Genomic DNA, 1153433 nt, shown 5'->3' with positions numbered 1-1153433 from the left:
GTCCCTAGCCTTGGAGCACTGAGGCCAGTTCTAGCCAGTCACTTCAGCCTAAAATCAGTTTACCCCTCCAATCAGCATCACAAAAACAGATTATCTGATCATTATCACTTTGCTGTTTCTGGGAGTTTGCTGTGCACAACTTGGTTGCTCTGTTTGCTACTTTACTACAGTGAGTACACTCCAAAAGTACTTTATTGGCTGTAAAACACTTTGAGACATCAGGTGGTGCATTCCAGATCCTAACCACTCACTGTGTGAAAAGGTTTTTCCTCATGTCACCATTGCTTCATTTGCCATTCACCTTGCACTGGAGTCCTCTGGTTCTTGACCTTTCCACCAATGGGGACCGTTTCTTTCTATCTACTCTGTCTAGTCTCTACCCTCATGATCTTGAACTGGAGAATTACAAATATTATGCCTTTTTCAAAAAAAAGGATGTAAGGTTAAGTCCAGCAACTATAATTGTCAGTGGTCGTAAATTAGCTCTCTTAATTTACAGTCAGTTTACTCTTAGTGGTGAGACAACTTTTGGAACACTAATGCAAGACAAAAAGGGAGGCCTAAGACCAGATAGGAAGATGTGGCTGGTGAGAGACTCAAACGTAGGGATTGGAAGAGGGATGGATAACTGACAGCAGAGACTGGATCAATCAGCATTGTGTCAACACCAAGTAACATGGGAGAAGCTGAAAGGTGTAGGATTTTGGACAAAATTAACAGCCACTTGGACAAATGTGAATTAATTAAGGAAAGCCAGCATGGGTGTCTTAAAGACAAATCATGTTCCAATAACTTGATTGATTTTTTTGATGAGGTAACAGAGAGGGTTGATGAGGCGAATGCAGTTGACATGCTGTATATGGACTTGCAAAAGGCATTTGAATGCCATATAATAGGCTTGCCTGCAAAGTTGAAGTCCACAGAATAAAAAGGTCAGTTCCAGCATGGATATGAAGTTAAAAACAAAAAAACTGCGGATGCTGGAAATCCAAAACAAAAACAGAATTACCTGGAAAAACTCAGCAGGTCTGGCAGCATCGGCGGAGAAGAAAAGAGTTGACGTTTCGAGTCCTCATGACCCTTGGGTCATGAGGACTCGAAACGTCAACTCTTTTCTTCTCCGCCGATGCTGCCAGACCTGCTGAGTTTTTCCAGGTAATTATGGATATGAAGTTGGCTGAATAACGGGAAACAGAGACTAATGCCACATGTTCTTTTCTCTCCAGGCTGCAGGAAGGTACACAGTGGGGTTTCCCAGGGCTAGGTACAAGGAACACTGCTTTTCTAGATAAAAATTAGGCTTCAGTGTACAGGGCACAATTTCAAAATTTGCAGATGACACGAAGGTTGAAAGTATTGTGAATTTTGAGGAGCATAGTGGTAGACTTCAAGGGGATGTAGATAGGCTGATAGAATGGTCAGACATGTGGCAGATGAAATTGAATTCATTCATTTTGGTAGGAAGAAAGAAGAGCAGCAATACAAATCAAAGGGTACAATTCTAAAGCAGGTGCAGGAACCGATAGATGGGGTACATATGCTCAAGTCATGGAAGGTGGCAGGGCAGGTTGTGAAAGTGGTTAAAAGGCACACTGGATCTGGGTTTTATAAATAGAGGCATAGAGTACAAAGCAAGAACCTTATGATGAGCTTTTATAAAACAATGGTTTTGCTTCAACTGGAGTATCGTGTCATGTTCTGGGCACCACAATTCAAGAGGCAAGTGAAAACTTTAAAGAGGGTGCAGAAAAGATTGACAAGAATGATTCCAGGGTTAAGGGACTTCTACAATGTGGATTGATTGGAGAAGCTGGATTTGTTCTCAGAGAAGATGTGCTAGAGAGGAGAGATAGAGATGTTCCTTGATTGTATACTCTATGTTTCTATTAATAAAGCCAATGATCCTGTAAGCCTTTTAACGTCCTTTTCAACTTGGCCCTGCTGCCTTCAGGGACTTCTTTCATATACCCACAGATCTCTCTATCCCTGCACCCTTTTTAAAATTGTGCCATTTAATTTATATTGTCTCTCCGCATTCTTGATACTTCCCCCACCTCCCAACTCCACCCCACATTCCTGATATCTCTCCTGAGTACATGAACCTCTACCCACCCTAAGTTCCAGGCCTTCTTCCCACTGCCCCCCTTTCCAAGTCTTAGACCTTATTCCCCTCCTTTCCCCATCAATTCCAGGCCTTCTCGCCAGGTTCCAGGACTTCACCCGCACCTCCTCTCCAAAATTCTGAGCCTTCTCACCCAACTTACCCTGAGTTCCAGGCCTTCTCCAGGCATGAACAGCTGGGAGGAAATGTGGCTCAGGCCACAATTACTTGCAGCCACAGATGAGGTACACATGCACCAGTGGGGGTGTGGGATGGCGTTTGGGCTCAACCCCCATACAGCTGCACATGCACAGAAGGATGGCTGATATGTCTTGTGAGTAATCACTCTAATATGTCTCTAGCCAGCCTCCCTTCCTCAACTCACCACAAGCCTCAACAAGAAAGAAAGCTTTGCATTTGTGTGACAGCTTTAGCATAGAAAATGTGCTTCAGAGAGGAGTAAAACTGGAAAAAAGAAAGACTTGCTTTTCATGACCACTGGACATCTCAAAGCACTTTACAGCCAATGAAGTACTTTTGAAGTATAGCCACTGTTGTAATGTAGGAAACACTGCATCCAATTTTCACACAGCAAGATCCCTACCACAATGCAATATGAACCAGGTATTCTGTTTTTGTGATGTTGATTGTGGGACAATTATTGGCCAGGACACTAGGGATAACTCCCTTGCTGCTGAGGATCTTTTACATCAACCTGAGAGAGCAGATAGGAAAGGTGACATCACCAACAGTGCAGCATTCCCTCAGTGCTGCACTGGAGTGTCAGCCTTGACTTCTGTACTCAACTCTTGAACCCAGAACTTTGTGATTCAGAGGTGAAAGTGTTACCAACTGGGCCACAAGATAGGTGCTGGGGGTTTGGACAGCTGACAATAGAATTTGTTAACTATATTTTGGGAAGGCCTCTAAAGGCAAGAAAGAAGGCAGAAAATTGGCAGGGTTCAGAGAGGAAGTTCCAGAGAGCATGCCCAAGAGCCTGCTACTGTTAATGTAACAGAGGGAGGGGAGATACAACTTATGCAGTAGCCTATATCCTTCATCTGCACAATGTTCCATGTTCTAATCAGTCCCAGCTTTTACAAGTTCCACTTGCTTTATGTGCCTCCGCAAGTTGAGTTCAAAATTCTCATCCTTACTTTCATAGGCTCAACCAACCCTACTTATTGACCTCTCCCTGCCTTACGTCCCTGTGTATACTTTCCCTTCCTATAACAATGGGGTTCTCCTTGACCCCTAGTCTCTCTGGACTGGTTGGCTAAGTCTTGTTTCGGTGTTGCAGTTTCTATTTAACTCTATGCATCTTGTTGTTTGAGTCTTATCACACTGGTGGAAATGAGAAAAATTTGAGTTCAGGCGAAGGTGAATTGAAATGTCCACAGCAACAATTTAATGCAAATACCCACTGAGATGTATGAAATTGTCATGCAGGTTCACTTATTAATGTGTATGTGTGCCTAAAACCTCAGCTGCTCCACAGAATATTGATTACTGGTTTCATGTATATGTATCAAAGTCAAGCAGCAGGGAACAAAGGAGGTGGAAAGGAAGATAACTCAACACCAGATGGGATATAAGCTGTCAGTTAGTATAGTATTTTGCAGTCATGTGTAACTAGGACACTTTACTGGTGTTTGGAGACATTTATTTGAGGCGTTCAAGATCTATATGTTTATCTTGTTGAAACATGTAACAACATGTACCCCTGCCCCTGCCACCTTTCAACGATAGTGCAAAGTCCTAAAAGATGTAGGCCAGAATTTTCCGCTCCTGTTGTTGGCGGGCATTGTGGCGGGCATGAACAGGTAATATGGTGAGAAGGCCAAAAATCAGTTTTACGTGTCATTAAACTAGTTTGTGATCGTTCATTCCATCCATCAATAAACGGCCACGTTTCCTTCCGTCCAACATCGGGAACTTAATTTTAATGCATTTGCATCTCATTATTGTGCCCCCATGCCAGAATCAACCCCCCACATCAAATTTACATTGGCACGGCTTCAAAATGCTGTGATTCATGACTGCCTTTAAAATTGAACTTCAAGGGGAACTCAGAGGCGAGTGCACACAACTTTGCGTAGTGCTCATGAGGATTGCCCATGGCACATCAAGGAAGAGGCTCAGCGCTTTCGGTGGGTGGGGGGGAGTTGGAGGGGGTGGGTGGGTGGGAGGGGTTGGGGGAGGGCGGGGTGGTGTGGGCACAGGCAAGTCGTTTTTTTTTCCCAGCTGGCTTTCAGTGCGGTGTCGGGGCAAGGACCTTATACGAGTGGGGCCAGGGAGGGGTGCAAGGCAGCACACACTGAAGGAAGTGCACAAACATATGCCGGGGGCTGTGACAGATACACTTGGAAAGTCGTGTCAAACTGTGCATTCTTCCACAGCTGAGACCGTTCAGCAGCAGCTCCATTGACATGCTTGGAGTCAGACTTCTTCAGTATTTCTGCGCACTCAAGCAACACAAAAGCACAAATGTGCTACAAAATGTTCCAGGCCTTTTCACCCCTCGGGCGCAGACTGCAAATTAATGCGTGTTTTAGGGAGTAGCATAACAATTGGCCAACTGGGCAAGTTGTAGAATCCCCTTGCAAAAGGCGGCCTTGGTGCAGTCACTGGTCACAGCCCCTTGCAATGTCTTTATTAAGGTTTGGACCAGTGACCATCATGGTTCAAGCTAACAGCGCAGCCTTGCAGTGCAGGTTAAGGGAATGCCTGTGCCTGATCTGATAGCACAGCATGCAGTCCAGAGGCTGAAGCTGCCGCCAATTTTTCAAGTGGAGTGCGGCAGAGGTGGGTGAAGTTTTGGACGTCCATGAAAGGCATTACGCACTGGCCGTCCAAGTGGTGGCCAACGCTCTCCGGTATGCACGAAGTGGCCTTCAGACTTAACTGGGGGAGGTTCTTATGACACTGATGAAGCAGCTAAAGATGGTTGGGCCTAGGACACTATCCTGAGAAACTCCTACAATGATATCCCAGGACTGAGATGACTGACCTCCAACAACCAAAACCATCTTCCTTCATGCCAGGTATGACTCCATCCAGTGGAGCATTTTCCACCTGATTCCCATTGATCCCAGTTTTGCTAGGGATCCTTAATGCCACACTCAAATACTGTTTTGATGCCAAGGGCAGTCACTCCCACCTCACCTCTTGAGTTCAGCATTTTTGTCCATGTTTGGACCAAGGCTGTAACGAGGTCAGGAGCTGAGTGGCCCTAGTGGAACCCAATCTGAGCATCAGCGAGCAGGCTATTGCTGAATACGTGCTGTTTGATAGCACTGTTGAAGAGAGCTTACATCATTTTGCTGATGATTGAGAGTAGACTGATGGAGTGGTTTTTGTATGGGTTGGATTTGCCCCGCATTTTATGGACTGGGCATCCCTGGGCAGCTTCCCACATAGCCAGGTAGATGCCAGTGTTGTAACTGTACTGGAATAACTTGGCCAGGGGTACGGAAAGCTCTGGAGCACAACTCTTCGGTACTATCGCTGGAATATTGTCAGAGACAACAGCTTTTGCACTATCCAGTGCCTTCAGCCACTACTTTATATTAGTGGAGTGAATCAAATTGGCTAAAACTAGCATCTGTGATGCTGGGGACCGCAGGAGGAGGCTGATATGGGTCATCCACCCAAAACAATTCCCAGTAATAGATCTTGATGAGGCTCAGTGGTGGTACACTCACTTCTCAGTCAGAAGAGAATGGGGTTAAGTCCCATCTAATTTAAACTGATACTTGAATGCAATACTGAGGGAGTGCTGCACCATCGTGGGTGTCATTCTTTGATGAGACGTTGAACCAAGGTGCTTGTAGAAGTTCCTTTAGAAGTTCTCAAAGAAGGACAGGAAGGAGAGTGTCCCAGCCAACATTTTCCCCTCAACTAACAGCAGATTATTTGTTGTCCCATCATCATCCCAATGCTACAGTGGGGCCTTGCTATGTGCAAATTACAGAGCACATTTCATACATTATAACATCCCAGTAACAATAAGTTCAGATGTTCATCATGGTAAGTCAAGAATACTTACATAATAGGCCAGAAATTGTGGAACTTCACTTTCACCATGGAGTCTTCCTCAACAGGACCACATATTAGACATTTAGACTCAGAAGCTGGCTATTATGATCCTCTGCACTCCCAGTTACTGCCATTGAGAGTTTTAGTTCTTCAACCTGTGCATTGGTCAAGTGACTGTACAGTAATTGAACCTCATAGTCTCCAAGCCATCTGGAAAAACAGGTGTGTGACCATCTCTTCAGCCTGCTTCTGTTGATAAAGTTGCCAGGTGGTCGCATTATGAATGCTTGGCTAAGCTTCAAGAATGACTAATGAACTTAAACCAGCAGGGGTTTGTTTACCCATTTGCAAAGGGGACTGCTAATTTTGTTTGATTGGCAGGTTTATTACCTTGTAATAAATTGACCTTTGTTTGATGTGGTTTGTCAATGTCCATATGTTTATTTGAACAAGATTAAAGGTTTCTTCAATGGGAAGCTCACTGGCTGTGTTTGATTGACAGTTTTGTGAGAAGCTTCAAAGGGAATGTTGAAACCTTGATTTTTAATTTAATTCCTTAATTCCTGAGCATTTCAAGGACTTGCCAGCGTTAATTTATTGCTCATAGGTACTGAACCTAGTGGTTACTGGAAGAGTGCTTCAAAGACACAGCAAATGTCAGGACATTAAAGCAATGTGAAAATCAAACCACTGCATTGAACCATAGAATCATAGAAAGTTTACGACACAGAAGGAGGCCACATGGCCCATGGTGTCTCCGCCGGCTAAAAAAATTGAGCCGCCCAGACAAATCCCACTTTCCAACATTTGTAATGGCACTTTAAATGTACATCCAGGAACCTTTTAAATGTGATGATGTTTTTTGTCTCTACCATCCTTTCAGGCAGCGAGTTCCAGATCCCTATCACGCCTGGATGAAAAGCTTTTTCCTCATCTCCCCTGTAATCCTTCTACCAGTTATTTTAAATCTAAGCTCCCTAGTCACTGTTCTTTCTGCTAAAGTAAATAGGCCGTTCCCATCCACTCTATCCAGGCCCCACTCAATTTTGTACATCTCAACCAAATCTCCTCTCAACCTCCTCTGTTCCAAGGAGAACAACACCAGCCTATCCAATCTTTCCTCATAGCTGTAATTTTCCAGTCTTAGCATCATCCTCATAAAATCTCCCCTGTACCCTCTCTAGTGCAATTACATCCTTTCCGCAATGAGGTGACCACAACTGCACACAGTACTCGAGTTTCTTGGCCTTATTAATGTTTTATATAGTTCCAGCATAACCTCCCTGCGCTTCTATTCTATGCCTCGGCTAATAAAAAAAAGGATTCCATATGCCTTCTTAACCACCTTATTGACCTGTCCTGCTACCTTCAGGGATCTGTGGAAATTCACTCCAAGGTCCCTCACTTCCTCTACACCTCTCAGTATCTTCCCATTTATTGTGTATTCCTTTGCCTTGTTTGACCACCCAAAATGCATCGCCTCACACTTCTCTGGGTTGAATTCTATTTACCACCTGTCTGTCCACCTGACCAGTCCATTGATATATTCCTGCAGTCTACAGCTATCCTCCTCACTATCTACTCCGTGGCCAATTTTTGTGTCATCTTCAAACTTCTTGATCGTTCCCCCTACATTTCCATCCAAATCACTGAATTGAAAACATGCTTAAAATCATTATAAACCATTACATTATGCCAGTTGAAGTTGACTAGAGCTTTCAAAGTTACCTGTTCCCAACTTCACAGCGGGCTTCCACAAGGTTCATGAACTGATTTACCTGGCATGGTTCCCAAAGCCTTCAGGAAGCCACTCGCCTACACCAAAACAGCAATGACTAGGAAATATGAATTTGCAGGAGGCATTTAAATAGTGAGCCCGATGTCATTTTAAATGCTCATCGGGCCACAACCTACCACGTTTCCACCCTGATAAAAATGGTGGGCGACAGGAATCGGAGGCAAAATTTAAAAATGCAGCTCTGCATGCCTCCCATTTCACCCTCCTGATGCGGGTTCGCTCAGCGTCGAGAGACGAAAATTCAGCCCGAGGAGTGCATTTCAGTAGTCGAGCCTAGAGGTAACAAAAGCACGGATGAGGGTTTCAGCAGCATGTAAGCTGAGATAGGTATGGAGTTGGAAGCAGGCGGTTTCAATGATGGCACAGGTATGTGGCTGGAAGATAATTTGGGCTTTAAACATGTCACTAAAGTTGAAAACAGTCTAGGTCAGCCTCAGTTTCCAGGGAAAAGGATGCATTTGATGAGTAGGGAAAAGTTTGTGGCAGGGCCTGAAGGCAGTGACTTTGGTTTTTCCAAAATTTGGTTGGACATTTGGAACTGTCATCACTCCTCCTCCATCCCACTTTTCATGTTGACCATTGCCTCCTGCGTAATATTGAATATCTCGTGCTCTGTCATTTCTTTGTTATATTATGACTATTCACAATCAACGTCCTGGGGGTTATCATTGACCAGAAACTGAACTGGGCTAGCCATATAAATACTGTGGCTACAAGGGCAAGTCAAAGGCTAGGAATCCTGCGATGAGTAACTCACCTCCTGGCTCCCCAAAGCCTGCCCACCATCTACAAGGCACAAGTGTGATGGAATACTCCCCACTTGCCTGGATGAGTGCAGCTCCCACAACACTTAGAAGCTTGACGCCATCCAGGATAAAGCAGCCCGCTAGATTCGCATCAAATCCACAAACATTCACTCCCTCCACCACTGACGCACAGTAGCAACAATGGGTACCATCTACAAGATGCACTGCAAAAATTCACCAAGGCTCCTTCAACAGCACCTTCCAAACCCACAACCATTACCATCTAGAAGGACAAAGGCAGCAGGTAGATGGGAACGCCATGCCTCCAAGTCACTCACCATCCTGAGTTGGACATATATCACTCTTCCTTCACTGTCGCTGGGTCAAAATCATGGAACTTCCAACCTAACAGCACTGTGGGTGTATCTACACCACAGGGACTGCAGTGGTTCAAGAAGGCAGCTTGCCGACCATCTTCTCAAGGCCAACTAGGGATGGGCAATAAATGCTGGCCCAACCAGCAAAGCCCACACCCCATGAATGAATTTTTAAAAAATTCACATTTTAATTTATTGCAAGTACAATATTTTATAGTATGTTTATTTGAGGTGGTTTGTAATGTAATGCTGGTGCTCAGACTTTCCCATGGAAACATTACAAAGCAAAAGCAAAGTAATGGTAAGTATAGGTATGTACAATGTTAAAAAGATGCAGTTGAAATTTTAAAGTTTCTTTTCTAAAATAAAATAAAAGTGGTGCCATATATAGTTAACTCATCTGGGATGGATAATACTAGTAGCATCTGGTATGGCTGAAGGCTCCCATTTATTCTTGCCTCCTGCAGTGTTTTGCCTCCAGAAACTTCAGTGCCACAGCTGAAGTAGAAAAGAAAGCAGCACAGTACAAAATTGTGTCCTTAATTATACCTGCACTTCCCTCATATGGAGGCAATGTGATTTTATGCTACCTCCCTTGTGTTATGACCTCCCTTATGTCTACACTTTACTGTTTCTGGAAATGTGACCTTTTTACAACAAATTCAAAGGATGTTTATTATCCTCAGACATTCCTTTAGTGGCTCGGAAAGTTTCTCCAGTAGGCACCTGAGGGGCACTTAGCAGGAAGATTTTGGGTTCAACCTCTGCTTTGTATTCAGCAAGCTGATCAAAGCCAAAGTGGAACTAGGAGCACCAAAGCTAGCCTCAGCACCTCAGCTTCCTGCTTTAGATCATTACTCAGTGACCTCAGATAGGTGCAAGCTAGGTAAGGACAGATGTAAAGTCTAGGTAAGGACAGAATGAGGTGCTGTCCACAATCAAGTAGCCTGGCAACATCAACACATTAACATAGGTTTAGGCTCACTCTCAAATTATGGCTGAACGCAGTGGGTACACATTGACATCTGCTAGAAAGTTTAGACACTGCTGAGTGTTTGGTCTGCTTTCACCAGAAATTTCTAGTGTGGAAGTCCGGCAATGCAACCCTTTACAGAAAAAAAATACTGCTTGCAATAACAGAAGCAAAGCACAAGTGTGCCTAACTCATGCTGTGCCAAACACGGCATGATGAATCATACCCTTATCTGAAATTAGCAATCGTGCCACTGCTATTATCTACAATTAAGTGGTGATGTGGGAATTGCCAGGCCTGCTCACAGCCAGATTTGTTTATTGTCATCAGGTTCCTTCAGGAAGACAGCAGAGTTACATTCTGGGCTGGAAAGCAGTAACACTAAGATCATAGTCTGCCTGTTTCAGTTTAAAAAAACATCATATAGTGCTGTCGATTTGGGCAATTCTAATTTAAATTATACCTTAAGTAAGTTAATATTTGTACTAACTCTTTTAAAAAAACAATGAGGGAGGAAAGAGCAATACAAACTGTGGGGACAGGGCGTTGGGGAGGGAGGGGAGCTGGCGTGGGAGGAAGAAAGAGAGAAAGACAAACTGGAAGAAGGGAGAGATCTCACACTGGCCTGTGACATGCACTGTCCAATAACATGTCAGTAGTCAGAGAGCTTTGGTGCTTCATGGGATGTGGGAGTCAGTGAATCCAATTGGCTTGGTTTTGGTGTTATATTATTTTTATAACTTGCCATGTTTTACAAAAAGTCAAAAGCACAAAAACTTTAGTTAAAAGTTACCTATATTCCATTCCTTTGGATTCCTGAGTACACTCAAACTTCAACTTACAAGCAGCTCTTCGACCGAGCTGAGCAGAACACTGTTGCTCCAAAGGGGTACCTCTGTCACAACAGCCCACAACATGGAGTCACCAACCTGCACAAAGCTTGGATCTTTAGGGTTTCTCTTGTGCCCTCTCCAATTTCCAGCCTCGGACGGCATCAACCACTGCCCACCTCTCAGGGTTTCAATCTCGCCTTCCAAGATTCCACTCCCTGGATTCCTGAGTATACACCCAAGCACCAAACTACAGGCACAGCTTCAGATTTCTGGCTGTGCTGAGCAGAATGCTACTGCTCCAAAGGGATAACTTGGCACCAGCAGCCCTCTTTACTTAAAGTCTGCTCCCCGCCACCCTTTCTCTAACTTCGAGCTCTTGCTCCTCTCTTTTAACTGAATTAACTGGGACCTTTTCTGTCCCCTGTCTTTGTCCCTTACCAAGGACTTGCATTTGGGACCTTTCCCTGTCCACCTCCCTTGTCTCCTGTCTGAGGCACTTGCAAGCTATGGCGCTCCAGACACCCAGACACCTGACTGGGGTTTTTCAGGCCCTTCTTCTTTCTTTCTCTATGCACAGGCGCACATGTCCTGGCCTTGAAAAACGTAAAGATGCTGAACTGCACAGGTGCAGCCCGCCCCCCAGCCTGCACATGCACAGAAAGTCCAAGGTCCAATGGGAACCGAAGTTCTCAACCTTCAAGCTTAACAAGGTAAGTGTGAATGTCACAACACAATCAGCTTGGGATTGTCATCGCTACAAGGTTTGCAACAATTCAAACATTTCACGGCCTGTCTGTCTTTTCATGGTAAGCAAAGATAGGCAGCAACTGTGGCCCAAACCCAAGAAACAAATAGCAGAATTGTATTCGAACATAATCTGTAACCTCATGGCCCGGCATATCCCCCACTCTATCAGTACCACCAAGCCAGGGGATCAACACTGGTTCAATGAAGAGTGCAGGAGGGCATGCCAGGAGCAGCACTAGGCATACTTAAAAATGAGGTGTCAACCTGGTGAAACTATAACACAAGACTACTTGTGTGCCAAACAGCAGATGCAGCAAGTGATAGAGCTAAGCGATCCCACAACCAACAGATCAGATCTAACTTCTGCAGTCCTGCCACATCCAGTTGTGAATGGTGGTGGACAGTTAAACAACTCATTGGAGGAGGAGGCTCCACAAATATCTCCATCCTCAATGATGGAAGAGCCCAGCACATCAGTGCAAAAGATACGGCTGAAGCATTCACTTAAATCTTCACCCAGAAGTGCCAAGTGGATGATCAATCTCAGCCTCCTCCTGAGGTCCCCAGCAACACAGATGCCAGTCTTCAGCCAATTCAATTCACTCCACGAAACAGCTGAAAGCACTGGATACTGCAAAGACTATGGGCCCTGACAATATTCCGACAAAGGTACTGAAGACTTGTGCTCCAGAACCTGCCACGCCCCTATCCAAGCTGTTTCAATACAGCTACAACACTGGCATCTACCCAGCTATGTGGAAAATTGCCCAGGTATGACCTGTACATAAAAAAACAGGACAAATCCAACCCGACCAATTACTGCCCCATCAGTCTACTCTCGATCATCAGTAAAATAATGAAGCGGGTCATCAACAATGCTATCAAGCGGCACTTACTTAGCAATAATCTGCTCACTGATGCCCAGTTTTGGTTCTGCCAGGGCCACTCAGATCCTGACCTTATTACAGCCTTGGTTCAAACATGAACAAAAGAGCTGAACTCCCGAGGTGAGGTGAGAGTGACATCAAGGCCACATTTGAACGAGTGTGGCATCAAGGAGTCTGAGCAAAACTGGAGTCAATGGGAATCAGGGGGAAATCTCTCTGCTGGTTGGAATCATGCCTAGCACAAAGGAAGATGGCTGTGGTTGTTGGAGGTCAATCATCTCAGTTCCAGGACATCACTGCAGGAGTTCCATAGGATAGTGTCCTCAGCCCAACTATCTCCAGCTGCTTCATCAATGACTTTCCTTACATTACAAGGTCTGAAGTGGGGATGTTCGCTGATGATTGCACAATGTTCAGCACCATTTGTGACTCCTCAGATACTGAAGCAGTCCATGTCCAAATGCAGCAAGACCTGGACAATATCTAGGCTTGGGTTGACAAGTGGCAAGTAACTTTCACTGCACCACACAAGTGTTAGGCAATAACCACCTCCAAGAAGAGAGGATCCAACCATCAGCCCTTGATGTTCAATGGCATTACCATCACTGAATACCCCACTATCAACATCCTGGTGGTTACCATTAACCAGAAACTGAACTCAACCAGACGTATAAATACTGTGGCTACAAAAGCAGGTCAGAGGCTAGGAATCCTGTGCTCAGTAACTCACCTCCTGACTCCGCAAAGCCAGCCCACCATCTACCAGGCACAAGTCAGGAGCATGATTGAAAACTCCCCACTTGCCTGGATGAGTACAGCTCCCACAACACTCAAGATGCCTGACACTGTCCAGGACAAAGCCCACTTGATTGGCACCACCTCCACAAACATTCATTCCCTCCACCACTGATGCACAGTAGCAGCAGTGTGTACCATCTACAAGATGCACTGCAAGAATTCACCAAGGATCCTTGGACAGCACCTTCCAAACCCACAACCACTACCATCTAGAAGGACAAGGGCAGCAGATAGATTGGAACACCACCACCTGAAAGATCCCCCCCAAGTCCCTCAGCATTCTGACTTGGAAATGTATCACCATTCCTTTACTGTCGCTGGATCAAAATCATGGAACTCCCTTCCTAACAGCACTGTGGGTGTACCTACACCACATGGACTGCTGCGGTTCTAGAAGGTAGCTCACCACCACCTTCTGAAAGGCAACTAGGGATGGGCAATAAATGCTGGCCCAGCCAGCGAAGCTCACATTCCGTGAATGAATATAAAGAAAAATGCATAAAATCCCAGTATGGACATGAAGCAAAGTTCAGTCACGGACATTATATGCAATGCAAATAAAATGCTAGTCATTAATAGATACTCCATCAGTCTTCCTGGGTGTGAGGAGATAATTGATAGCTAGAGATACAGCCATTGCATTGACCAGTAAAAAAAAATCAAAGTAACAGGCCTCCATAATCTTATAATCTTAAGTACAAGCTAACAGCATCACTGAGAAATCATGCCACAATGTCAGTCCATTCACTAAATTTAATTTTCTTATTTTTAAGATGAGAAATAGATGACACAACAGTGTCACATAATTGGTGGAGGGCTGATGCAGAACCTTCATATTATGTTTTACATAGGGTAGCAGAGAGAAACAGAAGCTGTCAGTAAAGCTTTGAAAGTGCAGACTATTGTAAGATGTGTGTAGTTAGGTAGGTCACACAAAGATGTTCTGAGTATTGTATAGTTTAACAGTAAGTGTTTATTAACTACTAGTAACTATAATATATATATATCTATATATCTATATATATATATAAATATATATATATAGTATAAGGTCTAAACTAGGAGCTGTCTCCATGCTTCCTCTATACACGTCTCTATCTAGTCCCAGACGCCCTGTAGACTCAGGTCATGTGTTCCTATACACACAGTGTGGGCAGTACTGTACCCAATCCACATTAACCCTTTCTATGCCCGACCATAATACTACACTTCCATCCCCCGCGCCCCCCACCTCAAGTCTTTATCCAATGCACGTACAATGCATTCCTGTTTGCCCAACATATTTACATTACTTTTATCACATTTTCTCCTCACCTCAAATCTCTGTGTTTACAGATTCAGGAGGCTTTATAATTCTCCCAGATTTTCTCTTTATAACATTTGGAGGAGTGGGAGGCTCTGTTGTTGACTAGTAGGTTTTTTGAATGTTGTCATTCTGGCATTTGGTTGGTTAATCTTAATTCTCTTTTTTCATTCTTTGGAGTTGAGCTGCTCCTTCTCAAATCCCCATCTGGTGTCATCAATGGTCATTGGATTATCACATTCCACATGGGGCGAACAAACTCACAGCTCGCCTGCTGTGCTCATCTTGTTTCTCTTCCTGCATGCAGTTTGCCATGATCATGCTAGGATGGAAGATGTTTCTTCCTATTGTGTGGGTGCCAATGGGCTCACCTTGCAGTTTATTTTTCTATGGAATAACATTCTCACTGGTTTGTTTCCTTGCCTCACTGAGTGTGCTGCTGTCGATTGATGGCTGTTTCTCTGTTCCAGCATCATCTGTCTAATGGTTGTGCTGGCTGGAGGTTGCATTGTCTGTGCTGTGGTGTTTTGAGGTATCTTACAACAGATGTCAGAGCCAGAGGTTGAAGTTCTTCTTGCTGCTGGTGCATCTCTTGGCTGTCTTCCACTAGAGGCATTGTGGTAGCCATCTGAGTGGTTGACTGGCCTGACCAACAAGGAGATTCTGGCACTTGTAAAGAAAATGGACAAATCAGCTCCACAAAGAGTGAAGTCAATTCAGAGCTGAAATGCCACTCAGGAGTATCTTTTCTGTTGGGGCTTTTGGAAACTTGCAGTTCTGTGTAATTGACTACAGAGGTTGTTCTGACATCTTCTGCCATTTTAAGAAGGTTCAGGGCAACATACGTATCACTGCTCGGAAGAGCAAAAGTCTGGTTACAGATGATGTACATGACTTCAAAGATTTGATTGCTGCCATAACTTAATGCTTCCAGAATCATGCCTATAACTAGAAGTCAGATTCCTCCATAGAGCGGTGTGTCTGTCGTTCGTAGCCAGATGTCTCTCAGCCATGGTTCCTTGTCCAAGAGGACCGTAGCACTGCCACCCATGTACAGTTTAAAGGTTGTGAGATGGCACATTCCAGAATGCAAATCCCTGTTGTTTGACCTCAGCTAAGAAGCATAGTTGTGTTTCCACTTGGTGTGGTACCTCAACCTCGTGAATAGTCTTCGAATAATCTGTGTGTCTGGTTGTGTTAGCTTTGAATAGCTTTCTGAAGTGTCCTTTTCAGTTGCAATTAAAACAGTGTGCTGAGACTGCCAGACATTGATCACATCTTTGGGTTTGCTTTGCTTCAGAGCGCTGGCAAGGTTGCCCACTCTCCTGTGGTCGGTTAGGGTGTTGTTTCCCTTGGTCTGGAGTTTCCTTGCTCCTTTGTTGTTTTACCAGCTGGACAGTGGAGGTTGCTCTCTACCATGGCTCCCCTTTGCCCCTTAAGATTGATCTGTGCTGTAAGTGGATCTTGGATTGCCTGACAATATGAATGGCCTTTTCGAGGGTCAAATTTCTCTTAGCTTGAAGCATACCTGAGAGTGCATCATCCACCACTCTGACAAAAGTCCTGGCCTTGGTTAGCCCCGATTTCAGGTTGCCATAGTCACAGCCTTCAGCCACTCTGTACAGCTCGTTAATGACAGAATCAACAGTTTCTCCTGGCTGTAGGACACGCTTGTTAAACTTTACTCATTCAAGGAGTTTGTTGTTGCTCAAATTAAAATATGCATCAAGTTATTTTAAAACATTGTCAAATTTTGCTGAGGATTCATTGATTCCTTAGCTAGCTATTTTATCATCAGCTATTGGACCTATCACATAAAGTAGTGTGTTAACCTGTTCAGCTTCTGCCTTATTGTCTAGACCTGAAGCAACAATATATCTAAAGAATCTCTTCCTCCAATGTCCCCAATTTTGAGACTGGTCTGGCCCTTGGATGAGTCCAAACTGGTCTGGTGAGGTAGACTTTTGATCCAGAGTCATTTAAAATTAAACGTATGTATAGCTCTCGGACATCCAAGATGGCACTGCCATATGCTTCTTCTCAACGAGGTTCCCCGTGCATGTCAGTTTTAGCAGGCTCCTGCAGCAATGACAATCGCAATTTCTGTGTTTTAAATTTTCAGCAGCAACTCTCTGGAGCAAAGTTTCTGAGTCTTCCCTGCAATAAATATTTTCGGGTTGAGAAACCATCAATTCCTGGCTTTTCAGGGTTTTTTAACTGCCAATTATTTGTGATTTAATTTAATTTTTTCTCATTCGGACTGAGCCCAGTCACCATGTGGACATGCATCAATTCAAGCTGCTGGCAGTATGTTTTAAAACAGCAATTCTGACTGTTGCTGACTTAAAAGCTTTTTAAAAATGCATTCTGGCAAAGAACTTATTTTTTTTTTAGCTTATCCCTGTTAGGTCTTCTGATTCTGCACTTTTTGGGTATTAAAGCTGAACATCCATGGGATTCAGTGGCGTCTTCTTCTGCTTAGAGTTTTATTTCTGCCTTCTGCTTCCAAACCTGCTTTGGTGCTTCTCTCTAGTGATCTCTTTCTGTGCCTTCATTTCTGGTGCTTTTCGACAGGTCAGAATGCCGCTTTTTCAATCTTCACAATTTTAAATTTCTTCTCCAGCTTTTGTGAGGTTCTGGGTTATCCTGAAAGCTGCCGCCATGTTGTGAGATGTTGTGTGTAGTTTGGTCCCACAAGACACACTAACACCAGAATTTTCCGCCCATATTGGCATCGGCTGTCATGTTGGGCGTGAGCAGACAATAAGGCAAAAAGGCCAAAAATTGGTTTTAGGCTATCATGAAACCAATTTGCGATCATCCACTCTGCCATCAATGGTGGGCTGCCATTTCCATCATGCAACTTTGGGAACATAATTGTAATGCATTTGCATCTCATCATCTTGCCTTCTTGACAGAATCATCCTCCCACGTCACGTTTACTGCCCAAGTTAGGCAGTAACACGCGGGCCCAGAACACGTCTTGACAAATGTGACATGCAGAAGTCGGGACTCACCATTAGGGCCTTGCTCACATCATGGACAACCAAGGAGCAGAAGATGATAGAGCCCTACAGCTACCGGACCCTGGAGGAACACATGCATCTCATACTAGGTGAATTCTCATGGACATGGTTCTGCCGTAAAGCAGCTCACAGAAGGTGGGAGGTCTCCATCAATGTCTGGGGTCTGCTTTGGGTCATCACGGTCCTGGCCATGGTCTGCTATGGATGGTCATTGAGGGGAGAGCGAGGAAGGTCCAGCTCTGATTGGGAGAGGAAAGTGTACCAGGGAAATGGTGGGACAGGACGGTCTAGGTTTGACTATGAGAGGAAGGTGCAGCGTGAGTGGTGGGGTGGGGGTGGGGGGGGGGTTGCGGGGTGCGGGGTCGGAGTGGTGTTGGTGAGTGAGGTTTGGAGGAGAAGAACGAGAAACAAAGGTGTCAGTGGTGCATGAGGTTGGGAGAGTGGTGAACAAAGGTGTTGGGACGGTGAGGTTGGGAGGGGGAAGGGAGTACCGGGGGAGGAGGATGTAACGGGAAAATGCAGCAAGTAGGGAGGTAAGGGGGTAAGGGGGTTTAAAGCAAACTGAAGGTGGCATGGTAGGAGGGAATGGTGAGTATGAGAGAGGGCAGAGTGAATTGGAAGGCAGGAGGTTGGGTGTAATGGTAGTGGTAGAAAGGACAGCAAGGGCGGTTAGTGGGAACTTGGAGGACACTGGGAGTGGGAAAGAGGAGGTCGGAGAGGTCAGTGTGGCTGGGGGTGGGATTCTCGGGAAGGTAGGGAAAGTGCACATTCAACCGGACATCTGGGAAAGAAAATGGTTTTGGTTGGTAGGTGACAGTGGGGATGTGGATCCAGGGGGATCCACAGTGATGGGGGAAAGGACATGGGTGGCTGGGGGAGGGGAAAGGGCGAGGGAGCTGAGAAGAAACCTTACAATGACCATGCTTCTGAAATCAAAAATGAGAGGGGCCTTGTGTTGGGCGAGTACAGGTGCTGCATGGGAGAGTGATCAGTGGGTGGGTGAAGATGCAGGTCAGCTCAGATGGACAACTGAAAGAATAACCGCAGCAGGCAGCATTGAAAATGCTCAGGACATTGAGATGAATGTCATGGAGGAAGGTTCTGTGTGCATGGGAGAGTGCTTGCCACACACACACACACACACACACACACTTCTCCCTCCAGAATCACTTGTGGTTTGGCTGCATGCAGCTGAATTGCTTGTTGGTGAGATAGAGGGATACAGGGGGAGGACTCGCGAAGCCAATAAATGAAGCTGAAAGACATTATTACATTACACATAATTCAGTGAAAATGAATATATTTTCAGATTATAAAGTGACAAAATGTGTTCATCTGTGCAACCACTTGTGATCAGAAATTCTTAACTTTTCTAGACCTGCCCTTCTTCCAGGTGCTGCCCTGATATCCGCAGCAGGAGTGGAGACAGCCTGTGGAATGGTTGGAGCTGTTGCCTCTGATGACTTTGGCATGCATCCTCTGGAGAGCCAAGGTCTTGAGGGCCTTGGCTTGCTTTGGCTGTCCTCCTGTGGGTCAGCTGCTCCCTCTGCAGTGACAGAGGACGAGGTTGAAGGTGTCACAGGCAAAGGGAACTCGGAGGGAGAGTGCAGCCTCTGAGATCCCTGAATGGATGGCCCAGGAGTGTCCAGCTGCTGCTCCTCCTCCCTTCGGGTACCCGAAGGCCCTGGCCTGACTCCTTGAAGGGAAGGAGCACCTGGAGGGACATCAAGATGTCCCATTCCCCTCTCGCATTGCCACTGAAGGAACTCACCCATGGTTACCGCAGTGGAGTGCAGGTCTGCACACATCTCCATATTTGGGTCATGTGTTCCAGTACATCACAGTGTGCGCAGTACTGTACCCAGTCCCAGAATCATAGAATCACAGAATCACAGCACAGAAGAGGCTCTTCAGCCTATCAAGTCTGCACTGACACATGAGAAACACCTGACCTTCCTATCTAATCCCATTTACCAGCACTTGTCTCATAGCCTTGAATGTATGGCATGCCAAGTGCTCATCCAGGTACTTTTTAAAGGATATGAGGCAACACGCCTCCACCACCCACACAGGCAGCGCATTCCAGACCATCACCACCCTCTGGGTAAAAAATTTTTTCCTCACATCCCCCCTAAACCTCCTGCCCCTCACCTTGAACTTATGCCCCCTTGTGACTGACCCTTCAACTAAGGGGAACAGCTGCTCCCTATCCACCCTGTCCATGCCCCTCATAATCTTCTACACCTCAATTAGGTTGCCCCTCAGTCCTTTCTGCTCCAATGAAAACAACCAAAGTCTATCCAACCTCTCTTCATGACTTAAATGTTTCATCCCAGGCAACATGCGTGTGAACCTCCTCTGCACCCCCTCCAGTGCAATCACATCCTTCCTATAATGTGGTGACCAGAACTGCACACAGTACTCCAGCTGTGGCCTCACCAAAGTTCTATACAACTCCAATATGACCTCCCTACTTTTGTAATCTATGCCTCAATTGATAAAGGCAACTGTCCCATATGCCTTTTTCACCACCCCACTAACATGCCCCTCTGCCTTCAGAGATCTATGGACACACACGCCAAGGTCCACTTGTTCCTCAGAACTTCCTAGTGCTATGCCGTTCATTGAATACTTCCTTGTCAAATTACTCCTTCCAAAGTGTATCACCTCACACTTTTCAGAGTTAAATTCCATCTACCACTTATCTGCCCATTTGACCACCCTGTCAATATCTTTCTGTAGCCCAAGACACTCAGCCTCACTGTTAACCACTCAGCCAATCTTTGTATCTTTGTGTCATCCGCAAACTTACTAATCCTACCCCCCACATAGTCATCTAAGTCGTTTATATAAATGACAAATAATAGGGGACCCAGCACAGATCCCTGTGGTACGCCACTGGACACAGGCTTCCAGTCACTAAAGCATCCTTCTGTCATCACCCTCTGCCTCCTACAACTAAGCTAATTTTGAATCCACCTTATTAAACTACCCTGTATTCCATGTGCATTTGCCTTCTTTATAAGTCTCCCATGTTGGACCTTGCCAAAGGCTTTGCTGAAATCCATATAAACTACATCAACTGCACTACCCTCATCTACACACCTGATCACCTCCTCAAAAAATTCAATCAAATTTGTTAAACATGACCTCCCTCTGACAAAGCCATGCTGACTATCCCTGATCAAACCTTGGCTCTCCAAGTGGAGACAGATACTCTCCTTCAGAACCCATGTTAACTTTTTGTATGCCAGATCATTATACTACATAGGCCCTCATCTCATTTGCTGGAAACTGAGGAGATACATGCGCATGAAGCAGTTAACTTATAAGGTTAGTCAGAGAAGCTGTGCTAAAACAGTGAGTGTGCTGTACTTCGGATTACTGTTTCATTGATATGTGAGCGTAATTTTTTAATTCCTGTGGTCACAACTGTTACTATTAAATAATTTTCAATTAATATTAAATAATTTTAAAATCATCGAACTGACTTTGTCCACTATCAGTAAACCATATTGTACCTTGTGGTATCAGGCCATACAGTTCAAAAGCCAAAGGTTATCTTTGGCAGTTTGGCATTGGCTAATCAGCTGGGACAGCATTTGATGTGTTACAATTTGCTTCAGTACTCAAGGACTAGGGAAGGAATTCTTAACTGGAGTTCCCAATTCTGTCACCAACTATTGAGGGCTGGATCAGGCTCAGTTATGATAGCCTCCATGATCAAATATTCTGCCCAGTGTTTATGTTAATCGACGATGATTAACCATGTGACCAGTTTGGCAAGATACCAGAGGCCTGCCTGGTGCCAAAAGAGCCAAATTATTTTTGTGATGATATAAAACAGACAGTAGAGTATAGGTAGACCATTATGCACCTTACGCATGGCTTCCTTCCATTGGCTTCAAATTGGGCATGGTGTATAATGGGATGCCCACCCAATGGCACATGTTTTACACATACATGCTGGAAATTAAGATAACCTCCCCTGTCTTTAGGAGAGAACAGGAGATAACTACGATGGGCTGGATAGCTTTTTAATATAAAAAGCAACAATATGTATTTTTCAGTAGAGATTTATGGGTATCCTGTATAAAGCTGTAAATTGTTAGCCTACAGAGGTCTTCCTAAGATAGTGGAATTCTCGGCCCACTGAGCTTTTTTGTTAATCCATAAATTGATCCCAAAATGTTACCTTGAGGAATGGGTTGCTTGTTCCATGAAGCTTTCCTATGTAACAGCCTGTTTATGGGTCACATGGGGCTTAATCCAACCTAAAGATTCAAGACCGCTTACATGGAAATTAATTAGAAGAGGAATGCTGAAGAGCAACTGTGTGGAAATACTAGATGCCCTGAAGCATTCGAACAGAGAAGACATCATCCCCAAGGCAACTGTCCAAACATGTTCTTGTGTAATAACCAGGATCAGCAGCAAACTCAGCCAAAGAGCCATGATGATTTCTGCAGTACAGCTGTCATCTTATTTCAGAACAATTACACAGGTGATAAATTTTGGACAGGATAAGGTGGAAAAGATTATGGATGTTTTGTTCACATACAAAAGGCTTTCCCTGTACGTCCTTTCATAGAGTACCTTAGAATTGGTAAGAAACTGCATCAAAATGACTACATCAGGCAGAGGTGCCCAGCCTTTTGATGGGGGAGCTGGACGCAAGTCTCCAATGAACTGAATGACTAAATTGCCAATGGGTCGGACAGAATTACGATTTGGCACCGCTTCCAACAACACGATCACAGGCTCCTCATTGCAACGGGGCATTTTCACATTTATTGGAGAAGCCAACATGTTCACTATCTTAGTTTGTTAATAAAAAATCTGGACTTGCTGTTGCTTTGCCAGCTTTTTCACTGCCAGCCCCCTTATGAAAGATGCCTTGCAAATCTTGGTCTGTAATCCTTGTCTAGAAGTGAGGCTCCTGCAATTTCATTCGCAAAAATAAATTGGTCTGGTATTGATATGATATTGTTGTAACTTTGGATCCATTGTCAAATACAGAAGATTCCTCTAGTCAGGAAGTGGTTTTGACAGCTGCCTCTGAACTAAAAGATTGCCCCACATCTCATTACGAGACCAAATGATGTCAAACCACTACTATAATTATCAGCTTTGACTTGATGACCTTGAAAGTTTTTGGTCTCCAGTTTGAGATACTGAACTTATTTGTACCAAGATGGAATAATTCTGTGTTGGAAAAACTAATGAAACCCAGCAGAGGATTTTAACCCAATTCACAATGGACAGAAGAGGGTCAGGAAGGTTAAAAATTAAAAATCATGTAACGTGACAGCAATCTGCCACATAAGCATCTCCCACCAATTCTATGATGGCAGGTTGTGAGGCATGTCTGTACCCTGCTCTTGAGAGGCAGGGCACCACATTATAATATCTAAATAAGGCTGCAATCCGGCAAGGTTACCTTCTCTCTCCCCAATCATTTGTAAATCTCCTGGTTTTCTTTTTTTCTTTCACGGAATGTAGGCATCGCAGGCTATAGTGTCCATCCCGAATTTCCCTTGAGAAGGTGGTGGTGAGCCACTTTCTTGAACTGCTGCAGTCCATATGGTGTAGGTACACCCACAGTGCTGTTAGGGAGGGAGTTCCAGGATTTTAACTCAGCGACAGTGAAGGAACGGTGATATATTTCCAAGTCAGGATGGTGAGTGGCTTGGAGGGGAACTTCCAGGTGGTGGTGTTCCCATCTATCTGCCCTTGTCCTCCGGGGTGGCAGAGGTCAGACTAGGAGGAACTTGTCAAAAGAGCCTTGCTGAGTTGCTGCAGTGCATCTTGTAGATGGTACACACTGCTGCCACTTTGCATCAGTGGTGGAGAGAGTGAAGGTTTAAGGTGGTGGATGAGATGCCAATCAAATGGGCTACTTTGTCCTGGATGGTGTCGAGCTTCTTGAATGTTGTTGGAGCTACACTCATCCTGGCAAGTGGGGAGTATTCCAACACACTCCTGACTTATGCCTTGTAGATGGTGGACGGGCTTTGGGGAGTCAAGAGGTGAGTTACTCACTGCAGGTTTCCTAACCTATGACCTGCTCTTGTAGGCACAGTATTTATATGGCTAGTCCAGTTCAGTTTCTGGTCAATGGTAACCCCCAGGATGTTGATATTAATGGGGAGACATGCTTGGGCTAAGCTGGGAAAGGTGGGTGTTGGGGGTTGTTGTCAGATATTGCACGGAAACAGAACATTTGTTTTAGGCTTTATAACTCAGTCACCTTTGTAATTTTATATCCGGTTCACTGCCCAATCCACAGCAGTCGGTAGGGTGAGGAATCATGTGACACATTCTCAATCCTAGCATTTAAAGTGTCACTCCAAAGTTGCAATTTGGAGGAGGCAGAAATGGAAAGAGAAAGTTCCAGAATGGATTTGAGTCACGCGAAGACTGTGCCCCAGTTGGCTGATGCCTCCCTTGGTTTATCATTGGGGGCTGTGACGAGCTGGAGGAACATACTATTCCCCAGCAATAGGAGGGAAAAAAAGCTGTGGAGGAATCCAGAGAGGTGTGTTTGGAGGTTTCCCAGGAGCTGAGCAGCAGCAGTGTGGTACCACGCTCCTGGCTGCCATCCAGGGAGTGGTTTAAAGGCCAAACCAGGTGAGGAAAGGTGAGTTCAGTTGCACATTCACCTATATCCTGCTGTGTGCATCACCTCGACACTCTCACTCTACCTTCTCATGCTGACCCGTCATGACTTCACCCCTCACACTCAGTTAACTTGTAAGTGCAGCCTTCTCTGACTTTGCACTTCCTCAAATCCCCATCTACCATTCAATAACTCCCTCACACTCATCCTTACACAATTTCTTGTGTTGCCCTGATGTCCACCCTCACTAAACACACTTCATCCATCAGATGAACACCTGGCATTGCATTCACTCATAGGTCTGTTCTTTCTCTTGTTGCAAGAGGAGAGGACAGAGAAAGGGAGCAAACTGGAGGCTCTAACTGAGCAATTAACATATGCTAATTGGCAACCTCCCAAAGAAGTTGCACACATGCAGCCCAACATGCACGAGTGAAATGTGAAAGTCAGCAGGTTGGAGCCAGCTTCCTGACTCACTGCCAGGTTTGGGTTGCTAAATGACAAGCAACATTTGTGCCACACAGTTTATGAGCAATGACTATCACCAACAAGAGAGAATCTAGCCAACTTCCCTTGACATTCAATGGCATTGCCATTGGTGAATCACCCACCATTAACTTCCTGGGGTTACCACTGACCCAACATTTAACTGAACCAGCCACATAAATACTGTGGCCAGAATTTTCCAGCCCTGTTGTTGTCGGATGTCATTCAGGGCACGGGGTGGGGTCTTCACTGGACTGGCACTCCTTTGCTGCAAGCATTGAGAAGTGTGCACACAGCTGCAAATTAAATGTGGTGTCCTGCATGAGGAAGTGGCAAGGTAACAACATTGATGGCAAATCACTTCAAGGGGGGGTGATGTAGAGGTATTGTTGCTGGACTAGTAATCCAGCAACCCAGGGTAATGCTCTAGGGACCTAGGTTCAAGTCCCACAATGGTGGAATTTGAATTCAATAAAAATCTGGAATTAAAAGTCTGGCAATGACCATGAAGCCATTGTCAATTGCTATTCAAAAAATCCACCTGGTTCACTAATGTTCTTCAGTGAAAGAAATGTACTGTCCTTACCTGGTCTGGTCTATATGTGACTCCAGGCCACACAACAATGTGGTTGACTCTTAAATACCCTCTGAGCAAGGGCAATTAAGGATGGGAAATAAATGCTCTCCTAGCCAGTGATGCCCATGCAGGAATGTTTTTTTTAAAAATCAGAGGCTGCCTGCCAGCAAAACAGCGTGTTTCATGTGACTGCATAATTAATAGGGCAGAAATGGGACAACACGGCACGAAAACTCACCAATTGCAGCCAGTGGGTAGAATAAATTTTTTCCTTCTCGCTACCGCCATCGGACATTGGGTAACTCATTGTAACTCATTGCCGGACTCACCCACCCCCAACCCACATTGGATCATCCCCCCACATCAGTGGGAAAACACGCCGACATGTTTCACGACAGCACATAAGCGACATGCACCTGGCGGGCTGCACTTCGCTCGGGATTTCGAGGTTTGTTTGCCTGCCTTGCTTTGGTCAGCACTCGCAGTCATCAGCGCCAGGCTTCACAGACAGCACCACAGCACTTATAGGAGGGCTCGCAGGTAGGTCTCTACCTACCAGACCAGCCATATGTGGGTGTCTTTTCAATGGCTGCAGGGCAAAGTCTTGCTTGGGGAAAGGAGAACTGGCTTCAGGCAAGGGAAGAGGCTGCAAGATGAGGGCTGTACTGGGGAAGGAGGGTATCACAGGGTGTGTGTGGGGGCACATGTTGACCTGTGCAAGTGGCTTCAAAATGGTGAGGGCTGAGGATGCAGCCTCCAGAGGAGATGAGGCCAGATGGACATGTGAGGGTATGTGGATAAGAATGGGTGGTGATGTCTCTTGAGCTGGCAGTGAATGTGCGATGGGCTTGAGTGTGTGAGTTTAGAGTGATGAGATGGTTGCCTTACCCTGGCTGCATGGATGAGATCATTCATCCTCTATCTGCATTGAATGGCCAACATCTCCTGTGCAGCACTGGCACTCACCACCACTGCCATCGCCTACCAAGCCGGAGTGGTAATGTAGCTGACCCTCCTGTGGCAAGAGCAGGGGTAGACAACATCACAGTGGGTCTCCACGGCATCCAAAAAGCACTCAAGGGCTGCAGTCTTTTTGACTTTCAGGGCCATGTCTTCTTTGCTGCAGTCCTGAGCTGGAAGCAGTGAGCGCGGCTGCACTGCAGACGTGGTGCCTGATGTGATGAAGCAGCGAGCTGATGGCTGGCGGGCGAATGACAGACCGCCCACCATGGAAATGGTGTGTTTCCCGGGAATGCATAAGTAATGCAGCAGGTTTTGGATGATAGGATGTGAAAACCCACCATCACTGTTGGTGGGTTAAACGTCGTTTTACCCGCCCGCTACCTCACTTAGTGCAAATCTGCCCATGGTTAAACAGCAGTAGTATCAGATAGCCATGGAGGCCGATGCCAGAATTCTGAGGGCCTGGATGCAGTGCTACAAAAATTTCAATGATCTCACATGGCTAGTCAAGGTCAGTGATTGCATCTTCTGTACCATATACTATCATCTGCACCATTAACTTCAGACACTGCTCAAATCACCAGGCCCCACCCTCACTACCAATATCTATCAATCAGGCTTCATAGCTAGCATTAACTTGGTTCATCACACCCTCAAACACTTGGCACATTACAGCCAATGTCAGATTGTACTAAAACACCCACATCAGCCAAACAGATTGCTTGATATTCATGTCTACTTCAGTCTATCCTGCAGGGCAAGGTTTCACATCACAGGCAGTGGGTATTAACTGAAGGGGGGACAGGCGCACCCGTATTTTCTAACATGGATGGAGGAAAAAGTTTTGGATATTATAGGAACATCCATTCCTGAGGCCATGGCCAGAGGCAGAGTTCAAACTATCAGAGATGATAGTATACTCATACCTAATCCTCCTTCTCACATCTCACTACCCCCACATCCCACAATCTGAGTTCTAAGCTGTATATAGTGTAAACATGTAGCTCCTACTCACCACCACCCCACACCCCCACTCCTCCCCACTACAACCTTACCCTTTTTCAACTCAGACACCTAAGAAATGCAACCTGGCCAAGTAGTAGAGGGAAAACATGAACAGTGTGTTAATGAATACACAGCACCAGCTCTTGATTTCACACTTACCAGCTCAGGTGTTGGCACTGCATGTATCTTAGAGCTGAATTTGAGCCATGATCTGCACATGGTGAGACTCCAGGGGTGAGTGTGCTGCAGCCAGAGCAGGGGAGAAAGATAGAAAAGGTGGCAACTCGCTGCAGGGTGAGGTCACAGACAGACTCCACTGCAGAGGACTCAAATGAGAACTTTGATGGTGTAGCCTACAGAAGAATACTGATGGCAATGCACAACAAAATGATTGATGCATTGGGAATTCTGCCAGAAAGCCTGCGGTCAGTGCCATGGAGCATGGAGGGGTCTAGCACCAACTTGGCACCAGGCGTCAGAGTTTGGAACCCATTCTTTCCAGCATGGAAATGGTGGGAAACTCCATTTGTATACTGATGCAGCATTTGATGGCAAAGTAACATCCATTACAGCACAGCAGCAGCCTCTCAGGGCCTGGATGTGGCAGTGCATCTTCCAACTGGCGTGAGGCAAGGTCAGCTTCATTTATTCTTTCATGGGGTGTGGGCATCTTTGGCAAGGCCAGCATTTGTTGCCCATCCCTAATTGCCCTTGGACTGAGTGTTCCGACTGTTGCCATCATGGCTGTGGATTACATTGTGCAAAGGGGCTTTCAAGGTCTCGCAGCAGCCCAACAACTATCCTCCAATGCATTACTAGGGTTACTGAGGCACAGCCCTAAGGGAAGTGTCACTGGGCCCATGGAGCACAAACCTGCTGCCAGCATTTGTCTTTCCACCCCTGCCACACCACCTTTCTTTCTCTTGCCTGTCAGGTAGCCAGCCCAGATTGCTGCTACCCATGCAGCCCAAATCAGACTTTCCAGGCCAGAGCTGTTTGAGCTGGTCCTCACCTACAGTCTCTTCCAATGAAAGTCAGCAGCCTCCCACCAGCCATCTTTTTGTCACTGAAGCAGCACTGCATGAGAATTAGAAGAGGCTAAGGCACTAAGGAGATACACAAGGGAGTTGGTTGGTGTTTGTATGGAGTGAGCCTGCATTTGCCACGTGTCCTTTGTGCCCTTAGTGGGTGGAATCTGCATTGCGATGCTGGGAGGAGCTCTTCAGCCACAGGGAGAAGACAATTGAGGAGGATTCTTGCAATTACCTTCCCTGTGGCCAACAGCAGGGAGATTCCTCTTTGGTTACCGCAGTCAGGCTTGTCAGCTTTCTTGAAGATGGTCACAATTACGGCATCTCTGACATCTTCAGGCATGTTCTCCTCCTTCCAGATAAGGGAGATGATGGACCGATCAGGTGACAGTCTTCAATATGCCCCAGCACGGGTCCTCCAGACAGTGGTGGTATACTGCACTTTACACAACCGAGCATTGCGGGGATTGGAGGAAGCACTGGCTGCTGAAGGCATAGTGGAGCACGAGGCATCCTGAGATGGAGGAAGATGAGGAAACTGATGAGGAGGTGTAGCATGTTATTTGACACAAGGAGCCACATGAAAGATGGCAAGTTATAGGTGTAAGGGAGGCTCAGGAGACACTTAAACATGTGCATTTTGGATGACGCTTCCCACTTCCGCCAACCAGATCCATACTTCAAGCACCCTAATACCAATCACATCTGTTGTACACCCAGATCCAGGGCCTGGAAGAGAAATCTTGGGTCCTGATGCTTCTCCTGCTTCCGGGCTCCTTTAGATCAGTTCAGAAGAAAATTTTGCATGTCACTTCTTTTCCAGGAGGACAACCCCTTTAAATGCCACAATGGCGTCAAAACTTGTTTTACAGAGACTCCCATCCTCAACAAATAAATAGAAGCGATGTACCTGGAACTTATCACATTCTTCATCGCCCTGATGCCTCTTTTGGTTGAGCTATGAGCGGGACAGGGGTTCCACAGATATTTGCTGCTCCATATTTTCTTCAGCAGCAAGAGTGCAGCAAAGTAGCAGGGCAGGAGTGCCACACACATTGGAGCTGTCCTGGAAATCCCAGGGAAAGGCCTCCGTCCCTGCCATCTGAGCTAAGGAATTCCAGGGGAATCATTTTTATGTATTACCTTTGCATTTGCCTATAAGTTGGATGGTGGGTGAAGTGAAGGATTTGAAGTTTGGGCACTGCAAGAAAATACTTTATATGTATGCACTGCTTTTACAATCTTGATAGGTGCACATCATTTTTTTTTAAATAAAGAAAGCCATTGCTCATGTTAAGTTACAGGACATGCAGCTTGCCTTCCATATGCTTATGCTCTTCACGTTACCGATTTTCCCTCCATATTTTTTTTTCCTGATTTCTCTCATTTTGTTTTCCTTTCTTTTTACTCTTTCACGGGATGTGGGCTTCGCTGGCTGGGCCAGCATTTTTATTGCCCATCCCTAATTGCCCTTGAGAAGATGATGGTGAGCTGCCTTCTTGAACTGCTGCAGTCCACATGGTGTAGGTAGACTCACAGTGCTGTTAGGGAGGGAATTCCAGGATTTTGACCCATGATGATGAAGGAATGGCAATATATTTCTAAATCAGGATGGTGTGTGGCATGGATGGGAACTTGCCGGTGGTAGCGTTAATGTGCATCTGCTGTCCTTGTCCTTCTAGGTGATAAGGGTCGCGGGTTTACAAGGTTGATGGAGCCTTGGTGAGCTGCTGCAGTGCACCTTGTAAATGGTATGCACTGCTGCCACTGTGCATCGGTGGCGCAGGGAGTGAATGTTAAAGGTGGTGGACAGAGTGCCAATCATGCAGGCTACTTTGTCCTGGATGGTGTTGAGCTTCTTGAGTATTGTTGGCATTGCAGTCATCCAGGTAAGTGGAGAATATTCCAACGCACTTCTGACTTGTGCCTTATGGATGGTTGACAGTCTTGCGGAGTCAGGAGGTGAGTTGCTCTCTGCAGAATTCCAAGTGTCTGACCTGCTCTTGCAGCCACAGTATTTATATAATAATAAATTCTGGCCTAGCCAGTGATGGTTATGTCCCATGAATGAATAAAAAAAGTATCTGGCTGGTCCAGTTCAGTTTCTGGTTAATGGTAACCCCAAGGACGTTGATGGTGGGGGATTCAAAGATTGTAATGCTATTGAATGTCAAGGGGCAATGGTTAGATTCTCTCTTGTTGGAGATGGCCATTGTCTGACACTTGTGTGGCGTAAATGTTATTTGCCATTTGCCAGTCCAAGCCTGGATATTGTCCAGGTCTTGCTGCATGTACTTCTTCAGTATCTGAGGAGTCGCAAATGGTGCTGAACATTGTACAATCATCAATGAACATCCCCACTTCTGACCTCATGATGAAAGGAAGGTCATTGATGAAGCAGCTGAAGATGGTTGGGGCGAGGACACTACCTTGAGGATCACCTGTAGTGATGTCCTAGGACAGAGAAGTCTGACCTCCAATAACCACACCCATCTTCCTTTGTGCTAGGTATGACTCCAACTAGCGGAGAATTTTCCCCGATTCCCATTGACTCAGTTGTGTTAGGGGTCCTTGATGCCACACTCTGTCAAATGCTGCCTTGATGTCAAGGGCAATCACTCTTTCCTTTCTTCCTTTAATTGTGCTTGCTTATGCTAATTTTTGTGTTTGTTTCAAAATTCCCTTCCAACCTAATACAAAAGCAAATACTGAGGAATGATCTTCAACTCCTGGGAAGACTCCCACAGCTGTATCATCAACTACTATATTGAAGACTGAAAAGGCATTGAAGAGCTGAGATTTCAACGAACTTAGATGATGAAGGAAAAAATGATCGATTTCTGCAAGACTGTGAGGAAAAGATGGGGAATTGATTTCCCAATGATTTTTCAGGAGGACTGTCTACTTTCTGTAGGCAGTGGTAATTAGAGCCACACTTCTCTCTGTCCGAGGTTACTGCACTATGGGCAACGAGAAGAACTGCTGAGAATGTGGAGACAAGACAGCCACATCTTCTGTAAATTTCCTGTAGACAATCAATTTGGGGACAGGATTGTTGTACAGGATTCTGCAGCTTCAGATGTGCTAAAGATTCTGCCACAGCTTCTGTGCTGACCTCCAGCTCTGAAGAGATGGCAACTTTCAGCTGGGACTGAAGTACGGGTGGCAATTGACTTTCACCCTGGAGAGGTACCAGCTCTCTAGCAGTGTGTGATCCTCTATGGACTCTAACTTGAACTCAGGTAAAGCATTCTCAATGGAAGATTCTTCATGAACAACAGAAGATAAAGTAGGCAATACACTGGGAGATTCAGTGGAACTAAGATCTGAAAGCTGCTCAGCCAATAAAAGCACAGCTGATTCTTCTATAAAGACAACAGAGACTTCATAAGGTGCATCCATCAATGGCAAAGATGAATCATCCTTTTGAAACTCAACCTCTAACAGATCACTCGGTACTGCAAGGGATTCTTCCTCATCATTCTCTAGGAAGAGACAATTCAGAACTTCATGGGGATGATCACCATCTGCTGCAGTGCCTTCTGTATCCTCCAGCTCTGCCTTTACTTTGTGAAGAGCTGGAAGATTCACAACTTCCTTGTCTACCCTAGGTCTTGTGGATGGTGTCTCTGTGAAAGAAAGGAACTTACTGCTGAATGTATAAACTTCCTCAGCTTCTGAGGGCTGAATTTCAACTGCTTCTAAATAAAAAGTTGAAGATTGTTGCATGAATGACAGTGAGTCATTCAAACGATGAGCATCATCTGGCTTTTCCAGGATGGGCGAGCATTTGAGTGATAGCGACCACAACATGTACAGTTTAACCTTGTTATGGACAAAGAAATAGACAAGTTGCAAAAAAATGTTTTGGATTGGGGGAAAATGGATTTTAGTAAAATAAGGCAGGATCTGGTCAAGGAAATAGTTACTTGTGGGGAAATCGACAGAGGAACAGTGGGAGGTGTTCAATAAGGAAATGGGGGGGGGGGGGTGGTACAGGCACAACACGTTCCCTCTAGGGTGATAGAAAGGAGTAACAAGCCCAGAGAACCATGGATGACCAGAGGTATTCATGTTAAGGTGAAAAGGAAACGAGAGACTTTTAGCAGGTACAAGGGAAGCAAATCAACAGAGGCATTAGTGGAGTATAGAAAGTGCAGGGTGGAGCTTAAGAAAGCAATTAGGAGACCAAAGAGGGGATATGAGAAAGCTCTGGCTGTTAAAAGTGGGGAAAATCACAAGATATTCTATAAGTAGAAGAGGATAACCAGGGAAAGAGTAGGGCCCATAAAGGATCAAGGGGGCAATCTATGGGTGGAGCCAGAGGACATCGCTAGAGTGTTGAATGAATACTTCACATCTGTCATCATCAAAGAGAATGAGGATGAAGGTATCGAACTCGGGGAGAGAGACTGCGAGGTTCTTAAGCAAATTGATATAGGGAGTGACAAGGTATTGGAAGTGTTGGCATGCTTAAAAGTGGACAAATATCCAGGTCCGGATGATTTGTGTCCCAGACTGCTGAGGGAGGCAAGGGAGGAGATTGCAGGGGCTCTGACCCAAATTTTTAATTCCTCTCTGGCCACGGGGGTAGTGCCAGAGGACTGGAGAACAGCTAATGTGGTTCCACTATTTAAGAAGGGTGGTAGAGATAAGCCAGGGAACTACAGGCCAATGAGTCTCACGTCAGTATAGGGAAACTCCTGGAGAAATTTCTGAAGGAGAGTATCTATCTCCACATGGACAGCCAAGGTTTGATCAGGGATAGTCAGCATGGCTTTGTCAGAGGGAGGTCATGCCTAACAAATTTGATTGAATTTTTTAAGGAGGTGATCAGGTGTGTAGATGAGGGTAGTGCAGTTGATCTAATTTATATGGATTTCAGCAAAGCCTTTGACAAGGTCCCACATGGAAGACTTATAAAGAAGGCAAAGGCACATGGGATACAGGGTAATTTGATAAGGTGGATTCAAAATTGGCTTAGTTGTAGGAGGCAGAGGGTGATGACAGAAAGATGCTTTATTGACTGGAAGCCAGTATCCAGTGGCGTACCACAGGGATCTGTGCTCGGTCTCCTATTATTTGTCATTTATATAAACGACATAGGTGACTATGTGAGGGGTAGGATTAGTAAGTTTGCGGATGACACTAAAGACTGGCCGGGTGGTTAACAGTGACATTGAGAGTCTTGGGCTACAGGAAGATATAGACGGGATGGTCAAATGGGCAGATAAGTGGCAGATTGAATTTAACCCTGAAATGTGTGAGGTGGTACACTTTGGAAGAAGTAATTTGACAAGGAAGTATTCAATGAACGACATGGCACTAGGAAGTTCTGAGGAACAAATGGACCTTGGCGTGTATGTCCATAGATCTCTGAAGGCAGAAGGGCATGTTAGTGGGGTGGTGAAAAACGCATTCGGGACACTTGCCTTTATCAATCAAGGCATAGATTACAAAAGTAGGGCGATCATGTTAGAGTTGTATAGAACCTTGGTGAGGCCACAGCTGGAGTACTGTGTGCAATTCTGATCGCTACGTTGTAGGAAGGATGTGATTGCACTGGAGGAGGTGCAGAGGAGATTCACCAGGATGTTGCCTATGATGAAATATTTAAGTTATGAAGAGAGGTTGGATAGACTGGGATTGTTTTTGTTGGAGCAGAGAAGACTGAGGGGCGACCTGATCAAGGTGTAGAAGATTATGAGGGGCATGGACAAGGTGGATAGGGAGCAGCTATCCCCCTTAGTTGAAGGGTCAGTCACAAAGGGACATAAGTTCAATGTGAGGGGCAGAAGGTTTAGGGGGATGTGAGGAAAAACCTTTTTACCCAGAGGGTGGTGACGGTCTGGAATGCACTGCCTGGGAGGGTGGTGGAGGTGGGTTGCCTCACATCCTTTAAAATGTATCTGGATGAGCACTGCTCGAGAGACATGGCCAGCAAAGGAAAAAAGGCTGCAGAGCCCCCACTTCAACGGTGGATCGCTTGTGCGACTGTTGGATGCCGTGGAGGCCCGCCAGGATGTTTTGTACCCCTGCTCTGGCCGTAGGATGAGCAGCATGACCAATCCGGCTTGGGAGTTGGTGGCAGCGGTGGTCAGCATCAATGGCCTGCAGAAGAGGACAACCACCCAGTGCGCAAAGACGATCCATGATCTCCTCCATTCTGTCAGTGTAAGTCACTCTTCTCATCACTCTCAGCTCACACCCTCACAAACCCATCACACATCCACAGGGACCTCACACATTGCCACTTCAAGGAACATCACCATTCACTCTCTGGCACTCATCGCCCTTTTAGGACAGAGATGAGAAGAAATTTTTTCTTTCAAAGGGTTGTGTGACTTTGGAATTCTCTGTCTCAGAAGGTGGTGGAGGTGGGGTCATTGAATAATTTTAAGGCAAAGGTAGGTAGATTCTTGTTAGGCAAGGGAATCAAAGGTTATTGGGGTTAGATGGGAATGTGGAAATCAAAACACAAGAAGATCAGCCATGATCTTATTGAATAGCAGAGCAGGCTTGAAGAGCCAAATGGTCTCCTCCTGTTCCTATTTCTTATGTTCTTATGTTCTTGGTAGATCTCACTGGACAGCAGGGATCCTGCAAGATTCTTCAACTCCCTAAACCAGGGCATTGAAGTCTCATGGTACATTAACTACTTGGCTGAAATCAGTTAAATCACCATAGGCAAGGATCAAGAAAAAAAAATTCCAGACTTGATTTTTATTTAAATTATGGATTTTTGTCTAGTAAATGTAAAATGCACAGGAAGGCAAACAATGAAAGGAAGACTTCCAACAGTTAAAAGAAATACTGGGCCTAACCTATATTCTGATTCATAAATCAAATGGGTTTAAACTCCTGCCCAATTATTGTCTCTATCCAGGCAGATGGTTCAGCTCTCTTACAAAATAACCCCAGGCTGTCAACAGACAGATATATTTCAAGACAATGTCAAAAGTGGGACCAAGAATACCTTGTCCACTGGTCTGTGAAAGATAGCTTTCATTTTTGAACAGGTGTACCTGCTCAAACAGACAGGCAGGTTTTGAATACACAATGATTACTGACAATTCATAACAAATAAATCATTAGCTGTCTGCATAGACAGCCACTCATCAGACAGCTACTCAAGTTCTTGTATAAGTGGGCACAGTGTATTATAGGCCAGTCTACCTAAAACTTCTTATGTTCCATGCATAATTTTCCTCTGCCCATCCAAACAAATTTCCTATTTTTCTTGCCAGTGTCCTTTTTCTTTCTTGTAATTGAGGATAATTATTTAAATCTAGATTTCTTGTCTGACCAGCCAATGGTATGAAATGAATGGAATAAAAGTTATTTTTTTCCCCATTGGCTTTTAACGGAAGTGAGAGAAATTAGTTTGCAAACTTGTGAATGCCATTCAATATTGCCCTTCATTGTGGCACTCGGCAATAATTCAGCAATGTCTCCTCAACAAGGCCACCTGGGGATGCAAAGGTCACATTAGTGCTGTCAGTGAGAGGGTAACGCACCCATCTAAGGTAATCATTCAGAAATATTGTAAGGATAAGGTAGTGAAACAGCTAATCAAGTTGATCCAAATAGGTGTGTGTATATTTTCCACCACACTCACAAACACACACACAAAATTCCCTGATCCTAGTAAATAATTCCAAGAAAATTGTTAGTACTTAGCTAATAGTAATTTTAAAGAAATGGAATGAAATTTGCCTTTAATGGAAAAGAAAGGCTGGCATGGTGTCAGTCTGTCGATTTGCCATCAGTTCATTTCACACTGCAGCTGAAGACCTATTACACCCCCAACAATATTCATATTTGTATGTTGGAAATAAAGCATTAACAATATTTTTTTTGTATGCAGTAGGTTTGATTGTATAGTAAGTAATGAGTGCCCATTTTAAAATGTTCTCTTCACAAAGAGTCAATGAATGAGTCCAGCATGAGAAATGATGTTTGTTTCTTATCCAGCAGAGGGATCTGCTCAGCAGGTAGCCTGTCTCATACATTATACAACTACATGATAACAGAAAGTAAGAAATCGCAGAGAGACTAATTACTGGTGAAAAAGGTACCAAACAACCCACTTCTCTTAATATGACTGACAGCTATGTGACCCGAGTGTTTAGTCAGTTTTAAGGCTATTCGACCATGAAGTCAAAGTTTGTAACATATTCCAACAAGTGAATGTTGTCAGAATATGTCACAGAATTGTTAAATAAAGTCAAGGTCTTACTTTAGCAGCAAGGTAAATTTCAAGGTGTGCACTTTTTTCGGTCATTAAATTGATTTAATCCTCTGATGAAAGAGATGAACACTAGTGCTTCCTCCACTCCTGCCCACAGAAGTAAATCATTGGAACATACAGGTGGGATTAAGTTTAAGGCTGAAATGTCAGAAACAAATGTGGTAAAGGGAAAATCCATGCCACAGAGATTGCTGGATCCTTGTGACAACTTTCTTCAAATTGAATGGCAAATATTGTCACTTTGCTGCTAACTGAATTATCTGGCCTTTGTATCAATCTTCACAAAAGAAGAGGATGAAGTTAATGTTCCATTAGAGGAGCAGGAAGTAGAAGCATTGGATAGAATAAACACTGATAGAAGCGTGGTGTTAAACAGGATAACATCACCCAAAGTTAACATCACCTGGTCCAAAAGGGGTGCATCCTAGGTTGCAGAGGGAAACTAAAGTAGAGTAGCAGAAGCTCTGGTCACAATGCTCCTTCGATATGGGAATGGTACCAGAGGAATGGAGATTTGCAAATATTGCATCCCTGTTCAAAATAAGAGAGAGGGATAAACCAGGTAACGATGGGCCAAATCGGTGTAACACTAGTCGTGGGAAGACTATGACGGACGATTGTCAAGGACAAAATTAATTCCCATTTGGAAAAGCCTGGAGAGAGCCAGCATGGATTTGTTAAAGAAAATGTCTAACTAATCTGACTGAGTTCTTTAATGAGGCTAATGCTGTAGATTTTGTATAAATGTTATTAAAAGGGATGTGATAAAGTACCTCATAACAGACTTATTCAGAAAATAGAAGCACGTGGTATTAAAGGGACAAGGGTAAGTTTGGTTTATAATTAGCTAAGGGATAAGACATAGAGAGTCATTAAAGCAGCAGCCAATCACATTGAAGTATTCTCACAGGCAGAAAATGAGCAAGTAAAATACCCTGTATTTTTCAATTTATTTAAATTTTATAGAGAGCAAAATTATTGGGACATAAGTTAGAGGCTGAAATAAATGTCATTTATTTAAAAATGAATAAGAATGTGTGATTTCATTATTTATTATCATAATGAAGAAATTTGATATGCCACAAACATAAAACTAGTTCTTCAGGGGTAGAAATACTGTACAGCAGGAATTATGAACTTGCTGTTAAAAATCAGTTACACCTCAAATGTTTTTACTGTTGACCAATAGCTTAAATGGCAAGTTTTCTTCAGTTCATTGATTTAACATACAAACATACAATAAAGAAGCAGGAGTAGGCCTTTCAGCCCCTCAAGCCTGCTCCGCCATTTAATAAGATTATGGCTGATCTGATGGTAACCTGGAACCTGCATCCTGCCTACCCCCAATAACCTATCACCCCTTTGCTTACCAAGAATTTATCCATCTCTGCCTTAAAAATATTCATAGACTCTGCTTCCACCACATTTTCAGGAAGAGAGTTCCAAAGACTCACGACCCTTTGAGAGAAAAAATTTCGCTTCATTTCCATTTTAAATGGGTGACTCCTTATTTTTAAACATTGAGCCCTAGGTCTAGATTCTCCCACAAGAGGAAACATCCTCTCCACATTCACCCTATCAAGTCCCCTCAGGGTCTTATATGTTTCAGTCAAATCACCTCTTACTCTTCTAAACTCCAGCAGATACAAGCCTAGTCTATCCAACTTTTCCTCATAAGACAATGCACCTATTCCAGGTATTAGTCTGGTAAACCTTCTCTGAGCTGCTTCCAGTGCATTTGCATCCTTCCTTAAATGAGGAGATCAAAACTGTGCACAGTGGAAACATAGAAACATAGAAACTAGGAACAGGAGTAGGCCATTCAGTCCTTCGAGCCTGCTCTGCCATTCAATACGATTATGGCTGATCCTCTGTCTAAATGCTATATTCCCACATTCTCGCCATACCCCTTGATGCCCCTAATATCCAAAAATTTATCAATTTAGTTCTTGAATATATTCAGTGACCCAGCCTCCACAGCTTTCTGTGGTAGAGAATTCCACAGGCTGACCACCTTCTGAGTGAAGAATGTTTTCCTCATCTCAGTCCTAAATGGCCTGCCCCGTATCCTGAGACTGTGGCCCCTGGTTCTAGACTCCCCAACCAGGGGAAACATCTTCCCTGCATTCAGTCTGTCTAGCCCTGTTAGAATTTTATACGTTTCAATCAGATCCCCTTTCATTCTTCTAAACTCTAATGAATACAGGCCCAGCTGATCCAATCTCTCCTCACATGACAGTCCTGCCTTGCCCGGTATCAGCCTAGACCACATCATCCAGATGTAGAACAAAAACAAAAATACCTGGAAAAACTCAGCAGGTCTGGCAGCATCTGCAGAGAGGAGCACAGTTAACATTTCGAGTCCGAATGACCCTTCAACAGAACTAAGTAAAAATAGAAGAGAGGTGAAATATAAGCTGGTTTAAGGGGGGGCGGGGTGGGACAAGTAGAGCTGGATAGAGGGCCAGTGATAGGTGGAGATAACCAAAAGATGTCACAGACAAAAGGACAAAGATGTGTTGAAGGTGGTGATATTATCTAAGGAATGTGCTATTAAGGGTAGAAAGCAGGACAAGCAAGGTACAGATAGCCCTAGTGGGATGAAGGAATCGAAAAAGGCTAAAAGGTAGAGATAAAACAATGGATGGAAATACATTTAAAAATAATGGAAATAGGTGGGAAAAGAAAAATCTATATAAATTATTGGAAAACAAAAGAGGGGGGGAATCGGAAAGGGTGTGGGGATGGAGGAGAGAGTTCATTATCTAAAATTGTTGAACTCAATATTCAGTCCAGAAGGCTGTAAAGTGCCTAGTCGGAAGATGAGGTGCTGTTCCTCCAGTTTGTGTTGAGCTTCACTGGAACAATGCAGCAGGCCAAGGATGGACATGTGGACATGACAGCGAGTGGTGTGTTGAAATGGTAAGCAACAGGGAGGTCTGGGTAATGCTTGCGGACAGACCGAACGTGTTCTGCAAAGCAGTCACCCAGTCTGCGTTTGGTCTCTCCAGTGTAGAGGAAACCGCAATGGGAGCAACGAATGCAGTAGAGTAAATTGAAATGCTCTACATTGGAGAGACCAAACGCAGACTGAGTGACCACTTTGCAGAACACCTTCGGTCTGTCCACCCTCAATTTAGTCTTAACTAAACTTAACTGTGTTCCTCTCCGCAGATGCTGCCAGACCTGCTGAGTTTTTCCAGGTATTTTTGTTTTTGTTTTGGATTTCCAGCATCCACAGTGTTTTGCTTTCATCCAGATGTAGTCTCACTAATGCTCTGTTATAACTGAAGCATAGGGCAAAGTTTTCCCAGATTTGCACTAAGTGCGGTAGCGGGCGGATAAAATGACAGGTTTCACACTGTATCATCCCAGACCCGCCACATTATTTATGCATTCCAGGGAAACACGCCGCTTCCATGGTAAGCGGGCTCTCATTCGCCCGCCCACCATCACTTCACCGCTGCTCACGTCTTACGCCATATTTAAAATCCAGCCGTGCACAACATCTCAGTATTTCCAGACCACGACTGCTGCAAAAAAGACATGGCCCTGAAAGGCAAAAAGACTTGGTCACTGGAATGCCTTTTGGATGCTGTGCAGTCCCACTGGGATGTCCTCTACCCCTGCTCTGGCCTCAGGATGGGCAGTAACCTCACTTATCTGGCTTGTGAGGCAGTGGCAGCAGGGATCAGTGCCAACACCCTGCAAAAGAGGACAGCTGCCCAGTGCCACAAGAGGATGAATGATCTCCTCTATTCCACCAGGGTAAGTCACTCTACTCATCAATCTCAACTCACACACTCACAAACCCATCACACGCCTTCAGGGATCTCACTCACTGCCAGCTCATGGGACATCATCATTCATTCTCTCACGCACACCATCATTGTCCTCATCCCTTCCATGTGACCACTCACCACCCACACATGCCAGGCATACTTATCATCTGGCCTGGCAGGCATCCTGCTTACACTCTCTCCATCTCTATTCATGCAGGGCAAGCTGGCACACAACAAAAGGGAGAGGTCACAGACTGGGTGGAAGAATGCTTGAAATCAAGGTCCTCACTGACTTTGATAACAAGACATCCAGCTGGATGGCAACAATCTGGACCATTCCTGTGCTGATGGTGAGGTCAGCGATGCTTTACCAAGTGAGAGTCCAGCAGTACAACATCCATCAGACAACCGTGCCATGAGTGACGTGTCCTCTTTCACAGGCCACTGCCATGCACCAATTATCTCTCCTTGCTTTCACAGGCACATCTGGGAAACAGCTGACAGAGTCCAGGGCCTCCAATTAAGCCCCAAAGAAACCTCTGAAGAGGAATCTGAAGACACCCTCCTTGAAGTCCCATCACAATGCTCACCCACACCCTCCACCAGCTCAGAGACATACACCTAAGTGGGACCTAGCTTTAGAGTAGCCTCAAGGTCACAATCTGATGAGCACATCGCACTGTCTGATCCACAGCAGGTGGCTGCAAGAGCTTCCGTAGTGTCCAACGCTCGGAGTGCTACTGGAGGCCAGATAGTTACTGAGTCCGAGTTTAGGAGAGACAATGGCGTAGTGGTATTGTTGCTGGACTAGTAATCCAGAGACCCAGGGTAATGCTCTGGGGACCTGGGTTTGAATTCCACCATGGCAGATGGTGAAATTTGAGTCCAATAATAATCTGGAATTAAAAGTCTAATGATGACAATCAGACCATTGTCGATGGTTGTAAAAATCCATCTGGTTCACTAATGTCCTTTAGAAAGGGAAATCTGCTGTCCTTATCTGGTCTGGTCTACATGTGACTCCAGACCCACAACAATGTGGATGACTCTTAAATGCCCTCTTAACAAGGGCAATTAGGGATGGGCAATAAATGCTTGTTCCCATGAATGAATGAAAAAAAAGATGCTGAGCCTCTGGACTCGGTCATGTCACAGTTGCTGGAGCTGCAAAGGCAAGCTTGGGAACATCAGGAGGGGATGTCCGCAGCACTTCTCAGATTGCAAGGCACGATGGAGGAGACTGTCCGCCTTCAGGCTGAAGTGATAGTGCCGACATGCCAATGCACCGAGATCAACACTGGTAGGATGGTGGCTACCATAGAGACCTTGATCCAGGACGTTGCTCCTACACTGCTGTGCGGGCTCAATTCCATTGCTGATGCCATAGTTGCATTCCAACGGTGAATAGGCGAGAGGGGTGCAGGGCAGCTCAATCTCACTCTAGCTACCCCTTCCACTCACAGAGTCAGCCAGGGCCCTCGGGCACCCATAGGGAGGATGATCAGCAGATGTATCCCCCAGGGCCAACCACCAAGTTGACTCCGAAAGTGTCCAGCCCATCCGAATCCCCTCTTCCTGTGACCTCAGCAGCTCCAGCTTCACAGGCCAAGGAGGGTACCAGTGCCACACTGCAGGACCCTGAGAGCAGGCCAGGGCCCTCCAGGTCTCGGCCCTCCAGAGGACGCCCGCCAAAGTCAGCACAGACGAGAATAGCAGTGCACAGTCTTCAGCAACACTGATTCTTGGTCATCTGCAGGAATGACAGGTGGCATCTATACATCCTAGGTGTTGCTAGACACTGACCAGCGACGGCTCACTGTGGCTCTTTGGCTGCATGTGCGGGAGTCACAGCGGCCCCTTCTTTCTGAAGTTGCTGCTTCAGCCTTTACGTAGCCAGGAGCCTCAGTCGCTCGCTCCGCCGTCGTCTTTGCTCTCTGTAGGCCATCAGGCACACAGCTAGTTCACCAGGCTACATGATCCTGATGTACTCTTCGTGCAGAATAAAAGTCAGAGACATGGGGTTAGCATAGGTGTACTAAGTACCTGTCCTGGTTAAGTGTGAAGACCCCTTAACGATTCCCGGAGAATGCTGACCACCATTTGGATTAGTGCGCTGCATGGCTGCCTGAAACCCCAACCCTGCCCTTCCTCAATCTGACTGATTGGCGGCAGCTTTGCCCATTGGACTGCATGCTGTGCTCTCAGCTCAGGTGCAGGCATTCTCCTAGCCAGCACTGCAGGTGAGTGCAAAACTTGGAAGAGCGCCCACCAACAATTAAAAGGCCAACTAGTGCAATTGAAGTTGCAATTGTCTCCAATTTTTCATGGTCCGTCCAAACTTATGGTTGGCGGATGGGCAGTTCGGCCAGGCAAAGTTTCCATTTGTCATGAAACCAAGGGCAGGTTGAGGTTTCGGTTAATAACTTTTTAAAAAAATCTATGGACAGCATTTTTATCGTGTATATGTTCAGGTGACTGATCATGATGCTTAGACACTTTTTTCCTGATTTTAAAAACTTTATTTAAATGTTTTCAAGTCTTCAGCTCCCTGAGGCAGCTCTCTGCCTTCATGGAGCTTTCATCCAGCGCTTGCCCGCACTTAAGTCAGTGCCCACCGTCTTCCAGCCCTCCTCCAGCCCCCACCCCGAGCATTTCAGCACATGCTTCACACTGGCTGGTCGTTAATTGGTCAGCCTGGATGAAATCATGGTCAGGGACCAATCATGGTCAGCAATTCATTCCCCAGCCAATCCCGGATCTGCCAGTCGCGCCCACCCGCTGACCTAAAACTCCGCCCTATGTCTCTGGGAAGGTTTTCTCAGCCACAGGAAGTAGATGATTCAGGAGAATGCTTGTTAGGATTTTCCTTGCTTTGGGCTTCAATAGTTTCTCCAGCATGACTTAATCTCCCTTCTTGAAGATAGCTACAATTGTCACATTCCTGAAGTTGGGTGGGGTTGGTGGGGCATTGGTGGGGCGGTGGGAGGGCGGGGCGGTAGTTCTTTTTGTTCCCAAATCTGTAGGATAAGTCTTGACATGAGAAAAAACCCACCAGCTTTGAAGACCTCAGCTGGAATACCATCTGGGCCACAGGCTTTGCTGCGTTTCATCCGTTAGTTTGCTTGTCCAAGCTCTCCCAAATATGGTGGTTCACCCATGGATTCTACAACAGGATGCTGGGGAATAGCCTGGAGAGGATCAGCTGCTGTTGTGGATTCACAGTTGAGGATTTATTGTTCTTCTTCTTTGAGTGTTGACGAACGGCACTGTCATCCTTAAGAAGAGAAACGCTGTTGTATGAGCAAAGAGGATCTTGTCCATTTGACCTTGGTCTATAGATGGTGCTGGCGGCTTCAAAAAACTTCAGCTGTCATGATGATCAGCATATTGTTGGATCTCTCTGGCTTCCTCTTCCCACCAAATGTCCTTTGTCTTCTGGATTTCTCTTTTGGATGGCAGCTTTGAGCTGTTGGAATGCTGCTTTCTTGACTTGGGACCTTGGGTTGTTCTGCCAGGCAATGAAGGCTGTTCATTTCTGTTCTAGGAGGTCACACACTTCAATGTCGATTTCATGAAACTAGTCCTGGTGACAGCGATGCTCAAACCCAATGGTCTAGAATCTAGTACAGCAGATTTTATTTGATCCCACTGTTCTAGAATTGATTTGGATGTGTGAAGGTTTTCTCAGATCTACACAGGGAAAAACAGATAGGAAAAACTATTGGGTTCACTCCAGACATTGGTGACATGGCCAACCCTGGCATTAACACCCCCCAGAAGGATGATTGCTTCTTCTTTTGTGATGCCAGCGAGGACTTCATCAAGGTCAGAATAGAACTTTTCCTTTAAATCTCCAAGTCAGGGGTCAGGGCACAAAGACTGATGACAGTGACATGCTGGGTTAAGGCTGAGCTGTAAATGAGGTGTCATGAGTCTTACATTTATACAACTGGGGAGTTCTGGCAGTGCATCCAAAATCCTATTCCGGAAGGCAAAACCATTGCTTGACTCAGCACCCTTGGATTGGAGAGAGGAAAAAATTACTGATTCTTGGTTCCAACGTAGAATTTTGTCGAAGTTTGGACAAAAGATAATTATGAACAGTCTCTAGGTTCGTAATACTGATGAGACAACATCCTGCTTTTTGTCACTTTTGAGTTTGACACTAGCTGGCACATCACTGACAAGGTTGTAATAGCATCTCTCCCATATCTGTAATAACTTGTCATAGAGCTGTCATGTTTGGTATGAATTAGGCTATTTTCCATTCTGTTGAATGTATCAGTGATTGGTTTTGCAACTTTTTCAATCATTATCTTTCTTAAATGCAAAAAACTAAAAATGTTGTCTTTGATTAAGCTGTCTGCAGCAATTACCCTTACTTTCTCACCTTCACACCTTTTGAATGAGTCAATTAATCATGCGTAAGAGAACTAGCAACCTGCTAAGTGCTTTCAATTTGCATTGTTAGCTGCATTATTGGGCATTTGTGACTGCACTATCCCAGGGCTCATGACTGGGACCACCACAATTTCTAATTTATATACCTGACCTGTATTCAGAAACTCAATGCAAAGTCGTCAAAATTTGTGGATGGCACCAAGCTAGGAGTAGCAGTGGAATTGGGAGAAGCAATGCAGAGCACAGAATGATTCGGACATGATATATAGGTGGGCAAATTGAATTTGTGATTTTATGCAGGCAAATATAAAATGCTGTGCACAGGAAGAACAAGCAGATAACATGAACAGATGACCAACTCTTATGGAGAAAATTAAGGGGCAGCAGGAGGAGACTGGGTATTGTGTATCTGCGAAATTCAATGATCCAAATTACAGGTCAAACAATGACCAGGCATCATGCAACCTGAGATGCAGGGCAGTGGACTCAAGTGCAGGATGATCCCATGAAATAAAGGATGGCTGGTCACCATGGACATGAATGGCATTGAAATAGCTGAGGATGAAGCTGAGAAAGGGTGATTGGCTCAATGGATTTGACACTAAACATGCCCGACCAATACAAAATGGCAACAATAAAGCCAAGAACATGTTGATTTATATAACCAAAATAATAGAAATTAAGTCAGAGGAGGTGATCATCAAACTGTATGTGGTTTGCTCAGCTCACACCTTGAATATTGAAAGTCTGTTCAACATGTTGGCAATTCTTTTGGTGAAAATGCATTTTCACAGAAAGGGTCTGAAAAGCATTCCAGCATCTGCAGTTTTTTGCTTTTTTGTTCTCTAATTTGAACCTGTTTCCCTATTCCCCAGTTCTAGTTGACAAACAATGAATGACTTCAAGCTCTGAAGACATTGCAGTGAGGAACAAAGAGGATGATCCTCAGAGTCAAGGGCTTGAATTATATGGAAAGTTTGGTCTTTTAAGCCTAAGAGTTAATTTTATAGAGATGCATAAGATTGCAAAGGGTAAAAAGTCAACCCAAAACGTTTTAAATTAAATTACAGGAGTAGAGCTAGAGACAAAGGAAGTTGAGTAACAAGGATGTAGTAATGTATCTGTGCCTGAGGGAAATAACAGAATAGAAGTGAAGGAACTCAACTTGAGCAGTAAAATTATGTGGAATCCACTCACATGCATGCTTTGTCTGTCGCTCTGGTCTCAAGCCTATGACTTTAAGTTCCTTTCTCCTCTAATTTTTACACTCCTACATCCCTCTCTCCTGTTGTCATGCCCCTTTTAATTTCTCCCCTCTTGGGTACGCTGCCTTGCCTGGAATCCTAATCCCTATGCTTCAGCTCCGGAATTCTCTGCCTAAGACTCTCCACCACTCTTCTCTCTCTCTCTCTCTGTCTTCTCCTTTAAGACATTCCTTAAAACATTCTCCTTTGATCAAGTTTGTGATCACCTGTCCTAATATCTCACATGTCTCTGCGTCAAATGTAGTTTGATAATGCTCTTGTGAAGCACCTTGGGACATTTGGCTACACTAAAGGTGCTATATAAAAACAAGTTGTTGTTGTTGTTGAGTTTGCATTCCAACCAGAAAGAATATAAATAAATACATTTACTGTAAACAAGAAGTAAAGAAAATGCTCCAAATACAAATTAATGCATTTATTAGATATTAATGCAAATAATAAATTGGTAGTAAATAAAAAGTAAATATCCCTAATAAACTTTCCTCATCTTACTTCTGTAAAGAATTGATGCTGAGGGGGTCGGAAAAAAGTTCAATTGAATTAATTTTGCTACACCCAAATTGCTTGCAATTCCTTTTAAGGTTCTATCCATTTTAATCAGTTTTTTCAGGATTTCTATACCAAGGATTGGAACATGCTTGCAGCATTGTTAGCTCTTAAGTTTTTCCAGATCAGTTGTAGCACAGAATAGCTATGCAGCAAAGGTCCCTCTACACTATCAGCATTAGAGTGACTGCCCTAGACATGAAGGCAGCATGTGACCAAGGATGGCATCAAGGAGCCCTAGCAAAACTGGAGTCAATGGGCATAAGAGGGGAAATTCTCCAACAGTTGGAGTCATACCTAACACAAAGAAAGATGGCTGTGGTTGTTGGAGGTCAATCATCTCTATCCCAAGACATCACTGCAGGAGTTGCTCAAGGTAGTGTCCGAGGCCCAAACATTTGCAGCTGCTTCATCAATTACCTTCTTGTTGTAAGGTTGTTTAGTATCTCACTAAGAGACCTGGAGGCTGGTCTGGTTCAACATATCAATAAGCAGTTTAACACAATTATATACATATCTCCAAAGTATAGTCCTATCTAGGTGCTATCTTCATACTGATTTTCTCTCAGACTCTTCCAAGTACAATCTACTATCAAGTGACCTCTATATGGGCAGTACTGTTCTCCAGTCCCACATTAACCCTTGCTATGCCAGGCACCCTTATATTACACCTCCCCTGAAAATGTTACCCAACATATTTACAATACAATCTTTTTATACATTCTACCCCTTCCTCCCCCTGCCCCCCAAGTCTCTGACCTTATAAATTCAGGCAGTCTGGAGACTTGACTGTTCTTCCAGATCTTGTTCTTGTCACGTTTGGAGGAGCGGTGGGCTAAGCTGTTTTGGACAAACCTTGTTGGTTCAGAGTTGAAATCATAGTGTTCTGTATTTCTAGCATGTGGTTGTCTCCACCTGATTCACTTTTTGTGCACCTTGGAGTTGAATTTCGCTTTGCCCACAGAACAGCTGCAGGATGTTCTTGTGGGGGAGGGCGAACAGCCAGAGATCGTGGTCCACATCGGTATTAACAGCATAGGTAGGAAGGGGTATTTGATCCTGCAATCGGAATTTAGGGAGCTAAGTAGAAAATCAGCAAGCAGGACCTCTAAGTAGCAACCTCTGGGTTACTCCCAGTACCACATGCAAGTGGGTACAGAAGTAGGAAGATAAGACAGATGAATGCATGGCTGGAAAGATGGTGCAGGAAGGAGGGCTTAAGATAAGGACACTGGGACTGGCTCTGGGGAAGTTGGCAGCTGTGCAAGCCAGACTGGTTGTATCTGAACAGAACTGGGCCTGAGTTTCTTGTGGGTCATTTTGTACTGCTGGGGAGGGTTTAACCTAACTTAGCAGGGATGTGAGAACCAGGAGAGAATATAAGAAAGTAATGCCAGGATGCATGGAATGTTGAGAGAGGCAGATAGCACTAAAATAGAAAATAGTAAGTTAATAGATGGAGTCTGAGTAAGGGAACAAGTAATGAAGCCAAAATCAGGGTTACACTGCGTGTATGAAAACACACAGAGTGTAGTTAATAAAATTGTGGAGTTACAGGCACTTGTTTCGCAATAACCCGCTCACTGACACCCAGTTTAGGTTTTGCCAGGGCCACTCAGCTCCTGACCTCATCACAGCCTTGGTTAAACATGGACAAAAGAGCTGAACACCCAAGGTGAAGTGAGAGGGACTGCCCTTCACATCAAGGCAGCATTTGACAGAGTGTGGCATCAAGGAGCCCTAGCAAAACTGGAGTCAATGGGAATCTGGGAGAAAACTCTCTGCTGGTTTGAGTCATACCTAGCAGAAAGGAAGGTGGTTGTGGTTGTTGGAGGTCAGTCATCTCAACTCCAGGACATCACTGCAGGAGTTCCTCAGGGTAGTGTCCTCAGCCCAACCATCTTCAGCTGCTTCATCAATGGCCTTCTTTCCAACATAAGGTCAGAAGTGGGGATGTTTGCTGATGATTGCACAATGTTCAGTACCATTCACGACTCCTCAGATACTGAAACAGATACTGTCCAAATACAGCAAATGGACAATATCCAGGCTTGGGTTGACAAGTTTCAAGTAACATACGCACCACACAAGTGTCAAGCAATGACTATCTCCAACAAGAGAGAATCCAATCATTGCCCCTTGATGTTCAATGGCATTACCATCACTGAATCCTCCATTATCAACATCCTGGGGATTAACATTGACCAGAAACTGAACCGGACTAACCATAGAAATACTGTGGCTACAAGAGCAGGTCAGAGGCCAGGAATGGTGCAACAAGTAACCCACCTCCTGACTCCCCAAAACCTGCCCACCATCTACAAGGCACAAGTCAGGTGTGTGATGGAATATTCCCCACTTGCCTGGATGAATGCAGCTCCCACAACATTCAAGAAGCTTGACACCATCCAGGATAAAGCAGCCCGCTTGATTGGCATCCCATCCACAAACATTCACTCCCTCCACCACCGACACACAGTAGCAGCAGTGTGTACCATCTACAAGAAGCACTGCAGGAATTCACCAAGGCTCCATTGACAGCAGCTTCCAAGCCCAAGACCACTACCATCTAGAAAGACAAGGGCAGCAGATAGGTGGAAACACCACCAACTGGAAGTTCCCCTCCAAGTCACTCACCATCCTGACTTGGAAATATATCACTGTTCCTTCACTGTCGCTGGGTCAAAATCCTGGAACTCCCTTCCTAAACAGCACTTCCTAACTACACCACATGGACAGCAGCAGTTCAAGTAGACAACTCACCAACACCTTTTCAAGGACAACTAGTGATGGGCAATAAATGCTGGCCCAGACAGCGAAACCCACATCCCATGAATGAATTTTTTTAAAATTGCCTTGTAGGATTATGATGTTGTGGTGATAACGGAGATCTGGCTTAAGGAAGGGCAAATCTCGGTGTTAAATATTCCTGGCTATAAAGTGTTCAGAAAAGATCGGAAAGTGAAAAAAGGAGGAAGGGTGGCATTTTTGATTAAGGAGAGTATTACAGTACTGGAGAAAGAGGACATGTCAGAGGATTCAAGGGGAGAATTGATTTGGCAAGAGCTAAGGAATAGGAAAGGTGCAATTACATTTTTCAGTTTAGTATATAGACCACCAGCTAGAGGGAAGGATATGGAGGAACAAATCAGCAAGGAAATTACAGGGAGGTCTAAACATCGTAGAGTAGTTATAGTGGGTGGACGCTCCCTGGAAACCATGCACAGACCTGCAGGAGGCATTTCAGGTGGTCGCACACCTGCTTCACATTCAGCAAATGGAATCACTTGCAGTTGATGTAGTTGACCACATGTTGTGACGGAGACCTGAGCGCCACATGAGTGCAATTGATGGCACCCTGCACCTGTTGGGAAACCCGAGATCTGGGCAATTCCAATTGCTTTTGCATCTTGGCTGTCCTGGTCCCGGATGAAATGCATAAAGTTCTGTGCCCTCGCAAAGATGGCATCCATGACCTTATGGATATATTTGCGGGTGAAGGCTTGTGATATCCCACAGAGGTCACCCGTGGTGACCTGAAAGGAGCCACTGCCATAGAAATTGAGTGTCATGGTCACTTTCACAGCCACTGGCAGTGGATGCCCTCCATGTCTTCATGTCTCCAAATCCTGCAGCAAGCGGCAGATGTGCTGGACAGTTCCCATGCACAGCCTTTGGCGACACTGGTTCTCAGTCATCTGTAGGAATAAAAGGTGGCATCTATAGACCCTGGGTCTAGCTAGGTGCCAACCAGCAATAGCTCACTGTGGCTCTTCGGCAGTGTGTGCGGGAGCCCCAGCCGCCCCATCTTCCTGAGGGTGCTGCACCTCCCTCTGCACAGTCTGCTCTCTTCTCGGTTATTTTCACTCTCTGTACGCCATGTGGCATACAGTTAGGTCACCTGGCTCCATGTGCCTGATGTACTCCTCCTGCAAGATGAAAGAAAGAGACACATGGGTTAGCATGGGTGCACTAAGAACCTGTCTTGCTTAAGTCTGAAGACCCTTTAATAGATCCCGGAGAGTGCTGGCAACCATTTGGATGGCCAGAGATTAAAGCGCTGCATGGTTGCCCGAAACACCACCCACCTCCACCCCACTCCACCTGACCGATGGGCAGTTGCCTTGCCCACTGGACTGCATGCTGTTCTCTCAGCTCAGGCACAGGCATTCTCCCAACCTGCACTGCAAAGCTGCACTGTTAGCTTGAGCCATGGGGGAGACTGGTCCAAACTGGGATGATAATATTGCAAGGGGCACCTCCACCAGTGACTGCTCCATGGCCAGCTTTAGCAAGGAGATTGTACAACGTGTGCAGTCGTCCAACTGTTCTGCAGTCCACTAAAACACTCATTAGTTTGCAGTCTGTGCCTGAAGGGTGACATGCTCTGGAGCACTTGGTGGCACTTACAGGCCTCAGTGTTGCTTGAGTGGGCAAATAAGTTAGAGGCCTGACTCCAATCGTGTCAATGTGGCCGTGTCTGAACTGTCTCAGCTGCAGAGGAATGGTCACTTTATACAAGGTTTTCCTAATGTGTGGCTGTTTGCCTTGCACTACCATCAACTACAGGGCAGCTCTTGCCACCTCCCCAATGTGCCTCAACCTTGAAGTCCAACAGGCGACCCGAGAAAGCATTCCGCAATGTTACTGTGTACGCACCTCCAAATTCCTCTCAAAATGCAGTCTGCCAAGTGCAAGCCTTTTATATGCTGTTATGAAACACATCGGCTTGGGCAGATGATCCAGCCAGTGAGGGGACGATTCTGGCAAGCTGGGCTTATAATAAAACGCAGATGTTTTACAATGAGGTTCCCAACGTCTGACGGCGGGTGGAGGGGACGATCGCAAGCTGGTTTCACAACGTTGTGAAAATGATTTTTGGCCTTCTCTCCATATTGTCCACTCACTCCACTGAACATGCCAATGTCAGTGGGCACAGAAATCCCGGCCATGGAGTGACCTGAGCTTTCTTTTCCCGTGGTGTCCACCATGATCTTCCTGGGAGCTGCAGGTATATCTCCGTCATGTCTGAATGTTCCTCATCCATGAGCTCAACCTGCAGTTTGGCTTCCATTCCCATACCATGTTCATTTCTGCACCCTTGTGGCTCACTGAAGTGTGCTCTGATCAGTTGGTGGTTGCCGCTCTTATGCTCTGGCGTGGCCTTGCTGCTGTGTGTTTCAGGTGAAAACTGCAGCTTCGTCGCCATGGCTTTTGTTGGTTGTGAGGCAGCAACCATTGGACTATGATGTTGGGGCTCATCGTTCTGTTGTGCATCTTTCACTCGGAGCCTGTTGGTGCTCATCTGAAGGTTTGACAGGTCCAACTGAAGGGGAGCTTCGGCTGCTGTCTGCATAAAGTTGGACTAATCGGCTCTGCAAAGAGTGAAGACAATTCAGAGCTCAAGTCCCAGTCGAGAGTCTCTGTACTGGTGGACCTTGTGGAAGCCTGCCATTCCATGTAGTTCATGACAGAGGTTGTTTTGACATCTTCTACCAATTTGAGGAGGTTAAGGGCAGCAAAGGTATCCCTGCCCAAGAGAGAAAAGGATTGGCTTCAGATGACACACAAAATCTTGAATATTTGCTTGTTGTCATACCAGAGTGGTTCTAGAATCATGCCCATGACCAGAAGTCAGATTCCTCCAGGGTCATAGAATGTTGTGTCTGACATTCATGGCCACAGGTCTTTCAGCCATGGTTCCTTACCCAAGAAAACCATAACACTGGCTCCCATGTCTAATTCGAAATTGGTGAGGTGACCGTTTACAAAGATGTCAGCATTCCAAAAGGAAAATTCAGGATCCTTGGTCTTATTCAAGAAGCACAGCTGGATTTCTTCTTGGTGTGGTACCTCAACCTCATGTGCTGTTTTAAGATTGAGCGCATGTCTCGAGGTCCTAGACTCACACAGTTTTCCAAAATGTTCCAGCCGGTTACAGTTGAAGCACTGCGCAGAGATTGCTAGACATTGGTCTCACCTGTGAGGTCTTTTGTCTCCTTAACACTGACATGGTCTCCACCACCTTGTGGTCTGTTTGGGTATTGCTTTCCTTCGCCTGGAGTCTCCCCTGCCCTTTTGTTGCTTAATGAGCTGGACAGTCAGGGTTGCTCTATATCATGGTTTAATGTCACCACATCAAATGGGCTGGCGTTGTTGGAGGATTTCAGGCTGCCTGACTATTTTGCTGGCCTTTCCTAGGGTCAGGTCTTCTTTTGCCTGTATTCGGTCCAGATGGGCATCTTCAGCCACTCTGACTACTATTTGATTTCTTATGAGCTCTGATTCAATGTTGCTATAGCCACAGCCTTCAGCCAACCTGTATAACTCATTTATGGAAGAGTCAGTGTGTTTTCCAGGCTGCTGGACTTACTTGCTCGCTCTAAAATCTTATTACTTCTTAACTTAAATAGGTATCAAAGGGCTTCAGAACATCTTCAAACTTATCTGAAGATTCATTTATTCCTTGCCTCAAAAGATTTTAAAAGATTTTAATAAAATTAATGGACATTATCCATTGGCTGTTTTTCAGCACAGAGGAATACAACTTTAAATGTCATTTTGCTTTTAAGGATGGCGCTGCAGTAGCTATTATTACAAGGATTCTTCCCAAGCTTGTCGAGTTTTGGAGAGCTCCTGCTGCAATTGCGGGCCCAATTTCAAAGGGGTCAATTTTTTGCAGCAAATTTTTAAATTGAAGGTTTGGGCCCTTTAGAATGCTTTCAAAATTAGCTGCACAGTGGATTTCCTTCTGCCCTTCAGCCTTCACATCTGCAATGGAGCTTCTTTTAAGGGGATCTCCAGCTGTGCCTTCAGTTCAGATGCACAGCAGTCAGGTCAGAATGCTGTTCCTTTAATTTTTCAGAATCTGGGGTCCTTCTCCAGCTTCTCTGTGTTCTGGGTTTGTTCATTAGCTACCACCATGTTGTAAGGTTGTTAGGTGTATCATTAAGAGGTCTGGAGGCTTGTGTGGTTGAATTTATATAATATATAACTAAGTTATAGCCCTATCTGGGTGCTATCGTCATCCTGACCTCTCTCAGACCCCTTTACACACAGGCCACTCTCATGTGATTCTCATAAGCTCTGAAGTGGGGATGTTCACTGGTGATTGTACAATGTTCAGCACCATTTGCAACTCCTCAGATACTGAAGAAGTCCATGTTCTCACCAAGGTTCCTTAGATAGCACCTCCCAAACCCACGACTGCTACCATCTAGAAGGACAAGGGCAGCATACAATGAGAACACCGCCACCAGCAAGTTCACTTCCCAGCCACTCACCATCCTGCCTTGGAAATATATCACCGTTCCTTCACCATTGCTTGGTCAAAATCCTGGAACTCCCTTCCTAACAGCACTGTAGGTGGATTGTAGTGGTTCAAGAAGGCAGTTCACCACTACCTTCTCAAGGGAAATTAGGGATGGGCAATAAATGCTGGCCTAGCCAGAAATGCCCACATCCCACAAATGAATAAAAAAAATTATGCAGCAAGACCTGGATAACATTCAGGCTTGGGCTGGTAAGTGGCAACTATTTAAGTGGCAAGTATCATTAACATCACACAAGTGCCAGGCAATGACTATCTCCAACAAGAGAAAGCCTAACCATATACCTTTGATACTCAATGGCATTGCCTTCACTGAATCCCCCACTATCAACATCTTGGGGGTTACCATTGACCAGAAATTTAACTGGACCAGCCTTATAAATATTGTGGCTACAAGAGCAGGTCAGAGGCCTCTTGACTTCCCAAAGCCTGTCCACCATCTACAAGGCACCAGTCAGGAGTGTGATGGAATCCTCTCCACATGCCTGGATGAGTGCAGCTCCAACAACCCTCAAGAAGCTTGACACCATCCAGGACAAAGCAGCCTGCTTGACTGGCACCACGTTCACCACCTTCAACATTCACTCCCTCCACCGCTGACTATAAGTGGCAGCATGGCAGCAACTCACCAAGGCTCCTTTGACAGCGCCTTCCAATTCCACGACCGCTACCACCTTGAAGGACAAGGGCCGCATATGCATGGAATACCACCACCTGCAAATTCCCCCAAGCTACACACTATCCTGCCTTAGAACTACATTGCTGTTCCTTCACTGTCACCCGGTCAAAATCCTGGAGCTCACTGTGAATGTACTCACACCACATGGACTGCAGCCGTTCAAGAACGCAGTTCAACATCACCTTCTCAAGGGCAATTAGTGATGGGCAATAAATGCTGGCCTAGCCAGCGACACCCACATCCTGTGAAAGAATAAAAATATCCCATAATGTCGCCATATTTAACCCTAAAGAAGAATACCTCCTACCACACAACTTTGATATTTTCAGTTCCTATAATCCATTATCATTATCCTTTAGTTTTGTGTTGAATTATGTCCGGCCTTGTGTCATAGACTCATTCATGCTTGGAATTAGATTATGATCACCCAAACTAATTTTGGTGAAGCAACTTTCAACTAAGAATGAGGAAAATTCATCCTAGTCAATTTGAACTAGATACAAACTGAGATTATTGAAGCAAAAGAATAGTATCTAACCTGTTTCTTCATAATTCTATTTTATGATACACTCAAGCTTTTGAAACATGTAAGGAAGAAATTAGCCAAGGAATGTAGAGATAGTGTAAATGTATTTTGTAGCAATACTATGTGAACATAGAGAACTACAGCTACATACATATAAATATAAAAACAAAAACACTGCGGATGCTGGAAATTCAAAACAAAAACAGAATTACCTGGAAAAACTCAGCAGGTCTGGCAGCATCGGCGGAGAAGAAAAGAGTTGACATTTGTTTGTCCCTACAACCACACCAACCCCCTCCACTTCTCTCTCTCTCTCTACACCCCCCCACCCCCCCAACCCACACACCTTAAACCAGCTTATATTTCAACTGTTTCTTGGACTCGAACTCAAGTTCTGTCGAAGAGTCATGAGGACTCGAAACGTCAACTCTTTTCTTCTCCGCTGATGCTGCCAGACCTGCTGAGTTTTTCCAGGTAATTCTGTTTTTGTTTTACACCTACATACATGCTGGTTGATGTAATGGAAGAGTGAAGTGTGCCAACACTAGATTATAACTATTGTCACACCATTTAATTGAATCTTATATAGAAGAGAGGTCCAAACAAGGCAATACAGATATCTATTCGAAGAAAAGCAATAGTTTCTCGTCTCTAACCATAGGAAGAGAGCACAATGAATATTAGTAAGGTTTTTTTTCTGAAATTGTGTAATAAGTTCTAATAGCAGGAACACATGTGAAGCCCATACAAACAGCATACAGTAGACCCTGCCAGACCTTCCAGGGTTGGCAATAATTATACATTATATAAACACAGCGAGCTCTTGGCCTGGATTGAGCCTGCCACTGTGAGCTCATTCAATTTATTTCTGTTTGCCAAAAATTCACCAGAACATGGAAATACCCTCAATGCAACACTGTAAAAAGCACCAAGCCATTCAATAGTCCAGCAACTTCAGAGGGGCCATAAAATCCCATTGGTGTGAAACTCCAATTCATGCACCATAGACTCAGCTGTAAAGTTGCTCCTTGATAAAGTGGGTGACACCCCTCCCACAGAAAAACAATGCAGAATATGTGGCATGAGGTGGCACAAAGGGGAATGCTGTGCCCAATACTCAGATCACCTAGGTGAGAACCAAGCTTTTCAACTGAGAAAATCTGCCAAGGGAAACACACCCAATATTTCTGTATTTCAAATAAAAAATACACACCACAAAATGTTTCCCCTCAACCTGCTATGCTACGACTATAGTCACATGCAAAGTACTCATAACTTCACATAATCACTTTGCATAATCTGCACAACCCATAAGGTGCATGTTTGTTTACTCACAAACACCTGATTGCAAATGGTCCCTAGGGTGTTGCTCACCCAACTTCCGGTATCACAACAGTACTTATTTGCTTTCAGTAAAAACATCACAACAGGAGAGAGCAAAACCAGACCTTGGGAACATCAAGGCCCCGAGATCCTTTGAGGGAGCTACTCTCAAAATGATAGGGGCAAAGAGATATTTTTAAATTCATTCACAGGATGTGGGCATCGCTGGCTGGGCCAGCATTTATAGCCCATCCCTACTTGCCCTTCAGCAGGTGGCAGTGAACTGCCTTCTTGAACCGCTGCAGTCCATGTGGTGTAGGTACACCCACAGTGCTGTTAGGAAGGGAGTTCCAGGACTTTAATCCAGCGACAGTAAAGGAACGGCGCTATATTTCCAAGTCAGGATGGTGAGTGACTTGGAGGGGAACTTCCAGGCGGTGGTGCTCCCACCTATATGCTGCCCTTGTCCTTCTAGATGGTAGTGGTCATGGTTTGGACGGTGCTGTCTAAGGAGCCCTGGTGAATTCCTGCAGTGCATCTTGTAGATGGTACACACTGCTGCTACTGTGCATCGGTGGTGGAGGGAGTGAACATTTGTGGATGTGGTGCCAATCAAGCGGGCTGCTTTGTCCTGGACAGTGTCAAGCTTGTTGAGTGTTGTGGGCGCTGCACTCATCCAGGCAAGTGGGGAATATTCCATCACACTCCTGACCTGTAGATGGTGGGCAGGCCTTGGGGAGTCAGGAGGAAGTCAGGCAGTGAGGGCATTTAGTTTTTATCTTTTACTTATGGCTCAGCTAACATCACTAAAACAAATTACCTGATCATTTACAAAAACAGAATTACCTGGAAAAACTCAGCAGGTCTGGCAGCACCGGCGGAGAAGAAAAGAGTTGACGTTTCGAGTCCTCATGACCCTTCCACAGAACTGAGTGAATATAAGGACAGAGGTGAAATATAAGCTGGTTTAAGGGGGGGCGGGGGGGGAGAGAAGTTGGGGGTGGTGGTGTGGTTGTAGGGACAAGCTGTTTCCAGGTAATTCTGTTTTTGTTTTGGTTTTCCAGCAACTGCAGTTTTTTGTTCCTATACCTGATCATTTACTTTGTTGCTAATTATGTAACTTTGCTGGGTGCACAAGTTGACTACCACATTACAAAAATGATTTCATCCAGAAAGACTTTTTTAACTATGAGGAATTTGGGCACCTTGAACTCATGAAAGGAGGTATCTAAATGTAACCCTTTTCATCCTTTCCTTTTTCTTTCTCTAGGCTACCAGCAAGAATCATCCTGAGCTCGCAATTAAATGAAAGAAACTCATACCTCACGTACAAATTCCATCATCACAAAGGAATTGGAATAAATGGGTCATTTTCATGATGGGAGGGTGTTATTAGCAGAGTGTCACAAGGATCAGTGCTTGGGCCTCAGCTATTTACAATGGATATCAATGGCTTAGATTAAGGGAACCTTAACATGTCCAAGTCTGCTGATGATATAAAGCCAGGTGGAAAAGTAGGCTTTGAGGGGGACACAAAGAGATTACAAAAAGATGTAGGGGCAGAAATTTGTTCAAGTAGCACTGCTTTAAGTGGCACTTTGCAAATTACATCAATTCCCCAAGGACAGATAGCTTTGCAGGTGGTTACCTGCATGACATATGTGGGTTTCCTCATTGATATTATTGAAGAAAGCCACATGGTCTGTGCAGGTAGCGACTTTGTGGCAGTGTCTGTCCCTCTTCGAGAATTGACTGCTACAGGAACAAATTCCTCTCTCGTGGGTTAAGTGAGTGGGCAAAAAGGTAGCAGATAAAGTACAATGTGGAGAAGCATGAAATTATCACCCTTGGGAGATATAGAAAAGCAATTCTTTTTTTTTAAAAGGGTGCGAAACTAGGGTATGTTCGTTTTCAGAGGGGCCTGACTGTCCTTATATATGCTTCATGGAAAATGAACATAGAGTGAAGCTATTTCACTCTGGGTATTTGAGGAAGCAAATAAATTACTTTTGGGAGTCCTGCAAAATTGAAAAATATAATACCATATATTTTCAATGGGCAAATTGATAAAGATATTTGATCTGGTGAATAGCACTCAGTGACCTGCTTTATACATTTATGCATTATAAATTGGATGATATTGCAGATGTCCCCTGAAATAGCTTTAAAAGAGGCTTAGGTGTCAACGATGGCTGTTTCTAATGGCCTTTCCCACCATTGCATTGCTGTTCCTGTGTTAACATTACTTGCAGGTAACACTCCAATGGATGCCATAATACAGTCACTATCATCCTGGTGAAACAGAGTCTGTGAAGATCATTCCCTGCTAGGTGCAACTAGGTCTATAAATATGGCTATCTGAGTAAGGGAAAATAGGACTAGTCCAACGTTGGTGCAAGCAAATGTGACTCACATAATCCCTGCCCTCACCCTTCATCTTTTTTTTGCCTCCAAAATCTTCAACCAAGTGGAACATTTACAGCAATTTCCAAATTCAGAATTTAGTTTGTAACAATGAAAAGTATTGAACAACTCACATCAGATTGGTCAGAACATCCAACCTTTACTGTCAATTTTATACGGCTGATTTGAATGCATAAATTATTCCTGGTAATGAAGGTTAGCTAGTATAATAAGCAATTCTTTTTCTTGTATTAATATTAATTTTGCTATTTTGTGTGAGAGCACTTTAAAGGATAAGTCTAAAACCCATGTGCAATGCAATGTCTCCGTTCCCACATGTCCAAAGAACGCAGTAGCCATTTGCTCAGAGGTGTCTTGCTGCAGGCATTCAACAGTCTGAGAAGAAGATTAATGAGACATGCAGTGGCCATATCGGAGAGTCAAGTGATCTAGCCAAGCACTGTTTCTTCTTTGTGATATTTTTCTCTCCACAGATGCTGCCAGACCTGCTGAGTATTTCCACCACTTGGTTTTTATTTCAGATTTCCGGCATCCGCAGTATTTTGCTTTTATTTTACTGTTCCTTCTTTCCCTGGCTGCCTCCCATCCTACTGTTGAGGTGTTCAGGCTTCATGTGCCTAGCTTTTTGAAGATAACTGCCCAACTCCAACTGCCTGTTCCTCTCCAAAGGCATTGAATGTGCTGCCACCTCCAAAACTAGTGTCCATCTTTGTTGCAGCTCCACATTTGAATCTCTCCAAACAGGTTTCTGGTTCAGCCGCAGCATTGAAATAGTTCTAATCAATCATAAATAACTGTGGCCATGAGTACAGTGCACTATCCCCCTCTTCCTCCCCACCCTGTCTTCAGCCTTTGACAGTTGACCACACAATGCCTTGCCTCAATTTTCTAGCTTAGCAGGGCTGGCCTTGCTTGATTTATAGGGTCCATCTTCTTTCCCACCTGCATACTGTCTTTTGGCAACATTATCCAAAGACACGGGGGGGGGTGGGGGGGGGGTCAGCTTCCACATGTGCATTAATGACACCCAGTAGGTTCCCAAGGGTCAAATATTTAGGCACCAAAGAGTTAATTTAGCTAAAGGGTGCTTTCAGAATAGACAGGTACAGTACAGTTCATGTAAAGGCTGGGAAACAAAGTGGTGGCCTGAGCTGTCACATAGCAGTGATAAGAAAAGGTGTAAATAGAAAGGGTCTGCACCTAGGCTGTGAACCCTGTGAATCCTCTACAGGACCTAGACTAGCAAAGCCCCCAGGAAGCGTATCGATGGTCTTGATAGGTAGAGCTGCCCAATGTTTTCCACTCTTGCTGCTACAGTAATGTTGCTGTTTTTCTGGAATACTTGAAGTCTATTATAAATAAAGATTTATGCATCCAACGGATTCAACAGGCCTGTACTCAAATTGTATTTGGTGACACAATTCACTGACAATGCTTTGCTAAGTACAAAGATTCCTCCTGTGCTCTAGGTGCAGCAGGAGTGTAAATATGTTTAGAAAGAAATATGTTTAGGATTTTGGTACACAAAATGCACAGAGGAAAACTTTTCATCCCAAATTCAGATCAGTGCCTGCTGCACTAGTCTGAAACTTTCCACTTCCCACATCAGTCATTGCTGGGTGAACTAAATAAATAGGTTTCAATTTGCGAGAAGCTTTGTGCTGTGGCCCAAGCCCACAGAGAATGGACACAAGGTCACACTTTTCCATTTTTTGTCTTAACTCTTCTACTCCCCTAGCACAGGCTGATGCCTCAGACACTAAAATATATATTTGTCCCATAGGGTTACACTGCACTTCTTTCTGGCAGCCATCGCTGCAGTCAGCACAAAGCAAGGCAGGTTGGATGGTGTTTTTCTCTTCCTCACCTCCACCATGAAATACAATTGAAGACAATCACAGGAAATACAATTAATATAAGTATGTATCTAAACTTCTGGACATTTCAGTTTTAAGAACGCTAGCAGGCCAAATAATGTAAGAAACTATTCCAAACTTGCTAACTGGTCCTCATCTGAACATTCATGCCATGCCTCCACAGACAGCTTACCCTATGCGAGAAGTCAATTCATGTTCCCTGCCTTGCTGACAGTGGCTGTCAGGTGAGTTTGGGAGGAAGACTGAAGCAAGTGAAGGTGGGGTGGGGACACTCTGATAGAATGCTGTAATCCTTGTACCCCTTGGTCTCCCAAACGAAGCAGTGAAATTAGCCTAACATCATAGCAACTCGTTCTTTAAAATTTCAGTCATTGAATTTTACATTGCCTTGCACAGTTTCTTGTCTCCAGAATCATGACAACATCAGAGCCAGAGTAAAGGATTGTACAATCTAGTCCCTTTGTGTTTTGATGGACAGGTCCCAGAATGCTTTGTAATGAGGACTTCAGTGATGACTTTATTTTTCTCATTCAAGCTGCCAAGTGGAGCTGTGTTCCCAGGGTTTTGACACCTTGTAAAGTCATTTCACTGCATTCAGATACATTGAAACAGATGGTGTGAAGAGATGCAGAGGATGATAGAGGAGCAACTTGCCAGCTTCCAAAGTGTGTTAGGTACCTTGATGTTCCAGGAAAGAGAACAGGAAATTATTTTTACAAGTCTGCTTCAAACCTGTACACTACAGGACACTGCCACCAAGAACACAACCTTTATAACTCCAGTAGATGCTTTCTAGCCACCTAATAACACGTTTAAAGGCATTTTGCTCAGAGCGTAGCAGCCTCTCATGAGTGTTCTGCTGTGGGCAGCAATCCAGGCACCAACTAACCTGTGCACCAATATCTATTTATTTATAACTTTGATGATGTTTTCAATCGGGCAATCACCTGACAGCTGTCACAATTCTCTTTTTTTATTTAGAACTGGTTGGCATGTCCAGCTACACGGGTGCTCCTCTGCTTTGCTTTCTTTAATAAATTCCACAATTAATTAACCCCTCTCATTCAGTCTTAGATAAATAAAGATTGAATGAGAGAGCTTTCACTTGAAAGGTATATACACTTTCATGTGGTAAAACATTAAAAGGCATATTTTTCAGTTTAGTCAAAAAAGCAATGAGCTGAATTTTTGTGTTGGGCTTGGAGAATGCGAGTTGGGCCATTTCCCAACTTCATTTTTTGTCGCCAGAGGTTAGGGGGTGGGGGTGGGGGGGGATGGTGGTTAAATCCAGTTTGCCCACCACCTACCCATCCAGCCCCTGCCCTCGCTGCAATTATACCAGCAGCAAGGGAGGGCATTAGGCGGTCTGCCTGTCAGTGGGCCAATATGCATCCAAGGGTCCTGAGGGAAATGAGAGTGGAAATTGCAGAGGCACTGGTGATAATCTTCCAGTCTTCCTTACACACAGGGGTGGTGCTGAAGGACTGGAGAATTGTGAATGTTACACCATTGTTCAAAAAGGGGGCAAGGATAAAGCCGGCAGCTACAGGCCAGTCAGTTTGACTTCAGTGGTAGAGAAACTTCAGGAAATTTTCTCCCCGTCATGGGGGGAGGGGGTGGTGTATGGGCAGGTGCAGGCACGGGTGTGCGCGCAGCCCTTCGCCACCTGCGATTGGCTGTGCACTGCCATTTTACATGGGCGGGACAATTAAGGCCCACCCAGCATGATGCGTACCCAGAAGCGCTGTGCGCTCCCTGTGCGGGCGGGAGGGTTCCCTGAGTCGGGACCTGCGCTCTTTCACACATTCACACAAAGGAGCGCAGAAATCTCCCTGAGGCACAGAGCTGCCTCAGGGAAATTAGTTCAAAAAATTTAATAAAGGAAGAAAAAATTAAGGCATGCCCGCTCATGTGAAACTGTCACATGAGCTGGGACATGTCTATTAATTTTATTAAAAATTTTTACAAGACTTTAAAAATCTTCATGAAACCTCATCCCGCCCGTGGATGAGGTTCCATAAAAAATGCGAAGGCCATCTGGGCTCTTCTCCTGCCCGCCAGCCTTAAGATTGGACGGTCAGCTCAGTTTATTGATTTAATTGATAGTTAACTGGCCTTAACAGGCCTTTGACAGTTCAGCGGGCATGCAGCTAACTAAGGTGAAAGCCCGCCGAACTGAAACTCTGAATAGCGTGCAGTGACGTCAGGACACATGCCCGATGTCACCGCGTGTCATTTTACACCTTGGCAAGCGGGCCCCACCCCCGCTTGCCGAGCCAAAGATTCTGCTCTATATTTCGGGACAAAATCAATTTAGTCATTTAGTCAAAAGTCATTTAGACAAGTGCAGGATAATTAAGGAAAGCCAGTATGGATTCATTAAGGGAAAATCATGTTTAACTACCTTGCTGAAGTTTTTTGAGGAGGTAACTGAAATGTTTGATAGGGCAATGTTGTTGATGTAGCGTTTATGGATTTTCAAAAGGCATTTGATACAGTGCCACACAACAGACTTGTGAGCAAAATTCTAGCTCATGGAATAAAAGGGAAAGTAGACACTTGGACAAGAAATTGGCTGAGTGACAAGAAGCTGAGAGTAGTGATAAATGGTTGTTTTTCAGATTGGAGGAAGGTCTGTAATGGAGTTTCCCAGGGGTCAGTGTTGGGGCCCTTGCTCTTCTTGATATATATTAATGACCTGGACTATGGTGTGCAAGACAGGATATCAAAATTTGCAGATGATACGAATATTGAAAATGTCAACTGTGATGAGGATAGTCTTGAACTTCAAAAGGACAGAGACATGTTGGTATGTTGGGCAGACACGTGGTAGGTGAAGCTCAATGCAGAGAAGTGTGAGATTATTCATTTCGGCAGGAAGAATTTGGAGAGACAGAAAAAATAAAGGGATAAACACTAAAGGAGGTGCAAGAACAGAGGGACGTCTGTGTATATGTGCTTAATCATTGAAGATGGCAGAGCAGATTGAGAGAGCAGTTAATAAAGCCTATAGTATCTTAGGCTTTATTAATAGGAGCATTGAGCACAAGGGGAAGGAGGTAATGTTGAACTTGTATAAGACACTGGTTAGGCCTCATCTGGAGTACTGCAACCAGTCCTGGGCACCATACTTGAGGAAGAATGTGAAGGCATTGGAGAGAGTACAGAGGAAATTCACAAGAACGATTCCCGGAATGAAGAGCTGTGAGAGTAAATTGGAGAGGTTGGGACCGTTTTCCTTGGAGAAAAGAAAGCTGAGAAAAGACTTTATAAAGGCATTCAAGATCCTGAGGGGCATGGACAGGGTAAAGTGAGAAACTGTTCCCACTCAAAAGAGCATCAGGAACTATAGGGCACAGATTCAAAATAATTGGCAGAAGTGGTAAAAGTGATGTGAGGAAAAGATTTTCACCCAGAGGGTGATTGGAGACTGGAACGAACTTTCTGAGAGGATGGTGGAGGTAGGTTCGATCGAGGTGTTCAAAAGGGAATTGAATTGCTACCTGAAAAGAAAGAATGTACAAAGTTACGGGAATAAGGCAGGGGAGTGGGATTAGGTAGAATGCTCTTTCAGAGACCCAGTGCAGATTCGATAGGCCAAATGGCCTCCTTCTGCACTGTAAAGATTCTGTGATTCTGTGAATTGAGCTGTTCAACTGGGCAATTAATGCCCACTTAAGGTTCTCATCCCACCACTGCCAGGATTTAACAGGTGACAGGAGATGTCTACACCAAGCATCCAATCTGTCATGTTTCCATGTGGCTTGCAGAGGGGAGGCTGGACCCTCCAGTTTTAATCTCTACGAAAGTGCTCTCCTGCCATAACCTCTCAAATCCCAGCCCCACATCCCCCTTGCCAGGGCCTCCCAGCTTGGCACCCAGTGTGAACCACAATCATACCCAAACGATACAGCGCAACTTGCCTGAAGTTCTGAAGAGCTGCCGGCCTCTTTTTCTTTGGCCTGAACTTCTCTAAGGCAAGACTTTCTGATCCAGAAATGCGGCAGCCCCACCAGCAGCCTATTCACAGCTAATTGGAATCTAGCGACTCCTATAATTCATCCCCTGGACATGTCGACGGGGAGGGTTTGTGTTTCCTGAATCCTGAGGAAGCTGTGGAAGAGTGCGGGTGCCAAGGTGGGCTGGTTAGAAGGCCTGACTTGGTTAGCTGGGTCAGCAGCCCAATTGTCCAACATCTTTTCACCCTCTCACCGACTCATCTCACACGGCATGCCCCCTCCATGCCCCCCAACATTCCCCAAACCCCCCGCCCCCTCATATCCCCACATGCCTCCTCAATGCCCCCTCATATCCCCATGCCTTCTATGGCCCTTCATAATCTTGATACTCCCTCTATGTGCCCGTGTACCAATGCCCCCTCCATGCCAGAGATTAGTGAGCTGCCCAAAACCCCACCACCTCCGCCCCACTCCACCCAACCGATTAACGGTAGTTTTGCCCATTGGACTGCACGCTGTGATCTCAACTCAGGTGCAGGCATTCTCCTAACCCACACAGCAAGGCTGCACTGTTAGCTTGAACCATGGGGGAGATTGGTCCAAACCAAGATGCAAGGGTCCATGAGTGCCTCCAGCAGAGGTTGCTCCCTTAGCAGAGAGATTGTGCAATTTAGTCATCCGGCTGTTATGTAGTCCACTAAAATGGTCATGACTTTGCAGTCTGTGCCAGGGTCGGGGGGGTGGGGGGGGTGGGGGGGAGTGGTGAAAAGCTTTGGAGCACCTGGTGACACTTTGATGCCTATGCATTGCTTGAGTGCGCAAATAAGCTAGAAGCCCGACTCTAATCATGTCAATGTGGCCGCGCCTGAGCTGTCTCAGCTGCAGAGGAATGGTCACTTTATACACTTGTGGAAGAGTGCGAGTGACAAGGTGGGCTGGGTAGAAGGCCTGACTTGGTTAGCTGGGTCATCAGCCCAGTTGTCCAACATCTTTTCACCCCCTCACCGACTCCTCTCACACGGCATGCCCCCTCCATGCCCCCCCACATTCCCCAAACCCCCTGCCCCCTCATATCCCCACATGCCTCCTCAATGCCCCCTCATATCCCCATGCCTTCTATGGCCCTTCATAATCTTTATTAGTTAGACTATTAGATTAAACTATTAATCATAATAGTTTCCCTAATGCATGGCCACCTCCCTTTCCCACCCTACCCTCCACCCTGAATGCTTGTGCGCTATATTCAATGGCAGGATTGCCCTTGCCCCACCCCACCCACAAGTCGCCTCAGTGGCTGGACTGCCCTTAACCCCAAGCCCCCAACGCCCCTCAAGTTTGAAGTCCAACAGTTGACCCTGGTGAGCGCTGCACAACGTTACTGTGTACCTCCAAGTTCCCCTCAAATTACAGCCACCAAGTGCACGCCTTTTATGCGCTGTTGTGAAACACGTCAGTGTACTTTCCCACCGATATCGATGGACAATCCAGCAAGAGGAGCAATTCCGGTGGCTGGCCTAATAATGATATGCTGATGTATTACAATGAGGACCCTGACATCTGATGGCGGGAAACGCGGACCGCCATTGGCGGGTTGAGCGGACAATCACAAACTGACATGAAACCAACCGTGCCATATTGCCCGCTCACACCATTGAACACAACCGACACTGGCGGGCATGGAAAAGTCCGCCCAACATCTCCTATGTGTCAAATGTTGTTTCATAATGATCCTGTGAAGCACCATGGGACATTTTACTATGTTAAAGGAGTTATATAGATATAAAGTTGTTGTTGCTGAAGATGTAAGGGTAAGTCTCCTTTCTTCTTTTCAGAGCATGTTCCCTATAGGACGTTTACAGGCAATTAGGGCTGATAGTTGTTGATCTCCAGCAAAAACTAGCAAGTGTTAATATTGGAGATGCAACAAGCAACAGAAACCATAGCAACTACATTCCACAAAATTGCCTGTAAAGCACTTTGGGACATGCTGAGGTTGTGAAAGGCTCTATATTAATAAAAATACTTTCTTTCTTTTCATTGAGCAGGGTGTGCACTATTGACACATTCCTGTCATTTGTATTCCAACACAAGGTAAAGGCAAATTATGCTATGAGTTGAAATCAGCAGATGACAATGCCAGGGAACCAGTATTGCAAACAACAGGCCAAATAACAAATTTGAAACCCATCAAAAAATAATCCAGCTAAATCTTAGACTCAATATTAAATCAAACTTCATACAGATCAGCCATGAAGTAACTGAATGGTAGAACAGGCTTGAGGAATTGGATGGACTTGCTCTTGACCTATGTTCCTATCTGGATTGCTAATTGCTGCGTCCCCTCGGCTTTGCATATGCTTTGCTAGGTTCAGCACTTATGGCATCAAGCGGTGGCCAAATTTCCATGCATTCCTATCTGTCCATTCACCAATGATACCCCCTTCCCCTCATTCTTATGCAGACACACCTCTCCCTCACAGTTACCCTCAATAACTGTTCTCCACCCATCTATTCAACACATTCCATTACTCTCACCTGCAAGTTCCCCTCCAAGCCATGCACCATGTTGACTTGGAACTATGTCGCCATTCCTTCACTGTCACTGAATTAAAAACCTGGAAATACGTTCCTAACAGCACTGTGGGTGTACCTACAACAGGTGGACTGCAGTAATTCAAGGACACAGCTCACCACCACCTTCTCAAGGGCAATTAGGGATGGGTGATAAATGTTGGCCGTGTCAGCGACACTCATCCCATCAAAGAATAAATAAAGATTAGCGACTTGGAGTCTGCATCCCAACTTGCTTGTATTTTTTCTGGATTTCATTCCCCCATCCACACCTAAACCCACATGCTCACCACATTAAAATCCCCTTTTTTCAGAAGTGAATTTGCAACTTTAAAACCCCACAATAATTCAAACAATATGTGGACATCCTTACTCTAAAATCAGTTGTTGCCCACTGCGTGTTTATGGCCACTTACAACGATGAATTGGTAACCCAAGTATGCTGGACTCGAGATAAGGCCGCAGTAGTATCACTCTGGCTATGTACTTTGCAACAATAGTTTTTCATTCTGGATAGCTAATTAAGCATCCAAGTTCAACCCAATTAATTTACAACCCACCATTACTAAAATAAACTGTACAATAACCATGTGTTTATGAAGATAATTCAATTTGCTAATAAATTAATTTAACAATAAACGATCTAATTAGAAAACCTAGAAAGCTCATATTAAATACAACTCAATTTACATTTAAAATAACATTTTGAGTATTTCATTGTGATTTGAATATGCACAATCATTTGAATAAAATGCAGAAATTTTATTCAGGCAGTTGGATATAAAGAGACTTTAGACCCTTCTTTGCTTGTAACTGTATACATTACTGTGAAGCCATTAACACCACATATTCCAATGCTCTGAATTTTAGATCACTGCTGGTTGATGGATGAATGTGGCTTATTATATTAGTGACAGAAAATGGAGTCAGTAGGATTTCACACAAGAGACGACACCTCGATAAAGCCGAAGCTGTTTCTATTAGTAAAGCATTACATCAAATTTCCACTTACACTTTTCTTCATGTCATAACAAACCTTTGTCAAAGGCCTGAGTCATCATGCAGGCCAGACGGTTTCAGCTTCAATCCAAAGAGTCTGTGTTGAACTAAAAGGTCTCACCCTCAGCAGGAGTGAGGTCACTGCAATTTGCAACAATGACCCTGGCTTGGAAACAACAAATGTCAGCCAGAGCTCTTCCCAGTGAAGTCGATTGGAAAGGTAAGTGAATTAAGTGGGGACAGGATTAAGCTCAGTTGTGAATTCTCCAAAGAGGGGTTGTTGCCACAACTCACTGCCTATACTCGCAATTTTAAAATAGCCACTTGCACAATTTACTATTATGCCTGTCAGCACATATATACTCCAGCCAAAGTCAGAAAGTTTTAGGAAAGGAGGTGAGAAATTTGGAACAATAAAAGGAAAGTGGGAGAAAATTGAGCAAAACTGTGAAGCGCTCTCTAAGTTTAAAGTTGCATTACATCAGAGTGAGTAACTGACAGCATTCATCAATTTTCTTTTGAGCAGTTGGAAGTATTTTATTGTGTTCAGCCTAGTTTTCATTTTGCATAATAACCGGTTCATTCTAGGCCAGGCCAAGGATGCAGATGATAAAAACGGGTCCAAAAGAGAGAGAGAGAGGAGGTCGAGGGATGTGGCTATAATGTTGGAAGGGGTTGCTGGTCTATTGGAAAAGGACATATTTATCAATCTACTGCCATTTTATTTTCCTTAAAAACGTTTTGAGCCTGTGGGTGCAAAGTCATGTTTCCTGGATGGATGGGGGTGAAATTGGAGACCAGACTCACTCTCTACCCTTTTATGCGTCAGAACTCCTGTAGGTTTGGGGGACTGAGCAAGAATAGATGCATGTGTTTCTCTGCCATCTAATATTGCTACAGCAATTAATTGGTGATATAAATCAGCCATTCAGTAAAACTGGCATTGTTTTTTTTCTTGGAATGTTTTGGACTGGCACTACAATGCTGCAGCTGGATCTGGTGGTAATTTCCTGAGGCAGGTGCCCGAGTTGTGCCCTTAAGAGAAAGCACCCACCTGATGCAGGCAAATAGTCATCATCCCAGAGGGCACCAATACTGAATTGTCAGATGTTCTATTCCATCCTAGATCTTCACTCAAAAGGCCTCCCAAAGAGTTTCAAGGGCTTTATTTTAATGAGGTGAAATTAAACCAGATAAGCCTGATGCTAAGCTTGGCCTGACTTGCCATACGATACGCTGGGGAAGGTTTCCTTAATTTGCACAGGGGCATTAAGTAACTGCCTGGGTGCAGTGAACAGAGAAAATTTGGGTAGGATGGATTACACATCCATAATGAATCCTACCTGGTTCCCCAAGAACAATATTCTCTAGTTTGTCATTAGACAAATGAGAAGTATGGGTCTGAACCTGGACAATTGATACTTGGATAAAGAACAACATGGTGAGCAGCACAATTCTCCATAAAATGTGCGTGTGCATTGCCACCATCCCCCTGGAAGCTGAAAGTGGTCTCATAGCCAGTATCCAATTAACAGCCTGGATGTTGAGACATTCACCGCCATTATGCATCAGGGGCCTGAGGAAGTCCCAGTCCATGCACATGCATTGTATTTAACTGGGAAGTTTAAGCTTCCGATGGGCAAGTTACATTTCCCAGGCCCCTCCGAGAGTGTCTCTAATACTGACCTCAGGTCAAACTCTTGGGCTTAAATCCCAGAACTTACCCAGAAATTTACCTCAGGATATCGCCACTGTTAATCACAGGTGTTGGACCTGCATCAACAGCAATTAACAATGGGAGTTGCATCAGGAAGACCAAAAAATATATTTAAAGCTAAACCTGAACATTTAACACCTGGCCCCACACCCACATGCCCAGTCCAGCACCCGCCACCTTCCCCTGCCCCACACAAATGTTTCCAGTGACTGTTATGCAAAATCTCAGAGTTTCCTCATCATCCAAATGACAGGTATCTGCCTTCATTACAGTGAAAGCATCAAACATGCTTTGATGTGCCAGGTACTTTCTCATTCTGAATGTATGGGACCTTGATCTTCCTCCCGGTTAGGTTTATATGAGTGGTTCTGAAGCTGGGCAGCAGGAACATCGGTCTGCAGGTATCAGGATCCAGTATTCTGATATATCCGTGGATGTGTTTCTGGTGGCAAGGAGGGGTGGGAGAGATCACCTGGTAGACAAGAAGTGATGCAGGCTGTGAGGAAGGATGTGAAAGAGGGAGTTATTGTAGTCTCCATCGCCCAAAGAAATGTCACACAATGCAGAATCAGGCTCAATGGCCTCCCAGAGTGATCCAGCTAACTCAAGTCACTGATATGAATACACATTCTTTACCATTCATACAGTTCACTCACCTCTTTCCCTTGCAACACTTGGATGGCAAGGAGAATCCAACAAAGTGTAACCACATGAAAAGCTCAAGTACCTTCTTTGCTCAACTTTCACCTCACGTTCCCTCCAACAAGGGCTCCTGTTAGTTTTCAAACACTCTTCACTTAAAAGGACAGGTGAAACTTCACTGCTCCTCATTCATGGCATGCATGATCTCATATAGAGGAAGTCTTCATGACAATCACAGGCATTTTCTCCACTCGAAGGAAAACAACTACGGTACACTAAATATTACAGAAGGACAAGCAAGGGAGGACAACCATCACTGAAAGCCTTGAATCTGCAGAAAGTGGAGATCATTAGTCTTAATAGACAGATGTACAGAAGAGGCTGTAGGAGGTGAGCTGGCAAGTAAACAAGAGAACATTGAGATTCCAAGTTACACTTCCGCAGCAATAACTTCTGCCAACGCAAATCAACTCCAGACCTCATTACAACCTTGGTCCAAACATGGACAAAAGAGCTGAACTCCAGAAATGAGGTCAATCCTCTACTGCAGGATATCACTGCAGGAGTCCCTCAGGGTAGTGTCCTAGGCCCATGGCCTTCCACGGCCTTCCCTCCATCTTAAGGTCAGAGGTCAGGCTGTTCACTGAAGATTGCAATGTGTTCAGTACCATTCACAACTTGTCAGATAATAAAACTGTCTGTACCTGCATGCATTAAGACCTGGACAACATTCAAGCTGAAGTGATAAATGGCAGCTTTATCGCCCATTCATGCCACCAGGTGCCAGGCAAAAACCTTCTGCAACAAGAGAGAGCCTAGCCATTTCCTCTTGACATTCAATCGCATTATCACTGCTGAAACCACCAATATCAACATTATGGTGTCACTATTGACCAGGAACTTAACTGCACTAGTCACCTAAATGCTGTGACTTGAGAGAAGGACTAAAGTTAGGTATTCTGTGGCAAATGACTAACCTCCTTACTTCCCAAAGCCTGTCCACCATCTGCAAGGAATAAATCAGGAGTGTGATGGAACACTCTCCACTTGCCCGGACGAATGCAGCTCTGATGATATTCAAGAAGCTCAAAAACATCCAGGACAAATCCACCACCTTAAACATTCACTCCCTCCACCACCAACACACCGTGGCAGCAGTCCGTACCATCTACAAGATGCGCTGCAGCAACTCATCAAGGCTTCTCCAGCAGCACCACTCAAACCTGCAGCCTCTATCACCTAGGAGTACAAAGGCAACCAACACATGGGAACACACCACCTTCAAATTCCACCCCCAACCTCACATCATCTTGACTTGAAAATATATTGTTTATTTAGATATGTGCCCTTGGAATCTCACCACCCGAGGACCTTCTTCTAACCTTGCCTCGACTATGGCGTGGCTCCAATTGTTGGCAGCCAACTCTAGGGCTTCCTCCTCAATGGCTGTCAAGATGTTTCAGACCTGTTCCTCTCTCTGGCATTGTGCGCACTCTTCTCCTGCAAATAAAGCGGGAAATTGTAATGATGAGGATGTGATGCCTTCAAATGTGTGGCCAACATGTATGTTGTTGGCAAAACAAATTTCTCAGTACTCTTTGTCAACTAACAGGTCAAAATCCTGGAGCCCCCTCCCTACCAGCACTGGACAACAGCAGTTCAAGAAGGCAGCTCACCACCACCTTCTCAAGGCAATTAGGGATGGGCAATAAAAATGCTGGTCTAACCAGTGAGGCCCACATCCCGTAAAAGAATAAAATGAAAAATGTTGCAGTACCCCCCCCACCCCCCGACCTCACCATAACCCTCACTGCCATGTAGAGTGGCATGCCTGCATCATGCCACCTTATATACTTGGGCAACACAAAAGACAATCCATAATTGACCCAAATCACACCCTTCCATGCGTGTCTATTTCTAGAAACTCACCCTTACAAATCTTAAAATGTCATTGGGCCTTTTCCAGCACTACAGCTTTTTCACTAGGATGACCCCAAGCCTGCTGACCTCCATTGCAACTACTGGCCAGGCTGCTTTTGTCTGACTGGGAGGTTTCCTCTTTCTATCAGTGAGCATGAGGACCTCCAACTTCACCAACATCCTGAAGGAGGATTCACAGGAGGCCACCTTGGAGTCATCCTTGGTCTGGGGCCCTTCCCAACTCCTGACTCCATTCTCATGGCCATCAGTGGAGAGACAGAGAGTTAAAGGACTGATTTTTATTACCTTCCTAAACACTTGCCATTCATCACGGAAATGGGTCAGCTGCAACTCAATGTTCTTTCTTCCCTGGCAAAGTCCCTGAATGCTTCAAAACTATCAGAATATTCATCCACATTTAATTATATTCTTCCACACAACAACTTATACCTCCAGAGAATGCTTTCTGGTGCAGCTGCCTCAGTCCCGTGCCAGGGGTGACTTTAAATGGGTAGCCGTGACCAACTTCCAGTTCACGGCCTGCTCCCTCAGTCCTTGGACATCCCGCCATGGCAGTTAACTGAGCATGGCATTAGCCTCCAGGTTTCCCAACCAATGAGAAAGGGCAGATTGGATGATAGACCAAATCTGTCAAAGGAATGATAATTATAGGCAACTTGGCATGGGTCAGAAAGGGTGACATAAACATGGATTCCTGAACGTGCAGCAACCATAGAAGTGGAGCGGAGACCTGGGAAGGCTGTCCCCTGGGTCTCTCACTCTTATCTGGAGGTCTCTGAGGATCCGAAATGAGGTGATTTTTCCCAAGGGGCAGGATGAAAAGTCTAGCCTCTCAAACATGCAGGCTTGCATGAAAGATGGCAAGGAGGTTAGGAGCAGGAGTGTGGTCCCTCTGAGACCTCAGGAGAGCAGGGCAGGTGAGTGACATAACATTTTCAGGTGTCAAGCCCCACATTCTGCCTTTCCCAACATTCTGCACAACACTCCTCAGAATAACAGACCTTGAAGCTCCATTCATTGCTCTATCCAGGCACCTCCTCACATTCCCATCTGAACAGCCAATACTCACACTTGCCTTCACCCTACTTACCTCTCACACCCATGTTTCACAGTCACCATTCACAATGTTGTCCTTCCCTCCTATCCTCGCAAGCCATTACTGACACCCATGATTCTCTGCTTTCTCTCCTTGCAAGCGAAGAGAGTGTACAACTTCAGGGAGAGGCAGAGACAAAGACAGTGGGGTGTAGCCCTCTCATGACAATCACCTTGTTGGCCATTGGCAATACATGGCCACTTGCTCCACTAAGAAGAATGTCTAACTCCAGAAGGCTGCAGATGTCAACAGCAACCTGACGTGAAAACTTAAGCCTCCTGAGGCATTCATGCTCAGGCTTGTCAAGGGAGCCTGTAGATCCTCTGTTGTGGGTCTCACCTCCTTGAAGCTGGATCTCTGTGTCCTTCCCCTCTACCCTATGGAGGGACATGTGGCTGTGAAAAGGGCAGCTGGTGTTGCTGGTGTTGCTCTTGCTACCTTTGGTGAAGGTGTTGCTGTTCCTCTTATTTCTCATCAGAGTTGCAAGGTAGAGCTGAATAAGCTACTGACATAGTATGGTGAAGGCTGACAACAGCCAAGTGCAGCACAATGTGAGCAAGCCCAAGACAGGTGAACTGACTTCAAGAAGTTGGAAATCATGTAGAAAGCAGTGAAAACACACTCAGAGAAGAAATGCTTTGAACAGTAGCCTTTCACCTGGCCATGGCTGGAGCTCCTCAGTTTTACTGTTCAAATGTTCCCCAGCCTGTTCAGTTTCACTGAAGAAGCTCTTCCCACTGTGCACTTGCCTGTCGTTCCTGATGAGTTGCCAACAGCTGGGGAAATCTGTGTGTTGTCTGCCAGATTTAGAATGCTGGGTTATAGCAGGCTATTTGCATATGATAATTACTTACCCGACAGCTGCATGGGGGCTCCCTGCTCCTCACAAACTGATCTGGTTCATACCCTGAAGTAGGCAGGATGATGTCGGGGGACTTTAACTCTCTGCATGCACCTGCACCCGCCTCTTCTTGGGCAGTTGAGATCTATCCCCCAGCTTGAGCTTCACACATTCCAGAGGAAGCTTTTGTGCTCCACACCTAAGAATTCGGAAACATGAAGAAGAATTCTACAGATACACCTTTTATAGCAGTTTTAACATTACAACAATGACTACACTTCAAAAAGTACTTCATTGGCTGAAAAGTGCTTTGCGATGTCAATTGGTTGTGAAAGGCGCTGTATAAATGCAGGTCTTTCGTTTTTTTCTTTCTTTACATTCTACTGGCTGAGCCTGTAGTAAAATTTTACTATAAACAAGTGTGAAATATCAAAATGCCTTTTGCATTTCCTAAAAATGTTATGACCTAGAGAAAGCTGACTATAGGTACATATCTGGAATTTTGTATTCACCATCAGTATTTTTGAGACTTCCTCTTGAGTCATACGAATGCAAATGTGACATCTCACAAATCATTTTAGGAATGACATGGAGGGTGAAATTGGACATGGACAGGGACACAAAAGGCAGAATGGCATCAGTAAATAGATCCGCATATTAGTTATGGCAGGTGACAAATGCAGTTCTGTCTGTTTTCCATCCCTGGCCATGTCCAGTTTCACACTCACAGTCTGACCTCATCTTACAATTGCACTGAATACCGTCCTTCATTTTCACATTAAAATCTCAGGCCACATGTCTGAATGGAAAAGCACTACTGTATAGTAAAGAATGTCCGTATTTTTTAAACTTTTCTTTTTATTGCATCGGAGGGCCATTAGGGATGGAAGGTGGGGAATTGCCCTGCTTACAGCTGTCAGGACCCATGATGGTTTCAGTCCTGGACTCCATCAACAGTGGAAAATGTATATTCTTTGTATTGTCAAAAGCCATTCGTGGATACTGTTCATAATCGTATTTTGAAAAAGTCTATAATTGGCCACTTCAATGACTTCATTGATCTCATTATTAAGTTTTCCCTAGACTTATACCAGCTACAAACTAACTGCACATCTCCCTCTCAACTATTTGCAAATACAGGAACATAACATCTGATGTACACATTGTTCAAACTGGTTTCATCATTTTATGGCTTTGACCTTGTCTTTTTTGACCATCCAAAGTTGACATTGTTATAAAAAAACTTGTCAGTGGGAAAACAGACATTTGGGAAGAATGCTTGGTAATACTGATAAACCTGCTAGCAATTAACTTTGTTCACAGCTTGCAGTGCAGCAGAAAGATTTTGATCACAAATTACCTTAACCTTTTCACTGCCTGAAAAGCCAGTACTTTGTTCTAAATATGCTTGATGTAGGTCAGTCAGATGTCTTTAGAATTCAAGGCAGAAGTTCCCTGGTGACTCTATTTGTATATGCATAGCTTAAGGTGGAACTAAGTCATAATTGTGTGGAGGGTTTCAGTTTCAAATGTTGGTTTGTGCTGAGATAGTGAATCTTATTCAGGACAGCGGTAGTGACTACAATTAGCCTCAGCAATCCTGAGTTAGCGAAGAGAGAAAAGTCATATTTTAGTGACCCCCACAAGATTGTGTGCATTGGTATGAATGATGGGTGATGCCAGAATTGGGCTGGGCTATATAGTGCCCACTCCCTTGTTAAAATAATCCCACACACCCCTCCCCAGCACTCAATGTATAGGGTCATATATGAAGAATAGCAACTTAGTGGTCATGCAACTGTACCCCAGCAGTGTCAGCCATTGCAGGATTTTCACAAAACATAGGCCATTTTTAAAGTTATGCTGGAGTGAGTGGCTATAGTGAAATCAGATTTGTGATAAAAAGCAGTACAGTGGGCAGCACACCTGGAATGCATGTTCAAAGAGATCATCCCGAGGCTCACTGAAAATTAGACCTTAGGCCTCATCTATATACAGCAGCACACAGCAGAAACCAATGAAGCTTCCCGACATAGCTCACCAATGAAAATCTCAGAAAAATTCAATGAACTCAAATGCAGAGCTAGCCTTCAAGTAAGTGCTGCAGGAGCATTGGCAAGAACAGGAGAGGGATTAGGCCGCTGTGAATGTGGAAAATTAAGCAGAATCTAGAAACAAGCGTAAGGCTGAAAAGGCCTAATGACACTTTTAGGTGGTCACCCTGCACACCAGGAAGTCATCGCCTGTCAATTTGGTATCCAGCGTGTTTAAGGGGCATAAAAACAGAAAATGCTGGAAAAACTCAGCAGGTCTGGCAGTATCTGTAGAGAGAGAAACAGAGCTAACGTTCTCTTGACTCTTCTTCAGCCAAGGCAGTGCTGCAGTGGTCAGCCCCAACGGACTGCAAAAGAGGACAGGCACCCAGTGCCAAAAGAGAATGAATGATCTCCTCCACTCCTCCAGGATAAGTTATCTTCTCATCACTCTCAACTCACACACTCACAAATTCATCACACATCCACAGGGATCTCATTCGTTGCCAGTTCAAGTGACATCACCATTCATTCTCACACACACCTTCATTTTCCCTGCGGGTCGTGTCTTCACCTCATCCATGGCACCACTCACCACCAACATATGCCAGCCAACCTTCTCATCTGGCCTGGCTGGTGACCTGCTTACACTCTCTCCATCTGTATCCATGTAGAACAAGCTGGCACACAACAAAAGGAAGATGTTGCAGAATGGTGAAGGAATGCCTGAAAGCAAGGTCCTCACAGACTTTGAAAATAGAGTCACCCAGCTGGCCAGTGACAATCTGAACCATACCTGTGCTGATGGTGAGATCGGCAGTGCTCAACAGAGTGAGGATCCAGCAGTGCAACACCTGTGCAACAGACAACGATGCTGTGAGTGATGTGCCCTGTTTCACACCCACTGCCTTGCACTAATGATCTCTCCTTGCTTTCACAGACACACCTGGGAAACAGTCGAATGGGTCCAGGAACCAGGCCCTTGACCCAAGCCCCAAAGAAACCTTGGAAGAAGAATCTGATGACACCATCACTGAAGACCCATCACAGCACCCATCACTCTCCACTAGCGCAGAAACACACACCTCAGTGGGGCCTAAGTTTGGAGTAGCTTCACGATCACAATCTGGTGAGCACATCAAACTGTCTGATCCACAGCAGGCAGCAGCAAGGACTTCCCAACTGTCTGGCACTCAGAGGACTGCTGAAAACCAGAAACATGCTGAGTCTGAGTAAGATGACAAGCCTCTAGACTCGGTCATATCTCAGTTACTGGAGCAGCAAAGGCAATCTCATGAACATCAGGAAGGGTTTTTTTTTCCTTTATTCATTCATGGCATGTGGGCATCACTGGCTGAGCCAGCATTTATTGCCCATCCCTTGTTGCCCTTGAGAAGGTGATGGTGAGCTTCCTTCTTGAACTGTTGCAGTTCATGTGGTGTGGGTACACACACAATGCTGTTAGAAGGGGGTTCCAGGGCTTTAACCCAGCGACAGTGAAGGAACGATGATAGATTTCTAAGACAGAATGGTGGAGTGGGCTTGGAGGGGAACTTCCAGGTGGTGGTGTTCCCATCTATCTGCTGCTCTTGTCCTTCTAGATGATAGTGGTCGTGGGTTTGGAAGGTGCTGTCTAAGGAGTCTTGGTGAATTCTGCTACACTCCTCAGATTGCAAGACATTATGAAGGAGTCCGTCCACCTTCAGTCAGAGGTAATAGCACTGGCATGCAAATGCACCGAGGTCAAACCTGATAGGATGGCAGCCACCATGGAGAGCTTGGTCCAGGACATTGGCACTGCTGCATGGGCTGAACTCCATCACTGATGCCACAGCTGGCTTCCAACAGTGTCAACGTGAAAGGGATTTGGGCAGCTTCATCTCACTCCAGCTTGTCCTTCTCCTCAAGGAGTCAGCCAGGGGCCCACGGGCACCCATCGGGAGGAGGATCAGCAGGTGCACAAACTGAGACCATCTACCGAGGTGACTCCAGGAATGTCCAGCCCATCTGAATTAATGGCACAAATAGAGGTTAATGGGTATGATCTTATAGCCATTATGGAGACATGGTTACAAGGAGATCAAAGTAGGGAACTAAATATTCAGGGGTATGTGACTTTTCGAAAGGACAGGCAGGAAGGAAAGGGTGGTGGGGTAGCTTTGTTAGTACAAGATGGAATAAGTACGATCGCAAGAAATGATGTTGGATTGGAAGATGTAGAATCCATATGGGTGGAGGTAAGAAATAATAAGGGGAAGCAGACACTGGTGGGAGTGGTCTATAAGCCCCCTAACAATCACTATACTGTAGGACAAAGAATAAGTTAGGTGATAATGAGGGCATGTAAAAAAGGCAGAACATTAATCATTGGTGACTTTAATCTCCATGGAGATTGGGAGGTTGGGAAAATCAGATTGGCAGAGGTAGCCACGAGCAAGAATCTGTAGAGTGTATTCAGGACAGTTTCCTAGAACAAGATGTTGTGGATCCAACCAGGGATCAGGCTATTTTGGATCTGGTAAAATTCTAATAACAATGGAGGAAAATCTTTGTGAGATTCAGGAGAATTTAAGTTATATTCAGGAGAAACTCTCAAAGTTGGAAAAACTTTTGGAACAAAAAGACGGAGTGATATTTCTGAAGGTGAGGTATTTTGCTTACATGAGTGCACAGTCACATGGTCCACACGAGCATCCTCCCATCCTACTTCATTCCCCCCGTCATTAATCCTAATGTTCCTTTACTCATGAGGCAGGTTTAATAAATGATCTCAAAGTAAAAAGGTCCCCTAGGAAATAGTGACCATAACATGGTAGAATTTAGTATTCAGTTTGAGAGTAAGAAACATGGGTTGGAAGCAACTGCGAAACTTAAATAAGGGTAATTACAAAGAATGAGGGCAAAGTTGGCTTGAATAGACTGGGAGAGCAGTTTAGCAGAAAAGACAGTTGATGAACAATGGCAGACATTTAAGAAAATAGTTCATGTCTCACAACAAAGATATATCCTAGTGAGGAGGAAGGACTCTAAGAAGGGGATAAACTAACGATGCATAACCAAGCAAGTTAAGGAGAGTATCAAATTGAAAGAAAAAACATACAATGTGGCAAAGATTAGTGTAAGCCAGATGATTGGGAAAATTTTAAAAACCAACAAATGATGATCAAAAAATGAGAGAGAAAACAAACTTTGAGGGTAAACTAGCAAGTAATACAAAAACGGACAGTAAGAAGTTCTTTACATATATAAAAATGAAGAGAGAGGCCAGAGTGAACATAGGCCCCTTAGAGAATGAGGCTGGGGAAATAATAATGGGGCATCAGGAAATGGCAGAGGAATTGAATAGATACTTTTCGTCAGTCTTCATGGCAGAAGACACTAATAACATTCCAAAAATACTAAATAACCAAGGGGCAAAAGGGCTGGAGGAAATAAATACGATAACTATCATAAGAGAAAAAGTTTTAGGCAAACTAATGGGGCTAAAGGCTGATAAGGCCTCTGGAACGGTGTGTTGCATCCTAGGATATTAAAGGAAGTAGGTGCACAAATAGTGGATGCACTGGTAGTAATCTTCAAAGAATCCTTAGATTCTGGAAAAGTCCCAGAAGATTGGAAAACTGCCAAAGTAATGCAGTTATTCAAAAGGGAAGGAGACAAAAAACAGGAAACTATAGGCCAGTTAGCTTACATCCGTCCTTGGGAAAATGTTAGAGTCTATTATAAAGGATGTAATAGCAGAGCATTTAGAAATGCATAATCTAATCAAGCAGAGTCAGCATGACGTCATGAAGGGGAAATCATGCCTGACTAATTTATTAGAATTCTTTGAAGAGATAACAGGCAGGATAGATGAAGGGGAATCAGTAGATGTAATATATTTGGATTTCCAAAAGGTATTTAATAAGGTACTGCATATAAGGTTAATAGAAGACAGAGTTGGGATAAGGGGGCATTTTCAAGATGGCAACCTGTAACCAGTGGAGCGCCACAGGGATCAGCGCTGGGGCACAGTTATTGACAATATATATTAATGACTTAGATGAGGGAAGTGAATGTACTATCGCCACGTTTGCAGATGATATAAAAATAGGTAGGATGTAAGTGGTGAGGATGACACAAAGAGTCTACCGAGGGATATAGACAAGTTAAGTGAGTGGGCAAAAACTTGGCAAATTTTCCCCTCGGCGATTTGGGGGCGGGGCCCGCTCACTGAGGGGAAAATGATGTGGGATGACGTCGGGAGGAATCCCCGACGTCATCCCAGTCCCTTTAACTTTTTAGGAAGGCGAAATCAGCTGTCCGCCCGCCGACCTGTCAGTGGCCAATTGAGGCCATTGATAGGCTAATTAAAGTAATTAAAGCCCCAGCGGGCTTCTGATAATACATGAAACTTCATCCACTGGCGGGATGAAGTTTCATGTCCGTTTTGTAAAAAAGTAATAAAGTTTATGTGTTTTTTATTAACATGTCCCATCTCGTGTGACATTGTCACATGAGGGGGACATGTTAATAATTTTTTAATGTTTCTATTTTTACGCTTAACTTACCTGTCATGAATCTCCCTGTGGCAGCACATTGCCTCAGGAAGAAATGCGCTCTTTCGCGTGCATATGCGAAAGAGGGCACTTTGACAGATGGGGAATCCCTTCCCCCCCTCCCCCGGAACAGGAAGCACATAGCGCTTCCGGTCGGGCAGGCCGCTGGGTGGGCCTTAATTGGCCCGCCCAGTTAAAATGGTGGCGGGCCCCATTTCGGTGGTGGTGGGGCCCGCACGCCATCCGAGGGCAAAATTCTGCCCATAATGTGGGAAAATGTGAGGTTAAGCATTTTGGCAGAAGGATTAGAGGAGATTAATATTATTTAAATAGAGAAAGACTGCAGAAAGCTACAGCACAGAGGTATTTGGGAGCCCTCGTGCATGAATCCCAAAAAGCTAACATACAAGTTCAGCAGGTAAGAGGGAAGGAAATTGGAATGTTGACCTTTCTTTCAAAGGGAATGGAGTATAAAAATAGGGAAGTCTTGATAAAATTATACAAGGCACTCGTTAGATCACACCTAGAATACTGTGAACAGTTTTGGTCCCCTTACCTAAGGAAAGACATACTGGCATTGGAGGCAGTCCAGAGAAGGTTCACTAGGTTGAACCCGGGTATGGAGGGATTTTCTTATGAGGAGAGGTCGAGTAGGCTTGGGCCTGTATTCATTTTGTTTAGAAGAATGAGAGGTGACCTTATTAAAACAAAATAGGATTCTTAGGGGGCTTGACAGGGTAAATGCTAAGAGGTTGTTTCCCCTTGTGGGAGAGCCTAGGACCAGAGTAAGAGGTCGCCCATTTAAGACAGAGATGAGGAGAAATTTCTTCTCTCAGAGGGTAGTGAATCTGTGGGTTTCTTTACCGCAGAGGGCTGTAGAGGGTGGGTCCTTAAGGCTGAGAGAGAGAGATTTTTAATCATTAAGGGAATTAAGGGTTATGGGGAAAAGGCAGGAAAGTGGAACTCAGGAAGATCAGATTAGCTATGATCACATTGAATGAAGGAGCAGACTCAATGGGCTGAATGGCCTACTTCTGAGACTCATAGGTGTTTACAGCACAGAAGGAGGCCATTCAGCCCATTGTGTCTGCACCAGTCAACAAAGATCTGACTACACTAATGCAATTTTCCAGTGCTTGGCCCATAGCCCTGGAGGCTGTGGCAACGCAAGTGAATATCTAAATATTTCTTAAATGTTACGAGAGTTTCTGACTCAACCGTCCTTTCAGGCAGTGAGTTCCAGACTCCCACCACGCCCAGGTGAAAAAAAATTCTCCTCAACTCCCCTCTTAATTTCCTACCTCTTATACTTAAATCTATGCCTCCTGGCTATTGACCCCTCTACTAATGGAAAAAGTGCCTTTCTATCCACCCTATCTATGCCCTTCATAATCTGATACACCTCTCAACCTTCACTGCTCCAAGGAAAACAACCCCAGCCTACCCAGTCTTTCCTCGTAGCTCACCCTCCAACCCAGGCAGCATCCTGGTAAATCCCCTCTGCATCCTCTCCAGTGCAATCACATCCTTCCTATAATGTGCTGACCAGGATTGCAGGCAGTATTCCAGTTGTGGCCTAACCAGCGTTTTATACAGTTCCAGCATAACCTCTCTGCTCTTGTATTCTATGCCTGGGCTAATAAGGCAAGTATCCCATATGCCTTTGTAACCACCTTATCTATCTGCCCTACTACCTTCAGGGATCTGTGAATATGTACACTGAGGTCTCTCTGATCTTCAGTACTTTCTAGGGTTCTACCATTCATAATGTAATTCCTTGCCTTGTTAGCCCTCCCCAAGTGCATTACCTCACACTTTTCCGGCTTGAATTCCATTTGCCACTGCTCTACCCACCTGACCAGTCCATTGATATCCTCCTGCAGTTTACGGCTATCATCCTCACTATTTACCACCCTACAAATTTTCATGTCAACCACGAACTTCTTGGTCATACCCCATACATTTAAGTCCTAATTATTTATGCACACCACAAACAGCAAGGGCCCAGCACCAAGCCCGTGGAACTCCACTGGAAACAGACTTCCATTCATAGAAACATCCCTCTACCACCACCCTCTGCTTTCTGCCTCTCAGCCAATTTTGGATCCAACGTGCCACTTTGCCTTGGATCCCATGGGCTCTTACTTTCTTGACTATTCTTCCATGAGGGACCTTATCAAAAGCCTTGCTAAAGTCCATTTAGCCCACATCAAATGCATTACCCTCATCAACACCCCTGGTTACCTCTTCAAAACATTCCATCAAATTTGTCAAACTTGACCTTCCCTCAGCAAATCCATGCTGACTATCCCTGATTAATCCATGTCTCTCCAAGTGCAGATATATTCTGGCCATTTGGATGACCAAAGTTTAATGCGCTGCATGGCTGCTCGAAACCCCACCCACCTCCACCACACTCCACCTATCTAATTGGCGGCAGCTTTGGCCATCGGGCTGCATTCTGTGCTCTCAGCTCAGGTGCAGGCATTTTCCTAACCCGCACTGCAAGGCTGCATTGTTAGCTTGAACCATGGGGGAGGCTGGTCCAGACCAGGATGCTGACATTGCAAGGGGCTGTGAGCACCTCCACCAGTGACTGCTCCATGGCCAACTTTAGCAACAAGACTGTGCAACACGCCCAGTCATCCAACTGTTCTGCAGTCCACTAAAACGCTCATTAGTTTGCAGTCTGTGCCTGAGGGGTGAAAAGCTCTGGAGCAATTGCTGTAGCTTTCATGCCTCTGTGTTGCCTGAGTGGGTAGATAAGCTAGAGACCCGACTCCAATCGTATCAATGTGGCTGCATCTAAATTGTCTCAGCTGCAGAGGAATGGTCCCTTTATACAAGGTTTCCCTCTTCGCTGCACTTCCCTCCACACCCCCCAGCCCCCACATGTGCACTACCATCAGACCTGCTCCCTTGCCCCCCTGAACTCACCTCACAGCATGCTGCCTTGACCCCAAAACTCACCTCAGACGCAGTGCTGCCCTTACTTCAGCACCGCATTGTCAGCCAGCCAGGAAAAAGCAACCTGCCTGTGTCCTCACCCAAATGCATGGCACCTCAACTTTGAAGTCCAACAGGCAACCCTCACAAGCGCTGTGCAATGTTAGTGAGCACTCACCTCGAAGTTCAACTGGCCAGGTACATGCCTTGTAAATGAAGCTGTGAAACACATTGGCATATAATCACGCCAACATGCCCAGATGATCCAGCTTGGGGGTGTGATTCCGGTGAGCAGGGCTTACAATGATATGCAGATGTATTGAGACGACATTCCCGATGCCTGGCAGTGTGAAACACAGCCTGCCATAGACAGGTGGAGCAGACGATCGCATACTGGTTTCACAATGTCCTGAAACAGATTTTGGCCTTCCTGCCACATTGCCCACTCACGCCCACCATGATGCCCACGCCAACAGGGATGGAAATTCCAGATTGATTATCCCCAATTAATCAATACAATAACTGTAGCATTCCATTTGCAATTATTCATTGTTTGATTATGTGTGTCTGTCGACATTTCTCTGTGCTATTAGTCAACCTTGGGTGTGGTTACTGAGAAAGAAAAACTAAACTGAGAATCAGCTGCTGGAAGCATAAGAGTGCAGACATTTTAAAAGCACTGTAAATAAAGCCCCTGTTTAGACACAGAAACTATTGTCATCTTTGCGTATCTCCAAAGCATAAAATATAATACCGACAGTTCTGCCGATGTTGTAAAATGAAGAGGAATATCCCCGTTTAAGAAATTCAACTTAACTAGCTAAAATTAATTTGTAAGGAGACAGTTTGGCAACTAAACCGGTTGTATTTATACCGCTGCCAGATGACTATGTAATTGGCATGCAGTTCTACAATGATCCAAAGTATTTACATATTATTTTATTTGTTTCTTCTTGGAATGTGGGGGAGGCAGTTTTATTGTCCTTGACTGCCCTCATTGATTGATCTGAGGGCAGTCAGGTTTAGAACTGAAGTTAGAAGCCCTCGACCAGGTAAGGGTTGACACAGTCCCTTCCTCTGAAGGACTTGAATGAACCCACTAGCTTTTTAACCACCATCTGGCAGCTTTCATGGTCATTTTCTGAAACTAGGATTTTTTTAGCTCACAATCTCTAGGTTGCAAGTCCAGTACCATAACAACTGGGATACTGTACCCACTCCACATTAGGAATCAGATTCTGGCACATCCTGACCTCCATTGGCTCTGAGAGTGTAGTACTGTATGACAAAAATAGAAGTCACAGCTACTAATATCCCACTTTCAGTCCAGGGTGATCTCAGAGAATTCTGATCACTTCTAGCATTTCCAAATTTATGGATTTTCAACTTTAATTAAATTGATTTTCTCAATATTCTGTCAGTTCATCACTGGCTATTCAAGAAAGCAGTTCTTTGCCTCCGAACTCTCCCCAGCAGAACAGGCAATCATAGAAAGTGTAATGATGAACAAATAACTCTGACAACCTCCTGAGAACTCACAGCACGAAGTTTAATTATGAAGTTGAATACAACATTAGTGAAAGATTTTAGGTAATAAAAAGATGAACAAACTATCCTCTTTATGAATACCATTCTTTAATTGCATTTGAACTGTATGTTATTGTGCTTATAAAGTTAAGAGATGACAGTGCTGGGAAATCAATTATTCCTTTTATTGCCTTTGTGGCAAATGAATGCAACAAACAAATTTTGATCAGCTATTGCTCACAGTTTGGATTTAATGTAGACCTTCTCTGACACCAGCTCAACAGTAAGTCTTAACCCCAACCTAAGGAGAGCATCTCCAACTACACGTGTGTGACATTTCCATTTCCCACACCATCTGTCTTTATGGTCTCTCCAAGTGAGATTGGCCAAGTAGTGCTAATTTATGAGCAGATTGTGTTGTGGTCTTGTCGCTACTGGGAACTGGAAAAGCACTGTCCAAACTCATTTTTCACTTAGGACCCTTAAAAGCTACTAGAAAGAGGAGTCTTTGATCCCATCTGTTTGATATGGACTAAAAGCCAGGTCCCAGAGGTGAAGTGATAGTGTTCTAATAAATGTCACCATCTCGTTCAGTAAACTGACAGGATCCAATCCTTATGCTTGTATTTATAATTAGGGATGGAGTTCCATATCAAAATGACAACCTACAGTGACCTAAATTGGAACTTCTATGTGGTTTATTTGTCAATAACTGAATTTGGCTCAAATCCAACCTCTCTCAGTTCTGCTGCTATTACACTTTTAAAGGAAATGTATGACAATTCTTCTAAGCAATGACAGTTATTAGGCATCCATCCATCTCGGGAGAGTCATGAGGCCCCTTATTTGTATATGCAAATGTCCAAGCACTTGTTTCAGCCATGAGCACTGGATGATGACTTCTTGACCTTTCCTAACATGGGTTAGAGTTTTCGGGTCAGCAGGCAGCTGCAATCGGCGGGCCGGGAAACGGGCCCCTGACTGCGATTGCACGCTGAATGGCTAATTAACAGCCAGCCAGTGTGAAAGATGCGCTGAAAGGCTCAGCGCTGCTGGGGTCGGGGTGGCTAAAAGGCTAGCACTGAAGTCAGTGTGAGCGCTGGGGAGCGCACAATGAATGCTCCCTGAAGGCAGAGGGCTGCCTCAGGAAGCTGACAAATTTAAAATCAATAAAGAAAGAAGTTAAAATCCAGGAAAATTTTCACACATCAGAATGAGTCACCTGTGCGTGGGCATTATAAAAATTCTGTGCACAGGTTTTTTTTATTTAATTACGGGAACCTCATCCTGCCCTTGAATAAAGTTTCCTGAAAAATGCAAAGGAAGCCTGGCTGATTCACCCACCCGCCAAATGTATGGCTGGACAGGCAACGAAAAATCCCTGTTAATCAATACTTTAATGGCCTTAATGATCCTCTTAATTGTTGGCAGGTGCACTGCTGACTCTCACGCACACCCACCGACCGAAATATTGCACGAGGACACTTGCCCGGCATCATCACGCGCTATTTCATGCTCGAATGTGGGGGGGTGCGCGCCCACATGCCAAGCAGAAAATTCTGCCCATGGCATGTGTGATTTATTGAATTCAAGCGTATATCACTTCTGTATTGAACATCATATGTTGTGGCTATAGAGACCAATTCATGAGTAGCAGCATCTTCTGCAGCTGACACAGATGAATAGAATTGGCCCGACGTCGAGTGATGTTTTATCCTTCTAGCGAGTGGGCTCTCTTTTGCACTATCTGGTTATTTGTTTTGACCTCTTCTTTTGCTGAGATAAAAGGGTAGAAATCCAAGCATGTTGGAGGTGCAGGGAAAATCCCTACACGTAAATGGGGAGGCCTAAGGTGCCCATGATATTGGGCCTCAGACCTAATTTCCATCAAATAATGGAATGATGACAGTGCTGGGAAATCAATTATTCTTTTTATTTCTTTGCGACAAGTGAATACAACAAACAAATTTCAATCAGCTATTGCCCGCAGTTTGGATTTAGTGTAGACCTTCTCTGACATCAGCTCAACAGTAAGTCTTAACCCCAACCTAAGGAGAGCATCTCCAACTACACATATGTGACAGTTCCATTTCCCACACCATCTGTCCTGTGTGATCATCATTGTGTGATGGAATACTCTCCACTTGCCTGGATGATGCAGCTCCCACAACACTCAAGAAGCTTGACACCGTCCAGGACGAAGCAGTCCACTTGATTGGCACCACATCCACAAACATTCACTCCCTCCATCACTGATGCACAGTAGCAGCAGTGTGCACCATCTACAAGATGCACTGCAGGAATTCACCAAGGTTCCTTAGACAGAACCTTCCAAACCCACGACCACTAATATCTGGACGGACAAAGGCAGCAGATAGATGGGAGCACTACCATCTGGAAATTCCGCTCCAAGACACTCACCAATCTGGCTTAGAAATATATCACCGTCCCTTCACTGTCGCTGGGTCAAACTCCTGGAACTCACTGCCTAACAGCACTGTGGGTGTACCTACACCACTGCAGCAGTTCAAGAAAGCAGCTAACCACCACCTTCTCAAGGGCAACTAGGGATGGGCAATCAATGCTTGCTCAGCCAGTGAAGCTCACATCCCATGAATGAATAAAACTAAATAAATAAATAAGGAAGGCAGGATGAGTTGGCAAAAAGTGATTGAAGATCAGACCACTGCGAGTGTCGCATTTTTCAGGTAATCAGGGGTCAGGTCTGAGGGATTATAGGCTAGGGGGGATTTGGAGGCCGGGGAAAATGGAGGTCAGGGGAGACCGAACACCAGGGAGATTAGAGGCTAGAGAGATTGGAGGCTAAAAGATATCAGAGGCAGAGGAAATCAGAGGCCAGGAGAGATCAGAGAATGGGAGAGATCAGAGACCTGGAGAGATCAGGGACCCAAGAGATCAGTGGCCAAGAGAATTCAGATGCTGGGAGCAATCAGGGGCTGGGAGGATTGAAGGCCAAGGGAATCTGGAGGCCAGGAGAGACTGGAGGCCACAGAGATTGAGGGATTGGCAGCTGGGAAGTAGGATTGGCAATTGGGGAAGGCCTGCAGCTCTCTACCTTCTTTAAATTTGGGCCAGAAGGAGTACACCTGCCTCCTCCCAGCCCCACATTCAGGTAAGTAAATGTCAAAAACTTACTTTGTGGATAGAACGCTGTTCCCAGGTCTTGTTTTCCGAACAGTAATGTCAGTCAGAGTTGGCACCAGCTGCTTCAAAGCAAACCAATCTTGAAGTGGAAGCCTCAAATAGGCATTATGCTCCTTATTTGCATAAGTAAATGTCAGAACGCCTGTTTCAGCATGAGTACTGGATGCTGATTTCTTGGCCTTTCCCAACATGGTGTGTGATTCATTCAATTCAATGTCCTAATTTGCCATAGTAGATATGGAACACTTGGCCATTGCATTACTTGTGCCCAATATCCCAATTCGTAAACTAACATGGCCACTGCTCTATCATTTGCCATTAATCCCAATCAGCCCCTACACACACACTTACACACTATTTTAATTGCCTCTTATTTTGCTGTCAGGCCTGTATAGGGCCAATCTTAGGGCCATAGTGTCCTAGGATTATTTGCAGTACAGAAGGACACCATTCAGTCCATCTAGTCCATGCCATGCAGAGCAATCCAACCAGTCCCACTCCCTTGCCTAATCCCTACAGCTCTGCATTTCCTTTCAAACTCATTGATTGTTTCCACAACCTCGAGAGCAATGAATTACTCGCTGTGTAAAAAATTTCTTTCTCACATTCCCCTTGCATCTCTTGGCCGAAACCTTAAATCTGTGTTCCCTGGTCTTTGTACCATAAGCTAATAGGAACAGTTTTTTCCTTGTCCACATGATCCAAAACTGTCATAATATTGTGAAGCTCAATCAAATCCCCCCTCAATCTTCTTTGCTCTAAGGAGAACAATTCCAGCTTTTCCAATCTAACCTTGTAACTAAAATTGCTCATCCCTGGAATGGTTCTGGTAAATCTTTTCTGCACCCTGTCAAGGACCCTCACTTCCTCCTAAAGTATGGTGACCAGAATTGGATGTAATACTCCAACTGGGGCCTAACCAGGGCTTTCTAAACATTCATCATAACTTCCCTGTTTTTGTATTCACCAGCCAAGATTTTCCAGTCCCACCAGCGGAGAGCATTGTCATGGGCAGGACTGGAAATTTTGGAGAGCGGCCAAAAGTCAATTCCAAATTTTCCCGAGAGAATACAAATGTGAATTGTATCATTAAATCTAAATTGTGATAAAAGCAAAATACTGCGGATGCTGGAAATCTAAATTATGTCTCCCCAACCCTTCTGCCAAAATACATCACTTCACACTTCTCTATATTAAATTCCTTCTGCCAGTTACCTGCCCTTTGTGCTTGTCTATCAACATCATGGTGCAGGCGATTCATGCTATCCTCGCTGTCTGACACTAGTTAGGTATCTTCTGAAACTTTTGAAGTTCTTCTCTGTATTCCAAAATTCCAAAAAAGCCATTTATATAGAGCAAAGAAAGCAGTGGTCCTAGCACTAACCCTTGGAGAATACCATTGTCTACCATTCCCCAGTCTGAAAAATAGCTATTTACCATGACTCACTGTAAACTGTCCTTAAGCCAATGTTTTATCAATTTGACAATGACCCTCCTATCCCATGAGCCTCAATTTTGTTAAGCAGCCTGTTATGTGGTACTTTTTCAAACGCTTTCTTAAAAGCCATATGCAGTATACAACATTTACAACATTCACTTCAGCAACATTCTCTGTTACTTCGCCAAAAGTTTTAATTAGGTTGGTCAAGCACCATCCATCTTTTATAAATCCATGCTGGATTTACTTAATTAACTTAAACCTCTCCAAGCGCCTGTTGATTTTTTTTTCCGTCATTATTGTTTTTAAGACCTTACCCGCTGTTGATGTTAAACTAACTGACCTGTTATTGCTAGGACTATTCTAACACTCTTACTTGAATAAGGGTGTCACATTTGCCACTCTCCAATCCTCTGACACCTCCCCCATATCTCAGGAAGATTGGAAGATTTTGTAAGCCCTTCCGTTATCTTCACCCCCATTTCCTTCAGCAACCTGAGATACAAATCATCTGGACCAGGTGATTTATCAGCCCTAAGTGCAGCCAGCCTTTCCAGTACCTCCTCCCTCTCAATTTTCAGCCTGACCATTGCCTCAACTATCTCTACTTCTACTGATATTTTGGAAGATTCCTCCTCCTTAATAAATATCGATACAAAGTACTCAATAGGGAGGATTTTCCCCTCATCAGGTGGGCACGGCAGTGTTAGTTCACATTCTTGAGCCTCAAAGGCATCAGCACCAGTAAGTGGCAAGCACAGGAGGGCCATAAAGATTTTTTCTACAATTTGTGAAGAATGGTAGACATTTAAATTTACATATGTGTGCCAGAATTTGTGATTTGCATATTGATGACCTTTATGTTTAGTTAGAACATACATCTCCTGTGATTGAGCACATATTGTTGCACCATGACTGAGTTGGTAGTAGAACTGCAAGAGACAGTTCAGATACCCTGAAGTCTTTTTGGAAGGAGCCATTAAGAGGGTACCATGGTGGCAAGCAGTAAGTAGAGGAACCACAATATGAAGTGTGAGTTCAAAAATGACACCATAAGAATAAGAGAGTTCACGATTGCCTTTGAAGCTTTTCTCTTTGTTCCAGCTGGTTTGGGTGAGTTGTATGATCAGGAAGGGCATTGTTTTGTACCCTGTAATCGAGAAACTGGCCTCTCTGGCTCAGGGAATGGCCGAGCAAATTACTTCAGTAGCTGTCGAGGAAGGTCAAGCACAGAGGTCTTTTATATTCATTGACATGAAATTTGCATTGCTGCAACCACTGCAGGTGTTGTCAGGTATAAAACATGGAAGAAATTCTGATGCAGCATCACTCAAGGAGTAAAGTGAGTGCAAAACATTAGTAGACGTTCTTTCTCTGCATGACACCCAATTTTTGATGCTATCTGGAAGCAAGGCAGAGGAAAATTAGCCCCTCCATCTTCATTGTTCATAGAATCATACACCTCAGAAGGAGGCAATTTGACCCATCGTACTTGTGCCAGCTCTTTGAATAGGTAGGTAGGTAATTAGCCATTGTTGACAAATGACCATAGGCATCTCCCTCCATTTGAGAGAGAGAGAGAATGGTTATATAGATTGAAGGGCACCACACCGCACCAAGTATGGGGTAAGGCAAGGAAGCAGGCCTCCATGAACTACCCACAGCTGGTACAGGGATTAAATCTGTACTGTTGTCATTGTTCTACACCACACTCTAGCCATCTAGCCAAGTGAGCTACCTAGCCCCCACTAGTTCTCTGAAAGTGCTGACTAACAAGTCCCACACCGCTGACATTTCCCCATTGCCCTATGTAATTTTTTAATTATTATTTAGTTTTCCTGGGATGTGGGCATCACTGGCTAGGCCAGCATTTGTTGCCCATCCCATTTCAGAGGGCAGTTAAGAATTGCTGTAGACATGGAGTCACATGTAGGCCAGACCAGGTAAGGGTGGCAGATTTCCTTCCCTAAAGGACATTAGTGAACCAGATGGGATTTTACAACAATTGATGATAGCTTCACGGTCACCATTATTAAGACTAGCTTTATATTCCAGGTTTTATTAATTGAATTTAAATTCTACCAACTGCTTTAGTGGGATTCAAAGGCATGTCTCCAGAGCATTAGCCTGGGCCTCTAGATTACTGGTGCAGTGACATTATCATTATACCGCCAATTTCCCTATCTTGCCTCTATGTCTTTAAATCTGTGTCCTCTGGTTACCAACCCTTCTACCACTGGAAACAGTTCTTACTTATTTGCTTCTTCAAAACGCCTCAGGATTTTGAATTATTTTGTCAAATCTTCCCTTAACCTTCTCTGCTCTCAGGAGAAAAACCCCTGTTTCTATGGCCTCTTTCCATATGACTGAAGTTATGCATCACTGAGTCAAGAATTGGCCCATTTCTGAAACTTCCGGCCAAGCTGGTAACTATTTTAGAATTTCTGATATATTGCAAATTGGACAGTCTCTCTCTATCTCATTTCAATTCAAACACTAAGGTAGAGAAATAAACAAAGGCTGGAATTTTCCAGCCCCCAACCCCCCAACTCCCTGCGGTGGGTTCCCCCGTGTGGGGACCAACAAAGCATTGAAATCTCTGTTCACGTCGGCAGATCTAGAAGATCCACCCGGCTTGAGGGGCTGGAAAATTCCGTCCAAAATTTCTTCACTGTCAGCCTTGGCTGGTGACACTCAAGCGTCTGAGTTAGGGAAAGTTGTGGTTTCAAACACTGTTCCAGAGAACAGGATCTCTGCTGCCTCCTGTCCCTTCAATACTGAAGGAGTAATGTCATGTCAGAGGTGCCATCTTTCAGGTGAGATGTAAAGCCGAAGACCATAGCCTCAGTCACAAAGAAAATTGAGTAAGGTGTATAATGGGCAGCTGATCTGCTACTGTCTGCTTTCTGCTCACGCTGAAAGTAAAGTCAGCCCTGTTATCTGTGCTCACCTATGAAGGATACACATTTGGGTGCAGAATTAGAGGAATGTTAGTAACTGCATAATTGCACCAAAGCAAAAGCAGAGGAAGAGAAAAAATGTAAATTTTAAAGAAAAACCTCAACAGCACTGTTCTTAAAAAGGTTTCTTTACAAAATAAATATTTGTGTTTCTGTTGATTTCATTAAATTGCCAGGAAATGTCTTCTGTTTCTTTAGCTAGTATTATGCATACATGAGAATCTTTGTGCCCCACCAAAAACAGAAATTGTATTTCATTACTTCTTATTCAGATATTATACAGCCGTGAGTAGGTTAATGCCACTCGGGGTGAAAAAAAATATTCAGTACCCAAAGAGTTAAAACAAAAGGCTGCCTTGGAGAAAATGGATTGCCTCCAACTGTTAATAACAGCTGATGAGAGTATTTTAGTTGTTGCAGACATTCTGCAGCAAAATGTATAACTATAGGAGCAGAAAGATGGATATATACATTCAAGAAGAAAATCAGATTGCTAAGAAGCCACACAGCTGTTTCCATATTAGTTTTTTTTCATATGCATAATAGTGAATTCAGGAAATTTCACACAGTGCTAATAATGCACGATTACTTTCCCATGATTGATTAGCTGGAGCAGACCCAACATGGCTTCTGTTTTGTTTTTTGCCAAATGCCTCTCGAGGCTGAAGTAATGAGTATGGAAGCGGCAACAAAATGTTACTCCACACAAGTTGTTAGTTAAAGAAATCTATTGTGGCCTTCAGATGTTTAATTTAGTGAAGTTTTTTTTTAGCATTTTAACTTTCATGAATTAATGGAAAAAGTTTCAAATAAGATTGCTTCGCAAGGTTTTATTAGCAGAATATGAATTGTATAAAAATCATTGCAAGTTGAAAATCATTTAAGATTTCTTACTCCACAATTTTGCTTTATTTATGGTTGTATGTAAAGTCTTGAGATGTGACTATCACAATTCAGGCAACACACTTTGCTAGACGTGCAATATTTTGGATCAAAAAATATTTAATAAGAGCCAATCATTTACAGTTAGTTCCTTTTAACCTTCAGAAGGAGCCATGGATTTACAAGCACCCTGTCAATCGGCAGAGTAATGTTTGTAAGCAATAGAAATTTTACTCTAATTGACTTTAGGATCTACCCAAGAGCTACTTACCGAAATTCAATCATGTTACTTTAAAGGAACACACCAGCAACACACATGTCTTCAACAAAATGAAAAATGCATCACATCTTGGGCAGGATTTTCCGGCCCTGTCCTGGTGGGACCCGCTGAGGAGATGCAACAACCCACCCAAAAGTCCATTGACTTTCAGTGGGAGTGGACAATCCTGGCGGAGGGCGGGGCCAGAAAATCCCACTCCGTGTAATGTCAATATGAAACAATGCATCCTGTAATTTACCAAGACAATGCCAGGGAGACCTGCTAGATTATTTAAAATTAAGTGATAGAATTTAACTGCCTGGTAAATGATCATTAATCCCAAATAATTCTTTGTTCCTATACCCTAACTGATAAAGCAGAGCAGCTTTACAATGAGTCTTGAGTTCTTTAGAACTCCAAACCAGGCACAATTCTGGCAGCACACAGTAATGGTGCACCGTAAACAGAGGGGTCCTAGGACTGAAGGAGGTTCATCCTCTGGCCTCATCATCATAACTCAGAGGAGTTGCAGGCACCAATAAGTGCAGCTCACCTGTAAGGCCCTAACAAATTTCAGTTGCACTGGGACCCATGGGTGAGCCTAAGTGTGGTTGCTGAGGGAAACAATCAGGAGTTGGGAGGAAGCAGGTCATCAGCAACCTGCCTTTTTGTGGAATCAGGAGGAAATGCCTCCGCTGACTCCACGGGAAATAGAATTTTGTCAAGTATTGAGGCCTTTTGAGCAGCCTCTAGTGATTCCTTTCAGGACCACTGAACAGGCAAAACCGAGAAATACTTGTCTGAACTTATGCTATACCAGAGCCGACTAGCCTAGAAGAAATTTGGAGTCCCAGTTTGAAATGGGCGTAGGAACCTCACTGGAATATCGAATGAGACTTCTTCTCATTTCAGAAGGCTGCCTAAATAAGTGCCCTGAGCAAGTTAGCAGTGCCCCAAATGCCTAGATATGGATCACTGGCCTGATGAATTAATTATTGTTCCAGAACCGTGTGGAATTTACTTGCCAATCAATTCTAATATGCATCAATTACCATCAGGTTTTCCTTTCTCATAAAAGGTTTAGGTTTTTAAAAGTCAAGACTGGTGTTACTGAATGAGTGCTTGCTGGTTTACCATGCCATTGTCTTCCAAAGGCTAAGCCCACACTCTGAGTGCAACACTGTGTTAGTACGTAGTGACATGTGGAATATTGGATGCATTGCTGAAGCTCTATATCTAACTTGTACTTCCTACTCACGTGGTCTCACAATGAGAATACAGAACTGTACCATCATCTCTTTACTGTTTTCAACCTCGGTCATGGCCTGCACAATATGCCCTGGTCCTTCATCTTTATTTCTCTTTTTTTTTTAAATGCACTCTAAAGACTACATTTTAAAAGAATCAAACCAAAATTGGTAACATCACAGAAATCATTATCTTCTGTGCTGGAGCAGAGCAACTGGAGATGATTAAAGCATAAAGCTATCGCTTTAATCAACTCTTGCCCTCTATTCTGTCACAGAACATGCTAGCTTCTACACTGTAGCCATAATTATTGCAAATTCCCAACCTTGATTATCAAGTGAAAACAAACTAATTCGTCATATTTTTCTTTACATTTATTTTTCTCTTAGTTCCTCTTTGTGTTTTCGGAGTATGCTTCGATTCTCTGCAGTAAATTAATTGTATTTCACATTTATTGCTGACTCGTTTTCTACATTGTTCTTGAATCTATTTTTAATTCTGTTTTTTATATAATTCATCTTTTCTTTCTTTTTGCGGTAGTAAAATAGATGTGAGATTCTATAAACTGCTTGAATAATTTATTTGCAATAGAATAATAAAACAGCGCTTAAATACAATCAAATCAAATGAACTCTTCAGAATTCTTCAAAACAAAACTGAACTGTTAAGCAATGAGAAGGGAAGACTGGCCACGTATTCTCAGTTAAATTATAGGGATAATTTGACAAAGTTGTGCTCTTGAAACAGAGCCTCAGCAGCCAAGAATGCAGTTTTAGAATTTGGGCCTTTTAGACATCAAGAAAAGTAATGTTAAAAACCTCAGGCAACGCACACCCAAACTGCGATATGAGCTTCTGGTCAGAGTGAGAGTGCAATGTTGTAATATTAACCATACATTCGAGAAAATTATAACAATAGCACTTACACCAGTGCCAATTCATAATTCAAAAGGGCAAGATCCTTTTTAGTTGGTGACTAAATAGGATTCAGCTGTGTGTTCTTTAAAACTTGCATTTTGTGCTCAAGGTGAAGCTTATTAGTGGAAAGGGTTGGAGCACTTGTATTTTTAGGCACCTGGGCTCAGATTTTCATGCCTCCATCTGTGTTGGAATGAAGCTGGAGGAGATTGAAAAATAGCAGGCAGGACACAATTCCGGGATTCCTGCCCCCATTCCTGGTCTGTGGGATTTTTATGGTGCCTGTATAAGGTAGCAAACCCACACTGAGAAATCCTGCCTTTGCCTACTCCATTTTAGACATCCCATTTTCATGGGGTCAGGCCCATGTTGGGAGGAGACATGGTTCACGGCACCTCAGAGAAGTCATGAGCCATGATGTGGTTTCCAGACTCTTTCACAGGTAGGTTTAAAGGTCATATGAACATACATATGAGTTAGGAACAGGAGTAGGCCATTCAGCCCCTCATGCCTGTTCTGCCATTCAGGGCTGATCTGATTTTGATCAATTCCAAATTCCTGCCTATTCCCAATACCCTTTGATTCTCTTGTTAGTCAAGAATCTATAGACTTCTCCACCCTCTGTAGAAGAGAGGTCCTAACAATATCTTATATGCAATATGACCCCCATGCCCCTTCCATCCCCACACAGCATCCTCTATGCCCACCCATCCAGTATGCACTAAGTACAAAACCAAGAGCCATATAATAACAGTGGCAATTCTTTGAAATACTTATGAGAAAGTATGCATTCAAACAGTTACTTTAAAAGAAAAGCCACACTTACAACCTTATAAAAGTGTCGATCAGACATAATCAAACATTCACTCCCTCCACCACTGATGTACAGTGGCAGCAGTGTGTACCATCTACAAGATGCACTGAAGGAATTCAAGGCTCCTTTCATAGCACCTTCCAAGCCCATGACCGTTGCCATCTAAAAGGACAAGGGCAGCACAAAGATGGGAACATCACCACCTAGAAGTTCCCCTCCAAGTCACTCATCATCCTGACTTGGAAATATATCACTGTTCCTTCATTGTCGCTGGGTCAAAATTCTGGAACTCCCTTCCTTACAGCGCTGTCGGTGTACCTACACCACATGAACTGCAGCATTTCAAGAAGGCAGCTCATGCCACCTTCTCAAGGGCAACTAGGGATGGGCAATAAATGCTGGTCCTGCCAGCAAAACCCACATCCTGTGAATGAATGTAACCGAAGCTTTACCTCATTGTGCATCTCTTAATCTTGTCCAAATAGACATACAGACATTGAAAAAAAGGATCAAAGGAAGAATAGCTTGTTATAACCTCATCTGGATGTCAATCAATCAAAGTAAACACTCCCTTTCCACCTGTGTAAACAGGTGCTAAGCTAAGAGTTCCTCAGAGTAGTGTCCTAGGCCCAACCATCTTCAGCTGCTTCATCAATGACCTTCCTTCCATCATAAGGTCAGAAGTGGGGATGTTCACTGATGATTGCACAATGTTCAGCACCATTCGCGACTCCTCAGATACTGAAGTAGTCCATGTCCAAATGCAGCAAAACCTGGACAATATCCAGGATTAGGCTGACAAGTGGCAAGAATACAAGTGCCAGGCAATGACCATCTTCAACATGAGAGAATCTAACCATCGCCCCTTGACATTCAATGGCATTGCTATCACTGAATCCCCCACTACCAACATCTTAGGGGTTACCATTGACCAGAAACTGAACTGGACTAGCCATATAAATGCTGTGGCTGCAAGAGCAGGTCAGAGGCTAGGAATCCTGCAGCAAGTAACCCACCTTCTGACTCCCAAAAGCCTGCAAGGCACAAGACAGGAGTGTGATGTAATACTCTCCACTTGCTTGGATGAGTGCAACTCCAACACTCAAGAAGCTTGACATCATCCAGGACAAAGCAGCATATTTGATTGGCACCCCTTTCACAAACATTCACTCCCTCCAGCAGCGCTGCACAGTGGCAGCAGTGTGTATCATCTGCAAGATGCAAGATGCACTGCAAGAATTTTCCAAGCCTCCTTAGACAGCACCTTCCAAACCCATGACCAGTACCTCTAGAAGGACAAGGGCAGCAGACACATGGGAACACCACCACCTGGAAGTTCCCCTCCAAGCCATTCACCATCCTGACTTGGAAATGTTATCACCGTCCCTTCACTGTCGCTGGGTCAAAATCCTGGAAAACCTTCCCTAACAGCACTGTGGATGTACCTATACCACATGGAATGCAACGGTTCAAGAAGGCAGCTTACCATTTTCTCAAGGGAAATTAGCGATGGGCAAATAATGCTGGCCTGGCCAGTGATACACACATGCCATGAACAAAAAAAAATTAATCCATTAATGAGTCTTAAGCTCAGGCAAGCATTCGTTCTCGAGAAACAGATTTCTGGCCATCTGTCTTTGTTGATACAGCTGTCAGATGGACTCGTTATGAATACTTGGCTGAGCTTCAAGGCTTACCTGACAAAAATCCAGTACCTAGTGAAAATATCAAGCACTGTAGGTGAAATATAGCAGGTAGATGCAATGTAAAGATGTTTATACATGGCCATAACAATATGCCTCAAGCCCAGCTTCAGAAGAGCACTCTGAATGCACCAGAGTTACATTTTCCAATTTTTAACACTAAGCATCCTGTAGTGCCTCTGAAGGACATTTCAAATTTAGTCCCAATAGCAGCTCTAAATGGCTATACAAAAGTATATTTCTATACAAAAGTATAGAAATATGTACTGGGTTTTCTGATCTCAGCCAGGACAACAATTGCTCAAGACAAATATTTTCTGCATCCTTGACTGGAGAAAGAAAAACTCACCAGATTGTAATCACTATCTAACAATTCATGTGAAAAGTACTCACCTCAAAATGTCAGGTGAGGACAGGATACAGGTTAATGGTAATGCCCACTTGTAGGTGAATAACCTTTCAGTCTTCACTGCCAAGGCTTACAGATGAAGAAAACCTATTGTGGTGACATACTGGATCCTAGTATCATGGAATTCCAGCATAGCATGAGTCAGCAGCTCAGGAAAGTAAAATAAATTTTTTGGAGGTGAAAAAATTAATGAAATACAAGGAAAAAATATATACCAATGTATTTTCTATTTGCCCTGCTCAATCGCAAGACAAGGTGTGTTAGTATCTGATCTAGCACCTATGGTAATTACAAAAATACAAGATTTGTCATTATAATGATAACTGAAACTCTGTAACTCACTGCTAGTTATTTCTTGTCATAATAATTGTACTAATGCCTCTTAATTCAAGGATTTTACCTTGGATTTTAAAACTGAAGGTCATTCAATTATTTAAGGAAGGTAGGAGAGATAAACTAGTAAATTAGGCTGATTAGTCTAATGTCAGTTTTTGGGAAGCTATTAGCATCTATTCTTAGGGACAGAGGCCGGAATTTTCCAACCCTCCCATGGCGGGTTCCGCGTGGCAGGGCCAGTGACCCATTGAAATCTCCATTCACATCGACAGGACTGTAAGATCCCACTGGCGTAAGGGGCAGGAAAATTCCAGCCAGAGTGACTGAGCATTTGGACAAACATGACCTGATTGGAGAACTGGAATGATTTCATAAAAGATAAGTCATGTCTAACAAACATTGTAAGTAACAGTCTTGGTAGATAAGGTACTGTCTACTGATGCTATTTATATGGATTTTCAGAAACCATTCAAAAGCATTCCACATAAAAGCCTGTTAAGAAAAATGAGAATATGTGGAACTGATGACAACCTATTGGCTTGGATAGGGAATTGGTTAGGAGGTAGAAGACAGAAAGTAGAGATAATGGGTATGCACTAAAATTTGAAGTTTGTGACTAGTGGTACAAAGGCAAAATTCTGCAGGTGCTGGAAATATGAAATAAAAACAGAAAATTTTGGAAATACTCAGCAGTTCTGGCAGCATCTTTGGAGAGAGAAACAGAATTAACATTGAAGGTCAATGACCTTGTGTCAGAACTGACTAGTAATGTTCCCCAGGGGTTTGTACTCGGCAGGGGGGGTGGGGGGGGCCTCAGCTTTTCACTGTTTTTGTTGAAGGAATAAAGAGCTGTATGTCTAAGTTTACTAATGATACTAAGTTAAGTGACACAGTGAGTAGAGTAGATGGGAGCAGTAAGTTGCAAAGGGATATTGATAGATTAGGATAGTGGACAAAACAGCAAAAGATGGAGTTCAATGTAGAAAAGTGTGAGGTCACTGGCTTTGGAACTAGGAGCATAGTGTTTTCTATGACAAGAAGTTAGGAACTTTGAATGATCAAAGAGATTTAGGAGTTCAAGCAAAGAAATTGCTAAAAGCTTGTGGACAAAAAATAATTTAAAGATTTAATACAATGTTGGCATTTGTCTCAAGACAACTGGGATGCAAAGGGGTGGAAGTTATATTACAATGCACAGAGCTCTGGTTAGACCCTTCATGGAGTACACATTCAATTCTGGGCACTAGGAAGGATATAGCAGCCTTGGAGAGGGTGGAATGCAGATTCACCATAATGATACAGTGTTAAAAAGGATTAAATTATGAAGATAGGTGGCATAGATTAGAGTTCCATTCCATTGCGTATAAAAGATTAAGGGTGACCTCATTAAGGTGTTTAAGATGATCAAAGAAGGTGATCGAGAGAAACTTATTTCCACAGGTAGGGCAGTCAAGAACAAGATGCATGACCTTAAAATTAAAGCTAGGCTATTCAGAGGTGATGTCAGCAAACACTGCCTCACACAAAGGGTAGTGGAAATCTGGAACCCTCTCCCAAATAACTGTGAGGTTAGGTTAACTGATATATTTTTGGGCAAAGAGATCAAAGATTATGGAATCAAGGAATCATCATGGAATAAAGATACAGATCAACCATGATCTAATTGAAGGCCGGGACAAGTATGAGGGGCTGAATGACCTGCTCTTGTTCCTATGTTCCTTCCTCGGTTGGTGGGTTCAGCAGTTGGATATTTAACCACCCTGAATAGAAAGTTATGGATTGCTATTACGCTGTTAAATCTAAAGGTACGGCTGCATATGGTAAAAGTGATTGGCTTGTATGAAAGCTGTCAAAGACAGTCAATGTGTGTGGGTGTGCGTTGGGATTTGTTCAGCAACATGTTAAGTGGCGGCAACAATGGGGTGCCAAGACACCACAGGGGTGAAAAGAAGAAAATATTACATGAAAATGTATGAAACCTAGTTCCAGAGTCAACCGACTCAAATGTAATTATATAGAAGACCAATATCATTGCAGGGATGTATTCTGATATTGGAGACAACATTCTATTTAAAGCAGCAAACTGAATCATCAGCCAGATGCAAAACAATACTTGATATTATTGGCACGTTTAGAGGGAGAATCATACTGCACTTATCAAACTGAGATTATTGGATTTCCAGGAATTATGTTATTGAATCCATAAACAAAATTATGAAAACTAAAGGTAAAAATCAGTTAGTTAGGAGTAAGCAAGAGACTTTAAGAACATAGAAACATAAGAACATAAGAAACAGCAGATTCTGTAGGCCATTTGGCCCATTAAGCCTGTTCTGCCATTAAACAAGATCATGGCCGATCTACCGTAACTCCACCTTCCCACACCATTCCTGTATCCCTTAATTCTCTTTGTACCCAAAAATCTATCGACCTGTCTTGAATATACTCAACAGTTTAGCATCCACAACCCTTTGGGGTCGAGAATCCCAAAGATCTTTGAGTGAGAAAATTTTCCTCATGTCAGTCCTAAATGGATGACTCTTTATTCTGAGACTGTGGGTGGAATTTAATGCGCCCCTCGGAGGCAAGCTTGGAGGCCATGGGACTATATAATGGTGCAAGTTGGAGACCCCACTCCCGACTCCTCCCCAATTAAGTCTGGGGCAGGAAGGGTCAAGGGTCACCCTTCTGCCTGGAGATCAATTGAGGCCCTTAAGTGGCCATTTAAAGGCCATGTAAGGGCCTCAGCCCACTACCACTGGTATTCAACCAGCAGTGGGTGGGATCAAGCCACGTGAGGCATGCCACCAGCTAGACCTTAATGAGCATGCCTGTGGCTTGGGAGAGGGAAATCCCTCCTACTTGGGCAGTCCTTGCTCTATAAAGAGACCCACTCGTGACAAGGCCACCGATGTGGGAAGAACCCTGCCTGCCTTCTAAATTGACCCCCCACCCCATTCTGCCCTTGCTGGGGTCTCTCTGACTTGCCCTGGTGATCCAAATTCACCTAGCTTTCCTCCAGGGCTCCAGTGATAATCCTGCTCCTGGGCCTATTGCAGTATTGGCACTGGCCACTGCTTCTGGTGGCGCTACTGGCACTGGAGAGCTGCCAGCCACTGATTGGCTCTAAGAGACAGGACATCTGCACTAAAGACACCAAGGACCCCGTCACCAGCCAGGTAATTCCTTGAGTGGCATTAAATTAAGTCAATGGTCCTGGAATGACCCAGAAGAGTTGCCACCAATTCTTAGCCCGTGGATGAGCCCAACACCACAAACATTAAGTTCCACCCTATGACTCTGTATCCTTGATTCCCCTGCCAAGGGAAACGTGTCCTCAACATTTATCCTGTCATGCCTCTTAAAAGTTTTATATGTTTCAATTAGGTCACCACTTTTTCTTCCCAATTCCAGGGAATGTAGATCTAATCTACTCAAACTCTCCTCGTAAGGCCTTCACCTCATTCCAGAAGCCAGTTGAACCTTCATTGCAACTGCCTCTAGGGCAAGCATGTTCTTCCTTAGGTAAGGAAGCCAAAACTGCACAATACTCGAGGTGTGGCTTCACCAATATCCTGTATTAATTCTTATACTCCTTATTCTTATATTCCAAACCCAAAGCTAGCATTCCATTTGCCTTCCTAATTGCTTGCTGCACCTCCGGGTTAACTTTCTGTCATTCACATACAAGGACACCCAGTTTCCTCTGAATGCAAGCAGTTCCCAGTCTCTCAACATTCAAAAATATTCTGTGTTTTTTTATTTTTCCTCCCCAAGTGGATAGCTTCACACTTCACCTGTGAAGCTAAAGGGTAATAGAGTTATGAAAGGTCACTGAGCAGAAGGTATGGATTAGATGCATTTCTGGAGAGAACGAGATTGAGGGGTATAGTGAGAAGGTCGTTGATAGATTTGAGGTGTTGTGGAGATAAATGGCCTTTTTGCTTCCTCAAACATGTGGTATTAAGAGGGTGATAACAAGCTAGGGATTTGTTATCTAATTTCAAAATCTATGATGAGATTAGGTAAGAAAGTAACATGACTAAGGAGCTAATAACTGCTTCATTATGAAAATAGATGGAGTAGTGGCTCCCCCAATGGGTAGTTTCTCATATAGCTTAATAAATTTATCCAGTAAATAGCTGAGCCATGCAGGTCAGAATAGTCTGAGAATAGATTTGACATCTAGCTGATGCTGGATTAACTAATGGTGACAGTAGAGGTGCTACAATTTACCTTTTTTTTAACCATGGGTTAGGGAAGGAAAGATCAGTCAATAATTTCTCTCCTGTTTGCTATCCGGTCATTCCTGCAGGAAGTGCACAGGTTCAGTTAAAAAGCAGATAGCACATGCTTTTCAAAGAATCGTGAGTGGAATTTTACGGCAGTGGAATTCTATGACCCCGCCAAAGTCAATAGAGTTTAGAGTGGCTTGCCGTATTTTACAGCCCCACCCCCACCCTGACGTGGCCGTAAAATTCCAACATATAAGTAAGGCAATAGTGGAACAAGAAAGAAGGTGCTTTCCTTTAAATCTAACTGATGTTATAACTAATAGGAGGGTGCTTGATGCAGCCACTGCATCGCTGCAATCAGCATATGTTTCATTCCACACGGTTAACATCTCTCACCTTTCTTCAAGGAAGAAAAGAAAATATTTAAAGGGAAATGGTAATGTCTGTAAAAGAAAACCTATTAAATAGAAAATCTGGATTGAAAAGGGAAAATACAAGAAACAATTTTGAAAACAAAGATGAACTTCAAGGAAAAATGAGAAGTGAATCTTGGGGGCCTGTTTTTAAGAGGCAAAGAGTTAACAAATCAAGAGGGCACTAAAAGATGAGAAAGGATAGATAGTGAAAGAGGGAATGTTATGGTGAATTTTTTAAGACTTCTTTTTATTTTGATCTTGCTTTTAAAAAAGTTAGAATACTGTTCTCTTTCTGGTAATTAGAGAGATTGAGATATATCAAAGTTCCTGGAGAAAATGGCTAGCAGTGCCGTTAAAAATTAACTGCTCGAATATTTACCAGAGCTAAATGGAATGGATCCAAGAATATATCAAGAAATGAGGGTAGAAATAGGGAAGTTGTGGTTGAAAATTTCTCCAGTTCATTGTGCACAAATATGAGAGCGGAAGATAAAGAATAAAAACTCTTTTGAATTTTGTCAGGCATCTGTTGGCTCATCATTTATAGATACCACTAGAGGCATCAAAATGAGTTGCTATATCTGTGGCCTATCTCATCAAAATATCAATTTTCTCAATTTAAGGAATTCTGTAGTAAGAAGTGTAAACAGTGGGATAATGTGCTGAAGCCGTTACTTTGCATGTGAAAGGGTTCCACCCAGAATTTTATCATATCTTTCTCTTTCAGACACAGATTAACATATGTAATTATTTATTATATATTATTTGTGCACTGGTACAATAATGCACTGATTATGGTGTTTGACCTTAGGTTTAGGGTGTAAACCACAAAGACTGCCAAAGTCACCTTCCTCCATCGTTACCTCAGTCTATCTGCTGCTGAAGCCCACATCTTTTGCTACCCTCAGGCTCGACTATTCCAAAGCTATCCTGACCAACCATTCATTCTCCATAATGAACCAATACTTTGCTGACCATGTACTATCTCCCACCAAGTCCAGCTCACACATCTCGCCTGCCCTTGCTGACACCAGTTCCACTTTTCCCAATTCCTCTCATTTGATATTATTATCTTCAAGTTTTAAATCCCTTTCCCATTCATGGCCTTTCCCATTCTTATCTCTGTATCCCTTTTCAACCCTACAATCACATTCTGCCCCAAGTCTCACCACTGCTTCAACTCTTGTGCATTCATCCCTTCCCTTCACCTCATGCTGGCCATATATCCTGCCCGGAAGTTCTTTCCAAAGACATAGGGCAAGATTTTCTACCCTCGCCTTCCGCTGGGATTGCCCAGCCCCGCCAAAAGCCAATGGGCTTTCGGCTGGGCTGCCGATTCTACTGTGGCGGGTCCCGCCATGACAAGGCCGGAAAATCCCGGCCATTGGTATTTCTTTTCAATTTTCAAGATTGAGGTTGGTCGATTTTTGTTGGGCAAGATTATCAAATCACTTGGAGCAAATTGGGTAAATAGAGTTGCAGCACAGATCAAAATGGCAGAAAAAGATTGAGAGGCTGAATGGCCTGCTCCTGTTCTTACCTTCCCTAAATTACACCATCAGTAACTATGGGCAGGATTTTCCGGTCACAGGCGGAACAGAAGATTTGACAGACCAGCCAAAGATCCATTGACTTTGGGCAGGAACTTCCAGTCCCACAGCAGGCAGAACTGTAAAATCATGGCCTGTATCTTTAGCCAGTTAGACCACATTGAAAAACTGGAAGAAATGGCAGCACATGGAAACATGGAAACTAGGAGCAGGAGTGGGCCATTCAGCTCTTCGAGCCTGCTCCACTATCCAGTATGATCATGGCTGATCCTCAAACTCAATGCCCTATTCCCACTTTCTCTCCATACCCCTTGATGCCCCTAATATCCAAAAATCCACATCAATCTGTCATATTTTAATGTAGCTACTTAATTATAATATTACTACTGGGTTTAGCATTGAATGCACGACAGCAGGCAAAGTGTGAAACCATATGACAAGATTGCAACTGGAGAATTTAAAGGGCCAATCGAAAGATGGAATTTAAAGATGTTAAGAAGTTTGAACAAAAAAAGGGAGAAGTTTCATCATGGATTCAGGGCAGCAAAGGGCTGTGCTTCAATCTAATGATGTGTCACTTGACAGACTGCTGGGTGCAACAAGGAGTCAGAGACAGTTATTCTTCCAGAGAAACAAGAGGAAAGAACCATCTTTTGCAACAAATAGGATGTGGCTGGAAGTGGTTGAAAAGTTAAGCAATAGGAACATCATGCCACACTCTTGGATTCAGTGCAGGAAGCATTTTTTAAATCCTTTCATAGGATGTGAGTATCACTGGCCAGGCCAGCATTTATTGCCATCCCTAGTTGCCCTTGAGAAGGTGGTGGTGAGCTGCCTTCTTGAACTGCTGCAGTCCATGTGGTGTAGGTACACTCACAGTGCTGTTAGGGAGGGAGTTCCAGGATTTTGACACAGCGACAGTGAAGGAACAGCGATATATTTCCAAGTCAGGATGGTGTGTGATTTAATGACATAACCAGGTTGGGAAAGGAATGTAGAGTTGCAAATTCACCTACATCTTATTATGTACATCACCGCTCTCCACTCTGCCTTGGCAATCCTCCTCCAACATATTACTCCTCACATCTATTTAGCTTTCAAGCACTCTCTGCATTTCCCCAAATCCCCATATAACCATCCACGATTGCGACTCACCTTGATCCTTATGCAATTTGATGTCTCTCCTTGATAATCACCCTCGACAGATGCTCTACAACAATAGGTAAACATATTCCTTTGACAAGGGTGGTGCTGTTGTTGTCTGGCGCACTGACCTCTACCTCGCGGAGGCTGAGTGTCAACTCACAGACACTTCCTCCTACCTCTCCCTGGACCATAACCCCACCACGGAACATCAAACCATTGTTTCCAGGACTGTCACTGACCTCATCTCCTCTGGAGATCTTCCTCCCATAGCTTCCAACGTGATAGTCGTCCAACCTCGGACGGCCCGCTTCTACATCCTACCCAAAATCCACAAACAGAACTGTCCCGGTAGACAGATCGTGTCAGCTTGCTCCTGCCCCACGGAACTCATTTCTCGTTATCTTGACTCACTTCTCTCTCCCCTTGTCCAGTCCCTCCCCACCTACATCCGTGATTCCTCTGACACCTTACGTCATATCAACAATTTCCAGTTCCCTGGCCCCAACCGCTTCCTCTTCACCATGAACGTCAAATCCCTCTACACCTCCATCCCCTACCAGGATGGTCTGAAGGCCCTTAGCTTCTTCCTCAAACAGAGGCCCGAACAATCCCCATCCACCACTACTCTCCTCCGTCTGACTGAACTTGTTCTCACACTGAACAATTTCTCCTTCAACTCCTCTCACTTCCTCCAAATAAAAGGTGTGGCTATGGGTACCCGCATGGGCCCCAGCTATGCCTGTCTCTTTATGGGGTATGTGGAACATTCCTTGTTCCAATCCTACTCCGGCCCCCTTCCACAACTCTTTCTCCGGTGCATCGATGATTACTTCGGTGCTGTTTCATGCTCTCGTCGGGACTTGGAAAAATTTATTAATTTTGCTTCCAATCTCCACCCCTCCATCATTTTCACATGGTCCATCTCTTACACTTCCCTTCCTTTCCTTGACCTCTCTGTCTCAATCTCTGGTGATAGACTGTCCACCAATATCCATTACAAGCCTACTGACACCCACAGCTATCTCGACTACAGCTCCTCACACCCCGCTTCCTGTAAGGACTCCATCCCATTCTCTCAGTTCCTTCGCCTCCGTCGCATTTGTTCCGATGATGCTACCTTCAAAAACAGTTCCTCTGACATGTCCTCCTTCTTCCTTAACCGAGGTTTTCCACCCACGGTCGTTGACAGGGCCCTCAACCGTGTCCAGCCCATCTCCCACGCATCCGCCCTCACGCCTTCTCCTCCCTCCCAGAAACATGATAGGGTCCCCCTTGTCCTCGCTTATCACCCCACCAGCCTCCGCATTCAAAGGATCATCCTCCACCATTTCCGCCAACTCCAGCATGATGCCATCACCAAAGACATCTTCCCTTCACCCCCCCCCCAGCGGCATTCCGTAGGGATCATTCCCTCCGGGACACCCTGGTCCACTCCTCCATCACCCTCTACTCCTCAACCCCCACCTATGGCACCTCCCCATGCCCACGCAAAAGATGCAACACCTGCCCCTTCACTTCCTCTCTCCTCACCGTCCAAGGGCCCAAACGCTCCTTTCAAATGAAGCAGCATTTCACTTGCATTTCCCCCAACTTAGTCTACTGCATTCGTTGCTCCCAATGCGGTCTCCTCTACATTGGAGAGACCAAACATAAACTGGGCGACTGCTCTGCAGAACACCTGCGATCTGTCCGCAAGAATGACCCAAACCTCCCTGTCGCTTGCCATTTTAATACTCCACCCTGCTCTCTTGCCCACATGTCTGTCCTTGGCTTGCTGCATTGTTCCAGTGAAGCCCAGCGCAAACTGGAGGAACAGCACCTCATCTTCCGACTAGGCACTTTACAGCCTTCCGGACTGAATATTGAATTCAACAACTTTAGATCTTAAACTCCCTCCTCCTTCCCCACCCCCTTTCTGTTTCTTCCCCCTTCCTTTTGTTTTTTTCCAATAATTTATATAGATTTTTCTTTTCCCACCTATTTCCATTATTTTTAAATCTTTTATGCCCCCACAACCCCACTAGAGCTACACCTTGAGTGCCCTACCATCCATTCTTACTTAGCAGATACGTTTAGATAATATCACCAACTTCAACACCTCTGTGTTCTTTTATTCTTTTGTCTGTGACATCGTTTGATTATCTGCTCCTATCACTGCTTGCTTGTCCCTACAACCACACCAGCCGCCTCAAGTTCTCTCCCCACACCCAACGCCACCCCACCACCCCCCCCCCCCACCCCCACCTCCCCCACCTTAAACCAGCTTATATTTCACCCCTCTCCTTAGATTCACCCAGTTCTGCTGAAGGGTCATGAGGACTCGAAACGTCAACTCTTTTCTTCTCCACCGATGCTGCCAGACCTGCTGAGTTTTTCCAGGTAATTCTGTTTTTGTTTTGATATTCCTTTACTGTCATTCATAGTCCTGTACATTGTTCTAATGCGGATGATTCTCTACAGATTTCCCAGCTGACAGCTGCAGAGGAGGATGTCCAGGAGATCAGTGGCATTTCGGCATCTCTGATGATTGAAGATGGAAAGATGAGGACCTCCCAGCTACCTGGGTGGCAGAATTGAGTATCAGTGAGCCACAACCTGGGCCAATGAGGAGGTGTGCAATGAGTGGATGGCTCATTACAGAACTGCTTTGTGTCCATGGGATTGGGAGAGCGGTGGGAGAGTGGCCATTGGATGTGATTGTTAACAGCAGTCCAATGGTAATTACAACTAAACCTTAGAAGGGATTTCCTGGGATCCCAGGCAGCAAAGTGAATGACCGGTGCTGGGAATCGCCACCTTCCTTCTTCAATCTCCTCTATCCCTATCCTCCTTTTCTGCTCTTATGCATTTATTTTCAGTCACCTGAGAGATTTTGATATGCCTCCAGAAGTGCTCTGGTAGGATCTGGAGGTAAATAAGATGGGGATTGTGGTCACTTTCATAGTCAATGGTAACTCGTGGATACCAGATCCAGCATGGGTAGGGTCTTCTTAAAGGAATTTGCAAGTGTATGACAACCACAACAACATACAACATGGTGGCAGCAGCTGGAGGACCCCAAAATAGCTGAAAATAAAAATTGAAATATTTGCAGTCTGACCTGAAAAAAATGCTCCAAAATGGAAGACTTCAATGAAACAGTTGGAAATTGCCAGAAAAGCTCCATAACAGGTGTGGAGGCTGAGAGGCAGAGAAGCAATCAACTGTGCAGCTCAAGAACAATGCCACCATAGTATGTGGAGGTGCGTTGAAAATTCTGATCAAAAAGCAGATTCAAAGAACCTAGTGATGATTGAGGAAAGGTGAGCAATCTTTAAAAAAGGCTTCAAAAAGCTTCTAAACAAGGTGCAGCACTGGGAGACAGTTCATTTTTCACTGCGCAGCTTGAAATACACCACAGTCCTGGTCCAAAGGCATAACACATGGTGAAATAAAAGGGGAGAAGAAAAAATCGGCTACTACATTCGATCCTCCAGTGACAGCAAAATAACTAATTGACCTTACTATTTGTTTTAATGATTTTTTTTCTGAGATTTGGATAAGGTTTGAGGTGGCCCGGTAACCTCGGCAGGTAGCAGCACAGGAAAACTCGATTACTGCAGCACCATTTTAAAAAGTTAAGACAAGCCTCTCCTGAGATGAAAGCAGCAATGAATTCAAAATTAACTTTGCTAAGAATGAATTGGGCAGATGGAAGGGCCAGACCAGACACAGAACTGGGCTCTATGGAGGAGGATAATTTTTACACAGAGAATTGTATCAGGGTTAAGTAATAAATCAGAGGCTGAGCAAGTTAATACATTATTGTATTCAGTTGGCGCAATTGCTGATGTGGTAGCCAGTCAAGGAATTAATGGATCATCTGACAAATTTGAAGAGGTCATAAAATCCTTTGACAGTTACTTTAATCTATGGACTAGCAAAAATTTGGAAAGAGCGAAGTTTAATAGTAGGGCCCAAAAACTTGGAGAACCTGTGGACACCTTCAGCAATGATTTGTATCAGTTGGCTGAAGGCTGTGAATATGGTGATCTTACGTCTGAGCTGATAGGAGACTGCATAGTAGTTGGGGTAACTGATGATACCCTTTCTGACCTGTTTAGAATATTTAACTGGAGAACGTGACACAGATTGTCAGACCATCTGAGGTCTGTCAGCCAAATAAATCCATATTAAAAGGGGAAAATAAACCATGGTACAGAAGACCCCCAATGATGGTACGGCTCATAAAAAAACAAAATGCGGAAGACACTCAAGTGCTAACAAGACCATATGCTGTTAAAACTCAAGATGGCGGTAAACCATGCCAGTGCTGTGGCACCAAAAAGCCTCGCAGGTGCGAACAGTGTTCTGCAAGCACAGCAGAATGCTTGCACTGTAAAAAGCTGGGCTACTTTGGGAAAATGTGCAGATCAATAAGCTCTAAACACAGAAAGGATAGGCAGCCAATCTTCACACAGAAAGCCACCATTGAAAAGGAGAGTCACAGCAAGATGAAGAACAATAATGCTTCCTATGAGATTAAAGATCCCAGATATACTTTCTGGAATGCTGACATATGCGTCAATAGGCACATTACTAACTTTAAATTAGGCACAGGAATAAGTGTACATTCCTGTCCAATAGAGAACCGTGGCTAGCCAAACTCTGGCTCTGGACAAAAGACACACCATTATATGGCCTGGGAGGGAGAAGACCACCAGTTATAGGTATGATTCTAGAACAGCTCCAATATGGGAACAAGCAGGTATGAGAGACATTTGTGATTTGCAGTTAGGCATTTTCTCTCCTGAGCTGAGACGCCTGAGTTGCCCTAAACCTCATCAAAACAACAGAAGACATCAAAGAACAGACAGTCTTTGAGTATACCAAGTTTCAGACCCTCAAACTGTCCAAAAGTGCTGATGACCTTGACAAGGGCTTCAGGGCAGAACTTTTGACACTCTTTGCTGAGGCAGATAATACAACTCCTTCCCAAACAGATGAAGGTAACCTTCTTCACCCTGAAGAGGAAACTGGCCAGTTTCATCAATGAGTACCTGAGTGCGACCATGACTCATCACTCAGCGAACTGTCAGAGAGGATCAAAGTTGAAATCCAGGTGATAGGAGATGCTGGTACAATCTTGCATTCATTGCCTATATTGACTCCTTGGTAAGTGTGACCACGTCGACCCATCCACCAGAACTGGTGCCCTGGGATGCAAATGACCAAATGGTTTCAGTACTAGAAACAAAACTGAATCAGATGAGGTCCACCTCTTCCATGTTAGAGGATATTGACCTTCCTACCATATCAGGGTTACTGCAATTTGAGAGATAGCAAGAAGTTAATTAAATGCCTTCCTCTCAACTCAGGAAACCACAGTCCAAGATTCCCCAAAACTTCGGAAACCAGGAGCTACACGGAGTCATCACTCTAAAGGCAAAGCATGGCAGTGAAATCTTTAAAAACAGCCAGCATCAATTCAATGAACAAGGATGAGGAACATGGTCAATGTAAAGAAAAGGATAAACCCATGACATCCAACCATGAAAGGGAAACTACTGATAGGAAAAAGTACAACAGCAAGGAGAGGAAGTAAAAGGTCAAGTGTTGAACCAAAAACAAACATAACAACAAATACTGCAGCTTCTACTGAAGGATAGCCAAGTCAGAACAAAGAAATCCAAGTTGAGACTACTAATCCTTCAAGCTTCAAAATAACATGATCAGGGAGAGTCATGAAACCTCCAGACCGTTTAAACCTGTGAAGTCAGAAACTTTGGGGTGAAGGGGTAGCATGTAAATATATTTGGATAAAGACTTCGGGGAGGTGTAGTATTCGGGTGTTCAGGACTGAAAGGCTTCATGTGACACTGGGGAAACAGTACTGCCGCCATGATGATGTAAACATGTACATAACGAGTAGTAGTCTGGTGGTAGTCTGCTTCGAGATACCTCATGGCTTGGTCTGAAGAAGCCTACTGTCTTGTATACCTGTACGTAGATATGTTCTACAACAAATAGTTACTCTTCAGAGTCTAAGGGCAGAATTTTCCATGCCCGTTGGCTTCGAGTGGAAAATATGGCGAGAAGGCCAAAAACCAGTTTCACGATGTCATGAAACCAGTTTGGAATTGTCCACTCTGGCTGTCAATTTCAGACCGCGTTTCCCACCGTCAGACGTCAGGAACCTCGTTGTAATACATCTGCATATTTTTTTTTATTCATTCACAGGATGTGCACTTTGCTGGCTGGGCCAGCATTTATTGCTCATCCCTAGCTGCCCATGAGAAGGTGGTGGTGAGCTGCCTTCTTGAGCCGCTACAGTCCATGTGGTGTAGGTACACCCACAGTGCTGTTAGGGAGGGAGTTCCAGGATTTTGACCTAGTGGCAGCGAAGGAGCGGCGATATATTTCCAAGTCAGGATGGTGAGTGACTTGGAGGGGAACTTGGAGGTTAAAATGGACAGCCTACCAGAGTCATCCCCCCACACTGGATCTTCCGAGGGCAATCACACTGACGTGTTTCACAACAACATACTTAAGGCGTGCCCTTGGCGGGCTGCATTTTGAAGGGAACCCGGTAGTGATTGCGCAGTAACACTGCGCAGCACTCATGAGGATTGCCTGTTGGACTTCAAAGTTGAGGCCAGTTGGCGGTGAAGCAGGGGTGGTGGGGCAGGGTGCAAGGGCTGCCCTGAAGTTGATGGTAGTGGACAAGCACATGCAGCCACATGAACCAGCCACGCATTAGAGAAACCTTGTATATAGTGACCATTCCTCCACAGCTGAGACAGTTCAGGCACAGCCACATTGATATGCTTGGAGTCAAGCCTCTAGCTTATCTGTCCACTCAATCAACGCAGAGGCATGAAAGTGACACCAAATGCTCCAGAGCTTTTCACCCCTCGGGCGCAGAATGCAAATTAATGAACATTTTAATGGACTGCAGAACTGGAGATCTAATTTTGCAAGTTGCACAATCTCCTTGCTAAAGTTGGCCATGGAGCAGTCAATGGTGGAGGCACTCACAGCCCCTTGCAGTGTCATCATTCCGGTTTGGACCAGTCTCCCCCATGGTTCAAATTAGCAGCGCAGCCTTGCAGCACATGTTAGGACAATGCCTGCGCCTGAGCCGAGAGCACAGCATGCAGTCCAGTGGGCAAAGCTGCCGCCAATTGGTCAGGTGAAGTGGGACGGAGGTGGGTGGGGTTTCAGGCAGCCATGCAGCGCACTAAACTCTGGCCATCCAAGTGGTGGCCAGTACCCTCGTGGTGTGTTAAGGGGCCTTCTGACTTAACCACGAGAGGTTCTAAGAGCACCCAATCTAACCCAAGCATCTCTCTTTCATCCTGCAAGGGGAATACATCAGGAGCATGGATTCTGGTGACTTAGCATAGAGAGAACGGAGATGACGGAGGAGAGAGTGACAGAGGTGCCTGGCTGTGCAGCGGGAAGAACAGCAGCCTTATGTGGGCTCCTACACATGCCGCTGAAAAGCCACAGTGAGCCATCGTTGGTCAGTGCCTAGCTAGACCCAGGGTCTATACACACCACCTTTCATTCCTGCAGATGACCAAGAACCAGTGTCGCTGAAGGCTGCGCATGCCTAGGGAATTGGTTGGTCACATCTGCCAGCTACTGCAGAATTTAGTGCCACAGGGAAATGGAGGGCTTCCACTGCCGGTGGCCGTGAAAGTGACCAAGGTGCTCAATTTTTACAAAGAGACCTCTGTGTGATATCACAAGCCTCCATCTAGAAATCCACCCATGAGCTCATGGACATCATCTTCGCCAGGGCACGCAACTTTGTGCATTTCACCGGGATCAGGAAAGCCAGGATGCAAGATTGATTGGATTTGCCCAGATCTCAGGTTTCCCACAGGAGCATGGTGCCATTGACTGCACTCAAGTGGCACTCAGATCTCCATGGCAACAAGCGGTCAACTATGTCAACTGCAAGGGCTTCCACTCTGTGAATGTGCAGCTGGTGTACGACCACCACAAACACATCCTGCAGGTCTGCGCTCGGTTTCCAGGGAGAGTCCATGACTCCTTCATTTTCAGTCAGTCACAGAACCCTGACATCTTCCAGGGTCCACAGAGGCTGCAGGGATGGCTCCTTGGGGCAAGGGCTGCCCACAGAGGCCTTGGCTGATGACACCCATGTGGCAGCCTCAGACTGCAGCAGAGAGAAGGGATAACGAGACTCATGCTGCAACCCGCACCTTGGTGGAGCAGACCATCAGGATGCTGAAAATGAGGTTTTGGTATCTGGACCAGTCTGGTGGAGGCCTGCAGAGTGTGTCATGCATCATCTTCATCTGTTATGCCCTTTACAAACTGGCACTGCAATGGGGAAAGGAGCTGGCTGAGAGGAGATGAAGGAGCTGGAGGTCTCATCTGATGAGGAGGAAGTCGACATGGAAAAGGGTGAGGAGATCCTCGAAGGTAAGGATGACGGTGATCAGGCCATCACACTGGCCAGACGAGGCAGGCGCACTCGGGAGGCCCTCATAGCTGTTAGATTTGTGGCGGATGATGACAACAAGCATTTTGGAGATACCTAGATCCCCACATTACATCTGTGAACATTTGACTCCAGTCTGGCTTATGGCAGCGCACATACCCTCTGTGATAAGGCTCCTGTCATAGAGACACAGCAGAGGACCTAATAGCCAAATGATTCCAGGAGGATGATGATGATATGCAGTGAGGACACTTCCATAGTTCTTCACATAGCCTCTGTAAATGTCTGACTCCTGTCTGGCTAAGGGCAAATCACTTGCAATCTCTGATTAGGGTCATATCACGGAGATGCAGTTGTGAAACTTTAAATGCTGCTGATCCTCTGTCAGCCTTCAGCACCTCTCCCCTTCAGGAGCACAATGTCACTGGTCACAGATGCTGATGAGATGGGGCCAGCCCCACCTTAAATGTGCTGACAGCATAGAGAGAGAATGATGGAACTCTGTGACGCCTACCCACGACATTCTGGCAGCAATGACAAGCAGCATCGAGGTGCAGGAATCACTAATACGTCCAGTGAGTGTGAAGCTGGACCATCACTTTGGCCTGAAGATTACACACTGCATAGGGAAGAGTCCCTGGACTGAGATACCTGCCTTTATCTTGTGCAGGAACCAAGGTTTCACATCTGAGTGACACAAGCACTGTCCATCAGAACAAGGAGCCATAGCAGGAAGACATTCTTGGGAGTTTAATTACAATAGTGAACATTATGTAAAAGTGATTAACACCCATGCCCAGCCGATTGTTTGTCCCTCTTCCGCGGCTACGTTCGTGGCCGGATGTCCCTGGAGAGGGAGCACGCGGTGTCTGCCGGCACACTCGAGGCCTTCCGTGCCCGGTGGGCACCGCGGGGACTGGGGTGCTTTATTGACCCCTTTTATCACATTTTGGTTTAAAATTGTAAGTTTCCTTTAAACTTTGTTTTTGGTTTTACAGCTGACCTAAATTAGGGGCTGTGCCTGATTATCCCTAATTTTGTTAATTTAGTTTAATTGTTTTAACTCGAAAAGAGTTACATCTTCTTAACCTTCCTAACTCTGCCGCTTGTCTTGGTGCTCCCCCAGCATCCGCAGTGGAGGTGCAGCCAGGCTGCTGGCTGCTAAGTCCTGTCTGTGATGACCTTGGCAGACGTGTGGCAGTGGCACCTTCCTTGGTCTGTGGAGCTGGAGTCACAGGAAGAGGTGAATGTGATGGGCCAGGCGTTCCCAGAGTCACCAGCGTGGATGGCCCCAGGCAAGGGGATACCTGCTGATCCATTTCCTTATGGGTGCCCAAGGGCCCCTGGCTGACTCCTTGGGGAGAAGGGGTAGTTAGAGTGAGATTGAGCTGCTCTGCACCCCTCTCGCATACACAGGGATTCACCAAGGCTCCTTGGACAGCACCTTACAAACCCACAACTGCTACCATCTAGAAGGACATGGACAGCAGATAGATGGGAACATGACCACCAGGAGGTTCCCCTCCAGGTCACTCACCATCCTGACTTGGAAATATATCGCCGTTCCTTCACTGTCACTGGGTCAAAATCCTAGAACTCCCTTCCTAACAGCACTGTAGTGGCTCAAGAAGGCAGCTCACTACCACCTTCTCAAGGGAAACTAAGGGTGGGCAATAAATGCTTGCCCAGCCAGGGAAGCCCACAGCCTGTGAATGAATAAAAAAACACTGTTGCAGGCCAACTTTGGTGTCAGCGGTGGAGTTCAGCCCGCACAGCAGTCAGGACTGATGTCCTGGATCAAGGTCTCCATAGCGGACACCATCCTACCAGTGTTGACCTCGGTACATTTGATGCCAGCGCTATCACCTCAACCTGAAAGGAGACAGACTCCTCCATCATGCCTTGCAATCTGAGGAGTGCAGCGGACATCCCTTCCTGATGTTCCCAAGCTTGCCTTTGAAGCTCCAGCAACCGAGGTATGACCAAGTCCAGAGGCTCGTCATCAGATGCAGACTCAGTGGATTCCTGGCCTTCAGCAGTCCTCTGAGTGCAGGAGACCTGGGAAGTCCCTGCTGCCATCTGCTGAGAATCAGACAGTGCAATGTGCTCCTGAGGCTACTCTAAGGCCACCGAGGTGTGTATTTCTGCGCTGGTGGAGGGTGTGGGTGAGTGCTGTGGTGAGACTTCAATGATGGTGCCTTCAGTTTCCTCTTCAGAGCTTTCTCTGGGGCTTCATTGGAGGCCCTGGGTCATGGACCCAAGAATGGTTCCAGGGACTTTAGCTGTGCAGATAGATTAGAGAGGTATTAGGACTGTTCTCCTTGGAGAGAAGGAGGCTGAGAGGAGATTTGATAAAGATGTTCAAAATCATGAAGGTGCTGGATAGAGTAGATAGGGGGTAGCTGTTCCCGCTCATATAAGGGTCAAGAATGAGAGAGCACAGGTTTAAAGTGATTTGCATAAGAAGCAAAGGTGACATGAGAAAAACCTTTATCATACGAGTGTTTCGGGTCTGGAATGCACTGCCTGGAAGTGTGGTGGAGACAGGTTCAATCCAGGCATTCAAGAGGGCATTAGATGATTATTTGAATAGAAACAATGTGCAGAGGTACAGGGAAAAGGCAGGGCAATAGCACTAGGTCATAATGCTCATTCGGAGAACCAGTGCAGACACGATGGGCCAAATGGTCTCTTTCTGTGCTGTTAAAATTCTGTGATTCTATGTGATTCTGTGCGTCTGTGAACTGCTTCCCAGATGTTGCTGTGAAAGCAAGGAGCGATAATTAGTGCATGGCATTGGCTTGTGAAACAGGACACATCACTCACCGCATAGTTATTTGATAAATGTTGCACTGCTGAGTCCTTACTTGGCGAAGCACCGTTAACCTTACCGTCAGCATAGGAATGGTCCAGATCATCGCCGGTCAGCTGGATGGCTCTGTTTTCAAAGTCCGTGAGAACCTTGAATTCAGACATTCCTCCACCAGTCTGCGACCTCTCCCTTTTGTTGTGTGCCAGCTTGTCCTGCATGAATACAGATGGAGAAAGAGGAAGCCAGGCCAGATAAGAAGGATAAGGACAATGAAGGTGTGAGTGAGAGTGATGGTGATGCCCCTTGAACTGACAGTGAGTGAGGGCCCTATGGATGTGATGGGTTTGTAAGTGTGTGAGTTGAGAGTTTGAGAAGAGTGACTTACCCTGGTGGAATGGAGGAGATCATTCATCCTTTTATGGTATTGGGTGGCTGTCCTCATTAGCTGGATTGGTGATGTTGCTGCCCATCCTGTGGCCAGAGTGGAGATAGAAGACATCATGGTGGGCCTCCATGGCATCCAAAAGTCGCTCGAGGGATGCATCATTAAACTTGGGGACTGCAGTCTTCTTGCTTTTCGAGGCCATGTCTTCGATGCAGCTATTGTGAGCTGAAGAAGTTGAAGGTATAGTGGCTTTGTCACTGGACTAGTAATCCAGAGACCCAAGGTAATGCTCCCGGGTTTGAATCCCACCACTGCAGATGGTGGAATTTGAATTCAATAAACATCTGGGATTAAAAGTCTAATGACGCCCAAGAAACCACTGTCGATTGTTGTGAAACCCCATCTGGTTCACTAATGCCTTTTAGAGAAGGAAATCTGCCTACATGTGGCTCCAGACCCACAGCAATGTGGTTGACTCTGAAATGGCCGAGCAACCCACTCAGTTGTAACAAAGACACAAAGAAGGAATGAAACTAGATGGACCACCCGGCATCGACCTAGGGACTGGAAACGGCAATGGCCAACTCAGCCCTGTTGGCCCTGCAAAGTCCTCCTTACTAACATCTGGGGGCCAGCGCCAAAATTGGGAGAGCTGTTTCACAGACTAGACAAGCAACAGGACTACTTGTGTACCAAACAGCATAAGCAACAAGTGATTGAACTAAGTGATCCCACAACCAATGGATCAAACATAAGCTCTGCGGTCCTGCCACATCCATTCGTGAATGGTGGACAATTAAACAATTCACTGGGGGAGGAGGCTCCACAACTATTCCTATCCTCAGTGATGGAGGAGCCCTGCACATCAGTGCAAAAGTTAAGGCTGAAGCATTTGCTACAATCTTCAGCCTTAAGTTCTGAGTGGATGATCCATCTCGGCCTCCCCCAGAGGTCCCCAGCATCACAGGTGCCAGTCTTCAGCCAATTTGAATCGCTCCACATGATATTGAGAAATGGCTGAAGGCACTGGATACTGCAAAGACTATGGGCCCTGACAACATTCCAGCAATAGTACTGAAGACGTCTGCTCCAGAACTTGCCGCATCCATAGCCAAAAAGGTAGGACAAATCCTACCTGGCCAATTACCACCATATCATTTTTTCTTATTCATTCACAAGATATGGGCTTTGCTGGCTGGGCCAGCATTTATTGCCCTTCCCTACTTGCCCTTGAGTAGGTGGTGGTGAGCTGCCTTCTTGAACTGCTGCAGTCCATGAGATATAGGTACACCCACAGTGCTGTCAAGAAGGGTGTTCCAGGATTTTGACCCAGCGACAGTGAAGCAACAGAGATATATTTCCAAGTCAGGATGGTGAGTGACTTGGAGGGGAACTTCCAGGTGGTGCTGTTCCCTTCTATCTTCTGCCCTTATCCTTCTAGATGGTAGTGGTCGTGGGTTTGAAGGGTGCTGTCAAAGGAGCCTTGGTGAAATTTATTCTCGATCACCAGTAAAGTAATTGAAGGGGTCATCAACAGTGCTATCAAAGGACTTGCTTAGCAATATCCTGCTAGCTCATGCTCAGTTTGGGTTCCATCAGGGCCGCTCAACTCCTGACCTCATTATAGCCTTGTTTCAAACATGGGTAAAAGAGCTGAACGCCCTGGGTGAGGTGAGAGTGACTGCCCTTGACATCAAGGCCGCATTTGACTGAGTGTCACATCAAGGAGACCTAGAAAAACTGGAGTCAATGGGAATCAGTGGGAAAAGTCTCCACTGGCTGGAGTCATACCTAGCACAAAGGAAGATGGTTGTGGTTATTGGAGGTCAGTCATCTCAAGTTCAGGACGTTACTGCAAGTGTTCCTCACGGTAGTGTCCTTGGCCATACCATCTTCAGCTGCTTCATCAATGACCTTCCTTCCATCATAAAGTCAGAAGTGGGGATGTCTGCTGTTGATTGCATAATGTTCAGCACCATTCGCAGCTCCTCAGATACTGAAGCAGTTCATGGGCAAAAAACTTCCTGCTGATTACCATGTACCGCCCTCCCTCAGCTGATGAATCAGTGCTCCTCCATGTTGAATACCACTTTTAGGAAGCACTGAAGGTGCCAAGGGTACAGAATGTACTCTGGTTGGGTACTTCAATGTCCATCACCAAAAGTGGCTCAGTGGCACCACCACTGACTGAGCTGGCTGAGTCCAAAATGACAAAGCTGTTAGTCTGTGTCTGCGGCAGGTGGTGAGGGAGCCAACAAGAGGGAAAAACATACTTGACCTCATTCTCACCAACCTGCCTTCCACAGATGCATCTGTCCATGACAGTATCAGTAGGAGTGACCACACCACAGCTTTTGTGGAGACGAAGCCCTATCTTCATATTGAGGATACCCTCAATCGTGTTGTGTGGCACTACCACGCAAGTAGGATAGATTTCAAACAGATCCAGCAACTCAACACTGAGCAACAATGAGTCGCCGTGATCCAGCAGCAGCTGCAGAATTGTGCTCAACCTTAATCTGTAACTTCATGACCCGGCACATACACACTCCATGGGCCCTGACAATAGTCCAGCAAAAGTACTGAAAATTTGTGCTCTGGAATTTGCCGTGCCCCTAGCCAACTCTGGCATCTACCCAACAATATGGAAAATTGCCCAGGCATATCCTGTGCACAAAAAGCAGGGCAAATCCAATCCGGCCAATTACTGTCCCATCAGTCTACTGTCCATCATCAGTGAAGTGATGGAAGGGGTCATCATCAGTGCTATCAAGTGGCACTGGCTTAGCAATAACCTGCTCACTGATGCTCAGTTTGGGTTACACCAGGGCCACTCAGCTCCTGACCTCATTACAGCCTTGGTTCAAATATGGACAAAAGAGCTGAACTCTCGAGGTGAGGTGAGAGTGATTGTCTTTGACATCAAGGCAGCATTTGACTGAGTGTGGCATCAAGAAGCCTAGTAAAACTGGAGTCAATGGGAATCAGGCTTTAGGGAGTCAGGAAGTGAGTTGCTTGCCACAGGATTTCTAGCCTCTGACCTGCTCTTGTGGCCACTGTAATTATATGGCTGGTCCAGTTCAGTTTCAGGTCAAAGTTAACTCCCAGAATGTCGATGATGGGGTATTAAGTATTGGTATTGTCATTGAATGTCAAGAGGCGATGGTTAGATTCGCTCTTGTTGGAGATGGTCTTTCCTGGTACATATGTGGAAAACCCTCTGCTGGTTGAAGTCATACCAAGCACAAAGGAAGATGGTTGTTGGAGGTCAGTCATCTCAGCTCCAGGACATCACTGCAGGAGTTCCTCAGGGTAGTGTCCCAGGCCCAACCATCTTCAGCTACTTCATCAATGGCCTTTCCTCCAACATAAAGTCAGAAGTGGGGATGTTCGCTGATGATTGCACAATGTTCAGCACCTTTCATGGCTCCTCAGGTACTGAAGCAGTTCATGTCCAAATGCAACAAGACCTGGACAATACCCAGGCTTGGGCTGACCAGTGGCAAATAACTTTCCATACCACATATGTACCAGGAAGGTCCATCTCCAACAAGAGAGAATCTAACCATCGCCTCTTGACATTCAATGGCAATACCAATGCTTAATCCCCCATCATCAACATCCTGGGAGTTAACATTCACCTGAAACTGAACTGGACCAGCCATATAATTACAGTGGCCACAAGAGCCGGTCAGAGGCTAGGAATCCTGTGGCAAGTAACTCACTTCCTGACTCCCAAAAGCCTGTCCACCATCTATAAGGCACAAGTCAGGACTGTGATGCAATACTCTCCACTTGCCTGGATGAGTGTAGCTCCCACAACACTCAAAAAGCTTGACACCATCCAGGACAAAGCAGCCCACTTGATTGACATCCCTTCCACAAACATTCACTCCCTACACCACCATTGCACAGTGTGTACCATCTCCAAGATACACAGCAGGAGTGGAACTCACCAAGCCTTTTTAACCTTTCAAAGCCAAGACCAGTATCATCTAGAAAAACAATGGCAACAGACACATGGGAACACCACGACCTGGAAGTTCTCCTCCAAGCCACACAACATCCTGACTTGGAAATATATCACCGTTCCTTCATTATCGCTGGGTCAAAATCCTGGAACTCCCCCTAACTGCACTGTTGGTGTACCTACAGCACAGGGACTGCAGCAGTTCAAGAAAGCAACTCAGCACCACCTTCTCAAGGGCAATTAGGGGTGCATTAACCAGGGATGCTCAGATCCCATGAACGAATATAAAAAAATATACTGTTGCTGCAAAAGCAGGTTGGGAATACTGTGGCAAATAACTCAACTCCTGTCTCCCCAAAGCCTGTCCACCATCTAAAAGGCACAAGACAGAGTGTGATTTGCCTAGATGAGTACAGCTCAAACAATGCTCAAGAAGCCAAGACAAAGCAGCCCTGTAGATCAACACCTCATGCAATGCCTTAAACATTCACTTTGTTCTTCACTGACTGACAGTGACAGCAGTGTGTATCATCTACAAGATGCACTGCAGCTATTTGCTAAGGCTCCTCTGACAGCACCTTCAGAATCCACGGCCTCTTGCACATAAAAGGACAAGGACAGCACGGGAACATCACCACTTGAAAGCTCCCCTCCAAGTCATACATCATCCTGACTTGGGTCTATACTGCAGTGCCGCTGGGTCAAAATCCTGGAACTCCCTCCCTAACAGCACTGTGGGTGTAACACCACATGGGCTTCAGCAGTTCAAGAAGGCATCACACTAAAACTTTTCCAAGGACAATTATCAATAGATAATAAATTGCCAGCAACACTCAGTGACACTAGGTCATTAATACATAGCATGAAAAGTAGGTTTCCCAACACTTCTGCTTCTGTTTTTTGAGTTCATATTGCCTCTGCTGAGGACCTGCATGTCTTTCCATGACGTCTTTTGCTACTGCTGATGGTCACCTTGCTCCTTGTCCTAAGGCAGCTGTGAAACTGCCCATCCTGTTCCACAGTCTCAATACTTCTGAAGCAAACAATTTAGCTTCTCACAACAAGTACTCCCAACAAGCCTTTCCCCAGTGAGAGTTTGGGTCTCCATGCAAGTGAATGGCCCAATAACAATCTAGCAATCTAGAAGTAAACACATGAAGATTACACAAGTATATCCCTCCTTAAGTAGGGAGACCAAAAGAGTGCACAGTACTCTAGTTGCAGTTTCACCAATGCCCTATACAGTTGCAGTAAGATTCCCTTACTTTTATACTCCATTTCAATTTATTAAAGGCCACATTTCGTTTGCCTTCCTAATTACTTGCTGTGCCTGCATGCTAACTTCTTGTGATTCATGCACAAAGACTTCCAAATCCTTCTGTACTGCAACATTCTGGAGATTCCATCCATTTAACTAATATTCAACTTTTCTATTCTTCCTGCCTAAGTGGACAACCTCACATTTTCCCACATTAACTTCATCTGCCAAATATTCACCCACTCACTTAACATATCCAAATCCCTTTGCAGATTCTTTGGATCCTCTTCATATTTTCCATCAGCAAATTTTTGGCTACAATACAATCAGGCCCTTTATCCAAGTATCACAAATGTGCAGTTATGATTGTATAGATTTTGTAAGAAAAAGCTAATCTTTCCTTTAAATAGACACAAGGAGCCTTTAAATTGGTTGCCAAAAGCCAACTGACCTTTTACAACTGCGATGTTTGCCAAGTTTCTAGAAGTTTAGAAGTGGATTGCAAATAGACATACCCAAACATGTGAGGATATTTGAAATTCAATACATCTTTCCACAAAGGTAAACAGAAATTCATTGACAGTGGAGGCCCTGGAGGTGTGAATAATTCTTTCCTATCTCACTAAGCCCGGAAGAATGGGAGCCATTCAAGTTAATGACCGAGACTTTTAAAGGGTTAATTACCTCAGTTAAAAGACAATGGTTGGGACTATGCCACAGACCTGGAGCAATCCAATACCTAATATGAAAGCTTAATTCAACGGTTTGGGATAGCAGCATTTGAGTTTTGAACTCTATAAAGTCTGGCTGAGAACAACCATTTAGTGCAAAACCACAGGAAGAACTTGGAGAGACATCTTCCAAGAATTCTTGGCCAAGGGAAGGCAAAGAGGAAGATATTCAGAAATCAGCTGCTGTTCTGTCATAAGAGTTCATGCAATCTACAAGTGCCTTAACGCTAGAACTAGTGAGGAACGAGAAACCTTTCCTGCTGCCAAAAAACCTGCTGTCCTGCTGAGCCCACTACAAAGGCAACCTCTGACTATTCAACTATAGAAGCCATCACAGCTGCTGGAAAAATAAGATGACGGATCTTAAGCTGACTGGCCTAAGCGATAATTTTATCAAAACATATAAGATTCTAAGGGAACTTGACAGGGTAGATGCCGGGAGCATGGGCTGAATAATACAATAGGGGGGAGGGTGGGGGGGGGGGGTGGATGCGGTGGGTGGTGGGTGGATGGCACACCACCCTCCAGAAACAACATTAGTGTAGAGCCAACATGCTCCGTGCCGACCCAGCCTAGGGCAGGCTAATGAGTGGGACCTCCGCCCCTCATTGGGGCCTGCCCTCTGGCCTGTCTGATTAAAACTAGCAGTTCCATCAGCCCCGGGAGCACCAGGAAGGTGTCAGTGGCCGCTGCTGGGGCTGCAGAAGGAAATGCAGATCAAGGCCCATGGATCCCCAGAGCAGGTAAGTCTGGAGTCTCGGGCTAGTGGGTCTGGGTAGGTTAGGAAGAAGGGTGGGGTGAGGGGAAGAGGGGGTAGTCTTAAGGAAGAGCACAGCTAGGAAGATTATCAGTTAGGGCAGTTAGCTTAAGATCTGTCATTAAGAAAATGCTAAAATCTATTATTAAGGAGGTAGTGGCAGGACATTTAGAAAATTATAATACAATCAGGCAGAGTCAATATGGTTTTGTGAAAGGGAAATCATGTCTGACAAATGAATTAGAATTCTTTGAGGACGTAACAATCAGTGTAGATAAAGGGGAACCATAGGTGTAGTGTGTTAGGATTTCCAAAAGGCTTTTATAGAAGGTTATTGCAGAAGGTAAGAGCTCATGGTGTTGGGAGTTTTATATTAAGCTAGGTTAAGTATTGGAAAATTAACAGGAAAAAGAGATGAGATAAAGTCAGGACCTAAGGAGAGCAGCCCCATGATCGGCAAAGGGCAGCCCCTGAAGAGCAACCCTCCGTCCACTTTCTACCCGCCATTTAAACATTTAAGTTAAAAAAAATCAGGCTTCCCGTTCTCGAGCTGCAGCCCAGGCTAAACATTTTATGGCATGGACAGCATATTATCAGGATCAATTGGCTTGATAACAAACCCAACTAACCTTTAATTATTCATTGAAATATGGCAGGCTGGCTGCTGATTTTGGCACCTGCACACCCCCATTATGGGGGATTGTTTGGGGTGGGCAGGAAGGTGACGGAATGGGTGCCCACCCTATTTTAAATATGCCAAACCGTCTGAGGGTTAGGGGGAACAGCCAGAAGTCGTGATCCATATCGGCACAAATGACAGAAGTAGGGAGATGGATTTTTTAAAATTCATTTACGGGGTGTGGGCATTGCTGGCTAGGCCTGCATTTATTTCCCATCCCTAATTGCCCTTGAGAAGGTGGTGGTGAGTTGCCTTCTTGAACCACTGCAGTCCCTGTGCTGTCGGTACACCCACAGTGCTATTCGGGAGGGAGTTACAGGGTTTTGACCCAGCGACAGTGAAAGAACAGTGACATATTTCCAAGTTAGGATGGTGAGTGGCTTAGAGGGGAACTTCTAGGTGATGTTCCCATCTATTTGCTGCCCTTGTCCTTCCAGATGATAGTGGTCATGGGTTTGGAAGGTGCTGTCGAAAGAGCCTTGGTGAATTCCTGCAGTGCATCTTGCAGATGGTACACACGCTGCCACTGTTCGTTGGTGCTGGAGGGAGTGATGGTGGACAGGCTTTGGCGAGACAGGAGGTGAGTTACTCATCGCAGGATTTTTAGCCTCTGACCTGCTCTTGTGGCCACTGTAATTATATAGCTGCTCCAGTTCAGTTTCAGGTCAATGTTAACCCCCAGGATGTTGATGATGGGGGATTCAGCAATGGTATTGCCATTGAATGTCAAGGGGAGATGGTTAGATTCTCTCTTGTTGGAGATGGTCATTCCTGGTACATATGTGGCATGAAAGTTATTTGCCACTGGTCAGCCCAAGCCTAGATATTGTCCAGGTCTTGTTGCACTTGAACATGGACTGCTTCAGTATCTGAGGAGTTGCGAATGCTGCTGAACATTGTGCAATCATCAGCGAACATTCTCACTTCTGACCTTAGGATGGAAGGCAGTTATCACAGAATCGCAGCATCGTTACAGTGCAGGAGGAGATCAATTGGCCCATCAAGTCTGCACTGGCTCTCTGAAAGAGCATTCCACCTAGCCGCACTCCCCTGCCTTATCCCTGTAACCTTGTACATTCTTTCTTTTCAGGTAGCAATCCAATTCCCTTTTGAATACATCAGTTGAATCTACCTCCACCACCCTTCCAGGAAGTTTGTTCCAAACTCCAGCCAACCTCTGGGTAAAAAAATTTTCCTCACATCAGAGTTACTCCTTTTGCCAATTATTTTGAATTGGTGCCCTCTAGTTCTTGATGTTGTCTTGAGTTGGAACAGTTTCTCACTATTTACTCTGTCCATACCCATCAGGATCTTGAATACCTTTATCAAGTCTCCTCTCAGCCTTCTATTCTCCAAGGAAAACAATCACAACCTCTTCAATCTATCCTCAGAGCTACAGTTCTTTATCCCTGGAATCATTCTTGTGAATCTCTTCGGTATTCTCTCCAATACCTTCACATCCTTCCTCAAACACGATGACCAGAACTGGATGCAGTACTCCAGGTGATGCCTAACTAGTGTCTTATACAAATTCAACTTGACCTCCTTACTTTTGTATTCAATACCCCTTTTAATAAAGCCTAAGATATTATATACTTTATTAATTGCTCTCAACATGACCTGCAATCTCCAATTACCTATCTACGCATACACCGAGGTCCCTCTGTTCCAGCACATCCTTAAGAGGTTATCCCTTTATTTTATACTGTCTCACCATATTTTTCCTGTCAAAACGAATTATCTCACACTTCTCTGCATTGAACTTCATCTGCCATTTGTCTGCCCAATCCACCAATATGCCTATGTCCTTTTGAAGTTCAAGACTATCCCCATCACAGTTGACAATATTTCCAATCTTTGTACCATCTGCAAATTTTGAAATCATGCCCTGCACATCACAGTCTACGTCATTGACATACATCAGAAAGAGCAAGTGTCCCAGCACAGACCCCTGGGGAACTCCACTACAAACTTCCCTCCAATCTGAAAAACACTGTTTATCATTATCCTGTTTCCTGTCACTCAGCCAATTTCATTGATGAAACAGTTGAAGATGGTTGGGCCTAGGATACTACCCTAAGGAAGTCCTGCAGTGATGTCCTGGAGTATTGGAAGAGTGACCTCCAACAACCACAACCATCTTCCTTTCTGCTAGGTATGACTCCAACCAGTGAAGAGTTTTCCCTGGATTTCACTGACTCCAGTTTTGCTCGGGCTCCTTGATGCCACACTCAGTCAAATGCTGCCTTGATGTCAAGGGCAGTCACTCTCACCTCACCTCTGGAGTTCAGCTCTTTTGTCCATGTTTGAACCAAGACTGTAATGAAGTCATAAGCTGAGTGACCCTGGTGGAACCCAAACTGAGTGATAGAATGCAGCTTATTGCCAAGCAAACGAGACTTAATAGCTCTGTTGATGACCCCTTCCATCACTTTACTGATGATGGAGAGTAGACTGATGGGATGGTAGTTAGCTGAGTTGGATTTTGCATACAGGACATACCTCGACAATTTTCCACATTGCCGGGTAGATACTAATGTTGTAGCTGTAGTGTGCAGCAAGTTCTGGAGCATAAGTATTAGAACAAAGAACAAAGAAAAGTACAGCACAGGAACAGGCCCTTCAGCCCTCCAAGCCTGAGCCGATCATATTGCCTGTCAAACTGAAACATCTTGCACTTACTCTATTCCCATCCTATTTGTGTATTTGTCAAGCTGCCTCTTAAACAGCTCTATCGTATCTGCTTCCACCACCTCCTCTGGCAGCGAATTCCAGACACTCACTACCCTCTGCATAAAAAACTTGCCCTGCACATCTCCTCTATAGTTTTCTCCTCTCACCTTAAATCTATGTCCCCTCTTCCAATTGACTCTTCCACCCTGGGAAAAAGTTTCTGACTATCTACTCTGTCCATGCCACTCATAATTTTGTAAACTTCTATCAAGTCGCCCCTCAATCACCGTCACTCTAGTGAGAACAATCCGAGTTTCTCCAACCTCTCCTCATAGCTAATAACCTCCACACCAGGCAGTATCCTGGTAAACCTCCTCTGCACCCTCTCCAACGCCTCCATATCCTTCTGGTAATGTGGTGACCAGAATTGCATGCAATATTCCAAGGGTGGCCTAACCAAGGTTCTATGCAGCTGCAGCATGACTTCCCAGCTTTTATACTCAATACCCCTGCCAATGAAGGCAAGCATGCCATATGCCTTCCTGACTACCTTATCCACCTGCATTGCCACTTTCAGTGACCTGTGGACCTATACAGCCAGATCCCTCTGCCAGTCAATGCACTTAAGGGTACTGCCATTTACTGTATAATTCCTGCCTGTATTAGACCTTCCAAAGTGCATTACCTCACATTTGTCTGGATTAAACTCCATCTGCCGTTTCTCCGCCCAAGTCTCCAACCGATCTATAACCCATTGTATCCTTTGACAATTCTCTTCACTATCCGCAACTCCTCCAACCTTAGTGTCATCTGCAAACTTACTAATTAGCCCAGTTACATTTTCCTCCAAATCATTTATATATAATACAAACAGCAAAGGTCCCAGCACTGATCCCTGCGGAACTCCACTAGTCACAGCTCTCTATTCAGAAAAGCACCCTTCCACTGCTACCCTCTGTCTTCTATGACCAAGCCAATTCTGTATGCATCTTGCCAGCTCACCTCTGATCCCATGCAACTTTACCTTTTGTACCAGTCTGCCATGAGGGACCTTATCCATGTAGATAACATCCACTGCCCTTCCATCGTTAATCATCTATGTCACTTACTCGAAAAACTTGATCAAATTAGTGAGACATGACCTCCCCTTCACAAAACCATGCTGCCTCTTACTAATATGCCCATTTGCTTCCAAATGGTAGTAAGTCCTGTCACAAAGAATCTTCTCCAATAATTTCCCTACCACTGACGTAAGGCTCACCGGCCTGTAATTTCCTGGATTATCCCTGCTACCCTTCTTATACAATGGAACAACACTGGACATTCTCCAGTCCTCTGGGACCTCACCCTTGGCCTGTGAGGTTACAAAGATTTCTGTCAAGGCCCCAGCAATCTCCCCCCTTGCCTCCCTCAGTATTCTGGGGTAGATCCCATCTGGTCCTGGGGACTTATCCACCTTAATATTCTTCAAGATGCCTAACACCTCCTCTGTTTTGATCTCAGCATGATCCATGCTTTCTACACACTCTTCCCTAAACATATCGACTGCTAAGTCCTTCTCTTTGGTGAATACTGATGAGAAGTATTCATTTAGTATCTCTCCCATTTCTTCTAGCTCCACACACAGATTCCCACCTCTATCCCTGAGTGGGCCTACCCTTTCCCTGGCTACCCTCTTGCTTTTTACATATGTACAAAAGGCCTCGGGATTTCCCTTAATCCTGGTTGCCAATGACTTTTCATGACCACTTTTAGCCCTCCTGACTCCTTGTTTAAGTTTCTTCCTACTTTCTTTATACTCTCCATGGGCTTCATCTGTTCCCAGCCTTCTAGCCCTTATGAATGCTTCCCTTTTCTTTTTGACTAATCTCACAATATCCTTTGTTATCCAAGGTTCCTGAAACTTGCCATACTTATCCTTCATCCTAGCAGGAACATGCCAGTCCTGAATTCTTATCAACTGACGTTTGAAAGCCCCCCGCATGTCAGTTGTTGATTTGCCCTCAAACATCTTCCTCCAGTCAAGATTCTTCAACTCCTGCCTAATATTGTTATAATTAGCCTTCCCCCAATTTAGCACCTTAACCCAAGAACTCCTGTTATCCTTATCCACCAGTACCTTGAAACTTACTGAATTATGGTCACTTTTCCCGAAATGCTCCCCTACTGAAACTTTGACCACCTGGCCGGGTTCATTCCCTAATACCAGACCCAGTATTGCCCCTTCCCTAGTTGGAATATCTACATATTGTCTCAGGAAGCCAACCTGGATGCACCTTACAAATTCTGCATCATCCAAACCCCTAGCACTAAATGATTCCCAGTCAACAACCCTATTGCTTTTACATCATTCCAAAATCTGCCTACATAACTGTTTCTCAATCTCCCGCCGGCAGTTGGGAGGCCTATAGTAAACCCCCAACATTGTGACTGCAACTTTACTGTTTCGGAGCTCTACCCATATTGCCTCGCTGCATAAATCCTCCAAGGTGTCCTCCTCTCGTAGAGCTGTGATATTCTCCTTAACCAGCAGTGCAACTCCCCCACCTCTTCTACAGCCCTCTCTATCCTGCCTGAAACATCTAAATCCTGGAACGTTTATCTGCCAATCCTGTCCATCCTTCAACCAAGTCTCTGTAATAGCAATAACATCATAGTCCCAAGGGCTAATCCAAGCTCTAAGCTCATCTGCCTTGCCTGTTATACTTCTCGAATTGAAACAAATGCATTTCAGACCCCCAGTCCCACTGTGTTCAGTAATTTCTCCCTGTCTACTCTTCCTCTTAGTCCTACTGGCCATATTCACTAGTTCCCAGTCATTTATTTCACCTGCTGACCTATTGCACTGGTTCCCATCCCCCTGCCTTACTAGTTTAAACCTCCTGAGTGACACTAGCAAACCTCGTAGCCAGGATATTGGTACCCCTCCAGTTTAGATGCAACCCGTCCTTCTTGTACAGGTCACACCTGCCCCGGAAGAGATCCCAATGATCCAGATATCAGAAACCCTCCCTCCTACACCATCTGTTCAGTGCTATTGCCAGGATAAAGTAGGCAGAGTTTAGGGAGGTAGGAAAGAAACTATCAACAAGGATCTCAAAAGTAGTCATCTCCCAGTACAACGCTCAAGTGAGTGCAGAAATAGGAGGATTGAGCAAACGAATGTTTAGCTGGTAAGGTGATGCAGAAGGGAGGGCTTTTGATTCCAGGGACAGTTGGACCAGTTCTGGGGGAGATGGACCGTGGGTGTACAGGTCAAAACTTCAAAATTTGCAGTGACGTAAAACTTGGAAATATTGTGAACAGTGAAGAGAATAGTGAAAAGCATCAAGAGGACAAAGACAGGTTTGTGGAAAGGGCAGACAAGTGACAAATGAAATGAAATGCAGAGAAGTATCAAGTGATTCATTTTAGTAAGAATAACAGGGATAGGCAATATAAAAGAAAAATAATGGGGGAAGTGCAGGAATAGAGGGACCTGGGGCAGTGGTGCACAAATCTCTGTAGGTGACTGGGCAAGTTCAAAAAGTGTTTAATAAAATTTACAAGAAGCTGGATTTTATAATCAGTGGCATAGGGTACAAAAGGAAGGAAGTTATGATAAAATAAAACATTGGTTCAGTCTCAACTGGAGTATCTTATCCAGTTCTGGGCACTGCACTTTAGGAGGGATGTGAAGGCATTAGAGAGGGTACAAAAATGTTCAAGAGAGGGGAGACTAGTATTCCAGAGACCTGGGTAATGCTATGGAGACCCAGGTTCAAAGCCCACCACAGCAGATGGTGGAATCTGAATCCAATAGAAAACCTGGAATTAAAAGTCTGGTGATGACCAAAAAGCCATTGCTGATTGTCATAACAACCCATCTGGTTCACTAATGCCCTTTAGGGAGGGAAATCTGCAATCCTTACCTGGCCTACATGTGACTCCAGACCCATAAGTAATGTGGTTGACTCTTAAGTGCCCTCTGAACAAGGGGAAATAGCGATGGCGCAATGAATGAATTTTTAAAATAGTTCCAGGTATGAGGAGCTTCAGTTATGTGGTAGATTGGGGAAGGTAGGGCTGTTCTCCTTAGAGAAGATTGTGGAGGTTTGATAAAGGTTTTCAGAATCATGAGGAATCTGGATAGAGAAGTGGAGGACATAAATTTAAGGTAACGAGCAAAAACATTTGGATTTGGAATGTATTGCCTGAGAGTGGAGGCAGATTCCGAGGAGGCCATCAATAAGAGAATTGGATAATTATCTGGAGAGGAAAAGTGGAACTAGGTGATTTGCTCTAGCAGAGAGCTGGCACAGACATGAGAGGCCAAATGGCCTCCTTTTGTGCTTTTGATTCTAGGATTTTATGATTTAAATGTTTTAAGTGTAAGTTTGATGACATCATCAAGGATACAACTCCTAGATGCCACTGACCCCAGCAGTATGAAAAATCATACATATTGACAGTAAAGTACATGGCTAAAAATACATAACTGCTAGGTAATAATTGCATCTTATTTTGAAGGGCATGCTACACTTCTCTGAAGATATCATGGTCATTCTAATGTGGGAAGTCTGCTATCCCTGCATATAGTTGACCAACGCAAGACCAGCACATCATTTTCATGCCTGTATCTCAACTGTTGTTAACTCTGCTCCCTCATGTTGTCTGGCTCAGTAGCTCTTCCAAGCCAGGTCCATTAAGCTAGTTCCATTTAGTCAGTGCTTCAGTCCATTCAGTACTTAGTCAGCTGTGTAATTGCAGGCAGTCACAAATTATTTTCATCTGGCTCAGTCTTGGCCAATACCTTGAATATCAAACTCAGTGTCATCATCCCATTTCAGCCCTAAAGTTATTTGGGAGAGGAGCCTGAGCCTGGTGAGGCACTGCTTTCCATGATTGGGCTGGTTGAGTGCACTGGTTGGCATTTTCTTAGATTGAGAATTTTTCAAAGCATCACAAAGAGTGGAGAGAAAAAAAATCAAAAGATGAAATGTAATTATTTAAGCCTTTTTTTTCAAAAGTAAATATTGATGTCAAAACTTTACCTCCAAGGTAAATGTCAGGAATCTGACTTTGAAGATGAGTAACACAATGGACACATCATATCTTTTTTGCCCATGGGCATATCACGGTGGCACGAAGATATAATTTGTTTCTGTGTGTAAGAGCCTAAAACATAATAATAACTCTGAACTTATTTAGGTCTTAGTATGATTGAGTGTATAAGTTCTATTGTAGCCCTGAGTTCAGCACAAAGCAATTGATTCAAAGTAAATAGTCTCATTCAGGAGGGCAAGAATGGTCTGGGAAAGGGAAAAGAAATTCACATTTATGCGCTAGTGTTAGGGTTAAAGCATAGGGTTGGGAAAGAGTTGGGTCTTATCTAGTTAATAGTATAAACAACCTGCCAGCACTCAATGCTGGCAGTTGTACTAATATCCATCAAATTTGTGGCAAGGCTCCAAAGATTAAAAAAGTAAAGATATTTACAGCAAATAAAATATTTCATTAAAAACCATCCATGCAAAGAAAGCATGGTGCCATTTGACACATAAGTGAATAAAACAGCTTCAAGTTTAGACAGAAAAACAACAGGAGTTACTAGCAATCATTGCCTGACTATTAGCAATCCAAACTAAAAATAATTAATTGGAAGAGGTCCAAATTCAATGGTGCAAAAGCGGATCTGGACCAGATAAATTGGAATCAAAGATTGACAGGCAAAATGGTAACAGAACAATGAGCTCCCATTAAGGAGGAGATGATTCGGGTAGAGTTGAGCTATATTCCCACAAAGCGAATAGGTAGGACATAAAGCCAGAGTTCCCTGGTTAACAAAAGAGAATAAGAACAGAAAATGTGAATAAACAGATGTCAGGTTGATAATACAAGTGAGAACCAGGCTGAACGTATAAAGTTTAGAGGGGAAGTAAAAATGCAAATAAGGGAAGAAAATGGGTAGCAGGAGAAGAGACTGATGGAGGAACTTTAAGTTTTGAACTTTTTTTTACTCAGTTGAGAATGAACTGAGAAAGCGAAGCTGCCCAGCTTACATTCTCCTTGCCTTGCCTGAAATAGAGTGGTTATCAGTATGCAGCTAGGAATCCTCATCTCAGTGGAACTTGTCTGTCTTTGGAAGCCTGAGAGGCTGAGACAAGAAGGATTGATCTGGCTATATTCTCCCCCACGCTGAAGCTCCGTTGGTGAGAGCGTCCATGCATCTACTGAGGCCAGCAGCCCATCTTCATGCTAGGGAGGTCCAGATCAACAGTATGGAAACCTTGCGAACTTTATCCTTTGTTTTATATAGGGCAGGGTCTTCTGGTCAGGCATGCGTCCCAACGTCACCTCGGGTCATTCCAATCTTCAGTTCGGCGGGCGCGCACCAGAGTCGACTGCGCGCCCACCAAACTGTCAAAGGCCTATTAAGCCCATTAATCAACTAATTGAAGTAGTTGTCAGGGCTGCCCGTCCAACCTTAAGGTTGTCCCACCTGCACAGATGGCGCTGAGCACTTTCAGGTGCGCGTCAAGCTGGGTGGGCCAATTAAGACCTGCCCACCTAAAATGGCGGATAGAAAATTCTCCCCATAGTCTTTTATTTTACCACCCATCTCTACAGAGACCCTATCTGTTTGGTGTGTGTGCGTGTGTGTAAATTTTGAGATAGATCGTTTAACTTTCAGTTTACAAATTATGGACTAGCCAGTACTTGTAACTTGTTTTAAAAAATATATTTGTTTTATAATGAATCAATTATTCTGAATTTATTAAAAGAAGTTATTTTATTTTGGGCCTAACAGTAGTGAAGTTAAATCATTGGCCATTTTGGTGAGTGAATTAAAAATTTTAACTAATAGAGTGGCCTGTGGAGTAAATAAATAGAGTGGTTAGATAAAGTGTGCATTCCTCCCATCCCGATCGTAACAGAAGGCACTAGTCATCACTTGCCAATCCTGATAAGTTTCAGACTAGTGCTAGAATACTGGAGAATTGCAAATGTCACACCTTTGTTGAAGAAAGGGCGTAAGGATAAAACCAACAACTACAGATCAGTCAATAAACCTTGGCACGTGAACATTTTAGAAATGATAATCTAGGACAAAGTTAACAGTCACTTGGACAAATGTAGATTAAGTAAGGAGAGCCAGCATGGACTTTTCAAAGGGCAAAATGTGTATAACTAACTTGCTTGAGTTTTTTGACAGGCTGATGGTGCTAATGCAGTTGAAGTGGTGTACATGGACTTCCAAAAGGTGTTTGATAAAGTGCCACACAATAAACATGTGAGCAAAGTTAGAGGTCATGGAATAAAAAGGATAATGCCAGCAAAGACACAAAGTTGGCTGAGAGAGAGGAAACAGACAGAAGTGGGTCTTGATTGATTTTGGGACTAGAGAAAGGTGTGTACATATATTGGGGTTCCCCAGGGTTCAGCATTAGAACCACTGCTCTTTTTGACATATGTTTATGACCTAGACTTCAGTGTACAGGACACAATTTCAAAATTTTCAGAAAACACAAACCCTGGAGGTATTATGAACTGTGAAAAAGACATAAATAAGCTTCAAGAGGAAAGAGAGAGGCTTGTTGAATGGGCAGACAAATGACCAACTAAATTTAACTCAGAGGAGTGTGAAGTGATAACTTTTAGTAGGAAGAATGAGGAGAAGTTATATAAAATGAACAGTCCAATTCTAAATGGAGTGGAGGAACAGAAGGGACCTGGGGGGAAATGTGTACAAAGCATTTAAGGTGGTGAGGCAGGTTGAGAAAGTGATTTCTAGGATCCTGAGCTTTAAATGGAGGCAGGAGGGTACAGAAACAAGGAGGTCATGGTGAGCCTTATAAAATACTGGTTTCGCCTCATCTGCAGTATGTGTCGAATTCTGAACACCACAGTTTATGAAGGATGTGAAAACATTAGAGGGTGCAGAAAAGATTTACAAAACTGGCTCCAGGGATGAGGAGCTTCCGTTGCAAGGATAGATCAGAGAAGCTGGAACTGCCCTCCTCCCCAGCAGGCAAAAAACGGTGAAAACTGGGAAATAAGAATACTGGTCTGAATTGCCTTCTATACCTTAAAATGGGAAATAAGAGTACTGGTCCAAACTGTTTTTCTCTTCTGGGTTAGCAAAGAAAAGGTTGAGAGGAAGTTCCTTGGCCTCCTCCTGAGGTTCCCTGCATTACAGATGGCAGTCTTCAGACAATTTGAATTATGTCCACATGATATTGATAGGATGCAACAGATGATGTGTGCCACGCGGATCAAGTCCACAAGAGAAATTTGATCCCGCTATCACAACAGTTTTGCAATTCATATTTATTTTGGGATACATACATTGAATTCAGAAATAATAAGTCCACCAGGACCTTCAGAGCTTTTTTTTAAAAACTAAGTTATTTATTAACAAAAGAAAAGATATCAAACACATACATCCAGTTACTTAATACTTTGGTAAATACAAAATTCCTACCTAACCTGACTCCCAAACACACTCCTTTGTAAGGCAACAGTCTAAAATAGATTTTAAAGTTAGAAAGACAGGGCAGTACCGTTATTACCTTTAAGGAGTGGATGTAGCAGACTCATGCTGACGTGGCTGGAGGCTTTTCTGACGCTGTTTTGCAAGCTTCTGCTAGATGTCACAGGGGCTCTCAACATAGCTTTTCATTTTCCCTTATATACGTTTTCTTTCTTTTTAATTTATAAATTCCATTGTCCTAAATGTCTTTGAAAATGTACTTTCCCATAATATAAAACTTTTCAAGCTATTGATATTGTCAGTAACCTTTGGGAAAAATAAATGCACGACTTGGCCTAGCTTATCTGGCTAGGTGTAAACATCCTACTATCTCGTTGAAATTCAAACTATCCCAATTTATCTAAAAATGCAAACTCTCCTCACACCTTACGTTCTAAGACTTCAGCCATGTTTACATATTTAGCATGTCAAACCCCTCTCTACCTAACTTCTTTTGATACTTCCAAACCTCCAGACCAGCCGTCTCCAATTCAATTAAATGGAAATATAGAAACATAGAATATAGGAGCAGGAGTAGGCCATTCGGCCCTTCGAGCATACTCTGCCATTCATTATGATCATGGCTGATCATCCAATTCAATAGCCTGCTCCCACTTTCTCCCCATACCCTTTGATCCCTTTATCCCCAACAGCTATATCTAACTACTTCTTGAAAGCACACAATATTTTGGTCTCAACTACTTTCTGTGGTAACAAATTCCACAGGCTCACCACTCTCTGGGCGAAGAAATCTCTCCTCATCTCAGTCCTAAATGGTCTATCCCATATCCTCAGACTGTGACCCCTGGTTCTTTACACCCCCACCATTGGGAACATCCTTTCTGCATCTACCCTGCCTAGTCCTGTTAGGATTTTATAGATTTCTATGAGATCCCCCTTCATTCTCCTGAACTCCAGTGAATATAATCCTAATCAACTCAATCTCTCCTCATATGTCAGTTCCACCATCCCAGGAATCAGTCGGGTAAACCTTCGCTGCACTCCCTCTATAGCAAGTATATCCTTCCTCAGATAAGGAGACCAAAATTGCACACAATATTCCAGGTGTGGTCTCACCAAGGCCCTGAACAATTGCAGCAAGACATCCCTGTTCCTGTATTTGAATCCTCTGGCTATGAAGGCCAACATACCATTTGCCTTCTTTACCGCCTGCTGCACCAGCATGCTTACCTTCAGCGACTGGTGTACAAGGACACCCAGGTCTCGTTGCACATTCCCCTCTCTCAATTTATAGCCATACAGATAATAATCTGCCTTCCTGTTTTTGCTACCAAAATGAATAGCCTCACATTTATCCACATTATACTGCATCTGCCATGCATTTGCCCACCCACTCAGCTTGTCCAAATCACACTGAAGCATCTCTGCATCCTCCTCACAGCTCACCCTCCCAATCAGCTTTGTGTCATTTGCAAATTTGGAGATATTACATTTAATTCCCTCATCTAAATCATTAATATATATTGTGAATAACTGGGGTCCCAGCACCGATCCCTGTGGTACCCCACTAGTCACTGCCTGCCATTCGGAAAAAGACCCATTTATTCCTACTCTTTGTTTCCTGTCTGCCAACCAATTTTCTAAACATCTCAATACACTACCCCCAATCCCATGCGCTTTAATTTTACACGCCAATCTCTTCTGTGGGACTTTGTCGAAAACCTTCTGAAAGTCCAAATAAACTACATCCACTGGCTCCCCTTCATCAACTCTATGAGTTACATCCTCAAAAAATTCCAGTAGATTTGTCAAGCATGATTTCCCTTTCATAAATCCATGCTGACTCCGTCCGATTCTGCCACTGTTTTCCACCTATGTCCGATTCTGCCGCACACACACATACACACACACACACAGAAACTATCCAACCCCACTATTAACCTACTTTTACAGTAAATCACAATCATATTATGAAAATGATACTTTCATAACAAAAGCAAGAACAGCTGAAGGCACTGGATACTTCAAAAACTATGGGCCCTGACAGGATTCCAGTGATAGTACTGAAGATTTGTGCTCCAGGACTTGCCACGCCCCAAACCAAGCTGTTCCAGTCCAGATACAACACTGGCATCTACCCAGCAATGTGGAAAACTGCCCAGTTATGTTCTTTCCACAAAAAGCAGGACAAATATAACCCGGTCAATTACCACCCTATCAGTCTACTCTTGATCATCAGCAAAGTGATGGAAGGGGTCATTGACAGTGCTATCAAGCGACACTTACTCAGGAACAACACTGATGCAAACTTGGGTTCCGCCAGGCCACTCAGCTCCTGACCTCATTCCAGCCTTAGTCCAAACATGGACAAAATAGCTGAACTCAAGAGATGAGTTGAGAGTGACTGCCTTTGACATCATTTGATCGAATGTGGCATCAAGGAGCCCAAGCAAAATTAGAGTCAATGGGAATCAGGAGGAAAACTCTCCACTGATTAGAATCATAGCTAGCACAAAGGAAAATGCTTGTGGTTGTTGGACGTCAATCATCTCAGTCCTGGGACATCACTGCAGGAGTTCCTCAGGGTAGTGTCCTAGGCCCAGACAACTTCAGCTGCTTCATCAATGACTTTCCCTCCATCATAAGGTGAGAAGTAGAGATGTTCGCTGATGATTGCACAATATTCAGCACCATTCACAACTCCTCAGATACTGGATCAGTCTGTGCCCATATGCAGTAAAACCTGGATAACATCCAGGCTTATGCTGTAAAGTGGCAAGTAACATTTGCGCCACACAAGTCAATGACCATCTCCAACCAGAGAGAATCTAACCATCACTCCTTAATATTAAATGGCATTACCATCACTGAGTCCCCGACTATCAATATTCTGGAGGCAACCATTGACCAGATACTGAACTGGACCAGCCATACAAAACCTGTGACTACAAGAACAGGTCAGAGGCAAGGAATCCCTTGCATAGTAATGCACCCCCTGGTTCCCCAAAGCCTATCCACTATCTACAAGGCAAAAGCCAGGAGTGTGACGGAATACTCTCCACTTGCCTGGATGAATGCAGCTCCAACAACACTCAAGAAGCTTGACACCATCCAGAACAAAGCATCCAGCTTGATTGGCAACCCATCCAACACCTTAAACATCCACTCCCTTCATAACCGACGCACAGTAGCAGCAGTGTGTACCAACTACAAGATGCACTGCAACAACTCACCAAGGCTCCTTTGATATCACCTTCCAAATCCGTGATTTCTACCACCTAGAAGGTCAAGGGCAGAAGATACATGGGAACAATACCACCTGCAAGTTCCCTTCCAAGCCAAGCACCATCCTGACTTAGAACTATGTCACCATTCCTTCAATGTCACTGGGTCAAAATCCTGGAACTCCCTCCCTAACAGTACTGTGGATAGTGTTGAAAAAAGACATTTGTCAAATCTTTTCATTCTGCTTTCATCAGGATAATCGCAAGAATACCAATGTCAGAGAAAGCAACAACTTCATACTGTATGAGATTGGTAGAGGCATGCTGTTTGGGACAGCATGCCCATCTGTGTGACATATGGTCGATATACCAAGCATCACACTAGCAAGGCTGGCAGATCGTATCAGACAACACATCCCTTCCGCCGTTCATAACGGGCAACGTACAGACCATACCCATCCAGCCCATGCTTACAAAACTCAAAACACAGTGTCCAACATTAGATATTTGCTAAATAATCCTCAGTGTGCTACAAATAACACTGACAATCAATTTAAGAATGTCAGTCAGGCTCATAGTGTGGTGCATTTGTGCATACTGGAGGTCATATATATTAATACAAAGGGCCTATTCTTTGCAGACAGAAAGAACAGGTATACATATTATGCCGGTTTCAGCTAAAGAAAATAAATTAAAGATAGTCACTGGTTCATTCCTCAGGGAAATGCCTTGACCAGCCAGTGTAAAACTGCCTGGTTTAAATTTCAAACAATGCTTGGCAGTTAACTGTCAGTCATTATTAACTGGTGCATTCTCCATGGCAACGCTTCTATGAATGCAAGATGAAAAGCTTCAGCAAAATGTCTTTTTTCAGCAATATTCAAGTTCTGTACTATCAAATGTTTATTTGTAGCACTGTGGATATTTCTACACCACATGGACTGCAGAAGTTCAAGATGGCTCACCACCACCTTCTCAAGGGCAATTAAGGATGGGTAATATAAATGCTGACCTAGCAAGCGAAGCCCACATGCCATTAAAGAATAAAAAAAATGATAGAGGTGCTCAAAATCAAGATGTTCTGAACAGAATGGATAGGGATTGACAAAAGGGTTGAGGGTGACAGGACACCAATTTAAGGTGACAGCAAAAGAAGCAACAGCAACATGAGGAAAAACCTTTGTACACAGTGTGTGGCTAAGATCTGGATTGCATTGTCTAAGAGTGTAATGAATGCACAATTGTGGTTTTTAAAAGGGCATTGAATAATTGTCTGAAGAGAAAAGATTTGCAGGGCTTCCGGTGAAAGGCAGGGGAGTGGGGCTAGAAGAGTTACTCTTGCAGGAAATATTTAAGGTGGCACAAATGCTATGAGCTGAATAGCCTCCTTTCGTGCTGTGCCATTCAATGATTCTTTGATTTTATAAATTTAACTGGACCAGCATTATAAATAGTGTGTCTGTAGGGCAGGTCAGATGCTGGGATGCAATGAATCATTCACCTCTTGACTCCCCAAAGCCTGTATACTATCTATAAGGCACAAGTCAGGAGTGTGATGGAATGCTTCCCATCTGGATGAGTCCAGCTCCCACAACACTCAAAAATTTCAACTCCATCTAGGACAAAGCAACCTGAATGATTGGCATCACATCCCACCACCTTAAACATTCACTCCCTGCACAGAGTGGCAGCAGTGTGTGCCTTCTACAAGATGCACAGCAGCAATTCACAAAGGCTCCTTCAACAGTACCTGCCAAACTCATGAATTGTACCACCTAGAAGAACAAGGGCAGCAGACACATTGGAACATCATCACCTATAAGTTCCCCCCCAATACAACCACCAATCTGATTTGGAGCTATATATCCATTCCTTCACTGTCGCTGGGTCAAAATCTTAGAACTTCCTCTTCTTGCACTGAGTGTAATTACAGGACAAGGGCTGCAGTGGTTCAGGTAAGTGGCTCACTGCCCCCTTCTCAAAGGTAACTAGGGATGGGCAATAAATGCCGATCTTGCCAGCAGTGCTCACATGTCATGAATAACTAATTTATTTTTAAAATTCGTACCTCAATCATGCCCTCTGCCTCCATATTCCTTACTCTGAATCGACCCACACTCTTCCTCTTACTACCTTTTCCCTGCTTGTATGCTTATGGAACACTTTGGGAATCCCTTTTATGCTAGCTACCTGGCTCTTCTCATATGCTCCCTTTGTCTCTCATTTCCTGTTTTGCTTCCTCTCTGAACTTTCTATATTCAGCCTGGTTCTCTCTTTCATTATCAACCTGACATCTATGGTATGCATCTATTTCTGTGTCAACTTACTCTTTATCTCTTTCATCACCCAAGGAGCTCTAGACTTGTTTCTTCTACCTTCCTCCCTCATGGGAGTGTACCTCAACTGTACCCGAACCATCTCCTCTTTAAAGATATCCTATTGTTTTGCTGCAGATTTCCTGCCAATCTTTGATTTCAATTTATTTGGGCCAGATCCATTCTCACCTCACTCAAATTGATCCTCCTCCATTTAAATGCTCTATATTGCTCCTTTTCCATTCCATGGCTAGGAAGAAGGGAGAACAAGGAAGTGGCAGAGCAATTAAACAATTACTTTTGTTCTGTCCTCACAGAGGAAGATACAAATAAGAAGACACAAATACTAGGGAACCAAGGGCCTAGTGAGAAGGAGGAATTGAAGGAGATTTGTATTACTAAAACAATATTGCTAGAGAAATTATTGGGACTGAAAGCTAATAAATCCCCAAGGCCCAATAATCTACATCCCAGGGTACTAGAGGAGGTGGCCATGAAAATAATGGATGCATTGGTTACCATCCTCCAAAATTCAATAGATTCTGGAGCAGTCTCGATAGATTGGAGGGTGGCAAATGTAACCCCACTATTTATAAAAGGAGGGAGGTAGAAAACAGTGCATTACAGACCAGTTAGCCTATCATCAGTAGTACGGAAAGTGCTAGAGACTATTATAAAGAATGCCATTATCAACCTGACATCTATGGTATGCATCTATTTCTGTATCAATTACTCTCTATCCCTTTCATCATCCAAGGAGTTCTAGACTTGTTTCTTCTACCTTCCTCCCTCATGGGAGTGCACCTCAACTGTACCCGAACCATCTCCTCTTTAAAGGTAGCCTATTGTTTTCTGCAGATTTCCTGCCAATCTTTGATTTCAATTTATTTGGGCCAGATCCATTCCCACCTCACTTAAATTAAATAATCTCCAATGAAATACTCTAGATTGCTCCTTTTCCATTCTATGGCTAGGAAGCAGGGAGAACAAGGAAGTGGCAGAGCAATTAAACAATTACTTTTGTTCTGTATTCACGGAGGAAGACACAAATAAGAAGACACAAATACTAGGGAACCAAGGGCCTAGTAAATGCCCCCATACTGGACACTTAGAAAGTACCAATGGGATTAAACAAAGTCAACATCGATTTATGAAAGGGAAATCATGATTGACAAACCTACTGGAGATTTTTGAGGATGTAATTAGCAGAATAAATAAGAGAGAACCAATGGATGCGGTGTCTTTGGATATTCAGAAAGCTTTTGTTAAGGTCCCACATAGGAGGTTAGTGTGTAAAATTAAAGCACATAAAATTGGAGGTAGTATGTTGGCATGGATTGAGAATTGGTTAGCAGACAGGAAACAGAGAGTAGGAATAATTGAGTCTTTTTCAGAATGGCAGGCGGTGACTAGTGGGGTAGCACAGGGATCAGTTCTTGTGCCCCAGCTATTCACATTATATATCAATGATTTGGCTGAGGGAACCCAATGTAATATTTCCGAGTTTTCTGACAACACAAAACTTGGTGGGAATGTGAGTGATGAGGAGGGTATTAAGAGGCTTCAAGGTGATTTAGACAAGTTGAGTGAGTGGGCAAATACATGGCAGCTGCAGTATAATGCGGATAAGTGTGAAGTTATCCACTGTGGTAGGAAATGGTGATTGATTGAGAAATGTTGATGTACAAAGGGACCTGTGTGTCCTTGTACACCAATCACTGAAAGCAAACATGCAGGTGCAGCAAGTAATCAAGAAGGAAAATGGTATGTTGGTCTTCATTGCGAGAGGACTTGAGTACAGGAGCAAGAATGTCTTACTGCAGCTGTACGGGGCTTTGGTGAGACCCAGGCCATTGTGCGCAGTTTTGGTCTCCTTACCTAAGAAAAGATATACTTGCCATAGGGAGAGTGCAGCGAATGTTCATTAGACTGATTCCTGGGATGGCAGGATTGTCATATGAGGAGAGATTGGGCCGACTAGGCCTGTGATAACTGGTGAAAGGGGACCTCATTGAAACATGTGATCCAGTCTTACTTTCGCTTTGCTTTGAACAGTGCACAGACACACAGCTCTGATGTCTTCAAGCTTTATGCCTTTGTATAACTCTTGTCATATGCCTATGCGTACACACAACGTGTTTGCCCAATCCCTTATGAGTGATTGGTGACATGTGCTTGTACATTAAATAAGCCCAAAGTATTACATCATTATAATAACATGACACTGAGTATTTCCAACATAGGCCAGGATTTTCCAGTCCAGTCATGGGTGGGACCCACTGTGGGGGATTCGGTGGCCCAGCCAAAAGTCCATTGACTTTCGGTGGTACCAGACAATCCCAGCAGCGGGCAGGGCCAGAAAATCCCACCTATTGTATTTTTTTATGTCTCTTTTCTTGTTCAGTTGGAAACATGCTTCTTGAACATGCTTCAAAAACCTTTTCCCACTCTCTGCTGTTTGGACTATTACTATATTATTTTTACTATATTAGTTTGTATTAGATTAATTAAAATACACCATGATCATTATTCTATAGTTTTTGCACCTCTCTGTAAGTTCAATGCAAATTTGCAGCTCTATATTTCTCCCACTGCTCTAATGGCTGATAATACACAATAAGTAGTGCAATGGCATTTCTTATGAATTTCAACTCACCTTACAATCAACAGCAGAGATAGGGAACTCCAAGTTCCAACAGACCTCGGAGTTTCTGTGCATGCGCAGACCTGGAATGGGCTGCACGTGCGCAGCTCAGCATTTTAAGGTCTTTGGGCTGAGGACGGACCCAGTGCATCTGTGCAGAGAAGGAAAATGGCACGAAAATCCAGGCCATGTGACTGGGGAGCAGAGCGCTATTGCAGACAAGCGTCCCAGGCGGAGAGAAGGAGAGGGGACAGGTAGAGGTCCCAAAGGAAGAAGAGACAAAGAGAGATCCTAAAAGAAGAGTCTTGTTCAGTGGACAGGGACAGAAAGAGTGCCGATTAAGTTTAAACAAGGGGAGCAGCGAAAGAGGCTCCAAACAGGAAAAGAGCTTTGGTTAGCAGACTTTAACTGAAGAGGTCTCAGGAGAAGACCTGGCAATTGAAGGGGGCAGAAAAGGTTGGTGCCTCTGTCCTGTCAGCTATTAGGGTGAAGGTACCCCTTTGGTATCATAGTGTCCTGCTTGGCTGGGCCAAAGAACTGAAGTTGTGCTTGTGATTTGGTGCTTGATTGAACACTTGGGAATCTAGGAGAATGGAAGCTCGGGCAATGAGCTTGAAGCTCTGTGAGGTGGGCCGTCAATGACACCATCCGAATTGGAGCGACTTTTGGACAGAATTCCGAGGCAAAATCTTTGAAGGTGAAGACTGGAATCCCTCATGAAAGGGACAGAGTTTCAAGGAGGTTGGTTGACTCACAGAGCAGAATCATTCCAGTTGAGAGTGAAGAGGTGGCTGAATTACAGAATGGCAGAGCGGATGAGAGCATTGAATGGCTGACCTCCCCTGTGTTCCGTTGGCACTGACCGCTGCTTCCACCACCTTCCAAGCTGGATGGCTGACTCTAGTGGACCTCCTGCGGCCAGAGCAGGAGTAGAGGGCATGGAAAAAGGTGTTTTACCCACCCGGCTGCAATGGCAGGTTTTCATGTCGTATTCCCCCCTTCCTCATTCGTAATGCATTCACAGGAAACACTCCAGATCACTGGCAGGCAGGCTAGGATTTCCTCGCCACACCGTGATCTCAATGCTTCCTTGTTCCAGGCACCATATTTAAAGTGCACCAGCACACTGCCCACTTCATGTCTACAGACCAGGACTGCTCCAGGTGACAGATGGCCCCAAAAGCAAAGAAGACGGCAGGCTCCAAATTCAGTGACACTTCTCTGGGGCACCTGCTGGACACAGCGAAAGGCCACCGCAATGTCCTCTACCCCTGCTCTGGCTGCAGGAGGTCCACTAGAGTCAGCAATCCAGCTTGGAAGGTGGTGGAAGCAGCGGTCAGTGCCAACGGAACACAGGGGAGGTCAGCCATTCAATGCTCTCATCCGCTCTGCCATTCTGTAATTCAGCCACCTCTTCACTCTCAACTCACACACTCACAAACCCATCACACATCCACAGGGATCTCACACCTCATGGGAAAACAGCACTAACTCTCACACACACCCTCACATTTCTGTCAGCCTCAGATCCTCTGGAGCTCACGTCTTCATCCCATCCATGGCTCTGCTCACCACACAAACATTCCACGCAGTGCCATGCATCTTGCTCACACTCTTTCCATCTGTTTTCACCCAGGAGAAGCAGGCTCACAACAGCAGGGAGAGGCCCCAGGCCGAATATGGAGTGGCCCACATTAGGCCCTTCACTCACATTGAAAAGCATGCCATTACGCTGACTGGTGAGGATGTGGACCGTGCCTATGGCAACAGTGAGGTTGGCTGTGAATACCCATGTGAGGATCCTGCACCACATCATCCCTTTCTCAACGCAACTGTGAGTGCTCTCTATTCTGCTTTTGGTTCTGCTGCCATGCACTAACTATTTCTACTTCAGTTCACAGGGAGCTCTGCCAAGAGACTGACCCCCTCAGCCAGCCAGTCCCTCAGCTGCATCCACATCCTCACCTCCAGCCAAGAGGACACCTCCTCCATTGGAGAGCTGGAAATAAGCAGCCTGAAAGGCCCATCACAGTGTTTACCCATACCCTCCACCAGCTCAAAGACACACACCTCAGTGGCACCTCGATCTAGAGTAGGCTTGGGTTCACAATCTGGTGGTCTCTGCACGGACACATGTCCGCAGCAGGAGGAAGCAGGTTCAGCCGCGCTCCCTGGCTGAACCTGCCTCTGTGAGGTCCAGGTCAGATGATGAACCTCTGGATTTGGCCTTCCAACTCACCGTGGAGTCAGCAGGAGACGTGGGAACATCATGCATGTCAGAAGCCCTCAACAGAAGTGGCACGCATGCCGGAGGAGTGCATCCATCTGCTCTCTGATGAAGTGGTGCCCATATGTGCATGTATGGTGGTCTCCATAGGGAGGAAGACAGCCGCCATAGAGACCTGATCCAGCAGAACACGGAGATGCGTGCAGACCTGCACCCTATCACGGTAGCCATATGTGAGTTCCTGCAGTTGCAACATGAGAGGGAAATGGGGCACCTCAATGTCTCTCCATGAGCTCCTTCCCCTCAAGGAGTCAGGCCGTAGCCCTTGGGCAACCAAAGGGAGGAGGAGTGGCAGCTGGACGCCCGTGGGTCATCTACTCAGGAATCTCAGGGGCTGTCTGCTCCCACCGAGTCCCCTTTGTCTGTGACCCTCTCAACCTCATCCTCTGTCATTCCAGAGGGGACAGCTGGCCCATAGGAGGCCAGCCTACACAAGCCAGGTCTTTCAAAGCCTCAGCTCTCTGGAGGACGCACACCGAAGTCATCAGAGGTCCAGCCATTGCTCAGGCTGTTTCCACCCCCACTGCGGATATCAGGACAGCACCTAGAAGAAGTGATATAAAAACAGAAAATACTGGAAAAACTCAGTAGGTCTGACAGCATCTGTGGATAGAGAAACAGAGATGTTTCGAGTCCGTAACTTCTTTGGAGCCTATAGCAATCACTCTCCCACGCTCACAGAGCCTTCATCCATCACACTCATCTCGCTGTCCTGAGCGTTTTCTATGCTGCTTGCTGGAGTTCTCTTTCAGTTGTCCATCTGAACTGACCTGCATCTCCGCCCACCCACTGATCACACTCCCATGCAGCACCAGTGCCTGTCCAAACACGAGGATCACTCACTTTTGATTTGAAAATCATAGTTGTGGTCAAGTATCTTGTCAACTCCCCCATCCTTTCCCCTCCCACAGTCACCCATGTCCTTTCCTCCATCACTGTCGACCCTCCTGGCATCACTTTCCACCTCCCAGCCATCACCGACCAACCCGAACCCTTGTCTTTCCAGGATGTCCAGATGAACATGCACATTCCCTACCTTCCTGAGAATCCCAACCCCTGACCACATTGACATCCCTGACCTCCTCCTTCCCACCCCCAGGGTCCGTGTTTGCCTCCAAGTCCCCACCAACCACCCTCATCATTCCTTCTACTGCAACCAATGAACCCCCACCCTCCCACCTTACTGGCTCCCTGTATCTCCTCTCACCCTCACCATTCCCTCCTACCACGCCCATCCTCATTTCACTCCCCAAGAATCAGTCATTGGCTCCACAGACCCCTCCCTTACACATTCTCCTGGACATCCACCCCCCTTACTCCGTCCTCCCCCCCGGATAACTTTCCCCCTCCTCCCCCTGACACCTTCCCCTCTCTGGACTCCCCCCTCCCCCAAAGCACCTTCCCTTCCTCCAAATTCCTCCCTTACACCTTCCTACCCCCTTACACCTATCTCCCCACTTTCAGTATTCTCCCCTGTTTCAACCTGCTCCTCCCATCCTCCCACCTCCCCCCATATTCCCTCCTTCCCCCCTCCAACCTCAGCACCACCCCATCACCCCACCAACAGCTTCATCCCCCCTCTCCAAACCTCATCCCAGCCAGTACACTTTCCTCTCCCACTCATAGCTGGACCTTCCTTGCCTTCCATCCCTCTTTGGTCATCCGTAGCAGACCATGACCAAGACTATGATGTCCCGAAGCAGACCCCAGACATGAACAGAGATCTCCCACCTTCCGCGTGCTGCTTCGTAGTGGAGCTTTGTCCATAAGAATCTACCCACCATGTGATGCACGTATTCCTCCAGGGTCCAGTAGCTGTAGGGCTCCAGCATCTTCGCCTCGGATGTCCACAACCTGAGCAAGGCCCTAACAGTAAGTCCCGACTTCTAAACATCACACTTGTCCAGACATGTTCTGGGCTGGCATGCTTTCCTGCCAGTGTAGCAGTAAATTGAGAGTGAGGGGACAATTCCAGCCAGTCCTTACTTTACATCCCATTAGCAAGATGCCAGCCTCCAGTGGGATTCACATTCTGCCATGGTGGACACCATCAGATGATCCCACTGTGATTTCACATTGGCGTGAAACCAATTTCTGTCCCTCTCACTGAATTGTCTTCCCCCTGCCCACCATGACACCTGCCACCAACGAGACCGGACAATTCCGCCCACAGTGTTACTGACGTCTGGGTGGCTTGTTGAGAAATCCATGAACACTGTCTTAGTGCCATCTGCCATTTATTGTGTAGTTTGTGTTCGACCACAGCTTACCTGTTAATTTACATGTACCTCATACTTACCCTGAACATTAGAGACCATAAGACCATAAGACATAGGAGCAGAAATTAAGCCATTCGGCCCATTGAGTCTGCTCCGCCATTCAATCATTGCTGATAAGTCTCTCAACCCCATTCTCCCGCCTTCTCCCTGTAACCTTTGAACCTAGAGTATAAGATCAATATTGTTTTATCTTTCTGACCTTGTATAGTAAAGTTTATTGTTCAAAATCCTTGGAATCTTGCAGCTTTATTCTCTTATCAGATGTCTTGAATCTCAAACTTTGTCTACTTTAAACAAAACATTCTTGGTCCCTCACCAGATCTCACCAACCACTTGGAGGTCTGTTCTAGGATCATAACATATCTCTATTGTTCCTTAGTTGTAACCAAGTAGTTCCTGTCCTTGAAACTTCTAGCATATCCTCTCCCTCCAACACTATAATATTGTCCTTATTCAACACTGCCACCCCTCCTCCTTTCTCCCCTACATCCACTTACACATGCACTGTAAACTTAATTTAGCTCATATAGCATTTCCTTTTACACTGACCCCGTCTATTTCCATATTATTTCTTAATCTAATGCTACCTGTCATTCCTAATCATTTGTGCACCTGTTTCTCCTTTCTCCTTGCTACATACTGGTTCCCACCTCCCCCCCACCCACCCGCCATGCCAAGTTAGTATAAACCCTCCCCTAAAACCCCTAGCAAACTACCCACAAGGTCATTGATCCTTGATCTGTTGAGCTGCAAATTGTCCAGCCTGTACAGGTTCCACCTCCCAAGAACTGGTCCCAGTGTCTCAGGAATTCAAAGCCCCCCCTCCTGCACCATCTCTCCAGCTATGCATTCATCTGTTTGATCCTTCTATTTCTGTACTCACTAGCAAGTAGCATCAGAACTAATCAAGAGACTACTACCTTTGAGGCCCTGCTTGTTTGTTTCTTTCTAAGCTCCCTAAAATCTGTCTTCTGGAACTCATCCCTCTTTCTGCCAATGTCACTGGTACCGATATCCACCACAACCATTCACCTCCCCCCTCAGGATGCTTTACAGCTGCTTAGTGACTTTCTTAGCCCTGGCATGTGGGAGGCAGCACATTATTCTGGATTCATGTCTACCGCTGCAGAAATGCCTACCTGTTCCCCTAACTAAAGATTCCCTATCACTACTGCTTTCCCAGTCTTCCTCCTCCCCTCCCTTGAGGCTGAACCACTGAACCATGGTGTGGACCTGACTCTGGTGCACTCCCCAGAGGAGCCATAGCTCAACAGTATTCAAAACAGGAAACTGGTTGGAAAGTGAGATGCACTCAGTAGACTCCTGCACTACCTGGCTGGTCATTCTTCACAGCCTGGCATTCACCCATTCCATCTCTGCCTGCACATCCATGGGTAGGATTTTATGTGTGGGTGAGTTTCCTACCCCGCAGCCATTTAGCACTCTAAGGTGTGTTAAGCGGCATGAGATAGGTCTTATGCCCCAATGTGAGGAGGAAGTCCTTTGTCCAAGATCTGCCAGCCAATCAGCATCATCTTCAGAAGTAGTGTCCACTCCTGGGACTGCACCCAGGGGGTTGTTGATGGGGAGGGGTGGTGCGGATGGTGTGGTGTGGGGGTGCTGGGGGGCTAGGATGCACAGGCCTGGAGGGAGGGAATAGCCAGGAGGACAGACATTGGTGGGGGTTCTGATCAGAAAAGGGGGCCTATGAAGGAGGCACCACCCTTTCCCAAGGCCCAAGCAAGCTTACCTACTAGACTTCCTGTTCATCATCAATCTCTCGTCTGCTGAAAGTGGGTGTCCAGGCATGAAGTGGCCCTTTAGTGCACTTGCAGGGGATCATAAAGTTCTGCCCTAAAGCTGCAGAGTGACCGTATCCATGCACTTAGCCTCGCAGATGCATTACAGTAATGTCAGTTGCTCTTCAAGCTCCAAAGCCCCAGGCTCAAGCTGCTCCAGCTGACAACACTTCCTGTACATATGGTTGTCCAGGGCATGAGATGCAGCCTGGAGCTCCCACATGGAACAGGTTGTGCACTTCATGGGACTGAGGTGCCCTGCTATGTCTCTATTTAATCTTCTTCAGGTAGCATGTTTTACAATATCGGTGATCATGGCTTTCCAACTTTCAAGGTCCTCTATTTATTAAACTAATTAAAGTTAGTGGAAATAAACTAACAACTTTTTGAAGACTTACACAAAAAAAACCTTACCAGCTGACAGTCTGGCTTAATCTTGTTTAATTCTTAGAACGTTCATGGCTAAAATGGCATAAGCAAATTAATCCTTTGTTTGAATCCTGTGCACTCAGTTTCTATGCAAGATTATTCAACAATTGTGTGATAGAATAATACTCTTTTATGACAGCAGATGGTAAATGGTGAGCTGCTCAAATCCCAGAGGGAAACTTGAAACAGCTGCCACAACTGTTTACAATTTGTACTTTATTTCGGATGTATGCCTTGAATTCAGTAGTAATAAGCACACCGAGTCTTAGGGGTTCTTTACAAAACTAAATTAAACATTTATTAATAGAAGAAAAGATTTTAAGCACATACACAGGTCTACAAATTACTACTATAATAATTCCTAAATCTCCTAATTAATCTAGCTCCCAGTTACACCTCCGTTAAGGCAACAGTAAAACAACATAGATTTCAGCAGACCCAGGCAAAGCACACAATACCCTGGACAGGGATATTCAAAGTGAATTTTCTTAGTTTCAGTTCCTGTAGACAGCAGCTTGATACATAGAGGCTGGAGGCTTTTCACACTTGTTAGATCTTAGAACTTCTTCTCCTTAAACATAACCTAATCTCTTTATTACATGTTTCTCCCTTTTTAATGTAAATCCCATTGTTCCAATATGTCCTTGCAACTTTACTTTTCCATAATGTAAATCTTCCATGGTACTCATATTATCAGTAACCTTTGGGGAAAATAAACGCATTGTTTGGCTTAGCTTCCTGTGGCTAGGTGTAACATCTCATTATCTCTTTCAAGTTCAAACTACTTTGGTTTATCTAAAAGCTGCCTCTTAAACATCACTATCATACCTGCTTCCACCACCTCCTCTGGCAGCGAATTCCAGACACTCACTACCCTCTGTGTAAAAAACTTGCCTCGCACATCTCCTCTATAGTTTTCTCCTCTCACCTTAAATCGATGTCCCCAAGTAATTGACTCTTCCACCCTGGGAAAAAGCTTCTGACTATCTACTCTGTCCATGCCACTCATAATTTTGTAAACTTCTATCAAGTCACCCCTCAATCTCCATCGCTCTAGTGAGAACAATCCAAGTTTCTCCAACCTCTCCTCATAGCTAATAACCTCCAGACCAGGCAGCATCCTGGTAAACCTCCTCTGCATCCTCTCCAATGCCTCCATATCCTTCTGGTAATGTGGCGACCAGAATTGCACACAATATTCCAAGTGTGGCCTAACCAAGGTTTTATATAGCTGCAGCATGACTTCCCAGCTTTTATACTCAATACCCCTGCCAATGAAGGCAAGCATGCCCTATGCCTTCCTGACTACCTTATCCACCTGTGTTGCCACTTTCAGTGACCTGTGAACCTGTACACCCAGATCCCTCTGCCTGTCAATGCACTTAAGGGTTCTGCCATTTACTGTATAATTCCTGCCTGTATTAGACCTTCCAAAATGCATTACCTCGCATTTGTCTTCATTAAACTCTATCTGCCATTTCTCTGCCCAAGTCTCCAACCGATCTATATCCCATTGTATCCTTTGACAATCCTCTTCACTATCTGCAACTCCTCCAACCTTAGTGTCATCTGCAAACTTACTAATTAGCCCAGTTACATTTTCCTCCAAATTCCTTTGATAACTCAAAAGCTCCTAACTAGCTGTCTCTAATTCAATTAAGCCCCCCCCCCACCCCACACACATACACACAGAGAAACTTATCTAAACCCCACTATTAACCTACCTTTACAATAAATCACAATAATATTATGAAAATTATTATATTTTCATCACACGCTGCAGCAAAGCCATATATAGGAACATAAGAATGTAATAATTAAGAGCAGAAGTGGGCCATTCAGCCCCTCGAGCCTTCCACCCATAAAACCATGGCTGATCTGATTGTGGCTTTAACTCCACTCTTCTGTTTGCCCGCCACCCCACCACCCCTCACTCCCCCCACCCCCACCCCCCTGCCCCACCCCAGCCCCATAATCTGTGACTCCCTTCTCAATCAAAAATGTGTCTGACTCAATCTTGAATATGTTCAAAGACCAGCTTCCATTGTGGAAGAGAATTCCAAAGTCTAATGATCCTCTGAGAGAAGAAATTACTCCTCATCTTCATCTTAAATGGGAGATCCCTTATTCTGAAACTGCACCCACAGTTCTAGATTCCCCCATGAGAGGGGACATTCTCTCATCTACCCTGTCAAACCCCCTCAGAATCTTAGATGTTTCATAAGATCACCTCTCATTCTTCTAAATTCCAATGAGTACAAGCCCAAGCTACAAATACATGGGGTAGTTTATGAATCCATGCTAACGGAAAGAGGCATTCACATGAACATTGCCTGCAATTATCTGATCATTATGGTCCTTTGAAGCCCCATTAGTTGTTGATTTAACCAGTTGCCACTTATCGCCTATCTGTCTCATTTGACTTTTCAGTTAGGCAAGAGGTAGAACTTGGCATTAAGCGGAAGTTAAGTTACAGAGTAATGTTAGGGGGAATACAGTAAGAATTTATTGAAAGAGAATTACTTAGAATCTCCAGGCAGCCGGTGCCATCAAATACATTAACAGTTAAGGGTTACCAGATGAACTGTGCACACCCTTAGGGCCTGCAAACACCAGAAAGGCCCTGGGAGCCAGAATGGAGATGGAGGATGAAAACAAGATAGATTAAGTATGTTTGTCAACAGATGAGGAAAGGACAGATGGTCCCAGCTTAGTTAGGGGGAGAAGGCTCTGCCTAGGTGAAGGGGGACGTATGTGCTGAACAATGATGTATAAGTAAGCTGTACACTTGTAATTTGGTAGAGTGCTACCTCAAGCTGCTTTGAGGTGGTTCTCTCCTTACAATTGCTCGAATAAATGATCGTAACCTGTACCTGAGTCTCCTGTGGCTCGTTCTTCAAAGATACCACAGCAATTGGCGTAGTTGGCAGGATACTCAGCTCAGATCCTCAGGACAGCTCTGCAAAGTGGGTGTGTATACTTTATTTACCACCTGTAGTTAGTGCAGTAAGCCTACCCAAGGACGGTCCAGTCAAGTATCAATAGAATCAAGAGGAGAACTCAGGACAGGAGGCACTGGGGAGGAGGCAGAGCTGCACTGGCAAGCTATGGTTTGAAATAGAACCATAGTTGAAGCCACACAGAGGACACACCCCTGGGAGAAACAGGTAGACTGCAAGTAACTAAGTTGTCAGAGCCGCATGAACTAACTGTGCAGAGACAGATGGAATAGAAGAATAGAATGCCGTCAGGAAAACAGGAAAGTGCTATGGAACTTGACTGGGGAGCCGCGGACTCCATCACGAGATTCATAGTGGAACAACTGTCAAAATTAATCAAGAAAATGTGGAAGGATGATTGGGACCTGAAAAGTCCCCCAATAAATTTTCTCTGTCTTAAAGAAATGAATTGATCTAAGTTACTAGGGCTGTTTGCACTGAAGAGAGAGAGAGAGTAAGGGGGGTCTCACTAGGTGGGGGTTAATGAACAGTGACAGACAGGAGTGGAGGAAATGTGAGCTTCAGTCAGTTTTATTGTCCCTATAGGTGGAGCCTCCAAGATCCCTTTATTCCCCCCTCTGCTACTTGAAGTTTCATTTAGAGTATGAGTTTTGAGTCGTTAAGTTCAATGTTATAGGAATATAAAAACATACCATATGTTTGTTTGCATGCAAGGAAGCATTTGTATGTGAGCTTTAACGTGTTTTCTTCCCTAAATTGTCATTTGTGCGTGTAGTTCAGCACTTTATACTTGAAAGCCCCATTTTAGATTAAAGGAAATGTATACTCAAACATTCCAAAGTTTTGAGTATAAGGTTCAAGTTGAGATTTCTGGCAAAAATCACAATTTGAAGATATTGTTAAGATAGAACAGGGTTTGCCTTTGTTTGCGATGAACCAACCTTTGTACCACCCCCTTGCAGACTAGTAGGGAGTAACACATATCACCACTTTCCAAGCTGATTGGGATTGATACATACGAGTTACATTAGCTCATATGAATTGGTATTCTAAAATTCTGAGGGGAAAAAATTTCCTGAAATTCAAAAGGATTCTAGGAAAACCAAAAGACATAAACACATGGCCTAGGTGGTTCCAATGGATGAAAATGGGTTTCTTTTGAAGAAATGAGCTAAATATGAAAGGAAATTTGCATACCAACATTATTGGAATTTGGGACATTCTTGAGATGTGAAAAGTGCAGTGTAATTTAACGAGTTATTTTTGAACAACTAGGGTGCATATGGGACTTTTAATCTGGATACAAATTAATACACATGAGAAAGAAGTAGTTTTAATTTTGATAGTGTAAACTACAGCTCTTACAAAGTTTTTAAAAAATTGCGGTTTGGTTCCAGACAAAGTTCTCAAAAGGGAATTTTTATTTTTAAAGGTTTGACAACAATTGACACTAACTCAAATGCTGAAAGCTTTTTGTAATTGTCAGTCTGTTCCCAAAATATAAAGTTAAGCTCAAGACCTTGACAAAGTTTGGCAGAAATCCAATTTTTGGCCGAGTTAATGAATCTGGGATAATTCTAAAAAAGGGTCAGACAAAATTTAGTGGGTTACTTTTCAGATAATAAAATGTTGTTTGAGAAGAAGATAAGGAATACCTGAATTCTGTTTTAAATCTGTTATAAGAATACTTTATTAGACTGTAAAGCCTCTTCAGACAACCTGAGCAAGATACTATGGTAGCTATTGCATGTGTAAAATGGTATGAGGAAAGGATTAAGAGTAGGAAAAAGAGTTATGGAAAATATGAACAATATACAAACTGTTTTTAGGGAACTGAATTTGATAATCTGGCCATCAACTGAGACATTGGAACTGCACAGTGAGAGATAAGCAAAGATCTAGAAACAGAGATCCCCGTTAAATTGGAATAGTTAATATGGCCTAAAGAGTAAGGAAACATTGAAAATGATCAAGAATAGAGAATGATCAATAGAGAAACTGACCTCAAGAGAATCTTAGGATGTCATGGTCAGAAGAAAAAAACTTGAAGATAAAACTATGTGGAATCTGTAGTTGAGGCAATTGAAGGGTAAGGAGAAATAATTCTTAACAACAATTTACCACAAGATGGATACAAGTAAAGGGAAAGCTGGAAAAAGGCTAAATAGATGTATTACTGATTATATTAATGTGCCTGTGAGTTACAAAAGGTAAGACCACAGGATTAACACCCTGATGACAGGCAGAGTTAAATGGCTCCCAGAGAGAATCACCACTGGAAGTGAAGATACTGAGCCATTGAAAGATAGGATAAGAATGTGCATTGTAGAGTTATGTTGACAGCTTAAGGAATTGAGGTCCGACATGGGACAGCAGCAGGAGGCAGTCGACTGGAAGGAGTCGGGGATGCCTACCCAGATGGAGTCAGATCAGGGAACTCATTTCACAGGAAGAGTCATTAAAGAAATGTATAACTTTATGGGTATTAAACAGAAATCCCAAATTCCTTACCATCCACAGAGCTCGGGGATGGTGGAAAGGATGAACCAAACTTTTTTTAAAAAACATCAATAGCAAAAGCAATTCAAGAGACAGGGAACAGCTGGGCAACAGTATTGCCCAATATTCTGATGCGCCTTAGAGCTACCCCAAGCAGAACCACCGGGTTCACCCCATTTGAACTAATGACAAGAGCAATGCAGTTACCCGACGGAATCATATTAGTAGGGGGAGATGTAGGACCACTAAAAGGAAGGGTGCAAGACTATATGAGGGAAATGAGTAAGCACTTGCATGAGTTAAGGAAGGAAGTCAGGGACCGACAGATGATTAAGGACATGGAAACATAAATCTGAAAGGTAACAACAGACCCCCTAGGTAGGGACCAAGGTGATGGTTAAGATAAATGCAGAATGAACGGGGTTTGCACCCAAATGGGTGGGACCATATGAGGTAATCATGACCAGCGATACATACGTGTGCGTGGACTTTAGGGGAAAGGGGAAGCACTAGTCACAACAGATACATTTTATTAACTGATTCTATCCATAGAACTAATCTCAATAACCGACCAGTGATGACTGGGATGGTTATCTGCCAAAGTTCACAGAATGTTAATTGCACGCTCGTGGGTATGGCGATACTGGCAATAACATAGGGGATTATCACAGCTCATCCCGCACCGCAGGAGGGACCTTAGTACAGCACAAACAGTGCCAAATGCAGCACACAACATGGGATGCTAAATGTAAGAGTAGGAGAGCAAGTGATTTTGAATTATAGCAAGGGTTTGCTTCAGATCGGGTGCAGAAGTGTCAGGGATATGACATGTACAGGGACATCAATGGTTAATTCTGTTGACCTGGCAACTGTTGACCAGAAGATCCGGACCTTGAGCTCCAAGCTTAAGGAAATCTTAGAACGGGGACAGGAAATTCACAACATCCAGTTAAATACAGACCAGGACATGACACGGTTAATTCAAAACCTGGCTACCGTGCTCGAAGGTCATGTGGGGACAATCAATAAACTGATCGGGATAGGGAAAAAATATTTCAGATGAAACAAGCAGAAATTATGTTTGCAGCGCCTATGGATCCTGGAGACTGGAACAAGCCCGAGAGAATTTAAGATAGATTAATAAAGGGGTAGTTCCCTTATGGGTAACTAATGAATATTTATTTAATCTTTCATGACATAAGGATCATGACTTGACTGGTTGCCAGCTCAGAGGTTTAACACGTGTATAGAGAATGAATGTTGAATGTATAGTGAATAATAATGTGCTAATAGGCATTGTCTTAGTGATTGATGCCTGTTGTACCTGTGTCAACACCCAGCAGAACATTGTAAAGAGTAGAAAATATTGGGGTGATACGGAGGGATTATTTTATTAGGTACCATGACATTCCACCATATGCAGTAGACATAGAAGGGGATATAGTTAGCACCACATTAGAAGGGTGTAGTATAGAGGCCACCACAGTAGTATGCACACATCCAATATATGAGATCGAAGAAGCAAGGTGCAGATTTAAAGCATCATCAAATTGTACAATGGAAACTATATGGGCTGCAAAAGAACCGACTCATGTTGCATACACAGGGAATGGGAGATATTGTATTACCATGTGGCAGCAGAAGATCCAGTACAGGAGGAACCGGATGTTCCTCATCCACAATCATTCAGTGTGCCTACACCCGCAGGTGCCAGCAAGAGAGGGGAAGGTGGAACTAGTCGAAATATACAAGAGAGGAACAGCTACTATTCAGGCCATGGAAAGCCTTAAGGACAACCCGACACAGTATTTGAGCCAGTTCTCCTATGAAATTAATTTTTTACCAGAGCACCTAACCATGATTCAGAGAGAGGCTCAGCAGACATATATAACTTACTGTACACTGCAGCAACAGGCTAGGACCTTAAAAGAGGATATCAAGCAAATAGATTCCTTCACATGGTAGAAGGATTTATGGAATTGGGACTCAAATGTAGAAATACACCTGTGGATTCGGATTATCTCCCATGCTCTGGTTATTATTCAGCTGTTATATATTTAACATACTTGATTCACCATACCCAAAGGTCACAAAAGAGGTGGCGCTGGGGGAATTTTAACAGGTGGAGAAGAGGTTCAACAAGTCAGAGGCCTGAACTGAAGGGCCAGATGATACAGATGATCTGACCTAGTACCTTTACAATCCAAAACTGGATATCTGGCCAGTATCAATGTGTGGCGATACGTAAAGGGACAAACAGTACCACTGTAGTTGGCTACCTTGGGCTGGGCCAAGGGCCAAAAGAGGGGGCTGTTAGGGGGAATACAGTAAGAATTTATTGAAAGGGAATTACTTAGAATCTCCAGGCCGCCAGTGCCACTGAGTAGATTAACAGTTAAGGGTTACCAGATGAGGTTTGCACACCCTTAGGGCCTGCAATCACCAGAAAGACACTAGGAGCCAGACTAGAAATGGAGAATGGAAACAAGATATATTAAGTGTCAACAGATGAGGAAAGGATAGATGGTCCCAGCTTAGATAGGGGGAGAAGGCTCTGCCTGTGTGAAGGGGAATGTATGAACTGAACAATGTTCTTGTATGTGATCAGTGATTATAACTAAGCTGTGCACTTGTAATTTGGTAGAGTGCTACCTCAAGCTGCTTTGTGGTGGTTCTCTCCTTGCAATTGCTCGAATAAACGATCGTAACCTATACCTGAGCCTCCTGTGCTTTGTTCATCAAAGATACCACAACAGAAGGTAGCTACTGCGTATTGTTATCTGATCGCCTGAATCAGTGATTTTTTCTGACAGCAATTTTATAACCTTCATTGATTTTCAGCTTCTCAATCCCCACCTATTTCACAGTTTACACACTTACTCCTGCTGAGTGGACTCCAGAGCTTCTGAAAAACCTGCTTAATATGGGCCAGAATATTGCCATCGGCATGCGGGGGGTGGGCCCAATACGCCGATGTGCGAAATGACACTCAATGACATCAGACATGCATCCCGGCGTCATTGCACATCATTTCGATATTGCGTTCAATGGGTGCGCGCCGGAGGTGGCTGCACACCTGCCAAACTGCCTTAGCGCCATCTCTTTTGTGAACTTTGGGTACGGTGAATCAAGCATGTTAAATATATAACAGCTAAATCACAACCAGAGCATGCGGGATAATCCGAATCCACGGGTGTATTTGTACATTTGAGTCCCAATTGCACAGATCCTCCCACCATGTGGAGGAATCTATTTGCTCGATACCCTCTTTTAAGGCCCTAGACTGTTCCTGCAGTGTATAGTAAATTCTATATATCTGCAGAGCCTAAATCATGGTTAGGTGCTCTGGTAATAAGGAAATTTCATAGGAGACTGGCTTAAATACTGTCAAAGGCCTATTAAGGCCATTAGGAAACTAACTTAGCTAATTAACAGTGCTGCTTGACCAGCCTTAAGGTTTGCAGGCAGGCGAAGAGCCCAAGCGGCCTTCGAGTTTTTCAGGAAACCTTATCCACAGGCAAAGGTTTAATAAAATGAATGAATAAATTTTGCTAAACTGACAAACATGTCGCAGCTCATGTGACACTGTCACATAAGGGGACATGTCTAAATAATTTTTCTCTTCCTTTATTAAAAAATTTCAATGCAGCTCCGTGCCTCAGGGGGATTGCTGCGCTCTTTCGCGCCCAGGCCCCAACTCTCCCTCCTCCCCCTGCCCGCACAGGTAGCACTGAGCGCGTTTTATGCTGGGCGGGCCTTAATTGGCCTGCCCAAGTAAAATGGCGGCACACAGCTGATCACGGGCGGCAATCGGCTCCACGCCTGCCCCCGCCCGCTCCCGCCTGACCCACCCAACATAGGTAAGTTTCTGGCCATGGAGTTTAGATCAGTTTGGTTCATGCATCATGTCCATGCATACCACACCTTACATATTGTAACGACAGGTGAAGGGTGCAAAGTGTGAAATGATAATTGTGAAAAGTATTCATTACTACTTGCTCTTCTTGCAGAAAGAAGTGGTAAATATCAGAGGTTAAACCATTCCTTCTCATTTTGCTGCTCACTTCATAAATTTGAATGTTTCTAGGCCATGTTTTATGGTTTTGGTTGCTGTAGTTTTAAAAATCTGATGTTCTTTTGAGAGGGTGATGGAAAAAGATGCTATAGGAAATACAATACATGAAAATAGTATACAAAGTCTTGGACACAGTATCATGCAGGACCCTCTTCGAGAGGATTGATGGAATTATGGGAGAGAAAGCAAACTGGATTAAAAACTGGTTAGAATGGAAGAGACGGAGGCTGGAATTTTCCCACCATTGGCATAGTGCATCATGGCGGGCAGGGTAGTAACAATATGGCAAGACGGCCAAAAACCAGTTTCATGTCGTCATGAAACCAGCTTGCAACCCCACGTTCCACGTTTCAATGGCGGGCCGTGTTTCCTGCTGCCGCACATCAGGAACCTAATTTCAATACTTTAGCAATTGATTAAAAGTCCTGCTCGCCAGAGTCATCACCCAGTGTCAAATTTACCACCCACGTCAGCGTGACATCAGAGCAGCTTACTTCACGACTACCTTTAAAAGCTGTGCACCTGGTGACCTGAAATTTGAGGGAAAGTCAGAGGTGAGTGCACACAACCTTGTGCAGCACTCCTGAGCATCGCCCGTAGGACATCCAAGGAAGAGGTGCCGTACATTTGCAGGGGGCAAAGGCAAGTCACTTTTTCCCACTGGCTTTCAGTTCAGTGCCGGGGTAAGGGCTCCAGTGCAGGTCAGGCCAGAGGTGGGTGGTGGGGGGTAAGGCAGTACAGTTTCAAGGAAATGCTCAAGCACATGCTTGGGTGGGTGTAGGCGGAGGGAGATGAGGAAAGCAGCCACGCACTTGGAAAAGTTTGTCAAAGGTGAACATTCTTCAGCAGCTGAGACCGTTCAGCTGCAACTTAATTGACATGCTCGGAGTCTGGCCTCTGAAGCTTTTCTGCAAACTCAAGCAATGCAAAAGCATGAAAGTACCTCCAAATATTCCAGAATGTTACACCCCTCAGGTGCAGACTGCAAATTAATGTACATTTTAGGGTGCAGCAGAGCAATCGGCTGACTGGGCAAGTTATGGATTCCCTTGCTGTTGGTGGCCATGATGCAGTCACTGATGAAGGTGCTCACAGTCCTTTGTAATGTCTTTATTTAGGTTTGGACAAGTATCCATCATGGTTCAAGCTAACAGTGCAGCTTTGCAGTGCGGGTTAGGAGAATGCCCGCACCTGAGCAGGGAGCACAACACGCAGTCCAATGGCCGAAGCTGCCATCAATTGGTCAAGTGGAGTGCGGCAGAGGTGGGTAGGGTTTCAGACAACCAATGAGCACATCACACACTGGCCATCCAAGTGGTGGCCAGCTGTCTCCTGCATGCATGAAGGGGCCTTTAGACTTAACCAAGGAAGGTTCTTAGGTCATCTCTGCTAACCAGCACATCTCTCTTTAATCCTGCAGGAGAAGAACATCAGGATCATGAGTCTGGTGATTCAGTGATTTGGCTCATGGCTTACAAGAAGCAGAGAAGAAGAAGAATAGAGCAGCGGAGGTGCCTGGTTTGGCAAAGGGAAGAGTTCCCACCTCAGGGTGAAGGGGCACAGGGCTTGTTGCACATGCAGCTGGAGATCCACAGAGAGCCGTCGCTTGTAGGCGCCTCACTAGATCCAGTGTCTACAAAGGGCACCTGTCATTCCTGCAGTTGACTGAGAACCAGTGTTGCCGAAGACATGTCTAGGGAACTGATCGGTCACATGTGCCACCTGCTGCAGGATTTCGCTGGAGCAGAGAAGAATGAGGGGCGACCTGATTGTGGTGTACAAGATTATGAGGGGCTTGGACAGGGTGGATAGGGAGCAGCTGTTCCCCTTAGTTGAAGGGTCAGTCACGAGGGGACATAAGTTCAAGGTGAGGGGCAGGAGGTTTAGGGGAGATGTGAGGAAAAACTGTTTTACCTAGAGGATGGTGACGGTCTGGAATGCACTGCCTGGGAGGGTGGTGGAGGCGGGTTGCCTCACGTCCTTTAAAAAGTACCTGGATAAGCACTTGGCATGTCATAACATTCAAGTCTATGGGCCAAGTGCTGGTAAATGGGATTAGGTAGATAGGTCAGGTTTTTCTCACGTGCAGGCTCAATGGGCTGAAGGGCCTCTTCTGCAATGTGTGATTCTGTGATTCGGTGATTTGGTGCCTCAGGGACACGGGCTACCCACAGAGGACATGGCTGATGATGTCCATGCGGAGGCCTCAGACTGCAGCAGAGTGACAGTATAATGAGGCTCATGCTGCAGCCTGCACTTTGGTGGAGCAAAAGATAGGCTTTTTGAAAATGAGGTTCCAGTGCCTCAACAGGTGAGGTTATGCACTGCAATACAGTACCCAGAGGGTGTTGTGCATTATCATCTCTGCTGCCGGCTCCACAACCTGGCGTGACAATGAAGGGAGGAGGAGATGGAAGAGCTGCACATCTCATCCAGAGATAAAAACAAAAAACTGCGGATGCTGGAAATCCAAAACAAAAACAGAATTACCTGGAAAAACTCAGCAGGTCTGGCAGCATCGGTGGAGAAGAACAAAGTTGACGTTTCGAGTCCTCATGACCCTTCAACAGAACTGAGTAAAATTAGGAGAGGGGTGAAATAAAAGCTGGTTTAAGGTCGGGGAGGGCGGGGGGGCGGGGCGGGGGGCGGGGCGGGCGCGGGGGGGGGAGAGGGTGGGGGGAGAGAAGTGGGGGTGTGGGTGCGGTGTGGTTGTAGGGACAAGCAAGCAGTGATAGGAGCAGATAATTAAAAGATGTCACAGACAAAAGAACAAAGAGGGGTTGAAGGTGGTGATATTATCTAAAAGAATGTGATAAATAAGAATGGATGGCAGGTCGCACAAGGTACAGCTCTAGTGGGGGTGGGGTGAAATAAGACTATCAGGGCATAAAAGGTATAGATTTAAAAATAGTGGAAATAGGTGGGAAAAGAAAAATCTATATAAATTATTGGAAAAAACAAAAGGGAGGTGGAAGAAACGGAAAGGGGGTGGGAATGGAGGAGGGAGTTCAAGATCTAAAGTTGTTGAATTCAATATGCAGTCCGGAAGGCTGTAAAGTGCCTAGTCGGAAGATGAGGTGCTGTTCCTCCAGTTTGCGTTGAGCTTCACTGGAACAATGCAGCAAGCCAAGGACAGACATGTGGGCAAGAGAGCAGGGTGGAGTGTTAAAATGGCAAGCAACAGGGAGGTTTGGGTCATTCTTGCGGACAGACCGCAGGTGTTCTGCAAAGCGGTGGCCCAGTTTGCGTTTGGTCTCTCCAATGTAGAGGAGACCGCATTGGGAGCAATGAATGCAGTAGACTAAGTTGGGGGTCTACCTGATCGAGGTGTACAAGATTATGAGGGGCTTGGACAGAGTGGCTAGGGAGCAGCTGTTCCCCTTAGTTGAATGGTCAGTCATGATACCTATCAGGTAGACTAAGTTGCCGCTTCACTTGAAAGGAATGTTTGGGCCCTTGGATGGTGAGGAGAGAGGAAGTGAAGGGGCAGGTGTTGCATCTTTTGCGTATGCATGGGGAGGTGGGGGTTGAGGAGTAGAGGGTGATGGAGGAGTGGACCAAGGTGTCCCGGAGGGAACGGTCCCTACAGAATGCCGCCGTGGGGGTAAAGGGAAGATGTGTTTGGTGGTGGCATCATGCTGGAGTTGGTGGAAATGGTGGAGGATGATCCTTTGAATGCGGAGGCTGGTGGGGTGATAATTAAGTACAAGGGGGACCCTATCATGTTTCTGGGAGGGAGGAGAAGGCGTGAGGGCGGATGCGCAGGAGATGGGCTGGACATGGTTGAGGGCCCTGTCAACGACCGTGGGTGGAAAACCTCAGTTAAGGAAGAAGGAGGACATGTCAGAGGAACTGTTTTTGAATGTAGCATCATCAGAACAGATGCGACGGAGGCAAAGGAACTGAGAGAATGGGATGGAGTCCTTACAGGGAGCAGGGTATGAGGAGCTGTAGTCGAGGTAGCTGTCGGTCTGAGGCCCTGGACTGAGACACCTGCATTTATCTTGTGCAGGAACCAAGGTTTCACATCTGAGTGACACGAAACAAGGAGCCACAGGGAGGGAGACATTATTGGGAGTTCATTTACAATAGTGAACATTATGTACAAGTGATTAACACCCATGCCCAGACTCAACAATTACATCTTCTTAATCTTCCTAACTCTGCCGTTACATATTGGTGCTCCCCCGACATCCACAGTGGAGGTGAAGGCAGCCTGCTGACTGTCTGTGATGACCCTCACAGGCATCCTCTGGAATGTTGAGACTTGGAGGGCCACAACCTGCTTTGGGTGTCCTGCTGTGGACCAGTGGAGCTGGAGCTGCAGGGGTCACAGGAAGAGGGAATTTGGATTGGCCCGACATTCCTGGAGTCACCTGGGTGGATGGCCCTGTGTGTGCACCTGCTGATCCTCCTCCCTATGGGTGCCTGACGGCTGACTCCTTGAGGAGAAGGGGCAGCTGAAGTGAGATTGTACATACTGTTGGAGGCCAACTATGGCATCAGTGGTGGAGTTCAGCCCGCACAGCAGTGGAGGACCAATGTTCTGGACCAAAATCTCTATGGCGGCTGCCAACCTACCAGTGTTGACCTCGGTGCTTTGGTATGCTGGTGCTATCACCTCAGCCTGAAGTTGGACAGCTGCTCCATCGTGCCTAGCAATCTGATGAGTGCAGGGGAAATCCCTTCCTGTTGTTCCCGAGCTTGCCTTTGCAACTCCAGCAACTGAGGTATAACCGAGTCCAGAGGCTCCTCATCTGACTCGGACTCAGCAGATTTCAGGCCTCCACCAGTCCTCCAAGTGCCGAAAACATGGGAAGTCCTTGCCTCCATCCGCTGCGGATCAGACAGCGTGATGTGCTCACCAGATTGTAATCCTGAGGCTCCTCTAGAACTAGGTCCCACTGGGGTGTGTGTCTATGCGCTGGTGGAGGGTGTGGGTGAGCGCTGTGACGGGTCTTCATTTAGGGTGTTATCAGATTCTTCTTCCATGGTGTCTTCGAGGCCTGTGTCAAGGACCTGGCTCATGGACCCCCTCAGCTGCTTCCCAGATGTGCCTACAGAAGCAAAGAGAGATAATTAGTGCAAGGCAGGAACTGCGGAAAATGTCATGCCTTTTTATGAAGTTCTCCAATCTACTTTAGCCAACTCACACCTCATACCTTCGTAGTTTCCTTTGTTTAGATTTAGGATCCTAGTTTCAGATCAGACTATTTCACTTTCCATCCTAATGAAGAAGTCTATCATGTTGTGATCACTATTCCCTAAAGGACACCACACAGCAAGATTATTAATTAACCCCTTCTCATTGCACAATGTCAAATCTAGGATAGCCTGTTACCTAGTTGGTTCCTCAACATACTGGTCTAAAAAACCATCTCGTACACACTCCAGGAATTCATCCACCACAGTATTATTGCTAATTTGGTTTGCCCAGTCTATAAGTAGATTAGAGTCACCTATGATTACTGTAGCATGCTACATGTTACATGCATCTCTAATTTCCTGTTTCATGCCATCCCCTACCTTATCACTACTGTTTGGAGGTGTATAGACAACTCCCACTAATGTTTCCCACCCCTTGTTGCTTCTTAGCTCCACCCAGACTGATTCTACATCTAGATTTTCTGAGCCAATATCCTCTCTCACTATTGCAATGATTTCATCCTTAACTAACAACGCCATGCCACCTCCTTTTCCTCTTTGCCTGTCATTCCTAAATATCGAGTACCCTTGGATTTTCAGTTCCCATTCTTGGTCACCTTGCAGCCATGTCTCTGTAATCGCAATCATATAGTGCCCATTTACATCTATTTGTCTATTAATTTGTTTATGTTAATGCAAATGCTCCATGCATTCATATACAGACTTGTCTTTTTAATGTTTTTACATTTTATTTTTGTACAATGGGCCTATTTGCTGCTAGCCCTTGTTTCCTCTGCCTTCCACTTTTGCTTTTTACTTTTCTGTCTTTCATTCCTGTCTTTGTTTCCCTCTCTTGTGCCTCCCCACTCAAGATCCCATCCCTCTGCCAGTCTAATTTAAACCCATCCCAACCCAGCGAATACCCTGGTGAGGATATTGATCCCCGTCCTGCTGGGGTGCAACCCGTCCAGCTTGTACAGGTTCCACCTTCCCCAGAATTGGTCCCAATGCCTCAGGAGTCTAAATCCCTCCCTCCTACACCATCTCTCCAGCCACGCATTCACCTGGTCTATTCTCCTATTCCTGATCTCGCTAGCACATGGCACTGGAAGTAATCCTGAGATTACTACCTTCGAGGCCCTGCTTTTTAGTTTATTTCCTACCTCCCCATATTCTGCTTTCAGGACCTTATCCCTCTGGTACCAATATGGAGCATGACCTCTGGCTGTTCACCCTCCCCCTTCAGGATGCCCTGCAGCTACTGAGTGACTATACTACTTTGTTATATGTGACCCTAAAAAAGGAGGGTCAGAAGGTATAGATTCAACTCCCACTCCAAGATTTGAGCACAGAAATCTAGGCTGACACTCCAACGCAGTACTGAGGGAATGCTGCGTTGTTGCAGGTGGCGTCTTTCGGATGAGACATTAAACCGAGGCCCCATCTGTCCTGTCAGGTGGATGTAAAAGATCCCATGGCACAATTTTGAAGAAGAGCAGTGGAGTTATCTGCAGTGTTCTGGCCAATGCGTATCCATCAATCAGCATCACAAGAATAAATTATTAGGTCATTATCAATAGGAGCAATTTAGCTTGTGCTATTCCCCAGCTTTCTCCCCATAACCCTGCACATTCTTCCTTTTCAACTAACAATCAATTCCCTCTTGATTGAACCCACCTCCAGCTGTGCCAGGCTGTGCATTTCAGATCCTAACCACTCGCTGCGTGAAAAAGCTTTTCCCCAGGTTGCTATTACTTCTTTTGCTAATTACCTTAAATTTGTGCCCTAATTGTTCTCAACCCTGTCACCAATGGGAACAGTGTTTCCTTCTCTACTCTGCCCAGACATCCCATGATTTTGAATATCTCTTTCAACTCTCCTTTCAACCTTCTCTTCTCCAAAGTAAACAGTCCCAACTTCACTAATCTATCTATGTATCTATGTAACTGAAGTTCATCATCCCTGGGACAATTCTCATGAACCTTTTCTGTACTCTCTCTAAAGCAGGGGTAGGGGAGCCTTTTCCTTATCACAAGTCATTCACACCAAGACTAAATCAGTGGCACGCCACACACACATAAAACTCAACTTAACTTAGATTTTTTAGGGAGAACATAGAAATGTTCAACTCACCCACTGTTTTAATGGCAATGGCTGAATTTGAATATTACCTTGTTAAATATTGTTATAGCAATTTAGCTGACACTTCTATCCAAAGCAAATTAGTAACGATGGTGATAAATGCTATTTTGAACATGCTATATAGACATATTTGCTGTGGGCCAGAATAAATTGAGCAATGGGCTGGATTCAGCCCACAGGCCATAGATGCCCCACCCCTGCTTTAATGCCTTCACATCTTTCCTAAAGTGTGGTGCCCAGAACTGGACATAATGCTTCGGTTGAGGCAGAACCAGTGTTTTAAATAGGTGTTTCATAACTTCCTTGCTTTTATACTTTATGCCCTTATTAATAAAGCCTAAGATGTTGTATGCTTTATTAACTTCTCTCTCAACCTGTCCTGTTGCCTTTAATGATTTATGTACATTTACACCCATGTTCCTCTTCTCCTCCACCTCCTTTTGAATTGTACCCCTTATTTTATATTGTCTCTCCGCATTCTCCCTACCAAAATGAATCACTTCACACTTCTCTGCATTAAATTTCATCTGTCACTTGTCCACCCATTCCACCAATCTATGTCCTCTACTCTTTCTTCCTCTCTGTTCATAATGCTTTCAAGTTTTGTATCATCCTCAAATTTTGAAATATTGCCCAGTACACCAATTAGTCAAGAAGAGCAAGTATCGCAACACCAGTCCCTGGGGAACTTCACTACAAACCTTTCTCCATTCTAAAAAAACACCCATGAACAGTGACTTTCTGTTTCCTGTCATTCAGTCAAGTTCATATCCATGTTGCAATGGTTCATTTATTCCATGAGGTATAAATTAACTCACAAGTCTGTCGTGCGACACTTTAACAAATGCCTTCTGGAAGTCCATGTGCACCACATCAATAGCACTATCCTCAAGAACCTTCTCTGTTACTGTATCAGTTCCAGCATTACAATGGTGACTACAGTTCAAAAGTACCTCATTGGCTGTAAGGCGCTTTGGGATGTCTTGGGGTCATGAAAGGCACCATTTAAGTGCAAGTCTTTTTCTTTCTGACTCAAAAAAGATAATGGCCGGGATTTTCCTGCCCTGGCAGGGCCCGATGTGGGAGATTCAGCGTCCCAGCCAAAAGTCCATTGACTTTTGTGGGACCGGACGATCCCACCCAATGTTTGCTTTCAAATTTCAAATTTTTTAAAATGGAAGAAGTTTAGCAGAATACAGAAATAAACTATTTGATGGTTTGTTTCTCTAACTGTGACTTTCTCTCTGTCCCATCCCCTGTGTGTTAGAAATTAGAATCTCATTCTCACAGATATGCATGAGTCACATTGACCTTTTCTTCCTTGTTAGCAAAGCACAAGTTGGGATCATTAGGAGACTTCCAAAACCACTGGCATTTTTTTTTAAATATAAGTACAAATATACGAATATCTTTATTTCACTCTTTCTCCCTTGCCTCTGGTTAGCTCTCTCTCTCTCAATTTTTCACTTTCTAAAGTTTCTAAAGCACAAAACAAAAATTATAAAAGGTGTATAATCTGAAACTCATACTATCTGCCTTTATATTTCTAGCTAGCTTTCTCACATACTCTAATTTCTCCCTCCTTATTAATCCTTTAGTCATTCTTTGCTGTTCTTTATATTCTGTACAATCTTCTCTCTCTTTCTCTCTCTCTTACATATGAACAAATGAATTAGGAGCAGAAGCAGGCCATTCAGTCCCACGAACCTGCTCCAACACTCAATAAGATCATGGCTGATCTGATTGTGGCCTTCATATTCCATCTACACCAATAACATTTAACTCCCTTATTATTCAAGAATATATCGACCTCTGCCTTAAAATTACTCATTGAACCTGTTGCCACTGCTCTACCTCCCCTGCCTCATCCAAAGATCCAAGACCCTCTGACAAAAAAAGATTCTTCTCATCTCTGTCTTCAATGGGAAACCCCTTAATTTTAAACTGTGACCCTTAGTTCTAGTCTCTCCCACAAGGGGAAACATCCTTTCAGCATCTACCCTATCAAGTCCCTTCAGGATCTTAAATGTTTCAATAAAATCACCTCTCAATCTTCTAAACTCCAACGGACATAGGCCCAGCCTGTCCAACCTTTCCTAACATGACGCCCCCGATCCCAGGTATCAGTCACATGAACGTTCTCTGAACTGCTTCTAACATATTTATATCCTTTCTTAAATAAGGAGACCAAAGCTGTACACAGTACTCCAGATGTGGTCTCACCAATGCCCTGTGCAACTGTAGCAAAACATTCCTACATTTATATCCCATTGCCCTAGCTAACAGCATTCCATTTGCTTTCCTAATTACTTGCTGTACTTGCATACTAACTTTTCCTGATTCATGTACCAGGACACCCAGATCCCTCTGTACCTCAGAGTTCTGCAAACTCTCCCCATTTAAATATTATGCTGCTTTTCTATTCTTCCTGCCAAAGTGGATAAGTTCACATTTTCCCACATTATACTCCATCTGCCAAACTTTTGCTCACTCACTTAACTTATCTGTGTCTCTTTGCAGACTCCTATGCCCTCTTCACAACTTACTCTCCTACTATCTTTCTGTCATCAGCAAATTTAGCAACCAAGAATTTGGTCTTTTCATCCAAGTCATTGATATAAATTGTACCATCACTGATATCAATCATACCCACTACTGATCCCTGTGGCACTTGTCACATTTAGCCAATTTGGAAAAGACCCATTTATGTCTAATCTCTGTTTCTTGTTAGCTAACCAGTCATTTATTTATGCTAATATGTTACCTTTTACACCATGAGCTCTTATTTTGCGTAATAATCTTTGATGTGGCACCTTGTCAAATGCCTTCTGGAAATCTACATACAGCACATCCACAGGTTCTCCTTTATTCATGTTGGTTGTTACTTCCTCAAAGAATTACAGTAAATTAGTCAAACATGATTTCCTTTTCAGAAAACCATGCTGACTCTAAGATAAAAGCAAAATACTGTGGATGCTGGAAATCTAAATCAAAAACAGAAAATGCTGGTAAAACTTAGCAGGTCTAGCACCATCTGTGGGGAGAGAGACTGTCTGATTGCATTGAAATTTTGTAGGTGCCCCACTATAACCTCCTTAATCGTAGGTTCCAGCAATTTCCCTACAACAGATGTTAAGCTAACTGGCCCGTAGTTTTCTGCTTTCTGTCTCCTTCTTTACTTGAATAGAGGAGTCACATTCACTATTTTCCAAACTGATGGGGCTTTTCCAGAATCTAGGGAAATTTGGATAATTAAAACCAATGCATCTACTATCTCAGCAGCCACTTCCTTTTAAACTCTAGGATGAAGTTCATCAGAATCTGGGGATTGTCAGCTTTTAGTTCAATAATTTTCTTCATATCCTTTCTCTGGTGATTGTAATTGTTTTAAGTCCCACCCCCTCTTTCACCTCCAGATTCTCAATTATTTCTTAGATGTTATTTGTATCCTCTACAGTGAAGACAGACACAAAATATCTGTTCAATTCATCCACCGTTTTCTTATTTTCCATTAGTAATTCCCCATTCTCATTCTCCAGAAGACCAACACTCAATTTACTTCCTCTTATCCATTTTAAATACCTGTCAAAACTCTTAATGTCTGTCTTTATATTTCTAGCTAGCTTTCTCTCATACTCTAATTTCTCCCTCCTCATTAATTTTTCTTTATATGCTGTCCAATCTTCTGACCTGCCACTGATCATTGCAGAATTATGCACGTTTTCTTTCAATTTCATACTATCTTTAACTTCCTTAGTTAGCCATGGATGGTGCATCCTTCCCTTAAAGCTTTTTTTTCTCACTGGAATGTAACTCTTCTGAAGATTCTGGAATATCTCCTTAAATGGCTGCCACTGCTTCTCTACTGATCTATCCCTTAACGTAATTTCTCAGTTCACCTTAGTGGGTTCTGTCTTCATGCCCTCATAATTAGTCTTAATTAACTTTAAAGCACTAGTCTTGGATCCACTCCTCTCCTCCTCAAACTAAACGTGAAAGTCAATCATATTATGATCACTGCTACCTAGGGGCACCTTCACTATGAGGTCATTAATTAATCTTGTCTCATTGCACTTTACCAGATCTAGTATAGCCTGTTTTCTCCCTTTCTCTTCCCTTTCCTTCTCTCGCTCACACAGTTTCCATATTTTTATTTCAAAAAGACACATTCAGTATGAATTTTATCTTGCTGGGGAGAGAGAAGCTGCCAAAATAACTTTGGTGAGTTATTGCATTGCTTCCTGTAGATTGTTACATACCGCAGCTATTGTACGCCAATGGGGAGTCCAGTGGTAGGGCCACCAATCAAGCCAAGTACTCTGTCCTATTGTTATCAGGCTCCTGTACAATTTTTGAGACTGTACCCATCCAGGCAAGTGGCCATATTTCTGATTTGGACATTGTAGAAGGTGGAGAGGCTTTGAGGAGTCAGAGTGAGTCACTCATCACAGAGTACCCAGTCTCTGTTCTGTTATTGTACCCATCATGTTGATATGGCTGATCCAGTTCAGCTTCTGGTGCCTGGTGACCCTCAATTTGTGACCCTTGGTAGCACAGCAAGATTTGATCAGAATCATTGGAGGACTAAGAAATACATTGATAAATTTTTGAAGTATTTACACAGAGAAAAAAATCAGAAGTAAAAAGATAAAAAATAACTTGCTCACTAAGGTTTAGAATGGGACATCAATATCAAAATTGAATAGGTGTTTTGTTATTCTGTACAGGAATAATTTTCATAGATTAAAATGCACATGTTAGATTGGTGATAGAAGGAGAAAAGAATAGGGTAGACTCATTATAATCATTTTATGATTTTATAAGTTTTCTTTTGAATACTTGCAGATTGAAAATCACCCATTTGAACCATTGCATCAGTTGTACCACATTTAAAACCTGTTACAGATCAGCCATGATCTAGCTGAATGACAAAATAAGCTTGAGGGGCTGAATGGCCTACATCTTGTTTTTTTTTGTGAGGCAGATTGGCAAAGAAAAGAAAGCAAAAAGCAAAATTAACTCTTTTTTATTATTTAGTCCAAACCTTTATTAATGTAAGAAGTGGAGATCTACACACTGACATCTAAGACTTAACAAGAACAAATAGCAGGCAGAGATTCAGCAGATGATTTTCCCGTTATATAAAAATACACTTTGTAACACTAATTGTATTGAGAAAACTTTAATTTGCTTTATTCAGCTGTGTGGAGATGAGGGGTCAACTTCATATGAATGGGTTAGCTTTTTGATACTATAATGGGGAGGGAATTATATTATTGTTCTGAACACGAATGATTTTGACTGGGTGAAGCCACATTTTAGATGAGTGATGGAGGATAATAAAGATTAATTGTGTACACAATACTGAATAAGCAAATGCTACAAAGTAGACAGAGCAGTATAAACCAAAACAGGGCTTTCATTGCACAAGTTACATACTTTGTTTCAGATCTTCTTTTAATGAGCTAAAATCCCCTGACTCTGTTTTTAAAGCCATTGTAGCCATGAAAAAAAGACAGCTTTTCGAATCTGGATACCCAAGTGACATGAATGATTAATGGGATAATCTTGTAGATTACAATAGTCCAAGGCAGTTAACTGCCATTTTGTAATCTCCACGGGCTAGTATTTTTCAGATACAATACAACAGCTGCAGATCCAATAATACCATTAAGATGCTTGTTGCACCCGTCGCAGTGCTCAAGTGTGCAGCATGTTTTAATTCCTCAACGATGCATTTAATTGGTTTTGCTACCTATGCCATACAAAGGTTTTTCATCTGCCATTAAAGGTCTCCCAAGATTTCATGATTCCTTGATTACTAAGGAGTTTTTTTTTGATAATAGTGCGGATAATGATCTTTGTAATTCTCCCCTTTTTGTCTATAATGAACACATGACTCAGCCTGTAAATTGAGATAATAAGATCAGGGGTCAAAAAGAAAACTATCATGTGCAACCATTATAACAATAATAGTTGTAAATCAAGCATTAGGTGAATATAAAAGGCATTCTATTAGCTCTCCATGTCCAGCATTTAATTTTTTCCTCAGTTAATTGTGCTCCATTTTAGCTTGGAATACAGACCAAAATTTTCAATGGGAGCAAATGATATTAACACCCAAAGTTCATAATAACATAAAATTTTGTTCATTGATCTCAGCCATGATAGATGTTTGGTAATGTATCTAACGTTAGCAACCCTGGGCCAGGCAGGGCAAAATCCTAAATTTGAGTGCAGGTCAATGAATCCTGGCAGAATGTACACACAATAACAACTTCTGTTTACTTTGTTCCTTGTACATATAAAAACATCCCAAGATGCTTTACAGAAATGTGAGGAAAAATGTGTGCAAAAGTCAGGTGAAGATTATTTTGGCTCCACCATGATGTCTTGCACATTTATTGTTCCGGCTCACATGAGGGTGAAGTACCAAAGAGGATGCAGAAACCATGACATCAGTTCCTCAGCAGGACTCAGGACTCACCATTTTCGGGATAAAGAAATTGGGAAAAATTCTATCCAGATAAAATGGAAATATATTCAGGTGAACTGTAAGAGGGTACTTTCCCTCGGTTGATAGCATTTCTGTCTCTGAGTCAGCAGGCATTGGGTACTAGCCTCAACCCTAATTCAACCCAGGATATCTTTGAGAGCGCCACAGTGCTGTTTAAGTGCCATAGAAATACAAGTCTTTCTTACACATAACTCCTGTATGAAAGCTTCACGATACCACTGAAGGAGTAATTTTTTTACAAAATGTCTACTTCTAGGTTGCCTCTGGACAAAAGTCATAAAGCATAAGTTACAAGAACAAAGGAAAACAAGATACAGAGACTTATTGCAACCATGAGAAAATTAAATTGTTTTCTATCTGCCAGAATTTTTTGATTCAAACATAATACCCAAATTTTGTAAGTTTATACATGACGTAGGATTTTCCACGCCAGTCCACCGCCGCGATTTTCCAGTCCCGTCACAAGTCAATGGACTTCTGGCTATGGTGCCGCCTCGTCCACGGTGGGTCCTGCCCACAATGGGGCCAGAAAATCCCGGCCATAGTCCTGTTCTACATCAAAAGTCCCACATACTAAGGTCTGAGTGCATGGCTGCATTGAACATGTTTAGACATCTTACTGTGCACTTAGGAACTGCTAAATAATAAAAGCCAAGCTGCCTAGTTCATTTTTCACTAGTCCTGGTAATCACTTGGTCCAAAGATAATGGAGCTGTTCACAACTCATAGCAATAAGTTTCTACCAACTAGTCTACAATAAACTCAGACATGAGGCAAGGTTCAAACCATTTCCATTTCACAACAGGGAAGACAAGGGTCATCGTTAAAGTAAAATCTGTAAAGCAGAAGAAGCAAAGAGCTTTTCTTCAGTGCAAAATTAATATTAAATAAATGAGACTAATGGGAGTGGATCTCTTCTGACTGCTGTCACCAACATTGAAGAATATTTCCTCTGATCACAGTTCCTAGAAAAACAATGAACAAATTTTCCTGCTGTGTTGGTGAAGGTGCTGACACACAATAAGAGGAAATCTTGTCCAATGTCAGATAAGCTATAAACGATGTTCTGTCATTGATTTATTAAAGAGAACATTTTCAGTGATATCATGAATTGGAATGATGGGCAGAATCATCCCAGATTTGCACCACATGTGGTAGCGGGTGGGTAAAACAACATTTTACCGGCCGCATTAGTTATGCATTCTCAGGGAACACGCCGTTTTGATGGCGGGCCATCTCTCATTTGCCTGCCACACCATCACCTCATTGCTTCATCACGCCGGGCACCATATTTAAAGCCCAGCCATGCACACACATCTCAGTGCTTCCAGCCCAGGATTACTGCAGGGAAGGTGTCCACGAAAGGCAAAAAGACTGAAGCCCCCAGGTTTAGTGACACATCACTGGAACACCTTTTGGATGCCGTGGAGGCCCACTGCGATGTCCTCTGCCCCTGCTTTGGCCACAGGATGGGCAGTGGCATGAATAACCAGGCTTGGGAGGTTGTGGCAGTGCCAATGTTGTACAGAAGAGATTGGCCATCCAATGCAGATAGAAGATGAATGATCTCTTCTGTGCTGCCAGGGTATGGCAACCATCTCATCATTCTAAACTCACATACTCAAGACCATCACACATTCATTGGCATCTCACTCACTGCCAGCTCAAGGGACATCACAGCCCATTCTCTCACAATTACCCTCACATGTCCATCTGGCCTCTTCTCCTCTGGAGACTGCCTCCTCAGCTCTCACCATCTTGAGCCCACTTGCACAGGTCAACATATGCCCCCACACACACACCCTGGGATACCCTTCTCCCCCAGTACAGCCCTCATCCTGCAGCCTCTTCCTTTGCCTGAGGCCACTTCTTCCCAAGCAAGCCCAGCCCTGCAGCCATTGAAAAGCTACCCACAAGTGGCCGATCTGGTAGGTAGAGGCCTACCCGTGAGCCCCCCTAAAAATACTGTGGTGCTGTCTGTGAAGCCTGGCGTTGATGACTGCGAGTGATGACTGAAGGTAGGCAAACAAACCTCGAAGTGCCAAGCGAAGTGCAGCCTGCCAGGTGCACTATGCCTATGTGCTGTTGTGAAACATATCAGTGTGTTTTCCCACCCATGTGGCCAGACAATCCAATGGTGGGTGGGGTCGGGGGGGCAGTGGCAATTCCAGCAGACAGGCCTAATAATGATATGCTAATATATTATAATTAAGTTTCCGACATCCAATGGCAGAGAACACGGCCCACCATTGGCGGGCTAAGCAGGTGATCACAAACTGGTTTTACACCATCGTCAAACGAATTGCGCCATATTGTTTGCTCATGCCACCAAACATGCCCAACACTGGTGGGCATAGAAAATAATGGCCGATATTTGGATGAAACCTCAATCTCATGATAAGACCATAAGACATAGGAGCAGAAATTGGGCCATTCGGCCCATCGAGTCTGCTCCGCCATTCAATCATGGCTGATAAGTTTCTCGACCCCATTCTCCCGCCTTCTCCCCATAATCTTTGATCCCCTTACCGATCAAGAACCTACCTATCTCGCTCTTAAGTACACTATGATAAGCTACAATTGTGGAGTAAGAGCAGTTTCAGTTTTAATACTCTTTAAAAAAGACCTTTCGCTGAACTTTCCACTCATTTACAAAAAAAAAACAAAATTAACAGCTGGTCACCAGCATAATCTCTCTTTAATTTAACTTGTAAGACAAATCCCTCATGAAATAAAAGGCAGATTACATTGGCGTCATTGTATTATCTCATATATACTATTCCCTGAAGAAAACAACCTTCCTGTTTACTTGAACTGGTCTAAAATTTTTTACCAATTTGATTAAATGGATTGATGAGAAACAGTGAGTTAAAAAGAAAGTAAAAACTATTTCAAATTGAAATGGTTACTACTTAAGGCTCAAATTGATCAACATCAACCTAGAAAAAATACAGTTTGGCTGTGAAATTTGGCTCTGTAGCGCCAGCCATGAAGCCCTGAGATGGTATCAGTGGTGCTCCTGGCCACTACTGGCATGGCCCACGCAGCACCCCATGTTCTGCCGTGCAAGCAATGGCAATGCAAATAGAGATCCTCTCATGGCCTCAAACAGCCACTCTGGCCGATTCGATGTTTGCTTCCCTAACTTGATCTGTGCATGTGCGCTGAACGCCTTGCTAAACGCTCACAGATGAATAACCAGTGAGCAGCATGAGGGAACCCCTTCCTTCTCTGACACATGTTATTTAAAGGCCAGCCACCTATTTGCAGCTGAGGTGGCTTGACTTACTTCTCCTTAGGCAAAGCTAGAAGAAGTACTCTGGATTGTATTTAAAGATGTTTTGGAAAGCTGCTACATACATTGAGGGAGGCAACAGAGTTTGGTAATGCAACTCTGCATAAGGCATGGGGGCTGTGGCTGCAGTGCTTCAGTTCTCCAACATGATCAAGAAATAGAGCGAAGGCAGCAGAGAAAGGAAGCTGTACACAGGGGGAGGAAGAGGAGAAGTCTCCACAGCAGGTCCTACCCACCATGGGTTTTTCGAGAGTATTTCTCCAACTCTACCTCTACCAGGAGCAAGGCAACTCAGGTTCAGCAAAAAGGTGATGACAGAAGTGTGCCACGTTCCTCAACCTTGACTAGAGCATCACACCCAGGCCAAAGGTGGCACTGCCATTGGCTGCAAAGGTCGCAGTCAATGATTCTTCTGAATTCCCTTCATGTATCACAGCCTGAATTTTTTTGTGCTGCATGTTCCCTTGTCATGAAAGTATAATATTTTTCATAATATTATAGTGGTCTATTGTAAAGTGGGTTTATGAGTGTGAGTGTGTATGTTTCTGCCTGTGTGATTTAATTGAATTAGAGTCAGATAGAAACATAGTAACATAGAAAGATAGATAGGCTGCATGGTTGAAATTATCAAAAGAAGTTAGTAATGAGTAAAAGTGGATGAGGGCAGCATGTAGGGTGTGAAGGAAATTTGCATTTTTATATAATGAAGGGGTGGTTTAGATTTCAAAGGGGTGATAGGGTGTTTACAACTAACAAGGTAATTAGGCCAAGCAGTATGTTTATTTTTCTCAAAGTGCTTACCATAATGGCAATATGAAAGATTTTTATATTATGGGAAAAGTAAATTTTCAAAAACTTATAGAACAATAGAATTTACAGAGTAAAGAAAGAGAAACATATATAAAGAAGGATGGAAGGCTATGTTGGGGGGCCATGTAAGATATAAAAGGACCGCCTTGGGAAAAGCCTCCAGCCACTTTTGCAGAAGTCTGCTGTGTCTCATAACCAAACTTGGAGAAACACCTTTGGAATTCCATTTGCAAATGGGTGCTGTGGTAAAATTGCTGGGTTGCCTATCTAAATTAAAAATCAATTTTAGACTGTTGCCTTATAGAGGGTGTGTAGTTGGGAGCCAGGTTAATTGGAGATTTTGGGATCTGTGATAGTATTAAATAACTGTAATCTTATATATATGCTTGAAATCTTTTCTTTTGTTAATAAATGTTCAAATTTAATTTTTAAAATCTCTAGCAATGTTACTTCTGAATTCAGTGCACAAATCTTCTCATGAAAAATAGAAATTACAAAACTGTTGTGATAGCGTGGCCAAGTTTCCCTTGTAGATTTGGTCCATTTGGCACATATCACCTGCCATGTCATGACACCCTTTAAGATTGCTGCATGGTCGCACATGTATGCATCTTCAGGGACTACTGTTTGCACACAGTCAGTTTGTTCCCTGCATGGCATATTCCTGACTTTGGCATGACTGCACACCCATGCAGCTTGCAGTGAACACTAGCCTCAGTGGCATTGATTTTTATGCATCTGGATCTTTCCAGTTGAGAGCGAATGACCTCTTCAACATTTTCCAGTACACCACCTTTCGTTGCATCTGAGAGGCGCCAGAGGCCATCTATACCAGGAAAGCCAAATACATTATTTCCCCCATGGCCGAGAAATGCAGGATGAGAGGGCATGTAGCTTCGCCAGGATAACAGATTCTGAATGACGCAGGGAGCCAGCGATTGCACCTATATGATGGCTCTGTGGGACCCCCATATCAAGAGGGAGAGGAACGGGAAACACAAGAGCTACAATTCTATCAACGCTTAGTTGATATGCGATCATGCGCATTACATCATGTTGGTGGATGCCAGTTATCATGGCAGTAGTCACACGAAGATAACACACATGTAATGGGAGCAATAGAGCTGCTATGAACAATAAGGCCTGGGTGTCCTCGTACACCAGTCGCTGAAGGTAAGCATGCAGGTGCAGCAGGTGCTAAAGAAGGCAAATGGTTTGTTGGCCTTCATAGCCAAAGGATTCGAGTACAGGAGCAGGGATGTCTTGCTACAGGTCCTTGATGAGACCACACTTGGAATATTGTGTGCAGTTTTGGTCTCCTTATCTGAGGAAGGATGTTCTTGCTATAGAGAGAGTGCAGCGAAGGTTTACCAGACTGATTCCTGGGATGACGGGACTGACATATGAGGAGAGATTGAGTCGGTTAGGATTATTATCACTGGAGTTCAGAAGAATGAGAGGGGATCTCATAGAAACCTATAAAATCCTAACAGGACTAGACAGGGTAGATGCAGGAAGGATGTTCCCGATGATGGGGGAGTCCAGAACCAGGGGTCACAGTCTGAGGATATGGGGTAGACCATTTAGGACTGAGGTGAGGAGAAATTTCTTCATCCAGAGAATGGTGAGTTTGTGGAATTCGCTGCCACAGAAAGTAGTTGATGTCAAAACATTGTACGTTTTCAAGAAGGAGTTAGATATAGCTCTTGGGGCGAAAGGGATCAAAGTGTATGGGGAGAAAGCGGGAGCAGGCTATTGAGTTGGATGATCAGCCATGAACATAATGAATGGTGGAGCAGGCTTGAAGGGCCAAATGGCCTACACTTGCTCCTATTTTCTATGTTTCCATAGTGCAGAAGACTATCACGCACTCAGGCAATGTCTCTGTTGTCTGAATCAATCAGGGAGACCACCCCAGTACATGCCAGAGTGGGTGTCCAAGTTTGTGGTGGACAGCGTCACCCTCCTCAATATCACCTTCATGACGGTGCAGCCATTACCTTCAGGAACCTGAAGGCCAAGTTGGGAAAAGAAAAAGGAAGAAGACGAGGAGGGAAAGGAAAAGGCGTCAGGAAGGATGCATCCTGGACCCATTCACTTCAAATGATCGGGTCTGAGGGCACCTACTCAGACACCAACTTCCATGAAACGACTTCCCTTTATCACCATGGATCCACCATTCCAAATGATTTTATATCCACCTGATACAATCCACCACAGCATTCCCTTTTCCACAATCCTGCACTAAAAGCCAGCCACAAGAAATTTCCCATTAATATCTTTATCCAGCAACAAATCCAATTATACAAGCAAAAATGGCCTATTCAGCCTTGTGCATTCCCTTGGTCCCTTCCATACAGGTGCCTTTACCTGTCCTCGTGCTGCCACACAGTACTACTGACTTGGTGTAATATTGCTTGTTGAATGCTGCTGACTTTCATTGAGGAAAGCTCTAGATGGCCTTAGAGGATGTCCTTTAACTACGCTGGGACTCTGCATGGGCGATGTAGAGATGTACTACTGAGAGGTTTCCTTAGTTGAACAATTAACTTTGTTTACAGAGCTGTGGATTAGCTGCCTGCTTCTATCAAGGCTACAATATGCTTCCTCAGGCTAGGAAAACTCCAGCACTTTATGAGATTCCCCATCCTCAGTGTTGATTGTTCTGACCACGTGACCCTTACTCAATAAGGCTGGTCTTAGAGCAACAATCACCACAGGCAGCAGCAGTCTGAGCTGGCTGGCTAATGACCAACAACACGGGCACGTAGAGTGGCAATGATGGGAGTATGAATGCTGTCAACCTGAGCAAGGACAGCAGCATTGTGCTACATCATGCCACTGCCATTCCTTCAAGACGGCACCTCTGCAACTCTAGTAATCTGTGAGTGGACAAATTGGGGGACTACTGTGAGAGCATACAAGCCCTTTTCAGCACTGAGATCTGCAGCCATGATGATGGCAGTTTGAGCTTCTATATCAACTAGAATGAATCTTGTGACCTCTGAAGAGCCTCCACTGTAGCACTGAGGTATCTTGCTACAGTGGAAGCTGAGAGAGCAGCCATCATGGGCAGGTCTACCAGTGCTGTCAGGGAGTTGGTCATTGCTTCCATGCTGGAAAGGATGGATTCCAAGATCTGTGTGGAACCCTGTGGCATGGGGAAGTCAGACTCCTCCATGTTCCTTAACAGTGAAAAAGGCAGTGGCTGGTAAACATGCCAAATGCACCAAGACTCTTGGTGTGCATGGTCATCGGTATTTTCATGTCTGCCACCCCACTGAAGTCTTCATCTAAGTCCCAATAGCAGAACTCATCAGCAGCCTCATCTTCCAGGGAGCAACCCTAGGCCCTTGGCCTGGCTGCAGCACACTCTTCTCAATGATTCATCACATTCAGATTCCAACACCATTCTACCCACTAAGGCGCTTGAGGAGCCAATATCTGAGTTGTTGGCTGCAAGTGAAAGCTCAAGTGATGGTGCTTCTTCATTGGAAGTCTGGTGCAGATCTCCCTCTTCCTCAAGGTGGCTAAGTGAGCCAGGCAGCAGCTTTTGGGTAGCTGAAAGCTTGAAAGTATAAAATCAGAGTTGGGACAGGTAGAGCTGGATAGAGGGCCAATGATAGGTGGAGATAGCCAAAAGATGTCATAGACAAAAGGACAAAGAGGTGTTGATGGTGATGATATTATCTAAGGAATGTGCTAATTAAGGGTAGAAAGCAGGACGAGCAAGGTACAGATAGCCCTAGTGAGGGTGGGGTGGGGTGAAGGAATCGAAATAGGCTAAAAGGTAGAGATAAAACAACGGATGGAAATACATTTAAAAATAATGGATTTAGGTGAGAAAAGAAAAATCTATATAAATTATTGGAAAAAGGAAAAAAGGGGGGGGGGAATGGAGTAGAGAGTTCATGATCTAAAATTGTTGAACTCAATATTCAGTCCGGAAGGCTGTAAAGTGTAGTCGGAAGATGAGGTGCTGTTCCTCCAGTTTGCGTTGAGCTTCACTGGAACAATGCAGCAAGCCAAGGACAGACATGTGGGCATGACAGCAGGGTGGTGTGTTGAAATGGCAAGTGACAGGGAGGTCTGGGTCATGCTTGTGGACAGACCCAAGGTGTTCCTCTAAGCGGTCACCCAGTCTGCACTTGGTCTTTCCAATGTACAAAAAAACCACATTGGGAGCAATGAATGGAGTAGACTAAATTGAGGGAAGTGCAAGTGGGATGCTGCTTCACTTGAAAGGAGTGTTTGGGCCCTTGGACGGTGAGGAGAGGGGAAGTAAAGGGGCAGGTGCAACATCACTTTCCATTTCAACACTCCACCTGCCGGCCTGTTTAAATGAAGGCCTGACAGCCTTGGAAAGGCTGCTCACAATGGCTGGGAGAAGAGCACATCAGAGGGGCAATGTGCCTGATGCAAGTCTGGAGGGTAGGCCTTTGGGGCAGGACAGGCCCGAGGGTAGGCTGTCGGGGCAGGCCAGGCCAGAGGATAGGCTGTTGGGGCAGGTCAGGCCAGAGGGTAGGGCAGCGGGGCAGTGTGCCCCTCGTTTTTCCGATAAATGCCTAGCTACCCTCTTGGAGGAGATGGCAGCGCGACAGGAGGTCCTTCTTCTGAGGTACGAGAGGCGGAGGCCCCCCCACCTGACCAAATGTGCGTGGGAGGAGGTGGCCAAGAGTGTCAGCTCCCGTGATGTGGTACAGCACAAATGGCTCCAGTGGCACAAAAAATTCAATGATCTCCTGCGCTCGGGAAGGCTGAGCACCATGTTGCCTCAAGGCACTTAATGCAGCCGTTACCCTTTCCCCCCAACCGAACCCCCCCGACCCCCTGCCTCCGGCAACTCTGAGTACAGTAACATCATTGAATCCTTCACAGCATGTATCCCTTGCTGGGTGTGCCAGCAGAGATTGCCCATGCCCAGTTCACCCTGAGAGAGTTGAGCTAGGACGTGTTCTGCACCCACAGCATGTGTGACACTGACACCCAGAGTATAGAATGGGGGTGAAAGTCAAGGACCTGCACCTAAGCAGAGCGCTGGAGCTGCGAAGCTTGTCAAAGTCAAGGTGCTGACATGCTGGGAGGGGAGCTTCCAGGTGGCGGGGCACCAATCCATCTGCTGGTCTTTTCGCTCCACGTGCTTGTGCCTCCTTGCTTTGCAAAGTAACAACTTGTGGTGCTACATGTGAAGGAGGCAGCATTTGGGCAATGGGGGGGTGCAGGGGTTCAGCCCTGGCTTGTTTGGGTGAGTGTGCGGCAGCTGCGAGGTGACGAAAAACTGGAGCCCTGCAATGTCCCACTCTGGCTGGGTTGGCAGGGATGCGATGGGAATTCAGGTGCAGGCTGGACTAATCAATACTCCTCTCCTATTTTCAGGAAAAGACTGCGCACAATGCCTCTGAATGAATGCAGACTGGCAGAGGCCAGGCCCAGTTGGCCTTCCTAGCAGCTTTCAAGCAGTAGACAATGGATCTGGAGAGGCGCCATGCCCCCAGGTGCACCAGTGGTGATGATGCTGACATGCCACGGGGAGGTATGTTTGGTGAGCCCTCAGGTCACCATGTGTGTCACAGAAGCCATGGCACCGCCGAATGCTCAGTGACTGAAGTTTACCATTGAGCGCAAGAGGCTGGGAAGAGTGTCCTGCAGTCAGTTCTTGTCGAAAATAACAAGAGTGACATCACAAGACAGCGTGAGGGAGTGGCGGAGAGATCAGAACCAGCTCAAGTGCAGGGAAACTTCAAAAAGTGAGGTCAAAACAAAGGTGAGAGCTGATTGGTGAGTAGTGGTAAGTGGTTTTCTCCAGTTTTTTCTCCAGTTTTTCTTCAGTTTAAGATAGATTAAGCTAAGGAAAGGTAAGTGTTCTAGATTTTATTTAAAGTACAGAAATGATTTAATGTTTTTTTACTGTATTTAACTTAAAGTAAGACTTTTTTGTTTCAACTAGAGGCAAGGCAGGGCAGATCAGTCCCGTGTTATGTACCGCCTGCAACATGTGGGAACTCCTAGATGCTCCTTGCGCTCTGGCCGACCACGTGTGCAGGAAGTGCCACCAGCTGCAGTTAATTGAGCTCCGAGTTTCTGAGCTTGAGCGGCAGCTGGAGGCACTGATGTGCATCTGCGAGGCTGAGAGTTTCGTGGATAACATGTTTTAGATGTGGTCACCCTACAGCTTACAGGAGTGCAGACACAGAGAGAATGGGTGACCATCAGTCAGAAGAAAGGTGTCAGGCAGGTAGTCAGGAAATCACCAGGGTGCATCTCGCTCGAGAACCATTTTTCTGTGTTGGATAACAGTGAGAGTGATTCTTCCTCTGGGGAGAGCAGCCATGCTCATGGCACTGTGAGTGGCTCAACTGCACAGGATGGGAGGAAAAAAAGGGGAAGAACAATGGTGATAGGACATTCAATAGTAAGGGGAACAGACAGGAATTTCTGAAGCCGTAGATGTGACTCCAAGATCGTATGTCACCTCCCTGGTGCCAGGGTCAAGGATGTCACTGAGTGGCTGCAGGGCATTCTAAAGGGGGACGGCAAACAGACAGAGATCATGGTACATATTGGTACCAATGACATAGGTAGAAAGAGGGATGAGGTCCTGCAAGCAGAATTTAGGGAGCTAGGAAGCAGATTAAAAAACAGCACCTCAAAAGTACTAACTCTGGATTACTTCCGGTGCCATGCGCTAGTCAGTATAAAAATAGGAGATTAGTCTAGATGAATGCCTGGCTGGAGAGATGGTGCAGGAGGGAGGGCTTTAGATTTCTGGGACATTGGGACCATCTCTGGGGGCAGTAGGACCTGTACATAGCGATTAGGTTGCACCTGAACCGGAATGGGAACAGCATCCTTGCGGGGAGGTTTGCTGGTGCTGTTGGGGAGGGTTTAAACTAACTTGGGAGGGGGATGGGATCCTGAGAGAAGGTTCAGCAGGGGGAGATGCACAGCCAAAATTAAAAGAGAGAGTTTGGAAGGCATAGAAGTTATAGGACAATTAAGGCACAAGGGAGTTTGGCAAGGTTGGATGGTATTTACTTTAATGCAAGGAGGATGTCAGATAAGGCAGATGAGTTGAGGATACAAATTAACACATGGAAGTATGACATCATTGCTGTCAGAGACATTGTTGAGAGAGGGACAGGATTGGCAGCTCAATATTTCAGGATATAGGGTCTTCAGGCAAGACAAGGAAGGAGGTAAAAGAGGAGGGTATATCGCAATATTGATCAAGGAATCAATTACAGCAATATGTAGGGATGACATCTTAGATGGCTCCTCAAATGAAGCCTTATGGGTAGAACTGAAAAACAAAAAAGAGCAATCACATTGCTAGGAGTGTACTATAGGCCCCCAAACAGTCAGAGAGAAATAGAAGAGCAGATATGTAGACAATTTTCAGAGAAGTATAAAAATAATAGGGTAGTAATAGTGGGGTATTTCAACTTCCCCAACATTAATTGGGCAATCATAGTATGATAGGCTTAGAAGGAGGGGAATTCTTAAAATGCACCCAGGAGAGCTTTTTAAGCCAGTACGTAGGAGGTTCAACAAGAGAGGGGGCGATCCTGGACTTAACTTCAGGGAATGAATCCGGGCAAGCGGTAGAGGTATCAGTGGGGGAGCATTTTGCAAATAGTGATCATAACTCCGTTAGATTTAAGGTTGTTATAGAAAAGGACAAGGATGGGCCAGAAATCAGAGTTCTAAACTGGGAGAAGGCCAATTTTAATAAGATCAGATATGATTTGGCCAGAGTGGATTAGGAGCAGCTACCTTTAGGTAAATCTGCATCAGAGCAGTGGGTCATTTTCAAAAAGGAAATAGGGAGAGTACAGGGCCAACATATTCCAGTAAAGACAAAGGGTAGGATCAACAAATCCAGGGAACCCTGGATGTCGCGGGATATACAGGTTTGGATAAAGAGAGAAAGGGTGGTTTGTGGAAGATACCGAGGGCTCAAAATAGCGGAAGCCCTAGACGACCATAGAATGTGTAAGGGGGACCTTAAAAAGAAAATTAGGAGAGCAAAAAGGAGGCATGAAAAAACATTGGCAGGTAAAATAAAGGACAATCCAAAGTTATTTTTCAAGTACATTAAGAGTAAGAGGATAACTAGGGAAAGATTAGGGCCCGTAGTGGCTACTTATGTGTGGAGCTAGAAGATGTAGGTAGGGTTCTAAATGAATACTTTGTGTCTGTGTTCACAAGTGAAAGGGATGACGGGGGTATGAAAATCAGGCAGAAGGACTGTGATATAATTAAATAAATTAGCATAGAAAGGGAAAAGGTTCTAAGTGGTCTGGCAGGCTTAAAAGTAGATAAATCTCCAGGCCCAGATGAAATGTATCCCAGGCTGTTGAGTGAGGCAAGGGAGGAGATAGCAGGGGCGCTGGCAATAATTGTCAATACCTCTCTGGTACAGGAGAGGAGCCAAAGGACTGGAGGAAAGCCAATGTGGTACCGTTATTCAAGAAGGGATGGAGGGATAAACCAGGGAACTAGAGGCCAGTCAGTCTAACCTCAGTCAGTGGTGAGGAAACTATTGGAAGCAATTGTCAAGGAAAGGATTAATCCACACTTGGAGAGGCAGGTATTAATCAAGGACAGTCAGCATGGTTTTGTTAAGGGGAAGCCATGTCTGACCAATTTGTTTGAATTTTTCAAAGCAGTGACCAGGTGCGTAGATGAGGGCAATGCATTTGATGTAGTCTACTTGGACTTTAGCAAGGCTTTTGATAAGATCCCGCTTGGAAGACTGATAATGAAGGTAAGAGCCCATGGGATCCAAGGCAATTTGGCAAATTGGATCCAGCATTGGCTGAGTGGCAGGAAGCAGTGGATGATGGTTGAGGGGTGTTTTTGTGACTGGATGCCTGTGTCCAGTGGGATTCCACAGGGATTGGTGTTGAGTCCCTTGCTGTTTGTGGTATATATAAACAATTTAGACTTGAATATAGGAGGGTTGATCAGTAAGTTCGCAGATGACATGAAAATTGGTGAGGTGGTAAATAGTGAGGAGGATAATCTTAGATTACAGGAGGATATAGACAGGCTGGTAAGATGGGCTGATCAGTGGCAAATGGAATTTAATCCAGATAAGTGTGAGGTGATGCACTTGAGCAAGGCAAACAAGGCACAGGAATACACAATGAATGGTCGGACCCTAGGAAACACCAAGGATCAGAGGGACCTTGGTGTGCATGTCCAATGGTCCCTTAAGGTAGCAGGACAGGTAGATATGGCGGTTAAGAAGGCATATGGGATACTTGCCTTTATTAGCTGAGGCATAGAATATGAGAGCAGGGAGATTATGCAGGAACAGTATAATACACTGGTTTGGCCACAGCTAAAGTATCGTGTGCAGTTCTGGAATCCGCATTATAGGGAGTATGTGATTGCACTAGAGAGAGTGCAGAGGAGATTTACCAGGATGTTACTTGGTAAATTTTGACATGTTGCCATGCCTTAGGGTGATTCCTTACTTCTGCGAGTGGACAAGAACCCATGATGTTATGAGTGAGTTGTTTGACATTGAGCTTTATTGACAAGGGGCTTAGTTAATATTAGCACTCAGGTATCGAGTGTGGAGCCTGCAGCCTTGGCGTGTGCTGCATGTCCATCTGTGGTTGGCTATCTGAAGGTTCTTTGAATGAAAGTCTCCCAGTTGTCCCTGCCTACCTGGAGTATGCCCAGGTCAGCGTCTACCCCCTCAGTGTTCTCCTGAGCGTGCTCATCCTCGGAATCACTGCTGGACTCATCGTGTGCATCCGGAGCAACTGCGTCTACATCTTCTTACTCCATTGCGTCGCCCCTTTCCAGTGCCAGATTGTGAAGACTGCAGCATGCAACCACTATCAGCGACACATGATCTGGCGGGTACTGGAGTGCGCCCCCTGAGCGGTCCAGGCATTGGAAGCGCATCTTGAGAAGACCGATGGTTCTCTCCACCACAGCCCTTGTGGAGGCGTGGCTCCTATTGTAGCGCTGCTCAGCTTCTGTTCTTGGATGGTGGCAAGGCGTCATGAGCCACCTTCTGAGGGGATGGCCCTTGTCACCCAGCAGCCATCCATCCAGCCAGGCTGGAGCACTGAAGAGCCCCAGCACCTGAGAGTGTCTGAGGATGTAAGCATCATGGCAGCTGCTTGGGTACCTTGCACAGACTTACAGAATCTGCATCCTGTGATCACACATTATCTGCACGTTCATGGAGTGGAAGCCCTTCCTGTTGACGAAGGCACCGGGCTCACCTGCTGGCACCTTGATGGCCACATGTGTGCAGTCTATAGCCCCCTGGACATGGGGGAAGCCAGCAATGGCCACGAAGCCTCTGGTTCGCTGTGTCTGGCTGGCCTTGTCCCAGCGGTAGGGAATGAAAGTCAATGAACACCTGAACTGAGCGTCTGTCACCTGCTTCACACAAGTGTGGACAGCTGACTGGGAGACTCCGCAAAGATCACCCACCAACCCCTATAAGACCCAGAAGCATAGAAGTTGAGGGCAGCTGTGACCTTTAGAGCCACTGGCATGGGGTGTCTACCCACACAGTTTGCGGAGATCTCAGGCCCAATTATCTGACAGGTGAAGGTGACTGTCTCCCTTGAGAGATGGAGCCTCCTTTGGCACTGCACCTCAGACATATTGAGGTAGCTGCTTCGCCGCCTGTATACGCTGGCAACAGGATAGTGGCATCTTCTGTGGCCTCTTCTGCCTTGGGCTTACTGTTGGCCCTGTGCCCCTTGTGCCGGCGCCTCTCCTCCAAAAGGTGACTCCCCTGGAAGCTGAATGTGGACTCCTGGCCTCCTCCCCTTTCTGGCCCTCCCTTCCTCCTCAGAGGTGGTGCCTCCAGTGGAGAGCACAACTCCCATTCCCAGGCTAAGGGAAGGCTTCCTGAAAGCTGCAGGCCCCAGAAATGATCTTTACTGTAGAGTCCTGACCAAGACTTTTACTCCTGTCCAAGCAGCTGGTATGAGTATTGATATACTTGCTCAGTCAGGCAAGTATAAGTAACTTACACACTTAAATACCTGAAAGATCACAACCCCATACACCCCTCTTAACCCGCTCATGGCTGAGGTTTATACAAATGCCTCCTACCCGCCTGCCCATTGCGCCCAGTCAACATCCTGAAGATCACACTGACTGCGAAAGATCGAATTCGATTGCTGCCTCAAGGGCCTTAACTGGCCTGTTAATTGATGGCAGGTGCGCATCCGAACTTATAGTGCCTGCCTGCCCAAATATCGCCTGCCCCCCCATGCCAACGGGAAGATTCTGCCCATAATCCTGATGCTCTCAGTGACATCAGATGTCAAGGGGTTGATCAGAGCCGGAGCCATGTGGGTAGAGCATCATCTCCTTCATCAGGCTCATGGATTGAAGCAGTTCGAGAAGGCAGCTCACCACTACCTTCTCAAGGGCAATTAGGAATGGGCAATAAATGCTGGCTTTGCCAGTGATGCCCACGTCCCATGAACAAATAATATTTTTAAAAATCTCCGCTACTCCCTTCAATTGTATGCCACTTGTTCTGCAAGAAAAAGAAGGCAGAATGTCAGTGATTGTGTTGCACTGTGTTTGGGTATGCATCTGCCATAGCTGAATAGATGGAGATATGTGGAACCAACGAGACATGGTTGTGAGGCTGGCAGCATTAGTACTTATGTGTTAGGAGGAGTTTCCATATGTTAGTCATAAGACCAGGAGCTGCTGGTGAGTGAATGATGCAGGTCTATTGCATTGAGAAGAACATAAGAACATAAGAAAAATGAAGAGCCCTTCCTTGCACATCCACCTGGACATTCCCCCAACTCCGGACACCTTGCCCCCCTTGGAAGGCCTTCCCCCTTGGAATCCCTTCACCCCACCCCCTGGACTCCCCTCCTCCTTAGTTCTAGCCCCCAGACCCACCCCTTGCTTATTCCTTCACCTTTCCTGACTCCTTCCAACACCCTTACTTCTTCCGCCACCATAATCCTTCACCCCTCCTGACTCTTTCCTCCAGCCTTACCTCTTCCTTCAGCCTCACTCCTTCCTCCAGCTTTACTCCTTCCCCCTTCTCAACTCCTTCCTCCAACCTTACTCCCTCCCCTCTCCACACTCCTTCCCTCCTCCAAACTCCTTCCCTTACACCTTCCACCCCCCCTTACTCCTACCTCCCTAGTTTCCATCTTCTCCCCATTACCCCCTGCTCCCCCTGTACGCTCTCCCCCTCCCAACCTCCCCACCACCTTTATCCCCCCTCCCCAACCTCATCCACCAACACCTTCATTTCCCCCCTTCCAATCTCACCCCACCCAACACCTTCATTCCCCCCACCCAACCTCACCCTCCCCGCCACTTTTGTTCCCCCCTCCCGACCTCACCTCCCTGACACCTTCATTACCCCCCACCCAACCTCAACCCACCCTGCGAGTACCTCATCTTCTCCCATCGATCCTAGACCTTCCTCTCCGCCCCCTCAATCATCATCTGTTGTGAGCAGACCCTCAACAGTGACTTTCCAACTTCCGTGAGCTGCTTTGCAGCAAAGCCACGTCTATGAGAATTCACCCAGCATGTCATGGACGTTCCTCCAGTGTGCCATTCCTGTCAGGTTCCAGCATCTTCTGCTCCTCAGGCATCCGTAATGTGGGCAAGGCCCTGGCGGTTAGTCCTGACTTCTGCACATCACAGTTGTCAAGACATGTTCTGCACCAACGTACAATCACGTTGACCTGGGCAGATGATCCGGGGCAGTACGGGGGTGGTGGGGAATGAGTCTCTGGGCTGGCCTGATAATGATATGCAGATGTATTACAATGAGGTTCCCAATGTCTGATGGTGGGAAACGCAGCCCACCAGCGACGGGCTGAGCAGGCAATCACAACCTGGTTTCACAACATCGTGCAGCTGGTTTCTGGCCTTCTCGCCATATGGTCCTCTTACGCAGCCGAGCATGCCCAACACCAGCAAGCACGAAAAATTCCACCTGACATGTTTCACGACATTATATAAACGTCCACCTGGCGACCTGCACTTCGCTCCTCACTTCAAGGTTAGTTTGCCTGCCTTGCATCGCACAGTGCTTGCGGGAATCAGTGCCAGGCTTCACTGGCAGCACCACATCGCTTTCAGGGGATTGTCACAGGCAAGTCTCTACTTACCAGGCCAGCGGTAAGGCGGCAGGGGTGGGGGTGTGGGGGGCATGCTTTCGTGGGCTGCAGTGTTAGAGTTATACTGGGGAAGGGGGCAAGTGGCCTCAGGCTGGTGAAAGGGCGGCAGGGCTAGGCCTGCATTGGGGGTTATGAGTGGGGAAGGTTGCACATGAAGACACATGGCTGAGGGGAGGGTGCAGGGAGGGGCATATGTTGAAGAGTGTAAATGACCTCAAAACGGGGATGAATGAGGTCCACACAAACCATAGGCATATCCACTTCAAAATGTTCAGGGGCTAACAAACAGACATGCACCAGAAGCACGACGGGATCGAGGAATATAGGGAGTGGATGGGGAGATCTGTGAGGGAGAGAAACCTGAACATGAAGCTTTCCAGGATGATGGGAGGGGTTTCTATACTCATACACAGGGAGGGTCCAAGTCAGCCTGGCAGTGAGAGTTCTGCACTGCCATCTTCCAACCTGCAACGATGACGCAGTGCAAAGTTAAACTGAGGAGAAGCTCTGCTGCTGAGGGCTCAGCGGGTGGATTAGAGGGCAACTGCGTGCACTGGGGTTGGGGGAGAGCTGATTAAAGTGGCACCCAACTGAACTATGCATTTAAAAATGAGGAGAGAAGTACAGCTGAGAGATTTTGGGAACATTTCAATGCTTCACTTTCCTGGTTCCCTGCACTGTCAATGATTCTCATTCACGCGAGACTAATGCCGCAAAGTAGCACTAATCGATTTCCTTGTTTTAACCCCTTGTTCATAGTGTAGAAATTCCCCACAGTCATAACAAATTCCAGAGCAATTGGGTGAATGGACAAACTCTAGAAGCCTGTTAGAATTGGCGCTGGATGGTTCACTGAAGGTAAGCATCAGGTCCCCCCTCAAATAACCTAATTTCCTGAATGAACATTTACCCTCATGTTTATTACTAAGAGTGTAGCATTAGAGTGCAGTGACTGAGGCTCCCAGTGCCTGGGCTGAAAGCAGCACATCCAAGCACCTGACCAAAGCAATCACATAGCAATCAGTCATGTTGGAGTGGTGGGGGGTGTTGGGGGGCTTGGGTTGGTGTGCCTTTATACACACTCCGGACTGATCATCATTTCAGGGGTGAGTACTCTCCCACATGGGAACAAAGCCCTTGTACCCACATTCACTGACGAGTCATTGACAGAAAGAGGACCCTTGGAGACTAATACTGCCACTTGTCTCTTTCTCATTGATACTGCAAGAGGAGACCATCAGGAAGATGGAGGCTGGATTTATTGCTGCCTGCATTATTGCTCACAGGCAAGAAAGAAGAAGATTGTGATGGAGGTGCCTGGATCATCAAAGGGAGGAACAAACCTTTCAAGAAAAGGGGCAGCTGGGCCTCCTCCGCACAAATGGGATGAGGCTCAAAGAGATGTCGTGTGTAGGTGCCTCGCTAAATCAGGGTCTGCGAGAACCAGTGTCGCCAACAGCTCTGCATGTCCAGGGATCTGGTGACTCACATTTGCCACATTCTGCTGGAATTAGCACTACAGGGACTGGGAGGCCATCCATTGCCAATGGCTGTGAACTTCTAAGTGAGTAGCTCCTTCCAGGGCTTATCTGGGGACCACTGCTGGTTCTCCCAAACATCCACACACAAATGCATTCATGATGTGACAGGCATTTATTTTGCCAAGACCCACAGAGATCAAGCAAGCCAGGGCGCTAGAGCACTGAGCTTTGATGAGATTTCCTGATTCCCACAGTTGTAGTATGTCATCGACTGTCATCATGTGGCTGTCAAAACTTCCTGACAACAGGCACTCCAATACAATTCATTAACAGGAAAGGCTACCACTCACTCAATGTACAGCTGGTCTGCGACCATAAGAAACCGATCATGCAAATTTATGCCAGATACTCAGGAAGCATCCACAACTCATACATCTTGAGTAGATCGCAGATCCCAGATATGTTCGAGAGTTGACACAGGATCCAGGGCAGGCTCCTCAGTGACAAAGGGTTACCCGCAAAGGATGTGGCTGATGACACATGTGCAGCAGCCTCAGACTCCTGCAGACAGAAGTTACAATGAAACTCATGGTGCTAGCCGAACATTAGAGTCATAGAGTCATAGAGTTTTACAGCACAGAAAGAGGCCCTTTGGCCCATCATGTCTGCTCCGGTCATCAAGCCCCTATGTACCCTAAACCAATTTTCCAGCACTTGGCCCATAACCTTGTGTGTTATGGCATTTCAAGTGTTCATCTAAATACTTCTTAAATGTTGTGAGGGTTCCTGCCTCTAATGCCCTTTCCGGCAGTGATTTCCAGATCCCCCCCCCCATCCTCTGAATGAAACATTTTTTCCTCAAATCCCCCCTATATCTCATGCCCCCTTGACTTAAATCCATGCCCCCTGGTTATTGACTCATCCACTAAAGGAAAAAGTATCTTCCTTTCTATCCTATCTATGCCCCTCATAATTTGTATACCTCAATCAGGTCCCCGCTCAGCCTTCTAAGGAAAACAGCCTCAGCCTATCCAGTCTATCTTCATAGCTGAAACACTCCAGACCAGGCAACATCCTGGTGAACCTCCTCTGCACCCTCTCCAGTGCAATCGCATCCTTCCTATAATGTTGCGACCAAAACTGCACACAGTACTCCAGATGTGGCCTAACTAACACTTCACACAGCACCATTATAACCTCCCTGCTCTTGTATGCAGTGCCTCAACTAATAAAGGCAAGTATCCCATATATCTTCTTAACTGCTTTCTCTACCTGTCCTGCTGCCTTCAAGGATCTATGGACATGTACGCTAAGGTCCCTCTGATTCTCTGCACTTCCTAGGGTCCTACCATTCATTGTGTACTCCCTTGCCTTGTTCGTCCTCACAAAATACATCACCTCACACTTCTCAGGATTAAAATCCATCTGCCACTGTTCTGCCCATCTGGACCAGCCCATCTATATCATCCTGAAATCTAAAACTCTCACCCTCGCTATTTACGACACCACCAATTTTCATGTCATCTGTGAACTTACAGAGCATACCTCCGACATTCATGTCTAGATCATTAATGTTCACTACGAACAGCAAGGGACCCAGCACCGAACCCTGCGGTATGTCACTGGACACATGCTTCCAGTCACAAAAACAACCTTCGACCATCACCCTCTGCCTCCTGCCACCAATAAGCCAATCTTAGATCCAATTTGCCAAATCCTTCTTGACCAGTCTCCCATGCAAGACCTGTCAAAAGCTTTGCTGAAGTCCATGTAGACTACATCATCTATGCTGCCCTCATCTACATACTTAGTCACCTCCTCGAAAAATTCAATCAAATTTGTTAGACACTATCTCCCCCTGAAAAATCCATGCTGGAGTAATCCTCGCCTCTCCAAGTGGACATTAATTCTGTACCTCAGAATTTTTTCCAAAAGTTTCCCTACCACTGATGTTAGACCCAGGGGCCTAAAGTTCCCTAGTTTATCCCTACCACCTTTCTCGAATACTGGTACCACATTAGCTGCCCTTCAGTCCTCCGACACCTCTCCTGTGGCCAGAGAGGATTTGAAAATTAATGTCAGGGCCCCTGCAATCTCCTCCCTTGTCTCCCAAAGCAGCCTGGGATACATCTCATCTGGGCTTGAGAATTAATCCACTTTTAAGCCCATTAAAACCGTTAATACCTCCTCCCTTTCAATGCTAATTTGTTCAAGTATATCACAGTCCTCCTCCCTGATTTCTACACCTACATCATCCTTCTCTATAGTGAATACAGATGCAAAGTAAAAAACCTCACCTACGTCTTCCAGCTCCTCACACAGATTGCCACTTTGGTCTCTAGTGGGCCCTACTCTTTCCCTGGTTATCCTCTCGCCACTAATATACTTATAAAATGCATTTGGGTTTTCTTTTATTTTACCCGCCAGTGTTTTTTCATGCCCCCTCTTAGCTCTCCTGATTTCTTTTATAAGTAACCACCTGCACTTTCTATATTCCACCAGGACTTCTGCTGTTTTGAGTCCTTGGTATTTACCATAAGTTTCTCTTTTTTTCCTAAACCAATCCTGTAAATTCCTCGACATCCAGGGTTCTCTGGACTTGCTGGTCCCATCCTTCATCTTTATGGGAACATGCTGGCCCTGCACTCTCACTATTTCGATTTTGAATGACACCCACTTCTCTGGTGTAGATTTTCCTACAAGTAGCTTCTCCCAATCCACTTTGGCCATATTTATCATATTAAAATCTGCCTTCCCCCAATTCAGAACTTTTATTTCTAGTCCATCTTTGTCCTTTTCCATAACTACCTTAGATCTTATGGTCATTATCACCAAAAATGCTCCCCCACTAACACTTTGACAAAAACTAGGTCCTTTCAACGGGCTGGCTTAAAAAACTCTCCTGGATCCATTTTAAGAATTCTGCCCCCTCTAAGCTTTTTACACTTTGTCTATCCCAGTTAATATTGGGGAAGATGAAATCCCCTACTATTGTTACCGTACCATTTTTACACTTCTCTGAGATTTGCCTACAAATCTGCCCTTCTACCTCTCCCTGACGGTTTGGGGGCCTATCGTACAGTCCCAACAATGTTATTGCCCCCTTTTTGTTTTTAGGTTCAACCCATATGGCCTCATTTGAGGAACCTTCTAAGAAATCGTCCCTCCTTATTGCTGTAATTGACTCCTTGATCAATATTGTGACACCACCTCCTCTTTTACACCCCACCCCCTTCCACGTCTCGCCTGAAGATTCTATAACCCAGAATATTGAGCTGCCAGTTCTGCCCCTCCCTCAACTATGTCTCCGTGATAGCAACAATATAATTTCCCCATGTGTTAATCAACACCCTCAACCCATCTGCCTTACTCGCAAGACTCCTTGCATTAAAATAAACGCCATCCAGTTTTCCCATGCTCCCTTGTGCCTTAAATTGACTATACATGCTCTGCCTTCCAGACTGCCTTGGTTTTTCTTCTATACTTGTCTGTACATCACCCCCTACTATACCTCCACTCCTTGTCCCATTCCTCAGCCAAATTAGTTTAAACCCCCAACAATAGCACTAGCAAACCCCCATAAAAGTATAATGGCTCCATTCTGGTTCGGGTACAACACACTGGACTTGTACAGGTCCCATCTTCCCCAGAAACAGACCCAGTGATCCAGGAATCTAAAGCCCTCCCTCCTGCACCATGTCTTCAATTGCTCTATCCACCTATTCCTAAACTCACTAGCATGTGGCACTTGGAGTAATCCAGAGATTACAACCTTTGGTCCTGCTTTTCAATCTGCTACCTAGTTCCCTAAATTCTGTTTCAGGACCTCATCCCTCTTTCTACCTATGTCATTGGTACCAACGTGAACCACAATCTCTGACTGTTCACCCTCCCCCTTCAGAATGCCCTGCAGTTGTTCAGTAAAATCCTTGACCCTGGCCCCAGGTAGGCAACACACTATCCTGGAGACATTTCTGTGGCTGCAGAAACACCTGTCTGTACCTCTCACTGTTGAGTCTCCTACCACTATTGCTCTTCCTCTCTTTCCACTCCCACCTTGTGCAGCTGGGCTCTGGGTGCACTCCCCAGAGGAATCGTCACATTCACCATTTTCCAACACAGAAAAACTGCACTCTGGGGCTTTCCTAACGACTTGCCTGCCACCCTTCTTCTGACTGGTGGTCACCCATTCCTGCCCATCCCCATCCCACTCTGACTGCACTTCCTTAAGATGCAGAGTGACCACCTCTAAAAACGTGTTATCCACATAGCTCTCAGCCTCGCGGATGCACTGCTGTGCCTCCAGCCAATGCAATAACTCTGAAACCCGGTGCTCAAGCTGGTCAAACTGGTGGCACTTCCTGCAGATGTGGTCATCCAGACTCCCTGGACCGACTAAGGCTTCCAACATACTGCAGGCTGTGCACCACATGGGAATGAGCTCCCCGCCCTACTTTTAATTAAAATACTCTAACCCTAAATTTACGCCAAGTAGAAAATTATTTTAGTTGGCCCTACTTCATAAACCTTACCAAAAGTACAGTTCCTTTTTTATTTTAACCCTTAGGAATAGAATAAACATTAAACACTTACTAGATACTCACCGGATACTCACCAAACAGCTAGCTTCTTCTCCAACCAATCAAATTGCTTCTTTCCTGTGATGTCACAATCTGTTTTTCTCGCTCACCTTTCGAAGTCAGCGCAGGCCATTCCCCGGGCTTTATTTATTCTCTCCCCACTCTGTGTATCTCCCGCACGTCCGCCTCTCCGACTGCTCTTCTCGAAGGTGAGTGACAATGGAGCATTGGTGGAGCACATCATAGGGATCCTAAAGATGTGATTCTGATGCCTGGATATGCCTGGCGGAGCACTCCAAAACAGTCCCCAGAGGGTCTCGTGGATCATGGTAGCTTGCTGCATGCCGCACAACCTGGCACTGCAAAAAGGGAAGGACTTTCCGGTTGATGAGATGGAGAAGCTGCGCATCTCCTCCAATGAGGAAGATCTCGAGGGGATGAGAGTGATGAGTTTGAGGAAGCCAAGGCTGCAGGGGAAGAAGCCATTGCACAGGCCAGATGAGGCAGGTGTGCACATCAGGCCCTGATAGCTACCAGATTCCACCAGGAGGATGATGAGTTGTAGTGAGTACCCTTTTGGACATGAGCCCTCCAACATGGGGCACCATGAGCACCAGCATTGTAATTCCTCTCATTTTGCCCATACACTTCAATATGAGAGTGAATAGTTACACATCAGGCTCACATTGTCCTGATCCTTTGAAGGATGATGATGCCTCAGGAACATGTGTCCTTGCTGAGATGAGATGCTAACTGGAGGAGGGCATCCCAGCTTCAGATGTCAGAAGGTACTGCCTCTTCAAGAGTCTCTCCAGCATACCAGTTGCAATGGGACCTATAACAGCCAAGAGCTGTCGGTTGATCCTCAGTGGTCTCATTGCTGTATGCCTTCAATGTGACAAGGCTCCTCAAGGAGATCCATCTCAAGCAACAGAACTACCAATCTGTGTAACATCGATGGTGAATCAGATAATTCACACTTGGAACAAGGCAGCCTATGATGTTCCGCTGCTGTGAATCCATTTAGAAATGATTCAATTGTCTGGTGCATTCTTCCAAATCACACTGACATCCGGCACTCTCAGTTAAGGATCCTGGGCTATATTATCCTCAGCTTAACATGGATGTGGACCACCTGAGTGTGACGACGTCAAACTCTTGCCTGTCACATATTAAAATGCCTCCTCCTTAACATAGACATTGTGACCTCATGACCAGCCCTGGCCCTTGCCAAGTCCAAAATGCACACATGCCAAGAAGCCCTCAAGGGCACACATCATTGTGAATAAAGAGGACAATTTAGCTTCAGTACATTCTCGCACCTATCCCATTTCTCCCCTCCACATTGTCTAAAGCCACCATGCGTGCTTCCAGAGCCTGCTTAAAGCCTCGATTCACTATTCGAAAATAGCATCAGTGACCTTGGCATGTGCTCAGGTGAGGGAACACACAGCACAGGAGATGGGAGAGAGCATTGTCCCCACAAGACACAAAACTACAGGGTGAGTGATGCAAACATCTAAGCACGAGCACAATATTGTAGCTGAGCGGGGCCGAGCTTTGTCACCTTGATTGTAAGTTAATGGGCCGGTAAGTGCTCGTTCTAAGGGACAGTGTGTGAAGCCAGCTTAGGACAGGCAAGTTAAGGTCAATCTATAAATAAAAAGAACGAAAACTTTAAAATAATAAACCAAAATTTGAAAACTTTAAAATTAAAATAAAACAATAAAGTTAAAAAAGCAATAAAAATAAAGTAATTTAAACAAACATTTATAACACATACCTTGTGGTTAAGAAACATGTAAACTTTAGTTGTCAGTGCTACTAGCATTCAAGAAACACAGGGTGGAATTTTCCGTGTCCACTGGCGGTGGGTGTGATAGGTGGCGTGCGCAGACAATATGGCGCAATCGGTCTCATGACAGCGGGAAGGTAGGTCGTGATCGTCCGCTCAGCCCACTGACACCGAGCCACCTTTCCCGCCAGCAGTCATCAGCGAGCTCATTATAATGATTCAGCATATTATTAAAAGACCATCCCGCCAGGCTCTTGGATCCCCATCAGATCGTCCGTCCACGTCGGTGGGAAAGCACATCAATGTGTTTCACAACAGCAGGCAGGCGACATGCACTGGGCAGCCTTCACTTTGGAGGAACTGAAGTGAGCGAACAGCATCATTTTTCACAGCTCGCCAGAGTCACCTGTTGCTTTGCAGGTTTCAGGGGCGCTGGGGGGCCGGGGTGAAGTGCCGTCCTGCCTCGGAAACGACTGCTTTCGGTGGGGGGTGGGGGGGGCAGTGTCCAAGGGCAACTGCTGCCCAGCTTTGGAGGTGGCTGTTGTCGGGGTTTGGGGGGTGGGGGGTGTGGTCAAGTGCTGCCCTGGAATTGGATCCCGTGCACAAGAGATCGAGGTGGGGGGCAGAGTGGGTGGGGGAAGTGTCCAGGCAGTAGGGCCACCTGTATAAACTGACTATTCTTCTGCAACTAAGACAGTTCAGACGCAGCCTCAGTGATATGATAGGGCTCAGGCTCCTAGCCTGCGCACACATGCAAGCAACAAAGGGGCAACAAAGTGCCACCAAGCACTCCAGACCTTACCCCCCAAATGCCACCCACACCCCTCCCACCGCCCCCGGCACAGACTGCAAGCCCACAACCACCTTACTGGTCCATGTAGTAGTTAGACCACACGTTGTACATTCTCCTCGCCAATGCTGGCCATGTAGCAGTCACTGCTGGAGGCGCTCACAGCCCCTTGCAATCTCAGCAACCTGGTTAGGAGCTGTCTCCCCCATGTCGCAGGCTGACAGGGCAGCCATGCAGCACACACACCTGTGGCCATCCGAAGCGTAACCAGCACACTCCGAGAAGTGTTAAGGGGCCATCACACAGGGCCAGGAAAGGTGCTAAATACACCCATACTAACCATGTCTCTCTCTCTCATTCATGCCACAGGGGAACCACAACAGGATCATGGATCCTGGTGAACGAGCTGTACGCCTGATGGGCTACAAAGAACAAAGAAGACGGAGGAGAGAGCAACTGAGGCTCCTGGCCATGCAAAGACAGGAGTAGCAACCTCAGGAAGAAGGGGCTGCTGGGGCTCCCGCACATGCTTCCCAGGAATGACAGCGAGCCATGGCTGGTTGATGCCTAGCGACCCAGGGTCTATAGACACTGCCTGCCATTCCTGCAGATGACTGAGAACCAGTGTCGCTGACGACTGCGCATGTCTAGGGGCCTGGTCGCTCACATCTGCCACTTACTGCAGGACTTGGCGCCAAGGGCACATGGAGGACATCCAGGGCCAGTGGCTGTGAAAGTGACCACGGTGCTCACTTTCTATGCCATTGCCTCTTTTCAGGGCACACACGTGACCTCTGTGGGATATCATAAGCCTCCACCCACAAATGCACCCATGAGGTCACGGATGCCATCTTCTCGAGGGCACACAACTTTGTTCGTTTCGCCTGGGACCGAGACCACTAAGATGCAAGAGCGATTAGGTTCACCCAGATCTCTGGATTCTCATAGGTGCGGGGTGCGATCGACTGCATCCATGTGGCACTCAGGTCTCCATCACTGCACACGGTGGACTACATCAGCTGCAATGGATTTGAAGTCAGTATAATGAGATTCATGCTGCAGCTTGCAATTTGGTGGAGCAGACCACCGGGATGCTGAAGTTGAGGTTCCAGTGTCTGGACAGGTCTGGTGAAGTGTACAACATAGGAGAGGTGATGGTGTAGTGGTATTGTCGCTGGGCTAGTAATACAAAAACCCAGGGTAATGCTCTGGGGACCTGGGTTTGAATCCTACCATGGCTGTTGGTTGGAATGAATACAATAAAAATAAAACCTGGAATTAAAAGTCTGATGATGACCATGAGACCATCACTGATTTTTTTTTAAAACCCATCTGGTTCACTAATGTCCTTTAGGGAAGGAAATCTGCCATCCTTACCTGGTCTGGCCTACATGTGACGCCAGACCCACAGCAAAGTTGTTGGCTCTGAAACAGCCTAGCAAGTCACTCACTTGTAACAAAGCGCTACAAAGACAGGAAAAAGGAATAAAACCATGGATGGACCACCTGGCATCGATCTGGGCACTGGAAACGACAACAATAATCTAAGCCCTGTCGACACTGCAAAGTCCTTCTTACTAACACCTGGGGTTAAAGCCAAAATTGGGAGAGCTGTCTCACAGACTAGTCAAGCAACAGCCTGACATAGTCATCCTCACGGAATCATACCTTACAGATAATGTCCCAGACTCCACCATCACCATTCCTGAGTATGTCCTGTCCCACCGGCAGGACAGGCCCAGCAGAGGTGGCGGCACAGTGATATACAGTCGGGAGGGAGTTGTCTTGGGAGTCCTCAACATCGACTCCGGACCCCATGAAGTCTCATGGCATCAGGCCAAACATGGGCAAGGAAACCTCCTGCTGATTATCAAGTACCGCCCTCCCCCAGCTGATGAATCAGTGCTGCCCCATGTTGAACACCACTTGGAGGATTCACAGAGGGTGGTAAGGGTGCAGAATGTACTCTGGGTGGGGGACTTCAATGTCCATCACCAAGAATGGCTCAGTAGCACCACTACTGGCCAAGCTTACCAAGTCCTAAATGACATAGCTGCTAGACTGGGTCTGTAGCAGGTGGTGAGGCAACCAACAAGAGGGAAAAACATACTTGACGTCATCCTCGCCAACCTGCTGCAGGTGCATCTGTCCATCTCAGTATCAGCAGGAGTTACCACCGCACTGTCGTGATGGAGACGAAGCCCCGTCCTCACAATAAGGATACCCTCCATTGGGTTGTGTTGCACTACCACATGCTAAATGGCATAGATTTCAAACAGATCTAGTGATTCAAGACTGGGCATCCATGAGGCACTGTGGGCCACCAGCAGCAGCTGAACTGTACTCGAACACAATCTGTAACCTCATGGCCCAGCATATACCCCACTCTACCATTACCATCAAGCCAGGGGATCAACCCTGGTTCAATGAAGAGTGCAGAAGAGCATGCCAGGAGCAGTACCAAGCATCCCTAAAAATGAAGTGTCAACCTGGTGAATCTATAAAACAGGACTAGTTGTGTACCATACAGCATAAGCAGCAAGTGATAGACAGAGCTAAGCGACCCCACAACCAACGGATCAGATCAAAGCTCTGTAATCCGGCCACATCTAGTTGTGAACGATGGTGGACAATTAAACAACTCACTAGAGGGGGTGGTTCCACAAATATCCCCATCCTCAATGATGGAGGAGCCCAGCACAGCAATGCAAAAGTATACGGCTGAAGCATTCGCAACAATCTTCAACCAGAAGTGCCGAGTGGATGATCCATCTCGGTCTCCTTTGAAGGTCCCCAGCATCACAGATGCCAGTCTTCAGCCAATTTGATTCCCTCCACGTGATAAAAAGAAATGGCTGAAGGCACTGAATACTGCAAAGGCTATGGACCCTGACAACATTCCAGCAATAGTGATGAAGACTTGTGCTTCAGAACTTGCTGTGCCCCTAGCCAAGCTGTTCCAATACAGCTACAACACTGGTATCTACCCGGCTGTGTGGAAAATTGTCGAGATATGTACTCTACACAAAAAGCAGGCCAAATCCAACCCAGACAATTAACGGCCCATCAGCCCACTCTCCATCATCAGTAAAGCAATGGAAGGGGTCATCAACAGTGCTATCAAGCAGCACTTGCTTAGCAATAACCTGCTCACTGATGCCCAGTTTGGGTTCCACCAGGGCCACTCAGCTCCTGATCTCATTACAGCCTTGGTTCAAACATAGACAAAAGAGCTGAACTCCCGAGGTGAGGTGAGAGTGACTGCCCTTGACATCAAGGCAGCATTTGACCAAGTGTGGCATGAAGGAGCCCTAGCAAACCTGGAGTCAATGGGAATCAGGGGGAAAATTCTCCACTGGTTGGAATCATACCTAGCACAAAGGAAGATGGTTGTGGTTGTTGGAAGTCAGTCATCTCAGCTCCAGGACATCACTGCAGGAGTTCCTCAGGCTAGTGTCCTAGGCCCAATCATCTTCAGCTGCTTCATCAATGACCTTCCTTCCATCATAAGGTCAGAAGTTGGGATGTTCACTGATGATTGCACAATGTTCAGCACCATTCGCAACTCCCCAGATACTGAAGCAGTCCATGCCCAAATGCAGCAAGACCTGGACAACATCCAGGGTTGGGCTGACAAGTGGCAGGTGTCAGGCAATGACCATCTCCAACAAGAGAGAATCCAACTATCGCCCCTTGATGTTCAATGGCATTACCATCACTGAATCCCCCACTATCAACATCCTGGGAGTTACCATTGACCAGAAACTGAACTGGACTAGCCATATAAATACTATGCCTACAAGAGCAAGTCAGAGGCTAGGGATCCTGCGAAGAGTCACTCACCTCCTGATTCCCCAAAGCCTGTCCACCACCTACAAGATGCAATTCAGGATTGTGATGGTATACTTCCCACTTGCCTGGATGAGTGAATCTCCTACAACACTGAAGAAGCTGGACACAATCCAGGACAAAGCAGCTCACTTGATTGGCACCCCATCCACAAACATTCACTGCCTCCACCACTGACGCACAGTAACATCAGTGTGCACCATTTACAAGTTGCACTGCAGGAATTCACCAAGGCTCCTTAGACAACACCTTCCAAACCCATGGCCACTGCCATCTAGAAGGACAAGGGCAGCAGATAGTTGGGATCACCACCACCTGGAAGTTCCCCTCCAAGTCACTCCATCCAGACTTGGAAATATACCTCCGTTCCTTCACTGTCACCGGGTCAAAATCCTGGAAATCCCATCTCCTAACAGCACTGTGGGTGTTCCTACACCAGATGGACTACAGCGGTTCAAGGGGGCAGCTCACCACCACCCTCTCAAGGACAACTAGGGATGGGTAATAAATGCTGGCCCAGCCAGTGAGGCCCACATCCTGTGAATGAATTTTTAAAAACAGTCTGTAGAGAGTGTCACGTATCGTCATCGTCTGCTGCACTCTTTATAACTAGGAGCTCCAACGGGGAGACAAAATCAGTTTTGCAATGGAAGGTGCCATGCGAGAGTCAGAAGCCCTTTGGGGAGCGCAAAATGGCGCCGTCCTCCATGTTGGGTGGGGAGCTTCAACCAAAAGGAGCGTGAAAACGCAGAGCTTTGTTCTGAAGCAGGAAGCAGCCACCACTAGCAGACAAATTAAAAAGGAGATCTCAGCAGCAAAAGCATGGCATCATAGTAACAGAGATGGAAGTAGACAGTGCTGCAATGAAACACAATTTAAAAATATTGAATGTTTCTTCTGCAATCGATATGGACGCTTAAAAGAAATTGTAAAGATAGAATCAGGCAGACTGTCAAGCAAAGTCAAAAACCCAATAAGATAAACAGCATTGAAAAGCCTGAAGTAATAAATGCTGATATCTGTTCACTATATAATTTAAAAGTAGGAAGAATGAAGCCTATCTATGTAACCATGAGAGTGAATGAGAAACCTATCAGACTGGAGGTGGAACCTCATATTGTCACTACGGTGATCAGAAAGTATACTCTTCAATTCTTGAATCATGGAGAACATAAGCTGAATTTCAAAGAAACTGTTGAAAAATTAAAGACTTACACATGAGACTTTCACAACTCAAGGGCGTATGTAAAGTCTCAGTAAACTATGAAGGTCAAATAGTGAGATTACCCTTGATGGTAGTAGCAGGTGAGGGGCCTAGTCTCCTCAGACAAAACTGGCTGAAAGAAATTAAATTGGAATGGAATGAAATCTTCCAACTAAGAACTAATGGACTTTCACAGCTACTACAGAAATATGCCTCAGTTTTCAAGGAAGAGCTTGGAAAAATTGAACGGCTACAAGCGAAAATTCATGTAGATCCAGAGGCAACAACAAGATTCATAAAGGCAAGACCAGTACCTTATGCAATGTGGGATAAGGTAAACACAGAACTGGACAGATTAGAAAATCTGGGAATGATACAACCATTACAATTTTCAGAGTGGGCAGCTCCAATTGTTCCTGTTCTGAAACCTGACCAAAGCATTAGAACATGTGGGGACTATAAATTAACAGTCAATCAAGTTACAAAATTGGATAGACACCGCCTATGCCTAAAATTGAAGATTTATACGCTAAATTGGCAGGTGCAACAGCTTACATGAAGTTAAATTTGAGTCATGCCTACCAACAACTGGAATTAGAGAAGGCATCCCGGAAGTTTGTCACTACAAATACACATAGGGGATTGTATCAATACACTATTTGCCATTTGGTGTATCTTCTGCTTGCACCATATTCCAAAAAGCCATGGAAAGTTTATTACAGGGACTTCCCCATGTTGTAGTTTATTTGGATGACATTCTCATGACTGGACTTACAGAAGAGGAACATTTGATGAACCTGGAGAAAGTTCTGAAATAAAAGCAAAATACTGTGGATGCTGGAAATCTGAAACAAAAACAAAAATAGCTGGAGAAACTCAGCAGGTCTGACAGTTTCTGCGGAGAGGAATACAGTTAACTTTTCGAGTCCATATGACTGTGTGTGAAAGTTCTGAAATGTTTTTCGCAGGCTGGAGTGAGATTGAGAAAGGAAAAGTGCACATTCCAGGCAAAAGAAGTAACTTATCTAGGTCACAAGGTCGAATCACGAGGCCTACATCCAATCGAAGGAAAAATGAAAGGCATTAAAGAAGCCCCAGAAACAAAGAATACATCCAAAATGAAATCATTTTTGGGCATGATTAACTACTATGGATGCTTCTTGCCTAATTTTTCGACAGAACTGGCACCATTATACTGTTGTTACAGTCATCGACACTTCTAGTACATTTTGATCCAAAGAAAGAGTGGATATTCTCGCATGATGCATCAGCTTATGGAATGGGAGCTGTGCTTTCTCATTGAGTGCATGATGGATCTGAATGACCTATAGGGTATGTGCCGAAAACACTTAATACTGCAGAGAAAATGTACTCACAAATTGAAAAAGAAGGCCTGGCGATCATTTTCAGTGTTAAAAAGTTTGATCAATATGTGCAACGTTGTCCCTTTACTAACATATCAGACCACAACCATTATTAAGATGTTCGGTGAAGACAAGGCTATACCCACTATAGCCTCAGCAAGAGTACAAAGATGGGAGTTGATCATGGCAGTGTATGAATGTACTTTCATTCATAGACCCGGAAGTCAAATTGCAAATGCATCTGCACTCAGTCATTTACACTTGCAGGGAAAAGATGAGGATGTTCCAATTCCTCAGGAATATGTCTTGTTATTAAACTTCTAGGACTCATCACCGATATGTGCAAAACAAATTAAACATTGGACGAATTGAGACCCAGTCTTATCCCAAGTGAGAAATCAAGTTCTTTCTGATTGATTAAAAACACAAGAATCCAATGAAATGAAACCGCATTTCCAGAGAAGGAATGAGATAACCAGCCAAGAAGGTAATTTATTGTGGGAAGCTCGTGTAACTGTTCCTCCAAAAGGATGAAAACCATTGTTATCTGACCTTCACAGTACACATCCCAGAATTTATAAAATGTATAAAATGAAGGCAATAGCACGTAGCTATACGTGGTGGCTGGGAATGGATGGAGAAATAGAAAACCTAATAAGAAGCTGTATACAGTGTCAACAAAAATTACTTGCAACAGTCCCATTACACGCCTGGGAATGGCTGGGAAAACCATGGGTCTTCACATCGATTATGTGGGACCTTTTATCGGGACAATGTTTCTCCTTATCATAGATGCACATTCAAAATGGATGGACATGTACGAAGTAAGGTCATCCACATCTTCAGCGACAATGGACAAGCTATGACAAAGCTTCTCTATAAATGGATACCTGAAGTCCTAGTATCAGATAAAGGAACAGCATTCACAAGTGCTGAATTTAACCAACTTACAAGCCTCAATGCTTGTGAAAACATGTGAAAACATCTCCACATCATCCTTTTTCCAATGAACTTGCCAAGAGAGTGGTTCAGACATTCAAATCTGGAATAAAAAAATTGTCTGGAGATTCAATAGCAACTAAATTAGCATGCTTTCTATTCCACTATCAAACCACCCCTCATTCGACAAAAGGTGTCACACCTGCTGAACTGTCTCCGATCGAGGCTGAGCATAATTAGGCCAATCTCGGGGTGGGGGGGTGGAAATAGAAGGAAGACAGGGAAATCAGAAAATAGGACATGATTATCATCACAGTCAGGGCAGAACATTTAATGTAGGGGAGAAAGAATTTGGGAAAAATTTTAGAGAAGGACCAGCATGGTTGTTGGGTGAAAGAGGGACCTCTTTCCTACCATGTGAAAGTTGAAGATCAAATAACAAGAAAACATGTGAATCACATACAAAATAGAGAAGCCAAAAATCCAGAAGTGATTCCACCAGTGCCCGAGACTGAATCAACATTTCCTGTTGAAAGAACTCAACCATTTGATGGGCCAACTGTACCTAAAAGAGTCGAGGAAACATGATGTATTGAAAAATTGTAAAATGTATTTTTCAGTAAAGGGGGAGGGATATAGTAACTTGAGATTTAATATACCTTTAAGACAAGTATTGTAATGTAAGGTCACATGATCTTTTTGTCCAATAGCAGAGTGGGGGAGAGAGTCTTGGGTTAGTCACTGATGAGTGAAGACAGAGTTTTTATGTTGTGAGCAGACAGGTATAGCTGAAGAGTTTAGTTGGTAAATAAACAGCATGAGTTTATTCTAACAACAACCTCCTGATGTTCCCTGTCTCTGTACAGACTCAGTCACCCTGAACAAAGCATGCAATCTGGATCCTTTAGCTCCAACAAACCAAGGGCACTGGATCCAACACCGCTCTTTGTTCATAGCTGCAATTTTCCTTTCCTGGCAACATCCTTGTAAATCTCCTCTGTACCCTTTCTAGTGCAATTACATCCTTTCTGTAAGTAGGTGACCAGAACTACACACAGTACTCAAGTTGTGGACTAACTAGTGTTTTCTGTAATTCCAGCATAACCTCTCTGCTCTTATATTCTATGCCTTGGCTAATAAAGGAAAGGATTCCATATACCTTCTAATCACCTTAACAATCTGTCCTGTTACCTTCAGGGATCTTTGGACATTCACTCCGAGGTACTTCACTATCTCTACACCTCTCAGTATCCTCCCATTTATTGTGTATTTCTTTGCCTTGTTTGACCTTCCCAAATGCATCACCTCACACTTCTCTGGGTTGAATTTCACTTGCCACTTTTCTGCCCCCTGTCCAGTTCATTGATATCTTCCTGCAGTCTGCAACTATCTTCCTCACTAATAACAACGCAGACAATTTTTGTGTCGTCTGCAAACTTCATGATCATTCTCCCTACATTTACTTACAAATCGTTAAAATATACCACAAAAAGCAGTGGACCAAGTACTGAGGCCTGCAGAACCCCATTGGAAACAGCCTTCCTGTCATAAAAACATCTGCAAACAATTACCCTTTGTTCCCAGCCACTGAGCCAATTTTGTATCCAGCTTGCTACATTCCCCTGGATCCCATGGGTTGTTTTTTAGCCAGTCTGCCATGTGGGACCTTGTCAAAAGCCTTGATAAAATCAATGTAGGCCACATCAACTGCACTACCCTCAATCAATTTAGGGGGAGGCAATAGTATTGTCACTGGACTAGTAATTCAGCGACCCAGGGTAATGCTCTGGGGATCTGGGTTCGAATCCCGCCATGGCAGATGGTGAAATTTAAAGTAAATAAAAATCTAGAATTTAAAAAAGTCTAATGATAACCATGTATCACTAATGGTTCACTAATGCCCTTTAGGGAAATCTGCCTTACCTGGTCTGGTCTGGCCTACATGCGACTCCAGACCCACAGCAATGTGGTTGACTCTGAAATGCCCTCTGAAATGGCCTAGCAAGCCACTCAGTTGTATCAAACTGCTACAAAGTCACAAAAAAGGAGTGAAACCAGATGGACCACCCAGCATCAACCTAGGAACCGGAAGCGGCAACAACAAACTCAGCCCTGTCGACCCTGCAAAGTCCTCCTTAGTAACATCTGGGTGCTAGTGCCAAAATTGGGAGGGCTGCCTCACAGACCAGTCAAGCAACAGCCTGACATAGCCATCCTCGCAGAATGCCACACCAGCAGGACAGACTCAGCATAGGTGGCAGGACATTGGTTTACAGTCAGGAAAGAGTTGCCCTGGGAGTCCTCAACATTGACTCTGGACACCATGAGGCCTCAGGGCAAACATAGGCAAGGAAACCTCCTGCTGATTACTGCGTACCGCCCTCCCTCAGTTGATGAATCGGTGCTCCTCCATGTTGAACACCACTTGGAGGAAGCACTGAAGGTGCCAAGGGCATAGAATGTACTCTGGGTGGGGGACTTCAATGTCAATCACCAAGAGTGGCTCAGTAGCACCACTACTGACTGAGCTGGCCGAGTTCTAAAGGACTAGGTCTGCGACAAGAGGGAAAAACATATTTGGCCTCATCCTCAACAGCCTGCCTGCCACAGATGCATCTGTCCAAAGTCCCACCTTCACATTGAGGATACCCTCCATTGTGTTGTGTGGCATTACCGCTCTGCTAAATGGGATAGATTTCAAACAGATCTAACAACTCAAGACTGGGCATCCATGAGGCACTGTGGGCCATCAGCAGCAGGTTTGTACCTGAACACAATCTATAACCTCATGGCCCAGCATATCCCCACTCTACCATTACCATCAAGCCAGGGGATCAACCCTAATTCAAAGAAGAGGGCAGGAGGGCATGCCAGGAGCAGCACCAGGCATTCCTAAAAATGAGGTGTTGACCCGTGACACAAGGACTACTTGCGTGCCAAACAGTATAAGCAGCAAGTGATAGACAGAGATAAGTGATCCCACAATCAATGGGTCAGATCTAAGCTCAGCAGCCCGGCCACATCCAGTCATCAATGGTGGTCAACAATTAAACAACTCACTGGAGAAGGCTCCACAAATATGACCATCCTCAATGATGGAGGAGCCATGCACATCAGCACAAAAGATAAGGCTGAAGCACTTGCTACAATCTTCAGACAGATGTGCCGAGTGGATGTTCCATCTCGGCCTCCTCCAAAGGTACCCAGCATCACAGATGCCAGTCTTCAGCTAATTTGATATACTCCACATGATATCGAGAAATGGCTGAAGGTGCTGGATACTGCAAAGGCTATGGGCCCTGACAGCATTCCGGCAATAGTACTGAAGACTTGTGCTCCAGAACTTGTCGCACCCGTCTCCAAGCTGTCCAATACAGCTAGAATACTGGCATCTACCTGGCTATGTGGAAAATTGCCCAGGATGTACTGTACACAAAAAGCAGGACAAATCCAACCCAGACAATTACCACCCCATCAGTCTACTCTCAATCATCAGTAAAATAATGGAAGGGGTCATCAACAGTGCTGTCAAGCAGCACTTGCTTAGCAAAAACCTGCTCACTGACGCTTAGTTTGGATTCCGCCAGGGTCACTCAGTTCCTGACCTCATTACAGCCTTGGTTCAAATATGGACAAAAGATCTTAATGGCAGGGGTGAGTTGAGTGTGACTGCCCTTGTAATAAAGGCCACATTTGTCCAAGTGTGGCATCAAGGAGCTCTAACAACACTGCAGTCAATGGGAATAAGGGGGAAAACTCTCCACTGGTTGGAGTCATTCCTAGCACAAAGGAAGATGGGTGTGGCAGTTGGAGATCAGTCATCTCAAGTCCAGGACATCACTGCAGGAGTTCCTCAGAGTAGTGACCATCTTCAGCTGCTTCATCAATGACCTTCCTTCCATCATACGGTCAGAAGTGGGGATGTTCACTCGTGATTGCACAATGTTCAACACCATTCGTGATTCCTCAGATACTGAAGCAGTCCATGTCCAAATGCAGCAAGATCTGGACAATATCCAGGCTTGGGCTGACAAGTGGCAAGTAACATTCGCGCCACACAAGTGTCAGGCAATGACCATCTCCAACAATAGAGAATCTAACTATCACCCCTTGACATTCAATGGCATTACCATCACTGAATCCCCCATTATCAACATCCTGGGGGTTAGCATAGACAAGAAACTGAACTGGACTAGCCATACAAATTCTATTGCTACAAGAGCAGGACAGAGGCTAGGAATCCTGCAATGCTGTAACTCACCTTCCGGCTCCCCAAAGCCTGTTCACCATCTACAAGGCACAAGTCAGGTGTGGGAGTAATGGAATACTCCCCACTTGCCTGGTTGAGTGCAGCTCCCATAACACTAAAGAAGTTTGACATTGTCCAGGACAAAGCAGCCTGCTTGGTTGGCACCACATCCACAAATATTCCCTCCCTCCACCACCAAGGCAAAGTAGCAGCAGTGTGTACCATCTACAAGATGCATTGCAGGAATTCACCAATACTCTGTAGCATTCTTGAAAGCTGTGTGGATGAGAGGGAGACTGAAGGGAGGATGAGTGAACTGACCATGGCACCGTGGTACAGGGAGCCATTCAAGTGGCCGGAGGAAATGGGAGCATAGTTGTTCTTGGGGACAGTATGATTAGGGGGATAGATACTGTTCCCTGCAGCTGTGAGTATAAGTCCCGAAGGCTGTGTTGTGTGCCCGGTGCCAGGGTTAAGGACATCTCCTCAGGGCTGGAGAGGAACTTGGAGTCAGAGGGGAGGGATCCAGTTGTCGTCATCCACATTGGTACCAACGACATTGATAGGATTGGAAAGGAGGTTCTGCTGAAAGAATTTGAACAGCTAGGAGCTAAATTAAAAAGCAGAATCTCCAAAGGATTGCTTCCTGAGCCACATGCAAACAGGCATAGGGTAAATAAAGTCAAGGAGTTAAATGCGTGACTCAGAGATTGATGTGGGAGGAATGGGTTTCAGTTCATGGTGCACTGGCACCAATAATGGGGTAGAAGGGAGCTGCTCCGGTGGGACGGGCTTCACTTGAACCATGCTGGGACCAGTGTCCTGGAAAATTGAATAACTAAGGCTGTAGAGAAGGCTTTAAACTAAATAGAAGTGGGGAGGTTTCTGGAAAGGGGATACTAGGCTAACAAAGCAAAACAATATGGCAGCATTTTAGGGCAACTATTTAGGTAATGATACCCCTGGTGTGACAGGAAGGGATAGAGTGTACAAACATTAAAAAACAGCAGCAAATATGGTCAAAGGGGAAAAAATGGTAAAAAGGCTAAATTAATGGCTCTTTATTTAAATGCATGCAGTATTCAGAAGAAAATAAATGAATTAACAGCACATATAGAGGTTAATGGCTATGATCTTATAGCCATTACAGAGATATGGTTACAAGGAGATCAAAGCTGGGAACTAAATATTCAGGGGTATGTGAATTTTCGAAAGGACAGACAGGACGGAAAGGGTGGCAGGTTAGCTTTGTTAGTACGAGATGGTATAAGCACGATAGCAAGAAAAGTTCTTGGATCGGAAGATGTCAAATCCATCTGGGTGGAGGTAAGAAATAACAAGGGGAAGAAGACACTGGTGGGGTAGTCTATTGGCCCCTTACAGTAACTATACTGTAGGACTGAGAATAAATCAGGAGATAAAGAGGCCACGTAAAAAAGACAGTACATTAATCATGAGTGATTTTAATCTTCATGTAGATTGGGAAAATCAAATTGGCAGATGTAGACACAAGCAAGAATTCATAGAGTGTATTCGGGACAGTTTCTTCGAGCAATATATTATGGGGAGGCGATGGCTTAGTGGTATTGTTGCTGGACTATTAATCCAGAGACCCAGTGTAATTCTCTGGGGAGGCAATGGCTTAGTGGTATTGTTGCTGGACTAGTAATCCAGACACCCAGGTTAATGCTCTGGGGACCCAGGTTTGAATCCCACTATGGCAGAATGTAGAATTAGAATTCAATAAAAATCTGGAATTAAAAGTCCAATGATGACCATCTGGTTCACTAATTTAGGGAAGAAAATCTGTTGTCTTTACCTGGACTGGCCTACATGTGCACAGACCACAGCAATGTGGTTGACTCTTAAATGCAGCCATGTTGACCCTGCAAAGTCCTCCTTACTAACATCTGTGCTAGTGCCAAAATTGGGAGAGCTGTCTCATGGACTATCAAGCAAACAGCTTGACATGGTCATCCTCATGGAATCATACCTTACAGATACTGTCCCCATGAAGTCTTGTGGTAGCAGGTCAAACATGAGCAAGGAAACCTCCTGCTGATTACCACGTACTGCCCTCCCTCAGCTGATGAATCAGTGCTCCATGTTGAACATCACTGAGGGTGGCAGTGGCACAGCATCTGACTTCAATGTCCATCACTAAGAGTGGCTTGGTAGCACCACTACTGAGTCCTAAGTGACATAGCTGCTAGACTGGGTCTGCAGCAGGTGGTGAGGGAACCAACAAGAGAGGAAAACATACTTGAACAACCTGCCTGCTGTGGGTGCATCTATCCATAGCAACAAAGAGAGATTTGGGAGTCCTTGTGCATGAATCCCAAAAAGCTAACATACAAGTTCAACAGATAATAGAATGTTGGCCTTTATTTCAAAGGGAATGGAGTGTAAAAATAGGGAAATCTTGCTAAAACTATACATGGCACTAGTTAGACCACACTTAGAATACTGTGAACAATTTTGGTCTAAGGATGGATATACTGACATTGGAAGTTTCGCTTGGTTGATCCTGGGTATGGGGGGATTTTCTTATGAGGAGAGGTTGAGTAGTTTGGGCCTGTACTCATTGGAATTTAGAAGAATGAAAGGCGACCTTATTGAAACATAAACGATTCTTAGGGGGGTTTGAGAGGGTAGATGCTGAGAGATTGTTTCCCCTTGTGGGAGTGTCTAGGACCAGAGGGCATAATCTCTGAGTCACGGGGCACCCATTTAAAACAGAGATGAGGAGGAATTTCTTCTCTCAGAGAGGAGTCAATCTGTGGAATTCTTTACCGTAGAGGGCTGTAGAGGCTGAGTCATTAAGTATATGCAAGACTGAGATAGACAGATTTTTAATCAGTGAGGGAATCAAGGGTTTTGGGGAAAAGGCAGGAAAGTGGAGTTGAGGATTATCAGATCAGCCATGATTTCATTGAATGGCAGATCAGACTCAATGGGCCAAACTGCCTGCTCCTGCTCCTGCTCCTGCTCCTATATCTTATGGTCTTATGCTCTTTCAACAGAACTTTCCAAACTCACAGCCACTACCATGTGGACGGACAAGCGTAGAAGATAGATAGAAACACCTACACCTAGACGTTCACTCCAAGTCAATCACTATCCTGACTTGGAAATATATCGCCGTTCTTTCACTGTCGGTGGGTCAAAATCTTGGAACTTCCTTCTTAACTGGACTGTGGATGTACCTAAACCACATAGACCGCAGCGGTTCAAGAAAGCAGCCCACCACCTTCTGAAGGCCAACTATGGATGGGCAATAAATGCTAGCCTAACAAGTGAAGCCCATAGCCCATGAATGAATTTAAAAAATCCTCTTTGTTACTTCCTCATAAACTTCAATCAAGTTACTCAGACACAACCTTCCCTTAACAAATCCATGCTAACTATCCTTGAATACACCCTGTCTTTCTAAGTGACAGTTTATCCTGTCTCTCTGAATTGATACCAATAATTTGCCCACTACCAAGGTTAGACTGACTAGCCTGTAATTATTCAGTCTATCCCTTGCTCTATTTTTAAACAAAGGTACGACAATAGCAGACTTCCAATCCTCTGGCACCCCACCTTTATCCAGTGAGGGTTGGAAAATGATGGTCAAACCTTCCATTATTTCCTCCCTGGTTTCTTTTAAAAGCCTGGGCTACATTTCATCCGGCTCTGGAGTTTTATCCACTTTGAAGGATGCTAATCCCTTAATACTTCCTCTCTTCCTTTGTTTATCAGAGCTAATGCTTCACACACCCCCTCCTTAACTATAAGATCTGCATTGTCCCTCCTTTTTGTGAAGGCAGATGCAAAGTATTTATTAAGAACATACCCACACCTGCAGCCTCCACACACAGGTTACTTGTTTGGTCTCTTATGGGCTTTAATCTTTCCTTAGTTATCCTCTTACTCTTAATGTATTGATAAGACATTTTTGGGTTCACTTTGATCTTGCTCACAAATATTCTTTCATGCCCTCCCTTTGCTTTCCTAATTTCTTTTTTGATTTCACACTTAATTTTCTATACCCGTCTTGGCTTTCTGCAGTATTGAGTTCTTAGGGCAGAATCGTTCCAAATTTGTAGTGCAATCGGATGGTGGGAAAAAGGACGTTTTATCCACTGGCCTCAATGGTGGGTTTTCACACCATATCATCTGCTTACCACCTCAGTAATTATGCAGCCACAGGAGACAAGCCATCTCATAAGCGGGCGGCCTCAGAATCACCCACCATGCCGTTACCTCACCGTTTCCTCACTCTGGATGCCATATAAAAACTGCAACTGCACATACAGTTCTCAATGCTTGCAGCCCAGGACTGCTCCAGTGAAGATGTCGCACAGGAAGTGTTCAGTGACCCGCCTTTTGGAGACCCACTCTGATGTCCTCCACCCCCACTCTGGCCACAGGAGGTCTCGCAATCTCACCACACCGACTTGGGAGGTGGCAGCAGTGGTGATCAATGCCAACACTGCACAGAAGAGGCTGGACATCCGTTGCAGAACGAGGATGAATGATCTCATCTGTGCTGCTATGGTAAGGCAACCATCTCATCACTCTAAACTCACACACTCACAAGACCATCACACCTTCACTGGCATCTCATTCACAGCCAGCTCAAGGGACATCATTGCTCACTCTCACACACATGGGCACATCTCCATCTGGCCTCATCTCCTCTGGAGATTGCGTCCTCAGCTCTTACCATCTTGAGGTCACTTGCACAGATCAGCATGTGCCCCACACACGCCCTGGGATACCCTCCTTCCCCAGTACAGTCCTTGCCCTGCAGCCTTTTCTCTTGCCTGAGGCCATTTCTCCCCCTTCCCCAAGCAAGCCCTAGCCCTGCAGCCATTGAAACACCACCCCAGTCTTAAGGCTGGTCTGGAAGGTACAGTTCTGCCTGTGAGCCCCCTAAAAGTGATGTGGTGCAGCCTGTGAAGCCTGGCGCTGATGACCACAAGTCTTACCCAAAGCAAGATGCACAAACAAACATTGAAGTCCCAAGCAAACTGCAGCTCACCAGGTGCAAGTCACTTATGTACAGTTGTGAAACACGTAAGGGTGCAATCACACCAATGTGCCTGGATGATCCAGCGTGGGGGGATGATTCCATTTTGCAGGGCTTATAATTATATGCAGATGTATTAAAATGATGATTCCGACATCCGACAGCAAGAAACGCGGCCAGCTATCGACAGGTGGAGCGAATGATCGCACACCGGTTTCATGACGTTGTGAAACCGATTTTTGGCCTTCCAACCATATTGGCCACTCACACCTGCCATGATGCCCGACACCAATGGGGACGGAAAATTCCGGCCTTAGTTTCTGACCAAAGCTTTCCTCTTCTGCCTTATCTTACCCTGTGTGCTGTTTGACATCCAAAGCGCTCTAGACTTGGCCATCCCACCCGTTTTCTTAAGGGGAACATGTTTACCCTGAATCCTTTGAATCTCCTCTTTAAATGCTTCCCACTGCTCTCAAACTGATTTACCTTCAAATAGCTGTTGCCAGTCCACTTTTGCTAAATCACTTCTTAGCTTAGTAAAATTGGCCTTACCCCAGTTTAGAACTATCCTGTTCTATCTTTTTCCTTTTCCATAATTATGTTAAAACTGACTGAATTATGATCACTGCCACCAAAAGGCTCTCCCACTGTCCATCTTCATTACTTAAAACTAAGTCCAGAACCACACCCTCTCTTGTTGGACTTATTACATACTGGCCAAAAATGCTCCCCTGAATGCACCTTAAGAATCCTATTTTCTCCATTCCTTTCACACTAAAATTATCCCATTTAATATCGGGGCAGTTAAAATCCCCTACTATTACTGTCCTATAGCTTTTGCACTTCTCATAGATTTGCCTACATATTTGCTCGTCTATCTCCCTCTAACTGTTTGGGGGTCTGTGGTACACTCCCAATAGTGTGACTGCCCCTTTTTTGTTCCTAAGCTCAATCAGTATGACCTCAGTTGATGATCCTTCTAACATATCATCCCTCCCTACAGCAGTCTAACCAAAATTGCCATCCCCCTCCCTTTTTATCCCCCTCTTTCTCTTGTCTGAAATCTCTTTAATCAGGAATGTTGAGCTGCCACTCCTGTCCTTCTTTAAGCCATGTTTTTGTAATCGCTATGACATCATACTGCCAACTTTCGATCTGTGCCCTCAGCTCATCTGCTTCATTTGCTATATTCTTTGCATTGAAGTACATACCCTTGAGCACTGCCAAACTCTTTTATTAAATTTTCTATCCTTTGTTTCCTCTATCTTCCAGACTCACTCACTAATTTTCTGACTTCCATATCCATTTATGATTTTGCCCCATCCGAGTCTACCCTCAGGTTCCCATCCCACTGCCAAACTAGTTTAAACCCTGCCCAACTGCACTAGTAAACTTCCTAGCAAGGATATTGGTCCCGACCCCATTGCGGTGCAAACCGCTCGGACTGTACAGGTCCCACCTCCCCCAGAACCAGTCCCAATGCCCCAAGAATCTGAAGCCCTCCCTCTTGCACCATCTCTCCAGCCACGTATTCATCAGCTCTGGCCTCCTATTTTTATGCTTACCAGCACATGGCACTGGGAGTAATCCAGAGATACATACAAACAAGGAGCAGGGTTGGCCATTCAACCCCTCAAACCTGCTACCTGTGAAGTCTTGCTTTTTAATGCCTTACCTAACTCCCTAAAATTTGTTTTCAGGACCTCTTTCTACCTATGTCGTTGGCACCAATGTGAACTATGACCTTTGGCTATAGACCCTCACCTTAAGAATGTCCTACAGATGTTCTGTGACATCTTTGACCTAGGCACCAGGGAGGCAATATATGTCTAAGGCCACATAAACACCTACCTGTTGCTCAATCAAATCCCATACATGTTTACCCTGAACCCTTTGAATTTCCTCTTTTAACTTCACTCTCTGTGCCCAAGCCACACTCTGTCTAGTGTCAGAAGTGTGTGTACTTTGAGATCCTTTGAGCCTCTACCTTGTGTAGACTCTTACTTTCCAAGGGGTAGGTGGTCTTGCATTCCCTTCAAATCCACTGCCTAAAATTTCATTGATGCCTTATTCATTTTACAGGCATAAAACAGCACTTAAGTATTCAATACGATGGGTGGAGTGTATACACACATTTCACTGCCAGAAGAGCATTCCCTGCCAAATTGATAAAAGCGTTGCATAGTCTACTAGAGTCTGCTGAAACAGGGTGCCTAATGCATGTTTGAAGTCTACTTCCCAAAGGTGGGCTGCCCTACTGTCAGCTGCATTCAGGATAAATATCTCTATATGTGATAAAAACTGTTGAAGGGTCATGAGGACTCGAAACGTCAACTCTTTTCTTCTCCTCCAATGCTCCAGACCTGCTGAGTTTTTCCAGGTAATTCTGTTTTTGTTTTGGATCTCTATATGTGGCCTAATCAGCGTCGCTTAAAATACCATTTGAGACCACCAAATAGGCAAATTTTTAAGAAATATTTACTTGAATATGGAGCAGGGGGAGTGTCAACTGGCTCCATAACAGTGCCGAAGTGCTATTACTAGCTTGGCTCCCTTTCATTGGCCTTTCTATCCATCCCGATTTTCTTCAGTGCTCCTTCTGATTGTCCCATCCCTCTTTCCCAATCCTCCTCTCTTATCTTGTCAATTGACTCCTTGTCCCTCTCAATTGCTTCCCCCCTCCCAGGACCTACATGAGAGCCATTGCCAAGGAGGTAGCCATCCAAATTTTGTCCTTGTGAAGCTGGCGAATTGCCTCCAGATGCACAATTGGCATCTGCAGCAAACTGCCATTTGACTGATCAGGCCGGAAGCCCAATTTCCTCTGTGTGTCTTGGGCCTTTGGCTTCCAGTGCATCTCTCAGTGCACTGCCTATTTCAGGCCTGGAAATGAGCCAAAACTAATTTCTATCTCCAATTATTTAAGTCCAAAATTTAGTGTCACCAATCACGTTTGCATTTCCTTGTGAGCATTTCAGTGCTAATAAATATCACTGGATTCTAATTGCCGCCTAGCTATTGTACCTTATGTACAATTTCTGGTAAAGTACTAAAGATTAAATCTAGTAAGCTGACTGACCTCACTGGCTGTATGCTGAAAGAGAAAGAAAGTCCACATCACTGTACCTATTTCATCCTTACAACATGTGCATGTATTCATTTTATAAGAATAAAAATGGTTGGTAGTGAATGAATCTCAATGCAACTCAGTGTTAGCTTGGCAGCATCTGTGTGCCACTCATGCACATATAAACCAGAACCAGCAAGGGATCACATACATCTCAGTAATCCATCCTTGACCATCTGTTATTTTATGCGATATACATCGTATACTAACCCTTTTAGGAAATGTGAGGATTTTACTGAAACATAGTCTATGAATGGACTGTCGTATTAAGCACACTACACAGGTGAGCAGATGGTATTGGCAATTCGTAGCAAAATAAATGGAAAGATGATATTGGAGAATTAAACCACAGGTTTATTCTACCGCAGATCCTAACACTTGGATATACAATGTAAGCGTTTAGATAGTTTTTGTAAAAAGATTTGCAAGTCTACTGCATTTATTATCAGTATAGTGCTCATAGATGGCAGTTTTCAATATAAACCATTATATGGATTTGCAAATCTCATTGAATTTTCACACAGCTACTTTATTATTTAATTTTTAAATTAATTTTTCCAGCTGGATATCTAATGCCAAAGAAACTTCAGATGAGGTTTTTATATGGTGACTGGAATATATTAATTTCTAATTATGAATAAACCCATTGTTTTTGTACTAACCTTGCCAATCATAAGTAAATTTACTGACTTTTTAATTAAAAGAAAATTTTCCATCCATCAAGTTTGCTTGTTCAGTGTTGGAAAGGAAACAAGAATATTTTGGGGGTTTTAATATTTATTAAGAATGGATGACTTCTTAGAGCAAATTTGTAATAAAACTAATTGAAGTGAAAAGCAGAAATGGATTGAAAAGTCATCTAGATGCATTTCTAAAGGAATGAGGGATTGACGGATGTAATAAGATCATGTGGGTGGGTGGAGTAGCTGGTTTCTGAGGAAGGAATAGGCTCCCTCAGCCTGATGGTCATTACTGTTCCTGGAGATTATCATGCTTTGTTGTATGTTCATATTTATGTTGTTTGTTTGCCATCTGTACAGCATATATTTTGTCAGTAAAAATGACCTTGTCCATCAGTAAAACCAGCTTCCAAAGCGACTGCCAACTCTGTTCTGTACGAAAGACACCGAGGATTGAGGGGTCGTGTGACTGCGACAGCTGCTCTACTTTTGCAGCCTATGTTCAAAGAGTGCATGCTGACATCTGCTGGCTAATTCAACAACTGCAAATATAGTCGAAAGGGTTGTAAAAATGCTTGTATTTCCCCTAATTTATGTAAAAATTCATTATTTTCCCCTGATTTATGATGCTGGTTTTTATAACATTAACTAAACGTTTCAATATAATAGCAGATACGCTATTTTGATAATGCAAAAATAATTACATACTTAGAACAGTTTTGTTTTACAATTGTATTAACTGTGTTCTGCTATTAAAATCAATGAAAATCACATAGTTTCGTGTTCAGTTTGGATAATTTAGAATACATTCCTCTAAACAGCTTTTTTATTCTTTCACAGGACATGGGCGTCGCTGGTTAGGTCAGCATTTATTGCCCATCCCTTGATAAGGTGGTGGTGAGCTGCCTTCTTGAATTGCTATAGTCCATGTGGTGTAGGTACACCCACAGTGCTGTTAGGAAGGGGGTTCCAGGATTTTGACCCAGCGACAGTGAAGGAATGGCGATATATTTCCAAGTCAGGATGGTGAGTTACTTGGAGGGGAACTTGTCGGTGGTGGTGTAGGAGCATCTGCATACATATGTTTGGAAGGAATTCATTGAATGTAGTTTAATTGTTTAAGAGGTAAATAGATCGCAGGAAGGCACCAGAACAATAGACGCAATGCGTTCCAATTTCTATCTCAAAGAGTGTACACTTCACAGAGTAAGGACTATAACTTGCAGAAGCCATCAAGTAATGTTAGTAATATCAGGCATCCTGCCGAGCTAAATGATTATATTGCAACATAACAATGAAAAAAATGAAACTGCCAGATGCTTTGCATTTGCTGTCTGGTTCTGGCTGTTCATGTGTTGCCATGACACCTGTGCTTGTTGGGTAGGGTTAGGTGTTGCAACATAGTTTCACCATTATCATGGGCAGAAAAAAATTAAAGTTTTATTTTAAATCACCTGCCTTGCCTAGTGCAGTCAATCTCTGTCTTCAATTGCACTGGGCAAAGTGGTCCTTTAAATCTGAAGTCCCTTGTCCACTGTCTTGTTCCAGCCCCTAATCCAGATCTTACCTCAGCGCCACTGTTGGAGTCAGAGCAGCCAACCATTGACATCTGCTTCCCCAGTGAACAGATCACTGCACCAACTTACATGAGGCTCAATTTTGATCAGGCATTTTTGGTGCAGGCTTAGCTCCCTGCACCCAATTCATGCCCAACAGGCTTTGCATTTTCTACCCCGTTTATGCTGGACATCAGATTTTCAAACATAACTTAGTTTTTCAGCAGAATCTCTCATGTTATTCTTTCATCTGGATCTCCTCCAATTTCCCTCAGTTCATGCTGGTATTTCTTCCCCTCAGTTAATGCTCCAATTTCCATCCCTATTCCCCAATGGTGGGTTTACAGTTAGTGGGCCCCTGTGCTCAGTTTCATTTTTGGGGTCTCACAACCACGCCTCCCCAAGCCACCGCCACCACCTCAGGGGAGACACCTCAGGATCTCCCCTGCCCCACCCGAAATACGATCCAAAACAACAGGACATTGCTTATTTCACCAGCTTTTTCAAAGTCATGCTACTACTTCTGCATGCTATTATACAACCTCACCTCTCACCACCCAATCGAAAAAAATTTTATGCCTCTAATGAGATGATGCAACTTAAAACATGTATGCAAATGAGCACTGCTTTGCTTTTGTGGCGCAATCGGTTAGCACGTGGTTCATTAATGGCAGGATTGAGGTGTGTGCAATGCCGAGGTTGTGAGTTCAAGCCAAACCTAGAGGAACTTCTGTTGAGCAGCTCATGTTGTGAAAAACATGAGCTTTCGACTGGCCGTGGAACGGGACACGGTGCTATCTCGAGCAATTAAATAATTTAATTGGAAGGGATCAATTTCTGTAGATTGAGAACGGACCTGGCCCAGTTAGATGCCTCAAATATCAACATAAATGCTGCAAATACTCAGCAGATGAAGCAGCTTCCGTGGAGAGAGAAACGATGATCCTTCTGATATTGGTGGTGCTGCACTGTGAGTTTCATCTCGGAATTGACTGTTTAGCTCATTTCATAAGTGTTCAATTTGTTGCCAATTTCTCGGATCAAAAAAAATCAAAAAGAGTCCGTGGTTAAGCTCAATTTTATAAAACAGTTAACTTATACCCAGGCTCACCTCACAAATTATTTATTGCCCTTTGAAATGCATCAATATATGAAGTAGACAATAGAATTTTTGAAGTACGTTAGGCGGTATGGGTGGGAGGGGGGTCATCATGTAGTTTCCCGACTAGCACTCGCCAGATTAATTTAACCTGTGACTCTCTTTGATCTCTCTCCCTGTCTTTATGCTGGAGGTTTTAACAGAAAGACTGAAATGTAAAAAGGCTTTGAGACATTCAGTGGCTGGGAACAATGACAATACAGCCAATAAAGTACTGTTGAGTTGCCATCACTGTTGCATACAGGAAGCTCCCACAAACAACACATGACCTTGACAGGATAATCTGCTATTGTGACGCTGGTTGATGGAGAGCAGGGCTGCAGGGGAAATTCCCCCTGCTCTTCCAGAAAACTGCCAGCCCGAACCCCCATTAACACACACAACAAAAAAGGCCGAAGCTTCAAGAAAACATCAAAACCACCCCCTTTTGGCCTGGTTCCCTCTGAATGAATAGCACCGTAATGGAATGGCATCCCCATTGACTCTCAGTCCATCCCCCCCAGCCTCCCAGTCATTGTTCAGTTCAACTCGGATCCCCAATCGGGTTTTCCAAAATCCAGGCTTTCTTTTCCTGCCGCCATACTGCCGACAAAGAGAAGGGTTATTATGCAGTAAAATCAATGCGCTGTGTATCCAAATTGTTTCTGTCTCTCCCCTACCCCTCTCATTTTAGAACCCACATTGAAAACTAACCACCCAACAGTGCAATCTGGGGCCTCTGAAAGCTAGAACCATGTCACCATTCCTCTCCTTGGAACCGTGTTGCATTCGTCGTACTCACCCTGCACAAGTGAAACCTGTAGCGCTTTGGCGAAAGAAGCCCACACACAATAAGCAAACAAGCATAGAAGGGTGAATCTAAAAGCCATAAGGGGTGGCATTATTACAGGGGCATCACTGGAGAGTGTTTACCGTCTCTCAGATCTCAGCCATCCATTCACATTGCCTGGAGCAGGCTGAGGCTGCTTATCCCAAATCCTCCTTCCCCTCCCCACTCATCCTCTCCTGCCCCCTTCCCTCCAGCCACATCAAGCTCACAAATCACGTAATAGTTTGTTTTAGTGTCTCGACTCAAATAACTCACTTGCTCACCAGAAAGTGATCCTATCTTTGGGGTAGTCTAACCTCTCAGTGCAGACCAGATAGTGGGGCAGTGCATGCACCGTGTTCCAGGCAATGATGGCTGGCAAAACCTTGGGTCTCAGCAAGGTCGCTCCACCGCCAGTAACTTCTCTGGAAAATGAGTCCCATCGCCTGCAATCACAGTCAGTGAGAGCAGGAGGCAGGTGAGAGATCTGAGGAGACTTGTCCACGCAGCCATTTTGTAGTATGTGCTCTTAAAGCGAGGCTCCCTGTCCTGTCTCAACTGGCACTGTGCTGCAGCTGGTTGTTAGGCAGTAGTCACCCTGCCAACTCTCTCTCTCTCGTGGCTTTTGTCACCCAGCGAACTGCATACACGATAAAGGCATCCAGCAGTCACACCTGCCACAGGAAATCCAACTCTGCTACTCGTATTTAAGTACCTGGAAAACTTACATTCCAAGTAGAGCTATCTACTTCTGAGCTCCAAATGCAGAATAAATCTCATACTCAGATGATAATGTTTTTATTCATTTGTCTTCTTTCTTGCACTTTCCCAGCCCCCACCAACACCCCCCCCCCCCCCCACCCCCCCCCCCCCCCCCCACCGTGATCACCTTAAACTCCTAGCTGATTATTTTTTTCATGAATTTAAGTTGACTAAGTGACATTGTTTTAGAGGCCAATGTTCAAAGCTTCTTTTTAAGCTGCCAAATGAATTTCGATTTGCTAACGACTATTCAAAGCAAATTCAGTTACTGAAGTGAGTGACAGAACAGAAATTTGCTCAGAGGCTAATGAAGTTTAAACAACGTGTTATGAGAAAAGACTGTCCTGAAACATTACACACATAAAAAAAAAGAATGAATTTAAATAGTGCGACATCTGACTTTTTATGGAACAACAGGTTTGTTCCTTTGAGTTGGAATTGTTGTTGTGGTGAATCGTCTCTGCCCTCTATTACACCTTGCGTTCAACTGGATTGAATCTTGATTTAGTTCTATAAGGGATCATACAAAATGGCAAACACGGTTACAAATTAAATCCTCTATCCCCTCACGGGAACTACCTTCCTGTGTGATATATATAGTGCAGAATTTTTTGGTTGGCAGGCAGGTGCAATTGGCCAATTAACGGGCAGTCAGCATGAAACACGCGTTGAGAAGCTCAGCGCTGCCGAGGTAGGGAGCGGGAGGAGGGGGTGCGCTGACGTCAGTGCGGGCGCGGGCAAGCACTGACATAAAGCTCCCTGAAGACAGAGAGCTGCCTCAGGGAGCTGAAGACCTGAAAAGCATTAAATAAAGTTTTTAAAATCAGGAAAAAAATGTGCAAGCAACACAATCAGTCACCTGAACATATACATGATAAAACTGCTGTCCACAGATTTTTCTTTTTCCTTCATTTAATAACAGAAACCTCATCACGCCCTTGGATGAGGTTCATGAAAAATGCAAAGTCCACCTGGCTAATTTGCCCGCCCGCCAACCATAAGGTTGGATGGACCACAAAAGATCGGAGGCAATTGCACCTTTAATTACCTTAATTGGCCTCTTGTCGGCAGGCGCACTTCTGACTTTTGCATGTATCCGCCGACCGAAATATCGTAGGGACACTCGCCCTACGTCGTCTTGCGCGATTTCACATCTGATCAGCTCGAGCGCCAGTCTGCCCGCTGAGCTAAAAATTCTGCCCATAGTAATCAGATTTTCATCTTTTAAGCTGACTTTGTCAATTTCTTCCTAATCATTTGAATCCTGTTGACACTTTCTTCTTTTCATCTTTGGTTTTTTTGAGAGGGGGGGAAACTGCCAGGGGATCTTTTTGTATACGGACCCCTGAGCAGGCAGTTTAACGTCTCAGCTGAAACACAGCAGTTCCAACAGCTCAGCACTCACTTATCATTTTGGGAACCCCCATGCCATGGTACCATGTGTTTCATTTTAAATCCACCCCTGCTGTTCCCTATCAGTTCAATCTTCCTTCCCAACATAAAGCTCTAGTCCCAACTTCTGCCTCTTTGCTTTCTTGTCATCCTTTCATCTTGTCTCTATCGTCTAATTTCTCTTCCTTCCGTGGCCCTTTCCTCTCCCTTCCACTGTCCCTTCCTGTCATTTAGTATCATCTATTTCCACTCTCCTTCCCTCTCCCTGTAAGAGTTTGAGCATAGAGGTAAAATGGACAACTGAAGAAGAGAGTCTGAAGAAGAGTCATACAGACTCGAAACATTAACTTTTTTTTTCTCTCCACAGATGCTGTTAGACCTGCTGAGTTCTTCCAGCATTTTCTGTTTTTGTTTAAAATGGACACCTGTTTGACCATATTAACCATCCTGCACTTTAAATCATTTAAAATGATAACATTTTAACTTACTGATGCAAATCAGACATTAATCACATTGTTAAGGATAAACTAACAGTGCAGTTTAGACCAGACAATGGGAAAGAAGGAACAAGCAGACAGGCCAACAACACCTCACATTGTAAGGAAGGCTTCCTGTATGAGGTGTTAATGTCATGTTGGCTAGAACAATAGAGGAACAGATGCTCATACATGGCAGAGAGATCACAGAATCACAGTGCAGAAGAGGCCCGTTGGCCCATCGAGTCTGCACCGACACGTGAGAAACACCTGACCTACCTACCTAATCCCATTTACCAGCACTTGGCCCATAGCCTTGAATGTTATGACGTGTTAAGTGTTCATCCAGGTACTTTTAAAAGGATGTGAGGCAACCTGCCTCCACCACCCTCCCAGGCAGCGCATTCCAGACCGTTACCACCCTCTGGGTGAAAAAATTTTTCCTCACATCCGCCCTAAACCTCCTGCCCCTCACCTTGAACTTACGTCCTCTTGTGACTCACCCTTCAACTAAGGGGAACAGCTGCTCCCTATCCACACTGTCCATGCCCCTCATAATCTTATACACCTCTATCAAGTCGCCCCCTCAGTCTTCTCTGCTCCAACGAAAAAAACCCAAGTCTATCCAACCTCTCTTCGTAGCTTCAATGTTTCATTCCAGGCAACATCCTGGTGAATCTCTTCTGCACCCCTTCCAGAGCAATCACATCCATCCTATAAGGTGGCGACCAGAACTGCACACAGTACTCCAGTTGTGGCCTCACCAAGGTTCTATACAACTCCAACATGACCTCACTACTTTTCTAATCTATGCCTCAATTGATAAAGGCAAGTGTCCCGTATGCCTTTTTCACCACCCCACTAACCACCTTCAGAGATCTATGGACACACACATCAAGATCCCTTTGTTCCTCAGAACTTCGTGGTGTCATGCCGTTCATTGAATATTTCCTTGTCAATTTACTCCTTCCAAAGTGTATCACCTCACACTTTTCAGGGTTAAATTCCATCTGCCCATTTGACAATCCCGTCTGTCTTCCTGTAGCCCAATACACTCAATCTCACTGTTAACCATCCAGGCATAGAACCATGGAAATATAGAAATGTTACAGCACAGAAGGAGGCCATTCAGCCCGTCTTGTCCATGCTGGCCCGAGGACACCCAGATGGCCTTTCTAACCCCACCTTCTTGCACCCAGCCCATAGTCTTGCAGCTTACAGCACTTTAGGTGCAGATCCAGGTACTTTTTAAAAACGTTTCTGCTTCTACCACCAACTTGGGCAATGAATTCCAGACACCCACTACCCTCTGCCTAAAAAAGTTCTTCCTCATGTCCCCCCGACACCTTCTGCCACTTATCTTGCATCTATGTTTCCTGGTTCTAGAATTCTCCATCAAGGCAAACAATTTTATCCTGCCCACTCTGTCTATTTCCCTCATAATTTTGTACACCTCAATCAAGTCACCTCTCAGCCTTCTTTGTCTAAGGAAAATAACCCCAACCAACCAATCTTTCCTCGTAGCTACATTTTTCTAACCTGGCAACATTCTTGTAAACCTCCTCTGCACTCTCTCCAGAGCTATCACGTCCTTCCTGTAATTTGGTGACCAGAACTGCACACAATACTCCAGTTGTGGCCTCACCAGTGTTTTATACAATTCCAACATTATATCCTTACTTTTATATTCTATAACTCTGCCAATGAAGGAGAGCATTCCATATGCCTTCTTTACAACCTTGTCTACTTGAACTGCTGCGTTCAGGGACCTGTGTACTTGTACGTCAAGATCTCTCATTTCATCTACCCCTCTTAGTATATTCCCATTTATTTTGTAAACCCTGTAATTGTTTGACCTCGCTAAATGTATGACCTCACACTTCTCTATGTTAAAATCCAACTGCCACTTTACTGCCCACTCCACCAACCCATTTATATCATTTTGAAGATTATGGCTATCCTCCACTACTTGGCCAATCTTTGTGTCATCTGCAAATTTCCCAATCATGCTCCCCAGGTTCCTGCTCATATTGTTAATATATAACACAAACAGCAAGGGTCCCAACACCGAGCCCTGTGGAACACTACATGAGACAACTTTCCATTCACAAGGGCATCCATCAACCATTACCTGTTTATAAGGTACTTGTTTCCTGTTACAAAGCCAACCTTTTATCCAGTTTGCCACATTACCCTGAATCCCATGGGCTTTTACTTTCCTGACCAATCTGCCATGTGGGACCTTGTCAAATGCCTTGCTAAAATCCATGCACACAACATCCACTGCATGACCTTCATTAATTCTTCTTGTCACTTCCTCAAAGAATTTAATCAAATTTGTGAGGCAAGACCTTCCTTTAACAAATGCATGCTGACGAACCCTGACTAGTCCATGCCTTTTCACATGACAGTTAATCCTATCTCTCAGGATTGATTCTACTAATTTGCTCACCACCAATGTAAGACTAACTGGCCTATAATTGTTTGGCATTTCCTTTGATACCTTTTTAAACAATGGAACTACGTTTGCATTTCTCCAGTCCTCCGGTACCTCCCCTATATCTAGTAAAGATTGGAAAATCATCCTCAGAGCATCTGCTATCTCCTCCCTGACTTCCTTCAGCAGCCTCAGAAACAATCCATCTGGCCCTGGGGACTTTTCAACTTTCAAGGATTTCAACCCTTCGAGTACTTCCTCTCTCTTTATGACTATCCCATCCAATATCTCACAGTGTTCCTCCTGGACTACTATATCTACATCTGCCCTTTCCTTTGTAAACATGGAGACAAAATATTCATTCAAAACCCTTCCCATGGCCTCTGCATCTACACACACGTTTCCATCTTCATCTCTGATAGGTCCCAATTTTCCCTTAACTAACCTTTTAGCATTAATGTATTGGTAAAACATCTTTGGGTTATCTTTAACTTTACTTGTTAATCTTTTTTCATGCCCTCTCTATGATTTCCTTATTTCTTTTTTTACTTTGTCCCTGCACTTACTATATTCGTCTAGGCTATCTGCAGTGCTTAGTTCTTTGTACCTATCATACGCTTTCTTTTTCTGTTTGATCTTCCCCTGTATTCCTTTAGACAACCAGGGAGGTACCATACTTATTTGGCAGTACCATACTTATTTTTGAAGGGGACACGTCTACTTTGTACAATTAGGATCTCGCTTTTTAGTGCTTCCCACTGGTTTTCCACTGTTTGATTCTCCAGCAGTGCTGTCCAGTCCACCTCAGCCAAGTCCCTTCTCATTTCTGCAAAATTTGCCTTCCCCCAGTTCAAGACTTTTACTCCTGCCTTATCTCTGCCCTTTTCCATTATAATGCTAAATCTAATTGAATTGTGATCACTGTTCCCAATATGGTCATCAACTGTCACTTCACCCACTTGCCCTTCTTGCGTCATCCACAAACTTACTAATCTTACCCCCCACATAGTCATCTATGTGGTTTATATAAATGACGAATAATAGCGGACCGAGCACAGGTCCCTGTGGTATGCCACTGGACACTGGCTTCCAGTCACTCAAGCATCCTTCTGTCATCATCCTCTGTCTCCTACAACTAAGCCAATTTTGAATCCACCTTATTAAATTACTCTGTATCCCATGTGCATTTGCCTTCTTTATAAGTCTCCCATGTGGGACCTTGTCAAAGGGTTTGCTGAAATCCATATAAACCACATCAACTGCACTACCATCACCTACACAAATAAAAACAAAAAAACTGCGGATGCTGGAAATCCAAAACAAAAACAGAATTACCTGGAAAAACTCAGCAGGTCTGGCAGCATCGGCGGAGAAGAAAAGAGTCGACTTTTCCAGTCCTCATGACCCTTCGACAGAACTTGAGTTCGAGTCCAAGAAAGAGTTGAAATAAGCTGGTTTAAGGTGTGTGTGTGGGGGGCGGAGAGATAGAGAGAGAGAGAGGTCGGGGGGAGGGTGTGGTTGTAGGGACAAACAAGCAATGATAGAAGCAGATCATCAAAAGATGTCAACGACAATAGTACAATAGAACACATAGGTGTTAAAGTTAAAGTTGGTGATATTATCTAAACGAATGTGCTAATTAAGAATGGATGGTAGGGCACTCAAGGTATAGCTCTAGTGGGGTTTTTTTTTTATTTTGTTTTTTTTTAATAATGGAAATAGGTGGGAAAAGGAAAATCTTTATAATTTATTGGGAAAAAAAGGAAGGGGGAAACAGAAAGGGGGTGGGGATGGGGGAGGGAGCTCACAACCTAAAGTTGTTGAATTCAATATTCAGTCCGGAAGGCTGTAAAGTGCCTAGTCGGAAGATGAGGTGTTGTTCCTCCAGTTTGCGTTGGGCTTCACTGGAACAATGCAGCAAGCCAAGGACAGACATGTGGGCAAGTGAGCAGGGTGGAGTGTTAAAATGGCAAGCGACAGGGAGGTTTGGGTCATTCTTGCGGACAGACTGACCCTTGTCCTCACTTATCACCCCACCAGCCTCCGCATTCAAAGGATCATCCTCCGCCATTTCCGCCAACTCCAGCATGATGCCACCACCAAACACATCTTCCCTTCACCCCCCTTATCGGCATTCCGTAGGGATCGCTCCCTCCGGGACACCCTGGTCCACTCCTCCATCACCCCCTACTCCTCAACCCCCTCCTATGGCACCACCCCATGCCCACGCAAAAGATGCAACACCTGCCCCTTCACTTTCTCTCTCCTCACCGTCCAAGGACCCAAACACTCCTTTCAAGTGAAGCAGCATTTCACTTGCATTTCCCCCAACTTAGTCTACTGCATTCGTTGCTCCCAATGTGGTCTCCTCTACATTGGAGAGACCAAACGTAAACTGGGTGACCGCTTTGCAGAACACCTGCGGTCTGTCCGCAAGAATGACCCAAACCTCCCTGTCGCTTGCCATTTTAACACTCCACCCTGCTCTCTTGCCCACATGTCTGTCCTTGGCTTGCTGCATTGTTCCAGTGAAGCCCAACGCAAACTGAAGGAACAACACCTCATCTGCCGACTAGGGACTTTACAGCCTTCCGGACTGAATATTGAATTCAACAACTTTAGGTCGTGAGCTCCCTCCCCCATCCCCACCCCCTTTCTGTTTCCCCCTTCCTTTTTTTTCCAATAAATTATAAAGATTTTCCTTTTCCCACCTATTTCCATTATTGAAAAAAAACAAAATAAAAAAAAACCCCCACTAGAGCTATACCTTGAGTGCCCTACCATCCATTCTTAATTAGCACATTCGTTTAGATAATATCACCAACTTTAACTTTAACACCTATGTGTTCTATTGTACTATTGTCGTTGACATCTTTTGATGATCTGCTTCTATCATTGCTTGTTTGTCCCTACAACCACACCCCCCCCACCTGTCTCTCTCTCTATCTCTCCGCCCCCCCACACACACACCTTAAACCAGCTTATATTTCAACTCTTTCTTGGACTCGAACTCAAGTTCTGTCAAAGGGTCATGAGGACTTGAAACGTCAACTCTTTTCTTCTCCGCCGATGCTGCCAGACCTGCTGAGTTTTTCCAGGTAATTCTGTTTTTGTTTACCATCACCTACACACCTCCTCAAAAAATTCAATCAAATTTGTTAGGCATGATCTTCCTCTGACAAAGCCATGCTGACTATCCCTGATCAAACCTTGCCTCTCCAAGTGGAGATAGATTCTCTCCTTCACAATTTTCTCCAATAGTTTCCCTACCACTGATGTGAGACTCACTGGCCTGTAGTTCCCTGGTTTCTCTCTACAACCCTCCTTAAATAGCAGAACCATATTTGCTGTTCTCCAGTCCTCTGGCACCTCCCCCATGGCCAGAGAGGAATTAAAAATTTGGGTCAGAGCCCCTGCGATCTACTCCTTTGCCTCCCTCAGCAGTCAGGGACACAAATCATCTGGACCTGGAGATGTGTCCACTTTTAAGCCTGCCAACGCCTCCAATACCTTGTCACTCCCTATAACAATTTGTTCAAGAACCTCGCAGTCTCTCTCCTCAAGTTCGATACCTTCATCCATTTAGAGTTCTGAAGAAGGGTCATACGGACTCAAAATGTTAATTCTATTTCTTTCTCCACAGATGCTGCTAGACCTGCTGTGTTTTTCTAGCATTTTCTGTTTTTGTTTCAGATTTCCAGCATCCACAGTATTTTGCTTTTATCTTATCATTTTCTTTATGTAGGCAACTTATATTTTAAATTGCAGAGAGGAACATTCCCCTTTTATGCTTATCACCCATTAACTCCCCAAAGAATTACATCCTTTTAGACAAAGCTGTTCCAGTACAACTACAACACTGGTATATACCTGGCAATGTGGAAAACTGCCCAGGTTTGTCCTGTCCACAAAAAGCAGGACAAATCCAACTCCACCAGTTACTGTTCTATCAGTCCACCCTCAATCATCAGCAAAGTAATGGAAGAAGTAATTGATAGTGCTATCAAACAGCACTTAGCATTAACCTCTTCACTGACGCACATTTTGGTTCTTCCAGGGTCATTCGGCTCCTGACTTCATTATGGCCTGATCCAAACAAGGACAACAGAGCTCAACTCTAGGGGTGAATTGAGAGTGACTGCCCGTGACATCAAGGCCACATTTGACCAAGTGTGGCATCAAGGAACCTTAGCAAAACTGGAGTCAATGGGAATCAGAGGGAAAACTCTCCACTGTTTGGAGTCATATCTAGTATAAAGGAAGACGATTGTGGTTGTTGGAGATCAGTCATCTCAGCTCCAGGGCATCAGTGCAGGAGTTCCTCAGGGTAGTGTCCTCGGCCCAACCACCTTCAGCTGCTTCATCAATGACCTTCCTTCCATCATAAGGTCAGAAGTGGGGATGTTCGCTGATGATTGCACTATTCACATCTCCTCAGATACTGAAGCAGTCCATGTCCAAATGTAGCAAGATCTGAACAATATCCAGGCTTGGACTGACAAGTGGCAAGTAACATTTGGGCAACACAAGTGGCAGTCAATGACCATCTCCCACAAAAGATAATCTAACCATTGCTCATTTATGTTCAATGGCATTACCATCACTGAATCCCCCACTATCAACATCCAGGGGGTTACCATTGACCAGAAACTGAACTGGACTAGCCATATAAATATTGTGGCTACAACAGCAGGTCAGAGACTAGGAATCCTGCAGCAAATAACTCATCTCCTGACTCCCCAAACCCTGTCCACCATCTACAAGGCACAAGTCAGGAGTGTGATGGAATACTCCTCACTTGCCTGGATGAGTGCAGCTCCCACAACACTCAAGAAGCTGGACACCATCTAGGATAAAGTAGTCCACTTGATTGGCACCACATCCATAAGCATTCACTCCCTCCACCACTGACGCACAGTAGCAGCAGTGTGTACCATCTACAAGAATCACTGCAGGAATTCACCAAGGCTCCTTCAACAGCACCTTCCAAACACACAAACATTGCCATCTAGAAGGACAAGAGCAGCAGATAGATGGGAACACCACCACCTGGAAGTTCCCCTCCAAGCCACTCACCATCCTGACATGGAAATATATTGCTGTTCCTTCACTGCCACTGGGTCAAAATCCTGGAGCTCCCTTTCTAACAGCACTGTGGGTGTACCTACACCACATGGACTGCAGCAGTTCAAGAAGGCAGCTCACCACCAACTACTGAGGGGCAACTAGGAATGGGCAATAGATGCTGGCCCAGCCAGCAAAGCCGACATCCTGTGAATGAATATTACAAGAGGCAGTTCAGTGCTACCTGCTTCGATTTTCTGGAATTGCAGCAACATCAGGTATCTCTTTAGGCACAGGCAGTTCAGCATTATCTACTCTGACAGGGACACCTGGTAAGTCTATCCTTGGTTGAACAATTTCAACAGGAACCACTGGTTCAGCAATGGTTAAAGGTGGAACATCATTTTGTTGGGGTTTCTCCCTTCTTCTCAAATGATCCACGTGTCTGCGATTGATCTGGCCCTCCACTTCACGTGGTAGAACAAGGATCCGGTCACAGAAACTATACACCAGGTAACTACTAGGAAAGTTATGCGACTTTTCTTTCCAAAGCTTCTTTAGCTTCATTCAGCTGATTATTCAGCTCTTTTAGACAGCTAGCTTCACTGAGCTGGCACTGCCTTGGAGTTTCTCCAAACTCCTGTTTCCTGGCTGCATCCAGCTATATATGACTCCCAGGGCTTCCTGTGAGCCCTCTTAAATGACCAGGCTTCCCCTGAGCCCTCTTTGAGTTTCTTCTGCTGTGCTTCCATTCTACTGTTTAAGACAGCCTTCATTTCTTCCTGTTGCTAAATGGTTACACGTTCCTTTTGCTTTTGATCTTGAAGGACAATCACCTGATCTTTCAACTGTTTATTTTCTGGTTGTCCTGCCTCTGGGGCCTCCTGTTATCCTTGGCGGAGTTGCCCTCTCTCTAGGGTCTCTTGTTGACTTTGGCAGAGTTGCCTGCTCTCTGGGGTCTCCTGTTGCCAATGGACCTGTATTGAGTGTTGATCTCTCTCTGGGGTCTTCTAATTTTCTGTCCATATCCATTTTTCTTGTACTTATCATTTTAAATGTATGGCTGCTTTAAGAGCAGTCACTGTTATTTTTTACTTGGGCTGTTTCTGCAGCTGTCAGATTTTCTATGCTGTTTTTGAGTTTCCCGCATTTTCATGTTTTGGCAAACAAGGCTGCTTTTTTTTAAACTTTGTAAAGCCTTGTTCCTGTTCGGAAAAACACAGCAGCGATTTCTTCTCCCTTTTCTGGACGATTCTGCAGGGTTTTTTTAACTAACTTCACAGGTTCCTTTGATGTTGGACGTCCAGCATTTCATAGGACTCAGCAGCCTTGTGGTCCAATCAAGGCCATTTTTTTTCTCTTTAAATTTAAAACTGCAGCACTGCTTTCTGCTTTGATTGCCTTTTTTTCTTATTATGTTTGCCTCTGCAGGTCCTGTTTTTTTAAAATTGTCGGGAGTACTCCAGGAGATTTCTCAGCCATTTGAATTGGGGCACGTTTTTTCTAATTTAAAATGATAGCACTTCTGTTTGAACTCTGCAGCATACCTTGTGAATATATTTTTCTTTTCTTCTATTTAAACAAGATACTCACAGTTGTTCGGCATGGGACAACACCGGACCCAATCCCATGCTCGTCACAGGCTTGATTTTCCAGGTAGGTTTCTCATTAGAAATATCAAACTTTATTTACAGACTGCAGCAGCAGTTACATCTTCCATCAAGCTCCACAAATAGAAAGAGAGCTCCCACTCTAAGGTTCCCTGCACTTAGAGCTGATTTGTTCACACTGTCATGTGATACTATACAACGCAATAAGCTAAAGTCACTACATTTCTTAAAGCTACAATTACTACAGTATTCTATCACACTACTGACTTGTAGCTGGCTTTGGGGAGTCATGTGAATCACTTTTTTTATTCATTCATGGGAGGTGGGCACCTCTGGCTAGGCTAGCATCAATTGCCCATCCCTAATTGCTCTTGTCACAGGGCATTTAAGAGTCAACCACACTGCTGTGGGTCTGGAGTCAGATATGGTCTAGACCAGGTAAGGACAGCAGATTTCCTTCCTTAAAGGGCATTAATGAACCAGTTGGGTTTTTCTGACAATTGGCTCTTTTTTCATGATCATCATCAGACTCTTAATTCCAGATTTTTATTTACTTCAGATTTCACCATCTGCCATGGTGGGATTTGAACCCTTACAGAGAATTACGCAGGGTCTCTGGAATACCAGTCCAGTAACAATACCACTATGCCATCACCTCCCTGCAGGATGCCCAGTCTCTGACCTGCTCTTGGAGCCATAGTATTTATGCAGCACCTCCAGTTAGGTTTCTGGTTTCTGGTGACACCGAGGATGTTGATGATGAGAGTTTCAGGGAGGGTAATGCATTAAGTGCCAAGGAGAGATGGTTAAATTCCCTCTTGATGATGGCAGTTGTGTAGTGCAGGTGTTACTTGCCACTTATCAGCCTCAGCCTGAATGTTGTCCAGATCTTGTTGCCTATGGACACGGACTGCCGGTATCAGAAGTCATGAATGGTGCGACCCATTGTGCAATCATCAGAGAACATTCCCACTTCTAACTTTATGTTGGATGGAAGGTCATTGATGAAGCAGCTGAAGGTGGTTGGGCCTAGACATTATCCTGGGGAATTTCTGCAGCGACATCCTGGGCCTGAGATAATTGGCCTCCAACAACCACAAGCATCTTTGTCCTAGCTATTACTCCATCCAATTGGTTTCCTGGCTTGAGGGATGTGCCATGTCATGAGGTTCCAGATTGTGGTTGAAGAGAATCCTACTGCTACTGATGACCTACAGTGCCTCATGGGTGCCCAGTTTTGAGCTGCTGAATCTGTTTTGAATTTATCTAACACGGTGAGAGTGCCATATAACATGACGGAGAGTGTCCTCAGTGTGAAGATGGATTTTGTCTCCATAGGGACTGTGTAGTGATCACTCTGCCATGGGCAGATACATCTGCAACAGGCAGATTGGTGATGAGATCAAGAATGTTTCTTTCCCATGTTGGTTTTCTCACCACCTGCCACAGGCCTAATCTAGCAGCTATGTTTTACAGTAGAGTTCAGTCAGGAATCTTGGTGATGGACATTGAAGTACCCCATTCAGAGTACACTTTGAGCTCATGCTACCCTCAATGCTTCTTTCAAGTGGTGTTCAACATGGAGTCCTGATTCATTATCTGTTGGAGGATGGTAGGTGGTAGCCAGCAGAAGGTTTCCTCACCCATGTTTTCTTGCTCATGGTGTCTGGAATCAATGTTAAACACTCCCAAGGCCACTCCCTCCTGACTGTATATCATTGCACTGCCACATCTGGTGGATCTGTTATACAGTCGGAAGGGATATTCCCCGGGATGGTGAGGGAGGAGCCAGTGACATTGGTTGAAAGGTACAATTCTGAGACTATGCTTGTGGCAGGCAGTTGCTTGACCAGTTTATGGAACAGTGCTCCTTTGGCACAAGTCCATAAGACGACTATAAGATGTAGGAACAGAAGTCGGCCATTCGGCCCATCGAGTCAGCTCCGTCATTCAATGAGATCACAGCTGACCTGATAATCCTCAACTCCACTTTCCTGCCTTTTCACCATAGCCCTTGATTCCTTTGCTGATTAAAAAACTATCTATATTAGCCTTGAACATATTTAACGACCCAGCCTCTACAGCCCTCTGCAGTAAATAATTGCACAGATTGACTACCCTTTGAGAGAAGAATTTCTTCCTCATCTCTGTTTAACTGGGTGCTCACTTACTCTGAGATTATGCCCTCTGGTTCTAGACTCTCCCACAAGAGGAAACAACCTCTCAACGTCTACCCAGTCAACACTCCTAAGAATCTTATATGTTTCAATAAGGTCACCTCTCATTCTTCTAAACTCCAATGAGTACAGGCCCAACCTACTCAATTTCTCAGAATCACAGAATCACAGAATCACAGTGCAGAAGAGGCCCTTTGGCCCATCAAGTCTGCACCAACGTGTGAGAAACACCTGACCTATCTACCTAATCCCATTAACCAGCACTTGGCCCATAACCTTGAATGTTATGACATGCCAAGTGCTCATCCAGGTACTTTTTAAAGGATGTGAGGCAACCTGCCTCCACCACCCTCCCAGGCAGTGCATTCCAGATCGTCACCACCCTCTGGGTAAAAAGGTTTTTCCTAACATCCCCCCTAAACCTCCTGCCCCTCATCTTGAACTTATGTCCCCTCATGACTGACACTTCAACTAAGGGGAACAGCTGCTCCCTATCCACACTGTCCATGCCCCTCATAATCTTGTACACCTCTATCAGGTCACCCTTCAGTCTTCTCTGCTCCAACAAAAACAAGCCAAGTCTTTCCAACCTCTCTTCATAACTTAAATGTTTCATCCCAGGCAACATCCTGGTGAATCTCCTTTGCAACCCCCAGTGCAATCACATCCTTCCTACAATGTGGTGACCAGAACTGCACACAGTATTCCAGTTGTGGCCTCACCAAGGTTCTATACAACTCCAAAATGATCTCCCTACTTTTATAATCTATGCCTCAATTGGTAAAGGCAAGTGTCCTGTATGCCTTTTTCACCACCCCACTAACATGCTCCACCACCTTCAGAGATCTATGGACACACACGCCAAGGTCCCTTTCTTGCTCAGAACTTCCTAGTGTCATGCCATTCATTGAATACTTCCTTATCAAATTACTCCTTCCAAAGTGTATCACCTCACACTTTTCAGGGTTAAATTCCATCTGCCACTTACCTGCCCATTTGACCATCCTGTCTATATCTTCCTGTAGCCCAAGACACTCAACTTCACTGTTAACCACCCGGCCGATCTTTGTGCCATCCACAAACTTACTAATCCTACCCCCCACATAGTCATCTGTGTGGTTTATATAAATGACGAATAATAGGGGACCCAGCACAGATCCCTGTGGTACGCCACTGGACACTGGCTTCCAGTCACTAAAGCATCCTTCTGTCATTACCCTCTGTCTCCTACAACTAAGCCAATTTTGAATCCACCTTGTCAAATTACCCTGTATCCCATGTGCATTTGCCTTCTTTATAAGTCTCCCATGTGGGACCTTGTCAAAGGCTTTGCTGAAATCCATATAAACTACACCAACTGCACTACCCTCATCTACACACCTGGTCGCCTCCTCAAAAAATTCAATCAACTTTATTAGGCATAACCTCCTTCTGACAAAGCCATGCTGAGTAACCCTGATCAAACCTTACCTCTCCAAGTGGAGATAGATTCTCTCCTTCACAATTTTCTCCAATAGTTTCCCTACCACTGATGTGAGACTCACCGGCCTGTAGTTCCCTGGCTCCTCCCTAAAACACTTCTTAAATAGCGGAACTACATTAGCCGTTCTCCAGTCCTCTGGCACCTCCCCCGTGGCCAGAGAGGAATTAAAAATTTGGGTCAGGGCCCCTGCGATCTCCTCCGTTGCCTCCCTCAGCAGTCAGGGACACAAATCATCCGGGACCTGGAGATTTGTCCACTTTTAAGCCTGCCAATGCCTCCAATAACTTGTCATTCCCTATATCAATTTGTTCAAGAACCTCGCAGTCTCTCTCCTCAAGTTTGATACCTTCATCCTCATTCTCTTGGGTGAAGACGGATGTGAAGTATTCATTCAACACTCTACTGATGTTCTCTGCCTCCACCCATAGATTGCCTGCTTTGACCCTAATGGGCCCTACTCTTCCCCTGATTATCCTCTTCCCATTGATATACTTACAGAATATCGGGATTTTCCCTACTTTTACCAGCCAGAGCTTTCTCATATCCCCTCTTTGCTCTCCTAATTGCTTTCTTAAGCTCCACCTTATACTTTCTGTACTCCACTAATGCCTCCGCAGATTTGCTCCCCTTATACCTGCTAAAAGCCTCTCTTTTCCTTCTCATTGTATCCTGAATATCTCTGGTCATCCATGGTTCTCTGGGCTTGTTACTCCTTCCTATCACCCTGGTCGGAAAACAACTAAGATTAACATCAACAGATAGGGGAAGGACAGATGGTCCCAGTTTAAGTAGGAGGGAAGATCTCTGCCTGGGTGAAAATAGGGACATATGATGCATGTACCAGAGATAGCTGTTTAATGTAAACCTATATGTTGATGAGATTGGAATCTGGAAACTGTTCTTGTACATGACCAATAATGTATAAATATGTTGAATACTTGTAATTTAACAGAGTGCTATCTCAAGCTGCATTGAGATGGTTCTCCCCTTGCAATTGCTCGAATAAACAATCGTGACCTGTACCTGAGACTCCTGTACTCCGTTTGTCAAAGTGACCACAACAGTTTGGTGTGGTTGGCAGGATAGTCAGGTTGGACCCTCGAGACGTCTCTGCAAAGTGGGTGAGCAAATTTCATTTACCACCCGTAGTTAGTGCAATAAGCCTACCCAAGCATAGTCCTGTTGAGTATCAAAGAATCAGAGGAGGACTCAGGACAGGACAGAGATAGGAGGCGCCAGGGTAGGAGGGGGGGCTGCGCAGGCGGGCTAGCGATGCCAAAGCCGTGCAGGGAGGCCAGACTACTACCCAAAATAGGAGGCGGAGCCGTGCTGGCAGGTTACGGTTTGAAATATAACCATAACCGAAGCCGCGCAGGAAGGCCAGACCCCAGTTAAGAGGGGTCAGGGCTTTGCTGGTGGGTTACGGTTTGAAATAAACCCTAGCTGAAGCCGTGCAGGGAAGCCAGACCCCAGTGAAATAAGTGAAACCGCACATACTGCAAGTAACTAAGTTGTTAGGGTCGCGCGTATGTACCGCACAGGGATAGATGGGAATTAGAACAGAGTGCTGTCAGGGAAACAGAATAGCGCTATGGAACTCGACTGGGGAACGGAGGACTACATTACGAGGTTCATAGCAGAACAACAGTCAAGATTACTCACAAAAATGCAGAAAATGGGGTGGAATCCACAGGGAACCCCCGGAGAACAGAAACAGTGCTGGGTAGAACTAAAACGATAAGGAAAAGAAAGGGGTGATGGTTATTATTACCTTGTATAATTGATCTAAGTTACAAGAGCTGCTTGTGCTGAAGAGAGAGAGGAGAAAAGGGGGGTACCCCTAGGAAGTTAATAAGCACTGACAGGCAGGAGCAGGGGAAATGTGAGCTTTCGTCAGTTTGATGGTTCCTCTGGGTGGAGCCTTCAAGATCCCTTTATTTCCCCCACTGCTATTTGAAGTTTCATTTAGAATATGAGAGTTTTAAGTCATTAAGTTAAGGATACAGGAATATATATAAGTACCCCATAATATATGCTTGTTTGTGTGCAAGGAAACATTTGTATGTGAGCTTTAATGTGTTTTCTTCCGTAAATTGTCATTTGTGTGTGTAGTTCAGCACTTTAGGATTGAAAGCCCCATGTTAGATTAAAGGACAAGTATACTAAAACATTCCAAAGTTTTGAGTATAAGGTTTGAGTTGAGATTTCTGGCAAAAAAATTGCAATTTGAAGGTATCATAAAGCTAAACAGGGTTAGATGAACCAACCTTTGTACCATCCCTTTGCAGACTAGTATCACCAACCTCCAAGCTGATTGGGATTGATATATACGAGTTGCATTAACTCATACGAGTTAGTATTCTAAAATTCTGAGGGGAAAAAACAGATTACCTGAAATTCAAAAGGATTCTAGGAAAACCAAAAGACATTAACACATGGTTTAGGTAGTTCCAATGGCTAAAAAGGGGCTTATTTTGAAGAGCTGAATTAAATATGAAAGGAAATCTGCATCCCAACAGCACTGTAATTTGAATTTGGGACAATCTTGAGATGCAAAGTGCAGTGTAATTTAACAGGTTACTTTTAATAATGAGGATGCTATCCAAAGGTAAAGAATGTGTCAATTAACATATGGGAGTTACAACTTAGATACAAATCAACACACATAAGAAAGGTAATTTTAATTTTGATAGCGTAAATCACATTTCTTACAAAGTTTAAAATTTTGAGGTTTGGTTCATGATAAAGTTCTCAAAAGGGAATTTTCGTTTTAAAAGGTTTGACAACAATTGGCACTAATTCAAGTGCTGCAAGCTTTTGTATTTGTAAGTCTGTTCCCAAAATATGAAGTTAAGCTCAAGGCCTTGACAAAGTTTGGCAGAAATCCAATTTTTGGCCGAGTTAATGAATCTGGGATAATTCTAAAATAAATGGGCAATTTAGCGGGTTACCTTTGAGACAATAAAATGTTGTTTGAGAAGAAGATAAGGAACATGTCAATGCCTGATTTCTGTTTTTAAAACCGTTATGAGTATATTTTATTTATTTTAAAGTCTCTCCAGGCAACCTGAACAAGATAAGATGGTAGCTGTTGCATGTGTAAAATCTTAAGAGGCAAATAGGAGAAAGAGTTAGGGAAAGAGGACACTATATACAAACTTCTTTAAGGGAAGTGAATTTGATAATCTGGCCATCAACTGAGACATTGGAAACGCACAGGGGGAGATAAGCAAGGATCTAGAGACAGAGATCCTCGTTGACATGGAATAGTTAATCCGGCCTAAAGAGCAAGGAAACATTATAAACGATCAAGACAATAGAGAAACTGACATCAAGAGAATTTTAGGATGATCATGGTCAGGGGGAAAAAAAAACATAGAGGTAAAACTATGAGGAATCTGTAGTTCAGGAATTGAAATGTAAGGAGAAATAATACTCAACAACAATTTACCACAAGATGGATACAGGTAAAGGGAAAACTGGAAAAAAGAAAAAATGTATTACTGATTGTATTAATGTGCCTGCGAACTACAAAAATTAACACCACAGGTTTGACACTATGATGACAGAGTTAAGCGACTCCTTGAAGAGAAGATACTGAGCCAATGAAAGATAGGATAAGAAGGTGCATTGTAGAGTTGTATAGGCAGTTTAAGGAATTGAGTTATGATGTGGGACAGCAGCAGGAGACATTAGACTGGAAGGAGTGGAGGGTGCCTATCCTGATGGATTCAGGGAACTCATTTCACAGGAAGAGTCGTTAAAGAAATGTATAAATTTAAATTTAAACAGAAATTCCACATTACCTTCCAGCCACAGAGCTTGGGGATGGTGGAAAGGATGAACCAAACTTTAAAAAAAATCAAATAGCAAAAGCAATTCAAGAGACAGGGAATAGCCCAATATTCTAATGCGTTTTAGGACTACTCCAAGCAGGACCACCAGGTTCACCCCATTTGAAATAATGACAAGGAGAGCAATGCAGTTACCCGAGGGAATCAGAGTAGGAGTGGGAGATGTAGGACCACTAAAGGAAGGATGCGATACTATGTGAGGGAAATAAATAAACATTTGCATGAGTTAAGGAAAGAAGTCAGAGACCAACAGGTGATTAAAGATATGGAAACAGGCAAATCCAAAGAGCAACAATGGACCTCCACCCCCCCAGGTGGGGAATAAGGTGATGGTCAAGGTGAGCCAGGAGCAAACAGGCATGGACCATATGAAGTAATTATGACAGGTGATATGTGGGCACTTGTAGATATGAGAATGGGAAGTAAATGGAGGCATTACACACAGTTAAAGATACATGACAATTGACCAAGCAGTGACCTGGAGAACGGGAGCCAATGTTAATGTCTCCACAAATCTGCAATCCTGGTCATTGGCGTATCAGTACTGGCAACATGGTCGGGGATCATCACTGCTCATCCCGCACCGCAGGAGGAACTTTGATACAGCATGGACAGTGCCGAGTGCGACACGCAACAGGGAAGGATAAATGTAACAGCAGGAGAACAAGTGCTTTTGAATTGTGGTAAGAGTTTGATTCAGATCGGGTGTGGGAGGTCCGCCCAAAACAGCCACTACCTAGTCACCTCCCACGTCTACTTCCACAGTCCGAGTAGAGATAATTGAAACCTCTCAAACCACACCGACTGACCCACCTTGTCCAACTATTCATCCAGGCCTGACTGGTTAATCAGAAGTTTTGTGTGATAATGTACACCACGAGCTGGTATCTGTAGTCTTGAACATATCCGGAATTGCCCCACCCCAGTGGTGCTCAACCCATATTCAAGCACTATATATGGCTCTAATGGGCCAGCTGATGACTGAAGCATCTCAGTTCAATGGCAAAATGCGATCAGGCTTGGGAGGGAACCACGTTAAATGCTGCCTGATAAATGATGCCACTACAATATTCAATATAGGGACATCAGCAACTGTTGACCAGAAGATCCGGACTTTGAGCTCCAAGCTGAAGGAAATTTTAGAAAGGGGACAGGGAATTCACAACACCCAATTAAACACAGACCAGGACATGACACAGTTAATTCAAAACCTGACTACCTTGCTCGAAAGTCATGCGGGGGCTATCAATAAACTGATTGAGATAAAAAAATATTTCAGATGAAGCAAGCATTTATGGATCCTGGACACTGGATCAAGCCAGAGAGAATTTAAGACGGATTAATGAAAGGGTAGTTCCTTTATGGGTAACTAATGAGTATTTATATAGCCTAGCCTAAGGTAGCCAACTAACCATGTGTCCACTGCATATGGCAAAATATCGTAGTACTTAATATAGTAATCCCCCCGTATAACCCCAATATTTTCTATACTATATAATGTCCTGCTGGGTGTTGACGTAGGTATAACAAGTATCAATAAGACAATTAGCATATTACTATTTACTATACATTCAACTTTCATACTATATACGCATGTTAAACCTCTGAGCTGGCAACCGGTCAAGTCATGAAAGATTAAATAAATACTCATTAGTTACTCATAATTAATCTGTCTTAAATTCTCTTGGGCTTGTTCCAGTATCCAGGATCCATAAATGCTGTAAACATCACTTCTGCTTGCTTCATCTGAAATTTCCCTCAGATAACTGCATTGCTCTCCTTGTCATTATTCCAAATGGGGTGAACCTGGTGGTCCTGCTTGGGGTAGTCCTAAGGCGTATTAGAATATTGGGCTATTCCCTGTCTCTTGAATTGCTTTTGCTATTTGATTTTTTTTAAAGTTTGGTTCATCCTTTCCACCATCCCCAAGCTCTGTGGCTGGTAGGGAATGTGGAATTTCTGTTTAAATTTAAATTTATACATTTCTTTAATGACGCTTCCTGTGAAATGAGTTCCCTGATCTGAATCCATCAGGATAGGCACCCTCCACTCCTTCCAGTCTAATGTCTCCTGCTGCTGTCCCACTTCATAACTGAATTCCTTAAACTGCCTTACCTGGAAAAACTCAGCAGGTCTGGCAGCATCGGCGGAGAAGAAAAGAGTTGACGTTTCGAGTTCTCATGACCCTTCGACAGAACTTGAGTTCGAGTCCAAGAAAGAGTTGAAATATAAGCTGGTTTAAGGTGTGTGTGTGGGGGGCGGAGAGAGCGAGAGGGAGAGAAGTGGAGTGGGGGTGTGGTTGTAGGGACAAACAAGCAGTGATAGAAGCAGATCATCAAAAGATGTCAACAACAAAAGAACAAAAGAACACATAGGTGTTATAGTTAAAGTTGGTGATATTATCTAAATGAATGTGCTAATTAAGAATGGATGGCAGGGCACTCAAGGTATAGCTCTAGTGGGGGTGGGGAGAGCATAAAAGATTTTTAAAAAAAAAAATTTTTTTTTTTCAAAAATAATGGAAATAGGTGGGAAAAGGAAAATCTATATAATTTATTGGAAAAAAAAGGAAGGGGGAAACAGAAAGGGGGTGGGGATGGGGGAGGGAGCTCACAACCTAAAGTTGTTGAATTCAATATTCAGTCCGGAAGGCTGTAAAGTGCCTAGTCGGAAGATGAGGTGTTGTTCCTCCAGTTTGCGTTGGGCTTCACTGGAACAATGCAGCAAGCCAAGGACAGACATGTGGGCAAGAGAGCAGGGTGGGAGTGTTAAAATGGCAAGCGACAGGGAGGTTTGGGTCATTCTTGCGGACAGACCGCAGGTGTTCTGCAAAGCGGTCGCCCAGTTTACGTTTGGTCTCTCCAATGTAGAGGAGACCACATTGGGAGCAACGAATGCAGTAGACTAAGATGGGGGAAATGCAAGTGAAATGCTGCTTCACTTGAAAGGAGTGTTTGGGTCCTTGGACGGTGAGGAGAGAGGAAGTGAAGGGGCAGGTGTTGCATCTTTTTCGTGGGCATGGGGTGGTGCCATAGGAGGGGGTTGAGGAGTAGGGGGTGATGGAGGAGTGGACCAGGGTGTCCTGGAGGGAGCGATCCCTACGGAATGCCGATAGGGGGGTGAAGGGAAGATGTGTTTGGTGGTGGCATCATGCTGGAGTTGGCGGAAATGGTGGAGGATGATCCTTTGAATGCGGAGGCTGGTGGGGTGATAAGTGAGGACAAGGGGGACCCTATCATGTTTCTGGGAGGGAGGAGAAGGCGTGAGGGCGGATGCGCGGGAGATGGGCCGGACACGGTTGAGGGCCCTGTCAACGACCGTGGATGGAAAACCTCAGTTAAGGAAGAAGGAGGACATGTCAGAGGAACTGTTTTTGAAGGTAGCATCATCGGAACAGATGCGACGGAGGCGAAGGAACTGAGAGAATGGGATGGAGTCCTTACAGGAAGCGGGGTGTGAGGAGCTGTAGTCGAGATAGCTGTGGGAGTCGGTGGGTTTGTAATGGATATTGGTGGACAGCCTATCACCTGAGATTGAGACAGAGAGGTCAAGGAAGGGAAGGGAAGTGTCAGAGATGGACCACGTGAAAATGATGGAGGGGTGGAGATTGGAAGCAAAATTAATAAATTTTTCCAAGTCCCGACGAGAGCATGAAGTGGCACCGAAGTAATCATCGATGGACCGGAGAAAGAGTTGTGGAAGGGGGCCAGAGTAGGACTGGAACAAGGAATATTCCACATACCCCATAAAGAGACAGGCTTGGCTGGGGCCCATGCGGGTACCCATAGCCACACCTTTTATTTGGAGGAAGTGAGAGGAGTTGAAGGAGAAATTGTTCAGCGTGAGAACAAGTTCAGTCAGACGGAGGAGAGTAGTGGTGGATGGGGATTGTTCGGGCCTCTGTTCGAGGAAGAAGCTAAGGGCCCTCAGACCATCCTGGTGGGGGATGGAGGTGTAGAGGGATTGGACGTCCATGGTGAAGAGGAAGCGGTTGGGGCCAGGGAACTGGAAATTGTTGATGTGACGTAAGGTGTCAGAGGAATCACGGATGTAGGTGGGAAGGGACTGAACAAGGGGAGAGAGAAGGGAGTCAAGATAACGAGAAATGAGTTCTGTGGGGCAGGAGCAAGCTGAGATGATCGGTCTACCGGGGCAGTTCTGTTTGTGGATTTTGGGTAGGAGATAGAAACAGGCCGTCCGAGGTTGGGCGACTATCAGGTTGGAAGCTGTGGGAGGGAGATCCCCAGAGGAGATGAGGTCAGTGACAGTCCTGGAAACAATGGCTTGATGTTCAGTGGTGGGGTCATGGTCCAGGGAGAGGTAGGAGGAAGTGTCTGCGAGTTGACGCTCAGCCTCCGCGAGTTAGAGGTCAGTGCGCCAGACAACAACAGCACCACCCTTGTCAGCGGGTTTGATGACAATGTCAGGGTTGGACCTGAGAGAATGGAGTGCAGTAAGTTCAGAGAGAGACAGGTTAGAATGGGTGAGAGGAGCAGAGAAATTAAGACGACTAATGTCGCGCCGACAGTTCTCAATGAAAAGATCAAGAGAAGGTAAGAATCCAGAGGGAGGGGTCCAGGTGGAGGGAGAATATTGGAGATGGGTAAAAGGATCCTTTGAACTGGGAGAGGACTCCTGCCCAAAGAAGTGAGCCCGGAGACGAAGACGGCGGAAGAAGAGTTCAGCATCATGCCGAGCCCGAAATTCATTGAGATGAGGGCGTAAGGGTATGAAACTAAGTCCTTTGCTGAACACTGAACATTCAGCATCGGAGAGGGGAAGGTCAGGGGGTATAGTGAATACACAGCTGGGGTTGGGATTGGAAAATGGGGTGGGGATGGAGGGACAGGCAGGGGTGGAGGGTCCTAGATGGGTGTTGGTGTCGATGAGTTGTTGGAGCTTGCGTTCCTTAGCACTTGAGAGAAAGAGAAAAAGTTTCTTGTTGAGGTGTCGGATGACCCAAAGGATAAAATGAAACTGGGGGCACGCGCAACTTTGAAAAAGGGTACGGCGGTGCTGCTGGAGGGAGAGGTCGAGTGTGTTCATATGGCGGTGCATGGCACTGAGTGTGGATTTCAGAATGTGACGGGAACAGCAGTCCGAGAAATGTTTTATGTCCCGGAGATACCTGTTATCCTGGGTGGGTTCGAAACATGAGGGGTGGAATTTCAGTTGAAATCCACGTGGGGTAAGTCGGAGATGGAGACAGTCACTGAGAAAGGAGATATGGCTGTGAAAGCGAGTTTTAGTAAACACCTTGTCAAACACCAGGAGGGAAATGGAAAGCAAGGAAGGTGAGCAGGGCAAAAGAGAGGAACGGAAATCTTGTCGCAGAAAAGAACAGAACTTCTTCAAAGAAGTAGGCATTTCTTGAAGAGCAGTGGCAGTCAATTAAACACAGAGATAAAAACAAAAAAACTGCGGATGCTGGAAATCCAAAACAAAAACAAAAACAGAATTACCTGGAAAAACTCAGCAGGTCTGGCAGCATCGGCGGAGAAGAAAAGAGTTGACGTTTCAAGTCCTCATGACCCTTCGACAGAACTTGAGTTCAAGTCCAAGAAAGAGTTGAAATATAAGCTGGTTTAAGGTGTGTGTGTGGGGGGCGGAGAGAGCGAGAGGGAGAGAAGTGGAGTGGGGGTGTGGTTGTAGGGACAAACAAGCAGTGATAGAAGCAGATCATCAAAAGATGTCAACAACAATAGAACAAAAGAACACATAGGTGTTAAAGTTAAAGTTGGTGATATTATCTAAATGAATGTGCTAATTAAGAATGGATGGCAGGGCACTCAAGGTATAGCTCTAGTGGGGGTGGGGAGAGCATAAAAGATTTTTAAAAGAAATTTTTTTTTTTAAAAAAATAATGGAAATAGGTGGGAAAAGGAAAATCTATATAATTTATTGGCAAAAAAAGGAAGGGGGAAACAGTAAGTGGGTGGGGATGGGGAAGGGAGCTCACGACCTAAAGTTGTTGAATTCAATATTCAGTCCGGAAGGCTGTAAAGTGCCTAGTGTAAAAAAAATTTTTTTTTAAATCTTTTATGCTCTCCCCATCCCCACTAGAGCTATACCTTGAGTGCCCTGCCATCCATTCTTAATTAGCACATTCGTTTAGATAATATCACCAACTTTAACTTTAACACCTATGTGTTCTTTTGTTCTATTGTTGTTGACATCTTTTGATGATCTGCTTCTATCACTGCTTGTTTGTCCCTACAACCACACCCCCACTCCACTTCTCTCTCTCTCTCTCTCTCCGCCCCCCACACACACACCTTAAACCAGCTTATGTTTCAACTCTTTCTTGGACTCGAACTCAAGTTCTGTCGAAGGGTCATGAGGACTCGAAACGTCAACTCTTTTCTTCTCCGCCGATGCTGCCAGACCTGCTGAGTTTTTCCAAGTAATTCTGTATTTGTTTTTGTTTTGGATTTCCAGCATCTGCAGTTTTTTTGTTTTTATCCTTAAACTGCCTATACAACTCTACAACGTACCTTCTTATCCTATCTTTCAATGGCTCAGTATCTTCTCTTCAAGGAGCCACTTAACTCTGTCTGTCATCATAGTGTTAATCCTGTGGTCTTACTTTTTGTAGTTCGCGGGCACATTAATACAATCAGTAATACATCTATTTAGCCTTTTTCCAGTTTTCCCTTTACCTGTATCCATCTTGTGGTAAATTGTTGTTGAGTATTATTTCTCCTTACATTTCAATTCCTGAACTACAGATTCCACATAGTTTTACCTCTACGTATTTTTCCCCCTGACCATGATCATCCTAAAATTCTCTTGATGTCAGTTTCTCTATTGTCTTGATTGTTTATAATGTTTCCTTGCTCTTTAGGCCAGATTAACTATTCCATGTCAACGAGGATCTCTGTCTCTAGATCCTTGCTTATCTCCCCCTGTGCGTTTCCAATGTCTCAGTTGATGGCCAGATTATCAAATTCACTTCCCTTAAAGAAGTTTGTATATAGTGTCCTCTTTCCCTAACTCTTTCTCCTATTTGCCTCTTAAGATTTTACACTTGCAACAGCTACCATCTTATCTTGTTCAGGTTGCCTGGAGAGACTTTAAAATAAATAAAATATTCTCATAACAGTTTTAAAAACAGAAATCAGGCATTGACATGTTCCTTATCTTCTTCTCAAACAACATTTTATTGTCTCAAAGGTAACCCGCTAAATTGCCCATTTATTTTAGAATTATCCCAGATTCATTAACTCGGCCAAAAATTGGATTTCTGCCAAACTTTGTCAAGGCCTTGAGCTTAACTTCATATTTTGGAAACAGACTTACAAATACAAAAGCTTGCAGCACTTGAATTAGTGCCAATTGTTGTCAAACCTTTTAAAATGAAAATTCCCTTTTGAGAACTTTATCATGAACCAAACCTCAAAATTTTAAACTTTGTAAGAAATGTGATTTACGCTATCAAAATTAAAATTACCTTTCTTATGTGTGTTGATTTGTATCTAAGTTGTAACTCCCATATGTTTATTGACACATTTTTTACCTTTGGATAGCATCCTCATTATTAAAAGCAACCTGTTAAATTACACTGCACTTTGCATCTCAAGATTGTCCCAAATTCAAATTACAGTGCTGTTGGGATGCAGATTTCCTTTCATATTTAATTCAGCTCTTCAAAATAAGCCCCTTTTTAGCCTTTGGAACTACCTAAACCATGTGTTTATGTCTTTTGGTTTTCCTAGAATCCTTTTGAATTTCAGGTAATCTTTTTTTTCCCCCTCAGAATTTTAGAATACTAACTCGTATAAGTTAATGCAACTCATATATATCAATCCCAATCAGCTTGGAGGTTGGTGATACTAGTCTGCAAAGGGGTGGTATAAAGGTTGGTTCATCTAACCCTGTTTAGCTTTATGATACCTTCAAATTGCGATTTTTTTTGCCAGAAATCTCAACGCAAACCTTATACTCAAAACTTTGGAATGTTTTAGTATACTTGTCCTTTAATCTAACATGGGGCTTTCAATTCTAAAGTGCTGAACTACACGCACAAATGACAATTTACGGAAGAAAACACATTAAAGCTCACATACAAATGTTTCCTTGCACACAAACAAGCATATATTATGGGGTACATATATATATTCCTGTATCCTTAACTTAATGACTTAAAACTCTCATATTCTAAATGAAACTTCAAATAGCAGTGGGGGAAATAAAGGGATCTTGAAGGCTCCACCCAGAGGAACCATCAAACTGACGAAAGCTCACATTTCCCCTGCTCCTGCCTGTCAGTGCTTATTAACTTCCTAGGGGTACCCCCCTTTTCTCTCTCTCTGTTCAGCACAAGCAGCTCTTGTAACTTAGATCAATTATACAAGGTAATAATAACCATCACCCCTTTCTTTTCCTTATCGTTTTAGTTCTACCCAGCACTGTTTCTGTTCTCCGGGGGTTCCCTGTGGATTCCACCCCATTTTCTGCATTTTTGTGAGTAATCTTGACTGTTGTTCTGCTATGAACCTCGTAATGTAGTCCTCCGTTCCCCAGTCGAGTTCCATAGCGCTATTCTGTTTCCCTGACAGCACTCTGTTCTAATTCCCATCTATCCCTGTGCGGTACATACGCGCGACCCTAACAACTTAGTTACTTGCAGTATGTGCGGTTTCACTTATTTCACTGGGGTCTGGCTTCCTTGCACGGCTTCGGCTAGGATTTATTTCAAACCGTAACCCACCAGCAAAGCTCTGCCCCCTTTTAACTGGGGTCTGGCCTTCCTGCACAGCTTCGGTTATGGTTATATTTCAAACCGTAACCTGCCAGCACGGCTCCGCCTCCTATTTTGGGTAGTAGTCTGGCCTCCCTGCGCGGCTTTGGCATCGCTAGCCCGCCTGTGCAGACCCCCTCCTACCTCGGCTCCTCCTATCTCTGTCCTGTCCTGAGTCCTCCTCTGATTCTTTGATACTCAACAGGACTATGCTTGGGTAGGCTTATTGCACTAACTACGGGTGGTGAATGAAATTTGCTCACCCACTTTGCAGAGCCGTCTCGAGGGTCCAACCCGACTATCCTGCCAACCACACCAAACTGTTGTGGTCACTTTGACAAACGGAGCACAGGAGTCTCAGGTACAGGTCACGATTGTTTATTCGAGCAATTGCAAGGGGAGAACCATCTCAATGCAGCTTGAGATAGCACTCTGCTAAATTACAAGTGTTCAACATATTTATACATTATTGGTCACGTACAAGAACAGTTTCCAGATTCCAATCTCATCAACATATAGGTTTACATTAAACAGATGTCTCTGGTACATGCATCATATGTCCCTATTTTCACCCAGGCAGAGACTTTCCCTCCTACTTAAACTGGGACCATCTGTCCTTCCGCTATCTGTTGATGTTAATCTTAGTTGTTTTCCAACCTAAGTCTCCAGTCTAACTCCAAGGTCCTTGCTGGTGATTGCAAACCCTGAGGATGTGTAAAATTTGAGGGTGTATAAGGTTCATCTGGTTTAACTGTTTAATTGTTGATTTACTAGTTTGCGCAGGCCTACCTATAGATTCTAATTTAAGTAATTCGTTTCCTTATAATGAATTCTCCCTTACCATAAATTCTCACTTACTTTATTCCCGCTAACAATCCCCTGTTACCTGCTGAGCTTGTATGCTAGACTTTTGTGATTCATGCACAGGGATCCCCAAATCCCTCTGTGCTGCGGCTTCCTTCAGTCTTCTTCCATTTAAATAATATTCAGCTCCCCTATACTTTCTGCCACTCACATTTTCCCACATTATATTCTATCTGTTGCTTTTTTGCCCATTCATTTAACCTGTCTATATCTGTCTGCAGACTCTTTGTGTCATCCTCACCACTTGCCTTCCCACTTATTTTTGTGTCATCCGCAAACCTGGCGAGAGTACATTCATTTCCCTCATCCAAGTTATTAACATATATTGTAAATAATTGTGGCCCCAGCACTGATCTCTGTGGCACTCCACTAGTTACAGGTTGCCATCCTGGAAATGCCCAGCATATCACAATATCTGCCTTCTATTAGTTAGCCAATCCTCTAACCATGCTAATATACTACCCCCAACCTCATGGGCTCTTATCTTATTAAGCAGCCTTATCGAACACCTTTGGAAATCCAAATGTATTACATCTACTTGTTCTCCTTTATCTATCCTGCTTATTACCTCCTCAAAGAATTCTAATAAATTTGTCAGGCACGATTCGTGAAGTCATGATGACTCTGCTTGATTAATTATGCATTTCAAATGCTTTGCTATTATATCCTTTATAATAGATTCCAACATTTTCTCAATGTCAGATGTTAATCTATCTGGCCCATAGTTACCTGTTGTTTGTCTCCCTCTCTTTTTAAATAATGGTGTTACATTGGCAGTTTTCCAATTCTCTGGCACTTTTCCAGAATCTAAGGACTCTTGGAAGATTACTACCAGTGCATCCACTATCTCTGCAGCTATTTTCTTTAATATCCTAAGATGCAAATCATCAGGTCCAGGTGACTTATCAGCCTTTAGTCCCATTAGTTTCCCTAGTACTTCTTCTCTAGTGATGGTTATTGTATGTATTTCCTCCCCCACCGCCCCACTTTTGCCCCATGTTTATTTAGTATTTTTGGTGCACTATTAGTGTCTTCTACCATGAAGACTGATGCAAAGTATTTATTCAATTCCTCTGCCATTTCCTGGTTCCCCATTATTATTTCCCCAGCTTTATTTGCTAATGGCCCTATACTGACTCTGGCCTCTCTCTTCTTTTCTATATATTTAAAGACGTTCTTACTGTCCATTTTTATATTACTGGCTAGTTTACCCTAAAAGTTTATTTTCTCCCTCTTTATTTTTTTTGGTCATCTTCTGTTGGTTTATAAAACTTTCTCAGTCCTCTGGCTTACCACTAATTTTTGTCACATTGTATGTATTTTCTTTCATTTTGATACTATCCTTAACTTCCTTGGTTAACTATGGTTGGTTTATCCCCTTCCTACAATCCTTCTTCCTCACTGGGATATATCTTTGTAGTGAGTCATGAACTATTTTCTTAAGCCACAGGTGTTAGTGAGGAGAATGTTGCAGGATTGATTGGGCGACGCTTTTGCCACTTCTGGTGCTTAGGTCAAAACTGTGTGGTCCATCCAGTTTTATTCCTACTATTTTACATTGGGACCATTTCTGGGGGTAGTGGGACCTGTACAAGGTGGACCTGTTGCATCTGAACCAGAATGGGACCAACATCCTTGTGGGGAGGTTCGCTAGTGCTGTCGGTGAGGGTTTAAACTAACTTGGCAGGGGGATGGGATCCTGAGAGGAGGTTCAGCAGGGGGAGATGCACAGCCAAAATTAGAAGAGAGAGCAAGTGTGTCTGGAAGGCATAGAAATTATAGGCCGGTTAAGGCACAAGAGAGTTTGGCAAGGTTGGATGGTATTTATTTTAATGCAAGGAGTCTGATGAATAAGGCAGATGAGTTGAGGGCACAAATTAACACATGGAAGTATGATGTCATTGCTGTCACAGAGACATGATTGAGAGAGGGGCAGGATTGGCAGCACAATATTCCAGGATATAGGGTCTTCAGGCAAGACAGGGAAGGAGGTAAAAGAGGAGGGGGTATCGCAATATTGATCAAGGAATCAATGACAGCAGTAAGGAGGGATGACATCTGAGAAGGCTCCTCAAATGAAGCTGTATGGGTAGAACTGAAACATAAAAAAAGGAGCGATCACATTGCTGGGAGTGTACTATAAGCCTCCAAATAGTCAGAGAGAAATAGAAGTGCAGATATGTAGGCAAATTTCAGAGAAATGTAAAAAATAATAGGGAGAATTTCAACTTCCCCAACATTAACTGGGTTAGTCAGAGTGTAATAGGTTTAGAGGGAGCGGAATTCTTAAAATGCATCCAGGAGAGCTTTTTAAGCTAGTATATAGAATGTCCTACAAGAGCAGGGACCGTAGTGGACTTACTTTTCGGAAGTGAAGCTGGGAAAGTGGTAGAGGTATCAATGGGGGAGCCTTTTGCAGATAATGATCATAACTCCATTAGATTCAAGGTTGTTATGGAAAAGGACAAGGATAGGCCAGAAATCAGTTCTAAATTGGGGGAAGGCCGATTTTTAATAAGATCAGATATGATTTGGCCAGAGTGGACTGAGAGCAGCTACTTTTAGTAAATCTGCATCACAGCAGTGGGACTCATTCAAGAAGGGAAAAGAGACAATACGGGGCCAACATTTCCCAGTAAAAACATAGGATGAGGCCAACAAATCCAGGGAACCCTGGATGTTGAGGGATATACAGGATTGGATAAAGAGAAAAAGGGACGCTTATGGCAGATACCATGGGCTCAAAACAGTGGAAGCCCTAGAGGAGTACAGAATGTGTAGGGGGGAACTTAAAAAGGAAATTAGGAGAGCAAAAAGGGGGCACGAAGAAACATTGGCAGGCAAAATATAGGAAAATCCAAAATTATTTTACAAGTACATTAAGAGTAAGAGGATAACTAGGGAAAGAGTAGGACCCATTAAGGACCATAGTGGTAACTTGTGTGTGGAGCTGGAAGACATAGGTACGGTTCTAAATGAATACTTTGTGTCGCTGTTCACAAGTGAGAGGGACGACGTGAGTATGGAAATCAGGCAGAAGGACTGTGATATAATTAAAGAAATTGGCATAGAAAGGAAGGAGGTTCTAGGTAGTCTGCAGGCTTAAAAGTAGTTAAATCTCCAGGCCCAGATGAAATGTATCCCAGGCTGTTGAATGATGCAAGTGATGAGATAGCAGGGCACTGGCAATAATTTTCAATACCTCTCTGGCCACAGGAGAGGAGCCAGAGGACTGGAGGACAGCCAATGTGGTACCGTTATTCAAGAAGGGAGGAAACCAGGGAACTACAGGCCAGTCAGTCTAACTTCAGTGGTAGGGAAAATATTGGAAGCAATTCTCAGGGACAGAATTAATCTACACTTGGAGAGGCACAGGTTAGTCAAGGGCAGTCAGCATGGTTTTGTTAAGGGGAGGTCAGATCTGACCAATTTGATTGAACTTTTCGAAGAAGTAACCAGGTGTGTAGATGAGGGCAATGCATTTGATGTAGTCTACTGATGGACTTCAGCAAGGCTTTTGATAAGGTCCTACATGGGAGACTGATAACAAAGGTAAGAGCCCATGGGATCCAAGGCAATTTGGCAAATTGGATTCAGAATTGGCTGAATGGCAGGAAGCAGAGGGTGATGGTCGAGGGGTATTTTTTGTGATTGTGTGCCCGTGTCCACAGGGATTCCACAGGGATTGGTGTTGGGTCCCTTGCTGTTTGTGGTATATATGAACGATTTAGACTTGAATGTGGGAGGGTTGGTCAGTAAGTTCGCAGATGACATGAAAATTGGTAGAGAGGTAAATAGTGAGGAGGATAGTCTTAAATTACAGGAGGATTTAGACAGGCTTTTCAGATGGGCTGATCAGTGGCAAACGGATATTAATCCGGATAAACGTTGAGGTGATGAACTTAGGGAAGACAAACAAGGCACGGGAATACACAATGAATGGTCAGACCCTGGGAAATACCAAGGATCAAAGGGACCTTGGTGTGAATGTCCACTGGTCCCTTAAGGTAGTGGGACAGGTAGATAAGGTGGTTAAGAAGGTATATGGGATACTTGCCTTTATTAGCCGAGGCATAGAATATAAGAGCAGGGAGGTTATGCAGGAGCTGTATAAAATACTGTTTCGGCCACAGCTAGAGTATTGTGTGCATTTCTGGAATCCGCATTATAGGGAGGATGTGATTGCACTAGAGAGAGTGCAGAGGAGATTTACCAAGATGTTGCCTGGGCTGGAGAGTTTTAGTTATGAGGAGAGATTGGATAGACTGGGGTTATTTTCCCTGAAGCAAAGGAGACTAAGGTGTATAAAATTATGAGGGGCATAGATAGAGTAGTCATAGATTGGGTAGACAGGAAGGAACTTTTCCCCTTGGTGGAGAGATAAATAATGAGGGGGCATAGATTTAAGGTAAGGGGCAGGAGGTTTAGAGGGGATATGAGGAAGAATTTTTTCACCCAGAGGATGTTGGGAATCTGGAACTCACTGACTGAAGGGTGGTGGAGGCAGAAACCCTCGTAACATTTGAGAAGTATTAGGATGTGCACTTGCACTGCTATGGCATACAAGGCAATGGGCCTAGTGCTGGAAAATGGGATTAGAATAATTATGTACTTGTTTGGCCGGCATAAACTCAATGGGCTGAAGGGCCTTTTACTGTGCTGTAGACCTCTAAGTATAGCTGCTGAGAACCTTTTGTCAATAAACAGCATGTGTTTATTCTAACAACAATCTACTGAAGTTCCCTGTCTTAATACCAACTCAGTCACCCCAATACAAGTGTGCAACAGGGATCCTTTAGCCCCAACAAACAAAAGGGCACTGGATCCAACAACAAGTTACAATATCTATCTTATAAGAAAAGATGTCAAGCACATACATAAGTCTACAAATTACTACTATGATAACTCCTAAAACCCCTAATTAATCTGGCTTCCAGTTACACCCCTGTTAAGGCAACAGTAAAAAAATAGATTTAAACAGATCCAGGCAAGTCAGCACAATACCCTGACAGTAGAATTCAAAGTGGCTATTCCCCACTTTGGTTTCTATTGACAGGAGGCTTGATGCACAAAAACTGCAGGCTTTTCACACATCTGGTAGATCTTACAATGTCTTCCCTAACACATAGCCTCTCCTCCTTTATACGTGTTTCTCCATTTTAATTCCAATCCCTTTGTTCCCATATGTCTTTGGAACTTTACCTTTCTCATAATATAAATATATTCATGGCGCTAATGTTATCAGTAACATTTGGGAAAAATAAACATATTACTTGGCCTAGCTTTTCTGGCTAGTTGTAACATCCTACTATCTCTTTGAAGTTCAAATTGCCCTGATTTATCTAAAAATTAAAATTCTCCTCACCTCGCATTCTAAGACTTCAGCCATGTTCACATATTTAGCATTTCTAGCTTCTTTTGATGAATTAAAGCCTCCAGTCCAGCTGTCTCCAATTGAATTAAAACACATACACACCCACACACAGAGAAACTATTCAAAGCCCACTATTAACCTACTTTTACAATAAATCACAATAATAATACGAGAATTATTATACTTTTGTAATAACCTCGTCCTTACGAAAAAATGAACCATCATCATTTAAAAGGATAGCTTCATTTTCTTAACCCATCTTACACTACCTCCTATACTTACCTATATACTCACACTATACATTGACAGATGCATGCATTAACATAATAATATATACAAATCCTTACTGACAACAGAAGTCATTTCAGTCCAGCGTCCAGGTTCTAAATGCCCAGTTTTCCATTGAGCTTTAAACTCTTGACAATGCACCTGCAATCAGATTTTCTCATCCAGCCATGTGTATAATCTGTAGATTAAATTGTTGCAGCAATAAACTCCACCTGAATAGCCTTGCACTATGGTCTCAAAATTTGTCCAGAAACTTTAAAGAATTGTGGTCTGTATAAAAAATTGTTTCTGACGAATTGTTTGCAATGTAAATTTCAAAAGCTGCAACACTAACACCAGAACCAGAGTCTTCTTTTCAACCTTGAACATCTTCTCTGTTGTACATTCAACTTTCATGCTAAATACCCAAGCAGTTTCTCAATTCCAGTTTGCAAAAGTACAGCCCCAATGCCTATATCACTTGCATCAATGGAAACTTAAATTGCTTGGCATAATTAGGTACTGCCAAAACTGGTGTCATTGTCAAAACCGTTTTCAAACTGTCAAATGCCTTCTGACATGCTTGTGCCCATTGAAACTTCTTGTTCTTTTTTAATAGTTCAATCAATGGAGCAACCATACTGCTAAAATTCGGTACAAAATTCCAGTAAAACCCTCATGCCCAGAAATCTCAAAGCTTCTTGTTTTGTTGTAGGCACAGGGAAGTCCATGATAGCTTTGGCTTTCACATCTCTCAGAGCCACCTTATCATGTCCAATGGTATGGCCTAGATATGTAACTTGCGTTTTTGCAAATTCACTTTTAGCCAAGCTCATCACCAAATTAGCTCCTTGTAGTCAACTAAGTAATTCTTCCAAATGTTGTAAATGCTCCTCCCATGTTTGACTGAAAACTATCAAGTCATCAATATAAACAGCATAATTGCTCAGTCCTGCAATTTCTTTGTTTGTCAGTCTTTGAAATGTTGTGGGCACATTTTCCATACCAAATGGCATTACTTTAAACTGATATAGTCCACCTGGACTCACAAAAGCTGATATCTCATTTGCTCTCTCCAATAACGGTACTTGCCAATATCCACTCAGCAAGTCAATCTTTCTGATAAAATTTGATTGTCTCACTTTCTCTACGCAATCTTAAAACCATGGTATTGGATATGAATCCACTTTTGTTACTGCATTCACCTTTTGATTGTCCACCCACAGTCTTTGTGTTCCATCCAGTACCATCACAATAGGTGAACTCCAGTTACTGCAACTAGACTCAATGATGTCATTTTAAAGCATGAATTCAATTTCTTTCTGTACTTGTGATAACTTTGCTGGATTTAATCTATAAAGGTATCACCTTATTGAAGATGAAACTTCTACACTCACATCTTATGCTAAATGTAGCTAAATTTGTCCTCCCCAACTTAATCCCACAAATAGCATTGTGTGACTGCAATAGCTTCTCCAAATCACTTTGACACTCGTCTGGAAGGTATTCAATATTACATTTAATTTTTCAAGTACCCCCTCATTATCCAATTTGATTAGCGGAAAATCAATTTCAGAATCCTTCATTTCTACCTTTTCCTCCTCATCTATCACCACTAATACCTCCTTTTGGTCTTCTTCCCTGTCAAAGTACTTTATAAGCATATTTACATGACACATCCTCTGCTTCTTTCTTCTATCTGGAGTATTTATTAAATAATTTACTTCACTCCATTTCTTTTCAACCCTGTAAGGCCAACTAAACCTTACACTTAATGAGTCATCCAGTTATGGTAACAGAACTAACATTTTTTCCCCAGCAACAAAACTACAAGCTGTGGCTCTCCTATCTGCTTTCACTTTCATCACTTACTGTGATATCTTTAAATGTTACCTAGCTAACTCACATGCTCTGTACAATCTTTCCCTGAAGTTTGATACATAATCCAGGAGAGTAGTTCCTGAATTTTGACCCACCAATTTCTTCTATCCCCAAACTGTTCATTACTTCCTTAAACAGCTGTGACATGAAATTTGAACCCTGATCTGATTGTATTTCTTTTGGTAAGCCATAGCCTGTAAAAAGATTTAGTCAACTCTTCCACAATTCTTTGCTTTAATAGTTCTCAAAGGTATCATTTCAGGAAACCTTGTAGACACATCCATTATTGTCAGTAAGTACTGATTTCCACTTTTAGACTTAGGGAGGGTTCCGACACAATCAATCATGGCCTTAGTAAGAGGTTCTTCAGATGCTTGAATTGGAATTAAAAGTGCCAGCTTAATCACTGCTTGTAGTTTCCCTATCACCTGACATGTATGACATGTTCTGCAGAATTTAACTACATGCAATCCAGGCCAATAAAAATGTTTTTGTATTTTTGCCCATTTCTTTCTAATTCCTAAATGTTCCCTCATTGGAATTTCATGAGCTATTCTCAGTATCTCATTTCTATATCCAAATGTTATAATAATCTGATGTACTTCTCTCCAGTTTTCATCTGCTGAATCTTAAGATGGCCACCACACTTTCTCATTAACACATTACCCTAAAGGTAATAACATTCTGGAATACATTCTACCTCTGTTTCGGAGTAAGCTGTATGATATGAATGGTTTATTTGTGGATGCTTTTTTTGTAACTCTACCGACTGCCTTGAGCTAAATACCTCAGCTGCATTCCACTCCATTCTCTCTTCCTGATCAATCTTATCAAAGACAATGTCAGCTAATTAAACCTTTTCCCTGCCTTTTAACTTCCTATCCTTTCTGTTCAACCTCTGAGCTTGTTATCCTGTTACCACATAATCTGGAAACAAACCCAGATGCTCTTTCTGCAACACTGTTTTCCACTTACTCTTTTTAAATTTACCTTCCACAATGGAATAAGTATAGCATCTCCAAGAACCCCTATTATTATCACCTGTTCTGAACAACAAATATTACTATCCTACAACAGTAAGGATTGACTAGGCCCTGTGTCTCTTAAAATTTTACCTACTCAGCCCGATACACGTGGAAAGGCTTCCCATTCACATACAAATTCTTTAAGATTTCTGCAGCCTGCTCCTCAGAACTCCCTTGAATAAATTGTGAACACTTCTTTACCTATCACTGATCTTTCCTGTTTTACCTATACACAAACCATTGGTTTTTCCTATGCCTGAACTTCAGAACCCACAGAACTTTTACTTCTAGTATTTTTCTGCATCCCGGTAATGCCAGCAGATTCTCCCTGTAATTTCCAACACACTGACTTCATGTGCCCAACTTTATTACAATGAATATACTTCAGTTTTCAAGTGTCACTTCTACCCTTTTTAGTTTGAGATAAAACTTCTTGGGAATTTCCACCTCCTCCTTCTCTTCCCTGACTACCCATCTCCCTTTCACCTTCCCACTTTCTATCCTTCTCTGATTTAAAAGGGAGATGAGAAAAAGATTTAGATCTCTGAACTAACTCATATCATCAGCTATCTCTGCTGCTTGTCTTACCATTTTAACCTTCTGTTCTTCCACATGAGTTCTCACTACCAAAGGAATTGAATCTTTAAATTCTTCCAAGAGAATTACTTCTCTAAGAGCTGCATATGTTGTCTCTATCTTTAATGCCCGTACCCACCAGTCAAAATCATTTTGTTTTACTCTTTCAAACTCAATATAGTTTGCTGAGGCAATCTCGTTGCTACTCTGTGTCTGTCATGAGGGAATCTAGTCTTGACCTTCAAGGATCTAGCATGGAAATTCCCTCCAAAAGTCGCTCCACCTCAGACAGCCTCAATGACAATACATTTCAATCTCATCTCCCTAGATTCCATTCCTCTGATTTACAGAGTCTGCACTCCAGCACCAACTCACAAGCACAACTTCAGGTGTCTGGCCGCACCAAGCAGAACACTACTGCCCCAAAGGTGTACCTTTGCCACAACAGCCCACAGCATGGAGTCTCCAACCCTCTGCTGCCTTTTTCGATGCCAGGGCTTCCCCTGAGTCCTCTTCACTTAAGGTCTGCCAACTGCAGCCCTTTATCTTCTTGGGGCCTCTTTATCTACTCTTTCTTTTCAACTGGGATCCCTCTCTGTCTCCTCTCCCTTTAGGACCTCTCCCTATACCCTGCCTGGGATTCTGCTTTGACTATGGCATGCCACTCCTGATCTCATGGTCTGGGTTTGTGCACCATTTTCTTTTTGCACAGATGCACTGGGCCCCTCCTCAGCCTGCAGAATTATAAGATGCCAAATTGCACTTGTGCTGCCCATACCCAGCCTGTATGTGCATGAAACTTCCAAGGCCTGCCGGGACTTGGAGTTCCCAGCCTCTGCTCTTGACAAGACAAGTCTGGATTTCTTAACAACATTTAGCAGTCAAACATGTTACTTTGGATCTGGAGTCACATACAGGCCAGACCAGGTAAAAATGGCAGATTTTCATCCTTCAAGTGCATTAGTAAACCCAAAGGTCTTCATTTTGCAATCCGGTAGTGATCACCATTACTGCTACTAGATTTTCATTACGGCTTTACTTAATTAAGCGGAATTTAAATTCTTTAGCTGTCATGCTTGGATTTAATCTCATGTCTCAGGTTCCTCCAAGCCTTTAGGTTCCAGTAATATAACCTCCAGGGAAGGTCTTGTGATTTAATGGTAGCATCCCTGTCTCTGAGCCAGAAGCTCTGGTTTTCAAGACCCATTCTAGGACTTATTATGACATGGTAGGTGGTGTGTGCCAGGTGGACAAATTCCATAAGGAAAACCTGGTTGTGCTATCATAATGGTTTTGCAATTTGCATTTATTGTGAGAAGATTTGTGCACTGAATTAAGAAGTAATAAGTCCACCAAAACCTTTAGAGATTTTAAAAATTGAATTAAAATATTTATTAACAAAATAAATGATTTCAAGCACATACTTAAGACTACAATTACTTACTACTATAATTTCACCTAAAATTCTTAATTAACCTGACCCTCAGTTATACCCCCTTTAAAGCAACAGGCCAGAATAGATTTTAGATTTAAAACAGAACCAGTAAGTTAACACAATACCCATTTGATGGTGTAATTCCAAATGGCTTTTCCCCAACTTCAGTTTTGTTATGTAGCAGACTTATGCACAAAGGCTGGAGGCTTCATTAAGGCTATTTCACACACTCCTGTTAGATCTTACATGGCCTTCTCCAACATAGCCTTTCATTCTCCTTTATATTTGTTTCTTTCTTTTTAATGTGTAAATTCTATTGTTCCATATGTCTTTGAAATTGTATCTTCCTCATAATATAAAAACTTTCATGTTCCCAATATTGTCAGTAACCTTTGGGAAAAATAAACACACTCCTTAGCCTTGCTTATCTGGCTCATTGTAAAAAGATGAAGATCCCTTTGAAATCCAAATTTCCCTTCATTTATCTAAAAAGGCAAATTCCCTTCACAACTTACATGCTGAGCCAGCATCCCATGTTTATTCATTAGCGTGTCAAGCACCTAGGTTCTTTTGATGATTTCAAGCTTGCAGTCTACTTGACTCCAAATGTAATTAAATCACACAGAGACCCAGCTATACTCACCCCCATAAACCTACTTCACAATAAACCAGAAAAATATTATGAAAATTATTATAATTTCATCATAGACTTGATGATCAAGAAAGATACATTCATAAAATGGCCAAACAAGTTGAGTATCAACTTGTAAACCCTTCCAACATAGCCAATGGCAGACAGTAAGACCAGGAGAGATTCATATGAGCATGTGAATTAGGAGCAGGAGTAGGCCACTCGGCCGCTCCAGCCCGTCCTGTCATTCAATAAAATCATGGCAGATCTGATTGCAACCTTCCATCTACCCCCGATAAACTTTCACCCCTTTGCTTATCTAGAATCTATCTACCACTGCCTCAAAAATATCCAAAGACTCTGCTTCCACTGCCTTTTGAGGAAGAGAGTTCCAAAGATTCACTGCCCTCAGAAAAAAATTTCTCCTCATCTCTATCTTAAATGGCAACCCTTTATTTTTAAAATGACCCCTAGTTCTAGATTCCTGGTCAGCCATGTGATGGGAAGAATTTGGAGCCCCTACCATCACTGTCCAAAGCTGCAGGCTATGGCATGCATGTGAAAGTGTATGTTGCCACAGTAATTCTTTGGGGACCCTGTTGGATAGTGCCTACAGCATGGGTCTCAATTCCCTGTTCCGGCTGGGATGGATTCAGGACATGCCTGATTGCCCTACCCATGGTGGAGATTGTGGTGCTGTGGGTCATACCTGCTTTTGAGCAAAGAACTCAAGAATAAGAATTAAGAAGAACATAACATCCATGCTTTTGTAATCTTGCAACCACTTTCCCTCAGTGCCATTCCAATTGCTAATGGAAGGGATACCGGCGACTGATAAGATAGGTGGGAACTCATGTTTTCAAAAGATTTCCTATCTATAAAATCCAGGCAGAGTCCCTAGTATCAAGTCCACTAGCACCTGAATTATTATATGAGCAACATTCAGGAGAGAGGTATCAAGTACACATGGAATTTATGGACTTGTCCTGCACATGTGACATACTCTGTGTTAAATACTGATTATTAGCATTTATACTGCCATGATTTTCTTTCAGTGTTGGTTGGCTGAACTGTCTTTTCCAATATCTTAAAAAATCCTTCTTCTCCTGGGCAACAGTCTGATAATGTTGTGCTAAAATTCTAAATATTCAGGGAACTGTTGGAGTTTTGACCATTATCAGCCTTCACAATTTCTTTTTTTTTTAATTCATTCACGGGATGTGGGTTTCGCTGGCTGGGCAAAGTTGCCCTCGAGGAATTGGTGGTGAGCTGCCTTCTTGAATCGCTGCAGTCCATGTGGTGTAGGTACACCCACAGTGCTGTTAGGAAGAGAGTTCCAGGATTTTGACCCACCGACAATAAAGGAACGGTGATATATTTCCAAGTCAGGATGGTGAGTGGCTTGGAGGGGAACTTCCAGGTGGTGCTGTTCCCATGTGTCTGTTGCTCTTGTCCTTCTAGATGGTAGTGGTTGTGGAAGGTGCTGTCAAAGGAGTCTTGGTGAATTCTTGCAAAGCATTTTGTAGATGGTGCACACTGCTGCTTCTGTGTCGGTGGTGGAGGGAGTGAATGTTTGTGGATGTGGTGCCAGTCAAGCAGACTGCTTTGTCCTGGACAGTTTCAAGCTTCTTGAGTGTTGTGAGAGCTGCACTCATCCAGGCAAGTGGAGAGTATTCCATCACATTCCTGACCTGTGCCTTGTAGATGATGGACAGGCTTTGGGGAGTCAGGAGGTGAGTTACTCTGGAGATGTATAAGCTGCAAAATATTGTCCAGTTATTGGTAGGAAGAATTGAGTGAAGCTATAGGAAATAAATAGTACAATCTTAAATGGGGTGTAGGAACAGAGAGACCAAGGGATTCATATGCACAAATGTTTGAAAGTGGCAGTCCAAGTTGAGAGGGCTGTTAAAAAAACATACAAGATCTTTGGCTTTATTCACAGAGGCATATAGCCCCTCCCACCCAGCAGGATATTACACTCCTGCCGAACTGAATGGAGATTTAAATGGCTTGCCGCATCAACCGGGGGGGAACACGCTGCAGTGGGACCGCAAAATCCTGGCCATAGAGTACAAAAGAGTGCTAAATCACTCTGAAACATTGATTGGGCCTCAGCTGGAGCATTGTGTTCAATTCTAGGCAGCTCACTTTAGGAAAGATGTCAACGCCTTGGAGTCGGTACATAAGAGGTTCGCTAAAATTGTTTCAGTTCTGTGGAGAGATAGAAGAAGTCAGTGATGTTCTCCTGAGAGTAGAGAAGATTAAGAAGAGATTCGACACAGCTGTTCAAAATCATAAATGGACTTGCTGAAGTAAATGAAGAGAATCTTTCGCCAGTGGCAGAATAGTCAGTAACTAGATCACACAGACTTACGGATTCTGACAAAAAAAAACTGAGGCAAATGGGGAAACATTTTATTGCATGGCAAATTGTTATGAACTAGAATACACTGCCTAAAAGAGTGGTAGAAGCAAATCCAATAGTAACATTCAAAAGAGAATTAAATAAATACTTGAAGGCAAAAAAATGACAGGGCTTTGGGGAAAGAGTGGTGGATTATGATTAATTAGATAGTTTGACCTAAGAGCCAGCATATGCACAATGGGCCAAATAACCTCCTCTGCTATATCATTTTTTATTCTATTGTATTGTGGCCTGAGCAGTTAGCAACTTCAGAATTTCCACTTAAAAGCTCAACTAACCATCTAGAGTTATGAATAGATGATTGCTGGTTAGAACTTTTACAGAAACAAATGCTTGCTTTCAAATATTGGTATTCCGGGAATTCAGACATTGCAAGTTGTTCCCAGTTATTTTACACCTGCTTGGCAAGCTGTTTAGAACTTCACAGCTTCCTCATCTTTCTTACTAATTCCATAGCAATTTTGCTTCCATATCCCTCATGACCACTTTGCACAAAGTCTACACTGCAATCTTACAATATCTTAGACCTTCTCTGAGAACAACACAATTATACGGAATTACAATTATTAGTTTCCCAATCTCTGTTACTTCCCATCTGACAATACTACATCCATAGCTGTTTCTTCACTGAGGTGAGAGTGACTGCCCTTGACATCAAGGCTGCATTTGACAGGGTGTGGCATCAAGGAGCCCTAGCAAAACTGGAGTCAAAGGGAATCAGGGGGAAAACTCTCCACTGGTTGGAGTCATACCTAGCACAAAGGAAGATGGTTGTGGTTGTTGGATGTCAGTCACCTCAGCTCTTGGATATCGCTGCAGGAATTCTTCAGGGTAGTGTCCTTGGCCCAACCATCTTCAGCTGCTTCCTTCCATCATTAGGTCAGAAGTGGAAGATGTTCACTGATGATTGCACCATGTTCAGCACCATTCGCGACTCCTCAGATACTGAAGCAGTCCATGTTCAAATGCAGCAAGACCAGAATAATATCCAGGCTTAGGCTTGACAAGTGGCAAGTAACATTTGCGCTACACAAGTGTCAGGCAATGATCATCTCCAACAAGTTAGAATCCAACCATTGCTCCTTGATGTTCAATAGCATTACCATCACTGAATCCCCCACTATCAGCATCCTGGGGGTTACCATTGACCAGAAACTGAACTCAACTAGCCATATAAATAATGTAACCACAAAAGCGGGTCAGAGGCTAGGAATCCTGTGATGAGTAACCCACCTCTTGACTCCTCCAAGTCTGTCCACCATCTACAAGGTATAAGCCAGGGGTGTGATGGAATACTCCCCACTTGCCTGGATGAGTGCGGCTCCGACAACACTCAAAAAGCTTGATACCATCCAGGACAAAGTAGTCTGCTTGATTTGCCCCACATCCACAAACGTTCACTCACTCCATCACCAACGCACAGTAGCAGCAGTGTGTACCATCTGCAAGATTCCATGCAGGAATTCACCAAGGCTCCTGAGACAGGACCTTCCATATCCATGACCACTACCATCTAGAAGGGCAAGGGCAGCAGATAGATGGAAGTGCCATCAGCTGGAAGTTCCCCTCCAAGCCACTCCTCTTCCTGACTTGGAAATATATCACCGTTCCTTCACTGTTGCTGGGTCAAAATCCTGGAACTCCCTTCCTAACAGCACTGTGGGTGTACTTACACCACATGGACCTCAACGGTTCAAGAAGGCAGCTCATCACCACCTTCTCAAGGGCAACTAGGGATGGGCAATAAATGCTGGCCCAGCCAGCAAAGCCCACATCTCATGAATGAATTTTTAAAAAAATTTCCCTCAACCGAGGAAGCCCTTCTAATGCAATAGGCTCTTTGTTGTGTCCGTTGCTCTCACATCTTCCCCTCCCTCCCAGAATCACAACAGGGCTTCCCTTGTCTCCAGTCCATTAGGCCATTCAAGGGATCATCTTCCACTATTTCTGCCACCTCTAGCATTATACCACCACCAAACACAATCCTTCCCTCCCCTTTTAGCATTTCAGAGATATCCTGTTCCACTCTTAGTCACCCCAGCATTTGCTCCCGTTCCCATGATACCTTTCTGTGCAAGCAGATGAGATGCAACAATTGCACTTTTACCTTGATGCCTCCCACCATCCAGGGCCTCAAACAGTCCTTCCAGGTGAAACAGCAATTTTCTTGAACTTCTTTCAATTTAGTATTCTGTATTTGCTGCTCATGACATGGTCTCCTCTGCACTGGGAAGGTCAAATGCAAATTGGGTGGTCGCTTTGTGGGGCACCTTCATTCAGACTACAAGGCAGCGCAATGAAGGAGGAGGTGCTGTTCTGACCTTTTACATAAAAGGAGTGGGCCAAGAGAGGGAATCAGAGACTTGTTGCAGGCTGTGAAAGCTGAAGCCTGGAAGCGTTAATTAGGTGAGCACATAGGTTAGTGGTAGTGTATTTAAGGCTTTTTCTTCTCACGTATTGCTGAGAAAAGAGACATGCTGTCAAAGGTTTTCAGCTGACACTCATCAGGACAAATTTGCAAGAATACCAAATCTCAAAGGGAACAACAATCTGTACTGCATAAGAGGTTTGTTGGCAATGGACTCTGGAGAATGCACCAGGGAACAGTTAACTGTCAAGATTTGGTTTAAATTCAAACCACGTAGATAGACTCTGATTAATCAAGGCATTGCCATGGGGGATAAAACAGGGAACGGCTGTCCCTGCTAAGTTGAAAAAGGCACAATGCATGGGTATGTTCTTTCTGTTTGCAAAGGACAGAGCCCTGTGTGTGAATATATGCAGCTCTACTACGTGTAAGTGAGCCATACTGCAAGACTGACTGATAATCTAAATTGGTTGTTAGTGTAATGCTTAGCATAATCAGGATTGTTAAGTAAGTGTTGTCCAATGGTGGAATCACATCCAATTTGGACTCCATCTTCTGAGTTTTGCAAGCACTGGCTAATGAATACGGTTAGTACTTTGCCTGTTGCGAACAGCTGACGGGATATGCTATTTGATACAATCTTCCAGTTGTTGGGGTGTGCGGCTTACATACTTGGCATCACACCAGCACTGAGATTCAAATTCCACCTTACCCATTTGTGGGATAGGTAGAACCTCCTTTGGCTTGATGGCAGCACTCTGTTAGTAACTAACACCACTCATGTTGCTACTGCATTATAGCAGCATGAGACAGCTAGCTTCATCTGTTGCTCAAACGTTTGAGACACTTTACCCTTCCAGGGTAATCTGAGGTAGAATGGGCACTTATCAGGACCGAAAGTAGCAGCCTTAGACTCATTCACGAGTTTGCATGAAATACAGCGCACAATGTTCTGATCGGGGTAGCCATTATTCCACAGGATAGCTTTGATGTGCCCTATTTCAGCATCAAGCTTGCACAATGAGCAAATGGTTCAGGATCTATTTACAAGGTTGCTGATAAGACCAATCTAATAGTGCGTGGAGCTGTAGGAATCCCAGCGCGTATATTGACCTGTGAAGATGGGTTTGCGGTAGATAGTAGTGGAGAAACCATTGGCAGATTTCTCAATTGCCATGTCAAGGGAAGGCAGTTCATTTGACTGCTCCATTTCAAAGTGAATTTGAGCTCAGATGGAGCCCATTAAGGTGTGTAAGGAAATTCTTACTGGCAGCTGCATGTTTTTTCTATCTCTCTGAACAGGGGCAGGAAAGTGAGATCTCATGAAATACAGGGGAAGGTGGCAGGTCAGATCCAAAATTGGCTCAGTGACAGGAAACAAAGGGTAATGGTTTAAGGATGTTCTTGTGAATGGAAAACGGTTTCCAGTGATGTTCCACAGGGCTCAGTATTGGGGCTGTCATGGAAGTATAATCATTTTCATAATATTTTTCTGGTTTATTATAAAGTAGGTTTATGGGGGTAAGTATAGTTAGGTCCATCTGTGTATGATTTAATTACATTTGGAGTCAAGTAAACTGCAGGCTATGGCTCATCAAAAGAAGCTAGGTGCTTGATATACTAATCAGTAGATATGGATGTTGGCTTAACATGTAAGGTGTGAAGGGAATTTGCATTTTTAAATAAATGAAGGGAGATTTGGATTACAACTAGCCAGGTAAGCAAGGCTAAGGAGCGTGTTTATTTTTCCCAAGGGTTAATGACAATAAATATTGACAACATATTAGTTTTTATGTTATGAGGGAGATACAGTTTCAAAGACTTATGAAACAATAGAATTGACATATTAAGAAGAGAGAAACATATATAAAGGACAGCGAGGCTATATACCAGAAGAAGAAAGTGTGAGATCTAACAGAAATATATGAAATAGCCTTAATGATGCCTTCAGTATTTGTGCATAAGCCTGCTGTCCACTGAAATTGAAGGTAGAGAAAGCCATTTGGAATTCGACTGTTCAGGATATTGTGTTAATTTGCTGGATCTATTTAAAATCTAAGATCTGTTTGCCTTAAAAGGGGATGTAACTAGGGAGTCAGGGTAATTAGGAATTTTAGAAGTAATTTGTAGTCTTACGTATATGCTTGAAATCTTTTCATTTATTAATAGATATTTTAATTTAATTTTTTTAAATCTCTAAAAGTCTTTGTGGAATTATTCCTTCTGAATTCAGTGCATGCATCTCAAAATAAATACAAATTACAAAACCGTTGTGATAGCACGATCAAATTTCCCTCGTGAATTTAGTCCACCTGGTACGCATCATCTGCCATGTCATAACTGGGACCCTTGCTGTTTGTTGTACATATTAATGACTTAGACTTAAATGTGGGAGGGGCAATTGGGAAATTTGCAGATGACACAAATATAGGCCATGTATTTAATAATGAAGAGGATAGCTGTCAACTCCAGAATGATATCATTGGTTTGGTTGAGTGGGTAGACAAGTGGCAAATGGAATTCAATCCAGAAAATTGTGAGATAATGTATTTAGGGAGGGCAAAAAAAGCAAGGGAATAATCAATAAATGGGAAGTTGTTGAGGATGTGATAGAGCTTGGAGTGCATGTCCACAGGTCCTTGAAGGTGGCAGGACAAGTGGACAAGATGGTCAAGAAAGCATATGGAAGGCTTTCCTTTATTGGGCGAGGAATTGAATGCAAAAATAGGGATGTAGTGATGGAACAATATAAAATGCTGGTTAGGTCACAGCTGGAATTTTGTGTACTGTTCTGCTCACCACATTACAGGAGGACATAATTGCTCTGGGGAGAATGCAGAGGAGATTTCCAAGAATGTTGCCAGGGTTGAAAATTGCAGTTATGAGGAGAGATTGGATAGGCTAGGATAAAAGCAAAATACTGTGGATGCTGGAAATCTGAAACAAAAACAGAAAATGCTGGAAAATCTCGGCAGGTTTAATGGAATCTGAGGAGAGAAAAACAGAGCTAACATTTCCAAGTCTGTATGACTCTTCTTCAGATTAAATTCATACTGTTTAAGGGGGCAGAGCAGGTGAAGCTGGATAGAAGGCCAGCGATAAGTAGGGGCAAAGGAGAGATTACCAAAGATATCTTGAACAAAAGGACAAAGGGGTGTTGTTGGTAGGGGTACTGGCTAAAGGAGGTGCTGATGGTGACATTAATGCCAGAAAGCAGACTGTGATAATAGCAGGACAAGGGTAAGCACTCTGGAAAGAACAACATGAACAAGTGACAGATGGCCCTTGTGGGGGTGGGGTGAGGGGAGGAGAGGTGGTAGGAAAAAGATTGAAAATAGGATAAAAGGTGAGGATAAAACAGTGAATGAAAATTAAAGTAGATAAAAATAAAAATAAGTGGATAAAAAATAATAATTCAAAAAGAATGTTGAGAAAAGGGGGATTAAAAAAAGGGATGAGGATGGAGGAGAGAGTTCATGGTCTGAAGTTGTTGAACTCAATGTTAAGTCCGGAAGGCTGTAAAGTGCCTAATCGGAAGATGAGGTGCTGTTCCTCCAGATTGCATTGAGCTTCACTGGAACATTGCAGCAGGTCAGGGATGGACGTGTGGGCATGAGAGCAGGGTGGTGTGTTGAAATGGCAAGCGATAGGAAGGTCTGGGTCATGCTTGCGGATAGACACAAGGTGTTCCTCAAAGTAGTCACCCTGTCTGCGTTTGGTCTCTCCAATGTAAAGGAGGCCGCATTGGGAGCAGCGAAAGCAGTAGACAAAAATGAAGGAGGTGCAAGTGAAGCATTGCTTCACCTGAAAGGAGTGAGGAGGAAGGAGGTAAAGGGGTGGGTGTTGCACCTTCTGCGATTGCATGGGAAGGTGCTGTGGGAGGGAGATGAAGTGTTGGGGTGATGGAGGAGTGGATCAGGGTGTCCCAGAATGAATGGTCCCTACAGAATGCCAACAGTGGGGGTGAAGGGAAGATGCGTTTGGTGGTGGCGTCATGCTGGAGTTGGTGGAAATGGCGAAGGATGTTCCTTTGAATGCAGGGGCTGGTGGGGTGAAAAGTGAGGACAAGGGGGAGCCCTATCATGCTTCTGGGAGGGAGAGGAGGGTGTGAAGGCAAAGGGTTGGGAGGTGGGTCATAGAAACATAGAAAATAGGAGCAGGAGTAGGTCATTTGGCCCTTCGAGACTTCTCCGCCATTCATTATGATCATGGCTGATCATCCAACTCAATAGTCTGCTCCCACTTTCTCCCCATACCCTTTGATCCCTTTCACCCCAAGAGCTAAATCTAACTCCTTCTTGAAAACATATAATGTTTTGGCCTCAACTACTTTCTGTGGTAGCGAATTCCACAGGCTCACCACTCTCTGGGTGAAGAAATTTCTCCTCATCTCAGTCCTAAATGGTCCACCCTGTATCCTCAGACTGTGACCCCTGGTTCTGGACTCCCCCAACATTGGGAACATCCTTCTTGCATCTACCCTGTCTAGTTCTGTTAGAATTTTATAGGTTTCTATGAGATCCCCCTCATTCTTCTGAACTCCAGCGAATATAATCCTAACTGACTCAATCTCTCATCATATGTCAGTCCCGCCATCCCAGGAATCAATCGGGTAAACCTTCGCTGCAATCCCTCTATAGCAAGTACATCCTTCCTCAGATAAGGAGACCAAAACCGCTCACAATATTCCAGGTTTGGTCTCACCAAGGCCCTGTACAATTTTCAACAAGACATCCCTGTTCCTGTACTTGAATCCTCTGGCTATGAAGGCCAACATACCATTTGCCTTCTTTATCGCCTGCTGCACCTGCATGCTTACCTTCAGCGACTGGTGTACAAGGACACTCAGGTCTCTTTGCACATTCCCCTCACTCAGTTTATAGCCATTCAGATAATAATCTGCCTTCCTGTTTTTGCTACCAAAGTGGATAACCTCACATTTATCCACATTATACTGCATCTGCCATGCATTTGCCCACTGTCTCAGCTTGTCCAAATCATACTGAAGCATTTCTGCATCCTCCTCACAGCTCACCCTCCCACCCAGCTTTGTGTCATTTGCAAATTTGGAGATATTACATCTAGTTCCCTCATCTAAATCATTAATATATATAGTGAATAACTGGGGTCCCAGCACCGATCCCTGCGGTACCCCACTGCCATTCAGAAAAAGACCCGTTTATTCCTACTCTTTGTTTCCTGTCTGCCAACCAGTTTTCTATCCATCTCAATACACTACCCCCAATCCCATGTGCTTTAATTTTACACGCTAATCTCTTATGTGGGACTTTGTCCAAAGCCTTCTGAAAGTCCAAATAAACCACATCCACTGGCTCCCCCTCATCAACTCTACTAGTTACATTCTTGAAAAATTCCAGTAGATTTGTCAAGCATGATTTCCCTTTTGTAAATCCATGCTGACCCTGCCGATTCTGCCACTCGGACACTCGGTCGCACATGGTCGAGGGCCCTGTCAACCACAGGTGGGAAACCTTGGTTAGGGAAGAAGGAAGACATGTCAGAAGCATTGTTTTGGAAAGTGGCATCATCAGAACAGATGCAACGGAAGCAAAGGAACAAAGAGAATGGGTGTGAAGAGCTGTAGTCAAGGTAGCTGTGGGAGTCAGTGGTCTTGTAATGAATATTGTTAGACAGTCTATCACCAGAAATTGAGACAGAGAGGACAAGGAAGGGAAGGGAAGTGTTGGAGATGGACCATGTGAAGGTGATGGAGGGGTGGAAATTGAAAGCAAAATTGATAAATTTTCCCAGGTCCAGATGAAAGCATGAAGCGGCACTGAAACAGTCATTGATGTACTGCAAAAAGAGTTGTAGGAGGGGGCCTGAATAGGACTGGAACAAGGAATGATCCACATACCCCATAAAGAGACAGGCATAACTGGGGCCCATGCGGGTACTCATAGTCACACCTTTTATGGACTAGGGTTGTTTTCCTTAGAACAGAAGAGACTAAGCGGTGATCTAATTGAGGTGTGCAAAATTATGAGGGGCCTAGATAACGTAGACAGGAAAGACTTGTTTCCCCTAGCTGAAGGGTCAATTACCGGGGACACAGATTTAAGGTGATTGGTAGAAGGATTAGAGGGACAGGAGGAAAGCTTTTTCACCTAGAGGGTGGTAGGTGCTTGGAATTTAGAATATTGTGAGCAATTTTGGGCCCCGTATCTCAGGAAGGATGTGCTGGCCCTGGAGAGGGTCCAGAGGAGGTTCACAAGAATGATCCCAGGAATGAAATGCTTAACACTTGAGGAACGTTTGTTTCCATTAGTAGGAGAGACTAGGACCCGAGGGCACAGCCTCAGAGTAAAGGGAAGACCTTTTAAAAACAGAGATAAGGAGAAACTTCTTTAGCCAGAGAGTGGTGAATCTATGGAATTCATTGCCACAGAAGGCTGTGGAGACCAGGTCATTGAGTGTATTTAAGACCGAGATAGATAGTTCTTGATTGATAAGGGGATCAAAGGTTATGGGGAGAAGGTGGGAGAATGGGGTTGAGAAACTTATCAACCATGATTGAATGGTGGAGCAGACTCGATGGGCCGAATGGCCTAATTCCTGCTCCTATGTCTTATGGTCTAATGGAATTCTCTGCTGAAACACTCACCTCATTTAAAAGGTACCTGGATCTGCACCTGAAGTGCTGTAACCTGCAAGGCTATGGATCAGTGGGATTAAAATGAATGGTTAGTTTCTTTTTTCTCCTTTGGCCAGCACAGTCATGATAGGCTGAATGGCCTTTTTCTGCACCATAACTTTTCTATGGTTCTATGGTTAAAACTGGTACTGGGGAGATATAAATTTATAACATAACTAATTAAACCACTTGATATAACTACAGGTAATTGTTGAATGATATTTCTAAACTGTTAAATAAAACATAACAAAGATGGCAGGGCAGGTGACATTTTGCAAATGTAGCATGTGGGAGCTAACGGACACTGTGTGATCCATAGCAATCTCATCTGTAGTGTCTGCAACTCGAAGAACTTCAGCTCAGAGTTATGAGCTGGAGTTTGAGCTTTGGACTCTGTGATGTAAGAGGGCAAGGGAAAGTTACCTGGACACTTTGTTCCAGGAGGCAGTCACAACCCTTAGGCTAGATACTTCACATTTGGTCCATGGTCATGGAAAGGAGAGTGTGACTGCAAGTGAGGCGGGTTTGGGAAGCCAGAAGATAGCAATGGAGGAGTCTCAGCCCTTGCAGTTATTCAACTGGCTTGCAGTTTGCGTGAACAAGAGCAGGGATTGCAGGGAGGGTGAGCAGACTGACCACAGCACAGTGATGCAGAAACCCATTCAAGTCGAGGACATTAAAAAGAATGTAGTTGCAGTAGGGGACAATATAATTAGGGGTACATGCGGCTCCCTGCAGCCAAGAGTGAGTGTACAGAAAGCTGTGTTACCCACCCAGCGCCAGGGTTAAGAACATCTTCTCGTGTCTAGAGAGGAACTTGGAGTGGGAGGGGAAGGAACCAGTTGTCGTGGCCCTCGTGGGTATCAACAACATAGGTAGGACTAAGAAAAAGGTTCTGCTGAAGGAATATGAGCAGCTAGCAGCTGAATGAAAAACAGAACTACAAAAGTAATAATCTCTGGATTACTTTCCTTATATTCATTTTCAGGATGTGGGCTTTGCTGGCTGGGCCAGCATTTATTGCCCATCCCTGGTTGCCCTTGAGAAGGTGGTGGTGAACTGCCTTCTTGAACCACTGAGGTCCAGGGACACCACAGTGCTGTTAGGAAGAGAGTTTCAGGATTTTGATAAGTGACAGTGAAGGAACAGGGATATATTTCCAAATCAGGATGTTGAGTGACTTGAAGGGGAAATTCCAGGTGGTGGTATTCCCATCTATCTGCTGCCGTTGTCCTTCTAGTTGGTTGTGGTCGTGGGTTTGGAAGGTGCTAAGGAGCCCTGGTGAATTCTTGCAGTGCAGCTTGTAGATGGTACACATTGCTGCCACTGTGCGTCAGTGGTGGAGTGAGTGAACGTTTGTGGATGTGGTGCCAATCAAGCGGGCTGCTATGTTCTGGATGGTGTGAAGTGTTGTGGGAACTGCACTCATTCAGGCAAGTGGGGAATACCTAAGCTGTGAGCAAATTGGCAGGGTAAATAAGATCAGAGAGTTGAATGCATGGGTCAAAGACTAATGTGGGAGAAATGTGTTTCGATTCATGGGGCGCTGGCACCAGTACTGGGGAGAAACGGAGCTGTACTGTTGGGATGGCCATCATCTGGACCTCGCCCAGGCCAGTGCCCTAGTGAATTAATAGGACTCTCGAAGGGCTTTAATCTAAATAGTGTGGGGGGTGGTTGGAGGTTCCCATGAAGGGATATTTGGAAAGTTAAAGAGAAAGTATAAGGCAACAATGTAGTAGTGCATGGTAATGATACAGGAAGGGACAGGGTGTGCAAACATAAGTGTGCACCAGCAAATAAGGTCATAGTAAGCAATAATGCTAAAAATTCAGAATTAAAGTCTATTTATCTGAATGCTCGCAGCACTCATAACAAGATGGATGAACTGATATCACAAATGGAAATAAATGAGTATGATATAATGGCCACTACAGAGACATGTTTGCAATGTGGCCAAGGCTGGGACCTGAATATTCAAGGGTATTTGACACATTGGAAGGACAGAAGGAAAGGAAGAGGGGTCAGTTTAACTCTGTTAGTAAATGATAAGATTGGTATAATAGTGAGAACTGATCTTAGTTCAGAAAATCAAGATGTAGAATCAGTTTGGGTGGTGATAAGCAATAGCATAGAAAAGGAGTCACTGGTGGGAGTAGTTTATAGGCCCCCTAACAGTAGTTCCACAGTAGGACTGAATATAAATCAATAAATAATGATGCCTTGCAAGAAAGTTGCTACAATAATAGTAGGTGACTTTAATTTTTATATCAATTGGAAAAATCAAATTGGCAATGGTAGCCTGAAAGGTTGAATTCATAGAGTTTCTGGGGCAGTTTCTTAGAACGGTACATTCTGGCTGGGTTGTTAAGTATATTCAAGGCTGGGATAGACAGATTTTTAATCAGTAAGGGAATCAAGGGTTATGGAGAGAAGGCAGGAAAGTGGAGTTGAGAATTAACAGATCATCCATGATCTCATTGATTGGCAGAGCTGATGCGATGGGACAAATGGCATACTTCTGCTCCTATGTCTTATGGTCTTATGGAACTTAACATGGACCAGGCTATTTTGATGATGTGTAATGAGACCGAATGAATTAAGGGCCTCATAGTAAATAATCCTCTAGGGAAAAGTGATCATAACATGATAAAATTCCACATTCAGTTTGAGAGTGAGAAATGTGGATCTGTAACCAGCGTCTTAAACTTAAATAAAGGCAATTATAAGGATATGAAGAAAGAGTTGGCTAAAGTGCACTAGGAAAATAGGTTAAAAGGTAAGACTGTAGAGAAGCTTTTCAGACTTTTAAGGCATTTAAAAAGATATTTCAAAGCTCTCAGCAAAGGTATATCCAACTGAAGAAGAAAGATTCTTCCAGAAGGATGCACCATCTCTAGCTAACTAATGAAGTTAAAGATGAGATCAAATTAAAAAAGATATACAATGCTGTGAAAATTAGTGACAGGGAAGAAGAATGGGGAAGTTTTAGAAACCAGCAAAGGGTGACTAAAACAATAATAAAGAGGGAGAAATTGGGTTATGAGAGAAAACTAACAAGAAGTATAAAAACAGGCAGTAAAAGCTTCTACGGGAATGTAAAAGAGTAGCTCAATTGAGTATTGGTCCTTAGATGGTGAGACTGGGGAATTAATCAAGGGAAACAAGGAAATGGCAGAAGCTATTAAGGTGTATCTTGTCTTGTCCTCACAGTAGAAGACACAAAAAGTATCCCAAGAATAGTTGAAAATCAAGAGACAAAACAGAGGAACTTAGAACAATCACTATCACTGGAGAAAAATTAATGGGAATACTAACGGAATTAAGGCCAACAAGTCCCTTGGACCTGATGATCAGTATCCTAAAAGAATTGCCTGCAAAGACAGTGAATGCATTGGTGGTAATCTTCCAAAATTCCTTAGACTGTGGAAAGGTCTCAGCAGATTGGAAATGGAGGGAAACAAAAAGCAGGAACAATAGGCCAGTTAACTCAACGTCTGTCAATAGGAAAGTGCTAGAATCCATTCTTGAAGAGGTAGTAGCAGGACATTTAGAAAATCATAATACACTCAGCCAGAGGCAAAATGATTTTGTCAAACACGATTTCCTGTTCACAAATTTATTAGAATTTTTTGAGGATGTAACAAACCGGGTGGATAAAGAAGGACCAGTAGATGTGGCATACTTCCAAAAGGAATTTGATAAGGTACCACTAAACAAGAGCATACAGTGTTCAGAGTGATATATTAGCATGGATAGAGGACTGGCTAACTGACAGGAAACTGAGAGTTGGGATAAATGGGTCATTTTCAGGTTGGTAAACTAACTAGTGGAGTGCCAAAGTGATCATTGCTGGGGCCTCAACTATATCGACCTATATTCATGGCTTGGATGAAGGGACAGACTGTATTGTAGACAAATTTGCTGACGTTATGAAGTTAGGTAGGAAAGCAAGTTGTGAGGAGGATGCAAAAAGTTTGCAAAGGAATATGGATAAGTTAAGTTAATGGGCAAAAATTTGGCAGATAGAATATAATGTGGGAAAATGTGAGGTTGTCAGGAAGAATAGTAAAGCAGAGTATTATTTAAATGGAGAGAGATTACACAATGCTGCAGTACAGAGGGATCTGGGTGTCCTTGTACATGAACAGACCTCTTGTGTACAATTTTCCCTGTAGTGGTATCTTAAAGTTCTTGCTGCAACAACATTGTGAATGCAGACAGTGGGCTATGGACAGCAATCTCTATTCATAACATCACTGGAGTGGAACTTCATAATTGGGAGGATTTCTTGTCCTGGGCTGTCTCTAACCAGCAGCTTTAAGACATATAACAAGGGAACAAGGGAGAAATGAGAGGCATCAGTAAGCGTACAGGCTTAGAATTATGGATGATTGGAGTGGCTAATAAGGCTGTAATTTATTCTGAATGGTGAGAAGGCAATATAAGCCACTGGCACAAAGCAAAAGTAGTTTATGGGCATCATTTAAACTGAGATTATATTAAATCTTTTCCTCATGGTTTACTATTTCTATAATATATATCAATTTCAATAAAATGAAATTAATACCAATCGAAAAAATGAAATTCATGACCATTGAAAAGTTTTGAAATGCAAGGTTATTGATATAATCTCTGAAGATTAGTGAGCTGTCACATTCCAGTAATTTTGGCCAAAAGGTAACAGTAAAATGTGGTGTAATGTCAGTAGAACAGATGAGCAAATCATTTGTAATATTTAGCTCTGATATAAGCCTCCTAATTCCATCGTAATAGATTCACTGTAGCAAAAAATGAGCAGAGTCTTAATTTTTCTTAAATCCTTGCTGAGATCTGCATGAATTCATCCAGAATTCTGCAGCTACACAAACTGTAGCTTCACAAAAATTTTGCACTGGAAGATTATGTTGTTTGTTTGACCCAATACAATTTTCTGCAGAATGAGGCTGCAAGATATTAAATTGAAACAACTTAATTGTATTTTCCATTGTGTGCATATTTAATTTATATATTTTTTAAACCACATTTGCTGTGAACTTCTCTATGTTTGATATCCACACACTGTACTACTAAATGGTCTTCTACTTGAAATGGGAGGATTATTGGGTAGCTGCTTGGCCAACTAGTAAGCATGAGGCTTGGCAGAAGGTCCATGATGTATTTGCATCAGTGTTGGGAATTTTTAAGAGTTGCTTTTGCATGAGCTACTCACCACTTCCATCTGTTGATGATCCCTTTCCAAATTTCAGGGATGTGTTCAACAGCAAACAAAAGCAAGGGTGAAGTTTACCCCACCCCCAGTGGTCAAATAAGACTTACAGCTTGCAACATTCTGATGTAGTGGGTGCCTCTGTGCAAGTACACATTTGAAATGTGACAGCTGGCATTTGGAAAACTGCCCAGCTAAGTCCTGTGCACAAACAAGACAAATTCAACCTGGACAATTACCGCCCCATCAGACTACTCTCGACCATCAACAAAGTGATAGAAAGGGTCACTGACAGTGCTATGAAGCGGCACTTGCTGAGCTGATGCTCAGTTTGGGTTCCACCAGGGCCACTCAGTTCCTGACCTCAGTATAGCATTGGACCAAACACAGACAAAAGATCTGATCTCCAGGAGGTGAGAGTGACTGACCTTGACATCAAGGCAACATTTGACCAGGTCTGGCATCAAGGAGCCCCAGAAAAATTGGGATTAGGGCACAACTCTCCACTGGTCGGAGTCATACCTAACACAATGGAAGATGGTTGGGTTGTTGCAGGTCAATCGCCTTAGTCCCGGGCAACACTGCAAGAGTTCCTCATGGTAGTGCCCAAGGCTCAACTAGCTTCAGCTGCTTCATCAATGACCTTCCTTCCATAAGGTCAAAAGTGAGGATATTCGCTGATGATTGCACAATGTTCGGCACTATTTATGCCTCCTCAGATACTGAAGTAGTCCATGTCCATATGCAGCAAGAACTGGACAACACCCAGGCTTGGGCTGACAAGTGGCCAGCAACATTTGTGCCACGCAAGTGCCAAGCAATGACCATCTTCAACAAGAGAGAATATAAACATCTCCTCTTGACATTCAATGGTATTGCCATCATTGAATTAATCATTATCAGCATCCTGGGGTTACAATTGACCAGAAACTGAACTGGGCCAACCATATAAATACCGTGATTACCAGAGGTCAGAGGATACGAATTGTGTGGTGAGCAATTCACCTATCTTCCCAAAGCCTTCCAGCATCCACAAGGCACAACTCAGGAGTGTGATGGAATACTCTCCACTTGCCTGGATAAGTCCAGTGCCAATGGTATTCAAGAAGCTCAATACCATCCAGGACAAAGCAACCCACTGATTGGCACCCCATCCACTACCTTAAATGTTCACTCCTCCATGATCGACACACAGTGGCAGCTGTGTGTACCATCTACTAAGGCACTGCATCAACTCACCAAGGCTCCTGAGAGCACCTTCCAGGCCCACAACCTCTACAACCTAAAGGGACAAAGGCAGTAGACACATCTGTAAGCTCGCCTCTAAGCCACACCCCATCCTGACTTGGAAATATATCGCTGTTCCTTCACTGTCGCTGGGTCAAAATCATAGAACTCCCATCCCAGCAGCATTGTAAGTGGTATGTACATGGACTGCAGCAGTTCAAGTTGGTGGCTCAGTACCAACTTCTCAAGGGCAATTAGGGATGGGCAATAAATGCTGGCCTAACCAGCGACGCCACATCCTGCAAACAAATCAAAAAAAGTACAAGTCACTGAAAACAGGAGGTGGAATCTTGAGTAGGTAAACACATTTATCTGGGTATTGTGTTGTCATAGCATGTGCTTGTGCAGTGTAACTTCCTCACATATAACCAGCTGCTTTAAATCAGAGGCTGTAATATCAATTCATTGTATCCTCCAGTTATATGGAATCAAAATAGCACTGGAAATGAAGACAGTTTTTTTTAATTAATTCACGGGATGTGGGCTTCGCTGGTTGGGCCAGCATTTATTGCCCATCCCTAGTTGCCTTTGAAATGGTAGTGGTGAGCTGCCTTCTTGAACCACTGCAGTCCATGTGATGTAGGCACATCTGCAGTACTTTTAGAAAGGGAGTTCCAGGATTTTGACCCAGCACAGTGAAGGAACGGTGATATATTTCCAAGTTAGGATGGTGAGCGACTTGGATGGGGAACTTCAGGTGGTGGTGTTCCCATCTATCTGCTGCCCTTGTCCTTCTAGATGGTAGTGTTTGGGGGTTTAGAAGGTGCTGTCTAAGGAGCCTTGTTGAATTCCTGCAGGTTTCTTGTATATGGTATACATTGCTGCTACTGTGCATCGGTGGTGAAGGGAATGAACGTTTGTGGATGTGCTGCAAATCAAGCGGGCTGCTTTGTCCTGGGTGGTGTCAAGCTTCTTAATCGTTGTGGGAGCTGCACTCATCCAGGCAAGTGGGGAGTATTCCATCACACTCCTGAATTGTGCCTTGTAGATGGTGGACAGGCTTTGCAGAGTCAGGTGAGTTACTCATCACACGATTCCTAGCCTCTGACCTGCTGTTGTAGCCACAGTATTTATATGGCTAGTCCAGGTCAGTTTCTGGTCAATGATAACCCCCTGGATGTAGATAGTGGGGGATTCAATGATGGCGAGGCCATTGAACATCAAGGGGCGATGGTTGGATTCTCTCTTGTTGGAGATGGTAATTGTCTGATGCTTGTGTAGCACGAATAGGGTAATTATATTAGGTGATTTCAACTTTCCCAACATTAATTGGGATAGACATAGTGTTTAGGGCTTGTATGGAGCGGATTTCTTGAAATGTGTACAGGAGAACTTTTTAGGTCAATATGTGGAGCGTCCAACAAGGGACGACACAGTGCTGGACCTAATTCTGGGGAATGAAGCCGGACAGGTGTTTGAGGTGGTGGTGGGGGAGCATTTTAGTGATAGCGACCACAACATGGTACAATTTAAGCTTGTTACGGACAAAGAAATAGACAAGCTGTAAAAAAATGATTTGGATTGGGGGAGAGCAGATTTTAGTAAAATAAGGCAGGATCTGGCCAAGGTAGACTGAGAACAGCTCCTTGTGGGGAAATCTAAAGAGGAGCAGTGAGGGGCATTCAAAAAGGAAATGGGGATGGTACAGGCTCAACATGTTCCCTCTAGGGTGATAGGAAGGGGTAACAAGCCCAGAGAACCATGAATAATCAGAGATATTCAGGATAAGATGAGAAGGAAGAGAGAGACTTTTAGCAAGTGCAAGGGGAGAAAATCAGTGGAGGAATTAGTGGAGTACAGAAAGTGCAGGGTGGAGCTTAAGAAAATAGTTAGGAGATCAAAGAGGAGATATGAGAAAGCTCTGGCTGGGAAAAGTAGGGAAAATCCCAAGATACTCTATATCAATGGGAAGAGGATAACCAGGGAAAGAGTAGGGCCCATTAGGGACCAAGGGAGCAATCTATGGGTGGAGCCAGAGGACATCGGTAGAGTGTTGAACGAATATTTCACATCCGTTTTCACCCAAAAGAATGAGGATGAAAGTATAGAACTCGGGGAGAGGGACTGCAAGATTCTTGAGCAAATTGATACAGGGAGTGACAAGGTATTGGAGGTGTTGGCAGGCTTAAAAGTGGACAAATCTCCAGGTCTGGATGATTTATGTCCCTGACTGCTGAGGGAGGCAAGGGAGGAGATTGCAGGGGCTCTGACCCAAATTTTTAATTCCTCTCTGGCCACGGGGGAGGTGCCAGAGGACTGGAGAACAGCGAATGTGGTTCTAGTATTTAAGAAGGGTTTTAAAGAGAAGCCAGGGAACTACAGGTCCGTGAGTCTATTGAAGGAGAGAATCTATCTCCACTTGGAGAGGTAAGGTTTGATCAGGGATCATCAGCATGGCTTTGTCAGAAGGAGGTCATGCCGAACAAATTTGATTGAATTTTTTGAGGAGGTGACCAGGTATGTAGATGAGGGTAGTGCAGTTGATGTAGTTTATATGGATTTCAGCAAAGCCTTTGACAAGGTCCCACATGGGAGACTTATAAAGAAGGCAAAGGCACATGGGATACAAGGTAATTTGATAAGGTGGATTCAAAATTGGCTTAGTGGTAGGAGTCAGAGGGTGATGACAGAAGGATGCTTTAGTGACTGGAAGCCAGTGTCCAGTGGCGTACCACAGGGATCTGTGCTCAGTGCCCTATTATTTGTCATTTATACAAACCACATAGATGACTATGTGGGGGGTAGGATTAGTAATTTTGTGGATGACACAAAGATTGGCTGGGTGGTTGACAGTGAGGTTGAGTGTCTTGGGCCACAGGAAGATATAGACGGGATGGTCAAATGGGCAGATAAGTGGCAGATGGAATTTATCCTTGAAAAGTGTGAGGTGATACACTTTGGAAGGAGTAATTTAACAAGGAAGTATTCAATGAACGGCATGACACTAGGAGGTTGAGGAACAAAGGGACCTTGGCATGTATATCCACAGATCTCTGAAGGTGGAGGGGCATGTTCATGGAGTGGTGAAAAAGGCATATGGGAGACTTGCCTTTATCTATCAAGGCATAGATTATAAAAGTAGGGAGATCATGTTGGAGTTGTATAGAATCTTGGTGAGGCCACAGCTGGAGTACTGTGTGCAGTTCTGGTCCCCACATTATAGGAAGGATGTGATTGCATTGGAGGGGCTGCAAAGGAGATTCACCAGGATGTTGCCTGGGTTAAAACATTTAAGTAATGAATTGAGGTTGGATAGACTTGGGTTATTTTCGTTGAAGCAGAGAAGACTGAGGGGCGACCTGATTGAGATGTACAAGATTGAGAGGCATGGACAGGGTGGATAGGGAGCAACTGTTCCCCTTAATTGAAGGGTCAGTCACAAGCAGACACAAGTTCAAGGTGAGGGGCAGGAGGTTTAGGGGGGATGTTTTACCCAGAGGGTGGTGATGGTCTGGAATGCGCTGCCTGGGAGGGTGGTGGAGGCGGGTTACCTCACATCCTTTAAAAAGTACTTGGATGATCACTTGGCGCATCATAACATTCAAGGCTATGGGCCAAGTGCTGGTAAATGGGATTGGGTAGATAGGTCAGGTGTTTCTCACATGTCGGTGCAGACTCAATGGGTAGAAGGGCCTCTTCTGCACTGCATGACTGAATGTTACTTGCCGCTTGTCAGCCCAAGCCTGGATATTATCCAGGTCTTGCTGCATTTGGACCTGGACTGCTTCAGTGTCTGAGGAGTTGCGAATGGTGCTGAACATTGTGCAATCATCAGTGAACTTGCCACTTCTGATGGAAGGAAGGTCATTGATGAAGTAGCTGAAAATGGTTGGGCTGAGGACACTACCCTGAGAAACTCCTGCAGTGATGTTTGGAGCTGAGATGACCTCCAACAACCACAACCATCTTCCTTTGTGCTAGGTATGACTCCATCCAGCGGAGAGTTTTCCCCCGATTCCCATTGACTCCAGTTTTGCTCGGGCTCTTTGATGCCACACTCTGTCAAATGCTGCCTTGAAGTCATGCGTTCTCACCTTACCTTGGTGTCCATGTTTGAACAAAGGCTGTAATAAGGTCAGGAGCTGAGTGGCCTTGGCAGAACCTAAACTGGGCATCAGTGAGCAGGTTATTGCTAAGCAAATGCCGCTTGATAGCGCTGTTATTGACTACCTCCATTACTTTACTGATAATTGAGAGTAGGCTGATGAAGCAGAAATTGGCTGGGTTGGATTTGTCCTGCTTTCTGTGTTCAGGACATACCTGGGCAATTTTCCACATAGCCAGGTAGATGTCAGTGATGTAGCCGTACTGGAACAGTTTGGCTAGGAGCACAGCAAATTCTGGAGCACAAGTCTTCAATAGTATTGCCAGAATATTGTCAGGACCTATAGCCTTTGCAGTATCCAGTGCCTTCAGCCGTTTCTTGATATCACGTGGAGTGAATCGAATTGGCTGAAGACTGGCATTTGTGATGCTGGGGACCTCTGGAGACCTCTGGAGGAGGGTGAGATTAATCATCCACTCGGCACTTCTGGCTGAAGACTGTAGTAAATGTTTCAGCTTTATCTTTTGCACTACTGTGCTGGGCTCCTGCATCATTGAGGATGGGAATATTTGTGGAGCCTCCTCCTCCAGTGAGTCATTTAATTGTGCATTACCATTCATGACTGGATGTGGCAGGACTACAGAGCTTACCTGATCCTTTGGTTGTGGAATCACTTAGGCCTGTTTATCATTTGCTGCATATGCTGTTTGGCACGCAAGTAATCCCGTGTTATAGCTTCACCAGGTTGACAACTCATTTTTAAGTATCCCAGTGCTGCTCCTGGCATGCCCTCCTGCACTCTTCATTGAACCAGGGTTGATCCCCTGACTTGATGATAATGGTAGAGTGGGGAATATGCCAGGCAACAAAGTTACATATTGTGTTTGAGTACAATTCTGCCACTACTGATGGCCCACAGAGCCTCATGGATGCCCAGTATTGTGTTGCTAGATCTGTTCGAAATCTATCCCAGTTAGCACGGTGGTAGTGCCATACAACATGGAGGGTATCCTCAATGTGAAGGCGGGACTTCGTCTCCACAATGACTGTGGTGATCACTCTTGCCAATACTGTCATGGACAGATGCATCTGCAGCAGGCAGGTTGGTGAGGATGAGGTAAAGTATGTTTTTACCTCTTGTTGGTTCCCTCACCACCTGCTGCAGACCCAGTCTAGCAGCTATGTCTTTAGGACTCGGCCAGCTCAGTCAGTAGCGATAGACATTGAAGTCCCCCACCGAGCGTGCATCCTGCATCCTTGTTACCCTCAGTGCTTCTTCCAAGTGGTGTTCAAAATGGAGGAGCACTGATTCATCAGCTGAGGGAGAACAATATGCAGTAATCAAGAGGTTTCTTTGCTCACGATGCCATGAGACATCATAGGGTCCGGAGTCGATGTTGAGGACTCCCAGGGCAACATTCTCCCGAGTGTATAACAGCCACCTCTGCTGGGCCTGTCCTGCCCATGGGACAGGACATACCCAGTGATGGTGATCATAGTGTCTGGGGCATTATCTGTAAGGTATGACTGCATGAGGATGACCACGTCAGGCTGTTGCTTGCCTAGTCTGTGAGGAAGCTCTCCCAATTTTCACGTTAGTCAGAAGGACTTTGCAGGGGCGACAGTGCTGAGATTGCTGTTGTTGTTTTAATGTGCCTAGGTTGATGCCAGGTGGTGTGTCTGGTATCATTCCTTTTTTGCAACTGTGTAACAGTTTGTTACAACTAATTGCCTTGCTAGAGCGCTTAACCACATTGCTGTGGCTCAGGAATGACACGTAGGCCAGACCAGGTAAGGACAACAGGTTTCTTTCCCTAAAGGACATTAGTGAACCAGATGGGTTTTTACAAAAATCGACAATGGCTCCATGGTCATTAGGCTTTTAATTCCAGATTTTTTGATTGAATTCAAATTCCACCATCTGCCATGGTGGGATTTGAACCTGGGTCCCCAGAGCTATGGGTCTCTGGATTACTAGTCCAGTGACAATACTGTTGCAAAGAAGTTTTTGTCCTACAATAATCTATCCTATGATCTCTACAATGGAAATTACTGCTACTCTTCTGATTTAATTTCAATCCTGCTTCCTGCATCATTATTCTCCAAGTCACTTTTTTTTTTGCATATTCTTGGATTTTCTGCAATTAGTGACTCAGAACCTAACCTTTTAGAAAAGGGAATAGCAAGGTGTGGAAGGGATGCAAGTGATTGCTGAAAGGATATGGAAAGAAAGTTACAGAAAGTATGCATTAAAAACAGTGAAGCAAATTATAATTTTATAGCACATCCCATTTTATCAGCACTGACCCCTGCAAAAATAATTTTAATTTCATTCCTGTACCTTCAGCTGTGCACTTTAAAATTTTTGTTTTTCAACAATTGATTTCACTGAGATGTTTAAATCTCCATTTGTGTTTCTGGTAAAGCTTATTAAAATCAGTAATTAAAATTGATATTGTATAAAAGGGGGCTTTAACCTTAAATTAAAAATTCAAAGATCTCTCAACATTTAATTTAACCACTGAGTTGCAGCTTTTACTTGAAGGTCTCTAATTCTGAAAGTGTAGATTAACTGAATATTACTTCATAGGAATTAGAGAGTTTTCAACTAAATCTCTAAATCTTAAGAATGTACATTGTGAATTTCATATGGAATCTTGATTAAACCATAATTGGAAGTACTGTGCACAGAAGCACTTTGGGAAGGTGTAAAAACGATTTGAAGATGACAGCAGAATTGAGGGGTTATGCCCATCATGAAAGAGGAGGAGGAAGGGCAAAGGGGGACCCCAATAAAGATAACAGTACGAAAGGTTTTGATAAGGTAGATGTTGATGTTGCACCTGTGGGGTGAACAAAACTAGGGGTTGTAAATACTAGATAGTTATTAATAAATCTAATAGAAAATTCAGGAGAAACTTCTTTCCCAGAGTGGTTAGAATATGGAATTTTCTACCACAAGCAGTTCAAATAGCATAAATGCATCAGAAGGAAAATTAAAAAGAAATAGGTTATGATCATAAAGTAGATGAAGTAGGGAGGAGGATTGTGTGAATCATTACTTGTGTGGACCAGTTGTATTGAATCACCTGTTTCGGTGCTGGACATTCTATGTAATTTTCTCAATTACAAAATTTCTCAGCATGTAATCTATACATAACAGGGAAAGGTAGGAGGATACACCTCATCTTGTAAACTGGAGAAACTGGCGGTTGAATTATCAAAGCTTTATTTCAGGCAAGTTGAGTATTATTTAAATTTATCAACAGGCAACAACACCTAGATACCACAGCAACCTTGTGATAATCACTTTGTTGATTAGTTCGAAAAATATTGTCTAGACAACAGAATTTTATTTGCTATTAAAATGCCTTCTGAACCATTTTTAAAGTTTAAACTATAGTATACATGATATGAAATTTTCACAAGATTCATCCATTCCTTTTCTTGTCTATGGAAATGTATGTTCAAGTATTGTATAAATCAACGAATTCACTATCAGTGCATTAAAGTGTCTGCTTCTGCGATCCTGTAGAATGTCAGGGACCTATATCAGGGCTTTAGATGGATATCAGAAGTGGCTGATGGACTAAACACAGAAGGGGGTCAGGGACTGAGAGTTTGAAATGAGTCAATGGGAATTTGGGTGCAACTTTTCAGGGCTCCCTACCGACAAAAGCTGTCCAACATAAATACTGTCATGTCCAGATAATGGACAACACCCAACATTACAAAACTTTAGTTCTCAGTGTTCAAAAACCTACTGTACAGTGCCCAGGGCCCAATGATCTCCCCACCCACCAATCTCCACACAAACACAATCTAATTCAAAGTGTCCCATAAGAGAGTATGAGAAGAGACTGGCAGCTAACATTAAAGGGAATTCAAAAATCCTCCACAGGCATATAAATAGTAAAAGGAGTGGGATCAAAAAAGGGATTTACACATGGAGGCAGGGGTCTTGGCTGAGATACTAAGTGAATACTTCGCATCTGTCTTTACCAAGGAAGGAGATGCTGCTTTGATCATGGCGAAAGAGGAGATAGTTGATGGGTTTAAATTTGATCAGGAGATATTTAGGCTTATTGCATTTGAAGTTGATAAGGACCACATGAGATGCGTCCAATAATACTGAGGGAAGTGAAAGTGGAAATTTCAGAGGCACTGTCCATAATTTTCCACTCTTACATTCGGGTGGTGCCAAAGGAATGGAGAATTGTAAATGTTTAAGCCCTTTTTTTTAAAACAAGGATTTAAGTCCAGCAACCTCAGCTGGGGGAAAGGTTTTTTTTTTAGAAACAATGCTTCAGAACAAAATTTGATAAATACGTTAAGGGCAAGAGCATAACCAGGGAGAGAATAAGGCCCAAAGTGGCAATCTGTGTGTGGAGCTGGAAGACGTAGGTGAGGTTTTGAATGATTACTTTTCATCTATGTTCACTATGGAGAAGGATGATGTAAATATAGAAATCAGGGAGGGAGTACTGTGATATACTTGAACAAATTAGCATTGAAAGGGAGTAGGTATTAGTGGTTTTAGCAGGCTTAAAAGTAGATAAATCCCCAGACCCAGATGAGGTGAAGTGTCAGTCACGAGGGGATACAAGTTCAAGGTGAGGAGCAGGAGGGCGGGGAAGGTGAGGAATAACTTTTTTACTCAGAGGGTGGTGACGGTCTGGAATGCGCTGCCTGGGAGGGTGGTGGAGGTGGGTTACCTCACATCCTTTAAAAAGTACCTGGATGAGCACTTGGCACATCATAACATTCAAAGTTATGAGCCAAGTGCTGGTAATAGGATTAGGTAGGTAGGTCAGGTGTTTTTCACATGTTGGTGCAGACTCAATGGACCAAAAGGCTTCTTCTGCACTGTGAGATTCTGTGATTGAGATGTATCCCAGGCTGCTATGTGAGGCAATGGAGGAGACTGCACGGGTTCTGACATTAATTTTCAAAACCTCTCTGGCCACAGGAGAGGTGCCAGAGGACTGGAGGACAGCGAATGTGGTACCATTATTCAAGAAGGGTAGTAGGGAGGTTATGTTGGAACTGTATAAAACACTAGTTCGGACATAGCTGCAGCAGTGTGCAATTCTATGCCACACTATGGGAAGGATGTGATTGCACTGGAGAGGGCGCAGAGGAGATTCACCAGGATGTTGCCGGGGCTACAGCATTTCAGCTATGAAGAGATACTTGATAGGCTAGGGTTGTTTTCCCAAGGGCAAAGATAGGTTGGGGTAGTGGGGTGGGGGGGGGGGGACACCTGACAGCAGTATATAAAATTATGAGGGATACAGATAAGAAGAAGCTTTTCCCCTTAGCAGAGGTGTCAATAACCAGGGGGCATAGATTTAAGGTAAGGAGCAGGAGGTTTAGAGGAAAAATTGTTTCACCCAGAGGGTGGTTGGAATCTGGAACACACTAAGGGTATGGTAGAGGCAGGAACCCTCAACATTTAAGTAGTATGTAGATGAGCACTTGAAATGCCATAGCATACAGGGCTACAGACCAAGTGCTGGAAAATGGGATTAGAATAGATAGGTGGTTGATGGACCGAAGGGCCTGTTTCTGTGCTGTATAACAATGAGTCTATAAAATTAATAGTCATGTAGACAAATGCAGTTTAATCAAGGAAAGCCAACATGGACTTGCTAAGGGAAAATTGTGTTTAATTTAAAGATTTTTGCAGTATTAACAGAAGGTTGATGAGGGTAATGCTTTTGACATGGTGTATGTGGATTTTCAAAAGACATTTGATACACTGTGGCACAACAGGCCTGTGAGCAATGTTAGAGCTCATGGGGAAAAAAGACAGAAGCAACACAGATATAAAATTGGCTGAGCAACAGGAAACAAAGAGTAGTGGTGAATGTTTTTTGGGCAAGAGGGTGATTTGTAGGTGTCTCCCAGTGATCAGCATTAGGATCCCTGCTCTTCCTGATATATGTTAATAACCTAAATCTTGGTGTATAGGGCAACATTTCAAAATTTGCAGATATGAAATTTGGAAGCATTGGACAGCTGTAAGGAGGATAGTTTAGAACATCAAAATGACAGACAGGTTGGCGGACAAGTGGCAGATGAAATTCAATGCAGTGTGAAGCGATTCATTTTGATCAGAAGAACGCAGAGAAATTATAAAGAGTATAATTCTAAAGTGGGTGCAGGAGCAGAGGGACCTGGCTCTACATTTACATAAATCATTGAAGGTTGCAGGACAGCTCGAGTGTGGTTAATAAAACATAAGCTGGGTTTACCAATAGGAGCAGAGTGTACAAAAGCAAGGAATTTATGTTAAAGGTGTATAAAACACTGGTTCGGCCTAAACTGGAGTATTATGTCCAGTTCTGGGCACCAGATAAATATGGAGTCATCGGCCATTCGGCCCTTCAAACCTGCTCTGCAATTCAATAAGATCATGGCTGACCTGATTGTAACCTCCAGCCTACCAATAACTTTTCACCCCCTTGTTAATCAAGAGTCTATCTAGCTCTGCCTTAAAAATATTCAAAGGCCCTGCTTCCACTCTCTTTTGAGAGAGTTCCAAAGACTCACGGCCCTCAAAATTTCTCCTAATCTGTCTTAAATGGGTGACCCCTTATTTTTAAGCCATGACCCCTAGGTCTAGATTCTCCCACAAGAGGAAACATCCTCTCCACATCCACCCCGTCAAGATCCCTCAGGATCTCATGTTTCAATCACGTCGCCTCTTACTCTTCTAAACTTCAGTGGATACAAGCCTAGCCTGTCAAACTTTTCCTCATAAGACAACCGGCCCATTCCTGGTATTAGTCTAGTAAACCTTCTGAGTTGCTTCTAATGCATTTAAAACTTTCCTTCAAAAGGCCAGTACTGTAACACTACTCCAGGTGTGGTCTCACCGGTGCCCTGTACAACTGAAGCATAACCTCCCTACTTTTGTATTCAATTCCCCTTGCAATAAATGATAACATTCTTTTAGCTTTCCTAATTACTTGCCATACTTGCATACTAGCCTTTTGTGATTCATGCACTAAGACAGCCAGATCCTTCTGAATCTGAGCTCTGCAAACTCTCACCCTTTAGATCAGCTTTTTTTTATTCTTCCTGCCTTAATGAACAATTTCACATTTGCCCACATTATATTCCATTTGCCAGATCTTTACCCATTCACTTAACCGATGTCGCTTTGTAGCCTCTTTCTTCACTACTTAGTTCCCCACCTATCTTGGTGTCCTCAACAAACTGAGCAACCATACCTTTCATCACTTCATCCAAGTGATTTATGTAAATTGTAAAAAGTTGGGGCCCCAGCACTGATACCTGTGGCACACTCATTACATCCTGCCAACTAGAAAAAGACATTTATGGCTACCCTCTTTCCTGTGAGCTAGCCAATCTCATATCCATGACATACATTACCTCTTACACCATGAGCTTTTATTTTCACAATAACCTTTGATTGCCTTCAAGCAATTCAAGTACAGTACATCCACTTTATACTTCATCCACAGCACGTGACTTCTTCAAAGAACTCCAATAAATTAGTTAAACATGATATCCCTTTCACAAAACCATGTTGACTCTGCCTAGTTGCCTTGAATTTTTCTGGGTGCCCTGCTATAACATCTTTAATAGTAGCTTCTAACATTTTCCCTATGTTAATTCCATATGACAAAAGTTAAGCTAACTGGCCTGTAGTTTACTGCTTTGTCTCCCTCCCTCCTTGAATAAAAGGAGTTATGTGCTATTTTCCAATCTAATGGAGCCTTCCATGAATCTAGGGAATTTTGGAAAATTAAAACCAACGCATCAACTATTTCATTAGACACCTCTTTTAAGACCCTAGGATGAAGTCATTCAGGACTCGGGAATTTGTCAGCCTGCAGCTCCAACAATTTGGCTCAATACCACTTCTCTGGAGATTATAATTTTCCCAGAGTTCCTCCCTCCTTCCCATTTCCTGAATTCCAGCTATTTCTGGGATGTTACTCATATCCTCTAAAGTGAACACCAATGCAAAACATCTGTTCATTTCATCTGCCACCTCCTTACTTTCCATTAATTCCCCTCACACTCTATAGGACCACCGCTCACTTATTTAATTATATATAGAGACCCTGCTATCCGTCTTTATATTTCCAGCTAGCTTTCTCTCGTACTCTAATTTTCCCCTTAATCTTTTTGCCATTCTTTAAATTCTGTCCTAGCTTCTGACCGTTCTCATACTTTAGGAAGGATGAATACATTAGAGGGGTGCAGAAAAGATTGACGAGAATGTAAGAAATTGCGGTCTTTAAAAACTGGCATTTTCTGCCTAAACATTTATAGGATTTGCAAAACATTGATTGCCTCCCTGGGAAGAGATTTTCCAAACACTTGGACCTCTGAATGGTCTTCAAAACAGCAAGGTCACTTAGTTCAGGCTGCCATGTTGACATTCCTAACCTGGTAAGATAGCATCTTGTGCATCCCCTTACCTAACTGAAAAGCTGACCTTGAGCAGGGTGACAAATGGGTGGTGGTGGGGGTAACCATCTTGACAGTTTGGGTACACATCCTATATCTATTGGTTCAAAGAATTTGGATAGGTGATTGATACTAGGTAAGCTACGAGCCCCCAGAAATAGGGTATATTAACAAGTGCTCAGGCACAGGGGCCATGTCCTGATGAGGCATCCTGGTGATGAGGTGGCAGTGCTCACTGGCCAGCTGCCTTCTTCAGATGGAAGATGAATAGAGGCAGGGCAAGATTGAGGGATCGACGAGAGAGCAGAATGCGGTTATCACAAGCTACTGAGATCAACTCACACTGTGCCAACCATCCATTTATCCTCCGGGATCAGTAAACTGCTCAACTATTACGGGTCAGATACATTAGCTAATTAGAAAGAAAAAGTATATCTACACTTGTTTCCTAATAAACCATCTGAAAATTACTTAAGACTAGACAACTGCTTATTTAGGTATCTGTGGACCTGAATCCAAAAATCTTACAAGAATAGTTCCAGGGATAAAGAACTTCAGTTACATAGATTGGAGAAGGTTGAGAGGAGATTTGATAGTATTCAAAATCATGAGGGGCCTATACAGAGTAGATAAGGAGAAACTGTTCCAATTGGTGGAAGGATCAAGAACCAGGGGACACAGATTTAAGGTAATTGGCAAAAGCAGCAATAACAATGAGGAAAATCTTTTTCTAAAAGCAACAAGTGGCTGAACGTATGGCGAAGGCAGTGTCAAGTGTCAATCATGCCATTCAAAAAGAGAATTGAATCATTATCTGAATAGGAAAAATTTGTAGTACCACAGGAAAAGGGCAGGGAGTGGGACTAGGTGAGTTACTCTTGCAGAGAGCCAGCATGGATGAATGGCCTCCTTCTGTGCTAGAACTATTCCATGATACTATTTTATAATCTCTTAACTACTCCCAGAACAAGACAGATCTCTCACACTCTCCAATGACATCAGATCCCAGGAGCATAGAACTTCACAGCACCAAATAAGGGCAGTCCGTCATGACTATGCCGGCTCTGAAAGAACTTTGCAATGCAATCCCACACAAATATTTTGTCCATATACTGTCAGCCCTCACTCATTTGATGCCACTTCTTCCCAAGGTCAGAAACTTGTGGGTTGAAGGTTCAACTTCAAGACTTGAGCAGAGTGCAGTCCCAAGGGAGTGCTGCATTATCGGAGGTGCTGTCTTTCAGATGAGGGTTAAACTGAGGTCCTAGCTGCACACACAGGTGGATTTAAAGATCCAATGGCATTACTTAAGAAAAGGAGGAGTTTTCTCCCTGGTGCCCTGGCCAATATTTATCCCTTAATCACAAAAATAGATCAACTGTTCATAATCACGTTGCTGTTTATGGAAGCATGCTATGAGAAAAATGGCACATTGAGACTATTCTTCAAAATAAACAATTGATTGTAAAAGTGCTTTGGAACATCCTTTGAAAGTCAAAATATAAGTGTAAGCTAGTTTTTTTGTAACCATACAGGTTAGGAAGACAAAAAGCAGGAAACTGTAGGCCAGTTAGCCTAACATCCGTTATTGGAAAAATGCTAGAGCCCATTCTTAAGGAAGAAATAACAGGACATTTAGAAAAGCTTAACACAATCAGAGGCAACATGGTTTTGTGAAAGAGAAATCATGTTTGCAAAATTTAAGAGTTCTTTGAGGATATAACAAGCATAAAGGAGAACCTAAAGGTAGATGTCGTGTATTTGGATTTCCAGAAAGCATTCAACTAATATCATAGAACCATAAGACGTAGGAGAAGTAGGCCATTCAGCCCATCGAGACTGTTCCGCAATTCAAATAAGATCATGGCTGATCTGATAATCCTCAAGTCCACTTTCCTGCCTTTTCCCAATAACCCTTGATTCACTTGCTGATTAAAAATCTGTCTAACTCAGCCTTGAATATACTTAACAACCCAGCCTCTACAGTAAAGAATTTCACAGATTGACTACCCTCAGAAGAAATTCCTCATCATCTGTGTTTTAAATGGGCGCTTCCCTTACTGAGATTATGCCCTCTGGTCCTAGACTCTCCCACAAGGGGAAACAACCTCTCAGCATCTACCCTGCCAAGCCCCCTCAGAATCTAAGGTGCTACATAAAAGGTTATTGTGCAAGAGCTCACGGTATTGGGGGGAATGTATAAGCAAGGATTGAGGAATGGTTATCACACAGAAGAGTCGGGATTAATGCATATTTTTCAGATTGGAAAGGAGTAACTAGTGGAGTGCCGCAAGGATCAGTCTTAGGGAGTCAATTATTTATTGTCTATATTACTGACTTGGGGGAGGGCGCAGAGTGTAATGTATCCAAATTTGTTGAAGATACAAAATAGATGGGAGGGCATGTTGTGATGAGGACATGAATCTGCAAAGGGATACAGGCAGCTTGAGTGAGTGGGCAAAAACTTGGCAGATGGAATTTAATGTAGGAAAGTGTGAGGTCATGTACTTGGCAGGAAAAATCAAAAGGCAGACTATTATTTAAATTGAGAGAGAATCCAAATGAGGGATTCTGAGAGTTTTTGTGCATGAAACAGTTAGCAAGTGAGGTAGTAATTAAGGCAGCAAATGGATTTTTGGCCTATATTGCTAGGGGGTTGGAGATCACAAAGTACTTAAAGGCGGTAGACATATTTTTGAAATATCGGGGAGTTGAGGGCTATGAGGAGCTGGCACCTGGGGCAGACCAGCCACAATCTTATTGAATGGCGGGGCAAGCTTGAGGGCCCAAATGGCCTACTCTTGCTCCTATTTCTTATGTTCTTAAATTAGTCCTCTTCAGGTACATACCTAATTGCCTTTTCAGAGTTCCTTAGGAATCTGTTTCCACCAGTCAAGTGGTGCAATCCAGATATTAACCTTAAGTTAACCTCAACCATCCCCAGGTCTTTTGCCAATTACTTTGAATTGGAGACCTCTGATTACAGATCCACTTGCCAGAGGAAAGTTTCTTGCTCTGATAAATACCTCAATTTTGAATACTTCTATTAAGTCTCCCCTTAACCTTCTCTGCTCTAAAGAGAACAACCCCAGCTCCATCAATCTCTCTACATAACTGAAGTAACTCATCCTGGATATCATTCTGGTAAACCTGCTCTGCACCCTTTCCAAAGTCTGACATCCTCAATGTATGATGCCCAGAAGTGTACTCGATACTGCAGTTGTAGGTTGTTACAGTCTAGCATAACTTCCTTGATTTTGTATCAACTTTTCTGGAAACTTCAAACATTTGTGACTATACTAATTTTGTCCCTCTTTCATTTTGCAATATCAAAATATTACCATTTAAATTATGCTCTCTCTCCATGTTGTTTCTCCCAGAGTACACCACTCCACACTTGCTATTAAATTGCATCTTCCATGTGTCTGCCCACAACATTTCAAGACATCCTAAGGTAGTGATAGATGCTGTACAAATGCAAATTCTTTTATCCCTTACAGTAGGGAGCCAGATATTTGTTTCTTAGGGGCAGTGACCATGAAAGTGCACAAGACTTCTTGGACATTCCTGCTACAACATAACCATTCTTCTGGTATTAAAGGCTCATGGTACACAACATTGATCTTTGAGCATCCCCCATAATCAGAGCAAAATACAGAAGGAGCTTGATAAGGTTACCCAGGTAAAGTTTGGACTAGACCCAGCATAAAAAGTAATGTAAATAATTAAAGTGTAATTTACCAGGAAAAATTAATATCCAAGTGAATCTTTAATATGTCCGTCAATTTAAAAAAAATCACATCAGTTGGCACAATAAGGTAAACATTATTTTAATTATCCAACACTATTAGCATCAGAGTTGACAGACAGCAAATGCAGTCATGTTTAGATCTCTTAAATTTAGTGGAAACTGCTACCAACTTACCATTGGAATCCATGTGACACGAAGATCTGAAAAGTACCACCACATTTAGCCTTGCTATAACCAGCCAACCTAAGTGCACAACTTTAACTTCCAGGTGCATTCCAAGGTGACTTCCAGAATGACTAATTCTCACTTTGAAGAATATAATTAAACCAGTTCATCACAATCAAGAATAATCCACAAAATATTTTGAACTGAACAATGATTTGCTTGGAAGTCTGGAAGCAAGAGATTTTAATGAACCAAATCGAGTCATGGTATTGATATTGCAAGAGTCCAGAAAACACAGTATTGGCCAAATGTGGTCTTATCAACACAGTCAGCATTCCTAGTCTTTCCTTCATTCAGTTAGTGGCTTTCTCCTTTCTTTCCAGCAATCTAGGAAAATAAATTTAAAGAGCATATTTAGTTGATAATAAATACTTCAAACATTATGCTTTGAATATTAATCTGCCACTTCATAAACTTACCTAGAATTTGTCCCCCCAGGATTAATTGGCACAAGCTGGCAAGTTGCAGTTTACTAAAATTACCATTTTAAATCAAACAAATGGGGGAACAGATGCACATTCTTAATATCTATTACTCATCAGTAACCACAAATCTCCAACAAATATCTTTTGAAAGCATCTGGAACTTCATGTAATTTCTTCCATCCACCCACTACCCATCAAATCCCTAGGGTTAAAGGTCAATTATAATACTCCACTGCCCCTAAACATAATTAATCTGTCATGTGATAAGTTATCAAATCAGTGGGAACTCAAAACCACCTACCATGCGGCCATGATAGATCTGATGCAAAATCCAAAGTCATTGCTTTTGTCACCACTCAGAGCAGGTTGCACTTTTTTCCCCTTCACTTTTCTCTACTTTATCTCTCATGACTGTGCATTCTCTGTAGCCATGACACACTGACATTCAGTCCAATGTTTTAGATGCACAAGCAATGTTGTCATCAAGGTAGCCAATTCTGAAAGCTATTAAAGCATGTCTTGAATAATCATAATTATTAACAAGCTATGTAATGCTAAAACTTGCTCATGTTTATGGCTTGCACCCAAAGCTCCTAATGAATGTTACTTAATTTTAATGGTTTCTGGATCTCTCCGGTAAAATCAGGTCTGACCCAAGAATATTCAAGGCAGTGGAGATAAGCAGCTAGGGTTTATTAGTCCTTACTTTCACATTAGCTAGTAACCAAGAAATAAGTTTCTATACGATTACCATCCACCACCTTTTCTCTAAAAATTATAAAGATTTGTTAGGCACAACTTTTAATGCCTATTGGCTTTGAATTGTTGCCTTTCTCCCCATACAGCCACCAGTTGGAGATATGCAAGTGTAGCCTCCGGTGTCTCAGCTAATCAGTTCGACCAGGTGGAAGCTGTAATTAGGCACATGGTAAGTGCCAGATGAGCCCCGCTAGCCCAGTCACTTCAAAACATCAAATTTCAACTATTATTGGTAAAACTTACTCGTCTAAAGTCCAACATGTTTGTGGTTTGCACGGGGGTGCCAATAAATGCAAGGTAGTTAATTCTTGTGGTGTCCTCATCACCCTGGTTTGATTTGATAAAAAGCTGAAAGCCAAAAGTAAATGGTAGATTTAATTGAAGCACACAAACAGGTTCACCTTTTGCAATGACTAATCATACTTATACTTGTCCTTTTACATTACTGTGCTTTCCTGATGCAATTACTTACTCATTTTACATGAGCATCCATGCTGACATATTCAAGGGCTACAGGAAAACCAGCACATCTTCAGCTTGCAATGTGGTTTTGTTTATTTCTATCAAGATCTGCCACTCCAGGAGGAAAAAGGGCAAAGACATGTAGCCAATGTACTCTAAGAATGTCCAAGGCTGCAATTTTTCCAAACCAATTATCCAAAACCGCTTGCTATATTCTATAAATAGTATCGCACCGGTAACCTCTTATTTTCAGAAAATTGTTCTATTTGCACATTAAACGCAGAAAATTTAGTAATTAATAGCGCAAACACCTTTTTAATATGATTCTTAACAACTTCCAACCAACCTCTCTAGGTCAGAATATAAATATAAACTGAACAGTCTCACTCTTTCAGACAATGAATTGCTGAGATTTAAAAAGTTGATACTTTTTAAACATTTCCTTTCTCTCTCAACCCAGTGTTATTTCTCTGCATCCGATTTGATTAATTCGCCAGCATCAGACATTTGACTTTATTTCTCAATCCTTAAATCTCATTGGTTAATGAGTTACACTGTTGGTCCTTCCATTCACCAATGTCCCAGATTTCCTGGTGCCCTCATCACACCATTATCAACTCTCACTTCCACTAAATTAGGGTGCAAAATTTGAACAAAGGTGCAGGAAAACTAACAGCATATGCCATGAGATGTTCCACTCCAGTAAATTTCAGCTAAGATCTTTTCATTTACACTACTTTATTCTGACTAGCATCATTTCACAATAATCTGAAGCATTTCCAAGAAAACCATCATGTGTGTTCTGTTTTAGGAATTATTGTACAGTTAATTGGCATTGCAGGATCATTTAATCAGATTATGTTTTGGGCACAAATATTAAATATACTTTGAAAGAATTTCAAACATCAACACTCACTGTTACACTATTAACATTCTGAAATTTGACATAGCGCAGTGGCACAATTCCATCTTCTTTGAGGTCCTCGAGTGTCAACTCCAGGGTTTGGGTTGGCTCACTTCTTTCAGCATCATCAAAATCAAACGAACGTGGCAGATTGGTGAATATTTTTACAAACTTAGGACCTCGGCCTGCGAATGCAAGAATATTATTAAACTATATAGTGAAATTATGGGTTAGTTGATTAAACATCACCCAGGAAAGCTAACAGCCTAAACAACTGAGTCGAGTCTCTCTCAAGAGTGCAACAAGTCCTATATTTATTCAAAGCAGGCCACAAGTAGTCAACATGAAGAATGATAATCCTTGATGCCCATTTTACAAATTTCTCCTTTCAAAGTATGCATGTGGCAGTAAAGTGAAATCCACAGCATCAATCTGGATTAGTGTAATAAAATGTTGATTAACCAAATGCTGTTATACAGTTGTGTTGTACTATTATACAGCCCTCAATTAAAGTAGAACACATTGGGCTGCTGAACTGCTCAACTTCAAGAAAATCTACATTCAAAGCAGTGGAATAGTAAAGACTTTATTGCAAGTCACCTTGCGAGATGTTTCCAGGTGAGCTTTAAAGTTATGCTTCTGTTCAAGATTACACCCAAGTTCCTCAAATAGAGCTCATTTTAAACTCACTGGGTGCAAAAAAAGTGACACTGTGGGGTTCCTTGGCAGCTTTGCAGTTTGGTGAAAAGTTGCTGACAGCTTTGTAGGTTTTTAAACAAAGCTGCCAGCTTCAGATCAATAGAAGGCCTTGTCTATGAAGGCAAAGTCCTTGCCTTGTAGTGCAAGAATGAGATCAGCTTATGTAAATTTACATAAAATTGACCAGAAAAAAAAAAAAATCACTAGTATAGATATTGCACAAGGGAAACAGCCAACGCATCCTGGGGGTAAAATCATCAGGGGATCTACTCAAATGATCTGTTTATTCAAAGGAACACGCTATCTAAGGTTGTTCAACATTGTGGTGCGAACGCTTGATGATGCTCGATGTCTTGAACAATAACCCATATCAAATTCATATCCCTGTGACATGTAAGTATCTCCATTCTGGTAATCAGATTGCACGAGAAGTTAGTCTAAAATTTGACTCAATGGATAGTGCCTGGTTGCAGCAACTTCATCCGAAAGCAACTTGTTCCCTGGGGATGGATGACCTAAAACAAATGGGTTGGTAAAACCCTCTTCTGTGGAGAGGAGTGATATTGTCCATAGCTGACTGTATAATTTGATAGTTTCCCATATTTAAGATTGTAGCAATTATTGCCTCATGCCAGCTTTTTGAAATCTATCCCAATGAATAGCTAAATTCCATTATAATCAGCAGTTCCCCACTTTTAGTCACAAGACCGTGGCTATGTTGCAAATGGAATGCAAGAAATCAAGATCCTCCAATGGTCTGTTCCATCAATTCACACAAGCAGAATCACTGACTCTACTTCTTCACCACCCTTAGCATACTCTTTGACAAGTATTTCTGTCTCTGCTGCCAACAAGGAGTATAAACCAAACAACTGCTAAATTACCTTGGATTAGCATGGGACAATGTAATCTAGTTCATCCAAAGTAGTTTTGGTGTTGATTGAATTAGGGCTTCAAAGTCAACATGCAGAACAATGGGGTAGAGCTGGTTGCAAATAGCTTGTGAAACTTTCAAAGGAGTATCATTCATCAGAAAGCAGAGGTCCGACAGGTTATGGTTAATGTTCTTTCTAGCCAAAGTTACTATTTATTATGAGTCAAAAATTAAGTGCACCCATATGACTGGAGGCCAATCTGGTAATTGTGATCCCCAGCATGCTAGTGGTGGAGCAAAAGATTACTAAATTGATTGAACCCTGAGGAACTCCTGCAGCAATGTCTTGGGACTGCAATGACTGACCTCCAAAAACACCATCTTTCAATGCATTCGGTATGACTGTTTTCACTCATTATACCACAGGTCAATTTACTGAAGCACTCAAAATCACAAGCATTGCAGCATTTGAATCCTACCTTGATGCTAAGATCAGCAACTCGGATCTTTCAGCATTCTGCTCTTGCATCCATGTCTGTGACATGGTCCAGAGCAGAGTGCTTCAGGTGGAATCTGAACTGAGCATCAAGTGAGGTTATTCATGAGCAGTTGTTGCTTGATGAAGCTGTTAATGACTTCATCCATGACTCTGAAAATTGATAAAACTGACAAAATTGTTGTTAGCTGGGCTAGATTTGTCCGACATTTTGGAGAAAGCAACATGCCTGGGCAACTTTCCACAAAGTCAAGTAGGTTCCAGCGTTTATGTTCACTCAAATAGCTTCGCTAGGGGGCTGCTAGTTCAGGCATACGAGTCTTCAGTGCTGTAGCTGGAACATTGCTAGAACCAGTACAGCCTGCTTCAATGTCATAGAGTGAACTGAAGTAGATGGACAATGGTATCAGTTAAAGTGGTGGGGTGGGGTGGGGGATAGGGGGGGTTTGCTCCCCTAGAAGAAACCAGGTGTAATCCTTCCAATTGGCACTATTGGCTGAAGATGTTTGGAAACATTTCAGCCTTGGTTCTTGCACTCATGTTAGGCTCCACCACAACCAAGGTCATAACACAGATGAAGCTTCCTCTTCCACCTGCTAGTTGCCCGAATATCTATGACTGTTCTTGACTGATATGTTCTGGCGACTGAGCTTCACACTGATCCATTGATTTCAGCTCTGATTAACTCCATCTGTTGAAAGGTATTAGTTTTTGAGACTGACAGTCTTGCATTGTCTCATGTTTTACTATGTTCCTATCTCTTGTACCAAATAGTTTATTACTAATCATACTCAGTCAATAAATTGGTTATCCATTTTTCCTCACCTAAACAAAGTAGGGAATACTGCACGATACGGGATACTTTCCACAAATTCAAATTTACATTAGTATATATATTTTATGTTGACAAAGGCTAGACATGAAGTTTCCAATTAGTTACCAGATCAAAAAAATGGATTTGCTTTAAAATGCAATGAATTTCATGTGTCCTTGTTTGTTGCAGCATAGTGGTAGGTCATGAACATTGAGGGCAGTCACTTACTTAGCACTGAAATTTCCCTCAAGGTCTTAATTAAAGTCAGTAATATGGGCAAATAACTTACTGCACTGTAAAATGATGAAGCAGGTTCACACTCAGTATTTATTCCCTTATCAACTCCATGTTGGCAGAGGAAAGATGAGTAAAGGGGAAAGGATGACTAGTCTGTTTTGACATCAAGGCAGGTCAGCAAATGCCCATTATTGTTGGGCAATAGTGAAATGTATAAAAATTTGTTCAGCACACTTTACCATTTTACTTAGAATGCAACGCTGTTTCTTAACTATACAATTTTCTTCTTCAGTTTCCCCCCATTACAAAAAGGTAGCACAGTGCCATCAATCTGATCCTCTAAACTAACAATCTGAACAAAATTCCAATGGCAGAGTTCAGCCACAGAAAATGAAAACTCATTTAAAATATAAACATGCAATAAGTAAGATGACTTAATAGTTTAAACACAAACTACTGAGAAATTCAACAATGCGATATTATTTTGAGCAATTTGGAACAGGTTAGTGTGAAGTTAATGCCTTCTTTTAATGAATTCTTTCTTCAATTTGACAGAAAACTCTCCAAAATAGACAACTTGAATGTACATAGGGCAATAAACAGATGAATTCAAACTCAGAACTGGACAAATGAAAGCGGAATGTGGGAAACAGAGGCAATGCTATTGAGCGAAGTTTGAGGATAACAAGTTCAGTTCCATTCTTCATACATGCAATCATTACAACAATGGCAAAAAATTGAAGAGAAAAACAATATTAAAAAGACTAATATTGAAAAATCTGAATTATGTAACTCACCATTGTCAGGGGCTTGAAGCCTCATTGAATAAAGCTTGACTGGCTGGTTAAATGCTATCGTCACAAGAAGCTGTTTAAAACAAAAAATGAATCCCTTAAAGATCAAGAGTTATTAATGATAGAATTTACAACACCAAAAACAGCCATTTGCTCCAGGATGTCTATCCCAGTGTTTAAGCTCCAATCGCACCTCCTCCCACTTTACTGCTTCTCACCCTGTTATGAAGTCTCCCTGGTCTATTCGCCCTCACATGCTTATCTGCAGCTATGCAGCTTGCCTCAGCCACACTTACCATTCTGGTAAAGCACTTTCATTAGCGACTCATGTTTATGGCCCTAAAGGGAGAGTGGCGTAGTGGTAATGTCACTCAACGAATGATCCAAAGACTCAGGCTAATGCTCTGGTTCAAATCCTGCCATGGCTGCTGGTGGGATTTAAATTCAATTAATACATTCTGGAATTTAAAAAAATCTGTAACAAAAAAAACTTAAAAGCTGGTCTCCAATGGTGGTGGTGAAACTATCTATTGTCATAAAGACACATCTGGTTTGCACATGCCCTTTAAATCTGTTGCCCTACATGCGACTCCAATTACATAGTAATAAGGTTTACTAACTGCCTTCTGAAATGCTGTGGCAAGCCACTCGGTTCAAGGGCAACAAGGGATGAGCAACAAATGCTGGCCTTGCCAGTGACATCCACATCTCAAAAGAATAAAAAATATATAGTTTAGCACTCTAGAAACTTAATCTCCAGTCTGGACAGCAGTTAATTTGCAAATCAACTCATTTAGTACTTAATTATTTGACTTCATAGGCTCTTTTGTCTAATAAATGATGGAATAATTACAAAAATTAATTAGCTTTCCACTTTACAAACATACACCAGAGTGCAAGACAATTGGAGTCCATGCTAGGAACAGATTTCGCTCAAAAAGTCTGCCCCACCATTGTTCCAATTCAGGAAGTCTCAATTTATGTTGAAGCTACAGAAATTAAATTCTGGATTGAGTAAAATTTCTTAGGAAAATCAGTATAGATGGACATTTCCATGCACAACACATTCCCAAATGCAATTTTACACCACAGTCGTATACTCCAATCCCATTTTCTCAAAATTAGATTCCACAGAACTCAAATTTGAAAACATCGATGCATTGCATTTTTTAAATAAAGTATCTAAGAAGCAGCTTTTTCTCAAGCACCTCAACATGATTGCAACATGCTGCCATTACTTTGCCATGTGCAGCAAACTACCTGTGCCCATCAGGCTAGGTCACAGGATTTTCAAGTTTCAGCGGACATCAGGAATTAGCCTCAACTAAATTCAAAAAAAATCCAGAGCAATTCATTTCACTGCATCGTCACACTTAATATTCTGTCTGAGAAGCACTGCATTTAAAAATGAAGAAAAAGAACTGGTACATTTTACTAACAAAGCCACTTTAGATTAAGGAACTCAATCTATTTCACAAATCCAACAACACAAGCAGCTCAACACCATCCAGGGCAAAGCAGCCCGCTTGACTGGCACCCCATCCACCACCTTCAACATCCACTCCCTCCCCCAATAATGCACAGTGGCAGTAATGTGTGCCATCTAGATGCACTGCAGCAACTCAACAAAGCTCCTTCAACAGCACCTTCCAAACCCAAGGCCACTACCACTTGGAAAGGGTAGCAGATGCAGGAGAACACCATCAAGTTCCCCTCCAAGCCACTCATCGTCCTGACTTGGAACTATATCGTTGTTCCTTCACTGTGGTTGAATCAAAACCCTGGAACTCCTTCCCTAACAGCACTGTGGGTGCACCGACACCACAATGAATGCAGTGGTCCAAGGCGCCAGTTCGTCACCACCTTCTCAAGGGCAATAAAAATGCTGGCCTAGCACTTATACTGAACTAGCCTGCTAGGCACAGGTGGCTTGCTGGCATATGGGAAAACACTGGGCAGCACATCCAGTAAAAGAATTAGAAAAAAAAAATCAATCAGAAAATGAAGCCAAAATAACAACCATTTGTGCTGTTTGTGTGAACACTACATCAAAGCTTTCCACACTAATCCTATTTCCCAGTACCTTTTAATATTTCCTCCTAGATCTACTGGATCTGAATCAAGTTCTTCAAGCTGCTGACTTTTTTTTAAACTGGTAAGGGCAAAACCAAGCACTTCTCCAACCTTAGTGCACCTAATGACACTTTTCTGAAAAGCAACATGACAGATCATAGTGAATTTCAACATCCGGTTTAATGTCGGCTACTGAAAACTTTCAACACATCAATCTGGAATATAATCTTTCATCGCGGTGAAAATAATTATCATTTCACTGAAAAGAATAAAAGTTTTCAGGCAGGTTATTCTTTCTTGATAATATTGAGCAGAAGTGGGATCAAAATTAAGTTACTTGAAGGATACAAAATGATGCATGTTAAATCACTGCAAGAAGTACAATCTTATTAAATCCTTATTCAAGTTAACATTTTAGTTTAAAAACATTGAAAACCCTTACCTGTTCATCACAATCAGATTCCAAATATGTTTGGTCTTTTTGTAAACAATTGTCAAATCCATTTTCATCACTTTCATTAAGACATTCGCATCCAGCCTTATTTATAAATGGCGTCAAATCCATCTAAAAAACAAAAAGTAAATGAACCAAATTAGCCAAGTAAAAACTCCTAGTTGCAAAAGCAAAATACTATGGATGCTAAAAATCTGAACTGAAAACAGAAGATGCTGGAGACATTCAGTAGGTCTGGCTGCATCTGTGCAGACAGAAACAGTCAATGTTTCAGCTGTGACCTTCTATCAGAAAGCGAGTTCTGATGAAAGGTCACGGACCTGAAACATTAACGGCTTCTCTCTTTTCACATATGCTGTCAGACCCGAATGTCTCCAGCATCTTCTGCTTTCAAATACTCCTCGCTGACCTCCTGTAGTACCACACACCTAGCGTATCCTTCCGCTGAAGGGAGATTAAGGAGTGACCTTAACCAGGGCATGCAGATGTAATATAGCCTCCAGTTTAGTAGCAAAAGGTAGCTGAAATGTGACAAAAATGCAACAATTCTAGCATATTGACAAATTATGTACACGAAGATATTTAATGCATTATTGATCCACCACTTTTAATTAAAAACCATCTTAAATTACAGATTTGACCAGATTGTATGCGTTCCAGGCACTGGGGTGAGGCAATAGCATAGTATTATTATTGCTGCACTAGTAATCCAGAGACCCAGGGCAATACACTGGGGACCTGGGTTCAAATCCTGCCACGGCAGATGGCGAATTCAATAAAAATCTGGAATTACAAGTCTAATGATGACCATGTTGATTATTCTAAAATCTGGTTAGGGAAGGAAATCTGTTGTCCTTACCTGGTCTGGCCTCATGTGACTCCAGGCCCACAGCAATGTGGTTGACTCTTAAATGCCCTCTGATATGCCTGAGCAACCCGCCCAGTTGTATCAAACTGCTACAAAGTCTCAAAAAAAAAAGGAACGAAACCGGAGGGGCCAACCGGCAGCAAGCTAGGCACTGGAAACGACAACAGCAAATTCAGCCCTGTCGACCCTGCAAAGTCCTCCTCACTAACATCTGGGGGTCAGTGCCAAAATTGGGAGAGCTGTCTCAGACTAGACAAGCAACAGGCTGACATAGTCAACCTCACGGAATCATACTTTACAGATAATGTCCCAGACACCACCATCACCGCCCCTGGCTATGTCTTGTCCCGCTGACAGACCCAGCAGAGCTGGCGGCACAGTGGTGTACAGTCAGGAGGGATTTGGCCTGCGAGTCCTCAACATTGACTCCAGGCCTCATGGCATCAGGTCAAACATGGGCAATGAAACCTCCTGATTACCATGTACTGCCCTCCCTCAGCTGATGAATCAATGCTTCTCCATGTTGAACACCACTTAGTGGCAATGGCCCAAAGTGTACTCTGGGTGGGAGACTTCAATGTCCATCACCAAGAGTGGCCTGGTAGCACCACGACTGGCCAAGTCAGCAGAGTCCTAAAGGGCATAGCTGCTAGACTAGGTCTGCAGCAGATGATGAGGGAACCAAGAGGGAAAAACATACTTGACTTCATTCTCACCAACCTACCTGCTGCAGATGCATCTGTCCATGACAGCACTGGCAGGAGTGACCACTGCAAAGTCATTGAGGAGATGAAGTCCCACCTTCACCTTGAGGATACCCTCCATCATGTTGTGTGGCACTATGCCAAATGGGATAGATTTCAAACAGATCTAGCAACTCAAGACTGGCATCCATGAGGCACTGTGGGCCATCAGCAGCAGAATTGTACTCGAACACAATATGTAACCTCATGGCCCGCTATATTCCCTCACTATCATTTCGATGGTCAACCCTGGTTCAATGGAGAGTGCAGAAGAGCAAGCCAGGAGCAGCACCAGGCGTACCTAAAAACGAGGTGTCAACCTGGTGAAGCTATAACACAGGACTATTTGCATGCCAAACAGCATAAACAGCAAGTGACAGTAAGAGCTAAGTGATCCCACTTGGATCAAATCGAAGCTCTGCAGTCCTGCCACATCCAGTCGTGAATGGTGGTGGACAATTAAACAACTCACTGGAGGAGAGGCTCCACAAATATGCCCATCCTCAATGATGGGGGAGCCCAGCACATCAGTGCAAAGCATAAGGCAGAAGCATTTGCTACAATCTTCGGCCAAGTGCCAAATGGATGATCCATCTCAGTATCCTCCAAAGGTCCCCAGCATCACAGATGTCAGTCTTCAGCCAATTTGATTCACAAAACAGCTGAAGGCACTGGATACTGCAAAGGCTATGGGTCTTGACAATATTCCGGCAATAGTACTTAAGGCTTGTGCCCCAGAACTTGCCATGTTCCAAGCTAAGCTGTTCCAGTACAGCTACAGCACTGCCCTCTGGTTATGTGGAAAATTGCCCAGGTATATTCTGTACACAAAAAAGGACAAATCCAACCCAACCAATTACCGCCTCATCAGTCTACTCTCAATCAGTAGTAAAGTAATGGAAAGGGTCATCAACAGTGCTACCAAGTGACAGTTGCTCACTGATGCTGTTTGGGCTCCGCCAGGGTCACTCAGCTCCTGACCTCATTACAGCCTTCGCACAAACATAGATAAAAGAGCTGAACTCCTGAGGTGTGGTGAGGGGGATTGCCCTTCACATCAAGGCCGTATCTGACAGAGTGTCGCATCAAGGAGCCCTAGCAAAACTGGAATCAATGCGAGTCAGGGGGAAAACTCTCCGCTGGTTGGAGTCATACCTAGCACAAAGGAAGTTGGTTGTAGTTGTTGGAGATCAGTCATCTCAGCTCCAGGACATCACGGCAGGAGTTCCTCAGGGTAGTGTCCTCGGCCCAACCATCTTCAGCTGCTTCAGCAATGACCTTTCTTCCATCATAAGGTCAGAAGTGGGGATGTTCGCTGATGATTGCACAATATTCAGCACAATTCGCAACTGCTTCAGCATCTGACGAGTCATGTCCAAATGCAGCAAGACCCAGACGATATCCAGGCCTGGACTGACAAGTGAAAGGTAACATTCTCGCCACATAGGTGCCTGGCAATGGCCATCTCCAGCAAGAAAGAATCTAACCAATTAACCTTGATGTTCAATGGCATTACCATCACTGAATATCCCACTATCAACATCCTGGGAGTTACCATTGACCAGAAACTGAACTAGACTAGCCATATAAAAACTGTGGCTACAAGAGTGGGTCAGGGGTTAGGAATCCTACACTGAGTAACTCACCTCCTTACTCCCCAAAGCCTGTCCACCATCTACAAGCTACAAGTCAGGAGTGTAATGGAACACTCTCCACTTGCCAGGATGACTGCAGCTTCCACAACACTCAGGAAGCTTGACACCATCCAGGACAAAGCAGCCCGCTATGTTGGCACCATATCCTCAAACATTCATTCCCTCCGCCACCGATGCACAGTAGCAGCAGTGCACACCATCTACAAGATGCACTGCAGGAATTCACCAAGGCTCCTGAGACAGCACCGTCCAAACACACAACCACTACCATCTAGAAGGACAAGGGCAGCAGATAGATGGGAACACCACCGCCTGGAAGTTCCCCTCCAAATCACTCACCATCCTGACTTGGAAATATATCGCCATTTCTTCACTGTCGCTCAATCAAAATCCTGGAACTCCCTTCCTAACAGCACTGTGGGTGTACCTACTCCACATGGACTACAGCAGTTCAAGGAGGCAGCTCACCACCACATTCTCCAGGGCAACTAGGGATGGGCAATAAATGCTGGCCCAGCCAGCAATGCCCACATCCCATGAATGAATTAAAAAAAAAGGAATCCAAAAAACTAATCTGGTGTCAAAAATATCTAAGAGTGCAATTAAGAAACGATTAGCACAGTATCAATTTTATGCCACTCTTATGTTCTGAATTTTGCACTATATGCTATTTGTTCAAATTCTAGCTACTGCATTCAAGGCTTGAGGCCTCATTTCAGAAATAAGTGGAGCTCCTTTCCTAAATGTGCATTCGGAGGTTTTCTAAATTTCCAAATGTTCAGGCTGCCACACCCCCACACCACCAATTACTTTCACCCAGTGACTGCCTCATATGAGCTTAAACAGTGAATATCAACAGGCAAGTGAACTATAAATGACATGATAGTCATACCTAATCATTCACTGGGTAGAATTTGGAATGGGAATCATTACCTTTTTCCTTCCCTACCCAGAGCTCAATGATTTTCTGTCTGGACCCTCCTGGTCAGTAATTAAGTCTTTGCCCATTAGGTCATCAGAGCAGATCACTGGTGTGTAACTTAGGCTCTTTCCCATGAACTACTGAAAGCTTTATATTGCTGAGCAATAACATTTTGTACTCAGTTAAATTACTGTTCAATTTAATATAAATTAAAGCAGAATATCAATGTGCTTACCAGGTTTGCGCTATATGCCAAGAATGGAAATGGGATTTCCAAGAATTCCATTAGTTTAGCCTCAATTGTATTTTCCCACCCGCCCCCAAAAAGAATGTTTATTTACTTAACACACCGATCAGGAGATTTACCTTCAGCTGTCAGCCTTGACTCAGTGATAGTACTCTCACATTTGAGTCAGAAGGTCATGGGTTCAAATCTCACTCTAAAGAGTGAGCACATGGAATGATGCAACGCAGAAGACTGCCATTCAGCCCATCATGCCTGTCAGACATAATCTAGATTGGCACTTCAGTGGTTGGCAGACTATTATTTAAATGGAGAAAGACTCCAAACAAGTGCAGCATAGAGGGATCTGGGTGTCCTTTTGCATTAAACAAAAGTTAGCATGTAGGTGCAGCTAGTAATTAAGAAGGCAAGTGGAATTTTGGCCTGTATTGCTAGGGGGTTGGAGTTTAAAATTAGGGAAGCTTTGTTACAACTGTACAGGGTGTTGGTAAGGCTGCACCTGGAGTATTGTGCACAGTTCTGGTCCCTGTATTTAAGAAAGGATATGGTGGCATTGGAGGCAGTTCAAAAAGAGATTCACTAGGCTGATTCCTGGGATGAAGGGGTTGACTTATCAAGAATGACTAAACATGTTGGGCCTTTATTCATTAGAGTTTAGAAGAATGAGGGGTGATCTTATTGAAACATACAAGATTCTGAGGGGGCTTGACAGAGTAGATGTTGAGATGATGTTTCCACTAATTACAGAATAACGGGACACATTTAAAACTGAGATGCGAAGGAATTTCTTCACTCAGGATAGTGAATGTCTAGAAGTCTCTACATCCAAGAGTTGTGGAAGCTAGATCACTGAAAGTATTTAGGAGGAGGTAGATAGATTTTTGAAATAGCTATGAGAAGCTGAGGCGTGGGGCAGATCAGCCATGATCCTATTGAATGGCAGGGCAGACTTGAAGAGCCGAATAGCCTACCCCTGCTCCTATTGTTTCTGTTATGTTCTTAATACCAACGCTATGTGTGTGTGTGTGTATATATATATATAGAACCACTGTTTACTTGCTTCTATTTCCTTAGTTTCCTTAATTCAATTCTGTCAAGTCTGATTACATAAGTGAAAATTAAGCAACTGGTAAGACATAGTCCATTTTAGTTCCAAATAGATGAGAGCCATGTTCTTGCCTGCTTGTAAACCTTTTATTCAGGCTCCCTAGTGTAGAATAACAGAATAGAACTTTAGAAACATAAAGCACAAAAGGAAGCTCTTTGTCCAAATTGCCAGAAAGAGTCCATTATCCCCACTCTCCTGCTCTTTTTCCACAGCTGTGCAAATTTATTTTCTATTAAGTATCTGATCATTTTTGAAAGTTATGATTCAATTAATTCAATCTGCTTCTATCCATTCAGGTAATGCACTGCAGAATTTTAATTGCTGGATACAAAAAATTCCCATCATTTTCCCCTTAAATTTTTGGCCAATTTGGAAGAATGAGAAAAGAGCTATTGTACTGATCCTGGCCCTATCTCGAGATCAGAGTAAGGGTATCCAAAAAAAAAGTCCAGAGAATAAAAATAAGATAGGATAATTTTGAGATGAATGACAAAGAAGCGATATCTCTCAAATGCTTTTACAAATTTCAAAGCAAGTTTTACATACATATCCTCTGGGAATGTCCAGATCTTCAATTCCAGGATCATTTTCCAGATGTTGTTTAATTTTCTCTTCTAATCCATTGGCATCTGCTCCATGAAGGTGGTCAATTCTCACTTTATTTCGGAAGAACAAGAATGATGGTGTTGCTGTGATGTTATTGGCTGTTGCTGTTTGCTGCAACAGTAATAAGTTTATTAAGAACATTTAAGAAAAGGTTTTATAAAGCAAAACTAATTCCAACTTCAATTGCTTGGGATTTAAACCAAAATTCCAATCGTAGAATAAATGCCGGTCAATGCTGAAGTGGAGGGGCGGAGAGAGGTTAGGTTTGGTGGGAGAGAAAAGAGCCTTAATATCAAAATTGCACTTAAATTATGCACATCTTGTTCGATCCTCAGCTGCAGTTTCAAGTCCTGTAACCGAGTTGCCCACCCTCTGAAACATGCATCTCCAAATCACCGTTACCATTGATGAAAACCCCCAAAGTTTGATTTCTCCAAGAATGTTCTCATCAGTTTCAAACTCCACCCTAATCACATCCCATTTTGAACTTAACAGCTTGTATCCAAGTCTATAAAAATTCAAGCGCAATCAGCCACATTCTTGCAGATCATAAGGGACATCACATTAGAAATTTTCATCTTATAAGTCCCTCCACTGCCTTTTCCAGCTTGATGTTCTGCACGCTCTCTGCTGTGTGCGCCTTGATCTGTTCCTCACAATATTTAAGACTGTTTTCAACTAATCAAACAAGCTGCATTCTATAAATTGCTACCTGACTGCTTTTCTCTGGCGTCTTCAAAAGACACCTCAAAACTACTTTGATTGCACTTTTGGTCACATAACTACAATTCCATGTACTACTTGGACTCCTCCATTCCCCATAAACCACCCTTTTCAGTGATGCATAAAGATGTTATGCCAATTTAAGTTGTACATGCATTTCAGAAAGTTAAACAAGAAACTCCCCAACATGCAATGCAAGGGGAAGCTGCCATGAAAAATGCACTTGCTGGTTTACTGCGCCTGATACAAATTGTTAAGATCTCAACAAGTCATTATGCTTTAAAGGAAGAAAGTGACAGGCAGCTATCATTTGGTAAGTTTTTACCCATTAATCTCATTATTGAGGAATGTCAACATTGAGAATTGAATAGTTTCTGCTTTTCGCACCACATGGTCGCACAAAGCACTTGCAATTCAACTAGGTCAGGGATCTGCAACCTGCGCACACATGCGGTCAACAGGACTCAAGCACAGCTCCTGACCATGATCAACCAAACCCACTAATGGTAACTAAATGGTATGGTTAGTTTCCTTAAACTTTTATTAGCATTGCATTTGAGAAAATATTAATATACAATTTTTTGTAAAAACCTAATGTTGTTGAAATGCATCTCAGTCCTTTTTTTTCATTATTGACATTTGAGTAACAGCATTGCGGCTCTTAAAATGTTGTGACAATGAGATTTGAAAAGTGAATCTTTTTGATATTAAGATTGCCAACCCCTGGTCTAAGATGGTGTTTCCATGTGGAAGAAAGCTTGCATTTACTTGAGTCTCAAATAAACACTCCCTTTTGCATCAGTATTTCTCTCACTTGACACTGGACTGGTAATCCAGAGGCCCAGATTAATGCTCTAGGGTCCCATGCATCATGGCACATGGTGGAATTTGAACTCAATAAATATCTGGAATTCAAAGTCTAATGATGACCATAAAACCATTGCAGAGTGTCGTAAAAACCCATCTGGTTCACTGATGTCCTTTAGGGAAGTAAATCTGCTGTCCATACCTGGTCTGGCCTACATGTGACTCCAGACCCACAATAATGCACTGACGCTTAAAAATGACCTTTGAATATGAGCCATTAGAGATGGGCAATAAATGCTGGCTATCCAGTGACGCCCACATCCCATGACCGAATAAAAAACACTGGCCATTCCAGCTCAAAGTATAAAGATTTGTTCTGGGCTCTTGTTCCTATAACAAGCTGTTTACTCATGTAAATGTCAGTACATAGTTTGTTTGCTCAATATAATTAAATGGCCGTCATTACACACCTGAGTGTTAGCATGCTTAATGCACCTTTTACTAACAGGCTTTACTTAGCAATGCAATATTGTACACGTTTCCTTTGACAGGCTATAGAGTAGCAACTGAACGGGGACTAGTGAAAGGACCTTTCCCAACCTTGCCACATGTTGCATAGCACTGACAATTCACGCTGGGACAAGAAAGGAAACAACACATGATGCACTGGTGTACAGTTTAAGTTGCATCATGTGTCTGAAAACAACTAGCTCAAAAAACTGCTCAGTTTACCCAAGTTTATGCTAAAAGCAGCACATTAATTAAGCCTATAGCAGCACATATGAAATTGGGAGCCTCTCTTGGCCTAAATTTGCACCAGCAATGCAGTGAGATCACATGGTATGCAAGTTTAAGAAAATAGAATCATGAGAAATAAAGGGCACAAAATAATCTACTGCAGAAGGAACAAGGCTGGGTCTGTAACTGACAGGATTTCTAGAATTCTCTTAGTAATTTATTTTCCCTGATTGTGAAGCCTAGGTGAAGGAATTATTTTCATTTCCGATGACACAAAGGTGTAGCAAACAGTGAACGTGATACCAATCAACAGGGCACCAACAGGCTAGCAGAAAGGGCAGACAAGTGACAGATGGAATTTAATACAAAGTGTGAGGTGATAAATTTTAGCAGAAGGGATAAGGGCAACCAGTGGAGGCATAATGACACATTTCTAAAGAACAGGGTGGGGTAGGGGGTGGTGCTCATGTGCACAGATCTTTGAAGCTGGCAGGACATATTGAGAGTGGTTAGCAAAACGTATGGGATCTTGGATTTCATAAATAGAAGTGCTATGTACAAAAACAGGAAAAAGTTATGCTGAACCTTTATGAAGCTCTGGTTAGGCTACAGTTAGAGTACTGCATCTAGTCATCACACTTTAGGAAGAATGCAAGGGTCCTTGAGAGGACGAAGAGGCAATCTATCAGAATGGGTCCAAAGATGTGGGGACTTTAGTTCCACGGTTCTGTTAGAGAAGTGAAGTTGTTCTCCTTGAAGCTAAGGAGATTATAGGGAAATTTGTTCAGAGGTGTACAAAATCATGAAAGGTTTACATAAGATTGACAAAAAATTTGTTCTCGCTCATTAACAGTACAAGAACTGGGTGACAGAGATTTAAGGCTTTGGGCAACAGATCCAGGGGGAGGGGTGAGGAGGAGCTTTTTTTAATGCAGGGACAGAGTGTCTCTGAGCATGGTGGAAGTGGGGACAATTAATGATTTCAAAAGGAAACTTACATGTGCATTTGAGGAAATAAACTTGCAAGGTTACAGTGATAAAGTGGGGGAATGGGGCTGACTGGAATGCTCTATAGAGAGCTGGCATGGACTGTGAGCCAGATGATACGAAGACAGAAAACAGTAGATGTGCAGGGAAATCAGGAAGTTGTGATTAGGTGATATACCAAGTCTGCATTTCAAAGATCTGAAGATAACAGTAGCAAAATGCTAGAGTTTTGAGGTCCTGGGAACAACTGAAATAAGCATTCATCAGGTTACAACACACTGATGATGCCGGAAGGAAAACAAGAGAGGAAAGCATGGGAGGGGCATTAATTGAAACTGAAGTATGGGATAAAAACTAAGATAAAAGCGAAATACCGCGGATGCTGGAAATCTGAAGTGAAAACAGAAAATGCCTGAAAAACTCAGCAGGTCTAGCAGCATCTGTGGAGAGAGAAACAGAGTTAACGTTCCGAGTCCGTATGACTCTTTTTCAGATATAAAGAGAAGCAGAAATGTCTTGGATTGTGTACTGTTTAAGAGGGGTGAAGCAGATGGAGCAAAATAAGTCAAGGATAGGCGGGAGCTAAGGAGAAATTTAACAAAAATGTCATGGACACAGGGCAGGGGTGTTAATTGAAGAATAAAGAAGTGGCATCAAGGTAAGATAACAGAATGTGTTAAGAGCAGAATATGGGTCAGTGCTCTGTGAAGGCAAAAGAAAAACAAGTGATAAATGGCCCTGTGTTTTTTTTGGGAGATGGGGGGTCTGTTGAGGAAAAATGGTATAAAAAATAAATTTAAAATAAAAATGGATTAAAAATGGGGTAAAGATGGGTAAAGGGGTAAAGATGAAATTCATGGTATGAAGTTGTTGAACTCATTGTTGAACTGGAGGAACAGCACCTCATCTTCCAATTAGGTACTTTACAGCCTTTTGGATTAAACATCGAATTCAATAACTTCAGACCATGAACTCTCTCCTCCACCTTTACCCTATTGTTAATCCATTTTTTATTATTTATTTAGCTTTTAAAAGTTTTTTTTAATTCCTTTTTCTCTCCAACATAGAAAATAGGAGAAGTAGGCCATCGGCCCTGCTCCGCCATTCATTTTCATGGCTGACCATCCAACTCAATCGCCTGCTCCCGCTTTCTCCCCATATCCTTTGACCCCTTTCGCCCCAACAGCTATATCTAACTGCTTCTTGAAAACATGCAATGTTTTGCCCTCAGTTACTTTCTGTGGTAGCGAATTCCACAGGCTCAACACTCCCTGGGTGAAGAAATTTCTCCTCATCTCAGTCCTAAATGGTCTACCCCATATCCTCAGACTGTGACCCCTGGTTCTGGACTCCCCCAACATCAGGAACATCCTTCCCGCATCTACCCTGTCTGGTTCTATTATGAGTTTTATAGGTTTCTATGAGATCCCCCCTCATTCTTCTGAACTCCAGCGAATATAATCCTAAACGACTCAATCTCTCTTCATATGTCAGTCCCGCCATCCCAGGAATCAGTCGGGTAAACCTTCGCTGCATTCCCTCTATAGCAAGAACATCCTTTCTCAGATAAGGAAATCAAAATTGCACACAATATTCCAGGTGTGGCCTCACCAAGGCCCTGTATAACTGCAGCAAGACATCCCAGCTCCTGTACTCGAATCCTCTCACTATGAAGGCCAACATACCATTTGCCTTCTTGACCACTGACTGCACCTGCATGCTTACCTTCAGTGACTGGTGTACAAGGACACCCAGGTCTCATTGCACATTCCCCTCTCGCAATTTATAGCCATTCAGATAATAATCTGCCTTCCTGTTTTTGCTACCAAAGTGGATAACCTCACATTTATCAACATTGTACTGCATCTGCCATGCATTTGCCCACTCACTCAGCTTGTCTAAATCACACTGAAGCATCTCTGCATCCTCCTCACAGCTCACCTTCCCACCCAGCTGTGTCATCTGCAAATTTGGAGATATTACATTTAATTCCCTCATCTAAATCATAAATATATATTGTGAATAGCAACAGGACCCCCATTCCCCACACAAGGCCAGCTATCACTTGTTTTTATGATTTGCTTTCAGAGCACAGACCTTGTTCCACTATTAACACATTGTTATCTTTACGCCACTAATAGCACCTTCTTTAGTTTTTAATACTACCAGTAACACTCCCTTTGTCTTATGTCCATGACATTTGTCAAATTCCTTACTTCCCACCTATTCCTGTCCTTCTATTTTGCTCCACCTACTCCACTCCCTCTTACACAGTATAAAATCCATCACATTTCTACTTCTCTTTAGCTCTGAAGAGTCATACAGACTCTAAACATTAACTGTTTCTCTCTCCACAGATGCTGCCAGGCCTGAACTTTTCCAGCATTTTCAGTTTTTATACAAAATAAAAACACCTTTACTCCAGAGGATAACTTTATTTTTAATTCATGAATTAAATATGGGAATTTTTCAATCCACTCACCTGACACTGATGCACATCAACTTCCAGAAAGACAGCATGTGGGTATTTGGAACTCATTGCACTGAAAGCTGGAGCTATTCTCACACACGGTCCACATCTTTAAAAAGAAATCACAACTAGCTTATTACTCAGCCATTATTAGAGATGAACACTTTTTCATCACTGATTCATAACTGTTCACTGGAGTGAAAAATAACCAGTGAATGGACTATTATTTTAATATCACATTACTTGACAGCCATGAATCATGTGGTGTACTGGACAGGGTGCAGGCTTTCAATGTCTTAATTCATAATATCACATGTCTCTCATTCTTTTATAAAGATCTGAGTCATATTCACCCTCCATCTTCTTTTCTCCAATGAATGCATTAGTTATTTTCCTCATGGCATTAAGCTTTAAAACTGCTGCTCTCTATTCTCTCTTCAAAGCATCCATACCATTCACAATAAAGCGCCAAAATACTGTATTCTAATTGTGAATCACTTACATAGGGTTGAGATGGCCCTCATCAATTTATGATTCAGTACCCTCATGATCACATAGAATAAAGCTGTTACCAGAATTCCCTTACTGTATATTTGTAACAAGTAGCCATAAACATGCTCAAAACTACTTTGTCAATGGGCGTCAGTTTACCCAGTACCCACAAATTCTCTTACTATTTAATAATCATCTCAGACCCAGGGCATCATTGCAGGAGTTCCTCAGGGTAGTATCCTAGGCTCAACCATCTTCAGCTGCTTTATCAATGACCTTCTCTACATCATAAGGTCAGAAGTGGGGATGTTTGCTGATTGCACAATGTTCAGCACCATTCGCGATTCCTCAGACACTGAAGCAGTTCATGTGCAAATGCAGCAAAACCTAGACAATATCCAGGTTTGGGTTGACAAATAGCAAGTAACATGGGTGCCACACAAGTGCCAAGCAATGGCCACCTCCAACAAGAGAGATCCTAACCATCACCCCTTGATATTCAATGGCACTACCATTGCTGAATCCCCCACAATCAACATCCTGAGGGTTACCATTGACCAGAAACTGAACTGGGCTAGCCATATAAACACTGTAGCTACAGCAGCAGGTCAGGGGCTAGGAATCCTGTGACAAGTAACTCACCTCCTGACTCCCCAAAGCCTATCCAACATGTACAAGACAAGTCAGGAGTGTGTTGGAATACTCTCCACTTGCCTGTATGAGTCCAGCTCCAACAACACTAAAGCAGTTTGACACCATCCAGGACAAAGCAGCCTGCTAGATTGGAGCCCCTTCCAAAAACACTCACTCTCTCCAACACCAATGTACCGTGGTAGCAATGGGTACCATCGACATGATGCACTGCAAAAACTCATCAAGGCTCCTCAGGCAGAACCGTCCAAACCCATGACCACTACCACCTAGAAGGACAAGAGCAGCAGATGGGAACACCACCACCTGGAAGTTCCCCTCCAAGCCACTCACCATCCTGGCTTGGAAATATCTCACTATTCCTTCACTGTCACTGGGTCAAAATCCTGGAACTTGCTTCCTAACAGCACTGTACCCACAGCACATGAACTACAGCGGTTCAAGAAGGCAGCTCACCACCGTCTTCTCAACAGCAATTAGGAATGGGCAATAAATGCTGGCCTAGCCAGCCATGCCACATCCCATAAATGAATTATATAAAAAAAAATGAATTCACAAGATGTGCACATTGCTGTCAAGGCTAGCACCTGCTGCACACCACAACTGTCCTTGAGGTGGAGCTGGTAAGTCACGTTCTTGAACATAATTGAGAAGCATACTAGGCCATTTCAGGGGACAGGAGAGTGTCAGTCACATTGCTATGGGTCTAGAATCACAAAGTATAGACCAGATTGGATAAAGACAGATTTCCTTAAAGGACATGAGTGAACAAGACAGTTTTAAGAAAATTTCACAACTATTGAAGCTAGCTTTGTAATTCCAGATTATATAAATTTATGGAGGAGGCAGTGATGCAGTGATATTGTCACTTAACGACTCATCCAGAATCTCAGGATAATTCTTGGGAGACCGGGGTTCGAATCCCATCTACAGCAGATGGTGAAATTTAAATTCAGTGAAAATTTAGAATTAAAAGTCCAATAATGACCATGAAACTATTGTCAGCTGTTGTCCACTAATGTCCTTTAGGCAACAGAATCTGTCATCCTTACCTGGTCTGGCCTACGTGAATGTCCAGACCCACAGCAATGAGGTTGACTCCTAAATGCCCTCTGAAATGGCCAAGCCTCATCCACTACTCATCAGCTACTCTTTTGCTTCTTGTATATGATCCTGGAAGTGAACAGAGGCCTGGGCTAATGATCCAGGGACATGAGTTCATAGCTCACCATGGCAACTGGGGAAGGTAAATTTAGTTACCTAAATTTTGTTTAATTCTTTCACGGGATGTGGACATTGCTGGCTAGGCCAACATTTATTGCCCATCCCTAGTTGCCATTGAGAAAGTGGTGATGAGCTACCTTCTTGAACCACTGCAGTCCAGGATTTTGACTGAAGGAACAGCGATATATTTCCAATTCAGGATGGTGAGGGGCTTGGAGGGGAACTTCCAGGTGATGGTGTTCCCAAGTGTCTGCTGCCCTTGCCCTTCCAGGTGATAGTGGTGATGGGTTTGGAAGGTGCGGTCCAAGGAGGCTTGGCAAGTTCCAGTAGTGCATCTTGTAGATGATACACAATGGCAGCACTGTGTGTCAGTGGTGGAGGGAGTGAATGTTTGTGGATGGGTTGCCAATCAAGCAGGCTAACTAAAATAGTGAAATGGAGAATCTCTATGGATGTTATTTACATAAAGTCCCTTAATATAGCCTGTTAGCTCAAGTTGAAGCTCATTGAAATGAAGGCTAATTATTAACCTGTTTTGGACATCAACTCACTGGCAGGAGATAGAAAGTAGGGATAATGGGCAGGACTCTTTAATGTGACCGGTGTCCTACAAGGAGCTGAGTTGTGGCCTTGACAATTTATCAAATTTATTTACAATATATATGATGGGATTGAAAGCCACATATTTCTAAATTTGCATATTTTCATTGACAGAGGCTGCGCTGTAAACAATGTGGATGGAACCATAAAATTACAATACAATATTGATGAACTGGACAGGTAAAACTATGGCAAATTGATCTCAGTGTCAGGAAATATGAGGTCATTCACTTGTAATTCATCAGTTAATGGACAGAGTATTTTCTAAATGTTAGAACATTGGCATCTCCCAGGATGTGGAAAATTGTGCTGTCCACAAAAGGTTAATTACCACCCCAACCTACTCTTAAATATCAGCTAAGCGATGGAAGGCGTTTTCAACAGTTGCTATCAAGCAGCACTTAGACAGCAATAACTTACTCACTAACACTCAGTTTATGTTCCAGCAGGGCCACTCAGCTCCTGACCTCATTAAAGCCTTGAACCAAACATGGACAAAATAACTGAACTCCATGGTGAGGGGAGAGTAACTGCCCTTGACATCAAAGTAGCATTTTACCAAGTGTGGGATAAGGGGGCCCTAGCTCCACTGGAGTCAATGGGAATTGAGGGAAAACTCTTAGCTGGTTGGAGTCATACCTAGCACAAAGGAAGTTGGTTGTGGTTGTTGGGGGTCAGTCCTCAGACGTTGCTGCAGGAGCTCCTCAGGGTTGTATACTAGAACCAACGAACTTTCATCAATGACTTTCCTTCAATCATTAGGGCAGGAGTGGGATTGCTCACTGATGATTGCACAATGCTCAACACAATTAGCAATCCTCAAGATACTGAAGTCTGCACCTATATGCAGCAAGGTCTGGACAAAATTGAGACCTGCAGAGGAATGCTGTGTTTGGCTGCAGTAGAGAACTTCAGCTGGAAGTTGGTGACAAAGGGAGCTAAATTCTATCTAAAGTCTAGTCTTTCTTTAATTTAGCAAAGAACTAAAAGTTGACATTAGGGTTGGAAGAAGGTGAGTTTTAGGCCGGAGAGGAAAGGCCAGTGAGAGCAATATGAAAGGGCGCAAAAAACGGAGGCCGAGACCAGAGAGAAGAGGAAGGCCTCAGGGCCTTCAGGCGGTGGAGTTCAAAGTGACGTCACATTTCAAAAAGTGACATGACGTGGGGAGGAAGTAGATTGGTAAGTAGGGTCAGCTGAGTACTTCTACTAATTACACTGCTGCAGTCCATTAGCTTAAACAAAATTAGGTGAGGACTTTGGACTGTAGCACGGGTGTTTCAAGTGGAATAAGGCCCCTAGCATAATTATTCTTTAAATGGAGTAACTACAGAGCTTAATCTAATGGAAGTCATGGCAGCAGAGCTCACACCCGTGAAGTGCTCCTCCTGCAGTATGTGGGAAGTCATGACGTTCTAGTGTCCCCAGCGACCATGCATGCAGGAAGTGTGTCCAGCTGCAGCTATTGGCTAACCGCATCTCGGAGCTAGAGCTGTGGGCAGAATCACTGTGGAGCATCCGCGATGCTGAGATTGTTATGGGCAGCATGTTCAGTGAGGTGGTCACACCTCAGTAAAGGCCGAAGAGGCAGAAAGGGGATGGGTGACCAACAGGCAGAGTAGAGGAAGGCAGGTATTGCAGGAGTCCCCTGTGGCCATCCCCCTCTCTAACAGATACACTGTTCTGGATACTATTGGGGGAGACGATTTAGCAGGGGAAAGCAGCAGGAGCCAAGTCCATGGAAGCACAGGTGGCTCAGCTGCACAAGTGGGAAGGAAGAGGAGTGGCAGGGATATGGTGATAGGGGATTTAATAGTAAGGGAAACAGGTGTTTCTGCAGCCGGATAAGAAGCTCCAGGATAGCATGTTGCCTCCCTGGTGCCAGGGTCAAGGATGCCTCGGAGAGGCTGCAGGGCATTCTGAAGGGGGCAGGGCGAACAGCCAGTGGCCGTGGTACATATTGGTACCAATGACATAGATTTTAAAAAAGGATGAGGTCCTACAAGTGGAATATAGGGAGTTAGGACAGAAATGAAAAAGTAGGGCCTCAAAAGTAGTAATCTCAGGGTTACTACCAATGCCACTTGCTAGCGAGAGTAGGCATAACAGGATATATCAGATGAATATGTGGCTAAAGAAATGGTGTAGGGGGGAGGGATTCAAATTCTGGGACATTGGGACTGGTTCTGGGGAAGGTGGGACCAGTACAAACAGGACAGGTTGCATTGGGGCAGGACCAGGACCACTGTCCTTGGTGGGGGGGTGTCGGTGTTCGCTCGTGCTGTCGGGGGAGGGTTTAAACTAGTATACTAGAATGGCAGGGGGATGGGAACCTGAGCAGGGAGACAGGGTAGTGGGGAGACAAGGATAGAAACGATATACAGAAAAGTAAGAAGCAAAAGTGGGAGGCACGAAAAGCAAGGGCGAGAACAAATAGGGCCATAATGCAAAATAAAGCTAAGGTGGCTAACCAGGTTAAAAAAGTCTAAAGGCATTGTATCTTAATGTGCAGAGCATTTGCAATAAGGTAGATGAATTAACAGCGTAAATAGATATAAACAGTTTTAGTATAGTTGTAATTACAGAGACATGGTTGCAGTGTGACCAAGAATGGGAGCTGAACACCCAGGGGTATTCAATATTTAGGAAGGACTTAATAAGCAAATAGGGGAAGAAGGTGGGGTAGCACTGTTAGTAAAGGAGGTAATCAATGCAATAGTGAGGAAGGATATCAGGACGGAAAGTCATGATGTGGAATCTGTTTGGATGGAGATAAGAAACACCCAAGGGCAGAAAACGCTGGGGGTAGTCCATAGGTTCCCAAACAGTAATGGAGGTGTGAGGGAAGGCATTAAACAGGAAATTAGAGATGCATGCGGTAAGGCTACAACTGTAATCTTGGGTGACTTGAATCTGGATATAGATTGGACAAACCAAACTAGCAATAATACTGTGGAGATAAAAACAAAAAAAAAAAACAAAAAAAAAAACTGCAGATGCTGGAAATCCAAAACAAAAACAGAATTACCTGGAAAACTCAGCAGGTCTGGCAGCATCGGCGGAGAAGAAGAGTTGACGTTTCGAGTCCTCATGACCCTTCGACAGAACTGTGGAGGATGATTTCCTGGAGTGTGTATGTGATGGTGTTTTAGACCAATACGTTGAAGAACTAACTAGACAGCAGGCTAACCTAGACTGGGTATTGCGCAATGAGAAAGGATTAATTAACAATCTTGTGCAGGCTCTCTTGGGGAAGAGCGAAAATAAAATTATAGAATTGTCCATTAAGATGGGGAGTGAAGAAGTTGAATCCTAAACTAGGATCCTCAATCTAAATAAAGGGAAGTACAGGGGTAGGAGGCTCAAGTTGGCAATGATGGATTGGGGAACCTTACTAAAAGAGTTGGCAGTGGATAGGCAATGGCTAATATTTAAGGAATGTATGCATGAATTACAACAATTATTCATTCCTGTCTGGCGCAAAAATAAAACAGGTAAGGTGGTTCAACCATGGCTTACAAAAGAAATTAGGGATAGTATTAGATCCAAGGAGGAGTCATAAAATTGGCAGAAAAAGCAGCAAGCCTAAGGACTGGGAGCAGTTTAGAATTCAGCAAAAGTGGTCAAAAAGATTGATCAAAAGGGGAAAATGGAGTATGAGAGTAAACTTGCAGGGAACATAAAAATTGACTGTAAAAACTTCTATAAATATGTGAAGAGAAAAAGATTAGCAAAGACAAATGTACATCTCTTACAGTCACAAACGGGGAAATTATAATGGGGAGCAAAGAAATGACAGAAGAATTGAACACATATTTTGGTTCTATCTTCACAAAAGAGGACACAAATAATTTCAAGGATCGAATGAGAGGGAAGAATTGAAGAAAATCAGTAAAAGTAAAAAAAAATGATGCTGGAGAAATTAATGGGGTGAAAGGCTGAAAAATCCTTAGGGCCTGATAATCTATATCCCAGAGTACTAAAGGAAGTGGCCCTGGAAACATTGGATGCATTGGGTCATCTTTCAAAATTCTATAGACTCTGGAGCAGTTCCTACAGATGTGAGGGTGGCAAATGTAACCCCACTATTTAAAAAAGGAGGGAGGGAATTACAGACCAGTTAGCCTAACATCAGTAGTGGGGAAAATGCTAGAGTCTATTATAAAAGAAGTGTTAACAGAACACTTAGAAAGCATTAACGGGTTTAGACAAAGTCAGCATGGGTTTACGAAAGGGAAAATCATGCTTAACTAATCTATTGGAGCTTTTTGAGGGCGTAGCTATAAGAATAGATAAGGGAGAACCAGTGGATGTGGTGTATTTGGATTTCAAGAAGGCTTTTGATAAGGTCCCACATAAGAGGCTAGTGGGCAAAATTAAAGCACGTAGGATCAGGAGTAATATACCGGCATGGGTTGAGAATTGGTTGAGGACCGGAAACAGTGAGTGGGAATAAATGGATCTTATAAATATGTAAATGACTTGGATGAGGAAGCGAAATGCAATATTTCCAAGTTTTCAGCAAACAGAAAACTGGGCAGGGTTGAGTTGTAAGGAGAATGCAAGGAGGTTTCAGGGCGATTTAGACAAGTTGTGCATGAGAACAAACACATGGCAGATGCAGTATAATGTGGATAGATGTGAAGTGAAAAAATAGAAAGGCAGGGTATTATTTAAATGGTGATATATTGGGAAATGTGGATGTACAAAGGGATCTGGGTGTCCTTGTACATCAATCAATGAAAGTAAACAGGCAGGTGAAGCAAGCAATTAGGAAGGTAAATGGTATGTTCGCCTTCATTGCAAGCGGACTGGGGTGCTTTATTGACCCCTCTAATCACATTTTGGTTTAAAGTTTGTAAGGTTCCTTTAAACTTTGTTCTTGGTTTTACATTTAAAATCTTCATTGCAAGCGGATTTGAATTCAGAAGTAGGGATGTCTTACTGCAATTATACAGGGCCTTGGTGAGACCACACCTGGAATATTGCATGCAGTTTTGGTCTCCCCACATAAAGAATATACTTGCCATAGAGGGAGCAGCAGCGAAGGTTCACTCGGCTGATACCGGGGATGGCAGGACTGTCGTAAAAGGATACATTAGTGAATACAGTCGAATCAGAGTTTAGAAGAATGAGAGGGGATCTGATTGAAATATATAAAATTCTAACAGGGCTAGACAGACTAGATACAGGGAGGGTGTTTCGCCGAGTTGGGGAGTCCAGAACTAGGGGCCACAGTCTCAGGATAGGGATGGGGGAAGGCCATTTAGGACTGAGATGAGGAAAAACTTCTTCGCTCAGAGGGTGGTCAACCTGTGGAATTCTCTACCACAGAAGGCTGTGGAGGCCAGGTCACTGAGCTTTTCAAGAAAGAAACTGATAATGCCTTGGATATTAGGGGCATCAAGGGGTATGGAGAGAAAACAGGAATATGGCGTTGATATAGACGATCAGCCATGATCATATCAAATGGCAGAGCAGGCTCGAAGGGCTGAATGGCCTACTCCTGCTCCTAGTTTCAGCTAAATGGTGCCACACAAGTGTCAGACAATTACCATTTCTAACAAGGCAGAATCTAAATATCTCCCCTTGACGTTCAATAGAATTACCAATGCCGAATCCCCTATCAACAGCCTGGGATTACTATTGACCAGAAACTGAACCAGCATATAAATACAGTGGCTACAAGAGCAGGTCAGAGTTTGGGAGTAACTCATCACCTGAATCCCCAAAGCCTGTCCATCAACAATAAGGCACATGTCAGGAGTGGGATGGAATACTCTGCATTTGCCTGGGTGAGTGCAACTCCAACAACTCTCAAGAAGCTCAACACCATCCAGGACAAAACAGCCCGCTTGAGTGGCACCCTATCCACCATCTTAAACATTCACTCCCGCCACCACCGATGTGCAGTGGCAGCAGTGTGTACCATAGACAAGCTTCGCTGCAGCAACTCACTGAGGGTCCTTCAAAAGCGCATTCATAACTCGCAACCTCTACCATCTAGAAGGACAAGGGCAACAGCTGTATGGGGACACCATGACCTGCAAGTTACCCTCCAAGCCACACATCTTCCTGACTTGGAACTATACCACCGTTCCTTCACTGTCACGGGATCAAAATCCTGGAACTCCCTTACTAGCAGCATTGTGGGGGTGTACCTGCACCAGGTTAAATGTCGTGTTCAAGAAAGCAGCTCACCACCACCTTCTCGAGGGCAATCTCCAGGACTAGGGGTTGAAGCCTTTACAGCTATACAAAGGCCTGTTTAGCCCACACATGGAGTACTGTGAACAGTATACCTTAGAAAGGATATATTGGACTTGGAGGCAGTGAAAAATAGATTTATGAGAATGATATCTTAACTCCAAAGATTAGATCATAATCATGAAGCAGTCCATGTCTAAATGCAGCAAGACCTGGACAACATTGGGCTGACAAGTAACATTTGCATCGCACATCTCCAACAAGAGAATCCAACCATGGCCCTTTTATGTTCAATGGCATTACCATCACTGAATCCCCCACTATCAACAGCCTGGGTGTTATCATTGACCAGAAACTGAACTGGACTAGACATATAAACAGCAGGTCAGGGGCTAGGAATCCTGGGATGGGTAACTCCCCTCCTGACTCCCCAAAGCCTGTCCACCATCACAAGGCACAAGTCAGGAGTGTGATGGAATACTCCTCACTTGCTTGGATGAGTGCAGCTCCCACAACACTCAAGAAGCTTAACACCATACAGGACAAAGCATCAGGCTTGATTGGCACCACATCCACAAACATTCACTCCCTCCACCACCAATGCAGAGTAGCAGGAGTGTGTATCATCTACAAAATGCATTGCAGGAATTCACCAAGGCTACTTCAACAGCACCTTCCAAACCCACGACCACTACCATCTAGAAGGACAAGGGCAGCAGACAGAAGGCCACCACCTGGAAGTTCCCCTCCAAGTCATTCACCATCCTGACTTGGAAATATATCGCTGTTTCTTCACTGTCACTGGGTCCAAAATCCTGGAACTCCCTTCCTAACATCACTGTGGGTGTACCTACACCAGATGGACTGCAGCGGTTCAAGAAGGAAGCTCACCACCACCTTCTCAAGGGCAAGTAGGGATGGGCAATAAATGCTGGCCCAGCCAGCAAAGCCTACATCCCGTAGATCAATTTAAAAAGATAATGTTTGACTAACCAGACATGCATTCCCTGGAACTTAGAAGGTTAAGGGGTTACATGGTTGAGGTTTTCATGAGAAAGCAGTATAGATGCAGTAGGTAGAGAGCAGAGAGAGGAACTATTTCCACTGGCTGGGGAGGGGTCAAGGGCTTGGTTGCATACTTTCTCTTCTGAAACCAGCAACTGATGCTTGATCAATGTTTACTTTAAATCGGAGATTCAGATTTGATAACCAAAAGTATCAAGACACATTGGGGAAGGCAGGAGCAAAATGGCCTATTTCTGATCCTATGCGGAGAAAGCAGACAGGTGGAGGTTTAGCAAGGGAATGCCAGAACTTAGAATGTTAGCAGCTGAAAGCACAGCAGCCGATAGCACAGCAGCCGATAGCAGAACGAAAGAAAAGAGGATGTGCGAGAGGCCAGAATTGGAGGAGTGCAGAGACCTTGGAGAGTGTAGGATTGGAAAAGCCTAGATAGGAATACGCAAAGCCATGGAATGAGTTGAAAATAACTTTGATAATTTCAAAATGAGGGTGCTGTCAAATCCAAGCCAAAGTAGGTGAGTGAGCATAGGGATAATGGGCAAATGGGACTTGGTGCATGTTCAGATATAGGAATTTTAAATCACGTTACAGGGGTGTGGGGCGGGGGGAGGCCAGCCAAGTGTGCATTGGAACAGGGAAGTCTAGTATGGATAAGAGTTTCAGCAACAGATGAGCAGAGGCAGGAGTGGAGTCAGGCAATGTTACATAGGTGGAAGTTGGAAATTCCAGTGACAGATACAATATGGGATTGGCAGCTCAGTTAACAGTCAAATCGGATGCCAAGGTTTAGCCCAAGAAAATGGCCAGGGAAACAAATAGAGTCACGGAATAGGGGATGGAGTATATGTCAAGGACTGTGGTTTTGGCTTCCCCAATATTTATTTGGAGGAAATATCCGCTCATCCAATGCATCATGTTGGGCAAGAAGCATGACATATCAGAGGCAGTAGAGGAGTTAAAAGAGATGGGTGTTGTCAACATATATGTAGAACCTGACATTGTGCCTTCTAACAACATTGCTGTGGAGAAATAAGAGGTCATGAATAAATCCTTAGTGAACTCGTGCAGAAGCTGGAAGCAAAGCCATTGCTGATGATTCTCTGGCTATAACTAGATAGGCTGAAATAAAATCAGGAGTGGGCAGTCCGGCCCAACTAAACAACATCCTTTGGATGAGGACAATGTGGTCAACCATATCAAAGGCTGCAGGCAGGTTGAAAAGGATGAGGAAAGGTCACATAGGTTGTCATTTTGATTTTGATAAGGGCCATTTCTGGACAGTGAAACCTGACAGGAGGAGTTCAAACATGACATGGCAGGAAATGTAGTTCAGATTAGGAGATGGTAGATTTGATGACCAGAGACGGATTGGTTGTTTGCAAGAGGGTTTATTAGTAGGTTGTTTGAGAAGGTGATAGCAGATTTGAAGGGGTAGGATCCACTAATACTTTCAGTTAACATAGGATCCAGTATGGAATGTTGGGTGGTGGGCAGTTTATCAGCCATAGAATGATATGACACAACACAGAAGGCTATTCAGGCCATCGCGCCTGTACCGGCTCTTTGGTAGAGCAATCCAACTAATCCAACTCCTATTCCTCCCTCCCACCCCATGGCCCTGTATTTCTTCCCTTCAATCATGTACCTAATTGCAATTGAATCTGCTTCCACCACCATTTCAGAATCATAGTAACTCAAAAATAGAATGATTTTGCATGTCATCTCTGGTTCTTTTGCCATTCACCTTAAAGCTATGCCATCTGGTGACTGACCCTTCTGCTACCGGAAATAGCTCATTCTTATATAATCAGTCAAAACTCTTCTTGATTTTGAACACTTCAAATCTCCTCTGTTTCAAGGAGAACAACCCCAGCTTCTCCAGTATCTCTTAGTAACGGTAATCCCTCATCCCTGATACCATTTGAGTAAATTTTCTACACTCTCCCAGGCCCTGGCATCCTCCCAAAAGAATGATACTCAGAACCAAACAACATTCCAGCTGTGATTTAACCTGCATGTAATGAAAGTTTAGCATAACTTCATTGTTTGCATACTCTATTTCTCTCAATAAAACCAGGAACCTCATACGCTTCTTTAAAAAAAAATCCTCTCAAATTGTCCTGCCTTCAAAGATTTGTGTACATACACCGGAGGATTCTCCATTCCAAGAAAATGCAGCTACTCTACACGAGAATCATTTCCTCTTTGAAAACTTCCCATTATTCAATTACTGTTTCGCTGACCAATTTTTGATTCCAATCCATCTGGACCATGCCCCTTTCAGCTCAATGACATTCGCCTTCTTCCAGTTAAGCATTTTTACACTACCTTTCCATGTCATTTTTCATAACTATTCTAAACCTGATAACAACACCATGATCACTGTCCCCCAAAATTCTCTACTTGCCTCACATCATTCTCTAGAGATAGATCTAACACTGCTTCCTTCTTCTCTAGGATGAAAGCAATGATCAAAAAGATTCCCTTGTACACATTTCAGAAACTCATGCCCTCTTTGCCCTTGACATTTACTAAGTGCACATTAGGATAATTAGAATCCTGAAATCGTACTCTGTAGTTAATGCAAGATGCTTCTTTTCACATCCCGACTGTACTTTCTATATTCAAGATTTTCTTTATTTTGTAAGCCCTAAATTTATCATATGCCTCCCTTATGTTTAGTAATTATCCATAGAATGCAAGACTTTGCCAAAGACCCTTTTTCACCTCTAACTTCTCATTGCTTATTTGTCAACATGCTTTTTTTGCTAACTTTTCTGTTCAATTAATTTTGGCCAGATCCCTTTTCATCTTACAAAGCTTTGCCTTTTCCACTTTCAAAGTACCCAATTGGCTGTAAAGTGTTTTTGTACAACCTATGATCACCATATCATTGCAAGTCTTTTTTTCCTGTCCAGCACCCTTATCTTTAGACATTTTGTTAACCTTTTCTATTCTCACACTGAACTTAACTATCCTCTTGTCACTATTTTCCAATCATTCTACTCTTCCATTTCTTTTTTCCCCTCTTCATTTCCCCAGCAGTGAATCATGCAATCCCCTCCATGCTGGATTTAAAACTAATGCAGGAAGCAGTCCTAGACGTATTCCAAAAACATTCACGGTTTCAATCATATTAATTTATTCCATTGATCCCCAGAACGTGTCATCTGGAGACTGACTTGTTTGGAAGGGCATTGGAAGAGGCGAGCAGAAACCAAAAGCTCAGCTGGTCAAGAAAAGGGTCCCAAGAAAACAGCAAATCCGTGCACCTTGTCAGCCCACATCTTCCTTTGCAACAAACACACCAAAGACTGCCATGCCCGAGTGGGGGACCTGAGCCACACCAGGCGATGCTTAATGGGAGTTAACTACCAAAACGCAAACCATTGTCTTACAAGACAGAATACTGCACTACCCATCCTCAGAAAAAAATGTTGAAAGAAACCTCAATATTATTGCCCTGCGCTTGCATGCCACTCAGAATTACAAGTCTTCCCCTGTTCCCTTATCTCCACTGTTTGGTCTGCTATAATATCTACTAACAAGTGTGCTACTCTTATTCTAATTTATTATTTATCCATATGGATTTGTAACAATAAATAATGCCGACTATTTTAGTCGGGCTACTATTTTAATTTCTTAGCTATTCCAATGCATCCAGTCCCTAGCACAGCCTTTGCACTGAGACAGGCTCTGTTACTAACACTGTCAGCCCACTCCTCCCCTCTCAGTCTCTACTCAGAACCAGCAGCATCATGCTCCCATTCCAGATCAGAGGCCAAAAGAAGGCGGAGGCCGCCAGGAATGTCGATGAGGAAACTCGCAGTTCCGTCCGCTACAGCCGACGTTCCCGTGTTACAAGATACAACGCAGTTAGGCCGCAAAGCCTGGGCTAGCAGCCGCAGCAGCAGCACCCCCACCCCACCCCACCCCACCCCACCCCCACACCTACACCTCTTCCCCGGGCCGGGCCGCCGCGGTCACTCACCCTTTCATGGTGAATTTCACCACCGTTAACCTGCAGCCAGCGTTGGTCAATTCCGGCTGAAACTCGGCGTCGGCCACCACCACTTTCACCCTCATCGTCAGTGAATTGTGTCGAATATAATTTACCGTGAATGGTTCCCGGTCCGGTCCGGTCCGGTCCAGTCCAGGTCTCACTTTTTTAATAAAACAAATCCAAATGTAAAAATAAAGAAACGCTCTGTCGGCAAATCACACACACAAAGTGAAAGAGGGAAATCCTCTACCGGCGCCGACCAAACCAGATTGGAAACTCCCCCCCCACTCCGCTTCCCTCCCGCCCATTGGCTAATGACCACGAACTCCGCCGGTGTAATTGCCGGATGCTTTGTGATGATTGGCGAAGGGAGTTGTCCCTCAAAGGACGTTCATCAACTGGCCCCACCTTCCCTCCTGCGTCATCGGGCGGACTCCAGCTTCTTTGCTAAGTCATGGCCGCGAGCCGGCAATTACCCAGCAGACACCGCGAAACTACATCACCCCACCACCCACCACCCCCCCCGCCCCCCAACCACCGACTAACCCACCCACCTACTCAACCGCTCCAATGGCTACGAGGCCTCACTGGGCCTGTATTGGTGCTGCTTCCACTGCCATCTTCCAATTCAGCTAGCCCAGAAGACCTGGGTTGCCAAAACCCAGGGGCAATTGTGTTCCCTCACCACCACCACCTTGTTGCTTTAAGGCAGGGTTAATTGCCCAGCCTGTGACCTGTCCAGTGGAAAATAAAATGCTGGGAATGTTTTCAGGTTTTGGACTCTGCATCAAGACCAGAGTATATTGTGGAGGACTGACATTTTAAAAAGAAAATAGAACAAGGGAATGGGGTGAAGAAAACACACACACACATTCTTTGGAATTAGTGTGAAGCACTTAGGTGGCAAACAGAAGATAAATGTAAAGGGATAGCAGAAGACAAAAAGAAGATATAACGAGGAATGGCATACAAGACAGAATTGAAAGGATATGCAGAAAGAGAGGTGTAAGTAATACTCCACCTTTCCAAGGATTTGGTGGATGAAAGAATGCAGATAATTGTTCCAAAATTGGGTCCCCATCCCAAGTACCAACCTATTCCATGTCTACATCCTTAGAAACACCAGCAAACCTGCAATATTCCAATGTTTGCACCAACTATTGTATTGAAAGTGGGGAACTGTAATCAATGTATAAAGTTGTTAAAAGTTAATGTTAAGGCCAGAGGGCTGCAAAGTGCTGTGATGGAATCCATGGTATGGATTATAATTTTTGAGACAGATCCTAACTGAAAAGGGAAACCAAAAAGGAAAACTAAGAAAGGAAACTGACTCCCCTGTAGTGAAGTGCATAAGAAATAGGAATAGGAGTAGACCATTCGGCCCCTCGAGCCTGCTCCACCATTCAATAAGATCATGGCTGATGATCTTGCGTTTCGATTTCCACATTGCCATCTAACCTCAATAACCTTTAATTCCCTTGCCTAACAAGAATCTATCTACCTTTGCCTTAAAAATATTCAATGACCCTGTCTCCACCAGCTTATGAGGCACAGAATTCCAAAGTCACACAAACCTCTGAGAAAAAAAAATTCTCCTCATCTCTGTCCTAAAAGGGCAACCCCTAATTTTAAAACAATGTCCCCTAGTTCTGGGCTCATCTAAGAGGAAACATCCTTTCAACGTCCACCTTGTCAAGGCTATTCAGGATCTTGTATACTGCAATCAAATCACCCCGCAATCTTCTAAACTCCAGTGGAAACAAGCCCATTCTGTCCAACCTTTCCTCATAAGACAACCCATTCATTCCAGGTATCAATCCAGTAAAAACAAAATACTGCGGATGTTGGAAATCAGAAACAAAAACAAAAATTGCTGGAAAAGCTCAGCAGGTCTGGCAGCATCTGTGGAGAGAAAGAGTTAATGTTTCGAGTCCAGATGACTTCTTCAGGACTAGTAAACATCCTTTGAACCACCTCCAATGCATTTACATCCCTCCTTAAATAAGGAGACCAAAACTGCACACAGTATTCGAGGTGCGGTCTCACCAATGTCCTGAATCATAACATCCTTACTTTTATATTCAATCTCTCTCGTAATAAAAGATAGCATTCCATTAGCCTTCTTAATTACTTGCTGTACCTACATAGTAACCTTCTGTGACTCATGTACAAGAACACCTAGATCCCTCTGTACCTCATAATTATGCAGCTGTTCTCCATTTAAGTAATACTCTGCTTTTTTGTTCTTCCTGCCAGAGTGAACAACTTCACATTTTCCCACATTAAACTCCATTTGCCAGATTTTTGCCCACTCACTCAATCTATCAATATCCATCTGCAACCTCCTCATGTCCTCTTCACAACATACTTTCCTACCTATCTTTGTGTCATCTAAGTTATTGATGTAAATTGTAAACAGTTGAGGCTTCAGTCCAAACCCACTGTAGTGGTTTCATGTTTAATAATTAGTTTCAGTTTAGTTATGTGCAATTATCAAGGAATTAAAGTGTATTAATCAATTCTAAAGGTTTTAAAGGTTATTTTCTATCTAAAGTCTAGTTTTTTTCTTTAATTTAGAAATTAACTAAAATTTACTCTTTAAGCTAAGAGAAGTTAAGTTTTATTGCAACCTTAAAACTGGGGTGCACAAGCTCTCAGAGCAGCTGCAGCTAGTCAATTTGGCAGTTAGTTTAAACTGGTTTTCAGAAGCTTGAATCAGTTGTTTTCCAGGGAGCATAAAATAGACCTTGAGATAAAAACAAAAAACTGCGGATGCTGGAAATCCAAAACAAAAACAGAATTACCTGGAAAAACTCAGCAGGTCTGGCAGCATCGGCGGAGAAGAAAAGAGCTGACGTTTCGAGTCCTCATGACCCTTCAACAGAACTTCCAGTTCTGTTGAAGGGTCATGAGGACTCGAAACGTCAAGTCTTTTCTTCTCCGCCGATGCTGCCAGACCTGCTGAGTTTTTCCAGGTAATTCTGCTTTTGTATAAAATAGACCTTCCTCAATGCTGCCTTGTCTGTACTGAGAGTGTTGCTTTGGGTGTAAAGTGTGAGTTTGGTGAGTGAGTGAGTTTGCTTGCTCACTGAGAGAGGTGCTCCTTTCTTTTTCCAGCCTCCAGTAGTTGGAACTTACTTTGGTACAGGGAAAGAAGCTGATTAGTCAGTAACTGGTAAGTTTTTCTACTTGTAATAAGTAGTTTTTAAAGTTATGGCAGGTCAGCCCAGTTGAGTGGAATATACATACTGTGATATGTGTGAAGTCATGGACACACCATCTGTCCGAGATGGACACATCTGCAAGAAGTGTTGCTGGCTGCAGAAGTCTGAGCTCCAGGTTTTGGAACCCAAGCAGCAGCTGGGTCACTGTTGTGCATCTGTGAAGTGGAAAACGATGTGGGTAGCATGTTTAGGGAGGTGATCACACTACAGGTTAGAAGTGTACAGGCAGAGAGGGAGAGTGACCTCAGTCTAAGAGAACCAGGCAGGTAGTCAGGAGTCCATCTTGCTTGTTAATCGATTTTCCATTTTGGATACTGGTGAAGGTGATGGTTCCTCAGGGGAGTGCAGCCAGAGCCAAATCTGTGATACCACAGGTGGCTCAGCTGCACAGGAAGGGAGTGGAAGAGGAATAGTGATAGGGGATTCCATAGTCATGGGATCAGGCAGGTGTTCCTGTGGCAATAAACATGACTCCAAGGTGATCTGTTGCCTCTCTGGTTCCAGGGTCAGGGAAGTCTCAGAGTAACTGCAGGACATCTTTCTGGGGGAGGGTGAACAGGCAGAGGTTGGGGTCCACTTTGGTACCAACAACATAGGTAGTGAGAGGGGTGAGGTCCTGAAAGCAAATTTTAGGGAGTGAGGAAGAAGCACAACTTCAAGAGCACTAATATCAGGATTACTCACAGTACCATGTGCTAGTGAGCGTAGGAATAGGAGGATTGATCAAATGAACATGTGGTTGGAGAATTCATGTAGGAGGGAAGGCATCAGATTTCTGACGCACTGAGGCAGGTGAGACCTATACAAGGTGGACAGGTTACACCCTAACAGGACTGGGACTAACATCCCCACAGGGAGATTTGTTAATGCTGTTGGAGAGGGTTTGAACTGGCATGTCGGGGGTGGGGGGGGTGGCAACCTGAGGTGTAGGCCTAATTGGAAGGAAGTAAAGCTGGTAACAGGAAGTAGAAAAGTGGCAAGTGAAATTAGAAGGCAAGCATCAACTAAGCTTAGAATGCGCAATAATGTCAAAAGAACAAAGTTAAGGCACTCTATCTGAATACATGCACCATTCACAGAAAGGTACATGATTTAAAGCCACAAATAAAGGTAAATGGGTATGATCTGATTGCCATTAGGGAAACAAGGCACAAGGGTGACCAAGACTGGAACAGAATATTCAAGGATATTCTACATTTAGGAAGGATAGGCAAAAAGGAATCTGTGCTCCTCCATATTGAACACCACTTGGAGGAAGCACTGAGGGGGCAAGGGTGCAGGATGTACTCTGGGTGGAGGACTTCAATGTCCATCACCAAGAATGGCTCGGTAGCACAACTAACAACTGATCTGGCCAAATCCTAAAGGACATTACAGCTTGACTGGGTCTGCGGCAGGTGGTGAGGGAACAAACAAAAGGAAAAAACATACTTGACCTCATCCTCACCAACCTACCTGCTACAGATGCATCTGTCCATGGCAGGAGTGACCACCGCACAGTCATTGTGGAGACAAAGTCCCGTCTTCACATTGAGGATATTCACCTTAGTGTTATGTGACCACGACCACCATGCTAAGTGGGATAGATTTTGAACGGACCTAGCAACAAACGACTGGGCATCCATGAGGCGCTGTGGACCATCAGCAGCAGCAGAATTGTACTCAAACACAATCTGTAATATCATGGCCCAGCATATCCCCCACTCTATCACTACCGTCAAGCCAGGGGATTAACTCTGGTTCAATGAAGAGTGCAGAAGGGCATGCCAGGTGCAGAACCAGGCATACCTAAAAATGAGATATCAACCTGGTGAAGCTATAACACAGGACTACTTGCATGCCAAACAGCATAAGCAGCAAGTGATAGACAGGGTTAAGTGATACCACAACCAACGGATCAGATCTAAGCTCTGCCGTCTTGCCACATCCAGTTGTGCATGGTGATGGACAATTAAACAACTCACCAGAGGAGGATGCTCCACAAATATCCCCATCCTCAATGATGAGCAGCCCAGCACATCAGTGTAAAAGATAAGGTTGAAGCCACCTGTTGCACCAATAAGATAAAAGCAAAATACTGCGGATGCTGGAAATCTGAAACAAAAACAAAATTAGCTGGAAAAACTCAGCATGTCTGACAGCATCTGCAGAGAGGAATACAGTTAACGTTTCAAGTCTGTATGCCTATTCATCAGAACTACTCACTGGAGGAGAATTTTTTGCTACAATCTTCAGCCAGAAGGACCGAATAGATGATCCATCTCAGCCTCCTCTGGAGGTCCCCAGCATCACAGATGCCAGCCTTCAGCCAATTTGATTCATTCCCCCTGATATCAAGAAACTGCTGAAGGCTATGGGCTCTGACGATATTCCAGCAATCATAGTGAAGACTGATGCTCCAGAACTTGCCACGTCCCTAGCCAAGCTGTTCCAGTACAGTTGCAACTCTGGCATCTACCCAGCTATGTGGAAAATTGCCCAGATATGTCCTGTACACAAAAAGCAAGAGAACTCGAACCTGGACAATTACCACCCCATCAGTCTACTCTCCATCATCAGTAAAGTAATGGAAGGGGTTATCAACAGTGCTATCAAGCGGCACTTGCTTCGCAATAACCTGCTCACTGATGCCCAGTTTGGGTGCCACCAGGGCCACTCAGCTCCTGACCTCATTATAGCCTTGGTTCAAACATGGACAAAAGAGCTGAACTTGAGAGGTGAGGTGAGAGTGACTGCCCTTGACATCAAGGCAGCATTTGACATCAAGGAGCCCTAGCAAAACTGGAGTCAAGGGGATTTGGGGAGGAAAACTCTCTGTTGATTGAAGTCATACCTAGCACAAAGGAAGATGATTGTGATTGTTGGAGGTCAGTCATCCCAGCTCCAGGGCATCACGGCAGGAGTTCCTCAGGGTAGTGCCCTAGGCCCAATCATCTTCAGCTGCTTCATCAATGTCCTTCCTTCCATCATAAGGTCAGAAGTGGGGATGTTCGCTGATGATTGCACAATATTCAGCACCATTCGCGACTCCTTAGATACTGGAGCAGTCCATGTCCAAAGGCAGCAAGAACTGGACAATATCCAGGCTTGGGCTGACAAGTGACAGGTGTCAGGCAATGACCATCTCCAACAAGAGAGAATCCAACTATCGCCCTTTGATGTTCAATGGCATTACCATCACTGAATCCCCCACTATCGACATCCTTAGGGTTACCATTGACCAGAAACTGAACTGGATGAGTCATATAAATACTGTGGCTACAAGAGCAGGTCAGGGGCTAGGAATAGTGCGACGAGTGACCCACCTCCTGACTCCCCAAAGCCTGTCCACCATCTGCAAGGCGCAATTCAGGATTGTGATGGATGAGTACAGCTCCCACAACACTCAAGAAGCTTGACACCATCCAGGACAAAGCAGCCCGCCTGATTAGCATCACATCCACAAACATTTGCTCCCTCCACCACCGACGCACAGGAGCAGCACTATGTACCATCTACAAGCTGCACTGCAGGAATTCACCAAGGCTCCTGAGAGAGTGCCTTCCAAACCCACGACCATTGCCATCTAGAAGGACAAGGCCAGCAGATAGGTGGGAACGCCATCACCTACCAGTTCCCCTCCAAGTCACTCACCATTCTGACTTGGAAATATATCGCTGTTCCTTCACTGTCACTCAGTCAAAATCCTGGAACTCCCTTCCTAACAGCACTGTGGGTGTACCTAAGCCACATGGTCGGCAGTGGTTCAAGAAGGTAGCTCACCACCACCTTCTCAAGGGCAACTAGGGATGGGCAATAAATGCTGGCCTAGCCAGCAAAGCCCATATCTCGTGAATGAATTTTTTTTTTAAAGTGAAAAGGAGGTGGTGTTGCACTGATAATAAGGGATGGGATCAGTACACTAGTAAGGTAGGATTCCAGATTGCAAGAACAAGATGTGGAATCTGTTTGGGTGGAACTAAGAAACAGCAAGGGGCAGTAAGAATTGTTTACAGGCCACCAAACAGTAGTGGTAGTGTGGGGCATGGTATTAATGAAGAGATTATAGAAGCATGTAGCATTGGTAATACAGTAGTCATGGCTGAATTCAATATGCATATAGACTGGGTAAACCTAATGAGCACTAATGCTGTGGAGCATGAGTTTCTGGGGTGTTAGGGATCATTTTCTTGAGTAGTACATTGAGGAACCAACTAGAGAACAGGCTATTTTATTATGCAACAAAGATGGGCTAAGAAATAATCTTGTTTTAAAAGAACCTTTAGGGACGAGTGACCATAATATGATAGGATTTTACATTATGTTTGAAAGGGAGGTAGTTCAATCTGAAGCCAGGGTGTTAAATTTGAACAAAGAAAATTATGAAAGTGTGAATGGAAAATTGGTTGAAGTAGATGAGGAAAGTACACTAAAAGGTATGATAGTACATAAGCAACGGACAGACTTTAAAGAATCATTACATAGTTTACAGCAACTATACATTCCTTCAAGGCACAAAACCCCAAATAAAGCCAGTCACCTGTGGCTAACAAAGAAGGTTAATGATTGTATAAGATTAAAAGAAAAGACCTATAAAGTTGCCAGAAATAGTTGTAAAGCTGAAGATTTTAGAATACAGCAGGGACTAGGGAGAATGAGGAATTGAAGGAAACTCATATTAATAAGAAGGTTTATTGATGAAATTAATAATTACTGGTGGTTCATAATGTCATGACCATGGATTCTAACCCCAAATTACTTATGGACATATTGAACTTTGAAGTAAGACATGTCTTTTTTTAAAAAGGACATACAAGCAAAAGCAGGCTCAGACTGTAAGATAACCACTTGCTGGAAAATTACTTAACCAACTATTTCAGAGAAAATGGAATGTCGAACCTAATAAGGGTTTCACAGCCTACTTCAGACAGAGACACTTCAAAGGAAAAAATACAATGCAAACTGAACTGTAATCACCTGTGGTTACAGAAATAATGGAAAATGATTACCATCTCAGCTGAAACCACCTTGTGTTGAGTTATATCCCATACTGTGATCATGAACTGAATTGAAAAGAAAATACATCTGGGTGAGGACATGTTTGTTTTTCCCCTTCCAGGAATACACAAGGAAAAGGGTTTAAAAAAAGCCAACTGCAACCCTGGTTCTGTGTGCTAGTCTGGTGTTCTGTTCTGGTATGTGCGTGTGCTGTGAAGGTCACAGCTGAAGAACCCCAACTGGGGATCGCTGTGTTTGCAGGTTAAAAAAAGTCCTCTCTCTCTCTCTGATTACTGGAAGCAAATCACAAGTCAGCAAAGCCACAGTCAAAAAGGAAATAAAACAGCCCCTTTCAGCTAACCTGCAGAACCAAGAATCCCCAAAGTCAGCGCTATTGGAATCACCCCAACTTAATGGCCAGAATGTTTCCAACGTTTCACCATCTACTTCTCACGGCCAAGCCAAAGGACTTATTTGTGTATATTTTTTAACTATTAATTTTGGACTCAATTTCTCATCACTGATATGTGTGTTATGTTTTTATTTTTTTTCTCTTGCATTTAGTAACTAATAAACTCACTCTTTGACTCAAGAAAACCTGGTTAATTTGGCTCCTTTTAAAACATAAATACATTTGAACTGGGAAAAAGTATCCACGAGGGAAGGGATCATTTTTAAATTAACTTTGTTGCGATCAACTGAGGGGAAAATAAAGGGAGCCAGTTCATCTGTCCTCACCCAGGAGCATAACAATTTGGACTACCTTGTCTGGGATCATAACAAATTGGGGGACCCTTGCCCAGGGATCGGTCATAACTTAAGTCCCGAGGACTTGATATTTTACATCCCAGAGTGTTAAAGAAGTAGCTATGGAGATAGTGAATGCATTGTTGATCATCTTTGAAAATTCTATAGATTCTGGAATGGTTCCTGCAGATTGGATGGTAGCAAATGTCACCCCACTATTTAAGAAGAGTGAGAGAGAAGATGGGAAACTACAGACCTTACATCAGTAATAGGGAAAATGCTGGAATCTATTATAATGGATGTGATAAATGGATACTTGGATAATAATGATCTGACTCGGCATAGTCCACCTGGATTTATGAATGGGAAATCATGGTCGATGACCCTGTTGGAGTTTTTTGAGGATGTTGCTAACTGAATTGACAAAGGGAAGTCGGTGGACATAGTACACTTGGATTTTCAGAAGGCTCTTGATAAAGTACTCCACAGGAAGTTGGTCAGCAAAATTAAAGCACATGGGATAGGAGGTAATATACTGGCATGGATTAAGGATTGGCTAACAGGCAGAAAACAGAGTAGACCATGAGACCATAAGACATAGGAGCAGAAGTAGGCCATATGGCTCATCGAGGTTGCTCCGCCATTCAATGAGATCACGGCTGATCTGATAATCCTCAACTCCACTTTCCTGCCTTTTCCTCATAATCCTTGATTCCTTTAATGATTAAAGTAAGTGGGAATAAATGAGTCATTCTCTCATTGAATGGTTTTGACTAGTGGGGTACCGCAAGGATCAGTACCTGGGCGCCAGCTGTTCACAATATATATCAATGATTTGGATGTGGGGACCAAATGTAATATTTCCAAGTTCGCAAATGTCACAAAGCTAGGTGGAAATGTATGTTGTGAGGAAGATTTAAAGTGTCTTCAAGAGGATTTGGACATACATTGTGAGTGAGCAGAAACATGGCAGATGGAATATAATGTGTAAAAAAAAAACTGTGAAGTTATCCACTCTGATAGGAGGAACAGATGTGCAGAATATTTCTTAAATGGTAAGTGATGAGAAAGTGTGGATATACAAACAGACCTGGGTGTCCTCGTAGTAAGCCACTGAAAACTAACACGTAGGTGCAGCAAGCAGTTAGGAAGGCTAATTGTATCTTAGCCTTTATTGCTTGAGGATTTGAGTACAGGAGTAGTGAAGTCTTGGTTAGACTGCACCTGGTGTAATGTGTGCAGTTTTAGTCCCCTTACCTTAGGAAGAATATTATTGCCCTAGAGGGAGTGCAGTGAAGGTTCACCAGACTTGTTTCGGGATGGTGAAACTGGGGAAACTGGGCCTGTATTCTCTAAAGCTTCGAAGCATGAGAAATAATCTCATTGAAACCTACAAAATACTTTAATGGATAGACAGGGTAGATGCAGGTAAGATATTTCCTCTGGTCTGGGAGTCTATAAGCAGTGACACAATTTCAAAATCAGGGGAGGCCATGTCGGACTGAGATGAGGAGAATTTTTTTGACTCAGAGGGTTGTGAATCTTTGGAATTCCCTACCCCAGAGGGCCATGGAAGCTCAGTCATTGAGCATGTTTAAAGCAGAGATTGACAGATTTCTAAATACCAATGCCATGAAGGAATATGGGGATAGTGTGGGGGAAAAAAGGTACTGAAGTGGATAATCATCCATGATCATCTTGAATGGCAGAGCAGGCTCGACTGAGCTGAATGGCCTACTCCTGCTCCTATATTCCTATGTCAGACGTTAGTATCGTACTTTGAGCCTTTGCCTATTCCTCCTTCCTAAGTAAAATGTGCTATATTGCCTTAGGCCAAAGTAAGTTTACATGTTATGGTTTTACTATGGGACAAATGTTGGAAGAAATCCACTGTTACATTTTATGGCTTGATTACAGGACACATGATGTCATTTGTAGCTTCATTGTCAAAGCAAATGCTGCAGAGGTTAGAATCTGGGAAGTGGTTTGGCACTTAACATGCTGTATTCCTCTCAAAAGTCTATTGTGTAACGTAAAATCTTTATACTCCCTGTTTCTAAGGAAACTAAAACTGAAAATGCGATTGGAAACAAAAACTTTGAGGGGGCCTGAAAAAGGGTGAAATATGTAAAAGGACACAGAGCCCTCCAAGCTCAGAAGTTGATGAGCCCAGCAGTGGAGAATAGGCAAGCTGAAGAAGAAAAATTGGATCCAGAAGCTCAGAATGAGCAAATAGAAGTTGCTGCGGCAGTGTCCATTACTTGGTGATAACATTGGTCGATCTTTGCCATCCAGACCAAGTTGAGGAGGTTCTGTGGATATGTACCATTTTTGGTGAAGACCGTGCCTGTGGAACATGGTTGGGTCGTGCACTGGGGATCATACTAGATCCTACAAAAAGAGAAGCTGAAATTCTTTTGTAAGGAAGACAAAGTTCTAAAGGGTTTTTTACTGGGTCTGCTGATCATAGTTGTAGCTGCTATTTTAATGTATAATTTATAGCTTAAAATCAACCACAATTTGCCTGTTAATTCATGTTTAACCAATATTGACTTTGGGTTTTAGAGTATCGGTGATTAACACTAATAGTATTTGTGTTTGCTTTGTTTGACTCTTTTCTGGTAAAAAAAATTCTTCTTCCTTAAACTCTGGAATTCTGAGGCTTCATTCTTTAAGTAAATAACTGTGATTTCAGATTTCTTCTACTTTTTAGAAAAAAAGTCACTAATCTCTACTGAGATCATAACAGTGCCCAGAAATTTGGAAGGGGACATCATATTCAAAAATGTTGAAGAGGAAAGGGAAGTCAAACTTGAACTTTTCTGGCCATCAAGATTGTGCATCTGCACTGGACTGCACAGTGAGACTCAATAGCCATGTCTCTGATCTGCTGCATAAATTTCAAAGGAATTTTTGGTCAGCTTCCAGCCCTCCCCCCCCCCCCCCCCCCCCATAGCTACTGTTCCCTCCTGAGTCTATGACTGGCACCCTGGTTGCCTACTGGCCTTTCAGCTTCAGTTACAGTTTGATTCCTCATCAGAGATTCAACACCTGTGCTGACAGACAATCCTTTGCCACTCTGGATCTTATGGTGACCTCTCAATTTGCCACGTACTGTACTTTGTCCCACAACTGATTCTGCATGCCTCATGGATCTTGATTCCCATGGAAATACCTCCTTCAGTGCATTCTCCAATACTGTAGTCTTTAAATTCCTTCTGGATATCATTTGTCAACAATTCATTGATGCTCCGTGCTGGCTCCACCCTACCTAAATTAATTTTATTTCACCATGGGGTCTCTGACTTTAACTTTGGACTTTGTCCTACCTCTAAAAGAAAAACCTGGATTTATATAATGCTTTTCATGATCACCAGAAATCTCAGAGCACTTTATAGCCAAAGAAGCATTTTTTTGAAGTGTTGTCACTGTTGTCATGTAGGAAATGCAGCAGCCATTTTATGCACATCAAATTCCCACATTCACTATTCCATTTTTAATATCAGTAAACGTATTCTAATAATTACAATGTAACCAGACTTATGTAACTTGAATTTTTCTTGAGTCCATTAATGGATGCATTTTGGCTGCCATTCCGACTTGAGCCCATCACTTCTATTTCCACTTTTTTTCTACCCCTTTTCACTTTTGACCTTCTTACTACCCTTCCACTGTCCCAGACTTGACTCCTATTTACATAAGCCTACGCCTATCCTCTCTGCCTCTCTTGGCATCCTCCAAACGGTACATTGAGGCACTCATCACTGCATACTGAATAATTGACCATTTATTAATGTCCTTCAGGAAGCAGAACCTGCCATTCCCTTATCAGAGTGCTTTCCATGTAATCTCAGTCCCACACTGTGGCTGAATGCCCTCAAGGTAACTATGGATGGCCAATATTGTCACCGAAGAACAAATAATAAAATAAACATCTCACAAAGTTTTTACTTAATAAGCTAAGGATTTCTTGGAGTGATGGGTGCACCAAATTAAAGGATGAAGCTATTTCAACTGAAAAGCCCTGAGCTTTAAAGTCTGCAACCTCAGATACTCCAATAATCTAAGCTCCAAAAACCCTGTACAGTTATAAATTGAGCTTACCTGTTTTTGTGTATTACCATTACCATCAAACAAGGAATCAATCCTGGTTCAAACTTATTTACCCAGAGTGCTGTGAATGTGGAACTCACTACCACAAGGAGTAGTTGAAACAAATATAGATACATTTAAGGGGAATCCATAAGCATATGAGGGAAAAGGGAATAGCGAGTTATGATGTTAGATTTAGGTGAGAAAATATGACTGAAGGCTTGAGTGGAGCATAAATACTGCATGGACAGGTTGGACTGAAAGGCCTCTCTATGGTATATATCCTATGTATTAAATTTACAAAAACCTTATCAGATTGTGGGGGGGTGGCAGGGGTCGCCATCACCAGCAAAGTAATGGAAGGGGCCATCAACAGTGGTATCAAGCGGCACTTGCTTAGCAATAACCTGCTCACTGACACTCAGTTTGGGTTCCACCAGGGCTACTCAGCTCCTGGCCTCATGATAGCCTAGGTTCAAACATGGACAAAAGAACTGAACTCCAGAGGAGAGATGAGAGTGACTGCCCTTGACACCAAGGCCGCATTTGACAGAGTGTGTCATCAAGGAGTCCAAGGAAAACTGGAGTCAATGGGAATCAGGGAGAAAACTCTCCCCTGGTTGGAGTCATACCTAGCACAAAGGAAGGTGGTTGTGGTTGCTGGAGGCCGGTCATCTGAGCTCCAGGACATCTCCACAGGAGCTCCTCTGGGTAGTGTTTTCGGTCCAACCATCTTCAGCTGCGTCATGAATGACCTTCCTTCCATCATAAGGTCAGAAGTGGGGATAATTGCACAATGTTCAGCACCATTTGTGGCTCCTCAGATACTGAAGCAGTCTACATCCAAATGCCGCAAGACCTGAACAATGTCCAGGCTTGGGCTGATAAGTAGCAAGTAACATTCGTGCCACACAAGTACCAAGCAATGACCATCTTCAATAAGAGAGAGTCCAACCATCACGCCTTGATGTTCAATGGCATTACCATCACTGAAACCCCCACTATCAACATCCTGGGGGTTATCATTGATCAGAAACTGAACATTTCATATAAATACTGTGGCTACAACAGCAGGTCAAAGGCTAGGAATCATGCGACGGGTAACCCAACTCCTGACTCCCCAAAGCCTGTCCACCATCTGCAAGGCACAAGTCAGGAGTGTGATGGAACACTCCCCACTTGCCTGAATGAGTGCAGCTCCCACAACACTCAAGAAGCTTGACATTGTCCAGGACAAAGCAGTCCACTTGATTGGCACCACATCCTCAAACATTCACTCCCTGTACCACCGATGCAGAGTAGCAGCAATGTGTACCATCTACAAGATGCACTGAAGGAATTCACCAAGGCTCCTTTGACAGTGCCTTCCAAACCCATGACCACTACCATCTAGAAGGACAAGGGCAGCAGATAGATGGAAACACCACCACCCAGATGTTCCCCTCCAAGTCATTCACCATCCTAACTTGGAAATATATCGCTGTTCCATCACTGTCACTGGGTCAAAATCTTGGACCTCCCTTCCTAACAGCACTGTGGGTGTACCTACACCAAATGGACCTCAGCGGTTCAAGAAGACAGCTTACCATTACCTTCTCAAGGGCAGCTCGGGATGGGCAATAAATACTGTCCCAGCCAGCGAAGCCCACATCCCATGAATGAATAAAAAAGAAAGGTGAGCTTATATCTTCCTATGCTAAACTGATGTTTCTTTACAAAGACAACAACCTGTATTTATATAAAATCAAAATGCTTTGAATGATGGAAATCTAAAACAAAAGCAGGAAATGCTGGAATTACTCAGAAGGTCTGGCAACATCTGTGGAGAGAGAAAAAGAGTTAACTTTTCAGCTTGATCATCTTTCATCTGCTCACGCTACTGACCTGAGATATTAACTCTGTATCTTTCTCCACAGATTCATTTATATTATACCGATAACATAGGTGGTTCATAGATGCATTATCAGAATAAAATAAATGCCAAGGAGTGAGCATAAGTTTGGAAAAAGAGATGGGTTTTTTGAGGCTTTAAAAGGAGGTGGAGAGGCAGCAGGATTCAGGGAGGGAATTTCAGGGTGTGGGGCCTAAGCGGCAGAATTCATGCAGTCAAAGGGGCAGAAAATGCACAAAGCCAGAGGAAGAGGAATAGAAAGTAGAGCAGGTGTTGTAAGCCTGGAGGAGGTAGAGATATGGAGGGGTGAGAACATGAAGAGATATAAACATAAAGATGAGAATATTAAATTTGAGGCATCGGCGGACCAAAAGCCAACATAAGGCCACAAGGAATGTCTTTTTGACAGTAGATTGAATTGTTTAATTGCAATTTCCAATCTCCTTTTACTTTGAAAGAGAATGAAAGTGGACCTTCCAACTCCATCTCAGTTCCAAACAAATACTCATAGTTTGTTGAATACTCCCATTCTGTGGACCTCCCTCTGGCTAGACGCTTCATCTCTCTTCTATTTCCATTTTGCCTTCCTGCACTAATTCAATCAAAATCAAAGCTAACTTCAGGAACAGTATCCCACCTTCTCTTGGGAACTTTGCAGAAAATGGATTTGAACACTTTCTTTAGATCTTCAGATCTAAGCATTTTCCTTCAAATTCTTGCCCATTCCTGCCATTCATTTGCCTTTCATTCTGAGGATTTTGTGTGTCTGCATCTTTCCTGTGTCTTTTTTACCACATTAATTTACTGTTTACATGTCTTATTTTTTAAAACTCTTTCCATTCCCTCACAGATTATCTTTCTACGTCATCCACTGGTTTTAATGTCTGTCTAGTTTATTAAAAACCTGCTTGAAGGCTATTAAACCTATTAAAATAAATTCAAATTCTACCATGTCAAGTTGTGAAGTTGAATTCGATAAATCTGCTAATTTGTGGGCAAGCCCCAGAAATTAACCATGAAAACTGTTTGCTGATTGTTCAAACAGAACTGGTTTGCTAATATTTTTTAGAGAAGGGAAACCAGTCACCTCTAACTGGTTTGGTCTACTTATAACTCATTTTTTGAGGACACCATTGCATTCATCATCCCGACAAAAACAATTGACTCAATAAATCGTGAGCCTGAGTGGATTGTGCTCCATAGATTTGGATGTCCAAGAAACTTCATCACATTCCTGCTTCATGATGATATGACTGAAACTGTCTTTAGTGGGAGGTATGAAACAGGCACCTTCAAAATCTGGACCAGTGTCAATTGAGGCTGTGTAATAGCCCCCACACTATTTACAACATTCATGACAGGGGCTATTTACCTCATGCAAGATGAACTGCTCTCTGGTATGCATATTGAGTCCCACCTAGTTGAAAAACTCTTTAACTTCAGTCACCTCTGTGCCAAAATTAAACTGACCACCATAAATGTACATCATCTACAGTTTGTGGGTGACTGCAATGTCAATTGCTCACTCTGCCCCAGATTTGCAAACCACTCTCGATCTCTTCAATTCTGCAGACAAGAAACTCAGCCTGTCCTTGAACAAAACAAACTCAGGTATCTAGCCATACCAAGTAAACCAAATATTTCACCTCCTGTATTTCGTAGGAGAGGCTCTGGAATATGTTGAGCACTTTCCAAATCTTGGCAGCCATCTCTCCCAGCAAGCTACTATTGATGAAGAAATCCAACACAGGATCAGCTGCGCCAGCTCAGCCTTCTGCAAGGCTGCCAGTGTTTGACTAAAGACCTTCACAAATCAACAAAAGTCTTAGTGTACAGAGCAGGTGGCGCCACCATGCTCCTGTATTGTAGTAAGACCTGGACTGTGCATCATCAACACAAAAGAGTGCCAGAGAAATTCCATCAACAATTCTGTACGCTGCATCCTCCAGATTCAATGGGAGGGCTATCAAACACTAGAGTCCACCTTGAAGCGAGCTCCATATGCACTCAGGCAAAACTCCTGAAATATTAACATCAATGGACTGGACACTGTCCAGATGGCTGAAAAGCATCTCTCCCGCCATGTCCATTTTTTTTCTCAATTCTTAAATGGCCAGTATTCCCCAGGAGGACAAAGAAAATGCCTCAAACACACTCTGAAGCTTTCCTTGAAGCACAGCAGCATTGACATAAATGACTGGGAGGCGCTTGCTACCAATGAGGGGCATGAACAGGGTGGATAGGGATCAGCTGTTCCCCTTAGTTGAAGGGTCAGTCACAAGGGGGCATAAGTTCAAGGTGAGGGGCAGGAGGTTTATGGGGGGATATGAGGAAAAACTTTTTTACCTAGAGGGTGGTGACAGTCCGGAATGCGCTGCCTGGGAGGGTGGTGGAGGCGGGTTGCCTCACATCCTTTAAAATGTACCTGGATGAGCACTTGGCACATTATAACATTCAAGGCTATGAGCCAAGTGCTGGTAAATGGGATTAGGTAGGTAGGTCAGGTGTTTCTCACATGTCAGTGTGGATTCGATGGGCCGAAGGGCCTCTTCTGCACAGTGATTGTGTGAATCGTTCAAAATGGCTACAACTTGCCAATCAAGATGCATAATGCTTTGAGTCACAATGCCTTAATGATGAGACAGAGCAGCGGCACAGAGGAAAGAAAAGGAAGCAAATCCTGTGCTCCAGGTCCTACTACCTCATGGAACATCCTGCCCCATGTGCTCAAAGATCTATGGGTCAATGATTGGCCTGTTCAGTGCCATGAAGACCCATGGCAGAAACTTACGACCCTGAGTAGATATCTTCCTTGAATTGAGAGACAGCCGAGACAACATATAACTTTAGTTCCAACAATGTGCTTGACTCTTAATACACTCAGGGAATGAGAGATGGGCAAAAATCACTCAAATCAAAATCAAAATTTGAAGCCATCACAAGGCCACACAATTCCCCAGCAAGAACAAATAAAGGTTTTCTTTTAATTAACTACTTCTTTATGAGCACAATCAGCAATCCAAATCTTGATTTCTATCTGTAAAATAGAAGCAAAAAACTGCGGATGCTGGAAATCCAAAACAAAAACAAAAATACCTGGAAAAACTCAGCAGGTCTGGCTGCATCTGCGGATAGGAGCACAGTTAACATTTCAAGTCTGAATGACCTTTCAACAGAACTAAGTAAAAATAGAAGAGAGGTGAAATATAAGATTGGGGGGGTGGGTACGGTGGGGCAAGAAGAGCTGGATAGAGGGCCAGTGATAGGTGGAGATAACCAAAAGATGTCACAGACAAAAGGACAAAGAGGTGTTGAAGGTGGTGATATTATCTAAAGGAATGTGCTAATTAAGGGTAGAAAGCAGGATGAGCAAGGTACAGATAGCCCTAATGGGGGTGGGGTGGGGGGAAGGGATCGAAATAGGCTAAAAAGTATAAATAAAACAATGGATGGAAATACACTTAAAAATAATGGAAGTAGGTGGAAAAGAAAAATCTGTATAAATTATTGGAAAAAACAAAAAGGAGGGGGAAAATCGAAAAGAGGTGGGAATGGAGGAGAGAGTTCATGATCTAAAATTGTTGAACTCGATATTCAGTCCAGAAGGCTGTAAAGTGCCTAGTCGGAAGATGAGGTGCTGTTCCTCCAGTTTGTCTTGAGCTTCACTGGAACATTGCAGCAAGCCGAGGACGGACATGTGGGCATGAGAGCAGGGTGGAGTGTTGAAATGGCAAGTGACAGGGAGGTCTGGATAATACTTGCAAACAGACCAAAGGTGTTCTGCAAAGCGGTCACCCAGTCTGCGTTTGGTCTCTCCAATGTAGAGGAAACCGCATTGGGAGCAATGAATGCAGTAGACTGAGTTGAGGGAAGTGCAAGTGAAATGCTGCTTCACTTGAAAGGAGTGTTTGGGCCCTTGGACAATGAGGAGAAGGGAAGTAAAGGGGCAGGTGTTGCACCTTCTGCAGTTGCATGGGAAGGTGCCGTGGGAGGGGGTTGAGGTGTAGGGGGTGATGGAGGAGTGGACCAGGGTGTCCTGGAGGGAATGATCCCTACGGAATGCCGCCGGTGGGGGGTGAAGGGAAGATGTGTTTGGTGGTGGTATCATGCTGGAGTTGGCGGAAATGGTGGAGGATGATCCTTTGAATGCGGAGGCTGGTGGGGTGATAAGTGAGGACAAGGGGGACCCTATCATGTTTCTGGGAGGGAGAAGAAGGTGTGAGGGCGGATGCGAGGGAGATGGGCTGGACACAATTGAGGGCCCTGTCAACCACTGTGGCTGGAAAACCTCGGTTAAGGAAGAAGGAGGACGTGTCAGAGGAACTGTTTTTGAAAGTGGCAAGAACAGCAGTCCAAGGAGTGTGGATTTCAACTGAAGTTCCATCCCTCATGTTTCGAACCCACCCAGGATTACAGGTATCTCCGGGACATACAATGCACCTCGGGCTGCTGTTCTCGTCACATTCTGAGATCCACACTCAGTGCCATGCACCGTCATCATTTTCACATGGTCCATCTCTGACACTTCCCTTCCCTTCCTTGACCTTTCTGTCTCAATTTCTGGTGATAGACTGTCCACCAATATTCATTACAAGCCTACCGACTCCCACAGCTACCTCGACTACAGCTCCTCACACCCCGCTTCCTGTAAGGACACCATCCCATTCTCTCAATTCCTTCGCCTCCGTCACATCTGTTCTGATGATGCCACTTTCAAAAACAGTTCCTCTGACATGTCATCCTTCTCCCTTAACCGAGGTTTTCCACCCACGGTGGTTGACAGGCCCCTCAACTGTGTCCGGCCCATCTCCCGCGCATCCGCCCTCTCACCTTCTTCTCCCCCTTGTCCTCACTTATCACCCCACCAGCCTCCGCATTCAAAGGATCATCCTCTGCCATTTCTGCCAACTCCAGCATGATGCCACCACCAAACACATCTTCCCTTCACCTCCCACACCACCCCCCCCCCCCCCCCCCCCCACACCACCCGGCAGCATTCTGCAGGGATCGTTCCCTCCCAGACACCCTGGTCCACTCCTCCATTACCCCCTACACCTCAACCCCGTCCCTCGGCACCTTCCCGTGCAACTGCAGAAGGTGCAACACCTGCCCCTTTACTTCCCCTCTCCTCAACATCCAAGGGCCCAAACACTCCTTTCAAGTGAAGCAGCATTTCACTTGCACTTCCCTCAACTTAGTCTACTGCATTCGTTGCTCCCAATGTGGTTTCCCCTACATTGGAGAGACCAAAAACAGACTGGGTGACCGCTTTGCAGAACACCTTTGGTCTGTCTGCAAGCATTACCCAGACCTCCCTGTCGCTTGCCATTTCAACACTCCACCCTGCTCTCATGCCCACATATCCGTCCTAGGCTTGCTGCATTGTTCCAGTGAAGCTCAACGCAGACTGGAGGAACAGCACCTCATCTTCCGACTAGGCACTTTGCAGCCTTCTGGCCTAAATATAGAGTTCAACAATTTTAGATCATGAACTCTCTCCTCCATCCCCGCCCCCTTTCTGATTTTCCCCCTCCTTTTTGTTTTTTCCAATAATTTATATAGATTTTTCTTTTCCACCTACTTCCATTATTTTTAAGTGTATTTCCATCCATTGTTTTATTTGTACCTTTTCGCCTATTTCAATCCCTTCCCCCACTAGGGCTATCTGTACCTTGCTCGTCCTGCTTTCTACCCTTAATTAGCACATTCCTTTAGATAATATCACCACCTTCAACACCTTTTTGTCCTTTTGTCTGTGATATCTTTTGGCTATCTCCACCTATCACTGTACCTCTATCCAGCTCTTCTTGTCCCACCACCCCCCACCCACCCCCCCACAAACCTGCTTATATTTCACCTCTCTTCTATTTTTACTTAGTTCTGTTGAAGGGTCATTCAGACTCAAAACATTAACTGTGCTGCTATTCACAGATGCTGCCAGACCTGCTGAGTTTTTCCAGGTATTTTTGATTTTGTTTTGGATTTCCAGCATCCTCAGTTTTTTGCTTTTATTTTATTATAATTTAACTGAAATTGTTTTCAAAAACACATCAGAAATGCCAAATGCAATTGTTAATTTGAAAAGTATTGTTAATGTAAAAAACTCATTTATCAATAAAAGATGCATTTAATTTATTGTTTAATTGCATTTTATTTCAGAGACATAAAAAAATTTCACATGTCTTTGAAGGCATACAGTATACAGATCAACACTAAATTATTGGTCTGAGTCAGCAAATGGAGATTCACACCAAATGCCAAAGGATGATTAACAACAAAAAAATCTACCTCTGTCAATAGCCAATAGAATATCTATCAATAGAATAGTCAGTGCCTAAATTCCAATCACTTAAACAAAAATAATTGTGACATTAGCTTTCAATGATCAGCATAAAATAAATTTTCACTGCCTAGCCAATTCATACAAACTTAAATGAATAATGAAACATATATTTTTGTATCCTGTATGCATATTACAGCATTAAGATAATTTAACACTGCTGCAGAGTAGGCACAGTGCACACTTATGTCTGCCAAGCTCTGGTTGTTACACCTTCAACTCAGTTTCTCAGACTATCATTGCTGTAATATCAATTCAATAAGGATGTTGTAATCGTCCACAGTGAAACACATTATTTTGAAGAATATAAACATGTAAGTTCCTGATCGTATCTGTTGTTTTGTAAGTAAGTGTAGAGTGAAGGCAGACAATTTCCTGGCAGAGAAAAGAAACAGTGAAAACACTGGGAATGATATTGAAATATTGGTGAAAGTCTGGGAGTGCATATTTCTGAATTATAGCAGTAATCTTAAAAAATATAAAGAATCCTTGGTTTTGTTCCTGGTGAAGCAGACCAGGTGGCAGAATAGCAAATGTTTTTTTGTTGTAGTTATATTTTTTACCTAGAAATGTGTTTTGCTATTACAGCACATTACAGAAAATAAAGCACTTGCAAGATTTACTTGATAATTCAAAGTCCACAATATTTCAACCTTTGTTTTGGGTGAAGGAACTCAAATTATATGTTATAGAGTTAATTATTTGAAATAAATTCAATTAATATTCATATCATAATGCAAAATAGCCAAAAGAGTTCTATCTTGTGCTTGATCATTTAAAATGTTATCATTTACTATGTAGATAAAGTAAACAAATGGCTGAAGTGACCAAGAGTTATCTATTTAAAGCAATGTTAGACAAAAGGATTGATTTTCTTTGGTCTATAGTTGGTTACATTGAAGTTTTCTACATAAAAGTTAATGGGGTAGATACAATAGCTGGTACATTTCACTGGCTCAGTAAAAGACAATCTGGTCTTGTGAAGTCATTGTTGAAGAATGCTTAATTTGTAAACATGTCTTTTCTAGCTATATTATCTCTTAAAATGGTTAGTCTAATTGCCCACATTTTAACTGTATTAGTAGTAAGGTATTTAAGATAAAATATCATTCACTTAAATTGCAGGAGATTCTTAGGAAACTTTGTCTTTGACTGAATGACACCTTCTACACGTCATATATTTCCGTTTTGAGGATGATACGTTTGCTATATTTAAATCTGCAGCTGCATGTAGCAATTTCCTTACATGTCTTAATGGGCTCCATCCTGCGCTCAAATTCACCTATGAAATGGAACAGTCAAATGAACTCCCTTTCCTTGACGTACTAATTGAGAAATCTGCCAGAGGATTCTCTACCACGGTCTACTGCAAGCCTACCTTCACTGGTCAGTATATGCATTGGGTTTCTTACATTTCCACACGCAATAAGATCGGTCTTATCGGCAACCTTGTAAATAGGGTCCAAGCCATTTGCTCACCATGCAAGCTTGATGCTGAAACAGGGCGCATCAAAGGCATCCTGCAGGATAATGGCTATCCTGATCATATCATTTCGTGCTGTATATCACACAAATTCATGAATGGACCTAAGGCCATCACTTTCGGACCTGAAAATGCCTAGTCCACCTCAGATTATACTGGTAGGGCAAGGTATCTCAAAAATTTGAGCAACAGGTGAAGCTAGCTGTTTCAAGCTGCCTCTATGCAGTAGCAACACAACTGGTATTCGCCACTGACAGGATGCTGCCATCAAGCCAAAAAGGCGTTCTGCATATCACACAAATGAGTAATGTGATACATAAATTTCAGTGTCAGTATGATGCCAAGTATGTAGGCCTGTACATCCCAAAGACTGGTGGATCATATCAAACAGCATGTCTCAGCCACTGTTCACAACAGGCAGTGTACAGACCTTACCCAACCAGCCTGTGCTTGCAAAACTCAAAACACAGTGTCCAACATTAGATGTGATTCCGCAATTGGACAAAATGTGCTAAATAATCTTCAATGTGCTAGGAATTATGCTGACAACGAAATTAAGATTGTCAGCTGAGCACACAATGTGACGTATTTGCGTGTACTGGAAGCTCCATACATTAATACACAGGGCACTATTCTTTGCAGACAGAAAGAACATGTACACACATTATGCCTGTTTCAGCTAAACAAAATAAGTGACTGTCATTCATTGACTCTTTTCTCAGGGCAATGCCTTGACCAATCAGGGTCAAGCTGCCTGGTTTAAATTTCAAACAATGCTTGGCAGTTAACTGTCAGTCATTATCAGTGTTGCATTCTTCATGGCAATGCCACTTGCCAACGAATCAACACTCTTCTCATACAGTATAAATTGTTGTTTTCCCCCTTGTATTGGTATTCTTGCGAGTGTCCTGATGAGTGCAAGACAAAAAGCTTAGACATGTCTCTTTTTTCAGCAAACTTTAAAGAGTGTTTTGGCATATCAATGGAAAGGTTACGGAAGTTTTTGGAAAGGGATTATGAAAAATGAAGATGACAAAAAGTATCTTGGTGACACTGGCATCAAAACATTACATAAAATGTTTGGTATTCAATGCACCAATCAACCTCTACTTTATGATGGAAAGAATATCATTTTGAGGATCATGAACTGAAAAGCTAATTACTCATGAACTAGAGAGCATCAAAGCAACTGGAAAATGGAAAAATAACTATTAAGCAAAAGCAAAGTCTCTTTGAAGTAATAGTGATCAGGTGCTGCTGTAAAGGTAGATTATGATGCAAGTTTCATGAGGCTGAGTTCATGAGCAATTAGCGAAATCAATGGGATGTGTGAGAACATGATATTGAGTTGCTATGTAGCCCAACAGGTTCTGTAAGGATTCACTTGTACTATGTTTGGGATAAATGATAGGCTGTGCTGCTTCGTATTTAAGTATTTAATGAACCAATTGAATGTAAGGAAGTTGATTTTGACTCCCTTGCCCAACTATGGTGAGGTAGCTGATGTAGATAATAATAATGTCAATTTCCCTCAAAAAATGATCGAGATGAGTGGTCAGGAATGACAGAAGACTGGTGTCAGAAACAAGCAACTTGTTATAAAACTGGTGAATAAGATTTTGATTGAAACCCAGACATGTTCTGTATTCCAGAGTGTTGTTGTGGTTTCGATTCACAAAAAAGCAAGTCCTAGTGAGCTTGAAAACCATTGAGAAATCTACTAATACCAGAAGCTCTGAAGGTGGTCCCTCGAGTTGATGTGGCGCATATGTAAAGAAAGTTTGGGAACCATGTAGAGCCAACTAAAAAGAATAGATTTAAATTAGCTTTCACTAATGATGTGTCGGACAGTTGTGGTTTAATCTGAAACCCGAGAAAGCCTATTTGCATTGTTTGTATTAGAACCATTGAACCATAGAAAAGTTACGATGCAGAAAGAGGTCATTCAGCTCATCATGTCTGTGCTGGCCAAAAAGAGAAAAAAACACTCATTTTAATCCCACTTTCCATCATCTGGTCCGTTGCCGTGCAGGTTACAGCACTTCAGGTGCAGATCCAGGTACCTTTTCAATGAGTTGAGTGTTTCAGCCTCAACCACCAGCTTAGGCAGTGAATTCCAGTCGTCCACTGCCCTCTGGGTGAAAATGTTTTTCCTCACGCCCCCTCTAATCCTTCTACCAATCACCTTAAATCTATGCCCCCTGGTAATTGACCCCTCAGCTAAGGGAAACAAGTCTTCCCTGTCTACCCTATCTAGGCCCTCATAATTTTGTACCCCTAGGTTAGGTCACCCTTTAGCCTCTGTTCTAAGGAAAACAACCCTAGCCTATCCAGTCTCTCCTCATAGCTGCAATTTTCAAGCCCTGGAAATATTCTTGTCAATCTGCTTTGCACTCTCTCCAGAGCAATTATGTCTTTCCTGTAATGTAGTGACTAGAACTGTACATGAAATTACTGCTGTGGCCTATCATGAAGTTATTAATGTATATAATATTATTGGAAAATATTTTTCTTTCAAAATAGAGATTTAGTCTGTGGGTGTGTCTTAGTTGGATTAAAGTCTGCTAATCTGGGTGCATTGATGTGTACTAGTTTTGAGATGTAAACAGACTGGTAGAGTGCATTTCCATTTTTTGAATAGAGCATTCAAGAAGTGGGGTGAATTCTGGCACCTAGCTAGCAGAGACCAAGCAATATGTTTATATTACTAATAAAATTGGTACAATGAAAGGGGTTTTATTTTTAGAGAGATGGTGTTCAAAGTGGCTGGTGATACATTGAGAATTTACATTCAATGGGCTGTGCTAGGTATAACAAGACAACCATTTTGTGTGTGCAGATGAGAGGCAATGTGAGATCAAAAGCAGCTGTAAGCCTCCAACTGTCTCCACAGGAACCAAGGTGAAAAGAACCTCATTTTGGATTCATAAGGTGAAAATGCTTCGCCTGGTACCTGGTTAAGTCTATCGGTTGCTGTTGGCTTAATGGAGATTAGTTTGGGAAATTGATAAAAGTAATGATTGTGGTAATTTGTAGCCGTGTATATATATTTAACCTGTGTAAATTAATAAAATGTTTCATTTAGTTTAATGTAAAACCTCGAAAACTGGTGGTCTGATTCCTGAATTTAGAGTCGCATCTCAAACATAACACTTAAAATTATAGGTTATGACAGTTGTTTACAGTTTCCCTGTGGGATTTTTAAAAAATAACTCAGCTTTCCCAACTGTTTGGTCATAACAGGCCTAACTAGCGTTTTATACAGTTCCATCATTACATCCCTGCTTTTGTATTCAATACCTCACCCAATAAAGGAAAGCATTCTATACGTTTTCTTGTCCACCTGTCCTGCCACCTTCAACGACCTGTGGGCATGCACTCCAAGGTCTCTGACTTCCTCAATTCCTCTCAATAACTTCCCATGTATTGAGTATTCCATTGCCTTGTTTGCCCTTACAAAATGCATTACCTCAATTTTCTGGATTGAATTCCATTTGCCACTTCTCTGCCCACTCAACCCAACCATTGATGTCAATCTGGAGTTGACAGCTATCCTCTTCACTATCTACGAAACAGCCAATTTTTGTATCATCTGCACATTTCCCAATCATGCCTCCCATATTTAAATCTAAATCATTCATATACACAACAAACAGCAAGAGCCCCAACACTGAGCCCTGTGGACCATAATTGAAAACCATTTTCCATTCGCAAAAACAAAGACCATTACCCTTTGTTTCCTTTCACTGAGCCAATTTTGGATCCAACCTGCCATCTTCCCCTGTATCCCATGAGATTTCATTTTCCTGACCAGTCTGTCATGTGAGACCTTGTCAAATCTCTTACTGAAATCCATGTAGACAACATACATTGCACGACCCTCATCAATCCTCCTTGTTACTTCCGCAAAAATTTCTATTAAGTTAGTAACAAAACCTGCTGACTATCCCTGATCAATCTGTGCTTTTCTAAGTGACAGTTTATCCTGTTGTTCTTTGACCAAATATCTCATGTGGCCTTTTATACAGCTGAAGGCAATGGGAATACACAGAAAATTAACTTGAATGTTATTTGGAATGTATACTCTAGCTCCAAGAAATGCCTAATGTTATTGAAGACTCACAGGACTTTTGAAAGAAGTATGGTTCCCCATGCAATGTCACTGATTCTGTTCATTGGTTTCATCACTGATGTGTTAGTTGATATTGCAAGGCACAAACTTGAGATGCCTGTTGTAGGCATTTCTGAAAAATGCTAATTCAAAAGCAAAGTACTGAAGATACTGGAAATCTGAAATAAAAACAAAATTTTATGGCAGCATCTATGGATAGAAACTGAGTTAATCTGTTTTCCCCTTAAAGGTGCTGCTAGGCTAGCATTTTCTGTTCTGAACCCTAGTAATTATGGATTTCCAGATGAAGAAGTGGAGGAAGGTGCGTTGGGCTCACTTAAAAACAATGTTAACTGTAAGGTCATTCTGAATGGATGCATGGCCTCACTGATCCTTAATTATCAGTGACCTGAAGTCTCGTAACCTCCAGGACAATGGGCCAAGTGTTGGAAAATGGAATTAGGCTGGGTGGTTCGTTTTTAGGCTGACTCAGGCAGGATGGGCAGAGTGGCCATTTGTGTCATAAATTTTTCTACATTTTCTAAATGTTCCAGAGATCTGAAAAGGAGGAATGTGGAGGGATGTGGGGAGAGGGTGGGGAGTTACAGTATGTGAATTGCTCCTTATGAGAGCCAGCCTGCTCACGATGGGCTAAAAGGCCTTCCTCAGTGCTGTAATAATTCGATGATTCTATAACGTTGAAAATCACGCTTTCAGTTGGGTAGGAACTGCAGAAAGCCAACGGTTAGTTTTTCTGGGTCAAGGTACTTCAGCCCAAATCACAGGCCAGTTTGACACTGTACCCCCACCCAACCCAAATAAGAGGAATAAATGTGTTCTGGGACAAATGTGTTTGCATCAGTAAAACAGCACCACAGCAGTCCGGAGAACAGGAGAATTGAGTGGGTCTTGCAACACTAATACAAAAGCATAAATACTGCAGATGCTGGAAATTTTAAAAATAAAAACACAACATGCTGGAAGCACTCAGCAAGTCAGGCAGCATGGGTGGAGAGAGAAACAGAGCCAAGGGGCACTGCGGGTCTGCTTTTGATGAAGCGTTGCACACCTGAAGCGTTGACTCCAGTTTCTCTCTCTCCCTTCGCAGATGCTGTTGGACCTGCTAAGTGTTGCCAAGCAATTTTACGAACATATGAATTAGGAGCAGGAGTAGGCCATTCGGCTCCTTGTGCCTGCTCTGCCATTCAATAAGATCATGGCTGAATGACTGTGGCCTCAACTCCACATTCCACTTACCCCCGATAACTTTGACTCCCTTTTTAGTCAATCTATCTTAAAAATATTCATTGACCCTGCCTCCACCACTCTTTGGGGAAGTGAATTCCAAAGATTCACAACCCTCTGAGAGAAAAATATTCTTCTCATCTCCATTCTAAATGGGAGACCTCTTATTTTCAAACTGTGTCCCCCAGTTCTAGTCTCTCCCATAAGAGGAAACATCCTTTCAGCATCCATCCTGTCAAGTCTGATCTTAAATGTTTCAATAGGATCACCTCTCAATCTTCTAAAAGCCATTGGATACAGGCCCAGCTTGTCCAATCATTCTTCATAACATAACTCCCCATCCCAGGTATCAATTGAGTAAACATTCTCTGAACTGCTTCTAACACATTTATATGCTTTCTTAAATAAGGAGATCAAAACTGTACACTGTACTCTACATGTGGTCACACCAATGCCCTGTACAACTGTAGCAAACCATCCATGCTTTTATATTCCATTCTCCTTACAATAAACAACAGCATTCCATTTGCCTTCATAATCACTTGCTGTACCTGCATGCTAACTTTTCCTGATTCATATACCAGAACACCCAGATCCCTCTGTACTTCAGAGTTATGCAATCCCTCTCCATTTAAATAGAATGCTGCTTTTCTATTCTTCCTGCCAAAGTGGACACTTTCACATTTTCCTACATTATACTCCATCTGCCAAATTCTTGTCCACTTACTTAACCCACTCACTTGCAGACCTCTTATGCCCTCTTCACAACTTACTTTCCTGCCTGTTTGTGTGTCATCAGCAAATTTAGCAAACATACATGCAGACCCTTCATCCAAGTTATTGATGTAAATTGTAAATAGTTGAGCCCCCCCAGCACTGATACCTGTGCAACTCCACTGGTTACATCTTGCCAATCCGAAAAAGGCCCATTTCTTCCTACTCTCTGCTTCCTGTTGGCTAACCAATCCTCTATCCATGCTAATAATAGACCAAGGGGAGGTGGTGGTATAGTAGCATTATCACTGGGCTAGTACTCAAGATACCCAGTCTAATCCCCAGGGGATCTGGGTTCAAATCTGACCACAGGAGATGGTGAATTTGATTTCAATAGAAAAAATGTGGTACTAAAAGTCTAATAATAAAACCATTGTTGTAAAAACCCATCTAGTTCATTAATGTCCATTAGGAAATCTGCTGTCTAGCCTGCATGTGACTCCTAACCCACAGCAATGTGGTTGACTCTTAAATGGCCTAGCAAGCCACTCAGCTCTCAAGGGAAATTAGGGATGGCCCAGCTAGTGATGCCCACATCCCATGAATGAATAAAAAACATATTGTATGGCTGTGAGCTCTTACTTTGCACAGTAACCTTTGACGTGCCACCTTGTCAATTTTTTCTGTTTTTACTTGAGGAGGTCTCGAGTGGGGATTGAAATATGAATGTTTTGTACAGTTGCATGAATTGCCAGTGGGAGCAGTGAAGTAATTTCATCCACAGAGAATCATCCACTGCAGAGTTTGTTGGGGGGGGGGGGGAGGAGTAATGAGAGGTTGCTGCAGGTGGCGCTGCCGGAGGAGTTGGACAAGCGGCAGGGCTGGGCGGAGCCGAGTGAGTGCAGCTGTTGCCGGTGAAGCAGTGTCAGAGCTGGAGCCTGCGGCTGCAATATGGAGTGAAATTAGAAGGGAAATAATAAGCAGACGTGGAAGGTAAGCGACCACGGGTAATCGGCAGTGAAGTGAACCTTTAGAGTTACCCGCATTCTGTCTCTGACAGTGTTTTTAAAACTATTTAAATAACATCGAGAAATGCAGCTGCTAACAGATTTCATTCAGGCCTTTAATCGTGTAGCCTTTACTGTTACAGAAGTAATTGCGCTTTTTGGGAACACAACTTACCTCTGCTGCTTTTGCTTTTGTAAACATTTTTTGCCGTGCTGATCTTCCCATTTCCCCCCAATCGCTTAAAGGAAAACCTGTTTATTATTTACTGCTGCCTTGTGGCCTTGATGACTGATCAGCCCTGGTTATAACGATGGGATTTTGGTACAAAGTATCTGATGTCAAAAAGTGTTTATTTGCTACATGTTCAGTCAGCTGATAATGCATTTTTTTTTACAAAAAGTAATAAATCAGGTTTTGACGCACAGTATATGCGAACCTCCAGTTGAAGGCTGAAATTCTCCAAGGCTTTTTAAATTCGTCCAAACCTGCTCCGTTTGAGGAAGTCGTAATTTTATGTGTTTTAACTTGGTTTGCGTGCTGACCTCTAGTCTCTGTCCCTTGTGTCTTGGATTCACACTGGTATTGGCGGAAGCTGATATTGATCCCTATAAATGATTACCAACACCGTCTTAAAGAGGACAATGATTCCCTCCACCCCCTGATGATTTGTCGTTTGTAGCTTGGTGTGGGTTTGGAGTTGTGATTCTAAAGCTTTGGAGGAAAACTGTGATGTAGGTGTGATTAATATTAATGTCAGGGGATATGCTAAAACTTTGATTTGGTTTTGATGACTTGGCATGTTGCAAATTTCTATGGGCTGCTCTGGTCTGTAATCCTCGCTGCATTGTTGGATGGAATCTCAGCAGTTTGCCACATTATGACCATTTTAGATTGCACCTCCACCAATGCCAATCAGCTGCCTGTCCTCATAATTGCGGCTGATTTATAACATTGAGGAAAGAGGGGAAGTAAGAGGAAAAGTAAAATTTAAAAGGAATGCAGCTTTAGTTTTGTGACTGTTATTTAAAGTTGTAGCTTGGAGATCTTTTTCAGCAGCAAAATAAGGGAGGCGATGGCGTAGTGGTATTGTCGCTGGACTGGTGATCCAGAGACCTGGGTTCGAATTCAATAAAAGTCTGGAAATAAAAGTCTAATGATGACCATGAAACCATTGTCAATTGTTGTAAAAACCCATCAAAGGACTAATGTCCCTATAGGGAAGGAAATCTGCCATCCTTACCTTATCTGCCTTACATGTGACTCCAGACCCACGACAATGTGGCTGACTCTTAAATGCCATCTGAAATGGCCTAGCAAGCCATTTGTAACAAGCTGCTACGAAGTCACAAAAAAGGAATGAAACCGGACGGACCACCCGGCATCGACCTAGGCACCAGAAACGACAATGACAATCGCAGCCCTGTTGACCCTGCAAAGTCCTCCTTACTAACATCTGGGGCTAGTGCCAAAATTAGGAGAGCTGTCTCCGGACTAGTCCAGCAACAGCCTGACATAGTGATCCTCATGGAATCATACTTACAGATAATGTCCCAGACACCGTCCCCATCCCTGGGTATGTCCTGTCCCACCGGCAGGGGAGACCCAGCAGAGGTGGCAGCACAGTTGTATACAGTTGGGAGGGAGTTGGCTGGGAGTCTTCAACATCGACTCTGGACCCCATGAAGTGTTATGGCATCAGGTCAAACATGGGCAAAGAAACCTCCTGCTGATTACCACATACCACCCTTCCTCAGTTGATGAATCAGTGCTCCTCCATGTTGAACATCACATGGAGGAAGCACTGAGAATGGCAAGTGTGCAGAATATTTTCTGGATGGGGGAACTTCAATGCCCATCGCCAAGAGTGGCTCAATAGCACCATTACTGACCAAGCTGGCCAAGTCCTAAATGACATAGCTGCTAGACTGGGTCTGCGGCAAGTGGTGAGGGAACAAACAAAAGGGAAAAACGTACTTGACCTCATCTTCATCAACCTGCCTGCTGCATGCATCTGTCCATGACAGTGTCAGTAGGAGTGACCGCCGCACAGGTTTTGTGGAGATGAAGTACCGGTTTCACATTGAGGATTCTCTCCATTGTGCTAAATGGGTTAGATTTTGAACATATCAAGACTAAGCATCCATGAGGCGCTGTGGGCCATCAGCAGCAGCAGAATTGTACTTAAACATAATCTGTAACCTCATGGCCTGGCATATCCCCCACTCTACCATTACGATCAATCCAGGGGATCAACCCTGGTTCAATGAAGAGGGCAGGAGGGGATACCAGCAGCAGCACCAGGCATACCTTAAAATGAGGTGTCAACCTGTTGAGGCTATAATACAGGACTAGCGCACCAAACAGCATAAGCAGCAAGTGATAGGCAGTGCTAAGTGATCCCACAACCAATGGATCAGATCTAAGCTCTGCAGTCCTGCCGCATCAGGTTGTGAATGGTGGTGGACAATTAAACATCTCACTGGAAGAGAAGGCTCCACACATCCTCATCCTCAATGATGGAGAAGCCCAGCACATCAGTGCAAAAGATAAGGCTGCAATCTTCAGACAGAAGTGCTGAGTGGATGATCCAACTTGGCTTCCTCTGGAGGTCCCCAGCATCACAGATGCCAGTCTTCAACCAATTCGATTCACTCCACGTGATGTCAAGAAATGGCTGAAGGCATTGGATTCTGCAAAGGCTATGGGCCCTGACAATTATCCGGCAATAGTACTTAAGACGTGTGCTTCAGAACTTGCAGCGCCCCTAGCCAAGCTGTTCCAGTACAGCTACAACACTGGCATCTACCCGGCTCTGTGAAAAATTGCCCAGGTATTTCCTGTACACAAAAAGCAGAACAAATCCAACCCGGACAATTACCACCCCATCAGTCTCCTCTCCATTCTCAGTAAAGTAATGGAAGGGGTCATCAATAGTGCTATTAAACGGCACTTGCTTCGCAAAAACTGCTCACTGACATCTTGTTTTGGTTTAGCCAGGGCCACTCAGCTCCTGACCTCATTACAGCCTTGGTTCAAACATGGACAAAAGAGCTCAACACCCGAGGAGAAGTGAGAGTGACTGCCCTTGACATCAAGGCAGCATTTGACAGAGTGTGGCATCAAGGAGCCCTCACAAAACTGGAGCCAATGGGAATCAGGGGGAAAGCTCTCTGCTGGTTGTAGTCATACCTAGCAAAAAGGAAGATACTTATGGCTGTTGGAGGTCAGCCATCTCAGCTCCTGCACATAACTGTAGGAGTTTCTCAGGGTAGTGTCCTCAGCCCAACCATCTTCAGCTGCTTCATCAATGACCATCCTTCCATCATAAGGTCAGAAGTGGGGATGTTCGCGAATGATTGTGCACTGTTCAGCACCGTTCGCGACGACTCAAGTACTGAAGCATTCTATGTCCAAATGCAACAAGACCTGGACAATATCCAGGCTTGGACTGACAAGTGACAAGTAACAGTCGTACCACACAAATGTCAGGCAATGACCATCTCCAACAAGAGAGAATCCAACCATCACCCCTTAATGTTCAATGGCATTACCGTCACTGAATCCCCCATTTTCAACATCCTGGGGGTTACCATTAAATAGAAACTGAACTGGACCAGCCATATAAACACTGTGACTATAAAAGCAGGTCAGAGGCTTTGGATAATGTGATGAGTAACCCACCTCCTGACTCCCAAAAGTCTGTCTACCATATACAAGGCACAAGTCAGGAGTGTGATGGAATACTCCCCACTTACCTGGATGAGTGCAACTCCCACAACATTAAAGAAGCTTGACACCATCCAGGACAAAGCAGCCCATTTGATTGGCACCACATCCACAAACATTCACTCACTCTGCCACCATAGCAGGAGTATGTACCATCTACATTGCAGGAATTCACCAAGGCTACTTTGACAGCACCTTCCAAACCCACGACCACTACCATCTAGGACAAGGGCAGCAGATAGATATGAACACCACCACCTGGAAGTTCCTCTCCAAGTCACTCACCATCCTGACTTGGAAATATATCACTGCTCCTTCACTGTCACTGGGTCAAAATCCTGGAACTCCCTTCCTAACAGCACTGTGGGTGCACCTACACCAGATGGACTGGCGGTTCAAGAAGGCAGCTCACCACCACCTTCTCAAGGGCAACTAGGGATGGGCAATAAATGCTGGCCCAGCCAGTAAAGCCCACATCCTGTGAATGAATAAAAAAAATGCTAGAGCATTGTCAGCCAAGAAGATATCTTTTGAGTGTTTTTTACTGCCTTGACTGACACTGCATCAGCCTGTTACCAGGCTTGGTTCAGGTCTTTCATTCTTTCATTGGTGTTCTGGCAGCTTGATCCCACACAACCATCAGTCAGTTGCTCTACCTTGAAACATAGAAAACTGTAGTGGGTTAGCTGCATTTGGGATAAATTATATAATCAGTAACTGAGGGAGCAAATTTGCATTCTGCATTCTGGGGTTCAAACTATTTAGCGGGCATGTTTACTTTTCCTTGAGTCAAAAACTGAGAGCGGGTTAATTGTGCATGATTAATAGTGCATTGAGTCAAAGCTTAAGATCTTTGGCCCAGTTAATGCAGAGAGAAACTTCATTGGAGCCAACTGTTGTATCATTGGCTCCAGAGCATTGTTCCTATCCGTCCGTCTTGGTTGATGAAGGACTGTGCCCAGGGTCTATGTCACTTCATGGGATGTGGTGGCCCTGGCTCAGCCAGCATTTATTGCCTATCACTAATTGCCCTTGTTCAGAGGGCATTTAAGAGTCAACCACATTGCTGTGTGTCTGGAGTCACATGTAGGCCAGACCAGGTAAGGATGGCAGACTTCCTTCCCTAAAGGACATTAGTGAACCAGATGGGTTTTTACAATAACCGACAATGTTTTTGTGGTCATAATCAGACTTTTAATTCCAGGTTTTTATTGAATTCAAATTTCAACGTCTGCCATGGTGGGATTTGAGCCCAAGTCTCCAGAGAATTTGCCCTGGGCCTCGAGAATGCTAGTCTAGCGACAATACCACAAAGCCACTGCCTGCCCAATCTGCAGCCAACTGTTGTGGCTGTAGTGGCCAATTTGTGAGCGGCAGCCTCTTCCACAGCTGGCACAGATGGATAGTGTTGGCCCGAGATTGAATGATGTTTTTTCCTTCCGGCGGGCTCTCTTTTCTGCCATCCGGCCATTTCTTTTGTCCTCTGCTTTTTCCACGCCCTTCCTGACCGCTGTCTCCAAGTACTCCGACCAGAGTGTTGTTGTTGCTTAATATTGGAGTTGAGTTAGTGTCAGCTAAGTTCTACCCATCGCATTGAACATTGATGAAAAAAGAGACATGTTGCTGAAGCTTTTTGCCTTGTACTCGTCAGAACAACATGCAACAATGCCAAATTTTAAATGATCACCTGTCGTATAAATTATGATCGTTTGAAATTTGACGTCCTTGCATTTGTCTTGATGAGTGCAAGACAAAAAGCTTCGGCAACATGTCTATCTTTTTCACAATATTCAAGTTCTGTTCTACTAAACGACCCATGGTTTTATTTGTTCGTCATTCCTGATTGCAGTAAGATGTAAAACCTTTATGTTGTTGTCTTGCAATTATTAACAAATGGGGCATGTCCAAGCTGAGTAAGCTAGTTTCAACTGGTGCAGCAGTTGAAATGCTACAATTGACTTGTCTTCCTCTGGATGAAGAAGGAGAGGGGAAAAAAAACAGAATTGTTCATGCTTCAGATCACTTTCCAATGATCCCTGCTGGAATGCACATATTTCTGTAGATCAGCAACTGAAAATGGGATTGCATTTGACAGTGCTGTCCTCCATGATAAAACAACTGTTGCCACTCACTGTTTAAAGTAACAACTTGCATTTAAATGCCAGCTCTTACCTCTTCTGGGTGTCTAAAGCACAGCACAGCCAATGAATAAGCCTTCACTATGACAACTCTGAAATCCGCCTGCTCCCCCAATTCTAACCTTTTCTGCATCCTTAAGCTCTGGAATTCCCTCCTGAAACTTCTTCCCTCTTGCTCCTGTAAGAAGTTCCTTAAAACCTACCACTTATTTTGTTCTCTCTGCTTTCTTCCTTCACCAAACTACTTTTCATCCTTGGTGAATTCAACCTCCATCTCAACTTGTTATGTTCTGCCTCTGAGTTCGCTGCCCCCTTATTCTCCCTAAATCTGTCCCTCCATGTAAACTCCCCAATCCACGATAACAGCTATCCCCTTGGCCTTGCTGTCTCATGTGGTATTGCTAATCGCATCATATCAATTACAGATAAGGCCATCTCTGATCATTTGTATCACTTACTACTCACATCCCCCATCCATGCCCCGCCCCTACCACCTCCATGTATCCATCTCTGGGGGGAGGGGGGGGAACTATTCCCCAATTCATTTACAACTTCACTTTGAAAATCTCAAATGTTTAGCCTCCGTTAACCACATTTCTGCAGCTACTGGTTTGTTCAACTGCACCTTCACCCCTATCTTTGATGCCCGAGTCCCCAATGTAGCCACTACTCTCTGCCCCTCTGGCTGTTCCCCTGGTACAGCCCTCATCCCTGCTCCCTTAAGTCCTAGTGACGCAAACTTGAAAGGATATGGCAGATAACTGGTAACCATCCACTGCTAGATCTGGCTGGATCACTTAAAAGATGATCGAGTCCTTCTTTTGCCTGTTAAATCTGCACACTATTCCAGGATCATCCTGCAATGCAAAGATAACCCATATCTGCTTTTCTGTACTGCAGCCCATCTTCTGAAACCACTCCCTGTTGTCCCCTCCACCTCCAATAAGAAGTGGGAGAGGTTCTTGGACTTTATTGTCATTAAAATTGAGATAATTTGATCAGCTGCCTATCACCTTCCACTAGCCCACCTGGCCAAAATTCCTCTAAAGCCTTTCATTGCCTTTGTGCTGAACTTGCATCTTCTCTAGTTTCTCTCGTATCTCCTCTCATGCCATCTCTGAGCTCATCTTGTCCATAAGACCCACATCCTGCTCCCACAATTCTATTCCCACTAAACTGCTCACCATCCAACTTCTCCTCCAGATCCTCATGTTAGCTAACATCGTAAACTGTATTCTCTCTTCGAGTGTTCTCCCTCTTCTTTAAGTCTGTCATCATAACCCCTCTCAAGAAATCAGTCCTTGACTGTCCTTGTATACTACTTTCATCGCCAACTTCCCTTTCCTCTCTAAAGTCCTTGAGTGTGCTGTCACGCCCAAAATCCAATACCATCTTCCCATGAGTTCCATCTTTGATCGCTCCAATCGGGTTTCTGTCACAATACGAAAACAACTCTTGTCAAAGTCACAAATGACATCTGATGGGACTGTGACAAGGCTGAACTTTCTCTTCTCATTCTTCTTGACCTGTTTGCAGATGACCACACCATCCTCCTTCAATGACTTTGTACTATCATTCAGCTGGGTGGGACTCCTCTTACCTGGTTCCATTGTTATATATCTAGTCATAGCCAGAGAATTATTTGCAATTGCTTCTCTTTTTGCAGCTGAAACGATAACTCTGGTGTCCTCCAAGAATCTACCCTTGGCCCCATCCTACTTCTCATCTCAATGCTGACGACACCCAGCTCTCCCTCACTACCATCCATCTCAACTCATCCATTGTTGCAAAGCTATTGGAGCGCTTATCTGACATCCAGTGCTGGATGAGCAGCAATTTGCTCCAATTAAATAATGGGAAGACTGAAACCATTGTTTTTGGTTCCCACTCCAAACTCCATCCCTCCTCCTGACAACAGCCTGAGATTAAACCAGTCTGTTCATATATCCTTGGTGTCACATTTAAGTCTGAGATGAGCTTCCAACATTATATTCATACCGACACTAAGACCTCCTATTTCCACCTCTGTAACATCGTCCGACTACCTGTCTCAGCTCGTTTGCTGAAAGTTTCATTTGTGACTTAGTTATCTTTGTACTTGTTTATTCCGATGCACCCCTAGCTTGTCTATGACATTCTCCTCTCCATAAACTTGAGGTCATCCAAAACTCTGTTGCCCATGTCTTAGTTCACACCAACTCCTGTTCACTTATCACCTCTTTGCTCACTGACGTACATTAGCTCCCGGTCAAGCAATATCTTGATTTTAAAAGTCTCATCCTTGTTTGCAAATCCCTCCATGGTCTTGCCCCTCTCTATTTGTGTAACCTCCTGCCCCACAACTCTTGAGATATCTGCGCTCCTCTAATTCTGGCCTTATGAGCATCCTCAGTTTTAATTCTCCATTAATGGTGGCCTTGTCTTCAGTTGCCTAAGCTCTGGAAATCCCTCCCTGCGTCTCCCGGCCTCACGTGCCTCCTATAAAACCCTCTTTCACCAAGCTTTTGGTATCTGACCTATTATCTCCTCTGTGGCATGGTGTTATATTTTGTTTTATAATATTCCTGTGAGGCACCTTGGAGAGATTTCTTAAATTAAAGAAACTATATAAATATAAATTGTTGTTACCTGACACTGTCCTCTGTGGCCTTATATCCAAATCATTAAGATCACAATGAAGTAGAGCAGTTCCAAAACACAACTTTGTGCGACGCTACTACCCATTTCTAACGAGGGCGAGAAACTGCCCTTGTCTTCAATGCTCTTCTCCAATCTATCCAATTTGCTGGCATCCTCCTCATTCCATACCCCTTAATCTTCCATAAGGTACCTTGTAAAAAGTCTTCTGAAAGCCTGTGTACACTCTAGCCACCTCCCCAAATAAGTCTTGCTTGTCTTTTTGTTTTTCTTTTTCCATTGTATCCTTTTCTCTCCGGTCATCCACCTTTTTAATGTCCTGCCATTCCTTTTTTTCTCCCTTGGTCTTGTTGGTATCTTTGATTCACACTGTCTCTTTGCCTCTCTTCCTTTCTGTCAGTAAGTTTTTTTTTGACATGTCTCTCTTTTCCTCATTTGCTGTAGAGATCTGTAAAAGTGTAGTCCCTTTCCTCCTGGATTTTTTTATTCATTCATGTGATGTGCTGGCTGGGTGAGCATTTATTGCCCTTGAGAAGGTGGTGGTGAGATGCCTTTTTGAACCACTGCAGTCCATGTGGTGTAGGTACACCCACAGTGCTGTTAGGAAGGGAGTTCCAGGATTTTGATCCACTGACAGTGATGGAACGGCGATATGTTTCCAAGTCAGGATGGTGAGTGACTTGGAGGGTAACTTCCAGGTGTTGGTGTTCCCATTTATCTGCTGCCTTTGCCCTTCTAGATGGGTAGTAGTTGTAGTTTTGGTTTTGGAAGGTGCTGTCGAAGGAGCCTTGGCCAATTCCTGCAGTGCGTCTTGTAGATGTTACACGCTGCTGCTACTGTGTGTTGGTGGTGGAGGGAGTGAATGTTTGTGGATGTGGTACCAATCAAGTCTGCTGCTATGTCCTGGATGGTGTCAAGCTTCTTGAGTTGCTCAGGGTAGTGTCCTTGGCCCAACCATCTCCAGCTGCTTCATCATTGACCTCCCTTCCATCTTAAGGTCAGAAGTAGGGATGTTCATTGATGATTGCATGATGTTCAGCACCATTCGTGACTCACCCAGGCAAGTGGGGAATATTCTATCACATTCCTGACTTGTGCCTTGTAGATGGTGGACAGGCTTTGGGGAGTCAGGAGATGTTACTTGTCGCAAGATTCCTACCCTTTGACCTGCTTTTGTAGCCACAGTATTTATATGGCTAGTCCAGTTCAGTTTCTGGTCAATGGTAACCCCCAGGACATTTTTAGTGGGGGATTCAGTGATGGTAATGCCATTGAACATTAAGGGGCGATGGTTGGATTCTCTCCTGCTGGGAGGTGGTCATTGCCTGCCACTTGTGTGGCGTGAATGTTACTTGCCACTTGTCAGCCCAAGCCTGGATATTGTCCAGGCCTTGTTGCATTTGGGTATGAACTGCTTCAGTATCAGAGGAGTCGCGAACAGTGCTGAACATTGTGTAATCATCATGAACATCCCCACTTCTGACCTTAAGATGGAAGGAAGGTCAATGATGAAGCAGCTGAAGATGGTTGGGTCGAGGACACGACCCTGAAGAACTCCTGCATTGATGCCCTGGAGCTGAGATGACTGACCTCCAACAACCACATCCACAGTTCTGGTCACCACATAGGAAGGATATGATTGCACTGGAGAGGTTGCAGAGGGGATTTACCAGGATGCTGTCTGGGCTGGAGGGTCTGAGCTATGAGGAAAGATTGGATTGGCTGCAGTTGTTTTCCTTGAAGCAACGAAGGTTGAGAGTGGACCTTATAGAGGTGTATAAGATTATGAGGGACTTAGGTAGGGTGGATAGGAAGGGACTTTTTCCAATAGTAGAGGGGTCAGTAATCGGTGTGGGGGTGGCGCATAGATTTAAAGTAAGAGATAGAAGACTTAAGAGGGGAGTTGAGAAATTTTTCATCCAGAGGGTGCTGGGAGCCTGGAACTTACTGCCTGAAAGGGTGGCTGAGTCAGAAACAGTCAACATTTAAGAAGTATTTAGATATTCATTTGAGTTGCTTTACCCTCCAGGGCAAATGGGAATAGTGTAGTCAGATCTTTGTTGACCAGCGTGGGCACGATGGGCCAAATGGCCTCCTTTTGAGCTGTAAACGTCTATGGAGTCTGAGTCTACTGTCAGATTTCCATTCCACTCCTACTTTTTCCGCTATGCCAGAGCTCTGCATTTCTAGTTGGGGCTTCGGCTCCTGGCTTCTCTAGAAATGCAGAGTGTACAGCCCCCTGAAGAGTTTCATTGTAGCGTTGAAGTGTCGGGGGAAGACAAGTTACACGTTATTAGGGTACTAGCTGCCTATTCTGGTAAGTGAGTTAAATGTCCCAAAGCCCCTTTCCAAGCTATGGAGAGAAGATAAGTGTATAGTTGGGTAGGGTGCTTGGGGGCTGGTGGGTGAGGTGGCAGGCTGGCATGTGGGTGAGGCGATTATGTTGGTGAAATAGGTAAGATGGCAGGTGGGTGAGTGGGTAGATCGGGGGTTTGTCAGGTCAGGGGCTAGTCAGGTTGGGTGAGGGGGAGGTGGGGGCTTGTCAGGTGGGGTTGGGGGCTAGTTGATGGTGGGATTGGGTCAGGTTGAGTTGGGCAGCCATTGGGTGGCCGGGGTTAGCCAGGTTGGGTCAGGGGACTTTGCTGGCAGTGCCATCTTTCTGACGAGACATTAAACTAAGACCTCAAATACTGATGCTTGAAGGCCCTAAGAGCAGAAAGTTTACCAAGTGTCTTTAATTTTTTCAAATTTTATGTCAAGTGAATGCTTGCAACACCATTCCGGACAGTGTTTATTGATGTCACCTCCAACTCATTTGGCTGATCTAGTTGCAGTTTTTGAGCCAGTCTATATTCCAAATCCTTCTGTTTGATGCAGAATTGTTTCTCTGATTGCCAACAAACTCTAAATTTTGCTTCTCAGAATAGTAATGGTCTTGGTAGGTATTCTTTTTGAAAATTACATTTATGATAAGTCAACTGAATGATGCTGTAAAAATTAGAGAGAAAATTAAACATTCAGAGATCCCATTGCTTTGGTTGCCTTTGGTGCCTGCATTGCAGCCAGTATTATTTGCATCCTTGGCCTGCCTGGTGTCTTCACTACCAATTGATAGAGCCATGTTTAAGGTGCAGCAGGACTGCAGTAAACATTATAAACAGCTCTAAGAACAAAAAATGCTGGAAAAACTCAGCAGGTCCGACAGCATCTGTAGAGAGGGAAACAGAGTTAACATTTTGTTTAACGTTTTCGTTAACGTCCAGCTCTGAAGAAGATTCAGACAGACTCAATGTTGACTCTGTTTCTCTCTCCACAGATGCTGTCAGACCTGCTGGGTTTTTACAGCATTTTCTGTTTTTATTTCAGATTTTCAGCACCCGTAGTATTTTGCTTTTATTATAAACTGCTCTCCTGATCTTAACACTGTTAAGTAATAACAAGGTAGATTCTGTAGCTATTTCATAGCATTTCTAATACCTTTAAATAAGTACATTAAAAAAAGGTATTTAAGATTCCAACTATCTGAATTGGTCAGATGATTGTTCTGACAACCTAAAATGTTAATTCTGTTTCTATATCACAGATGCTGGCAGAACTGATCAGTATTCCTATTTTACAAACAGATTATGTAATCATTATTTACATGACTGTTTGTGGGATCTTGCTATGCGAAGATTGGCTGCTATGTTTCCCATAGTACAATAGTAATTACACTTGAAAAGTACTTTATTGGCTGTGAAGTGCTTTGGGACACCCTGAGGTCATGAAAGGTGCCATATAAATGCAGGGTTTGAATGGGTCACCAACCTGTTTGTTTCTCCACAGATGTTGTCTGACTTCCTGAGCATGACCAACATTTGTGTTTATATTTCAGATTTCCAGCATCTGCAGTATTTTATCTTTATATAAATGCATTTCTATCTATCTACCCATTCACTAACATTCAAAGCAGTCTTGAATGATATCTGTTCACTGGTTTCCTCTTCCTCTCTGCTAAATTTGCCACTTGCTATCTTGAATGAGATTGTGGACCTGACCATCACTGAGTGCAATTTTTTGTAATTGTTTAACTTTTAAGTACTGACCATTATTCATTTCATTTCTATAGAGAAGCCAACTCCATTTCTTTGAACATTGAATGGTGCTGAAAAATGTGGAGGAGTCCTTTCTGCTAACGCTCCCTTGAAAGTCTGATTCCAGGGACAAGAAGTAAGTGGCCGAACCAGATTTAGGACCTGCACTTGTGTTTGCTTATATGTCTCTGTCAAATATGTTGTTCATTTTCAGAATTTTGCGGCTTGCTGTGTGAATACAAACAGCTTCAAAACACAGCCCTTAAATGTAATTTTTATTTCAAATGTTTTGTGATTAAAATGGTCAAAAAAATTCTGCTATCAGCTAATTCATTGAAGAGATTGTTGAAACCATGCTGTCAAATTTCAGGCAACTTATCTTTTGTATGGAAATGTGGAATATTGTAATGTGTGCAGAACCCACTGATGAGTGTGGTACAACAGTGGTTATGTTACTGGATGCTTAATTCAAAGATATATTCAAATCCCATCATGAATTTTATTTCAGTTGAAAAATCTGTAATAAGAAGCTAAGGTCATTAATGGTGATCATGAAGTTATTGCATGTTGTAAAAATCCAACTGATTCACAAGTGCCTCTTGGAAGGATACCTGCTGATCTTAATTTTTATGACCTATTAGACTCCAGATTTATAGCAATGTGGTTGACTCTTGACTGTCCTCTGAAATGGCAGCATAAGCCACTCAGTTATATCAAACTGCTCCAAACATTTTTAAGAATAAAACTAGATGGACCATTATTGACCGAGGCACTGGATATGGACATGACGAAGTCTTGTTGACCGAAGCAAAGTCCACCTCGTAACATTTGATGTCCTTGGAGACTATCCCATACAGGTTTGAATTTCTGAGTATGACTATCAGTCAATATTCCAGACTCTCTCATCACCATCCCTGTCAAATGTGGCAGTATACGGAAAGTGTCCCTGGGGATTCTAAACATTGACTCTGGGCTCCATGAAGTTCCATGCCATTAGGTCAAACTTGGGCGAGGAAACCTTTTGCTGGTTACTAAGCCCCTCCCTCAGCTGATGAATCTGTATTTCTCCATGATGAAAGCGCTTCAAAGAAGCACTGAGGCAAGAGCACAGATTGTCCTCTTGATGGGGGACTTGAATGCTGTTATGACACGGCTGGTTCCCTGTGCTATGCGGACCCAAATCCATGAGGGAAACTTGATTCCGTGGTCACGACAGTTTTGCAATTTGTATTTATTAGGAGAAGACTGAGCACTGAAATCAGAAGTAATGAGTCCGCTAAGATCTTTAGAGTTTTAACGTTTTAAATTAAAATATTAACAAAAGAAATGATGTCAAACACATACATAAGATTCCAGTTACTTAATACTGTAGTAAATTCTAAAAAATCCTACCTAAACTGACTCCCAAATACACCCCCTTATAAGGCAACAGTGCAAAATAGATTTTAAAGTTAGAAAGACAGGCCAGCACAGTTATCACCCTTAAGGGCTGGATGCAGCAGACTCATGCAGACATGGCTGGAGGCTTTTGTGAGGCTGTTTTGCAAGCTTCTGCTAGATGTCACAGGGCCTCTCCCAAAATAGCCTTTCATTCTCCCTTATATATATATTTTCTCTCTTTTTAATCTGTAAATTCCATTGCCACATATGTCTTTGAAAATGTACTTTCCCATAATATAAAACTTTTCATGGTGTTAATATTGTCAGTAACTTTTGGGAAAAATAAACACACTGCGTGGCCTAGCTTATCTGGCTAGTATAAACATCCTACTTTCTCTTTGAAATTCAAACTGCCTTAATTTATCTAAAATTGCAAATTCTCCTCACACCTGACATGCTAAGACTTCAGCCATGTTTACGTATTTAGCATTTCAAACCCCTATCTAAAAAAAAAACAGAATTACTTGGAAAAACTCAGCAGGTCTGGCAGCATCGGTGGAGAAGAAAAGAGTTGACATTTCGAGTCCTCATGACCCTTCAACAGAACTGATCTGTTGAAGGGTCATGAGGAATCGAAACGTCAACTCTTTTCTTCTCTGCCGATGCTGCCAGACCTGCTGAGTTTTTCCAGGTAATTCTGTTTTTGTTTTGGATTTCCAGCATCCGCAGTTTTTTTGTTTTTTTTCCCTTTCTATCTAACTTCTTTTGATACTTCCAAATTCCAAGACCAGCTGAGCCAATTTAATTAAATCCCCCACACATACACAGAAACTATCCAAACCCTATTATTAATTACTTTTACAATAAATCACAATAATATTAGGAAAATTATTATACCTTCCTAACAATGCCCATTGCCAAGAGTAATTCGGTAACACCACTACTGACTGAGCTGACTGAAGGAGGTAGATGCAAGACTGCGCCTGTGGCAGATAGTTGGAGAGCCAATGCACAAGATAAACCTAGGTCCTCATTAACCTACCTGTCACAGATGCATCTATCCATGCCAGTATTGCTTTGAGTGGCCACCAAACAGTCCTTGTGGAAACAAAGTCATACTAAGGACAACCTCCTCCAATGTGCTGGTTGACACTGGGATGGATTGAAAACTGATTTAGCAAGTCAAAACTAGGTATATGTGAGGCTCTGCAAGCCAGCAGCATCAGCAGAACTATATTCCAGTATAATCTGTAACCTCATGGCATATCCCTTACTCTAGCATTACTGTCTAGCCTTCCGAACAGCCCTATGTTTTCATCAGGTTCCCAACATGTAGAACATGTTTATTTTATATCATTTGAAGGAATTTAAGTTGTTAGAGTACTGGTGGACAATAAATCCATAAACCACGTAAGCAGTATTGATCAAAGATATCGTATGAATCTGTTCTTCAAATCCATATGGAAAACAGGATTGGAGATTTACCATCCATGTGCAAGGTTTATTAGATGCCTTAAGTTTACTTGGTTTGAATTACCTTGTAGAACCCAGTATATTAACAGATAAATTAATGAAGTGAGAGCATTGCACATCACGAGTAAATTAATGAATTTCCTTTTCGTTGAGACATCCAAACCAAAGTTGGGTCTGGGTATGTGAGCTGACATCACTTTATAAACGCATCTATGACGACAGGACAATGATATTTGATATGTTGTATCCTGCTTGTAGCTCCTCCTACCAGGAGACCTATCACATCCATTATAGTTTGTGTGCATTCACTTTGTGACATCTGTCATCCACCTGTGCTTCGGTCTGTTGCCCTCTACTTTGCCCTCTAGGAGAGATCTTTGTAGCTTTTCAGCTCTGATCAAATGGCTGAAATACTGACATTTTTCTTGTCTTTATATCACTTTTTAGACTTTTTGTTCTTACAATTTCAGCATTTCTTCATTTGTCTTATGGTCTGTAAATGGAATTTCAGCATATGTCTTAGCATTCACATTTCAAAGGCCTTTATTTTCTTCTACAACTCTTTAATTATTGTCCACATTTCTGAGGCACACAGGAAAGTGGATAGAATGTAGCATCTTGTGAGTTTTTTTTGATGTTAATACATCCTTCATCTTCATGAAATTACTTCTGGCTATCTCTATCCTTCTCCTGACTTTAGCATTGCATCTACCATCTGTTGTTATAATTTGTTCTAGGTAGACTTACCTACATGTTCCAGAGTCTTCACTCTAATTTCTTTCTAATGTATTCCTTCTGACTACCATTGTTTTTGTCTTTTCAATGTTCATACTCAATCCGTATTCTAAGCTTCTAGCTTTTACTTGATCTACAATATTTGGTAGGCCCTCACATTGAAATTAAGCATTAAAGAAAGTACATATTACTTACAGTTCTAATCTTTATGCACTCAGACAAATTTTATATGTGTAACATTTATCAAAGTCCCTCTTAATACAGTATTTTTAATAGCAACATAGGAAAAAGAAAAAAAATGCTACATTTATAACAGGAGCTTCTCTTTGTCCACCCTGTCTCCTCTTCTTAAGATCTTCGAAATCTTCAGTCTAAATACCACGTAACCTTCTAAATTCCAGGGAATACAACCGTTGTAATTGAACCCTTGGAATTCAGGTATCATTGGTGGAAGAATCAACGTAACTACCTTTTGGAGCATTTTACAGCCAATTCAGAGGATTGAAGTTGGAGGCTAGGTATAAGGATCTTGTTCCCAAAATGACAGATAATGCAATGTTTGGAAGAAGAACGCATTTCTTATAGGGGGTCATAGTGTCAAGATAGCATTACCATTTACTTTTATGCTTCCAGTACCTCCAAGTTGGTGGCAGAGGTGAGGCAGGAAGGACAGGTGGGCAGGGGTAATAGTAAAATATTATGTCCTATACTTCATAAACGTTGATCAGATAGCAGCCCAAGAATTGCTGAATTTGTGCTGGTGTCATAATTAGGTAAAGTCAGACACAGCTAACAATTGCAAATAACGAAGAGAGGCATTGTTGGGTCTGGTTCTGGGGAATGAGGGTGCCAGTAGGGAACGTTTTGGGAATAGTGATCATAATTAATATAAATCGAAAGATACTATGGAAAAAGACAGAGAGCAGCCTACAGTAAAAAATAATTAATTGGAGGAGGACCAATTTCAGTCGGCTGAGAATGGACCTGACCTAGATAACTCTTTTTATTCTTGCATGGGATGTAGGCATCTGGCTAGGCCAGCATTTATTGCCCATCCCTGATTGCCCTTGAGAAGGTGGTGAGCTGCTTTCTTGAACCGCTGTAGTCGTAAGTTCTGTTAGGGAGGGAGTTCCAGGAATTAAGGAAAGCCAGCACAGATTTGTTAAAGGCAAATCGTGTTTTAACAAACTGAATTGAATTTTTTGATCAGGTAACTGCGAGGGTTGATCAGGGTAAGGCTCTTAATGTGGTGTATGTGGACTTCAAAAAGGGATTTGATAGAGTGTGACATAATAGGCATGTCAACAATATTGAAGCCGTGGAATGAACGGCGAAGTGATAGCATGGATATAAAGTTGGCTGAGTGACAAGAAATAGAGTGGTGATAGATGGTTATTTTTTACATTAGGTGAAGGTACACTGTGATAGTCTCTGGGGTCAGTACTAGGTTTCATTTGATATATACAGGCACAAAACTTTGGAGCTGGATATCAATAGACTTCAAGAGGACATAGACAGGCTGATGAAATGGATGGACACAGGCAAGTGAAATTTAATGCAGAAAAATATAAAGTAATGTATTTTGGTTGGTAGAATGAGGAGAGGCAGTATAAAATAAAGGATACAATTCTAAAGGGGGTGCAGAAACACTGAAGGTGGCAAGGGAAGTTAAGAAAGATCATAAGAAATAAGAGGCCATTTGGCCCCTGGAGCCTGTTCCGACATTCATGGCTGATCTGATTGTGACCTAATTTTTTGCCTGCAACCTTCCCTCCTTCCGCCTGCCCCCCAAAACCCTTGACTCCCTTGTACATCAAGAATCTGTCTGACTGAGCCTTGAATATGCTCGATGACCCAGCCTCCACTGCTCATAGGGGGGTGGGAATTCTAAAGATTAATGCCCCTCTGAGAGAATAAATTCCTCCTAATCTCCATCCCATATGGGAGGCCCCCTTTTTTTCAACTTTGTCCTCTAGTTCCAGATTCCCCCAGGAGGGGAAGCATTCTCTCAGCACCTACCCTGTTAAGCCCCATCAGAATATTTCAATTAGATTGTATCTCATTCTCTTAGACTCCAATGATTATGGGCCAAACTGCTCAATCTTTCCTCCTAAAACCATCCCTTCATCCTAGGAATCAGCCTTGTGAACCTTCTCTGAACTGCCTCCAATGCAAGAATGTCTCTTAAGTAAGGAGACCAAAACTGTACACCGTACTCTAGGTACGGTCTAACCAATGCCTTGTGCAGTTGTAGCAAGATTTCCCTCCTTTTATATCCTGGTTCCCTTGCAATGAGGGCCAACACTCCTTTTGCCTTCCTAATTACTTGCTTCACTTGCATGCTTACTTTTTATGATTCATGTAAGAGGACACCCACATGCCTCTGTATTGCAGCATTCTGCAATCTCTCTCTATTTAAATAATATTCTGCTTTTCTATTCTTCCTGAAAAAGTGCACAACTTCACATTTTCCCACATTATACTCCATCTACCAAATTTTGCCCACTCACTTAACGTATCTGTATCCCTTTGCAGGCTCCTTGTATCTTCCTCACAACTTTCCTGCCTATCTTTATATTGTCAGCAAATCTGGCTACAATTCAGTCGTCTAAGTCATTAATATAGACTGTGGATAGTTGAGGCTTCAGCACTGATCCCTATGGCACTCCACTTGTTACAGTTTGCCAACCTGAAAATGACTAATTTTTCATATATTTCGCTTCCAACACCATGCGCTCTTATCTTGTGCACCAACCTCTTATGTGGCACCTTATCAAATACCTTTTGGAAGTTTATATATACTATATTTACTGGTTCTCCATTATCTACCCTGCTTGTTGCACCCTCAAAGAACTCAATTTGTCAGGCACAATTTCCCTTTCACAAAACCATTGACTCTGCCTGATTGCATTATTGTTTCCTAAATGTCCTGCTTCTACCTCCTTAATAATTGATTCTAGCATTTTCCCAATGACAGATGTTAGGCTAACTGGCCTACAGTTTCCTGCTTTCACCCTCTCAAAGATTTGAAGTTTTTGAATCCATACGGAACTTCCCAGAGTCGAGGGAACTTTGGAAGATTATAACCAATGTATCCACTATCTCTGCAGCCACTTCCTTTAAGACCCTAGGATGCAGGCCATTGGGCCTGAGGGACATGTCAGCCTTTAGCCCTGTTAGATTTCCCAGTACTCTTTTTCTAGTGATAGTGATTGTTTTAAGTTCTGTCCCCCTTTTGACTTTCTAAAGTGGTTGAAAAGGCATAAGGGAACCTTGGCTTTATAAATGAAGGCATATTGTACAAAAACAAGGATGTTATGATGAACATTTATAAAACTCTGTCTTGCTCTCAACTGGAGGATTGTGCAAATTCTGGGCACCAAACTTTAGGGAGGATGTGAAGGTATTAGAGGGGTGCAGAGAATATTTGTGAAAATGTTTCCTGGGATGAGGGACTTCAGTTATGAGAAGCTGGGGTTGTTCTCCTGAGAGAAGGTCGAAAGGTAATTTGATTCGAAGTCCTTAAAATCAAGAGGGATATGGACACACAGAAGAGCAGGTAGAGAGAAACTGTTCCCTTTGGCTGAATGGTGGAGAACCGGAAGTTCTCCAGAAAACTAGGAAACAGATTTGAGATTTTTGGCTAAGGCAAAGGTGACATGAGAGAACATTTTTTAATGCAGCAAGTGGCTAGGATCTGCACTGCCCGAAAGTGTGATGGAGGCAGATTTGTTGTGGTTTTTTGAAAGGGAATTGTGTAGTCCCCTGAGGATTTAAAAAAAAAAAAAGAATTGCACAGCTATAGTGAGTAGGTGGGGGAGAACGGGCTCAGCTGTTGCAGAGAGGCAAGTGGACTTGATGGGCCGGATGGCTGCCTCCTGTGCTGTGACCGTTCTGTGATCTCAAAGTTTGTTGTAGTTTCTGGGTGTGCAGAAATTATATAGCTTTAGGAGAAATTATTAAAGATTTCTGTTATTTGTGTATAATTTTTGGACAGTCAGGATTCTTCTCACCCAGTTTAGGTGTTGCCATGTATAAGCTGAAGAGTTTTATGAATTGTGTGTAGTCCTGTTGTGTTCCTGTTGGTGGTGGTGCTGAGCTATCAATTCTAGTTATCGGCAGCATCCTCACCAGGAGATTAATGGTAATGCAGTTCCTAATGAGACCAACGCAGTGATACAGAACAGAGATTCCTTTTGAACAATCGTAGGATGTTCAGCCCCTCTTAGGTCATCCAGGACAAACCTACACGTACCTCAGCCACAGCATCAAACTGCTACTGATGGCCTGAAAAAGATCAGCTGACTGATTTAATGAGTTAAAACCAAATAAGCTGACTCCATTTGGAGACCTGAAAATGTGGGTGTGCAAACCAAAAATTAAATAGCCTTATTCTAAAATGGAGAGCTGTTCTTCTACATTTTGAGTTGCAGATTCTTTTGCAGCATAAAGTATTTGTTGTAAGTGATAACCTCATTACGTTATTGAGAAAAAATTTGGTTATTGATTTTAAACCACATTATCATTTAAAATAATCTAAGTATTAGAAATATGTTGCACATTGGTCATTCAGTTTAAAATTGATAATTTATGCTTCGGTTTTAAGGCCATTGAAAAGCAATTGAGTACACTGGACATAGCAAAATGTTCAAAAACATTTTTAGCTGGAAGTGCCAAGTGATTCATTTTACGCCGCCTTCTTCTGAAGTCTCCACAGTCACATCCAGCAAATTTAGTTCATTCTTTGTGACATAGCTGTGTGTGCTGGGCACAGCAAACTGGCTGTAGTACTGAAGGCCTGCATAACATGACTAGGAATCTTGAATTCTTGGCATTGGGTGTATAGGATGTACATTTGGGTGTACAGGGCACAATTTCAAAATTTGTAGATGACATCAAACTTGAGGTGGATGGTGATAGTCTTCAAGAGGATGAAATGAGCAGGGACATGGCAGATGCAATTTAGCGCTAAGATGTGCAAAGTACTTTGATAGGAAGAACAAGGGTCCAATTCTAAAGGGACATATGTGCAAAATATGTTGGTGACAACTTGAGAAAGTGGTTAACAAGGCAAATGGGATCCTGTGCTTTATAAATAGGGGCAAGAGCAAAGGAAGTTATGATGAACTTTTATAAAACACTGGCTTGGCCTCAACTGGAGGATTGTATCTAATTCTGGGCATCACACTTTATGAAGGATGTGAAGACATTAAAGAGGGTGCAGAAATGACTTATGCAAATGGTTCCAGTGATGAGCGACTTCAGTTACCTGGATAGATTGGAGAAGCTGTGCTGGTTGTTCATTAAGAATAGGAGGTTGAGAGAAGATTCAGTAGAGATGTTGAACATCATGAGCGCTTAGACAGAGTAGATAGAGAGTAACTATATCCCCATTGGCAGAAAGGTCAAGCACCAGAGGACATAGATCATTGGCAAAAGAACCAAAGGTGGCATGAGGAAAAACTTTTTAACACAAGGGTGGTGGAGGGAGATCCAATCAACATTTTCCAAAGGGAATTGGACAAGCACCTGAAGAGATGAAGTTTTCATGGCTACAGGGTAAGGGTAGGGGAGTGGGACTACCTAAATGGCTCTTGCGGAGAAATTTTGAAGGCCAAATGCTGTAATGATTCTATGATTCTATTTTTACACAATGCCGAATTCAGTGTAACATATGCTTCAGTTATATGGAGCATTGGTGAGACCACACCTCAAATACTGTGTGCAGTTTTGGTCTCCTTATTTAAGGAAGGATGTAAATGCATTGGAGGTGGTTCAAAGGAGGTTTACTAGATTGATACCTGGAATGAGCAGGCTGTCTTATGAGAAAAGGTTGGGCAGACTGGATTTTAGAAGAGTGAGAATTTGACTGAAGTATACAAGATCTTGAACGGCCTTGACAAGGTGGACGTCGAAAGGATGTTTCCTCTTGTGGGTGAGTCCACAACTAGGGGGCACTGTTTTAAAATTAGGGGTCGCCCTTTTAGGACAGAGATGAGGAGAAGTTTTTTCTCTGAGGGTTGTGCAAATTTTGGAATTCTCTGCCTCAGAAGATGATGGAGGCGGGGTCATTTAATATTTCTAAGGCAGAGGTAGATAGATTCTTGTTACGCAGGGGATTCGAGGGTTATCGGGTTAAATGGGAATGTGGAAATCAAAGCACAAGAAAATCAGCTTATCGAACGGCAGAGCAGGCTCAAGGGGCCGAATGGTCTACTCCTGTTTCTATTTCTTATGTTCTTATGTGATACTACCATGCAACTTCGTTTTCGTATCTTCACATTTTTCCCTTGGAGAATAGCTGAATGACTTGCAGGCTGATTAATAGTCTGACAGGTCAAGGTATGTACACTCCTACAGCCTTCCATGTTTATTCTAGTTGGACAAGGTAGTTAAACCTATGTGTTGTGAATGGGGCAAATGTAGTTTGTTAACCCAGAAATCAGCCAGAGCTCCGTTCTCCATTTGCTGGAGCTATCTAGAGTGTGGTTTCAACCCTGTGCTTTCTGCCTCTGAGTGGGGATGTTACTGCTAGGCCAAAGGCTTCCTCTAATACCATGTAGCGTGGGTTTGATTATTGATAGATTGAACAACACAAAGCTGAGAAACCATGAAGCATTGTGGCACTTCATGAGATTTGTGTACCATCACGGTTCATCATCAGCATACTGTTTTCCACGCTTCTCCATTGCAGTCAAATCAGATGACCAACCTGGTTCAATAAGTAGTGTATAAGAGGACATACAGGAGCAGCACTATGAGCATGAGATGCCAACCTGTTAAAACTACAACACAGGACTTAAATACATGCTAAATGCAATAAACATCTTGCTACAATCAAGGATTCCATAGCCAATGGATCAGATCAGATTTCTGCAACTTTGCCATATCTATCGTGAATGGTGGTGAACAGTTAATCAATTAAAAAAGAATAATGGGAGGAAGAGGCTGCATGAACCTCCCCATCCTTAACATGATGAGGCCTGGATGGAGTGAATGGGAAGGGCCTATTTCCCTTAGCAGAGAGGTTAATGACTAGGGGACATTGATTTAAAGTGATTAGTAGATGGAGTAAAGGGGAGATGAGGAAAATCTTTTTCACCCAGAGGATGGTCTCGGTGTGGAACTCACTGCTTAAAAGGATAGTAGAGACAGAAACCCTCAATTCATTTAAAAGGTGTCTGGAAGTGTACCTGAAGCTCCATAACCTCCAAGGCTACGGACCAAGTGTTGGAAAAGGGAATTAGGCTGAGGTCTCCCTTTTTGGCTGGCACAGACATAATGGAAAGAGTGGCCTCCTGTGCTGTAAATTCTTCAGCATTTTTCTAAATTTCATAACTACCTGAAAAAGAGGAATGTGCAGGGAGTGGCAGTACATGAATGGCTCCTTAGGAGAACCAGCACAAACGCAATGGCTGAATGGCTGCCTTCTGTGCTATAATGATTCTAGGAGCACAAAAGACGAGGCTGAACTGGTTGCAGTCATCTTCAGCAGGAAGAGCTGAGTGGATGATCTTTCTTGACCTTTGCCTGAGATTCCCACGATCAGCCAATTGTATTCACTCCATGCATCATCAAGAAAAGGCAAAGTGAACTGGACTGAGCAAAAGCTTTGGTCTCCAACAGTACCCTGGCCATAGTGCTGAGATCTGTACTCCATAACTAGCCATGCCTTAGACCAGTTGTTTAGTACAATTCCAGCACTGGCATCTACTGAGAATCTACCCACAAAAAACGAGAGGAATGCAACCTGAACCAGTTAGTGCTCTGCCACCCTACTCCCAGTCAATTAAGTAGCGCACATTTGAGCCATTAGAACTTTGCCCCTTTGAGAAATATACACAGAGCTAATTGAAAGACAATGTCATGCCTTTGAGTTGTTGAGCTACTCCAGTGTTGGCTGAAAGATAACACACATTTCCTAGTGGTAATTTTCCCCTTGTGATTTCTTAAAATCAATTTGAACCTGATTACAATGGTAAAAGAAACTTGGTACCATTTTCCCCAGTTTGTTCACAAGATTTTTATTAGTATGTCCCTTTTGAATCTAAAAATGTAATCACATGATTGTAGTCTTGGTATAAAATGGTTTCATTTTCTACCATTGCTGCAATTGTCAAGTGAATGTAAAAACAGGAACTGCTAGAAATACTTCGCAGATCTGTGGATAGAACAGATAACAGATAATGTTTCAGGTGTAAGAATGGGAAAAAAATGCCCATGAACTGCATTTAAATAAGAAGATGTAAACATAAGAAGATGTAAGCAACTGAAGTGCTTTAATCTAGTTTAAATCAGTTGGAGGATTTAAGAGAAGTGGAGGTTAGGTTGAGCTGATTAATCACCAGAGTAACCTGAGCGACAGCATGTAGATGAGAATAGAAAGGATTAGATCCTTGGGGGACACCTGAGATAATGGCATGCGAGCGGGAAGAGAAGTTGATTCTCCGTTATATAAGAAGGGAACCAGGCAAGTGCACTCCCACCCAGCTGGACAATGGTGAAAAGATGTTGGAGCAGAATTTTGTGGTCAGCTGTGACAAAGGCTGCAGGCAGGCCTGGAAGGTTAGGGAGGGAAAGTTTAAGCACCTCATAGCCAGTCAGGATGCCATTTGAAACTTTGGTAAGAACCATTTTGGTACTGTGGTAGGGACAGAAAACTGATAGGAGGGATCCAAACATGAATTTCCGAGAAAATTGGGAAAGACTTGAGAGGAAGAAGACATTCGAGACGGGGTGATAGTTTGCAAGGATTGAGGAGTCATGTCAGTTTATTGAGGAGAGGTGTGATGGCAGATTTGAAGGAGAGGGAAAGTTCCTGAGGAAAGAAAATCATTAATAATATCGGCTAACCTAGGAGCCAGAACAGGAATTTGGCTGGTTAGTAGTTTGGCAGGAATAGGGTGGCGGCGGAGCGAGCAAGGGTGGATCTTGTGGACAAGGTGAGTGTGGGAAATGGGATAGAAAGCAGAGGAACATGCAAATTCAGGGTTAAGGCAGGGGAATCTTTTAGTTGTGGGCAGTTTCTGGGCTGGAAAGAGGACTTGATAATGTTTGTGATCTAGCCATACTGGATGATGGAGCATAGGATTTAGGAGCAGGAGTAGGCCCGAGCCTGCTCTGCCATTCAATAAGTTCATGGCTGATCTGGTTGTGGTTTCAACTCCATTTTGCCGTTTGCCCCCCATAACCCTTAACTCTCTTGTCTATCAAAAATCTGTCTAACTATGCCTCCACTGTTTTCTGGGGAAGAGAATTCCACATAATAATAACCTTTTGAGACAAAAAAAAATTCTCCCCATCTCCTCCTTAAACAGGAAACCTCTTACCCTAAAACTCTGTCCCTTAGTTCTAGTCTCTCCCACAAGTGGAAACACCCTTTCGCTATCTAACCTTTCAGGCCTACAAAGGTGTTCAAACTTGCATCCCTTCGACTTATGGGATCAAAGATGGCAGGGGTATACCAGGGTGAGAGGGGATTTAGTACAGACAAGAGCATAACAAAGGTTATATAGTTGAGATTTGATGCAAGAGGTTTAAGGGAGAGTCTTTGCTAGGGCGTGATATAGAAAGAAATGGAATAAGGAGGAGGAAGGAAAATATAAGTAGAGAGCAATATAAGGAAAAGATCAGAGACTGCCTTTTTGGTGGTAGTTACTGTGGAAATAACAAGGTTGTATAAAGTATCAAGGCCGAAACCAGGACCATGAATTTTGGGTCGATAGATTTAGAATAGAAAGGGGGTTGGGCAATTGGAGAGTTCCGGTTCGGGGGGAGGGGTTGCAGGTGCAGGGGATGACCTGTGGCTCAGTTTGGGTCTGTGCCATAGTTGTCCAGAAGCTAGAAGAGGTTTTAATTCTTCCAATGTTTTCTGGGTAAGTATTGTTGTAACCCAGTTGGAACCGCCTGATATTTGTGATTTAAATTGCATTTCTCGGATGATTCCCAGTACAGGTCAATTGCCCAGTGGAAGCTTGCACTTTTGGCTAATTGCCGCGTAAACCTTACCTGGGAACTTCCAAAGGGGATTCCCCAATGCAAATTTAGGGTAGCTCTGGAAGTTATGGCCCAGCAGCATCTTTGAAAGAAGATAAATCGCTGGAGCCGGATAAAATGTATCTCAGGCTGTTCAGAAAATCAAGGGAGGTGGAAGCGCTGGCCAGAATTTCCTGATCCTCTCTGGTTGCGGAGGACTGGAGTATTGGTAGCATTGTATCTTTGTTGAGAAAAAGATAGGCTAAGTCCTTTCGGCCAGTTCTAACCTCAGTGTGGGATAATTATTGTGAAAATTTCTGAGGAACGGTGTTAATCAATTAAATGGGCATGGATTAATCAAAGACAGTCAGCATGGATTTGTTAAGGGAAGGATGCATCTGACTATCTTGGTGGGGAATTTTTTGAGGAACTGACAAAGAGAGACGATGAGGACAGTGAGTTTGATGCAGTCCAAATGGATGTTAGCAAGACTTTTGACAAGGTCCCACAGGACAGTTTGGTCAGAAAAGTAAAGCCCATGGGATCCAAGTTAGAACATAAGAACAAGGAGCAGGCAATTCAGCCCCTCGAGTCTGCCCCGCCATTCAATATGATCATGGCTGATCTCATTTCGCCTCAACTCCAAAATTTGGATCCAAAATTGGCTCAGTGGCAGGAAGCAAAGTGTCAGAGTCAAAAGAGGATTTTGAGCTTGGAAATCTGTTTACTTTGGGTTTCAGTCCCTTGCTTTTTTTGGTCTATATCCTTAATTTAGACTTAAATGTAGGGGGCATTGATTAAGAAGTTGTAGACGATATGGAAAATGGCCATGTGGTTGATAGCGAGGAAGACTGTAGATGACAGGAAGATAGCAATGACTGGTCAGGTAGGCAGAGAGGTGACAAATGGAGTTCAATACAGGGAAGAATGAGATAATGGATTTGATGAATATTAACCAGGCAAAGAAAGGCACAGTAAATGGTAGGATGCTGAGAAGTGTAGAGGAACAGAAGGCCCTTGGAGGGTATATCCACAGATCCCTGAAGGGTAGGTAAGGTGGCTAAAAAGGCAAACAGAATACTTAACTTAAAATAAAAGCAAAAAACTGCGGATGCTGGAAATCCAAAATAAAAACAAAAATACCTGGAAAAACTCAGCAGGTCTGGCAGCATCTACGGAGAGGAGCACAGTTAACGTTTCGAGTCCGAATGATCCTTCAACAGAACTAGAATACTTAACTTTATTAGTTGAGGCGTAGAATATGTGCTTTTCCTCTGGCCTCTGTTAAGCTTTAATTAAATAAAACAAAAGGTTAAAGATGGACATTATATTGGAATGGGGAATTAAAGTTTGAAGTGACAGAGTTTGGGGTCATAGAATGACACAGAAGAGACCTCCTGTTGCCTCTTCAGCATTTACACGTGGTTGTACTGCTTTTGTGTATGTTAGCATGCTCACCCTTCTCCCATGTTTGTTCTGTTCTCTTGTAAATGATAGTCACCTGTAATTTCTTGGGATTTACAAGGCTCTACACCTAAAAAGTTAATTTATCTGTCCTGCTCACTTGAGTGTTTTCATCATTTTCAATTCTGTTTCATATGCTTGTTGTGTATAGCATGAATGCTGACTGTAGAAGCTGGGCCTGACAGGCTTTGCTGGAAGAGGTAGTCTCACTAAGAGCATCTTTGGACTTTGCCATCTAATTTACACTTTTCAAGTTCAGAAAAGAATTCAACCAGTCACCGTTGAGCTGATTTCTCATTCTAATTCAAATGGTTACTTTAAATACTGAAATGTACATGTTTGCAGTTGTAACAAGGCAAGTTCAAGTCTTTATTAAGACACCATACCTCACAATCCAAATGTGTACTCGGGCACATCACACTTCATGATTCCAGCATACAAAAGTGTCATTCCAGCATACAAAAGTGTCACTCATATTTTATACGAATTCTATCTTATATCTCTACATTCCATGCATATCACCAGTGAACCATGATACATTAACGATACATAGAATGAGAATAGATAGCAGAATAACAACATGAAGACAGCAAAATGCACTTAGCCTTTCCTAATTCCTTCTAGTTATTGTTACCATTGTTATTTTGCCCTCTTAAACCATGCTTATATTGCCCTGTCAAATGATTTCCAGCATTTTACTGCTGTAGACACAAATGATCATTGTTCCAGATCATTGCAAACATAGATGAGTGTATCACTTTCCATCACTTCCTTATCTAAGAATATATTTTTGCTTTAGGCCCTCTTAAACAATGCATCCCCATGGTCAGCTGAAAGCTATTTTAATGCCTCATATACTATTCCTACAGATGATCCAGGACATCGACTTTGGGACTCTCATCCCCACAACCCCATAGAGCTGAAATTGAATCTAATTTGTAAGATGCTAAACCTGTACTCTGTATTGTAATGGTACTTTATATTCATCATTTATTGTATTTCTAAACCTCAGCCAGAGCAAATTATATAAATAGGCTTATTAGTGTACGATCAAAAGTGGTAATAGGCTAGTTGAACAGATGACAGATGTGCAATTGAAATACCTAATGAAGGAGCGGGAGGCAGAAATAGATATTATTTCAAATGTGCCATAATGGTGATACACTTTTAGTCTGAGCAAGAGAGGGTTAATTTGAATGTTCCATTAAGCTTGCCCTTGCCTCTAGGTATTTTATCATAACACAAAGATTAAATAGGTTTTCATCTAAAAATATACAGTAGCTAACATTTGCTATTGCAAATCAATTAGCCTCTGTGTATTGGCTGCCATGACTCCTGTTGGTTTGTTTTAGGAAGACATAAGTAGCCATTTTTTAATTAAATCTATGCAGGAAACAGTATTGTTTCTGTAACAAAAATTCTGTTCCCTAAATTGGTTCCAAGTATTTTCTTCTTAAGGAAGTGTAGCTCAAGATAGATAGAGGGAATTGGTTAAAAGAAACGTAGAAATAATTGGAGAAGTGAGGTTGACCAGCATAGATGAGAAATAGCTATTGATTGAATTTCAGCACTATTTGATGCTGTTGGGGGTGGTGCGTGGTGGTGAGGGGGTGATTGAGCAAATGTTCAGTAGTTGATTTTTTTTGCACATAAACAAATTGATCATGAGTGCAGCAGATAAAACTGTTGGAGATAATTTGGAGGAAGACAATTACATGGGCTATTCTCCTCCTTTCCCAAATTACCTTGATAACTAGACGGTTGTACAGAAATTATTACTATTATTATGGTTAACATATTGGTGGGGAACTTATATAGTTTTAATGTGCCAAGTTATTTTTACAAATTTTTTTTTAATGAAGAAGTGAACCTTATTCATCAGTCTGAAATAACAAAATTCAGATTTATTTACAAAAATTCTGAGAGATGATGGTCCATAACGTATCAATTTAGTCCTTAAATTCTTATATTTCAGGGGTGATTCAGTTTTCAAAATGTTGATGAAAATGCAATTTTGAGTTGACATGTTTATCCACATGATGTGCATGCAGCAAAGGTAATTTTCTCTTGCAAACAGAGATGCAGTATACAGAATAGTTCACCACTGGAAGAATGAGGGAGGAAGCTGAAACACCTGGGATGCACTTGGCCACCACCAGCATTCAGTTATGCTGCTCTTGGGAGACAGCAGGTTGCCTATTTGCATTGTATTGAAAAGAAATGGAAAAATAATTTACCAAAAGTGTCCTTTGTTTTATCATGTTAGAATATCACATACATGGTACAGATTTCATGATAATGTATACTTTGAGCATGTCATACAGTTGTTCAGATTTAGATTCTGTGTGTGATTGGATTGCTCATTTACTGAGTCTTTGCTAATAGTTTGGATCAAATTATTGGAGGCCAGTCATCACAGCCCCAGGATATCACTACAAGGAATTCCTCAATGCAGTGTCCTAGGCCTAACCATCAATGATCATTCTTCCAATGTAAACTCAGAAGTAGGGATGATTATTGATGATTGCAGCGTTCTGTACGATTCTCAACTCTTCAGATACTGAAATATGATAATATTCAGGCTTGGGCTGATAAGTAGCAAATAACATTTGCATCACACAATTGCCAGGCATTGGCCATCTTCAATAAGAGAGTATCTAACCATCTCCCCATGACATTCAACGGCATTACTGTAATTGAAACTGCCCTGGGGGGGGCGGGGCGGGGGGGGGTGGTTCATCAATACCCTGGGGGTTACTATTGACTAGGAATTGAATTGGACCAGTCATACAAATACTGTGGCTACAAGGGCAGATCAGAGCCTAGGAATTCTGCGGCAAATAACTCACCTAACTCACCAAAGTCTGCCCACTACCTATAAGGCACACATCAGGAGTGTAATGAAATACCCTGCGCTTGCTTGGATGAGAGAAGCTCCAACAACACTCGAGAAACTCAGCACTCAAGATAGAGCAGCCTGCTTGATTGGCACCCCATCCACCACCTGAGACATCCGCTGTCTCCACCATCGGCACACATGGCTGCAGTACCATTTACACGTACACTGCAACTTGCCAAGCCTCCTTCAACAGTGCCTTCCAAACCCAAGACCTCTGCCATCGAGAAGATTGGAACACCAGATGGACTGCAGTGGTTCAAGAAGATGGCTCACCACCACCAGCTGAAGGGCAGTTAGAGATGGGCAGTAAATGCTGGCCTTGACAGCGACACACTCAACCCAAGAAAATAATTTTAAATGAAGAGAATTTGCATTGCACGATTCATTAGTTGCCAACTGTTTTCTTTTAGTGTCAGCGGTCAGCATTCAGATTCCCTTTCCTCATATACTTGTGCGTTTTGGGATCTTAAAATTGGCTCACAACAACATACAAATTATGTTCAAGAGGGATACTTGCAATGTATTATGGGACAATTCAAGAAACTCGTTTGTGATCAACTGAGTATTAACACCCTAGACTCCAATTGGTTCCAAACCACCTTGCCAGTTTTGCTGAGACTGTTTGTTAGTCAACATGCAACAGTTGAAAAACATGTTGAAAAAAAAAATCAAGCACAAGCACTTTCCATTCATCGAAATGAAGCTTAGGACCTGGGACATCAGGACCCTCATGGACAACCTCAAGAGTGACAGACCTGAAGGTCACATCTTTATCAAAGCTTGGGAACCTGGGTGCCTCGACTGTCAGGAAATAGAGATAGTTTAAGTAAGTTATATTGGTATTTGTAGGTGTTAGGATTGACTTTTAGCTTTAAAGTTTATGTTTGATTTGTATTTCTGTATGTTTGTGTTAAGAAAGCTAAAATGGAGTTTTAGTTTCACTTTTAACAGGGTGCTTGCATTTCTAATAAGGAGTTTTACGACTCCTGTAAAGTGAAGATACAAGGGTAGAAGGATTGAACAATTACCTAGCCAAAGGGGACCAGAGAGGCAGGTCCCTCCCAGAGACACACACACAAGAAGAGAAATAGCAGTTGTTTTGGAAGCTGTTTGAGTGCAGTTGGTTCTGAAAGTTGCTTCCTGGTGAAACTGGAGCAAAGGGGACAGATAGCTAGCCCTAAGCTAAGGAAAATCCCCAAAAATCCAGGGGAGTGGAAGAGGGGAAAGTCCAAAGAAGACCTTCTAGTCAAAGGAAGGACAGGAACCTGGGACAAGGTCCTGTTAAGTGAAGTTAAGAATGAGGGGTAGAAAGGCTCCAAGCTGCAGATTTAAAGAGACAAAAGCTCCAGAAAGCAGATTTAAAATGAGAATGGCTTGCAAAAGGCAAGAAAGTCCAAACAGACAACTGAAGGCTGTAACTCTTTGCTGTGGGCTTGTGAAGCAGTGGTGTACTGTTGATGGCTGAGTCAGAGAGACAGTGTGTGTGGAAGACAGCTTGAATGCATGTGACCCAGGGAAGAGGAACATCAGGAGGAGAGTTTGAAACCTTGAAGTTGTACCATTGCAGAAGATGTCTGAGAGAAGTTGTTAGTTTGGGAGAAGATTCCAAGGTGAGATCTTGGTGAGTGGAGATTGGAAACCCTCATGTGAAGGCTGGAATTTGGTGAGACTGGTTGGTTCATGGTGTGACAAGCATCTGGGGGGAGTTGAGAGATCTATAGCATCTGGGTGAGGTAGCATCTGTCACTTGGTTTCAGAGTGTGGTCTGTCTGACCACAGGGTGGCATAGAATTACATGAACTGTGTACTTACTGTGTACATTAGAGTATAAGATAGCTTTTATAACTTGTGTTTTCCTTACAAATCTGTATACACCTGTAAAGGTATGGTTGTGGGTGAAGGAATGTTGTAACATAGTTCACCTTTTTCTGTTGAATAAATGTTTTATTCTTTTGTTAAAAGTTCATCAGCTGATCCCTGTGCCTCTGTTCAGTAGCTTCTCTCCACGTATCTAAACAAACAAATAAAAGTTAGGATCTATTAAGCTGGGTTCCACTCTGGGATCAGGCTTTTCCAGGGTAACCTCAGCTGAGATTGTAACATCGACACTGACATTACTGCTCTAAGTGAGACACCATGTGCAGGAGAAGGTCAACTGAAGGAGTAAGGTGAGGCTTCCAGAAGAAGAACAATGCCTATACAGGGTGGACTTTGCCATCAAAAATGAACCTGTTAGGTGCTTCAGCAACTACCCCTGTGAGAGATGTAAGTATCTCATGACTGCATGCTCACCCTGATAAGAATCAGCTTGCCACTGTCATCAGTGTGTATGCCCCTGCAAATGAGGCAACATACGAGCCCAAGGAGGGATTCTACGCCAACTTTGAGCAATCTGTAGCCAGAGTCCCAGCAGGTGACAACCTGATCCTCCTTTGAGGTTTCAATGCTAGAGATGGGTTGGATGCGCACTTCTGGAAGGGTGCGATGTGCAAGGAAGGAGTAAGGAAAGCAAACTCCAACAGAGTCGTCCTGCTGATGAAATGTCCAGAACATGACCTTGTTATGACGAACATCCTGTTCTGCCAATGAGACAAGCACCAGACCTCACGACAGCACCCACGGTCCAAACGCTGGCCTTGCTCATCTGCATCATCATTCAAGCAAGAGACCACAAAGGTGTCCAGATCACCCATGCTGTGGCAGGCACTGACAACTGCTAGACCGATCATCGCCTTATCTGACCTACCGCCTTCATCGACCTGGCTCCCAAACGGCGGAGGCAACAGAAGTAATGCCACGAGAAAATTAACATCGAAGGTCTCAAAGATCCAACTAAGCAGCCCTTCTTAGTCAGTGCCTAACTGCCAATTTCTTAACCTCAACCATCAGGAGGTACAGAGTGCTGGAAGTACCTGGTCAACCCTAAAGTCCATCAACCCGCAAAGAGGTCCTTGGTCTCTACAAGGAAGCATCATGACTGGTTTGACAAAAGTGACCAAGAGATACAGCACCTAATCAAGCATTAAGTGCAAAGCTTTGACAGAGTGCAGGAAGTGCAACAACTCGTGAGATGTGTGGTTTCTTCGGCACTATCATGACGATCTATGGCCCAAGCACTCAAGGGCCCAACCCGCTGACAGCCAAGCATGGAGGGAAGCCCCTCAAGGATAGGGAGGCAATCAGTGCTCACTGGAGAGAACATGTTGGAGAACTCCTCAGACTCTGTCTTTGACTTGAATACCCTCAATGCCCGGTTTGGCTCAGCCTCCTACTCTGGTGGGAGTGACGTTGAAAAAACTATTTAACAGCTGAAAAACAGCAAAGCCTCTGGAGCTGACAGAATCCTTACCAAGATTCTGGAAGACAGTGGTACAGCTGCACAATCTCATATCCCTTATCTGGGAAGAGGCGTGCATGTCAGGGGATCTCGGGGACGCTGCGATCATGACTATATTCAAGAAGGGAGACAACTATGGCCTCCCTGCTGCCTGCCACATGGAAGATCATTGAAGGACCCCTCAATCACCTGCTCCCAGTGGCTGAAGAGCTCCTTCCAAAGTTGCAGTGCAATTCTCACCCATCTAGAGGCTTCACTGCGCAGCAACTCTAAAAAAAAAAATGCCAGCCATAGCACCAACTGCTCTATATGGCCTTTTCAAACTCATAATTTGAGAGCCTCCTCTTGATGAAGATAGATGACAAAATTCACCATCAGTTCCTGCATGCCAGCTCATCCTTCAGCCAACTGAGGAAAAGTGTATTTGAGAACCAGCATATCAAAACTGAGACTGAGGTCATGGTTTACCTGGCAACAGTGATCTCTGTGCTTTTATGTGCTTCAGAGACTTGGACAACCAACAGCAGGCGCTTCAGTGCATTGGAGAAGTACCATCGGTGGTGCCTTTGCATGACCCTCCATTTCTGGTGACAAGAAAGGCAGTCCAACAGCAGCGCCCTCTCCCAAGCCATTGAGGCACTAATCACTCGACCCATTCCACTGAGTAGAATATGTTGTCCAGTATGCCTGACACACTGAAGCAATTGTCCTACTTGGAACCCGGTCGTGGCACAAGACTCCAAGGAGTACAGCAGCAAGGCTTTAGGGATGTCTTCAAGGCATCCTTAAAGAGGTCAAAAATCCCTGCTGACTCGTGGGGCTCCATGGTTTGTGACCAACCAAAATAGAGAAGAAATAAAAACAAAAAAACTGCGGATGCTGGAAATCCAAAACAAAATCAGAATTACCTGGAAAAACTCAGCAGGTCTGGCAGCATCGGCGGAGAAGAAAAGAGTTGACGTTTCGAGTCCTCATGACCATTCGACAGAACTTAAAATAGAGAAGGTTTATTCAAGAAGGCACTGAATATATCCAGAAACTTCGTGGCGAGCATGCAGAGGTCAAGTCAAGGTGTTGAGAGAGCACTCAAACCTCCAAACACATCATCTGCCTGACTCTTCAAGCACCACCTGGCCCACACGTGGCATAGCCTGCTGATCGTGCATTGGATTTATGAACCATTTCAGAACCTATTAAACCAAAATGAAAACAAGTCATCCTCAATCCTGAGGGACTGCCTAAGAAAAGATTGGTAATTCTGAAAATGCTGAGGTAGCAACACTATAAGGTCTATGAAATGACACGACAGCTAACCAAATAGATCACTTGTTATGCAACTTCCAGCAATAAATCATTGGAGAATGGAGCCTTATCTTATTTCCAAATTAATATCATGAGCATGCTGACGCTAATGAGTGAGAGGGCCTGGATATCTGTCAGCAATACCAGGACATAGTTATTTCCTTAAAATCATACTTGCCAGTTCGCCATTAAACTTTCCAGTGTTTTGCCTAAAAAAAAATGCACAACAGCAAATCGAAACACTTGTATCACCATAGGACCTTACCTATCTTTTTAAGCTGATGTATGGATATTGAATCACATTGCCAATGAATTGCATAGCCAAGCTGTCAGAGTGATAAAAATTGATAACTGAAAATTGCCTTTTTTTATGAAATGCAGTGAAGTTGGTAGTATGGGTTTCCAGAATGCAAAATGTCATGCATTCTACTTCAGTTGGTCTTGTTGGATCTATGAAGAGATGAAGCAGAACCTCATGTCGACATAGAATGGGGCTGTTGGGAACAAAGGCCCAAATGTTCAGAGACTGAATCATAATGCTGTGAGCAGCAGAATTTTGTCAGGCTGCTTGGTGCCCTTGTAGTTCTATCTAGAATGAATGATTTTAGGGCAATTTTATACATTTATTAAGTTATTCCTGTATATTGGATTGGAGCCAATTTACATTGGATCTATTGCTGTAACAATTGTTTGAATGTAGATTTAGCTTCCAAAGCCTCATTTCGCAAATCTCTCGTAAGGGATAATAGCTACATCGCCCAAACACCCGGACTGTATATAAACAATTTACTTTATCACATTGTATGGTTGCAATTATATTAAGGAAGTGTGTGACAAAGGAAAAAATTATCACAGGAAACATATTAACCTAACTTGAATGTGTAAGGGCAATAAGGCGTAGGTTTACACAGTTGCCTAAAGAAGGCCTGAAAAGTATAAGTCTCTCCAATCTGAAGCAAATCCGAAGTCTTGTTTGAGTGTGTGCAGTATTCAAAGTTAATATGTATTCTTGCTCCCCTATTCAAGCCTTGCAAAATTGACTGTAAGACCAATATTAGTCAGAGCTCAGTGGCAATCCGTCAACTGTGGAATCAGATTCACTCTGTTCCAGTTTAGCTTTAGTTTCTCCATATGCAATATTTCAATAACAGTTCAATTACCTACAAAAGAGTTCTATTTTAGCAACATCCCATTTCATCATTTTAGGAATAGAAGCAGTTTCTATTCTTGGGTGAAACTTTTAAGGCATTTTTGACACCTGATAAATTTTAGTCAGTTATTCTGGAATAAATTCTTTTTGGTTTTAAGTTCTTAATCACAGTGCAATTAATATGCTGAAAAATGCACTAAAATAATCAAAAATCAAATTCTCCTATCCAGGTTGGTTACAGGAGTTTGGTGGGTGGTGCAGATAGGGAATGGAAGAGCATGTTCTTAGACTGCTGTATGAAACTCAAACCTGTGCCATCAGAGCCAACTTACCCTACTAATTTTTACTGAATTTGCCATTGCAATGTTTGTACTTTTAAGACCTTTAGTTGTTCCCTTCAAAAAAGAACTTGGAGAGTACTGAGCCTAGCTGTAGCTATGTTATAACAAATTCATGTTCGCTGCATTGACATTGTGATGCCATCCATGAGGTCATTTGATTTCTTTTTATAAACAAACTACATTGGGGAATATAACTGCACAATATTAATAGGACTCCTGAAATTTCAGAAAATAAAAAGGAATTTAAGCTCTTTAGTGCCCTTGGTAATAGGCATTTATTCAACACTGAGTTTCATTGACCCTAATATCAATTGCAATATGATCATTGTAAAGAGTACAAAGGGTGCAAACTTCTTGAACTGCATTCAGAACTTTTTTAGCCAGCATGTAACAAGCCCAACTTGAGATTTAGCCTTAGGAAATGAAGCTGGCCAAGTGAATGAAGTAACAGTGGGGACCATTTTGGAGATGGTGACCATAATATAGTTAGATTTAGCAGCATTATGGAAAAAGACAACGATAAAACAGGAGTAAAAGTTCTAAATTGGGGGAAGACAAATTTTACAAAGCTGAGAGGCGAGCTGGCACGAATAGATTGGATACACCTATTAGAAGAAAAAACTGTGTCAAATCAGTGGGAGGCATTCAAAGGTGAGATTCTACAGGCACAGGGTAGACATGTCGCCACAAATAAAAAGGGTGGTACTACCAAATCTAGAGTCCCCTGGTTATCCAGAAGCATACAAGGCAAGATAAATCAGAAAAAGAAAGCTTATGACAGTTACAAAAGACTTAATACTATAGAAAGCCAAGAGGAGTACAGGGGTGAAGTAAAAATGGAAATTAGGAAAGCGAAGAGAGTATACAAAAACATTGGCAGGTAAAAATCAAAGAAAATCTTAAGATGTTTTACCAGTACATTAAGAGCAAGAGAATAACTAAGGAAAAGGTAGGGCCTATCAGAGATGTACATGGTAACTTGTGGGTTAATGCAGAAAATGTGGGCAGGTTCTCAATGAGTACCTTTTCTCTGTCTTCACGAAGGAAAGGGATGATGCAGACATTCGAGTTAAAGAGAAGGAGTGTGAAATATTAGATACAATAAGCATAGTGAGAGAGGAAGCACTGGAGGGACTGTTACCCTTGAAGGTGGATAAATCACCAGGGCCAGAAAAGCAGAACATTTCTGAAAATAAAAAGGAATTTAAGTTCTTTAATGGCCTTCGTAATAGGCATTTATTCAACACTGAGTTTCATCGACCCTAATACAATTGCAAGGTGATCATTGTAAATGGCACAAAGGGCGCAAGATTCTTGAACTACATTTAGGAGTACTTTTTTAGCCAGCATGTAACAAGCCCAACGAGAGATTTATTCTTAGGAAATAAAGCTGGGCAAGTGGATGAAGTAACTTGTCAGGTTACTGCCAGGATTGTATCCCAGACTGTTGAAGGAAGCCAGAGAGGAAATAGTGAATGCACCAAGGATCATTTTCCAATCATCTCTAGATACAGGAGAGGTACCAGAAGGTTGGAGGCCTGTGAAATTTGTACCATTATTTAAAAAGGGCGCAAGGGATAGGCCAGGAAATTATAGGCCAGTCAGCCTGACTTGTATGATGGGCAAATTATTGGAAATAATCCTGAGAGACAGGATATGGTGTGGACCCAGAAGACGTGGGTGCAGTCCTCAATTAATACTTTGCATCGGTCTTCACAATGGAAAAGGACAACACATGTATAGACATCAGGATGGAGGACTGTGAAGTGTTAGAGGAAATTAACCTAGAGAGAGAGGAGGTACTAGCGGGTTTAGCGGCCTTAAAAGTGGATAAATCCACAGGCCCAGATGAAATGTATCCCAGGCTGTAGAGGGAGGCAAGAGAAGAGATATCAGGGGCCCTGGCAGTAATTTTCAAATCCTCTCTGGCCACAGGTGAGGTGCCAGAGGACTGGAGGACTGCTAACATTGTCACATTATTAAAGAAGGGAGGAAGGGATAGACCAGGAAATTACAGGCCAGTCAGTCTAACCTCGATGGTGGAGAAGTTATTAGAAAGAATTCTGAGGGACAGAAAATATCTGCACATGTAGAGACAGGGATAGTCAGCATGGATTTGTAAGGGGAAAGTCGTGTTTAACAAATTTGATCGCATTTTTTGAGGCGGTAACCAGGAGTGTTGATGAGGGTAATGTATTTGATGTTGTCTACATGGACTTTAGCAAAGCTTTTGATAATGTCCCTCATGGCAGACTGGTCAAGAAAGTAAGACCCCATGGGATCCAAGGCAAAATGGCACGTTGGATCCAAAATTGGCAGAGAGGCAGGAAGCAGAGGGTGATGGTAGAGGGATGTTTCTATGGCTGGAAGTCTGTTTCCATTGAGGTTCTGTTGGGCTTGGTGCTGGGGCCTTGCTGTCTTTGGTGCACAAAAATGATTTGGACTTAAATGTAGGGAGTATGATCAAGAAGTTCGCAGATGACATGAAAATTGGTAGGGTGGTAAATAGTGAGGAGGATAGCTGTGAACTGCAGGAGGACATCAATGGACTGGTCAGGTGGGCAGAGCAGGGGCAAATGGAATTCAACTAGGAAAAGTCTGAGGTAATGTACTTGGGGAGGGCTAACGAGGCAAGGGATTACACTATGAATGGTAAGACCCTGGAAAGTACTGAAGATCAGAGGGACCTTAGTGTGTATTTCCACAGATCCCTGAGGGTAGCAGGGCAAATAGGTAAGGTGGTTAAGGCGGCATATGGGATACTTGCCTTTATTAGCCGAGGCATAGAATACAAGAGCAGGGACGTTATGCTGGAACTGTATAAAATGCTGGTTGGGCCACAACTGGAGCACCGCATGCAGTTCTGGTCACCACATTATAGGAAGGATGTGATTGCACTTGAGAGAGTGCAGAGGGGTTTTACCAGGATGCTGCCTGGGCTGGAGGGTCTGAGCTATGAGGAAAGATTGGATAGGCTGGTGTTGTTTTCCTTGGAGCAGCGAAGTTTGAGAGGGGACCTTATAGAGGTGTATAAGATTATGAGGGTAGATAGGAAGGCACTTTTTCCATTACTAGAGGGGAGTTGAGAAATGTTTTCACCCAGGTGGTGATGGGAGTCTGAAACTCACTGCCTGAAAGGCTGGTTGAGTCAGAAACTCCTGTAACATTTAAGAAGTATTTAGATATTCACTTGTGTTGCCATAGCCTCCAGGGCTATGAGCCAAGCACGGGAAAATGGGATTAGTGTAGTCAGATCTTTGTTGACCAGCACGGACACGATGGGCCGAATGGTCTCCTGTGCTGTAAACGCCTATGAGTCTATAAACTGTTGCTTTGAAAGACACGGCTTGATCAGGGATAGTCAGCATGGTTTTATAAGGGGAAGATCGTGCCTTACTAACTTAATAGAATTTTTTGAGAAAGTAACAGGGAGGATTGGGGGGAGTGCGGTGGATGCTGTCTACATGGATTTCAGTGAGGCATTTGATAAGATCCCACATGACAGACTGGTCAGGAAAGTGAGATCTCGCAGGATACAGGGAAAGGTGGCAGGTTGGATCCAAAATTGGCTCAGTGACAGGAAACAAAGGGTAATAGTCGATGGAGTTCTTACGAATGGGCAACAGTTTCCATTGGTGTTCCACAGAGCTCAGTGTTGGGGCCCTTGCTGTTTATAGTGTATATTAATGATTTAGACTTAAATGTGGGAGGCATGATTGGGAAATTTGTAGATGACACAAAAATTGGCCATGTAGTTGATGGTGAAGAGGATAGCTGTTAACTCTGGAATGATATCAATGGTTTGGCTGAGTGGGCAGAGAACTGGCAAATGGAATTCAATACGGACAAGTGTGAGGTCATGCGTTTGGGGAGGGCAGACAAAGCAAGGGAATACTCAATAAATAGGAAATTATTGAGAGGTGGTGAGGAAGTAGGAGACCTTGGAGTGCATGTCCACAGGTCCTTGAAGATGGAAGGACAGGGGGCCAAGGTGGTCAAGAAAGTATATGGAATGCTGTCCTTTATTGGGTAAGGTATCGAATACAAAAGCAGGAATGTAATGATGGAACTGGATAAAACGCTGGTCAGGCCATAGCTGGAATTTTGTGTATAGTTCTGGTCACCACATTACAAGAAAGACATAATTGCTCTGGAGAGTGGACAAGGAAGATTTACAGGAATGTTGCCAGGGCTTGAAAATTGCAGCTATGAGGAGAGGTTGGATGGGCTAGGGTATTTTCCTTAGAACAGAGGAGGCTAAGGGGTGACTAACTGAGGTGTACAAAATTATGAGGGACCCTAGATAGGGTGGTCAGGAAATACTTGTTTCCCCTTGCTGAGGGGTCAATTACCAGGGGGCATAGATTTAAGGTGATTGGCAGAAGGATTAGAGGGGACATGAGGAAAAAGTTTTTTTTATAGGCCCCCAAACAGTAACGGTGATGTAAAGGAAGGCATTAAACAGGAAATTAGAGATGTATGCAATCAGGGTACAACTGTAGTCATGGGTGACTTTAATCTACATAAAGATTGGACAAACCAAATGAGCAATAATACTGTGGAGGAGGGTTTCGTGGAGTGTGTATGTGATGGTTTTTTTTTAGATCAATACGTTGAGGAACCAACTGGAGAGCAGGCTATCCCAGACTGGGTATTGTGCAATGAGAAAGGATTAACTAATAATCTTGTGCTTGGGGAAGAACGACCATAAAATGATAGAATTGTCGATTAAGGTGGAGAGTGAAGAAGTTGAATCCGAAACTAGGGTCCTGAACTGAAATAAAGGGAACTACGAGGGTATGAGGCGCAAGTTGGCAATGATGGATGGGGAACCTTACTAAAAGAGTTGATGGTGGATAGGCAATGGCTAATAATTAAGGAACCTGTGCATGACTTACAACAATTATTCATTCCTGTCTGGTGCAAAAGTAAAACAGGAAAGATGGATCAACCATGGATTACAAAAGAAATTAGGGCTAGTATTAGATCCAAAGAGGAGTCATACAAAATTGGCAGAAAAAGCAGCAAGCCTGAGGATTGGGAGCAGTTTAGAATTCAGCAAAAGTGGACAAAGAGATTGATGAAGAAGGGGAAAATGGAGTATGAGAGTAAACACAAACATAAAAACTGACTGTAGAAACTTCTATAAATATGTGAAGAGAAAAAGATTAGCAAAGCCAAATGTTGGTCCCTTACAGTCAGAAACAGGGGAAATTATAATAAGGAACAAAGAAATGGCAGAAGAATTGAACACATATTTTGGTTCTATCTTCACAAAAGAGGACACAAATAATTGCCTAAAAATGTTAGGAAACCAAGGGTCTAGTGAAAGCGAGGAATGCAAGAAAATCAGTAGTAGCAAAAATTGATGCAAGAGAAATTAACGGGGTTAAAGGCTGAAAAATCCTCAGGGCCTGATAATCTACATCCCAGAGTACTAAAGGAAGTGGCCCTGGAAGTGTTGGATGCATTGCTGGTCATCTTCCAAAATTCTATAGACTCTGGAGTAGTTCCTACAGATTGGAGGGTGGCAAATGTTAACCCCACTATTTAAAAAAGGAGGGAGAGAAAAAACAGAAAAAACACCAGCTGGCCCAACACCAGTCATGGGGAAAATGTTAGAGTCTATTACAAAAGACGTGGTAACAGAACACTTGGAAAGCATTAGCTGGATTAGACAGAGTCAGCATGGGTTTATAAAAGAGAAATCATGCTTAAGTAATCTACTGGGGTTTTTTGAGGATGTAGCCATTAGAATAGATAAGGGAGAACCAGTGTACGTGGATTTCGAGAAGGCTTTTGATAAGGTCCCGCATAAGACAAAATTGCAGCATATAGGATCAGGGGTAATATACTGGCACAGATTGAGAACTGGGTGACAGACAGGAAACAGAGATTGGGATTAAATGGGTTTTTTTCCGGATGGCAGGCAGTGACTAGTGGTGTACTGCAGGGATCAGTGCTTGGGCCCCAGCTATTCACAATATATATAAATGACTTGGATGAGGAAACCAAATGCAATATTTCCAAGTTTGCTGACGACACAAAACTGGGCGGGGTTGTGAGGAGGTTGCAAGGTGGCTTTAGGGTGATTTAGACAAGTGTGTGTGGGCAAACACTTGGCAGATGCAGTATAACGTGGATAAATGTGAAGTTATACACTTCGGTGTGAAAAACAGAAAGGCAGAGTATTATTTAAATGGTGATATATTGGGAAATTTGGATGTAGGAAGGGATCTGGGTGTCCTTGTACACCAGTCAATGAAAGTAAACAGGAAGGTGCAGCAAGCAGTTAGGAAGGCAAATGGTATGTTGGCCTTCATTGCAAGAGGATTTGAGTTCAGAAGTAGGGATGTCTGACTGCAGACAAGGCCTTGGTGAGACCACACCTGGAGTACTGCATGCAGTTTTGGTCTCCCTACCTAAGAAAGGATATACTTGTCATAGAGGGAGAGCAGCTAAGGTTCACTTGGCTGATACAGGGAATGGCAGGACTGTCATATGAGGAGAGATTGGTTCGCCTGGGTCTGTATTCACGAGAGTTTAGAAGAATGAAAGGGGATCTGATTGAAACGTATAAAATTCTAACAGGGCTAGACAGATGAGATGCATGCAGGATGTTTCCCCTATCTGAGGAGTCTAGAACTAGGGGCCAGAGTCTCAGGATTTGGGGCAGGCCATTTAGGACTGAGATGAGGAAAAGTTTCTTTACTCAGGGTAGTCAACCTGTGGAATTCTCTACCACAGAAGGCTGTAGAGGCTGGGTCACTGAGTATATTCAAGAAAGAAATTGATCATTTTTTGGATATTAGGGTCATCAAGAGGTATGGAGAGAAAGCAAGAATATGGCAATGAGATAGAGGATCAGCCAGGATCATATTGAATGGCAGAGCAGGCTTTAAGGGTTGAATGGCCTACTCCTCCTCATTTCCATGACTCACCTGAAGGTGATGGGTGTCTGGAATTCACTGCCTAAGTTGGTGGTTGAGGCTGAAATGCTCAACTCATTGATCTGCATCTGAAGTGCTGTAACCTGCAAGGCTACGGGCCAGGTGCTAGAAACTGGGTTTAAAAGAAGTGGCTAGTTTTTTTTCCCACTTTTTGGCTGTGCAGACTGCAATGGGCTGAATGGCCTCTTTCTGCACCGTTCCTTTTTTATGGTTCTGTGGTTACTTTATTATTTGAATCGTCAATTTTTTTGGTGTGTGTCAGTCTTTTTGGAAACTCAGCTTTGTAGATTGACATGCATGCAGTATACAAAATATGCATTTGTTGCTTTTCTCTCGACAGCTGAAGTGTATATTGTATACAGTTTACACTAACGATGCAGACCACTTTTCAAAATAGTGAAGTTAAGCAGCACATTTCATGTTCGCAAAAATGTTGTGCCTCATTGAACATGCAATGCCCTCTTCACCGATGTTTCTATAAATATTGATTGTCTGGTGCATAGCTGTGCATATGGATCAGTTCCTAAAATTGTTTGCTTTGTTCAGCTAATTAATGTGAGGCTTGGGTGTTCCAGTCACACTAAAGCAGAGTGGATAAATCTCTGACTTTATCATGCATTCCTTTGCTTGCAAGTACATAAGAAAAATATTTGTGAAATCCCGACGTTTTGCTTTTGCCAAAGGGAAATGGAGAATGCCAGACAGGTAGATCTGTATTTGTATTTCTTGGTGACGTTAATGTGTGAAATGTTTTTTAATAGATAATTTTGTACTGTTGGTATTTGCCCATTATGTTCTTGTGTACAGTGCAATTCCTTGGTAAACTGATGAGAAGGGTGGCAGAATTCACACTTAGCAGTTGAAGTATGTTTTCTTTTTGTCTAAGCTTTTCGACGTATGTTCTGGATGATATGTTGTTTCCTTGATTTTAGCATTTTCTTGCGAATTGTCTTGATGAGTGCAAGATGAAAAGCTTAGATAAAAAATGTCTTTGTTTCAGCAATACTCGTACTACCAAATGACTGTTTTCTTTGTATTCTCCCTGTTAGAGGATGATTAGAATGCCTTTTTAATTATGCTTTTTTCAATTATATAAATAATTTGCATGACTTTTTCTTTTGAAAATAAACATTTGTATACATATTAATTCTGAGACTTTACTGGATTGCAATTGAACCAGAAACAAAGGATTTGTAGATGAAGCTTTTAACATATTGTGAAAATCAAAATATAATCATTAAATGCAGGTTAGTTGATGTTTTATAAAACTCAACTTGGCTTTGGAATAAATGACACACTTAGCCAAGCTGTTCTAGTACAGTTAGAGCTCTGGATTCTACCTGGCAATGTGGAAATTTATCGAGGTATGACCTGTCCACAAAAGCAGGATAAATTTAATCCAGCAAATTATGGCCCTATCAGTCTGCTTTCAATCATCAGTAAAGTAATGGAAGGTGTCTTTTACAGTGCTATCAAGTGGCACTTGGGCAGCAACAACCTGATCACAGATGCTCAGTTTGGATTCTTCCAGGGCTACTTAGCTCGAGAGCTTATTCCAGCTTTGGTCCAAGCATGGACAAAAGGGCAGAATATCAAAGCTGAGGTGAGAGTAGATAGCCCTTGATATCGAGATGGCATTTGACCTCATGTGGCACCAAGGAACTCGAGCAGAATTGAGGCCAGTTGGTATCAGATGAAAAGTTAGCCATGGGTGCAGTTATACCTGGCACAAAGCCAGATATTCGTGGTAGTTGGAGACCAAAGAAAGCCTCAGGACATCGTGCAGGAACATACAAACATAAGAAATAGGAACAGAAGTAGGCCTATTGACAACATGAGCCTGTTCCGCCATTCAGTAAGATCATGGCTGATCTGTTTGTATTTCTAAATCCACATTCCATAAGACATAGAAGCAGAAATTAGGCCATTCGGCCCATCAAGTCTGCTCCGCCATTCAATCGTGTCTGATAAGTTTCTCCCGCCTTCTCCCTGTAACCTTTGATCCCCTTACCAATCAAGAACCTATCTATCTCAGTCTTAAATACACTCAATGACCTGGCCTCCACAGCCTTCTGTGGCAATTAATTCCATAGATTCACCACTCTCTGGCTAAAGAAGTTTCTCCTCATCTCTGTTCTGAAAGGTTTTCCCTTTACTCTGAGGCTGTGCCCTCGGGTCCTAGTCTCTCCTACTAATGGAAACATCTTCCCTACGTCCACTCTATCCAGGCCTTTCAGTATTCTCGAAGTTTCAATCAGATCCCCCCTCATCCATCGAGTATAGACTCAGAGTCCTCAAACCTTCCTCATGTGTTAAGCCTTTCATTCCTGGGATCGTTCTCGTGAACCTCCTCTGGACCCTCTCCAGGGTCAGCACATCCTTCCTGAGATACGGGGCCCAAAATTGCTCACAATATTCTAAATGTGGTCTGACCAGAGCCTTATAAAGCCTCAGCAGCACATCCCTGCTTTGATATTCTTGTCCTCTCGAATTAAATGGCAACATTGCATTTGCCTTCCTAACTACCAACTCAACCTGTAAGTTAACCTTAACAGAATCCTGGACTAGGACTCCCAAGTCCCTTTGCACTCCAGATTTCTGAATTCTCTCCCCATTTAGAAAATAATCTATGCCTCTATTCTTCCTACCAAAGTGCATGACCTCACACTACCCACATTGTATTCCATCTGCCGCTTCTTTGCCCATTCTCCGAACCTGTCCAAATCCTTCTGCAGCCTCCCTGCCTCCTCAATACTACCTGTCCCTCCACCTATCTTTGTAGCACCTGCAAACTTAGCCAGGATGCCCTCAGTTCCTTCATCTAGATCATTAATGTATAAAGTGAAAAGTTGTGGTCCCAACACAACCCTGTGGAACTCCACTAGTCACCGGCCGCCATCCTGAGAAGGACCCCCTTATCCCCACTCTCTGCCTCCTGCCAGACAGCCAATCTTCTATCCATGCTAGTACCTTGCATCTAACACCATGGGCTCTTACCTTACTGAGCAGCCTCCTGTGCGGCACCTTGTCAAAGGCCTACTGGAAGTCCAAGTAGATAACATCCATTGGCTCTCCTTTGTTTAACCTACTCGTTACCTCCTCAAAGAATTCTAACAGATTTATCAGGCATGACCTCCACTTGATGAAACCATGCTGACTTTGCCCTATTTTACCATGCACTTCCAAGTATTCTGAAATCTCTTCCTTAATAATGGACTCTAAAATCTTACCAACAACTGAGGTCAGGCTGATTGGCCTGTAATTTTCTGTCTTTTACCTCAACCCTTCTTAAACAGGGGGGTTACATTAGCGATTTTCCAGTCCTCTGAGACCCTCCCTGATTCTAGTGATTCCCGAAAGATCACCACTAATGCCTCCGCTATCTCTTCAGCTATCTCCTTCAGAACTCTGGGGTGTAATCCATTTGGTCCAGGTGATTTATCCACCTTCAGACCTTTCAGCTTTCCTAGCACCACCTCCTTGGTAATGACCATCATACTCACCTCTGACCCCGACCCTCTTGATCTTTGGAGATGTTACTCGTGTCTTCCACGTGAAGGCTGATGCAAAGTACCTATTCAGTTCCTCTGCCATTTTTTTGTTCCCCACTACTACTTCTCCAGCGTCATTTTCCAGCGGCCCAATGTCCACTTTTGCCTCTCTCTTACCCTTTATATATCTAAAAAAAACTCTTGCAACCCATCTACCCCCGATAAGATTTGACTCCCTTGTGTATCAAGAATCTATCAAACTCCAGCTTAAAAATGTTCAATGACACTGCCTCTGGAAGCAGAGAGTTCCAAAGTTGTACAACTCTCTGAGAGAAAAAAGTTCTCCTCATTTCTGTCCTAAAAGGGTGCCCCCTAATTTAAAAACAGCGCCCCCTAGTTAAGGACTCGCCCAGAAGAGGAAACAACTTTTCCACGTCCACCTTGCCGAGACCATTCAGGATCTTATGTACTTCAATCAAGTTATCCCTCACTCTTCTAAACTCCAGTGGAAACAAGCCCAGCCTTTCCAACCTATCCTTATAAGACAACCCACTCATTCCATGTATAACTCTAGTGAAACTCCCCTTAAGTGCCTCAAATGCATTTACATCCTTCGTTAAATAAGGAGACCAAAACTGCATACAGCATTCGAGATATGATCTCACCAAAAACCTTGGAAACTAAAGCATAACACCCTTACTTTAACATTCAATTCTCCTAGCAATAAAGAATAGCATTCTATTAGCCTTCTTAATTACTTGTTGTACCTGCATATACTAACTCTGTGTCTCATGCACTAGAGCACCTAGATCCCTCTTCACCCTGGAATTCTGCAGTCATTCTCCATTCAAATAAAACTCTGTTTTTTGTTCTTCCTGCCAAAATGAACAACATCACATTTTCCCACATTATACCCCATCTGCCAGATTTTTGCCCAATCACTCAATCTATCTATATCTGTCTGCAACCTCGTTGTATCCTCTTCACAGCATGGTTTCTTACCTATCTTTGTGTCATCTTCAAACTTAGCCATGCCTTCGTTTCCCTCATCTAAGTAATTGATAAAAATTGAAAAAAGTTGAGGCCCCAGTACAGATCCCTGCAGGACTCCACTCGTCACATCCTGCCAATCAGAAAGTGACCCATTTATGCATACTCTCTGTTTTCTGCAAGCCAGCCAATCTTCTATCTATGCTAATATGTTATCCCCCACACCATGAGCTTTTATTTTCCACAATAATCTTTGGTGTGGCGCCTTATTAGAGGCCTTCTTTGGAAAATCCAAGTACAGTATGTCTACAGGTTCCCCTTTATCCACGGCATCTTAGGTGCTACGTTGAAGGACAGGACCTCCAGGGTTACGATCTCAGGAGTGCTACCCGTGCCACGTGCTAGTGAGGCTAGAAATAGGAGGATAATGCAGCTAAATACGTGGCTAAGGAGATGGTGCAGGAAGGAGGGCTTCATGTTTCTTGACAATTGGGCTCTGCTCCCCGGAAGATGGGACCTGTTCCGACGGGACGGTTTGCACCTGAACTGGAGGGGGACTAACATCCTTGTGGGCAGGTTTGCTAGTGCTCATTCAGGGTGTTTAAACTAGATTTGCAGGGGGAGGGGAACCAGAGTGTTAGAGCAGATAGTGAGGTGGAGGAGGATAAAGGTCAAGCGAGGAATGCATGTATAGACAGAAATCAAGGTTCCATACGTGATAGAAATGTTCTCAGGTGCATCTATTTCAATGCAAGGAGTATTGTCGGAAAGGCAGATGAGCTTAGGGCATGGATTGGCACGTGGGATTACGACATTACTGCTATTAGTGAGACTTGGTTGCAGGTGGGACAGGACTGGCAGCTCAATGTTCCGCGGTTCCGTTGTTTCAGATGTGATAGAGGGGGAGGGATGAAAGGGGGAGGAGTGGCATTACTAGTCAGGGAAAATATCACAGCTGTGCGTAAGCAGGACAGCCCGGAGGGCTCGTCTACAGAGGCCATATGGGTGGAGCTGAGGAATGGGAAAGGTGTGACCACACTAATAGGATTGTATTATAGACTGCCCAATAGTCAGAGAGAATTGGAGGAGCAAATCTGTAGATAGATAGCAGACTGATGTAAGAAACAGAAAGTTGTGAAGTAGGAGATTTTAACTTTCCACATATTGACTGGGATTCCCATACTGTAAAAGGGCTGGGTGACTTGGAGTTTGTCAAATGTTATCAGGAAAGTTTTCTAAATCAATATATAGAGGTACCAACGAGAGAGGATGCAATATTTGATCTCCTATTAGGGAACCAGACAGGTCAGGTGACAGAAATATGTGTAGGCGAACATTTTGGGTCCGGTGACCAGTTCTTTTGAAGGGTCATGAGGACTCGAAACGACAACTCTTTCTTCTCCGCCGATGCTGCCAGACCTGCTGAGTTTTTCCAGGTAATTCTGTTTTTGTTTTAGTGACCACAATGTCATTAGTTTTAAGCTAATTATGGATAAGGATAGGTCTGGTCCTCGAGATTCTAAATTGGAGAAAGGCCAATTTTGTGGAAATGAGAAAGGAAGAGTGGATTGGCATAAGTTGTTTTCTGGCAAGGGTGTGTTCAGTAAGTGGAAGGCATTCAAAGGCATTTTGAGAGTGCAGAGTTTGCATGTTCCTGTCAGGAATAAAAGCTAGGTTAACAGGCATAGGGAACCTTGGTTTTCAAGGGATATTGGCGATCTGGTAAGAAGAAGAGAGAGGTGTATAGCAGGTATAGGCAACAAGAAGCAAATGAGGTACTTGTAGAGTATAGAAAATGTAAGAAAATACTAAAAAAGGAAATCAGGAAGCCAAAAAGAAGACATGAGGTTGCTTTGGCAGATAATGTGAAGGTAAACCCGAAGGATTTCTACAAGAATGTTAAGAGTAAAAGGATAGTAAGGGACACAATTGGTCCCCTTGAAGATCAGAGTGGTTGTCTATGTGTGGAGCCTCACGAGATGGGGGAGATCTTAAACAGTTTTTATGCATCAGTATTTACTCAGGAAACTGGCATAGTGTATAAGGAAGGAAGGGAAAACAAGCAGTAGTTTCATGGAACATATAGAGATTAAAGAGGAGGAGGTGCTTGCTGCCTTACAGCGAATAAAGGTAGATAAATCCCCCGGGCCTGACATGATATTCCCTTGGACCTTGAGGGAGACTAGTGTAGAAATTGCAGGGGCCCTGGCAGAAATATTTAAAATGTCCTTAGCCATGTGTGAGGTGCCGGAGGATTAGAGGATAGCTCATGTTGTTCCGTTGTTTAAAAAAGGCTCCAAAAGTAATCCAGGTAATTACAGGCCAGTGAACCTGACGTCAGTAGTAGGTAAATTATTGGAAGGTGTTCTGAGAGATCGGATATATAATGATTTGGGCAGCCAAGGGCTGATTAAGGACAGTCAACATGGCTTTGTGTGTGGTAGGTCGTGTTTAATGAACCTTGTAGAGTTTTTCGAGGATGTTACCAAGAAAGGAGATAAAGGAAAGGCAGTGGATGTTGTCTACATGGACTTTAGTAAGGTCCCACATGGGAGGTTAGTTCAGAAGGTTCAGATACTTGGTATCCATGGAGAGGTTGTAAACTGGATTCGAAATTGGCTGTGTGGGAGAAGACAGAGAGTGGTAATGGATGATTGCTTCTCAGACTGGAGGTCTGTGACTAGTGGTGTGCCTCAGGGATCTGTGCTGGGACCATTGTTGTTTGTTGTCTATATCAATGATTTGGATGATAATGTGGTGAATTAGATCAGCAAGTTTGCTGATGACACTAAGATTGGAGGTGTTGTGGACAGCGAGGAAGGCTTTCAAAGCTTGCAGAGAGATCTGGACCAACTGGAAAAATGGGCCAGAAAATGACAGATGGAATTTAATGTGGAAAAGTGTGAGGTGTTACATTTTGGTAGGTCAAACCAAGGTAGGACATACACAGTAAATAGTAGGGCACTGAGGAGTGCAGAGGAACAAAGGGGTCTGGGAGTTCAGATACATAGTTCCCTGAAAGTGGCGTCACAGATAGACAAGGTTGTAAAGAAAGCTTTTGGCATACTGGCCTTCATAAATCTAAGTATTGAGTATAGGAGTTGGGATGTTATGGTGAGGTTGTATAAGACATTGGTGAGGCCAACTTTGGCGTATTGTGTGCAGTTCTGGTCGCCTAACTACAGGAAAGATATCAGTAAGATTGAGAGAGTGCAGAGAAGATTTATTAGGATGTTGCCGGGTCTTAAGGAGTTGAATTACAGAGAAAGATTAAACAGGTTAGGACTTTATTCCTTGGAGCGTAGAAGAATGAGGGGAGATATGATAGAAGTTTACGAAATTATGATGGGTATAGACAGAGTAAATGTGAGTAGGCTCTTTCCATTTAGATTAGGAGAAATAAACACGAGAGGACATGGCTTTATGGTGAAAGGGGAAAGGTTTAGGGGGAACATTAGGGGGAACTTCTTCACTCAGAGAGTGGTGAGAGCGTGGAACGAGCTACCGTCTGACTTGGTAAATGCGGGCTCACTCTTAAGTTTTAAGAATAAATTAGATAGATACATGGATGGGGGAGGTCTGGAGGGTTATGGACTAGGTGCAGGTCAGTGGGACTAGCGGAATAATATTTTGGCACAGACTAGAAGGGGCGAATGGCCTGTTTCCTGTGCTGTAGTGTTCTATGGTTCTATGGCACAAGTTATTGCTTCAAAGAGCTCCAATAAATTGGTTAAAGACGGATTTCCCTTTCATGAAACCATGCTTACTCATCCCAATTACCTTGAGGTTTTCTAAGTGCCCAGCTATAACCTCATTAATGATCAATTCTAGCACTTTCCCCACAACAGACGTCAGGTCAAAGCTGAAAGCAAAATACTGCAGATGCTGGAAATCTGAAACAAAAACAAAAATAGCTGGAAAAACTCAGCAGGTCTGACAGCATCTCTGGAGAGGAAGACAGAGTTAACGTTTCGAGTCTGTATGACTCTTCATCAGAACTAAAGAGAAATAATAATGTGGTGAAATATAAGCTGTTGAAGGGGGGTTGGACAGGTGGAGCTGGATAGAGGGCCAGTGATAGGTGGAGGCAAAGGAGAGATTGCCAAAGATGTCATAAACAAAAGTCAAAGGGATGTTAACAGTGGCGACATTAGCTAAAGGATGTGCTAATAGTGACATTGAGGGTTGAAAGCAGGATGAGCAAGTGACAAATTGCCCTAATGGGGTTGGGGTGGGGGCAAGGGATTGAAATAGGCTACAAGGTGGAGATAAAACAAAGGATGGAAATACATTTTAAAAATAATAATAGAAATAGGTGGGAAAAGAAAACTATATGTATATAAAATATATATATATATTACTAGAAAAAAGGGGATCAAAAAGGGGGTGAGGATGGAGGAGGGAGTTCATGATCTGAAGTTGTTGGACTCAACGTTAAGTCCAGAAGGCTGTAAAGTGCCTAATCGGAAGATGAGGTGCTGTTCCTCCAGTTTGCGAATTGGTCTGTTTGGTCTTTGGTAATTGGTCTATAGTTTGTTTTTTTCTGCCTCCATCCCTTCTTGAATAGAGTGATTATATTTGCTACTTTCCAGTCTGATGGAACCTTTCCAGAATCTAGAGACTTTTAGAAAATTAATATCAACACATCTACTACCTCTTTTAAAACCCTAGGATGAAGTCCATCAGGACCTGGAGACCTGTGCAGCTCCAACAGTTTGCTCAGTAAGGCTTCCGTAATGATTTTGATTTCACCAAGTTCCCCTCTCCCTTCCACCTCCTGATTTATAGCTATTACTGGAAATTTTTTTGTATCTTCTGTAGTGAAGACAGAGGCAAATTTGTTTATTTCATCTCCCATTTCCGTATTATCTACCTTTAACTCCCTGTTCTCACTGTAGAGGACCAACGCTCACCTACTCTTTTCCTTTTTAAGTACCTGAAGAAGCTCTTGCTATCTGTTTTTACATTTCTAGCTAGTTTCCTCTCATAGCCCAATATCTTTCCCCAATCAACATTTTGATCATTTGCTGCCGTTATTTATATTCTGACTAATCATCTGATCTGCCACGATTCTTTGCACAGTTAAATGCTTCTTCCTTAACGAAAACAAAAAAATGCTGGAAAAACTCAGCACTTTTTACATTTTTTGCTGATGAGTTTTTCCTGGTCCACAAGGTCCCACATTCCACAGCTGCAACATAACACCTGTCCTGTCATGTTATGTATGTTATTTAGTTAATTTAATTAATTTCTTAATTAATTTAAAATAATTCCTATGAAATCTGCAAGTTACGGTGCTTACTAAGTGGTAGTACCATCCACAAATAAAATTAAAGGTTATACGATTTTTAATTGCACTGGTTATGTGCTTTAGGTATTTATTTCAATTAGTTGATTTTAACACTTGTTTTAACACTTTTATTTTAGCTATTTCACGTTATACTTATTTTAACTTTATTTTAGTTTTAGTTTTTTTTAATTTATAGATTGACCTTAACTCCTGTGTCTTACCTTGGCTATAAACACACTGTCCCTTACACATAGCACTTACCAGCCAAGTAACTTATTCCTGTGATGTCATAGTTGGTTTTTTTACTCAGTTTCTTCCGCAGCTGAGATGCCGCTCCTGACTCCTGACTGCCTCTGCTCTGCTCCCAGGTTAGAAAGGCCGCATTCCGATCCCAGGGCTCTATTTATGCCACTTCTGACTGCATCTTCTCAGGTCCCAGGTAGGACAGGCCACACTCCGATCCCTGGGCTTTATTTATGCTGCTCCCAACTCCCGACTGCCTCTGTTCAGCTCCCAGGTAGGAAAGGCTGCGCTCTGATCCCAGGGCTCTATTTATGGCACTCCTGACTCCCAGCAGCCTCTGTTCAGCTCCTAGGCAGGAAAGGCCGCACTCCAATGCCCAGGCCTTATTTATGCCACTCCCGACTGCCTATTTTCAACTCCCAGATAGGAAAAAATGAGTTCCTGTTCAGCTGCTTGATCAATAACCTTCGGTCTGTCCGCAAGCATTACCCAGACCTCCCTGTCGCTTGCCATTTCAACACTCCACCCTGCTCTCATGCCCACATGTCCATCTTTGGCTTGCTGCATTGTTCCAGTGAAGCTCAACGCAAACTGGAGGAACAGCACCTCATCTTCCGATTAGGCACTTTACAGCCTTCTGGACTGAATATTGAATTCAACAATTTTAGATCTTGAATTCTCTCCTCCATCCCCACCCCCTTTCCCTTTCTTCCCCCTCCTTTTTGTTTCTTCCAAGAATTTATATAGATTTTTCTTTTCCCACCTATTTCCATTATTTTTAAATGTATTTCCACCCATTGTTTATCTCTACCTTTTATGCCCTTTTAGTATTATTTCACCCCCCCCCCCAAACTAGGGCTATCTGTACTTTATCTGTCCTGCTTTCTACTTTTAATTAGCACATTCCTTTAGATAATATCACCACCTTCAACACCTCTTTGTCCTTTTGTCTGTGACATCTTTTGGTTATCTGCACCTGTTACTGGATGCTTGTCCTAACAACCTACCCCCACCCCCCACAAACCTGCTTATATTTCACCCCTTTCCTATTTTTACTTAGTTCTGTTGAAGGGTCATGAGGACTGGAAACGTCAGCTGTGCTGTTCTCCGCCGATGCTGCCAGACCTGCTGAGTTTTTCCAGGTATTTCTGTTTCTGTTTTTGTTTTGGATTTCCAGCATCCGCAGTTTTTTGCTTTAACCTTCCCTCCAACATTGGGCCAGAACTGGGGATATTTGTTGATGATTGCACAGCATTCAGCACCATTTGTGACTTATCAGATACTGAAGCAATTCATTTCCATATGTAGCAAGACCTGGACAATATTCAGGCTTGGGTTAATGACATTTGCATTACAAACAATGATCATTTGCCAGGCAATGATCACCTCCAATGAGAGAGAATCTAACCATCTCTCCTTGACATTCAATGGCATTACCATTGCTGAATTCCCACCATCAATGTTCTGAGAGCTGCCACTGACCAGAAACTGAACTGAACCAGCCATATAAATATTGTGGCTACAAGAGCAGGTCAGAGACTGGGAATTCTGTGGACAATAGCTCACCACAGGACTGCCCAAAGCCTGTCCATTATCTATAAGGCACAAGTTAGGAGTGACTGTATATAACCCTGGATGAGCAAAACAACCTTGTAATGCAGGGGCTGCAGCAAAAGGCAACAAAACTGATATCTGGCCTAGTCATCTCAATAATAAGATGCAGCAAGAGCTGGGATTGTTTAACTAGAAAAGCTAAGGCTCAGGAGTGATCTTATTCAAGGGTTCAAGTCCTTAAAGGGTATAGATAAAATAAATGCCATGTTTAGCATGACCACATATTCTGCATTGGGCGCAACCTTTTGCTTCCTTTCTTTCTTTTCCATTTAAAGACAATTTAGATATATCCTTTTTGCAGAGGGTTATGTTTACTAGATATTGTGACTAGCCAGATGGATCACAATGGTATTTTCCAGTTCTGTACATTTGTGTGTTTATCACCACTTCCACCATTTTTCACTGCTCCACTCCCTGAGTGGAAAGGTCAGGATGAATACACACCCACATCCCTAACTGAGAGTGACAGTTGTCAATGTGATGGAGGAGATGGGGGCACAAAGGACTAGGTGATGTCAAAATGGGGTTAGACCTGTGTAACATCCCTTGGTCTAAATGTGACTTCTCAGTTACACCATCGAGGTGACATAGAATGCACTGTCCCATTTTGGCAGATGGATTTCTTTGTCAGGTGAAGGCATATAGCTACAAATGCTTTGAGAATTACAGAGCTACTCCTGCCTCCGCTGGGCTCCCATGGCAACTGCAATGATGCAGCGACATGACAAGAGCTGTGCCTTCTGACGTGTGATGCAGTGGGAGTGGAGCAGTGAAAAATGGTGAAACTGGTGATAAGCACATAAATGCACAGAACTGGAAAATACCATTGTGGTCCATCTGGCTCATCACAATCCAGTAAACATAACTCTCTGCAAAAAGGATAAATCTAAATTGTCTTTAAACTGAGAAGAAAGAAAGGAAGTGTAAGGTTGTGCCCAATGTAGAATATGTGGTCATGCTGAACACGACATTTATTTTATCTGTACACTTTAGGGACTTGAAGCCTTGAATAAGATCATTCCTGAGCCTTGGCTTTCCCAGTGTAAACAATCCCAGCTCCTGCCACATCTCATAATTGAGATGACTAATCCAGCTATCAATTTGGTTGCCCTTGCTGCAGCCCCTAAATTATATGTTTGTTTTGCTTATCCAGAATTATACAAGGTGGGGCCTGTGGTTTGTGCATTGTTTCTTGCAATATCCGTTACATACATTTCTCAACCTGAGATCCTATTTGATCTTAAATGTGGCTTCAACAATCTCTCTACCAGCATCCCAAATCCCCCTCCTGTGTCACCTCCTGTAAAATAGTACAATTTAACTTGGAGTTATCCATGTTAAATGACATTTGACAGTTATCAACTCAGCTCTCCGATCTACCGGTATCCAGTTTATTTTATGCTTATGTAGCCTAATCTTTATTATTTGCAGTGGTGCAATAATAATGTCATTGGACTAGTCATCCAAATGCCCAGGCAAATGCTCTGAGGACACTTGTTCAACTCCCACCACGGCAGATGGTGGAATTCAAATTCAATTAATAAATCTGGAATTAAAAGCCAGTATCAGTAATGGTGACTATGTTATTTGTCATAAAAACTTGTCAGGCAAAGAAATCTGCTATGCTTATCTGGTCCAGCCTAAATGTGACTCGAGACTCACAGCAATGTTGCTGACTCTTAAGTACCCTCTGAAATGGGCTGGAACGCCACTCAGTTGTATCAAACTGCTACAAAGTCAATAAGAATGAAACCAGACGGATCATCCGGAATCAATCTAGACACTAGAAACAACAACAGCACACCCAACCCTGCCCACACCGTAAAGCCCTTCTGACTAACATCCGGGAGCTTGTGTCAAAATTGGGAGTGCTGTCCCACAGACTGGTCAAGCAACAGCCTGACATAGTCATACTCACGTAATCATAGCTTACAGACTATGTCCCAGACAACACCATCACCATCCCTGACTATGTCCTTTCCCAGTGCAGGAGGGCATGCCAGGAGCAGCACCAGGTGTTACGAGGAATGAAATAACAACCTGATGAAGCTGCAACACTGGCATACTTGCGTGCTGACCATTGGAAGTAGCGTGTATTTTAATGTATTATAACTTTACATTCAGAAAATTGTGTATCCACTATAGGTGCTTTTAGCCTGCACCGATGTTAAGCATGGTAATCAACTGGGAGGACACGATATGTTCCATGCCTAAAGCTAGATCATTAACTGAGAGGGATGTTGTGAGCAGTGGAAATTCACAGCAACACTTTGAGCAGTGATGTGAAGAGCTGTGAATTGACAGTTGTTGAGATGCTTGCATGTTGAGGCTGGCACATTTTTTTGCAGATTGGGAAAAAGTTTCAAACTAATTGCAGATTAACAGTCCTAATAGCTAAAACAAGGTTTATATTCTGCACATAAGTGTATTGCAGCTATACATAAAATTTGGTAATTAATTGAAACAATAATTGTAGGATTTGATTCAGCTTTGGCTGGTGGCAATTTGCTTGTAAGGCAGTAAAGAGTGAAATGAAAATAGCAAATGCTTGAAATACACATGGGGCCAAATCTTCCGGTCAGCGTGCGGGGGTGAATCTGACACGCTGGCGTGTAAAATGATGCAGGATGGTTTCAGGCGTGCGTCCCAATGCCATCGCGCCACATAGAAACATAGAAAATAGGAGCAGGAGAGGGCCATTCGGCCCTTCGAGTCTGCTCCGCCATTCATTATGATCATGGCTGATCACTCAACTCAATAGCCTGCTCCCATTTTCTCCCCTTTTGCCCCAAGAGTTATATCTAACCCCTTCTTCTGGTTCTGAACTCCCCCACCATCAGGAACACCCTTCCTGCATCTACCCTGCTTAGTCCTGTTAGGATTTTATAGGTTTCTATGAGATCCCCCCTCATTCTCCTGGACTCCAGCGAATATAATTCTAACTCAATCTCTCCTCATATGTCAGTCCCACCATCCCAGGAATCAGTCGGGTAAACCTTCGCTGCACTCCCTCTATAGCAAAAACATCCTTCCTCAGATAAGGAGACCAAAACGGCACACAATATTCCATATGTGGCCTCACCAAGGCCCTGTATAATTGCAGCAAGATATCCCTGTTCCTGTACTCAAATCCTCTTGCTATGAAGACCAACAAACCATTTGCCTTCTTTACCGCCTGCTGCACCTGCATGCTTACCTTCAACGACTGGGGTCCGAGGACACCCAAGTCTCGTTGTACATTCCCCTCTCTCAATTTTAGCCATTCAGATAATAATCAGCCTTCCTGTTTTTGCTACCAAAGTGGATAACCTCACATTTATCCACATTAGCTACCCTCCAATCTCTAGGAACTGTTCTAGAGTCTATAGAATCTCGGAAGATGACCAGCAATGCATCCATTATTTCTAGGACCACTTCCTTAAGTACTCTGGGATGTAGATTATCAGGCCCTGGGGATTTATCGGCCTTCAATCCCATCAATTTCTCCAATACCATTTCCCTACTACCACTGATTTCTTTCAGTTCCTCCCTCTCACTAAACCCTGTGTTCCCTAATGTTTCTGGTATGTTATTTGTGTCCTCCTTTGTGAAGACAGAACCAAAGTATGTATTTAGTTGGTCAGCCATTTCTTTGTTCCCCATTATAAGTACCCCTGTTTCTGACTGTTAGGGACCTGCATTTATCTTCACCAATCTTTTTCTCTTCACATACCTATAGCAACTCTTACAGTCAGTTTTTATGTTTCCCGCAAGTGTACTCTTGTACTCTATTTTCCCCTTCTTAATCAATCCCTTGGTCCTCCTTTGCTGAATTCTAAAGTGCCCCCAATCCTCAGTTCTGTTGTTTTCTCTGGCCAATTTGTTTGCCTCTTCCATGGATCTAATACTATCTCTAATTTCCCTTGTAAGCCATGGCCACCTTTCCTATTTTACTTTTGCGCCAGATAAGAATAAACAATTATAAAAATAAAAAACTGCAGATGCTGGAAATCCAAAACAAAAACAGAATTACCTGGAAAAACTCAGCAGTTCTGGCAGCATCGGCGGAAAAGAAAAGAGTTGACGTTTCGAGTCCTCATGACCCTTGAAGGGTCATGAGGACTCGAAACGTCAACTCTTTTCTTCTCCGCCGATGCTGCCAGAACTGCTGAGTTTTTCCAGGAATAAACAATTGTTGCAGTTCAACCATGCGCTCTTTGAACATTTGCCATTGCCTATCCACCGTCATCCCTTTAAGTAACGTTTCCCAACCCATCATGGCCAACTCGCGCCTCATACCACTGTAGTTTCCTTTGTTAAGATTCGGGACTCTAGTTGAGAATCAATTATGTCACTCTCCATCTTGATGAAGAATTCTATCATATTATGGTCGCACATCCCCGAGGGGTCTCACACAACAAGATTGCCAATTATTTCTTTCTCATTACACAATACCCAGTCTAGGATTGCCTGTCCTTTAGTTGGTTCCTCAACGTTTAGGTCCAGAAAACCATCCCTTACACACTCCAGGAATTCCTCCTCTACGGTACTGTTACTAATTTGATTTGCCTAATCCAAATACAGATTAAAGTCACCCATAATTACAGATGTTCCTTTATTGCATGTGTCTCTAATTTCCTGTTTAATGCCATTCCCGACATCACCACTACAGTTTGGGTACAACCCCCAATAACGGTTTTTGCCCATTAGTGTTTCTCAGCTCTACGCACACAGATTCCACATCATCAGAGCTTATATCTTTCCTCACTATTGCGTTAATTTCCTCTTTAATCAGCAATGCAACAACATCGCCGTTTCCTTTTTGTTTGTCCTTCCTTAATATTGAATAAAACTGGGTGTACAGTCCCTATCCCTGGTCACCCTGCACCATGTCTCCGTAATCCCGACTACATCATATCTGTTTACAACTATTTACGCGATTAGTTCATCCACTTTGTTGCGAATGCTCCTCGCGTTAAGGCACAACACCCTAAGTTTTGCCTTTTTAACGTTACTTGTCCTGTTCCCACTATTTTTCACTGAGACCCTGTTTGATCCTTACCCTTGATTTTTCTGTCTATCACTTTTCTTATTCCCCTTTCTGTCTTTTATTCTTGTCTTTAATTCCCCCTCCTCTATGACTCCTTGCATAAGTTTCCATCCTCCTGCCATTTGAGTTTAAACCCTCCCAACCAGTTGAGCAAATATTCCCTCTAGGACATCAGTCGCGGCCCTGCCCAGGTGTAACCCGTCCAGTTTGCACGGTCCCACCTCCCCCAGAACCGATCCCAATTTCCCAGGAATCTGAAACCCTCCCCCTCACACCATCTCTTCAGCCACGTATTCATCCTGCGATTTGTACTCTGACTAGCACGTGGCACTGGTAGCAATCCTGAGACCACTACCCTTAAGGTCCTGCTTTTCAACTTACCTCCTAACTCCCTATATTGTGCTTTTAGGACCTCATCCCTTATTTTACCTGTCGTTTGAACCAATATGTGCCATGACCACCCTCCCCCTCCAGAATGTCCTGTAGCTGCTCTGAGACATCCTTGATCCGAGTACCAACGAGGCAACATACCATCCTGGAGTCTCGTTTGCGGCCACAGAAACGCCTATCTATTCCCTTTACAATTGAACCCCCTATAACTATTGTATTCCCACACTTTTTACTCCTCTCCTGTGCATCACAGCCAACCGTGGTGCAACAAATTTGGAATTTGGCTGTTGCTGCATTCCCCTGAGAGTCCATTCTCCCCAACAGTATCCAAAGCGGTATGTCTGTTTTTCAGGGGAGTAGCCACAGGAGATTCTTCCATTGCCTACCTAGCCCTCTTGCTCTGCCTGGTGGTCACCCATTCCCTTCCTGCCTGTGGGCTCTTAGCCTGCGGTGTGACCACCTCTCTATACATGCTATCCACGATGCTCCCTGCCTCGTGGATGCTCCACAGTGTCCCCAGCTGCTGCTCCAGCTCCGAAACCCAGGTTTCCAGGAGCTGCAACTGGAGACACTTCCCGCACACATGCTGGCCTCGGGCACTGGATATGTTCCCGGCTTCCCACATAGAGCAGGAGGAGCACACCACGGATTTGAGTTCCCCTGCCATGACTTACCCCTTTAAATTAAATTAAAACTTTTGGAAAACACTTAATATTAATAATATCAATTACTCTTCTTCCCTGCTCCTTGTTGTTACGGAATATAGCCCTTACAAACGATGAACCACAAAATAAGAACTTCAGAACTATAAGTGATAAAAGTAGTAAATACTTACCTGACCGTACTTTCGGTACTCAAAGGATCATCTCATTCCCTCCTCACCGAACTCCATCAGTCACCTCTGCTCTCCCAGCTCCTTGTCAGCTCTTGACTCCTGTCACGCTCCTTTTCAATTCCTGACTCCTCTCGTGCTCCTCTTCGGATATTTTGTTCGGTGGGCACGTGCTGGAGGCGGCTGCGCACCTGCCGAAATGTCAACAGCCTATTAAGGCCATTAAGGAAGTTATTAAAGTAGTTAAGAAGGCTTCCCATCCAACCTTAAGGTTGGCAGGCAGGCAAAAGGCCCAAGCTGTCTTCACGTTTTTCCGGAAACCTCATCCACAGGTGGGATGAGGTTTCGTGGATCTTTTATAAAATCAATAAATTAATTTCCCCACCTTTACAAACACTATCACATGAGGCGACCTGTTTAAATAAATTTTAACATCGTTTATTGAAGTTATTTATTGTCTATTCAATCTCCCTGGGGCAGCTTCATGCCTCAGGGAGATTGCTGCGCTGGCCCCAACTCTCCTTCCTCCCCTCCGCTTGCACAGGTAGCGTTGAGTGCTACCGACTGCGCGTTACACTGGGCGGGCCTTAATTGGGCCACCTGCATAAAATGGTGCGCAGCCGCTCGTGGGCAGCGATAGGCTTCAAACCTGCTCCCGCCCAGCCCACCTGCCTTAAGTAAAATCCTGACCGTGGTATCAGTTCGCTTTGTAAAAACAAAGTAAAGGTTAGTTCATGAGATCTGTTTGTGTTTCTCACGTGTCGGTCCAGACTCGATGGGCTGAAGGGCCTTTTCTGCACTGTGTGATTCTGTACAATTGGAGCCATTCATGCAAATGCATTGGTTGCAGAATTCACTGTGAAAGTCGCATCTAGTTGATTTCTTTTCCCCCAAAGACACTGTTACTTCCGTGTATTCAGGTCTGACCTAAAATCGCCTGAATTGTGAGTTTGAGGAAAACCTGCAATGAGCATGGCATTCTGGTGCATCAGCCTTTCTGCTGACACTTGTCAAATTTTCTGACAATTCTGCAGAGTAATGCCCTTCGATGCAGAGTCCAGCCAACAAATGGTGGCATATCTTCATTGATATTCTCTTTCCCTCACTCAATCTGCCCGCTGAGAGTTTGTGTGTTTATCACCATAGAGATTCTAACTTTGGTTTGGGGGTTCAGGTGGGCGAGAGGAAAGTAAGGGCGGAGAGTGCAGTTAGAAGAAGAAAACTGGATTAGTTGATTCCCCTTTCATTCTTCATTTCTAGCCACCTTATTCAATTTTGTTAATTTCCCATTCTGTCTTGAGTTGGTATGTGAGCAATTGGTTTCATGTATTTTTGGGCACTGGAAACTTCTAGAATTGGAATCAAGACATTACAACTGTTCTGAAGTTCATGTTCCTGCACAGAAATATTTATTTTATATGAAGATTAGAATCAAACGCCTGTTCTCTGATTGTGAATTGATCACTATGTATGATGGTGTGAACATTCTGTAATATGGAGTAGATGGACAAGAAAGTTATTGTAAATAAAAAACTGCAATCGTTGTAAATCTGAAATCAAACAATGTATCGGAAGTAAACAGGTTAGTTAGGATCTGCAAAGAGAAAAATGAGATTTAAGTTTCATGTTGTGATGAAAGCATACACTTGAACCATTAGCCTACCTTTTCTCTTTATGTTTTCTCACTATATTGCTGATTCTGATCCAGTGGGTGAGTCACTGTCAGTATTGGTAGGTAAGCAGCTTTTATCATGCCCTCACTCCATGCCTGTTGAAATATTTGCAATATAGAGAATTGTGGTCAAATACCAACACACCTAGCCTCTGACTGATTATAATTACCCACACCCTCCATAAAAAAAATAAGTGCACTATTTTTTAAAGAATGCTGCTGTCCAAAATGTTTTTTTTTTCCCTGTCTGAAAAGCCATTAAATTGTCAGATCAGACAGATCAGAAAATTTAATCATCATCTGTGTTTGGGGCATTGCATGTTATTCAACAATGTGTATTCAATCTTAAGGTGAGCTTCCAACCCTCATCTCCTCTCCATCACAAAGGCAGCCTACTCCAACTATACTATCATCATCTGCCTGTGCCTTTTCCACCCCCAACCTGTCTGCTAATTGAAGCTATCATTCATGATTTTGACACCCTCCAGACTCTGATATTCCCAAAGCTCTCATGGCCTGCCTCTCATCTTCCATATTCTGTAAACTTCAGCTCAATCAAAACTCTTCTGCCCATGCTCTTTCCCATACCAAATATAGTTCATCCATCCTGTGCTTGCTAACCTACATTGGCTCCCAATTTAAAGTTCACTTTCTCATGCTTATATTCCTTTGTGGCTTTTCCCATTCATACCTCTAGTAACTCCTGTGCTCCAACTATACTCGAACTCTCTGGATCTCCCACTGTGCATCCCCCTGCTCCCTTTGTCCCACTGTGGTGGCCATCCCTTCAATCTTCGAGGCTTTACTCTTTGAAATTTCCAACCTGAACCTCCACCTCCTTCTCCTCCTTTATGACCCTCCTTAAAACCCACTTATTTGACAAATCTTTTGATCACCCCAACTCATATCTTGTTCCTCTGCCTTTGTATCCATTTTGTCTGATTACACTTACCGAAGCAACATGGGTCATTTTTCCATGTTCTCTTAGTTTTGCAAGTAAATACATGTCCTTGTTATATAGGATGTGTATTGCCACATAAAACTTCCAGGATGATAAGTCTCTGAAAATTCTCCCTGACCTGTGCACATAGTAATTGAAAATAGTCAACATTCTAGATTTTTCATTTGCGACTCAATTGTCCTCCATTGGTAACATTTCCATATTCTCAAAGGAATTTAGTTTTGCACCAGATTTAATCATTTATGGTTGTTCTTGACCCATTATATTTATCCATTTAAAAAAATAATCAAAATAAGGTTAACTGTTTTGGATAAAAGAAAAAAGACTTGCATTTATATAACACATTTCATGACCACTGGATGCCTCAAACGCTTTACTTTTTGGAGTGTAGTCACTGTTGTAATGAAGGCAATGCTGCAGCCAGTATATGCGCAGCAAGTTCCCACAAACAGAGATGTGATAATGACCAGATAATCTATTTGTTGTGATGTTGATTGAGGGATAAATATTGCCCAGGACACTGGGGATAACTCACCTGCGCTCCTTCAAATTAGTGCCAGGGAATCTTTTACATCCAACCGGAAGGGTTGGGGCCTTGATTTACCACCTCATCCGAAAGATGGTACCTCCGAGTGCGCAGAGCTCCCTTAGTACTGGGGGCGGTGGGTAGAGGAGAGGCGAAGCAAACAATGAAAATTCCAAAACAAAAACAAAAATACCTGGAAAACTCAACAGTTCTGACAGCATCTGCGGAGAGGAACACAGTTAATGTTTCGAGTCTGTATGACTCTTCAACAGAACTAAGGAAAAATAGAAAAGAGGTGAAATATAAGCTGGTTTGGGGGGTGGTGGTGAGACAGGTAGAGCTGGATAGAAGGCCACTGATAGGTGGAGATAATCAAAAGATGTCATAGACAAAAGGACAAAGAGGTGTTGAAGCTGTTGATGTTATCTAAGGAATGTGATAATAAAGGTACAGATAGCCTTAGTGGGGATGGGGTGGGGGGTAGGGATCGAAATAGGCTAAAAGGCAGAGATTAAACAATGGATGGAAATACATTTAAAATTATGGAAATAGGTGGGATAAGAAAAATCTATATAAATTATTGGAAAAAGGGGGGATCGGAAAGAGGGTGGAGATGGAGGAGAGAGTTCATGATCTAAAATTGTTGAACTCAATATTCAGTCCGGAAGGCTGTATGATGCCACCACCAAACACATCTTCCCTTCACCCCCCCCCCCCCCCGGCAGCATTCCGCAGGGATCGTTCCCTCCAGGACACCCTGGTCCACTCCTCCATCACCCCCTACACCTCAACCCTCTCCCACAGCAACTTCCCATGTCGGAAGATGAGGTGCTGTTCTTCCAGTTTGCGTTGAGGTTCACTGGAACAATGCAGTAGGCCAAGGATGGACATGTGGGCATGAGAGCAGGGTGGAGTGTTGAAACGGCAAGTGCCAGGGAGGTCTGGGTAATGCTTGCGGACAGACCGAAGGTGTTCCGCAAAGCGGTCACCCAGTCTGCGTTTGGTCTCTCCAATGTAGAGGAAACCGCATTGGGAGCAATGAATGCAGTAGACTAAATTGAGGGACGTGCAAGTGAAATGTTGCTTCACTTGAAAGGAATGTTTGGGCCCTTGGACAATGAGGAGAGGGGAAGTAAAGGGGCAGGTGTTGCACCTTCTGCGGTTGCATGGGAAGGTGCTGTGGGAGGGGGTTGAGGTGTAAGGGGTGATGGAGGAGTGGACCAGGGTGTCCTGGAGGGAATGATCCCTGCAGAATGCCGCCGGGGGGGTGAAGGGAAGATGTGTTTGGAGGTGGCATCATGCTGGAGTTGGCGGAAATGGCGGAGGATGATCCTTTGAATGCGGAGGCTGGTGGGGTGATAAGTGAGGACAAGGGGGACCCTATCATGGTTCTGGGAGGGAGAAGAAGGTGTGATGCACGGGAGATGGGCCGGACACGGTTGAGGGCCCTATCAACCACTGTGGGTGGAAAACCTCAGTCAAGGAAGAAAGAAGACATGTCAGAGGAACTGTTTTTGAAAGTGGCATCGTCAGAACAGATGCGATGGAGGCGAAGAAACTGAGAGAATGGAATGGAGTCCTTACAGGAAGTGGTGTATGAGGAGCTGTAGTCGCGGTAGCTGTGGGAGTCAGTAGGCTTGTAATGAATATTGGTGGACAGTCTATCACCAGAAATTGAGACAGAGAGGTCAAGGAAGGGAAGGGAAGTGTCAGAATTGGACCATGTGAAAATGATGGAGGGATGGAAATTGGAAGCAAAATTAATAAATTTTTCCAGGTCTAGATGAGAGCATGAAGCAGCACCGAAGCAATCATCAATGTACTGGAGAAAGAGTTGTGGGAGGGGCCAAGAGTAGAACTGGAACAAGGAATGTTCCACATACCCCAGAAAGAGACAGGCATAACTGGGGTCCATGAGGGTACCCATAGCCACACCTTTTATTTGGAGGAAGTGAGAAGAGTTTAAGGAGAAATTGTTCAGTGTGAGAACAAGTTCAGCCAGACGGAGGAGAGCAGTGGTGGATGGGGATTGTTTGGGCCTCTGTTCGAGGAAGAAACAGAGAGCGATCAGACCATCCCGGTGGGAGATGGAGATGTAGAGGGATTGGACGTCCATGGTGAAGAGGAAGCGGTTGGGGCCGGGGAATTGGAAATTGTTGATATGATGTAGGGTGTCAGAGGAATCACGGATGTAGGTGGGAAGGGATTGAACAAGAGGAGAGAGAATGGAGTCAAGATAGCAAGAAATGAATTCCGTGGGGCAGAAACAGGCTGACACGATCAGTCTGCCGGGACAGTCCTGTTTGTGGATTTTGGGTAGGAGGTAGAAGCAGGCCGAGCGAGGTTGGGAAATTATGAGGTTGGAAGCTGTGGGACGAAGATCTCCAGAGGAGACGAGGTCATTAACAGTCCTGGAAACAATGGCTTGATGTTCAGTGGTGAGGTCATGGTCCGGGGGACATAGGACATAGGAGGAAGTGTCTGTGAGTTGACGCTCAGCCTCTGCGAGGTAGAGGTCAGTGCGCGAAACAACAACAGCACCACCCTTGTCAGCAGGTTGGATGACTGTCAGTGTTGGACCTGAGAGAACAGAGTGCAGCAGGTTCAGAGAGAGACAGGTTAGAGTGGGTGAGAGGAGCAGAGAAATTGAGGCGACTGATGTCATGCCGACAGTCCTCAATGAAAAGATCAAGAGAAGGTAAGAATCCAGAGGGAGGGGTCCAGGTGGAGGGAGAATATTGGAGGCGGGTAAAAGGATCCGTTGAACGGGGAGAGGACTCCTGCCCAAAGAAGTGAGCATGGAGACGAAGGCAACGGAAGAGGAGTTCAACATTGTGCCGAGCCCGAAATTCATTGAGATGAGGGTGCAAGGGTATGAAACTAAGTCCTTTGCTGAGCACTGAACGTTCAGTATTGGAGAGGGGAAGGTCAGGGAGTATGGTGAATACGTGGCCGGGGCTGGGATTTGAAGACGGGATGGGGCCAGAGTGACAGGCAGAGGTGGAGGTTCTTGGATGTGCGTTGGTGTTTCTCAGCTAAATCCTTGCAAATCACAAACCAGTGAGTTTGATGTCCATTCAAGTTCAAGTTACAGATAATCTTATTGAAGATAATATCATGGAACATCAAGATGAAAATAAATTATGAAAGCTATTATGTGTCCATGAAGGGAGGTCTTAGCAATAGTATTTCCTAGTTTTCTTTGAGGTGTGATAAAGTAGCTTGATTGGGTAAGGCAGTGGAGGTGCTGTATTGAATTTGACTGAGTTCTTTGGAAAAGCTGGCCTTGAAAATTAAGAAAGTGGGAATCAGTGGAACTACATTACAATGGACACATAATTGGTCGACTGATTGAACCATGAGGGTAGTGGTTCAGGGAATATTTTGCTTAATGTCCTGATAAATGATCTGCAGCTTGGAAATCAACTTTGCGGATGATATAAAGATAATGAATGTGAAGCTGAACAGGCTAGGATTTGAATATACTTGGGAATTGAGAACCATTTAGGTAAATGCAAAGTGATGCACATGGGGAGAAAAAATTCAAGAAAGGATTATTACTTAAATGGAAAGAAGATAATGTGCTGTTCTGTGATCTGGTGGTCTTGAGCTGATGATAAATTGAAGCTCTCACAATAATGCTCAATGGCAATGATTAAAGCAAATCTGATCTATTAACAGAAAATGCTGGAAATATTCAGATCAGGGATGATCCAGGACTCAAGAAGCAGAGTTAATGTTTCAGGTCAATGACCTTTTGTCAAAATTGGAAAGTGATGGAAAATGTGGTCATGATCGGAAGACATGTCATCCTGGCTACTTTATAAACTTCTTATTTTTTTAAATGAACAAATGGCTGGACTGATAAAATAGCCCCAGCTGACCACATGATGGTAGTTCTGGAAGCTTCTGAGCAGTTTAAACATGGGACAAAGGCTGACTTAACAAACTCCTGGAATGTAACACTTTTGCGTTGTATAAACATTCCAGCCAACCAATACGAAGATTAGTGACAAGGCATCTGCACCAGTCAGTGCTGGACAAAGGCAGAGCTACTGGAATCCTAATCACCAACGTGTTACTGATGGTTCTTCAGTTACCTGCTCAAAACACAGTGGGTTTTATCAACGGTGCCTTGTTAGCTGAATAGCTTGACCCTAAAGCCACCCTGTCATATGACCGGGACTTGAGCTGTTTGAATTCTTTTAATTATGCAGCTTTTGAATTTTAGTTACAGTTGCAGTCCAACCTCTTAAGTAAACTGGATTCCAGGCTAGCAGCCTGCCTTTGACCCCCATCTCTCTCCAAGTCTGATTTCCAGAAAGAACCCTGTATTTTGCCAACAGAGTGAACTAATACCCAGGATACAGGAATACTTTGCTGTATCTTCAACGGACTCAATCTGCAACTGAGGTCCTTGGGCCAAGGCCAGGAATTCTGCCTGACAAAGCCACCTAAAAGAACCTTCCACATTTGTACATTTTACTCACTTAAGGGGCCAATGAGCAAATTTCAGAAACTTAAGGTTTGGCATAGCAATAAACTGAATTTCAGAAAAAAGTTGGGTTTTAAGGAAAGAAAGAGTTGCTGAGCAAAAGCAATGTCATAGCAATAAATTGTTAATTTTAAAAAGGAGTAATTAATAAAAATGACCAGATTGTGGGAGGGTCAGAGTTTATGTCTGGCTCACTCCCGGTGTCAGGGTGTTCACTCACTCATCCTCACCCACTGAGAGTGGGTGCATGTGTAAATGTTGGTGGGCGGTGATGAGAGTGAGTGAGAAACCTGAAACTGTGCACAAGGCAGATTTGTACTCCACCCCCGCCGCCACACCCACCCACCCCCCCCCCCCCCCCCCCCCCCCCCCCACCAAACACAGTCTCTCACAATACCCTCCTCAAACACTCAGATTCTCGCACTCCTGCCCCACACATTCAGTCTCTTGCAATCTCCCTAGCACTGTCTCTCACTCCCACCCCACCCCCCCATACACTCAGCCTCTCACACTGTTCCCTCCCACAACACACTCAGTTTCTCGCACCCCACTCCCCCACTGTTTATGGCACAACCGATAGCAAATGCTGGGTTGTTCAAATCCTAAAGAGAAATTTGAAACGACTGCCACAATTTGTTTTGCAGTTTGTATAAATTTCAAGATATGTGCCTTGAATTCAGTAGTACTAAGACCACCAAGTCTTATAGGTTTTTACAAAACTAGATTAAACATGTATAAATAAGAGAAATGATTTTAAACATAGACCTACAAATTACCACAATGATAACTTCTAAATCCGCTACTTAATTTGTGTCCCAGTTACACTTTCATCAAGGCAACAGGAAGACACACAGATTTTAAAAGATTCAGGAAAAGAAACCCTGAGCCAGTCGAATTCAAAGTGAGTTTTCTTAACTTCAGTTCTTCGAAAACAGCAGCTTGAGGCATAGATGCTGAAGGCTTTTATCACTTATTAGAACTTAAAATTGCTTACCCTTACACACAGTCTTTGCTCCTTTATACATATTTTCCCCTTTGAATGCAAATCCCCATTGTTTCCCTATGCCTTTGAACTTTATCTTTCTGATGATAATCTCTCATAGCACTAAATTTTACCAGTGATCTTCGGTAAAAATAAACACTGTTTCTAAACTTCACCTGGCTAGGTGACACATTTCACCCCTCCTTTGAAAACAATCCAGTTTTGGTTCATTTAAAAATGCAAATGTCCTTTAATACCTTGCATTCTTAGCTTCCCTCATGTTTACCATGCTTACATCAAAGCCTTCTGACGAGCTGCCTTTAATCCAATTAAGTCTCTTGCACACATAGATACCACTATTTTACAATAAATTCCAATAACATTGACAATTATTACATCTTGCTGACACTCCCTCCTTATTAAAAATGAACCGTCATAATTTAAAAAGACGGCTTCATTTTTAGTAACCCATTTATACTATCTCCTAGATATACTTAGACTATTACGTGACCAGATGCATGCATTAACATAACAATATATATACAAATCTTTTGTATCAACAGAAATCATTTCAGTTCAGTGTCCAGGTTTTTAAACATCCAATTTTCCCTTTAAGCTTAAAACTCTTGATAATGCATCTGCAATCTGATTTTCTTGTCCCGCGACATGTATAATCTGTAGAAGAAATGGTTGCAATAATAAACTCCGTTTAAATAGCCTTGACTTCTGTCTCGAAATTTGTCCAAAAACTTTGAAGGATTGGGGTGTTCACTCTCTCATCCTCACCCACTTTGTAAACAATTGTTTCTGACGAATTGTTTGCAACATTAGTCTCAAAATGCTGCAATGCTAACACCAGATCCAGTCTCCTTTTCATTCGTAGAATATCTTCTCTGTTGTGCATTCAACCACCATGAAAATTACGCTATTGATTTTTTAATTCCAGTGTCTTCATCTCGTGAAAGTACAGCCCCATTACCTATATCACTTGCATCAACAGCCAACTTAAATTGCTTGGCATAATTGTGTACTGCCAAAACTGGTGTCATACTTAATACAGTTTTCAAATTGTCAAGTGCCTTCTGACACTCCTGTGTCCATTGAAACTTCTTGCTCTTTTTAAATAGCTGAGTTAGTGGAGCAGCCACATTGTTAAAATTTGGTACAAATTTCCGATAAAACCCACTCGTGTCCAGAAATCTCAAAACTTTTTGTTTTGTTGTAGGTGTTGGGAAATCCATGATAGCCTTGACTTTCACATCTCTTGGAGCCACCATACCATGTCTAATGGTGTGGCCGAGATATGTAACTTGGGTTTTTGCCAGTTCACTTCTGACCGAGCTCCCCACCAAATTAGCGTCTTGTAATTAAGTAAATAATTCTTCCACATGCTGTAAACACTGCTTCCACGTCTGACTGAAAACTATCAAGCCGTTAATATTAACATTAAAAATTGCTCAGACCTGCAATTACTTTGTTTGTCAGTCTTTGAAATGTTGCAGGCGCATTTTTCTTACCAAATGGCATAACTTTAAACTGATATAGTCGATCTGGCATCACAAAAGCCAACATCTCCTTTGCTCTCTCCGCCAATATCCTTTTAGCAAATCAATCTTTGTGATAAATTTTGATTGTCCCACTTTCTCAATGCAATCTTCCAACTGTGGTATAGGATATGGATCCGCTTTTGTCACTCTATTCACCTTTCCATAGTCCACGTGCAGTCTTTGTGTTCCATCTGGTTTCGGTACCAGCACAATAGGTGAACTCCAGTTACTGCCACTAGACTCGATGATAGCATTTTGAAGCATGAATTCAATTTCTTTCTGTGTTTGTGATAACTTTGCTGGATTTAATCTATAAGGATGTTGCCTTGGCGAAGATGAAACTTCTACAGACACATCATGTATAGCTAAAATTGTCCTTTCTAACTTATTTCCACAAATATCTTTGTGTGACTGCAATAGCTTTTCCAAATCACTTTGACACTTGGCTGGAAGATAAATCACCATTACATTTAAATTTTCAAGTACCCCCTCATTATCCAGTTTGATTAGAAGAAAATCAATTTCAGAATCCTGCATTTCTACTTCTTTCTCATTATCTATCACCACTGACATGTCCTTTTGGTCCTCATCCCTGTCCAAGTACTTTTTAGGCATATTTACATGACACACCCTCTGCCTATTTCTTCTATCTGAAGTATTTATTTCATAATTTACTTGACTCCATTTCTTTTCAATCCTGTAAGGCCCACTAAACCTTGCCTTTAATGCATCACCCTCTACTGGTACCAGAACTAGCACTTTCTCCCTGGCAATAAAACTATGAGCTGTAGTTTTCCTGTATGCTTTCACTTTCATCACTTGCTGTGATACCTTTAAATGCTCCGTAGCTAACTCTGTCCAATCTCTCTCTAAAATTTGATACATAACCCAGGCGAGTTGTATCTGAATTTTGATCTGCCAATTTCTCATGAATCAATTTCAGTGGTCCCCTTACCTCATGACCTTAACCATTTCAAAAGGACTGAAACCAGTCCATGCATTAGGAGTGTCCTTAATAGCAAACAACAAGAATATAATTCCTGTATCTGAATCCTGTGGATAATCTTGACAATACACTCTCATCATAGTTTTTAGAGGTTGATGTCATCTTTCCAAAGCCCCTTGTGACTCAGAATGATAAGCTGTTGACTTCAACTGTTTTATTCCAAAACTGTTTATTACTTCCTTAAGCAGCTTAAATTTGGACCCTGAGCTGATTGCATTTCTTTAAAAAAGAAACTTCTTGCATATCTTGTAAAAAAAAAAGTTCACTCTTTCACAATTTCCTTTGTTGTAATATTTCTCAAAGGCATTACTTCATGAAACCTGGTAGACACACGCATTATTGTCAGTCAGTAAGTACCGATTTCTACTTACAGTCTTAGGGAGAGGTCCTATACAATGAATTATGACCCTAGTAAAAGGCTCTTTAAATGCTAGAATTGGAATTAAAGGTGCTGGCTTAATCACTGTTTGTGGTTTCCCTATCACCTGATATATGTTTCATGTTCTACAGAATTTGACTACTATGCAATCCAAGCCAATAAAAATGTTTTTGTATCTTCGCCTGTGTCTTTCTAATCCCTAAATGTCCACTCATTGGAATTTCATAAGCTATCCTCAGAATATCATTTCTATATCCAAATGGTAGTGCAATCTGATGCACCTCCTTCCAGCTTTCATTTGCTGAAGCATGATAAGGTCTCCATTTTTTAATTAAAACATTACCCTTAAGGCAATAACATTCTAGGATACATTTTGCCTCTGTTTCTGAATAAGTTGTCTGATAAAAATATTTCATTTGCAAATCCTTCTGTAACTCCACTAACCTCCTCTTTTGCCGTTGCCTCTTTCTTTATCCTTCTCTAGCCTGGAATTCCAGTTCCAGCTTCCTTTTTCCTGCCTTTCCGCTTGCTCCCTTTGAAATGCCCTGTCCTTTTTCTTCTGACCCTGGACTGATTCTAGCTCCAGTTCTTTCATTTCCAATTCTTTTTCGTTTTCGTTTGACTCCAGTTGAAGTTTGCTCAGTTTCTTTGCTTGTTCAAATTCAAGCCTCTTTATTTCTAACTGAAGCCTTACTACCCCAAGCTGTGACTCACTAATGTCAGGTATCACTTCCAACTTTAAATGCTGTGCTATACCTTCAATTATATCTGCAGATAACCCGAATTGTAATTTATCCACCAATTCCATTAACTTAACTTTAGTTACCTTTTGTAAACCAGCCAAAGTTATAACTTCAACTCCCAGGCAAAGTTTTAGCAACTGCCAAAGATATATTGCTGTCTCACCATTTAAAAAAACTTCACACCAACTCCCAAATTCAAAGTGCTTCTCGTACTCATAACCTTAAGATTCACCAACTCCGAACCAATCAAGGAATTTCAAGTATATTCCACAAAGAGCCCCCAACTATGTTATGGCATAGCCGATGGTAAATGCTGAGTCATTCAAACCCCAAAGGGGGACTTGAAACCTCTGCCAAAACTTGTTTTGCAATTTATATAAATTTCTAGATGCATTCCTTGAATTCAGTAGTAATAAGATCACCAAGTCGTATAGGATTTTACAAAACTAGATTCAATGTTTATTAATAAGAGAAATGATTTTTAACACATGCAGAGATCTATAAATTACTACTGTGATAACTTCTAAATCCCCTACTTAATCTGACTTCCAGTTACACTTTACAATTTCGTTAAGGCAACAGGAAGACGCGCAGATTTTAAAAGACCCAGGCAAGTAACACACAATACCCTGAAATTCAAAGTGAGTTTTCTTAATTTCAGTTTTTTTTCTTTATTCATTTCCTGGGATGTGGGCTTAGCATTTATTGCCCAAACTGCCCTTGAGAAGGTGGTGGTGGTGAGCTGCCTTCTTGAACTGTTGCAGTTCATGTGGTATCCGGTGCTTAGGTTGATGCCAGGTGGTCCATCTGGTTTCATTCCTTTTTTGTGACCTTGCAGCGGTTTGTTAGAGCAAACACTATACTAAATTGAAACAAGTATAAGTAAATCGCTGTTTCACCTTGAAGGAGTGTTTGTATACTGGATGGTGAAAAAGGTGGAAGTAAGAGAGGGCAGTTGTGCAGCCTCGACACTGCAGTGGAAGGTGCCATGAGAAAGGGAGCAGGTGTTGGAGGTGATGACCATGGTGCCAAAAAGGAAATGTTTCCTTTGAAATACTGGGAGGGGAAGGGAAGATGTGTTTGGTGGTGGAAATGGCAGACAATAACGTTGGGATATATTAAAAGCTAATCTGATGTTGGGATGTATCATAAGGTCAATATTGAACCAAAGTAGTGAGATGACTCTCCGCTTTGTAAAGCAATGGTGTGTCCGTACTTAGAGTAATGTGTAAAGAGTTCTGGACAATGCAGTGTGTGCAGCTAGAATGATTGTGGAAATGGAGGGATTGAATGATGAGAAGCAAATTTAAAGCAGCAAAGATTGTAGTTGTAAACTTGATAGTAACTTGCAAACGCGTGTTCTTAGAGAAGCTTTTAAAGTGGACCATGTCATGGAAGTTGACTCACTTAAGTACACATCATGGGCAGCAAGGTGACAATGCTGAAACCATACAAATTAGGGCAAAACTCTCAAAGTAATCACTTGAGATTAAACAGCACCATTTGCAACTTTAGTAAGTGCTGATGTAAGTGCAACTGGGCAAGAGGGATCACCTTGTTTAGGATCAGGACACACAGGAGCAAATTTCAAGAAAAGGAAATTGTGTTGGGAGAAGAGGGCAAGTTTGGATTCATTCATTTTGCTTTTATTAGGTGTACCACTGACATCAGTTGACAGGATAAACTGGGGTGTGAACTTGGATTAAAAACAAAAAACTGCGGATGCTGGAAATCTAAAACAAAAACAGAATTACCTGGAAAAACTCAGCAGGTCTGGCAGCATCAGCGGAGAAGAACAAAGTTGACGTTTCGAGTCCTCATGACCCTTCAATAGAACTAAGTAAAATAGGAGAGGGGTGAAATATAAGCTGGTTTAGAGTGGGGAGAAGTGGAGGGGGGGTGTTGGTTGTAGGGACAAGCAAGCAGTGATAGGAGCAGATAATCAAAAGATGTCACAGACAAAAGAACAAAGAGGTGTTGAAGGTTGTGATATTATCTAAAAGAATGTGCTAATTAGGAATGGATGGCAGGACACGCAAGGTAGAGCTCTAGTGGGGGTGGGGTGAAATAAGACTAAAAGGGCATAAAAGTTATAGGTTTAAAAATAATGGAAATAGGTGGGAAAAGAAAAATCTATATAAATTATTGGAAAAAACAAAAGGGAGGTGGAAGAAACGGAAAGGGGGTGGGGATGGAGGAGGGAGTTCAAGATCTAAAGTTGTTGAATTCAATATTCAGTCCAGAAGGCTGTAAAGTACCTAGTCAGAAGATGAGGTGCTGTTCCTCCAGTTTGCGTTGAGCTTCACTGGAACAATGCAGCAAGTCAAAGACAGACATGTGGGCAAAAGAGCAGGGTGGAGTGTTAAAATGGGAAGCGACAGGGAGGTCTGGGTCATTCTTGCGGACAGACCGAAGGTGTTCTGCAAAGTGGTTGCCCAGTCTGCGTTTGATCTTTCCAATGTAGGGGAGACCGCATTGGGAACAACGTATGTGGTACTCTAAGTTGGGGGAAATGCAAGTGAAATACTGCTTCACTTCAAAGGAGTGTTTGGGCCCTTGGACGATGAGGAGAGAGGAAGTGAAGGGGCAGGTGTTACATCTTTTGTGTATGCATGGGGAGGTGCCATAGGTGGGGGTTGAGGAGTAGGGCGTGAGGGAGGAGTGGACCAGGGTGCCCCGGAGGGAACGATCCCTATGGAATGCTGCCGGGGGGTGGGTGAAGGGAAGATGTATTTGGTGGTGGCATCATGCTGGAGTTGGCGGAAATGACAGAGGATGATCCTTTGAATGCGGAGGCTGGTGGGGTGATAAGTGAGGACAAGGGGGACCCCATCATGTTTCTGGGAGGGAGGAGAAGGCGTGAGGGCGGATGTGTGGGAGATGGGCCGGACACGGTTGAGGGCTCTGTCAACGACCGTGGGTGGAAAACCTCGGTTAAGGAAGAAGGAGGACATGTCAGAGGAACTGTTTTTGAAGGTAGCATCATCAAAACAGATGCGATGGCAAAGGAACGGAGAGAATGGGATGGAGTCCTTTCAGGAAGCGGGGTGTGCGGAGCTGTAGTTGAGGTAGCTGTGGGAGTTGGTAGGCTTGTAATGGATATTGGTGGGCAGTCTATCACCAGAAATTGAGATTGAGAGGTCAAGGAAGGGAAGGGAAGTGTCAGAGATGGACCATGTGAAAATGATGGAGGGGTGGAAATTGGAAGCAATATTAATAAATTTTCCAGGTTCCGACGAGAGCATGAAGCAGCTCGGAAGTAATCATCGATGTACCGGAGAAAGGGTTTTGGGAGGGGGCCGGAGTAGGACTGGAACAAGGAATGTTCCACATACCCCAGAAAGAGACAGGCATAGCTCGGGCCCATTCGGGTACCCATAGCCACATCTTTTATTTGGAGGAAGTGAGAAGAGTTAAAGGAGAAATTGTTCAGTGTGAGAACAAGTTCAGCCAGACGGAGGGGAGTAGTGGTGGATGGGGATTGTTTGGGCCCCTGAAAGAGGAAGAAGCTGAGAGCCCTCAGACCATCCTGGTGGGGGATGGAGGTGTAGAGGGATTGGATGTCCATGGTGAAGAGGAGGCGGTTGGGGCCAGGGAATTGGAAATTGTTGATGTGACGTAAAGTGTCAGAGAAATCACGGATGTAGGTGGGAAGGGACTGGACAAGGGGAGAGAGAAAGGTGTCAAGATAACGAGAAATGAGTTCAGTGGAGCAGGAACAGGCTGACACGATTGGTCTGCCAGGACAGTCCTGTTTGTGGATTCTGGGTAGGAGATAGAAGCGGGCCGTCTGAGGTTGGGCGAGTATCAGGTTGGAAGCTGTGGGAGGAAGGTCTCCAGAGGAGATGAGGTCATTGACAGTTCTGGAAACAATTGCTTGATGTTCAGTGATGGTGTCATGGTCCAGGGAGAGGTAGGAGGAAGTGTCTGCAAGTTGACGCTCAGCCTCCACGAGGTAGAGGTCAGTGCGCCAGACAACAACAGCACCACCCTTGTCAGCGGGTTTGATGGTAATGTTAGGTTTGGACCTGAGAGAACGGAGTACAGTAAGTTCAGAGAGAGACAGGTTAGAATGGGTGAGAGGAGCAGAGAAATTGAGACGACTAATATAACGCTGACAGTTCTCAATGAAAAGATCAAGAGAAGGTAAGAATCCAGAGGGAGGGGTCCAGGTGGAGGGAGAATATTGGAGGTGGGTAAAAGGATCCGTTGAACGGGAAGAGGACTCCTGCCCAAAGAAGTGAGCCCGGAGACAAAGGCGGCGGAAGAAGAGTTCAACATCGTGCCGAGCCTGAAATTCATTGAGATGAGGGCGTAAGGGTATGAAACTAAGTCCTTTGCTGAGCACTGAACGTTCAGCGCCGGAGAGGGGAAGGTCAGGGGCTATAGTGAAAATACGGCTGGGGCTGGGATTGGAAGATGGGGTGGGGACGGAGGGACAGGCAGGGGTGGAGGGTCCTAGATGGGTGAATTTGGAACCTTTTTGGTAGTTCTGTTACTCATTGTAACCAGAAATGAATTGGGGAGAAACTAGACATAACACAAATGTGTACAGACAGCAATAGAATATTTGCTTATTCATACTATTTTTACAATAAATCCGTCAAGTATAATACTTTATTGATTTGGTACAGAAGTAGTACTTGTTTCTTCCAAAGTTACTGGCATCATACTGCATGTCTATAATTGCCAAATACATTTGAGTTCAAATAACTGGTGAAACAGTTGTAAAGCTTTGAGAACTTTGTGATAAAATAGAATAGTTCAGCTGTTGCATCCTGATTGTACTATATTCCACATGCTTCAAAATTTTGTTTTTATTTTTAAACAGGACTAAAACAAAAATGGCTGCAAATAGCCTGGTGTTGCCCATCGTACTGTGGGGCCCCAAAGCTCCAACACACTGTATTTCAGCATTACTGGTGATGGATGATTTGGCAACCATCGTCACAGGATGTCATGATGGGCAAATTTGTCTTTGGGATCTAACTCCAAAATTAGAGGTCAGTCCTTAATACTCAAATTACATCTGCTGTTTAGAATGACAATAAAATAATAGAATGTCATATTATGGAAATTGTGCATTTGGACCATCAAACCTGTGCAAGTACTTATCTTTACACGTAGCACTTAATTTAAGTCCTCAAACCTAGGCATACCTGTGACATTGCACATAGTTAATTGAAATAAATGATTACCATCTTGATGCTGTCATGTTGATGTTGCCCTCGGTCTCCTCTTCGTTTCTGTCTCTCCCTTTATCTTCTCTTCCTCTTTCCTTGTCTCCCTTAGCCCTTGCTAATTTTCTATCTCCCTGTCTCCTTCTCTGCAATGTCTTTCTGTCCTTTCTTTTCAGGCGGTGGGTGTAGTGATGGGCAATAGAGCCAGCAATGATTGTATTTGGGCTGGTGATAGGGAGGTAAATATAGTCCTTTTCAAGTGCTCAACATCATATCTTCCTTTTTCTTCTTTATTTAGCTATTACTCACCTAATTTTAAGCCTCAATCAATAAATACAGCCTGCACCCTGCCTTCTCCCTTTGGAGATTCTCCCCTTCCCTCCTAACTTTTTCCACCAAGATGTTATTTAAAATTAAACTATTTATTCAAAGGCAGTAGAATTAAGAAAGAAACTACCTATTTTCCTTTCTCTCAGTTTGTCTACTAGCCATTTCTGCACAATATTAATCTTAAAATAATTTCAAAAACTAGAACAAATTTCAAAAAGCTTGACCAAAGTAAAATTTAAATTGATTTATTTTAAAGAAGAAACTATGTGCATGTAAGACAATTCTGATTGCACACTTTGGCCCTCTTTCTGGGTGTTAGTCATTAGAAATTAAGTGACTAGCATTATCCTTTCTACCAGTCAACAACCGCAGTTGAGATAAAAACAGAAAATGCTGGAAAAACGCAGCAGGCCTGACAGCATCTGCGGAGAGAGAAACAGAATTAACGTTTCGAGTCCGTATAACCCTTCTTTAGAGCTAAAGAGCTATTCTCTTTTTAACTCTGAAGAAGGGTCATACAGTCTCGAAACGTTAACTGTTTCTCTCTCCGCAGATGTTGTCAGGCCTGCTGCGTTTTTCCAGCATTTTCTGTTATTTCAGATTTCAAGAATCCACAGCATTTTGTTTTTACCACCGCTGAGATAATTAGATGGTTTAAAAGAAAAGAAAATTAAATTGAAGAAGCATCAAGTTGAAAAAAGACACTTTTCTTTCACTTTCCAACCCTTGTTGTTGGAGAGTTGCCTTGCTGCTGCCTTCCTTTCTGTCTTTAATAAACTTTATAAAGTTTATAGAGTATAAAAGAAAAGCAGTGTAAGTGTGCAGTCAGAAAACTTTCTCTCTTAAACGCACATGGCAATTAAAAAAAAAACATAAATTTTACTTTGGGCAAGCTTTTTGAAATTTGTTCCAGTTTTTGAAAGTATTTTAGAATTAATATTGTGCAGAAAAGGCTAGAAGATAAAGCAATTTATTAAATTGGTGCAGCTGACTGAAAAATATTAGGCAAGAATTTACTATACCTGACAAACAGATGGTGCCTGCCTTTCATTGGTCTTGTCCTTGCCTGTTAAATTTCTATCAGCTTTTGCATGCTCAGTGGGAGATTGAACAAGCATGGCATCCTCGACAGGGCTGGGGCCTAGGAGAATGTGCAAATTGGACAGCCAGTTAAAGCGCATTTGCGCAGTTCACCACAAAAATCCAGAACCTGCTATCTGAGATGTGCCACTCCATCATAAGCTACTTATGAAGCAGCACTGCACTGTCTTGCTCCCTAGTCAAAGGTTCTGAGTGGTCACAAGTTCCTGTGCTTCTATTATACATAGTGACTAAACTCGTGAAAGAAAATTAAGGCTTGTTCCTATCAATCCACATACACTGCCCCCACTCTACCCCATCTTTTCTTTATCTCTCTTTCGCGCTCTCTCCCCCACTTCTCTCTCTCGCTCTCTCTCTCACTCCCTCCCCCCGACTCCCCTCTCCACCCCCTGTCCCCCATTCACCCATCTCTCACTCTCTCCTCCCCATTCCTTCCACTCCCTCTCCTCCATCCCCCTCTCCAATCCCCTGTCCCTCTCTCCCCCACTCCCCACCCTCTCTGCCCACCCTCCCTGCCCCCGCTCCCCTCTCTTTGCCTTCCCACTCCCTTCTCTCTTTCCCCCATTGGCCCACTCCACATATTCTCCCCACACCCCCATTGCCCTCTCTCTTCTCCCCTACTATCTGTCTCTCTCTCTCTTTCTCCTCTCTCCCTCTCTCTCTTTCTCCTCCCTCCCCTCTCCCTTTTCCCTTCTATTCCTCCCTCTCTCTCTTTTCTCTCTCTCTCTCCCTCTCTCTCGCCCAATTCTCCCTTCTCCTCCCACTCTCCCCTCTTACCCCCGACTCCCCTCTCTCTTCCCACCCTGCTCCCCTCTCTCTCCCCTCTCTCTCGCTCGCTCTCTCTCTCCCCCACCCACCCCTCTCTTACTCCCCCACTATCCCCTCTTTCTCTCCCCGACTATCCCCTCTCTCTCTCTCTCGCTCTCTCTTGCTTTCTCTCACTCTCTCTCCCTCCCCCACGACTCCCCTTTCTCCCACCCTGACCCCATTCACCCATCTCTCACTCTCTCTTCCCTGCTCTCCCCCTCCCGCTCGCTCCCTCCCCCTCCCCATTCCCCTTTCCCTCTCTGCCCCTGCTCCCCAACCCCTCTGCCCCACTCCCCTGTCTCTGTCTGCCCTCCCACTCCCCTTTCTCTTTCCCCCGTTGGCCCACTCCACATATTCTCCCCGCACCCCCACTGCCTCTCTCTCTCCTCCCTACTGGCTGTCTGTCTGTCTCTCTCTCTGTCTCTCTCTCTATCTCTCTCTCTTTTTCTCTGTCTCTCCTCGCTCCCTGCCAATTCCCCTCTCCCCTCTCTCTTTTCCCTCCTATTCCTCCCTCTATCTCTCTTTTCTCTCTCCCTCTCTCTCGCCCAACTCTCCCTTCTCCTCCCACTCCCGACTCTTTCCCCCAACTCCCCTCTCTCTCTTCCCACCCCACTCCCCTCTCTCCTCTCGCTTGCTTGCTCTCTCTCCCCCACTCCCCCTCCCTCTCTCCCCCACTGCCCCTCTTTCTCTCCCCCACCTCCCCTTCTCTCTCTCTTGCTTTCTCTCGCTCTCTCTCTCTCCCTCCCCCCGACTCCCCTATCTCCATCCCTGTCTCCCATACACCCATCTCTCACTCTTTCCTCCCCACTCCTTCCCCTCTCTCCCCTTCCCTCCCCTTCCCCAATCCCCTCTCCCTCATCTCCCCCACTCTCCTCTCTCTCTGGCCCCGCTCCTCACCCTCTCTGCCCCCGCTCCCCTCTCTCTGTCTGCCCTCCCACTCCCCTCTCTCTTTCCCCGTTTGCCCACTCCACATATTCTCCCCACACCCCCATTGCCTTTCTGTTCTCCCTACTTTCTGTCTGTCTGTCTGTCTCTCTCTCCTCCCTCTCCCCCATTCCCCTCTCCCTTTTCCCTCCTATTCCTCCCTCTCTCTCTTTTCTCTCTCTCTCATTCATCTCTCCCTTCTCCTCCCAGTCCCCCTCTTTCCCCCAATTCCCCTCTTTCTCTTCCCACCCCACTCCCCTCTCTCTGTTTCTTCTCGCTGACTCGCTCCCCCTCTCTCTCTCCCCCACTCCCCCTCTCTCTCTCTCCCCCTTTCCCCACCTCTCTCTCTCCCCCACTCCCCCCCTCTCTCTCTCCCACTCCCTCTCTCTCTCCCCCACTCCCCCTCTCTCTCTCCCCCACTCCCCCTCTCTCTCACTCGCTTTCTCTCGCTCTCTCTTGCTCGCTTTCTCTTGCTCTCTCCCGCTCTCTCTCTCACTTTCTCTCGCTCTCTCGCTCTCCCTACCCCGATCCCCTCTCTCCCCCCCGTCCCCCATTCACCCATCTCTCACTCTCTCCTTCCCACTCCTTCCCCTCTCTTCCCTTCCCTCCATCTCCCCAATCCCCTCTCGCTCGTCTCCCCCGCTCCTCTCCCTCTCTCCCCCTGCTCCCCACCCTCTCTGCCCCCTCTCCCCTCTTTCTGTCTGCCCTCCTATTCCCCTTTCTTTCCCCTGTTGGCCCAGTCCTCATATTCTCCCCACACCCCCATTGCCTCTTTCTCTTCTCCTCTATTGTCTTTCTTTCGTTCTCTCTCTGTCTCTGTCTCTGTCTCTCTCTCTCTCCTCCCTACCCCCCATTCCCCTCTCCCTTTTCCCTCTTATTCCTCCCTCTCCTCTCTGTCTCTCTCTTTCTCTCTCTCGCCCAACTCTCCCTTCTCCTCCCACTCTCTCCTCTTTCCCCCAACTCCCCCCTCTCTCTACACTCTTCTCACTTGCTCGCTCTCCCTCTCTCCCCCGCTCCCCCCCTCTCTCCCCCACTCCTCCCTCTCTCGTTTTCTCTCGCTCTCTCTCCCTCCCTCTTCCCGACTCCCCTCTCTACCCCCCCGTCCCCCATTCACCCATCTCTCACTCTCTCCTCCCCACCCCTTCCCCTCTTCCTCCTTCACTCCCCCTCCCTATACCCAATCCCCTCTCCTTCATTGCCCCCACACCCACCCTCTCTTCCTCCACTCCCCTCTCTCTGTCTCTCCCCCTACTCCTCCTCTCTCTCCCCCACTCCCACCTCTCTCTGTTGCTTTTTACCCCCACTCCTCCCTCTCCTACTCTTTATTTCTTTCTCTCTTTCTCCCCCCCTTTTCCCCCTTCTCTGCCCCATTCCCACCCCTCCCCACTCCCCTCTCTCCATCTGCTCTCCACTCCCCTCTCTTTCCCTCGTTGGCTCACTCCACACACACTCCCCATGCTCCCATTCCCCATCTCTCTTCCCTCCTCATATCTCTCTCCCCTGCACTCCTCTCTTCCCCCACACCCCTCCACCTCTCTCTGTCTCTCTCTCTCTCTCTTTTCCCTCCTACTCCTCCATCTCTCCTTCCTCTCTCTTTTCTCTCTCTCTCTCTCGCTCTCTCCCTTCATCCTCCCCCTCTCCCCTCTCTCTCCCCTCATCCCTCACTCTCCCTCCACTCCCCCTCTCCCCTCCTTCTTCTCCCCCTCTTTCTCTATTCTCCCACTCCCCTACCTCTCTCTCCACCCACTCCCCCACTCTCCCCCTCCCCTGTTCCTGCCACTCCCCCCGCCTCCCCCACAATCCGCTCCCCCTTCCCTGCCTGCCCGCTCCCCTATCTCCCCCTGCCCACTCCTCCCTTTCTGCATGCCCCCTTCCCTTCTCTCCACATCTCCCCCTCTTCTCTCCCCTTGCCCCAACGCACCTCTCTCCCCTTGCCCCAACTCCCCTTTCTCCCCCACCTCTAATTCTCCTGCCGTCCCACCGACTTCTCTCCCTACCCTCTTGTCCTTCCCCATCCAACTTGCTACCCCCACTTCCCCTTCCACAATACCTTTTCCTCTTCTCCCTTCCTCTGCCCTTTCCCGCTCCCTACTCCACTTTGCCTCTGCTCCCACTGACTTATTTCTTTGTTCCTGTTCATTGTGCAAAGATTCTGTTGAAGTGTGAATTGTTTTAGTAGAAATGATGAGGCAAATTTCCCAGCTTATTCTGTTGATTTTTTTTTTTTTACAACTAGCAGGTACAGTTTCCAGGTGTTTCTGTCCAATTCTTTTTCTATTCATCCACGGAATGTAGGGTTCACTGGCTGGGCCAGCATTTATTGTCCATCCCTAGTTGCCCTTGAGAAGGTGGTGGTGAGCTGCCTTCTTGAACCGCTGCAGTCCATGTGGTGCAGGTACACTCACAGTGCTGTTAGGAAGGGAATTCCAGGATTTTGACCCAGCGACAGCAAAGGAATGCCGATATATTTCCAAGTCAGGATGGTGTGACTTGGAGGGGACATTCCAGGTGGTGGTGTTCCCATCTATCTGCTGCCCTTGTCCTTTTAGATGTTAATGGCTGTGGGTTTGGAAGATGCTGCTGAAGGAGCCTTGGTGAATTCCTGCAATGCATTCTGTAAATGGTACCCATTGCTGCTACTGTACATTGGTGGTGGAGGGCGTGAATGTTTGTGGATGTGGTGCCAATCAAGCGGGCTGCTTTGTCCTGGACAGTGTCAAGCTTCTTGAGTGTTGTGTGAGCTGCACTCATCCAGGCAAGTGGGGAGTATTCCATCACACTTATGACTTGTGCCTTGGAGCTGGTGGAAAGGCTTTGAGGAGTCAGGAGGTGAGTTATGCATTGCATGATTCCTAGTCTCTGACCTGCTCTTGTAGCCACAGTATTTATATGGCTAGTCCAGTTCAGTTTCTGGTCAATGGTAACCCCCAGGATGTTGATAGTGGGGGATTCAGTGATGGTAATGCCATTGGACATCAAGGGTTATGGTTGGATTCTCTCTTGTTGGAGATGGTCATTTCCTAACACTTGTGTGGTGCGAATGTTACTTGCCACTTGTCAGCCTAAGCATGGATATTGTCCAGGTCTTGCTGCATTTGGACATGGACTGCTTCAATATTTGAGGAAACACAAATGGTGCTGGATATCGTGCAATCATCAGCTAACATCCCCACTTCTGAACTTATGATGGAAGGAAGGTCATTGATGAAGCAGCTGAAGATGGTTGGGCCGAGGGCACTATCCTGAGGAACTCCTGCAGTGATGCCCTGGAGCTGAGATGACTGACCTCCAACAACGATAACCATTTTCCTTTGTGCTAGGTATGAATCCAACCAGGGAAGAGTTTTCCCCCTGATTCCCATTGACTCCAGTTTTGCTTGGGCTCTTTGATGCCACACTCTGTCAAATGCTGCTTTGATGTTAAGGGCAGTCACTCTCACCTCAGCTTGGGAGTTCAGCTCTTTTGTCCATGTTTGAGCCAAGGCTGTAATGAGGTCAGGAACTGAGTGGCCCTGGAGGAACCCAAACTGGACATTAGTGAACAGGTTATTGCTAAGCAAGTGCCGCTTGATAACACTATTACTGACCCCTTCCATTACTTTGCTGATGATGGAGCGTAGACTGATGGGGCAGTAGTTGGCTGGGTTGGATTTGTCCTGCTTTTTGTGTGCAGGATATACCTGGGCAATTTTCCACATAGCCAGTGTTGTAGCTGTACTGGAACAGATTGGCTAGGGGCGTGGCAAGTTCTGGTGCACAAGTCTTCAGTAATATTGCCAGAATGTTGACAGGGCCCATAGCCTTTGCATTATCCAGTGCCTTCAGCCTTTTCTTGATATCACGTGGAGTGAATTGAATTGGGTAAAGACTGGCATTTGTGATGCTGGGGACCTCCGGAGGAAGCCACAATTGATCATCCATTCAGCACTTCTGGCTGAAGATTGTAGCAACTGCTTCAGCCTTATCTTTTGCACTGATGTGTTGGATTCCTCCATCATTGAGGATGGGGATATTTGTGGAGCCGCCTCCTCCAGTGCACCGTTTAATAGTCCACCGCCATTCACGACTGGATGTGGCAGGACTGCAGAGCTTAGATCTCATCCGTTGGTTGTGGGATCGCTTAGCCCTGTCTTTCACTTGCTGCTTATGCTGTTTGGCATGTAAGTAGTCCTGTGTAATAGCTGCACCAGGTTGACACCTCATTTTTATGTATGCCTGGTGTTGCTCCTGGTATGCCCTCCTGCATTCTTTATTGAACCAGGGTTGACCCCCTAACTTGATGGAAATGGTAGAATGGGGGATATGCCGGGTTTACAGATTGTTTTCGAGTACAATTCTGCTGCTGCGGATGGTTCACAGCGCTTCATGAATGCCCAGTCTTGAGTTGCTAGATCTGTTTGAAATCTATCCCACTGCCACATAATGCGATGGAGGCTATCCTCATTGTGGAGGTAGGACTACGCCTCCACATTGACTGTGCCGTGGTCACTCTTACAGATAATGTCATGGACAGATGTATCTGCGGCAGGCAGGTTGGTGAGGATGAAGTCAAGTGTGTTTTTCCCTCTTGTTGGTTCCCTCACCACCGCAGACCCAGCCTAGCAGCTATGTCATTTAGGACTTGACCGGCTAGGTCAGCTACCGAGCTACTGTTGGTGATGGACATTGAGGCCCCTCACCCAGAGTACTTTCTGTGCCCTTGCCACCCTTGGTGCTTCCTTCAAGTCGTGTCCAACATGGAGAAGTGCTGATTCATCAGCTGAGAGGGCGGTATGTGGTAATCAGCAGAAGGTTTCCTTGCCCATGTTTGACCTGATGCCATGAAACTTCATGAGATTCAGAGTCGATGTTGAGGACTCCCCAGGCAACTCCCTCCTGACTGTATGCCATTGTACTGCCACCTCTGCTGGGTCTACCCTGCCGGTGGGACAGGACATACCCAGTGGAGTCTGGAGCATTGTAAGTTATGATTCCGTGAGGATGACTGTGTCAGAATGGTGCTTTACTAGTCTGTGAAACAGCTCTCCCAATTTCAGCAGTAGCCCCCAGATGTTAGGAAGGAGGACTTTGCAGGGTTAACAGGGCTGAGATTGCCATTGTTGGTTCTGGTGCCTAGGCCGATGCCAGTTGGTCCGTCCAGTTTCATTCCTTTTTTGTAACTTTGTAGCAATTTGATTCAGCTGAGTGGCTTGCCTGGCCATTTCAGAGGGTATTTTAGAGTCAACCACATTGCTCTGGGTCCGGAGTCACATGTAGATCAGACCAGGTAAGGAAGACAGATTTCCTTCCCTTAAGAGACATTAGACAACCAGATGGGTTTTTACAAAAATCAACAATGGTTCCATGGTCGTCATTAGACTTTGAATTCCAGATTTTTATTGAATTCAAATGCCAGCATCTGCTGTGGCAAGCTTTGAGCCCAGGTCCCTGGAGTATTACCCTTGGTCTCTGAATTACTAGTCCAGCAACAACACAACTGTGCCATTGCCTCCCTTCGCTTACATTGTTTTACTAAGTTTTTTTTTAAAAGTAAGACTCATTGAAGGTAATATAAATGCCCAAAATTTTTGGATGTTGTGCATTTTCTATAATCTAGTTAAACATTTGATAACCATTCAAAGGAAGTGAGAGAGTAGGGGAGACCTTTTTTGTGTTTGTTTAACATGAAACCCAAAGTACTTAAAGCTTAATTTACAGAAATGAAGCATTATTAGTTTGGAAAAACAACTCAAGGGCTTATTGCAAGTCTAACCTAAAATATTTTACTTACTTTATTATTACTTTACACACTCAAACTTTACAGTCAAACATATTGACTGTTAATAGGGTTAACAACCACTCAAAACTTGGCTATAAGTAGGAATAGTATTGTCTACTGTGGAAATAATGCACTAATCATTTCTTATATTTTTATGCTGTGTATATAAATAGATCATACCGAGGGCCTTACTGTTTGGCCACACATCATCCATCACTTGCCTTTCTAAAGCTAATGCCAGCAGTGACAAACAGTATGTCGTCAGTGCATCTGAAAGTGGGTGAGTAAGATAGAAAAATGGGAACCCCGGAGTTTGTGCCAAAACTTGTATAGTGGCAATTCTGTTAGGCAAGGCTGTCTTTAATCCATTAGGTAATTCTAGGTTTTTAAAAGAGTATTCAATAATTTCAAAAATATTTATACTGTGACAAAAAGTACATTATTTTTATATTAGAAGCCAAAATGGGGAAGGAAAACTCAGGAAAATGGATATGTATTGTTCAAAAATCTTCAAGATCCTTAAAAGATGACTGTCTCTATGGAGACATGACATGCTTTGGAAGAAAATGTACAGGTGCTGGGATGGTTTCAAGCTTGCTAATGTGAAAGCTCAAAGACTTTGGTGAATCCTTAACCTTTTGTTAGCCTTAGTACATTTATACACTTAAATCATGGGTGGGGAATCTCTGGCCCGGGAGCCAGATCTAGCCTGTTGCACCTTTTCATCTGGCCAGCAGGGAAATTTCAAAATCTGGCTCCACCTTGCAGCGTGCTGTGCTCGGGCCAGCCACTGCCATGTTCTGATGCCTGAGCCTTGGCTGCAGTCGCCCAAGACCCAGACTGTTGGGGGAGAGCGAGGCCCGAGATCCAGGAGCAAGAGTGCAGGGCAGGAAGGGGAAGCTGCTGAATGCCGGTGAATTGTGAGTAACCCGGGGTGGGTAAGAAAGGGAGCGGAACACTTGGGACAGAGTGGGAAAGGAGAGATACACACAGACAATGTGGGAAAGGAGACGGAGAAAGAATGAAAAGGAAAGCAAGCAAAAAGTTGAACTAAATTTCAGGAGTGCTGTGATTGAGACACAGAAGCTGTGCTATTGATTAAGGAAAAGCAAATTCAGCCATCACATCAAAGCAATGGGTGAGTTGATTAATTCTGTATTCTCTCTTAAAAACCAATTTAATGAATTTTTTTCCATGTGTGGCCCGTTGCTGATTTTGCCGATATGTGAGTGGCCCTTGATAAGTAAAAGGTTCTCCACCTCTGCTTTAAATTATGAAGGTAACATTGTTGCTGCTTAATTTTAAAAGGTTCCACTGTACTCAGTTAAGATGTTTTCAACAATCAGTTGATGTGAACTTCTGTTGAAATAAGCATCCTGCAGTACTTCTGGAACAAAAGATCGTTAGCACAATGCCATGCTGCAGTGACAAACAATGTTTTCAGCCCTGATAAAAAATGCTAGAATGCAATTGACAGAGCTTGTGCTTCTGTGAAAGGGCTGTGACCAACAGCTACAATTGTTTTGTATTGAATTTAACAATTTTAAATGGTGCTAGTTTCCTAACCATGGAAGAATACCTTTGCCCTTGTGAGGTAGAGGTGAATAACGAACAATTCTGGCATTCAGGAACTCAAGTAATAAGGTTAAAGGTTGTTCTCTTTGGAAAAGAAAATCAAAGGTAATAGAAGCTTTCAAGATTATGAAAGGAACTGATGAAAATGATCCAAACAAATTGTTCACTATGGCCAAGGTTTCAGACCAGACAACATAAGTTTTGAAAATTGATAAGTTTGAGTGACAAAAAGCCAAATGGAACTTGTTCAAACCAAAGAATAGTGGTGATATGTAGTAGGTTATCAAAGGCCAGAGGTGAATTGTATAAATGACTGTGACAATTAGATGTACTTTTGGAGGCAGAATTGAGAGTTATGATAAGCTGGTTGAACTCCATAAAAGGAACAGATGACCTCGATGTAATAACCTTTTTCCACCTTCTAAGAATTTATGAGTTGCATGTTTTGGCCTATCCCATACAGTTGTGATGCCCTGTGCCCTCACCACACCTGAAAGGTATGTGATGTCCTGGGAGTGGTGGAAAACCAAGACCAATTGGGGGAAATATCCAGGTGGAAAATTTCTTTTCAACTCCATTATTAGATCGAAAAATAATCCAGGAAACCTCTCTGGCTCTGCTTAATATTACTAGGTAGCTACCTCTTCCATTGGAAGATATCTGCTCCAGGCAGTTTGCCTGGAGCGCTAGGGTGAGAAACGGATCCAGCTTTCGTTTGAAGGAATTCATTAAATAAGTGTTCACCTCGTGAGCTAGCAATCTATTAAACAGATTCACTATTTTCTGCATGGAGCAGGTGGGGAGGAACCTCTTAACATTCAGTTTAATTCTGCCCATACATAACTTGAGAGTGTAACCCCCGATCCTCCCAAATCAATTCCATTGAAACAATTTATCTAAGCAAACGCAATCCCTTCATCATCTTGTAAACTTCGATCAAGTCGCCCTTATGTCTGTGCTTACCTAAAGTATGGAGGCCTTGACTTTGTCTTGCAAACTAAGATAAATGAGTTATCTCCTAACATATTGTGGACCCCTGTTGATGGGACTTCTGCATTATTCAAGACCTTTTTATTGCTCAAACTAAAATATGTTTAGTTACATTTACAACATGATCTAAATTTTTTGCTCATTCAAAAAAATTCTTGCAGAGAGATGTGCCTTTGGGATGTGAGTGATGGCAGATGCATTGAATTTACTAAACTGGCCTGCACTCATACTGGCATACAAGTGAGTATACATGAATTTGCTGGAACCCTTATAAGCTTTTACTTGTACTTTAAGAAAAATTCTGGAATGTGAGTTAGTTCTGTCCCATTTCTGTGTTTTGTATTCTGGTGAAACAGAAACCACTCTCCCATAATGTAAAATTGATTGCATTACTTTCCAAATCAGGTCTTGAGTGACTTGGGAGCAGAGTAGTGTGTAAGTTGCTCAGGAGCACTGTCTCTCATAGCTAGGTTGAACACCAAGTATATATTTTTAGTGTGATTCCTTGGACAACTTGGGCACTTAGGATTATAGAGTCATTTTGTACAGATGGAGACCATGGGATAGGGTACAAGTGGAATTGGATTGGGACTGGGCAGCCTGGCCAGGATACAGTGAAATAGTCGAGTCTAGAGGTGACAAAAGCATAAATCAGAACTTTGACAGCAAATGGGCAAATACAAATGGGAAACTTGCGATATTACAGAAGTGGAAATGGGTAGCCTTCGTGGACTACAGCTGGACCCAAGTGGACTCTGAGGCTGTGAGCTGTATGGTTCAATTTGAGACAATTCCCTGGGAGGCAGCTGTAGTTAGTGATGTGAGTATGGAGTTTGTGGTGGAGGCCAAAGATATCTGGATGTCGGTCAAACAGGACAGAGGCAGTGGAGGAGTTGAGAAAACTGAGGGTGAGGTAGAGTGGGGTGTCGTCAGTGTACATGTGGAAACTGAGCTCGGAAGTGCACATGATATTGCCAATGGGCAACATGTAGATGAGGAAAAAGAGCCAAGGATTGTTCTTTTGAGAACTGAGAAACAATCATCTCCAGTGAGAAAATTCTCCAATGTGCTTGACAGCAGGTTATGCAGTCAAAAATTGGCACTGACTACAAGTTTGGTTGCAGCGATGGGTTTTGAATAGGTTGTTGTAGGATGAAGGAATGGTAGAGAATTTTAGGCTGGGAATTCAAGAACTTAGAGCCTAAATGGCTGGAGGCACGCCAAACATTGACTAAGGGATGCACAAAAGGACAGAGTTGGAGGAACTCTGAGTTTTTGGAAAGTTGTAGGGCTGGAGAAGGTGGTAGCAATAGGGTGAGACAAGACCATGAAGGAGTTGGACATGAAGATGACAATTTTAAAATCGAGAAGTAAAGTTTCATCACAAATTTCACGTGTAGTGGAGAAATGAAATTTGTTTCCAATAAGGCTGTATGCTTGATCAGTTGATATTTTCAAGACTATCATCAATTGATTTTTGTTAATTAAGTATATCAAGAGGTTATGGAATAAACACAGATAAATCGAGTTGAGATTGTAGATCAGCCATGATGTAATTGAATGGCAAGACACCTCCAAGGGTTCAGTGGCTCATTCCTACAACTACACCGGAGGTAATGGCATTGACATGAAAGGAGAAACAATTGCTGGAAGTGATGGGGTTGGAATCAGATTGGTGAGAGGGAACCAAGTGGTGGGTACTTCTGCTGAACTAGGCAATAAAGAGGTGAGTTGGAGGAAGGTGGTGTAGTCAACCATGTCAAAGGCTGCAGAACACTTAAGGCTTAAGCGAGTTAAGTCTGTGGTTATAAGGAAACCTAACTAGAGGGATTCAAACTAGACGTTGCGTGAAAGATGGGCACTGATTTGGGAAATGAGAACATTGGCAATATTTAAAAAAGAGATAGGAGTATGGTTTTTAATTTTCCCATTCTAATATTGTATCAAAAATAGTTTTATCAGTTCAGCATTGGAACTCAACGAGAGGGAAGACTACTGTGCTATGGACATTACCCAGAAATCCTTGTAGTTGATGCCATTAGCCTGGAGGTCCATTATTCTCTGGTGTCCAAGATCTCTCCTGATTGGATTAGTTCAGTGAGCGTTATACGTTCACTGAGAACACAAGGTGAGGACTTAATTTTGTGAACCTGCATTGAGATTTTTTTCAAGTTATATTGAAGCTATAATTAGAATTTTAAAAATTTGTTATAGAGATACTTTTGAATGATCTTAATGAGTAATAGTCATCCATTATTTATATTCTTTGTGGCAAATATATATGTCGTCTTCTTGGCAACTGTTCCCCACCCAACCCCCCAGAAAAATCATTGGCCATTTAAGCTTCTTTAGTTCCAAAATCATTGCCGAGATTGTAGAAATGGTGTAGCATTTTGGGTTTTACGAGTATTCCCTGAGCATTGGTTTCAAGTTATGATATTTCTTGTTTGGAAAATGCTGCATTTTTGACTTAACCGTCAGTTGAAGGATGGAAGCAATTTGAAATCTTAATTAGCAACCAAAGAGAGAAGGGCCAGCTCCAAAGTTATTTATTTACACAAGTTTCTGTAGCTTTAAAATAATTGAGGAGGGAAACCTCAATTCGATAAAACAGACCAATGAGTGGTGTCTTGGGCCAACCATAAAGATGGTCTCCGTTCTTCATAGTTGATGGGATTATCATTATTGGCTAATTAAATTAGAAAACATCTGCACAAACAGATGTAAGGCAGGGCACAAGGAAACTCCCCCTGACAGAGAGACATCACAGAAGGTTGTGACCACATGTTACTTGCAACAGTGAAAGATGTGGTCAGTCACCTTGGATTTTGATGACTTGAAAATTGACTTGAAAAATGATACGGTTACATTTTTAAAATATATTGTAGAAAAGGAAGCAAGCTAAGTGTTACAGACTCTGAAAATTTTGTTCTATTTATTCCTGTATATTATGTAAAATAAACTAGTTTATTGGTTTAAAATCATGTCTTGTCTCACTAAATTATTTTCTAGTTACTTTCCGTTAAGTTGGTTAAATCGATCTGGTGGCATGGGTAAAATTGTAGTAACTTCTATCAGTACAAAGGATTCTAGGTTGTGATTCCCAGGTTTAATTAGATGTTAGGCCGTTAGATTTGTAAGGAGTACAAAGTCCGCAAATGAGAGTGAATGATGATACTGAAGCTGAGATGATGTGTAGTTTTGGAAAAAAAATATAATTTGTAACACCTAGGTAAGAGCATAAGACGTTGGAGCAGAAGTAGGCCATTTGGCCCATCAAGTCTGCTTCACCATTCAATGAAATCATGACTGATCTGATAATCCTCAACTCCACTTTCCTGCCTTTTCCCCATAACCCTTGATTCCCTTACTGATTAAAAACCTGTTTATCTCAGCCTTGAATATTCTTAATGACCCAGCCTCCACGGCTCTTTGAGGTAAAGAATTCCACAGATTCATTATCCTCTGAGAGAATAAATTCCTCCACATCTTTGTCTTAAATGGGTGATCCCTTACTCTGAGATTATGCCCTCTGGTTCTAGACTCTCCAACAAAAGGAAACAACCTCTCAGCATCTACCCTGTCAAACCCCCTAAGAATCATATAATTCTCAATAATGTTGCGCCTCATTCTTCTAAACACCAATTTACAGGCCCAACCTACTCAACTTCTCCTCATAAGAAAATCCCTCCGTACCTGGGATTGACATAGTGAACCTTTTTTGGACTACCTCCAAAGCCAGTATATCTTTCCTTAGATAAGGGGACCAAAATTGCTCAGTGTCCTATGTGTAGCTCAACTAGTGCCTTGTGTAGTTTTAGCAAGACTTCCCTATTTTTATACTCCATTCCCTTTGAAATAAAGGCCAACATTAAATTTGCCTTCCCTATTACCTTCTGAACTTGTATGTTTGCTTTTTGAGATTCATGCACAAGGACTCCCAAATCCCTCTGCGCTGCAACTTTCTTCAGTCTTTCTCTATTTAAATAATATCCAGCTCTTCTATTCTTCCTACCAAAGTGCATAACCTCACATTTTCCCACATTATATTCCATTTGCTAAGTTTTTGCCCACTCACTTAATCTGTCGATATCCCTCTGAAGACTTTGTGTCACCCTCACCACTTGCCTCCCCACCTATTTTTGTGTCATCCGCAAACTTGGTGATAGTACATTCACTTTCCTCATCTAAGTCATTAATATATATTACAAATAATTGAGGCCCCAGCAGTGATCCCTGTGGCACTCCACTAGTTACAGGTTGCCATCCCGAAAATGCCACCCTTATCCCAACTCTCTGTCTTCTCTTAGTTAGCCAATCCTCTATCCATGCTAATATATTACCCCCCCAACACCATGGGCTCTTATCTTATGAAGTAGCTTTATGTGCAGTACCTTATCGAACGCCTTTTGGAAAACCAAATACATTACATCTTCTGGTTCCCCTTTAATCTATCCTGCTTGTTACCACCTCAAAGAATTCTAATAACTTTGTCAGGCATGATTTCCCCTTCGTGAAGCTATGCTGACTCTGCTTGATTATTATGCATTTCTGAATGCTCTGCTATTACATCCTTTATAATAGACTAACATTTTCCCAATGACGGATGTTAAGCTAACTGGCCTATGGGCACCTGTTTTTTGTCTCCCTCCCTCTTTGAATGAGGGCATTACATTGTCCGTTTTCCAATCTTCTGGGACTTTTCCAGAATCTAATGATTCTTGGAAGATTACTACTAGCGCATCCACTGATTGTGTAGCTATTTCCTTTAATATCTTAGGATGCAACCCATCAGGTCCAGGGAACTTATTGGCCTTTAGCCCCATTAGTTTCCCTAGTACTTTTTCTCTAGTGATAGTTATTATATTTATTTCCTCCCCCCACCACTTTTGTCCCTTACCTATTTAGCATTTTTGGAACTCTATTAGTGTCTTCTACCATGAAGACTGATGCAAAGTATTTGATCAACTCCTCTGCCATTTCCTGGTTCCCCATTATTATTTCCCCAGCCTCATTCTCCATGGGGCCCATGTTGACTTTGGCCTCTCTCTTTTTATATATTTAAGGAAGCACTTGCTACCCATTTTTATATTACTTGCTAGTTTACCCTCAAAGTTTATTTTCTCCCTCTTCATTATTTTTTTGGCCACCTTTTGTTGCTCTTTAAAACTTTCCCAATTCTATGTTTCACCATCAATCTTTGCAACATTGCATGTTTTTTCTTTCACTTTGGTATTATCCTTAATTTCCTTGGTTAACCATGGTTGGTTTATCCCTTTCCTAGAATCCTTCTTCCTCACTGGGATATATCTTTGTTGAGAGTCTTGAACTATTTTCTTAAACGTCTGCCATTGTTCATCAACCGCATTTTCTGCTAAATTCCTTTCCCAGTCCCCTTCAGCCAACTCTGCCCTCATTCCTTTGTAATTACCCTTATTTAAGTTTTACAATGTTCTTTCCAACCCAAGTTTCTCACTCTAAAACTGAATGCTAAATTCTACCATATTATGGTCACTGATTCCTAGGGGATCTTTTGCTCTGAGATTATTTAAACCTGCCCCATTACACATTACCAGATGCAGAATAGCCTGATCCCTGGTTGGGTCCACAACATATTGTTCGAAGAAACTGTCCCAAATATACTCTATGAACTCTTGCTCGTGTCTACCTCTGCTAATTTGATTTTTCCAACCTACATGAAGATTAAAGCCGCTCATGAGTAATGTACTGCCTTTTTTACATGCCCTCATTATCTCCTGATTTATTCTCTGTCCTATACTATAGCTACTGTTAGGGGGCCTATAGACGACTCCCACCAGTGTCGTCTTCCCCTTGCTATTTCTTATCTCTGCCCATATGGATTCTACATCTTCCAATCCAAGATCATTCCATCTCGTACTAACAGAGCTCCCCCACTGCCCTTTCTTTCCTGCCTGTCCTTTTGAAAAGTCACATACCCCTGAGTATTTAGTTCCCAGCTTTGATCTCCTTGTAACCTTGTAATGGCTATAAGATCATATCCATTAACCTCTTTTTGTGCAGTTAATTCATTTATTTTGTTCCAAATACTGTGTGCAATCAAGTAAAGTGCCATTAACTTTGCCTTTTTACCATTTTTCCCCCTTTGACCTTATTTGCTGCTTTCTTTTATGTTTGTCTGTCCCTTCCTGTCACACACTGGGTATCATTACCTAAGTAGCTGCCCTGTAACGTTGCCAAATCCTTTTGCTTTGTAAGCCTACGTAGCCTCCCTCCAGAACTGCCACCCCCCGCACCCCCGGCTTTCTAGGAGTTAAATACCATTTCTGAGCAAATGTGCCCCAGGTTGTAGAGTAACATTTTAAAATTGTCCAAATTAACCAGGCTGTTTTGTATTACCAGCATCTTCATTAGATCTGATTCTCTCATGGTCATTGAATATTGTGAAGTCCTGGTGCCTCATGAAACAACTGTGTAAAAGTAGACCTTTATAGCTAGTCACAATTTAGACAAACTAAATATTCTTTCATTGCTTTTCCATCCTCAAAAAGTATTTTAAATATTTGTGGTAGCACTGAGCTGAAAGTGCAACTGTCTACTGATTTAAAAAAAAAATCATTTGTGAGACATGGACAGTGCTGGCAAGGCCAGCATTTATTGCCCATCCCTAATTTCTTTTAACTGAGTGACTTGCTAGTCATTGAAAAGGGCAGTCAAAAGTCAACCACATTGCTGTAGGCCTGAAGTCACATACAGGCCAGACACACTAAGGACAGCAAGTTTTTTTATGACAAAATGTTAGTTACATGGTCACCATTATTAAGACTAGCTTTTTACTCCAAATTTTATTTATTACCGGAGTTTAAATTTCTCAGCTCCCATGGTGGGATTTGAATTTGCATCTCCAGATTGTTAATCCAGGCACCTGGATTACTTATCCATTAATATAACCACAATGCTACTGCTTCCTTAATTGCCAGACTTGTTCAGTACTATGCTGTTTCTGATATATGGGAGTAGATGGTTACTGTGTTTAATACTTTGCATTTCCCTTCTGAGTTGAGTTGGCCTCTCTAGTTCAAAGCTAGTTATTTTCCATTGTTGATGATAAATGCATTCTCTGTTGGTGGAACCAGTTTCATTGGCTGTTTCTATTCCATTCTCTGTTTATACTGTGCAGTGGAATTAGAATACTGGCAGGAACAAAGAATTGTGCATGTGTAAAATTGATCAGGTTATGCTTTTGTGACTTTATTATTCTGAATAAGGACTTTTTTCTATTGTCATGGTCTAACAGATCTACAATATTAAAATGTGGCCTGTATTAGGCTGCAAGCTCATTCACTTGCAGCCAGAAAAACATGGCACCTGGGGATGGCTATTGAGTTGCTGGTGGCAGTTTGCCCTAGGAAGTGACAAAATGATATATGCCTGTGGAAGAATGCGCTCTCATTTGTATTTTGTTACAGGACTGGCTTCAGAGGCAGCTCTGTAATATAAATAAGGTGCAATGCAAATCATACCAACATGCATGACCTTTAGCTGAACGGTTTCCATTAAATGATCACTAAATGATCAGCAATTTGCTACTTTTCTATTCTCAGAGGATACAGTGGTAGCTGTTTCATTAACTGGAATTTTGAAGGTGTGGATAATTACTGCTGAAATCAATCGAATGCAGGTATGACTTTAAGTGTTTGGATAGTGTATTTTTGTAAACCAGCAAGTTTTGTTATGGTCAGAAGTTTCACATCTAACCTGCACTGGTACAGACACTATGAATAACTCTGATGTTAACACAGCCCTAAACTTGAGATTCCAACTGGTTTCCGAATACCAAATAGACTGGACTGCGAAATTTCTGGATCCTAACCCTTTCCTTATTTATAATTAAAGGTTATTGCATTTTCAAGTGTACATATCTTATTTGTTTGCTTTTGTTCAAAGCATTTATTGTACTTTCCATATCAAGTTTACCCTCTGGTTTACCTATAAGGTTGTGGTATAACCTGGCAGTGCATATTCCATAATATGTTGGGTATTATGAACATGTTATGGTAGTTCATGGAGGCCTGGCTCCTGCCTTGTCCCACGCTTGATGTGGGTTGGTGCCTCTCAAGCTAGAAACTAGTTGTGTGTCTCTGATGGAGAGAGGAGCCTATGATCCCTCATAGACTATGCCTAATTACCAATGTGTTGTCTGCTGTTGCTTTGGAGTTTGCATACATATAAAACTAAAACTTGTTTTTAAGTCTCCAGCCTTGGCATTTACATGAATGCTTCCGGGTAAGACCCTATATTGTGATCTGATCTTAAAATATTTCTTCAAGAATCAGAATGATACCAGGAATGAGGGGTTTCAGGTATATGGAGAGAATAGAGAAGCTAGGATGCTTTTCCTTTGAGTAGAGAAGGTTGAAGAGAGAATCTACAGGAGATCCTCAAAATTTTGAAGGGTTTTGATAGAACAAGTAAGGAGAACCTGTTGGCACCGATGGGCAGGGTCAGTAACCCATGGAAAAAAATTTAAGATAATTGATGAAAGAACCAGAGGAGAGCTAAGCAACTTTTTTACACAGCTTGTTATGATACAGATTTACTAGGATGATATGAAGGAAAGAGGGTGCACTTTGGATGAGATACGTGAAAAGCTAGGAATGTATTCACTCCAGTAGAGAAGATTAAGTGGAAATCCAAAAAAAAAAAGCTTTCAAAATTACCAGAGAGCTTTAGAGAATAAATAATGAAAATATATTTTGATTTGTTGGTCCCATTTAGAATTATTGCCAGAATCTTAATGAGAGTTAAGGCCAGATTATTTCTTTATTCAAACATTCGGTTATGTCATGTATGATAATTGCTGCCAGAGTTTAACACCAAGTTAGCTGAACACTGAAGAAAGAAAATTTTAAGAGCATAAAGAAATGTTAATGGTGTAGATAGCTCTGATATGGAGATAACAGTAGCATAGATATATAGAACCTTTCACATCCACAATATATTCTGAAGTGTACTGCCAAGGACCCACCTACAGCATTGAGTTGAATGGTCAACAAACAGTATTTGTTGAATTCGTAATGTTGATTGATCGACAAGGGAGTCAAGGGTTCTGGGGAGCATACAGGAAAGTGGAATTGAAGCCTCAATCTGGTCAGCCATGATCTTATTGAATGGTGGAGCAGGCTCAAGGGGCTGAATGGTATACTCCTGCTCCTAATTCTTGTGTTCTTGATTGTTGGTCAGAACTTCCAGAGAACTCTCTGCTCTTGTTGGCACCTTTCATGGGATCTATTGCATAATCTGAACAAGCTGATTGGGCTCATTCAATACCTTACGTGAAAGGTGACACTTCTGACGATGCAGCACTCCCTAACTATTACATCGAAGTATCGATCTAGATTATCTATTGAAATCCTGGAGCAGGGTTTGAACCAACAATCTCTGAACGCAGACAAAGGTACTATAGCACTGGATCCAAGAATGTTGGAGAGGACATAATAAGCAGAGGAGATTGCATAGGTTGGTGGGACAAGGGCTAGATGTACTTGAAGATGAAAATGAGGATTTAAATTCAATGTAGATCATTGAGGACAGAATGATGGTTAAAAGACTTAATGTAACAGAGTGCAGTTACTGAGGTGGATGTTTGAACAAGTTAGAGTTTATAGAGGTAGGAGAATGGGAAGCTAGCAAACAGGACAATGGAGAAGTCCACTCCGGAGTGACAAGAAGGTCGCAAACATTTTTGGTAGTAGCTTCAAGTAATGTTCTGTCCTAAAAATGGAACAATTCAGATTGTCTGAGGAATATTGAGAGCATGCATTCCTATGATTCTCAAAGATCAATCAAATTACTGGAAGGGTATGAAAGTTTTGTGATTCTCAGTCCAAACTGATCTTGTGTTTCACAGTCGGAAACCTGATCTCAACATTTTTAGTAAGATGAATAAACAGAGTTTTAGAAATTGCTTGTTTAATGGTCTTGGAGTTCTCCTTAAAAGCATATATATACATTCGGCCAAGACAGGCTCAGCATTGGAAGTTAAGTACCTGCCTCAGGTGCGAAGTTGAATTCCTTGTATAGGCAAGGTTCAGACTTCTTGGGAATATTGACTTAATTCCTCTTTAAAGGTTGTCATCCTAAGAGGTCACAGTGGAATCAGGCACTGATCAAAGTGCGAATGAATTGACAGGGGTATTTGAAAATGTGGGATTGCTTTATATGTTTAGTTTTCCTAGCTCAGTTATTGAATGAGAAAAGTATTATGCATGTAACAATAGGTGATTGAGTGTTGGCCTTTATGCTGTTAGCTTGGATTATTGATCGTTAAACATCTGTTTTCTTTGCAACATTAATAATTAATTGCAGTGCATTACTTCCTCTAATTTTGGATCAGAACTGTGACAAGCACAGAAATGCTTCATCTGCTTTTTCTAATTTATAGGAAACTGAGCCAATATTTGAAGAAGAATCCAAGCCCATTTACTGCCTAAACTGTCAAAGCATTTCATTTTGCACATATACACAGCAATCCCTGCTGGTGGTTTGCTCCAAATATTGGAGGGTAAGATTTTTATTCATGATTTTGTGGAAGAATTAAAGTTATGTGATCAAGCTTTTAAATATAAAGCAAGAATTTTAAAATATTTTTAATCCATCCAAATACTACGGAATTTGCACTTAATTCTGTAGGTAGGATTCATTTCTTTGCTATCTCTTTCAGGTGTTTGATGCTGGAGATTTTTCTTTGTTATGCTCAGTGTCCAGTGATGGTGATCAGTCTTGGACTGGGGGTGAATTTGTTGATGCCGACAAGGTTGTCATTTGGACAGAAGATGGAAGTAGCTTCACTTACCGACTACCAGCGAGGTATTTGTCTTAAGTTTGAATATATTTGTCAATTTTTTTTTCTTTTCTTGCATGGGGTGGGTGTTGCTGGCAAGGTCAGTATTTGTTACCCATCTCTGATTGCCCTTGAACTGAGTGGCCTGCTCGGCTATTTCAGAGGGCAGTTCAGAATCAGCCACGTTGAGGGGCCGAATGGCCTACTCCACATATGTTCTTATGAGGGTCTGGAGTCACATGTAGGCCAGACTAGGTAAGGATAGCAGATTTCCTTCCCTAAAGGGCTTTAGTGAACCAGATAGGTTTTAACAACAACTGATGATAGTTTCCAGATTTATCAATTAAATATATATTCCACTAGCTGCCGTGATGGGATTTGAATCCAAGTCCTCAGAGCATTAGGCTAGGCCTCTGGATTACAAGTCCAATGATTTTAGCACCGCTCCGCCATTTCCCCCAAATGTTGAATGTTGATTAATAATCAGTTGGAGTTCTTTTTCATTGCTGTTTTATTTCCTACACTTTCCAAATTGTATAAAGGTACCAACTCCTAATGTGTGTTTATCTGATGATTGTGCTTATAATTAGCAGCTGATTATCACCTGTTGGTTAGCTAATTTTAACGTTCTGATTGGTGAAATATGTTAAATACAAAGCTGAGGGAAGGCAAGTGAGTGAACATGATTCAAATTAGGTCCTGTGTATTGCATGCTAGGTTGACAGAAAATATTAACATTCTAATCAGTGCTATGTGTGAATTAGTGTGATGAGACAGAAACAAACTGTGTTTCATCATCTTAATTTGAGTTCTTTTTTTAAACAGAATAAGTGAATTAAATTTGAATAGGTCTAATTGCCTGTTATATTTCAGTGATGGTATGTACAAAGGTTAATTATTCTTCAATTAAAAACATAAAATGCTGGCAATACTAAGCAGATCAGCTGACCATAAAAGATCATAAGACATAGGGGCAGAATTAGGCCATTCAATGAGATCATGGCTGATCTGATAATCCTCAACTCCATTTTCCTGCCTTTTCCCCAAAACCTCTGATTCCCTTACTGATTAAAAATATGTCTATCTCAGCCTTGAATATACTTAACGACCCAGCCTCTACGGCCCTTTGTGGTAACAAATTACACGGATTAACGATCCTCTGAGAAGAAATTCCTCCTTATCTCTGTTTTAAATGGGTGAGCCCTTATTCTGAAATTATGCTCTCTGGTCCTAGACTCTCCCACAAGATGAAACAACCTCTCATCATCTAACCTGTCAAGCCCCCTAACAACCTTATGTTTTAATAAGGTCGCCTCTCATTCTCCTAAACACCAATGAGTACAGGCCCAACCTACTCAACTATTCTCATAAAGAAATCCCTCCATACTTGGGATCAACCTAGTGAACCTTCTCTGGACTGCCTCCAATGCCAGTATATCTTTCCTTGGATAAGGGGACCAAAACTACTCACAGTATCCTAGGTGTGATCTAAGTAGTGCCTTGTATAGTTTTAGCAAGACTTCCTTATTTTAATCCTCCATTCCCTTTGAAATAAAGGCCAACATTCCATTTGCCTTCCCTATTACCTGTTGAACTTTGATGTTAGCTTTCTTGGGATTCATGCACGAGAACTCCCAAATCCCTGTGTGCAGCAGCCTTCTGCAGTCTCTCTCCATTTTAAAAAATATCCAACCCCTCTATTCTTCCTGCCAAAATGTATAACCTCACATTTTCCCATATTATATTCCATCTGCCAAGTTTTTGCACACTCACTTCATCTGTCTATATTCCTTTGTAGACTCCTTGTGTCATCCTTATCACTTGTCTTCCCATCTATTTTTGTGTCATCTGCAAACTTGGTGACAGTACATTCACTTCCATCATATAAGTCATTAACATGTATTGTAAATAATTGAGGCCCCTGTGACACTCCACTAGTTGCAAGTTGCCATCCTAAAAATGCCCCCCTTATTTCAACTCCGTGTTTTCTATTAGTTATCCAATCCTCTATCCATGCTGATATACTACCCCCAACAGCTCTTATCTTCTTAAGTAGCCTTATGTGCGGTACCTTATCGAATGCCTTTTGGAAATCCAAATATATTACATTTACTGGTTCCCCTTCATCTATCCTGCTTGTTACCTCCTCAAAGAATTCTAATAAATTTATCAGGCATGATTTCCCCTTCATGAAGCCATGCTGACTCTGCTTGATTAGATTATGCATTTCTTAATGCTCTGCTATTACATCCTTTATAATAGACTCCAACATTTTCCCAAAGATAGCTGTTCAGCTAACTGGCCTGCAGTTACCTGTTTTTTTTTGTCTCCCTCCCTTTTTGAATAAGGGTGTTACATTAGCCGTTCTCCAATCCCCTGGGACTTTTCCAGAATCTAAGGATTCTTGGAAGATTACTACCAGTGCATCCATCATTTGTGTAGCTACTTCTTTTAATATCCTAGGATGCAACCCATCAAGTCCAGGGGATTTAGCAGCTTTTAGCCCATTTAGTTTTCCTAGTACTTTTTCTCTAGTGATAATTATTGTATTTATTTCCTCCCGCCGACTTTTGCCCCTTGATTATTTAATACTTTTGGAATCCTATCGCCATGAAAATTGATGCAAAGTATTTATTCAACTCCATTGCCATTTCCTGGTTTCCCATTATTATTTCCCCAGCTTCATTCTCTAAGGGGTCTATGTTCACTTTGGCCTCTCTCTTCCTTTTAATATATTTAAAGAAGCTCTTGCTGTCCATTTTTATATTACTTGCCAGTTTATCCTCAAAGTTTATTTTCTCCCTCTTCATTATTTTTTTGGTCATATTTTGTTCATTTTTAAAACTTTCCCAATCCTCTGGCTTACCACGAATCTTTGCCACATTGTATGTTTTTTCTTTCAATTTGATACTGTCCTTAGCTTCCTTGGTTAGCCATGGTTGGTTTATCCCCTTCCTTGAATCCTTCTTCCTCACTTATACCTTTGTTGAGAGTCATGAACTATTTTCTTAAACGTCTGCCATTGTTCATCAACCGTCTTTTCTGCTAGCCTGCTTTCCCAGTCCCCTCCAGCCAACTCTGCCCTCATTCCTTTGTAATTATCCTCATTTAAGTTTAGCAAAGTTGTATCCAACCCAAGTTTCTCATTTTAAAACTGAATGCTAAATTTGACCAAATTATCAACTGTCTTTTGCTAAACCCCTCTCCCAGTCCATTCCAGCCAACTCTGCCCTCATTCCTTTATGATTACCCTTATTTATTTGTCCCATTAATTATTTTGTTTCAAATGCCTTGTGCATTTAAATAGAGGACCACTAATTTTGCCTGTTCACCATTTTTCCCCTTTTGACCCTATCTGCTGCTGTTTTTTCATGTTGTGCACTCTGTCCCTTCCTGACACACTCTGGGTATCATTACCTAAATAGCTGTCCTGCAATACTGCCATGTCCTTTTGCATTGTAAGCCTGCATATCTTCTTTCCAGAATCTTCCCCCCTCTATTTAGTTGTTCAGTTCGCCAGGACACTGGTCCCAGCACGGCTCAAGTGAAGGCCATCCCACTGGAGCTGCTCCTTTGTACCCCAGTATTGGTGCCAGTGCCCTATGAACTAAAGCCCATTCCTCCCACACTAATCTCTGAGCCACGCATTTAACTCTTGACTTTATTTACCCTATGCCAGTTTGCCCATGGCTCAGGTAGCAATCCTGAGATTATTACCTTGGAGGTTCTGCTTTTTAATTTAGCTCCGAGAGAAATAAAGTTAACAATTCAGGTTGATGGCCTTTTCTGATTTTGTTTCACATTTTCAGCATCTGCAGAATTTTTCTTAAGTTTTTAGAGTTTTCTCACTAGGTGTGTTTGTATTTGAGGGAGAGAGGTAGCCACAGAGATTCACATCCAGGAATTTATGAGAAAATACTAAATTCCATGTTTGTTGTGATCCCTTTGAATTTAAATCCCAGTGCTTCCCAATTGGATTCCTCCACTCAGGGTCATGCCTTGTCCCATCCTTGCTGATACAGTAAAAAAAATCTCCCAGATTCAAATTTCACATTTAATGCCTTTTGTGCCAAAACTTGGGCTTGCCTGCCACAGTTTTGCAAAAACCCTACATTCCTCCTACAGAATGATGTTAGATGAAATGATTCATTGCTTTTAAATTTGAGAAGCACTTCTGCCTAGGATCATTGTCTAATACTAACAAAGCTCAGGACCATCTCCTTCAATAATATTCAAAGCCCACTATTATCCCCATTTTCTGGTGAAGCACAAGACTGCTCCCACCTCACTACTCTTGACCATGCAGATGTATTAGGATATAAGGTTTCCCCACCCGAGTTCTGCTCTATGCCAAATGCATATTTCTAATTTGTGCATTTTGCATATTATTTTGCTGCATACTCTCAGTGTTAAGAATGGTAATGGGTTAAAATTAAATATATTAAAAGACACTGACTGTTTTCACAGAATAACAGAGTTGTGGTAATTAATGCCTGAAATACCAATCAAATTCCAAAACACCAGTTAATAATCAAAATTCGGCTCACTCAGCCTCTATAATTCAATGGCTGTGATGTTTGATTAACTAAGAGCAATCACAGGAGATTTATTTAATGAATTGAATCTACCCAGATATTTTTCATTCTATTAAAGTTTCTAGGTGATACAGATTATTGCAATGAGGAATACCAATAATATGTTAGAGTGCAGGTCCAATAGACCTCTGCACTAGCTGTTTCTTAAAGTAATAACTTAATTATTAGCAACAATATGTGAGGTTCTCTTTTTAAGCTACTTATTGTGGTAATTAATATTGTGCTTACTTAATTCTAAATCCAGGTACATATGTATGGAAGGATTCAATTTGTTCATGTTAAAGCATTTCTTATTTGGTTTTTGAAATTATGCTAAGTGCTGTCCTTTGGCAAAGTTTATTGCAGTGAGAAGATGCAATATTTGGCGATTATGGAAAATTAAGAAACATTTTTTCTTTGTATTTTTCCAACAGTTGTTTACCAGCCAGTGAATCATTCCGCAGTAATGTTGGCAAAGCCATTGAGAATTCCATTCCTCCTTTACTGTATAATGTATTGGACAGGAAAGATAAATCCGTAAGCAATATTTTGTTCAAATAAATTGATTTCAGTAAGCAACTTTATTTTATATAATATTTTAACTTGCTTGATTTTTGGGAGCATTTATTAAGGCTAATCATTTTAGAGAATGGAATACATCTATTTCTGGTTCAGAACTGAGCTTCCTATCATTTGCCCTTGACATTATATTATTGCACTGTTGTCACACTTTAATTTCTCAATTTCAAATCTTCAGAATGAGATTTGCACCCTTTGTTGCATTGTGGAAGGATGTTTTTTTGGATTCAGTTCCAGTTTAGAGCTCAGTACACTACCTTGTGACCATCTTATATCATTGCCATATTGTGATGTATGGGTGGGAACGCCACCACTTGCAAGTTCCCCTCCTAGCCACACACCATTCTGACTTGAGACTATATCATTATTCCTTCACTGTTGCTAGATCAAAATCCTGCAACTCCCTTCCTAACAGCACTGTGAATGTACCTACACTACATGGATTGCACGGGTTCAAACAGGCAGCTCACTACCACCTCCTCAAGGGCAATTAGGGTGGGCAATAAATGGTGCCCTAGCCAGTGATGCCCACACGTCATGAAAGAATACATTTTAAGAAGTATTCCAGAATTTTTAATGTAAAACTTTTAGATGTTTGAAGTTATTGCAGAATCATTTTTTACTCATTGAGAACCTTCAATGATTGGTATTCCTGCAAAGTAAAGCCTTTGCTGATTGTTAACTCTAAAGGTTTGACTTCAAAGAAGTTGATCTTCCTGTCATCCAAATGTTTGTAGGCTTGAGTCCATTAAGTTCAACTAGTCAAGACTACTTACGTTAAATTGGCTAGATTTTGCAAACTTCACTTTCAAGTAATGAGCCACCCTGCATAAACGTTGCCTATTTTGCTTCTACTTCAGTTGTACTTCCTGCCTGTTAATCATGGAGTCAACACTATAAATTCTATTTATCTTGATGTTGAAAGAGGATACTTATATGTGAAAAACCTAGAACTGGGGAGAAATTATAAAAATGAATAATTCTTAAGCATGGTCTTGATAATTGCTTTTATGTATGGTTGACACAGCTTTAGAGATTTTAATGCTAGGTACTCTTTGGCATTCAGCAACAAAGTTCACTTCCATAGTAGATCTTATGATCTGGAACGCACCTCTTTTTGACTAATCTTGTTAGACAAGAACATGACCAAGGATTCGTAAAACAGAACTTGTGGTACTTTCTACTGAAATGTGACATATGCCCACTTTGTGTAAGGTGAGATAAATATTTATTCTGAAGTGAAGCACAGACTTGCCCACACAGCAATAACTGGTTTCGTTCCAGAAATTTATGCACACAAGAACGCAATAGATAGGAACAGAACATTCAATACCAAATAACCTTACAATTCCACAGATTATATTTTATCTGCCATCTTATTGCCACTCACTTAACTTGTGTGTATTTTTTTGCATCTTCCCTGTATCGTCACAACTCAGATTTCCACCTAGCTTTGTATCATCAGCCAACTTAGACAAAGAAACAGAGGATAATGTATCTAAGTCTTTAATATAGATTGCAAATAGCTGAGGTCCTAGCACTAATCTTTGCAGCACTCCAGTAATCCTGAAATGGCCTAGCAAGCCACTCAGTTGTATCAAACCGCTACAAAGTTTCAAAAAAAGAATGAAACCGGACAGACCACCTGGCATCGACCTAGGCACCGGAAGCGACAATGCCAAACTCAGCCCTGTCGACCCTAACAATCCTCCTTACTCAAATCTGGGGACGAGTGCCAAAATTGGGAAAGCTGTCTTACAGACCAGTCAAGCAACAGCTTGACATAGTCATCCTCACGTAATCATGTCTTACAGATAATGTCCCAGACAACAACATCACCATCCTGGGTATGTTCTGTCCCACCGGCAGGACAGACTCAGCAGAAGTGACAGCACAGTGGTATACAGTCGGGAGGGAGTTGCCCTACGAATCCTCAACCTCAACTCCGGACCCCTTGAAGTTTCATGGCATCGGGTCAAACATTGGCAAGGAAACCTCCCACTGATTGCCACGTACCGCCCTCCCTAAGCTGACGAAATAGTGCTCCTCCATGTTGAACGCCACTTCGAGGAAGCGCTGAGGGTGGCAAGGGTGCAGAAAGTATTCTGGGTGAGGGACTTCAATGTTCATCACCAAGAGTGGCTCGGTAGCACCACTACTGACCAAGCTGGCTAAGTCCTTCAGGACATAGCTGCTAGACTGGGTCTGCGGCAGGTGGTGAGGGAATCAACAAGAGGGAAAAAAATACTTGACCTCATCCTTGCAACCCTGCCTGCTGCAGATGCATTTGTCCATGATGGTATTGGTAGGAGTGACTACTGCACAGTCGTGGTGATGCTGAAGTCCTGCCTTCACATTGAGGATAACCACCATCTTGTGTGGCACTACCATCTTGCAAAATGGGATATATTTTGAACAGATCTAGGAAATCAAGACTGAGCACACATGAGGCACTGTGGGCCAACGCAGCAGCAGAATTGTACTTGAACACAATCTGTAACCTCATGGCCCGACTTATCACCCACTCTATCGTTACCATCAAGCCAGGGAATCAACCCTGGTTCAATGAAGAGTGCTGGAGAGCATGCCAGGAGCAGCACCATGCATACATAAAAATGAGGTGGCTACCTGGTGAAGCTATAACACAGGACTGCTTGATTGACAAATAGCAAGTGCAGCAAGTGATAGACAGCTAAGTGATCCCACAAGCAACGGATCAGATCTAAGCTCTGCAGTCCTGCCACATCCTGTCATGAATGTTGGTGGACAATTAAACAACTCACTGGAGGAGAAGGGTCCACAAATATCCCCATCCTCAATGAAGGAGGCCCCAACACATCAGTGCAAAAGATAAAGCTGAAGCATTTGCAACAATCTTCAGGCAGATGTGCCGAGTGGATGATCCATCTCGGTCTTCTTCAGAGGTCCCCAGCATCACAGGTGCCAGTCTTCAGCCAAGTCTTTTCACTCCGTGTGATATCAAGAAACGGCTGAAGGCACTGGATATGCAAAGACAATGGGCCCTGACAATATTCCGGCAATAGTACTGAAGACTTGTGCTCCATAACTTGCCACACTCCTAGCCAAGCTGTTCCAGTACAGCTACAACACTGCACCTACTCAGCTAGCTTCCTTAGCAAAAACTTGCTCACTGATGCCCAGTTTGGGCTCCACCAGGGCCACTCAGCTCCTGATCTCATTACTGCCTTGGTTCAAACATGGACAAAAGACCTGAACTCCCGAGGTGAGGTGAGAGTGACTGCCCTTGACATCAAGGCAGCATTTGACTGGGTGTGGCATTAAGGAGTCCCAGCAAAGTCAATGGGAATCAGAGGGAAAATTCCCCGCTGGTTGGAGTCATAGCTAGCACAAGGGAAGATGTTGTGGTTGTTGGAGGTCAGTCATCTCAGCTCCAGGACCTCAGTGCAGGAGTTCCTGAGGATTGTGTCCTAGGCCCACCCATCTTCAGCTGCTTCATCAATGATCTTCCTTCCATCATAAGGTCAGAAGTGGGGATGTACGCTAATGCTTGTACAATGTTCAGCACCATTTGCGACTCCTCAGATACTGAAGCAGTCCATGTCCAAATGCAGCAAGATCTGGACAATACCTAGGCTTGGGCTGACATGTGGCAAGTAACATTCACGCCACACAAATGTCAGACAATGACCATCTCCAATTAGAGAGAATCCCACTATTGCCTCTTGACGTTCAATGGCATAACCATTATTGAATCTTCCACTATCAATGCCCTGTGGGCTACCATTGACTAGAAACTTAACTGGACTAGCCATATAAATATTGTGGCTTCAAGAGCAAGTCAAAGGCTAGGAATCCTGCGACGAGTAACTTATCTCCTGACTCCCCAAAGCCTGTCCACCATCTACAAGGCACAAATCAGGAGTGTGATGGAATGCTCTGCACCTGCCAGGATGAGTGCAGCTCCCACAACACTCAAGAAGCTTGACACCATCCAGGACAAAACAGCCCGCTTGATTGGCACCACACCCACAACCATTTACTCCTTCCACCATTGATGCACAGTAGCAGCAGTGTGTACCATCTACAAGATGCACTGCAGGAATTCACCAAGGTTCCTTAGACAGCACCTTCCAAACCACCACCATTACCATTTAGAAGGACGAGGGCAGCAGTTATATGGGAACAGCACCGACTGCAAGTTCCCCTCCAAATCACTCACCATCCTGTCATGGAAATTTATCGCCATTCCTTCGCTGTTGCTGGGTCAAAACCCTGGAACTTCCTTCTTAACAGCACTATGGGTGTACCTACACCGGATAGACTGCAGCGGTTCAAGAAGGCAGCTCACCACCACCACCTCAAGGGCAACTAGGGATAGGCAATAAATGCTGGCCCAGCCAGGGAATCCCACATCCCGTGAATGAATATAACAATTCTAGCCTACCAACTTGAGAGTGCTCCATTTATGCCTACTCTTTCCTTCCTAGCAGTTTACCAATCCTCTATCCATACTAATATTTTTCCACCAATTCCATGAGCACTTAACTTACCTTTTATCCTTTTGTGGTGGCACCTTACCATGTGCCTTTTGGTAATCCAGATATACTACATCTATTGGTTCCCATTTATCTACTCGTTACAGCCTAAAATAAAATCAATATATTTGTCAAACGTGATTTCCCTTTCATGTTGACTTTGTCTAATCATACTATGATTTTGTCAAGACTACCGTATTAATAGATTCCAGCATTTTCCCAATGACTAATGTCAGGCTAACTGGTGGTAGTCCCCTGTATACTCTCTCCATTCTTTATTGAATGTGTTATATTTGCTAACTTCCAATCTGCTGACACTATTCTAGAATCCAGGGAATTTTGGAAAATCATAACTAGAGCATCTACTATCTCTGCAGCTATCTCTTTTAGAACCCTATCAGGTCCTGGAGATTTGTCATATTTTAGTCTCTTAATTTTCTCCCTTTTTCTGCTGATATTAATTTCCTTAATTTTCTCACTTTTTAGCACTTAAGTTATCCTCAATTACTGGTAAGCAACATGTGTTTTCTACTGAGAAGACAGACACACAATATTTGTTTAATGTCTGCCATTTTATCATTCCCCTGAATAATTTCTCCTTTCTCTGTTTCTGAAGGATCAATGTTTACTTCAGCTACTCTTTTCCTTTTCATACACTTGTAAAAGCTCTTAAAATCTGTATTTATATTCCTGGGTAGTTTGCTTTTATATGCTTTTTTCCCCCTTCCTATCAACTTTTTGGTGGTCCTCTGCTGATTTCTAAAACAATCCCAATCTTCAGACTTGCTACTATTCTTTGTAACCTTATAAGTCTCTTCTTTTATTCCAATACCATCCTTAAACTTCTGAGTAAGCCACAGATTGATCTTCCTTGCCCAGTTTTTATTTCAAGAGAATATATTTTTGTTGAATATTTTGAATTGTTTTGTTAAATGTTTCCCACTATTTATTTAGTCATTCTTTTTAGTCAATTTACCCAATCAATTTTAGCCAGTTCTCCCTCATAGCTCTGTAATTGGCTTTGTAAATTTAAGATCCTTGTTTGTGATTGACAACGTCATTTTCAAACTTAATTTGTAATTGAGTTGTATTATGATTGCTGGTTCCCAGCAGATCTTTTACTCTGACATTATTAATTAGCCCTGCCTCATTACACAATACGAGATCTAAAATAGCTTTATTGCTAAATGGTTCCATAACATATTGCTCTTGGAAACTGTCACAAAAACATTCTACAAACTCATCTAGACCACCTTTGCCAAGTTGATTGGTCCAATCTATATGAAGATTCGAGTCACTCATGATTATGATATTGCTATTGTTATATGCTCCAATAATTTCTTGTTTAATGCCTTGTTCAACAGTATAACTATTGTTCGGGAGCCTATAAACTACTCCCATCAGCATTTTCTGACTCTTGCTGTCCTTAATCTCCTCTCACATTGATTCTACTTCATCAAGATTCTTCCCAATTAATGACTTTATGTCATCCTTGACTATCAGAGCTACTCCTTCTCCTTTGCCATTCTGTCTGTCTTTTCAAAATATTGCCTACTCTGGAATATTTATTTCTAACTTCCACCATGTCACAATGTCTGTAGTGATGATTAGATTTAAACTAGTTACCTCTATTTGTGCCACTAGTTCATTATCTTATTGTGAATGCTTTGCTCATTCAGATAAAGAGTCTTTCATTTCAATTTTTTACTCCCATCTCTTCATGAACCATCATCGCTGATGCACAATTACTATTTTATTCTCTGTCCCTTCCTATCCTGCTCTGCTTGCTTTTACCTGCATCGCTACCCTGTTCTGTTGCCTCAACTTTTTGGATTCCTGAATCTCCCTTCACCTGAATCCTCCCCCCTCTCTGTTAGCTTAAAGCCCTACCAGAGTGCTAGTTATACAATTCAGCAGGACACTGGTTCTAGTCTGGTTTAAGTGAAACCCATCCCAACCGAACAGTTCCCTCTTTCCTGAGTACTGGTACATGAATCTGAACCCTTTCTTCCCACGCCACTTTTTGCCACGCATTTAATTCTCTAATCTATTGACCCTGTGCTCACTGGCACTTCCGCAGGTAACAATCCAGAAACCTTTGATGTTCTGCATTTGAATTTGAGCTCTTCAAACTTCCTCAGCAGAACATCATTTCCTAATTCTAAATATGTTGTTGGTTCCTAAGTAAACCTTGACACCTGGATCCTCCCTCTCCAAGTTAATCTCCAGTCATGAGGAAATGTCCCTCAGCCTGGCACTAGACAGGCAACCTCACTTTCCGTCACGGCTACAGGGAACTGCTTACTTTGTCCCTCACCACTATCATGTTTTTTTTTGTTACCTCAACTTGAATGGCATCCTGCACCATGGTGCCATGGTCAGTTTTCTCATGCACTCTGCATTCCTTTTCCTCATCCACACAGATAGCAAGCATCTGTTGGTCAAAATCAAGGGCTGAGGCTCCTCCATCAATACCCACTGGATCCCCAACTCACAGTCATACCCTCCTGTCCCTAATTATTGACTAGCTCTAAAGTTCTCCCTAACCTAAGCGGTTTGACTGCCTCCTGGAAAAAAAGTGTCTAGGTAACTCTTCTCCTACCTGATGTTCGAATATGTCTGCAACTCAGACTCCAGCTCAGCAAATCTGAGCCGAAGTTGCTCAAGCCACAAACACTTAGCACCAATATGGTTGCCTGGGACTGCACTGGGTTCCACAGGTTCTCACATGATGAACAACACTCATGCTTATGGCTTTCGTCACCAATAATCCTGTTGTAACAAATTACGGGGTAACATATCCTATGAAAGACAGTCATCACTAACAGTGCAGCACTCCTTTAGTATTGAATTGAAGTGTCAGGCTAGATTATATATTAACATTTTCCCTCATTTGGCTTGGACCCACAACCTTCAGACTCAGAGGCAGGAGTGCTATAACTAAGCTAATGCTGCTAGCAGCTATAAGATAAATAGTTTTGAAAGCGAGACTATCATTATTCTTTGAATAGAAAACTTTTTAGAGATTGCAGCAGTGTAGAAGATGATTTGGCATTCATCTAATTGATTGTTCTTACTTTTTCCTTCCTCCATGTTGTCATGGTGAAGCTGTGCCAGAAGGATATGTATGCAAATTTGAAGAAGTTAAGTCTGCAAACAGTGCCTATTAGGGATTTGGGGAGAACAGAGGGAGAATGGGATAATTGTCACTAATTTTGTGCTTTTAATCTTTCACAAAATGTTGAATCAGTCTGAAGAGAGGGGAGAAAAGCAGGAGAAAGATCAGCACAAAGGAAAAATTCTTTTGCAGAACAACTAGGGGGAAAAATTAAATAAAAATATGTCCTCAAAATTACAGTCCAGAAAAAAGTTTTCATTCTGTATTGTGCTTCATAATCTCAGGATGTCACAAATTGCTTTACAACCATTTACTTACTTTTGAAGGGCAGTCACTGTTGTAACGTAGGAAATGTGGCACCTAATTTGTGCATCACAATGTCCCACAAATAACCAATGATACAAATGACCAGATCATCATCTTTAGGTGGTTGAGGGATGCATTTCAACCATAATGCTGGGAGAATTTCTCTGCACTTTGTTTAGGGGTGACGGAGCCTCGGTTTAAAAGATGGCATCTCTGACAATGTAGGGTCAACCATGGTCATACTGAATGGCTAAGCAGGCTTGAGGAGTCATATGGCCATCTGCTGCTTATATTTAGGTAGTGTTTCCTCTGTATTGCACTGTCAGCCTAGATTATGAAATTTCAATCCACAGCCTCCTGACTCCCACTTGTAGAGTACTACCTTTGAAACATGACTGACACCGAAAGAGGCTATTTGACTGTTTCACTTGTGCTGAAGTCCCACAACAACTGAAGTTATAATGATATTTGTCTGCACTTTTCTTTGTCTTTTTATGCTCTTTCATGCTGCATGTTTATTGAATTTGATTTGGAATTCCTTACCTAGTTGCAATTGAGTCTGCATCAGAGCAACAACTCTCCTGCTTTTTAACTTCATCCCTGAAATAGTAAATCTTTCATCTTTTAAAAAGAAATAGATTGCTGCTTATTTTTTTCAGTTAAACACTTGCTATTGTTGTAGTAAAAATGACCACTCTCCAGTCTGAGGGATTCAAGAAAGCAAAGATTTTATTCGACCATATGCAAGGGAGAGAGAATCCCAGTTGCCCATGGAGTCTCTCAATGATGCAGAGTTTACAGCACATATTTATGTATTTCCTATCTTCCTGCTTTCACTGCAATGTTTCAGTATAGTCTTTAATTCTTAACCATACTATTCCATCAGTGAACTGGATCATGGAGGCCCAGCAGATGTTCTTGTTATTTCAACTTCAGTCTTGGGTTTGCTAGTTTCCATGATGACTCAATTGTCATGTCTGGCCTTTGGTTCCCCTCCTTCTCCCTCTGTATAGCAAAGAATTGTATGTTTATACAGGCTGTTAAGGCTGTTCTTGCTAACTGCTGAGCTAGCACCCCATAGCCACCTTTAGTCAAGTATCCTGTCATGCTGAGGAAAGCAACCCTTATAACTACTGTGCTTATTTTAAGATTAGTATAGCATTTTAATAATAACCCTCCTAGAATAACCCCCTGGCCCCCACTTCACCATTATTTGCATTGAGGCCTGATTACCATGTCTCTTCGGACCTGGGCAAAGATCTGGCAAATGGAGTATAATGTGGGCAAATGTGAAATCATTTATTTTGGCAGGAGGAATAAAAAAGAAGCTTATCGTTCAAATGTTGAGAGATTGCAGGGCTCTGAGATTCAGAGGGATCTGGGTGTCCTAGTGCATGAATCACAAAAGGCTAGTTTGCAGGTACAGCAAGTAATTAGGAAAGTTAATAGAATGGTATAATTTATTGTCAGGGGAATTGATTACAAAGGTAGGGAGGTCATGTTTCAGTTATACAGGGCACTGGTGATACATCTGGAGTATCGTGTGCAGTGCTGATCTTTTTATTTAAGGAAAGATGTAAATGCATTAGAAGCAGTTCAGAGAAGATTTACTAAACTAATACCATGACTGATGCCTCCATTAGAAAGAACAAACTTGTATCTGGTTGGAACTTTTATGTGGCCTAGGATTGTGGGGAATATCTAATGCCTGTCCAGTAACAATCACATAAAACTCCTGGGGAAAAGTTTCTACAGTGCATTCTTAGAAAGAGCACTGACATTTTTTCTCAGGAACAAATTTATGAATAATAGCGCACAGAGCTTTAGATTGAGAAATTGGGTTCATTCGTATACACTTTTTGGCTGCGATGAGTGCCCTTATAGCTTAAATGGTGTCCATGGCACTAGCACACACTTGTAGGGTAACTTGCATTAGATGGCATATCGTTGCAGGCATTTTGCGCTTTTCTGCACATGAACAGGATGGAACCCCTCCACAACCTCCCCCACCATCCCCCACCAGTGCTAATAAAAGGGATCATCATCTATTTACAAGTTAATTGGTGTTTAATTTCCTCTGGCAGTTGCTAAAATTGTGCAAGTGTTTGCTGCTTTCTCCAGGACATTTTTGCTAACTTCAAGGCTTCCGCACACATTTTTCCCCACACATGGATGCATGAGCCGGTCTCTAATTTAATCTTTAAGATATGTGTGATATCAGTTTCTAAGTTGGTAGCGCTGAGTGTGAAATCAACTCATGGTGTTTTCATTGTCACTCTCTTTTTGGTGTTCCTCCACTGCTTGGCCTTGTTGCAGCTCTTGGGTGTCTGAAAGGATAAAGGCACAAGAGTAAGGCTGGTAGGTGAGTGAATTGGAGTATGAGGCTAGTAGTGCAGTAGTTATGATATGGCATTTGGCCACTCCTGAGGTTATTGAACTTCTTGAGACACAACATCCAGGTCCTCGGGATTTGACTCGCGGCACCGACTCCCATGGCTTTCCACTCCTACTTGTGACCATGTTTGAAGGGCCTTCTTTCCCCCTGCAGGTGCAGGATATATCTCCTTTTCCCCTCTCCCATCATGTTCTCCAGTGCAGTATCCGAAAAGCCAGCTCTCCTCTTGTGCTCCTTAGGGTTTTAATATTCGGGGTCACCCTTTTAGTACAGAGATGAGGAGAAATATTTTCTTTGAGAGTTGTGTAACTTTGGAACTCTCTGGCTCAGAAGGCGGTGGAGCTGGGGTCATTGAGTACTTTGAAGGCAGAGCTTGTTAGAATCTTGTTAGGCAAGGGAATCAAAGGTTATCTGAGGTAGATGGAAATGTGGAATTTGAAACATACACAGATCAGCTATGATCTTATTGAATGGCGGAGCAGGCTCAAGAGACCGAATGGCCTACTTCTCCTATTTTGTATGTTCTTATGTACCATTCCCCAGCACTTACTGTAGCCACAATGTACCTCCCCTTTAAGAGGTGCAGGATAGCTCTTAGCCATGCAGGTTAGCTTTAAGTGTTGCTATCACTCGTAATATTGGTCCCATGTTGGATGTAGAGATCATTCAAATACGTAGTCAGCATTAATTTAGAGTACTGTCTGCATTGAACAAGTGTTAATCACACACCTCAATCCTTGTGCCCATTTTCAGTGGCTATCCAATTTAGCTCCCTTAGAATTTAACAGCTCAAGGTTTGGTGCTGGCTGTTTGCTGGAGCAAGTCAAAATTAATTCCACAGCCCCCATTTCTTCATCGTAACTCTTATCTTTCTGCGCTTCAAATGCTTATCCATGAAGGAAATTTTCCCACTGCCTTCTGGTGGATGCCATAACATATGTAAAGGATGAACCAGATTAAAAGATAAGGTAGACTGTACGAGTGTTGACATTCTCTAAACATTCCGTCTGCAGAGATCATAGAATAGAATCTTAGAATGGTTACAGCACAGAAGGAGGCCATTTGGCCTCGTGTCTCTGCTGGCCCTCTGACCGAGGAATTCACCTCGTGCTACTTCCTTGCCTTTTCCCTGTAGCCCTGCAATTTTTTCCTTTTCAGATCATGATCCAATTTCCTTTTGAAAGCTTCAGTTGAACCTGCCTTCACCACACTTTCAGGCCATGCATTCCAGATCCTAACCACTCGCTGCATGAAAAAGTTAATTCATAAGTCGCCATTGCTTCTTTTGCTAATTATCTTAAATCTGTGCCCTCTGGTTCTCGATCATATCACCAATGGGAAGTTTCTCCCGATCTACTCTGTTCCAATCCCTCATGATTTTGAATGACTCTTAACAAATCTCCTCAACCTGCTCTTCTTCACGGACAACAGATCCAACTTCTCCAATCATTCTACGTGACTGAAGTTCCTCATCCTTGGAAGCAATCTTGAGAGTCTTTTCTGTACCTACATTGTGTACAAATGACAACCATGATTCAGTGGTAACATCCTCATCTCTTAATCAGGAAGTTGTGGGTCTAAGTCCCACTCCAAAGTTTTGAGCACGTAATCTAGGCTGGCATCTTATTGCAGTATTGAGGGTGTGCTGCACTGTTAGAGGAGTTATTGCTTGGATGATGCATTAAACAGAGGTCCTGTCAGCCCTCTCAGATGGATGTACACAATCCAAAGGCACTTTATGAAGAAGAGCATCAGTGTTGCTGTCCAGAGCCATGGGAGGGGCTGCATATGTCAAACACTGGGGCCTGGGCTCCCTGTTTTAAAAAGAGTTTCTCATTGTCCAAGCTAAGCAGCCAGAGCTGAAGACCATCTTAAAAAATCAGAACCAGCGTGTTCCGATCTTTTTAAAGCCAGTCTCTTAGTGTCTGTTTCACCGAGTTGCTGCATTGCTGTTTCAGACCTTGGGCAGCTTCGTGGATCCAGTCTTTTTTCCTGAAAATCCTGCCAGAAAGCCAAAGCTGCCCGAAGGTCACAGCAGTGCAGCCGCGATCAGGAGTGTGTTCTTGCTTGAAATATGTTAAGCAAAATCCCTGAAGTTTTAGAACCAATTGGAAGGTGTATGCAGATGTGCACCTGTATTGGGGGGGAAGTGGGTGTGGGTGTGGGGGGAGGTGGGGAGGGGTTTTGGGGAAGAAGTTGGGGGGGTGTTAGGAGGAAGTTTGGTGGGGGAAGGTTGGAGTGTGAGTTGAGGGAGGTTAGTTACAGAGTTGAATTGTTCTGTAAATCTACTGATTTCTTTATTGCCACTTTTTAAACATGAGTTGATTACTCTGTGATTAATTATCCTAAGTGAATCAGCATTGGGCCTCCAATTTCATCATTGCTACAGCCACTCTGCTTATTACATGCAGGTGTAATGAAAGAAAGACAAAACCTACATTTATACAGCACCTTTCACCAAATTGCTTTATAGTACTTTTAACACTTACACTTTAACACTTTGCACACAAACTAACATTGCATCATATCTTTATCTGTAGTCACTGGTATAATGTAGGCAATGTTATCAAATGATGGAGCTGGCTCAAGGGGCCAAATGGCCTATCCCTGCTCATAATACATATGCTCGTATGCCATTCTGGGATGGTTGAGATGAACTAGACTGGATGGCCTTTGTCATCCATAATTCTTTTGCGAATAGGGGGTGGAATCATGCTTGGAGTTCTATCTATTTTGTTGCTAATGAAAATTTACTGTGAGCGGGATTTGTGCAGTGAGATTGCTAGGACAGGAGTACGTAATTTGCTTATAATGAATCAGTAACCTGTTTTACACTGTGCGTGATTCTCAAGAGTCTTTTCCATTGACTTCAATATTGTCATTTTGTCTACTTGTCTATTATCCCACTCTATCTTGGTGCTTTTATGAGTTTTATATGAAATACCATGATAAAGTTGTGTTGCATAGTAGATATTGAAATATATATCATAGTAAGAAGCAGCAATCAGCAGAGTCTTGAGACTTGCTGGCCAAGAAAACCCTGATACAATTGTGAACCATTCAGTCTCTTTCCTCTGGCCTCTTAAAGGTTGTGTAGCACAGAGACATCTGTGGACTACAACGTTTTTCACCGACAGTGAAGACCTATGTTGTTCAATCATTCCACTTTGTTGCTCAGGAGTCATTTGATCTTTCTACCCTGTGAGATTACTGATAAAGTAGAATCCAATTACCCCTTGCATGAAATAGTTGTATTGAATAATATCATGCACCCAGGAAGAAGAAAGTCATCATCTACTCCTACAGAATGGAAAAGATCTTGTGCAGTTTATCTAGGTTACAAGTATTGAATCTTTCTTCCAAATGTGACTTTACTATCACTGAGTCCGTATGGTACAATGTGCAGAACATGTTAATGAGGGCTGAGGCAGTCACCAAAATCAGTGTTATTGTCTGCACAGTGTTATAAATAACTAATGGGATATTTTCCTGTCAAATTAAAATATTGTACAGTCCTGTTAAAGCAAAATTTGGACTTTATGGTTTCTTTAATAATCACCTAAAGGGCGCACACAAACTTACACTGCACTATATATTTGCTGCCCTTAATATAAATGACTCATGCTGCATATATATTGGATAATATTTGTAACTAGATACCAACAATGGGCATATCATTTTACTAGGACATTTCTGTGATTGTTTGGCGAATTGATTGGTGAATCTTGAAAGGGGAAAAAATATCATGCATGATTGAGGCGGAGGGTTAAAGTTAAAGGCGAGTGGAGAGGTTGGAGGAGGAATAAGAGGCCAGGAAGCAGGAGAAGCACCAGAAGCATGATTTCTTTCCGTGGCCCTGTTAGTATCTTGCCAATATTTATCTCTCAACCAAGTCACTAAAACAGACACCTGGCCACATATTTTTGGATGCAAATTGGCTGCTGTTCCCCTATATTAGCAGTGATTGTACATTAAAAGTACTTAATTGACAATAAAGCCTTGTGGTCTTGAGGTTATGAAAGACACATATTAATGAAAGTCCTTTCCTCTGTATTCCACTATTTTGTGTTCTCTTCCGTTATTGTGTACATAGTAGTGTTCAAAGTTTATTTTCAATTTGAAGCATGTCAATCATGTATGGCCTTGCGTTACTCCTCATTCCTCAAACCTTAAAGCACTAACAAAACTTTTATGAGTCAAATTAAGTTTGAGCAAGTTGAGGACTAATTTAGTATTCCCTTTTAAAAAGGAGCTTAAATCAGAAAAGAATAAATGAGTTATAATTTACAGAAAAATAACCTGTGCAGTAATATCAAGAAGTGAAGATAGGAAAAATTTGCATTTGTCTCGTGTCTTTTATGTTGTCAACATTCTTTAACCGGTTTGCAGTGTGCCTGTAATATGAATGAAGTTAAATTAATATTTTAGCTCTGTTATTTTTTAAAAATGTATTTAAGTATGAAACACTTCATTCGTTAGTTAAAAAAATATATTTAATAAGAAGCATTTTATTCAATCCAAGTTAACTTACATTTTTATGTACACTTTTCATTTTGCATTAAGGCTATTATGAATTGCATTTTTTCAAAAGATACAGTTAAGGGGGATTTTCCCAACCCAAGATAAACTGAATTACATTTTCTTGGGCTAGTGCTCTTTATAAGGACCAAGGTCGAAGCAATTGGAAAATGGCTGCTGAGGTGTGAAATGACAATCCTGCATTGCTGTTTGTAGACACTGTGCCTAGATTGCTCCTTTCAAAATGATTTCTGAAGTGTTCGCTAGTTGGCAATGGTCTGGAGTAAAAATATTACTTGTAATTAATCTATTGGAGGAAGTAGCATTTCATACAGTGTTTAATTGGCAATAGATTTTAATAGCAGCAATATTTCAATTTGAATTGCATATATTGGAAAGGAATGTGAATAGTGTAGTTTTCTTTGAGAATACCATTACTGCAGTGCTATCAATTAACCAGTAGAGGATGCTGTAGTATCAATAGGTACCATATATTTTATTTTGGAATTGGAGCAAGTGCCATTTTTGCCTTTTTCAAATAATGGTTTCAAACTGTGGAAATCCAATCTTGGGGAGTAACCCTGCAAATTAAACAGTCCAAACAGCAATATTTCAGTCATATCCTCAAACACTATGAGGTGTGAACATTTAAGTAAAAGTAGAAAAGTACAAGATAAAAATAAAAATACCTGGAAAAACTCAGCAGGTCTGGCAGCATCTACGGAGAGGAACACAGTTAACGTTTTGAGTCTGTATGACTCTTCAACAGAACTAAGTAAAAATAGAAAAGTACAAGCTTCTTTATGGCATATTTTGGTTAATTGGCTTGAAAATTTCAACAGCCCAGATATTCCTATTGTATTAAAGGAGAATGTGCTTTGACTTATAACTCAATTAATTTTAATGTTACAGCTTTTTAAAAGTTGGCTAAATTGAAATGAGGAATAGCTTGTCAAAACCAAATAATTCTGCCTTTCTCTTGATCAATTGGCAGGCATGGCACGATTGTGTCTACCATAGTTTTATTGGAAATGCAAGAAAAAAGTAGGACTGCCCAACTATAGGCAGCTCAGCCAGATCACATGTAAAAAGGGGGTCATGATGTGATAAGCAGGAGTGCTATATTTGTAATTAACTAAGCAGTTCTTTTTTAAAATATTAGAATATTTAGTGTATTTTTGCTACTTCCACTGAAATAACATAAAACCATACATAGTTATACTCTAAATCCAAGTTTGATTGAGGAATCTTGCAGATTCTTGCTGTCCTTTGTTGCATTTGTTGGAAGTGTAGTAGGACTCTTTTCTCAACTGCAAATTGCCACTGATTACTTTGTGGAACTTATAGACTGGAATGGTTAAGGATATAATGCATTTCTAGAATCAAAGTGACATTGGAGAAATCAGCTTTGCTCTCAATTTATGCTGTGTTAAGCATCTGAGCTATTATCTTATAATACACTCCAATCCAAGTATTCTATAAAACGCAATTGGCTGCTGCAGTAGAGTAATTTTAAGATCTTTCCGGATGGATAAATTAAAATAGGTTTTTGTTGCCCATAATATTTTTGTCATGTACCACAAGTATATGAATTGGGCAGAATTCCTGTTAATCTTGGAGTGGTAATTTCTCAATTCTTCTCTTGTAAGCACATATTCTCTGTTGTTTGTGATATGAAACAAATTCATGGTTGGTGCCTGCACTAACGATTACTGCAGGCACAAATGATGACCTGAAAAAAGGTTAAACATAAGGATTTCCTTGATTTTCTGGTTTCCTTGATTCTCAGTTACTAAATATAGTCAGTATGGAACTGTCATTTGGGCCATAACATCATGGTTTTCACTGTCTTCTGTGCTGAGTTAATTAACATTAATATAGACCCTCAGCAATCTTGGGCTAGGCAGGTGGGAGGGGATCAGCCATGGTTTGCAGAACCGATCATGATCCAGTTGTCATATCGAAAAGTGTGCTGACTTTTGCTGAGGATGGGATTGTGCTTGGCTGTGAAGCTTCCTACGATTGAATGCTTGCTGCTCAAATTTATAGCTGATGAGATCCTGAAGGACAAGGATGTTTGTGCTACAACTATTAAATCATAATTGAAATGTGAACTTAATAGTATCATGCAGAGTCTCAAATCTAAAGCTCTTCTGATTGCATCAACCCACCAAGACCTACAAAAGATATTAATCTGATGCAGTAATATGTTGGCACCAGACTAGTTTGACACTTGGAGCAGATACAAGGCTCTAGATTGAAATGGCTGTTGGTATGATAGCATTATTGGTGTTGGCATCTGCTGAATGGTGACTCAGATCAGTAGATAATGTGCTAAGAGACAGAGAAAGTGATTTGGAGTTAGGTTGAACTGACAGGGCACATTAAGCTGCATTTTGCCTTCCTCTGAAACTTGGGACAAATTCATGCAAGCAGCAAAAGTCTGAGCAGTTTCATAAGACCAGTGCAACCTGATTGGCTTGATTGAAACAAAGCTGTTCAATATGCCTGTAGGTAAAGTAAAAGCTGTGGTTTGTGGAATTTTCTGAATCTCTTAAACAGAGATATTCAAGTGATAATTCATGGCTTTTGTGCCTCTGGTTCGGACTGGTTCGGTCGGGTTCAAGCCCCACACCAGCCCTTAAATGCATAAACTACCAGACAGTCATCTGCTATAGAGTGAAGTGTTGCATTGTCTGAGCTGTGTTCCTTAGGACAAAATAAGATCCTTTCGAATGGATTTCAAAAATTCAATAATATTCTAAAAAGAGCAGTGGTATTTATCTCTCAACAAATACTACAAAATAAATTATTTGGGCATTTAGCTCGTTATTTATGTGTTATTACACTTCCTCTCCAAAGAGTATTTCAATGCAATAAAGCCTGATGTAAATGCAAATAATTATTTTTTTAATAAGCAGCGACTGCTGGAAATTTGTAATGAAATCGGACACACAGAACAGGCCCATCAGCATCTGGATTAACATTGTAAATTGTGACCCGTTTTCAAACTTTTCTGATGAAGAGCCTCTGTGTGTCCATTGACACCTAAAAAATAAGACAATTATGTTAATGGTTCTGTGTGTATTTCCAGCATTTTCTAACTTTATTTCTATAATAGCTGTCACACCATTTTTTTGACCTTTTAGCGATAATCTATTTGATATGTGAATGGTAGCTTTTATTACATAGCTCCTCTTGGAATAAGATACTGTTAAATCACAATGAAGAGAACTTGATTTTCCCCTTTGATATTGTTTCAAATCTTTCATCAACTTTTCTTGGTGTTTTGCTCAAAAATTAAACAGTTATGAGTTATTAAAATGTGTATTTTAAGAACTGAAAAATTGAATACTGATTTAAAACATTATTATGGATTTAATTTTGAGAATATTATGAAATTAAGAAATGTTCTATCATACAATCCAGTTTTATTGATCAAAGTTACATCAAGCATTTCTGTGTGAATTTAGCAGTGCACCAATTTGAAAGTTCAAAGGTCACTCAGTATGCATAAGTTCAAAAAGTTCAGCAAATTTATGCAGCAGATGGTATTATACCATGAAGTCTGTATTCGTTAATTTTAATAGGGATAGTGTTAAAGATACTACAATTCTCCTCCCTTAGTTAGACAAGAGGAAATCAACCCGGGTTTCTCTTTGATATCAAATGACCACAACTGAGAATTCATATCTGAGAACAGGATCACTTCTGGCTGAGATTTCTGCTTAGATCAAATTGTGTGGTGACATTATCCAAGCTTAAGTAGAAATAATGACCAATTAGGCAATATGCCAAAAAGCAACTAATGCGGTTGGCAAGGAGTCAATAACTTCAAGCATGGAACAGAGGAGAAATGTGAAGGGGAAAAGAATGTCTCACTGTTTAAATTATTTTAACAGGTCTTGAGTTTGCGGCACTTCTCCAAGGCCAAAACTTAGCTCATCGTGACTATTTCTAAACCACTCCCATGGGGTTAGACTCAATAGAGGAGAGTTAGCATAGAAATTATAGCAGAGGACACCACCATTTGGCCCTTGATGACTCAGAGATACCAGCATTCTCTTGGGTAACCCATACCCCACAGGCACTTTTACATTCCTTCTTTTCAAATATTTAACCCATTTCCTTTTAAATAACAATCTAGTTTCTGCCTCAACAGCTGCTTGTGGTGAAGCATCCCATGGCCTAATAGCCCTCAGTCAAGAGTTTTCCTTCTCTCTTTTCTCTTTGGTTCTTCCAGTGAGAATCCTTGCCCTCTGGTTCCGTTGTTCCATCTTTTTCCACCAGCGGAAACAATCCTTTACTGTTTGAGCACAAAGGAGCCCATTTGACCATCATGTCCATGTTGGCTCCTGCAAGAGCCGCTCACTTGGTCCCGCTGGCCCACCTATTCCTCGTAGCCCTGCACAGTTTTTCTCCTCAGATAATTGTCCAATTCCCTTTCGAATATGCCTCCACCTCACTTTTCAGGCAGTGCATTCCAGATCCCAACCACTCGCTGCACTGAAGGCTCTTTCCTCATCACTGTTACTTCTTTAAATTCCTCTGGTTCTGGATCCTTCTGCTAATGGAAACTCACTCTCCCTATCTACTCTGTCCAGTCCCCTCATGATTTTGAACTCATCTCTCAAATCTCTTCTTCATGGAGAACGTCCCAATATCTCCGCCAATGCAGATATCTGAAGGTCCTCATCCCTCAAATTATACTTGTGAATTTTTTCTGCACCCTCTCTAATGCCTTCACGTCCTTTCTAAAGTATGGTGCCTAGAACTGGACATAATACTCCAGCTGAGGCTGAAACAGTGTTTCATTGTGGTTCATCTTTACTTCCTTGTTTTTGTAATGAAAACAAAAAATGCTGGAAATACTCAGCAGGTCAGGCAACATATGTAGAGAAAAACAGCATTTCAGGTCACAATGACTTTCATCAGAACTGAAGAAAGATAGAAATGTAAGAGTTTTGAAGTCAGTGGAAAGGGGAAGGGGGCAGAAAGAAAGAAACAAAAGCCTGATAGGGTGGAAGCCAGGGGAGATTAAATAACAAAAGATTTCATGATGCAACAGCCAAAGGGAATGGAATGGGTATAGGAAATGAACAAAGATTGTGACCAAGTGAGACGTGAATGGTTACATTGCAACCATCTGAACACAACGTAAAAGGAGAAAGAAAGAAAGAAGACAATAAGACCAACCAGAAAAACAAGAAAGAAAAGTCCCGAGTTGAAAGATAAGGTGCTGTTCCTTGAGTTTCACCGGAACACTGTCACAGGTCATGGACACAGAAGTCAGCATAGGAAAAAGTTGGAGAACTATAAGGACAAGCAACCGGAAGCTCGATGTCATGCTTGTGGACTGAATGGAGGTGTTCCGCAACTGCAACCTGAACACCTCTGAGGGGTCCTGATTTGTCAGTGGTGCTGTTTTTTGGATCAGTTGGAACTAGGCTCATCTGCCTTTCAGATGGATCAAAAAGATCCCAATGCAATTTTGAATAAGATATGGGGAATATTTATCTCTCAAGCAATGCCTAAAAGTGATTTAGTCATTTATCTCATTACTATTTGTGGGATCTTGCTGCTCACAAACTGGCATTTCTTTCAATATAGCAATGATAATACTTAAAAAAAATTCTTCCTCTGTAAAGTGGTTTGGCACATCCAGACATTGTGAAAAGTCCTGTATAAAGGCAATGTATTTTACTTAACTTATTTTCTTTCCTTTTTATTTTCCTTTCCATTCCTTTTTCTTTCTCTTCCTCCTTTCCATTTTTCGCAATATTTTCAATTACTGATTATCTCCTTATTTAGCTGTGTAATACAATTGGGCTCAGTAACAACTTGAAGCCATTCTTCTCCCACCCACCAGTGGATATTATCTAATATTCATGTAACAAACATTTTTAAATGTGCAAGTTTAACACGGTGCAACTGGTGAGCTGTTCAGTGCTAGAGCAATCATAATTTACCCTTTCAGAAAGTGACGGTGTAATTTTCCTGATTTGGTCATTGCTTATGTATTAGTATAGAATAACAGCAATTATATACTTGACATTTTCAAGAAATATGATCCCAAGAGTCAAGATTTTTGTAAAATATTAAAATATGTTGTGAACTTGTTCCGGGAAGAACTGTCTGTTTTCGGGATTTTGTTTTCCCAGAACATGAATCATAACAGCATATCTCTTTCACTTATTGTGAGTGAAGTATTTTAGTTTAAGATCTTCATGTAATTTAAGACTGACTGTGTGATTATAACCTCTGTTGTTTTAAATGCAGAGATTGCATGCAGGAGTCATTCTTTAAAAAGGAGAATTATTCCCAGAATCTAGGGTGAATTCAGAAAATGAAATCTCATAATATATCCATTAAAACACTGACTTTTTCAGAGTGTATTTTTTGTGATGCAGTTTTAATGTTGAATACAGTGCAGAAGATCATCCCTGTACTGTGTTTTAAATTTTCTTTAATTAGATAATAGATATTTCATAAGTGAATTGGAAGGCAGTAATCTAGTTGAGCGATTTGGATGCCATGTACTGCCAGAGCAAAGCTTGAGCAGTTCATTTTTAGCATCTGAAGTCTGAAATTGGATTATAGTCTTAAATAAACTGTGGAGCGTAGTGCAGTGGATTTTCTTTTTTTCTTAACATTGTGCTATTGTCTGTTTGATAACAAACAGTGTATGACATAAAGTAAAAGATTTAATTATGTGGGGCCTGAAGGTATATTGAATCTGACATTGGACACACGATAGCACAGCTTTTTTTTAAAGCAGAATATATATCACTGGTCAATAAAACACCTGCTTTTGGTATTATATGTTTATTGGTCAATAGTTTGATCCTCCCACCAGTATTTAGGATTAGATGTGCCTTATAAAAGGGAGGTCAGTGAATAGATGAACTTGTTCTCTGAATGAATTGGAGTGTAATGGAGATTGGTCAAAGGACGTTTCTTTATATCCTAAATTATATGTTATCATGAAGAAAAATTTTAGTTGAAATTGCATTTGGTGGAATTAATCAATTAAATAATCCAAATTAAATATTTAAGAACTCTAGTCTTTCAAAGTTAGCATATGGATTTTAGTATATAATTTTTTGCTGCCATTGTTTTAACCTGTTGTTTTAATGTAAATTCTAAAATGTTACCACAGTATTAATTGTATAATATAGTAAATAAGCTGAAGTTTAACTTATTTAGTGCACTGTACAATAATTAATTATTTCATTTGGCTTTGTAGAAATTTAAAAAGTTTTACTGTTAATCCACATACAGATTTCTTATTTACATTGATGTTTGCTAATACTGTTATTGTTATATATGATTTGAACATTAATTGTTTTTATTTACTTTTTTCCTTTTGCTTTATTCCTCATCCTCCAACATTTATTTACCCTTTTGGCAGAGTATTCAGCATGTAGAGTCTGGGTATGTGGGGGAGGCAGTTGTCCACGTTCCTCATGAGTGTTATCCTGACCCTGTAAAAGCCTGGGAGCTCTACAGACCGCAGCTGTTATCATGTGCTCGGCCTTTTGAGGCACCAGTAAGAATCATCAACCATTCTCTCCCTCTATATTTGTGTGTCTGTCTAGCCAAGCAATATTTGATGCCTAAAACACCAGTAGTTAAGCTTAACATAGACTGGTGGCTTGCTGCTGCTTTCATTGTTTTTGGCACAGTGTGATGCAGTAAGATGTTCCAGCACCCCAAAAATTTAAAGTTTAGGTTATTTTCAAATGTATGTTTCAACTCCTGATCAATTCATTTCTGATTTTTCTTGTAAGAGGATATAATTGAGACCAGAATAATGTTTACCCAGCAGATGCTTACGTGGTCTTATTATGTATAATGATTTTTCACACTCTCCACTGTGTGATAGAGTTGACATGAGGTACTCTTTGCCGCTGGCCCTTAGATTATTAACATGAAACTTTGGATGGTTAATGCTGGTTAATAATGTGTGCCCTCCTGTAGGTAATTGGATAACCACAAATTGAAGCAACTGGTAAATTTGGCATTTCTTTGGCACAGAGTTATGTAGCTAAGTAAGTTCTCTTTTCAGTTTAATGTGACAATTAGGAACTCAAGACTTCATATGGGAAGGTGGTGGCTTAGTGGCATTGTCACTGGACTAGTGATCCAGAGAATATTCTGGGCTCAATTCCCACCATGATCGATGGTGAAATTTGAATTCAACAAAAATCTGGAATTAAAAGTCTAACCATTGTGGCTTGGAAATCTGCTGTCCTTACCTGTTCTGGCCTACATATGACTCCAGGCCACACAGCAATGTGGTTGACTCTTAACTGCCCTCTCAAATGACAAACCACTGCAACTCTAAAAGGACTTAGGCACTGGAAACTGCAAACTGTTGACCTGTTGGCAACAGTTGACTCTGCAAAGGTTCAAATAACATCTGGGTGCCAAAATTGGGAGCACAGTCCCACATACTCCCAGAATCATGATATCCCATAATCATCATGTCCCAGACAGACCGAACAGAAGCAATGGCACAGTGATATATAGTCAGGAGGCAGTTGTCCTGGGAGTCCTCAACATTGACTCTGGGTCCCATGAAGGTCTCATTACATCTGGTCAAACATGGGCAAGGAAACCTCTTGCTTGTTACCGTGCCCCACAACTGCCCCCTCAGCTGATCAGTTCTCCTCCATGTTGAACACCACTTGGATGAAGCACCAAGGGTACAGAATGTACTCTGGTTTGGGGACTTCAATGTCTGTCACTAGGGACGGGATTTTGTGCACCCATCTGCCACTAGGATCTTCTGGTCCCGCGCAAGTCAATGGACTTCTGGTTGGGGTTCTGCCCCGCCCACTGTCGGTCCTGCCTATGATGGGGCTGGAAAATCCCAGCCCAAGAGTGTCTTGGTAGCACCACTACAGACCGAGCTGGCCAAGTCCTAAAGGACAAAGCTGCTAGACTGGGCCTGCAGCAGGTGATGAGGTAACCAACAAGAGGGAAAAACACAATTTACTTCGTCCTCACCAAATCTACCTATCGCAGATGCATCTGCCCATGACAGTATCGGTAGGTGTGACCACCGCATGGCCCTTGTGGCGATGAAGTCTTGACTTAACATTGAGGATATCCTTCATTGTGTTTTTAGGCTCTACCGCCATGCTACACGGGATAGATTTCGAACAAATCTAGCAGCTCAAAACATGAGGCATTGTGGGCCATCAGCATCCCCCACTCTACCATTACCACCAAGCCAGGGGATCAACCCTGGTTCAATGAAGAGTGCAGGAGAACATGCCCTGAGCAGCACCAGGTGTCAACCAACACAGGACTAGTTGCATGCCAAACAGTATAAGCAGCAAGTGATAGACAGAACTAAGTGATTCCATAACAAATGGATCATTGAACTTGGTCACTTCCTAAAGAATTTTTCACAGTCAATTTTTCGACTTTTCCCCAAACAAATCCCAGTGTCTGCTTTCGCCAGTGCAATTTGCATAATTTTAGTAATTATCCTGTAATTTTCTGGATGTTATAATTATTTAACATTGACCATTGAGATTCTGTGTTCTGCTTTTCTAATCTAACCTTTTATGTACTGAGTGTGATTACGTAGCTTGGATTTAGCTACCAATGGAATTAATCCATGTGTATCTTGTCTGTTCCTTTTGGAGAAATCAGAAATGAATTCATACAATGTAATTAATGCATTCATACAATGTAATTAATGCATTAAAGTTTCCAAGTGAAGATTCATGCCATTTGTGTGTCGAGATATTGTTGATATATTTTAATACTGGTTATACATGTTAGTACTGAATCAAACACTGTTAATTCAAATACCCTAAAAGTAAAACTGAATGATATATGCTAGAAATGCAAATTCTACACACAACATTGCATTGAATAAATTTATGTTTATTGCTGAAAAAAGAGATGTGCTGTGGAACCTTTTCAGGTTGCACTCATGAGGACAGATTTTCAAGAATACCAATTGTAAAGGGAACATTTTATACTGCATAAGAAGAGAGTGCTGTACTCAGTTGCATTCTCCATGGCAATGCCTCTACCAATCACAGTCCACTTGCCAACCAATCACAGAAACAAAGAAACATAGAAAGTAGAAGTAGGTCATTTGGCCCTTTGAGCCTGCTCTGCCATTCAGTATGAACATGGCTGATCCTATATCTCAACGTCACATCCCCGCTCTTTCCCCGTACTCCTTGATGCCTTTTGAGTCTAGAAATCTATCCATTTCCTTCTTAAATATATTCGGTGAGTTGGCCTCCACAGCCTTCTGTGGTAGAGAATTCCACAGGTTCACCACCCTCTGAGTGAAGAAATTTTTCTTTGTCTCAGTCCTAAACGTCCTACTCCATATCCTGAGATTGTGACCCAGCCAGAGGAAGCATCTACTTTGTCCAGCCCTGTCAGAATCTTATACATTTCAAAGAGATCTCCTCTCATTCTTCTAAGCTCCAGTGAATACTGGCCTAGTCGACCCAATCTCTCATCATACGACAATCCTGCCATCCCAGGAATCAGTCTGGTGAAACTACACTGCACTCCCTCTATGGCAAGTATATCTTTTCTTAAGTAAAGAAACCAAAATTGCACACAACACTTTACGTGTGGTCTCACCAAGGCCCTGTACAGCTGCAGTAAGACACTTTTGCTCCTGTACTTAAGTCCTCTTGCAATGAAGGCCTCCATAACTGCTTGCTGCACTTGCATGCTTTCAGTGATTGGTGTACAAGGACACCCAGGTCCCTTTATACATCAACATTCCCCATCTATCACCATTTAAATAATACTCTGCCATTCTGTTTTTCCTACCAAAGTGGATAACTTCACACTTATCCACGTCATACTGCATCTGCCATGTATTTGCCCACTCACTCAACTTGTCTAAATCATTTTGAAACCTCTTAACATCCACTCACATTACCACCTAGTTTTGTGTCATCAGCAAACTTGGAAATATTACATTTGGTTTCCACATCCAAATCATTGATATATATTGTGAATAACTGAGGCCCAAGCACTTATCCCTGCAGTACCCCACCAGTCACCACCTGCCACTCTGAAAATGACCCGTTTATTCTTACTCTGTTTCCTGCCTGTTAACCAATTCTTAATCAATGTCAATATATTACCCCTAATTCCATGTGCTTAATTTTGCACGCTAACCTCTTATGTGGGATTTTATCAAAAGCTTTCTGAAAATCCAACTACACCACATCCACTGGTTCTCTATTATCTATTCTACAAGTTACCACCTCAAAAAAACTCCAGTAGTTTTGTCAAACATGATTTCCCTTTCATAAATCCATATTGAATTTGTCTAATCCTGATATTTTCTGAGCATACTGTCATCTCATGCTTTATAAAAGACTCTAGCATTTTCCCTACTGCTGATGTTAGGCTAACCGGTCTGTAATTCTATTTTCTCCCTCCCTCATTTTTAAATCATGGGGTTACATTTGCCACCCTCCAATCTGCCGGAACTGTTCCAGAATCTATAGAATTTTGGAAGATGACAAACAACGCATCCACAATTTCCACAGCCACCTCCTCTAGTCCACTGGGATGTAGATTATCAGGCTCTAGGGATTTATCGGCTCTCAGTCCCATTAATTTCCCCAGCACTTTTTTTGGTAATACTAATTTCATTCAATTCCTCCTTCCCACCAGATCTTTGGTTCTCCAGCTTTTCTGGGAAATTATTTGTGTCTTCTCTCTTCCTCTGTGAAGACAGAACTAAAGTAGTTGTTTAATTGCTTTGTATTTTCCTTGTTCCTGATTAGAAATTCTCCCATTTTGAACTGTAAGGGACCTATATGTGTCTTCCTAATTTTTATCTTCTGTCCCACTTATAGAAACTTTTACAGTCCCCTTTTATGTTCCTTGTGATTTTACTCTCATACTCAATTTTTCCCCTCTTAATCAACCTTCTGGTCCTTATTTGCTGAATTCTAAACTGCCCCCAATCCTCAGGCTTGCTATTTTTTCTGGCAACTTTATATGACTCCTGTTTGGATCTTCTACTATCCTGAATTTTTTTTGTTAGCCATGGTTGGGCCACTTTTCTTGATGTGTTTTTGCACCGGAAAGGATTTAGAAGCGTTGCGATGCATACATTAGTTCTTTAAATATCCACCATCATGCCTTTTAACAAAGTTCTCCAATCAGTTGTAGCTACATCACCCCTCATATCTTTGCAGTTTCCTTTGTTAGTTTTAGGATACTAGTTTCCAATCGGACTACTTCACTTTCCATCCTAATGAAGAATTCTATCATGTTATGGTCATTGTTCCCTAAAGGACCCCACACAACAAGATTATTAATTAACCCCTTTCTTATTGCACAATACCAAATCTAGGATAGGCTGTTCCCGAGTCGGTTCTTCAGTGTAAAAAACCATCTCGTAAACACTCCGGGAATTCATCCACCACAGTATTATTGCTAATTTGGTTTGCCCAGTCGATAAGTAGATTAAAGTCACTGAAGATAACTGTAGCACCTTTGTTACTTGCATCTCTGTTTAATGCTATCCCCTACATTACCACGACTGTTTGGAGGCCTATAGAAAACTCCCACAAATGTTTTCCGCCCCTTGTTGCCTCTTAGCTCCACCCAGACTGATTCTATGTAAAAATTTTCTGAGCCAATGTCCCTTCTATTTCTCTGATTTCATCCTTAACTAACAACTCCACCCCACTTCCTTTTCCTTTTTGCCTGTTCTTCCTAAATATCAAATAGCCTTCAATATTCAGTTCCCAGGTTGGTCATCCTGCAGTTATGTCTCCGTAATCGTAATCATATTGTACCCATTTACATTTATTTGCGCTTTAATTCATCTACCTCATTGCAAATGCCCCATGCATTCAGATACAGTGGCTTGCCTTTTTAACATTTTTACACATTTTTTAGTTCTGTGGCCCTATTTGCTGTTAGCCCTTGTTTCCTCTACGTTCCACTTCTGCTTTTTAGTTTTTTGTCTTTCTTTGCTATCTTTGTTTCCTCCTCTTGTGTCTTCCTGCTCAGGTTCCCATCCCCGCCACTCTAGTTTCAACCCTCCCCTCCACAGTGCTAGCATACACCCCTGCGAGGATATTAGTACTGGTCCTGCTGGTGTGCAACCTGTTCAGCTTGTACAGGTCCCACCTTCACTAGACTCGGTCCCAATGCTTAAGGAATCTAAATCCGTCCCCAATCAGCACTCTCTTATCATGCAGTAGAAATTGTTGTTCCTTTACAATTGGTATTCTTGCGGATCTGTCCTGATGAGTCCAAGACGAAAAGCTTCGACAGCATTCTCTTTTTTTTCCCCCAGTAATACTCAAGTTCTGTATTACCAAACATTCTGTTTCTTCAGATTAAGTTTCTTTGTTGGGGTGTTTGCTCATGCGTTTGACTTAAAAACTAAAAAAAAATCCTGTACTATATATGTAAAATAACAGCTGTCAGTCTTCTAACCTGGTCAGAAAGTTATTATTTTCTATTTATTCTTAGGATCTTGGTGACATCCCTAGGTTGCATTTGTTAGTCATCACTAGTTGCTTTGTGAAGGTGGTAGTGGATGCCTTCGTGAACTGTTGCAGTCTTTGTGATGATGGTGCTTGCACTAAGTAATAAAATTCAAGATATTGAAACAAGTTGAGGACTCCTGTTGTTAGTGCAGGTCAAGATTGTTTGTGGTTTCGAGGGGAATTTGAAGTTGTTCCTGCTACGTTGTTGCTCTTAGTTTTCTCTGATGTAGAGGCTTCAGGTGGTGCTTTCCAAGTCACCTTCATGTGTTGCTGCACTGTATCCTGTAGATTATGCCTGCTTCAGTGATAGTGCTTCTTTGATGGCACCAGCAATGGATTACCAATCAAGTGACTTGCTCTGTCTTGGATGGTGTATGAGCTTTTTGAATATTGCAACTCCCCTGTCCAGATGTGCGCTAAGTATTTCACCACACTTCTAATTCAAATTTTGTAGATGGCGGATAGGCTTTGTTTAGTCAGAAATGAGCCATTCACCACAGATTACCAGCCTATGACGTCCTTCATCCATGGCATTGAGATGAATGAACAAGTTCAGCTTTTAGTCAGTATTGACCACAAGATGTAGTTGATGGGAATGTTGTGATGCTGGTACTGTTGAAAGGTCAGAAGGTGGTTAGGTATTATCTTCTTCAAGATGATTATCACCTGGTATTATTTGTTATGTACCACTTATTAGTTTAATTTAGATGTTATCCAGGTCCTGTTGTAGTTGGGTTTGGACTCCTTCATTAATTGAAAAGTTATGAAGGAAGCTGTACACTTGGGAATAGTCAGTGAACAGCATAGCCCAATTCCAGACCATATAAAAATATGTGCAGTATTATTGTGCTTCTGCTAGGAAATGTACTTTTGATCAGCTGTTAGATTTGAATTTCTGTTGACTAAAATTTGAACTGATTGGTATAGCCCCAATATGCAGGGATTTCCACAGTCACTTCTCTGAGTCATTACTGTTTTTCCATTTTGATGATCCTGGATGCTCCGTTTACAACAAAAATACATTCCGTTAATGCATAAAAACCTAGCAAGGAAAGTGCTCCAACTGTGGCTGATGAAAGAAATTAAGGATTGTATTAGATCAAAGGAAGAGGTGTATAAAGTTGAAAAAAAAAGTAAGCCTGAGAATTGGGAGTACTTTAGAATTCTGCCAAGGAGGACCAAGAAAAGGTTTAAGAAAGAGAAAATAGAATATGAGAGTAAAGTCGCCAGAAATATAAAACATACTGTAAAAATTTGCTTAACTATGTAAAAGGGAAAACATTAGCAAAAATCAATGCTGGTCCATTACAGGCAGAGTCTGGAGAATTTATTATGGAGAATAAGGAAATGGCAGAGAAACTAAACAAATGTGTTGTGTCTGTCTTCATGGAGGAAAATGCAAAAAATGTTCCAGAAATAACAGAGAATCAAGGGACTAGTGTAAATGAAGAACTGCAAGATATTAGCATTAGTTAAAAAAAATTAGAGAAATTAACGGGACTTAAAGCTGATAAATCCCATGGACCTGATGATCTACATTCCAGAGTGTTGAAAGAGGTGGCTGCAGGGATTGTAGATGCATTGGTGGTCATCTTTCAAAATTCTATAGACCCTGAAATGGTTAAGGGGGAGCTGGTGGATGTGATATATTTAGATTTTCAGAAAGCTTATGATGATAAGGTCCCACACAAGAGGTTGGTAAACAAAATTAGAGCACATGGAATTGGGGGTGAATATCCTGGCATGCATTGAGAATTGGTTAACAGACAGAAACAGAGTGTAGGAATAAATGGGTTATTTTCAGGTTGGCAGGCTGTGACTAGTGGGGTACCGGAAGGATCAGTGCTTGCCCCCAGCTGTTCACAATCTAGATTAATGATTTGGATATGGGGTTTAAAGGTAATATTTCCAAGTTTGCAGATGACACAGAACTACGTGGAAGTGAGAGTTGGTGAGTAGGTTGCAAAGAAGCTTCAAGGGGATTTGAAGAGACTAAATGAGTGGGCAAAAATTTAACTGATGGAATACAATATGGAGATATGTGAGGTTATCCACTTTGATAGGAAGATCAGAAAGGCAGAGTATTTCTTAAATGGTAAAAAGCTTGGGAGTGTAGAACTTCAAAGGGACTCGGGTGTCCTTGTTCACGAGTCAGTAAAAGCCAACATGCAGGTTATGGAAGGTGCTGTCGAAGGAGCCTTGGTGAGTTCCTGCAGACCTTCCAAATCCACGACCACTACCATCTAGAAGGACAAGGGCAGCAGATAGATGGGAACACCACCACCTGTAAGTTCCCCTCCAAGTCACTCACCTTTCTGACTTGGAAATATATCACTGTTTCTTCACTGTTGCTGGGTCAAAATCCTGGAACTCCCTCCCTAACAGCACTTTGGGCGTACCTACAGCAAATGGATCGCAGCAGTTCAAGAAGGCAGCTCACCATCACCTTCTCATGGGCAACTAGGGATGGGTAATAAATGCTGGCCCAGCCAGGGAAGCCCACATCCCATGAATGAATAAATAAAGGGTAAAGCAAGCAATTAAGAGGGCAAATAGTTGGCCTTTATTGCAAGAGGATTTGAGTATAGGAGTAAAGATGTCTTACTGCACGGCTTTGTTAAGACATCAATTGGAGTATTGTGTCCAGTTTTGGTCTCTTTACATAAGGAAAGATATACTTGCATAGGGAGAGAGAGGGCAACAAAGGCTCACCAAATTAATTCCTGGAATGGAGGGATTGTCCAATGAGGAACAATTAAATCGACTGGGCCTTCATTCTCTGGAGCTTAGAAGAATGAGAACATACAAAATTCTTGCAGGGCTCAACAGGTTGATGCAGGAAGGATGCTTCCCCTGGTTGGGGTGTCTAGAATGAGGGGACACAGACTCAGAATAACGGGCAGATCATTTAGGGCTGAGATGAGGGGGAATTTCTTCACTCAGAGTGGGGTGAATCTTTGGAATTTTCTGCCCTAGAGGGCTGTGGAGGCTAAGTCACTGAGTGTGTTCAAGACTGTAATCGATATGTCTCTACATATTAAAAACATCAAGGGATATGGGGATAGTGCAGGAAAATTGTGTTGAAGTAGCAAATCAGCCATGATCTCATTGAATGGTGGAGCGGGCTGGATGGCCTGCTCCTCCTATTTCTTATGTTCTTATGTATTATCTGTCATGGTGCACTGTGAGGCGCAGTCACTGGCTGGAAGGAATAAAATCTCTGTGCATAGATTGATGGAAGTCTGTGTTTAAATAATTCTGATAATCATGCTATGGTTTGACACATGATCTATACATTCAAAATTCATGCCTCCAGAGTATTTGATGTCAAGGCACAATGACATGCTAATATATGCAAAATGGAAATCCCTCAATAATCAGACTTTCATTTTTCAATTTTTCTTCTCCCATTAAGATGATTATGCCCAGTTATTTTGCTAATTAAAATATGTCAACAGAAAACATAGATTATAAAGTGTTTTCCTTGTATGGAGGTGATGTTTATGGTTTTACAGTCAAAACAAGATGTCTGATTTGACGTCGCTAATCCAAGCAATATAATGCTGATTGAATGTATATTACGAATGAATATTAATTGTGCAATACAAAAGACTCAAATATTTTAAATTGTCTAGTATAGCTAAAATTGGTTCATTATCCAAGAAAAAACATGGCATTAATCCAAAAAAAACCCTATTTATCCTTGACTCCACTTTTATCTGTATGCTGTTGCACTTCATCTTGTATTCATGCTTGCCCTGCTTGGGGGAAGAAAACAAATAGAATCTTCCGAAGAGAAAGGTCCCAGATTGTATATTTACTGAAAAAATACAGGAACTAAATAGAAAGGGGAAATTAAGCTATGCCTTTTACACAAATATAAATTTGCTGATAGGTATAACATTTTTAATGGTGAATTGTTTATTGCAGCACACTCCTGAGAACTGCATGATTTCATAGGAAAACCTGTGATGGCAGGCAGCTTACAGAGACTATTGTCATTAAGTGGCAGGAATTCTGTACATTCAGGTAACAGCAGTGCTGACAGATTCCCAATACTGTGTGTTGGGTAGAGGACACTGGTTGCCATGGAAATACATTGTGTTATATGAGTTAGTAGAAAAAAATAGATTTTAAATAATTATTTATATGGGTGAAAGTGTTCTGTTTTTATCTTCTTACAAATAATTGTATATTTTTTTAAGCTAGTGTACTATTATTAATGAAGCTGCATCCATAATTATATTAATTGTAATATAACCACATCACCCGACCTCTTCCAACTCCACTTCATCTAAATCTGCTTCTGGAAGTCCCTTACAACTGCACTCTCAAATTCTTAGCTGCCTTGCTTTTTGTCCCCCATTCACCAAATAACTCTGCAACTTTTGAAGCGCTCAGCCATGTCCCCACCTCTGCCTTTTCCCTTGTCTGTAACAAAACCTTCACAATTGTCCATCCCAGTTATTCCCCATGGTATGGCCCCTATGTTTGCTCTCTTAAGTCCAAGGCATGAACAATTGAATGTATCTGGCAGGCAGCTGCCTTATACATCCATCACCAATTCGGGCTCATCTACATTAAAGTTCAGAAGGCCCCATTTCTCCTCTGCCCAAACTAGCAATTTTAAGATTAACTTACAGCACAACAGTAAATGTGACTAGATTTTTTTTAAATAATAACAATCTTTTAAAACTCTTCTCCCCCCTTTTTGTGATGACACCCAGAGCTACATTTCTATCATCACTCTTGATCCTTCAACTTCCTCTATGCTATCAGACTGCTTGACCATCATCAAGTCTCGAATGAGCTGTAATTTCCTCTACTAATTAGTTGCATCTTCTAATTCTCTGTTCATGTTGCTCATAAAGGCTCATATATGTCCTCCTTCAGCCTTTCACAATCTTCATTACAATTTTACATATCCCAGTAATTTGCTGTCATTTGCAAGTTTGTATTTTTCCTTCATCTTCTGCATACAGATAATCTGTCTGTATTAATAACACCCTGTCTAAATAACACACTGTGGAACATCACTTACCACATTTTCCATTCTGAAAAGTTTCCCTTTACCTCCACCCTTTGCTTTCTACCCTCCAATCATGTATTACAATTGAATTTTATGTTTAATTTGTGAATGATTTAGTGAAGTATAAAACTAATGCTTTAAATTTGACAAAACCAACTAAGTTGGTATGAAGCTTGAGCTGGTTAAGATAGTTTGGGAAACATAGCATGGATTGAGGCTTGGCTAATGGATAGAAAACAGAGTAAAGAATAAACAGTTCATTTGGGAGGGTGTGACAAGAATCAGCTATTGGCAATGTATATCAATAGTTTAGACAAGGGGATTGAGTATAGTATGTCTAGGTTTGCTGATGGTACAAGATTAGTGGGAAGTAAGCAGTGAAATGGATGTATTGAAGCTTTAAAAGGATTTAGACAGGTTAAAGAAGTGGGCAAGAATGTGGCAGATGGAATATAATGTGGAGAAATGTGAAGTTATCCATTTTGATATGGAAAAGAGAAAAGCAGATTTTTTTTAAACTGCTCTTGAGACAGGAAAATGCTGTTATTCAGAGGAATGTGGGCTTCCTTGAACATGAATCACACAAAGCTAACATGCAAGCATTTAGGAAAGCAATGGTATTGTGGTAAACTTTGACCTGGAAGATGTGCAGTGAGAAAAACTTGTAATTTCTTTAAAATGTCTTAGGAATCTGTATTTGTTTTTAAGAATATTTGGAAAGGACTTTTAAGTATTTGCATCAATTGTAATGGGATCAGTTGGAACTTTCTTGGATAAAAGGAACTACTGGTTCATGTGACCTGGCAACCCTTGGCATAGAAACTGTACCAACAGGAGGGACAGTAGCCAGATGCACAGGACTGCCACAGACACAAAGTAGAGCTCCAAGCAGAGGGACTAGAGGGTGAAGGTGATCAACTCATTGGCACAGACACAAAGAAAAAGCAGACAGAGACATAAAGGGGAACACAGAGAATTCTTGTGAGAAGAAGCAAATCACGTTTCGGAAAAGGTCAGTTTTTCTGTTTGGTAGAAGAAGGAGATAGGAGCTCTTGGAGGCACAGTGTGAGCTGACTTAAAAAGGTCTTAGGGTCTAAAAACAGCTAAGCTTTGTGAATTGCTCAGAGGTGCCAAGAGCTGGATGTTTTCCCAGAAGTGGCCAAATCGCAAACTGGGGTCTTATTGGTTGGTCAGTTGGAAAGGAACTCTGGAATGCTACACCATCAGACTTTTCTTTCTTCATTTGTTCATGGGATGCTGGTGTCACTGGCTAGACCAACATTTATTGCACACCACTATTACCCTGAAGTCACCCCTGAGTCACCTTCATTAACTGCTACAGTCCATGTACTGTAGGAATGCCCACAATGCTATTAGAAAGGGAGTCCCCGGTTTTTAACCCAGTGACAGTGAAGGAACGGTGATATAGTTCCAAGTCAGGATGGTGAGTGGCTTGAAGGGGAACTTGCAAGTGGTGGTGTCCCCATGCATCTGTTGCCCTAGTCCTTCTAGTTGGTAGATGTCATGGGTTTGGAAGGTGCTGTCGAAGGAGTCTTGGTGAACAGTGCATCTTGTAGATGGTACACACTGCTGCCACTGTGCGTCAGTGGTGGAGGGAGTGAATGTCGAAGGTGGTGGATGGGGTGCCAATCAAGTGGGCTGCTTTGTTCTGAATAGTGTCAAGCTTCTTGAGCATTGTTGGAGGTGCAAGTGGAGAGTATTCCATCACACTCCTGACTTGTGTCTTGTAGATTTTGGACAGGCCTTATGGATCCAACAGGTGATAAGCAGAAGTCTTTTTGGCTTGACAGCAGCGTCCTGTTCATGGTGAATACCACTCGTGTCACCTGTTGCCCAAATTTTTGTGATACTTTGCTCTTCCATTCAGACACGAGTAATGTGGTATATGAATTTCAGTGCCAGTGTGATGCTAGGTATGTAGGCCATACATCCCAAAGATTGTATCAAACAGCATGTTCCTTCCATTGATTGCAACAAGCCAAGATACAGATAATACCCAACCTGCCCATGCTTGCAAAACTCAAAACACAGTGCCCAACATATGATGTGATTCTGTCATTGGACAACATTTGCTAAATAATCCTCAGTGTCCTAAAAATTACACTGACAACCAATTTAAGGTTGTCAGTAGGGCGTGCAGTATGGCGCATTTGCGTGTATTGGAAGCTACATTTTTAATACACAGAGCTCTGTTCTTTGCTGACAGAAAGATAATGTGCACACATTGTGCCTGTTTCAGCCAAACAAAATAAGTGTTAGCCATTCGCTGACTCATTTGTCAGGGCAGTGCCTCGACCGATCAGAGTCAAGCTGCCTGGGTTAAAATTTCAAACAATGATTGGCAGTTAACTGTCACTCACCATTAACTGGTGCAGTCTCCATGCTAATACCTCTACCAATCAGTCTACTTCCAACCAATCAGCACTCTCTTCTCATATAGTATAAAGTTGTTGTTTCCCCGACACTGGCATTCTTGCAATTGTCGTGATGAGTGCAAGAGGAAAAGCTTTGACAAAATGTATTTTTTCAGCAAAACTCAAGTTCTGTATTACCAAACAACTGGCTGTGAACCTTTGTAACTGTGCACCAGAAGCTGTGATTTTCAGTCATTGAGTACATTCAAGTCCGAGATTGGCAGATTTTTGGATAGCAAGGGAAATAGGGAATATGGGAATAGTATGGGAAAGTGCAGCTGAGGTCGAAGATCAGACATAATCTTATCAAATGATGGATCGGGCTTGAGGGGCCAAATGACCAACTCCTATTTCTTAGAAATTCTTATGTCTGTGTTTATGTAACCACACTCCTTTAATTTTGTGTGCAATTAACTTTGTCTTAAGGCTTTTATATGGAACTGTGCTAAATGCTGATAAACCCTATAGAATTTTGCTTCACATATAGTAAGCTTGGTGTTCCGTTCAGTATGTTATGCTTTAATTGCTATCTCTCTACTTACATGCATCTAAAAAGCACTGTGACAATTTGAAGAAGTATCAGAATACATGACTGAAGCAACAAGTTAATTTTTACTACAAGTGTTATAACTTGGTTAACGCTGAAGAATTAAAGGTGGTGTTGATTTTATTTCATTGTTGGCAGCTTTATCAGAGCTGAATTTATGCTTATATCTTGCTGCCTTGTTATCTATCTTTGGGAAGAATTACATCTTAATATTTTGTTTTGTGATGCAGGAAATGAAATTTATTGCTTCAGAATATGGAAATTTCCCCAACGTTATTTAATGTTCATTTAGTCTTTTTGAAGCAGTTGCGTAATTTATTTTTGAAACAAATTGTGATTAAATATTCTACTGTGACAAATGGAGCACAACAGATTTTTTCCTATTTGTGGATTGTTTTAAACTATGAAAACCTTTGGAGTGTTTGAAACATACCAGCTGTTTGTCTAGAAGTCTTCTCACCAGCAACTTAGTGATCAGAAGATTCCAAAATTCCCTGGATTCAGGGAAGGTGCAATTAGATTAGAAAATAGCAAATATAACTCCTTTATTCAAAAAGGGAGGGAGACAGAAAGCATGAAACTACAGGCCAGTTAGCTTAACATCTTTCATCAGCAGCATATTGGAAGCTATTATTAAAGATATTATGGCAGGGCACTTGGAAAAATCAAGACAATCGGGCAAAGTGAGCATGGTTTTGTGAAGGGGAAATCATGTTTAACCAACTATTGGAGTTCTTTGAAGGAGTCACATGTGCTGCTGATAGAGGGGAACCAGTGGATGTACTGTGCTTAGTTTTCCAGAAGGCATTTGATAAGGTGCCACAACAAAGGTTATTGTGGAAAATAAAAGCTCATGGTGTAGGGGGTAACATATTGGCATGGATACAGAGTGTAACCATCAATGGGTCTTTCTATGGTTGGCAGGATGTAACTAATGGTGTGCCACAAGGATCAGTGCTGGGCCCTCAAATTTTTTACAATTTACATAAATGACTTGGATGAAGGGATCAAAGGCATGGTTGCTAATTTGCTGATGGTACAAAAATAAGTAGGAAAGTAAGTTGTGAAGAGGACATAAGGAGGCTACAAAGTGACATAGGTTAAGTGAGTGGGCAAAGAACTGGCAAATGGAGTATAATGTGGGCAAATGTGAAATTGTCCATTTTGGCAGGAAGAATAAAGAAGAAGCATATTATCTGAATGGTGAGAAATTGCAAAGCTCTGAGATGCAGAGGGCTCTGGGTGTCCTAGTGCATGAATTGCAAAAGGCTACTATGCAGGTACAGCAAGTAATCGAGAAAGCTATTAAAATGTTATCATTTATTACAAGGAGAATTGAATACAAAAGTAGGCAGGTAATGTTTCAGTTATATAGGACACTGGTGAGATCACATATGAAGTATTGTGTACAGTATTGGAAAGATGTAAATGCATTAGAAGCAGTTCTGAGAAGGTTTACTAAACTAATTCCAGCAGTGGGCAGGTTATCTTATGAGGAAAGATTGGACAGCGGCTAGGCTTGTATCTGCTGGATTTTAGAAGAGTAAGAGGCAACTTAATTGAAACATATAAGATTCTGAGGAGTCTTGGCAGGGTGGTTGTGGAGAAGATGTTTCCTCTTATGGGAGAATCTAGAACTAGGGGTCACTTTAAAAATAAGGGATCGCCCAATTAAGACAGAGATGAGGAGAAATTTTTTCTGTAAAGGTTATGACTCTTTGGAACTCTCTTCTTCAAAAGGCAGTGGAAGCAGAGTCTTTGAATGTTTTCAAGGCAGAGGTAAATAGATTCTTGATAAGCAAGGGGATGAAAGGTTACTGGGGGCAGGTGGGAGGTTACAATCAGATCAGCCATCACCTTATTGAATGGCAGAGCAGGCTTTAAGGGCTGGTGGCCCTAGTTCGTATGTGTTTTTATAGGTTAAAAAAATAGCTACATTGTAAAATTTAATTGGTTTACTGCTGCTTGCATTTGTGCCTGTTTCTGGTGAATTTAGCTCTTGATTATTTTTAAGCATTTCACCATCATTGTAGATCAGAGATTTTTTTCAATGCTCCTTAGCCAGTATTTGTTTCCACCTGCAGCAAATTTTGTGAATTAGTGGTGCAAGGCAGCATAATTTGCTTTCCTTTCCAGTATTTCAAAATTGGATCAGAGGACAAATACAGAATAATGCTTTGCTTATTTTCTCTTCAAACTGTAATTGCTAATCCTCAAATTCAGTCTATTTTCTAGATCTTTCCGCTTTGTATTTAATTGCTTAGATTAGTTCTTGTTGTATTACAAGCATTATTGTTATGCTAACACTTGTTCAGCTATGACCTATGTTTAAGGATTATGAGTAAGTTAAATAGTAGTTCACATTTCTTGTGCAAAGCACTTGTTAAGACATCCTTGTTAAATTGGAAAGGATAATGGAGGGAATGGTCTTTTCTGCCCAGAGCCAAAAACAATGCCTTGTCCTTGCATTTTTTAAATTTTCCCCCAAAAATGCAGTGGTGGTTTTATCAGATTAGAGTTTAACTGTGTTAAAAGCAGGCATATACAATGCGCTATTTGGACATTGGTCTGAAAACACTAACTTGCCACTGAGTTATTTGAGAATCTTATCAAAAGTTCTTTTTTAAATGCGCTTTCTGCAACAGCTTTTAGTACGGATATTTTACTGTTGAATTTTAATAGGTCTGAAGTTGTACCACAGTTGGTGAAAGTTATATATTTTAAAGTTTATTAAGATCAAAAAAATCCAGTGATGTCACTTAAACTCTTTTATACTAAGAATTAGTTTAAAATGAAAAGTCTGTGTCTCTCGTGAAAGCCACAATTTAAACATTCTATAGAAACTAAAACCCTTACTACATCAAAGTTACAACACAGGGACAGTCCTTCTGGCCCAACCTACTCATGGTGGTGTTTATCCTCCATGTGATAAAATACTCACCTTGTTGTTTTCAAAACCCTTCAGCTTATTTTCATTCATTTACCTATCTAATCTAATCTTGATGTTTGACACAGTTTCTGACTTGAGCACTAACCCTGGAGGTCAATTACAAAATCTTAAAACTCTGTATAAATCCTGTTCATTGTTGTAAATCTTTAACATTTACATTTAATCTTGTGTTTAAGCTGCCTTGTTCTAGAGCACTCAGTTACTGCCTATGATCACTTGCCGTAATGATCCTTTCATAATTTTAAATACTTCAATCATATCACTTCATTACCTGCTTTGATCTGATGAGTTTTCAAGTATGTGTTCATTTCTGTATTTCTTCATAGCAGGTAGAAGTCTGTAGTTTAGGAAATTTTCAGGAGGAAATTAGATGAGGTTATTTCCTCAAAGCCTTCAGAAAAAAATAGTTACTCGAGAAGGTTTTTATGCATAGATATTTTAAGTAACAATTTGAACTGACTAGTGTGCAGTTAGTTTCTGCAGCTTCTAGAGCGTGCACTTATTTAAAAAAAAAAATAAAATTGATAGATTGGATGACATCAACTCCAGCAATATCCCACTCACTTATACAGATTAATAATCAGACCGATTGACTCCTTTTTCGGGCTTTTCACGTTTATTTTAGATGACATAGTTTAATCAGCTTCTGGCTATACATGTCTTTGCTTTCTTTTCATTTTGCTATGTCTGGTGTTTGAGCTTTATAAGTGATGTCTGCAGTGCAAGCCGCCTGTTCATTTTCCACTGTGTTAACTGGATTTGACCGCTCCATTTTGTGATATTGCAGCTTCTCATCTGCCCACCTGTCACACGGTTCTTTTATGGTCGTAGAGAGCCCTTCCATAAATTGTTGATTCAGGGAGATTCATCAGGGAGGCTCTTGATATGGTGTATTCCTGAAACAGTGGGCTTAACTCAGGGAGGTACTGTTCAAGGTAAGATGCTTGCATATGTACTGCTTATTTTAATTCATATGGACCTGACTGTGATTCAGGTTTGCTGTTTTTATATTTTGCTTATGTGGTTGGCATCAAAATAATTTTATAAAAAATATTAGTATAGAAACAATTTCAGGATTAATTATTCAAAGCTGCAATTATTGTGGGGAACAACTGAGATCTATAAAACATTCCAGAACTAATGTGCTGTGAAAATTACTGGACTATGTAATTCTTTATCTTTATGTCTGCCAGAAAAATAATTTTTAATTGAATCTAATAGCTTGGCATTTTGGTAACAATGTGTTGAATGCCACTTTTGTGACTGGTACATATTTATGTTTCTTTTGCTCATAATCTAGTGCTAGTAGGCACTGTGATTATGTGAGCAAGTCTGACCTCTAGCTATCTAAGTTTCTTTTAAAAATTTTCAGAGCGCTTTGATCATGATTTGCATCTGATTTGATCAAAGTGAGTAACTGTCGATTCAGGAGGTGATATCACGAAGAAGCCAATGTCTGGACCTGGTTGTATCACAAAAACTGAATACTAACGAATGTGGCTTGAGATTGTAATAAGGTGTAAGCCAAAAGGCCGTAAATAGGGACAACGAACACCAGAGTAAATTTGTAATAGTGAACTAACCCCAAAGTATTAAGTCATAGTTAGATGACCATATGCAGATTTAGACACCCTAATAGAGAAAAAAATGAAGACACGAAGAACATCCAGCATATATGATTTTGCCTGACCTGCCGAGTGCTTCCAGTATGACAAAAAGCAAAATACTGCGGATGCTGGAAATCAAAAAGTAAAACAGAAGACACTGGATTACTCAAAATCTGGCAACATCTGTGGAGAGAGAAACAGATTTTCACATGGGTTTTCACAACAGCAATGTTTTTGTCTCTTCAGTAAATGAAGATTTATTTAACCTGAGTTTGAAAATGTAGCTACCTAAAACTTTGATAAAATGAATATCTCCTTCCATCTAAGAAACCAAATTTACTGTGCCTTATGCATTATGTATTGAATTACAAATTGCCTTCACAGAGTTGAAAGTCACCACTTCTGCATGCTTGCAAGATACATTTGATCATCTCATTCCAAGGCCTGCTGGAATTATAGACCAGCTGAGCACACTTCCTGGTAGTGAGGAGCCTTTGAAGGTGACAGCTAGCGTTTATATTCCCTCTCATGGACGTCTGGTATGTGGACGTGAAGATGGCAGTATTGTTATTGTGCCAGCTACTCAGACTGCTATAGTTCAGCTATTGCAAGGAGAACACATGCTGAGACGAGGTAAAATATCTTCTGTGCTGTAGCTTGAATTTCATGCTGAAATGCCATCTCTTGTAATAGATTTTTAAACAGAAACATGATTAGATTTGTTTTTAATGCATAATTTTTCAAAACTACATGATTTCATATAATTCATAAACATTTAGAAACCATACAGTGTTTAACGTAAAGAACATTAAATTCATAAAATGATTTAGTGATTTATATATAATGGTATTATCTGTCAAGAGGTGGATCGACTTGCTGAGCATGTTTGCCTTTTCTTTTTTCTAAAATATTGACTCTTCAAAAATTAAAATAAAAGTTGAACTGATAAGTGTGCTTTGAATAAATATTTAAACCTAAGAGCTGGTTTAATCTCTGATAGTCAACTTAATGATCATTGAATTGGCTTCAGTATAGTCAATATTAGGGAGCCATGATCTCTAAATCTAAATCTCAAAAAAGGCACCTGGATGAAAGGTGGTGTATATGCTAAAAAAAAATGCAGATCTCCCAAGAGGGAAATTGTTGGCTGGACTAGGTAATCAAAAAAATTTGAGCACACTTGTGTTGAAAAATGCTGTGATTATAGTACAAATGGAAGGCAAAAGGATATGGTGTGGCTGGCTGGGGTGGGTGAGAGCAGTATTGGTGGGCAGGCTTTTTATAGAGTAGAACAGAGCTTTGCACTAAATTTAAGAGTCAGAATTGCTGGCACGACATTTGAAAAACATCTTGTTCAATTCATGGAAGATGATCCATTGATGTGGGAAGCAAGATGTCATTATTTTATATAATGAAAAGATAAATTATGCCCTTCAAATTGTGAATCTCATTGACTTTTGTTCTGTGTATTTGCTCAGCGTAAAATAAAGCAGCTTTGCCTTTTGCTTTCTGGTACTTTGCCCCCCAATCCATCACTGCCTTTCTTTTCTCCTGTAGCCATCCCAACTTAGAGTCGTCTTAATTTAGTTTTCAGCTGCTCTCTGTGCCTCTCTTGGCAGTCTCCAAGAGGCTCATTGAAGTACCCGTTGCTGCCTTCTAATGGGCAGCAGCCAGAATGTCCCCACCCTCTTCTCTCATGAACTTACATCAAGTTTGTTGGCTTACCTTGCTAATTTTTTGCAGATCAACAATCAATGCCTCTTTGCATTTCCCTCCAGGATGTCCACTTAGCACCAAGCAAAGTTATTGCCACCCATGAACTTATAATGGAAAATTGCATTGACTGAAACTTGGCTCAGCTGTGGTGACACCATGCCACTGAGCGAAGCCTCCACAAGACTATTTTTTCCAACACGCAAGCCATTATGGTCGTTGTGTGGCCTTTGCCATCACATCACATTATGGTGTTATCCCCATCACCTCTGGTATCTTATCTTCCTTCGAGCACCTCACATTTTTTGCTTGTCTCCTTTAAAATTATTGGTGTCTAGTGCCCGCTCCAAGTCCGGTTTTGAGTGTTTCCCAGAGATTCCTCCCTCAGCCTTTTCACTGAGTAACCCATTGCTTTCAATTTTCACCTTAGCCACCCTTGCCTTCTCTGAATTTACTACTCTCTTGCTGTCCCTAAACCTCTCGCTCCACATAATTTCTTCTTTGACCCATCTTTATGGCTGCCCTCTTGACCTTTACATCTCCCATCGCCTCTACTCACTTGATCTCATATCACAAAAAAGACCATCCCTGACTACTTTCTAGCCCTTACTGCCAACTTACCCTTTCCAAGATCATTGGCCTTTGTATCCATTCATGGAAAAATACTTCTTCCAAGTTATTTACGATCTCCCAGTTGCCCAACTTTGACCTTCAGTTGGTCAAAGTACTCCTGTAGCTGTTGATCTGCTCAACCGCTTCCTTAACACCAACTTTGAATGCTTTGTCTTCCAAAATCATTTGTTTTTCCATCCTGGTCATTTCCTTTGGTGTAGTCCACATCTTTACTCCTTCAAATCCTAGGGGCACAGACATGAATATTTAGTCATCCATCATGAGATCTGGAAGCACCACATAAAGTGCTATCTGGCCTCGTGTAAATTTGCCTAGAGAATGGATTTAAACATTTCTGTTCTTTAATTTGTATTTCATCAGGATGGCCTCCTCATCGAACTCTTCGTGGCCACAGAAGCAAAGTGACGTGCTTGCTGTATCCACACCAGGTCTCAACACGGTACGATCAGCGCTACTTGGTGTCTGGTGGTGTAGATTTCTCTGTAATCATCTGGGATATTAACTCGGGGGAAATGAAACATATCTTCTGCGTCCATGGTGGAGAAATCACCCAACTGGTAGTACCACCTGAAAATTGCAGTGTAAGTTCATTATGAGAAAATTGAAATTTTATTTTTAATATATTTAATCTTTCTACTTAAATATTATCTCAAGTCTTATACTACTTGTTATTTATTTCAGAATCCTCATTTTTATGTTGTAATATAAATTTTAGGGCTCAAAATATGTGCTACTTTTTTTCCTGTAGATTTAATCTAATTAAAGGAAGGGTCTATGGAAGGGTTTAATTCTTTAAGGACAATTCATAGGTTAAAATTTCAGGAGAATATTTCTAAGTAATTCAGTTTCATATCCAGCATAGTTTCTTTCGGTTAGTAAAAATTTATGAATAGCAATTAATTGAGTCGACTCAATTCACTTTCACAATGATGCATTTTCAGATCTCACCAGCTATTAGAATTTAGCATTGCATTTAGTTCTTGTTTGAACGAACATTTCCAAAATTTTCTCATTGAGAATTCACAGTAGTAGACTTGTGGATACGACCATAAGATGTAGGTGCAGAAATAGGCCATTCGGCCCATTGAGTTTGCTCTGCCATTCAATGAGATCATGCCTGATCACCAAGGAAGGCCATTGAAGTGAACTGTATAAGTGGGTTTAGAGGGTCACTTGGTGTGTTTTTGGAGAGAGAAAGGGATAACCGGTGAACAGATAGCTCAATGTCATTGAGAAATATCAAAAGAAATAAATTTGGTGAATGTGAATGGAAAATGTTTTGATTTTCAGCCTAGGAGAAAGCACTTAACACAGATTCAGAAAGGAAAGATCATGCTTGACTTTTTAGAAAGTGGCATCAACGTTTCCTGAAGCTACTAATTAAGCTCAAAGATATAGGAATTTAAGGTAAAGCTTACAAAATGGACAAGAAGTTAAGCAGAAGGGTGGGGAGCAGCAGACAATTAGAGGAATTCTTGTGTTTAGAGGGGAAGTGCCAACTGGAGTGTCTCAAAATTAGTCCTTGCAGATCTATTGTTTCTAATTTACCTTAATTGAGAAGTATCAGTGTAAACTGATCACAAATTATGCTAATCTGGGAAAAATAGTTGAATCTGAGCAATCAGCCTGGAAACTTCAAAACACCCATGGAACAGTTAACCAATAGTGGGGAGGCAATGGTGTAAAGGTATTGTCGCTGAACGAGTAATCCTGAGATCCAGGGTAATGCTGTGGGGACCCAGATTTGACTCCCGCCATGGCAGTTGGTGGAATTTGAATTCACTAAAAAATCTGCAATTAAAAGTCTAATGATGACCATGGAAACATTAGAGATTGTTGTAAAAACTCACCTTGTTAATTAATACCATTTAGGGAAGGAAATCTGCCATCCTTATCTGGTCTGGCCTACCTGTGACTCCAGATTTTCAGCAATGTGGTTGACTCTCAAATGCCCTCTGAAATGGCTTGGCAAGCCACTCAAAAAGGAATGAAACTGGACAGACCACCTGGCATCAACCTAGGCACCTGAAACAAGAACGATCCTACAAAGTTGTCCTAGTGCCAAAATTGGGAGAGCTGTCTCACAGACTAGTCAAGCAACAGCCTGACATAGTCTCCTCACGGAATCATATCTTACAGATAATGCCCCAGACAGTACCACCATCCCTGTCCTGCAGGACATACCCAGGAGAGATGTCGACACACTGGTATACATTTGGGAGGGAGTTGCCCTGGGAGTCCTCAACATCGATTCCGGACCCCATGAACTCTCATGGTATCAGGTCAAACATGGGCAAGTTAATACCCTCAGCTGATGAATCAGTGCTCCTCCATGTTGAACACCAATTGGATGAAGCACTAAGGGTGGCAAGGGAGCAGAATGTACTCTGGGTGGGGGACTTCAATGCCCATCACCAAGAGTGGCCCAGTAGCCACTTGGGCCATCAGCAGGAGAATTGTACTTGAACGCAATCTGGAACCTCATAGCCCAGCATATCCTTGCACTCAACCAATACCATCAATCCAAGGAACCCTGGTTCGATGAAGAGTGCAGGAGGGCATGCTAGGAACAGCACCAGGCATACCTAAAATGAGGTGTCAACCTGGTGAAGCTAAAGCACAGGACTACTTGCATGCCAAACAGCATAAGCAGCAAGTGCTAGACAGAGCTAAGTGATCCCACAATCAACGGATCAGATCTAGGCTCTGCAGCCCTGTCGTGAATGGTGGTGGACAATTAAACAACTCACTGGAGGAGAAGCCTCCACAAATATCCCCATCCTCAATGAAGGGGGAGCCCAGCACCTCAGTGCAAAACATAAGGCAAGTGGATGATCCATCTCGGCCTCCTCCGGTGTTTCCCAGCATCACAGGGGCCAGCCTTCAGCCAAATTGATTCACTCCACGTGATAATAAGAAACAGCTGAAGGCACTGGGTAGTGCAAAGGCTATGGGTGCTGACAATATTCCAACTATACTACTGACGACTTGTGCTCCAGAACTTGCCATGCCCCTAGCCAAGCTGTTCCAGTTCAGCTACAACATTGGCATCTATCTGGCTATCCCAAAAAGCAGGACAAATCCAACCTGGCCAATTACCGCCCCATCAGTCTACTCTCGATCATCAGTAAAGTAATGGAAGGGGAATCAACAGGGCTATCAAGCGGCACTTGCTCAGCAATAACCTGCTCACTGATGCCCAGTTTGGGTTCCACTCACCTCCTGGCCTCATTACAGCCTTGGTTCAAACATGGACATCAGAGCTTAACTGCAGAGGTGAGTTGAGAGTGACTGCTCTTGACATCAAGGCCGCATTTGACCAAGTGTGGCATCAAGGAGCCCTAGCAAAACTGGAGTCAATGGGAATCAGAGAAAAGCTCTCCACTGGTTGGAGTCACACCTAGCACAAAGAAAGATGGTTGTGGTTGTTAGAGGTCAGTCACGTCAGCCCCAGGACATCACTGCAGGAGTTTCTCAGGGTAGTGTCTTCAGCCCAACCATCTTCAGCTGCTTCATCAATGACCTTCCTTCCATCATAAGGCCAGAAGTGGGGGTGTTCGGTGATGCTTGCATAATGTTCAGCACCGTTCGTGACTCCTTGGATACTTAAGCAGTCTATGTCCAAAAGGAAGACCTGGACAATATCCAGGCTTGGGCTGACAAGTGGCAAGTAAAATTCGCACCACACAAGTGCCAGGAATGCCCATCTCCAACAAGAGAGAATCTAGCCATTACCCCTTGATGTTCAATGGCATTACCATCACTGAATCCCCCACTATCAACATCCTGGGGAGTTATCATCAGAAACTAAACTGGACTAGCCATATAAATACTGAGGCTGCAAGAGCAGATCAGAGACTAGGAATCCTGCGACAAGTAACTCACCAAAGTTTCCACCATATTCAAGGCACAGGTGAGGAGTGTGATTGAATACTCCTCACTTGCCTGGATGAGTGCAGCTCCCACAACACTTAAGAAGCTTGATGCTGTCCAGGGCAAAGCAGCCTGCTTGATTGGTGCCACATCCATAAACATTCACTCCCTCCACCACCAACGTACAGTAGCAGCAGTGTGTACCATCTACAAGATGCACTGCAGGAGTTCACCAAGGCCCCTTTGACAGCAACTTCCAAACCCACGATTACTACCATCTAGAAGGACAAGGGCAGCAGATAGATGGGAACACCACCACCTGGAAGTTCCCCTTCAAGTCACTCACCAACCTGACTTGGAAATATATCGCCGTTCCTTCACTGTTGCTGGGCCAAAATCCTGGAACTCCCTTCCTAACAGCACTGTGGGTGTACTTACATCACATGGACTGCAGCGGTTCAAGAAGGCAGCTCACCATCACCTTCTCAAGGGCATCTAGGAATGGGCAATAAATTCTGGCCCAGCCAGTGAAGCCCACATCCTGGGAATGAATTAAAAAAAAGGCTTTAGATATGACATGGAGAGACAGGATCCTCAAAATGACATATGATGCAGAGAATTCTGAGGAAAAGGATGGAGATAATGATGAACACTAATAAATTATACTGATCACAAGGAGCGTTATTGCTGTGATGAATACTAGATAGTGCTTGCATTTCAACAGTACATGGAACAGATTGGCTGAAATAATAATCGTTGCAAGGTTAAGGAATTTATAAGTTCTACTTGCTTTAGGTTTGGTGATAATGCATTGACGTCACTGAAGAGAGTTGTAATTCCATGTAAATTAGTTGGAATAAGTCGTTTTATAAGTATTGATATAGTCTCTGGTGTGATATCAATGCTGTTGAAAAAACCTTCTAAGAAAAAGGCACAAATGAAACTTGACATGGAGCAGGATAAGGCAATTACTTTTGGAAAGTTATTGGATTGGCAACTTACCAGTGAGCACATTATAATATCTCTTCAACAAAAGCTGATTTTTCTCATCAGAGCATAGCATCATGTGATCAGAATCAGAGGGAAAAACAGTTTGTCTTAAAGTTATATAGACAATTGTCAAAGTTTAAAAATCTGACTAAAATGTAGGGATGGTTGATGAGTATGCAAAGCTTATTAAAGAGAGTAGTAAGAAGCATGACATCTGTGCAAAAAAAAAATCAGAGGATTCCACCATGTTCTGTTGTAAGTCTTCCACTGGCAGGTGACTTTAACAAGGTAATTTCTATGGATCTAAAGGTGCGGAACAAGGACAGAAATAATTTCATACTACAATTTTTCTTGACCTGTTGACCAGATTTAGACTTTCTGCAGCAATACTTAGTAACACAAACAATTATTATCAAGAAAATCATGGAGAAATGGGTAGAAACCATACTTGGTACATCTACAAATTTTCTGAACGATGATGGAGGGTAATTTGCCAATGATGAGTTCAGCGACATGTATGAAAACATGAATATGATGGTCATGAATATCGCAGCTGAAAGTTCTTTTCGCAATGGCCTCTGTGAAAACAATCATGTGGTGACTGATGAAATGTACATAAAATTTTAGTTGATCATCAAGGTAGCAAGTTGACAACCACCCTCTGATGTGCTGTTCATGCAAATAATTAATTCCAGGTTGCTGGAGGATAGAGTCCCTATTAATTAATTTATGGACAAAATCTCAAATTACTTTCTGTGCTGTCTGGTAGTCCTCCTTCTGTAGCAGGTACTGCAATTTTATTACAATTGTATTCTGAAGCTCCTAACTGCTTAGTCTTTGACCAAATGCCTTTGCAGCTGATGATTTGTTCAACTGCTACTTCATCTCTATCTTTGAGTCCTTGGTCTAGCAAAACCTTCAATGCTTCCCAACCTGGTCGTTCCTCTTTTGAGCACCATGTAAGTGGCAGGCAATAACCATCTCCAACAAGAGAAAATTCAACCATCTCTCCATGACATTCAGTGGCATTATCATCACTGAATCCCCCACTGTCAACATCCTGGGGTTTAATATTGACCAGAAACTGAACTGGACCAGCCATATAAATACTGTGGCTACAAGACAGGTCAGAGGCTGGGAATTCTGCAGAGAGTAACCCTCCTCCTGACTCATTAAAGCCTGTCCACCATCTACAAGGCACAAGTTAGGTGTGTGATGGAATACCCTCCACTCGTCTGGACGTGTGCAGCCCCAGCAATAATCAAGAAGCTCAGCACCACCCAGCACAAAGCAGCTCATTTGATTGGCACACTATATAGCATCTTAAACATTAATTCCCTCCACCATCGATGCACAGTGGCAGCAGCGTGTACCATGTACAAAATGCACTGGCGTAACTCACCAAGGCTCCTTCGGCAGTATTTTGACCTCTACCTTTTAGAATTACAAGGGCAGCAGATACATGGGATCACTACCGCCTGCAAGCTCCCCTCCAAGCCACAGTCCACCATGACTTGGAACTATGTCGCTGTTCAAATACTGCTGCTGGATCAAAATCTTGGAGTTCCCTTCCTAATTACACTACGGGTGTACATATGGGCACATGGACTGCAGCAGCTCAAGAAGGCAACTCACCATCACCTTCTCAAGGGAAATTAGGGATGGACAAAAATGTTAAGGATGGGCAATAAATGCTGGACTTGGATTAATGTTCACATCCCATGAATGATTGCAAAAACAGAGTCCATAAAAGCTCAGAGGAAATTTCACTTCACATTTACCTCTTCAAAGCAGCACTGCTATTGAGTTTTTCATCATATTGTGAACAAAAAGTCTACTGTTGATGAAACAGCAATATAGAAGTTATACTTCATAATAATTATAACAATGTATTTCGATAATTATCAGTTGGGTGTAATTGGCTTGAGATATTAATTTTTATGCATTTTTATTTTTATATATTAATTTCTATACATTTAATACATAATATTCTAAATACATTTTTGCATTTGCTGCAGTCAGTTTCTTCCCCTCCACCCACTCAGTTGCAGTGGCCACTTTCTTCCAGCATTGGAATGCTCTCCCTAGTTACCTTATCCTTAGTATCTTTCCTTCCTGTTTTCATAATTCCTTTCTTGAACCATATCTTTGTCCTCGCTAACCCTTGTCCTCTTTTTGTTCGTTTCCTTTTCATGTGCATCTATAATTTTTACCTCTTGGTGCATTGATTTTTCTTCCTATCCCTGAGGTACGCTATAGACTTGATATAAGTTCTTCGCATTTTTGAGGGGTTGTTATTTTTGTTACACTTGTGAAAAACTTATCTTCTGTCATTTGGAGACCTAGGAATATTTTGCAGTCTGCTTTGCATCAATTGTATGTGTTTGTTCTGCAGATGAAATGTGCAGCTGTTACTTTTAAGGCTGCCATATACATTTTCAAACTGTATAGTGCAACTAGCTTACGCAGCATCTATTGATCATCACCCATCTTGTGTCTAAAAGTCTTTTGCTGTTGTAGCCTGAGAAGGCACTCAATTGGATAATTTTTTTTTTAGTTTTTTTATTATGGGCATTTATTCTTCTCCGGGGGAGTGTATGAAATGTGCACTTCAGAATTTCTCTTTCGCTCTGCTAGAGTTTGCCTTTGTCATTTAGGATATGGTGATAGAGCTGTTGTTTATGGCAGTGTGCAAAAGTGGAATTTCTGGCATTACACAAGATTTTTTAAATAACATCTTAATGTAAATAAATTAAGTTGTGTCACTGTCTATAAAACCTAGCATAATCCAAGGTCTGTATTCCAACTACAAAATTTGCTTTGATGAGACTGAGACTTTGTCCCCAGGGATAACCCGTTCAGAGTGGTTTTAGATCCAACTTTCCATTTAGATTGGCCAATGGGGATTTTGTTTCCCTGAATGTCTACAGCTCTTATTATCAAAGGGTTATGAAAAGCCAGCTATCCAATTTTACTTGAAAGTACAAAGGCATGCTTTCAGAGGTGGGATCCAAGTCACTTGGGTATCTATAAATGCACTCATAACGAGGGCTTTCTTTTGCATGTGATTCTTTTCCCTGATGCCCAAATTTTAAAGGAAAAACATGAGCATTTTTACAATTTCTGTGGAAGTGCCATGGCCTAGGATTCAGACATACACCTTGTAGCATTAAGTGCGCAGAAAAAAATTACAACATCTAACTTTGAGACCAACAGTTTATACTGAGCTTTCAGTGGGTTTAAAAATAATTGCCTTACGGATTTCAAAAATTACCTTTTAAGCAAGGAATTGCACCCGACTGAATTGTGTGTTTAGCATTTCTTGTAATCAATCTGCTGTGGCATTACAGCTGGGAGTCCAGAATAAGTGTAATTATCAGGTGTAGTAGGGTTAGACAGTGGGGGAAATTGGAACAGAGCACACGGACATTTTAGATTTGTCCTGTCTGTATTTTTACAGTGTCATAATAAATTCATCTGTTCACATTAATACTGAAAACTGCTTAAATAAAGTCATCAAACTGTATTGCAAGGAGAATGGAATAGAAAAGTAGGGACATTTTGCTATAGTTGTATATGTTATTGGTAAGACCACATCTCGAGTATTGTGTATGTTTTTGTCTCCTTATTTCAGAAAAGATTTAATTGCATTGGAAGCAGTTCAGAGCAGGTTCACTTGACTAATTCCTGGGGCGAGGAGGTTATCTTATGAGGAAAGGGTGGACAGATTGGGCGTGTTTCCATTAGAAGAATGAGAGGTGATCTTATTGAAACATATAAGATCCTGAGGGGACTTGACAGGGTGGATGCCTAAAGGATGCTTCCCCTTATGGGAGAGACTAGAACTAGGGGGGCACAGTTTAAAAATAAGAGGTCCCTCATTTAATACTGAGATGAGAATTTTTTTCTCTACAGGGTTATGAGTCTAGGGAACTTTCTCCCCCAGAGAGATTGTGGAGACAGGGTCATTAAATATTTTTAAGGCAGAGATAGATAGATAGAGTCTTGACGAAAAAGGGAGCCAAAGGGTACCTGGGGTAGGCAGGAGAGGTTACGGGGAGAAGGCATAAGAATGGGGTTGAGAAACTTATCAGCCATGATTGAATGGCAGAGCAGACTTGATGGGTTGAATGGCCTAATTTCTGCTCGTATGTCTTATGGAGAGTGGTGTTAAGGCCACAACCAGATCAGCTATGATTTTATTGAATGGCCGAGCAAGCTCGAGGTGTCAAATGGCCGACTCCTCCTATTCCTATGTTCGTATGTAACGTAAGCTACTGAATTAGTAATTTAGTCTTCTGGACTAATAATGCAGAGAACGCAAATTTAAATCCCACCGGTAGTAGTTTGAGAATTTGTATTTGTATCTTACAAAATTCCGCAAACGGAAGAAACTGACAGCTGTAAAATTGAATATAAAAGCAAAATAATGCAGGTGCTGAAAATTTGAAATAAAAACAGAAAATGTTGGAAAAACTCAGCAGGGCTGGCAGCATCTGTGGAGCGAGAAACAGAGTTAATGTTTTGAGTCTCTGGAGAAGAGTCATACGGACTCAAAATGTTAACTCCCCACCTGCTGAGTTTATCCAGCTTTTGCTGTAAAATTTAAGTTTGTCAGAAAAACCTAACATAAAGTGTTTCATTGACTGTAATGCACTTTGGAATGTCCTGAGGTCATGAAAGGCATTATAGAAATGTCAGACATTTTTTGGATTTTTATTAACAAACGTCTTCTTGAACCATTTTTGGGGCTTATTTTTACAATCGAAGGAGCGGTTTTAAAATATGAAACTTGTTTCAAATTAAATTTAGTAAATCCAGGCTAGAGTTTGTTTCAAAATACTTTACAAAAAACTAAAATAGATATGTATTGACACAGAATGAGGGCAAGCATTCTCTTGCATAGTACAGAGAGACTTACTGAATCATGCCAGGAAATTCTGAAAACTACTGTACACATGTTGAAAGTGCACAGATGCACTTGATAACACCATTCAATTGTTCTGGGAGGAGAAAAATCGAAGTCTAGGCTACTGGTTTCGAAACCAATACTTGTAAATGTCACAAAAATATTGAGTAAATTTAGAAATTACATTTATTCACAGAAATGGTCTAATTTAATATATTTCCTTTGTTTATTGCGTTATGAAAGTCAACATTGAGAGTTAAGGTCAGGAACTTCAACTCTTGATGAACCTTGGAGCTTTTGCACATGTGCAGACCAGGAATGGGCTCCACGTTCACAGTTCTACAATTTTTATGTTCTGCGGGCCTAGTGTGCTTGTGCAGAATGAAGATAATGCAAAATCCTGTGTCAGGCAACCAGAGGCGGAGTGCCATTGCTGACATGTGCCCCAAGCAGGGGACAGGGAGAGGTTACCAAAGGAAGTCCCAGGCAGGGACAGAGACAGGTCCTCATTAAGTTGAGGTAAAAAAGAGAACAGTGAAATAGGCTCCAAACTGGAAAAGAGCTGTGGTTAGCAGGCTTTAAGGGATGAGGCCTCGAGTGAAGCCCTGATAACTGAAGAGGCCTCAGGAGAATCCTGAAGATCCAAGAAGGCAGCGGAACGTTTATGACTCCATGCTGCAGGCCATTGAGGCAAAGGTACCCCTTTGGAGCAATCGTGTTCTGTTTAAGATCTGGCCAGAGATCTGAAGTAGTGCTTGTGAGTTGGTGCTTGATGGTGCTCAAGAATCTAGGGGAACGGAATCTCAGGAGACGAGATTGAAAAACTGCAAGATGAGCCCTCATTGATGCAGTCTGAATCTGGGAATTGAAGAGAACTCAGGAGAAGCCTTGAAGATCCAAGAAGGCAGCAGAAGATTGGTGATTCCATGTTGTGGGCCGTTGGGATGATGATACCCTTTTGGAGCAGTTGTGTTCTGCTCGGTGCAGCCCAAGAGCTGAAATTGTGCTTGTGAGTTGGTGCTTGAGTGCAGACTTGGGAATCCAGGGGAATGGAATCCCAGGAGATGGGTTTGAAACTCTGTGAGGTTGACCAATGTTGAAGCCATCCAAGTTGGAGCAACTTTTGGAGAGAATTCCCAGGTTGAATCTTCGAAGGTGAGGATTGGGATTCCTTGTGAGAGAGACAGAGCTTAAATGAGATTGATTGACTTAGTGTTTACTGACATCTGGGTGGATTGTTGAAAAATCCATGAACTCTGTCTTGGTTGCATCTGTCATTTATTGTGTAATGTGTGTTCAACCACAGTTTGCTTGTTAATTCGCATGTACCTCTTACTTACCATGAATGTTTGACTAAGATATTGTAAATTGTTTTATCTTTCTGATCTTGTATAGTAAAGTTTATTTCTGTTTGTTCAAAACCTGTTGAATGTAGTGGCTTTATTCACTGGGCAAGTGTCTTGAATCTCAAACTTTGCCTACTTTATACAAAACATTATTGGTCCCAAACTGAGTTTTACAAAAAGCTTGGAGGCCTGGCCTAGTGTTATAAAAATGGGTAGCTTTCCTAACTGATGTTGCAGGAATTTTTTCTATCCGTCCTTGGCTGTCTCTCATTAGTAGTTTTCTAGTCACTTGTGACTTTTACATTCTCCATCTCTTCAGTTCTAATTTGTTACTGTTGTTTTGTTGTGAACACAAAATGGCATATATAAAATAAATATTCTACATATATTACAAAATATCATGTCTTTTGGAGTGCTGGGTCCTTGGTTCTCATATCTTAGCCCACTTTCATGGGTAACTCGTAAGTCCTCCTACCCTGAGGTTCTTGATAGTAACATGTTTGAGAAATGAACAAGACATTATTTGTTACTTTTTAACTACCAAGTCTAACCTGTGCTTTCATATAATCATCCTTGAGTTTTCAAGATCAAATAATCATCACATTAGACCAAATTTATTTTACAAAAGGCACACAAACAAGTATCTAACAGTCATAGAAAGCTGTATATTTAGTGGAAATCCTTGCACACAGGTGCTGAGTGGACCTTTTGTAAATAACTTGCGTAGAATGTTTTATTTATTGAAAGCCATTGGGTTCAAGTATCGGTAGTAGGTGGGATGTAGATTTCAGGTTACTAGCAGGTCAGCCATGATCTTATTAAATGGTGGAGCAGGCTCGATGGGCTGAATGGCCTACTCTTGTTCCTTGTTCATATGTTCTGATGAAAGGTATCAACCTATTATTTTAATGCTGTTTCTCCTACCATAGATGCTGTCAGATATTCAGAGTATTCCCAGCATTTTCAGTTTTTATATCAAATGAAGTGTTTTCAGGGCAATGTAGGACAGCAAGAGAATACAGAAGGGTGCGGCCATGAAGGGCTCTGAGCACAGAGATGCATTAAAAGGTGTGTTCAGGGCACAGAGAGTCAATGTAGGTCAGCAAGGACGGGTGATGCGTGAGTCAGAGTCGTACCAGCACACAAAGAGGCCATTTGGCTCATTGAGTCCATGTTTGCTCTCAAGTGCAATCTAGTCAGACCTATTTCCTCGCTCTATTCCTGTCGCCCTGTAAATTTATTTCCCTAAAGAGCCCAACCAATTTCCTTTTGAAATCCTTCATTGTCTACTTCCACCACTCTTGTAGGCAGTGAGTTCCAGATCATTACCACTTACTAAGTTCTTCCACACATCACTCCTGTATCTCTTGCCCAAAACCTTAAATCTGTGTTCCCTGGTTCTAATGCTGATGCATTTTAGGAACATTATGCTAATGGAAACAGTCTTTCTTTGTGTACCTTGCCTAAACCTGTCATAAAATCTCCCCTTAATTTTCTTTGCTCCAAGGAGAACAACTCCAGCTTCTCCACCCTAACCTTGTAGCGAAAATCCTTCATCCCTGGAACCATTCTGGTAAATCTGCTTTGTCTCCTTTCAGGGTCATCACATCATGCCTGAACATGGGAATTGGTATGGCAGAGTAGAGGGAGCAGAGCTTTGAATGGCTGGAAATTTACAGTGTGTAGGAAGCTGACTAGGAGAGCAACTGGAATAGTCTGCACTTTGAACAGTGCACCGATTGCTGTTCTAAAAGTAGTTTTTGGTATCCTCAATTGAATCTCATCCTTTCCTATTCTCTTGAAACTAAGTTTAATTAATCTATATGCAATTGTATGTTGGCATTTTATGGTAAGGTTAATCTAATGAATTTGCAATCCACTGTCTTATTCAAAAAACAAAGTGGTATTTTCACTGAACATGTTTCCAAATCAAAACATCTACCTCATGTTAAAAAAAATTTCTTCTTTCTTATTGGCTTTGGCTATAGTCTCGAGTTCAGTACTGTGTCTGCTCGGTCGCTAGCGACCATTCCGTGGGTCTTCTCAGCCTTCGAGACAAGAAGTGCATAATGCTGGCATCGAGGCATCTATTTCCTATTCAAATTATCAAGTGGAGACCTTCTGATGATTACCTAGTAGTGGGGTGTTCAGATGGATCGGTGTATGTCTGGCAGATGGACACTGGTGAGTACGTACTTCTCACTTTGAATATCTGCTAATATTATATATATATATATATATATATATAAAAACAAAAAAACTGCGGATGCTGGAAATCCAAAACAAAAACAGAATTACCTGGAAAAACTCAGCAGGTCTGGCAGCATCGGCGGAGAAGAAAAGAGTTGACGTTTCGAGTCCTCATGACCCTTCGACAGAACAAATTCTGTCGAAGGGTCATGAGGACTCGAAACGTCAACTCTTTTCTTCTCCGCCGATGCTGCCAGACCTGCTGAGTTTTTCCAGGTACTTCTGTTTTTGTTTTGCTAATATTATATGACGTTTGCAGTCAAAAGCTGGTCAGAAGCTTAACAACTGAGAATTTTAAGTCTTCAATTATTTATGTTAAATTGTTTATGATTGATGTAAAGCTTCATTTTGCTTCAAGTGAGATTATAGAGAATTTTACAGTTTGAAGTTTTAGGCCAATAAATTACCCATTCAAGTGGAGCTCCATTGGATACTTTCCAAACAGAAGTTGTTTTGTGTAGGTGTGATAAAGCTAAATATACAAACTGAGTCCAGGATAAATTGTTATAAGGGAGGTGCGGGACGGGTTTATGTAAATCAGGTGGTCTATATTTACAGCCATTTGCATTTTCTATAACTTCAGGTCTTTGAATTGCTAACTGTAGATGTGCTTGCAGTGTCTTATTGTCTGAAACTATCTGTTGACTTGCAGTTTAGTCATCTGAGAGACATTTTAGATGACAAGAAAGTATGCTGGTATCTTCACACACTATAAAATTGCTAAATGGCTGTGTAAGGAAAGCTCTGGAATAGCAAAAAGCCAGGGTGAAGCAGTATAGGTATTGATAAAGTTCCCTCTACTCCAGTCCTCTATATTTTCAGCCATTTCTTTCTATTGTATGCCCATGTTACAATCATCAACCATTGTAAAAGATTTTGGAAAGGATACTTAGGATTTTGTACATTGAGCATGGTGTTCAAGTTAAACATTTATGTTATTATTACATTATTTTTTTTCTTTGTAATTCTATATCTTGTAAATAAATTTTAGCTGGAATGATAGGCCTGACTTTTTTTTTCCTTTGTCTTTGTGAGATGACAGAGGTATATAGTAGACAACCTCTGGTGAATTACTCAGTTAAACGACTCACTAAAATGCAGATGATGCTATTGAGGATAATAAGTATTTCTCACTACCTAAACACATAGCTGTGGCTCAATAGCACAACTCTGACCTGTCAGAAGGTTGACTGAAGCTCATCCTCTTATTCACCCAGCCTAGCTAGTGAGTATTTTTAATGCTTCTAGTCTTCGAATACGACTTTCATATGACAGGATAAGCCACCTGAGATGCTGACTTGAGAAATGAGGTACCTCCTTTCTAATGTATTTGATGCTGGTAAACTTGGCTTAGTTGGTAGCACTGCTACTGCTGTGTCAACAGTACGTGTGTACCAAACCCCACTGCATGCTTCACGTAACATTGACGCAGTAGTGAACACTGAGAGGATGCTATATTGTCAAGAGGAGTTGTCTTCCAGACTAATGTTAACTATAACCCCAATTTTTTTCTCAGATAAATGTAAAAGATCCCTGGTGCTATTCAGAGATGCAAAAAGATTTCTCCTGATGCCTTAGCCACTATTTCTCCCTCTAGAAACGCTACCAAAAACACCTTAACAAACTGCTTATTTATTTGCTATTTGTGAGACTGTGCTGCTATCTTTGCTTACACAACAGTGCACTTAAAATTGATACATTGGTTGTTCAGTGCTTGGTTCATGAAAGGCACTTCAAATTCTGCATTGTTTGGTCACTTATTTCAAACATTTGTCACCCCTTGAGTTAAGAAATGTTTTCTCACATCAAGGAATGTACACTTAAGGAATCATAGAAATTTATGGCACAGAAGGAAGTCATTCAGTCTATCCTGCCTGTGACAGCTGAAGAAGAGCTTGTCAGCCAAATTCCACTTGCAGTTCTTGGTACTTAATGGCACCTCAAGTATATATCCAAGTACTTTTTAAATACAGTGAGCATTCCTGTCTCTACCACCGTGTTAGACTGTGAATTCCAGATCCCCACCATTCTCTGGGATGTGGGTGTCACTGGCAGGCCAGCATTTATTGACCATCCCTAGTTGCCCCTGAGAAGGTTGTGGTGAGCTGCCTTCTAGAACCACTGCAGTCCATGTGCTGTAGGTATGCCCACATTGTTGTTAGGAAGGGAGTTCCAGGATTTTGACCCAGCGACAGTGAAGAAACAGCGATGTATCTCCAAGTCCTCCAATCCTTCTGCCAATTACTAAATATTTATGCCTCTGATTATTGACCTCTTTGCTCAGGGAAGTAGGCCCTTCCTGACCATTCTATCGAGCCATCTCGCAATCTTATACACCTAAATTAAATCTCCTCTCAGCCTCCTCTATTGGAAGGAAAATTGCCTCAACCTATCCAACCTTTCCTCATAGCTAAAGTTCTCAGTTTCTGGCAAGATCATAGTAATTCTGTTCTACATCTTCTCTAGTGTGACCACATCTTTCTTGTAATGTGATGACCAGAACTACATGCAGTACTCTAGCTGTGGTCTAATTGATGTTTTACACACTTCAAGCATACCCTCCCTGATGTTACCTTCTATGCCTCAGTCAGTAAAGGAAAATATCTCGTATGCCTCCAAATCCTCAGGTTTTCGCAAAGTGCTTCACAACCAGTGAATAACTTTCAAAGTGCTGTGTCATTCATTAACCTTGTATCTTCTGCTCTCATTGGTCTGATGGATCTTGGAGTAATATTCTGGGTTTGATTTGTTCACTTTCTTCCCTCTAGCAGATAGAGCTTCAGTTTTTCTGCTTTTCACTAGGGATCATTCCTGTTGCTGTCCTTGAATGTATGAATGTTGATCAAAACTATCCATAATACGGTACATTATCCATGTTTGTAAATATTTTAGTGTCCTTTTATCATGCCTCGCCTTATTCTTGTCCCCTCAAGTCAGAGCACTGTCATCATTCATGAGTTCTATGACACTAATATCTCATCTTATCCCTAAGTCTGAGTAATAGTTGCTTCTAATTATTAGGAAAAATTTATAATTAATCATTTTTCAATTTTCTTCACATGGTCATCAATGTGTTCATCAATGTGAAGGATATTAATTACCACTTGGAAACTATCAGCATCAAATACTTTGAGAATAGGTATAATGTGTCAGACCCTGTGTAAATAGAAGAAACATAATGGACCATAGATTATGATTTATATCCCACAAAGGGATGACCTTAGTGAATTACGCAAAATACCACAAATGGAGTATAGATTGAATGTCAAGGATCTTCATAATGTGTTCTGTCAAAGTAAATTAAAATAAGATGCAATTTTTAAATGAGAGCTAAGTAGACCCACAGATTTTAGATTAGTTTGGATGATATCACTGAAACCTACAAGATGAGAGGTATGTAAATGAGAAAAGTAGTTCTAGGAATGATGTCTGTGAATTGCACAATAGTTGTCAAATTAAGAGGCAGGGAATTCTGCGGTGAATAACGCACCTCCTGACTCCCAAAGCCTGTAAGCCCTCTAGAAGGCACAAGTCAACAGTGCGATGGAATAATTTCCAATTGCCTGTATGAGTGTAGCTCCAATGACATTCAAGAAGCTCAACACCATCCAGGACAAAAAGCAGCCCACTTGATCACCCCATTCAACACCTTAAATATTCACTGTCCTACCAACTGCACACACTAGCACCAGTGTGTACCATCAATAAGAAACATCGCAGCAACTTGTCAAAGCTCCTTCAACAGCACCTTCCAAACTCCCTTCAACAGCAGCTTCCAAACTCATGACATTTACCACCTGGAAGGGCAATGGCAGCAGATGCACAGGAACATCACCTGCAAATTCTCCTCCAAGTACATCACCATCCTGACTTGGAACTACACCACTGTTCCTTTGCTGATGTTGTGTCGAAATCCTGAAAATCCACCATCCTGCCCCCTGTCCCCCACCAACAATAATACTGTGTGTGTACCTACACGACAGGGACTGCAGCGGTTGATAAAGGTAGCCCACCACCATCTTCTCAAGGCCAATTAGGAATGGGGAATAAATGCTGGCTGTTCCAGTGACATTTGCATCCCATGAAAAAGTTTTAAAAACGCCATACTTGTGATTAGTGTAGCATGCATACTGTAAGATATTCTAGATCTATTAAGTATCCAGGAGGATACTTATGCAAGGTATGTCATGTGTCAAAGGATTCTTTTGCTTAAGTTTGAGAAGCAGGTGATTCCATTCCTCAGCATAAAAAGGGAGGAAATGTTTCTGGAAGATAATTACTCAGCAGATTGAGTGGATGGAAAGTAAGTGGCCACAACGGGAACAGGAGGAACCAGAAGATGAATTCTAGTGGGCCTGGACCTGTCCAGTCGACATTCAATCCTTCACGGTTCAAATTAAAGTGGAAAGAAGAGATAGAGGAAGGTAATCAATACCAACACTGAAGCAAGGTGAAAAGAGTGAAACTATCCACAAGGACAGGGAGTAGTGGTAGTAATGAAAAGCAAGATGGCTGATTTGCATTGATGAGCTGCAGTCTGACTGCCATGATGCCAAAGCAAGGGACGCAAATAAACGGTTAAGGAAAACAGCAAGATGTTGTGATTTATGTAGGATTCAATGTGACAGGAAAATGTGGAATGTTGATCTTGAAGAGAGTAAATGAAAAGACAAATTTGATGAAAAGGCCAAAATTGCTCATCCACAGAAAATGTAATATGTAACACAAGCAAGGGTGGTGTTGAATTTAATGGGCAGTAATCTGAGGTCGTCAGTCATGCGGCAATTGATAAAGCAGGGATTTAGCAATTGTCACATTATCTAGTGGTAGTAAATGGGGCACAACATCATGCAACACTTATGGAAATTATTTCTTTATGCTGAAACTCGAATGAAGATAACCTGCCTCTATTTTGCGAGTTTTCTGCCCACATAGCTGTGTCATCAACAAACACAATACTGTATGGTCTCTGCCATAAAATATCTGACATTATCAGAGGACTCAGTAAACATCAATGGTTACTCATTTTTCAGGCATGCATTTTTACTGATCACCATCATTTGTCTTTCATTGCTGAGCAAATTCTTAGTCTGTCTTAGCAAATTGCAATCTGCTATATAACCCTTCAACTATGCAACTAGTCCCAATATAGGAACTTTGTCAAATGCTTTTTGGCATTCAATTAAAATTATTCTACATCATTAAGGATGGGGATACATGACAGAAAGAGAAGAGCAACTAAGATGATTTGGGGCATTTAAGAACTAGATTTTAAAAAAAGAATGGGGATGCACAGGAGATCAGAGTTGAAAGAATGCAGAGCTCTTGTAGGGTTGTAGGGCTGGAAGAGATTACAGAGATGGGGATGATCAAGGCTCTAGACGTATTTAAAACAAAAATGAGAATTTAAAATTGAGTTATTGGTGGAGCAGTGCCAGTGTAGCTCAGTGAGAAGAACAGTGAAGGATGAGCAGGACTTGGTACAGGTTAGGATACAAGAACTGGTGTTTGTAAAGGGTGAAAGATGGAAGGTTGGTCATGAGACAATTAGAACAGTTGATTCTGGATAAAACAAAAGCAGGGATGAAGGTTTCAATAGCAGATAAGCTAAGGCAGATCCAGAGATTGGGATAATGTTGGAAATAGGCAGGGTAGAAAAATTCCTACTGGATTTAAATAAATTTGTGAGATACAAAATCCCATGACACTATCCGAAGAAGAGTAGGGGTGCTGTCATGGGAATCAACATTTATCCCTCAATCAATACCAAGAAAACCGATTATATGGTTTTCCATCTGATTGTGAACCTATCGTGCACAATTTCTCTGCTGCGTTTTCATACATTACAACGTTGCTTATACTTCAGAAGTGTTTCATTGGCTGTAAAACAGTTTGGGACGTCAAGACAACATGGTAGATACTGTATAAATGCGAATTTATTATTTCTGTGCACAAACTATATAGTCACGTGGTCTAATGCTCTGGTTTTACAACCCTAAATAACAATTCTGATGGATTAACAAAATGATACATCATCACAGATTTTTATTGGGCAAAGGATGGAAACCGTGCAAGAGAAATCAATAGACGATTCTCCAGCATTAATGAGCTTTTCAGAATTTCAACATGTTTACTGCCCTCTGATTAAAAATAAAAATATTGTGCTACCAGATAGTGAAGTGAACCAACGATGTATATATAATTAAATATTAATATATTTTGAATACATGAAACCATGAATTGTATGACTGGAGTATTTTCCAGTTGGTTAATTGTATTCCACAGTTTTTCTTTTATGATTACAGCATTGCTCATCATTGTATACCATATGCTTCATTGACTTGATTTCATTTCAGAGCAAGAGAGGAGCATGGATTGAGTCAGCAGCTGACTGAATAGGGTGGCTTACTGATAGTCAATTATTAATGCAAAATGGTTCTCAATCTAGTGTTCGCTGGTGCTCCTTTCAGTGCATAAAATGGGATTCTCTCTTGGAACTGTCAAATTACATAGTTTGCTGTATCTAGTTTTCTTAAATTTAACTTGTATTAAAGCCTTGGCTAATTTTATGCACCAGGTATAATAGTTTTAAATTAGTTTGCTTTTCTACTTCTGCGATGGTGAACATTGATAAGCTCCAGCTATAGTATCTCTGTAGATTTTTTAATGTACCTGCCCCTCCCCCACTTCCCAGAGGACCAGTCCACTTCACTTGCATAGGATCTTGTTCAGTTCAGCTTTAGTGAGCTTATTGCCTGAAGTATAGCCTAAGAGATCCTCATTTAAATTGCATTTACTTAATTGTTGCTGTAAGTCTGTATAAAGACAGAAAATAAAGACCATTCATCTCAATGCAATTTTCATTTTTAAACTCAGTGTGCACATGTTGAAAGTCAACATTTCAGGCTACATTAGACACATTAGCTGCCGTGGAAAACTGAAGGAATAAAAACATAGTTTGAAGGGCATCATGGCCCACTGAGTGTGTCACAAGCTTGGAAGAGCTTTCTGTAGAATTTTCTGATGTACTCATGCACATTGATGAAGTCATTGGTTTGAGTTGATAAGGTGGTTTTGTGAATGATTCTATTTGAAAGGTGATACTTAGGAGTATTTGAAACTATTTGCTTGTGTGACTTGAGGAAGATTATAATTGTGGAGTTTCTCTCATGATTTAGTGAAACTTAGCTGGAATTAAATAATGGACCAGAATTTGCAGAAAAAAATAAGATGTCTCACCTGATGCACACCATTATTTATGTGAAAATCAGCTATAGCTTCCATCAAGGAAGACACACCCCATGAATTGCAAATCACCGCAATCTGCTTACTGATTTGCACAACTCAGCTGTTAGCTTTGCGCAAAAGGCAAGTCTTGCTTAACTGTCAAGCAATTTTCATGATTTTTCTGCATTGGCACAATAATTGTCCCATAAACTCGCCACAAGTTAAACAGAGGAACATGAGTAAACCATTCAGACATTTGAGCCCGTTCCACCATTCAGAGAGATCACAGATCTATATTCTAATTCCATCAACCTGTCTTGACTCTTAATACCTTTGGCTCGCAAAAGTCCATCAAATTCTAATTTAGAATTACTAACTGAACTAACATTACTGCGTTTTTGGAGGAGAGAAATATACACTCCAATCACCCTTTGCGTTATGGAGTGTTTTTCTGATTTTCCTGCTGAATGGTCTGGCTCTGATTTTGAAGTTGCCGCGTTGTCCTAGACTCCCCCATCAGCCGATTTTTTAAAAAATGATCTCGATTCACCCTCTCGATTCCTTTCAAGATCCTGAATTCCTCAATAAAATTATTCCTTAACCTTCTATGTTACAGGGAGATTATAAACCTAGTTTATGTAATCTTGCCTCATAAATTTAACCCTTGCAATGCTGGTTATATTCTGGTGAATCTGCGCTGCACTCCTTCCAAAGCCAATATATCCTTTCTAATGTGCAGTAATTCCAGATGTGGTATATAGCCAGGGCTTTGTATACCTGTGGTAAAACTTCCTCTCCTTCGTGTTCTAGCCTTCAGGTAATTAATACTGTAAGTATTCTTTTAATGACGTGATAGTTATGAGTGATTACTAATCAATCGCTCTGGCCCAGAAGCTGAAGAATTATAACTGTATAGTGTTAATTTCTTCAGTTTTGAATTATTTCAGGAGATCTTATAAACGTACATTTTTTTCTCTTAATCCAATTTTGTTTTCTCATTCTGTACCTGATTTGACATTGAATTCACCTTCTTTCTTTGTTATTTCTCAATCCTTAAATTTCATTGTTAAAAAGGAGATACACTATTTGCTGATTGTTTACCAAGGTTCCAGATGTCCTGTTACTCTCACTGCACTATTAACAGCTCACACTTCCAGCAACTTTGTGGGCAAAATGTGCACAAATAATCCAAATTAATGGGGCATGCCACGGGATGCCCACTCCAGCAAAATCAAGTGCAATATATTCAATTGCAGTCGAGGAGTTCTTTCCCTTATTTGTTTAGTTTTCACAGTTACAGTTTCTCCCCCTGCCCACTCCACTTTTGCTGTCCCCACTTATCATGTCCATCCACCAATATTGGGCAAATGAGGCTAACTATTTGCCGTTACCATACTATAGGAGTCAATTACAAATGTACAGCTTCTAACACTTGTAACAGTTTATATTTCCAGCAACCTAAAACATGCTGGCTGTTTTGGGCAATGGTGATTATTATAGTTCATAGAATAATTCACCACTTGAGCCATCATGCCTGCACAGGCTTTCTGGTAGAGCTATCCAGTTCATCCCACCCGCCTGCTGTTTCCCCATGTCCCAGTAATATTTTCAGTTCAAGTATTTATCTCATTCTCTTTCGAGTGTTAGTATTGCATCTGCTTCCACCAACCTTTTAAGTAGTGCATAAATTGCTGTACAATAAAAAGTTCCCTCATGTCACCTCCAGTTCTCTGGCAATCATGATAAATCTGTGTCTTCTCATTACCAATCCTTCTGCCACTGGAAACCATTTTTAACTCACTCAAAACCATTCATGATTTTGAACAACTCTATCAAATCTCCTCTTAATCCTCTCTGTTCTGAGGAGAATAACTGCTACTTCTCCAGTCTTTCCACTTAACTAAAGTCTCTGGTAGTGATAAGGAACACATGGCCAGAGAGGAGATATGGGATGTGGAAAGATTCATTATCCCAGAAGGAAAAAGCAGTTTGGACCAGTACTGTTATTTCCCAGTTTACTGGTGTTCCATTTTCAGGTATACAAGACCAGGTCGGACCAGTATTCTAATTTCCAGTTTTACTGTATTTTCCTCCAGGGATGTCAGTGTTCACAACTTGTCACTGGATAATACTGTTAAGTTCTGCCTGCCTCCACATTTTGGAGACACTGCACCAAAGTTTCAGCAACATGATTTGATTTTCAGTTGATTCGCTAAAGTACGAGAACAAAGATACATGACGCTTCCTCTCATATGAAAGCAAAATGATGCAAGGTCGCTGACCTGAAGTCTGAAATGTTAGCTCTGGCCCTCTCTCCACAGATGCTGCCAGATCTGTTGAGTATTTCTGACATTTTCTGTTTTTATTATTTGTTTGTATGTTCTCTGATGATTTGCAACCCCCTTATTATGGGAGGCAAATTGGGTTAATGTCAACACCCCTGATATAAGTGTTGGGGACTGTACTTGCTTTGATCAAAGGATCCTATAACGACATAAATAACTTAAATCATAAGATTTTAAGAAATAGGAGCAGGACTAGGTCTATTAAGCCTGCTTCACCACTCAGTAAGATCGTGGCTAATCTAATTGTGGCCTTAACTCCACTTTTCTGACTGTCATACCCTTGAATCCCCTGTTGATCAAAAATCTAATTCAGCCTTGAGCATTTTCAATGACCAAGCCTCCACTGCTGTCAGGTGAAAAGAATTCAAAGGCTGATGACCTTCTGAGAGAAGAAATTCCTCCTCATCTCCATCTTAAATAGGAGACCCCTAATTTTTAACCTGTTACCTCTAGTTCTAGACTCCCCCACGGGAGGAAACATCCTCTCAGTTCTATCCTGTCAAGCCCCCTCAGAATCTAATATGTTTTAATATCCTCTTATTCTTCTAAATTCCGGTGAGTACAAGCCCAGCCTGCTAAATCTTCCCTCATAAGACAATCCCTTCATCCCTGGAATCAGCCTAGTGAAGCTTCTCTGAACTGCTTCCAATGCAAGCATAACCCTCCTTAAGTAAGGAGACTGAAAGTGTACACAGTACTTCAGGCTTGGTTTCACCAATGCCCTGTTTAGTTATAGCAAGATTTCCTTACTTTAATACTCCATCCCTTTGCAATAAAGGCCAGCATTTCATTTGCCTTCCTAATTATTTTCAGTACCTGCATGCTAAATTTTTGTGATTCATGTACAAGGACACCCAGATCCCTTTGTACTGCAGCATTCTGCAGTCTCTTTCCATTTAAATAACATTCTGCTTTTATGTTCTTCCCGCTCATTTTCCAACATTATTCTTCATCTGCCCAATTACTGCCTTTAACCCTTTGCATACTCTTGGTATCCTCCTCCCAATTTGTTATCCTACCTATCTATGTATCATCAAATTTGGCTACATTACAGTTGGTCCTTTCATTGAAGTCATGATCATAGATCATAAATAGTTGAGGTCCCAGCACTATCCCTGTGGCACCCCATTAGTTACAGTTTGCTAACCTGAAAATGGCCTATTTATCCTGACTCTGTTTCCTGTTAGTTAACCAATCCTCAATCATGCTAATAAATCACCAACACCATGATTTTTGACCTTGTGCAGTAGCCTTTTATGTGGCACCTTATCAAATTATTTTGGAAATCTAAATGCACTACATATACTGGTTCCCCTTTAGTCACCCCTTTTGTTACATCCTCAAAGAACTCTAATAAATATGTCAAAACACCATTTCTCTTTCACAAAACCATGTTGACTGCTTGATTGTGTTATGATTTTCTTAATGTCTTGCTACTACCTCCTTAATAATGGACCTAGTATTTTCCCAATGACAGATGTTAGACTAACTAGCCTATAGCTTGCTGATTTCTGTCTCCTTTTCTTGGACAGATATGTTACATTTGCAGTTTTCTCAATCCATTGGAACCTTTTCAGAATTTAGGAAATTTGGGAAGATGATAACCAATGCATCCATTATCCTTGCAGCCACCTCCTTTAAGACCCCACGATGCAGGCCATGAGGTTCAGGGGACTTGTCAGCCTTAAATCCCATTAGTTTTCCTAGTATCCTTTCTCCACTGATAGTGATTGTTTTAAGTTTCTCCCTTCCTTTTGCTCCCTGCGCTGGTACAATTCTTGGGATACTTTTTGTGTCTTTTACCATGAAGACTGTTAGAAAATATATGCTCCAAGTCTCTGTCATTTCCTTGTTTCCCATTATTAATTTCCCAGTCTCACCATATTTGGGATTAGCTCTCACTTTTGCTACTCTTTTCCTTTTTATGTACTTGTAGAAGCTTTTACTGTCTGTTTTTATATTTCTAGGTAGTTTTTTCTCATACCCCAGTTTCTCCCTCTTTATTTTTCTCTTACTCATCTTTTCTGGTTTCTAACATTTTCAGAATCTTCTAGCCTACCACTAATCTTAGATTTGTATAGTGCCTATAACATAATAGAACAATCCAAGGCACTTCACAGAAGCATCATTACATGAGAGACGGAGAGATATAAGGAAAGAATTCTATAGCTTAGGGGCTAGGCAGCTGAAGGCACAGCCACCAGTGCTGGAGCAATTAAAACTGGAGATTCTCAAGAATCTAGAATTAGATGAGCACAGATATCTCGGCTGGTTGTGGGGCTAGAAGAGATTATGGAGGTAGGGAGATGCGAAGCTGCGGAGGGATTTGAATACAAGGATGGGAATTTTAAAATCAAGACTTTGCTTGACCGGGAGCCACTGCAAGTCAATGACCACAGGGGCGATAGGTGAACAGGATTAGTGGCAAATTAAGACACGGGCAGCAGAGTTTTGAATGACCTCAAGTTTATGAAGATCGATATGGAAGACCAACCAAGAATGCATTGGAATAATCTGGTCTAGAGGTAGCATGGACATGAATGAGGGCTTCAGCAGCAAATGAGATTAGGCAGGAACAAAGTCAGGCAATGTTACAGGAAATAGGCACTCTTAGCCATGGCACAAATATGTGTTTGGAGGCTTATCTTGAGTTCAAATATGACATCAAGATTGCGAACAATCTGCTTTCGTCTCAGACCATTGTCAGAGAGAGAAATAGAATTAGTAGCTGGGATACAGAGTTTGGAGCAGGGACAGAGAACGAGGGCTTCTGTCCTTCTCATACTTAATTGGAAAAAATATTTGCTCATCCAGTGCTGGATGTCGGATAAGCAGTCCGAAATTTAATATCAGTGGAGGAGGGTCGAGAGATGTGATGTTAAGGTAGAGCTGGGTGTGAAAACTAATGCTGTGCCTTTGGATGATCTTGCCAAGGGGCAATATCGAGCTGAGAGATAGAAGGAGTCAAGGGTGGATCCTGGGGGATACCAGTGGCAACGGTGCAAAGTGGAAAGAGAAGTCATTGCAAGTGATACTCTGGCTAAAGTTAACTAGATAAGACTGTGGCCAGTTGAGAGCAGTCCCACCTGGATGGATGACTGTGGAGAGATGTAGGAGGAGGATGATGTGGTCAACAGTGCCAAGTCTGCAGACAGATTGAGAAGAACGACAAGGGATAGTTTACCTCTGTCATTTGTGACTTTGATAAGAGCAGTTTTGGTACTCTGGGAGTATCAGAAACCTGACTGGAGGGATTCAAACATGGAGCTCTGGGAAATATGGGCAAGGATTTGGGAGGTAAATGGCCTTTAAATAGTTTGAGAAGCTGTCAAGCTGATCTTCAGTTTGTTTTCTGTGTAATGCACACTGCTGAAGTGAAATGAACCGTAATCATTGAACGTAATCATTAAGTCAAAAGCAAAATACTGCAGAGGCTGGAAATCTGAATTGAAAGCAGAAAATTCTGAAATATGCAGCTGGTCTGCCAGCATACCTAAAGAGTGAAACATAAAGTTAAATTTTCAGGTCAAATAACTTCTGTCAGAATTCCAGAAGGTTATCGAGCTGAAACATTATTTACCCTATGGGCAGTATCATCCCAGATTTGCATGAAGTGTGGTAGCGTATTGTCCCAAACCTGCCATATTACTTATGCATTCCCAGAAAACATGCCGTTTCCATGGCTGGCAGGCTCTTATTTGCCTGCCCGCCATCACCTCGCCACTTCATCACATCAGGTGCCATATTTAAAGTTCAGCCATGCACACCACATCTTCGTGCTTCTAGCCCACAACTGCCGCAGGGAAGATGCCCACAAAAGGAAAAAAAAGGCTACAGCCCCCAGCTTTAGCGACGCATCACTGGAATGTCTTTTGGATGCCGTGGAGGCCTGCCGGGATGTCCTCTACCTGCGCTCTGGCCGCAGGATGGGCAGCGGCGTGACCAACTTGGGGAGGCGGTGGCAGTGGTTGCCAGCGCCAATGCCATTCAAAACAGGACAGCCACCCAGTGCTGCAAGAGGATGAGTGATCTCCCTCCATTCCGCCAGGGTAAGTCACTCTTCTCATCACTCTCAACTCTCTCATTCAAAAAAAAATCTCACATTCACAGGGATCTCACTCACTGCCAGTTCAAGGGACATTATCATTCACTCTCTCTCTCACTCGCTGTCGTTGTCCTCATCCAGTCCATGGGACCACCCACATGTGCCAGGAATACTTATCATCTGGCTGGCAGGCGTCCCGCTTACACTTTCTCCATCTCTATTCATGCGGTACGAGCTAGCACACAACAACAGGGAGAGGTCGCAGACTGGTGGAGGAATGCCTGAAATCAAGATCATCACATACTTTGAAAACAGAGCTGGCTGGCAATGATTGGGACTGGTTCTGTGTTGACAGTGAGGTCGGCGGTGCTCTACCATGTGAGGATCCAGCAACGCAGCATCCATCAGGCAACCATGCTGTGAGTGATTTGTCCTCTTTTACAGGCCACTGCCATGCACAAATGATCTCTTCTTGCTTCCGCAGGCACATCTGGGAAACAACTGATGGAGTCCATGACCCAGGGCTTCCAATCAAGCCCCGAAGAAACATCTGAAGAGGAATCTGGAGGCACTATCCTTAAGTCCCATCACAGCGCGCACCCACACCCTCCACCAGCGCAGAGACATACACCTTGGTGGGACCTTGCTTTTCGAATAGCCACGGGATCACAACCTGGTGAGCACATCGTATTATCTGATCCACAGCAGGTGGCTGCAGTGACTTCCCTGGTGTCTGGCGCTTCGAGGACTGCTCGAGGCTAGAAATTTGCTGAGCCCGAGTCAGATGACGAGCCTCAGGACTCAGTCATGTCACTGTTGCTGAAGCTGCAAAGGCAAGCTCCGGAACACAAAGAAGGAATGACTGCTGAACTCCTCAGATTGCAAGGTACGATGGAGGAGTCCGTCTGCCTTTAGGCTGAGGTAATAGCGCCGGCATTGCAACATACTGAGGTCAACCCTGGTAGGATGGCGGCTGCCAGTGAGACCTTAGTCCAGGACGTCACTGCACGGGGTCAAATCCATCGCTGATGCCACAGTTGGCTTCTAGCAGTGTGTACGCAAGAGGGTTGCAGGACATTTCAATGTCATTCCCACTACCCCTTCTCCTCAAGGAGTCAGCCTTAGGGCCCTTGGGCACCCACAGGGAGGAGGATCAGCAAATGCACACCCCAGGGCCATCCACCCAGGTAACTGTAGGAGTGTCCAGCCCGAGACCCTACCCACGTCCGCCCCAATCCACCCAACCGATTGACTGCAACTTTGCCCATTAGACTGCATGCTGTGCTCTCAGCTCAGGCGTAGGCATTCTCCTAACCCGCACTGCAAGGCTGCACTGTTAGCTTGAACCATGGTGGAGATTAGTTCAAACTGGAATGCTGACATTACAGGGTGCTGTGAGTGCCCCCCCTAGTAGACTGGTTCATGGCTGGCTTTAACAATGAGATTGTACAACTGTTCTGCAGCTCAAGACTTTGCAGCCTGTGCTGGTGGTGGGTTGAAAAGCTCTTCAGCGCGTAGTGGCACTTGATGCCTCTGCATCGCTTGAGGGGGCAGATAAGCTAGAAACCCGGCTCCAATCACATCAGTGACTGCATTTGAGCTGTCTCAGTTGCAGAGGAATGGTCACTTTGTATCAGGTGTCCCTAATGCGTGGCTGCTTCCCTCACCCACCTTGCCCCTTACCCCAAATGCTTGTGTACTATGTTCAACCGCAAAGCAGACCTTGCCCCCCAACCCCCCCATCAACAATTCATCTCAACCACAAGACAGCCCTTGCCTCCCCACCACAAGTCACCTCAACTACCGTTCTCCCCCCTACCATCCACCAATGCGCTTCAAGCTTGAAGTCCAACTTGCGACCCTGGTGAGCGCTGCACATCGTTGCTGTGTACTCACCTCTGAGCACCCCTCAAAGTGAGGCCACCAAGTGCACTCCTTTTATATGCTGTTGTGAAACATGTTGACGTGCCTTCCCACCGATGTGGATGGACGATCCAGCCCCCAGCTGGAGGGGGGGAAGAGATGGCTCTGGTGGGCTGGCCTAATAACGATATGCAGATGTATTACATGAGGTTCCCGACATCTGACAGTGGGAAATGCGGCCTGCCATTGGCGGGCTGAGTGGATAATCGCAAACTGGTTTCATGCAGTTGTGAAACCGATTGCGCCATATTGTCCGCTCACGCCTGGCAGACACGAAAGATCCCGGCCTATGTTCCTGCCTCGACAAATGGTGGCAGTTCTGAGCATTGCCAGCAGTTTGAATTTTTATTTAATTGAAGACCTAATTATACCACTGTTATGGCAATTTGTCAAGTAACTGGTCAGTAGTTTCTTTGATAAATACCGTTTGTGTAGTGCTCAGCTGTGTCAAAAGAACAGAACAAATCCAAAGGATTTTGCAACTGCCAATCTTAATTGGTATTCGTTAGGCTTTTTAAAAGGATGCAAAATAGCTTTTTTTCACATTGTCATGAAATCCATTGATCTGAGAGTCCTGGATGCTAAATTAGCTGTGTGTGGAGATTGTAACATTTTAAGTACCAGATATTCCAATGCTTGTTACATTGGTTCCTGCCTAGTAACAAGGGTGGGACCCTCAGAGTGTTTTGAAAGGTTACCAGAACAGTTAAGGGTCAGTGTACAACTCTTCTTGAGTTGGTCAGTTTGAGGAGAGTCAGAACCAAGGGGAAGAAGCTCCATGGAGCCGAAGTGTTGCTCTTAGCTCTGAGGAGCTGAGAAGAGGGCTAAGGGGAAACCCTGGTAATTGAAACGGGCTCGGGGAGCCCTGGGAATAAGTTATAGCTGGATACAGCTGGAAGGCAGGAGGTCAGAGAAACTCAGGAGTAGTGCCCACTTAGTGAAGAGCAGAAATTATGCCAGTAAGTTGAGGCTGAAGTGCAGACTCAAGAATCCAGGAAAAAAGCATCTTGGAAGATGGGATTGAAACCCTGTGAGGTGGGCCATTGTGAAAGCCGTTTGAGTGGGAGCAATTTTTGGAGAGAATTCAAAGGAGAAACCTTCGAAAGTGAAGCTGGGAATCCTTTGTGGAACAGATTTTCAACAACATTGTTTGACTTGGTGTTTACTGATGCCTGGATGGGTTCTTGAGAAATCCATGGACTCTGTCTTGGTTGCAACTATCGTTTACTCTGTAGTGTGGTGTGCTCGGCCACATTTTGTCTTTTAATTCACATGTACTTCATACTTACCTTGAATGCCAGGGTGTAAGATATATAATGTAAATTGTTTTAACTTTCTGAACTTGTATAGTAAATTGTTATGACACAGCAGGTGATATGTGCCAGGCAGTTCAAATCCATGAGGGAAACTTGATTGCGCAATCACAATGGTTTTGCCATTTGTACCTATTTCAAGATGCGTGCTCTGAATTCAGAAGTAATAAGTCCACCAAGACTTGAGATTTTTTTAAAAACAAAAACAAAAATGTTTATTAACAAAAGAAAAGATTGCAAGCACATATCTAGGTCTACAAATTACTTCTATAATAACTCCTAAAATGCCTAATTAACCTGACTCCCAGTTACAACCCCTTTATGGCAAAAGGCCAAAAATAGATTTTTAAATTTTAAACACATCCAGAAAATTAACATCACCCTGGACAGTGGAATTCAAAATGGCTCCCTCCAGCTTCAGTTTCTGAAAACAATAAGCTTATGCAGAAATGTTGGAGGCTTCACACACTTCTGTTAGGTGTTACAATGCCTTCCCCTGACCCACAGCCTCATTCTGCTTTATATATGTTTCTCCCTTTTTAATATGTAAATTCCAATTTTTCCAATCCGCCTTCATCTGCCTAAAATTGCAAATTCCCTTTACACCTTACATGCTAAGACCCCAACCATGTTTACTCATTACTATATTAAAGACACTTCTACACCTTACTCCTTTTGTTAACTACAACTTGAAGTCTGCTTGAAAATGTAATTGAATCACACACACACAACACAACCCCCCATAAACTTACTTTAGAATAAACATGAAAAATATTATGAAAATGATTATACTCTCATAGCACTTTCCTCCTTTTTGCAAAATGAGCCGTCATAATTTAAAAAGACCGCTTCATTTTCTTAACCTATCTTACACTATCTACTAATCAACGTACACACACTATTAGATTAGCAGATACATGCATTACATAATAAATATATATTAAATCCTTGGTATCAACAGAAACCATTTGAGTCCAGTGTTCAGGTTTTAAATGTCCAATTACCTTTTGAGCTTTAAACTCTCGATAATGCATCCGCAATTAGATTGTCTCGTCCAGCCACATATATAATTTGTAAATTAAATGGTTGCAGTAATGAACTCCATCTGAATCGCCTTGCACTTTGGTTTTGAAATCTGTCCAGAAACTTTAAAGGTTTGTGGTCTGTATAAACAGTTGTTTCTGATGAGTTGTTTGCAATGTAAACTTCAAAATGCTGCAATGCTAACACCAGATCCAGAGTCTCCTTTTTGATCATTGAATATTTTCTGTGTTGTACATTCAACTTTTGTGAAAAATACCCTGTTGGTTTCTCATTTCCAGTTTCATTTTCTTGCAACAGTGCAGCCCCAATGCCTTTCTTGCTTGCATCAATGGCCAACATAAATTGCTTGGCATAATTGGGTACTGCCAAAACTGGTGTCATAGTCAATACAGCTTTCAAACTGTCAAATGCCCCCGACACCTCTGTGTCCATTGAAACTTCTTGTTCTTTTTTAATAGTTCAGTTAATGGGGCAACCACACTGCTAAAATTTGTTATAAATTTCCAGTAAAACCCACTCATGTCCAGAAATCTCAAAACTTCTGGTTATGTTGTAGGCACAGGGAACTCTGTGATAGCTTTGACTTTCACATCTCTTGGAGCCACTTTACCAAGTCTATGGCCTAGATATATAACTTGCGTTTTGCAGATTCATCAGCAGCCAAGTTCATCACCAAATTAGCTTCCTGTAATTGACTAAAAAATTCTTCCATATGTTTTAAATGCTCCTTCCATGTTTGACTGAAACCTATCAAGTCGTCAATATAAACAGCTCAATTGCTCAGTCCTGCAATTACTTTGTCAGTCTTTGAAATGTTGCAGGTGTATTTTTCATACTAAATGGCATGACTTTAAACTGATATAGTCCATCTAGCGTCATAAAAGCCGATATCTCCTTTGCTCGCTTCAATAAGGGTACTTGCCAATAACCCTTCAGCAAGTCAATCTTTGTGATAAACTTTGATTGCCCCTTTCTCTCAATGCAATCTTCCAGCTGTGGTATAGAATATGAATCCACTTCTGTCACTGCATTCACCTTTTGAACTTCCACCCACAGTCTTTGTGTTCCATCTGGTTTCAGTACCATCACAATAGGCAAACTCCAGTTACTGCAGTTAGACTAAGTGATGTCATTTTGAAGCTTGAATTCAATTTCTTTCTGTACTTGTGATAACTTTGCTGGATTTAATTTATTAAGATGTCAGCTTATTGAAGATGAACCTTCTACACTCACATCAAGTGTAGTTAAATTTGTCCTCCCCGCCTATTCCCACAAATAGCTTTGTGTGACTGCAATAACTTCTCCAAATCACTTTGACACTTGTCTGGAAGGTAACTCAATATTGCATCTAAATTTTGAAGTGCCCCCACATTATCCAATTTGATCAGAGGAAAATCAGTTTCAGAATCCTTCATTTCTACTTCTTTCTCCTCATCTACCACCACTAATACCTCCTTTTGGCCCTCTTCCCTGTCAAAGTACTTTTTAAGCATATTTACATGACACACCGTCTGCTTCTTTCTTCTGTCTGGAGTATTTATTAAATAATTTACTTCACTCAGTTTCTTTTCAATCCTGTAAGGCCGACCAAACCTTGCCTTTAACGAGTCACTCAATACTGGTAACAAAACTTAACACTTTTTCTCCAGAAGCAAAACTATGAGCTGTGACTGCCTTCACTTTCATCACTTACTGTGATATCTTTAAATGTTCCCTAGCCAGCTCACATGCTCTGTCCAATCTTTCTCTGAAGTTTGATACATAATCCAGGAGAGTAGTTTCTGAATTTTTACCCAACAATTTCTCATGAATCAATTTCAGTGGTCCCCTTACCTCATGACCATAGACTAAAACAAAAGGACTAAATCCAGTTGATGCATTAGGCACATCCCTAATAGCAAATAACAAGAATGGCATTCCCCTATCCCAACCTGTGGATAGTCCTGACAATACGCCCTCATCGTGGTTTTAAAGTTTGTTGCTATCTTTCCAAAGCCCCTTGTGATTCAGGATGGGAAGCTATTTTATCCCCAAATTGTTCATTACTTCTTTAAAAAGCTGTGACGTGAAATTTGAACTCTGATCTGATTGTATTTCTTCTGGTAAACTAAAAATTGAAAAAAATATTTAGTTAACCCTTCCACAATTCTCTTTGTTGTAATATTTCTCAGTGTTATCGCTTCAGGAGCCTTGAGGGAACATCCATTATTGTCAGTAAGTACTGATTTCCACTTTTATTCATAGGAAGGGGTCCCACACAATCAATCATGACCCGAGTAAAATGTTCCTCAAATGCCTGAATTGGAATTAAAGGTGCTGGCTTAATCACTGCCGGTGCTTTTCCTATCACCTGACATGTGTGACATGTTCTACAGAATTACACTTCTATGCAATCCAGGGCAATAAAAGTGTTTTTGTATTTTCACCTGTGCCTTTCTAATTGCTATATGTCTCTCCATTGGAATTTCATTAGCTATCCTCAGTATCTCATTTCTATATCCAAATGGTATAACAATCTGATACACTTCTTTCTATTATTCATCTACTGAAACCTGATACAGTTGCTACTTTCTCATTAATGCATTACCCTTAAGGTAATAACATTCTGGAATACATTCTGCCTCTGTTTCTGAGTAAGCTGTCCGATAACTGTTTTATTTGTGGATCCTTTTTCTATACCTTTGCCAACTGCCTTGAGCGAAACACCTCAGCTGTACTCTCTTTCATTCTTTCTTCCTGAACAACCTTATCAAAGATAGTGTCAGCTAATTGAACGTTAACACCTTTTCCCGCCTTTTAACTTCCTCTTCTTCCTGTTTTGGCCTATGAGCTTGTGATCTTCTTACCATACAATCTGGAAACAATCCAGGATGCTCACTCTGCAACATTTCTTTTGAAAACACCTCTAAAGGCTGATCAACTACCATAGGCATCACCTACATCTGTGACCCAGCTACATCATTCCCTAAAATAGGCAACTTTTCCACTACTCCAACAATCACGCCACCTGTTTTCCACTTACTCTTTAAGTTTACCTCCCACAATGGAATAGGTTTAGCATCTCCATGAGCCTCACTTATTATCACCTGTTCCTGCAATACTTCCTCTGAACAACAAATATCACTATCCCATAACATTAAGGATTGACTAGCCTCTTACAATTTGAATATCTTTCCCTGCTACACCCTGTACATATGGAAAAACTTCTCCCTCACATACAAAATCTTTAAGCATTTCTACAACCTGCTCCTCCAAACTCCCTTGGGTAAATTGTGAACACATTCCCACTTATTTACCTATCACTGATCCTTCCTGCTTTACCTGTACACAAACCACTGGTTTTTCCTGTGCCTGAACCTCAGAATCCACAGTACTTTTACTTCCAGAACTTTCCTGTATCCCAAGAATTCCAACAGATTTTCCCAGTAATTTTCAACACTTCGACTTCGTGTGCCCAACTTTATTACAATGAAAACACCTCAATTTTCGAATGTCACTTCTACCCTCAGCACCTTTCTTAGAAAAAACTTCCTGGGAATTTCCACTTCTCTCCCCTGATTACTCACTTTCCTTTCACCTTCCCACTTTCTATCCTTCTCTGATTTAAAAGGGTGACGGAAGAAAGGTTTGGATCTATGAACTAACTCATAATCATCAGCTAGTTCAGCTGCTTGTCTTACCACTTCAACCTTCTGTTCCTCCACATGAGTTCTCAAGTGAATTGAGTCTTTAAATTCTTCCAAAGGAATTACTTCTCTAAGAGCTGCATATTTGTCTCTATCTTTAATGCCCATATTCACTGGTCAAAATTACTTTCATTTACTCTCTCAGACTCAGTGTAAGCTTGCTCAAGATGTTGCCTTATATTCCTAGATTTCTGCCTGTATGCCTCAGGAACCAACTCATATGCACTAAAAATAGCCTTTTTTTTACCACATCATAATCCACCAACATTTCTTCTGACAGTTAAGGGTAAACCTCATGTACTCAGCCACTAAACAAGACTGTAAAAGCAATACCCAGTTTTCTTCTGGCCATTTTGTCTGTTTAACTATCTTCTCAAATGACATAACCATCGCCTCTACATCTCTTTCTTCAAGCTTCGGAAGTACTTGCACAAATTTAAACGTCTTGCCCCCGTGTTTTTGGATGAAGGCTTTTTCATCATTATCTGAGATCTCTTTGTTAAAGTCCAGCTTTTTAAGTTGGTATTCTCTGTCTCTTTCCTTCACCCTCTCTTTCATTGCTAACTTTTCCCTTTGGAGATCAATTTTTTGCATTTCCAATTCTCTTTGAAATATGCTCTTTTTCTTTCTTTTTCTGCTGCCTCTAAACCATGTTTACTCGTTACCATATTAAAGACACTTCTACACCCTACTTCTTTTGATAACTTCAACTTGCAGTCTGCTTGGCTACAAAATGTAATACACACACAGACAGGTGAACAACACAACCCCCCATAAACCTACTTCAGTATAAACCAGAAAGATATTATGAAAATTATTATACTCTCATTACAAAATTTAGTTTCTGTTTATTTACAACCCGTGGAATCTTGTGGCTTTATTCCAAAAGCAGATGTCTTGAATCTCAACCTTTATCTACTTTAAACAAAACGTATTGGTCCCTCACCTGATCTTCCCCCATGTCCCCAGGGTCTGGTCAAGGATCGTAACAATATCTTTAGCAAGGCTAGAAAACTTAATAATCTTCAGACTTTCCAGATAACATTCCACTGCAGGTTTACAAAATGTAGCATGATTTAGTCGAGCAGATTAAAGTGCCTCATAGCTCAAGGCATTTGAACCTATGGCCGACCTTTGGTTTAGAAGTAAACATCCTCCTCCTGTGTTACAGGATCATGTGCATTATTTAACTTGTAATCTTGTTACAATGTCAAATAGATGCAAAATTATATCTTTTGGAGGAGAGGTAGACCTAACCTGGCTTTAAAAGAAAGAAAATCTTGCATTTATCTGACATCTTTCATAGCCACTGGATGTCCCAAAGCACTTTACAGCCCACTAAGTATTTTTGAAGTATAGTCATTATTGTAATGTAGGAACATGGGAGAAAATTTGCACACAGCAAGCTCCTACAGTCAGCAATGTGATATGACCATACAACTTTTTTTTCTGATACTCATTAAGTGGTAAGTATTGGCCAGTACATGGGGGTAATGCCTCTGTTCCTCTTCAAAATAATGCCAAGGGATCTTGAAATGTCCACCTCATCTGAAAGGTAGCACCTCTGATAGTGCAACCCTCCGTCAGTACTACACTGGAGTGCCAGCCCTGATTTTTGAGCTCAAGTCCTGGAATAGGATTTGAATCACAATGTTGTGATTTTGAGGTGAGAGCGCTGCTAACTCAACCATGGCTGACTAAGTTTTCCTTTTCTGGAAATAATGTTTCTGTTTTGATTATGAAAGATGAAAGACTAAACTTTCGAAGCACTTATTTTAATGCAGGAAAATGGAGAGACCTCTTAACCATTAGTTTTGAAGAGAATCAGAATGCAAGACTGAGAGATATTTTCCTCCAAGTTCCCACCTACCAAGAGAAGTATCTCAAATTTTTCTCCATTTGAATAATGTGTTTCTACCTGACTCTAAGAGGCTTCGAGACTAGACAAATTTTGGAAGAGATGACACTTGACATTAGCACAACTTAGTAAGCAACAAAAGTTATACTTAACAAAAGAAGGCAATCAGTATCCAAGTTCAGGTGATTCTTGCTTCCCACTGACTCCACCAGCTGCAGACGGCTCATTTTCTCACCAGTTTCCCACGTCTCTTCATTCCCTGAGAAACCAAAAATCCACCCATCTCAGCCTTAAAATATATTCAATGATGGAAGATCCATAACTGCCTGGGATAGAGCGTTCCAAGGATTCACGACCCTTTGAGTGCAGAAATTCCTCCTCATCTCAATCCTAAATGATTGGCCCTTTATCCTGAAACTGTGCCCCCCACCCCCGGGAATGCTGATTCCCTTGGGGTGAAAGGTGAATGGTGCGAATAAGCGCACAGGCAGTCGAGATTTGGATGACTTCAGGTTTCCTGAGTGTAGAATGAGAGTGCAATTGTATTCAAAAGTGATATTGCCATAGTTAGTTTTATGCTTTTAGTTACATAGTTAGATGTTAGAAAGTTGCCCTTTAATAGGTATAATTCAGAATATATATAAATGTATACTAATGTCTATAATGTTACTAGAACTTATTTTTAAAGTCGAATTGTAATGGGGTCTGTGTCTCTGTGTGTGTCTTAATTGGATTAAAGCCAGCTAGTCTGGGTGTGTTTATGTATAGAAAGAAGTAGGTTTGAAATGACAATTAGATAAACAGGGGGAAGTTTAGAAATATAGGTGTCAAGGGGGAAATTTGCATCTTTTAAACAAACCATTCAAAAGAATGGTAAAATCTTGCACCTAGCTGGGAGACACCAAGCAATGTGTTTATATTTCTATAAAATAGGTAGAATAAAGGATATTATTGTTCAGAGATACAATGGAAAATTTACATTCAAAGGAATGCTAGGTATAAAGGTAAAGGAGCTTGTGTGTGTAAGGCAGAGGCATTTAAGATCTAACTAGCCTATCAGCCTACAACAATGTCTGCAAAGGAATTTCAAAGAGCCTCATTTTGAATTTGTAAGGTCAAATATGCTTTGTCTGGTGTCTGTTTAAAGTCTGTGGGTTACTGTTGCCTTGGTGAAGATTTACCTGGGAGTGATTAATTTGGGGATTTGTTTAAAAGTTATTATGGTAGTAATTTGTAGACATGTATATGTGTTTAATTTGTTGTTAAATTAATAAATGGTTATTTTTATATAAAACGTCTCTTGAGGCTCGGTGGTCTTATTCTTGAATTTAGAGCCACGTCTCAAACATACCAATTGAAAATATAGGTTATGATAGTTGTTAAAGTTTCCCTCTGTCATTTAAATAACCCAGCCTTTACCAACTGTGTCATAACAACCGAGGGTTCTTGGCAGGATAATATTTGTAATTCCTTGATTGGTTTGAAATTCATAAATCTTAAGGTTACATGTACATGAGGCACTTTGAATTCAGGAGTTGGTGAGGTTTTTTATAAGTGGTGAGACGGCAAGATGGCTTTGGCAATTGCCAGGACTTGGCTGGGAGTAGAAGGTATAACCCTGATTGGGTTACAAAAAATATCCAAGAATAAGTTAGCAGAGTTGGCAGATAAGTTAAAATTAGGGTTAACTGTAGGGGTGAGGAAAGCAGACATAATTAAAGGTGTAACACAGCATTGACAGTTGGAAGTGACACCTGGCACTAATGAGTTACAGATGGATGTAGTGAGACTTTAGTTACAACTGAAGACACTTGAACTTGAACAAGCAAAGGAACTGAAAGAAGTTGAATTAGAAGCAAAAGAGAGAGAAACGGCATTTCAAAGGGAGCAAGTGGAAAGGCAGAAAGAAAGGAAGCTGGAACTGGAATTTCAGGCAAGCGAGAAGGATAAAGAAAGAGAGGCAAGGAAAAGAGAGAAAGAAAGAGAAGAAAAATACCTGCTTAAAAGGTTGGAAGTTGAAAAAGAGATCTTGGATTCCGAGGAGAGTCCTGATTATGAAAAAACCTTTAACCTAAAACCCAGTGGGGAGATGATTAAACTTGTATAAGTTTGAGGAAAAAGATGTTGAAGTGTTCTTTATTTCATTTGAGAAGATAGCTGAACAGATGAAATGGCCACAGAAAAACTGGACATTGTTGTTGCAATCCAAGTTGGTGGGTAGAGCGCATGAGGTATATGCTTTGCTACTGAAGAGGTATCGGTGAATAATGATGTGGTGCAGAAGGCTATTTTGCAGAAGGCATATGAGTTGGTTCCTGAGGCACAAAGGCAAAAATTTAGGAATATGAGAAAACAGCCTGGGCAAACTTATATTGAGTTTGAGAGAGTAAAAGAAAATAATTTTGGCCAGTGGATAAGGGTATTAAAATAGCGATAACATATAATGTGTGCAGTTCTGGTCGCCACATTATAGGAAGGATGTGATTGCACTGGAAGGGGTGCAGAGGAGATTCACCAGGATGTTGCCTGGGATGAAACATTTAAGTTATGAAGAGAGGTTGGATAGATTTGGTTTGTTTTCGTTGGAGCAGAGAAGACTGAGTGGGCGACCTTATCGAGGTGTACAAGATTATGAGGGGCATGGTCAGGGTGGATAGGGGGCAGCTGTTCCCCTTTGTTGAAGGGTCAGCCACAAAGGGGCATAAGTTCAAGGTGAGGGGCAGGAGGTTTAGGGGGATGTTAGGAAAACTTTTTTTACCCAGAGGGTGGTGACAGTCTGGAATGCACTGCCTGGGAGGGTGGTGGAGACGGGTTGCCTCACATCCTTTAAAAAGTACCTGGATGAGCACTTAACACGTCATAATATTCAAGGCTATGGGCCAAGTGCTGGTAAATGGGATTAGGTAGGTAGGTCAGGTGTTTCTCATGTGTCGGTGCAGACTTGATGGGCTGAAGGGCCTCTTCTGTACTGTAATTCTGTGATATGCAGTTCTTAAAGAGGTAATTCTTTTGGAAGCATTTAAAGATTCAATTCCTTTGGTAGTGAGAACTCATGTGGAGGAACAGAGGGCTAAAATGGTAAGACAAGCAGCAGAGGTAGCTGATGATTGAGTTAGTGCATAGATCTGAACCTTTTTTCCGTCATCCTTTTAAATCCAAAAAGGATAGAAAGTGGGAAGGTGAAAGAAAGACGGGTAGTCAGGGAAAAAGAGGAGTAGGTGGTAATTTCCAGTAAGTTTTTTCTCAGAATAAAAAAGATGTTGAGGGTAGGAGATTAAGGGTATTGAGATGTTTTCATTGTAATAAAGTTGGGCACACACAAGTTGAAGTGTTGGAAATTACTGGGAAAATCTGTAGGAATCATTGGGGTGCAGAAAAGTTCTGAAAATAAAAGTACTGTAGATTCTGAGGTTCAGCCATAGGAAAAACCTGTGTAGTGTGCGTACAGGTGAAACAGGATGAATCAGTGTTAGGTAAAGAAGTGGGCGTGTATTCACAATTTACCCAAGAGAATTCTGCTGGGCAAGTTGCAGAAATGTTTATAGACTTTGTGTGTGAAGGGAAAGTCTTTCCATGTGTACAGAGTGGAGTAGGTAAAGATGTTAAAATTTAAAGAGACACAGGGGTTCATCAATCCTTAATGTGGGATAGTGACATTTGTTATTCAAAGGGAGCATTGCAGAAGAGGGTAATAATAAGTGGGGCTCATGGAGATGCTAAACCTATCCCGTTGTGGAAGATAAATTTAAAGAGTAAATGTAAGACAGGTGAAGTTATTGTTGGCGTAGTGCAAAAATTGCCCATTGCAGGAGTACATTTTATTTTGGGTCATGATATAGCTGGGTCACAGTTTTGGGTGATGCCTGTAGAAGTGGTTTCAACAGAGGTGCTGCAGAGAAAGCATCCTGGATTGTTTCCAGATTCTGTGGTAACAAGATCAGAGGCTAATAGGTTGAAACAAGAAGGGCAAGCATTTCAAAGGCAAGAAGAAGGTGTTGAAATCCATTTAGCTGGCACTGTCTTTGATGACCTTGTTCAGCAAGAAAGACTACAGTGCAATTCAGCTGAAGTGTTTAATTCAAGGAGGTTAGTGGAGTTACAGAAAGATGATTTGCAATTAAAACAGTTATATCAGGCAGCTTACTCAGAAACAGAGGCAAATGTATTCCAGTATATTATTACCTAAAAGATGATATTTTAATGAGAAAATGGATGCCGAATCATGTCTGAGCAAATAAAAGCTGGAGTGGGGTGCATCAGATTGTTATTCCAGTTGGGTATAGAAATGAGATGCTGAGGGTTGCTCATGAAATTCCAATAGGGAACATTTAGGAATTAGGAAAACACAGTAAAAGATAGAGTTTTTTTTTTGGCCAGGATTGCATAGAGATGTAATCAAATTCTATAGAACAAGTCACACATCAGGTAATAGGGAAACCACAAGCAGTAATGAAGCCTGCACCTTTAATCCCAATACCAGCATTTGAAAAATCTTTTATAGGGTCATGATTGATTTTGTCGGACCCCTCCCTAAGACTAAAAGTGCAAATCAGTACTTACTGACAATAATGGATGTGTCTACCAGCTTTCCTGAAGCGATACGTTTAAGAAATATTACAACCAAGAAGATTGTGGAGGAGTTAACTAATTTTTTTACAAGGTATGATTTACCTAAGGAAATAGAATCAGATCAGGGGTCAAATTTCATGTCACAGATGTTTAAGGAAGTAATTAACAGTTTGGGGCTAAAACTGTTTAAGTCAACAGCTTACCATCTGGAGTCACAAGGGGCTTTGGAAAGATGGCATCAAACTTTAAAAGCTATGATAAGAGTGTACTGTCAGGATTATCCACAAGATTGGGATAGAGGAATTCCATTCTTGTTATTTGCTATTAGACACCCTCCTAATGCATCGACTGGTTTTAACCCTTTTGAACTAGTTTATGGTCATGAGGTAAGGGGACCACTGAAATTGATTCAGTACAAATTGGCGGATCAAAATTCAGAAACTATTCTTCTGGATTACTTATCAAATTTCAGGGAAAGATTGAACAGAGCATGAGTTGGCTAGGAAACATTTAAAGATGTCACAGCAAGTAATGAAAATGTAGCCAGACAAGAAAGCGCCAGCTTTCAGTTTTATTTCTGGAGAGAAAGTGCTAGAACTGCTACCAGTACTGGGTGATTCATTAAATGCAAGGTTTAGTAGACCTTATAGGATTGTAAAGAAATTGAGTGAAGTAAATTATTTAAAAAATACTCCAGATAGAAGAAAGAATCAGAGGATGTGTCATGTAAATATGCTTAAAAAACACTTTGACAGGTAAGAGGAGCAAAAAGAGTATTAGTGATGGTGGGTGATGAGAAAGAGGTAGAAGTACAGGACTCTGAAATTGATTTTCCTTTAATCAAATTGGATATTGAAGGGGTGCTTGAAAATTGAAATATTGAGTTAGCTTCCAAACAAGTGTCAAAGTGATTTGGAAATGCTATTGCAGTCACACAAATCTATTTGTGGGAATAAGTTGGGAAAGACAGATTTGGCTATACATGATGTGTCTGTACAGGTTTCATCTTCAATAAGGCAGCATCCTTATATATTAAATCTGGCAAAGTTATCATAAGTGCAAAAAGAAATTGACTTCATGATTCAGAATGACAGTTGATTTTTTTTTGATAGGGAGAGGGATGTCATGAAGAGATATTAATGTCCATAATGTTGTTAGAAATTATTTTTAAAGTGGAATTGTAGCGGAGACTGTGTCTGTGTGTGCCTTAATTGCATTAAAGCCACCTAGCCTGGGTGCTTTGATATATAGAAAGAAATAGGTTTGAAGTGATAATTAGATAAACATGGGGAAGTTTAGAAACATAGGTGTTTTGCATTTTTAAATAAACCATTCAAAAGAATGGGTAAAATCTTGCACCTAGCTGGGAGACACCAAGCAGTATGTTTATATTACTAATAAAATTGGTGGAATGAAAGAATATTATTAGGACATGTAACATTAAAAGCCTAAAGATGCAATGGAAAATTTACATTCAAAGGAAAAGCTAGGTATAAACAGAAAGGAGTTTGTGTGAAAAAGGCAGAGGCATTTAAGGTCTTACCAGCCTGTAAACCTACAACTGTGTCTGCAAAGGAACCAACTTGCAAGGAACCTCATTTTGAATTTGTAAGGTCAAATGTGCTTTGCGTGATGTCTGTTTAAAGTCTATGGTTTACTGTTGCCTTGCAGAAGATTTACCTGGGAGTGATTAATTTGGGGATTTGTTTAAAAGTTATTATGATAGCAATTTGTTGTTATGTATATGCATTTAATTTGTTGTTAAATTAATAAATGTTTACTTTATTTTTATATAAAAACCTCTTAAGGCTCGATAGTCTTATTCTTGAATTTAGAGCTGCATCTCAAACATACCAATTGAAAATATAAGTTACGACAATTGTTAAAGTTTCCCTCTGGGATTTAAACAACTCAGCCTTTACCAGCTGCTGTGTCATTACAATCCTGCCTGAATAAAGTTGCAATGGTATGATTTTCTCAGTGTTGTTGTTTCATAAATTGTCAAACTTTGAATATTTTAAAAAACATTAGAGATCTAAAATAAACTGAAATATCTAAACTTGACCAGTTAGTTTCTTGCAGAGATAGGAGTACCAATCTGTTCTGCTCCTGAAGGTGAAAAATAACTCTTCCAAAAACTCAAATAATGTGTCACAACATCGAGTGAAAATCCATCTATATTTAAGTTGTGAGTGCATCTCCAAGAATCATTTCCTTGGCGTAGCGTTATTTTGTTAACCTTATGATTCAAATACTGATTAAGTAGCCATTCTATTTAAAGGCAGAGCCATTCTAGGCATGATGAGATTAGTTAAATTTGTTGATAATCATCTTCTGGTTATTAATGAAATTGTAGATGCAAGAAAGATATTTGTTATGATTATGACTTTGTGTAATTGCAATTCAAGTGCAAAAATGGATTTGAAGTTGACCTTGCTTTGTGTTCAAAAGAATCTGAAAATTAACACTGCACAGCTGTGACTTTTATTTATAAGAACTACTAAATTGTAAACTGTTTTTCTTAACAAGAACTTCCTGGGTGTTCTAGCATATGGGACTAAGGCATGTCTACATAAAGAGATGTTTGGAAATCTATCTCCTAGTTATATCTTTGCTGTGCTTTCCATCTCTCCTTGATTTTTAACTGTTTCTTTCATTTTGTGTGCAGTGCTTCTTCAAAGTAAACTTGTTCAGACCCTCCCCACTTGCAATTCCAGTTCATTTGCCAGAATGCATTCTTACAGTCCAACCTCCCTCTTAGGTTAAAGACCACAAGAAGTAAGAAGCTGCACCGTTGCCATGGTCTTTTCTAAAGCTTGTGAGGTTTTTTTTTTAGAAAGTATTACAAATTAACTCTACCCAAGGTTTAATTGATGAAAATAAAACTTTGAGTGAAAATCTGCTGAACCATCCTAATTCTCCAATGGCTTATTTGATAACAAAACATGGGGGGAAGGGAGGAAGGAAGCATTGTTGATCATGAAAATATTGATCTCTGTGCATATTGACAGTTATGCATCTAGAGTCCAGATGCAGGCGCAAACTTGCATCCCTGGTCATTTGGAAAAATGAATATGTGAAAAATTTGGAGCTTTGTATGTAGGATGTATCTAGCAAAGAGTTTTAAACAGCAGCGCATTTTTTAACGTTCAGGTTTATAGAAAACTGCACTTAGAAAATGAAGTCACCAAATCTGCATTGGGGTGCATATATTTTATTTCATTTAGCACCATAGATTGTAACAATTTATGAAATTAAGGAAATGCTAGACTGAAACATATATGGCATGCAATATTTCAATGTAAAGAAGGAACAGAATTTGAAATGGATGGTCCCATTCCCTGTACCTTTCATAGGTAAAGTACAGTCAGCATCCATCATCATTCTCGATTTCATTGCATAAACTCCAGTTTTTAAGTGAGTGATAATAGTGACTACAAATAATGTGTCACATTTTTCTCTTTTTCCACAGGTGCATTAGACCGCTGTGTAATGGGAATTACTGCAGTGGAAATCCTGAATGCCTGTGATGAAGCTGTTCCAGCTGCTGTAGATACTCTAAGTCACCCAGCTGTAAACCTAAAACAGGCCATGACTCGACGGAGCCTCACCGCTTTGAAACATATGGCACACCACAAGCTGCAGACGCTTGCTACCAACCTTTTGGCATCTGAAGCTGCTGATAAGGTATTTTAAAAATCTAACACCATTCCCTCTGCAACTGTATTTTTTAGTAAAATATTACAAAATGCCTCATTCTAATTGAAATTGATTCATTGCTAATTTTCATAAATGTGCCTGAAATGCCTTGATGGGCAATGCAGAATTTTTTATTGATGAAGACTAAAGCAGGCATCACTAAGACTGAAGAAAATGGGATAAATCAATAAATGATGCTAAGCTTGGATAATGATGCTGTATATTGAGGAAGAGAAAACTGAAGGTGGTGATGAGTTTTGTAATTTTGGGAGTCAGGCAACTGATTAGTTAACTGGTACAATGTATTTGGATCTCAGAGCAGTGAGAATGTAGTGATGGTATATTTGGAGCATAGAAAAGAAAAAGGAGCATTGATCATGAGCAATACCTGCAGACGTCTACATCACTCTCTTTGAGCTATTGCAACATTTTAAATGAGCGCTGAACTTGTGTTGATTTGTATCTCATTTTGTCTGCATTGTACAGAATATGGAAAATATTATTTCTAATGACAAAGCAGGAAAACGATGTGGTTCATTCTTTAGCACTAAAATGAGTTGTAAATGTATGTTTTTAAAAGAAATTCAGCAAGTTTGCAATACAGCATTGATCTACATCCTTTAGGTGACCTGGTTGATGTTTATTCACAGCCTGCATTATAAGTAGTGTTACAATTACTTTTATTTTCTGCTGTGAATTTTTAATAGCATTGTTTTATAGTGCAATTAGAGATAATAGCATTGGAAATGGCAAACATTACTCAGGCTTCCAAACATGGATCTATATGGCCTTTAAAGGCCTGTTGGGGTCTGGAGCAGCTTCAGTTATGTCTTCACCTATGTGAGAACAATTATGAAGATGAAGGGTTAATCACAATGAAAAATGGATGCCATGATCATGGATTTTGCAGTAATTCTGTGCAGATATTAAAACTACAGCTGAAAAGCATGAAATATCTTGGAAAATAGAAGAAAATTGACATCCTATTGGTGAGCAGTGTTTCCTGCTTCTGCGAAGAGACTCTGCCTTGGAAATAATGTTTAAAATAGCTCATGAAATAGATGTCAAGAAGCTCTCAGACTGTGAGCAGATGAGTTCAACTTGCAAGATTTCGAGAAGTCATGCCTTAAGAATTTATAGGAATGAAGTATTGGTTTTGATCCCCTTGGGGAAGTGGGCACTATATTTTGCACCACTCATAAATGCAGAGGTTTTATCAAATGTCAGGTGTACAGTTTCTTGAAAAATGGGTTTTTGTTTTACAGGATGTTGGAAAATCCCAAGGTTAAATGTTGAGTTTTGTTTTCAGTTGACTTAAAATTCAAGCCTACAAAATCTCTTTGCCATTGCAAAACCCATGCCATATGGTGAAATTGCGTTTGCCATCATTACACCACTGAAATTGACAGCAACTTCTGGAGTTGGCGCAAGAAGCTATTGTCAGTGATCCTATATTACTCCAGAGGGTGCTTTGTTGAGGTCCCCATAGAGTACAATTGCTAAGCAGTGAATTCATGAAAGTCTTAAATGCTGTTAGTATTGCTGTGAAACCTTGTTGAATTATAACTTGGTTTTAATGGTGTACCAACTTCATAATTACTACTAAATGTCCTCACTGGTCTTGAAAAGCCAATTTTTTGTTTGTGGTTTGTCATATTTTTCCATAATGATATAATATAAATTTTAGAACTTTATTTAGCTTTTATCTTTAGCCAATCACCATTTATTTCACTACCTGAAAATGTAAATTAAAAGTTGAGGGATTTTAATTGTTTTTAACTACCTGGTTTGCTGTGAGAGTGCTGCAATGTGATTGGCTGCTTACCTGCATGGTGACATCATTGCTGTTGTACACTGAGAGATTTTCCTTGACTTGACAACAGATTTAAACTTCTATTGGAAAAGGGGAAAAGCATCCCATAGAAATCATTAGATCTTAGTGGTCAGCTTTGTTCAAGGTCAGCTGTGCATGTCCTTGCTTCACTACTGACTGCAACATCCGGGCTGTTTTTCTCTCTCGGGTTATTTAGTTGAAGAAGCCTCGATTGTTTTTTTTAACATTACCTAAAGTGTTAAGTGTATTTTATTTGGAACGTCATATTCAGTTAGTGGATTTTAAAACATACATTTTCTAATACTGCAGCAGTTCTAACTCAGCAATTGAATATCTTTGTTTGGGTTGAGCCTTAGCTCTGTTATAAATAGATTGTGATACAAATTGTTACAGTTTCTTACAAAACAGAAATGATTAGTCCAGAAAAAAATACAGACTACTGAAAGATTAAATAATTTTTCTGCATGCTATGTCTCTTGCCTAGATTTCCCACCATTCAAATGAGATTTCACATTTATTCATTGTAGATGAGCTTGATCATGTCTGTCCATACACACACGGGCACTTTTTTTTGCAGGAGTCAGTAGATAATAATTGGGCAAGAACACTGACTACCATCTCCTGATTGCTTTTTCCTCTTTCCTACCCCCCTCCCCTTTTGACCTGGGATATTAAATGCTGAAGCCAATTATAGTGGCTCCACCACCACCCTGGCTGAAGCTAGCCAACGGCAAACTGGTCAACTCTAAAACTTCACTGATCTGTAAGACTTAACACTAGTTCATGTGATGATTTGGGAGAGCTCCAGCAATCAGATGATTTTTTAAAAATATATGTTTAGGCAGTGCATGTGTGCTGTCTTGACAGCTTGGTGACTAGCATTAAAGAAGATAGTTGCTTTGAACATTGACAGGACTAGCCTGTCCTTCCATTATAATAGTTCATATATGTGCTTTCAGCTGTTTTTTTTACAGTGCCTTCTTGTCTTAATTTTTCAGTGGATTGTTTAGTAAATGCTGAGTAGTTTATGCAACCATCCCCACTGCATGAGGTTGTATCCAAGTTGATTTCCTTGCATTTGAATATGAGTAGAATGCTTTGAGTGATGGAGGGTGAGGAAAATACTCCTGGAATTTCCTTGAAATTTTCATCAAAACAATGGCATAGTATGGTGTAATGCCAATTTCTAGCACAAAAAGATCCAGGAAATTTGCATATATCTGACTTGCACTGTGTTTCCACCATCATTTGTAATGATTCAGCAAAACCTCCAGAGTTTTACTCATTAACATCATAATCTATGCAAAAGAATGTAGGTTTCCTGCGTTTATGCCAGTTGAGTGGGCTGCGGTTTAAATCTAAAATTTTACGTGCATCAGAACCCAAAGTCATATTTCTGTTGTTTAACATTTTGTAGAATAATACAGCATAGAATGAGGCCTTTTGACCCCTTTTACCTGTGCCAGCTCTTTGAAAGATCTATCCACTTTCCTGCTCTTTTCCCCATAGTCCTGCAAATTCTTCCTTTTGAAATATTTATCCAATTTCTTTTTGAAAGTTGCCATTTTTGCTTCTACCACCCTTTCCAGCTGTACATATTGATGTGTAACACCTGCCCTTTTACCTCCTCCCTCCTCACTGTCCAGGGCCCCAAACACTCCTTCCAGGTGAAGCAGTGATTTGCCTGTGCTTCTTTCAAACTAATTACTGCATTCACTGCTCAAAATGTGGTGGTCTCTACACTGGGGATACCAAACACAGATTACGTGACCGCTTTATGGAACATCTGTGTTTAGTCTGCAAGCATTACCCAAGCTTCCAGTGGCCTTGTCATTTTAATTCTCCACCTTGCTTTTCACACTGGCATTTCTGTCCTCAGCCAACTGCACTGTTCCAGTGAAGCTCAACACAAGCTTGAGGAACTGTACCTCATCTTTCGGATGAGGTACTTTACAGCCTTCAGGCCTCAACATTGAGCTCAGAGCGCAATCTCAGTGTCTATTTTATTTCCTTTTCTTTGCTGTTTTTTTTTTCTTTCAGTCAGCAGCACATCTGCTCCAGGTGTATTTTTTGTTTCTTGTCCATCACCATTCACTTTGGCCTTGGAGGACTAAATCTTTTGTTATTCAATCTTTTTTGGCTTTCACTCAATAATACTTTTCTTTTGTCCTTGTCCCACTCGTCCCTTTGCTCAAAACCTATTACATTTCCAACTTTTCCCAGTTTTAATGAAGGACCATTGACCTGAAACTCTGTTTCTCTCCACAGACACTGCCATAACCTGCTGAGTATTTCCAGCATTTTCTGTTTTTATTTCAGATTTGCAGTACCCACATTATTCTGCTAGGATCTGACAGAAGAGGGAACTGATGCACCAACATGAGGATGGGCATACATTAATTGGTATCCATTGCCTTTAAACAAAGTACAGCTCAACAAAAGTATTTAAACCCAGGGCTGTCAGTTTTTTAAAAACAATATTACTTGAATGTTCAGAGAACCAAAAAGCCATGCAATATTCTGATATTCATCTTGCATGGCAGGCTAATGAGGGGCTAAAAATGAATAGTTTTATTGAATAACGATGATGGTCTTGTTAGATTTCAGTTATAAATTTATAGTTGATTTAACCTTATAGTTGATTTGCTTAAAACTAGTCGTCTTATTTAACTTGCAGTCATGCCAGAGAAAGTAACAGTTAGATAGACACAATATAGTTATCACATTAACAGGGTGTAGTACAATGTTTTGTTTGAAAGTTTGAGTGGAACTTCAGTTTAAAGAAAGAAGCATAGTGCTTATGCCAACTCAACCTTCTAGTGCTGAACAGTACAATGGTTTTTGTAGGAGCTACAAGTCATGCTACTGATCACTAATGTAATATTGGCCGGGGCACAGCAGGATTCAGGAGAAAAATAACTCTTAAAATGGGACTTGCTACATTGATTCCCGCCAATCATGCACGACTATTACTGTGGAAGTCTTCCTCCTGAAAGTGAACCAGAAATCATTTTTTTTCCTTTCTATATCCTATTAATATCTCGAGATTTTCAAATCCATTAATCTGTATTCACTTTAATCAAAATTTATTACCGACTCTTTGTATTTTACTTTGTGAGTCCTCTCTTAAAAATGACTGGCTTCCATTTTGAAACTTCTCCAATAATGATTAAATCTCCATGAGGCCATTTGACATCAATCGTGGATCATTGGTAGCATTCTTGCCTCTGACTCAGAATTAGGCTGCATTCCAGAGACTTGCATTTGCAATCGAGGCTGACACTCCTGTCCAGCACTGAGGGAGCGCTGCATAGTCAGAGATGCCATCTTTCTGATGAAATATTCAACTGAGACCCTGTTTGCCTTCTGAGGTGGGCGTAAAGAATTCATGGCACTGTTCTGAAGAAGAGCAAGAAAAGGATCCTCTGTGCCTTGGCCAATTTTTATCCCTCAACCAATGCCCCTAAAACCGGTTATTTGGTCATTATCTCATAGATGCTTGTGAGAACTTACTGTATGCAAACTGGCTGCCATGTTTGCAGCATTAATACTGTGACTACGTTTTAGAAAAATACTTAATTTTCTGCATAACACATAGGGACATCCTGATGTTGTGCAAGGTGCTATATAAATGCAAATATTTATTTCTGGCTTGCTGACTGTCTCGTTAGCTATCTCTATTTATGTCTTTCTTTCATTTCTTCACTGCTTGTTTTATCATTCAATCGTGAAATTTATCACTAGAAACATTAGGGATGGCATTTTTGGTGACCGGCATCATAATAAAAAATATGCGTACAGCATGAACTTTAATTTTATTTATAGGCCTTTTTTAAGTTGCTTTTCTATTAGTTGAGGAGCATTGAAGGATAGACACAATAAAGTGTCTGACTTTGCATTAATGTTTATATGATTGCCCCTCTCCTGGCTGTGGCACAAGCACAGTGGTGTCTCTATTGGACACCACTAAGTAGTTGATTTGAGGGATGGAAATGGGAGTAAAGGGCACCTGGCTCTACTTGTTGTAAGCACACTGTGACCATCCAGTTAAAATGCTGACCAGGAATATGCAGCACTGTTGTTTGGTGTGTAGGAAAGAATGCTGAAGTTAAATTAAGATCTCTCCCATAATGGCCCAGAATTTGTTCTAACTGGTCAATGAGTGCCCTACCCGACTCTTCCCCACCCCATCCCCCCCACATCCCCTCTGTTGGACTTTCATTTGCTCATTTAATCTCTCTGATATTTTGCACTGCAAGTTGCTTCAACTGCATGATGGAAACAACCTTTCACCCTCTTAGTGACCTTACTGAATAGGGTAAGCAACTGTGTAGTTTCTTGACCAATCAGATGGAATGATTGTGAAATTAACAGCTTAAGAACGGAGAAGGAACTGCATGTTAAAATCGAGGAATTTAATGTCGAATCAAGTACAGGAAGAGAAATAGAGAGGGAAAGCAAGATTGGATCAAGCATGAGAAACAAGAGACAGAAAAGTTTAAAACAAAAATGCATTTCATTAAAAATCTTGAAGAACGATTAAAACCTGATGAAATGAGATCCTGGACATAATGGTTAATTTTCAGTACTGTAGGTTTTGATATACCACTACTTTTCTTTGTTCTTTGTACTCTTAGTAGGAGTAGTTACAAGCAGCTGCGGCAGCAGTAAGATTCGGTGGGGGTTACAGATTACTCAAAAGAGCCAAGGAATCATGGTCAGTCTCTCAGTACTGCACCGGATTGCCAGTCTGGATTCCGTATGCAAATTACAAAAACAAAAAACTGCGGATGCTGGAAATCCAAAACAAAAACAGAAATACCTGGAAAAACCCAGCTCTGTTGAAGGGTCATGAGGACTCGAAGTGTCAACTTTGCTCTTCTCTGCCGATGCTGCTAGACCTGCTAAGTTTTTCCAAGTCTTTCTGTTTTTGTTCTGTATGCAAGTGTCTGAAGTGAGGTTGGATCCAGAGTCAGAGGTGACAGTGCTAGCAATGACCTACCGTTGAAATGAAATGACCTCGTGAAGATTTAACTATCATGAATTGAGAAATGACAGACCAATAGTTCAAATATAGCAGATAAACAGAATAAGTCAACATATGAACCATAACAGATGAGGTTGGTTTACTGATCCTGGATCAAATGCACATACAAATGAGGTGAGATGGTTTGTTCTCGGTGGACTGCGGCAACAATCTCTTCAGCTTTGACTTCCTCTTGAGTTGGTTAGAGATGTTAAGCTGAAGCTAGCATTGATCCATATCTGAATGCCCTTCCCCCTCTGTGGATTTTCCCTACCCGGTACCCGTTTATATATCATATCTTTGGGGCTGATGGATACCTCATGTCAATCATGCATTCAATTATATTGTTCCACCTAATTATATAGGATTACATAGGAAAAAAATGGCACAGAAACAGACCATTTCCCCCTGTGGGCATATACCTCAACTGTGCTCAAACTGTATCCTCTTCAAAAACAACCCATTGTTTTGTTACAATTTTGCTTGACAATTACATAGGATTTATGGCATAGTAACAGGCCATTCAGCCCAACCAACCCACATGAGCTTCCTTCACATATCTTTCTCATCTAAAATCTATCATCATTACCCTCCAGTCCCTTCTCCTTCGTATGCTCATATGCCTCACTTTGAGCCAACCACTTCCTGTTAAATCACATATTTGCTCTTGGCTAAAGTTGCATTAGTATATAACGTTTTCATTCTGTTCCCCTTTGAAAAATCACATGCAGACTGAAATTGCTATTATGTTAAGTAAATAACTAAGTACATGCTTTATCTAGTTTGTCAGATCTACAGTGTCCTTTTATTTTGGAGGATCCAATGACATTTAATCAAAATTAATGGTACTTACAGAAAGCTTATGAAGACAGAAAAGATTTGTACATTCAAGTGTGATCAACAAAGTAGTTTTTGTAATCACCATAAAACCCTTAAATACTGCTCATTTCTCTAGGGTAGAAACAGTTTAAAAACAAAGGCCTGTAGTATGGTTCTGATTTTTATGCAGCCTTGTCTTTGATATGTATTGAAAGACATCAATAGGATAAAGACTGTCCAAATCAAATGACTGAGAAATCCAGAGAAGTAAACTTTTTGTTTTGGCTGTATGGACTCCCCAAAAAATTTCATTCCTGACCCACTTCAGAACTTAACATGATTTTTTTTATTATTCATTCATGGGACGTGGACAGTGCTGGCTAGGCCAGCATTTATTGCTCACCGCAAGTTGCCCTTGAGAAGTTGGCGGTGAGCTGCCTTCTTGAACCGCGCAGTCCATGTGATGTAGGTACACTCAGTGCTGTTACAGAGTGAGTTCCAGGATTTTGACACAGTGACAGTGATACATTTCCAAGTCAGTGAGTGGCTTGGAGGGGAACTTCCAGGTGATGGTGTTCCCCTGTATCCGTGAATTTAACTGTCCAAAAAGGCTGACTTTGTTAATATATAGTATGAGCAAGCTTCCAGTTGATTACTAGGTGAGGGTCACCTCGCTTGTTAAAGTAGTGGTTTTGTGTGTTATCTGGAGCTGAGTGGTAAGAACTCCAGCCCTCAGTATTGGTTCTATTCTCCTAAGTCTGTCAAAGAGCCAGATGCCCTGGAGTACTTTGGGCCTAATTAGCTCAGAGATTATATTACGAAGGCTATCACAGAAGATTGAATTTCTCATTACTCAGCATATTATCTTGAACCCAACCTGATCCCAAAGAGACTTCTTCCACAAAGAAGACAGCCACAAATTGGTCTTTAGATATCACCATACTATTTTCATGGGAGAGTCCATAAAGAAAAACACATATCAACCCATAGTTCTGGCCAGATTCTCTGCATAATTATTTATTACATTGTTGACCCCCTCAACGGATGATAATTCAACCCCCTTTTAAATATATCAACTGACTCTGTATTAACTATATTTTCTGAGTTTCTGTCCCATGTATTTAAAACCCATTCTAAAAGAAAATAAAGATTTGCAAAAGCACTAAACATTAATGGAATACCTTTGAAACCCAGGAAATGTGACATTTGATTTGTGCACAGCAAGTTCCTGATCCCTGGAGTTATTCTCATGAATGCTTTCTGCACTGTCTCTATTGGCGTCACTTTTTTCCTAAAGTGTGGTGTCCAGAACTGGATGCAACTGAGTGTCTTATACAAGTTTAACATAACTTCCTTGTTCTTGTACTCGATGCCCCTATTAATAAAAATAAGATACTGCATACCTTATTAACTGCCCTCTCAGCCTGTCCTGCCACCTTCACTGACTTAAGCACATATACACCCAGGTTCTTCTGCTGCTGTACCCTCTTTAGTATTGTGCCCTTCATTTTGTATCTCCTCATTCTTCCTACCAAAGTGAATTACTTCACACCTCTCTGCGTTAAATTTATCTGCTACTTGACTATTCATTCCACCAACCTGCCTTTGTCCTTTTGCAGTTCGTTCACAATGCTTCCAAGTTTTGTATAATCTGCAAATTTTGAAATTATGCCCTGTACACCTAGGTCTAGGTCATTCTCCATTACAAATCTTCCTCCAGCACGAAAAGCATCTATTAGCATCTACTCTGTTTTCTATCATTCAGTCAATTTTGTATCCATGTTGCTACTGTCCCTTCTATTCTATGAGCTGTAACTTTGCTCACAAGTCTGTTGTGCAGCACTGTATCAAATGCCTTTTGCAGGCCCGTGTACACCACATCACCAGCATTACACTCATCAAACCTCTTCAAAAAAAACTCCAAGTTAGTTAAACATGATTTTCCCTTAACAAGCCCATGTGGCTTTCCTTAATGGAATTTGAGAGGTGCTGTTGGAGAAGCCTTGGTGAGTTGCTTCAGTGCGTCTGGTAGTTGGCAGACACTGTAGCTACTATGCACCAACGGTTGAGGGACTGAATGTTCAGGATGGTGGATGGAGTCCCAGTTGAATGAGCTGCTTAGTCCTCGATGGTGTTAAGGTTCTTGAGTGTTGTTGGAGCGATATTCATCCGGATAAGTGGAGATATGCCATCAGACTCCTGACTTGTGCCTTGTGGAAAGGAATTGGGCATTCGGGAGGTGAATTGCTGCAGAATATCCAGCTTCTAAGCCATGGCATTTATGTTCACTTAAGTTTCTCATAGAGTCATGGAGTGAAACAGCACAGAAACAGGCCCTTCGGCCCATCGTGTCCATGCCGGCCATCAAGCACTGATCTAATCCCATTTTCCAGCACGTTTCCCGTAGCCCTGTATGCTATGGCATTTCAATTGCTCATCTAAATACTTCTTAAATGTTGTGAGGATTCCTGCCTCTACAGCTCCGTCAGGCTGTATGTTCTGGGTGAAAAAATTTTTCCTCAAATCCCCTCTAAACCTCCTGTCCCTTACTTTAAATCCATACCCCCTGGTTATTGATACCTCCGCTAAGGGGGAAAGTTTCTTCCTATCTACCCTATCTATGCCCTTCATAATTTTGAGTATCTCTATCAGGTACCCACTCAGCCTAAGGAAAACAACTCTAGCCTATCCAGTTTCTCTTCTGAGCTGAAATGCTCCAGCCTAGGCAACATCTTGCTGAATCTCCTCTGCACCCTCTCCAGTGCAATCACATCCTTCCTATAGCGTGGTGACCAGAACTGCACACAGTACTCCAGCTATGGCCTATAACTAGCATTTTATAGAGCTCCAACATAACCTCCCTGGAGTTATATTCTATGCCTTGGCTAATAAAGGCAAGTATCCCATATGCCTTCTTAACCACCTTATCTACCTGTGCTGCTGCCTTCAGGGATCTATGGACATGTACACCAAGATCCCTCTGACCCCCTGTACTTCCTAGGGTCCTACCATTCATTGTGTATTCCTTTGCTGTGTTAGCCATCCCAAAACGCAACACCTCTCAGTTCTCAGGATTAAATTTCATTAGCCACTGCTCTGCCCATCTTACCAGCCCATCTATATTGTCCTGTAATCTAAGGCTTTCCTCCTTACTATTTACGACACCACCAATTTTCGTGTCATCTGTGAACTTATTGATCATACCTCCTATATTCGCATCTAAATCATTAATATATGCTACAAACAGCAAGGGTCCCAGCGCTAATCCCTGTGGTACAGCACTCGTCACAGGCCTCCAATCACAAAAACAATCTTCGACCATCACCATCTGCCTCCTGCCACCAAGCCAGTTTTGGATCCAATTTGTCAAATTGCCCTGGATCCCATGGGCTCTTACCTTCTTGACCATTCTTTCATATGGGACCTTGGCAAAAGCTCATGTAGACTACATCAACTGCACTGCCCTCATCTACACAACTCGAAAAATTCAAATTTGTTAGACAAAAAGTTTCTGATCAGTGGTGACCCACATGATGTTGATGGTGGCGGATACGGCAATTTCATGTCTGGAGGAGGTGCTTAGATTCTCTTTAGTTGGAATAAAAACAGAAAATGCTGGGAAAACTCAGCAGGTCTGGCAGTATTTGTGTAGAGAGAAACAGAGTTAACGTTTTGAGTCCATATGACCCTTCTTGAAGAAGATTGTCATCGCTTGGCAGCTATGTTGCCACTTATCAGTTCAAACTTGAATGTTGTTCAAGTTTTGCTGCATGTGGGTTCAGACTATTTCATCTGAGGAATTGTCATTGGAACCAAACATTGAGCAACCGTCAACATCTCACCTGACTTTATGATTTGGAAAAGATCATGATGTCAAGGGCAGTTACCCCAAAATGGAATTCAACTCTTTTATTTCACTTTTGAACTAAAGCTGCAACGGGGCCCGGAGATAAGGGGGCGTGGAAGAACTCAAACTGGCCAGATTATTGGTGGTTAAGTATTGCTTGATTGCATGTGATAGCATTGTCGACAACACCTTCCATCATTTTGATGATTGAGAGTAGACTGCTGGTTTAGATTTTTTTTTCCTGCTTGTTGTGGACAGGCAATATGGAGGTACTTTTGTATTGTGTCAGGTAGATGTATTGGAACAGTCGTGTAGAGGCACAGCTTGTTCTGGAAGCACAAGTCTTCACCACAGCCGAGATGTTGTCAGGGCCTATAGCCTTTGCTCAGTTGAGTGTGCTCAGTCCTTTAGCACATAGTCAATCGAATTGGCTGAAGGTTGGCTTGTTTGACAGTGGAGGCCTCAGGAGGAAGCCAAGCTAGATTATCTTGTCACCTTTGGCAGAAGACAATTGCAAATGCTTTTGCATTGTCTTTTGCATTCATGTGCTGGGCTTTGCCATCATTGAGGATGGAGATGTTTATTCAGTAAGGGGCGTGTGAGGAGATTATGCTGGGGTGAAATGAAGAATGAGTGAGTAGTGAATTAGGCTTACATGAGAATTTGGTGCACGGGGAAAGAGATCTGTTATATATAAGAATTATTCAGTCGGGAACAGGAGCAGCTGAGTAGAAACAGACCTGGGTGTAAACCTCGCCTTCGGAACTGAGATTGAAAATAAATCGCACAGTGACATCACAGGAAGACCATAAATTGGTTGGTAAGAAACTGCTGTTATGGAATGTCTTTAAATAACTGTAAGTTAGATAAGTGTATTATTTTTAAAGTAGCTGCTAGTGGATTTGAGTAAGAAAAACACTTGGAATAAGGGGAGGTCAGGGCCAGAAATGCAAATTAATATAAGTATACCAAAGTTAAAGTTAATGTAAAGGAAGTAAAGTTAAGACATGGCAGGGCAGCTCAGTCATGTGCAGTGCTTGCCCTGTAATATGTGGGAAGTCGCGGACACTACTAGACAACCACATGAGCAGAACGTGCTGCCAGCTACAGAAACTTGAGCTCAAGCAGTAGCTTGAGTCATTGTAGCACATCTGCATGGTGAGAGCAATGTGGATAGCTCACTCAGAGAGCTGGTCATACCTCAGGTTAGGAGCATGGAGGCAGAAAGGGAATGGGTGACTGCCGGGCAGTCCGAGAGAACTAGGCAGGTAGTGCAGAAGTTCCCTGGGATCCTGCTGACTAATCGTTTTTTTGTTTTTGATACTAGTAAGGGCATTGGTTCCTCGGACGAGCCAAGTTTGTAGCACCATGAGTGGCTCGGCTATACAGGAGGGGAGGAAGAAGAAAGGAAGGGCAATAGGGATAGGGGATTCGTTAGTTAGGGGAACACCCAGGCATTTCTGCAGACGTAGACGCCATTCCAGGATGGTATGGTGCTTCCCTGGTGTCAGGGTCAAGGATGTCACCGAACAGCTACAGGACATTATTCTCGGGGAGGGCGAACAGCCAGAGATCATGGTCTAAGTTGGTACCAATGACTTGGGTAGGAAGGGGGATGTGGTCTTGCAGATAAAATTTAGGGAGATAGGTAGAAAATTAGCAAGCAGGATCTCAAAACTAGTAATCTCCGGATTACTCCCAGTCCATGTGCAAGTGTGTACAGAAATAGGAGGATAAGGCAGATGAATGTGTGGCTCAAAAGATGGTGCAGGAAGGAGGGCTTTATATTCCTGGGACATTTGGACTGGCTCAGGGCGAGATGGCCCCTGTTCAAGCTGGTCAAGCACCTCAACAGAGTCAGGATTGAGTTCCTTGTGCAGCATTTTGCTAGTGCTTTTGGTGGGGGGTGCTTTAAACTAACTTGGCAGGGATGTGGGAACCAGGAGAGAATATTAGAGAGGAATACCAGGGTGCACAAAATACTGGGAGAGACAGATAGCACTAGTATAGAGAATAGTAAGTGAATCGGCAGAGTCAGAGTGAGGGAGAAAGTAATGAATTCTAAATCAGGGTTACTGTGCATGTATGTGAATGCACGGAGTATAGTGAATAAGACTGGTGAGTTACTGATGCATATTGCATTGTGGAATTATGTTGTTGTGGCAATAACAGAGACCTACCTCAAGGAAGGGTGTTAAATATTCCTGGGTACAAGGTGTTCAGGAAAGATAGGGCAGGGAGAAGAGGAGGAGGGATAGCTGTATTGGTTAAGGAGAGCATTGCAGTGCTGGAGAAAGAGGATGTTCCAGAATGTTCAAGGACAGAATCTATCTGGCTAGAGCTAAGGAACAAAAATTGCTTGATTTGGTGTATAGGCCACCAAATAGTGAAAAGTATGTAGCAGATCAAATCTTCAGTGAAATGAGAGTGTTACAAACATTTATAGAGTATGGTTATAATGGGGACTTCAATTACCCGAATATAGACTAAGATAATGCTAGTCTAAATGGCAGGGAGGGGCAAGAGTTCCTAGAGTGTGTTCAGGAAAATTTTCTACAACTGTATGTGTCCAGTCCAACAAGAAAGGAGGCACCACTAGACCTGGTTCTTGGAAATGAGGTGGGCTAAGTAGTTCAAGTGTCAGTGGAGGAACAATTGGGAGACAGTGATCATTGTATCATAAGGTTTAGGAAGATGATAGAAAAGGACAATGGGCAATCCAGAGTCAGAATAATTAAGTGGGGGAGAGCCAACCTCAATGGGGCAACTACGGAGCTGGCCGGAGAAACTGGAACCAAAGTTTGTGGGAGAAACTGGCTCAACAATGTGCTACCTTCAAGGAAGAAATGACTCAGCACAGTCAAGGTATATCCTCTCAAAAGGGAAAAGTAGGGCAAACAAAACCAGAGCTCCTTAGATGAAAGTTGTGATAGAAATTAAGATGAAGAAGAAAAAGTGTGCTCGTGACAGATGTCAGGTAGTAAATACAATTGAGAACCAAGCTGAACACGGAAGGTTCGGAGGAGAGGTGAAAAAACAAATGAGAGAAGCGAAGAGGGATTATGAGAAAAGACTAGCACCCAACATAAAGGGGAATCCCAAAGTATTTTTAAATAATAAAAGGATGGTAAAAGGAGGAGTAGGGCCGATTAGGGATCAAGAAGGGGATTTACATTTGGAGGCAGGGGGCATGGCTAAGGTGTCAAAGTAATGTTTTGCATCTGTCTTTACCAAGGAAGCAGATGCTACCCAAGCCATGATAGAGGAGAACTAGAAGGGTTCAAAATTAATAAGGAGGAGGTATTGGATAAAGCGTTGGTACGTAACGTTTACAAGGCACTGGGACCAGATGAGATGCATCCAAGGATATTGAAAGTGAGAGTGGAAATTGCAGGGGCATAGGCCATAACCCTTCAGTCTTCTCTATACTCAGGAGAGGTGCCAGAAGACTGGAGAATTGCAAACATTGTTCCCTTGTTCAAAAAAGTTTGTAAAAGGTAAGCCAGCAATTACAGACCAGTCAGTTTAACTTCGGTTGTGGGGAAGCTCCTAGGAACGATTATTCGGGCTAGAATTAATAGTCATGTGGAAAAATGTGTGTCAATTGGGAAGAGCCAGCATGGATTTCCAAAGAGAAAATCATGTTTAACTAACTTGCTAGAGTTTTTTGGAGAGGTAACAGAGGGGGGGCCGATGAGGGTAATACTGGTATGGTGTACACGGGCTTTGAAAAGGCATTCGATACAGTGCCACACAACAGACTTATGAGAAGAGTTATAGCTCATGGAATAAAAGGGACCGTAGCAATGTGGGTACAAAATTGACTGAGGAATACGAAGTAGAGAGTAATGGTTAATGGATACTTTTTGGGCTGGAGGAAGGTTTGTAGTGGAGTTCCCCAGGGGTCACTATTGGGACTGAAATAAAACAGAAAATGCTGGAAAAACTCAGCATCTGTGGAGAGAGAAAGTTAATGTTTTGAGTCCTTATGACTATTATTCAAGGTATAAGGAGATTTGATAGAGGTGTTCAAAATTATGAGGGGGCTGGGCATAGTACAAAGGGATAAACTGTTCCTGCTTGTAAAAGCATTGAGAACGATGTTTAAAGTGATTTGCAAAAGAAGCAAATGCAACATAAGAAGAAACTTTTTAACACAGCGAGTTCAGGTCAGGGATGCATTGCCTAGTAGTATGGTGGAGGCAAGTTCAATCAAGGCACTCGAGGGCATTAAATGATTATTTAAATAGAAACAATGTGCAGGGTTACAGGGAAAAGGCAGAAGAATGGCACCGAGTCATAATGCTCATTCAGAGAGATGATGCAGACACGATGGGCTGAATGGCCGCCTCTTGCACTGTAACAATTCTACGAAATACTTTGGCAAAAATAGCAGATGAATACTTATGTTTGCACAGCGTTCCTCAGTCTCTAAAAAGTTGCATTAAAATGCCTGTATTTTTCATATTTAAATGATTGGTAATTTTTCTCTTTAAAAACAGAGCTACCGTAGTTCTTCAAAGCACACCAAATAAAATGTCAAAAATTTAAAGTTTCTGAGGAGGCTCAAACAAACGTGCTATTTTGGGTGTCCTGTGCACAATTATTAATCTCTTAAATTTGATCTTGCTGACAAATGTTCTTTTCTGTACATTAGCTTCAGCTTATTGATGGTGAATATGCCTATGACAAGATGACAGTACATCTTCACATGTCATGAAGTCGACATTCAGACTGCTTTTGAGTTATCAACCACTGCTGGTCAATGTCAGCTTTTTCTAATTTTCTAGTTCATAGACTTGCAGAATGGTTACAGCATACCGTGGCAATTTGGGCTGCCGTGTCCACGTTGGCTCTCTGCAAGAGCAACTCAGCTAGTCCCTCTCCCCAGCCCTTTCCCTACAGCCCTGTGTTTTTCTGCCATCAATTGCTTATCGAATTTCTTTTTACACAGATATGCTTTCAGTTTTGGATTTGTGAAAGTGGAAGTCCATGGAATTGAGGGGAAAGTAATAGTGAGGATACAAAATTGACTTTGTGACAGGAAGCAGAGGGTGGTGGTGTATGGATGTTTTTCACTTTGGGAGGCGGTTTGTGCTGTTGTTCCCTCAGAGTTAGTTTTGGGTTCATTACTCTTTTCAATTTTTATAAACAAACTAGACTCAGTGTTATAAAATATTCAACTGATACAAAATCTGGCAAAGTAGTAGGCAGTGACAGGGATGCTTTTAGACTTCAGGATGACAGACAGCATCGTGAAATGGGCAGAAGCATGGCAGGTGTTCAGTTTGGAGAAATGCAAAGTGATGCACTTTGGGAAGATAGACAGTATACAATTAATGGCATGATTTTGGAAAGTTTGGATAAGCAAAGAGAACTTATTCTCCATATTCACAAATCCTGAAAGGTGGCTAAATTATGTTTTAAAAAGCATATGGTTTTAGAAATAGGGGCATTAAATATGAAAGCAAAGAGATCGTGCAAGAACTTTATAAATCATTGCTTAGGCTTCAGCTGGAGTACTGTGCACAATTCAATGTACCACATTTCAGGAAAGGTGCAGCGGCCTTAGGGTACAGAGGAGATTTGCCAGGATGTTACCAGGGATGAGGAAGTTCAGTTATGAGAGGGTAGAAAAGTTAGAACTATGGATTTCAGTTTTGAAGTACTTGCTGTGTGAGAGAGGTTTTCCTCACATCGCATTTGCCTCTTTTGCACATCACTTTAAATTATGTGCCCTCATTCTCAATGCTTTTACATTGCGGGAACAATTTCTCCCAATCCACTCTGTCCGGACCCCTTGTGATTTTGAACAGCTCTGTCAAATCTCTACTTAGCCTTTTCCTTTGCAGGGAGAACAGCCCCATCTTATCCAATCTAACTGAAGTTTCTCATCCATGGAACCATTCTTGTAGACTTCTTCTGCACTCTCTCCAACGCATCCACATCTTTCCTAAAATGTGACACCCAGAACAGTGCACAATAATCCTGCTGAGGTTTAACTAGTGCCCTATACAAGTTCAGCATAACCTCCTTGCTCTTGTACTCTATGCCCCTATTAATAAAGCCTAAGATACTGTATGCTCTAACTGTTCTCTCCATCTGTCTTGCCACCTTTAAGCACGTATATACCCAGGTCCCTTTGCTCTTGCACACCTTTTAGAATTGTATCCCTTATTTTATATTGTCTCTCCATGTTCTTCTAACCAAAATGTATCACCTCTCACTTGTCATTAAACATCATCTGCCAACTATCTGCCCACTTCACTGACTTGCCTATCTCCTTTTGAAGTTCTACACTGTCCTCCTCACAGCTTACAATGCTTCCAAGTTTTGTATTATCAGCAAACTTTGAAATTGCCCCCTGCATACCAAAATTTAGATCATTAATAAATATCAGGATAAACAAGGGTCCCAATACCGACCTCTGGGGAACTCCACTATAAACCTTCCTCCAGTCCGAAAAATATCCATTCACCATTACTCGCTGTTTCCTATTACTCAAGTACATCACATCAACAGCATTACCGTCATCAACACATACTGTTAGCTCTTCAAAAAATACTAAAAAATTAATTAAAATCATGTTCTCAAGAAATCCATGCTGGCTCCTCCTAATTAACCCACATTTTCCCACTTGATCATTAATTCTATCCCAAATAATTGTTTCTCGAAGCTTCCTCACCACCAAAGTTAAACTGACTGGTCTGTAATTGCTACAACTACAACCTTTTGTGAGCAAGGGTGTAATGTTTGCAATTTTCCAGTCCTCTGGGAGTTTGTTTTCTTGTATTGGAAATGTATCATCTCACAATGGAATCACTAAAATCAGAAAATATACAAATATATGGTTTGCAGGAACAGGTGTACAGAGCCAATTTTCTTCTCTACTGTGGACCTAACTGACTGCCCTTATTCTGGCACTTCTAATCTGTGCTGTTCTTATTCATTATTGATGTCATTTCTCACATTTTCCAGTGGATGTCGATTACTCCAGTACCGTTGTCATGGCTACAAACCAAAAACAGCTTTCAATGTTACGGAAGATAGCCAGGTATTCTAAGTCGCCCAGAATTGGCCAAAGGTTTATATCTCACAACACAGTTGTAGACTATTGGAAAATGCAAAGTATTTCCTGTATGATTCTAATTATTTGAAACCCACAAAATTTCTGAAGTAAAGCTAGTTACTGCATTCATTCTGTATCTTGAGAAAACAGCTGCCACTAATTGTAAAGAAAACAAACCTTCACCATATGCAACAACAGTGTTCCCACAACATTCAAGAAGCTTGACACCATCCAGGACAAACAGCCCGCTTGATTGGCACCACAAACATTCACTCCCTCCACCACCGATGCACAGTAGCAGCAGTGTGTACCACCTAGAAAATGCACTGCAGGAATTCACCAAGGCTCCTTAGACAGCATCTTCCAAACCCATCACCACTATCATCTAGCAGGACAAGGGCAGCAGATAGATGGGAACACCACCTGGAAGTTCCCCTCCAAGCCATACACCATCCTGACTTTGAAATATATTGCCGTCCCTTCACTGTCGCTGGGTCAAAATCCTGAAACTCCCTTCCTAACAGCATTGCGGGTATACCTGCAGTACATGGACTACAGCGGTTCAAGAAGGCAGCTGACCACCACCACCTTCTCAAGGGCAACTAGGGATGGCAATAAATGTTGGCCCAGCCAGTGAAGCCCACATCCTGTGAACGAATAGAAAAAAAATAGTTAAGTTCTTTTGAGGGAAATTTGTGTTTTTAAAATCTGCAGTTATGTCTCCTATTTGTTCTATATAACTTCAGGGAATGAACATTGAACGCAAATACATGTCACTATGGTTTTGAAAGCTGACAACTCGTCATAAAACTTTTCTGCCTCAAGTTTGTATGACAGCAACAAGAAGAGAAGTAAAAACAAAAATACCTGGAAAATCTCAGCAGGTCTGACAGCATCTGCAGAGAGGAATACAGTTAACGTTTCGAGTCCGAATGACTCTTCATCAGAACTAAGGAAAAATAGAAAAGAGGTGAAATATAAGCTGGTTTAAGAGGGGGTGGGACAGGTAGAGCTGGATGGAGGGCCAGTGATAGGTGAAGATTGCCAAAAGATGTCATAGACAAAAGGACAAAGAGGCGTTGACGGTGGTGATATTAGCTAAGAAATGTGCTAATGGTGACATTAAGGGTAGAAAGCAGGACGAGCAAGATACAGATAGTTCTAGGGGGGGTGGGGTAGGGGGAAAGGATTGAAATAGGCTAAAACGGTAGAGATAAAACAATGGATGAAATACATTTAAAAATAATGGAAATAGGTGGGAAAAGAAAAATATATATAAATTATTGGAAAAAGGGGGATCAGAAAGGGGGTGGGGATGGAGTAGAGAGTTCATGATCTAAAGTTGTTGAACTCAATATTCAGTCTGGAAGGCTGTAAAGTGCCTAGTCGGAAGATGAGGTGCTGTTCCTCTAGTTTGCGTTGAGCTTCACTGGAACATTGCAGCAGGCCAAGGACGGACATGTGGGCACGAGAGCAGGATGGTGTGTTGAAATGGCAAGCGACAGGGAGGTCTGGGTCATGCTTGCAGACAGACCAAAGGTGTGCGTTTGGTCTCTCCAATGTAAAGGAAACTGCATTGAGAGCAGCGAATGCAGTAGACTAAATTGAGGGAAGTGCAAGTGAAATGCTGCTTCACTTGAAAGGAGTGTTTGGGCCCTTGGGCGGTGAGGAGGGGGTAAAGGGCAGGTGTTAGTAAGTTTTGTGCTGACAGTCTCCTATTACTTGCTTTGGTTATAATAGCCTTTTAGTTTCAGCCTCCTACCAACTTGATTCTGTCAGAGTCCAGACCTGACCTTCAACTAAGGCACTAAACTAATGGATTAAAGGCAGAAAAGTCGCTAGGACCTGATGGCCTACATCCAAGGGTGTTAAAGGAAATGGCTGCAGTGATAGTGAAGGCATTGGTCGAAATATTCCAGAACTCACTGGATTCTGGCAGGGTCCCAGCGGATTGGAAAACAGCTAATGTGATACCCCTGTTGAAGAAGGGAAGCAGACAAAAAGCAGGAAAATGTAGGCGAGTCAGCCTAACATCTGTAGTTGGGAAAATGCTACAGTCGATTATTAAGAAAGAAATAGCAGGACATTGAGAAAAGCATAAAGCAATCAAACAGAGCATGGTTTTGTGAAAGGGAAATCATGTTTGACAAATTTGCTTGAATTCTTTGAGGATATAACAAGCAGAGTTGATAAAGGGGAAGCGGTAGATGTAGTGTATTTGGATTTCCAGAAGGCATTCAATAAGGTGCAACATAAAAGGTTATTGCACAGTATTAGGGGTAATGTATTAGTATGGACTGAGGATTGGTTAACACACAGAAGACAGAGAGTCAGGATTAATGGATCTTTTTCAGGCTGGGAAGACATAACTAGTGGAGTGCCACAAAGATCAGTCCTAGTGCCTCAATTATTTACTATCTATATTAATGACTTGGAGGGGGCAGAGTGCAATGTATCCAAATTTGCTGATGATACAAAAATAGGTGGGAAGGCATGTTGCGATGAGGACATAAGGAATCTGTAAGGGGCCATTGGTTGAGGGAGTGGGCAAAAACTTGGCAGATGGAGTTTAATGTAGGAAAGTGAGATCACGCACTTTGGTAGGAAGAATCAAAAGGCAGACTAAATTTTATATGGAGAGAGACTCCAAAAAAGTGCAGCACAGAGGGATCTGGGTGTTCCTGTGCATGAAACACAGAACGTTAGCATGCAGGTGCAGTGAGTAATTAAGGCGGCAAATGGAATTTTGGCCTATATTGCTAGAGGTTTCAAGTTTAAAACTAGGGAAGTCTTGTTACTACTGTAAAGGGTGTTGGTAAGACCACACCTGGAGTACTGTGCACAGTCTTGGTCCTCGCATTTAAGAAAGGATATACTGGCATTGAGGGTAGTTCAAGAGAGATTCACTAAACCGATTCCTGGGATGAAGGGGATAACTTATCAAAAACAGCTAAACAGGTTAGGCCTTTGTTCATTAGAGTGGAGAAGAATGAGGGGTGATCTTATTGAAACGTACGAGATTCTGAGGGGGCTTGACCGGGTAGATGTTGAGAAGATGCTACCACTAGTGGGGGAATCTCGAACTAGGGGACATAGTTCCAGAATAAGGGGACACTCATATAAAACCGAGATACGAAGGAATTTCTTCTTTCAAGGGGTAGTGAATGTCTGGAATTCTATACCCCAGAGAGTTGTGGAGGCTAGATCACTCAAAGTATTTAGAGAGGAGGTAGATAGATTTTTGAAATATCGGGGAGTTGAGGGCTATGAGGAGCTGCCATGAAAGAGGAGTTGAGGCCTGGGGCAGATCCATCATGATATTATTGAATGGTCGGGCAGGCTTGAGGGGCCAAATGGCCCACTGCTCCTATTATGTTCTTAACTGCTCCAGTTGATTTGGGTGGCTCTAGTTTTTCCCTCAAAATAACGTGGTCAGTTAATACAGTTCAATAGTAAAAACTGATTTTCCTTTCCTGTGCTGGTGAGGATAACCTTTGCACATTATGTCCACAGAAGCTTAAACTGTAGAGGAAAACCAAATATAAAGGGCATGATGATGTGGTCTATAGAAGAAATGGGATTACTATAGAGATCCTCTTGTTCCACAATTTTTAACATTTTCTTGTTGGTTTTCGCAGGAATGTTAAGGTGAACCTATTCATTTTGAAGGCTAGGTTTTTGGAGAGCGAGCTTGTGGAGCTGTTTAGTTCGAAATGTTTTGCCTGGAATCTTCAGTTTGTTAATTACGGATTTTTGTACTCACTAATTTCTTTCCTGTGTTCTTTTTCTGTAGGGGGCTTTGCCGAAGTATTCCCATAATGCACTTATGGTTCAAGCCATGAAGACCAACTTGACAGATCCAGATATCCATATATTATTCTTTGATGTGGAAGCTCTGATCATCCAGCTGCTAACGGAGGAAGCATCCAGACCCAATCCCACTCTTATTTCTCCAGAGAGCCTCCAGAAAGCCCAAGGCAGCACAGACAAAAGCAGTTCTTTCCTGACTGGGAAGAGAGCAGCTGTTCTCTTCCAACAGGTGAAGGAAACTATCAAAGAGAATATTAAGGAGCATTTGCTGGATGATGATGAAGATGATGAAGATGAGATGAAGAGGCAGAAGAGGGAAGAAAGTGACTCAGAATACAAGGGCAGCAAATCAAAGCCACTCACACTGTTAGAGTACAACCTAACAATGGACACTGCCAAGCTGTTCATGTCCTGTCTTCATGCTTGGGGATTGAATGAAGGATTAGATGATGTTTGCCTCATCCGCCTTGGCATGTTAAAACCTCACTGCCCTGTATCATTTGGTTTGCTTTCAAGGGGAGGACATATGTCATTGATGCTTCCTGGCTTCAAACAGACTACTTTCAAGACACTAGATGGTGCCATTGAAACAGGAAAGAAACTCATTCTGAGAAACAGCGCATATAATGTGTCCAGGGCAGTTACAACTCAACACCTGCTCTCTCTTATCTCCTTAGCTAATACATTAATGAGTATGACCAATGCCACCTTCATCGGAGAGCACATGAAAAAATTGCCACAAAGGTGTGAATCATTTTCTGTTCTCATATAACTTAAAGTGAAAGCATTTAAACCTTAAAAATTAATATTGAATTTTGATAAGTGTACTGTGAGGTAAAATTATTTAAGATAATTATTTCTTCCTTAACTTTTGGTAACTCAGTCTATTTGTCGTCAAGATTTAGTTATGTAGATAGTTGTTTTTTCTGCAAAAGCAACTTTCAGAAGCAGGCTATGCATTATAATCGTAGTCTCCATCTGTGACCTTTCTTCAACTTTCCCTTTTCTTCCATTGTCTCTTTGTTTTGTTGCCAGACAACAATGCTTCCCTGTCTACCCACCAGCCTCTCCCACACCCAACTTCGTTCTTCTTTGAGACTCACAAATCTAACATCTGTCCCAGCCACACCACTAAGTCTGTTTGGTCAGCTATGGACAACATTAATGTGATTGTGACCATGACTTGATGTTCTTCCTCAACATCACTTCTCCATTGTCTTCAGCAATGTCATCTGCTCCAATATTTCTTTTTCTACATCTGTGTCCCTGACAGTGCCTTTCAATGGTTTCACGTGCACCTTTCTGAATGTAGACATTCAGTCAACTTGTATTTTTACCTCTATTGCCTGCACAGTCAAATCTGGTGTATCTTTTGACTCTTCTCATTTATATTCTACCCCTTAATTACATCATTTGGAAGCATTTTGGAAGCTCAAAACTAGTTCTTCCTCTCCCCCTTCTGCATTTGATCTCTAGATTGTTGTCGAGACATAGAAAATAGGAGCAGGAGTAGGTCATTCAGCCCTTCAAGCCTGCTCCGCCATTCGGTATGACCATGGCTGACCCTCTATCTCCTGTTCTCTCCCTAAACTCCTTGATGCCTTTACAGTCTAGAAATCTATTTCCTCCTTAAATATATTAAGTGACTTGGCCTCCACAGTGTTCTGTGGCAGAGAATTCCATAGGTTCACCACCCTATAAGTAAAGTGCTTTCTCCTCATCTCAGTCCTAAATGGCCTACCCCCTATCCTGAGACTGTGACCTTTTTCTAGAACCCCCCCCACCCCCCCAGCTAGAGCAAACATCATCCCTGCATCCAACCCTGTCAGAATTTTATACATTTCAGTGAGATCTCCTCTCATTCTTCTAAACTCCAGTGAATACAGGCCTCGTTGACCCAATCTCCCCTCATACGAAATCCTGTCATCTTAGGAATCAGTTTGGTGAACCTTCGCTGCACTATGGCAAGTATATCCTTTCTTAGTTAAAGAGACTAAAACTACACACAATACTCCAGTTGTGGTCTAACCAAGGCCCAGCACAGCTGCAGTAAAACATCCTTGCTCCTGTACTCAAGTCCTCTTGCAATGAAAGCCAAAATGTCAGTTGCCTTCTTAGCTGCTTTTTGCACCTGCTTGCATGCTTTCAGTGATTAGTGTACAAGGACACCCAGGTCCCTTCTCCATACATCAACATTTCCCAACCTATCGCCATTTAAATAATACTCTGTAATTCTGTCTTTCCTACCAAAATGGGATAACTTTACATTTATCCACGTTATATTGCATCTGCCGTGTATTTGCCCAGTCACTCAACCTGTCTAAATTGACTTGAAACCTCTTAACATCCTCCTCACCCCTCACATTTCCACCAAATTTTGTGTCATCAGCAACCTGGAAATATCACATTTGGTTCCCTTATACAAATCATTGATATATATTGTGAATAGCTGGGACCCTGTGATACCCCTTTAGTCACCGCCTGCTGCTCCGAAAATGACCCATTTATTCCTACTCTGTTTCCAGTCTGCTAGCCAATTCTCAATCCATGCCAATATATTATCCGCAACCCCACGTGATGTAATTTTGCACACTAACCTCTGAAGTGGGACCTTATCAAAAGCTTTCTGAAAATCCAAATACACTACATCCACTGGTTCTCCCTTATCTATTCTGCTGGTTGCGTCCTCAAAAAATTCCAGTAGACTTGTCAAATATGATTTACCTTTCACAAATCCATGTTGACTTTGTGTAATCCCGTTGATATTTTCTAAGTGTCCTGTTACCACTTCCTTTATAATAGACTCTAGCATTTTCCCTGCTACTGATGTTAGGCTAGCCTGTTTTCTCCCTCCCTCTTCTTTCAAATAGTGGGGTTACATTTGCCACCCTCCAATCTGCAAGGACTATTTCAGAATCTACAGAATTTTGGAAGATGACAACCAATCCATGCACTATTTCCTTGGAACCTCCTTTAGTCGCCTGGGTTGTAGATTATCAGGCCCTTGGGATTTATTGGCTTTCAGTCCCATTAATTTCTCCAGCATTATTTTTGTAGTAATACTAATTTCCTTCAATTCCTCCTTCTCACTAGACCCATGGTTCCACAGTATTTCTGGCAAGTTATTTGTGTCTTCCTCTGTGAAGACAGAACTAAAGTATTTTTTTAATTGCCCTGATTTCCTTGTTCTCTATTATAAATTCTCCTGTTTCGGACTGTAAGGGACCTATATTTGTCTTCACTAATTTTTTTTCAATACTTATGGAAGCCTTTACAGTCCGCGTTCATGTTTCTTGCAAGTTTACTCTCATACTCTATTAATCAATCTTTTGGTCCTCCTTTGCTGAATTCTAAACTACCTCCAATCCTCAGGCTTGCTACTTTTTTGAGCAACTTTGTATGACTCCTTTTTGGATCCAATACTATCCTTAATTTCTTTCGTTAGCCACTCTTGGGCCGCTTTCCAGTTGTGTTTTTGCACCAGAAAGTAATGCACAACTGTTGCAATGCATACATTTGTCCCTTAAATATTAGCCATTGTCTATCCACCGTCATGCCCTTTAGTGAAGTTCCCCAATCTATCTTAGCCAACTCAAGCCTCATACCTTCATAGTTTCCTTTGTTTATATTTAGGACCCTAGTTTCAGATTAGATGACTTCACTTTCCATCCTAAAGAATTCTATGTCACTGTTCCCTAAAGGACCCTACACAAGATTATTAATTAACCCCCTTCTCATTGCACAGTACCTAGTTCCCAATTTGGTTCCTTGACGGACTGGTCGAAAAACCATCTTGTACACACTCCAGGAGTTCATCTGCCACAGTATTATAGATAATTTGGTTTGCCCAGTTTATATGTAGATTAAAGTCACCCATGATTATTGCAGCACCCTTGTTACATGCACCTCTAATTTCCTGTTTAATGCCATCTGCTATCTTAACACTATTGTTTCGGGGCCTATAGTCAACTGCCACAAATGCTTTCTGCACCTTGTTCTTCTTAGCTCCCCCAGACTGATTCTGCATCTAGATTTTCTGAGCCAATATCATCTCTCACTATTGCACTGATTTCCTGCTTTCTGCTTTTCTGCTTTCAGGACCTCATCCCTTTTTTTAAACTTATGTCATTGGTACCAATATGGACCACGACCTCTGGCTGTTCATCCTCCCCTTCAGAATGTCCTGCAGCAGCTCACTGACATCCATGACCCTGGTACCAGGGAGGCAACAACCACCCTAGTGTCATGTCTGTTCTGCTTAATATAGAATCCCCTATCATTATTGCTCTCACTTTTTTTTTTGTTCCTCGCTGAGCAACTGAGTCACTCGTGATGTCACTGACTTGGCTCTTACTGCATTCCCATGAGAAACTATCTCCCCCAGGAGTATCCAAAGCAGTAAATCTGTTAGAGAGGGAGATGGACCCAGGGGACTCCTGCTATACCTGCCCAGTGCTTTTACTCTGTCTGGCGGTCACCCATTCCCTTACTGCCTGTGCACTGTTTGCCTGCAGTGTGACCACCTCACTGTACGTGCTATCCACAAAGATCTCAACCTTGCAGATGCTCCACAGCGACACCAGCCGCACCCCCAGCTCTGAAACGCTGAGTTCGAGTAGCTGCAGCTGGAGACATTTCCTGCACACATGGTTGCCCTGGATATTGGAAGTGTCCCTGACTTCACATTGAACAGGAGGGGCATTCCACCTGGCTATATTGCCCTGCCATGACTTACCTTTGAAGTGGCAAGTAACAAGTGGAGGCAATGACCATCTCCAACAAGAGAGAATTCAATCATTGCCCCTTGATGTTCAATGGCATTACCATTACTGAATCCTCCACTATCAACATCCTGGGGGTTACCATTGATCAGAAACTGAACTGGACAAGCCACATAAATACTGCTACAAGAGCAGGTCAGAGGCCAGGAATCGTGTGACGAGTAACTCACCTCCTGACCCTGCAAAGTCTGTCCACCATCTACAAGACACAAGTCAGGAGTGTGATGGAATACTTCACACTTGCCTGGATGAATGCAGCTCCCACAACATTCAAGAAGCTTGACACCGTCCAGGACAAAGCAGCCGCTTGATTGGCACCACATCCACAAACACACTCCCTTCACCACCGACACACAGTAGCAGCAGTGTGTACTATCTACAAGATGCACTGCAGGAATTCACCAAGGCTCCTTCAACAGCACCTTCCAAACTCACGATCACTGCCACCTAGAAGGACAAGGGCAGCAGATAGATGGGAACACCACTACCTGGAAGTTCCCCTCCAAGTCACTCATCATCCTGACTTGGAAATATATCGCCATTCCTTCACTGTTGCTGGGTCAAAATCCTGGAACTCCCCTCCTAACAGCACTGTGGGTGTACCTACATCACATGGACTGCAGCGGTTCAAGAAGGAAGCTCATCACCACTTCTCAAGGGCAACCAGGGATGGGCAATAAATACTGACCCAGCCAGTGAAGCCCACATCCTGTGAATGGGTAAAAAAAAAAATTCTCCCTTTAGGACAGAAGAAATACTCACCAGGTTCCACTTACCCGGGCTGCTGCTCTTCACTGATGAAAGGTAGAAAATGAAAGGTTCCCTCCTACCCTCTTCAGCGAACTCCCTCCCTCACCAATCTCTAACTTATGCACTCTAATGCAGCTCAAAGCAGCACTCCAGCGCAGACACAGTGTTGCATTATCCAACTGTAGCACAAAGAGATTTGGGGGCCTTCGTGCATGAATCACAAAAGCTCACATAGAAGTTCAGCCGGTAATAGGGAAGGCAAATGGAATGATGGCCTTTATTTCAAAGGGAATGGAGTATCAAAATAAGGAAGTCTTGCTAAAACTATACAAGGCACTAGTTAGACCACCCCTAGAATACTGTGAACAGTTTTGGCCCCCCTTATCTAAGGAAAGATATACTGGCATTGGAGGTAGTCCAGAGAAGGTTCACTAGGTTGATCCTATGAGGGATTTTATTATGAGGAGAGGTAGAGTAGATTGGGCCTGTACTCATTGGAGTTTAGAAGAATGAGAAGCGACCTAATTGAAACATGTAAGATTCTTAGGGGGCTTGACAGGGTAGGAGGAATTTCTTCTCTCAGAGGATAGTTAGTCTGTGGAATTCTTTACCGCAGAGGGCTGTAGTGGCTGGGTCGTTAAGTATTTTCAAAGCTGAGATAGATTTTTAATCAGGAATGGAATCAAGGGTTATGGGAAAAGGCAGGAAAGTGGAGTTGAGGATTATCAGATCAGCCATGATCTCATTGAATGGCGGAGCAGAATCGATGGGCCGAATGGCCTATTTCTGCTCCTATGTCTTAGGTTCTTATGATCTGACATTGCATGACATTGAGTTCTGGGTGAATTGAAACTAATATTGATAAAGACAAAAAGCCATCCATTTGGCTTTGGTCAGCACTCAAAGGTCTTTGGCCCTGGATTAAATCAATCAACTAGCTTTATTGTCGGGCTGAGTGAAGAGGTGTGGAATCTTAATGCATTATTTGTTCCCAAGCTCAACTTCCTTCCCTGTGTGATCCATTACCAATTCTGCCTGCCTTCCTTTGTGACATACCACTCCTAAACCACCTCTGCAGTACTGCTGGTGAAATCCTATTCCACACCATTATCCTTTTTCCATCCTCCACAAACTGCAATTTATTCAGATAGCTGCAGGCCCTAACCTCACTTGCACAGAGTCCCTCTTTGGCTAACACTATGACATACACGTTTAGCTGATAGAAAGATGGAATCCTCGTACATTGTTTGACCTTGAGCTCAATGTTATTCTTAACATATGAACCCACTGTCTGTACCTGCTTTCTTTATTTGGGTAGAGCCAAGTTACATTTCCATGTGGGAGAAGGTAGGACAAATTAATCCAGAGCTCCCTGGATGCTAACAGTGACAGAGAGTAAGATAAAGCAGAAAAAGCGTGCATACGCAGATGTTAGGTGGATAATACAATTGAGAACCATGCTGAATATGGAAAATTCAGAAGGAAGGAAGCGGAAAAAAAGTAAGAGAAGTGAAGAGAAGTGTGAAAAGCGATTGGTCGTTAACATAAGAAAACCCCAAAGTCTTTGATTAGCATATAAATAGTCAACGGTTGGTAAAACCAGGAGTTCGACATATATCGGGACCAAAAAGGGGATTTATGCATGGAGGCAGGGGCCTGGCTGAGATACTAAATGGTTACTTTGCATCTACCTTTACTTAAGAAGAAGATGCTGGCCAAGTCATCCTGAAAGAGGACCTAGTTGAGACACTGGGGTAAATATTGATGAAAAGGAGGTATTAGGTAGGCTGGCTGTGTTTAAAGTTGAGAAGTCACCAGGACTGGATGTGATGCATCCAAGGGTATTGATGGAAGTGAGTGTGGAAATTGCGAAGGAAATGGCCAAAAGTTTTCAATTTTCCTCCAACTCACAGGTTGTGCCAGAGGACAGGAGAATTGCAAATGTTACAGCTTTGTTGAAAAAAAGGCGTAAAGATAAGCTCAGCAGCTCCAGGCCAGTCAGTTATTGTTAGAAACCAGAGTTCAGGGCAAGATTAACAGTCAGTTGGATAAAATAAGAAAAACCAGCAAGCATTTGTCAAGGGCAAATCATGCTTAACTAACTTGAAGTTTTTTGATGAGATAACAGAGAAGGTTGATGAGGGTAATGCAGTTGGTGTGGTGTATATGGACTTCTAAAAAGTATTTGATAAAGTGCTTCATAACAGGCTTGTCAGCAAAGTTAAAGCTCATGACATAAAAGGGACAGTGGAAGGATAAATATTAAATTGGGTCAGTGACAGGAAGCAGAGTAGTAGTGGTGAACAATTGTGTTTTGGACTGGAGGAAGATTTATAGTGGAGTTGGCGTTAGGAGCACTTTTTTTTCTATCTATATTAATAACCTAATTTTTGGTGCAGAGGACGCATAGGAAGAGGAGTAGGCCATTCAGCCTGTCAAGCCTGCTCCGCCATTCAGTTAGATCATGGATGATCATCTAACTCAACACCACTCTCCTTCTCTATCCCCATATCTCTTGATGTCATTAGTCTCCAGAAGTCTATTAATTTCTGTTCTGATGTGCTCAATGATTGAGCTTCCTGAGCCCTCTGGAGTAGAGAATTTCAAATATTCACCACAGTAAGTGAAGAAATTCCTCCTCATCTCAGTCTTAAATGGCCTACCCTTTATCCTGAGATTATGCCCCCTGGTTTTAGACTCACCAGCTAGATGAAACATCTTATGGCCCGCACATCCATCTTGTCATGCCCTGTAAGAACTTTGTAAGTTTCAATGAGATCTCCTCTCATTCTCTGAAACTTTAGGGAATACAGACCCAGTCTCCCCAACCTCCTCATTAGACAATCCTGCCATCCCTGGGATTAATCTGGTGAAGCTCAATTATACTCCTGCTCTTGCCAGTATATCCCTTCTTAGATAAGGGGACCAAAACTGTACACAGTACTCCAGATGAGGTCTCACCAAGGATCTATACGACTGCAGCAAGACATCTTTACTCTTCAAATCCCCTTGCAATGAAGGCCAACATACCATTTTGCCTTCCTAATTGCTTGCTGCACTTGCATGCTAATTTTTAATGATTCATGATCTTGTTCGTGAGTCACCTGGGTGTCCTTGTACATCCAGGTCCCTTTGGACACCTGCACTTCCCCGCCTCTCACCATTTAAGAAATATTCTGCCTTTGTGTTTTTTCTATCCAAGTGAATATCTTTACATTTATTCAGGTTTTCTTCCATCTGCCATGTTCTAGCCCATTCATTTAGAATGTCCAAGTGCTGTTGAAGCTTGCTTGCATCCTCCTCACAATCTGCAGGAACCTTTCCAGAATCTATAGAGTTTTGAAAGAAAAACACCTATGCATCCACTATCTCTCTAGCCACCTCCTTCAACTCTCTGGGATGAAGCTTATCTAGTCCAGGGGATCTATAACCCTTCAATCCAGTTAATATTTTTTAAGTACTATCTCTTTACTAGTACTGATTTTAGTTCCTCGGTTTCATAAGCCCCTTGGTCACCTAATGTTTCTGGGAGATTTTCTGTATCTTCTTCTGTGAAAGTAACTGTTTAGTTTCTCCTCCATTTCCCTGTTCTCCACTATAAATTCTCCTGTCCCTTAATGGCCCCATATTTGTTCTAACTAATCTTTTCCTTTTCACATATCTAAGAAGATTTTATAGTCTGCTAGTTTGCATTCATATTCTCTTTTCCCTTTCTTTATCAATTCTTGGTCCTCTTTTGCTGCGTTCTAAATTGCCCCCTGTCCTCAGGCTTTCCACTTTTTCTGGCATCCTTATAATCCACTTCCTTTGATCTAATACAATCTTTAACTTCTTTCATAAGCCACGATTGATTTCCCTTTCCGTTTGGGCGTTGTGCCTTAGAGGGATGTATATCTGTTGTAGACCATATAGTCTTTCTTTGAATACTCGCCATTGCCTGTCTACCTTCAAATCTTTTAGTGTATTTTCTCAATCTACCATCGGCAACTTGCCCCTCATACCTTCATGACTTACTTTCTTCAGATTTAAGACACTAGTTTCAGAACGTATTATATGACATTCAAACCTAATGCAAAATCCTATCATATTATGGTCGCTATTTCCCAAAGGCTCCTTAACAGCAAGGTTATTAATTCGCCCTTTCTCATTACACAACACTAAATCCAAAATAGCCCAATCCCTAGTTGGCTCCTCAACATACTGCTCCAGGAACTCATCTCATACACACTCCAGAAATTCCTCCTCCAGATCATTAGTGCTGATTTGGTTAACTCAGTCTATTTGTAAATTAAAGCATCCATTATTACTGTATTACAAACCTTGCTTGCAACTCTAATTTGCTGATTTATACCGTGTCCAACATTAGCACTACAGTTTCACTGCATTTTCAAAATTTGTGGATGACACTAAACTTGGAAGTATTGTGAATCGTTGGGGTGGATCGTGATGAACTTCAAGAGGACTTAGGTTGGTGGAATGGGTGGACACATGGCAGATGAAATTTAATGTAGAGAAGTGTGAGGTGATTTGTTTTGGTAGGAGGAATGAGGAGAAGCAATAAAGGGAGTTCAAGAACAGAGCGACCTGGTGGGTATATGTTCACAAATCATTAAAGGTCTCAGGGCTAGTTGAGAAATTGGTTAATAAAAAATAGGGATACTGGGCTTTACAAATCGGGGCATAGAGTACAAAAGCAAGGAAGTTATGATGAACTTGTATAAAACCCTGGTTCAGCCTTGACAATTGTATCCAATTCTGGGTACCAAACCTTAGAAAGGATGTGAAGGCATTAGAGAGGATGCAGAAAAGATTCACCAGAAGAATTCCAATGATGAGGAACTTTAGTTATGTGGATATATTGGAGAAGCTGAGGCTATTCTGAGGGAGAAGATTAGGAGATTTGTTGGCGATTTTCAAATTCATGAGGCTTCTGGGCAGAATAGATGGAGAGAAACTGATGTCATTTTGGAAGGATCAAGAAGCAAAGGATATGATTTAAGATAATTGGCAGAAAAAGCAATGTTGACGTGAGCGCTTGGGTAGGATCTGGAATGCTTTGCCTGCGAGTGTGGTGGGGGCAGCTTCAATTGAGGCCTTCAAAAGAGAATTTGATTATTATCTGAAGTGAAAAACAAATGAAAGGTTAAAGGGAAAAGGTGAGAGGGTGGGACGAGATGAGTTTCTCTTCCAGAGAGCCAGCATGGACAAGACAGGCCAAATGGCCTCCTGTGCTGGAATCATAGAATGATTACAAGATGCTATTATACTGTGGGAGTGCTATACTGTCTTTTGTATGTGACATTAAACCAAAGTCATGTCTGCTCTCTCGGGGTCAAAAAAGAACAAGGGAGTTCTTATGAACATTTATCCCTCTCAACCATCTAAAACAAATGATATGATCAAGTGTTTAATTCTTGTTTGTGGAAGCTTGCTGTGTGCAAGTTTGCTGCTGTGTTTTGTATCTTACAACAATGACTGTATTTCAGTTATACTTCATGGGCTGTAATGGATTTTGGGGCATCCTGAGGTTGTGAAAATAACACGAGATAGGAATAGACCACATAGACTTTCTAGCATGCTGTGCCATTCTGTATGATCATAGCTGATCTCAGTCTTCATTCATCTCCATTTTCTTGCCTGCTCCCCATATACTTTGATTCCCCGAAAGCACAAAAATCTGTCTATCCAGCCTTCAATATAGTCAACAATGGAGCATTCACAATCCTCTGGAGTAGAGAATTCTGAAGATTTATAACCCTTTGAATGAAGTAATTTCTCCTCATCTCAGTCCTAAACAATAAACCCCTTAGCCTGAGACTGTTCCCCCGTGTTGTAGATTTCCCAGCCAGAGAATGCAACCTGTTAGTGTCTACTCTATCAAGCCCCTTCAGAATCTTGTATATTTTAATGAGATCATTTTAACTTGAGAGAATCTCAGCCCAATTCACTCAGCCTTTCATGATTGGACAACCCTCCCATTCCATGGACTAATCTAATGAATCATATGCTGTACTGCCTCCACTGTATAAATGCACGTTTTTGTTCTTAATCAATCCTTCCTTGGTCCACGCGATCTGTGATCAAACCTATCTAACCAAATGTCCCAGTTGAGTCTGCTGCTTATACTCTGTTTCAAAATCAGATGCATTCACTTACCATGCCCTTGATGCATGGAATATGCTCGAAAGCCATTTTTGCCTTGCTGTTCCTCTTCTTGTCTTTGGAATTTAAAAAAAAAACCGTGCCATGCTTCTCGGTTTGCCTGAAATTTTGGTCAACCCTAAATTTCCCCTTACTTTATTTCCTCCTTTCCCCCTTGTAAAGTTTGTGAATTTCTTTTGAGGGTTATATGAATCTAAGTTGTTGCTGGCCAAGGTATGTATCCATAGGCAGTGTTGCTGATAAGCTTCATGTGTTGAGTGAGCTATTCACAATTTGTATCAGAGAATTTTGTTGGTTACAGTAAGGAGCTATCGTAATTAAATCGTATTGTCGAAAAAGGAATGAAAATTGAAGATTATAAAGTGTAGCTTCCTGAGCATCAGCAGCAGACACGGTCAGTTTTGATCAAAATGTGGCATTTTTGTCACATCCTTTGATCATTTTGTGGTATGCCAGAATTCAAGGTTTAAATGGCTGATGTTATATATGAAGCAGCCACACAGGGACATCAAATGATTACATTCTGTTAAATAACGGAAGCCAAACTTACACAACTTAACAGAGAAAACTGTAATGGATTCAGCACATATTTGTGACTGATTATAAGCTTAATTAACAATTTATAGCATTGTCCATGCCAGTAGTAACCTTTTAGTGATGAAGTCATTTAAATTGAAATTATGCATTTCATATCACCTGTATTTCTCAATGCTAAACCTGCATGGAAAGATAAAACACGACTGCACAAAAGCCACTTTGCTTAGTTAATTTCGGGCAGACTTGAAAGATAAAATTGTTATATTTTCAAATTAGTGGCCAGGCGATTATTAGTGAGAGAAGTGAAAGAGCAAAGGTAACGTTTTTCAAAACAAATTTTGTAGAAATAATTTTTAAAAAGTGGAAAACAGAAATTAAGCTTTGGTCAAAACTAAAGCTGAATTATTTTAACTAAAGATAAGCCAAACTTATTGCATTGTGAAAGCTGCAATTGAAGTTTGACTAAATTCTGAAATAGAGACAAAACTATAATTCATGCTGTGGTGCTTCTGCTATTTTCCCAAAATAATATGTTAATTTTTTTCAGGAATTAAGAGTAATGATGTTTTATTACCAAAAATGTATTTCCATTTGAATGCACACAAGCTTTAGCTTTTCATGCAAATATAGTCTGATCTTCAGGCCGAAAAATTATCAGATCTATCAATTATTTATTTTCCTTCTTAGTACATGTAGGAAGCCTATAATAATTGCCTACATTAACCTTATCTTTCCTGATACAGATGCACTCACAATGGCTATCTGGCATGACAACACATAAACAAATGACTTAACTGATTTGGTTTTAAGAAATGATATACCTTTAACGTGTAGCCTGGAGTCTTTGGATACATTTTAGTTCTGGAGAACAATTTTCTGTGATTTGTGTTTGTTTTAAAGTTAAATGGATTGTAACTATAAGGCTACAGTTACTTAGTGATTTGTTGATGAGATAGGTGGACACTAAAACTTACAACATATGACTGATGTGGTAGAGCTTCAAACCCTGAACATCAAGCAGGCTTGACCTGTTCTGAAAGTCTGTAATTAATATTTGATTGTTATTCCTTGCAGACCACAGAAACCGAGCACCCTAGAGATGACTAAAGGGAAACCTTCCCCTCCAGTCTCCTCCACTGCTGTACAGGGACAGATCAAACAAGGTAACTACAAAGCAAAGCTTGGAGAGGAACACAGCATTAAAATGACAGTGGAGAAGGCTAAATGCTTTGTGTGAAATGATTCCTTATCAGCCTTGTGTTGTTGAAATGTTTTTCTACCTTGCTAAAAGTCCAAAGTTAAGCAGTGTGTGTTTGTGCATGTATTTGTGTTTATCAGGATGATCAATATACCAAAGAGATTGAAGTTCTGTGATTCATATAGAATGTACAGGAGGTAATATAGAATGCAAATTTTGTTTGCTTTTGATTATCTAGTCTCATTTAGAAGTGGATTTTGTTGCTATTCCATTGTTAGGTATTCAGTATTCATTTTGCTTTGTTAAATCCAAACCTTAAGCAGATTAAGTCCACCAAATGGGAAATATTGAACAGTTTGTGAATGCATGAATTACCTATTTTTCATTTTCTTAAGTCTTGCATTCAGCATATGTCATTTATACCACCAACTGATTAACTTAAATGTCATAAAAGAGAAAATCACCACTGAACAGGTATGGAACCTACAGATGAACGAAAAAAATCAGATGTTGTTACTCAAAAGAAGAAAATCCTCTCATACAGTAATGGAACTCATTCTTCCAATTCTTTTTTTCTTCTGTGTTTCAAATCTTTCTAATAGCACTTCCCTCTGCAGGCCTATCTCTCTTTTTGGGTGCATTAATTGAGTTCATGGGGCCTCTTCCAGCTGTTTGTAGGTCAGCTTCTATCTCAACTGAACCTCCCAAAAGGCAACATTGTCCTTCTGTGCAAGCATTCTATTGACTACAGTTTCCAGAATGTAGATATAAGTAGATTCTCTTTCAATGACATTAGTATGCCTTACATGTGTTAGCGTGTATAATATACTAGGATTTTGCTTTTATTATTGGGGGCAAGGTTAGTTATTCACACACAAGACTAACGCTTGCTGTTTGTAAGTTTCACACCTCCTCTTACTTGACTTTAGAAATCCAACAGCTAAAACCTGGGGATGTCATACAGACTTTGAGTACATTGAAAGCAAATGAAAACAATGTGATTAAGAAATAAGCTATTGAATTTATTCTGAGTTAACTTTGAAAAGAAAAACAATGTTACTGTCTTATAAAAACAAAAAACTGCAGATGCTGGAAATCCAAAACAAAAACAGAATTACCTGGAAAAACTCAGCAGGTTTGGCAGCATCGGCGGAGAAGAAAAGAGTTGACGTTTCGAGTCCTCATGACCCTTCATGTCTTGTCTGTTATAATGGGAAAAATGTTCTATATGTTCATATAGAATTGACTGTATATGCTGCAGTTTGCAATTCCTAGACCCTATCTTAGTCACAAATGTTGCAGCTTCCACTTGTCAGATAAACTGATGTTGCTCCATCCCTGTTTCAACTCCGGCCTTGTATCCTGTTTCGCTTCTTCCCTCCCTTGCTTATGTTGCATTCCTGCCACAATTACTTTGCTTGTCTTGATCTATTCCTTACATAGTTGCTCCATTCTCGCTCCATATCCCAGATTATCCATGTGCCACACTATGGCTCGTAACTTCCTTGAAGTGGCACTCAGAGTCAAGTTGCCACTCCGCTTCTACTTAGTTAACTGAAAATGAAGCCGCTGCTTTCTCACCCGACCTTCTGACTAAGGCTAGGTGAGAACTGTGTCGTGCAGCCGGTGCCCAAGTCTTTGTGCAGAGGGCAGCTGAGTCAGAGGCAAGGAAGCCATGTCCCTTTTTTTATGGCACTAGATGCCATGAAGCAGGTAAGTTTGAAGGTCCAGCCCCTTTGAGAAGCCAGGGAAAAAGTAAGTGTATAAGGTAAGTGAGTAGGATGGGAAGGTTGGTGTTCGGTGGTTGTCAGGGGGTGGGGTGTGGAGAGGTCAGGTGGTCGGGGGGTGGTGTTATGGCACAGCTGATGGTAAAAGCCAAGGTACCCAAATACCAAAGAGAAACTTGAACCAGCTGCCAAAACAGTTTTTGCGATTTGTATAGTAGGAGGAGAGGTTCTGAAATCAGGAAATGATGTCCTCAAAATGATTTCATAGTAGAGTTAACATTTATTAAAAGAATAAAGCAAAAAAAAACACAATTACACTTAAGTACAAGAATGGCTTCACACAATGTTCACAGAATGTTTAAACCATTCCACAAGATCTGATCTTAACTCTCCTCAGAGCTAACCTTCCTCTTTCCTGTTCAGCAACTATCGTTATAGATTTTCAAAGTTTATAGAATTCCAGTAATTTTTACCACATTGTGCCTTTTTCCCTTGGGGTGTCCTCTGAGCCTGACAGCGACTGGGTCTTCAAGGCTGGCCTTGTTCACACTGTCTTCTGGGAGGTCTGACCTGCTATCCTGCTGTCTTCTGGGTGATCAAAACAGCTACCCCATTACATAGGCTTCAGTATTTCCTTAAATGCATTCCTTCCCTTTGATCTCTTTATTGTCTCAACCCAGTTTCTTTAGAAATGCTTTCTTCCCAGACTTGACTAAACTCTTCCTTACTTTAGCTATTACTTTTTTTTAAAAAAACTACTCCTGTTATTGCTTTATGTAAAACTCTGAAGTTCTTCTTGGTTCATTAACATATCAAAACCACTTCTTACTGTTGGCTTTAGGCTCTTGCAGTCACTCTGGCTCTTACTCCAATTACCATATTTACAAACCCCCTACAGGCTGTCTTCCGGTACCTAAGAAATATGACAGGGTTATTTACAGAAGAAAAATATTACAATTTCTTGTTTTCTTAACACTAGTCAACGGGGGTGGGGCTCAGGTGGCTGGTGGAGAGGGTAGTTTGGGAGGGGGGTGAGGTCCCCCCAGCACATTTTTAGGGTATGCCTCCCAGGTATGATTCCCCAGAGCCTGGATTTTATGGGTAAAGATCTATTAGTATTACATTTGTTTTAATATTGGATATTTGTATAACTATTTGAAAGGATGCAAGAAATCACAAAAATCAGGAAGCCTGGGAATTTCACAAGGTCAGCCAAAAATTGAATGAGTATTGCAAAATGTGGATGAAAACCAGAAATGTACTTTTTGGATAGCAATGAGTACACTCAGAATGAATGAATTCAGTACATGAAGTGAGCAAAATGTTAAACTGCCAGATCTTCTTAGAAGTATGTGGAATGAAATAGCATGTGAGAATTTGCAATTCAGGGTTGTTGAGAGTTCAATCTACTGAAGAATATATAACAGATATAGAGGTTAAGAGAATATTTGTATTGCTAACATTCAGAGTATAAAATACCTGCATAGAATTTTTCATCAGAACCTCTAGGTAAAGTGGTGAAACGGGCAAGGAAGTTCTTGTTCAGAGCTCGAAGAACAGTACTTTTGTCAGATTTTTTGCTAATCTTTAAACTTTAAATATTATTTTGAATAGCAGCATTGTATTTGCTGTCCAGTTGACTGTACCGGAGGAATTTTTTAAATTCAATCTTGTGGTTTAAGCGTTGCGGGCAAGTCAAGCATTTATTGCCCATTCCTGATTGCCTTTAAACAGGTGGTGATGAGCCATCTTCTTGACTGCTGCTACACACAGTGCTGTTAGGGAGGGAGTTCCATGATTTTGAACTAACAAGTGAAGGAACAGTGATCTAGTTCCAAGTCAGGATGGTTTGTGGCTTGGAGGGGATCTTACAGGTGGTGGTGTTCCCATGCTGCTTCTGCCCTTGTCATCTTTCTAGGTGGTAGAGGTCATGGTATTGACAATTTAGTCCATGCCAGTCTACAACAGGACTTGGATAATATCCAAGTTTGGATTAATAAATAGCAGGTAAGATTCATGTCAGGTAATTCTCAATGATGAACTTGAGCAAGAGGAATATCACCCATTCCCTCTTGCCATTCAACAGCACCAGTATCGTCTTTTCTTAGCATCAGCATGTTGAGCAGTCACCACTAACTAGACCAGCCATGCCAACACCATGGCTACAAGAGCAGGTCACAGGCTGGATGTTCTGTGACAAATAGATCAATATCCTATCCTTGAAAGCCTATCTATACTCTACAAAGCTGAAGTCAGAAGTGTTGTAACATACTCATCACTTAGGTGGATGAATGCAGCCCTAACAACATTTAATAAGTTTGACACCATTCATTATCGACTGATGTGTTTGATTGACATCCCTGATGCCAAGTTCAGTGTCTACCATTTCTATATCCAAAACAAAAACAGAATTACCTGGAAAAACTCAGCAGGTCTGGCAGCATTGGCGGAGAAGAAAAGAGTTGACGTTTTGAGTCCTCACGACCCTTCAACAGAACTGATTTTTCTTTACAATGAGAGGGGTGAAATATAAGTTAGTTTAAGGTTGGGGGGGTGGGGAGAGAAGTGGAGGGGGGTGTTGTTGTAGGGACAAGCAAGCAGTGATAGGAGCAGATCATCAAAAGATGTCACAGACAAAGGAACAAAAGAACACAGAGGTGTTGAAGTTGGTGATATTATCTAAACGAATGTGCAAATTAAGAATGGATGGTAGGGCACTCAAGGTATAGCTCTTGGGGGGGTGGTGGGGGGCATAAAAGATTTAAAAATAATGGAAATAGATGGGAAAAGAAAAATCTATATAAATTATTGGAAAAAAAACAAAAGGAAGGGGGAAGAAACAGAAAGGGGGTGGGGATGGAGGAGCGAGCTCAAGACCTAAAGTTGTTGAATTCAATATTCAGTCCGGAAAGCTGTAAAGTGCCTAGTCGGAAGATGAGGTGCTGTTCCTCCAGTTTGCATTGGGCTTCACTGGAACAATGCAGCAGGCCAAGGACAGACGTGGGCAAGAAAGCAGGGTAGAGTGTTAAAATGGCAAGCGACAGGGAGGTTTGGGTCATTCTTGTGGATGGACCGCAGGTGTTCTGCGAAATGGTCGCCCTGTTTACGATTGGTCTCTCCAATGTAGAGGAGACCGCATTGCGAATACAGTAGACTAAGTTGGGGGAAATGCAAGTGAAATGTTGCTTCACTTGAAAGGAGTGTTTGGGCCCTTTGATGGTGAGGAGAGAGGAAGTGAAGGGGCAGGTGTTACATCTTTTGCGTGGGCATGGGGAGGTGCCATAGGTGGGGGTTGAGGAGTAGGGGGTGATAGAGGAGTGGACCAGGGTGTCCTGGACTGAATATTGAATTCAACAACTTTAGGTCTTGAGCTCCCTCCTCCATCCCCACCCTCTTTCTGTTTCTTCTCCCTTCCTTTTGTTTTTTTTCCAATAATTTATATAGATTTTTCTTTTCCCACCTATTTACATTCTTTTTAAATCTTTTATGCCCCCCCACCCCAACTAGAGCTATACCTTGAGTGCCCTACCATCCATTCTTAATTAGCACATTCATTTAGATAATATCACCACCTTCAACACTTCTGTGTTCTTTTGTTCCTTTGTCTGTGACATCTTTTGATGATCTGCTCCTATCACTGCTTGCTTGTCCCTACAACAACCCCTCCACTTCTCCCCAACCACCAACCCCCCCCCACCCCCACCTTAAACCAGCTTATATTTCACCCCTTTCATTGTAAAGAAAAATCAGTTCTGTTGAAGGGTCATGAGGACTCGAAACGTCAACTCTTTTCTTCTCCACCGATGCTGCCAGACCTGCTGAGTTTTTCCAGGTAATTCTGTTTTTGTTTTGGATTTCCAGCATCCGCAGTTTTTTGTTTTTATTTTTTTTCATTTCTATATCCAGTTTGCTGTATCTGCAATATGTATTACCTACAGGAATCGCACAAGGTCCAATGTTACTTTGACAGCACCTCCACCCCCCTGAACGTCTACCATTGAGAAGGATGTGCAGCAAAATAGTGGAAACATCATCAGCTTCAAAGTGCCCTCTAAGTCTCTCACCATCCTGACTTGTGCATCTATTGGTATCCATCATTGGTACTGGCTCAAAATTCTGGTCAAAACCCTGACCCAATACCATCATGGGAGCACCACCTCCACACGGGCTGCAAATGTGCAAGGAGAAAGCCTACCTCCTTCTTCCCAGGAATAATAGGAACGTGCCAGCATCACCCACATTCCAAGAAAAAAATATTTTTATATGGTGTATAGGCGGTTTCAGTGAAGGGGCATTCATTAATAAAAGAAATATATCCAAATGAGTATTGATTGTATATTTGCAAATTGGGAATCTTTGTGCCCATGCAGCAAATCAGGTACTCAAGAGCATTGATTCTAATTTGTTCTTAAGAGATTTTAAAAGACTGAGCGGAACACAGTCCAAATACTTAAAACCGAATAGCACATGTAAATGTGTTGCTCACATGGTACAAAGTTGGCTGAGTGACAGGAAACAGAGAGTGGTGGTGAAGGGTTGCTTCTTTGGACTGAAGAAAGGTGTGCAGTGATTTTCCCCAGGCATCAGTATGAGGACCAGTGCTTTTTTTGATACAAATTAATGACTTAGATTTGGGTGTACATTTCACAATTTCAAAATTTGCAGATGGCACTAAATGAAGTATTGTGAATTGTGAGAATAATAATAGACAAATGAATGTAGATGGGCTGGTGAAAAAGGTGGACACGTGGCAAATGAAATTTAATACAGAGAGGCATGAAGTGATTCATTTTGGTAGGCAGAATGGGGAGAGGCAACATAAAATAAAGGGTACAATTCTAAAGGGTTGCTGGAACAGAGAGACGTGGGGGTTTATGTACACAGATCATTGAAGATGGCAGGACAGATTGAGAAAATGGTTAAAAAAGCATTCAAAATCCTGGGCCTTATAAATAGATGGATAGAGTACAAAAGCAAGGGGGTTATGATGAACCTTTATAAAATACTGCTTTGGCTTGAATTGCAGTATTGGATCCAATTTAGGAAGGAAGTGAAGCCATTAAAGAGAGTAAAGAAAAAATTTATAAGAATAGTTCCAGAGATGAGGAAATCCAGTTATGGAGAAACTTGGGTTATTCTCTTTTGAGAAGAAAAGGTTGAGGGAGGTGCTCAAAATCATGAGGGGCTGAGACAGGGAGAAACTGTTCCCTTTGGTGGAGGGTTCAAGAACCAGAGAGCACACAATTAGATTGATTGGCAAAAGAGGCAAAGGTGACATGGGAAAACCTTTTTACACAATGAATGGTTAGGATATGGAACGCATTGCCTGTGAGTATAGTGGACACAGCTTCAATTGTGTCTTTCAAATGTGAATTGGATCCTCACCTGAAGATCAAAAAATGTGCAGGGCTTTGGAGAAAGGATGGGGAGTGTGGATAGCTGAATTACTCTTGCCAGAGAGCAGTGTGGACTCAGCGGGATGAATGGCCTCCTTCTGTGCCGTAACCATTCTATGATATCTCATATCCGATGCCCCAGACGCTTCCATTACCATAAAAGCAAACTACTGTGGATGCTGGAAATTGGAAATAAAAGCAGAAAATGCTGGAAATACTCAATAGGTGGCAGAATTGTGGAGAGAGAAACATAGTTAATGTTCCATGTTGAATATGACTGAAGAAGAGTTGTGTAGATGCTACTAGACCTGCTGAGTATTTCGAGTACAAGTGTTCTTACCTCCACCAACATCCCTGGTTTATGTCTTGTCCCACTGGCAGGACAACCCGACCACAGGTAGCAGCGCAGTGGTATAAAATTGTGATGGAATGGCATTGGCAATCTTCAATGTTGACTCCTGAGTCCGTGAAGTCTTGTGGCATCAGGTCAAACATTCACAAGGAGACATCCTGCTGATTACCACCTACTGCCTTCCCTCAGCTGATGAGTCTGTACTCCTCTGTATTGAACACAGTTTGGAAGGAACATTGAAGGTAGCAAGGTGGCAGAATGTACCCCTGGATGGGGGATTTCAATGCCCATCACCAAGACTGGTTTGGTAGCATCACTACTGACTGAACCTCCCAAGTCCTGAAAGACATATCTACTAGATTGGACCTGCAGCAGATGGTGAGGGAACCAACAAAAGGGAAAAATGTGCTTGTCTCCACTCTCACCAATCTACTTGTTGAAGGTTCATCTGTCCATGACAATATTGATAAGAGTGGCCACTGCACAGACCTTGTGGAGACCAGGTTCCACATTAACTCTGAGGATACCATCCTTCATGTTGCGTGGGACCACTACCGTGCTAAATGGGATAGATTCAGAACAGATTTAGCAGTTTAGAATGTGTATCCATGATCCATCCGTGATCCATGTGGCCAGTAGCAGCAGTAGAATTGTATTCAACCAAAATCTCTACTATCCCCTATCGTTGTAAAAATTACGCAAGGTAAAACAGAAAATCAATCCAGAAAGCCAAGCTTGGTTTCATGAGGAGTGGAAGAAAACATGCCAGGAGCAGCATAAAGCATACCTCAAAATGAAATGTCAATCTGGTGAGGCTACAATAAATATCTACAGCCAACGCAACTTTCTTTGGACACGTTATGATCTTGGTGGAGACTAGTAACTTTTAAAAGGGAAATTCAAACTTCCAGTTATGAACTGAAAGGATTATGCCGCAACATTTCATACAAACATACGAATTAGGACCAGGATAGGCCACTCAGCTGGAACTGTATAAAGCACTGGTTAGGACACAGCTAGTGTATTGTGTGCAGCTCTGGAATCCGCATTATAGGAAAGATGAGATTGCACTTGAGAGAGTGCAGAGCAGATTTACCAGGATGTTGCCTGAGCTGGAGAGTTTTAGTTATGAGAAGAGATTGGATAGACTGGGGTTATTTTCCCTGGAGCAGAGGAGATTGAGGGAGGACTTATTGAGGTGTATAAAATTATGAGCGGCATAGATAGGGTAGACAAAAAGGAACTTTTCCCCTTGGTCGAGCGATCGATAACCAGGGGGCATAGATTTAAGGTAAGGGGCAAGAGGTTTAGAGGGGATGTGAGGAAGAATTTTTTCACCCATAGGGTGGTGGGAACCTGGAACTCTCTGTAGAGGTAGAAACCCTCATAACATTTGAGAAGTATTTGGATGTGCATTTGCAATGCCATGGCAGACAAGGCTATGGGCCTAGTGCTGGAAAATGGGATTAGAATAGTTAGGTACTTATTTGACTGGCGCAGACTCGATGGACCGAAGGACCTTTTTCTGTGCTGTAGACCTCTATAACTCTATGTCCCCTCGAGGCTGATCTGCAATTCAATAAGATCATGGCTGATCTCATTTTAATCTCAACTTCACATTCCTGCCTACCCCTTATAAACTTTCATCCCTTGTTTATCAAGAATCTATCTATTTCTGCCTTAAAGCTATTCAAAGACTTTGCCTCAACCATCTTTTGAGGAAGAGAATTTCAAACTGTCTCAAACCTCTGAGATCCCTTATACTTTATAGGAGCTTGATGGTTCCTTCACTTCTCCTGGGACCAAGCCAAGATGTGCTACAGCTTTCAGGAATTCACTTGCATTTTCCTCACTATTCCTGCTCTTCTGAGTTATGAGACCTCTTGGGATTCTTCCACTTGCATCTGGCTAGGCAGCTCTCCTGAAGGACCTCACGATTGTGGACATCCCAGCTCAAGCATGGGCCTCACTGCACTCTTAATTAATTAGTTAACTTTATCTTCTAAATACCTGTTCATTCTGGGACCCACATAAATACTTTCTATCTCTAATATGGACAACTGCAACTTAGCAGATCCCATGACTCCAATATGAAGATAAGAGAGGACCACCTATTGTTTATTGTTTTCACAGCTCTAGCTCTACCCCCTTCAAGTATACATGGACCATCTTAGGGGCGTTTAGCAGTTTCTCAAACCAGGTGCTTTAATTTATTATACATTCAAAATGTTGCAATCTCCAAATTAAAAGTTATGTTCCTAAAAAAATGTGAATCATAAAATTACATATTTATAACACATAGCTAAACAATCTCTCAGCCAATGGATTAGATCAAAGCTCTGTAGTCCTGCCACATCTAGCTGTGAATGATGGTGGACATTGAAACAACTAGGTGGAGGCTGCACAAGCATCTCCAAACTCAATGCTGCTGGAGTACAGTATATCAGTGCAAAAGACCAGGCTGAAGCATTTGCAACCACCTTCAGTCACCTCTGCCTCTTCCCAAAGTCCCCGGCCTATAGATGCCAATCTTCAGTCAGTTCAATTCACTGCACATGATTTCAAGCAACAGTGGCTACTGCAAAGGCTATTAACCCCGAAAAAATTCTGGCAGTCCGTATTGAAGACTTGTGATTCAGAACTAGTTACATCTCTAGCCAAGCTATTCCAGTACAGCTACAATAGTGATATCCACCTGATAATGTAGAAATTCAATGTGGGGAAGCAGGACAATGCGAATCTGGTCAATTATTAGCCCATCAGCCTATTCTCAATCATCAACAAAGTGATATAAGGTGTAATTCCTAGTTGTGCCAAGCAATGATTAATCAGCATTAAGCTGCTCTCAGATGCTTAGTTTGGGTTCTGCCAGGGTCACTCAGCTCCTGACCTCATTACACCCTTGGTCCAAACATGGACAAAAGAACTGAATTCCTGAGGTGATGTATAAGTGATTGCCCTTGGCATCAATGGAACATTTGGCCAAGTATGGCGTTAAGGAGCCCTAGCAAAATTGAAGTCAGTAGAAATCAGGAGGAAAACTCTCCACTGGTTGGAGTCATACCTAGCACAAAGGAAGGTGGTTGTGGAGGCAATCACCTTAGCCCCAGGATGTTGGTGCAGGAGTTCCTAAGGTAGCGTCCTAGGCCCAACCATTTTCAGGTACTTCACCTTCCCTCCATCGTAAGGTTAGAAGTGGAGATGTTCACTGATTATTGTAATGTTACCTACCATTCAAAATTCCTCAGATGCTGATGAAGTTTTATGCCATACAAACATATGAATTAGGAGCAGGAGTAGGCCACTCGGCCCTTTGAGCCTGCCCTGCCGTTTAATAAGATCAAGGCTGACCTGATTTTAACCTTAAGTGTTGGCTTTGATAGTGGTGCTCACATCCCATAAATGCGGATGGAAAAAAATGGAACACCTGTTCAAAAAAGGTATTTGTTTTCTGTGTTCTGTTCAGCTTAATACATATTCTTTCTGATACGTCCAACTGATGACTCATCATTGAATGGATTCCCAGTTCAATATGAATTGGAGAGCTGACTTTAACTTTTACAATGAGACATACTGTGTCACAAGTGTTAAGATGTTACTGTTTTAAGAAAATGTTAGCGTTTAAAACCAGATTCAAATCTCATGTACCAAGTTGTATTCATATCGTAGCTTCAGTCTAGTACAATGTTACAAGATACTTTGCAGGAATATTGTCAAACAAAATTTGACATTAAGCTACATAAGGATATAATAGGGCAGGTGGCCAAAGGCTTGTTTAAAAAAGTACATTTTAATGAGCATCATAAAGGAAGAGAGAAATGGAGAGGTTTAGGAAGGGAATGCTGGAGCTCGGAGCCCAGGCAACTGGAGGCTTAACCGGTGGAGCAAAGAAAATCAGTGATGCACAGAATCCAGAATTGGAGGAGTGCAGAGATCGCAGAGGGCTGTAGGGCTGGAGGAGGTGACAGAGAACAGGAGAGACAAGGCCATGGAGGGTTTTGAAAACAAAAAATAGAATTTTAAAAATGATGCATTGCAAGACCAGGAGCCACTGCAGGTCAGTGAGCACGGTGGGTGATTGATGAATGGGACTTGACGGTAGGAAGATGGTTGTGGTTGATGAAGGCAATCACCTTAGCCCCAGGATGTTGGTGCAGAAGTCCCTAATCAGGTAGATACTTTCCCCATAATGGTGAGTCATATTTGGTTACAGTTTTAGGTTGATTGTCCTCTGTAATAAACTAATGCTGTGTTTGTATTCAACCGAATAGTCGACAATAAACCACTCATCTCGCTTTCACAGCCATATCTCCTTTCTCAGTGACTGTCTCCGTCTCCGACTTACCCCACATGGATTTCAACTGAAATTCCACCCCTCATGTTTCGAACCCACCCAGGATTACAGGTATCTCCGGGACATAAAACGTTTCTCGGACTGCTGTTCCCGTCACATTCTGAAATCCACTCTCAGTGCCATGCGCTGCCATATGAACACACTCGACCTCTCCCTCCAGCAGCACCGCCGTACCCTTTTTCAAAGCTGCGCGTGCCCCCAGTTTCATTTTATTCTTCGGCTCATCCGACGCCTCAACAAGAAACTTTTTCTGTTTCTCTCAAGTGCTAAGGAACGCAAGCTCCAACAACTCATCGACACCAACACCCATCTAGGACCCTCCACCCCTGCCTGTCCCTCCGTCCCCACCCCATCTTCCAATCCCAGCCCCAGCCGTGTATTCACTATACCCCCTGACCTTCCCCTCTCCGATGCTGAACGTTCAGTGCTCAGCAAAGGACTTAGTTTCATACCCTTACGCCCTCACCTCAATGAATTTCGGGCTCGGCATGATACTGAACTCTTCTTCCGCCGTCTTCGTCTCCGGGCTCACTTCTTTGGGCAGGAGTCCTCTCCCAGTTCAACGGATCCTTTTACCCATCTTCAATATTCTCCCTCCACCTGGACCCCTCCCTCTGGATTCTTACCTTCTCTCGATCTTTTCATTGAGAACTGTCGGCGCGACATTAGTCGTCTCAATTTCTCTGCTCCTCTCACCCATTCTAACCTGTCTCTCTCTGAACTTACTGCACTCCATTCTCTCAGGTCCAACCCTGACATTGTCATCAAACCTGCTGACAAGGGTGGTGCTGTTGTTGTCTGGCGCACTGACCTCTACCACGCGGAGGCTGAGCGTCAACTCGCAGACACTTCCTCCTACCTCTCCCTGGACCATGACCCCACCACTGAACATCAAGCCACTGTTTCCAGGACTGTCACTGACCTCATCTCCTCTGGGGATCTCCCTCCTACAGCTTCCAACCTGATAGTTGCCCAACCTCGGACGGCCCGCTTCTATCTCCTACCCAAAATCCACAAACAGAACTGCCCCGGTAGACCGATCGTCTCAGCTTGCTCCTGCCCCACAGAACTCATTTCTCGTTATCTTGACTCCCTTCTCTCTCCCCTTGTCCAGTCCCTTCCCACCTACATCCGTGATTCCTCTGACACCTTACGTCACATCAACAATTTCCAGTTCCCTGGCCCCTACCGCTTCCTCTTCACCATGGACGTCCAATCCCTCTACACCTCCATCCCCCACCAGGATGGTCTGAGGGCCCTTAGCTTCTTCCTCGAACAGAGGCCCGAACAATCCCCATCCACCACTACTCTCCTCCGTCTGGCTGAACTTGTTCTCACGCTGAACAATTTCTCCTTCAACTCCTCTCACTTCCTCCAAATAAAAGGTGTGGCTATGGGTACCCGCATGGGCCCCAGCTATGCCTGTCTCTTTATGGGGTATGTGGAACATTCCTTGTTGCAGTCCTACTCCGGCCCCCTTCCACAACTCTTTCTCCGGTACATCGATGATTACTTTGGTGCTGCTTCATGCTCTCGTCAGGACTTGGAAAAATTTATTAATTTTGCTTCCAATCTCCACCCCTCCATCATTTTCACGTGGTCCATCTCTGACACTTCCCTTCCCTTCCTTGACCTCTCTGTCTCAATCTCTGGTGATAGACTGTCCACCAATATCCATTACAAACCCACCGACACCCACAGCTATCTCGACTACAGCTCCTCACACCCCACTTCCTGTAAGGACTCCATCCCATTCTCTCAGTTCCTTCGCCTCCGTCGCATCTGTTCCGATGATGCTACATTCAAAAACAGTTCCTCTGACATGTCCTCCTTCTTCCTTAACCGAGGTTTTCCACCCACGGTCGTTGACAGGGCCCTCAACCGTGTCCGGCCCATCTCCCGCGCATCCGCCCTCACTCCTTCTCCTCCCTCCCAGAAACATGATAGGGTCCCCCTTGTCCTCACTTATCACCCCACCAGCCTCCGCATTCAAAGGATCATCCTCCGCCATTTCCGCCAACTCCAGCATGATGCCACTACCAAACACATCTTCCCTTCACCCCCCCTTATCGGCATTCCGTAGGGATCGCTCCCTCCGGGACACCCTGGTCCACTCCTCCATCACCCCCTACTCCTCAACCCCCTCCTATGGCACAACCCCTTGCCCACGCAAAAGATGCAACACCTGCCCCTTCACTTCCTCTCTCCTCACCGTCCAAGGACCCAAACACTCCTTTCAAGTGAAGCAGCATTTCACTTGCATTTCCCCCAACTTAGTCTACTGCATTCGTTGCTCCCAATGTGGTCTCCTCTACATTGGAGAGACCAAACGTAAACTGGGCGACCGCTTTGCAGAACACCTGCGGTCTGTCCGCAAGAATGACCCAAACCTCCCTGTTGCTTGCCATTTTAACACTCCACCCTGCTCTCTTGCCCACATGTCTGTCCTTGGCTTGCTGCATTGTTCCAGTGAAGCCCAACGCAAACTGGAGGAACAACACCTCATCTTCCGACTAGGGACTTTACAGCCTTCCGGACTGAATATTGAATTCAACAACTTTAGGTCGTGAGTCCCCTCCCCCATCCCCACCCCCTTTCTGTTTCCCCCTTCCTTTTTTTTCCCAATAAATTATAAAGATTTTCCTTTTCCCACCTATTTCCATTATATAAAAAAAAAACCCACTAGAGCTATACCTTGAGTGCCCTACCATCCATTCTTAATTAGCACATTCGTTTAGATAATATCACCAACTTTAACTTTAACACCTATGTGTTCTATTGTACTATTGTTGTTGACATCTTTTGATGATCTGCTTCTATCACTGCTTGTTTGTCGCTACAACCACACCAACCCCCTCCACCTCTCTGTCTCTCTATCTCTCCGCCCCCCACACACACACCTTAAACCAGCTTATATTTCAGCTCTTTCCTGGACTCGAACTCAAGTTCTGTCGAAGGGTCATGAGGACTCGAAACGTCAACTCTTTTCTTCTCCGCCGATGCTGCCAGACCTGCTGAGTTTTTCCAGGTAATTCTGTTTTTGTTTTGGATTTCCAGCATCCGCAGTTTTTTTGTTTTTATCACTCATCTCTAATATCCTTCCTAAAAAAAATGTGTATCATAAAAGTACATATTCATAACACATAGCTAAACAATCTCTCAGCCAATGGATTAGATCAAAGCTCTGTAGTCCTGCCACATCCAGTTGTGAATGATGGTGGACACTGAAACAACTAACTGGAAGTGGAGGCTCCACAAACATCTCCAAACTCAATGCTGCTGGAGTACAGTATATCAGTGCAAAAGACCAGGCTAAAGCCTTTGCAACCACCTTCATTCATCTCAAGGTCCCTGGCATACAGATGCCAATCTTTAGTCAGTTCAGTTTACTGCACATGATATCAAGCAACAGTGGAAAACAGTGGCTACTGCAAAGGCTATTGACCCTGGGAAGGAAATCTGCTGTCCTTACCTGGTCTGGCCTACATGTAACTCCAGACCCACAGCAATGTGGTTGATTCTTAAATGCCCTCTGAACAAGGGCAATTTGGGATGGGCAATAAATGCTGGCCTGGACAGTGATGCTCGCATCCCATGAACAAATATTATGATATGGCAGGTGATATATGCCAGGCTGACCAAACCCCTAAGGAAACTTGGCCACGCTATCACAGCCATTTTGCAATTTGTATTTATTACGAGAAGGTTTGTGCACTGAAGTCAAGTAATGGGCCTTCTACCACTTTTATAGATTTTAAAGATTAAATCAAAACATTTATTAACAGAAGAAAAAGCTAAACGCGCACAAGATTATAGTTGCACAGTTATTTAGTCTTATAATAGTTCCCAAAACTTCTACTTAACTAGACTCCCAACTACACCCCCTGTCAGGCAAAATAGATTCTTAATCTATAAAACATCCAGCAAGATTACCACAAGCACCCACTATTTCTATAAGGGAGGTATTTCACAGCTTTTCTCTCCCTCTCACTCAACAGTGAAACTCCAAAAGCTTTTAACACATCCTTGGTCACTGGAACAACAAGCTTCTCCAGAGTGGCTAGAGGCTTTTTCCTCAAGTCTGTTTTGCACAGTGCACCTTTCAAGATCTCACACTGCCATGCCCCATACAGCTTTCCATCCTTCTTTAAGTATATTTCCTCCTTTTTGATCTGTAAATCCCATTGTTTCCATCTGTCTTTGCAAGTTGTTTTTCCCAGAACATAGAAATCTTATTTGTTGTCATTAAGGCAAGTACTATTGGGAAAAATAAATTAATAACTTTGCCGTATTTATCTTGCCAGTTGTAAACATCCTACCATGTCTCTTTGAAAAGCCAGCAACCTCTCCCTTTATCTAAAAATACGAATTCAATTTTACTTAGCTCGTCCATTAGCATTTCAAATACCTGTTTTTTTTATTAAACTCTTTGATGATTCAATCCTTGCAGTCTAACAGTCTGCAGTTTACTTAAAACACACAAACATCCACACACACAAACATAAGTCTGCTTTAAAGTATCCCACAGTAATATCAAGAAAAATATGATAGGTCCTTCACAATTATCAGTATAATAGTATAGAACAAAAAACAGGAAAGGGGATGAAAAGAAAGTGGAGTATTGCAACTTATATTCTTCACCACCAATTATAGCGAATGTTGGCAAAAAAAATTTTCCTGTACTACTAAAACCCTGTTTGAATGAAAGGAAGCAAATGGGGGAGAACTGTTTAATGGTGTGAAATTTGACCAAAATAAAATAGGTCACAGTTAATTTAAATGTTAAAATGCTTTAAAGAAATCAGTTTTACAATTTAAATTTGAGTATATGTCTGCAGTGTTGACGGGAATACATATTAGTTATAACAAATGACGTTATAAACATGTTCAAGAGAATTCTTTGAGGTCAGCTTCCATAACCATCCCATCGGCAGTGTACCAACTTCTAGGCTATAGATCTTTTCTTAATGTTGCTTGGAACAAGGCCTTGTTCTTGCAGATGTCCTCAGTTCAGTGGACAGTAAAAACATGTTGACACCAAGGAATGTGAAAATTTCTAGAATGCTAGGGCAAGACCTGTAACACAGGACACGAACATCACAACAAAAAAAGACAAATAGTAATTATGTATTGGCCAGCTTAGTTTTTAAAAGTCCATTTTAGAAGTAATTTAAGAAAGGCTGATGGAAGCTCCCAAGTGTGAGATCCACAGAGAATAAGAATAGGAGTCTTGTGTCACAATCTCCATAGAGACTAATAATTTTAAAAAGAATATTTGATTTCCCAGTGACCAATTCAAAGGATTGCAAAAGAAGATTTCAGGCTTTGTAGATTTAGTGCAGCAAACAAACCAAAAGCAACTTTGATGAAACACTTTTTTGCAGGCAACTTATACTTTAAATAACAGAACAGAACTTTCTCCTTTCAATTTTAACGCATCCAAAAATCCGACTTCACGGTTATACTTTACATTGTTTGTTAAGTAGACATTCCAAAGTGCCAGTGCAAAGTGATTCTTAGCTCTTGAGGTCTTACTTCAATTTTTTTTTCCTTTCCCAGCCTGATAACTTTTAACCACAGAACTCTCTTTCACAGTGAGGGTTTTCCTGGAGATTCTCTCTATAGTTCAAGCTAGATACATCTTCCAGTCTTGTTTTAATCTAATGAATTTGGTCTTTTCAATTCAAGCATGAGCTCCCACCCACATTGCTGCGCAATGAACCATAAGAGACTTGTCATCTCTATCTGTTCCCCTTCTCTCTCTCAGATCCTGGGATAGTGACCTGTCTGTGAAATTCAGAGATACTTGTGCTATTGTCAATAAATGTGAACACCTTTCACCTTCTTCCCAGTAAATCAACCTTGGGCCCTCTTTAATCTTTAACAGTCATACATCCCAGGTTTTCTGTTACAGAATTTAGAACAGGTCACATGCCCCCTTCATTCCTCTGTTTTACCCAATATTAAAACACAATCTGAAAGCATAACAATCTCATAAACCTCATATTGATTTCAGCATCATGAAGATGGCACATTGGCTATTTAGAAGGGTTGGAAAAATTCAAAAGAATACCGATCATAGTAATCTAAATAAGACAGAGATAAACAGGAAAAGGTATGATGAGGTGGAGTGGTAAAGATGAAAGAGGAACTGCTATTCAAATGACAATCCTTTTCTAGCATCTTGCTCAGGAGTGTGTGAAATGTACCAGAAATATGTTTAAGTTGTTAAAAAGGAAATATAAATGTTTGATAAATCAGAAAAAATCCAGTTTCATTGAAGGAGCTTTAGCAGTTTGTAAGTCGAACTGTTACTTGAGATCAGAGGAGTGAGGTGAACAATGGTAATGAATGGAGCACTAAGAATCTGACTACTCTATATCCAATACATTGGAGTCTTCTAGGCGATGTTGTGCCACATCTAGTGTAACAACCATAGATTGTGGCCTTATAAATAACATTTTAAAACACTAGATGAACTGTAAACACTTATACAGCCATGCCAAATCCAGTAGCTTTATTTGTACACATTTACTGTCTGTAGAGCCTTCACTATAGCCAAACAAAAGAGAGATTGTATGTCTTGAACTGCAATTGTCTAGTCAATTTTCCTGTTGCTTTTAGATTGCTTTTTAACTGTATCCAAGCTAATCACGCTTACAAACTTAACTGAATTGTGAATGAGGCTACATTATGACCACAAAGAGGGCCACATGATTCCCTTGAAATTTAAACTACCTTAGAATAATGAGCTACTGCAAGCTATCCTTTTAAAATAGACACTGTAAGACTAATATTTCTTAGTCTGATGAAAACATGCAAACATGGGGAAATCCCAAGTTTTGTTGCACAAAAGCTGTAAATAGTTCATTGTTACAAGCAAATGACAATGTTAACACACAGGTATACAAGGGGAAACTGAAAATGTATTCACTGACTATGCAAGAAATATGCTAACAGCTGCACATTTGTCAGACCATAAGGTATTTAAGCTTTCACAAAAAATTGAAGTTATGATTAATGAGTTAAAATGAATTAAAATCTGTGATGTACTCACTAGGATATTGCAGGTCAGGGATGAATCTAATAGGTGACTTCAAAATTATGGAAAGGTTTGAAGGGATTATACTTATAACACAAATGAACTCAAATATAAAGAACATGGTAGACTAACCCAATCTGCTGAGCCATCTAGCCCATCACCAAATCAGAAACTCTGAATACCCATCTACCACCAAAGACTAATACAGCTTCACCCTCCCTTGGTGCTGCTGTCATGATTTAAGAGCTTTTCTTAAAAGATGAGTAGAGATCAAAAGCGTTCAGGAACATCAAGCTGTCTTCCTGGATTACCAGATATTTGTCGATGATCTGGACATGTTTTTTAGGAACTGTGCAAAACGATTGCCTATTCTGTATTTATCTGCCTACTGATCCACAACTAAGCAAGTCTTGGGAAATTCTTGCCAAATCAAAGTGTTTAACATAGTTGATATCCAAATCCTTTCACAAAAATGGTTAAAGAATCTCAAAAAAGAAGGGCTTGCATTTATATAGAACCATTCATGACTACTGGGCATCTCAAAGCAAATAGATAGTACAGCCATGGGATCCATTCTAGGTCCAGCACTCACTAACATTTTCATCATAGAGTCATAGAGGTCGACAGCACAGAAAAAGGCCCCTCGGCCCATCAAGTCTGTGCTGGTCAAACAAGTATCTAACTATTCTGATCCCATTTTCCAGCAGTAGGCCCATAGCCTTGTATGCCATGGCATCGCAAGGGCACATTCAAATACTTCTTAAATGTTATGAGGGTTTCTGTTTCTAACACTCTTTCAGGCAGTGAGTTCCAGATTCCCACCACCCTCTGGGTGAAAAAATTCTTCCTCACATCCCCTCTAAACCTCCTGCCCCTTACCTTAAATCTATGCCCCTTGGTTATTTATCCCTCCACCAAGTGGAAAAATTCTTTCCTATCTACCCTATCTATGCCACTCATAATTTTATACACCTCAGTCATATCCCCCTCTATTTCCTCTGCTCCAAGGAAAATAACCCCAGTCTATCGAATCTCTCCTCATAACTAAAACTCTCCAGCTCAGGTAACATCCTGGTAAGTCTCCTCTGCACTCTCTCTAGTGCAATCACATCCTTCCTATAATGCGGATTCCAGAACTGCACACAATACTCTAGCTGTGTCCTAACTAGCATTTTATAAAGTTCCAGCATAACCTCCCTGCTCTTATATTCTATGCCTCGGCTAATAGGGGCAAGTATCCCATATGCCTCCTTAACCACCTTATCAGTTACCTTAAGCGAACGGTGGATGTGCACACCAAGGTCCCTCTGATTCTCAGTACTTCCCAGGGTCCTACCATTCATAGTGTATTCCTGTGCCTTGTTTGTCCTGCCCAAGTGCATCACCTCACGCTTATCCGGATTAAATTCCATTTGCCAGTGATCAGCCCATCTGACCAGCCCGTCTATATCCTCCTGTAATCTAAGACGCCTCCTCATGATTTACCACCCCATCAATTTTTGTGTCATCCGCAAACTTATTGGTCAACCCTCCTACGTTCAAGTCTAAATTGTTTATATATACCACAAACAGCAAGGGACCCTTGCCAAAATCCCTTGCGCTTTAGCTGGCCTATAATTATTATGCCTTCCAGACTCACTTGCTCTCTCTTCTAATTTTGGCTGTTAATCTCCCCTTGCTGAACCTTCTCTCAGGATCCCATCCCCCTGCCAAGTTAGTTTAAACCCTCCCCAACGACACTAGCAAATCTCCCCACAAGGATATTGGCCCCATTCCGGTTCAGGTGCAACCCGTCTACCTTGTACAGGTCCCACCACCCCCAGAAACGGTCCCAATGTCCCAGAAATCTAAAGCCCTCCCTCTTGCACCATTTCTCCAGCCACGCATTCATCTGGACTAACCTTCTATTTCTATATTCAACAGCACGAGGCACCAGAAGTAATCCAGAGATTACTACCTTTGAGGTCCTGTTTTTTAATCTGTTTCCTAGCTCCCTAAATTCTGCTTGCAGAGCCTCATCCCTCTTTCTACGTGATTTGTTGGTACCAATATGCACCACAATCTCTGTCTGTTTGCCCTCCCCCTTTAGAATGCCCTGCAGCCATTCAGTGACATCCATGACCCTGGCGCCAGGGAGGCAACATAGCATCCTGGAGTCACGTCTACGGCCGCATAAATGCCTGTCTGTTCCCCTTACAATCGAATCTCCGACCACGATTGTTCTTACCCTCTTTTTGCTCCCCCCCTCCCCCCCGTGCAGCTGAGCCACTCACAGTGCCATGAGTGTGGCTGCACTCCCCAGAGGAACCGTCACAGAAAAACGGTTCTCGAGCGAGATGCATCCTGGGGATTTTCTGACTATTTGTCTGACACCTTTCTTCTGCCTGATGGTCACCCATTCCCTCTCTGTCTGCACTTCCATAAGCTGTGGGGTGACCAGGTCTAAACATGTGCTATCCATGAAACTCTCAGCCTCGCGGATGCACCTCAGTGTCTCTAGCTGTTGCTCAAGTTCTGAAACCCAGAGCACAAGTAGCTGAGACTGGTAGCACTTCCCACACATGTGGTCGGTCAGAGCATAAGGAGCGTCTAGGACTTCCCACAAGCTGCAGGTGGTACGTAACACGGGACAGAGCTGCCCTGCCATGTCTCTAGTTGAACGAAAAAACTCTTTTTTTTACTGTAAGTTGTTATTTATGTGCTTTAAATAAAAACTAGAACGCTTACTTTAGCTTAATCTATTTTATACTGGAGAAAAAAACTTACCCACTACTCACCAATCAGCTCTCACCTTTGTGTTGACGTCACTTTTCGAAGCTTCCCTGCACTCACGCTGGTTTTGAACTCTCCACCGTTCTTTCGCGCTGTCTTGTGATGTCATTCTTGTTATTTTCAACAAGAACTGACTGCGGGACACTCTTCCTAGACTGCTTCACCACGATGCTGACTGCAGGATACTCTTCCCAGACTGCTTCACCACGATGCTGACTGCAGGATACTCTTCCCAGACTACTTCACCACGATGCTGACTGCAGGATACTCTTCCCAGACTGCTTCACCACGATGCTGACTGCAGGATACTCTTCCCAGACTGCTTCACCACAATGCTGACTGCAGGATACTCTTCCCAGACTGCTTCACAGCAATGTTGACTGCAGGACACTCTTCCCAGACTGCTACACTGGGACGCTGACTGCAGTACACTCTTCCATGAGAAATACATTTTTGATGCAATGAGCCCTGACTACCTACCTCGTGTATATTTCCAATACAAAGATGATAGGCCTTGATCTTTGAATCTGCAGATTATTGCGGAAAATGAAAGCTCATGGTGTTGGGGGTAACATATTGGCATGGATAGTAGATTGACTAGTTAACAGGAAACAGAGAATCAGCATAAATGGGTCTTCATCTGCTTGGCAAGATGTGATGTGTGGTGTGCCACAGGGATCAGTGCTGGGACCTCAACTTTTTACAATTTATATAAATGACTTGGATGAAGGGGTGGAAGGTATGGTTGTCAAAGTTGCCGATACACAAAGATGAGTTGGAAAGTAAGTTGTGAAGAGGATGTTAGGAGGCTCCAAAGTGACACAGATAGATTAAGTTAGTGGGAAAAGATTTGGAAAATGTGATATCGTTCATTTTGACAGGAAGAATAAAAATGGTGAGAGATTGCCGAGCTCTGAGATTGAGGAATCTGAGTGTCCTAGTGCATGAATCACAAAAGGCTAGCATGCAGGTACAGCAGGTAATTAGGAACATTAATGATATGTTACCGTTTATTGTGAGGAAAATTGATTACAAAAGCAGGGAGGTTATGTTTCAGTTATACAAGGCACTGGTGAGACCACATCTGGAGTTCTGTGAACAGTATTGGTCACCTTAATTAAGGATGTAAATGCTTTGGAAGCAGTTCAGAGAAGGTTTACTAGACTCAACAGGAGTCTACTTAATAAGTAAATAATAACTGTTTATTGAACAGATTGTCTTTAATCAGCGGCAAAAGAAAGAAATATGAGCTGCTAATTTCTAACTCTATAACCGAAACTCTACCTTTTCTTAAATCCTTATGCACACATTCAAGACACATAAGACACAGAAAAACATGGATTTTAAGAGTGAGATAAAACAGTTCAATAGCACCAATCTGGAGTACAGGATTCAATGGGTTGATTTTGATCATTGCCTTCCAGATTCCTTTCAGTTCTTTGCTAACACAAGGTGGTCTTCCAGCACTTTCGGTCTTTAGTTCACTGGTTGAGCACTTGCCTTTCCATGTCTCTAATGGCAATTTTCCCCTTTGCCTCTTGACAGGGGTTTTCAGAGAGAGAGCAGGTTATAGAGATATAATGAGAAAAAAACAGCTAGCTATTATTGTAGAATTAGTGGAACCTTACACAGGAGAGGGAGACTTTAGGTCTTTTTCCTTTCAGGTTAGGAGCTATTCTCCTGCATTGCTCTCACACACCCTGGTCACCTGATCAGAAGCGAATTAAAACATTGCTGCCCAGCAGTTCCCTATTCGACCAGATGACTCCATAGCACCATCCTGTCTTTCATGGCACACTCTGTTCTAGGGCAGCAATGTAGCATATATCCCTCACACTGTTCCAGTAGACATGTCATTTAAACTGCAGCCATTGTAATGTTAATCCACAGTCCAACAGAAATAACAATTTATTCTTTACAACAGTCCAACAGAAATAAAAAGATATATTCTTGACAACAGTCCAACAGAAGTAAAAAGATATGTTCCTTACGGTAGCAGCATTGAATAGGAATTGGCTGAGTGACAGGAAACAGAGTTGCAGTTAGTGGATGTTTTTCAGACTGGAGGAAGGTTTATAGTGGAGTCCCCAGGATTCAGTGTTGGAATCTTTGCTCCTCCAGATATATATGAATGACCTAGATATTGTATACAGGGCACACGTTCAAACTCTGCAATGATACGAAACTTGGAAGTACTGTGAACTATGAGGAGGATAGTGTTGAACTTCAAAAGGACGTTAAATAACAGAAAATGCTGGAAAAACTCAGCAGGTCTAACAGCATCTGTGGAGAGAAATAAAATAGAGTTAACGTTTCGAGTCCGTATGACTCCTCTTCAGAGCTCCGAAGAAGAGTCATATGGACTCGAAACATTAACTCTGTTGTTCTGGGTTTTTTTCTGTCTTTATTTCACATTTCCAGCATCTACAGTGTTTTACTTTTACTCAAAAGGATGTAGGTTGGTGGAATGGGTGGATGTGCAGCAGAGGAAGTTTAATGCAGAGAAGTGTGAAGTAATTCATTTTGGTAGGAAGAATGCAGAGAGACAATATAAAGCTGACAATTCTAAAGAGTGGCCAGGAGCAGAGGGAGCAGGGTGTATATGTGCAAAAGCATCGAAGATGGCAGGACAGGTTGAGAGAGCAGTTAATAAAGCAAACAGCATCCTCGGCTTCATTAATAGGGACATAGTGTATAAAGCAAGGAAGTTATGTTCAATTTGTATAGAACACTGGTTCAGCCTCAGCTGGATTATTGCTTGCATTTCTGGGCACCACACTTCAGGAAAGATGTGAAGGCATTGGAGAGGGTGCAGAAAAGATTCAAGAGAATGGTCCCAGAGATGAGAACCTTCAGTTACATGGATTGATTGTAGAAGTTCGGACTGTTTTCCTTGGAGAGGAGAAGAGAAGGTTGAGAGAAGATTTGATAGAAGCATTGAAAATCATGAGGGCCTAAACTACTAAATAGGGGAAAAAAAGGTTCCATTGGTGGAAGGATAAAAAGCAAGAGGGCACAGATTTAAGGTAATTGGCAAAAGAAAGAATGGTGACATGAAAAACTTCTTCAAGCAGCAAGTGGTTGGAATCTAGAATGCACTGTCTGAGAGTGTAGTGGTGGAGGTTCAATGGAAGCATTCAAGCGGGAGTTGGATTGTTATCTGGAAAGGAAGCATAAGCAAGACTACAGGGAAAACACAGGGAAGTGACATGAATTGCTCCTATGGAGAGCTGGCGCAGACACCATGGGCTTTAACAATTCCATGAGGACCAAATTTACGGTAGAGTAGCAGTTTTGTTCTCCCAGGCTCCACACTTCTGAAAGCTGCAGAGACAATAAAGAAGGTTCAGTGCAGATTCGCTCGGTAGTTGCCTCACATAAAGAAATATAGAACTGAATTATATGGGGTAGCGGATTCCCTGTCCCCATCCTCAGCTTAAAAAATTGGGGGAGGGAGCTCACTGAAGGGAACACTGGCTGTCCTGCAGCCATTTAATTTGCCATTAATAAGCTGGAGCTGGTTAGTTCTTAGAAGTACAAAAATGCCCCAAAACATAAAATCCTGCACTAAGACCACTTATGACAATGGCCAGCATATTTTAAAGACATTCACGTTTTGCGCCAGTGGGGAAGTCATGACACCGACCTCGGAATCTTGTGTTCTCTGTTGTGTTGATTTCCCCTTTCCTGAAGTTAATTGGGACCTGGCACAAAGACAAGGCAATGACTAGGCATCAAGCAGGATAAGTAGCCAATCACACTGAAATCACACCCGCAGCAAACCAGAAAGTAAAGTACACCGATTGTCCTTCACTTTTAAGTAAATTTTACAGAAAGCAGAAGACATGATCGGGACATACACTGGGGATTAAGGTAGAAACTAAAATATCAGACATAAACTTGTTTAAAAAAAAGCATTTTAAAGATGCATGGAATTTTCCTTTATTGTAATGGAGAAATTTGGTATTGCAGAAATATAAAATTAGTTTTTCAGAACCAGAGAGGCTTTTGCAGTAAATATGAACTGAGTAGGCCATGTCACCTCATTCAGCAAGATGTAACTTTTTTATGGCTTTCAACAGCAAGGTTAACAGCGTAAAAGGGCAAGTTCTTGTCAGTTCAGAGATTTCTACTTGATTTTTAAAAAATTTGTTCATGGGATGTGAGTGTCGCTGGCTGGGCCAGCATTTATTGCCCATCCTTAGTTGCCCTTGTTCAGAGGGCATTTGAGAGTCAACCACATTGCTGTGGTCTGGAGTCACATGACACAGATTCCCTCCCCTGAAGGACATTAGTTTTATAACAATTGGCAGTGGTTTCATGGTCATCATCAGACTCTTAATTCCAGATTTTTATTGAATTCAAATTCCACCATTTGCTGTGGTGGGATTCGAACCCAGGTCGCCAAAGCATTACCCTGCGTCTCTGGATTACCAGCCCAGTGATAATACCAGCAATCTGAGGGGATTTTAACAGTGCATACCATAGCGAAGTGCAGAATCACAGAGAGCAACGTCTGGATTTCCGTATGTTATTGCGCATGTGCAATGTCCAGAAGTTGCTGTCAATTTCGGGGGAGCAAAGATGGTGAGCACCAACAGTTTCACAGTCATTACCACTAAAATCCAGGCAAATATTTTAGTCAAGACACATATTTCTAACTGTTCTACCCTTTTCACATATCCGTTTAATTTCTTTCCTTTTTAAATATTTCCTTTCTCTCCTTTTTAAATATTTATCCACTTCCCTTTTAAAAACTAATATGCTTCAACTACTGCTTCTGGAATGTCATTCCTTATCGCAGTAACACTGTGTGGTTCTATAAAAATTTCACTTCAAAGTTACACATTCACTAGCCATCAGAAACAGTTTTCCCCCATTTACTTCATCAAAATTATTTCTTTATTTTGAATGACCAGTTCTCCTTGAAGGCGTAATGATATTGTTGCTGGGCTAATAATCCAGAGACTCAGGGTGTTGCTCTGGGAACCTGGGTTCGAATCCCATCACGGCAGATGGTGAAATTCAGTTAAAAAACTCATCAGTCTACTCTCGATCATCAGTAAAGTGTTTGAAATTGTCATCAACAGCACTATCAAGAAACACTTGCTTAGCAATAACCTGCTCACTGACACTCGGTTTCGGTTCCGCCAAGTCTCATTACTTCAAACATAGACAGAAGAGCTGAACTCCAGAGGGAGGTGAGAGTGACTGCCCATGACATCAAGGCAGCATTTGACCGAGTGTGGCATCAAGGAGCCCTAGCAAAACTGGAGTCAGTGGGAATTGGGAGGGAAAATTCTCTGCTGGTTGGAGTCATAACTAGCACAAAGGAAGATGGTTGTTGTTGTTGGAGGTCAATCATCTCAGCTCCAGGACCTTCCTTCCATCATGAGGTCAGAAGTGGGGATGTTCACTGATTGCATCATTCGCAACTCCTCAGATTCTAAGCAGTCCATGTCCAAATGCAGTAAGAGCTGGACAACATCGAGGCTTGGGCTGAAAAATGGCAAGTAACTTTTGTGCTACACAAGTGCCAGGCAATGACCATCTCCAATAAGAGAGAACCTAACCATCGTCCCTTGACATTCAATGGCATTACCATCGCTGAATCCCCACTATCAAGATCCTGGGAGTTACCATTGACCAGAAACTGAACCGGACTCGTCATATAAATACTGTGGCTAGAAGAGCAGGTCAGAGGCCTAGCCATTATTGCGGCAAATAACTCACCTTCTGACTCCCCAAAGCCTGACCTGTGTGATGGGATACTCTCCCCTTGCTTGTATGAGTGCAGCTCCAACAACACACAAGAAGCTTGACACCATCCAGGATAAAGTAGCCTGCTTGATTGGCACTGCATCCATTCCCTCCACCACCGACGCACAGTGGCAGCAATGTGTACCATCTGCAAGATGCACTGTAAGAACTCTCAAAGGCTCCTTGGTCAGCACCTTCCAAACCCACAACCGCTATCATCTAGAAGGACAAGGGCAGCAAATACATGGGAACATTTCCACCTGGAAGTTCCTCTCCAAGCCACTCGCCATCCTGACTTGGAACTATATCGCTGTTCCTTTACTGTCACTGTGTCAAAATCCTGGAGTTTCATCCCTAACAGCACTGTGGGTGTACCTACTCTACACGTACTGGAGCGGTTCAAGAAGGCAGCTCACCACCAACTTCTCAAATGCGATTAGGAATGGGCAATAAATGCTGTCCTAGCTAGCAAAGCCCATATCCCTTGAATGAATTTTTAAAAAAATGAAATACACCCCATTTTCTCTAGTCTCTTAAAACTAAATTATCTCAAAAATTTGGCACAATATCTTTTTGGGACATAAACAGTAATTAGTATAGGTTGAATCAACAATTTTCTTTTAAATAGGTTCAACATTCTCTCCTTGCCTTTGTACTAAATGCTGCTACTTATAAAACCTTGTCCTCACACTTGGTGGTTAATGCATCTGAAGCTTTAAGTGTCAAAATCTTAAAACATTTTCAAGTTTAACTTTTTAGTGTATCTGTTCACTCCATGTTTTACCTTCCAAAATGTATCATCTCATGTTTCTCTGCTTAATATTCCACCCCTGGAGGCTGGTCCGTCATTTAGTAAGGCAATGGCTAATCATCGACCTCAACTCCACTTTCCTGCCAGATCCTTATATCCAGATTCCCTTAAAATCCAAAAACCTATTAATCTAAGCCTTAACTACACTTGACAAGTCTCAATGGATGAAAGCAAGTATCAAATAGATGAGAACATCCACAACCCTCTTGGGTAGAGAGACAGCTGTGAGGGAAAACTTTCTCCTCAAACCAAAATGGTCAACCATATATCCTGACACAATGTCCTGTGATTCTAGACTCTCCTGCCAGGAAAACAACCATCCGTTGACCTACCATGTCAAGCTCTATCAGAATCTTATATGTTTCAATGAGATTACCTCTAATTCTTCAAAACTCCTGAGAGTATAGACCCATGTATTCAATCTCCCCTTAGAGGAGAACTCTCTCGCTCAGACATCAATCTAGCAAACCTTCATTGCACCCCCTCTAGGCATGTGTATCCTTCCTTCGATACAGAGACCAAAACTGTACACAGTACTCTGGGTGTGGTCTCACCAAAGTCCTATACAATTGCAGCAATGCTTCTTTATTCTTGTATGCCAACTCCTGTGCTATCAAAGCCAACATGCCATTTGCCTTCCTAATTGTTTACTGTACCACTTGTTAACATTATGTATCATGTATAAGGACACCCAAATCCCTATGAACACCAATATTTAATAGTTTCTCACCATTTGAAAAATACTGGTTTTCTGGTCTTCCTAACAAAATGAATAACCTTGTATTTCCGCAAATTATACTACATTTGTCAACTTCTTGCCAACTCACTTAACCTATCCCTTTGTGAACTCTTTGTGTCCTCCTCACCCAGCTTACTTCCCCAACCGGGATGCACTATGCTTGGTCCCTTCATCTAAGTAATAATATAGATTGTAAATGTCTGAGGCCCCAGCATTGATCCTTGTGGAATCCCAGTCATAACAGCCTGCCTACCTGAAATGACCTACTGTCTGTTTTCTGATCTCTAACCAAAACTCTATCTCTGCTAATACATTTCCCTAACCCCACAAGCTGTTATCTTTTGCAACAACCTTTTGTGTGGCACCTTGTCAAATGCATTTTAAAAATCCAAATATATTGTGTGCTCTGGTTCCCCTGCTAGTTACATCCTCAAAAATCTCTAGTAACTTTGTCAATGACAATTTATCTGTCATAAAACCATGTTGAATCTGCCTAATCACATTGTGATTTCCTAAGTTTCTAGTCACATCCTCAATAGTGGATTCCAGCACATTCCCAACAATTTATGTCAAACTAACTGGCCTGTAGTTCCCTGTTTTCTCGCTTCATAATCCTTGAATAGCGGTGTTACATTTGCTACCTTCCAGTCCACCAGGGCCGTTCCAGATTCTAGGAAATTTTGGAAGATCACAGACAATGTATCCACTATCTCGGCAGGCACCTCGTTAGAACCCTAGGATGCAGGCCATCAGATTGACATTTAGAACTTGAGTTTCTCTCGTACTTTTTGTCTACTAATATTACTTGCTTTAAGTTCCTTATTCTCATGAGTCACTTGGTTTCACATTATTTTTGGAATGCTTTTTGTGTCTACTATTTGTTTATCTGCCATTTCTTTATTCCCCATAGTAATTTCTCCTGCCTCAGCCTCTATTTAGTTCTGCCATTCATCTTTTTCTTTACATACCTCTTTGGAGCTCTTTCAATATGTTTTTACTTTTCTTGCTAATTTACACTCATGTTCTATTTTTTAGGTCACCCTTTGCTACTTTCTAAAAACTTCCCAAATCTCAGGCTTATTATCCTTGGCAAAATATAAACCTTTTCTTTCAATGTAACACCATCCAGCTTAGACACGGGTGAATCTTTTTTTTGTGGAGTTTATATTTTTAATGGAATGTATATTCATTGACAATTACAAAATGTTTCCTGAAATGTTTACCATTGCTTTTTTACCATCTTATCTAATTTCCCACTCTACCTTGACCAATTGGCTCCTCATAATGTGTAATTGGCTTTATTTAACTTTAATTCTTTAGTTTTAGATTATAACTCAATGTGAAACTCACCATATTATGATCACTATCTACATAGGCACCATTACTAGGAAATTGCTAATTAACCATGTCTCATTACACAAAACAAGATTTAAAATAGCCTCTTCCCTAGTTGGTTGCATAATGAATTGCTCCAGGAAACTGTCTCAAATGCATGCCACTTAACATCTAACCCTTTTATCTCTATGTCCGCCTGAAATCACTTACAGTCCTCTACCCAGTTAAAACCTCCTGATTTTTGTTTTTGTCAAAAATTTTGACATTGTGCTCCCATAACCAAGACAGGATTATTGAAATATTCTAAGCATTGACCCCTGGGTGGCACCATTGTTTATTTCATTTGGTCCAAAAACATCCATAAACAACTTCTCTACTTTCTGCCTTTTAACCAACTTCCTCTCCATACTGCCATTTTACCCTTTATATCTTCAGTAAGCCTCATATACGATTTTGTTGGGAACACCTTTTGACACAGCAGCCGTTGTATTGCACATTAGCTCCTTGAAGAATTATATTAAATTTATCACGCATGAATTGTCTTTTACAAATCTGAGCTGGCTGTCCTGAATGACTCAAGTGAGTGTTGATTGCTGCCATCTTACAAACTCTGGAAGCCCACTTGCTACCGATTTCAGACTGATTAGGCGATAGTTAATAGGTTTAATTTACTAGATAGATTAAATTACAAAAACAACAAAAGGCCCTCATCCTTTCTGGAGGAAAAAATGGCTGAGTGAATTGCAGTTTCAAATGTAAAACTATAATGATTCTAATATTGAACCCTGAGGTGCTGCAAGTAACAACATTAATAACTAGGACAGAATCCTTAACAAACATTTCTGGTAATAACTAGACGAGATTTACACCAGTAGGCAAATTATTTTTGTGTGACAAAATGAATAATTTAGAAGAAAGAAAACCTTGCAGGCTAAAGTAAACAAACAATCAGGTTGAAATCAATTTTTACAAAAGAAATCAAGCATAGGTATTTTCTTTTTAATAGTCTCATACACCTTTAATTATATGGATCATTTTCCAAAATACAATCATATTCATAGTGTTAGTTTAAACATTATGTTACCAATAAATTGTAGAAACGAACATCTTTCGTCATAGTAAAGTAATTGTTAACCACTGAAATTCATGGGAATTTTAATTTTGTGTCAGGCCATAATTTTACCTTTACATTAAAAATAAGACAGAATCATTTGACAGTGGTTTAATTTTTGTGTCTAAAGGGCAGAAGTAAGGTTCACTAAAACAGAGCTCACAAGAAAATGACTTGATCTGCAGACCATGGCATTATTTTTGCACAGGTATTTTGCAGGCTTATTGAAAATGTTGTGATTCACTGCACGTGTCTCAGTAAATGAAGAGCCTAACAGCGAAAAAGTTTTAATTTTGAGGCGAGACAAAGATAATGGGCAGCATTTTCCTGTCGGCGAGTGGGGTGGCGGTATAAAATGACGCACGGTGACATTGGGCATGCGTCCCAACGTCATTGCACGTCATGTAGATTGTCAGGTCAGTGGGCGCACAGCCGACTCGGCTACATGCCTGCCGCTTTGCCAAAGGCCTATTAAGGCCTGTTTAAAAACTAATTAAACCAATTAAATGGTTGGCAGGCAGGCCAAGAGCCCAGGCAGCCTTCGCATATTTCATGGAACCTCATCCATGGGTGGGATGAGGTGTCACGAAGTGTTTAAAAAATCAGTAAAATTTTTTCCAAAATTTCATTAACATGTCACATGAGGGGACACGTTTCAAAAGTTTAAAAATCCTTTATTTTAATGTTTAACACTGAAACAAATCTCCCTGAGGCACCTCCCTGTGCACAGCGCTTCCTGGCGTGCGTCACAATGGGTGGGCTTTAATTGGCCTGCCCATGTAAAATGGTGACATGGGCCCAATCGGGGGCGCTGATTGGGTTTGCGCCCGCCTCCGCCTGACCCCACATAACTGCCCCGACGGGGAGAAATTTCTGGCCAATGAGACAAATATTTAAATGTCTTTTGTACACAATGTTAAAACTGGCCAGAAATTATTTTTCTTATGCCTCTGGTTAATTAACATCAAAATGAAATGAGCAAAACAGTGCTTCGGGTCAAGCAATGTTAATTGATACCTACATTAATTCTCTGCTTTGAATAGCATCCATGCCAAAAGTTCAGCTCTTATTTTCCTTTTGGACATAAGGATGGCATGGAAAGCAAAAGTGGTAAAACGAGAGTGCCTTTTACCCATTTTATCAGAATTTGAAACATTATCAGAAAAACAAAATAAAATTTGAAGAAGTGGGGTCCAGCTGACTGGCCCTCCAACCAGAGGTCAACATCAAGATTTAGCAATCATGACTTGACACTTCTTGCTTTACAGAAATGCTGCCATATGCCCTACACAAATGGATCAAAATAAAACTGTAATTTACCCTATTATGGAATGACAACAGATGTAAAATCCTGTATGGATTAATCAGTGCTGTGCAAGTATTTGCTCTTTCCTTGCAACTCTTTGTCAGTCATTCACACAAAAAGTATTTTGTGTATTTCATTCTGCAGCGAGCAAAGCTATTTTCATCAATGTAATTAATTTAAAAATGATGTACAAAAATAAATTATACCAGACTTGTTAACTGCTATCACTTCAGAAAAATCTGAGAGCCTTTATGCTGTAAAGTTAGCATGAACACAAAGGTATTTCAGCTGCTCATTAACACTGAACTGGCTGTACAAATCCAAACTTTGGAACTGATCCGATGGCAGAGTGAGAGCCTCTGGACAGGGTAGTTTCATATAAACTTCTGTTCGACTCCATAGGGAAGGGAAATTCAGCGAGGAATCAAACTTGGCTTACAAAGATTCTCTTCTCCCCCCATTTTCAAGACATTTTAATTTTAACTGGAGGAGGAGAGCTATTTCCAAATTGCCACATGCTTCCATTCTTTATACAATTATTTTGTACACTAAAGGTTGGTAAAATCATACTTAACCAACCTCTATTAATTCTTAGATAAAAACAAAAAACTGCGGATGCTGGAAATCCAAAACAAAAACAGAATTACCTGGAAAAACTCAGCAGGTCTGGCAGCATCGGCAGAGAAGAAAAGAGTTGACGTTTTGAGTCCTCATGACCCTTCGACAGAACAGAATCAGTTCTGTCGAAGGGTCATGAGGACTCAAAACGTCAACTCTTTTTCTCCGCCGATGCTGCCAGACCTGCTGAGTTTTTCCAGGTAATTCTGTTTTTGTTCTCTATTAATTCTTTGTAGACAAGGATGACTTAGTGGACTCTCCGAAGACGTTTGAGCCACTCGAGACTCAGATCTAAAGTCAGAGTATGTGGAGTCAGGAGCCAGATAACAAAATGGATTGAAAGACAGTTACAAATCAGAAAACAGAGGGTAGGCATTAAGAGGCATTTCTTGGACTGGAAAAATGTGAAAATTAAGGTCCTGCAAGGAGCCTCTGTTGTTCAGCATATGTCAAAATGTTCAGATTGTATAGGTATAGTGTTGAAATTTGTAGATGATACTGAATTGAGGGGTCTGACCAGTAATGTGGAGAAATTATGCCAAATGCAGGAAGACAAAAATAGGCTTTCAAAATGTAAGGTGGTTCATTTTGGTAGGTGGAATAAGGAGGCCAGTTATTTGCATGTACAATGGTGCACATTCTTTGAAAGAATGATGCAATCCAAATACCGTATCAGAATACCACATAAAATGTCCAAACTCTCATGGATGTCTGTCCCTTTAAGAGTTTGACAGAGCTAAAATAATAACCCTTGCTATGAATGAAAAAGTACCCAACAGAACTGTCTAGTTCATGGTTTATAGTAATATTTTAAAGGTTTTTAGTTGTGGGAAGATTCAGATTTAATTGCAGAAAATGGGATAGAAACTAGGAGCAGGAGTAGGCCATTCAGCCATTTGAGCCTGCTCCGCCATTCATTATGATCATGGCTGATCATCCATCAATAGCCCGCTCCCACTTTCTCCCCATACCCTTTGATCCCTTTCGCCCCAAGGACTATATCTAACTTCCACAGGGTCATCACTCTCTGGGTGAAGAAACTTCTTCTCATCTCAGTCCTAAATAGTCTATCCCATATCCTCAGACTGTGACCCCTGGTTCTGGACTCCCCCACCATCGGGAACATCCTTCCTGCATCTACCCTGTACAGTCCTGTTAGAATTTTATAATTTTCCATGAGATCCCCCCTCATCCTTCTGAACTCCAGTGAATATAATCCTAATCGACTCAAACTCTCCTCATATGTCAGTCCTGCCATCCCAGGAATCAGTCGGGTAAACCTTCGCTGCATTCCCTCAATAGCAAGTACATTCTTCCTCAGATAAGGAGACCAAAACTGCACACAGTATTCCAGGTGTGGTCTCACCAAAGCCCTGTACAATTGCAGCAAGACATCCCTGTTCCTGTACTTGAATCCTCTGGCTATGAAGGCCAACATACCATTTGCCTTCTTTATCGCCTGCTGCACCTGCATGCTTACCTTCAGCGACTGGTGTACAAGGACGCCCGGGTCTCGTTGCACATTCCCCTCTCTCAATTTATAGGCATTCAGATAATAATCTGCCTTCCTGTTTTTGCTACCAAAGTGGATAACCTCACATTTATCCACATCATACTGCATCTGCCATGCATTTGGCCACTCACTCAGCTTGTCCAAATCACACTGAAGCATCTCTGCATCCTCCTCACAGCTCACTCTCCCACCCAGCTTTGTGTCATCTGCAAATTTGGAGATATTACATTTAATTCCCTCATGTAAATCATTAATATATATTGTGAATAACTGGGGTCCCAGCACCGATCCCTGTGGTACCCCACTAGTCACTGCCTGCCATTCAAAAAAAGACCCGTTTATTCCTACTTTTTGTTTCCTGTCTGCCAACCAGTTTTCTATCCATCTCAATACATTATCCCCAATCCCATGCGCTTTAATTTTACACACCAATCTCTTATGTGGACTTTGTCGAAAGCCTTCAGAAAGTCCAAATAAACCACATCCCCTGGCTCCCCCTCATCAACTCTACTAGTTACATCCTCGAAAAATTACAGCAGCTTTGTCAAGCATGATTTCCCTTTCATAAATTGATGCTGACTCTGTCCGATTCTGCCACTGTTTTCCACGTGCTCAGCTATTAAATCTTTTATAATGGGATAAATGCAACTAAAGGAGTTGGAGTCTATTATGCTGAAATGGTTGGGGCCACGGTAGTGTTGGGGTTAAGGGGTTAATAGCTATAAAGGTAAGAGCCATAAAACAGCCAGCGGGCTTAGTTAGAGAGCTGGAGATATGATGTCTATATTACTTGCAAAGGAGTGGAGTCCAGACAGATGTTTTGTTTTGGGGGTTAGATCTAAATTAGTTTAAAAGCATTCAGTGAACCCTGAAAGGCTACATTTTTGTCATGGAGGTGGGTAGATCTTAAGGTTCTCTGGTTTTAATTTATCTGTGTGTTTGCTGGGTTATTGAGTGTTCTACAGCAGAGGAAGTGGTTATATAGTGAAGGTGCTGCTGTTGGCTAGCTCCAGTTAGTTAGGGCTCAAGAAGCACTGCGATCTACTTGGTGCGGTTAAGGCCTAGGACAAGTCCTGAGGCACTGAGAAGATAATGGAAGGCACTGGGGTCATGCTGGAGAGGGTTTGTACTCAGAAGAAGCCCTGGGACCCATTTATAGCTCAGCACAACCAAGGGACTGACGTTTGGAGAAACCCAGGGACAATGCCAACTTAGTGAAGCAAGCAGTCTGCAAAAGAATTGGAAGTGAGCTGGTAATTAAAGGCGGGAATGCAGCTTTAAGAAAAACTGTGGAATGCAGTTTTGGGAGGAGAGATTGAATAATCGGGAGGTGAGCAGTCATTGAGGCAGACTAAGTCAGAACAGCTTTTGAGGGAATTTAAAGGTGCGATCTTCGAAAGTGAAGGGTTAAAATTCCTCCTGAGGGAGAGATTTTTCCAAGATTTTGTGGCTCACAGTGGTCACTGATGTTTGGGTGTGTTGCCAAGAAATCTGTGGATCAGTAATGTCTACCATTTAATGTATAGTGTGGCGTGTTCGACCACAGTTTGCCTGTTAATTCACATTTACCTCATGGCAATTCTGAATATCAGTGTATAAGTTAGATTTTGTAAATTGCTTTACTTTTCCGACTTTGTATAGTAAAATTTATTTCAATTGTTTAAAACTGTGGAATCCTGTGGCTTTATTCTCTTAATGGGTAACTCGGATTTCAAACTTTGCCTACTTTCAACAAAAAGTTTCTGGTCCCTGACTGGATCCTATAGCTGTTGTAGAGCATACAAATAATAAATAGTAATCCCTGAATAAAATTTATGTGATTTTATTTTATGGTCACTCTGCATGCTCAGTGGATTATTTCCAGCACTGCCTACAGCTTGCATATTTTTTGGTAGTTGGGATAGTGGGGTTAGGGGAATGAATTTTTATTGGAATGATTTATCTCCTCTTGATTTGAAAATGCTTATAGTTAGCATATTGCTACGGCTGGCACTAATCATTAGACTGCTTTTCAAGAAAAATAGTTTGCTAGAGCTTTCAGATGCTTTCTATATGCAGTTAAAATTGACTTAAAATAATCCCAGGTATATTAAAACAATGCAATGCTTTTTAAGAACATCATAGAAAATAGCAAAATAATTTCATGTGTACTTTTAATATGAAGGTTTTACAGTTAAAAGAACTGTGGATCCTACTTGATGTAAGTTTTATTAAACCATGGGTTAATACCATTAATATCTTTATAGTCTCATTTTTCCATTCTTACTAATGCTATTATTTTTATTTTGTCCTCTAAAAATTATTCTGCTTCTCTTCTCTTTTCTGTCTTCCTTTTCCTTTCCAAGCTGCTGTTGCTACCCATGAGGCTGACTGCTCTGGCAATGTTTTACATAACTGCCCCTCAGTCAATGAAGGTATTCTCCTCCCTCTCTAATACATCATACCAGCTTTCATCCTGTTAATTTCAGTAGCTATTTATTATGCAGCATTAACCAGTCTTACATAGAAGTAAGTGTATTTGTGCAGAAAATAATTTTCCTTGAGCTTTTGAAGTAGGAAAACAGTCATGATGCACTTTCACTTTTTGCCTCCGTATAATTTTTCTCATCTTGGGACAAAGAAGATTGGTTTTTTATAACTAAAACATTTGTATGTATAAAATTAGTAACTTATTCAAATTATGATCTAAATGGACAAATTATGTCATGAAAACGTCTTTTTCTGATTCACTGCCAACTAGAGTGGATAAAAATGGGAACATTTTTTGTTGCAACAAACTAAGCAGATGTTCTGCTTTAGAAGTAATAGTCAAGGTCTATAAAGTGATCTGAAAAGCTGTCCAAAATGACAAAGGGACATAACACTATTGGCCATTCAGAGCACCCAGTGTGAACCTTGGTGTTGTTCAGTTACTCTTTGTTTAAAACTGCTGGTCTGAGATTGTTTGGGGGCAGGGTAATTTGTGCGGCTTTTGTTGCAATGACCAGAAGATCCATTCCTGTGACATCATCAAGTGAGACCTGCCCACAACCCATCACTGAAGTGAAATTTAGTGCTGTCAGATCAGAGAGAATTCTGTGTGAAATGTATGCTAAATTGCTTCTAACTAACAGCGTAAAGCACAAAAATGATAGACTAAAAAGGGAAGACTAAATTACACCAGTAAGCCTTAAGTATTTCCTTTGGATATTATATTGATGGTGATTTAAATTAAATTCCCATTTGATTGCCACATTTTGGATTGTACTTGAAATTATTTCTGATTAGAGCATCCTCAGATCCCCATTTTTCTGGTTAATGGTCTAAAAGAGTTTGCAAATTGGAAAGTGATTTTAAAAACGAAGAAGGATCCAATTAAAATATATTACTGTATTCCTCATATATAAATACCACATCTATGAAAAAGTGTGAACATTTTGGTAAGGTAGCTGCATACTGTTTATTGTAAAACCTTTGTTGAATATTTTATCAAAATTATGCATTTTGCTGTCTTTGTAGTCCACAATATATTGTTGCCTTTATCATTTTTAGCAATTTTGTATATTACCTTTATATTATGTTTAATCATTGCAGTTTGATTGGATAACATCTTTATGGAGATAGTTTACATCGTTTTGAATTTTATAATTAGATTTGTGTTTTGGATTTGATCACCATAGGAATTCTGCAGTTAGTTTGTGTTGATCCTTTTTTCTGTTAAGGTTATTTAAATAACGTAGGCAATTCATTTTTCAATCAAAACATTTGCATTTGGCCTTAAAAATGAGCAGTTATAGAAGATGCTTTTTAAATATGTATGTTATTTAATAAGTAGTGTTTAAGAAGTTTTTTTTTAGTCAACGGTGTAGGTGCTAGTATCCCTCTGATGCAGGCTTCATTTGTAATTCCAGTTAAAGTTAATTTTGACACCTTATTTTGAGGTTGTTGTAACTTCATGTCAATATTCAATGCGTCATCATGTTCAGTGCATGTGTTGCACTTTTGTAGGCTGGAGTCAACTAGCAGCCATGCATTGCGTAATGCTGCCTGATCATCTGGGACAGGACAACTTTAGACCTCCACTCCTGGAGATGTTGGCCCGGCGATGGCAAGATCGTTGTTTAGAGGTAAAGCTTTATTTAAGGAAATGCTGCTTTGAACTGATAGTGTACCAAGCTATTTGCCTAATGGAATGTTGTTTCCAGATATAATGAAAAGCTTTGGATTATTCCCATTGATGCAGCTTCTCATGTTTGGTCATATACAGATTTACTTTGAGATGATAGACGAACAAATAGATAAATGCTGCAATGTAAATTTCATTTAAGTGTTTATACTGCGATTGCTTTGTATTAAGTTTTGTGACATTAGCAGTGGATCCTGGCAGTGATACACAGTCATTTTAACCTTATTTTTTCCTTCAATTTAGGATGTTATGAGAAAGTAAATTCTAGATTTCATAGCACTGTTTCAGACCCAATGGAATTGAAGTTTATACTGGGTGGATGTGACTAACTTCATCAAATGTTGCATGGGACATGATGTTCATTGTGTTGCTGGTGGACGAACGAATGAATAATAAGAACGAATGAATACTTATCCCGGGATTATTTTATGCAGCATAGTCCTTGGAATTTAAATGCAATATAGATTCTACAATGGGGTCAGTTTTTCCATATACCATGCACTCAGTCTCAAGTGTTGTGATAGAGGTCCATTACACAATCTCTTAGTCCAAATCATTCTTTCTTGGGCCCTCAAATTGATTTCTTTGGCCTGGTTACCATTTTTTATCCCTCCTACAATCTTTAGTCTTTTTAAACCCAAGTTTCAAGCCATTCCATCATTGCTTAATAGTTTGCCTCTTCTATATGGTGGTGCAGTCCCGCACAATGAGCCATTCCACTTCTTTCCTGAAAGAGTTACGTAGAATCATAGGAGGCGACTGTTCCACCTCTAATTGGATAGGTCACTGAAAGGGCTACCAACTAAATGAGAATGAAGCAAAAATATGCACTCTTAAAATGTTTTTCTTTTCAAATGTTTAGGAGGTGATCTCCATCCCATCCTAGTGTTGAGAAGTATATGAGTGGATTGCAAACTATAAGATTAATGGAGGAGATCCCTAACATTTGCAAACTTACAGAAGTACTTCATTTTGTTTTCATAAGCCTATTATTAAAATTATTAATTGGCACAATGGCTTGGTTATTGTCACTTCACATCCACATTCTCACACCTTTTGTAGTAATAGAATTTTACAATACACAAGACCATTTGTACCTGCACTGGCTCTCTGAAAGATGTGACCTATATGTCCTTGCACCTTTCTTTTTACTCATATCCTTTTCAATAATTTATTATTTCTTAGTTTATTCACTTCCCATTGAAACCTACCTGGATTCTGTTCAGACATTCCATGTCCTACTAACAGCAACTTATATTTATATAGCACCTTTAACATAATAAAACATCTCAAGGCATAATACAGTAAAATATGACATCGAACCACAGAAGGAAATATTAGGACAGATTGCCTAAACCTTGGTCAAAGAAGTACTTGTTAATAAGCGTCTTAATCGAGGAAAGTAAAAAAGAGAGTTTTTTAATTCTAGAAAGACATTTGGTGAAGCCACAGTTTTAGCCTGTATTTATCTATAGGGGCACAAGTGAATCCCCAGTTAATACTCACCACCTGCATAGATTAAACATAATTAATGTGTAATCAACAGTTTATGAAGTGAATTCCAGAGCTTAGGGTCTTTGTAACTGAAGACATGGTCGCCAATGGTGGAACTGCTAAAATCAGGGATATTAAAGAGGCTGAAATTAGAGGGGGGTAGATATTGGAGGGTTGGGTAAACTGACCAGTGTTTCTGATTGAAGTTGTGTACATGTGTGTGTGTCACAAATTAGTTGTGGTGCCCCTACAGATGAATAGCCTGCCAACAGTCATCACCAAGATTTGCATTTATATATTAGTCATTTAAGAAATTTGGCATTCTTGCATTTGTCCTGACGAATGCAAGGTGAAAAGCTTTTCAGCAATAAACAGGAAAGAAGTTAAAATACAGATACCATGTGGTCAGATACAAAGAAGCTACAGCAGGGGAAGAACAGAGAAGGCATGTTTACAAGGAGCTGTGTGTGTAATACAGTTAAATGGGACAGAAAACTGAATACCAGGTTAGAGCAGGGATTGTGAATTGGAGAATTCCACTGCTATGCTTCAGTTTTGCCAGAGCTGACCGGACCATTTAACAAGGTTTATTAAAAGTCAGCTAAAGGAGTCTCTGGGGAATTTATGCTATCAAGGGTGTCACAAACCTAGCTAAGGAGGTTTCGCAAGAGTGTGCTGCTCAGGTGTTGACTTCCTCTGGGGAACCAAATCCATTGAGTGAGAAAAGTGAGAGATCCAACATATTGGAGGCCAAGTTGGAAAAACTGTGATGTCACATTTGTGCAGGGAATGCTGCAGGTGCTTGTGATTGTATTAGATGTAGTTTTGTTGTATCACAGAATCACAAAATTTTAACGGCACAGAAGAAGGCCATTCGGCCCATTGTGTCTGCACTGGCTCTCCAAATGAACATTATTGACTATTTAAAGTAAAATTTCCCTTTTTATTTGAAGTGTTATTTGTCTGTTAATTTATGTTTAATTTCTGTTGGTTCTGATTTTTCTTAAAGTACAAGTTGCAAAAAGTGAAATCTTGTTGGTAGCTTCTCTTGGATGTCATTTGGTAAATTTGGCTTAAGATTTCCCCACAAAGGTTGTAACAATATTCTAATTTGATATTTCCAGCTTTATATTGAAATAAGTTTATTTGAGGCTGTTACAGTGGCAGAATTTGTAATGTGTGGTTACCAGCTAACATGTTGCTGACTGTTACAGTTTTAGAGCTTTTCGTAGAGACTAGTAAATGGCTTTTGGTACTTAGGTTTGATAAATGAGTAGGTAGCCTTGACATCACACCTCTGCTGCTGTGGCAGAAATTTTGTTGAATTTGCAGCTTTGTGAGAAAGATACTATGAGGATTTGACTGAAGGGCAGCTGGGAGTTTACCATTTTGATAAATAACTTGGAACACAAAATAGTTTCTGCTTTTATAAACATTACAAAGGTTCACGTTGTAACACATGTAAAAAAAAATGAATTTTACTTCTGTGGTGTTTGAGGAAAACCCATCCCTCCCCAACTAATTTTAAAAGCTCTTTCATAGTTCAATTAGCAATTGGATTTCACACATCCTTCCCTGCCCCATCCACTATTCTCTTCCTTCAAATCATCGTCTGTGTTATTCTTGGTTAGATTATTAAGATTCACATGAGCATTGTATTCCTTGAGAGAACAGATGAAGCTAATCACATAGAAGTCTTCATATCAGTTCCAGATTTTTAAAAAAATCTATGAATCACTCATGGGAAAGGTAGATTTCCTATATTTGAAACAATTTATTTGTACTACCCGTCTCCACATCTGCCTCAGCTCATCTGCTGCTGCAACACTCAACCGTGCATTTGTAATGTCATGAGTTGACTACTTCAGTGCTCACCTAGCTGGCTTCCCACCTTGTTCTCTTAGTAAATTTGACCTTACTCAAAACCCTGCTGCCCATATTTTAACTCATGCCAAGTTTTATTGACATATCACCTGGTGCTTGCTGATCTACATTGGCTCCCACTCAGGCCATGCTTTTATTTTAAAATTTTCCTCTATGTTTTCAACTCCCTCCATGGCTTTGCCCCTCCCTAGCTATATTACCACTAGCCTGCAACCTTTGGAGATCTCTGCATTCCTCCAACTCTGACCTAGTGCGCATCCCTGAGATTCTTTACTTCACTGGCCATGTCTTCAGCTGCCTCAGTCTTAGGTCTGGAATTCCCTTCCTAAAGCTCTGTGCTGAGGACTGAGGCGTACTGGCTATGTTACTGGGCTAGCAATTCAGAAGCCTGGACTAATGATTCAGAGACATGAGTTTAAATACCACCACAACAGCTGGGGATTTTAAATTCAATAAATCTGGAATAAAGGATACTATTAGTACAGGTGTCCATGGAACTACTGGATTATTATGAAAACCCCAGTTTGTTCATTTCCTTTAGGGAGCAAAACCTGCTCTCCACACCTAGTCTGGCCTATTTGTGACACCAAACCCAGAAGGATTGAGGGGCCGAATGGTCTACTCCTGCTCCTATTTCTTATGTTCTTATCTGTAATTGAACCTCTAAAATTTGTAAATGCTTCCAAAAGTATGTAAATTTAATGATGTTTTAAGTGTTTCAATTTTACTTAATACTTTTTATGTAGCATTCCACACTCAAATGAATATATTTTAATTATCTTCTCTTGAAAGGTGAGAGAAGCTGCTCAAGCCTTACTGCTGGCAGAGCTTCGTAGAATTGAGAAAGAAGGACGAAAGGAAACTATAGACATGTGGTCACCATACCTGCCACAGTATGTGGATAGCATTATGTCACGTAAGTATCTTCTTGGTCTCCTTCATTGGAAGATGCTGAAACTAAGAAAATGTGATAATTTTAGAATACATCGGCTTCACTAGTTTAATTGATTAGTTTTTAAATACATTGACTGTTCTTGCACTGAATCACACCAGGTTTGTTTCCTAAAGTATGAAGTTGGATGATTTCAGCTGAGCTAGCAGCTGTTATGCTACAATTGGTAGTAGTACCTCTGGGTATGGAAAGGAGAAATCAGACAGCTCCTACTCCAGTAGCCTCTGCTAGAAATTACCAAATGTGAAGACAGAATGTTTGAAGACAGAATGTAAGCTTTTGTATGATGTTGTCAACGTTTATCTATTGTTAAGGCTTATACATTAAAAATAGCCATTGAGCGAGTGACCCGAGGGTTTTCTTGAAGGGCTTTACAGTACCTGTATAATTGAATTCAGGAATAAGACAAGGAGAGTTTGTAATTTTTAAAAATCTAGAATGCTAGATTTCTATGAGGCAAGTAACTTTAAGGATTGAACGAAGCGCATCTACTAAACAATATTACCATATGTTTAAGAAGTTATGTTTGAAGCAGTCATGCCAAAACGATTCGGGATGAGCACCGTTACTGCATTCAGTCGGCACAAGGAAGACATTCAAGCCCTGAAGAGTTTGCGCTGAATAATCATGAGGCTGATTCCTAGGGCCAGATAAACTATTGTAAAAGAAAGGTTAGAAAAATTCAGACCCTTCAATTTTAGAATGAAGGAAAGGATACCAACAGAATAAAAAAGGTTCACCCAGAGTAGTGTTTCAAGTTGAGCTATATTTGCAAATCAAAGAACATGGGTAGGAAAGCAAAATACTGGAAATACCCCCACTAGAGCTATACCTTGAGTGCCCTACCATCCATTCTTAATTAGCACATTCGTTTAGATAATATCACCAACTTTAACTTTAACACCTATGTGTTCTTTTGTACTATTGTTGTTGACATCTTTTGATGATCTGCTTCTATCACTGCTTGTTTGTCCCTACAACCACACCACCCCCCTCCACCTCTCTCTCTCTCTCTCTCTCTCCGCCCCCCCACACACACACCTTAAACCAGCTTATATTTCAACTCTTTCTTGGACTCGAACTCAAGTTCTGTCGAAGGGTCATGAGGACTCGAAACGTCAACTCTTTTCTTCTCCGCCAATGCTGCCAGACCTGCTGAGTTTTTCCAGGTAATTCTGTTTTTGTTCTTGTACTGGAAATACTCAGCAGGTCAGGCAGCATCTGTGGAGAGGTTGATGACCTTTCACCAGAACCTAGATTTCTGATCCGCTGAGTATTTCCAGCATTTCTGTTTTTATTTGGGAACATAGGTGGAACCTCATAGAGGCAAGTTCAGAACCAATATCAGGAAAGAGTGATTATTACCTAGAAATGTTCCCTGTTTGGGTAGCAGAGGGAAAAACTGGATCACTGAATATGTATTTAGATGCTGTGATGGTGGCCTATTGCTTACCAGAAATTGGTTTTCAATGGCAGTGTCCATGACATCAATCAGCTATTTTGTTAGCCTTTTATTTTGCTTGTATTTTGCAGCGCTTTAATGTGAGACTTCTTACAGATGTCATCTGAAAACAGTTGATAGTTTTGTAGCATTTAAGAAGGTAGGAATGGGAAGAGGCTGTTCTAACAATCTGAATGAGTTTCCAAGTCCATATAAGAGAAAAAAAAGATTTGCATTTAAATAGTGCCTTTCACAACCTCAGGGCATTGCAAAGCACTTTACAGCCAGTGAGATAATGACCAGATAATCTGTTTTTTGTGATGCTGATTGAAAGATTGGCCAGGACTCTGAGGATAGCTTCCCTGCTGTTCTTCAAAATTATGCCATGGAATTGTCCACTTTGACAGGGCTCAAGGCCGCGGTTTACTTCTCATCCAAAAGTTGGCCCCTCTGACATCGCAGTACTACACAGGAATGTTAGTCTTGAATTTTATGTTCATGTTCTGGAGTGTGGCTTGAACCCAGAACCACTTGACTCAGAGGCAAGAGCACTTTGAACTGAACTACGGCTGCCACAGACTAATGTCAGGCTGTTCTGGTCTACATATGCTACTAAGTCTATATCTATGGAAAACTAAACCTGAAATTACAAAGCAGACCCTCCAGAGTTTTTAAAGAGAGAAGAAAGAACTTGCATTTATATTAGCACCTTACACAACCTCAGGTCAGCCTAAATATGCTTCTCAGCCAGTGAGTATTATGAAGCACAATCACCATTATAAACTACAGAAAAGCAGCAATTTACACACAGCAAAGTCTCTCAATGGCAATGAGGTGAATGACCAGATAATGTTTTAGTGAAGGTGATTCAGGGATAATAGAATAGGAACCATACAATCTTTTACATCTGTGAGAAAAGGCAGATGTGCCTCGGTTTAATGATGTCGCAGACTAGACAGTATCAGCCTAGATCACATACTCAAGTTTCTGGAGTTCGCTTGATCCTATAACCTTGTGACTCAGAGGTGACACATTTTGGGTGTAAGCCCATATAAAGCTGCTAAATTGGAATCCATTTTCTTTTACCATATCCATGAACTAAAGTAAGCCTTATATGTATTTTGCGTCGTACCTAATGTCATATGCAATGGAATTATTACTGTTGACCTGACATAATTACTGCATATTAGTCAATCATATAGAACATTTTATTTTATGCTGTATTTGTAGGTGCATTATTAATTTATTTTGCTTCTCTGTATTGAAAAACCAGTTGTGATTGCTGGTTTTAAAATTCCAGTAATCAGAAAAAATATGCCCAATTGTTTATAGCTCAGTTATATTTTCAGATAATTATTGTGATTAGTTTTAATTCCTTAGAGACAGTAGCTTTTGTAGTAATTGAGTGAGAAACAATGTCAAACAACAGGAAAGATAATTTTGCTGCTATTGTACATCATCTAAGTGCTGTGTAATGTGAGACTGATGAATCTGCTAATGGTGTTGTATTAGGAATGAGGTTATTATTTATTACATCCCTAGAGTGAAATAACCTACTGCCTGTTGTGATTATTTTTTGACAGCAGTCAGTCAGTTGAACAACAACTTAATTGATTTGATATAACAAAAAATATTCAATACACTTAACATTTTGGTGAAAAAATTGTGCATTTTTAAGTGTTCACTTTTCACTTTCATTTATTATGATGCAGCAGATTTTCCAAGGTTTTGCATCCTTTGGCTGTGCATCCCAAATGAAGAACTGTCAGCTGTCTAGAAAATTGGTTAGATTTAAAATAATTTCATGACTGTTGTGTAGGCCATAAAATTACTAGGACACTGCACCTTATAGACATGGAGCGTTGGAGTTGAGATTTGTATTCTGTATGCACTATGCATTATGTCATATGCCTTATCATGTGTCTCAAGATATTTTGAGATTTGTGCGCAGTCGATTATCTTTTGAAAAGTAGTCATTGTTGTTGTGTGGGGCCACTACCAGTTTGATTTTACAAAGCATCGTCCCACAAATAAATACGGTGAATGTCCAATTAATCTGTTTTTGGTGGTGCTGATCGAGGAACAAACACTGTCCAGGATACAAGGAGAACTCCTTGTTTTTCTGTGAATAGTGCAACAGAATCTTCTGCATCCATTAAAACCACTGGATTAAGCAGGCAGGGCTTCACTCTAATGTCTTATTTCAAGGACTGCGTTACAATAATATGATCAAGTATTAGCCTAGATTATGAGTTCAAGCCTTGAATTCGAGCTCAAACTCATAATTTTGACTCATGCTACCAACTGGGTCAAGCTGATAGTTTCGCCTGATTTTTTTTCCCCTTCTTCCCTATCTAGTTGATGAGTTGAAGGAGAAATAAGATGATGTGTTGCATTGACCACTGTTACGTGAAATGTTGAATCCAGGGCAAGAAAGTCATTCAGCCTATCAAACTTGTTCTAACCAGAAGCCAAGTAGAATTATTCTGTCATAGATTTTTCTCTCGCAACATCCGACTTAAAAAAATCTAATTCCCTTCTCCGATTTTCTGTGGTGGGGGGTCAGAGGGAGGTGGTGAGGTGCTGGGGAGGAGTTGGGTGAAGCTGGATCATGTCATACTCCCAGTCCTGTTTTTAGCAGATACTAATCTAATTCCTTTTCAAAAATATATTGAATCACCTAAATCCTACCACCTTCTTGGGGACTTGATTCCATGTTACAAAATCATAAAATAATTAAAATTGAGGAAGGGCATGAGGTCCATGGAAAAGATTCTAATATTGTTTCTTCCCCTCCAATGACAGAATCTTAACATTGTTTCTTCCCCTCTGATTACAGTCTTAAGTGATTCTTTCTGGAAATTCATTCTGCATGATTACTCAGTGAAGAATTTTCTTGATCTTAGTGCTAAAGTTAATTTTTATAAGCCTGAACCCATGTTCCCTCTTTCTACTCTCATAGTTTAATTTTAAGTGATATTCTGGGCTAGCTTTTTCTATATTTACAACAATCTTACATATGTCCATTGTATAAGATCACCATTCGGACACCTTTTTGGCTGCAGAGTCCATTTTTTCTCATTCATTCTTGAAAACTTGTACCTAATACTAAAGATCACTGGTGCAGCTTTACTGCCTCTAATTTTAAAATGTTTCTCTTGTTTCTTGGTGGCCAGAATTGGACACAGCATTCAAGATATCCTCTGACAAAAGCCAATGTAGCATTTCATTATTACTCCTCCGGCTTGTATTCTATTGTTATGGCAATGTATATTGGCTTTGTTGGTTGCTGCACTGAATTGGTTGGACGTCTTCCTTGTTGATTCTGTTAAGACTCCAGGGAATTATTCAAGTGATTATGTGTCATCTGTGTTTTGTTCCTTTATAGAACATTTCACTGTATTAAATTTCTTTGGTCATTGTTCTTCCAGATTTTACAAATGTGATCATTTGAGTTGCCCTTGTCCAATTCCTTTGCTCCATATTGTTTTGTATTCATTCATGGGATGTGGGCTTCTCTGACTGGGTCAGCATTTATTGCCCAACCCTTTTTGCCTTTGAGAAGGTGCCTTCTTGAATAGCTGTCCTTCATGTGGTGTAGGTCCACCCACAATACTGTTAGGAAGGGAATTAGAGAATTTTGACCCTGCGATAGTGAAGGAACGGCAATATATTTCCAAGTCAGGATGGTGAGTGACTTGGTGGGGAACTTCCAGTTGTTGCGCCTACTGTCTTTGTCCTTCTTGTTGGTAGTCATGGGTTTGGAAGATGCTGCCCAAGGAGGCTTGTTGAGTTCCTGCAGTGCATCTTGTAGGTGGTACACAATGTTGCTATTGTGCGTCGGTGGTGGAGGGAGTTAAAAATTGTAGATGGGTTGCCAATCAAGCGGGCTGTTTTGTCCTGTATGGTGTCAAGCTTCTTGAGTGTTGTTGGGGCTGCACTCATCCAGGCAAGTGGGGACTATTCCATCACACTCTTAACTTAATGCCATGTAGATGGTGGACAAGCTTTGGGGAGTCAGGGAGTTGAGTTACTCGCCACAGGATACCTTGCCTCTGACTTGCTGTGTAGCCACAGTATTTATATGGCTTGTCCAGTTCAGTTTCTGGTCAATGGTAACCCCCAGGATGTTGACAGTGGGGCATTCAGCGATAGTAATGCCATTGAATGTCAAGGGGCAATGACTAGATTCTCTCTTGTTGGAGATGATCATTGCTTGGCATATGTGTGGCACGAATGTTACTTGCCACTTGTCAACCCAAGGTATTGCCTAGGTCTTGCTGCATTTGAACATGAACTGCTTCAGTATCTGAGGAGTTGTGAATAGTGCTGAACATTGTGCAATCAGCAGTGAACATCCCCACTTCTGAGCTTATGATGGAAGGAAGGTCATTGATGAAGCAGCAGAAGATGGTTGGGCTGAAGACACTACCCTGAGGAACTCCTGCAGGGATGTCCTAGAACTGAGATGATTGACCTCTGACAGCCACAACCATCTTTCTTTGTGCTAGGAATGACTCCAACCAGAGGAGAGTTTTCCCCTGATTCCCATTGACTCCAGTTCTGCTAGAGCCCCTTGATGCCACTCTCGGTCAAATGCTGCCTTGATGTCAAGGGTAGTCACATTTTTTTCCTCTTCAATCTGAAATTAATTCTCCAATGACCAGCCGTTTACGATTGTTAAGTTAGTTTCTTATGCATTATCAGGAATTATTACTCTAAATCCTCAAAGCTTTAAGTTTAATTAATATCCTTGTTGAACTTGTTTAAAATGAGCGAGGAGAGTGTTAAGACTTCATTTTAAAGCAACAGTGGGGAGAGTGAGGAGACTTCATTTAAAAAGAAATGAGTGGGGAGAGTGTGGAGAGTTCATTTGAAAAAAAATGAGCGGGGAGAGTGTGGAAACTTAATTTTAAAAACAAGTGAGGAGAGTGTGGAGGCTTCAATTTGAAGATGAGTGGAGAGAGTGTGGAGGCTTCATTTAAAAAAAAGAGAGGGGAGAGCATCTGATTGGTAAGTAGGATTGGTGAGTATTTCTCGTCTTTAAAGTAAAATTAAGGTCTTCAGTTTGTATTTAGGTCTCTAGTCCTTAATTTCTCTTTCTTTAAAATAGCTTGTTAAGTATAAGACTGATACTGGTGTGTAAAAGAATTAATTACAATAAAGTGCAAAGAGTGGGGGATTCTTCAAGTGCAAAGAGCAGGGATAGTAGAGTAATTAATTAATGAATTAAATAAAATACGAGAGCGATGGCAGGATGGGTGACATGTTGCTACTGTAGCATGTGGGAACTGCTAGACACCAAGGTGATCCAGAGCGATCACATCTGTACCAAGTGTTTGCAGCTCAAGGAACTTCAGATCCAAGCTGAGGAACATGAGAACGTAAGAACTAGGAGCAGGAGTAGGCAATTCAGCCCCTCGAGCCTGCCCCGCCATTCAATACGATCATGGCTGACCTCATTTTGGCCTCAACTCCAGTTTCCCGCCTTCTCCCCATAACCTTTCAACCCGTTACTAATTAAAAATCTGTCTATCACCTCCTTAAATTTATTCAGCATCCCAGCATCTACTGTATTCTGAGGTAGTGAATTCCACAGATTCACAACCCTTTGAGAAAAGTAATTCCTCCTCATCTCTGATTTAAATCTACCACCTCTTAGCCTAAAACAATGGCCTCTCTTTCTAGAATACCCCACAAGGGGAAACATCCACTCCACGTCTACTTTGTCCATCCCCCTTAGCATCTTATATACCTCAATTAGATCTCCTCTCATCCTTCTAAACTCTAGGGAGTATAGACCTAAGCTGATCAATCTTTCCTCCTCATAAGACAAGCCCCGCATCTCTGGAGTCAATCTAGTGAACCTCCTCTGAACCACCTCCAATGCAACTATATCCTTCCTCAAGCAAAGGGACCAAAACTGTGCACAGTACTCCAGGTGCGGTCTCACCAGTGCCTTGGACAGTTGCAACAACACTTCCCTATTTTTATACTCTATTCCTTTAGCAATAAATGCCATAATTCCATTTGCCTTCCTTATTACCTGCTGTACCTGCACACTAGCTTTCAGCGATTCATGCACAAGGACACCCAGATCCTTCTGCACTGAAGCATTCTGAAGTTTCTCTCCATTTAAATAATAAGTCACCTTTTTATTCTTCTGACCAAAATAGATAACCTCTCACTTATCCATGTTAAACTCCATCTGCCAAATTTTGGCCCATTCAGCTCAGTTTCAGTTCATGGGGCACTGGCACCAGCACTGGGGTAGAAGGACAGTAGGACAGGCTTCACTTGAACCATGCTGGGACCAGTGTCCTGGCGAATCAAATAACTAGGGCTGTAGTGAGGGATTTAAATTAAATATAGAGGGGGGAGGGTCCTGGAAAGGGATATGTAGGCTTACAAAGCAATAGCATGTGGCAGCATTGCAGAACAACTATTCAGGTAATGGTACCCAGAGTGTGACAGGAAGGGACAGAGTGTACAAACATTTAAAAAAAAAGCAGCAATAGGGCCAAAGGGGGATAAAATGATAAAAAGACAAAATTAATGGCTGTTTACTTAAATGTTGCTGTACAACATCTACACGAATGACCAACCTATAGACGGTGTCACGCACTGTTTTATATATGCTGATGACTTATGTGTCACTGCCCAAAGCACTGATTTTAACACCGTAGAGAAAACACTTTGAGGCCTTGGAGGGACTAACATCCTACTATGAAGAAAACCGCCTTCGCGCAAACCCACCAAAGATGCAAGTTGGTGCATTCCACCTCTGAAACCATGAAGCCAAATGCCAGCTTAAAGTAACTTGGTGTAGAGCAACGCTGACACATTGCGAGCACCCTATCTACTTAGGAGTCACCTTTGACAGAGGCCTCACCTTCAAGAACCACATCGAAAAGACAAAGGCAAAAGTGAGCGCCCAAAAGTGCAGGATGGCGGCCGGTGACTAGTGGAGCTCTGCAGGAGTCAATGTTGGGACCACAACTTTTCACTTTACATTAATGATCTAGATGAAGGAACTGAGGGCATTCTGGCTAAGTTTGCAGATGATACAAAGATAGGTGAGGGACAGGTAGTATTGAGGAGGTGGGGAGGCTGCAGAAGGATTTGGACAGGTTAGGAGAATGGGCAAATAAGTGGCAGATGGAATACAATGTGGGCAAGTGTGAGGTCATGCACTTTGGTAGGAAGAATAGAGGCATGGACTATTTTCTAAATGGGGATAGAATTCAGAAATCTGGAGTGCAAAGGGACTTGGGAGTCCTAGTCCAGGATTCTCTTAAGGTTAACTTGCAGGTTGAGTTGGTAGTTAGGAAGGCAAATGCAATGTTGCCATTTATTTCAAGAGGACTAGAATATAAAAGCAGGGATGTGCTGATGAGGCTTTATAAGGCTCTGGTCAGACCACGTTTAGAATATTGTGAGCAATTTTGGGCCCCGTATCTCAGGAAGGATGTGCTGACCCTGGAGAGGGTCCAGAGGAAGTTCACGAGAATGATCCCAGGAATGAAAGGCTTAACATATGAGGTACGTTTGAGGACTCTGGGTCCATACTCGATGGAGTTTAGAAGGATGAGGGGGGATCTGATTGAAACTTACAGAATACTGAAAGGCCTGGATAGAGTGGACGTGGGGAAGATGTTTCCATTAGTAGGAGAGACTAGGTCTGAGCACACAGCCTCAGAGTAAAGGGAAGACCTTTTAGAACAGAGATGACGAGAAACTTCTTTAGCCAGAGAGTGGTGAATCTATGGAATTCATTGCCACAGAAGGCTGTGGAGGCCGGCTCATTGAGTGTACTTAAGACCAAGATAGATAGGTTCTTGATTGGTAAGGGGATCAAAGGTTACGGGGAGAAGGCGGGAGAATGCGGTTGAGAAACCTATCAGCCATGATTGAATGGCGGAGCAGACTTGATGGGCCAATTGGCCTAATTTCTGCTCCTATGTCTTATGGTCTTATGAAACAACATCCTGAATAAGCTCACTAACACAAAATGGGGAGCAAGCTCGAAAACATTGCGAACCAGTGCACTTGCTCTTTGCTATTCCACTGCCGAAAAAGCCTGCCCTGCATGGGAACAATCTACTCATGCTAAGAAGATGAATGCCATTCTGAATGCAAGCTGCCAACTTATCACAGTTTGTTTAAAACCAACAAACACCACAATCTATATATCCTGGTGGGTATCGCTCCCCCTGATATAAGAAGAATGGTAGCCAACAAGAAAGAGCAACTCCGTCAAACATCAGATGAGAGGCGCCCTCTACATGGTCGTACACCTACACCCAGCCGCCTAAAGTCAAGGAAGAGCTTCATGAACAGTGTTGTTCCATTACAATCAACCCCATCTGAAACCCGCATCGCCTTGTGGAAAGACCAGCTTGCCAGTCTCGAACAACCCCCAGCGATGGAAATTCTACCGGATGAATGCCTTCCCCCAGGAGCTAATTGCAACTGGGCAACCTGGAAGTGCTTTAACAGACTTAGGACTGGTGTAGGTCATTCAAAGGTGTCATTAAGCAAATGGAGATATACAACCAGCCCGACAACTTGTGAATGTGGAACTGAGCCACAGACTATGCAACAACTCCTGCAATGCCTATCGCTAGAGGAACCCTGCACTGTTACAGAACTTGCTGAATTCAACAACAAGACGCAAAAATGTGTCCAGTTCTGGCTGGGCCATGTATAGACCGTCCGTGGACACGATAAGTAGAAGACTTAAATGTGCGTAGTATTCAGAACAAAGTAAATGAATTAACGGCACAAATAGAGGCTAATGGGTAAGACCTTATTGCCATTACGGAGACATGATTATAAGGAGATCAAAGCTGGGAACTAAATATTCAGGGGTATGTGACTTTTCAAAAGGACAGGCAAGAAGGAAAGGACAGTGGGGTAGCTTTGTTAGTACGAGATGGAATAAGTACGATAGCAAGAAATGAGCTTGAGTCGGAAAATATAGAATCCATATGGATGGAGGTAAGAAATAACCAGGGGAAGAAGAGACTGATGGGAGGAGTCTAAAGGCTTCCTAACAGTAGCTATACTATAGAACAGAGAATAATTCAGGGGATAAGGAGGGCATGTAAAAAAGACAGAACATTAATCATGGGTGACTTTCATCTTCACATAGATTGGGAAAATCAAATTGGCAGAGATGGCTTGAGCAAGAATTCATAGTGTATTTAGGACAGTTTTCTAGAACAATATGTTTTAGATCCAACCAGGGATCAGGCTATTTTAGATTTGGTGATGTGTAATGAGGCAGGTTTAATAAATTATCTCAGAGTAAAAGATCCCCTAGGATACAGTGACCATAACATGGTAGAATCTAGCATTCAGTCTGAGAGTGAGAAATTTGGGTCGGAAACAACTGTGCTAAACTTAAATAAGGGTAATTACAAAGGAATGAGGGCAGGGTTGGCTGGAGTGGCCTGGGAAAGGAGTTTAGCAGAAAAGACGACTGACGAACAATGGCAGACATTTAAGAAAATAGTTCATGACCCACAACAAATATATATCCCAATGAGGAAGAAGGATTCTAGGAAGGAGATAAACCAACCATGGTTAACCAAGAAAGTTAAGGATAGTATCAAATTGGAAAAAAATACATACAATGTGGCAAGATTAGTAGTATGCCAGAGGGTTAGGAAAGTTTTAAAAACCAACAAAAGATGACCAAATAGTAATAAAAAGGAAGAAAATCAACTTTGAGGGTAAGCTGGCAAGCAATATAAAAATGGACAGAGAGAGCTTATTTAAATGTATAAATAGGAAGAGAGAGGCCAAAGTGAGTGAACATAGACCCCTTAGAGAATGTGGCTGGGGAAATAAGAATGGGGAACCAGGAAATGGCTGAGGAGTTGAATAACTATTTTGCATCAGTCATCACGGTAGAAGACACTGATAGCATTCCAAAAATACTAAATAATCAAGGGGCAAAAGGGAGTGAAGAAATAAATGCAATAACTATCACTAGAGAAAAAGTACTAGGGAAACTAATGGGGCTAAAGGTCAATAAGTCCCCTCGACCTGATGAGTTGCATCCTAGGATATTAAAAAAAGTAGCTACTGAAATAGTGGATACACTGATAGTAATCTTCCAATAATCCTTAGATTCTGGAAAAGTTCCAGAGGATTGGAAAACTGCCAATGTAACACCCTTATTCAAAAAGGGAGGGAGACAAAAAACAGGTAACAATAGGCCATTTAGCTTAACACCTGTCATTGGGAAAATTTTGGAGTCTATTATAAAGTATGTAATAGCAGAGCATTTAGAAATGCATAATATAATCAAGCCGAATCAGCATGGCATCATGAAGGGGAAATCATGCCTGACAAATTTATTAGAATTCTTTGAGGAGGTAACAAGCAGGATAGATAAAGGGGAGCCAATAGATATAATATATTTGGATTTCCAAAAGATGTTCCATAAGGTACCGCAAATAAGGCTACTCAATACGAGCCCATAGTTTTGGGGGTGGTATATTAGCATGCATTGAGGTTTGGCTAACTAAGAGAAGACAGAGAGTTGGGATAAGGGTGGCATTTTCAGGATGGCAACCTGTAACTAGTGGAGTGCCGCAGGGATCAGTGGTAGGGCCACATTTATTTACAATATATATTAATGACTTTGATAAGGGAAGTAAATGTACTATCGCCAAGTTTGCAGATGACACAAAAATCGGTGGGAAGACAGAATCTCTCAGTGCAGAAGAGGCTCTTCTGAGAAACACCTGACCTACCTACCTAATCCCATTTACTAGCACTTGGCCCATAGCCTTGAATGTTATGACTTGCCAAGTGCTCATCCAGGTACTTTTTAAAGGATGTGAGGCAACCTGCCTCCACCACCCTCCCAGGCAGTGCATTCCAGGCCGTCACCATCCTCTGGGTAAAAAGGGTTTTCCTCATATCCCCCCTAAACCGCCTGCCCCGCACCTTGAACTTATGCCCTCTTGTGACTGACCCTTCAACTAAGGGGAACAGCTGCTCCCTATCCACCCTGTCCATGCCCCTCATAATCTTGTACACCTCGATCAGGTCAACCGTCAGTCTTCTCTGCTCCAATGAAAACAACCCAAGTCTATCCAACCTCTCTTCATAATTTAAATTTTCATCCCAGGCAACAACCTGGTGAATCTCCTCTGCACCCACTCCAGTGCAATCACATCCTTCTGGCAACCAGAACTGCACACAGTACTCCAGCTGTGGCCTCACCAAGGTTCTATACAACTCCAGCATGACCTCCCTACTTTTGTAATCTATGCCTCGATTGATAAAGGCAAGTGTCCCATATGCCTTTTTCACCACTCCATGAACATGCCCCTCTGCCTTCAGAGATCTATGGACACACATGCCAAGGTCCCTTTGTTCCTCAGAACTTCCTAGTCTCATGCCGTTCATTGACTTCCTTGTCAAATCACTCCTTCCAAAGTGTATCATCTCACACTTTTCAGTGTTAAACTCCATCTGCCACTTATCTGCTCATTTGACCATTCCGTCTATATCTTCCTGTAGCCCAAGACACTCAACCTCATTGTTAACCACCTGGCCAATCTGTGTCATCTGCAAACTTACTAACCCTACACCCCACATAGTCACCTATATCATTTATATAAATGACAAATAATAGGGGACCCAGCACAGATCCCTGTGGTACGCCACTGGACACTGGCTTCCTGTCACTAAAGCAGTCTTCTGTCATCATCCTCTGTCTCCTATAACTAAGCCAGTTTTGAATCCACCTCATCAAATTACCCTGTATCCCATGTGTATGTGGTGAGGATAATACAAAGAGTCTGCAGAGGGATATAGACAGGTTAAGCGAGTGGGCAAAAACTTGGCAGATGGAATATAATGTGGGAAAATGTGAGGTTATGCATTTTGGCAGGAAGAATAGAGGAGATGAATATTATTTAAATGAAGAGAGACTGCAGAAAGCTGCAGCACAGAGGGATTTGTGAGTCCTTGTGCATGAATCCCAAAAAGTTAACGTACAAGTTCAACAGGTAATAGGGAAGGCAAATGGAATGTTGGCCTTTATCTCAAAGGGAGTAGAGTATGAAAATAGGGAAGTCTTGCTAAAACTATACAAGGCACTAGTTAGACCACACCTAGAATGCTGTGAACACTTTTGGTCCCTTTATCTAAGGAAAGATATACTGGCACAGGAGGCCGTCAAGAGAAGGTTCACTAGACTGATCCCAGGTATGGAGGGATTTTCTTATGAGGAGAGGTTGAGTAGGTTGGGCCTGCGCTCATTGGAGTTTAGTAGAATGAGAGGCAACCTTATTGAAACATATAAGATTCTTTGGGGGCTTGACAGGGTAGATGCTGAGAGGTTGTTTCCCCTTGTTGGAGAGTCTAGGACCAGCAGGCATAATCTCAGAGTAAGGGGGCACCCATTTAAAACAAGAAATGAAGAGGGCTTTCTTCTCTCAGAGCATAGTCAATCTATGGAATTCTTTACTGCAGAGGGCTGTAGAGGCTGAGTCGTTAAGTATATTCAAGGCTAAAATTGCAGTTGAAAGTATAGACGGACAGGTTTTAAAGATGGGCATCGTGCCATCACACATCAGCCAATTTTCAGTCAATAAAGTCAGTATGCCAACTCGACCATTCAAAATAAAAGTTGTTCATGAGTGAACAGAACATTTCAAAATTCTTCTTAATGAGTTGTATGGAGTTCAGTTGAAAATTTTAAGGAGTATCTCAAAGGAGGCTTAAGAGATAGAGAGGCGGAAAGGTTTAGGAAGGGAATTTTGGAGCTTAGCGTCTAGGCAGCTGAATGCTTGCTCACCAAATGTTAGTTTGGTACCTTTTTGTTGTCTTAATTAATTTGGCCATTTCTTGTCTAAAATATCTCTACAGCATTCAATCCAATTCCTAATTTACCCTGATAATCATTTTACTGTTTAAAGAATTAAACAAGACTGATGCTTTGACTTGTAAACTGCATTCTTTATATTATCACTGTGCAAAGGAAACAAATCTTCAAATTTCTAATCTTGGCACTAATTTTTCAACTCTTTTTAAATTTACATCATAGTATTTTGAAAACCAACATCATGCACTTCCTCAATGATCATTTTTCCAGAGTATATTTTAATTTTACTCAAAGAGTTTAAAGTTTAAAGTGTTTTATTTTTACTTTTTTCCAAATGTAGGGAAATAACTAATTGTGATAGAATCTTTCCAAAATTTGTACCATGTATTTAGAAATCTGCCTTCCATAAATATTCTAGCAGTGTGATTTAGAACATCATTTTAATTTTCAGGAATAATTTTCCACCTTCAAGAATGAGAGAGCTGGTCATGATGCAGATAAAATAATTGTCATATAGATTTGTGATTGTTAGTTGCATTTCTGCTGAGCATTCAGCTGGTTGTCTTTAACCAGTTTATAGATTACCAGTCCAGACTAAAAAATCCAGTTTATCCATATTCAAGTTGTGTACTAAGAGAATTAAGTTCCAAAATAATTGTTCCATCTTAAAGTCTGTGATCTTTTGATGGCAGTGTTGTTTCTCAATTGCTAAGAATCACAATTAGCAGAATAATTAATGTAACATAAAATACTGTTCTTTATTCCTTGAGTGTGCAACACTATGCAGTTTATTTCAAGAAGATCAAGAAATGGTTTTACATGATTTTCAGTGCTAATGTGGATTACTCTAACCATAAAAGGTACTTTTTTGTCAATGAAGATCTTTGTGACATCTGCAGATGTTGGGGTTAAGGAGGCTTAGCTGAAGAACTCCTACAGTGATTTCTAACATTTGTGATGACTGGCTTCTAACATCCCAGGCGGCCATCTTCTTTATCGCCAGTTATATAATTATGCAGTCACTGGAGGCTTGTTCTGTAGACCCAATGATGTAGGATTTGCTGTGGCTCCTTGGTGACTTTCTTAGTCAATTGCTGCCGATGTTGAAGGCAGTCAGTTTCCCTTCTCCTATGGCTTTCAGCTCCTTATGTCTGGATCAAGGCTATGTTGAGCTCTGGAGCCAAACTATCTTGGCCAAACTTGAGTTTTTTAAAAAATTTGTTCACAGGATGTGAGTATCGCTGGCTAGGCCAGCATTTATTGCCCATCCCTAATTGCCCTTGATAAGGTGGTGGTGTGCCGTTGCCTTGAATCACTGTAGTCCATGTGATGTGCTGTTAGGGAGAGAGCTCCAGGATTTCCCCAGCGACAGTAAATTGGTGTCGGTGAATAGTACGTCAGGTGTTGTTTGCTGGCACAATTGATTCCTACCATTACTCTACTGATGATTGGGAGTAGGGTGATACATGGCCAAATTAAAGTTATCCTCTTATTCTGTGGACAGGGCATATCTAGCTGATCCTCCATTATCATAACTGTGCTGGAGCAGCAAAGCTCTGATTCAAATATCATCCAATCCTTAACAAGGCAGTTGTCAGAATCCATTTCCTTTGCTGTGGCCAGTGAGCTGAGCCCAATGTCATGCTGTTGAGTGAATCAGATAGGCTGGACGGTAATATCTGTTTTGCTTGGCACTTTGGGAGGAACCTGTGCAGAATTGTGCACTCCGTATCTCTGGCTGAAAATGCTTGCATGCACTTTAATGGTGTTTGGTACCCAAATGCAGATCCCATCAAGTTTCAGGACGTGTAAGTTTCATGGAGTTTATCCACTTGTCAGTTGCCAGATTGTTCAGCACCATTCTCAACCGGATGAGGTAGGATGCAGGGCTTTGTTCTGATCCATTTGTTAAAAGACAGCTTAGCTCTGTTTATAACCTGCTACTTTTAGTGTTTCGTGCACAGCCAGTCCTTTATTATGTTGCCTTCACTTGGTTTGTAGACCATTTCAAAGGAGGTGACATAAGTAAAAGACCTGAGCTAAGGATTCGAAGGCTGTTAAAGATGATTAATTCAGGAGCATTGATCTCATGTGCAGGCTGTAGAGATGGTCTCATCTCACCAGGTGCTAATAGTGGAACCAGTGCAAACTTGGAGCTGCAATTTAGTGTTGGATGAAAAGCACGATAGGAGGAGTGCCCTGATGACTGTGCAGTCCAGGAGATCAATACAGACCTTAGATATCAGGAGGAGGCTATAAAAGCTGTGGCCACTTCTGCAGTAGCAACAATTACTGTTTCCATTGATGGAAATCTGACAAAGTAGCTATGGCTGCTCAGAAACTGTAGTTTCAGTGTAGTGAACCAGCTCCCAACCAAAACCATTTCATAGAATCACGCTCCAAAATGCTTGCAATTTTCCACCCCCCCCCCCCAACTTCAATTTGATTCTGATGAGCATGCTGCTAGCAGAATGATCAGAGCCATTAAAGTGTTGTGGGAATGGAAATCATGGCAAAAAAATTAGAGGTGGCAAATTTGCAGGGGTGGTGGTGACTATCACCTGACAGCCTCACCCATTTCATTTGCTAGAATATCTCTACATCACCCAGGGGTAGGAGATTTTCATATGGAAAATCTGGGCAGTCATAGTAGGGGATTTCAAGTACCCAAGATAAACTGGGATAAAATCAGTTGTAAAAGATACGTTCCAGGGAGCTTTTTTTGCCAGCATGTAGCAAGCCTAACAGGAGAATGGGCAGTTCTGGATTTAGTTTTAATAAGTGAAGATGGGCAGGCGGAAGGGGTATCAGTGGGAGAGCATTTTGGTGGTAGTGATCATATTCATTTAGATCTGGTACAATAATGGAAAGAATCAAAGGTTAAAGTTGTAAATTGAGGAAAGACCAAATTTATGAAGCTGAGATGTGATTTGGCAAAAGTGAATTGGAAGCAGTTACTTGAAGGTAAATGAGTGTCAAAGCAGTGGGAGGTTTTCGAGGAGGAGAAAGAGAGAGCTCAGAACAAATATGTTCCCAGAAAAAGAAAGCGTGGGACTTCCAAACCTAGATGCAACTGGATGCCAAAGAGCACGTGCAGTAGGAAAAGGCTAAAAAGGGAAGCTTTTATCAGATCCGGGAACTCAATACTGCAGAAAGCTTAGTAAAGGAGGCTGAGGAGAGATTTAATTGAGTTGTCCAAAATGATGAGGGACCTGGATAGGAAGGACATATTCCCCTCAGGGAGGGCAATAACTAAGGGGCATAGATTTAAAGTAATTGGTAGAAAGATTGGAGGGGAGTTAACAATTGCTTTTTGTACAGTAGGCAGTGGGAGTCTGGAACTGACTGCCTGAAAGGGTGGTTAGAGGCATAAACCCTAATCGCATTAAAAAAAATTTGAATATGCACTTGATGTGCTGTGACTGTTGTGTGTTGCTGAGTAAGACGGACACATGCTCAACTGCAGGCAATTATTATTGAACTAACTTTATTTATACTTCAACAGAGAGGGTAGCAAAGAGGATTCTACACTACACTCCCACCCAATTTAAAAGAAACAACTTATTCGTCAAAATATAAAAGGGTATATGTACATAATTTCTCAGTATATAATATGACTAAACCAATTTCAGTAAATTAATAATTGGGTTGCGTAGGTTGCTTTTACTGTACTCATGAAAACACATATGTAACCAAAATTGCCAGTGCCATTTAAAAGCAAAAAAGTTTTCTCCTTAACTCCAGTGTGTGTTGAACAAAAATATCATTAATTAATGAGAAATAATGAAAAAAATAATTTTTTTCTTCTTCCTTCCTTCCTACACACTTTCAATTAACCAATCTGCCTTGTGTCTCTTATTGTCTTTGCTTAGAGGATCTTTTACTAAAAGGTCATTAATTAATCATTACTCATAAAAGAATTAAAGAAACACACTGTCCCCCTTGCAATGAAGGGCAACATTCCATTTGCTTCCTAATTGCTGTACCTGCATGCTGGCTTTTTATGCTTCATGTACAAGGACACACAGGTCCCTTTATACCGCAGTATTCTGCAGTCTCTCTTCATTTAAATAATATACTGTTACTCTATTCTTCCTGACAAAGCAGACAACCTTACATCTGCCAATTTTTTTATCCCTTTGCAGACTCTTTGTATCCTCTTCACATCTTGCTTTCCTACCTAATTCTGTCAGCAAATTTGGCGACAATATAGTTGGTCCCTTCATCAAAGTTGTTAACATATATTGTAAATATTTGAGGCCTCAATACAGATCCCTGTGGGACACCACTAGTTAATGTTTGCCAACCTGAAAATGATCCATTTATCCCAACTTTCTGTTTCCTGTTTGTTAATCAGCCCTCTTTCCCCCAATGCCATAAGCTTTTATATGGTACCTTATTGAATGTATTTTGGAAACTCAAATATACAGCATTGACTGGTTCCCCTTTATCTACTCTGCTTGTTACATCCTCAAAGAATGCTGATAAATTTGTCAAACATCATTTCCCTTTCTCAAAACCATGTTGACTCTGCCTGAATGTATTTCTAAATGTCCTGCTATTGCCACTTTACAAATTGATTCCAGCATTTTCTCAATGACAGATGTTAGGCTAACTGGCCTATAGTTTCCTGCTTTTTGTCTCCTTCCTTCCTTGAACAGAGGTGTTACATTTGCAGTCTTCCAATCTGCTGGGACTGTTCCAGAATCTAGGGAACTTTGGAAGTTTACTACCAATGCATTTACTATCTTTGAAGCCACTTCTTTTATAACCCTAGAATGTAGGCCAGGAGACTCAGGGGACTTGTTGGCCTTTGGTCCTATTAGTGTTTCCTTATTTTTTCTCCAGTTATCATGATTGTTTTAATTTCCTCCCTCCCTTTTTCCTTTTGAGTTTCTACTCTTCTTGGGATGTTTTTTGTGCCTTCTACTGTGTAGACAGACACAAAACACTTATTCAATGCCTCTGCCATTTCCTTATTTCCCATTATTAATTCCCCAGTCTCACCCTTTGAGGGACCAACGCTCAGGTTAGCTTACTTTTTTTTCACAGTGTTACGAAAAATAAACTTAGCTTGTTCTGGGCGGAGTAGAGGACTGTATTCTCTGGAAGGCTGACGAGTTTTGGCACGTGCATGGAGGGCATTAGGGTAACTGGCTGTGCATCTCCCATTCTAGTTTTTCTTTGCAGTTAATCGCCTTGGCCATCCAGGACATCAGTAGGGTGCCTCTATGATGCACAAACAGCAATCATAGGACCCAGTTTAGTGTCATAAGAGGTCCCATGATAGAAACAGAGGACCAAGGAGGAGATCCAGAGAAGGATGAACCATCGGGAGAGGTTCCGGAGAGGGAAGACCCATAGAGAGAGAGAGACCACTGTGGGGAGCAACAACTGGAAAGGAGCAAAAGAAGAGGCTCCAGGTGGCGAAAAAGATGCTGTGTGCTGGCTCCGTGCAGGTAGGGCTCAGAGAAGCCCTGGAGAGCTGAAAAACTGAAGGTTGATGACTCTGTGCTGCTGGCCGTTGGGGTAGAGGTAACCCTTTGGAGCAGTGGTGTTCTGCTAGGGTTGGCTGAAGAGCTGGAGTTGTGCCTGTGAGTCGGTGCTGGAGTGCAGCCACAGAAAGCCAGCGGAATGCAGTCTCAGGAGACGATATTAAACCATTGAGACGTGAGCATTTATTGAGGCAATCCGAGGTGGAGTGACTTTTGAGGGAATTCAGAGATTAGAACTTTTAAAATGAAGACTTGAAATCCCCCGTGAGGGCGATGCACTTTTAATGACATTGTGTAACTGACAGAGGACATTGACATTTGGGTGGGTTGCTGAGAAATCCTCGAGATCTGTCTTGGTCACACCTGACATTTAATGTGCAATGTGGTGTCTTCGACCACAGGTTGCCTGTTAATTCACTTGTACCTCATAGTAATTCTGAATATTGGAGTATAAGACAGATGAAGTGATAGAGGGGGGATCATCAGTAGGGCTATCAAGCTGCACTTGTTTAACAATAACTTGCTCATTAACATTCACTTTGGGTTCCACCAGGATCACTCAGCTCCTGACCTCATTACAGCCTTGTTTCAAATGTGGACATAAGAGCTGAGCTCCAGAGGTGAGGTGAGAGTGACTGTCCTTGACATCAGGGCAGCATTTGACCGAGTGTGGCATCAAAGAGCCCTAGCAAAACTGAAGTCAATGGGAATTGGGGAAAAGTCTCTGCTTGCTGGAGTCATATCTAGCACAAAGGAGGATTGTTGTGGTTGTTGGAGAACAACTCCATTCTAGGGCATCGCTGCAGGAATTCCTCAGGGTAGTGTCTGAGGCGCAACCATCTTCAGTGACTTCATCAATGACTTTCCTTCCATCATAAGGTCAGAAGTAGGAATGTTCGCTGATGATTGTACAATGTTCAGCACCATTCGCAACTCAGATACTGAAGCAGTCCATGTCCAAATGCAGTAAGACCTGTACAATATCCAGACTTGGGCTGACCAATGGAAAGTAACATTTGTGCCACACAAGTGTCAGGCAATGACCATCTCCAACAAGAGAGAATCCAACCATCGCCCTTGATGTCAATGACATTACCATTGCTGAATTTCCCACTAACAATATCCTCGTGATTACCAGAAATTGAACTGCTATTAATATAAATACTGTGGCTACAAGGGCAGGTCAGAGGCTAGGAATCCTGTGGTGAGTAACTCACCTCCTGACTCTCCAAAGTTTGTCTACCACCTACAATGCACAAGTCAGGATTGTAATGGAATACTCTCCACTTGCCTGGATGAGTGCAGCTTCAACAGCTGTCAAGAAGCTTGACACCACCCAGGACAAAGTATCCCGCTTAATTGACACCCCATCTATAAACATGCACTCCCTCCACTACCGACGCAGAGAGGCAGCAGTGTGTACCATCTACAAGGTGCACTGCAAGAACTCATCAAGGCTCCTTGGACAGCACTTTCCAAACCCACAACTGCTACCATCAAGAAGGTTAAAGGTAGCAGGCACATGGGAACACCACCACCTGGAAGCTCCCCTGCAGGATATCCTGACTTGGAAATATATCTTTACTGTCACTGGCTGAAAATCCTGGAATTCCCTCCCTAAAAGCACAAAAAACCACATGGACTGCGGTGGTTCAAGTAGGCAGCTCACCACCACCTTCTCATGGATAATTAGGGATAGACAAGAAACAGTGGCCTTGCCAGCAATGTCCACATCCCATGAATGAATAAATCTTTTGGCTTTATCCTCGTAGTAGGTACCCAGGATCTCAAAATTTGCCTATTTTAAACCAAATGTTATTGGTCTCTAAATAGATCAGACCAAATTTTGGATGTCTGGTTCAGGATCATAACAACACTAAGTTCCCATTTTTAGTTGCCTTGTTTTATGTTGTTCCATTTCAATGCCAGGCAATTGTTAGGGCCCGTATTCACTTCTGGCATTGGGAGTTTTGTTTAAATGTCCTTTCACACCGGTTCCCACATAGGGTCATTTGACCCGATAAGCACCATTTTGGAGCTGTGTCTCCCGCTCTCCTGATGCTCCCAGTCGTTGCTGACCTTCTCTTAGACCAATCCTTTCGGTTGCTGCTGACCTCTCTCACTGACCTTCCAGGTTGCTAATTACCTTACTTCTTGCCAACCCTCCCAGTCGCTGTCAGCCTTTTCTCTCAGTTGCTGCCAACTACCAGCTCGCTGGCCCTCCCTTTCATTGACCCTCCTGGTCGCTGCAGACCTTCCCTCTCACCCCCTCCCTGGCTTGCTGCTTACTCTGCAATCCTGCAGCTCAAAGCTGCTCTTTTTGCCGCTCATCTCATGAGTGCTTGCTCACAGTGAGGATTCGGCAAGCGGAAGGTTTGATGACAGGGAGATGCAGTGGCCACCATTAGCAGCGACTGGGAGGGTCATAGAGTGGGAGAGGAAGCAAGTTGGAGGGTTGAAGAGCAGGAGATGCAGCAAGCTGTAAGGTATGGAATAGTGAGCTGGAGGGTCAGCGAGCAAGAGTGACGTCAAGCTGGAGGGAAGTAAACAGATTTGGCATATTTCTTCTACATTTTTAATTTATTTTATTTCATTACAAATATAGGAATTTATCAGTGTAAAGCATTTTAACTTGCAGGGTAATATTTTAATTTTTTTTGTGTTGAGAAAAGTTCTGTAGGACTGAACTACAGCTTTTACATTGGTTAGAATAGAAAAATCTGATTTGCTTAAAGATGTTTCATTTAAAGTTGCACTTTTTATGAATGCAATTACAATATTAAATGAGTACATATAGAAGGTTTTACTATCTGCTTTTAAAATATTTTTAATTTTCTCTCATACTCCAATTTCTCCATCTTTTTTGTCACCTGCCATGTTATGATCACTCTTGCCTAGAGGATCTTTTACTACTAGGTCATTAATTAATCGTGTCTCGTTACACATTACCAGGTCCAAAACAGCCTGGTCCTGGTAGGTTCCAGAATGTATTGTTCTAAGCAACAGTTCCAAATACACTCAATAAACACATCCTCTAGGCAATCCTTTGCCAATTTGATTTGTCCAATCGATGCAAAGATTAAAGCCACCCACTATTATTGCAGTATCTTTCTTACAAGTCCCATTATTCCTTGATGTATACCAGAGGGTGAAGGTGAAGGTCCTCCCAACGGTGCTGGTGCAGCTCCTTCTTTCCCCAGTAGTGGTGTCAGTGCGCCATAAATTAAAACCCATTTCTTTCACACCAAGCTTTGAGTTGCGAGTTCAACTATATAATCCCATTTACCCATGCAATTTGCTTGTCACTCAGATAGTAATTCAGATAATATTACTTTTGTGGTTCTGATATTTAATTTAGCTCCTAGCAGCTCATATTCCCTTAGCAGAACTTCTTTCTTAGTCCTGCCTATGTCGTTGGTACCCACGTAGACCATGAAACTTGGATCCTTCCTCTCCCACTGCAAGTTTTTCTCCAACCCTGACGAGATTTCCTTAACTCAGACACTGGGCAGGCCATACAGCCTTTGGGGCTCATGCTCTTGGCTGAACCATATCTAACTCCCTAACTATACTGTTCCCTACTACGACTACATTCCTTTTGATTTCCTCCGCTTGAATGGCTTCCTGGATCACAGTGCTGCATTCAGTGGTGAGCTGCCTTCTTGAACCGCTGTAGTCCATGTGGTGTAGGTACACCCACAGTGCTGTTAGGAAGGGAGTTCTAGGATTTTGACCCAGCGACAGTGAAGGAACAGCAATATATTTCCAAGTCAGGATGGTGGGTGACTTGGAGGGGAACTTCCAGGTGGTGGTGTTCCCATCTATCTGCTGCCCTTGTCCCTGTAGGTGGTAGTGGTCGTGGGATTGGAAGGTGCTATTGAAGAAGCCTTGGTGAATTCCTGCAGTGCATCTTGCAGAATGTACACACTGCTGCTACTGTGCGTCGGTGGTGGAGGGAGTGACTGTTTGTGGATGTGGTGTCAATCAAGCAGACTGCTTTTTCCTGGAGGGTGTCGAGCTTCTTCAGGCTGCACTTATCCAGACAAGTGGGGAGTATTCTGTCACACTCCTGACTTGTGTGTTGTAGATGCTGGACAGTCTTTGGGGAGTCAGGAGGTGAGTTACTCGTCGCACAATTCCTAGCCTCTGACTTGGTCTTTTAGCCACAGTATTTATCTGGCTAATCTAGTTCAGTTTCTGGTCAATGGTAACCCACAGGATGTTGAGAGTGGGGGATTCAGTGATGGTAATGCCATTGAACATCAAGGGGCGATGGTTGGATTCTCTCTTGTTGGAGATGGTCATTAACTGACAGTTGTGTGGCACGAATGTTACTTGCCACTTGTCAGCCCAAGCCTGGATATTGCCCAGGTCTTGCTGCATTTGAACATGGACTGCTTCAGTATCTGAGGAGTTGCGAATAATGCTGAACATTGTACAATCATCAGTGAACATCCCCACATCTGAGCTTATGATGGAAGGAAGGTCTTTGATGAAGCAGCTGAAAATGGTTGGGCCTAGGACACTACCCTGAGGAACTCCTGCAGTGATGTCCTGGAGCTGAGATGACTGACCTCCAACAACCACAACCATCTTCCTTTGTGCTAGGAGAGCTTTCCCGTGGATTCCCATTGACTCCAGTTTTGCTAGGGCTCCTAAATGTCACACTGAGTCAAATGCTGCCTGATGTCAAAGGCAGTCACTCTCATCTCACCTCGGGAGTTCAGCTCTTTTGTCCATGTTTGAGCCAAGATTGTAACAAGGTCAGGAGCTGAGTGGCCATGGTGGAAGCCAAACTGGGCATCAGTGAGCAAGTTATAACTAAGCAAGTGCCTCTTGATAGCACTGTTGATGACCCCTTCCATTATTTTACTGATGATGGAGAGTGAGCTACTAGTGTCCAGGTTGGATTTGTCCTGCTTTTTGTGTACAGGACATGCTTGGGCAATTTTCCACATCGCCAGGCAGATGCCAATGTTGTAGCCGAACTGGAACAGCTTGGCTGGGGGTGAGGCAAGTTCTGGAGCACAAGTGCTCCATTGTTGGAATGTTGTCAGGGCCCATAGCCTTTGCAGCATCCAGTACCTTCAGCTGTTTCTTGATATCACGTGGAGTGAATCAAATTGGCTGAAGACTGGCATCTGAGATGCTGGGGAGATCCGGAGGAGGCTGAGATGGATCAGCCACTCAGCACTTCTGGCTGAAGATTGTTGCGAATGCTTCAGCCTTATCTTTTGTGATGGGCTCCTCCACCATTGAGGATGAGGATATTTGAGGAGCCAGCTCCGCCAGTATGTTGTTTAATTGTCCACCACCATTCAACACTGGATGTGGCAGGATTGCAGAGCTCAGATCTGATCCGTTGGCTGTGGGATTGCTTAGCTCTATCTATCACTTGCTGCTTATGCTGTTTGGCATGCAAATAGTCCTGTTTTATAACTTCACCAGGTTGACACCTCATTTTTAGGTATGCCTGGTGTTGCTCCTGGCATGTCCTCCTGCACTCTTCAGTGAACCAGGGTTGAGCCCCTGGATTGATGGTAATGCTGGAGTGGGGGATATGCTGGGTGATGAGGTTGCAGATTGTGCTTGAGTACAATTCTACTGCTGCTGATGGCCCACAGCGCCTCATGGATGCCCAGTTGCTGGATCTGTTCAAAATCTTTCCCATTTAGCACGGTGGTAGTGCCATACAACATGATGCAGGGTATCCTCAATGTGAAGGCGGGACTTCGTTTCCACAATGACTGTGCCATGGTCACTCCTACCGATACTGTCATGGGCAGATGCATCTGCGGCAGGCAGATTGGTGAGGATGAGGTCAAGCATGCTTTTCCCTCTTTTAGGTTCCCTCACCACCTGCCGCAGACCCAGTCTAGCAGCTATGTCCTTTTGGACTCGGCCAACTCGGTCAGTCAGTGGAGTCTGGGACATTATCTGTTAAGGTATGATTCTGTGAGGATGACTATAGCAGGCTGTTGCTTGACTAGTCTGTGAGACAGCGCTCCCAAAAACTAGCCCCAAGACATTAGGTAAGGACAGGGTCGACAGGACTGCGCTTGCGTGCCTAGGTTGAGGCCAGGTTGTCCGTCCAGTTTCATTCCCTTTTTGTGTCTTTATAGTGGCTTGTTACAACTGAGTGGCTCCATTTCAGAGGGCATTTAAGAGTCAACTACATTGATGTGGGTCTGGACATTATCTGTTGATATGGAGTCACATGTAGGCCAGACCAGGTAAGGATGACAGATTTCCTTCCCTAAGTGAACCAGTTGGGTTTTTACAGCAATCGACAATGGTTTCACTTTTAATTCCAGATTTTTATTGAATTCAAGTTCCACCATCTGCTGTGGCAGGATTCGAACCGGATCCCCAGAGCATTACCCTGGGTCTCTGGATTACTAGTCCAGCGACAATACCACTACGCCATCACCTCCTCCTACCCCATATTAAATAATATGAAATTTATGTCATCAATTGGTTAGCAATAGGTTTTATTTTTTAGTTTTCCTGAATGCAAAGAAAAGTAAATTATGTAAATATGATTTTGTGGTTTTCAATGCTAGTATTTTCATAAGCAATACAAAGAGTTGAAATGTCTTTCTTGCAATATTTTGGATTTGACCTGTTTCCCCTCACCAATTGATCTTTTTTCATTAAAGTACAGTTTCTTGAGGGGTGTTTGGGAGACTAAAGGGTTAAATATAAGTGTTTTATTCAGAAGCTGAGAGAGGCACAGTCATTAGTCGTGATTCCTATGGTTTTTGTTTTTACATTGCCACTGGCATTAATCCTGTTGTATACCCAATACATCAAAGTGATGAATAGGTTTTTAACATCCCAGTCATAGAAATCAGTGCACTACAAATAACATCCTGAGCTAAGCTCAGAGAAAATTTGCAGTTTTTGTCTTTATGCCAGCAAATGTCTACAATTTGTCATTTTTTTTTTAATAAAAAGGGATCATGTACAGCTGAAACATTAATGAAGCAGTAGCAGAATCCTCTGTTATCCAATTTAACTCACCTGTTTTTTATATATCTGTAAAATGAACTGTTGCCTCTGAAATAATGCATTCCTATTTGCCACTCTGCACAGGTCGTTTGTCAAAACTATCTTGCCCCACGTTACTCTATTATCTTAAAATTTCATATTAACACAGCCAAAGAACTGAAGCACTGGACTGTTAACTGGGAGATGAGAACTTCAATGTTACTGACATGTGCATTCAAGGTTTCCCTTGACTGAATCTTAGCCAGTCATTGGAGCAGGGATAGGGAAGGCTAAGTTCTGTACTCTTAACCGGCCTGCAATTAACCACACTTCGAGATACAGCATTATTGATGTCTGCTAGCACTGAATCAGGGAAAATACTGCAGAATTTAGCCATTGTTTTCTGTTCTCCTGCTAACTAGAGAAGGGTTGATCAAGCTCACCTCACCTGCTTGCCTACAGTAGCCGTAACAGAGATGTTGAATTTATGCTTAGCGCTCCGACCAACTGGAGGCAGGAAAAAAGGCTGTAGCAACCCAACAGCAGGTCTGAGGAGATAAAAGGCAGAACACTTTCCCATGCATTTATCACTCGCCTGAGCCAACCACAGGGTTGCGAGCACTCTGCATACTTGAACTAACACTATATGCTGTAGAATAATGCACAAAATTGCACCATAGCAACAAAATATTACTTGCCTAATTTGAACTACTTTCTGGCATCTTTTGTTCTATAGTAATATGTATAATGCTGTAATATTTTGAATTAAATTCAAATTTAAAATTTAAATTCATGATTAAAATCACTAACAACCCAACTTATTAGGTTGATTGCATGCTCTGTTGTTTATATTTCGGGGTGCACTGATGAAAGTTTGACTTTCAAGTGCATTTTAAAACACACACACTGCCAGCTCTGTTCATGCTATTCACTGATGTGCAGTGAATCAACTAAGGTTTGATATGCTTTATATTGATCTTGTAATTTTTTTGCCTTTTAAAAATATTGATAAAGGTAGCTTTATTTCATGGATTGAAGTTATAATCTTTTATCTCAATGACATTGTAAGAAACTCTTCTTCTAAACAACATTCAACAAAAACAGTTTATATTTAAATAGCACCATGAACATAATAAAACAACCTATGGTGTTTCACAGGAGCATTAAAATATAAAGATTGAGAGCAAGCCACGTAAGCAGATATTAGGTCAGGTGACCAAAAGCTTGGTTAAAGGGGTAGGTTTTGAGTGATGTCTTAAAGGGGGAAAGCGAGATGGAGAGTATTGGAGAGCTTGAAGGCGCGGCAACCAATGGTGGAGCAATTAAAATCAGGGATGCGCTCAAGGCCAGAAGTAGAGGAGTGCAGATACCTTGGAGGAATGTGGGGCAGCAAGAGGTTACAGGGATATGGAAGGGTGAGATCATGGAGGGATTTGAAAGCAAAGATGAGAATTTTAGAAGCAAGATATTGCATAACCAGGAACTAATGTCGGTGTTATGGCACAGCCAATGGTAAATGCTGAGCTGTTCAAATCCCAAAGGGAAACTTGAAACAACTGTTTTGCAATTTGTATATATTTCGAGATGCATGCCTTGAATTCAGTAGTAATAAGACCAACGAGTCTTATAGATTTCTTACAAAACTAAATGAAACCTTTATTAATGAAAAAAATGATTTTAAGCACATACATAGGTTTACAAATTACTATTATGATAACTCCTAGCTCCCCTAGTTAATCTATCTCCCAGTTCCACCTCTGGTAAGGCAACAGTAAAAAACAAAATAGATTTTAACAAACCCCTTGTAGACAGCACCTTGAGGCTTAGATGCTGGAGGCTTTTCACACTTGTGTTAGATCTTAAAATGCTTGTTCTTACGCATAACCTTTGCTCCTTGATACATATTTTCCCCATTGAATGCAAATTCCCATTGTTTTACTTTGTCTTTGGTCTTTACCTCTTTAATAATAATAATCTATCATAGTACTAATTTTACCAGTAATCTTTGGGAAAAATAAACAAACTGTTTCTTAACTTCTCGCCACGTGAAACATTTTACCCCTCTTTTGAATTCAAGCTAGTCTGGTTTAGTTAAAAATGCAAATGTTCCCTTTCCACCTCACATCCTAAAACTTCACCCATGTTTATCTACTTAACATTTTAAACCTAACTTATGCTCTGGTACATCACAGCCTTCAGACTGTTGCCTTTAATTCAATTAAGACACACACACACCTTCCCATAGACAAAGGCCGCTCTATTACTCTACTTTACAATACATTTCAATAACCTTATGAAAATTATTCTATCTTCCTAGCAATAGGTCAGTGAGGGATGATCGGGGATTAGGACTTAGTACAAGTTAGGTCACGGGTAGCAGAGGTTTGAATGACGAGTTTTCATGGGGTAGACTGTGGGAGACCAACCAGAAGCATGTTGGAGTCGTCGAGTCTAGAGGCAATGAATGAGGGTTTCAGCAGCAGATGACCTGAGACAGGGGCAAAGTAAGACGATGATATAGAAGTGGAGATAGGCAACCTTAGTGATGGCATGAATATGAGGTCAGAAACTCAATTCGGGATCAAATGTGACACCAAGGTTGTGGACAGACTGGCTCAATCTCAGTCAATGCCTGGGAGAGGACTGGAGGCAGTGGTTAGGGAATACGCTGAGAAGAGACCGAAAACAATGGCTTCAGTCTTCTCAATTTTTAATTGGAGGAAATTTCAGCTGCTTCAGTACTGGATGTCAGATCATAGTAACAGTGGAGGGGTTGAGAGAGGTGGTGGTATGGTAGAGCTGGGTGTCGTCAGTGTCTATGTGAAAACTAATGCAATGCTTTCAGATGATGTCGCCAACGAGTAACATGTGGATGGGAAATAGGAAGGGGTCAAGGATAGATCCTTGGGGGATGCCTGAGGTAACAGTGGAGGAACAAGAAGAGAAGCCATTGCAAGTGACTTTCTGGCTGTGAGTAATTAGATAATAATGGAATCAGGTGAGAGCAATCCCACCCAGCTGGAGGACAATGGAGAGGCGTAAGAGGACGATGGTGTGGTCATCCGTGTCAAAGGCTGCATCCAGGTTAAGACGGATAAAGAGAGAGCGCTCCTTTGTCGCAGTCACGTAGGGAAGAGCTGTTTCAGTACTATCGCAGGGCGGAAACCTGATTGGAGGGATTCAAACATGGGAAAGGTGGGACCCAATTTTTGGGGGTGACAACACTTACAAGGGCTTTCGAGAGGAAAGGGAGGTCTGAGAATATGAACAAACACAGTGGCCACCTATATTTATGTTTTGTTACGATTCCTGTAGAGAGCCGATAACTAAAAAAAAGAAATTCCAACTTCCAGTTGACGGTTGAAAGGATGACATGGCAAGATGTCACATTTTAAGACTTTTACTGTGACAACTGAACTAAAAGCATTATTAACTAAACACATTTTGTAGGCAGTGTATGCTTTAAACTACAGAACAGGACTTTCCCCTTTTACTTTTAACACATTTGAAAAACCTGATGAAGGGTCACTCAACCTGAAACGTTAACTCTGTTTCTCTCTCCACAGATGCTGCTTAACCTGCTGAGTTTTTCCATCATTTTTTATTTTAATTTTGCAAAACCCACTTCACAAGTGTGCTTTACAAGGTATACATTCAATTCTCCTGCAGCCAGTCCAAAGTGATCCTTAGCTCCCCAGCTTCCCTTCCTTTTCCTTTCCCCGCTGTTAACTTTTAACACCAAAACTGGCAGATCATTGCAAACAGCCAAATGGATGTGCTGTTTGCTATAGGCAGAGTATTCAATTAGCCTGAGTTTGCAAAACTCAGAATGTAATGTCTGGCGCCAGATATGATTCTGCAATTGGTTAGCATTTGCTGAACAACCCTGAGTCTGCTTCGTATTGTATTAACAACAAATTTAAGGTTATCAGTTGGGCTCACAATGTGGCTCATTTACACTTGCTGGAAACTTTGTATATTCATATACAGGGACCTATCCTTTGCAGGCAAAAGGAACATCTTCAGGCATTGCATTTTTTTTGACTTAAACAAAAGCCCAGGATAATATTTCCCTGGTGCATTCTCCCTGTCAGTGTTTCGACCAATCAGAATCAACTTGCCAACCAATCAGCTCCCTTTTCTCATGCAGTATAAATTGATGCTCCCATTGAAATTTGGCATTCTTGCGCCTACTCTGATGAGTGCAAGATGAAGAGCTTTAACAGCATGTTTCTTTTTTTCAGTAATACTCAAATTATGTCCTGTACATCAAGGCTTAGGTCATTAATATAAATCAGGAGGAACAGGGGTCCAAACACCGACCCCTGGGGAACTCCATTATAAATCTTGCTGCAGTCCAAAAAAAATACATTAACCACCATTCTCTGTTTCCTGTCGCTACTGTCCCTTTTATTCCATGAGATATAGCTTTGCTCACAAGTCAGTTGTACAGCACTTTTTCAAATAATATTTTATTATGTTCTTTTAACGTTTGAAAAATCAAGTAATAATTAACAATAAGTTCTCACAAATATGACCTGTCACGATTGCTGAGGAGTTTGACCAGAACACAGTATCCTAAAGTCCTGATCAAAGATTATCAACCTGAAACATGAAACATTAATTTTATTTTATTCTCTACACAAATGTCCCCTGACATTGTGCTTCCTGCATTTTCTGTTTTTATTTCAAATTTCCAGCATCTGTAGTATTTTGCTTTTTGTCTGCTGGATTACTAATCCAGGTCTTTGTTATCCCTATATAAATGTAGAGATTATGTTACTTGATTCTAATTCAAATTATCCTAGGAGTATATTACGTCAATTTAGTAATTAAATATCAGCTCTTTTCATTGAGAAGAAACATTTTTAGTTGATTTATAAAGTGGATGAAGTAAATGTACTAAATGTATTTGAAAATTTAAGTAGTTAAAGTAAAATTTGGCTTTCATGCAAGTGCTTTAGAAGCAACAACTGTGGTTTAAGTTATCTTTAAATTTCCTTCCCAGTTTACTGCATTTTTCAGGAGGCTTTAATGCAACTTGAGGGTTTTGGAGGCCATCCTGCAAATGATAGAAAGCTGAGGGCATTTTTTTTCATTTGCTCTTAAAATATGAGCGTTCCACCTTGGCCAGCATTTTACGCCCATCCTTATTGCCCTTAAGCATTTGGTGGTAAGCCACCTACAACTGAGTGACCTCCCAGGCCGTTTAAGAGGGCAGCTAAGAGCAACCATATTGGTATGTGTCTGGAGTCACATGTAGGCCAGGGCAGGTAAAGATGGCAGATGTCCTTCCCTGAAGGACACTAGTAAACTTCGTTGGTTTTCATGACAATCTGGTAGTTTCATGATCATTATTAAAGAGGCCAGCATTTTCTTCCAGATTTATTAATTAAATTTAATCCCCTCCATCTAATATGTTGGTATTTCAACTCGGGTCCCCAGTGCCATCAGTCCAGACCTCTAGATTATTAGTCCAATAATATTATGATTATACTACTGTCTCTGTGTCTAATTCCAGGCTGAAAAATACATTGACCCGTTATTGAAAAGCCTAAAATTAATATCTGAGTTTTTGTTGTTTTTGGACCTTTGCATTATAAAATGCCTATTTCTTTCAGATGAGATGTGGACACACAAGATTCCATGGCACTATTCAAAAAAGAGCAGGGGAGTTAATCCCTGGCATCCTGGCTGATAATATAGAAAAAAACTGATGACCTGGTCATTATTGCATTGCTGTTTGTAGAAGCTTGCTGGCTACAAATTGGCTGCTATGTTTCCCATATTACAACAGTGACTTCATTTCAAAAATCTTAATTGGCTGTAAAGCATTTTGAAAAATCTGGTGGTTGTGAAAGGCACTATATCAATGCAAGTTTTTCTTTCTTTTTGCCATAACTTTAACAAAAGCTACCCAGTGCAAAAAGGCACATTTATCAGATAGTATCCAGAGAAATAATGGGAAAATACTTATTTTAAATACGCTTTGTACAGCATCTTGCCCATTGCAAACCATCTGCTTGGTTTTAATTAATGCAGGACAATTTTTTTTCTTTGAAAGAATGAGAGAAAATGGCACAGCATGGTGTAACAGTAATTAAGTAAACTGCATTCATTTCCTGATGTATGGCGTTAACTGTGGTCAGTTGTTGGAATGACTATATTCTGAAAGCAGCTAAAACCCTGCTGCAGGGATCAACTTCCATAGCAACCACTGATGGTCAGTATTTTGTTTCAGCTTCAGTGATATTGCCTGACCCCTCTGTGACTTGGGTCATAAGGTCAAGAAATTATGTTTTATATTCAAAAGCAACGTGCCCAACAAACTAATGTATTTTTTTAGTGATGCGCTATCTGGAAAGATCTAGTGTAGGTTTGTATGCCACAGAAATTAACATTTTGACACGCTAAATTTCACATATTACAGATGTATTTCGTTAACACCAATCCTGTAGCGTAGCAGATGATACATTTTCTGCTTTCCAGCCAAATTGCCCATTCTTACTAAATTGGGTCACTGGATTCCAGTGAATGAATTAAAAAAAAATACCTTTCTGCTTGCATAAAATGCTGTGAGAAACAATTTTGCTTGCAATAAATGCGCCATTATTAATTCCACAAGTTTTTATTTTTGGCTATTGATACAAAATTGCACACTTGTTTGTTCATCCCTGTGTTCAAACATACATTTACTCAGTAATTACAGTTCTTACTGTAAAAGAGGTGGTCCCTGAACACCTTGCTGAGAGTACATCTGGGACTGAGTCTGTCTCATTTCTGCCCATTTTTCAGCTAAATGCGATTGTCCATGTGTATGTCAGTTGGTATATTATTCAGTGTTTGATTAGTCTCTGTCAAATGATGATTTACCCAAGCACATAGCTTAATGATGCAGCCTGCATTGCAAAGCACTGGTAATAGATGCTAAACCATTGCTTCAAATAATCAGTACTTGTAAAAGTAGCTGACCATAAGTAATTATCTCTTCAAGATCACATCTCCTTGACTAACCAAGTTTAGAAAAGTAGTTGAAGCAACAATACCAAGACACAACTTGGCAGAAGTGTTTGATGTGACACCACTTTCGGTTTCAAAATATGCAGTATGCATGAATGAAGATATATTTTTCTGTTAAAACTTATTTGTAAGTTAGTGATGATATCTAAACACATTGTAAAAGAAATTGCTATACTTTTCTTTCACTTTTTTTGGAAAAATGGCATAATTTTCTGGTTTCCTCCTACAGCAATACATGCAGAAGAGTTAAATGTGTGGGGACAAAATCGGAAACCTCTGGAAATTGAGATGGTCATAACTTTGTGTTTCCAACAGTAATGTAAATACGAGGCAATGTTGCCAAATACTGACAATGCCCTCAGCTTTTGAAATAACTGCAAGAGCTCATATCTATATAATGCTTTTAATGTAATAAAACATCCCGAGGCACTACACAGGAGCATTATGAAACAAAGCATGATGCTGAGCCACAGATGAAAAATTTGTTCCAAGTAGTAGGTTTGAAGGAGTGTCATAAAGGAGGAAAGTTGGGAGGGGGTTGGAATAATCAAGTCTAAAGGTAACAAAGCCATGAATGAGGGTTTCAGTAGCAGATGAGCTGAGACAAGGGAGAAGTTGGGTGATGTTACGGAGGTGGAAATAGGCAGCCTTAGTGATGGCGTGAATGTGAGGTGGGAAGCTCACCTCAGTGATAAACGTACTACCAAGGTTGTGAACAGATTGGCTTAATCTTAGACTGTTGCCAGGGAGAGGGGTGGAGTCAGTGGATAGAGAACAGAGTTTGGAGCATGGATCAAAAATGATGCCTTCAATCTCCCTAATATTTAATTGGAGGAAATTTCTGCCCATCCAGTATTGGATGTTAGATGAGCAGTCTGATAATTTAGTGACAGTGGAGGAGCCAAGAGAGGTGGTGGTGAGCTGGGTGTCAACAGCACACCTGTGAAATCTAACACTGTGCTTTTGGATGATGTTGAGAGGCACTGTGTAGATGAGAAATAGGAGGGGATCAAGGATGGATCCTTGGGGGATACCAAAGGTAATGGTGCGGTTACGACTAGATAGGTAAGAAAGCCAGGTAATTTATATAATTTATTTCGCTAGCTATCCTGGGTTGAATCTTGTTGCTTGATAAAGCCCAAGCTGAGATGTACTTCAAAGCTTCACAAAACTGATGCAGTTTGAGAAATTGATTGAGCTGATACTTGCACAAATAGACCAGGAGAAAATAGGCAGAAATCAAGGGAGCCCACCAGAGCAGACATGATGGTGGGGGCAGCCGGGAGAATCAGGAGGGCTGGGAGAACTGGATTCCCAACATCAGAAAAATGTCTGCAAATAAATTGGGAGTAGGGAGGACCCAATGTGGGAATCCAGCTCACCAGCAACAGGATGTCAGTTAGGCTCATTAATTGACACCTATTATCCCTGAGCCCACCAGAACTGAGTGGTATCTCAGGGATTAATAGACGAGTGATTTCAGTTCATGAGAAAATGAGCTGAATTCAATGGAGTCCGCCAGAGCGGACATGATGGTGGGGATGGCCAGAAGAATTGGGCGGGCTGGGCGAATCAGGCAGGATTATCTGCGATTCCTGACATTGGAAAAACTGTCTGCAGTTAAGTTGGGGGCAGGAAGGGCCCAAAGCAGGAATCCAGCTCACTGGGAGGAGGATGTCAATTTGGCTCATTAAGGAATCACTTGACACCAACTATCCCTGAGCCCACCGGAGCTTAGTGGTGGTTCAGGGATTAAATGGTAGTTAGCACAGCTCTCCATGCTTCCCAAAGACTGCCCAGAAAACCTGTCAGATTGCCTGTGACCTAATGAGAGTACTTGATCGAAGGACCTGGCATCTTGGGGGCGTGGGTTGTTGCTGAAAGCCACTCCTCTTCCTTTGCCTCCAATCGCCTTGCACCCCTCTCCGGCAACACCCCCCCCATTTGCTTGTGTCCTTGGATCCAGCGGTGATCCTTGAACTGTGGCCTGGGAGCATTACCTGCAACAGCCACTACTCCCAGTGATGCTGTCGACAATAGAGAGGCCAACAGCTCTCGCCGGAGAGCGGTGTGGGGGTTGTGGGGATAGGATTTCCAACCTTAGGTCCTAAATCCCCCATGAGTGGCCCAATGTTGGTCATTTAAGTGCCTGACGGTCACGTAAATGATTCCAGGCTCCCCCATGGAGTTCTCCAGCCATTGGACGGAAATAAACCAGTCCCTGGCCGACAACTGAACATAGATTATTTATAAACAAAAAAACTGCGGATGCTGGAAATCCAAAACAAAAACAGAATTACCTGGAAAAACTCAGCAGGTCTGGCAGCATCGGCGGAGAAGAAAAGAGTTGACGTTTCGAGTCCTCATGACCCTTCGACAGAACTTGAGTTCGAGTCCAGGAAAGAGCTGAAATATAAGCTGGTTTAAGGTGTGTGTGTGGGGGGGCGGAGAGATAGAGAGACAGAGAGGTGGAGGGGGTTGGTGTGGTTGTAGCGACAAACAAGCAGTGATAGAAGCAGATCATCAAAAGATGTCAACAACAATAGTACAATAGAACACATAGGTGTTAAAGTTAAAGTTGGTGATATTATCTAAACGAATGTGCTAATTAAGAATGGATGGTAGGGCACTCAAGGTATAGCTCTAGTGGGTTTTTTTTTTTATTTTATATAATGGAAATAGGTGGGAAAAGGAAAATCTTTATAATTTATTGGGAAAAAAAAGAAGGGGGAAACAGAAAGGGGGTGGGGATGGGGGAGGGGACTCACGACCTAAAGTTGTTGAATTCAATATTCAGTCCGGAAGGCTGTAAAGTCCCTAGTCGGAAGATGAGGTGTTGTTCCTCCAGTTTGCGTTGGGCTTCACTGGAACAATGCAGCAAGCCAAGGACAGACATGTGGGCAAGAGAGCAGGGTGGAGTGTTAAAATGGCAAGCGACAGGGAGGTTTGGGTCATTCTTGCGGACAGACCGCAGGTGTTCTGCAAAGCGGTCGCCCAGTTTACGTTTGGTCTCTCCAATGTAGAGGAGACCACATTGGGAGCAACGAATGCAGTAGACTAAGTTGGGGGAAATGCAAGTGAAATGCTGCTTCACTTGAAAGGAGTGTTTGGGTCCTTGGACGGTGAGGAGAGAGGAAGTGAAGGGGCAGGTGTTGCATCTTTTGCGTGGGCAAGGGGTTGTGCCATAGGAGGGGGTTGAGGAGTAGGGGGTGATGGAGGAGTGGACCAGGGTGTCCCGGAGGGAGCGATCCCTACGGAATGCCGATAAGGGGGGTGAAGGGAAGATGTGTTTGGTAGTGGCATCATGCTGGAGTTGGCGGAAATGGCGGAGGATGATCCTTTGAATGCGGAGGCTGGTGGGGTGATAAGTGAGGACAAGGGGGACCCTATCATGTTTCTGGGAGGGAGGAGAAGGAGTGAGGGCGGATGCGCGGGAGATGGGCCGGACACGGTTGAGGGCCCTGTCAACGACCGTGGGTGGAAAACCTCGGTTAAGGAAGAAGGAGGACATGTCAGAGGAACTGTTTTTGAATGTAGCATCATCGGAACAGATGCGACGGAGGCGAAGGAACTGAGAGAATGGGATGGAGTCCTTACAGGAAGTGGGGTGTGAGGAGCTGTAGTCGAGATAGCTGTGGGTGTCGGTGGGTTTGTAATGGATATTGGTGGACAGTCTATCACCAGAGATTGAGACAGAGAGGTCAAGGAAGGGAAGGGAAGTGTCAGAGATGGACCACGTGAAAATGATGGAGGGGTGGAGATTGGAAGCAAAATTAATAAATTTTTCCAAGTCCTGACGAGAGCATGAAGCAGCACCAAAGTAATCATCGATGTACCGGAGAAAGAGTTGTGGAAGGGGGCCGGAGTAGGACTGCAACAAGGAATGTTCCACATACCCCATAAAGAGACAGGCATAGCTGGGGCCCATGCGGGTACCCATAGCCACACCTTTTATTTGGAGGAAGTGAGAGGAGTTGAAGGAGAAATTGTTCAGCGTGAGAACAAGTTCAGCCAGACGGAGGAGAGTAGTGGTGGATGGGGATTGTTCGGGCCTCTGTTCGAGGAAGAAGCTAAGGGCCCTCAGACCATCCTGGTGGGGGATGGAGGTGTAGAGGGATTGGACGTCCATGGTGAAGAGGAAGCGGTAGGGGCCAGGGAACTGGAAATTGTTGATGTGACGTAAGGTGTCAGAGGAATCACGGATGTAGGTGGGAAGGGACTGGACAAGGGGAGAGAGAAGGGAGTCAAGATAACGAGAAATGAGTTCTGTGGGGCAGGAGCAAGCTGAGACGATCGGTCTACCGGGGCAGTTCTGTTTGTGGATTTTGGGTAGGAGATAGAAGCGGGCCGTCCGAGGTTGGGCAACTATCAGGTTGGAAGCTGTGGGAGGGAGATCCCCAGAGGAGATGAGGTCAGTGACAGTCCTGGAAACAGTGGCTTGATGTTCAGTGGTGGGGTCATGGTCCAGGGAGAGGTAGGAGGAAGTGTCTGCGAGTTGACGCTCAGCCTCTGCGTGGTAGAGGTCAGTGCGCCAGACAACAACAGCACCACCCTTGTCAGCAGGTTTGATGACAATGTCAGGGTTGGACCTGAGAGAATGGAGTGCAGTAAGTTCAGAGAGAGACAGGTTAGAATGGGTGAGAGGAGCAGAGAAATTGAGACGACTAATGTCGCGCCGACAGTTCTCAATGAAAAGATCGAGAGAAGGTAAGAATCCAGAGGGAGGGGTCCAGGTGGAGGGAGAATATTGAAGATGGGTAAAAGGATCCGTTGAACTGGGAGAGGACTCCTGCCCAAAGAAGTGAGCCCGGAGACGAAGACGGCGGAAGAAGAGTTCAGTATCATGCCGAGCCCGAAATTCATTGAGCTGAGGGCGTAAGGGTATGAAACTAAGTCCTTTGCTGAGCACTGAACGTTCAGCATCGGAGAGGGGAAGGTCAGGGGGTATAGTGAATACACGGCTGGGGCTGGGATTGGAAGAAAGGGTGGGGACGGAGGGACAGGCAGGGGTGGAGGGTCCTAGATGGGTGTTGGTGTCGATGAGTTGTTGGAGCTTGCGTTCCTTAGCACTTGAGAGAAACAGAAAAAGTTTCTTGTTGAGGCGTCGGATGAGCCGAAGAATAAAATGAAACTGGGGGCACGCGCAGCTTTGAAAAAGGGTACGGCGGTGCTGCTGGAGGGAGAGGTCGAGTGTGTTCATATGGCGGCGCATGGCACTGAGAGTGGATTTCAGAATGTGACGGGAACAGCAGTCCGGAGATACCTGTAATCCTGGGTGGGTTCGAAACATGAGGGGTGGAATTTCAGTTGAAATCCATGTGGGGTAAGTCGGAGACGGAGACAGTCACTGAGAAAGGAGATATGGCTGTGAAAGCGGGTTTTAGTAAACACCTTGTCAAACACTAGGAGAGAAATGGAAAGCAATGAAGGTGAACAAGGCAACAGAGAAATCCGGAAATCTTGTCGCAGAGAGGAACAGAACTTCTTCAAGGAGGTAGGCATTTCTTGAAGAGCAGTGGCAGTCAATTAAACACAGAGATAAAAACAAAAAAACTGCGGATGCTGGAAATCCAAAACAAAAACAGAATTACCTGGAAAAACTCAGCAGGTCTGGCAGCATCGGCGGAGAAGAAAAGAGTTGACGTTTCGAGTCCTCATGACCCTTCGACAGAACTTGAGTTCGAGTCCAGGAAAGAGCTGAAATATAAGCTGGTTTAAGGTGTGTGTGTGGGGGGGCGGAGAGATAGAGAGACAGAGAGGTGGAGGGGGTTGGTGTGGTTGTAGCGACAAACAAGCAGTGATAGAAGCAGATCATCAAAAGATGTCAACAACAATAGTACAATAGAACACATAGGTGTTAAAGTTAAAGTTGGTGATATTATCTAAACGAATGTGCTAATTAAGAATGGATGGTAGGGCACTCAAGGTATAGCTCTAGTGGGTTTTTTTTTTATTTTATATAATGGAAATAGGTGGGAAAAGGAAAATCTTTATAATTTATTGGGAAAAAAAAAGAAGACCGAGGTTTTTCACCCACGGTCGTTGACAGGGCCCTCAACCGTGTCCGGCCCATCTCCCGCGCATCCGCCCTCACTCCTTCTCCTCCCTCCCAGAAACATGATAGGGTCCCCCTTGTCCTCACTTATCACCCCACCAGCCTCCGCATTCAAAGGATCATCCTCCGCCATTTCCGCCAACTCCAGCATGATGCCACTACCAAACACATCTTCCCTTCACCCCCCTTATCGGCATTCCGTAGGGATCGCTCCCTCCGGGACACCCTGGTCCACTCCTCCATCACCCCCTACTCCTCAACCCCCTCCTATGGCACAACCCCTTGCCCACGCAAAAGATGCAACACCTGCCCCTTCACTTCCTCTCTCCTCACCGTCCAAGGACCCAAACACTCCTTTCAAGTGAAGCAGCATTTCACTTGCATTTCCCCCAACTTAGTCTACTGCATTCGTTGCTCCCAATGTGGTCTCCTCTACATTGGAGAGACCAAACGTAAACTGGGCGACCGCTTTGCAGAACACCTGCGGTCTGTCCGCAAGAATGACCCAAACCTCCCTGTCGCTTGCCATTTTAACACTCCACCCTGCTCTCTTGCCCACATGTCTGTCCTTGGCTTGCTGCATTGTTCCAGTGAAGCCCAACGCAAACTGGAGGAACAACACCTCATCTTCCGACTAGGGACTTTACAGCCTTCCGGACTGAATATTGAATTCAACAACTTTAGGTCGTGAGTCCCCTCCCCCATCCCCACCCCCTTTCTGTTTCCCCCTTCTTTTTTTTCCCAATAAATTATAAAGATTTTCCTTTTCCCACCTATTTCCATTATATAAAATAAAAAAAAAAACCCACTAGAGCTATACCTTGAGTGCCCTACCATCCATTCTTAATTAGCACATTCGTTTAGATAATATCACCAACTTTAACTTTAACACCTATGTGTTCTATTGTACTATTGTTGTTGACATCTTTTGATGATCTGCTTCTATCACTGCTTGTTTGTCGCTACAACCACACCAACCCCCTCCACCTCTCTGTCTCTCTATCTCTCCGCCCCCCCACACACACACCTTAAACCAGCTTATATTTCAGCTCTTTCCTGGACTCGAACTCAAGTTCTGTCGAAGGGTCATGAGGACTCGAAACGTCAACTCTTTTCTTCTCCGCCGATGCTGCCAGACCTGCTGAGTTTTTCCAGGTAATTCTGTTTTTGTTATAGATTATTTATAGTTTGGGTTCAATAATTAACCTCTGGCTGTAAATTACATGCTGGAAATTACATAAAATTCAGTCAGCTTTCTTTTGCCATTACAGAGCTGGAAAAGTAATTGTGTACAGACTAAAAAACTTGTCAATTTTATTTACAGGTAATATCTTGAAAAATTTGCATGATGTATAATAAAGTGACTGTTTACAAAAAAAAGGACGGTCCAAAATTCTCAACTCTTGAATAGTAAGATCAAACAGGTGCATTTGGCAGTGATATGTCTAGAACGTATAGTTATGGTTTTTGCAAATGCTAGATCATTGCTGAAGAAAATGAAAAGAGGTGCCTCATAAAACTCGTAGTGTTAGCTGTGGGTAAACTTCTAGAATCCATTTTATGGGGCGGGGGGGAAAGAATTGATTATCACTTGGAGAAGCATGATCAGTTGGCTGTAGATGGTGGGGATTGACGCTGTTCTCTGCAGCAAGGAGCAATAGTCCAGATGGCGATGTTGCCTGTCTGTTGCCAGGGTTCGGGACATTGCTCAGGGCTGGAGAGAAATTTGCAGTGGGAGGGGGAGGATCCAGTTGTTGTGGTCCATGTAGCTACCAATGACATAGGTAAAACCAGGAAAGAGGTTCGGCAAAGTCAGTATGAGGAGCTAGATACCAAATTAAGAAGCAGAACCTCAAAGGTAATAATCTCTGAAATATTACCTGAGCAATGTGTAAATTGGCATAGAATAATAAGATTAGAGAGATGAAGGCATGGCTTAACGACTGGTGTGGGAGAAGTGGGTTCTGGTTTGTGAGGCAGTGGCATCAGTACTGGGGAAAGTGAGGGCTGTACTGTTGGGATGGTCTCCACCCGAACCATGCTGGGATGAGTGGCCTCGCAAATTACATAATTAGGGAAGTATAGAGGGCTTTAAACTAAACAAGAGGGGTGAGGGATCAAGCTTGGGTAGAGGTAGCAATTCAAGGTGTAGAGTCAAGACAGGAGAGCAAAATAGTAACATGAGGAATGAGAGTCAGAGAAAGGCAGGAAAAGACAGAGAGAAAAAACCTAAGAATACATCAACAGTCAAGACTAAATGTTACAAATCTAACAGGAAGACAAAACTGAAGCTCTCCATCTGAATGCACGTATTATTCATAACTAAGAAAATGAATTTATGGCCCGCATTGAAGTAAATAAATATGATCTGAAAGCAATTACGGAGATGTGGCTGTTGGACAATAAAGATTGGGTCCTTAATATTGAGGGGTATGTGACGATCAAGAAGAATAGGAAGTTAGGTAAAGGTGGAGGGGCAGCACTGTTAATCTAAGAGAGTATGGTGCAACAGTTAGAGACGACCTTGGTTCAGGAGATCAGGACGTAGAGGAGGACGTAGTGTTGCGATGAGTAGTCGGGGGAAAAAGGTCATTAGTCGGAGTGGTCAACAGGCCCCCTAACAGTAGCCACAGTGTAGGACAAAGTATTCAAGTGAAAATATTGTGTGCTTATGATAAAGGGACGGCAATAATCATGGGTGATTTTAATCTACATGTAAACTGGAAAAATCAGTTTGGCAGTAGTAACCTGGATGAGGAGTTCTTAAAATGCTTTTGAGATAGCTTCTTAGAGCAACATGTTCTGGAACTAACCAGAGAGCAAGTTATATTAGACTTTGTATTGTACAACGTGACAGGATTAATTAATGATCTCAGAGTAAAGGCACCCCTAGGTAGCAGCAACCACAACATGATTGAATTTTACATGCAGTTTGAAAGGGAAAAGAGTGGGCCTAAGACTAGTATCTTAAACATAAATAAGGGCAACTATGTGGAGATGAAAGCTGAGCTAGCTGAAGTGAACTGGGAAACTAGGCTGGAGGATAGATCGATAGAGAAGCAGCAGCAGACATTTAAGGGGATATTTCTGAGCATTCAGAATAAGTGCATTCCTACCATAAAGAAAAACTCTAAGGGGGGGACCCACCATCCGTGCTTAACAAAAGAAGTTAAGGATAGCATCAAACTTGAGGAAAAAGCATACAACTCCACAACGATGAGTGGCAGGACAGATGATTGGACAGAATATAATGAAAGGCAGAGAATGGCTAAAAGGTTAATCTGGAGAAAGAAATTAGAGTATGAGAGGAAGCTAGCTAGAAATGTAAAAATAGATAGCAAGAGTTTCTGCAGGTACTTATAAAGGAAAAGAGTAAGTAAGCTGAGTGTTGGTCCTCTAGAGGGTGACAGTAGGGCGTTAATAGTAGATAATAAGGAAATGGCAGTAGAAATGAACAAATATTTTGCTTCTATGTTCACTGTAGAAGATACAAAAAATATTCTGCAAATCAGTGAGAAAGGAACTTGGTAAAACTGAAATCACTATGGAAATGGTACTGATCAATTTGATGGAGCAGCGGGCTGGCAAGTCTCTGGGTCCCAATGGACTACATCCTAGGGTCTTAAAAAAAGGTGGTTAATAAGGTAGTCAATGCACTGGTGTTAATTTTCCAAAATTCGTTGAATTCTGGAAAGGTTCCATCAGACTGGAAAGTAGCAAATATAACCACTCTATTCAAGAAGGGAAGGAGGCAGAAAACAGGAAACTATAGGCCAATTAGCTTGACATCTGCTGTGGGGAAGTTATTAGAATCAGTCATTAAGGAGGGCACTTAGAAGAGCTCAAGGCAATCGGGAAGAGTCAACATGGTTTTGTGAAAGGAAAATCATGTTTAACCAATTTATTGGAGTTTTTTGAAGGAGTAACATGCACAGTGGATAAAGTGGAGCCTGTAGACATACTGTACTTGGATTTCCAGGAGGCATTTGATAAGGTGCCACAGCACCTTATCAAATGGAAAATAAAAGCGCATGGTATAGTGGATAACATATTAGCATGGGTAGAAGATTGGCTGGCTGGCAGAAAGCAGAGAGTATGCATAAATGGGTCTTTTTTGGATTGGCAGGATATGACAAGTGGAGCCCCACAGGGGTCTGTACTGGGGCCTCAACTTTATACAATTTCCATCAATGACTTAGATGAGGGGAGTGAAGAAATGGTAGCTAAATTTGCAGATGACACAAAGATAGGTGGGAAAGTGTGTTGTGAAGAGGACATGAGGTTTGCAGATGGATATAGGAAGGTTGACTGAGTGGGCAAAGATCTGGGAAATGGAGGTTAATGTAGAAAAATGTGAAGTTGTTCACTTTAGCAGGAAGAACAAAAAAAAGCAGAGTATCACTTAAATGGAGAACTACTGCATAATTCTGAGCTGTAGAGGGATCTAGATGTTCTAGTACATGAGTCACAAAAGGTTAGTGTGCAGATACAGCATGTAATTAAGAAGGCTAATGGGATGCTATCCTTTATGACATGAGGGATTGAACACAAAAGTAAGGATGTTAGGCTTCCGTTGTACAGGGCATTGTTGAGAGCACACCTCTACTATTATGTGCAGTTTTGGTCTCCTTATTTAAGGAATATTATTTAAGTAAGTGCTTTGGAGGCGGTTCAAATGAGGTTTACTAGATTGATGCCTGGAATGAGTGAATTATCTTAGGAGGTTAAGGTTTGACAGACTGGGCTTTTTCCACTGGAGTATACAAGATCCTAAATGGCCTTGGCAAAGTGGACATTGAAAGGATGTTTCCTCTTGTGGGTGGGTCCAGAACTAGGAGGCACAGTTTAAAATTAGGGGTCACCCTTTTAGGACAGAGATGAGGAGAAATTCTTTCTCTTAGGGTTGTGCAACTTTGGAACTCTTTGCCTCAGAAGATGGTGGAGGTGGGGTCATTAGATATTTTTTAAGACAGAGATAGATCTTGTTAGGCAAGGGAATCAAAGATTATCAGGGTTAGATGGGAATGTGGAAATCAAAACGCAAGAAGATCAGCCGTGATCTTATTGACTGGCGGAGCAGGCTCAAGGGGCCGAATGGTCTACTCCTGGTCCTATTTCTTATGTTCTTATATTTGTGGGGAGTTTTAAAAGATTTGGCAAGTCATTTCAAGAGACTTGTGAAAATGAAGACACTTTTTAGAGGTGCTCTAACTGAATGAATAGACGATACTCGAGATTAGGAGCAAGTGGATGTTTTTCAGATTGATGGGATGTGAATGATTACGTGCTCCAGGGAATTGTATTGGACATCATTTGTTTATTATTTATATGAATAGTTTAGACAAGCCATTATAGGAACGATACTGAAGTTTGGTGATATTAACTTGGATGGTGGCTGGCAAGGGTGGCTGGTGTTGCAATGACACTGGATGGAAACAGGAAGATTACAGTCGGACTTAGACTTCTTTGTAAAATGGGTAGAAAGGTAGCAGGTACAGAGAAATATGTGGCAGTACAGTTAAGGGAAGAATGTAAATCCTAAATGGTAAATTTTGAAAAAGTGACGCGTAGACCAATTGAGCTATTGCTAAGTGTGTTCTGGGCATACCATTATAGAAATATTAGAAGAACCATGGAATAGGTATATACATTGAAAATTAATTAAAATGATACCACGCATGAGAAGCTTTGACTATTGAAAGAAGGCTTGTTAAATTGTTTTTTTAATTAGAGTAGATGTTCATGGAAAATCTCATTGATGTCTTTGGGATCATGAAACATTTTCAGAAGTTAAATAGCTTCCAATGACTTGTGAATTGATAACTCTGCAGTGTAGATTCAGAATTATCAGGACATGAATGAAGGGGGTAGTTAGTTCTAAACTTTCCCACGCAAGAACATGTTTAATACAGTTCGACAATATATAGTGAAAAGATTGGGAAAGGGGATTCAAGCTGATAGATTTAGTTGAAAAACTAGAAGTGAACAGGCATGTTGGGAAATGGTGGATGTATGTTAATAAAATGTCAAGGCAGGAAACATGGCCTCTGCTGGCTTATCTCCCATTTAAATTCTATGCTGGATTCAGGGGCCACTTGTAGCCATGTTTCAAGGTCAGTGAGGGGGTTTTAGACAGAAAGAGAACAGTGGAGTTGTTTGAAGGACTCTCAGAGCTTGATAGGCTTTAATCATCAAAAATTAAAAAATAATCTTGCAAGAAAAGTTTTCCTCATGTTCATAAAGACGAAAAACTGCAGATGCTGGAAATCCAAAACAAAAACAGAAATACCTGGAAAAAAACAGCAGGTCTGGCAGCATCGGTGGAGAAGAGCAAAGTTGACGTTTCGAGTCCTCATGACCCTTCAACAGAACTAAGTAGAAATACGAAAGGGGTAAAATATAAGCTGGTTTGTGGGGGGGGTGGTTGTTGGGACAAGCAAGCAGTGATAGAAGGAGATAACCAAAAGATGTCACAGACAAAAGAACAAAGAGATGTTGAAAGTGGTGATATTATCTAAAAGAATGTGCTAGTTAAGATTGGAGAGCAGGACAAGCAAGGTAGCTGTAGTGGGGGGTGGGGTGAAATAAACAATGGGTGGAATACATTTAAAAATAATGGAAATAGGTGGGAAAAGAAAAATCTATATAAATTATTGGAAAAAACAAAAAGGAAGAGGAAGAAATGGAAAGAGGGTGGGGACGGAGGAGGGAGTTCAAGATCTAAAGTTGTTGAACTCAATATTCAGTCCGGAAGGCTGTAAATTGCCTGGTCGGAAGATGAGGTACTGTTCCTTCAGTTTGCCTTGAGCTTCACTGGAACAATGCAGCAAGCCAAGGACAGACATGTGGGCAAGAGAGCAGGGTGGAGTGTTAAAATGGCAAGCGACCAGGAGGTCTGGGTAATGCTTGCGGACAGACCAAAGGTGTTCTGCAAAGTGGTCACCCAGTCTGCGTTTGGTCTCTCCAATATAGAGGAAACTGCATTGGGAGCAACAAATGTAGTAAACTAAGTTGGGGGGAAATGCAAGTGTAATGCTGCTTCACTTGAAAGGAGTGTTTGGGCCCCTGGACGGTGAGGAGAGAGGAAGTGAAGGGGCAAGTGTTGCATATTCTGTGTTTGCATGGGGAGGTGCCGTAGGAGGGGGTTGAGGAGGAGGGGGTGATGGAGGAGTGGACCAGGGTGTCACGGAGGGAATGATCCCTATGGAATGCTGCCAGGAAGGGAAGATGTGTTTGGTGGTGGCATCATGCTGGAGTAGACTTAAATGGCGGAGGATGATCCTTTGAATGCGGAGGCTGGTGGGGTGATAAGTGAGGACAAGGGGAAACCTGTCATGTTTCTGGGAGGGAGGAGAAGGCGTGAGGGCGGATGCGCGGGAGATGGGCCGGACACGGTTGAGGGCCCTGTCAACTACCGTGGATGGAAAACCTCGGTTAAGGAAGAAGGATGACATGTCAGAGGAACTGTTTTTGAAGGTAGCATCATCAGAACAGATGCAACGGAGGCGAAGGAACTGAGAGAATAGGATGGAGTCTTTATAGGAAGCGGGGTGTGAGGAGCTGTAGTCGAGGTAGCTGTGGGTGTCAGTAGGCTTGTAATGGATATTGGTGGACAGTCTATCACCGGAAATTGAGACAGAAAGGTCAAGGAAGGGAAGGGAAGTGTCAGAGATGGACCACGTGAAAATGATAGAAGGGTGGAGATTGGAAGCAAAATTAATAAATTTTTCCAGTTCCAACGAGAGCATGAAGCATCTAGTCCCCCTTGTGCTCACTTATCACCCCACCAGCTTCCGCATTCAAAGGATCATCCTCCGCCATTTCCGCCTACTCCAGCATGATGCCACCACCAAACACATCTACCCTTCACCGCCCCTGGTGGCATTCCATAGGGATCGTTCCCTCTGTGACACCCTGGTCCACTCCTCCATCACCCCCTGCTCCTCAACCACTTCCTATGGCACCTCCCTGTGCAAATGCAGAATATGCAACACCTGCCCCTTCACTTCCTCTCTCCTCACCATCCAAGAGCCTAAAAACTCCTTTCAAGTGAAGCAGCATTTCACTTGCATTTCCCCCAACTTAGTCTACTGCATTCGTTGCTCCCAATGCAGTTTCCTCTATATTGGAGAGACCAAACACAGACTGGGTGACCGCTTTGCAGAACACCTTTGGTCTGTCCGCAAGCATTACCCAGATCTCCCTGTTGCTTGCCATTTTAACACTCCACCCTGCTCTCTTGCCCACATGTCTATCCTTGGCTTGCTGCATTGTTCCAGTGAAGCTCAAGACAAACTGGAGGAACAGCACCTCATCTTCCGACTAGGCACTTTACAGCCTTCTGGACTGAATATTGAGTTCAACAACTTTAGATCTTGAACTCTCTCCTCTGTCCCCACCCCCTTTCCATTGCTTCCCCCTCCTTTTTGTTTTTTCCAATAGTTTATATAGATTTTTCTTTTCCCACTATTTCCATTATTTTTAAATGTATTCCACCCATTGTTTATTTCACCCCACCCCCACTAGAGCTACCTTGCTTGTCCTGCTCTCCACTCTTAACTAGCACATTCTTTTAGATAATATCACCACTTTCAACATCTCTTTGTTCTTTTGTCTGTGACATCTTTTGGTTATCTCCTTCTATCACTGCTTGCTTGTCCCAACAACCACCACCCCCCCTACTTAAACCAGTTTATATTTCACCCCTTTCCTATTTCTACTTAGTTCTGTTAAAGGGTCATGAGGACTCGAAACGTCAACTTTGCTCTTCTCAGCCGATGCTGCCAGACCTGCTGAGTTTTTCCTCATGTTCAGTTCACCGACATTTCTTTCCTCCTGCTCTGCCAACTCCTGAACTACATGCTTCTGATCCGTAAGTGAATCATGCTTGTTTCTGGGTAGGTGCTTTGGCATTGCACCCCAGTTGGTGGTGAGGGGATGGTGTAAAGCTATGGAATAGACTACCATATCTGAGTGCATTAGGAAGGAACCCCAGGCTTGTTATTTATTTGGAGATCTTAACCAGTCCATTAATGAGGTACTGCTCAAAAATTGTGCACTTCCCCAAAGAGAAGGAAAATTGTGAAAATTGTTGATGTCAACCTGGATTTTGCGTGTGCATCTCTTATGCACTGACTTGACCAGCATTGGCAGAGACATCAGAGCGGATCGCTAGGAAAGTATAACTGGAAAGAAGAATGAATGTAAAATGTAGTAATGGGGAGGAATTCTTCAGGAAGATTTACTCTCAAGTGCTATCATTGAAGGCCCATTGAATTGTATTTATTTTCTCTTATGGAGGGATTTTATTTTTAAAAAGTGACCAAAAAAATTACTAGAGGGATTGACATTTATCTGTCACTCATCGCTAATTGCCTTGAAAAGGTTGATCTTGGGGGTTTGATAAAAGTTTTTTCACATAATCTGTTAATGCTACTTACAAACTCTCATCCTTTCCAAAGTCCTTGAATATTTTACCAACTCTCACGTCAGTGTGCATCTCTCCCAACTCCCCCATTTGAGTTTTTCCAATCTGGTTTCCACTGCTTCCACCAAGCAAGCCCTAATTCAGATTATGCACAACATTCTTTGACTGTGAGCATGGTGCATTGTTCCTTGTTCTCCTTTGTGCAGCCTTTGACACAGTTGACTTTTCAATCCTCCTCCAATGGCTTTCCCCCGTTGTCATTGGACCCCTTGCTTGGTTCATTCTTACCTAAAATCTGAGCCAAAAATTCACCTTTATTCCCTCTTATTGCTCAACTACATGTTGTCCCTTGGCAATACAATATACAGATGACACCCAACTCTACTTCTTCAGCAACTATCTTGACCCATCCATTGCCCCTGTGCTATTATACTGCTCATCTGACATCCCACCTTGGATGAGCGGTAATTCTGTTCAGTCAAACATTGGAAGACTGAAACCATCACCTTCAACTGCCACAACAAGCTTTGTACCTTTCCATCAACCTGTCTGAAAGCTGAATCAGATTATTCTCACCCTTGGGGTCCTATTAGATCTAAAAGACCTAAAAGATAAACATATCTTTTTCATCGCACAGATTGTCTATTGCCACCTCTCCAATATTGTCTGGGTCTGTGTCTACTTGGACTAGTCTACTGGTGAAGCCTTCATTTATAACTTGGTCACCTTTGGACTTGACTGTTCCAATGCTCTACTGGACAGTGTCTCATCCTGCATCCTCATCCAGCTTATCCAAAACTCTGCTCTCTGTACTGCGTCATACACCAGCTCTATTTATCCCTTGTCCATGCCCTCTGAAACCTCCATTGGTTCCTGGTATCCCAATGTTTCAAATTTACAACTTTCACCTAGGTGTTTAGAGCCCTTCATAGCTTTGCCCTTCTCTATCTCTCTCTAACCAGCTTCAGTGTTACACCCCACCGTGCCAAAATCCCCATTCTTTCGGCACTTGTGTATTTCCCCTGTCCGATCAGCCACCACTGGTAATTCGACTTTTCTCTACTACACAGAATTACAGAATTTTAACAGCGCAGAAGGAGGCCATTTGGCCCATCGTATCTGCATTGGCTCTCCAAATGAGCATTATGACTTAGTGCCATTGCCCTGCCTTTTCCCCGTATCCCTGTACATTGTTTTTATTCAAATAATCATCTAATGCCCTCTTGAATGCCTTAATTGAACCTACCTCCACCATACAGGCAGTACATTCCAGACCCAAGCCACTTGTGTGAAAAAGTTTTTTCTTACATCACATTTACTTCTTTTGCAAATCACTTAAACCTGTGCCCTCTCGTTCTTTATCCTTTTATAAGTAGGAACAGTTTCTCCCTATCTCCTCTGTCCAGCCCCCACATGATTTTGATCATCCCTGTCAAATCTCCTCTTAGCTTTCTTCTCTCCAAGGAGAACAATCCCAACCTTTCCAACCTATCTTCATAATTGAAGTTTCTCATCCCTGGAACCATTCTTGTAAACCTCTTCTGCACTCTATCCAATGTGTTCACATCTTTCCTATAATGTGGCACCCAGAACTGTACACGATACTCCAGCTGTGGTCTAACGAGTGTCTTATGTAAATTCGGCATAACCTCCTTGCTCTAGTACTCTATGCCCCTATTAATAAAGCCTAGGATACTATGCTTCAATAACTGCTCTCTCCACCTGTCCTGCTGCCTTCAATGATCTATGCACATATACATCCAGGTCTTTTTGCTCCTGCACCCCCTTCAAAATTTCACCCCTTATTTTATATTGCCTGTCCATGCTCTTCCTACCAAAATCACACTTCCCCGCATTGAACATCATCTGCCACTTATCTGCCTGCTCCGCCAACTTGTCTACTTGTCTATGTCCTTTTGAAGTTCTACACTGTTGTCCTCACATTTTACAACATTCCCAAGCTTTGTATCATCCGTAAACCTTGAAATTGCCCCTGCACACCAAGATCTAGATCATTAATATATATCAAGAAATGCAAGGGTCCCAATACCGACCCCTGGGGAACTCCACGACAAAAGTTCCTCCAATCCAAAAAATATCCATTGATCATTACTCACTGTTTCCTAATTTTCAGTCAATTTTGTATCCGCTTAATCATGATACTGTCCTTTTATTCCATGCGTAATAACTTTTCTTACAAGCCTGTTGTGTGGCACTGTATCAGATGTCTTTTGAAAGTCTATGTGCACCACATCAGCAGCATTACCCTCATTGAACTTTTCTATTAACCTCTTCAAAAAACTCCAAGTTAGTTAAACATGATTTCCCCTTTAGAAATCCATGCTGGCTCTTCCTTATCAACCTATATTTTTCCATGTGATTGCTAATTCTATCCTGAATAATTGTTTCTATAATCTTGCCCACCACTGAAGTTAAACTGACTGGTCTGTAATTGCTGGGCTTATCCTAACAATATTTTTTGAAATGTTGTGATGTTTGCAATTCTCCAGTCCTCTGGCATCTCCCCTGAGTCCTGGGAAAACTGAAAAATTATGGCTAGTGCCCCTGCTATTTCTACTCTCACTTCATTCAACATGATGCATCTCGTCCGGTTCTGGCGCCTTGTCAACTTTAAGTATCGATAGTCTATTCAACACTTTCTCCTTATCAATTTTGAACTCTTCTAGTGACAGAGTTTCCTCGGCTGTCACCATGACCTGAGTGGCATCTTGAGTCCTTGTTCCATCCTTGTAGATTATCACTTACTTCCCTTCCTCTGTCTTACTGTTCTTTTCCAGCTGTTTAATGCCCCTCTCATACTTACAGACCAGGAACTTTTCCTTTTTGTCAAGAATGCAGAGCCCTTAGCACTCAGTAACACTGAGCTTGAGTGAGTCCACATGGACACTTCCAACCTCCCCGATTGTCTTGGACACTCATTGGTTCCGGAAATTACTACATCTTGCAAGTTTTACATACCTCCACTGTCCTGCCTTAAGGGCATAAAGGACTCAGAATCAGGCCCAGCCAGCGACGCCCACATCCCATGAAAAAATAAAAAAAATCAACAGGATTGGAAGGATAAGACTTGATGGGCCAATTGGCTTATGTTTTCTTCTACACTTCTGTGAAATAAGTGCCATCCAATGTGCTTGTATGATAAATGGTTTAAAAATATTTTTGCCATCGCTAGGTACAATTCTAAACTTGTTTGAATTTGGGGTGACTTTTGAGTAATAGACTCAAAAGGTGCACTTGAACTATCTTTGTTAATGTTAATTGATGCAGCACAGAATCTGTTGAAAAATTTATGAACAGATATCTTTTGATTTAAATCTCATGACCTTTGCTGCCCTTTTAACTATATGGTTCCCAACTTCAGATTTTTGATGACTGCCCTGAGATTTTATTGGTTGCAGCCCAACCACACCTTTATCATGTATAATTAAAATATTCTGAACTAAATTCCTGACCTCTGGTTATTTTAAATCCCGATCTCCCAACATCCTTTGCATCTCGGCCTCCCTGAATTGTGACAAGTTTCCCTTTTTAACTCTTCCTACAACTCTTTCTCTGTATCTTTCTCTCTGAAACTTTGTCACTCTATTCTTTCCAATCTCCCGCCAGTTCCTCAGCACCTCTATTTCTCTCTACATCTCACTTTGTCTCTCAGCATCTTTCTGTCTCTGCACGTCACTCTCTCTCTATGATCTACATCGCAGCAGCATTCTCTCTCTCTACATCTCTAGCTCTCTCTGTCTGCCCATCTCTCGCTCTCTCTGTCTGCCCATCTCTCGCTCTCTCTGCCTGCCCATCTCTCGCTTTCTCTTGTCTGCCCATCTCTCGCTTTCTCTTGTCTGCCCGTCTCTCGCTCTCTCTTGTCTGCCCGTCTCTCGCTCTCTCTTGTCTGCCCGTCTCTCGCTCTCTCTTGTCTGCCCGTCTCTCGCTCTCTCTTGTCTGCCCGTCTCTCGCTCTCTCTTGTCTGCCCGTCGCTCGCTCTCTCTTGTCTGCCCGTCGCTCGCTCTCTCCGTCTGCCCGTCGCGCGCTCCCTCCGTCTGCCCGTCGCTCGCTCCCTCCGTCTGCCCGTCGCTCGCTCCCTCCGTCTGCCCGTCGCTCGCTCTCTCTGCTCTCAGTTTCTCTCTCTCTGCCTATCTCTGTCATTCTCAGTTCTGCCTGTCTCCCTGCAGCAGCATTCTCTCTCTCTACATCTCTTGCTCTGTCTTGTCTGCCCATCTCTCGCTCTGTCTTGTCTGCCCGTCTCTCGCTCTGTCTTGTCTGCCCGTCTCTCGCTCCCTTGTGTCTGCCCGTCTCTCGCTCTCTCTTGTCTGCCCGTCTCTCGCTCTGTCTTGTCTGCCCGTCTCTCGCTCTGTCTTGTCTGCCCGTCTCTCGCTCTGTCTTGTCTGCCCGTCTCTCGCTCTCTCTTGTCTGCCCGTCTCTCGCTCTCTCTTGTCTGCCCGTCTCTCGCTTTCTCTTGTCTGCCCGTCGCTCGCTCTCTCTTGTCTGCCCGTCGCTCGCTCCCTCCGTCTGCCCGTCGTTCGCTCCCTCCGTCTGCCCGTCGCTCGCTCCCTCCGTCTGCCCGTCGCTCGCTCCCTCCGTCTGCCCGTCGCTCGCTCCCTCCGTCTGCCCATCGCTCGCTCCCTCCGTCTGCCCGTCGCTCGCTCTCTCTGCTCTCAGTTTCTCTCTCTCTGCCTATCTCTGTCACTCTCAGTTCTGCCTGTCTCCCTGCAGCAGCATTCTCTCTCTCTACATCTCTTGCTCTGTCTTGTCTGCCCATCTCTTGCTCTGTCTTGTCTGCCCGTTTCTCGCTCTGTCTTGTCTGCCTTTCTCTCGCTCTGTCTTGTCTGCCCGTCTCTCGCTCTGTCTTGTCTGCCCGTCGCTCGCGCTCGCTCTCCGTCTGCCCGTCGCTCGCGCTCGCTCTCCGTCTGCCCGTCGCTCGCGCTCGCTCTCCGTCTGCCCGTCGCTCGCGCTCGCTCTCCGTCTGCCCGTCGCTCGCGCTCGCTCTCCGTCTGCCCGTCGCTCGCGCTCGCTCTCCGTCGGCCCGTCGCTCGCGCTCGCTCTCCGTCGGCCCGTCGCTCGCGCTCGCTCTCCGTCGGCCCGTCGCTCGCGCTCGCTCTCCGTCGGCCCGTCGCTCGCGCTCGCTCTCCGTCGGCCCGTCGCTCGCGCTCGCTCTCCGTCGGCCCGTCGCTCGCGCTCGCTCTCCGTCGGCCCGTCGCTCGCGCTCGCTCTCCGTCGGCCCGTCGCTCGCTCTCTCTCTCCGTCGGCCCGTCGCTCGCTCGCTCTCTCCGTCGGCCCGTCGCTCGCTCTCTCTCTCCGTCTGCCCATCGCTCGCTCTCTCTCTCCGTCTGCCCATCGCTCGCTCTCTCCCTCCGTCTGCCCATCGCTCGCTCTCTCCCTCCGTCTGCCCATCGCTCGCTCCCTCCGTCTGCCCATGGCTCGCTCACACCCTCCCTCCGTCTGCCCATCGCTCGCTCGCTCGCTCCCTCCGTCTGCCCATCGCTCGTTCGCTCGCTCCCTCCGTCTGCCCATCGCTCGTTCGCTCGCTCCCTCCGTCTGCCCATCGCTCGTTCGCTCCCTCCCTCCGTCTGCCCACCGCTCGTTCGCTCCCTCCGTCTGCCCATCGCTCGCTCGCTCCCTCCGTCTGCCCATCGCTCGCTCGCTCCCTCCGTCTGCCCATGGCTCGCTCGCTCCCTCCGTCTGCCCATGGCTCGCTCGCTCCCTCCGTCTGCCCATCGCTCGCTCGCTCCCTCCGTCTGCCCATGGCTCGCTCGCTCCCTCCGTCTGCCCATGGCTCGCTCGCTCCCTCCGTCTGCCCATGGCTCGCTCGCTCCCTCCGTCTGCCCATGGCTCGCTCGCTCCTTCCGTCTGCCCATCGCTCGCTCGCTTCCTCCGTCTGCCCATCGCTCGCTCTCTCCGTCTGCCCATGGCTCGCTCGCTCCCTCCGTCTGCCCAACGCTCGCTCGCTCCCTCCGTCTGCCCATCGCTCGTTCGCTCGCTCCCTCCGTCTGCCCATCGCTCGCTCGTTCCCTCCGTCTGCCCACCGCTCGCTCGCTCCCTCCGTCTGCCCACCGCTCGCTCGCTCGCTCCCTCCGTCTGCCCACCGCTCGCTCGCTCCCTCCGTCTGCCCACCGCTCGCTCGCTCCGCTCCCTCCGTCTGCCCACCGCTCGCTCGCTCGCTCCCTCCGTCTGCCCACCGCTCCCTCGCTCGCTCCCTCCGTCTGCCCACCGCTCGCTCGCTCGCTTCCTCCGTCTGCCCACCGCTCGCTCGCTCCCTCCGTCTGCCCACCGCTCGCTCGCTCCCTCCCTCCGTCTGCCCACCGCTCGCTCGCTCCCTCCCTCCGTCTGCCCACCGCTCGCTCGCTCCCTCCCTCCGACTGCCCACCGCTCGCTCGCTCCCTCCCTCCGTCTGCCCACCGCTCGCTCGCTCCCTCCATCTGCCCATCGCTTGCTCTGTCTGCTCTGAGTTTCTCTCTCTCTGCCTATCTCTGTCACCCTCAGTTCTGCCTGTCTCCCTGGACCTCTCTGGTTTGTGTGTCCCTGTCCTTCTGCCTGGGGGAGAGTTGGACTCGTTGCCATGGTGTTGTACGGGTGAGAACGATCCGGATCATCCTGTTTTCCATCTCTGCCGAGTTTTATTCCCATTAAGTTGTGGAAGCGGAGGGATGGATGTGTAAAGGGAGCACTCATTGCCAAGCACCCAGTTTACACCATGACACCGAGTCTAATTCCAGCCCAGTGCCATCTTTCCCACTTGACGTCTCTGCTCCCTCACTGGGGGGTGGGGTGGGGTCGGGATAGCGAGGCCATTAAAATTCAGGGGACTGCTCGGGGGAAGGTCAATTAGACAGAGGGGGGAATTAGAAACATAGGCGGGGAATTGGGGAGAGAGGGAGGAAATTAGACAGAGAGGGGAATTAGACACAGAGAGGGAATTGGAGGGGGTGGGGAATTGGAGAGAGAGAGAGGGGGGGATTGGAGAGTGGGGGGGGATTGGAGAGAGAGAGAGAGGGGGGGATTGGAGAGAGAGAGAGAGAGGGGGGGGATTGGAGAGAGAGAGAGAGGGGGGGGGATTGGAGAGAGAGAGAGAGGGGGGGGATTGGAGAGAGAGAGAGAGGGGGGGGGATTGGAGAGAGAGAGAGAGAGGGGGGGATTGGAGAGAGAGAGAGAGGGGGGGATTGGAGAGAGAGAGAGAGGGGGGGATTGGACAGAGAGAGAGAGGGGGGGATTGGAGAGAGAGAGAGGGGAGGATTGGAGAGAGGGGGCGGGATTACAGAGAAGGAGCTAATTACAGAGAGAGGGGTAATTAGAGAAAGCAGTGGAATTAGACAAAGAGTAGGATTAATTATAGAGAAAGGGGGAATTGAGAGAAGAGGCAGTTAGAGGGAGGATTAGACGGGGGAATTTGTGAACGGGGAATTAGAGGGTGAAAGGTAGGGAGGGGATTAGAGAGATGGGGGAGTCAGACAGAGCGGGGAGGGGAAGAGATCAAAGGATATGGGGAGAAAGTGGGAGCAGGCTATTGAGTTGGATGATCAGCCATGATCATAATGAATGGCAGAGGAGGCTCAAAGAGCCGAATGGCCTACTCCTCCTATTTTCTATGTTTCTATTTTATTTTTTAATCTTCCCTTGCACAGCACTACATTTGTGCTTTTTTGGCAAGTTTTTCTTTATTTATTCAAGGGATGTGGGTTTCACTGGCTGAATCAGCATTTTTTACCCATCCCTAGTTGCCTTTGAGAAGGTGGTGGTGAGCTGCCTTCTTGAACTGCAGGTTCATTTGGCTCAGGTACAGCCACAATATTGTTAGGAAGGGAGTTCCAGGATTTTGACCGAGTGATAGTGAAGGAACGGCGATATATTTCCAAGTTAGGATGATGCGTTACTTGGAAGGGAACCTCCAGGTGGCGGTATTCCCATCTATGTGCTGCCCTTGTCCTTCTAGGTGGTAGTGGTTGTGGGTTTGGAAGGTGCTTTTGAAGGAGCCTTGGTGAATTGCTGCAGTGCATCTTGTAGAATGTACACACTGCTACTACTGTGCGTTGGTGGTGGAGGGAGCGAATTGATTGTGGATGTGGTGCCAATCAAGCAGGCTGCTTTGTCCTGGACAATGTTGGGCTTCTTGAGTGTTGTGGGAAGCTGCACTCATCCAGGCAAGTGGGGAGTATTCCATCACACTCCTGACTTGTGCCTTGTAATGGTGGACAGGCTTTGGGGAGTCAGGAGGTGAGTCACTCATTGCAGTATCCTAGCCTCTGACCTGCTGTTGTGACCACAGTGTTTATATGGCTAGTCCATTCAATTTCTGGTCAATGGTAACCCCCAGGATGTTGATAGAGGGGGATTCATCAAGGGCCGATGGTTGGATTCTCGCTTGTTGGAGATGGTCATTGCCTGACACTTGTGTGGCACGAATGTTACTTGCCACCTGTCAGCCCAAGCCTGGATATTGTCCAGGTCTTGCTGCATTTGGATATGGACTGCTTCAGAATCTGAGATGTGCAATCATCAGCGAACATCCCCACTTCTGATCTTATGATGGAAGGAAGCTCATTGATGAAGGAGCTGAAGATGGTTGGGCCTAGGACACCATCCTGAGGAACACCTGCAGTGACATCCTAGAGCTGAGATGACTGACTTCCAACAACCACAACCGTCTTCCTTTGTGCTAGGTATGACTCCACCCAGCAGAGAGTTTTCCCCCTGTTTCTCAATGACTCCAGCTTTGCTAGGGCTCCTTGATGCTGCACTCATTCAAATGCTGCCTTGGTGTTAAGGGCAGTCACTCTCACCTCACCTCGGGAGTTCAGATCTTTTGTCCATGTTTGAACCAAGACGATAATAAGATCCGGAGCCGAGTGGCCTTGGTGGAACCCAAACTGGGCATCAGTGAGCAGGTTATTGCTAAGCAAGTGCTGCTTGATAGCACTGTTGATGACCCCTCCATTACTTTACTGATGATTGGGAGTAGACTGATGAGGTGGTAATTGGCCAGGTTGGATTTGTCCTGCTTTTTGGGTACAGGACATACCTGGGTAATTATCCACATAGCCGTGTAGCTGGCAGTGTTGTAGCTGTACTGGAACAGCTTGGCTGGGGGCATGGCAAATTCTGGAGCACAAGTCTTCAGCAGTATTGCTGGAATATTGCCAGAACTCATCACCTTTGCAGTGTCCAGTGCCTTCATCTGTTTTTTGCTATCATATGGAGTGAATCGAATTGGCTGATGACGGACATCTGTGATACTGGGGACCTTCAGAGGGGGCTGAGATGGATCATCCACTTGTAGGTTTATTCATGTATACTTAATTTGCTAGAAACCTGTTAGAAACATTTTGGGTATTGGTGTAATATTATTGTCAACAGCCTTGGAAAACTTTCATCTGTCATTTGTAAAATCCAACCAGGATAAGTTCCTTTAGTTGATTTTGAAATGAGATAAGAAAATAGATGGGACATTTCTCTTGCGGTCAGCAATGTATTACATGTTTGAACCAAATTTGATTGTGTAGGAAGTTTTTTTTATAATGAGCCCAAGAACATTATGAATTTAAAAAATGTCTCAAGAACAAAGTCATCAGGTAGAAGGAAGGGAATTGTGTATTTTGAAAACTGAAAGTCTTTCACTAGTCACATTTAATGATTTTTTAAATTGAAATTGTAATATGAAATATACTGAATTATGAGTAACTAGACTAAACTTCTCATCACCTTGACCTATCATCTTGTCTAGAAGCAAAGTGCATCCAGAAATGGATGCAAAATTGGCACGTTGGTTCAATACAAATGGCTTTATTTTGCCCCCTGTAGCTGTTTGTATATATAGTAGCTAGTTCCATTTATTCCCCTCGCTCATCATGGAGCTTCAAATAACCAGAGCAAGGGAAATATTCATGTTAAATAATTTAGTGCAGTATGTTTTTACTAGTTCCACAACAGATGTATTCAGAATTGTTTATCTTTCAATTTCATATCCAAATTGGCAGGAATTAAGTAGGTTCTTTATAGTTTTTCTTCATTTTCACCATGGTAAAAACATAGGTGCATTTAGAATTAAAGGCAAAATGTATCCTGAAAGGAAGCATGCCCTGGGCCTCACCTTTCCCAAAAGGACTGTCAACCAATAAGTTTGTATCCTGTTACAAATGATTTCTCTACCTGTACCACATTTTAATTTTCATTGATAGCTCCAGACAGACACTTATTAACATTTGTACAATAGATTTAAATAAGTAGTTACATATACTACAATGTCATACTGCAAAATCCATTTGCAATGTTAAAATAATATCAAAGCTATTCTGAATATCTGCAAATTAATGGGATTACAACAAGCAAATTGCAATGGGACATTTCTTTGTGCTTTCCCGGAAAAATCTTAACCCTACCATATTTAACAGTGGGACTGTTCACCAGGGACAGTGGTCTTAAGAATTGACCACAACTGCAGTCTTGCACTAAAACATAACCGGGAGCCAGGCTGTTTTTTTTTTAGAAATGTTTTTATCTTGTAAGTTTACCCATTAATGGCATTGATTCTGAAGGTTTAACAGGAAATGTATAAATACATCATTGTGGTTATCTGTAGATGGAAGTTTATTTTTTGGTATTGAAGTGACGTCGTTTCATGGAAAAATCTGCAAACTTTCAGCATCAAATTACAGCATGTGTCGCACAATTGTATTTCCTTTTCACAAAAAGTAAAACATGCTAGATACATATAACAGCTTGCTTTTCAATAAAGTGTTCGTTGAGAGAAAGCTGCTGTACAGACAGCAAAATTAGAAGGAACCAAATGTCAAATCTTGATGGAAGAGATAGTAAAGGTGAGCAAAAAACTTGTTTAAAAAAGAGATTTTTAGAAGGCAGTTTTTTAAAAATTTATTCACTCATGAGATCTGAGCATCACTGACAAGATCAGCATTTGTTGACCATCCTAATTGCCCTTGAAGGTAGTGGTGAGCTGCCTTTCGGAACTGTGGAACTCTATCTGATGTAGGTACACCCACAGTGCCTTTTGCCAGGGAGTTTCAGGATTTTGACCTAGCAACAGTGAAGGAATGACAATATGGTTCCAAGTCAACCTGGGAAGTGGTTTGGAGGAGAACTTGCAGGTGGTAGTGTTCCCATGCGCCTGCTACCCTTGTTCTTCTAAGTGATAGAGATCACATGTTTGGAAGGTGTTATTGAAAGGGACTTAGTGAGTTAATACAGTGCGTCTTGTAGATGGTTCACCGTCCTCTTGTCTTGGAATAATGAATGTTTAAAGTAGTGTTGATCAAATGGCCTGCTTTGTCCTGAATGGTGTTGAGCTTCTTGAGTGTTGTTAGAGCAGAGATTACATTCTCCACTTGCCTTGATAAATGTAGCCCCAACAACACTCACGAAGCTCAGCACCACCCAGGGCACTTGATTGGCACGCCACCCACCCATTCACTCTCGTCACCACTGATGCACAGGGGCAATAGTGTGTACCATATACAAGATGCACTGCAGCAAATTGTCAAGCCTCCTTCAGAAGGACCTTCTAAACCTGCAACTTCTGCCACCTAGAAGAACAAGAACAGCAGATGAGTGGGATCATCATCATCTGCAAGTTCCCCTCCAAGCCACACATCATCTTGACATGGATCTATATCACTGTTTCTTCACTGTTGTTGAGTCAACACCCTGGAACTTCCTTCTTAGCAGCACTGTGGGTATATCTACATCAGATGGACAATAAATGCTGACCCTTGCCAGTGCTGCTCACATCCCATGAAAGAAAAAAATGTCACTGTCCTGTGGTGTAGGCCTGTGGAAATGTTATTATAGACGTTTTAAACTTCAGAGTTTAACATTGGGAAATTGCTTTTATATTTTTTAAAAATCTAGCAATATTAATAAAGCAGGGCGCTGTGGAATGTTGTACTCCTACAACAAATATAAAGCAGTACTCCACACCTGTTCTTAGTCAATCTGATGGTGACTTGTTAGAAACTGGCTTTGTTACTATTGATGTTGTTTGATATCCTTGCTGAACCAAGCATTGACTGTGTTGTGTTTGGAGAATTTTGCGGCATTTAGCATTTGGAATAGTTGGTATTTCCTCTTTTGTAAATCTGTTTTCTGTTTGCTATTTAGTATAGGTGCCCCACCTGTCAGCTACTCCAAGATCCTTCATTTTGCCAAGTGGAAATATTATATTTTAGTAATAAATTCTATTATGTGCTCAAAAAAAAGCCAAATTCAAAGGTAACATTATTTACAGGAAGTTTTACCTTTCATAGATAAATTGTTTTGTTGTCCTGTCTAGAGTATTGATGCAAAAATACAAACACAAAATTTATTCCTGAATACGAGTAGAAGGAATTCTTGCTATAATGAAACGGAAAATAGCATTCCCAGTATCATTACTTCAGAGCTATGCCTGTGCTTGATTTTTGCATCACGTCCCAGGTTTCCATAGAAAAGCACGAGTATAATAGTGTCGTGGAGCGCCAAACTGATCAATACAAAGTCAGCTGCTGTGTTTTCCTTGGGAATCTGTTTCTTTAGAGCTGTTGAAATTTTTTAAATCAATATTGATTGAAGAGAATTAGTGTTTGAGAGAATGCTTGGACTTGCTGAAAATGCCAGCTACTTCATGATATTTACAGAGAACAGAGCCACTTCTGAAGGCTTTAGAGATTTAAAAGGGTTACCAGGTGCATTTGAAGACACCCTTATAAAATGTCGGAAGTACAATGATTAAAGTTTTATGGTTTTTCTTTTTCTGATGCTACAGTTATTTTATTTTGTATTCTTTTAAACTTTGTTCAAATTCTGTGATAAAATCTCAGGAATTGGCCTGAACTTTGGAAAAGAAAATATCTGGCTCAGGATTAGATAATCTTCAAAGTTTTAATTGTCATCTGATAGAAATGATTGACATTTCTATCCAGTATTAAAAGCAAATTAATGTATTAATTGTTTTGAGAAGTGATTTGTTCACCTTTTTTCGTAAAGTAAAAAATGACCTACAGGTCTACAGAGTAGATCAGAGTAATTTTGCACTAGTTGCAATAGAAGGAGCTATTTATATTAGCCATGTCAGCTCAAGTAAAAGTGATCAATTTTGCATTATTTTATAAATCAGGCTATAATTTTCCATGAAGAGAAATCAAGCCCTATTTATTGGATAGTCATGTAGAGATCTGGTTGTTAACAACACTCAAATGTTTTTGTTTTCATTATAGAAAAACAATTGTGACTGCTAACTTTAAATTGTCATGTGACAAAATTCTTCTGAAACCTGAATGCATTCCAACAACAATTTATAGAAACCTAGTACTCTTTTGACTGGCTTTTCATCTTTAGAACAACATTCTAAAAAGCATAACTGAAAAATGTAATCATTGCAAATAAGTAATTGTGTAATCTGCTTTAAGTTTATTTAGGTAGCAACAGAATGCAATTGAAGTGATGTAACTAAGATGGTTAACTCTCAAACTTAGCATTAATGATCAATGGAGTATAGGACATGTAACATAATTGATATTCCAAGAACCTTAATTCAATGGACACATTAACAAGAGTTCCAGATGATCCCATTGTCTAGAATGGAATTCCTGAGGCAGTCATTGCATTGACACAAAAACAAAAACAGAATTACCTGGAAAAACTCAGCAGGTCCAGCAGCATCGGCGGAGAAGAAAAGAGTTGACGTTTCGAGTCTTCATGACCCTTCGACAGAACTCAAGTTCTGTCGAAGGGTCATGAGGACTCGAAACGTCAACTCGTTTCTTCTCCGCCGATGCTGCCGGACCTGCTGAGTTTTTCCAGGTAATTCTGTTTTTGTTTTTGTTTTGGATTTCCAGCATCCGCAGTTTTTTTGTTTTTATCATTGCATTGACACTGGTGTTTCATGTAGGTTTTTGGCCATTACTTTAGATTGAATAGCATTTTACTGAATTCATAGATTACATGTTGCGATAGGATGAAGAACCACTAACATGGTTAGGTGGTCTAATGAATTTCTCTGCTTTCACAAGGCTTATCAGCAAGGAGTAGGAAATTTTATGGGGAGGGCTTCTGTTAATTTCCCAACATTTAGGGATGCAATGCATGTGTAATTTGAGATGTGATGTTGTGAGTATAACGTACATAGAAGGATAAAGATGAGGAGGATCTCTTGTGCCAAAGATTTTGAGTACTGGAGTTGTCATGTCATTTCTGAGTCTATTGTAGACTAATTGATGGAGATTGATTGCTCAACTACTCCATAATCATTGCAACATATGAGTACCAGGATGCGGAACTAGTTGAACCTTGAATTATTTCATCTAATAAAACCCATGTTTCTAAGTTATGTGAGCTTTTGTTTGTTGCTCTTATCAGGTAATATCTGAAACAATGTCTGCTGCTTTCCAAATAACACAAATTCAGAGTATGCTTTTCTCTGCTAAAAGTAAGATATACCAAATTACTATTGAGGAACAAAACCAATTTTTGATCCTTTAGTGTGAAGTTTTTAACAAGAACATGAACGGATGAAAAATTACCTTATTTTATTCTGTTGTTTCATGATTTAAAAAGATCAGTCCTGTTTCACACGTTATTAAAAGCCTATAAACAGAAGAGATGACCACAGTTTTTAAAGGGTAAAAAGGTACAAGTCAGTCATGTACTGCTCTCATTATCACTCAAATGCATGCCACGTAGTTATCTGCTGTAGTCACAAATGAGAAAAATTGAAACTGGTTCACGTGGCATGCATGATCAGCCAATCTGAATGGTAGGGCTTGGATTCCCATCAGGCTCCACCTTCAAGGCCTTGACTACAGTGAACTCTCAATCTGTGCACGCTCCTGAACACTGATTTGTCTGAGTTGGTGTGCTCCTGTGCATGCAGACAGCCAGACAGGCACTGTCTAAAGTGGCTGGGGAGCCTGCCATTGATCGATTGAAATGGTGTGAAGTGAATTAATGTGAGGCAGGCAGTCTGTCTATCAAAGCGCACTAAGAATCTAGGGCAGAACTGATCTATGGTAGAAAGCTCAATTTACCGGAGGACTGAACCACATATATAATGGAGATATTTTGTACCAAATTCGTGTTCTCATATGAATTGAGGGAATCTAAGAACAGTCAGTAAACATGTCATTTTGAAAACCTATTTGCTGAGGCGATGTGTTATTTACTATTAAATTAATGTCATCAGTTAGCTGATTATAAAACACATTTGTAAGTAATCTATGAACATTGCATAGCACTTGGAAAGTTGAACTTGCCAAAAACTCTCAAGATCTTAGACTGGGTGGAACAGGAAACAAATCAGGAAAATCCAAATTCATGAATACATAGATTTATGTCTGCTGACGGGCTGATATAAAAGTAAATTTTCGGGCTATAACATTTGATGGGGTGCTTGAAAAAGTCCAAGTACAGAATGTGACATGATTTCATTTCAAGAAATCAGCAAAACAATGAAACATGCTGTAAAAGTATAAGCATTAGGTTCAACGCTGCCTCGCTTCAGAATATAGCATGTTGGTCAACACGTGGCCTCCTTTTCAAATTTAAAGCTTATATATAAATTATAAAGATGTCACTTATACCACCATTGATTAAATGCTGAGGGAGATGAAAGCATTCTCGGCTGACTGATGAAGTTTGTTCTTTTAAAACAAATTCTCCAAGTAGCTTATAACATGGTTCCAAAGTAGGGAATTATCTGTTCAAAGGGGATTTTAAGCCTATGACCTAAAAAAGGTTAAGGGAACTAAATCTGTTATTAGAAAATAATAGTTTGTGGTAAAGGGGAGATAAGGTATAAGTCGAGTGGTATAAAACTTCTTCAAATTATATCCGTATTTAGTGTAAGCATTCAAAACTAGGCAAATGATTGATCAATCAGGGAGCTGAGTGATAAAGACTTGGCACCAAATGACAACTTGCATTTTATATGACACCTTTAATATAGGATGATATTGCAAGGCACTTTACAGATACATTATCAAGAAGAAAATCAGTAAGGCAAAGTAGCAAATATTAGGAGGAATATTTTATGGAAGTCTTCTTAAAGGACAAGAGAGAAGTGGAGGGTTTTATGGAAAGAATTGCAGAACGTAGGTAGTAGACATCTGAAGGTTTGGCTGCTGTTGGACCAAAGTGAGCCAGAGTCCTATGGGTGAATAGTTTGTGAGACAGAGAGACTGCAGACAATGAACCTTTGAGGGGATTTGAATGCTTGAATGCAGATCTTAAATTCAAGGCATTGTGAGACTGCAAGCCAATGCAGGTCAGCAAGGAAAGCAATGAAGGTTGACCAAGATTGATGGATAAGATGTTGGCAGAAAAGTTTTGCATGAGTTGAAGTTTATATCTGGTGAAAGATGGGGTGTTGAGAGGGGAGCATGGAATAGTTCAGTGTAGTGGTGACAATGGTATGGATGAAGGTATTACAGCAAATGGGTTGAGATACGGGTGGACATTTGTCACGCTACAGAGGTTAATTAGTGTGTTTGTGGCCTGGGAAGGGAATCAAGTTTATGTTCAAAGCATGGAGTTTGCGATGAGGTCAAAAGTGAATGGACCAAATCTTCTGGTATCAGGGAGTGGTGATGCACTGAACTTGACACTGCTGGTGTGTGTTGGGACCCTGAAGAGGCCCTGATGTGCAGACATGTGCTGTAATTGCCTTGGAAGTTTAAACTTCTGATGGGCTAGTTTGCGATTCCTGGCACCCTCTGCAAATGTCTCTTACACTGGTCTCAATGTTGGAGACTTGGCCTAGATACACTGCTTACCCGGATACTTGCCTAGAATTGTTGCAATCATCTAAATGCCACCCCCTCCCCCAACCCACATCCCGGACCTGACTAACCAATCCCCCCAGCAACCCGACCACTCACTCACTCTCTCACTCACACACTCTCTCTCTCTCTCTCTCTCTCTCAAGTTATCTGTTGTTCTCTTCAATGGCCTCAATGTCTTCAATCTACTGTTCACCAATATGCATATAACGCAAACTCTAAATCTTCAAGACTTATGCAATTTGTATTCTTTACTGTGCAGCCATCTACTAACATCCAGTAGTTCCCTCTCCCTCACCACATACTCTTCAAAATTATTCCATGGTTTTACCCTGCCCTATCTCTGTACCCACAATACCTCCAACTCTCGTGACTGTTTCCTACCCCACATTTTGCTTCATTATAGAGAGGAGTTTAGCCTTCAGAAAGCATGTCCCAGCACTTGGATTTTTCTTCCTCAGTCTCTCTGCTTTATTACCTCTTCTCTCATCTTCAAAGGCTTATAAGATTTTTCTGATGCTCTCACACTTTTTAGTTTCATCCACTGCTCCTCTTGTAAAATATTTTAGCATGTTTTGTTACATGAAAAATACACCATGAGTAAGTTGTTGCATGCTTGAAGCTTGCTTTGCCCAGCAGAACAGTGTTACAAGTAATCAGTATGACCTAGCTCTTCATTCGAGTGCTTTAGGAAGTATATATGATTGCTGTACTGATTAGTGAATTATATGTGGCATTGGGGATTTAAAGGATAAGGATTAAATTTAATTCAAATTTTATTTTTTTAAAAATCCAAAAACTGTGTTGTAAATTTTTTGATGGATTGCTTTTTAGCTGGCGTGACAACAGAAGCCTTACAAGCTGTTGGTGCAAGTCCAGATTTACAAGGAGCTGATGCCAAAGTTCAGGAAGAAGAACCTGACCTAGCAGATGATGACATTACTACAGGTAAGTTGTTCTGCTTCCAAATCTATGAAGGGCCATTTTATTAAGGAATGTTTTCTTGATCTTATTTTAAAGAAATCTTAAAATGAGATTCATGATATTTATGAAACAATGACTCTGTTGTGTTAACCTTCCATGACAATACAAAACTTTTATTCTAATTATATTACATAAAGCAGTCATTGCCAAATTAGGATCGTGTGAAGCTTGCAAATGCTTTTTATCGCAGTCAAACTAAGAACTGTCATGTAATAGTTTCCACTAACTAAGTTTAAACTTACTCTCATCTTCGTTCTAATAAAGAAAGGTTAATTTTGTAATACATTAATTGTAATGCTTTGCTACGTTCAAAGTGCCCATTTATGGATAAAACACCTCTGCTTGTGACCTTTGAATTTATGTGTACAGTAGCATTTATAGACATGTGCTATCTAGCTGGATGGAATGTTGTTTTGTATAATGGTGTTGCAGACCTTGACAAACACTGTGGGAATTATCCTATTTCCTGATGGCATATCTTGGTAAATTAGGTTGTGTGGCAGATTTGTATTTTGACTTGTGTACTTTAGGATTTTTTTTTGACATTGCTATTTTACCCTTAATTGCTTATGTACTGGTAATCAAATAGAGGCTCTAGCTTCTGCAGAATTTTGATCAGGAAGCGAGGTAATTGAATGTGACAACTATGATACTAAAGGATTCCAGTGTACACAAAGATGATGAGTTAGTATTTTTCACATGCTGCTCTTGTTTCCTAAATACATTATTGACTCTCAAACAAACTATCTATAACAAACTGAATGCATAATTTGAATGGCTTTCTTTCTACATTGCTTTTTTAAACTCCAAAAGTATTTAAATACAATAATAGCCACAGTCCTCTGAATAGTGTCACATAATATTTATTTTCTAGTTGCTTTTAATAAATTCATAATATTTCCAACTTTATATTATATGACAGCTTTTCTAGTTGTGGTTTTTTAGGTTTGAGCTTGCAGAATATTACCATTTAATGCTGACAATGAAGCAGAACTGAACCCATTGTGAAGACAGCTAAACTTAAAAATCCAAGTCAGGATGCTATTAAAAGGGCACTTTGGAATGAAGCACAATAAGGCCATTATTCTTCAGCAGTTGGCTGTAAAGCCAAATTTTTGATTTTTTAAAAAACAAAAAATGCTCTCTTTTGTTTATTTCTCTGTGTTTCTGTGGCTGGATGCCTTCATCTCTTTCTCCCCATCCCCTTAAAAATAATGCACAAGATGCTGTTTTTTTTTTTGTTATGAAGTACTCAAATCTTAAGTGTAAGACTTTTAAAGAATAAATGAACAGATAGATAGAGATGGAAATTGGTGGCCTTAATGGCGGCGCGGACATGTACTTGGAGGGTTATTTCAGTCACCTATGACACCAAGGCTTTGGACAGTCTGGTTCAGCTTCAGATGGTTGCCAGGGAAAGTGATGGAGTCAATTGCTTGGGAATGGAGTTTGTGGCAGGGATAAAAACAATGTCTTCAGTCTTCTCAATATTTATTTGGAGGAAATTTCTGCTCATCCAGGGCTTGATGCCGGACAAGAAACCTGATAATTTAGAGACAGTGGAAGAGTGAGAGAGGTGGTGGTGCGGTGGAGCTGCACGCCATCAGTGTTTATGTGGAAACTGGTATGTTTTCAGGCTATGTTGCTGAGTGGTAGCATGTAGATAAGAAATAGGAGGGGCCAAGAATAAATCTCAGGGGATCACCAGAGATAATGGTGCACTAAGAGGAGCCATTGCAGGTTATTTTCTGGCTACAAATGTATAGATAAGAATGGAACCAGACGAGTGCAGTCTCACCCAGCTGGATGATGGAAGAGAGGCATTTGCAGAGGATGGTCCACAGGCTGCAGACAGATCAAGTAGGAGCAGTTTACCATGGTCAGAATTACACAGGATGTCATTTGTGACTTTGGTAAGAGCTGTTTTGGTACATGAGTATTTGCAAGATATTCCTTTACCGTCACATTGTTAACTAATTCTTGTTTATTGCTCATCACTAAATTTGGTGTGGCCTATTCCTTTGTCAGTTCTAGAAAACTGCCCCTGATATATTCTAGAAATTAATTGCCTTTATTACATCAGCTATCCTGCTTCTCCCAGTGTATGTGAAAATTGAGACCTCCCATTAGAACCAGATTGTTTTTGTTGCGTATTATATATGATGCTAAATGCAGATTTTTTTTATTTATTCATTCATGGGATGTGGGCATCACTGGCTAGGCTATCAATTATTGCTCATCCCTAATTGTCTTGTTCAGCGGGCATTTAAGAGTCAACCACATTGCTGTGGAGTCACATGTAGGCCAGACCAGGTAAGAATGGTAGATTTCCTTCCCTGAAGGACATTAGTGAACCAGATGGGTTTTTCAACAATCGACAATGGTTTCATGGTTATCATCAGACTTTTAAAATTCTAGATGTTTATTGAATTCAAATTTCACCATCCAGTGACAATACCACTATGCCACCGCCTCCCCCTCCTTTCTTTTGTAATAGATAACATAAGAAAAAAGTTGAATTAATTTGCACAAGATCACATAAATCACCAGATATCTTTTCTGATATTTGATAATTAATGGCCAATGCACTGGGAGAATTCTACTCTTCCACTAGTGCCATCTGTTATGGCAGGCAGATGGTAAATTCCTAGCTGCTCAAATCCCAGAGGGAAACTTAAAACAGCTGCTGCAACTATTTCCAATTTGTATATTTATTTCGAGATGTGTGCCTTGATTTCAGCAGTAATAAGTCCACCGAGTCTTAGAGGGTTTTTACAAAACTAAATTAAACATTTTTTAATAAAAGAAATAATTTTAAACACATTCATAGGTCTACAAATCACTACTATGGTAACTCCTAGTTCCCCTGGTTAATCTAACTCCCAGTTACACCTCTGCTAAGGCAACAGTAAAACAGACTAAAACAGATCCAGGCAAAGCACACCCTGGACAGTCGAATTCAAAGTGAGTTTTTCCTCAGCTTCAGTTCCTTGTAGACAGCAAATTAAGGCTTTTCACATTTGTGTTAGATCTTACAAAATGCCTTCCCTTGCACACAGCATTCTCTCCTTTATACATATTTTCTCCTTTGAATGCAAATTCCCATTCTTTCACTACGTCTTTGGACTTTACCTCTCTCATAATAAAAATCTATCATAGTACCAATTTTACCAGTAATCTCTGAGAACTGGCCAGGATTTTTCAGCCGGCGTGCAGGGGAGGGCCTGACAAACTGGCGCGTAAAACAATGCACGACGATGTCAGGCATGCATACTGACGTCATTGCATTGTCTCACGATGTTTCATTCGACGGGCGCGCGCTGGAGTCGGCTGCGTGCCCACCGATAACTGATAGGCCTATTAAGGCCATTAATGAATTAATTAATGTAATTGTCTATGCTGCCTGTCCAACCTTAATATTGGCGGGCAGGCGAAAAGGCCAAGCAGCCTTCACATTTTTTTAGGAAACCTCAACCACGAGAGGGATGAGGTTTCCTAAAGCTTTTACTACTTCAATTAAAAAAATTTCTGAAATATAAAACCAGGTCCCCAGGATTGATACAGTCACATGAGACATGTTTAAGTAAAATTTCGATGCATTTATTTATTTATTTCAAAAGCACTTCAATCTCCCTGAGGCAGTTTCATGCCTCAGGGAGATTGAAGCGCTCTTTTGCACACATGCTCTTTTGTGTCTTAAGCTGGGTTGGCCTCAATTGGCCCACCCGCTCCCACCGAGCCCGCCCGACGTGGGAAAAATTCAGGCTTTTTGTTTTGTAACTTCTCCAGGCTAGGCATAACATTTCACCTCCTCATTTGAACTCAAGCTAGTCTGGTTTATTTAAGAATGCAAATTTTCCCTTTACACCTCACATTCTAAAACTTCACCCATGATGACCTATTTAGCATTTCAAATCTAGCTTCTTTCCTTGCATTAAAGCCTTCAGACTAGTTGTCTCTATTCAGTTAAGCCACACGTACACACGCACACATACATACACATACATACATAGACCCTACTATTACTCTACTTTACAATAAATTCCAAATAACATTATGAAAATTATTATATCTTCCTAACACATCAGATTTTTAATGTCCACCTGAGAGAGCAGATGGACCTCAATTTAACATTTCACCTGACAAAGGCACCTCTGATAGTAAAGCATTCCCTCAGTACTGCACGGAAATGCCTGTCCAAATTATATGCTCAAATCTCTGGAGTACGACTCAGCCATTGCTTGAAACATTCGGAACTGCCCTCTGCAGAACGGCTTATGGTGGAGAGTGCAATAACATCTTTGCATATTTATGAAGTGTTTGTAATATATTGTCAAAAGGATCCTTCCAAACATTTCTATGTTTTATTGAGGTTTATTTACCATCTTTATAAATTTGAATTGAGTAAATAGAGCCCTTCAGATTTTTTCAAAAATAATATCCCCCAAATTAAAAATCAGAGGTTTTCAATGTTGCTCAAAATCTGAAATTGTTCTGAGAATCCACTGCAACCTTTCCATGTGCATAATATTATTAGGATGAAGAAAATTATTGGTATGTTTTTTTTCTCAGACTATGAGAATGAACAGAAATTATTTTTTATGATGCCTGCTTCTTGTAGAAAAAATTCAGGTTTTTAATGTTTTTGTAAATAACTATGCATTTTTTCAGCTTTTTGGGGTTTTACAAAATAAACTGTCATAAAGAACAGGAGATGGAATCTAAGTGAAAATTGATGAAGGGAAATAGACAACTTGCATAATACCTAGTAATACATGTGAAAACAATGGATGTAGACAACATTTTTGTAATCTAAATTTATATGAACAAATAAATCAATAGTATATTCAAGATTTTGGACAGTATAAATGCCTGAGATGTTCTAGTTCCTGTGGATCAGTTGACGAATGCGGTGCTTCCTGACTATTAAGGGTACCATACATAGCTAAGATATCTTATGGATCATTTAGGTGTTTTTAAGTTTATTGGAGATTCTTTTTGAAAGTTGAATTGTCCTTATGGATTTTTAGTATTTTCAAAGAATATATGTGTGTACACACATAGTTAAGCACACAAAAAATGATTGACAATTATAAAAGCCATATTCCATACAACAATAGCTAGGTTGATCATTTATACTCGCAAGACCTTTGTAACGTGCACAAATCTATGGGTTTAGGTAAACAGGCAGGCTCACCTTTGCTAAATATCTCTAAATCTGCCTGTTTTTTTCTATGGCAGAAGCCATGCACTGGTTTCCAGGCAGGTGTCAATTCTTCTTGAGTAGTTCAGCTGAGGAGGGTGGGCTGTTTCATGCCTCTATTCTATATTATATTTTTATGGGCATGTTGACCTTAAGGTACCTGACATATTTTAATTGTACAATTTATGATTAGAACTGGAAGACCATGTTCTAGTTTAACTAATCACCAACTACCTGTGGAATGGACAACTGAAAATTCTTTATTAAACCTTTTACATGGTAGCCTATCACATTTAACATATTGTGTTTTGTTCCTGAGAAGATATGAATGCATCCCAGAATGGAACATTTAATCAATTGAGTTGTTTTGGGGGTGCACCTTTTTTGTTCTCTGAAGACAAGTGATGAGGCCCTTACTATTGGGGCTCTCTCACAACTTTGTTCAAGTCATCGGCAAGTGGCAATTTCTATTGACATACTGCGGCCTTTAATTGTCCAAAATTATAACTGATGCTTTGATTGAATTGACTTGCTTGTTTCAGTGTTAATAATTATCCCTGTACTGAGTTATTTTGAACCTGAATTTTGTGTGATTTGTCTTGCCCCCCTGGATAGTTAGTAAATGATCACACTGACAGATTAAGGAGCAGCTAGATATGCAAAGCAAGATGCATAAAATAAATGATTTGCTGATGGAGTTCGATGAAGTAGGGTGCGGGATGGCTCGTATGGATTATAAACACCAGTATAGAACAATTGGGTCAAATAGCCTGTTTCTGTGCTGTTTAAATTTAGCTGTTTCTTTTCTTGTCAGTATATAATTTTGAAATGCCAAGAAGAAAGTCCTTGATTTTTTTTTTAAACGTTTGCTCAGTCACTTGTAAGGTGCTAATTCTTTCTTACTGTTGAGAACCTTTCAGTATCCCACCTAAGTAGCCATTCTTTATTAATTTCAACCCCTTTTTTATCTTCAGAAATAAAATATATGAAGCTCATAATGTTACCTGTCTTTGTTTAAACTAGTACCTATTGATTGTTCTGGCATAGCAGTGAGCATGCATTTGGCTGATGAGGGCTTCTGCAATCCATTCTGTGGATTAAGAGAATGTCAGGACCAGTTTGTTGTTCAAATTTATTTTATTAAAATACCGCATTAAAACATACAGACAGCAAAAAAGAAAATATTCCTGGGTAATATCTGGTGCTGTCAGCCTTCTGAACTTAGGTAGCAGCATTATCAAGAGATGCAGAGGTTGTCATTGTTTGCACTCACTGTATCTGCTTAAATATTTCATAACTATATGTGCTTCAGTACAGGGACTTCGAAAACTGTGAACTTATGGTAACATTTTCAGCTTGTATATACTGAATACATGGAAATATACATTTAACATCTATGTACGGTGTGGCTATGAATATTAAATTCTGTAACAGAATATGTAAAGGTCATCCAATGACTTCCTTTGAATAGACAAATCAGTTATTTTTTGTTTTGATGCATTATTGAAGAGCTTAGGCTTACCAAAATGTAACACAGTTGAATGTTTTATTTGAAAAAGAATTTCAACACATCTAGGAGTTCTGAAAACTGAATGTAGTTGTTCAATCTTTGCCATTACAATCTCTGACTTCAGAGCCTTTCAAATATCTTACAACCTAAAAGAAGCACTTTCTGAGCCATTTATTACTATCGATAAACACGTAAAAAGACAATATTTTAATTATGGCAGAAATGTTCTGTACTGTCAAATATTGGTGAGATATGCAAGCTTATGTTATCCCCTTGCCACCCTATATTTGTAAACAGGTGAAATAATGCTTAGAATAAAAACTCAGGTTTTTGTTTCTTTAAAGATGTTTGAGCCCCAGCATATGTCAGTCAATGTTCAATAACAGCATCAAAAGCTTGAAGTTCTAATTTAGCGATTCAGTTGCTATTTTGCTCCCTTCCTAGTTGCTCAAATTGTCATCACACAAAAACGGTCTAATGAAAGGAGCTCGTCTTATTTTTTACTGTCCTCGTCATCTCTCATCTGGCTTTCATCTCAGCCAGACTTCTTGAGATGTCATGATAATTTGGCACCACTCATCCTTCTCCTGTATATCTTCAGTTTCAAATGCCTCTCATCCCTTATTTTCTCCAGTAAAATTAGTCTTTTGCTTGTGTTATCTTTTGTTGCTGCAGATGGGTTTGCTCATTGTGCATTTAGCTGGACCATCAATGGCCATTTCTTGAATATGTATAAAAGTACTGAGGTTGGCCTGTTCATTTGGCCGACTCAAGTTGTTTTCATGTTAATTTGATGCATATCTCCATTTTGATAGTCTTTGCAGTCTCTTTCTATCTCTGTCTTCCACCAGCAGAACATTTCAAAACTTGAAATCCTTTCTATCAGTTGGAGTTCATGGGGATGAAAATAATATAACAGATTGGCTGTTCTTCCTGTCAACTTCTTTTCTAGGTTTAACTAGTGGATCCTGATCCTAATTAAATCTGGCTTATAATTGATAACTTTGTGTCCTTGGCTGTCCCTCAGTTTGAGAACTGCATCTACTCAGATTTGCGAGTTCCTGCCTTGGGTCATCAAGTGACAGAGCAGGCCAATTTTCAACCTGCAGACCTTTGGGCACATGGGGCAGGACAGCCCTTGAGTTAGTCGGATCCCATGTGCAGGATTTGTTCCCTTTACTCTCCTTTGCTTTTACTCTGCCTCTTCATTAAGGCGTTGGGGCTAGCAGCTTGAAGGACAAGTTGTTGCTCCACCTAGTCATTAAGGTCAGTGCCACCGTGCAGCAAAGAGATCTTCAGAGTGTCATTGAAGTATTTTCTCTGTCCTTCCCTGGAATGTTGGCCATTTCAGTGTTGAGAGAACAGGCCCTTTCAGGAGAGAGAGTTTTCAGACATTCAGATACAGTGGCCAGACAATCGAAGTTAATTTTGCATGAGTTTTGCCTGAATGTTTGTGGTCCTGGCTTCAAGAAGGGCACTAACTTTTGTTTGATGGTCCTCCCATTGAATCAGAAGGATGTGGGAGTGGCATTGCTGCTCGAATTTCTTTGGTGCTCTTTTGTGTCACTGGATGCACAGTCCAGGTCTCGCTGTACAGGAGTGTGGTAATGAAAATGGCTCTGCATGCTAGGACTTTTGTTGACTTGCAAAAGTCTTTGTTGTCATCCAAAGAGAGTTGAAATGACATAGCAGTGCTGTTGTTGGATTTCTTTGTCAATGGTGGCCTATCAAGAAAGGTGACTGTTGAGATATGGGAAGTGCTCAGCATATTTCAGAGTCTCTCCTTCAATATATATGGGAGATGAAATACTTGGCTGACCAGGTGTGGATTTATATGAGTTTTGTTTAGATAACTTTCAAGGATAGGCTGAGTTTCTTGCTTGCAGAATTGCAGAGATTGAGAGTGACTTGCAAGTTTGACGCAGGGTCAGCAACAAGACTGCAGGCATCCGCATACTGTATATCATATTTGTCTGTGGTGGTTAGTTTAGTTTTGACAACCAAGGTTGCAGAGTTTCCTATCTAGATAGTATTTAATGCTGACACTAGAGAACAATTGATCTTCGATGAATAGCCACCACCAAGTATATTGTAAATACTATGGGCTATCATGCAGCCTTGCTTGACCCTCGTCTAGATTTTGAAGTTGTCTGTTTTGATATCTCCTACTTGAGCCAGTTGCAATCTGCTAGCATGGAGCAATTGCTGGATTGTGAAGAATATCTTGGACATCCGAATTGTTGGAGCACAAGCCAGAAAGCCTCACAATTTACTACTACTAGTTATAATACTTACCACTACTAGATATTGCTAAAATTTCTGTACTGCATCAGGGTGCCTTCTTTTTGGGACAACTTCTAATCCCCACCTCAGGAGCACTAATTCATTTGTCTAGTTACCTTATTATTCCCACAAACTGGTTATTGTGTATACTTTCATGGAAGCAATTTGTCATAGAAGTGGCCAAAATTCCACACAATACGTGAAGCTACTTGTCATCTGGAATATAACAATGACCATCTTTCAGTCCAGCCACTGAAATCATACTTAGCATACAAGAAGGGTGTAATGCTTGTCAGAGCATTATCAATTATCACAGCCCCAGGATTACATGAGTTCCTCAGGGCGACATGCTTGGCTCAGCTATCTCCACCTATTTCTTTAATGACCTTTCCTCCACCACAACGTCAGGAAAGTAACTGTTTGCTGCCAATTCCGAATGTTTATCGCAATTCAAAATTTCCTGATATTGAAACAACCTATACCAACATACAGCAGGACCTCAATAAAATCTTAGGCTGTCAGGTGGCAAGCATCATTCATGCTAATAAATACTAAGCAGTGACCATTTCAGAGAATAATTAGTTTACTCTGTGCAATAAGCTAATTTGAAACTGGAATATTGTGGACAACATATTAGCTCAATCAATTATTAGTCAAATGTTTATCTTAATGCACTTGTGTGTCTGTGTGTATATCATACAAATTATGTGTATGTGAATCTATATATGAGAGAGCTGGCAAGTTAGATGTGGTAACTACGATATAGTTCCACTGAACCATTGTTGGGATCTGGTAGCTAATTGTGCTAACTGTATAATGTAGTAATGAAATGAAGTGAATGCATTTTTTAATGCATTAGCCTTCTGAAAGATATTTGTTACAGATTGCATTCTAGAATGTCCAAATGATGACATTCAGAGAATGTACAAATTTTGGCCAGATGAAAGAGCCGAATTAATTGCTAGCCATCATTAATGATGGGTGGTTCAACTGGATGCAATTTCGATCAATTACCCCAATAATTTTCTAATGCATTCACTTGATTATGCCATTAGCAGCCAGTTTATAAAACACAGAAACATGAGCAAAATCAAAGAAATGCCTAAATGGACCCTTTTTTTTCCATTTAGGTTTTCTTCCTGGAACAGAAATACAGATGTAAAGCTGGTCCTTTCTTCCTTAGCATTTTTTTCTCAAGCAATTTTTCTTACCTCTTGCTGGGCTACCAATTTTGGCTCAGATCAGTGAACTTGGCATAGAATGGGGAACAAATGTGAAAGAACAACAGACTTCCATTTATATGGTGCTTTTTCACAACCTCAGGACTTCTCAAATCACTTTGCAGCCAATGAAATACATTTTTGAGGTGTTCTCACTGTCGCGATATAGGAAGCATGCCAACTATTTTGTGTGGCGTGTTCCCATAGACGACAGCGTGACAATGACTGGATCATCTGCTTTTGTGATGTTGATCGAGGGATAACTGTTGGCCAGGATGCCAGGGATAATTCCCTGCTCTTTGAATAGTGCCATGGTATATTTTATGCCCAGCTGAGAGAACGGACAGGGCCTTGCTTTTAATGTTTAATTTGAAAGATGCCACCTCTGACAGTGCAGCACATCTTTAGTACTGCGCTGGAATATCAGCCAAGATTGTGTGCAAGTCTCTGCAGTTGAATTTGAACCTCTAACCTCTTAACTCAGAGACAAGAATGCTATCAACTGAACCACAGCTGTTACCTGGAGATCATTGTGAAATATATGGCCTAACTGCTCACTTGCTAAGTTGAATTCATGTTGAGCAGGGTTCCTAATGGTGACACTCCTGCTTTAATATCGTGATTTTACAGTCACATCATGAACCTACCTAATTTTGATAGTTAATCATTTTTAATCTCAAGTTTTATTTAATTTTTATACATGTTAATCCCAGAAGTGACTGTTGTAAGTATGTTAGTAGAGTAAGAACTTTGAGAGATTACTGTATGCAAGAATAAGCTGTTTTGCTGTTGAAGAAATCAATATTGTAACTCTGCAATTTTCTTTAGAAAGTTGGGAATAAGAACTGTGTAATACACTCTGCATAATAGCATCATCTTTGTTAATAGATATAGCAGGGATTGCAGGGAAGCTGGTGGTGGTAATGTGAATAATAGTGATAAGATCTCAAATTGCTAGAAATAGATTAAAAACCCAAGAATGCAGGCAACAAAAAAGGCGATTCATTCCATCCACTTTCTCATGTTGTTTACTGACTATTTTTAGCCCTTTTTTGGGTGCAAAAATCTGACCGTTTTATTTTAAATCTAAGGTTAGGTGAAGATCCAAGGACCAAATTCAGAAGAGAGAGAGACATTAAAAAAGGTGAAATAAATTAACTAGACTCTAGATGAATGCTACAATCGAATAAGCATTTCATTGTGGTAGGTCACATTCTATTTCAGATGTTTAGATATTGTGATAGTTTGTTAAGTATAGTTTGTAATGAATAGTTGATGGGAAACAGGTGGATTCTTGGTGGCCAAATTATAACTCTGGTTCACGCTAGGTGGCTGACAATCACGTGGTTTAGCATACCACTATGCTGTATTAGGATTGTGCAACAAAATCCTTGTCAGCAGAGCTCAAATTCCAAAACAAAACAAAATGCCATTTGGGAGCTAATACAAACAACTCATCCAAAAGACAGCATCTCTGACAGTGCAGCACTCCCTCAGTACTGCATTAGACTACCAGCTCATGTCTCTGGAGAGGAACTTCAACCCCACAGCCTTCTGACTTGGAGCCAAAATTTCTGTCAGCTGAGCTGTAATGAACCATCACCATCATTGTCGCTGGAGCAGATGTTTAAGACGGTGATTGGCTCCTGATCAAATGTACTATATTGTTGCTGAGTTAAGCTTATTGAGTGTTTTGCACTTTGCACCCATCCAGGCAAATGGGGAATATTCCATCACACATGCTTTGTATCTTGCAGGTGGGAGAGAGGCTTTGAGGAGGCAGGAGGTGGGCCCCTAATCACAAAATCCTTAACCTCTGACCTGCTTTAGTAACCACAGCATTTATATGACTGGATCAGTTAAGTTTCTGGTTCATGACATCCCCTAAGATGTTGGTAGTGATGGATTTGGCAATGATGATGGTTAGGTTCTATCTTGAAGATAATGCTGTGAATATAATTCATAATTCATATGTTTTAGAACATAACTTTTGGTTTTAAGAATTAAATTTTAACTGTAGAAAATAGGGCATCAGGTTAAATTATAAACAATCCAATGCAATTCATGCAGGTTTGGAGTTAATTACAATTACAGTTAAAAGGTTAGAGCCATGTTGACTTAAGATTTTAACAACTAGAAAATTAAGATCATAAAATGGCAGGTGTGCTTACTTAGCTAAAGGTCTGGAGACATGACACCTGCAGTCATTCCAGTAAAGGAAAAGTTATGCATATGGTTTCCCAGAATTAAGTAAAGCTTTCACATTAAAAGGTAGTTAATTAATATTTCTAACCAGGAACATGCCGTGTGTGTCACATTGCCATGGAGATGGGTGGAGCTTAGTGAGATTCTTTGTTTTGAGGTTATCTCTTTAAATTCAGTTAGTGCATAGCCAGCAGGCAAAACTGATGATGTTTGGAAAGTTGCTAAGAGACTGTGTTAGCTTTGGGTCATATGTAGCTTCCAACTCCTTGGAAGTCAAGAGATAAAGCCAAAGCTACATCTGAAATAGAGTAAATGCTAGATCTATCATCCATGACCCAGCCTGTGATTGGGAGCTGGTATTCAGTATAATAAAGTTGATAAGTGGAAAAAAATGACTAGAAGATTCCTTTAGCTGGAAGCTGAAGGAAAAAAAATACAGTAATCCTCTCAGTGAAAGGCAATTAAGCTTTTTGCACAACACCATCTTCAAGATAAAATTCTAGAAGTATTCTGTTGCAACTTGAAACCATAGCAGTGGGCTATTGGAAACCAAGGATGTTTTCTGATGTTTTAAGCCACTGTACAAGAGTTGCTGGGAGGTCCATGTTTGAGCTGTGGAGCCTAGAGTCATGAGGCTTTAAAGGAAAGTTGAAGGGTCACTTAGCCAAAAGCTAATGCAACAACTCTCATGAAACTTGGTCCCTTGGATAATAGCTGGAATGTGGAAGAGAAATCAGAGTAAAAAGTAGAATTGTACTTACAGCATAAGTCTTGATCAGCTATAGGATTAAGTTAATAGTGCTTACTTTGTTTAGTTCTTTTTGATATACAATGAAGTTGTTTTCATTGAACAAATGTGAAACCTTGTGAAGTAGTTTTGTCAATTATTTGATACTCTTTTGAGTAAACCTGTTTCCATCTGTTTCAGATGAAGTTACATTGTTTCATAGTTTGCCATTGTGAGATTTGAACTCTTGATCTCTTAATCTTAGGGTTACAAACCCAGTACCATAACCACTTGGCTATTTAGGCCAAGCGTCAATTATTTGATAGGCGTTTGGATTTCTTTAAACACTAACAGTCCCTAACAGGATCGTAACAATGGTCATTACCCTGACACTCTTGTGGTGTGAATGTTATTTACTACTTATTGGCCCTAGTCTGGTTGTTGTTAAAGGCTTGCTGCATATGGTCACAAACTGATTCATTGTGAGGAATTACAAATGGATCTGAACACTGTGCAATTGTCAGTGAACAGCTCTACCTTTGCCCTTATGTGGGAGTGATAGTTATTGGTGAAGCAGTTGAGGTTAGGGTCAAGAATATTGAGGAACTCCTACAATATTGACATAAGGCTGAGATAATTGGCCTCTAACAACTGCAATCACCTTCCTTTGTGTTCAGTATGAGAGTCCTCCCACTGCTTCCCATTGGTTTCTGTTTTACTCAGGATCCTTGGTGCTAGACTGAGTTAAATTCTGCCTTGATGTCAAAACAGTCACTCTTGCCTCATCTCTGCAATTCAACTCTTTTGTTTATGCTTCGACCAAGGCTGTGAAGAAGTCTGGAGCAGAGTGGTGCTGGTAGAACCCAAACTGAGCATTGTGAACACTGTTGATAAGTAAGTGCAACTTAAGAATACTTGGCAACTGCTTTCACACTTTGCTGTTTCCTGAAAGTCCTGAAGGAAATATCTGTTACTTTGGCCAATGGCAAGTGGGAAGAGAACCAACAGAGCTAATTTTAAGAGCCTGTTTCATTATGCACTTGACAGGACAGGTGGTATAGCTTGGATGCAGATTTCTGGTTTCATTATTGTTCATGTGTAATTATCCAAAATGAACTGCTATCTTAACAATCATGGCAGATTTTAGCCCCCAACCCCAAGCATGTGAAACACTCTGCTGCTATTCAGTACTCTATCAAACAGTTATTAAAAGCTCAAAAATATTGATAGCGAGGCAAACCTTAATTTCAGCCCTGATTGGAAATTCACTATTTTACCATAGCTATAGTCACCACCAAGGTGCGTTTTTATTGAAGTACATGAAAAGTGTAGGGTTGTTTTTAGTTTTGTGAAGACATTACAAAATTTTGAAATTTGGAATGTGATGAGAGCTAGAGCAACCAAGACTGGTTGTGACCATAACTTTAAGATATTAATTGAGAAGAACATATGTATGGCAAAGGCCAGGGTAATGGATTGGTAAAAAAATATCAATATTGAGGGGCAGAGGATGGAACTTGAAAATAATGAATAGCAATTGGCAAACACTGATGTAGAAAAGCAATTGGAAACATTTAAAACAGTGTTCAGCAGAGTCCAGGAAAAATATATTTCACTAGTAAAAAAACCAAGAACAACTTAAACATTAATGAGACATCGCAGATGAATAAAGATTTGGGGCAAACTGAGGGAAAGGAACAAATTATAAATTAAGTACATGGACAGCACATGATAGACTAATGAATAAGGTCAGAGTGTGTGGAGACAAGGGGCAGGTAGGTAGCAGAATGAATAACCATCTGTTTTCAAAACAGAAAGAGAAAGTAGCTATTCAGAATGGCAGAAGGTGGGAAATGGTGTCCTATTAGTGCTGGGACCAATGTTGTTCTCAATCTTTATTAATGTTACTGACTTTGGAATCAAAATCACAGTTTCTAAATTTGTGGGTGACACCAAGTTAGGAGGAGTAGCCAATACTGAGGAGAATTGCAACAAATTACAAGAAACAGAGAATGGTTACAGCACAGAAGGAGGCCATTTAGCCTGTTGTGTCCATACTGATCCTCTGAATTAGTCTATTATGTGGACACTTATTGAAGACGTTTTGGAAAACAGGATGAATTACTTCTCTTGCATTACCATTGTCTACTCTCTTTGATGCCTTTTCAAAGAATTCAATGAGGCAAAACTTTCCCTTTTGCAATTTATATTCGTTATTATATTTGTGACCTCAAGAAATTAAAATACCTCAGAATGGGCATATAATTGGCAAATGAATATCAACACAGATATATGAGAGGTATTCTATTTTGGTAAAGAAAGTAATGAGTTCACATTACATGAAAAATAAGAATCTAACCGGTGAGGAAATGAAAAGGGATCTCGGAGTGCAAACACATATATCACTAAAACTGGCGGCGCAGGTTAATAAGGCCATAAAAAATAAAGTAAGCCAAGCACTAGGGTTTATTTCCAGGGGGATAGAATTGAAAAGTAGAGAAACTTGTATTGAACCTTGGCTAGACCACGTTTGGGATACTGTGCACAGTTCTGCTTGCCATATTATAAAAATTACATGGAGACACTGGAGTGGATGTAAAAAGGATTTACAAGGATGACGCAAGAAATGCGAGGTCATACCTGTCAGGCAAGGATAAGCAGACTGGGTCTTTTTCTGTCTTGGAAAAGAAAGCTGAGGCATGACTTTTAAAATTACAAAAGGTTTTGATAGTGGACACAATGTTTCCTCTTGTGGGAAAGAGCAAAACCAGGTCAATATGTAGGATAGTCACCAAGAAATCAATTGGGGAATTCAGAAAAAGCTTCTTTACCTGAGAGTGGTGAGAATGTGGAACCTAGTACCACAGTGCGAGATTAAGGCAAATAGTAAGTATAGATGCATTTAAGGGAAGACTAAATAAGCATATGAGAGAGAATGGGATAGAGGATTACGCTAGTCATACAGCTAAGGAATGACAGGAGGAGGATTGAATGGAGCTTAAATGCTGGCATAGACTGGATCGGACAAATGGCCGTTTCTGTGCTATATTCCATTCAAGACTGGAAACCTGACTTTCCATGAAAACATATTCTTACCATCCTAATGTAAAAATCCATTGTGGTTTCAAAATACCATAGCTTCACTATGAAGTATAAAAAATAGTGAAAGGAAATAATTTTCTTTTTGTATGTGTGAAAGCAAGGCTAACCCTTTTGTGAACTGGATAAAATTATGGACAAATATGAGCTGCTCAAGGGTAGCCGATGTAGTATCAATGCTTTTGTTCAGGGTCAGCCCTTGAGATTGACCCTTATTTCCAGAAGAAAAATCATACAAAAGTCAAGCTGTGTGGCAAATAGCCTATTACTCCCACACCACTGCTTTGTACCCTGGAGTCCAGTTGAGTCACATGTACAGTGAGATTCTTTTGGCCAACTAAAGTACTTTGAACTTTTAAATAATGTCAGTTGTATATACCTCAAATGTTTCAGCAACCCTTAGGGGGGATAAATCTTAACTCAGTAGGAGAGGATTGGAATAATCTGTAAAATTTGACTTTTATTTTTTGAATCAAGCAAGTTTTTACTAAAATAATGTATTTCTTATTATAAAGAGTTGGTCTTGGTTCAGTGGTAATGACTTTGCCTTTGAGTCAGAAGTCATAGGTTCAGAGGCTAGGATTCTTGCAGTGAGTGACTCACCCCGTGACTCCCCAAAGCCTGCCCACCATCTACAAGGCATAAGTAAGGAGTGTGATGGAATACTCTCCACTTGCCTGGATGACTGCAGCTTGACACCATCCAGGACAAAGCAGCCCGCTTGATTGGTGTCCCATCCGCAAACATCCCCTGCCTCTGCCACAGATGCACAGGAGCAGAAGTGTGCATCATCTACAAGGTGCATTGCGAGAATTCACCAAGGCTGCTTGGACAGCACTTTCCAAATGCTCAACCACTACCACCCGGAAGGACAAGGACAGCAGACACATGTGAACACCACCACCTGCAAGTTTCCCTCCAAGTTGCACACCATCCTGCCTTGGAAATACATCGCCGCTCCTTCACTGTCACTGGGTCCTGGAACTCCCTTCCTAATAGCACCGTAGATGTTCCTACACCATATGGATTGCAGCGGTTCAAGGAGGCAGCTCACTGCTACCTTCTCAAGGACAGTTAGCGATGGGCAATAAATGCTGGCCTAGCCAGTAACACCCAAACCCCATGAATGAATTTTTAAAAATTGCTGCACTCGAGATTTGAACTTAATGCAATTCTGGGGGGAGTGCTGCACTGAGTGATGCCATGTTGGATGAGATGTGCTGGCACTGTTCACCTGTTCATTTGGATGCCTAAGTTCTGGGAGCATTATTCAAAGAGTGGGGATTTTCTCTTGTTGTCTTGCTCAATATTTATCACTCAATCAACATCGCCAAACCTGGATTAAATGGTTGTTTATCTCTTCTGTTTGTGGAACCAGGCTATGTGAAAACTGACTGCCACATTGCAACAGTGGTTTCCTTTCAAAAGTACTTCATTGGCTGTGAATCACCCTGAGGACTTGGAAGAGCCCATATAGATGCAATTTCCTTCCATGTTGTCCTTTAATAATTAAAGCTGCCAAATGGCACTTTATATTGCAAGATTTTCAGACTTGAATCAGCTGTAATTGACTTTCTTTAGAATGTGATAATAAATACCTGAGGAAGGATTTTTAAAAATAATTTTAATTCTAAACTAACCATGCTGTTCCAGATTCAGACCATTTCGTAAAACTGAGATTGTCTTCTTAGAAGAACAGTTAACTACATGAGGGTTAACTGAAAATAAACTGTTAGGGTAGAATTTTCCCCCCTTTGGGAAGGTTTTGCGGGGATGGGCGCAAACCTGATTGGCGACCCCCAATCAAGTCCACGCTTTTATGCTATTTTACGTGGGCGGGCCAATTGAGGCCCGCCCAACATGACATGTGCTTGGAAGCGCTGTGCGCTCCCTGTGCCGGGGGGAGTGCAGAAATCTCGCCCCAGGGAGATTAGTTTTAAGTTTTAAAAGTTTAATAAAGTGGGAGAAATAATTTTTATGATATGTCCCCTCACGTGAAACTGCCACATGAGCTGAGACATGTACATTAATTTTAATAAAAATTTGTGTGAAAATTTAAAATCATTCATGAAACCTCATCCCACCCGTGGATGAGTTTCCATGAAAAATGCGAAGGCCGTCTGGTAATCGCTTAATTGCATTTTTAAACAGCTGAGTCGTCTGCGCGCCCGCCGAACTGAAAATCTAAATGACGTGTGGTGATGTCAGGTCACACGCCCAACATCACCCCATGTCATTTTACACCTTGGCAAGCGGGCCCCACCCCTGCTCACCGAACCAAAGATTCAGGCCCCAGTTATTGTCACATGCTTCCCAACACAGACATTTCTGTGCTTGTTGAGTAATCAGTAATGTTGAGTATAAATAAGATACTTATTATCAAAAATAGAGTCTTGTTACCAACAGGTGAGGAGGGATTGAAAGGCTCCCCCCATTTCTCTCTCCTTGTTTAACTGCAACAGGTTTTTTGGTTTGGTTTGGAGAAGAATGTTCTTGCCAATTCAGTGAGTACTTAACTGTTTACATGCTGTAATCATAAACAAACCAGTTTAACAAAGAAAAAGGTTAGCTTGTTAACACTTAAACCGATATAAGTAAAATAATAAAATATGCTCCAATGTTCTCTCACACGCATACAGATTTGAGTGGGGAAGGATGGGATGGCCAAATTAGAGTCTATAAAAAGTAAAAATAATATGCGGTCTGTAGTTTGGTGACTGTGCTGGCTTTAGGCTGATTTTGATTGTCTAATGCTTCCGATTTAAAGATTTAGGCAACTGGACTGGTTATTCTTCTGGAAACGGTAGTGTTGAGTTAAATGCTTTTAAATGCTTTCAAGAAATCTCTGTCTCTAGCAGGACATCCCTGGATAGTCACAGTCAACAAAAAAGGCTCGAAGCTTACCAGGTGGATTGGAGAGAGAAGGTGGCAGGAGAACCTCAGCTGGGGACTTCTCCCTAAGCTGCTTGTCCTCTGTTCTGCTGAGAAAACATGTGCTTAAAACAAACATAGCATTGGCTTACCATGTGACCCTTCTCCAACTGCCAGGGGGATCCAAAAAAAAGACGTTGTCTGTGTATTCCAAGGGTTGCTTAATTAGCCCCTGTCTGGAAAGCTACCTCAGCCAGGGCCCCATTGTCTAAGCGATTAGTCTTAATGGCTTGTCTCCAACAGTTGAATACCTCAGATGATTGCCTTAATGCCTTGCAACACAACAAGGCTCCTTCAACAACAAATTAGAACTATATCGCCATTCCTTCACTGTAACTGGATCATTGAACCCCCTCCCTAATAGCACTGTGAGTGTTCCTACACCACATGCCCTGCAACGGTTCAAGAAGGCAGTTCACCACCACCTTCTCAAGGGCAATTAGGGACGAGCAATAAATGCTGGCCTAGCCAGCCATGCTCACATCCCTGGAACAAATAAGTACAAAAAGAAAGGACAGGAGATCTAACGTCATTTTCTTTGGGGTTTTGCAGCCAGACTGTTTCCATTCCAATAATTTGGAATGTGGAATCTAAAGTAATGCAAAGTATGCTTTTAAGAGTTCAATTCAGGTTTCCAGCCATTGGATTAAAAATCATTATTTGACATAAAGCACATCTTCACGGCAGGCTGGTGGATAGATTCTTGATAAGCAAAGGGGTGAAAGGTTATCGGAGATAGGCAGGAATGTGGAGTTGAGGTTGCAGTCAGAGCAGCCATGATCTTATTGAATGCCGGAGCAGGCTCGATGAGGTCTAGGTTGCCTACTCCTGCTCCTCATTCATGTGTTCCTATGTATGGTCTGTAATATTCCCTAAAGTTGTGCTTTTATTGTTCCATTGTTTTTGGTACCAACAATATCTTGTAACTCTAACAAATGCTTCCTTTAATGATGGCTAATGTGCATTGCCTGTAAAGGTGTTAAAAGCAGATTGAATAATAACTTGTGAAAGGAAATTGGATAAACAGTTAAAGAAACAAAATTTTCAGGGCTATCAGGATAGGGCAGCCACAGGCACAATAAGCTGAAGGCTGCCTCCTGTGCTTTATTGTGCTTTGAGATCTTTAACTGTTTTGTGTGAGAGTTTAGTCAAATACATAATTATCTCTCACAATGGTATTTTATCTTAAATACCAACACTTTTTCCCATTACATACAGAAAATCATACTAGATACCGCTAAGGCTATGGGCTCTGACAACATTCCAGGAATAGTACTGAAGACTTGTGCTCGAGAACTAGCCACACCCCTAGCCAAACTGTTCTAGTACAGCAACAACACTGGCATCTACGTGGCAGTGTGAAAACTGCCCTGGCATGTACTGTTCACAAGAAGCAGGACAAATCCTTCCCAAACATTTATCACTCCATCAGTCTACTCTTGATCATCAGCAAAATGATGGAAGGGGCCATAACAGTGCTGTCAAGTGGCACTTACTCAGCAATAATCTGCTCACTGCTGCTCAGCTTGGGTTCCACCAGGGCCACCAAGCTCCTGACCTCATTCTAGTCTTGGTCTTTGTCTCGGTCTAAACGTGGACAAATGAGCTGAAATCCAGAGGTGAGGTGAGTGACTGCTCATGACATCAAGGCAGCATTTGACTGAGTGTAATATCAAGGAGCCCTAGCAAAACGGGAGTCAATGGGAATGAAGGGGAAAACTCTCTACTAGTTAGTTATACCTAGCACAAAGGAAGATGGTTGTGGTTGTTGGAGGTCAGTTACCTCAGCTCTAGGACATCGCTGCAGGAGTTCCTCAGGGTAGTGTCCTCGGCCCAATCATCTTCAGCTGCTTCATCAATGACCTTCCTTCCATCATAAGGTCAGAAGTGGGGATGTTCGCAGATTGATTGCAGAATATTCAGCAGTTCAAGAAGGCAGCTTATTACCACCTTCTCAAGGGCAATTAGGGATGGGCAATAAATGCTAGTCTAGCCAGCAATGCCAACATCCCGTAAATGAATTTAAAAAAAACGTTTACGACTCTTCAGATACTGAAGCAGTCTGTGTCCCTATGCAGCAAGACCTGGTCAATAAACAGGTTTGGGCTGATAAGTGGCAAGTAACCTTAGTGCCACACAAGTGTCAGGCAGTGACCATCTCCAACAAGAGAGAATCTAACCATCTCCCAGCTACAGTGAAGGAGTGGCGATATAGTTCCAAGCCAGGATGGTGTGTGGCTTGGGTGGCGGGGACTTGCAGGTAGTTCACATACATCTGCTGCCCTTGTCATTCTAGGTTGTAGAGGTCAGGGTTTAGAAAGTGCTATCGAAGGAGCTTTGCTGCATTGCATCTTGTAGATAGTACACACTGCTGCCATTGTGCGCTTGTGGTGGAGGAAGTGAATTCTTGACCTTTATCTGGTAGTAGCAACAAGCTGTACATATAGAGTATCATTTACTTAATAAAATGTCCCAAGTAGGAGTGATAGGCATAGCATCATAGAAATTATATATGAATTACAACAGAAGGTATGCGGATTGGCAAATGGCCCAATATGTATTTGTTAAAAAAAACTTCACAAAAAAGAGTAAAGAATGTTTTTTTAAAGTTATTGTCCCTTTAAGTGATGAAATTGATTTTGTGGTGGTCAGGAGAAGAAACAAAGTTGGACTTTAGGATTGGGCAGAAGGCTCTGGACATTATGTTTATCAAGTAAGGGACTAGGATGGAGTTATAAATAATTCACTAGAATTGTCGGGTAATACTTTTATTTCTGGTGTGTGACATTCTTCAGTCAGCAGGTACAGGAAATATAGTTACTTCTATTTTAAGTTTATTTCAGACATCCAGTCTTGCTTTGAACTTGTACCATCTAGTTCAATGCTCAGGTTCCAAGTACTAGTTGCACCATCTCTCCCTCTAGCATTGTGAAGACTTGGATTATGTTTTCTTATCCCTAACCCTCTCTTCAATAAAAACAGGTTACGTTCTTGTAGCCTGTCCTCTTAATTTGGAACACCAAGTGCCCAAATTTTTATCAGGATGTAATGAAAATTGTGTAATGAACTGTAGTTTTACATGATAGCTGATCCAGAGATCTGGTCTTTTGTGGGATGTAATAGATAAACTCATCATCCTTTGCACCCCCCCCCCCCCCCCACCCAACTAGTTTTGAGAAAAATGAAACGCCCTTTTGGATGGCGTGCTATCATGTTACTTTGGTTAAAATTCACCATCTGTTATTGTTTAGTTACTTTAGTTCAAGGACGTTACAGATATTTTCTCTTTTAGCTGGCAGGTTTTGAAAGCTTTTATATTCTCTCTATTCAGTACAATTTACCATGGGCTTCCTGTGGTAAAAATTGTATGTGAGCAATTTCAACTGGTGTTGCTCTTGAGCTTGCCACTAGAGGGAAGTTGATAGCAACCAGAGAGTAACTCTTGCTTTGATGTCCTTGCCCCCAGGGTAAATGCCTTTCCGTAGAAGTGCTGCTGAGATCAGAATGTCAGTGAATTGAGGATGATCAAGCCTGATTTCCTGCACTCCATGCTAGCTGTGTGTATTTGTGGCACCATTATAACCTTCCAGTTTGGGCTTGGCCAGAAGTAGTGTGTGCAATGTTACTTGAAAATGTAATCTAATATTTTCAATAGAAAATCAGTTTTAGAGGTAAAAGATTCACATTGTCATCCAAGAAGTTGCTGTTGAGACTTTATTAGCTACTGCTGTTGTGTTTAAATTTATTGAAGCTGTTAAAGACAAAATGCTTATGAATTATAAATACATTTTAGAGATCTAAGATCTGCCATAGCCTCCAGGTCGACTCTGCAGAGTGCCCTTGCATATGATTCCAAAGAGTTATCTATTAATGGGGCACATTCCAGAGTTGCAGCAATGCAATCTTGCTTTCATGGTTTATAATTGCACATTTCTTGGTAAAAAGGAAATTGTCACTTTTCAGAAGAATTTTACAATGAAAATTGAATGAATGGAAACCAAGGGAGCTTCTTTTTAACATGAGGCTCCATTTTGAATATTATCCAGTGAGGTGATGTAAAATGTAGGATACAGCCAAACAAATTTAGTTATATGTTTTGGACTGTGTACTGGCCAAATGAGAATAATATGAAAATGGAGTTGGAACCTTATTATAGTATAAAAGATAAACTAACTTAAAACTGCCTGTAATGGTCAAGCAATTACATCGGTTAAGTAACAGAACAAGAACTAGCAAATTTACATGAAAATCAACTAGTATTGTGTCTATGAATTAATGCTTTGACCAGACTTAGTGGTCAACTTTGGATTTTGATGCTGAACAGTTGGTATGTGTCTCGCTGATCTATTGATCTAGTCTTCAGTGGATCCATATTTTGCTGGTTCTAATGAGATTTATTTTATTATGTTGGATACTCATCATACATATGCCATTGCTTGCTGATAAGACATTGATAATTGTCTTTTCATCTCATAACTTGAATGGAAAACTGGCAATTTATATTCAGAAATTTACAATCTGCTATGAGATATGGTAGTTACCCTAGACTTATCATTCTAATTTGACTAGTAAGGTTGAATGTTGTATTGGAACTTTAAAACAATAAGATGACGATACTTGACCTTGAAATTGTAATTAAAAAGTTTTGACCTGTAACTTAATTTGGAAAATTAAATCCTGGATCAGTTAACTACAGATGCCTGAGAAGTGTCATTTTATCCACCTAGGTGGCTTTTATCAAATATCTGAAAAACTAATCAGTAATTGGCCCATGTCTTAGGTAATTTAACAGAAAAGGCCAGCAGGGACATAGGACTTAGGAGCAGGAATAGGCCATTCAGCCCTTTGAGCCTGTTCTGCCATTCAGTAAAATCATGGCTGATCTGGTTTTGGTCTCAACTCCACTGTCTGCTCCCATACCCCTTGCCTCCCTTGTACTTATGAAAACTCTGTGGCACAACTGAGAGCAGTTGAGGAGTCAAGGGTATCACTAGCTGAGGTAAGACGAGGCTTAAGGAAATGATGTGCATCTATTTGAAATATGATGAATGCAAGAAACTTATGCCAGCAGCTGAGATGAGATGAGATAATTCACTATCTCATCTATGGCAATCTGAGAAAAGGAACAAATCTTCAGCAGTGTCCAAAAAGCTGATATATTACTGCAGAAAGCTAATGACTCAAAATACTTATGAGTCTAGGCCTAATGACAATGAAAAAGCAGTGATTGTCATAATTTACATTATGTATCTGGAATTACATTCCCAATAAAAGGAACCTTTATTTTAATATTTAAGATACCCACAACATTTGCAGGGTTAATTCAATTTTGGCTTGGAAGTCTAGATTGAAGTAGGCTTTGATATTCCCTGCATTAACTCACTTTTATTACAAAAGATAAAAAAGAGTACTGTAGAGAGAAGTGCAATTTGCAGCATTTTAAGTTGAAGGGGAATGAATGCTGAGAGGGGAGATGTTATCTTTGAAGGCTTGAATTATGCAACTCTCTCCCAGAGTTTAGATTTTTGGCAGTTTGAATTTTCTGGTATACATAGGCAGGACTAGGCAAGAGGTTCTGCTGAGGGACCAAGAGCAGTTATGGGTTAAATTAGAAAGCAGAACCACAAAGGTAATAATCTCCGGATTACTATCTGAGCTACATGCAAATTGGTGTAGGGTAAATAAGATTAGAGAGGTAAATGCGTGGCTCAGAGACTGGTGTGAGAGAAATGGGTTCCGATTCATGAGGTGCTGGCATCAGCACTGGGGAATGAGAGAGAGCTGTTCCGTTGGGATGGGCTTCATTTGAACCATGCTGGGACCAGTGTCCTGGTGAATCATACAACTAGATTTGGAGATAGGACTTTAATCTAATTAGTTGAGGGGAGGGTTCAATTGAAGGGAAGTTTAAAAAATCAAAAAGAAACGAGGGAGCAGAAGTGCAGGGTAGTGAAGAGGTGAACAATAATCAAAGTGTGACAGGGAGAGGCAGAACATATAAGCAGAAGAGTGCAGTAGAAATCAGAACCAGAATGAGCAATAATGGTAAAAAGTCAAAGCTTAAGGCTCTTTATCTGAATGCACGTAGCATTTGTAACAGGATAGATGAGTTGATGGCACAAATAGGAATAAATGAATATGACTTGATAGCTATTACAGTGACGTGGTTGCAAGGTGACCAAGACTGGGAATTCGACGTTCTGGAAAAATAGGCAAAAAGGAAAAGGAAGTGTGCTAGCTTTGTCAATAAAGGAAGGTATCTGTGCAGTGGTGAGTAGTGAAATAGGTGGCATAGATCATGATGTGGAATCAGTTTGGGTGGAAGTAAGGATTGGTAAGTCACAGGTGGGAGTCATCTATAAGCCCCTGAAGAGTTGCTTCACTGTAGGCTAAAGTAGAAATCGGGAAATAATGGTGTGTAAGAAGGGCGCTACAATTGTCATGTGTGATTTTAATCTTCATATTGACTGAACAAATCAGATTGGCAAGGGTAACATGGAAGATGAATTTGTTGACTACATCAGGGATTGCTTCTTAGAGCAATACATTACAGAACCTACCCAGGAACAGGCTATTTTAGATCCAGTAATTTGTAATGAGATGGGATTAATAAAAGACCTCATAGTTAAGGATCCTGTAGGGGGTAGAGATCACAACATGGTGGAATTTCAAATTCAGCTTGAGGACAAGCAACTCGGGTCTCAAATCAGTGTCTTTAACTTAAATAAGGGCAATTATAGAGGTGTGAAGGAAGAGTTGTCTAAAACGGGCTGGAAAAATAGACTAAGGGATGAGTAGTGGCAGACATTTAAGCAGATATTTCATAACGCTCAGCAAAAATTTATCCCAGTCAAAAGGAAGGACTCAATGAGAAGGATGAATCAACCATGGTTAACAAGGTGGTTAAGGAAAGTATCCAATCAAAAGCTAAGGCACACAAAGTAGTGAAAACTAGTGGAAGGGTAGAGGATTGGGAATTTTTTAGGAACCAGCAGCAGATGACTAAAAAGCTGATCAAGAGGGAGAAAATTGATTATGAAAATAAATTGGCAAGAAATATAAAAACAAACAGCAAGAGCTTTTATGGGTATATAAAAAGAAAGAGTGGCCAAAGTGAGCATGGGACCCTTGGAGGATGCGACTGGAGAATTGATAACGGGGAACAGGGAAACGGCAGATAATTTAAACCAATATTTTGCATTGGTCTTCATGGTGGAAGACACTATAAACATCCCAAAGTTATCAGATAAGCGAGGAGCTAATGAGAGGAAAGATCTTGTAACAGTCTCTATTGCGAGGGACAAAGTATTTGAGAAACTAATGGGACTAAAGGCAGACAAGTCACCAGGACATGATGGCCTGCATCTAAGGGTTTTAAAGGAAGTGGCTGCAGAGATAGTGGAGGCATTGGTCGAAATATTCCAGAACACACTGGATTCCAAGAGGGTCCCAGCGAATTGGAAAACGGCTAATGTGATGCTCCTGTTCAAGAAGAGAGGGAGAATAAAGCAAGAAACTATAGGCCAGTCAGCCTAACATCTGTTGTTGTGAAAATGCTGAAGTCCATTATTAAGGAAGAAATAGGACATTTAGAAAAGTTTAACACAATCAATCAGAGTCAACATGGTTTTGTGAAAGGGAAATTATGTTTGACAAATTTGCGAGAGCTCTTTGAAGATATAACAAGCAGAGTTGATAAAGGGGAACCAGTAGATGTAGTGTATTTGGATTTCCAGAAGGCGCTCGATAAGGTGCCTTATTGACAGAGTGATGGATTTCTAGATATTTAAGATATCAAGGGCTAGGAACATAGGAAGTAGGAGCAGGAGTAGGCCATTTGGCCCCTCGAGCCTGCTCTGCCATTTAATTAGTTTTGTTCTATACTTTCATGGGATTTGAACGTCACTGACTAGGTCAGCATTTATTGCCCATCCCTAATTGACCTTGAGAAGGTGGCTGAAAATCATGGCTGATTTTCCACCACAACGTCATATCCCCCACTATCCCCATAATCCCTTGACGCATTTATCTTATTGAGATCATAACATGATCAGTTTCAACAGAGTGAAAGGGATATATGCCCAAACAGCTACCAATATTCTAGATTTAAGGAAAGCTGACTTCAATACAATGAGACACAGTAAACGGGACAAGTCTGGCAATGCATAAAACAACAGAAGATCAATGGGAGGTCTTAAAAAAAAGATTTTAATGTAACATTGGAGCAGTTTATACCAGTTTATAGTACATGCCAAAAAATGCACGGACAACTATAGAAGGAAGAAATGGCCTAAGAATAAGAGAAAAAACACACACAATTGCAAAAAATTGCACAGATCCCCTTGAATCACCTTATTTGAATGTGTGGACCATCCACAATAGGATAATTGAATTAATGGCACAAATTGAGATAAATAGTTTAGATCTAATCGCCATTACAGAGACAATGTGACCAAGGTTGGGAAATAAATATTTCATACAACATTTCAAAAAGACAGGCAGAATGGAAAAGGAGGAGAGACAGCCTGATAATAAGGGATGAGACCATAAGACATAGGAGCAGAAATTAGGCCATTTAGCCCATCGAGCCTGCTCCGCCATTCAATCAACCCCATTCTCCCGCCTTCTCCCCGTAACCTTTGATCCCCTTACCAATCAAGATCCTATCTATCACGGTCTTAAATACACTCAATGACCTGGCCTCCACAGCCTTCTGTGGCAATGAATTCCATAGATTCACCACTCTCTGACTAAAGAAGTTTCTCCTCATCTCTGTTCTAAAAGGTCTTCCCTTTACTCTGAGGCTGTGCCCTCGGGTCCTAGTCTCTCCTACTAATGAGATAAGAACATTAATGAGAAAGGGTCAGTTTTGGTGGCAGTAGTAAGCATCTGAAAATGCTGGTGGGGGTAGTTTATAGGCCCCTAACTGTAGTTATACTGTTGGCCAGAGCATTAAACAAGACATTATTGAAAATAATGTATTAGTTGTGGGGAACTTTCTTCATATAAACTGGACCAATCAAATTGGCAAAGGTCATCTGGAAGATGAGATTGTGACAGTTTCTTGCAGCGATAAGTTGTCGAACCAACTTGGGATAAAACTAATTTAGATTTAGTATTGTGCACTGAGGCAGGGTTAATGAATACTCTCAACATAAAAAGATCCACTGGGAAATAGTGATCATAACACAAATGCATTCCACATGAAGTTTGAAAATGACATACTGCAATTAAAAGCAAGAATATTACTCTTAAACAAAACCAATTACTTGGGTATGAGGGGAGAGCTGGCAAAGGTTGATTGGGTAAATTGACTAAAAGTTATGATGGTAAGTAAACAGTGGTAAATGTTTAAAGAAACGTTTTAAAATGTTCAACAAAAATTCCATAGAAAAATAAAAACTCAGTGAGAAAAATCCATCCTTGGCTTAGTAAGAAAATTAAGGATAGTAGTAGGCATCTTCCATTTTTGGAAACAGTGGACTGAGCCCAAGGTGTATGTCACTTCTGGATTGATCATCATCTGTTATGACTATAGAGGCTGATTCTTGAATGGCAATCCCTGCCACAGCTGGCACAGATAAATAGCACTGGCCCAGGGTCAACTGATGTTTTTTTTTCCCTTCTGCTAGGTTCTCTTTTATATCATCTGGTCATTTCTTTTGTCCTCTGCTTTTTCCTTGCCCTTCTTGACTGCTTGTCTCTAGGCACAAACAGAAAAAATCATCTGTGGCTTACTGAGGAGGTTAAGGGTAGTATTAGATTAAAAGAAGAGGCTTGTAATTTTCCTAAGGATAGTAGTAAGTCTGGGTATTGGGAGCGTTTTAAAAACTAGCAAACAGCTACCAAAAAGTTGATAAAAAGGGAAAAAATAGAAGATGAAAGAAACTGGCCGGGAATATAAAAAACAGACTGTAAGATCTTTATTAAGTATACAAAAAGGAAAAGACTAACTAGAATAAATGTTGCTCCCTTAGAAGCAGAGAGAGGAGAAAATATCTGAAATAGCAGAGACATTGAACAAATATTTTCTAACTTTTTACAATAGAAGACATATTACATACTAGAATAGAGGGTAACCTTGGGGAGGATAAGAGTGAAGAAATGAAGGTAACTAATATCAGCAGAGATGAAATACTGGAGAAATTCAAGGTTCTAAAATCTGACAAATCCCCAGGATTTGATGGTTTATAATCTAGGGTTCTAAAATAAATACCTGCAGAGATAGTAGTTGCGCTGGCGATGATTTTCCAAAATTTCCCAGATTCTGGAACATCCCAGCAGATTGTAAGGTAGCGAATGTAACACAGCTTTTCAAGAAAGGAGGGAAAGAGAAAACAGGGAACTGCAGGCCAGTTAACCTGATATCAGTCATCAGTTAAGTGCAGGAATCTTATTATGAAGGAAGTCTTAATAACATGCTTAGAAAAGAATAAGATTAGAACAAATCAACAAGTCTTTACAAAATGAAAGTTTTGTTTGATTGATTTACTGGAGCTTTTTGAGGATGTAAATAGTGAGGTATATAAAGGGAACCAGTAGATATAGTACACTTGGAATCTCCAAAAGGCAGATAAGGGCTCATAGAGTTGGGAGTAATATGTTAGCATGGATCGAGGATTGGTTAATGGATAGCAAGCAGAGTGTCAGGATACATAGAGCATTTTAAAGTTGGCAGGCTGTGAATGGTGGAGCGCCGCAAAGATCAGTACTGGGCCCTCCGCTATTTGTAATCTAGGTTAGACAAAGAGACAGAGAGTAATGTATCTAAGCTTTCTGACAGTATGAAGCTAGGTAGGAATGCAAGCTGTGAGGAGGATACAGACTGCAAAGAGATACAGACAGATTAAATGAGAGGTCAACAAAGGTGGCAGATGGAGTACAATATAGGGAGATGTGAGGTTCTTCATTTTGGTCATAAGAATAGAAAAGCAACATTTTTTTATAAAAGCCATGAAACTTGTAAATATTGATGGCCAGAGACACTTGTGTGTACTCGCACAAGGAACACAAAAAGTTAGCATTCAGGCACAGCAAGCAATTAGAAAAGCGGGTGGCATGTTGACCTTTATTGCAAGGGGATTGGAGTATAAGAATAAAGAAGTCTTGCTACAATTGTACAGGGCTTTGATGAGATCACATCTGGAATACTGTGTGCAATTTTGGTCTCCATATTCAAAAAAGGCTCACCTTGCATTCACTCGAGATAAAAACAAAAATCTGTGGATGCTGGAAATCCAAAACAAAAACAGAAATACCTGGGAAAATCTCAGCAGGTCTGGCAGCATCGGCGGAGAAGAGCAAAGTTGATGTTTTGAGTCCTCATGACTCTTCAACAGAACTAAGTGAAAATGGGAGAGGGGTAAAATATAAGCTGGTTTGGGGGGGGGGGGGGATGGTTGTTGGAACAAGCAAGCAGTGATAGTTTTTGTTTTTTCCAATAATTTATATAGATTTTTCTTTTCTCACCTATTTCCATTATTTTTAATGTATTCCACCGATCATTTATCTATACCTTTTATGCCCTTTTAGTCTTATTTCACCCCAGACTAAAAGGGCATAAAAGGTATAGATAAATGATCGGTGGAATACATTAAAAATAATGGAAATAGGTGGGAAAAGAAAAATCTATATAAATTATTGGAAAAAACAAAAACTATCACCGCTTGCTTGTCCTGCTATCCATTCTTAATTAGCACATTCTTTTAGATAATATCAGCACCTTCAACACCTCTTTGTTCTTTTGTCTGTGACACCTTTTAGTTATCTCCTCCTATCACTGCTTGCTTGTCCCAACAACCACCACCCCCCAGTTCTCTCTACCCCCACCCCCTTAAACCAGCTTATTTTTCACCCCCCTCCTATTTTTACTTAGTTCTGTTGAAGGGTCATGAGGACTTGAAACGCCAACTTTGCTCTTCTCTGCCGATGCTGCCTGACCTGCTGAGTTTTTCCCAGGTATTTCTGTTTTGGTTTTGCATTCACTAGGGTTATAATGGTGCCTGGGATGAGAGGGTTCTCCTACAATGACAGGCTGAATAAATTGGGCCGATGTTCTCTGGAGTTTAGAAAAATGAGAGATGATCTCATTGAAACATTCTATATTATATAGGGGCTTGACTGGGTAGATGCTAAAATATTATTTCCCCTGACCGTGGAATCTAGAGCAAGGGAACATGGTCTCAGGATAAGGGGTTGATCATTTAGGATTGAGATGAGAAATTCCTTCACTCAGTGAATCTTTGGAATTCTTTACCCAGAGGATTGTGGGTAGGCCATCATTGAATACATTTAAGGCTGGGAAAGTCAGATTTTTGGTGTCCAGGGAATCTGGGAATATGTGGAGCAGGCAATAAAGTGGAGTTGAAGCCCAAGATCAGCTATGATCATATTGAATGGTGGAGCAGGCTCAATGGGCAATATGGTCGTCTTCTCTTATTTCTTAAGTTATGTTCTTATGAATGGAAAGGATTCATAAAGAACAGCAAAACATAGCAAACAGGAAGAGCTTCAAAATGAGTTCATGAAAAGAAACTTGAAAGCGTATCAAAATCAACACAAAAAAGTTTTACAGTTATATTAGGAAAAAGAAGCAGGTTAGGAGCAATGTTAACTCCTTGAAAGCTGATAATGGTAATATGGTCGATGAAAATAAGGAAATGGTGGACATGTTGAATAATTATTTTGTACCAGTATTTACAATAGAGAAACAAGTCACCATGCCACACCTGCAAAGGAAACTAATATTGAACCAGGGACACAACACAATCTAAGAAAGATAGCAGTGATGAAGAAAGAATGACCTATCTGCAGAATCAGCTGGGTTCCATCCCACTGTACTAAAGGAACTAGGCAAAAACATTGCTTGCTATATTCTTTCAAAGTTCTCATGTTGTGGGAACTGGTCCGTGAGTTTGGAAAAATGCCCAAGTGTCTGCTATTTACAATAGGTGGGAAAGTAAAACCAAAGAAGTATAAACCGGTTAGTCTAAAAATCTGTAATTAACAATTGAAAATTTTCACCTGATCAAAGCATGGATTAGCAAGGGATAGGTCATGCCTGATGAATTTCTGTCACCCTCCTTAGCCTCTCCCTTCCACCTGCTTCGCCTCCCACCACCCCTCTGGCCTCCCTCTTCCAGCTCCTCCACCTCCCTCTTCCTACTCCTCCAGGTCCCTCTTCCCCCTCCTCCATCTCTCTCATTTGCCACACCGTCTCCCTCTCATCCCTCCGCCTCGCTCACGCCCCACCTCTTTCTACCCCGCCGCTTCTGCCCCTTTTCCTTTGCCTCTTTCTCTTTCTCCCCCTCCATCCCCTCTCCCCCCCTTCGCCTCTCACATTCCCTCTCCACCTCTCACTATCTCCCTCCACCTTTCTCTCTCTCACTTCCTCTGCTTCTCCCTCGCTCCCAACCCTGCCTCTCATTCCCCATCTGCCCCTCTCTCCCAGTCTGCCTCTCACTGTCCCCCTCCACTTCTCTCTCTCTCTCACCCCCTCCGCCTCTCTCTCACTCACCTCCTCCGCCTCTCTCTCACTCGCCTCCTCCGCCTCTCTCTCACTCGCCTCCTCCGCCTCTCTCTCACTCGCCTCCTCCGCTTCTCTCCCCCTCTCCCTCTCCGCTTCTCTCCCCCTCTCCCTCTCCGCCTCTCCCCCTCTCCCTCTCCGCCTCTCCCCCTCTCCCTCTCCGCCTCTCCCCCTCTCCCTCTCCGCCTCTCCCCCTCCCCCTCTCCGCCTCTCCCCCTCCCCCTCTCCGCCTCTCCCCCTCCCCCTCTCCGCCTCTCCCCTCCCCCTCTCCGCCTCTCCCTCCCCCTCTCCGCCTCTCCCTCCCCCTCTCCGCCTCTCCCTCCCCCTCTCCGCCTCTCCCTCCCCCTCTCCGCCTCTCCCTCCCCCTCTCCGCCTCTCCCTCCCCCTCTCCGCCTCTCCCTCCCCCTCTCCGCCTCTCCCTCCCCCTCTCCGCCTCTCCCTCCCCCTCTCCGCCTCTCCCTCCCCCTCTCCGCCTCTCCCTCCCCCTCTCCGCCTCTCCCTCCCCCTCTCCGCCTCTCCCTCCCCCTCTCCGCCTCTCCCTCCCCCTCTCCGCCTCTCCCTCCCCCTCTCCGCCTCTCCCTCCCCCTCTCCGCCTCTCCCTCCCCCTCTCCGCCTCTCCCTCCCCCTCTCCGCCTCTCCCTCCCCCTCTCCGCCTCTCCCTCCCCCTCTCCGCCTCTCCCTCCCCCTCTCCGCCTCTCCCTCCCCCTCTCCGCCTCTCCCTCCCCCTCTCCGCCTCTCCCTCCCCCTCTCCGCCTCTCCCTCCCCCTCTCCGCCTCTCCCTCCCCCTCTCCGCCTCTCCCTCCCCCTCTCCGCCTCTCCCTCCCCCTCTCCGCCTCTCCCTCCCCCTCTCCCCCTCTCCGCCTCCCTCTCCGCCTCTCCCTCCGCCTCTCCCTCCGCCTCTCCCTCCGCCTCTCCCTCCGCCTCTCCCTCCGCCTCTCCCTCCGCCTCTCCCTCCGCCTCTCCCTCCGCCTCTCCCTCCCCCTCCCCCTCCCCCTCCCCCTCCCCCTCCCCCTCCCCCTCCCCCTCCCCCTCCCCCTCCCCCTCCCCCTCCCCCTCTCCCTCTCCCCTCTCCCTCCCCCTCTCCCTCCCCCTCTCCCTCTGCCTCTCCCCCTCTCCGCCTCTCTCTCCGCCTCTCTCTCCGCCTCTCTCTCCGCCTCTCCGCCTCTCCCTCTCCGCCTCTCCCTCCCCCTCTCCGCCTCTCCCCCTCTCCCTCTGCCTCTCCTCCTCTCCCTCCGCCTCTCCCTCTCCCTCCCCCGCTCCGCCTCTCCCCTCCCCCTCTCCGCCTCTCCCCCCCCCCTTCCTCCTTCTACCACTCCATCTGCCACCCACCGACCCGCTCTACCCCCAGCACTCCCCCTCCAACGCCTTCCACGCCACCATCTCCACCCCTCCCCTCCACCTCTCCCTCGCCTCCGCCTCTGCCGCTTTCCTGTCCATTGCCTCCCCCTACACTCCTTCTCCTGCACTGCTCCCCCTCCAGCCCCCCCTCTTCACACCCTCGCCTTCCACCCCTCTTCCTCCCGCTCCGCCCCACCCCTTCACACCCTCGCCCTCCACCCACTCTCCCTCCATCCCACCCCCTCTGCCGCATCCCTTTGCACCGCCTCCCCCTCCACCCCCTCTCCTGTACTGCTTTCCCCTCAAACCCTCCCACTGCACCCTCCCCCTCCCCACCACCCTGACCCCTGCACCGCTTCCACACCCAACCCCTCCCCCAGCCCTTCTTCTTCACACCCTCGCCCTCTACCTCCACTCCCTCCCCCTCCACCCCTCCCCTTCACATCCTTGCCCTCCCCCCCACCTCCACTCCCTCCCCCTCCACCCCTCCCCTCCACCCCTCCCCCTCCGCCGCCTCCTTGTCCACCGCCAACCCCTCCACCCCCTCCCCTGCACCGCTACCTTCTCCGCCCCCTCATCCTCCCGGTTTCCTCACCACCACCTACCTCTACCTCTCTCCCCCTCAGCCCCCTTCCGCCATGCCCCCTTCCGCCATGCCATCTCCCCCTCCACTGCCTCGCCCTCACCGTCAGGTCTTCCTCCGTTTCCCTCCCCTCCTTTCACTCCTTTCAGCTTTAATCTCTGGTTGGATAAGTACACTTTCTTTAGGATTGTTTTCTATTAGATGTTGTTTAGTTTTACTTTCTCGCAATTACTTTTGTCAAAAATGTATCTTCTAGAGTCTTTACTGTTTTTGTCGGAAACTGTGTCCATGTCATGTTCAATGCATATGAAATAATCATTAGAATTGGAAGAACAACCTTTGAAGATCTACTTTCTTTGTAAATGTGACTCTGTGTTATGCTCATTTGTCAAATTTGAAGAGCGAGAAATCTTTTGGGGTGTGCAGGGATAGGATAGTAGCTTAATGTTTCCGGTTACTATAAGGTCTGAGAGATGGCGTTGATGGTTTCTAAGAAGTAATTAAATTCAAATTAAAAGGTCCTTTGATCATTGTGAGACACGCTCGCATGAGGCCGCTTAAAGAAATGCATGTTGACAGGATCTGAAGCAAGCTCAGATCCTAAGCTCTTTAAATGGAACCCAGCAGGATCTTTGTCAGTGCCTGACTTCTTTGGCACGATCATTGTATCCAGCAGTGGGTCCCAGATATGTTTGTTCGGACTGACAGATGGCCTCATCTGTTACTCACTTTTGGACCTTGTGAAATACTGGGGAATGGCTCATGCTAGGCTAGGGGAGTAAGGTTATTCATAGATGCACCTGTCGCACAGGCTTCAGTCAGAACCAATTGCAATATTTTTTTCGATTTATGTGAGTAGTAGCTAAGCTATTTAAACATGCATTATTAGAAATTTGCATCTGTTTTAATTCAATTTTAGTGCAATTTTATTTTAATGAACAGTGAGGGTAAAAGTTGGAGATTTTATTTTCTTCAAATGTTTGACATTTGGCTCAAACATTTTACTTGTTAAGCCAAACTACAGGTTCTAATTGGCTGAAAATACTTGTAAAACTACCAACAGATATGCCATTTGTACCTCAACCTTTTATTGAAGTGGGAAAGGACACTCGAGAAAATTTCAAACAAATATAGTCTATTGGCAATCAAGTGCTTTTAAAAATTTTATCACATCAGAATGCATTTTCAGCCTCAATTGCACCAGGTTTTTGCACTAAAACCCACAGTAACAGCGAACTATTTATTTGCTGCCTGTTTATTTTTATTTTATCTTTTAAAATTTTATTTTTTTAAGGAAAGCATAAAAAATATTTCTACATTGCATATCATTATTATGGTGCAGAACGTCTAGGAAATTATTTTGTGAGGGGCATGTACATTTACATATGCCACACTATAATTTGATGTGATTTTTGTGCTGTTCCAGAGATCCTAGCCAAAAGAGTTGAATAGCTAATTGTTATAGTATAGCCCCCCACAAGATCAAGCTTGCTGAATCAACACTACTGTGAAAACCCATTAGACTATTACAAAAAGACACTAGAGGTCTCAAAATTTGACAATTTGGATGAAATTTCGACTACATGAAATTGCCCGGGTCCAAAAAATTGTGGAAGTTTTACCAAATGGAGGTAGTTTTTTTTTTAACCAACTTAATTCTTTTACATGTTGAGAGATTGTACTTGTATATTTAAAAAATTAAAGAAAGAGACTTGGCATATATGTTCTGCCTTTCATGACCACAGAACGTCCCACAGCATCTTCCAGCCAACAAAGTGCTGTCATTGCTCTAATGTCGAAAACATTGGATCTTGGAATTTCAAATTTTGCTGATGATACCAAACTTGGAGGTGTGGTAAACAGTATAGTTGATACCAACCGACTTAACAGAGCACAGACTAGCAGAATGGGCAGACAGGTGGCAGATGAAATTTAATGCAGAAAAATGTTAGGTGACACATTTTGGCCGAAGGGAAAGGAAGAGGCAATATAGATTTAATGGCACAGCTCTAAAGAGTGTGTAGAGAAAGGGGGACCTGGGGGTTCATGTGCACATATCTTTGAAAGTGGTAAGACATATTGAGAGAGTAATTAGCAAAGCTTATGGGATCTCGGACTTCAGAGAAATACTGAGTAAAAAAGCTAGAAGACTGCTGAACATTTTCTAAAGCTCTTGTTCAGCCGCAACTGGGGTATTGGATCCCGTTCTAGTCACCATGCTTAGGTATGGTCTGGGGGTCTTTGAGGGGCTACAGTGGAGATTCAGTAGAATGGTCTCAAGGGTGAAGCAATGTAGCTACAGTGTTAGGTTTGAAAAGCTAGGATTGATTTCCTTGGAGCAAAATAGATTGAAGGGAGATTTGATAGTGGTGTACAAAATTATGACAGGTTTAAATAAGGTAAGGTAATTAGCCATAACCCATGATGGGCTATAGGCACCTCTCGCCATCAAAATAAAACAACTGATTATACACCTTGAAAGGCACCACTCCACGCCAAGCGTAGGGCAAGGTAAGGAGGCAGGCCTTGAAATACTACAGCTGGTAAGGAGATTGAATCCGTGCAGTTGGCATTATTCTGCCATACATTCAAGGCATCCAGCCAACTGAGCTAACCAACCCCACAGACAAAGAAAACTTGTTCCCATTAGGACCAAGGACACAGCTTTCAGATTTTGATCAAGAATGTAGAGGCGATGAGAAGAACTATTTTGACGCAGTGAGTGGAAATGACCTGAATCTTGCTGCCTACAAGGCTGGTGAAAGCAGAGATCATCAATGATTTCATAAGGCAATTGGATGGGCACTTGAGGGAAATAAATTTGCAGGGCTACAGGGATAGAGCAGGGGAATAGAACTGATTGAATCGCTCTACAGAGAGTTGGCATGGACTTGGTGGACAAAATTACCTCCTTCTGTGCTGTAATGACTCTCTGACATAGTAGACTACATGTAGTCTAGTAGCAGTGACGTCAAGGCTTCCTGACATTGTTCAGTGTGGATCAGAGGAATCTCATTTCCTATTAGTCCATCATATTATCAGGAAAGGAAATAGAAATAATTATCACAACTGCATTGGATCTTTGTTAAAAGTGTAGTCAGGCAATGATTGAAACCCCACCATTTGGACAATAAATACCAGGCATGATACAGCCCTGAGTCAGGTCAGTATGGCAGCTCTGGGGTAGAATGGGAGTGACTTAAATCAATATGATGTGGAGTTGCGATTTGTTTGGGATTTGCAGCTACAATACGTGGACCTTGTATCAACAGACTGCTATCATTCCAGACCTATTTGGTTATAAGCAATGAAAATTAATTAAAAAACAAATGAACAACTAACTCTATTTTTCCCGACCAATTTTCAAAATGTAAAAATGGGAAATATTCACAAATTATTTTGTTACTTTATTTTTATGGAAATAAATAACCTATCATTTCATTCTGTGCCAGGCTCAGTACCTTGGTTGATGGCCACACTGCTCCCAATCTGCCACTTTGTTCGTTGCTGCATATTATAATTAATTTTTTGGTAATTTGTTATGTGAATTCACCACTGGAAAAATGGTCTGTCTTATGCTGTTCCTCACCAATATTGCAGCTGCAGTGAATTCCAGGCTAATGTAATTATTAAAAATTGTTTTACTATGATGCTCCATTATAATCCTATTTGTGCACAGATGACTCAAGCTGAACTGAATACACCAATTCTTAGGCAGAGTTAAGATTTTAAAAGGCAGTTGAATAGAACCATTTATATTTTAATCTGACACGCCTATCTAAAACAAGACTACAATAGAATTTAAATTATAAACTGCCCAAATTATTTGCAAATTGTCTGTCATTCTCTCCCACCCTCTTCTGTCATACGCATATTTGAGTCATAAACTGAAAATCCTTAATTGCATCCGGATGACTCGTGACACAAGCTTCATAACATCCAAAGATAAATCTTATAGTTTTCTGTATCACTAGTAATAATTTTACTTTTGAAGAAAAATTTCTTCTCCAGTTCAAAATGGAAGAAGCTGTGCTGACACTCAAAAACAAAAACCCAGAAAATGGATTTGATTTTTTAAGGAGTTTTGTTCGTGCCACTTTCATAAAGTGAAGTTTAACCTAATTGGAGAAATTGGATATGACTTGCTAATTAGTTGGACAATGCAAGAAAATTGAATTCCCACATGCAGTTAAAATGGTGAAAGAGTTGAATGTTCTGGGTTAATAACGAGATCAACTGATTATTATTTAACATCCACACAGCATCAGTCTGCGTAACTTGTACCCAGCTGATTTCTTCTCTTCGCTTTCATCCACCTGTGTCAGACTCACTTTACAAAAAATAAAAAGAACTGAATATTGTTAGCAATTATTTAATAGTTTTGAATTATTTAATCTTTTGAATAAGTGATTGATGGCAAGAATCTGCCTGTAAGGTATTTGACATTGACAGCAGTTTTATTTTATCATTCATTGAAGAAATTAAGATATTGTATATGTGTAAAAAAAAAAGAATTAAATGAATTACTTCCGAATAGTACTACATTGTACTATTTAATTAACCATCTGCATGTTGTGGTGACTTCACTATTTATTATCTATCTGCACGTCCTGAATGAACTTGCTTTCGTCTCTTGGCTTTTAGTATGTGCATGCTCCATTTAGCCTTGAATCTTTTTATCGAGCAATATCCCTCAATTGATTCTTTCTGTCTCCCTTTGTTTTGGATGCTCTTGATCTGTTCTTGTGTGTACACCGAGTTTCTTGCTCACACATTTCTGATACAAAGGCTGTGTGTGTTTGGGGATGGAAAGACAGAGAATTTTTAAAAAGAAACAAAAGGAGGGAGTAGGAGATTGTAAGGGTATAATTACTATTCCATTCATTCCTGCCATTCTTGAAGTTGTCTCTGATATTCAGTCTTCTTTCATAATTTTTTTTTACTATTCTTCCTGGTTTCCATTTCAGTAATTGTTAATCCTGGTTACTAATTAATTGCAATTTTAAGGAGCATGGGGAACAAACACCAAAAAGAAATTTCTCCTATTCAGTCCAAATCTTAGACTGTGCAACTGCTGATCACTTGGGACCTACGAAGTAGAGTTTCATTTTGCTCTGAACATGAACCTTAAGCATTTTTAACCCCTGTAATTAGTGTTTACAAAAAAATTGTTTGTGTACCAGTCTCAAGTCGGTCAATTTTGAACAAACATATATTTGCATAACTTTTCCAGAATGTTGTGCATAGTGAGGAAATATTTTTTTTATCTATATGCATATCTTGAACAGCAATCTGATTTTCTGCCATTCTTTTTGTACTTCATCTGTCCCATTGATTAAGAACATTCTGTTTTGTCATACAGTGTTCCTCTTATGGATGTAGCATTTCCATTCAGTTTTATTTTTTTCCTTTCAACTTTTCTTTAAAAAGAGATAATTGCAATTTTATTTAAAGATATCAAGAGTTTTGGAATCTGCAAAGGGCTAAAGCATTGCAGCCTTGTTCCTGAATTGTCTGAAAATCTTTATTTTAAATGAATTATTCTGAGATATTAAATTACTATATTGAGTAAATTCTGCATCCTGGAATGCTTGGGACCAAGTTATTTTGGATTTCAGAATTTTCTGGATTATGGAATGACATTCGAATGCCTAACCACTAATGTCTGAAACCGAAAAGTACAATAGCTTCCATGTTTCCACTCCCAAAGTGCTGTGCTGAAATGATACTTGGGTGTGCTCAAAAAATTTCCAGCAACTGGTGTTTCTGGGTATTCAATTTCTAGACAGGAGTGGTCACAGTGTATATTTTTTAATATCGTGGGATGGACCTCCCAATCAGGGCCATTAACTTCCATGTATCACTGAGGATAGAGCACATTGACATTGTGGACAAATTGACATTGTAGCATCCAGTAGGCGATTCTCATCCCCTTTTATGCTCTCAAATGCAGTCACAATGCACTCCAGGCAGAATAATCACTTATTTCTCCCACTTCCTTTCCCCAACATCCACCTCTAACTTTCAGGTACTAAGATGTTTTGCAAAAAGTGAAGAATCTGAAGCAAAGAGCAAAGAAGAAATTCCTACTATGTATTTCTGTAAACTTTTAAACTCCTCTCATTTGCCTTTTGATTGTATTTATATTTCTCCTGATTTGAAAATTCTCAGAGGTACGTCATCCAGAAGTTAACTTCACTGACTACTGTACATACTGGACACTCAAATTCCAAACTAAGAGATAGATATCTATGAAGGTAGAGATCTTGCAGTGCCCAACCATTGAACCAGAAACTCCAAGTTCGAGTCCCACAGCCAAGGCAGGCGTGTTCATAAGTGGCCAAACAAGTTGAGTATCAATCTGCAAATCCTTCCAACACATGCCAGTGGCAGGCATAAAGAACGGAAGAAATTTCTGGTCAGCAATGTGATGGAAAGAACGTTAGAGTCTCTACCACCACTGCATAACTCCAAACTGCGACATGCATGCTAAAGTTCATGTTGCCACAGCAACCCTGACTCCCAATGTGAACTTTAACACATCAACACCATACCTATCAAGACTCAGGATAGCATTCAGGTTAAGTAAAAAGAACAATTTGCATTTGTATAGCGTCCTTCATGACTTCAGGGCATTTTAACATGCTTCATCACCAATTAAGTACTTTTGAAGCGTAGTTACTGTTGTAATATGGGAAACATTGGGCTGGAGAGCAGGGGGAAATTGGAAGAGAAGATATTGATTTAGAACCCATTTGAAAATTACATAATCTCTCTGTATGATATATTTCCATTATAAATTCTTATGTCTGCATGAATGATGGAACCTGCCTATTTAAACTTGTACTGTAATTACAGCTTTTTATCAGTAGTAACATGCAAGCACCTCCATGAGGGAAAGGGTTTAATGGCAGCCTGACCAGTTTACATAGGCAGTTCCTGTTATAAATGTAGGAAAATGTTATAATGGCAAATAAAAAAGCTGACATGAGGTGTAGGCAGACATATAATTCTTAATATGGTTTAAGCTTTATTAGTTATGCTTGATAAGACAGTCTGAAACATTATTACACTTTTCCTTCAAATAATATAAGCACATTTGTTCCTTTTCTCGCCATTGCAACAAAACAGTGTTTTTCACAAATCTGATAATTAATTCTAAATGACTTATAGGATCAGTCTGCAATGTGCAGTATCATGAAGCAGACACAATCTAAAACCAACAGTTAGATGTTAATTAACACCACTGAGTCAGGTGGTGCTTATCAATTAGTGATTAATGTTCAATAACATTACTTTGGGTGCAAAATGTGTCAAGCTGCCCACTCTATCCTGTACTGAATTCAATTAAATTAAATTAGCCACATTAAGATTAATTATTTTTGTTCTCTAAAAGTTAACTGGTGTAGCAGGCCATTGCAAAGCATTGGAGCTGTAAAAGTATCAATTTACTTTGCACAAATTTCTGTTAGAAAGAGAAACAAAACACCAACTTGGAATTCTGTTCTGGAGTTTTGCTGTTTTTACTGAAAAATATGGATGAGTGCACAATGGATTTAAATTCACACATTTTCTCTAAATAAGATCAATAATATATTGGCAGTGCTTTTTTTTACATTGCGTTCTTTGTGTGCATTGTCCCCCATCCAACTTTCCTTTGGTTCAGTCCATTTTCCCCATGCTTTGAATCATTTTGAAATACGTGTCTGCATTAAAGGAATTTAATAAATGAGCGTTGTTGTGTTTCACAGCTTTTTATTGATTAATTTTTCAAAGTATTAGTTCTCACATAGCATAAACAGTGTCGGCACCAGCAAGGATATCCATTTCTGACAAAGTGTCCTACAACAAGGAAGGGGTATTGTAAAAGAAGGAATGTCAGATAAGGAAATTAGTAGTACTTCACAAGCCTCTGTCAAGCACCAAAACACTGCCCCAGAATTACAGAGTGAGCCAATGCTTCTGCTTCCTCCATGCCACACGGAAAGATCAAAAACCTACAACCATTGGTGCTCATACATGAGGGAATTGGGCCTACTATAGTCTACTGAAGCCCATTTTGCACTGCCATATCAATTCCTAGCCCATTACAATAGAAGTGTCAGCTTCTATCAGTAAAAGTGGGACCATTTTCACCACAGCTCATTCAACAGCTTCTGATTTGTTCATAGTAGTTATGCAACTGTAATGTGGGTCAGAGACAAAAAATAAATCAATTAAACAATTATTTCCAGAACTTAAAATCTTCCAAGGAAGTCCTAGTATGAAATGAATGGATTATACTAAGGGGAATTATATACATTGATTTGATCTCACTAATAATTTAAATCCAATAAAATTGGACACAATGGTAGATCCAGAAGATCTGGAGGGGGCTGCCAAGACCTCCACGCCTATTCAGCACTTTTCTGTAGCATTCTAACTGTGGAATTACTGGGTTGTATCACTGTTATTAAGTGCCATTGAGGGGCTTCCTTGAAGATCCACTTAGACCTATGTACTATGACAACATGCCCATGGTATATAATTATCTGTCTTAGCTCTCAAGCTGGGCAAATCTTTTTGAATGCACAGGAAGAATGAAGGTTTAATAGACTTGGTGTATAATTTTCATCTTTTTAATTTTGGTGGAACGAAAGGATGGCATTATAAAAGAATAATTATGTAACTTGGAGATGTTCTCACTAAAAAAGGAAAGTTTGAATGGTGATATGATTGTATTTTACAGGATTCTGAAGAGACTAGATGATGTAGACTATGATTAGCCACCTTCATCTTGTCTAGAACAGTAGAAAAAGAGGAGGTGGCCTACACTTGAAGAGAGTGAATTCAAAATTAATCTGTGGGAACATTACTTCAATGAATAGAGGGTCAATTCCTCTCCCACCGGCAGGACAGACCCAGCAGAGGTGACGGCACAGTAGTATACAGATGGGAGGGAGTTACCCTGGGAGTCCTCATCATCGACATTGCACCCCATGAAGTCTCATGGCATCAGGTCAAACATGGGCAAGGAAACCTCCTGCTGATTACCACGTACTGTCCTCCCTTAGCTGATGAATCAGTGCTCCTCCATGTTGAATGTTACTTGGAGGAAGCACTGAGGGTGGCAAGGGTGCAGAATGTTCTCTGGGTGGGGGTCTTCAATGTCCATCACCAAGAGTGGCTCGGTAGCACCACTACTGACCGAGCTGGCCGAGTGCTAAATGACATAGCTGCTAGACTGGTTCTGCAGCAGGTGGTGAGAGAACCAACAAGAGGGAAAAACATACTTGACCTCATCCTCACCAACCTGCCTGCCGCAGATGCATCTGTCCATGACAGGAGTGACCACCGTGCTGTCCTTGTGGAGATAAAGCCCCATCTTCACATTGAGGATACCCTCCATTGTGTTGTGTGGCACTACCACTGTGCTAAATGGGGTAGATTTCGAACAGATCTAGCAACTCAAGACTGGGCATCTATGAGGCGCTGTGGGCCATCAGCAGCAGCAGAATTGTATTCAAACACAATCTGTAAACTCCTGGCCCAGCATACCCCCCACTCTACCATTACCATCAAGCCAGTATCAACCCTGGTTCAATGAAGAGTGCAGGAGGGCATGCCAGGAGCAGCACCAGGCAAACCTAAAAATGAGGTATCAACCTGGTGAAGCTATAAAACAGGACTACTTGCATGCCAAACAGCATAAGCAGCAAGTGTTAGACAGAGCTAAGCGATCCCGCAACTAACAGATCAGATCTAAGCTCTATCGTCCTGCCACATCCAGTCATGAACGGTGGTGAATGATTAACAACTCACTGGAGGAGGTGGCTCCACACACATCCCATCCTCAATGATGGGGGAGCCCAGCACAGCAGTGCAAAGGCTGAAGCATTCGCTCAAATCTTCAGCCAGAAGTGCTGAGTGGAAGATCCATCTCAGCCTCCTCCAGAGGACCCCAGCATCACAGATGCCAGTCTTCAGCCAATTCGATTCACTCCATGTGATATCAAGAAATGGCTGAAGGCACTGGATACTGCAAAGGCTATGGGCCCTGACAACATTCCGGCAATGGTACTGAAAACTTGTGCTCCAGAACTTGCCGCGCCCCTAGCCAAGCTGTTCCAGTTCAGCTACAACACTGGCATCTACCTGGCTATGTGGAAAATTGCCTAGGTATGCCCTGTAAGCAAAAAGCAGGATAAATAGAACACGGACAATTAGCGCCTCATCATCAGTAAAGTTGTCGTCTTATCATGTCCACAGAGCCTATACATGGCCCACCCAGAACAGGATACATTTTTGCGCCTTGTTGTTGAATTCGGCAAGACCTGCAACAATGCAGGGTTCCTCTAGCGATAGACATTGCAGGAGATGTTGCATGGTCTGTGGCTCAGTTCCACATTCACAAGTTGTCGGGCAGGTTGTATATCAGTAAAGTAATGGAAGGGGTCATCAATAGTGCTATCAAGCGGCTCTTGCTTAGCAATAACCTGCTCACTGATGCCCAGTTTGGGTTCCATCAGGGCCACTCAGCTCCTGATCTCATTACAGCCTTGGTTCAAACATGGACAAAAGAGCTGAACTCCCGAGGTGAGGTGAGAGTGACTGCCCTTGACATCAAGGCAGCATTTGACCGAGTGTGGCATCAAGGAGCCCTAGCAAAACTGAAGTCAGTGGGAATCAGGGGGAAAACTCTGCATTGGTTGGAGTCATACCTAGCATAAGGGAAGATGGTTGTGGTTGTTGGAAGTTGGTCATTTCAGCTCTAGGACATCATTGCAGGAGTTCCTCAAGGTAGTGTCCTCGGCCCAACCATCTTCAGCTGCTTCATCAATGACCTTCCTTCCATCATAAAGTCAGAAGTGGGGATGTTTGCTGATGATTGCACAATGATCAGCACCATTCATGACTCTTCAGATACTGGAGCAGTCTATGTCTAAATGCAGCAAGACCTGGACAATATCCAGGCTTGGGCTGACAAATGGCAAGTAACATTCGTGCCACACAAGTGTCAGGCAATGACCATCTCCAACAAGAGAGAATCCAACTATCGCTCCTTGATGTTCAATGGCATTACCATCACTGAATTCCCCACTATTAACATCCTGGGGATTACCATTGACCAAAAATGGACTAGCCATATAAATACTGTGGCTACAAGAGCAGGTCAGAGGCTAGGAATAGTGCGATGAGTAACTCGCCTCCTGAGTCCCTAAAGCCTGTCCACCATCTACAAGGCACAAGTCATGAGTGTGATGGAATACTCTCCCTTTGCCTGGATGAGTGCAGCTCCCACAACACTGAAGAAGCTGGACACCACTCAGGACAAAGCAGTCCGCTTGATTGGCACCACAAATATACACTCCCTCCACCACCGACGTACAGTGGCAGCAGTATGTACCATTTACAAGATGCACTGCAGGGATTCACCAAGGCTGCTTAGACAGCACCTTCCAAACCCACAACCACTACCATCTAGAAGGACAAGGACACCCAATAGATGGGGACACCACCACCTGGAAGTTCCCCTCCAAATCACTCACCATTCTGACTTGGAAATATATCGCTGTTTCTTCACTGTTGCTGGGTCAAAATCCTGGAACTCCCTTCCTAACAGTACTGTGGGTGTCATATACGACATGGACTGGAGCAGTTCAAGAAGGCGGCTCACCACCACCTTCTCAAGGGCAGCTAGGGATGGGCAATAAATGCTGGCACAGGCAGCGAAGCCCACATCCTTTGAATGAATAAAATAAAACAGGCTTCCAAGGAGAAAGTGGAAGGAAATAGTGTTGATTTATTTAAATGCAAATGAAATAAATTTCTTGCAGAAAATAATATATTTCAATACAGCATATGATTAATGTGAAATGTGACATAAGGGAAGTGTAAGTAATATGCTTGAGAGGAACAACTGATGTTGGACCTATGATTCCCTAGGCTTTCCACTGCCTCCAGCCTGGAGTTGTTTTAGACTAATCAATAGAGATTTATTGCCAGGATTAGCCAAAAACTTCATTATCATTTTACATGAAGCTACCAGGATGGTATGAAATGATGGAGTTTGGCCTTTCTCATATAGCAATGCTAATGTTCTTAATCTTTTTATTAGTTGACCTGGAATAATGAACCAAACATATGACTGCAAATGAAAACTTAACACAGTAGGAGCAAAACTACTGCTCTTTAGGTGCTATGAACATTCAACAATTTATATGGACCCTATGACACAATCCAAGTTTAACATATTTCTGCACACGGCCAGCATTCCCAAAATGCACAACATGACTTTCTGGGAAGAGTGCATGAGGGAAAAGGAATGCGTTGTGTCGCACCAACAACTCTTAAAAGACTTGCTTGTTGCTTGCTACTGAGTGGGAGAAATGGTTAGAGCATGAGATGAAATTACACTGTTCCAGGATGCTTTTGCTGCAAGAGGTCCTATAGCGAATGGTGTAATTTTGGTATTGTCCAATAAAGAACAGAGCTTTAGCATCTTGCTTGTTGGATGCTGAGTCAGTGCTCTGGTAGAATACAGTGAAGAAAATTGCTGTTTCTGCAAGATTATCAAGTTTAGAATATCATCTTACAATGTATTCTAACTGCACTTGACTGTAAACTTGATTGAGCATCATAAAAAAGCAGCATGAATAGTAAGTGTTCATTCTCTTTTTATAATGTTCCAATTTAAAATGTTCACCCTTATGTATAAATTCCTTCTTGCCCTTAATGCTCCTTATCCCTAATCTCCCACAACCCGACAAACCCCTCTGAACTTTCCAATTTGTGCACACCCCCATCCCCCACCCCGCCGTTTCTCCTCTTTAAAATCATTATTAAAACCCATCTCTTTGACCAAGCTTTTGATCGCAACTGGTAATATCTCCTCCCATGCCATTTTTGTCTGATTATGCCTTTGTAAAACATGTTGGGGAATTTTTCTATGTTAAAGATACTGTATCAATGAAAGTTGTTGTCAACCATCCTGCAGCTTCCCAAAATGTGTGATTTTTGCAAACTGGAGCTCCCACATACAAAGACAGCGATTCATTCTCTTCTACAAACTTAACCTAAAAATGGAAAGTTGGATGTTTCTAATATTGTACCTGAATTGTTATTCCAAATAATGTAGTTGAGTTTGTCAATGACCAGATAGATATTAGCTTTTTTATTACTAAAACCATCTATGAGACGCATTCCGTACAAGTTAAACAGAGACATGTTAGAATGTAAGCATTCATTTTTAGCCATTAGTTTCACTATATCAGAAATGCTAATTTATTCAGTTACACAGCAATTGAAAGAACTGTTCAACTAAACAAACTTTCCTACAAATAGGTTGAAATGTAACGGTTGTATTGTATGATTTTTGGATCTGTTTTATACACCTAGAATTTGATATACATTCATTTTATATTAAAGGCCACAGATGGGGATCCTTATCTGATCATAGAGAGCTGATAATTATTTTCATATTGAACAGAAAGTATTCATAATAAATTGGACTTTAAAGGCAATTATAATTTAGAATAAAGAATTAGTGTTCAGTGTGTACTCTGGATACAATCTGTATTGGAAAAACAAGCCAGTTGCCTTTAAGATCATTAATCTCAATTCTCCTTTTGTTCAATAAATATAACAATGTTATCACTGCCTGTTTTGTCTGGTTTCTTTTCTAAGAAGGGACAGTTCAATTTATCCAAATTTTAAAAATTACATGTTAGTAGCAGTTTGTTATTGGGCGAGAAATTACTGTCAAAATAACAGTGAGCTAATGGTGCTCACTGTTAATTATGCACAAATCACACAGCAAGGAGAGATGTATGGTTAAGTATGAAAATCTGGATCTTGACGCCAGAGTTGCACCATTCCATCATCAGCTTTGTAAAAATACGTTCACCATTCAAATGCATTGAACAGGGTAGGGACGCGAGAGTCCCTTGCAGAGTCTCGCCTAGGTTTGGAACAGTACTTTGGATGAACAGGGATGATTGACTTAATACAAGATGATGTGAAAACAACAATTTTTATTAAACAATTATTAAAAAATTGTTAGTGATAAAAAAGGAAAGATAACTTTATTTAAAGAAAGAATGTAAGAACATCTTTGTTGTAGCACAAATGGTAATCTCAAATTGGTCTGTTCAAGACAGTTCCCCAAAATGGTAAAACAACCCCAAATTTGTCTGTTCGGGACAGTTCCCTAAAACGGTACAACTCCCCTTCAATCATACATCAGCTGAATCTTCTGGTCGGCGTGCGCTGCTTACTGATGCATAAAATGATGCGTGGTGACATCAGGCATGCATCCCAACGTCACCGCGTGTCATTCCGATCTTCAGTTCAGTGGGTGCGTACTAGAGTCGGCTGTGCACCTGCTGAACTGTCAAAGGCCTATTAAGGCCATTTAACAATCAATTAAAAGAATTAATGGAGCTGCCCATCCAACCTTAAGGTTGGCGGGCAGGCAAAGAGCCCAGGCAGCATTTGCGTTTATCCTGAAACCTCATCCATGGGTGGGATGAGGTTTCATGAAATGTTTATCAATCCAATAAAATTTTTTATTAAAATTCATTGACATGTCCCAGACACTGTTACATGAGGGGACATGTCTGAATAATTGTTTCCATTTTTTTTTTGAAGTTTTAATAATGAAAATAATCTCCCTGAGGCAGCTCTGTGCCTCAGGCAGATTTCTGCACTGCATGTAAAAGAGCGCAGGTCCCCACTCTCCCTTTTGCCACCCGCACAAGGAGCGCTCACTGCTTCCGGGTGCGCGTCACGCTCAGCAGGCCCTAATTGGCCCGCCCAAGTAAAATGGCAGCGCGCAACCGATCGCAGGCGGCAATTGGCTGCGTGCCCTCTCCCGTTCAGCCCCCACGACAGGGAGCAAATTCTCCCCCAAGTCTTCGGATAACCTTACATGGGATTGGACTCTCCTGTCGATCACTCAGTCGAGGTCCCTTCCTCCATAGTCTTCACTGGCTACAGCGGGGATGTTGTGCCCCTTTAAGTCCAATTTCTGGTGCCATTCCAGCCTTCTGAAGCATCCATCTAGGCTTTCTCAAAACAAGAGTCTGGCAATCATGAGCTTTTAAAAATGTATTCGTGGGATCTGGACGTCAGTGGTTAGGCCAGCATTTATTGCCCATTCCAAATTTCCCTTGAGAAATTGCTGGTAAGCTGCCTTCTTCAACTGCTGCAGTCTATGTGATGTAGGTACACCCACAGTTAGGAAGGATGTTCCAGGATTTTGGCCCAGTGACAGTGAAGGAATGGCAATATGTTTCCAAGTCAGGACGGTGAGTGACTTGGAGGGGAACTTCCAGGTGGTGGTGTTCCCATGCATCTGCTGCCCTTGTCCTTCTAGATGGTAGTGGTAGGGTTTGAAAAGTGCTGCCTAAGGAGGCTTAGTGAGTTCCTGCAGTGCGTCATCGATGGTGGAGGGGGTGAATGTTTGTGGATGGGGTGCCAATTAAGTTTTCTTTGTCCTGGATGGTGTCCAGCTTCTTGAAAGTTGTTGGAGCTGCATTCATCCAGGCAATTGGAGAGTATTCCATCACACTCCTAACTTGTGCCTTGTAGATGGTGGGCAGGCTTTGCAGAGTCAGGAGGTAAATTACTCGCTGCTGGATTCCTAGCCTCTGACCTGCTCTTGTCATCACAGTATTTATATGGCTAGTCCAGTTCAGTTTCTGGTCAATGGTTACCACCAGGATGTTGATAATGTGGGATTTAACAATGATATTGCCATTGAATATGAAGGTGTGATGGTTAGATTCTCTCTTATTGGGGATGGTCAACGACTTGTGTGGTGCAAATGTTACTTGCCACTTGTCACTCATTAGCCCATGCCTGGATATTGTCCAGGTTTTGCTGCATTTCGATATGGACTGCTCAAGGCTTGCAGTGTTACAATATTCAGGCTGTTTGCACATCTCTTTGGTGTCTCCCACCTTACATCAATCAGATTATGCTGTCCATCAATCAAACTCCATCTCCTGATTCCACATCAGAGTTGACCACCCCATGTGCAAAACTATGCATTGTCCTGACTTGTACATTCAAGGGTCATCAAATCCATTAAGAATTGATACCTGTAAACAACTTTTATTTTAGCAGATCTAGTACAAAAAGGAAAAACAGTATATCAGTCAAAACAAAAGCTCTGAACATGGCCTGACCAATATGAAAACAAAGCCTTGGAAGAAAACAGGTCCACAGTTAATAATATCATTACTGATTAGTATTGATTAATTATTTGACTTAATCAAGAACAATCACACTTTGTTTTAAATCAAGGTCTACAAATTAACTTTTAAAAATTCAATACAGGCTTAATACAGTTTCTCTTAAAATCAAGAGCAAAGCAGAAATAAAATGCAAAAATATAAAATTGCAAAAATGAGTAATTGCAGGCCTATAACAGTTGGAAGTTCCACTACTTGCCTGGCAAGTATGAACTGAACTCATCGCAGTTAAGTTAGAGCTTGTGTATTATCTTTTATAAAGAGTCTGAATTACTGCTAAACTATCTCTCTGGCACTGAAAATTAACTATTACAAATGTGGAGTTTCATTCCTTCAGCTTTTTAATTGTTCGAAATTTTATTTTTTTCCCTTTATTTGATCTTTTTGTTCTTTTATTTGGTCTTTTTTTCCTTTCTATTGGTACAACCTTTCTGTCACCCTCTCTATTTTGCTTTCTGTATCTGATTTGACATTACTCTGACACTTCCTGCTTCAGACTCTGTGCTCACCAATCCTTCATTCTCAAATTGGTTAAGATGTCCTGTTGACATGGTTCCCAGATGCCCTGTAGAGGGCACTGCACCATTTCATTCTCCCATTTGCAGCTACTTGCATTATGAAGTCTCATGGGAAAGGGCAAAGCTAATGCAAGGTGCAGGCCATTCCTTTACCAGCGAGAGTAAATTCTGGCCAGTAATAGTTTTGTGGATAGTACAGGAGAACAAATGTGTTAAAGGGCATTGATTCCCTTAGTGTCCAAAAATGTATCAATCTCAGCCTTGAATATATTCATCCTTGCCCTGTTGGATGCAGCAAGTATTTGGCACGACAGATTGGAGGGAAAGAGAAAAGAACATTTACTTAAGAGTATGTCTACTTAGTTTTTTGTAAGTGGGATAGTTATAGGGAGACTTGCTTTTTAAAGTCAAAATAACTATGTATTTTAATGGCCTGAATTTTTGGCTCGGCGAGCTCGTCATTTAGATTTTCAGTTTGGTTACGTGCCCGCCGAACTGTTAAAGGCCTATTAAGGCCATTGAAAAACTAAACTAATAAACTGAGCTGCCCGTCCGACCTTAAGGTTGGCGGGCAGGCAAAAAGCCCAGATGGCCTTCGCGTTTTTCATGGAACTTCATCCATGGGCGGGATGATGTTTCGTTAAGTGTTTATAAATTGAATATATCATTTTATAAATATTTATTGACATGTCCCCTCATGTGACAGTGTCACATGAGCTGGGATATTTCTTAAATTTTTTTTCTCTTTTCTTTCTTCAAATTTTTAAAACTTAAACTAATCTCCCTGAGGCACCTCTGTGCCTCAGGGAGATTTGTGCGCTCTTTCGCACGCATATGTGAAAGAGTGCAGGCCCCGACTTGAGGAACCCCCGCCTGCACAGGGAGCGCACAGCACTTCCGGGTGAACGTCATGCTGGACGAGCCTGCCCCTGCACAATCCCCTGAACGGGGGGGGGGGGGGCTTCTCCCCACTGAGTTTTTTTAATGCAAATTTGGGGAAAAATACAAAATATTTATTTACAATGGTTTTTAATATTTTGTCAAATTTTACTTTTTTATTTTGAGACAAAAATACATCTGAAGTTCTCAGAGTAAATTTAAGGCAATAAAAGCATTTCTGTTCAGGAACAGAAAAAAAAAACTTTTAGCTGGCTAACAATTCTAACTTAGTCCCAACTAACTGGAAAAATACCAGTGGATTTCCACCTCTACGCTTGCAGGTTAGAATTCCAATCAGAAAAAAATTGCTGGAAGGAATTCACAACCAGCATCCCAAGAATCAGTCTTAGTCATGCTCCCAGCTCTCTCAAGATTCTGAGCAGTTCTGCCGATGTAAATGAAAATCTATGACTGATTGTTTCAGCTACCAACAAAAAATGTTATCTATTAAAAGTGCTAAATTGGGACCTTGCGTTGAATGGTAGAAACAGCTACATTTGCCACACTTTGTTCATAAAAATATCAAGGTAAGGAAATGGTGTACCAAGGATAAAATTTAAACCGATATACATCTAGAGTACCTTAACCTATAACTTGAAATTACCTAGTTTCATGCTCAGTATTTTCTACTGTGACCTAATATAGGATAAGGGGAGAAAGTCCTTCCTCGTTACTTTAGCTTTCACATAAACATGAATAAGCAATATTTCAAAGTAGAGACATTTCAGACTGTTGTGTTAAGCTTTTTACATTTTGCTATAGCCCTGCAACCCATACCGACAGCCTAATTGGCACCAGCAGGCAAAATATGGCTGGTGATTGTATTAGGGGATGCTATTATGAGGCACAATGCTGGATAGACTAGAGGAAGCTTTGTTCTGCATCCATCAGTATTGCATCTCACTTGGGAGTGCTTGAAGGTGATGAAGGGAATCTGAACTGCAGTTCGAACCTGGAGTAGCAACAGCCCTCATCTTAGTACACACAACTATTTCACACAAGAGAAAGGTAGTAAAATAAAGATGGAAGCCCTAACATTTTGCAGAATTCTTTTCTTGGGAGGGACGAAGGGGTGTTGGAGGAGCTTTATATCTTTCTATCTCCAAAGATTAGTGTGAAGGATACACATATTTTTGTCTTTATTTGAAAGGATGTCAGACAGGATAAGGCATAGGTGGAGGTAATGTTTTCTCTCTTATAAACAGACAAATATACTAATAAACAAATGACAAATCTTAAAAATTAATGGGCGAATTATCATGAAATGTGGTACACAAATAGGGTATGGCCTAAGGAAGGAAAAGGTTAAAAGCTATTATTAACAATGTTATAGCAGGGCTCTTAGAAAAATTCAAGAAAATCAGGTAAAGTCAGCATGGTTTTTTAAAAGGGAAATCATGTTTAACCAATTTATTGGAGTTCTTTGAAGGAGTCACTTGTGCTATGGATAAAGGGGAACTGGTGGATGTACCATACTTAGATTTCCAGAGGCATTTGATAAAGTGCCACATTAAAGGTTATTGCAGAAAATAAAAAGCACATGGTGTAGGGGGTAACGTATTGGCGTGGATAAAAGATTGGTTAGCAAACAGGAAACAGTTGGCATAAATGGGTCCTTTTCTGGTTGGCAGGATGTGATGAGTGGTGTGTCACAGGGATCAGTGCTGGGGTCTCAATTTTTTACAATTTATTTAAATGGCTTGGATGAAGGGACTGAAGGAATGGTTGCTAAGTTTGCTGATGACACAAAGACGGGTAGGAAAGTAAATTGTGAAGAGGACACAAGGAGGCTACAACATGAAATAGTTTAAGTGAGTGGCAAAGATCATCCAAATGAAGTATATTGTGGGCAAATAAGAAATTGTTCATTTTGGCAGGAAGAATACAAATGAAGCTTATTTTCAAAGCGATGAGATATTGTGGAACTCTGAGGGATCTGGGTGTGTTCTGGTGCTTGAATCACAAAAGGTTAATATGCAGGTACAGCAGGTAATTAAGAAAGCTAATGGAATGTTATCATTTATTGGAGGTAAATTGATTACAAAAGTACAGAGGTTATGCTTCAGTTGTACAGGGAATTGGTGAGACCACATCTGGAGTATTCTGTACTGTACTGGTCTCCTTATTTAAAGCAGTTCAGAGAAGGTTTAGTAGACTAATACCAGGAATGGGCGGGTTGTCTTATGAGGAAAGGCTGGACAGCTTAGGCTTGTATCAACTGGAATTTAGAAGGGTTAAGGGGTGACTTAATTTAAGAGAAAGATGAGAATTTTTTTTCTCTGAGGGCAGAGAGTCTTTGGAACTCTCTTCCTCAAAAGGCAGTAGAAACAGAGTCTTTGAGTATTTTTAAGGCAGAGCTAGATAGATTCTTGGTTAACAAGGGGGTGAAAGGTTATCCGGGGTAGACAGGAATGTGGGTTTGAGGTTATTGAGCCATGATCTTATTGAATGGTGGAGCAGGCTCGAGGGACCGAGTGGCTTACACCTGCTCCCAATTCGTGTGTTCATATGAATGTTGTTGGTTGTCTCAGCTGCTGTGATGGAATTTGCCACAGCCATCAAAATATGAGCAGAGCTTTCAGAGCAGGTTGTTGGACATAAATTTACCTGAAGCCCCCTTCGTGAGATTAAAGCTCTTAATAAAATATTTCATTTTTCAGCTTTGTAGTTACAGCGCATCAACCATGCAGGGAAAAGCCTTAAGGAAAAGCTGGGCAATTGTAACATAATTGAGTAAATGTAGCATAGTGGCGGTGTGTGCTCTAATGAGTAGCCTCTTCACTTATTTTAAATGGCCTGCTGCAAATAAGGAATGTCTGAGAAAACTTCCTATTTTTCTGTTAATTAGTAGGTGACCAGTACACATGATAAAGGTTTGTCCTAAGTTTAATTTCTTTCAATTTGTGTCAGGCTTCACAAAATTTATAGTCCATTGTTAGTCTGAGAATTACTCTGTGCAAGTACTATCTCTGGAATCACTTGTTGTGAATCATTCTAACTGGCAAGGTGTGGGTATTGCTAAGGAGTTCCTGGGGCTAAATGCATTGCTTAGATACAGTTAAGGACAGAATTCAAAGGACTTCCTTTTGCAGCAAGGGAAAAAATTCCCTTATTATCAGGTGATTCTGTTGTGATACCTAGAATCATAGTAACCATAACAGTAATGGTACTATTTGGTCTATCATGTCCATGCCAGCTCTCTGTAAGAGCTAACCAGATGGCCTCACTCCCCTGCCTTTGTCTCATAATCCCGAGGATTTTTCTTCTTCAGGTAATTTCAAGTTCCTGTTTGAAAGCCATGATTGAATCTGCCTCCGCCACACTCTCAGGCAGCGCATTGTAGATCCTAAACATTTGCTGCATTATAAGGTTTTTCCTCATTTGTCAGTGATCCTCTTGCCTATCACCTTATTGATGTCCTCTGGTTCTTGACCTCTCTGCATATGGGAACAGTTTTAATTACTCCAGATACCTCATGATATTGAATACCTCTATTCAAAATCCTCTCAATCTTCTCTTCTCAAAGGAGAACAGCCCCAACATCGCCAATCTATCCACATAACTGAAGTGTCTCATCCTCAGAACTATTCTCCTAAATCTGTTCTGCACGCTCTCTAATGCCTTCATATTATTCGTATGGTGCAGTGCCCAGAATTGGATAAAATATTCCAGTGGAGGTCGAATCTGTGATTTATAATTCTTCACCATAACTTCCTTGCCTTTGCACTCTATGCCTCTATTTATAAAGCCCGTGTACTTTATTAACTGCTTTCTCAACCTGACCTGTCATCTTAACCAATTTGCGTACATATACTCCCAGGTCTTTCCTCCTGCACTTTCTTTAGTATTGTATCCTTTATGTTGTCTTTCTTTGTTCTTCCTGCCAAAACATATCACTTAACATCTAGCCTTCTGTTCGCTTACGACTTCATGACTGATGTGAAATGTAACCTCCATGAGTAATCATCTTGCATAATTCACCATCTTAAGCTGTATTATTCACAATTTTATGAAACTAGCTTCAAGAATCTTAGATTTTTTTGTTTTAAACAGTCAAGCTGGCATGTAAACTGTTTAAGTTTGGCTACTGTTCTGTTGTAATATATTGTTATATTTTATCTGTAAATAAACCTGATCAAGTAGTTGTGCTTGTGTATTGTGATTCAGTCATGTTGGAAAGGTAGAATGTGGTGGGTATCCAATTAATTTTCCAGTAAGTGTTTTATCACAATTTCGGATCAGTTCTTGAGGCTAGGTCAATCGTTTGACATTCATATTTTGGTTCAGAAGAGACTTCCTCTGCTTATGCATGCTGTAGTCTAATTGTGAATGTATGAAAGGTAATAACGATAAAGCCTGATCTGTAACAAGTTCTAGTTGATCTTTTACTGACCGAGTGTGATAGGTCAAATGGCTTTTGGTCTTGTATCTTTCTTTGTGTTCACAATATTGTCATTATAGTAGAAGTAGAATGACCCCTCACATTTTTAATTCGCTGAGAGCCATATGGCAGAATAACACAAACAGATGCATGCTCCTACCCCTTTAGACACAAGCTTGTCAATTACCTAAAGGTTTTTTGCCAATTAAAATGCCTGAATGGATGAATATCCTTAGCATGCAATGGTGGATTAACTTAGCTTGGCAAATCTACACTGTTTCCTTAAGCATATAAGCATTGACAAGAGAAACTCAGTAGATTTAATATGCCTAGTCTTAGCAATGTCTTCGATACCTTGTCACGGTGGAGATTACTTTTCTACTTAGAAATGCATGAAGTAGGAGGGAATCCTTTTAAGTGCATAACTAACCACTGCAATCAGAGTATGCAAAGCTAATTCAGGGGAGTAGCATAACATGGAAGGAGGTGACTAACATAGTAGTGTAGGTTCAGGATAGTTTTTCAAATTTGCTAATTGTACCAAATTGTAAGCGGTCCTAATTAGTAAAGAAGAAAGAAATTTGTCACTGTGGGATCTGAACAGATAGGGAGATAGAGCAAGAAAGTGGGGCTATTGTTAAATTGGGAAAATGTAAACTGAGGAAGTGGGGAAAAGAGAAAATGAACAACCTGCATATCAAGTAAATCAAAACACAAGGATTTCAAATTTAATGGAATACACTTGTAAAATGTCAGTGCAATGTGTAGTAATTGTACAAGTGGAAAATAGGGTCTCAGGGTACATAATAAAAACAAAAAATGTTGAGAACACTCAGCAAGTCTGGAAGCATCTGAGCGAAACAATGCTAATGGGCTGGATTACATGCTGAGGTGGGGGGGGGGTGCAATAAACCTTTAGGTAATTGACGAGCTTGTGTCTAAAGGGGTAGGAGCATGCATCTGTTTGTGTTATTCTGCCATATGGCTCTCAGCGAATTAAAAGTTTGAGGGTTCATTCTACTTCCACTATAATGACCATATTGTGAACACAAAGAAAGATAGAAGACCAAAAGCCATTTGACCTATCATACTCGGTCAGTAAAAGATCATCTAGAACTTGTTACAGATCAGGCTTTAGCATTATTACCTTTCATACGTTCACAATTAGACTGCAGCATCCATAAGCAGAGGAAGTCCCGAGGTAGTTCTCATGCCCACATGTCCGTCCTTAGCCTGCTGCATTGTTCCAGTGAAGCTCAACGCAAACTGGAGGAACAGCACCTCATCTTCCAACTAGGCACTTTACAGCCTTCCAGACTGAATATTGAGTTCAACGATTTTAGATCATGAACTCTCTCCTCTATCCCCACCCCCTTTCTTCCAATAATTTATATAGATTTTTCTTTTCCCACCTATTTCCATTATTTTTAAATGTATTTCCATCCATTGTTTTATCTCTACCTTTTAGCCTATTTCGATCCCTTCCCCCCACCCCACCCCCACTAGGGCTGTGGGTACCTTGCTTGTCCTGCTTTCTACCCTTAACGTCACCTATTATCACATTCCTTAGATAATATCACCACCTTCAACACCTCTTTGTCCTTTTATCTTTTGGCTATCTCCACCTATCACTGCTCCTCTATCCAGTTCTACTTGTTTCCCCCCCCGCCCCCACCCCACTTAAACCAGCTTATATTTCACCTCTCTTCTATTTTTCCTTAGTTCTGTTGAAGAGTCATATGGACTCGAAACGTTAACTGTGTTCCTCTCCGCAGATGCTGCCAGACCTGCTGAGTTTTTCCAGGTATTTTTATTTTTGTTTCAGTTTAATTAACTTAGTTATACACATGCAGCCCCCACAAGTCTGCTTCTGTATCCCATAGTAATATTCAAAAAAAATGATATTTCCTTTACAGTTTCAAGTCTGTGATCTTTCATCAGAACTGTTTGAAAGGTCACAGATCTGAAACATTAACTGTGTTTCTCACTACACAGATGTTGCCAGACCTACTGAGTGTTTCCACAGGATTTTGCTTTTGGCTCAGGGCACGTAGCTTGAGATTGGAGTACGTCTCCTAGGATATGATATCAGCTTGGGCAAAGCCTGAGTTGTCCTCCCTCACACCCACCCACATGAATTTATAATGTATAATTTTAGGCACACACTAGCTAAAATAAAGAGGGGAATTAATTTGATAACTGAGAATAGTTGAAGAGAAAGAGGAGAATTAAATTGAAAACTGAGAGCCACCTTCGACGGCAATAAATGCTGGCCTGGTCAGTGACACACACATCCCATGAAAGAATTTTTTAAAAATGGTATGGAGAAAGTTTATGGGTGCTAGGAATGCTCAATGAAAAGTGGCTCATTAGTACTTAAACTGCATCAGTAAGATTACCAAAGAGGATAGATAAATAGGTTCCTAAAGAGGGCTCCACACTGAGGATAAATATTCAAGTTAAAAATGAATGCAGAGTTAAAATGCATGCATGCTTTTCCAGTACTACTGGTGGGTCAGGAGGAACAGAAGTGCTTCCTTCCAGCCCCTTAATCTCTCTACTTCCCATGGTCAGACCACCCCCGTCACAATCACTGACCCTGACGATCACTACCTGACCCTATAAGACACTCCGTACTCCCCACCAGCTCCACAATCCCCAAGCAGCACAACTCATCCTGAGCTGTGGCCTCTGCTGCAACATTCCCTGCTCAACAAGCAGCCAAGCCTGTCAATCAGGCTGTCTTCTGGGCCGGTATTCTGGTTAAAAAACATTAATTTCTGATGTCGATCTGCCTCGTGGCAGGAACGGTTGCACCTGTGCGCTCAGCATGCCTTGTGCCGCCAGCGCGTGTGTGGTTACTCACTTCGGTTCACCGGTGCCAGTATAGGTTTGCAACTTCAAGAGAGTCACTCAATGCCTGCAACTCGGGGAATTGTACTGTCCACCATTGGCCTGTTCCCTCCACAGTCTCTCGTTCGCCTTTTCTTCCTGCCCCCCATCTATATGATCCAAATCAATAGGTAGCAATCAATCTGAAGGTTTGTGTGTGTGCTGAAACCCAGGGAGTCTTCAGGAAGAGAGAAATCCGGGTCCAAAGTCCTTTCTGGCTCATCTTATGAACACACCACTTGTGCAGAACATGCCAATCATCAAAATAAGCAGTTCATTTATTTTCCTTGTTGGGATAAGAAAGAAGTGCACGAGTTTCAAACAAAGACATCTTGGCTCCCAGTCTTTTGTGTTAATAACAGTTTTTAGCTCATGAAGAACAAGATAATTGGCAAGAAATTTCTCCTCTCCAAGGCTAGTATGCCCTTCCTAAGGTTTGATGTCCATAAATGAATGTATTACCTCAGAACAAGGATGTGTACAAGTGAAAACAACTTATTTCCTTTTGTAGTCCTGTCCACTTGAGATAAAGGCTCAAGGCCAAGATGGAATTGCTGGTTCAGATCTTCTAATAGATCTTAGTTTTAGCCTCAGGAACAAAATGTGCTCATGGTGTTGAAGGATACAAGGGATTTCTAATAAGGAACTAAGATATCTGAAAATGTACCACACAATAAGTGTATTCCTTATAAATACTTTTCCTGAAGTCCTTCCTTGAAACCTTGAAAAGGGAGTCTTGGGGAATGGGGGTAGACAGGGAAGTAGATGCCACGGTCAGATCAGCCATGATCTTATCAAATAGCAGAGCAGGCTCGAGGGACCAAATGGCCTACTACTCCTGATTTGTAAAACAAAAACAAAAATACCTGGAAAAACTCAGCAGGTCTGGCAGCATCTGTGAAGAGGAGCACAGTTAACGTTTCGAGTCTGCATGACTCTTCAACAGAACTAAGGAAAAATAGAAAAGGGGTGAAATATAAGCTGGTTTAAGGTGGGGGGTTCGGTGGTGGGACAAGAAGAGCTGGATAGAGGACCAGTGATAGGTGGAGATAATCAAAAGATGTCACAGACAAAAGGACAAAGAGGTGTTGAAGGTGGTGATATTATCTAAAGGAATGTGCTAATTAAAGGTAGAAAGCAGCATGAGCAAGGTACAGATAGCCCTAGGGGGGTGGGGTGAGGTGAAGGAATTGAAAAAGGCGAAAAGGTAGAGAGAAAACAATGGATGGAAATACATTTAAAAATAATGGAAATAGGTGGGAAAAGAAAAATCTATATAAATTATTGGAAAAAACAAAAAGGAGGGGGAAAATCGGAAAGGGGGTGGGGATGGAGGAGAGAGTTCATGAACTAAAATTGTTGAACTCAATATTCAGTCCAGAAGGCGGTAAAGTGCCTAGTCGGAAGATGAGGTGCTATTCCTCCAGTTTGCGTTGACCATCACTGGAACAATGCAGCAAGCCAAGGACGGACATGTGGGCATGAGAGCAGGGTGGAGTGTTGAAATGGCAAGCGACAGGGAGGTCTGGGTAATGCTTGCGGACAGATCGATGGTGTTCTGCAAAGCGGTCACCCAGTCTGCGTTTGGTCTCTCCAATGTAGAGGAAACCGCATTGGGAGCAACGAATGCAGTTGACTAAGTTGAGGGAAGTACAAGTGAAATGCTGCTTCACTTGAAAGGAGTGTTTGGGCCCTTGGACGGTGAGGAGAGGGGAAGTAAAGGGGCAGATGTTGCACCTTCTGCGGTTGCATGGGAAGGTGCCGTGGGAGGGGGTTGAGGTGTAGGGGGTGATGGAGGAGTGGACCAGGGTGTCACGGAGGGAACAATCCCTACGGAATGCCGCCAGAGGGATTCCTGATTTGTATGTTTGTATGTTCTGTAGTAAGAAACCATTAATCAAGGTATGTCCATATCTAACCAGATGAGAGGAGAGGTCTTTCCTGATGACAACATGATTGAATAAAAACTGTTAAACTGGAGGATGCCTGAGAACATCAGATTCCTTGGGCATTTGAGGCTTTTGAGATTATCATTACTTTTTCCATTCAAATTGAGGAAATTGCAACAAAATATCCATTCCCCGCAAACTAGCAGTTCATCAAAATAAAAACAAAAACAGAATTACCTGGAAAAACTCAGCAGGTCTGGCAGCATCAGCGGAGAAGAAAAGAGTTGACGTTTCGAGTCCTCATGACCCTTCGACAGAACTTGAGTTCGAGTCCAAGAAAGAGTTGAAATATAATCTGGTTTAAGGTGTGTGTGTCGGGGGCGGAGAGAGAGAGAGAGGTGGGGGGGGGGTGGTGTGGTTGTAGGGACAAACAAGCAGTGATAGAAGCAGATCATCAAAAGATGTCAACAACAATGGTACAAAAGAACACATAGGTGTTAAAGTTGGTGATATTATCTAAACGAATGTGCTAATTAAGAATGGATGGTAGGGCACTCAAGGTATAGCTCTAGTGGGGGTGTTTTTTTAAAAATAATGGAAATAGGTGGGAAAAGGAAAATCTTTATAATTTATTGGAAAAAAAAGGAAGGGGAAAACAGAAAGGGGGTGAGGATGGGGGAGGGAGCTCACGACCTAAAGTTGTTGAATTCAGTATTCAGTCCGGAAGGCTGTAAAGTGCCTAGTCGGAAGATGAGGTGTTGTTCCTCCAGTTTGCGTTGGGCTTCACTGGAACAATGCAGCAAGCCAAGGACAGACATGTGGGCAAGAGAGCAGGGAGTGTTAAAATGGCAAGCGACAGGGAGGTTTGGGTCATTCTTGCGGACAGACCGCAGGTGTTCTGCAAAGCGGTCGCCCAGTTTACGTTTGGTCTCTCCAATGTAGAGGAGACCACATTGGGAGCAATGAATGCAGTAGACTAAGTTGGGGGAAATGCAAGTGAAATGCTGCTTCACTTGAAAGGAGTGTTTGGGTCCTTGGACGGTGAGGAGAGAGGAAGTGAAGGGGCAGGTGTTCCATCTTTTGCGTGGGCATGGGGTGGTGCCATAGGAGGGGGTTGAGGAGTAGGGGGTGATGGAGGAGTGGACCAGGGTGTCCCGGAGGGAGCAATCCCTACGGAATGCCGATAGGGGGGGTGAAGGGAAGATGTGTTTGGTGGTGGCATCATGCTGGAGTTGGCGGAAATGGCGGAGGATGATCCTTTGAATGCGGAGGCTGGTGGGGTGATAAGTGAGGACAAGGGGGACCCTATCATGTTTCTGGGAGGGAGGAGAATGTGTGAGGGCGGATGCGCGGGAGATGGGCCGGACACGGTTGAAGGCCCTGTCAACGACCGTGGGTGGAAAACCTCGGTTAAGGAAGAAGGAGGACATGTCAGAGGAACTGTTTTTGAAGGTAGCATCATCGGAACAGATGCGACGGAGGTGAAGGAACTGAGAGAATGGGATGGAGTCCTTACAGGAAGCGGGGTGTGAGGAGCTGTAGTCGAGATAGCTGTGGGAGTCGGTGGGTTTGTAATGGATATTGGTGGACAGTCTATCACCAGAGATTGAGATTGAGAGGTCAAGGAAGGGAAGGGAAGTGTCAGAGATGGACCACGTGAAAATGATGGAGGGGTGGAGATTGGAAGCAAAATTAATAAATTTTTCCAAGTCCCGGCGAGAGCATGAAGCGGCACCGAAGTAATCATCGATGTACCGGAGAAAGAGTTGTGGAAGGGGGCCGGAGTAGGACTGGAACAAGGAATGTTCCACATACCCCATAAAGAGACAGGCATAGCTGGGGCCCATGCGGGTACCCATAGCCACACCTTTTATTTGGAGGAATTGAGAGGAGTTGAAGGAGAAATTGTTCAGCGTGAGAACAAGTTCAGCCAGACGGAGTAGAGTAGTGGTGGATGGGGATTGTTCGGGCCTCTGTTTGAGGAAGAAGCTAAGGGCCCTCAGACCATCCTGGTGGGGGATGGAGGTGTAGAGGGATTGGACGTCCATGGTGAAGAGGAAGCGGTTGGGTCCAGGGAACTGGAAGTTGTTGATGTGACGTAAGGTGTCAGAGGAATCACGGATGTAGGTGGGAAGGGACTGGACAAGGGGAGAGAGAAGGGAGTCAAGATAACGAGAAATGAGTTCTGTGGGGCAGGAGCAAGCTGAGACGATTGGTCTACCGGAGCAGTTCTGTTTGTGGATTTTGGGTAGGAGATAGAAGCGGGCCGTCCGAGGTTGGGCGACTATCAGGTTGGAAGCTGTGGGAGGGAGATCCCCAGAGGAGATGAGGTCAGTGACAGTCCTGGAAACAATGGCTTGATGTTCAGTGGTGGGGTCATGGTCCAGGGAGAGGTAGGAGGAAGTGTCTGCGAGTTGACGCTCAGCCTCCGAGAGGTAGAGGTCAGTGCGCCAGACAACAACAGCACCACCCTTGTCAGCGGGTTTGATGACAATGTCAGGGTTGGACCTGAGAGAATGGAGTGCAGTAAGTTCAGAGAGAGACAGGTTAGAATGGGTGAGAGGAGCAGAGAAATTGAGACGACTAATGTCGCGCCGACAGTTCTCAATGAAAAGATCAAGAGAAGGTAAGAATCCAGAGGGAGGGGTCCAGGTGGAGGGAGAATATTGGAGATGGGTAAAAGGATCCGTTGAACTGGGAGAGGACTCCTGCCCAAAGAAGTGAGCCCGGAGACGAAGACGGCGGAAGAAGAGTTCAGCATCATGCCGAGCCCGAAATTCATTGAGGTGAGGGCGTAAGGGTATGAAACTAAGTCCTTTGCTGAGCACTGAACGTTCAGCATCGGAGAGGGGAAGGTCAGGGGGTATAGTGAATACACGGCTGGGGTTGGGATTGGAAGAAAGGGCGGGGACGGAGGGACAGGCCGGGGTGGAGGGTCCTAGATGGGTGTTGGTGTCAATGAGTTGTTGGAGCTTGCGTTCCTTAGCACTTGAGAGAAAGAGAAAATGTTTCTTGTTGAGGCGTCGGATGAGCCGAAGGATAAAATGAAACTGGGGGCACGCGCAGCTTTGAAAAAGGGTACGGCGGTGCTGCTGGAGGTAGAGGTCGAGTGTGTTCATATGGCGGCGCATGGCACTGAGTGTGGATTTCAGAATGTGACGGGAACAGCAGTCCGAGAAACGTTTTATGTCCCGGAGATACCTGTAATCCTGGGTGAGTTCGAAACATGAGGGGTGGAATTTCAGTTGAAATCCAAGTGGGGTAAGTTGGAGATGGAGACAGTCACTGAGAAAGGAGATATGGCTGTGAAAGCGGGTTTTAGTAAACACCTTGTCAAACACCAGGAGGGAAATAGAAAGCATGGAAGGTGAGCAGGGCAAAAGAGGGGAACGGAAATCTTGTCGCAGAAAAGAACAGAACTTCTTCAAGGAGGTAGGCATTTCTTGAAGAGCAGTGGCAGTCAATTAAACACAGAGATAAAAACAAAAAAACTTCCTCCTTGAAGAAGTTCTGTTCTTTTCTGCGACAAGATTTCCGTTCCTCTCTTTTGCCCTGCTCACCTTCCATGCTTTCCATTTCCCTCCTGGTGCTTGACAAGGTGTTTTCTAAAACCCGCTTTCACAGCCATATCTCCTTTCTCAGTGACTGTCTCCATCTCCGACTTACCCCACGTGGATTTCAACTGAAATTCCACCCCTCATGTTTCGAACCCACCCAGGATTACAGGTATCTCCGGGACATAAAACGTTTCTCGGACTGCTGTTCCCGTCACATTCTGAGATCCACACTCAGTGCCATGCACCGCCATATGAACACACTCGACCTCTACCTCCAGCAGCACCGCCGTACCCTTTTTCAAAGCTGCGCGTGCCCCCAGTTTCATTTTATCCTTCGGCTCATCCGACGCCTCAACAAGAAACTTTTTCTCTTTCTCTCAAGTGCTAAGGAACGCAAGCTCCAACAACTCATCGACACCAACACCCATCTAGGACCCTCCACCCCGGCCTGTCCCTCCGTCCCCACCCTTTCTTCCAATCCCAACCCCAGCCGTGTATTCACTATACCCCCTGACCTTCCCCTCTCTGATGCTGAACGTTCAGTGCTCAGCAAAGGACTTAGTTTCATACCCTTACGCCCTCACCTCAATGAATTTCGGGCTCGGCATGATGCTGAACTCTTCTTCCGCCGTCTTCGTCTCCGGGCTCACTTCTTTGGGTAGGAGTCCTCTCCCAGTTCAACAGATCCTTTTACCCATCTCCAATATTCTCCCTCCACCTGGACCCCTCCCTCTGGATTCTTACCTTCTCTTGATCTTTTCATTGAGAACTGTCGGCGCGACATTAGTCATCTCAATTTCTCTGCTCCTCTCACCCATTCTAACCTGTCTCTCTCTGAACTTACTGCACTCCATTCTCTCAGGTCCAACCCTGACATTGTCATCAAACCCGCTGACAAGGGTGGTGCTGTTGTTGTCTGGCGCACTGACCTCTACCTCTCGGAGGCTGAGCGTCAACTCGCAGACACTTCCTCCTACCTCTCCCTGGACCATGACCCCACCACTGAACATCAAGCCTTTGTTTCCAGGACTGTCGCTGACCTCATCTCCTCTGGGGATCTCCCTCCCACAGCTTCCAACCTGATAGTCGCCCAACCTCGGACGGCCCGCTTCTATCTCCTACCCAAAATCCACAAACAGAACTGCCCCGGTAGACCAATCGTCTCAGCTTGCTCCTGCCCCACAGAACTCATTTCTCGTTATCTTGACTCCCTTCTCTCTCCTCTTGTCCAGTCCCTTCCCACCTACATCCGTGATTCCTCTGACACCTTACGTCACATCAACAATTTCCAGTTCCTTGGCCCCAACCGCTTCCTCTTCACCATGGACGTCCAATCCCTCTACACCTCCATCCCCCACCAGGATGGTCTGAGGGCCCTTAGCTTCTTCCTCGAACAGAGGCCCGAACAATCCCCATCCACCACTACTCTACTCCGTCTGGCTGAACTTGTTCTCATAACAATTTCTCCTCCAACTCCTCTCACTTCCTCCAAATAAAAGGTGTGGCTATGGGTACCCGCATGGGCCCCAGCTATGCCTGTCTCTTTATGGGGTATGTGGAACATTCCTTGTTCCAATCCTACTCCGGCCCCCTTCCACAACTCTTTCTCCGGTACATCGATGATTACTTCGGTGCAGCTTCATGCTCTGGTCGGGACTTGGAAAAATTTATTAATTTTGCTTCCAATCTCCACCCCTCCATCATTTTCACGTGGTCCATCTCTGACACTTCCCTTCCCTTCCTTGACCTCTCAGTCTCAATCTCTGGTGATAGACTGTCCACCAATATCCATTACAAACCCACCGACTCCCACAGCTATCTCGACTACAGCTCCTCACACCCCGCTTCCTGTAAGGACTCCATCCCATTCTCTCAGTTCCTTCGCCTCCGTCGCATCTGTTCCGATGATGCTACCTTCAAAAACAGTTCCTCTGACATGTCCTCCTTCTTCCTTAACCGAGGTTTTCCACCCACGGTCGTTGACAGGGCCCTCAACCGTGTCCGGCCCATCTCCCGCGCATCCGCCCTCACGCCTTCTCCTCCCTCCCAGAAACATGATAGGGTCCCCCTTGTCCTCACTTATCACCCCACCAGCCTCCGCATTCAAAGGATCATCCTCCACCATTTCCGCCAACTCCAGCATGATGCCACCACCAAACACATCTTTCTTTCACCCCCCCATCGGCATTCCGTAGGGATTGCTCCCTCAGGGACACCCTGGTCCACTCCTCCATCACCCCCTACTCCTCAACCCCCTCCTATGGCACCACCCCATGCCCACGCAAAAGATGCAACACCTGCCCCTTCACTTCCTCTCTCCTCACTGTCCAAGGACCCAAACACTCCTTTCAAGTGAAGCAGCATTTCACTTGCATTTCCCCCAACTTAGTCTACTGCATTCGTTGCTCCCAATGTGGTCTCCTCTACATTGGAGAGACCAAACGTAAACTGGGTGACCGCTTTGCAGAACACCTGCGGTCTGTCCTCAAGAATGATCCAAACCTCCCTGTCGCTTGCCATTTTAACACTCCACCCTGCTCTCTTGCCCACATGTCTGTCCTTGGCTTGCTGCATTGTTCCAGTGAAGCCCAACGCAAACTGGAGGAACAACACCTCATCTTCCGACTAGGCACTTTACAGCCTTCCGGACTGAATATTGAATTCAACAACTTTAGGTCGTGAGCTCCCTCCCCCATCCTCACCCCCTTTCTGTTTCCCGCTTCCTTTTTTTTCCAATAAATTATAAAGATTTTCCTTTTCCCACCTATTTCCATTATTTAAAAAAAAAACACCCCCACTAGAGCTATACCTTGAGTGCCCTACCATCCATTCTTAATTAGCACATTTGTTTAGATAATATCACCAACTTTAACTTTAACACCTATGTGTTCTTTTGTACCATTGTTGTTGACATCTTTTGATGATCTGCTTCTATCACTGCTTGTTTGTCCCTACAACCACACACCCCCCACCTCTCTCTCTCTCTCTCTCTCCGCCCCCCACACACACAACTTAAACCAGCTTATATTTCAACCCCTTTCTTGGACTCGAACTCAAGTTCTGTCGAAGGGTCATGAGGACTCGAAACGTCAACTCTTTTCTTCTCCGCCGATGCTGCCAGACCTGCTGAGTTTTTCCAGGTAATTCTGTTTTTGTTTTTGTTTTAGATTTCCATCATCCGCCGTTTTTTTGTTTTTATTTTTAGTTCATCAAAATAGTCGTTTCTTAGTACAGAACTTGAGTATTGCTGAAAAAGAGAAAAACTATTAAAACTTTTTGTCTTGCCGTTATTAGGTTAGCTCATAAGAAATTCCCAACAGGAATGGGGAAATAACAGTTTATACTGCATGAGAAGGGAGCTCTGGTTGGCAAGTGGACTCTGATTGGTGGAGGTGTTGCAATGGAGAATGCAGCATGGAACATTTATCTGCTCAGCTTTATTCAAATTCAGACCAGGCAGGTCAACTCTGATTGGACGAGGCATTGCCCTGGGGAATGAACCAGGGAATGACTGTTCCCTGAGCTTTTGTTTAGTTGAAAAAGGTGCAAAGTGTGGACGTATTCCTTCTGTCTGCAAATGACAGGGCCCTATGTGTAAATAAATGTGGCTTCTAGCATAGTAAGTTCAGTTCACCAAAAATAAGAAAGATGGCAATTATCCATTGTTATGAAAAGTCATCTGATCTATCAGATTTCAAAAGTCATTAGACTTGGCTCACTGATAGCACACACTCTCCATTTGGTCCCTGATTGTTTGGATTCTAGAATGAGAAAGGAAATAACAGAGGCTATTGAATTTAATTGAATATGGAAGACTTGGTAGTGGACTGGAAGGTTGCCAATATAAAACTCTGATCAAGAATGTGATAAACTGACTACAAATGTCAGTGGTGGGTATGCTTCTAGAAGCCACGGAATAGGCATAAAAATAATGTTCATATGGATAGGCTTAATTAAAACAATTGGGAAGATGAAGTCATTGTTTTCCATCCCTATCCCTGTCTCAGGCTGAGCCAGACTGTTCACAGCTCAGTGTTCTATTTGACCCTAGGCCGAGCTCCAGAAACCATATCCTCTCCATCACAAAGATTTCACACTTTTATCTCCGTGTAGCACCGCTCGCTGCCTTGCTTTGTCCCATCTTCTGCTACCATCCATCCTTTTGTTACTTCCAAACTCAACTGTTCCATTTCCCATGCTCCAAACTGTAAGATTTATGAATTGTTAGATGTAAAACAAAAAGCAAGGTCCATTAAGTTTGCCTGCTACCATCGTCAGTCAAATATTGCAATGATGATGGAGTTTTTGACCAATCATAGTAATCACTGGCCTGTAACCTCTGAGCTCCCCAGTGTCAGATTTGGGGGGTACCTCAAAGATGTGCTGGGGAATCCCTCTGGGAAGTTCCCAGGTAAGGGTTTGCTGGCAATTGCCCAGAAGTTCACACTACTCTGGACAATTGCACTGCGCTGGGAACCATCCAAAAATGCAGTTTAAATTGCAAACTTTGGATGGTTCCGCTAGGGTTATACCAATAGTTACTTGGAAAAAGTTAGAAGAATTAAAACCTCTTCTAACTTCCAAGTAACTATTATAAAGACCCAGACTGACCCCTCGACCTCCGACACCACCCCCACCCCACCCACGACTTCCGATCCCCCACTGCCCGGACCGCCGGCACCCTTCACTTTCTGACCCCCCCCCCCCCACCCAACGACCTTGGACCCCCACCTCCACCCCCCCTACTCCACAAGGACCCTTTCCAGAATTCTGAACCCCCATCCACGACTCCTCTGGACCTTCGACCCCTCCTCTGCACGACTCCCCTGGACCTCATAACCTCTCTTAGTGCCAATCTCCTGCCTTTTCCCCGTAGCCCTGCACGCTGTTTCTATTTAGATAATCATCCAATGCCCTCTTGAATGCCTCAATTAAACCTATCTTCACCACACTTCCAGGCAGTGCATTCTAAACCCTAACTACTTGTGTGAAAAAGTTTTTTCTCACCTCGCATTGGCTTCTTTTGCAAAACACTTTAAAACTCTGCCCTCTAGTTCTCTATCTGTTTACTAGCGGGAACGGTTTCTCCCTATCTACTCTGTCTGGACCCCTCATGATTTTGAAAACTTCTATCAAGTCTCCTCTTAGCCTTCCCCTCTCCAAGGAAAACGGTCCCAGCTTCTCCAATCTTTCCTCATAACTGAAGTGTCTCATCCCTGGAACCATTCTTGTAAACCTCTTCTGTACTGTCTTCAGTGCATTCACATCCTTCTTATAGTGTGGTGCCCAGAACTGCACACAATACTCCAGCTGAGGTCTAAGCAGTGTCTTATTTAAGTTCATTATAACCTCCATATGAAGTACAATTCAGATGCAGTCACTACTGTAATATGGAAATGCAGCAGCCATTTTGCACACAGCAAGGTCCTACAAACAGCACTATGATAATTACCAGCTCATCTCTTTTTTTAGCAATGTAATTGAGAGAGAAATTTTGGCAAGAGACTGGGAAGAATGACCCTGCTCCTCTTCAAACAGATTCATGGCATCTTTGTTTATCTGATGGGGAATCTGAGGGGACAGACAAGGCCTTGGTTTAACATCTCATTTGAATTCAGCACCTCTGACAGTATTGCACTCATGAAGTGCTGCACTGGACTTTCAGCCTAGATTTTGGGCTGAAGTCTCTGGAGTGTGACTTAAATCCACAATCTTCTGACTTAAATAAGTGTTCTACCGACTGAGCCAAAGCTGACACCTAAGACGGTTGTCAACATAAGAACATAATAAATTAGAGCTGGACTAGGCCATTTGACTCTTCTGGCGTGCTCAACCAATCAGAAAGATCTTGGTTGATCACCTATTTTCATTCCACCTTCCTGCATTGTCCCCTTATCTCTTAAACCTCTTAGGATCCAAAAAATCTAACAGCATCTGTCTTGAATGTACCCAATGACTGAGCATCCACAAATCTCTGGGGTAGAGAATTCTAAGGGGTCATAACCCTATGAGTGAAGAAATTTAAGATCATAAGAAATAGGAGCAGGAATAGGCTGCTTAGCCTATTGAGACTGCTCTGCCATTCATAACATCATGACTGATTGGATTGTGGCCTTAACTCCACTTTCCTGCCTATCCCCTATACCCTTTAACTCCCTTGTCGATCAAAAATCTAACTAACCCATCAGGTGAACAATCTGTTGTAAACTGTGGGGTTATTCTGGAAGAGAACAGAAAATTATCTAGCCTGTGTCGAAGAGAAATGTGGAAATTACTGCCTTGCTTGTCACTTGGCAAATACTTCTCCTCACAATCTGTACACTATTTTGTGTAGCACCATTTGATGCTGGGTGATATGGTGGTTTTAGAGTGTGTTTGACTCCATTTTTACTCAAACATTGAAAACTATTCTGATGTAAATTGTGGACCATTCTCTGACACCAACATCTCTGCCAACCCATTATTGCAGACCAGTTTCTCGAACCTCAATAATTTTGGCACATGAGGTATTAGGCGTGGATTCAACATTTATCCACTCGCTCTTGCTGTCAACCAAAACAAGGTGCTCTTTCCCTTCAACTCCGAAGAAATGGCCATGTGCTTGTTCCCACTGTTTTCTTGTGTTTTACTATGGAATGAAATGAACTTTGGATCATTTCTCATTCTGAGACACAATTCATAAGCACATAAGAATTTGGAGCAAGAGTCAGCCATTCAGCCTCTCGAGCCTGTTCTTTCAGTCAATAAGATCATGGCTGATCTGACTGTGGCCTTAACTCTACTTGCCTCGACTGCCCACCATAACTCTTAACTCACTTGTTGATCAAAAATCTATCTAACTCAGCTTTGAATATATTCATTGACCCATGCTCCACTAGTCTCTGTGGAACAGAATTCCAAAGATTCTGAGAGAAGAAATTCCTCCTCATGTTCATCTTAAATGGGAGACCTCTTATTTTTAAACCCTAGTTCTAGATTCTGTCAGAAGGGGAAACGTCCTCCCAACATCTACCCTGTCAAGCTCCCTCAGAATCTTAGATGTTTCAATAAGATCACCTCTCATTCTTCTAAACTCAAATGAGTATAGGCCCAACATACTAAGCCTTTCCTCATAAGACAATGTCTTCAGCCCAGGAATCAGCTTGGTGAATCTTCTCTGAACTCTTCCATTGCAAGTATATCCCTCCTTAAGTAAGGAGACCGAAAATATACACAGTTCTCCAGATGTGGTCTCACCAATGCCATGTACATCTGTAGTAAGACTTCCCTATTTTTATACTCCAACCCCTTGCAATAAAGGCCAATATTCAATTTGCTTTCCCAACTACATGCTGTACAAACATAATAACTTTGTGATTCATGTACAAGGACATCCAGGTTTCTCTGTACTGCAGCATTGTGCAGTCACCCTCCAGTTAAATAATATTCTGCTTTTCCAATCTTCCATCCAAAGTGGGCGACCTCATTTTCCCACATTATATTCCATCTGCCAATTTTTTGCCCACTCACTTAACATATCTCTATCCCTTTCGAGACTCTTATCAAGAGATAAGATTATTCTAGATTATTGTCTGCGTTCTAGATTCCCCAGCCAGGGGAAACATTTTCTTAGCATCTACCCTATCAAGCCTCTTTAGAAATTTATGTTTCAATTAGGTCACCCTCTCAATCTTCTAAACTCCAGTGAATTTTTACTTTATTCATTTATGGAATGTGGGTGTCGCTTGTAAGACGAGCATTTTATTATCAATTCCTATTTTGCCTTGAGAAGTTGATAGTGAACCACCTTCTTGAACCGATGCAGTCCATCTAGTGTAGGCACACCCACTGTGCTGATAGGAAGGGAGTGCCAGGATTTGACCCAGCCAGTGAAGGAGCTACAATATATTTTCAAGTCCAGATTGTGTTTGGCTATCCAGGGGATCTTGCAGATGGCGGTGTTCCCTTGTGTCTGAACCCCTTGTCCTTTAAGGTGCTAGAGGTCACTGGTTTGAATGATGCTGTTGAAGAAGCCTTGGAAAGTTGCTGCAGTGCATTTTGTTTGTAGTGCACACTACTGCAACTATGTATCAGTGGTGCAGGGAGTGAATGTTTAAGTTGCTGAATAGAAATCAAGCAGACTGCTTTGTCTGGGTGATGTCAAGCTTCTTGGGTGTTGTTGGAGATGCATTCATCCAGGCAAATGGAGAGTGTTCCATCACACCCCTGATTTGTGCTTTGGAGATGGTGGACAGGCTTTGGGAGTCAGGATGAGTTAGTTGCCACCAAATTCCCAACCTCTGACCTGCTCTTTTAGTCACAGAATTAAATGGCTGGTCTACTTGATCGGCCCCATTACGACCATCCCCTCATTAGGATTGTCCCCTCATCCCAGGAACCAATCTATTGAACTTTCGCTTACACTCCATATAGGACAAGTATATCCTTCCTTTGGTAAGGAGACACAAACTGCACACAATAGTCCAGGTGTGTCTTCACCAATGCCCTTTATTAAGATTTCTTTACCTGCATGTTAACTTTCTGTGATTCATGAATATAGACACCTAGGTCCCTCAGAATACAAATACTTATCAGACTCTCACATTGTATTTTTATTTTCCCTAACAAAGTGGATAACTTCACACTTCATGACATTGTATATCAGCATCCAGAAGGATGCAAAAAAGATTTACTGATGTAACACTAAAGTTGTGAAACTTCAATCATGAGGTAATAGAAAAAGCGGGGTGCTTTTCAATAGAACTCAATAGACTATTACCCTATCCATTGCCAACACATGTGCTACCTACAAGCTACACAGCAACAATTCACCAAGGCTTCTTCAATCTCAGCTTTGAAACTTGTGATCTCTGTCACCTAGAAGAACAAGGATAGCTGGCCATGGGAACATCACCAACTGCAACTTCCCCTCTAAATTGCACGTCAGCCTGACTTGGAAATGTGTCACCGTTCCTTTTATTATTGCTGGTCTAAATCCTAGAACTACCTACCTAACAGCACAGTGGATGTACCTACACCACATGGACTGCATTGCTTCAAGAAACTCTCAGCCACTTTCTGGAGGACAGTTAGAAATGGGCAATAAATGCTGGCCTTAACAGTAACACCAACATTCCATGAACAAATAAGCAAAAAAATCCGAGGACATAATTTGAAGATTATCATCAAAAGAACAGAGAGGCTAGGAAAGATTCCTTTTAATATGAAACCTCCCTAAAAACAATAGTAGAAGCCAAATCTTTATGAATTTACTAAAGGAAAGTGGATAAGTATTAAAAAAAAGTTGAAAGTGGAAGAAGAAAGGGGCAAAGCATCGGAATTGAATTGATGACTTATTCAATTAACTGATGTTGACATAATGGTCAAATTGACCACATTCTGTGCACCAAAATTCTACAATTTTAAGGCTTACTTATTTTGCGTCTTTTTAGCTTTGTTATTATTGTTTAAATGAAACAACTTGATTTCGTTAATTTTAATAATGCATCTCATAATTTTAAGGATACAAGTTTCACGTTTGCTCTCAAATCACCTTTGCTTCAATTAGCTAAGTGAACTCTTTGAATCCGACTTTGAAAATTAGATTTAATTTACAGAATCATTCTTGTTACTGCTTTCTGAAGCTTCCCGTAAACACCCATGTCCATTTCGAGGTAGAGTGCCTGTGCACAATTTTATCTGCAATGTCAGCTTTTTTTTATTGAAGCACATTTTTCTTGCTTGGGGTAATAAAAATGATAAATATTTTGAACATTCAAAATTAAGTCAAAGTGCCCCACATCTGTTACTATGCTGCTTCAGCATAATCACTGTATTTGTGGGTATTGAATAAATAAGCAAAAGCAGTGGATTAATTTTCTTTGGTATGGTCTTCCTCATTCTTTGTAGTTCAACCTTCACATACAGATTTGAATGTAATTATTGACCATACGCTTAAAGTACTCAGTCAATGTGAAGCTGTTATCAGCGAGACTAATCAAATACTGAGATGCATCCCAAGGACATTTGATCATAGGTTATTTTTAACCTGTATGACTACTTGGTAAAGCCAAAGAAGCTTGATGGATAAATGCACAACGTGGTGTGATACTGAACCATAAAGATCAAACAATGCAAAGTTAAATAAGCTAAGTTAGTTGATTAGCATTCGGGAGTTCTATTACCTATGGAGCTGGGAAGGAAGAAATTTAATTGGGTTTTCCCAATCTAGGGTAGCTACCAGAAAGGGTTTATTGCAGAGTGACCAGCATGGATCTGCCTCTACTAATCTCTTCTCAAACAATTACTACCGAGGGTAACTCATGAAGAATGATATTGATTGAGCTACCGTAAGGCTTTCAACATTAGTGGAAACATACCCCACAGGATGAATTAGAGGATATTTGTGGGGAAGGGGTCGTAGGAGGATAAAATTTATACCAGAGCACTGCTAGAAATCAAGTCAAAGTGCAAGACCTCTAAAGAGTACACTCAACACAGGAAAGTGCAATATGAAATAAAAACAGAAAATGCTGGAAATACTCAGCAACACCTGTGATAAGAAAGAGTTAGTGTTTCAGGTCTGTCTTTTCATCAGAAGTTATGATGAAAGGCGATAGACCTGAAGCATGAGCTCAGTTTTTCCCTTTCCACGGATGCCACCGGACCTACTGTGGCTACAAGAGCAGGTCAGAGGTTAGGAATCCTGCAAAGAGTAACTCACCTCCTGACTCCCCAAAGGCTGCCCACCATCTACAAGGTGGATACTCCCCACTTGCCTGGATAAGTGCAGCTCCCACAACACTCAAGAAGCTTGACACCATCCAGGACAAACCAGCCCACTTGATTGTTTGTGGATGTGGTGCTATTCACACCCTCCACCACCGACGTACTGTAGCAGCAGTGTATACCATCTACAAGACGGAATGCAGGAATTCACCAAGGCTCCTTCGACAGCACCTTCCAAACCCATGACCACTACCGCCTAGAAGGACAAGGGCAGCAGACACAACAAACAACACCACCTGGAAGTTTCCCTCCAAGTCACTCACCATCCTGATTTGGAAATATATTGCTGTAAAGGAACTGGGTCAAAATGCTGGAAATCCCTCCCTAACAGCACTGTGGGTGTACCTGCACCACATGGACTGTAGCGGTTCAAAAAGGCAGCTCACCACCACCTTCGCAAGGGCAATTAGGGATGGGAAATAAATGCTGCCCTAGCCAGCGATGCCCACATCCCATGAATGAATGAAAAAAGTCTGCAAAGGGAAAATGGGGTAATCATATTCCCACGTTTGTTGAATGAAAGCAGGCCATGTTTGGGTCAAAGTTTGAAATTGTGGCCATTTGCTAAAAACTAGAAAATCATTATTATGCACCAATCACAGAATAGTTTTATGTGGCGCTGTAACCGACTAACTTCTGTGAATTCCTTTTCTAAAGACTTTTGTAGAAGCTATTATTACTTTTACAAAGATCATGTAGCATGGTACAGATAGTGAGGGAAAATTTCTTCTGGGTGCTATACATATTGAAATTGTAAATCCAATCTGTATAAATGGATCTGCAACTTTGTCATGCATGCTACACAAAGTAACTATCCTCTCGCCCACACCACCTCCCCACGCCCCACTATGAGGCCTAACAAAATAACTTATTGGGTATCTGGAGCAAATGCAAAATGATTAGGAGCAATTAAAAAGTTTAGGTGCATCTTCATGTCAAGTAACCATACATAGAATTTTCGAAGTGATTCTCACCAACATAGTAAACTCTCAAAATATAAAAGATTATCAATCATACAATGATGGATGCTTTGGCTGTCCTGCTGATGTAAAATATTCTGATTAAAGGGCTCAAAAAATTAAATGTTAACCTCGTCTATTTGATTCCGAGGTGCAGATATTTATATTGGAGAGCAGGACAGGACAAGGGATGCATGACAAAAAATACTAGTACTGACATCACTATCAATCAGGTCTATTAAAATGTCTTGCTATTGATTTCATACCATGGTGGGGGAGGTCATCTTAATGGGAAGCTTGCTACTCCTAAAGAACATCACTAGACATCTGGGGCAGAATTTTCTATTCCACTGCTGGCAGGTTTGTGGGGGGAGGTAGTTGGAGAGCAGGGAATGGCCTATAAACTTCTTCGGAAGGTCTTTCCACTGGGCTCCAGCCCGCCCCGAACTCTCTGGTATTTCATGATGGGATAAGCAAAGCCTTGGCCAGCCCCTCTACCCTTGTCCCAGTTGAGACCCTTAAGTGGCCAATTAATGATCACTTTAGGGCCATTTCCCACCCATCCTCAATTTGTAGGCTGGCGGGAGGAGTTCAAGGGCGGGGAAAGCCCAGAAAGTGACCCTGCTCAGGCCTTGGGTGGGAAAGGAGGGGACGCCTCCATTTAACTTTGAGTGTCTCACCCACAAGGTCTGGCCTCTGCATGTGCTTCTTCCTGGTCCCCCTGCTGGCCTCTCCACAAATAACCCTACCGTACCCTTAATCCTTAACCAATCCTGGACTCTCAGGACTGCTTGTGGTTCCAATCCTGTCCATTGTAGCTTCTGATGCTGCAGGGACCAGAGAACCAATCTGATTGGCCTGCAGTTCTCTGAGATGGGACTTCCTCCTGACTGAGGGACAGAAGTCCCACCTCTAGCCAACACTTTTTGACAATAGATATTTGAAACAGGTTAGTATGATCCATGTGGATCAGAATGGATAGAGCATTGAGTTTAAAGTATGGAGCAGTTACCCACAATGCAATTGTGAAAATTTACAATTACCTATTAGGAACCTAGAAACAGTTGTAGGCTATTGAACCCCTCAAGCTGCTTCTGCCATTCAATTAGATCATGATTGACCTGTAGCTCAACTACTTTTGCTCCATATCCCTTGATACCTTTACCAAGCAAAAATCTGTCAATTTCAGTTTAATTCAATTAAGCCACCATCTATGGCCTATTTAGGTAGAGGGTTCTGGATTTCCACCATCCTCTATTTAGGAAAATACTGCTAGATTTTCCACCTAACTAGCCTAGCTCTAATTATGTATGCACCCTTGGGAGTCTCACTTCATGTACAGTATTTACATTCAGATCCGAAGGTAGAAATAGAACCTGGGGGCCTGTGGGCAGGTGGTCTGCATATAATTGTTAACAATGTCCAGCTTTGTCAGTTTTATGATGCAAGAGAGGCTGTTCTCAGACCCAGAGTGCGAGCTGCTGACAAAACTAATTTTACACCAGACTACTTTCTACTCTAAAAGGCCCTTTATTAAGCCTAACTGACAGTGGCCAGAGGCGGGGTTCAGACAAGGACCCGAGAAGGTGAAAACCAGCAGATAAATCCTGTCAGTCACATGCACATCTGTTTTAATATTGAAATCTTTTTCCTTTGTAAACAAGTAGCAAAATGTTGTGCCATTTTGTATTAATCACTGAAAATTTGAACTTAGCTGTAATATATTGATTATGCAATTTTGTTTTCTTTCACGGGATGTGGGCTTCGCTGGCTGGACCAGCATTTGTTGCCCATCCCTAATTGCCTGGAGAAGGTGGTGGTGAGCTGCCTTCTTGAACTGCTGCATGTGGTGTAGGTGCATCCACAGTGTTGTTAGGAAAGGAGAATTAATGCATTTTTTTCATTGTAAAATACAGCAGAAAAGAATGATCATAATATTTAGACGAATATTGCTTTATACACTGGATGCTGGAAATCTGAAATATAAGAAGAAAAAGCCAGGAACTTTGCAGGTCAGGCAGCTTCTGTGGAGAGAGAAACAGTTAACACTTCAGAATGGTGATCTATTGTCAGAAGTTGAAAATGTTTCAAATATAACAGGTTTCAAGCAAGTACAGAGGCAAAGGTAGGAAGGCAAGTCGATCTGTAATAAGGTGGAAGTCAGGAGAGATTTAAAGATAAATGGGAAGATGGTGCAAAGCAGAGGGGAGGCAATGGGACACGTAAAGAAACAAAAGATGGGTCTAGTGGAGCTGTGAAGATAACAGAAGGATCATTTTACAGCACCTATTGCCTAAAATAAAGGGAGCAATGGTTAATGCTTGCTATTGAATCTGGAAGTTTTTAAACTGTATTTTTAAAGTGTCCAATTGAAAAATGAAGTACTGTTTCTTGAACTTCATTAGAACAGTATAGGAGGCTGAGGATAGAGTGGGAGTGGGGCAAAACAGCAAACAGCTGGAAGTTCAGGGGCATGCTTGCAGACTGAACATAGTTCTTGAGCAAGTAATCCCCAATCAGTGTTTGATCTCCCCAGTGCAATGAGCAGAAAATACAGTATAATGCATTGAAAGAAGTATAAATCACTGTTTCACCTGGAAGGACTGTTTGGGGCCCTGCACAGTGAGAGTAGGAGTTGTTGCATCTCCTATCCTTGCATGTGAAGGTGCCATCAGAAGGGGAGCAAGTGCTGGGGATAATTGAGGAGTGGAGCAGGATGCTGTGAAGGAATGGATCCTCTAGGTTACTGAGAGGGGGAGGAGGGAAAGATGTGTTTGGTGGTGATATTTTGGAAGTGCCAGAAATGGTGGAGAATGATACATTGAATGTGGAGGCTCATGGGGTGGAAGATACGAAGAGGGGAAACCTATATCATAGCTCTGGAGGGAAGGGAATGGAAGGGATGAGGGCAGAAGTGTAGGAAATGGGATGGGCACACTAAGAATTCTTGTTGAGCATGGTGGAGGGAAATCCTTGGTGGGGTAAATGCAAGGCATAACAGAAGCACTGCTGTGGAAGGTGGCATTGTGAGAAAAGATGAGATGGATATACTGGGAGAATGGAATGGGATCCTTACAGGAATGCAATCAAGATTTATGATGTTAGAAAATACTTGCATCACCCTCTCCTGTATACAGAGATGGCATATAAGCAATCAATGTACTTATTCTATTGAGGGAGAGGAGAAGCTCCTTGGAATTTACCGTAAACTCTTCTCATTGGGCCATAATTAGCTGACAAAATAACTTAAAGACAAATAACACACCATTATTTAAGCATAAATATTACAGCAGCTTCAAGCAGGGAGCAGATGTGCGGCTTGTCAAATATCCAAAAGTTGCCGTCCAAGTTGAATCACCCTGCTATTAGGTGCACAAACACAGCATTTTGGAATTTTAAAAAATGCATGTTCATATAAATTTCGGCTGAAATGCATTAAATGGTGCCTAGATGCTGTGTTTACATAGTAGATACGAACTTTACTCCCCACAAAATGTTAAGTCCTGACCGTTTCAGTCTAAGTTAACAACTTGGTAAGTTTTAAATACTGATGGTCAGCACTCTGACACTGAAAAGTAAAAATTACAATTGTAGGCTCATTCCTTCAGGATTTAATTCTTGTTGAAAGTTTTTTTAAAAAATGTTGCTTTACCATTTGTCTCTTTTGTCCTCTGTGTCTCAATCTAATCTTTCCTCCCTTCTCTTTATTCTTTTTCTGTATCTGATTTGACACTGAATTCACCCACCCTATTTGTCAGTCCTTGCACGGTTAATTTCACAATCTTTCTATCTGATTGATTAAGGAGATAGATAAGCCCAAATCTTCCATTCAGAGTCAGAACCACTGCATCTGAGGCTGAGCAGACAGAAAACTACCCACGTATTTGGATACATTTAAAAAGGCCAGACTTCCAATCCGTGATGCAGAAGAACTCCCTCAGTGCAGGAATACACGCAGAGAGCAGCAAAGTGCATCAGTGCAAAAGACAGATTCCCTTTTTATGGCATTAGCTGCCTTGTGGCACATTCAAATGTCAGTGTGAATGTTAGTGAATGGGTGAATGTTAGTGAATGTGAATGGGTAGGGTTGAGTGGGGGAGGTAAATGGGTAGAGTGGCAGGTGGGTAAGGTGATAGATGGTTAGAGTGGTAGGTGGGTGAGGTGGCAGGTGGGTGAAGTGGTAGGGTGGCTGAGTGGGTCAGTGGGTCAGGAGTGGTTTTCAGGTTGGGGGCTAGTCAGGTCAGGTTGGAGGGGTAGTTGGGTGGTGGGGGGAGCAGTCAGGTCAGGTCGGGAGGTTGTCAGTTGTATAGTTCCCAGGAGATAGACAAAGATTTTTCTGTGTAACATTTCCTGAGTGACTACAATGGTGTAAGTATTGTGGAATCGTCTGGCGTCTCCAGTTCTGACTCTAAGTCACAGACTTTTTCAGAATGTTCTGGGGAGCGTTGAAATTGCCCAACAGAAGTTCAGACTTCCTGGACTTCTGTGGCATCCTAATGCACATCTTGGATCATATTTCTGGTCCCAACGATCAGGAATCTGGAAGATCTGAGCCAATTATGCTTGCCCTGTTTAGTCAGGTCCCAGATATCTGCTTTCCGTTGCTGCGATGTTATCAACTTGCACTTTCAGCAACTTCCCCATGCAAAAAAATTGTAAAGCCTAAATGTGTATGGTTGAGTTTAACTAATGGCAGAAGCTGTTAGATGCCCTGCAACAGCAAATTATGGCCCATTATATTCTTCATAGCAAATCTGCTTGAGAAGCGTTAAATTATTTAAGATTGTTGTTGGTATAAATGGAAAATTTTAATAATTAAGCAAGTGTTTCCATTAGAATTAAAAAAATGCATGTTCATGTAAATTCTAGTTGAGTTATGCCTGTACAGCAATCTTCAATATTGGGGAATATTTTCTAAAACTTGCAACTTATCCTAGTTGCACTTGCCACTTTATGAGTTAGTTATATAATGCTGTGTTAATTATAGGGAGCTGTGATTCCTTTTAGCAGGGGAAATGTTAATATAAATTGAAAGTGAAAAAACTTGCATTTATATAGTGCCATCCATGTCCTGCCGAGGTTCTAAAATACTACATAGTCAATGCATGCACAACAACAACTTGCATTTTTGTAGCCCCTTGAGGAGAGCAAAATGTCCCAATGCACTTCACAGGAGTGTAATCAGATGAAATTTGGCATCAATTCACAGCAAGATATTAGAACAGGTGGCTGAAAACTTGATCACTGCGGAAGGTTTTAAGGAACATCTTAAAGGTGGAGACAGAGATATGTGAAGAGGTTTAGGGAAGGAATTCTACAGTTTAGGGCCTAAATAGTTGAAGGCACAGACATCAATCGAGAGGTAAAGAAAGTTGAGAATTTACATGAGGCTAGAATTGTAGAAACAGTGTCCTCGGAGGGTTTGAGGTCCGGAGGCGGTACAGGAGGAGAAACAAAGTGCACAAAGGATTGGAGGAAAAACAAGTTATACAAAGGACTGTGAGAGACAAACAGCACTCAAGTAAGAAATAAGAGTATTTGATGGAGTCAGGCTAATAGACGATACAACAAGGTCTAAACTAGGTTTACAATGCATTTATATAAACGCATAAAATATGTTAAATAAGGTTGGTGAACAGCTTGTGCAAATAGCCAGATGGGAATATGATATAATGACAATAATAGAGACCTGAGTCAAAAGGGCAGGACTGTGTACCAAATCCTCCTAGCTACAAAGGTGTTCAGGAAAGATAGGGAAGGAAAGAAAGGAGGAGGATGAGTGGCAGTATTGATTAAGGAGAATATTACAATGCTGAAGAAGGAGGATGTCCTGGAAGAATCAGGTATAAAATCTATTTGTTTCGCGTTAAGAAACAAAACATGTGTAATTATACTCCTGGGTCTACAACCAGTAGGAAAGGTATACAGGCACAAAGTTTGCTGGGAAAGTAGAGAGGTGCAAGTACTATAAAATAGTAATAATGGAAGTCTTCAATTATCCTAAACATGACATAAGAAATGGGAGCAGAAAAAGACCATCCAGCCCATTGAACCTGCTCTGCCATTCCATATGATCATGGCTGCTTTTTGGCTTCAAATCCAATTTCCTGCCTGCTCCCCCTTTCCCTTGGCTTCCTGAAAGACCAAAAATCTGTCTATCTCAGCCTTAACTATATTCAATGATGACACATTCACAACCCTCAGGTAGAGCATTCCAAAGACTCACAACTTATTGGGTGAAGATATTTCTCCTCATCTCAGTCCTAAATGGTCAGCCCTTTGTCCTGAGACTGTGCATCTGTATTTTCAACTCCCTGACCAGTGGAAACAATCTCTGTGTTCACACTATCAAGCCCCTTCAGAATCTGTTATGTTTCAATGGGATCACCTCTCATTCTTCTAAACTCCAGAGAATATGAGCCTAATTTACTCAGCACCTCTCCATAGGAGAGCCCCCTCATCCCAGGGTCCAATTTGCTGAATCTTCGCTGTAATGCCTCCAATGCAAGTATATCCTTCCTTAAATATGCAGACCAAAATTGCACACAGTACCCCAGATGTGGTCTCAGCAAAACCATGTATAATCGTAGCAAGACAACTATTTCCTGTACTCCAATCCCCTTGCAATAAAGGCCAACATGCCATTTGCTTTCCAAATTGATTGCTGTACCTTTCTGTAATTTTGTGTTCCTTGTACAAACACCCGTCTCTTTTAACATCAACATTGACAAGTTTCACACCTTTTAAAAAATATTCTGCTTTTCTATTCTTATGACCAAAGCGAATAACTCATTTTCCGCCTTTTGTCTACTCACTTAATCTCTTTACAGCTTCTTTGTGTCTTCCTCACAGCTTGCATTCCCACCTAGTTTAGTATTGTAAGCAAACTTAGATACATTACACAATGTCTCTTTGTCTAAGTCATTAATATGGATTGTAAATTAATGAGGCCTCAGCACTAATCCTTGTGGTATGCGTTATTCTCAGCCTGTCAATTTTAAAATCCTCATTTATTCCTACTCTTTGCTTCCTGCCCATTAACCAATCATGCTAACATATCAATCCCCAACTCCATGAGCCGTTACTTGTGTATTAACCTTTTGTATGATGCATTATCGAATGCCCTTTGGAAATCCAAGTATACTACATCTACTGGTTCCCTTTTATCAATCTGGGATGATAATTGTGCAAAGGGCAGAGAGTGGAAAAGGCGATCAGGAGAGTTTTCTTGATTAGCATGTTTCTGGCCCAGCAAGGAAGGGGGCATAATTGGACCTGATACTGGGGAATGTTGTTGGTCAAGTGGATCAAATGTCATTATGGGAACATTTCATAAACAGTGATTATAGTATCATAAGGTTTAGGCTAGCTATGGAAAAGGACAAGGAGCAATCTAAAATAAATATAATACTTAATTGGAGGAGGGCCAATTTCAGTGGGTTGGGGTGGGTGTGTCTGGTATCAAAAATTGACAGGCAACAGTGTATTGGATCAATGGGCTTCCTTTAAAGAGGAGACGGTTTGGGTACAGTTGTGGTACATTCCCATGATGGGGAAAGGTAAGCAACCAAAGAAAGAGCTCCTCTACCAAAGAAAGGTCTCCTCTACATTGGAGAGACCAAACGCAAACTGGACGACCGCTTTGCAGAACACCTGCGGTCTGTCCGCAAGAATGACCAAAACCTCCCGGTCGCTTGCCATTTTAACACTCCACCCTGCTCTCTTGCCCACATGTCTGTCCTTGGCTTGCTGCATTGTTCCAGTGAAGCTCAACGCAAACTGGAGAAACAGCATCTCATCTTCCAACTAGGCACTTTACAGCCTTCCGGACTGAATATTGAATTCAACAACTTTAGATCTTGAACTCCCTCCTCCATCCCCACCCCCTTTCCGTTTCTTCCCCCTCCCTTTTGTTTTTTCCAATAATTTATATAGATTTTTCTTTTCCCACCTATTTCCATTATTTTTAAATCTATACCTTTTATGCCCTGTTGGTCTTATTCCATCCCACCCCCACTAGACACACCTTGTGTGTCCTGCTATCCATTCTTAATTAGCACATTTGTTTAGATAATATCACCACCTTTAACACCTCATTGTTCTTTTGTCTGTGACATCTTTTGATTATCTGCTCCTATCACTGCTTGCTTGTCCCTACAACCACCAGCATACCTGTGGAATTTGGCATGTTTTGGGTGACATCACTGAGGGCAACATATACTTGAGAAACTTGAGGGGACCAGGGGTAGAACCTTGGTGTAACAGTGCAAGAGCCATAGTTCTTTTATAGGCAAATTCTACAGACAAGTTGCCTACATGATTAAGTCCCACAAACACCAAGTGTGTTAAATGGCCAGGTAATTTGAGGGTGAAATTGTGACATGAACTCCCTGACCTTTCAATAGTGTGACAGCAATTTTTTTACTTCCATCCGAACAAGCAGACCTCAGTTTAACATCTCATGTCAAAGTTAACACTTTGATCAAAATCAGCTTATATATTAAGTGGCTTTCTTAAAATTAACATTTTAAATTTGTGTGTTTGAAAGTACTATTTCAAAATGTAGAACCTTATCAAAATTTATTGAATTTGCTAAAAGGTAACAGGTAGACTGAGCTTGCGCATAGTATTATGTAGAATATACAGCATGGAAACAGACCATTTAGCCCAAACAGTTCAAGCTGACATTTATGCTCCACTCGAATTTCCTTCCATTCTTCCTCAACCAACTATATTAGCATTAACCACTATTCCCTTCTATTTTATCTAGTTCCCATTTAAATGCATTTGTGCTCTTTGCCCCAAACATTCCCTGTGGAGTTCCTTATTCTCAACACACTCTGGGTAAAGAAGATCCTTCTGAATTCCCTATTTGATTTCTTGGTGATTGTCTTATATTGATGGTCTCTAGTTTTGATATTCCCAACAAGTGGAATTTTCTCTCTATCTACTCAATCATAATGACTTTAAAAAGTTGTAAGAGCAAACTTTGAGTGGTTAATGAACATGAACCGATATTTGAAATGAAATCACTGCTTTAAACTATCTTCCAGCTACTTATTTAGACATGTAGAGTTGTGCATGTATCTAATGTTATTACTATACTGCCAATTGATTGGCAAAAGGCAGGCTCATTGTTTCATCAAAGCTTGTAGACTTTTGTTTAAATAAAGAAAATCAATAAAACACAGCAAAATTCAAGAAGTCATCTAAGCAGTTTCAGGGAAAGAATAACTGAAGTTCTGAATGAGCAATCTGATTGTGTGTAGCAGGAGTTTTATGTTGGTGTGTAGGCCATGAAAGAATTAAAAAAAGAAAAAACAGTCACTGTTACGTAGACATCTACAGCAGCCAACCTGTGCACAACAATGAGATAAATGACCAGCTTTAGTGTTTACTGAGGCTAATAGTGTTAAACTATGAGATGTTGCACAGACTCAGCTTCTGCTCCTTTTAGAATAGAAATTTGAAGTGATCTAATTGAGTTATCTAATTGAGTTATTAAAGATGATGGAATTTGATCAGGGAGGTAGATAGGGTGAAACTGTTTCCTCTGGGGAACTCCACAACAAGGAATAACCTTAAAATTAGAGCAAGGTCATTCAGGGGTGATGTCAGGAAGCATTTCTTCTTGTAAAAAGGACTTGGTTTAATGTCTTATCTGAAACACAGCAGCTCTGACAATGAAGTACTCTGTCAATATTGCTATACGGTTAGATTACATGCTCAAATCTTCTGAACCCAGCACTGATGGGTGAGATTGCTACCCTCTTAGCCAAGCAGCCAATTAAGATTGTTCCAGCAGTGGTCATTATAAAAATTTCTTGTGTTCTTCCCCGATGCGACGGAGATTGATGGGCGACTTGATAGAAGTTTACAAAATTATGAGTGACATGGACAGAGTAGATAGTCAGACGCTTTTTCCCAGGGTGGAAGAGTTAATTAATAGGGGACATAGATTTAAGGTGAGAAGAGAAAACTTTAGAGGAGAGGTGAGGGGCAAGTTTTTTACGCAGAGGGTAGGGAGTGTCTGGAATTCGCTGCCAGAGGAGGTGGTGGAAGCAGCTAAGATAGTGGTGTTTTAGAGGCAGCTTGACAAATACATGAATAGGATGGGGATAGAGGGATACGGACCCCAGAAGTGCAAAATGTTTTAGTTTGACAGGCAATATGATTGGCACAGGCTTGGAGGGCCGAAGGGCCTGTTCTTGTGCTGTACTTTTCTTTGTTCTTTGAAGTTATATGGGCATTATGAGCAAGAAAATCGACTGCATAAGGAAAAAAACAGTAAAACTTGGAATGAAGGGTACCAGTAAAACTTGTTCGAACTGGTATAGTATACCTTAAAATGGAACTCCAGTACTAATTTTGAAGTGTTTTTTTCCTTATACTAGGCTGGAAATGCATGCTCATTATTAGCTGGAAATGTGTCACTTACCATATTGGTAAAGGCCAGAAAGTTGGTTGTGCAGTGTTTGTATAAAACAGGTTGCATATAAAAATAAGGGGCCTAACACTTGTTTGAAGTCCAAACTGAAAGATTGATGTGTTCTGAGACAGTGGGTGCCAGGATATGCGTGTGGCCAGTAGGCACTCTGTGTCAGGGACTGCCTGTTAACCCTGCTGCAAATAACAAGGGAAGTTTCTGAAGTGTCTCTTAGCAAAGAGCGTGAGTCCAGATGCCTGTGTTGCCTGCTCAGTGCCAGGGTTCGGGACATCTGCTCGGGGCTGGAAAGGAACTTGCAGTAGGAGGGGGAGGACCCAGTCATTGTGGTCCATATTAGTGCCATTGACATAGGCAGGAAAAAGAAGGAGGTTCTGCTTAGTCAGTATGAGGCACTTGACACCAAATTAAGAAGCAGAACCTCAAAGGTCTTAACCTTTGGATTATTATCTGAGCTACATGCAAATTGGCATAGGACAAATCATATTAGGGAGATGAATATGTGGCCCAAAGACTGGTATGGGAGAAGTGGGTTTTGGTTTATGGGGCACTGGCACCAGTACTGGGCAAAATAATATCTGTAACTTTGAGACGGTCTACACCTGAACTATGGTGGGACAGGTGTTCTTATGAGCCGCATGACTAGGGAAGTAGAGAGAGTTTTAAACTAAATAGTGGGGGCAAGGAATCAAATTCGGGAAGATGTGGTAAATCAAAGAGTAGATCCAAGGCAAAAGAGAAAGGTATTATTACAGGAAATGTAAACAGGCCGTGACAGGAAAAGATAGAGAGTACAAATCTAACAGTAAATCAACAGATGAGACTAGAGATTATAAAAAGTATAAAAGGATATAGCTAAAGGCTCTGGATCTGAATGCATGAAGCATTCGATAGTGCACATAGAAATAAATAAGTACGATTTGATAGCCATTACAGAGACATGGCTGCAGGAGGACATGGATTGGGACCTGAATGTTAAAGAGTATAGGACATTTAGGAAGGACTGGAAGTGAGGAAAAGGTGGAGGGGTGGCTCTGTTATTTAATAGTATTAGCACAATAGAGAGGGATGACCTAAGTTCAGGAAACCAGGATGCAGAAAGGGTTTGGGTAGAGATGAGAAATGGTAAAGGCAAGAAGTAACTTTTAGGAGTTTTTGGAGTCCACTTTTGGAAGTGGAAACCCACTTCTCTCACACCATGCCTGCTAATAGTAACTACATGGTAGGGTGGAGCATAAAGGAAGAAATAATGGGAGCTTGTCAGAAGGGCATGGCAATAATCATGAGAGATTTTAATCTGCATATAGACTGGAAAAGTCAGATGGGCAAAGGTAGCCTACATGAGGAGCTCATGGAATGTTCCCAGGATAGTTTCTTGGAACAACATGTTCTGGAGCCAACCAGGCAGCAGGCTATACTAGACCTGGTATTATGTAACACGATGGGATTAATTAATGATCTCATTCGGCACCCCAAGGTAGCAGCAACTATAGTATGATTGAATTTTGCATTCAGTTTGAGGCAGAGAAGAGTGGGACCGATACTATGTTCTTAAACTTGAATAAGGGCAATTATGAGGGCATGATTAAGGGATGAGCCAATAGAGATTAAGGTATGGGTAAATAGAGATGCAGTGGCAATCATTTAAGGTGATATTTCAGAGTACACAGAGTAGATACATTCCAACGAGTAAGAAAAAGTCCAAGGGATGGACACACTATCTGTGGTTAACTAGAAAGGTTAAAGATAGTATCAAACTTAAAGAAAAAGCATAAAATTGTGCAAAGATAGGTGAAAGGTCAGAAGTTTGGACAGGATATAAGGAACAGCGAAGGATGACTGAAAGATTAATAAAGAGGGAAAAATCAGAGTACAAGAGAAAGCTACCCAGAAATATAAAAACAGAGTTTTTATAAATATTTAAAAAAGGAAAGAGTTAACAAAATAAGCATTGGTCCAATAGAAAGTGTGTCTGGAGAATTGATAATGGAAAACAAGGAAATGACAGATGAATTGATCAGGTATTTTGCATCAGTCTTCACTATAGACGATGAAAGTAACATCCCAGAAGCAGCTATATATCAAGAAACGGAAGGGAAGGAGGAACTCTGGAAAATTACAATCACCAGAGAAGTGGTGCTGAGTAAATTTTTGGAGCTGCAGGCTGTCAGGTGCCCGGGTCCTGATGGACTCCATCCTAGGGTCTTAAAAGAAGTGGCTAGTGAGATATTTGATGCATTAGTTTTAATTTTCTGAATCTCCCTAGATTCAGGGAAGGTCTCATTAGATTGGAAAATAGCATTATTCAAAATAGGAGGGAGACAGAAAGCAGGAAACTACAGGCCAGCTAGCTTAACATCTGTCATTGGGAAAATGTTAGAAGCTATAACTGAACAAGCTATAGCAGCACACTTGGATATGTTCAAGGTAATCAGGCAGAGTCAACATGGTTTTGTGAAAGGGAATATATTGGCATGGGTAGAAGATTGACTAGCTAACAGGAAGCAAATAGTTGGCATAAATGAGTCTTTTTCTGGTTAGTAGGGTGTGACGAATGGTGTGCTATAGGTATCAGTGTTGGGATCTCAGCTGTTTACAGTTTATCTAAATGACTTGGATGAAGGATAGATGGGATGGTTGACAAATTTCCTGATGGCACAAATAGGTAAGAAAGAAAGCTGGTGAAGAGGACAAGAGGATGCTACAAAAAGATAGATAGGTTAAGTGAGTGGGCAAAGATCTAGCAAATGGAGTATAATGTGGATGAATGTGAAATTGTTCATTTTGGCAGGAAGAATAAAAGAGAAGCATATCATCTACATGGTGAGAGATTGCAGAGCTCTGAGATGCAGAGGGATCTGGGTGTTTTAGTGCATGAATCGCAAAAGGCAAATGTAGGTACAGCAAGGAATTAGGAAAGCTTATAGAGCGTTACCATTTCTTGAGAGGGGAATTGAATACAAAATTAGGAACGTTATGCTTCAGTTATACAAAGCATTAGTGAGACCACATCTGGAGTACTGTGTACTGTATTGGTCACCTTATTTAAGGAAGGCTGTAAATGCTTTGGAAGCAGTTCAGAGAACGTTTACCAGACTTATAGCTGGAATGGATGGGTTGTCTTATGCGGAAAGGTTGGTCAGGCTAGGCTTGTATCTGCTGGAGTTTAGAAGAGTAAGAGGTGACTTGATGAAACAAATAAGATTCTGAGGGGTCTTGACAGGGTGGATGTGGAAAGGATGTTTCCTCTTGTGGGAGAATCTAAAACTAGAAGTCACTGTTTAAAAATAAGGGGTCGCTCATTTAAGACAGATGAGGTGAATTTTTTTCTCTCTGAGGGTCATGAGTCTTTGGAACTCTCTTCGCGAAAAGGTGGTGGAAGCAGAGGCTTTGAATATTTTTAAGGCAGAGGAGGATAGATTCTTGGTAAGCATGAGGAGGATAGGTTATCAGAGGTAGGCAGGATGCAGATTTGAGGTTACTATCAGATCAGCCATTATTAAATGGCAGAGCATGCTCGAGGGGCCAAATGGTCACCTCCTGCTCCTTTCTCAGATGTTCATATCGTTGGCTTTATAAATAAAGGGAAATAGCACAAAGTTTTGATAAACCTTTATAAATGACTGGTTTGGCCTAAATTAAAGTATTATGTCCAGTTGTGGATGTCATACGTTGAGAAGAATGTCATGGTGTTGGAGAAGGTACAGATGAGATTTACATGAGTGACATTAGAGATGTGGTCATGTGGGAACACTAGAGAAGCTGGAATTGTTGTCAGAGCATAGATGGTGAAGGGAAGTTTAATAGAGGTCTTCAAAATTGAGAGATTTTAATCACGTAGGGAGAAACTGTTCCCACTACCAAGTGGGTCCATAACCAGAGGACACAGATTTAAGATAATTGGGGTTATCCAGAAGGAGAATGAGAAGAATTTGTTTTCTGCTGCAAAGTGTTATGACCTGGAATGCAATGCCTGAAAAGATAGAAGCAGATTCAGTAGTAACTTTCAAAAGGAAATTGGATAAATTCTTGAAAAGGAAAAATTTACAGGGCTACGGGGAAGAAACTGGGGAGTGGAACTAATTGGATACTACTTTCAAAGAGCTGGCACATGTATGATGAGCCAAAAGGCCGCCTCCTGTGCTGTGTGTTCATTTAACTATTGTATTTCGTTGTTGGATTTAGTAACTCTGAATCCCCCCTATGGATGTAACTTGCAAAAATGTACAGAACAAAAAAAGGGACATAATTAGTGTTTTTAAGAAAGCATTGTTTAGGTCACACAATTATATGACAATCTTAGATCTGCTTAAAACATTACAATTATAAATTAATATATATTTAGTGAATAATAGAAATGAAAGTTGAAACCTCTTTTTAGATTATTTTAACATTTTTGCATGATCTGGTACAGAATTATACCTTGCCTATGGGTGTGCACTTGCTGTCCACAAACTTTATTCTGGTTGTCACAATTTTTCATCATGCTTTTTTGTCAATGTTTAATAATGTTAATTGCCTTTTAATAGCTTAGATATTGAGAATGAAAATATTTTGCACAGAATTTTTTCTTGGGTTAATGGACTAAATCTGTAATTGAACAATACATTTTAAAAATGTCTCTGTTTTATGATTTTTATTAATACGAAACATTATTAAAGATCATTGCATAGTGGAACTTAACCAACCATTCAGTTGCAATTTTGGTAAATAGATTAGCTAAAATTCAATAGACCTATCACAACGCATAATGGCTGTTCAGGGCAATTAAACTGTCTTTTTTCATGTCTGTGTGTGTGCACGCGCCCTTTCACAACCTTCAACTTGATTCTCAGTGATTCAAAATTAACTTAAAAGTGTTGTTTGCTGACAGCTTAAAGCTTAATTGACTGAAAGCCAAATAGACTGAGTTCTATATTCAGCACTAAGGCTATTGATAAGCCATGTGCAAATTGTGTGGGTTGAAAGAACAGCAGTTCCCACTCCTTTTCTAGTATTCAGTGCACATCACGTTGTGGCTGTGCAGTCAAAATTGCTTTGTTGAGCCTTTTATCACATGGAGTTAACTCTCTGGAGTCCCCAAGTAGTGATTCTGTACTGAGCTGCTGAGTATTTTAAGCTCTGTACAGTTCTGATAATGGATCAACAAATCTAATTGTAGACCATTTGACAAAAATCCTTTCTATTTTGTTACTTGTGCTGTAAGTATTAAGTTGTTCAGTGAAAATCCTTTTCATTTCATTACGTATGCTAAGTAATTTGTAAATTTAAAAGGAAATCTATTTTCATTCCTGGAAATTAGTGTGTCCTGGACCAAGGTATATGCAACTCCAATGTCAACAGGGTTCACCTATTTTAAATGGTTATCATATATAACTATTTCTCAGATTTTTGAGAAAAAATGCATTTGAATAACTTTCCATTTAGTGAACTGAAATTGAGTCATTGTTTGTACATATAGTTTAAATAATTTTTAGTATGAGAGAAAAGAAACTTTTGCAAAAATTCCTGAATGGAGCACATGCAGTATAATGAGCCTGACTGCCAACTGTGCACACTTTAAATGTGACCTATGAGCTTCTTTCCAAGATTGTAATATAACAGAGAAAAATGAAACACATTGTTAGCTGTAATTTGAGATTAATTGGAACCCTTAGCTTATTACTAGGTAACTAATATGTGCATAAAATCATATTTTAAAAATCACATTGCATTGAGGTAGTAAGACATAAGAACTAAAGTTATTGCAACTGCTTGGGATCTCATTGCCAAGAAATTCTTGAATCATGTCAAGTTCTGTGACTTCTCAAGTTTTATTTGGAACAACATTCGATAAAGACTTTTAATATATTAAAATAATTAAGTAATTCACAGGCTTGAAATAGAAATACTGATGACGAGGAAACAATATTGATCTCAATGCTCTGTGGGAATTTAGCTCCAAGAGAGCAGTAAGGCTTTAAAATATTAACCACTACCATCTTGTTTGATCTGCCCTGCAGCATAAAAGATGAGGCATCAAGTTGTTTAATTGACTTCGTAAACGTATAGTGCATATAAGCTAGTCTCTTAATTGAGATATAATTTTTACTTCAAATAGTTACATAACTTCTGAATTGTTAAATTTGTTTATGCTGATTAGCTTGTATTTCTGTTTTTTAAGCAATTACTTAGTGAAAAATTACATCTCAAACCATGCATAAAACATACAAACCAGCAAATACTACAGCTACAAATACTAAAAAAAATCATGTGACTGTGACTGGTTTTGTTCTCATGGCATCTCTTATTTTTTGTACTATCTCAATGTATGCCACATTTTCAATTGTAAAAATCTAGGATGATGCTTGAAAGCTATTTCCCACATAAATAATAAGTCCTTCCTGTTTTCTGATTTCACTCATTACGTTATTTTCTTGGTGACTAAACTTGATATCATCTCACGTATTTTGAGTTATTTACAGTGCTATCAGAACCAATATCTGCTTTGGATGAGTTGCTTTACTTTTAAACTAGTTTTAAAGGTTAATGAACAGTCATATTTTTGAAATATAACTTCATATTCATGGAACCTTCTAATCAATATTTTATTGCACTGTCTCCTCAGTATAGCACACATTTGCATAATATTCAAATATCTGTAAGCTCCCTGTCCAGTCAAATCAACATAGAAAATGACTTAACCCTTGATTCAAAACACTTCGGAAACATACAAAAAAGGTTTCTATAACAAAGACTAGATATTTTTATAACAATTATATAAAAGTGTAAAGCATTCCAGATATTGGTCAGTTTACAAAAAAGTAAAATCTGAAAAAAAAATCATATTTGTGATGGGTTTGGGAATATGCCATCAGCAGAAATGCACTGAACTGCCAACAATGCTCGCCACTGATCTCAAAGAAAGCTGCCCACAAAGATCTAGTGTCTTGGTGGTGTGCATTTCCCCTTTCCCAACAGCAGTTTAATCTGGTGCCAAGTGGAGATGTCCAGTAGCAGTGATGTCAGTAAGCAGCCAGTCCCATTGAACTATTCTCACAGACAGCAAACCAGGAAGTTAACAGCACTGAATCCCTTCAAGTTTAATGTAAAATTTCAGATAGAGAAATAAATGATTACAATTCAATTAAGATAGAAGTTAAAAATAAAGAATTTTTTTTTATCATGATGGAGAAATTTGACATTCCACAAATATAAAATCATTTGACAAGGTGTAACTTTTTCATGGGCTTTTGCAGCAAGACTAACAGCAAAAAGTGGAGAGTTTCACCAATTCACTGATTGGTTAGGGATTGCAATCTTGGAGAACTCAACAGCATACCCTCTGAAGGAGCGTAGAATCATTGATGGCAAATTCTGAATTTTCGCAATGCTGCGTGCATGTCTGGATGAAGTTGTAAATATCAGTGGGGTAATGACGGCAAGGGCTGACAGTTCTGGCATCATTTTTTTCCCACAAGTCACATTATATACAGGATTTCACGGTTGGAGTGCTTCATTCATTTAAAGATCTGATACTGTTTGGTTACCTAGTATAATTATCCAGGCTGTGTTAATGGGTAATTTGTTAATTGTGTATGAATGCATTGCTATATCCAAGTATGCATCCCAGATGTGTTGATGAGTATATTATCACTAGATAGTTGACCTTTCTTTCCTCTCCTGTATTTTCTATCAATAAAAAGAGAAGTAAATAGACAAACAGGAAGCCAAATGTATACTTGTTATGTGTGTGTGCAAACAATGTAATGTGATACCTTTTGGAATCAAATGTGCATCAGATTCTCACTATGTTTAAAGGCATCTTCCTTCACGATATTTTTTTCCTTTTGTTTCTCTACAACCTGCTGTTAAATCACACTACCCCCGCCCGATATTTCCCCTTGAATGGGGAATTTATGGCACAGAAGTGACTCTTTTTGGGCTGAAGGGCAAAGAATTTGGATAATTCATCCATCTATTTAACGCACAAGCGTGTGTGTGTATTTGTGTTCACAAAATTCAATATATAGCCTTGCAAATACCCAAAGTTTTGAAGTTTGTCCCACAGAGAGGACCTAACTTTTTAACTTGGTCACCATTCATCACACAAGCTGCAAACAACCTCAAGGTTGCAATTCTGTGAGATGATTGATTGACTTGCATGCTCAATTCCACTGGCTCACCTAAGAAAAGTTAAGCAAAAATATGAAAACTTTTTTCCTATATGGCCTCACAAATGACCACAAAAGCTCCAGTGAATATTCTCCTATTTCCTCCCTTTTTAGGGCTGTTAGGAATACTTAGATGAGCTTCTGTTTTTGACAGCATAATATATATTATAATCAGACTAAATGGGATCTGCTTGAAATATTTTTTAAATGAATTCTATTTTTCCACATATGCAATCAGTCAGCTTAAAGGAGAATAAGTATGGTTTTTGGCATTTTCAATGCAAATGGGCATGCATACAAACTGGGTAAACCTAGAACATGCATGTCAGGAGATTTTTCTTTTATGTGAAAATTTACTTTAGGAATAAGTTGCTGTTTCATGCAAAGGCTGTAGATTCATTGCAAAACAGGGAGTTGGAGAAGGCTAATAATGCGTCATACAAAGGCATGTCTGGACGAAGTTGTTGTAAATATCAGTGGGGTAATGATGGCAAGGGCAGACAGTTCTGGCATAATTTTTTTCCCCACAAGTTACATTATATACAGGATTTCAGGGTTGCAGTGCTTCATTCATGACGACATGTTGGTCAATGCACCTGCTGGACATTATCTTCTACTGAAACCTATTTTTTTATTGCTTTCTGGGGCTGAAGAAAATTTACGACTAATCCAATCATCCTTCCACCCCCATCCCAAATATGGGGCAAGGGTTTTTCTTTGCCTTTCCCAGGAGATTACATGGTTCCTGATGGGTGGACAGTACTTAGACTGTTAATGAGGCAGATACGAGCATAATAGTCAATTAGGTTTCTGCAATGTGATAATTTTCAAACTACATCTGGAGACTATCTCTTGTTCAAACATAAATGTTTAAGCTAATTCTATAAATTTTTCCCTTCAAACCTATTTTCTGTTAAGTGGTAAAACAAAGTAATATCTGTTAAAAGGAGGAAAAACACAACAACTGTGAAATGACCTAACTAACATAGTGCTAATATTAAGCAGGTTTAAACCTTCCTTCAATTCTATCGCTTCATAGTTGTTAAGAATAGTTGATATGTAAACGTTGTTCCTCGGTTAACTAGCTGATTAGCTGGAACAGGCGATGATTTTATGTATTGACAGACATTGGTAAATGGAGAGGATTGTGTTTTGTAATAAAGAGTACTTGAAAATCTATTCTGATGTTTGCTGGTGTTACAGGATGAACATTGCCATTAACCTTTTCAGTGAACTTTGTTAATGCTTATCTAATTATTATCCTTAGGACAGAAAAAGCACTAAACACTAGTGGTGAGGCACTTGGTCTATTTTTCATAGCTGGGTACAGTTTTATTGAGTCATGTTTATTGTAAGTGTGCTCCATTAGTTTTATTAGTCAGGATTGTTGGTGTACTTACACCACATAGACGGCAGTGGTTTAAGAAGGCAGCCTCAATTTTTTACTCTTTTCTTCTCTGCCGATGCTGCCAGACCTGCTGAGTTTTTCCAGGTAATTCTGTTTTTGTTTTGGATTTCCAGCGTCCGCAGTTTTTTTGTTTTTATCAATTTTTTACAATTGTTTTCAATGACTTAGATGAGGGGAGCAAAGGCATGGTAGCTAAATTTGTAGATGACAAAGATAGGTAGGAAAGCATGTTGTAAGGAGGACGTAAGGAGGTTCCAGACAGATATAGATTAGTTGAGAGAGTGGGCAAAATCTGGCAGACAGAATATAATGTAGGAAAATGTGATGTTGTTCACTTTGGCAGGAAGAAAAAAAAAGCAGAGTATTATTTAAATGGAGAATGGCTGTAGAATTCCGAGGTGCAGAGGGATTTAGGTGTTCTAGTGCATGAGTTACAAAAAGTTCGTATGCAGGTATAGCAAGTAATTAAGAAGGCTAATGTAATGGTATGCTTTATTACAAGAGGAATTGAACATAAAAGTAAGGATGTTATGCTTCAGTTGTACAGGGCTTTGGATTCCATGTCTCGAATATTGTGTGCAGTTTGGGTCTCATTATTTAAGGAAGGATGTAAATACATAGGAGGCGGTTCAGAGGTTAACTAGATTGATATCAGGAATGAGTGGGTTGTCTTATGAGGAAAGGTTAGACAGACTGGGCTTGTTTCCACTGTAGTTTAGTTCAGTGAGAGCTGAGTTGATTGAAGTGCACAAGATCCTGAACGGTCTTAACAAGGTGGATGTGGAAACGATGTTTTCTCTTGTGGATGAGTCCAGAACGAGGAGGCACTGTTTTAAAATGAGGGGTTACCCTTTTAAGACAGGGATGAGGAGAAACTTATTTCTGAGAGTTGTGTGACTTTGGAACTCGCTGCTTCCTAAGGCGGTGGAGGCGAGGTCATTGAATATTTTCAAGGCAGAGGTAGATATATAGATTCTTTTTAGGCAAGAGAGTCAAAGGTTATCAGAAGTAGATGAGACTGTGGAATTTGAAAGTCAAACAGATTAGCCATGATCTTATTGAATGGCAAAGCAGACTCATAGAATCACACAGTGCAGAAGCGGCCCTTCGGCCCATCGAGTCTGCACCGACATGTGAGAAACACCTGACCTACCGACCTAATCCCATTTACCAGCACTTGGCCCATTGCCTTGAATGTTATGACGTGCCAAGTGCTCATCCAGGTACTTTTTAAAGGATGTGAGGCAACGCACCTCCACCACCCTCCGAGGCAGTGCATTCCAGGCCGTCACCATCCTCTGGGTAAAAGAGTTTCTCCTCACACTCCCCTAAACCTCCTGCCCCTCACCTTGAACTTGTGTCCCCTCGTGACTGACCCTTCAACTAAGGGGAACAGTTGCTCCCTATCCACCCTGTACATGCCCCTCATAATCTTGTACTCCTCGATCAGGTCGCCCACTCAGTCTTCTCTGCTCCAATGAAAACAACCCAAGTCTATCCAACCTCTCTTCATAACTTAAATATTTCAACCCAAGCAATATCCTGGTGAATCTCCTCTGCACCCCACCAGTGCAATCACATCCTTCCTATAATGTGGCGACCAGAACTGCACACAGTACTCCAGCTGTGGCCTCACCAAGGTCCTATACAATTCCAATATGACCTCCCTACTTTTGTAACCTATGCCTCGATTGATAAAGGCAAGTGTCCCATATGCCTTTTTCACCACCCCATTAACATGCCCCTCCACCTTCAGAAATCTATGGACACACACGCCAAGGCCCCTTTGTTCCTCAGAACCTCCTAGTGTCATGCCGTTCATTGAATACTTCCTTGTCAAATTACTCCTTCCAAAGTGTATCACCTCACACTTTTCAGGGTTAAATTCCATCTGCCACTTATCTGCCCATTTGACCATCCCGTCTATATCTTCCTGTAGGCCAAGACACTCAGCTTCACTGTTAACCACCTGGCCAATCTTTGTGTCATCCACAAACTTACTAATCCTACCCCCCGCATAGTCATCCATTTCGTTTATATAAATGACGAATAATAGGGGACCCAGCACAGATCCTTGTAGTACACCACTAGACACTGGCTTCCAGTCACTAAAGCAGCTTTCTGTCATCACCCTCTGTCTCCTACAACTAATCCAATTTTGAATCCACCTTATCAAATTATCCTGTGTCCCATGTGCATTTGCCTTCTTTATACGTCTCCCATGTGGGATCTTGTCAAAGGCTTTGCTGAAATCCATATAAACTATATCAACTGCACTACCCTCATCTACACACCTGGTCACCTCCTCAAGAAATTCAATCAAATTTGTTAGGCATGACCTCCCTCTGAGAAAGCCATGCTGACTATCCCTGATCAAACCTTGCCTGTCCAAGTGGAGATAGATTCTCTCCTTCAGAATTTTCTCCAATAGTTTCCCTACCACTGACATGAAACTCACTGGTCGGTAGTTCCCTGCCTTATCTCTACAACCCCTCTTAAATAGTGGAACCACATTAGCTGTTCTCCAGTCCTCTGGCACGTCCTCCGTGGCAGTGAGGAATTAAAAATTTGGCTACGAGCCCCTGCGATCTCTTCCCTTACCTCCCTCAGCAGTCTGGGATACAAATCATCTGGACCTGGAGATTTCTCCACTTTTAAGCCTGCCAACACCTCCAATACCTCCTTAAATCAATTTGCTCAAGAACCTCGCAGTCTCTCTCCTCGAGTTCCATACCTTTATCCTCATTCTCTTGGGTGAAGACAGATGTGGTATTCATTCAACACTCTACCGATGCCCTCTGGCTCCACCCATTGATTGCCCCCTTGGTCCCTTATGGGCCCTACTCTTTCCCTGGTTATCCTCTTCCCATTGATATAATTATAGAATATCTTGGGATTTTCCCTACTTTTACCAGTCAGAGCTTTCTCATATCCCCTCTTTGCTTTCCTAATTGTTTTCTTAAACTCCACCCTGCACTTTTCGTACTCCACTAATGCCTCTGCTGATTTGCTCCCCTTGTACCTGCTAAAAGCCTCTCTTTTCCTTCTCATCGTATCCTGAATATCTCTGGTCATCCATGGTTACTCCTTCCTATCACCCTAGAGGGAACATGTTGAGCCTGTACCTCCCCATTTCCTTTTTTAATGCCCCCCACTGTTCTTCTGTAGATTTCCCCACAAGTAGCTGTTCCCAGTCTACCTTGGCCAGATCCTGCCTTATTTTAATAAAATCTGCTCTCCCTCAATCCAAAACATTTTTTTGCAACTTGTCTATTTCTTTGTCCGTAACAAGCTTAAATTGTACCATGTTGTGGTCGCTATCACTAAAATGTTCATCCGTCACCACCTCAGCCACCTGTCCGGCTTCATTCCCCAGAATTAGGTCCAGCACTGCGCCATCCCTTGTTGGACCCTCTACATATTGACCTAAAAAGTTCTCCTGTACACATTTCAAGAAATCCACTCCATCCAAGCCCTTAACACTATGTCTATCCCAATTAATGTTGGGAAAGTTGAAATCACCTAATATAATTACCCTCATGTTATTGTTTTTACACACCTCCGCGAATTGTGCACATATTTGCACCTCAATTGCCCACCGACTATCTGGGGCTCTATAATAAACACCTAACAATGTGGTTGCCCCTTTTTTATTCCTGAGCTCTCGAGGGGACGAATGACCGCCTTCTGCTCTTATTTTGTATGTCCTCAAGGGCAATTCGGGATGGGCAATAAATGCTGGTCACGAGTGCTCCCATCCCATGAAAGGGGACGCATTATTTCAGAAAGACGAACAGAATGGCAAACAAGGAGGTGTAGCCCTGAAAGTAAAGGTTGACAGAAGGACATTAGTGGGAAAGGATCTGGCCTCAGAAGATCATGAAGTAGAATCATTATGGGTGGAAATTAGGAATAGCAAGAGTCAGAAAACACGGGTGTGAGTTGTTTCGAGGCCCCCTAACCGTAGTTATACCATTGAGCAGAGCATTAAAAAATAAATTATTGGAGCTTGTAACAAAGGAAATGTAATAATTGTGTGGGACATTAATCTTCATATAGACTGGGACTATCAAATTGGCAAGAGTTGTCTCGAAGATAATTTTGGTGGAATGTTTTTGTGATGGTTTTTTGGAGCAATACATCTGGAATCAACAAGGGATAAAACTATCTTAGATCTAGTATTGTTTAATGAAGCAGGGTTAATTAGTACTGTCATAGTAAAAGATCCACTGGGAAATAGTGATCATAATGCCATTGAATTCCATGTTAAGTTTGAAAGTGACATACTCCAATCACAAACAAGAATCATAAACTTAAACACTGGAATGAGGGGAGAACTAGCTAAGGTTATTTGGGTTAAAAGGTATGGAGGTAAATGAAGAGTGGGAAACATTTAAAGAAACAATTCAACTGTTCATCAAAAATACATACCATTGAAGAACAAAAATTCAGTAAGAAAGACCCATCCGTGGCTCACTTGGGAAGTTAAGGATAGTATTAGATTAAAAGGAGAAGCTTATAATATTGAAAAAAACAGTAGCAAGTCTGAGGAATGGGTGTGTTTTGGAAACCAGCAGAGAGTCACCGAAGAGTTGACCAAAAGGAAAAAAAATAGGATATGAGAGTAGACTAGTCAGAAATATAAAAGCAGATTGAGCTTTCATAAGTGTATACAAAGGAAAAGAGTAAATGTTGGTCCCTTAGAAGTAGAGACAGGAGAAATTATCATGGCAAACGATGAAATTGCAGATGCACTGAAAAAATGTTTTGTCTTTCTTCACAGTAGAAGGCACATGTTTCATACTAGAAATAGCAACCTAGAGGCTAAAAATTGTGAGGAAATTAAGAAAATTAATATCAGCAAAGAAAACAAATTGTAGAAACCTAAGGGACTAAAACCCCCAGGATCTGATGGGCTACATCCTAAGGTTATCAAAGAGATAGCTGCAGAGATGATGGAAGTGCAGACTATGACTTTCCAAAATTCCTTCGATTCAGTAACGGTCCCATTACATTGGAAGTTGGCAATTTGTTACATCGATTTTCAAGAAAGGAGGGAGAGAAAACCATTAACTACAGGCCAGTTAGCCTAACATCAGTTGTTGGGAAAATGCTGGAATCTATTATTAAGGAAGTCTTAACAATCCACTTAGAAAAACATAATATGATTAAAACAATTCAACATGGTTTCACTAAAGGGAAATCCTATTTGATAAATTTATTAGAGTGTTTTGAGGATGAAACTCGTAGGATAGTTGAAGGGGAACTAGTAGATGGATGGATTTCCCAAAGGCATTTGATAATGTGCCACACGAAAGGTTAATACACAAGGGCTCATAGAGTTGGAAGTGATGGATAGAGTATTGGTTAACGCACAGGAAGCAGAGGGTGGGGATGCATGGGCATTTTCAAGTTGGCAGGATGTGACTAGTAGTGTGCCGCAAGGATCAGTGCTGGGGCCTCAGCTATTTAGAATCTACATTAATGACTTTGAAGAAGAGACAAAGAATAATGTATCAAATTTTGCTGATGACACCAAGCTAGGTGGGAAGGCAATCTGTGGGAGGACACAGAGAGGCTGTAAAGACATATAGACAGGTTAAGCTGTTAATCCTAACAATCATATGTTAGGAAAATCATGAGTCTGAAGCCAGCCAGTACCTTAAGATAGGTTTATTTCCAAGTCTGCAGGATAAAGACACTGATTCTCTCAATTGCCCCCAATACCCAGAGTGAACACCTTTGCATATTCTGGTAATGCAGTCCTAATACTTCCCTAAGTGAGGACAGCTGCTCTTGATTACCAACTTAAAGCATGTCATCCATTGCAGCACAATTCCAACATTAACATGAGTTAATGGGCAACAAGAGGGCAGATGGAATAGATTGTAGGGAAGGGTGAAGTTATTCACTTTGGTCATAAGAATAGAAAAACAAAATATTCTTTAAAAGGTGTGCAACTTCTAACTGTTGATGCTCAGAGACTTGGGTGTGCTCATACAGGGAATGCAGAAAGATAGCATGCAAAGGAAGATGATTGTGGTTGTTGGAGGTCAGTCATTTCAGCTCCAGGACATCACTGCAGGAGTTTCTCAGGATACTGTCCTCGGCTCATCTTCAGCTGCTTCATTAATGACCTTCCTTCCATCACAAGGTCAGAAGTGGGGATGTTTGCTGATGATTGCACAATGTTCAGCACCATTCGCAACTCAGATACTGAAGAAGCCCATATCCAAATACAGCAAGACCTGGACAATATCCAGACTTGGGCTGACAAGTGGCAAGTAACATTCGTGCCACACATGTGCCAGGCAATTACCATCTCCAACAAGAGAGGATCTAACCATCGTCCCTTCACGTTCAATGGAATTACCATCACTGAACACCCCAACTATCAACATCCTGGGGGGTTACCATTGACCAGAAACAGAACTGGACGAGCCATATAAATACTGTGGTTACAAGTGCAGGTCAGATTCTAGGAATCCTGTGACGGGTAACTCACCTCCTGACTCCCCAAAACCTGTCCCACCATCTACAAGGCACAAGTCAGGAGCGTGATGGAATTCTCCCTACTTGTGGAGTGGATGAGTGCAGCTCCCACAACATTCAGGAAGCTTGACACCATCCAGGGCTAAACAGCCAGCTTGATTAGCACTACATCCACAAACATTCAGTGCTTCCACCGCCGACAGTGGCAGCAGTGTGGGTCATCTACAGATATACTGCAGGAATTCACCAAGGCTCCTTAGACAACACCTTCCAAACCCATGACCACTACCATCTAGAAGGACAAGGGCAACAGATATATGGGAGCACCACCACCTGGAAGTTCCCCTCCAAATCACTCACCATCCTGAATTGGAAATATATCGCCATTCCTTTACTGTTGCAGGGTCAAAATCCTGGAACTCCCTTCCTAGCAGCATTGTGGGTGTTACTATACCACAGGAATTGCAGCGGTTCAAGAAGGCAGCTCACCGCCACCTTCTCTAGGGTGACTCGGGATGGGCAATAAATGCTGGCCAGCCAGCGAATCCCACGTCCCATGAATGAATAAATAAAAAGGTGCAGCAAGCAATTAGGAAAGCAAATGGCCTGCTGTCCTTTATTGCAAGGGGATTGAGTACAAGTATAAAGAATTCTTGCTACAGGGCTTTGGTGAGACAACACCTGGAATATTGTGTGCAGTTTTGGTCTCCACATTTAAGATAGGATATAATTGCACAGGAGGTAGCACAGCAAAGGTTCAGTAACTTGGTCCCTGGGATGAGGGGATTCTCCTATGATAAGAGACTAAATAAACTGGGCTTATACCGCTGGGGCTGAATATTCCCCCCTTTGGGGGGGTTGTGCGGGGGTGGGCGCGAATCTAATCAGCGCCTCTAGTCGGGGACGCACTGCCATTTTACGTGGGTGGGCCAATTAAGGCCCGCCCAGCGTGACGCCGCCTGGAAATGCTGAGCGCTCCCTGTGCGGGCGTGTGGGATTCGCTGAGTCGTTCTCTGTGCTCTTTTGTGCTCATGCATACAAAAGAGTGCAGAGATCTGCCTGAGGCACAGAGCTGCCTCAGGTAGATCGGCTTGACGTGTAAATTTAAATAAAAACTTTAAAAACATGTCCCCTCATGTGACACTGTCACATGAGCTGGGACATGTGAAAGAATTATTTTAAAAATTTTTATTGACTTTTAAAACACTTCATGAAACCTCACCCGTGGATGAGGCTTCATAAAAAATGTGAAGGCCGCTTGGGCTCTTCGCCTACCCGCCAATCTTAAGGATGGAAGGGCAGCTCAGCTAATTGAATTAATTACTATTTAAATAGCCTTAATAGGCCTTTGACAATTCGGCGGGGGCGCAGCCAACTCAGCTGCATGCTTGCCGAACTGAAAATCTAAATGACGCACGGTGATGTCGAGATGGCCACCCAATGTCACCATTTCACGCATCGATGAGCGGGCCCCACCCCCACTCGCCGACCAGAGAATTCTGCCCCTGAAGTTTAGAAGAATGAGAGGCGATTTCATTGAAACCTGCAAAATTCTGAAGTGGCTTGATAGAGTAGACACTGAGAGATTGTTTCTGCTGGTTGGGGAGTCTGAAACACAGGGACACAGTCTCAGGATATGGGGCCAATCATTTAGGATTGAGATGAGAAATTACTTCACTCAAAGGGTTGTGACTCTTAGGAATTCGCTACCTCAGAGGGTTGTAGATGCTGCATTGTTGAATACATTTAGTGCTGGGTTAGGCAGAGATTTGGCCTCTCAGGGAATTAAGGGATAAGGTGAACAGGCAGGAAAATGAAGTTGAAGCCCAAGATCAGCAATGATCATATTTTTAAAATTAATTTACTGGATGTGGGCTTTGCTGGCTAAGCCAGCATTTATTGCCCATCGCTAATTGCCCTTGAGAAGGTGGTGGTGAGCTGCCTTCTTGAACCGCTGCTGTCCATGTGCTGTAGGTCCACCCACTGTGCTGTTAGGGAGGGAGTTCCATGATTTTGACCCAGCAAAAGTGAAGGAACGTGGTTATATTTCCAAGTCAGGATGGTGAGTGGCCTGGAGTGAAACTTCCAGGTGGTGTTCCCATGTGCCTGCTGCCCTTGAATGGCAGAGCAGGCTTGACAAACCTCTTGTTCTACCTTGCTCCTATTTCTTGAGTTCTTATGAATAAAACAGAAGGGTTGGGTTATATTGGCAGCAGTGGGATAGTCACACCTTTGTTTTGCTCACTTCCTTCCTCACATTCAAGATCCAGTAATGGGCAATCATATTCGGACTAATTTTTTAACAAATAATTAGGTCTGTTTGCACCCCGTTACTGTTCTTACTTCAGAATTGTTTGATAGGTCTGAACCATTGACAGCTGTCCAGAATAAAGTTAACATTATTGGAAGCATTATTGTACCAGCTGAAATCGGTTGAACTGAACAGTATATTTTGGCTTGCTGTGAAGCAGTCACACAAACCCAAAACATTAATTCTGTTTCTCTCTCCACAGATGCTGCCAGGCCTGCTGAGTTTTTTCAGAATTTTCTGTATTATTTCAGTCTAATTAGGATTAACTGAAATACATATTTTATGTGCTTGAATTTCTGTTATCTCATTTTTTTTAAAGAGGATAACTTTATTCGTCAAACTTTGATTCTTGATTTAAATGTTTTTCTTGTAAGAAAATAGTTTAGTCAGTCTATTTTCATGAAGTTATTGTAAAAAATCTAGACTTAAATATACCTAACAGCTCAATGTCACCTTAGGGGCTACCCAGGATTTTATAAGCTCTTGGAGAGAGATTTCATACACTAGATTTCCTTGGGAGGTAACCTTTGCGTTCTCATTTTGTACTTCTGTAAAAAGAGAGCAGTTGTGGATGTCCTTTGAGATAGAAAAGAATTTATTTCTGCTTTTGTGCACAAGCATTAATTTGCGGTAGTCCTTTCTAGTTTCAGTTTCATATTTGATTTCATTTCTGTGCTATGTCTGTTCCTTGTACTTGTGCCAGCTATTGCTCATTTTCAGACATTCAGATACAGTGTCAGCCATTCCATTTGTACATTGTGCATTTATCCAGGTGAAGGGTACCAATGATAACTGAGTATATTAAACTCTGTTTTCATTTTGTAAAAGTGTGCTTCAACTTTGCGAAAACAAATCTTTAGAGTATGGTAGCTTTTCTCACCTTATCACCCATATGTTTTGTCTGACTAATCGCCCAGTTATGATTCACGAGTGTGAATTTTAAAACAAAATCTGCCATTTGACCTCTTTCCTTGTACTGTAAAACCCTTGGCTCTGAATGGAAATCTGAGCAATGTAAGTTCTGCTGTCTATTGACTGGTCTGTGGCTGCTGCTCCATTTTAGTCTCTTCCACTGCATTGGGGATCATATACAGGGAAAGCCAAGAGTATGGAGTTCTCCATAGTATATATGGTATCCATACAGACCGTTGACTTAAGACTGTTCAAGATAATTGAAGGAGGTTTAGATGGTAAGATGGCAGTGATCTGCTAGGCAAGGTGGGAATTACTCCCTTGATTTTTGCTTTAGTGCAATGCAGATATAGTATTGATGGAAATCAAATGCCATAGATTGAACTAAAATTGAAAAATGAGGAAGGTCATACCATACCTTTATCTACCCAGTTTCCACATCCGTTTCCTTGCCTCCAATAAATATCTGACTTGAATCCAATCTGAATCAGATTTTTCATAGATAAACTATTTGTGGGTGTGCGTGCGCACAATCATTGCACTCTAGGTGATGTCAATTCTGTATTGCTTTTTACGATTGAAGTACTTTATCAAGAATTTAGATTACCGCAGAAGAGCATTTAATGCCACCTCTTGAATGTGGGTTCAGGTTGTCCAACCAGACAGATAAATGTCAGTTCTCCCTGGAGACTGTTAAGAGTGCTGACTGAGATGAATTTAGGCAGATGGAATCTTGTTACAATTAATGTAAGCTTATGTTGCAAAAATTGAGTTGAGCGCAGTATGGATTGGTATTATTTTCATGGCCTCGTCAAAAAAACTACAATATGAGTACTGAAATCCAAGTTTGTGTGGGGCTTTAATGGATCATTGATAGACTTCAAAAAATGGTTATTCAAACATAAGCTAAAACAATAAATGCACACTGTTTTCCCTCTGTTTTTACATGAAAGTTGTTATGTTTTTCCTCCTTTCGACAGACATTTCTTTGTTTTACTACTTAAATCTTTCTTCAGCTACAAAGATTATTTTCGCTAGTTGATCAGTAGGCAATAAACTAGTGAATGTGAGCACCAAATCTCACTCATGGAAGTTGTACCAGTCGGACATGTCGTGCTAAAAGCGGAAAATGCTGGATAAAGCTCAGAAGGTCTGGCAGCATCTGTGGTGAGAGAAACGGGGTGGTTGAACCCAATGTTAAGTCCAGAAGCCTGTAAAGTGCCCAATCGAAAGATGATGCTGTTCCTCCAGTTTGAGTTGGGCTTCACTGGAACATTGCAGCAGGCCAAGGATGGATCTTGGCCTGCTGCCCATTCCTAATTGCCCTTGAGAAGCTGGTGTTGAGCCACCTTCTTGAACTGCTGCAGTCCATATGGTGTAGGTACACTCACAGTGCTGTTAGGAAGGGAGTTCCATGATTTTGACCCAGCGACAGTGAAGGAAGTTTTACATGGAATTCTGCTGTAATTGAAGAAAGACAAGACAAATCAAAGATCCTTCTCATGACCCTGGAGAACTGTATTCAAGCTAAAGTTATTATCAATCAATGTGTCCAGGCAGCAATGTGACTCAACAGCTAAGACAGATGCAGCTTTTCTAATCCAGTCAATACCTGCTGTATCTCTTGTTGAGCCGTGCAAAGTCACATCTTGCACTTGGAGGCATTCACTAGTGTAACACGTTGGTTAGCCCATTGTTCAAAATGATTTCTAAAATATATTCGATCCATAGGTAAGTTTGTTGGCAACCTAATATTAGCTGCAAAATAGAGTGTCACAATATTTTCACAACTGTCTGGAAAATGATGCCCTGCAAAATGAAGGGATCAAGCAGGATGGACAGCAGTGAACAAACTTGCCGTACCCCTCCTCCAAGAGAGATACTTTCCATGAATCATTGCACCCTCACATGGATCTTGCAGCTCCAGTACACATATTGGCCAAAACTCAAGATCTGTCCACGTGCTTCCATAGCTTTCAGCTTGTTCGAAAAGGCCATATGAGGCATTGGATAAAATTTTAAGTTATTCAAAATTGATCTGCGAGCATCAAGTTAAAATTTGGCCTATTATGTTGAAAGCCTCAGAATAAGCAATGGAAGCAATGCAAGTGGAATTCCCTCATTTTGAATTATTGAAATGCTAGGGTCCCATTCTGTTATTTATAGGCTTGTATAACTATATGAGAAAAAAATGTCCCTTGCTTTCTGTATACTTCTTTCAAAATGGTCCAGTGAACTCTTAAGTAAAATTTTACTCACAAGTAGAGAACTGTAAAATTAGGATAAGTTGCATCTTCATTTTATTGCAATGTTACTTTTGCACCCATGAGACCTTTGCCATAAAAGTTGAGAGCCTAACCATAATCCTGCACATTATAGTAGAATAGCAGCTGTTCTGTTTTTATAAGAGAAGCAAGGGCACAAATGCTGAATAAAAGCAAAATACTGTGGATGCTGGAAACCTGAAAGAAAAACCGAAAGTGCTGGAAGCACTCAGCAGGTCTAACGGCATTTGTGGAGAGAAAAACAGAGTTGACGTTTTGAGTCCATATGATCCTTCTTCAGAGCTACAAATGCTGTAAATGTGAGTTAACAGAAAATAGTGGAATGTGCAGCAGGTTAGACAGCATTTGAATGAGATTTTGGAAGGGCACTTCATTCAGATTTTCTTTTTCAATTCTGACTTAGCTGTGTGTTTACAGCCTTTTTGTCTGATTTTTAATATGTTCTATTGCAAACCTTTTTTCATACATGGTACAGTGGTAGATTAGCAACAGCAGGGAAAAGAACATGTGGCTGACAGCCTGTCCTCTAATATTGTTTCACCTCCTCCCTCCGATCTTCTATTTAATAACTGAGACAGAAATCTAGATTATTTTTAAGCAACAGCAGTGTGCAATGAAATTGTGGTCTCGAATGCTGTTTCAGAAAGTCAAAATCTGATGTGAAATGAAATTCAGCAGTGAAATGGTTACTTCAGGTTATTAATTTTCTTGCTGTGATAGGGTGATCAACTGTCTTGTCAAGAAAATAGATCTTTATGTCACCTGTACTATGATTAAATGGAACGTTATTGTTCACAGAAAGAAATCACAGTTATAACAATAATCTGTTCAAAATCAGTTCAACATTTCTTTTAAAGATCATATTACCTTCTATTTTTATGAATTTCAGCGTAATTGAGATAGGTGACAATACTTGCACCGATTTAAATTTATGAATGCTCCATCTGCATTAGTTGTTTGCTGACTTAAACATTTTTAAAGTAAATAGTAAGTGGGCTATCTGGAATTTTAATTGAATGTGACTGTATTTTTAATAATTGCAGTAAATCAACTATAAAGTAGGTTACAAGTATAAATTCAATTTTTATACATTGTGTATATAAATATATATATAATACATATATATAATATATATAAATATATATATAATACATCTGTTTAAAAAGTTATTGCTTAAGATTCCTGATATGAATTGATACATGAACAAAATTTATGTACTCGTGCCAATTACATCATAAGGCACGAGAGAACTGTGTTTTTAAATCTTATTTTTGACAATTTTTTCCCATTTCTTTCTATGCAGTAATTGAGTAAGGAAGGGATTAGGCTCAACTGTAGGAAAGTAGCAACATGGATACAAAATTGGCTGTGTGATATGAATTAGCGAGTAGTGGTTAGGCTAGAGGAAGGTTTGTAGTGGAGTTCCCCAGGAGTCAGTATTTTTTCTGATGTATTTTTATATATATATATGTGTATATATATATATATATATATATATGTATTTTTATATATATATGTGTGTGTGTGTGTGTATATATATATATATATACACACACACACACACACACACACACACATGTATACGTACACACATATATAAAATATACACAAATGACCTATACCTTGATGCATAGGGCACAATTTCAAATTTGTGAATGAGGAGGATAGTGTAGAACTTCAAAAGGGCATAGATAAGTTGGTGGGATAGGCAAAGGGGACAGATGAAGTTCAGTGCAGAGAAGTGTGAGGCGATTTATTTTGGTAGGAAGAACATGGAGGGATAATACAAAATAAAGGATACAACTCTAAAGGTGGTGCAGGAGCAGAGGGACCTGGGTATATATGTATATAAGTCATTAAAGGTGGCAGGACAGTTGAGAAAGTGGTTAAAAAGAGCATACAGTATCCTATTTATTAGTAAGGCCATAAAGTACAAGAGCAAGGAGGTTATGTTGAACTTGTATAAGGCCTAGTTTGGCCTCGCTGGGGCAGTGTGTCCTGTTCTGGGCACTGTACATCAGGAAAGATATGAAGGCACTGGAGAAAGTGCAAAAAAAGTTCACGAGAATGAGGAACTTCAGTTAGGAAAATAGATTGGAGAAGTTAGGACTGTTTTCCCTCAAGAAAAGAAGGCTGAGAGCAGACTTAATAGTGGTCAAAATCATGATGGGCCTGGTCAGGGTATATAGGGTGAAACTTTTCTTGCTTATGAAAGGATCGAGAATGAGAGGGCACAGATTTAAAGTAATTTGCGAAAGAAGCAAAAGTGATATGAGAAAAAACTTGTGCACACAGCTAGTGATTAGGACCTGGAAAGCGCTGGGAGTGTGGTGAAGGAAGGTTCAATCATGGCGTTCAAAAGGGAATTAGACTTTTATTTGAAAAGGAACAATGTGCAGAGTTATGGGGAGAAGGTGGGAGACTGACACTAAATACACTGCTTATTCAGGGAGACATAATGGGCTGAATGGCCTCCTACACTGTGAACCTGTGACAGTTTTAAACAGCTTGTTTTTTTTTAATATTGATTTGTGGTATATGGACATCAATTATTACCCATCCATCATTGCCCTTGAGAAGGTGGTAGTGGACCTTCATGAGCCACCTCATTCCTTAATATGAACATACTTCCACAAAGCTGTTAGGCTGGGAGTTAAACAATTTTGGCTCAGTGACAATGGTGCCATTCGTTGTCATAAAAAATTAGTGCTTGGACATAGAGGCAGAGGACATTTGGCACATGTCAAATTGTGTCGTGGCAATGCATTGGATTCTTCAGAAATAGAAGAGGGGAAGTCATTTTTAGTCATCCTTTTTCTAAACAAAGGGATTACTTACAGTTTTAATTGATATAAAAACTTAAGCTAAAAAATATTTTATGAACGGGCATAGAGGAATTAATGTTCTAAATCTATTATGTCAGTGTGGTTTATTGTTTTGCTCTATCTTGATTGTGTCTTGCATTCAAAAACATGTACTATTTTATATTTGAACATGAATAAATCCCTAGTCATAATCCTAATATAAAGTAGAATAAAGTTAAATAAAAATTTGAATGCTCTTCAAGAGATCTCCACAGATGAAGCTATCAATCCAGTTAAAACTAGAGATGAGAATTTTTAACCTTTAGTTGATTGTGATTTAAAAATTTCTGTTCTTTCCATAGATAAATCTTTTGGTCAATTGAAAAATGGAGAATATAATCCAGAAATTTGCAAGCATGCATGCAGGTTTTCAATATATTTAACTCTTCTTCCATTTACGTAACTGTGCTCCTCTAATTCTGGCTTCTTGTGCAACCCAATTTTAATTGCTGTACCATTGGGAGTTGTGCCTTCAGTTGCCTAGGCCCCAAGCTCTGGAATTTCCTCCCTGCAGCTCTCTGCCTCTCTATCCCTTTAAGACACTGCTTAAACCTACCTCTTTGACCAAGCTTTGGTCATCTGACCGAATATTTCCTTATGTGGTTCAGAGTGATACTTTTTTATAATGTTCCCGTGAAGCACCTTGGGACATTTTATTACGGTAAAGGTGCTATATAAATTATTTGCATATAATTTTTTGAAAACTGTTCTATTATGTGCTTTTTTTTACTGAATTGCACTCTACACAATGACACAGAAATGTGTACTTGTGTTGATGGATGTCATGTGACTTTTCCAGTATTTGGGCCCTTAAATCTCTCACTGATTGATCTGTGAACGAAGGAAAGAACTGTTTGAGGGAATTGATGTGATTGGGTACTACTTTCTTTCTCTCTTTGATTGCTGAACATCATAACTTGACAGCAGAATATTGCAAAACAAAAATGATTACCAAATTCATTAAACTTCAGTTTGCATCTTATGCAGTATAAATTTTTGTAAGGTAGCTGCTAGCTTCACTTCAAATTATTAGGATTGCCAAATGGCTTCTACAAATTCTAAAATGTATTTTAAAAGTGCCTTTTAATCTAACCATTCACATGATCGATTTGTCAATAGCTATGTTGCATAATCAAACAAAATGTGCAAATTTGAAACAATGGATTCATAGTCTATGTATTTAAAAAAACATAGAAATCATTAAAGAACTGCAAAGGAGTTATTCTTACGTTCCTTGTGGATCACTTCTGATTGGAATAAGCACACATGGTTTTGCTTTTTCCTCCAGAGTGTGGTGGCCATTGCTAGGGCTGAGAGCGCTGAGGTCAGGGCCTTGCCTATTGATCGGTATTCCTGCCTCTCCACTCCAGCATCTGCTTCATTGGCTCCTTTCAGGCCTGCTCCAGTACATTAGAATAGAAATCCATAACCAGACTGTGCTCATCCAAGCAGGGGAAGAAACTAAATTAAATGCTATAAAACAATCTTGGCTTGGAGTTTGCACCAATTCATCTTGATCTGAGATGTCATGCTGGCTCACTGTCCAAGCACCTGGGCTAAAGGCTGCAGCAGTAGAAAATATAAGGAGCTTGGATCATTCATTTGTCAGCTAAGGAGCACAGGATCACCTAACCATTGCTTCTGCAGAGGTCAGCTGACAGAACAATCAAAGTGAGGCTGGCTGTGCTCAGTCATTCTGTAAGTTGTAGGCTTTTGTATATCTTTTTGGCACAACTGGCTGTGTCCACATTTGTATTAACGAGAAATAATGGGTCATTGAACACTGCACGTTCTATACAACAAGGTCATAGGGAAAACAATATCTCAAAAGAATGGGGTTAGTTTTGTCAGGTGATTTTTGTTCTTTTACAATTTAAAGATGAAAGGATGATTGTTGGAATTTAATTCAGAAATTTTACACACATATATACAGTGGCATTTTACATCAATTTACTTGTAGAGATGCAGTGGAGAATGATTGTTAAGTAAGTATTTCTTGTGTTGTATCTTGTAATACATGTTTTTTGCTCTGTTTAGTTTCCCTTTATAATACATTGGTTTATAAGAATTGTTACAATTTGGTGTATTTTATAAAGTATTTCCCTTTCAACCTTTTCGCATCAGTTCCTTAAGCAGGCCTGGCCCCTAGCCTTGCAAAGTTATGGGGTTCTGAAGAATAATTCCTGTATTTGAAGTGATCTAGTTACTGGAATAAAATAACTTTGTATTACACCATATGGGCCCTTTCCAGATACAGAATATAATCATGTACTGTACTTTTACAGGCTAGAAGCAGTTAAATGTTTAACTATAAATAACGAAATGCTGTCAAGGGCAAATATTCAATGTAATAGTACAAATTAAGTCCCTCATGTGTTTGTTGCTTTTTTCAAGAATTAACTTTCGATGATATATTCTAGATTGGGAAATCCTACTTATATTTGACCTCTCAATATCTTGTGCCCTTTGGTGTCAATTTCAATTAAAGAACATGCATGGCACAAATCTTAGTTTAAAATTTTCCAACTGATTAAATCTTAAATTCAAGAAATTCAAGAACCTTGCCGCTTTTAACACATTGGGGGATTGGAGCTATTCACCTTAGGAAATCTGAAATGTTTCTTATTCAACTAAGAGCAAATTGTGACTTATGGTATCTGATTAGCATCTGAAATTGCTCTTGTGTGCTGGTATATGTGCGTCTGAGTTGATGGAGATGCTCAATAGAACCATAGAAAAGCTGCGGCACAGGAAAAGGCCATTCACCCTATCATGTCTGCATCGGTTGAAAACAAAACTAGCCGCTCATTCTAATCCCACTTTCCAGCGCCCAGTCTTGTAGGTAACAGCACTTCAGGTATAGATCCACCGTGAGTTGAGGGTTTCTGCCTTAACCACCACTTTGGGCAGCAAATTTCAGACACCTACCACCCTCTGGATAAAAAAGTTTTCTTCATGCCCTCTCTAATCCTTCTACCAATCACCTTAAATCTATGCCCCTGGTGATTGACCTCCCTGCTAGGGGGACCAAGTCATCCCTGTCTATCTAGGCCCCTCATTTAAGTCCATATCATTAATATATAGTGCAAACAGCAGGAGACCCAACACTGAGCCCTATGGAATGCCACTGGAAACTGCTTTCCATTCTTTAAAACATCCGTCGATCATTTTCCTTTCTTTCCTGTCACTGAGCTAATTTTGGATCCAATCTACCACATGCCCCAGTAACCCATGGGCTTGTACTTTTCTGACCAGTCTGTCATGTGGGACCTTGTGAAATGTCTTACTAAAATCCATGTAGACCACATCGACTGCACTACCCTCATCGATCCTCCTTGTCAATTAAGTTAGTACGGCACAACTTTGCCTTAAAACCATGCTGACTATCCCTGATTAATCCTTGCCTTTCTAAATGACAGTTCATCCTGGCTCTCAAAATTGTTTCTAATAATTTACCTACGACTGAAGTCAGACTGACAGGCCTATAATTATTTGGCCTATCCATTGACCCTTATTAAACAATGGTACACGTTCCCAGATCTCCAATCCTCTGGTACCCCTCCTGATTTAGTGAGGATTGAAAAATGATGCTCAGGGCATCTGCTATTTCCTCCTTGGCTTCCTTTAACAGCCTGGGATACAAACCATCCAGCCCTTGTGCTTTACCCACCTTCAAGGATATCAGTCCCTCTCATATTTTCTTTCTCATTGTGCTTATCTTATCTAATATTTCACACTCTTCCTCAATAACTAGGGGCGAGGGCGATGGCATCGTGGTATTGTCGCTGGATTAGTAATCCAGAGACCCAGGGTCAGAGCTGAAGGAGGGTCATATGGACTCGAGACGTTGACTCTGTTTTTCTCTCCACAGATGCTACTAGACCTGCTGAGTTTTTCCAGCATTTTCTGTTTTTGTTTCAGATTCTCAGCATCCTCAGTATTTTCCTTTAAATTAATATTTTCATGTTTAACTTTCTTTTAATTTCTATTATGCATGAACAGCAAACTGATAGTTACCAGTGCGTTCTGAATTATTGTAACTCAGGTTCTATCGTTATACATATCGCAAGCATTGTACAGCATTGTTGGAAAGGCTTGAAAAGTGTTATGTTCAAGTTAGAACTGGTGGCTTGGGGAGAATTGTAAAGTGCATGTGGCCCAGAGTCTACATGGTGGATGACTGTGAGGGACACATGGGAGACTGCAGGATCCCTTGTATGGAATATAGCATTGCTCCACTTCCTTGCCTCTGACTTGGCATTCTTCAAGGCTGAGTATTGGCAAGCTATTCAACCTTAGGGTGTACGATGCAACAGTATGAAAAGCGCCTTCATCCAACATTGACAAACTTGCATTCCCAAAATGACAGTTGGACACTATTCAGGAGTGAGGTCTCTGACTGACTCTCCCTTTCTCCTCCTTTTCAGTTTCTCTTCTCCCAACCCAACAAAAGTATGGGGACACAGAGAACAGGCCACGAATCCCATATCACCAAGACTGACGACTTCCATCTCTAATATTGCCATCTTCTGCCCTTGCCTTAGTCCATCTGCTACTGGAATCCTCATTCAGTATTTTGTTACCTCCAGAGTCAGCTATTACAATATTTTCCTGGTCAGCTCTGATTTTCCACCTTTCGTAAACTTGACAACAGATCTGCTGCCTGCATCCTAACATGCACCAAGTCCCAACAACCCATCCATCCTATGCTAGCTGACTCACATTGACTCCCAGACAACAAAAACTTGACTTTAAGATTCTCACCTTTGTGTTTCAATCCTTCGAAGTTGTCACTGTTTATTTCTGTCATTTCCTTCAGCCCTGGACATCAAGGCAGCATTTGACCGAGTGTGACATCGAGGAGCCCTAGCAAAACTGGAGTCAATGGAAATCGTGGAGAGAAAACTCTCTGCTGCTTGGAGTCATACCTAGCACAAAGGAAGATGGTTGTGGTTGTTGGAGGACAATCATCTCAGTTCCAAGACATCACTGCAGGAGTTCCTCAGGGTAGTGTCCTAGGCCCAACCATCTTCAGCTGCTTCATCAATGACCTTCCTTCCACCATAAGATCAGAATTGGGGATATTCGCTGATGATTGCATAATGTTGAGCACCATTCACGACTCCTCCGATTCTGAAGCAGTCCATGTCCAAATGCAGCAAGACCTGGACAACATTCAGGCTTGGGCTGACAAATGGCAAGTAACATTCTTGCCACACAAGTGCCAGGCAATGACCATCTCCAACAAGAGAAAATCTAACGATCGCCCCCTTGACGTTAAATTACATTACCATCACTGAATCTCCCACTATCAACATCCCGGGGGTTACCATTGACCAGAAACTGAATTAGACTAACCATACAAGAGCAGGTAAGAGGCTAGGAATCCTACAGCAAGTAATTCACCTCCTGACTCCCCAAAGCCTGTCAACCATCTACAAGGCCCAAGTCAGGAGTATGATGGAATACTTTCCACTTGCCCGGATGAGTGCCACTCCAACAACACTCAAGGAGCTTGACACCATCCAGGACAATGCAGCCCATTTGATTGGCACCACTTCCACAAATATTCATTCTCTCCACCGCTGACAAACAGTGGTAGCAGTAGCAGTGTGTGCCGTCTGCAAGATACACTGCAGAAACTCTCCAAGTCTCCTTAAGCAGCACCTTCCAAACCCATGACCATTACCATTAAGAAGAGCAAGGGCAGCAGACACATGTGAACATCACCTGAAAATTCCCTCCAAGCCACTCATCATCCTGACTTGGAAATATATCGCTGTTTCTTCGCTGTCGCTGGGTCAAACTCTTAGAACTCCCTCTGTACGGTACTGTAGTTGCCTTTACACCACAGGGACTGCAACGGTTCAAGAAGGCAGCTCACCACCACCTTCTCAAGGGAAATTAGGGATGGGTAATAAATGCTGGCCTGGCCAGCGATGCCCACATCCCATGAATGAATAAATAAAAAGAAAGGCTGTTGCATTTTTAGAGGGACAAAGTGTAAATAAACAAGATATACTTGTATATATCTGTAATTGCACGCAAATCCTCTCGAGGCTTCCCCTAAGATGGTAGGTTTGGCTAGTATTAGAAAGCAATTGTCAACCTTACATGGCATTCTCCTGTCTATTCAGTATCTTTAATGCTCATATTTTGTCAAAATAGTTGGTCAAAGCATTGTGAGTGAGCTCTTGTCCCCATGCTATGATATAAGTCTGAAAATGGTTGTTAGCACTATTGGCAGAGAGCACTTAACACATTCATATTGCATGCATTTTCCCATTATTTTAATGCAAGCTTAATGCTTTTGCTAAACTACCAGAGTGTCATATGAAAGTGTTGAGTATTCACCTAGTAATTTAACTGCAGCAACTTCAGAACTATTAGCTTTAAAAAGGTTTACATTAGGGACTTAATGGTTTAGGAAATTCACATGAAGGAACTTATTTCTTGAAATGTACGTTCAATTGATCCTCATTCTTTGGGTACTCAAAGATTACTGTGATGTTGTTGCTATGCATGAATTAGAAATGAGGTGCAGATGGTTAGATCTGCACCTGTATTCTGTTTGCACCATTTGATGATTTTCTATGTTATATATGCTATTTCAATGCAATTTGTCTATTCCACAAGTGTAAGGTAGCAGCCTTGATGAGGGAGGTTCTGTGCTGCCCTATTTGTTGTCAAAAAGAATTGCATTGTTAATTTTTAGATTACTGGCATATTAAGCGGAGAGCCACCTACACACTACAACAACTTAAGAATATAAGTGTGCATTTTTGGCCTATTTCTGTGCTGCAACATAAGAAAGATGAGGCTCTGCCATTACATTTTTAATTTTTTTTTATTTATTCTTTCATGGGATGTGGGTGTGACTGGCTTGGCTAGCATTATTTTTCCATCCCTAATTGAGAAGGCTCTTGAAAAGGTAGTGGTGAGCTGCCTTCTTGAACCGCTGCAATCCATGCGTTGTAGGAACACCCACAGTGTTGTTAGGAAAGGAATTCCAGGATTTTGACCTAGCAGCACTAAAGGAATGGCAATACAGTTCCAATTCTGGATGGTGGGTGGCTTGACAGGGAACTTGCAGCTGGTGATATTCCCATGCAGTTCTGCCCTTGTCCTTCTGGATGGTAGAGGTTGCGGGTTTGGAAGATGCTAAGGAGCCTTGGTGAGTTGTTGCTGTGCATCTTGTAGATGATACACACTGCTACTACTGTGTGTCGGTGGTGGAGGGAGTAAGTGTTTAAGGTGGTGAATGGGGTGCCAATCAAGTGGGCTGCTTTGTCCTGAATGGTGTCAAGCTTCTTGAGTGTTGTTGGAGCTGCACTCATTCAGGCAAGTGGAGAATATTCCATCATACCCCTGACTTGTGCTTTGTAGATGGTGGATAGGCTTTGGGAAGTCAGAAGATGAGTTAGTCGCCACAGAATTCCCAACTTCTGACCTGCTCTTCCAACCACAGTGTTTATATTCTTCCATGGGATGTGGGTGTCGCTGGCAAGGCCAACATGTTTGGCCCATCCCAAATTGCCCTTGAACTGAGTGGCTTACTTGGCTATTTTAGAGGGCAGTTAAGAGTTTACCACATTGCAGTAGTCTGGAGTCACATGTAGGCAGATTTCCATCTCTAAAGGGCATTAGTAGACTAGACAGATTTTTACAACAATCAACAATAACTGTCTTGGTCACCATTACTGAATTAATTGTATTTAAATTCCATCAGCTGCCATGATGGGATTTGAACCCATATCCCAGAGCCTGAGCCTTTGAAATACTAGCCCAGTTACATTACCACCACACGACCATCTCCCCCTATTTGGGAAGAAGTAAGGATCATTGTCGATTACAGGGCTGCAGGCTGAAGATTCTGTAACAAGAAAGGAGACTTCCTTCTCTGTTTTAGGTCAGGACTCAGTTTTCCTTTCAGGCCCAGGAAATTACTGGAGCCATGTTGAGATATTTGGCTCAACTGGGGTAGAGCAGAGCTCCCATTTACAGATCAGTTACAAAGCATTCTGCTTTATCTATGTGTAAATAGTGAATGCTAGTGACAGCCCAGTACCATGTTGGAACTCGAATGGCATTGATGGAGATGACCCTTAACCTTGTCTGCTTTGATAATTGTGCTCTCTTAGATGAATAATTCTCTTATTGTTTCCAGGAATCATTGTTTAAAAATAACTTTTTAAAAATCAGTAGGAACAAATGCATAAAAGAATGTTAATGGTCACTGGCACTTTTTTGTCAAGCTTTGCATGAGTTCTGTTGATTGTGTCACTCGATAGAAATATGTGTAGTCTGAAAGCGTGTCGCTGGAGAATTTTACAACATAAATGAGAGAAGAAATAGCTCTCAAAAGGAAGAACACCTGAGAGCGGAATTTCTCCTTTAAGGGAATTCCTGTACGTTTTACACTGCAGGTATATATGCCATATGTTTCCTTATTAACATACTTAGCATTTTCTTTGGTTTGTATTTTAGGCTGCTTGCCAGGTTTTCTGGGGCATGCAAAGAAATTGTCATCATCTTATGAGGAGCGGCGTAAACAGGCTACAGCCATTGTCCTTCTCGGTGTCATTGGAGCAGAATTTGGTGCTGAGATTGAACCTCCAAAGCTGCCAACTCGGACTAGGAACACCAATCAGGTCCCAGAGGGCTTTGGACTGACCAGTGGAGGGTCCAATTATTCCCTGGCTAGACACACCTGTAAGTATTCAGTTTCATAAGATGCCTTTCATGTCAGGAGTTGCAGATATAAAATCACTCGTGTAGGTGGCCCTAGATTGGATATTTTTTTAACAACTTTTTTGAAGTTTTTCAGATCCTGTTGCTCTACTCCTCTTATTTTGATGCGTAACTGTTTCTGATAAGTATCAATGCAAATTTGATAAATTCAGGCATCCATTTTGTGTTTATGCATTCAAGGTCCAATTGCAAAACGATGTCTCAAAAGAAAGAGCATGCATTTAAATAGCACCTTGCTACACCTCCTGAAATGTGCCAAATGATTTCACATACTTTTTGCTATGATGTCTAGTCACAGTTGCCGTTAGTGTTGCCATCTATGGCTAAATGTATTCCTGGAGATTTCCTGTCATGACTGCCTCCACGCTCCAGCCATTAGTTGGCCAACACAGCCATTCTTGTGAAGTTCTTCCTTCCTACACTAATTTGAAAGCAAAAAGTCTCATTACCAAATTGGGTGATGTTTGACTGTCAGCCAAACAGCCTTTCTTAGCCCATTTTCAATTTTTATACATCTGGTAACGAGTTAAAAGAAAACTAAAAAAAAACTTTTTTTAGCTGATCCTATGATTTTCTTCCAGGGTTGCATACAGCAGTATCCTGGAGATTGATCTTCAATTCCTGGAGACTCCAGGCCAATCCTGGAGGGTTGGCAGCCCTCGTTGCCATACAGATAAATGTGGCAGCCATTTTGTGCACAAATTCCTACAAACATGATAACAATGATGACATCAATAAGTTAATTTGATTTTGATGATGATGGATAGTGGAAGAATGATGCTGGGGTGTCAAGAATAGAGCTGTGGGGTAAAAAACAGAAAATGCTGGAAATACTCAGCAGTTTTTGGCAGCAACAGTGGAGGGAAACAGAGTTAATGTTTCAGGCCTGTGACCTTTCATCAGAACTGGGAAAAGTTAGAAGTGTAATAGGTTTTTGAGCAAGGAGTAGGCGGGACAAGGACAAAAGGATGATATGTCACAGGGTGAAAGACAGGAGAGATGACGGGAGAGTTAGCCTTCCAGGGCCCTAGAGAATGGTGATGGGGCAAGAAAGGAAACAAAGAAAGAAAAGATGTGACTGGAGCAGGTATGCTGCTAACTAATAAGCAAGAAGTAAGAGCGGAAATGAAACATGCAAAGAAAAGGAAACAAAATGGGCACCAAGATTAAGTCGAGTCCTGAAGGCTGTAAAATGCCGCTCCTCAAGTTTATGTTGAACTTCACTGGAATGGAGTAGTAGGCTGAGAACAGAAAAGTCAGCTTGAGAACAAAGTGGAAAATTAAAATGATAGGACGCTGAGAGCTTGGGGTCAGGTTTCTGCTTCTGCTTTAGTTGTGTTGGTATTACAGTCAGATGGAGTATAATGTGGGAAAATATGAAGTTGTCCATTTTGGCAGGAAGAATAAAAGAGAAGCATATTATCTAAATGGTAAGAGATTGCAGAGTTCTAAGGTGTAGAGGGACCTGGGTGTCCTAGTGCATGAATCACTAAAAGGCTGGTATGCAGGTACAACAAGTAATTAGGAAAGCTAATAGAATGTAATCATTTATTGTGAGGAGAATTGAATACAAAAGTAGGGAAGTTATGCTTCAGTTCCACAAGGCACTCGTGAGACCACATTTGGAGTACTGTGTACAGCATTGGTCATCTTATTTAAGAAAGGGTGTAACTGTGTTGGAAGCAATTCAGAGAAGGTTTACCAGACTAGTACCTGGAATGGGTGTGTTGTTTTATGAGGAAAGGTTGGACGGACTAGGCTTGTATCTGCTGGAGTTTAGAAGAATAAGATGCAACTTGATTGAAACATATAAGAACCTGAGGGCTCTTGACAGGGTGGATGTGGAGAGGAAGTTTCCTCTTTTGGGAGAATATAGGACTAGGGGGTCACTGTGTAAAAATAAGGAGCTGCCTATTTAAAACGGAGATAGGGCAATTTTTTTCACTCAGAGGGTTGTGACCCTTTAGAACTCTCTCCTGAAAAGGTGGTGGAAGCAGAGTCTTTGAATATTTTTAAGGCAGAGGTGGATAGTTCTTGGTAAGCAAGGGGGCGACAGACAGTAGATGGGATGCAGATTTCAGGTTAGTATCTGATCAGCCATGATCTTATTAAATGACAGAGCAGGCTCGAGGGGCTGAACGGCCTACTCCTGCTCCTTGTTTGTATGTTTGTATTTATGTTCAATATCCATATCCCATCAACATTTATATGGGTAGCACGAGGTAATCTGCTGAGATGGTAGTCCTGAAATGAAAGTTTTTAAATAGAAGTAATCCAAAGATGGATCTTGAAGATTTCAAGTGATGAGGCTGCTACTGTTTCCTTTGTCAGCTTGTTCCATTGTGGGATTGTCCATGGGGAAGGAAGATTCTTGATACACTGTCTTGGAAACAAATGGTCTTTGTAGTTTGTGTGGATGGCTACCTCATGTTATGTCGATGCCAGGGGGATCCAGGTTCTTGTTTATGTCAAGTCCCACCAGTCTACTCCACATTTTATAGAACATGGTCAGGCTATTTTTCTCCCTCCTTCGCTGCAGTGAATCCCATTCCAAATCTTTGATCAGGGATGTGACACTGGTGTACTTCCCACACACAGCTTGCATATTCCAGGACTGGACAAGCAAATATTTGGTAAGGTACAAAGCTGATATTTTTGTAGCAATATCAAATATTCTGCCTCAGAAATCAAAGAATCCTGTTTGTTTAGGATATTATCTGCTGAATGTGGAATCCCCATTGAAGATTGTTTTTAAGATGAACCCCCCAGGAATGGTAGTGAGTGTATCTACCTGTTGGAGAATTTGATTACATAACTTAAAGCTATCCAACTATGGATTCATTTCATTAGAGATGCACATGACATAGCATTTTTTAGCATTCAGTGCCATCTCCCATTGGTCCTGCCATTTTTGTAATCCCAGAAGATCATCTTGCTGTGAATTGATATGATCTTCAATTTTCCCTGATATATAAACCATGCAGTCATCTGCAAATAGTTGCGCCCTTTTTTTTTAACTTGTTGGGAAGGTCGTTTATTTATGTTGTGAAGAGTAAAGATCCTTGGGGCACTCTGGAGAGAACATCTCCAGTCTTCTGTTGTGTACTGTGTCCAATTTAATAATGTCCTCATGATTCCATAGTTCTGAAGCTTGGCCAAGAGCTTTTCATGAGGAACTTTGTCAAAGACTTTTGAGAAATTAGCATTCCCACATGAGTCATTTCATCTCTTTCGAGACTAGAAGCTAGGTCATCAACTGTCTGCAAAAGCCATGTTTCGATATATTTTTTTGACCAAAAGCCATACTGACTATCAGGATATTGTGAACTTCAAAGTGCTTCATGACATGAGATGAAGAATATGTTCGAGCAATTTGCAAATGATGCTGGTGAGAGTTATCAGCCTGTAGTTTTCTGGCTGACTTTTATCCCCTTTTTTGAATACTCACAGGTTACCTTTTGTGTCCACTGGCCTGGTAGTAACCTGTGTTGACTGACTCTTGAAAGGTTTGCGCACTGAATGGAGGTGTTCCATGAAGTGCTCATCCAATCAATATAATTTCGGCCTGGTTTACTGTATTCTATACTCACATTGTGTGGCCTCCTCTACATTGAGGAGACCAAGCACAGACAAATGAACTTTGTTTTAAAGAACTTCAGTGTTAAGACAGAGATGGTGCTCCTACAATGCTCCTTAATATAAAAATTAACTGTACAAAGAGTAGAACCCTGCAGTGCATGAAGTAGCATGTAATCTATCTTGTATGTTTATATAAAAATAAAGTTTAGTTTATGTGGCATAATATATATACAGTAGATAGAACCAGCCACCCTTGGGAAGGCCAGGTGAAATTGAACAACCAATCTATTCATTCAACTTGTAGCTTAATATTGGGCTTCCTCAGAAAATATTGCTGACCTGGAATTAATTGGCAAAGAGTGTTTACGTACCTCCTTTAACCACTTTTTTGCATTGTAAAAGGGGATGCTAATTGCCTCATTGATGAAATACTTTGCACCAAGTCATTTATGAATAGTTGTGAAGAGAGTAGGGGAGAGCATGTTAGTGGGATGGTGAAAAAGGCATATGGGACACTTGCCTTTATCAATTGAGGCATAGATTACACAAATAGGGAGATTATGTTGGAGTTGTATAGAACCTTGGTGAGGCTACAGCTGGAGTGCATTTCTGGCCGCCACATTATAGGAAGGATGTGATTGCATTGGAGGGGGTGCAGAGGAGATTCTCCAGGATGTTGCCTGGGATGAAACATTTAAGAAGAGAGGTTGGATAGAATTGGGTTGTTTTCGTTGGAGCAGAGAAAACTGAGGGGCGACTTGACCAAGGTGTGCAGGATTGAGGGGCATGGACAGGGTGGATAGGGAGCAACTGTTCCCCTTAGTTGAAGGGTCAGTCACGAGGGGACTGGGGCAAGTTCAAGGTAAGGGGCAGGAGGTTTAGGGGGGATGTGAGGAAAAACTTTTTTTACCCAGAGGGTGGTGACAGTCTGGAATGCACTGCCTGGGAGGGTGGTGGAGGTGGGTTGCCAACACATCCTTTAAAAAGTACCTGGATGAGCACTTGGCACGTCATAACATTCAAGGCTATGGGCCAAGTGCTGGCAAATGGGGTTAGGTAGGTCAGGTGTTTCTCACTTGTTGGTGCAGACTTGATGGGCCGAAGGGCTGCCTCTGCACTGTTTTATTCTGTGAGCAGAACCACAATCATTGCTGCCCCATCAGATTGTGCTTTTTCAATTTTGCACTAACTTATACTTCATAATGCGAAATCAGTTTTGATCAAAAGTTCTTTTCACATGTTGTTGCAGTACACTCCGAATTATGTAACACACTACATTTAATTAATGCACCTCTAAGTGTTTAAATATTGTTGAACAAAATGTTAGCACAGCAAACTGAACAGTATGTCAGAATTCAAGAGGTTATTTGATAATAATTAGCGATAAACATGCCTGCTACCATTATCTTTCAGAGGTATTCAGAGGTATTCCTGAGCTACAGACGTGTACAATACCATGAAGGGAGTATTTTCAATTGCCACGTTCTAAATATTATGAAGTTGGAAACCAGTCGACATTGACTCTTTTGGGACGACTGTACTATAGGAAGGAGTGTCCACTTGTGTTGTCAGAGAACTTCAGAGCCAGTCCTACATAAAACATTTACTCCTGGTAGCTTGAGAACAGGGACATAGGAATATAGGTCTGAACAGCAAGAGGAAGCCATTCGGCACTTTGGGACTGTTCCCACTTTTGATAAGCTAATGACTGATTCATTTGTGGTCTCATCTCCTCTTTTCTGTTTGGCCCCAAAACCTTTGGCTCCCTTGTCTATCAAAAATCTACATAACTCAACCTTGAATAAATTCAGTGACCCAGCTTCCGTTGCTCTCTGGGGAAGATAATTCCACATACTGACAACCCTCTCAGAAGAAAAATTCTCCTCATGTCCATCTTAAAAGGGAGACCTCTTATTCTTAAACTATGTCCCCTAGTCCTCCACCACAAGAGGAAACCACCTCCTGGTATCCACCCTATCAAGTTCCCTCAGCCTCTTATATGTTTCAATAAGATCACCTCTCATTCTTCTAAACTCCAATTGGTTTAGACCCAACCTGTTCAACCTTTCTTCATAAGATAAGCCTTTCATCCCAGGAATGAGTCGAGTGAACCTTCTCCGAACTGCTAACACAATTATATCCTTTTATCAAATAAGGAGACAAAAACTGTAGAAGGTATTCCAGATGTGGTCTCACCAAGGCCCTATACAGCTGCAGTCCAACTTCCCTACTTGTATATTCCATCCCCTTTGCAATAAATGCCAGCGCTCCATTTGCCTTCCTAATTGCTGCCTCCTAACTTTTGGCAATTAACGTACCAGGACACCTAGATCCCTCCGTACCACTGAGTTCTGCAATCTCTCTCCATTTGAATAATATGCTGCTTTTCTATTCCTCCTGCCAAAGTGGACAAGTTCACATTTTCCCACATTATACTCCATCTTCCAAATTTTTGCCCACTCACTTAACCTATCCATGCCCCTTTACAGACTCTGTACCTCTTCTTGACAACTTACTTTCCTACCTACCTTGGTGTCATTGGCAAATTTAGCTACCATACATTTGGTCCCTTCATCCAAGTCGTTGATATAGATTGTAAACTAAATAGTTGAGGCCCCAGCACTGATCCCTGTGGCACTCCATTAGGATCATAATAATAATTGAATATTAGTTCCAGGTGTCGGAGGTCAGTTGGGGGGTGGGGGGGTTGTTGTCGGGGGTGTGTTGGGGTGGGAGTCATTGAATATTTTTAAGGCAGAGGTTGATGCATTCTTGTTAGGCAAGGGAATCAAAGATTATTGGGGTTAGATGGGAATTTGGAAATTGAAACACAAGAAGATCTTATTGAATTCCAGAGCAGGCTCGAGGGGCTGAATGATCTATTCCTGTCCCTATTTCTTATGTTCTTATGGGTCAAAATCCTGGAACTCCCTCCCTAAAGGCACTGTGAGTGTACCTAAACCACATTGATTGCGGCGGTTCAGGAAGGCAGCTCAGCACCACCTTCTCAAGGGCGATTTGGGCTGGGCAATAAATGCCAGCCTAGCCAGCAATGCCGACATCCTGTATTGAATGAAAAAAATGTGTAACAAAAACAGAAAATGCTGAAAAAACTCAGCAGGTTAAACAGCACCTGTGGAGAGAAAAAAAATAAGGGTTAAGATTTTGAGTCCATATGACTCTTCTTCAAAAAAAATGCATGGCTTGTCTTACGAGGATAGTTTGGACAGGCTGAGTTTGTTTCCACTGGAGTTTACAAGAGTGAGGGGAGACTTGAATGAAGTATATAAGATCCTGAACAGTATTGACAAGGTGGACGTGGAAATGATGTTTCCTCTTATGGGTGCTTCACAACTTGGGGACACTGTTTTAAAATTAGGGGTTGCCCTTTTAGGACAGAGATGAGGAGAAATTTTTTCTTTGAGGGTTGTGCGACTTTGGAACTCTGTCTCGGAAGGTGGTGGAGGCGGAGTCATTGAATATTTTTAAGCCAGAGATAGATGGATTCTTGTTAGGCAAGAGAATCAAAGGTGTTTGAAGATAGATGGGAATGTGGAATGAAAAATACAAACAGATCAGCAATGATCCTTTTGAATGGTGGAGCAGGCTGAAGGAGCTGAATGGCCTACTTCTCCTATTTCGTATGTGTGTATTATCATTTACCTTATGTCTTACATTGTTATTACTATCATACACTTATGTTCTCATTACTACATTATCACTATCCCATCTCCCCCTTTCAAGTCCTAGAATTCAAAGGTTCAGGCGGTCTGAAGCCTTATAATTTTTTCATACGTGCAGAGGAGTGGTAGGCTCTTGCTGCTCGTTCTTCCTTTAGGCTTGGAAATTGTTCTGGCATCTGGGTATGTTTTCATCCTTTTCTTCCATTCTTTTATGTAGAACCGCTCTTGGTCGGCCCATCTGTTGTGCTCGTTGGTGGTTGCTACTCTAACTTGTTCCTTGCATGTTAGACGAGCATTGTGCTCATCTCCTTGTCGTTTCTGTAGTTTCTTCTGTCATCATGTGAGTCATCCCAATGTATGTGGAAGTTTACGTTTCAAAAATGGAACCCTCTTTCCCGCTTGTTACACTATTCTACCCAAAATCTTTGAGTACTTTCTTCTTTTCCAGTTGTTTTCAAGCTTATGAATCTTTTCATTCAATGCAGCAACTGCTCTAGTAAGTTGAGTTATCTTTGTTCAGAGTTACCTCCTCAACTTTTATATAAGTTTGATAACTTCACCTGGATATTCAGTTCTGTTCGGAATTTTTCTTCCATGGTCACTGACTGCACCTTGGCTTCTTTAAATTCACTCATTAGATCGTCAACCTGTTTCATAGAATTGCTCTTTCCTGCTTTCAAAGCCTGGATTTGCTCTGTGCTATCCTTCAAGCTCGCGTTCTGTTATTGCACTTCTGCCAGTTGTTTCTGAAACTCTTCACGTTCTTCTGAGAGAAGTTCTTGCCATTTTGCATTCTTAATTTTCATCTCTTCATATATATCTTTGGAAATGTAATGTTTTCCCAAGTTTCCTGCCAAACATCCAGCCATTTTCTTCAACCCTGTAGTCTCTTTCTTGTATCTCATGGGTTCCTCCTCCAATAAAGAGCATTCCAGACTCTTCTCTGCTAACTGGTTCCTCAGTTCTTTCGAGACTGCAATTTCTTTGAGTGCTTTTTATGCCTGCTGCTGTGCCTGGCTGTATTTCTGGTTGTGTTTTCCCAATTCCCAGTTCAATATGCCAACAGTGGAATTCAGAGTTGTTACTTCCTCCTGGTACCTTTGTGATGCCTCAGAAATTCAGATCTCAAACAGTTTTGTTCATTGAGGACTTCAGTTTATGTTCTCGTGGATTTATACTCAACTTGAATTTTGTATTCCATATTTTCCAATTCAGCTTTGATGCGAACATTTTCTAGCCTTATTTCATTTTCCTTTTGCAGGGTTTGGGGAGAATTTTCTCCCCGTTGCGGGGGGGGTGGGGTGCGGTTGGGCGATAGCGGGCGCACAGCCGAATGCTGCCCGTGATCGGCTGCGTGCTGCCATTTTGCGTGGGTGGGCCAATTAAGGCCCGCCCAGCGTGATGCACACCTGGAAGCACTGAGCACTCCCTGTGCGGGTGGGAGGAGTAGGCTGAGTCGCGACCTGCGCTGTTTCACGCATGCATGCGAAAGAGCACAGAAATCTTCCTGAGGCACAGGGCCGCCTCAGGGAGATTAGTTTGGATTTGAAAATTTTAAATAAAGAAAAAAAAATTTAAGACACTTCGCTTCATGTGACAGTGTCACATGAGCTGGGACATGTATTACTTTTACTAAAAATTTTTATAGAACTTTAAAAACCTTCATGAAACCTCATCCCACCTGTGGATAAGGTTTCATGATAAATGCGAAGTCCGCCTGGGCTCTTGGCCTGCCTGCCGGGCAGCTCCATTAATTAGTTTAATTGATATTTAAATTGCCTTAATAGGCCTTTGACAGTTCGGCGGGCGCATAGCCTACTCCGGTGCGCGCCCACCGAACTGATCAGGATGACGCACGGTGACGTTGGGATGCACGTCCGATGGCAGCACATGTCATTTTACGTGTCGACGAGCCGGGCCCACCCCCGCACGCCGACCTGCAGATTCTGGCCTCTGTGTATTTGGGACTTAATCAGAAAGCTGTCATTCATTCACAGTCAGCTGCTCAATCCACATTTTCACCTGCTGTTGCAGTTCAGGTAATATGTTGAGCCTTCTAAAAATATATATTTTTGGGACTTCTGGAAAGTTCTTTGCTTCTCTGGTGCCCTTGTGTGCTTTGCTTGGGTATTGCCTTATGCCTTGCTTGGGGTTTTCTATCTCTCTTTCTAAGCACTGTGCTCTGCAACTTGAAGGTTAAAATATTTGTCAAAGGCTTTTAATATTTCATCGAAGCTGGTTAAGGATTCATCAATGTATTGCATTAGGATTACCTTATCCACAGATTCACCAAACTAGTATATAAAGGTATTGATCTGGACTTTTTCTGACTTTTACTTGGACCTGATGAACTTAGGTAGTTTAGAAATTCTCTTCTCTGGGATGCCCATTTTTCGGTTAGGTTTGGCCCTTGGATGAGTCTAAATTGTTCTGGATGAATTGAATCCTGATCCATGGTTAAAAATTTCAAAGTGTAGGTTCTGCTTTAAGAGCTTTCTGGATTTCAAGATGGCGTTCTATTCACTTGGAGACAAAGGGACATTCTGCACTTGATGGTTTTGGCAAGCTCCGCTACAATGGCGATCATGGACGGCTTGAAAAAAAAATTGAACAATGGCTACCTGGATTGAATGCCTGCAGAGTTCTCCTGCTCAGCGTTTTACTTTAAAGTCACAAATTTGGCAAAACCTGGCATTTACTTGCTCCAAGCTGAGTTTAGAAGTCCTAGTTCTCCTGGTTATTTAATTAACTTTTCCTTCCATTTTAGAGTGAGCTTGTGTTCAGGCGCCGAGTTGAGAATCAAGTTTTACTGGCTGGTTTTTTCAAATTGCTCTTCTGACTCTGATTTCTCAAGACTTGCTGTAGACTGGAGTTTTGAAAGATTTGGATCACCCTTGCTGGGTCTGCTGACTCTGCACTCTGGGGTTAGAAGCTGAACTTCCAAAGGAGATTCAATGGAATCTTCTGCTGCAGTAAGGAGTTCTAAATATCTGCCTTCAGCTTCCATGCCTTTCTTTGGAGTGTTTTCCTGGTGATTTTTTTCTCTGCATTTCTGCTTCTGGAGCTTCTTTTCAGATTGCTTTGCTAAATTGTTGTTCTGTCTTTCAGCATTTTAGCTTTTCTCTGCATTTTCTGCGAGTTATTTTTTGTGGGATTCACTGGCTGCACCAGCATTTATTGCCCATCCCTAATTGGTCTTGAGAAGGTGGTGGTGAGCTGCCTTCTTGAACTGCAGCAGTCCATGTGGTGTAGGTACACCCACGGAGCTGTTAGGGAGGGAGTTCCAGGATTTTGACCCAGCGACAGTGAAGGAATGGCGATATATTTCCAAGTCAGGATGGTGAGTGACTTGGAGGAGGACCTCCAAGTGGTGATGTTCCCATCTATCTGCTGCCCTTGTCCTCCTAGATGGTAGTGGTCGTGAGCTTGGAAAGTGCTGTCTAAGGAAACTTGGGGAATTCCTGCAGTGCATCTTGTAGATGGTACACACTGCTGCTGCTGTGCATCGGTGGTGGAGGGACTGAATGTTTGAGGATGTGGTGCCAATCAAGCGGGCTGCTTTGTCATGGATGGTGTCAAGTTTCTTGAGTGTTGTGGGAGCTGCACTCATCCAGGTAACTGGGAAGAATTCCATTATGCTCCTGACTTGTGCCTTGTAGATGGCAGACAGGCTTTGGGGAGTCAGGAGGTGAGTTACTCGCTGCAGGATTGCTAGCCTCTGACCTGCTCTTGTAGCCACTGTATTTATATGGCTAGTTCAGTTTAGTTTACAGTCAATGGTAACCCCCAGGATATTGATAGTGGGGGATTCGGTGATGGTAATGCCGTGGAATGTCATGGAGCGATGGTTAGATTCTCTCTTATTGGAGATGGTCATTGCCTGGCATTTGTGTGATATAAGACCGTAAGACATAGGAGCAGAAGTAGGCCATTCGGGCCCATTCACTGAGATCATGGCTGATCTGATAATCCCCAACTCCACTTTCCTGCCTTTTCCCCATAATCCTTGATTCCCTTACTGATTAAAAATCTGCCTATTTCAGCCTTGAATATACTTGATGACCCAGCCCCTACAGCCCTCTGCGGTAAAGAATTCCAAGGATTGACTATCCTCTGAGATAAGGATTCCCTCCTTATCTCTGTTCTAAATGGGCACACCCTTACTCTGAGATTATGCCCTCTGGTCCTAGACTCTCCCACAATGGGAAACAACCTCTCAACATCTACCCTGTCAAGCACCCTAAGAATCTTGTATGTTTCACTAAGGTCGCTTCTCATTCTTCTAAATTCCAATGAGTACAGGCCCAGCCTACTCAACCTCTCCTCATAAGAAAATCCCTCTATACCTGGGATCAACCAAGCGAACCTTCTCTGAACTGTCACCAATGCCAGTATATCTTTCCTTAGATAAGGGGACCAAAATTGTTCAAAGTATTCTAGGTGTGGTCTAACTGGTGCCTTGATTAGTTTTAGCAAGATTTTCCTATTCTTATACTACATTCCCTTTGAAATAAAGGCCAACATTCTATTTGTCTAAAAACAAAAACAGAATTACCTGGAAAAACTCAGCAGGTCTGGCAGCAGCGGCGGATAAGAAAAGAGTTGACGTTTCGAGTCCTCATGACCCTTCGACAGAACTGATTTGTCTATTTGTCTTCCCTGTTACTTGTTGAACTTGTATGTTAACTTTTTGGGATTCATGCACAAGGACTCCCAAATCCCTCTATGCTGCAGCCTTCTGCAGTTTTTCTCCATTTAAATAATATTCAGTTCCTTTATTCTTCCTGCCAAATGCATAACCTCATATTATATTCCATCTGCCAAGTTTTTGCCCACTCACTTAACCTGTCTATATACCTCTGTAGACTCCTTGCGTCATCCTCACCACTTGCCTTCCACCAATTTTTGTGTCATCCACAAACTTGACGATAGTACATTCACTTCCCTCACCTAAGTCATTAATATATATTGTAAATAATTATGGCCCAGCACTGATCCCTGTGACACTCCACTATTACAGGTTACCATCCCGAAAATGCCACCCTTATTCCAACTCTCTGTCTTCTATTAGTTAGCCAATCCTCTATGCATGCTAATAAACTACCCCCAACACCACCGGATCTTATCTTATTAAGTAGTCTTATGTGCGGCTCCTTATCAAACGCCTTGTGGAAATCCAAATATATTACATCTTCTGGTTCCCCTTTATCTGCTTGTTTGCTCCTCAAAGAATTCTAATAAATTTGTCAGGCATGATTTCCCCTTCATGAAGCCTTGCTGACTCTGCTTGATTAATTATGTATTTCTAAATACTCTGTTATTACATCTTTTATAATAGACTCCAACATTTTCCCAATGACACATGTTAACCCAACAGGCCTATAGTTCCCTGTTTTTTTTGTCTCCCTGCCATTTTGAATAAGGGTGTTACATTGGCTGTTCTCCAATCCTCTGGGACTAAGGATCTAAGGATTCTTGGAAGATTACTACCAGTGCATCCACTATTTATGTTGCTATTTCCTTTAAAATCCTAGGATCCAACTCATCAGGTGCAGGGGACTTATTGGTCTTTAGACCAATTAGTTCCCCTAATACTTTTTCTCTAGTGATAGTTATTGTATTTATCTCCTCCCCACTTTTGCCCCTTGATTATTTAGTATTTTTTGAATGCTATTAGTATCTTCTACCATGAAGATTGAAGCAAAGTATTTATTCAGCTCCTCTGCCATTTCCTGGTTGCCCATTATTATTTCCCCAGCCTCATTCTCTAAGGTTCTGCAGTATAGCTATTGTCCTAAAGTATAGCTACTATCTCTGTTTACTTTAGCCTCTCGCTTCCTTTTTATAAATTTAAAGAAGCTATTACTGTCCGTGTTTTTATATTACTTGCTAGTTTACCCTCAAAGTTTCTCCCTCTTTGTTTTCTTTTTTGGTCATTTTTTTTGGTTTTTAAAACTTTCCAAATCCTCTGGCTTACCACTAATCTTTGCCACATTGCACGTTTTTCTTTCAATTTGATACTATGCTTAACTTCCTTGGTTAACCGTGGTTGGTTTATCCCCTTCCTTGAATCCTTCTTCCTCACTGGGATATATCTTTGTTGAGAGTCATGAGCTATTTTCTTTAATGTCTGCCATTGTTCATGAACCGTCTTTTCTGCTAAACTGCTTTCCCAGTCCACTCCAGCCAACTCTGCCCTCATTCCATTGTAATTACCCTTATTTAAGATTAGCACAGTTGTTTCCGACTCACATTTCTCACTCTCAAGCTAAATTCTACCATATTATGGTCAATGTTTCCTAGGGGATCCTTTACTCTGAGATCATTTATTAAACCTGTCTTATAACACATTACCAGATCCAAAGTATCCTAATCCTTGGTTGGATTCACAACATATTGTTCTAAGAAACGGGCCCAAGTACACTATGAATTCTTGCTCGTGCCTACTTCTGCCAGTTTGATTTTGCCAATCTGCATGAAGATTAAAGTCACCCATGATTAATGTACTGCATTTTTTACATGCCCTCATTATGTCCTGATTCATTCTCTGTCCTGCAGTTTTGCTACTGTCAGGGGGCCTATAGACTACTCCCACCAGTGCCTTTTTCCCCTTGTTATTTCTTACCTCCACCCATATGGATTCTAAATCTCTGATCCAAGATTGTTCTTGCTATCATACTTATTCCACCTTGTATTAACAAAGCTACCCCAGCACATTTTCCTTCCTGCTTGTCTTTCCGAATATTTAGTTATATTTTTGAATATTTAGTTCCCAGCTTTTATCTCCTTGTAACCAGGTCTCTGTAATGCCTATAAGGTCATACCTATTAACCTCTGTTTGTGCCATTAACTCATTTATTTTGTGCCAGATATTACATGTATTTGAGGAAAGGGCCATTAATTTTGCCTTTTTACCATTTTTTCCCCTTTTGAGCCTATTTGCTGCTGTTTTTCATGTTTGTACACTCTGTCCCTTCCTGCCACACTCTGGGTATCATTACCTAAATAGCTGCCCTGCATTGCTGCCATGTCCTTTTGCTTTGTAAGTCTGTGTATCCCCTTTCCAGAACACTCCCCACTTCTATTTAGTTTAAAGCCCTCTTTACAGCCCTAGTTATTTGATTCGCCAGGACACTGGTCCCAGCACAGTTCAAGTGAAGCCCATCCCACCTGAACAGCTCCCTGCTACCCCAGTACTGATGCCAGTGCCCCATAAACTGAAACCCATTCCTCCCACACCAACCTCTGAGCCACGCATTTAACCCTTTGACTTTATTTACCCTATGCCAATTTGCCCATGGCTCAGGTGGCAATCCCAAGATTATTACCTTGGACGTTCTGCTTTTTAATTTAGCTCCTAACTGTTCACATTCTTTCAGCAGAAGCTCCTTTCTAGCCCTAGCAATGTCGTTGGCACCAGCGTGCACAATGACAACTGGATCCCTTCCCTCCCACTCCAAGTTTCTCTCCAGCCCTGAGGAGATGGCCTTAACCCCGGCACCAGCAGACAACACAGCCTTCGGGACTCACACTCATGGCTGCAGAGAACATTAACTACTCCCCTACTTATACTGTCCCCTACCACTACTATGTTCTCCTCACTTTGAATGGCTCCCTGTACCACTGTGCTGTGGTCAGTTCATTCATCCTCCCTACAGTCCCCACACTCATCCACTCAGCTTGCAAGAATCTTGTAACTATTGGACAGTTACAGGGCCGAGGCTCCTTGAACGCTACGCCCCTGGGTCCCCAGACCTGCTTCACCTGCAGTCACACCCCCCTGTCCCTGATCACAGACCAAATTTGAATTCCATAATCTGAGGGGTGTGACCACCTCCTGGAGCAAAGTGTCCAGGTAGCTTTCCCCCTCCCCGATGTGGTGCAATGTCTGCTGCTCGGAATCCAGCTCCTGGTGCAAATGTTACTTACCACTTCAGCCGAAACCTGGATATTGTCCAGACCTTGTTGCATTTGGACATAGACTGCTTCAGTATCTGAGGAATTGCAAATGGTGCTGAAAATTGTGCAATTGTGCATCCCCACTTCTGACCTTATGATGGAAGGAAGGTCATTGATGAATCAGCTGAAGATGCTTGAGCCAAGGACGCTACCCTGAGGAACTCCTGCAGTGATGTCCTGGAGCTGAGATGACTGACCTCCAACGACCACAACCATCTTCCTTTGTGCTAGGTATAACTCCAACCAGTGAAGAGCTTTCCCCACGATTCCCATTGACTCCAGTTTTGCTAGGGCTCTTTGATGCCACATACGGCCAAATGCAGTCTTGATGTCAAGGGCAGTCGCTCTCACCTCACCTCAGGAGTTCAGCTCTTTTGTCCATGTTTAAACCAAGGCTGTAATGGGGTCAGGAGCTGAGTGGCCCTGGCGGAACCCAAACTGGACATCACTGACCACGTTATTGCTAAGCAAGAGCCGCTTAATAGCACTGTTGATGACCCTTTCCCTTACCTTACTGATGATGGAGAGTGGACTGATGGGGCGGTAATTGACCAGGTTGGAACTGTGCTGCCTTTTGTGTACATTACTTTTTCCGCATAGCTGGGTAGATGCCAGTGTTATGGGCGCAGCAAGTTCTAGAGCACAAGTCTTCAGTACTATTGCTGGCATATTGTCAGGGCCCATATCCTTTGCAGTATCCAGTGCCTTCAGCCTTTTCTTGATATCACATGGAATTGGCTGAAGACTGGTATCTGTGATGCTGGGGACCTCCGGAGGAGGCCGAGATGGATCATCCACAAGCTGCCACGATGTTGTAGGGTGTTGCTTACAGTTTGGTGGGTCTGAAGAAGTCTTCGTAGTCATACGTAGGTGAACTGTAAGTCTTTATTGACTCATAATTATTTTCAAAAATGAAGTGAAGGTAAAAACCAGGAGCTGACTCCATGCTTGCTGGTACACACAGCTCTATTCAACACTGGACTTACCCTGGATGTGGGTCATGTGCTCTCTTACACCACTGTGTGGGCGGCACTGTACTCAGTCCCACATTAATCCTATATGTGCCAGACATTTATACTACAATTACCCCTCCAAAACTGAGAGCAATTTCTGGGATCCGCAGGTGTGCAGTTAACCATAGAATTCCACAAGTTGCTATCACTAATTTTACTCTTGTCCATTGGATATGCTGTTCAGGTCCCTGCAATCAGCAATCATTTTTTTAATTTTATCATATTTCAGCTCCTAACATGTATGTTCCTATCATTTGTTTCACTCCTTGTAAAATTTATAAAATGTAGTGGGTATTCAATGCATTTTACTTCCTGATTTGGGGTCTATGAGATTAGTTCAATGTGTTGGCTGCTTACATAGTATCAAAGAATGGTTATAGCACAGAAGGAAGCCATTCAGCCTGTCATCTCCATGCTGCCTCTATGGAAGAGCAACTTACTTAACTGCTCCCCTGCTCTAGGATTGTACCCTTCATTTTATATTGACTCACCTGGTACTTCCAACCAAAATGCTTTCTGCAGAGGCTGTCATAGTCTATTGCTCGTGCCTATTACTACATAGAGCTTAGTAGACAGTTTCAAGATGTGTCTCCTTGTGCTATTTCCTAATAAAGTTTCAAATCTTCCCTTTTCCAGTAGTTACTTCTTGTGATAACATGCAGATAATTTCGTTTGAGCCAATTTATAAAACAGCAGCTGATAGCAGTATATGTGTACATACGACCTTCACTTTACAAAGCAGTATGATGAGTACTTTGATGTGACTGAGGCCAAGCTGTCTTGAAAATGTAGTCCTTTGTGAACCCACTTGGCAAGGTTCTAAATTATGATGGTATTGCCACTACTGTTGTATGGCATATGAATGAATGAGGAAGCATGTTAGATTAGTTACATTTGGTTTGATCTTCCTCATTCTTCCATGCTGGATACAAACTCTGTATGCAACATTCAGCTTCATCCCAACTGGTAAATTGTTAAGCAAATACTGATCTAGACTAATGAAGATGTAACTACTCAATGGGTAGAGCATAGAAACATGAGTAGGCTATACAGCCCCTTAAGCCTGTTCCCTCATTCATTTAGAATCAAGACTGATTACCTCAACTCCAGTAATTTGCCTTTGATCCATATCCTTCAATACTCTTCCCTAAAAAAACAGTTGTTACACTCAGTCTTGAAAATTTCAATTGACTACATTCACAGCCTTTTGTTTTGGATTCCCCCAACAGAGCAAATGGATCCTGATGCTAAAATTACTGCTTCAAAGGAATTGAATTGCTCTCCTAGAGAATCTGCTGAGTTTTCCAGACCATACTGAAGACATTGTGGTTGTGGTGTTGTTAAATCTTAACACAATCACATTTTGAGGGGTCCTTTGTACTGGTGAAGAGCAGCAGTGTCAGAAGATGACCATGTAAATTTGGATTCTGTATTTTTTTATTTGTTAATGGGATGTGGGCTAGACCAGCATTTATTGCCCATTTTTTAAGAACCAACCACATTGCTGTGGGTCACATGTATGCCAGACCAGGTAAGGACAGCAGATTTCCTTCCCTAAAGGACATTAGAGAGCCAGTTGTTTTTTTTACAACAATCGGTAATAGCTGTTCATGGTCATCATCAGATTTTTAATTGCAGATTTTTATTGGATTCAAATTTCACCATCTGCTGTGGTGGGATTCAAGCCTGGATCTCTGGAACACTGGTCTAGTGACAAAGCACAATGCCACCACCTCCCCCATTTGTTTGTGTTTAGCATTTATTTAATAGTTTAATTGACAGCTTCTACCCAAATTCCAAGTGCATTTCAGCTGGCAGAAGAGCTTTTGAGCAAGGAAGGTAGTATAGTATAATCAGAACAAAACCATTTTATTGGCTTTCCATTTGCCGGCATTCAGAAGGGTTAATAAAAATAGCATCTGGCAGTCTCAGCATTATTTGTAATGCTTTTATATGTGACAGCTGGCTTGGAATCGGAAATCACTCAAGTACATTTAAACGCGCTACTTATCTGTTGCCGGAAACATAGAGGAACAGTTATCAGGCTGTATGGTGAATTTGGAGTTCTGTGCAATATATTATGCATTGCTGCATTATAATACACTTGTGAAGAATGGTTTGCAATTATGAACTTCTGAGTGATTTTTATAACATCCATTAGGTTTAGGTCCAGGTTGGAATAGAGTTTTACAGAGTTCTACTAAAACATCATATCTTACACACTTGACAATATGTATTCACTCTTGTCCAGGAAAACATATTGGCCGAATTTCCTTTATTAAAAGGAGGAAGTGGATTTATGTGTGTGCATGTAAGTGGCAAAACCAATGGCAGAACATGCTCCTTGAAATGTGGTCAGCAGTGAATGGTGGGGAGAAATTACATATTTTGTTGATGACCTCAAATATAGCCTCCTGGACTTCAATGCCTGCTACTTTTTCATTTCCTGTAATAAATGCAAATGTATTTAATTAAGTGGCAGCCTGTGATATAGCAGCAATAAGTTCACAGGTATTTTCTTTTTCCCTCTAGTAAAGAAATAGCGATGACACTTTTATTAATATGACATTCTGGCTGTCTCATTCCAGGAATATCAGTGATAGAATGTGCTCTTTTCTCCCCTCAAGAAAGATGAACACAATACATTAGACTAGGTTTGGGTCTTGCATTTTGTACAGTCTGAGGTGGATTTATTTTACTTGGGCTCCGGAAAAACTATCCTGAATTAAAATTAATAGGAGAAATGAAGCTTGTAATAAGCTGATTTGCAAAAATGTTTACCCCACCATTTCATGAGTGCTTTCATTATTTCAGTAATGTGAACAAAGTTATGATGACGTGGTACCTTTTAGGGATGGAGTTCAGCAGCAGGGGACACTGATCATCAGGTGACCCTTTGAATTGATTGGTAGATTGCAAACTTGCATACCCAACACTGCAACAATTGAAGGGTAGAATTGACTATCAAAAAGAGACATTTTGTATTCTGGCACGATATATAGAAATGGATTAAAAGGACTACAACCTTTGAATGTTTTGTAAGGTGTGTTTGAAAGATCCTGATGATTGCTCATCAAGTATAGTATTTGTGAAGCTTTTGATTGTCATTTCCATTCCAAAGTAAAGTAGGAGTATGAAATTTCAGCTGCACATTCTTGTAAAATAAGGCGCAATGAACGAATGTACATTTTGAAATTGGAATTGCAGATTTGACACAAGTGCACACTCAGTCACCATAAGCGCTAGCTTGCATACAAACACACACATGCTTGTTTCCTATCTCCCACACTCTCACTTATCCACACTCTGATGTAGACATACAGCCACACACCAGCCGTTTTCCAGGAGCCAAATGGCCATCTAAGCCTTCTTTATGGAAGCCAGAACACCCAGGCTAATTACAAGCTGAAGTTGATAAAGCCAGACAATTGGCATGCAGTGCCCACACCCAAAGCAATCATGGGTGCTTTTTCACATGCCAGCAGTATTCAGGCTATATATGCAACCTAATAATCGGTCCTTAAAGAGACAGCCTGTTATACCACAGGCAACGAAGGAAGATGTCAAAATATGCTAAACTATAGAGCTGGGAGGTGCTTCTCCTGACCCCACATTCAAAGAATGTAAACTGCTGTTGGCTGCTGCTTTCCTACCCTGCAATTAAACATCATCACTACTGCCTCCCTCTAGCTGCATTTGTGTTCCCCCACCCCGGATGTTCCTCCCCTCAGCCATCGCTGCTTCTGATCCATTCATACTTTATCCGAGTTTGTTGCTCCACTCTTCCCGGTCTTCTTTAATTGAAGGTCACTGCTGACATTGCAGTAGCCCAAATTTCATCCCACTTTGCCAACGAGTTGGTTATACCATTTGTCAGCTCTATAGTAGTGAGGCCCAAAGTTCAATATTGGGTATGCCTTGGACCTTACCATTCAGGCACCAGGTTCATCCCTTGTTCCCCCAGAAATGGGCACACCTGAATTTCTAGGATTCTGTCACTCTTATGTCCCCTTTTGGACTTGCTCATGTATTTCTCATTCCTTCAAAGTTTGCCTGACTTCAGAGTGTGCACCTTGGTTTATGGTTCTTTCTCTCTCTCAACCAGCATTTTTAAAAGGTGAGCCACTTTATTATTCTATATTTTGTAAGAATATGCAGCTGATGTTTCATTTTTAGAGTATTTTGAGTCCAGTACAAAGCCAGCATATACCCTGAAAAGGCAAAGGCTCTACTGATGTACTTAAGCACAACAAATTAGAAAGAATATTAAACTGAAAGAAAAGGTTGACTCAGGTGCAATGGAAAGTGGACATCCACTGGACTGGAAAGCTATCCAAAAAACAAAGGGTACATTTATTAATTAATAAGTGCAAAAAGGAACTAGAAAAAGTGAATGTTTCAGATAAATTTATTCGACTGGAGTTTGCTGAAAAAAAAAAATTAGTGTGTAAGCATGTAAAAGGTGTTAGAAATCTGGAACTTTGTTCCCAAAAATGCTGTGGTTGTTGGATTTATTGAAATCTTTGTGACTGAGATCAATAGATTTTTGTTCGGTAAGGGTATCGAGGGATATGGAGTAAAGGCAGGTAAATTAGCTGTGACCTGATTGCAAGCTGGGCCAAGTTCAAGGGACTGAGAATGGCCTTCTGTTGTTCCAGTGTTTCGGGGATTCTTGCTAACATTCCTGAGCTGATTCATAGCGGCCAAATAATTGGAAATTGCTATTCATTTCTTAAAAAGTAAGACCTTCATAACTGAATTATAATAGTCTTCCTCAAAAGTAGTGTAAACTTGGTTTCTGCAATTTATTTAAGCAAGAGGTATCAGGATTTGTTTTTATTTAATGTCATAAGCTTAATGCTTTATTATTAGGTCACTTAAGTTGTACATTTATATCCTAATTTAATACTTCTATCGCATGTAAAGCTGACCCTTATCTGACCTAATTGGGTGCAAGCATAAAAATCTCTTCAGTCTTGTACATTTAATATTCCTCCACAGGATGTGGGCATCGCTGGCTAGGCCAGCATTTATTGCCCATCCCTAACTGCCCTTGAGAAGTTGGTGGTGAGCGACCTTCTTGAACTGCTGCAGTCCATGTGGTATAGGTACACCCACAGTGCCGTTAGGGAAGGAGTTCCAGGATTTTGACTCAAAGACAGTGGAGGAATGGCAATATAGTTCCATGTGAGGATGGTGTGTGGCTTGGAGGGGAACTTGCAGCTGGTGGTATTCCCATGCATCTGCTGCCTTGTCCTTCTGGTTGGTAGAGACCAAGGGTTTGGAAGTTGTTGTCTAATATTGCATCTTTAGTTTTGGATCCAGCTCAGATTGATGGGATGAAATAATCATGTCTGCTCACTGGGCTACATTAAATGGCTGATTGAGCAAAACGATTTGATTCAGGTTAGAGGAACCTTGACTCTGTTTTCACTGTGTTACGGCTGATTTGGAATTGGGTGTATTTTGCATTCCTTCAAAGTTTGCCTTACTTTAGAATTTAAAACCTTGGCTTATGGCTCTTCTCCCTCTCAAACCTAATTGCGATGAAAGTGGGTGACCATTCTGTTCCCTAGCACTGACACTTGTTGCCATGAACACAAAAGGTAGGCAATGACCATCTCCAACACAGACAGCATTACCTCTCTGGCTATTCAGTGGTATTAGCATCGCCAAATCCCCCACCATCCTGAGCGTTGCCATTGACCAGAAATTGAACTGGATCAGTCACATAAATGTTGTGACTACTGAAGCAGGTCAGAGACTGTGTATTCTGCAGTGAGTGGCTCACATATAGATTCCCTAAAGCTCTACAACCTATAAGGCATAGATCAGGGGCAGAATTTTCTGCCTGTCGGGCGGGCTGGCCTGACCCAATCTCCGGCAGGCGGGGAGCCAAGCCTCGCCTCCATTTTACGTGGGTGGGCAAATTAAGGCCCACCCAGCATAGCACTTCCCGTGCGGGTGGGGGGGGATTCCCCAAAAGCGAGAGTGCGCTCATTCGTGCATGCGCAAGAAAGAGCGCACATTTCCTTGAGGCTAAGTGCTGCCTCAGGGAGATCGCTTACACTCTGCAAAATGTTAAAAATAGAGAAAAAAAAATTCCCTAACATGTCCCCCTCATGTGACAATGTTACATAAGATGGGACATGTTCATCATATACATACTAACTTTATTAAAATGTTTAAAACCCTGCATGAAACCTCATCCCGCCGCTGGATGAGGTTTCATGTTGTATTTATTAGCCACCAGAGATCCTAGCCTGCCCGCCAACATTAAGGTTGGACGGGCAGGTCCTTTAATTGTTTTAATAATCCTGTCAATGGCCTCAATTTACAGGTCGGCAGGCACACAGCTGATTTTACTGTGCCCCCGCCTTCCTGAAAGTTTAAATGGGGCGGGGTGATGTCGGGGGTTCCCTCCAACGTCATCCCGCATTATTTTATGCGTCGGCGAGCGGGCCCCGCCCCCTGCTCGCTGACGGCAAAATTCTGCCCCCGGAATGTGATGGACAAGTCTACACTTGCCTAGATGGGTACAGTTCCAACAATACTTGAGCGGTTTGACACAATCCCAGACAAAGCAGCCCATTTGATCGGGTTAACCTATTCATAAGCATAAATATCGACTTTGCTCCATCAGTGTACAGTGGGTGCTGTATGTGCTATTTACAGGATGCACTGCAGAAACTTGCTAAGGCTGATTTGGCAGCACCTGCCAAATCCACAATATCAACCACCATGAAGAACAAGGGAACACCATCATCTCCAAGGTTCTTCCAAACTACATACCATAATGACTTGGGCACATAACACAAATCCTTCATTGTCACTTGCTCAGAATCCTGTAACTTCTGACCCATCAGAATTGTGAAAGAATGCAAACCAACTACAGCAGTTAAAAAGGAAGGCCTACCACCATCATCTAATGGGCAATGAATGCTGGCCTTGTCATCAATGCCTGCATCACATTAATTTAAAAGACAACAAAATCTATATTCAGTGAAAGACGCTTTTAAATCACTCTGTTGCAAGATCCTTGCTGTCTGTTCATGCATTGTTTTGCTGAGTGAGTTTATCATGTGTATTAAGCACTGGGGCAGCCCAGTTTCATAAAAGTGTTCTACAAGAAGTTGGTGCTCCTTATTTAACCATAAGGAGATGATTTAATACATTTGGTGTGCAACATTGATTCCAGCAGAAGAGTTCAATCCAATGTATGGCATGGTGCACTTGTAGTGCAAAATGAACATGCAGTTGCTGGATGTTTAGGCACTCGTTTTGTTCATTTAAACTATGTACCGCGCAATACAATTTTTAAGCCTTGGTATCTTGCTGGAATAAGAGCATCTATTTATCAAAAAAACAATTGTCTAATCACGCAGCAACTATCATCCTTGCAGGGTAGCAGTGGAGGGAAGAATAGATAAGATTACTTTAGAATTGAGTTGGCTCCAAAATGATCCACTGTTCATTGGTGGATTGGATCATCTCCATGGTCAACTTAGATATCTGAATCCTATGTCAGTTATGCCTGAAGAACTCCAGTGCATTATTGCTGGTTGCTCAGTTGGCCTCACTCATTCATGGAACCTTGAGGGGTAGAACTGTTAATGGAGAGTTGCATTTTACCCCCTTGGCTCCAACTAAATGTGCAGGCAAGTATCATAATACATTGCATGATCCTAGTTGGGTAAAGAGCAGGAAACTTAAACCATGCCATGTGCCGAAAAGCTGAGTGGTTTCAAATGATTGAACACTGACAGGACCTCCAGCAGGACAGGTCCCTAAGCCTCGGAAAGTTTCAAACAACATTTGTCTAATCAGTATAATTGAAGCAGCCTCTTATCTCCAGTTTTAAATCCCACCCTCCATTTGAGCATAGCACCTACAGCAGTATCTTCTATTTCAGAATAAAACTGGATATTCCAAAACTCCAGCTGCTTGTGAACAGTTTAATTTGCAGTCCCTTTACATATGTGCATGCAATATTGAAATGCTTGCATACAAGATACTATCAGAGAACAGTATATGCTTATTGGCTGTGTAGGTAGTATCAATAAATTTCTAATTCCCTTTGTCCTATTAGACATGGCTACTTCAAGTTGGTCTGCATTAGAATTAATTTAAATCAACTTCATAAAATTTCAGTCACAACACAGGAGAAGAATACAGCCAATAAAATTCAATGGTTAAATGAAGCAATCAAAAGAATAGTGTCCCGTTGACATTGCCTTTTATAATTACTAGCCACATTTGAGCTTCCTATTATGCTCATTATTGTTCACTGCATCAAAATTCAAAGCTTTCTTTTGCACTCCAATTGGCACTGACAAAATTCTATAGAAATGCACATGCTGACCCTGGTTGACTCGCGACATTAATCTTTGTTGACCTTACACATGGTTCATGAGCTATTTAATTATAAAATGATGCCACCCATTGAGCTTCTCATTACTGATGTGCCAAATGACATCTACAATGTGGGTCATACACCTTTTTGTTGAAAAATAACAGCCATCTAAAATTGATCCACTTAAAAAGCTGCCCTATGTTAAAAAGCTGTTTAGTTAAATTTCAGGCAGCTGTTAATTTTTTTTGACCCTCCCTAAAATATTTAATACTGTAAGTGTTTAATATCTGATGTACCAGACAGAATGGCTTAACTCCAGATCTTGCAACTGTCGCACAAATTGAATGTAAAAATGTGCTTGATTGCGATTGAACTTCTGTATGGAAATGTATTTTTTTACAGATTAGCCTGCACATTTAAACATAAAGGCAGTTTAAATTGAAAATGGCCATGGAGTAAATCACTGCTTCATGATTATTGCAATAAATGTGTCATGTTTTGTTTCATATTTTTGCTTTTCTTACTGTTCATACTTTTTTAAAGTAACCCCCTAATCTCATTAGCCTGGTACTAAATCTTGTTACTCATCCTGTAGAGAATTGGATGTATTAGTTGATCCCATCATCTACCCATCTGTGTCTGCCTGCAACAAAATGGGAGAAGCCACTTAACTCAAGCGGGGCTTTTTTTTTAATACATTCACAGGATGTGGGCTTTGCTGGCTGGGCAAGCATTTAATACCCATCCCTAGTTGCCCATGGGAAGGTGGTGGCAAGAAGCCTTCTTGAACCGCTGCAGTCCATGTGGTGTGGGTACACCCACAGTGCTGTTAAGGGAATTCCAGGAATTTTGGCCCAGCAACAGCAAAGGAACAGTGATATATTTCCAAGTCAGGATGGTGAGTGACTTGGAGGTGGTGTTCTCATCTATCTACTGCCCTTGTCCTTCTAGATAGGGGGGTGGTCCTGGGTTTGGAAGGTGCTGTCGAAGGAGCCTTGGTGAATTCCTGCAGTGCATCTTGTAGATGGTACACACTGCTGCCACTGTGTGTCGGTGGTGGAGGGAGTGGATGTTTTTGGATGTGATGCCAATCAAGTGCTGCTTTGTCCTGGACGGTGTCCAGCTTCTCGAGTGTTGTGGGAGTTGCACTCATCCAGGCAAGTGGGGAGTATTCCATCACTCTCCTGATTTGTGCCGTGTGGATGGTGGACAGGCTTTGGGGAGTCAGGAGGTGAGTTACACATCATGGGATTCCTTGTCTTGATCTGCTCTTGTAGCCACAGTATTTAAATGGCTGGTCCAGTTCAGCTTCTAGTCAATGGTAACCCCCAGGATGTTGATATTGGGGGATTCAGTGATGGTAATGCCGTTGAACATCAAGGGGTGATGGTTAGATTCTCTCTTTTTGGAGATGGTCATTGCCTGACACTTGTGTGGCGCGAATGTTACTTGCCACTTGTCAGCCCAAGCCTGGATATTGTCCAGGTCTTATTGCATTTGGACATGGACTGCTTCAGCATCTGAGGAGTTGCGAATGGTGCTGAACATTGTACAATCATCAGTGAACATCTGCACTTCTGACCTTATGATGGAAGGAAGGTCATTGATGAAGCAGCTGAAGATGGTTGGGCCAATAAAACTACCCTGAGGAACTCCTGCATTGAGGTCCTGGAGCTGAGATGACTGACCTCCAACGACCACAACCATCTTCCCTTGTGCTAGGTATGACTCCAACCAGTGGAGAGTTTCCCCCCCTGATTCCCATTGACTCCAGTTTTTCTAGGGCTCCTTGATGCCATTCTTGGTCAAATGCTGCCTTGATGTCAAGAGCAGTGACTCTTACCTCACCTTGGGAGTTCAGCTCTTTTGTCCTTGTTTGAACCAAGGCTGTAATGAGGTCGGGAGATGAGTGGCCCTGAGTGGAGCTGAGGTCGGAACCCAAACTGGGCGTCACTGAGCAGGTTATTGCTAAGCAAGTGCCGCTTGATTGCACTGTTGATGACCCCTTCCATCACTTTACTGATGATCGAGAGTAGACTGATGGGGCAATACTTGGCTGGGTTGGATTTGTCCTGCTTTTTATGTACAGGACATACCTGGGCAATTTTCCACATAGCCGGGTAGATGCCCATGTTGTAGCTATACTGGAACAGCCTGACTAGGGGTGCAGCAGGACACTCCCAGAATTTTATAAGCACATGAGATCACAAGATTATAACCTTTCCTTTTGAAACTGGAATTAATTTGATAAAAATAAAAACCGCAGTGTCACTGAAATTCTTGATAAATATCGTTGAAAAGCGAGTTCATGCGTGCCATTCTCACCGTGTTTTCTTGATTTGTGTTGTGAATCCTTACAGTGTTCTATTCCTTGACTTGGCTTCAATGTGAAGCACAGAAGCCTGATCCTTTACTAAATCTCAGGTGTCACATTTTGGGGAGATGTTAAACAGACAGAAAGAAATCTGACAAAGAGATGCTTCTCAGCTGCAGTTGTGCAATAACTTTGTGGGCTCAGAATGGAATTGGCAGAATCTTGGAAGCAGATCTGTTGAAGGATATCTGTCCCAGTGTCTGGGGTTATGTTGGGGAGAAGAAAGCAGTATGAATTGAAAAATCTTATATATCAAGCAATATATAAACCTCTAAAATGCAGACATAGCAAATCAAATCGTAAATATCACTGCATCCCTATCACGTAGAAAGGTCTTAAAAGAGACTTCCCACCATGCAAACAAACTTTGTTGAACAGTGCCTTGGTGTCAACCCATCTCTCTTATTATGAACAGCCAGAATGTGATATTTTTTCCAAAATTATCTGTCAGGGAGCATCATTCTCACCTCTGAGCAATGATTGATCATTCATTTTGTTTACCATTTGTGGGGCATTGCTGTATACAAACTGACTACCATATTTGTCTACATGACAACAATGTCTTCAAAAATAATCCTTTGGATGTGAAATATGATTTGAAAATTGAAAGTGGGTGTCCTGAGTTGTGATGAATGCAAGTTCATTTGTTTGTCTTTTTAATACTTAACAAACAACCCCTCTATTCTACATTTTTCTACAGAAGGACCATAAAATGTCTGCTGAATTTCCGCTCTTAGTTAAAGACAGAATTTAAAGAGAAGTATTAAAGGATAGCAATTTATGTGTCAGTGTGTTAGCTGTTTCCTCATATCCTAAACTTTGCTGTTATAGGTTTTGATATCTTTGTGCACTCCACAATTAAATATATACTTACAATGCTGCCAGTTGTTCTGAATCTTTAGAAATATTTAAATGATATTCTGCAATTAGAAATTGAAAGAAAATGTTGGAAAGAAAATGTGGTACAAACTCTTTCTCAACTTTGTTGATGTTTTATCATAAGTACAGCTAGCCATGTTGCAAAGTTAATCCATACCCCGGGTACATCATTTTTTTTTTTACTTGACTGTCCTGTTGTATTTTAGATTGCCTAACTGAAAATTCTATTGGAATAAAACCAGTATTTTTTTTTGAAAATGTAGCATTGATCATTTGATTCATTGAGACTGCAACCCCGGCATCTACCCGACTATGTGGAAGATTATCCAGATATGCCCTGTGCACGAAAAGCAGGACAAACCCAACCCAGCCAATTACCGCTCCATCAGTCTCCTCTTGATCATCAGTAAAGTGATGGATGGGTCATCAACAATGCTATCAAGCAGCACCTGCTTAGCATTAGCCTGCTCAGTGACACCCAGTTTGGGTTCCGCCAGGGCTGCTCAGCTCCTGACCTCATTACTTCCTTGGTTCAAATATGGACAAAAGAACTGATCTCTCAAAGTGAGGTGAAAGTGACTGCTCTTGACATCAAGGCTGCATTTGTGGCATCAAGGAGCCCCAGCAAAACTGGAGTCAATGGGAATCAGGGGGAAAACTTTCCACTAGTAGGAGTCATAACTAGCACAAAAGAAGATGGTTGTGGTTGTTGAAGGTCAGTCATCTGAGCTCTAGGACATCACTGCAGGAGTTCCTCATGGTAGTTTTATCGACCCAGCCATCTTCAGCTGCTTCATCAATGGTCAGAAGTGGGGATGTTCGCTGATGATTGTACAATGTTCAGCACCATTTGCGACTCCTCAGATGCTGAAGCAGTCCATGTCCAAATACAGCAAGACCTGGACAATATCCAGGCTTGGGGTGGCAAGTAACATTTGCGCCACACAAGCGCCAGGCATTGACCATCTCCAACAAGAGAGAATCTAACCATCCATCGCCCTTGACGTTCAGTGGCATTATCATCACTGAAGCCCCCACTATCTACTTGCTGGGGGGGGTTACCATTGGCCAGAAATTAAATTGGACTAGCCATATAAATAAATGGCTACAAGAGTGGGAGAGTGGGTCAAAGGCTAGGAATCCTGCATGTAACGGTATTACATTTGAATAAAGGCAACTACAGAGGCATGAGGGAGGACCTGGCCAAAATTGACTGGGAGAGGAGCCTAGCAGGAAAGACAGTGGAATAGCATTGGCAGGAGTTTCTGGGAGTAATTTGGGAGACATAGTAAAAATTCATCCCTAGGAAGAAGAAGCATACTAAAGGGAGGACAAGGCAACCATGGCTGACAAGCGAAGTCAGGGAAAGCATAAAAGCTAAAGAGAAAGCATACAATGCGGCGAAGAGCAGTGGGAAACCAGGGGATTGGGAAGCCTACAAAGACCAACAGAGGACAACTAAAAAAGAAATAAGGAGGGAGAAGATTAAATATGAGGGCAAACTAGCCAGTAATATAAAATAAGATTGCAAGAGTTTTTTTAGTTATATAAAAGTTAAGAGAGAGGCAAAAGTGGATATTGGGCTGCTGGAAAATGACGCTGGAGAAGTAGTAGTGGGGAACAAAGAAATGGCAGAGGAACTGAATAGGTACTTTGTGTCAGTCTTCACGGTGGAAGACATGAGTGACATCCCCAAATATCAAGAGAGTCAGGGGGTAGAAGTGAGTATGGTGGCCATTATCAAGGAGAAGGTGCTAGGAAAGCTGAAAGGTCTGAAGGTGGATAACTCACCTGGACCAGATGGATTACACCCCAGAGTTCTGAAGGAGATAGCTGAAGAGATAGTGAAGGTATTAGTGGTGATCTTTCAGGAATCACTGGAGTCAGGGAGGGTCCCAGAGGACCGGAAAATCACTAATGTAACCCCCCTGTTTAAGAAGAGAGTGAGGCAAAAGATGGGAAATTACAAGCCAATTAGCCTGACCTCGGTCATTGATAAGATTTTAGAGTCCATTATTAAGGATGAGATTTCAGAATACTTGGAAGTGCATGATAAAATAGGGCAAAGTCAGCATGGTTTCATCAAGGGGAGGTCATGCCTGACAAATCTGTTAGAATTCTTTGAGGAGGTAACAAGTAGGTTAGATAAAGGAGAGCCAATGGATGTTATCTACTTGGACTTCCAGAAAGCCTTTGACAAGTTGCTGCACAGGAGGCTGCTCAGTAAGATAAGAGCCCATGGTGTTAGAGGCAAGTTATTAGCATGGATAGAAGATTGGCTGTCTGGCAGGAGGCAGAGAGTGGGGATAAGGGGCTTCTTCTCAGGATGGTGGCCGGTGACTAGTGGAGTTCCGCAGGGGTCAGTGTTGGGACCACAACTTTTCACTTTATACATTAATGATCTAGATGAAGGAACTGAGAGCATTCTGGCTAAGTTTGCAGATGATACAAAGATAGGTGGAAGCAGGTAGTATTGAGGAGGTAGGGAGGCTGCAGAAGGATTTGGACAGGTTAGGAGAATGGGCAAAGAAGTGGCAGATGGAATACAACGTGGGCTGTGTGAGGTCATGCACTTTGGTAGGAAGAATAGAGGCATGGACTATTTTCTAAATGGGCAGAGAATTCAGAAATCTGGAGTGCAAAGGGACTTGTGAGTCCTAGTCCAGGATTCTCTTAAGGTTAACTTGCAGGTTGAGTCGGTAGTTAGGAAGGCAAATGCAATGTGGCATTTATTTCGAGAGGACAAGAATATAAAAGCAGGGATGTGCTGCTGAGGCTTTATAAGGCTCTGGTTAGACCACATTTATAATATTGTGAGCAATTTTGGGCCCCGTATCTCAGGAAGGATGGCACTGGAGAGGGTCCAGAGGAGGTTCACGAGAATGATCCCAGGAATGAAAGGCTTAACATATGAGGAACATTTGAGGACTCTGAGTCTATACTCGATGGAGTTTAGAAGGATGAGGTGGCATCTGATTGAAACTTCCAGAATACTGAAAGGCCTGGATAGAGTGGACATAGGGAAGATGTTTCCATTAGTAGGAGAAACTAGGACCCGAGGGCACAGCCTCAGAGTAAAGGGAAGACCTTTTAGAACAGAGATGACGAGAAACTTCTTTAGCCAGAGAGTGGTGAATCTATGGAATTCATTGCCACAGAAGGCTGTGGAGGCCGGGTCAATGAGTGTATTTAAGACCGAGATAGATAGGTTCTTGATTGGTAAGAGGATCAAAGGTTACAGGGAGAAGGCAGGAGAATGGGGTTGAGAAACTTATCAGTCATGATTGAATGGCGGAGCAGACTCGATGGGCCGATTGGCCTAATTTCTGCTCCTATGTCTTATCCCATGAATGAATAAAAAAAAGTTATTTCAACTGCGCTATATATGTTCAAATCAAAGAGATGCAAGAAAATGAAATGGTAACAAAGGATTGTTTGAAGTATAAAATGCTTTACTATGCTGTGTTCAGTCCTTATATCTTATTCCTTGTATTGGTGCCATGGTGAGCTATACTCAGCCTTCCATGTTCAAATTGTGTAACTTTGACTTAAGTGCTGTATTTTAGTTTGAATTATGAGGGCAGACTTGGAGAATGCAAATTCAAAGTGAAGTCCTGACTGAGTGTAGCTATTAAAAAGACATTTCTAATTCTCTTCGCCAACTCAGAAGTTTCTAAAAGATGTACATTCAGCCTTGATCCCTGTTAATTTGATCCCATGAAAAATTGCACTTACGAGTTGTAACCCAAACTCTTTATAAATAAAACTGAATTGTTTTGAAGTTTGGTGCTAAATGATTATTAATGGGATAATATATTTGAAGGCTGTGTAGTGTAGTTTAAAGCCATTTTTCAAAGAATAATTACAACAAAGGTTTACGATTTTCTGTAACTATAATTATGCAAATTATGTTCAACTGGTATAGTATTCCTTTTGTTTGCTTGCTAAACCCTTGTTGGCACATTGAAAGATTTTTTTGCATGTGGGTATACTAAACTCTGCTTTGCGCTCTTTGTTCCCCTTTTCTCTCAGTGATGGGTAACTGACAGAGAATTACGATAGCTAAGCCTCAGGGCATGTTATTACGGAGGATAAATAGGGTGTTCAGGGTTCTTTTGTGTCCTGTTAAGGAGACTGGGGCCCCATGAAATCTGATTATCTGTTTCGCAAAATTAAATTTTGAACCACTATGACTATCGAATGTGTGGGACATCAGTGTGCCTCAGTGCATATTTTTAGTCATCTGGGATAGTTATCCTTGCATGCATTCGAGATTTGTCTGCTGCCATTGTTCTTCCTGTTTCTCAGTGATGCTATGGATCATCCTGTGGTGAAAATCCTTAAGAAAGATTATGATTGGCTTATTGGAACAGGGAGTTATTAAAAATCTAATACAAGCCTTTCTAGCAGCTGTAACAAATTAGGAGAAACAATTTATTTTGCTCGTAGAATGTGAGTCCTGTAAAGTATGCACAATCTTTTAATACAGTAATTGAATGAGATCCACAGACCCTGCTGGTCAGTACTTAATGATGATATTCTTTGTAACTGAGATACCAATAGTCAGAAAGTTGCTGCGTGCTATTTCTTTGTTGTTCAGTTTGATGCTTGCATATTTTCTATTCTCTGGCTAAGCTCTTCCAGTAATGATTTTCCCTCATATTAGCCCCGAAACATGTATGGTATTTTAGCTAGTTATTCTAGAGACATAATATTGTAATGTATCTTCTCTAACTATAATGTTTAAAAACCAAAATTCATGTAAATAAATATATTGTAATGAAATTATTAGATTGATGTTACAAATGAGAATTTTGAAGGCATTGTGAAAGGAAGATGTTTTGCTGGGCCCTAACAGAATTTTGCTATTGGTAAGCGATTAAATATTGAATAGTTTAAAAAGGTTGCTAAATCACCTTGTGTTTCTTTTCTAAGTTTCAGTTTGTGTGCTTGTCAATAGCTTTGACTGGAGAGTGCTGATCAGGAACATGAGTACACAAATCACATGTTCTAGTAAATGACTTGCCGATAATCTTTAAAATCTTCCTAAAAGATATGCTGTGTGAAGAATGTTTTCAACTGGTCAGTTATTGGGTGAGGAGGGAAACCGGACTGAAACTATTGTTTTAGCTGGAAATGTGCTAACATTTGCAGTCTTATATTTAACAAAGCTGGTTGACTGTTAAATGGACAACAAAATATACCTGGTAATGTTATTGCAGGGTTCTGATGTCATAAGCCAACAAAACCTGACGTATTTAGAATGGTCATCTGGCCCTGTTACTCAAGATGAGACGGCAGTTTCAAAGTCACTTTTGTGATATTTCTACAATATCTAGTGCTGGTTTACAGAGTATTTGTTTAGATTTTGGAGCTGTTTTGTTGCTTTAAGTAACTGTCACTGTAAACATGAATGACAATTGCGCTCCCAACGAGTGATCCATTTTGCCAAATTGCTGTGAGAAGCAGTGTTCATTCAGCTGAGTAAAAATAGGTGGTGACTTGTTGGCCTTCTGCAGAGAATAAAAATATGAGATACGCTCAGCAGGAAACCACATCAAAGGTAAGGTTTACCTGAGGGGAGATAAAGGAAAAATGGTAGGGAAGCCATCGTATTAATTGGCAAAGAAAAAATGATGCATATTCCGGACAAAATAAAAGAGTGGAGTAAATCCAATACAATATAAAAAACAAGCGAAGAGGAGCAAATGGATTGAAAGAGAGTTGAATTTATGACGCAGGGAATTCAATAATACCATGTTGTTTTCAACAGTGAATTACAAGGAGCTTGATTCCTTGTGTATATTGTAAGATAATAAAATCAGTCTCCTCACGCAATATGTCCCCATTTGTGCACTGCTGTCTTTTTTTGGTGCTGCTACATGGTATAATTCAAACTAAGGACAAGTTGGGACTTTATCATTGACAGAATTCCAAGGAAAATTGTATATATAAGTCTGCTGTCCTCCATGTTTATCATTTTATTAAGTTGGTATGAACCTGAGAAGCATTGACTGAATTTAGTTTATTTGTAATTATTTTAACATTTTTTTTTACTGACTTAAGAAATATTTTAAGCCTTTTTGGAATTGTATTTTTATTCTTTCAAACTGGCTACAGAGAGCACGTTTCAGTTTTATATATAGGATAACTATTGTGGTTAAAAACAATGTATTATTTTTGTCCAGTAATTTCACATAATATGAAACAAATGCAAATTGAATGTTGATATTTATTGTAAAGGGAATAGAATATAAAATTAGGGACATTTTACTGCAGCTGTACAGGGCATTGGTGAGACCTCATCCACAGTACTGTGTACAGTTTTGGTCTCCTTACTTGAGAAAGTATATAATTGCATTTGAAGCAATTCAGAGAAAGTTCGCTTGACTCATTCCTGGAATTAAGGGCTTATCTAATGAAGAAAGATTGTACAGGTTGGGCCTATACCCATTGGAATTTAGAAGAATGAGAAGTGATCTTATTGAAATGTATAAGATGCTGAGGGAACTTGTAGGGTGGATACCGGGAGGATGTTTCCTCTCATGACGTAGACTAGAACTAGGGGAAACAGTTTAAGAATAAGAGATCTCCCATTTAAGATGGAAATGAGGAGAATTTTATTCTTGGAGGGTCATCAGTCTGTGGCATTCTCTTTTCTAGAAAGTGGAGGAGGTCGGATCATTTATGTTATTCAAGGCTGAGTTAGATAGACTTTTGATAGACAAGGGAGTCAAGGGTTATGGGTAGACAGGAAGATGGAGTTAAGACCATAACCAGGTCAGCCATGATCTTATTGAATGACGGAGCTCAAAGGGCTGAATGGCCCACTCCTGCTTTTAAGTCCTATGCAACTATGAACTCTTCCAGCAAAAAATGCAATGTTAAGCAGAAACTACTAATTGGAGGGTAGAAACAAATGTATAGGAACTTATAAGTATTTTCAAGGCTCTAACACAAGAAATATTGAGCTACTCAAGAATTGCAATATTTGCAACCCCACTTTCTTGCTTCAGTCTTTTATGCAAAATAGGGTTATTTCACTGTAACATGCAAAAAATCTTGCATTTATTCAGTACCTTTAACATTATAAGAGCTCCAAAGCACTTCACATGAGTGTAATCAAATGAAATATGACTCCAAGCCGCAAAAAGAGATATTAGGCCAAGCGGGTAACAAAGGTAGGTTTTAAAGAGTGTCTTAAAGGAGGGTAAAGAGGCTGAAAGGCTTAAGATATAAACTCTATAGTTTAGGGTTTAAGCATAAAGGCAAGGCTTCCACTGGTGAGATAAAGGAAATCAGGTGGGCCAAAGAAGCCAGAGGTGGAAGAATGCAGATTTCCTGGAGGGTTGTGGGGCTGAAGAAGGTCACAAAGGAAAGGGTGAGCCCATAGAGAGATTTGAACATGGGGATGGGGATTTCCAATTTGAGGTAATGTTGAACTGGGGAGCCAACTAATGACGCTGAGCCAAGGGCAGATGGGTGAAAGGGACTCGGTGGGAGTTAGGATATGTGTAGCAGAGTTTTGAATGAGCTGAAATGTACAGAGGTCGAAAGATGGGAGGCATAGGATTGGCCAGGTCTGGAGGTAACGAAAGTGGATGATGGTTTTAGCAGCAGATTGGCTGAGGTAGGAGTAGAGTTGGACAACATTATGGACATGGAGGTTGGCAACAGAATAAAATTTGGGTTGATGTCATGTGATTCGCTTTTAGGGGCTAGGACTCATCATAATACTCAGCTGGCGAAGTAGAGACATGCTGAAAATTGAATTAATCGTGCCATCCTATGAACTCCGTTTGTATACACTACTGTATATACTGTCAGTTTTATATTTCAGGATTGAGGTGACATTGACAAATTGCTTGAGTTCCACCTTTGTGGTTTATGCTACCTCAGCCTATATTTTGTTCCTTATACTACCTTTTTGTTATCCTCTATGCAAAACAGAAAGCTGCTGTTTTTTTTTATTTTTGCCCGTCACTTCCTTTACCATATGGTGATTTTGCAGTCTTAAATCCATTAAAGGGTTAATTAATGATTCATGATGGATAATTAATAATTCCTATTGAAGTACAATTTATATTTGCATCAGTGAGGCTGGCTCATTCATTCATGCATTACTTTTAGCCCCTCAAATCAAAAGAGAAATTGTATTTTTTAAAGACTGTTATCACTAAACCACTGTAACAAACACACACAATATTTGCACAGCTACAAGCCCCAATAGGGGACATGTAATGTGGGTCAGTGAGAAGGAGGTTGAAATTATACTTGTGTGCAAAAGGCCTGAGTAAATTCAGAAAAGGTTGTTCACCAGTGTAACGCAGCCTATGTTGTTTGGATCCTAGTGTATAGTAATTGTTATGTAAACCTAATTTTGTTTCTCTGTCTTTTTCATCAGAGGGAGGAGTTTTAAAGTTCATGGTTTTAACTAGATAAGTAACTAATCTTGCAGTTGTAGTTTGTGACTTCTTGCTTTTGATATTATTCATGATAGAATGTGTTTTTTTAATAAAATACATTAATTTTTAATACACAGTAGTTCAAAATTCACACTTAAGGTCTAAACAAATACTAACTGAATACTGATGAATACACACTATCTTCCAAGCAACCAACCTGTCAACCGTGAATTCAGATTAGCATAGCTGCAAATGTCCTGTGCCAGATAATGGGCTCAAAGGTTAAGAGCAAAGGATCTCAACAGTTCCAATCAGCAGTGCTTTTCCAGAGCTAATTACCTCTTTACTGTGCTGACTGTAATGTGACATGTTTATTGCCTTAACTAACAATCATTAGCTTAGCTGATGTTTTGTCAATATTAATTCGTTCATTTAAGCCAAGTCAAAGCTTAAACAAAGATGTCTGTTCTCAGAAATGGGCAGCAGAATGAGGACTGTTTGTTCTGACCACTTCATGTATAAGATGGAGAAAAAAAAACTACAAATATTTTGCTATCAGAAATAGCTTTTTTTTTCTCATCCTGTAAAGGTTTAAGATCGGTCCATATTGAAAGCAAGCATAGATTTCTGCCCTTACACAACACCTCTCTGAAATTAAATAACATTTATTGAATATTTATTATTTTCAACCACCAATAAAAGACAAGCTTTATTCCTTACCAGTTATGGATCTGGTTTTCTGTAAATTGCAAAATTGGAGAAATATACACAGTTGTGGTTTGTTCTATTTACTTTGCATTTGTGCAAAATAAATCTTGTCCAGGTATATTACGATTACTTTGTTGTGTCATAATGTGAAAGCTTGACTGCAGTTTTTTAGATGATGCAATAGAGTTTATATCTTTTGCTATTTCGTTATTGTATTTCAACCAAAGTATGAAATAATTTGGGTCTTGGAGATACTCTTGAATGTGTTTAAATCTGAACAAACCCGAGGCAAGGAGAGATTGATAGCAAAACAGATCCAGTCCATTTCCAAAAACAGCAATGGGGAGGTGATGGTGTAGTGCTATTGACGCTGGACTGGTAATCCAGAGACCTAGGGTAATGGACTAGGGACCTGGGTTTGAATCTCACTACAGCAGATGGTGGAATTTGAATTCAGTAAAAATCTGGAGTTACAAGTCATTGTTTTGTTGATTGTTGTAAAAACCCATCTGATTTTCACTCATGTCCTTGAGGGAAGGAAATCTGCCGTCCTTATCTGTTCTGGCCCATATGTGACTCCAGATCCACAGCTATGTGGTTGACTCTTAAAATGCCCTCTGAAATGGCCCAGCAAGCCACTGTGTTGTACCAAACTGCTACAAAGTCACAAAAATGGAATGAAACCAGACACCCGGCATCGACCTAGGTACCGGAAACGACAGTCTCAGTCCTGTCGACTCTGCAAAGTCCTCCTTACTGACATCTGGGGCTAGTGCCAAAATTGGGAGAGCTGTCTCATGGACTAGTCAAGCAACAGCCAGACATAGTCATCCTCACAGAATTATATCTTACAGACAATGTCCCAGACACCAGCATCACCATCCTGGATCTGCCCTGCTGGTGGGGCAGGACATACCCAGGGATGGTGATGGTGGTGGCACAGTGGTATACAGTCGGGAGCGAGTTACCCTGGGAGCCCTCAACATTTACTTCCGACCCCATGAAGTCTCATAGCATCAGGTCAAACATGGGTAAGGAAACCTCCTGTTGATTACCATGTACCGCCCTCCCTCAGCTGATAAATCAGTGCCCCTTCATGTTGAACGCCACTTGGAGGAAGCACTGAGGGTGGCAAGGGCGCAGAATGTACTCTGTGTGGGCGACTTCACTGTCCATCACCAAGGCTGGCTCGGTAGCACTGCTATTGACCAAGCTGACCGAGTCCTAAATGACATAGCTGCTAGACTGGGTCTGCAGCAGATGGTGAAAGAACCAACAAGAGGTGGAAACATACTTGACCTCATCCTCACCAACCTACCTGTTGCAGATGCATCTGTCTATGACAGTATTGTTAGGAGTGACCATCGCACAGTCATTGTGGAGATGAAATCCTGCCTTCACATTGAGGATACCTTCCATTGTGTTGTGTGGCACGACCACCGTGCTAAATGGGATAAATTTTGAACAGATCTAGCAACTCATTACTGGGCATCCATTAGGCGCTTGGGCCATCAGCAGCAGCAGAATTGTACTCGAACACAATCTATAACCCCATAGCCTGGCAAATCCCCCACTCTAACGTTCCAGTCAGGCCAGGGGATCAACCCTGATTCAGTGGAGCGTGCATGAAGGCATACCAGGAGCAGCACCAGGCAAACCTAAAAATGAGTTGTCAACCTGGTGAAGCTATAACACAGGACTACTTGCGTGCCAAACAGCATAAGCAGCAAGTGATACAGCTAAATGATTCTACAACCAACAAATCAGTTCTAAGCTCTCCAGTCCTGCCACATCCAGTCATAAATGATGGTGGACAATTAAACAGCTCACTGGAGGATGAGGCTGCACAAATCTCCCCATCCTTAATGATAGAGGAGCCCAGAACATCAGTGCAAAAGATCAGGCTGAAGCATTTGCTACAACTTCAGCCAGAAATGCCGAGTGGATGATGCATCTCGGCCACCTTCCAAGGTCCCCAGCATCACAGATGCCAATCCTCAGCCAATTTGATTCACTCCATGTGATATCGAGAAACAGCTGAAAGCACTGTAAACTGTGAAGGCTATGGGCCCTGATAATATTCCAGCAACAGGACTGGTAGGGGTCATCAACACTGCTATTGAGCAGCACTTGCTTAGCAATAACTTACTCACTGACGCACAGTTTGGGTTCCGCTAGAGCCACTCAGCTTCTGACCTCATTACAGCCTTGGTTCAAACCTAGAGAAGAGAGCTGAACTCCCGAGGTGAGATGAGAGTTATTGCCCTTGATATCAAGGCTGCAGTTGACGGAGTGTGGCATCGAGGAGCCCTAGCAAAATTGGAGTCAGTGGGAATCAGCAGTCAAACTATCCACTAGTTGGAGTCATACCTAGCACAAAAGAAGATGGTTGTGCTTGTTGGAGGTCAGTCATTTCAGCTCCAGGACATCACTGCAGGACTTCCTCAGGTAATGTTATTGATCCAATAATCTTCAGCTGCTTCAACAATGACACTCCTTCCATCATAAGTTCAGAAGTGGGGATGATCAGTGACGATTCAGCACCATTCGGGATTCCTCAGATAATGAAGCAGTCTATGTCCAAATGCAACAAGACCTGGACAATATCCAGGCTTGGGCTGACAAGTGGCAAATAACAATTGTGCCACACTAGGCATGGTGACTTAGAGGTATTGTCACTGGACTAGTATTGCAGAGACCCAGGCTAATGCTCTGGGGACCAGATGGATTACACCCCGGAGTTCTGAAGGAGATAGCTGAAGAGATAGTGGAGGCGTTAGTGGTGATCTTTCAGGAATCACTGGAATCAGGGAGGGCCGCAGAGGAGTGGAGGCAAAAGACAGGAAATTACAGGCCAATCAGCGTGACCATGGTCGTTGGTAAGATTTTAGAGTCCATTATTAACGATGAGATTTCAGAATACTTGGAAGTGCATGGTAAAATAGGGCAAAGTCAGCATGGTTTCATCAAGGGGAGGTCATGCCTGACAAATCTGTTAGAATTCTTTGAGGAGGTAATGAGCAGGTTAGACAAAGGAGAGCCAATGGATGTTATCTACTTGAACTTCCAGAAGGCCTTTGACAAGGTGCCACACAGGAGGCTGCTCAGTAAGATGGTGTTAGAGGCAAGGTACTAGCATGGATAGAAGATTGGCCGTCTGGCTTGAGGCAGAGAATGGGGATAAGGGGGTCCTTCTCAGGATGGTGGCCAGTGACTAGTGGAGTTCCGCGGGGTCAGTGTTGGGACCACAATTTTTCACTTTATACATTAATGATCTAGATGAAGGAACTGAGAGCATTCTGGCTAAGTTTGCAGATGATACAAAGATAGGTGGAGGGACAGGTAATATTGAGGAGGCGGGGAGGCTGCAGAAGGATTTGGACAGGTTAGGAGAATGGGCAAAGAAGTGGCAGATGGAATACAACGTGGGTAGTGTGAGGTCATGCACTTTGGTAGGAAGAATAGAAGCATGGACTATTTTCTAAATGGGGAGAGAATTCAGAAATCTGGAGTGCAAAGGGACTTGGGAATCCGAATCCAGGATTCTCTTAAGGTTTACTTGCAGGTTGAGTTGGTAGTTAGGAAGGCAAATGCAATGTGCCATTTATTTTGAGACGACTAGAATATAAAAGCAGGGATGTGCTGCTGAGGCTTTATAAGGCTCTGGTTAGACCACATTTAGAATATTGTGAGCAATTTTGGGCCCCATGTTTCAGGAAGGATGTGCTGGCCCTGGAGAGGGTCCAGAGGAGGTTCATGAGAACTATCCCAGGAATGAAAGGCTTAACATATGTGGAACGTTTGAGGACTCTGGGTCTATACTCGATGGAGATTAGAAGGATGAGGGGGCATCTGATTGAAACTCACGAAATACTGAAGGGCCTGGATAGAGTGGATGTGGGGAAGATGTTTCCATTAGTAGGAGAGACTAGGACCTGAGGGCACAGCCTCAGAGTAAAGGGAAGACTTTTTAGAACAGAGATGAGGAGAAACATCTTTAGTCAGAGAGTGGTGAATCTATGGAATTCATTGACACACAAAGCTGTGGAGGCCAGGTCATTGAGTGTTTTTAAGACCGAGATAGATAGGTTCCTGATTGGTAAGGGGATCAAAGGTTACGGGGAGAAGGCGGGAGAATGGGGTTGAGAAACTTATCAGTCATGATTGAATGGCAGAGCAGACTTGATGGGCCGAATGGCCTAACTTCTGCTTCTATGTCTTATGGTCTTATGGACCTGGCTTCAAATCCCACCAAGGCAGATGGTGAAGTTTGAATCCAATAAAAAAATATGGACATGGCCATGAAACCATTGTCAATTGTCGTAAAAACCCACCTGGTTCACTAATGTCCTTTAGGGAAGGAAATCTGCTGTCCTAACCTGGCCTGGTCTACATGTAACTCCAGACCCACAGCAATGTGATTGACCCTTAAATGCCCTCTGAGTAAGGGCAATTAGCGATGGGCAATAAATGCTGGCCTAGCCAGTGATGCCCACATCCAATGAATAATAATAAAAAAAAAACAAGTGTCAGGCACTGACCATCTCCAACTAGAGAGAATCCAACCATCGCCCCTTGATGTTCAGTGGCATTGCCATCACTGAATCCCTCACTATCCATATCCCGGGGGTTACCAATGACCAAAAACTGAACTGGACTGGCCATATAAATACTGTGGCTACAAGAGTAGGCCGGAGGCTAGGAATAGTGCGATGAGTAACTCTCCTCCTGACACCCTAAAGTATGATAGAATACTCCCCACTTGCCTGGATGCGTGCAGCTCTCACAACACTTCAAGAAGCTTGACATCGTCCAGGACAAAGCAGCCTGCTTCATTGGCACCACATCCACAAACACTCCCTTAACCACAGTAGCAGCAGTGTGTACCATCCACAAGATGCGCTGCAGGAAATCATGGAACTCTCTTCCTAACAGCACTGTGGGTGGTGTACCTGTACTACATCGACTGCAGTGGTTCAAGAAGACAGCTCACCACCACCTCCTCAAGGGCAACTAGGGATGGGCAATAAGTGCTGGCCCATTAAGTGCTATCCCATGAATGAATTTTTAACAATTCACAAGGCTCTTTTGACAGCACTTTCCAAACCCATGACAACTACCATCGAGAAGGACAAGGGCAGCAGATAAATGGGAACACCACCGCCTGTTAGTTCCCTCCAAGCCACTCACCACCCTAACTTGGAAATATATCGCCGTTCCTTCACTGTCACTGGGTCAAAATCCTGGAACTCCCTTCTGAACAACAATGTAGGTGTACCTGCACCACATGGACTGCAGCGGTTCAAGAAGGCAGCTTGCCACCACCACAAAGTCATCTTCATGGCAACATGAATCACATGGGCCTTGTATCCCGGTAGAAATGCTGATTAAAAGACATGCCAACTCTCTTTTACCTTGGAGGTAAATGGGCAGCTTAAAGTGTAACTGTTTACAACCGATATTCTCATACCTTCCTGGAACTATGGAACTAGCTGTCCAACTGCTGTAAACACAGATGCTGCTGTCATTGTTTCTGATTACGAACACCTTACAGCAAAACAACCTGGGCTTCCATTTAATCTTTTACAGTCACATCAGCCAGACCTGCTGTTAGGCAGACCACATGACCCCCTCCATTTTAGCCTAAATTAAAGACACAGTTCCAAAAATAACAGTCTTATAGAACTTCATATTTGTAGCATGTTACTTATTCTTAACACTCACTTTGAATTGTACCTATTTCTGGAGCTTTGCCAGCAGGATGTGAATTCAGTTCTATGTTCTGTTCGTTGGGTTTTCCAGTTCATTGCCACCCTGGGGTCCTTTCCCATTGCGGAAGGGATGCTCTGATCCTGGGATCTCTCACATTAGCAGTCTGCACAGGGCTAGGTGGCTGCTATAGGGGTGGAGTGCCTTGGAGATCCAGTCAAGTTAGGGGACATAAATATGATAAGCTGAGTTTTGAGTTTGCTCAACTTGCACATTTTGCCAATTGTTCGCAGTCTCTTGCATTGTCGCTTTCATGTTCCTGCACTGCTCTGCTCCTCACTCAAATTGGAAACATGGTGAAGGATCCCGTGGCCTCATGAACCCTCAATTTAAGATGCTTCCCCCTTGGTTCTTCCGCTTTACTGGCTGCTCCTCTCTAAGTGACCCCCCAGTCCAATTTACTGTTTCTCATGGTCCTGATTGTACCCCTAACCCCCTTTTCTTCCCTTTCTCCTTCGATCCATCGAGCCCTCATTTCCCAGTCCCCATCTCTGGCTCCCGATTTCAGAGGTCACCATCTCCCCCATGCACGCATGCACATGCACACCTGCTAGAGGCAGCATCTTGGAGACCCAAGTCCCAATTCAAGACAATATCTGTCATTTTGGTGTAATTCCTGAATCTTGTAGAATGCAGAGGGCATAGCATCCATAGTGGGCAGAGATACCCTTCTCAATGTGATTGATCAAAGCAAGCATTCATTCTAAGAGATAGATGGGTTTCTCTGCTCCTATGGATTTGGGTAATGATGACTCCATAAACAAAAACCATTTTATTTTCACGGGTTGCCACCTCATATGTAGTCTGTTTTCAGCCTTCAGATTTGAAGGCTACCCATATTTCATAATTTGTGAGCAGCTGTAATTTCCAGGGACAGTTTGTTTATTCATTTGGGACTGTCAATACGAGTCCATTTTTTGTAGGTGTCTGTTTGTACAGGATTTACTCCACGTTCAACCTATTGCAAAATGTTTTCTTAGCAAGTATCTAAATTGAGAAAAAAAATTTGAATTTCTGTTTTAATCAAGGAAATTCTGTAATGATCTTTGGAAACTATTTTTATTACTGTCTTACCAGCCAGATTGCTAACTTGTGAAATCAAGGATGAAACCGGCGTCAAATCACTTAGGCCAGAATTTTCTGTTAGGCGAGCGGGGGTGAGACCCCACGTCAATGCATAAAATGACGCACGGTGACGTCAGGCGTGTGTCCCGATGTCACCGTGCGTCATTCTGATCGCCCATTCAGCGGGCACGCACCGGAGTCAGCTGTGCGCCCGCTGAACTGACAAAGGCCCTGTTAAGACCGTTACTCAAACAATTAAGTCTGTTGAGAAAGCTGCCCATCCAACCTTAAGATTGGCAGGCAGGCGAAGAGCCCAGGCGGCCTTCGCATTTTTCATGAAACCTCATCTATGGGCATGATGAGGTTTCATGAAGGGTTTATAACATTAATAAATATTTTTGGAACATTTGAAAAACATGTCCCAGCTCATGTGACACTGTCATGAGGGGACATTTGTAAATAATTTTTCAGGTTCCTACTTTGAAATTCACATTGTGAAATTAATCTCCTTGAGGCAGCGCTGAGCGATCCCGGGCGTGCGACACACTGAGCGGGCCTTAATTGGCCTGCCCACGCAAAATGGCGGCGCACAGCCAATCGCGGGTGGTGATTGGCTCTGTGCTCGCCTGCGCCCGCTCCCAACTGGCCCGCCTGAAGGGGAGAAAATTGTCCCCTCAATGATGCATTGCATTAAGGTGTCTCCTATTTAATTTCTGTTTTTAAACTACATTTTCTGAGTACTTTGTTGTTTCCTGTACTTTGTTGATTCCAGCAACAGTGGAACATGAATCTTGGGAGTGTCTGTTTTTCCTTTTTAGCCCAGGGTGCTGCTGCTACTTCTAGCCATGTACTCTCTTAGCAACCCTACTGCCGCCCAGTGAAATTGGATCACAACATGTACAGCACAAGAGGACTAAATTTACAGAATTATAAGACAGCTTGTAATATTCTTAACAGCGATTGCTTGCATTTACATCACACCCTTAACATAGTAAAACATCCCAAGTCACTTCACAATTGCGTCAGCTAGGTTGGAGTGCGACAGGGGCGATGTATAGACTAGACAGGGCAAGAACAGCAGGCTTTCCACACTAAATGATGTCCGTGAAGTATTTGGGTTTTTCCAACAATCTGGCAGCTTCATGGTCACTTTTGGCTAATGCCAGATTTTTATTTCAGAATTTTTTTAAATGGAAAGCAATTTCTGAAACTGCCATGGCGGTATTTGAACTCACTTTCTCTGTATTTTTAATCCAGATAGAGTCATAGAGGTCTACAGCACGGAAAAAGTGTGTGCCGGTCAAACAAGTATCTAAATATTCTAATCCCATTTTTCAGCACAAGGCCCATAGCCTTGTATGCCATGGCATCACAAGTGCACATCCAAATACTTCTTCAATGTTATGAGGGTTTTTGCTTCTATCACCCTTTCAGGCAGTGAGTTCCAGATTCCCACCACCCTATGGGTGAAAAAATTCTTCCTCACATCCCCTCTAAACCTCCTGCCCCAAACCTTAAATCCTTAACCCCCTGGTTATTGATTCCCACCACCAATGGGAAAAGTTCCTTTCTATCTACCCTATCTATGCCCCTCATAATTTTATACACCTCAATCATGTGCCCCCTCAAACTCCTCTGCTCCAGGGAAAATAACCCCAGTCTAGCCAATCTGTCCTCATAACTCAAACTCTCCGGCCCAGGCAACATTCTGGTAAATCTCCTCTGCACTCTCTCCAGTGCAATCACATCCTTCCTATAATGCAGATTCCAGTATTGCACACAATGCTCTAGCTGTGGCCTAACCAACGTTTTATACAGTTCCAGCATAACCTCCCTGCTCTTATATTCTATGCCTTGGCAATAAAGACAAGTATCCCGTGTGCCTTATCAACCACCTTATCTAACTGTCCAGCTACCTTAAGGGACCGGTGGATATGCACACCAAGGTTCCTCTCTGATCCACGGTACTTCCCAGGGTCCTACCATTCATCGCGTATTCCTGTGCCTTGTTTGTTCTGCCCAAGTGCATCACCTCACACTTAGCCAAATTAAATTCCATTTCCTACTGATCAGCCCACCTGACCAGCCCGTCTATATCCTCCTGTAATCTAAGGCTATCCTCCTCACTATTTACCACCCCACCAATTTTCATGTCATCCACAAACTTACTGATCAATCCTCCTAAAGTCTAAATCGTTTATATACACCATAAACACAAGGGACCCAACATCGATCCCTGTGGAACCCCACTGGACACAAACATCCAGTCATAAAAACACCCCTCGACCATCACCCTCTGCTTCCTGCCACTCAGCCAGTTCTGGATCCAATTTGCCAAATTGCCTTGGATCCCATGGGCTCTTACCTTCATTATCGGTCTCCCATGCAGGACCTTATCAAAAGCCTTGCTAAAGTCCAAGTAGACTATGTCAAATGCATTGCCCTTATCTACACACCTGGTCACCTCTTAGAAATCAAATTGGTCAGACATGATCTCCCCTTAACAAAACCATGCTGATTGTCCTTGATTAATCCCTACCTCTCCAAGTGTAGATTAAGTCTGTCCCTCAGAATTGCTTCCAATAGTTTCCCCACCACTGACTGGCCTGTAGTTCCCTGGTTTATCCCTTCTTCCCTTCTTGAATAACAGTACCACGTTGACTGTCCTCCAGTCCTCTGGCACCTCTCCTGTGGCCAGAGAAGCATTGAAAATTATTGCCAGCGCCCCTGCTATCCCCTCCCTTACCTCACTCACAGCTTGGGGTACATTTCATCCAGGCCTGGATATTTACCTACTTTTAAACCTGCAAGACCACTTAGAACCTCTTCCCTTTCTATGCTAATTTCTTTAATTATATCCCAGTCCTTCTGCCTGATTTCCATAGCCAGGTTGTCCCTCTCACTTGTGAACACAGACACGAAGTATTCATGTAGAATCCTACCTACATCTTCCGGCTCCACACACAGATTACCACTATGGTCCTTAATGGGCCCTACTCTTTCTGTAGTTACCCTCTTACTCTTAATGTACTTGTAAAATAACTTTGGATTTTCCTTTATTTTAATTTTTTTCCAATGTTTTTTCATGCCCCCTTTTTGCTCCCCTAATTTCCTTCGTAAGCTCCCCCCTACACATTCTATACTTCTCTAGGGCTTCCACTGTTTTGAGCCCTTGGTATCTGCCATAAGCCTCCCTTTTTCCCTTTATCGAATCCTGTATATCCCTCCACATCCAGGGTTTCCTGGATTTGTTGGTCCTACCCTTTGTCTTTACTGGAATATGTTGGCCCTGTTCTCTCCCTATTTCCTTCTTGAATGAGTCACACTGCTCTGAAGCAGATTTGCTTAAAAGTAGCTGCTCCCAGTCCACTCTGGCCAAATCATATCTGATCTTATTAAAATCAGCCTTTCCCTAATTTAGAACTCTGATTTCTGACCCATCCTTGTCCTTTTCATAACAACCTTGAATCTAGCGGAACAAAAACAGAATTACCTGGAAAAACTCAGCAGGTCTGGCAGCATCGGCGGAGAAGAAAAGAGTTGACGTTTCGAGTCCTCATGACCCTTCGACAGAACTTGAGTTCGAGTCCAGGAAAGAGCTGAAATATAAGCTGGTTTAAGTTTTGTGTGTGGGGGGCGGAGAGATAGAGAGACAGAGAGGTGGTGGGTGGGGGGGGCGGTGGGGGGGGTGGTGGTTGTAGGGACAAACAAGCAGTGATAGAAGCAGATCATCAAAAGATGTCAACGACAATAGTACAATAGAACACATAGGTGTTAAAGTTAAAGTTGGTGATATTATCTAAACGAATGTGCTAATTAAGAATGGATGGAAGGGCACTCAAGGTATAGCTCTAGTGGGGTTTTTTTTATAATGGAAATAGGTGGGAAAAGGAAAATCTTTATAATTTATTGGAAAAAAAAAAGGAAGGGGGAAACAGAAAGGGGGTGGGGATGGGGAAGGGAGCTCACGACCTAAATTTGTTGAATTCAGTATTCAGTCCGGAAGGCTGTAAAGTCCCAAGTCGGAAGATGAGGTGTTGTTCCTCCAGTTTGCGTTGGGCTTCACTGGAACAATGCAGCAAGCCAAGGACAGACATGTGGGCAAGAGAGCAGGGTGGAGTGTTAAAATGGCAAGCGACAGGGAGGTTTGGGTCATTCTTGCGGACAGACCGCAGGTTTTCTGCAAAGCGGTCGCCCAGTTTACGTTTGGTCTCTCCAGTGTAGAGGAGACCACATTGGGAGCAATGAATGCAGTAGACTAAGTTGGGGGAAATGCAAGTGAAATGCTGCTTCACTTGAAAGGAGTGTTTGGGTCCTTGGACGGTGAGGAGAGAGGAAGTGAAGGGGCAGGTGTTGCATCTTTTGCATGGGCATGGGGTTGTGCCATAGTAGGAGGTTGAGGAGTAGGGGGTGATGGAGGAGTGGACCAGGGTGTCCCGGAGGGAGCGATCCCTACGGAATGCCGATAAGGGGGGTGAAGGGAAGATGTGTTTGGTGGTGGCATCATGCTGGAGTTGGCGGAAATGGCGGAGGATGATCCTTTGAATGCGGAGGCTGGTGGGGTGATAAGTGAGGACAAGGGGGACCCTATCCTTATGTGGAACATTCCTTGTTGCAGTCCTTCTCCGGCCCCCTTCCACAACTCTTTCTCCGGTACATCGATGATTACTTCGGTGCCGCTTCATGCTCTCGTCAGGACTTGGAAAAATTTATTAATTTTGCTTCCAATCTCCATCCCTCCATCATTTTCACGTGGTCCATCTCTGACACTTCCCTTCCCTTCCTTGACCTCTCTGTCTCAATCTCTGGTGATAGACTGTCCACCAATATCCATTACAAACCCACCGACTCCCACAGCTATCTCGACTACAGCTCCTCACACCCCGCTTCCTGTAAGGACTCCATCCCATTCTCTCAGTTCCTTCGCCTCCGTCGCATCTGTTCCGATGATGCTACATTCAAAAACAGTTCCTCTGACATGTCCTCCTTCTTCCTTAACCGAGGTTTTCCACCCACGGTCGTTGACAGGGCCCTCAACCGTGTCCGGCCCATCTCCCGCGCATCCGCCCTCACGTCTTCTCCTCCCTCCCAGAAACATGATAGGGTCCCCCTTGTCCTCACTTATCACCCCACCAGCCTCCGCATTCAAAGGATCATCCTCCGCCATTTCCGCCAACTCCAGCATGATGCCACCACCAAACACATCTTCCCTTCACCCCCCTTATCGGCATTCCGTAGGGATCGCTCCCTCCGGGACACCCTGGTCCACTCCTCCATCACCCCCTACTCCTCAACCCCCTCCTATGGCACAACCCCATGCCCACGCAAAAGATGCAACACCTGCCCCTTCACTTCCTCTCTCCTCACCGTCCAAGGACCCAAACACTCCTTTCAACTGAAGCAGCATTTCACTTGCATTTCCCCCAACTTAGTCTACTGCATTCGTTGCTCCCAATGTGGTCTCCTCTACATTGGAGAGACCAAACGTAAACTGGGCGACCGCTTTGCAGAACACCTGCGGTCTGTCCGCAAGAATGACCCAAACCTCCCTGTCGCTTGCCATTTTAACACTCCACCCTGCTCTCTTGCCCACATGTCTGTCCTTGGCTTGCTGCATTGTTCCAGTGAAGCCCAACGCAAACTGGAGGAACAACACCTCATCTTCCGACTAGGGACTTTACAGCCTTCCGGACTGAATATTGAATTCAACAACTTTAGGTCGTGAGCTCCCTCCCCCATCCCCACCCCCTTTCTGTTTCCCCCTTCCTTTTTTTTTCCAATAAATTATAAAGATTTTCCTTTTCCCACCTATTTTCATGATAAAAAAAACCCCACTAGAGCTATACCTTGAGTGCCCTACCATCCATTCTTAATTAGCACATTCGTTTAGATAATATCACCAACTTTAACTTTTACACCTATGTGTTCTATTGTACTATTGTCGTTGACATCTTTTGATGATCTGCTTCTATCACTGCTTGTTTGTCCCTACAACCACACCCCCCCCTCCACCTCTCTGTCTCTCTATCTCTCCGCCCCCCACACACACACCTTAAACCAGCTTATATTTCAGCTCTTTCCTGGACTCGAACTCAAGTTCTGTCGAAGGGTCATGAGGACTCGAAACGTCAACTCTTTTCTTCTCCGCCGATGCTGCCAGACCTGCTGAGTTTTTCCAGGTAATACTGTTTTTGTTTTGGATTTCCAGCATCCGCAGTTTTTTTGTTTTTATCTTTGAATCTAGCGGAGTTAGGATCACTATCTGCAAAATGCTCCCCCACTGATACCTCTACCACTTGCCCGGCTTCACTCCCTAAAATTAAGTCCAGGACTGCCCCCTCTCTTGTAGGACCTTCTACGTACTGGCTTAAAAAGCTCTCCTGGATGCATTTTAAGAATCCCGCTCCCTCTAAACCAATCGCACTCTGACTAACCCAATTAATGTTGGGGAAGTTGAAATCCCCCACTATTACTACCCTATTATTTTTACATTTCTCTGAAATTTGCCTACATATCTGCTCTTCTATTTCTCTCTGAGGGCCTATTGTACACTCCCAGCTGTGTGATTGCTCCTTTTTTGTTTTTCTGTTCTACCCATATGGCTTCATTCAAAAAGCCTTCTCAGATGTCATCCCTCCTTACTGCTGTCATTGATTCCTTGATCAATGTTGTGATACCCCCTCCTTTTTTATCTCCTTCCTCGTCTCGCCTGAAGACCCTAATCCTGGAATATTGAGCTGCCAACCCTGCCCCTCTCTCAACCATGTCTCTGTGACAGCAATGATATCATACTTTCATGTGTTAATTTGTGCCTTCAACTCATCTACCTTATTCGTCAGACTCCTTGCATTAAAATAAACACCATCCAACCTTGCCAAATTCCCTTGTGCCTTAACTGGCCTATAATTTCTATGCCTTCCAGACTCACTTGCTCTGTCTTCTAATTTTGGCTGTGCATTTTCCCCTGCTGAACCTCCTCTCAGGATCCCACCCCCTGCCAAGTTAGTTTAAACCCTCTCCAATAGCACGAGCAAACCTCTCCACAAGGATGTTGATCCCATTCCAGTTCAGGTGGAACCCATCCACCTTGGGGTCCCACCGCCCTCAGAAACGGTCCCAATGTCCCAGAAATCTAAAGCCCTCCTTCCTACACCATCTCTCCAGCCACACATTCATTTGGACTAATCTCCTATTTCTGTACTCGCTAGCGCATGTCACCAGAAGTAATCCAGAGATTACTACCTTTGAGGTCCTGTTTATTAATCTGTTTCCTAGCTCCCTAAATTCTGCTTGCAGAACCTCATCCCTCTTTCTACTATGTCATTGGTACCAAAATGTACTACTATCTCTGTCTATTTGCCCTCCCCCCTTTAGAATGCCCTGCAGCCGTTCAGTGACATTCTTGACCCTGGCACCAAGGAGGCAACATACCATCCTGGAGTCACGTCTATGGCCACAGAAACGTGTGTCTGTTCCCCTTACTATCGAGTCTCTTACCACTATTGCTCTTCCCCTCATTTTCCTCCCCCACTGTGCACCTGAGCCACTCACAGCACTATGAGCGCGGCTGCACTCCCCAGACGAATGTCATGCTCACTGTTTTCCAACAGAGAAAAACAGTTCTCGAGTGAGATGCACCCTGACTCCCTGCCTGACAAATTTCTTCTGACTAATGGTCATCCATTCCCTCTCTGTTTGCACTTCCATAAGCTGTGGGGTGACCACGTCTAAAAACATGCCATCCATGAAACACAGCCTCGCAGATGCACCTCAGCGCCTCCAGCTGCTGCTCAAGCTCCGAAACTCGGAGCTCAAGTAGCTGCAGCTGGTGGAACTTCCTGCACTCGTAGTCGGCCCGAGCGCAAGGAGTGTCTCGGACTTCCCACATGTTGCAGATGGTACATGACAAGGGACTGAGCTGTCGTGCCATGCCTCTAGTTGAAAAAAAACCCTTGCTTTAAGTTAAATACGGTTAAAAAAAGTTGTTATTTATGCACTTTAAATAAAAACTAGAACCCTTACCTTTCCTTAGCTTAATCTATTTTAAACTGGAGAGAATCTCTGGTTTGTTCCTTCATTAAAATTACTGCCACACTGCTGGACCCAGAGAGAAAGCTAGGCCAAAATTGTGTTTGTTGGTTTTGGTTTTATTTTTTAACAATGTGGATCATGCATTTTTTAAAATTTCTCCTTTATAACTGTATGTTGCCCACATGCAACAACTCAAATTAAATCAGCTGGCTGAAAAAATTGACAGATGTTCTCCTCGACTCTCTTCAGTGGCACGCTAACTCATAGGCCCAGAATTATCATTTTTATTTATTTATTTTTTCCCTCACTGGTTTTTTTTTTACCTCCCCTGTTAGCCCAGTCAAGAGATCAATTCGCTATGTGGGTAGTTGCATTTCGGAGCTACATAAAATTACATACAATCTACAGCACAGAATCAAGCTATTCAACCCAAATAGTCTGTGTTGGTGTTTATGCGTCTCATGAATCTTCTCTATCAGCACATTCTTTTATATTCCCCAGCAAATGCCTACATTGGAATTGGCACGGTTCAGCTACTTTTGCATTGTTTTTCCTAATTTTGAAACAACACTTGAATTTGTTTCAATATCTATTATTCAATGCATTGTTGAATGTATAATTTCCATTTAATCATAAATACGCAAGCTAATATGTGGAGATGTCCATTTCTTAATTTGGACGATTAGTTCATGCGATGTAAATTTTATTAATTTTTAAATAATGTCACTCCAAAAAACGCACAGGAGCTGGGGAATTCGCAGCGAACCTGAAGCACACGGCATTCGTTGGTCCCAGTTATTTCTCCTATTTTGGTGAGAATATCCATTCCCTTCCTCCAGAGAGCTTCTGGTCATCCTTAACATAATTCAGGAAAATATTGCTGTGCAAGGGTTATTCAATATTCTGACATTACATTGCATTTCTAAGAATATCCATATAAGTGTTTCCATGCTGGCACCAAGAGGGGATAAACTATTGTTTATAATTAACACAAATAATTGGTGGGCTATGAGGGAAGAACAAATGTTAAAACAGAATGCTCGAGTAACCAATTATATAGCATAATCTTTCCATTATTACATTGCCACTACCGCTAGGAAATATTTTGACAATTGATTGATTTTGGTCCATTATTACCGCACATACTTCAGATGCTAGAAATTTTTATAAACCACATTTCTGGCTATACAATTGACTTGCATAGCTGAATTCTCAAAGGATCAAATAAAACCTCACCAAAGAAATTTGGGCGTGTTAAATTCGAAATTATAGTGAGTATTTGCCTATGGCGCCTATGGAATGTTCATTCTTAAACAAACTTGTTTTGTGAAATAAACCTTGGTGGTCCGGCTTTTATCTGTGTTTAGTTCCAAGATTGAAACCTGAGCCACTAATCTCAATCTATTTTTTGTTCCTGCATCACTGTTGTCTTATTTTATTTTCATCGTTATTTAATTAGGCTGCTCGTCCAGTTCAAGATAAATATCTGTGTTGCACAAATGTTCTTTCTCTGCAAGAAAAGAAAATTGCTTAGCCTGGCTGCTTCCTTTCAAAACTGGCGTTCATGGATTTTGTATTTGAGCTTTAGTTGCTAAAGGCATGTGAAAGGTGTTAACTTGTTTAAAAATGGCACTGTTATGCAAACTATTATTGAAAAATCAATTAAAAAAATTAAACAATTCCCTTCTTCCTGTCTTTATTTGGCAAAAACTGTAGTTAGTCGTGGCCCTCTCTACACTTATTGTTACGTGGCCAGATAATTATCCAGCACAGATTGATGCTGTGAGCTCAGGCTATAATTCACCCTATCCTTATCTGTAAGCAATAGCCAAAAGGTTTCCGATAAATGCCAGCATAAGTTGCCATGACACTCTCCTGAGACCCTTCCCCTTTATGCACTTTGCTGACCACTGCAGAAAGATAGCTACCTTCACAGGGTCTATAGCTTGTAACCCAAAGATACTTTTCCTTTCTGTTTGGAATATAATACCATATCACAATGTTATGAAATGAAGCAGCCAAGAGCATATAGAGCCTGTTCTTTTTGGCTGCGCTTTGAAATCTTTCCAACGTTATAACGAAAAAAGTCTTATTCTCAAATGCCACAAACCAGATTTTTTGACCTGTAATTTGAGCTATAAACTTCCTCGGGCTTAATATCTTACTAGAATTAATATTTTACCTCGACTTTATTCAAAAATATGAATTAAAAATTATTATTTGAAGTATTTGCTAGCAAGGCACTTTATCTTTGTATAAATTATTAAGTAACTTTTGTAAGCTGTAAATGCAGGTAGCATTGTCAAATACTACACAAATTACTCTTAAAACTAATTTTCCATCTCTTACAAGATGTGCAAATTAACAAAATAGACTAAAGTTCACCTTCCTAATTTCCCTATTAGGTCAAAAGCTGCTTCTTAAATATTTAGGCTAAGCTTGAAGGCATCATCAGGTTTATAGAGTCCAATAGCATTAATCAAAAATGGTTTCCAAAATTATTGACTAATAAATTGCAATTTCTCAGCTGTTCTCTTTTTGTGTGAAAATATAGATCATGGTTATTAAAGAGTTCTTTAAATTACAGATTACAAACATGCAAAATGGCAGACAAGACTAGTTGGTCCATTGAGCCGGTGCTATGTAGTCGAGTTACAAATAAACACCGTGACCCCCAATGGTCCCACTCTCCAGCATCCATGAAATCTGGGAAAGGCAAAAGCAACAGATAAAGCAAAAACTTAAGCTCATTCTTGGGAAAATGAATTCTGGGAAATTCTTCTTGGATACCAAAAAGCAATTTAAAAGAAGTTCCAAGAGGCATATGAGCCAGCATTCCACCTATCTTTTTATTCAATGATATCAGCCCTGGAAATCTTTCACCTCCCTTATAAGCATTTTCTGCACTTTTTTAAAAAAAACATACCTTGTTCAAGTACTCTTATTGACAGAGGTTGAGTCTGTCCCTTCATTATTTTAAATGCCACAATGAAATTTCCCTGAAGTCAGTGCTTTAGTAAATTAAAAATATCTAGATCTCTAAGTATGCATGGCTGTCCTCTGAACCCTTTACAGGGCCGCTCTATTACCCACCATCTGAAGGGATTAAAAATGGACAAGGCGTAACCAAGATCTTGTATGAAGACAATATAGTATTTTACTGTTTTATATTAGATCATGCTAGCAGTACATCCCAGTACTTTATTAGGCTATACACTTTTAGATATTCATGCGCTGTAACACCCAGGTGGTTTCCAATGCAACACACTTTGTATAGAGCTCTGTATATTATATGCATGCATAATACTAGCCCTGCCATCTGCAGAACATTGCACCTATCTACATTAAATGTCATATGCCAGTCATGAGCCAACTCCTCCAATACTTTTAGATCAGATGTTAATTTTGTTTTTCATACCAGGTCTAACAAATCTTTGTGCCATCTGCTAACAACCATGCTGATTACCACCTTCACCTTAATTCAGAGAATTAATGCAGCTAATGAAAGCATTAATATAGATCATTAACAGTTACTGACAGTGCTACCAATCCCCAGTTACTTACCAATAATCCGCTAACTGATGCTGAGTTTGGGTTCCAACGGGATCACTCCACTCCAGACCTCATTACTGCATTGGTCCAAACATTGACATAAGGACTGGACTCCACGGATGAGAGTGACTGCCTTTGACATCAAGGCAGCATTTAACCAAGTGTGCCACCAAAGCATCCTGGTAAAACTGGCGTCGATGAGGATTAGAGACATTGAATGTCCATTGGTGATAGCCAAGGATGATGTTACTGCTGGTGGCAGCAAAAAAGAACTGCAGGTGTTCAGTTTTCCTATTTTGCTGAGTATTGGTGGTGCACAGCTCCCTGATTCATGTCCTTTTTTGGCTTTTCTGTTCTAAATCCATGGAATACTGATGGAAAAATACTGCTGAAGAGAAAGGGATAACGAGAGACAGAGAATATCAAAGCTCCCTTCCAGTAATGGATATTTATAATTTTGCAACAGATATTTGACTGGCATGGCCACTACTGACAAGTGAAAAAAAATGGTGATGGATATATCATATGTATGTACATTGCTTGGCAATAATGGCTCTACAGTGCTGCCAGCTTCCCAAATCTCAACATTAGCCCACTTGAAAGTAATTCTGCAGTTACTGCCATTTACATATTCGCCAATTGCCAATTTCTGCAGCATGTCTGAAATGAAAAATTTCAGTCTATGCTGTGGCTCATTAAAATTAAGTATACTACAGCTAAAGATGTGTGTGTATATTTTAGCTGTAATAATTTTCCACATGTTTTATTCTGACTTCTCCTATTTTCATTACCAGGCAAGGCTTTGACATTCCTCCTGCTGCAGCCTTCTAGTCCTAAGCTTCCAGCGCACAGCACAATCCGCAGAACTGCTATTGATTTGATTGGGCGTGGCTTTACTGTGTGGGAACCCTATATGGATGTGTCGGCTGTGCTGATGGGACTTCTAGAGCTCTGTGCTGATGCCGAGAAACATCTCACTAAGTAAGTAGAGAATTGAAAGAACACAAAACCTGAACAGTTTGAAAAGTGTGGTTTGATTGCAATGATTTTCCTCCATAACTGTGAGAAAAAAAATCCCATTCAGAAATCGGTGGTGTCCTATGCCACCCAGGGTTCAGAGGACTCCAACTGAAAGCTATACAAGAGGAGCACGAAATTATTTGGATCCTTTTCCTTCTTTTTGATGTAATGTAGTAACAACAATAAAAAAAACTCATAATATGAAGAACTATCTCAATGCATTACATAATCGGACAAAAGTTGACACAAAGTCAAAAGAAAGAAATATTAGAAGAGACCAAAAGCTTCTGAAAAGCACCTTTGAGTTTTTTTTACAGTAAGGTGCTATATAAAGCAAGTTGTTGTTGTAAAGTTTTATGTACCTGTGACCCTAGATCTTTGTGTTCACCTTATTAAGAATTTTACTTTAGCTCCTTCTCAGGTTTCCTTAAGATATACCAATTCACATTCTTTGGTATTGAATTGTGTCTGCCATTTACCTGTTCACTTTTTTATCTTTGTCCTCCAGTGATCTCCTTTTAATTTTGCCACATCCCATAATTTAAATGATCACATTTCGATGCAATTCTTGTACTGATATCCTGGGCACATCACTGCCAGTAGTCCATCAATCCAGGAAAATTCCAAAAGGCCTCATTGTTTTCTGATATCTGACCTCCCAGTTGTCTATGCAGCTGCATCCATTCAATGCCATGGATCTGATTTTATCTCCATCCAAGTAGATGATTTTGAATGAGTTAAAATCTCAGACCATGTGTCTTAACTTTAATAACAAGCCTCTCGAGGTGTTTCTTTAACATCCTGCAGGAAGTGCTGCTAGCTGCAGAAACTTGAGCTCCGGATTTCAGAGCTCGAGCAGCGGCTGGAGTCACTGTGGCGCACCCACAAGGCTGAGAACTACATGGATTGTATGTTCAGAGAGGTGGTCACACCGCAGGTTTGGAGCCTGGAGGCAGAAAAGTAATGGATGACCCCCAGGCAGTCCAGGCAGGTGTAGTGCAGGAGTCCCCTGGGGTCCCTCTCGCTAATTGGTTTTCCATTTTGGATACGAGTGAGAGCATTGGTTCCTCAGAGGAGTGGAGTCAGAGCCAAGTTTGTGGCACCATGAGCAGCTCGGTTGTACAGGAGCAGAGGACAAAGAAAGGAAGAGCAATAGTTATTGGGGATTTGTTAGGGGAATAGACAGACGTTTCTGTGGCCATAGACATGACTTCAGATGGTATGTTGCCTCCTTGGTGCCAGGGCCAAGGATGTTACAGAGCGGCTGCAGGACATTCTTCGTGGGGAGGGTGAACAGCCAGAGATCGTGGTCCACGTTGGTACCAATGACTTAGGTAGAAAGGGGAATGTGGTCCTGCAGACAGAATTTAAGGAGCTAGGTAGACAATTAGCAAGTAGGACCTCAAAAGTAGTAATCTCCGTATCACTCCCAGTGCCACGTGCAAGTAAGTACAGAAATAGGAGGAAAAGGCAGAAGAATGCGTGGCTGGAAAGATGGAGCAGGAGTGAAGGCTTTAGATTTCTGGGACACTGGATTGGCTCTGTGGAAGATGGCACTTGTACAAGCTGGACGGATTGCACCTGAACAGAGCTAGGCCTTGCAGGGCATTTTGCAAATGCTGTTGGGGTGCTTTGAACTAACTAGGCAGGGGTGTGGGAAACAGGAGAGAATATTAGAGAGCAAAACCAGGGTGCACGAAGTACTCGGAGTGACACGGAGCACTAGAATAGAGAATAGTAAGTTAATAGGTGGAGTCAGAGTCAAGGAGAAAGTCAGGAAGTCTAAATCAGGGTTATTTTGCATGCATGTGAATGCATGGAGCATAATAAATAAGATTGGGGAGTTCCAGGCACAGATTGCCATGTGGAATTATGAATTATGAGACCTGACTCGAGGAAGGGCAGGACTGGGTGTTGAATATTCCTGGATACAAGGTGTTCAAAAAAGATAGGAAAGGAAGAAGAGGAGGAGGGGTGATGGTATTGGTTAAGGAGAGCATTGCAGTGCTGGAGAAAGAGGATGTCCCAGAGGGTTCAAGCACAGAATCAATTCAGTTAGAGCTAAGGAACAAAAAGGAAGCAGTCACATTGCTCGGTGTAGACTACCAACTAGTGAGAAGGATGTGGAGGAGCAAATCTGCAGGGAAATTATGGAGAGGTGCAAATATTATAGAGTAGTTATAATGTGGGACTTTAATTACCCGAGTGTAGACTGGGACAGTGGTAGTGTAAAGGGTGGAGTGGGGCAAGACTTAGATTGTGTGCAGGAGAATTTTCTACAGCTTTATGCCTCCAATACAACAAGAAAGGAGGCGCCGCTAGACCTGGCTTTTGGAAATGAAGTGGGCCAAGTAGATCAAGCATCAGTGGGGGAACATTAGGAGAGAGTGATTATTGTATTGTAAGGTTTAGGATGACGGTAGAAAAGAACAATGCGCAATCCAGAGTAAGAATAATTAACTGGGGGAGAACCGACTGCAATGGGGCAGATGGACTGCAACCAAAGGTGGCGGGAAAAACTGTAACTGAACAATGAGCTACCTTCAAAGAAGAAATAGCTTGGGCACTGTCGATGCATATTCTCTCAAAAGGGAAAGGTAGGGCAAACAAATCCAGAGCTCCCTGGAAGAAAAGGGGGATAGAAATTAAGATAAAGAAGAAAAAAATGTGCTTATGACAGGCTTCAGGTAGAAAATACAATTGAGAACCAGGCTGAATACAGAAGATTCAGAGGAGAGGTGAAAAAACAAATAAAAGAAGGGAAGAGGGATTATGAAAAAAGACTGGCAACCAACATAAAAGGGAACCCCAAAATCTTCCACTGGCATGTTCATAGTAAGAGGGTGGTAAAAGGAGGAGTAAGGCCAATTAGGAACCTAAAAGGGGATTTACACATGGAGCCAGGAGCTGTGGCTGAGCTGTCCCTACAAGGGTTCAAAATTGATAAGGAGAAGATATTAGATAAACTGTCGGTACTTAAAGTTGGCAAGGCACTGGGACCAGATGAGATGCAGCCAAGGATACTGAAGGAAGTAGAGTGGAAATTGCAGGGGTATTGGCCACAATCTTTCAATCTTCCCTAGACTCAGGAGAGGTACCAGAGGACAGGAGAATTGCAAACATTATGCCCTTGGTCAAACAAGGTTGTAAGGATAAGCCCAGCAATTACAGTGCAGTCAGTTTAACTTGGGCGATGGGGAAGCTTCTAGAAGTAATTATTTGGGATAGAATTAATAGTCATTTGGAAAAATGTGGGTTGATTAGGAAGAGCCAACATGGATTTCTTAAGGGAAATCACGTTTAACTCACTTGCTGAAGTTTTTTAAAGAAGTAACAGAGAGGGTTCATGATGGTAATACTGTTGATATAGTGTACATAGACTTCCAAAAGGCGTTTGTTACCATACCACACAACAGACTTGTGAGAAAAGTTATAGCTCATGTTTTAAAGGGGCCAATAGCAATGTGGATACAAATTGAGTAATAGGAAACAGAGAGTAGTGGTTAATGGATATTTTTAGGCAGGAGGGAAGGTTTGCAATGGAGTTCCCCAGGGGTTGGTATTGGGACCCTTGCTTTTCCTGATATAGATTAATGATCTAGATTTTGGTGTTCAGGGAACAATTTCAGAGTTTGCAGGTGATACAAAACGTGGAAGCATTGTAAACTGAGGAGGACAGTGTAGAACTTCAAAAGGACATAGTCAAGTTGGTGGAGTGGGCAGATAGGTGGCAGATGAAGTTCAATGCAGAGAAGTGTGAAGGTGATTCATTTTGATAGGAAAAACATGGAGAGACAATACAAAATGAAGGATACAGCTCTAAAGGGTGTGCAGGAGCAGAGGGACCTGGGTGTATATGTGCATAAGACATTAAAGGTAGCAGGACAAGTGGAGAGAGCAGTTGATAAAGCATACAGTATCCTAGGCTTTATTAATAGGTGCATAGAGTACAAGAACATGGAGGTTATGCTGAACTTGTATAAGATGCTAGTTAGACCTCAGCTGGAGTATTGCGTACAGTTCTGGGCACCACACTTTAGGAAGGATGTGAACGCACTGGAGAGAGTGCAGAAAAGGCTTACAAAAATGGTTCCAGGGATGAGAAACTTCAATTACGACAATAGATTTTAGGGGTTAGGACTGTAGTCCATGGTGAGGAGGAGGATAAGAGAAAATTTGATAGAGATGCTCAAAATCATGAGGGGGTTGGACAGAGTAGATAGGGAGAAACTGTTCCTACTTGTAAATGGATCAAGAACGAGAGGGCATAGATTGCAAATGATTTGCAAGAGAAGCAAATGTGATGCGAGATACAACTTTTTCACACGTCAAGTGGTTCGAGTCGGGAATGCACTGCCTGGAAGTGTGGTGGAGGCAGGTTCAATTGAGGCATTCAAGAGGGCGAGAGATGATTATTTGAATAGAAACAACGTGCAGGGTTACGGCGAAAAGGCAGGAGAATGGCACTGAGTCATGCTCATTTGGAGAGCTGGTGCACACACAGTGGGCCAAATAGTCGCCTCCTGCACCATGACAATTCTGTAACTTTCTAATCTAACCTTTCTAATCACTCTATATATTTCTTTTCTAAATTTTGGCTTCCTTTGCCTTTTTTTAAATAAAAAATTGCCCTCAAATATTGAATGGCCAGATAGTCACTGGAGAAAACTATTGTGGATCTGTTACTCTGCCCAGTGAGGGAATTGCTTTAAAATCCTCAGCGTAATTACAAGATAACTGTAGCATCCTAGGTTAATGGCAGCATATCGTGATGTTAATTTACCAGATTCACAATGCCAGATTCAGCAATTTCTCAAATGTAATCTCCCTTGTTGTCAACAGCACAACATGTTTAAATGAAATCATTACTTTGGGGGGAAATTAGTGGAAAAATCATAGCACTGTTAGCATTTTGAACTTCTGTTGAGAAGGAAATTGCTTTAAAGTTGATATTTATATTCATTTTTCAAAATAACAAGTTGTTAAAAGTATCAAAGTATAATATTGCATTCTTGCCAGCCAAACCATTTGTGAGAAAAATGTAATCTTCGCGAATCTTCAGATTTTTAGCATCTCTAATTTTAAGCTGACATTTTAACGAGCGCTTTTGGTAATTCTTGACCTGATATAATTACCCAGTGATGATTTTTTAGATATTGAATTTCCAAGATTAAGAAACAGAAACAAATTCAGTGATGAATGAAACCACTCTTTTGCCACTGGCCTGATTTGTTCAGGGATTTATGTATTTTTTTTATCACTTGGAAAACACATGCATTGGTATAAGTCCAGGGGTGTTATCATAAACTGTCCTTTTTGTCAGGATATTAATATTGTTAGTTTGCAATATTCCATTATGACATTATCACTCCGTTATTGCAGAAACTGAAGTGCAAATACTATCCACTGGTAATCATTATCTAGTCAGCAACCTGAGGGAGGATGTGAGCTTCGAATTGCTGAGTGATTGCATCACTCAATGTAGATATACCACATAAATGATTCTGACTCGCTGTGACCCCTTCTAATATAGTTACACTAGGAGTGTAATCTTTCAACGTTTATTAGAAAGGGGCTAATGCAAGGCAGCACAGTACGCTTAGCACAGCTCGAGTTAGAGATGAGATGTGGTTGCTGGTTGGAAATTAGATTTTGTTAGTTAATTTCTTTTCCTCTCTGCCCAGCAGCAAGCTTATGTCAGAAATTAATATTTCTACCTTCTCTCAAAGCATGGTAATTAGCTCGCTGAACTAGTGATTCAAACATGAGGTGTTTTTTAAAAGTGTATCATTCAGCATGTTTTAGCTTCCTGTAATAATCACCTAGTTTCCAGTACTGTTTCTTCTATGATTGTAACTGTTGCTAAGATGCTTTGTAGCAGTATGTATGCAAAATTAATGTTGACAGCAACAGATGCTCCTAGATATTAAAATTGCTGGGAAGAAAGACAGAAAGGCTTGCACCTGTGTTAAGGGCTTAATTTTACGTGCATGTTTCCCGCGGGTGGGGGGAGTGGGGGGGGGGTGGCGGACGGTAGGGGGGTGGCGATCCGGGGATTCTAGACTTTGGGCTCTTCTCTTCAGCAGCAGCCCCAGTAGCTGCCCCTGACATCATCTTCGTGCAGCTGGGACTGATGAAGTTGCTGGCCAATCAGATTGGCTGGCAGCTCCAGAGGGTGGGACCTCCACCTCAATGCAGGGCAGAAGTCCTAGTCCAACCCCATTAGTCCTCCCCTGAGTGTTTACGGCTGCAGAGTGGGCTCCACACCGACGTGGTTTCCAACTGGGGCATGCCGTCCACCTCCTTCATCACCACCACCACCACATATTATTCTGCCCAATGTCTTTCATGATTACAGGTCGTTCCAAAGCACTTTACAGCCAATGAAGTGTTTTTGAAGTGTAGTCCCTGTTGTAAAGTGGGAAACGCAGCAGCCAATTTGCACCTAAAGTCCCACAAACTCCCATGTATTAATGAGCAAATAATCTGTCTTTCTCCCTAGTCTGTTGGTGAATTTTAATGTTGGCGTGGAACAGTGTCAGGTAAGATCCAGGAGATCAAAGTGATTTGTACTAAGATTTTAGTTCAATCTGGATTCAGATTGCACCTTAATTTTACATTTATACTGGACAAGTTTTCAGTTTAAAATGAAAGCCAGTATTAAATTTGCACCCTAAGGTGCAGCCAATATCTGTGCCCTAAAAAGGACGTGTTACATCAGAAAAATAATCTTTGCCCATTGTCTTGGTCAAACAGAAAAGTAGGAAAATGGGGCTTTTCCTGATAACATAATAAGGCACGCAACTTTAATTCAGCTTGATTCTTTTGGAAAAAATTGTTAGAATGTATTTATAATTGCAAAATATCCTAACAAAAATCTAACTGTAAAACTATATCAATGACTTGGATGAAGGGACTGAATGTACAGCAGCTAAATTTTCTGATGACAAAGATACACAGAAAAGCACGTTTTGAAGAGTACACAGAGAGCCTATAAAGGGATATAAATAGGTTAAGTGAGTGAGCAAAAATTTGGCAGATGGAGTATTGAACTGGATTTTTGTGGAGTCAGGGAGACCCCGCAGACTTTTAAAAGCGGTGGCCGGGACCCAATTCTGGGGTTCCTGGCCCCATTCCTGGTGTTTTCAATTTTGGTCTATGTAGGATAAGGGTGCGGGTCATGAGCCCTCACCCTGCACTCCCAACCTGGCTATCTCTATTGCAGCGATAGGCTTCTCCTATCCTGCCACAATTTTCATAGACCCATGCCAGCTTTTCTCACCTCAGAGGTGTCGTGAACCATAGTCTGAATGAGGGAAATTTTTGAAAGCTAAAATCAAAGGGACTTATCCATGCCTCCCATGCCAAGCTATGCCCCTTTACTCACCCCTCAGGGCCCCTCATATCCTCCATGCCAAGCTATGCACATCTATCCACCCTCCATGGCCCTTCATATTCTCCATGCCAACCTATGCCCACACACCCTCTTGTCAAGATAGGGCACTTCCATGCCCATTCACCCAGAATACAGAAACAATGAGCCCTGTAGTAACAATAGCATGTGTAGAAAATGTTATTCGCTCATAACTTTCTACTTTAAAAAAAACCTGATTTTTCTACAGCCCTATAAAAATGTCAATCATCCAGGCCTATAAAGTCTCAATAGCAGAAACTGCAAGCATTTGATACTTCTTTATTTTGTATAAATAAACATCGTGGGTGGGATTTTCAATTCATTCCCAAAGTCAACAAACCTTTTGCTGGTCTGTCAAATTATCTGTCCTGCCCGTAAAGATTCCTGCAGTGGGTGGGACCTGAAAATTTAGGCCTGTGTAATTGACAGAATAGTTCAGAGGAAGAGCTGTCAATCAAGCAAAATTTTCTGTTGGGTGCAGCTGTTTCGACAGACTAATGGATGCCTGGGATCTCGGCCAAGATTGCATAATGAGACTTGGTTGAAAGTCCAGCATGCAGAATTGAAAAGTATATAGTGTCAGGAATACTTAGTTCAGAATATATATGTTTTAGAATATAACTTGTGCTTTAAGGAATTAAAGTTTAACTGTAGAGAACTGGGGAAAGCCCAATTTAAAATTGGTAAACATCTGACGTGAATGCAATTCAAACAAGCCAAAGTAAATTATAATTCAAAGAATCGGTCATGTCTGTGGAAAGGCTGGGCCATGTTCAGTTAAAGTACTTGGCATTTCTTAGTGCTAAAATTACCCACCTTGATTCACTTTTACTGGCACTTTTGCAGCTGACCTTTTTGTTTTTTTTAAAAAAGGATTGATTCCTGGTACTGGTGACTTGTAAGGATAGTCTAGTACAGAAATTTGTCTCTTTTCACCTATCCAGATTTGGAATGAGTGTTAGCAAAATATATTGTAAAGCTGAGTGTGGACATCTTAGATCAAGGCTGTAAGCATCTGATTATATGTTGGACATCGACAATTCTTGTCAGTGCATAAAACGTCTACCCTGGTAGCAATCTCTCAATTTGTAGCTTCTAGTGAATCGGTTTGGTCTCCAGTTTGAGATGTATTTTTTTTCTGATGTTATCAGTGAAACTCTTCAAAAGGCTGCAGTCATTTCCAGATGATGGAATTCACATCAGTATAGAAAATGGCATTCAAATGAAGATGCTCTGCAGCTAATTCAGATTTTGTGAGAAATATGGTGCCTCTTTAAGCAACATAGACCATTCATCTATATCATTAACTTAATTTTTCTATTTTAATCAACAAATAAATTTTCCTATCACACAAAAAATCAGTGGACTAGGTTTTGCCATTGAACACAATTCAGCTAAATTTATTTTTCTGTTAAAATTACCATTTTCTGGCCTCCAGTGCATATTTGATGTGTGTATTATGTAGAATAAAAACATGTGGCATTCTTTGATGCTTCAAAAGATGTTTGATTTGACTATCTGCAACATGAAAACAGAAATACAGTTATTTGCGCTGAACTCTGTTGCCTGCAGCTTGCAGCTAGTCACTAAAGAAATCGACCTGCATGACCATAATGCAATTGGAAAGTTAGATGCTATTTTATGAAAATTAACCAAAAAGGTGTTGGATTCAGAATTCATTGTAGGTGGCACCTTGTAAATAATATCCATGTTTCTTCATCTTTCTTGTTGAAATCAGGTCATATCATTTTCCATTTCACTAATGCTTTCTGTAGTTATTGACATTAATATTGCAGATATAAAAACAAAGTGAGATGGACCAAACTCAGTTCTCATCCAGCACTGATGTAGACATTTCTTATGTTAATGCCTAGAGCAATGCTTTGAGTATTTAGCTTTGGTTGCATATTGTGGTGTCTCACACACACATAGACTGAGAAAAACATCACCTTGGTCCTCAAATTTTCTACATGCCATTCTCTATATCGTATTACCCAACTCATTGAGCTTATTCTCCCTTCTATTCTGCCCACTCACAACTTTTGATTGTTGGTACTGTGCTATTAGCTACCCTTAATGGAATGTGATGCTTTGCCTTCCTCTGTGACCTTTGATGGGCATGTCACCCTCCATAAACAAAACAGTGCTTCTTTATAATCCAAATACACCTGAGATACTGAGATATTAATACCATAATGTTCAATCCATACCAAATACTTTTCAGAAAATAAATTCTACTTGTCAGTTTATATGATGTAGATACACAAGTGTTCAAAAACAACTCCAACAACAAGTGAAGAGGGCATGAGTACAGTGCATACTTCCACCATGCTGTGTTAACTCAATGTTATTACAATTACCGAGCTTTTCCTTGAGACTTTTCCCTGCATGGTTGTTGCTCTATAACTCCAAAGCTGAAAAAGAAATATTTTGGTTAAAAGCTTCCATCTCACTTCAGACCAACCCATGCCCAAAACCTGCTCAGAAAACTCTGCTCACATTTTGATAACTGTGGAAAATTCCACCATAGCGGGTAAGACAAACACATTAAAAATAATCAATAACATTCCAAATAAACAACCCACAACATTCTTTCTTAAAAAAAAGGTCAATTTGCCCTGTCTCTCAATCTTAACGGATCCTTCAAAAAAAATTTCATGATTCAGATCTACATCTCCACTAAAAACTGATCAGTTCTTCCTTGAACCATAACCTATCTGTATACCAGGTTTGAAATACATCTATTAGTTTTTGAGCTGTATTATTCACAGACAGACAGACAACAAACAGGTGAAAACTCACCTTCAGTTGCGGAGTTAAAAATATTGTGAGATACATATACATGTAAAATGTAAATGTTTGGCTGAAAATTAATGATATATCATTTTGTCAAAAGCTACGATAGAATTTAATAAGTATGGGTCATGTCTTGGTATACATTCAAAATTGAGAGCCCAAGGTCTGGAAATTCATTTGCATTGCATTTTTTTTCTTGCGATACCTACAATTTCATTATTAAATGTTAATATCGAAAACTGCTGTGCTATTCCAATCTTGTCAACCCATATGTGCTAAAGAACCACCTACATTTTGGAAGCACAAGGGTGTGGCCACAATACATCATAGTGGGTGGAGGGAGAAAATAGCTGAGTGAAGGAGAGGTTTTGCAATCAAATCCTGCTTTTTCTCCTTTCTAGGTGTGTTCAAGACAAAAATGATTATGGCCTTGGGTGTTTCTTCTTTTAATCTATACTATAGTACAGCCAAGAAAATTCCCTTTAGTATTTGATGTAAAACGTGAACGCAGATGGCAAAAAAAGAAAGGCTGTTTATAGGAATGGCTGTAACACGATAAGGCTTACCTTGAAAATCAGATAGCTGCTTGTTAGATACGTATTTTGTAATGATGTTGTTTGTTCGTTTGCATTGCATTTTTCAATCTGTTAGTTGAGGTCGAGCGGTCAGCCCTATTCTGCTTCTGATTCCCATACTTATAGTGTAATCCTCAGCACAGGGTGATGCTTTTGCTTTGCTGCATTTAAACCAGACAAAATTAAAACCTAATTTCTGAAAACCTCAGCATTCTTAAATTTTAAAAGCTACATCTTGCAATCAATGTTGCAAATTGGTGAATTTACCTGAAAAAAAATTTTGCTTTGCAATTTAATCACTGCTGTGTGATCCTTTTGACTTAGTGCATCAGAAATTAATATTGAATGAAACATTTCATTTATTATGTGTATTATCAAGATTCACTTCAGCTGTCCATAGTATAAGAATAACATTTAAACTGGGAGTGCAATGAAATGATTTGAAGAAGAAAACTGAAGATAAAAGTGTTAAGGAAGTAAAACCTGTAATCAGAAAACTGTGTTGATTAATTTAAGCTAGTTTAGCTTTCAAACACTGAACTTTTACCTGTCTATATTCAGCAATTTGCTCAATTTTCACACACTAGAGTTAGATGAAGGATCTTTTTCCCTCCCACCACCATCACCCACCCGCACCCCTGCCCTCACCAACTACCAATTCCTAACACTCAAATTGCTGCGTTTTTGACCTGTCAAAATAACCTGCTGTACAATATTTCAGTAGTAGTTTGCTGGGTTGCTATAGTGTGGAAGGTCATTCTATAATTGTATGATACATTTTCAATCAATATTATTGGGTGAGAGAGATTATTGGACCACATATCAAAGTGAAGCTTTAAAAAAGGTTTCACAAATGGACATTCAATTATTGGCATGCTAAGCAGTAGAGGATCCACATATAGAAATATTCGATTTTGCTCGCATTCCAAATGCATTTTAATTATATGGAAACTATGTAAAAAGCAAAATTAAGTATCAGAGGAAGTGTAAAATGAGAACATCAGGTAAAAATTTTAAAAGTTACCTGTTGGTGATGCTTATTTAATAAAATTGTCTTAGATTTAAAGGTCTGTACCTTTAAAGTTGAATATTACATTTCTGTTTTGAAATTTTGAAATGATTACTGTAAAATCCAATGATCTTGTCAGTATAGAAGTCATAATTATGACTTTAATGGGTATAGCTGCACAGAAGCCTTGTGCTCCTAAGTTCCCTGATTGCAAAAATGCACCGCAATCATTCAACTTGTGCTTTAGATATAGAATGCAATATGGTTGATTTTTAGCACATAACTGATTCACTGCTATTTATCATTAGTCCTACAATGCCAGCAAGATACCAGATGGTAGCATCAATGCAATCAAATAGCTTGGATGTGCATTGTGCCAAGTGACAACACTATGGTTGTAAGTATTATTATGGGGATTTAAGATGGCCAGACCAGAAGAATGACAACAGATGTAAATAAATGCCCAGTTTTACTGACTTCTTCACATTGACAGATCAGATAGGATATGAAAATAAAAACAAAAAACTACGGATGCTGGAAATCCAAAACAAAAACAGTTACCTGGAAAAACTCAGCAGGTCTGGCAGCATCGGCGGAGAAGAAAAGAGTTGACGTTTCGAGTCCTCATGACCCTTTAACAGAACTGAGCAGTTCTGTTCAAGGGTCATGAGGACTCAAAACGTCAACTCTTTTCTTCTCCGCCGATGCTGCCAGACCTGCTGAGTTTTTCCAGGTAATTCTGTTTTTGTTTCAGATAGGATATGCCCAATGTCCAGTTGACTGATCAGACACTGACCTCAACACTTATCATTGGGCTTCTTGTTCATATGCTTGTTGTTTGAAAATGAGCACTATTATGGTACCATTTAGTCATTGTTGCACTAAAGAATGGGAATATTTAAACATTATTTAACCTGTTTAGGAATTCCTTGCAGCGCTTCTAAAGTTCAAGTTCCTCAAATTCAACCTACTACTAGGTTGATAGAGCTCAAAATTGAATATTGTGACTTTAATTTCAAGTTTTTTATTAAGGGACTGGAATATAGACCTTTCTGTACTAAAAACTTCAAAATTATGGGCAACCTTGATGGAAATAAAATACATCAATTGCAACATGCCAATAAAATATAGTTTTTGGTTCCTGTGCACTGCAATAATGGTTCTGCAAATCACAGTCAACCTCACTTCAGCTGATAACCTGTTTCGCACAACCTGCTTTTCACTTGGCAGGAGTTAACAATGAAAAACTGTTAAAAAAAAAAAATTCCTGCCATGCAGTTTATTGTAATAGAAGTTTGATTGTAATGTAAATTGTTTCATACTGGTTTTAACATGCTGAGGTGAGCTGACGTAACAGCTCTTACATTCAGTAATCATATAATTTGGGCTGAAACATATTATTTAGCTGAAGTATTCATATAGGTGTAAACAAATAAATCAGATAAGAGTATCGGCCACTGGAGGCTACTTCACCTAGCCAGTTTTTCATATTTCTGTCTCTATTCTTCCCCTCTAGCTATTTACACTCTGTTATGCTATTTCTGTCATCACACCCCTTTGTGTTGCCTGCTTCTGCTATTTCTATTTCTATCACTTCTGCTATTTAACCCTCTTTGGTGCCCCAAGCTAATAGTTTACAGGGTAATTTTATTTCTTCCACTGTGTGTGTGCTTTTATTCCCATATCTCTTTCCCTTGTTTTTTAGAATGCTGTTCATCCATAGTATCCTTAAGATCTGAAACATTGATTGACCTCTGCCTCTCCATGGATGTTACCTTATCTACTGAATATTTCCAGTTTATTTTCTTCTGTATTAGTTTTCAGATTAAAGATGCATTTACACTACAACTGCAATGTTATTATAAAGTGATTAGGCTTCACTAATAAGTTACCATTTGAATGTAACTAAAGCCTAAACTTGGAGCTTAAATCTGAAACCTGAGAGAAACGGAGTAAAACTCTGTGCAGAATCAGGGCAGGTTTTAACTTATGAATTTTATTCCATAAATTTAGCATTGGTGCAAAGAAGTATTCACTTTGTGCCAAAACTAAATCTATAGAACCTAAGATGATGTGTTTCAATAAAAAATGGTTCTAATATATAGGGCTGGATTTTACACCTCACCCCACACTGGCGGGTGTGTTTTTGGCAGCGGGGGAGGGAGGGGGTGGGTCCTTACATGCGTACATACGAGCAATGGAAGGCCCACATTCTTCCCACCAAACCCTGACCCACTCCCCATAATACACTTGGTGGGCTGGTGCCAAAATCTGCAGCCGATCCACCATTTTTTAAAAATTAATTAGTGGGCAGCTGGTCTTGTTATCAAGCCAATTGACCCGCACTTCACTCTGCCACTGCATAAATTGGTTGGTGTGGGCAGGAGTGGGGAGTCTACTTTTGAAAAAGAAATTTGGAAAGGCAGGATGGAAGTGGGGGATAGCATTCTGGGGTTTTCTTTGTGCATCAGGGCACCCTCATCCCCAAAGATGTTAGTCCTCTTTGTTCCCCCCTGCCTAACCCCCAAAACCTCTCCCTAAACTGCCCAATCCCTCTCTTCTCTAAAAGCCTGGGACTTACCTGACTCGACGATCCATTGAAGTTCTTTGTGGGACGTGCTGGTGCGCTGGGACTGCCAAAGCTTCCATGCAACCAGATTGGCTGGCAGTTCTCGAGGGCAGGACTTCCTCCCAGTGAGAGGCATAATTACCACTCTCAGCCTGTTTAGCCTGCCAGCAGCGCATTATCACTGCGCACGGGCTTTTCTTACGCCTATCAGCTGTCAGTCGACTTTTGTAACCCCTCATCCCCCGCAAATTTCATATTGTCTGTTTACTTAATAGAACTCTCTACTCAGCAAACTGGTGACAGGGTGGGTTGAGGCATAGTGGTATTGACAATGAACTGGTATTCCAGAGACCCAGAGCATTATTCTGAGGACCTGGGTTCGAATCCCAATGCGGTAGATGGTGAAATTTGAAATCAATAAAAATCTGGAATTAACAGTCTGATGATGACCCCGAAACCATTGCCATTTTTCGTAAAAACCCATCTGCTTCACTAACGTCCTTTAGGGAAGGAAATCTGCTGACCTTACCTGGTCTGGCCTACATGTGACTGCACTTCAATGTGGTTCACCTCTGAGCAAGGGCAATTAGGGAATGGGCAATAAATGCTGGCCTAGACAGTGACGCCACATCCCATGAATAAAAAAATAATAATAATAAGCAAGTTAGGATGGTGAGTGGCTTGGAGGAGAACTTCGAGGTGGTGGTGTTCCTATGTACCTGCTGCTCTTGTCCTTCTAATGGTCGTAGGTTTGGAAGGTGCTGTCTGAGGAGCCTTGGTGAGTTTCTGCAGTGCATCTTGTAGATGGTACACATTGATGCCACTGTGTCAGTTTTGGAGGGAGTGAATGTTTATGGCTAGGATACCAACCAAGCAGGCTGCTTTGTCCTGAATGATGTCAAGCTTCTTCAGTGTTGTTGGAGCTGCATTCATCCAGACAAGTGGGGAGTATTCCATCACACTCCTGACTTGTGCCTTGTAGATGGTAGACAGGCTTTGGGAGTCAGGAGGTGAGTTATTTGTTGCACGATTCCTAGCCTATGACCTGCTCTTATAGCCACAGTATTTATATGGCTAGTCTAGTTCAGTTTTTGGTCAATGGTAACCCCCAGGATGTTAACAGTGGGGGAGTCAGTGATGGTAATGCCATTGAATGTAAAGAGGCGATGGTTATATTCTCTCGTGCTGGAAATAACCATTGCCCAGCACTTGTGTGGCGTGAATGTTACTTGCCACTTGTCAGCCCAAGCCTGGATATTGTCCAGGTCTTGCTGCATTTGGGCATGGACTGCTTCAGTATCTGAGGAATCGCGAATGGTGCTGAACATTGGACAATCATCAGCGAACATCCCCACTTTTGATCTTATGATGGAAGGAAGGTCATTGATGAAGCAGCTGAAGATGATTGGGCCTAGGACACTACCCTAAGGAACTCCTGCAGTGATGACCCGGAACTGAGATGATTGACAACCACAATCATCTTCCTTTGTGCTAGGTATGACTCCAGCCAGTGGAAAGTTTTCCACTTGATTCCCATTGACTTCAGTTTTGCCAGGGCTCCTTGATGCCACACTCGGTCAAATGCTGCCTTGATGTCCAGGACAGTCACTCTCACCTCTCATATTAATGCCCCACTGCCACCAACCTCTTTCTCGCCCCTCCATCAACCTCCCTCACATCCAACTCTTCTACCCTCCCAAATCCCCATCCAATCCCCACCCTCACCCCTTCCCTTCCCTCCACTCCACCTCCTCCTAAGCCTTCAGCCAAACCTCCCCAACTCCCCTCCCCCAACACTGCACCCTCCCCAAATTCCATAATTGCTCAACCTCCCAGCAGCATCACAACAGCAAGTGAAATTGACCTGACAGACTGGCTTCATAAAAGCCTGAAAGTTCAGATTCTTTTTTTTAAGTCAGTTTGTCAGATTCTAAGCTCTGGCTGCTCAGCGTGGATGACAAGAACTCAGTTTAAATACCAAGCCAGCTCCCAGGCCCCGATGTTTGGAACCGTCTGCACAATGCCGCCGCCGCCGCGCGCCCCCCCCCCCCCCCCCCCCCCACTCCTCCCTCTCCCGGGCCCTGGTTGGAGGTGCCAGAGCAGTGCTCCAGCAGCACTATGTCCCTGATAATCAGTAAGTTTGCTTTTTCTTTGCTTCTAATTGTTGGCACAGTGAAAAAGAAGGACGTGGCATAAAGTGTCAAAAAATGAAGTCCATTCTAACTTAAAATAAGCTGTAGAACCTGCAGAAAGTGAATTAGCATAGGACAGTAAAGCTCTGAGAACCTGCTATAATGAGCTATGTGCTGTATTTGATCAATGAAGAGCTGTAAACGGTGAATGTTGCTTGAGTTGCCGCATTACATCATAGTCCCTATAGTGCTTTAATTTTATAATTTATGCTGGAATATTTAATATTAATGAAATGGTTCCAGAACCTTGCATTGCAATGTAAGCAGCCTCCTTGTAAATGTTATATCACAAAAATTGCTAAGTTAGTTGCCACAGTCAGTTTCCATTTTTAAAAAAGACTACTTAATCCAACAAAAGGCTATCATAAATATATTTAAGCCTTAAAATGTGATTCAAAGACATAACGATATGTCTCATATGTTGCGCTTTCAAATAAAGCTGCTTTTTCAACCACTGCAAACCACCAACAACCCCCCCACCCCCCGCTTAAAAAAAAAGCTCTATGTGCTATTTTACCATAAAGGAAATGGAGTAAACTATGATAACAGTAAATGCAAAACAAATAATCAGAACATGAAATTTTAAAAATAACACCATTTTCTATAGCATGTTGCAAAACATTTTTTTTCAAAATAGATTTCAGCATTTGCTATTGTCACAAACTTCGATTTAAATGTATTCACACAATAAAACTACTTTGGGACCAAAAACCTACAGACCTTGGATCCCAATGCAAATGTCAGATCTACCCACAAGTGACCTCTGAAGCCAGCCCTACCAAAAGTTGCGAGTTCAGGACGAGGTCATCTTAGGATTGGTGGATGTCTGTTTCACAGGTGGTGCATTGTGGTCATTCGCCATGATGAAAAGTCTTGACTGAGTGTGCCGAGTTTGGGGGATGGGGCTAGGGGTAATTCTTCATTTTCTGAGTGAACAAGCAAACTCGGCACTCACAGCCAGGATTTTCCATCATGGCGATTGGCCACAGTGCACCACCTGTGAGGCAGACACCCACCAATCGGGTCACCTAAGGGTAGATTCTGACATTTGCAATGGGATCCAAGGTCTGCGGGTTTTTGGCCCCCTAAGTGGTTTGATTGTGCATTCATTTAACTTGTGGTTTGTGAACATAAGCAAATACTGAAACATATTTTGAAAAAGAAACAATATTGCTTTGTAGGGAAGCTAAAAAGTCCAAAAATGTTACCTCAATTCTCTGAGTTCCAGGCCACAATCCACGTTGTCCCATATCCACAACTTGGCAGTCTGCTTTCACTTGACTAAATGCTTATCAGTTGTTTTCCAGGCACATTCCAAGCAGGCGTAGTGCCCCTACAACCTCTCCAATACATTCTGCTGACCTTTTCTGAGATTGTGATTCAAATCCCAAAAAGGCCAGTTGAAAGATCAGAGGAAGAACAGGTATACCTGGATCCTGGCCTAATTTGTACCCCTTCAGTGCTATATATCATGGGGCTGTGCGAAAGCTTGAAAATGGCTCCTCATTGCAGTCCTTGTTTTGTTTAGGGAAGTCAGGGTTAAAAAAGCAATTTAAAATTCATGATGTTCAAGTCAGAATTTTACCCCTAGATGGCACTTTAGTAACTGCATTGAAAGATGCATCTTAAAGTTGAATGATCAAATTCTGATTTTCTTTCTCTCTCTCTTTCTTCCTCTGCACACGTATCACTTATGTTTTTTTACTTGCCCCTTGTCTGAATATTTGTCGAATTTTTTCAACAGCTGGAATGAGGTTTAAGTCCTGAATTTTTCATGCACTGTTTTTCTGGGAGGAAGAATGCCTCCTGATATTTTATAAGGCCTACGGGGTGAATTGATTGTGAATGTGGGTCTTCATTTTTAGCATTAATTAACAGAACATCACAATTTTGCTTTTCCAATGCAGAAAATTAATCACAATGTTTGAAAGATTAAAAATTCAAGTGTTAAATTTCTAGAAACAATTTTCTTTCTAAATTAGAAAAACAAATAATTCATTCAATGCCATAATGCAAGAAGCACTGGACACCTGAGAGCAATGAGGAAGGAAGGGAAAAAGTCTGATATTTTTCATGTGGCCAGGGATTGTGAGAATGCCAGGATTAAAATACTTTCATGAGCATTTATGAACTGTGGAAATATCTTGAGCAACGGAATTCATTTTTTTGAATAATTTGAGATAGTCCATAGTTTGATCCTTAGGATCGGTTTATGTTTTTAAGTAATGTATGCAGTGAAGCTGATTATTACCTTCTGATTACAGCATCAAACCAGGTCCCTATTAGCCATTTACACTTTGCTTTGAACCTGGCAGTGTTGTGGACATCAATAGGAAACCTTTAATGCTGTGTGTAATCTCTTAGAAAAGTAACAATGAGTATAGAAGCAGTAAAAGACAGTCTCTCAAAGATTTTGATAATGGCCTGAGATTATTTGAGTTTGCATGAATCAAGCTATTCAGGTCTCTGACATAGCTATTTGGTTTGAGTTTTTTTCTTTTAAATCAAGTACACAATATATTTGTAGATAGCAAATGAACACTTAAACCAGCCAGTTTATAGGTTGTAAAAACTTAATGCTATAAGAATGTAAAAAGGTCGCATACCTAAGGATTTATTGTGTGATGAAGTAGCCAGAGCCAGTAGGACACTCAAATCTGTGCTTCAAGTATGCAAGCGTGACATGAAGGCCCTAAACATCAATTCTCACACCTGGGATCACCAGCCAACAACAGAGGAAAATGGCGACATCACCTCTGGGCTGTAATGCACCACCATGACAATAAGTGGCAACAGTGGCTTGGCAACAGGTGCCAAAACTGAAAATAACAACCCACAACAACACCTCGTAACCACTCCACGTGTGGTATGTGTGGCCAAACCTGATTCTCACTGATTGGTCTCTTCAAACATCAATAAAAGTTCACCATATGGAGCTACCCCATCGCCAACAGATTTGATTTGCTGCTTGTCCAGCACGTACATAGATGGAAGGATGGCGGTGAAGAATGTAAAATTAATGATGTCATAAATCAACTGAACAAAAGCAAAATACTGTGGATGCTAGAAATCTGAAATAAAGACAGAAAATTCTGAAAATACTCAGCAAATCAGGCAGCATCTGCGGAGAGAAAAACAGAGTTAACATTTCAGGGCTGTGACCTTTCAACTGAGCGTGTTGATCCAGAAATTCAGTGGTGCTGCACCTTTTTACATGCACAAAATGGATTCCTAATTGCCCAATATAGTGAGCAGAGGGTACCCTCATTACATGCCAGATGTGTGTTGTCTGCCAGGCAGGTAAAGGCAGATATTGAACATCTATTGCAGGCATTTGTAAATGGGGAGCTTCATGCTTCAAGGGAGCCTCCTTTGCAAAGGTGAGCTATATGGAATGCGGCCGAAACCGGGCTACATGATCTCCATGTGGCCTAACCTTAAAGAGACCACAAGCGATCTACTTACGAATGTGGAGTCAGGAGATTTAAGGCTGTTCCTCCTAGCTTCAATGCAGTACTAAAGACAGTTAATGAGCTGTCGCCTCCCACCACCAACCCGGATAGTCGGCTCCATCCTCCTTCCCCCAATTGCACCCTTGCATCTCCCGATCACTTACCCCCTCCCTCCTGATTCACTCTGCTACTCCGATCAGCTCCCTCCCTCCTGGTCCCATCATGCCTCACCCAGGAACTAACAGAGGCCCAAAAGTGAAATCCTATTCACTGGAGTGCAATCTCGAGATACCTAGCGGGTGTCTGCAGCTCACCAGTCTCAAGTAAGTGAGGCACAATATCAGTTGTGCCTTTGGATTACTCTCTGCCCCGCAGGAATTGGTCCTTAGCCTAGTGCATGCCAGACAATTAAAAGAATGCAAAAATTGGGTGTTTTAACTCATTCGCTATTCTTTTAAATCTAGTCATAGTACATAAGTGTTAAAATAGGCTACATTCCAGATTCCTGTAGCAATCTTAATTTAGTGTAATGCTGCAAATGTTGTTAGTAACAGTTTTATGAGAGGAATTAAATGAAGCAAACAATGCAATATCATTGATCCAGTTCATATGTGGGTGTTTTTTAAAAATTTAATTAGTGAGACATAAAATCCTGGTAACGTTTTTTCGGGGATATAAAAGATTTTGAAAATCATAGGCACAGTAATCCGCCAGTTTGAGACTCATGCAAGGAAAAATGGATTTGACTGCCCAAGAAACACTTTAAATTTATATAGTAATTTTTAAAAGCCTGGGAAAAGAAGCATATTGGGCTGGATTTTGCCAGCTGTCTGGAAACGGGCTGGCTGGAAGTAGGGAGCCCGATATCTTCCTGCTGCCAGGGATTATTGTCAATGGCTGGAATGGCAGCAGCCTGGCCATCTGCCAAACAGAGGCAGACAGGCAATTAAAATAACTAGCTGGCCATTTAGCAGCCACTTCCCACTCCCACCAACATTTGACATTGGGATGAGCAACCACTACATGGAAAGACTGCCCGGTAAATTGTAGCAGCCTCCCAATGGGTTCCTGGTTGGGCGGGGGGCTTCCTTTATGGCTGCCCAGTGGCCCATGGAGGGGGCCCCCTGGTGGCAGTGGTCGATCCCGGAGCTCTGTCGCTGGAGGGTTCACCCCTCTGATTGCTGGAAGCTGCCGGTCTGGCCCTGGCAGAGTTAAAAATAAATACTTAACAGGCTTTTGAGGGTTGCCTCAGCATGGAAAGAGTAAGCTCTTTTTTAAAAAAGAGAAAGTACTGGCCAGAGTTTTATGCCCTGTAGGCAGGCGTGTGCCCGACCCGAGTGAACTTGAAATAGTGAGAGATGACATTGGGCAAGCGTCCCGATGTCATCACACACTCGCACAATATTTCGCTTGTTGGGCGTGCATGGCAGTCAGAAGTGCACCCGCCGACAATTAAGTGAGCAATTAAGCCCATTAACAATGCAATTAACAGCGATTTTACATGGCCCGCCCACATTTATGGTTGGCCGATGGGCCATTCCCCTAGGTGGCATTCACGTTTTTGCTCAAACCTCGACTCAGGGTGGGATGAAACCTCCTTGGGGAAATAAAGTAAAAGATATCTGGGGACTGGTTTTTTATGAGGTGTGCTTTTGGGTGCTTGATTGTGCTGCATGGACATATTTTGCAGCATTTTTGTCATTTCCTTTATTCTGTGGAGATCTGAAGCTCCCTGGGGCAGCTGTCTGCCTTCAGGGAGCTCAGTAGAAGCGCTCACCCACGCTCTCAGTTAGGTCGGCGCCAGCCCTCTTCCCTTCCCCACCAGCAGTGCTGAGCATTTCTTAGCACGTGTTTCACGCTGGCTGGCCGTTAATTGACCAGCCAACGTGAAATCACGGTCGGGGACCGATCGTGGCCATCTGTATCAGCGGGCCTGACAAATGAAAAATTCAAGTCACTGTCACGCTATCTTTATATTTAAACTCTGCATATGGCATTACATTTTATGATGTCCATTTAGTGATGTCTGAGATCTGGAACTAGCTAAAAAAAAGTACAGAATTTACTAAGATGTGGCAAACAAATGTTAATTTGGGGATGGAATGTCATATCAACATCGAAATGTGTTATCCCTGAAATAATCAAGCGAACAGTCAACTAGTTGTAGATCTAGATTTGCAAGCATTGATTCTGCTACCAGCATAAACCTGTTTAGAGTTTTTGAAAAGAAGTCTCCATTATGGCATATGCTTTACACTATTCCTTGTCATCTGTCATTGGAATGGTGCTTCCATCTGGATGGTGAAAAGCTTGCATGAAACCAGAGTGTTGAAAACATTTGGGAGCAAATTGGTCATGCAGCAAAGTAAATCAGTGGTCAGCCCTTGGAACAGTTATTAGAGCTTCTCGGTTACCACAATAGCTTATTAAGGATCTTTTAAATTCAGTTTTCTTAACCTATTATTGTTCCTGGAGTAATTTTAATTGATTTTCTTAAAGTCCTTTACAGATCCATTTATTAAATACAAATAACCATGTCAGAACACTATTTTGTAGTAGATATCAGAGACTGTTTACGGCTGTTGAAAATGTTAGAATTGCTGATAAAAATGTAACCATAATTACTATTTAGACTAGTTTAATTTCAAATGTAAAGTGAATTAAATGTGTAAATCATTTTTCACTGTTTTGCTTTAGCATTAAATTAAAAGTATTTCAGTTTCTGATTCCTTTCGTTGAAATTAAAAAAAATGTATTCAACATTGAAGTTCCATTCTACCTGTGGCAAAATGAAGCAATAAAAAAGCCCCATTGCTCTGCCTACAGAATCAATACTTCACACACGTAAAAATCAACAGTAACATGAGTGAAATAATACTTAACAATCTGCAGGCAGCTGAAGACAGAAATTCTTGCTCCAGGTTCTGGAAAGAGATACAGTTGCGCAAAATGTACTAAGTGCCTCATCAGCAGGCAGTTCTTGGTGCAGGGTTTTGGTTCACTACAGTTGCCAGTCATTCAGCATTTCAGTGAGAAAAATTCCTAAAATATAAAGTAACATCAATCATTTGATTTTCCAAATGTTCTGCCTTGCACCCACTCTCTTTTGCATTGATTTGCTTAACAGTTTGTGTTCCATTTTCCTTAGTATGAAATAGTTTTCCACTATATTCTTAGAAATGTTTTCCTCTGGGAGAGGGATTATAAAAATGTAATTTGTTGTGTATACTATTGGATATGGAGGTATTAATTATTAAGGTTTTCAATACATTTTCATAGAAAATGAATCTCATAACTCAACATATTATTCCATCTCCTGTTCCTTGTGCACATTTGAATGAGGTAAAAGAGCCCATCTTTCATTTATGTGAAAGGATATGATAACCAAGTTGTGTTTGTCTCTGTTTGGAGTTTTGTCTTAACCTTTGGTGGTAGGATCATCATAATGCACACAAATGGTGAGAAATTCTATATTCAACTTTTTGTGGGAATCTCCCTCTCTTCTTGACCATTGTGGATACCCCACCAATTCAATGACTTAGGTTCTATATCCCTTACTTGGAACAGAATAAATTATTTTTAAACTCGTCACAAATGTTGGCTTTTTAGCAAATAATGTCGAAACAGCTTTTAGAGAAAGTTTTCTTTTTTAAAAAAAATCATGGCATGTGGGTGTCACTGGCCAGGCTAGCATTTATTTTCCTCTATAAGGGAAACAGTTCAACATATTATTGTGGGAAAAGAATAAATGCCTCTGCAAAGCAATTCCATGGCCAGAATCTTCGGGTCAGCATACGGGGGCAGGCCCCGCTCGCCAACGCATAAAATGACGCGCGGTGACGTCGGGCGTGCGTCCTGACATCACCACGCGAGTTTCCGATTTTCAGTTCGGCGGGTGCACGCCGGAGTCAGCTGCGTGCCTGCCGAACTGTCAAAGACCTATTAAGACCATTTAAATCTAAATTGAAATACTTAATGGAGCTGCCCGTCCAACCTTAGGGTTGGTGGGCAGGTGAAGAGCACAGGCGACTTTGCATTTATCGTGAAACCTCTTCCACAGACAGGATGGGGTTTCATGAAGTGTTTATACATTGAATAAAACATTTTATTAAAGTTCATTGACATGTCACAGCTCTGCACCTCAGGGAGATTTCATGCACAAAAGAGCGCAGGCCCTGACTCAGCCTACTTCCCCCGTCCGTACAGGGAGCGCTCAGCACTTCCAGGTGCGCATCACGCTGGGCGGGCCTTAATTGGTTCGCCTATGTAAAATGGCAGCACGCAGCCAATCGTGGGCGGCTGCACACCCACCTGCTCTTGCCCAACCCCTCCCCCGACGTGGAAAAAATTCTCCCCCATGTCTATATTGACTGGACGGTATGTAAATTTCAAACATGAGAAGACTTTCCAGTCAGTGCAAAAAATTAGATGGCTAAATTGTTATCACCCCTGTGATACAACAGTTTTTCTTTCTGCACAGCTGAAATTCGTGTATCGCATGGATCCAAAATTTTCCATCCCAGTTCTGCTTATTTGTCTGCCATCCCATAGCAAATAATGTATTTAGTTAGTCCAGCACTGAGTGCCATCAGGAGAGAAGGATTGAATCAGTGCCCAGTTTACATAGCTCTTACATAGGCTAAGATGCAGAATGAACAGATAGGATGCCAGAAATTAATAAAATCACAGTAATATATTCATACAGCCTTATACATAATTTGTTACTGTTAAGATGATCTTCAAGGTTACTTGTTCCAGCATTCAAAGCCTAATATTTGTTTTGAGGTTTTTTTAAGTAGAATTTTTGTTTTGAAGTTGTTTGTACCAATAACTTTTTTCAGAATTATCAAAAGAAATTTACAGTTTTTCAAGTAGATTTTAAAATTTATATGAACCATTTGCAAACTTCTTGGCTTGTATATATTAGGTTATTGTAGCAATTATACAAACACTGAAAGGAATAAAAACAGCAATGAATATATATGAAGCAAAGGTCTGGAAATCTATAGCAACTTAGCTTGTAATTGACACAGCTTCAGAACCATAAATTCATTTTTAAAAATTATCCAGAATGCCCATATTTTTAATTTGAAAGCATATGAATCAGGAGACAAGACTAATAACCCATCCCATTCCCATCTCCATGTCAAGATTGCCAGGAGGTGGGATTTTCCAGGGTCCAGAGCAAGCAGTCCTACGTTCCTAAAAAACCTTGGCCCAATGTTTCTGATGCAATCAGCGGCGCATCTAAATGCATTTGAACCTTCTGACCACTTTAAACTCCTCACCCTACCCTCCCTCACTCTCTTACCCTCACTCGCTCACCCTCACATCCTCGCCCATTATCCACGTTATGAACAGAACTCTTAAGCACTATTATAACAGCTGGAAGCCATTGAATAGCCCAGAGGCTCGCCAAGTAAATAAATAGACTTCAGAGCTGCTATCTCAACAGATGTCTAGACTGAATACATTAGATCAATAGGAAAAGATTAAACATTTACGCATTATTACCATCCAAGGCTACCCTTTCAATAGTGTGCAATGTACTCCACCATTTTATCCATTAAATGAACTTTTTTAACTCATCTGAAGATGTTTCCACATTTACAGTGCTTACCTTTTACTTGGCACCTTGCCAATTGGCAAAAAGTAACAATCTGGCAAGAACATTGTTTAATGGGAGTTACATCTTCCAATCACAGCATTGTCATAACTCACCTTAATGAACATAGATACAACTCATGCTGCTGTATTTCATGGGGAAAAGTTTTCCCCCCATTGGGGGGGAAGTGCAGGAGTGGATGGGGGCAGGCGCTCTTCCGATCGGCTCCCCCAATCGGGGGAACGCCGACATTTTATGTGGGTGGGCCAATTAAGGCCCGCCCAGCGTGACATCCACCAGGAAGCACTATGCGCTCCCTGTGTGGGCGGGGTGGGGGGATTCCCTCAGCTGGGAGCTGCATGCGTGCAAAAGAGCGCATTGATCTCCCTGAGGCTAAATGCTGCCTCAGGGAGATTGGCTCCAAATTTTAAAATGTTAAAGACACAAAATCAAAATTTCCTTGACATGTCCCCTCACATGAGTTGGGACATGTCCATCACTTTTAGTGAAACCTTTATTAAATATTTAAAAACCCACATGAAACCTCATCCCGCCCATGCTTTTTCTTAAGCCTGCCAGGGCTCCCGGCCTTCCCGCCAACCTTAAGCTTGGACGGGCAGGTTCATTAATTATGTTAAGTACTTCTTAAATGGCCTCAATTGGCCGTTGACAGGTCGGCGGGCACACAGCTGATTCAGCTGCACCCCCGCTGACCTGAAAATTGAAATGATGCTGGGTAACATCGGGAGTTCCGTCTGACGTCATCCCGCGTCATTTTACGTGTCCGCTCGCCGACTGGGAGATCCTGTCCATGATGAACTATAAATAGACAAAGCCATATTGCTTACCTTTTAAACACTTACCATCTACTAATCATGGTTCATTCCTGCTGGTGTAAAACCCAACAGCCATTTTAAAAAAGATTACCTGGCACAAACGCTGCAATTGCCTTGTTAATAGGAGCAGGTGGGTTTCGGGGCCCACTCCCTCACCCTCTTTCATGAAAATGGCCAAGGAAGGAAACAGAGGCAGGAACTCTAGGGTGCTGCTTGAAGGACCATGAAAATCCAGCCCATAGAGTACAATTTCAATAAAACCTATGTTTTACCATTCTCTTTCAGGACTATGGTATCTAGAGCTACTTAGTTGAAATATTGAGAAATTGTTTAGTGACTGAAAGCCAGTATCCAGTGGCGTACCACAGGGATCTGTGCTGGGTCCCCTATTATTCGTTATTTATATAAATGACATAGATGACTATGTGGTGGGTAGGATTCGTAAGTTTGCGGATGACACAATGATTGGCCAGGTGGTTAACAGTGAGGTTGAGTGTCTTGGCCCACAGGAAGATATAGACAGGATGGTCAAATGGGCAGATAAGTGGCAGATGGAATTTAACCCTGCGTGAGGTGATACACTTTGGAAGGAGTAATTTGACAAAGAAGTATTCAATGAATGATATGACACTAGGAAGTTCTGAGGAACAAAGAAATCTTGGCGTGTGTGTCCATAGATCTTTGAAGGTAGAGGGGCACGTTAGTGGGGTGGTGAAAAAGGCATATGGGACACTTGCCTTTATCAATCGAGGCATAGATTACAAAAGTAGTGAGGTCATGTTGGAGTTGTATAGAACCTTGGTGAGGTCACAGCTGGAATGTTATGTACAGTTCTGGTTGCCACATTATAGGAAGGATGTGATTGCACTGGAGGAGGTGCAAAGAAGATTCACCAGGATGTTGCCTGGGATGAAACATTTAAGTTATGAAGAGAGGTTGGATAGACTTGCGTTGTTTTCGTTGGAGTAGAGAAGACTGAAGGGCAACCTGATCGAGGTGCACAAGATTATGGACAGGGTGGATAGGGAGCAGCTGTTCCCCTTAGTTGAAGGGTCAGTCACGAGGAGGCATAAGTTCAAGGTGAGGGGCAGGAGGTTTAGGGGGATGTGAGGAAAAACTTTTTTTACCCAGAGGGTGGTGACAGTCTCGAATGCACTGTCTGGGAGGGTGGTGGAGGCAGTTGCCTCACATCCTTTAAAAAGTACCTGGATGAGCACTTGGCACTTCATAACATTCAAGGCTATGGGCCAAGTGCTGGTAAATGAGATTAGGTAGGTAAGTCAGGTGTTTCTCACATGTCAGTGCAGACTCGATGGGCCGAAGGGCCTCTTCTGCACTGTGAGATTCTGTGATCTGTATTAATGGTATACAAACACGCCATGTCACAGAGTAGAAGTGTTTTTCCACCACTGTTCCCAATACTTCGTTCATAAGCTTAACTAGGGGATTTGGGAGAGATTTATTTTTTGGTTATAAAGTAGTTTCTTATGCAATAATGAAGGGGAGACCCAGAGGACAGGCCAATTCACTGCACTCATTCACGGTATGTAACACTTGTCCCAAAGTACAACTTGCATTTATAAAGTGTCTTTAACATAGGAAAATATCCCAAGATATTTCCAAGAGGCATAAACAGGTAAGAATGAACTCCTAAAGAGATGTTAAGAAGGGTGAGCTAATGCTTCATCAGAGAGGTGGTTTTTAAGGAAGTTCTGTTTAAGAGTGCACCATAAAAACATAAAACAAGCAGGGTTGGAGGGAATGGCAAAGTGCTTTGTGCCAGCAGTGTTAAATTTATAGCTCAAACTAAATTATATTCTCTGGTGGTCTTAAGTAGCAAAGGATCAATGAGGGTGAGTGGGAAGGACATAAAGTGGCAATGAATGGCCATGGATAAAATTGGAAGAGCGGAGGAGTTCATCCGAATAAGCCGGTCTGGGAGCTACCTTCATTAAAAAAACAAGGGCAACTAAATTTTAATGAAAAAGTGGTTATTGTAGATTGTTCAGTTCAATATTAGTCTTTTGTTAACTGCCACAGTTCCAACAACTGTTACTTGGTTCACTCTCCGGAATACAGGCCCGTAAGATGATTGGGGGTAGGAGGCTGCAGGCCTGTGTTTCACCATGCAGTGAACTCCTAGTTTCAATCATGCCACAGTGGAGAGTTGCTAAGTGTAGACCAGAAATTTTCCCCAGGAGAGAGAAAATTTGTCAGGCAAGCAGTCAAGTAAAACAATTTTATTTTAACAGGGACTTTTCACTTGCTATGTAGAAGCTGAAATGTTCAGCCTCATAACAGCATTCTTTTGCTAAAACGCAAACAAAAAGATGGAATACAGTAATGAATCCTCGCTAACCATCATTATTGGGCTAGAAAGTCATGGTGCAGAAGATAAAACAGAGGCAGACTGTTTGTAACCAATGAGCTATGTTATAAATACCAAGAGGCTAATATCAGTCTGTAACCTTTACTCTTATGTTGTCTGGTATAGCTAATTTGTCCAGATTTCAGTTCCTGAATCCTTAAAATACTTACATGACAATCTAGAAAAGTAGCAAAAATTGACCTGCAGCTTCAGAGAAAATGTCAGTCCTGAATATGATACAAGGACTCAGAGTGGGTGTAGTGGGTCATAGGTTTATCACAGAATCATACAGCACAAAGGAAGGCCATTCAGTCCATTGTGCCTGTATCATCTTTTGGAAAGAGCTATCCAATTAGACTCATTTCCCTGCTTTTTCCTGATAGCCCTGCATGATTTTCCTTTTCAAGAATATGTTCCCTTTCAAAAGTTTCACCCTTTCAGGCAGTGCATTCCAATTCATAACAATTTGTTGCATAAAAAGATTTTTCCTCATCGGCCCTCTGTTTATTTCACCAATAATCCTAAATCTGGTTACCGACCCTGGTTTCCCCTTTATTCACGCTGATCAAAACCCCATCTAATTTATCATAATTTAAGAAGCAGATGTACCCAGCAACAAGAATTGATTAAAAATTACTTAAGGGGATGTGAGTGTTGATGTATGAGATTTGTTTTCAAAGGAAATTTGGAAGATTGCTCTGTAAAAATTTGGAAAACTTAACATTTCAGCTTCCAACTTAATATTCCAACATTTTGGAGCAAACTATAGTCTACTTTTCAATCTAATTTCTCCTGGAAGACCAACAGATATTTGAGGTATGAAAATAAAGTTAGTTATAGGGACTTCAGCCGTCACACTGTAGAAGATTATTGTCATTTTTACCCTATATGGTTCCTTTTGCCTATACTGGAAATAAAAGGCATTTCACTCCACCATCATGAAAGAAAAGTTACAAGTGTGCAAAAACATGGGCTGGGATTTTCTGGCCCCGCCTGTCGTTGGGATCTTCCAGTCCCGCCAACAGTCAATGGATTTTTGGCTGGCCTGCCACACGGAGTGAAATTCTTTGCTGTCAGGTACACTTGACTATCTCCAGTCTGAGACTTACAATCTATTATCATATTCTCTGGAAGTGTGGGCTGCTTTATTAGGGATAGGTTGACTTCACGCCCCCTCTCCAGCTGCTCCATGGTAGCACAGTGACCTTCACTATGGGCACATAAACAAACTGGAGACAACTTTCAAAGTTGCACAACCAGGTATTGCAACCAACACTCAAAAGAAAGATTGTAAGGGCTGTAGTGAAAGAGCAGGGGGAATGGGCTAATTGGATGGCTTTTGCAAAGAGCTGGCACAGACACGAAGGGCTGAATGGCCCCCATCACTTCGACCCCCCCTGAGCTCTACTTAATTTTAAGAAAATGACAATAAGATTCCTATATTTCAGGTTTTACCATAGCCTACTAACATGATGCAACCATTAGTTTATAGAATCATACAGCACAGAAGGAGGCCATTCAGCCCTTCGTGTTAGTGCCAGCTCTTTGCAAAAGCCATTCAATTAGCCCATTCCCCCTGCTCTTTCACTACAGCCCTTACAATCTTTCTTTTGTGTGTTGGTTGCAATACCTGGGTGTGAAACTTTGAAAGTTGTCTCCAGTTTGTTTATGTGCCCTAATTTATTTCTAAGCTTTTGGAAATGCATTGATAGGAATGTTAAAATAAAGCTAGTTAATGGGATTCATATTGGGGAATATCTCCCTTATCTCAAAAGGGCAGCTGCAACTTGCCTTGAAGAAAATAGGCATTCACATAAGGCTATTGACAGATATGCTGCATCAATCTGACAGAAATTAGTTTTTGAAATCATCATTTTAGTGGTTAATTTTTTTATCTATAAATTTTGTTGGGACACTGGTACAATTGTGATACAGGAACCAACAGCTTTTCTTAAAACTTTTCTGCTTCAAATTTATGGGTGAACAAAACCGGAAACAATAATGGCCTAGAGTTTTCTGGAGCAGGATATCACACACGTGCCATGTTTGTTTGAAAAAAATCCTCACCCCTTTTTGTTGCATGGACAATGAGCATCTGAGATCTTAGTGAACAATGGGACCAATAGTTTATCTCCATGAGATTTAAGGAGAGAGAAAGAAACAGGAAAGATGGAGAAAGAAATAGGGTGAATTAGAGTATAATTTGGTAGAGACAGAAAAATAGAAATGGACATCTGGAGTAGTGCGTACAGTATTGGTCTCCTTATTTAAGGAAAGATGTAAATGCATTAGTAGCAGTTCAGAGAAGGTTTACGGGACCAATACAGGAATGGGCGGGTTGTCTTATGAAGAAAGGTTGGTCAGATTAGGCTTGTAACCACTGGAGTTTAGAAGAGTAAGATGTGACTTAATTGAAACCTTTAAGACCCTGAGGGGTCTTGACAGAGTGGATGTGGAGAGGGTGTTTCCTCTTGTGGGAGAATCTCGAACTAAGGGTCATGGTTTAAAAATAAGGGGTCGCTCATTTAAGATAGATGAGCAGAATTTTTTTCTTTCAGAGGGTCATGAGTCTTTGGGACTCTCTTCCTCAAAGGCAGTGGAAGCAGGGTCTTTGAATATTTTTAGAACTAGATAGATTCTTGATTAACAAGGGGGTGAAAGGTTATCGGGGGCATTTACTGTCTTCAGGAATAATACTTTGTGGTTTGAATTGTTCCCTTCTGGCTGGAGAGGTTGAGTGGCATTGCAGGAACACGAATCTTGTTGTGAACAGGATCCTTGCATTTAAGTTCCAGCCTTAACTTTCTAAGAGGTTAATTCATTTTAACATCGCAACTGCAACAATTTTTTGTGGGGAAATTGATGGAGAACTTTTATTTTCACGAGACTAAGGGAAGAGCGGCATAAATTACCTGACAATTTGTGGCAATTCACCTCCTGCTCCCCAAAGCCTGTCCGCCATCTTCAAGGCACAAGTCAGGAGTGTGACGGAATACTCTCCACTTGCCTGGATGAGTGCAGCTCCCACAACACTCAAGAAGCTTGACACTATCTAGGACAAAGCAGCCCACTTGATTGGCACCACATCCACAAACATTCACTCCCTCCACCACTGACAAACAGTGGCAGCAGTGTGTGCCATCCACAAGATGCACTGCAGAAACTCACCAAGGTTCCTTCGACAGCACCTTCCAAACCAATGACCACTACCATCTAGAAGGACAAGGGCAGCAGACACATGTGAACACCACCGCCTGGAAGTTCCCTGCCAAGCCACTCACAACCTGACTTGGAACGATATTGTCTTTCTTTTACTGTTGCTGGGTCAAAATCCTGGAACTCCCTCCCTAACAGCATTGTGGATGTACCGACACCACATGGACTGCAGCAGTTCAAGAAGGCAGCTCACCACCATTATTTCAAGGGCAATTAGGGATGGGCAATAAATGCTGGCCTAGCCAGTTATGCCCACACCCTGTAAATAAATTTTTAAAATCCTCATGGCATATCTCTTCCTCAGCACGCATTGTTGACTTATTTATACACTGAAAAGACGTGCACTGTTATTTTCCCAGCAAATCCTGGACCAATACCTGGTAAGTTCTAAGAGCCTCCAGTTCTGCCTACCAACCGATCTAATTGTTTATGTCAACAATCTCGACTACCGGGGAGACATCAGCATGTGGATTGAAGCATCAGTTGTTAACTTTAAAAGCTGACAATTTGAGTGTATGGAAATATCAACATCATTGTTAATTTTTCAACAGTATGATAGTGGTTAGTGCAACAATATAAAATACTTGTTGCTCAGACAGAAAATGCTGCAAAGAAATAAGCTGTGGGACACTGATTCTGCTTCAGAATATCCTAGGCGGATGACATGATAAAAAAGTGCCTTGTACATTTTGAAAATAGCCATAGAGTCATTACGGCACAGAAGTAGGCCATTCTTCCCATCAGGTCCATGCTGGCTCTCTGTGGATCAAGCCAGTCAGTCCCATTTCCCCACTGTACCCCTGTAGTCCTGCAAGTTTATTTCCCTGGAGTGCACATCCAATTTCCTTTTAAAATTGTTCATAGTCTCCACTTCCACCACTCTGGTAGGCAGCGAATTCCAAGTTATTACCACTTGCTGCATTAAAAAAGTTATTTCTCTCATCCCCATGCATCTCATGCCCAAAGCCTTAAACATGTGTCCTCTAATCCAAGGAACCAATCAGCTAATAAAAACAACTTTCCTTGGTCTATCTTATCTAAACTTTTTGGAATCTCACACACCTCTATCAAATCTCCCTTCAATCTCTTTTGCTCCAAGGAGGAACAAGTCCAGCTTCTCCAACCTAACCTTGTGGCTAAAATCTGTCATCCCTGGATCCAGTCTGGTAAATCCCCCTCTGCTCCCTCTCAAGAACATTCACATCCATCCTATAATATGGTGACCAAAACTGGATGACTCTAATTGTTGCCTAACCAGAGCTTTGTAGTGTTTGGCATTCTATACATAAGAGGGTTAAAAGCAATTAATTTCCACTGGAAGACAATATCTCTATAACATTTTTGATTAGTTGTGAAAGGGAGTGATGTAGAGAGAGAAGGAAAACTGCTGCAGTTTTGAAATTGATAGCCAGCAGAAATTACAAATACTCAATATACTTGCTTTCTAAATTACATAGGGCAGAATCTTGTCCTGGTCGGGCCCGACCGCCCCTGGTGATCGGGGCTGGAATGCGATTCCACGCTGGAGGGCCAATTAAGGCCCACCAAGCGTGAAATGCAAGCAGCAGTGCTCAGTGCTGCCTGTGTGGGTGGGGATAGGAGGGCAGGTGGGGCGAGTGCAACCTTCGCACATGCGCCTGAGTGCTCGCTTCATAATCTTCCTGAGGCACAGAGCTACCTCAGGGAGATGAAGAGTTATTAAAAGAAGAAAGAAAATAAAAATATAATGAAATGTGTCCCCTCATGTGACTCTGTCACATGAGCAGTGACATGTTATTAATTAAGTTTTAAAATTTTTACATTTTATTTGCTTTGGGAAACCTCATCCCGCCCGTGGGCAGCAAAAAATTCAACTTAATTGATAATTTAGTGACCTTAAACAGGCCTTTTAATTGTCGGCAGGCGTCGTGTTGACATCGGGATGCTCATCCTACGTCAACACATGCCATTTTACACTTGAGCAGGCCGGGCGTGTGCCCACCCGCTGAGCTAAAAATTTTCCCCATAGTTTAGTTGTAAGCAGATTTTACTAAGTAAGCTTGAATTATAATGCAGGGCACTATGGCAAAAAAGTACATATCAAGCTATAAAATATATCCTCAACTTACAGATGTCAAACTAGAAAACTAGCAAAATCTGGCTAGCAATTTCTTAGCTACAGTGCAAGAGTGGTCCTGCTGTGATAACATGCACAGACGTTGTAACTTAAGCAGTTGGCATCTCAAACATTCCTTTCCTTGTATTGCAGGAATCAAAAAAATAAGTATTTGAAAGGTTGAAGCAGAAATCCAAGTGTTGAAGGTATAAAATTGGTGGTACATTTCCTGAGGTGTCCAAGAGCACTAAAATATAATCACTCTGGTTAATTTTAAGCATGTATATTTCATAAATAATTGATATTTACATTTTTTAAGATAAATAATTGCATTTAGATTTCCATCAGCTCACCAAGCTGTACGCTACCCAGTTACTGTGTCACTTCAACCCTCCCCTCATTTCATGAAGATACTTTGCTCAAATAGAATGCATTAAAGCCATAGAGTACATGGTGTAAAATCACCAGGAATGATATCAAGGGTAGTGTTATGATCCCAGAAATATTATTACTGAGCAACCGGATCCCGGGTGGAACCTGGCTTGACAGATCCTGACTTTTATTATTTTGTTTAGATACATGGAGAGTGGCTACTGAACAGAGTCACAGGAGTCAGCTGATGAGCTTTTAACAAAATAATAAAACATTTGTTAGGAAAAGATGAATTGTATTATAATACTCCTTCACCCACAACTATCCCTTTTACAGGTATATACAGAATCTTACGTATAACAAGTTACAAAAGCTATCTTATACTCTAATGTTCACAGTAAGTACACAGTCCATGTAAACATGAAGAATGACCACATGATTATGAATGAAACATCAATTCTGTTTCTTCGTGTGCTGAATTTAACCCAGATCTATTGAGCTAAGTTTAAAGCCACTCACCCTGACTGTCACTATGTCCACCTGTTTCCTCTGGATTTCTCTTACTAAACCCCTGCACCTCACCAGATCTCTCTTCACTTCAAAATCCACAATAACTCTCTTTGTCATGTCTTCAGTTACCTGTTCAATCTTTTTTCCCACTTTTTGTTTGGTGCTCATTACCTCACACCACTGTAAAGTGCTTTGGGACGTTACTGTGTATTAAAGGAATATAAGTGTCTTCTACATATAAGTATAACTTTTTAAATAGCTGTATTCCCTAATTTCAGTAATCTGCATGGGTTGGCTGAGAAGTGATTTTGTCTGCCTAAGAAAGTACATAAACTATCAGAGGTCATATTAGAATTCAAAATATGCCATTAATCAACTTAATGTCACAAAGCCCTACTAATTGAGTTAATAGTTCTATTTGTGCTATGCTTCATGGAGGCTGAAACCAGAGACCTATTCAGACATTAAGCCTTTGACTCAGTGAAAGGAGAAATTTATAATTCAATCCAACAAAATGGCAGTCAAGTTTGCAGCTGATCATAAAATTTTGGCAGCATTGGAAACAATTTATCTTCTTGCAGATTTGATATTGATGATGCAATTATTTCTCAATCTAATTATACTGGGGAAAAGTAGCTTTGGTTTGTTTTATAAAAGTCCATTTCTTTAAATTACAAATAAATATATAAACCGACAGGGTGTGGGGATTCAAAACTGATCTGCACTGAGTTCATTCGCAGTTGTTTTTACTAAAGTAAATGTTCTGCCCCGCTTGGTCAGCTAGGACCCTCCATACATGCTCACTTTGTTGAAATCAAGACTCATCATATTCTCTTTTATATTACCATATCCCTTCTTGGAACTTAAAAACTAAAAGAACTTTTTACCTCCCTTGGTCTTCCCTTCCTTCCACAATGAGGTATTAAAATGCCAGCATTGCTTCATCTAGTTATTACTTTTTAATTCACCTTATCTACTCTAATCTTTCAGCTTTTGTGGTGTTATGCAATGTATAAATGTCAGTCCATCACTCAGGCTGCTCATTTTTTTAAATAACTAAAAGAAACTTCAAAGTTCTCAAAATACATAGCTTCTCAATTGATGTACAGAAGCAACATATGGGGGAGGATTTTCCCCGTGGTGGGCGGGCCCGAGAGCAGCCGCAAAACGGCCCGCCAGCCACAATCGGGCCCCGACTGTGATTTCACGCTGGCTGGCCAATTAACAGCCAGAGTGAAACGCGGACTGGGAGCTCCAGCACTGCCGGGGTGGGGGTGGGAGGAGCGCGCGCACTGAAGTTTACGCAAGTGCTGGGGTGCGCTCAGCGAAAGCTCCCTGAAGGCACAGAGCTGCCTCAGGGAGCTGAAGATTTTTAAAATGAAAAATAAGGAGTCGAAAAATTAAGAAAACATGTCCCCACATGAACAGGGACATGTGAAAAATGAGTTTAAACATTTTTTTATTGTTTTTTCCAGTCATTGTTGGAAACCTTATCCCGCCCATGGATGGGGTTTCGTGAAAAATGCAAAGGCTGCCTGGCCTACTTGCTCGCCCGCCAACCATAAGGTTAGACGAACAGCGAAAAATCAGATTAAATTAATTGATTAAGGCCCTTAATAGGCCTCTTAATTGTCGGCGAATGCACTGCCGCGTCTCACGTGCGCCCACCGAGCAAAAGTGTGAGATGATGTCAGGACGCTTGCCCGATGTCATTGCGCACTATTTTTCTCTCGTTTGGGTCAGGCATGTGCCCACCTGACAAGGAAAAAATTCTGCCCATTGTATTGCTGGAAATCTGAAATGAAAATAGACAATGCTGATAATAGGCAGCATTGCCGCAAGGCCATCAACCTGAAACGTCAACTCTGTTTCTCTCTCCACAGATGCTGCCTAACCTGTTGAGTATTTCCAACATTTTCAGCTTTCATTCTTAATAAATGTAACTAATACAAGTTTTCAGGGCCATCAGGAAACATTCAGCTGGACTGCTGGAACTACTATCAGAACCACAGATGTTTACAGCGGAGGAGGTGGTTGTATGGCTCATTGTGTCATTGCCAGCTCTTTGTCAAAATATATCCTCTACTCCATCGTTTCCTCACTTTTCTTCTAAAAGGTGCAATTGTCTCTATTACAATTACTCCCTGCTGAAAAACATTCCATGCTCTAATAACTCTCTGGTTAAAGAAACTTCTGTTTGGTCTCCTCGCTCTCTTACTGATAATTTTAAATTGATAAACCATTGTTGCTCACTTCTCAAATAGCGTAAATATTTTTCTATTCAACCATCTCAGAAACTATATAATTTTAAAAATCTTTATGACATCTCCTTAAGCCTTCACTTATCCACTGCAAATGGTTGCAGTATCTTATGTCTGCTCATAATTATAGTTTGTCGTCCCTAGTATAATGTTGCATCTATGCTCTGTGCTTTTATATCCTTTTTCTAATGGGGTGTACACAATACTATACCCATGGTTTTGTCATTGCTTTATACAAATTTATAATGTTCTCTTTGCTCTTCTAGTTTCTGCCCCATTTCTAAAATTCAAAATATTGCTAACCTTTTTATCTAACCTGCACTCAACATTCAACCCTTGGATGCCTTTCTGTTGAGCATATATTTCCATTTTTTCCTCCCAGAATGCTTACCTCACATATTTCTGTATTAAATTGCATCTGTCACCTCTCTACACATTCTACTAGCCTGCCCGTATCCTCCTGAAGACTGTTACACCCCTCCTATGGTTTATCAGCAACCTTCTTATCACCAAATTTTGATATCCAAGTCCAAATTATACAGAGAAAGGTGGACCCAATACAGACTATATCACTCCCATTGTTTAGAATCTTGCTAATCAATCTTAGATCTATCCTACTTGGTTCCTTGATAAGAGTTTGGTCATTAACCCTACAGGTTGCTGACTTAATTTAGTAAGTGTTTCTTAGTTGTTTTAAAAGCTTGAGGAAGTGCCCAACATGCCAAGGAAAGCTTATGGTATATATACATATAGATGATTAAATGTGTCAAAAAAATGATAAGCTGTGAGCAAAATTCCAAATCTCAGCAGACCCAACTTGGGCCAAACCGGGTTATTTTACAATAACACTTCTCATTTGTCATAGAATTTTACGGAACAGTGAAAGTCATTAGCCCATCACACCTGTGTCAGCTCTATCTGATTAGTTATCTCATTGGTCCTATGCTCCAGCTCTTGCACTGTGCCTTTTCATTTTTTTATTTTTCAAATACTTATCCGTTTAGCTTTTAAAAGCTGCTATGGATATTGTTCACATCTGTCTTTCTGATGGGTATTCCTTGTCCTAATTACACTATACCTAAGGAAATAATTCTTCCAACAATCTTGAATGTTGTCCCTAGTTAGTGATTATTCAGTTAATGGAAATTTTTTTTTTGATTGACTTTATCAAATCTCTAAATTTGAAGGTTCTGTTGGGTCTCCTTTTAACCTTTGTTTTCATGAAAAAGAACCCAATCTATCCAACCTGTCCTCATGACTAAAGCCGGTTATTTCTGCTATCAACTTACTGGTTCTCCTCTGCTCCTTCTTCACGACCTTGGCATCCTCCTGAAATAGGGCAATCTAAGCTGGATACAATAATCCAACTCTGGCCTCACCAGTGCTTAATATGAATTTAACATTTTCACTTTTCTAATCACCATAGTCCTAATTAAAACCATATCCTTTTTGATTATGGCTTGCCTTGCATCTATCTGTTCCTCTATTCCTTTTAAAATTTCAGGTTGCCCTATATCATTTTTATGATTCTTTTTCAATATGGCATCAATGCACAAATGAACAAAATGTTGTCCTCTCAATGCACAATTTCACTTCAAGCTTGCCCTACTGTCAACACTGCTGCTAGTTGGTGGGAGACAAGACATCAAAGGGATTTTAAAAAGAAAGGAAAACATCCTGCCGGGGATCCTAATTGCTAAAAATCCAGTGGCTATTTTAGAAGGAGGGAGAGGAGAGAATGTCTTTATGTGGCTTCTTGGGTAGTGAGTGTCCAATCTTTCATCCACTAGGCAGGTTGCTACATGAGGTGGCATTAATGCATCCATCCCTATTGTCCCCTAGCTCTTATTCTGTGAGATAACGCTCTATAATCTTAGGATACACTTACACCAAAAGAGCCTATGGAGCACAAGTCAGAAAATGACAATAGTCAGCAATTTCTAAGAAAGTGTAATAGAATCGTATCAATAGCTTAGCTTCAAATGCAGATTTTAGATTTAGAGTGTTCATATTTCCATTCTTCTCTACCAATAATCTGAATTAAAGATCTCATCCTTAAAAAAGGCAGTAGCAATAGCAAAATGCTTGTAGAACTTTGTGCAAATTAGATTTTATTGGTCTTTTGTATCAATTTATTTTTCATGTTTACCTTTGTTTTCTAGTACTGTCTGTTTTAAAATAAATGAAAGAAACAGAAAAACTTAACCTATATATTAGTCTCTCATTTTTTTGGAATCTGATTTGGGCACAGTAATAGTCCAACAGTCCTTCCAGGGTTAAAAGGCTCAGGTGTTAATCCCCAGGTGTTTTCATGCTTGAATACCGATTTCCGCCCTTAGTCCTCTTGTCTAGTAATCCAGTGTAAGTAATTCACTTTGGCAAGACATTAGCAGTTCATGCTGTCAATAGTGAAGAGCAGCCAAAGATCTAGAATGATTGCTTTGTGGCTAAATTGATTTTTTGTTCAATAGACAATGTCTAATTTTTCATTCAATTTGTAATAGATATTTTATGTTAATATGTTGACAACACATTTACTAAAATAATTGTACAGTAGGCTTGTCAGGAATTAATGCTGAGTCCCCTGTTCCTGGTGTATACAAGCAATATTAAGGGTATAGTTTTACAGAACCAGTGCAACAAACCTGATATACATATGAACTTTTGGCACCATTTGGCTATAAGCAAATTTTATACTATGTTGCAGCTACGTTCCTTGCATGATTGACCATTCCTAACGGTAACTAAGATTAAGACAGGATTCCAGTGTATCACCTCTTAAGAGGGCTAAACTAAAATCACTGATTTAAAATCTGTTTCTTAGAAGGATAATCAATTACTAGGAATAGAATCATAAATGTTCAGAATGTACAGCAGGATGATCAACACCAAGGCAAATTAGAGGTTAGGTTATGTAGGTGCAGAACAGGGTAGGGAATCAAAAATTGGGCAAGCAGGTCTGAGGCATTTTTCAAAGCTGGTCTTTTCTGCAAACAGTTTTCTGACTGGCTGCAATTTGTGAGCTACAGTGGTTGCACGCAGTTTGTGTTCATTAGGTCCCAGAATTAATGTAAAAATAAAATCTGTTGCCATCTTGCAGTTTTTGTGCCAGGATTGCCTTTTTACCTTCAAACCCCACATTAAAGGCTTGGTCAAGTAGGTCTCAGTTTTCATCCAGATTATTGTTTCTAAGAGCTTCCCCAATACCAACATTAAAATGACTGGTCTTTAATTACCATGTTTATTTATCCTTCTCCCATTTTTTTAACTAGGGCGTTATTTACAATCCTTCAGTGGATTGACACTGCTAATGGTATCTAAGGAGGACTAGAAGATTGTAGCCAGCCTCTCTGCAATTTCTGTTCTTGCTTGCCTCAGCAATCAAGGATGCATCCCATTTGGACTGGGTAATTTATCTACTTTTAGTACTACCAGCCTGCCTAGTTCCTCCTCTTTATCTATTGTTACCCCACCTAGTATTTTGGCAACCTCCTCATTTACCATAGCTTTTACAAAATCCACCTCTTTGGTATAATTGCTTCAGAGTTTACCTTGGAATCGTTCATGCCTTTTAGAATAGTCAGAGAGATTTAAGATTCCATCTAAATGATGCACCTCCGACAATTCTGCACTCCCCCAGTCTATCTTAGAGTTTGTGATGAAATCCAGGGTTAGGGGTTGAACACACAACCTTCTAACTCAGAGGCTAGACATCTACTGTTGAGTCCTGTGATAATGATTGATGATGGGGCCTTTTTGGATGCTGTACAAATATAGGATCATAATTTGCTGCAGCAAGAAATGTAACAGCATCTGCCACTCGTCAGACTTGCCCTTCAATGCTTAGGTTTTTCAATTTTTTGCATGGCAGCTTGCTGATAATGCAGCAAGGGAAACTGGGTATAGAATGGGAACCTGGATGAGGCAAGTAACTGTTTATCTTCTTAACAAATCAGACAGAAGGATTGTGAAATTAATAGCACAAGGACTGAGAAGGAAATAAAATAATTAGCTTGGGTGTATTCGATGTCAAATCAAGTACAGGGAGGGAAAGAAAAATTGGCTTAAGATCGAGAAAGAGAAAAGAAAGACAGAAAGAAATAGTTTATTTAAGAAAAATGTCCAACGGCTATTAAAATCTGAAGGAATGAGATTCCACATATGTCATCATTATTTTTTAGTGCCTGAGAGGTTGTTTGGCAGTAATTAATATGTCACTTTGTCAGAAGGGCAATTCAAATGAAATGGTCTAAGCTTAACTTTCTGTGGCGAGATTAGTTGTATCTACTGTGCAAATACAGCAACTTCAAACCATTCGATGCATTTCAGTGGTGAGGCAGACATTAAAGTGGCATCTTCACCAAGCTGATGGCAGAGGTCACAACTCAGACAAGAAACTTTTGGATATTTGTGTTTAACCACTTATCTGCATGAAGCTTTTGTACTATTCCTGCATAAGTAACAGCGAGCACTGTCAGCCACACTTATTTTGAAAGGAAATTTTTGCCCATAATATTTCATGGTTGAAGTGGCACAAATTGAAAAGCCATGACAGGAAGACTAGGTAACAGAACCAGACTGTTGTTACCCATGGTTATGGCATATTCACAGGTCCTGGCACAGCTATCTTGTTACCAGACATGGCCGTGCAACTTTACTTGGTGTAAATAATTTCTTACTATGTCCCTTTGACAAGCTTTCAGTGCTAAGCCCCATGTAGCCTTGAAGTTCACTATCAATATATAATGAGTCTTACTCTGAGCAATCTCTGGACATTGACTCTATCGGAAGTCAGCAAGCATCATGCACACTACTTGGATACTTTCCCAGTTTATGTAGTTTCGTGGAGAATTGATGTTTAGCTTTGTTTGTTACTGCCATAAAGATTATTGTATAACATGGCATTCTTACTTAAGAATTACCTTTTGAAATTGAAATGCTGGATCTCCAGTTGCACAGTGAATTTATCCAGTGAATAGCTGAGCCAAATCGACCAGAAAGTACCAGATTTGATCTCCAGTTTTTACAGAGTTAGCTATGTCAGCTTTGACAGTGCTAGAAGTGCTATAATTATCCAGAGATCCTGCTCCTAATAGCTAGTGAATGACCCGTGCTGAAAGTATACTTCACTGGATGTCAGGTTTTAACAAGATCAGGCTGAACTTTGTTGCTTTGAGTAGTCAAATAACCTGTGAACACTCAGTGCCAAGGTTCAAAAATGAATAATACCCATTTGGATAGAGCACAGTAGAATGCAAGTACCTGTGAAACCATAACTTATCAAGTAACTAATAACTTTGAGAGAGGATCGCAAAAAAAATTGAAATTAGTGGTGTTGAATGCTAATTCTCAAATTTTGAAAGGCAGAAAGCACAGGTAAATTGAGGTGGGCTGTCTCACAGACTAGTCAAGCAACAGCCTAATATAGTCATCCTCACGGAACCATACCTTACAGGTAATGTCCCAGACACCACCTGTCCCTGGGTATGTCCTGTCCCACCGGCAGGACAGACCCAGCTGAGATGGCAGCACAGTGGTATATAGTCAGGAGGGAGTTGCCCTGGAAATCCTCAACATTGACTCTGGTCCCATGAAGTGTCATGGCATCAAGGCAAACATGGGCGAGGAAACCTCCTGCTGAATACCACGTACCGCCCTCCCTCAGCTGCCGAATCAGTGCTCCTCCATGTTGAACATCACTTGGAGGAAGCACTGAGGGTGGCAAGAACAAAGAATGTACTCTGGTTGGTGGACTTCAATGTCCATCACCAAGAGAGGCTTGGTAGCACCTCTACTGACTGAGCTGGCCAAGTCCTAAATGACACAGCTGCCAAACTGGGTCTGAGGCAGCCAACAAGAGGGAAAACCATAATTGACCTCATCCTCACCAACCTGCCTGTCGTGGATGCATCTGCCCATGACAGTATCAGTAGGAGTGACCACCTCACAGTCATTGTGGAGACAAAGTCCCACCTTCACATTGAGGATACCCTTCACTGTGTTGTGCGGCACTACCACCGTACTAAATGGGATAGATTTCAAACAGATCTAGCAACTGGGCATCCGTAAGGCGCTGAGGGCCATCAGCAGCAGCAGAATTGTACTTGAACATAATCTGTAACCTCATGGCCTGGCATATCCCCCACTCTACCATTACCATCAAGCCATGGGATCAACCCTGGTTCAATGAAGATTGTAGGAGGGCATGCCAGGAGCAGCACTAGGCATACCTAAAAATGAGGTACCAACCTGGTGAAGCTGTAAAACAGGACTACTTGCATGCCAAATGACATAAGCAGCAAGTGATAAACAGAGCTAAGTGGTCCCACAGCCAACAAATCAGATCTAAGCTCTGCAGTCCTGCCACATCCAGTCGTGAATGGTGATGGACAATTAAACAATTCACTAGAGGAGGCAGCTCCACAAATATCCCCATCCTCAATGAGGGAGGAGCCCAGCACTGCAGTGCAAAAGATAAGGTTGAAGCATTCACAACAATCTTCAGGCAGAACTGCCGAGTGGATGATCCATCTTGGCCTCCTCCAGAGGTCCCCAGCCAATTCTATTCACTCCACATGATATCAAGAAATGGCTGAAGGCACTGGATACTGCAAAGGCTATGGGCCCTAACAACATTCCAGCAATAGTACTGAATACTCGTGCTCCAGAACTTGCCGCGCCCCTAGCCAAGCTGTTCCAGTACAGCTGCAACACTAGCATCAACCCAGCTATGTGGAACATTGCACAAGTACATCCTGCACAGAAAAAGCAGGACAAATCCAACCCGGCCAAATACCGTCCCATCAGTCTACTGTCCATCATTAGTAAAGTAATGGAAGGGGTCAGCAACAGTGCTATCAAGCGGCACTTGCTTAGCAATAACCTGCTCACTGATGCCCAGTTTGGGTTCCGCCAGTGCCACTCAGCCTTGGTTCAAATGTGGATGAAAGAACTGAACTCCCAAAGTGAGGTGAGAGTGACTGCCCTTGACATCAAGGCAGCATTTGACTGAGTATGGCATCAAGGAGCCCAGCAAAACTGGAGTCAATGGGAATCAGGGGGAAAACCCTTGGCTGGTTGGAGTCATACCTAGCACAAAGGAAGGTGGTTATGGTTGTTCGAGGTCAGGCATCTCAGCTCCAGGACATCACTGCTGGAGTTATTCAGGGTAGTGTCTTAGGCCCAGCCATCTTCAGCTGCTTCATCAATGACCTTCCTTCCATCATAAAGTCAGAAGTGGGGATGTTTGCTGATGATTGCACAGTGTTCAGCATCATTTGCGACTCCTCAGATACTGAAGCAGTCCATGTCCAAATGCAGTAAGACCTGGACAATATCCAGGCTTGGGCTGACAAGTGGCAAGTAACATTCACATCACACAAGTGTCAGGCAATGACCATCTTCAACAAGAGAGAATCCAACCTCCGGCCCTCTATGTTCAATGGCATTACCATCACTGAATCCTCCCACTATCAACATCCTGGGGGTTACCATTGACCAGAAACTGAACTGGACTAGCCATATAAATATTGTAGCTACAAGGGCAGGTCAGAGGCTAGGAATCATGCGACGAGTAACTCGCCTCCTGACTCCCCAAAGCCTGTCCACCATCTACAAGGCACAAATCAGGAGTATGATGGAATACTCCCCACTTGCCTCAATGAGTGATCCAACAACACTCAAGAAGCTTGACATCATTCAGGACAAAGCAGCCTGCTTGGTATGGCATCCCAGCCATAAACATTCACTTCCTCCACCACTGACGCACAGTAGCAGCAGTGTGTACCATCTACAATATGCACTTCAGGAATTCACCAAGGCTCCTTAGACCGCCCTATCCTGATCCATAACCACTACCACCTAGAAGGACAAGGGCAGCAGATAATGGGAACACCACCACCTGGAAATTCCCCTCCAAGTCACTCACCATCCTGACTTGGAAATATATCGTTGTTTCTTCACTGTCACTGGGTCAAAATCCTGGAACTCCTAAAAGCACTGTGGGTGTGCCTACACCACATGGACTGCAGCGGTTCAAGAAGGCAGCTCACCACCACCTCATCAAGGGCAGCTAGTGATGTGCAATAAATGCTGGCCCAACCAGCAAAACCCACACCCCGTGAATGAGCTAAAAAAAATTATTTAAACTGCAGTAATACTTTACAATGTGACTGAAGGCAAATAAAGATTTGGGTAAAAAAAATCTGAATTTTTTATTGGAATAGTGCACACATTTTGTGTGTCCATATATATTAACTTTGAATCCCAATATATATTGTATGTACATATTTTTTTAATCAATTTTAATCCTATTTTAACATTTCCCCTTGTCCCCTAATTGCGCTTTCTCCATAAATTGAACTCACTTTTATTGTTTGCCTCAAAGATCATATAATGAGGGGCTTACTTATTCACATTTTTGGGATACCAAAATATTCACTGATGAGCTTTTACAGTCCATTTTAGTTCATTCAGCTAGAGAAATCCTAACTTGTCGCTTCATAATAAAATCTAGTTTTTTTTCAGCTATTTCCACAATTTTAGCCTCTTCTACTGTATTTGGAAGTTCCAGATACTGATCATTCTTGGTGCGAAGAAAGATTAACTGATCAGTAAGTCCTAAAATTATCATGTACGAGTTTGAAGCCATATCCCTTCTTCCACTTCAACAGTTTCATTTGAAGTAATGTTCCAGACTAACTTTTTCAATACCCTTAAAAATCTGATGTGAGCCTCTTTGAGGCCTCTTTTTCAGGCTGAATTGATATCCAATTGAAGTGAAGTCCAGCATGAAATTATATTAATAGATCTAACTAACCAAAGTCAATTTTTAAGGAAGAGTTAGACACTAAAGTATAATTTGCTGGAAATTTATCATGGGCAGTGGTAGTAACTTTGATGGCCTGTTTTACACTCTAGTGCCAACTCATTGCCCCTAACTTTGCACTACAGTGCAAAACAATTTTCTACCCCAATGCATCTATCTTTCTGGGTTCATGAAATTTCCATATTTGTATATTAAACAAAAATAGAACAATGTGGATCCTGCTATAATATTTTAAACAAACTGCATTTTGTAGCTTATTAAATTATTCATGTTTTATTCTTTTCATTACAAGGGCAGAGCCCATATTGAATTTATAATTAGCAAACTAATCTGATACTGAAGAAAATCACATACAGTGCCTGAATACAAAAGGATGCAAAGTTTGTATTGCTGTATTATAGCATATTACATTTAGACTGAATGATTATATGTCCCCAGGCAAGCAATGTCTCAGAAAGCGCCCATACTTCGCATATCTAATCCTGAAATGAATACCATAACTAGTAATAGTTGCGTGTGTTCCAATCAGGACTTGTGAGACCATGAGCTACCATGTAGTCACTAAGAAGGTGGGCCTTTCTACCAAAGATGCTTCCAACTGGTGAGGACAACAGTCTCTTGTTTTTAACTAGTAGCAGGAGTGAGCTCACTGAGGGACTTTAATTTATCCAGCGAGCATGCTGTTACTGCAGTGCACATGTTCCACCTCCAAATTCCCAGTGAAATTCGATTGAAGAAAAAATGGCTGCAGAGCCAAATTGTCCAAGTAAGGGGGCCCACTGGCAATTGGATGAATGAGTGGCAGCTGGAATCGGGCTGAATGGATGTCCCAGGAGCCATATCAGATCATGCTTCATGGCCTTGGGTGGCGTTTGTGAGTCTTGGGCTCTGTGTTCACAGATTGGGTTTGGAAATATGCTCTCGCTATTTCACACAGTTGGGCTTGTGCTTGTGTAATCTAAAAGGCTACATGTGTTGTGCAATTTAATTTTGCAGAATACTTAATATTAATTTAAATACAAATATATTTTAATTTGCATTGTGCAGCTCAGTATATTAAAGCAAATGTAATGACAAGAAGTATGATTTTGTAGCATCAAAATAAACAAAGTAGTTGCAGATAAATAAAAACAGAAAACGCTGGAAAAACTCAGCAGGTCTGGCAGCATCTGTGGAGAGAGAAACTGAGTTAATGTTTCGAGTCCATATGACTTCTTCAGAGCTGAAGAGCGGTAGAAATGTGATGGGTTTTATACTGTTGAAGAGAGGGGGTGGAGCAGATGGGGGGTAATAGAATAAAAGCAAAATACTGTGAATGCTGGAAATCTGAAGCAAAAACAAAAATAGCTGGAAAAACTCAGCAGGTCTGATAGCATCTGCGGAGAGGAATACAGTTAACTTTTCGAGTCTATTTTGATCCCTTCCCCCCACCCTACCTCCACTAAGGCTATCTGTCACTTACTCATCCTGCTTTCTACCCTCAATGTCACCATTAGCACATTCCTTAGATAATATCACCACCGTCAGCACCCCTTTGTCCTTTTGTCTATGACATCTTTGGCAATCTCTTCTTTGCCTCAACCTATCACTGGCCCTCTATCCAGCTCTACCTGTCCCACCCAACTCAACCAGCTTATATTTCACCTCATTTCTCTATTTCCTTAGTTCTGATGAAGAGTCATTCAGACTCGAAACGTTAACTGTATTCCTCTCCACAGATGCTGTTAGACCCGGGGGAAAAAAGAAGTTCTGGGATAGGTGGGAGCTCAGGAGAGATTTGACAAGGATATCATCGACAAGACAAAATGGGTGGTAACGATAGTGCTAAAGACAAGTAGGTGTTAATATTGGCATAAAGGTCAAATTGCAGAATGTGTTAATAGCAGAACAAGGGTCAGTGATCTCTGAAAGCATATGCATAAGAACAAGTTACAGACTGGCCCTGTGGGGAGAGGAGGTTCAAAGTCTGTTGAACTCAGTGTTAGAAATGCAGGCTCCTTTAAGAGTAAACCAGGACAAGCTTCAGAGTCAATTGAGAGCGGGTGATGAACTGAGCACTGAGGCTGACAAGGGCGCAGAGTGTACTCTGCTGAGGGACTTCAATGTCCATCACCAAAATTGACTCAGTTACACCAGTGCAGACCGAGCTGGCCAAGTCCTAAAGGACTGAGCTACTAGACTGGCTCTGCGCCAGGTGGTGAGGGAAGCAACAACAGGGAAAATCATACCTGACCTCATCCTCACTGACCTGCCTGCTGCAGATGCATCCGTCCATGACAGTATTGGTAAGAGTGATCACTGCACAGCTCTTGTGGAGATGGAGTCCCGCCTTCACATTGAGGATACCCTCCATTGTATTGTCTAGCACTACCACTGTGTTAAATGAGATAGATTTTGAACAGATCTAGCAACTCAAGACTGGGCATCCATGAGGCACTGTGGGCTATCAGCAGCAGCAGAATTGTACTCAACCACAATCTGTAACCTCATGGCCTGGCTTATCTCCCACTCTACCATTACCACCAAGCCAAAGGATCAACCCTGGTTCAATGAAAAGTGCAGGAGAGCAGCACAAGGCATACCTAAAAATGAGGTGTCAACCAGATGAAACCACAACACAGGACTACTTGCATATCAAACAGCACAAGCAGCTAGTGATAAACAGAAAAAAACAGAATTACCTGGAAGAACTCAGCAGGTCTGGCAGCATCAGCGGAGAAGAAAAGAGTTGACGTTTCGAGTCCTCATGACCCTTCGACAGAACTAAGTAGAAATAGGAAAGGGGTGAAATATTAGCTGGTTTAAGGTGTGTGTGTGTGTGTGTGTGGGTGTGGGGGGGTGGTGTGGTTGTAGGGACAAGCAAGCAGTGATAGAAGCAGATCATCAAAAGATGTCACAGACAACAGAACAAAAGAACACATAGGTGTTGAAGTTGGTGATATATATCTAAGCGAATGTGCTAATTAAGAATGGATGGTAGGGCACTCAAGGTATAGCTCTGGTGGGGGGAGCATAAAAGATTTAAAAATATTTTAAAATATGGAAATAGATGGGATAAAGAAAAATCTATATAATTTATTGGAAAAAAACAAAAGGAAGGGGGAAGAAACAGAAAGGGGGTGGGGTGGAGGAGGGAGGTCAAGACCTAAAGTTGTTGAATTCAATATTCAGTCCGGAAGGCTGTAAAGTGCCTAGTCGGAAGATGAGGTGTTGTTCCTCCAGTCTGCGTTGGGCTTCACTGGAACAATGCAGCAAGCCAAAGACAGACATGTGGGCAAGAAAGCAGTTGAAATGGCAAGCGACAGGGAGGTTTGGGTCATTCTTGCGGACAGACCGCAGGTGTTCTGCAAAGAGGTCGCCCAGTTTACATTTGGTCTCTCCAATGTAGAGGAGACCGCATTGGGAGCAACGAATGCAGTAGACTAAGTTGGGGGAAATGCAAGTGAAATGTTGCTTCACTTGAAATGAGTGTTTGGGCCCTTGGACGGTGAGGAGAGAGGAAGTGAGGGGGCAGGTGTTACATCTTTTGCGTGGGCATGGGGTGGTGCCGTTGTAAGTATGACTTAGTACACCTTTAAAAATCCAGTTATGCATTAACATGGAAAACTTTGTCGGAGCATTAAAAGCGAGGTTAAAGTATCCAAAGTAGAAATTCTCATCCATTCAAGTGATTTCAAAAGATTTCCATCTTTGGGGAGTAAGGATAGCAAATTTTGTATTTCTGCATTTAATGGCACATGTGCTTAAAAAATATGAGTGGTCCATTTGGAAGGGGCCACAAGGGGCCTGCCACACCATTCAATAAGATCATGGCTGATCTGATTGTGGCCTTAACTCCACTTTCCTGGCTGCCCCCCATAACCCTTGACTTCCTTATAGAGCAACTATCTAACCCAGCCTTGAGTATTGTCAATGACCCATTCTTCACTGCTCCCTCTGATAGAGATTTCCAAAGATTAATTGCCCACTGAGAGAAGAAATTTCTCCTCCTTTCTGCCATCAATGAGAGATCCTTTATTTTTAAACTGTGCCCCCTAATTCTAGATTTCCCCACAAGGGGAACCATCTACTCATCATCTACCCTGTCAAACCCTTACAGAATTGTGTGTATTTCAATATGGTCACCTCTTATTCTTCTAAATTCCACTGACTGCAGGCCCAACCTACTTAACATTATCCTCATAAGATAACTCCTTCTTTCCAGGAATCAAGCAGGTAAACCTTCTCTGAACTGCTTCCAATGTAAATATATCTCTGCTTAAATTGGGAAACCAAAACTTTACGCAGTGTGCATGTATTCTCACTAGTGCCCTGTGCACATGTAGCAAGACTTCCCTACTTTCATGCTTCATTTCTCTTGCAGTGAAGGCCAACGTACCATTTGCCTTCCTAATTATTTGCTGTGCGAGAGCCCTAACGTTCTGTGATTTATGTATGAGGACACCCAGATCCCTCTGAAGTGAAGCATTCTACACTGTCTCACAATTTAAATAATATTCTGTTTCTTTATTCTTCCGGCCAAAGTGTACTACCTCACATTTTCCACATTATATTCCATCTGCCAAATTTTTGCCTGCTCACTTCACCTGTCTAACCCCTTTGCTGATCCTTTGTGCTTTCCTCACAATTTGCTTTCCTACGTAGCTTTGTATCATCAGCAAATTTGGCTGTAGTAAAATTGGTCCTTTCATCCACATCATTAATATAGATCAAAAATAATTCAAACCCCAGCATTGATTTTTATTTGTCCAGGGAAAGAGGGCATCGCCGGCTCGGCCAACGTTTATTGTCCATCCCTAATTGCCTTTGAGGAGGTGGTGGTGAGCCATCACCTTCCCTGTGACACATCACTGGTTACTTGTTTGCCAACCTGAAAATGACCCATTTACCCCAACTATGTTAAGTATCCAATACTCTATATATGCTCATTTATTATCCCCATCATCATAAGCACTCGTGTGATAATCTTTTGTGTGGCCCCTTATCGACTGCCTTTTAAAAATCCAAATACGCTACATGTACTGGTTCCCCTTATTCACCCTGCTTGTTACGTCCTCAAAGAATTCTTAAAGAAAGATTGTCAAGCACGAATTCCCTTTCATAAAACCATGCTGACTCTACCTAATTGTATTTCAATTTTCTAAATATCCTGCTATTATTTCCTTAATAATGGATTCCAGCATTTTCCCAGTGACAGATGTTGCACTAACTGCCCGTGAGTTCCCTTCTTTCTGTCTCCCTTCATTCTTGAATAGGGGCATTACATTTATAGTTTTCAGATCTGCTAGAACCTTTCCAGAATTGGGGAATTTTGGAAGGCTACAACCAATGCATCTACCATTTCTGCAGCCACTTCTTTTAAGACTGCAGGACTGCACACCATCAGGTCCAGGGACTTTCCCCCTTTAATCTCATTAGGTTTCTGGGTGCTTTCTCTTCACTGATGATAGTGTAATTGTTTGAAATTCTGCCCTCCCTTTTGCCCCTTGATTTTCTATTATTCTTGCTTGGGATGTTGTTTTGTATTCTATGTGAAGACAGATACAAAATACTTGTTCAAGATCTCTGTCATCTCCTTGTATTCCCATTATAAATTCCCTGGTCGTATTCCCTGGCACAGACCCCAGAAGTTGCTGTCCATTTTGGTTTTGTTACCCATTGGTACTGTAAAATCTGGGATATAGTCTTCGTTGAAAGTTCAATGTAACATTCATCTAATCTGATTGTAGAGCTGAAATCCGGAAACCAGTAGCACTGTAATACATCTAAAAGAAGCTGCACATGGCTATCATTGTGCGGAAAAAAATATTTTTTAATGAATATAACCTTAAAATAGCTTAGGGTGACGTCATTCTTCATTATGTTTCCTCTTGTTGCTGATCTGAAGTATCTGTAAAATTAATGGCTTCACATGAAAGATAAATTCTAGATATGTATCATTTAGGGTGGCAGCTGCAATAGTTAATGCTGTAATTTATTTAAAATGTGATATCTACGTAGAGGATACTGGATGAACTATTGGAAGACATGATTTATTATTCAGCTGAGGGTGACCTGCTAAGTCATGAGTGACAAAGCCATGTGAAATTTCAAGGTCTCCCTCACAAAAACAATTGATGCTGGATGCTGCTGTTCTCCATTTACTACTCTGGTTCAAGAGTGTAAGAAATTTTAGAAACCAGAAACAAGTAGCTTCCATCCCTTTGTGAGTGACTTTAGAAGCATCAATCTGACTTAGCTCAATTTCTTCTCTCTCCAGAAATGTACTTGCCTAATGACCCTCTCTGATACCTTATTCGACAATTCCTTTACCCATTGAAGCCGAAGTTATGCCATCTTCCCTTTCTTATTCCTAACATTCAATAACTTTGCTGTTATTTGACACACTCACCATCAAGAATAATGATTTGCTTGGATCACATGTTACATGTCTCTTGTGATCTCTAAAACATCAATTTGGGCAATCCAAGGTTAAAAAAACGACCAACTTCCTTAACCTTTCCTGATGAAAGTTCTGATTTTGGGTCACTAACCTGAAATGTTAACTCTGGGCAGAATTTTCCCAGATGTGCACTAAGTGCGGTAGCGGGCAGGTAAAATGACGTTTAACCTGGCGGCTGCGATTGCGGGTTTACACGTCGTATCATTCCAAATCCACCTCATTATTTACGCACTCCCTGGAAACAATCCGTCTCCATGGCAGGCGGGCTCTCATTCACCGGCCAGCCATCACCTCACCATCTTATCATGCCAGCCGCCATTTTTAAAGTCCAGTCGCAAGCACTGCTTATTGCTTCCAGCTCACCATTGCTGCACAGAAGACATGGCCAGCAAAGGGAAAAAGACCGCAGCCCACCACTACAATGAGGGTCCCTTGAGCGACTGCTTGATGCTGTGGAGGCCCACCGGGATGTCCTGTACCCCGGCTCTGGCTGCAGGATGGACAGTAATGTGACCAATCCAGCTTGGGGGATAGTGGCAGCGTGGGGCCCCCGGGGCATCCAAGGGAGAAGAATCAGCAGGTGCACACTCTGGGCCCATCCATCCAGATGACTCCAAGAGTGTCCAGCCCATCTGAATCTCTTCTTCCTGTGACCTCAGCAGCTCCAGCTCCACAGACCAAGGAGGGTGCCACTGCCACATAGCATGACCCTGAAAGAAGGCCGGGGCCCTCCAAGTCTCAACCCTCAAGAGGACACCTGCCAAAAGTCATCACAGACAGGACGTTGCAGTCAGCAGGCTGTCTCTGCTTCCACTGTGGATGTCTGGGAAGCAGCAAGTCGTAATAGCAGGCTTAGGAAAGTTAAGGAGAATTAGTTGCATAATCTTTGTATGGGTGTTAATCACTTGTACATATTCTTCCCTATTGTCAATAAACACCCAAGAATGTCTCCCTGCCCACTGATGAGCAGTGTTCTTGTCACTCAGTTGTGAAACCTTTTTGCACAAGGTAAAGGTAAGTGTCTCATTCCAGAGCCTCTTCCCTGTGCTCTGTGCAGCCTTCAGACCAAAGTGGTGGTCTGGCCTCACACTCCCTGGAAACATTACTGATGCCTGCACCTCAGCAGTGCTTGTCATTGCTGCCAGAATGTAGTGGGCAGGCACCACAAAGTTCTCTCATTCTCTTGATGTGCTCTCAGCACCTTTAAGGAGGGGCTGGCCCCCATCTCTTCAGCATCTGTGACCACTGAACTGTACTCCAGCTCCTGAAGACAGACAAAGCATCAGATGCTTCTAAAGTTTCATGACTGTGTCTCTATGATATGAGCTGATCACGGAGCGCAAGTAAGCTGCCATTGGCCAGACAGGAGTCAGACATTCTCAGAGGCTATGAGAAGATCTATGGAGTGTCCTCACTGCATGTTGTCATCGTCCTCCTGCAACCAAGTGACTATTAGGGCCTCCATTGCGACTCCATGACAGGAGCATTCTCACAGAGGGTGTTTGCATTGCCATAAGCCTGACTGGAGTCAAGCATTCACAAATGTGATGTGAGGGTCTATGGGGTCACCTCACTGCATGTCGTCATCATCCTCCACAAATCTAGCAGCTATGAGGGCCTCCTGAGCACACATACCTCGCCTAGCCAGTGCGAGGGCCTCATCCATGTCATCGTTGCCTCCGAGGACCACCTCAGCCTCATCCCCATTGGTGGCATCCTCATCAGAGGAGATGTGCAGCTCCTCCATATCCTCCTCAGCCAGCTCATCTCCCTGTTGCAGCACCAGGTTATAAAGTGCACAGCACACTAGAATGATGGACGACATCCTCTGCGGACTGTATTACAGGGCTCTACCAGGCCGGTCCGGGCACCGGAACCTTGCCTTCAGCATCCTGTTGGTCTGCTCCACCAAGTTGCGAGCTGCCGCTGGAGCCTCATTATACCGTCACTCTGCTGCAATCTGAGGCTGCCACATGGGTGTCATTAGCCATGGCCTCTGTGGGTAGCCCTTGTCCCCAAGGAGCCAACCCTGCAACCTTTGTGGATCTTGGAAGACTCCAGGGATCTGTGACCGACTGAGGATGTAGGTGTCGTGCACACTCCCTGGCGCATACCTGCACAATGCATTTCTAGTTGGTCCACTCTAATGAGTGGAATCGCTTGCGGTTGATGAAGTCCACCATGTGTAGCGACGGAGGCCTGAGCGCCACATGGGTGCAGTCAATCGCACCCTGCACCTGTGGGAATCCCAAGATCCGGGAGAATACAATGGCCCTTGCTGTCACAGTCCCAGGCAAAATGCACGAAGTTGTGTGCCCACAAGAAGATGGCACCTATGATCTCATGGATGCATTTGTGGGTGATGGCTTGTGATATCCCACAGAGGTCACCTGTGGAGCCCTGAAAGGAGCCACTGGCATTAAAAAATGAGTGCCGTGATCATTTTCACAGCCACTGGTAGTGGATGCTCTCCATGTCCCCTTGTCCTGCAGTAAGTGGCAAATGTGAGCGACCAGGTTCCTAGATGTGCGCAATCGTCAGTGACACTGGTTCTCAGTCATCTGCAGGAATTACAGGCGGTGTCTATAGATCCTGGATGTTAGGTCCTGACCACTGTCACTCCCGGTCACCGTGTGCAGAAACCCCTGCTACCCCTTCTTCCTGAGGTTGGTGCTCCTGCCTTTGTGTGGCCAGGAGCCTCAGTCGCTCTCTCATCCGTCTTCTTCACTCTCTGTAGGCCACCAAGCATACAGCTAGGTCACCAGGATCCATGATCCTGACGTGGTCCTCCTGCAACATGAAAGAGAGAGAGATGGGGCTTTCATGGCTGTGCTTAGCATCTTTCCTGGCCCTCTGTGACCACTCCTTAATGCTTCCCGGAGTGGACTCACCACCCCTTGGACAGCCACAGATAAGTGCGTTGCATGGCTAAGCTGTCAATCTGCAACATGAGAGACACTGCTCCGGGATGCTGAGATTGCAAGGGGCTGTGAGTACCTCCAGCAGTGACTGCGACGTGGCTAATGTTGGCGAGGAGATTGTACAATGTGTGCAGTCCAACTGCTCCGTGGTCCAGTAAAGTGGTCGTGGACTTGCAGTCTGTGCCGGGGAGTGGTTGGGGTTAAGGTCTGGAGCACTTGATGGTCCTTTGGTGCCTCAGCGTTGTTTGCATGGGTGGGCAGGCTAGGAGCCCCAATCATATCACCGTGGCTACACCTGATTTGTCTCAGTTGCAGTGGAATGGTCAGCTTATACAGGCATCACTCCTGCGTGGCCACTTCCGCCACCCACTCTGCCCCCCACCTCGATTTCCTGTGCGTGGGATCCAATGCCAGGGCAGTAGTTGCGCCCCCCCCGCCCCCCCCCCGACAACAGTCGCCTCCGAAGCTGGACAACCGTTGCCTCCGGGAACCTCCCCAACAACAGTCGCCTCCATGGCAGGGCAGCACTTCACCCCGGCCACCCAGCACCTCTGAAGCCTGCAAAGCAACAGGCAACCTCTGCAGAATGATGCTGTTCACTCACCTCCAGTTCTCCAAAGTGAAGACTGCCAAGTGCATGTCTCCTGTGTGCTGTTGTAAAACACATTGACGTGCTTTCCCGCCGATGTGGACGGACGATCCAGCAGGGGTCCAAGAGCCTGGTAGGGTGGCCTTTTAATGATATGCTGATGTATTACAATGAACTCCCGGACGATCATTGGCAGGAAACGTGGCCCGCCATTGTGAAACCGATTGCACCATATTGTCTTCACACGCCACCTACCACGTCCACTGCCAGCGGTCACGGAAAATTCCGTCCTCTGGTTATCTCTCCAAAGATGCTGCCTGACCTGAGATCATGAAAAATTGGAGCAGGAGTTGACCAGCCTATAAAGCCTGCTCTGCCTTTCGATAAGATCATGGTTAATCTGACAGTGGCCTTGACTCCACTTTTCTACTTGTTCCCCATAACCCTTAATTGCCTTCTTGATCAAAGAACTGTCTAACTCAACCTTGAATATATTCAATGACCACTCTTCACGGCTCTCTGTGGAAGTGAATTCCAGACATTAATGACCCTCTGAGAAAATAAATTACTCCTCATCTCCATCTTAAATGGGAGACCCCTTATTTTTAAACGGTGCCCTTAGTTCTAGGTTCCCCCATTAGGGGAAACATCATTTAGCTTGTCAAGCCCCTCAGGATCTTTTATGTTTCAATAAGAACACCTCTCATTCCCCTGAACTCCAAGGGGTATAGGCCCAACCCGCTCAATCTTCCCTCATAAGACAACCCTTTCATCCTAGGAACCAACCTCGTGAACTTTTTCTGAACTGTATCCAATACAAGTACATCGTTCCTTATGTGAGAGACCAAACTTGTGCACAGTACTCCAGCTGCTTGCTCATAAATGCCTTATGCAGATGTAGCAAGACTTCCAACTTTATACTTTCTTGCAATAAAGGCCAACTTTCCATTTGCCTTCTTAATTAATTGCTGGACCTGCATGCTAACTTTTTTATGATTTATGTACAAGGATACCCAGATTCCTCTGCACTGCAGCATTCTGCAATCTCTCTCCATTTAGATCATATTTTGCTTTTCTATTGTCCTGGCCAAGTGGACATCATCACATTTTCTCACATATTATACTCCAACTGCCAACTTTTGCCCAGTTAACCTGCCCTTGTCACTTTGCAGACTCTTTGTATCCTCCTCATAACTTGCTTTCCTACCTACCTTTCTATCTCTGTGATGTCAACAAATTTAGCCACAATACAGTTCACAATACAATCATTTCATCAAAGTGATTAATACACCTTATACACCAAACATTGAAAGCAAGCATGCAGATGCAGCAAGCAGTTAGGACAAATAGTCTGCTGGCCTTCATTGCAAGAGGACTTGAGTACAGGAGCAGCTGGACAAGACCACACCTGGAGTATTTTGTGCAATTTTGGTCTCCTTACCTAAGAAAGGATATGCTTTCCATAGAGGGAGTGCAGCGAAGCTTCACCAGACGGATTCCTGGGATGGCAGAATTGTTGTATGAGGAGAGATTGGGCCGACTAGACCTGTATTCACTGGAGCTTAGAAGAATGAGAGGGGATCTCATTGAAACGTATAAAATCTTGACAGGGCTGGACAGACTGGATGCAGGGATGATGTTTCTTCTGGCTGAGGCATCCAGAACAAAGGGTCACAGGCTCAGGATACGGGGTAGGCCATTTAGGACTGAGATGAGGAGAAATCTCTTCACTCAGAGGGTGGTGAACCTGTGGAATTCTCAGCCACAGAGGGCTATGGAGACCAAGACACTGAATACAATTAAGAAGGAAATAGATTTCTAGACTCTTAAGACATCAAAGGGTAAAGGGGGAGAGCTGGAATATGAATGGCGGAGCAGGCTCGATGGGCCAAATGACCTACTCCTGCTTCTAATTTTCTATGTTTCTGAATAGTTGAGGCTCCAGCACTGATCTCTGCCGCATTCCACTATTAAAGTTTGCCGACCTAAAAATGACTCATTTATCCTGACTGTTTCCTGTTTGTTGCGAAAATTTCAGCCCCAACACCAAGTTGCTCTTATCTTGTGCAGTAGCCTTTTACATGGCCCCTTATCGCATGTCTTTTGAAAACCCAAAAACACCACATCTATTGGTTCCCCTATATCCACCATGCTTGTTACATCCATGAGGAACTCTAATAAATTTGTCAAACTTGATTTCCCTTTAACAAAAGCATGTTGACTCTGCCTAATTGTATTATGATTTTCTAAGTGTCCTGCGACTACCTCCTTAATAATAGATTCTAGCATTTTCCCAATGACAGATGTTAAACCAACTGCCATATAGTTCCCTGCTTTCTATCTTCCTCCTTTCTTGAAAAGTGGTGTTCCATTTTTGTTTTCCACTCCACTGGACCAGAATTTAGGAGATTTTTGAAGATTACACCAATACATATCTCTTTAAGCAGTTTCTTTGAGATACTAAGAAGCAGGCCATCAGGTCCAGGGAGAAAAGGATGAACGGTTTCCACCTTCACTGTCTCGGACATGTCCATGGCATCTCTTAGCAGGATAAGGTCACCAACTGTGAGGTCCTGGAACATGCTAATTCCATTAACATATACTCTTATTACGCCAACGACAGCTCCTCTGGCTCAGCCATACTCGACTTTCTGTTCGATGAACTGGCCACTGAGTCATGACTTCCTTGGCGTCCATACCTCCGCTACAAGAACACTTGCAAGCGAGACATGAAGATGACAGCTAGGAAACAGTCACTGATGGCCGATACCTCAGCAGACTGACTGTTTACGAGGACATTGGAACAGGCAAGCAGAACCAAAATGCTCAGCTGGCCAAGAAGTGGGCCCAGAGAAAACAGAAGCCAGCAAATCATGCACTTTCTTAGTCCGCTGTTCTCCTCTGTAGCAAATTCGGCAGAGACTACCATGCCCGAGTGGGGCTGATGAGCCACACCAGGCAATGCTTAAAACAGAGTTGACTGCCATGACACAAACCATCGATTTACGAGACAGAAGGTTTTCACCAGAAAGAACGGAAAAGTAATATGACTTGTTGCTGGTCTCCACTTTCTTCACAGGGGTTTAAGAATTCATGCAGTTCCTCACAGTCAAAGTGGAAAGCGTTACGTTAGCTAATCGGGGAACTTTGACTCTGTATATAACCAAGAATTATCTTGTTAACGTAAAAGGACACCCAAAAATCTTCTACGTGCATGTAAATAGTAAGTAGGTATTAGGAGACAGAGGGTGATATATGCTTACAAGCACAGGTCTGGCTTGATTACTTAATGAGTGCCTTGAATTGATGTTTATTGAAGAAGGATGCTGACAGAGTATTGGTAGAAGTAGGAGGATGTGGTGGACAGGGTGCAAATTGATAGGCAGGATGTTCTGGGAAGACTACCTTTGCTTAAGAGTGGCTAAAGTTACCTGGTCCAGACAGCTTGCATTGCAGGTTGCTAAGGAAAGTAGTGGTGGAGATAATCTTCCAATCATAAAATGGATACGAAGGAGGTATCAGAGGATTGGAGAGTGGCATATGTGATACTCTTATTCAAGCAAGGATGCAAGGAGACTCCCAGGTCGGTTAGTTTAACATCACTGGCGGGTAAGTTAGAGATAATAATCGGGGGGAAAATATCAGTGGGCAGTTGGAGGGGTTTGAGTTAATTAGGATAGCCAGCACCGGTTTGTAAAAGACAGATCATGTTTGACTAATCTGTTTGAATTTTTTTGATAAAGTAATAGAGAAGTTTAATGAAGGGAATGCAATGGATGTTGTCTATATGGATTTTAAGAAAGCTTTCAACAAAGTACTGCATTAAAGGCTGGTGAACAGAATTGAGACTCATGGAATAGGTTCAGCGTCACCTTGGATAAAAAAATTGGCTTAAGGACAGAAAACTGCGAGTTGTGGTACCAAACTTAGAGGAATGCAAACCATGAAGATGACACAAATTAACAAGGATAGGCTAGTAGAATGGGCAGACAAGTGGTAGATTGAATTTAATACAGGGAAGTGTAAGGTGATATATTTTGGCAGAAGGGATAAGGGAGAAGCAATATAGACTTAACAACACTGTTCTAAAGAGTGTGCAGGGTTAGAGGGACATTGGGGTGCAGGTGCATAGATCTTTGAAGGTGGCAGGGCATTTTTAGAGAATGGTTAGCAAAACATATGGGATCTTGGGCTTCATAGATAGTAATATTGAGCTGAATAATATGCAGGGTGGACGGCATGCACCCTCACACCATTCCCCCCCAAGAAACCATGTCGATGTGAAACCTATTGACTCCACTCCTGACCAGCCCCACAGTCATAAAGAGCTGCAGAGCTCATTAACACGGGCCGAGTGGGTCTTTCACTCTTCATTGGGGCAGAAATCCCACCCGCTGGAGCTACCAGCCAATCAGATTGGCCGGCAGCTCCATCAGTCCCGGCAGTGCCGGCTTGGCACCAGTGGCAGCTGCCAGGACTGCAGCTGAAGAGAGGCGCCCAAGGTAAGTCCAGGGCTCTTGGGCCACCATATGTTTGGCGCATAGGGACAGGGGCAGTGTTGGGGGGGCAAAGGGTGGTTTTAAGAGAGGGAGTGGGTAGGATGGAAGGAGTGTTCAATCTAAGCTGAAGTGGGGGGATGCTGCCCCCGAACGGCATAGGGCAGCCCCCAAAGTGTGATTTCCCCTCCCCATTCCTACCTGAAAATTGTGGCTGATTGCGTAAAATGCCTATTATAAAAATAAGCAATATTTATTAATAAAAAGGAATTCTTTGTATATTTCATACTTTTCCATTTTGGTCTAGGTGTGAAACCCCTTCTGCTTTGTCCTAAAATAGTCCATATAGCTTTATAATGTGCATTATCTACAGATAAAAAGAAAGTATATGCTATACTTAAAGTCTACATACAGCAATACAACTAATTTCAGCAACTCAATACTATGTGGTTTGAAGCTACATTCCCCAAGATTATGTCCCCATGCATTAATACCCCAAGACATTTGAAGTATACATTATATATTTGGAAATTATCCGCAGTTTTTGCTCAGCAGATTTTTTCCTCTGAAAGGACATCAAGCACATTAAAATCATTATTGCAAGCTTGATCTCAGAATAATATATTAATAATCCCTATTTATCACTGATTTATTTTCAACATGTACCATTGAAAATCTCCCTGTACAAAATTAAGGACTTTTTTTTTCATTCTGCCATTCCATGTTCTTCTGTCACTAATTAATTAAATATTGGAAAATAGAATGCATTTGTGTTATCTGTTTTGCTTAAAGGAAACATGCAATTAATAACTGCATAGATAACAAAGTAGATCTATTGCCAAATTAATTGTTTCAAACAGTTTTTTATTTTGTAGCACAAGTAATTTTCTATTGCCCTTCCATTCTCCTTGCACCAAATACCATTCCATATCTGAAACCATAGGCTGGTGACTCAGTGCTAGATCTCTGTCAAAGACACTTTTGAATTGCCCCTGAAGAGGAATACAAGAAGTTTGCTTTCGGCATGCAACTTAATTTGTGTGAATTCTAGTTGTTTTATAAAACCTCACCATCCTAAGGGTGGCTGTTGGGCTCTGCTCAGTGCGTTGCCATGACTGCTGCGCAGAAATTTGGGAACTTGAAGAGTTTTGGAACTGAACCTGCCTTTTGTGGCATAGAACAGAACACTTGCCTGATTTTGTTTTTCCTTTTCATCTTTGCTGCGTTGGAAATTATCTGTTTCAATTGAATTTTTTTGAAGAAACAAAGTGTCATGTTGATCAGCAAGTTATAAATATACATTCACTTGCTAAAGATTGTAAGGTTTGCTGTGTGTGCAAAATGTAAGGTAACGAATATATCACCAAGCAGCCTCCAGGAGTCCAATGCAATCTTCAATGTGATAAATTGTATAATAAGCGAGAAACTGTTTACTTATTAATCCATAACTAGATTTAGATTGAAAATGGTGCATTACATCCTTGAAGCTTACAGAACGGGGGGAGGGGGCAGAGAGAAGACGTTGGAATAGCAGATGTATTATGAAGCGTGCGCCTTGCCCTCTTGGTGCCCTGCTGTGCTGCCCCCTTTGTGCTTGATTTACCATGTACACAATAAAATGCACACAGCTGCCTTGCTTCTGTCTACGATGTTAAGCATGCTTCACAAGAGAGCTTTTATGTTGAGCTCGTGGCTTTTTTTTATTTCAATTCACATTTATTGACTCGAAAAACAGCAGGCTGTGTTCATCAGTGTATGTGCATTGACTGAAACGAATTTCAGCACCCCAGCCTGCCGGCATTAGGGATAATCCCCCTAGAATCCGCTGCATTAAGCATGCTGTGTGGAACTGCCTGTGCATGTGGCTAATCAGAGTTTTAGCAGTGGCAGAATCCTTTAGCAGTATCATTTAGCAGTATCCTTTAAGTGGGTGGGGGGCTCTTTTCATCTCTGTGAGGTAGAAAGAATGTATAAAATAGTGGAATATTCCCCCCTTCATTTTTGTTGAAGCTGTACCTTATAAATATATCACAGTTGCAGTATATCTGAGCATCAGAAATGTTTTAGCTGAGTTTTTTTTAACAGCTGTGTAAATGCAGTATTTTCACTGGAGTCTTAAAAGTTGGACCTAAAATGACAGCTCAGTCTTACTGTTTCATGTAATGGTCTCCATTAGTTAATAACGCATTTTGCTGTGCTACAGGTTACAATCCTGGAGACAACTTATCTGTTATGTGCCTGGCAACTCCCTTTTACTGTTATGAACTTGCCTCCTCTGTTCTTGAATCTTATTTCTCAAGCAAATTGACTAAAGTGGTTTTTAAACAATGGTCAAGTGGGGGAATGGGCCTTACTGGTTTGCTCTGCAGGGAGCCGGCATGGGCTGGATGGGCTGAATGACCTCCTTCTGTGCCATATATGACATTCTGAACTAACAACATAGGTAAATAGAGGGCTGAGGTCCTGAAAGCAAAATATAGGGAGCTAGGAAATAAATTAACAAGCAGGACCTCAAAGGTAGTAATCTCAGAACTACTCCCAGTGCCACATACTAGCGAGATCAGAAATAGGAGAATAGACCAGATGAATGTGTGGCTGGAGAGATGGTGTAGGAGGAAGGGATTTAGATTCCTGAGGCATTGGAACCAATTCTGGGGAAGGTGGGACCCGTGCAAGCTTGAAGGGTTGCACCCCAGCAGGACTGGGATCAATATCCTCACAGGGGTATTTACTAGTACTATACAGGAGGGTTTAAACTAGATTGGCAAGAGGATGGGAACCTAAGCGGGGAGACACAAGTGAGGGAAACAAAGGTAGGAATGAAAGACAGAAAAGTAGAAAGCAAAAGTGGAAGGCAGAGGAAAAAAGGACTAGCACCAACTAGGACCATAGTACAATAAAAATGTGTTAAAGTGTTAAAAAGACAAATCTAAAGTCACTATCTGAATGTACAGTGCATTCGCAATAAGGTAGATGACTTAACAGCGCAAAAAGCTGTAAACGGGTACAATATGATTATGATTGCGGAGACATGGCTGCAGGGTGACCGAGGCTGGGAACAGAATATCCAAGGATACTCCATATTTAGGATGAACAGACAAAAAGGAAAAGGACGTGGCATGGCATTATTAGTTGAGGATGAAATCAGTGCGAGAATGAGAGAGGATATTGACTCAGAAAGTCTAGATGTAGAGTCAGTCTGGGTGGAGCTAAGAAGCAACAAGGGACAGAAAACATTATTGGGAATAGTCTATAGGCCTTCAAACAGTAGTGATAAGGTAGGGGACAGCATTAAACAGAAATTTAGAGATGCATGTAACAAGGGTGCTACAGTAATCATGGGTGACATTAATCTATGTATAGACTGGGCAAACCAAATTAGCAATAATACCATGGTGGATGAATTCCTGGAGTGTGTATGAGATGGTTTTTTAGACCAGTATGTCGAGGAGCCAACTAGGGAACAGGCTGTCCTAGATTTGGTATTATGCAATGAGAGCAGTTTAATTAATAATCTTGTTGTGTAGGGTGCTTTAGGGAACAGCGGCCATAACATGATATAATTCTTCAATAGGCTGGAAAGTGAAGTAGCCTGATCTGGAACTAGAGTCCGAAACCTTAATGAAGGAAACTATGAAGGTATGAGGTATCAGCTGGCTAAGATAGATTGGGGAACTTCATTAAAAGGCATGATGGTGGATAGACAATAGTTAATATTTAAGGAACAAATGTATGCATTGCAACAGTTATACATTCCTGTCTGGCACAGAAACATAACAGGAAAAGCGGCCCAACCATGGCTAACAAAAACAAATGAAGGATAGTATTAGATCCATAGTGGAGTCATATAAAGTTGCTAAAAAACGTAGCAAGCCTGAGGTTTGGGAGCAGTTTAGAAATCAGGGAAGGAGGATCAAGAGATTGTCTAAGAGAGGAAAAATAGAGTATGAGAGTAAACTTGCAAGGAACTTAAAAGCAGACTGTAAAAGCTTCTATAATTATGTAAAAAGAAAAAGATTAGTGAAGACAAATTTAGGTCCGTTACAATCTGAAAGTGGAGAATTTATAATAGAAAACAAGGAAATGGCAGAGCAATTAACCAACTACTTTAGTTCTGTCTTCAAGGAGGAAGACACAAATAACTTTCCAGAAATGCTAGGGAACCAAGGGTCTGGTGAGAAGGAGGAATTGAAGAAAATTAGTATTTCTAAAACAATGGTGCTGGAGAAATTAATGGGACTGAAAGCTGATAAATCCCCAGGGCCCAATAACCTTCATCCTAGAGTACTAAAGGGGGTGGCCATGGAAATAGTAGATGCCTTGGTTGTCATCTTCCAAAATTCTGTAGATTTTGGAACATTCCCAGCAGATTGGAGGGTGGCAAATGTAACTCGACTATTTTAAAAAGGAGGGAGGGAGAAAACAGCAAATTACAGACTGGTTAACCTAACATCAGTGGGCAGGGAAAATGCTAGAATCTATTATAAATGATGTGATAACAGGACATTTAGAAAATACCAACGGGATTAGACAAAGTCAACATGGATTTATGAAAGGGAAATCACGTTTGACAAACCTACTAGAGCTTTTGAGGACGTAACTAGCAGAATAAATAAGGGAGAACCAGTGGAGGTGGTGCATTTGGATTTTCAGAAAGCTTTTGATAAAGTCCCACATAAGAGGTTAAAAGGTAAAATTAAAGCACATGGAATTGGGGGTAATATATTGGCATGAATTGAGATTTGGTTAGCAGGCAAAAAACAGAGAGTAGGAATAAATGGATCTTTTTTGGAGTGGCAGACGGTGACTAGTGGGGTGACCCAGGGATCAGTGCTTGGGCCCCAGCCATTCAGAATATATATCAATGATTTGGATGAGGGAACCAAATGTAATATTTCCAAGTTTGTTGATGACACAAAACTTGGTGGGAATGTGAGCAATGAGGAGGATGTTAAATGGCTTCAAGGCAATTTGGATAGGCTGAATGGGCAAATACATGGCAGACGCAGTATAACGTGGATACGTGTGAAGTTATCAACTTTGGTAGGAAAAACGAATGGCAGAGTATTATTTAAATGGTGATAGATTGAGAAATGTTGATGTACAAAGGGACCTGGGTGTCCTTCTACATCAATCACTTAAAGCAAGCATGCGACATGGCAAGCAGTTAAGAAGGCAAAGGGTAAGTTGGCCTTCATTGTGAGAGGACTTGAGTACAGGAGCAAGGATGTCTTACTGCAGTTGTATACCACACCTGGAGTATTGTATGCAGTTTTGGTCTCCTTACCTAAAAAAGTCTGTACTGGAGTGCTGCTCTGGGCTGCAGTAGAGTGCTTAAGTTGGAGTTTGGTGACTGAGGGTGATCGATGAGGAGGGAACGAGGTGATCCTTTGAGTACTATGAGTATGGTTGGGTAAGTATTTTACTACTTTTATCGCTTATAGTTTTTAAGGTCTTATTTTGTGGTTCATTGTTTGTAAAGGCTATATTCTGTAACAACAAGGAGTAGGAAGAAGGGGCTTTGAGTAATTGATATTATTTGATATTAAGTATTTTCCAAAAGGTTTAATTTAATTTAAAGGGGTAAGTCATGGCAGGAGAGCTAAAGCTGTGGTGTGCTCCTCCTGCTCTATGTGGGAAGCCGGGAATGTTTCCAGTGCTCGGGGTCAGCATGTGTGTGGGAAGTGTCTCCAGCTGCAGCTCCTGGAAGCCTGGGTTTCGGAGCTGGCGCAGCAGCTGGGGACACTGTGGAGCATCCGTGAGGCGGAGAGTATCGTGGATAGCACTTATAGAGAGGTGGTCACACCGCAGGCTTAGAGTCCACAGGCAGGAAGGGAATGGGTGACCACCAGGCAGAGCAAGAGGACTAGGCAGGCAGTGCAGGAATCTCCTGTGGCTATTCCCCTGAAGAACAGATATACTGCTTTGGATACTGTTGGGGAGAATGGCCTCTCAGGAGAAAGCGGCAACAGCCAAATTCATTGCACCATGGTTGGCTCTGCTGCATAGGGGAGGACTAAAAAGTGTGGGAATGCAATAGTCATAGGGGATTCAATTGTAGGGGGTATAGATAGGCATTTCTGTGGCCGCAAATGAGACTCCAAGATGGTATGCTGCCTCCCTGGTGCTAGGGTCAAGAATGTCTCAGCATGGCTACAGGACATTCTGAAGAGGGAGGGTGAACAGCCAGTGGCCGTGGTACACATTGGTACAAATGACATAGGTAAAAAAAAGGGATGAGGTCCTAAAAGCAGAATATAGGGAGTTAGGAAGTTGAAAAGTAGGACCTCAAAGGTAGTGATCTCAGGATTGTTACCAGTGCCATATGCTAGTCAGAGTAGAAGTAGCAGGATATATCGGATGAATATGTGGCTGAAGAGATGGTGTGAGGAGGAGGGTTTCAGATTCCTGGGACATTGGGACTGGTTCTGGGGGAGGTGGGACCAGTACAAACTGGACCGGTTACACCTGGGCAGGACCAGGACTGATGTCCTAGGGGGAATGTTTCCTCGAGTGGTTGGGGACGGTTTAAACTAAAATGATAGGGGGATAGGAACCTATGCAAGGAGTCAGAGGAAGGGGAATCAAGGACAAGAACAAAAGACAGAAAGGGAAATAAGAAAAGTGATAGGCAGAGAAATCAAGGGCAAGAATCAAACAGGGCCTCAGTCAAAAATAATGGGAACAGGACAAGTAATGTTAAAAAGACAAGCCTTAAGGCTTTGTGCCTTAACGCGAGGAGTATTCACAATAAAGTGGGTGAATTAACCCCGCAAATAGATGTAAACAGGTATGATATAGTCAGGATTACGGACACATGGCTGCAGGGTGACCAGGGATGGGGAACTGAACATCCAGGGGTATTCAGTTTTTAGGAAGAACAGACAAACAGGAAAAAGCGGTGGAGTTGCATTGCCGGCTAAAGAGGAAATTAACGCAATAGTGAGGAAAGATATTAGCTCCGACGATATGGAATCTGTATGGGTAGAGCTGAGAAACACCAAGGGGCAAAAATCGTTAGTGGGGGTTGTATATAGACACCCAAACTGTAGTGGTGATGTTGGGAATGGCATTAAACAGGAAATTAGAGACGCATACAATAAAGGAACATCTGTAATTATGGGTGACTTTAATCTGCATGTAGATTGAGCAAATCAAATTAGTAACAATACCGTAGAGGAGGAATTCCTGGAGTGTATATGGGGTGGTTTTCTGGACCAATATGTGAGGAACCAACTAGAGGACAGGCCACCCTAGACTAGGTATTGTGTAATGAGAAAGGAACAATTGGTAGTCTAGTTCTGCAAGGTCCCTTGGGGATGTGAGACCATAATATGATAGAATTCTTCATCAAGATGGAGAGTGATGTAGTTGATTCTGAGACTTGGGTCCTGAATCTTAATAAAGGAAACTACGATGGTATGAGGCATAAGTTGGCTATGATGGATTGGGAAACATTATTTAAAGGGATGACGGTGGGTAGGCAATGGCAAATGTTCAAATAGTGCATGTGTGAACTGCAACAATTGTTTATTCCTGCCTGGCACAAAAGTAAAACAGGAAAGGTGGCCAAACCGTGGCTTATAAGGGAAATTAGAGATAATATTAGATTCAAGGAAGAGGCATACAAATTGGCCAGGAAAAAGAACAGACCTGAGGATTGGGAGCACTTCAGAATTCAGCAAAGGAGGACCAAGGGCTTGATTAAGTAGGGGAAAATAGAGTATGAGAGTAAGCTTGTGGGAACATAAAAACTGACTGTATAAGTTTCTATAGATATGTGAAGAGAAAAAGATTGGTGAAGATAAATGTAGGTCCCTTACAGTCAGAAATAGGGGAATTTATAACAGGGAACAAAGAAATGGCTGACCAACCAAATACGTACTTTGGTTCTGTCTTCACAAAGGAGGACACAAATAACATACCAGAAATGTTGGGGAACACAGGGTTTAGTGAGAGGGAGGAACTGAAAGAAATCAGTATTAGTAGGGAAATGATGTTGGAGAAATTGATGGGATTGAAGGCCGATAAATCCCCAGGCCTGATAATCTACATCCCAGAGTACTTAAGGAAGTGGCCCTAGAAATAGTGGATGCTTTGGTGGTATCTTCCGAGATTCTACAGACTCTGGAACAGTTCCTACAGATTGGCGGGTAGTTAATGTAACCCCACTATTTAAAAAGGGAGGTAAAAAGGGAGGCAGAGAGAAAATTATAGACCAGTCAGCCTGACATTGGTGGTGGGGAAAATTCTAGAGTCCATTATAAAAGATTTAATTGCTGAGCACTTGGAAAACAGGGCAGAATTGGACAGAGTCAGCATGGATTTATGAAAGGGAAATCATGCTTAACAAATCTACTGGAATTTTTCGAGAATGTAACTAGTAGAGATGATGAGGGGAGCCAGTGGATGTGGTTTATTTGGACTTTCAGATGGCTTTCGACAAAGTCCCAAATAAGAGATTGGTGTGTAAAATTAAAGGGCATGGGATTTGGGGGTAGTGTATTGAGATGGGTAGAAAACTGGTTGGCAGACAGGAAACAAAGAGTAGGAATAACAGGCCTTTTTCTGAATGGCAGGCAGTGACTAGTAGGGTACTGCAGGGTTCGGTGCTAGGACCACAGCTATTCACAATATATATTAATGATTTAGATGAAGGAATGAAATGTAATATCTCCAAATTTGCAGATGACACAAAGCTGGGTGGGAGGGTGAGCTGTGAGGAGGATGTAGAGATATTTCAGTGTGATTTGGACAAGCTGAGTGAGTAGGCAAATGCATGGCAGATGCAGTATAATGTGGATAAATGTGAGGTTATCCACTTTGGTAGCAAAAAACAGGAAGGCAGATTGTTATCTGAATGGATATAAATTGAGAGTGGAATGCGCAACGAAAACTGGGTGTTCTCGTACACCAATAACTGAAGGTAAGCATGCAGGTGCAGCAGGCAGTAAAGAAGGCAAATGGTATGTTGGCCTTCATAGCGAGAGGATTCGAGTACAGGAGCAGGGATGTCATGCTGAAATTATACCGGGCCTTGGTGAAACCACACTTGGAATATTGTGTGCAGTCTTGGTCTCTTTATCTGAGGATGTTCTTGCTATAGAGAGTGTGCAGCGAAGGTGTATCAGACTGATTCCTGGGATGGTGGGACTGACATATGAGGAGAGATTGAGTTGGTTAGGAGTATATTCGCTGGAGTTCAGAAGAATGAGGGGGTATCTCACAGAAACCTATAAAACAGGACTAGACAGGGTAGATGCAGGAAGGATGTTCCCGATAGTGGGGGGGATGTCACAGTCTGAAGATACTGGGTAGACCATTTAGGACTGAAATGAGGAGAAATTTTGTCACTCAGAGGGTGGTGAACCAAAGGAATTCTCCACCACAGAAGGCTGCAGAGGCCAAGCCACTGAATATATTTATGAAATAGATAGATTTCTAGACTCTAAAGGTGTCAAGGGGTATTGGGAGAGCATAGGAGCATGGCGTTGAGGTAGAGGATCAGCCAGGATCACATTTGATAGTGGAGCAGGCTCGACGGGCCAACTGATGTACTGCTGCTCCTATTTTCTATGTTTCTAGGAACCAGCCCTCAGCTCTGTAATCTTACTTCTCACACAAATTGACTGAAGTGATCTAAAAAATGGTCCACGTTCTCTGCTAAATTTCATGTAATAATTCCTAATTATAATGTTTTTGATGCTGTTCTCTTATGAAGTAATACAAAGCATACTTTACATAACATATATATTAAAATGCTCTTACATGCAGTCAACGTGAGGTTTCAGAAAAAGGGCAAATTATGTCAAGTTTTATTACTATGGGGATGATTGGCCTCAATGTATTTGGATTAAGAATATGATTTGGCTCGGAAAATCAAACATACAACACAGCTGTTTCCAAAATTCTTCAAGGCCCATTCTTGAACACAGTCAATGTTAAAACCCAAGTATATACTAGTTTAGCAATCATCAGTCAGTTTGAAGAATGCCTCTTTGTTTAGTAGCCTGAGATTATCAGGCTGAAAATAATTTGGGCTCCTCTTCGAATGCAGTTTCATTTTTTAGCAAAAAGTTATGAAAATTATAATATTGCAGTATATTGAGTGATCAGAATAACATTAAATGTTCCTGTCGCTCGGCAAACTGGCTGAAAATTTTTAGACAGTCTTAGAGGTGACTTATGAAGAAAAATGGATGCAGACTGCAAACACTGATTCAGCTTCAGCTCAAGTATGCCCCCCAGTTCTGGGCACCACATTTTAGGAAGCATGTGAAGGCGTTAGAAAGGGTGCAGAAAAAATTCGCAAGAATGGTTCCAGGGATGAGGAACTTCAGTTACATAGAAAGATTGGAGAAGTTTGGGTTGTTGTCGTTGGAGAAGAGGTTGAGAGGAGATGTGATAGAGATTTTCAAAATCATGAGGGGTCTGGGCAGAGTCGATAAGGAGAAACTATTTCCATTGGGGGAAGAATTGAGAACCAGAGGACATAGGTTTAAGGTAACTGGCACAAGAAGCAATGGTGACATGAGGAAAAACTTTTCACACACCAAGTGCTTAGGACCTGGAATGCACCGTCTAAGATTGTGGTAAAGGCAGTATCAGCTGTGGCTTTCAGAAGGGAATTTGATCATTATCTGAAAAGGAAAAAAAGTGGCACGAGGTGAAATTGCTCCTTCAGAGAGCCAAGGGCCAGCACATACACGACGATTCAAATGGCCTCCTGTGCTGTAACCATTCTATGATTGTAGCCTATTTTCTTTTTCAGTAATTGTTCCATTTCTTCTACATCTTTGCTGCACCAGCATTTAGTTTTGCTTTTTGGCAGCAGCAATGAGCTCCCTATTGGTGACACTTACTGGAGATCTATCCTGCATGTCTAATGACTTCAACTGAGGAAAATGGGTTGAGGGCACAGCAAAGCAAAGGGTCAGCGGATGTCTCACCCTCTGGTGCTCTGCATTTAAAAGCTGGGCCAGCATTTATTGCCCATCCCAAATTGCCCTTCAGAAGGTGGTGGTGAGCCGTCTCCCTGAACTGCGGCAGTCCATGTGATGTAAGTACACCCCCAATGCTGTTATAAATGGGGTTCCAGGATTTTGACCCAGCAACAGTGAAGGAATGGCAGTATAGTTCCAAATCAGGATGGTGAGTGGCTTGGAGGTGATGGTGTTCCCATGTATCTGCTGCCCTTGTCCTTCTGGGTGGTAGACGTTATGGGTATGGAAAGTGCTGTCAAAGGGCCTTGATGAATTGCTGCAGTGCATCTTGTAGATGGTACTGTGCATTGGTGGTAGAGGGAGTGAATGTTTGTGAATATACTGGATGATGTCGACCTTCTTCAGTGTTGTTAGAGCTGCACTTATCCAGGCAAGTGAAGAGTGTTTCATCACACTCCTGACTTACACCTTGAAAATGGTGGACAGGCTTTGAGGAGTCAGGAGGTGAGTTACTCTCTGCATAATTCCCAGTCCCTGATCTGCTCTTGTAGCCACGGTATTTATATGGCTAGTCCAGTTCAGTTTCTGGTCAATGGTAAACCCCAGGATGTTGACAGTGGGGGGATACAGTGGGGGGATTCAGTGATGGTAATGCCATTGAATGTCAGGGGGAAATGGGTACTTTTTCTCTTGTTGGAGATGGTCATTGCCTAGGAATTGCATGGCACAAGTGTAACTTGCTACTTTTCAGCCCAAACCTGGATCTTGTCCAGGTCTTGGACATGAACTGCTTCAGTATCTGAGGAATCATGAATGGTGCTGAACATTGTGCAATCATCAGCAAACATCCCCACTTCTGACCTTATGATGTAGAGAAGGTCATTGATAAAACAGCTGAAGATGTTTGGGCCTAGGATACTACCCTGAGGAACTCCTGCAGCGATATTCTGGATTTGAGATGAGTGATCTCCAACAACCACAACCATTTTCCTTTGTGGTAGTTATGACTCTAACCGGTGGAGAGCTTTCCCCAGTTCCCATTGACTCCAGTTTTGCTCGAGCTCCTTGATGCCACAGTTGGTAAAATGCTGCCTTGATGTCAAGGGCAGCCACTCTCACCTCACCTCTGGAATTCAGCTCTTTTCTCCATATTGGACCAAGGTTGTAATAAGGTAGGAGCTGACTGGCCCTGCTGGAACCCAAACTGTGCGTTAGTGAGCAGGTTATTTTTGAGTAAGTGCTGCTTGATAGCACTGTCAACGACTGCTTCCTTCACTTTACTGATGATCAAAAGTAGACTGATGGGGCGGTAATTGGCTGGGTTGGATTTGTCCTGCGTTTTGTGTACAGGACATACCTGGCAATTTTCCACATTGTCGGGTAAAAAATGTGGAAAATTAGACCTGACAACAACATACATGTAAATGCAATTTATCTACAGAATTGCGTGGGAATTCTGTACACAAAACGCAGGACAAATCCAACCCGGCCAATTCTCTGGGAACAGCTTTAAGTGGTGACTATTATGATCCGTAGCTGAGGTTACCCCCTTGACAAACCTGATCCCAGAGTGGAACCCAGCTTGATAGACCCTAACTTTTATTTGTTTGTTTAGATACGTGGAGAGTAGCTACTGAACACAGTCACAGGAGTCAGCTGATGAACTTTTAACAAAAGAATAAAACATTTATTCAACAAGAAAAGATGAACCATATTACTATATTCCTCCACCCACAACTATACCTTAACAGGTCTACACAGATTTTGTAAGGATAACACAAGTTACAAAAGCTATCTTATACTCTAATGTACACAACAAGTACACAGTTCATGTAAATCTATGGCATCCTGTGGTCAGTCAGACCACACTCTGAAACCAAGTGACAGATGCCACCTCAACCAGAAGCTATGGATCTCTCCTCAACTCCCCCCAGACACTTGTCACAATGTGAGCCATCCAGTCTCACTGAATTTCATCCTTCACACAAGGGTTCCCAATCTCCATTCTTCCAAGAACTCGCTTTCGAATCTTCTCACAAACTAACGCCTTCTCTCTGACGTCTTCTGCAAGGGTTGACACCAGGGTTTCAAACTCTCCTTCTGGTATTCCTCTTCCCTGGTTCACTACATGCATTCAAGCTGTCTTCCACACACTCTGTCTCTCTGACTCAGCTGTTAGCAGTACACCATTGCTTCACATGCACATAGCAAAGAATAACAGACCTTCAGTAGTCTCCTTGGACCTTCTTGCCTCTTGCAAGCTGTTTTTGCTTTAAATCTGCTTCCTGCAGCTTTTGTCTTTTTAATCTGAAGCCTTTAACCCTGCCCCTCACTCTTTACTTTACTTAACAGGACTTTTTCCAGGTTCCTGTCTTTCCTTTGATTAGAAGGTCATCCTTGGATTTTCTCTTCTTCCACTCCCCTGAATTTGTGGGGTTTTCCTTAGCTTGGGACTTGCTATCTGTCTCTTTTTAGGCTGCTTCTGCTTCACAGCTGTCTTCAAACCAACTGAACTCAAATAGCTTCCAAAACAGACTGTTGTTTCTCTTCTGGGTCTGTCTGTGGGAGGGACCTGCCTCTCTGGCCCCCCTGTTGCTAGGCAACAGCTCAATCCCTCTACCCTTGTATGTTTACTTTCTCTTTGGGGTCATAAAACTCCTCATTTGAAATGCAAGCACCTTTTTTAAAGTGAAACTAAAACTCCATCTCAGATATAAAAACAAAAAAACTGTGGATGCTGGAAATCCAAAACAAAAACAAAAACAGAATTACCTGGAAAAACTCAGCAGGTCTGGCAACATCGGCGGAGAAGGAAAGAGTTGACGTTTCGAGTCCTCATGACCCTTCGACAAAACCTGTATTTATTGCCTATCCCCCATTGCCAGGAGCCACCACCACCTTGAATATAGCTGAGAGACCTGTGAAACTATTTGAGAGAGCAGCTAAGAATCAACCAGATTACTCATAGAATTATACAGCACAGAAACAGACCCTTTGGCCCATTGTGCCCAAGACGGCCATCAAGCACCTATCTATTCTAATCCCATTTTCCAGCACTTGGCCCATAGTCCTGTATGCTATGGCATTTCAAATGCTTGTCTAAATAATACTTAAATGTTGTGAGGGTTCCTGCTTCTACCAACCCCTCAGGCAGTGTGTTCCAGATTTCAACTACCTTCTCGATGAAAAAACTTTTCCTCAAATCCCCTCTAAACCTCCTACCCCTAACCTTACATCTATGCCCCCTAGTTATTGTCACCTCCTCTAAGGGGAAAAGTTTCTTCCTATCTATGCCCCTCAGGCCCCCACTCAGCCTTCTCTGGTCTAGGAAAACAACCCTAGTCTATCCAGTCTCTCTTCATTGCTGAAGTGCTCCTGCCCAGGCAACATCCTGGTGAATTTCCTCTGCACCCTCTCCAGTGCAATCACATCCTTCCTATAGTGTGACAACCAGAACTGCATACAGTACTCCAGCTGTGGTCTAACGAGTGTTTTGTACAGCTCCAACATAACCTTCCTGCTCTTTTATTCTATGCCTTGGCTAATAAAGGCAAGTATCCTATATGCCTTCTTAAGCACCTTATCTGCCTGTGCTGCTGCCTTCAAGGATCTATGGACATGTACACCAAAGCCCCTCTGATCTTTTGTGTTCCCTAGGGTCCTACCATTCATTGTGTATTCCCTTGCCGTGTTAGCCCTCCAAAAATGCATCACTTCATACTTCTCAGGATTAAATTACATCTGCCACTGCTCTGCCCATCGTACTAGCCCACCTATATCGTCCTGTAATCTAAGGCTTTCCTCCTCACTATTTACAACACCACCAATTTTCGTGTCATCTGCGAACTTACTGATCATACCTCCTATATTCGCATCTAAATCATTAATGTACACAACAAACAGCAAGGGTCCCAGCACTGATCTTTAAATGTTCCTCTTTTATCAAGCAACTATCTAATCCCTTTGCAAATTATTTATTGCCTTTACTCCACTCATCCAACCACCCTCTTTACCTGCCCTTCAGTTCTTTCTTGGATTATTTTAGACTTGTTATATCCTATAACATTAACATGTTATTTTCTCTTCGTAAGGTTGAATTCATAATCATAGCTGGAAGCAGGAGTTTGCTTGTGATCAGGTTGAATCAAGAATTTAAAGAATAGAAAAAATGTAAACTGTGATAATACATTGATGTTGAAGCATTAATATGTTTCAGAAAGCTTGAATGGTCAAAAAAAAAGTGTAGTAACAGCATATGGGTAAAAATGACAACTACTTTGGACACTGCAATGTTCCACTAACAACACTGAGATGAATAATCTGTTTTTGGTGGCGGTGTTTGAGAAAGGAATGTTGACCAAGACACTAGAGGGAAAAAAACCCTGTTTTTCTTTAAATAAGGCCATTGCGTCTTTATCATTCACCTGAACAAGCAGATAGAGCCTCATTCTAGCATTTCATTTGAAGGGTAGCACATCCAACAATGCAACATTCCCTTGGTCCTGCACTACAGTGTCAGCTTTGTCGTAGGATGAGTTTTAAATTCCAACAATCTGACCTGGATACTCAAAAATAGATTTTCCTCCATATTTACAAATTTTATGGGAATGTGTCAAGACAAGTCAATAGGAAATAAAAAAAATCTGCTCCTTTTCCCATCAGGACTTGACTGAAGCTCTGTTTCTGTTTATTGCCCCCAAGGTGCAACTTCCTAGTTTGATCTTGAAGATGATACTTTATTTCTGAAACAAAAACAAAAAATGCTGGAAAAACTCAGCATCTGTGGAGAGAAAGACAGAGTTAACGTTTCAAGTCTGCATGACTTCTTCAGAGCTAAAGAGGTTTTTGTTTTTGTTTCAGATTTCCAGCATCTGCAGTACTTTGCCTTTACTATATTGATTTTGAGAATGATTTGGGGAAGAAAGCTGCAGAACAGTGCTGTATGGCCACTTAGAAACCATGGAAAGGCTGCAGGTGGATTCCTTAGTGATAACTTCAACGGCTGTATGCACCTCCAAATATGCTGCAGCTGAGTACCTATACCTGAGTACTTGCTGCATGACATAGCAACAACCATTACTGGCGTATTTCATTTTGTCAATCCAATTTTTCTCTTTTAAAATTTTTGATATTATGTATTCTATTAGATACATAAATATATACATTATGTATGTCTGCATAGATTATGGGGAGACAGTGGTGTATGGGTAATGTCACTGGACTAGTTATTCAGAGGCTAAAATAAAAGCAAAATACTGCTGATGCTGGAAATCTGAAATAAAAACAGAAAAAGCCAGAAAACCTCAGCAGGCCTGGCAGCAACTGTGGAGAGAGAAATTGAATTAAGGTTTTGAGCCCAATATGACTCTTCGGATCCCGCAACAATGTGGTTGACTCTTAAATACCCTCTGAAATGCCCCCTTAAATGGCCTATCAAACCACTAAAAAGTCAATAAAAAGGAATGAAACCAGACGGCGATCCAGTTTCAACCTAGGCACCGGAAATGGCAAACTCAGCCCTATTGACCCTGCAAAGTCCTCCTTGCTAAGGTTGGGGGCTTGTGCCAAAATTGGAAGAGCTGTCTCACAGACTAGTCAAGCAACATAGTCTAACATAGTCATACTCACGGAATCAAACCTTACAGATAATCCCAGACACCACCATCACCATCCCTGGATATGTCCTTTCCCACTGGCAGGACAGACTCAGCAGTGGTATACAGTCAGGAGTGAGTTGCCCTGGGAGTCCAGACCCCATAAAGTCTCATGGCACCATGCCAAACATGGGCAAGGAAACTCCTGTTGATTACCACGTTCCACCAACCCCTGCCATCACCTGCCCTTAGCTGAAGAATCAGTGCTCCTTCATCTTGAACACCACTTGGAGGAAGCACTGAAGGTGGCAAGGGCGCAGAATGTACTCTGGGTTGGGGGCTTCAATGTCCATCACCAAGAGTGGCTTGGTACCAAGCTGGTCGAGTCCTAAATGACGTAGCTGCTGGACTGGATCTGCAACATGCCATGAGGGAACCAACAAGACTGAGAAACATACTTGTTCTCATCCTCACCAACCTGCCTGCCACAGATGCATCTTTCCACAACAGTGTTGGTAGTAGTGACCACCACACATTCTTTGTGGAGGCGGAGTCCCATCTTCAAAATGAGGACACCCTCCATTGGGTTGTGTGGCACTACCAGTGTGCTAAATTGGATAGATTTAGAACAGAATTTATTAACTCGAGACTGGGCAACAATGAAGCATTGTGGGCCATCAGCTGCAGCAGAATTGCACTCAACCACAATCTGCATCAGGCATACCTAAAAATGAGATGTCAAGCTGGTGAAGCTGCAACACAGGACTACTTGTCTGCCAAACAGCATAATCAGCAAGCAATAGACAGAGCTAAGCAATCCCACAACAAACAGATCAGATCTGAGCTCTGCAACCCTGCCACATCCAGTTGTGTGTGTTGGTGTGGACAATTAAACAGGTCACTGGAGGAAGAGACTCCACAAATATCCCCATCCTCAATGATGGGGGAGCCCAGCACTTCAGTGCAAAAGATAAGGCTGAAGCATTTGCAACAATCTTCAGCCAGAAGTGCCAAGTGGATGATTCGTCTCGGCCTCCTTCGGAGGCCCCCAGCATCACAGATGTCAGTTTTCAGCCAATTCAATTCGCTCCACGTGATATCAAGAAATGGCTGAAGGCACTGGATACTGCAAAAACTATGGGCCCTGACAACATTCTGGCAATAGTACTGAAGATTTGTGCTCCAGAACTTGCCATGCTCCTAGCCAGTCTGTTCCAGTACACCTACAACACTGGCATCTACCCAGCAATGTGCAAAATTGCCCAGGTATGTCCTATACACAAAAAGCAGGACAAATCCAACCAATTACTGCCCCATCAGCCTACTCTCAATCATCAGTAAAGTGAAGGAAGGAGTCATCAACAGTACTAACAAGCAGCACTTGCTTAGCAAAAACCTGTTCACTGACACTTAGTTTGGGTTCTGCCAGGGCCAACTCAGCTCCTGAGCTCATTACAGCTTTGGTTCAAACATGGACATAAGAGCTAAACTGCAGAGGTGAGGTGAGAGTGACATCAAGGCCACATTTGAACGAGTGTGGCATCAGGGAGCCCTAGCAAAACTGGAGTAAGTGGGAATTGGGGAGAAAACTCTCTGCTGGTTGGAGTCATACCAAACACAAAGGAAGATGTTTTTTTTTAATTCATTAACAGGGTGGGGGCTTTGCTGGCTGGGCCAGCATTTATTGACCATCCCTAGTTGCCCTTGGGAAGAATTTTCCCGTCGGTGAGCAGGGGCAGGGCCTGCTCGTCGCCGTGTAAAATGGCGCACAATGACATCGGGCGGGCGCCCCAATGTCACCACTCGTCATTTAGATTGTCAGTTCGGCGGGTGCACAGCTGTGTCAGCTGCGCCCCCACCGAACTGTCAAAGGCCTATTAAGGCCATTAACAATGTAATTGAAACTGTCAAGAATGCTGCCCATCCAACCTTAAGGTTGAAGGGAAGGCGAAGGGCCCTGGCGACCTTCGCATTTTTCATGAAACCTCATTGATTGGCGGGTTGAGGTTTCATGAAGGGTTCATTAACTAAATAACATTTTTTGAAAAAAACTAATGGACATGTCCCAGCTCATGTGACAGTTTCACATGAGGGGACATGACCTTAAAATTTTTTTTGACCTTTATTACATTTTTCAAGACATAAACTAATCTCCCTGAGGCACCTCCATGGTGACTCAGGGAATCCCCCCCTCCCCCGCCCACACAGGAAGCGCACAGCGCTACCGGGTGTGCCTCACGCTGGGCTGGCCTTAATTGGCCTGCCCACGTAAAATGGCGGCATCCACCCGATTTAAGGCAACGGTCAGGTTCGCGTTCGCTCCTGCCCATCCCCGCACAATCCCCCTCCTCTGTCTCTCTCTCTCTCTCTCTCTCTCTCTCTCTCTCCCCCCCCCCCCCCCCACCCCCCCAAACAGAGTGAAAATTGAGCTCTTTGAGAAGATGGTGGTGAGCTGCCTTCTTGAACCGCTGCAGTCCATGTGGTGTAGGTGCACCCACAGCGCTGTTAGGGAGGGAGTTCCAGGATTTTGATCCAGTGACAGTGAAAGAATGGCGATATATTTCCAAGTCAGGATGGTGAGTGATTTGGAGGGGAACTTCCAGGTGGTGGTGTTCCCATCTATCTGCTGCTCTTGTCCTTCTAGATGGTAGTGGTCATGGGTTTGGAAGGTGCTGTCTAAGAAGCCTTGGTGAATTTCAGCAGTGCATCTTGTAAATGGTAAACACTGCTGCTCCTGTTCGTCGGTGGTGGAGGGAATGAATATTTGTAGTTTTGATGCCAATCAAGCGGGCTGCTTTCTCCTGGATGATGTCAAGATTCTTGAGTATTGTGGGGGCTACACTCATCCAGGCAAGTGGGGAGTATTCCAGTATTCCATCACACTCCTGACTTGTGCCTTATAGATGGTGGACAAGCTTTGGGGAGTCAGGTGGTGAGTTACTTATCGCAGGATTCCTAGCCTCTGACTTGCTCTTGTAGCCACAGTATTTGTATGGCTAGTCCAGTTCAGTTTCTATTCAATAGTAACCCCCAGGATGTAGATAGTGGGGGATTCAGTGAATGTCAAGGGGCACTGGTTAGATTCTCTCTTGTTAGAGATGGTCATTGCCTGGTACTTGTGTGGCACGAATGTTACTTGCCACTTGTCAGCCCAAGCCTGAATATTGTCCAAGTCTTGCTGCATTTGCATGCGTGTGTAGATGTATGCGTGTGTATTTGTGTGTTGATGTGTGCGTGTGTGCATGTGTGTAGGTGCGCATGTGTGTGTATCGATGTATGCCTGTGTGTGCGTGTGTCATTGTATGCCTGTGTGTCAATGTAGGCCTGTGTATGTGTGCAGATGTATGTGTGTGTTTGTGTGTAGATGTTTGCATGCATGTGCACATAGCAATACATGTACTTGAATTGTATCTTTCAAATTAATGTGCAGCTTAATAATGGGACAATGTCACAGGTAAAGAGTTCAAGTGTTTTAAATAAAAGAAAAACTTGCATTTATGTGGTGCCTTTCACAACCTCAAAATATGTGTAAGCACTTCACAACCAATGAAATACTTTTCAAGTATAAGCACTGTAATGTAGGAAAGTTGCATACAACAAGGTCCCACAAACAGCCAATGCGTTCATAACCAAAGTCGGGGATAAACACTAGCCAGGAACTGGGGCAGTTCCTCCACTCTTCTTTTGAGATGTCACAGGATTTTTTACAGCCACCTAAGAGGGAAACTAGACCTTGGCTTAACATTTCATCTGACAGACAGAACCTCTTGACAGTACTCAGGTCAGATCAACTATGACCTTATTGAATGGCGGAGCAGGCTCAATGGACCAAATGGCCCTGTTCCTATTTCTTATGACCTTGCAATTACTCTCAGTACTGTACTGGAATGTCAGCCTAAATGTTGTGCTCAAATCCCTGGAGCTGGATTTGAATCCACCATCACCTGACTCTGAACTGAGAGTGCTACCAACTGAGCCAAAGCTGTCACCTCACCATTTGAACATAATATATGGACAAATAGCATTCTAGCACATCATAGAAATGTATTTATGGTTGTGCTGCAATAGCTTTAGTTTCACTCACCTCAGCTTCACAATGCACATTAATAGTTTTACAAACTTCTGGTTCCAACCCAGGCCTGCTGCTGCCATTGTCTGAATCTATGCAGCAAGTACTGATCCAATCACACTTTGCTTACCCCCAGAAAATGACATAGAGTCCAGCTGGACCAGCTGCTGGAGGGACTAATCCCAGCCCAAATCCCAGCCCACATACTATCACTAACTACTGGGCTTTGTTAATAAAGGCAGTCAGTTGCTTTTTCTAAAGAGTCAAGCATTGCCAACCTTAAAGAAAGAAAACTTTACCAATAACAGGTGCAATGCATGCAGTCAATAATGCAGATTGTAAAAATCGAACAAAGTTAACAGATTTGAACAGACTTGTGGCACTGTGATCTTCTGGGCTTGAGCTTATTGAAATTTTAACAGTGCAAAAGCTTTAATTTTCATAACTTTCAAAGGGTTTAGTACTTTCTTGTCTCATTGGTAATTGAAACAAAATGATATAAAAATTACTTTGTTAAAAGTTATTGTCACTTCTTTTTGCCAATTTGTTTACATTTCATTTTAGGAATTAAAAAACATCCAAGAGTATTGTTTGAATGGATAAATGAGCTCTGTTGATGTTTTATTTAAAGTTCTACCAACAAAGCTACAAAACTATAATTTGAACAAAAATATACTGAAAGCTGTCAGAAGGTAGTACTTTCAGTGGAGTGCTGTTTTGTTTTCCATTTGCTACATAACACTTTCAAAAATTGAGTTATGAGGACAATTATTATAAATGTTATTTTTATGTTTCATTTCCTTTTTGAACTGATTTGTACTGATTCTAGATACAGTTGGAACAAATTCAAAAATGTGCAGAGTACAAAAGACTAAAGAGCTTTAGGTATAAGTCTTTTGTTTTTTTCCCCTCACCAGTTTTCTCCAACCACCTCCCACCGTATCCAAAAGTATTGACCCTGTGTTGGGTTATGCTTCCACTGGTGTTGAATGCTTCAAAGGACCCTGTAGAGTGTGCACGGGAACCATCATACCCAAGCATGATTCTGCTTTCACTCCTTACACATGTATTTTCACAGGTCACTGGACAGCAATCAGGACTGGAATATTAAACCTGAAGTTCTAGTATTACTTAGGAACACCAGAAACAGGGTAGGCTAATTCAGCCCCTCAAACCTTTTAGATTATGGCTGACCTGCATCTCAACTCTTATTTGCTTGCCTTTGCTCCGTATCCTTCGATCCCGTAAGCTAACAAATAAATATCTATCTATTTATCTGCCTTAAAAGCTCCAATTGTTCTAGCCTTTTTAGAGGAAAAGAGTTGCAGGTTCAGGTTAATAGTCCTTGTCATTGTTCTGGCGTAATAGAGGGAGACACAACGCAAGAGTCTCCATGTCAGCAAGAAAATTAAATATGTTTTTGACCTTCATCAATGTTTCCATATGTTGAATGTTTTCTTCCAGTAAAGAATATTGTCTTCTATAGGAAAGAAAGATCGCTCCAAAAACTCAAAATGCAGTGTGATCAAGAATCTTTGTCAAATTGCACTGTTCGATGAATAATTATATAGAATATTGTATTGCCTGTATTGTAATGCAAGTACCAACCGTATTTCCACTGTGTACAACTGATCCAGTGCTTCTCCCATCTATACATCAATTTATTACACACAAGGTTGGACCAACACACCTAGATCATTATGACGTGATGCTTATCCTCCAGACAAACCATTGTACGCTCCTCTTCCCATAGCCTTTTATCTCCCCACCCTTCAGTCACCTATCTAACCTATTCTTAAATGTTTCATAGTTTGTGCTGCACTCACTAACTTCAATAATGTACTCCCCAGCCTCACAACCTGTGTAAAAAAAAGTAGTTTGTGCTATTTTCTGTCCAAACTCTTTTTTTGTTCAGTGCTATATGTCCTTTCATTTTAAGCCCTTCTATTACTTCTTTCTACCCAACCTCTAATAATTTCAAAGACCTCTGTCAAATCATCCTATAATATCATCCAGGTGTTTCTAACTTTAAGTTTTTTTTCACACATTTTTGTTTTCTCTTACTGGACAGAATCTTTGTACCCTCTCCATTGGCTTAAACCTTTGCATAGTGTGGACAGTGCTGATAAAGAACAAAGAACAAAGAAAAGTACAGCACAGGAACAGGCCCTTCGGCCATCCAAGCCTGCACCGATCATATTGCCCTTCAACTAAAACATTTTGCACTTCTGGGATGCGTATCCCTCTATTCCCATCCTATTCATGTATTTGTCAAGCTGCCTCTTAAACACCACTATCGTACCTGCTTCCACCACCTCCTCTGGCAGCAAATTCCAGACACCCACTATCCTCTGTGTAAAAACATCTTGCCCCGCACATCTCTTTAGTTTTCATCTTTCACCTTAAATCTATGTCCCCTAGTAATTGACTCTTCCACCCTGGGAAAAAGCTTCTGACTATCTACTCTGTCCATGCCACTCATAATTTTGTAAACTTCTATCAAGTCGCCCCTCAATCTCCATCGCTCTAGTGAGAGCTATCCGAGTTTCTCCAACCTCTCCTCATAGCTACTAACCTCCAGACCAGGCCGAATCCTGGTAAACCTCCTCTGCACCCTCTCCAATGCCTCCATACCCTTCTGGTAATGTGGTGACCAGAATTGCATGCAATATTCCAAGTGTGGCCTAACCAAGGTTCCATACAGCTGCAGCATGACTTCCCAGCTTTTATACTCAATACCCCTGCCAATGAAGGCAAACATGCCATATGCCTTCCTGACTACCTTATCCACCTGTGTTGCCACTTTCAGTGACCTGTGGACCTGTACACCCAGATCCCTCTGCCCGTCATTGCACTTAAGGGTTCTGCCATTTACTGTATAATTCCTGCCTTTATTAGACCTTCCAAAATGCATTACCTCGCATTTGTCCGGATTAAACTCTATCTGCCATTTCTCCGCCCAAGTCTCCAACTGATCTATATCCCGTTATATCCTTTGACAATCCTCTTTACTATCTTCAAATCCTCCAACCTTAGTGTCGTCTGCAAACTTACTAATTAGCCCAGTTACATTTTCCTCCACATCATTTATGTATACTACAAACAACAAAGGTCCCAGCACTGATCCCTGTGGAACTCCACTAGTCACAGCTCTCTATTCAGATAAGCACCCTTCCACTGCTACCCTCTGTCTTCTATGACCAAGCCAATTCTGTATCCATCTTGCCAGCTCACCTCTGATCCCATGCGATTTTACCTTCTGTACCAGTCTGCCCTGAGGGATCTTGTCAAAGGCCTTATTGAAATCCACGTATATAACATCCACTGCCCTTCCATCTTCGATCATCTTTGTCACTTCCTCGAGTAACTCGATCCAGTTAGTGAGACACGACCTCCCCTTCACAAAACCTGCTGCCTCTCAATAATACGCCCATTTGCTTCCAAATGGTAGTAAATCCTGTCACGAAGAATCTTCTCCAATAATTTCCCTACCACTGACGTAAGGCTCACTGGCCTGTAATTTCCTGGATTATCCCTGCTACCCTTCTTAAACAATGGAACAACATTGGCATTCTCCAGTCCTCTGGGACCTCAACCGTAGCCAGTGAGGATACAAAGATTTTTGTCGAGGCCCCACCATTCTCCTTCCTTGCCTCCCTTGTTAAGGTGTTAAGACTTTATACAGATACGCCATTAGATTTTGGCTCTCATATTGTGTACCTTTTGCTATAATATTGAGTATTCCATTAGCTTTGTTTAATGGCATCTTCAACGCAAGATCCTTGTCTTAATGCCTTGTGAACCTGAACTCCCAAATCCTTGTGCTGATCTGCATCATTCAAAATGCAACTATTACTTTTATTTTCTTAACAGACGTCACATTATACTTTCCAAAGTTGGCATCCATCTGTCATTTTATAATTTTCATTAATAATTTTCTACTTAAAGCTGATTGATTTGATTTTCCTCTAATCTATGTATTCTCTCTGTGCGTTATTTCTTCTCCATCAGCGTATTCACCTATCTACCTGTGCCTTCTGATTGCTTTTGTTCACCCTCTTCCTTCTAAATTTAAATTGACACCTATTACGAATGCATGCCTAACTAAATTGCTCATCTCTCTCTTCCCATCACTCTCCCATCCCCACCCAACACAGCCTGAGCTGTGTTTTTTGGTACCATTACCATTTGGTCCCACTTCACACTTGTTGATGACAATTTACTTTGAACATTCCTGCTCTAATTTGTCCATCCTCTGATCCCTTGATTTGTAGCTAGTACCACTCCTTCCTTCATCTTTACTCCTTCCCCAGGAAAACGGAAACATTTGTCCAAAAACTTCCATCCCTCTCTGATATGTCCAATTGTCTCCAATTTTGCCTCAGGTCATGAGATCTTGAGCTCAAGTAATTTTAGTGAAGGCACTCCCTACAGATTTGTTAGCATCTAAACCTGCTAAACGCCCACATCCTGCAGGAATTGTACATCATTGTCCCTTTGTTTGTTGCCATTCTCAGTATAAATATTAGTTAAAACATGGATCCATGCACTCAGAGTTGTTTTTCTAATTTCTAGAAATGGACAGCAGATAAACCAGAATCTGAAAAAGATAGGTTGATAAGACCATAAGACGTAGGAGCAGGAGTAAGCCATATGGTCCATCAAGTCTGCTCCGCCATTCAGTAAGATCATGGCTGATCTGATAATCCTCAAGTCCACTTTCCTGCCTTTTCCCCATAACCCTTGATTCCCTTACTGATTAAAAATCTCTCTATCACAGCCTTGAATATACTCAATGACCCAGCCTCTACAGCCCTCTGCGGTGAAGAATTCCATAGATTAAGTACCCTCTGAGAGAAAAAAATTCCTCTTCGTCTCTGCCTTAAATGGGTGACCCCTTACTCTGAGATTATGCTCTCTGGTCCTAGACTGTTCTGCAAGGGGAAACAACCTCTCAGCATCTACCCTGTTAGCCCCCTAAGAATCTTACATGTTTCAATAAGGTCACCTCTCATTCTTCTAAATTCCAATGAGTACAGACCCAATCTACTCAACGTCAACTCATAAGAAAATACCCCCATATCTGGGATCAACCTAGTGAATCTTCTCTGGACTGCCTCCAATTCCTTAGATAAGGCGACCAAAACTGTTCACATTATTCTAGGTGTGGTCTAACTAGTGCCTTGTATAGTTTTAGCAAGGCTTCCCTGTTTTTATACTCCACTCCCTTTGAAATAAAGGCCAACATTCCATTTGCCTTCCCTATTACCTGTTAAACTTGTATGTTAGCTTTTTGGAATTCATGCACAAGGGCTCCCAAATCCCTCTGTACTGTAACTTCCTACAGTCTTTCTCCATATAAATAATATTCAGCAGTTTTATTCTTCCTGCCAAAGTGCATAACCTCACACTTTCCCACATTATATTCCATCTGCCAAGTTGTTGCCCACTCACTTACCTTGTCTATATTCCTCTGTAGACTCCTTGTGTCATTCTCACTACTTGCCTTCCTACCTATTTTTGTGCCATCAGCAAGCTTGACAATAGTACATCCACTTCCCTCATCCAAGTCATTAATATATATTGTAATTAATTGTGGCCCCAGCACTGATCCCTGTGGTACTTCATTAGTTACAGGTTGCCATCCTGAAAATGCCTCCCTTATCCCAACTCTCTGTCTTCATTAGTTAGCCAATCCTCTATCCATGATAATATACTATCCCCAACACCATGGGCTTTTATCTTATTAAGTAGCCTTATGTGTGGTACCTTATCAAACGTCTTCTGGAAATCCAAATATATTACATCTACTGGTTCCCCTTTATCTTTCCTGCTTGTTACCTCCTCAAAGTACTCTAATAAATTTGTCAAGCATGAAATCCCCTTCATGAAGTCATGCTGACTCTGCTTGATTAGATTATGTAATTCTAAATGCTCTATTACATCCTTTATAATAGACTCTGACATTTTCCCAATGACAGATGTTTACCTAACTGGCCTATAGTTTCCTGTTTTTTGTCTCCCTCCCTTTTTGAAATCGGACATTTCATGGACAATTTTCCAATCTTCTGGGACTTTTCCAGAATCTAAGGATTCTTGGAAGATTACTACCAGTGCATCCGCTATTTATGTAGCTACTTCCTTTAATATCGTAGGATGCAACCCATCAGGTCCAGGGAACTTATCGACCTTTAGCTCCATTAGTTCCCCTAGTACTTTTTCTCTAGTGATAGTTATTGTATTTATCTCCTCCTTGCCTTTAGCCCCTTGACTATATTGTATTTTTAGAATGCTATTAGTGCCTTCTACCGTGAAGACTGAATGCAAAGCATTTATTCAACACTTCTGCCATTTCCTGAGTCCCCATAATTAACTCTCCAGCCGCATTCTCCAAGAGGCCTATTGTTCACTTTGGCCTCTCACTTCCTTTTTATATATTTAAAGAAGCTCTTACTCCCTTTTTTTAGGTCATCTTTTGTTGGTTTTTAAAACTTTCCCAATCCCCTGGCTTATCACTAATTTTTGCCATGCTGTATGTTTTTCCTTTCAATTTGATACTATCCTTAACTTCGTTGGTTAACTGTGGTTGGTTTACCCCTTCCTAGAATCTTTCTCCCTCATTGGCATATATCTTTGTTGTGCGTCATGAACTATTTTCTTAAATGTCTGCCCTTGTTCATTCAATCATCTTTTCTGCTAAACTGCTTTCCCAGTCCACTCCAGCCAACTCTGCTCTCATTCCTTTGTAATCATCTTTATTTAATTTTAACACAGTTGTTTCTGACCCAAGTTTCTCACTCTAAAACTGAATGCTAAATTCTAGCATGTTGTGGTCACTGTTTCCTAGGGGATTTTTTATTCTGAGATCATTTATTAAACCTGCCTCATTACACATTATCAGATCCAAAATAGCCTGATCCCTTGTTGGATCCACAACATATCATTCTCGGAAACTGCCCCAAATGCACTCTATGAATTCTTGCTCATGTCTACCTCTACTAATTTGATTGTCCCAATCTACATGAAAATTAAAGTCATCCATCATTAATTTACTGCCTTTTTTACATGCTCTCATTATCTCCTGATTTATTCTCTGACCTACAATATAGCAACTGTTCGGGGGCCTTTAGACTACTCCCACCAGTGTCTTCTACTGTGTGTTATTTCTCACCTCCATCCATGTAGATTCTACATCTTCCGATCCAAAATCATTTCTTGCTATCGTACTTATTTCATCTCGTACTAACAAAGCTACCCCACCACCTTTTCCTTCCTGCCTGTCCCTTTGAAAAGCCACGTACCTCTGAATGTTTAGTTCCCAGCTTTGATCTCCTTGTAATCATGTCTCCGTAATGGCTGTAAGATCAGATCCATTAACCTCTATTGTAATGTTTCAGAGGTTCAGAGGCTGATGTTGCAGAGGTTACCAAAATTTGAATCAGAGTTAACCTATCTTACTTTTCAACAGCTGATCAAATTGCTGTACATTTCCAATATTGTTTTAGTTAAATCTGTTTTAAGAGTTTTTAAGGCTTTATAGAGGGAAACTATATTCCCATGCCTGAAGGATCCTTTCTAACGTTGTGTTTCAAAGATAAGTCCTTTTGGTTTTTGTGTATAGAAAGACAAGCTTGGTGTTTAAAATGAAGGATGTTTTTTTTCCTGAAAAGATGAATGCTGCAACAATAGGCAGCATGCTTTGGTGTTTCGCCTGTTACTATCTTCAAAGAAGAACCCTGCTATGCAATATTTTATGCTTTTTTGCATTCACAAAAAAGAGGATGGTGGGAGGCTTCAAGAGGCTTTGAAAATGTTTGTAGCATATGCTACCAAACTGATGACCTGCAGCTTTGTAGAGAGATATTCTGAATGCTCCGCACACCGTTTGTTAATAGGACAAATTGTAGCAAGTCACTCTTGACTGATTGTTCCGACTGAACACGTGAGATCTGTTCCTTGGACTGCTTGCTTATTTCTTTCACTGTAAGTCATTAACATGTTTTTTTAGCCTTTTTGAGGAAATTAATTTTAATGCTTTAGCCTCACTTTTATGATGTGAAATTTTTCAATTATATGAGCGTGCTAAAATATAAACAATTTACGTAAAATCATCAATGTATTTTTAATACATGTAGCTAATTCAGAAATACGAAATGCTTTGATGCAAGAGCGTTGGTGCATAAAGTGTCACAGTGAACTTTATTAAAAATTATGTAAAACCAGTGCACTTAAGTCTTCAAAAGTTACTTTTGAATATGATGTGTGTGTTTTTGCTCCACTATTACTTTTTAACACTCACTGGAAATAATTTTTATTAAATAGTACAGCCATTAGAGAAAAAGAAGTGAATTGGTGGTTTTGAATTTGCAAAAGCAAGTCCTTTAAGAATGTTCTGAAGAAGGGTCATACGGACTCTGTTTCTCTCTCCACTGATTCTGTCAGACCTGCTGAGTTTTTGCAGCATTTTCTGTTTTTGTTTCAGATTTCTAGCATCCGCAGTGTTTTGCTTTTATCCTTTAAAAGAGATTCTGCCTAATGCAAATAATTATTACCAAAATATAATTCCTTATGGCTTATTATTTTCTAACATGCAAATGTTTGACAAAATTTTTTCTAAAAGACTGTGAAACATCTTTAAAGAATTTAGGAAGGAAAACTGAAACTGTCAAGTATGATCAGTGATGACTACTTGCAAAGTAGAATTGTGCAGACCATAATTTATAGGCTAGTGTTTTTAATTAATTTTAGAATTTCGCACTGGTTGATATTTTGCTTGCAGGATATTTACAAGAGTTTATGTTTACAAGAGCTTTATATCTCTGATATAATTCGCCACATTGCTGGAGCCATAGTCAATGCTGTGATGGAAGCAATAGGATAAGAAAGAACTGGGTAGAACTGAAAAGGAGCTATCTCGCCTTCTCCCAGTTGGATTTTTAAATTATGTTTACCAAGTGTGAAGCCACTCTTGAATATTTTGTTTATGTGAGTTCTACTGTGCAATTTCATTTAAGATGACATTTTAATTTCTGAATTTTTTTTAAGAACAGAATTTGTTACCAGCTCAAAAGTGTTTTAGGTTGCTGTCTGTTTTTGACCAATGTTGAAAATTTCACTTTAAAGTCTAAAAAATTCTACCATGCTAAAAATTCTACCATGCTAAAAATTCACACGTTCACCCCTAGCCTCTCATTAACAACCCAAGTCATTTTTTTCTAATTTACGAACAATTAAATAATGTACTCCTATAACCTTTTCAGTCCTAATTAAGAAAAAAAGTGTGGATTTGAAATAAAAGCAGAAAATACTGATCATAAAAAGCAGGTCACTGGAAAGAGCTGCTGAACTTTCCAACACCCAAAACCATTCTTTCCTGTTTTTTTGATGCTGCTGGATATTTTAAACACTTTCCATTTTTTATGCTCACTTCAGTTATTTTAAATGACTCTGATCAGATTTTTTTGTTGAGCCTTTATTGTGAACATTTGTAAGAGGGAGATAAAGGTATTTGAACATGCCGCTAAAAAAGTCTTTAAACAAAACACACCCTTAATTAAAATGCCAGGTGTGTAACAGTCTCTGGTTTGAGATATTTATGATTTTTCAGTGCTAACTTTGAGACATTTACTCTGTTTAGGTGCTACCTATAAGAAATTCAGGCATTGTCATTTCTTGATCTGTCTGTATTGATATGCATGATAATTATTCGACTAGTTAAACCAGAGTTGCAATTTTTGTTAACCTTGGTGATTAATTTTCAATTCTGAGTTTTTTCTTTCAAAGTGCATCAACATGCAGCTGCTAAATGTTAACTTACATACCCAGAGACAAATACTATTGACCATTGTTACTCATGGAAACAGTTGAGAAAAAAATGCTTTATGTTTTGTTTGAAACAAAACAGTATTTAAATATTCCGGTTGTGAGAGTTCAGCTGGATGTTCCTCAATCAAATGAATTAATTTGTTAATAACTCCCTTTCAGATGTTAAGTAGATTCGCTGTATTTTGATACGTATAATTACTTGACTTTGTAGGTGATGTTGGGAAGCCCAGAATCTTAATCACACTCCCCTGTAGCAGTTCATTATTTTCAAACTGTTTGACTGATTCCATTGACCTTGAAATGACATTATAAACTGGTAATCTTTTCACCCTTAGCTTCTCAATGTGTTTTCTCTCTCTTTTTTCCCCCTTGTCTGATGCTGTTTAGCATTACAATGGGGCTGCCGCTCAGCCCTGCAGCTGACTCCTCCCGCTCAGCACGTCACGCTCTTTCACTCATTGCCACAGCCAGACCACCAGCCTTCATAACTACTATTGCTCGTGAGGTGAGTCATTATGCTGTGTCCTTGCAAACTGTAATTGCTGACCAGGAATTATATCCCCTTTTTTCAGTTGTAAACCTGAGAAATTGAAAGTGAATCTTTTTGATACAAATATCTTGGATCTGTATTTTGCATCAGTGTTTATGGTTTGGAGTAAAGAAAACAAAACAATTATCAAATGGGAAACAAAGTGGGAGAATGAACGTGGATTCCCAATTTTAAGTGGTTGTTCTGCACACAAGTTTTTGCTTGTAGTAAAAGTGGCAAAAAATATGTGTGGAAATACAACATGATTCTTTTGAGTACAGGTTGAATACCGTTTATCCATAAATCCAAAAACTGAACACATCCAAAAACTGCACCTTTTTTTGAACCTCATCTGACCCGAGCCGAGACAAACCTCACTGAATGCACCCGACCTTTACCACAGGAATCCTAGTCGTTTGCCTGCACTGCTTATCTTGTGATTTTTGTCTGCACTTTTACCTACAAACAGGATTGCAGATGGCGTCACGGGTGGGAACTTATTATAGGTATCCTGTGTTTCTTATTCAGTGGTACATCTTATTCTTCAAGACATTTTATTTACTTCAGACTATAGCTAGCCTAGGCTTTGGCCATTGTTACGTAAGTAGGCCTAGTCCTATATGTGATATCCGAAAACCAAAATTACCTGAAATCCGAAACTCAGTTGGCCCCGAGGGTTTCAGATAACGGATATTCAACCTGCATAAAGAAATTAACACTGAATATCTTAAATTACTGATATTAAGTTGATTACGTTTTTACAAAATTCATACTTGCTTTGAATTGAAGTCCACTTATATGATTGTGATGCATTTTCATTCTGCCTCAATATCTCCACAGCCTTTAGCGCAATGGACACCCACACCATCCTTATCTACCATGTCTCCTCCATGGTTCACCTCTGTGGAGTTGCCCTCCCTTGGCTATACTCATCACTCTACCCCTTGACAGCATCATCCAAAGTACAGCATGAGCTTGCGCATGAACGCTAATGACTCTCAGTTCTCCCCTCCAGTACCTCTCTCAACCCCTCCCACTGTCTCTGCACTTTTAGGTTGCTTGTCTAATCTCCAGTTCAGAATTAGCCACAGTTTCCTCCAGTTAAATAGTGGGAAGACTGAAGCCACTGTCCTCACCACAAGCCACAAATTCTGTAGACATTCCACCAATCCTATTTTTTCTTCAGGTGCTCTCAGTTTGAACCAGACATTTTTTTCAACTTTAGTGTCCTGCCCTAGCCTTGTTGTGCTTCCATTCCCATATTCCTTTCATCACAGGCTGCCTGCTTCACCCTTCCTAACATCACCCACCTCTGCCCTGTTCTCAGACGCTTGCTGCTGAATTGTTCATCCATATAATTTTCATCTCCAGAATTATGTGCACTCTAAACTCCTTAAACTCATTTAAATCTCTTCTGTATATTACCTTGCACAAAATCCCCTTCACCCATTATGCGTAGCCTTGCTGGCCTACATTGCTTCCCAGTCCTTCATTGCCTCCAATTTAAATTCCTTATGCTCATATTTAAATCCCTTCATGGCCTTTCCCCTATCTATCTCTAACACCCACCTCCTCCAGCCCCACCAACCCATCAAAATTCTGCATTCTTCTGAATTGGGCTCCTGTACAACCCCCGGCTCTACATTTGGTACAGTAATAAAGCAGTTGTTGTATAAGGGTATCTGGCACAGCAAGGGTTAATGTGGGCCTGGGAAACAGTATTGCCCACAGAATGATGTAAAGAGACACATGACCTGAGACTAGAGAGAGTTGTGGACTGGAAAGAGACCTGTGTAGAGGCAAGGATGGAGTTAGCTCATAGCTTGTACTACACCCTGTAATGATGTATACAGTTGTGTGTTATCAATAAACACTTAACATTTAACCTTACAAGCTTCAGAACCTCTTTGTGAGAAATCAACTGAATATATAACATAATAACAGCGGTTATGTTACTGGACTAGTGTTCCAGAGGCTGGATTAATAATTCAACCTCAAATTTATGGAGGTTTGAGAATTTGAATTCAGGTTTTTTGTTTAAAAAAACCATCTGGAAAAAGAAAGTTTGTATCAGTAAAAGTAACCATGAACCTGTCACATTATCATAAAAACCCAACTTGTTTATTAATGTCCTTTTATGGAAGGAAATCTGCTGTCATTACCTTGTGTGGGCTATGTGTGACATGGTTGACTCGTAACTGCTCGAAGTAGCCTATCAAGTAGTCAGTTGTATAAATCCACTATCAGCAGTTCAAGAATGCCCACCAGCAAATAGTGATGGACAATAAATACCTCCTTTGCCAACAATGCCCTCATCCTGAGAATGAATTTTCAAAAAGGCGTCTAGTCCTCTGTATACCTCCCCTCCCTAAATCCATCCATCTCCCTCTCCTCCTTTAAATCCAACTGAATATGACCAATATTAGCAGGGTATTCAAAACTGGACAAAAAAATTCCAGAAAAAATGGACACGAGGACAAGTGTAGTTTAATTGCTAACTATTAGAATAATGCTGAACAGTGCTGTTTAGGCTATCCACAGTGCATTTCCCATTTAGTGATCATGAGAATATAATGATCAAATTTGGTTGTGCTAATCAGATTTATACTAATTCCCCATTTAAAATATGCATCATTCATTAACTCTCATCCAAGAACCTCTCTTTCCCTTTGAATTTCAGTCATTGTTCTTATTCCTCAAGGCAAAACCTTGCTTGTTTTTGAGTTGTACTCATTACTGTTAATGCAAAGCCAGAAAATTACAATCCCTCTATGTCCTGTGAGATAGCAGACTCAGGCCAAAGTTAGCAGTCTGAGGAATCATGGAATGGTTTTAGCACTGAAGGAGGAAATTTAGCCTGCTGTGTCCACACTGGCTGTCTGCAAGACAGGTGGTCCCACTTCCTGATCTTTCCCTGGAGCCTGCAATTTTTTTCTCTTCAGATAGTTATCCAATTCCCTTTTGAAAGTCATGGTTGAATCTACACTCTCAGACAATGCATTCAACGTCTGAACTACTTGGTGCATATGCAAGTCTTTCCTCATGTTGCCTCTGGCTCTTTTGCCGGTTACTTTAAACCTGTGCCTTCTGGATGCATCTGATCCGGTCCTGGTAACTTATGAACTTCTGAGTACATCCGACCTTTTTAACATCGCCTTTTTATCAATTTTTAGCCCACCCAGTATCTCAACTGCCTCCTTTTTCATGATGACTTTGGCAACATCTTCTTGCTTATTGTTCTGTCCTTGACCCCTCTCGGACATCATTCTCTCTCCAGCAGCGTAATATCCTTAATACAGCGACCTCTCCTTTCCTTTCCTATCTTCCCTGAATAGCTTGTATCTAAGAATATTTGGTTCCCAATCTTCCCATTTTTTGAGGCAGGTCTTCGTTATTGCCAAAACATCACATTTCTACATGGTCACCTGCACCTGCAGCTCACCCCAACCTTATTGACCACACTCCACGCATTCATATACATGCACAATAAACCTAATTAAGGCCATTTTGCATTTTTTTTACTCTGATATCACCTAATACCTTACTATTTCTTACTCTAGTGCTATCTGTCTCTTCCAATTCTTTATGGATCTTGTTTTATCTCTCTAATGTTACCTCTAATGTTACCTCCTGGTTCCCATCGCCCTTCCATGTTCATTTAACCCCTCCTCAGTAGACCAAGCAAATGGCCTCACAAGGATACTGGTCCCAGCTCTGTTCAGGTGCAACCCGCCTGGCTTGTACAAATCCACCATCATCCCCAGAACCATGCAGCGCCAATGTCCCGGGAGAGGTCAGAAAGCAGAGTTGTTGGACAATGAGCAGTGGTATATGATGAGAAGGAAAAGAGGCTTTTAGCAGGTACAAGGGAAGCAAATCAGCGGAGGTATTAGTGGAGTACAGAAAGTGCAGGGTGGAGCTTAAGAAAGCAATTAGGAGAGCAAATGAGAAAGCTCTGACTGGTAAAAGTAGGGAAAATCCCAAGATATTCTACATCAATGGGAAGAAGATCACCAGGGAAAGAGTAGGGCCCATTAGGGACCAAGGGGGCACTCAATGGATGGAGCCTGAGGACATTGGTAGAGTGTTGAACGAATACTTCACATCTGCCTTCACCCAAGAGAATGAGGATAAAGGTATGGAACTCGAGGAGAGAGACTATGAGGTTCTTGAGCAAATTGATATAAGGAGGTATTGGAGGTGTTGGCAGGCTTAAAAGTGGACAAATCTCCAGGTCCGGATGATTTGTGTCCCAGACTGCTGAGGGAGGCAAGGGAAGAGATTGCAGGGGCTCTGAGCCAAATTTTTAATTCCTCTCTGGCCATGGGGGAGGTGCCAGAGGACTGGAGAACAGCTAATGTGGTTCCGCTATTTAAGAAGGGTTGTAGAGAGAAGCCAGGGAACTACAGGCCAGTGAGTCTCACATCAGTGGCAGTGAAACTATTGGAGAAAATCCTGAAGGAGAAAGTCTTTCTTCACTTGGAGAGGCAAGGTTTGTTCAGGGATAGTCAGCATGGCTTTGTCAGAGGGAAGTCATGCCTAACAAATTTGATTGAATTTTTTAAGGAGGTGACCAGGTGTGTAGATGAGGGTAGTGCAGTTGGTGTAGTTTATGTGGATTTCAGCCACGCCTTTGACAAGGTCCCACATGGGAGACTTATAAAGAATGCAATACACATGGGATACAGGGTAATTTGCTAAGGTGGATTCAAAATTGGCTTAGTTGAATGAGACAGAGGGTGATGACGGAAGGATGCTTTAGTGAATGGAAGCCAGTGTCCAGTGGCGTACCACAGGGATCAGTGCTGGGTCCCATATTATTTGTCATTTATATAAATGACATAGATGACTATGTGGGGGGTAGGATTAGTAAGTTTGCGGATGACACAATGATTGGCCAGGTGGTTAACAGTGAAGTTGAGTGTCTTGGGCTACAGGAAGATATAGACGGGATGGTCAAATGGGCAGATAAGTGGCAGATGGAATTTAACCCTGAAAAGTGTGAGATGATACACTTTGGAAGGAGTAATTTGACAAGGAAGTATTCAATGAATGGTATGACACTAGGAAGTTCTGTGGAACAAAGGAACCTTGGCGTGTGTGTCCATAGATCTCTGAAGGCGGAGGGGCATATTAGTGGGGTGGTGAAAAAGGCGTATGGGACACTTGCCTTTATCAATCGATTACAAAAATAGGGAGGTCATGTTGGAGTTGTATAGAACCTTGGTGAGACCACAGCTGGAGTACTGTATGCAGTTCTGGTCGCCACATTATAGGAAGGATGTGATTGCACTGGAGGGGGTGCAGAAGAGATTCACCAGGATGTTGCCTGGGATGAAACATTTAAGTTGTGAAGAGAGGTTGGATAGACTTGGGTTGCTTTCATTGGAGCAGTGAAGACTGAGGGGCGACCTGATCAAGGTGTACAGAATTATGAGGGGTATGGACAGGGTGGATGGGGAGCAGTTGTTCCCCTTAGTTGAAGGGTCTGTCACGAAGGGACATAAGTTCAAGGTGAGGGGCAGGATGTTTAGGGGGGAATGTGAGGAAAAACTTTTTTTACCCAGAGGGTGGTGACGATCTGGAATACGCTGCCTGGGAAGGTGGTGGAGGCGGGTTGCCTCACATCCTTTAAAAAGTACCTGGATGTGCACTTGGCACATCATAACATTCAAGGCTATGGGCCAAGTGCTGGTAAATGGGATTAGGTAGGTCAGGTGTTTCTCACATGTCTGTGCAGACTCTATGGGCCAAAGGGCCTCTTCTGCATTGTGATTCTCTGATTCTGGTAATTAGCAATTCAAAGTAAACTGTGAACTATAATGCTTAGGATTTTTTAACTTTAGTAAAATATGGCTAAGCAATGTATTGTGGCTTTTACACAGCATACCGATCAGCTGTTCTAAATTACAGGTTAGCACTGCTCAGCTATTCAACAAGATAGCTTGCTGGAATTTTAAACAGCTATGCAGTACCCTGCTTGGTATAACCAATTTGGCATGAAAATTGCCTTCTCGGATATTTTGGAATGACCACCTTTTGATTTAGTGAGCATTTGATTATCGTGATCATTTCAGTACCTGTCCAAATCAATCACGGTAACTAAGATATCCCAACATTCTATTAGCTCTTCTAAGTGATTCACCATTTTCCCTAGACATTGAAAGTAACGAGTCTATTGCTATTTCCAGGTCCCTTTCAAAATCTCTTTCTGCTAATTCACACTTATGACATTTTTTTCAAGCAGTGTATTATTTCATATTTGGGTACCATAGTATACTAGTGACGCTACTGGACTAATAATTCAGAGACCTGGACTAATGATCCAGACATGGGTTCAAATCCCATCACAGCAGCTAGGGAATTAAATTTAAATTTACTTAATTAACTAATTAAAATGGAACTAAACGCTAATATCAGTAATGGTAAGCATGAAACTGTTGGACTGAAATACTCATCCAGTGCATTAATGTCCTTTAGGAAAATAAATCTGCTGGTCTTTTCTGGCCTGGCCTGTATGTAGGGTTGCCAACTTTAGCTGAACATATTCTGGGAGATGTTGGCAGAAGTGATGTCACAGCAGCGTGGCACTAGTGGGTTCTAAGGGATCATGGGAAAGGAAAATGCATCAAGGCTTCTATCGAACCCACTGCAAAAACCCAGCTAAAACTTCTGTATAAATTCTGACAAATTCATGCAATGGTTTCATTTTTTAAAAATCAGCCAGGACTAAAATCAGCACTCCTTTTACCTCCAGCCTCGGCAGGTAAAAAGCTTTCTAAGACTTAGCTGTGTCGTTTTTCTAGCCAGCAGCCCAGCATCCACTCCTTTTACCTCCTCAAGTCGTCCCTGCTTGAACGTAGTTGCCTCTTTTTTTCCTGAGTGTAGTATGCGTGCGCGACCCATCTCAGTGCCATTTTACACTTTTTGTCATTATACTGCCAAGTATGCAGTCAAACTGCTGTTCTACAATGAAGGATGAGCCATAAATTATTGTGTATATTAATTTATTTGCTTAAAACATCGTTCTGAAATCTCCTTAAATGCTTTCAGTAGCCACTGGAAGGTTGATGCTAATTCCGGTAGACTCCCAGCAATTCCAGGGGTTTGGCACCATACCAGTATGTGAGTCCAGGCCCACTGCAACGTTGTTGACTCTGCACTCCTTTTTGAAGTGGCTTAGCAAGCTAGCCGTTGTATCAAGCCATTTATCAGCAGTTAAAGAAGGCGGTTCACTACTAACTTCTCAAGGCCGTTTAGGGGTGCGCAATAAAATCCTGGCCTTAGCAGTGACATTCACATCCCATGAATGAACAAAAAAATTTAACGTCAAATTTTATGTACTATTTGTCAGCACTGTTGCATAAACATTTACTTACTGCTCTCCCTATTTTATTACTATCAGCATATTTGACGTGCGAACAGCTTTGATATAAGATCATTAATTTGGTTCAGAAACAACAGAGGTTCAAATGCTGACTGCCTGCTTCAACATCCCACCCTTCCCCCACCTGCTACTCACCCATCACCCGCAGACCGACATTATGGGCGGGATTTTCCACACCCGCCCGCTGCCGGGATCTTCTGGTCCCACCGCAAGTCAGTGGACTTCTGGCTGGGGCTCTGTCTCACCCGCAGCGTGTCCTGCCCACGATGGGGCGGGAAAATCCTGACCTATATATTTTCCAGAGTGCCCTCTCCTTTTTGGCACTCTTTTTTCCTAGCCAGTGTCACCTTATCTGGCCTGATGTTCTATCCTGTTTTTTCCTGTTGCACAGTCATTGTTGTCACATAGGGAAACAGCATCCAATTTGTAACAGAACAAAGGACAAAGAAAAGTACAGCAGAGGAACAGGCCCTCTGGCCCTCCAAGCCTGCGCCGATCATAATGCCCGTTAACTAAAACATTTTGCACTTCCCGGGTCCGTATCCCTTTATTCCCATCCTATTCATGTATTTGTCAAGCTGCCTCTTAAACACCACTATCGTACCTGCTTCCACCGCCTCCTCTGGCAGCAAATTCCAAACACTCACTACCCTCTGCATAAAAAACTTGCCCCACACATCTCCTCTATAGTTTTCTCCTCTCACCTTAAATCTATGTCCCCTAGTAATTGACTCTTCCACCCTGGGAAAAACCTTCTGACTACTCTGTCCATGCCACTCATAATTTTGTAAACTTCTATCAAGTCGCCCCTCAATCTCCGTCGCTCTAGTGAGAACAATCCGAGTTTCTCCAACCTCTCCTCATAGCTAATAACCTCCAGACCAGGCAGCATCCTGGTAAACCTCCTCTGCACACTCTCCAATGCCTCCATATCCTCTGGTAATGCGGCAACCAGAATTGTACGCAATGTTCCAAGTGTGGCCTAACCAAGGTCCTGTACATGATTTCCCATCTTTTATATTCAATACCCCTGCCAATGAAGGCAAGCATGCCATATGCCTTCCTGACTATCTTATCCACCTGCGTTGCCACTTCAGTGACCTGTGGACCTGTATGACAATGCACTTAAGGGTTCTGCCATTTACTGTATAATTCCTGCCTGTATTAGACCTTCCAAAATGCATTACCTCGCATTTGTCCGGATTAAACTCCATCTGCCATTTCTCCACCCAAGTCTCCAACTGATCTATATCCCGTTGTATCCTTTGACAATGCTCTTCACTATCTGCAACTCTTCCAACCTTAGTGTCATCTGTAAACTTACTAATTAGCCCAGTTACATTTTCCTCCAAATGATTTATGTATACCACAAAACAGCAAAGATCCCAGTACTGATCCCTGCAGAACTCCACTAGTCACAGCTCTCTATTCAGAAAAGCTCCCTTCCACTGCTACCCTCTATTACTAAGCCAATTCTGTATCCATCTTGCCAGCTCACCTCTGATCCCGTGCGACTTTACCTTCCGTACCAGTCTGCCATGAGGGACCTTGTCAAAGGCCTTATTGAAATCCATGTATATAACATCCACTGTCCTTCCATTGTCGATCATCTTTGTCACTTCCTCGAAAAACTCGATCCAGTTAGTAAGACACGACCTCCCCTTCACATAACCATGCTGTCTCTCACTAGTACGCCCAATTGCTTCCAAATGGTAGTAAATCCTGTCACGAAGAATCTTCTCCAATAATTTCCCTACCACTGAGGTAAGGCTCACCGGCCTGTAATTTCCTGGATTATCCCTGCTACCCTTCTTAAACAATGGAACAACATTGGCCATTCTCCAGTCCTCTGGGACCTCACCCGTAGCCAGTGAGGATACAAAGATTTCTGTTAAGGCCCCAGCAATCTCCTCCCTTGCCTCCCTCAGTACTCTGGGGTAGATCCCATCTGGACCTGGGGACTTATCCACCTTAATATTCTTCAAGATGCCTAACACCTTTTTTGATCTCAACATGATCCAGGCTATCTACACACTCTTCCCTAGACAAATCGGCCACTAAGTCCTTGCTAATGAGCAAGGTCCGACAAATGACAGTGCGACAAAAGACCAATTAAATAATGTTAGTATGTTGACTGAGGAATAAACATTAGCCAGGACAATAAGAGAACTCTCCTGGCTTCTTTGAATAGTGTTATAAACATACAAACATAAGAAGCATGAGCAGAAGTGGGCAATTCGGCCCATTGAGCCTGCTCCATCGCTTGGTAAGATCTTAGCTGACCTTTTTGTATTTCGAATTTCACATTCTTACCTACCCCAATAAACTTTGATTCCCTTGCCTAACAAGAACCTATCTACCTCTGCCTTAAAAATATTCAATGACCCCGCCTCCACCACCTTCTGAGACAGAGAGTTCCAAAGTCGCACAACCCTCTCAGAGAAAAAATTTCTCCCCATCTCTGTCCTAAAATGGAGACCTGTAATTTTAAAACAGTGCTCCCTTGTTCCAGAATCAGCCACAAGAGGAACCATCCTTTCCACGTCCACCTTGTCAATACCATTTAGGATCTTATATACTTTAAGTCACCCCTCACTCATCTAAACTCCAGTGGAAAAAGCCCAGTCTGCCTAATCTTTCTTCATAAGATGATCTGCTCATTCCTGGCATCAATCTAGTAAACCTCCTCTGAACTGCCTCTTGTGCACTTACATTCTTCTTAAATAAAGAGACCAAACCTGCACACAATATTCAAGATGTGGTTCACCAAATGCCCTGTATAACTGAAGTGTAACATCCTTACTTTTATGTTTAATTCCTCTCATAATAAATAACAGCATTCCATTAGCCTCTTTAGTGTTGTGGGATATTTTAAAGATGATACCTTCGACAGTACAGCACTCCCTCAGAACTGCACTAGAAGGTCACCTGAGATTTTGTGGACTAAACCCATGAGGGTTCTACTGTCACATTCCCAATTAGACATACTCGGTCGATCTTGGATTTATTTTTTTCCAATTATTACGTACCCATCCTTTATTATACGTTTTCTTTTTGGCCAGAGACCTATAACAACAAAAATTTGCATTTATATAACATCTTTAACATTGCAAAACACCCCAAGACACTTTTCTATCTTTATCCTATATTATCAAATCAGCTCCCATATGAACCTAAAAGACCTTCCACTTCTCTTCCATATTCTACCTTTCTTGAAAATATAGTACTTGAAAAGTTAACTGGAAAAGCATTCCAGAAATTGCAAGTACTTCAACTCTAATTAAACACAAAAACACAAAAGTCTAACAGGAGGTTACTTTCTAAACATTTGCAAAAAGCAAAATTCCTGGGGTTTTAAATGGCGAGGTGGGTGATGATGTGCAAGAATCAGATTTAGATGTTCAGCATCAGTCCAAAACAAAGTAGATTCGGACAGATCAGTCTCTTGGACCAGATGAGCTTCATCCCAGAGCATTGAAGGAAGTGGCTAAAGAAATAGTGACTGTATTGGTGTTTATCTTTCTAAATTCTATAGATTCTGGAAAGATCCCAGCAGACTGCAAAGTAGCAAATATAACCCCACTATTTAAGAAGGGAGGGAGAAGGAAATGGAGAACCACAGAACTGTTAGTTTGATGTCAGTAGTAGGGAAAATGTTAGAATCTATTATCAAGGATGTGATAACTGGACAATATTTCCAAATTTGCTGATGACATCAAACTGGGTTGGATGTAAGTTGTGAGGAGGATGCAAGGAGGCTTCAAGAGGACTTGGACATACTAAGTGAATGGACTAGACCGTGGCAGATGGAAGATAATGTGAATAAGTGTGAAGATATTCACTTTGGTAAAAAAAAACAGAAAGGCAGAATATTTCTTAAATGGTGAGAAATTGGGAAGTGTGGGCGTCCAAAGCAACCTAGGTGTCCTTGTTCAGGAGTTACTAAAAGTTAACATGCAGGTGCAGTAAGCAGTTAGGAAGGCGAACGGTTTGTTGGCCTTCACCACAAGGGGATTTAAGTACAGAGTAAAGATGTCTTGCTGCAGTTGCTTGGTGAGACATCGCCGGGAATATTGTGTACAGTTTTGGTCCCCTTATCTAAGGAGGGATATAGTTGCCATAGAGGGCGTGCAATGGACATTCACCAGATTAATCCCTGAGATGGCAGGATTGTCTTATGAAGAGAGATTGGAGAGACTGGGTCTGTATTCCCTAGAGTTTCAAAGAATGAGGGGTGACCTCATTGAAACTTACAAAATTCTTACAGAGCGTAATAGGGCAGATGTAGATAAGATGGTAAATCTGGTGAGTCTAAAACCAGGGGATATGATCTCAGGATAAGTGGTAGGCCATTTAAGACTGAGATGAGGAGAAATTTCTTCACTCAGGGTGGTGAATCTTTGGGAGTTTGTAGCCCATTGTGTTGTGGAAGTGCAATCATTGAGCACGTTCAAAACAGAAATCAGAAGATTTCTGGAGACTTAATGACATCAAGGGATATGGGAACAGTACGGGAAAATGGTGTTGAGGTAGGTAATCAGCCATGATCTAATTGAATCGCAGAGCAGGCTTGATGGGCTGAATGGCCTACTCCTGTTCCTTTGTTCCTATGTTCTTTTCTGAACATCTAAGACTCCACATAATAAATTCATTTGCATCTTCTTGGTGATCATCTTTATGGAATGCCTACAATGTCACATCATCTTTTTACTGCATATGTTTATGATTCAAGTAACTTGTTTTAACTGCTTCAGGTTTATAATTTTTATCATGTTCAGAAAGCCATAGGATTCCACCACAGTTGTGTTTAGCTGTTCTATCAGAATAAAAAGATTGAAATCATAATATTGAGTTTTATTTTTGAATATACATTGCACTGCGTCTCAGTTGTTCTGACATGCTTTAACTATATTGCTGCATTGAAGATTTTGTATTGTAGCGCACAATCATACATCAAAACACATTTGAGCCTGCAACAAATGCTCGAAGTATTGAGCTGCTATTACTTACATTTGCTAAAAGCATGTGATTTCCCTATGATATTTTCAACACATTTTTGATAATGTTTTTCATGACATTTGGAAGAATGCTTAGAATCCCTTATTTCCATCTTTGTAACATTGCTGTGCTTGCACCTCTTCCTTCTGCAGTTGAAACCCTCATCTGTGTCTATATTACCTCCAGACTTGGCTATTCTAACACACTCCTGGCTGGCCTCACACATTCTACCCTCCATAAGCTTGAAGTCATCCAAAATTTTGTGTCCTAACTTGCACTAAATCCCATTTATCCATACGAAATAGGAGTAGAAATAGGCCTAACCCTAACCCATCACCCCTGTGTTATGCTGACCTACATTGGCTACCGATTAAGTAGTACCTCAACAGTATATAAAAGCAAACATTACAGTTGCTGGAGATCTGAAATAAAAACAGAAAATGCTGCAAAAAAGGATTAGAATTTTACAGTTGAAGTAAAAGCAGAAAGTGCTGGAAAAGCTCAGCAGGTCTGGCAGCATACATGGAGAGAGAAATTGAGATAACATTTCAAGTCCAATACTACTGTGGTGCCCTGAAGAAGACTCATATTGGACTCAAGTTTTCCAGCACACTCTGTTTTACCTCAACTGTAAAATTCTCACCCTTGTTTCTAAATTCCTCCTTGGCCTCACCCCTCTCTATCTCTGTAATCTTCACCCCCACAGCCCTTCAAAATATCTGTGCTTCTCCAATTCTGGCCTCTTGGAACATTGCCAATTTTAATCATTTTGCCACTGGGGTGTCTGTGCCTTAGCTGCCCAGGTTCTTATCTCTGGAATTCACTCCCTAAACCATTTTTGCCTCTCGACCTTCTTTCTTCTTTTAAGGACTCCTTAAACCCTATGTCTTTAACCAAGCTTTTGGTCACCTGCCCTAATATCTCCTTATGTGACCTGATGTCATATTTTATTTTATAATGCCTCTGTAGAGCACCTTGGGATATTATATTGCTATACAAGTATGTTGTTTAGAAAAATCTATGTGACTATTTATTTAGAGAAAATAAATCTTTTAGACCAGGATAGGGGGAAGCGTTTATGCTTTGTTAAATAATCACTTATTTATTGGAGAAAATATCCTCTTGATTCTAAACCCTTGATTATGTTTGATGTGTTTCTTTTGTAGGTCCACCGGCACACAGCTTTAGCAGCCAATACACAGTCCCAGCCAAATGTGCACACCAGCACCTTGGCTCGTGCAAAGAGTGAAATTCTGCGAGTAATTGAGATCCTGATAGAAAAGATGCCTACAGATGTAGTGGACCTTCTAGTAGAGGTAAGTGGAGGACAAGTTAGGATGTATGGTAGGAACTATTTTCGAGGTTGAAAGAATAAATTATCATGTGACTCAGACATTATCATGGCTTCAAAGCTGCAAGTTGTTGAAGTTTTGGAAAGAAAAAGGAATTGAGTGAATTGAGGAGGTGAGGCTAATCTATTAAGAAAAAGAACAAACCTATTGGACTTGATGGCCTATTCATATGACTAAAAATTGTTATGTTCTTCAGCTTTTATACGTTTCCTTCCTCTGAGAGCTTTATTTAAATTAGTTCTTTTTAACTTCATTTCGTCTTGTGTCACAGTTTCCCTTCAGCCGGGGGAGAGACCAACAGTCTCAGACTCCTCAGCAACAACCATCTGATCAGCAAGGGGCGATGGTGGCATAGTGGTGTTGTCACCAGTCTAGTTCTCCAGATACCCAGGGTAATGCTCCGGGGATCCAGGTTCAAATCCCACCATGGCAGACGGTGAACTTGAATTCAATAAAAAAACCTGTCTATTGTTGTAAAAACCCATCTGGTTCACTAATGTCCTTTAGGGAATGTAATCTGCCATCCGGCCTGGCCTACATGTGACTCCAGACCCACAGCAATATGGTTGACTCTAAAATGGCCTAGCAAGCTACTCAGTTCTCAAGGGCAGTTAGGGATGGGCAACAAATGCTGGCCCAGTCAGCGATGCCCACACCCCATGAACGAATAAGGTGCCCTTAACTTTAGGAGAAGTGGTTAGGCTTGGCATCTCTGCTGTCACAGGAGGTTTGTTTGTGGACATTCTCCCTCATAACATTTCAGACCTAAAGTAGGCTTTATATTCTTTAATACTGATCCACAGGATTCATTTTGCTTGTATCCTATTTGGATAGTGGTACTTCAGTGGCCAACACCTTAATAATGATAAAAAAAATCTGTTCTTTGGTATACAACTACTGGTTGAAAAAATGGCCAATGATAATTAGTCATTGATTGTCAGTTCTTCGGTCACTCAGGTTTTGTTTTAGTATTGCAATTCCCAAAACAATGCCTTCCCTTTGTTTAGTTCTGATCTAACCCAGTTGCCCTATTCCACGCTCGAATCTGCACAAGTGCAATTGGGGTGCCTCCAGCAGACACATAGAAACCAGTTAATTGGATCCCACCCCTCCCCTAAAACAACAACCACTTCACTTGACTTCTGAAAATGGCAGCCACCAAATTTGTTCCACAAGGCTTCAGAAAAGCCTTCATACCCATCAGGACCCCAAAAGGTGAACAGCTCCTGGAAGAGTACAGGGAAAGTGAAGACCCTAATGTGGCAACAGCATTCCACAAGTGCTTTGCTGGAGGATGCCTCATAAGATAGATAACTGTGGGAAACATTGACGTCACACTCTCAAGCTGAAAAGTGTGGAAACTTCTGTGCCACCTGGAAGAAACCGAGCAACAACCACACCAGAGGCCCAGAGTCAACGCTGGTACTGTAGCTTCACAACTCATACTAAACTCAAAGATACAGGTCAGGAAGTAAAATAAGTGGATGGTGAAAACAGTCCTGATGGACTCTCAAGACTGTCCCAAAGCAGACAGATTTCTCAAGCCCTTACACACAAGAGGAAGAGGACAGCATCCTTAAGGCTACCAAGTCAGGCAAGGCAGCAGGAGCCAATGGGATTTACCCAGTATTTTTAAGAACATTAAGATCACAAGGAAGGAAATGGCTTGTGAAGCCATTTACCAGCATCCACAGCACAGCCTCCATTCCAAATATCTGGTGCCAATCCAAGATAGTGGCCATTTCCAAGCCAGAGAAGCCACTCGATGACTCACGCAGCTACATTAACTCCCAGTTAAGCAGTACCTCAACTACCCCACTGCTCTGCTCTCAATAAAATATAAGGCCTGGAATGCCTCCTGCTCAACATACTGAGTCCCACCCTGGAAGCAGAGATGCCTCCCTATGAGGCTGGTTTCTGCGGAAGCCACAACTTCTCTGAGCTGGTCTTGACACTGACCTCACACATTGACTCAGGTTTCCAGAAAGGCCTGAAAACAAGAGCCACCTTTGTTGACTTATCTTGTGCCTACGCCACAGTGTGGTGCACAGGCATGCTGCTGAAACTCTTCAAAATCATCTGTGTGAAAATCCTACAACTAATCAATCCCATGATTAGCAACTGCCAGTACTGTGTACACATTGGAGATTAATTCAGCTGCCCACACATAACCAACAACAGGGTCCCACAGGAGTCTCAGTCCTCACACTGGCCTCTTCAACATGTATACCAATGACATCCCACAACATCGCAAGTCTTTGCATATGCTGACAATTTGACCCTGGCCTTCCAGATTCAAGATCTCCAGGACATTGAGAAAACACTCACTGAAGATCTATGTTCTCTGGAAGTCTACTTCAGAAAATGGACATTTTGACCAAATGCTGTGAAAACTACTGTTTCAGCCTTCCACCTGAATACCTGGAAGATTAGCAAAAATCTTCAGGTGCAGTTCTGTGGCCTCCCACTCACGCACGACCCAATGCCAAAATACCTTGGCATCCCTCTTGACCGTACACTGACCTATCAGCAGCACCTCCAGAACACTGGGGCAAAGGTCAAACAGAGAGTGAATCTTAAAGGCAGGTCCTTCCTGAGGCAGCAGAGCCAACACACTACACACTGCTTCACTCGCCCACGTCTACCCAATGGCTGAGTACTGCTGCTCCACCTGACTCAGGAGCCACCACACACACATGGTAGATATCTATCTCTGGGAAGTCATGAGGATTATTTCTGGAATGTTGAGGTCAATGCAGCTCGAGTGGTTTCCTGTGCGAGCGTACACTGTTCTCCCTGCAGTCATCAGGAGGCAAAGAACACCATCGGCTGACAGTTAACGAAGTACTCCCACTGACACAGGACCTCAAAAAACCTTTGGTGTTCCAGCATTATTACCTGTTCTTCTTTTCAGTGGTCACTGGGGATGGCAGTGGTATAGTGAATCCTGTACATTGTGCATATGGCAATCGCAGTATGCCGTGGGGCTAATACTGGGCTAAATATTGAGCCTGATGACAGATGCTGATCAAGTGAAATGATCTGCCCAGGGTAGTGTGGAGTCCTTGATTATTGTCATTATGGCTGAATCCATCCGGACACATACCATCATGTTCCTGGTTTGAGCCTTGTAGATGGTAAAGAGACAATGAAATTACACATTTGAAGAGCTAAAGGACTCTTGGAAAAGGCAAATAATTATACATCTAGAGTGTTTAATTTTATTGTTAAAAGAGTGGCATCCTTACTTATTACTCCAGGTTATGGACATCATCATGTATTGCCAAGTCAGGATGGTGAGTGACTTGGGGGCGGATCTTCCAGGTGGTGGTGTTCCCATCTACCTGCTGCCCTTGTCCTTCTAGATGGTAGTGGTCGTGGGTTTGGAAGGTATTATCGAAGGAGACTTGATGAATTCCTGCAGTGCATCTTGCAGATGGTATACACTGCTGGAAGTTGACCACGATCGGCATGATTTCTTAGAAACAAAACTACAACTGTTCACGCTACTTATCTACAAAAGCAATATCCTAATTAATTGCTCTCATTGTGTAAAGAATACTTGCATAAAAATACTGTGAAATAGTTCTTCTGTCACAAGATGCACATGCCTAGATATTCTACTTTTAGCATTGACACTAACCCATTTAAATTAAGATGAGGATGAGCATCAGTGTTAAAATTGAAAATCTATGCCATGATGCTCAAACTTAGATGCGGCAACTATTTGCTTTATTTAAGATACATTCTCCATTAAATCAAATCACTTCCACCATTGCTGCAATATTTTAGAGTGCTTATTTTTATTGTTGAAACTGTGGCATTCTTATTTACTATTCCAGGTTATGGACATCATCATGTACTGCCTAGAAGGATCCTTGGTCAAGAAAAAGGGGCTTCAAGAATGTTTCCCTTCAATTTGTCGGTGAGTGGACACAGGGTGTATTTGCTTTGCATAATGTTAAACTTCTGAATTAAAGCCTGGCCTGATGAGAATTCCTTTTCCAGCTTGACTCCTTTAAGTCTGGGCTTAAACTGTTTTTACAGCTGTTCTGTTAGTGTTTGGCAATTGCAAGAGTGGGGATTTAAATTATTTTTCTTCTGGATTAAAGACATTAAGTGGAATGATACAGCTTGTCAAGTGATAATTATTACCTACCCCTCCATACAAAAAGGCTTATTTTATTAATGTAGTTGCATGGTGTAGAAAACAGTTATCACTTGTGTGATGATGGTTCATGTAGAATATCGCATAAGTTTGGGAGAGTGTTATACGATGGTAGCACAGGATTGCTGGGTCAAAATCCGGGAACTCACTCCCTAACAGCACTTTGGGTGTACCTACACCACAGGAACTGAAGTGGTTTAAGAAGGCAGCTCACCACCACGTTCTCAAGAACAATTAGGGATAGACAATAAATGCTGGCCTAGCCAGTGACACCACATCCCATGAATGAATATAAAAAAGATGTGTTAAATTCCAGGGTTTTTTTTTAACCCATGTATAAAAAATGGTTAAGGTAATGGCAGAAGATTATCAGTTTAACCTGTATCACTCAAAATTTTAAAAGAAAGTTGTTTTCACTTTTCAATTTTATTAAGTGCATGTTTCTGCATTTGTACACAAAAGTGTAGCTCGGCCAACTGCTGAAGTATCTTCTGAAACAGCACTGCATCAGCGGCAATGTCTGAAAATGAGATAGGAGGAACTTAGCTTGGAGGACGATCCCTGCATCATATTTTTTGAGAATCTTATTTAATGGAATGGTTCATTAGCTCTTGAATAAGTGCTTGGCAAATACCTGTCACTGATCATCTTACACAATGGCTTCTAAGCAGAAAAAATTCATATAAATATACTGATGATGTTAAATGATGCAAAATGGCAAATAGTATCTTTCACAGATGATGCAATAAAACATGCACATTAACACAAAATCATCCTTGTGTATTAGCAGTAATACATTTTTGATTTGGAATTTTTATAAGCAGGATTTAGTGATTTCAAAGCACATTGATACCGTTGCTGGTTCGCTGCGATGACATGCCAGTAGATTTCAGTACTTTTGTTATACTCTATGGATTTCAGGTTCTACATGGTAAGCTACTGTGAGAGGAGTAACAGAATAGCAGTCGGAGCTCGACATGGCTCAGTGGCTTTATACGACATCCGCACAGGAAAATGCCAGGTAAATAAATCACTGTGATTTCCTCTCCATAAACTCTGAAAGTGATTGAAGAGAGAGACTTGCATTGCAGCCTTTGACTTGCCATGATGGGGTAACGCTATGGATAAGGCAAACTAATCAATAATTTAAGGAAGGCCTTGACCTTTTAGAGACCCCCCCTCCCCATGTTGCCATTCACTGTAATCAAAGTGGCTATCATAGACAGAAAAATAGCAAAAATAGGTACTCTGCTTGTTACAGGAAAGCTGTCAACTGATTTGGATGGCGAGTTGTCATTGACGCTATTCATCCCTTAATTATTAATAATCAGATCTTATGTCACTAAGGGGTTTTGTGTGTTCCTGACCAATGACATATTTGTTAAACCTTGAGATATTGCAGTGCTTTTTCACCTGTTAGTAACAATTAGCAAGTTTTGGAAATTTGTGGTATAGCAGTCGGGTTTCAGTAGTGACAGTAGCTGGATTTTGGCAGTGCTCCTCGGTCATTTGCCTGCACTGACTACCCCTAAATCTATAAAGTGCTGAGCCATGTTTATGCAGATACACTGAGTAATTATTTAGAACATTAATAGTTAGAGATTTTTCCATATTAAATTGTGATCGTATAAAACATTATTCTGACATTTCAACTTGCAGTTTTTTTCAGAAAATCATTCCTATATCTCATGTTTATTCCATTTGTTTATCATTCCAAGTTGCATTGTGATCATAAGGATCTAGGCTGGCTATGGAGATCTCTGTAGCCTCTTTAAATAGTGGTCTATGGCCAGCTTGGGTGATGGGAATTAAAATGTGCCACAGGTGAATACGCCATCCGATTCTCTGACTTTTCCATCCTCACTATACTAGAAGAGGCATGCTGCTGTAACTGAACTGTCCCTGCGTTTCAGTGTGATCAGTTGTGAAAAAAAGAATTGCACCTGCAGGTTTCCGCATTGCACATATTGAACCCAGGTTCAAATCTAGTCCTGAATGATGGAATGAAAAGTCTTCTATCTGAAGTGGCATTGTGCATCATGCTCATGACACAAAAATTGTTCCAGTTCAACACTAATCAGCAATTGCACCTGGAGATCTGAGTGGTTGATGTGGGAATAGTGGTATTGTCATTGGACTACTTTTCCAGAGACCCAGGGTAATGCCCCAGGGACCCAGGTTCAAATCCCAACACGGCAGATGGAGAAATATGAATCTAATAAAAATCTGTAATTAAAAGTCCAATGACGACCATGAAACCATTGTCAATTGTCATAAAAACTCATCTGGCTCACTAATGTCCTTTAGGGAAGGAAATCTACTGTCCTTACCTGGTCTGGCCTACATGTGACTCCAGGCCCAGCGCAATGTGGTTGACTGTTAACTGCCCTCTGAACAAGGGCAATTAGGGATGGGCAATAAATGCTGGCCTAGCCTGCGACATCCACATCCCATGAATGAATAAAAAAAGATGGAGAAACGTCACTCTGGCGTGCATTTGCTCTTCTGAGATCAGGGTCGTGTCGCGGTATCATCCTTGGAAACAGCAGGAGGTGGGAGTGGGCTAGCTGTGTAAGTGGAGAGAAGAAAGGAGAATGTCAACTGGGAACTGGTGGTTGTGAAGTGGCTGAAAGGTGCCACCATGAGCTGAAAAAGGTGGGATGTTGAGGAGGTGGTGATGGGGGGTGTGCAGTACGTACGGCAGGTGACAGGTGTCAGCAGGAGCTGAGGGGCATTTGAAAGGTGCCATTTGAACTGCAGGAGGGAGTGTGAGAAAGGAGTATTTTATAAAACAGGTGCAAACTGTGGAAGATAAGGGAAAGAGTGTCTAAATGAAGAGGAAGCCAGGGGAAGATTGCACCTCTGAATCGGGATGTGGGAGATACTAGTTGTATGGGAGGGAATTTCTCTTAATTGTGAGAAGATGGCTGTATGAAAGAGGACAGAAATATGTTCGTGAAGTACAGGGGAGGTAAAATGACTTGAATTGTTTTTGGGGTAGTGGTGATCTGGTTGATGGCTTGCCTATAATTAACCATTATGTCACCTGTTTTTCCTGTACTTTTTACATCTTTAAAAAAAAAGCAACGTTTGTAAAATGAAATGAAAATGTGCCATTTTTAATGTAAAAGTTTAAAGTTTTCCAGGGGAGCATGAACTGCATGGGATTTTTTGTCTCATGAAAGAGCAGGTGGGATAGTTGGGTGTCTCATAGAGTCATTAAAGTTGAAGGGCAGAAGGAGGCCATGTAGTCCATCACATTTATCTACTCCAGTCTCATTTCCTTTCACAGTTTTGTAAGATTAGAAACTTAAATAAATCTCAGTAGCTGTGTCATTGCAACACTAATTGTTGCACCTTATCTTTTGAAATATGATTATTTGCACACAGTCCAGTGGAAAATACATTCTTCAAACCTGTTGGTAAAACTGTGTTCAGTAGCTTTCTGTTTAAATCAGACCCTAAAGATTGAAATGACTCAAAGATATATTAGAAAAATAGCACAGGTAGATTTGTAGGTAACTGTTTTTCTTAAGAATTGCAGAATAGCTAATGCTCGAAATGCATTGTTCATACAATCGGACTAAGTTGTCTCAATTAAGGTTAAAAGTGTTGATGGACAGGGTTATTGTTGCCTGCAGCCACATTGCTTAGTTTGTTGAGTGCACAGTGACAAACCCGCCTGTGGGCCCCGTTACCCTTGGGTTGACACATTAAAGTATCTCATCTTATGATTTTCAAATCCTTTCAGAATCCATTGTCTGGCTGTTTGGTAACAAGATTGTGTCTGTTCACCGTCCACTGCTAGCTGGATTTTTCCATGGACTGCACAGCACAGCATATTGATCAGTTCAATTTGTGTTTTTTTAAAAACAGCAGGCTTTGCTGCAGACTTGATCGTTGAATATTATTAAAACCAAATTATAAACGGAGTTGCATACTGAAATGAAATTCTTTACTTTATTTCTAACATTGGAATGGTAAACAAAGCAAGCATATGGTGAAAACAGTGGAGTAAAGTAATAGCATTCCAATTCATCCATTTACGTTTTGTCTGGCTTACTTTGTGCAGCATTACGCAAACATCGATTCTTTTTGACGTTTACCTCTACACATATTGACTGCATCACACGTTTTTGCTGTTATATAGTACACTATGATTCCCAGGTATCATAAAAGGCTTACAGAGTATTACCGAGATCTTATTCTCAAGCTAAAGAAGCCTGCCCTATTTGAGTATGTTTTTAAAAACTTGAGGCATGTCATGCTGAAACAACAATGTCATGCTTTGTCCAGTGGTGCAATGCAGATTCAGTCATGAAAGTGGAGTCCTCTCACAAACTTCTTAGAAACCATTTCAGTTCAAATCAATGGAAAGCTGGCAGCATGCTGCCTGTCCGCCCCATCGATAATGAAAAGGAATTTCCTGAGAACTTCTTCCAGTCTGCCACCATAACTTGGTGGAAGTCTGGTGGAAACCCCATTTACACCACACCTTCAGTGAAGTTATAATGATGGACTGGGAGAACCATCAAAGAAATCCCCAACCCATGGCTTCTTAAGATAGGGGAAAAGGGTCGGTGGGGGGGGGGGTAGGAAGGTAAAAGGAGGTTTCTGAACACTCATGGGAAACACAAACCCGCAATTTTAAAATGAACTATGATGCATTGTCTGGCTTCCTAATCAATGGTGCCGTTATTACATTTGAGGCTGTGATGCTAGGATATAATTATTTTTAATTTGACAGAAAACGCTTGCATACATATATAGAACATTGAAAACATCTCATGCTGTTCACAGAGAGGGGAAAAAGGAACACTCTAAGCTACAGGGAAGAGATCCAGTTGGGTGACTGAAATCTTAGCAGAAATGGTGGATTTTCAGAAATTACAGGTGACAAGAGAATTAGAAAAGCGAGGAGTCAAGAAGGAGAGTTCCAGGGCCAAGGAGGCTGAAGATGATGGAGGAGGAAGAGGGATTCAAAAAGGACAAAGTAAGAAGACTAAAGGGGACATAATGCTAGAAGAGGTACCATGGAATAAAACCATGGATAAACTTGAAGAAGAGTATGTGAGTTTTAAATTGGTTACATTTGGTGTCAGGAATCCAGGATAGGTCAGCGAGCACAGGGTGTTGGGATCGTGTAACTCAGTGCAGGAAAGGATATAGATGGCGTTTTGGAGATGGTGGAAAACGAAGGAAAAATGGGAAACTCATTTATTCATGAACACTTTTCAAATAGCTATGGATGAAGTTGAAAGGGAACCAGGAATCTTAGTAGACTAAACGCTGAATGCATCCAAAAGTTACAGAGCAGAAATCAATAAAGCCAATAGAATTTTGAATGATAGTGCCAGCATAGTAGAATACATGTCAAAAGAAGTCATAATCAAACTGCATAGAACTTGGCTTAGACATTACCTTGAATATTGTCTCCAGTGCTGGTGATCAGTATGGAAGAGAGATATTCAAACAATGGAGGGGAGTGCAGAGAAGAACTGTGTGGTTGATACATCATGTCAGCCATTTGGTAACAAGGACATGTCAAAGAAATTAAGATATTTCATATTTTAAAAGAGACATCCAAGATGTAATCTTATTAAGAAATATAGTATAGTTAAATAGTATGCAGAAAATAAATTCTGAAAATGACCTGAAAGCAGATTGAGTAGAATGAGGGAACACAGGCTCAGGCTGGTTAAGGGTTAATTTCATAAAAGCAAAAAACTGCGGATGCTGGAAATCCAAAACAAAAACAAAAATAAAAATACCTGGAAAAATTCAGCAGGTCTGACAGCATCTGCGGAGAGGAACATAGTTAACGTTTCAAGTCCATATGACTCTTCAACAGAACTTCTGTTGAAGGGTTAATTTCAGACTGATATCAGTTTTTCTTCAAACAAAAAGAACTTGCAGTTGACTTCCAGTTTAGGGAGGAAGGGGGTGATTGAGGCAATAATACTGGAGTTATTTGAAAACAAATTGAATGACAATTTGGGTTTTGTAATAGAAATAAAAATTAGGCAATCAGTGCTCAGTTAAGAAGTAAATTGGACAACAACTTCTGTTTTTTTTTGTTCATTCATAGAACGTGGGCATCGCTAGTTGGCCAGCATTTATTGCCCATCCCTAATTACCCTTAAGAAAGTGGTGGTGAACTGCCTTCTTGAACCACTGCAGTCCATGTGGTGTAGATGCACCCACAGGGTTGTTAGTAAGGGTGTTCTGGGATTTTGACCCAGTGACAGTGAAGGAACAGCGATATATTTCCAAGCCAGGATGGTGAGTGAGTTGGAGGGGAACTTCCAGGTGGTGGATTCCGATATATCCGCTGCCCTTGTCCTTCTAGATGGTGGGGGTTGTGGGTTTGGAGGCTGCTGACTTAGGAGCACTGGTCTGTTTCTGCAATGCGTCTTGTAGATGGTACACACATCTGCCACTGTTTGGTGGTGATGGAGGGAATGAATGTTTGTGGATGTGGTGCCAACAAGTGGACTGCTTTATCCTGGATGATGTCAAGCTTCTTGAGTATTGTCGGAGCTGCGCTCATCCAGGCAAGCGGGGAGTATTCCATCACACTCCTGACTTGTGCCTTGTAGACAGTGGACAGGCTTTGGGGAGTCAGGAGGTGAGTTACAAGCTGCAGGATTCATAGCCTCTGACCTGCTGTTGTAGCCACAGTATTTAGATGGCTAGTCTGGTTCAGTTTCTGGTCAATGGTAACTCCCAGGATGCTGATAGTGGGGGCTTCAGCGATGATAATGCCATTGAATGCCAAGGGGTTATGGTTAGATTCTCTCTTGTTGGAGGTGCCTGGCAATTATGTGGCGCAAATAGTACTTCCCAAATGACAGCCCAACCCGAGATATTGTCGAGGTCTTGTTGCATTTGCACATGGACTGCTTCAGTATCTGAGGCATTGCGAATGGTGACACACTCGGTCAAATGCTGCCTTGATATCAAGGGCAGCCACTCTCACCTCACCTCTGGAGTTCAGCTCTTTTGTCCATGTTTAAACCAAGGCTGTAATGAGGTCAGAAGCTGAGTGGCCCTGTCAGAACCCAAACTGAGTGTCAGTTGTACAATCATCAGCAAATATCCTTTAAGGAAGAAAATCTGTTGTCCTCACATGGTCTGTCCCACACGTAACTCCAGACCCACAGCAATGTGGTTGACTCTTAAAAATGCCCTCTGAAGAAGGGCAATTTTGGGCAATAAACGCTGGCCTAGCAAGCGATGTCCACATCCCACGAATGATTTTTTTAAAAATCCCCACCTGACTTTATGATGGAAGGAAGGTTATTGATGAAGCAGCTGAAGATGGCTGGGCCTGGGACATTGCCCTGAGGAACTCCTGCAGTGATGCCCTGGAGCTGAGATGATTGGCCTCCAACAGCCATAAACCATCTTCCTTTGTGCTAGGTATGACTCCAACCAGCGGAGAATTTTCCCCCTTATTCCCATTGACTCCAGTTTGCTTGGGCACCTTGATGCCACACTCGGTCAAATGCTGCCTTGATGTCAAGGGCAGCCACTCTCACCTCACCTCTGGAGTTCAGCTCTTTTGTCCATGTTTAAACCAAGGCTGTAATGAGGTCAGAAGCTGAGTGGCCCTGTCAGAATCCAAACTGAGTGTCAGTGAGCTGGTTATTGCTAAGTAAGTGCCACTTGATAGCAGTGTTGATTACCTCTTCCATCACTTTACTGATGATGGAGAGTAGACTCTCCATGATAATTGGCCGGGTTGGATTTGTACTATTTTTTGTGTGCACGATGTAACTGGGCAATTTTCCAAATAGCCAGGTAAATGCCAGTGTTGTAGCTGCACTGGAAGAGCTTGGCTAGGGGGCGCAGCAAGTTCTGGAGCACAGGTCTTCAGTACTATTGCCAGAATATTGTTAGGGCCCATAGCCTTTGTATTATCCAGTGCCTTCAGCCATTTCTTGATATCATGTGGTGTGAATCAAATTGGCTGAAGACTGGCATCTGTGATGCTGGGGACCTCTGGAGGACACTGAGGTGGATCATCCACTCGGCACTTCTGGCTGAAGATTGTGGCAAGTGCTTCAGCCTTACCTTTCGCACTGATGTGCTGGTCTCCCCCATCATTGAGGATGGGGATATGTGTGGAGCCAATATGATTGGAGAAGTAGAAATGCTGATGCTTGTCCTGCTCACATAGGTCCCAGATCTCCTGTTGAGGGCATCACGCTGAATGAAATAGGTTTATAATTACTGAAATAAGAGCTGAAAAGTCTACCAAAAGATTGTGGCAAGTGTAAGGGGCAGGAATGGTGGGTGCTGATCTTTCACTGCTGACAACAAAATCAAGATCATTTATGGGATGGATTGTAGGATATCTCAGGTTGGATGAATTAAGATGTGTAACATGCTCTCCATAATCCATAATTATCGTGAGATCTTGTATCAAATGCTACAGAGAGTTTAAGAACAGATTATTCAACATAGTCGCAGGCAGTATTATTTGACCGATGAATGTGAGAGGGCAATAGCCAGACTAAAGGAATTTAAAGTGGTGGTTTAGGAAGAGATTGAAATATTCTGTATGTTCCATGTAGTGTTGAGGTATTGTCTGGTTAAATGCGCACACAAAATGTGTCAGCCTTGGTCACACTGTTACCTCAAAGTCAGAAGTTTGTGAGTTCAAGCCCCACTACAGAGCACTGAGCACAAAAATCTAGGCTGACGCTCCGGTGCAATATTGAGGGAGTCTTCCCTCGGTTCTCTCAGGTGGATATAAAAGATCCCACGACACTATTTCGAACAAGAGGAAGGAAGTTCTCCCTGATGTTCTGGCCAATATCTCTACCGCTTAATCAACTTCACAAAAACAGATTATTTGGTCATTTTCACATTGCTATTCATTGGACCTCGCTGTGAACAATTTTGTCACCACATTTCCCATGTTACAACAGGGTCTGCACTTCAAAAGTACTTAATTTCGGGCATCTTGAGGTCAATAAAAGGTGCTGTTTAAATATAAGTTTTTTTTCTTACCATATTGCAGATCAATGGTAACATATGAAATTGGTTTAGGCTAATTTGTTTTCAAAACAGAGGCCTGAGGATTGAGACAAATGGTCCTTAGACCTCAGACCTCATCTATCTTCTTACGATGAGCTGCTGGTGCCTGGACATCACCACAGGCACCTTGCCTGACTGAAGATTTCACTATCTGCCCACCTGCCTTGCTGGTACTCGCCAAGTTCTGTGGAAGAGGACAGCAGAATTAAGCTGATTGCAGCCATCAGGAATGTTGTGAAACTTGCAGGAGCACTCCTGTCCCACCTTGATAGCGCATGAATTTATTTTTTTTTAAATCATCAAACTTACTTTTTCTGTGGTGGTTGTTGGCTAGGTTAGATCCATGGTTCTGCTCAGGATAGCCCAATTTGGTGAAGGTGTCCTAAGTTATGGATGTGGGCATCACTGGCAATTCCAGCATTTTTTGCCCATCCCTAACTGCCCTTGAGAAGTTGGTTGTGAGCCACCACCTTAAACTGCTGTGGTCCATCTGGTGTAGGTATGCCCACAATCCTGTCAGGAAGGGAGTTCCTGGATTTTAATCCATGACAGGTGTTAGGTGTCATATTGGCATATGTAAGGGACCTAACACCTGTTTTAAGTGGCTGTCTTTGATTCTTAAAAATGGCCAAACCCAAATTTGATTTGGATGTTTTTCAGTTACCCTTGATCAAATGTTAGTCGCTGCAATTGGGTCTTGCCACATCCATTTTAAATAAAACAGTTTTAGAGAAGGCCAGTTTCTACCCAGTTGTCTTCTGTCCAGTGTTGTATAAAACCCTGGTCATTTGCATCTGTGCCAATTCATTTTTACCCACTTAATGATACTCTTGATTCTGGTGTCAGACTCTTGCTGCCAAAAGCAAAAATTTACCAAGTGGATTAGATCAGAGTTAACAAAAACAGAATTACCTGGAAAAACTCAGCAGGTCTGGCAGCATCGGCGGAGAAGAAAAGAGTTGACGTTTCGAGTCCTCATGACCCTTCGACAGAACTTGAGTTCGAGTCCAAGAAAGAGTTGAAATATAAGCTGGTTTAAGGTGTGTGTGTGTGTGTGAGGGGGGGGAAGAGAAGTGGAGGGGGTTGGTGTGGTTGTAGGGACAAACAAGCAGTGATAGAAGCAGATCATCAAAAGATGTCACCAACAATAGAACAAAAGAACACATAGGTGTTAAAGTTGGTGATATTATCTAAACGAATGTGCTAATTAAGAATGGATGGTAGGGCACTCAAGGTATAGCTCTAGTAGGGGTGGGGAGAACATAAAAGATTTAAAAATATTTAAAAATAATGGAAATAGGTGGGAAAAGAAAAATCTATATAATTTATTGGAAAAAAAACAAAAGGAAGGGGGAAACAGAAAGGGGGTGTGGAGCTCAAGACTTAAAGTTGTTGAATTCAATATTCAGTCCGGAAGGCTGTAAATTCCCTAGTTGGAAGATGAGGTGTTGTTCCTCCAGTTTGCGTTGGGCTTCACTGGAACAATGCAGCAAGCCAAGGACAGACATGTGGGCAAGAGAGCAGGGTGGAGTGTTAAAATGGCAAGCGACAGGGAGGTTTGGGTCATTCTTGCGGACAGACCGCAGGTGTTCTGCAAAGCGGTCGCCCAGTTTACGTTTGGTCTCTCCAATGTAGAGGAGACCACATTGGGAGCAACAAATGCAGTAGACTAAGTTGGGGGAAATGCAAGTGAAATGTTGCTTCACTTGAAAGGACTGTTTGGGCCCTTGGACGGTGAGGAGAGAGGAAGTGAAGGGGCAGGTTTTGCATCTTTTGCGTGGGCATGGGGTGGTGCCATAGGAGGGGGTTGAGGAGTAGGGGGTGATGGAGGAGTGGACTAAGGTGTCCTTGCTCTCTTGCCCACATGTCTGTCCTTGGCTTGCTGCATTGTTCCAGTGAAGCCCAACGCAAACTGGAGGAACAACACCTCATCTTCCGACTAGGCACTTTACAGCCTTCCGGACTGAATATTGAATTCAACAACTTTAGGTCTTGAGCTCCCTCCCCCATCCCCACCCCCTTTCTGTTTCCCCCTCCCTTTTGTTTTTTTTTCCAATAAATTATATAGATTTTTCTTTTCCCACCTATTTCCATTATTTTTAAATATTTTTAAATCTTTTATGCTCTCCCCACCCCCACTAGAGCTATACCTTGAGTGCCCTACCATCCATTCTTAATTAGCACATTCGTTTAGATAATATCACCAACTTTAACACCTATGTGTTCTTTTGTTCTATTGTTGGTGACATCTTTTGATGATCTGCTTCTATCACTGCTTGTTTGTCCCTACAACCACACCAACCCCCTCCACTTCTCTCTCTATCTCTCCACACCCCCCACACACCTTAAACCAGCTTATATTTCAACTCTTTCTTGGACTCGAACTCAAGTTCTGTCGAAGGGTCATGAGGACTCGAAACGTCAACTCTTTCTTCTCCGCCGATGCTGCCAGACCTGCTGAGTTTTTCCAGGTAATTCTGTTTTTGTTTTGGATTTCCAGCATCCGCAGTTTTTTTGTTTTTATTTTTAGATCAGAGTTATCTGGACCAGCCATTCACATTTACATTTTTCTCTTTTGAGGTTTCTAGATCCCAAAGATATCACATATCAGATGAAGACACCTCAAAAAATATCAGAGTTAGGATGCCCTTTCAGAACATGCATACAAAGAAAAATTTACATTAAGTGGTAATGGGGGAGGTGGTGGCATAGTAGTATTGTCACTGGACCCAGGGTAATCCCCTGGGGACCTGGTTTGAATTCCACCACGGCAGATGGTGAAATTTTAATTCAATTTAAAAAAATCTGGAAACCATTGTCAGTTGTAAAATCCATCTGGTTCACTCATGTCCTTTAGGGAAGGAAACCTGCTGTCCTTATCTGGTCTGGCCTACATGTGACTCCAGACCCACAGCAATGTGATTGACTCTTAAATGCCCTCTGAATAAGGGCAATTAGGGATGAGCAATAAATGCTGGCCTGGCCAGTGATGCCCGCATCCCATGAATGAATTTTTAAAAAAGAGTAAAACAAAAACTGAATTACCTGGAAAAACTCAGCAGGTCTGGCAGCATCGGCGGAGAAGAAAAGAGTTGACGTTTCGAGTCCTCATGACCCTTCGACAGAACTAGGTGAATCCCAGGAAGGGTTGAAATATAAAGCAATGAAGGTGAACAAGGCAAAAGAGAGATACGGAAATCTTGTCGCAGAGACGAACAGAACTTCTTCAAGGAGGTAGGCATTTCTTGAAGAGCAGTGGCAGTCAATTAAACACAGAGATAAAAACAAAAAACTGCGGATGCTGGAAATCCAAAACAAAAACAGAATTACCTGGAAAAAAAGTGTTTGTTCCTATTCTTCCCAAACTGCCATATAGGAAACAGGCATCAAATTATATCCAATGATACAGGTATGATTTGTATACAAGAGAGAAAGGCACAACTGAAATTTTGCACTAAATTCAGAGAGTGTTCCCAGGAGGGTGATGGTGATATAGCACAGTGGTGAGCAGCACTGGCACTCACAATATATTACCTGCGTCAAAGCAACCTAGTGTCTCCAGACTTGGTTGGCATGTCTCCATCAACACATACTTGTGGCTTTAAATCCTGTACTGCTATGGTCTGGAGGATACAGAATGAAGATAAAATATTTAGTGGGCTGATATGCATCCGCTCCACATACAATCCCACCCGTTTCATCCCTACAGGTACTCTGGGTTTGGCTTTTATGAGGTTATGATTAAATGGTTACTAATTTCAATTTAGCTTCAGGTTGAAATAAACAAACGTACTGGGGTTTGATACAACAGCGGATTCAGAGACAGTGTATGACACCCCTATTTGCCACATCATCGTGAAAATCATGTTGATTTTAAGGTGCATGTACTTTTTCTATAACCTGTCAAGCTGAGCTTTATTTATACAGTTTGCAGAAGATTCACGTCATTCAAAGAACTTACCAGGCAAATTATTTTTCAAAACTCAATCTCAGATTCCAGCAAATTTCTGCTCCTTTCACAATACCTTTCTTGTCTTCATGGCTGGAGAACGATTTTTGTAATCTGTGATTCTCTTGTGAGCTGAACCTGCATTCCTATTCTCTGCTAGGTATGGATTAAGGTGGCCCAGATCTAATTAACCGCAAATCACTATAAATCACTCATGGAGAATACATGAGTTGCCCACTGCAATGTCAGATGGTTAAAAGATAACAATGGTAGGCCACTGTATACAGGCAAAAACTATTGTGTTAACACATTTCTAGAACGTAAAGGAAGGAAGGAAGAACAGGCATTTATATTACATAACAAAAACAGAATTACCTGGAAAAACTCAGCAGGTCTGGCAGCATCGGCGGAGAAGATAAGAGTTGACGTTTCGAGTCCTCATGACCCTTCAACAGAACTTGAGTTCGAGTCCAAGAAAGAGTTGAAATATAAGCTGGTTTAAGGTGTGTGTGGGGGGGCGGAGAGATAGAGAGAGAGGTGGAGGGGGGTTGTGGTTGTAGGGACAAACAAGCAGTGATAGAAGCAGATCATCAAAAGATGTCAACGACAATAGTACAATAGAACACATAGGTGTTAAAGTTAAAGTTGGTGATATTATCTAAACGAATGTGCTAATTAAGAATGGATGGTAGGGCACTCAAGGTATATCTCTAGTGGGGGTTTTTTTTTATAATGGAAATAGGTGGGAAAAGGAAAATCTTTATAATTTATTGGAAAAAAAAGGAAGGGGGAAACAGAAAGGGGGTGGGGATGGGGGAGGGAGCTCACGACCTAAAGTTGTTGAATTCAATATTCAGTACGGAAGGCTGTAAAGTCCCTAGTCGGAAGATGAGGTGTTGTTCCTCCAGTTTGCGTTGGGCTTCACTGGAACAATGCAGCAAGCCAAGGACAGACATGTGGGCAAGAGAGCAGGGTGGAGTGTTAAAATGGCAAGCAACAGGGAGGTTTGGGTCATTCTTGCGGACAGACCGCAGGTGTTCTGCAAAGCGGTCGCCCAGTTTACGTTTGGTCTCTCCAATGTAGAGGAGACCACATTGGGAGCAACGAATGCAGTAGACTAAGTTGGGGGAAATGCAAGTGAAATGCTGCTTCACTTGAAAGGAGTGTTTAGGTCCTTGGACGGTGAGGAGAGAGGAAGTGTAGGGGCAGGTTTTGCATCTTTTGCGTGGGCATGGGGTGGTGCCATAGGAGGGGGTTGAGGAGTAGGGGGTGATGGAGGAGTGGACCAGGGTGTCCCGGAGGGACCGATCCCTACGGAATGCTGATAAGGGGGGTGAAGGGAAGATGTGTTTGGTGGTGGCATCATGCTGGAGTTGGCGGAAATGGCGGAGGATGATCCTTTGAATGCGGAGGCTGGTGGGGTGATAAGTGAGGACAAGGGGGACCCTATCATGTTTCTGGGAGGGAGGAGAAGGCGTGAGGGCGGATGCGCGGGAGCTGGGCCGGACACGGTTGAGGGCTCTGTCAACGACTGTGGGTGGAAAACCTCGGTTAAGGAAGAAGGAGGACATGTCAGAGGAACTGTAATTTATATTACATCCTTCACCACCTTAGGCTTCCACAGCCATTCAAGTACTTTTGAAGAATACCTGCTATTGTAAAGTAAGAAAATAAGGCAATATTTATGCTCAGCAAGGTCCCACAAACAACAACAAGATATATAACCAGGTAATTGTGTTGAGGGATACATATTGGCCAGAACATTGGGACAAGTCCACTGCTCTTTGAAATGTCATTGAATCTTTCAGCGCCTATCTGAGAAGACAGATGGGGCCTTGGTTCAACATTTCATGCAAGCCACACTCAAATGCATAATGTAGGCTGCCACTTAGTGCAGAGCTCCCTTAGTACTAAACTAACAGAGGTGCTGTCTTTCGGATGAGATGTTAAGTATTAAAACCCAGGCACCTCCTGCCTTCTCAGGTGGATGTAAAATATCCTATGGCACTATTCAAAGAAGATCAGGGAGTTCTCCTGGTGGTCTGGCCAATAGTTAGCCCTCAGCCAACATCACTAATACAAATGGTCTGGTTATTTATCTCATTGGTATTTGTGAAACCTTGCTGTGTGCAAATTAACTGTTGTGTTTCTCTCCATGACAACAGTGACTACACTTTGTTATGGAATCTGTAGGCAAAGATTGTATTTTTAGACAAAGACTGACTGATAGGGGAATCTGATCATGCCAGTTGCTAAGGAAACTAAGACTGAAACTGTGAATTGGAACCGCAAACTTCTGGTTGAAACTATATAAAAGGAGATCCAGCCATCAGAGCTTAGTGGTTAAAAATAGAATTACCTGGAAAAACTCAGCAGGTCTGGCAGCATCGGCGGAGCATCTCCGCCGATGCTGCCGGACCTGCTGAGTTTTTCCAGGTAATTCTGTTTTTGTTTTGGATTTCCAGCATCCGCAGTTTTTTTGTTTTTATATTAGAGCTTAGTGGTTAATGAGTTCAATGATGCAGTACAAGTAAGCTGAAGAAGACAGAGGCTGGATCCAGAATTTGAGAATAAACAACGGTACAGTTGCTGTAGTTGTTTCTGTTACTTAAAGATAACTTGGTGGATCTACGCCATCTAGATCAATTTGAGGTGGTTCTGCAGAGGTATGCAATTTTTGTGAAGACCGCACACATGGAACTTGGGTTGGTTGTGTGCTGCTGTCAGCTGAGGATCAGGTTACATCATAGAAGAAGAGGAACTGAATTTGCTTTCAACTGGAATTCTTTGTGAGGAAGACAGAGTTTTGAAGGACTTTGACTGATATTGATGACCTTCTGCTGAGCTAATTTGTAAGATCTATCTTAGTTGTATCTGCCACTTAATGTGTAATTTATAGTTCATAATTGACCACAATTTGCCTGTTAATTTGTGTATTTAGTATTAAGTATTAAGTGTATTAAGTATTTAGTGTTTGCTTTGTTTGCCTCTTGTATAGTAACTTTTTTTAAACCACATATTTCGTGGCTTCATCCTTTCAATAAATAACCGGGATTTTGGATTTCTTCTTATTCTAAAAACAGTTGCTCCTCTGGTCTGAGATCGGAACAACTTACAAAGTACTTCATAGGCTGTGAAAGTCATGAGGCTGTGAAAGATACTTTTGAAATGCAGGTTCTTTATGTAATGGAAAAACATAAAGTAAAACATGGCATAAGCAGGAAATTTGAAACCAAAAACAGAAAAAGCCGAAGGTACTCACCAGATCCAGCAGCATCTGTTGAGAAGCAGAAGTTAATCAGTTGATGTTTTTCAGATCCAAGACCCTGTCCTGAGGACGGATTTTACATCTATGACATTGACTGGCTGACTGATTTCTATTTTTTCCACTGACATTGACTGACCTATTGAGTAATCCCCAGCATTTTCTGCTTTTGTTTTTAAGCAATTGTCGTACTTATGGTGGACGATAGTTTGTTTATCCAGCTAAATAAAGGCACTGAAAAAAAATAGATGAATTTGGAAATCTTTTGTTTGAAATTTAATATAATAGTTGGGTGAAGGAGTAGTCCATCCAGCTGAGACATCCATCTGCCTTTTACTGCTTTAGAAGTCAGTTGTCATCTGTTTGGTTGGAGTTGCCTCCAAATTTTATTGAAATTCTTACTTTCAATTCGAGACCTTTTCACTCCGTTATTTTTATTCTTTTAATGGTTGTTTATAAATATTAGTTAGTTCAGCAGTTAGAGCTGAATGATTCAGTTGATGAAACATACACACCGTTTCTCTGTGCAAATTTTTCAGATCCCCCACCTAAGCACATCTCATTGATCCCCATTTTCAGTAATTGAATGTTGGTCCCAGTGGCAGGCCAGCAGAAAGAAAGGAGATTAAGACCTTCCTTCACTAAAGGCTGTTGAGAATCACAGGTGAATCGAATTTTGTAGTGTCAATTTGTTGTTGGTAGTAGCACAGCAGCCCCAGATTTGACACCTATATCAGCCTTATGCTGGTTTGAAGCATAGGAACTGTTTGCTGCTTGGGTGGAGAAAAGGAGGGCCACAAGGGATTTAAGCAACCTTACTGCTTTGAACCACAGTCACTGTGTGCAAAGCAAGAAATGTTCCTATACTCATTACAATTTAGAAGAATAAAAGGTGATTTTATTGAAACACATAAGATTTTGAGGGGTCTTGAGAGGGTAGGTACTGAGAGGGTGTTTCTCCTTGTGGGGAATCTGAACGAGGGGGAACAGTTTGAACTTGAGGGGTCTCCCATTTAAGACAGAGATGAGGAGGGATTTCTTCTCACAGTGTGCCATTAATGTTTGGAATTCTGTATCCCACTCAGTATTGGAGACTGGTCACTGAATATATTCAAGGTTGAGTTCAGGTAATTTTTTCATTTTCAAGGGAGTCAGAGGTTATCAGGAGAAGACAGGAATGTGGAGTTTAAGGCCACAATCAGAATTATGGCTGATCTTGTTGAATGGTGGAGCAGGTTTGAAGGGCCAAATGGCCTACTCTTACTCCTATTTCTTATGTTCCTATGTTTTTTTGTCTACAATCTTAATAAAGAAGTGGGCAGGCACCAATTAAATATATTGGCCATAAGCTTGCTCTGTCATAAGCCAGGAAATCTGAAAATGATGGGCAAGACACCCATCCTGCACCCCACCCCACCTTACCTTACCTCATCTCTTCCCCCCCCAACCCACCAAAAATGCTATTCAAAGGGTCACTCATTCAACTTGCAGGTGAGATGCTTTTGATGTGGGATTCCTCTTACACAGTTTCTGGAAGTACTGTGGTGTGTTCTTGGAGGGGTTTTGGCGCACTTTTGAATATTAAAGGGCATGTTGCTACATCCCGACACAGAGGTCAGAGGATTTTTCTGCTGTATCAACAGAAAGCCTGCTAGAATTACAGGGGCAATATATGTAATCTCTCTTGGGCTGCAACACAACAGGGACATGGAGTACAGGCTGATGATAGGGGAAGCTGTGAGCAGAGCGAAAAGAAAGAGCTCACCACAGACAGCTCTTTTCACCTAGGTCTTCATGGAGCCCTTCTCCCTTCACCTCAGCCAAGAACAACGTGTGAGGTGCCTACAGCTCAGCAAGGAGGTGGTCACTCAACTGCGTCACTTCTTTCAACCGGAGCTACAGCCTCACAGCAGAGTGAGGATGGTACTGCCAATGACCATCAATGTCACCGTTGCCCCCAACTTCTATGCAAATGAATCCTTCCAGGCAACAAAGCCAACATTTTCCAATTCACCATTTATCAGTGCATCAGGGAGGTGACAGTGACACTGTACGTCAAGAGAGAAGATTGTCATTTCTCTTACCAGAGAGAAGCAGAATGAGCAAGCATGTGGCTTTTTCAAATAATGGGATTCCCAATGGTGCAGGAAGCCATCGATTGCACACGTGGCTGTTTGGGCCCTGCATGTAAACAGGGAGATATACCAGAACCACAGGGGCTGCCACTCTGTCGAAGTGTCAGTAGAGTGCACATGCACAGTACATCATATTGGTGAAGGTCCACCTTCCTAGCAGCAGCTACAATGCTTTCATCCTGAGGCATTCAGCCCTACCCACTATCTTTGGGCCACTATGATGATCCAAAGGCTGGCTACCAGGTGACAAGGAATACCTTCTATATGCCTTGCTCATGAATCCCTTCCACGACTCAGCCACACAAGGATAATGCACCTATAATGAGAGCCATATAGCCACAGGAACTTTGTGGAACAGACCATCATAATCCTGAAGCAATGGCTTTGCTGCCTGGACTGCTCGGAGGAAGGGGGGCTGTTGTGGGGTGGGGAGGGAGCCTTCCACTACTCACCAGAATGGATGTCTAACTTTTTGGTGGTCTGCTGCTTCCTCCATAACCTCATTCTCATGAGTGTACAGCCCGGTTGCCAGGGAATTGGAGGCTACCTCTGGAGGAGGCATCCAGGACCTCTTTATTCTGGACCAGCTGTTGCCGAGTCTCCACTTCCCCAAAGACTTCATCTCATCATCAGCATTCCAGTCCATCTGCTACATTCCATCATCACATCGTCTTGCTCAAAATCCTGAAATAAAAGCCACCAACAAAACATTTTTTCATTTTTATCCAAGTGGCTGCATCATCTCAGTATGAACAGCAGCAGTATAGGCTAGCTGGATGAACAGCAACAGGGCACTAGCGGAGTGGCAGTAGTGAGAGCCCAAAATCCTGCCATCCTGAAAGAGGGCAGCAAGTTTGTGCACGATGGAGCCACTGACACTCCCTGGGGTGGCACCTCAGGAATCCTTGTAATCTGTTGTATGACAAATTATTGGACTGCAATGAGAGCTTGCATGACCCTTTGAGCACTGAGACCCGTAGCCCTTATGACCACAACCTGAGTCTGTATGGTCACCAGAGGTAATGGAGCAGGAAGTCAAGCAAATGCAAGTGATGATTAGGTAGATAAGAATGGAACCAAGCAGATTCAGCTGGATAACAGTGGAGAGGCACAAGACCAGCACAAGGTGACAAAAAAATACCTGATATAGAGCAGCAACATATTTATCGATATTTGAACAAGGATACATACTGAATGAGAACAACCATTCAGCCCATTGATACTATCCTTCCGTGCACTACACACCACAGATTCAACCATTGTTTACCAGATCTATTGTTAAACAATATTGTTCTGAGCCAAGCTCACCTCCTGTTTGCATTGGATTTCCTTTGGAAGCAATAGTAGCCCATAATTGACATCTTCAGAAAGACTTAGCAGGGAAGGAAATATTACATGGGGCACCAGGTCTCCATAGCATCAATAAAAGTTGTGTTTTGAGAAACCTAAATAGTTGGTGAAGCAAAATTTTCCTGTATAAAAATGGAAAGAATTGAACCAAAACTGTCCTCTTGCACTTCCTTCAGCTTTTAAAACTTTTTCTCAGCCAAACTATTGGTAGCTTGCAATAAATCAAAGAAAGAGAACGAAAGAAAACTTACATTTATATAGCTGGGTCATTGAATTTATCCAAGGCTGAGTCAGATTGATTTTTGATAAACAAAGGAGTCAAGGGTTATGGGGGCAGACAGGAAAAGTGGTATTGAGATCACAACCAGATCAGCCATGGAGCAGGCTCAAAGGGCCAAATGACCTATTCCTAAGCCCTATGCTCCTTTCATGACCACTGGATGACTCAAAGCACTTTACAACCATGAAGTACTTTTGAAATGTAGTCACTATTATATTGTAGGAAACATGGCAGTCAACTTGCACATAGCAAGCTCCCACAAAATAGCAATGTGATAATGACCACACCATCTGCTTTTGGTGATTTTTACTGAGGGATAAATATTGACCAGGATAACAGAATAGCTTCCATGCTCTTCTTTAAAAAAGTGCCATGGAACATTTACGTTGTCTGAGAGAGCTGACTGACCTTGGTTTAATATCTCATCCAAAAGAGGGCACCTCCAGCAGTACAGTGTTCCTTCAGTCCTGCACTGTAGTGTCAGCCTAGATTTTTGTGCTCAAGTCCTGGAGTGGGACTCAAGCCCAAAACCTTCTGATGCAAAGATGAGCATGCTACCAACTGAACCACAGCTGCCACATGCTCATACACATTAATTTGTGACCCTAGTAAGTAAGACTCATCAGATTTGAAGTGCTTTGTTCACATTATAGTAAATTTGAAATGTACTTATGTGAAACAACAATTTAATGTACTACTAAGCATTAACACAGTATTATTATTGCAAAGCAGTTTGAAAGTGGAAAGCAGACATAAAACCAATTAACATTTGTTTGTGATTTTTGAAAATTGAACCATTTTTGATTTAAGGTGTCATTTCAAGTCTACTTCTCTGATGCCTTGACTTTTTAAAAAAATTCTAACCATTCTCATTATTACATTTGTGATTTCATTATTGAATGATGACTGCATCCTGTTTTGTGTCTGACAAGAAATGACATAAAACTTGACAATTCATAATTTTGGTGCAACTGAAGTTTTATAGTAAAGATTGATGGATGTCTGTAAGAGGGTTGAAAGCCCACTGTGGAGATTGAATTCTGATAGTGTATGATGCCATCTGAACTACAAAATGTGCACTGCTCCAATTTTTCATATTTTATAAAACATAAACATGCCTAATGAATGTCATGTTGCATTATTTTGCTGTAAAAACCTAACTCATTTAAATATTGCTATTCTCTTTAAAAAGTAAGACCTAGAAAAAGGTGGCGCTGCATTCTTTTTACAAAGAAAAAAAAGACATCAGAGGATTCAATATTGTCAGTAGCTTGTGCATGCCCTTCCAAGCTGAAAGTGCACTGCCTGTCATATTGGGTCCAGCCAGTTATCCAGGACAGGAGTTAGAAACTGGTGTCAGACATGCTGCAGTCAGTTTTTTCAGGCAGACAGCAGTCAAATCAGTGGTATTTAATGAGACTGCTGAAGGCTGCCACCCAAAGGGTGAGTTTAGCATTTTTTACTTACCTTATTGTGGTTCCACATTAAAACTATGGGCTGCTTTTGACCACCGTTTATCCCTGGCCCGACTGTCATCTCCCACTGCTCCTCCTGGACTCTACTATGGCCCTCAGCCTGCATCTGAGCCATTTGATCTTGCTGTACCATTCCCTTGGTCAGTGAGCTGCCTCTGGTGCCACTGATGGTGCCCACAGGTCACCAGTACTATTCTAATGAGGCCAACAAAACAACTTGTCCTGTTCCTGCTGTAAGTCTAATTAGGCACCATCCAAATAAGTTGCTTTAAAAAAGTGATGAATGAAAAAATTAGCTTCATTACTTCAATTTTTAGTTCCCTTTTAAAATGTGCTTAGCTACACACCAAGTGATATAACTGATTCTGTTTTAACAGTAGGTAGTTCCCACATTCCTAAACCATTGGCTACATGTAATAAATTACATTGAAGCATGCCGCTTTCCTCATTCTGCTCAGTAATGACATCTGACATCAGGATTGAAGTTTGTCTTTCGCAATGCATTACTGACATAAATTATTAACAGAAACTAATGATAATTAGCTTAAAGGTAAAAATAAGAGCTCTGTTTAATGAACCATGCCACATGCAATCTCGCTAATTTGAGTGCAAACTAAAATATTTGTTATCCATAGATAGAGGTATTGATGATTTATATTTTTTGTGTATTGTTTTGACATGGGCCAAATGGCTGCCTCTGTGCCACTAGAGTAATGACTCTATGATTATAACACAGTGTGCATTGGTAGAACTGTAGAGTTTATCAATGCCATTGGTTCAAATTCTTTGAATCTATAATTCAAAATAGAATTACTAGAGCATTTAGAAATGCAAAGGTTAATCAGGGATAGCCAGCATAGATTTGTTAAAGACAAGTCAGGTTTGGCAGATTTAATAGGGCCCTTTTTGGATTTGTAAAAAGAATGCAGTGGATGTTGTTTATATGGATTTTCACAGGATGTTCAATAAGGTCATTCATGAGGTTTGTTTGCAAAATTCACACATACAGGGCTGAAATGGTGGTAGCAGTATCAGCGGCCAGAAGTCTTGCTTCTGTTTCTGCCCTTGCTGACCTTCCCGAAGACCAGGGAGAGCTCGGGCTTCAGAACTGGCCCACACCTATTATCATGGCAATTAAGATCATTGAGGGCTTATTAAAAGCCCATCTTTAAAACTTTTCCAGTATTCTTGGAGGGGGCTGGTGTTTACCAACTGCCTGTGTCAGAGCAGCTGCATGAAGGTGAGCATCATCTCAGAGGCAAGACATGGAGGTGGGAAGAGTTTAAAAAGGAAAGTAAACTTGTTTTTCAAAGTTTAAAGAGCTTAACCATTTAAAGTTAAAGTTTCAGCAGCCCATCACGGGCCAGGGAAGGAATCAGCATTAAGAACTTCACCAGTTCAGGGGATTATCACCCTCATGGTATTGTCTGGGCATTGGAGCAGTGGGCACAGGAAGGGTGCAGCTGAAAATGGGTGCTGCACCCTCAGATACTGAGACCATTGGAAATGAAAAGCATCAGCATTCACAGGATGGGCAGAGCAACGGGCATCAGGACGCCAGAGGAGAGAAAAGAGGAGTACAAAGAAACAATACCCTAAGCACAGAATTAATAGGCAAAGGTGAAGAAACCTGGAGATAACGGAGAACCAATGACAAAAGAGACTGCGTCTCTCTAGGTGGATTGTCACTGACATCTGTGCCCTCATCAGTGTAACCTCTTCAGTATCTCTGAGGCGGCGGCATACCAGGTGGTTAGGAGGCAAGTTGATTTACACAGAGGATTATTAGCGCAGGATGTGCTTTGTTGTTACAAGTGATTGGGGCAACATCATTGCAATTTTAATGGAAAATTGGATAAATTAGTAGAGGGGGATAAAAGAAGAGAGCAGGGCAGTGAGATTCGTCGTAAATTCCTCTTGCGTTGAGCTGAACAGACACATCGGGCAGAATTTTACTGTCCCCCACAGCAGTTTGCAGGCAGGATCGGGGGTGGGAGGAAATAAAATTCCCCGTGTGGTCTTCCTGTCGCCCTCCTGCTCACCCCCAAACTGTCTGTAATTTTATGAGGGTGGGCAAGGCCTAGGGTGGCCAATCTGCCCTCACTCCAATTGAGGCCATTAAGTGGTCAATTAAGCCTATGAAAAACATATTCTGTAGAAGCTAAACATGAATCTGCCATCATGAATGCATAAAGATGTAAGGAAAACCTTGAGGATAAGGAAAGAGACGTACTAAACACATGGACAGTGTGACAAGGAAGAATGCCAAGAGATTAGAAGGGAAGTCAAAAAACCCATTAGAAGAGCAAAAAGAGACTATGAAATTACGTTATCAAGAAACGTAAAAATAGAATGGTTACAGGCGCGTAAATGAAATAAGGAAAGCCAGGATGGGAATAAGGCCACTTGATGATAGACGGGAAACTACCACAAGCAATGATAGAGAAATGGCTGAAATATTAAATAATTACTTTGTGTCAGTATTTACTCCTGGGAAATTGGACAGATGGACATGATATTAAATCATGAAATTAGAAATGAGGTAGCTATATTTAAAAGAAAGAGGTGAAATATAGAGCAAACTAATCAAAGAAGATGAAACCTCTGGTCTGGTTATATCCTTGCATTTGAAAAGAATCTAGGGAAGAGATAACAAAGATATTACTACATATTTTTCATAATTTATTAGAGAATATTCCAGTGCCAGACGATGCGACAGATAGCTAATGTGATACCTATATCTAAGATGGACGATAGAACACGTCCAGGGAACCATGGACTAGTCAGTTTAACATCAGTGATAGGTAAGATAATGGAATCGGTACTAAAGGATAAAATAGAAGAATGTGTAGACACCAAAAATGTAACGATGAATAGTCAGCATGGATTTCAAAAGGGAAAGCCCTGTTTGACTAATCTTGTTGAATTTTTAATGAGGTCACAGAATGTGTAGACATGGATAATGCAGTAGGTGTAATTTATCTAGATTTTCTGAAGGCTCGTAAATAAGGTCAGAGAATGCGGAGTTGGGGACCTGTTGCTGAATGGATAGCTGTTTGGTTTCAAGACAGTAAACAGAGTAGAGTAAGTGGATTTCCACAAGGATCTGTGCTGGGACCACTTTTGTTCACAATTTATATTAACAATTTAGACATTGGAATCAAAAACATAATTTCTACATGTGCAAATCTCGCAAATTGTGGGGTGAGGGGATAGTCAACACTGAGGAAGAGTGATAAGAAATATAAATTATGAACAAACTTACAGAATTGGAATATAATTAGCAAATTAATTTCAACATAGATAATGGCACAAAAAATAAGCAGTTTGCATATTAGTAGAAAATAAGAATCTAGCTGGGATAAAGGAGCAATGGGATCTGAGAGTACAAAGAGAAAAATTAGTAAAAGTAGCGACGCACGTTAGCAAGGTCATAAAAAACAAGCAAGCCGAGCACTAGGGTTCATTTCTAAAGGGATAGAATTGAAAAGAAAATAAATTATGTTAAACTAGCCCTGCATAGCCCACACCTGGAAGACTGTCTATAATTTTAGTAACCAGATTCTGCAAACAGAAAGATATAGAGGCACTGCAGAGGGTAGAAAGAAATTTGAGAATCATACCAGAAATTAGGACTCTGAGACACGAGTTCAAATCCCACCATGGCAGCTGATGGAATTTAAATTCAATTAATAAATCTGGAATTAAAAGCCAGTCTCAGTAATGGTGACTATGAAACCATTGTTGATTGTCGTAAAAACCCATCTGGTTCACGAATGTGTTTTAGGGAAGGAAATCTGCCATCCTCACCTGGTCTGGCCTACATGTGACTCCAGATCCACAGCAATGTGGTTGACTCTTAAGTGCCCTCTGAAATGACCTAGCAAGCCACTTAGTTGTATCAAACTGCTATAAAGTCAATAAAAAGGAATGAACCCGAATGGACCACCCGGTCCTAGGCACCAAAACAACACTGCCAAACCCAGCCATATCGACCCGGCAAAGTCCTCCTTACTAACATCTGGGGGCTTGTGCCAAAATTGGGAGAGGTGCCTCACAGACTAGTCAAGCAACAGCCTGGCATATTCATACTCACGGAATCACACCTTACAGATCGTGTCCCAGACACCACTATCACTATCCCTGTCCTAGTCCTGTCTCACCGGCAGAATAGAACCAGCAGAGGTGCCAGCCCAGTGGTATACAGCTGGAAGGGAGTCACCCTGGGAGTCCTGAACATCATTTCCGCCCCCCAGGAAGTCTCATGGCATCAGGTCAAACATGGGCAAGGAAACCTCCTGCTATTACCATGGACCGCCCCTACCCCTTAACTGATGAATCAGTGTTCCTCTGTGTTGAATACCACTTGGAGGAAGCCGTGAGGGTGGCTAGGGTGCAGAATGTACTCTAGGTGGGGGACATCACAAGTGCCACCACAGACTAAGCTGGCCGAGTCCTAACTGACATAGCTGCTAGACTGGGTCTGCGGCAAGTAGTGAGGGAACCAACAAGAGGGAAAAACATACTTGACCTCTTCCTCACCAACCTGCCATCTGCAGATGCATCTGTCCATGACAGCATCGGCACGGTCCTTGTGGAGATGAAGACCTGCCTTTGCATTGTGCTAAATAGGATAGATTTTGAACAGATCTAGCAACTCAAAACTGGGCATCCATGAGGCTCTGTGGGCCATTAGCAGTAGCAGAATTGTACTCGAACACAATCTGTAACCTCGTGGCCCAGCATATCCCCTATTCTACCATTACCATCAAGCCAGGGGATCAACCCTGGTTCAATGAAGAGTGCAGGAGGGTATGCCAGGAGCAGCAGCAGGCATACCTAAAAATGATAGACAGAGCTAAGCAATTCCACAACCAACGGATCAGATCTAAGCTCTGCAGTCCTGCCACATCCAGTCGTGAATGGTGGTGGACAATTAAGCAACTCACTGGAGGAGGAGGCTCCACAAATATCCCTATCCTCAGTGATGGAGGAAACCAGCACATCAGTGCAAAGGATAAGGCTGAAGCATTCGCAACAATCTTCAGCCAGAAGTGTCCAGTGAAAGATTCATCTCGGCCTCCTCCAGAGGTCCCCTGCATCATAGATGCCAGTCTTCAGCTATTTGATTCATTCCACGTGATATCAAGAAACAGCTGAAGGCACTGGATACTTCAAAGGCTGTGGGCCCTGACAGTATTCCGGCAATAGTACTGAAGACTTGTGCTCCAGAACTTGCTGTGCCCCTAGCCAAGCTGTTCCAATATAGCTACAACACTGCCATCTAGCCGGCAATGTGAAAAATTGCCCAGGTATGTCCTGTACACAAAAAGCAGGACAAATCCAACCTGGCCAATTACCGCCCCATCAGTCTGCTCTCAGTAAAGTGATGGAAATGGTCACCAACAGTGCTATCAAGCAGCAATCGTTTAGCAATAACCTGCTCACTGGGCACTCAGTTTGGGTTCTGCCAGGGTCACTCAGCTTCTGATCTATTATAGCCTTGGTTCAAACATGGACAAAAGAGCTGAACTGCAGAGATGAGATGAGAGTGACTGCCTTTGACATCAAGGCAGCATTTGACCGAGTGTGGCATCAAGGAGCCCTAATAAAACTGGTGGCAATGGGAATCGGGGAGAAAACTGTCCGCTGGTTGGAGTCATACCTTGCACAAAGGAAGATGGTTGTGGTTGTTGGAGATCAATCATCTCACTTCTCCCGACCCTACTATCTAGCAGGACAAGGGCAGCAGATATATGGGAACATCACCACCTGGAAGTTCCCCTCCAAGCCACTCAACATCCTGACTTCCTTCACTATCACTGGGTCAAAAATCCTGGAACTTCCTCCTTAACAACACTGTGATGTATCTACTCCACATGGACTGCAGCGGTTCAAGAAGGCAGCTCACCACCACCTTCTCAAGGACAATTAGGGATAGACAATAAATGCTAGTCTAGCCAGTGATGCTCACATCCTGTAAATGAATTTAAAAACATAATTATCTGTCCATGCTAACATGTTACTTCCTGCACTATGAGCTCTTATTTTGTGTAGTAACCTTTGATGTGGCACTTTGTCAAATGCCTTCTGGAAATCTAAATACAGCAAATCCACAGATTCCCCTTTATCCACATTACTTGTTGCTTCCTCAAATAACTGTAATAAATTAGTCAAACAGGATTTCCCTTTCACAAAACCAAGTTGACTCTGCTTAATTGCTTTGAGATTTTCTAAGAGCTCCACTATAACCTCCTTAATAGGTTCCAGCAATTTCCCTACAACAGATGGTAAGCTAACGGGCCTGTTTCTTCCTGCTTTCTGTCAACCTCCTTTCTTGAATAGAGGAGTGTCAACCTCCTTTCTTGAATAGAGGAGCCGCATTTGCTATTTTCCAATCTGATGGAACTTTTCCAGAATCTAGGGAATTTTGGAAAATTGAAACTAATGTATCCACTATCGCAACAGCTGCTTCTTTTAAGGCCCTCGGATCAAGTCCGTCCAGAACCTGGGGACTTGTCAGCTAATAATTTTCTCAGTACCCTCTCCCAGGTGATTGTAATTGTTTTCAGTTTCTCCCTCCCTTTCACCCCCTGATTCAGTTATTTCTGGGATGCTATTTGTATTCTCTACAGTGAAGGCAGATGCAGAATATCTATTCAATTCATTCACCATTTCCTTATTTTCCAAGATTAACTCCCCTTTCTCACTCTCCAGAGTACCAACGCTGACTTAATCTTCTCCTTTTAAAATACCTGTAGAAACTCTTGCTATCTATTTTTGTATTTCTAGCTGACTTTCTGTCATCATCTAATTTCTCCCTCCTCTTTTTTTAGTCATTCTTTGCTGTTCTTTATATTCTCCCCAATTTTCTGACCTGCCTCTCACCTTTGCAGAATTATACACTTTTTTTTTCAATTTGACACAGTCTTTAACTTCTTTAGCCGTGGATGGCATGTCCTTCCCTTAGAGTCTTTCTTTCTCACTGGAATATATATTTTCTAAGTATCCTGAAATACCTCCTTAAATTTCTGCCACTGCATCTCTACTGACCGATCCCTTAACCTAATTTCCCTTTTCACTTTTGAAAGTCCCGTCTTCATGCCCTCATAATTGCTCTTATTTAAGTTTAAAATGCTAGTCTTAGATCCACTCCTCTCTCCCACAAACTTAATATGAAATTTAACCATATTATGGTCAATGCTATCTAAGGGCACCTTCACTGTGAATCATAAATTAATCCTGTCTCATTGCACATACCAAACATAGTATAACCTGCTCTCTGGTTGGTGCTAAAATGTGCCGCTCTAAGAAACTGTCCCGAAAACACTCTATGAACTCATCATCCAGGCTACCTTTGCCGATCTGATTTGTCCAGTCAATATGTAGAATAAAGTTACCCATGATCATCGTCATACCTTTTTCACAAGCCCCCATTATTTCTTCCTGTATACCTTGTCCTAAAGTGTGGTTACTGATTGGGGGCCCATAAACCACTTTCACATGTGACTTCTTACCTCTACTATTTCTCAATTCTACATATTGATCTCCAGAACTAAGGTAATTTCTCTCTGTTGTACCATTGTAATTCTTAATTGACACAGCTACCCCTCCACCTTCTCCTAACTTCCTGTCCTTCCAAAATGTCCCCTTGAATATTCAGGTCCCAGCCTTTGTCACACTGCAGTCATGCCTTTGTAATGGCTATTGGATCATACATATTTATTTCTATTTGTGCCATCAATTCATTTATTTTGGAATGAATGCTATGTGCATTCAGATACAGAGCTTTTAGTTCTGTCTTTTTACTTATTTTGTAACCAGCCTTATCTGCTGGTGCATACTTAGGTTTGTAAACTCTGTCCCTTCCTGCCACGCTTTTATCATCCTTTCCCTTAATTCTACCTTGATCTTTTGATTGTCTTCTCTATTTAATTTTTCACATCTTCCCAAACTTGATTCCTTGCCCCACTATTTAGTTTAACCAAATCCTATTGTAGCAATTGGCCTTGAAAACTCTTGGACCCAAAACCCCTTGCAATGAAGCCAACATGCCATTTGCCTTCCTAGTTATTTGCTATATCTGCATCCAACTTTGTGTTCCTTTTTTTATATTCATTTATGGGAGTTGGGTGTCACTGGCTAGGCCAGTATTCATTGCCCATCCTTAATTGCTCTTGAGAAGGTTGTGGTGAGCTGCATTCTTGAATTGCTGCATTCTATATGGTGTTGGTGCCCCTACAGTGCTGTCAGGGAAGAAATTCCAGGATTTTGATCCAGCGACAGTGAAGGAGAAGGACATATTCCCAAGTCAGGATGGTAAGTGGCTTAGAGAAGAACTTCCAGGTGGTGGTGTTCCCACCTATCTGCTGCCCTTGTCCTTCTGGATAGTAGTGGTCATGGGTTTGGAAGGTGCTAGTTAAGGAGCATTGATGAGTCCTTGCAGTGTGTCTTGTAGATAGCGCACACTGCTGCCACTGTTTGTCAGTAGTGGAGGGAATTAATGTTTGTAGAAGGGGCGCCAATCAAGCAGGCCGCTTTGTCCTGGATGGTGTCAAGCTTCTTGAACATTGTCAGAGCTGCACTCATCCAGGCAAGTAGCGAGTATTCCATCACACTCCTGACTTGTGCCTTGTAGATGGGGAACAGGTTTGGGAAGTCAGGAGGTGAGTTACTCGTCGCACAATTCCTAGCTTCTGACCTCTTGTAGCCTTAGTATTTATATGGCTATTCCAGTTTAGTTTCTGGGCAATGGTAACCCCCTGGATGTTGATAGCAGGGAATTCTGCTATCGTAATGCCATTAACTGTCAACGGGTGGTGGTTGGATTCTCTCTTGTTGGAGATGGTCATTGACTGACATATGTGTGGCGCAAATGTTACTTGCCACTTGTCAGCCCAAGCCTGGATATCGTCCAGGTCTTGCTGCATTTGAACATGGACTGCTTCAGTATCTGAGGAGCCGCGAATGATGCTGAATATTGTGCACTCATTAGCAACCACCCCCACTTCTGACCTTATGATGGAAGGAAGGTCATTGATGAAGCAGCTGAAGATGGCTGGGCCTACCCTGAGGAACTCCTGCAGTGATGTCCTGGAACTGAGATGATTGACCTCCAACAACCACAACCATCTTCCTTTGTGCTGGGTATGACTCCAACCAGAAGAGACTTTCCCCCCTAATTCCCATTGACTTCAGTTTTGCTAGTGCTCCTTGGTGCCACACTCAGTCAAATGCGGCCTTGGTGTCAAAAACAGTCACTCGCGCCTCCCCTTTGAAGTTCAGCTCTTTTGTCCATGTTTGAAGTAAGGCTGTAATGAGGTCAGCAGCTGAGTGACCCTGGTGGAACCCAAACTGAGCATCAGTGAGCAGGTTTTTGCTAAGCAAGTGCCTCTTGATAGCACTGTTGATGACCCCTTCCATCACTTCACAGATATTCGAGAGTAGACTGATGGGGGCAGTTGTTTGCCGAGTTGGAATTGTCCTACTTTTTGTGTACGGGAAATATCTGGGCAATTTTCACCTTGCTGGGTAAATGCCAGTGTTGTAGTGTACTGGAACAGCTTGGCTAGGGCCGCGCAAGTTCTGGAGCACAAATGCCTTATCTTTAGCAACGTGGTTGACTCTTAATGCTCTCTGAACAAGGGCAATAAAGGATGAGCAATAAATGCTGCCCTAGCCAGTGACGCCCACATCCCAAGAACAAAATTATAAAAATGATGTGCTGGGGTCACCCACCATTGGGGATAGGGATATTTGTGGAATCTCCTCTTCCAGTGAGTTGCTTAATTGTCCACCACCATTCATGACTGGATGTAGCAGAGCTGCAGATCTGTTGGTTGTGGAATCACTGAGCTCTGTTTATCATTTGCTGCGTGTGCTGTTTGGCATGCAAGTAGTCTTGTGTTGTCACTTCACCAGGCTGCCACCAAATTTTTAGGTATGCTTGGTGCTGCTCCTTGCATGCCCTCGTGCATTCTTCATTGAACCAGGTTTGATTCCCTGACTTGGTGGTAACGGTGTAGTGGGGGATATGCCAGGCCATGAGGTTAAAGATTGTGGTTGAGTACCATTCTGCTGCTGCTGATGGTCCGCAGTGCCTCCTGGATGCTCAGTTTTAAGTTGCTAGATCTGTTCAAAATCTATCCCATTTAGCATGGTGGTAGTGCCACAGAACATAATGAAGGGTATCCTCAACATGAAGACAGGATTTTGTCTCCACAAGGATTGTGAGGTGGTCACTCCTACCAAAACTGTCATGGACAGATGCATCTGTAGGAGGCATGTCGTTGAGGATGAGGTCAGATATGTTTTTCCCTCCTATAAAAACAAAATACTGTGGATGCTGGAAACCTGAAATTAAAACAGAACATGCTAGTAAACCTCAGCAGGTCTGATAGCATCTGTGGAGAGAGAAACAGAGTTGGCATTTCAAGTCCTTATGACTCTTTACGGAAGGTGAGGACATACCCAGAGATGGTGATGGTGATGTGTGGGACATTACCTGTTAGGTATGATTCCATGAGTATGACTATTGCTTAACTAGTCTGTGAGACAGCTCTCCCAATTTTGGCACAAGCCCCCAGATGTTAGTAAGGAGGGCTTTGTAGGATTGACAGGGCTTTGTTCGCTATTGTCGTTTCCAGTGCCTAGGTTGATGTTGGGTGGTCCGTCTGGTTTCATTCCTTTTAGACTTTGTAGCGGTTTGATACAACTGAGTGGCTTGCTAGACCATTTCAGAGGCATTTAAGAATCAACTACATTGCTGTGGATCTGGAGTCACATGTAGGCCAGACCAGGTAAGGAAGGCAGATTTCCTTCCCTAAAGGACATTAGTGAACCAGGTGGGTTTTTATATCAATCGACAGTGGTTTCATGGTCATCATTAGACTTTTAATTCCAGATTTTTATTGGTGGGATTTGAATCTGGGTCCACAGAGTACTTTCCTGGGTTTCTGCATTACTAGTCCAGTATACCTCTATGCCACCGCCTCCCCGAGTAACACCCAAATCTCTCTGGACACCAGCATTTAAAATGGAGACCTGTCATTTTGAATCTCCTTACCTCAAGAATGTTTTGGTAGTATTATTGATGGGGATAAATTGCCTGTTCCCCCAAAGCAACGAAATTTAATTGAACAAAGGGCAGCAGCTTCAGATTGATTTGAGGACTCTATCTGGAGTTACTTAACTGTTTAAAAACAAGGTACCAGCTGGGAATGCACCAATCTCTGCTGGTAGTATTTCATTCGGGGCCAGCCAGCTCTGGAACAGCTCCCAGGTCCAATCATAGATTGGAGTATCCTGGAGGGAAGGAAACCTGAAATGGTGATTCTGCACCAAGGCAAGAAAATAATCATTTAAAATAAAATGATCATTTTCATAATTACATTTCACAAGGGCTTTGTAAGGAGCAGTTTTTTATTCCTTACAAAAAGCACTGCACCTTAATTGACGTGTCATTTAGAAGTAGTGTCATTGTATTATTAATGGAATTATATTTTAACAAACTACATTGCCCCACTGAACAGCATGGTGTCTCTCAGAGTTCAGTAATTAAACCTTATAAATCAAAATTATGTCTCCATTTTTGTATGGGTTACTATCCTATATTTTTAATATAAATATACCCTAATACAGTTGATTCTGGTAACATCCATCTCAACACTAGTTCTGCTGTTCCACGGTAGGCAATGTCATAATATTGATTTCCTCATGAGTATTGTCAATATCTCTTTCAAATTACTTTAGATATTTTCCCTCTTTACTTTGGCCTGAAGAAATGTTTGTACTAGTACGTTGAAAATTTGAGTCTGACAGTTTTCAAAATAGTCATTATTACCAGGCATCTATCCCCGGTCCTCTGCAATATTATGGTGATATGCGATATCAGTTATCTTGGTAACATTCTTATAGATTTCCCAGCTTTCCTACTGCATTTTTATTAGAATCATGGAATGGTTACACCACAGAAGGAGGCCACTCAGCCCATTGTGTCGATGCTGTTCTCTTCAACTCTGCTGGTGTCACTCCCTGGCCCTTTCCATGTTGTTCTTTAGGTGCTTAGCCAATTCCATTATGAAAGCCATGATTGAAACTGCTTCCACCACACACTCAGACAGTGCATTCCGGATCCTAACCACTTCCTGCGTAAAATATGTTCTTCCTCATGTTGTCGTTTCTTCCTTGGTCCATCACCTTAAGTTACTGTTCTCTGGTTCTCTACCTTGCCATCAATGGTAACAGTTTCTCCCTTTCCACTCTATCTAGGCCCCTCATGATTTTGAAGACCCCTATCAGATCTCCTCCTATGCTCTAAGGAGAACAACTCCAGGTTCTCCAATCTATCCAGATGCTGAAGTCCCTCATCTCTGGACTAAACCTTTCTGCAGCCTCTCTAAAGCGTTCACACCAAGTACCATGAACTGTGGTGCCCAGAATTGGACACAATTGCTTACTTACGCGATGGTGTAAAAGTTGCTGGTATACGACAGGTACCTGTTTACAGCAATGTGGTGCTGGCTGACTTTAGCTATACTGTCAGCTCACTTGTAATCAGCTAGCTCAAACCTAAATACCTGTGAACCTACTGGAGATAATCTTACATTTGCTTGCCAGAGTTTGGCCAGATGACTTCAATGCAAATTATACCGATTTGCATCAGTAGAAAAGTCTGAAGATTTGTCAGTAGTTGTTTATTAACATTTTGGAAACTATCAAAGACATATCATAACGTAATTGCAAGATAAATTGATACTATATTTGATATCTAAAAAAGGTAATTTATTGATGAGATATCCTCAGGCCATCTGGGATTGTAAAGTATAAATAATCATCATCCAGCTGCTTGGAATCTCCATTCATATCTATCCAGTCGAACCAGAGAATCTCCTGAAATGGCTTCTCTATCCCTGGAGACCTCAAGGATCTATCCTGTCTCCCTCTTGTTTCTCATCTTATGCTATCTCTGAGCAACATTCTCCACAAATGCAGTGTCGCACATACACTGAACTCTACCTCACCACCAACTCTTTCACCCCCTCCACTGCCTCTGATTTGTCATACTATTTGTCCAACTTCTCATATTGGAAACGCAAGATTTTTATAAATTAAATATTGGAAGACCAAAACCATTGCCTTCAGCCCCTGATGGATTTCTGGCCACTGTCTAAGGTTAAAGGGGTCTGGTCACACCTTGGCACCTGTTTCAGCTTTTACAGAGCTTCAGACCACATATACCCTCCATCACCAAGATCACCTACTTCCACCTTCATCGCATCGCCTGTCTCTACCCCACCTCAGCTTATTTGCTGCTGAAACCATCATCCGTGGTTTTGTTAACTCTATCCTCACCTACTCCAGTGCTCATCAGGCTGGTCAAACTCACTCAAAACTCTGTTGCCCATATCAGAATCAAAGATTGGCAGGCAAAACTAGAACTGAACAATGCGCTGCCTTTAAAGAGGAAATGGTTCAAGTACAGTTGAGCTACATTCCTTCGAGGGGCAAAGGTGGGACAAACAAAACCAGAGCTCCATGGAAGATGAAAGAGATGTCAGATAGTTATCAAATAGTCAAGTGAGAGCCAGGAGAGCTAGAAAGTTTAAACAGGAAGTAAAGAAATTAAAAGGGAAGCAAAGAGAGAGTATGAGAAAAGACTGGCAGCTAACACAAAAGGGAATCCAAAGTTTTCCTATGGGCATGCAAATAATGAAAGAAGAGGTGGGAATCATTAGGGACCAGAAAGGGGACTTGCGCATGGAGGCAGAGGACATGGTCGAGAGACAGATTGCACCTGCCTTTACCAAGTAAGAAGATGCTGGCAAAATCATACAGGAGGTATTGGATAGGCTGACAGTAAGTTAAATCACCAGGCCAAATGAGTTGCATCCAAGGATACTGAGTGGAATAAGGGTGGAAATAGCGGAAGGACTGGGAATAATTTCCCAATCCTCCTTGGATATAGGGATTGTGCCAGAGGACTGAAGAATTGCAAATGTTACGCACCTGTTCAAAAAAAGGTGTAATGGTGAGTTCAGCAACTATAGGCCAGTCAGCTTAACATTGTTGGTGGGAATGCCTTTAGAAACAATAATCTGGGACAAAATTAGCAGTCGCTTAGACATAAGATTACTTATGGAAAGCCAGCACACATTTATTGAGGGCAAATTGTGTTTAACCAACTGGCTTGAGTTGTTTAATGAGGTAAAAGAGACGGTTGATGAGGGTCATGTGGTTGCTGTTGCGTACAGGCACTTCCAAAAACTATTTAATAAAGTGCCAGATAATTGCTTTGTCAACAAAGTTAAAGCTCATGGAATAAACGGGATAGTGGCCATATGGATACAAAGTTGGCTGTGTGACAGGAAACCAAGTGTCGGTGGTTGTTTTTCGGACTGGAGAAAGATATATAATGGGGTTCCCCAGAGGCTGACACTAGAACCTCTCCTCTTCTTGATCTATATTAATAACTTAGACTAGGGTGTGTAGGGCACAATTCCAATATTCGCAGGTGACACAAAACTCATGTATTATGAGGAGGATAGTGATAGACTACAAGAGAACAAGTGAACAGACTGGTGAAATAGGCAGAAATGTGGCAGGTGAAACTTCATGTAGAGAGGTGTGAAGTGACACATTTTGGTAGGAAGAATGAGGAGAGGCAATATAAAATAAAGGATCCAATTCTGAAAGAGAGACCTGGGAGTGTATGTGCACAAATTGTTCAAGGTGGCAGGGCAGGGTTACAACATGGTTAATAAGTTATATCGGTCCTAGGGAGCACAATACAAAAACAAGTTAGTTGGTTGAATATTAATTAAACACTGGTTCAGCCTCAACTTGAGAAATGTGTCCAATTCTGGTCACCACATTTCAAGAATGATGTGAAGGCATAAGAGAGTGTGCAAAAAAATTTAAGAGAATGATTTCAGGGATCAGGAACTTCAGTTCCATAGATAATTTAGAGAAATGGGAGATTTTTTCCTTGGAGAAGAGAAGGCTGAGAGGAGATTTGATAGAAGTGCTCAAAACCATGAGGAATCTGAACAAAGAAACTGTTTCCATTGGTGGAAGGGTCAAGAACCAGAGGACACCGCTTTAAGGTAACTGGCAAAAGAACCGAAGGCAGCATGAGCAAAAAGATTTTTTTTATGCAGCGAGTGGTTAAGATCTGGAATGCACTACTGAGTGTAATAGAGGCAAATTTAGTTGTGACTTTCAAAAGGGAATTGAATAATCATCTGAAGAGAAAATATTTTCACACACTGGGGAAAGGGCAGAAGAGTGGGATGAACTAAAAAACTCTTTCAGAAAGCTGGCATTTACTTGAAGGGCTGAATGTGCTGCAATCATTCTATGATTTTATATTGCAGCTTGCATCAAGTCCCTTTCACTCATCTCGCCAACCTGCATTGGCTTCTGGTCCGGCTTCATCTTGATTTAAATATTCTCATCCTTGTTTTGAAATTCTTCTGTGGCCTGTCCCTTCCCTATCTATCTAGCCTTACACCAATCCACATTCCTCCAATTCTAGTCTCATCTAGTTCCATTCTTACCTACCTAATCATAGCCAGAGAATCACTTGCAATGACTTTTCATGCTGCTCCTGCACCATTAACTCTGGTGTTTCCCAACGATCTATCTTTGCCCCTCCTATTTCTTATCTACATGTTGCCCCTTGACATCATCCGAAAGCACAGCAATCAGCCAAGATCATATTGAATGATGGAGCAAGCTTGACAGGCAGTATAGTCTTCTCCTACTCCTAGTTCTTATGTATGCTGACAATATTCAGCTGTACAATGACACCACATACCTTGGATCCTCCGCTGTTGCTAAACTATCAGACTGCTTATCCAATATCCAGAACCGAACAAGCAGAATTTTTTTCAATTAAATATCGGGAAGACTAAAGCCATTGTTTTCAGTCCCTGCTCCAAACTCCGTTCCCTAGCTACTGACTCCATCTCTCTCCCTAGCAACGGTGTGAGATTCAACCAGTCTGTTCGCAACCTTGGTGAGACATTTGATCCCAAGATGAGCTTCCAACGTTATATTCATGTCATCACTAAGATCACCTATTTCCACCTCGATAACATTGCTCAATTTCACGTCTATCCAACTCATCTGCTGCTGAAACTTTCATTCATGCCTTGTTACCTCTAGACTTGCCTATTGAAAAGCACTCCTGGCTGGTCTCCTATATTCTATCATCATAAACTTGAGGTCATCCAAAACTGCTGCTGGTGCCTTATCCCTCACTAAGTCCCAGTCCCCTTTTACCCCTGTGCTCATTGGCCTACATTGGCTCTGGTCGAGCGAAATCTTGATTTTAAAATTCTCATCCTTTTGTCCAAATCCTTCCATGGCCTCACCCTTCCCTATCTCTTAATCTCCTCCAGTCTCACAATCCTCTGAGATATCTACACTAATTATGTGTAGATTATGGCCTGTTGTGCAACCCACCACGGGAGGCCATGCTTTCTGTTGCCTCGGCCCTAAGCTCCGACATCCCTTCCCACACCCCTCTGCCTCTCTTTCCTCCTTGAAAGCAATCCTTAAAAACTGCCTCTTTGACCGAGCTTTTGGTCACCTGCCCGAATATCTCCTTATCCCAATTTGATAAATCAATTTGATTTATAATGCTCCTATGAAGTGCCTTTGGATGTTTTATTATGTTAATTGCGCTATATAAATATAAGTTTTGCTATTCTTACACATCTCTGATTTTCATTGCTCAATTGTTGCCAGCTGTGCCTTTAGCTGTTCCGGGCCTAAAGTCTGTAATTCCCTCCCAAAACCACTCTGCTTCTCTAGCTATCTCTCCTCCTTTAAGGTATTCCTTAAAAAAGTATTTAGACATTTTTCCCAATACCTGCATATGTGGCTCAGTGCCAAATTTTGTTTGATAATGCTCCCGTAACATGCCTTGGGATGTTTTACTCGGTACTATACAAATGCAAATTGTTGTGACAACTGTTCATTCCCAGTGTCACTCTGACTGACAGGAGGTTATTTGTTAAGCACATTACGAGGCACACGAATAAACAGCAGGCAAACGCTTTAAAATTGGATCTGTGCAAATTCATATTTTAAAATCTTTTTTAAATGAAATATTTTCCATGTTCATATAGATGATTGGAGAAGCAATAAATTGAAAATATGTTTTATCAATTTTTTTTAAACTATAGGCAGTAACAGATTTTTTAAAAATTATGTAAACAGGGAGGCGACCAGTTTTAATGTTTTTGTTTAAAACGAATGGCTGAAGTAGTCGTGCCTGTTTAAATTAATCCCACAAATTTTATTTTCTTGTAAGTTTGAAGAAAATTTCAAAAGCTCCATTTTCTCTCCATCTTAAATTGAGAGGAATATTTGAATATTTCATAGAAAAGGAAAGTATATTGGAATACCTGCTGGTATATTCTGCCTGATAGGATTTTGCAACATTAAAGAATGGAATATTGATAATCTGATGTACAGTAGAAGTGAGTAATTATTGAAACGTTTTAAGAATTTACTTCAGTCATTAGAGTTGGAATTATTTTAAAATTTTAATTTTAATGCTTGCAGAACAAATTCGACAAGGTTTTTTTGGGTTCCTTCAGTACTTATTGACGGTGGATTGTGGGAAGTGGAGCTGGGCAGCCTTGTTCCCATTGCTGTATTGATTTGCCCTTCAGCTGTTTGCACATTGAAGAGAACCAAGGGCCCTGTTGTTGATTATCTACACAATGTCTCTGTGTGCATTATTGACCTGGTTGCAGCTACTGCCCCGTGGCTCTTGGTTTTCCACACCGTTACCATGGTGATCATAATAAAACATTGTATCTCCCGCATCCTGTCTCGGCTACCACCTGATTTTTTTCCTCCCTGGCATAGCCTGAAAATTTCCAGAGAGCACTAATTGGAAATTATTATTGTTTTTGAAGGAGAGAGGAGGGGAGAGTGCAAAATGCTGAGTTCTGTAAGCTGTGAAATAGGAATTGTGGAAAACAATGAACATTTTAAAACAATGGTTACAAGGTTGAAATTAATAACTGTGGTTGAAATGACCGTACATTTTTAGATCATTTACGATCTCAAGATGTACTTCCATGTAAGTCAGTATATTTATTTTCCACTCTGGCTTTAGCAGATTAGATATAAATTGTATCTGCTGTTTTAATAAAGCAAAACATATGCAACATTGATTACAAAAATGTACAAAAATTTCTGATTATAATTATTTAAAATTGAGAAGAAATGTAATTGTCAGGAGTATTTTTTACCCATTGCCAGTCAGAAAAAATACAGTAGCACGTACCAAATTTTGTTGCAGAAATAATAGTAATGCTGGCATCGCTCACTGTTATTTATGTGGAAATCAGACAATAACATCTGGCAACCACAAATGCACAAAGAAATATGGAAATCCAGAGGATATAAGCAACATACTGTGGATGCTGGAAATCTGAAATAAAAACAAAAAAGTGGAAAAACTCAGGTTTGGCAGCATCTGTGGAGAGAGAAACAAAGTTAATGTTTAGAATCAGTTTGACTCTTCTTCAGAGCTCTCAATTGAACCTCAAAGTGGGCATACTATATATTATGCAGATGATCAATGACAGCATCAACTGCCAAGGTCCTTACCTCACCCCACTGCTAATGAGAATCTTATCCATGTTTCTGTTATACCTCCACATTTCATCTTTACAACGGCCTGCTCACTACCCTTTGGAATTTTAGCCAACATATACTCCAGCATGTCCAAATTGTGCCACCTGCATCTTGTCCTGCAGTTCAGTCAGTCTTTTAGATGAGACATTAAACCAATCCCATTTTGAACAATTGCATGGGAGTTCCTGGTTGTTCTGACAACATGGAAACAGATTATTTTATCGTTTATATTGGTTGCTGTGTTCTTTTATATTATAACAGTGACTTCACTTCAAAAATAGTCAATTGACTGTAAAACATTTTAGGACGTGCTGAAAGTTGCTATATAAATGCAGATTATTTTATTTTTTTTCCCCATCATCCCTTTACTAACCTCCTTTGGCTAGCTGAACCTTAATGTAATGAAAATCCTTGCCATTGATTACATAATTCCATAGCCATGTCCCTTCCTACCTCTGCAGCCTCTTCCGTCCCTATGTCCCTGTCTAAGCTCTTTGCTTTACAAAAAATGGGGCTCCAATGCATCATTCTCCTCTTTTCCCAATTAGTCACCTTAGTCCTATCTTGGTAACTGCCTTCCTTAACAATTTTGTGCTGCTGATCACTCTCTCTGCCTCCCTCTTCTTTCAGCTATTATTCCTAAATTATTTTATTACAGTTTGGGGACCATCCCTCCTCTGTAAAAGTGCTATATGAATATAAAATATTGCTGAATATAATGTGCTTCAGTATAGTCACTGTGTTTTGGCCCTTCTGGTTTACTTCCACTGTATATGTGAGTATAGCAGGGGAGGCAGAAACATAGTGATAATGTCATTTTACTAACATTCCAGAGGCTCAGGCTAATGCTCTGGGTACATGGGTTCAAATCCCAGCGTGGCTGCTGGTGGAATTTAAATTAAATTAATAAATCTGTAATTAAAAGCTAGTCTCAGTAATAGTGACCACGAAGCCATTGTCGATTGTTGTAAAGACCTTTCTGGCTCACCAATGCCCTTTAGGGAAAGAAATCTGCCATCCTTACTTGGTCTGCCCTATATGTGACTCCAGACCCACAGCAATGTAGTTGATTCTTAACTGTCCACTGAAATGGCCTAGCAAGCCACTCAGTTATATCAAACTGCTACCAAGTCTAAAAGGAATGAAACCTGACAGAACATCCAGCATCAATTGAGGCATCAGAAGTAGCAATGGCAGACCCAGCTCTGTTGATGCTGCAAAGTCCTCCTTATTAACATCTGGGGGTTTCTGCCAAAATTTGGAGAGATATCCCGTAGACTAGTCAAGCAATAGCCTGACACAGTCATATTCACAGAATCATACCTTATAGACAATGTCCCAGACATCACCATCCCTAGGTATGTCCTGTCCCACTGACAGGACAGATCCACCAAAGGTGGCGGCACAGTGGTATACAACTGGGAGGGAGTTGCCTTAGAAGCCTTCAACATTGACACTGGACCCCATGAAGTCTCATGGCACCAATTCAAACATGGGCAAGGAAACCTCCTGCTGATTACTTTGTCCTCACCAGTCTACCATGACAGTGTTGACAGTATGGACCACTGCACAATCCTTGTGAAAACATAGGAACATAGAAAATAGGAGCAGGAGCAGGTCATTCGGCCTGTCGAGCCTGCTCTGCCATTCAATATAATCATGGCTGATCCTCTATCTCAACGCCATACTCCTGCATTCTCCCTATACCCCTTGATGTCTTTAGAGCCCAGAAATCTATCTACTTCCTTCTTTAATATATTCAGTGACTTGGCTTCCACAGCCAAGATGAAGCCCCATCTTCTCATTGAGGACACTCTCCATTGTGTTGTGTGGCACTACCACTGTGCTAAATGGGATAGATTTCAAACAGATCTAGCAATTCAAAACAGGGCATCCATGAGGCGCTTGTGGGCCATCAGCAGAATTGTACTCAATCATAATCTGTAACCTCGTGGCCCGGCATATTCCCCTGCTCTACCCTTACCATCATGGCGGTATCAACTCTGGTTCAATGAAGAGTGCAAGAGGGCATGCCAGGGGCAGCACCAGGCATACCTAAAAATGCAGCGTCAACCTGGTGAAGCCACAACACATGACTACTTGCATGCCAAACAGTGGAAGCAGCAAGTGATAGACAGGGCTAAGTGATCTCACAATCAATGGATCAGATCTAAGCTCTGCAATCCTGCCACATGTTATGAATGGTGGTGGACAATTAAACAACCAACAGGAGGAGGAGGCTCCACAAATATCCCCATCCTCAATAATGCAGGGGCCCAGCACATCAGTGCAAAAGACAAGACTGAAACATTTGCAACAATCTTCAGCCAGAAGTGCCTAGTGGATGATCCTCCTCGGCTTCCTCTGGAGGTCCCCAGCATCACGGATGCCAGTCTTCAGCCAGTTCGATTCACTCCACATGATATCAAGAAACGGCTGAAGGCACTGGATACTGCAAAGGCTATGGGCCCTGACAATGTTCCGGCAATAGTACTGAAGACAAGTGCTCCAGAACTTGCTGCACCCCTGGCCGAGCTGTTCCAGTACAGCTACAGCACTGGCACCTACTCAGCAATGTGGAAAATTGCCCAGGTATGCCCTGTGGACAAAAAACAGGACAAATCCAACACGGCCAGTTACCATCCCATCAGTCTACTCACCATCACCAATAAAGTGATGGAAGGGGTCATCAACAGTGCTATCAAGCAGCACTTGCTTAGCAATATCCTGCTCACTGATGCTCAGTTTGGGCTCCACTAAGATCACTCAGTTCCTGACCTCATTAGAGACATGGATAAAAGAGCCGAACTTCAGATGTGAACTGAGAGGGACAGCTCTTAACATCAGGGCAGCATTTGAACGAGTGTGGCATCAAGGAGCCCTAGCAAAACTGGAGTCAATGGGAATAGGGGGGAAAACTCTCCACTGGTTAGAGTCATTCTAAGCACGAAGGAAGATGGTTCTGGTTGTTGGATGTCAATCATCTTACTCCCATAGTATCACTGCAGGAGTTCCTCTGGGTAGTGTCCTCAGCCCAATCACCTTCAGCTGATTCATCAATAATTTTCCTGCCATCATAAGGTCAGAAGTGGGGATGTTCGCTGTTGATTGCACAATGTTCAGCACTATTTGTAACTGCTCAGATACTGAAGCAGTCCATGTCTAAATGCAGCAAACCTGGTCAATATCCAGGTTTGGACTGAGAAGTGGCAAATAACATTCGCACCACACAAATGCGAGGCAATGACTATCTCCAACAAGAGAAAATCCAACCATCATCCCTTGACATTAACTGGCTTTACCATTGCTGAATCGCCTACTATCAACATCCTGGGGGTTACCATTGACTAGAAACTGAACTGGACTAGCCATATGAATACTATGGCTACAAGAGCAGGCCAGAGGCTAGGAATCCTGCAGCGAGTAACTCACCTCCTGACTCCACCATCTACAAGGCACAAGTCAGGAGTGTGATGGAATACTCTCCACTTTCCTGCATAAGTCCAGCTCCACTCAAGAAGCTCAACACATTCCAGGACAAAGCAGCCCACTTGATTGGCACCCCATCCACAAACACTCACTCCCTCCACCACTGACGCACTGTGGCAGCAGTGTGCACCATCTACAAGATGCACTGCAGGAATTCACCAAGGCTGCTTAGACAGTACCTATCAAACCCACGACCACTACCATCTAGAAGAACAAGAGCAGCAGATAGATGGCAACACCACCACCTGGGAGTTCCTCTCCAAGCCACACACCATCCTGACTTGGAAATATATCGCCGTTCCTTCACTGTCAGTGGGTCAGAATCCTGGAACTCACTTCCTAACAGCGCTGTGGGTGTACCTACATCGCATGGACTCCACTGGTCCAAGAAGGCAGCTCTCCATCACTTTCTCAAGGGCAATTAGGAATGGGCAATAAATGCTAGCCTAGCCACATCCCATTAATGAATTTTTAAAAATCATCAGCCAAGTCATGAAAGGGGTTGTTGTAATAGCTGTCAAGTGGCACTTACTCAGCATTAACCTTGCTCACTGAGGCTCAGTTTGGGTTCCGCCAGGGCCACCAAGCTCCTGACCTTATTGCAACCTTGATCCAAACATGGAGAAAAGAGCTGAACTCAAAAGGTGAAGTGAGGGTGACTTCCCTTGACATCAAGGCATCCTTCTGTAACATTGGAAGGGGAGAGAGAATTTTTTTGAAGATTATTTAATTTTCAGACTGCCAGCACGTCCAGGGATAGTTCTCTGCTCCTTGCCTAGCCATTTTTAAGTTTATTGCTAATGTACTATTATAATGAAACAACACCAATATTACAATGGTAAAGCTAATCAAATGTAAAGAGTGCCTTTATTACAGCTATAGTAACTGTTAATTATATAAATATACATTTAAAATACAGTAATTTTAAAACAAAACATGCAAAATACTTTAATTCTGCTTACCCTGTCAGCATCTGGGCATGTGCGTGAAAGAGCACAGAAATCTCCCTGAAGCACAGTTGCCTCAGGGAGATTTGGAACATACTGAGAATTTTTAATAAATAAAGTTAAAAATTATTTACATATGTCCCTTCATGTGACAGTGTCACATGAGCTGGGACATGTTTATGAAATATGAAAATTTTATTTATTAATTTAATAAAACCTTCATAAAACCTCATTCTGCCCATGGATGAGGTTTCACGAAAAACGTAAAGGCCGCTTGGGCTCTTCGCCTTCTTGCCAACCTTAAGGTTGGACAAGCAGCCCTGTTAATTATCTAAATTGTTTTTTAAATGGCCTTAACAGGCCTTCGACAGTTCAGCGGGTGCGCAGCCACCTTTGGCACGCGCTGGTCGAGCGGAAGATCGGAATGATGCGCAGTGATGTCAGGACGCCCAATGTCACTGCACGTCACTTCAGGGGAAAATTCTCCCCCTTGTTTGCAGCCAGATCGTTCTTTGACAAACCTTTATGGAAAGGGCTTTATTAATGAATAAGCTGATAATCAGCTTCCAAGGAACCTAAGTGTGTAAACCTATTCATGGCACTGAAAGTTAATAAACACTGATGCTGATAAAGTATCAACTGACAGAAGCAGTCTCCATTCTTGATGTTATTTGTAAGTGTAACATACTTGTAATTTTATATAAGCATTGTCTGTTTATCAGGCCCCACGGTGTAATCCTGGAATTTAATGTAATGTTTTTACTCTAAAACCAGTTGTCATCAGTTTATTTTTCACTTCTGCAAGAATGCTGTTTTTGAGCACTTAATAGTGTGCACCAGTAATAATATTATTCAGTGCTCAGATTGGTAACATTGTTTAATCAAAAGTGGCCTGGCAGTTGCTGGAGCCTCATGTCCTTTACTTGAGGAAGGAACCTTGATTCTACGGAAATGAGGAAGGGTCTAAACCAAGCCATCTGCTTCAACTTTGATCAGGGTCTGTGAACTGCGGTTTGCCAGGTGCAGATTACCAGACTTGTCCCGTATGAAGTCAAAGATACTAATTGAAGTGTTTCATCATTTGAAGCCAAGGATGCAACCAGTTGTCTTACCCTTTGTGTGAGATGAAGTGGATTTTGTTAAATTTATGTATTAATGTCCTCCCCTGCCTGTCAGACTGTGCCTAAAATAAATGACTATGGTTACTGCTACAGCAATTATTAATCTGTGCAATTCCGCATGGATGGGATTTTTTATTCCTCCTTTATTTCCAGAGGTTGTTTTGCTTTTTTCTGCAAAATGTGGTTAGCAACAGTGCAAAGGTTATAGCTCGGCTTGAGTAAAATTCATTGCAATATTTGCTGTTTTCATTTTTTGTCCTGTGTAAAGTTTCTAAATACCACTAGTGGTGAAATAGTGATTGAAATCATTATAAAGTAATCAATATCCGAGAGTGATTACTATGCACTTCTCTTATCAAGGTGATGTCATAAACTGCAAGAACAAAGCTTGGGCAGTGTATAACAGTAATCTGAACACCTAATACCATTACAGCCTTCAAATCAGTCAGTCCCATATATGTTTTATTACAGACAGTAATGTGACTTTGACTAAGCAACTTCATTATATTTTCAATGTTTCTTTCTACTGTAGATACTTGTGGTCAGGATACTGCATCTAATATGTGATGACAATGTATGAAGAATCACTAGTAGTCTTGTAACCAGCTAGGATAATTGTGTCAATCTGCAGCTCATTGCTTGTGCATAACGCAATTAGCATATGAACTGAATTTTGTTTTCAAGGTTGAATTTTCTCTCCATGAAACAGTGCAAAAGCTGGAGCTATTTTCAATTCTCATTGGTATGGTTATGGAAAACCACCCAAACTCTCAGCTTGGTTTGCTCTGAAGGCAAATGGCAGGCAGCTTGGCTCCAAGCTCTCTTTGTTTCCACAAAAATCCTTCAGGACTAGAAAGAACCAATCTTGGCCGATAATCATATCACAATGTCAAACTAGGATTACATTCTGTGCATTCTATTCCATAAAAATAGAAAATGCTGGAAGTGCTCAGCAGGTCTGGCAGCATCTGTGGAGAGAAAAACAGAGTTTACATTTCAGGCCTGTCAGAAGTGGGAAAAGTTAGAAATGTCATAGGTTTCCAGCAAGTAAAGAGGGGGAGGGTGGGAAAAAGAGCAGAAGGGAAAGTCTGTGATAGGGTGCAGAGCAGAGAGTTAAATGACAAAAGGTTTCATGGTGAAAGTCCACATTTTTCTCCACTAAGTTCCACCTACCACTTGTTAAGATCCAGTGACTTTTGTTGCAAAGTAGATGAAATTTGAAACCCTCTTACTTATTAAGAGAATAAAGCCTCAAAATTCCACAGTTTTAAACAAACAGAACTTTTACTGTGTAAAAGTCAGCAAAAGCAAGTATCAATGCTATTTATCTTATACTTTAACATCCAGAATTAACATGTGGTAAACATAAATGAACAGGTAAACTATGGTTGGGCACACCACAAACTGGCAGACACAACAAGAACAGATTTCACGAATTTCTCAGCAACCCACCCAGACGTCAGCAATCACTGAGACACAAAAATCCTCGAAATGTTGTTTTCCCTCATGAGGAATTCCAGCGCCTATCCTTCAAAGAACTAGTCTGATCCCAGCTAAAAGCAGCTTTATTCCACCCGAGTTCCAATCCTCCCGAAAGGCACACTATTCCAGATCGCTTTCAGATCTGCTCCCAGATCCAGCCTTCTTGATCTTCTTTTCCAGCTGAGCTGACCTACTTCTGAGATTGCATCCCACTGTATTGGCCAGGCAGAGGCATAGTCCCAGCTCCTCAGCCACGCTGCTGCCAACAACTGGCAGCTTCACGGGGATGACAACTGCACCTTCAGCTTCACTGAGCTGACACTGCCCTCAGGCTTTTTCTGTGCCCCAGCTCAGCTGCTACCAATAACTGCCCTTTGGATTGGTGGATGTCCTGTTAAATCTTACAACAGTGTCAGCCTCTGTTCTGAGGCAGGGTCGAATGTATCAAATTCAGCACCTTAAATGTTCCAATCTCCAGTCAACCAAAGGTCACTCGCGCAGGTGCTAACTTGGAATGGCTCCACACCAAAACACAGGTAAAAATGCAAAAATATAGATTCCCTCACACAATGGTCTGTCCATTCTGTTAGTCTATCTGTGTCCTGTTGCAGACAATTGGTATTGTCCTCACTGTTTGTCACACCTCCACGTTTATTATCATCAAATTTTGAAATTTTACTCTGCCTTCTAATACCCATTCACTTATACATACCACAAAAAGCAATGGCCCTGGCACTGGCCCTTGGGGAACACAACTGTATACCAACCTCCAGTCTGAAAAATCAACATTTTCTGTCTTTAAGCCAGTTTTTTTTATCCGAACTGACACTGACTCTCCTATGCTCGAGCCTCAATTTTGTCACCCCGGCTTTTATGTGATACTTTGTCAGACATTTTCTTAAAATCCATATAGACAACATCCACTGTATACTCTTCATCAACCTTTTCTGGTATTTCATCAAAAAATTTCAATTGGATTGGTCAAACATGATCTGTTTTTCCACAAAGCCATGTAAGCTCTCCTTAATTAAAACCTCTTTGTTGACATGCTCAGCATACTAAGGCATTCCCTAGAATTTTTTTCACATCTTATTTAAATGTTTCTTTTATACAAGATCTCATTAGGAAAAACCAGTAAAACTTGGAAATGAACGGTACCAGTAAAACTTTTCCGAACTGGTTTTGTATACTTTAAAGTATTACTGGTGTCAGTTTTACTGATTTTTACGAGGGGCCAAATTTTCTGTGCCCATTGGTTGTGGGCACATTTGGAGGCGTGAGTGGCCAATATGGTGAGAAGGCCAAAAATTGGCTTCAGGACATCATGAAATTAGTTTGTAATTGTCCGCTCTGTCTGTCAATGGCGGGCCACGTTATCTGTCTTTGGAACTTCATTGTAATACATCTGCATATCGTTAAAGGGCTCCAGAGCAAGGGCTGTACTGGGAAAGTGGGTATTCCAGGATGTGTATCGACGCACAAGTTGATCTGTGCAAGTGGCTCAAGATGGTGAGGGCTGAGGAAGCAGTCTCCAGAGGAGATGAGGCCTGATGGAGATGTGAGGGTGTGTGTGAGATGTCCTTTGAGCTGGCAGTGAGTGAGATGCCAGTGAATGTGTGATGAGCTTGAGTGTGAGAGTTTAGAGTGATAAGATGGCTGCTTTACCCTGGCAGCACAATGAGATCATTCATCTTCTTTCTGCACTGGATGACCAGCCTCTTCTCTGCAGCATTGGTACTGATCACCACTGCCATCACCTCCCAAGCCAGAGTGGTGGGATTGCTGGACCTCCTGCGGCTAGAGCGGGGATGGAGGACATCACAGCGGGCCTCCACAGCATCCAAAAGGCATTCCAGGGATGCATCACTGAATCAGAGTGCTACCGTCTTCTTGCCTTTTGGGGCTATATCTCCCGTGCAGCAGTCCTGGGCTGGAAGCAGCGAGAGGTGTGCGCGCAGCTACACTTTAAATATGGCACTCGGCGTGAGGAAGTGGTGAGGTGACGGCATGCTGGCCATATGACAGCCTGCCCTCCATCGAAACAGCGTGTTTCCTGGGAATGCACAATTAATGAGACAAGATTGGGATGATGGAGCATTTAAAGATGCCAGCGGGTAAAATGTTCTTTTTTCCACCCGCTTCCGCATTTAGTTCAAATCTGGGACGATTCCACCCTAGGATTTGAAGTTTTGAACTTTTTTTCCTTCTCATTGTATGGGCTACCGGATCCAAATATAACGTTGCTAGATCTTTCATGCTCGAATTAATTTCTATAAAGAATATTATAAAAAGGATATAGAGGCATTGGAAGGTACAAAAACATTTACAGGGCTGATATCAGAACTGAGAGTTTATAAAAATCGGCAAAAACTGAACAGACTGCAGCACTGTGGCTTTAAAATTATGAAGGTTTTGATAGAGCGGACATAGTGAAGATGTTCCATTTGTGGGGAAGTTTTAAAGAAGGATTCATAAATATAATTTGTCACTAAAAAGTCCAATGAGGAATTCAGGAGAAGCATCTTTACTCAGTGGTTAGATTGTGGAACTTGCTACCACATGTGTTGTGAATAGCATAAATGCAGGTAAGGGAAAGCAAGGTAAACACATGAGGGAGAAAGGAATAAAAGAACATGCTGATATGGTGAGAGGAAGCATGGTGGGAGGAGGCTCGTGCCGAGCACAGACCAGTTAGCCTGAATGTCCTGTTTGTGCAGGAGTTTTGTGTAATTCTGTTTTTGCAGGGAGCTGATATCAGTATATATTGTTAAATTAATGTATTTTCTCCTTTGCATTTTTCCTGGCTCTCTCTGCTGCACATCATCCTGAACTGAAAGGACATCCCAGTGACAGACTCCCTGTTCTTCATTAGAAGCTATTAATAGGCATTGCACAAATAAACCTTATATTTGTCTGCATTGAATTTCATCTACAGTTGTGATGCCCACTCACTTTTTGTTGAATCTAACTCTGTGCTGACTTTTGTCATCCTATATCATTATACCGACCACACCCCCAAACACTGATGTTGTCATGAAACACTGACAATTGATATGCATAAAACTGACACTTTTATAAATTGCCATATTTCTTGTGCCACAAAATTTTAATTTCCTTTTTTCATCCATGGGATGAGAGTGTCACTGGCAATGCCTACATTTAATCCCTAATTGCCCTTGAGAAGCTGATGGTGAACCGTCCTCTTGAACTACTGTAATCCTGGTGTAGGTACATCCTGAGTGTTGTTAGGGAGGGAGTTTCAGAATATCTTGCTATTTTCCCATTCAACAGTCTACTGTAAATGTTAAATTTTGTGAAATTTTAATTCTTTGTTGTTTACTGGGCTCAGTCACTGAGACTGTAGTTTAAAACTTTCAGAAAATAAAAAAATGTTTGGGCTTTCAAGCAAGGTGACCAACTCTGAGGAAATAAATTAAGGGACACTCGGGGTGACCAATCCTTTTGAAATAAAATAAGAGAGGTTTGACTGTGGAAAGGGGAGTTTGCTGGCAACCATCGTGACCACCAATGCCACAGTGCCCGTGCTTACAAAGAAAGCAGGTTCCGTTTACCACATACTGCCCTAGAAATAAGGGTCAAAGGCATCCCTTAATGGACACAGGACAAACAGTCAAAATAAGGGGCAATCCCTTAATTTACAAGACAGTTGGTCACCCTGCCTTCAGGCACAAAATAGGCAAACGCCTCATGAAAGGACAAAATGTTGTCAAGTCTGTCCAGGCCAGCATCGCATACCTCCTAACCAATTATACTCATGACCCAGGAACACTGGCAGGAGAGTGAATACTGGGGGAGAAGGGAATCTAAACATGAGTGAGAAAATAATCCAATCTAGGGTCCTTCTATGACACATTCTATTTGGCATTATTGCTTCAGAGATCAGAAGAACGGTTTCTACTGGGAAGCTAATTAAGAACTGCAGTCCTGACAACATTTCCCTGAGGGCAGCTTTTCCAGTTTGGCCTAATTCTTATGTGGGAGGTGGGAAAGATGATTTTCTGTTTTGTTCAAACCCATGCTTTTGTTGAATGGATGAAGCAGAAGCACTGACCTCATCAATGAGAAATTTGTATACTTCCAAATCAAGGATGCAGGAGACTGAACACAGGACAATAAGTACATATATGTAATATAGCCAAAATGCATGTACTAGCCATCTACATGTTAACATTTATTGGCAACATCAGCGCCGAGTGGACCCCCACCCCCCAACGCCACTCCTAAACATCTCTGAACTAAATAGGGAGTTGTTGGAAGAGTACAGAGTTTCTGTTAATGCATTGAAATGGCTGGGGGGCGGGGGGTGTGGGGAGGTGGGGGTTGTGTGGGTGGGGGGTGGTGCGGGGAAGAGTGAGAGTAGTGATGATTGGAATGCCTCTTTGAACTGGAGTGGCAGAGCTAGAGGTTGACTTGGGAGGTTGACTGCTGAGATGACTTTTGGGGCTGTAATGGTCCAGCTGATCTATTTAAAACCCATATGTCACTAGATTTATAATCCCTGTAATAAATTAACAATCATTAAATATAAAATGTGTTTGAAAGGAATCATAATGCATCATTGTTGATGTAAATGTCCCCAGTACCTCTTAGAAAACTTTTGTCTTCAACATTTACATTTGTAATTCAATCGTTCACGTACTTAATTTCCATTGCAGAAAGGTTTGTGTGTATACTTAAGTTATAAATCCATTGTTTTTACTTGCTTTCACATTTCATAGATTTGTTACCAAGGGTCATTCTTGAGTTTCATCTTCCTGGGGCTGCCCCAACTCTTTCAAAGCTATTTGATCAGCTTTTGCTGAACTTGTAAGTTTGTGTGTATAAAAATGACTACTGGATCATTTGACCCAACATTGGCTATTTGTTCACGCACAGCTATCGAATGTAGATTTTTAGATATCAAGCAAGCATGCAACACATATAACCTGATTTTATCAGTTGTTTTCTAAGAACTAAAAACTCTGTAGAATGCTAATAGCTAACACTTTAGTTTTCGTCAGCTCGGTGACTACTCAATACATCAGTGTTCCAATACATGGTGTTCCACAGGGCTCGGTGTCGGGATCCTTGCTGTTTGTGTTATATATTAACGAATTGGACGTGAACGTGGGGGCACATTTGGGAAATTTGCAGATGACGCAAAGATTGGCTGAGTAGTGGATAGTGTAGAAGATAGCCATAATCTCCAAAATGATATAGATGGGTTAGTGGAGTGGGCAGTAAAGCGGCAGATTTTAACATAGAGAAGTGTGAGGTCATACATTTAGGGAGGTCAAACAGTTACAGGGATTACACAATAAATGGGAATATACTAAGAGGGGTAGATGAAGTAAGAGATCTTGGCGTACAAGTACACAGGTCCCTGAAGGCAGCAGTTCAAGTAAACAAGGTTGTAAAGAAGACATATGGAATGCTCTCCTTCACTGGCAGAGGTATAGACTATAAAAGTAAGGATATAATGTTGGAATTGTATAAAACACTGGTGAGGCCACAACTGGAGTATTGTGTGCAGTCCTGGTCACCACGTTACAGGAAGGACATAATAGCTCTGGAGACCGTGCAGAGGAGGTTTACAAGAATGTTGGCAGAGTTAGAAAAGTGTAGCTACGAGGAGAGATTGGATAGGTTGGGGTTATTTTCCTTAGAACAAAGAAGGCTGAGAGGTGACTTGATTAAGGTGTACAAAATTATGAAGGGAATGGATCGAGTGGACAGGATAAAATTGTTTCCCTTGATGGAGAATTCTAGAACCAGGGATAGAGATTCAAGATAAGTGGCAGAAGGTGTTGGGGGGACATGAGGAAGAACTTTTTTACGCAGAGGGTAGTGGGTGTCTGGAATTCGCTGCCAAAGTTGGTGGTAGAAGCAGAAACGTTAAACTCTTTTAAAAAGTACCTGGATCTGCACCTAAAGTGCTGTAAGCTGCAGGGCTATAGGCCGGGTGCAGAAAGGTGGGATCAGAAAGGCCACCTGGGTGTCCTCGGGCCGGCATGGACAAGATGGGCTGAATGGCCTCCTGTGTTGTAACTTTTCTATGGTTCTATCAGAACCTGCCTTCGTATAACTGGAAAAAAAAAGCCTGTTTCATTATACACTCACAAGAAATAGGAGCAGGAGTAAACTCCTCAAATCTGTAAGCCCCTCAAATCTGTTCCAACATTCAGCAAGGTCATGGATGAACTTCAGGTCCACATTCTTGCCCTATCCCCATAACTCTTATTTCCCTGGTAATCTGTATATCTTATTCTTGAATATACTCAATGACTGAGCATCCATAGCTCTCTGGAATAAAGACCTGAGGGCACTATGATAGCCATATGTGTAATTCACACCCGTCTGATTGTCACCTATGACTTTCTGTACTTGTGAGAATCTAGCCAGAGCAGCAAATCCAAATCTACTCATTCTGACTGGCCTCAACAAGTGGCAACGTGCAATTAAAGTGCATAACCCTAACAAACATGACATCCAGCACTGTGGGATGCAGTTGTGCACGCATTGTGCGATTCTGCAAATGTCACCAGTAAATCCTTGAAAGGAGGTGGTGGCAAAGAAATTCGGGAGTGTTGTTACCTTGACCAACACAGTGCGTGCCCACATTAGAAGGTGGTCTGCTTCCATGAGGCAACCGCCTGATGGGGAAAGTCTGAGCTTTCTGAGGCATTGGTACTCAACCATTTGCAGAAAGTTAATTCTCTGCTTTTTATACTCTGTATGGGGTTATTGGCTCCTGCAAGCTGGAGCTCTGTGCTTCTTCTTTCTGTCCTATGAAGCAACTATGATCAAGGAGAAGTGTGCTGGTGTTGTTCCTGCTGCAGCGTTACTGGTGCTGCCCAAGTTGATCCTCATCAGAGTTCGAACGTAGAGCTGCATGATTGGCTCCCAAGCCCTGACTGTTCAAAGTCTCTCTTTCCTGTCAATTGCTCACCTCCATCAATTCCTGTTGTCCACTCAGCTTGTTTTACTTGACGTGTTCCATGAAGCTTAGGAAACCCATGCATTAAAGTTAAAGACAAAATATTGCATTATATAGGTGGTGGAGAAGCTTCTAGGAAGAATTCTGAGGGACAGAATATTTCTGCACTTGGAGAGACATGGATTAGTCAGGCATAGTCAGCATGGATTTGTAAGGGAGGGTCGTGTTTGACAAATTTGATCAAATTTTTTGAGGAGGTAACCAGGAGTGTTGTTGAGGGTAATGCATTTGATGTGGTCTACATGGATGCTAGCAAGGCATTTGATAAGGTCCCTCATGGTAGATTGGTCAAGAAAGTAAGAGCCCATGGGATCCAAGGCAAAGTGGCATGTAGGATCCAAAATTGGCTGAGAGGCAGGAAGCAGAGGGTGATGGTAGAGGGATGTTTCTGTTACCGGAAGTCTATTTCCAGTGGGGTTCCGCAGGGCTCGGTATTTGGGCCCTTGCTGTTTGTGGTGTACATAAATGATTTGGACTTAACTGTAGGGGGCATGATCAAGAAGTTCATGGATGACATGAAAATTGGTAGGGTGGTAAAAAGTGAGGAGGATAGCCGTAAACTGCAGGAGGATATCAATGGACTGGTCAGGTGGGCAGAGCAGTAGCAAATGGAATTCAATCCAGAAAAGTATGAGGTAATACACATGGGGAGGGCTAATAAAGCAAGGAATTACACTATTAAGGGTAGGACCCTGGAAAGTACTGAAGGTCAGAGGGACCTTGGTGCGCATATCCACAGATCCCTGAAGGTAGTAGGGCAGGTAGATAAGATGGTTAAGAATGCATATGGGATAGTTGTCTCTATTAGCCGAGGCATAGAATACAAAAGCAGGGTGGTTATGCTGGAACTGTATAAAATGCTGGTTAAGCCACAACTGGAGCATTGTGTGCAGTCACCACATTATAGGAAGGATGTGATTGCACTGGAGAGGGTGCAGAGGAGATTCACCCAGATGCTGCCTAGTCTGGAAGGTCTGAACTATGAGGAAAGATTAGATAGGCTGGGGTTGTTTTCTTTGGAGCAACGAAGGTTGGAAGGGGACCTGATAGAGGTGTATAAGATTATGAGGGGCATAGATAGGGTGGATAGGAAGGCACTTTTTCCATTAGTCAATAACCGGGGGCATAGATTTAAGATAAGAGGTAGCAGGATAAAAGGGGAGTTGAGGAGAAATTTTTTCACCCAGAGGGTGGTGGGAGTCTATAACTCACTGCCTGAAAGGATGGTTGAGTCAGAAACTCTCGTAAGATTTAAGAAGTACTTAGATATTCACGTGTTGCCATAGCCTCAAGGGCAATGGGCCAAGCACTGGAAAATGGGATTAGTGTAGTCAGATCTTTGTTGACTGGCATGGACATGATGGGCTGAATGGCCTCCTCCTATGCTGTAAATGTCTGTGAGTCCATTTGTTAACATCTCTGACGTTTCCTGATTCTCCATTATCATTTTTCCTGTCTCCACCTCTAACATTTACATTCACTCATCTCTTCCTTTTTACCTACCTGTGAAAGCTCTTTTTTTAAAATTCTTTCATGGAATGTGTGTATTGCTGGCATTTGTTGCCCATCCCAATTGCTTCTGAGAAGATGGTGGTGAGCTGCGGCCTTGAACCTCTGTGGTCCATCTGCTGTCATTAAACCTCCAGCTGTTAGGAAAGGAATCGGCTTTTATATTTCTTGTTGGTTTACTTGTTTTATTCATCCCCTCTTTATCACCTTCTTGGTTATTGTCTGCTGAGTTTAAGTCCTCAGGCGTACTACTTGTTTTGGCAACATTGTAGACCTCTTCTTTTAATCTAATACTATTGTTAAATTCTCTGGTTAGCCACAGTTGTACCACTTTCCCAGTGGAGTTTTTATTCCTCACAAAAATGTATATTTGTTGTGCTTAATGAATTATTTCATTAAATGTTTGCAATTGCTTATCTGTCATCATATCTATTAATATAATTTCCTAACCTGCCTCAGCCAACTTGCTTCTCATACCTCTGTCATTGTTTAAATTTAAGACCCTAGTTTAACAGCATCACTTTTAATTTCAATATGCAATTCCGGTATATTATGATCGCTCTTCCTTTTTCTATAAGATTACTAATTAACCCTGTCTCATTGAACAATATTAGATCTAAAATGGCCTGTTCCCTCATTGGATCCTCAACATATTTTTCTAGAAATTTCCTTGAATGTATTCCATGAAATTGACCTCCAAGCTAATTTTATCAATTTGATTTGCACAGGTTTAAATGAAGATTAAGTCTCCTAGAATTATTGCATTATAGCTCCTCTAATGTCCTGATTTATATTCTGTTCAATTGTGTGATTACTGTTTGGAACTATTAGCTTCTCCCATCAGTGATTCCACCATAGTAAGAATAGAAAGGCAGAATATTTTTTTTTAATTGTGAAATTTTTAAATGTTCATGTTCAAAGAGACTTGGGTGTGTTTATACAAGGTTGTAAAGAAGGCATATGGAATGCTCTCCTCCATTGGCAGAGATATAGAATATAAAAGTAAGGATATAATGTTGGAATTGTATAAAACACTGTTGAGGCCACAACTGGAGTATCGTGTGCAGTTCTGGTCACCACATTACAGGAAGGATGTAATAGCTCTGGAGAGAGTGCAGAGGAGGTTTACAAGAATGTTGCCAGGGTTAGAAAAGAGTAGCTTCGAGGAGAGATTGGATAGGTTGGGGTTATTTTCCTTAGAACAAAGAAGGCTGAGAGGTGACTTGATTGAGGTGTACAAAAGTATGAGAGGAATAGATAGAGTGGACAAGATACAATTGTTTCCCTTGGTAGAGAATTCTAGAACCAGGAGACATAGATTCAAGATAAGTGGCAGAAGGTGTAGGGGGTACATGAGGAAGAACTTTTTTACGCAGAGGGTAGTGGGTGTCTGGAATTCGCTGCCAAAGTTGGTAGTAGAGGCAGAAACGTTAAACTCTTTTAAAAAGTACCTGGATTCGCACCTAAAGTGCCTATGGGCTGGGTGCAGGAAGCTGGGATTAGAAAGGGCACCTGGGTGACCTTGGGCAGGCATGGACAAGATGGGCCAAATGGCCCCCTTCTGTGCTGTAACTTTTCTATGGAATGCAGACATGTGGGTACAGCAAGCTATGAGGAAGGCAAATGGCAAGTTGGCCTTTATTGCAAGGGGATCGGAGTACAAGAATAAAGAAATCTTGCTACAATTGTACAGGATTTTGGTAAGACCACATATAGAATACTATGTGCAGTTTTGATCTCCATATTTAAGGCAGGATATACTTGCATTGGTGATGGTACAGCGAAGGTTCACTAAATTGGTCCCTGGGATGAGGGGATTGTCCAATGATGAGACGCTGACTAAATTGATGCTATATTCTTCAGAGTTTAGAAGAATAAGAGGCAATCTCATTAAAACATGCAATAACACAAGAAATAGCAGAAGTAGACCATTCGGCCCCTCAAGCCTCCCCTACCATTTAACAAGATCATGGATGATCTGCCCCAGTCCTCAACTCCTCTTTCGTGCCAGCTCCTCATAGCCCTCAGCTCCCCAATATTTCAAAATCCTATCTCCCTCCTCTTTAAGTACTTTCAGTGATCTAGCCTCCACAATTCTCGGAGGTAGAGAATTCTAGACATTCACTATCCTCTGAGAGAAGAAATTCCTTTGCATCTCAGTTTTAAATGAGTGTTCCCTTATTCTGTAACTATGTCCCCTAGTTCGAGATTCCCCCACTAGTGGAAACATCTTCTTAACACCTACCCTGTCAAGCCCGCTCAGAATCTTGTACATTTCAATAAGACCACCCCTCATTCTTCTAAACTCTAATGAATGAAGGCCTAACCTGTGTAGCCATTCTTGATAAGTCAATCCCTTCAACCCAGGAATCAGCCTGGTGAATCTCTTTCAAACTGCCTCCAATGCCAGTATATCCTTTCTTAAATATGGGGACTAAAACTGTGCACAGTACTCCAGGTGCGGCCTCACAGTAGCAGTACTCCAGGTATGGTTGTAAGAAGACTTCCCTATTTTATAACTCCAACCCCCTAGCAATACGGGCCAAAATTCCATTTGCCTTCTTAATTACTTGCTGCACCTGCATGCTAACTTTTTGTGTTTCATGCAGAAGAACACCCAGATCCCTCTGTGCTGCACTTTTTTGGAGTCTCTCTGCATTGAAATAATAGTCTGCCTTTTGATTTTCCCTACCAAAGTGCATGACCTCACACTTTCCTACATTAAACTCCCATCTGCAGATTCCTTATGTCCTCATCACAACATGCCCTTCCTCCTATTTTTGTATTGTCAGCGAATTTGGATACGTTACACTCTGCCCCCTCCACCAAGTCATTAATATAGATAGTAAATAATTGAGGCCCTATGACTGATCCTTGTGGCACTCCACTAGTTACATCTATCCAACCTGAAAAAGATCCATTAATCCCAACTCCCTGTCTTCTGTGTGTTAACCACTCCTCAGTCCATACTAATACATTACCCCCAATACTGTGAGCTCTTTTCTTATGCAATAACATTTTATGTGGCACCTTATCGATTGCTTTCTGGAAATCCAAATACACTGGTTCCCCTTTATCAACACTGCTTGTTGTATCCCCAAAGAACTCTAGCAAATTTGTCAAACATGATTTCCCTTTCACAAAATCATGAACCTATTTGATTGTCTTAAGCTTTTCTAAATGTCCTGCTATTTCTTCATTAACTTGAGCATTTTCCCAACGACCGATGTTAGGCTGACTGGCTTTTTGTCTCCCTCCCTTCTTAAACAGGGCCGTCATATTAGTGGTTTTCCAATCCACTGGGCCCCTCCCGGAATCCAATGAGTTCTGGAATATTTTGACCAATGCCTCCACTTTCTCTGCAGCCACTTCCTTTAAAACCCCTAGCTGCAGGCCATCAGGTCCTTGCAACTTGTCTGCCTTTAGCCCCATTAGTTTATTATATAGTTTGTCCCTCATGATAGAGACAGTTACAAGATCTTTCCTCCCATTAGCTCCTTGCTTATCTGATATCTATGGAACGTTTATAGTGTCCTCCACCGGTGTAAAATATTGGTTTCAATTATCTGCCATTTCCCCGTTCCCCGTTACCAATGCTCCAGTCTCATCCTCCAAGAGTCCCACGCTGACTTTAGCTACGCTCTTCCCTTTTATATACCCATAGATGTTCTTGCTGTTTTTATATTTCTTACCAATTTACTTTCACAATCAATTTTCTCCCTCTTTATTAGCTTTTTAGTCATCCACTGCTGGTTCCTGAAAAAATTCCCAATCTTCTGGCCTACCGCTGGTTTTCGCCGCTTTGTTTGCCTTCGTTTTTGATTGGATACTCTCTTTGACTGCCTTTGTCAACCACGGGTGGTTCATCCTTCTCATCGAGCCTTTCTTTTTGACCCGGATAAATCTTTGCTGAGCGTTATGAAGTATCTTCTTAAAAGTCTACCACTGCTCATCCATTGACCTTCCTCTTAGTCTATTTTCCCAGCCCGCTTTAGATAACTCTTTTTCCATACCTCTTAATTGCCCTTATTTAAGTTGAGGACACCAGTTTGAGATCCGAGTTTCTCGCCCTCAAACTGAATTTCAAATTCTACTATGTTATGATCGGTGCCCCCTAAAGGATCCTTAACTACGAGATCTCTTATTAATCCTACTTCATTACACATTACTAGATCTAAAATAGCCTGTTCCTGGGTAGGTTCTGTAACGTATTGTTCTAAGAAATGATCCCTGATGCACACTACAAATTCATCTTCCATGTTACCCCTGCCAATCATATTTGTCCAGTCAATATGCAGATTAAAATCACCCATGACAATTGTAGCGCCCTTCTTATACGCCTCCATTATTTCCCAATTTATACTTTGTCCCACAGTGAGGCAACTCTTCGGGGACCTGTCAACGACTCTCACCCGTGACTTCTTCCCTTTGCTATTCCTTATTTCCACCCAAATTGATTCACATCGCGATCTATTGCACCTATATCACTACTCACCGCCACACTGATACCTTCCTTTATTAACAAAGCTATCCCACTTGCTTTTCCTTTTTGCCTATTTTTTTGGAACGCTGAATACCCTTGAATATTGGTCACCCTGCAACCAAGCCTCTGTAATAGCTATCAAGTCATATCCATTTATTTCTCTTTGTGCTGTCACCTCCTCTATCTTGTTACAAATGCTGCGTGCATTCAGATAGAGAGCCTTAAGCTTTGACTTTTTACCATTATTACTCATTCTGGTTCTAATTTCTGCTGCACTCTTCTGCTTATATTGTCTGCCCCTTCCTGCCACACTTTGATTATCGTTCACCTCTTCACTATCCTGCACCTCTGCTTTCTCGTTTCTTTTTGATTTTCTAAACTTCCCTTCAATTGAACCCTCCCCCTCAATAATTAGTTTAAAGCCCTACTTACAACCCTAGTTATATGATTTGCCAGAACACTGGTCCCAGCATGGGTCAAATGAAGCCCATCCCAACGGAACAGCTCTCTCCTTCCCAGTACTGGTGCCAGTGCAACATGAATCAGAACCCATTTCTCCCATATCAATCTTTGAGCCACGCATTTAGCTCTCTAATCTTATTTACCCTACGCCAATTTGCACATGGCTCTGGTAGTAATCCCAAGATTATTACCTTTGTGGTTCTGCTTTTTAATTTAGCCCCGAGCTGCTTGTAGTCCCTCAGCAGAATCTCTTTTCTAGTTCTACCAATGTCGTTGGCACCTACATGGACAATGACAACTTGGTTCTTCCCCTCCCACTCCAAGTTCCTCTCCAGCCTAGTAGAGATGTCCTTAACCTTGGCACCAGGTAGGCAACACAGCCTTCGGGACGCTCTGTCTTTGCTGCAGAGAGCAGTATCTATTCCCCTAACTATGCTATCCCCTATTGCTACTACATGTCTCTTTTCTGCCCCTACTTGAATGGCGCTCTGTATCACGGTGCTGTGGTCAGTTTGCTCATCCTCCTTGCAGTCTGTGCCCTCGCCACACTGGGGCCAAGAACGTGGTACCTATTGGACAAGGGCACTGGCTGAGGCTCCTCCAAAGCTAAATTCTGGATCCCCATACCTGCCTCACACATAACCACACCCTCCTGTCCCTGTCCACAGACCAAATTTGATGTAATTAGTCTTAAGGGGTGTGACTGCCTCCTGAAACACAGTGTCCAGGTAACTCTCCCCCTCCCTTATGTGTTGCAGTGTCCGCAGCTTAGACTTCACCCAGTCAAAAGAAACAGGGAAAAGATACCCACCAATCATCTACCTGTTTTTCTTTGATGTCACACTTCAGCTCTGATAGATGGAAACAAGTCGAAGGGGCTCTCTGACTCCGGTTTTTATCTCCCGCCGTCGCTTCCCTTCTCACTCTCCATGTGCCCCCGGCTGGCCTCTCGCTGTTTTAAACAGTGAAAATCCCTACTCTCCTCTCTCTGTTTTAAATTGTCAAGGCCTGAATTTTTCCCTCGTTGGGTGCACGTGATCGGTAGGCCCGGGAGCGGCCAGGAAATGGATCCCCGACTGCGATCGGCCCCCAACTGCAATTTGACACTGGCTGGCCAATTAACGGCCAGCCAGCATGAAACGCATGTTAAAAAGCTCAGACAGCTGCCTCAGGGAGCCGCAGACCTGCAAATAATAAAACTAAGCTCTAAAAAGCTGCAAAAAAAATGTCCATGCATCACATTCAAGCACCTGAAAGCATACCTCATAAAAACCCTGTCCCCAGATATTTCTTTTTATTTTATTTCTTAATGGAGATTTCATCCCACCCTTGGATGATGTAAAATGATATAAAAAAATGTAAAAGCTGCCCGGCCAATTCGCCAGTCCGCCAACCGTAAGGTTGGACCAGTCACGGAAAATCGTGGACAATTGCGCCATTAATGAGCTTAATTGCTCACTTAATTGTCGGCAGATGCAAAAGTCGGAAGCAAGCCCGCCGAGCAAGATATCATGAGAGTGCGCAGTAACGTCAGGACGCTTGCCCAACATCATCTCACGTGATTTTACGCCCAATGGGGTCTGGCCAGCACCCACCCATGGGACATAAAATTCTGCCCCAAGATTCTGAAGGGTCTTGATAGGGTAGACACTGAAAAATTATTTCCATTGGTCGGGAATCTAAAACACAGGGGCACAGTGTCAGGATAAGGGGCAGATCGTTTAGGACCTAGATGAAGAGAAATTACTTCACTCAAAGGGTTGAGAATCTTTGGAATTCTCTACCCCAGAGGACTGTGGATGTTTCATCTTTGAAAACATTTAAGGGAATGAAGGGACATGGGGATTGGGCGGGAAAGTAGAGTTGAAGTCCAAGATCAGCCATGACTCTATGAATGGCAAAGCAGGCTCAACTAGCCATATGGTCTACTTCTGCTCCTATTTCTTGTGTTTCCTGCCTTTTGTTAGTTACTAGTTCTACCCATATTAATTCTATATCCTGATGTTCTGGGCTAAGATCCTTTCTGACCGCCACCTTTATTTTTCTGCCATCAGCTTTGTCATCTTAATTGTCTTCTAAAAATCAACTACCCAGAAATATTTATTTCCCAATTTTAGCTACCTTACAATCATTTCTCAATAACAGCTACTAGACCAAACCCATTGATCCCTATTTGTGTCATTAATTTGCCTACCTTGTTACAAATGCTGTGCACATTCTAATATAACAACCTTAAATTTTATTTTTGTTCTATTTTTCCCTAATGTGGCCATAGTCACTAATTGTCCATTACCGTTGTTAATTACGATCAGTCCCTTCCTGACATAATATGTTTGATTTTAATCTACAGACTTGATTTTACTCTTTAGACTTATAAATTTACCCATTCTGAACTCTCCCTGCACCTTACTAGTTTAAGGCTCTATCTACCACCCCAGTTATTTGATTTCTCAGGACTCTGACCTCAACTAGTTCAAATGAAGCCTGTCACAATGAAGCACTCCTTCTTTCCCCAGCACTGGTGCCTCCCAAACAACACTTTCAGCCACGTATTTAAAGCTCTTATCTGTTCGTTTCTATGGCAATTTGCACATGGCTCACATAGTAATCCAACTTTTGAGGTTCTGGTTTTTAAATTGTACCCTAACTCCTCAAACCCCCTCCGCAGGACCTCATTCTTAGTTCTGTCTATGTTGTTCATTCCTATGTGGACCACAGCAATGGAATCCTCCCTTCTGCTTCTCCAAGCACAGATACCTTCTACAGGAAAAAATTAAATAGCTGTTTATTTTTAGAAGACTCAAATGGTGAGAAGGTACTCTAAAGGTTAAATTCTGTCTATAGCAAAGCTGTCAAGGTTTCATTAAAGGTCTGAGCCACAATATGTTGACCACAATTTGATAATGATTATTGATCATTTCAGTCTTTCAGTCGCTATTTGGCACTGTAACCAGTTCTGACAAAGATAGGGCTGCAGACATTTGCCGACTGGCTAAAATAAGACTCCATCTTGATAATGGACTGAGATGAGATACTGTTACGTGATAAAGATAATTGATGGCTTGCAGTGAATTGGAAAGTGGTTGCCATAATACCTGCTGTAAAGCTAGGATTCAACTACATCTATTGAGCTGTTTGTTGATCTGGGAAAGCAACGGTCAAATAAGCTAAGAACATTTACCGAGTAACTGCAGTCCAAATATATTTATTGATGACGTGAAATCTTAAACAACTGCATGTAATCTGGTTTGACATGGCTAAATAGCTTCCCACATTGATTAGCCATTTTGTTAATTGTATTGGTTAGATGTTCTGTTATTTATTTCTTTGGGCTCTTCATTGCTGTTTCATTTTCTGCACTTAAAACAACATGAGTAGTGCCTTTGTGGTAGATTTAGCACTACAATGTTGTAAATGTTGTGAATTCCCAATGTGAAATGTATCTTGAATTTTCAGGATGTTTAGAGAGAGATTATGGATGGACGGAAATGGTATTAGAGTTTAGCAAGAAATGAGTGTGGCCTAAAAGATTTTCATAATCTCTGGGTTATTAGATTTAAATGACTTTATCTTTTTTTGAATTAATATTTGCAGCCCAATAAATTAAATTAGAACATATCAACTTGTTTGTACATTGATTTCAAGAAGGATTTAAACATGTTTCATAACAGGATCAGATTTATTTTCTTTTGTCCCTTGGCCACTCAACTTATGACAAAGAGTTACAGTTTTTATTCCAATTTTGTGAAAATTGTTCTCTTAAGAAGTCCCCTGTTGCTTGCTTGCTAAACAAAACCATAGATAACCTGTGTTTGTAAGAATGCTGCGACACTTAACCAGAAAACAACAGGGATTTGAGGTAAAAACAATACCGAAGAAGGTTGCACTTTTCAAGATTTATTCACAGCATTTTATCAATTTCCCAATCTTCAGCTCTGGCAAAGTTGTGTGTTTAGTGGAGAGGTCCCTAATTATCACTTCGCTGCAAAATAGAGAAATTATTTTAAGATTAGTATTGATCATAGTGAAATTTTTAATTTTCTTGATTCTTTAAGTCTTGTGATTTTAAGGATTTTTTATTGAAATGTAAAAAAATTTGGAGGATGCAAATTGTATTATAAATAAATAGCTTCAATAAGAGGCTGTGACATTTGTTAAGAAATCCATCTTGACATTTATTAGCATTAATTCTATAGTCATTCAATTGCAGTTGCAGTGTCTGTAAATGGATGTTAATATTAACCCCATACGAACTGTTTTATTATTACCGTGTTACCAGTTTGACAAATCCTGCCAATAGAGCACCTCTTAGGGAAATTGATCACTGTGGTGAAGGGCTCAAATACTACGTTTATTAGAAAGTTAAGAGTAAGAAGGGAGTTCAGGTTTGGCCATTGAATTTGAGAAGGGTTTACAGGCTTAATGCCCTCTTCCTTTCTGTAAAAACTCTGTGTTGATATTTGTCCTGGTTAACTTGTATAATTTATGCTGTTCATAATTTTTGAAAAGAATCAAAAGCTTTAACAGGATTTATAGCTACACCAATGTTTCTGAGATAAATCCCTTCGTAGAATTCGTGGGGCAGAATTTTTAGGCCGGCGTGTGGGCGCATGCCCAATGCGATCGGATGTGAAATCACGCGTGATGATGTCGAGCGAGTGCCCCGACATCATCCCGCGCTTGCACTATATTTCAGTCAGCAGGCGCGCGCGTGTCAGAAGCATCCCCGCCAGCAATTATAGTTGTTTAAGTTCTAATTATCCGCGATTTTTCATGGTCCATCCAACCTTACGGTTGGCGGATGGGCGAATCTGCCAGGCAGACTTTGCATTTTTCATGAACCCTCATCCAAGGGCGGGATGAGGTTTCCATTATTAAATTTTTAAAAATAAAAATGTACGGGCAGAATTACTTTCTTCTTGTATATGTTCAGGTGATTGATTCTGATGCATGGACGTTTTTTTCCTGGATTCTAAAATTCTTATTTAATTGTTTTGAAGTCTTCAGCCCCCTGAGGCAGCTCTCTGCCTTCAGGCAGCTTCCATTCAGCGCTCGCCTGGGCTTACGTCAGTGCCCGCCCTCCTCCCATCTCCACCCTGACAGCGCTGAGCATTTCAGCACGTGCTTCATGCTGACTGGCTGCTAATTGACCAGCCAGCGTGAAATTGCGGTTAGGGGCCGATCGTGGGTCGTGGCCCATTCCCCAGCCACTCCCAGGCCTGCCGATCACGCCTGCACGCCAACCTAAAAATCGTACCCATGATCTCAGATTCAACTGATCAGTAATTCATGCTTAATGGACTTAATTTTCTTGGCAGCTATGCATCAATTAATTATTTATTAAAATATCTTCAGGCAAGCCCTTTGAAGGCCTAGGAAAATGGGAATTGCAACTTCTGTTCTTAAAATCTACACTGTTATTTCTGAAGTTTCTCAAAGATCTATCTCATCTACATACTACCCCTTGGTGATATCAGCCGAAGACATGAAGTAATGTTCATAAGATCATAAGAAATAAGAACTGTTCAGCTCATCGAGTCTGTTCCGCCACTCACCAAGATCATGGCTGATCTGACTGTAGCCTTAGTTCCACTTTCCTGCCTGCGCCTCATCACCTTTGACTCCCTTGTAGCTCAAAAGTCTGAATAACTCAACTTTGAATATGTTCAGTGACCCAAACTCCACTAAGGTAAAAGCAAAATACTGCCGATGCTAGAAATCTGAAACAAAAACAAAAATAGCTGGAAAAACTCAACAGGTCTGACAGCATCTGTGGAGATAAAGACAGTTAACGTTTCGAGTCCATATGATTCTTCATAAGAACTGAAGAGAAATAGAAATGAGGTGAAATATAAGCTGTTTAAGGGGGGTGGGGCAGATAGAGCTGGATAGTAATAGGTGGAGGCAAAGGAGAGATTGCCAAAGATGTCATAGACAAAAGGACAAAGGGGTGTTGATGGTGGTGATATTAGCTAATGGATGTGCTGATGGTGACATTAAGAGTAGAAAGCAGGATGAGCAAGTGACAGATTGCCCTAGTGGGGATGGGGTGGGGCGAAAGGATCAAAATAGCCTAAAAGGTAGAGATAAAACAATGGATGGAAATAAATTTAAAAATAATAATAGAAATAGGTGGGAAAAGAAAAATATATTTAAAAAAATATAATAATTATTAGAAAAAAGGGGATCGGAAAGGAGGTGGGGATGGAGGGGAGAGTTAATGATCTGAAGTTATTGGACTCAATGTTATGTCCCGAAGGCTGTAGAATGCCTAATCGGAAGATGAGGTGCTGTACCTCCAGTTTGCATTGATATTCACTGGAACATTGCAGCAAGCCAAGGACAGACATGTGGGCATGGGAGCATGGTAGTGTGTTGAAATGGCAAACGTTAGGCAAGCATGACCCAGACCTCCCTGTCGTTTGCCATTTCAACACACCACCCGGCTCATGCCCACATGTCCGTCCTTGGCCTGCTGCAATGTTCCAGTGAAGCTCAACACAAACTGAAGGAACAGCACCTCATCTTCCAATTAGGCACTTTACAGCCTTCTGGACTTAACATTGAGTTCAACAACTTCAGATCATGAATTCTCTCCTCCATACCCACTCCCTTTCTGATCACCTTTTTTCTAATTATAATTATATTTTAATATATTTTTCTTTTCCCACCTATTTCTATTATTGTTTTTAAATTTATTTCCATCCATTGTTTTATCTTCACCTTTTAGCCTATTTCGATCCCTTTCCCCCACCCCACCCCAACTAGGGCTATCTGTCACTTGCTCATCCTGCTTTCTACCCTTAATGTCACCATTAACACATCCTTTAGCTAATATCACCACCATCAGCACCCCTTTGTCCTTTTGTCTATGACATCTTTGGCAATCTCTGCTTTGCCTCCATCTATCACTGTCCTTCTACCCAGCTCTATCTGTCCCACCCTCCCCTTAAACAACTTATATTTCACCTCATTTCTATTTCTCTTCGGTTCTGATGAAGAGCCATATGACTCGAAACACTAACTGTCTTCGTCTCCACAGATGCTGTCAGACCTGCTGAGTTTTTCCAGCTATTTTTGTTTTTGACCCAACCTCCCCTGTTCTTTGTAGAAGAGAACTCTGCAGACTAGCGACTCTCTGAGAAGAAATTACTTCTCATCTGTCTTAAATGGAAGACCCCATATTTTTAAACTGTGCCCCCTAGTCCTCGATTCCCCAGAAGGGGAAACATCCTCTCAGCATTTACCCTGTCAAGCCTCCTCAGAATCTTATATTTTCAATAAGATCACCTCTCATTCTTCTAAATTCCAACGAGTATAGGCCTAACGTGCTGAAACTTTCATCATAAGACAACCCCGTCATCCCGGAACCTTCCCAAAACCCAGCACCTAGTGAACCCTCTCTGAACTGCATTCAATGCATTTATATCCCTCCTTAAGTAGGAAGGCCAAAATTGTACACAGTACTCAAGATGAGGTCTCACCAATGCCCTATACAATTGTAGCAAGACTTCCTGACTTTTATACTCCATACCCCATGCAATAAGGGGCAATATTCACAGAATCACAGTGCAGAAGATGCCCTTTGGCCCATCGAGTTTGCACCGACACATGAGAAACACCGGACCTACCTACCTAATCCCATTTACCAGCACTTGGCCCATAGCCTTGAATATTTTGACATGCCAAGTGCTCATCCAGGTACTTTTTAAAGGATGTGAGGCAACTCGCCTCCACCACCCTCCCAGGCAAGGCATTCCAGACCGTCACCACCCTCTGGGTAAAAAAGTTTTTCCTCACATCCCCCCTAAACCTCCTGCCCCTCACCTTGAACTTATGCCCCCTTGTGACTGACTCTTCAACTAAGGGGAACAGCTGCTCCCTATCCACCCTGTCCCTGCCCCTCATAATCTTCTACACCTCGATCAGGTTGCCCCTCAGACTTCTCTGCTCCAATGAAAACAACCCAAGTCTATCCAACCTCTCTTCATAACTTAAATATTTCATCCCAGGCAACATCCTGATGAATATCCTCTGCACCCCCTCCAGTGCAATCACATCCTTCCTATAAAGTGGCATCCAGAACTGCACACAGTAGTCCAGCTGTGGCCTCACCAAGGTTCTATACAACTCCAACATGACCTCCCTACTTTTGTAATCTATGCCTCGATTGATAAAGGCAAGTGTCCCATATGCCTTTTTCACCACCCCACTAACATGCCCCTCTGCCTTCAGAGATCAATGGACACACATGCCAAGGTCCCTTTGTTCCTCAGAACTTCCTAGTGTCACACCATTCATTGAATACTTCCATGTCAAATTACTTCTTCCAAAGTGTATCACCTCACACTTTTCAGGGTTAAACACCATCTACCACTTATCTGCCCATTTGACCATCCCGTCTATATCTTCCTGTAGCCCAAGACATTCAATCTCACTGTTAACCACCCGGCCAATCTTTGTGTCATCCGCAAACTTACTAATTCTACCCCCCACATAGTCACCTACATCATTTATTTAAATGTCAAATAATAGGGGACCGAGCACAGATCCCTGTGGTATGCCACTGGACACTGGCTTCCAGCCTTCTGTCATCACCCTCTGCCTCCTACAACTTTGAATCCACCTTATCAAATTACCTTGTATCCCATGTGCCTTTGCCTTCTTTATGAGTCTCCCATGTGGGACCTTGTCAAAGGCTTTGCTGAAATCCATATAAACTACATCAACTGCACTACCCTCATCTACACTCCTGGTCACTTCGTCAAAAAATTCAATCAAATTTGTTAGGCATGTCCTCCCTCTGACAAAGCCATGCTGACTATCCCTGATCAAACCTTGCTTCTCCAAGTGGAGAAAGATACTCTCCTTCAGAAATTTCTTCAAGAGTTTCCCTTCCATTGACATGAGACTCACTGGCCTGTAGTTCCCTGGCTTATCTCTACAACCCTTCTTAAATAGCGGAACCACATTAGCTGTTCTCCAGTCCTCTGGCACCTCCCCCGTGGCCAGAGAGGAATTAAAAATTTGGGTCAGAGCCCCTGCAATCTCCTCCCTTGCCTCCCTCAGCAGTCTGGAACGCAAATCATCTGGACTTGGAGATTTGTCCACTTAGAAGCCTGCCAACACCTCCAATGCCTTGTCACTCCCTATATCAATTTGCTTAAGAACCTCGCAGTCTCTCTCCCTGAGTTCGATATCTTCATCCTCAGTCTCTTGGGTGAAGACAGACGTGAAGTATTCATTCAACGCTCTAGCGATGTCGTCTGGCTCCACCCATAGATTGCCCCCATGGTCCCTTATGGGCCCTATTCTTACCCTGGTGATCCTCTTCCCATTAGTATACTTATAGAATACCTTGGGGTTTTCCCTACTTTTACCAGCCAGAGCTTTCTCATATCCCCTCTTTGCTCTCCAATTGCTTTCTTAAGCTCCACCCTGCACTGTCTGTACTCTACTAATGCCTCTGCTGATTTGCTTCCCTTGTACCTGCTAAAAGCCTCTCTTTTCCTTCTCATCGTAACCTGAATGTCTCTGGTCATCCATGGTTCTCTGGGCTTGTTACTCCTTCCTATCAACCTAGAGGGAACATGTTGAGCCTGTACCCTCCCCATTTCTTTTTTGAACACCTCCCACTGTTCCTCTGTAGATTTCCCCACAAGTAACTGTTCCAAGTCTACCTTGGCCAGATCCTGCCTTATTTTACTAAAATCCACTTTCCCCCAATCCAAAACATTTTTTGCAACTTCTCAATTTCTTTGACCACTTAAACTGTACCATGTTGTGGTCGCTTTCACTAAAATGCTCGCCCACCACCACCTCAGCCACCTGTCCAGCTTCATTCCCCAGAATTACGTCCAGCAATGCATCGTCCCTTGTTGGACCCTCTACATATTGACCTAAAAAGTTGTCCTGTATACATTTCAAGAAATCCACTCCATCCAAGCCCTTAACACTGTGTTATCCCAATTAATGTTGGGAAAGTTGAAATCACCTAATATAATTACCCTATTGTTATTGTTTTTACACACCTCCACAAATTGTGCACATATTTGCTCCTCAATTTCCCGCTGACTATCTGAGGGTCTATAATAAACACCTAATGTGGTTGCCCCTTTTTTGTTCCTAAGCTCTACCCACAAAGCTTCATTCGATGCCCCCTCCAAGATATCATCTCTCCTTACTGCAGTAATGGACTCCTTAACTAATAATGCAATGCCTCCTCCCCTTTTATCCACTTCCCTGTCTCACCTAAAGATTTCTATATCACGGAATGTTGAGCTGCTAATCCTGCCCTTCCCGCAACCATGTCTCAGTGATGGCTACTATATCACAATCCCACATGTCAATCCTCACCCTTAACTGATCTGTTTTACCTGTAATACTCCTGGCATGAAAGTAGAGGCCATCCAGCCTTGTCTTACTCCCTTGAAGGTTATTGCAGCTGCACTCCCTCTGACTTAATTGTTTTACTATATTATGATGTGTCCCTATTCTGTTAACATTCTGTCTCCCCTCCTCCTGCCGAATTAATTTAAACTCTTCCCAACAGCATTAGCGAACACGCCCGCAAGGATGTTAGTACCCCTCTGGTTCAGATGTAGACCATCCCGCTTGTACAGGTCCCACCTTCCCCAGAAACGGTCCCAGTGATCCAGGAATCTAAAACCCTCCCTCCTGCACCAACTCTTAAGCCACGTATTCATCTGTGCTATTCTCCTATTTCTGAGCTCGTTAGCACGTGACACGGAGTAATTCAGAGATTACAACCCAGAGGTTTTGCTTTTAAGTCTACTGCCTAACTCCCTGAATTCTTGACGCAAGACCTCATCCCTCTTTCTACCTATGTCATTGGGACCAACATGTACCATGACCTCTGCCTTATCACCCTCCCCCTTCAGGATGCCTTGCAGCCGTTCAGTGACATCCCGGACCCTGGCACCAGGGAGGCAACATACCATCCTGGAGTCACGCTGATGGCCACAGTAGCACCTATCTGTTCCCCTTACTATAGAATCCCCTATTATTATTGCTCTTCCTCCCCTCCTGTACATACAGGCTGCTTATGGTGCCAGAAACTGGGCTCTATCCGCACTCCCTGGAGGAACCAGCACCGTCATCAGCCTCCAAAATGGAATACCGATTTGCAAGCGGGACCCCAGGGGACTCCTGAACTACCTGCCTGTTTCTCTTGGACTGCCTAGTGGTCACCAATTCCCTCCCTTCCTCAAGTCCCTTCATCTGTGGTGTGACCACCTCTCTAAATGTGCTATCCACGATGCTTTCAGACTCGTGGATGCTCCACAGTGTCCCCAGCCGCCGTTCCAGCTCTGAAACCCGAGCTTCCAGGAGCTGCAGCTGGATACACTTCCTGCACACGTGCTGGTCCCAGGCACTGGAAATGTTCCCGGCTTCCCACATGGAGCACGAGGAGCACACCACGGCTTTGAGCTTTTCTGCCATGACTTATCCCTTTAAATTAAACCTTTTAAGTCAATTACTCTTGGGCCCTTCTTTCCTGATCCTCGTTACTGCAGTGTATACAAACTGTAAATCACAAAAAGACCTTAAACTATAAGCGATTAAAGTAGTAAATACCTTACCCACTACTTACCAGTGATTCCTTTCCCTTGTATCCTCTACTGCTGCAGCACACTCTGAAGGTTTAAGAAGTTGGATAGCAAGGAAAAAATGCAAAGAGTATCGTGTCCCCTATGCACCAAATTCCAAAAATCCACACTGGCTGTGCCCCACTCAGGATGTGCTCTCTCTCCTGTTCGTGTGCAAGCACAGTGTAGCGTGCTTCCAGATAGTCCCTTTCTTAAATAGAGTTGACTTGATTCACCACTAGTTAAGCTTCAAATAGTAATTAACCCCTATTCAGGCCCTAATCAGGCTTCAGGTGATTGACAGTTAACTGTTGCACAGTTAGCTGAGTCAGCTACCTTACCAACCTTTTAACTGGACTACTGAACTTACAAAAATTAAAGAGAAATAGAAGAAAAAGACTTACCAGCTCAATTCCATTTGCCTTCCCAATTACTTGCTGTGCCTGCTGCTAAACTTTTTTGATTCATGTACAAGGACACCCAGATCTCTCTGTACCTCAGCATTCTGCAGTTTCTTTCAATTTAAATAATATTCTGCTTTTCTGTTCTTCCTGCCAAAGCGGACAACCTCACATTTTCCCACATTGTACTCCATCTGTCAAATTTTTGCCCTGTCACTTAACCTTATTTAGATCCCTTTGCAGACTATTTGTTTCCTCCTCACTACTTTCTTTTCTACCTATCTTTGTATCATCAGCAAATTTGGCTACAATACAGTCAGTCCCTTCATCCTCATCATTAATCGAGATTATAAATAGTTGAGGCCCCAGTATTGATTCCTGTGGCATTCCACTAGTTACAGTTTGTTAACCTAAAAATTATCTATTTATGCTGACTCTCTTCCCTGTTAGCTAATCCATCCTGTATCCATGCTAATATATCACCCAAAACAGTGAGCTCTTCTCATGTGCACCTTTTACGTGGCACCTTATTAAATGCCTTCTGAAAATCCAAATACACGACATCTGGCACCCTTTTATCCACCCTGCTTGTTACAATGAGCTTTAATAAATGTGTCAAACACCATTTTTCTTTCACAAAACCACGTTAACTGTGCCTGATTGTATAATGGCTTTATAAATACCCTGCAACTACATCCTTAATAGTGGATTCTAGCATTTTGCCAATGATAGATGTTAGGCTCACATGTATGCTGGCGACACCCAACTCTACCTTACCACCAGCTCTTTCAACCCCTTGAGTGCGTTGTTAGATTGTTTGTCCAACATCTAGCCTTGGAGAAGCTGCAGTTTCTTGAGTTTAACATTAAACAGATTGGAACCACTGTCTCCAGATGCAACCATAAACTCTGTTTCCTGGTCACTGATTCAACCCTCCCTTCTTTGCAGCTGTCTCAGGCTGAACCAGACAATTTGTACCTTGGGATCCTCTTTGACCCTTGGCCCCATAGCCTTTCCATCACAAAGGTTGCTGATTTCCACTTATGTAACATCATCTGTATGTGCCCCTGTCTTAACTGATCTGCTTAAACCCTGCTGCATGCTTTTGTCACCTCCAGAGTTGATTTTTCAAATGCTATCCTGACCGGAATGCAAACTTCCAACAAGCAACATGTGCTTTTACACCATATTTAGTGCTACATAATCTTGATCTCATCCAAATCTTTGCTCCTTGTATTCTAACCTATATTAAGTCCTGTTTACCAATCACTGGGCTCACTAACCTAGGTTGGCTCATTGACCACCAAGAGCTCAATTGTAAAATCTCACCCTCACATTCAAATCACAGAATCACAGTGCAGAAGAGGCCCTTCGGCCCATCGAGTCTGCACCGACACGTGAGAAACACCTGACCTACCTATCTAATCCCATTTACAGCACAAATCCCTCCTTGGATTCGCTGTTCCATATCTTGGTAACCTTCTCTAGTCCTATAACCCCAAACAACACTGTCTTTATCCAGCTCTGGCCTCCTGTCCATCTCCCACAACCTTTGCCTGACCACAGGTGCTTGTGCCTTTTGCCCATCTAGGCCACACCCTCTCTCTTTCTCTCTCTCTCTCTCTCTCTCTGTCTGTCTGTCTCTCTCTCTTTTTGTCTCCCCCCCACCCTCCCCTGTTTTACCTGATATCACCTTTTTTGGTTCACAGTCGATATCTGATTATGTTATTATGAAGTGACTTGGGATGTGTTTTCATGATGAAGGTGCTATTAAAATGGAAAAATGTAAATGGAAAGTTGTAGCTAATCATGTTTTTCAGTAATTGGATAGCGTGGGGGTGAGAGAAAGAACTGTTTCTTTGATAACCAACTTGTTAAATATTTCAAACTTAATATGCATTAAATCATTCGAATTTTAAAAATATTTATTTTAGGATCTCTTCAGAGTGAGAAGCCTTATTTAACAGTAAGGAGAAGAGGTGAGGGGGGAGAAAATCAGTAAAATAAAATGGAGTTTAAAATCTGACAAAAGAATAGGAGCAGCTGTCTATGTAACTGGAATAGACTGCAATGTTAAAGAATTTGAGTAAAAGTCATCTCACGTCTGCAACAAATCGTAACGTTTAGGGTATACTTTCTTTCACTGTTCCTTTTTCTAAAAATGTACAACTTCACTTTTTGTGTATCTTGAACTGCATCCAACACCTCTTTGTCCACTCAACTAACCTGTTCATATCCTACTGCAATTACAATATTCCTCTTCATATATATGCTATGCCCTAGTTCAATATTATGAGCAAACTTCAATATTGCTTCTCCTCCCTATGTCCAAATCATTTATATAAATGAACAAGAAAGGCAGCCCCTGCACAGAACCCTCAGGAAAGCACTATCCTCACCCCCACAATCTCACAAATACTCTTTGGCCTCATCCCTCCATCCATGTTAATATATTCCCTTAATAACGCATGCCTGAATTTTCTTAACAAATCACTTAAATGGCACCTATTCAAATAATTCTGATAAACTATATATGCAGCATCTACCACATTTTTTATCTGCACATTGATTTCCTCAAATATTTCAGCACATAGAAACTAGGAGCAGTAGTAGGTCATTCGGCCCTTCGAGCCTGCTCCGCCATTCATTATGATCATGGCTGATCATCCAACTCACTAGCCTGCTCCTGCTTTCTCCCCATATCCTTTGATCCCTTTCACCCCAAGAGCTATATCTAATTCCTTCTTGAAAACATACAATGTTTTGGTCTCAACTACTTTCTGTGGTAACGAATTCCACAGGCTCACCACTCTCTGGGTGAAGAAATTTCTCCTCATCTCAGCCCTAAATGGTCTACCCCATATCCTCAGACTGTGACCCCTGGTTCTGGACTCCCCCACCATCAGGAACATCTTTCCTGCATCTACCGTGTCTAGTTCTGTTAGAATTTTATAGGTTTCTATGAGATCCCCCCTCATTCTTCTGAACTCCAGCGAATATAATCCTAATCAACTCAATCTCTCCTCATATGTTAGTCCCACCATCCCAGGAGTCAGTCAGGTAAACCTTCGCTGCACTCCCTCTATAGCAAGTACATCCTTCCTCAGATAAGGAGACCAAAACTGCACACAATATTCCAGGTGTGATCTTACCAAGGCCCTGTACAATTGCAGCAAGACATCCCTGTTCCTGTACTCGAATCCTCTGGCTATGAAGGCCAACATACCATTTGCTTTCTTTATCGCCTGCTGCACCAGCATGCTTACCTTCAGCAACTGGTGTACAAAGACACCCAGGTCTCGTTGCACATTCTCCTCCCTCAATTTATAGCCATTCAGGTAATAATCTGCTACCAAAATGGATAACCTCACATTTATCCACATTATACTGCATCTGCCATGCATTTGCCCACTCACTCACCTTGTCCAGATCACACTGAAGCATATCTGCATCCTCCTCATAGCTCACCCTCCCACCCAGCTTTGTGTCATCTGCAAATTTGGAGATATTACATTTAATTCTCTCATCTAAATCATTAATATATATTGTGAATAACTGGGGCCCCAGCACCGATCCCTGCAATACCCCATTAGTCACTGCCTGCCATTTGGAAAAAGACCCGTTTATTCCTACTCTTTGTTTCCTGTCTGCCAACCAGATTTCTATCCATCTCAATACACTAGCTCCAGTCCCATGTCCTTTAATTTTACGCGCCAGTCTCTTATGTGGGACTTTGTCGAAAGCCTTCAGAAAGTCCAAATAAACCACATCTACTGGCTCCCCCTCATTAACTCTACTAGTTACATCCTTGCAAAATTCCAGTAGATTTGTCAAGCATGATTTCCCTTTCATAAATCCATGATGACTCTGTCCAATTCTGCCACTGTTTTCCACATGCTCAGCTATTAAATCTTTTATAATGGACTCTAGAATTTTCACCACTACCGACGTCAGGCTGACTGGTCTGTAATTTAGTTTTCTCTCTGTCTCCCTTTTTAAATAGTGGGGTTACATTAGCTACCCTCCATTCTGTAGGAACTGTTCCAGAGTCTATAGAACCTCGGAAGATGACCACCAATGCATCCACTATTTCTAGGGCCACTTCCTTAAGTACTCTGGGATGTAGATTATCAGGCCCTGGGGATTTATCTGTCTTCAATCCCATCAATTTCCCCAAGACCATTTCCCTACCAATACTGATTTCTTTCAGTTCCTCCCTCACTAAACCCTGTGTTCCCCATCATCTCTGGTATGTTATCAGTGTCTTCCTTTATGAAGACAGAATCAAAATATGTATTTAGTTCATCAGCCATTTCTTTGTTCCCCATTATAAAGTCCCCTCTTTCTGCCTGTAAGGGACCTACATTCGTCTTCACCAATCTTTTTCTCTTCACATATCTATAGTAACTTTTACAGTCAGTTTTTATGTTCCCTGTAAGCTTACTCTCGTACTCTATTTTCCCCTTCTTAATAAATCACTTGGTCCTCCTTTGCTGAATTCTAAACTGCTCCCAATCCTCAGGTCTGTTGTTTTTTCTGGCCAATTTGTATGCCTCCTCCTTGGATCTAATATTATCTCTAATTTCCCTTGTAAGCCATGATTTGGCCACCTTTCCTGTTTTACTTTTGCGCCAGACAGGAATAAACAATTTTTGCAGTTCTTTTGCAGTTCAGAATGTTTGCCATTGCCTGCCCACTGTTATCCCTTTAAGTAACGATTCCCAATCCATCATAGCCAACTCGAGCCTCATACCACCAGAGTTTCCTTTATTAAGATTCAGGACCCAAATCTCAGAATCAACTACATCACTCTGCATCTTGATGAAGAATTCTATCATACTATGGTCACTCATCCCCAAAGGGCCTCGCACAACTAGATTACCAATTATTCCTTTCTCATTACACAATACCCATGCGAGGATGGCCTGTTCTCTCGTTGGTTCCTCAACGTATTGGTCCAGAAAAACATCCCGTATACACTCCAGGAACTCCTCCTCTACGGTATTGTTACTAATTTGATTTGCCCAATCTATATGCATATTAAAGTCACCCATAATTACAGATGTTCCTTTATTACATGCGTCTCTAACTTCCTGTTTAATGCCATTCCCCACATCACCACTACAGTTTAGGGGTCTATATACAACCCCCACTAATGTTTTTTGCCCCTTAGTGTTTCTCAGCTCTACCCATACAGATTCCACATCGTTGGAGCTAATATCTTTCCTCACTATTGCATTAATTTCCTCTTTAACCAGCAATGCAACTCCACTGCCTTTTCCTTTTTGCCTGTCCTTCCTAAATACTGAATAATCCTAGATGTTCAGTTCCCATTCCTGGTCACCCTGCAACCATGTCTTTTTAACATTACTTGTCCCGTTCCCACTATTTTTCACTGACGCCTTGTTTGATTCTTGCCCTTGATTTCTCTGACTATCACTTTTCTTATTCCGCTTTCCGTCTTTTGTCCTTATCCTTGATTCCCCTTCCTCTGACTCCTTGCATAGTAAACTAAGTCAAGCGCAGTCATTGTATACTAGCCTATGTGGACTGTAACCTGATTAACATATTCCCTTCTGATGTTGCAAGAAGAAACATGGGATTGGTCATAGTGCATAATACCAAAAAACGTATACATGCAGTGGCTTAAAATGGGGTGGTATTGGATTGCCGCTTGTTCTAGATAGCATCTGAAATTCAGCACCCCTTGCAGTTTTATTTCACAACCCAAGATGAGTCTGTACCCAATATTTTTCTTTGTTTTTCAAAGAAAATTATTTTCTAAACATCTTTTTTCTTATTTCTGTTACAACTTGTAATATACAAACAGTTCACTATAATTTTTAAATCCAAAATGTAATTCCATAATGTTATATTATGGCTTTATGCTCATAGCGAATAAGAATAACTAGGCAATCTGGAGATTTCTTCATGAGTTTATAGTTGGTTCCTGTTCAGTGAAAGGTCTGTTGTGAAATTAAGTTAACTTTGAATGTAGGGGCTGTGCCAATTTATTATTTTGCTAATTAAATATTCAAATACATTAAACTATCATCAGAATGGTACAACTTCCTGATTAAATGCTGCTTTACAGTCATGTCCACTAAAAGCCCGCATCTAGCTGCACAAACCCCTGCATGTTTCAGATTTTGCATTTCCAACAATACATACATTTACCAAATGTGTACCTGAAAAAAATCCATTGATTAGTTCTTACAGAAATGTTGTTAGTTCTGTGGACCAACTGGGATCCAAAGGATCAAATCAAATTTATGTACAGTACATGTATGGGGTCTGGCTTAATACCAAGTCATGAATTTCAATTGTTATTGTGATGCATAAATAAATTGAAGTACATCAAAAGATAAATTGCATGTTAGATAGGTACATGGCATGGCTCTGCAAGGTACAGAGGCAAAGTGTAAGAATGAACTCCTGATCTTAACTCTGATTGTCAGCATCGTGGAGGCCTACTTTGTTCATAGGCATAGTCCCTTGACACCAGTATGTTGCTAGGTGTATTCCGACTTTAAAAAGAATTCAACTGAGTTGGGAAACAGATGAATAGCAAAAGAAATTTGTTTGATATGTGTTGATTTCATTGTGTATAAATGCCTCTTATTGAAAATTGGAAAAACCCCTCCAAACAGAAAGTTATCTTCTAAACATAAAAGGAGAGAGGCAACTGCTCCATCACTTAAGCAATTTATTTCTGTTCCTGTAGTTAATCCATACATGCTACTTAGCTGTAATTCACAGGAAAACATTAGAGTGCATTGCCAGAAAGACAAAGCATATTAATATCGCTTAAATACAATTTATTTGAATATTATTTTCCCCCTATTACATTACTCAAGTATTGCTTAAAAAAAGAGACATTCTGTCAAAGCTTTTCATCTTGCACTCATCAGGACAGACACAAGAATACCAGATTTCAAAGGGAACAGCAATTTATATTGCATGAGAAAAGGGTGCTGATTGGTTGGTAAGTTGACTCTGATTGGCTGAGGCATTGCCTTGTGGAATGCACCAGGGAACTATTGCTCCCCCAAGCTATTTTTTAGTTCAAAGAAAGCACAATGCATGCCTTTTGCCTGGCAGGTCCCTAAATATGAATATGTCTAGGCCCTAGCAAGTGACACTGTGAGCTCGACTGATAATCTTAAATTGGTTGTTCATGTAATTCGTAGCATGCTCAGGATTTTTCAGCAAATCACATCTAACAGTAAACATTATGTAATAGTACTCTGCCTCTTACGACTAGCCAAAGAGACATGCTGTTTGATACAATCCGCCAGTTGTGTGTTTGTATGGCCTATGTACCAGGCATCGCACCGGCACCGAAATTCATATACCACATTACTACTTTGTGTGGTAGGCAGAACATCTTTTTTGCTTGTTGGCAGCATCCTGTTAATGTGAAGTATTACTTGTGTTGCTGCTGCATAGTAGCCACGTAAAACGGCTAACTTCACCTATTAATCAAATTACTGTACTATGAAATTGCGCACTTGCAGAGGAAAAGCAATCATAGTTTCTGCAACCGTGTAAAAGATTATTTGAGCAGTGATTTCGTGAAGCAAGTAGAATTAGATGTGAATTTTCAATGAAAACACTCAGATAAAATATTCATAGAGTATCACTCCATTTGTAAATTACTAAACTAATATTAACAACTTGTGAAAATAACATTGTTTGCAAGTAAGTTATATGTGTGAATAATAAACCTTCCCCACTGGCTTGGTGATCCCAGTAACTTTTATACCCAGGGGCTATTTTATTTTATCTTATTTATGTAAGTTAGAAAAAAAAAAACACAAACTTGATTGAGTTTTTTTTGATGAGGTTAACTGAGAGGGTGAATGAGGCTAGTGCAGTTGATATTGTTTAAATAGACTTTAAAAAAGCAATTGTTATCAAAATTGAAGCCCATATAGCTGGATACAAATCTGGCTTTGGTATAGAAAATAGAGAGTTGTGATCAATGGCTGCTTTTCAGACTGGAGGGAAATAGACAGTGGAATTCCAACTGCCTTCAATACAGAGACCACCGCTATTTTTGTTGAATATTAATGACCTGGACCTGGGACGATAGATAGGGTGGCACAGTATTGAAATTCGCAGATGACACAAAACTTGGAAGTGTTGTAAACTCTAAGATAGATAGTAAGAGCCTTCAACCAATAGCATAGAGCACAAAAGTGAAGAAGTTATTGTAAACCAATATAAAAGACTAGTCTGGTCCCGATTGGAGTGTTGAGTTCAAGGAAGGACATGAAGCCTTTAGAAAGGATACATAAGAGATTTAAAGAAATGGTTCCAGGCATCAGGGATTATAGCTATGTGGATAGACTGGAGAAGCTGGAATTGTTCTCCTTAGAACAGTGAAAGGTAAGAGGAAACTTAACAGAGGTGTTCAAAATCATGGAGGGTTTAGATAGAGTAAGTAAAAGGAAGCTATTTCCAACAGCTGAAGAGTCAATAACCAGTGAGCACAGATTTAAGGTGATTGACAAAAGAACCAGAAAATAAAAATTATGCGATGAGTGGTTGGGATTTGGAATACGCTGTCCAGTAGGACGGTGAATGCAAACTCAATATTTGCCTTAAAAAGGGAACTGGATAAATACTTGAAGAAGAAAAAAAATGCAGGAATATGGGGAAAGAGCAGTTGCATGGGACTAACTAGATTGCCCTTTGAAAGAGCTGGCACAGACTCGATCAACCAAATGGCCTCCTTCAATTCTGTACCATTTTATGATTCTATGTTGTGATTTTTATTGTATTAAACTTGCTAGCAGTTACCATGGTTGACACTAGAGATGCAACACTGAACAGACAATGCTTTTTATGAGCTGCTTGGCATCCTTTGCATGATGCATGTGATAGTGATGGTTAGTTGGTATTTTAACATGTTTATTTTTTAATTATTACCACAGAGAAGGATTGATGTGTAGGGCTTCCATCATCCTGGATAGGTTTTTTTGTCATTGGACAATAAATAGTACCTAAAACTGATTCACAAATGGTCAGTTACTTTATCCACGTGCCATCAAGAGGAAGACAGTAACCCCCATCATCCCACCCCCATGGAAAGGACTGAGAATGCAAATCTTCCTAGATAATTATTCTGCTTTGCAAATGGTTACCTCAAACCTAGCATTCACAGAGATCTTGCTACTGCTCAACTACTGTTCTCTCGGCCAAGACGGACCTAAAGAAAGGATTGAGGAAAGATTATAGGAGGTGCAAATATATTCCTTTCTAAATGAAGATTTGACAATGTAAGGTTGAATCAGTAAATTCAACAGGGCATCTGCTTTTTGCTAAGACTTTGACATTTGTGTTAGGTAGAGCAGAAACAGAACTATTTCATGGCTTTTGTGCATTTCAGTTGGTCTGGGTATTTCTGCTCAACCACCACTCTAATGTTCCCACCTCTGGCACATGTTAATACTGCAGAATATCCCAGTAAATGTTTTTGGCAGTTGCATGTTGAGTGGTCAAAAAGGTATATTGGAATAGCTGCAGTGCATATTTGCTGAGTTTCACAAGGAGGAGGTACACCATGGGACCATCTCGACAGAAGATCAGGTGCTGTATGTGCCGCCTTAATGCAATGCATATCCCCAACTGCTGCCAAGCTGCAAGTTAATGAATTGTGGTGCCACATGCTCTCTTTCATTTCTTCCTGGCCTTCACTGTTCAACCACCACAACCCTATTTTTCTTAATTCCATTCTCTCAGCTTCCAGTCCACACCTTAAATCCCATTTTGCCTTTTGTTCATTCTTTTTCTGTAGTTTATTTCACCTCCCCTTAGGCTATATTTAAAGTTCATAAAAATTACAAATAAAAAATCTTAAATAAGGAGCTCAAATCTAAACCTGCAAATATACAGTCAGTGTGACTCTTTTTCTTTCCCTTCCCAACCCTCCTCCCGCCCCCCCAACCTCAACCCCCCATCTCCGACAAAAATTCAATTATAGTAGAAAGGAAGTGAACAACACCCGTCAGTAGATGAACAGCATTTTAAATTATTGTAGGCTGTGAAACTGGAGCCTAACATCGCCGATAGATGAGACCAATCAATTTGAAATTCCTCTAATCGCCCATGTAATTCTGAACTGAGCTATGCTAAATGTATCACATCTTGAAGTGATGAAAAGCAGAGGGAGATTTATGGTGGGAAATCCTTATGCTCCCAGTTCTGAAATGCAGAGGCAAGGAGCTATCTTTTAATATATTTTTTCTTCTTCTGCATCTTGATTGACATTTTGCCTGTTTTCTTTTTTCATAGTCCTAATACACTGTCAATATCTTCTTTCATTAGGTATTAATGATGTCTATGTTACAATTGCATGTATTTTTTCTTTATCTCACAAGGCTTAACCCTTTCACGCTCTACTAAACATATTTATATTTAAGTTTTCACTGTAATCATTATTTTGTGAAACTGAAATTGAACATCTGGCATTTTACACAAATAAGGAACATGCAACAGAGATTCTATTTAACAATAGCTTTAGCAGTAAGTCTTTTGCATGTTAGTCTTTAAAGACAAGAGATATAAATTCTTGTGAATCAGGTTGTACTAATTTATTGAAAATCTTTGACTCAACTCAGGATGTGAATGAGACCAGGTTGGAGGTAGTCAGCATGAAAAGCACGCCTACAGTTTAAAGGATACACTGGAGGACATGGATTATAGTGATTGGACCCATATATAGTGGTATTTTATACTTAATGGTTCAAGGTCTCAACTGTTGGAACCATTTTCTAGCACTTTGCATTTGCTTTCTTCCTGGCTGCAGTCTTATTTTTAATCTTGTGTTCTTCCTCTTTTGCTTGCATTGACCTGTCAGACTCCTGGTTAATTCCTTGCCTAGGCAGTCTATCTTTCCTCCATATAATGGTTTCAATTTGCAGAACTCCCAATATGAGCAGTGGGCTGATGGTTACAGACTGGTTTTTGGATATTTCACTTCTAATTGTCCCAACCAACAGAACTGTCAATCTGTCAACCAGGCCACTTTTTAAGCGAACTTTACTAAAATGAAAGGGAAAGCAGTTTTAAAGCAAAAAAAGAGCTTTTATTAATTGACATACAGACTATTAAACTAAGGTTATAAGCTCAAAATTGTGAAGTTAGTACTGCTGTTTAATATACCTTCATAACTCATTGTTCTTCAAATTGTCGGCTTCCAATAGACTAGGAGAATAAACAAAACAAGGTATAGAAGCAACAATGCCTGTAATTTCTACATTAAAACACATTGGAGAGGAATGCATTTTCAACTTCCAATACCTGCATTTCTGTGGCGCAGTATTAAGTAAGGACTGGGATGGAAATTTGGAGAGATTCCATTCTGAGTAGATCTTTGTATCGAAGCAGCAGTCATAAATTTGGGGGCAAGGCCTCTGCATTTCCGGTCACTAAATATGCATTGCAAGCAGGAAACGTAGCTCTGTTCCCTGATACAGAATATCCCAAAACAATGTGGTTATATTGGAATTGAAAGAAGCAGAACGGTTCAATTTGTAAAGACAGCATATTTCTAGAATACACTTGGAAAGTTTTCTCGAAGAATATGTTTTAGGATTAACAAAGGAACAGGCTATACTGGATTTTATATTGAGTAATGCACAAGAATTAGTTAACAATCTGATAAGGGAACATCTTGCAAATAGTGGCCATAATATGATGAATTGCATGGGGGGGAATATTCCTTTGCGCAGCGTCAATTCTCTGGTGCAGGCAGTACCTGCCTGGCCCATGCAGGTTTCCTTATTGACATTATTTGAAAAAAAACTGTGCAGATAGCATCCTCACAGCGCTTTCGTACCCAGAAGATTGACATAGTTTGTGTAGCGCCTTTTGAAATGGCATTCCGTGAATAAACTTCCTTCCCAATAAGCTTGAGAGGAAGACGGCATAATCACAAACCCAGGTTTAGTGTTTAATTATGACATACTTCAAAGAAATCAGCAATAAATTATTTTTGTATGTATCCCTAAACAGCAAAAGCTCCACTTATGTAGTTATGTCACCATGGTCAATAAATGAGGCTAGAAGAAAAGACTTAGACAAATGGTCCCTCGGAATTAAGGGATATGAGGAGCGAGCAAGAAAATGGAGTTGAAGTCCAAGATCAGTCACAATTGTATTGAATGGTGGAGCAGGCTCGATGAGCCATGTGGTCTGCTCCTGCTCCTATTTCTTGTATTCTTGAAAGAAAAATGGAAACCCAGCCACTGGCTATATAAAAAAAAAAGCAGAGGGATGCAACAAAAGTAATCTTTTTTGTTGTTATGACTGCTGTAGATGTTGGCCGGGATTTTCCTGCCGCACCATGTCGTGTCCCGCCATGAGGATTGCAGCGGCTTTCGACGAGACTGGACGATCCAAGTGGCGGGCTGGGCTGAAAAATCCCGCCTGTAGAGCAAAACTATAATTTTACATTCTGAAGGTTAAGCTAATTAATTGCTTCAGGAGTAGTGGAGTGTATCACTGTGTTACCTCCTTTGTGTTTGTGAATCGACTTTTGAACCGTCATATGTTCCACAGTCTGTTCTGGATGATCAGAATCATGAAGTGTTTGTAATTTTCCATTTGTGCATCAAGTATTTGCATTTGCTATCATTTGTGCATGTGTAGCTTGAGTTGCCCATGAACTTTGCAGAAGTTCGAAACCTGATTTTTCTTTGTGACATGATTGCTTGGATGTGACAGGTAGAGTTCCCCATGAATTTGTTCTGAGGCCTCAACTTTTCTCCATATGTATTAATCACATGGACTAAGAATATAAAGTTATACATCCACAATAAACAGTGTAGATGGGAGCAGAAAGTTGCAAATGAATGTGTAAACATATGGCGAATGGAATTCAAGGTGATGAACTGTGAACTTATCCACTGTGGATCGGAGAAGGACAAATCAAAATACTTTCTTAATAGTGAGAGACGAGTAATTGTGGAATGTCAAGGGATTTAGGTGTCTTTGTCCACATTTCGCTAAATGCTAGTGCACCAGTACATTCATCAATCAAATAGGCTGTTAACTAATTTTGTACATTAGTGCTGGGGAGTAGGGAGGTCCCATTTAGAGCATCCAGTGACACTGCAGTGTACACCAACTAGTTACAGCGAGCTTCTTCCATACTACTCCAACTGCATGCCTCAGTTCCAGCCACAGAAAAGCATCAAAGCATCTACCCTGTGGTCTCTGTGTGAGATTGCGCGGTTGTACTTTTTTGATCACAACCGATGTTAATTGCTAGGCAAACCAAATCCCAGAGAGAAATTTGGCCTATGAGCCATACCCATTTTGTATTCTGAAACAAGAAGACAGAGTACAGTAACACTTTTGGGATTTTAAAAATTAAAAGTACAAGATTTATTAACAAGAATAAAAGAAAACCTAAGTACGCAAGATTACAGTTGCACAATTAAGGTTAATCTTACAATACACGCCCCCAAAAAGGCACTGTACTTGGTCAGGCCTACAAGTAAATACTTTCCAGGCAAAGCTCCCTAATAGACGTTTAACTATACAAATCCAGTAATATTACCCAAGGAAAACTGCTGCAGCTTTAATAAAGGCATACCACATGACCTGTAACTCTCTTTCACTCTGCTATGAAAATACAAACTTCAGAATAAAACTACTTTTTGCAGCCCAAAACTTTTCTGGTTTGACTGGATGGCAGATTCAAATCTTCTCTCAGCACAGAGCTCCAGCTATAGACCCAGCTGCTACATCTCACAGCTCCAGCTCAACAGCTGCTACGTTCAGAAGATTGTGCCAGTATATATAACTGTCTCTGAAAAATTGTTTGGAACATATACTTCAAAATGCTGCAAAGCCAACAGCAAACCTCTAAGCCTCTTTCTCTATAGTTGAATAGTTCTTCTGGTGTACATTCAACTTCCGTGAGAAATACCCTACCTGCTTTTCAATTCCCAGTTTATCGGCTTGTAGCAACACAAGACTAACACCCACATCACTGGCGTCAATAGCCAAAATAGAACAAGTCTGAAGATTAAGAGAAAGTAAGGAAGGCAATATTAAATGCTTATGAGCTTGTCCCTGAAGCTTATCAGTTGAAGTTTACAACTTAACAGAGAATACCTCATCAGATTTATGTGGAGTTTGCAAGAGAAAAATAAATTATCTGGGATAAATGGTTCAGGGCATTAAAATTAGATATAACTTTTGAAAATATAAGAGAGGTGATGATTATGGAAGAATTTAGAAGTAAAGGGGGCTTTAAACTAAACAAGAGGGGGTGAGGGGTCAAGCTTGGGTAGAAGTAGGAATTCAAGGTGTAGAGTCACGACAGAGGAGCAAAATAGTAATATGAGAAATGAGGGTAGGGAATGGCAGGAAGGGATAGAGAGAAAAAAATCTAAAAGTACATCAACAGTCAAGACTAGATGTTACAAAGATAACAAAAAGACAAAACTGAAGGCTCTCTATCTGAATGTACGTAGCATTCATAACAAAGTAAATGAATTGATGGCCCACACTGAAGTAAATAAATATGATCTGATAGCAATTACAGAGGCGTGGCTGCAGGGCAACAAAGATTGGGTCTTTAATATTATGGGGTACATGACATTCAAGAATAGGAAGCTAGGTAAAGGTGGAGCTAGCGCTGTTAATCAAAGAGGGCATAGGTGCAATGGTCCAGGAGGTGAGAGTGTAGAATTGGTTTGGGTGGAGATGAGGAGTAGTCGGGGGAAAAAAGTCATTTTAGTGGGAGTGGTCTACAGGCCCCCTAACAGTAGTCACAGTGTAGGACAAAGTATTCCAGAGAAAATGTATGTTTTGTGATAAAGGAACGGCAATAATCATGGGTGATTTTAATCTACATGTGAACTGGAAAAATCAGATTGGCAGTACTAGCCTGGATGACGAGTTCTTAGAATGCTTTGGAGATAGCTTCTTAGAGCAACATGTTCTGGAACCAACCAGAGAGCAGGATTTATTAGACTTGGTTTTATGTAACGTGACAGGATTAATTAATGACCTGAGTAAAGGCACCCCTAGGTAGCAGCGACCAAAATATGATTGATTTTTACATCCAGTTTGAAAGGCAGAAGAGTGGGTCTAAGACTACTATCTTAAACTTAAATAAGGGTAACTATGTGGGGATGAAAGCTGAGCTAGCTAAAGTGAACTGGAAAACTAGGCTTGAGGATAGATCAATAGAGGAGCAGTAGCAGACATTTAAGGGGATATTTCAGAGTATTCAGAATAAGTACATTCTTCTTATAAAGAAAAATTCTAAGAGTGGGACCCAACACTAAGAGAGTTAAGGAAAGCATGACTAAAAGCTTAATCAAGAGAAAGAAATTAGAGTACGGGAGGAAGCTAGTTAGAAATGTAAAAACAGATAGCAAAAGTTTCAACGGGAGAAAGGAATTTGGTGAAATTGAAATCACTAGGGAAATGGTACTGAGCAAGTTGATGGAGTTGCAGGCTGGCAAGTCTCTGGGTCCCGAAGGATGACATCCTAGCGTCTTAAAAGAGGTGGCTAATGAGATAGTCGATGCGCAGGTGTTAGTTTTCCAAAATTCTCTAGATTCCGGAAAAGTTCCATCAGATCGGAAAGTAGCAAATATAACCCCCCTATTCAAGAAGGGAGAAAGGCAGAAAACAGGAAACTGTAGGCCAGTTAGCTTGACGCTTGTCGTGGAGAAGTTATTATAATCAGTCATTAAGGACGCTATAGGTGTGCACTTAGAAGAGTTCAAGGTAATCGGGAAGAGCCAGCATGGTTTTCTGAAAAGAAAATCATTTTTAACCAATTTATTGAAGCTTTTTGAAGGAGTAACATGGGTAGTGGATAAAGGGGGGCCTATAGGCGTACTGTACTTGGATTTCCAGAAGGCATTTGATAAGGTGCCACATCAAAGGGTATTACAGAAAATAAAAGCATATGGTGTAAGGGGTAACATATTAGCATAGACAGAAGATTGGCTGGCTGGCAGAAAGCAGAAAGTATGCATAAATGGGTTTTTTTTTCAGATTGGCAAGTTGTGACAAGTAGCGTCCCATAAGGGTCTGTACTGGGGCCTCAAATTTTTACGATTTACATCAATGACTTAGATGAAGGGAGTGAAGATATGGTAGCTAAACTTGCAGATGACACAAAGCTAGACAGGAAAGTATGTCGTGAAGAGGACATGAACAGGTTGCAGAAACAGAAAATGCTGGAAAAACTCAGCAGGTCCAACAGCATCTGTGCAGAGAAAAAAAGTTAACATTTTGAGTCCTTATGACTCTTCTTCAGAGCCCAAAGATTTCCAGCATCTGCAGTATTTTGCTTTTATGAGGAGGTTTGCAGATGGTTATAGATAGGTTGAGTGAGTGGGCAAAGATCTGGCAAATGGAGTTAGACCATAAGACCATAAGACATAGGAGCAGAAATTAGGCCATTCAGCCCATTGAGTCTGCTCCGCCATTCAATCATGGCTGATAACTTTCTCAAACCCATTCTCTTGCCTTCTCCCTGTAACCTTTGATCCCCTTACCAATCAAGAACCTATCTATCTCAGTCTTACCTATCTCTGGCCTCCACAGCCTTCTGTGGTAATGAATTCCATAGATTCACCACTCTCCTCATCTCTGTTCTAAAAGGTAATCGGGAAGAGCCAGCATGGTTTTGTGAAAAGAAAATCATTTTTAACCAATTTATTGGAGTTTTTTGAAGGAGTAACATGTGTAGTGGATAAAAGGGGGCCAAAGGCGTACTGTACTTGGATTTCCAAAAGGCATTTGATAAGGTGCCACATCAAAGGGTATTACAGAAAATAAAAGCACATGGTGTAGGAGGTAACATATTAGCATGGACAGAAGATTGGCTGGCTGGCAGAAAGCAGAAAGTATGCATAAATGGGTATTTTTTTCAGATTGGCAAGTTGTGACAAGTAGAGTCCCATAAGGGTCATTTACACTGAGGCTGTGCCCTTGGGTCCTAGTCTCTCCTACTAATGGAAACATCTTCCCCACGTGCACTCTATCTAGGCCATTCAGTATTCTGTAAGCTTCAATCAGATCCCCCCTCATCCTTCTGAACTCCATCGAGTATAGACCCAGAGTCTCATATGTTAAGCCTTTCATTCCTGGGATCGTTCTCGTGAACCTCCTCTGGACCCTTTCCAGGGCCAGAACATCCATCCTGAGATACGGGGCCCAAAATTGCACATAATATTCTAAATGCGGTCTGACCAGAGCCTTATAAAGCCTTAGCAGCACATCCCTGTTTTTATATTCTAGTCCTTCGAAATAAGTGCCAACATTGCCTTCCTAACTACCGACTCAACCTGCAAGTTAACCTTAAGAGAATCCTGGACTAAGACTCCCAAGTCCCTTTGCACTCCAGATTTCTGAATTCTCTCCCCATTTAGAAAATAGTCTATGCCTCTTCTTCCTACCAAAGTGCATGACCTCACACTTCCCCACATTGTATTCCATCTGCCACTTCTTTGCCCATTCTCCTAACCTGTCCAAATCCTTCTGCAACCTCCCCGCCTCCTCAATACTACCTGTCCCTCCACCTATCTTTGTATCATCTGCAAACTTAGCCAGGATGCTCTCAGTTCCTTCATCTAGATTATTAATGTATAAAGTGAAAAGTTGTGGTCCCAACACTGACCCCTGTGGAACTCCACTAGTCACCGGCCGCCATCCTGAGAAGGACCCTCTTATCTCCACTCTCTGCCTCCTGCCAGACAGCCAATCTTCTATCCATGCTAGTACCTTGCCTCTAACACCATGGGCTCTTATCTTACTGAGCAGCCTCCTGTGCGGCATCTTGTCAAAGGCCTTCTGGAAGTCCAAGTATATAAAATCCATTGGCTCTCCTTTGTCTAACCTACTCATTACCTCCTCAAAAAATTCTAACAGATTTGTCAGGCATGACCTCCACTTGATGAAACCATGCTGACTTTGCCCTATTTTACAATGCACTTCCAAGTATTCTGAAATCTTATCCTTAATAATGGACTGTAAAATCTTACCAACGGCCGAGGTCAGGCTGATCGGCCTGTAATTTCCCATTTTTTGCCTCACTCCCTTCTTAAACAGCGGGGTTACATTAGCGATTTTCCAGTCCTCTGGGACCTTCCCTGGCTCAGGTGATTCCTGAAAGATCACCACTAACGCCTCCACTATCTCTTCAGCCATCTCCTTCAGAACACCGGGGTGTAATCCATCTGGTCCAGGTGATTTAACCACCTTCAGACCTTTCAGTTTTCCTAGCATCTTCTCCTTGATAATAGCCACTATACTCACCTCTGCCCCCCAACTCCCTTGAACTTTGGGGATGCTACTCGTATCTTCCACCGTGAAGACTGATGCAAAGTACCTATTCGGTTCCTCCGCCATTTCTTTGTTCCCCACTACTACTTCTCCAGCGTCATTTTCCAGCGGCCCAATGTCCACTTTTGCCTCTCTCTTACCCTTTATATACCTAAAAAAACCTCTTGCAATCTTCTTTTATATTACTGGCTAGTTTACCCTCATATTTAATCTTTTCCTTCTTTATTTTTTTAGTGTCCTCTGTTGGTCTTTGTAAGCTTCCCAATCCCCTGGTTTCCCACTGCGCTTCGCCACATTGTATGCTTTCTCTTTAGCTTTTATGCTGTTCCAGACGTCCCTTGTCAGCCATGGTTGCCTCGTTCTCCCTTTAGTATGCTTCTTCTTCCTAGGGATGAATTTTTGCTATGTCTCCCAAATTACTCCCAGAAACTCCTGCCATTGCTGTTCCACTGTCTTTCCTGCTAAGCTCATCTTCCAGTCAATTCTGGCCAGCTGTAGTTGCCTTTATTCAACTATAATACTGTTACATCTGATTCCAGCTTTTTCCACTCAAATTGCAGGGTAAATTCTATCATATTATGGTCACTTCCTCCTAAGGGTTCCTTCACCTTAAGCTCCCTAATCAAATCTGCCTCATTGCATATCCCTAAATCTAGAATTGCCTGTACCCTAGTGGGCTCCACCACAAGCTGCTCCAAAAAGCCATCTCATAGAATTCCACAAATTCCTTTTCTTGGGATCCACTACCAACCTGATTTTCCCAGTCTACCTACATATTGAAATCCCCCATGATCATTGTAACCTTGCCTTCCTTACACGCCTTTTCTATCTCATGGTGTATCTTGTGCCCAACATCCTGACTACTGTTCGGAGGCCTGTACATAACTCCCATTATGGTTTTTTTACCTTTGCGGTTCCTCAACTTTACCCACACAGGTTCTACATCATCTGACCCTACGTCATCTCTTCCTATCGATTTAATTTCATTTCTTACTAACAAAGCAACCCCACCCCCTCTGCCAATCTGCCTATCTTTTCGATAGGATGTATATCCTTGGATATTTAGCTCCCAGTCCTGATCCCCTTGCAGCCATGTCTCTGTGATGCCCACCACATCATACCTGCCAATTTCAGTCTGCACCACAAGCTCATTTACCTTATTTTGTATACTGCGTGCATTCAGATACAACACCTTCAGTCCTGTATTTCCCGTCCCCTTTCTCATTGTCGTCCCTTTATCTGAAGTACTCGAAGTTAGATTCCTAGCCCTTTCCAAACACTCTGTCCTATTTTGTGTTCTGGAGACTTTAATAGCCTCTCCTGGGCTCTCCTTTCTTTTCAGTTTTTTCTTAATTTTCTATGAAGTTGAATCCACCCCCCCACACGCTAACCTGCTGTTTTGTTTCCCATTAGTCATACTTCTTGGAGTTTTACCCTTCCCTCCCCACCCCCTCCCCCCCCATTTCTACTTTAAAGTCCTGTTGACCACCCTATTTACCCTTTTCGCTAGATTATTGGTCCCAGATGGTTCAGGTGGAAACCGTCCCAACGGTACAGATCCCTCCTGTTCCAATACTGATGCCAGTGCCCCACGAAATGGAACCCCTCTTTCCCGCACCACTCCTTTAGCCACGTGTTTACCTCCCTTCTTCTTGCATCCCTATGTCAATTTGCACGTGGCTTGGGTAGTAATCCGGAGATTATAACCCTTGAGGACCTGTTCTTTAATTTAGTTCCTAGTTCCTGCTACTCCCCAAACAAGTCCTCTTTCCTAGTCTTACCTATGTTATTTGTCCCGACGTGGACCACAACAACTGGATCCTCCCCCTCCCTCTCCAATATCCTTTCAAGCCGGTCAGAGATGTCCCTCAGCCTGGCACTGGGCAGGCAACATACATACCAAGTCAGGCATGTGATGGAATACTCTCCATTCGTCTAGATGAGTTCAGCTCCAACAGCACTCAAGAAGCTTGACACCATCCAGGACAAAGCAGCCTGCTTGATTGGCACCCCATCCATCGCCTTAAATGTTCATTCCCACCAACACAGATGCACAATGGCAGCAGTGTTAACCACCTACAAGATGCACTGTAGCAACTCGTCAAGACTTCTTCGATAGCACCTTTCACCTCTACCACCTAGGGGGACAAGAGCAGCAGAACGCGTAAGAACACCACCACCTGGAAGTTCCCCCCAAGCCACACACCATCCTGACTTGGAATTATATTGCTGTTCCTTCACTGTCACTGGGTCAAATTCCTGAAACTCCCTCCCTCACAGCATTGCGTGTGTATCTACACCACATGGACTACAGTGGTTCAAGAAGGAGACTCACCTCCACCTTCTCAAGGACAATTAGGCATTAAATGCTGGCCTGGCCTAGCCACCCGCATCCCATGAATGAATTTAAAAAATCTAGACTGAATTTGAGTTGAGGTCCATGTAAGAATTCAATATCCCACCCACTACACCACCAATGCACATTGGAATTTTCTTAGAGGATTGATCAGACCAATTTTTATGCTTATCTTGTCAACTGTTCCAAAATAAATAAGTTGTGGCACGTCCCAGCTGGTGAATTATTAGAAAATACTCTGAATCATGCATTATTCCAAGGCTAAATATATTTACATTTACAATCATTTTACTTAGAAATATCGTGCGGACTCAAAACGTTAACTCTGTTTCTTTCTCCACAGGTGCTGCCGGATCTGCTGAGTTTTCCCAGCATTTTCTGTCTTTATTTCAGATTTCCAGCAACTGCAGTATTTTGCTTTTATCTTTGGAGTGAATCCTCTGTCCACACTCTGTTAGGAATGATTCATAGCTTAATAGGTACCTGCAGAAGTGGGGAGGAAAGACTAAAACGGGGCAAGGGGTGCATCTTAAATTAACCGACCTGGTCTTATTTATTAAGGTTTACTTAATAGAAAGCATCATTTAATGGAGTGAAATATATGATGAAAGCTGCATGCAGGCTTTTTTCAAATGGTGTTGATTCTAATGGTATTTGGAAGTTGTTATCTCTAATCCGTGCAATGTACTGGCTTCTGTCTAATATGTAGCTGCACAGTCTATTTCTTGCTCTCCTTTTCGTTAGAAAAGCAATAATTTTATAAGTGTCTGGTTATCGTAATGTTGTTTACTCGTCAGTAGTCTTTAGTACTGCAGCAACCATTCTGGAAACATCCTTTTCAATAGATGAAATAAAGCCATGAGATATAATGTGCAGTGATAGGGCTACTTCAGATCAGTAATTGGAGATGCAGAGGGCAGTGGAAGAGGCTGTGCATCTCTATTTATAGAATATAATAAGCTCAGGTCTCCAGTGATGTGGGCTGAGCAATAGAAATCTGACAGGTGACCGTTTCGATAAGATTAGGAGAATGAACAAGAATGTTAATAGTTCACCTGCAGTTTTGTAAATCATCTCCCCGTACCTTGACTTCTTTGCAAGTTTGCTAACTTGTCTGACAGATATCTTTGAGAAAAGAGTTTGACTTCAGCATTTTTGCGTTGTTCCATTCAGTGCAGTTTGCCCGTTAACCAGATAATTGGCCCATCTCATTCACAATTAATGTTTAAAGGTTGCTGTAATGGAGTGTCTATTGGCATCTGTGAATTTATTGATCATCTGTTATCAAGCCTGCTGCTTAGGCCTTGGTTGTGCTGGTTTGGGGCATTACTTTGCAAAAGACAGGATTGTATGGTTTGTTTCTGGGCCACTGAGAAATTGGTTTGTAAGCTAAAAGGTGAAAAGGTTAGTGCATTGTAAAGTCTGTTTTTGAGCTATTCAGACTAGGAAGGTTCTCATCTATGCTGAGGTAGCTGATTTCAGAATGGCATTCACAATGCATAAAAAACTTATGTTGCACACTTCGAGCCTCTGTATCCTGCTTTCAAAAACCTCCTCAAAACGAACTCCTTCAACTGTGCCTTCAGTTCCCCATTCTAACCTCTCCATTCCCCTGGTTCTTTTTCCATGCTTGATGTCCACTGTACTACTTTCCTGCTTGTTCTATAACACTTGGAGAAACAATCCCTTATCAACGTTGCATTTTTCTCTTCCGTGTTTTTCCTAAGCCGGGCTCCTAGGTTTACACAAAACTGTGGTTGAAAGGACAAGCTTGTGACCCGACGAGAATTTGTTGCTGTCGTTCCAAGACATCCATGTGGGACATCTTACTCCATATGCCCAAAGATCTGTGGGCTGAGAATCAGCCTGTTGCATCAGGCGAAGACCACGGCAGGAACTTGTGACCATGGTTTGGCATCACCCTCAAACCAGGGACAGTCTGTGCCGCTGACGACGATCAAACTCAGTCAGATGCTGCTGTAATGTCAGTGGCAGTCACTGTCACCTCACCTCTTGAGTTCAGTTCTTTTCTCTATGTTTGAACCAAGGCTGTAATGAGGTCAGAAGCTGAGTGACCCTGGCAAAACCCAAACTGAGCATTGGTGGGCGTGTTGTTGCTGAACGATTACCACTTGATTGCACTGTCAATGACACCTTCCATCACTTTGCTGATTTCCTGCTAGTGCGGTAATTGGACGGAGTGGATTTGTCCTGCTTTTTGTGCTTTGTGATCTAAGTTGACTTGCCAACCAATCAACACGCTTTTCTCCTCTAGTATAAATTGTTGTCGTCGTTTGAAATTTGGCATTATTTTCTTTGCTCCAGTGAGTGCAAGATGGAAAGCTTTGGCAATATGTTTCTCTTTTCAGCAATATTCAAGCTCCGTACTACCAAACGACATTCCTAATTTTATGGCCCTTGTTTCATACTGACCAGTAGAAATACTATTCAACCTTTCAAACAATTTCAAAGCAGTGAAAGCTTCTGTTCTATCCCTCTCTTCACGTTTTCTGCTCTAGTGAATATAATCTGAGTTTTTTCAAGCGTCTCCTCATAACTCTATCCGCTTATCCCTGGTACTATCCTAGTAAATCTTTGTTACAACTTTTCATTGCTGTTACATCCTATCTATAATGAGGTTCCAAAACTACACACACTGCTCCAACTACAGCCTAACAAATGTCTTGTACAGATACACCATCACCCCTGTCTTTGGTATTCAATACACCTCGGTATAAAGCACAATCTCATTTAATCTTAAATGGCTTTTTCTACCAGCAATTCTACTTTCATACATCACCGTGATCTGGACTTCCACTCTATTGGCAATTATTTGTTATTTCTTTTAGGTGCTGGAGGTTTTGTTAAAGAAGGCTAGGTGCGTCTTGTAGATGATACTCAGTGCTGCCACTGTGCGTCAGTGGTGGAGCAATTGGATGTTTCTGGTGTTGGATGGAACGCTGATCAAGCATGGTACTTTGTCCTGGTTGGTGTCAAGCTTCTTGAGTGTTGTTGAAGTTGCAATCCTCAAACCAATTAGAAATTTCCATCACGCTCCTGCATTGTTCCTTTCAGATGGCGAAAAGCTTTGGGAAATCAGATGGTTAGTCACTGAAGAAGCACAACTGATATTTCATAATGCCTTTATGGTAATAAAACATCCCAAGACATTTCACAGTAGCATGACAGAATGAAATATGATACTGAGCCATGCACAGTATTAGGTCAGATGACTAAATATTTGGTCAAGAGGGAAGTTTAACGAGTGTCTTAAAGGAGGAAAATGAGATGGAGAGGCAAAGAGATGCAGGGACTGTATTCGAGAGCTTAGGGCTTAGGCAGCTGAAGGCACAGCCACCAATGGTGGAGCAATTAAAATTGGGGATGCACAAGAGGCCAGAATTAGAGAGTGCTAATATCTCAGAGGGTTGTAGGTTGGGAGGCAATTACAGAGATAAGGAGGGAAAAGGCCATGGAGCAATTTAAAAACAGGGCTGAGAATTTTAAAATCAAGATGCTGCCTGATCAGGAGCCAATGTAGGTCACCAAGCACAAGGATAATAGAGGAACAGGATTGGGTGCGAATTAAGACAGGGGCACCAGAGTTTTGGATTACTTCAAGTTTGCAGAGGGTAGAATGTGGCAGACCAGCTAGGAGTGTGTTGGAATAGTCAGGTCTAGAGGTAACAAATGCATAAATGAGAGTTTCAGCAGCAAAATGAAGCAATGTTAGGCAGGTGGAAATCAGGGGTCTTAAAGATGTTGAATACCCAGCCCCTGATCTGCCCTTGTAATGAAAGTATTTATGTGGTTGGCGGAGTTAAGATTCTGTCACTGGTAACACCAGGGTGTTAATTGTGGGCATTCAGCAGTGGTAATGTCGAGAGATGGCTAGATTTTCTCTTGTTGGAGTTAGGCATTGTCTAGCGTATGGAGAACAAGACAAGTCTTAGCACAAATCTCTGGGGTGGGCCAGCTACCTCACCCAACCCAAGATGCTTCCACTTACTCTTGCTCCGCTATCCATCCCGCAGCTAACCTCCCCCACCAAACTTGGCACTGCCGTTTTATTTTTAATGCTGTAAACTTTAACCTTCACCTTCCGAGGTGTCACCTTCACCAGCACCTGTTATGTGGCACTTTATCAAATTCTTCATGTACTTAAGTATTTCTCACTATTCAATTGCTGCTTTTTCTGCCAACTTTTTCCAATAATCTGGCCCTGGTCTTTTATTCCTCTAGATTGCCCTTTTCTCCAATTCAAATCCTCATTTTTTGCTTTCCCATTTTGACAATTACAAGAATTGTATACTTACACGCAATATCCAGCATTTTTTAAACTGTATTAGATTGGTTTGTAATTTTCAACAAGCTATCTTGCTTGTCTTTTTCCCGTTACTTTCCTTCTTCTCGTTATGCCATTGAATTATGGAGACTTTTCTCTCCACTCAGCTTTATTCAGAAAAGGATGCAGGAATTTGGGCTTCTGTGTTCAGACCCTACCTTGATAGTGACCTGAGTAGCTAATTTTCAATAGGGTAATACCCAGCAGGTCTGGCAGCAACGCTTTGAATCAAATATGACTTCTTCTGAACTGAAGGAAGGTAGAAATGTGATGGGTTTTATACTTCGTCCCCTTTCCTTGGCACCTTCCCATGCAATCACAGAAGATGTAACCCCTGCCTTTTTACCTCCCTCCTCACCATCCATGGTCCCAAACACTCCTGCCAGCTGAAGCAGCGATTTATTTGTTTTTTCAATTTTGTTTACTGTATTCACTGCTCACAATGTGGTTTCTTCTGTACTGGGGAGATGAAACACAGATTGGCGGACCGCTTTGCTGAACACCTCCACTCATTCTGCACTCTTGGCCCCTTCTGGTTGCTTGCTATTTTAATTCAAGACCTTGCTCTCACGCTCACACTTCTGCCCTCGGCCTGCTACAGTGTTGCAGCGAAGCTCAACGCAAGCTCAAGGAGCAGCACTTCATCTTTTGATTTGGCATTTTACACTTCCTGGACTCAACATTGTGTTCAACAACTTCAGACCATGAACTCTGATCTCCATTTTGATTCTGGTGTTTTTTGCCATGTGTTTTTCATGATTTTGCTTTTGGGCAGAGTTGTTCATTATTCTGCCATTCACACCTGGCAGGATTTTGCCATCGGCGAGCAGGGAGCGGGGCCCACTCGTCGACATGTAAAATGACGCGTGATGACACTGGGGGAACCCCTGACGTCATCCCGCCCCATTTAAATTTTCAGGAAGGCGGGGGCACAGCAAAATCAACTGCGGGCCCGCTGACCTGTCAATGGCCAATTGAGGCCATTGACAGGATCATTTAAACAATTAAAAGACCTGCCCGTCCAACCTTAAGGTTGGCGGGCAGGCCAGGGGCCCCGGTGGCAAATAGAGAAAACATGAAACCTCATCCAGCGGCAGGATGAGGTTTCATGCAGGGTTTTAAAAATTTTATTAAAGTTATTCTGCAAATTATGAACATGTCCCAACTCATGTGACATTGTCACATGAGGGTGACATGTCAGGGATTTTTTTTTCTCTATTTTTAATTCTTTTCAAAGTCCAACCGATCTCCCTGAGGCTGCACTTAGCCTCAGGGAGATGTACACTCTTTCGTGCACATGCGCACACTCGCTTTTAGGGATTCCCCCCGCCCGCACAGGAAGCGCATAGCGCTTCCCACCGGACATCATGCTGGACAGGCCTTAATTGGCCCGCCCACGTAGAATGGTGGTGCGGCCCGCTTCGCTGGTGGGGATCCCACCAGAGATTGGATCGGGCCTGCCCGCCCGACAGGCAGAAAATTCTGCCCACTCACTCTGGACAAATGCTTTGTTTCTTTAATATAATCATTACCATTCCCTTTGTGTTTTGTTCCATGACATCTTTGTCATTTAATCTCTCCCATCCCCAACCCTATCCCAGACCTTCCTATTTGCTCTTCCTCTACCCCCCACCCCCCCCGCACTCCCCCACAGCAGCATGAAACCATTCTACCTTCTACCATTTCTACCTTCCTTCAGTCTTGAAGAAGTCATTTTTGACTCGAAACATTAATGCTGTTTCTCTGTCCAGAGATGCTACCAAACCTGCTGAGTATTGCCAGCATTTTCAGCTTTTATTTCAGATTTACAGCATCTGCAATATTTTGCTTTTGTTTCAGTAGGGTGACTCTGTCAGTTATGAGAAAATTTCAGCTTTTCCTCTTTGAAATCACAGCACAATGAGCATAAACTTTCTTGATACCTGTCTGTTTAAGTAAGCACATTTGCATGAAGTTGCAAAAGATTTTGCAGATTGCACTCACTTATAGTTTTTAAACTGTACTTGGGATTTTGCAAAAAATTAAAATCACTGTGATTTTTCTCATCATTTTTGGTGAGGTGATGGTTCAGCCTGTTAGTTAGGTGCTGAAGTTGAGACGTGGAAGTCTGAGATGCTTCAAGCCAAGATTTGTTCAGCCATTGTATAACATTGATATAAAATATAATAGAATTTTCAATTCAGGAAGCTATTTGGTCCACCTTGCATATGAGGTCCAGAGTGGATGTGTCTAATTTAATTTCCCTGCTCTTCCCCATATTCCTAAGTATTTTTCTTTAATTGCCTCTTAAGCATTGTCTTTGATGGCTTCAAAGCACATATGTGGCATTCAATTCCATGTTCTGTTAACTGTTTGCCTGAAAAGAAATCCTCCTAACCATCAGTATTTACCCCCTCAAACCCATTTTGTGTTCCATTCTTGAACTCTTTAAATTCATGTTTCATGTTTTTCCACATTCCCCTACACTCCAGTTTCCCTTGTGGTAAGGGAAAGCAGTGACCTGGTATCTCTAATCTGGCTTCGATGCTGTACATGGGGAGGGGATGGCATAATAGTATGGCTGGACTAGTAATCCAGAGACTCAGGGTAATGCTCTGGGGACCCTGATTTGAATCCCGCCACGGCAGATGGTGGAATTTGAAAAACCTGGAATTAAAAATCTAATGATGACCAGGAAACCATTGTCGATTATTGTAAAAATACTTATGGTTCCTTTAGGGACAGAAAGTCTGTCATCCTTGCCTGCCTACACATGACTCCAAATCCACAGCAATGTGATTGACTCTTAAATGCCCTCTAAACAAGGGCAATAAATGCTGACCTAGTCAGTGATGCCCGCATCCCAAGAACACATAAAAAAAATTGACCACTGCAGCATGCAATAAAGCAACGAAGAATGACTAATCTTTGGATTTATTTCCTCCAAGTGGGTAAGCACCAACCTTCTGACAGTGTTAGCATGGATTGGGAACTTACTTTTGCAGGAACCAATTTGGGTATAAACTTTTGCCCCACTCTTCTTTAAACAGCTCATTACTGACACTACCCCGCTGAACAAAAATACTCTTATAATCAAGATTTTTTTTCTGGTCATTCATGGGATGTGAAGGCTGCTGGCAAGACCAGTGCATTTGTTGCCTCCTCCAATTGCGTTTGAGAAGGTGGTAGTGAACCGCTGCCTTGAACTGCTGCATTCCATGTCATGTGGGTAAACCCACAGTGCTATTAGGAAGGGGGTTCCAGGTTGTTGACCCAGTGACAATGAAGAAAGAGTGATATAGTTCCAATTTAGGACGGTATGTGGCTTGGTGAGGGACATGCAGGCATGTTCCCATGCATTTGCTGTCTTTGTTCTTCTATATGGTTGGAAGCTGCTGTTGAAGGAGGCTTGGCAAGTTGCTGCCGTGTGTCTTGTAAATGGCACACACTGCAGCCACGGTGAACTGTTGGTGGATAGTGGTGGTGGATGGGATGCTAGTCAAGCAGGCTGCTTTATCTTGAATGGTGTTGAACTTCTTGAGTGTTGATGGAGCTGCACTCATCCAGGCAAGAATATTCTTTCACACTACTGACTTTGCCTTGTAGATGGTGGGCAAGCTTTAGGGAGTCAGGTGAGCTACTCACCACAGAATTTCCAGCCTCTGACTTGCTCTTGTAGCCACAGTATTGATATTATATATTATTTATATTGGTATTTATTATTAATGTTCAGTAATAACACTTGCCTCAGAGTCAGAATAGTGTAAATTCTATGTTTTGAACACATAATCTAGGCTGATTATGCAGCATAGTACTGAGGGAGCATTGCGTTGATGGAAATGTCACCTTTTAGATGAGATATGAAACTTGGGTCCCCAGTATGTTTGTTCAAGAGCTAGAGGGCTTCTCTGAATGTCCTGCAGAACATTTATCCCTCAGCCAACACCACTAAATCTAATTAATTGACCCACTTGTTTGCTGTTTGTGAGAACTTGCATAATGGTTATGTTGCTGGAGTAGTAATCCTGGGGCATGAACTAATGATCCAGAGATATGAGTTCAAACCCCACCATTACTGTTGGTGAATTTAAGTAAATCTGGAATAAAAAGCTATTTTCTTTACCTTTTATTGCAAGGGGATTGGAGAACAGGGATAAAGAGATCCTGCTAGAGTTGTATAGGGTTTTGGTGATACTACATCTGGAGTACTGTGTGCAGTTTTGGTCTTACATTTAAGAAAGGATATACTTGCATTTGAGGTGGTACAGTGAAGGTTCACTAAATTAGTCCCTGGGATGAGGGCATTATCCTCTGATGAGAGGCAAAGTAAATTCTGTCTGTGTTCCTGGAGTTTAGAAGAATGAGAGGTGATCTCATTGAAATGTACAAGATTCTGAAGGGGCTTGACAGGGTAGACACTAGAGGATGTTTCCACTGGTTGGGGAATCTAAAATAAGAGCACACTATGTCAGGATAAGGGGTTCCTCATTTAGGACTGAGATGAGGAGAAATTTCACTCAAAGGGTTGTAATTCTTTACCCCAGAGGGTTGTGGATGCTCCAGCATTGAAAACATTTAAGGCTGGGATACACAGCTTTTTGGTCTCTCAGGGAATCAAGGGATATGGGGAGCAGGCAAGAAAGTGGAGTTGAAGCCTAAGATCAGCCATGAATGTATTGAATGGTGAAGCAGGCTCTGTGGGCCATGTGGTCTACCCCTGCAATCTTTTGTGTTCTTATGCTCTAGGATTGTCATAAAATTCCAAATGGTTCACTTATGTCCTTTAGGGATGGAGATCTGGCATCCTTACCCATTCTGGCCTATATGTAGCTCCAGACCGACAGCAATGTGGTTTATTTTTAACTGTTCTCTGAAATCTCCAAGCAGGCCACTGAAGGCTCACCAACACCTTCTCAGGAGCAATTAGGGATAGGCAATAAATTACCAGCGATGTCCACATCCCATGAATGAATAAAATAAAAAGATATGCAAATGGCTGCTACATTGACCTACATAACAGTAACCACACTTTAAAATTAATTATCTTAGAAATGTTTTGGGACAGCCTAAGCAGATGGAAAGTGTCATATAACTTTAAGCCATTTCTTATTACAGTATAATTTTTTCATCCTTCCCCCACCCCTCCCTCCTCAACCCCACAGGGCCATCTGTCACTTATTTTTATGTTTTGCTTTCACAGAGCGCTGACTCTTGTTCTGCACATCCTGCTATCTTACCTTTATGCCACTATCAGCACCTTCTTTAGTCTTTAACGCCACCATTAACACTCCCTTTGTCCTTGTGTCCATGACGTCTTGGTTAAATTTCTCCTTAGTTCCCACCTATCCCTGACCACCTATTTTGCTCCACCTCCATCTGCTCCACCCTCTCTTAAACAGAATAAAATCCATCACATTTCTACTCCTTAGCTCTGAAGAAGAGTCATTCGAACTCGAAACGGTAACTCTGTTTCTCTCTTAGATGCTGCCAGACCTGAGATTTTCAGCATGTTCTGTTTGTTTCAGATTTCCAGCACCCGCAGTATTTTGCTTTTATCCTATTATAGTAGTTTATTCATTTTTAGTGTTTTTTTTAACCATGTGTTGTTGCGCATGTGGATTGTAGCGTAATTGAAGAGACATGTTAGGGAATATATGAAATAGCAAAACTATCCATACTTATTTTTAGGGCTGACATTCCAAAGTTCACCTTTGGAAATGATTCCATAAAGTTGAAGACAAATTGAATTGTTTCAGATGATAGGAGCTCAAGGCTGGTTATCCAAAAGAAACACTGAAACATTTCACTTTGGTATTTAAATTGCACCTGAAACCAAAATCTAATTCGGTACTTCTTTAAAACCTACTGCCAGATTTGTTTCTTCTTCTTTTTCCTCATTCTTTTTCCTATTGTCGTTCCGTTTCCTCTCTCTTTTCTCCTTCTTTCTTAATTCCAATATGTCCCCCCTCTTAGCAGACCCCCTAAGTGTTACTTGCGATGTTGGACACCCTTTTGTTCTCAGTTTCCTTTTAGTTGCGAGTCAACTTTCTAGCTCGATCCCTTTCAAATATTAAAAGGTGAAGCCAACCCCTCTTTTAACCAGTTCCACTGCACTTGCTCTCAGTGGCTCACAACTGTCGCGACAGAAATTGGAAGCTGAGCTTTCAACACATGATTAATGGATTAAAGTACTATGTTGTCTCTAACCACCTCCCTTTAGATCCTACTAACCAACTGAAAAAGTGCCACGTTGGTCCATTATCCCTTTTGGCCCCAAAAATCCATGTTGCCAAGTACCTTCGCATATGTACTGAAATGCATCCACTCTGCGACCTCTGCTGTTGACATTGTTGAAGTTTGTGGAGTCACTGCATGCCCTCTAATTAGCATGCCATTGGCAGAGGGTTGCATCTAAAGTGCCTTCATTGGCATAAATCTGGAAAGCGCAGGATCGTAAAGAAAGAAAGGTCTTGCTTGCAGCCTGGATTGCCGGATGGGATTTCTGACCACATTTGGTTGTGGAGATTTGACTGAATTGACCAGGTTCACTTCCAGCTTTACACTGTTGGAATCTTCTTGTTTCTCCTGCTAAATAATTTCCTTTCTTTGATCCAACTGTCCTGGACACGTCTCAAATTTAGGCTTCCCAGATTACACCAATGCTCCCCATGGCTAAGCTAGAAACCACCCAGGCCTGACTTGATGCTGATTTGTCCTTCTCCAATGCAGGCACAGACTCCACAGTATCTGCTCAATCTCATTTGAGAAACTGAACAGATGTTTCATATTCGAAAAGTTTGACTGGATGTGATTGAGCCTGTGCTCAGGGTAATTATTGTTATCAGAACAATAGATGGGGTAAATGCCTTGTAACACTTTGTATAGATTGTTTTTCATTTATATTTCTTGTCACCACTAATGGTTTGAAACTCCAGAAAGCAGAATGAACAGAAACACTAGGGGGAGAATTTTCTCCCCGTTGGACGGGCTGGGCGAATGCGGGTATAGGCGGGAGTGCAGCCAATCACCGCCTGCAACCAGCTGTGTGCCGCCATTTTATGTGGGCAGGCCAATTAAGGCCCGCCCAGCGTGACATGCACCCGGAAGTGCTGAGCACTCCCTGTGCGGGCAAGGAGAGTAGGCTGTGTTGCCTCAGAGAGCTGCCTCAGGGAGATCAGTTTGATTTTTTTAAATTTTAATGAAGACAAAAAAAAATTTAAGGCATGTTCCCTCATGTAACAATGTCACATGAGCTGGGACATGTCAATGAATTTTATTTAAAAATTTTATTAAACTTTAAAAACCTTCATGAAACATCATCCTGGTTGTTAAGGCGACATTTTAATTAATATTTAAATGGCCTTAATAGACGTTTGACAGTTCGGCGGGCACAGAGCCGACTCCAGTGCGTGCCCATCGAACTGAAGATCTGAATGGCGTGTAGTGACAAGCGGGGCCTGACCCTGCATGCCAACCCAAGGATTCTGCCCTACTAACAGTGCAGAGTCTGCAGCTTTAAGAAATTAACAAAAGAAATTATCAACTTTTCATAATGAACCTCAAAAGTTTGCTTCCATTGTTTACTTCAGCAGTATTCCAGTAATGTATTTCAGTTCTGTACTTGAAGGATATTCTCATTAACAATGCAAAGGCTCACACCTGTCTTCATCTTATTTGTGAAATGCAGCTGTAAGCTTTGAGGCCAAACAGCACTCACACTGTTAGAATCAAGTTTCACCTTCAGAAAAAATGTTTCTGTTTGTCCAGATCCTGGGGGTGTCTGGTCAGGGTGGATTTGAAGAGGTTGCTTCATCTTGTGGGAGAATCTAGAACCAGGGGTCACTGTTTAAAAATAAGGGGTCACCCATTTAAAAAAGGGATGAGGCAAAAATTTTTCACTCAGAGGGTTGTGAATCTCTTCCTGAAAAGGTGGTGGAAGCAGAGTTTTTCAATATTTTTAAGGCAGAGGTGGATAGATTCTTTGAAAGCAAGTGGGAGATGGGTTATCGGGGGGGTAGGCGGAATGCAGAGTTCAGGTTACTATTAGATTAGCCGTGATCTTATTTAATGGCGGAGCAGGCTCAAGGGACTGAATGGCCTACTCCTGCTCCTTGTTCGTATGTCTACCTGCACACAAATAGATTTACAAACAATATTTTCTAAAGACTACAGGAATGTGTCTTTTAAAAGATCAAAATATGAGCAAAGATTTAGTATTAGTTTTCACATCAGTTTGCTATATTCCATTTATTTTCCTCCTTCATGTTTTTAAACAGTAGGTGTTGACGACTTCCAAAAGTGAGACTTGCTGAGCTTAACAATGCAAAGAAGGTTCATTAAAATTGTTAAAATGTTGCAAATATGGTATGCAAACATGGCTGCTCAGCACCTCTGGTAGCCTAAGTGGTAAAGGCATTTTCTAATGCAACAGTCATCCATAGGGCTGGTCTGTTATGATTTAGCTGTCTCTATGTCCCTGGCCTAGGCAGGAGGAAAATGAGGCATGTCCTCTCTCTTGTTTCCTATTTCATGATTGTTGTTGGAAAAGAATGCATGTCTGAATGTTGGACTAGAGCACCCACCTGGCTCAGTGCGACAATGGAATAGAATGCACACAAAGACTGTCCACTTGGTTAAGGTACTGGAGTATTGTACTATCAACATACAGAATCAGTCCTCAGGACATGAACGGACAAAAAGGAACAAAAATTCCTATTGAATATTTGTAAAATAAAACATAGTCCTTCTGTAATCTGAGTACTGTATATCAATGCATGCCATTTATTCAAAGAATTTTAAATGAAGACACCATGCAGCAGGTCATTGGACACAGGACCTATGGAGAAACTGCAATGAGCTTTGCATTCCTAGAGGGAACAACTGTAGCATTATTTCAGTGGAAGGGCAAATCTCAAAGCTTTGTAATGATCTGCAGCATCCTTCATGATCAATCCATCCAGAAAGGTCAGGCAGAGACTGCATAATATACCTCCTCCTCTCCAGGCACAGCACAGAAACTTACAAGTGCATTTTTTTGTTTATTTGTATACCTGTAGGGTCTCAAAATTCATTGCATTTTCAGTCACACAGTACCAGGATGATCAGTAACCAATCGGGAAAGGAAACGTCTCTGCTTTCTTTGCAGCGTTATTGTCTTGCAGTTTTATACAGTAGATTCTGAAACTTCATAGCAGATTTTTCATTTTAATTTATTTGATAAACATAACATTACAAGCACTGCACCTGAAAAGTGTGCTAATGCAAATGTTAGTTATTCAGTCTATGCTGCAGTTTAGGCTCTGCTAGCATTGAGCAAACATGGGGTAAAGTGTATATCTTCTATTTAAAGTATATAAAGATTAATGTAATATAAAAATCATTAATTGAACAGAAATTGCAAACAATAGAAGAGGTAAGGGCAAATGAATAAATATCAGCAGCTCCTCATTTCATCAAATAATTCTTCTGTTTTCATGAAACATGTTTTTCATTCTGCTGCAAGCATGTGACGTGATCTCATTAAAATCTATTTGCACATTATTTACACATGATGTCACCGTGATGAGATGAATGGCTGGGCTCTTTTACCTTTACAAGTAAAAAGAATTGTGAAGATGATGGCCCTTGTGTAGGAAAATGTTCCTCCAGGTCATCCATAGTATTTATGAACAGGGGATTTACTGATGGTTAACCCACTGTAATCCTTGCATTTTCTTAATGTGGAGAGAGAGGGAAAGTGTTGCCCTCAGACAATCAAAGCACTCTGAATGGCAAGATTGAAAAAACTGAGAAGAATCTGGGGGAAAAAAAATCTGGGTACAGTTTCCAGGCCACAGGATTGAGGCTCAACACCTTTAAATATCCCTTTTCTGTCCTATCAGACAAAGTCATGTGAGGGCCATAAATCACATCAATACCAGGTCACCTCCACCATTAGTTTACAGTCTGACTGTCATGAGAAAATCGGTGTAAATCCAGGAAATTTGCTATCCCCATTTACTACAATGTTGGATGGAGCTATGATGATCAATTTTTCTCTCTCAGTGAGGGCTTCAACCACAGCAGTGCAAATATCTTAGGGAGTTATGGTGCAGCATGAATAATGGCATAACTTTCCAGCGCCATTATTTCCTGGAACATCTATACTGGAATAATGTCACACACCAAGCATGTAGAAAAGGCAGAGTGGTTTTAATGGAAGGCTTTAATTTTCATTTAAATTGAGACAAGCAGACTAGCACATGTCAGAAATGTAGTGACTGTATCTTGACTGTATCTGGGATAGTTTTCTGAAATAATATGTCCTAGCACCAACAAGGGAAAATGCCATATTAAATTTTGTAATGAGCAATGAGCCTGATTTAGTTAACAGCTTAACAGTGCGCAAACATTCATCTAATAGTGTTCATAATATGATAGACTTCAACATAGTGTTTGAAAGGGAGAAGCACCAAGCAGCTGCTAAGATTCTAGATTTCGGGAAGGCTGGTTTCAATGTGATGAGGCAGAGAATGGCCACGATAAACTGGACAAATCTGGTCATGGGTAAAATGACAGGAGATCAGTGGGAGGATCTTAAAAAATAATTTAATATGATACAGAACTAAAATAGACCCCGAAAGATCACAAAGTCTTCAAAAAAAAGCCATGGATGTCTAAAGAGGTAACATAAAACTAAAAAAAAATGCAAAAAATTGCACAGCTGACAATTTGGAAAGATACAAAAAACAGCAAAGGTTGACAAAATAGGTAGTTAAGAGCTACAAAAAGAAGTATGAAAAAATTTGCAAGATTTATCAAAATCATGCAGAAAATCTTTACCATTTTATTTGGAAAAAGAGAATTTTGATCATTCACCTAATCTTTCAATATATTTGGAAAAAGAGAATGGTCAGGAGCAGTATGGAGCCCTTGAAAACTGATACTGTTTATAAAAATAAGAAAATGGGCATGTTGAACAATTACTTTGCATCAATATGTACAGTAGAGGAATGTTGTAAGGTGTTGGATATAGATTGGTAGGTCTTATTAAGGTATTCGTAGTGTTAGGTAGTTCAACAGTAAGCATTTATTAGCTACTAGAAACAATATACTGAGGTACAATAAAGGTCCAAGCTAGGAGCTGTCTCCATGCTTGCTTCTACACACAGCCCTGTCCAACACTACACTGACTCCCTGGTTGCAGGTCATGTGTTCTCTTATATCACTGTATAGGTGGTATTTTACTCAGGACCAGGTGGTTTTTCTCCCATGGTTTTAAAGGATGTAGGTGAGAACATTGCAAATGCCCTAACGTAATCTGCCAAAGTTTTCTTTATTTAAGAACTGTTTTTTTAAATTGGAAAATTGTGCATATCACTCCACTATTTAAGAATGGTGACAGAGGGAAATCATGGAATTATAGACCAGTTAGCCTAACATCTGGTGTCAGGAAATTAGTCAAATCTATAATGATGACTGAACACCTTGAAAATTTTCACCTGATCAGAGAGACCCAGCATGGATTGAAGAGTAAGTCTTGCCTGATTAAGCAGATTGAATTTTTTAAAGAAATGAAAGCAGTGGACAGCGGAATGTCTGTGAATGTTATTTATATGCACTTCAAGAAGGCAGTTGATAAAGTTCCTCATAACATAGTGTTAGTTAATTTGAAGCCCATAGAATCAAAGGCAAGTTATTGACTTAGTTAGGAAACTGAGCAGCAGGAGACTGAGTGTAGGAATAACTCTAATCGGCAGATTGACTAGTGGTGCAAGGATTTGTGTTGGGGCCTCAACAATTTACAGTATATATTGATAACTTAGATAATGGGATAGAAAGCCACATTTCTAATTGTACTGATGACACAAAAATAGGTGGCATTGTTAGCAGAGTAAGTGGAAGCATAAATTATAGAGATATATTGAAAGATTAAGTGAATGATCGAAACTGGCAAATGGATTTCAATGTAAGCAAATATGAATTTTGGACTAAAAAGGATGGAACAGGGTATTTTCTAAATGGTGAAAATCTAGAAACATTGAAGGCCCAAAGAGACTTGAGGGTATAGGTTCATAGATCCTTAAAATGTCATGAATAGGTACAGAAAATTATCAACAAAGCTAAAGGAATACTTAATATCTACAGTGGCAGTCATACTTTAGCTTGACAAAGCCGGGTTAGATCACCCATGATGTACCGTGAGCAGTTCTGGGCACTACACCTTAGGAAGGATATATTAGCCTTGGAGGGAGTGCAGAAGGATTTACCTGAATGATACCTGGACTCCCAAGGTTAAATTATGAAGAGGAATTACAAAAACTAGAATTGTATTTCCTGGAATTCAGAAGGTTAAGGGTTGATTTGAGCAAAGTTTTCAAGATATTGAGGGAATTGATAGGAAAAATAGAGAAAATCTCTTTCCAGTACCCAGGGAGTCTAGGACTAGGGAGCAGAGTCTAAAAAAATAGAGCAGACCTTTCAAGAGTGAAGCTAGGAAATACTTTTACACACAAACAGTGGTAGCAATTTCAAACTCTTCTGCAAATAGCAAATGACGCGAGACCAATTGTAAGTTTTAAATCTGAGGTTAGATTTTTGTTCTCTAAAGGTATTAAGGGATATGGGCCAAAGGCAGGCATGTGGAATGATCTAGTCAAATGACTGTTAATCTAGATTATAGCTTGAGAAAAACTTACCAGGGATATCCCACCTGCACCAAATTCCCAAGTTAGCACTTGTTCCGTGTCACACTCAGGCTCTGTCATCTTCACTCTTTGCCCCCACAGTGTGATCATGTAGCACTTGCAAAGCAATAACTTGTTCACCAATGCTCAATTGGCTCCACCTGGATCACTCAGCTCCTGACCTCATTACAGCCTTGGTCCAAACATGGAGAAAAGTGCTGAGTTTATGAGTTGAAATGAGTGACAGCTGCTGTCCTTGACATCAAGGCAGCATTTGATTGAATGTGACATCAAGGTGCCCCAACAAAACTGATGTCAATGGGAATCAGGGAGAAAACTCTGCTCTGGTTGGAATCAGCACAAAGAAAGATGGTTGTTGAATGTCAAACATCGCAGCCCCAGGATATCACTGCAAGAATTCCTCAGGATAGTATCCTAGGCCCAACCATCTTCAGCTTCTTCATCAATGACCTTCTCTTATGACATGGTAGATGATGTGTGCTAGGTGGATCAAATCCATAAGGGAAACTTGATCCCGTTATCACAACGGTTTTGCAATTTGTATTTATTTTGAGATGCATACACTGAATTCAGGAGTAATAAGTCCACCAAGATTTTAGTGATTTTCAAAAAAAGCTAAATTAAAATATTTATTAACGAAAGAAAAGATTTCATGCACATACATAGATTTAGAAGTTACTGCTGTAATAACTCCTAAAAACCCTAATTAGCCTGGCTCCCAATTACACCACCTTTAAGGCAATGGTCCAGAAATAGATATTTTAGATTTTAAACAGATCCAGCAAATCACCACAATAGCCTGGACATTGGAATTCAAAATGGCTCTCTCCAGCTTCGGTTTCTGTAGACAGCAGACTTATGCTCAATGCTGGAGGCTTCCCACACTTCTGTTAGATCTTAAAATGCCTTCCCTTGACACATTGCCTCATTCTCCTTTATATATATTTCACCCTTTTTAATATGTAAATTCCATTGTTTCCATATCTCTTTGGAACTTATATCTTTCTTATAATATAAATCTTTTCATATTGCTACTATTCTCATTAGCCTCTTTGAAATTCCAATCCCCCTTCATCTATCTAAAAATGCAAATTTCTTTTACACCTTACATGCTAAGACCCCAACCATGTTTACTTATTAGCAAATTAAAGACACTTCTACGCCTTACTTCTTTCGGTAAATTCAGCATGCAGTCTGCTTGGCTACAAAATGTAATTAAATCTCTCTCTCTCTCTCTCACACACACACACGCACACACACACACACACACACACACACACACACACACACACACAAAAAAACACAATCCCCATAAACCTACTCTACAATAAACCAAAAAAAATTATGAAAGTTGTTGTACTGTCATGACACCTTTCCTCTATTATAAGCTTAGAAGTGGGGATGTTTGCTGACGGTTACAAAGCATTCAGTACTACTCACGGCTTCTCAGACATTGGAGCAGCCCGTTTCTATATGCAACAAGATCTGGACAACATTCAGGCTTGCGACACGCCTGTTAAGTGGAAAGTAACGTTCACACCACACACATGCCAAGCAGAGGGGAGGTGATGGTGTAGTGGTATTGTCACTGGACTAGTAATCCAGAGACCCAGGGTAATGCCCTGGGGACTTGGGTTCGAATCCTGCCGCATTGAATCTGGAATTAAAAGTCTAATGATGACCATGCAAAAACCCATCTAGTTCACTAATGTCCTTTAGGGAAAGAAACCTGCAGTCCTTACTTGGTCTGGCCTACATGTGACTCTATGTGTTTGACTCGTAAATGCCCTCTGAAATGGTTCAGCAAGCCACTCAATTGTATCAAACCGCTACAAAGTCTCAACAAAGAAATGAAACTGGACGGACCACACGGCATTGACCTAGGCACTGGAATCGACACTGGCAAACTCAGCCCTGTTGACCCTGCTTATGAACATCCTTACTAACATTTGGGGGCTAGTGCCAAAATTGGGAGAGCTGTCTCACAGACTAGCCATAGTCATGTTCACGGAATCATATCTTACAGATAATGTCCCAGACACCACCGGCAGGACAGACCCAGCAGAGCTGGTGGCATTGTTGGCCTCGGAGTCCTCAACATTGACTCTGGACCCCATGAAGTCTCATGGCATCAGATCAAACGTAGACAAGGAAACTACCTGCTGATTGCCACGTATTGCCCTCCCTCAGCTGATGAATCCATGTTGAACACCACTTGGAGAAAGCATTGAGGGTGGCAAGGGCACAGAAGTTAATGTCCATTGACATTCACCAAGAGTGGCTCGGTAACAGACTGAAGGTACTGGATACTGGTTGAGCCTTAAAGGACGTAGCTGCTCGACTGGGTCTGCAGCAGATGGTGAGGGAACCAGCAAGAGGGAAAAACATACTTGACCTCATCCTCACCAACCTGCCTGCAGCAGATGCATCTGTTCATGACAGTATCATTAGGAGTGATCACCGCACAGTGGTTCTGAAGATAAAGTCCTGCCTTCGCATGGAGGATACCCTCCATCATGTTGTGTGGCACTATTACCGTGATAAATGGGATAGATTTCAAACAGATCTCGCAACTCAAGACTGGGCATCCATGAAGCATTGTAACCCATCAGCAGCAGCAGAATTTGCAACCTCATGGCCCGGCATACCCCCCACTCTACCAATAGCATCCAGCCAGGGGATGAACCCTGGTTCAATGAAGAGTGCAGGAGGGCATGTCAGGAGCAACACCAGGCATACCTAAAAATGAGGTGTCAACCTGGTGAAGTTATAACACAGGACTACTTGCATGCCAAACAGCATAAGCAGCAAGTGATAGACAGAGCTAAGCGATACCAGAACCAACGGATCAGATCTAACTCTGTGGTCTTGCTACATCCAGTTGTGAATGGTGGTGGTCAATTAAACAACTCACTGGAGGAGGAGGATTCACAAATATCCCCATCCCCAATGATAGGGAGCTCAGCACATCAGTGTAGTGCCAAGTGGATGCTGCATCCCGGCTTCCTCCGGATTCACCCCACCTGATAGCAAGAAACGGCTGAAGGCACTGGTAACTGTAAAGGCTATGGGCCCTGACAACATTCTGGCAATAGTACTGAGGACTTGTGCTCCAGAACTTGCCCCTAGCCAAGCTGTTCTAGTACAACTACAACACTGGCATCACCTGGCCATGTGGGAAATTGCCTAGGTATGTCCTGTACACAAAAATCAGGACAAATCCAACCCAGCTAATTACCATCCCATCAGTCTACTCTCGCTCATCAGTAATGGAAGTGGTCATCAACAGTGCTATCAAGTGGCACTTGCTTAGCATTAACCTGCTCACTGATGCCCAGTTTGGGTCCCGCCAGGGCCACTCGGCTCCTGACCTCGTTACAGCGTTGGTTCAAACACGGACAAGAGAGCTGAACTCCCGAGGTGAGGCGAGAATGACTGCCCTTGACATCAAGGCTGCATTTGACTGAGTGTAGCATCAAGGAGCCCTAGCAAAATTGGAGTCAATGGGAACAGGGGAAACTCTCGACTAGCACAAAGGAAGATTGTTGTGGTTGATGGAGGTCAATCGTCTCAGCTCCAGGACATCACCGCAGGGGTTTCTCAGTGTAGTGTCCTTGGCCCAGCCATCTTCAGCTACTTCATCAATGACCTTCCTTCCATCATAAGGTCAGAAGTGGGGATGTTCGCTAATGATTGCACAATGTTCAGCACCATTCGCAACTCCTTAGATGCTGAAGCAGTCCATGTCCAAATGCAGCAAGACCTGGACAACATCCAGACTTGGGCTGACAAATGGTAAGTAACATTCGCGCCACACAAGTGCCAGGCAAAGACCATCTCCAACAAGAGAGAATCTAACCATGGTAATGCTGCTTATGCTGTTTGGCACGCAAGTAGTCCTGTGTTATAACTTCATCAGGTTGACGTTCAATGGCATTATCATTGCCCAGAAACTGAACTGGACTAGCCATATAAATGTGGCTAGAAGAGCAGGTCAAAGGCTATGAATCCTGCGACGAGTAACTCACCTCCTGGCACTCCAGAGACTGTCCACCATCTACAAGGCACATGTCAGGAGTGTGATGGTATACTCCCCACTTGCCTGGATGAGTGCAGCTCCCACAACACTGAAGAAGCTGGACACCATCCAGGACAAAGCAGCCCACTTGATTGGCACCACATCCACAAACATTCATTCCCTCCACCACCGACTAACAGTGGCAGCAGTATGTACCATCCAGAAGGTGCACTGCAGGAATTCACCAAGGCTCCTTAGACAGCACCTTCCAAACCTATGGCCAACACCATCTAGAAGGGCAAGGGCAGCAGGTAAATGGGAACACTACCCAAGTTCCCCTCCAACTTATTCACCATCCTGACTTGGAAATATATCGCTGTTCCTTTGCTGTCACTGGGTCAAAATCTTGGAATTCTCTTCCTAACAACACTGTGGGTGTACCTACACCACATAGACTGCAGCGGCTCAAGAAGGCAGCTCACCACCTCCTCAAGGGCAATAAATGGTGGCTCAGCCAGCGAAGTGCAGATCCTGTGAATGAATTTTTAAAAATCTCCATGACCAACAAGAGAGAATCTAACCCATCTCCCCTTGACATTCAATGGCATCACCATTGCTGAATCCCCAACCATCAATATCTTGGGGGTTACCTTTGAACAGGAACTTAACAGCAATATAAATATGGCTCCAAGAGCAGGTCAGAGGCTGGGAATTCTGTGAAGAAAACTCACCACCTCACTCCCCAAAACTAATCCACCATCAACAAGGCGTAAGGAGCGAACTGGAATACCCTCCACTATCCTGGATGAGTTCAGTTCTAGCAATTCTGAGGAAACTCAGTACTATCCAGGATGAAGCAGCCCACTTGATCTCCATCCCATCACCAACATAAACCTTTCCACCCTCTAATACTGGTGCACAGCAGCAGCAGGAGGTTCTGTAATCAGGATGCAGTGCAGTTCACCAAGGCTCCTTTGACAGCACCTTCCAAACCTGTGACCCTTAGCACCTCGAAACACAAGGGCAGCAGATGCATGAGAACAGCACTGCAAGTTCCCCTCCAAGCCCCACAGCATCCTGACTTGGAACTGTATCACTGTTCCTTCACTATTGCTGGATCAAAATTCAGGCACTTCCTTCACAACAGCACTGTGGATGTACTCATACAAGATGGACATCAGCAGTTCAAGAAAGCGGCTCACCACCACCACCTTCTCAAGTGCCCCAAGTATAGATGCAATCCATGTGCTGCTGTATGCTGTCATAGTTGCTTCATTATCAGAGGAATTATGAATGGAGAAGTCTGGAATCGTCAGCAAACAGCCCCACTCCTGAATCACTTCTCAGTCCGTTGAAAGTAAATCCTGGAAAAATCTTCACCGAAGGGTTGTTAGAATGTGGAACACATTGTATCAGAAACATAGGCACAAAATCAATTGAAGTATTTAAAAGGTAGATAACTACTGGGTAAGTAAGGTTATTACGGGATATGGAGAAAAGGCAGGGAATTGGGCTTACGAAAAATGGAGCTGCCATAGCTAACAAAATTACAGAGCCGGCTCAATGGGATAAGTGGCCTATTTATGTTTCTATTAGCACTGGTAGCTGTTGGTTAGATTTGAAGAAACTGATCTTTGAAGAAAGATAGTGCCTCATCACATGTCCAAAAGCGCTTTGCCACTAAGGATTGCTTCTCTTGTGCAGGCATCATTCTTGTTCATCCTTTGAGGCAAAGATGACCATGTTCATCACCTGGGATATTTGGTAAGGTTCCATTGGGTCCATAGGTGACTGCTAAGGGCAATTTGCACCTGGATGGTTATGCTGCAAATAGGACAGGATACCGCAGCTGGTAGAGTTTTGGATGAGTTGCTGGCTCAGGATTTCCTCTCTTTGCGTTTTCCCTCTGCCTCTGATATGCTCTTGCTTTCCAAGGAGGCTGCACTGTTTTTTGTTTGGTTGCCTCAGGCGCAGTGATCCTGGGTGAACTTCTCCCAGGACTTGGAGTCAATATCAAAACTTCAAAGGAAGCCTTTAAAGTGCCTTTGTAGCGCTTCCTTTGACCATCATGACTTTCAGTTCGGTAGGCAGGCTTCCATCTCTTCATTTTCAGACTGATGTTCAAAGTCTGCCAAAAGGCTACACTTGCTTTGGAAATTATTACATGTGTCTTGTCATTGATAGACACAGCTATATCTGTTGAGATAAGTGAATTTATCTACAGCTTACAGGTTCTGGTCATCAACTCAAACTTTGGGCTCAAGATAGGGCTTTCTGGGAACAAGCTGGTACATTACTTCAGTTTTCTTCATGCTGATTGTAAAGCTGAAGTTGTTGCATGCATTGGAGAACAAGTCCAAGTTCCATTGCATGTCCATCTCTGAACTGGCAGCCAGTGCACAGTCATCAGCAAACCGAAATGGTGAAATATGACCTTGGAGTCCTTGGTCTTTGCCTGGTGTCGTCTCAGATTGAACAGCTTCCTGTCTATGTGATATCTGATTTCAATGCCAGGTTCGCCATCATGGCAAGCATTGGAGAACATGGTGGAGACAAACATGTGGAAGAGGGTTGGCGCTAGCAGGCAGCCTTGTTTAACTCAATTATTGACTGGGAATTGGTCAGTAGATTCACCATTATCCAGGACACGCTGTCATGGAACCGTCAAAACATTGTGATGAATTTTTCAGGGTAGCCAAATTTTTCTATTACCTACCAAAGGCACTCATGGCTAATTGTGTCAGGCCAACAGACATGGTGTAGAGGTCTATGTTCTGTTCTTGGCATTTTTTAATGGTGCTGTCTAACTGCAAACACCATATCAGTGGTTCCTCAATCTTTTCTGAAATGGCGCTGACTCTGACAGATCCTGGTTGAGGTGTTAAACTAAGCAGTTCAGAAGGATTCTGGCGAAGATTTTGCTGGCAATGGAGAGGAGAGAGATTCCTCTATGATTGTTGCAAGATTGGTAAGTTCAACTCTGCTTGTACATATGGACAATGGGAGGCATCTTTGTATTCTTGCGGAATGGCTCCTTGCTCCCACATAGACTGAAAGAATTCAATGAACTTCTTGACTTGGCTTGACCTCCAGCCTTGTAGACCTCAGCTTGGGCAGCATCAGCTCCTGGAGCTTTGCCGCTAGACAGGAGTTTGATTGCATTTGTCATTGAATGCTTAGAGGCAACCATGCAAGTATTGCAATGCAAGAAATTGTGAATACTGACGACATGCAGTCTGAAGAAAGTTGATGAATGTGTACATATCAACAAAAGAATGTAGAAGGGTTAGGTGATGAAGTCAGGAGGTAGAGTAGGAGGGAGGACTGAGCCATGGGAAATTAGGAAAGAAAGTCTTAGGAAACCAATGTTGAAAAGAGATTCAGATGATGAGCCATCAAATACATACAGAGCAATTTGAGAAGAAACTAGATCATTATGAGCATATATAATATGTACAGAAAATGCTATAAGTACTTGGCAGGTCAGGCAGCACCTGTGGGGAGAGGCATAAAGTTAAGCTGATTATCTTTTATCAGAAATAATTGTGATGCTGAGCGATTCTGTCCCTTACCCTGGGTATATTCTCTCATTCATTTTTGTCTTTCTTTTTAGTTCCCAAATCCTTCGGCTTTGGCAAATGCTGTGAATGGGTTGAGATGTAATTTAAAGTTCTTCAGAGGTTTTCAGAATTTGAGTCACTATTTTGATTTTCACTTTCAATTGTTCCCATCTTTTTAGATTTGACTTGCAAATGATTTCCTCCTCCCACCACTAGTATCTTTTGTTGAACTGCTGAAACTTGCACCTGATGTAATTGTAGTTTAGACATGATTTACATAACCAGATAAGTGAAAGTGTATCCAGAGTCACATAACATTTGTAAATTGACAAATACCTTATTGTGGAAGCATTGATAAGAAAAGTGAAAAACAGAAATCTCCACAATTTCCCTTTAAAGGAATGCCACCATTAGCCAGCATAGCATATGTGACAATTTTGGAACTATCCACAGGAAGAGCTATCCCCTTGTGCAAACAGACCTCAAGGGGAAGTAGGGGAAGCTGGGGCTTAAAAAAATAATTTATTTATTGCTCTGCAATAACTGGACATGATCAGTGTTATGTCTTTTAAATATTTCCATTTTTTCCAATGACTAAGAGCTTGCACTTGGCTTTAATTGCAGACCCCAATTCTACTGTATATAGCAACTGGTGTGTTTTACATTATTTTAATAACTCCTGTTACATGACGATCAGTACATGATCAACATCACATAATCTGTGCACACATTTGCTAAAAGGAAATATAGTACTTAATCTTGATGTTTTGCGCTTAGTTTTTTGTCTTCCTTCTCTTCCACATAAGTGCATCAAGCTGAAAACATTGATTTAAAAGTAAACCTTAACTGCTAAAATTTCAGTTCCATATATACAAGCTGTACTTTTACACACATTCTTTGAGGATAAAAGCCTTTGTAAGACATTATCCAATATGTTTGGTTAGCATGTGTGTTATTTATCAGCTATTCGTTGTTGAGTTACTGTATTGATAAACACTGAATATATAATACTGAATATTATGAATAATCCATATCTGTAATGTGAGTGAGAAGTTTACTGCTATAGTATCTGTGATATTGCACTGTTTTATCAACTTCAAATCCAAGTGCAATATAGATCAGATCATCCACAAACTGCCAATTTAAAATGTGATCAATTCTCCAGTTAATGCAAGTACAATTAACAGACATTAATAACGTGGAAATTAAAATTACATGAAAGGGGATATTGTCTCAGCATAGATACTGTGTGTTATGCCTTGTCATGATTATGAAGTAATTGTTTAGCTTTCTAGTAGGCTGCTGTCAGATATAATGGGCCGTTGTACCATTACAGTAGCTCTCCCTGCAATGTATAGTGTTGAAATCAGCAATTTTTGTGCAATTAGGTAAATTATGCAATTAAATCAAGCTGAATTAGCCAATAAAGGGCACTCACTCTGGAACAGTGTGACCCAATTTATTTACAACAGTGCCTGACTCACCACATGGATATCAGTCACAAGTGTGTTACCTCCATTGCATCACCAGTTTTAAAACTATCATATGGTACAAGTCCTGACTAAATTTTCACCATGCAATTAATGCCCTGAAAATACTTGTATATTTATGGTGAGTAGAATCGATTAAGAAATACCACTAATTCACATAAAGTAGGCTGCAATGTCTGTAGACAGCAGTGTGCTAGAACGTGCAGTTCATAATCCTGTTTCATTTGGCTACATACACCTTTGAATGTATTTGCCAGTGTGAGCACAGAAAGGAGGAAGGGCAAGATTGGTCAGGTTCATGGTAGTAAGTGGGATGTTTCGGTGTGCATCATGATGCTAACTTAGGTGTTGTACTCGTACTGATTTCTTCACCGGGGCAACTGTATTACTGCAATGCTGAACTAATAAGGGTGCAGAAATGTTACGGTTATACTATTGGACTAGTATTCCAAAAGCTTGGGCTAAGTAGAGAGACCAAATTGCTATCTAATTTGGTTCTTTTTGCTATGATCTTTGCTCTGAATTACATTGCTGCAGGTATAGATTTGCCTCAGTAATCATTTTCCTACAAAGGTGTGTGATTTTTGCTGAAATAATTGGTAGGACAGAGAGAGAGAGAATTGATCCATTGGAACAAACTGTTGGCTTTTTTTGGTCTACCATCTTCAGAAGCAAATCAAACATAGTGCAAATTTCTAGATCAGTGGAATACTATCTCATATTGCCACATTTAGACTCTGGAAAATTATCTATTCTTATTCTTATAAGACATTATTGGTTCCTATTAGATCAGAACACACCAAGATGCAAATCAGTCAAAGAAACAAAAGATTGCAAACAAGCAGAAAATATTTTCTTAAAATCCATTTTACATTTACATAGGGAATAATGGAGGAAATATAGTATTTTATACTTGAGGTATAGTGTTACATGTAAGATACTGTTCAATGTTTTACAGACTTCTTTGAGGTAGTTAAATGGCGATGCTTGTAATTCTGTTGTACAAATAGGTGATGTGGATATTTAAAAGAAAATTGTGAAATCATTATTACTGAAGCGTTTTAAAGTAAAAGATCCCTGTCAGTAACAACTAAAAAGCCTGAGTGGACTCAATTTTATTTCCCTATCTAAAATAATTCATGTAACTTCCGTTAAATGGTGATAAATTCTCTGTTGTATTGATTTTTTTCCCATTCATGGAATGTGGTCATCTCTGGCAAGTTTATTATTAATTATTGCCATCCCCAATTGCCCTTAACAAGGTGGTGGTGAGCCGCCTTCTGAAATCACTGCAGTTTATGTGGTGAAGATATTTCCATGTGCTATTAGATAGGGAGTTCCATCATTTTGACCCAATGACATTGTCGATTGTTGTAAAAACCCATCTGGTTCCTTAGGGAAGGAAAGCTGCCGACCTTACCTGGTCTGGCCTACATGTGACTCCAGACCCCACAGCAATATGGTTGACTCTTAAAAATTCTCTCTGAAATGGTCTAGCAAGCCACTCAGTTGGCATCACCACCTTCTCAAGGGCAACTAGGGATGGGCAATATATGCCCAGCCAGCATGAATGAATAAAAAAAATGGTGACCTCCAGGATTTTGATGGGATCATAGAATCGATGGTAATTGGTCAAAGAGAAGTGGAATGGAAATGGTCATTGCCTGGCACTTCTGTGATGCAGGTGTTACTTGCCATTATCCCCAGTGTCCAGGTCTTGCTGCATGCAGGCATAGTGCTTCATTATCTGAAGAGTTCCAGATGGAATCATCATTGAACATCCCCACTACTGACTTTATGATGGAGTGAAGGTCAACGGTGAAGCAGTTGAAGGTGGTTGGGACTAGGACACTGCCCTGAAGAGTAGCAATGTCCTGGAGCTGAGATGATTGGCCTTTATCAACCACAACTGTTGCAATCTTCCTTTGTGCTAGGGATAATTACAGCCAGTAAAGAATTCTGCCATTTAGCAACTGGTAAAATAATTATAAAAATCAGTGAGAAGGGCTGTTTAAAAAAAAAATCAGAACCGCATAGGTTAGTAGAATGAGCAGAAAAGTGGCTGTTGCAGTTTAATGTGGGTAACTGTGTGTTCATTTATTTTGGGAAGAAATATAAAAGTTGGGCAGATGTAGACACATAAAGAAAGCTTAGAGGCTGAATATATATTATATATAGTTCTCTGAAAGTCTGAGGGTAAGTTGATAAAGCTAGAAAAATGTTCAATAGCATTTGGGTTTTATAAATACGGTCATAGATTGCATAGGCCACATTTAGAGCATGTCTGCAACTTTGGCCACCTTGCTAGAGAAAGAACATTAAAGCCATAGGGAGTACACAGCATAGGTTCACCCGGAAGAAGTGAAGCCAATGAGGGACTATTTCCACTGGAGTAGAGATGGCTAAGAAATTTAATCAAGGTTTCAAAAATTATGAAGGGTCTTGACAGACTGGACAGAGAAAGGCTGATGCCACTGGTTGATGAGTCAGTGGCAAGGAATCATCAATTTAAAATTATTGCTGAATGTGAAGAGAGATATCAAGAGAAATTTCTTAACACAGATGGTTATTGGCACATGGAATGCTTTGCCACAGACGGGGGTTGAGCATTGAAAATTTTAAGAGTAAATGGCTAAATGTTTGAAGCAGACGAAGATACAAACCCATGGGAAGGGTGTGGGGCAGTGGAATTAGTTCTAGAATAAAAAGAAAAGACTTGCACTATGTAGCCCCTTTCATGACCACTGGACTTCAAAGTGCTTGACAGCCAATTAAGCGCTTCTGAAGTGAAGTCACTGTTGTAATGTAGGAAATACAGCAGCTAATTGGCGGTCAGCAAACTCCCACAAACGGCCATGTGATAAAGACCACAAAATCTGTTTCTGTGATGTTGATTAAGGGATAAATATTGACCAAGACACCAGGGATAACTCCATTGCCGTTCTTCGAAATGAAGCTCCAAACTGGCATCAAATCAGTGTTGCATGTTGATTATCACTAAGATCTATCTGCTCTGTGCATTTATGGCAGCTGCTCACTGTGCACACTAATACTTTGACTCGTGCAACTCACCTCAAATGTGTGCGCATGTGTGTGCCACTGACTCCATTTTGCAGTTCAAAGGGCACTTGCAGAATTCAAAAATATGATACAAATAATTCCACTTTACACCAAGGTATTCTTGCATCATTGGTTTTTCATCAGCATCCGGATGTCATTAAATTCATTGAGAAAGATACGTTCTGAGCACTTTCTTTTAAAAGATACTGATTTTTGTTCTTATGTCAGGAAACTTCACTTCCCAGCAAACCTTCAACTGTCTGTTAATAACCACTTTGGTATCAGGCTACTGATCAGGATACTGATACAAATAATTTTACATCCACCTGTGCAGGCAGTTAGGACCGTGGTTTAATATCTCATCTAGAAAAATGTGCAAGCATAGAACCATTATATACATGATGGATTGAATAGCCTCCTTTTGTAAAGTCAGTTTTTATGCTCTATCGGTTCTGTAAGTAACTATACAAGGAGATAAATATAGAAACACAAAACTGCAGGTTCCTGAATATCAAGCACCTATCAGTACTCTAATACCAAAGTGGTTATTAACAGACAGTTGAAGGGTTGCTGGGAAGTGAAGTTTCCTGACATAAGAACAAAAATCAGTATCTTTTAAAAGAAAGTGCTCAGAACGTATCTTTCTCAATGAATTTAATGACATCCGGATGCTGATGAAAAACCAATGATGCAAGAATACTTTGGTGTAAAGTGGAATTATTTGTATCATATTTTTGAATTCTGCAAGTGCCCTTTGAACTGCAAAATGGAGTCAGTGGCACACACATGCGCACACATTTGAGGTGAGTTGCACGAGTCAATGTATTAGTGTGCACAGTGAGCAGCTGCCATAAATGCACAGAGCAGATAGATCTTAGTGATAATCAACATGCAACACTGATTTGATGCCAGTTTGGAGCTTAATGCTCCAGCTAACACCATGCACAGCTGAACACACGTTCAGCAGCTTGTACGATCCAATACCAGCACTATTTAAAAGATCCTTAATGTTTACAGGTTAGTTACTGGTTGATTTCTTCTAGCTGTTTCTTCGATTCTACAAGTGTTGGGTGCTTTCTATAAGGTCACTGTCACCTTCATAGTCCCAACTGATGATCACGGTCTCAGCAATGGCCTCAACAATGGTCAGCACCATCTCCCCTATGGGGGTCCAGTCATGCAGACACATCTATCCCCCCTTCTCACCATCCAAGGGCCCAAACACTCCTTTCAAGTGAAGCAGCACTTCACTTGCACTTCCTTCAATTTAGTCTACTACATTCACTGTTCCCAACGTGGTCGTCTCTACATTGGAGAGACCAAACGCAGACTAGGTGACCGCATTGCGGAACACCTTCGGTCTGTCCATAAGCATGACCCACACCTCCCTGTTGTTTGCCATTTCAACACACCACCCTGCTCTCATGCCCACATGTCCATCTTTGGCTTGCTGCATTGTTCCAGTGAAGCTCAACGCAAACTGGAGGAACAGCACCTCCTCTTCCGATTAGGCACTTTACAGCCTTCCGGACTTAATATTGAGTTCAACAATTTTAGATCATGAACTCTCTCCTCCATCCCCACCCCCTTTCTGATCTCCCTTTTTTCTAATAATTTTTTAAATATATTTTTCTTTTCCCACCTATTTCTATTATTATTTTTAAATTTAATTCCATCCATTGTTTTATCTCCAACTTTTAGCCCATTTCGATCCCTTCCCCCTACCCACCCCCACTAGGGCCAACTATCACTTGCTCGCCTTGCTTTCTACCCTTAATATCACCATCCATTAGCTAACATCACCACCATCAACACCCCTTTGTCCTTTTGTCTATGACATCTTTGGCAATCTCTCCTTTGCCTCCACCTATCACTGGCCCTCTATCCAGCACCACCTGTCCCACCCCCCTCAAACAGCTTATATTTCACCTCATTTCTATTCTTCTCATCCTATTCTGATGAAGAATCATACAGACTCGAAACATTAACTCTGTCTTCCTCTCCACAGATGCTGTCAGACCTGCTGAGTTTTTCCAGCTATTTTTGTTTTGTTTTTGTTTCACATCTATCCCTCGTTGGTTGTGCACCACCTAGTCCTGCAAGAGAGGGATTGAAAACTGTCAATGTATGAAAGCACTGAGTTGTATAAGAAAAGAGTAAATAAAGTGAATGTTGGTCCTCCAGAGAGTGAGTCTGGGGAATTAATAATGGAAAATAAGGAAAAGGTGGATGAATTGAATAGATATTTTGTATATGCCTTCACTTTACAGGAAACAAATAACATCCCAGAAATAATTGTTAATCAGGAGGTGAAAGGAAAGGAGGAACTCGAAACAAATAGAATCACTAGGGAAAGACTACTGAAAAGATTATTAGAACTAAATTCTGACAACTCTCCAGGTCCTGATGGACTTCATGCTAGGGTCTTAAAAGAATAGCTGCTGTGATAGTATTTGCATTGGTTTTAATTTTCCAAAATTTCCATGATTCCAGAAAGGTCCCATCAGATTGAAAAATAGCAAATCTGTTCAAGAAAGGAGGGAGATAGAAAGTAGGAAACTACAGCTTAACATCTATCAAGGGAAAATGTTGCAATCAAATATTAAGGAGGTTATAGCAGGGCATGGAGAAAATCCTATTGTAATCAGGCCAATTCAATTTGGTTTTGTGAAAGGGAAATTTATTGGAGCTCTTTGAGGAAGTAACGAGCCACATAGATTTCCAGAAGGTATTTGACAAGATTTTTAAAAAGTCTTTCATGGGCGTCACTAGCAGGACCTGCATTTGTTGCCCATCCCTAATTGCTCCTCAAACTGAGCGGCTTGCTAGGCCATTTCAGAGAGCAGTTAAGAGTCAACCACATTGCTGTGGATCTGCAGTCACGTTGTAGGCCCGGCCAGGTAAGGACAACAGACTTTCTTCCCTAAAGGACATTAGTGAACCAGATGGGTTTTTACGACAATCGTCATAGATTTTTATTGAGTTCATATTTCAGCATTTGCTTTGGTGAGATTTGAACCCAGGTCCCCAGAGCATTACCCTGGGTCTCTGGATTACTAGTTCAATGACAATACCATTACACCACTCTTCCTGAAGCCACATCAAAAGTTACTACTTAAAATAAGAGCTCATGGTGTAGAGGATAACATATTAGCATGGATAACGGATTGGTTATCTAGCAGGATAGTAATAAATGGGTCTTTTTCAGGTTGGCAAGCTGCAACCTGTGGAGTGCCACAGGGATCAGTGCTGGGGCCTCAACTATTTACAATCTATATTAATGACTTGGATGAAGGGACTGCATGCCTGGTTGCTAAATTTGTTGATGACACAAAAATAATAGCAAAGTAAGTTATGAAGAGAACATCAGGATTCTGCAAAGGGATATAAATAGATTAAGTGAGTGGGCAAAAATTTGGCAGATGGAATACAATGTGGGAAAATGTGAACTTGTCCACTTTGGCAGGAAGAATAGAAAAGCAGCCCATTATTTAGAAGAATGAGAGATGATCTTGAAACATATAAAATCCTGACAGGGTGCACACTGAAAGGGTGTTGCCCCTTGTGGGAGAGACTAGAACTAAGGGACACAGTTTAAAAATAAGGGGTCTCCCATTTAAGACAGAGATGTGGAGAATTATTTTTCTCTAAGGGTCGTGAGTCTTTGGAACTCTCTTCCATAGAGAGTGGTGGAGGCAGGGTCATTGAATATTTTTAAGGCAGAGGGTAGATAGGTTCTTGACTCACAAGGGAACCAAAGGTTATCGGGAGTAGGTGGGAATGTGGAGTTGGGACCACGCTCAAATCAGCCATGATCTCATTGAATGATGGAGCAGGCTCGAGGGGCTGCCTATTCCTGCTCCTAATTCGTATGTTTGTAAGAGAATTGCAACAGTGCTAAACTTCTGAGGATGCAGTGGAGCATATGAATATCAGTTAGAGTCCTGATTGATAGAGATTTTTGGTAGGTGAGTGATGGTGATTTGAATTTAGCAGTTCTGAGGCTTATGATGCAGGTGGTAGGATATGGCATTTGAAGATACATTCACTGACCTTGACCACACATGTGAGGTCATTGTGGCATTGCACCCAGGCCCTTAGAGCATGACTCCTGTCATTGACTTCCATGGCTATCTACTCCCACTGCCTTCTGAGCATATGTTTGGAGAACCTCCTCTCTGTCCCTCCAGAATACAGGACATCCTTCCTCTTTTTCACCAGGGCCTCCAGAACAGTGTTCACAAACCTTGGAGCCCATTCTCTCCTATGTGTCATTTTTAGTATTTCCTAGGTCAGATTCTCTTCCTGCACAACTGCCACCACTGGCTGCTGCTACAGCGCATCTCCTATTTAAGAGACTTAAGCCCAGCAGTCCAGCTTTAACTAGTGTTCGCCTCTCACGATATTGGCCCCCCACTGAAGCATCCAGCCAATCAACAGCACAGTTAGCACTGGCTGATGGTTGAAATCATTTAAAACAGCAGGCAGCACAAAGTTGGCATGCTGCCTGCATTACATTGAACGGGCGAGGGTTGATCCCGATCCCCATGCCCGTTTTTGCGGGCTATCGAATTTAGTCCCTATGGTGTTTCAATCCTGATTTTAAAAAGCACCCCTTATAGTGGAGCCACGGGTGGGAACTGCTGACAGGTTTCACTGTATTTGACTGGCTACATCTGTCGACTTAAATTTTTCACCAGTGAGTCTCATTCAGAAAAAAGAGAGGTTGCTTTGTCTTCTGACCTGTCATGAATGCAGGAAGCAAAAACAGGCTGCTGTGAGGGAATCTCAGCAGGGGAACTCTTAACAAATGAGAGGCAGATATTGACAGACGGTCTGCAGTTTTGGTGATGAATGTATTTCATACACTGCTGCTCAAGGTCACTTCATGCTCAAAGCATTTACCAATCATCAAAACATCCTAGGTTTTTTGATGCTATGGTACATTGTGAAACTCAAAAATCAGATGAGTGACACTCTGTCCCACTACAAGTCTCTTCTTTATAAGAAATAAGTTAAAGTGACAGCATCTCTTCTCAGGATGTTTATTACATCTTCAGCTTAAAAAATGTGTGTAATATTAGTATAATTGCTCTCCATTTTCTTTTTTCCTGTTCTGAAGGTGCTGACTTTTGCTGAGATACAATACTCACTTTTGCCAGCAACCTTCTGGCACCACATCTAAATACCTATTCAAAGTAGGCATTGATTATTGAAAAACCCATAGGACTCTGGAAATCTGACTGTTAAGCCCAATTTCGTCTTCCCCATACTTTCCAAACGGTAACTAGGTAACATTGATTGGAAACTCTGGCTGATTTTATTTTCCTGTCCTGAGATCAGCTAACTCCATCACAGGTAGGACCAACCTGAGACAGTGCTGCCACATAGCATACCAAAGGAAGCTATATTTCAAATATTAATTTAAATAACATTGCATTAATTGCTGCTCCTGAGTCCATTTTACCCAAAGGATAATAGGCAAGTGGAATAAATTACCAGAAGATTATATTAAGAAAACAGGAGTTCAGAGCTTTCAAAAACATAGATTTGTTGATCCTAATTATCTGTTCTCTTAAAATTCTAAAATTAATTGTTAAATAGAATGTTCCTTTAGATAGATATATATATAGTATATATGAAAAAACAAATGCTGGAAATCCAAGTTTAAAACTGAAGTTTATGGAAATTCATAGATTAACCATCATCTGAAAGTCAAAAGACAGATTAATGCTTCTCAAAGAAGTATGGTCACAGTTGTCAAAATGAAGCAATACATGCTGTTAATTCTTGCTTTGTTCAGATTTTATAAGCTAATTGAAATTAGTTCACTTTTATATTACTCATGTTGGATATGGACCATTGAATTGATTTTCTTTTTGTGTTACTTATTCAGGTATATGTAATGTGACTTATTTCATTCTTCACTCACCATCAGAAGAGCCAAAGTTGATGCCCTGAGAGTCTTTTTTAAAATATCACAACCTGTTCATGCCCCATCCAACTATGGGCATGCAAATATAAAAACAAAAAACTGCGGATGCTGGAAATCCAAAACAAAAACAGAATTACCTGGGAAAACTCAGCAGGTCTGGCAACATTGGCGGAGAAAAAAAGAGTTGACGTTTCGAGTCCTCATGACCCTTCAACAGAACTAGGTGAATCCCAGGAAGGGTTGAAATATAAGCTGGTTTAAGGTGTGGGGATGGGGGGTTGGGTGGGGTGGGGTGGTGGGGTTGGGTGGAGGGAGAGAAGTGGAGGGGGGTGGTGTGGTTGTAGGCAAAAGCAGTGATAGAAGCAGATCATCAAAAGATGTCACAGACAGCAGAACAAAAGAACACATAGGTGTCGAAGTTGGTGATATCTAAACGAATGTGCTAATTAAGAATGGATGGTAGGGCACTCAAGGTATAGCTCTATTCCTCTGACACCTTACGTCACATCAACATTTTCCAGTTCCCTGGCCCCAACCGCCTCCTCTTCACCGTGGACGTCCAATCCCTCTACACCTCCATCCCCCACCAGGATGGTCTGAGGGCCCTTAGCTTCTTCCTCGAACAAAGGCCCGAACAATCCCCATCCACCACTACTCTCCTCCGTCTGGCTGAACTTGTTCTCACACTGAACAATTTCTCCTTCAACTCCTCTCACTTCCTCCAAATAAAAGGTGTGGCTATGGGTACCCGCATGGGCCCCAGCTATACCTGTCTCTTTCTGGGGTATGTGGAACATTCCTTGTGCCAGTCCTACTCCGGCCCCCTTCCACAACTCTTTCTCCGGTACATCGATGATTACTTTGGTGCTGCTTCGTGCTCTCGTCGGGACTTGGAAAAATTTATTAATTTTGCTTCCAATCTCCACCCCTCCATCATTTTCATGTGGTCCATCTCTGACACTTCCCTTCCCTTCCTTGACCTCGCTGTCTCAATCTCTGGTGAAAGACTGTCCACCAATATCCATTACAAGACTACCAACTCCTACAGCTACCTTGACTACAGCTCCTCACACCCCGCTTCCTGTAAGGACTCCATCCCATTCTCTCAGTTCCTTCACCTCCGTCGCATCTGTTCCGATGATGCTACCTTCAAAAACAGTTCCTCTGACATGTCCTCCTTCTTCCTTAACCGAGGTTTTCCACCCACGGTCGTTGACAGGGCCCTCGACCGTGTCTGGCCCATCTCCCGCGCATCCGCCCTCACGCCTTCTCCTCCTACCCAGAAACATGATAGGGTCCCCCTTGTCCTCACTTATCACCCCACCAGCCTCCGCATTCAAAGGATCATCCTCCGCCATTTCCGCCAACTCCAGCATGATGCCACTACCAAACACATCTTCCCTTCACCCCCACTGTCGGCATTCCATAGGGATCATTCCCTCCGGGACACCCTGGTCCACTCCTCCATCACCCCCTACTCCCCAACCCCCAACTATGGCACCACCCCATGCCCACGCAAAAGATGTAACACCTGCCCCTTCACTTCCTCTCTCCTCACCGTCCAAGGGCCCAAACACTCCTTTCAAGTGAAGCAACATTTCACTTGCATTTCCCCCAACTTAGTCTACTGCATTCGTTGCTCCCAATGCGGTCTCCTCTACATTGGAGAGACCAAACGTAAACTGGGCGACCGCTTTGCAGAACACCTGCGGTCTGTCCGCAAGAATGACCCAAACCTCCCTGTCGCTTGCCATTTCAGCACTCCACCCTGCTCTCTTGCCCACATGTCTCTCCTTGGCTTGCTGCATTGTTCCAGTGAAGCCCAACGCAGACTGGAGGAACAACACCTCATCTTCTGACTAGGCACTTTACAGCCTTCCGGACTGAATATTGAATTCAACAACTTTAGGTCTTGACCCCCCCTCCTCCATCCCCACCCCCTTCTGTTTCTTCCCCCTTCCCTTTGTTTTTTTTCCAATAAATTGTATAGATTTTTCTTTTTCCCTCCTATTTCCATTATTTTTAAATATTTTTAAATCTTTTATGCTCCCCCCACCCCCACTAGAGCTATACCTTGAGTGCCCTACCATCCATTCTTAATTAGCACATTCGTTTAGATAATATCACCAACTTCGACACCTATGTGTTCTTTTGTTCCGCCGTCTGTGACATCTTTTGATGATCTGCTTCTATCACTGCTTTTGCCTACAACCACACCACCCCCCCCCCCACCACTACCACCTGCAACCAGCTTATATTTCACCCCTTCCTGGGATCCACCTAGTTCTGTCGAAGGGTCATGAGGACTCGAAACGTCAACTCTTTTCTTTTCCGCCGATGCTGCCAGACCTGCTGAGTTTTTCCAGGTATTTCTGTTTTTGTTATGGGCGTGCAATATTGTCAACAGTAAGAAAAATGGGCAAAATGTTTTCCTCTCCCAACTTTGGCAATCATTTATCCACAAAACCAGCAAGGACTGAAAGCTATCTCATTTCTAAGAATTAGGATTATTAGGGATCTATAAATTGTACTATTCATATTTTAGCCTATGTTGAATCTGTCACCATAGGAAATGTTGTACGTTCTACACAAAGGCTTATATTACAAGAAACAAAAAATATTTTACTGAATCAGTTTTCTGTTTCCGATATGTTTGAGTCTCAGTGGACTGACTGACATTATTGCAGATTTTGATTATGCAATAATTGCATTGACATGCATTAAATCTTGATCTTTGAAAAGAGGCTAATTTTTACATAAATCTATAAACAATTGTCCATGTAGTACCTTGCCTTGCTGTATGAATGTTGAAGTATTAAAGACGCATGTCTCAGATCTCTGTCTATGTTACCTCCGACAGACCATTCATGGCCACAGTGGACCAATAACTGCAGTGTCCTTTGCTCCTGATGGACGGTATCTGGCCACATATTCCAATGCTGACAGTCACATCTCCTTCTGGCAGGTATGCCTATATTTTTTTTCTTTTTGTTGTGTTTGCTTCACAAGAAGAGGAGCGATTTCTTGAATTTTAAATGAGGCTGCATCATTTTGCACAAGATCCTTGAAATCTGGGCTTCAGGAGACTAATCAACAGAACTGGAGCCAGAACTGTCCGTTCTGAAGAGAGGTTAAAGGAACTGCCTGAGGGACTAGGACCATAGAGATTTACAGGAAATGCTTTCAATGCTAGGCAAAGGGATGATATTACCCATAAACAGCCACAAAACAAAGTTCTTTTTGATACAGAGAAAGCAATTACAAGAGTCAATGGTTGCACTTAAATAAAATGGGTAGTAGGACCTCACAATTAACTTGGAAGTCACTATTCAAACTATTTAAACAGGATGATGGGGATAGTTAGAGTAGAGATCTAGGCTGAGCATAAGATCAGAGAGGATAATGAGAGTAATCAAGACTAAGACTGAGATCTTCTGAGAAATGTTGCTTAGCCCATGAAGCAAGATCAGGCTATCAGACAGGAAAGTTAAGAGAACAAAGACCAAAGCTGTATGTGTATCATAAAATCATGCTATTTTTTAAAAATTTGACTTTTTCTGAAGGTGTCTTACCACGGACTTCTATGCCTGCAGCAAAGTCAAACCAATAACATATTGGCACTTTGAACATTTGAATTTTTATATTAATAATAAAGTCCTTTGAAATTCAGCCTTACCTTTGCAAAGTCACTTGGCAAGACAGATACTCGAAGCATGTACAGCAGGTCTCAGAAGCTGCACACAAAAACTTGCCAGTGGCCACCTGTGGCATATGACAAATGTGGTCTGGTTTAGTGCCTTCTTGATTGTTATTTTGTTGATTAAGAGCATGTTCATTATTTCTAGCATTGGGTATGTTTATTGCTATTTGTCCAGATGCATACCTGTTAGTAATCAACTGCATTAATTTGACTATTTTTTTTATAATAAACCTCATGAAGGGTGAAAAGAACAGAAATATACTATTGTATAGGTAATTTTAAGGATTGGATCTCAAAAATACTCAGTTTTTATCACAATACTTCTTGGAGGTTTTGCAAGGAAACTCAACAGGGCTGACCTGTTAAAATTAAGTTGAGTACAGACAAATGCAAGAACTGCATTTTGGAATTAAAATTTAAAGACATGTCTTTTCCCTGGATTGTATAGAATATGCTAAGGAGGAAGTTAAATGAAAGTAATGGTTCATCACTCACCATGTGCATCCACCACTTTTTCAGGCATTGACTTCCAGATCTTAACCACACACTGCATAAAAAAACTTTTCCTCATGTCGCCTTTGGTTCTGTTACCATTCACCTTAAATCTGTGTTCCTCTGGTTCTCAACCCTTCCGCCAGTGGGAACTATTTTTCCCTTCCCTTCCCTGTCCAGAACCCTCATGATTTTGAACACCTCTATCAAAACTCCTCCCAACCTTCCTTCCACTAGCTTCTCCAATCTATCCACACAGCTGAAGTCCTTCATCCCTGAAACCATTTTGTAATCTTTTCTGTACCCTCTCTAATGCCTTCACTTTCTTCATAAAGTGTGATGCCCAGAGTTAAACACAATTGCTTAGTTATGTCTTGGTGCAATACTCCAGTTGAAGCCGAGCCAGTATTTTATAAAGGTTCGCCATAACTTCCTTTAGAAGGCATCTTTAACATAAACAGTGTTCCATGGCATTTACAGTGGTGATAGATAAGGGAATTGGATTCAAGCTCTGGAGGGGGAAATTAGGAAAGAGGGGTGGGTTTCTGGGTGGCAGATTAAAAATACCTGAAAATGCCAGCATATCGGGAAGCTGGCAGGAACCTACCAATTTCCACCTTTAACCCTAACCAGTTCATCAACACATGGAAAATACCCATGGGATAGGCAGGTCTTCCAAGTAATTATGTTAACCACTCATTAGCTGCTGTTTTAACCCAGGAATTATGGCTTTACCTCTTTGTGCACTGGTTTCCTGGGCTTCCTGGAACTCATCAGGTAAAATTAGGTGAGAGGACAACAGAAACCAATAGGGCTGATCAATTGACAGCCAAGAAAGGCTTTAAATACTGAGATCTGATACCTGCTTCTTTGCCTCAGAAGAATTGTTCGTGCTGAAAGTGTACTTTCACTGCTTTGGAGGTGACTTCCAATACTTTGCAATTTCTGCTACCTAGGAGTTTGCTGCTTTTGTTCTGCACTTCTCAGCTGTCAACTTACACAGCAGCAGGGCAGCTGCTTATGAAGCTTTACATCGGACCTCTGATGAGGAACAAAAGGAACAGCAGCAGCAACCTTCTCAGCCACCTTCCACTCCACAGGGCAGAGGGGATGCATAAAAAGCCCCAATTCACAGGAGGTGATACACCCAAAGAGGATATACAGGCAGAGGATATGACAGTACCAGTACCTCGTGAGGTTCAGACATTACAAATGTTTGCAGGCTCCTGAAAGAAGGGACCAGGCAGGCACACGTTGCCAGCCCTTAACTTTTTTCCTTCCAGGGAGCTGCTGGTGATATTTGTCGGATCTCACAAGCTGCTGCCCACAAGTGCATTTCACTGGTAATGGATGCCATGTTTGCCAGATTTATGCACCTGTATGCACTTTTCTACTGATAAAGCCACTCAGACTGAGAGGGCCTTCGGATTTGCTGCTCCAGCTGGGATTCCCACATTTCCAGTGAGTCACAGATTGAACATGTGACAATCAAGACACCCTCAGATCAACCAGTAGTATTCATCAATCAAATGGGATTGCACTCCTTTAATGTTCAACTGGCCTGCAGCTACTGAAAGCTCACCCTGCATGCCTGTGAAAGAAACCAGGAAGCTGCCATGATGTATTCATCCTGTGCCAATCATGTCTCCTAAAGATATTCATACCTCAGATCTGATTGAGTGGATGTTTCCTGAGAAACAAGGGTCACCCTATAAAGATGTGAGTGATGACACCAGTGTGGAGCCAAGCATAGATGCCCAGGAAAAGTACAACAGGAACTGTATGAGCACAAGAGTTGTAATCGATGATACAAATGGGATGTTGCAGGTGCAATTCAGGTAACCGATCTGGGTGTGCCCTTCACTATTCACCAGCTAAGGTTTCTGGAACGATACTGATCTCCTGTGCCTTGCACAAAGTTGTACAAGAAGGACTGGTCATGCTGAAGCAGTTCAGACTGTACTTGGATGACTGCTTCCAATTCTGACTGTCACTGTGTAAGGAGGTTTTGCAGACCCTGGTAGCTGTTTGTAGGAGAGCAACATCAGTGAAAGGGTTATGAGCAAAGCTTCATTAATTTTATAAAGGAACTTGTCAAAGGGGATTTAATATGAATGGGATAGAGAGGAAAAACCTTAAATAGTATTTTCAATTATGCTAGTACACTTTAGCAGAGGGCAGTGATTCAGCTTTGTGAGGCTCAGTTTTATGCCGGACATGAGGAAATATTTCTTTACACACAATCATTTAACAGATGGATTAATTTGCCAGAAAATGTTCTTGAGATCACAACACTGGACCCATTTAAGGAATGGCTGGATTGGCTGGATGCTGCAAGAGGAAGTTAGTATTCTGGTAGGCTGAGATCAATTGGCCGCAATGACCTTATCCAAACATGTCTTGTGATCTATTGTTTCCCTGGGTAAATTCACTTTATAGTGTCACTGAGCCATACAGACCACAAAGATCCTGTGATGGATCCAAGGTCTTTACTGAATTAACAATTTCAAGTGGGCTCTGCACTACTGGCTGATAAATTGGGCTCAGCTGTATCGCCCCTGTTTAGGTGAATAGCAATAACCTCTCCAGGATTTAGAAGATCCAGTAAGAGAGTTAATTTCTGATGCATTAAAATCTAGGCGAGAGCTTGTTTAATAAATCATTTGTTTAATTAAAAATTGTATTTTTAAATTAAGGTTCATTTCCAAACGTTTCAATTCCCAGTGGTGATCATTACTGAGATCTCAACATAGAATTTACACTTTTATCAGCACCTCCTCCATCGATCAGATGATCACTTTTCATCACTTGTTCCCTGTTCATCAACTAGTTGTCTGCACCAACAAATTCAACCGTGAGTTTACATTCCTACAGACAGGAAACTGAGAAATGTTGATGGCCTTATAGTGCAGATGATTTAAACAAAAAACATAAAACCTAAAAGCATCTTCTCTGAAATAAAATTTATGACAAGGAAGTAAATGAGTCACAATTTGAATTGAGAAAAATGTTAGTCTGAATCTTTGCTCTTTTGACATGACAGTCAGACCCTAATCAGCCTCCTGTCCTTCACAAATTGTTCCCTATATTAATTTTTAGATGTATTTATGAATTGCGGAGTTGCTGTACTCCCAGTTAGAGCACACCACTTCCATTTAAAATGTGACCTCGGGCTACATTCTGTACAGTTATTAATGTAAAAAAAATGAGTAGCATTAGTCATCTTCCAAGGCTGATTACTCAACATGAATTAAAACGATTCTGAAAATGTCACTAATGTTTTACATCTGCTGCTAGAGAGCATCATTTAGAGTCAATGCAATGATTCCAGAGATATTCTAGATGAAACTTACTCCTTCACCCCGGAAACCCACGTTTAAATCCAGTCCAGATGATATCACTCCCCTAGCTGTCGGTTTCTAAAGGTCACAAGTGACTTTAATTGTTTTGGCTTCATGTCTGTATATAGTGGTCAGGCTCTGCCACAGCACTTAACAGCCTCAAATATGGCATCAATCTGGTGAACTCAACCTGAGAAGAGTGAGAAGAAAGCTTGAACTGGCACAGCCGGGGCATTATCTTGAATCAGCAGGGATGTAATGGGGGTACCACCACCCATACCTCATAGGTAGCGACTGTGGCTTGGTGGTAACAATCTTGCCTCTGAGTCAGGAGTTTATGGGATCAAGTTCCAGGCCAAAAAATTAGGCACAAAATTTATGCTTGCATTCCAGAGAGTGCTGCACTGCCAAAATTACCGTTTCGGTTGAGCTGTTAAGCAGAGGCCCTGTCTGCCCTCCCGGGCGGATGTAAAAGATTCCATGGCACTATTTTGAAGAAGAGCAGGGGTTTTATCACTGGTATCCTGGCCACTATTTATTCCTCAACTAACATCACTAAATCAGATCATCTACTCATTATTATTACAGTACCCTGTGGCAATTTTCTGTACACAAATTTATCACCATGTTTCCTCCATTACAATAGTGGCTACACATCCAAAGTACTTAATTGTTTTTAAAGCCAATCTGGGACATCCTGAAGTTGTGAAAGATCCTATATAAATGCATTTATAGCATTTTTTTGACATTTGAATCATGTGTTTGGTAACACTTCAAAACAAAACTAATAACCTTTCCGTAGAACATTCTAGGTTGTATCTTTTTCATTGGCCCAGGTCACCCGGTTAGCGGCCATGCACACGTCAGGACTTCTGCCGGGACCCAATGCACAACACAGACTTAAGTACAGAATTCACTGCTCTAGACTTTTGAAGATTTGATTCTATGGTCTGGTTATGGTAGAAAAAGAAAACAAGTCAAGATAACTAGTGTTATGGCACAGTGGATGGTAAATGCCGAGCTGCTCAAATCCCAGAGGGAAACTTGAAACAGCTGCCATAGCTGTTTTGTAATTTGTACTTTATTTCAAGATGCATGCCTTGAATTCAGTAGTAATGACCCCAGCAAAACTTGTGGGTTTTTAACAAAATTAAATCAAACATTTATTAATAAAAGAAAAGATTTTAAGCACATATACAAGTCTACAAATTACTACGATAATATCTCCTAATTAATCTAGCTCCCAGTTACACCTCCGTTAAGGCAACAGTAAAACAAAATAGATTTCAACAGACCCAGGCAAAGCACACAATACCCTGGACAGGGATATTCAAAGTGAATTGTCTTAGCTTCGGTTCCTGTAGACAACAACATGAGGCATAGTGGCTGGAGGCTTTTTACGCTTGAATTAGATCTTAGAATACCTTTTTCCTTACACATAATCTTATCACCTTAACACTTGTTTCTCCTTTTTTAATGTAAATTCCATTGTTACAGTTTGTCTTTGCAATTTTACTTTTTCCATAATATAAATCTTCCATGGTACTCATGTTATCACTAACCTTTGGAAAAAATAAACACGCTGTTTGACTTAGCTTCTTATGGCTAGGTGTAACATCTCATCATCTCTTTGAAATCCAATCTACTCTGGTTTATCTAAAAATGCAAATGTTCCTCACACCTCACAATCTAAAACTTAGCCATCTTTATGTATTTAGCATTTCAAACCTAGCTTCAATTTTGATCCCTCAAAGCTCCAGACTAGCTGTCTCTAATTCAATGAAATGCCCCACACAGAGAAACTAATCCAAACCCCACTATTAACCTACCGTTCCAATAAAACACAATATTATGAAAATTATTACATTTTCATGACACTAGTTTAAAACAATGGTCTAAAACATGGAGCTCAGAGATGGAGAAACCAAACAATCACTGCCACAAGTGAGTATGTGCAGTTAGTCTCATCGAGAGTTCCAGGAGCTTGTATTGGATGAAAAGGGCCCGGGTTTTCACTGAGTTGGGTTGACTTGAAAGCCTTTTGAAATGGTGGGCGATCCCCATTCCAGGATTCCCGACCCCATTCCCATTTTTGGGAGTGCCTTTAAAGGTTGCGGGCTGCTTCCTGTCAGAAGCCTGCATCTGGCCCTCGCGGCCTGGCTGGCTCCATTGTGGAGATAGGTATCTCCTACTCCTGCACAATTTTCATGGAGTTGGGCCAGGTTTTTAAAGAGTTGTGGATCACGGCCCCTTAGAGGAGTCATGAATGCTAGTTTGCATGAGGGGACCTTTTCAAAGTAAGTTCAAAAGGTCCCCCTCATTATCCCATGCCAGGCTCTGCCCTTCCATCCTCCCCACATCCCTTCAAGCCCCCTATGCCAAGTTCTGCCATTCCACCCAGCCCCTAAGGCAGAGCCTTGTACAAGGGGTATGAGGGGACATAGGGGTGGGTGGAGGCATGAGATAGCATGAATGGGGTATTGGGAGTGTGTGGAGGCCAAAGGGTATGTGAGGGCTGGAGGGCCTTTTTTGTCACTGGGACAAAGTCCCACGGCACTGAGGCTGACCTTTTAAACAGCCTACCTCGGTACTCGGCAGCTCCTGTCGGTAAGAGTCTGTCTGACTTCAGCTTATGCCCGGCCCCCAGCAATGAAGATCCTGCCGGGAATTTTCCCAACTCCCCCTGCCCGCCTCGAGGATAAAAACCCAGGCCAAGGTCTTGCTATCGTCATGCTTGATTGAAATATGTGGGCAGTGGATCTATATGCACTCCATTATCATATCATGCAATGACAGCTCATGTTACAACATGCGACAACAAGGTCAGTAGAAGGCAAACTGGTTGGACTTTGGTGTGTCTTCATCTACCAATTCCTATGTGGCTGGCTGATGTGTATGAATTGTCCCCAGAGTCTTGAATAGAAGCATTTTTATGAGGGCAATAATGAGGGGCTAGAAACAGCTGACGTAAAGGGTAAGCAGTTACACGCAAATTAGTACAATGCAGATTCTGCCGCTCAGGAATGCTTGAAGGAGGACAATGGGAGGCAGTTCCACATAAGGAGAAGGGAGAGGGAGAAATTTTAAAAGTGAACCAGCTGGTCCTGTTTTCGTGATCCCCTTTGCAGCATTGGAACAAAGTGCCCGGCAGGGACTGGTCACCTTTTGTAATCAGGGCCACTGGAGTAAGTGGGGAGAGACCTAAATAACATTCCCTTTGCATTTCTGTGTTAATACCTAAAATGAAAAGCATCCATTCCTTTGACCAGACCCTGGAGAAAGATTAATGCCCTAAAAACTGCAATTTTCTCTCCTCCTTGGCAACATACAGGTATCTTAGCTAAGTGGACATTTGTGAGTTTGCACAATGACAGTCCATAAAGCAATGGGATCAAATTTGGTGATTGGAGGACATATTAAATAATAGGGACCAAACCAAAATGAAGGGATCTGGGAGGTTAAGAAGATGAACTGATGTGTTGCAAATGACATTTAGTATGAATCAATTTAAGGTGGTCATGCCAGAGAAAGGAAATAAACAGAGGAACTATAAACTAAATGAGTCTGAGTAGGGGAGGGAACATAATACAGCAAATAGAACTTAGGTGAACTAGATAGCTCACTCAAATCAAGAACGCAGTGTGTAGCAACAATACAGAAATATAACTGGATCTTTTGTTATATAGCCTGAAGGAGAGGGAACAATCCCAACTGGTGATGATGAGTCTCTACAAACTTGACACCTAGTTTAAGGCACCTGAGCTATGAGGAGAGGTTGCATAAGAGAACAGATAAGTTGAGTCTTATTAACATGTTTGAGATTGCCACAGACTTCATAGCTAAGAAACATGGAGTCAAGCTTAAAAGAGGACATTACACAAGCCTTTTAGCTTAACCGCTTTGGTGGGGGTAGAAATTAGCCCTCATTGTGCCAAGTAACTGGGCAGAAAATAGGTGCTGTAAATGCCAGTTTCTGAGGCAGTACCCCATGCTCCAAGGAAGACATCCAGCTCCGTTTTGGAACTGCAGCATAATTCCAAGTCAGGATGGTGAGTGGCTTGGAGGGGAACTTGCAGGTGGGGGTGTTCCCATTTGTCTACTGCCTTTGTTCTTCTAGGTGGCAGAGGTTGTGCATTTGGGAGGTGCTGTCACAGGAGGCTTGGCTTGTTCCAGTGATGTCTACGCTGCATGCCGACAAGAACTCATCATTGGCCACAATTAGGAACAAAAACCTTGGCTAGGGTATTAAAGGAACTTTCTCTGGAAGTAAATTACTTTTTGTCTATTTCAGTGCTATGAAACCATTCAGTGTAGCTTGATTAGTATTGTTTTCTGTGTTGCTTTCATTGTTTTATTTTTGTTTCATTCCTTTTCTCCTTTTCATTCCTTTACAGATGAACACTTCGCTATTGGGGAGTATTGGTATGCTAAACTCTGCCCCCCAGCTCCGATGTATGAAAACATACCAAGTGCCCCCTGTTCATCCTGCTTCTCCTGGTTCTCAGAATGCACTGAAACTGGCACGTCTGATCTGGACCTCCAACCGCAATGTCATCCTTATGGCACATGACGGGAAAGAGCATCGATTTATGGTTTGAAGCCACCACCTTAATCACATGAAACATGCTAAAGAAATAAAAATGTGTGTGCTGTTTGCAATGCTGGTTAATGTTTACATTAAGATATTTACGTGTAGATTTTTTTCATATAATAATTTGCAATGTCAACTTTCTGTGGGTTTTTGAAAAGAGGCGAAATGCCTGCTCAATACTTGTACCCGATTACTAAATACTCATTGCTTATTCCCAACATTGATGGTTTAAGGTTCAGTTTTGTTGTGATTGCACATCATTTACTCCCCTTGCTAGTGCAAACACAATCTATTATGATAAAGTCTGAAAACTGCAGTTGCTTGTATGAAGCATATCCCACGCATTGCACCAAAATTTGGATTCTCCTGCAGCTGTCCGAGGGAAGACAGTGTATGGTAGTAGAACCAAAGTCAAGTTTTCATCACCAATAGTTGTTGGACTGAGAAGACAGTTTCCTAAGAATCTTCACTATGGCGCACTGATTTTCAACGCTATCATTCATCTCAAGGTTGTAGACTTGAAATAAGCCAAGACCTATGGGATAAAGGATCCTATGTGAAATTGGTTTGTAAGCTCTCAGCTCAGTCCCTAGTGATGCTGGAGCACAGCATGATACTGCCCTAGTTAGCAGCATTACTCAAAAAGGACAAATAGATGGCTATTTGAAGTGGCAATTAACTTACGGATGCAGTTAAGATGGTGTTCTTCTGAGGTGGGAGCATTCTTCTGCATTTAACAATTCTGTATCAAGTTTTAGTTAATGACAGTGGGTAACAAGGATGGGAATTTGGTGTATTTGAATTTGGTGAATAGTGGATTAAACAATTTGACCTGGTCCCCTTCCATTTTCTAGGACAAGCTCCTCCAATTGCAATTGATCTATCACACCCAATTAAGGAGCCTTCTTCATTTATTTTGAAGTTGTTAATTTGGGTCTCAACACTGCCAACACCTAACAACATTTTCATAAATTTCATAATTTTCCACCCAGATTATGAGTTTTATTATCCTGCTGAGAATGCAGTTCTTTTATGGGGGAACAGGAGTAACTGGCAAAAGGTATAGCATCCAGCAGTCCTCCTTAGCAGCTAACAATATTTAGAAAAGTTCCCAGTCATTTGGTGTGTGATAGTGTGTGAAACTTAAACCCTGAACCAGATGTTCTATTCAATACACTGTTGAGTCACTCTTCAGTTCTATGAAAGCTCATCGTTATGTTTTAGTCATTGGTTACAATAAGAATATGTTTACTGTAGCTGTCAAATACTAACAAATGGTGAACCTTGAGCTTGGTTTCTTGCATTCTTCTTTTAACTTAACACTCCAGTACAGTGAAACTTTTACATACACACACAATCCCTGTTATATACACCTAACTAGTACATGTAAGTGAGTGGAGAAAAACGTCGTGAACTGAAGAGTATGGCCTGTCAAAATTTCAGGGCTGCACAAATTTACCTATCACTGATGAATCTAACACTTACTTTTGGGGGATCCTGTTGGATGCCTTGGGAAGATGTTGCAAGGAGAATTCATGGCCTGAGTGTTGTACTAAGAATTTCACAAATTGCCAGTTTCCTGTAATATTTGACATGTTTTACCAGTGAAAAAAATGTCATTGGTGGATTAGCACTGTTACTAGCTGCAGAGTTAGTTACTCTCATTTATTTTTAAAATCCTATTAGAACAAGTATATTAACTACATTTTCCCCCAGTTAGATCTCATCCAGTGTATATTATTGCATTATCTGTACAGTTACAGGTTTATTTTTTAGCTAACTTTTCATTAATGAGTATCTGAACAAAAGCACTCAGCAAAATTGTCTGGTTGAAAGGGTTTCATGTAGGGTTGTTATAGTGCCCTAGTGTGACACAGTGATGTCTTTTTAAAACCTATTTACTTCATATATACAAGGCTGAGAAGGATGCTTCTGAATGCTACACTTGGTAATAAAATATCTCAAATACTTTCAAGTCTAGTTCATATGCATATATTGTTAAATTAAAGTAAAACTATTTTGAAACTTCAGACTGTAATGATAGAAACACAAAACCTTGTCCTTGCAGATGTCATGTGATGCAGAAGATGAGTAATTTGAGCTAGAAGTCATAAAGAGTATGGTTTGGGCAAAACTGTCACTTGTCTATTCACTTAACAAGACTTTATGACTGAAAGAATCATTAAATGACTGAATACAGTGGGCGGATGCATAACTCTTCTGTGCTAATGAAAGCCTTTTATTTGTCAGATATTCAGAGAAGGGCAAGGGCTAAGTTAAATTTTTTAATGAAGGAAAAAATGATCTATATTAATTCTAGGCAAAAATGTTCAGTATTTCTTCAAAATAACTGCCCCCTCTTAACTTACATTCCCTCTGGCAAATACTTTTTATTCAGTGATTTATGGCTAAAAATGTGTGTCTAGGAGATTTGTCATATTTGTACATTTTCAGTTCCACTGTTTTGCACGTATACGAAATTCACTTTGCAGGGGTCTTTGACGAACAGATCCAGAGTCATAACATTTTACAGCATAGGGGAGGAGGATATTTTCCCCATTGGCCTTTTGCCAGGTCTATAAAGAGCTATTCACTTAGGCCTGAACCTTCGGCTTGGCGTGCGGGTGCAGGGCCCACTCGCTGAGGCGTAAAATGACACGGCGTGACGTCGGGCATGCATCCTAACGTCACCGCGCGTCATTTAGATTTTCAGTTCAGTGGCCGCACAGCCGAGTCGGCTGCAAGCCCGCTGAACTGTCAAAGGCCTATTAAGGCCATTTAAAAAGGCAAGCAATTAACCTGAGCTGCCCATCCAACCCTAAGGTCGACGGGCAGGCGAAGAGCCCAGGCAGGCTTTGCATTTTTCATGGAACCTCATCCACAGGCGGGATGAGGTTTCATGAATGATTTTAAATTTTCACACAAATGTTTATTAAAATGAATGCATGTGTCCCAGTTCATGTGGCAGTTTCACATGAGGGGACATGCCATAAAAATTATTTCTCCACTTTATTAACCTTTTAAAACTTATCTTTTTTGAGCTCTTTTGTGCACATGCGCGAAAGAGCACACTCCTGACTCAGGCAGCCCCCCCCCGCCTGCATAGGAAGCGCACAGCGCTTCCGGGTGCGCGTCACACTGAGTGGGTCTTAATTGGCCCGCCCTTGTAAAATGGCAGCGCGGACCCAATTAGGGGCGCCAATCAGGTCCGCGCCCGCCCCTGCGCACACCCCACCACCCACCACCGCCCCCCGCCCCCCCAATGGGGGGGAAAATTCTACCCTGCCCTTTTCCCATAACCATTTCATTTTGTCTTTTTCAAAAAATTATCCATTTCCCTTTTAAAGATTGGCTGACTTCTGCTTCCACTACCATTTCTGGTGGAGCAGCCTATGACCTAACAACCTTTTGAATTTAAAAATAAAATCCCTCGATCTTCCATTTTATTCTTTTGTTGATTGGCTTAAATTTACACTCTGGTTACTGACTCACTGGCCAGTTGAGATAGATTCTTTTCTTGATTCAGCATATCAAATCCCTTCATAACGCCCTAATGAAAAGAGTCCCAGTTAATTCTCATAACTAAAGTATCCCATCCTTGTTAAAATGAGTTTTTGAATTAATAAAGGAGCAGAAATGGAAAAAAACATTTGCTTCTAAAATAAGGTACAGATTTATGACTCGGGCTCATGGTCAGTGGATAATGTTCATCTGCTTGTGCACAATTTGCTTATTTTGATTCTATTATCCCATTATTTGAAATTATTTTGTATTAAAATAAATGATAACTTCTTTCATTAGCTGTCCTCTTTCCAAATTGAGTTTGTAGATTCACACACACTAAAGAACCTTCTATTTTCTGTAGGATTATCTACCATCTAAAACAAAGTTCTTGTAATTCAAAGCTTTACACAAATAGCAACAAGTTATCAAGGTCATTCTCTGTGTTTAGGTGATATTTGTTTGATATATCGGATAGACAATGAGAATGGATGTCATATTATTCTAAATTAGATAATGATGCAAAATGCACATCCAGGCGATCAAAAAGCCCAGTGATCAGTATCAGTTTTAAGCAGGTGAAGTGTAAAAGTATTAATCTGAGTAATAAACGTAAGGATTTGTATCCCAAGGATTTTTCTCACTATATTTTACATTGTGATCAAATGTTTTATTTTCTGTTAGATGGCTAAGCCAGGACAGTTGCAATTAGCTTCCATGTCTCTGGATTAAGGAGGAATCCATTTCTGATCATTATTAATGACTCTTATTGAATGTGTGGGCATCAAGTGAGGACAAAATTAGGCTTAGCTAAGATGCCACAATATAAAATAGCCTGCTGATATTCACCCTCGCAGCTGTCTTAAAAAGAATGGCCACTAGAACAACGGTGAGTAATGCCATGGAAGCAGAACTCAGGAAGATCAAATATCTTCAGGAAAGGAGAACGGAAGGGAGAAAAGTAGCAGTAAAGGACTGAAAACTGTTCCTTAAAGAAAAACAAAGAGCTTCACACCATCTCGTGTTCAAATTCCAAGGATAAAATGTTATAGGCGTTAATTACAGAATGCGGGCTATGCAAGGGTAAATCAGGACAAGTAGATTCCAATTTGAAAAGGTGAAATTTATTATATGATTTTCCTTACTTTGTGTTTTCCAAATACTATTTGCTCTGAAATGTTGGCAGGCTGCTTTGAAAATAAATGTTCTTAAATTTCCATACAAGCAAACAGAAACAAAAACTTATATTTATCTAGTGCCTTTAAAGTGGTAAAACAGCCCATGATGCTTCACGCGAGCACTATAAAACAAAATATGACACCGAGCCACTTAAGCCAATGTTAGGTCAGATGACCATAGAGGTAGATTTTAAGGAGGAGAGGGAGGTGGAGAGGTGCAGGGAGGAATTTCCAAAGCATTGGAAGGCAGCTTAAAGCAAGGCCACCAATGGTGGAGCAATTTAAATTGTGGATGCTCAAGAGACCAGAATTAGATGAACACAGATATTTCAAAATTTTGCTGGGCTGGAGAAGAGTAAAGAGATGGGGAGGGGTGGAACCATGGAGAGATTTGAAAACAAGGTTAAGAATTATAAAATCAAGACGTTTCTTAACCGGGAGCCAATATAGGTCAGTGAGCAGAGAGGTGTTAGTTGAACAGGACTTTGTGTGAGTAAGGACATAGGCAGCAGAGTTTTGGATGACCTCAAGTCCATGGAGGGTAAAATGTGGGAGACCAGCCAGGAGCATTGAAATAGTAAAACGTAGTGGTAACAAAGGCATGACTGAGGATTTCAGCAACAGATTTTTTAAAAATATTTGTTTGATGTGGGCATTTATTGCCATCCCTAAATGCCTTTATTCATTAGACTTTTAATTCTAGATATTTTATGAATTAAAATTCCACCATCTGCAGTGGTTGGATTCGAAACCAGCTCCCCAGAGCATTACCCTGGGTCTCTGGATTACCAGCCCAGTGACAGTACCACCACACCACTACCTCCCTCAGGTGAGCTGAGACATTGGTGAAATCAGGTGATGTTGCAGAGGTGGAATTAGGCGATCTTAGTGGTAGCATGAATATGTTGTCAGAAGTTCACCTCAAGATCGAATATAACACCAAGATTACAAACTAGCTGGTTTAGTTTGCCAAGGAGAGGGATGCAGTCAGTAGCTAGAGAGTGGACCAAAAGCCATGGCTTCAGACTTCCCAATATTTAATTGAAAGAAATTTCTTCCATTCCTTACCGGATATCAGGTAAGCAGTATAATAATTTAGTAATAGTGAAGGAGTCATGAGGGGTGGTGAGTTAGGGCTGGGTGTTGTCAGCGTACATGTGAAAACTTAACACTGGGCTTTCAGATGATTGCACTGAGATGCAGCAGCTAGATACAAAACAGGAGTCAAGGATAGTGCCTTGGGGACACCAGAGGTAACAGCATGGGAGTGGAAAGCAAGGCCATGACAAGTGATGCTGCAGTTACAATTAGCTATATGTGAATGGAACCAGGTAAGAGCAATCCCACCAAGCTGGACAACAACGGATAGGCATTGGAGGAGTTGCTGTGATCAACTATGTCAAAGGCTGCAAATAGGAGTGGGATGAGGGGTGATCGTTTACCTTTGGCACAATCACATAGTCATGTCAGCAACTAATGAATATCCTCCTTAGGGAGAGACAAATGTGGCCTTTTTGGAGTTGAGTTGGCTCTAAAATGACCTGCCTGGTGATGGAAAGTTGAACCTATGTCAGTCCTCTTTGGCAGGCCTGTAAGTTAAGATCTTTTGATAAATATGGTGGTGCTGGCTGGACAATGGGCAGGTTACCAGTAATGTTTGCTAGTAAGTAGCATTTGTCTTAGCTGCTTAAACTACAGCGTTATCCCCGCACATACCTAGGGACCATAAGCTTTGACTGTTGCCAACCTGTGCCAATGTCCCTGGACTTAGAAAATGGTGTCTTAGTAAATGGGATGTATCCCTAAGGGGGAAAGAGTGTGTACTCCATGTTAGATCGATAGAAATGATCCTTGTATGAATTTCTCAGTAACATGATTTGGAAACTCTGAACCAGGGGCAGGTTTTTCCGGTCGGCGAGCGGGGGCGGGGTCCGCACGCCAAGGCTGAGGTTGGCAGGCAGGCCGGGAGCCCAGGCGGGTCTCGGAAAAAGCATGAAACCTCATCCAAGGGCGTGATGAAGTTTCATGAGGGTCTTTAAATTTTTATGAAAGGTTTCAATAAAAGTTATGGACATGTCCCAACTCATGTGACAGTGTCACGTGAGGGGACATGGCAGGGAAATTTTTCAAACCTCTTTATTTCAAGATTTACATCAGAGACGATCTCCCTGAGGCAGCACTTTGCCTCGGGGGATCTGTGCGCTCTTTCGCGCTCATGCACTTCCTGGCGCACGTCATGCTGGGCGGGCCAAACTTAAAATAGCTGTGCGCCCCCGCTTAGGGGGCACTGATTGGAGGCTAGCCCGCTGGCACCCATACCCACTCTCTACCCCCCCCCCCCCCCAACGGGGGGCAAATGTTGGCCCATGTTGCTATCTTTTATAGTCAGATACCTTATTTGTTTAAAAATAAGAACTCAAGTGGGAAGAAGATTGAAAACAAAAATGGCACGGATTTGACCAACGTGCCCAGTGCCTTTTGATCATAGTTTAAGTTGGATTATGGGCTGGTTAAAAATGTTATTTTGCTGCAAAACTGCCATTACTAACACCCTTTACCAAAAAAAGGCATAATTTTCCAACTAACATATCTAATTGAGTCAATTCCAAAAAATACTGATTAGGCAATTCTACCCACTAGATATTGCTTTTTTAATAATTCATATTAATGCTATGGATTCTGCAAGATTTTAGTGATGTTTACATTAATGGAGGTTTTAGAAGAAAATAAAATTGGTTACTTAAACCATTAGTTAAATAATGGTCCAGAAATAATGTTTAAAATACATTAATGTTTACATAGTACGGGTAAAAACCACAAAAGGGGGACATTGCTTTGTTTTTTTTAGAAGAAAGGTCATATATGAATTGTAAATTCCTGTTGAAAATATACATTTATGGGAAGACTTAAAATTTTGTTCTGAAGTTTGAGATTGTTCGTAAACTGGTAGCTTTGAATTGTGTAAGCATTGTGTGCATTTAATGTTGCTTTGCTATCAGAATAGCCCCAATACATAGTGTTGTGTTACCTGTTATCTTCTACAAAGGTACAATGACTGTCTTGGACAATATACAATGAATGAATGTTTCTCTCTCAAATTATATCAATGTGCAACCATAGTGGTGTAAAGTGGAATTTGGGACCAATTCAGGTGTTTCTTTGACTTGTATTCATCCAGGTGTTATCAAATATCCCATATCCAGGTGCAGAGTTGATTCCAATTATTCTATATTTATTGACGAATAGACACAAATTGGATTAAAGATTCCAACCAATCTGAATTCAGACTAAGTCAGGAAAGTTTGAGTTTCTCCAACAAAAAAAGGAACAGTTTGTGCTTCAAACTGTTGGCTTCTCCTAATGCATCTGGTGAATTTCTATCATTTCCCTGTCTCCTGAAGCATGAACAAATGATGCTTTACTTCATAAATTCAGACGTTGAGAATTTGAGGTAATCTGAACTGGAATGACTTCCCTCATTCACTGTATTTGACGCCAATCATTATTAGCCTTTTCCCTTTAAATTCATGTAGAATCTCTTTCAGTATTGGTAAACAGAGCAGTGTTAAAGAATTTGTTTCCATCTGAGAATTCCTTGTGTGAAAAATCACAGGTAACTTGCCTGAATGATTGAGGGTGTGTTACTTTCCTTTGGAGTTATACCTTGGACAGCCGTGTGCATCATTTCCTTTCAACTGCCCAAGACTCCAGAATTTTACTGAACTTTTATAAGTTTGTTTATCTTGTATTCATCTATTGTGCACATTTATAATTTTTTGATTATGGTTATCCCTCTCAAAATTAAAATGATTACAACAGTCAGCTTGTTTTTGTACATTGAATCATAGGATTTTACACCTTAACAGTGGAGACCATTTATTGTCACCTGTGTTGACTCTCTGAAACAGCTGTCCTCTTAGTTCTATTCCGTTGTCCTTTTAATTCTTTTCTAATATTTATACCATTTCCTTTCTAAAGTTATTTTGTATTCTACTCCCAAGACTATTTTGCATAGGACATTCCTTGTCCTGACAATCGTCTACATTATTAAAAAAAATCTCCCAACCTCTCCCTTCATACATTTGTGATGACCTTAAATTTATGCCCTACATATTGTGAAGAGAAAGGAAGTAATATCTGAACCTATAGAGAGTAAGTTGTAGCAGCGACTTTGCTGAGTTAGATAACAGCCAAACTGAAGTTTCAGATTCTCTAAACAATTGACAGTAAGTGCAATTTCCCTATTAAGGCTGAACCATTAAGTCGGGATTGCTCAATCACATCCTAATTAAATCCAGCAGAGTGTCTTGGAAACAGCACCAAAGAGAGTAATAGGAGGTCAGATCTGGCTATGTTAGATCTATTTATAAAATTTGGTTGGGTTGCAAAGACAAAGATATGGCCAACAAATTGAACCCTTGGAAATCAGGAGCAAAATTGTTCATTTATGCATATAAATATGTGCATTCTTATGACTTTGATTAAATTTTAATTGGAGCTTATTCTTCTCCCACCCATCAATATTAAACTCTCATTGGGGAGGACCATTATCTCAAATTGAATTTGTAACATTCCTTGTTTAACTCATGAGGTAAACATGAATAAAATAGCTTTTTACATCCTATTGCTTTCAACTCCCTCAATCCCTCAAGATAATCTTGCCAAACCTGGCAAAAATGCACATTTCAGGGAAAGATTGTATATGAATGTCAGTTAACTTGAATTCAAGCTCTGGGAAATTTAATGTTCTAATAATGTAGCTTTTGGAGTCAACAGTGCTTCTTAGAAATTGTGAGTAGTCCTGAGCAAAACAACTGTTTGGCTTGCAAATCAAATATTGTGCAATAATATTACCTAGTTTTATTCCATTCAGGAGTACAATATCTTTCTTCAGCTTTGGTGCAGACCTGCTGCAAAACCTATATTGTCAGCTTCATAGTCAGCACCATATTTGGATTGGTCGTATGTGTACATGATATGGAAATAACTGTCTGGCTTTCCTCCACATCTGATTGTAAAACAAATTCAGTGATACTTGTAAAAATTATAATTTAATGTTATTTGTTCATTTAAATAGCTGTAAATGTCTCTTTGTCCTATGAATTATTTACTTTGCAATTTATCCTAACTTGTTGCTTTTGGTTTCTCTAATTCTATATCCATGTGTCTAATTAAAGCAGAATTTTAGTTCAAGTTACTGTTGTTATTTCTCTAACATACCAGCCACAGATATTCAAGAATTCACATGACTTAAACGTGGGTAATTAGAGGGGAAAACATTCACTGTTTTTATTTCAATAGGTGCAGCATGGTGTGTTTTTCCATGCAAGACAGCTCCCAGTAATCAACATTTCCAGCTTCCTCAGGCAACTTAGTGGATGAATGCCCCTCTGTGGTACTGAGCCATATAGACCCAGAAGATTTCAGATTAATCTGAATTAACACATGCCTCCTAGAGTAAATATGAACACTAGAAGAAAATAAAGTACTTACATTGAAACAGCAGCACCTTTCATGACCCTAGGACATTCCATAGTGGCTCACAGCCACTGAAGTTACAGTTATGTAGGGAATGTAGCACACAATATTGCACAAAGCAATGTCCTCCAAGCAGTAAATTTGAGGAACAAAATTCATTTTTACAGCTCTTTGCTTTCCACTTCCTCTGGCCCCTCAAGATAACCTGGCCAAGCCTGGCAAAAATGTGGCCTTCAGGGAAAACTTGAATCTGGATGTCAACAAATTGGATTGCAAGCTCTGGGAGTCACAATCCAATTTTGTAGCTTTTGGAGTAAACATAAGAACTAGGACCAGGAATAGTCAATTCAGTTCCTCAAGCCTGCCCTGCCATTCAATACGATCATGACTGATCTCATTTCGGCCTCAACTCCAATTCCCCGCTCTCTCCCCAAAAACTTTCAACCCGTTACTAATTAAAAATCTGTCTATCTCCTCAAATTTATTCAGCATCTTGACATCCACTGCACTCTGAGGTAGTGAATTCCACAGATTCACGACCCTTTGAGAAAAGTAATTCCTCCTCATCTCTGATTTAAATCTACCACCCCTTAGCCTAAAACTATGGCCTCTCGTTCTAGAATGCCGCATAAGGGGAAACATCTGCTCCACATCTACTTTGTCTATCCCCTTTAGCATCTTATATACATCAATTAGATCCCCTCTCATCCTTCTAATCTCTAGTAAGTATAAGTCTAAACTGCTCAATATCTCCTCATAAAACAAGCTCCACATCTCTGGAATCAATCCAGTGAACCTCCTCTGAACCGCCTCTAATGCAACTACATCCTCAAGTAAGGGGACCAAAACTGTGTACAGGTGCGGTCTCACCTATGCCTTGTACGGTTGCAACAACACTTCCCTATTTTTATACTCTATTCCTTTAGCAATAAATGCCAAAATTCCATTTGCCTTCCTTATTACCTGCTGTACCTGCATACTAACTTTGTGATTCATGCACAAGGACACCCAGATCCCTCTGCACTGAAGCATTCTGAAGTTTCTCTCCATTTAAATAATAAGTCGCCTTTTTATTCTTCCGACCAAAATGGATAACCTCACACTTATCCACGTTAAACTCCATCTACTAAATTTTGGCCCATTCACCTAACCTGCCCATATCCATTTTTAAATTTCTTATTTCTTCATTGCAACTTACAATCCCACCTATTTTGGTGTCACCTGCAAATTTAGCTTTGGTACCTTCTATCCCTGAATCCAAGTCATGAATATAGATTGTAAATAGCTGGGGCCCAAGGACTGAACCCTGTGGCACCCCACTAGTTACAGCTTACCACCCAGAAAAAGACTCATTTATCCCGACTCTCTGCTTTCTGTTGGTTAGCCAATCCTCTATCCAAGCTAATATATTACCCCTAACTCAGTGTGATCTTATCTGGTGTATTAATCTTTTGTGCAGCACCTTATCAAACAGTGTTCCTTAAAAATTGAGAGTAGCCCTGAGCAAATATTCAGCAATAAATCTGCCATTTTTATTCATTTTAGGATAAGGATGTCTCTCCAACCCTGATGCAAATCTGCTGCTAAACTGAAATTGCAGCTTCAAGTGTTCCATGATTCAGTCAGCTCCATATGGAGAAGCATGGCCAGATAATCTGATTTAGCGATGATGGTTTAGGGATAAATACCAACCAGGACTCTGGGGAAATACTTTTGCAAATTGTGCCATGGGGTATTTTGCATCCACCTAGGAGGGAAGACTGACCCCAGTTTAATGCCTTGTCTGAAAGGTGGCATCTCCGACAGTGACAGTCTACGTACTAAGTGTGAATACATATTGGAATGTTCTACTAACCCATAATGGAAAGGTTTATGGAATATAAATTCCAAAAATGGCACTTCAAAGGCTAAGAGGAACCATCCAGAAGGCAGGAGGAAGAGGAGCGGGAGCAAGGAGCCTGTGGGAATCTTGATTTATCCAACATATGTTGGGCTGAATTTTTACTTGGCTGACCTGTCAGGTGGGGAGCCAGTCAATGAAAGTCATAGGATCAGTTTAGTCAGGGATGGGGGTAAGGTCACGTGTAAATTTTTTAAGCATGTATGATCCTCTTGCTGTGATTGTGTGTGGTCCTGACCCATAAGTAATGACCTAAGCACCCCAAACAGCATTTCTGTTCCCAGGCAACCTCCATCTTAGAGCCAGGATGTTTTAAATGAGCTAGCATATTGTGTCTACTGACTGTTCAACCAACAAAGAGCCCATTAAACCCATTAAACTACTGTGTTAAGACTTCACTGTGGCCGCCATCACAACACCCCACCGCCCCCCCCCACCCCCCCCACCCCCCCCCACCTACTGTTGTATGAAAGTGTGTAGCATGAAAGGATAAATGGTCACTGCAAATTGACACTGGTGCCGCACCTTCTATGGAGAATGAATAACTCTGTAGTAGTCTTGCCTTTGTATTTCTGACACCAACAAACTTCTTCCACGTTTGCTTCCAGCTATACTGTAACAGGAAGATTTCCACACGAGCCAGCTGTGCACACATTTTCGAAAGGCAACTCCACTCCTTCGAGTGCGTCTAGCAACCTTCTAAGAGCTGTTGGCTCACTTAGTTTTACATCTTCTGGACAACGACCATATAGGTTTGTTTCTCCAGTTTTTCATAGACTGAGAACATACAAAATCAAGGAAAGGGGCTGGTCTCAGGCTTAGTGATCACCAATGCTGGCAGCAGATTTACACATTGATGCTTAGAAGTTCGCTCACACCCAAGATAAGACTGACAGACCTGTAATTCCTTGATGTATCCCTTTCTCCTTCTTGAATACAGGTCTGATGTTTCCCACCTTCATGGCAGCTATTCCCAATGTTTTTGAAAAATTATGGTTTGGCAACTTTTCTACTTTTGGCCACAATAATCTTTAAACACTTTTCCCTTTGGATATATATATCTGCAGCATTGTTTTTTTCCACATTCTCCTGAGATACTATTTACTTCCAATTTCATTTGTAAAAGAAGGGTGAAGTACTTGATCCGCATCTATCCCTTCATTCTAAAGTGTCACTACCCCTTTTTTGACAGCCCTTTTAATTTTGTGCTTATAATGGTTATTGCTATTTATTTTATGTTGACTGCCATAAATCTTATTCTTTCTTTTTGATTATTATGTTTTAGGACTGTATCTTTTGATTTATAAGATTGACACATTTTGTGACTGTGGGCGGAATTTTCCGTACCAGCTGGCGTCGGGCATGCTCGGTGGCCTGAGTGGACAATATGGCAAGAAGGCCAGAAATTGGTTTCACTGCGTCGTGAAACTAGTTTGCGATCGCCCGCTTAGCCCATCGATGGCAGGCCACATTCCCCACCATTGGATGTTGGGAACCTCATTGTAATATATCAGCATATCATTATAAGGCCAGCCTGGCGGACTCACCATCCCCCACCCCCTCCACCTGCTGGATCGTGCGCCCACGTTGGCATGATTGCACGCTGATGTGTTTCACAACAGCATACTTAAGGCGTGTACTTCTTGGCAGGCTGCACTTTGAGGGGAACTCGGCAGCGCTCGCCGGGATTGCCTGTTTGACTTCAAGGTTCAGGCACATTGGGAGATCGGGGGGAGGGCAAGAGCTGCCTTGCAGTTGAGGCAACTTGGAGTGGGGGTGGGGGAAAGGGCTGCCCTGTGGTTGAGGTGTGTTGGGCGGGGGGGGAGGTGCAAGGGCTTTCCTGTGGTTGTTGGTAGTGCACAGTCACGTGTGGGGTGCTGGGGGGAGGGATGTGGCCACACCTTAGGGAAACTTCATATAAAGTGATCATTTTTTCTGCAGCTGAGGCAGTTCAGATGCAGCCACATTGACATGCGTGGAGTTGGGCCTCTAGCTTATCTGCTAGCTTATCGAGCAACGCAGAGGCATGAAAGTGCCAGCAAGTGCTCCAGAGCTTTTCAACCCTCGGGCACAAACTGCAAACTAATGAGTGTTTTAGTGGACTGCAAAACAACTGGACGACTGGCCACATTGTACAATCTCCTTGCCAAAGCTGGCCATGGAGCAGTCACTGGTGGAAGTGCTCACAGCCCCTTGCAATGTCATAATTCCAGTTTGGAACAGTCTCCCCTGTGGTTCAAGCCAACCCCAACAGTGCAGCCTTGCAGTGTGGGTTAGGAGAATGCCTGCGCCTGAGCTGAGAACACAGCATACAGTCCAATGGGCAAAGCTGCCGCCAATCGGTCAGGCAGAGTGGGGCGGAGGTGGGTGGGGTTTTGGACAGCACACTCAACTTTGGCCATCCAAGTGGTGGCCAGCACTCACCAGAATGCGTTAAGGGATGTTCAGGCTTAACCAAGCGAGATTCTTCGTACACACAAGCTAACTCATGCGTCTCTCCCTTTCATCCTGCAGGAGTACAACATCAGGAGCATGGAGCCTGGTGACCTAGCTGTATGCCTCATGGTTTACAGAGAGCGGAGATGAAGGGGAAGAGAGCAACGGAGGCACCTGGCTAGGCAGAGGGAGGAGCAGCACCCTCAGGAAGAAGGGAAGGCTGGGGCTCCCGCACACTGGTCAGTGCCCAGGTAGATCCAGGGTCTATACATGCTGCCTTTCATTCCTGCAGATGACCAACAACGAGTGTCCTCAAAGATGGCGCACGTCTAGGGAACTACCCAATCACATCTGCCAGCTACTGCAGGATTTGGCGCCATGGGGGCATGGAGGGCATCCACTGCCAGTGGCCAGGAAAGTGACCGCGGCATTCAATTTCTATGCTAGTGGTTCCTTTCAGGGCTCCACAGGTTACCTCTGTGGGATATCACAAGCCTCCACCCACAAATACATCCATGAAGTCACAGATTCCATCTTCATGAGAGCACACAACTTTGTGCATTTCGCCCGGGACCAGGAGAGCCAGGATGCAAGTGCAATTGGATTTGCCTAGAGCTCGGGTTTCCCACAGGTGCAGGATGCCATTGACTGCACTCGTGGTGCTCAGATCTTCTTCGCAACCAGGGGTCAACTGCAAGGGCTCTCATTCGCTGTATGTGCAGCTGGTGTGCGACCACCACAAATGCATCCTGCAGGTCTGCGCATGGGAGTGTCCACGACTCCTACATTCTCAGTCGGTCACAGATCCCTGACATCTTCCAGGGTCCACAGAGGCTGCAGGGATGGCTCCTCTGAGACAAGGGCAACCTGCAGAGAATGTGGCTGATGACACCCATGTGGCGGCCTCAAACTGTAGCAGAGTGAGGGTATAGGGGTAGGCAATGGCGTAGTGGTATTGTCGCTGGACTAATAACCCAGAGATTATTATGTTCTGGGGACCTGGGTTTGAATTCTGCCACAGCAGTTGGTGGAATTTGAATTCAATAAAAATCTGGAATTAAAAGTCTAATGATGACTATTGCCAATTGTCGTAAAACCCTGGTCTGGCCTACATGTGACTCCAGAACCACAGCAATGTGGCCGATTCTTAAGTGCCCTCTGAACAAGGGTAATTAGGAATGGGCAGTAAAAGCTGGCCTAGCTAGTGACGCACACATCCCATGAATGAGTTTGAAAAAAACAAGGCTCATGCTGCATCTCGCAACTGCTGGAGCAAACCATCGGGGTGGTGAAAATGAAGTTCCGGTGCCTGAACCGGTCTGGTGGAGCCCTGCACAGAGGGTGTCAAGCATCGTCATCACCTGCTGTGCCCTTTACAACCTGGCTGAGGAGGAGCTGGAGGTCTCCTCCAATGAGGAGGACATTGACAGTGATGAGGGTGAAGAGGTCCTCAAAGGTGAAGATAACAGCAATGAGGCCTTCGCACTGGCCAGATGAGGCAGGTGGGCTTGGGTAGCCCTTATAGCTGCTAGATTTTCGGAGGATGATGACGATATGCAGTGAGGTGACCCCATAGATCCTCACATTGCATCTGTGAACGTTTGATTCCACTCTGGCTTATGGCTGCGCACATATCCTCTGATAAGGGTCCTGTCATTGAGAGGCTGTGGAGGAGCAGTGGAATCCTAATAGTCGCTCAATTGCAGGAGCATGATGACAACATGCAGTGAGGACACTCTATAGGTATTCACATAGCCTCTGAGAATGTCTGTCCGAGGGCAGCTTGCTTGTGCTCTGTGATTAGGGTCATATCATGGAGATGCAGCCGTGAAACTTTAAAAGCATCTTTGTCCGTCTTCAGCTCCTAACCCCTTCAGGAGACAGAGTCACTGGTCACAGATGCTAGCGAGATGGGAGGGGGCCAGCCCCATCTTAAAGGTGCTGGGAGCACACAGAGAGAATGATGGATCTCTGTGACACCTGCTGATGACATTCAGGCAGCAATGACAAGCACCTTTGAGGTGCAGGAATCACTAATATGTCCAGGGAGTGAGAGGCCGGACCATCACTTTGGTCTGAAGGCTGCACAAAGCACAGGGAAGAAGCCCTGGACTGAGACAAAAACAAAAATACCTGGAAAAACTCAGCAGGTCTGACAGCATCGGCGGAGAGGAACACAGTTAACGTTTCAAGTCCACATGACTCTTCAACGGAACTAAGGAAAAATAAAAAAGGAGTGAAATATAAGCTGGTTTGGGGGGGTGGGACAAGAAGAGCTGGATAGAGGGCCAGTGATAGGTGGAGATAACCAAAATATGTCACAGACAAAAGGACAAAGATGTGTTGAAGGTGGTGATATTATCTAAGGGAATGTGCTAATTAAGGGTAGAAAGCAGGATGAGCAAGGTACAGATAGCCCTAGTGGGGGTGGGGTGAAGGAATCGAAAAAGGCTAAAAGGTAGAGATAAAGCAATGGATGGAAATACATTTAAAAATAATGGAAATAAGTGGGAAAAGAAAAATCTATATAAATTATTGGAAAAAACAAAGAGGAGGAAAAATCGGAAAGGGGGCGGGGATGGAGGAGAGAGTTCATGATCTAAAATTGTTGAACTCAATATTCAGTCCGGAAGGCTGTAAAGTGCCTAGTCGGAAGATGAGGTGCTGTTCCTCCAGTTTGCGTTGAGCTTCACTGGAACATTGCAGCAGGCCAAGGACAGACGTGGGCATTCCTTACTGAATATTGAGTTCAACAATTTTAGATCATGAACTCTCTTCTCCATCCCCATCCCCTTTCTGATTATCCCCCTCCTTTTTGTTTTTTCTAATAGTTTATATAGAATTTTCTTTTCCCACCTATTTCCATTATTTTTAAATGTATTTCCATCCATTGTTTTATCTCTACCTTTTAGCCTTTTTCGATTCCTTCACCCCACCCCACCCCCACTGGGGCTTTCTGTACCTTGCTCGTCTTGCTTTCTACCCTTAATTAGCACATTCCTTAGATAATATCACCACCTTCAACACCTCTTTGTCCTTTTGTCTGTGACATCTTTTGGTTATCTCCACCTATCACTGGCCCTCTATCCAGCTCTACTTGTCCCACCCCCTCCCCCTTAAACCAGTTTATATTTCACCCCTTTTCTATTTTTCCTTAGTTCTGTTGAAGAGGCATGCGGACTTGAAACATTAACTGTGTTCCTCTCCGCCGATGCTGCCAGACCTGCTGAGTTTTTCCAGGTATTTTCGTTTTCGTTTTGGATTTCCATCATCTGCTGTTTTTTGCTTTTATCCTGGACTGAGACATCTGCCTTTATCTTGTACAGAAAGGTGATCTGAGTGACACGAATGTTGTGATCAGAACAAGGAGCCATAGGCAGGAAGATATTCTTGGGAGTTTATTGACAATAGTGAATAGTATGTACAAGTGTCCAGGCTGTGCAACTACATCTTAACTTTCCACCCTCCTTGTGAACCTGCTCCTTGATCAGGCCAGGTTGGCCATTAACAGGTCCAGGCAGCGAGCGATCGAGGGGTTTGTCCGGCCTGACTGTCTGCCCCTCTTCCGCAGCTACATTTGCTGCCGGGTATCCCTGAAGAGGGAGCACGTGGTGTCTGCTGGCACTGTTGAGGCCTTCTGTGCCCAGTGGGCACCGCAGGGACTGGGGTGCTTTATAGGCCCCGTTAATCACATTTTGATTTGATGTAGGTAAGTTTCCTTTGCATTTTGTCTTTTGTTTTTGTAGTTTCCCTTTAAGGGGCTGCTTTTACTTTGTCCCTGATTTTTGTTAATTTAGTTTAATTGTTTTGACTCAAAAGAGTTACATCTTAACTTTCCTAACCCTGTCGCTACATCTTGGTGCTCCCCAGACATCCACAGCGGAGGTGGAGGCAGCCTGCTGACCACTACACCCTGTTGTCTGTGATGATCTTGGCAGGCGTCCTCTGGCAGCCGAAACCTGGAGGGCCCCGGCCTGCTTCCAGGGTCCTGCTGTGTGGCAGTGGTACCCTCCAGGGCCTGTGGAGCTTGAGCTGCTGAGGTCAGAGGTGGACGAGATTCGGATGGGCCGGACAGTCCCAGAGTCACCTGAATGGATGGGGCTGGGAGGGTACACCTGCTGATCCTCCATCCAATGGGTGACTCCTTGAGGAGAAGGGGTAGCTGGAGTGGGATCAGAATGCCTCGCACCCTTTTCGCGTACACACTGTTGGAGGTCAATGATGGCATCAGTGATGGAGTTCAGCCCGCGCAGCAGTCCAGGAGCGAAATCCTGGACCAAGGTCTCTATGGCAGCTGCCATCCCACCAGTGTTGACCTTGGTACGTTGGCATGCCGGCGCTATCACCTCAGCCTGAAGGTGGACAGACTCCTCCATCGTGCCTTGCAATCTGTAGATTGCAGCGGACATCCCTTCCTGGTATTCCCGAGCTTGCCTTTGCAGCTCCAACAACAGTGTCATGACCAAGCCCAAAGGCTCATCATCTGACTCAGACTCAGCAATGTTCTGGCTTTCAGCAATCTTTTGAGTGCCGGACATCTGGGAAGTCCCTGCCTCCACCTGCTGTGGATCAGAAAGTGCGGTATGCTCACCAGATTGTGACCCCAAGGCTACTCTAAAGCTCGGTCCCACTGGAGTGTGAATCTCTGCGCTGGTGGGTTCACGCTGTGATGGGACTTCAGGGAGGGTTCCTCCAGATTCCTCTTCAGAGGTTTCTTTGGGGCTTGACTGGAGGCCCTGGGTCATGGACTCTGTCGGCTGTTTGCAGATGTGCCTGCAGACACAAGGGGAGATAATTAGTGCATGGCAGTGGCCTGTGAAAGAGGACACATCACTCACACTCATTGTCTGATGGATGTTGCACTGCTGAATTCTCACTTGGTAGAGCACTGCTGACCTCACCATCAGCACAGGAACTATCCAGATCATCGCCGTGAGGACCTTGATTTCAGGCATTCCTCCACCAGTCTGCAATCTCTCCCTCTTGTTGTGTGCCAGCTTGACCTGCATAAATAGAGATGGAGAGAATGTGAGGAGGATGCCTACCAGGTCAGGTGCTAAGTATGCCTGGCATGTGTGGGTGGTGTGTGGTCCCATGGATGGGATGAGGACAGTAAAGGTGTCTGTGTGAGAGTGAGTGATGTCCCTTGAACTGGCAGTGAGTGACGGCCCTTTGGATGTGTGATGGGTTTGTGAGTGAAAGAGTTGAGAGCGATGAGAAGAGTGACTTATCCTGGCGGAACGGAAGAAATCATTCATCCTCTTTCGGCACTGGGTGGCTGTCCTCTTTTGCAGGGCATTGGCGCTGACCACTGCTGCCACTGCCTCCAAAGCCGGATTGGTGACATTGTTGCCTGCCCTGCGGCTAGAGTGGGTAGAGGACATCACGGCGGGCCTCCCCTGCGTCCAAAAGGTGCTCGAGGGATGTGTCATTAATCCTGGGGGCTGCAGTCGGGGCCATGTCATCCATGCAGCAGCCCTGGGCTGGAAGCACTGAGAGGTGTGCGCGCGGCTCCACTTTAAATATGCTGCCTGGCATGATGAAGCTGCAATGTGATGGCGAGGTGGGCGAATGAGAGCCCGCCAGCCATAGAAAGGGCGAATTTCCCCGAAATGCATAATTAATGCAGCGTGTTTGGGATGATACAGTATGAGAAGCCACCATTGTGGCCAGGTTTTACCTCTCCGCTACTGCAATTAGTGCAAATCTGGGACGATTTTGTCCTTTAGTTTAAATATAGCAGAGATGAATGAGGTCACTTGGCCTGTGCTAGAGTCTACCTGACATTAAGCCTGGGTTGTTTAATTCTTAGGGATCTGAGAAAGACACAGATTATTTTATTGAGAAGGAGGTGCGAGGTATTTATGTTTGGAAACAATTACAGCAGTTTCTAAGTCTACAATGAGTAGAACCTGAGTCCCCCAAAGTCCCAGAAAGGTGTTATAGATATTACATTATAAACAGTTGTGCTGTAAGCTAATTGCTTACTTGTAAAATGAAAGGAAGTTGGGAACAAGGATAACTAATACCTCCGAGAGTAGGTCAGAGGCTAGGAATCCTGCAACAAGTACCTCACTTCCTGACTCCCCAAAGCCTTTCCACCGTCTACAAGGCACAATTCAGGGGTGTGATGGAACATTCCCCACTTACCTGGATGAGTGCAGCTTCCACAAAATTCAAGAAGCTTGACGCTGTCCAGGACAAAGCAGTCAGCTTGATTGGCACCACATCCACAAACATTCATTCCCTCCCCCACCGATGCACAGTAGCAGCAGTGTGTACCATCTACAAGATGCACTGCAGGAATTCACCAAGGCTCCATCGACAGCACCTTCCAAATCCACAACCATTACCATCTAGAAGAACAAGGGCTGCAGATGGATGGGAACACTACCACCTGGAAGTTCCCCTCCAAGTCACTCACCATCCTGACTTGGAAATATATTGCCACTGCTTCACTGTCGCTGGGTTAAAATCCTGGAACTCCCTCCCTAACAGCACTGTGGGTGTACCTACACCACATGGACAGCAGC

At 42.3% G+C, this 1153433-nt stretch overlaps 2 protein-coding genes across 6 annotated transcripts; one reads left to right on the top strand and one right to left on the bottom strand.

The window, feature by feature from the left end:
- Window positions 1–299600: 299600 nt before the first annotated feature.
- On the bottom strand, window positions 299601–335180 carry txnl1 (thioredoxin-like 1). Its single transcript, XM_041201740.1, has 8 exons — window positions 334874–335180; window positions 320701–320797; window positions 314904–315074; window positions 308806–308928; window positions 306294–306363; window positions 302389–302561; window positions 301254–301358; window positions 299601–300153 (listed from the first exon to the last, which is right to left on the bottom strand). The coding sequence occupies exons 1-8, from the start codon at window positions 334966–334968 to the stop codon at window positions 300124–300126; spliced, it is 864 nt and encodes a 287-aa protein (XP_041057674.1). The 5' UTR covers window positions 334969–335180; the 3' UTR covers window positions 299601–300123.
- A 29421-nt stretch (window positions 335181–364601) lies between these two features.
- LOC121280757 (WD repeat-containing protein 7) lies at window positions 364602–1132475 on the top strand. Of its 5 annotated transcripts, XM_041192924.1 has the most exons (29): window positions 364602–364702; window positions 377327–377427; window positions 443319–443490; window positions 452761–452867; window positions 455314–455392; window positions 457106–457280; window positions 462736–462812; window positions 465576–465695; window positions 465855–466000; window positions 470983–471085; window positions 493393–493530; window positions 511247–511394; window positions 512451–512699; window positions 514773–514993; window positions 527519–527714; window positions 559263–559477; window positions 581878–582638; window positions 595199–595287; window positions 634146–634264; window positions 638494–638617; window positions 705538–705651; window positions 825805–826029; window positions 882233–882419; window positions 973822–973939; window positions 987515–987664; window positions 991543–991625; window positions 992790–992889; window positions 1123144–1123248; window positions 1132211–1132475. In XM_041192924.1, exons 3-29 carry the CDS (start codon window positions 443332–443334, stop codon window positions 1132412–1132414), a joined length of 4512 nt encoding a protein of 1503 aa, XP_041048858.1. In that variant the 5' UTR covers window positions 364602–364702; window positions 377327–377427; window positions 443319–443331; the 3' UTR covers window positions 1132415–1132475. The 5 variants fall into 5 exon arrangements, with proteins under 5 accessions (XP_041048858.1, XP_041048865.1, XP_041048872.1 ...); XM_041192931.1 differs by lacking the exon at window positions 493393–493530 and having other exon boundaries at window positions 364613–364702; XM_041192938.1 differs by lacking the exons at window positions 882233–882419; window positions 973822–973939; window positions 987515–987664; ... (2 more) ...; window positions 1123144–1123248; window positions 1132211–1132475 and adding an exon at window positions 879346–879455 and having other exon boundaries at window positions 364613–364702.
- Window positions 1132476–1153433: the final 20958 nt, after the last annotated feature.

The sequence above is a fragment of the Carcharodon carcharias genome, chromosome 1, assembly GCF_017639515.1.
Source record: "Carcharodon carcharias isolate sCarCar2 chromosome 1, sCarCar2.pri, whole genome shotgun sequence".
Taxonomy (NCBI): domain Eukaryota; kingdom Metazoa; phylum Chordata; class Chondrichthyes; order Lamniformes; family Lamnidae; genus Carcharodon; species Carcharodon carcharias.
Note: the sequence above shows the minus strand (reverse complement) of the source record. Positions and strands in the feature narration are given on the sequence as shown.

Bases quoted from the DNA above. Each gene is read 5' to 3' on its own strand.
- txnl1 (XM_041201740.1), bottom strand. From the start codon at position 334,968: ATGAGGGTGAAAGTGGTGGTGGCCGACGCCGAGTTTCAGCCGGAATTG. The intron at 320,798-334,873 runs GTGAGTGACCGC...TTCTTTTTAAAG, and splicing joins GTGAAATTCACCATGAAAGG to ATGTGGACCGTGTGTGAGAA. The intron at 300,154-301,253 runs GTAAGTTTTACC...TTATTTTCCTAG, and splicing joins ACATGTTGGACTTTAGACGA to ATTGCTGGAAAGAAAGGAGA.
- LOC121280757 (XM_041192924.1), top strand. From the start codon at position 443,332: ATGGCTGCAAATAGCCTGGTGTTGCCCATCGTACTGTGGGGCCCCAAA. The intron at 452,868-455,313 runs GTGAGTAAGATA...AAATTCTTGCAG, and splicing joins GTCAGTGCATCTGAAAGTGG to AGAGATGTGCCTTTGGGATG. The intron at 595,288-634,145 runs GTAACTACAAAG...GCACTTTTGTAG, and splicing joins ACAGGGACAGATCAAACAAG to GCTGGAGTCAACTAGCAGCC.